Below are 1,022,980 nucleotides of genomic sequence, written 5' to 3'. Positions count from 1 at the left end.
AGTTCGGGTCTGTTTTGCATTTTCTGCGGTCGTTAGCACTGCGTGTGACAAAACCCTAAGCTGGTCCGAATGCGAGCAAGCGAACCAGCACCGAAAAACTCTTCAACCACCGAAAGACTTTCAAGGGCTCTTGAAAAACGAACACCGTACCCTACTGGAGACAGCCAGTAACAACAGCCCTCGTTCCGTTCCGATAATGCGTCGGTAGGAGCGTTGTTGTCGCTCTTATTTCCTTGAGGGAGCAATGTAGAGTTTGAGGTACAAAAATGACACCGAACTTGAAGAGAATAGGGTGAGGGACAGGGAAATGGAGCACACGGACGTCGATACACGTGACAGTTGGTTGCCTGGTTCGGTTTTCGTCCAGTCGCACATACCCGAAAGTGGCCACTCAATGTAGTGGCAGCTTCCAAAACCCAGCCAGCAGGAACTTGAAGGGTTCGAGTAGGCGACAAATGCTTACAAATTCACCATTACATGTTTGTTTTGTATTTCTCGTTTACGTTGCCTTTTCTATTTTTTGAAGTGATATTTATACATTTTCAAACACATTTAGTTCGTTAATTTAACATCCATCTTTGTCAGATGATAATTTTCTTTTAAATACTTTTTAAGTATTGGTTTTTTAAATGTTTTTTTTTTGACAGAAATTGAGGGTTTTTTTTAATTAAATTATGTTTATCTAATATTTCGATAATTATATTTGTGTATTTCATTTAATTCGTTTTATCATTTAGTAGCTTTTTTGCGTCAACTTCAGTACAACAATGATCATATATGATCGTGATCTTTCGGTACTCCGCTTGCTACAGATCAGCTCGTCCTAGTATCAAGTTTCAGGTTTCTGTCTCTAATTTACTTTACAATTTCTATCATTCCTCGACACCTTTTCAGCAGCAAAGCGAAACATATTTAAGAGACAAATTGTTAGATTGTTACTGAATCGGCCATTCTTCTACTTCACTTAGGCAATTCTAACCTCACATTGTTTTGGCATATTCAGATGCTGATGAAATGAAGTCTATCTTTACCTAGCCTTCAGCAAGATACCCAACCTATTCTGCCACATCCACATAGAGATTAAAGTCTGAAAATCTTTAGACTCGTGAATGTTTCACGACAGCTACATATTTTGAATCATATTTAACGATGCTAGAATTAAGTTTTTTTAAGTAATTCTGAAAGACTCATGAGCAATATACCTTTCCTCGCATTAGCAATTAAAACTCCTCCCTAATCTCCTCATTGCGATCAATTGTGTCTTTTAACATGTTTTTGAGAATAGATATTTAAAGAAAAAAATCTTGATAAACACATCTATTAAATTTCTCCAAGTGAGACACTCTGACTAGTTGGCTTCATCGTTCGTTCGTTAATACAACGTTGGTTATAGTTAAGGCTTCATATTTTTATTATTTCAGACTTTTTTCATATGTGATAAACTTAATTAATCCTGTTTGATTGTATCTACCTTTTTACTTACTATTTATGCTGTAGGAAACAACCGTTTGCAGCCTTTTCTTTGATAAAAGAAAACTGTTTTACCCCGTTCTCCGTTCTTCCAGTTTGATTACGCTCTATTCACGAAAACGGAAATCGTTTCATCATATTTTTTTTTTTGATAAATTTTGAAAATAAAATTACGAAAGTATGCAACAGTCTTCAGTAAACCGTTCGTACATACATTTGATTGTGTTGCTAGCTGTTTGTACTGATTGCACCATCAGCTTTACGCTAGTGGAAATTCTTTCGAAAGGCAACAGGGGAACCATGCTACACAGCCACTTACAACTCCTCCCACCGAACCCCATCAATCCCTCCCGAGAGCCAGGAATGGAACGCACGTTGAAACCGGCATACCGGCTGTAACGTACCTGAAGACGTGCGACTTCCGACGTGTCCGGACGGAAGCAACGGCAAAGAACAACCACAACAACAGCAGCAGCAGCAGCAGCAGCAATCCTCACGTCACGAAGCTGTCGGTACCGGTGTCTTCCCCAGCGCAAAGCACTACACTAGGTACGATTGCATTATTACGGTCGCGATACGTGTAATGTAAATTTATGAGATAACGAGATGAGGGTCGCTCGGTGCCCCATTTGAGAGAAGAATGCCGTTAATCAACATTTTCACGTACTGACAAAGTGACAACGGAAACGGGTGTCCCTAAAGGAAGGGAGGAGAGGAGGATGCATGAAACCAATTTCAACCATACACACACACCCACGTCAGGTGATGGATTTCAATACGTTTGAGAATTGTACTGTTGATTCTGTACAATTTCCTATCCTTTTTCTAGTAGCTTTTCCTTGTTGATCTTCTGTGCTATACACTATCAGTTTGTAATCATTCACTATGCAATTTTAGTATCATTTTATTTTACATTTACATTTTAACTCTTTTCTTTTCCTTTTAAGTTGTATTTTCTTTTTAAAAAAATCTGTTTTATTGGAAGTTTAATTCTTTTTATTTAAACTTATATTTTTTCGATATTATCTTATTTATAAAAAATCATTTTCATCAATTACAAGGTTGTTTAGCACAATAATAATATAACACAGGCATAATCCCAGCACATGACATGGAAACGGTCTTAGATGACAATGAAATGCCATCGGGCATAACAAAATGGAAGCACATGATATCATAATTTAAGCATAGTTTACCATAACACCAGCATGACGGCATCATTGAAGTACGATCATGCGAATATAAACGCGAACTGAGTTGCAATGTTACCTCCCCAACAATGTTTACTTGAACTATTTGTGACGATTTTCATAAACTACATCATTTTTAACTACGAAAAACCTATAATTCTTTTTGATGCACACTGTCTATCATCTGCAAAAAGCCTTTGAAGTTGTTGTAACACAATTTGTAACTTTGTTTTCCTACTTTTGTTTTTTTTTTTAGTATTTAAGAAAACTAACTAAACTAACGCTTTATAGTAACCTTTTTTTTTTGGGTCAGAAAATCAATACCTACAAATAAGTGCACCGAAGGGAGTAAGTGGTGAGTACGTGGGAAATGTGCCTCAATACGTGCCGGGTGTTCCATTCGCGGTTAGACTTAAGCCCAGGCTCGTCAAATATGGTTTGCTTTTGCTGCGGCAAACCAATTCTCATATTTGCATGCATTTCCCGCAGATCCCGTGACCGGGCAATGCGGATGCATCGCCGAATGCATGCGAACACCGGGTGCAAACTTTAATCAATAATTTCGTTCGAAACGGTGCTTCTTTTTTCTTCTCTCTCTTTCTCTCTCTCTCTCTCGGTCCTCCATTTTGCTGATGGTTGCGTAAACCGCAAAAATCAACACCCCAGTACGCGACCCAGTACACCGTGGTAAGCTACATGTCTCGATGGCTAACGGCCAGTCCAGTGGGGATTCGAACTGACAGGGACAGGGATCACTTCTTTTTTTTGTTTTTGATCCCGGGAACACACAGCACAAAGTACACGGAAAGCCGGTTGCACCTGCATGCCAGCACCATTGTTCCGGTGCTTGATAGAATGACCGATGTAGATGACATTGAACGGTGGCAGCAGAATGCGGCTCACGAAACACTTTCCGGGTTTTCCACATGGCATATGCATCCCGCTGTATTCATGCAGTTTGAAGTGGCCCCAAAAACCCGATCAAACGTTGACCATCCAACCACCAACGTCGTGCACCACTTCGCCACGTCCGTGCAATTAGTTCATGTGGTGAATATAAAGCGGACTGAAACGGTTAGCAGAAATGGGCAAGCTGCACAGCTCGTTTGACCGATTCCGGGACATTATTATTAGGTCGATGCGTCTCCATCTGGTTCACACGGGCTGCGTACGACTGCGTCTTCAGTATCGATTGAATTGCATTGCACACACACCCTACTGTACGGCTACTGACCTGAAGCACTCAACCTGCATACTGGGTCGAGTTTTATGAATGGCAAAAGCAGAACAATACCTGCACTACCTCCTACCGGGTTCACAAGATTAGAATTGCCTGGTGTGCGGGTTTCGGTCAATTCATAGAAAAGCAAACAGAAACCTTACCAGCTCTTAGGTATGGTTCGACATGAAATATCTGACCAGGCAGCATCTTGCACCTTCGGTCGGCATTTTCCGGTACCGCGGCAATGGGAGGTTTGTGTGTTGTGTTTGCAGCATTTCCATTTCTGACATATTGAATTGATCTTGTCGTTTCTACCTTTTGCTCGATAATTCATGCCCGTTTGTTCGTTCGCTTTTTGTTTTCCCACATTCTGGGATATTCCGAGCGACCGAATCATTCTTTTGTGCTCAATTTAATCTCAATTTTGACATCATATAGCTCTACAAAGGGAAAAAGTTTATGTCAAAGTATTACGATTTTATTTTGGGTTGAAAAAAACAATATGCTGTTATACTTTGAATAGCAATTATTTCAATGCTTCTAATGCTTGTCGGGCTACCTGTGTGGTATAATGGTTTGCCAGGATCGGTACCTTGTTCACAGATCTCTAAAACGAATTACGGAAAAAGAAAGTCGATTGTTCAAACTCTATTGTTTCGAGAAAAGTGAAGCAGTTATTACGAAGCATTTTACTCATACTAACAACATGTTAAAAGAATCTTTAAATCTATCAAACAAAATAAAGAAGTATAATAATAGAAAAACATGGAGCTATAGAAATTTAAATTCTAAATCTTTGGCGCAATATTAGCAACAACCTATAATACGGTCTTTTCAGGACCACTTCAGGACTACAGGACCACTTGAAACTGAGGGGTTTTTCACTAAAGAAAGCATAACGAACATTAAAAAAAAATTATAGAAACAAGCATAATACAAAGAGATCAGGAAATGATTAATAGTACTGAAAACGCTAAACTGAATATGAAAAAAAATTGTTAAACATTTTTGCCTAATTTTAACTCATTGCAAAAAAATTAAAGGTTTTTATACACTCCAGTAAAAAGGAAAATTTTGTTTCATTAAAACCAATTTTAAAACACATATAATAACTAGCTTTACATCTCGCATTGATGCATTATTTTGAGAGTCTAAAAATAAACAATAAATTAATAAACAATTAATAAAGAGGCGGCCCAGAGGTTTATATCTAAGTCTAATAAGCCATAATTGCCCGGCATAACCCTTCTAAGGTCCTTAAACAAAGAAGAAGGAAGAGAGAACAGTTGGAAAAATAAACAGAGTATTGAACAAAGAATAAGCAAACATACTGGGAAGTGAAAATTTTGCCATAACAAATATTGTTTTAACAATTTCTGCTAATGGTCATGAGCATGAGCAGTTCGTTTAATTTGCGGCAAAACGAAAAAAAAACGAAAAAAACAAACCCTCCCTGAAATAGTTACTCAGTGGCTACATTTCACTTCCAGCCCTGGTTATTGCCAAAAATATAAAAATCGATCCAATGTAATCGAATCCCTCAACGTGACTAATCCATCGTGGTCGTCCATCATATGGCCACTTCGGAACAGGGGGTTCCCTAAAAGGGGTAACAAAACAGGTCCCCATATTCGGTTCCATAGAATGTTGGCAAAGGATCAAAAGTCAATACTGTGTAAAATTACCATTTGAACGATTTCCGTTCGAAATGTTGTCCAATTCTATATGTCCGCAGCCATGGTCGATAATCAGGGGTGCAGGTTCAAGCGAAATGAACTTACCCCATCCCCCCGGGGTGGTGACCGGTTTTTTGGAGAAGTTATGGCGGTGTGTTAACGGTGTTAAATTTCTTCACGAAAATGGACCAGATCGTATATCGTTTACAGACCGCTCTTTGGTTGGTATTTGCTAGTACAACCTGTTTAATGTAAAATTTTTTACATACGAGAAAAAAACGTTTATGTTGCTCTTTAAAGAACGCTGTACAATTCTAATTGAAATAAAACAAAACGATGGACAATTCAATAATTGAGCATACTTTTAGAGCGTTTATATTAGAAAAAATTAAATGCCTTTCAAAATACATTAAATATTTTTATATTTTATGACTTACACTACTAATCATTTTATCCACATGTTGCATAAAAACCTGCATAACACCACCGTAATATACTCACCGGTTGATTGGATGAGAAATCATCTACAGTACAGCCTAATTCCATTCGGGGCCATTGCCCGGTAACGGTGGCAAAAAACCTACCTAGCCAGACACCGCTTGTCTACAAAAGGCGAAGCCAGCAGTAAGACAGGAACTTCCTGCTTAACATTTCCGCTCCAGCCGCTCGATGAGTACACCCGAGTACTGCGACATCCGGGCGGGTGGGCTTTTCCTTGCCACACGAACTAATGCCAGCTCTAGAAACCCAACCCGAACCATCAATCACTGCCGGTAGTGAGGACGAGCGGTTCGAAGTAGAAGAAGTAACACCACCCAAAAGTTGAATCACAACATCCTCATATACGGACCATAGCACCACCATCAGCATCACGGTTTGTGTCACGGTTTGTCGGTGGTTTGCGACAAAAACAAATGGATCGCCAAGGTTCGACAAAGCGAAAAATTTATGGGCCACTTCCAGCATCACGCGCATTCGCCGAAAGATGAAAGTGTGTGCCGATGTTAACGAGCAGTTCTTTGTACAGACGAATATCGGTTCGGAAATGGACAGCTTCCAGCTTCGTGAAAAGTCACGTTTTCGCCTCTTTCCGTGTAAGGTTTCATGGGGAGGGGGCGGTTTTTTTTTTTGCTTTTCGAGATCCTCACCATTCCATCCAGTGCGGTACGGACCACCATGTCACCCAGTGATGGAGGTGAATCAAAATGGTGAATAAGAAAGCTGCCCAGCTGCTCCTGAATGCATTTCTGATTGTTATCGATTTTTTCGTCAATCACTGGATCACTCTGGGAGATAAGGGAGGAAAGCTATTATGTTGCTAAAATTTCCAGCAGATTCCAAAATGTTAAAGCTAAATTACGATTTCTTTACATATTTGCTAATAAATGATGAATGAGATTTTTTTTGCTAGGACTTTCCAAATCATGAAGTATTTTAGACTCTTTTTTCTGTCAGAAATTTATCAAACATATTACACTTTAATGACTCACTGTGCTTTACACGGCAAACCACCAAAAGTAGAGTATGTACATACTACAAATTTTTCCTTGTGTCTTCTGCCTCAGCAAGTGTTTACTGGCCCAATTTACTTTCCTGTTCTTTTCTTCTTCCCTTTTTTACTACCTTTTTCCGGTCCGGTGTACTCACGCACTTCTTCACCCACGCCATGTTTTGGTGGTTTCCGGTTGACCATAAAATGTGACACCCGCCGGAAGATACAAGCGAAACTGGCGAGAAAGGACCATCCGAAGACTTTGAGCGTTTCTTTCTTGTCAGCAAAATCTGGCAACTTCGACCGTTGGGCAGTTTCCTTCCTTTATTTTCAATCATTTATCGGTAAGATTCGGATCCTTCACTCTTCAATCGGTGGTCGTCTTTTTTTCTATTCTCTCGCCTTTCGCTGAATGTTGACTAAATCACTGCCCTTTAGCACGTTCTCCTATGTAGTACCATCGGTAATGCTGGGTGTCCAATTTCCCCGACACACTAAACCGACACATTCAGGGTTCTCTAAAGTCGTTCGAAGGACGGACAACCCAACCCATCGGGTTCGGGTGCACGTACAACTTACTTTGAAACACGTGAAGCATCCCATTGTTTCTCGATGGATGTGATAATGGAGTAAAAGGGGGGTGGGGGGGGGGGGCGATAAAAAACATTTGTTGCACAAGATGGGTGAAACCTCTTCATTCGCCTAATTAGGATTTATGTGTGGTGCTTATTGAAATCCAAACCATTGGGCTTTTCGAAGGGAAAACCATAACAATTTAAGTCCCCATCTCGATCGATTACTTTTGGAAAATGGGGTTTCGCCTATTGAATTTTATGTTTTGCTTATTAGAAGATTTATTTTTCCTACTTTTTTTTTCTTTGCTAATATTTTAAATATTAGCCACTGCCATTTTTCCATCATACATTTCACATTTATATCCATTGCAAGAGGAAAATGAATCAATGCATTCTTCATGTTAATTAAATCGGTTGAGTGTTGTAAAGTTTAAAAAAATCAAGTGCATTTTTATTTTTTACAGTACGCATGTGTTGTATATAATTATTATGAATGTAAATACTGTTTTTAAAATAGAAGAATGGCTGTTAATTCGAAAAAAATTTCATCTCGTAAACATTTTCCAAAAAAAAATCTATAAATTTGCCACTCTCCTAAGGCCTTAGCTTTTTTTGCGAAATATAACAAAATTTATAAATTGATTTATTTTAATGCGAATTTGTTGATATTAATTTCTTTTCACTCATGACACTTTTCACATAGTGACTAATTTAAAAAAAATAATTAAAAAAAATCTAAAAAAATCTTTTTTTTTGGGAAACTTAGCAAAATGTAAAAATTTATATATTTTAATGCGAATTGGTTAAAATTAGTTTTTTTAACTCAAATAATGCTTTAAATAAAAAAAAAAGAATAAAAAGTATTAAAAAAATAAAAAAAAAACAATAAATTTGCCAATCTCCTAATCTCGCGTTCGCAAACGCGACAAATGCTTGTATCTCTCTCGCAAACATTATTACCTCTTGCTAATTACACTTTGGAGATGGAATTGTTTGAGAAAAGCGTCATAATTAATTCATTCTAGTCTTGGTTCGATGTCAGTGTCGAAAGCGGCAAATATAAAACATATTTCTATTCGTCTTAAGTCGAGTTTTATTTAAAGTCGAATTCGAATCGAATTCGAGTCGAAAGTCGAATAAAGAAAGTTGAATTTTAGTCGAAAAGATTTCATTATATCTTCATGTCTATTTATGATATCGTCATGTTTATTACATGTTCATGTTTATTATATCTTCATGTCTTGTCTATTTCATGGCTTTTTAAACCGGTCTCAATTAGCATAACTTGAAATACAGTACAAATTGTTTGTTCCCTAGATCTAGTTTTTTTTAAATTTTATTCGTTATGTGAAGTTAGAAATTACTAACAAACCATCCGCACGCTCGCACTCGTACTCAAGTACTTTACGTACTGATCGTATGATCAACTGTGTAGAAAATCGAAAAACCAAATCTTTTAACCTATTGACTTGCTATTTTAATCAGTTTATCTTTATACAATTACTTTTCACCTGACGAGCTTGATGGAAGGAAACATTGGTTTGAAGAACAAATAGGTACTATTCTCTCAAACAACTAAAACGAAATTGAAAAATTATTGAACATTTTAAAGGAAACAAAAATCTTTATAAATAAGTGTAATTTATTAACTAGAGCATAGCATTGGACTTGGATAAAAATAACGAGAGACGAATGAAAAAAAACATTGTAAAACAACACAACATCTTGACGAGCTTCATTTTGAAATTGATTTCTATTTGTTTTCTACACAAAATACAAATAGAATCGGATTCAAAAATCGCAATTTTCGACTTTAACAATCCGTCATTTTGTAGATAAAAGAAAATTTCAAAGGCGCAGCACGGAATTCGCTATCTTCTTTCTTAATACTTTTTAATTTTAAAATTTCGATAATTTTCTAGTTTATGGTATTTAATTGGTTTAAAATAAAATAGAATTCAACAATCATTTCACTGAAACTGAAGAATATTCTCGCATTTATACATCAGCTCTCTACATGGGAATATGTATATCATAACTAGTTTTACATATTCTATTACACGCCCGAAACAAGCATACACTTAAAATAGCTATATATAAGCCACATGCTTCCGTTTACACATAAAACTGTTCTGATAATTAGTTTTTAACGACATCGATAAAGCTACGGGACCGCGCAGCAAATAGCGTACCGTGAAACAGGATACAGGAAATGCAATTTTGGGTCCTGCCAGCACAACCGATACACTTCGCAATGACAGCAACATGCGTGCGTGTACATCGTAAACATCACTGCCCCACACACACACACACGCGCGCGGTAAACGTTCCTTGAATGTGAACTAATCCACCGAAAATGCGTACGCACCATTTGCTGCAGTGCACTGGTAATGCAGGATGCGTTTTTGGCAGCGTGACGCTTTCCGAAGAGTTGCACTCTACAGCGTTCGGTTCAGCGGAACTCTTTGCGTGCATTCTCACGTTTGCAACCGAACTAGCAGGCATACACGCAACAAACCGTTGCGTGGTGAAGTTTTAAACGAGTTTGAGGCATTTTCGATGCATCTCCCACGTTTCGACTGCTGGGCAATGGAATGGAATGGGCTGCTTAAAAGTGGAGCAAAATTTCACTGGAAACACTATTTTGTGAAGTTTTGCTGCAGGTGATGAATGCGTTCTAACCTTTTCATTTAATGTTGCTTTCATCTCGTTTGTCACTTGTAATGGTTTCTAGCGATTGGATAGATCAGTTTGTAACTAATTGCCCTGTGCTGTTCGATATGGCTACATGCCGATGACGCATTGCATCGTATTGGATGGACACGTATGCGTTGCAAATTTCCGCGAAAGAGTCCGCGAATTTAGAACTTTATAATTTAATATTTTTCAATGGACAATCGAAGCTGTTGAGACCATTCTCTGATTTATTTTATTTATCTGTATTTTTCCTAAAGCTTACAATGCGAATTTATCTTTCATATTACTAGCAGATGGTTGCTTTGGCGCATTCGGCATGTTGGGCGATATGTACGACATTGGCGGTGGCTTATGAATTTGCATGTTTTTTGCAATATCTGCCACGGCAACCGGTTGTGGACAGGACTGTCCAAGAATTTGCAGCTCCTTAGCACAACGTTGAAGCACATGCTGATCGGGGCTCTAACATATAAAAGATTTCAATGACTGTTGATTGAGTTGCGCGAAAACAAACATACCTCACCGGTTTGGCACAGATCTACGGACATTTGTGCATTGGTCAGGGGGACAAGACAGCGCAATGTCCAGTCCCGGCTTCGTTCGTCACACTCGTAGATGGGAAACTGTAAAGCAATAGAAAGAGTTTGTTTTCCTTCCTTGCAACATGTATGCAGCTGAACAAAAACTTACCAATTCGTCTTCTATTGAGCTTTCGTAAGTTTTCTGTTTAGATTTCTTTGCCCAAGTACAGACGGTTGTCATACAAACAGCAATAAGTAAGATTTGTACGCGATTTGTGGCCATGCTTGAACACTATTCTTACGGTTGTTATTTCTATAGGTCTGAGATGGAACTGACGTTTGGTTCATGATGGTTAATCGAGAACGATATGAATTGTTGTAATTACACAGAGTTGGTACCACATTACGGTGTGAATTGTTTGTACAGCTTGCCATAGTAATGCCTGATGTAATGCATGTTGCAAACTTATCTCTTTACGGGCATTAGTATCTAACAAACGTAAGAAATGAAAAGTAAAAATGTCGTCTATTTATGATGTTTTTTCAATAAAATTAATTTAATGAAGCCAAAGCAAGATGTTCATTTGTAAGTAAATATATTTCTAGAATTTTGTTTTTTTTTTATTTTCCTTAAATGGATTTCATTACTTTTTTTGTGATTACGTAAAGAAATTAATTACTTTTAAATAAAATATTTTGCTGCTTTTTCATTGATATAAAAATAAGTATAAAAAAATATTTAAAGTAAAAATATTTATTTATTTCCAGGTACTTTTTTATTGCATTTAAATCCACAACCAAATAGAACGTTAAAAAGAAATAAATTTCTAAGCTAAAGCGTCGACAGATTCCGCCAACGCTAACCGATAGAGAGCTTTTCCTGCATACAAATTTGTATACAAAAGCTTTAGTACGAAGCAAAAAAAGCTTTGTACTAAATGTGCATCGGGAAAATGCTATCCGTGTGAATAATTGAGAATAATAATATTTTTTTTATTATTATTATTTATTCATGTATTCTATTATGTTAGTGATTAAGTTATCGGCTGGGTGTCCTAGTTTAGAATTTTATATAATAGTTTATTACCCTTATACAGCTGCTTTCCCTTCTATGTTTCGCGGGTGGACTGATAGCAAACCGCTACGAATAGTCTATTGCTAGATATTTCATATCTTTGCTTGAAATCTACATCTGGAACTTGAATATACCGCCATATTGCTTAAGCCAATATTAGAAATAGATATACTTAACACTGAAGTATGATACTTAATTTAATTAGTTTTTTTTTATTATTACGGATTTTACCGTATTATCATGACACATTATTTATTAAAAATAATATGAAAAAAGATGTATGAAAATATATGATGTGAAAATATTGGTAAAAGAATTTTGAATTTTGATAAAACATTTCAATAAAATATTGAAACCTGACGTGGATGATTCTGTATAGTACTTATTTATTTATCTTATTTATTATAATTATTTACCATCTTAGCATTTAAGCATGACGATACGAAATAATGAGCCTTTGATAAGGTGGCAAAATGTGTACATTTTTTTTTGTTTCTTTTCAAACAATACATTACCTCTTCTTCCACAATCAGATAACAAATTCCCTACGAGCGTAACAACATTCAATTGGTGGATTATCAACAATTGAAATTTAGAAAAGCCAAAGTATATATAATAGAAATGTTTTTTTTTTAAACTAGATCGCGCTTATCTGTCGCCTTTAACCGATTGCTATGTTATCACAGGCGTAACTGGATGATTGTGCGTACTTAAGCTAGAGAACATTTCCAACCATTGTCTATTGGCGTCTGTGAAGTGAAGTGGTGACCACAATGATTTTGCTACTGGTAGTGTCTTTCGCCTGTATCGGATTAGCGCACGGTATGTGGTATTGGCCGGAGTTTTTTTTTGTTGCACTGAAAGTATGTATTAATTGGTAATTTTTATTTCATCCCACTGCAGCTGGTCCGATCGATCAGGGTAAAATTGTGAATGGGACGGATGCAGCGATCGAAAACTACCCATTCGTTGTGTCACTGCGTGGTGCTACTGGTGGTCATTCGTGCGGTGGCAGTATCTTGAATAGTCGCTGGATTCTAACAGCGGCACACTGTGTCGACTATACAACGCCACTGTACCAAACGGTTCAGGTGGGACGTACGAACATTTCGCGCACTGAAGACGAATCGATATACGCAATTGAGGACGTGGTGATCCATCCCGGTTACAATCCGGCCGATAGCTACATTGATGATATTGCACTGTTGAAGTTACGCAAACCGCTGGTGTTTAGTGAACAGGTGCGACCGGTACGGATGCCGAAACGATTCTTTGAGATCGATACGGAAGAGTCCAATGTGGTGACGCTCGTTGGCTGGGGTCGGAATGCCTCCGATGGACCAGTGCAAACAACGTTGCAGCAGATCGATTACTATGCAGTGCCGAACGACGAATGCAATGTTATCCACGGCAATCACATCTATCCTACGCAGATCTGTGCAGCGGAACCTGGAGGTGGCAAGGGACAGTGCAGTGTAAGTAATCTTAGGATAAAATTCCTGCGTGTGATCGCTTACGATTAGCCGTAACTTAACTTCATCCTTAACAGGGAGACTCTGGTGGACCATTGATGTATAAAGAGTTCCAGGTAGGCATCGTGTCGTGGAGTATTAAACCGTGCGCCATCGCTCCATATCCGGGAGTGCTTACCAAGGTTTCGTACTATGTGGACTTTATCAATCAGTATGCGAGCGAATACAATTCTTGAATCCAAATATCCCCCCAGGAAAGGATATATTTTTGCCATCTAAAAATACACTCTAGTTCCTTATCAAAAACCTTTTTTTTGTGAACAACGTCCAGTTGTTAGACGTCGAAAGATTATTCTGTAAACTGAATTAAATAAAAAAAAACCATTTCAGATGTGGAAATCAAAACAAATTCAAAGGATTAAAATTAATTGATTTTATATTCTGAAGAATACGCTAGAAAGAATGAAGAAGCACTGGGAAGAATCGTAAATACATTGGTGACCAAATATTTAAATATCCAAAGAAATAAATATTCTTTACACGCAACAGCTAGTAGATGACCACTTAGTTCCCTTGAACACTGAGCTTTATTTAGTGTCTATCTCTCCCTTCGTTTCACTTTGTTATCGATCTGATTGATTCGATAACAAATCCTGTGATTTGGAAAGTCTGCGGTTACATTAACTTATTTCTGTACTGGTTACGCTACTCCCTGTGCACAGTTCACACATTATGTTTTTATATTGTTTTATTTGTTTCATTCATTTTATTCTATGATTTTTACTCATCTTAATTTCTGCAATTCTTTTATGATTTTTTTAAACAAATAAATAATATTTCATTTGTGTATGTTCCTGTTGCTTGATTTTTTTTTTGTTTTCAATTATGTTTTTATTTCATTTACCACATAAGTCCGGTTTTACACATGTTAAGGTGACATTTCACGGTTCGCAGAATGTCACCACCTTAGTAACCTTTTTTTTTTGTTTTTTACACACCACTTTGTCAAATTAAAGTGATCTAGTTAACACATGCATGTTGGTTTGTCAATCCAATATTTATTTTCACCATTTATCGTAATTAAATTTTAGTTTCGAGCCAATATTTCAAAGTTAATCAAATTTCTTGTACTAAAAAAACGCCATGAATGAAAAGCAAACGGAAGATGATATACGAAAATCGTCCGATTCTAGCGACATCGGTAGAGATCATTCCTTTTCGGATATTTGCATTACTCAACCACCCGATAGCAGCAGCGATTGGGTAGTGTGTCGTATTTGCCAAAGTTCAAGCGATGAAGTTAGGTAAGATTTATTTAGATGGTGCATCATTTATTGCCTAATACTAACAACTTTGCTGTATTTGGAAGTATGATATCTCCGTGTTTGTGCAAGGGTTCGATGAAGTACGTGCATCTGGAATGTTTGGAACTTTGGTTAAATCGTTCCGGACTTACGCGTTGTGAATTGTGTTTGCATACGTTTCAAACGCACGAAACGCTTCGGTATGTATCGTATATTCTCACCATTTCGAAGAAGACTAAGAATGCTTACTATGATTGTAATTTCACACTTCTTTTGTTTTTGACAGATATGGATGTTGCGAATCGGTGTTAGTATGGTACCGCAATCCGGATAATCGTAATCTTTTAATGGTAATTACCTTCTTTTATTCCTTTTAATATTTGGATTTTTTGTTTTTGTTTTTAAAGCTATCAAACGATTAATTTTCTCTTTTTTTAGTCTGATCTTCTAATCTACTCCATACTGTCATTCGTATGTTTCATGCTAACAATGGTTTGCATGCTGGTGTTACGTTTTCAACAATCGCTACACGATCCATTTGGTGAAGAACTCGCTAAAGTTGCTGTCATTTGTTTCCTATCGCTTGTGGTCGGTATATCTTGTCGTTGTTTTCAAACATTTATATTTTTATATGATGTTTTATTGGAAACAAAACAATATAAACTTCTTCCAGATGGTTGCTTACTCTGCTAATGTTGTCATAATTGCAAGAGATCATCTACTACCTTGGTATCGGTATGTTGCTAGTCTTACGAGAAGAATTTAAATTTAGACAACAATCTTTTCCATTTTGTTTCCCTTTTCCCCAGCTGGTGGCGTTCAGCCAGAAACATACGATTATCTCGATTAGCAGTGGACGCTTTACCCATGGAAACTGTTTAGAATGATCAACACAAATATTCGGAACTGTACGAATTTTCCGTTGATGTGTATGCTAAAATCTTTGTTCAGAAATTTGTTCATAAATGAATACATTAATAAATAATTATAGATTTTGATAATCATTTAGGAGTTCTACTTACCCCTTTTGAGACATTAAACGTCAACATTTCGTTTGTATCTGTGATAATTATATGCTTGATCATTTGTTTTTGCAACTTCGTACATTGGTTGTATATAAAACGTTTTATTATTCGTTAACTTAAGGTGTTTTAAAACACAAGGATTTCTAACTCTAGTATAAAAATAAAACGGCCAAACCATTCTTCAAGAATAACAAACAATTATTCGCAGTCCTTTATGTTTCTGTTTTGTTAAATAAATTATAACTATACATACAACTTTTAACCAGAAGTGTTATCATCCAGTTTCTGTTGCTCATCCGGCACATCTCGAAAGTTTAATGCGTCGTATATATCAAGACGTGGTACCGCCTCACTAATTTCCTCGTAAATGTTATTCAGCGGAATTGCATCTGCTTCATCACTAACGGGTACTTCATACCAAAAGGAGGTGCTTTTTTCTGTTAGAGGATCACCAAGCGATTTCGCTAGATACCGATAGAATGGTTCGTGTAAAATGTTCCGATAACGATTGTAAAGCAGTATGATCACGTTTGAAACTAAAACTCCTACCGATATCGAGATGATCGCTTTTAGCGGGTTCGTTAGGATAAATCGTGGTTGAGCGAGTGTTGTTTTATTGCCTGGTGGGAAAATTTTCCCCCGTGGGTACGATATGAATTGTTCTGATTTTGTTCGATGAACTGAAGGAGATTCATTACTATCCGTTACGGCAATATGCAAAACACAAGGTAATCCCCACACGGAAAGTATATCGAACCGTTTGTTGTATCGGAAAATGTTGAAGAGTGTCGGGTTCAGTAATAGACACTGGTTTAACCACGAACAATTCCACGGATTAGCGTCTATTTCAATACGATCAAGACGTGGCTGTGGTTGGAAGCTTTCCATGTTTAAAAGTAAATTGAACGATAAGTTTACCATCCGTAATGAATGTACTGCGTCGAACGCTTTGGGATGTAGGAATGATATTTGATTGTGACTGAGATCGATCGTATCTAGAGAGGATTCAAATTGAAGCAATGTTTGCGATACTGTATCGAACGAATTGTGGCTCAAAACTAAAGTCACTAGTGCGGGCAAATCGACCAATTCTACAGAGCTGGCGGAGAGTGAGTTCTTGGAAAGATTCAACGACACCAACGTTGGCATATTTTTCACAGCAATCGAATTAAGCAAACACTCCACCATAGCGATATGTTGTGCAGCACTTTCGCCTTCAGCGGGTGATTGCAGTGTAAGTTTAAAGTTCTCTTGTGATGATACATTTAGGAAATTAATCACCCTTAACGTCACTGGAAGAGGATCAAATATCGATGATATGTTTCGTACCATACTGTTCTGCATATCGATCAGATCGACGTTTGCCAGCACACTCGCATTAAAATCTATTCCCGTGCAGTTTGCAACTATGAGCTCCTTTAGCTGTATCAAATAAAACAACACATCACGATTCATTTTCATAAATGCACTATTTTCTATCACAAGCTTCTGTAACGCTGGTAAATTACGAAAACCGTCACTTGTAACGTGTTGTATTTTGCACGCCCTTATATTCAACTTTTTTAAATTATCGAAACTTTTAAACGTGTTGTTACTAATCGTTTGCAAACAGTATCCTTCCAACACGAGTAGGTTTATCTGTTCGTGAAAACTTAAATATTCAAGACCAAATCCCATTTCACTGCATACCGCTCCTCCACCCATACGGTAGCTAGTAACCGTACGGAATACTTTATTCGAATGTGCGTTCCTGATCGGTGGCACGTTACAGTGGAAATTGATGGAAAACTCCTTATCCGGTACACGATAGTTAACGGTTGTAAAGATTAAACACTGATCGGGCACTTTTTCACAATTCCAACCTTCATCTACTGTTTTGTTTAATTCTTCACTTGTCAACTTGTTGTCCGATGAGACACATTGTGCCGCCCTGGTGTTCCTTAGCACTATGATGGCAAGAAGAATTTGTACCAATACCATCTTCATGTTTTTTTCGAAATTACCAACGAAATGAAATGAAGAGCAGCGACTAGTTCGTCGAACGTTAGCTTTGCGTTTGCTGTACGCCAAATCCTTAAGTGCCGCCGATAGACTCGATGGTCTCGCATTTTGTTTATCCGTAGTGAGAATGGATGGAATTGTTTACATTATCCGAATCCACAAAGGCCAAGTATGTTTCAAGGGGATACTAAAATAGAATCCCAAAAAGTGATGATTCGTTCATTCATGAGAAAAATGCCAATTCGCTTGAGTAACGCTGATCAGTTCCGTTTGTTTGAGCGCATGCCTACGAGCAAACATACGCTTACACGTGATTTAAGCTATCCTCTCAGTCAGATAATCGAAGTAAATAATGCAATTTCTATGAAGGAGGTTACGATCATTGTGCTGAAAATTGGACAAAGTAATTAGAGAAATCCCTCTTCTCTTTCTCTTGTTGGCCTAACAACCCTTAAGATCATGTCGGGAATTTCTGGCTTATTAGACTTCTTTTACCTCGTATCCGGATAGCCAGTTCTTATTTTTGGCAGGCCACGGTCCAAATGGGATTTGATACCCGGCCCTGTTCTGTGGAACCAGCGTCGTCTATCACATACACAGGGCCATCCACTCATCTGAGATTCCTCATATTCTGTTTCTTTTTGAAATTATTCAAGATTATTATGATATATTTTTAAATTCGAAAACACTGAATAATATCATTTTTCTTTTTATTTACATTTATGAATATATTATAGTTTCATTTTTATTTATAAGCCTAATATTAGTTAGTGTTTCTTATTTTAATTTACTATACGTCTATAAGATACTACAACTTTCCGTACATACTGACATAATATTAATTATCGTTTATTACTAACAACAATCCCAAATCCACTAAACCTAGCTTAATTAACCTATAATAAACCTATGATATAATTTTGTTGTTCTTTAACTAGAGCTAAAGCTTTAGAAAACCGAATCAAGTAAAAGCACAAATTCTTTACCATTTTTGCTGTTTTAACATACACCCAATGGTTTGAATATACATACTGCATCAGGTCCCTGCAGAACTGCTAAATCTGTGAAATGGAAAATGGTATCATAAATAAAAATATTAGTATTGTATTCGCTTTCACTCAGTATTTTCAGTATTTTATACCTAGCTTAACCCTGGTTGCGAGTGGTGAAGATCTTTTCTAGTTGCATTCCAATATTTGTGACTTCCGTAATTCCATTCATGATTGCTTCTGCTCCTGCTTTGAGCCGTACACTTTTGTACTCTACGTTTTGTTTGTTTTACTGATGATCAAATCTCCAATTATTCTTCATGTTGCTTGGTCCATTACTTGATCTTCAAGAGTTCGCTTCTCACTGAACTGGTTACCGGTAATAGCCTTAATGGTGGTGATCATTTTTCCAACCAACGTATTTTCTCACGCTTTGGCAATGTTAGAATACTTGGTCCACGAATCATTACTACGAGCTCGTGGTTTATTCCGTACCTTCGTTCGAAGATGGCATTAACATTAGCATCTTCCGCTGGCGTAGTCCAGGATTCCCACGGATTACCATCTATTTCATTGTGATCGAGACATGCATGCGGCTGGAAGCTTTCTTTAAAAGCAAATTGTACGACAAGTTTCCCATGCACAGTAATGAATGCACTGCGCCTAACGCCTAAGTGTTGCGTTGTAGGAATAATATTCGATTGTGACACCGTTGCTCAGTTCCACTAGTCTAGTCCATGATCAGTGTGCTACTTTTTGTAGTACATTGGAATTTTCTAATACGGAATAACGGATCTGAATGCAATTTTGTATCGGTCATGTTGTTTGAAATATTTGCTTCTTCGAGCTGATACTTTTCTGATGATTTAAGTTGTTGAATTATTCTCTAGAGAATTTCAGATATCACAAATTTCCTTTTTTGTATTCAACACCATCGTTTCATACATTTCACACACCAATGTTGTTTTCGTTGGCAAGTTTTTCGTGACTTGTATTCTGGAAACAAAAACATTATATTAATTAAAAGTTTATTATTTTTGTGAATAATGATTTTCTACCTAGCTATAAAACAACGGTTTTACGATTTTTTTTACTTCTTGCTAGATCTTACGAAACATCATTCTTTCACCATTTTTGTCTATACTCTGTGAAAGAAAATAAAGTGAAAACATACAAGCGGTTAATGGTATTTCTGTGTAAATTAAAAAGCTAACAAACTTGTTACCTTAAACATTTCGATATTGGATCTTGAAGTCCCTCGAAGTTTGGGTGATGAAGATGCTTTGAACGTATTCAAATATTTACGTTTCCTCGTTTGATTGGATGCAACAATTATCGCAGGTCCTGGCTTCTATATTACGTTCGGTTTTGTTAAAATCTATCAGCGCATCGTGCGGTATATCCATGTAGCACATCTGCTAAACATTAAATAACTAACATATTGAAAATCTCAAATAACACATTAAAATTCAAAGTATAGAATCGGTTAGTAAAATCGCGTTGGTCATTTCCTATTTTCTTCTATTCTCATTCTGACATTTAACATAAAACACATGGCTAGGGTTTTACGTCCTTTCTAAACACATCTATTTTGTCCCTTTCAAGTACCTGAAAAATAACATAATCGAAGACCATTCATTACGTTGCATATGCAATACTTTCTCACGATGTGAATTGCACTTGAAAAGGTTAACTAATTTTCCATTCCGTACCCGCCTTCGCAAAGACCAATTCGACGCATGATTTATAGGCTAATGCGCATCAACCGAAAATTACAGAAATGCATTAGGAATTATTACAAGCAAATAGAAACACAGAACTAGAACTGGAACTAGATTCGATACATAAGCCTTTATGTAAAACCCATGTACACCTACACAACCCAGAGTATAAAATAAACCAAAATTGTTAGAACGCGGTCAGTCACCAGTGATCGATCGCAAGTTGACAGTTATCAAAGATCAGTTGCACAACTGAGCTGCCAGAACAACTTTGCAGTGTTATTATTTCAAGAGCATCGAGAGTCCCCCTATCCAAGGTAAGGCCTCGATGACTCCAACGATTAAGAAAGAAACTTTACAGTGTAAGTAAAGTAAATTGCAGTGTAAAGCCGAAGTCCGCTAAGTGGCGAAAGTAAAACTAAAACTTGTATATTACACTATTTTTGTTTTGATGAAAAAATAACCATTTTGAAGTTTCCTGTAGGAAAATATTGCAAAAGCAACTCTATTAACAGTATGCTAGAACATTGCATACCTGCCAGGCGTATAAAGAAGTATAATTTTAGTTTAATGTTGGCACCAAGTCCATTAGCAAATAGGAAATACACACATTGTAAACACAAAATATTCAAAAACCCGGGAGAACCCAGCCGCCACACATTTGCCAAACACAGGATAGACAAATGTTGGCTGGCCATAGAAAGAAAGCGTTAAATAAAGCCGCTCGAGAAGCAAAGGTAGACAGTGCCGAGTTACAGATCGTGGACAAAGCATGTTGCTGATGCAACTCGAGATTCTGGCATCAGTGAAGTAATACATGTCTAGAGTTTTATTTCCACCCATCAGTGTTCCCTTAATGGAGGTAAGGCTTGATCCGGCACCAATCGTTTAAGTCCACCTTCGTTCAAATGAGTCACCGTGTAAAAGTACGAGTCAGCACTTTTCAGTAAGTGCCGCGCACCGATCGTTCCGCGAAGTAAACGGTTGTAATCGAACGCGCGCCGTAGCGTCAACCGAACCGAATACGTTGTTTACCACATGGCGACCGTGACAGTGGTTATGTTTTTGCATAACAAGCAAGGTAAAGCGACCTTGTGACGCGAAAAACGGCATAAAAATAAAAAGTATAAGTGGTGCATTTAAAAGTGGTGCAAATAATGAAACAAGAAGTGGATAATCTTCACGAGGCTCTTTTCGAGCAAATGAAAAGGTTGGCAACGTTTGAAGAATATACCACAGAACAGGGAGTGTTAAGAATCAGGTCATTCTTGAGAAAAGTTGACCATATGGTCCATATTAAAGATCATAACAACACTAGAATCCTTGAGAACCTCATAATAGAAAGCCACCACCACGTGCAATATTTTAAGAGAGAACTTACGGAAGCATTAAGAAATGCACATAGGTACGACAGTGACTATGATAGTGGTGTAGAAAGTGATTGAAAAACAAAAGAAACAATAAGTGAAACCGAAATGGGAAGTTCCGACTCTAAACCCAAAACAGATGTGAAAGGAGACCATGATCTCACAGTGATTCAAACCCAAAATATTCACACAGAGCATCATTTGGCACACGATCTCAAACTTAACATAATTCTTACAGTATTAACCATAATGTGTGTGATTAAAATAGTGAAAACCCTGTACAAAGTGCTCCGCAACCATGCGCAAAAACACGCAATAAAAGTGCTTTCGTTACCGAAATAGCAAGTTCAACGTCAAAAAAAAAAACAATTTATTGTTGGGTAGAAAGTGTGTCACAAACAATTCAACTAACCCAAATCGCGTTAAAGGTGAAGTGTATAAAAATCGAAACAAAAAACCAATGAGTGTAAATCGATATTTAAACGGTGCGAAACGCGATACGGAAACGAATAGCTACCACCTCAGCACCTCAGCAGAACGTGAACTAACCGGAGGACAACCCAAATGCCAAGCAAGAAGATAAGCCAGCAGCGACGGGAAGAACTTCGACGCAGTTACGAACGAGCGAGGCTGTACCTGAGCTGGACCAAGATCTGCCCATACAAGCTATACGCAACCTGGTGGCTAAAGGTGTACCGGCACGTCGCATACCCGGACAAGTTATCGCCGACAGACGAGGTAATAAGTTATACGGAAAAGGAATTAAGGAAAATGAGAGCGACACTTTTAAAAATTGTAGCAAAACAAATATAAAAAGAGAAGAAAAAGAAAAAAAAATGTTTTTTTTTTCTTAACGTTAAGCGAAACTTCGAAAAGTCCATATTAGATGGCAAAAATTAGGGAAAAATTGCAAATTTTAGGAGACATAAAAGCGAAACTACAAGATATAACTAAGAATTTTCGCACATGCCAGTTGGTCCAATTAACGTACCAAGCAGAAGAGAATTACGCAGGGCTACAGCAGGAGCTATTGAAGGCAGAAGACAAACTTGACGACACTACGCTAACAAAATTCATAAAAGAGGGCAGACAACTCCACACGGAAATCCTAACCTTATTACAAATTCACAACAGTAGGCAGACCATAGACACAGCCATGACGTCTCCAGCAGAAATGTTGAAACTAGCTTCGGCAGTTGTACCTCGGTATGATGGAAACGAAAAAGAAGCAGATAACATTATCGCTGCGTTAACGGCTTTAAAAACCACCGTTAACGAGCAAAACGCGCCAACCGCGATATCGATAATCGTCTCAAAATTAACAGGAAAGGCAAAAACGGTTGTAGGAAATGAACCTTCGTCAATCGAAGAAATCATAAGAACCATAAAGGAAAAATGTAAAAGAAAGACAACCCCAGAATCGCTTACTGCAACAATGAATGCAAGCAAACAGCAGGGAAGCGCAGAAGATTTTGCTAACGAAATCCAATGTTTAGCAAAACAATTAGAAAAAGCATACATTGCCGAGCAAACTGCTCCATCTAAAGCACTACAAAAAGCAAACAAGGCAGGAATAACCGCATTTGCTAACGGATTGAAGAAAGAACAATACCAGACAATAGTAATGTCCGGTAGGTTCGACAGTCTACCAGACGCTATAGAAGCTTTGGTTGAAATCGAAAGAAAGCAGAATGAGAACGTGGTACATTCTATTAACAAGGTAGAAAGAACAGTACAGTTCTCACAGAATCAGGACAGAGAAAGAGGTTGGTCAAGGGATCGTCAAAGAAATTACAACAGAAACCAACCACAATTTGAAAGAAGGAATAACAATAGATTCCGCGAAGACTGGAGAAACAGATCAAAATCTCCGCGCAGAAATAATTTTTTAGGTCAGAGTGGTACCTCCAGAAACCACTACACAGACGCGGGGACCACGTATCCACACAGAAGATACAACGGACAACAATTTCAATAAATATAAAGGAAACGAACTTCGTCTATGTGACGTTAGGGCTTGCAAATACCCCTTGCACGCTTTTGGTTTACAGCGGTGCAGATCTTAGTTTAATAAAAAGACAAGCACTGAAACCATGTCAGACTATAAATCCCAATAGAACATGTACCCTTACATGTATAAGCGAGGGAACAGTGACATCCCTGGGAACCGCAACATCATACATTCAGATAGAAGGAACCAAGGTCAGCCAGGACTTCCACATAGTCCCGAAAAATTTTCCACTTCCTTTGGACGGTATCCTTGGAAAAGACTTTCTTACAAAATGCAGGTGTAACATCGATTACGACCTATGGATAATAGGAGTCCGCCATAATGGGGAATACCTAGAGATACCAATACAAGACAATTTAAGAGGACAAACACTGATAACTCCCAGGTGCGAAATTTTAAAAAGAATCGCATTCTTAGAAAAATGTAAAGAGGACGAGGTAGTGTGCGCACAGGAATTGCAAAATGGCATTCTGATAGGCAACACTATCATTAACAAATATAATCCATACATTAAGCTTATTAACACTACTAACAGCCATACTTTAGTTAGAATTAACCACATCGAAACTATACCACTTAGATCATTTAATATCGTTCAAAATAATACTAACCCACATAAAGCTAGGTATGAAGTACTAAAGCAATTAATACAGAAGGAAAACATCTCCGAGGAAACGGATAAATCTTTCCAACAATTGCTAACGGAATACAACGATATATTCCATTTAAGTACAGATAAATTAACCACTAACAATTTTTACCAACAGAAAATTAGACTAGAGGACAAGTCTCCTGTGCATATACCAAATTACAAGCAAATACACGCTCAAGGGCCAGAGATTTGGAAACAGATAAGCAAAATGCTCGAGGATGATGTCATCGAACATTCAGTATCGCATTACAATTCGCCGATACTACTAGTTCCTAAAAAGACATCAAAGGAGCAGTAATGGAGATTTGTAAGAAGTTGCTACCAGACAAAGGATCGATGCAATCCTTGATCAACTAGGTCGTGCAAAATTTTTCAGCACACTAGACCTTATGTCAGGATTCCACCAGATCCCACTATCAGAAAGTTCTAGGAAATACACAGCATTTTCGAGCCCCAACGGGCATTACCAATTTAAAAGACTCCCATTTGGACTGAATATTTCGCCTAACAGTTTCCAAAGGATGATGACAATGGCAATGACAGGTTTATCTCCAGAATGTGCATTTGTATATGTAGACGACATTGTGTTAATAGGATGCTCAGAAATCCATCACCTAACGAACTTAAGGAAAGTCTTTGAAAGACTTAGGAAATACAATCCTAAATTAAATCCGGAAAAAAGTTTCTTTTTCAAAAAGAAAGTTACCTACCTAGGACACAAAATAACAGACAATTCGAAAGTGTTTCGAAAGGATTCGGAAAGTGAATAGAACAGTGAGGTGTAAAATAGAAGAAAATGTGTTAAAATAAACCAGAGGAATACAATGGACCTTTTATCCCTCTGCATGAGGATATACTAGAATTGTCGGTAGATATCTTAGGGTATTTTGAAAATACAACATTAACAAGAAACAAATGCCGATATTTGAACAAATTTTAGTAAATTACCAAAAAATAAACTATAACACTTATTCTCGGCTATGCGAAGTAGCATACGAACTATACAGATGCATATAAAGTGAACATTAGGAAAAGGACTAAAAATGGCAATGCACGAAGCAAACCTAAAGTCAGTGGATGAATTTGTGCGCGAAGCAGTAACATTTAGAAATTTGAACACGGACAAGTGCAGTGTTAATCAGAAACTTGTGTGGTTGGATGGATGTCTTTATAAGCGACAGAGAGCACATCCGAAGCCTCAGATGGTTTACAGGTGAAGTGGAAGAATAGAGTGTGAAAAACAAACATAAAAGGTGTTATGTGAATCAATAAGTGGACGAAAACATGCGCAGCAAAAGGCTCCACAAAACAAAACTGCAAGTTGATGTACACAGAACGTACATAGTGAGCATCACATTAGTCACGAATATAAATTGAACATAGTGGGGACAATGGTGACGATCGTATTAATTACAAAAGTGCTAAAAATGGTGTCTAAAATGATAACACGCCAGGCAGAGAGAAGGGCGATTCAAACGCTAACACTGCCAAAATAAATCAGCTCAAGAGTGAAGTGTCTGAAAATAGTGGAAGGAGAGACCTCGGATCATAATATATGACCGACGGGATCCCAAGAGACAGCAGTCTCTAACGTAGAAAGCCATATTAGAGAATCCATCAAGTATTGCTTAATTATCTTCCATAATTATCGCTACGAACTAATCCTGATCAATCCAGGAAAAAGCTTAACGTCCGATCTGAGTTGAACTGAAGGCGCGAAGAGACTTGCGCGAGAGTTTAAGAATTGACCTATCTTCGTGTGGCCAAATTCACCAACGCCGGATCTCGAGTAAGCACAATCCATATCTTCTCATGCAACTACACTGATGCGTCTCCCGCGTTTTGCCAACGTTTTTTTTATTATTAAAATAGTTTTCTCTATTTCATTCAATTTTTACACATATCCTTTCCAAAATTGATAAGACCAAAAAAAGTGTGTTTTACTTTTTCAAACAACGAGAGTTTCTGGTTATTTTGTGGCAAAAAAAAAAAAACAAATAACCAAACAATCTACACTGTCGAAACACCTTCCCTATCGGTATATGCGCAATTTGTCCGCATATTCCAGCCGGTACCGCGTGGAGGTTGGGAGAGGATTTTACCGGCCACTTCTAACCCAAGCTCAGCCAAAATGAAAAACAACGCTTTTAGCTCAGACGGCTATACAAAGCCCATTATAGACAAAAGCATATTTATTGCTTTGCTTTTTTTTCTATTTGTTGCAATAAACAGCTTAACTTCACATATTTCATTTGTCGCTCGATTCAAACTGTTGATATATGCACAAAATCGTACGACAACCTTTATACCGTCTTACTGTTCCTCACTGAGGTTCGCAAAAAAATGTTTTTAAACTACAAAGCTGCTTACAGTGCATACTGTTCCACGTTAAGGTACGTGATACGTAATGGAAAATTCCGACTTACTTAAACTTGGCGCATTCGCACTTACACTTAACGCACTTGCACTTACACTGACAATGCAAAACGTTTCAACTCTCTAACGATAAAACTTTAACAATGTTGAATTGTTTGCAATAGTAGATCACAACAAATGTTTCACTGATACACACGTTTTAAACCGGATTACAACGCACACTTTTCCATATTAATATTGCTCTTTAAATTAAAAAATACTATAAAACATCAAAAAACGTCTAGTTTATCACAGCCCAGCTTAACGATCCTCATGTAGCCTGTCCGAGCTGTTCGACCGATCGCAACCAACTGTTTGCAGAAGATCGTTCAACATCGCCCAACTGTCCTAGCTGTAAAGGAGTGCGTATTTTCTTTGTGTTTGGCTGTGGGGAGGTTGTTTGTTTCCGTAGCCTTTGCTTGTTACGATTTCTTTCGCCTCCCTAAGGTTTTGTACATGGGTAGTAAGCGTGGTAAAAAATATTTGTACATAAGAGGTACAATTTCAAGCTGACAATTTTGACTTCGTACATAGCGACACATGGAAAACTGCGGTAGGTAATTGACGGGTACAACCAACGTACGAGTACGAACCAAATTTCCCAGCTAACAGCTCTCAAGGTTTAACCGTACTGGTTTTACCAAATTATTTTTTATTACAACCGAGAATGTGATTTCCATTTTATTTTAATGCCTTCCATTTCTAAAGATTTGTACCATTTTGTTAATCAATCAATGTTGCTGACGGGAACAAATCGGACTACGGGGTCCGCCGTACAGAGTTGACTACGCGAAGAATAGTCAACTTGAAGCTCTTGCGCTAGCTTCTTTTCGCGTCGCGGAACTATCGCACTTCTCTTGCGGAAATCGGCGATTGCCAAATCACTCGAGTCAGGACAACTAGCCTTTGCTTCTGGGTTAACCAGAACAAGTATCTAGCTGTGGACCTTCGTTGGTATCCGATTAGCCAGAACCTAAGACGGAGTAATGAGCTTCGAACTCGCCCGTTTGAGGTTTAGATTGCAAGAGCCTTTATTCGTAATTTCTTCCGGCTTATACACTAATCAATGGATTCTGAGTTTTAAAGGTAAAAGTGAGATGAAAGAATTTGAACGAGATGGAATCATTTCCGTACGATAGCATAGCGTTGATCCTCAGTGTTTATGTCGTTAAATTCATCGATTGTTATGATTACCATGATCGGCATGGTCGGTGCGAGCATGACCGTCCTAAGACGCGATGTCGCATTCTCAACACCAGTGCGCGAGCCTGATCGCCTGAACGTACATACCTTACGCTTAAGGTCCGGAGCTCATATGTTTATCCCAACGCACTTCTGAGTTTGTTTACGCTTATACGTAGCGCGCCATGACCGTTCTATGACGCGATGTCGCGTTCGCGACAATAGCACCCATAATGCACCATCAGCATTTTACACCGTTCGAGTCTCTGATTGTGTCTCACCAGTGCCCGAGCATGATCGCCTGAACGTACGACCTAACACTTAAGATCAGAACGCACTTCTGATTTGTTTATGTTTTCGCGCGTCGCACTGTGACCATTTTATCGTTCGATTCTCGCCTAATGCTTAAGGGTCTGAACGCGTTCTGACTTGTCTATGTTTATACGTATCGGGCCATGACCTGCTTTACTTTACTTATTATTACTTAAAGTTCTCACCTGCTCGTTCTATGATAATATGTCGCGTTCGCAACAATCAATCTTTGCTTGCGGCATTCGATCCAAATGGAAAACAATCGGCGTTTTAGAGCAAGCATTGAAGTACGAAACTAAAGTACCGCCGCATCAGAGTCGTCATACTATTTTAGGACCACACACTCCAATGTAATATTCAGCTCAACCAGCTATATAAATATAAAGAAAAGTATTAGAAAAATTCTCTAATTTTGTTACAAGCTGCGGTTATTGTACTGTTTATCGTAATCCTAGCACCTCATCCCTACATGTGTCCTTGTGCGAGTTCATAATGAATGCTTTTAAAATTATCGAAACATTCATATCGAAAGTTAAAACTGTGAAATATATTAGCTCAATACATTTTTGTATAAGTAATACAGTCACAGAAATTGCAATGATTACGGACATTGTTCATTGATAAAGCAACAAAACCAAATATATTCATTCGACTACATTAATCTTAATTAACTACAAGCTTTATTGTGTATTTTAATACTTTTAAGAAATTAACGGATAATTTTATTAAGAAACATGTAGATAAACGAATAAAATAAAATTATGTACATGCCAAGCTAAGCCTATGCCAAGCCTGTTCATGCCCGTTTGTGTAAAGCCTTTACAGTTCTAGACAGCTACACAAGCGCTTGCAGCGGAGAGTAGCGTAAGCAATGCTTACGGTAAATTGTATATTGCAGGGTTGTCAAAGACACTATTTTATGAACGCACTGTGTATTTGCTTCTTTCAAATTGGTGATGGTGATGGTGAGCGCAACAACAAATATTTATACAAATACAATTGGTTTATTACCTGCAACAATGTAACATTGACTGTAACTTAATAAATATGAAATTCATAACTAAATTATCATAATCAGCACTGTTCGCGCAAATTTAACAGCAGAAACAATGCATTCTGCTATAATTTGTCCATTGGCTGATCCGTTGAAGACACTATCCATCATATTTACGCACCAACTTAATTTTGGCGGCAAATTGTACAGCGTCATTTCAGGCAAACTCTCTCTCACTTCTCTTCTGTTTCTTCCGTACGCTATTCCAGGGCGAGTTTGTTTCTTACCATTCCCATGCTTTGTTCGCTTCTTCTTACCCTGCACAGCTGTACCTTTTCACATTGCTCTATTCGCTCTTCTTCTCCTAGCAACAAAACACGTGGTTTTGCGTTTCTGTTGTTTTAGGAAGATCAATTTCTAACCTAGAAGCTCGGGCTTCACGTTTAATATGTTACCTGTACTGTTTGTCAGGTCTTAAGACTATTTGTAACATACCCATTAGTATAGTTTCGAGGTAAACACCCAAACTAAACAATTACAATTTTGAGTTTTCTGTTCGATAACCATTCCGTGTTATTGCTTTAGTTATCTGAAAGTGAATCCTATTATTGGTTTCTGTAACATATTTAATATTGTTATGTTAAACAACAATATCGTACAGAACTGAATTCAACGGCGGACTACACATTATCGTGAAATAACAGACCGGAGAAACTTCTAAACTCCGAATTAAATGATAACATGCATCGCACAAGCTGATTAAACAACCAAATTCTTGTTGATAGCGCTTTTTTAACGAACTAATATAATTTAGTTAATCATAACTCTATTTCGTTCAATGGAAACGGTAAGCTTCAGCTGTTTCTTAATCATACAAACTCTTCTTCGCACTAATATGCGCGTTGGCCTTGGCAAAATAAAATTCCTCTTCTTGATTGCTTTCTTCTATCTTATAGACCGCTAAGCGAAAGGGTTTTGTATTGGTGTGCCGTTAGAATGTAAAACATTTCAACACTCAAAACATAAAAGCCGCAAAAATATTAGTATAGAAAGAAAACATAAGATCAATCCATCACGAACTATTCTACGGATGTTCAATGACTGCTGGAGTAACGTCGAAATTAAGCAACATTTTGTTTAGGTAACCGTTTCGTACAAAACATTCCAACTTGTATTCCACTATAACCTAATTCACGGTAGCAGTATTTGTTGGACATTTTCGTAGATGCTATTCGGTTAAATTCTTCCATTCGTAACCATTCCAGCAATTGTGAGGCGTTTTTGGTTTTCATCTTGATTCCTTTGCTGCATGTGTGAGTTACCAGTTTTAAATTCAACGGATCGCATTACCCTTCGCGTCCGGAGCGCGGCTATCTAAATAGAGCCATTTTGGCAAGGCAGGATGGGTAAGCAAAATTTGTCCGGTTTTTTTTTATTGCTAAGGGTACAACACGATGGCCGTTGGGACCATTCTGCAGCTGGCTCTACCTAAATTAACCGGGGGAACATATCAGTACCTTTGCTTTAACAACATCAAGCGTCTCGAGAAGGATCTATGCTACACTGCACGACGACAAACATAGCCGAATATTTCGCTACCCCTGCCTGGATGTATATTCGCTGCGATGGAATGCTCACGCTCAGTTCGACTTCATCTCTTGTGCGCATCGGTTGTGCGGCGTGCTAGTCCAGCAGTGGAAGTGTTCTGTTGTGTGAGTGTGTATGTTTGCTCTCATATTGTCAACCATTGCAGAAAACAGGAACGGACACGTTTGACCGAAATGTTCTTTTGTGTGAGCAAAATAAAAAAGTATGTACGATTACAAGTGCCAGTAAAACGTTTCGTGACGTTCCTCCCGTATGCATAGTGTCCAGTTGCAACCATTTATTCTGAGTCAGGTTTGTTTTAAAATTACATTACATCGGAATATGTAGGAAGGTGTTCAAGAATCGCAGTTGTTTAGCTAATTTTACATATTTCGACCTATACTGCGGAGTACGCGATTGGCTTGAAGAGCGATATGGTAAATGTTATATATTTTTTATGTTTTATTTGGAACTTTCGATAATGATCTTTTGATCATCTAAAACCAAACTTTACCTTGTTCTCAGCACTGGCGAAAGGAGACTGAGTATGTGTGTGTATGTGTATATATAAAAAACCCCAATCTCACAAACACATAAATACATAACTATAATGGCAGCCGGCAAATGTGCTTTACGGTTCGCTCTCAACAGCGCGAAAAACTACGCATTTATGTATATTCTTTTTCAAGAATCGCACCACACCATCTCGCGTGTCTCTTGAGATTGCCTATTGGTGTGTGTGTGCTTTACACTGGATAACCTTTTAGGGCCCAAAGCAAGAGCATGGGTAATCAACATTGAAACGTTTTAATGTAAATTGAGAATGCGAAGTGTTGCAGTGAACACTTGAATTCCTATAAATACGTCTAATTAGTTTCATCTATGAACAATTGTAGAGTACTTGCTTCAATCGCGCTTTTCTTTTTAAATCCTATCAACAATGATTTTGTTAAACCAATGGAATTCGTCAATGTATGAACAAGTAAAACTTAAGCATTATATAAATAATTCATTTGTCATTATATAAATAAGCATTATTTATATAAGGCTTAATAAATATATTAAGCATTATATAAATAATTCATTCATTGAACCATTTGTTATCGTTGTGTGATGCTGGAAAGCCCTACTCGCGCCAATAGGCCAATTTGAGCCGTAATGTCTTTACTTGTTATTTTGAAATAATTACAAATAATACATCTCTCAAAAACAATCTGGCCTTTCCATGTACTAATTTCTCATTAAAATATGGGAACAAGAAAACAGTTTTATTTGAATTTCAGTTAACGGCACGAGTCGGAAATAGGAATCCCCGGCTCGCAGTGGACTCACCACAAGTAGAGAAATGTCGCATCTCTAACAGGAGACCCACTGGCAAAATCCGATCCCTGCCTCCACGTGGCGCTGCTGGATGTCGGTCTTGATGAGCCTCGCCACCTCAGTCAAGACCTAACCAAAGGGACGGTACTGATCCCTTTGTTTGTATCACAAAGAGACAGTGGAAAGGGCCTATGAACGATCATTATCCGGGAGGGAGATTGGGCACCTCCTGACTCCTATTTACGATGATCTATAAAGATAGGTTCAAAAGAAGCGAGAAAGGACTGTGGGGACAGTCATGGATCTGGAGGAAGCCAGCTGCCACTTCCTGGGCCAGTATCATATATGACCCCAAAGGTCCGCACGAGAAAGATCCTTGCACGAGGATCATCAAAGAGGGGACCATGGAACGATCATAATACGGAAGGGAGATTCGCCGCCTCTTTGCTTCTGTATCAAATGATCTTAGTACAAAGGTCTATCAGATTATTACACCGGTCGTCGGCATTGGCTTCTTGGGACCAGTGCTATGGACCTGGATTGTAAGATCTCAAAGTGGAAATACGGGCTACCCAAGAGCCCAGGGAAATGTTGTGCATCGGGCATCGGCAATGGAAACTTGGAGCCGTTGCTATTGGCCCGAACGCAGGCTTTCCAAAGCAGGCGTGGATGTCCAAGCGTCTAAGAGGGAAACTGTGCATCTTGTATCGGCACTGGAAATAGTGCGCCAGTGCTATTGGCTTGATCACAAATTTCCAATGGCTGGCTTTCTACAGGTCAGTTCATCAAGCGAGAGACCACAAGGGGAAACGGTCATAAATCTGGAGGAAGGTTCTGCGCACTTCCTGAGTCAGTATTATACCTGACCTCAAAGGTCCGCAAGATCCTTGCACGAGGATCATCAAGGAGGCGACCATGGAACGATCATAATACGGGAGTGGGATTGTCGTCCTCCTGACTCCTGTGTCAGATGATCTTAGTACAAAGGTCCATACGATTGTTACACCGGTCGTCGGCATTGGTATCTTGGGACCAATGCTATGGGTCTGGAGCGTAAGATATCAAGGTGGAAGAAAGGGCTTCCCAAGAGCCCAGGGAAATGCTGTGCACTGGGCATCCGTAGTGGAATCTTAGAGCCATTGCTATCGGCCCAGAACGCAGGCTTCCCAAAGTAGGTGTGGACGTCTGAGCGTCCAGGAAGAGCGATGTGTGTTGTGCTGCAATACTTCACCAGGGCACTGGTATTGTTAGCTCCTACACTGGGTTTTCACAACCCATGTGATTCAAACGCCTGGAAAATCGCACAGGTTGAGTGCGACAAAAAATATAATAAAAAAAAAACAAAAAAAGAAGGAGTGGGAGAACATCAAAGTGGGAAACTTAGTTCAAACGAACGAGATAAGTTTCTCTAACAATGTGGTCAATAAGATTGTTACACCGGTCGTCGGCATTGGCTTCTTGGGATCAATGCTATGGACCTGGACCGTAAGATCTCAAAGTGGAAATACGGGCTACCCAAGAGCCCAGGGAAATGCTGTGCATCGGGCATCGGCAGTGGAATCTTGGAGCCGTTGCTATTGGCCCGAACGCAGGCTTCCCAAAGCAGGCGTGGATGTCCAAGCGTCTAAGAGGGAAACTGTGCATCTTGTATCGGCACTGGAAATAGTGCGCCAGTGCTATTGGCTTGATCACAAATTTCCAATGGCTGGCTTTCTACAGGTCAGTTCATCAAGCGAGAGACCACAAGGGGAAACGGTCATAAATCTGGAGGAAGGTTCTCTGCACTACCTGAGCCAGTATTATACCTGACCTCAAAGGTCCGCAAGATCCTTGCACGAGGATCATCAAGGAGGGGACCATGGAACGATCATAATACGGGAGGGAGATTGGGAACCTCCTGACTCCTGTGTCAGATGATCTTAGTACAAAGGTCCATAAGATTGTTACACCGGTCGTCGGCATTGGCTTCTTGGGACCAGTGCTATGGACCTGGACCGTAAGATCTCAAAGTGGAAATACGGGCTACCCAAGAGCCCAGGGAAATGCTGTGCATCGGGCATCGGCAGTGGAATCTTGGAGCCGTTGCTATTGGCCCGAACGCAGGCTTCCCAAAGCAGGCGTGGATGTCCAAGTGTCTAAGAGGGAAACTGTGCATCTTGTATCGGCACTGGAAATAGTGCGCCAGTGCTATTGGCTTGATCGCAGATTTCCAATGGCTGGCTTTCTACAGGTCAGTTCATCAAGCGAGAGACCACAAGGGGAAACGGTTATGAATCTGGAGGAAGGTTCTCCGCACTACCTGAGCCAGTATTATACCTGACCTCAAAGGTCCGCAAGATCCTTGCACGAGGATCATCAAGGAGGGGATCATGAAACGATCATAATACGGGAGCGGGATTGGGGTCCTCCTGACTCCTGTGTCAGATGATGTTATCACAATGGTCCATAAGATTGTTACACCGGTCGTCGGCATTGGCTTCTTGGGACCAGTGCTATGGACCTGGACCGTAAGATCTCAAAGTGGAAATACGGGCTACCCAAGTGCCCAGGGAAATGCTGTGCATCGGGCATCGGCAGTGGAATCTTGGAGCCGTTGCTATTGGCCCGAACGAAGGCTTCTCAAAGCAGGCGTGGATGTCCAAGCGTCTAAGAGGGAAACTGTGCATCTTGTATCGGCACTGGAAATAGTGCGCCAGTGCTATTGGCTTGATCGCAGATTTCCAATGGCTGGCTTTCTACAGGTCAGTTCATCAAGCGAGAGACCGCAAGGGGAAACGGTCATAAATCTGGAGGAAGGTTCTCCGCACTTCCTGAGCCAGTATTATACCTGACCTCAAAGGTCCGCAAGATCCTTGCACGAGGATCATCAAGGAGGGGACCATGGAACGATCATAATACGGGAGGGAGATTGGGAACCTCCTGACTCCTGTGTCAGATGATCTTAGTACAAAGGTCCATAAGATTGTTACACCGGTCGTCGGCATTGGCTTCTTGGGACCAGTGCTATGGACCTGGACCGTAAGATCTCAAAGTGGAAATACGGGCTACCCAAGAGCCCAGGGAAATGCTGTGCATCGGGCATCGGCAGTGGAATCTTGGAGCCGTTGCTATTGGCCCGAACGCAGGCTTCCCAAAGCAGGCGTGGATGTCCAAGTGTCTAAGAGGGAAACTGTGCATCTTGTATCGGCACTGGAAATAGTGCGCCAGTGCTATTGGCTTGATCGCAGATTTCCAATGGCTGGCTTTCTACAGGTCAGTTCATCAAGCGAGAGACCACAAGGGGAAACGGTTATGAATCTGGAGGAAGGTTCTCCGCACTACCTGAGCCAGTATTATACCTGACCTCAAAGGTCCACAAGATCCTTGCACGAGGATCATCAAGGAGGGGACCATGGAACGATCATAATACGGGAGGGAGATTGGGAACCTCCTGACTCCTGTGTCAGATGATCTTAGTACAAAGGTCCATAAGATTGTTACACCGGTCGTCGGCATTGGCTTCTTGGGACCAGTGCTATGGACCTGGACCGTAAGATCTCAAAGTGGAAATACGGGCTACCCAAGAGCCCAGGGAAATGTTGTGCATCGGGCATAGGCAGTGGAATCTTGGAGCCATTGCTATTGGCCCGAACGCAGCCTTCCAAAAATGTAAGGGACGTCCAAGCGTCTGAGAAGGGGATGTGCATCTGGTATGTGCATTGATGGTAGTGCGCCAGTGATATTGAGCGCAGGTTATCAAAGGCTTGATATTGCGTTGGCTATTCAGGAGCCATTTTATCAAGCGAGAAAGGACCATAAGGGAGGGACGGTCATGGATCTGGAGGAAGGTGCTTCGTACTTCCTGAGCCAGTATCATACCTGACCTCAAAGGTCGGCAAGATCCTAGCACGAGGATCAGCAAGGAAGGGACCAAGGAACGATCATAATACGGGAGGGAGATTGGGAACCTCCTGACTCCTGTGTCAGATGATGTTATCACAATGGTCCAGAAGATTGTTACACCGGGCGTCGGCATTGGCTTCTTGGGACCAGTGCTATGGGGCTGGAGCGTAAGATCTCAAGGAGAAAATAAGGGCTACTCAAGAGCCCAGGGAAACGTTGTGCATCGAGCATCGGTAGTGGAATCTTGGAGCCATTGCTATTGGCCCGAACGCAGGCTTCCACAAAGAGTAAGGGACGTCCAAGCGTCTAAGAGGGAAACTGTGCATCTGGTATGTGCATTGATGGTAGTGCGCCAGTGATGTTGGCTTGATCGCAGGATATCAAAGGCTTGATATTGCGTTGGCCATTCAGGAGCCATTTTATCACGCGAGAAAGGACCATAAGGGAGGGACGGTCATGGATCTGGAGGAAGGTGCTCCGTACTTCCTGAGCCAGTATCATACCTGACCTCAAAGGTCCGCAAGATCCTAGCACGAGGATCATCAAGGAAGGGACCAAGGAACGATCATAATACGGGAGGGAGATTGGGAACCTCCTGACTCCTGTGTCAGATGATGTTATCACAATGGTCCAGAAGATTGTTACACAGGTCGTCGGCATTGGCTTCTTGGGACCAGTGTTATGGGGCTGGAGCGTAAGATCTCAAGGAGAAAATACGGGTTACCCAAGAGCCCAGAGAAACGTTGTGCATTGGGCATCGGTAGTGGAATCTTGGAGCCATTGCTATTGGCCCGAACGCAGGCTGGTTGTGGATGTCCAAGCATCCAAGAGGGGAACTGTCCAAGTGGCACTGGAAGTAGTACCAGTGATTTTGGCTAGAACGCAGTTTTCCACAGGCTTAATGGTGGGTTAGCTTTCCAGGAGGAACCAATCCATTAAGCAAACAAGATCTTTGTAGGAAGGTCTGGTCTAAGAGGTTATACACCGGGCTCATGCGTTGGATTGTTAGAACCAATGCAATGAGCCTGGAAATATACAGAGTGATTGGGTTATCCAACAGCCCATAAGAATCTTGTGAATCGGTATCGGTAGTGGAAGCTTGGATCCACTACTATTCGCCAAGTATTGTATGTTCGGACGTCCAAGCGTCCCGAAAGTGGTTTTACTTCGGGCACTAGTATTGGACTGTTGGAACCAATGCTACGTGCCTGAAGTAACAGTACAACGAAGTAAAATGGGCAATCTAACATCCCAAAAGAGCGAGAAAAAAGAAGAAATATTCTGAAAATGAAAATACCTGGACAAATAAAACATAAAAAATATAAAACATCAAAAAAAGAAGGAGTGGGAGAAAATTAAGAAGTGGTAGGGGAGTGGATAACCTATGTTCCAATGGACGAGAGAAGGTTTCATAACACTTCTGTCCAGAAGATTGTTACAAGAGGTATCGGTATTGGCTTCTTGGGACCAACGCTACAGACCTCGAGTGTAAGATCTCAACATAGGAGAAGCGGCTACCCAAGAGCCCAGCAGTACTGCAGGGAGTAGTATTGCAAAAATGATTGAAAGTTGATGCATTTGAAATATGATTTTTAAAACAACACCCTTTGAAATATCAATTTCAATGAACTATAACAAAAAAAATGAAAATTTTAAAATCTTCACGCATTCCTTACGCATTGTTTGTTTTGTAATGGTGATCTGCAAAGTTCATGCTCTAATTCAATTTAGTTTCACGGCGTGTGCCTATCTTCAAAGATTTGTAAAATTATTTACTTCGGGATAGTTCATCATTGAAAATTGCGTCTTTGTATCATCTCATAACTCATTGATCTAATTTTTAATGAAGCATAATAAAGTAAAATCATGAATTTTAATACCGCAATTGATTATAGAACATGCTTGCATTTACATATAATAAAGTAATTCTCACAAAACGAGATATTTTTCGTTACGAATAATTGCGTCCCATAATATCTCTAAATGTTTCGATACTATCAACCGTAAAAAAGGAGTTAAAAATGCCAACATTTTGTACTACAAATCGAATTACCTATTTTCTATCCTTGATTCATAATCATACCTTAGCTTGGGTTTTTCTTGTTATTGTGTACTAATATTTTTTTTATTAAAATAATCCAAAAAGAGACAGTAATAATGTCCTAAGTGATAACATAACAAACAAGACATAAGACTTATATTAGTAGCAGGAAATAACAGGATGAAGTATTCATTTATTAGATCCGATTATTACACGGATACGGACTAGCACATTTCAAAACTGTTGCGTAACAAACCTGATCCTACAAGATTACACACGCCAAGTAATGGCGACAGGAACTGAGGAATGTAAAATGCAACTCCAGAACATGTAGCAATTTGAAAATATCAAGGAATCTTCCAAAAAATACAGGAGAACTAAGGTTAGGAGGTTATGAAAGATAACATAAGTACATTAATAAGATCATCAGCCAATAGGCAAAGCTACCTCCATTTCAAAGAAAAGTACACGCTTCGAGGAGAAAAAAAACCGTCTGTCTTCACGACCGCGAGAAGGAATTCCTAACGGTAAGATATTGCCAACATTCGTTTTATGTGGCTAGCCAGCTCTACTTGAGACACACCTATTCAACATCTTTTTTTTCTGTTCGTTACAGGTAAACCTAAAGATTCGGTTCATGTTTTATAAGTGAGACATTAAATAGGAGTCTTTAAGTACATCGAAAGGTCAAAACTGTGCACTGCAGTCGTGCATCAACACGGGGTACAATTAGTTGAAATCAGTTGCGGTAAAATGCACGTGCTGTGGAAAGTTGTTCATTGCTACCATGGAGATGTAAACGTGTTTTGCTGGACGGATTGATGGAATCGTGTAATCGTGTGAAGGTGTGCGGTAACGTTAAGAAATAGTGTGACACAAATGATCCCACACAGATACTTCAGTTTGATGTGAAACCCGTTGTGGGGAGTACTTACGGACATCAATGTATCACTGATCGAGACAGCACACAATATTCCTGTGGAAGTCTTAACCGACACAAGAGCCCAGGAAGAGCCCAGAAAAGAATCACGGTATTCCGCAACAGTGTAGAGCTCTCTATAACTGGTACACCACCTTCCGATAAGGATTCAGTATCACAAAACAATCCAGCATTGAAAGTTCGTAGGAAATTCGTGGGAAACTATTCAGAAATGAACATAAAATTTCCTTACGGTACATATCCTACGACGTAAACGTATGTAACCTTCCAGAATACTGCACTATACAACTGATGTACCTGTGGGGGAAGTGTATTCCTCACGAAGCATGGCAGCAATGGCATGGAGAACGATGGTCTGCTCCGAAGTAGGAAACCGAAATAAACACCGGTAGGTACATCAATATATTTGGAGATGGGTTCCAACATCATACTAAAGAAGTTTGTTTTCTGCTCTTAGGTTGATTTATTCTAATCTGTGTTGGAAAACAGCTAACGAGAATATTATATACATTGGAGTTATTAACTATCAGGTAAAGTAGTCAAATTTTCATACTTTTCACATGAGCGAAGAAACAGTACTAATATTGATCCTCTTTTCATCCCTCATAGATCAACTCGAGTACAAATGCATTTACCTGTTATCCATCATCGCAAGCAACAGCAACAGCAAAAAAGCAACAACTTCTATCAATCTATCATGGCAGATGATGTTTAAACGGTTCAAGTCTACGGTTTAAATAGTTGATAAACGATGCGCCGGTTTACGAAGTACAAATGACAAATACTGTTGAGTTAATATTGCCAATTTAAAGCTAAGGTTTACTTAAATTTGAATACGAAGACAAGACAAAGTTTTGCCATAAATGGTTTCTGAGGAAAATGTCGCAAGTTTTATTGTGCTGCATACAACTGAATTGATATGTGAGGTACGCGAGGAAAACTTTCAGGTTTTTTTTTAATGCGAGAACTTTTAATGTACACCCATAGAAAAAGGACGGTTTGTAACTAAAGAGAATTTAGCAACAGGAAAGCGTAGGGAATCAGCTTTCGAATATGGATTTTGTCAGGTGCCAGAATTATATAAATAAAGATGCGAGAAACGTTTAGAAAATGTTGTTTTTTTATTACAGGGGAAATATTATGAGCAGTGGTTGGGATTGATATGCAGAATTTTTAAACAAATGCTCGCTGTTCACTTTTACCGCAGCTGACTTAGGTACTGTTAATAATCTCCACCCAAAAAATCCGAACCAATGATGATTAGAAATGAGTCTATCTGATTAAGAAATGCGCCAGCAATTTGGACAGAATAGAAAATTAGCTGGTACAGATTAGATAAACCGAATGTACATATAATAAAGAATGTGAGAATGTGAGTAAAAAATATATTGAGAACATAACACCATCGCTCCAACACAGTTTGGGGACCTATCACCTTACTTTGTACATGTAGACGACCTAAAAGGAATTTATGAGCTGGGTCGTCCGGTGGCATTCGATTGACATGAACAGCCCACCGGATTCTGGCGAATCTAATTTGTTGTACGATAGTCATTTCATCGCACAGCTCCTCCTCATTATAGCAGATCCTCCATTTTCGCACACATTTGAGGCCAAAAACCATTTTCAGCATTTTCCTTTTGAACGCCAATTTTGGACAAAATTGTGGAAAATACAACAAATAATGTTGCAATGTCAGCTTCATTGACATTAACCCAGGCGGTTGCCATAGGATTCCGAATGTTTGCTCCAGTGCCTAGCAACGGCAAAGCAAACCGTACGCTAAACACAGCAGCCCCCGTCCGTGTTATTCACGTAAAGATCCTCTCATATCATCTCAAATCCTTTACTAAATCGTGCACAATTTACTACGAGCAATGTACGCCCAATGGCGGAACTGCACATAATCGGTGAACTTAAGACGGCAGTGGACTTCGAGGAACCTAACCTGTTCTGTCGTTGGAGCGTCCAGTACGGTACGAACTGGAAAGCCATCGAGGGTCACACCGAGGGACAGTCCTGCTGCAGTACATCGCGCATCGAACAGCGGTCCGATTTCTGTACCCCGATCGATCTGCACCTGGTGACACGTGGTCTGCAAGGTTGGCCCAAGCTACACGTGGAAGTGTACGCGGTGAACGCGCTGCAACACTATTGGCCCGTCGGGTACGGGTTTGCCTTTGTGCCGGTTCGACCCGGACAACATCGGGTGCGCATCGCCACGTGGAAGGTCTCATCTGCTCGTGTAACCGATACGGTACGGGAGAAGTTCCACACGGGTGGATTTTCACTTGCAAAGAGTGATATCGCCTTCACCGGTATAGAACGATACAAACTTTTAACCAAAACAGCCGGTTCGGTCGAGTTGGATTTGATGCTGATATTCAAAAACTTTGCGGAATATGGTGTCGAACTGCATTAATTTGAGAATGGTTACTACGCTCTTGTGGTTATGGTTAATACTGCTCGCTCCGTGCATTGAAGGAGGCGAGCGAAATATACAGCACTTCGTGAAAATAGACGTGGCAAAAATTAACATCAAGAACACGACTGATACGGTTGGGAATGTAAGCTCAACAACACTTACCAGTGAGCCAGTCACGGAGTCGTCTACCAAGCCGTCCACGACCGAAGGTACTACAACAAGTGCCTCTTCTCCAACAACCAGCAAGACAACTGCAACGGGGGAAACAACTGTCACCACGGAAAGTACATCGGCGACTAGTACTTCTACAGCAATGCCTACTTCGAATCCAACGGAAGTTTCATACCCATCGTTCAAAGCAGGTCGTGCTGCAAAGTTGGTGCCGAAAGGATACTACTGCCGATGTGATTTAACGGTGAGTATATACCCATGCATCTTTCCTATAGAGTTAAAGCGGTAGTACTAACTTCACTAATTAATTTACTACCCAGATTAACGTGTGTGACATAAACTGTTGTTGTGATATCGATTGCAATGTGGCCATCTTGCGTACGTACAATTGCGATCAGGAGCAATTACACGCGGACGAGTATCATCACGGCGAAGGATTGCAATCGTGCCGCGTGCAGGGTGGATTGTTCTGTCTTGTTGAGCCCATCTACGAAGAAGGAGATGATAATGTGCGTTACCTGACAACCCGTGCGTGGAATATCCATTTTTTAACACCTTATTCATTCCATTATAGTACTACAACCCGGGCAGGCTTTCCACTGCCACCCGGCACAAATGGAAGGAAGTGTTTCCGTTGGAGAATCCCGCATCATCGGAAGATATCCGTTTCGATCACTACCGTGTAGATGATGTCATTTACGTCTACAACGAGACAAGCGAATTGGTGCAATTGTTTGGTAGCGCGGCCCTCTAATTCGCTAGCATTCACTTTTCCTCATGAAGATTGTTTTTCCACTTTTAGCGCTTCCTGTCTCACTCGCTGGGGGTGTATGTCACATCGAACAACCTGTACGCTTCCTGCAGGACCGCACTAACCTTTGCCGACGAACGGTGGATGAGTTGACCGAGTTTAATCGAGCCTTTTTTCGCCACACGTCCGCATCGGTACGGTTCTTCCGTACACCCAAAAAGTCCACCGTTATGGAGCACTACTGTGTGGAGGAAGGAGATTGTCTGAATGCTACCATATCCGTTTGCTATTATACTGCCGGAGATGGTTGGAACTGTTCACTGGCGAATGCTAACATAACCGATGCAACGGCTTCCGTGGATGAAGCGTTCGAGGAAGATCCTGGCACCATTTGCCGAGAGCTTGAAATGTTGTTTTACCACAACTACACAAACCTTCAGCGGGTTCAAATGAAGCTTCTCTGTAGACCCGCTTTTCCGGACGGAGAGCTTTGGATGGAAAACGTGTGGCAACGTATTATTGTTAAGTTCATCGTCCTATCAGCTAATACGAAAACGGATTTAGCCCGCGCTGTCAGTGGTAACATAGGCTATCTCGTGGGGAAACCTTTGATTGTGTCCCATCTGGAGCTTGTTGCAAACGGAACCATTCCGCCTGAAGAATCGCCATCGGAAAATCCTCCAAAGCGTATGCTAGCTTACTTTACTAACGGAACACGCTTACCGGACGCTTCCTTTCGCCTGCGCATCCCAATTAGTCGAAGAAATCATTGCGTGTTGACTGAAGAATATCACCAAACGATCGATTTCGGAACGGATATGTTTCACCGGTGTAACTACATTCCGCCGAATGTAACCAATCAAACTACCGGAGGTGTTCAAAATTATACCAAATTTTGTCAGGATCTTCAGGCGGGATTGTACGCCCAATTGCTACATGGGATTAACCCGGACATTTCCTTGTCGCGAGCAGAAGGATACGATAAGCTTAATCTATACGTTTCAAAGTATGGTAACCCGATCAATCGTACCACCGAATGGGTGCGTGTCCGTTCCACCAATTTTATCCTCGAAGCTGAACCCGGTTCCGATTCATCCGAGCCCAATACCGATGCCACCGACGGTTACTTCACCTGCAGCAATATGCTCATCAACGTGGAGTACCGATACTATTACGCCCGGACACGTGTTCGTGACGTTCGGCATCAGGCGATCGTACATGACGCCGAGATTGTGTTTGGACCGCGTGTAAATTTGCGCTTCCGGTTGGATGAAGAGATTCGCGTGCCGATCTTCATACAGGTTCAATTTTTCGATCTAACATCATCCTCGGTAGCAGCGGTGGCAGGATTGAGCGAGCTTTTGATACGTTTTGGTGCGTTGTTTTACGTGCTCTCAGTACAAAGGAGAACTTCCACGGGATGTTTGTGAACAAGCCGCTAACATAATGCTAAGATTTAAAAGATTGCTATGTAAGATAAGTAAAGCGTGAATAGAGTGAAGTATTATTAGATTTGAAAAACTGTTTTCAGATTACACATTTCTTATTTCCGAATGCGACAGGTAAGTGATCTTCCAGCGTAGGCTCCTCATTCGTTATGCATCTGTCCACTAGAAAGCCAATCGGCTTTTTCTAGGAAGCTCACCAAATGCTTCTTGGCCTGCAGGCAATTAGGGAATAAATACCATAGAACCAATAAAGCCTAAAGAGAATGAGATAGTATCCGGGCCAGAACATCCACCACTTGTCCGCCTGTGTGATTCCTCATGCGGGTTTCTTTCACGGGAAAAGCGAAAAGAAGCAATTCCCATTATTTAAGTGTATTCATTTTAGTGTAATTTTAAAATTTAAACCTATTTTATTTTAGTCTCCTATTGTAATATTATACCAATTCGCTTAGGATAAAGGAAAGGATCTATAAAATAAAAACTTTTAAAATAATATGCTCCTCAAACGCTCTTTAAGCGTTTTGAAATTAACCAACTAATGGTTTTTTTAATGTTCCTAGCCAAATTGCTGGCTCTCGTCGAGGCAGTTCTTTTGTCATGTATTAAATGTTGGTTTACGCGATGATACAGCTCGCCGGCTCACTCGATCAATTCCATCGTGCGTGCAACGCTCTGGTATTCGCTTCGTGCTACATAACACCCGGTCATAACACGCTTGCCGGTGTAAGCCATCCGTCCATGTAGCACACGCCAGTTATCAAAGATCAGCACTGTGCCCGGTGTTAGCTTAAACTTCCACTGTACCTCTTCTCGGTGCAGATCCGCTGCCAGCTGCTGATAGTCGGCATAGAACTGTGGCACCTTTACAGGCGCTAGCGTACGCATTGGGGCACGATCGTAAGGATTGAAGCGAATCTGCTCGACTGCATCGTGCAGTAGTGGATGTCTACGTAAGACCGGTGCCACATATCGATGATGCTTATCCTCCTCGATGTATTCTGCCTCGAGCGGATACTCACACAACCGATTGTACGCATCGGGATCGTTCTCACGAAGCTGTTCCGCTGCGCGGAATCCATCGACCAGTACAGTCTCGCCGCCCTGCCCATTGAACTGAATGCAGTGCAGAACCTGCAAACCGGCCGCATCGCAAAAGTACGTATTGTCCGTATGTGGTCCTAAAAACCCGTTCGTGTAAGCCGTATCACTGTGATCCATCTTGCTTTCGCTGAACGTCCACATGTCACCGAACAGTGTCCGTTGCACGGGGAAGATACGCTTAACGGCCATCTCGGTACTCTGCTGATTCGGTGGGACTTTGGTAATAAAAGCAAATCCGTACGTTATCAGGCTACTAACGACCTGCCGCATGACGGCATCTTCACAGAGAAGATCGTTTAGCGTGACACGCGCATATCCGGGTGAGCTGGCAGTGATCAGCTGACGATCCCACAAGACAAGCTGGGCTCGATGTTCTTCCAACCGTTTCCGATAGCTGTCGGCGTGATTATCAAACACCACATGCAGATCATACGTCGATCGATGCCCATCTTGCCCTGGAATTTAACAGAGAAAATATGATAAGAATGAATTTGCCCAACGCTCGATGAAACTCTCAGCACCACTACTTACAGATGATATTGATCTTTTGGTCGCAAATTTCACACGACGCCAGCTGTATGTTTAATTGTAAATCGAGGATGGAGTTAGAACGTTGACACGTCGTCACATTGTAACAATCCTTACAACGACAGTGATCCCGCAGCCAAACATAGCTAACCGATATGGATTCGTCTGTGTTAACGTTCCGAACGGTAAGGAATCGGTTCTTGTCCAATGGTACGTCTTGCTTGTCCGAGTTCATCGCTGTAAATGAAGATGAGAGGCACACGATTATTACGACATTGAAATAATCATTTAAAAAAATTACACAATTAGCACATGGAGCGTGCCTTTTTCTTATACATGACCGTGATAAGCGCACGCAAACTTGGCTGCCAGGGTTAAAGTCCGACACACTAACCTTTATCACGTTCGTCCTCCTCGTCTAATCGTAACAGGCGCTCGTCAAGACATAGTGCACCACCCTCATCCTGCAGTTTGCGCTGCAGACGCTGTAAATTGCCCGGTGTGCATTCGAGCAGGGCCAGTACCTTGGTACTGGTTGGTGCATCATTCTCTGCCTGCTCTCCATCACGCAAATCTTCCGTTTGCGTCATCGTGTTTGTGAGCGAACTATTTTTACGCTCCACCATTAGCGATGGCATCTTGACCCGTTTCAATACCAGTGATCCTTTATCGGTGGGCAATAGTCCAGTCACTGGAATTAAGCCCATCGGTGGTTTCGTAATCGACGAACGTCGAAGCACGTTGTTCACCTCGGTTGGGGGTACTTTCGCTCTCGGTTCTAGGTTGATTGGCGATTTCATTGCAACGGATTGTTTTGGGAAAATTCGCTTCAAGGCCAGTGTTGGCATTCGAGGCGTCCCAGTCTTGGTTGCGGTTAGTCCCGGGCTCTCGTTCCTCGACATTGTGACCGTGTCCTCCGTAAAGGGATCGTTGATTAAATCGTTCAAGTCTAGGTTGTCGGTTGAAGATTTCTCTGGGCTTTCCTCCGCCTTGTCCTCTGGTATTCCTGTTTCACCGGTCAATTCTTGCTCCACCGTATGATCTTGTTTTGCCACTTCCTGTGAGGGTTCTATGGGAATCATTCCAGGTCGGTTTGGTGGCGGTAGATCACGATTCAACCCTTCCGGATCGTTTAACGTGACGAGATTAATGGACGGTACGGCCGTTACATTAATACTGCGGGAAGCTTTATTTTTGTAGTCCGAGTCACGGAAATGACGCGAACAGATGTAGTAACGCTTCCGAATCACCTCAATCGGTAGGCCGATGAAGCTGTCGATGCCAAGCACACGGCGCCACTGTTCGGCCCGTTCGTTGTCCGATGGAAACTTGTGTACGAGGGGAAACTTTTCGTCCTTACAGCAAGGCACACAGCAAGAGCGTAGTTTGCTCATTTTATTTTCCGGCTCCAACCAATGCCAACCGGGCTGTAAAACGGCCCCAGAACCGGTTCTTTTCAGCACAACGATATTTCCCGCCGCCCAAACTTGTTTCGTTCGTTTATGTTGTTATTGTTTGTTGTTGACGGAAGGAGGTGTTTTTGGAAACGCTGCACAAGGGGAGGCTAGGGATATCATAAAACATTCATCAACATTCTCGACATGATCGGAAAACAATATGTTCAATGCAGTTTTTTAAAGTTTAACTTACTGGATCCCTTCTAACAAATTGCTGCGTTTCTATTTAAATGCATTTCGCAAACAGACATGGAAATTTGTAAATAAAACATTGCATTTTTGGCTGGTGCATTTGAATGTGATGCAAAATAATCCTACTGTAGGAATTTTCTTCAAGCAAGCATAAATAGTACTGCAACTGTCAATAGCCTTCAGCCTGAAATCGTCACTTGGGTAAACAGTGGAATAGAAATTCCACACGATCAAAAATTTCATTACTTTGAAAATATTTTAACGATTTGATTTTATTTCCAAAATGTTGTACATTTGTTATAAAAAAAATATAGAAAACATTGCAAAACAAAAGATTGAGCCAGTTCGCAAATAAAACAACTGTCTTTGTAATGTTGTAATGCTGTAATGCTGATGTAATGTAAAATTCTCAACGAAATGAAAACCTTCGATGCTGCTCAAGATTGTTGAACGAATGTACTTTAACAATTTTAAAACAATGAAAATTGTAAATTAGATACAGCTATTAAAAAAAATAAATCACCTTCCTGCGTAGAAATATTACCCGGATGTCCATGCCGATGTCCAATAGGCCGACCACCGTGAGTGGGTGATTGATGAAGAAAAAAAGCTATCAAACTTCCATCATTTGTGTGGCTCTGTGGAATTACTGGCCGCAATAGGCAGAAAGCGGGTGTTAGCGAGAGATATTCAGTAGCGACCAGATTACATTTCTGCCCGTAGCAGCACAAACACGGTAGCCCCATATTTATCAACGAGGTGCGTGCATAAGCGAGTGTATTTGCGTATACGTGTGCGTATAGTTGGTGTATGTGTGCATGCGAATAGATAACGCGCCGCGACAAACCACCCGTATGTGCATATTTCTTTGCCCCGTGTCATAAGCTAAAGTTGGTGGGGAAAAACGGAAGGTTCATCCATATTCTGCATAATCGTAATGATTAGCTGCTAGAGTGGTGTTTAAAGTAATCAACGCGTACACGAAAGAAGTGTGGTTACGGTGCTGAGGCCCCCGACCCCCCACACACACGCACACAGGACGGTGGGCAAAAGAAAAGTGAGTTTTCCTTCCATCGAAGGGGTGAAACGAGAAGAAGAAGCAAAAGGTACCAACGGAGTGCCTGTTTGTGGATAGCGGTCGGTGCAGCACAGCGTAATCCTCCATCCTCAATGCTATGTACGCGGTTTACTTTGAATCTCAGTTGCTGGCCCACCTAGAAAAAAAGTGACATATGAAAAGGAAGAAGTGCAAGAAAACACTCACACAGAATTGATTTGTCCAAGCAATTTGCGAACAATTTTTCAACGCGCTAAATCTTTTCCTTCCGATCGTAAATGATCTCGATCGGTGCGATTAGCGCGTCCTCCAATCGGTTCCGTGTCCCTTCTGGGGCCTTCCTGCTCTATCCCACGCATCAAGTTCCGGTCCGTCAAGGTCTCATTGTAGCTCTTCCTTTCCCACACGCCCTTATTCGCTGACGGTGGTGGTGGTGGCCATCGGCGGCGGCAGCAACTGTCAGTGTGTGTTTTTTTTAGCGAACACCAACTCTCGGATGGAATGATCTCGGTTGCTGTGGTTGGAACAAGAATGATGATTTAACTCGCTGAGGGGTGGTTTCGTAGGGGAAGAGGTGCAGCGGTGTCACCTGCAATACCCGTCCATCCATTCTGGCTCCCATCGCCCACAGATGAATGGCCCCGAATGACGGTACATCCAATACGGCCATCTGACAAAAAACTCTACCCTTGCACGATGCGGGTTGATGTTGATGTTGGTCGGAAAATCACAACCGAGTGCGTTTGTGCGTTTGTGTCTGTGTCTATGCATGTATGGAATTTTCTTCCAAATCTAGTGTGCCAAGAAGAGCAGTGAAGAAAAGCACCAAGGGCTGACACCCCCGTGATCAGTCGAACAGACGTCAAAATACGTACATTCGTATGTGTGTGTGTTTGTGTGGATTAGGTACGGAATGTGTGTATGTGTGGTTTTTTTTCGGATCCTCTATGCCAAGTGCGATGCGTGTGTGTATTTCGATCGATGACGTCGGTGCTTGGTTGAGTCAGCATTGGGGCCCTCCCTCTCCCCACCAAGGGGTGCGGAAGGAATCAAACGAAACGGTAGCAGGAAAAGTGTAATTTTGTTTCCATTGAACTTTTTCTCAATTTCGCTTGGAGTAGCAGTGTATCGTAGCTGTCTACTTGTGTGTGACCGCACCAAGACGGAATGATCGAAACAACGACACCACACGGCAGAAGAAGAAGCATAACATTGTCTCGATCAACATTGATTTGACCACCCCCCGCATGTATGGGATGTGCGATCGTGCAATGTGCACTGCACTAAAACTGCACGGAAGTAGTAGTAGGAGAAAGTTGAAGGTAAAGAGACGTCCCGCAAACCGCCACCACAAAATCCGTCTACGCCCTGGAAACCTTGCAACGATCGGATTATGTGGAACCAGTAAACGCGCGCCGCATGTGTCATCGAAGGCTAAACAGGGGAAATGGATTAAAATGTGGCAAACACAATGATGGGGTGGAAAGGAGGAAAACAAGCCCAACACACCACCCCTCTGAACTGCGTATGGGAGACCAATAATTATGATTCATCCATCCATCACCACTAACAGTAGAGTGAGAGAGAGAGAGAGAGAGCCAATAGGGTTGAATAATTTGATTTTGATCAAGTTAGTACAATCCGCCGCGAGGAGTAGCGAAAGCGAGTGTGGAACAATTGGCAGCGAAAGGATTACATTTGTTAGCCGGTCATTGATCGATACTGGTCGCACCGGGAAGCAGTAATATCGTGGCCGAGAAGACGATATTCCCTCCATCGCCACTAGCCCAACCTTAAGTGTGCCCTTTTGTGACCGGAAAATAACAAACCCAGGAAGTTACACTCTCGCAGCAAGACCCGCTGATGCACCGGGTGAAAGTGGCACTAATTTTCATCAATTGATCAATCTCATCATATGGTTCGCGTATGGTTCAATGTTACGTTCCCAGGGCTAGCGAAGATCATGCCTCGTTCCTCTAATTTGACCACGCTTTTGTCATCCATTCATGCGCTGGTTGCTACCCACCCTTTCTAAATGACAAAACGGAAAGGGGGTGAAATGAAAAGAAAAAAAAGGTTGCTTCCAAAATTCTACGAAGGAAAAACATTTGGAGTTCGCATCGTGTTTTTTTTTTGTTTTCGGTGTATTGTACACAGATTTTCCTGGGAATGGAGAGATAAAAAGAGAGGAACCCTCCAACCGCTGGGCATTGTACAACTGCACTAATGTTACCTTTCATTTGTGTGTTTCTAAACGTTCACTCTGTTTACTTTGACCTACGCACCATTGCGTCGTGGTGCTCTATTTTTGGGAGCAGTTATGCGAATTATGGAAACCGAAAGGAGTGAAATTATCGCAAAAAGAGAGTAAAGCTTTGCCCCTTAAATTTTCCCCTAAAACGAACCCGAATTAGAAAGGCATTTGTGCAGCAATTTTGTTACGATTTTATTGATTTAATTTTGCGTTTGTAGCAAAACTTTATATCAAAGTCACCATAGCATTGGAGTACAAATGGTTTAAATATTCCGTTCGTAAATGTCATTACATGGATCGTTTAGAAATAGAAATCCCTCTGTGTGCGCTTATGCCTATCGCAAAATGGTGTATACTTTCTTATCTACCGGTTTCTCGATAGTGATATCAGCGACAAAGTCTATCATTTCGGTGTGCGGATGCGTGTGTTTCGTGATTGTGAAATTGATGAACAATAAAAACGGTACGGTTATCTCTTTGCAAAACCTTCACCTCGGTCGGAAAAGTATTTTGTGTTTTTGTGTGTTGTGATTAACGGGAAGGAATTGGTAAACCTTGTTTTGCTACCTTGGGTGCTCAGTGTGAAGATGATAAACGTTATAACGAGAATTTTAGTTCGTGTATGTGTGTACAATGGACATTGTGCTGGAAGTAATAACAAATAGTAGCAAAAGTCACGTATATGTAAGAGCTACTTCGCGCAAGATAGTAATTTACAGACAGAAATTAGATGTCTATTATGCCAACAACTAATCCCGATCCCGGTCAATGAGCTGTAGCAATTACGATTTGCATTTCAGATCAATTAAATGCTTGAATGTGTAAAACCGCATCAATTAATGGTTTTGTGTTTGCTCATTTCAGGTGCTGCATGTAATCATCGGTCCCGAAACGTTGACAAGGAAAAGGCACCGATCGTGAACACTTTGCGCCCGCCCTCAGTTAGGCAAACGCGCACACACACACACCCACACACTGCCATCGCGGTTTTCTTTCACATCCCTGTGAAAAGCCACAAACCACAGACGACCGGCCAGGAGCAACAGGAGCAGCAATATGCAAGCGATCAAATGTGTTGTCGTCGGTGACGGTGCCGTCGGTAAGACGTGCCTGCTGATCAGCTACACAACAAATGCATTTCCCGGCGAGTACATCCCGACCGTGTTCGATAACTACTCCGCGAACGTGATGGTCGACGGCAAACCGATCAACCTCGGTCTGTGGGATACGGCCGGACAGGAGGATTACGATCGGCTCCGGCCCCTATCCTACCCGCAGACGGACGTATTTCTCATTTGCTTTTCGCTCGTCAATCCGGCCTCGTTTGAGAACGTGCGAGCAAAATGGTACCCGGAGGTGCGTCACCACTGTCCGAACATACCGATCATACTGGTCGGGACGAAGCTTGATCTGCGGGATGACAAAAACACGGTGGACAAGCTGCGCGACAAGAAGCTGTCACCGATCACGTACCCGCAAGGGTTGGCAATGGCGAAGGAGATTGGCGCGGTCAAGTACCTCGAGTGTTCCGCATTGACGCAGAAGGGCCTGAAGACGGTGTTCGACGAAGCGATCCGGGCGGTCCTCTGTCCGATGATACCGCCGAAGAAGAAACCCAAGTGTAACATCCTCTAAAGATTGTTCGGTTTATTTTCTGTTTTTTTAAAAAGGCAAACAAAACACAAAACAAACACAGAAGAAGAAGAAAAAAGAATACAATCGCGCTTTTGCCTAGCTCTCCTTCCATCATCATCCCCCCCTTGGTCTGTGCCGCCGCCGCCTCCCCCATTCCTGGGGTTGGTGTAGGTGTGTATGAAGAACGTTCTTCCAAGTGGCACATTCACCCGTTCCTGTGTTCCCACCATCTGCGGCGTCTCTCTCTGTCTCTCTCTCTCTCGCCCTCTCCCAGTAAAACGTATTGTAGGGAAGAAGTAAAAAAACAAAACGAGTTAAAGAAGCACAGGACACACAACACACGTGGAAGAAATCATACTATCAGCGCAAACAAAAACCTCCCTCTCCCAGAAGCACAATCAGAATCGGCAAGATATCGGCCAAAGCTCCTTCGGGTGAAATTTATGGTTCCTCTGCAACAGGAGACACGAAGCATTGTACTGTAATAGGAATGATAAATGGAACAAAACATCTTTCACCAACAAGGCCATCTACGCGAGAACAGAGCAAAAAAAAAAACAAAAAAGAAGACAACAAAACGGTAGAATGCAATTCACAATGCGATTCCATCATCGAGCCATCGTTCGTTCACACATAATCATTTCCCGGCTCATGCTCATTATCGTCTTTTATCATACGCATATGGTTGGCGCCCATCAGCCGTGTGGCGTGACCTTCCCCTGTCTGTACTGTGTTCAGTTGATTTTTATTGAGTTTAGTTTTATTTTGTTAATACACCATCTTGCTGCCCGGTACAACCCGGAAGAAAAGGTTGTGAAGTACTGAGATGCAATAGTGTGCCGAGTATAGTGGGCTTTGTAGTGTATGCCCCAAAACAAAAAGCGGAAGCACAATTCATGCAAACAATGCGTGTAAGAACGTGACTAGGAATGAGACACAACATTGCAATGGACAGCGTATCGGTCTGGTATTGGAAGAAGGCAGCATTTATCCGTGTACCGGGAGCAGATCATAGCGATTAGGCGGGACAGTTTCCACCTACACCTTCGTCTGCATGGATTTGCACAAGATCTAGCCCTCCCCACCCCTGCAGCGTGGATAGTGCGCCCCGTATTGGTTGGTTTAACTCAAAAGGTAATTAAAACTTATAGCTCACCATTTAGCTTCATACCTATCGCTTTCTATTTTAAATTGTTAATCGTTCATTAGTGTTTCAATTATCGTTTGTTGCTTGTTTGCGCACGCGTTCGATCGCAGTTCCATCCACATCTGGGTCAGTGTGGTGCTGCATCGTCACGAATCTGTAACAGAAAGAAAAACCCAATATACTAAGCTCTAGCGCTCCCCCCGGACTGGGGTGCTTAGTGAGTTATTGGGAAAGCTCACGAAAAGCATGAAAGTTTGCTTCAAAAGCGTGCTTTAGATCGTTCCGACGCAGGCCGATTTTTGCGTAGGCTTTCTCGTTTTTGTTTACTTCGCTGAAAAGTGATCGAATGTTGCGATAAGCTTCCGGGGATTTCTACTAAAGATGAGGGTATTTTTTTCCGGACCTATGGGTTCGGTGTTAGTCATTCGTCAGGCGGGTGTTTTTTTTTCGTTGCCTCTTATGTTATGTTTGATTTTATTTTCCTTTTTTGGATTTATTGAGGTATGTTAATCTTTATTGTAATAATCCTGTTCCCTTTGCATAGGAGTTTTATTTAAAAAAATTACTGTTCGTGTATGTGTTTCATATTTTGTCAAATAGTTTGCAAAAATTGCATTTTGCTCGTGTGCACTTTCACTGCTTTCTTTTACTGTATGGATTTAATATAAAACATTCGTTCAACAATCATTGTTAATATTTTTTTCCTTTTTTCTATTTTAGATAAACTTCAAAGGATCGATCTGCTTCACACATACTTACGAGGCGCAAAAAAGTGAAGAGCAAAAAAAAAAGGCCAAAAACGGTTTATGTGATTAGTAACTACGACACACGATCGTAAGGAACCAATGTCACAATTTATGGTTCTAGTAGTAGGTCCGTTTTATTCAAATTTTGCAGATCAAAGCAGAAATTACTTTTCATGCCATTGTAGTCTTTGTTTTATAGAATTTGTAAACAGATCGCTTAGGGACACGCAAGCAACAGCAGTAGTTCAAATCGCGCACATGATTTCTGTTTCGTTATAACCCGTCTGGTATGTTAATGCTATCGAGAAGAATATTGTGATGAAAGTTAGGTAATTTTTTGCCAGATTATTTAGTTTACCTTCAATTAAGCTGAAATTTTAGAATTTCCCGCTACGAGAAAAGATTGTGAAGCTTATTTTAAATTGTATTTTAAGCATGTTTCATGCTTGATTTGGCCTTACTGTCCATTGAATTATTGTACGTACTTGGTACTATCAGGAATGAAGTACATTTCGTATTATGTTATTTTATGTTTTATTTTTTTTTCATTTTATGTAGTTTTACCAAAAATTATGTCACACACATAATTTTTCTGTATGAATTGTTGCTACCGATAATCAAGCAGGGAGGAAAGCAATAGAATCATGGCAAAGTCGAACACACTTGAAACACACTTAATACACTTAACACACACACACAAACTGTTTAACGAAATTCATTCACATGTAAATGCGCCGTTTCACTGGGAGAGAAGATTATGTGCTGGATTGAGCAGAAGAACCATAAGAAGGAGAGTTAGGAATCGGGTTGCGACAAGCGTGGTGTTAGATGTTAGTAGGAAAACGGGGAAAATCCCATTACAATTACACTACGGAACAGAAACGAAACAAAAACAAAAAAACAAACAAAATTGCATATATACAAGCGAGGTAGAAGCGTTACAGAAACAAACCTAAAATCAAACAAACTATGTAAGATAGGTATGTGTGTGTGTATGAGTGTGCGCGTGTGTATGTGTAAAACGAATACACAACAATTCGAAAACTGGTCGAAAGGACAACACACGTCCATGTATGCCTGCGTATGTATGCGTGTGTGTGTATGCATGTGTGGTGATTGTTCTTTAGAAATAATGGCATAAGAGTTGAAACCTTCCCAAATCGAATTACGATCACGATCATACAAGCGCAAATCTTGCAGCCCAGATGTTATACAACACAACTTTGGCAAATCTGTTTTGTTTCTAATTCTTCAACCATTTATCCGATCGAATGAAGTTTTCGGTCTAGTCGAGATTAAAGAATGAGGGTCGTGGTCGTTTTATTGCGACCGGTAGAATTGTCGAGTCCACGACACGGTAGTAATTGAATATTGTTGGCCACTATTTCCTACTATCACGGAACAATCATTTACTGTACATCTCATATGTTCAGCTGCTTCCCTACTATCCCCCAAAAAAAAAAAAGAAGCTTTTTGGACATATGGCCATAGGCAAACTTCCGAACGCAAAACGCAAAAATTGTCCTTATATGCATCTGTTTTTTTAAATATGTTCTTTCACTCTCTCTCTCTCTCTTTTAATCGCGGTGTAAAAGTGTATAGATGTTTTGTTGTCCTGCTGCGAATGCGCTTTTTGTAATCGCTGTATATGTGTCTGTATGTATGTATGTGTGTGTGTGTGTGCGTGTTGTGTTGCTCTTTTGCATACCGATAAATCTCGGCGAGAAGGCGCAACGCACAAACCTCCTCCACCCCTTCACGTGTTCTAAACCGCGTAAACACAAAAGAAAAAGAAATAGTGGCAAACAAGATGCAAAAAAGAAAGAAACCCCCGTAACCAAAATAGCTGTTAAAATGCGATCGGAAAACTTAGTCTATATAATTAAAGAAAAGTATCCTTTCGGATCTTTGAGGGGCGGGGGGAGGTCATGTTTGCGATGATGAAAAATTATAGCTAACAGACTATTCTTACCCAGAAAGGGATATCCGTGTGTGTGTGGGTGCCACAGCAGACGCAATAGAAGGTGACCACACAAATGGGAGGGTTTTGGAGGAGAAAAAAAACTTTATAACAAAGTGTAATGCATTAATATTAGGTAGGCTGAGATATATAGGCGTGCGCTTTTCCTGCGTTTTTGTTTTCAAAAAACTAACAGATGGGAAAGTGTAGATTAATACATTTGTGAGAGAAGAAAAACAAAAAACAAACAGACAAAAAAACTCCCTCATTGCTCCCATCTCTAGGAACAGATTTATACAAAAGTGGTAAAAAAAAACAAAAGGAAGAACCCACAGAACGAACATATACACCACATATTCCTGACACACAACACGACAAACACATGCAAAATTTTCACAGAAACAAAAAAAAATATGTAAGGTGTCAAAAAAACGATGTTTTAATCCAATGAGGAAGAAACAAATTGAAACTCCTCTGTACGGAGGGGGAGATATCAGTACCGGAGACAAAGAAAAGGATGATGTTAAACAATTAGAGTGTGAAGCTACCGAAAATTTTACGCTGGTTCCGTTACCTTCCAGCTTCACTGTTTTTTTTTTCTTTCCTTTTCTTTCTAGCAAGATAGAAAAACGGAAACATCGCGAACAAAAAAAGAAAACCAAAACCAAAATAAAACAGATAGCAAACCCCGAAAGGTAAACGAGAAACACAAACAAACAAACAAACAAAACAAAACAAAATCTTCATACTAACAGCTAAAACTTTGTTGCAATCAGAAGAGAGAAAGCGGGAGAGAAGTAAAAAAAAAAAGAAAACCGATACCGAAAGAAGAAAAAGCAAAGGACCGGTGCCGGTGCGAGAAAAGAAAAGAATTATTGATATAACACTTTTTAATAAGTAATGGATTATTATGATTATGATTATTATTATTATTATTGAGTAATTAATAAAACAAAGATAAAATACTAAAAACAAAAAACCGAGGTTTATCCCGTCCACAGATGATTCGGTCCACACAGCGTGTTATCGTTTTAGGGAGAAAATTGGAGAAAATTTTTGCATTTATACTTTTGTTTTGCTTCTGTTGTTTCAGTTTGTTAGTTTGGTTTTACCTTCCCCGTGGAAGATGTAGCGTAACGTGTCCTTCACCAGGACGTTACTGCATTGCTGCATCGATGATTCAAACGTGTCGCCATCATGAAATCGTTCGCATCGTTCCCTTATCGTTCATCATCAACCAAATCATCTCACACACCGCCATCGGCTCTTTAGTATGGACAATCGAACAACTTGGCTTCATTTATCATTCACGCACAGTGCTGCGCACATATTGGAGGGATGAAGATAATGGGTCCCCTTCTAGTAGAGCACCAAAACGCTTCACGCCCTTTTCGGCCCATTCTATCTGGCGGGGTCTGTTCTATCCCATTTTGTTACTTAACAACTGCGGCCCCACAGCTTACAGCTGTGGCGAAGAAAAGGATCTGCCTAGTAATTGTTTGTTTATTTTTCTTTCTGTTTTCTTTTCGATTTGTGCACCCACATACCTACCGGCTTTCACCACACACAATTCATCCGCCCGTAGGCCAACCATTGTGGCGTTTGTTTTCGTACTAAAAACGGCCGATACTTATTATGGAGGTGGAAAAGGTGGACGGAATGGACGCAAACGACCTAATGTGGAGTATGAACGGAAGGAACGCACAACCTTTGGAACAGGAGCAGATTCTACGCAACATCAACTATCAACGCTGAACTCGATATGGCACAATACAAAAATCACTATATACTGTATTATTCGCACTTTAGGCGTGATTTATCCCTCTGTACTGTTGAACACTGTTTTCCAAATCTAAATAACTGTCTGAAACATAATGGCTAAAATTATACGCTCGACACACTGTAGGCGCCTGTAGAGATTGAAAAAATAACGTTTAGCTTGGTTAAAATTTTACTGAAGTATTAGTATATAAGTATATTATTATCATTTATAGCTTATGGCTGGTTTTTGTTTACCGCTGCGTGAGCCTACGGTAGTATGTAATACTTTCTTAAACAGGTGAATTTACCCAACAAAGGTTTTTGGAGAAATTGGACCAAATTATTGTATTATCCCTGTCACATCGTATACTACTAGAAAGTGATCTTAGAACAAAATATTGCTTACTTTCCGGAGCCAGAGGATCATGACAAAATCGAAAGAGATAGAAACATATTCACAACTTGTGATGTTTGATTTTAGCTCAATTTAATATTTTATTTATCATTAACTATACTGTTTTGCTTTGATTGAGGTTATCGTAGGGTGTCTGGCTTTTGAAAACTGTGATAATTGTCACTAGAGCACGCCAGGAGACATGGAAACAAAACGAAACATCTATCAATTGCATACTTTATGGAAAGTTCTAATATTGCTCACCTTTTGTTGGTGGATAAAAATGGATATATTGGAGTTATCGTGGTCTGTTGGTCACTTTACGAGAATCTAAGCAATTATTTGAACAAATCAAGCGCAAAATTTGTTTACGTATATTTTTATTTATTTATTTTACTTGTTTGTAGTGATTTAGATAATATTTTTGTTATAACTTTAGTTGGCAAAGTTTGTTTTAGTTTTCAAACTATTTCCATTTTTGTTTAGTATTCAATCTAGACTACTAGCAATGTACCAGAAAGATAGCACAACTTCTTTGCTGACGAACAACAATTCAATCAAAAATTAATACCATTTCTAAACGTATTGAATAATACAAAATAGAAGAAAAAATTACCCTTCTTTCAAATGCAGTGTTATTAATTTAATATTTACAATATTGAGAACGAATATATCCCAAATAGCATATTTTTAGTAATCAGCCATCACTATGAAACTTTGCCTGGTGAGAGGAGCATTAAACATACAAGCACCGACTGCAGAGCAACAACAATCTCATTGCAGCATCCTTCGTGAGAGTGTACTAAACAGTTGCCCGGGAACAGCGTGAAGTGAGAATTCCTTTCGCTCTCTCTCTCTCTCTCGCGCGCGAACTTCAAACATGAACGAGATGAGCGACTCATCCAATCTCTTGCTTTCTCTCGCTACTCACATCCCCTCCACCGTTCGTTTCTACAGCAACAACCTTCACTCGATCCTGCATGATGGAGGCGCCCAATGAACAACGTCAAGCGGCAGTGCCCGTGATAGATGTGCAAAGGACACGGTCGGGTTTAATTTGGTGTGCGTTTGCTCTGCTGTGTGCGGGGTGCGGTCGACAGTAAAGGATGTGCACGGTGCGAAAAACAATCGTGAAAACTATCTGGCACGAGACAACGGGCCCTGTTTAGGTCAACATTGTGAAATATCGGTCCGTGTGCGGGAGTGTACTGGTCCGTGGTACTGCAAGGGTAGTAGTAGTAAGCTCCACGGTGCTGAAAGTGCAAATCGTAGTGAAGGTCTCTGTGGATGCGATGAAGGAAAAAACTCTTCCAAAAAGCGATACAGCAGGAGCAGTTTTGCAGTGAAGCTTATTGAAAATTCTAAATTATATTCTAAGCAAGCGGAAAGTGTTCAACTCGTGCGTGCGTGTGTGTTTGTGTGTCACTAAGGAATAAGGAATACATCTTGTCGGTGTGATTATACGTTGTTTTGCAAGGAAAAACGGTAAGTGCTTCAATGAATTTATGTGCTATCATTTCTAGCCTCAATGATACGCCCACGATAAGCAATTATTATTCACAAATGAATATTCAGCTGTCCTAATGTGCAACGCCGTGCTGTAGATAGGGAAAACCAGTTCAAGGATATAAAGCAGGGGCGCAGGGGAAGTTTAAAGATTTTCACCACAGCATGCTATGTTCATCGCCATCATCATCACCATTTTCATCCTCCAGCTTTGGTGAGACAGAGAGCACAAGCGTCAAAAGGAACGAGACCTAAACATACACACACACACACGCACCATATTGAAGGAGAGAACGAAAAGCTCATCAGGCTACATAACCTTTAACTAACCACAATTTCATCCTTACTTGCTGTTTGTTGCCGACTCGTTCCCATTTTCCAGCGGCGATCAAGGGAGCTGAACAACGGAAAACTACTTTGACGGGTTGACGAGCAACCGGATTCATCGAGTCATTCCGGTAATTAGATTAATATCTTCATTCAGCAAAGTTTTCCGTTTTACAACCGGGTGAATAGGAACCTGCTGATGGAGGGCGATGGGCAAGCAAGGGCACTCATAAATCAATGTCCTGTTCGAATCGGGTTTAGCCCAACTTCGTCGCTCGGTTTCGTTTATCATTGTCTCGTTTGTGCTGCATCCTGACATTAGTTTTTTTCTTTTGTCACTTCCATGATATCGTGTCGTTTTGTGCATTGTTTAAGTGATTCAAAAGATTTGGTGTTTTTGTAAGTAGCCCATGATTGTCTCCTCACTTTGAGTTCTGTTTCCATGGTGATAGTGATATCGTGAGGAAGTATCAAATAACTTTAAAAAGTGATCAGTTTACAATTTGAAGGTGTTTGGTTAGCAATTCTCAAACTTTTTCATAGTACTAAACTAAAAAACAACTCGAGTATGCACGGGATAAGGCAGGTTGGTAGAAGGAAATTCCTACTAAAGAATGTAGAATCCTAGTCGATGATTAACTCGACAATAATACCGCAATACCTAATAAATAAATAATATAAATAATAAACTAAAATATTATAACTAATCATTTTAAATAGACAATAACAATAAAAGGACAAAATAAATTCCCTTGACTAGGCGGCAATGGCCCCATTTTGTTGCTCCCTTATTTTTACCCAAAGATCTTTAAGTTTTGCACTCAAAGTGAGCATAACGTGTCATATTTTTTTTTGCTCTGTTTTGCAAATAAATTTCCTTCCATTCGTGTAGCTTTGTAATATGCCGCCATTGAAGCTAAAAAAAAAGATTCACCTTTTCATCCACTCCTTCGTACCATACTTTCCGCTTCCCGAATGTTTCTCTCCCCACAAAGCACCATAGCTGACAGAAGCGTTTTGGGGGGGATACACGGGTCATGCGAATTTTGTATTCGCTGCTATTATAATTATTATACACTGCTTTTCCATTTGTTTTGCAAACACACACACAGCGCAATTACACCATCTGTTTTGTGTGACGGGCCTCGCCATCTTGAGCGATGGCGCCAGAAAGATCATCCACCCGACAGAGTGTAACAACGTAATAACGCGAAATTTTGGATTTTGGCAAAATGTTTGATTTTGCCAGTTTTGGATTGGTGCTCCGCAACAACCCCCCCGGACGATTGCAATCTTCAAAAGATGTACCGAAATCATAACAAAATGGTCGATCATGTGTATGATCGCATTGTAGAAAAGAGAGAAACCAAAGCGCCAGCGTTCGTGTAGGAAAATGGTCCAACAATTAAATCATGAGCTACAAGTAGCAAAAAAGGCACCTTGTGACCGAGTTTGTCAATATGTATGTGTGTATGTGTGTGTGTGTGGGGGGGATATGTTTTTCCATGTGTAGCTTTGTGAATGGTAATGATAACGCTTACTCTCGGCGCTTCAACTTCGATCTTGATATCGAAACGAACGAACGAACGAAGAAAAAATCCCTCCACAATCTATTACAGGCGATCTTCTATCTATTTTTTAATGGATGTTTTATATAATTGGCATTATGGTTCGGAATTTAAGTCACACTGCAGCGCAGTTTCGATCGCGATGGTTCCATACTCTGGTTACGATTGTGCAGGAGGACATGACATGCACATTGTGTATCGTGGTGTGATGAATTTGTTTTCTTTTTTAATTTTCTTTCAATTTTTAAAACAAAAAACTACAACAGGGGGAAGAAAAGGGGGGGGGAGGGGGTAGGGTAGCATGGTTTGAGTTCCCATTGTTTATGTGCAGCATCCAACCGGTACGGTTCACGCGATTGCAGTGATTAATAATATTGTTATTATTTAATATGTGATGATGATGATGATGATGATGAAGCGAAGCAGAAGAATGTTGTCGCTGTTGTCGGTGTAGGTGTATCATTTTTTTGCACCTTACCGCCGTGTTTGCATGATTGCAGGTCAAACACTACACTATCACAATGCCTGCAGTGGGATGCAGTTTGTTATAGAGATGTAACTGGTTCACATCTCTTCCAGAACAACGTCGTAATAGCAAGCAAATTAGCGGCACAATACATTATACGGTAGCAAACATACGTCAAACATATCTAGCTCTATTTCATTCCATGAAAAATGATCTGTTAATTCAACCGAGTATACCCGGCATATGGCAAAGTACAAGAAGGTAATGCCTTGCGAAAATTATTCACACTTCAGCCCTGTCAGCCCTCTCCTGCATTGTAATAAAAAAATCAAAAAAAATGTTTGCAAATATTATAAAACGCTTCAAAAATATCTATTTAGTTCCGTTGGTCGATACTCATGCATAATAGGGTAAAGATTGTTGCATTTGTTGCATTGAAGCTGTCTGTCTCTGCTCTGTATTATGATGTATGCATTTTATAATTTGTGAAACTTTTTTAAATTATATTTTAGTCTCAAAATACACTGTTTTAATAGTCTTACGTACGGCGCATTTTGTCTTGAACTTTAATCGTCTGATACGTACCAATTACCATTTGTATTACATTTTAGTATTAAAAAAGGCTTACGGCCGACCGTATCCAAAACAATATAACTATTCAAAAAAAACAGAATAAGTTTTGTAAATGTTGGGTATTACTCGTTAGGTGACTTTTAACAATAAATTGCATACCTCTAGGCGTACACACTCAAGCCACATCGAAATAAATGTGTAGATTTATTAGGAATAGGTTTGTTAAAAACGTAGGGCTTGTATAAAATAATTGCATGCTCGAAAAGTTTCTTTGTTCTGATTGAAATCTGTTATTCAGGTTCAATTTGTTTCATCTGTTTGGTTGAATAATTTTGTCCACTATCGTTTCCCAGTTGTCTAAAGTTTCATCAATTTTACGCTCTTTATTAACCATGTTTCAATCAGTTTCCACCTAGGGCAATTAACCCACATGTACAAATCAATCAATATCCAGGTGAATGAGATTGCTCTAGCTTGGTTCATCCCGGGTGGGCGCCATCCAAAAGGAAACGAAAATTACTTTTATGCTTTTACATGTTTCTTCTTTTTCTCTCTCTCCCTCTCACCCTTGGCGTTTTTAATCGACGTCCGCCGGTCTTTCTGTATGACCAGGGGATTCTTGAGGATGGAGAAGGGGGGGGGGGGGGGGATCACTTTGATATTTGACCATGAGTGCGCGTTCATGAGCATACAAATCAGTACCATACTCGAAATGCTAAGTCCGTATGTGTGTACCTTTCCGATTGAGGGAATAATATTGGAAATGTGAATGGATGTATGAACGCATTGCTCGTATGTCCGGTGCGATAAATTGTACCGATAAAGTGGTGTAATAGGAGTGTGTTGTAATTACATTACGAATTTGGGTTTTATGCGCTCACTGCTGGTAAATCCAGTGCCTAATACTAGAGCGCCTCCAAATGGTGCATGTGAAAACTTCATTGCGAGTAAGAGTGATTGCAATTAGCTTATAAAGTTACAAAATCAATGTAATAAAGTTGTTCTCGTAGCATTGAAGTTTACATCAAAAATTTTAGGTAACATTTTAGTAATTAAGAAATTGAATTTATTACATTTAACTTACTGCTATGTTTATAAATCTTAAATTACATCTATAGGATGATTGTTAAAATTACATTGTGATTTAATCAATAAACGAAAAATTTAATTTAATTGCAAATCTAAATCCGCTTGTCATACGGGTTTAATATGATGAAAATTTTCTTTCAAATTAATCACCATTCTACACCGATAGCTGTACAGATTGGGAATGTTTTTTTTTGTTTTTTGAAAAAGTACCAAACCATAATTAATGGTGCTGCATTTAGCTACTACTCCCGCGGGCGTACAGGATGAACCATAAAACACGTTTGCTTCCGGTTAATGAATGATAGTCGATAAGAATTATTGAACCTCACACATGCGAAGCAGAACAAGCGGATCATTCACTTCTCTCCTGTTGGCAAGTCACTTTCCACACTTTTCATCTAACACTACACCTCCGGCTTCCCTTTCTTCGGTCTCTTCCTGCTACAATTCCCTTTCCTTTTCACCGACACCGAAGATCGTGCTCTAATCTTTATGCTTCTTTTATGGAAGGGAGAGCGAGGCCATGTTTAATGTACCGGGAGTTTGTGGGGTACGAAGTTTCCATGGCGGTAGGGCTGATAATAGGGCTGCCTTTTTTGCTTTAATGAATGTATGGGGCTCGGTTTTTTTTTTTTTTTTTGGTCGGTTCATAGAGCATAAAGCAATCACTCTCGAATGTAGAGCCACATAGAAGATGGTTTAGAAATATACTGAATACCGAAAAAAAAACATCGGACCACAACAGTTGGTCTTATACGGGTGGTCTATGCTTTATCACTTTGATTCCCTAACCCTCCCCGGATGATTGGTCCCATGTTTTGGTTTCGTTTTCATTTTTTTTGCTGAGCACTTTTTCGGTTTTTTTATTTCCTTCCAGCTGCATTTTCAGATGCAACCAAGTGGGTGATACCGTGATCGGTTGAATGCAGCGATTGATTGACCAATCATTTTGCCTCGAGTGACTCGATGATGGAAGTGGATTTGTTCCCACTTATACACACACACATACACGCATATGCTCAATTGGTTCGTTATCAATGCACAAAAACCGTCCCTTTAATGGGCTCAATTAGAAAGTGAGAAGGGTATGAATAAATTGAGAAGTAAGCATGGCTAAACGAAAATAAGAAGAGAAGAGTTTTTTTTCCTCCTGGCGCCACTGTTGGCCATGTTCAGTGTGAATTAAGTTTTATATAAATTTGTTCAAAATTATTATTGAAATTGAAACTTATTGAAATGCGCTTTCTCTTATCTTTTATTGAATTGATAATCATTAATATTATGAACAATATTTCTATATAAAAATGTGTATTCTGTTCATCATGTTGCTGCAAAATAGATAATCGCATCACAAAGTAATGTAAATTTTATTCCTTCGTAATGATTTTCCTAATCATCGCGGATGGACGCTTATCGGCACTAGAACAAACGCTCATAAAATCCATCCATCCGTGCGCCGACGTGCCATTTGCAGGAAACGATGAAAAGTGAAAACATAAAAATACGATCATGATTGTTAAAGCGCCAGAAAAATTGATCCCTCTCTTCCGTTCTGAACCGGATAGACGCAATTATTCACTTTTCTGTTTGGCCCTGTGTTTGGGCGGTGCAAAGATAAATTTTTGGGCCCCGTGATGCATAATCAAACCAAACCCACCCAGTCTAGAATGAAGGCAATATTGTACGAACGGTTACCGGAGCTACCAAAGAATCGATGATCTATTGAATCATTTTTCTTAGATGGTTTTTATGGTTATTGATTCTAGAAGGAGGGTTTTCTTGTTATTATTCAGTGTCGATGAACGTTCGAATATATAATTTTGGGTCGATGATTATTATTCCCGTGCACCAGGGCAACGATTCAAGTGGTTTTAGTCAATATTTTTACACTTTATTTTTTGTTTGGTTTTTTATATAGCTGTATCCAATAGATATTTCATTAAAAATTGGAGAACAAACTCTCGTCTATTGATTGAAGCAGTTTTCCACAAAGTTCTTTTTTTTATTTACTTCCACCGAATGCTTTGATTATTTGTGAGGGAAGTGAGGAGTTTTAGCTGCTAAACTTCTTCAAAAAATTGCATAAATTGATGTTTTGAGCTTCTAAAAATAAATAAAGTTTGACAAATCCTTCCACCACAAAAGGCAAGCACATCCGTACCCCGTCACTAAACGCTTAGCAATTGTCGCGTTTGCGAACGCGATTCAGAATTTTTTTGCAAAACTCCATATAAAAAAAAATTGCGAAAAGTCGCTATACAGCTATAGTTTTTTTTTTGAGAAATTTAGCAAAATTTTAAATTGATGTATTTTAATGCGAATTTGTTGAAATATGTTTCTTTTCACTCAAATAATGCTTTAAATGAAAAAAGAATAAAAAATTAAAAAAAATTAAAAAATTACAAAAATTTGAAAATTTCCTAAGGCTTTAACCTTAGCTTTTTTTGGGAAACTTATCAAAATTTTATAAATTGATTTATTTTAGTGCGAATTAGTTGAAATATTTTTTTTCACTTAAATAATGCTTTAAATTAAAAAAGAATAAAAAATTTAAAAAATTAAAAAAAATCGAAAAATTTGAAAATTTTCTAAGGCTTTAATCTTAGCTTTTTTTTGGGAAATTAAGCAAAATTTTATAAATTGATTTATTTTAATGCGAATTGGTTGAAATATTTTTTTTTACTCAAATAATGCTTTGAATAAAAAAAAAGAATAGAAAGTAATAAAAAAATTAAAAAATCTATAAATTTGCAATCTATCAAGAAAACAAAACAGACAAATCTGCGGTACTGTTAGCAGCATCCGTTGTTTTTGTCACAGGAGTCAGCAGCATCCGGCGACGAGCTTTCTTGATGGTTCGTTACTGGGCTTAAAAAACTTGCCTTTCGCATCGACTCCATCAAAACAATAAATTTATTACTTATTATAATTTTGTTTGTTTAAATTTATTACTTAATTTAAATTAATTAATTGTTTTCTCGCTAACGGCTCGATTAAAAACGTAAACAAACCTTGCACGAGAAAAGTTAAACAACCTTGAAGTCGCGCCAGAATCGCAAAATTATTTTGGAAAATTGAGCTACTTTTGTCGCTTTCGCAAACGCGACAATTGCTAAGCATGTAGTGACGAGGGTACGTTGCATCTACGAAGTACAAACATCCGATCAAAAAGTGATCCCTATTCATATGGATGAATTCAAATGGTGCTTCTTCGCAAACATGTCAGCCAGCTGCATCAAACCCGAGCGGTTGCTTTTAGTTAAACTGTAAAAAATTACGCGTTGTGCTGCATTGATACGCCTGAATGTATGTGACGATGGGAGATTTTCGCCAAACCCGGTGACAAAAGACGACCACCACGCTCGTCGGTGAAAAATGAAAAGCAACTGATTGCCGTTGAGCCTGACAGACGCTATTGATTTTCCTTCACACAGTTTCGTCTTCTTTGGCAACGAAATGGTTTCTACACGTCCGCAATGCGCGACGGGTCTGTTAGAGCTACCCGAAACGGTAATGATTTTGCACGGTTTCTACTCATAATTTGGTGGGTGGGCTGGTTTAAACGACATGGTTCTACAGTTTGCTTCTGTTGAGCTTTTTTTTTGTGCGCACAATTTGGATTATTTTTACTCGTCCACTATGGTGTTTGCTTGATTCTTGAGGGTGGAATCCTCCCCCGGAGGCAGATCATTTCATTCCTTTTTTGTGTACTGCAAGCTGAAGTATTCGCCCCAATCTACAGGGACTAAATTATTTAACACCATTTTTTCTCCCTCGGTATGGATACGTCTATGGTTACGTACCGTCTGGCACGGAAGATTTTACCGGACGGATCAGACACCCACACACACACACATACACACATACATCCCATCTTCACGTTCTTGTCAGTCGACTGTTTGAATTTGCATGAATTTTTACCACCACGTCAGCTAACCGGCTAGACAGCGGGATGGGCTCCGGTGTGGGTGATGGATGGTGAAGAAGGCGTAACGTGATGCACCAGACCGTACGTAATCGAGTCGCCCCGTTGCATCAGCAGCATCTAACGCCGGAGGGATAGGCAAGACCGACAGAAGCAGCCAGTACACACGGTTTGGCAGGAAAATGAAGTGCATTGCACCGGAATCACATTGAGCGTGTAGAAAACAGAAAACCCGGTACTGGCCCAGTTCACCATCTTGTTAAGGGAATGCTAAAAAGATTTCGATAAGAATAATCATAATAACATTATCTTAGCCCAGCGAAAACCGCTGCCTTGTTGTGCGGGTTGCATACATGGAGGCAAATTTTATTACACTATCGTTTAGTGTCGCGTTAACAAGCTCTCGTCATCTGGGGCAGTAATGATAAGCAGGAAAAGTGCATTAAAAACGTGGCAACCAAGGCTTACCGGCTCCATCGTCAAATCCGGTTTTGAAACCGGTGGAAGGAAAACTGCACCAATTTCCGCTTCCGGACAGGATTTTCTTCACGTTCGCGGCATGAGCTCAGCTCAGGATTTGTTCTGCAAGTTGCTGTAGCAAAATCCACGTTGCATACAGGATTTATTATCCACTGTACCGCTTTCGTTTCTTCTCCATTCGCAGCCAGCAGCAGCATTACCATTCTCTTGGTCCATCGTGCAGTTAAAAAAAGCAACATTTTTTCACGACTTTTAATTGCAATAACGCATCCAAAACTACAACGGCAAAAAGCATAATGGTGGGTGTGAAAGCAACCAGAAAGGCGTTAAGATGAATTGGACCACCGTGACTGTGTGTATGGACAGTTTTTCTTCTTTTTTCTTTGCTCCCCAATCCTGGACACTAACATAGCTCAAACAATGTTGCTCGCTAGTGCATCGAATACGGGCGACAAATGCAAATTGTACCCGTGGTGCTTCCACCTGCAAGCGAAACAGCATCCACGCCGGTGCACGGGGCATGTAAATTTTTAATGAAAACCTTACCCACACTTGCACTTGCTGCATCGCTCTACGTCTGCGTGTGGCTTAATTTGTATTGGCACAAGGGAGCCTTGGGCATTATTATTATTAATCACAAAATGTTGGCAATTATGTAGATGGGCCGGTGGATGGGAATTCCAGCTGCGCAAAATCGTACAGTGTGATGAAACAGAACAAAAAACATTGTTTCATTTCGAACGTTTTTTTTCTGTTATCAAAACGAATTGCTACATACGAGCGTCAATTGATATGTGACATATTGTAATCAGCATGACGGGATGATGATGTCAGGTTTTGTATGGTTTCTTTACGAATTCTTCAATGTTTGTTGAAATTATTTTATTGGTGGTCTTTCCTCGAGGCTTATCATCGAAACAGATGCGGAGACCACACGGAGAAGGGATGAAATTTCGACCGGAGAAAAATGAATCCGCCTGGAAATTCCTCCAATCAAACAACGCCTGTAATCGGTTCCGATGATGTAATGTGATGAGACGGAAGTGTACCGAAGTTTGACCCGCTTTCTTAAACGTCTTACAATCAGCTTTGAACAGCATCCAGACTTGCTGGGTTGGAGGCTGAAATCGTGACGAAAGAAGCAAAAACAAGAAGGTGATGATGGGGTGTCGTCATTGGTATTCGTGTATCTTTGCTCCTGAAGCAGGATAGGAAAGAAATGGAAAGTTTAAAAGCTTTACACTATCACTTACATATGAGTGACTCATTGGGGTCCCTCCGTTCTCTTCTGTGTGGTCTCAAATATTTTTGAAACGTTTTATTTCATTCTCTAAGAGTTTTGTAATGAAAAAGAGTCAGTTCTCCTAAGATTCGATCCCACGACTGCCGTGTGCTAAACCAATCACTTACAAGAGATATCATTCAGCAACCCGCTTTTATCAACCGTTAAGTTGCTTTATATTTTCGCCATAATTTACATCCAACACATTCGACGCTCATTGACACATAAAATGAGAAATTTGCACAGATCTTCTCGCGGTGCTGCTCCATTCGAGAGGTTTACTTTCTTTCTTTCAACTATGTCGTGCAAGTGGTTTGAAGAATGTCATCCAAATTATGGTTCTTTGGTAGAGTTCATCCCACCCATTCATAAATGGACCAGTATGGTTTGATCCAGATGCTTAACCTCCTTCAGGAGTAGTTAAAGTTCATCTTCAACCACACGTAAAGCCATCCTTCAACAACAATCCCCATCGGTGGTTGGGATGTTATGCCACCATTCCGTTTCTTATTGCAAAGTTCGAAATTACTCGAAGGGGCGAATAAAAAAAATAAAACGTTTGGAGGTGACCACGACAACAGCAATGCCACTGTAAATGTCTGGCATCGGTGTGAGGATGTGACGCTCTACTTCGAGGTTGCTGACACCATGATACACAACGAACAGCCAACCATTGCTTAGGATCGTTACATTTTGTCATATTGGCAGTAGCTACGGAACCATTCGGAACCGTCAACCCGCACAAACACAATCAAGCGACTCATTATTCGTCGAGCAATCGTGTCAATCGTTGAAAATAATCGCTCCAAGATGTCGCTCCTTCAGGACGAAACGCTTCACACTTCCGGTCGGGGTGGAGATCCGTCCTAAGCAGCAGGATAGAAATGGGACCAATATGGACCGAGCACGAGTTGAGCCGGTGGCGGGGAATATAGGACAGCTGCATAAGTTTAACCGGGATCATTGCCTTCCTCGCAACAAAACAAGGCGCATCGATTTGTCAACAAGGACAAATGGGGATACGGTGACCGCTTCCATACCATTTTTACTCGAAGCTCGGGTGTAAGAGCTAACGAGTTTCAGCACGAGATTTTACCTTATCGTGATGGGGGCCAGAACATGGTGCTCGATGTGGGACGACAGCGTACCCATGGATTTGCGTCTTTCTTTTGCCCTGTTGGATGGAAAGAAGCAATTGCTACCCAATTAGGGTCGCCGATCCAATTGAGAATGCACAATAAATAATAAAGTGTTGGCACAGATGTCCAACAGTGTACACTTGTGCCGATGCCATGCGAGGTGTTGTTGCTGGTGTTTTTTGCAAGATGTTTTGATAGAAAATACTGTACTAATGATCTTGAATCTTCGATTCAATTTAGAAATATGAGTATATTGATTAAAATTTTATCTTGATATATTATTTCCTATCACATTATGGCAGCATTCCATTAGAATAATATCAAAAACGTTCGGTATTTTTAATGTCCCATTTATTTTTAAAACTTAATCTCACTCCTCAATAATCCTGAATAACAGTCGTGATCCGGTTTTTTCTATCACTTCTTCTTCTCTAGACATACATGCTAAAGATTAGCAGTTGTTGTCTGCATCTCGTCTCTTGGTTTAACTCTTGAAATGAGTTTCAGTCTTATAAAAAAAACCCACGCCATCCGGTGCCAACTATCCCGATGCTGACGGAAAGCAGTGGTTCTTTCATTAATTTCATCTCCACTAATTTCTTAACGCGAAGCCGCTTGCCATGACGGATGTACACAGAACGAATCTTTCCGGCCTGTGGCTTGACGTGGGTGTGCATATTTGCATGTTAATTTTTGCACAACCCAACACGCATTTAGCAACCACTGACAGGAGATCGCTGTCTGGCAGAGCGATTAAGCGAACAATATTGTGCTGAGCATGGAAGGTATTTCAAAATTTCCATATTTTCTGTTTTACATTATTCTATGTAAATTTTGAAAAGTTGTTTATTATATTTTTACATGTTGATTTAAACAAACAATAAAATGTTAAATCTCGAAAACAATATCAAAAATCAAGTATCTGTTGTCGGTTTAAATTACGGTAGATTAGTTCTAGAATGATTAAATTACGTAACATTTAGAATCAACTTTTTGTTTCAATGCAATTTTCCCAGAAAGCTTGGTGTTCGATGTACGAGCAAAATTGCAAACAACCGTACATTTTGCAGAAAGTCAACCACCTCTATTAGCGGCATTCGATATGCGCCATGCCACGATACGCTTCTCACTGTGTCCTGTGTCTCGTCAGCTCTTCTCCAATTTATTGCGGTCGATACCGGGTGTGTATTGTGTCGCCCCCCGGGGGTATGGGCCGATGTCACACCACGGTTAGGGCAATGTGACCTTACGTTGTCGATGCACAATGCCTCCTAGTACGGTGCAGCAGTAACACGACCCCCCGGGCCACGATCACGTTCCCTTTCGGGTGTCCAGTGACGTGGTGGTGGAAAGCTTGTCGAAACGGATCTTTGCCACCGGTATTTGCGCCAGTATTGTAAATCGAGCACCTTTCGGTAGGATCACATCACAGACACACCGACACTCTTTTAGATAAGCCTTCTCGAACCATGCACAAGAATCGCTAATCTGGTCGAAACTAAAAAGGCAAGGTTTTTCATTTTTGTTGCATCTTGTACACGAGCAGTTTCTCATCCACCACGTGCAGTTCATGTTGTTGATGCTTTTTTAAGTCGTTTTATTCACATGCTATCCAGTGTGTGATGCGTTTGAAGCAGTACGTCAAAGCATCATTCAATGTGCGTATATTGGAATGTGGCAAAACAGTAAAAACCGCAAAGCTAACAGCACCTTTCTAGTTTCCTGCTTGGTGCCGTGACCAGGAGCGGTCTTGACGCCACTCGGTCAGATCCAATTTCCATCGCACCTTGCGAACGGCAAACGGGTGAAGTGTTGGGAGGAAAAAAATCCTTACTCGGTCATCTAATGAATCTAATTTTATGCAGGCAAACACTAAATATACTGCACACTGTCATGCAAAAGCCTTTAGTCTACTAACAGGAGTTTTTTTTTAAGAAAAACCCCCGTATTGTTGAAAATCCGTAAGGTCTCTTTTTTTAGAGTTGAAGTTGAAGAGGAGTTGTTTGGTGGGTAATAGGGGAAGTTACCTCACGCTTTTTCATGGGTGTTATGCTGTCCAATGTTATGCTCGGGCGCTGGTACTTCCCCGTCCTCATCTGGTGCTATGGTTTGGTAGTTATAATTGGATTAAACGAAAAGTATTTTTACAACGTCCCGCCACACGGCGACAGACCGTGTCGGGCTACACTTGTTGGACATTGGTGTGCTTTCCATCCTATGACGTCTGCAAACGGTGTAAAAGCAGCAACAGCTCCTAAAAACACACACTAACCCAATCGATCGATCGAATAGCCCAGGAATACCGGCTGCACTTTCCAGTTGCATAACTCAGCATCTGCCCCTACCGAATGCATCTCGCCTAGTCGTCGAGTACCTTCGTTCCATTAGTTCCCCGACTGGGAATGGGTACTTTGCTCGGTCGTCTAATGGGTTTGCTGAGTGAACACAGCCAATGACGTCATTGCTAAGGCGACATCCCACCCTATCACACCTCCCGTCCGGGTACGGTACTTCTTTTTGCTGGGAGAGTCTGGCGTATGGGAAATCAGGTCATTCGCCGTTTGGTGGCGCTATACTGGAAGGATCGGTTTTGGGCAAAGGTGCTGGAGAACCGAACTGGGAGTCACTCCCAGCACCCATCGTTATCGTTATCTAGCTCTCCTGCTCGTGCATTGTGCATTTCGGGAGACAACAAAAGCTGTGGATGACAGAAGAGGCACGTCACAGGCGAGTCTGTCGTCGATTTTGACAGCCACCCCAAAAGCGGACCGAGCGTTCAACTCTCTGCGCTATGTTGAGTGCGAGCAGTAATCGCTCTTGCGCGCTCCAAACAATTTCTGAAAATGCTCCCCAACAAAAAGAGACAGCAGGGAGAGCTTTTATTTGGAAAATTCGCTTTTACTTATCCTCTCTTATAGCTCTTCTCAAGCTCCTCATCAAGAGCGTTTCGAGAACAACCCAATGGAGCGGCTCCAACAATCGGCTAGCCAGCCTCCGCCAGCTGATTATCGGAAAAGCCTTGCCTTCCCGCTAGTGCCCGCTCGTGGTGAACGTCTCTGGAGTTGTGTCTTCATTGGGTCGTGTTGTCACATTCCACACCGCGGGCTGTTGGTACATTTTTGGTACCAGGCTGCACTTGCTCGTTGCACTTATCGTTTAACTTCACTTTCTTTTACCATGCGCGTCATTCAGCGCGCTTCCGGGATATGTTGTTGTACCACTCTGCCGACCTGCCGAGTACCACGATGATATATGTGCGTGCAATAATGATAAGCTATATGTAACCCCATGCCCCATGGTACCATGCGTGAAGACCATCCTCTTGAAACGGTCCTCCAGTCTCTGCTTCACAAGGTTCGATCTCGTCCCACATCTCGGAGCAGGCAACGGTGGTGTGTACGAGAAACACTTTACCCCGAACGATAAAGCCAGGGAGGAGGAATGAAGAATTTGCATAGAAATAACCAGCAGCAGCCCGTGAGCATGTGCATCGCGCCCTGTATGACTTCCGCATGCATCCGCCTCCCGAAAACTCGTTTGCTGTGCGAAAACGGAGTATTTGCGAGTGACGATGCGCCTGGGACACAATCGATGCTACATTCGTTCCCAGGGCCCCTGTTTCTCGCTGGAAAACAGGTGAAAATGGCAAATGTTTCATCGGTGGAAAGTGAAAAAAAAAACGTTACGGTTGATGTAAAAGTTATGCTTCTCTTACAGCTACACATGCTAAGCGCGCACTTACTGTTTCAATGTTGGTTTGATTAGTACAGTGTACTTATTATGTACCGATGTTTTATGCTGAATGCTGGCTGGGAATTAAATAAAATGAAAATTGCTTTTAAACTCACTGTTTTCAAATCGTTTCCAAATGATTAGGTAAGGTACAAGAAAGCACTAAAACATTTAATTGACGATGGCAAACATGCTCGTTTCCAATCCAACATATGTGAAACTGAGCGTTTGTCTGTTAATTGTTTTAAAAAACTTTGTTATAGGTTAATTTCCACGTGTAGCATATAATACTTCTAACTTGGATTTCGATTTTCTGATTTGAAAATATTTTACTTAAAATGATTTTACACTGTTGTTTTAAAAAATAGTTGTCTCTTCTGTTGTGTAAACGTTTCTGGACAAAAAAACAATTATTGGCATTTTTCCCCTTTTTGCCTTTTTGTGACATCAGCCACAAAGTACCAAAAAGGTATAGAAACATTAATTTGTTGTTACTTTTTTTATTTCGTTTAAAAGAAGCATATGTAAGTTGAGTTTAAAACTCTTTTTTTTTGTTTATTTTTTTTCTTCCTTCGTTTAGGCTGCCCTTCATTTATGTTTTTCCCCACTTACATATCCACTATTCACTTTTATCGAACTGGAATGAAGAAGAGAAAAAAACACGACATCACTTTCCGTTGGTTTCGTTTTTATTTCATTTAGCTTTTATGTGAATCTATACCGTGTGGAAAACAATTTCGGCCAAACCAGCCACTTCCAACCGCTCTCTAATGCGGCATCGTGGGAGATGAATGTGCTACTGTTGCTGATACTGTTTTGCACAGCAAAAAAAAGCACACAACATACACGAAAATGTGTTGTGAAACTCGTTTCCCTTGGCTGGGTTTTTCATCCGTGCACATATTTACCAGTGGAAGTGCGTGTTGCCAGCAAGCGAAAACGAAGCGAATCTTCCTTTCCTGCGTTCCGTATGTTTGATAGTGACGATTTTATGTAGGGTATGGCTTAAAGCCGAATTTCCATTCCCAACCTCATCCAGTAAATGCATTCTCATGCACACACGTACACACTGCTCATAGCTGGGTTCGTACGGTGCTAAATTGGCTTCGGTTCAAAACATACAAAACAACGTGAATTGGAACAGCACGACGAAAGTGCACATGAAAACAATTAGAGGAGCAGATTGGATGATGGGAGACCTGCGAACCGCAGCAGTTCGAAACGGGGACAGGTCACACACCATCCAAATCTATTACGATGTCAAATTACGACGAGCAGAGAGATCTCGATGCGATGTGACATGCGTGCGAGCCGCACATCTGGTACGATGTGGACGAAGATCGTCGGTGCGATATTGGTACGTTTCAAGGTTTCGTAGGAAGATGGTAACCGTGCATCACGTTCGCTTTTGTTCGTCTCCAGCGCCGCAGGATGTGGCACACACATATGGAGATTGTGCTTGCGATCCTCAAATTTCTGTCGACATAATACCTAATTGGCCCGATGTTGGAACTCCGATTAAAAAAAAAAACGATGACATTGAAGTTTGTGTATGTGTGGTTTTCTTTCGTGAAGTCTCGAAAGCTATTACACATGTTAATTTTAACACACCGCACGCTGAGTGATCTACGAGCCCATTAAGAAGGGCTTCAAGGTTCGCTTGAAAGATGCCGGTCCGGAAAAAAAGAATCTAACGTACAGTATTCTGAATTACAGGGTTTCAAAACAAACGCAAGTGACACTTTCCTACAATTGTAAATACACTTGGGAAATATAAAAATCGTAGAGAAGCTTCTAGCACATCCCAAGTTCTGGTCTCAACTCAAGTAGCCTGTCGAGTACGATTGTTTTATTGTGAATACTGTCACAGACAGTCACGATCACGTTGGTGCTCTGAATCCTCCCGTGAATTAAGTGTATCTAGAGAAGCTATTGCATTGCTGCCATTTACTGTAATTACTATCATTATTCAAAGCCCATTGGTCGGATGTTTTTTTTTCGTAGTGTCTTCTCTTAATGTTTGCGTGACCTTATGGGAATAGCAGAACTCTTGTAAACACAAGGGTATTGCTGGCGATGCGGTAAGTCATGTTCTTGATTTGTTGAGAGTTGTTTTAGACACATTTAAGATACCTTTTGGACCGAGTTAGTCGGTGTTCTTGAATGTTTCCAAATCCTTATCAAGAGAGAGAGAGAGAATCATATGTCTGACAACTTCAATAATTCTTTGTTGTCTCTTATGACTCATCTGTTACCGACGCAAAGTTGTCTTTTTCGGTTTTTTTTCTCTCGGATCGATTTAGTAGATTGTTACACAAGAAGTTCTTGATCACTTATGCTGTAAACGATCATCTCGGTTTGATACCTTTCCATAACAACATGGTGCCGATCACGTACAAGACTCGTAAATAGTTTCTTCCTTTCCCAACAAATCAATCTTGAATGAAAATTTCGTTTTATTATACAAACAAAACACAACCAAAAACCTCCCTCTCAATTGGAATGAAAAGTAAACGATTGCAACTGCTACGATATGATGTTACGAACGCATCTCGCGAGTGAAAGGAAGATAAAAATATTCCCAAAAATAAACATCCCAATATTGTCCCGTGCGTTGGCGCATTCGTTTCCTCTTCTCGACAGACATAGGGACAAACTTTCACGAAAGGAGAAAACTAACGCTCTTAAGATTAGAACCAGCTGTCGTCGTTATTGGGTGGGTTGCGATGGGGTTGCCTTTTTATTACAACCAAAAACCATTTCCTCGTGTATCTACTGTCACTGGCGCTAGCGGCCCACCAGGGAATTGGATTTTCTTCTCGTACGATTTTGGACGGACAAACTGAATTCCTTCTCCTGAGCACATTGGTGATGAGATGAGTTTAATCCTCCGATCAACCTAAAAATTATAACCTCAACCATCATCAACCGCCGGACGGTCTTTCGCGCCTAAGGGTGCTAGCTAGGAGGGCTATCGGCAAGAAGGTATTGAATTTCCAAGATTGCCATACTCTTGCATGGGATGTGAAATGCTTGTCGTCTACTCAAACGCACCCAAAACCTTTTCCCCATCCAGTGCAACACGCGGCAGACTTGAGTTCAGTTTGTACTCTAAGTTTCCCTTTCTACATTCACCACAGCGGCGTTCTGTAATGCGATCTGCGCGTAGTCATTAGAGGTGGATCACCCTGATGATCAACCTATTCCCGTTTCGTTGCTCGTGCTTAGTATTTTTCGGGGGTGGTAAAAACCACATTCGATGCGATGTTTCAGCTTTCGTAGATGTAAACAACTGCCAGTGTGTGGTGTGGTATCACCTCACGCCTGTTTATGTCTGGCCGGGTGAGTTTGGGTTTGCGTAAGTTGCATCGCTGCTGTGCAGAGTGCAGAACTCTTCGCGCATCGTAAAACGATTTGAAGGTAGCCGTTGAATGAAACGATCGAAAATGGAGGAATTTTAATGAGAAGCATGTTGGAATTTAGATCAATGCATTCTTGATCGAGCGAGGTTAGTGTTTCACCATGCGCAATAGCATCAACTGAAGGTATTTGGAGTATTTTTAAGAATCTGGTCAAACGCGTATTAGTAGCTTGTCAATAGGGGACAAACAGATTTCTCTTTCGTGTAGTATCTGACTGCGCTTCGATATTGTTATTAAGATCTTGTTGTTAAGATCTTGTTCTGGGACCTTCTGTTGGAACAAGAGTCATACATCTTATTCCTCGTAGGTCTTAAATCGGTATCACAATTTCTTTCCTTTAATAGCTAAACAACCGATGTCAGTTAAGACTTTTTTAAATCAATATACAAACACGATACTTGTTACCGAAACTTCAGTCATGCAAGTTGGCCGTAGTAACAATCACGGCAAACTCCCTACAAGAAATCACCGCGTCTCAACCATGTTGCTCAAACCAATAAGCACACTTTAATCCTTTTTACCAGCGATAACCATCCCTTACCGGTGGATGACGTAAATTATCACTTTGTTACACGCGCTAAAACAGCCACACTGTTGCTATGCAATACGCAAACCAACTACTGTTGCGCTGCTTCCGAAGCCTTCCCATTTCCCAAACAGTTCTAGGCCACGCAGGAACCAATAAATTGCACCCTCGTGTCTTGAAAGCTTTCCCGAGCCACAGAACAGCCGCTGTTACTCCACTTATCCAACCGACAGCAGCCAGAAATGTCGGCTCCTTGGTGGACGGGCCCGATCCTTGAATGGCGATAACATTCGGTTGGCTCCGCGGGAAAGTTTTGCCTATAATTGGCTAGATTCTTTGCCGTGTGGAAAACTGCCTGACGCCACCGCGTTACAGCGAACAGTCGTTTATTACGGGGCTAGCTTTAATTCCTTGCAGCAGAATGGGAAACCTTCGTAACGGGTTAGGTGGGGTCTACCTGTAGTGTGCGACGTAAGGCCACAGGGAAAATCACGTTTTTGTGCAGAATTTTTGCGACTCGTACACCATCTAAAAGCGTCCGACAGGTTGGTGAAATAGGCACCTCCAGAATGGTGCCTTTGTTAGTTTTTCTGCACTTTGTTTTGTCGTTTGCACCAATCCGCTTACAATGTTATACCGAAAGTGCTATTTATTATGGGACTCCGTTTTTGGCGTACGTGACGAAAGGTTGGATTGCGAACGCTGAATTATTGTCACTTAGAAGCGGAAACGGACAAACAAAATAACTCACAAATCTGTTCGACGATAGTTTGTGAGTTATTTGGCAGAAGTTTTCAACAGTATGTCTTGTGCTGAAAGTTCGCTGTGAGAATCGTGGAAAAGTAAATCAACTGGAGAATAGTTTTTATTTTCCCTGATTTCTACGTTAACTCTAGACAAAAGTTTTTTTTCCCTAAAATGATCAATAGCGTGTAGGGATTTTAATGGCCATACTAGAAGGCACGATGGGAAATGGTCGATCATGTACTTTCATGCTGATATGCTACCGATTCCGATCGCGGTTCAAAATTGACGGTAAAACAATTTCCGCCTGTCCTTCCTCAGCGTCATCTTACCACCTTCCACATTGGTTGTTGCATTTTTGTTTTCCACTCTACTGTAATTGTTTCGCTGGATGTCTCACCCTCACCTTGCACCTTGGTGTATTTATTCTGTTCATATTTCAGATTGCTGTACGATGGTAAACCGTTCCGCGGCAGTACACTGGTAAGTCATGTGCAGCCGTCGATCATGCAATCAACTTGAGCGTACGAAAAACCGACCACAACATAAACGAAAGTACCCCGGGTGTCAGTAGTGCCAGCGTGCAGGGGAAGACGACTGTCGGCTGGCTATAGAACCGAACGGCGAACACTACAACCTGCCCTGCGGTAGTACAACTGTGTGTGCGGTAGAGCAGCATATCGAATATACGACATCGCGGGTGCAGTGGACCATCGCTTCCGAAGTGGAACTTTAATGTAAGTACAATTTCCTTTACTATCACGCAATCGGGTAGTCGAAACGGTAGGGTATGTTCCACCCTTTTTTTGCCACAATTGCGTGCTTGTAATTGTGCCTTACCGGACATGATTTCCTCTACACGGCGCCGTTTGAAGATGATTAAAAAGGGGAAGGGAAAACCAATTCTGTTCATAAAGCCTCTCGACTGAGGTCAAGAAACATTCCCAATGTGACCATTAAATAGGTTCGAAATAATAAACCACATCGCACAAACCGATCCCGAATTCCCGAAGGATTCAAAATGCAAATAGAAATGTGTTGGTGTAACCTGATTTAAAAAAGGCTTAATTGATGCGTTGTTTGCATAACTTTAGGCGCTTCTCTTACACGACCATACATCGTCGTATCTAGTGTCTTCATTAAATCTGATCTACCCTATCTTTCTCTTTAATGATCTCCCCATTGCTCACCGACTTATTAACCGGATATTGATTTGCACTCACCGTAATCCATCCGAATGTTACGCTATATACCAGTGAACGCTTTATACCGATTGTGATTCTTGTTTCAAGTTTATATGCTTTTAAAAGCGTATAATAAACTCACACAATCACATTGCTAGCGGTTCGTATGGAAGATGATGATGTAATTGAGAGCCGTCGTCGTATAAAAATGGCACATAAAAATGTCCTGCTTGGTTCTTTAGCCGTTTCGTATGCGTTTTCCACGCAAAACACTGGCCCGATAACGATCCATCAACTTGAACGGCCTGCAAACATAAAACGTTCGAACGACACGCACACTTTTGTAAAGGGAGGGCGGGGTTCTCATTCCTTTTAACACACAGCATACCGGCAAGTAGCCGAAAAAAAAAATCCATGCTTTGGCGCCGAAAATAGAATAATCAATTCCTTCCGCCTCCCCCAAAAAACCATATGGAACCGGGAGCCGGGATTGATGGATGTTAATCGAAAGAGCAGCGCTGTGAAGCAAAACGCTAAATATGAGAATGTTTCTGGTTGCGTTTCTACTGGCGTACGCCAACAATGTTAACCTTTAGTGTAGGAAATAATGGAACGTGGCTTAGAATCAGAGTAAAGCATAACCATCGTTGAATGTTTTGCCAGCAGTAAGAGTGCTTTAATTGGAGTCGAACTGAGTGACCTTTAACCTTCGCTTGGTAGCTTTTATTGCTTGTTTTCGCTTCTATGGTGTGTCCTTGGTGAATTCATGTGGTAGGAAATAATGTTCATGCTCACAAAAATTTGGACCCTCTGTACTAGCTTCGTAGGAAGCACTCAAACGAAAAACCAATCAACAAGAGAAACGCATACTTTCATCCTTCTACCCTATGTGTACGCGATGCACTAGAACAGTTGGAAAATCAACCTCCGAAACCAACTGTGGATCCCGGTGACAGTGTATAACAAAAAACCCTGCTCCTCTCCGGAAACAGGGTGACCAAACTTTACCAAACAATAAATCATAAATTTCTCAGGGAAACAAGCGGGAGTTAAGAGTCAACGTCATCGTCAGCAATATCGATGTCAGCAACATCGATGTCCGTTGCTGTTTCCGACCGCATCCAAATGCACGGACAGCATAAAACCGATTAGCAACAAAATTGCTATTCGGCAGAACTAGTGCATCGATACAATTCTGACGTCGTCGCAGTTCGGTACACCTCCGTTCCCTCCCTTCCTCCATCCACCCAATTATTGGCTGTAAAGGCAATAAACGAACATTCAGTAATCGGCACTCGACGCGTTAACAATTATTTCATCCGCTCATCATTCGTCCGAAACTTAACTGGCGCCCGAATAGGGACCTGATAAAAGTGAGGCGTTAATATAATATCAAACCTGCACAACGCTCGGTAGTTAAAGCAGTCGTGTCGTGTTGTGAAAATCATCTCCAAACAAGTGAGGACAAATCCATCCTGCAACAACGGAGTGGAACGAGTTCGGGACATCTCTCTCGAATCAAACTGAAGGCCCCCAGTAGAACAACACATCAAAAAGGATCACCTGAAGATTGGACGTTTCCGCCCGAAGGAGGATTGAACAACCCACAACCTGCTGCATACCACAGAAGCGATCAGAGTTCATCTGGACTGGATGATGATGTCGGTTCGTTCGTTGCTGATTCTGAGTCTGTAAGTTAAGTGACTAGCATTAAAAATATTATTAATCGATAAGTGAATCAAGTGTGCGTGAACTATCGGAAAAAATATTTCAAGTTAGTGTAAATTTAACTGCAATTGAAAATTGTAAAGCGTGAACTAGGTATAACCATCATTTTAAAATTTTCGGCATCATAAATTTACCTTTTTTTATATTTTACGTAAAATCCAAAATTCAAAATTCCATTTTCAAAACAACGAGCAAATTTGCAAAACAGGAACAGGATGTTGAATCAAACTATCATCTCCAATACCATGAGCCGCGAGGAGTATTTGAACATAGGGAAAGTGCCAGAGTATGTCAAAGAGTTACCTGTTTTTTGTGGAAAAGCCTCAAGCTTACCGAGTTGGATAATGGAAGTTGAAACTGTTCTTAGTTTATATGAACGGCTTCCTAAAGACTCCTCCGAGTACCAGATAATCGAAGGTACTATTAGGAGAAAGGTACAAGGTGAAGCCGCTGATGTTTTGAATTCTAACTGCCTAGCAGCAGATTGGAATACAATAAAAAGGACTCTCCTCCTTTATTATAAGGACAAGAGAGACCTTAAAACGCTTGATCACGAACTGACAATGATACGAAAAAGGCCATCTGAATCTATCAGCAGTTACTTCAGCAGGGTTAACGACCTACAAACTGCTATTGTAACACAAATTCAATCCGACCCCAAGTATGCGGTTAACAATAGTGTCCACATACAATTCTTTAGGGAAAAAGCACTAGATTGTTTTATCCGAGGTCTTGATAAAACACTAAGCTTGCTTTTGAAAAACTACGACCCTAAGTCGTTAAGCAGTGCATTCCAATATTGTTTAGAATATTACAATATGGACATGCGGTCTGCACCCTTTAACGACAATAGGACCATAAAAATTCCAAAACCAATTGGCCTAGAATCCCATAACCATCAGAATCACTCGTATCAAAGAAGAACAGCACCGGTGAATAACATTCAACCGCCAAATTTCACCAATACCAGACCATTCGCAAACCAAGGTAACCCTCAGCAGTATGTAAATCAAATTCATACAGGAAATAGGTATCCCAACGTAAACGGTTTTCAGCCCCAAAATAGACCAATAAGATTCAACACTTCAGTGCCCATGGAAGTTGACCGTTCTATGCAAACAATCAATCAGGGAAATTTCAATGCAAAACGACCCCGACCTGCGTCATCAAATCTTAGACAGGCTTACGGAATTGATGCTCCATTTGCACAAACCAGCAAAATGTCACACAGTAGTTCAACGGAACCGTCACTCGATTATATCGATGGCTCCAGACAATTAGATGAAGTAAGCTGTGAATCAAAATTTATATTCCAAACGCCTGATCAACATGTTTATGGTATAGAACACCCCGGATATGAGCAATCTAATTTTCCACACGAAAATAATTTTTTAGAGTGGAACGCGAGTTGGTAAAGCCATTTCACTTCTTTATCAATTTGCGTACTAATGTGGGAGAATTCCCCTTCTTAATAGATACCGGATCAAATATAAATTTAATTTCAACAAAACTAGCAAATACTTACAAATTGAGTAAGCCATACCCTTTTTCGGCAAATAGTATAGCGTCTACGAACGGAAAATTTAACACATCTTCTGCAATAGACATAAAATTTTTTGCACCAAGAACAATGAAATCATTTCAATTTATAGTACATGATTTCCATCCATTTTTTGCTGGAATAATCGGAACAACAATTTTGAATACCCTTGAAGCCGATATATCTTTCAAAAATTCAACACTTCAACTTAAAACCGATAATGGCACCGCTTTCACTGTACCATTAGAAAAATACTCATTCAAAATGAGCAATGCTTTAGCAGAATTTCGTACCGATCATTTGCATTCTGAAGATAAATGCAAGCTAATTAAAATATTGAATGCAAATCGAGCTACCTTCCACGAACCAAATGTCAAATTGACCTGTGCTACAAATGTAAAATGTGCAATTAACACTACAGATAATTTACCTGTGCACCAAAAGGTTTACCCATACCCCGCGGCCTACAGAGAAGAAGTGGCTGATCAAATCAAAACGCTTCTCAATAACGGAATCATTAGACCGTCGCGATCTGCTTGGACATCCCCAGTTTGGATTGTACCAAAAAAGGACGACGCCTCAGGAAAGAAGAAATTCCGTATGGTCATAGATTATAGGAAATTAAACGAAAAGACCATAAGCGATAGGTATCCAATGCCAGAAATCTCGTATGTCCTTGATCAACTACGAGGCCAACAATACTTTTCAAATCTTGATCTTGCATCAGGATTTCATCAAATTCAGATGAATGCACAGGATATTGAAAAAACTGCATTCTCTATCAACAACGGTAAATATGAATTTACAAGAATGCCGTTTGGTCTGAAAAATGCACCAGCCATTTTTCAAAGAGCCATTGATGATATACTTCGCGAACACATAGGCAAAATCTGTTACATCTATATGGATGATGTAATTGTATTCGGTAGAACGGTTCAAGAACATTTGGATAATCTAGATAAAGTTCTTTCTACATTGAATGCTTCTAATCTGAAGGTTCAATTAGACAAATCCGAGTTTCTTCACAAGGAGATTGAGTTTTTAGGACATATTATCTCAAGTGAAGGATTGAAACCAAACGTTAAAAAGATTGAAGGCATAAAATTATTTCCCCCACCCAAAACAATCAAACAATTGAGATCATTTTTGGGATTGACAAGCTATTATAGAAGATTTATTAAGGACTATGCGAAAATAGCGAAACCTTTAACTAATAGCCTACGAGGTGAGAAAAATATAACTTCAAATAGCAAAATAACACTCTCTACGGAACAAATGAAATGTTTCGAAAAATTAAAAAACATACTTTCCTCGTCAGACATTCTAATTTATCCAGACTATAATAAGCCCTTTATTTTAACAACCGATGCTTCCAACTTTGCAATTGGAGCAGTTCTGTCCCAAGGCGACATAGGAAAGGATAAACCAATCCATTTTGCTTCTCGTTCTCTGTCAAGAACTGAAGAATCTTACTCAGTTCCGGAGAAAGAAATGTTAGCTATTATATGGGCTCTTAAAACATTTAGAAATTATTTATATGGGGCAAAATTCACCATTCTAACTGATCACCAACCCCTTACATTTACATTATCGGAAAAGAATACAAACGCAAAACTTAAAAGATGGAAAGCCTATCTAGAACTGCACGATTACAGTATTGTATACAAACCAGGAAAGACAAATGTGGTGGCCGACGCTTTAAGTCGCATTTGCTGCTCTATGATAGCAACCCAGCATTCAGCTCCTGACTGTGATTTGCTATTTATACCTTCAACTGAAGGACCACTAAACGCTTTCCGTCATCAGGTAATAATACAAGAAGGAAAAAATAAAATTGAGGAAATAAATATTTTCGATCGTTTTAAAAGAATAGTCATCACAACAGATGATACAAGTGAAGCAAATCTTCTTAAAATACTGAAAAGTAATTTTGATGCTTCTAAATTGAATGGTTTGTACACAACTGAATCTATCATGGGAAGAATTCAGGAAGTCTACAAGAACAATTTTGGTAGACAAAATATCTTAAAGATTCGATTTACTCAAAGAATACTTGAAGACGTCGAATCTTATTCAAACCAAATGGATATAGTGTGTTCAGAACATAATAGGGCACACAGAGGTGTCGAGGAAAACAAGCAACAAATCCTCCGGAAATATTATTTTCCTAAAATGACTGCAATCGTCAGAAACTTTATAAAAACATGTGCAACGTGTAACGAATGCAAATACAATAGAAAACCGATCAAAAAAACAAATCCAAGAAACGCCTTTACCAACACGGCCGTTTCAAATTGTACACATCGACATCCTCTTCCTAGAAAAAAATTATTTCTTGACTTGCGTTGATAAATTCTCTAAGTTCGCACAGGTTAAGAAAATTGAATCAAGGGCAACAGTTGATGTGTTACCCGTTTTGAAGGAAATGCTGCTTAAATATGAACCTCCCGATACCATCGTCATGGACGGAGAAAAATCGTTCAATTCAGGAGAGATAACAAGCTTCTTTAACACATTAAACATTACTCCCTATGTTACTCCTACTGGCCACAGCGAAGTTAACGGAATCGTAGAAAGGTTTCATTCAACATTCCTGGAAATGTATCGTGTAACTAAAACAGACAATCAATTAACGAAATTAATTGATCTCGTTGATCTTACTGTGTATAAATATAATAATTCTATCCATTCGGTTACAAAATTTAAACCTTTCGAAATTATTAATCCTTCAGAGAAAAGTACCGCTATTATTTTACAAGTACAAAAAAATTTGCGTCTAAAACAGGAAAAGGATTTGCATTTCTTTAACAAAAATAAAGTAGAAATTCCGATACCGGATTCAGCATTAGCTTTCGTGAAAACAAAAAGAAGAATGAAACAAGTCAAACCCTTTAGACCAATCAATATTAAAAAAGTAAACAAAACAACCGTTACCACTAAAGACGATAAAAGGATTCATCAAAATGATCTTAAAATAATTAATGTCTAATACCCTGTTATGTTACAGGATAGTTTTGGCAGTATGGACACAGAATATTTCAATACTAAGCCTAGAAAAAATACCACTACTGGCCTTCGATAGAGGTGTAGCTAGGATATCAACAGGTAATAATTATTATATTCACCATTTTCAAGTAACCGATATAAAAAATCAAGTGGAATTATTGCATGCCGAGTTCGATAAAGTAATGGAAACCCAATATACCCATATTATTAAGAACGAATTTGATCAAATTACAAGCCAACTCAACACCATCTTACCCAACCGTCAAAAACGATGGGACACAATAGGAACGGTCTGGAAATTTGTTGCAGGAAATCCAGACGCTAATGATCTAAGATTAATTAATACTACCTTAAACAAATTGATCATAAACAATAATGCCCAAGTGAAAATAAATGAAGGTTTGGCGACTCGGTTGAATGATAGTCTAGCGAAAATAAGAGAAGCTATTACCATATTTAACAGTTCTTCCATGGAGCTTTACTCCATAAACATTTTCTTAAACTTGAAACACTTATCAGAAAGGATAAAAATCATTATCGACAGCATAACTTTGGCAAAATTGGGAGTAACCAATGTACAGCTCCTTAACAAAAAGGAAATAGACATAATAGTAGCAGACATTAAGCGGAATAATCTTCCAATACATACAATCATAGAATCCCTTTCTTATACTACAACAAAAGCTGCTATTAGCAATTCAGAGCTAGTTTTAATAATTACTGTCCCTAGGCTGGAAGATAAGATTTATAAGAAAATTCAAGTTTACCCTGTCACAAATAGCAATAGAAGTATTCATGTACCCAATCCCTATTTCCTATCCTATCAACACTATATTTACACCGTACCGACATTGCGAAAAGCCATATATCAACCTGAGGACCTGCAGGAAGAAGAATCATCATGCGTTGCAGCGATTTTGAACCAAGAACAATCAGAATGTGATATGGTTTATCAACCAACAATAGCAGAAGTTGTGTGTCCGGATGCGACACATCTATTGATAAATACTGGTACTACGTTCATCATAACAACCAACTGCGGCTTGAAAGAACGAGTATTCAACGGACCGCTATTGATAACATACGCTTCTTGTACGATTCTAATGAACGGGAAGGAAATTTCGAATAATCGCACCGATTTACCAGGATCACTGATACATCTTCCACTATACGGTGTACAGATTCAGCCAAAAAGCAACATCACGAATTTGAGTTTGGATAACTTAAATGATCTACACGTTGAAATGCGAAAAGAAATGGACGCAATTAAACTAGAGTCAAACAGTTTTACGTGGACATGGAAGTGGTCACCTCCCTTCTTCATTGCGTTACCATTCATCATTTTCATCGGTTGCCTCATCGTTCTACAGCTGAAAAAGAAATCTAGTCGAATCGAAGTTCAAGTTACCAGCCCAACAGAAGCACCAAATTCCGAAAATATTCGAAGTTTTCAACCACCCACAATCCAAGATCTCTTTCGTACGGAGCCTCAAGACTAAGAGGGGGCAAGTTAAGAGTCAACGTCATCGTCAGCAATATCGATGTCAGCAACATCGATGTCCGTTGCTGTTTCCGACCGCATCCAAATGCACGGACAGCATAAAACCGATTAGCAACAAAATTGCTATTCGGCAGAACTAGTGCATCGATACAATTCTGACGTCGTCGCAGTTCGGTACACCTCCGTTCCCTCCCTTCCTCCATCCACCCAATTATTGGCTGTAAAGGCAATAAACGAACATTCAGTAATCGGCACTCGACGCGTTAACAATTATTTCATCCGCTCATCATTCGTCCGAAACTTAACTCGGGCAACAGGAGCGAGCTTGTGAAAAGGAATAACTTTGCATGCGAACTGTCATCCGAGTAAAAAAAACCCACCCAAACATATTCATCCCCCATGCTGGCAGTGCTTTTAATGGCTGTGCAAACGCTACAACCCAATAATGGAAGCATTAAAACATTGGAAACGAGCAAATGAAAACAAAACAACAAGTTCATGAAAAATGTGCCACAAATTATCATTTAACACTGAAAGTTCGTAACACTTTGTGTTCCATACTCTCATCCTCTCATGTTATGTATGTTTGTGTATGTGTGTGTGGTTGTGTGTAGCATATTTTCCCAGCGACGACACATGGAGCAACCAAACTTTTGCCGAACACCAACCTTCACCGGCGATTGTGCAAAAGGTCAAAGGTGGCTCGTCTGCGAGCTGCTGCTCTAAAAACGGGCGCCTGAATGGTAGGCAACCCGCATGCCACAAGACTGCCACAGGACTAAAACGGAAGCAAAAGGATTGCTCATCGCTGTGCATGGTGTGACCTTCAGCTGGCCATCGTATCTGCCGGTACAGGTACTTACTCTTCAGCTGGTTCGTGTACTTATCGGTGCCGCCACACAATGAACTTTCCTACGATCGATTAAGAAAAGCACTGTTAGATAAGTGTCTAACCTTTAACCTTATCGAACTTATCGGTGCCCACAAGGTTGAGGCGCTAGAGCAATGAAATTATTTAACACGTATCAGCGCTATTCACGTCTAGTTTGCTGCTCATGTTTTCCGTATATTTTTTATTCATTTCCTCCATTGTTGGCTATAAAACGATTGAAGTCAGTCAAACCTTTTAAAGTCCACTGCATCCTAAGTGCCCAACGATTCAACATCTAAAGTCTTGCGCAATCATAAAACGCTTTCGCTATCAGTCTTTAAAACTTCAAAAACCGACCTCCGCTTGCCGTCTTGCAGATGATCGTGTTAGGTCGCAATCATAAGACGGCCCTCAAAGGAAAGCGAATGTCTCGCCAGAGTTTCTACCTTTGCATTGAAATAGGTATTTGGCGCCGGGCCACCAACAAAAAAAAAAATAACGACGTTCGATGTTTGATATAATTTGTTTAAATTTTATATTTCATCCCATCCACCTTTTCGACGACGCGAGCAACACCTCATGCCCTTATGAAGGGTTATAAAACCACTTTCCTACCTCAGTATCAGTAGGACGCGCACGGGTTGGCGAGTTTTCGCGCTTTGCTTCGTTGATTCCGCACTAAACAGGTTCTGCATTGGTCGGTTTGGCATATTATCACGGCCAAGGTAGTTGCCGGACACGGAATAGGAAGCCAATCATGACACCTCGTCCCATACCTTCTTCAACCTGAACGACACCGAAAGCAAAGTTGGCAAACTTTCACCAACTGGTTGCTTTGCACTGCAAACGCTGTTGCATCGGTTTGCATCTGAAGTGGAGTAGAGTGACACCTTCATTAACTATTGCACCACAACGTCGGAGACGAGTTGAAGAAAAACGAAGAAGAGTCCTGATACCGTCCGTACGACCTACTAGCACAAAAGGTCTCAATCATCGATGATCTTTGACTAACAGTTACCGAATATTCGAACGCAAAGACACCCATTTTTAGGTTCCACCATTCCTTTTGCGATGTTCGACGATCGTTGGAGATTTTCTAAATTATCGTACCGCAGCCTTCCTGGTTCATTCGAGGTGTTATGGTTACGTTCCGCCACCTCAAGAGATCGGTAAAGTTCGTAAATTTCAACACTACCCAATGGTGCCACTTGGAGCAACTTGGAGCGATCGAAGCAGACGGCCGTAAAGGGAGGAGCAGAGTCAATCGTTTGGATAATTGGGATCGTTTCGCCGATTGCATGATTGATTTATCGGGTAGGTCAAAATGGGCCGGGGAAGCGTGATTCCGGAACAGATTGAACCGGCCCAGAAAAAAAAACGCTTTTCATGCTGATGTAATTCCTCTGTATGTCACGGGTAGCTTATGCTAATGGATGATGAGGCTAAACGATCACTGATCCGCATTATATCGGTCAGACAGAACAGCAACGTTGGGTCTGAGGATCGCAAACATTTACCATTCCCATCCGTTCAACAAGCTGGTAGATCGTTGCTTTGCCTCACAGTTATATCATCCTGAAGATGTTCCGCTGTCAGCAAGGGCACTCAGCAACGCCTATCTACAAATACTGTTTAGCATGTGACCTGCCCTACCAAAGCCAATTCTCTGTAGAATGCATTCCGAGAGAAAAGACTGCTTCGCATATGTGCACCACACAATTGACACAGTTTGCGCTGTTCTGTTTGTTTGTCTGGTCCGGAAGACTCCATCCGTATCGATGTGTCACTCGGTAGGGCATGGACTACCCGTCGACATGGCGAATGGTCGAACCGTTTTGCAAACCCAGATGTGGCTTACGTTCCAATCGTCAGCAATACCAGTTCCAAATTTTATAGCCCATCAAGACCCTGACATGCGTGCACAGCGAACTGATAAAAATAAACACAAATTTCTGCAAGCGGCTACCACAACGTCCACGGTGGCATGGTATTGCTAGCTCTATCTGCAAAACGTTCTTCGCACGATGGACGGAAGAAAACGCACCCTCGAGATATCTGGTGCGTTGCGCTTCTTGGGTGTTCGGTTTATGTTTATTTGTGCAGCGAAAGGATCGGTCTGCTTGTCCAGCTTGGTTCCTTGGTCCCGAGAGCGGGTCTGTGGGCAAATATTCCATAGGCTCAAACTCTGCTCAAACTTCCAGCAATAGGCGGTCTTATGCAAACTGTGCTAAATAAACTGTGTTCTTCATCTTTGTGACGATCTGCATCTGTTGTTTTTTCCATAACCTAGTTCTTCAGATCATTCCTTTAAGCTTTTGATCAACGGACGTCCGATCGGGACGGGGTTGTTGTGCGCTGTTTCCTTAAATTGTGTTGATATGTAAGTTGCGGTGATGGATGTTAGTTATGAGAATGAAATTGGGTCACTTGATTTTGAGAGCGTTCAACGCTTCTGACTGGACACACACTAAAGTGATAAATGAAGACATTTTGCAATTGAGAACACCAGACGCCTTGATGCGATACTTTGGTGTACGTTTTGTTTGGATGACTTTGAAGTTTTAGACGAGAATGATTGCATTCACATTGTAGTGCATATTGAAGGTACAATTAACAGCTTGCTTAAGTAACTTTACAAAACTTAAACATGCCTCATATCTCGACCTCGTTGTAAATACCTCTAATTAATCGTATTTTTAGCTTGATCCTCAACCGAACACACAGTCTCTTCTAGACAAATTTAACTAATGCGCCCTTTGGCTGCAAAATCAATCTACGATGCATGGCTTGACGGCCATCTTGCAAGCAGCGGAGAGACTCAAATGTTTATTCGTGTTGATTTGCTATAAATCGCTAACATAAACTACATCAGCACCGACGATAGGTGATGCGAAATCTAACTTCACTCGACAAGAAGACCCCTAATGTTTTGAGTGGATCCTGATGTTTAACCTCCAAACAGTAAGAATAGTCGACGCTCCGGATTTGCTAGTTAGTGCTGTGTTAACTTTTGATTCTCGTTTTTGTTCGTTGTTCGATGTGTAAACATTGGATCGTTGAATGCTTGTGTTGCATTGTTGTGATGGATTTTTTTAGATGCCTTTTTGTACACTAACATAGACGGCTAAAACAGCTCAAGGCACTATTTCCACTGGACACATTCGGCTATGCTTCAGGTACGCTAAAATGACGATAAACGATCAGGGAGGAGCGAACCAGTAATTAGCTAATTAGTTCGTATGCGAGCTTCGTACGGTAAAACCGCTTATAGTTTCCCATATGGGTTGTTTGTTCTACACCATCTGCACATATATTGAAACCATTTCATATAAATTACTGTTACTTTAATTTTCAAAACTTTTTAAACAATTACGTGAAATATCCAGTAAGTTAAAAAAAACCTTAAGCTATAATTATTTAAATAAAAAAGAAAAAATAATTCATTTCGTTAACCGTGGTTTTACGTACATACAATAATAATCCAGAACTCAAAACTAGATCAGTATAATATAGTCCACAAAATCGTTCTTTTGTCGCATTACGACCAAATCAATCAAAGCTATATTCATATCTGATCGACCTGTGACGTGTTAAAGCGAGCTTTTAGCAAAGTGGAATTTCATACAGAATTTTTCTGTTGCATTTCCAGACCGGTTTTATGGTGTAAACACGAACCGTTAATATAATCCCATCAGCTGTCATCTTGTCTTTCCGAAGGCGTATGTAGGACTTAAAGTTACGCTGCGTATAAATCAAGTCACAAAATCTATACATTGGACAAGATATGTCCTCCATAGCAAAACAAAAAATCGTATAGTAATGTAGCATTACTGGGATTCCAAATCAAATTATTCGTGTTGTTAATTCAAGAGCATCGAGAGTCCCCCTACCCAAGGTAAGGCCTCGATGACTCCAACGTTTAAGAAGGAAGCTTTACAGAGTAAGTAAAGTAAAAGGCGAAGTGTAAATCCGAAGTCCGCTAAGTAGTGAAAGAAAAACTAAACATTTTATATTACAGTAAATATAGAAGAAGTTGAATGAATTCGCTGAAAGAAGCGTATTGGTAGCAATTAAAAATACTCTAGACAATTCATTAGGCACACTGATGTGATACACTTTTATTGTTTATCCTGTTGATCTTCTCCGTTTTAGTTAAGATTTAATAGATTTAATTATTTCTAATCCTGCAAAATAATGCATTAACAAAACGTACCACTTGACCTAAAACCATAGATAATTGTTTACAATTTTATGCTTACAATTGCTAAATAAACAACATGACAACAATTCGACTGCTAAGCTTATATTTCAACAGCAACAAAACACAACCGAAAGGAAAGAGATCGCATGTAACGGTTTCTGGAGGAGCAAAAATCATTAAAAAGTCATGAAGTTTTAAATTTGGCAACGAATTTATCCATGTCCACCGTATCGGAACGGAACCGACACCGTAAAGCTCCAGTTACCCGTTTTCGGTTCATTTTTACACAGCAGTACATTACGCAAGATATTAAACCCAACCACTCCTGACCTCATTAAGCTGGAAAATGGTTGTTGTTTTTTTACTATTTATACTTCGAACGAAGCAACATGTCACACTCTTCTCTGTGGTGCACGGGTTTAAGATGGATCATTTTTGGTTTTGCTATGTGTTTCTTACCTCCAAAACGTCGTACGCCTTGTCGTCGGTGATGCGTAAATCAATCACGTGAACCGTCCTCCTTGTGACACGTTGCATATAGAGAGGCAAAAAAAAACCCGTCCCCTTTACAGCAAGGGACAGAAGGTAATAGAACTAGACGAAATGTGCTGCCCTGCTTCGAATTGCATTTGTGTCACAAAGCAGCGGTTTACGAACACGTGCCCAATGTATCGGGTGCCTCGTGAGTTCGACCGCCCAGACACAACCAGTTCTGGAACATCGGAGCTAACGGCGGCAAAAGGAGAAAAGCAAGTAGCAAAGTAGAATAATTTTGTTTTTTGTTTGTCTTGCCCGTTGCTGAGACCTCCGAGATGCGGTGACGTTTTCAAGCGTGAAAATGAGGCCGCATCTTCCTACTGGGATGAGCCTGGCTCACCTCCCGAAAGTGTTGCCGATGGTTGATACCCGTTTGCTGACGCATCCCTAAGCATCAGCATCTATTTATCGTCACGTTTGTTTCTCTCACAAACGCCATTAAGGACTCGATTGTTAATGAATGTTTCTGTTTCGACGCCGTTTTCGTGTTTCCATTCGGATGAATGTAGATAGAATTCTTCTTTTTCAAATGCTAATACCGTGCTTATGCAATAATTTATATCTATTTGTGTTTAAGCAGGATCAGATAAATCGTTCCATTCTTTTGATTTAAAGACTGAATTGAAATAGGGTTAGATCGAACTTTTATGTTTGGAAGAACAAAAGTAATTTAAACTATATCTAATTCTTAGAAAACAACAACTAAACTTATCTAAGAACCTGTAAAAACTTTACGTTTTACTGTTATTGATATTCGCTTTGGTTCTAAACTAAATTCATATTATTGAAACACGTTGCATACTTAAGCAAACATTGAATAATTCTTAAACACCTTTACCTATACATGAAGAAAGTAACGTAGAGGTTAAGGTTTCTGTTTACTGATCTTTATTTAAGCTTACTATAACTATAAAATAAAAAGCGAAAAAAGGAAATCATGTGTTATAGAACAATACTATAAAAATATGAATCAACGTTAAGATCATGTTAGAAAGCCAGCAAAGTAATTCATACATTTGGAGAAATATGTTTTACTCGAAAACTAAACAAAACAAAAAAAAAAGAAATTCCATTTTTACACCGCAGGAAGACTCCTCATATTCGTTCCTTTCTCAAGTTCATTTCAATCGCAATATGAATGTAACACAGGACATCGGCAGCTGGAAAAAAGCTGCCCTCGTCCTTTTGCCATAGTCTGGCAGCACCCAGATGTGCCTCCAGACATCGAACAAAACTTGCTGTCCCGAAATGAGCAACCAGATACGGCCAGTGGATGAATAGAAATAGCTTCATTTTTTCCCCCTTGGTTAATATTTTGTTCCCAGTTTATGAACATCTTCAGCGCATCACCTTCTACGACCTCTTCAGACACGGCCATAGAAGACGAGCGGTACGTGCAGACATGGAATTGTTCTCTCCTGGTAGAGCTGTTTACCACCCTCCGTTTAGGGGCACCTTTTGTTGTCCGTCCCATCTCCGGGTGCGCTCCTTGTGATCATGTTGTCCTGAGCTTTCGAGCTCGTACGTCATTCATTCTGGATTCAACAAAAAAGGAACGGTTGCGGGTTATTGAGCAAACTGCACACTGACGTAACCTTCACAAAGAGAGCAATCACAGGTGGAAGGAAAGGGGTGATATAACAGGGAGAAAGCGGTATGAAGGGTGAAAAACAACAAATAAGACTTTCATCTAGTGCTCCCGGTTAGAAACAGTAGGTGCAGCAGGCTTATTGTAAAAGATCTACACCGGGAAGGGGATGTGTAGTAAAAGCGAAGGGAAAAGAAGGAAAAACAAGAAATAATCATAAAAGAAATAAACAGACGTACGCAACTAACTAGCGTGTGTATATGTACGGTACCGGTACACAAGTGCAAAAAACATGAAATAAGAAAAACAAGTTTCGAAGGATATGTAAACTAGACGAGGAGAAAAAAAAACAGACCCAACCCTCTAAAGGACGGGTGTAGGTGAAAAAAAATCGCAGAAGAAACGGGAGTAAACAGACGAACAAACTGCAAATGGAAGAACATCAACGAGATAGAGCATCTTCTCTTCTCGAGGTTGAAACGCACAATAATATGCCACGCGTTGATGAGACTGGTTACCCTCCGTAGACCTATTGCACTTCACAATATACAGCAAAAGGGAAAGAATTCTGAACGGTACCGGAGTAACACTATCAGCAATGCACGTTCCATTCACCAGCCCAAGCTCGAGCAAGCCTCCACGGCACAAATGGCAAGATGGGGCAGCATAATGATAATAAACCGACACCCGTTTCGCGGCAGTGGCCACGGGATAACGTGAGTAAACTGCTGATGAAGAAAAAAGTATAGCACGTACACGCACCTTCGTATGTGCAAAACAGTTGCAGTTCAATGTGTGGTGATCGTTGTGGAAATGACGTACAACACATTCTATGACCAAATTACTAAAAGGTAATCGATATATTGGAACAATATTGCTATTGTTTCTACCTTTTAAATAGATACGAATTTTCGAATAAATCTGTGTAGATATTGTAGATATTGTAGAGTTATGGTTTGAAAATGTATCTAGATATTAGGAGCCTAATTTATTTCCTACTGTACTAATAAGAGTTAGTACAAGCATAAGACGGCGGCACGGTAGTGTTTGAGGTAATGGCGCCGGTTTCACGTAACAGAACCGTTAACAAAATCCCATCCGCTAAGTCTCTTGTAACATAGCGCTTTTATTGGTTAGTCTGGTCTACTTAACGGACACTCTTCTTGACACAAGGATACTAATTCTCACATATCTTTGATGCGGATTCGACGAGACTGAGTAGCTCGTAGTACAACAACTCAAATCAATATTTCGTATTTAGAGTATGATCTATTCTTGAGATCCTATTGGCCGAGCTTATACGGTATCCACAGTCCATCTGTCTTTTGGACTATGCCCATCTTCTGCAAATGCTGCATTGATAACTTGTAGAGTTGCTCCAATTTCTATTCCAAGCATTCTAGTATACTGGAATAATTATTATATTTGTAGCAGAAACTGTCAATTTTTGACTTCAAGATAGTGACTGAGAGATATTTTGACTTCAGAGTGACTTCAAGATATTTGAAAATTTTCCTTTCAGGAACAAATGAAGTACTTACTACTGGTGGTTACTTGCACCATTAGTCATATAAACGGTGTAATATACAAATTACCGAATGAATTGACTAATGTTTCGTTCCACAGCTCAGACTATTAGCAGAGAACGTACACTACTGGGAGAGCAATTGGGAAGGGAATTAGCAGAATTCATAGCATCTTCCCTTTTTTCCCTTTTTGTTTCGTGTCAAGTCGTAGGTATGCGAACGTCCGTACCCGTCAACGATCGTGCTGCGTTATGCTGTGTAAGCAGTAGCATCCCTGCAATCTCACCAGAGAACCACATACAATCACATACGCTCATTTTACGTGTGCAAACAAACATAAAACGAAACATAGCCGTAAGAGAACGCCACCTGCACTGGAGAGAAGAAGAGAAAGTCAGTCTACTGAGAGCATAGCACGCTAAACAAACCAACCCTCCGGGTGGATGCGTTTTTTTTTTCTTCGCTGCGTGCAACATAAAAATGGTTCTCTCACTCTCATGCCACAACCGAAGCGCGCAGAAATCTCCATCGGTGAGCCAGTCCATCCATTCGTTCGCTGTTAGTCGGTTCGAACGGTACGTGAAACCCGGTGTCCGAGATCCAGCACGCGCGCACGCAAGCCCAAAAACCGACGTACCCGTCCAGCTGTGTGGAAAAGTCGTGTGTGTGTGTTTTTTTTGGTGGATTTTTTTCTTCTTCTGCCGTCAGAGACTATCATACGTGTACCAAAGCATTGGTGGAACTGAGCATTGTGTTGAGATTTCCCCGGAGCATCCCGGAGCGTGGTCTAAGCCCTCCAATTTGCCTAGCGCCTGTGTGTGCCTTAACGTGTCCCGTCTCCCTTCCAGCTCGTGTGCCTAATGTTACAGCAACGAAAGCGAAAACCTCCAAACCTCCATAGCAAAAGGCACGGTTGAGACCTGCCGCAAACTTGTACCAGCGTTTGTGAAGGTTCCCCCCGAGCAGGTTCGTTGCAAAAGCTCCTAGAAAGAGTCGACGGTTGGCTGACTCAAAAAATCAAACCTCCCCCAGGTGGAGCCATACCCTCTGACGTGTGTAGTGTTCGTTTGTGTGCTGTACCCGGTTGTGTGCTAGCCCAAGGAAGGTGCTTTTTTATGTTGTTGCAAATTTTCGATCTCAAGCTGATCCTCCCCCGTGGTATGTGGTTGTGGTGTTGGTGTGTGATGGCCAAGTGAAATGAGGGTGCAGCATAAAGTAGATGTGAAACAGGTCTGTCGTTCGTGCGCCAACCTATCAAGATTGTGGCCATTTGACCTGGTGACGCGACCAGTTGGAAGCGAGAAAAAAGGGTGCCTTCTAATTGAATGTAAGTCTTCATAGTAACCACCAGTGTGTGCCGGTGTACCGTATCCGAAACGGAAAGCGAAAGAGGTAGCAAGTGTTGTCGCAGGTGTGTTTTAACTATTAATAGTTCAAAAGGGCAATCCAAACGAGGTGTCCTGTATCCACTACCACCGGTGATATCTTACCCGTGTTTCGAGGAATGTATCATCGGTACGTGATAATGGCTGTCTGTTAAGCCTCATAAAAAAAGGTAAGAATTATGTTTTATTTGTGCATTGAAACGTGGGTTCTACTTCAACTTTATGCCACTGTTTCTCGCTTTGCGGGGTACAAACATGCTGAAAAGGGCTGTAGACAGTCTCAAAAATTGAGGTCATTCCCTACCATACGTGCAGTGACAACATTTTGAAGAAGTGAAAAAGTGTCCAAAAAAAAAAGACCAACCTCCAGACAGAAGCTTCCAAATTGAGAACTGAAACATTCTCACCCCGTTCTCTGGTCCCGCTACCATATTTGGTACGACTTCCAGTTCGGAACATCCATGGCGAATCATCTTCAGCATCACAACAAAACTTCTCGATCCTTGTTGCGATCGCTCGTTTGCGAACAAGAATTGCAGCAAAGCAATCGAACCAAAAGAGCAAAACGAGAAAGATCTGCTAAACGTGGACGGGTGACGGTGTTGTTCTGCTGCTCGGTTACGAAATAAGCGCCCAGTACTCTTCGATGAGGTGCCGTTCTCACGGTCTGGTTTGTTGTTGATCTTCTTTGTTTTTTTGTTGTTGTTGTTGCTTCTTGTATCTCCTGTTGCGAATGGCGCTCCTTTTAAGAATTTAGATTTTGAATGGAGAAGAAATGTGGCACCGTTTCGTTGTGCTTGTGGGTCCATGCGATCTGAAGATCGTAATTTCAATGTGGGCGAAGGTGAGTTCTGACAACTCAAAAGGAAGTCACTCGTCGTCTGTTTCTTGCCTCTTGTCGGGTTTTGGTTTGAAGATGTGCGCTGATTGTTTTCCGGTTGGGAGTGTACTTACTAACCTCCACAGTTTACATCTGACGGTCTTGTCGGTGAGCGTGTACAGACGAAGACCTAGACCAACGGCTGTTGAATGTTTTTTTTTTTGGCTGACCAAGAGTATGCGCCCTTCATTAGTTAGTATTTTGGTACTACGAATTACACATTGTTTAAACGTGAATGTAATTAGCTCTAAGAAAACTTCTAAGAGCTTCTTCTAGAAAACTAAGAAAACGTAAGAGCATGAAGGAAATTATTTGCGTCTATAGACAAACCATACCCGGGTTTTTGTAGAACAAGTTCTTGATAGACAAGGAACTGTTTTTTTTTTGTTGAATGGCACAAACCCCAGCAATTCTGGACACATGAAAAACATGTGAAATTATCTCGTCCACCGTTGCGTGCGAAATACCATGTGGCTAAAGTGTCGCGTGTGGGTTCGCTACACTGACTTGCGGTCCAACGATCAAGTGTCATAAATCAATTGGCTGCGGTCGCTAACGTCAATTTGTGTACACTGTCCGGGCCGGGACGCGGTTGACGGTTGACGAAAAAACACAGATACGCTAGATCTACTAGTAGTGCAGAAAGTGTAATTGTTTCTAATGGATTGTCTTTATTAGGCACAACGTGAGCATGGAAGTGTGGAATGGCAAGAAGCGCCACTAACCACTGATCTCAAACAAAGAGTCCAAAGTGTAAAAGTCAACACCATCTGAGCGTTGTGTGTAAGATTTATTATGTAAATGTTTTGCTGAAGCATTTATCTCATTGAGCTTTCATTTTGATCGTTGCTTTAATGTTACAATCCAATCAACCTTTTGCCTTATTGTGGTTAGTATTCTAAAGTATCGTACCGATCACAAGAGCTATTTTTGAGAGACGATACTAAAAAGCTTCCCAACCCACCTTAATATTTAAAACTAAAAAAAACTCATCGCCACCTCCTTCTTCTTGGTTGCAAAATCCTGCTTGCAAAGATGAGTGTAGGTGGGAGCGATTCGAATCTTAGCGAAAAGCCCCACCAATTTCTTACCACAAGCGATCGAATCATTTGCAGTCAATCGAATCACTTTGGCGAAGGTTCAAATCGTGACTGAACGTTCTGTTCTGGTTGATTAGATCGGCAGAAAGAGCAGATTCCCATTCTCAACGGCGATCAGCATCTGAAAGCATCATCGTGCGTCCGCTGATCGCGCTCGTTACGGAAAGGTCGTTTGCATCTCATGCTGCTTGTGTGTATGTGTTTGGGTGAATGTGTTTCTATAATTTAAAACATAATCATGCTAGTTACGTGGCTTTGGGTATTGCTTTTAATCACCTTTCATTTGGTAATGCGAGTAAGAGAATTGGAGAACATTAAAGCTAACCGCAGCTTATACTCTCGAATGCAGGGTACTACAATAAGTACAAGTATTGAATTAAATTATTTCATTTAAATAGTCATATTATCATCATTTTAGGGGGGATAAATCCCATCCAAACCATAAGAAAATACTCAATTCTTCCAGTAAAAAACACGTCTAGATTATAGCAGTCAGTTTCAATTAGTTCAATGCGTTGTTTGCACTTATAAGCTGATTATTCAAATAATTCCATCACCGTATTTGCTCCCGTAAGCCACAAGGTTACTTATTCTATCGTGATTCATATAACATTCGTGTGCAGTTTGCTTAAAAAGATATGATTCCGTATGTTAGTTCGATACGAAGACGTGTATTATCAGTAGAACAACGGAAATACAATTATTAGCAAACTGGATCATCTTAAGCCAACATTGTAAACATTATGGTTTTGTGTAATTAAGCATAGTAAATACCATTAAATATCGTTAAACTATACTTTACAAATATTTTTGAAAACGAAACTCATTTTAACAATTTTTCGAATTTGATGTTTATGTTTGGTCGTAATCGTGAAATAATTCTTATTGAGGAATATTTTTTTTTATAAAAAAAATAATTGCGTATACAATGTGGTACACTATTTATGACAATTTGCTCTAGAACATTCAAATCGTAACTCTCAACTCATTATCAATGTGCAGTTATGTAGCCACCTGGTTCACCCTTTGTCGCCACCCGCAAACACCGGCAATCATTCCGATAAATCAGCAATAATTGAAAGTTCGCTCACCGGTTGCGCTCACTCCAAAAAAAGCGAGCGCTCCAAACGGTGGAAAATTCACTTGAAAACTCTCCAAAAACCAGTCCACAACCACGAACACGCTAATTTTTCCCTCATTTTGCACGCATCCACCAACGCGCGTGATCGCAGTATCGAACGCGTGCCACAGCTTTGTGCGTGCGCTGTACGCACGTCATTGTACTTCTTTACCTTCTACCAAGCTGCTCCCTTCCCGCTTACTTCCGACCGATCACTAATCGATCTTGCGCAGCAGTTCCACCCGGCGGCCGGGGCATTTGTCCACCCAACCCACTATCGAAATCGATCAAAATCGATCAATTCGAAATCAATCGAAGCATAAGGTACGGAGAAGCGGCTCTACGGGGGTGTGGTGATGGAAGAGCGATGACCATTGGAGTCATCATGGTGGCGATGTTTTACTTCAATTTAATGTTTTACATAACCAACTACGAAAAGGGGGGTACATGAGTTTTTCCCCGCTTTCCCGCGCCACTGCCCTCCGCTGATCAATGTTGTATGTGTTGAACGGGGGTTTTGAAGTTATGCTTACGGTCACGGGGTGGCGTTCACTTTCTTTTTTCGGTAAATTTCATTTCCAACTCCGTTTCATCATATACGCCCATATTGTGCCGGCACATTCGTGCATCCTTTCGGTTTCCACTGTCATCTTGAAGCGAGAAGGTTGAGATGAGTGCAACCCTGGTTGATTGAACGATTGTCGTATTCTGTTTTTTTTTTTTTGGAACACAATCTCCAAAACGTACTGACGGGTGAGTTCAATAGTTTTCACTCCTTGAGCTTAGATTTGCTTATTGGCATGTGCATAGCAGTGCAGGAAAATGAGAGATTTGCAAGGCTCAAGGCAACGGCAAAAACACTTTCGTTGGCCACTGCACCCTCCCACAGTGGCTTTCCTTGAGGTGGAGAGCAGGTATTTTCACTCCAATTCCAAAGAAAAAAAAACTCTCCCAAGGTAAACATATTTCAATCACAAATTTTCAATTTTATTTTTATTTTTTGTGTTAAGATATTATATTTTATTTCATTTTCTCTTGTGCTATTTGCGTCGTGTAGCTTCTCGGTTGTTATTGAATTGCCACAGAGATAATACAACAAATTGATCGCTTACACAATATAATCCTATCAGTTCGGAACAGTTGGCGAACCAATTCCGATAGTTTCGCTGTAAACAATTACAAAAATTAGCTCCAATTACAGCAAAACCGGACAATGTGTGTAGCTCACCCGTAGCACCCGTTTCATGTTTGAACGTTTGATCTGACTTGATGATTTCCCCCGACACGGGTCGATGCTGATTATGGGTGGCACGATTATGATTACGCCTGGCGCTTATTTGTTTTGCACCCGAGCAGGAGAGCAAACTTTGCATTACAGGCTCGTCGGATTCCCCGCCTTTCCGAAGATGCCAATAATGATGTAAATAATAATGCTGCAATTGTGCGTTGGGTCGGTGTGTTGTGATAGGTTGTGACTTTGTTCTCATTACGCGTGCAAGGGTGTGATGCGCACCGTCATCTCATTTACACCGACCTACCTCTTGCATTCCAGCGGCCTTTCGGGTATGTTTACCGGCATTTTCAGCGTTCATAGGGATGCGCAACAAAAAGCTTACCCGGCCATGCGAAACGACACGTAACGCACCTGCTGACGATGGTGGAATATTCCCTGGGCGCTTTGCACACATCTGCACTCAGAACGCGGAGGGAATTCCAGTGTAAAACGCTGGCTTACGCCATCAGTCAACGCTTGTGCCTTACCGAAGCAAAATGACTAAACTGCTGTTGTTCACATACAAAACCCGTAATGCTTTCTCCCAGGCGGTGAAGATAATGGTCGTCGATCGATCGCTGCACCGGTGCCTACTGATGGGGCAGAGTGTTAAGTAAACCGGTGCCCTGTTTCTTTTCCCATGTTGTCATCCACCACAAATGAGCACCCTTTCACACACATCAAATTTATCGAGATTATCTTGCAGAAGCAAAAAAAAACTGCTGAGGAAAATGAATAACCGTACAGTGAAAGTTTCAATTTTCTTTCTACAACCTCAGAGTGGGCGGACAGTAATAACTCACCAAAAAAACCGCAACAAGTGAACCTTTTTCGGCAACCATGCTCCGGTTTCGATAGATACTGATCCAGCATTTGTTTTATGGTTGGTTTTATTTAATGCCTTTGTGCGTTTTGCCAATCTCTCATAGTACGATATCTGGTCAGTGCGAACTGCGAAAGTAACTTCAAACATTGTATCTCTTTTGAGGTTCTTCGTATTTTTCCTTAGTTCAGGTTTCTTCTTCCTGTCAACCGAAAAGGGTAAAAGTCTTCTCAGCTCCTTTTCTTCCCACGGAAGCGATTCGTGCAATGTGCGCAATAAGTGCATCATGAAAAACTAAAAGTTTGAAAGCAGCAAACCTATCATGTATATCGCCGCCCATAAAACCTACACCACGGTCATGAGCATGAGGGAGACTCACCCCCTTGTTGGTCAGTACCGATGGGACTCCATGCGGTAGTGTGGCTGTAAAATGGTATCACGATGTCGTTTTACTACATGCAGCGCACTTGCGTGGGCAAGCATTGTATAAGCGGCAAAAGATGATCGGTAAGAGTGATCGGAGCTGTTGAGCGAATAGTGTGTGTGTGTTTTAGACATTTAAGAGCGTTAAAAAACATTGTTGTATAAAATGGAAAGCTGTCAAACGAACGATTGGTTTATAAAATTTGAAAGATATAAAAAAATATTACTTTATTACTACTCTTAACTTGTTTCTAAAGCTGTTAATACTTATTTTACTGCTCTTTGAATGGTTCTCTCGTACTAACTTTATCATTGTTATTTTAATCCATCTGAAAGAGTAATCCGGTTTAGTAGTTTAGTGCTAACAAGACTAACAATACTACCGCATTAAGGACCATTTTTCTTCATTACCAAAGTATTTGGTTTACAATGAGGAATGATTGTACTAATTCTTCTTCCAAGTCAAAAAGTGACAGAAAACAACCACTCAGAATTTACTTAGAACGTTGCTAGTTTGGTGTATTTTGAAATTACTGTCACTTAGCATGCACAGAATAAAAAAATATAAAAAAGGCGGCTATATACTTAGATCTTTTACGATTGCGCCCGCAACAGTTCGAGTTAGAGCAAAGTACAGTCAATATTTGAACGCAATTCCTGTACCGAAATCTTTATACAAACAGCTTCCAGCGGCACATCATGCAACAAGAGTCTTAGCTAGCGAAAGGAACTCCGACTTAGATCCAGCCTCAACCCATCCAGTCACCCACCAGGAGACCAAAATCAGTCATACGAAACGAGAAACCATTGATCGACTTGGCATCTTTTCGTGCGTGTCCGGAACCTCTTGAACGAGTTAGCCCCCCGAGAAGCAATCTCCGTAATAGGACGTACCGACCGACCGCATGTTTGCACTGACCACCGCGGTTGACGGGCTTTTCCACCCTTTCGATTCATAACCGACCGACCGTGGTGGAAGCGATTCGGAAGATGTTCAAAAGAATCGCCCAAAGGGAGACACCGGGATGAGCTGTGGGTGGTAAGAGGCTAGAGAGGCTTTCTTTTCTCGATCCGCTTGATTCGGACTACAAACTACACTAGGTTCTTTGCACACACATTGGTTCGCTGGAACACCCTGGAACAAGGGATCTAACGGGCATTCGTTTCGGTGTCGGCGTCTTCGTTTTCTTTTAATGAATGAACGAACCCAATGCGCCATTGCGTGTGTGTGTATGCTTACCCACAAGTGGCGGAGATCCCGGTTAGCCCTGCAGATGACGCAGTGGCTGCTTGGCTGCTTAAGAGCAGTTCCTTCTGCGATCAAGTGCGATCGTGCCCACAGTTAGCAGGTAATAATAATCAGTACCGTGATGGGGGAATTGATCTGCAGCTGCTCGAATTAGACGTCTAACGGGGGTTGGCGTTTGGAGCTTGCAGGAACCGGATCGAGTGCTTTGTGACGTCCGCAATGCCGCATACAGGGGTTGATACGTTACAATTCTGATACCATTTTGCATTTTATTGTATTTATGAGCACACCTTATGTACTTCATGTCCTCTACTTTGATTTGTTCTGTTGACCATTCTTTCTCAACTGTTGCACTGACAATCAGAATTATAAATTTGGAACACGTCCGATGAAAAAACCCTGCAAAAATACCGAAAAGTAAAACCTACCAACGAACCACAGGTACACCCGTTCCCAGAAGATTGTCCAAGCGAAAACCCGACACCGACCTGTTCTCCTGTACGATCGCAATACACGCCACCGTAGGAGGCTGCTAAACCTGTTTTTTTCTGAACCCACCACGATGCTAGAGTTGTCGACCAACGGACATCACGTTCTCCACCGGCACCAGCTCTGGGGTGAATGGGTGGAATGGTGCATGAACCACATGCGCCAACGGGAAGGCACACATATACGATCGTCGTGTGTTCGCCCGTTTGGCAGCTTGTTTTGCGTGTTTGCGTGTCTGTAAAGCCCTGAGATCAGGACTCGGGAAAGGGATCTCCGGGAGTGTGTCTTTTCGGTGGAAGACTTTCTTCTCCATTTCGACACGCTAGAAGATATTACGAAAGCTTTTCACTATGTATTGAACCCCTTTATTTCAGCGTGGAATCTATAACGTACAAACAATTTATTCCACATCCACTTTGAACGAAGACAACTCAAAATGACACTGGGTGGATGTATTTAACTTTTGAACTTATTTCTTCAGGAATATAACTATGTCCAGACCCGGCTTACGCGATGCCACGACACCACGTACACAATTAGATGTTTATGTAATCCCGCCTGAGATTCGAAACCATGTCCTCTGATGTACTAAGCCAAACGCCTACAACAGCCCTCCATAATATTGTGATGAGTTTAGTCAGTGCTGATCAGTTAAGAAGTTCTTTTTATTCCTTCAGAACGACCAAGCCATATTGTTGAGTTAAGCAGATTAAAGAAATATTGTTATGTTGATCCTCACCATTCAAAAGTTGCATATCCAAAGCAAAAAATCTTCCACCTCTTTTTCTTGTGCTTCGTCCAAAACCTTGAGTGCACACCCACCGCACTCGTGTAACGTCCAGCGACGGCTCAAAAGCACTCATGTGGTGCAGACATCGTTCATCAATGGCTCCGTGGAGCAGTTGGCTCTCACCACGCACATCGATTGTGTTTCTTACCCAAGGTGTCACACTGCCGTACCGTGCCATGCTAATGGAAGTCTACGGCTACAGATGCGAGGCGCAAACGTCGTCAAACAACGTTAGAGCCTTACAGCATTATGGTTGAACCATGTTTTTCTTTAAAGCTCAATGGAGATGAGATCATTTGTGCATATGTACAACTTTCCAATTCTTCACTAAATGCGCATTGACAGCAATGTTTCGCTTTCGTTGAGACAATTTTTTTCACGACTAAAAAAATATCAGAACGATGTAAAAAATGTACATCCTTTTTTTCTGCTATTCTACGCCTCATAAACTGTTAACACTAAAAATGGCGGTGGTGTAGATGCATAAATAACGGACGACCCGCACACGTGATCCTGCACAGCGAATGAGGATTAGCTATTGCTTTTTAGTCGTTACCATTTGTGCTTGATTGTCGGCTTTCAAATATCTTCATCCGTTTGCCGTCCCACGGATGAGTGACAGCCAACTAGCCTCCATCTACATAATTCTTTTGCCGGCACCAAAAGTGGATCAACGCCAACGCCTCTTGGTTGAGGTTAGTGTCCTCAAATCAACATCCAAACATGCACAAGAGGTAACCAAATTTATTCATAACGGATGGTTTTACTCTACTGTGACTCACATGGTTGGTCCGTCAGAACTTGCGTCTTGGTCATGGTTTGTCAAATCAGCAAAAATGCTTCAGCCAAAGGTCTTTCGTACAACTCTGAAGATGTTGCTTTGATGTTCATGAAACTGAGGAGGTCAGTGTCTAGCCCTATGAATAAACAATATAACCTTTAAACGAAGTTTATAAAATTGTCAGAATTTGAGGAGAAAAAAACACTTGGGAAACTATTATTGGGACAGTTCTACCAATGCAAACCTTTGTCATGGCGAACTGGTTTTAGTTGTAGAGTAAGATCTTAGGATTAGGTAAAGCTAATACAGCTGTCCAAGTACGCCCAGATTTGCTTTTACAGGCAAGCAAGTCAACTAAGTTTTTGTTTTTGTTTTGAGAGCTTGTAAGGTTTTGATTACACTGCGTACCATTCTGAAATTCTTTTCTTGTGCAGCGAGACATTTGTTTACGGCAGCTGAAGTATGTGCATTAGGCTGATGGATTATCGTACTTTCTTTAACACCATAATGGACTGCACTGATTCTAACTATAATTTGAAATGTGGACTCATCCAAAGTGTTTGGATCTTTACCCAAAAAGGCATTTATTCTCAAATACATCAGAGTTACGGCTGTTCTTTAGCATTCCGATCTGAGTTTCGTATAGTCTAATAGGCCTTTTAATGTCCATTATTGATCGTTCACCTTTTGTCATGACAAAACGGTGTGCTTCTGGAAGCATATTTCAGTTATTGTCAATCTTTCGTTGATTACTTCCTTGTAATTGAATATATCGCTCGTATATTTCCGCTTTTTTTAACACACATGCACAGCATAACTGATGCTCGTCCCTCGAAGCCCTTGTATGGACATAAAGATACCAGACAGACATTGGATGATGATGTCTATAAACCATCTGGTGATAATTATTGTCACTGCAGTAAATACAAGAAATACACCCAACCCAGCCAGACGGTATCATCGTGGCAAATTAATATCCGTATCCGCCCATCTCGGGGGTAACAAATTTTAGTCACGACAAATTTTTGTCATCCGTTTTTTTTCTACCATCAGCATTCGATTTAGTGTCTCACCGGATGATCAATGGACGAAAGGTCGTGGACAACAATTATAGTGCACATCCTCACAGGGGATGAACATAATTTTTACCCTGTCTGCCAGATGGATGGGGATTTTTGTCTCTTCTGCTAGGATTGGTACAAAAATGACGGACATACGGTCATAAAGAATGAAATAACTATACAAACAAAATAAATGAAGAAAAAACAACTATACACTCTCGCGAGGGCAATGATCGTGAAAGACCGGAAAAAAGGATTATACAGTTACGGCTGGAGGATGTGCACTGGTATAAGCCTTCATGCAATACCTCGGGACATGAAACCGGCGAGACGTTTCCATCATTGAGAAAAATACATTTTTGCCCCCCCCCCCCCTTTCGACGACGGCTCTCCATGAGATGTGACGCGTGTGGGATGGATGGGTATGCAGGGTTCAGGCACCATAGACAGCCCGTCTGCCCAGTTGACCGATTATGGAAGTGGGAAGTAATGCAAGCAGCAGTAAATGTAGAGGCGAAAAAAATCTCCACAATAACAACATGCTGCTATCTGCAACAAGTCGTTGGACATCGTCCTCTTTCTTCGTACTGGGCACTTCAACCTACTGACTGTTCCCTTTTTGTTGTTGTTCGTATCGTTTCGCTTGAGAGCGTTAGGCGCTGCAGATTCTCAGGCAGTGGGGAAAAAGTGCATTCGTGACCATGAATTAACAGTTGCTATTAAGTGATCGGTTGCCAATGATGATTCTCACACAGTGCTGTCGCTCAAGATTCAATACATAGAAGTTTTCTTCTCCCAAGGTATCAAACAAAAAAAGCGTTCGATCTATGAACCTTCACAAATCATCGCTAGCAACACAATCTCGGCACGATAGGTCGAACCCATAATCATTAACTTCTACACCACAATTGTACACCGAGATGTGGTGTTTAAAAGGTAACACACAGAAAGCAGATGCGGAACCTCGCGTGTCTTCAAAGGGAAGAAGTCTCTCGTTTGGTTATCGTCTCCGAGTCCGAGTTCATGCTACTGCCTTAACTATCGTGTGTCATTAAGTTCAAACGTGTGGTCCATTGCGCGGTCATTGTTTGACTAAAGGGTGGGATAGAGGGAGGGGACGGAGGAGAAGAGTCCCTTGCTGCACGAAAGAGAGTGAGAGAAAGAAAAGAGGCAAGTATGGGTCCATCCGGTAGCCGCCGGGGGCCAACGGCGACTTGCGTTAATGATTTAGTAAATAAATCAATCGAATCGGAAATGAGCAAAACAAATAGAGTTAATGCGTGTTGAACGAACGCCATGGTTTTGCTTTCGGTGGCGGCACTTTTTTATGCTTCTCCAGTATACAGTAAAAGCACAGGGCAACAAACCGATTATGGATTGGCTTTGGTTGTGTTGCTGTGGTTCGTTTTTAGTGGTGTTATGAATTTGTTCAACATAGTTGTGTTGTACGAACGGAGGGAAATATCGAGAACGGAACTAAATTGTTTGCTAAGAAGATCGTCTATGCGGTGTGTCTGCAAACCACAAGCTTTTGATTTATGTTGGTATTTTGTCAAGCTGTTTAATTTTATACGACGTAAGATTTTGCTGTTGTTGCAAACTCTTCATGAAAGAACATAAAATTCAATAGCTACACGAGGACAACACCCTGTCCATACCGCAGTTTTTAATCTAGCAAGGCATGCATAAATTGAAGATGATACTTCCAGCAAATACTTGCTCGTATCCGGAACCCGGATGGGAAAGATATACCAAAGACATCCAGAATTAACCTCACTGTGGTTGTCGATCATCGTACGTAGTTTCCACCGATCGGTGTACAAATTTACTTCACACGTTTTAGCGTTACACCATAAACGATACCGACACCATGCCGCCATGGAAAGCACCCCACGAATCCTTCCCTCTCATGTCAATTTATGCGTCCACAACATTTCGACTGCGTGCCGTGGAGCATGCTTACCATCACACGTAACTGCGTGAAGAAGTAGTCGGCGAGACGAAGCGAACGTGTTCGAAGTTAACATTTCCTTCATGAAACCAGACACAGTGTGGCTTCAAAAGCGGTAACTTCTAATCGAGGAAGGTCTAATGGAGTTGGTTTACTACGAGAAGGCAAAGAAGCGCGCAGGTACTAATTGCTTAACATTGACTGTGACCTAATTCTTAACAGCAACCGAATATGTGCTGGTAACACCCTAAGATCTGGAGTTTTATTTTTTCACACTTCTGGTGGTGAATATTTAGACTTTTTTCGTTTATCCCCTACGCATATCACAATCCCCCTGGTAGTGTACAATGTCTGGGAATGATTGCCTCATAAAATCACACCACTTCGTACGCTCACTAGGCGAAAGATCAACGAATAATATTATTGCTCTACTCATCACACTTCTTACAGTTTCTTCTCACACATGGTACTTACTGCTTTTGAAGTTGTGGCATAAAATTAACACCATATGTATAATTTCTCATGTCACGACCTACACCATTACCAGCTAGAGGAAACTACTGATCATAGGTTGAGTAGTTTCATTACTTCATCCATGCTGAGTAAACGTACCTCCAACTTGATCCTGGGTTTATAGAAGATAAATTTCCCGAAAAGATAAAATAGGACATCAATATTGACACACCTGGAAACGTAACATTTCAGACCACCCAACCTAAAACCTAGACCAAATATCCCAACACAGCGACCTTTATTAGTGGGACTGCTCCAGACACCTTAATTTCACATTTGTGCTTCGATTATTCATTGACCCGCACAACCCAATGGTTAGCCAATTTGTCCATGTATCAAACCGTTATTAAATTTATTGTTTACTACGCATCCGATCGTATTTCCTTCCGAACGTTTGGGCTTTCGTTCCAAATTCGTATGCCAAGAATAAGGGAACGTATACCGCATCTGCCCATTTGGGACACAGGTTTACAATATTCCTTTTTTTATTTGCCCTGAACGGACAGGCTGGCACGTCTTCAGTAACGGCTGGCTGGGACAGTGGTTGGCAATTTTTAGTTTTGCAAGCGAAGAGTAGCTTATTGTAGAATGTCTTACAAGGTTAATAGCTGAGGGAAGAATAGGAAATTGCTTGAATTAGATCTTTATTCGAAAGAGCAACGTTCAAGATGTATGCTGAGACGTAATGCACCAACGGTAGAGCTGACTTATTTCTCATCCAGTTTGTAGATTCGATGCTTGAACAGTACATCACTACTCAATAAATTGAAGGATATTATAATTCTTCATTCACCATTAATGTCTAATTTTTAGTCCAATAGTTGGGCACACCTTCTTTTTTTCAATATACACACACTCGTCAGTTACTGCAGCTGAGCTAACTGAGGAAACTTGATGAAAGTCACGAAAAATTCTTCTCCGGATTTGTTTGAAACATATCCTTGAATTTTGAAAAGTCCTAATAGCTGATAGAGTAACTTAACTCTATATGACTAACTTTAACCTCAACTTATAAGCGAATGATCCACTAGTGTTTGTTTCAAAACTCAGGAAGTAACTATTAAATCAAAGGCATATAACATATAACTACAGCTTAGAACTTAATTTGATTTCAGCTATATTGGATAATTTCAACCCAAAAGCACTGTTTGTTTACATGCTACTTCAAAGCTTGCTAACCACTGTACTGGGACGCAATCGGGTAAAGCGAACTTAAAGCCGGTTCCAGCAAAGTCTTCTCGCCAAACATAACATCGACACACGGCGTTTGCCCAAATGTGGGTGAAGCGAAGACAAGTGAATCGATTAATAATTCATGACACGTAGAAACATTTACGCGCTTCCCAGCCATTCCCGGGCTGGATCCTTCGGTCCAAAACTGGCTTGCATACTGTTTGTGTATACGCTCGTAAAGTTTGAATCTGCTAAATAGTGTACGCAAGAACATCGCCATAGCGTTCGATGACTCTTTTCACATAACTTAAACTTTAATGAACCTACCGCATCTTGCATTTCTCTTGCCTACTCGTCCGGATGTTCCGGATTCCGGTTTTTGGCATCTCGCCAGCGTGTGGAGAAACCGGTGGAAAAAAACGGAGTAAAGAAAGCGTGCGACGATGCGAAGTGTTCCTTCCTGTTTCTGAACTGAAGGAAGGAAGTTGTGCCATCCGGGTACGACCCCGTTCTGGATGGCGATCAGACTCTACCAACTGTACCATACACGGATATCTAAACACGCATCGTGAGATATTTAATGGCTGTTTTTGTTCTTACCGTTTCTGTCACATAATGTATCAAAACGGTACATGATGTAACGCAAACACTAACTGTAACGCATTCTGCCGCACTTGTAAACTCACCGTTGCATTCTGCATCCCGTCACGCGCTTATTATCATGGCTACTTGTTGGTGTTTCTACTAACCATCAAGATCTGTTAGTGGAATAATTTCGCCATTTAATGCGTGATAAATAATTTCCACATCGACAAAAGAAATAGAGAAAGTGACACCAACTCACACCCCCTATTTTGTCAAAATTAATGACACGCTAACCTAAAAATCCACTCACTCTAAAGCGATCGTGGAAAAGTTCTACACAAATGATGTGTCGTTGCTTTTCACTTTTAGAATGCGTAGTTCGAATGCTCTTTTGTTACCAAAAAGTTTATGTGTCGCTAGTTTTCCTCTGACCTCGATCTGCGGTCAAGTTCATTGTACTGGAGTTACGTTCCCGGGCATTTGTTGATGATGCTGTCCGGACCATCCGGAAGTTCATGTTTCGTTCCTCATCTATTGTCACCTAACTGTGAATGTGAATACTTTACTTCCTTTACCGTGTGTCAGCTTTCAATTGTGCTGCAGTGAGATAGTTCCCATTACAATTCCTGGGCTATATGGTTCTACCACATTGTCGAATCGGACGAGATCAGTTACGGACGTAATGGGTACGTGCTGAACCGTCACGCAGTGGAAAATAAAATCCACGTCACGCACCGTCGATCATCAAGCGCATACAGCGTTTTTATTCATAAAATTCTTTGCGATCTTTCCTCTACTTTTTCCCCATTGCACTTACTCTTCCAGTGATCTCCGTGTGTAATATTGTCACATTCAGCAATGTCAACACGGTCCTACCACACTTGGCGTTGGAGCGCTTGAAGAGCCACTTTTATTGTTTTCCCTTCATTCGTCACTGTTTGTTCTTGCTCATCGACGCAAATGAACGGGTGGTGTCGAACGACTCCTTTCGGTGGATTTATTTTGCAGAAACGGCATCAAATCAGATATGATCGTAGCGGAGGTGTAGTCACAAGAAGAGGCACACAATTGGTCCCCATCTCGTCTAGGCTCGAATGACATACATTTTCTTTTTTTCTCTTTTAATTTGTAATGATAACTGTTTTATGTGCGTCTTCTAATGATACTTGTCACACATTCTTCTTTACTAGCAAAATTAATACCCAACAAGCATCGGAAGAATAAAAGCACATGTTTTACATTCTGGTACGGTAATTAAACTGATAACGCCTGGGGGAAATCAAACTAACACGATTATAATTAAATTCTTACAAATAATTGTGTCAGTTGAGTGCCCGTTTTGTTTTTACTCTTTTCTCCACACAAAGAATTAGTAGCATAAATTGCAGAATTTCGATGTCGTAACGCCAGTGTAACAGACATCCCTCCCCCCAAAATGGCGGTGCTTTTCTTCTCTCGCAACGGCGCCAACACAATGACTTGAGGAAGACAGATTGGATACGGCGCCACCGATTTCTGCTTCATGGATGGATAATTTGCCAACCATCACCAACAATGCCGCGTTCGCATTGCATCACGATCGGTTTGATCTGCACAACGGACGCACTCGAAATGCACCGTTGTCTTTTTGGGTGTAGCGTCACATAAAATTACTTCACCGAGATAAATATAGATCAATGCAACCGTCTAATGCTTATCGAAACAAATCGTTGCCAAACAATATTAAACACTAGAAGAAAAAAGACAAAAACATTATGTTAGACATTGAATTATAAATGCATCCAGCAGCAGACAAATGCAAATGGCGATTTACATGCTCTGGCTTTGGGTTTTATTATTTTTATTTAACATTGTAAAGAAATTAGCTACTATAAATTTTAGCATAGTAACTGCTCACCTTCCTTAAACAAACTCTACTTATAATTTATGTCAACCTTGAATTTGCAAACTTCTTGCCCTACTATTTCTCGCTTGCATCTTGTAGCAACACTACGGAGGGATACTTGTGGCGTGACAGTTTGTTTTACTATTGTCCACAGTCCCATTGCCTGATTAACTTCATGATGATAGAGTCATTAAACGACTGCATTTTGGTGTTTCAGGCAAATAAATAACAAACCGCAGTTCGATCACGACCTTTAAAAACTATCGTACGATCTTGTTGTTACTTTCGATCGTTCGATGTCATGCTAAGGTTCTGTTTATTTGCTTTTACTTTTATTTTCGCAATTTTTGAATAAAAACTTGCTGATTGTCAGCATTGAGGGCTTTTTTGTGGTGTTTTTGGTTACCATTTTTTTCTAAAGCAATCAATTCACTAAACGTGGGCGAAATTCAACATTCACGTATAAATTGATACACCACAATTTGGAAGCGCTTGCGTAAGCTGCTGATACGGCACGCGAAAAGTGTCCGATCGCAACAGCAAAAGCTGGCAAAATGCCTTCCGCCCTACCGTGCTCGTGAAAACGTGCTAGGCGCGCTGCCATTCTGTTCGCTGGATAATTAAAAAGGTTTTCTTTCGGCATAAAAAAAGAACGTCTACACGAGGGTTTTTGACTGGTCTTCTAAAAGAAAGAAGGTGTCACGACGGAGGGGTGTTTTTTTTTGCTTACTTCCAAATGTTCCGTACAACTTTGCTGACGATGTTTTATATTTTCACCACCACCTCTAGAGACGCGCACCAATTGGCACACGCCAAAAGTATCGTACGATCATACGGAAGAATGGATCGAGGTTTCCTGTTGCCAACAAGTCACATATGGCCGCTTCCATGGTCTATGTAAGGATTGAGGTTAGCATGTTCCAGGTGTACCAGTGGGTATGTACCAGTGGTGTACTCTCTCCTCGCCAAAACGCCATGAGAGTTTTTTGGTGGCGGTGCGGAACTGAACCATGCAAAGTAGGGACAGGGGTGCTGGTTTGCATAAACTGTGTACGGTTAGCCAGTCCAAAAATAACTAAACAACCCCCCAAAAAAAAAAGAAACAAAAAATATGGTGTCTGGACCCCGTTAGTACATGCCAATCATATTTCGGGTGGTGTCACAAACTTACTTTCGAGCGGAAGTTTTGTCAGTATCCGATCAATCGTTGTACCGGGCGCAAGGGTTAGGTCGGAAGGGTGAATTTTATCTTCGGTGCGATACGCAGAAAACTGTTGTTCTTTAAATAGCGTTGAACCAAGTAATAGACTAGTAGGAAGTTTAATCTGTGCAAACATTTCAAGTAACACCAAGCGATAAGTGAGTGATTTGGGGGTTGAAATATCATCTCATACCGCCCGGTGGGTGATAAGAGCGTCTTCTTGCACGAAGCATCGGTGGTTCAGTGGTAGAATGCTCGCCTGCCACGCGGGCGGCCCGGGTTCGATTCCCGGCCGATGCATAAACTGGTCTTTTTTACTTGACTTGCAGTAGTGCCCTGGTACTATTATCTATTTTTACTTATGAGGTGGATGACGAATATCGTAATAGATTTTGATAATATACTAGATTGTATTTGTAAAATTAAACTAACGAAATTTCTTTTTCTTATCTTTCTTTAATTATAGCTTTCTTTGAAAAAAAAAACACTGACGGTACAACGAAGCAATCGTATTCAAATGGTTAAGAAAAAGTGTCCGATATTGGAGACAAGCAGTACTTAACGAGAACACTCTTCGCAAGATATAAAAGTAATCACGAAACGATCAGTCACTTGATTCTTGCTAATCGAATAGTTTGTGTGTGTGCGTGTGAGTAGTGAAACAACTAATCTACTACAATTCAACTGAAAAGAGGATCATAATGGCAGCCGTAGTGTATGGGAATAGCCCCCGGCACAGCAGTCGTCACCATCAGGTGAGATAGTAGAACCCCTCTATATGGATTTCCGCCCTTTCTCCATTACGCATAACCGTTTGACTCAACTTTTCTTATTACGCTTTTAGGGTCATCTGCTGTCTCAACACTCACCGTATCATACGCAGTCAGCCAATGTTGGCCAGCATCACACACTGCCACCCCCACCCGGTCATCATTCCCACCATTCGGTATCGTCCGTATCGCCACCATCGCAGATCATTACACCGCCGACCTCGTATCTTTCCTCCGCCACGACAGCCATCTCGTCGCAGCAGTCGTCGGGTGGTCAGCAACAGCAATCGCAACCATCGTACTATCACCATCACCATTCACAGTCGGTATCGTTGCCGCCGCAGCATTCACAGACGCTCAGCAGCTACCATCAGCTGCGCAGTTCAAAACGGAAGTCGGCGGTAGAGCTGCTGGCCGAAAGCAAACCGTTCTACGTGAAATCGGAAACGGTGCTCGATCGTCAGCAGCAGCTGCTGAACAAGCGCTCGAGTGGTGGAAGTGGCAGCGGCGGTGGTAGTGGTGGTAGTAGCGGTGGAGGTGGTGGTGGTGGTGGTGGACCCTCACAGCAGAGTAGAACTGGTGTAGGGGATGGAGTTGGTGGTAGTACCGGTACGCTGAGCGGATCGTGTAAGTATACAATGCAGCGGAAAATGGGGAAAAGCGCTGAGCCGCACAGCTTCCAGAAAATTCAGAGAGAGAGCGGGAGACCGAGCGTACCTACCTATGCTTCAAAAAAAGATTTCTTCTGTTTCCGCCCGGGATCGAACCGGGGGCCTTCCGCGTGTTAGGCGGATGTGATAACCACTACACCACGGAAACAGTCGAGAGGACCGGCTTTAACACGCCTACCGATTCCGTATCGGCCACTGAAATGTTGCGACTAATTCATCCTTGCTTAAATATCATTCAAGTCTTTCCGATATTGCAACTCAAAACGTCAATATTTACATTTTTGCCAAATATTTTTATTCTTCGTTCCACGCAATGATCATTTTCCTTTTTTTGATAGTCGCTGTATCCCAATGCTTATGATTCGTTGGAATCGGATGCTGCTGATTCGGCTGATTCGGCTGATTCGATTGATTCGGCCGATTCCACCGATACGGAAGCTTGTGCCATGACAGTCGCCAAAAGTGCGAAGAGTGTTGCGAACAGGAACTTAAGATCCATTCTGCTTTGGGAATTGATGTTTTGCTTGTTGTGCTTGTTACAAACCACTGATAAGGAATATTCCAAGTTGCAGGTTCTTTTATACTCAAGATCAGGCAAACCAACGATGATTCACTACCAGAAAAGCTCAAAACCTTTTTTGGTTCTGGTTGTTGTTAAGAAAGCGTACTGCGTTACGAAAGCTGTACAAATTTGTCCAAAGTCTGGCAATCATTTCGCGAATGGTTCTGTACTTTCTGCGGCGCGACGCTTGTTTGGTTTGATTTTTTTTTGGTTCTGGTTTCAATTGATCGCAACAGCTCGATATGCGTCATATTCTTTAGTGAACCTTGAGTGAGCGGAAAATATGTGCAACAGAACCAAAAATGTGCCAACGCATGCTATTTGGAGTAAACAGCTCTGAAAAATATGATTATTGGGCCCCCCGGAGCAAATAGAAATGGCCTTCGATCGAGAAGCATCGGTGGTTCAGTGGTAGAATGCTCGCCTGCCACGCGGGCGGCCCGGGTTCGATTCCCGGCCGATGCATTTTTGTTTTACTTTTTTTCATCCCATTCGCAAAGTACACATTACTTATTGCAACGATTCTTTACCTTTACCTCCACAGATATGGTATCACCGTCAAGGACACTGCCATCTTCTGCCGTGAGCCAGGCATTACAGCAACAGGTGCAGCAACAGCAGCAGCAGCAACAACAGCAGCAACAGCAACGACCAACAAACCGCCGGAGTGCCTCCTCCGGTTCCGATCTGCTGCAGACCAAGTTACGCAAGCTGCTTAACGCTGCGGACAGTAAAGAGACAATAATGCCCCCGGTAGACGTGGGTCTGATCAATTCTAAATATGGCCAACCGCTGGAAACGAGCTACATCGGCACGGGTATGGTCGGTGGTGGTGGCGGAGGTGGAATTGCCGGCAGTCTGGATGATATCGGATACATTCAGCCACCGAAAAATTATCAACAGCAGCTGACCGTGCATCCGGAGCAGCCGAGTGATGTGTCCGTGTTCTTCCCAAGTGCGTTCTTATCGCCTCAGTCCTTACCACCGCATCCAGGTGGTGATGACGATCTCTATCTGTACGGCGGTTTGCACGATAGCCTGGTACTGACCGATGATTACCGTGCCATTAGTCCGCCGGCTGAGTATGCGGAGCAGCAACAGCAGCAGCAGCAGCAGCAACAACAACATGGTGGTTCCCCTGAGAGTAAGCATCCTATGGGAGGTGGCCACAGGTAAGATAATTTCGAAATCACACAACTCATTATGATCGCTATAAAGTTTTTCCTGAGGAATTATTATATTTTGAATTTCCTTTCACCTTACAGTCGCTACAACTACCAACGATCGTACTCACACTCGCAAGCCGTGGTGACGGGTTCTGGCCATCATCCAACCGATGAATCCGACTACTCGCCGACACAATCGTATAACATCAACAGCCACAAGTCGCTGCCAGATCTGCACTCGCAAAGTAGCCGCCATTCACCACACTCCGAGGCACTGAGCTGCTGCAGTCGGGGCAACCGGTCCAACCGTTCCGGCAGCTCCTTCAACAGGGACTCGGGCGGTTCTTCCGGTCACTACACGCACCACAGTGAACCCTGCTGTAAGCAGCAGCAACAGCAGTTCCAGCAGCACCAATCAAACCACCACCAGCTGTCACACCTGCCGCACTCTCAAATGGTAATGCAGCATCAGCAGCAACAACAGCAGCAGCAACAGCAGCAGCACCATCCGCAACACTACTCGCAGCATCATTCGCAGCAGCAGCAGCACACACTGTCCCAGGCAGGTCAGCAGGGTAACGATTCAATGATGATGCTGGGAGACTATCGGCGTGATAGTGGCTCTTCGACGCAGCACAGCGGCAATTCTTACTACGCCTACGGTATACCTCCGCTGCGCTACGACTGCATCGAATGCCGGGCGAAAATCCGAGAAGAGGCGGACTGTCTGCTGAACTTCACCACACCGGAGGTGCCGGAAGCGTTCCAGGATGGTTACAGTGAGAAGCAGCACCAGCTGCAGCAGCAGCAACAGCAGCAGCAACAACACTCCATGTCTAAGAGTCAGCACACGAAGTACTACGACGAGCGTGGCAGAAAGTACTACAAGAACGTTTCAGGTCCTCCGATGTCTCCTTTATCGCCGGTATCTCCACTCTCGCCGCCGGATCAGCAACAGTCGCAGCTGGATCTTAGTCCACCGCTCGGTACATTCAAGCGGCAGAAGTGTTTGCGCTTCAAGAATCGCAGCGGTCGTCAGTCTGCCGTTAGCAACCCTTCACCTTCGTCCGGCGGTCGCTGTGGTCCGGGTGGGCCGGGTTCGAGCGCGAGTGCTGGAGCAGCAGGCGGACAGCTCGATGACGATCGTCGTCCGATTTTGCGTTCGAAAAGTGACATTAGCGATCGGTACTGGAACCGTAGCCAACCGGAGCGCAGTCTCCCGGTGGCGGCAGACGTTCGCGAACACCGCGAGCGACGGGCGGACCGTGATCGTGAGCGGGATCGCGATCGTGATCGGGAACAGCTTGAGAAGCAACGGTCGCGCTCGGACAGCTTAACGCAGCTGGAACGCTTCTTCGATCGGCTCGGATTAGACGAGGAAACGTACGATCGTTACATTGCGCCGAAGAGTACGTTGCAGCGGCGTTCGTCCGGATCGTACCACCATCATTCGCACCACAGCAATTCGGCATCCTCCGACATTCATCGCCTTTCGGACGATTGCTCTGCGGGTGGTGGAAGTGGTGGTGGTACTGGTGGCGAATCGGACGAGTCTAGCGCTGTCTTCTTCTCGGACGTGTCCACCATCGACTCGACCAAGCTGCCGGATAGTACGGAGACGGCAAACGGCCAGGGACAGGGAGTCGCACCCGGACCGCAGCTGATTGGTGTCGGTGGTATGGGAGGAACGGGCGGCCCAATAGTGGCATCGGGCGGTCAGGGACCGTTGGTGGGTGCGGGTGACGGTGCACCACTTCTTGGTGCCGGTGGTCCGGCACCGCTCTATCGTACCAGCGAACCACCGTCCATCATTGAGCGCAATGCGCGCATCATTAAGTGGCTGTGCAACTGCAAGAAGATGCAGCTAACCTAGGGCCGTCGACACCGGAGGCGGACACCGCCCCGGTGGTCCCCGCCGACCGAACGCGCCGGCTACCGGCGACGGAATTGAGCTGTGACACTACGGAAGGTATCTGTTAACTTCCGCACAACCAGGCGGAGGCTCGAGGATCCAACTAAGCCAAAGACAGACAGACAAAGGGACAGGACGATCGTGCATGAGTGAGTGTGTGTGTGCGAAGGAGGAATCTTTAAACATAGAGATCACTCACTCCACACAACAAACAGGCGGCCATCAGTTCGTGTGCAAGTGCGCGCGCGCGTGTATGTGTGTGTACTTAGCGGAGGCAAATTGACCACTATTAGCCAACGGAAGTAAAATTGAAAAAAAAAAGTAAAAACGCGAACTAGGGAGATTAAAACTCGCTACTAGAATAAGGGTAGTTGTGTAATGAAACGAACAAAAAAAAACATAAGCCAGCGAAAGCTTCTACGAGAAGAAGCTTTTTTTCTTCGTTGTAGTTGTAAATGTAGATGCCACGTGATCATTAGAGATCATGCGATAGATCACACACTGGGAAACGGCCTGATTGACTACCAAGGGGATACGATCGGGTTGTGGGCAATGCAGGGTTGAACCACTAATTGCTAATGATGGAGAGAACAATAATTAAGAAATATTAACTTAGTGCGGCAGGAGTGCGTAAGGAACTCCTCAAATCCACATTTATATAAAGGTAATTCCTTTTATTATTTGAAGGACTATCAAACGGATTACTCAACGTAGGGCGAAAGTAGCATCGGCCCCAAAAAAAAACACTTTCTCTATATCAGTGTGTGCGTGTTGTTCACACGTCTAATGAAGTTTGCGTCTGATGGAGATGAATACAGCATTAAAATTTCATGGTTCGTGGAGCAAAAAACCTTGGTGGGATCAAACGACAGAAACTGGTAGCTATGGGGGTAACATTACACGTCACATCCAAACGTGGGGTTGGGGGGAGGAGGGGTTTGTGTGTGGGGAAAGCAAACAAAAAAAACAAGGGATACGAAGTCCTGATCTTAAGTCGTCAATTTCTCACCTTTTACTATTAACACTCAATTTTCCAATTTTACAATACAACTTGTACACTAAGGCACGGCACGTGTGTAAGAGATGCAATTGAGTAGCGACACGATTTTAGCGATCTCTCCTTCTCTTTCCCTCTCTCACAAACACACACACACACAGATACTCACTGTTTTCGTAAAAGAAATGTATTAGGCAAATGTTTTATAGCGTTTTTCCTTTCCTCCGTTCCTCCCCACCATTCCTACCCCTTTGACACTCTTAAGCTTTCCTCCCTAAGAGGATGTGATGCGACAAAAGCTTCTCTAAACAATCACCAAACAACGCGCCTGTCCTGATGTCCTTTAGCGAAACGCAGTGCGCAATCCACGCAATCTTACGCACGTTTTAGACGCGTACACGCGAAACGCAATAACACGGTTCACGAAGTAAAACTTTAACACAAAACAGTAGCGTTTAGTAAAAACCGTGGAGAATAGATTGTCTCTAGCGTCTTCTCCTACTTCTCCACAACCACTTCCCTCAGCCATAACAGATAAAAGCTCCCGCAAGGAAGGTACATCGTAAAGCGTGCTATTACAAAAGCTTCCAATATTTCGTCAACGAAGGACGATGACACGTGGCTGCTATCAAGCGAAGCGAAATCCAATGTGCAAAAGATGGAAAAAGGAATATAAATTACGCACGCCGTTACTGACCTTATCCAAGCACTAAAATGCACTCGGGCGCAGTGTGTAATGAAACGAAATGATAAGCAAAAGCGAAAAATAATATTTTCTAGTCTAATTTAGTAACTTAAGAGACGAGAGTTTTAGTAAAAGGTTATCGAAGAAAGAAGATGATCACCCAATCTGTAATTTGATAAAAACAGAAACAAGAAAAAAAGGGGAAACTAAAATAACACTCCGATATTATTGAAAAATATGGTAGCGAAATAACCAAACGGAAGAATCAAATTGTGTTGTTTTTTTTTTGTTCTTCAATCAAACGTACGATTACTCACGAATCAAAACAGTAGTAAAATAAGGGGAAATTTAAAACAAACAAACTTTAATAACGTTGCACGAAGAAGGTCGTCAAATGTAAAAAAAAGAAACCTTTAGTGGAAAATTTTTGTTCCATGTAATTAATGTTTTCCGTTTTCCATTTTCAACCGGCCTTTTTGCAAAAAGCGATTTTGGATGCAAAAATAGGTAAAAGACTCCTAGCGAAAATGAAATATGCAGCAAAGGAAGGAAAACAGTTTGCATCACCTATTTTCCAGAGCAGATTCCAAAAACAAAACGCTGCCAGTAGGGCATACTAATTTAAAGTGTAGGAAAATATTTCCCTTTTTTTCGTTTTTTTGTGTTTGTTTTTTTTTTTGTTATTCAAACCATTTCCGGACCTTCGTAGTGCACGTTCCGCATAACATACCGAATACCGCTGAAGTGAATCAAAATGCATATACAAACTCGAACACGATACTACTAAACAGCTAATTACGGTTTTTACACCACTCATAAATAGTCTGTTTGGGGAAAAAGTCGTTTCTGCGTAGCGAAACATAGAGTAGTTGAACAAATAATCGAACAGAAAACGATAACACTTACATGCAAACACATTACACATAAAACAAACACACACACACAAACTATTCAATTACCGATTACAACCTAATGATCAAAAGCGATTTACATTTTTGCAATAAGAGCAACAACACGTACGAAAAATAGACAGAAAATACATCAAAATGCGCGTTCGATTATACAAGCGAAAAGCAAGCAAAACAAGTTACTAATGGCGAATAATAGAAAACTTAAAGATAAAGGTAAAACAACCAACTAAATACACTCACAATTAAAATATACAATCCTTTTTGCTAGCTCTTAAATGATACGAACACACACACATAATTCATAATTCGCGCGCAAAACGAAACAACAAACAAAAAAAAAGAGAACAAAAGTGGAAAAGGAAAGGAAGATAAAAACACACACACACACACACACACGCAATTTAATAATATCTAACACGTCACATAACAAACATGTAAGCAGACAAAACAAAAACTACAATAATATATTTCAATCAAAACTAGAGCTAGCTAATACACCACAGCGAAATAATGTAACCATATTCTAAGCTAAAACACGTTTAATTTAACACACAAACAGAAACCCATTCCCATACAATTTATTACAACAAACTTCCTATTCGTTCAGCGCAAGACAAGAAAAGTGATGAGTAAACAAGTAAGCATACAAAGCAAAAAAAAAAACACGAACTAAACCACTCTAGAATGAAATGAAACGGATTAAATATTTAGAACTCAAACTAAAACATTCAACATCCCGACTTTTCCAAACAAAAACCACCCCGAAAGATACACACAGAAGTAATGTTTGCACGAAAGTGTATGAAACTTAACCATGCAGAAACCAAGTAACAAAAAAAAAACAATCGGGATTTGATTTGTAGTATGTAACCAAGGCCGTAGTAAAACCGACAATGAAATAATATACGGGCAAATATATATTATATAACGATCGGATAGATACGAGTGTTACGTAAACGTGTGTGAGTGTGTGTACGTGTGTAATGTTGGAAGGATGAAAAGATCGGAGGATCGGACGTGAAATGATTTCTGCAACTGACAAAAAGATCGACGACTACTTAAACAAAACAAAACAAAACAAAACCTTCTTTATATAGGCATGAATCAATAAATCAAAAACGTAATGATGAAATATATTAATGATCAAAATGCTATCAGCCTACCTTATTTGCTTTTTGTGTTGTTTAATCGTACTTATTGGGTAATCGTGTTGGCGTATCAAGATCCTCTCAAACCCTAAGCTGAAGGTATGGAAATGGAACTCCAAACTCGTGGGAAGGATAAAGATGACGGGACCCCAGACATTAACACCGGCACGGAGCCCGCTATCGAAGTTGAAAGATTTAGTTAACAACACAGAAAGAAAGTTCGGTAATAAAATTTCAATATGATTTTTGTACTTTTTGGTTAAGTTCGGTGATCGAGTGTTGCATAGCGTACACTTGTGGTGATCCTAGGAATATCTGCTAATCTTCCAGCCTTTCTAAAGCACGCATCTTCGACATCACTTCATCTCAATTTGGGTTTATCACGCCTCCTCTGTCCATGCGGTAGGGTTCATCCGGTGCCATTCGAATGATTTTTGTTATCCTTACGAAAATTTGAGGCGTTTCGGTTAGATGTGTGACTATATAATGCTGTATTAACGCCCCTTCCCAGCACAAGCATCGGTGGTTCAGTGGTAGAATGCTCGCCTGCCACGCGGGCGGCCCGGGTTCGATTCCCGGCCGATGCAATCTGGTTTTTTTTCTTCACACTAGAGATGAGAATAACAACTCTTTTTTTTAGTGAGTCAACTCAGAGTGAGTGAATCGTTATTATAAAAAAAATTAAACAAATTCTATAAATTTGAAAATTTCCTAAGGGTTAAGCCTCCTTTTTTTGGGAAATTTAGCAAAATTTAAAAATTGATTTTTTGATTGATTTTGAATTTGTTAAAACTAGTTTCTTTTCACTCAAATAATGCTTTAAATGAAAATAGACTAAAAAATAAAGCAAAAATTAAAAAAATTCTAAAAATTTGAAAATTTCCTAAGGCCTTACCTTTTTTTGGGAAATTTAGCAAAATTTTATAAATTGATTTATTTTAATGCGAATTGGTTGAAACAAGTTTCTTTTCACTCAAATAATGCTTTAAATGAAAAAAGAATAAAACATAATAAAAAAATAAAAAAAAATCTAAAAATTTGAATATTTCCTAAGACTATTAAAGCCTTAGTTTTTTTTTTGGAAAATTTAGCAAAATTTTATAAATTGATGTTGTTTTAATGCGAAGTTGTTGAAATAAGTTTCTTTTCACTCAAATAATGCTTTAAATGAAAAAAGAATAAAAAATAAAAAAAAATTAAAAAATTTAAAAAAATTGAAAATTTTCCTACCTTTTTTTGGGAAATTTAGCAAAATTTTATAAATTGATTTATTTTAATGCGAATTGGTTGAAATATGTTTCTTTTCACTGAAATAATGCTTTAAATGAAAAAAGAATTAAAAATAATAGATTTTTAAAAAATTCATAAATTTGAAAATCTCCTAAGCTGATGCTGATCCCGTTTCATGTCCTTGCCGATCAGACTAGCCCGCTTGTTCGCTTATGCAGGTTTGATAGTTAGGCAGAGCGAGCAGTATATTCATTTTGCTAGTTTGGGTATTGTGCACATGTATTCCGTTTCAATTCATGTGTATCAAACGTTTCGTTTCAACTCATACTCAAGAGTGAGTAAGTGAAAAAAGAGTCACTAAAACTCTTCGTAGTGAGTGAACGAAACTCGTTCAATACAACGTTTCACACTTCACTTTGCACATCTCTGCTTCACACCAACGAAAAAGGACGATAAGCTCTCGACTTCTTCTTTCATGATAAATAAAATACCATTCAAAATATGAGGATACTTGCAGAAACGCATTATTATATCAATTACACTTATTTAGTTCTTCTTCTAGGCTATATGCCTGCTTCCCTACACTCTTACTTTCGGCCCCTCTTCTCCATCTTTTTAAAACGTCCCTTAGCATCACCTCCACGCTTCTGGAAATTCGACGTACCTGCTGCTCTACCTGCACGCCTTTGGCCACCGAATTGCTTTTCACCGCGTCCTCCCATCGCGTTTCGTGAGTTACGATCGCTAAAGCGTTTCGCTTCCCAGGCCAGCTGTTTAACAGACGATTGGTCCTGATTGAACACTTCTGCCTCCGTACCGTGGGCATCCAACAGCTGCTGCTTGGTCGCTTTCGCAATAGAACCACCACCCTTCCTTTTGCCATTTCGCCCGGCATTGTCCGCCGCCGGATCGACATTACTCTCCAGCAGCTCGGAAAAGTCATCGGCGGCAGCAAACAACGAGCTCATGTCTGCCGTCTTCAGCTTCCGTGCGAAATCTCGCTCACTTACCATACCACCACTCGTTCGGGAGGGAAGCTTTTTGCGCTTTTTCGGAACCGGTTCTTCACCGTCCGGCTCGTCATCCGACTCGTCGTCCATCATCTCATCCCCATCAAAATCTTCATCTTCATCCAGCGAAATACTGCCACCGTCACTAAATTCACCACCATCCTTATCGATCACTTCACGACGAACGCGCCCGGTGCGGGGTTGATCATCGTCCGATTCATCCTCCTGGCCACTATCGTCCTCTTCCTCGCCCACATCGTCCCAATCGTCCAGCCCGCCGTCGTCGTCGTCGTCGCCGTCGTCCTCGTCATCCAGCTCACTGCGCCGAACGGTAGACTTTTTGCCCTTACGTTCTTTCACCATTTCCTGTTCGAGCTCCTGCATGAAGTCCATCTCTGCCTCACCGTCAACGTCCACCGCGTGACCGTTTGCACCGGGCACGCCTAGTGAATCGAGGTACGCATCAAACTCATCATCATTCAGCGACTCCACGTCCGACTCGGAGTCTTCCGCTTTTTCACCCTTCGCCAGTTTAAGCTGCTTAGCCCGCTCCATTCGGTATCGCTTCTGTTCCAGGTATCTATAAGACAAGCGTACGATGAAGAACGTTTTAATGGAATGTCACATTTGCATTACATTTGCTTCACACTCACTTGAATATATATGCATCATCTTCGGCGCACTGATCCTTGGTGAGTGTGTCCAATGGCATACCACGGGAGCCGGACGGTACATAATCACTCTTCCGCTGGGCGCCTATTATTCGTGGACGTAATCGCTCCACGCCATTTTCATCCTTTTCCGTACGAGGTTTTTTTGGATTTTTGAACGCAAATCGATCGAGGAAACGACCAAGTGAAAAGTCCACCAATGGATCACCATGGTACGTCAATGCAGAATCTGCAGAAGTAAACACAAAATATTAGTCATAAATCGTTTAAACTGCTTACCATTGTGTGCTGTCATCTAGTTACCAGTGAGAATGGATTGAGCAAACTTTTGCACCGTTGGATGGAAGTGCGAAAGGTAGCGGACAAGTTCATACTTCAGACTGTACTGCGCTCCAGCAAATTCGGACGATCGACTGAACGCATTGTATTTTGTGGGCATTCGCGTTGGTACCGCTGTTTGAGCGGGTATTTTCCCGTCCTCTTCCTCAACATCGCTCCCGCCATCATCATTTTCCGCACAGTTTGATTCTTCTGCTACGACTTCCAGCGCATCAACTGTCGGTGGTTCCTGTCCATCTTGGCGCAAAATTCTACGCGTTCGCAATACCTGACTAATCACGATCAATGCTCCACATACCTGGGCAGCGGGAAGGTGAAATGCAACCTGCAGGATACGCTTCACAAATGCTTGCGCACGCTGCTTAATTGGATCCGTTTGCATCGCCCGATGGAGAATGTAGAAGAACGTGTGTGATATGCGTGGCCCAACGAAGGCAAACTGGGGATCTACCATCTTCCGATAGAGCGCATTGTAAAACCGGTTCTGCTCGTAACCCTTCCGCTCGGTAATTTCCAGCAGGAGCGCCAAACACTGGCAACTGATCGAAATATTCGACCAGTGTACTATCCGGTAGATAACGTTCAAAAGTTTCGGATCCAAAATCTCCGCCAGGTCCACACTGCGCTTCACGTTCTTGATCGCTTTTCGCAGACAGATGAGGATGGACTGCATTGTGCGTGAGTTGACCTCGCCCTTTTCGATGTGAATTTTGAAGAATGCAAAGCATATGTTGATCATTTTCTCGCACGCTGCAAAATCAGACAAGGATGCGATCGACGCCAGATAGGCCAGTGCAAAGTGTTGTGCCGATTGTGCGACATTATTACGGAACAGCAGTTTCTCTACCTCGGTAGTCACGATAAGCGACATCAGCGTATGTTGACGCACAACATATTGAAGCTGGGACATCACTTTCGCAGCAACCTTATGCGACGGATCGCCCAGCTTGTTCACCAGCGCCGTCAACATTAAACGTTCCATTTCCGGTACGTTGACGAACAGTTTTCCGACGTACCCAATCGTCTTCAATTTGCCACCGTCCTGCCCATTGTGCAAGATCATGGTGCAGTTGCTGACAAATGTGAAGTAATGCTCGCGCAACTGATCTTCAAAATGCCAGTGCGCGTAAATCGTGTCTCGTTTGGACTTTTCCAAGTTTTCCTGCTTTTGTAAATGCTTCCAGTCGGCACCACGCATCGGTATCGTGATCAGTTTGCGGTACGATGGCATCAAAGTCTTCGTCATCAAATCGGTCAACACCTCGATCAAGTCCAGGTAACCTTTGTTCGAGGTTTTCACCATGGCAACCAGTGTATCCAGTGCCTGTAGGTGACAGAATGGATTTGTCTGCACGAGCAGTGCACCGGCATTGGCTCGATCGCGCAGCGTTCCCTTTTCCAATGCACTTAGCAACCATTTCGCATCGGACGGATCGTCCTTCTTACGGGCACGGCTTTCCACTTCGAATGCCGCACGGCAGATACGTCTTAGTTCCGCTATTTCGGCATCCTTCATATCTTCCATCTGGCCTACAAGATTGTACGCTTCGAAATGTGTGTACCATTGCTTTGCTAGCTCGTCCGCATTTTCTTCCCCTTCGCTGTCGGAATTTTCGGTGATTTGATCCGCGGACGCATGCTTCCGCTTACCGGATTGATGTTTACTAGGCTCTTCGGCTGTGTAGTCAATCGGTACCACACGTTGCTCACCATCGTCGTCGAAGATAATCTTTGCAGGCTGTTTCTTCACTTCACTCTTTACTTGCGCTGGTGATTCCGCTTCTGCCGATTGTTGTTTGATAGAGCGCTTTTTCTCACCTTTGTTTTTAATTTTTTCTGCACCGATCGCCATCGTGCTGCGAGTATAGAAATTGTAATCTGTTTACTTCGAATGAAACATGTGCACGAAATGACAGCTTGTACCGGGACGGTTGTCAAAATGCTGCGTGCCTAGTGACAGCATTGGTTCTTGTTGTTATTCTTCTCCTTCTGTGAACCAACCACTAGGTTCGCCAAATACGTCATTGGTGATTTGTTTACATATCAAAACAATTGTGTCAGATCGGTCGCGCAGTGCTAGCAGTGCAATTCCGTGTTTTATTTTATTTACCAAACGCTTTGGATTGGTGTATTTGGCGCAAATCGATACTAAAAGCGCATTCGTTGCAATACGAAACAGAATGCCACCGAAGCGAAAATCCACAACCGACGACGAAGACGATGAATATCGCCGCAAGCGTGACCGAAATAATCAGGTAAAATATTACGACGATTTCATCATCCTAGATGTGCGATCAGGGAAAAAGGCTTACGTTATTTTCAAACTATTCCCTCTCGACAGGCCGTTAAACGCAGCCGTGTAAAATCTAAAATGAAGACGGAAGAAACCCAACAGCGTGTGAACGACTTACGTTTAAAGAACCAAGTGCTGGAGGATAAAATTGACAACCAGAAGAAGGAACTGAAATTCTTGAAGGAGTTGTTTCTCACGCAAGCACAGGCAAAGGCAGACAAGCTGGTCGGGATCAATTTGAACGAGCTGCTCCAGGATGACGATAGTGACGATGATGACGATGATGGCGAGACTAGCAAAAAGCGCATCAAGCAACAACCGAAAGGGGAAGGAAGCAAAAGCAGATCTCGGAAGTAGAATGTAAAATATGCAGCAAAAATCTTCGGCAGTTTTATGCACCTTTCTTGTACCATCAGCGCGATTAGTGACTGTTTCGTAAACGGGTATCGTGAACGTATTGATTAACCTACTTTATTGTGTCAAAGCACAATGCTCAGACAGTGATGGTATGTACATTTTCGCATGAAATGTACTCGTGTTTAGCAAACGTGTAACGTTAGGCGCTACACCTCTGTGCGTAGATCGCACCCTGAAGAAACACGCCTAAAGATAGGCTCCAAAGAAGCGAACGGGTGAAAGAGGACGTGGTTGTAAATAAGCGCCCGGGCGGATGAAAGGCCGTGTGGCCTAATGGAGAAGGCGTCGGACTTCGGATCCGAAGATTGCAGGTTCGAGTCCTGTCACGGTCGCGCACGCACACACGTTGTGGAGAGTTGTTTTTACAACCCCCGAAGTTGTATAATTATTTTTTACCATATGACGGAGAACGTTCATGTTAATGCGTTACTTTATTACAGATGCAATTTTATTGTCTTTATACGTGTAAAATAAAACCTTATCTTCACACTGATAAACAAATACACATGGGTTTCATCATAAAAGGGAAACTGCCGTTCACGATCCAACATCCGACACAGGCATGCTGCTGCTGGTGCTGCTGCTACTGCTGCTAATCCATCATAATACAGCTCTTATCGTTAATGTATCCAACTTTTCGGTATGTATTCCCATTTTCGATTTTGTGCAGCGAGTTCTCTCCCTTGCAGTAGTATAGATCGATATTTCTTCCGTCAAATAAAGACAACCACAGCAAATGGAATAACGTTCAATAGCGCACCAGGATGTCTTCCAGCGGTTTACGTTGAAGATCTGGTACGGTACAATCGTCCGCAGGATAGCCAACGGGAAGTAACACCAACAGCTTCTCATTCGGTGGTCGTTCGAGCAGTGTGCGTAGCATTGGTCCACAGTTCAGCGGTGTGGTAACGAGCGAACTCAACCCGGCACATTGGAACGCACAGAGCAACATCCCAGTCGCGATCGAGGTTGATATTTCGTTATAGTAATGTTGCTTTTTGTCACTCCCACCGGCACTGTCTTTATAGCCGTAAGTTTGCTTGAACACTAGCACAAGATGTGGCGCCTCCGTAAGGTACTCCTTGATGTGGTTCGTACGAATTGGCCGTAGATCGGTCACCCACTGTTTCGCCATTCGTTGCGTGTAGTTAACAAACTCTTCGGCTTCAATAATCTCCCGGATGCTTGCCTTGACCGATGGATCGGATACGAGACAAAATGTCCACGGTTCCGTGTGTGCACCGCTGGGGGCAGTACCGGCCGCCTGAATGCATCGTTCCACGATCGCAACATCGACTGGTCGTGAGCTAAACTTGCGCACACTGCGCCGATTGTTGGCAATGGCATAAAACCGATTGGCCGCCTCTAGTGAATCTGTCGCGAGGGTAACCGTTGCACCAACATACGGGATGTGTGGTTTTTCCTCCAGTGCCGGTACCGGATCATACTCAGCATGTTCCAGGTCTGAGGAGAAGAGATGTTACCTTATTGAATGAGCTTTCACGCTCCAGCACCTTATCACACTTACCTCCAACATACTCGATACCATCCAGTTTGTTGCCACTTTTCTCGATGGCGGCTGGTTCAGTAATTCTAAGCTTCTTGTTGCGACCATACCGATGCTTGTCGTAGAGTGAAATGGCCAGATAGAGACCCACCAGTACAGGGAAGATGTAGTTCCAGTAGGTAACGAGCGCCGAACTGCTGATGAGCGAATCGACAAGATCCTCCAAATAGGAAGCCATGACTTCAATCAAGTCGTTGCTATGAATGGTTTCGTCGTTTGTTTCTTAGCAACGACGTGTGCACGGAGAGTAACGATCATCACCGGCCGAAGCTTGCTGATGAACTGGAACCGCCTAGTCGGGGTGTTAGTCGCTTCTCGCGAAAACCCCATTATCATCAATTACGCCAGAGTCTAACCTCTAACTCACGCAGGGTTTCGCCTTCTCGTGCCTTGTGTGTTTTCATCGTTATCTAGCTTTATCCCGCTGCTTCGTTTCGTTCATTCCCCATGCATTTAATCGCAACCCACCGGAGGGGAAGCAGCGTGCAAATGCAACTCACTCACACGCAAGCTGTCCTCCACACCAATCCATCCTCCATCAATGGTGTGAAGGTTGGTGAATCGTTCCACGTCTGTGGGACAAGGGCATGGGTCAAACTTATGGGCATGCTTGTAACGACGCTTACACACTGACACGAACCCATTGCGGGAGTGAACCGAACCGGCTGCGAGGGGTTCTGCGTACAATGTCGTAACCGAAAGGCGGCAGTAGATGCAGTTGCTGCAACTGGAAGCAAATAATAGAGATCAGGCCGATCTAACGATCGCGAATCTGCGGTCTGTGTACGTGCGTGCGGGTGGAAGATTGTAAGGGCAAATGTGGCTTACCAATCACTTGTTCATGTTTGGACAGGGAAGATAATTGGTATCAGTCCCTTTTCTTCGTAGGTGAGCCGTTTAATGATAGTTTATCACCACAAACCATATACCGGTGCGTGCTTCTAAGGTGGATTTTTTTTTATTGGCAAGCAGTCTTTAAACTTCCTTTACCATGAGTTTAAATCTGCGTTGATTTCTGATTCAAGTTTTTTTTCTTTTAACAAGGATTTGGGGAATTCAGGCAATAGAATTTATATTATTCACTGTTATGTGAATTCATATTCAAGAAAGGATTCGTTTTGAAGATATTTTTAAAATTCAGTCTCTAAGAATGATTCGGAAGTTTCCCATGAAACAGTTTTGAGACCTTTGGAATTTACCACATCCTTTGCCGGATGCGTGAAAGATGGAAGCGAAGTACATGCTTCGTCAAAATGAAAGTCCGTATCTGTTACGGATTTGAGTGCCGATAACGAGGAAGTTCTTGGTAGCGAGGATGCGAAGGAATTGCATAACGGTTTAGGAGACGTATTTGGCTCATGAAAGGGCATTGAATGAAGCTCGATCGAACATATGCCACGATCGGTGTCACTTGGCACGACCGACACATCTTTCTGTCCTTTCGCAACTTGCATCTTGGTTCGTTGTTCCAACTCAAGAAGGTATTTCAAACGCCGCCGTTGCTGTACCGTCTGATGCTTGTTGTACAGTCCATGTTCTGGAAAATGACAACGATATAGCAGTGTAATCATACTTCCGTGCAGAAAACAAGATGCCATACGCCTTTAATACCTTTAAGGAATTGTTTCAAAAACGATTGTTCCACTTCTTCATTGAGGTTTCTTTCGGATACTAAATTGCCAAGCAGACATCTAGGTAAACTACAAAAAAAGCAAAGGATTAAACCATTGCATCTTAAGCTGCAAAAGGAGCGAGGCTGCGAGTAAGATTTACCTCTGGTGGCGCATCGGTCCCGGTGTCCAGTTTGTTTGCTCGGTAAACGAAAATTCGGCCGAAGCTGCGTGTTTGGCTTCGTTACCTGTGTTCGAGGGCAGTGTGGTGCACTTTTTACGCTGCTTATCCAACCAACTTTGCCATCCGCACAACATTTTGATGAATCTTCACCTTTACCTTCGCTGCTACTACTACTTAGAGCAATATTTGCTAACTGGAGCAACATGCACAAAAATAACATTCGTGTTCGTCTGTTCAATTGATTGGAGGTTTCGATAGTGTTTTCGTCTTTCGTTGCAAATAAATTCCGCGAAAAAATATGTTTGCTTGTTGTTCGTTTGCTTTCAAATGGAGAAGTATCCGGGAAATTTGGCAGTTCACATTGTTTGATGATTTGATGATAATCGAATTGCTCACAATCAGGCGCAGGCAACTTCGAACTCGAAACAGCACAGCGTTCGGTCACCTATGGCAACCGTGTGAGTTCAATAGAAAAAAAACCTCAACCTACTACGAGCGTATAAATGCGTATAAAACACGCATAAAATGTGCAATGAAGTGATACAAATCAGAAAAAAATGTCATGTTAATCTGCAAATTTCCTAGATGGGCAAAGGCTGTGACCGATTTCTGACATGAATTTAAATTCGTTGCGCCTAGTTGTAGTCTATTGAGTATTTCTCGCACAGGACATTTTGATCAAAACAAACAAGAACGAACGAGTTCTGTGTATCCCTGTACAGACAAGTTCTGCGAAGCACAAGCTATTGGACACATTGTTCCTTTGCTTCATTTGACTCAGCCTACTTGAAGCAGCAAGACGTGCAGACCAGCGCAGCAAAAGCAATATGTTGTCCGCATGGCAAAGTTGGTTAGATAAACAGCGCAACAAGTGTAACAAATTCCGATGGAACAGTTGTGTACGGCCGGAAAAGGCAGCATCAACAGAATTTTCTTTCACCGCGCATTCAAACTGGACATTCGAATCACGCCATCAAAGGTAATCCATTCTATCCACCTGTATGTGCCGGTTATGAATCGTATCTGTGTTCTTATTTTTCGTTTGTTTGCTGCTCAGCCTACCGAGACGTTTGTTCGGCAATTTCAGATCGGAAAGGAACATAAACGAAGAGTTGGAGCAATTGTTTTTAAAACAATTCCTTAAAGGTAGCGTATGGCGCCTCGTGATGTGTTTTGTGCTCGGGAGTACGATTATAGTTTCATTTCATTATCATTCTCTCTAGGACATGGACTGTACAACAAGCACCAGACGATACAGCAACGGAGGCGTTTGAAATATCTTCTAGAATTGGAACAACGTACCATGCTACTACTTGCAGAGGAACGCACCGATGTGTCGATGGTGCAAAACGATACCGGTGGTAGGACGTGTCTGATCGAGTTTCATTCTATGCCATTTCCTGAACCCCATCTGGCATCTAAACTACTAAGCAGTAGCTCCGTTGCATCACCAAAACTAAGGCGAGGTTCCTCACTCTCGGCAATCGCACCGGCTACGGATGCCAACAGTCATTACGGAAACAGCAAATTTGATGAAGTAGCTATTTCACTACCATCCATTACACACGAAGCAAAGGATACGACAAAGCCGAAATGTCTCAAAACTGTTTCATGGGAAACTTCCGCATCGAGCGCTACTAAAACGCTTTTAGAAACAGCTGTTTAAAGTGTGACCCGCTTACGATAAGTTTTTAAGTAAGAAAAAGTTATACTAACCTATAGGTTTAAATCAAAGATTGCAGGTACAATTGAAAGGGCAACACTGCATTTCACGTGGATATTTGGTACATAAAAAATGTTAATATTTTCTGAATTCTCTTTCTTTGAAATAACAGGGAAATGATGACATCACTCGTGACTGGAATCACTCCGATTCGGAATATTTACATACAAACAAAAGATCACAATTCCGCTGCGTATTAATCGAATAAATAATAGAAAAGCTGTGTTCATTACCTTCTTCCACAGCATTTCTTATTCAAAAAACTAAGCTTTGCTTGCTCATTTACGACTAGCTATTAATTTTCCAGTGCGTGTGTGTATACGCCATTCTTTTTTCGCATGTACTAAAATCTTCGCTCCGAATTGTACTAAATGAGCTGTCAAAATTGTAATTCGTAATTGTACTAACTGTTCCAATCGGCTTTCATTCCTATACATCAGCGAAGTACTCGGACGGAGAAAATATTAATAAAAAGCTAGATTTACCTGCATGGCTTTTAATTACGATGGGTAAATGTTGCATATGTTGCATTCTGAAGTGTGTTCTTTGTTGTGGAAAAAAAAGTAGCCATGGAAAAAGGAAACAACAGCAGGATACTGCACCGCCGGTAGCAAATCCCACGAACATAGCTATTTCTGATGAAGACCGTATCCAAACATATCAGGTAAGGTTTATATGGTTCCCCAGCGTTTATGTTTGAATTATGTACAATGGGTTGTTTGGTATTTATTGTCCTTTAGGAATTTGTCGACTGCTTGACCCAACAGTCGGAGAATAGACAAACGAAAGCGGAAAAAGCTAAGAAGAACCGTAGATGGTTTGCTGGTTGCCTAGAAAGGATAACGTGTTGCAAATTGTTCACAAAGCAGCCGCCGCCAGAGCCTGCATATTGGATAGAAACTCCGCCGGGTTATCTGGAACGTCGGTGTGATGATATTTAGTGGAGTAGATGGAGATGCTCTACTTTTGCGTAGTCTATTTGTTCCACGAGCTAACTGCTACATCGCTGAACAAACTTCAGATGTATCCTTAAAAGTAAGAATTACTGTAAATGTTAAAGTAAGAGAAATGGAAAGTTCTACCTAATGCATCAAATGCTTTCGAATTGGTAGAATGGAAGAGCGACAATGAAATCATAGAGATTTAAACACCCACCAATAATGAGAATTGCTCGCTGGAGATCACAGATCGTAGCACAAAAATCTTATCATGTAGGCGAACATGATTACGCTAAACATAGAATCGTAGTTATAAACCTATTTCAAATACTATCCTCCAGAAGAGGCAATAGATTACAATACAATAAGTTCATAAAATTCCTTTGATAGAAGCTGAATGAATGGAAGATCACGATTAACAGCACGAATCGAGTCGAAGTACGTATGTAGATAAACCCATAAGTTGCTATTGATTTACCTAGTTAATAAATATCGTTTCATTATTAAAACTTACATTTCGTAGAACTAGTACCAGCATCCAAAATAATCCGATTTGATTTTACTTAAATATTTACAAAAAAAAAAAAATAACGGGGAAAATACTGTTCTGTTGTCACAAAAACACTTAACTTCAAAATGATAAAATGTTAAAAAATGTTACCGGACAGCCCAACGTTTAGATTATTTCTTTCATTCCACAAAACAACATTACACACCGGGAGTGTTTTTTTTTTTGTAACTTCGGGTTTTCCCTCGGCTTTTACTACAGTAGTGTGAACATTTTTCTTGATTTGTTACAGAATGTTTTTTTTCTTCTCGCTTCCTTTTCCTACACTTTACACACCACTTATAATATAAAAAAAACCTAACTCGACATAACGGAGAAACACCGTAAGTAAGATCGAACAGGAATTATGGAATTCATTTTTAATGAATCACAGTACCGGCTACTACTGTCTTTCCCATGGTTGGAACGTGATGCTCTTGCCACTTTCGCTTATTGCCTTTCTCTGTTTGTAGCGTAATACAAAATAACTAGCAAATAAACCTTTCTTCCATTTTATAAACGTAGATAAAAAAAAGCTGTGCTTCTTTCACACAAAATACACTCACACGCATAGCAAGGTATCAAGCGCTGCTTGGCTGTGGCTCAAACAAACAAAAAATCACGATGGAAGAAAGATCACATCGATATATTATACTTCACATGTGCAAAAGTTGATATTTTATGCTTCTTCTCCTTGTGTCTTTCGCAAATTTTACTATATCCTTCATTTAATTCATATACTGTTTGTTAATGTCTCCGCCGTTAAACAGAAACCCTCCCTTCCTAGTGATCTGCTTACTAATTGCAAGTATTGCTCATACGATAAGTAATAATCAGGGCCCGGTGCAAAGCACAGTCTCACGCCGGACCCACACCCACAGACGCTAACATTAACACAAACGGCGGACGGTCGCTAGGAGAGATTAAAAGTTGCTCCGAATGCTGTCACTGCATCAGGCGGAATGACGAATAACAATGCGATACACTAAACTATGCTCTAAATTTAACGAGAATCTTCTCCCTCGGGACGGAATACATTTCAATGCGAACGTGCACTTAATCATATTTGCTACATTTACTACACGCTACTAACAACCTTGGAAGACCACAATCATTGTTCAACCTGCACGCACATTCCAGATATGTTTCTATGAAGATTTAAAAAAAACATAATTAACAGCTAGTGATTAAAACAAATGGCGTAACCCGTCGTAAGGATACGTGTGTGAGAGTGTGTCCAGTTTTGTACCCGATTATAATACGCTCTTGAATTCGAATAATGTGCCTAGAAGAACCACTTTTAGTTGGACCATGTCTTCCCGTAGCTTCCCTTAATTGATTGTAAAAGTGACAAAAAGTGAGCTAATATTTGATCGAAGAAATGGACGAATATAGGAGCATCATATAGACGTGGAATGTTAGATCTAAAATACTTTTCCCTTGTGGCCGACGCACCTCGTACTAAGCTGATCAACAGTAAGGCAACCTGTATTACTTGGTCCTGATGTAGGAAGCAAACGTGTGCTGTTTGCGATGATGAACAGAGAGAAACGTTCTAAGTAGTGTAAGAAACCTTATTAACTCACTAGGGCACTTTTTGTGCATTTTGACTGTCGACACTAACATTCTACTAGCTTCGCTAAAACGCTTCTAACCGATTCGGTCGTGTACGCGGTGTATTATGCCAATGGTGTTAGCCTTCGCGTGCTATACTAATGCAATTGATTATCTCTAGTATGGATTGTTACGCCAACGGGGCCCCGGGACCTCCGTTGTATGCCAGCTGTGTGGCATAAATTGTAGCGCATAAATACTATATTTACAATCAGTACGTTTTTGTTTTCACCTCTCTTCTAGCTGGACGTGTGATTTCAATTGGACGGAATGGTTGAGAGTGTTGCGAGAGACAGAAATCTATCCTCTACGTTTTTAGTACCCTCGATACTCGTTACCTTTTTTTTGTTGTTGTGGCTTGCACTTAAGTGTACCATTCACTAAACATCGGTGCTGTGCGTTTGGATGCGCACCTTCTTAACGCTACCGTTCCGCTGCATACGCGGTGATTGATTGCCCCCGGAATAGCCAGGATTACGGATACCCAACCCGTCCGTAGTCGTGTTTGGAGGGCGTGGTTTCTTGAGGCTGGATCGTAATGGCGTTCTCGTAACCGATCCGGACCCGATCGTCGAACCGTTCGAAACGGTCGTGACGGTTGTGTTGACCGATTGCATACTACCATTCATGCCGGATGAGTATGGCCGTCCGGATGAATCTGTTACTGCAATGCCTAAGCAAGGGAGAAGAGAAGTAGCCAAATATGAGCACAAAATGTTGGTGCGGTTCAACATTTATCTTGCACCTACCATTAGGATTGTGTGACGTCTCTCGAAAGCCGGGATTGTTGTAGGTGGAACCGCTGCGACCACTTCCTCGTCCATTGGACGTCGCGTTTGAGAGCATCGTTGGGTCACCGTCGGGTCGTTTCGTTAGGATACGATCGTACGCAGCCAAAGCGAGTAGCGCGAGCGACAGTGCCGTCACGAGAATTTGCAGATAGAAGGAGATCCCCCGTGTGATCTGGTAGCCACGGGCATTGTCATCGGTTTGCAGGGCAAAGAGAATTGCAGCCGCTATGGATAGACCGGCGGCCAGTATGGCTGCGACTAGCTTCAGCATTACGAGTGCTTTGTAGCTCATACAGACACGATCGCGAGACGATATCATCGCAATCTGGATAATGCTCAGGATGCAGAAGATCCCGAACAGTGCACATCCACCGACCGCCAACAAGCCGCTCACAAACACGACGGCTGCAATGGAATGCAAAGGAAATGAAAGATTTATTTAAAAAAGCATTAAAAATTAAGGACATTTTTATTGAAATTAACCAATGTAGACAAATGATCATCTTGAGTGATCCTTCAAGAAATTCTTATCTGTTTTTTTTTTACTAAAGTGAGAAGAGAATTGTGAGAGGGATTGGTTTCTCGCTGTTGTCCCGCTGCACTGATTATCAATCAAGCGTCGTTTTGTTATGTTGTTACAGTACACAAATCAGAGTTCATACTCAACATGCTCCTTCGGATGCATCGGTTCTACTGATCCGACACAACCACACATAAAGATCATCGCAATGTGTGAGTCGCTCTTTGTCTGATAAGACCATCTCAACCTGATTTGCTTTCTGTAGTGTCCATCTTACCGTCCGTCTTACCGTCCATCAGTAAGTGTTTGTAATTTGTAGCAAGTGAAACAGCTTTTGTAAAAGATTGTTCCCAGTTGAAGTCCCACCATGTTGTTACCGATGGGACAATTATTTCTCCTACTAGGCTTAGTGCTTCCCTTTACCAAAGGTCTGTTTATTAATCCGTACGAAAAAGTTTGGCCCCGTGGTCAGTTTTTGTCTTCACCGAGGAACGGAAGCAATGGCGAACCGCTACTGCTAACACCCTACATCGAAAGCGGCAACATATCGGGAGGTCAAAGTGCGGCCCGGGTCCAACACAGCCGTATAAGAGGGTTCGAATCGTACGCCGGGTATCTCACCGTAGACAAGCACTTCAACTCAAACCTATACTTCTGGTACTTTCCGGCGAAAGCGAACCGCACAACGGCACCGCTCGTTCTCTGGCTGCAGGGTGGTCCCGGCGCATCGTCTCTGTTCGGCCTGTTCGAGGAGAATGGACCGTTTCGTATCACGCGCGATCTGGTGGCAGTAGAGCGGGAACACTCCTGGTACGAGAACCACCACCTGTTGTACATAGATAATCCGGTAGGGACGGGATTTAGCTTTACGGACAGTGAAGCTGGCTACGCACGCAACCAAGTACAGATAGGCGAGGAACTGTATTTGGCTGTGGTGCAGTTTTTGCGGCTCTTTCCGCAGCTCCAATCGCTTCCGTTCTACATTACGGGAGAATCGTACGCGGGAAAGTATGTGCCTGCGCTAGGGTATACGATACACCGGAAGAATGCCGACCCAACATCACTGTGGGTCAATCTGACGGGTATGGCGATCGGTAACGGGTACAGTGATCCGGTGAATCAACTAAACTACGGCGAGTATCTCTACCAGCTCGGAATAATTGATAGCAATGCGCTGGAACGGTTCGAACAGGACGAACAAACCGTAGCAACCTGCCTTGCCAAGGGAAACTATCGCTGTGCGTTCGAGACTATGGACGATTTGCTGGATGGTGATGCGAACGGTGGAGGCTCCTTCTTCCGCAACGTAAGCGGGTTCGAAACGTACTACAACTATCTACGCACGGCTGAAGATCCGTTGGATGCTTTTTTTCTGACACAATTTTTAAACCTAGACGAAACGAGACGCGCCCTGCACGTTGGCGATCAACCGTTTCACGATCTCGACCAGGAGAATCTGGTCGAACGATACCTGGAGGAAGATGTGTTCGCGACTGTAGCACCGTGGATTGCCGAGCTGTTGCAACACTATCGCATTATGTTCTACAACGGTCAGCTGGACATTATCTGTGCCTATCCGATGATGGTAAACTATCTGCAAATGCTGCAGTTCGATGGTGCCAACTACTATCGAAGCGTACCGAGAGGCAAACTAGAGATTGACGGCGAAATTGCAGCATACTTTAAGCTGGCATTTGGTCTGGTGGAAGTTTTGGTACGTGATGCAGGCCACATGGTACCGCGCGATCAGCCGAAATGGGCACATCGGTTAATAACGGCTTTCACGCATCCTGGCTCGGTCGACGGGTTTGTTTAGAATAACGCTGATGTTCTTACAAAAGTGTTTTTCTTTTTACAAATATTCCTCTATCACATACTGACAATTAACACACGATGAAGATCGTGTTTCTAATGGAAAGCATTACACGTTGCTCACAGTTAAATAAAATAATTAACCATAAAAGCACAAGAAATTGTAATTATTTCTATTCTTTGTGTAAAACGCACGTGAATACTCCACTTCTGTTTTTATTTGACTTTGATTGAGTTAATTTTCATTGGAGTTTTTACCAAAAGCCTAATCATGGTAGAGCACGATTTAAATAAGCTTTTATCCTAAAACGATCTTGTTACAGCTTTTCGCTCTTGCAGTGTATGTAAATAGATTTTCTTCGTAATGCTAAATGTTTTTCCACGATTTTATTCTTACCATCCGGTTTGAAGCGTCCAACATCGCCGCACCGTTCCCGATAGCTGAGCACCTGACACTTTTGCCAAGGACCAAAATAGCCGCGATCCTCTGTTAAAGTAAGTAAAAATCCAATCAATACAGTGGCAACAAAAATCGAAAGCTTACTCCTTTCATCAACTCAATTCCATTTGCTCACCTATTCCACGGCCCTCGTAGTAAGCCCATACCGGCACCCCGACCGCTGTCGCACTGATGACCAGACAGAGGAATCCCACCGAGGTCACTATCACGGCGTAGATGTTCGGTTTAATTCCCGCCATGATGTTGCTGGTGTTGCTGTCGCTGGTGAAGGTGGTAACGGACCGCTGGCTGTTCACGCGAATGCTGTCGCATCTCGCGCGCTGCGAGTTGGTCCCCTTCCCCTTTTTCCTTCTCTTTCCGGTGCTACACACTAGACACCCTCGCTTCCGAGCGGCCAATCACTGACCACGGCACACTTCTTTCCTTACACTCGAAGGACGCAATAGTGGATGACGAACACTCTTTGTGGATGACTTTCTTCGTGTCAGTGATTTGTCCAGTTAACTGACCAGACAGGGTGCCCCGGATCGTTCTTGTTAATTACGGCTTCAAGCTGACCCGTCGTCGATTAGAGGTTGGCTGACCGGTTTTAGCACATCGGTAAACGGTTCGGTACGAGCGCTCGGTACAAATGATAAGACAAACAACGCTGAAAAGTAAAAACAGAAAGAAACAAATCAATTAATGGAACGCGAAGACAAGTTCTTTCCCTTTCCCCGGAGGCGACGACACACCGACAGACACGGACAGTGAATTGTTGATGAGTTAAACGATTAAAGGCGCGTGCCTCGGCCGTTTTCCATCGCTCGTGGACGCCTTATAAAGTAGACCTGCATACGGGGACAACGAAAGAGGAAAGAAACCACCAGAAAGCACAACTCTCACTGACGGAATGTACTGGCACAGCAACGTTTTTTTCCCCCGTTCGGTATGACACGCGGTCACCGGTACCAGCGATTCTTCCTCTCGTCCACAAACGTGTAGTAGCGTTTAGCCTCCACAAATCAGTATTGCGATTGATAGTTTGGGAAAGTAATTAAAATTCCAATTCCAAAGATTGCATCGAGAGCGAACCGTAGTGATTGGACTGCACAAATAGGCGAATAGCAACGGCAACGGAGTGGTGCAGTGAGTGATTTTGCATATCCGGCGGGTTGATTGCAATTAGTCTTCGTTTTTTTTTCAATGGCACATTGTGTTTGACGGGTTAAAATTGCACCAAATTGAATTCCCGGTGTGATCGTATTTACCGCATGAGTTGATGTTAATCGTTAATCAGTAAAAAAAAACTTGGGGCGAATTTTTTACGTAAAGGTACTTGTTTTAAAGATTTTGTTTTAAATTAAAATTACGTACATTAAATATATTATCGAAATTATTGATTATGTTTAACATAAGAATACAAATTGGAAATGATTTCGTGCAATCCAGATAGCTACAATACATCAAAGGTCGTAGGAGGATCAAATCTCACCAGAAATGGACTCAAACTCAAAAGGTCAGAGCAAGATAAATCTGATTTTTTTATTTGATTTTCCGATTATACACGGGATAAGTAAGATTTACTTATGATGACTGATAATAAATCAAGTAAATTGTCCTGTTGTATTCGCTATACAACTTATAAGCAATAGACAAAATGACTCATCCACGGAAATTCTTTCAAACACATGGCATTTTAAGTTATAAATCGCAGTAGGTACATAAAACAAGATCCTCACCCTGAGAAAGCGTAGACGACAACGATCGATTTGATCATCGTAATGTCAGAACCGATCAGATCCAACCGGACAGTGAATTCCAAACAAAGCAACCTGTTGTTATGATGAGGTAAGATCTTTTAGCAATAGCAATTTCCCCATCTAGTGTGCATAGTGTTCGCTAGTGCGCATGTTCTAGAGATCACTATTCACAACAAGAAGTACCTCACCGCTAACTGTGAATGGCATCTCATCTACTGCTTCTGTTTACTTTGAGCTTAGGTAGCAAAAAAGGCATACGACGCTCGGACGACGGACAATAAATACGACGTACAAATGGTCAGTTGTTTAGGTTTTTCATTTCTCATCATGAACCTCATCACCTCGCGAACTAAACAACCCTATAAACTTTCAAGCCAACGATGACCACACGTCAATGTAATTATGGTGATGGCAATGGAGTGGTTACGGTTAAAACTTGGCCACCCTTTGCTAGTCGTCCATAAGCACCAAGACGCGCTTACAAGACGCGCAACGAGAAAAGAAGGTTTGGCGACGGCGACAAGTGCCGTCACACGAACGCCCACGTTGCCCATTGTGGTCTGATGTTTCACCGATGTACTGCGTCGCTCCATACACTCGCAGAAGGTGAATCTTCAATAATGAAATTAATATCCCAGGAGATTGACCAACGACGAAGATGTAGGTTAGGGTTTGCCCTTGGTGTTATCCGATAGTACCAAGCCTTTGTCCAGCATTGACACATTATACGAGAACATTTTTTTGAATTGAAATTAAACGGTACCGGATGTGTTATTTTGCTTGCTCTGTCTCGTCTGTTCCAGAACACAATTAGAATCGAGAATGTTTTTTTTTCTGTTAGCTCAGCCGCTTAACACTAGTTGATCTTTGATGCTGTGACGATTGTGCAAGGGTGTACAATTACCGCCCTGAAGTAAAATTGCAACAGCGTTTTGTTTTTGGATTTTTTTTTGTTGAGGCTGCAATTGCGATAGAGACCTTTGTTTGGCAAACTTACCCAAAAAAAAGCTCCTGCGCACCCTTCGAGACCCTCCCCCGTTTGAGAAATTTAAACTGCAATATAAAACCAAAGTGTAATTTTTAAAAAGGCAGTAATTTGATTCGATTGCTTCCAACAGTCTCTAAAAATAATGACTGTTAAAAAAAAAATCCATCTTGATGCCTGACCAGCCAATCATTCTAGGCGTTGTCCGGTTTGTTTTCCCCTGCCAGTCATTCTAACGCGAAATAATAATGCTAATTGATGGAAATGAAACCGGATTGCGTAAGTCTTGTGGCGCACTTTTTCGAATGACTCTATTTTTCTACACTAAATTAAAATGAATAAATTAGCACTAGAGCACGAAAGCACTGGTGCCGTTTTTTTGCCGCTCTCCATCCATTCCCTTGATACCTGTTGCTCTCGTGTTCCCAAAACTAGAACGTATTAGTTACGACCAGTTTATTCCACCTGGGAAATAGAGTTTATTTTATTCCCATTGTGTCAACGAATATGTGAAGTGGGGAATGATGTGAAATATTGTACCGAAAACAATTCCCTTACATTGCGAAATAATATTTATGATGCGCTACATTTTTGTTTACCTATTTGTTTGCATTGTTTAAGGTAGATAAGTGTTCTAGCAATTTGTAACTAGGGTAAGGTATATTGGTATGCAACTGCATACGCCGTAACTGTGATGCATTTGCGTTAAAAATGCACAAGTGTGAGGAAGTTTCGACCAAAGGGAATTTACAACGACGCAATAGCAAAAATGTAAGAAACAAGGGTTGATAAAGAAGCGATGAAGAAGAAGTAGGGTGAGATGTTGGACACGGCAAGGTTTGAACGTTTGAAGTGGTCATCTCATTTGAATATTGTATGGTGTGGAGTAATTTTCTTACCATACATTTGCACGTGTACGTGTGACGGTGGTATTAGTGAATCTCATGCGAGACTAATTGGCTACGTGCAGTGGAGTAAGAAACACAATGAGGATTGTGTTGAGTTGAAACTGATTTTTTTTCTTTTCCTTTGGCAAACGTAGTGAATATGGGTCACATGACACTGATAGAATACACCCTTCTTTACTGTTATGCATTTAAAATAAATAAAAAACATATTTCACTTTATTGCTTCCCTTTGTCACTTAAAGGGTTTACGTATCACGGGAGCCGATATCGTGAAATGGAACGAAAGTTCAGATGGTTAAATCAATTTATCAATCACGGGGGTTTTTGGCTAGGACACCAAACCTAGCCCCGGAAACTCTTCCACCGGACGACCTTTCAACAAAAGGAACTCAGACCTCATTCGGCGTCAGCAAACTGTTGCATTATGCAACTCGATCTAGTTAGCTGTGCTTGCTGACCGATAAAGCGCCCCAATAGCGCTTCTAAACAGAACGAATGGGTGTTTGAAAAAGTTGTGGTGGGATTTTTTGAAATCGAGTCTGTTTCATTGTAAGTCACTTAAAATTTATTTATTCAAAATAAAAATGTATTTTTATACAGTAATCGTATCTTTCATTTCATTTGTTAAAGCCTTGTCAGCTAAAGGTTTAATTTTATTTTGAAGGAAGAATTCAAACTTCAAGACTTTTACACTAGAATTTCCAAGCCTCAATATGATTTATAATTTAAAACCATTTTAATAAAGTAATTTCAATTTTCTATCAATTTAAATTCACCAAAAACTATTGTAAAAACCCAACAAAATAAGCACCACATAACCACCTCACCAACGTCGATCGATCTCGTTCTGTAATAGAATTTATTAGAACTATCTTCCATCTCACCCCCAACGCCAAAACCACAATCGCTCAACCGTGTACCTTTACTGGCACAGATGACACAGACAGTTAACGTACGACGTTAGGAATTCAGTGCCCGTCATTGGGTCGAAACTTTGTTTGAAGTTTTTCCCGTTGATCGATTTCGTAATCTGTATCACAACTTCATACAGAACGCCACATTTTAGCAAACGCACGCTCGAAAGATGTTCACCAAACGGGACATGAGTTCCATCGCAAACCGCCGTCCACCCATCGCGTGTATGCATCAATTAGGGGGGTTGTTTTGTGGTGGAATTAGACACCGCATAGGAATTTCCCCAGTTTAGCTCGGGGTTTGTACTGTTGCCATTCCGTAAGCTTCGGAACTGAGCTGTAAAATCCCGATCGGAAGCTAATGAAGCAGAAAGCGTCATGAATCTTTCGGGGGGGAAGAAAACGCTTTCTGGCCCAGAAGGTGGGGTTTAAGACAGGAGTACCGAAAATAAACACTTCTTGATCGTCAGAATTCGTTCGTACCTACAGACCATGGAGCATGCTGAAAGATACTTTGTGTTCCAATTTTACAACCACCGTTCTTCACACACACACACACCCTACATATGATGACAAGTCAGACCATTGGGAAGAGTTTTTAATTTCCTGGCGTAGTAGTGGCAAACAGCTCAAACCACATGCAGGCGGGCGGTCATTACTAAATATCGGTGAAACATGAGCAAAAAGGAAGTCGAAAGATAAATCACGCGTGCAATTGCTACACTTAGCCCGGTAACTGTTTCGGCACTCTACACTCCGGAACGGGAGGAGTTCCGTTATGATCGTTTAACGTCCAACTTGGACAAGTGGTTTTTTGGGGTGAATTTTGCGTTACGTTAAATGTGCAACCTATCGTTTGCATTCGTTTCGAGAAGTCAGTATGTAAAGTTGCAAGAGAAAGCGAATCTCCACACAGCAAGTAGCTATGAAACGTAATTGATAATGGAAATTCTTGGGAAAATGTAAAGCTTAATCGTTATTCTTGATTTAGCCTCAATTATTTACATAGAAACCCTAACAGCAGAAGAAAAAAACTTAAAAACTCAAATAAACTTGTTGCACTTATAAAAGCACTAACAAAAAGAGATACAAGACAAAACTGTGGTTTATGAATAGCGTAAAATAATCTTTTAAAATTTTAGCCTTGTATAATAAGCTAATTTAAATTGCAATCGGTAACAAATTCCACATCCAGAATTGTAACTTCAGGTGTACCAGGGACCAGGTCTAGGCTCCACTTACAATAACTCCTTTCTAGCTTGATCATCCTGTTACATGTCAGTAAAGATAAAGAAATCTCAGACCAAGACATCCTGTTAAAAAAAATCTATTTCGATTCAGTTCTTTAGGTATCTATCTCGAAAAAAATGTTTAGGCTGTTATTATATTAATATAATTAAGAAATGATTGAATTTTATGTGCATAAAAGCAGTACACAGCTCTCAAGCATATTACGCGTCCAAAGATCCGCAAGTTTGGTATCGTCATGTAAATGACACCGGATTTATTATGCCCCAATACTCCCGAATGTTTTGTAAAAGGAATGGCGATCGTCGCACGATCACCAACGCAATTATTGATAAGTGACAGCCAAAATATTGAGAATTTGGAACAGAGTTAACAACACATAAAGCTTAATAGTATGTAGGTAGCTCTATATTAAAATAATGATTAATTTAATACATTTTAATACATTTTTACTCCACCGATAGCACAGTTTCCTTTCACTTTTTAAGGCTATCATTGAAAATTTTCATCAGCCATAGAGATCGGTCAACAAATGATTACTGTAGACAAACTCAATAGGAACTAATAATTAGTTAATGATCATTGGAAGTCAAAAGAAGACCAACAAATCGAAAGCCAAAATTTGATGCAGTTTGTTTCCAATTAAAAATACTACAACCATAAAGCTGACCAATAAAATCTGCTAACAAAAAATTCCCACCAAAAAAAAAAGGAATATCTTTAAGCTAGAGAAAGGGAACATACGGACACTCTCAATAAAACTTCAGGTGTGTTTGTGTGTGTGTTCAGATTTGCAACGTGATTCAATAATTACTATCCGGCTTCCCAATCCATGTGACCATCGGATCGATCGTACAAACGATAGCACCGTTTTCACTTCCGTTGCATCGCTTATCCACGGTGCGAAAAGAAAACTTCAGTCTCGCTTGTTCCAACGATCGGCAAAAAAAAACCGAGGCCACACAGACGCACGTCCACGTTTGCGTGTTAAACCTTCGTGCGGGGCCGGGTAAATGCTGTGTGGAGTGTTTAGCACAAATACTCCAGTCTCGGTACTGGTCGCGGTTAACCGGCTAGACCTACTTAAAACCAACGTCTAGAATTCATCGGAGATCAACCAGCAAACGGCACACGGAAAGATGGACGATGAGATTTTTTTCCTCCCCCCCCTATAGAGCTGCCATATAAAATATCATTCTTCTGTAGTGTGTTTCACTGAACGGCAGTATATAGTTGCTGCACCGATGCACACGGTCCGGTGCAACAAAACACCCGGAGAAGGTCATCAGTATGCATCGATACTATCAGCATCATCCTAGGCAGCGTATCTTATATCGCAGATGCGTAGTATGGCCGACCGATATAGAGGGTTTCTGCCCGCTGACCTGGATGATGATGTTGTCCGATAGTGGGGACAACACGAAGAAGAGCGCTGTCGCATCTAATGAACCCATCTCGATCGCTTTTTTTTTCTTTTTATTTTACATGTCTCATCACAGATTTGTGTATCATCAGCGTGATGGGTTTTGTTTCTATCGCAGCATTGCAGTCTCTAATCGCAAACGAATTTACGCACGGAACTGCGCGGGTGGTGTTTGGGATGATTGCGTGGCACCATAATGCAATATTGAATAATTGCACAATCCGTGATGTACATCTTTCACACTGCCGAAATGGAAACAATTCGTAACAAAATGGAGCTCATGAAAATGAACCAACGAACAATAATAGCTGAATTGCAAATAATTCACCAAATAGTGTTAAGCCACTTTCTTTGGTTGTTTTGTTTATTTTTCGATCAATTAATAATACTTCTTCAGCTGTTGATAATAACAAAACAAAACTGTTGAATGCAATGTCGCCGGTTGCAAAGGAATGTGACCATGGAAACGCACTTCCACCTGCGATTTGTTCCATTCACTTTTCCAATGTCCCACACACGGTGCAAACTGGATATATGTATGTATGCAGGTAAGTGTCCGTGACCAGCGCCAAAGAGGAAAAGGTGAATCATGGACATCGTTTCCTTTGCCGATCGAGCTCTAGCCGGCGTGGCGGTGAATTCATTAAACAAAATGTTGTGGCATAGAAGAAACAACAACAAAAAAGGCAAATAGAGTTTGTGCCCATTGTAAAACACAGCCAACTGAGTACCGGAGTTTTTCGCTTAATAGAGAAATACATTTTAACTACGTTGTAAATTTTGTTGCTGCTGCTGCTGCTGCTTAACACCGGGCATGAGATAAGGGAATTGCCCTAGGACGGTTTTAGACATTTATTTTTTTTTTTACAGTAAAACCATCCCTTCCTTTCGCTTGATAGAAACTTTGTTCACACAGTTCATTATCATGCAACAGTGAAGTGAACAAAAAAACAAAAAAAAAAACACACACAGAACAATTGCATCTCGGTGGTGCACGTAAAGCGAAGGTGAAACGTTTGCCACGTTCCATCCAAAAGCCGGGGAGGGTGGTTCGCATCACTGCGAAATGGCCGACATGAAACGTTGCTAACGCTAATGAAGATAGAAATCAAAAGTTTCTGTCGGTTGTTTGTGGTGTTTTCACACGGGTAAAATACAACCGCTCCACGTAGAGTAAAAGGAGAAACATTTCGTTGCTTTCAAGAGAACGTAAATATTTGACGATAACAATTGTTTTTTTTTTAAATTATAAATATTCCATTGTAAAACAATAGCAGAGTTTATTCCTAACGAAATATAAACTTTTATATTTTAAACATTTGATGTTGTAGCGATCAGAAGAGGTCAATTCCAATGCGAATTTAATGTTCTCGTTAAGCTGATCATTCAATGGCATTATCTGTTCTGGAATGTTTCCACCAGTTTATTCGAAGTCTGTATTCCAAGCTCCACAGTCGCCGGCTGTCTAAACAATATGTTTCAGCATTGTAGGGCCAAGTGTACCGGTTATGCACAAGTAGCTCCACGAGAAACAAGTTATCTTTATGAAATAGAGGAATTTTCAGGACAAAGACCTAGTTCATATTGTTGTAATAATGCTTTCAAGGCTACCATCACCACATAGTCTGACTCAAATTGAAGAAACTTATCTGTCAATTTCGAATTGTTTATGCAAATAGCCTATCTTCTTGACGTGGTTTTTTCTTGCCTAGGTGTGTTTATTTTAAATTGCAGGTTATCTTTGCCTACATGTGATACATAAAATTCCACTAAAATAATAACTTAAAAATATTTTCATTTCCTTCAAGATTGTCGCTTTTCCTACTCCAGCAAACCTGTTGCAATAAATACTGGTATAGAGATATTTAATTTCGTGAATGTAACCTTCAACCAGGTAACCTTCAATCCCTCCGACACCGTTAGGTTATTATTTTTTTTAATTCCAATACACATTAGTACACACATTAATTGGCATTGGTTATTCGTCAGCAGTTTTTCCACCGTTACTTTTTTAAACCGGCATATTGATTCAGCTGTCACGCTGCATCCGCTAAGTGTTGCCATAGATACACCCAAACCCTTCGTAGCACACGAGGAGATCATAGACGAGATCGGTGAAGCAGTATTGGTGCGAAGTTTTTATTCCTTAATTTTCTTCCATCCATCCCCCACCCTCTTTGCACGCAAGGGATAGGAAAAGAAGAAACCAACCAATTGACAGCACATTATCCGTCGGAATGCGTCTTGGTTGATACCGGTTTGTGTTTTTTTTTGTATCGCCCGATTATTTTTTCTTTTTGTTTGCGTGGCGTGATACACCGAACGGCTATCTCTACCCAGCACAACAACAACATTTTACACATTCCTTCCACCTGGATGCCCTTACAACGAAAGCGATTTGCATAATAAGCTCCTACGCGCAAACCCCGAACAACCGAGGGGAAAGCCAAAATAAATGGGTCCACCGTAGCGTCACCTTGATTACGACAGAAGGCACGTCACTGAAATCTGGACGCCCTTCGTAAATCCGGTGGAATCAAGGGAAAGAAAGCTACAGGAAAGCAAGCTTGTTTGTGTCTCGTCGACGCCCGGTCACACCACCATTCTTGCTCGTTAGTAGAATTCTCGCTGCCACGCGCTTTTTAAACGCGCGGATTATGACAAACCGCTATGCTACCTTCTTCTTCCCCCCCAAAAACCACCAAAAACTCCCCTACAGAACACTGGTTTTGGGTTCCTTTTTGTTTCGTTCCTTTTAAATGTTTTCCTCTCTTTCCCACTACCGTTCTTCAATGGAGCATATTTTTGAACTTAAAATTCCCACACACGCGCGTCGAAGGTACACAACGTGAGCATATTTGTTCAGTTTGTACATACGGTCCATCATGTCATTGTACAGGTGGTCTTTCCGCATTAAAATACCTTCAACCCCCCCCGGGGGGGTTGGCTTCGTTTTCACAAAACAAAACTCACTTACGCCAGTGCATAGAGCATAAGGCTGCTGTGTTTGCACAACTTGCAGTAAACGGTATACAGCTTCCTACCTGTCCACCCCACAAGCAATATGATGGAGAAGAAGTTTACCTTTTATTTCCTGCTGCAGCAAAGCAGATTCACGATCGACACCTACACACACACATATATACGCGCATATCCACCCCGATATTGGGGATGCGCGGATGGTTTATGTTTACTTTTTCTTTTTACGGCTTCCTAATTTCTTTCACCCCTTTCTTCATGCTTTTCACACCACGCCACGGAGAACCACCCGTTCATTTCTCCATGTGTTGTTTATACATTCAACCACGCTTCGGATGCGTTTCTTTCGCTTTTCTTTTTGGAGGTAAAGGAGGGGACAAATTTTTTGGAGTTAGTCACCACACATCGCACCGCACCCCACGTAACAAAACAAACGTATTCGGGAGGTGACGCACCTGAATGGCTCCCCTTTATTTTTCTTCCTCTTTCTTGACGGTGCGACTCCACGGGAACACCGCGACCGCACGTACGAAACGATGACTACTACAAAACATTCGGACACGCACACACTAAACACGCGAGCAAAATTCAATGGGTTGCTTGGATGCCGCGAAAAAAAAACACCTACCAACGGGGCTAAAACCAGGGAGGTTGAACAGAGGGGTTGAGACTACCCGCAACACGTTTTCACTCACACCACTTGCTTGCGAACGCACTCTTGGTATGCGGTGTGTGCTGCATACGTTGTAATATTTTCCTTCCGCTCCCTCTCGCAAGGGTGGGTTGTGTGCCCCAATTTCAGAACGGCACGGTCGGGATGGATTACCCTTTTCAATTCACCAAAAATACTCACATTTCACAACTTACTGCTAGTGGGTCACTACATGAAGGGTTGGAATGAGATGCGCACTACACATAAACAGCATTGGGGATGCGATTATTTTTTTTGGCCTGGAGCAACAAACCCCCACGAGCCGCACACAGCGAACGTCGAGAAACGGGCGATGCGAGAGAACTGAACTCGCGCGCGATTGTAAACGCACAAACGGCAAATGAAACGAATTCCAGGAGCGCAGTACCAACAATGCGCAATGAGCAGGTGAGGCCATGGTACTCATTTTGATACAACCATTTTGAAAAATGACAGCAAGACTTTTGCATACGTTTTCGTTTCAGAACATGAAAGCATTTTCGTTGGATATATACATTTTTGAATAAAAATTCTTGCTTCATCATAATCGTTTTTTGCGTTATATATAAAGCATTTTTCTTTGGTCGACCATAATAAACATCTGAACAGACGAACCGCCCTGTGTCGCACTGACATACCTTACTAATCAAACGTCAAACCCGGTGGAACACAAGAAGGACAGAATAAAAATTGTTTTGCACCGAGCATAACCCTCCGCCTTTTGCATGATAGTGTGATATTAAATTATTTGTGAGACGTGATACTGCAGAGATAAACAAGAACAATGGCTGATCCAGAACTTGAAGCGATCCGACAACAGCGGATGCAACAAATGCAGGTACACATCAACCTCTTGTTCATCGTGCAAGCGCCGAGGCAGCATGTTCGCATCTGTAAAATGATTACTCACTTTACAAGAGGACAATCTGCGTCGAAATGTTTCTATATTTAGTGTACCAGTTGTAGCAACATGAATGGAACTGCGGAAAAGAAAACAATATCGGTGAAAATAACTTAACTTATTCTATCCTTTCCGTGTACAGGGCTCTAATCCGGACCAACAGAAAGCCATGCAGGAACAACGGCAAGCGCAGGAGGAGATGAAGAACTCGATGCTCTCACAGCTGCTAGATCAGGATGCACGTGCGCGGCTGAATACGCTCAAGCTAAGCAAACCGGAGAAGGCACAAATGGTGGAGGGCATGATCATCCGGATGGCACAGATGCGCCAGATCGGTGACAAATTGGACGATGCGAGCCTTGTGAAGTTACTCGAAAACCTCAACCAGCAGATGCCTCGGAGCAACTCGACAGTCAAGTTTGATCGAAGGCGGGCCGCGCTAGATTCCGATGAGGATGATGATGATTACGGTATTTAATGGCTTTAGCTTTTGACCCCGTGTAACGTACTTTCGTCGCTAAGTTTACTGGAATTTGCAACACGAACAGTTGTCGGAATATGGATATTACAACGCCCAGCACAGCAACAGCACGTCATCATGCATCTCAATAAACGGCAATAACAAACATCTCAGCTCGACACAAACTTCTTGGGTAAAAATTAAGAGTTTCTCTTCCGATTCATTCATTGCTAAAAAAGAGAACATTCTAAACATCGGACACACATACACACACGCACACATAAACACGTACGAAACACCCGCCGAACTGTGGGCAGCAGTTAGTTGTTGCGGGAGTTAAAAATTGTCTAAAATGATCCTATTACCTTTTACCTAAGTGTAGTAAGTCATTGGCGACGCTTCGCAATTCGCGGGAAACGCCAACGAGCCGTCGGGAATGGACAGTTAATAATTATATCGAAGAAATCAAAACTGTATGACTAGACAAAGGTGTGAGAAGACTTTCCACTCGGGGAAACTGTCCTCCGTCCTAACGTTCGCCTCCTAGCTGTGTCATGGATTTGGCGTCACAAGAGGAATGCTTCCCTTACTCCTTTTTCTCATGTCGCTGATCGGCACCATCGTCCTCCTCTTCCGCATCGAGAATGTCGGCACAGCAGATGGAATACATGATGAGCGATAGGAAGCCAAGCGGAAGACCAAACAGCACCGTCGTAAGCACCGGGTTCCCGATCCACATCTCGTACAGCGAAGTTTTAGCCTCGAACCACGCACGGTAAATGCGCACCGGTAGCGAATTGCCACCAAATGTTGGTGCCGTTTGGTTGTGAATGCTGTCGAGGAAGATTTCGATTGCTTCCGGTGTCAGCTGCAGTGGATCATCCTCTGGGATGTGATGCTCATTGGTGGAAGCATTCAGCACCAGCAGATGAGGCGTTGGCAAACTATCCATAGCGATCGAGCGTGCTAGTTCCGGTGTTCCGACCCAACCGAACTGGAACCGGCCGTGATATTTGTGTTTGTTTTTGTGCACGAAAATCTCCACCATGTCGCGAAACTCCTGCTCGTGCGCTGCTATTTCGCTCAGCTTGTTTTCCTCCACCACGGCCAGTACGAGGTATTTCTGGGTTTGCACTAGGTGATGAATATTGCTGCGCGTTACCTTTGGAAAGGTAGCAAAACGCTCTTCGTTCACCCATCGGTACAGTGTTTCATTGAGGTGTGCCGGTTCGATCCGCTCAAAGTTGTCCGAGTAGGGGAAATAGTAGTGACTGCGCTCCTTATACACCAGTGCCGATGGTACAGTGTCAACGTCAAAATGCCGTTTAGCGATTTCGACCGAGGTGGCATAGAAATAGCCATGCGCCTGGTACGATTCGGCCGCACTGTAAAACACGTCCCACAGCAACCCGGACTGCTTACCGACATAGGTGAAAAAGATAGGATTATTCGACTTCAGTATGTCGATACTGTCCGCTCGCGTAACTAGCTGCACCGGTGGACCGGACATCCGATTGACGAAGTGAATCAATTCTTCCTTAGAACGATCGCCATTATACACATAATCGTAGGGCCCTTTGACGCTGCAAAAAGGTAAACGAAAAGGCAGTAAAACTTTTTTTTTCTTCGCCGTTTGGGTGTGGCTCAGAATGTAGAGGAACGCGTTTACTTACAAAATTATCGTCGGGTATGCATTGACTTTAAAATGCTGAGCTACAGCAGTAAATCTTGTGCAATCAACACGTCCCACACGAATGTTCGTGTTGTACAGTGCCTGTGCGACGAGAGCCCACACCGGTTCGAGCTTTTTGCAGTGGGCGCACCAAGGCGCATAAAACATCACAAACCATTGGCCTTCATTCCGAACGTCCAAAAACCGATCGCTTAGTTCTAGCACACGGGAACTGTTGACCAATGTTATGCAAACTAGAAACATCACGCAAAACAGAATATGGTAATATAATTTAATTAAACCACATCCAAAAACACCAAAGAATCGATTTTGTTTCGCTGGATACTCACGGAATAGAGAAATCAGTAATTTCCACAGCGTGTACATTTTGTACTGTTCAATTTAGATGTACGTAGCCAGAAAGGCAGATGAGCTGTTTTACTCTTTAAAAAGTGGACATGGCAACGAGGCAAAGATAGTGATAAACAATAATATACTCTATTTTCTCAACAATTGCAAATACAGATGATGGAAATGCAAGCGAAATTTAATTTTCTGCTGGTCCTGCTCGTTTGACAGCACCTAGGAAGAAGAACAGTGTTTTGACAATATCCAGCTGTCAGCACGGCTCCATAAAGGTAGATGCAAAAGGCAATAAAAAAACATAATTATAAATTAATTCATTTAACCAAAGAAGTTAGTAGAGCAAGATTAAAACTTAGTTTTAGTATTGGAAAGTTTTTCCTTTTTAATGGTTGGATAATTCTTCGACATTGTTTCATCTGATGACCGGGAGGTAAAAAAAACTTCCCACTGTCAATGTGTGTTTGTTTTTTCTTGCCTTCGCGCATCCTTTCGCATCAACACAACCACGACCCACGTAGTTTTAGGATAAAAAAATACATCCTTTGCTCCAAATATGTCTAGTGCTTAAATTGTGTCCGGCCAGGCTGAAAAGTGTAATTGTTTAGTATAAGCTAGGGTGTACCGCAAGGTATTAGTCATCGATTCACAATTGCTCGCCGCAATCGACCCAAAATGTCTCCCTCGGAAACGTCGGCTTGTGAGGGTGAGTTTCGAATGGATTGTTGTCAGCGATTTGCATAGCTCAACCCCGTTATTCTCTCCTGTAAATTTCACAGATTTAAAAGCATTTGAGCGAAGGCTGACCGAAGTGATAGCATGCCTGCAGCCCCCGACCCTACGATGGAGGCGTAAGAAATCATTCATCCAGTCGTTGAAATCGTATATGAGCTTTCGTTGATCTCTCTTTCCAGTGCTGCTAGGGATAACTTCGTTGGTTACTTTCGTTGGTGCATTTTACTGGCTAACGGATCCTCGGACCTCGATCGTACCGCTAGTGGAATCGTTACTGAACCATTCAATTTTCACAATATCAACAATCATCCTATGTAAGATCATCTTTTCGTGCCAGCGATGAGTGAGAATTTTACTACAATCATCTATATCTTTCTTTTCTAGTGATACTTTTTGTGTTCGGTATTCACAAACTTGTAATTGCTCCACAAATAATAACATCGCGTACGAGAAATGTGCTGGCAGAGTTCAACATGTCGTGTGACGAAACGGGCAAGCTGATAGTTCGCCCCAGGCCAACTAATAATTCTCGTTACATGGATATTAGTTAAACTGGATGCTTTACGAAGCAACTTTACAGCTTGCTCCCCTGCGCAGTGTAAATAGAGTATAATTCAAACACACTCATTGCTTCCCGACCACCGCACAGAACCATGGTATCGAGTGACATTTTGCGATTAGTTTATTTAGCGTTCCATAACACGCTCTATCAATCGTGTTTTGTACATTATTCGCTTTACTTTTCAAAATAAACAGATACAATTCGAAAACACACTCTCTCCCACCGTGAATATTAGAAGCATACTTATCAAGGTTTTACATACGTGTTTAAAATGATGTCGCGATAAGAAAAGTTGGTACATACATCGACTTGTGCTGAAGCGCCGGCTATTGATAGAAATCGATACGGTTCCGTCTGCAATGCAACGCTGTAGACTGATGAACCTGAAGTCGGGATTTCGGCAGTCACATCGCCATTAAAATTGTATTGATAAAACTTCCGACAATCTCCCCCGACGTAGATAAGGTCATCGACAAACCCGGACACGTGTACGCGCTCGGGGAAGTCAAAATCAGCCGTACAGTCAAGTGATCGCAAATGCCAAAGAGAAAAACGGGGACCTCCGCCACAAACAAGCCAATCCTCTGTCATGGAAACAGTACCCTGCCAGCGACCGAATTCGAGACGTTGCAAAATTGGTTTCTTGTGAGGTTCAATTTTTGCGTAAGATGTCTTTTGCCGTCTGTCCCACAACAATATTGAGCCATCTTCGGAGGCAGTGGCTAGCTTGTTCGCACTACAAAATAAAAAAGAAAAGATCGTTTGAATATTGCACTGTTTTTCGAATAAAAATATTTTAAATCATACCATCCAGTAACGCAGTGAATGTAGTCCGTGTGGCCGTGAAACTCGCGGCATACCTTTCCATCCTCGAGCGAAACGGCGTACAATACATTATCGCCACAACCGGCGTACAGTAGATCGTCGTTTGCGTTCAACCACATGTAGTTTACTTCGCTCATATCCGCACTTTCAGGCGGTGCAGGCAATTTCACTGTCCATCCCTTCTTTCCAATCGAACCCGATTTGCTGGACCAGTGGTAACCGCAAATTTCGCCATTTAATCCCACGATCAAAAAATCCTTGTGAAACGATAAGCTATATATCGGACACCGGTCCGTAACGGAAAGTGTCTGCACGGGTATAGTGGGCAGCTTGTCTAGTTCCATCGGCGACGTATCCGTCCCATTGCTAGATGTTATCCTTTCCACACTGCAAGAATGCATACGACGGATTAGCGGTGTTTGTGTAGTGTAACTAAAAGCAGAACGGCCCAATAACACTTACCTGAACACAAATATTTCCCCAAAATTGCTACCACAAAACAGAAAGCGTCCATCGGTGGAAAGTGTTTGCGAATGAATCGTAGTGTAATAGCAGCGTCCGATGTCGATCATTTTCGATGAGGTTTGGAAATTTTGTTTATTTTATGCTGCCCGGCGTCTTGCAAACAAAAACCCTATGATGACATACGTCAGCTAAAAGTCAACGTCTGCGGCGAACGTCAAATAGTACAAGCGTCAACATAAACAACAGCACTGGAAAACGGAAAAGACGCGCTGCAATACATTTTTCTTTGCTTTCCCTTGAGCATTGCCTGAAAAACGAGAATAATGGCTTTCGATTCAATTCCAAAGGATCTGCGGGCGTTGCGAGCATGCTTAGTGTGTTCGATGATTAAGGTAAGCAACACGGTGTGGAACATTTTACACGTTTTAGCTGCGATTAAAACATCGACTTGTGCCTTTTGCAGTCATTCGATCAGTTCGAAACGGATGGCTGTGATAACTGCGAGGACTTCCTACGGATGAAAAATAACCGCGAACAGGTTTACGATTGCACCAGCAACAATTTTGATGGGTGAGAAAAGCTGTTATTAATTACCGGTCTAAAATGTATTAACAATTTTCTTGGTCTGTAGGATGATTGCGGTTATGAGTCCGGACGATAGCTGGGTTTGCAAGTGGCAACGATTAAGTAAGTATCCCCGAACGAAATAGTGTCGTTTGTAACTGGAAGCTTATAGCGTAATGAACGTATATGAACCATGCATTTTAGGTCGCTTCACGAAAGGAATCTACGCAATATCTGTTTCTGGAAAACTGCCCAACAGCATAATCCGGGAAATGAAGAATCGTGGAATACCATACCGACCGCGCGACACGAGCCAGCGATAGATTTTATACGATTTCTTTTGTATTTTATAATAAAACGAATCATTTAGGTAAGAAACAATTCATGGTATAAATAAACGAAAATTGTGACGCTTAGATTTGGCTTAATACGTTTATCATTTGAGCAGATAATCGGTTTTAATCAAGAGGAAAATATTTCGATGTTGAGCTAAATTCTACATTTATTCTCAGCAATGTTGTCGAATAATATGCTAACTGACTAAAATAATCCTATACCAAAAGCGTTGAATCGTGCATTAAAATTCATCTTCCAACTGGAATACGCTTATTAATCGCATATATACATTTTGAACCATCTTCATCGTCGAAATTTTCGTTCTTTAAAAAATTCACATAAGCTTTTTTTTAGTTGTTTTTTATTTTAATCATTTCACAGTGTGGACGTCTCCCAATGCCCTTACAGAACAAGAGTTCGCCCTAGTGCTTACTCGGCCTTCTTAGGTGCCGCAGCGGTAGTACCGGCGGACGCGGCAGTGGCGGCCGGAGCAGCTCCTGCCTTACCCTTCTTGGGCTTGATGGGTCGCTGCGAGCGAAGGATCGCACTGGCACGGCGTAGCGCAGCCTGTCGCAGGTCCGATCGGTATTTGTTAGCCTTGATGATGTTGGAAATCTTCTTCAGCGTACGGCGCGGTCCCTGCTTCAGTGTCACTTTCACCTGCGTCTTGGCCGGCTTGTGCTGAAAAGGAAAACAAACAAGACATATGTAAACTTCATAGCAGAACAGTGTGAATTGGAACTGTTGTTGTCTGAATGTATTTTTTTTTTGTTTTATCAGTTTTGGGTAATGGACGTAGTCGTCACGATGGTCGGTTAAACAATTTCCTCACGTAAAACATAATTAATGGAACCAGATAGATTCGTTCTGCATTCGGGTTGAAAGCTGAACTAAAGTAATTAAAGGTAATACTTACAGCCTTCTTAGCACGCTTGTACACGAAGTTGATACCCTTCTTCTCAGCCGGCGTAATGGTGATGGTCTTCTTGTGGACCAGCCCACTGTAACGGTACGAGCTCAAGTTGGTCAGGTTGCCGGGCTCCTACAAAGAAGTTGGGTGGTTCTGGTGAGAATGAGAACCTACATTAACAACATATTATCGTCGTGTATTAGTTTCTAAATCGAAACTTGTTCCACACTCTGGCCCTATATCGCACATGCGTCGTTCAAGGATAGAAATCCTCGTCTTTTCTCTTCGTTTACATCAGTAGTAGCAAATTAATGCTTCATAAAAATAATTCAGAGATCTTGGTAGAAAATCATCATTCGAAGAGAATCACAAGCACGATAGTCAGAATGTAGATGTTTCTACATGACGTGAAACTTACCGTGCTGAACGGCTTCCGGATGTTCTTCTGCTTCATCAGGTACGCATGGTGATCGCGTATGATCAACCAGTTGAGGTGCGACGAGTCCATGATACTAGCTGATCTGCAATAGTACAAACCAAATTCACAACATTAAAATACATTTTTACACAAAGCACAAGCCGCTAAATGCATACGCCACCCTCCATCAAAGATGGCGTACGTCGGTTCCACGTGTGGTACACGGCAGGCAGATTCAAAACGCAACCAAACAATCTTAATTAAAAAGCTTACACAAACTAGCCCGTAAATGAACCATTTCACAACTCAGCTACACTTTCCAAGGGCAACGCACTTAAAAAGATGTAATTTTGTCTCCATTTTGCAAGTTAGCACCACGAGCTGCAGTAAGAAACTCACCTCTTGAGTCGGCTGACAGGATCGGAAAGACTTGCTGATTGGATTCAAGTCCAATGAACGACGCGAACAGCCAGACAAGAGTTGACATTTGGGCGGATATGGTATTTTAGTACAGATCAAGCAAACTTTCGTTTGGTTATTGTTTTCAAACAAAAATCAATACGACTTTTAGCACAAAAAACATTTTTGCAGGACTTTTTTGCAGAAATATTACACATATTCGATCATCTTATTATGCATTATATTTATTTATTAGGTATTTTAATCAGAAATAAATTCTAAACTTGAAAAATACCCATCTTTGTCAGTTCGTAAATGTCAAATATTTGGTTGGCTATAGATTCCGGATCATTTCGTTCTTTTGTTCTAAATCTGGTTTCTGTTTCGTTTATTTCAATCAATCGTGGTGAATAAATAGAATGGCAAATTTTTCCCTGTTGCAACAACTATTATGAATATATTGTAGCTTCTTCCATTCTATTAAACTGCATGTTGTGCAGTATTATTTTGGGAGGAAATAATCCTTTTATTGACAGCAACTGCGTTCTGTAACCAGTGTATCACCGGCCAATAAACCGATCAGTTTCGTGCAGAGCACGAAAATCAACAGAATTGTTTTGTGTGTGGTTCGTTGCAGGCGGTACGGGAAGAGCGCTGCCAGCAAGCTTCAACGAAATCGTCTTTGTCGGTCGTCTTCAGTGTATTTCCGTCGGTGTAATTGTGCAAGTTGGGCAAAAGCAAAGGGGCAGTGTTTTAACGGTAATTGAATTTCCTTCCCAAATTATCCCTCAGCCCCTGAGCTCATTGATTGAATGTGGCGTTTGTGTGGCTTTGTGTGGTAGTTTAATTTTCTCCGAATCGGTTTAAAAATCCTCCTTACCGGGTGTGCTGTAGCGCGTTGTCGTCGAACGAAAAAACCCCTTATCAATCGTAACGGCATTTAATTTATCTAACCGGGAGCAACGCTAACCGGAAACGGGAGCGAAATCCTACATCAGATTATAGTTAGTATTGCAAGAAAGCGGTGAGGAAAATTTTGCCAATTTTCCTTACCTACAGAGCGTGTGTGTATGTTCTCGGTTGCGGTGCGGCATTGCGTATAAGTGTGCGTGCGTGTGTACGGGATGCGCCGACAATTGGTGTGCGCAAAGTAGCGAGAGATGTTCATTGCTTGGCGTGTGCCTTTTTTCGCGTAACGTTATTGAAGAAAAACCGACAGAAAGCATCTCTAAAAAGTCATACAAGTGCAACATTTTTTTTTCTCTTCTCAAAAGCTTTACGCAAATAGCAAGTGCAGGAAGATTCGTGCGTTTATATACCACTCCGAACAGGGATAAGAAAAGCATCCGTTTGTTTTTTTTGGTCGCTGTATTCCGAAGAAAAAGAAAAAAAACCGCGTGTGTGCAAAGAGTTTTGTAATTTAGTTTCTTCTCCCATCATCAAACAGGCATCGAAAAAAAAAGTTAAACCGTTTGCCAGAGAACCGAAGGAGAACAGCAAGAGGTGTTAATCGAAGCAGCCGGGGCAATAATCCCTACCGTGATCCAGCATAAACGGGTGGCTCGTAAGCAATAGAACCCCTATCCCGGAACGTAATTCCCGGCACGTCGAAAGGGGGAGAGTGAAAAAAAGCTACTTACACCGCACAGAACAACCCCGAAAGTCAAAAGGAAAGAGAATAGAGGAAAAATCGAAATCATCAAACAAAAACATGGGTAAGTGCGTTTGTGTGTGTGTGTGGTGTGTTTGTGGGGGTTTGTAGCTAAATTTTAAGGGCGAAAATCAAGATAGAATGCAGGAAAAGTGCCAAGCAAAAGGAATGAAGGAAAAGTGCCGTCTGTCAAAAGGGGTTTTTTGGTATGCGTGTGTGTGTGTGTATGCGCTAAAGGAGGTGGCGGGTGGTTGGTGTGTGAATGAAGAGCAAAAAAAAAAAACACCACCAGAAGGGATGGAAAACGGTCATGCGAAGGATAAAAACCTGTGCCACTGTATGACTTCGAAGGGGGAAATGAAATGGCACCAAACCAACACCACTATACGGCAAAGTTTCCACAGATCGTAGTGTGCGTGTAGGTGAAAATATTGTGGCGATGGGAAAATGCGTGAAAATGTTCTTGCTGCTGCTACTAATATTGCAGCGAACAAGATGGAGAAAATCAATCCTTGTGTGGTGCCGTGTGGTAGATTATACTATTTGCTTGATAATACGTTTGAGGAATATTTAAATGCTAACAGTTTTATCTTTGTAGGTAAAACCAATTTCTCCCCGTCGCACGGTGTATCGCATGTCTTTGAAATGTCGAAGGAAAATGTCACATAAAGTGGTGCTTCGGTTTGAAACCGTTCCGGCAAGAGAACTGCGTAAAATAATAGGAAGAAAATACGACCGTCCGTGTAAAGTCCTGTGGAAAAGTGCGCACATCGCCACTCCACCGTTCGGAAGTATCGCGAGTTTCAGCCAACGTGTCTACCATGGTACACGTGCCTTTATGCGAAGGGACACAGAGACCAGTGAGCATAGACGACGGACTGGAAAACGCAATGAGGGTTGTATGAGCGAGATAGCAGCGTAAAATAACGTGAGGCGATAAATTTTCTTCTCTACTAAAATTGATCACCCGTACCCCGGGGAAGTTGCTGCTGCATCACGCGCGGTAGAATTTTCTTCGGAACAGTCGCTTCTCCGGTAAAGCAGAAAGGGCAGAAGCAAGGGCATGAAACATTCGCTCCAAACCGCCCCGAACCCAGCTATGCAGCACCGTTGTAAGTTTACAGCGAGTCTATTAAAGCGGTGTTTTATTTTGGGGCGTAGTCCTCCGGCGATCCCTCGGTAACGGGGAGTTCTAATTATAAATAGTGCGTGCGATGCGATGCGCCTCTTCTCGCGATGTTCTTTCGCGGTTGTTGTTGTTTTTTTTCTCTGCTGGGTGAGAACATATTTCTACCCAGTATCGGCGCAAAGGCACAAAACCCACCCAACGGTCGCCGGCTTTCGTGGCGGAATCTGGAAAATGTGTCTACTACTGCCAGTGTGCGTGTTTTGTGTGTGGAGAATGAAAAACGGGAAAATGTACGCCGGTGCACACACGTCGTCAGCTTCATCGTTTACAGAACACGGTTGATTACTGATGTTTCCCGAGCTTCCGATCAAACTTCTCACTTGACTCATGCCGTAAAACCAAGCTCACCAAGGGAAACTCATCTTCGTGAGATCGGAAAAGGCGAAACAAAACCGAACCCACTGTTCCTGTTTTTGGATGACTGTAATCGATTGGCAGAATGTTAACGAGGGGGAACAAAGAGATGTAGCGGGGAGGAAAAGTGGAATGAAAAGAAAGAAAGAGGCACGAGACTGTTTGGAACCCCCTGTTTCCCCGAGGGTTCTGTATTATCGATTTTTCCTTACCGGATGGGACGTGCCGAATGTGAAAATGCGGAAATATGGAATTGAACCGTCGGTTCCCGGATGTCTCGACACTTGGTGAAGCAAGGTGCCGGGAGGGGCGGGGAAGGGTGTGGATGATACGCAACGTTATTGCGGGCAGCCGAAAACACCATTCTCGATCGTTTTCACTAACCTTTGCTGGGCGTTGGTGAAGAACTCGTTGCGCTTTCTTTTCATTTCATTCCTGCCGGTTCTTTCGATCCACGCTTAAAATGCCATTCACACCGTGCGTTATGACTGAAACCTTTATCATAACGGTGGTTTGAAATTGGTTGGGACATTCTTGTCGTGTGGTACGAGCATTCCTTCTATTGGAAAGATATGTCTTTGCACTCCATAATATTATGCCCGGCACCATTCGTATGCGATTATTATCTTGTAGCCGAAGATGATGAACTTAAATGTAGAAATATTGTTTAAAAAATGTGTTTTAAATTTGTTCTTAATAATTGATACTTTACATATTATTTTATTTTTGTTGTAGTAATTATAAAGGAATTTATTAAGTAGAGTGATTATCAAGATTAAGAGGTTTGTGGCCGTAAAGTAGAATTAAAAAAAAAAAATATTAAATGTTCGTAAATACCTCAATGCACGTAATGGAATTGAACATAAAAATAATTTTTGCTAATGTTGTTGGAATCGTTCAATGTTCATTGCAAAGCGGCAATGTTATCTTATCTTCGTACTTATAAACTCTTTGATTAGATCAGTGCACAGGTATATTGCAAACATTCTGTGTGACGGTGCTTATCACCAGAAATGTTACCAAATCTTCACCGCAACCGGTCAAAGAATGTTCCATTTGATAGACGCTCGCAAAGCGATTCAAAAAGGAAGGGTCGAAGACAGGAAGTGTATGTTTTTATCCACACGCTTAAAGTTGCTGTGGGGGTTCGAGTGAGATTGTTAAAATTTCATGGAGCATTAACAAGATCACACATTCATTTAGAGTTTGTTGCGTGTGCATGTGTGCTATTGCGAATATTATAAAACCACACAGCACAAACGAGCAATCTGTTCCATGACAACAGCATTTCGGTTGGATTTGCGTGGAGGACAGTTGACGGCCAGAGGGATACGGCTCCAAAACACTTGACGAGATGACGAGAGACAACCACAGGATGAGACCGATTATACCCCCATCTAGTACTACGGGCAGCCCATTTTGCATCGGGTAGTCGGGATGTGCACAAGCTCACGCAACGAGCAAACTCGTCCATGTTTACCATGCAAGATTGCGGGGCGCACCGGGGTTTAGGCCTTGAAATTGACGTCACGTAGATTGCGATTGCGAATACCCATCAGACACGACAATGACGGCCGGGTGTGTATGTATTGGGGTTGCAAGATTCGAGAAAATTGTCGAAAAATACTATCATCCGCCCATCGTACGAAGCACTTGAACTGTGAGCTCCACCGTGAGCGAACGTCCCTTCGAGTTCGAGTGCATGACGGCAGGAAGATTGATCGGGAAAGTGAACGGTTGAATTTATTTAGCGTGTTTACCAAACGACAAAACGTTACACCCCATCTCACGATACGCCGTGCACGATTTCGTTCCCTTTTCTCTCTCTCTCTCTCTCTCTCTCTCCCGATCGTGAAGATCGAAAATAGACGATGATGTGATAGATCGTGCCGCTTGCCGCTTTTTCAAACACTCACATCAACTCACACACATACACATAGGTACATTCCACCGCCGGATTGCATTCTGGGTGCGGGTGGGGAGAGAGCATCAATCTGGCGACACTTGTCACAAGCCATAACAATCTCGATGCGGTTTTCCATCTTTATGTCAGCGCAGACGGAAGAAACATAAAATACAGACGACCGACCAGCTTTCGGTGATGCAATTTTCTCATGGCAAATTTTCATTCCACTCTCTCAACGTGAGACTGCTCGATATAGAAAAAAAACTCCAAGGAATGTATGTGTGCGCTTATGTCAGCTTAACACGCTGTCCTGTGTGCATCATCATCACCGACCCGCCGAAAGACAGGAAATGGCAATCCATCCATCCTGTCGCAGATCGGAGATCGGGAGGAAAACATTGCAACCACAAAAGGGCCCGCCACCCCGATTCGAAGCAGGTTTTACCGGTGCTGGTGTGTGTGTGTGTCCGTTTTTTCGATGATGATGATGATGGAGCGATCGGTCGACGATGGAGGACCGCCGGCGGCCAGTGCCGGCACGTCTTAGAGACATGGCAATATACAATCAGCAGTAAACTGGAGCACACGGTTCTAGTGATAGAGCGGGCGATAGAGATAGATAAAGCGGGAGAAATAAAGATAGGCTGATGCACCCGTAGGTTGGCCCTTTTTGCGTCCATCGCTCTAGGGAAAGGTTCATTAGCCCTGCAACAGCTGTATGTGTAACGGGTGTTGGTGTTTCTATATGATATTGACTTCATAATGGGGATTCAATTAGTTAAAAACCAAAATGGAGCCAAAGTAAGTACAGAAGCTCTTCAACGAATGACTAGCATCAGCTTGATTGGTGGTTGGTTTTTTGATAGGTTTTGGTTTAGTGAACCATGCCAATAGATGGTTCTTTAAGTGTATTTTTAAGCTTAATAATGTATCTTAAAGAATTATTTATAACATTGAAATTGTTTAAATGGTTAAGTTGTGATGAATTGCTTGAGGTCCCATCCACAATTTCAGTGGTGAAATATGTGTTGAATTTTTATTTTATTAACTTTGTTATAAATGTTTTTTTTATATTACTATAAACTACACCTGAAGCATACTAAAATACAATGTTACAATCTGGCTGACAATTTTTCCTTTTAAACGAAGTCTGTTCTGCATTAAATTATGATCGCAGTGGGACAAGATTGCGGTAGTATATTGTGAGCCATGTTCGTATGGTGGGCAAAATTCATCTGAATGTGGGTGAATATTAGTATAAAATCCCAATTAAGGTTAAAATATGACAAAAGCAATATAACATGACCTATTTTTCCACACGATTCAAACCGTTGCGAGTAGCGGTAAATTGTTTAACTAGGAATTTCAGACCCAAAAAACACCCAATACATCATTATGCGTATCATCTTTCTGCAATTGATGCAAATATTAGTTTTGGTTGTTTTATTACGGGTCAATGTAAACTAAACAACAACAAAAAAAAGCAACCAAACACACTTTTCTGCACCCTTTGCTGCTCTACATTTACTGTCAACAACTAGAGCATAAAAATACAAACATTTATTCACACACATTTTGCGTGTATGTGTGTGTTTGGGGGGTGGGGGATGTAGTGAGGAGGCTGACTTGGGGCGGGATACGAACGGGAACGAAGCCTTCCATCATTTCAACCTTTCTTTAAACCTCTCCTCCACCTGCGTCCCTCCAGACAGGTGCAAAACAAAGCCCTATCTGCACTTCACCTTACCCTATCCACCCTTTACTTTGCGCCCCATGGACGATCATTAAACTCATCCAACAAAATAATAATAAAAAAAAAACAAAACCACGTCAGCACGATGGCAGTTGATTGATGAAGTTTTGTCCCTAATTTTATGTGTCTCGCTGCTGACGTTGCTCACGTGTCTGTATGCAAGTGTGTGTGTGTGTGCTTGTGTGCGTTTTTTTACATCCCCAACTTTATTACAATCCATAATGGGTTGTGGGTGTCGCTTTACCCTAACCGAAGCATTATAGCACAATAATGTGTATGTTTTTTTTAAGTATGTTGTTTTATTTAAAAACCTAATTCTTCTGTGTGGCGTTGCTCAATTTTTCGGTACAATTAGTACACCCTTCATTTGCACACAAAGTTTTACGCAGGTTTGGTTAGCTTCCGATTTCAGTGACTTTATCGTCGTCGTTGGTTTGTGTTTTTTATGCTCCCGTAAGTTCGGTGCATTTCGAATTGGATTTAGCGATCCGTTACGAACACTTGTCGCGAGACTCGTATTGAGGGATTGGTTTGTTTTACTTCTTTTCGTTCCTCACCCAAACATGTTCCAGCTATGCCGGTCGTTTTTCGTATCTCTTAAAAATGGTTTATATTTAGTACTCTGTATTTTGTTTTGTTTTAGATAACTGAAATATTACTCCTTTTTTTTGCACAAAAACACACTCAAAATGGCAATGATGATGTTTGCTAAAATGGAAAGTCTTTAGGTGTGGAAGGAAAATCCAAACCATGGCGAAAGTATCGTAACCAGCTACAATGTGATAATTGCCCCTGAAATGGCAATGATCTTGTCGACTTTCTCACCTTCGCTAAACCCGCGACACAAGTACACCGGTTGGTACACATTGTATGCACTCTGACTGATCGTGATCGTTCCCATACAGGCTGTAGCCCATCGATCGGTGAAAAGGCGGTTGTGGCGGATGTGCTTGAGCTATTCTTCTCTCTTCTCGACGTTACGTCTTTTTTGCGATAGTGTACAAAAGATAAAGTTGTATGGTACAACAGGCGCCAAGATGGTGGCCCTAGTTGAGGAAGATTCATGGAAAGATCTTCATAAAACCCTTCATTGTTAAAGAACGCTGAGAGCTATTATTTCTAGTAAAGGTAGCTAAAGGTAAAATTGTTAAAATACGTTAAAATAATTTTAGATCTTAGGTACACTTTTTTATAGCGACTTTGAGGTTTTTTATAGCGAACTTATTTTGATTGATTCCTTTAGAGTTTGGTCAACAGCCACCGGCTTCCAAAATGTTATATTGAGTTATTCCAAAAATATAAACACATTGAAAGAATAATCTAAAGTTATATTTAGTCAAAACTGACTAATTGACTGGTCAGATGTCAAGACTTTCAATTGATGACTAAGTGGCGATGCTATGTCCAAAGCTACGAAATGTTATTTGAATGAAAAAAATTTAATTTCACTATTTGTGAGGTACATTCAATCGAGTTTTTCATCAAGCATTTTATATCTCGATAAAATACATCTTATATTTTTTTATGTACTTGGATCTCTGAGAAAATGCATTTTAAATTATATTCAAATTTGCCATAAATGCTGAGGTTTTTTTACTCCACTTAATTGGTTTTTAAAACAACATATTTTTCATATAATTTTGCATTAACTTATTGTATGTGTTGCAGGATGTCGAAAATAGACCTTTCAAACCAAATCCCTCACACAATACTAGACTATAAAGGGTTAAACTCCATACCGCAATATAATGCAGAAAAGGAAATGAAAGAAAAGTCCAACCAGTCGATGGTTTACACTTCGCCAAAGCCTAATGTACACGCATAAAATGGAAAGATTCATCGGCCCTTTTTCTTGCCCCGTAACCGACGGAACGAAATTAGACCTAAAAACCAATTTCTCTCCTTTCCACCTCCTTCCCCTTCCCGGTTGTGCATACTTCTGCAGCCGCGGTTGCACTTTATGACCGAAGACATTTCGAAGGCGCCACGAAGACAACGCAAGGGATAAATCCTCCACCGCGTACCTTTGTACACGCACTTGTCTGTGTCTGTATGGTTACTTACCTTTTTTCCACTTCTCTAAAATTGATGGACTTTTCGGTGCCTTTCCGTACAGCCGCCTTTGAACGATTGACCGACTTGTGCAAACCCCATTCTTACTCCACTTTCCGTGAGGGGCTTTTGGCACTTACTGCCGGGGACGAGTAGAGACTGCACCACCTTCGCGTCTAGGGTGGAATGCTAGTTTCTCCGTTGTTGTTGGGTTCTCTCCACAAATGCATACGATTTTTTGGGTGCTTTTTTCATCCCTCCTCCGTCTATTGGTTCTGTTTGGCTGGCCGGATCTGTCTTTAATTGACGCTCGTTAACGGCTTACCCGGATTGGAGGTTTTTGCTTGAATCCATTCCTATTCCTATGTCTCTCATGATTGAAGAACTCATCTGGTTTTTGGGGTGTGCGGGAAAAGATGCTGAGAAAAAGATTTGCCATTAAGTACTGGGGACCTACTTACTGTTGCTTTTCGAATCGATTCCAAAAAAAAAAAAAATTTGGGAGTTTCTCCCTTTAGTTAATTTCATGCTCTTCCATATTTCCTCTATGCTCGTGCAACATTTCTTCAATGCTACTCCGGCACAATGGGATGGTTAAGGTTTAATAGTGTGCGGCAAATTCCGTACGCTTTTCTTTTACTCCTATTATAGAAATCCATTTACCATTGGTGACAGCAGCATATCCAAGCACTTCAGCGGTTGGACAGGAAACGAGTGATACTTATCCCTTTGTGCCTCTTTCTCTCTCTCTTTCTTCACATTTCCGGTGTCAGCGTAATAAGAGTTGTTTCAATCACCTTCGAAAGGAAATGTTTTCGTGTGAGAAAATTGGGAAAACACAATTCACCCACTCCCCCCGGGTGTGTTGGTTGGTTTGTAGCATTAGATTGAGGCCATTTCTTTCCAACCATTACCACTATTCATGCCACTAATGATCGATTTGGAAGGGGCTGATGGTTTGTTTTGTTACGTGCAAAAAATTTATTATAATTGCCTCCATCGTGCCAAAACCAGCTGAAAAAGATGCGCTCAACATTGCACCTGCAATTATTTGTCTTATTTTGATCGTTTGTTTTTGCGAGTGAGAAAATTTCCCGTCGAGGTGAGGGGATTATACGTTATCCCCGGGATTATACGCTACTGTGTAGGTTTTTTTTTTTGCTTTTTTGGGCAAGTGTTTCACGTTCTTTTTGGAATTACTTGTGTACTTTTACGAAGACATTTTACATTTATGGTAGTACAAAAATATACGAAAACGTGAGCAAAAAAGTGTCACAAACGGAAATTTGTTGTCTGTTATACGACCTTATCTGTTCAATCCTACATACATAAATTAAAATGGTCGTACGACTAAATCGTGTACAGATTATCCGAAATCTTGAGATCTGAATTTAGCTTATGACCATACGGAAGCAACTCATAATAAATGATTCCCTTCTAGTCCCACCATAAACAGAGTAGAATCTTCCTGGCCGTTTAATCCACTTCACCGTGTCCACTTCACGATTCGATTCGTAATATTTTGTGGCGTGTTTAAACATAGAAATTCTTTTTGAATCCAACTTTGTATGATCGATCGTTGGAGCTCGTAGGATACGATGTCTGCTGGTGGAACATGCTGGTCAACTTCGATTTTTTCTTCATGTTTTATTTAATTTTAGACGAACTAAAAGGATTCATTTTTCGATGTTTTGAAATCTTTTTTCATATTTATAGAAAAGAATTTACTTGCACATTTCCAGAAACTTATTCTTCAAAAGTTTGGGCAAAGGCTTTCATCTATATCATGGTTTTTTTCTTATTCTACGTGTAAATCCGATACGAATTGTTCAGTAACCTGATTGCGTAATGTAAACCTCGTTACATGTTACGGTTTTATCGCGTTTGCGAACATAATTCCCTTGAAAACTGAAAGTAATCGTTTTATCTACCCTCGGTACGTCTAACGAATTGGTAATGGTGCATGTTACACGCAAGTTTTCCTTTGCCTCAGCTCCTTTTGGGCAGTTTCTTCATGAATGCTGTGCAGTATATCTCCCTCAAATTCCCTGCAAAAATGGAGGTAACGGACCAATGTTTTGCTTTTCTGTTTTTGGCTTTGCAGTATATCACAACTAACCTGCTGAAAGAACGCCGAGAGAGACAAAACTTTGGTTGTCCTTGGGTCAATAGTTGTTTTGGAAGGGGAAAAAACAGGTTAAGCTATCGTGTTAAACTTCTTGAACCATGGTCAAATAATCCCCGAAGCCGTCTAAGAAGCTATCATTTTACAAGCGATGCGTTTGAATGGTTATCGAACCATTTTGTTTTACGCATTGCTCAATTCGGAAAAGGGGAATGCATTTTAAAACACATGGTTTTTTTTCGGGTTGCAACAACAATAATATGACCGTTGTATGTCTGCATGATTTGTGTCTGTTTTTTTAAGTCGTCTGTCACAACACTGTCGGGTGTTTACTGCGAAGAGAAGGGTAAGCGAAGGGAGTTAAACACGATGCCCGTGATCGTGTCTACGATCGAAAGGTGTTGCCTTTCATTCCAAGTTGCTGGGTGTACGGTCAAGGTGATAAGAGCACGCAAATGAGGCACCGGTCGTCCGTTGCGTAGCCGATGGAGTGAGGATCGTTGATGATGTTGATATTTTCGGTGACCTGTACACATAGGCATGATCATGCAAACTTTTATTCAAAAAGTAGTCAAACATGTCGGACGTTGACAGTTATCGCAGAGAGTCGACATTTGTTAGAAGACACCCTGGAGGTCATCATCCGCCCCCTAAAGATGAAGTATGCGATCAAACTCGCACACACACATCCATGAAGAAGAAAGATGATTATCAGCAAAAGACTCTTTGTATGTATGAAATCGTTGTCTGCTGATCGAAACATGATCGACGGAGGTTAAAGTATGTGTAAACACATTTTCCTCTGCACATAATAGGCTTCATGAACAGATTATTTGCCGAAAAGACAAAAAAAAAAGCTTGTTCACATCGTTAAAGTATGATGATGGTAAAATGACGACCGAACAAAAAACTCACCCCTTCCTTGTTGTGAGAGTTAAGTGATATCTACACGCGCGCGCAAAAAAAGCAGGTTGACACACATACGAAAAAACAAAGCATATCTAGCGTATGACGACACTCCGAATTGCGTATGCAAATAGCTTTACAGGCGTGAAGCGCAATAGGAGCTAAATTTACGAACCAAAAATTCAGAAACAAGCATAACGGCAAATGGTGAACGAAGAGTGAGGGGAAAAAAATGGAAATGTCACGCTCTGTTCAGTGATCGACCACCAGTGAGTTTTTTTTGGGGGTGATCATCTGCCTATGTGGAGCTCCCTGAGTTGGTCAGTCGGTCAGATTCGTCATGCTTGTTTCTTCCGTTTTTGCTCAACAATGCCGAACTCGGCTTTTGATGATAGATCGATGGGTTGTGTTGTGTGTCGTGGCGATTTCCCCAACGCGCGGCGACCCGATCTGACAGATTGTGAATGACAGATAGTGGCGCGCCGTTGCATGCAAGTAAATGCGGGATGGTGTTTTAAAAGGTAGCAAACGCTGCAGCTCATGGGTATTGTGGTTGCTTATCGCAAAAATATCGGACAAAAAAGATACATTAGGAGCTGTGAAGGGAGAAACTGTGAGCAGAAATAAACTGAAGCTCTTAACTACCGATAATGGCATGCTAAGAAAAAGTGCCTTCGAGTTGAAGTCGTTTACGCGTGTTGTAGATGTCACCGGTACCATTTACTGCACTGTTCGCTGATAGTGCGCCCCACGCGGTAGATGTAGTAGTATTGGCCCGCAAAAGCAACACCAGCAGCAGCAGCACTAGTAGTAGTCAATGGCATTGGAGGTGAGATAATCGAAAATGGTCGGGAAAGAGTAAGAGGAGCCCATACATGTGCCGCGCGGCGCATGTGTTTATAATGGAACACGGATGATGTCATCGGGGGGAGTAATATTTGATTTGGTTACATCACTTTCGGACACACAGGCAAGCGGCAAGCAAACACGCGTACGGCTCGACTATCGTGGTTGGAAGAATCGCGAACAGAATGGAAAACAAAAACACAATCGTGTTTTATGGCCAAAGAAAAAGAGTGAAAAATCTTGGGTTGCGAATTGCACTCAGCCAAGGCAAAACAGTAATGCAGCGATAGTTTTTTTTAGTTGCAATTTACATTGGATTTTTGATTGGTTTTTTAATAGTTTGTGTGAAGGTAGTTCACTTGGCTGTTTTATGATATTGCTAAGGATTTGCTTAATTTCATTTTGTTTAGTTGATTACCAAAATTAGTATATTGTTAGTATTTCGCTATATAATTCTGTTGGGTTAATTATAAATTTTCCCGGAGTTGGGAGCGGGAGCTGTGGATCGACTCCTGTTGAATCTGGTCGCTTCCGATCAACACCGGACTCGTTCGGACTCATCTGTACCCCTCCGGACTCATCCGGAATCGATCGGACACATTCGGACTCATCCGGACTCGATCGAACTCGGAGTCGACCGGACTCGCCGGAGTCAATTTTGATTTTTAGTCGAATTCGGAATCAATTATTCATACGCGGAGTCGTAGTGGATCCACGATTTCACACATCACTACTATATAAGTGCAAGCAGTACGGCGGACGGACTCTCATGTTACAAAAGAACAGTCAATAAAAGCGAGAAGATGAAGATCGCGGTTGCATCCAGCGTCATTCGCGTGACGTGTTCAACCTATCTGAAGCTGACGAATTAAATTGTCACTTTACAGGTGGTAGAGTCTTTCTTTTAAAAAAAGTCTTTATCTATTGTATTCAATTAATTTTTTTCTGATTCACAACGAAGATCGTAAATCCGTGCCCCATTAATGGGCATGATAAGAGCTTTGTTTTTATTGTGCCTTTTAGCTCTCTATTATAAGAGATGGTCCACTTCAATTCACCAAACGATGACGGCATACTATGGCAAAGAAAGCAAACCAAGTCCATAAAACCGTTACGAGAAAAGGCATCAATATTAGTGGCAAAAATGGCAAAGGTTAATAACGTGTGCCGGCGGAACGTCACTGCAAAGTGGGTGGAAGATGCGCTTGAACGCATTTTCTTTTTGTTAGCCCCCTGGTGGTGTCAATGCTAGGGTGCGCTTGTTTAGATGCGCCGTACATGTTAAGGTTCCATGACGCGTTTTTGTTGTGCTGCAGCGGAATCGATCTTTCAAGCATTGGGAGCATCACTTTTCATGTCTCCTTCCCATGTTAGGACCCGCGCCATTGAGAACAATAGTACACAAAAAAACCACGTTCTCGTGCCACTGCTTGAAAGTAGTCAACCAGAACCATCAACTCCCAATCAATCGCCACATCCTCCGCATGTCGATCGGTTCCGCAATTTCCATTCCCGGACAGGAGTGTGGAAAGCGTTTCAGTGTGGTGGGTACGTATGATTGCATCGTAAATTAGATGAAGCCAAACCATTTTATGGATGGAGTTTTTATTTTCCTCACCCACACTGCTACTACCTACCGGAGGGTGGACAACCCCTAATGGTGGGTTTTGGTGGTGATGGTGGTATGCAATCGTCATTATCTCCATTGAGGGAAAATTTAGTTAAATAAGACATAAATAAAGGGAAAAACTGATTGCTGCCCGGTGAGAAACCGGCAGCAGTTGTGGGTGATTTTTTACGGTTCGATGACAATGTTGTCGTCATCAAATGGGGGGATGGTGGCTCTGTGGTTGTGGTGAAACGCGTTGAAATTTCTCCTTTCCGCTTTGTTTACACTTTCCGGTGTGGTGTGGTATAAATGTTCCAAATCACAGCATAGGCGCTAGTGATCGCTAATTTTTACTTTCCGCGGGAAATTATTGTGAAACGCTCCAAAATTGGAAAGGAATTTGATAAAAATTTCGACACCATTCGGTTTGATTCCAAATTTTGATTGCATTCGGAGACACGCACACGCTAGGTACGTGGGAGCAACATAAATTTCATTCCAGAGCTCTCCAGGGATACAGGAAGAGAGAGAGAGAGAGAGAGAGAAAGCGTGAATGAAAAAGATCTACAATCTCAAGTATGGAGTGTGAAAATTTGAATTATGGTGGCAATTTCGTTGCCTATTGCCCTACCCCACCCCCTAAAGGAAGAAAGAAATGGAGAAAACCGAATCCAGAGCGGAAAATTTAATTTGTGAAGGATGTTGCTTTTTTTTTGTTTTGGAACCACCGTAACGAAGCCGTATTCGGCGCCAAAGACGATCTTGGGGTAGTAAAACATTTTCTTACCTTACCCGTATGTGAAAAACGAAGACACATGTGTTTTTCGTTCGCTTCGTTGAAATCAACCTCAAGTATGGTCTATTTGGCAGTAGTGGTAAACGGAGAGAAAGAGAGAGAGAGAGACAACGATGAAGTAACGGACACTTGCGGAACGGATCGTGGCAAGATGAACAAAAACACACACTGACTGACTCGGTTGGAATGTTGTTTGCGTGCGTGGATCCGATTGCTTCACGGTCAGAACCACCCCCCGCCCGGGTACCATCCTGAACGTCTCCCATCTTAACCAGGGGTTGATTGACGTTCGACGACAGCGAGGGTTTTTGGAGAAGCAAAGCAGTGTGTGGAACTGTTCGTGTTTGCGTTAATTTTTCAGTGGCATCTTGAGCACATCCTTACCACCTACCACCACCCGCACGAGGGTGTAACATATTGACAAAACGTTTCGGTTTAATTTTTCGATTGTTTTGAAATGCCTGCAAAGCCTCTCGTCGGTTTCTTTCGCAAGTCTTTTGGTCTGTAGTTATGGGCTTAGGAAGGTTCGGTTCGTATGGGAGTAGCTGTTTTTGTTTTGCATTTATTTATCTAATACTTGTGTCACCGAAGGGGTGAAGTGTCTGGCAAATAGAGCAAATAGTTGAAGATCATGTATATGTAGTTGCTCTTTTGGACGAAAACAACGTTTGGTGTTGTATTCGCTTTGGGAACGCACAAAAACTTTCCAAGTTGCTTAGAAATGATATAGAGGCAAGTGTTTCAGCCATTCAGCTGGAATACAAAGAATAGGGGTTTTTTTCATTGAACCGAATGAATGTTTATTATTAAAACGTTTTGTTTTGTGTCACGAACGAAATGGAAGAAGTCGGTATTTCCTTGGGATTTTTGACTAACCCCTTGCATCATGTTGAGCGTTTGCTTTAGTTTCTGTTCAATATTTTGCTACAAAGAAACTGCTCGCTTTGCTGCTGAAGAGCATTAAATATGTGAAATATGTCTCATTAATATTTCCCGATTAAGGGAAAATCCGCTGTAAGTAACGAGATAATTTATGGTAAATTTTTGCTTTTTTATGGAATAACAAGTAGAGATGAGAATAACCACTCTTTTTTGTGAGTCAACTCAGAGTGAATGAGTCGTTATTAGGAGGCAGCTCGTTTATCGACTAATTTCTTTGCACTCAAATAATGCTTTAAATAAAAAAAGAATAAAAATAATAAAAAAAAATTAAAAAAATATATGTTTTGCCAATCTCCTAAGGCTATAGCCTTAGCTTTTTTTTGGGAAATTTAGCAAAATTTTAGAAATTGATATATTTTAATGCGAATTTGTTGCAATAAGTTTCATTTCACTCAAATAATGCCTTAAATTAAAAAAAGAATCAAAAATCAGAAAAAAAATTAAAAAAAAAATTCCACTTGAAAATTTCATAAGGCTTACCCCTTACGTTTTTTTTTGGGAAATTTTGCAAAAAAATTTAAATTGATTTATTTTAATGCCAATTGGTTGCAATCAGTTTCTTTTCACTCAAATAATGTTTTAAACAAAAAAAAAAGAATAAAAAATTATAAAAAAATTGAAAAATTATAAAAATTTGAAAATTTCATAGGGCTCATTTTTGTGCCAAGTTTTGCATATAACTCGGTCGGTATCCAACGGATCGCCAATCTTTAACCTGTGGTCGATAGATGGCACCAATGCCTACATTTTCTTCTTGGACGGCCATCCCCTCAGATGTCTGTGCCAGAAGTTATTCGAGGAACCAAGTTCCTTACCCTGTTTGAGAAAATGTAAAATTTTCCTCATTTTTGCACCAAGTTTTGGCTATAAGTCGGTCGGTATCCAACGGATCGCCAATCTTTAACCTGTGGTCGATAGATGGCACCAATGGCTACATTTTCTTCTTAGACGGCCATGCCCTCAGATGTCTGTGCCAGAAGTTATGCGAGGAACCAAGTTCCTTACCCTGTTTGAGAAAATGTAAAATTTTCCTCATTTTTCTGCAATTCAGCAAAATTTTTAAATGTGATATATTTTATTGCGAATTTGTTGCAATAAGTTTTTTTTCACTCAAATAATGCTTTAAATTAAAAAAAGAATCAAAAATCAGAAAAAAAAATTAAAAAAAATTTCCACTCGAAAATTTCATAAGGCTTACCCCTTACGTTCTTTTTGAGAAATTTTGCAAAAAAAAATTAAAATTGATTTATTTTAATGCCAATTAGTTGAAATAAGTTTCTTTTCACTCAAATAATACTTTTAATAAAAAAAGAATAAAAAATAAGAAAAAAATATAAAAGTTCTAAAAATTTGAAAATTTCCTAAGGCTATAGCCTTAGCTTTTTTTTTTTGGAAATTTAGCAAAATTTTAGAAATTGATTTATTTTGATGCGATTTGGTTGAAATAAGTTTCTTTTCACTCAAATAATGCTTTAAATAAAAAAAATGTACCTATTAAAAAATTAAAAAAAATCTATTAATTTGAAAATCTCCTAAGCTGTTGCTGATCCCGTTTCATGTCCTTGCCGATCAGACTAGCTCGCTTGTTCGCTTATGCAGGTTTGATAGTTAGGCAGAGTGAGAAATATATTCATTTGGCTAGTTTGGGTATTGTACACATGTATTCCGTTTCAATTCATGTGTATCAAACGTTTCGTTTCAACTCATACTCAAGAGTGAGTAAGTGAAAAAAGAGTCGCTAAAACTCCTCGTGGTGAGTGAACGAAACTCGTTCAATACAACTCATTATCTCACTCTTACTCACTTTGCAAATCTGTAATAGCAAGCGACATTTTAAATGTATTGCAAACATCCAGGCGTTTTCAAGTAAAACACAAACAAGCGAGGAACCCCAACCACAGCAGAAGTATACTAAAACGTTAAATTACGGTGCAACAGGTCAAACTCAATATCGCTCAAAATGAGAAAAAGAGTAGCAAAAATAATTTCTTTTCAATTACCTTTTTCTTTAATGTTTTCTTGTCCCCAAAATTTCTAATTCTCTTTTTGACATTTTTGAAACCATTTTTTGCTCACTACGTAAAATCAATATCACGTGCTTTGTACACCCGTACTGCCAACCCCCCCAAATAACTTGATCTGCTTCGTACACACGAAGTGCTAATAATACAACGTGTAAAAGGTACGGAAACAATGTTAAAGTAATAGTACGTGACACGATTTCGGTCGAGGTTTTTTGTACAGTTCGGTGGATAGGAAAGGAGGACAATGGCCGATCGCGAATTGAGTATTTGTGTTTGCACTACAACACAAAATGGTGCGGGTGTAACCGCACGATCGTCAATCGTACGCACCCGAACACGGCTGAGGTCGGGTGACTGACTGTGCCGTTGTTGCCGTTGTGCCGTTGCTAATTAATGCTTGAAGGTTGTGCATATGGCGGCGTACTGGATGCAACTGTGTTTTTTTTAATACCATTTGATGCGGGAATGAATAATATATTTGTTAAACTTGTTTTGCTTAAAATAAATGATTATCTTTGCACGGGGAATGCTAAATGCAAAATTTATGCAAATTCCATCAAAAAGCAACATCGTAAACATTTCAGAAATGGTCAGAAACGCTCCATTCGCCGTTGAAGCTTTACCCTGCATCTCGTTAGTAGCAGCTTCCAGCGATAATGATTCAGTTTTTGGTGGGTTAAAAATAGATTTATTCATCCTTTTTCTTTGCGGAATGTTAAATTATAAACCCCTCATCAACCGTCCATCAAACGTAGATCGCACGGCATGACTCATGCAACATGTATCATTTCCTTTTCGTTGGTTAGAATTGCTCAATATTGCGCTAAACGTCGCATCTCCTGCATCTTATGTTTCTATTTTTCTTACCTTATGTGTTTGCGCATGTGTGCCGCTTAAAAAACGCATTAAAAAACGAGATCTTCTGTGGAGAACCTGACGGCTCGTTTACGATCGCCAATTTGGCACACAAAAAAAACGGAGTTGCGGTTGTTGAAGCAAAAAGCCGCAAAAATAGTTAAAAAAAAAAAATCGCTCCGCAAGGAAACAAGAAAACATAAGACTCATTTGTGGCCGATCGTTTTCTGGTTGATCTTTCTTGGTTTAACACTCCTCTACGCTCGTTTGTTTTTGTTTTTCTGTTTGTTTTTCACCCAACGTCCGACCGGTTGGGTGAAAAGTAAAGAGTGAAATAATTGCAGACGGAAATGGATGTTGGATGCGTGCTCTGTCAGATTGTATTTGGTTTGATGTTTTTCCCATCCCCTCGTACTCGTCCGTGGCGCTTTGGCCATTATGCCCGGGTCACGATCAGTTTTATATCGGGCGTTTTTCCTTTTTTTCCTTTTTTTCCTTTCCCTGCACCGGGCAAGAATGTTTATGGGTACGAAAAATGTCGCGCTTAAATGAAACTGAATCCCGGAAGAGAGTGACGAGTGGCGACAGACGCGCTTGCCGAACACGCGTTTCCAAACGATGACGCAATCGGTGACAACATCTCGTCTTATGCTACCCACTAAGTGCCGGGTGCGACAGAAACCCGTAACCGAATACCGGTTCCCGAGGACAGACTTTATGGTATTTTCGTTTTCAATTGTTGCGTCCTTTTTTTTGCTGGGCCTGTTCAGTTCCCCATGCTACGGGTCCGGTTTATGAAAAAAAAGCGTCGCCAAAGTTTTGCGTGTACGTACACACAGGGCAGCACAATCAATGTTGTATGTAGGTCGACGTTTGTCGTACTCATGGCTCCATGGTAATATTCGTTATCAGAAGAATGGAACATATTTTTAGGTTCATTCGGGGGGAAGGTTTAAAATGTTTGTGTTCTTAATCAACGTTATTTTGAAAACAATTTTATTTTTTCGTTTCAAACGTAATCATTTGTTTCGAAAATATTCTTAAAATATATGGTGACTTTTATCAATGCTACAATTAAGGTTATTATTTACCATACTTTTTCTTAAAGTAATCTCTTAAAAATTGTTAATACTAGTATATTGTTTTATTTATTATTTAATTCAATTCATTTTGTCTATATTACAACAATTAAATAACTCAGTTACTATAATTTTATAGCAAAGTGAATAAATCAATACTGCCACGCTGTTAGAGTAAAACACAGTCATCAATTAGGATTTGAACTCACACTCGCGTGTGTTGATGTTTCGTGCATTAACGACTACACTATTTGACAGATCCATAATGGCCCGTTAAAAACGAGTATATATTCTTATACAAAATTGTTTTATCTGCTTGTAGTTTCTATGTCTTAAAGTTGAAGATTTTGAGTTTTTTTCTGAGCCAACAACTGTCACATGATAGCTGCAAGACTGTTTGCAACAATGTGGAACAATATTTGATCAGCTGGCACGTTGACTCGAAGATGCTTTTCACTGCCATGAGTTGCATTGTTGCAATCTAAAATTCATTTGCTGTCTTATGAGTCACTAGTCTGTTTCTTTTTTTTTGTGAAGTTAATGTTAGCCGTCATCTTATTGCTTGGTATAAATGTTTAATGTATGTATATGAAACCAAAAATACTATGCTGAATAGGGTTGCGGAAAAGTTTGCTTACTTTGATGTAGAATGATCGACATAAATTAAATGTTATCACCATGCGTCAGTTCCAATTTCGCTATATTAAAGTAAATGGAATTAATTGCATGTATGTTGTCACACTCACCAACCAAATGGTACTGCTGCTATAGCTGCTGGTTTAATGCGCTCAATAGCAAAAAAAAAACAGTGACTTTTAATGGTAGTTTGCTTTCCACTGATTGGGATGGTTTTGGGGCGACCGAGCGCTTTTACTGTCCTTCTTTCTTTACTGCATTTTCTTTATTTGATTTTACATGTTTCGCCCTGCGCCATACATAACACGCCGGCACTTTGGCACATGTTTGGCCAAGCTTAAGGCACTAAAAAGCGAGGGATATAAACCAACAACATACGGCACGGCGGAACGATTAAGTAAGAAGTAATTAAACTGAACCTCTCTACCATCCGATGTCCATGTTTGGGTTTTTGCAAGCTCAGTGGGCTTCCGTCACTGTCGGTGTCACTTTTACGTTTCGAGCTGTGGTTTCCCATTTTGGGCGAGAAGATTTAACCGAAAGATAATGGCTAAATTGGGTATAGATAAAATGTACTTGGTGTGATATAGTGTGGATAAGATTTATGTATTAATACATTAGCTTAATATTTTAGCTTCCAATCTATCGTTGAAATCTTTCCAGTCTGTTTGTTAAAATGGGAGCAATATTTAATAATTTGGGGCGAAAAAAAGAAACGATAAATGCTCTATCAACGATCAAAGGTCGCACGGTGATGGTTCTCTTATCTGTCACTGATTGCAGTGTTCGAGCTTGTCGGTGTTATTATTGAAGAATCGATGCAGAAAGAAAAAGAATTAAAAAAAAAACAAGTCCCACTTCAGCTCCATTTTTGGCAAACACAGCAGGACATTTTTGGATTTGTGAGTTATGCGGCACCGCTGGGCGACGGGCTCGAAAGATTATGTACATCACACACACACACATACCTGCACCTATTCACATAGGAGTGGAAGTTACTTTCCGGTATGATAAGCTCGAAAATTCCATCACGACATACTACACGGTTTTCTCCTCGGATCGGTGCTCTGATCTTCGTTGGTGTGCGGGAACTTCCAAGCCGTTGCTTATCGGTTTATCCATCTGTGGTGATGTAGTATGTTGCGACCGAACCCTTCTACTACGCTCCTCCAATATTTCATCCGTGCTTCATCTTTTTAGTTGAAGTGATCCTCGCGTTTTCTTAGTGTCTTATACGTGGCACGAAAGAAACTAAGGACGGGGCAGCTGCTTTTACTTAAGTTACTTGTATCTTCTAGCCCTTACGAGAGCCGGATCACGAAACAGCGTAATCACACGACAATCGAAACAATCTCAACGTCGGATCTTTTCCTTAAAAGCCCGGTCGGTTGCGGAAGCTGTGGTGCATATTCGTGACATTTAGCAATTAGATTGATGGTATATGAAGCATTGCCTTGGGTGTCGTCGAGCAATTTAGTTGTGTTTTCTTGCACTTAACTATAAATTACCCATAAAATAAGTTGGAATTGGGAAGTTTTTTTTTGTAAAGAAATTTCGATAATTTAAGTAATATTTTTTATTTAAAATTTCAAAAGAGTTCCCAAAATAATGAAATACAAAATACATATCTTATAATACTCATGTAATAATTTCAGAAAGTAATGACGTTTCATAAGTGATCTTTACTATTGATCTGTCAAACGTTTGTGGATTTTTGTGTAATAAAACACATTGAAAGAAATTTTTCCCTTTCTGTACCTTTTAAAGCGGGAGAGTTAGACAGGAAATGTCACCGGACCGCAGAAACAAGAAAAATGTTGGGAATCGTGGATAAACATAGTGAGTGAAGAACTACACCACGAATGCTTCAATGGTTCAATCATAAACAAATGCTCATTGTTTTTTATTACTCTCGGCTCTATTCCCTATCCACCCCTTCGTTGTTAATCAAATGAGGGATGAAGAAGGGAAATAGTAAGAGGAATATATGCTTCATGGTTTCATCTTCCCCAACCCCCGGTGGGGGGGTTTGCGGCGTGGCCAGCGTGTCTGACTTCCATCGCCACCACCATAAACATCGTCATCATCGTCATCAACGGTCCTTCCGGCGCGACTAGCGCAATTTCAATAATCCGTCCCCAGTTTGTGAACGAAAGAGTTAGTACTGGCGCGACGGCAACACACCACCAAAAAGCAAACCCCACTTGATTATATGATAATGAAATTCGTAAACGCGTCTCACTGCCTCACGCTGTTACAACGATTTTGTGTTTACTCTTTGGATAACGTTCTGAGCGTTTTCTGTTTTCTTCTCCACTTAACTGTACCTTGCCTTGTTCTACGGATGGCCTTAAAACAGCCCACAACGAGACATCCCCGCCGGGTTGTGGCTTATGGTTTTGCGGTTTGGTAATGCATTATACACCATTTTCCCAGCGCCACTTTTGCACACATCTGGGTGTCATTTTTGCTCGGTTGACATTTGGTTCTGCTTGCAACTTGGCTGTAAATTTGTGTAGGCAACAACAAAAAAAAAACTTCAACATTATCGACATTATGCTTCACATTTGGCTGCAGAGGCGTCTGCTATGGTTTTGAATCTCCACGGGACATACAAGAGGCCGGAGTTGCATTCGTGATCGATTAGATCATGCTCTTGGGAGAGAAGGTTAGACGTCTGTACCGTGGTGGATTCCTTGGTGAGATGGTTACCGTTTGTGTATGTTTTTGGTGGGGGGAACGTTTTGGGTTAAGTGTTTGAGGAAGACCTCTTCCAAAGGTCAAATAAATAAACGTGGTTAAGCGTTCTTGTTATTACCGATGCACATTCTAGATGTGCGACGTAACAGGGCGTTTGCGAGACGTGACGTGTCGTGTGCGGATGAAACACTTTGCTGCCGACGCCCCAAAAACCTACGTCAGTGCCAAGTGGCTGTACAGAAGAGCATCGGAGCATTGGAGTGTATTTCTTTTTCCCCCGCGGAGAACGTATCTTCACGCTCAAGATTCTTCAAGACAGAAATTGCCTAAAAGAGGTGATTTACGATGGGCCGCGAAGGGTTCTTACTGGAGCAAAAGCAGACCTACGCTCAATGACGTTTGAAAGATTTGAACAGTTACGCTTATCAAACAGTTACGATGCAATATCTGTGAAGGGAAAATTGATTTAAAAATACAATTAATTACGATAAGTCACACCAGCTGTGTGGTTCTAATTTCTCTTACCATACAACCATCCACGATCGTTGGTTGATGCAATAAATTGCAAAATCAATATTAAACTCTCACCTACGGGATAGCTTCCCTCCTATTACAGGCGGGCGATTAATTCCAACTTACCAACAGGATGCTAGGGAAGAGTCGTTACCTTTCTTTTCCATATTCGCGATCTCGATCGTATTTCAATCTCGCTACAATCGTGCACGACCTTTACGTCTACCCCGAACACGATACAAAACGATTCTGTTCGGTTCATCGGGGTTAATCGTTGCGAATTGTTGGAAAATCGGTTATTTTATCTATTTTTCTGGTCTCCAACAGTATAACACAATCAACCACGGTGGTCTACTAGTAAATGTGCTTTAGCGTTTCCCTATTTGGATGTGAAAATTATTAATCGTATTTAAATTATTTTTTCATAATAAAATAAAATGAACAACATTGTGCGGACTCGTTAAATTGCGCTGTAACTATGCGTCATGCTGTTTTTTTCCTAGTTCTTTTTTTTCTAAGAAAGCTCGTAAACAATGCTCCATAAGCTTTTGCTGTTGTACAGAAAATAATTTACTATTAATTTCATATTACCCATTGGTCCAGTTTGGTTTGCAATGAATAATTTGGCACCATTTGCAAGGATGGATGAACTGCTAATGTGGTAAACAATTTGCAGCTTCTTGTGTTTGATATGCCGTGCGTAAAATTGTTTCTAGTGAATCATCCATTACATTCTACCCAAAAATGACATAATGATTGCCATGTGTTTCACCGCGCGAATGCATCGGATTTGTATAAAATCCCGAGCACATCCGTCTCGGAATGGCATAAGGAATTTTTCGATTTTGTTTGCATTGCGTGATATAAAAATTTGTGTTCCGTTGTAAACTGGTGCCCGGTTTCAGGGATGATAGCTCCGTCATTGTTACTGCTGCTTGTGTTCATTGGAACGGACATATTACGAGGTGTACGTGGGCAGGATGCTAGGTCTGCAGATTCAAGTGACAAACAAGATACGATAGCGTACTCCACCTGGGACGAGAATATGCACGTATCAGATGTGGCAGAAAACGATACCAATAGTTTTGAAGTAGAAAGCTGGGAAGCGGACCATGCTAACGTAGAAGAAGCAATGGGTGAAAGAAGCATGTCTGCGTACAGTCCAGCCTTACTGTCAAATGTAACTGCTGCCGTAATTAACAGCCCTATACAATTTCGTCGAGCTAATGCGTCTGTTACAGCCAGCACAACAAACCAACCGCGTACCGTAGTAACTTTTGTTAAAGAAATCCCTACCCCGGGTAGCTCGAACCATGGTTCGGGAAATGTGCACGAATTGAAGCAGTCTCTGCGAGGACCACCTGCTGATATGTCGGATGGAAATCGTGACACGATATCCTCTGCTTCTCGCTTCAGGGAGCTAAAACCACCATCGGATGGACCATCGCAGATGCCTAAACTTCATCGGATGCCTGCTTACAACTCATCCGTTCACGGTCCACTAATTCAGGCGAAATAAGTGAAAAGTGACAAAAATTGTTCAGAAAACTTATTTGCTCCAGCAGCTTAAGCTTAACCAAATGTTGTGGTAACGTGTGCTATAAATCGTATCAATGGAAAAAGTCTTCACAATAATAGCCTGATCATAGCGTGTGTTGGATTAGATCGTATGAAGTAAATTTGATCATTCTGATCGCTCTAGCACAAATATATGAAGTTTGTTGATTATTTTATACAATTTGTCTAAATATATATTAACGTTATCTTCATAGTGGAATAAATAATGTTATTGCATCACATTTGATTTTAGGAATAATGTTTAACATAACTAAAATATTGCAAAACTTGTTATAAACGTTACCACGAAATAGCTAAATTTGCAATGTATCAGCAAAAGTAGGGAACATCAGGGAAAGGATTTGTTTTTATCCATTGTGGTTAATTTTCGTCCATACAATTGAATTTCGGATTCAGCAGAGAGAATCGAACCCACGTCTTGTGCTACATGAATCAACTTACTTACCAAATGGCTATGGGACAGTTCTTATGCAAGTGCGCAAAAACATGCTTTAGTACTCCTCATATGGTTGGCAAAGGAGTGGAAAAGCTTAATGTATTCTATTTTCCGATCGGCATGATCTTAGGGTCCAAATGAGCAAAGTCAAATCGAACGATACCGAATTGTAATGAAGAAAAAAAACGACCTGATCAATGAAAGTCCACCAATCTGCCACGCTTGCAAATGAATGTGCAAGTGAGTTAAATTTGGCAGTTACTAAGGTGACTTAGTGTCATTGTCCGGCGCCAGCTGAATTGTGATTGCGCGTTTGGCACCGGTCGCCACATTCTTAACGCCGTTTTACATGTTTGCTTCCTCACAAAAAGGTTAAGTATCGACAGATGCACCCTGGGTAAAGTGCAAAATTGTGCTTTGTTTTGGATGCGATTTCTTACTATCTTTATGGCAGACCTGGGGCACACGTTATCGGTTAGAATTACCTCCTCAGTGTGTCTAAAACTGTCGTTAATTCACAAAGTGTTTGACGTTTTGAAACATTTTGAGTACAAAATAGGCTATTAATAAATCTTATTTAACGGTATTGTTTACGCGAAAATTGTTTACGGAAATTATGTATGATAATACAGCCATTCGCAACAGAACACAAAATCAATATCAACCATAGCTCTGTTAGGCTGTCATTCGTTCTCGGTTATTCGGTCGGCCGTTTTCTTCCTTTCGCGGATCGATGTGTCGCAATCGTGCTGTCGCTTCCGTTTCCACCATTCGCCTCCTTTCCTGGGAACATCCCCACATTAGAAGCTCCTGTGTTTGAATTTTTGCGTCTGGTTTCCGTCCGATTTTGGGGTGTGTTAGCCAAAAATAGACTAAAATCGAAACTGTGTGCCCTGTGGCAAACGTCGGTAGGCCCAGAATGGCATACAGTTGGTGGGGATCATTTTCCGGGCGTGTTGAACAGAATTTGTTCTTGGCTGTCATTTTCTACGACAGTTTTTTTTTTCAAGTCGAGAGTAGTCGCCTTGGGTGGGAACTCTTGCTGCGGTCATCGTGCTATTTATTGCTGCTGAAGAACGAAAAATGGTTCACAGCAGTTGCATGTCGCTGGTTGTTGATGATGTTCTATATAGCGTATTTGTGAGGTTTGCTGGACTTGAAAAGGAAAAACTCACGAGCACCTTATTGGCATGCTAAGCGTTCTCGAGCTTGTATTGGTGGTGGATTTATGTAATGACGTGACAAACTTTTTTTTTATACGCACTAAACTTAATACACTCTAAATGTTATCCTTGCTTGTCGGATAAATCCTGAAATATATTTGCTTTTATCAAGCAAGCGAAGGACACGTAAAAGAGGACGTAGAAAATGTGTTTGATTATATCCTTTTAATTCACTCTCCGAGTTGTTGAAATGCATTAAAGAAATTAAAACATTTCACTGAATGTAAGATGGAATGGAAATCTCAAGTACTTCACACTCGGCAATACGTTCCCAACGTGAGAGACTGCGTTATCAGGTCTGCCGTCGAGCTTGTAGTTGCTGTTGGAATCCATTAGTACCCTCACCTTGAAGGTCAATTGACGACTTACGGTCGTGGTCGGTGGGAATACCGCGACAACTTGCCTACACCTACCTCAAGGAACACTATTCACACATCATGGCCCATCATCACTACTTGTCACAAAGTTTAGACCTTGCACATCGAACATCACCTCAGCAAGGGCATACAGGAAGCATGGTACACGAGGTTGCTTGTCGTCTTCCAATGGACAGTAGTGTCACCCTACCCCCTGCCCCAGGTGAAGAAAATATGCCACCCGTTGTTTTGTTGTTTTACCTCCAAACGCTATCTAATGGCGCATGAACTTGATTGTTTCCCTCTGACTAACGCTGATTGGACACACAAGGATCGTAATCAACGCATGGTGTCGAGCAGCAGCACCTAACGCACAGGTGATAACAAATAATGAGGGTTTGCCAGTCCCAGCAAATTTCTCGCGAAATGACACAAGCATCGTGTAGTGAGCATAAAAAGAACGGTCAGTCGTTCGTTTGCGCGTGTAGGTATCGTTTGTCATCGTACTCTGGTCCATCGTTAGATACAATTTGACGCATGGCATGTTTTGAGCGCAATGTTATCAGCGCTTGCGGAGCCAGCTTCTTATCATACGCTACTCTCCGCCTGTGTCCATTTACCGTAGCGGTAAGATATAGTGTAGTTTATCGAAGAAGATTCGTCGACACTGTTCCTTTGGGACGAGCACCACTTCATGACTTCATGTATTTCTATTTCTCATCCACCAGCAATTGATGGGTCATGAGCAACGGAGCCATGGTAATTGTGTGATAAATTGTTACACATTTCCCCAGCACCGTCAAGCATGTGCGAAAAGGTTTGTAGGTTAGGTGAGAACATCGAGTGGACCAATTCTAACACAAGCTCCACACGTATGACGTACCACTTTTGCCGGTTCTTGGGAGCAATAAAGGGTTTGTGGAATAGCATATCTTCCACATGCTCATACGGGACAGTTCTCTCCTGGGCATTCTACAACAGGGTAATCGATTATGATGATTATCATCGTTTGCATTGCAGTTGACAGACTGACATTGACCAAACCCGGACGTACAACAATGTGGAGGGGCGGTACTACTTCAGCAAGCAGAGACAGGGGGATGTGTTATTTATGGGAAACATATGACGAATGGACAAGAACGTATGATGAGATATCTTCACATCGTGTTTTGGGGTGGGACCTACCCCATGGAAGCGGATTACATAATCGGTTGTCTAAATTTAACTTACCAAACCCGATACGTATCTTAAGTTAAAGAATGGAGCATGTTAAACCACTAATTGTTGGATTGCTTATAACTGATTCTTCCTTGTCAATTAGTGATGAGAAGCGAGAATAAATCTTCCAATAAAAAAAACAACGAAAACGTGCCTAGAATGTGACATCATTTATATTTCTCTACTAAATGTTAGCTCGTGAATGAAATTTATAATTAAGTGCTTCCTTTAAGCACCCCGAATGGTTTAATAATTTGTCCCAATAAATAAGTTGCGATCGTTTTTATTTTATAAAGTAGAAACGTTTATAGAGCGTTGTTTTTTTATCTCTACATTCCGATGTTGATGATAACCAGTCATGAGCAGTGCACACCCCGTCACCGATAACCTGCGTTCGCAATGGTTTAAAGTGAAGCACGGATCTCTCTTTGGCGGAGAAACCCGGTTTGATGGTTGATAGATTAGATCGATTTTTATGTTTATTTCCAGTAATCGACGCTAAATCGCTATCCTCTGTACGAGCTTCCATTTTGCAATACCGGCCGGTAGGCCATCTAGTGCGGGCATGGTTGTTAATAGCGTTCCTAATATAGCGACATTTATAGCGTGTAGATTGAGGTTTTAATGTGCACTCTAATCATGTCCGTTTCCACTTTTCATAATCTCTTCATTTGGGAGTTGTCGGAAAGGGGGAACTACACTCAAGGTTTCTGTGTGGTTGCCTCCCTACCTGATATCGTAAACGGCAATCTCGATAGTTTCAGCTGTGCCGTAAGTACTTTCCGCTGTTAAATATGGTTAGCAATTGCTTTATCATTAATGGGTGGGGATTTTCACGCGATCGGATTGTGGTTGTTGGTAGTTTGGTTTTGGGTTTTTGGGTAATTGAAAAATGCATTTCAAATGATCTAACCTTTTAATATTTTTTTTTTTTATTTTGTATCAATTTGCAGGTAAAAGTAAAATCCAATGCAGCAAGTGTCAGAAAAAGTGTTCGGGCGAGGTGTTACGCGTCTCGGACCGTTACTTCCACAAGACATGCTTCCAGTGTACCAAGTGTCACAAGTCGCTAGCAACTGGAGGGTTTTTCTCGAAGGATGGGTCGTACTACTGTACATTCGACTATCAGAAACTGTACGGCACAAAATGTGCCGCCTGCGGTCAGTATGTTGAGGGCGAGGTTGTATCAACGATGGGCAACACATATCATCAGAAGTGCTTCACCTGTAGCAAATGCAAACAGCCGTTCAAATCTGGCAGCAAGGTAAGAAGAGATCATATGGACTTCGGAGATCACCATTTAGTTACGTCACATTATACTGAGGTGGTCTAGAATACTGTCAATCCTCTTGTAACGAGTACCCTAGTGTTTTTCGCATAACGAGCATGCTTTGAAAATATTCCATTTAACGATCAAATTCTCTAATTACGAGCATTATGGTTCCTGGAGTTTTACTGTTTTAACTACTCGGTGCCGCAGCCGAGATATTGAAGTATGACATAATGACCAAAACACTGGAACGGTTTAAGTTCATGATAGGGTTGCCAGTTCTCAGAAAAAATGCAGCCGAGATATTGAAGTAAGACATAATGACCAAAACACTGGAACGGTTTAAGTTTATGATAGGGTTAGCAGTTCTCAGAAAATATGTTATCAAAAAAGTAGATATAATCATATAACTTGACGCAGTTTCGATAACCGGCGATAGATAAGCGTTTGCTGAAGATCCTCTTGCTTTAGTAGCTTTGTTAGTGTTAACGAGGATACTTAATGTGTCGTTGTTTGTTAATATGTGTCGTACCACATTTTATCCCGCGTCTTATGGGATAAAACGATTTATCAAAAGGTTACCAACACCGGCAAGGAGGTGCTGTGCGAGAGCTGTGTGAAATGTCCACCCGGTAGTGGGGTAGGCGGTGGGGGAGCAGCTGTTGGGTCGCCTACAGTCGGTGGTGGAGCTTCGGCCACAGTATCGCCGAAGAGTCGTGCAATCGAACAGAAGCAGGAGCAGCGTACTATCAAGGAGATCACCTCGAGCCCAACGAAAGCTGCCACGCTACAGCACCATCAGGAGACGGTGAAGAAGCAACAGCAGTTGCTACAGAACGGTGGCAAACAACCGGATCCGAATGATTGTGCCGGGTGTCAGCAGCAGCTGAAGGAGGGTCAGGCACTGATTGCTCTCGATCGTCAATGGCATATTTGGTGCTTCAAGTAAGTGTTATGCGGGGTTGGAAAGTTGGTACGCGTTCTCTCACGGGTGTATTATTAACTGCATGTACTTCTTGCGTTTGTTGTAGATGTAATGCCTGCGGCACGACACTGAACGGAGAGTACATGGGTAAGGACGGTGTACCGTACTGTGAGAAAGACTTCCAGAAGTCGTTCGGTGTGAAGTGTGCACACTGCAACCGTTACATTAGTGGCAAGGTATTGCAAGCCGGTGACAACCATCACTTCCATCCCACGTGTGCACGTTGCACCAAGTGCGGCGATCCATTCGGCGATGGAGAGGAGATGTATCTACAAGGTGGCGCCATCTGGCATCCGAGATGCGGTCCCGGACCGTCGTCCGAAGCCGGCATCTTGAATGGTGTCGATACAAACGGTTTTAACACCGAGACGGAGTTCGATCGCACCAGCACTAGTGGCATGAGTGAAATTCAGGTAAGAACTTCAGTATGTCTATGAAAAAAAAAGTGCTTTCCTCGTGCAAAAGCTGCTGCCGCACTGCTAGCAGCTTGAATGATTTTACAATGTCTAACGCTATATGAAGAAAGTGCTTTATACGATCAGTATAACATAAAAGTGAAGCACAAATAAGATTATGATAAAGCTTAAATGTATTACTAGCTTCGGCGTTATTCCTGTTGTAATTTTATATGTGTTTTAAATTTCGATTTCCTTTTTCTCTTTCGATTAGAATTTTCTCACAAATCGAATTACAAATCACAAGTTACAGTAAATTATTGCTTAGAGAGTTGTTGTCATATTTTCAGCATTATAAAGTTGTATTTAATATTCTTAGCTAGCATGAGATACATTTCATCTATATTGTTTTTATGTGTTTTAATGTTGCAATTTTTTATTTTATATTATTTTTTGCACTTTCTGCTTTCTTTCGTATTTTCTCTCTCTCTCTCTCTCTCTCTTTCGTTTTTCTCTCTTTCCTTCTTTTCTGTTTTTTTCTTTCCTATTTTTTCTATATCGCTCTTTTCAGTTCACGTATCGTTCACAAACTCCGAGTGTTAATGGTTCAGTTTATAGTCCCTACACGCATAGAAAGGTTAGTTTTTTTCTATTGGCACGAAAGTGTCCTTGGTAATTCTTATGATTTTGCTACTCCCCCTGTTCAGTTAAGTATGGTTATCATAAACTCAGTGTTAACTCCTTACGGTAATGCTTTGTCTCGTAACCATAAGCACTGTGCCGGCCTTAAATGTCTGCTGAATGGCGCTACGTATTTAACTGCGCTTCATTTAAACTACCGTTACACGGAAAAGAAACTCTGTTTTAATCGATTTTTATGTTTTATCCCTTTTAAAGTACCATCGTACCACCAGCCCGGGATTAATTTTAAGAGAATACAAAAATCAAGGCTATGAGGATATTGCCCGTATCTACACCTACAGCTACCTTACCGAGGAACCCGGTTACCTTCGGCGCCCAATCGAACCGTACGATAGGGCTCCGGTATCGCCGCACTTTCACCGACCGGTACACTACTCGTCGATGGGTGGTACGGCCAGCAGTGTCGGTACGCGGTCCGCATCCGGTTCTCGTTCGCACTCGCGCAGTCGCAGCGCAATGAAGGTGCTGGTCGACAGCATCCGTTCGGAAACGCCACGTCCGAAGAGCCCGGGCATGAACAACGAGGAACCGATCGAGCTAAGCCACTATCCCGCGGCAAAGAAGCCTCCGCCAGGCGAGAAACCAAAGATCGAACGGGATGATTTCCCGGCCCCGCCTTACCCGTACACGGATCCGGAGCGTCGTCGCCGCTATTCCGACTCGTACAAGGGTGTACCTGAATCAGACGACGAAGTCGATCATGCGAATAATAAGGAAAACGTTACGGAAAAGTACGTAACTGAGGAGTGGCCAAAACAAAAGGAAGATGTGACTAAGTTTCTTCCCCTGTTTTATTTCCACAATAGACGTCACACGAAGGAGGAAGAGGAGCTGCGCAAACTGAAATCATCCGGTATGGGTACGGTTATACTGAAGGATCTACAAGAAAAGAAGCGCTACGAACACTGGAAGCAGGAAAACCTTGATCCACGCAATGCTTCCCGTACGCCGTCCGCTGCGAAGGAACCAATGCACCGGATGCGTTACGAGTCACCGGTTGGTGCATCACCTTCGCGTAACCTCGACCATCAGAAACCATTCTACGAGGATGAGTTCGATCGTTCCACCAGTTACCGTGGATCGGTCGGTCGTGCCATTGGAAACGCGACCAGTTACAATGGTAAGTAAAAGTGGGGGAGCATTTCACCTAACATCCCGCAAGGATTTTCATGTGATGTGATGTGATAGCATTTAATAATCTGAAATTTGAACGATATCAAAGAGTGGTACTACAAAATTGCATCAACGTTTTGTGCGGATGGGTTGCAGATAAACCAAATACTTTATCAGAATAGTTATAGAAGTTGTGTGTAAGATATATTAACCATTATGCAGATGAACAGTAATGACACACAGACGCAGAGGAAAACGGGGAAGGGAAAAAAGTGTGTCTGGCTGTTGTTTTCGTCTCTCTATCGTTTGTGCTGAATGATACTGGTTTTCTGACACAGAGAACGTCACCCTTCTGTAATGTGTACTTATTTGCCATGTGTGATGCGTGTGCTGTTTTGTTTTGTTACTTTATAATTGACTTTGGTTTGATTTAAAACGTTTTCTTTCTTCTTCTTCATATCCTTATGGATCCTTTCGCCTTTCGCGTTTTTGCACACCGAATTTCACCTGCCTCTTTCAAACGCCCTGCCTCTCCATCCATTTAGCCATCCATTCGTACAGGTCACCTCCGAAGCCGGGATATGGATTCAAAACGTCCACACTGCCACCGTCGCTAAGAAACGGTTACAGCTCCGTAAGTCTCTACCTCTCTCTCTCTTTGTCTCCGTATTCTCCTCATACTCCCATTTGCTACGTGAATGAACGATGGATGATAATTGTTTTGGGTGGTTCGGCGAACTGCATAACACGCAACCCTAGTGTTTTAATATGCGCTCTATTTTGTGCCAATGTGCTAAACTTTACTCAACCTTCTACTTGTGTATCGCTCCACATTTACTAATCTTTTTTGGTTTATGTCGGTTTGTGTGCGTCTACTAATCCTCTAAGAAGCTTTGTTGTAAGTTCGTCAGGAGTTGGTGTGAGTTGGTTGAAATCCTGCTGAGACGCCTTACGGGCGTCGGTTGATATCTGCATGTGCAAAAAATTATGCACCCGTATCGATAAATCAATGGCGCAGGATAGTTGGTTAGTTGGTGTTGGTTTTCTCTGTGTGCATTAAATGCTAGATGAAAGTAATTAACATTAACAGGTTGGAACAGAGCTGGTACTCTGAAGGGAAACTGTGTCTGTACCTAACCGCAACATTCTCATATGATTTGTTCTCTCTTTTCTTCTCTCTCTCTCTCTCTTTTTCTACTTTCATCAAATTTACCTATCTTCCTCATCACATCATTTGTCGTCATACTGTGTCATCTGTCCGATTGCCTCACTGCCCGTATTTTTGGCGGATGAACGAACCATGAAATTTCATCTAATATTTCGGCCTCGATGCTTGCGCGGCGGGTGATGGTGAATGCTTCTTTTGGGTATACCGAATGTGTGCGATCCGCGCAAACCGAACGTCTAACAACATACATGCCCGTGTCGCTGTTAACCTGCCTACCACCCTCTCTACCCGTGCGGCGCTGTACGCTTACCATTACCTCTGCCATAATGTTAAAACTAAATTCACATCCGCACAACACTACACTCTACGTTTAACAATGACATGTAATATAAACTGCCAACTAATCATACTACAAATCAACAATACACGCTTAAACGATCATACACCGGCAGTGGTGAGTTCCTTACGACAAGTACCTAAACCGGGTTACGGCTTGGCCCCTCGTTCGCATACCTTCAGTTCCGCTACGTCCGGTTCTGCTCACGGTGTTCCTGTAAGCTGGCTTTTACTGTAGCTACATTTATATGTGTTTTTGTTTTCTTTTCATTTTCACCTCTCTTTTGCTCAATTCACCCAAACATATTTCTTATTGTATTCTATCTATTCTCTTGTTCGTTTTTATGTTTTGTCTTAAATTATGGAAATATATTCAAAAAATATATTTATTTTTTCTTCAAATTGAACACTTTATTTTCCAAAAAGTAATTGGCTTACAAATATTTGAACAACTGTTGTTGTTTTTTGTTATACAAAACTTTTTTTTGTAAATCAACGGATTTTTGTGTGTGTTTTTTTTTGAATCACTAACAAACCATTTGCATGGTATTTTTTTTGTACACCCATCATCCATGATGGGATGTATATTTTTTTAAAACTTTTTTAAACTGTATTTTCCTCTATCCATTGCCGTACCTTGCTAAGAGAAATTTGCTTTATGGGGCCAAGTTTTTGTTTTCGAGTGGAACCTTACGTCTTCTACGTTCTACCGTACCGTAGAATCACGACTATGTAGGGATATGAAGCTTTTCACCGTGCTGTTTCTGCTCTTTATTTGTTTGTTTTTTTTTTATTTCTTCTACTTTCAATCACTGCTGCTTAGCTGATCGATGGCATTAGAAGCACTAACACTTTGCCTGGCTTTAGTCACTAGATAGTGTATGTGAATTTATTTATTTCTATTTTTTTCTTATCCGTTTTATCATCCGTGATGTGCTTGTGCATGACTTTTGGTCGTTTTGTTCATTGTATGGTGCAAGTTCCTTTTTGTTCATTTGTTAATGTAAACTTTTGTGCAGCAGCGGTACACCTGTGCTTACACACTTTATGGTAAAATCGTTGCAGGATTTCTCGTTCAGCGGACTCGGAGATAAGACCCACAGTACGGAGTTCAGCTGCGGTAAAAGCGACAGTAAGTTTAATCGACGTATTTTATAAATTAACTAAATTTGAAATTTCAACATGTTACATGTTTTTTTTTGTTTTTTGCTTACTGTTTCAGTTTCCGGCGATTCCATAACCGAAGGCGATCGTCGTGCTTTGGGAGCAGAACTTCCTGCCTCCAGTACGTATTCCGGTGCACTTTCCTATCATTACCCGCAGCAACCAACACGTCGCAGCTTGCCCAATATGGCCCACTCGATGCTGGTGCATGAGCCGGCCAAAATTTATCCCTATCATCTGCTTCTAATCACTAACTACCGATTGCCGTCTGATGTCGATAGATGTAATCTAGAGGTATGTATGCCGTACGGCTTTTTGTTACGCTGCAGAAGGATGCCAATGACAATATTAATGTTTTTTTTGCTCATTTACAGCGTCACCTGTCGGATGTGGAGTTTGAAGCCATTCTTCAATGTACGCGGCCGGAGTTTTACCGTATGCCCCAGTGGAAGCGCAATGACATGAAACGACGTGCACGTTTGTTTTAAAACATCAACACCACCACCACCACCAACCATATGCAGGCTCGTGGAAATGCTAATTCCTTGTTTTTTTTGAAGTATCTTCCATTGCCGGGCAAACGGAAGATTCAAACCAAATCCGTGCTATTGCTAATGTACCAGCCGTCTGTTTGTGTTATTTTGTTTTGTTTTTTCTTCGTTTAAGGTGGACGTGCACTCGGTACACGGTCGCGTATATATATAATATTATAATTACTATCATTATTATTGACTTTGTAACAATTCTATAGCCTGTATAGTGCGTTACGTGGTGCTACCGTAGGTAGCATCCTTCCTTAAGATTGCAGCTCCGTATACTTTCAAATTGGACCTTTTACTTTAGCTTGACAATTAATTATTGTAACATTTTCGGTTTTTTTTTTGTTTCTTTGTTATTTATAATTGTAACGGTTGATTCAAAACATCAAACAAACAAACTTATTTAATCAATGACGTGACACGAACGGTGCGGTTTTATGTGAAATACATACATGAATTCCCTTTTTGCCAACGAGGGCAATAGAAGATGATCATTCGCTTGTAGCTTCAAATTGGCCTACACCGGAACGAAATGAAATTAAAGATGATGTGTTGTGGTTCGTCGTAACTGTCAACGGCTGGATTCTAATGCATTTATGTAGCGTGGTGTGCGCTGTGCGATGGGCTGTTAATTGTTTTGCTGCACACGCCAGTTAGGGGTTATGGAGAAAACAAAAAGAAATCAAACAATAATAACAGAAGGACATACTCCATCTACAATCCAAGCATCATTAATCCGTTAACGAAAACAAACAAACAAACAAACAAAAAACTACACACAACAATCGAACAGACAAACACGCGTACATACGAACTTACCTAGATATGGATTGCAAACACAAAATTCAGCTAGCCTTAATGCAACTAATTGTAGATTTTAAATAGACGTGGACTATGTGGGTACAACTAGAAACGAAAGCATACAAGGGCGCGTGGGAAGCAGCTACACGTTTATAAGCTAGAGATATTTATGAGTTTTATTTATACGAACGGTTATACTAGCATACAACATCCTAACGCGTACCGGAAATATGAACTAAGAGAAGGATAATATAACTAAAGCAAACAGACAACCAACACATCATACCCAGTACGCAGTCGTATAAATTACGCTGAATGGAAAGAATATGAAATTAAATAATTACAATCGATTGTGCAAACCGCGGAACACACCCGGTTCAATTTACACAATGAGCAAAAGCAAATCTGCACTGCCCGCTTCGGTTTGCTTGAATGAGATGAATGTTTGATGCTTTCGTCGGGTTAGAAAAAATCGGAAAAGGTGTTAAAAAGGTCAGCTAAGAAATGGGAAAGAAGCATGGCGTAAAAAAAAACATCGCATTCAATAGTAAAGATTTAAAAGTAATGTATTAGACACGCATCACGCCGTACCTTTGTCATGATATTGTGAATTCCGCTAAAAAGATGAAAAGGATCGTCTTTAAGTAAAAAATTTCAACAACAAAAAACACGAAAAATTTCCACAATCGATGCATTTGTGTACATGATAGGAGAGAAAAACTAAATTAAAGCATCACAACTTGAAACATGCACCAAAGTGAAGAGGAAATGAGTAAACAATTGAATCCGATAGCGTTCAGCAATAAATATACCTACTTTGAAAGGCCGATCCCGACAAGAAGAACCTTTTGTGGATGATACACTAACTAACGAAAGAAATGGCACGGTACTATTCTCCAATATTTACAACCTCCGGTAGCAGGTGAGCGATATATAACGTGAAATGAGTGTAAACAAACCATCATGAAAACAAACAAAGAAAAAACCGAAGCGAAACTATTTTTATACCTTCAATGGCTAAGTGAAGAAGCGAAGTTCAGAAATAGGAAAACATTATTAGAAATGACTTTTTTCGAAACAAAACAGAAAGAAAACAATGTTACAAATGCGCAAAACATAACAGTGTTTAATGAACCTATAAACGATGTCATAGTTGAACAAGCAAATAAAAAAAATCCTTTAAAAATCTTCAAATATAATATAGAAATGAAATGAAAGGAACGCAGTAACACAGAAGCAAAAGAAGCGTGTAAAAGAAAATCGGCAATCCCTTGGGAAGAGAAGGAATATACAGCATTCAGCAGCTTTACTGTTGTTCATCGGTGTGTATGCTACGCGTGTTAGCTTGTAAGAATGTGCTGCTAGGCTTAAACTGGTGGATGCCATTGCACGGCTTTCGTTTACTATCACGAAAAAGGCTAAAAGGGAGCAACAACAACAACAACAAAAAACAAAAACCGCAATACAAATTTGTGACAATTGCATCTAAAATCATGAAAATGGAAAAGGAAAAACAAAATAGAGCTATTTATTGGTAACACATGTCAACGCATTCTTATCGCGCGCTTTCGAGGTGTGTTTTTTTTAAACATGGAAAGAAAACCACGTGTGGGCACGTTGGCTAAAACAGAAGTTTTCTTGTACAATTTAGCACATTGTCGCATACTGTCGTAGGGCTGATGTAATATGTAGATCATCAATCTCTGCAAAGCCCTACCGCTACGCTCGTATGCGTCTGTTACAAGCCATTCAAGGGCAGAAGGTGTTTGTTCAGTACACACCTTACGGCAATTCTACAGATTGTGTTAAACGAACAATTCACGCCATCTGACACGGTCAAACAACTTCAAGGGATTTTCGGAAGGGCACCATACCGTTGCAGATATGACACCCAATATGGTGTCACACGGCCATTGGGTTATATTTAGTTCGATCTCACTATGCATTAGTGAGGTTCATGTTTGGTTCTCAAGGACCATTAACCTGTCTGCTGCAGTTCGAAAATCAGATAATAGATAATTTAAGTAGATACATGTATTTATTATTTGTTCATTTAACTATTTGCTTGGAGATACACTTTAAAGCTGAAAGCATGTATAAAAAGCTATTGCTTATAATTTCTAGCATTTTGTTTATATCACTTAAAGTACTGAGGATTATAGTAGGAGGATTGGGCATATTGGTAGTAGTTCCTAGCGAATCATTGGCTTGGGAAAAAACCTTAATGTTCATGTATAGAAACAATGATGATAAGTCGTTTAAATATGTTTTCAATGGAATCCTTTATAAACGAATGGAGGCGCCTGGTACTAAGCATTTGCTAAGAGCAACATCTTCTGTGATTGTTAGCACAGACGTTAAACTATTGTGTTTTGTAAATTAAACCGCTCTTCTTTATCCCATTAAGACTATGAAATTGAGATCTGATTATGAAATCTTCAAAAAAAAAAACGCTTCATCATCATCATGTTTCGTCCAGTCTTCGATCGCGTTAGCTCTAAAAATACTATGTATGATACATAGCTTAAGGCATCCGTAATTAATTGACTTATTCGCTGACTCAATACTGTCCACGGTTGGAAAATCAAAAATTTCGCCTAGCCATCTTGTGTTCCTAGTGTCGTTGTCCGGGTTTTTTCGATTGATCAACGCACCACGGCAAAAATGGTAATAAGGAAAAGATGGCAGGCAAAAAGGTGCTAAATGGTGGTACGCGCTGAAGATGATCGTGCGACGAAGTATAAATTACTATGCTTTGTTTCGGATGGACTATCAGTTTGAGACAAGCAGCGCGTAAGTGCGGACGAATTTTGATAGGTGTGATTACACAAGCCACGTGCGACACGTTTACTGTGGGACATTAAAATAGTGAAAAAAAATTATAATGGAGTGCAAAGTTAAGGTAGGTAGTGATTAAAACATGTGAACAAGAAACAACAATAATTATTAAATAACTTCATCTTGCAGATAACACACGTGGTATTGTTCGTTGGACTACTTTTATGCAGCACATTATTAACAGTGGAAAGTGCACCAACGATCGAGAAGAGACACGAGATCGGGCCCGCCCTTCATGTGCTGCCGTTGGAGGAAACAGCCACCGTCGTATCGCTATCGTCCGTAGATTCATCTGACACACCCATCACATCATCGCACAATCGAAACAAACGTGCCATCATCTTCCGTCCACTGTTCGTGTACCGGCATCAGCAGATCAAGAAGCAACGCGTCCAGAACTATCCAGTACCGCAAACGGTTCGATAGGATGGTGATACATTGTTTTATACCCGTGTGCGCGTACGTTGTGATAATTGTTAGCAAATTAAGCAAATATAATCGTACGATATCTATTTATACGGAAGGCATGTGTTTGCGTGTGCTAAAATGCCTAATAAAAACGTGTGGCACATCGTCGCGATATCTTACTGGAGGAACAAGCATTCTGAACTCGTTTCATAATTAGAATGGTGGGTCCGAATTTTGCACCCTACAGTTAAATTGTTCAATTTTGACCACGCTGGACAGATGGGTTCTTCTGGATGGATGGATGTTTTCTTCTTCTACTGATCGATGGTAGAAGGGAATGGTTAGCGATTCATTATAAAAATAGACACCTGGAGGGAACGCTACAAACTCTCTCTCCCTAACTTTGTTGCCGTAAATTGTGTCCCGCCGTTCAAGTTCATCCTGATTCCAGGTCACGACGACGGATGTGTGAAACGTTCGGATGGACGTAAAGCGTGTCACACGTGTTCCCTTTCTCTAAGGTTTGCTTTCCTTAATATCATCGATTTAAAGTGGGTCATTTATGTTTGTCGTATGCACCTAAGTACATTTAATGCAGTTTGGATGATTGTTTCATGCATCCCATTTCCAAAGTGCAGTGTGTGAGTAAGCGCAATGGTATTTACCAGTGTTCTAAACTGTTTTTCGGTCGATCATCGCTGCAGATACAAACATTTAGCACCCTTCTTGTGCGACTAAGAGGAAGAAACGGGCGTGCTAGTGGCGATCGTTTCCTGCTTCGGAAGGTGCTAATATTTTCTACCAACATCTGCACATAGTAAGAAGTGAAGCCTCCCTTCGATTCATGCGCTTGGGCGTTTAGCGAAGCTGGAATGAGGCTACGGAGAGAAAAGACACATCAAAACTAGGTGCAAATGGTCCATTTCAGGGACAGTTTAGAATATGGCTTCAGGGTTGAAACATCGAGCTTTGGTGAGATCGTTGGTTGTGCTGTACTGCTGTGCCACTTTTCGATCGACTTGTGTTGCGGCATATCCATTCTTTTATCCCGCAGCACAGTATTACTACAGCACGGATTCATTGATGCGGTGTGTGATCATTTGTGTCTAAATGTTTCAATTATGCAGTGGAATAATACAATTTTTTGGTCCTCGGTTACACAGGTCATCGACAAATGGTTACAATTACTATCAACAGCCAAGTGCAATTGCGCCGACCGCTGCTACATCACAAAATGTAGCCGCTTACAGCGGTAATCCGAACTATTACGGTGTGCCTGGCTATGAGGATCACCGGTCCGTGGGTTCTAGAAATGGCTGGAATGATCCTTACCTGCAGTGGAAGTGGAACAACTACTATAATCGTTACTACTATCCTTACCCGAATGGTAACGGTGGAGGTGGTCGTGGTTGGAATAATCGAAACGATGGCGCAATTTACTACAACAACAGCAAAAGGTATATAATTTGTATTGCAAAAAAAACCCACTTCTCATACTTTCCCCTTCTATTGTAGACGGCAAGATTCCGCGCAACCAGCGGATAGTAAACCGGAAACGACTACAACCCAGCGACCAAGAAAGAAAAAGCTTTTCGTGCCGAATGTGTGGGGATGATAATTCATCTTAGACTACTGTCCTTACTGTACTGATTTTGTGTTCGTTTGGATCCGTTCTGTGCAGTGGATTCTACAATTACGATGCATTTATATACCGACTGATCAGTAGCATATTTGCATAATTCTAGAATGAATAAATATTTTGTATATGAACATTTTATAATATTCTACTTGTTTACACCTATTTGAATTGGTTGGACTTTTGATGACACTGTAATGAATGGTGATAATTAAATTTAAGAACCCTCTGTTGAAAGATTATTGTGCATTTTTAACTTGTAAAACCGTTACAGTTTGAGCAGACGTATTATCATTGTTTTCGTGCCCTGTCGCGTGACTTGCATGATGATCGGGTTTGTGTCTTATGCATGTAAACGACTTGCACATAAATCTTTCTTAAACAAACACAATCGTCAACTATCTTTCGGAATCCTCAAACAATTCGGCGCTTCGGGACGTAACCAAGAAACAACTAACCGGTCATCCATTCCATCAAGTGTATTCAGTGATTTTAATGCAATATTTTATATCAACCACCGCATCTCAGACTTGATCCTCCGAGGTCCTTCTTGAAATTAGATATAAGAAAACATGACAGTGCAGTTTGAAGGCGCGGTTCAGCGCGGGTGAATCACTTCTTCGACTTTTTCTTCTCGGCCTCCTCCTCCTTCGCTAGTTCGATCTTTTTCACGTACTCTTCAATCGTTTGAGCGTCCAGCATCATCATTGGTTCGTCGCGTCTCATTACCGCAACCTCAAGACTCTTCTGTCCAGACTGTACCACCTCCAGCAGGGCCCGTATTGCTAACGTGATCGTTCCCTCCTCTGTACTGACTGCGGCAGGCGAATAATGCTCCTCCAGGAATTCGCGGACCGTCTTCGCCGAGCGACCAGTAGCGTTTGCCTTCCATTCGCAGTATACACCGGATGGTTCCGTTTTGTATAGATGCGGTACACCGTCGTAGTCGAAGCCACCGATCAGGCAGGAAATGCCGAAAGGACGACGACCGTTGCTCTGCGTGTGTTTTTGCTTCAGCTCAGCAATGTAGCGGGTGATGTACTCCAGCGTAACGGGATCTTCTTCCGAGAGTTTGTGTGACTGGCACTGTACCTGGGCGCGATTGATCAACACACGGGCGTCGGCCGTTAGACCAGCGAAAGCCATCACGACATGGTGATCGAGCAGGCAAATCTTCCGGACAGTGCGCTCTTCCTGCAGTTTGGCGACCGATTTCTTTTCTACGCCAAGCACCACAACATCCTTACCGCGAACACCGATTGCGGTCGATCCTTTGCGGACCGCTTCCTGGGCATACTCCACCTGAAGCAAGTGGCCGTCCGGTGAGAAGACGGTAATAGCGCGATCGTATCTGGACGACATGTTCACTACCGAGGTATTATTCACAAGCAAAATCGGACAAATCTGTATCAAAACACGTAAAACCTCGCTTTACGAAGAGCGTACAATGAATTGCGGATTTGATTACCACAGATGAGTTGCGTCGAATCGTTTGACAGCCGGCATTTGTCAGTTGTGACATGTGTCGCTACAAAAGCAAAACATAACCGATTCGGGTTGAACCGGTTCGCGAATTGGGAAATTTCAGCGCAGTAAACTTTGCTTGGTGCCTGTGGTTGTTGCAAAACACAGCAAAATGACGGAGTTGGAGAATATTAATCCAAATGTGTACAAAAAATGTGAAGATCGAAAGCTAACGAAGGAAGATGAGGACGAGGATGTGGTGGATCCGTTCGATGAGCGGGAAATTTTTGGTGAATAGTGATGGCAATGTTTCCATGCATCTTTTGTTATATCGTGTGTTGTTTCATCTACAGATCTGATACGAAATATTAACGATCCAGAACATCCGCTTACGCTCGAGGAACTGCACGTCCTGGAGCAAAGCCTTATCACGGTGGATAACGAGAAAAACATCGTCCACATCCTGTTCACACCGACGATCCCCCACTGCAGCATGGCAACGCTGATCGGTTTATCGATTCGCGTGAAGCTACTACGAGCGTTGCCTCCTCGATTTAAGGTATCGGTGGAAATTAATCCTGGCACACACGCATCCGAGCACGCCGTCAATAAGCAGCTAACCGATAAGGAACGAGTGGCGGCCGCACTGGAAAACACTCATCTGATGGAGGTTATCAATCAGTGTATCGGAACGCCGTTGAAATAAACCGAAAAGCAAGAGCCGTATTTCGATGCCTTTTTCTTCTAAGGGCACGATTTTATTGCAGCTACTGTAAAGGTTTGGTTTTCCACTGGTGGTGCAGTTCGGCTGATCGAGTGCGATCGCGGCAAATTGCATTACCGTTTCTTCGCATTGACCGCATTGGATGCGGTTGTTCGTGGAGAAGTGGGATCGTATTTGTACGTCTTCACCAACGGTCCTTTGCCGGCCTTTTGGAAACGAATCTCATCAATTCGGGCACGTTCTTCTAGCTCTTTGCTTATTTTCATGTTTGTCCAGGCTGCAAAACAGGTAAGCAGAAAAAGTTAATTATGATGATCCTTTGTTCCAGGTATGAGAATCCTTACATTCCTTGATGCCCTCAGTAAATCCCTTTTTCTTGATGGGAAGTGTCTCCGGTCTGTGTGTAACGATACGATCGATTTTGAAGAAATCACGCACTTTCGGTATCCGCAGAAAGCCGACCTGCACCAGGGAAAAGAAGTTACTGCACGCCCAGTAGCACAGGATTGCACCCGGAAAGTTGATGGTAAACGGAAAAATAAATAACGGCAGCGCGCGAAGAATGTATTTGGCCGTTTGCATATTTGCTGCCGACATTCGTGCACTGTCCGTACCCAGCTCGATCGTTAGGAAGAGTGTAGCGCTGGTGATGATCGGTAGCGCGTAAAACTGATCACAAATCGTTAAATCCGTAAACCAAAACAATCCACCATCACGCATGGATTCTACCGGCGTGTTAGCCATTTCGCGCAATCCCATGAAGAAGGAAATGAAAATCGGTGCTTGTGCTAACGGTACCAGCATGTTTTTCAGTGGGTTCAGCTTTTTCTCCTTCATGAACAGTACCATTTCTTGGCCGTACCGTGCGGAATCGATAGCATTGCCGGCTTGGCGGGCTTCGGTCATTTTCATCTGCAGCACCTGCAGCTGGGGCATGTGGTTGTTCATTTTAGCTGCATTGCGCTGTGATGCAATGACGAGCGGGAACAGCACCGTTCTTACGACTACGGTTCCGATGGCTATGCAACCCCACCATGGTAGATCGAGCCCGATGTGCAGGAATTCCATACAGTTTTGCACGATACCGACCGGGGTCCAACCACCCAAACCGAGGGTGGCAAATGCTGGTTCGGCACCAGAAACAATGTCTGCAATTTCCGGTGCACCTTGCGGAATCGCTGGCGGTTCCGGGATGGTGTTCAACAGGGCAGCTTTATCTCCATCTTCAGTGCTGATATTTCTCACCAACACCGTAGCCGTAATGGGTGTGATGGTGCCCAACCTCGTACTTAGTAACGTGGATGGGTTAATAGTTGTCCTATGCGAACCATTCCCCGACGCAATGTGATAATCGCGCGATCGTTGATAGCAATTTGCTGCTAATGCTTCCTAAAATTGCAATGTTTGTGTTGAAGTTTTGAACGACCGGTGACTGGGTGCATGCTTTTTTTAACCCTACCTGCACACAAACCACTCTCCTGTTTAAGGAATTGTTCGACATTAGTCTACACGCTCGGGAAAGCATTTTGTAGTACCGTTTGTGTTAAACTTTGTGTAGTACTTTCAGTCAGAATATCCCAAAAATTTGCAGAAATCAACGGGTGCAGAAAGAAATCACGCAACAATACACACACAGTACATGCGATAGATGTCAAACGATTGTTGACATCATTTACAATTACCACAGTGCATTGAAACGGTACAGCGGGAAGCGGTAAAAATTGGAACCGTTTCGTAAGGATAGCACAGTGGTTGATGCATTTTTGAAGCGTTTTACATTTGTTTCGCTTTTTGTAAAACTTTTCAAATTTTGTGATTTGTATTGTAATTTTTTTTGGATTATAGTCTGTAGTTGCAAAAAAAGAAACTATTTCTACACACACAAAAATGTTTGCATCATGCCTGTATACAACTGTTTTCAGTTCATTTCTTAATCCAGTACAGATGAGAATAGATGTGAAACGTGGCAATTAGCTTAAACGCACGTGGTAAATTTAAATTAACGCATAATTAACGCGGGATAAGTTCAATAGTCTCAAGAAACCTGCTTGAATTGTAAGTTTATTTAGATTTAATCCAATAAAATAATAAATTCCACACACTATTGAAATTTTACTAAAACCCATATAAAAACACAGAACAATATAAAAAATGGATTACATCGTATTTTATTGAATAAATAAGTTACAGCGGCAAAATGAACTCACAATAAATAACAAACACAATCATCCCACATGTACGCCACTTGTGTTTGGTACGTGCATGATAATGAGATTCTCGTTAGTCATGATTTTCGCATACGGTCAAATTATTGTTTATACAACCATCCTTTTGCTACCACCGCTGGTACGGATATTGCTGTGCATAATATCTGACCGGCTTTCTGGAGGTGGGCTGTTGATAATGTTGGCAAGCAGCACAGGCAGCTGATGCTACAGTGTGTTGTTGCTGCTGTTGATTCTGCTGTAGCGATTGTTGCTGCTGTTCACGCATTGCTTTCAATTTTTGCTTCTTAATTTCCTGCTGTCGATACACGAACAGTGGCCGAAAGATTATGGCTCGTTTGGTACGTGATGGTTCATTCTGCTGAGTATCGTGCGATGCGTCTCCATTATGCACCGTTCGTTCGGGATCGTTCGTATGTGTTAATGAGTTGGCGGGAAGATTTGTAGCTAAGTGTCGATCTTCATATCCATGCGGTGATGTTTCTCGAATAAGTTGATTTGGTGCACTATACACTACAGTTAGTACGGTAGCGGCACAAACCAAAAGAGTGATCTGTAGCGATGAAGAAAAAAAAATACACATTAGCAAACACTAAACAACACAAAGCACTGCATTCACAAACGTGTTGGAAACAAAAAAAAAACTCACAATAACTTTATGCAACATGTTGAACTTTCGCGAAATAATCACCAACTTAAGTTTATATCAGCAACACTTTATCTTCGTACTTCTTCCTTCACTATCGACACAACGCCAAAGACTAACACTGTACTGCGGGTATGATCGTGTATTTATTTGATCTCGACCGATCTTTCGATTCACACCTTTGACGCTACCGGTAAAGCAGACAGGGGAACATGTGATTCATTTCCTTTTAACATTTGTCACCCGAATATGTTCGCTGGAATTTTAGAATCTCGCAATGACTTCCACTAGATGATCGTCGGGGTTTCTTACACACTATTAGTCATCGATAGTAAGTAGGGAAACTAGACGAAACAATTGGAACGCATTGAGCGACGCAATGTGGATATGTTTTAACTAATTAGCACATAAGGATGGTTTGCAAATGATTACTCAGAATGTTGGGCAGCATGTAATCTGTGCAATTGTGCTGATTTTTTTTTTGTGGAACTTTTGTAACTAAATGAAATCCATGTTACGATATACAGCTTAACGAAAATATTGATAGACGGATAATTAATTGATCACGATTGAAGACATGCACTTTGTACGGCTAGGCGTACTTGTTTTATTTGTATGATAAATATTTTTCTTCGCTTTTCGTCGTTGATTTGCCAACGTTCTTTGTATTGACGTCTGTTATTTTTATTCATTATACCAATTGTTTGTTACAATATGGCATATTGTATCGGAAAAAAGACTATTGGAATCGTTATTTCACAAAAGACCTTGAGGATTTGTCCTACCCAATCAGAATAGGAAAAAAAATCGTTTTGTCAAAATACATTTCAATCTAAAAATAAGATATTAATTATTAAACATAACTGACATCAAGGTTATTTGTATCGTTTAGATAAGAAAGCTGAAAGTTCTTTATGGGGAAGTAAATTCCATTTGAAGAAGCAATTCAATTCAATAGCTCCTTAATCGAAGTAAGAAATTTAATCATTATTATCCATCGGATTGTAATCAGTGTTTTGCAATGGATGGAGTCGCAAAAGGACCATCAAATATATACCTTGCAGACTGTGTCTTTCAATCCCCAGTGCATGTCAGTAGGATATTAAAACACCAAAAAGCGAGAAGAAAAAAAACATAAAACCCCATCATGTAGATCGTTTATTTTCATCGCGTTTTTTTTCTTTCTTCTTCAACGGATCAAAAAGGAAGTTTGGAGCCAAACCCCGTTTGCAAATTGATTAAGGGTCGAGAGCACTTGGGTGGTAGATCGATAAATCACGACGTTCACTTGAGCTTCCCGCCTGGGGCAGGAAGGTATGCCGAAGGTTTGCCGAATGATTGACAATTTATGAACTGGCGCGTCCTTTCGCGTTGCAGTTTTGCGTTCCCTTTCCCTTAGCCCACGGTTAGGCACGGTCAGGTCGAGGCGAGAGAGGCCAACGATTTTTTTTCTTCTGCATCATCATCATCAGCTGATAGTTGATCGTTATTACTATTAACGGTGGAACAGAATTGAACTGAATGGAGCGAGTTCCTTTCGCGTTCAATGAGCACAGTTTATTAAGACGCTTCCTCAGTTCCAAGGACAAGGATAACGACCGCCAAACGAAATGGGACCTTCTGTGCTCTTGATTGTTGTGGCGGCAAGCGAAGAGATTAGATAAGTATCAGACTGCAGAAATTGGACGCAGACATACTGCGGTTTCAGTTCACAGAGGTTGCGATCCTTCGTCGATGGTTTCAAGAGACAAACTAAAATTATACCCAAAAAAAGAAGAAGCAAGAAGAGAAAAAAAAACGTTTATGTATTTTCTTCCATTCGCTTCAAAAACTTCCACACAACACATAAAGCGGATGATTTTATTAGACATCGTAGTGCGTGGTCGTTTCATTTGCAATGCACATACCGTAGTGCTTTCCTTTTCTTCCAGTTTATTTTTGTCTCCTTCCACACTCCTCGAACTCCTCGAAAGGACCTTTTTTTTTTGCTCAAGCCGGTACTTCAAGTGCGCTTTTCCAAGCCGACTAAACAAGTCGTTACCGTTCAAACAATGGGAAACCGCCATGTGCTACAATGAGCATTCGTAGCGGAACGAAAAGAAGGCCATCGGGGACGGTTGTAGGTACACGGCGGTTGTAGGTACTGAGGCAATCGAACGCTTCATAGCCTACCATGTCCAACAGTTGTGCGCTAGGGTTCGTTCGGCATTGCCGCTTTTTTGGCAGCTCAATCCACCAACACACCAGAATCGGTCGCAGAAGGCTTCGACCGTGCATATAGGAAAGTGCGTTTACTTGTGGAATTAGTAGGTACAAATCAGTCCAGTGTAGAGGGTGAGGCTTTTTCGATCCTAAATCGTTCACGTTCCTTGCAGGAATAAGTAAAATTTTTGTTCGTGAATATCGTGATTTGGGTTTTGCTTAATTTATGCACCAACATTTGTATTTTCCTGTGCTTCCGGTTTGGTGGAACTTTTACCATTTTGCCAACCCAGGTTTCCCAGAGTGAGAACTTAATTTAACGTCACTTCCTGCACAGACGTCGGTGCAAAACGTCGGAAGTTTCGGAACGGAACGGTTAGTTCGTTGTGATTTCCGCTGCACCCCACCCAGCTGTAAAAAAGGTGATTATAACGACCCAATTATGATGTGATGGGTGTTAATTTGCTTTTTGCTGTATACAAATGCAGCTGCAGCGCGGGAAATGAAATCAAGCACAATAAAGGTGTTAAATATTAACTTTTTTTTTACTATTATTTTAGGACAGAATCGACACGAAGGTGGGTTTGAATTGAATATTTTAGTGCGAGCAAGCATATTTAAACTACAGCAAGGATGTCGCTGCCAAATATAGGACGTGTTTCAACACCTCAGCCACATTTCATGCCGGGGTAAGTTTTTTTTTCGTATTTATTAAGTATCGTGTAGGATAGTTTTATGATTATTGTATATTATAAATTATTGTAAATTAGAAAAAAAACCCTCTTTTGTACTTACAAATTATAAACGGCATTCAAAGAATTATTCCCATTTCCCTAGAAGAAGATTCTCCTAAACATCCCCATTTTTACTAGTCTCTGTCAGCATGTCACCGTGACATTGCTTCTTTCTACGCTATTAGGCAGGTGTTAACCGATACTTCGGTACCACTTTTGTGCCAAGTTCATCTGCCGCAAACCATGCAAAGAAGAAAAGCACAAAAGTTGCAAGACAATTTTCCCACGCTGGCGTGTCGTTATGGGGTGCCATTTTCATACCACCGTCTGTAACTGACACGCTATGCGTCAATGAAAAAGAAAATAAAACCAAAAACACGTTCCCCCGGTTTGAGGAGCGAGACACACCGTTAACCGTTAGCTTTGATGGTGTGAAATTTATTGAACCGCAGAGTTTTGTTTCCAATGTACGAAAAACGATAGGAAAATCAAACGATGGGGCGATTGTGTTTTGCTTTTTTTTTGCACACTTTGCCCCTTTTTGGTGCGAATTACTGTTTGGCCATGAATTGGGCAAATGCGGTTTAGTGGCAGTTTCACCTTGAACCTTGTGCGATTGAGCTCAGCTGTGTTTAATGTAGTCGAGGAAGAAGCACCGATAATCAATAGTGGGATGAATTTATGCGAAACGATCCAATGAAATATGCTGTATTTTATATACAGACAATATAAAGTGTAGCTTTAAATATAGATCATATTTTTATGATATCAATTATAGATAAAAATACTCCAACATTTGAATGATAGATTTACTGTGGGGTTTTTTATATTAAACGACCAGGCGTCTCCATTAACTATGAACGCTTTGAGTAAAAAATAATATTTTATTTTACAGATACACAGGCTACTGTCCACAGTACATGTATCGTATCGGTAATACGTACTCATCTCTCACGCATCGTTTACTGATTGATCCGACGGTAGCCCACTCGGAAAAGCTGATCCTTTCCGATCGAACAAACGATGAGTATTCGGTAAGAGAATTTTGTTCTGCTCTGCTATCTGAAACACAATGTTCATGTACTGCAAATCATTTCTTCGTGCCGCATCTCACCTTCAGATTGAACGACAACCCGTAGCTACCCAGCTGGACGAAGATGATCGCCGCCGAGAGGATGATGATCAGCGGGACACGATCTACCATCACACGCCCATGCCCGGTTATGAGGGTTACATACCGCGAACGAAGGATAAATTTGGCAAACGGTATGCCGTCACCACAACGGAAGGTTTATCCGAGTTTGAGCGAGACTGTCAGCGAACGAGGGCGCAGCTGAAACGGTTGCGCCATCGTGTTGCTCAACCAATCTCAACCATTTCCAAAGGAAGTCTAGGCGAACGGATGGTACGGATGGATTTTATTATAGCGGGGTTTTCTACATGATACGTTTGGAAGAAAACATTTGCTACCAATATAATGCGTTTTGTTTCGTTTCTAGCTTCGACTGAATGATTATGAAATTCCACTACGATTGGTGCGCCCCGATGCGCTCAGCGTAGTAAAGGAGGTACCGATGGAAAATTTACCCCCACTGCCCGGTTTACCTTACTTTTCCCGTGACACACCACCGATGGCGCTACCGAACGAACATCCGGAAAAGTGGATCAAGCTAGGTAATGGTAACAACGGTACATAGCTAACCGCTAATCGTGTTTTCGGATTAGACTATTTAACTGTACATTTTCTTCCCAGCTTAACGAATTGAAACTGTTTCCCTTAGTGTAAAGTGTTGTGTTGTATGGTAAAGTTGATATAACCACTATCTATTGTTGAATATTTGCTTTAGGTGAATAATAAATAGATGTTTTGTATTTTGAACACGATGTTAAGAACTGACTGACTGTAACATTACCCCTGATCACAGACTACAAAGGGTCTGATCGCCAGAATACAATCGTGAACATTAAATTTTTGAAAGAATTTCCTTGAAATTAATTTCAATAATATTGCACTGAAAATAACATAAATGGAAAATAAGATATAATGGTTGAAAACACTGCCAATTGTGGTGCATTCTTCTTTTCTCCGTAGGGGTTCGCATTGCATTTCCGTTGATTGACGGCTTTGGTTTCACTTTCAACCAGTTCTGACGCGCCGGGCCGTTGATTAGCATTGGCCTACTTTAGCAACGTTCTGCTGCGTTTTGATGTGCACACAAAAAGTACGTCCCAATATGCAAGCTCAATGTTTCCGAATGTTTGATCGATAGAAATGACAGTTATGTTGTTTCGGGCACTATCCTGAGACTAGGACTAGCTTATTGCAAGTGAAGGCATTTTAAATCCATTTGCTTTATCATACACGTCGGACGCACTTTTGGTTTTTTGGGCTAGAAGTTATAGAATTACAGCCTTGCCGGATGTCTTACGCTACGAGTTTGTGAAGCAAACGATATTTTGTGTTGGAGTGCATCGTTCTTACGTTTTGTCTCATCTTCCTATCTTTCTGTAGGATACACTGGACACAAACCATTCCTTTGGCCAAGGTTCGGCGAAGCGAATGTACCGCTAGCATCGAAAGCGCTCTGTGATTTTACCAACAGCTACAATCATCGACGAAGCACCGATTGGGAACCGATAACATTGGCCGGTGCAGGAACGACGCAACCGTCGGCGAGGGTTAACGAAATCTATCACAAAACGATTGGCCTTCTGCCGAACTATCAGGGGCACGTACCGGGAGCTATGTTTAGGTAAGCATAAGGTTCACCTGTTAAGGAAAATGGAATGGATTATAGACTGTGTGCTAATGATCATAATTGCATGTTACAGGTTTGGGAAAACCTTCGGCAACGATAGCAAGGATGCGAAAAAGTATCTAAAAAGGTGCTGAAAAAGAAATTCATTATGGTGATATGTTTTGAAGGAAAAACAAAATCTACCACAACAATCGCATGTGCGCAGTGAGTGATGATTCTATTTGTTAAACTTTACCGATTGAATGATCCACTCCCAAGGAAAGTTATGAAAAATAAACGATGCTAAAACCTAACAACGAATACATATGCGGCAGGTACTAGCAATAACAAACTGTGCGACGTTCTCCGAGAACTTAATCGCTTGCATTAGATGCAATCTGCAGCATAGTTTTTACGCAGGTAAGCTTTTCTCGTGGTTTACCTTTTGCTAGGCCATTTTTAACTTCCTCATTGTCGATGGCTTTCCATCCGTTCCAGCTAACGTAGGTACGACCGGTAAGGTCCAGTCCGGGCCGGGAATCCTTGAGACGTATGGTGTTGCTATTGAAATCGCGACACACCGTATCGGCCACGCCGAAGGAATTATTCATCGTCGTAAGAATTACACCCGTCGGTCCGGTAGCAAGCCAGCCCGATGCGTACAGGCCAGTTTCGTACTTATCCTCGATGTCGTCAATAGTTTGATCACTTCCGGTGAGATTTTGTTTCAAGACACGCCCTACATAAAAATTGTTAAGAAAATGTGAGAACCTTTGTACCTAGTGAAATACACTGTTTTCCCGAAATTACCTCCAGCATTGATAACGCATCCTTTGCGATCATCAAAATTGATATGATTGTCCACGCTCACGGCACGGTATCCGATGCTGCGGCACACAAGATCCGCCGCTATCGTTTCCCGCTGATCGGTAGGACGTGCTCTACCATCAACCAGCTTATTGGCAACATACTCTACAGCTTCAACCTTACCGCTGCCAATGAAGTTAACCGGCGAACGGAAGAAGATTGGTTGAAAGCACCGTCCCGTGTGGGGGCTTTGATTCTGCTGTTGTTCTGTTAAACTTTTCACCATCAGTTCAGTGATGCGCTTCCTAGGACGAGGTAGATTTGGTATGGTTTCTTCTACATCTGTGACCGAGAGAAAGCGATACAATGGTTTAAGAAGCGTATTGCATTTAAGTATGGTACGTTTTTGCTTACGATCGAAATCATCAACTCTCCATTTCGTTACGCAGTTAGAGAGCTTCAACATTTCCCGCAGTTCCTTAATAGTGAACGCTGCCTGCAAAGGACCTCTTCGTCCAACGAGATGAACAGTTTCGATACGGCTTCGTGAAAGTGCTTCTAGGGCATACTCAGTAATATCAGTTTTCTACGTGGGAAAAATATGATCATAAGAACATGTGCATGTGATTCATCCATACTTGGGTCATTTACTTTCAAATCGTCCACGCTTGAAAGAACGATGCGTGCTACGTCGACAGCTACATTTCCTTGACCTAATAAGGTCATAGATTGACCGCTAAGGTCAGGGTTTAGATTCTCAAAACCGGGCAAGCCATTGTACCAAGCGACGAACTCTCTTGCCGAGAGTACGTTTTGAAGGGTTTCGTTTGGAATGTTCAACGTATTGTCTTGTTCTGCTCCATACGTCTGGAAGAAAGGAAATTGCATTAAAAACAAAATTTAGAAAATTTGTACAAAACAATTTATCCTTACAAGCAACACGGCGTGATATTGTTCCCGCAATTCTTGAAGTGTGAAATCCTTTCCCAATGTTAAATTTCCAAGAAACCGTACACGAGGGTTTTCGGCTGTTTTGGTAAATGTATTGATAACATTTTTCACTTCCGGGTGGTCTGGTGCTACGCCGAACCTGCAATGATGCAAACCAGAAATAGGGGATTATCTCGAAATGTAATGCTTTCGTTGTTTCTGATACGTTTACCTCACCAATCCAAAAGGTACAGGTAGTTTCTCTACAATGTCGATATCAGAGTTGTCCAGATGTTTCAGGATGTACTGGGCAGTGTAGAAACCAGCTGGGCCAGCACCTACGATACAGATCCGTGGCCTTACTGTCATGCTAACATTTCTGTGGATACATCTTTGTGCAACTTTCACCACGTACGTCGTGGGAAATATTTTACGAAACATTCTTTTGAAAACACTTTCTACCGCGAAGTAACAGGTACTAGCAGTGATTATTTGTACAAAATACTAGCAAAACCTACAATGTAACGGGGACATTTGCAATTTTTTTTACTCTTTACCAACTCTTATCTGATAAAATACGCGTAGCGGATCATAAAAGTGTGACGAAGGTTTCGGGAACAATTTGTTTGTTTACGTACAAGTCCAACTAAAAACATACCGTTGACATATGAAAAGTTTGCGCGAAAGAGAGAAATAGGGAGCTATAAAAATGTTGAACGCTCAAAACCGGTGTTTGAATTCAGTGCATTTTATAGATGTTCAGAGCATCAAATGGATAAAAATCTACTGTTTTACGTTATAACCGAAACCTGTAAAATGTTGTTTTTTTGCAGAAGCTCGAAGTTGTAAAGTTTTTCTAGAACATCGTCTAGAACATCGAACAACAGTGTTCTTGTTTGACTGCGTTTTTCTTCCACAGTTGTCGTTACCTGCCGAAGTTTGCCAACCCTGCTCCAACGTCAAAACTGTCAAATGTTGCCATTTGGCGTTTAGTTTGCATCAGCAACACGCGTGCGGCGAAGGAATATGAAAAACTAGTTGAAAGTGAAAAGTATTTTTCGAGCATAGCTGTTTTCTCCGACCTTTCCTCGGTTGAGTGATATGGTAATTGTCTGGCGGCGTGCGTAGAAAGTAGATGCGTTAGATTCGGTCGTATAAACATCACCACAACAGTGCTCAAAAATGTATCACCTGAAACCGGTGATGGACCAGAACGTCGTCTGTGAGGTTCCTTCCTGCATGTACACCCTGAAGCCTGTCTGTACGTTTTCGTTCGACCCGAAAGCGTTCACCGATAGCAAGACTGGAATTGCCGGCGTTACCGTCGATCCGATGTCGATCGAAATTGATAATTTACTGCAAAAGGTTTCGTAATATGTCAAATCCGTTGCCCTTAGTAGAATGCTTCATTGTCCTACCCTGTTCCCGTCCACAAACGCAATTGCATATGGTTATTTTTACCTTTTCGGGTGGTTTGTTCCTTATCTTGACATTGCAGGCAGAAAACGACGAGCTAAGAATGTTGGCAGAAAGACAGCAACGTGTCCTGCAGCAGCTGGCGGAACTAAAGAATGAAATTCTGTCGTTGCGCACTGAACTGAAACTAAATGCTAAAGGACCTGTTCAACCGTCCACTAGTTCGCTGAAGTCTAACGATAATTTGAAGGCAGAACCCATCAATGTAAGGAAGACACTGTCGAATCGCAAGTACTTAACGCTAATAAGGGTTTTTAAAAAATTGTTTTAGGTGACCTATCTGCAAGATTTTGTGGTGAATGCTAGCCCCGAATACGTTCCTTACAGTTTGCTGGCGCTAAAGAATTTGTGGAAGGATAGGCTTAATTTGCATGTGGAATGTTTCACCCATTCTACCGTACCAAAGTTGAGCGACGAAGCACTAAATTTCCAAAATTCTATAACGAACAACGCATCGACTGGATCGAACCTTCCCCAGATCAAAGTGACGTTAATTTGGAAGAACGGTAAGTAAGAATGATTGTAGCAATGATCGCTGCATTAAAATGCTGTATGAGAGTAACAATGTTCATCTTCTTTCATTTAGTTGGAGCGTACACCGAAATGATTACATCTCCGACGTCGTATGTTCCGATTTGTGGTGAGGTGAACATCCTTCGCTATCTGTCGCGCTGTGGTCCGAGCGAGTTCAACTATGAACAGCAGGACAACGTGGTTGAGGTTGATTCCATCCTGGATGCGTGCTATCTGCTCCTCAACAAGCAAAACATTAAACAGCGCCAACAGATCTTACGAACGCTTGGATCGAAATTGGGCAAAGCTTCCGGATTCGGCGGTGCTGACTTGTCCCTGTGCGACATTGCGTTTACCAGCGCGGTAAAGCAGGTGCAGCGTACGATCGCGAAAGATATCAATCCGAATATGGCTAAGTGCATGGGTCGTGTGGCAACTACGGTGGGCCTGTAAAATTGATGCGTGCCGTTTGACAACATCCACCTGCTTTCGCTGTACAAATACCGTCTGGAATTGTGTTCGTGAGTGTTGATCTCCTTTAAATCGATATTTATTCTCTTTGCATTTGCATTACGATTTTCCGTGCTACTGTAGCACAATGCCACAGGAAAGTAGACAACCGGGTAGAAGGGGTAAAACACATTAGCGATGGCGTGGTATGCCTAAAAGAAAACAGTCCGATAACAGCAGATAATAAAGTAATCAGTTTTATTTGCTAATGATCGTTACAAATATTCACGCTTATCGATAGTTATTGCTAAAAGTTAATATTTTTCTTATCACTACAGAAAATTTGAGAAAGATCAGCCAGATTCCCTGATTTGTGTGCTGTTTCTTTTTACTCGCTTTGGGTCGTTTTTAACGTAGATTCGTACCGCATAACTATCACAATCAATTTTTTAGATTTGTTACTAATACATCCACTACCTTAAGTACATTTGTTCCTGTCGCGAAAGCGATGCCACCGGTAAACATCAGGGCATCTTCATAATTAACCAAGGAAGCTTACCATACTTCCGGTAGTGATAGTAATCGTACGCCAACTTCGTGAATATCAGTACAATTAGCGATGCGAAAATGATGCTGAGCGTATTGTAGAATGCAGCGGTATTATGCTCCGATGCTCGGCAAATATCATTTGGCGTTACCGTCAGCACCGGTAGATACTGCTTCCGGCCATCGTCGTCGTTGATAAAGTAGCAGGTAATGTTCCGCGAATCCGCCACCAGCGATTCGTGCTTGCGCAAAAATCGCTGGAATCGTATCGCAAAGCGACACCCGCAGCGCCACGGATTGTTGGACAGATAGAGCTTACCCACGCCCGGGTTTCTTTCGATCGCATGCTCAACGCTGTACACGCGTATCTGTGTTTAAAGAGCAATTGTTAATTAAACGGCAATCCGTGCTTGTGTAATCCGATTGCTTACCCGATTCAGACGGTTGCGCCGTAAACTGAGGATGCGGAAATTATCCAACCATATCGTATCCTCCAGAATGTCGATCGTGGTGATCCGATTTTCATCCAGGTAAATGTCCTGCACGCTCTGGTAGTGTTCGTTCGTTGTCAAACTGTCAACTGTTTGTAGCTTATTGCGCGATATGTCCAGTACGGTTGTGTTACCGGGCAGGTACTGTGGTAGCTGATAGAATCCTCGATCACTACAATTAACCATGATCATGGGATGGAAGGAAAGCCCGTTATCGCTCAACCGCAGATAGGACACGTGGCAGCTGCAGTTCCAGATTTCTTCGTGAAGACAGCTTTCGCGAACGACACGCTTGTACTCCATCGCGGTAAGAACGGGTCGTCCCGTGTACTTCCAATCTTTGCACACCAGCGTTGGTTTGTCCACGTATTGGCGCGATTGTTCCTTCAGCAACCATATCATGTCGTTGGTACAGTTCCACAAATTACCTGATGAAATTGTTATTTGTTTGTCATGAATTATTGTCTGATTTAATGCACATTTTTACTTAAAACGTTTAAGAAGAAAATTTATACTATAAAGAGCTAAGCAATTTATTTTATCGCGAACTGTGTTGAAGATAGGCAATTATTACCCCTCAATAGCCCATAGTTCGACGAGATAGGTGTGACATTTACGATGCAGGGAGGCAACCATTGCCCAATCTTGTAAATTACAATTACAATTACAGTCCGCCAATATAGACGTACAAGCACAGCAGAGCACATGTGGTTCTCTTCAGTGTAGAGTAATAATCCGAAATCCCAGCAACGCTTATACTGCGTATTCCCCACTCTAACAGGTTATGGGCCCAGACGGATATAATTATCCCGGGAAAGTTCGATTGTACAGTGAAGAAAGGCTAGTTTTGCTACAGGAACGTGCGCGTCGGTTTTTGTGTGTTGTACGGCATAGTGTGTGAAACGAAATGGCGGAACCCAGCAAACTCTCGTTTGCAAAATTGAACAATTCGAACTACAGCACATGGAAGTTTCGAATGGAAATGCTTCTCATCCGTGAAGAAACATGGTATGTGATCGCTGATCCAAAACCGGAGTCACCACCGGAGAAATGGGTCAAGGACGACCGCAAGGCGCGTGCCACGATGGGGCTTTGCATCGAGGATAACCAAGTGAATTTGGTAAAAGACATAGCTTTGGCAAAAGAGTTTTGGGACAAATTGCGTTCGTTTCACGAGAAGACGACTGCAACGTCGCGAGTGTCGGTGCTAAGTAAAATCTGTGACATGAAACTGATCGAGGGTGGCGATATGGATAAACATTTGATGGATATCGAGAGTTTATTTGATAAACTCACAATAGCGGGTCTGGTGCTTCAGCCAGAGCTACGAGTCGCAATGATTCACCGGAGCCTGCCGGAATCATATGGTGGGCTGGTGACCGCATTGGAGAGTCGCCCGGATTCCGAATTAACGGTGGAAGTCGTTAAGTCGAAGTTGCTCGACGAAAGTGAGCGAAGAAAAGATCGATCAGGGAACACCAGCGAACTGAAGGCCATGAAGGGATACGTGAAACAAAGCCACAAAACAGTGTGTTACAAGTGCGGTAAGCCGGGTCATCTAAAAAGGAACTGTCGTTTCAAGGAACAAAAACAAAATGGCTCCCGCGCGGAGTGTAACAGTATGTGTTTCTTGTCTGGCTCATATCAGACAAATGGGTGGCTGATCGATAGTGGTGCGAGTTGCCACATGACCAGTGATAAGAAATTCTTCGAAAAGCTTGTTCAACAAAAGGGTCCTAGCGTCGCTTTGGCCGATGGGAACATTACCGAAGCAAGCGGTATTGGTTATGGAATGGTGCGTTGTGTTGGTGCAAATGGCGGCGTCATGAACATTACGTTAAAAGACGTCCTATATGTTCCGACGTTGGCAACAGGGCTCATTTCAGTGGACAAAATGGTTGCCAGTGGATACACAGTGATTTTCAAATCGAATGGGTGTGAGGTCAATGATACGAACAATAAGCTAATGCTTAGATGTGAACGCAGTGATTGCTTGTATGGGTTGAGGTTAGTTGAAGTGTCCAAAATGGCCGAGAAAAAGACACACAATACAAATTGCAAGCACACGTGGCATCGTCGATTTGGCCATCGCGATTTATGCGTCATCCCGAAAATATTGAACGAGACACTGGCTACCGGAATGAAAATCGTGGACTGCGGTGTTCAGGAATCCTGTGAAATTTGCATCAAGGGTAAATCAGCGAGAAATCCATTTCCAAAGGCATCGGAAATAAAATCGGCAAAGGTGTTGGATTTAATACACACAGATCTATGTGGTCCGATGCGGACAACAACGCCAGGAGGGAAAAGGTACGTCATGACTATGATAGACGATTTTTCACGTTTCACTATCGTTTACTTGCTAGAGAGGAAGTCTGACGCTGCAGAGAAAATCAAAGAGTATGTGCGCTTTGTGGAAAATCTCTTTGCTCGGAAGCCGAGAATAATACGATCCGATGGTGGAGGCGAGTACGTCAACGACAATTTACGTATTTTCTACGCAAAGCAAGGCATAAAGGCACAATACACAACAGCTCATTCACCGCAACAGAACGGTGTGGCAGAGAGGAAGAATCGCTCTCTAGAGGAAATGGCAACCTCGATGCTCCTTGGCGCAGAGCTTGACAAACGGTACTGGGGTGAAGCGGTTATGACAGCAGCATACTTACAGAACAGATTACCTACGCGTTCTATAAGTACGACCCCGTACGAGAAGTGGTTTGGAAGGAAGCCAGAATTAGGACATCTTAAGGTGTATGGTTGTCCAGCATACGTACACATTCCAAGTGTCAACAGAGGAAAGTTTGACAGTAAGGCGAGAAAGTTGATTTTTATTGGATATTCTGATGAGCACAAAGGATATCGTTTCGTGGATACAGAAACGAATAAAATCACAATCAGCCGGGACGCAAAATTCCTGGAGGGTGATGGTGCTACGACCAATGCGAAATCAACTGAAAGGAAATTAAAGAAAACGCCTGTAGAATCAGTGAAATCAGATACTCAAGGCTATTCTCCTTTGGATAGTGTTGTGGAAAACTACATTACATCGAGCCCAACAAACGAAACCATAGAGGAGGAAGTTGCGGAGGAGGCGAGCGAAGACAGTCTATTTTTCGATACGACTGAAGTTGATGAAGCTGACGATCTGACGGCTTCATTGGAAGTAGACAACACCGATCAACTGGGAGAAGGTGACGTGACGTCATTAAGACGTTCCAGCCGTGTAAATCGCGGTGAACTGCCGAGTAAGCTGAGCGACTTCGTAGTGGGAGTTGCAGCGCACACGGCAGAGGAGCCAACATGCTACAAGGAGGCGATTTCGAGTGCAAATCGTAATTCGTGGAAGCAGGCGATGGACAGCGAGATCCAATCGCACAAGCAGAATCAGACTTGGGAATTAGTTCAGCTTCCCGAAGGGAAACGAGCATTTGGCAGTAAATGGGTCTACAAGCAGAAGCGCAACGAGTCGGACGAGATCGTGCGGTACAAAGCACGGATAGTAGCCCAAGGGTACAACCAACGATATGGAGAGGATTACGATGAAGTTTACGCACCGGTCACGAAGCATACTACTCTCCGCACATTGCTGGTGCTAGCTGGTAAGAAAAATCTTTATTTGCAGCATCTGGACGTACGTACTGCTTATCTCTACGGAGAGATAGATGAAGAGATCTTCATGCGTCAGCCCCACGGATACGAGGTTCCTGGAAAGGAGGAGTTAGTGTGTCAGCTGAGAAAGAGTATATACGGACTGAAACAATCTGCGCGATGCTGGAACGAGAAGCTCTCGGGTGTACTGGGAGAACTGGGGTTCGTTGCAAGTTCTGCCGATCCATGTTTGTTCACGCGGGACAGAAACGGTGAAACGGTATATATTATTGTATACGTTGACGATATTCTTGTAGGTTGTGAAAACAAGAAAACTATATCAGGAGTGTATGAGGACTTGAAAGAACATTTTGAAATTGTTTGTCTCGGTGATGTAAAGTTCTTTCTAGGGCTAGAAGTTCATAAGGAAAACGGTGTTTACAGTATCGGGTTAACCAATTACATCAACAAGCTAGTGAACAGGATAGGACTTAGCGATGCGAAAACTGTAAAAACACCAATGGACCAAGGTTATTTGAAAAATGCAAATGAAAGCGAATTACTAGAAGATAGTACTAAGTACCGATCTGTGGTGGGAGCACTATTGTACGTAGCCGTTTGTGCACGGCCGGATCTTATGACAACAGCTACGATACTGGGAAGGAAGTTTAGTGCCCCAACAGAAAGTGATTGGGTGGCAGCCAAGCGTGCTGTTAGATATCTTAAAGGTACCAAATCTTGGATGTTAAAGCTAGGTAATGAGCACGATAGAATCGACTGCAGTGATTTAGTCGCATTTTCCGATGCGGACTGGGCGGGAGATTCTTCTACGCGAAAATCAACAACTGGTTTCGTGGTATATTTCTCAGGAGGAGCAGTATCCTGGGCAAGTCGTCAGCAGGGCAATGTTACACTATCCACTATGGAAGCAGAGTACGTTGCATTGGCAGAGACCTGCCAAGAGGTATTGTGGTTACGCCGCCTTCTAGGTGATCTAGGAGAAGTCCAACGTAACGCAACAATAGTGAATGGGGACAACCAAGCTTGTCTTTTGTTTGCTCGTTCAGAGAAATCTAGCAAGCGCTCCAAGCATATCGAAACGAGACATCATTTCGTGCGGGACCTATGTCAACAGGGAGATATTGAACTAAAGTATTGTCCTACGGATCAAATGAACGCGGATATATTAACAAAGCCATTAGGTGCAGTAAAACACCATATGTTCGCGAGTAGTTTGGGGTTAATATAGAAAACAGTTGAGGAATACTAATTGAGGAGGAGTGTTGAAGATAGGCAATTATTACCCCTCAATAGCCCATAGTTCGACGAGATAGGTGTGACATTTACGATGCAGGGAGGCAACCATTGCCCAATCTTGTAAATTACAATTACAATTACAGTCCGCCAATATAGACGTACAAGCACAGCAGAGCACATGTGGTTCTCTTCAGTGTAGAGTAATAATCCGAAATCCCAGCAACGCTTATACTGCGTATTCCCCACTCTAACAAACTGAACTTAAGGACTAAAATAAGGATCAGTAAGGATACATTAAAGCAGAATTCTTCATCTGCTAATCCACACACTTACCCTGCAAATAAACCTCCACGTGACCGCTGCGGAACCGGTACGGTTGTATTTGTTCCAGTTCGTTCCCCCGTAGGTTGAGCACCTGTAATCGCTCCAGTTCGAGGAATGCATTCACACCGGTATGATTCAATCGGGTGCCGGTGATGTTGACCATCCGCAGGTACGGCAAGGCCGGAAAATCATGTACCAACCGCTGTAATGTTCGCCCCGTTATGGCTAACCTTTCAATACGCGGCACCAACCGACTCAGTATGAGTGGATCGAACGTTTTTAGTGGCCAATCGCACAGTATCAGCCATCGAGTGAGATTAAATTTGCCTCCGGCCTGGAACCGTTTCGTTTCAATTCCACGGAAGCACACTGTACGGTTTGGCGGTGTGAAGATACACACGGGACGGTTGCTATTAAGGTTGGACGGACTGGCCGGGCCTTGCAGTTGGCCTGCGGCTGATTGTCGGAAAGCGCACTCACCGATGGCAACATTCTCAACGACGAGATTCTGTAGGCTGAGTGGGAGCTGACCAGTGACCGGAACCGTTAGAAGAATGCTGTAATGGCAGGAAGGGGGGGAAACATAAGGGGGGAGTTGGAATTTAAATTGGGACAGTATGCAGTTTTGTTTATCAATGAATGTTAAGTGAGAATCGAACGATGGGTCGCTAGCAATTGCGCTCAATGAATAGGGAACAGAGCAGATCTGTGCGTAGGCAATAAACGTTAACTTTAGACCGGAATTGGTGATGAATGTTGAACGCATGCTAAACAAGTGACATAATAATGCATGGCCAGTGTTTTCGGAATTGAGCCATAAAAAATCATTTAAACATTTAAAATCTGTTAACTTTGTTGGAGGTTCTATAGTTTTTCGTTTGTGACATTACAACTTCAACCGATCTTAACCTGCCATTACTGGCTTTCGTGAACAGTCCTACTTATAGGGATACGGTCGGGATGAGATTCGATACCCGTTTCTGTCGTGTAGAGACCGGTGCCGTTTTATACATCACCGGGCTGCCCCTCTGTGGCATAAATTTAGTAATTATGGAGAAATATCGAATATTCTAGAAATAAATCAGCATTACAACAAATGTAAGTTAGTAACTGTGCATCAGTTATCACCAGAATCGGCCTCTACAGTAAGGACATAAGGATAAAAAATCCTTAGGACGTTCCAATTGCGTTCCAATAAGTATGTTTCAAAGAAGAGAAAATAATGCTTTATACTGGATTGGTTCAATTTCAGTTAGTAGAACTACTGATCCATTCAAGAAATTGATAAAAAATCGTATTACAAGTAAATTCATTTGGATACTAATGCCAATAATGATTCAGACTTGGTCATCGATGATTGGAATTTTCGAGCTGACTATTTAATCGAGGATAAAGTGTTCCAAACACACGGTAGCCAGCCTCAAACTCTTTTCTGAGTCATACATTTCGTGAACAAGTTATTTTTAAGTCAGGTGTATTATAAACGGGATTAACATATTGAGTTATTTTGATGTATTTTTTCCTCTACAGTATGCTAATATTCTTCCATTCATCCATTGCACTTTTTGTTCCATGGATATTCCGTATTTCCATTATCTTCTGATCATTGCTTCAAACAATTTAAAATGAATGGTTAGGTAGAATTCCATTTTTTTTTTGTAGCAACTACTAATTGCTTTACATCGAAACCCATCAATCAATATTCGAAATGAGGGAAAAAAGGGGTTCTTTGTAGTTCGCGAAAAAATAACATTCTGGCACCTTCGCCCACCTTTGTGCACGTTTCCGTTTAGGTTTGTTGCCGTTCGTCCGACCAACCCTTAATGATATTTATTTTTAAGCCCTTGATTGCACCTTGTTGTTAAACGCTGTTTTACGAACCCGCCGGGGTGTTGAAGCCTTGCCCGTGATATTTGCCGGACTGCGTCCCCCCTCTTCCCATGTTTTCATCAACAAACTGAATTCTTTTAATCGTCCACGGGGAAGCCCAACTTGTTTGAACAAATTTGATGATTAATTTTTTGTTTACCGTGCACAACAACCATCACAAAATGCGAATCATGATTAAGAAGGAATTACAGTGGGGGGAAAAAAATCCCACACCCCATTACCAATTGTACATCGGTAACGCAAATTTTTGGTTGAGACCACTCAAAAAGCTTTGCCGCTGTCCGATTGTTTTCTTGCGTAACCGAAAAGTTGTACCATTTTGTTTTGTTTTTTTGTGTGTTTTCAAGAGAGAACTCCCTTTAACGATGCAAGTCAGATAACGAGAGTACTACAAAGGCCGGAAAAGTGATTGTGGTGGATTATGCAAGCACCAACAAAAAGCAGTACTACAGAAAGCATAACCAAAAAATGGATTCCGGACAATACTTTGGGGGGTGGGGTGGGTGACCTTTTCCGTACTCAGGGCCAAAGGTTTCTGTTTAATGGTTTTGCTGTTTTTCCCGTAGGTAAAAATTTTACCATTTTCGTCAATAGATGATGATCAATAAAATGGTAAAGCTGTGGAGAGAAATTTGATTGATTTCATTGATGGATTGGACCTTTCGGATTGGGTGACAACCGCGTTACTGATTTGATAGATAATTCTGATTGGTGCAGAAACAAGGAAATCTATTCAAATTGTATGATATTTTGTACTAAAAGTTATATAAATTTTATGCCAGATAAGTTAAAAACGTTAAGCAACCGATATTGTTGGAATACATGCGTACCGCTGTATTCCGACACTTGTTGTCAGCGGGACCCAGCACTCACGATCGCAGAGAGCGATACGAGGGAGAGTGAGTGTGGGATAGTAGAGCAGTGCGTGAGAGGTCAAAGATCAGTAGCAAGCTAGAAGAGTAGAGAAAAGGACTAATATTTTGGCGCACGTAAACACGCGCCTAAAAGAACAAATAAATCGTGCTTGCCTAAAATACCAGAATCTAACTCTCGTCAGCTTCTATCTCTAACAGATATCATAATCATAATCATAATTTCATTAAATATATGTTTGTGTAAACCTGCAAGCTATGTTGTCGTATGTTGAAATTTAACATTTTGTAGAATAACTTTAAGTTTAAAATTGGATGCTGGATGAATCATTTCATCCATTCCGGGATCCTTCATAATGAAATGACACCCGAATTGACTACGCCGGATGATTTGACTGTTCAAACGAGTAAACCAATCAATAGGTACTCCACTTGGCATGTGGGTAGAGTTTGAGTTGGGTTGTTAAGTAATCGTAATCAAGATTGATGCTTGACGTTTCCGTTCTACAGTCTCTCTATAGTTCGTACAAGAATTATCCGAGGAGTATCTTCCGCGAAGGTTAATTGTCGCGTTACTAATTTTCTTCTACAATTTTGGTCTTGACAATTGGCAATAACTGCCAAACTATCTGCTTAACAAACCAATGGCGGATTTTCGAAAATTCCGACTCTGCCGGAAGCTCTTTACCCTTACGGTGCTAACGATACTAACCAAGAAGAAGAGTATAATAGGGATCTTTCTTGTTAGAATGCGCTATTCATGAGTTAGCGTGAAACTTAGAGTATCCTCGGCCTAAATCTATTCATCAATGTTGACCTTCGTAATTGTAAGAAACCATTCCCAAGAACGAATTGTACATACATATAACCTTTTCTCGGAACCAAAATACTATGGTTTTGTGCTTGTAATATGTATTCACGGTTGGATACGGTTGCTTATGAATAGATGAATGAATTAATATGCGATTGAATTGAATTTAGCTCAGCAGGCCAATGCACGAGACATATTAAAGACAAACATGTGCGAAAACTGTGTAGATTACACATCTTCAGGGATGTGAATTATTGCTCAATTCTACTTTATCAAACCTTATTATACGATTAACTTTTAGCTGAAAATAATCACAAAAGCTCCATACAATGCATTTTAGTAGAATAACAAAAAACTTAAAATCCAACCAAAGACTAAAGTGTTTGGAATTTTGCTTTGATATATTTATCTGGATTATTATAATTGGATTTGGATAATTATACCTCATTTGATGCTTCATTATGGAATATAAAACGAATTCCATTCCAAAATACACAGCATTGGCTGTAGTAAACATTAACATAAAACTTGTTTCCAACTTTTCGACAAATATACAATATTCCTTGTTTTTCCTGTTACATCTTTTCACAACCATGGTTCCTAACATCATACACTACATCGCCGTTCTGTTGTGAATATGCTTTTGGAATGGTATTGCATATTTTACCCCTGTTGGGCTAAAAAAGGACGAACACGGAATCTGTTGAACGAAACCGAAACCGGTTGCACATGGTGGTTCCACCGGATGTGAACTAGACGCACATACAGCTAGACACACACACACACACAGCTGGCAACGATGTAGCATAGTTGTAATACGGAAATGCTTGTAACGTAACGCCGAACTGCAAAGCACATAGCCATAGCCATGCTTCGGATTACTTACATCTCGAGATGATAGCAAACCTTCCCAGTAGTAGTAGGTGATTAACTTTTCAAAACCCTCGGTAGGGTGGGTGATATGACGAACCAATACCAAAAAAAAGGGAGGAAGCGCGGAACAAACTAGCAGCAGGTGGACGGAAATCAGACTTTTCCAGAAGGATCTTCCGTTCCGTAGCTTCCCACAGCATTTGCTAAACTTTGTGCCCTTTATCATCCCGTAAGTATGCGGGTAAGGCCGGGGGGTTTCAAATGCCACCCCAAAAAAAAAGGGAAACAAATGAGTTCTGGGTTAAAAGCTGTGGGTTTCCAATGAACGTTTAGGATCGGTTAGTATACCGTTTCAAAATTACAGTATCGAAATATTGTGTGCCCCCATTTCGTATTTGGATATCACTGTGGAGATATTGTCCCCGCACATTCCCAGGAAGTAAAAACTTTTGATCTGCTCTCGATTTTCTTCCCTCTTTCCACGAGTAATCTTCGCTATGGGGAAAAGGATTCATTGCCTAGCAACGGGAAGGTACAGTTGCTTGTCATGTTAGGAGGTATAGCTTGGAAATGTAATCTCGATAAAACCTATCGATAAAAGAATGTTTGAAATGTTTAATATTTTATGCTGATATTGGTGGGAGTTGTGCAAAGGACGACTTAAGGTTATTCGGAATATTGCAAGTACGTATTAAATTGATATTATTGATATTAATGCACGAATGTCCAATGAATGTTTCCCATGCATAATTGCACAAAAAAAGCATGCAAATCAACTATTGATATACTTGTGCTTTGATCAAATTAATTGATGTATTATACTGAATGCGATTTTTCTGTCACCCTCTGAAAACCAGTTCACCAAACACCCACCGGGATGTTTCGATGGCAAGATTCAATTTGTAAAGGAGTACGCGCCAAAGTTAATTAGATAAAAATAATACGTAGACAGTGAAGCTCAAGCGTTGTTTCTCGTTGAAATGTTTGCACACAGCACAGCTTGTATTTACAGATGTCTCTTGGGTAAACAAGTATGGAGGTGGTATGGGTTTGTTTGCTTTGAAATTAGTAGTACACACTAAATCAGATCCTTAGTAGCCGGGTCACTATTAAACTCACACGTATACAAAGGTACACACAATCACGCAGACAGTGTGTGTGTGAGAGAGAGAGAGAGAGGGAGAGCATGTTTCATTTGTTCGGTGACATTGTGGATAAAATGGAACGAAAACATTGGTGTGCTTTTTGTGTGGGTTGTTGGTTTTTGAAATCGCTTTAATAGTCGTCAGTCACTGCGAACGAGTGTCATCAGAAAAGCGGAAAAGTAGGCAAAGGAGTGCAGGGGTTGTTGGGTTGGTAATGGTGACCAATAATGATGTTTCGTACAGCAATTAGAGACATCATTTCAACAGGTATTTTGGATAACAATCGTTAAATTAAACATTTCTTCTGTACTACTGCATTTTTCATCTCGTATTCTGTGTTATCTTCTTAAACTCCCGTCTGCGGTAGCTAAAGGTCTATGGTAGATCGATACCGCAAAAAAGAGTGGTCACGGTGTACTCGTAAGTAAATAAGTAATCTATTTAAAATGTTTTGGGATATTTTCTTTCCAGCCTGATTTCAGTTGAAACTTCTGCGAGTGTAGTGAGTGGAAGGGTTTTGCATATTTGAATTAAACCCCACGTGAATTTTCCATGTTGTATTTTGGATCGAGCACGAAAGAAAAGTTCAACAACTCGTTCACAAATACGCACAAATACAAACACCCATTCCCAATATGGCGGATCGTGGAATTGGGAATAAGTATAAGTACAGAAAAAATTACATCACCTTGTGTTGGCTTCTTTGCTAACTTTATCTTGTCTATTCGGAACGCTAACATTTGCGCGAGCGTTCCTGAACATTTACTGTCCCACTGGTAGATTACATTTGTCAGGTCAGAAAATTAGCACCTCCAAAAATATCTCTATCACACTAACAGCTACTTTAAACATAAATTAAGCCAAATGTTTACGGGTGCTTCTTCCCGTCCAGATGTAGTGATGCATATGCAATCATCGTTGTTGGTCCGGCAAATGCTTCCTTGCTTGCGAATCGAGAAACAAGTCCATGACATAGATGTCTTCTACCCGGGCGACCGGGTGGAGTAGCGCAAGAGGTAACAACGATCTGTGATGGTACACAGGAGCGAAATACCAATCTTCACTCCAAATGGGCATCGTTGTCCTTCGGGTTGTGTGTAGCTTTTATTCGTTCGTGCTTTACTTGCCATGCCTGGCTACATTTATTTCAGGGTAAGAATCATGTGTTGTCACACTTTTGAAAGCTTAACCGGTTTTCCCATCTCCAGGGAGATGGGCTATAAGATGCGTAAGATGAGGTCTACAGCGTTGGGAATCACAGGGAAAAGGTATGGAATTTATTTGGGATAAAAATTATACTTACAAAACAACCGCAACTGCTGAAGATATGATGACTCGGTTGTTGTTGTTGTTGTTGATGATGCTGGAGGTAATCCGAGTGTCCGATAGTGAATTACACATGAACCAAGCAGAAGATGATAAGCTGTCAGATGAAGTATGACGTCGAGCTATGGTTGCCATGGCGACGGAATGGATCTGTTAATTTTTTTTACACTCGCTTCCTTCGTTTACTTTTCTATAAAAAAAAACAAACTCCACTCTGTCTCAATAGAGGACCCAAAACTGTTTAAAGATCTGTTTCACACAGCATGCCGTTTCAGATGTCTGAACATGTGGGGAAGGGCACTGTTTTTAGCGGTTATTTGCTTTTGCGGAGCCTGTACTATTATTAGCAACAATGTTTGTTTTCCTGTTTAGTGCCGAAAACTTCACGCGTTCTTCACTCAAACAACAAGTGTTCTGGAAGGTGAGGATTATTTTCAGCACATATCACGCTTCAGAACATACAACGCCTTGGGCTCATATTAAATGCCTTATAAATATACACATTTATGGACTAAAAAACACACACACACACACTCGAACGTATACAGTAAGGCGTAAGGTAGATGCGAACGTGATGTAGGTGTCCGAACGCCACGCGCTGCGAACCGCGACTGATAAAATTTGCGCGTGATAAAACGTCGCGAACGTAGTTTTGTTTTTATGTATTTTGGGATATGCGTACCATTCGTGCCACCATCGGGTTGGATCTCTCTTATCGTGTGTAATGGGTCTCTCGCTCTCGTTTGTCTCTCTCTACATTCAGGAGACTGTCTGGTTTTGTAGAGCTTTATTAATATAACCGTGAGTTTATATTTGAATCTAGTCGTAAAGGATCCTTTCTATACTGCGGACATTTTTAATAATATATTTTAGGTTTTTTGAGTATTTTATTCTCGTTGATGAATGAACACTTATTTGCATGTGGAAAACATGTGTCAAGAGCACTTTAACATCAATGCGAGAACACGGACCATAATGGAGGCGCATTGTCTTTGACGACGGTGACTCAATTCAACTCCACTTGGGTAATATAGCAGGGTTAGTGTATAGAAAATTTCCTTCTTTTTTTTAAAGCGATATAATTTTACTTATCAGCTTTAGCCGTTACACGTAGTCGTAGTCCCTGACATCTGCTCGTATGCCAGTGTTGTTGTGACAGACTTTGTTAATTGATGCTAATTGTTTAGAGGCCCCTGTTGTGTGCTTTTTGCTTGGGTGAATGTGGAAGAAATCGGTTGTATTGGAAGAAATGGTTGACTTTGAGCCACGATTGGCTAATGTTGGACTCATGGTTTCGTTTTATTGGGTTTTAATTGGTTATTGAGCAATTTGATTTGTGGTGAGAATTTATTTAAAGCAACAACAAAAAAATACTGACACCTAATGGATTGTTTTATTTATTTTTTAAATGATGTACTACTCATTTAACAAATAATTGTTTTGATTATAAGTTCAAAAAAAAATAATTATCGTCACAAAAAATCACACCCTGGGCCACAGGACAGTTCCAACAGGATGACAGGATTTAATGACTAAAGAAAATCCGACTTCCATTTAGTGGACGTCTCTCCCTCCATATCAGTTTGAGGCTACCGCGCCTCCTCTGTTGGTGTGGACGACCTAAAAGAGTTGCGTTAATTTTGAACAACGTTCATATCAAAGTCCAAGATCGAGGATGACCCTCTCAATCGCTAACCCATCTCTTTGGTGCAGACCTTTGGTAGAGTTCTGAGATTTCTCCCTAACATGTGAAGTTGCTCATTGTCATTTGCACAAGTTTTGCAAGCTTATCTGGAATTCCATAAGAGCTCATTGCGTCGTACAGTTTATCATATGCGGCTTTAAAATCAACGAAGCGATGGAAAGATTCCGTCATCTTCTCCAATTTGCAAATTAATTGAATTTATCATCAGTTGGTTTGATCGCGAGTAGTCTTGAAGGCTTCTTCAAGAGTGATCAACAGTGCTAATCGGTTGTAGCGCTTGCGAAGAAAGCAATTAAGTAAGAAAATTAACAACAATATAGAGAATTTAGTTTATTATGATAATTTCGTAATGCTTCATCAACGTGCTTCGCGAATTGTATTTTTCGAAATGTGTACACACAAACAATTAGTCGTTTTTTCACACGTTCTGCGTTGCCACCGGATTCTGTGTTGCTATCAAGATGCTGAGGGTACATGTTTTATTTGAAGGAAGAAGAGAAACGGAGGACAGGGTGTCTTCCGCTGAAACCATCTGATAGTATCTAATCTAACCTTACAGATCTCATCAAAACTGGGTGTTTTTTATCTTGTATGTGTGTGTGTATTATTTGTCCAGTAAGTTCTGTTGCCTTTGGCAAGCGACTAAACGTACGAACAGAAGCATCGCCCGATGGTACACGATCCTCGACGGTAGCCACGTCCACGGCACTGGGCAGCACAGGTAGGATTCGTGCAGGTGAGTGTTTGGACCATGGCACTACGGGCTTGACGTTCACTCGAAAAGGGCGATTCGTAGGACTGCATGCGTGTCTGTATATCGGGTGAATCTACATCCGTGAAGAATATATAATATGCAATTAGAGTAGATGCTTTTAACGGACGCAGTATGCCGTAAGCTACTTACTCGGCGATAGTGGACTCGAGGTTGCCATTTCGATGAACACTAGCAGTACGGCAAACAGTGCCACCAATTGCGCTATTGTACGCATTATGTCGATTTGTTACTTTCCGTAGAACACTACCACAATACCTCCGTAGTCAAAAATTATCTTCAACAGACTGACGTCCGTCTAGTGGCAGTCTAAATCATTTATATTGACAATAGTTGTTTGTGACTTTCGCGCATCGCTGATATCCGAAACCAAGCGGGTGGGGGTGGTGCAGATACTAAAGGTCGTCGGTTGTCGGTTGATAAGATCGAACGACAGTGAGAAGGTACCGTGTACGGAACCATCAGCTGCCAATCAATACGGTACGCTGGAACGATTCGGTTACTGTTACAATTTTCTGGCACCGGACATCAGAACTTCCTTCCTATCAATTAGGGTGAAGTAGGAGCTAGGAAAGGTGCGTAGCGCAACGTATGAAGAAAGTTCGTATCTCGAACAATTCTTAGACTGTTTTTTGTGTATTTCTGTACATTTTTCGATGTGTTGTTCCCACGTTAACATGCCATGGCGTTGTTTTGCGCTGGTCAATGAGCAGTCTCGGTCAAAAGAACCAATGATTGGTATGTTGTTTCTTGTTTGCAAGTGTTTGTAAAATTAATAAGAGACTTTGGGATCAACTATTTTCTCGAGTTTGTTGTTAAGAATTAGTATGAATTAGATTTTATTTACGGTAATACATTTTTAAAACTATGCATATAACTTTCCTGATAGAATAGAGAATAGAATACATATCACAACTTAAACTAACATGAAATTACATGCAATTTTATGATTTCTTTAAGCGCATGTAGTTTCAGTTGGGTGAAAGTTACGTTTTAAACTTAAGGAGAAGCTCGTGCTATTGAAGTTAGGTGTAGTACTATTTACCTATGGATTATCTTTAAAAAATGCTGAACAAAAGCATATATAAAACTATACAAGCTTGTTGAATAATAATTTAATGATCGTTGAACGCAAACCAAACGTTTGGTTTTTTTGAATTATAAGTTTGACCACATTTGATATGGGTATTATAAAGGTCAATTTTTAAAAACACATCCTTTATCTAACGACCTAGCTTTATCGAAACTTTGATACGAAGTAAAAAAATAAATAATTTTAAACAATTGCTAAATCCTATCAGACAATGCTTAGTTTAAGCACTTCCAATAATCGAGCGCAATAAATTAAGCACAAGGAAGTGTTGTAGTTCAACATAGCATAGGGAAAGCCACCATCCAACAGTGATGTAATGGGAACAATCGCTAGAACCGATTTACTAGCACCCGGCGCATTGGAAGCTTTAGTGTATGCCTTCAGAACAGCATCGTGAATGGCAACCAGACTCGTAACACCACTTTTCCGTAATCTCCGAAATATGAGACGTGTTGAGGATAGTTCTTCCACCTCTTCAAATACGTATAGCTTCAACAGATACAGCAGGCCCACACTAACCTGTGTTAGTGGAAGCCAATTTTCCAGGATTAATTCTAATGGACCATCTCCAACGGTGTGCGAATGATGTTCCAATGGTGAAGTGATGCAATTTCGCTGTATGAGTTGAAACAGCGTTCGCACGATCGTGCGAAAGAGTTCTTTTTCGTGCTGGGCGATATTCGTGACGTGAGGGTACGCATTGATAGCGATCGAAATGGTATTTCCGGTAACGGTGATGGGATCGGTCGTAGAGCAGGACATTTTCCCATCGTTTATCGCCGTTCGACACAAATCAACTGTATCGTTTAATAGTCGAATACAGGTAATGAGTGCAAATTTGGAACTCTTTACTCGTTCGATTGACTTTCCAATGGCAAAGGCCAATTCGTGATGTACGGCAAAGCCATTTTCTGGACCACCCCTTAGTGGGGTATCGTTCAGCAATGCTTCGGGCTGAAAAAGTTGACGTGTTAGTGTGAGATAGTCTAATCGATCGCGAAGTGAGCGTAATCTTTCCGTGAGGTTCGCATCGACGGTAGCTGCTTGCTGGACTCGCTCGTTAAATGTACCGCGTGACTCTTTCTGATTAATGTTGGGCCCATCGGACACTTTAACGCCGTGTACGATTCGCTCGTTGTTGCGTATTGATGTGATGTGATACCGGTCGAAAAACATTTCCATGATGGTTTGCTTAAATATGCTCAGTCTTTGATCTTCGAGAGGATCGCTAATGCGATAGAATCGAATATTGCTTTCAATTACCTCTGTCTGCCATTGGACAAAGTGTGTTGTGCAGATACGCAGCTGTTCCAAAAATGTTTCCGATACCGTTTTAGGATCAAATATTGCATTCGAATTGCTTTGCAGATTGGTGTAAATTTTCTCCAAATATTGATCAATTCCATCCGGTTCCCGATAGTACTTGGCGACGATGTAAACTTCGGAATTGCCCGGTTTGGAGGTACAGGGTTTAAACACATGCAGCTCATCAAAGCAATGATTTAGCAGGAACAGCAAACTAACACTCGAATGCTCGAATAGGGTAAACATTTTGAGCACAAAATGCTGACCGGGACTTAGTAAGTTAAGTGCAAGCACAGTTTCGGCTAGATGGAGCTTAGCGACACGTTCCTCCTGCTCTTCCGGTACATTCAAACAATCGATCGATCCATCCGCTGTGACGAGATTTACCTGTGAAGCAAAAGATATTTGGCGGTGATAGTTTATTTATAGTGCGCTGATCGTGTAAAGCGAAACTTACCGATGGAAAGCGCTGCCGTCGTCTTATAACAGCGTTACGATTTTCCCGAACCATAATATCGCCTGTCCCGTCCGCTCCGAAACACCACGAGTCAAGGGTGTGCAGTATAAATCGATCGTCCGGGATCATGTTACCCGGGCAGTTTCCTTCGTAGTATGGATTAAGCGTACAGGCAAACCAGTTCCATTGCGTCCGGGGTGCACAGTTAAGACGTATGTAGTGATTCAATCCAGTAACGAATGCTCCCGGTGCTTCGCACAGATGCACACTGTACACTTCCCGCAGTTCCGTATCGATCAGATTGTATGCCGATACACATTCGTACAGTTTGGCAAAGGCTTGCGTTACAAACTCGGCCCTAATTCGGTACCGCAGTTCATTCAAAATCGGCAACAGCGATGATCGTTTCCGAGTGTGCTGATGCCAGTCGCTGATTTCAAAATCGTTCAACCGATTTTTTACCTCATTCAAACGACGTTTCTGATCTTGTACAGCAGCCACAACATACGGTGGACTTTGGTAGAGGGTTTCTAGCGGTGGAAGTGTAGTTTTTGGTGGCAATGTCTGAAACTGGAACTTTTTCTCAAACTGCACGTTTGCCTCGTGGATTATTTTCTCACGAAGTTGAATATCCACATCAGAATCAGCGTTCCGGGCCGTTCGATATTCCATGTTCGCGAACAAAAACTGTACGTATGCTTTTGTTTTGTGTTTGTTTTGAATATCAATGAGAAATGTCAATTCACAAATGAAAACAATTGTACAGTGCTATGCAAACAAACGGTAGAATACAGGGAGAACTGAATTATAAATTACAAAGTTATTCAAAGTTATAAATTGAGATATTTTGTACTGTTTAATTGTTTGATATGTTCTTAACAAAACATGCATGAAACTGTATCACTGTGGGGTATTGAGAAGAAAATTAATGACTTTAAAAATCATATTTTGATTGCACAGAAAGCAGTTAGAATCGTAAAACTATGTAATATAAACGATTGCTCGCCTGAAGTCGAATGCGTGCGTAAATACAGAGGTGTCGAACTCATGGTGACATACATGAGTATTGTGCACATTTGTTGTTTAATCATTTTAGGGTGTTAATATGCGCTAAAGGCAGTAAATCGCAATAAAAGTAAATTTAAAGAAATTTATAAAACCAAACAATAGCCTCATATTAGTTGTTTGACGGTTTACCAGCCTATTATTACCGATCATGTATTGTATTTGACACTACTGCCCTGGTGCGTTTGTTGGTAGTGGAGAGCGTATTTTGAGAAGGGTGTCGTAATGAACCGTCATCGTGCGTAGGGCCCCGAAAAGAAGCATCGCTAGTTGGATCCAGTTCCAGTGTACTAGTTTTGTGGCCTTTTTTTTAATTTTCTGATCACCGAGCCCTCCCTTCTGAGGAGTTATTCACCATTGGATAGCGCAAACTGGACGTCCTGGTGGACGCTACGATTGTCCCCGGGTAATAGACGCCAGAGCTTAAGCAGGAGCTAATGAGTGAAAATTGATTGGGTGCCAGGAGTAGAACTCCCCCCTGTCTGTCTGCTAGTGAAACGTCCAGTGTGTATATACAGTGCAAGAACAAAATAAAGTGTTTACGGAATCTTTTATACGGATCGAATCTGCACGGCTCAAACGTGAACCGCTATGGAGGCCTCAGCAAACGTAGTTGATTCCACCGAGCGGCGGAAGTCGAACACAGAATGTGAAGGGGCGGGAGAGGAAACACAAACAAAAAGCTCCGAAGAAACCAGCCAAACGTCAACCACCTCCCAATCCGTGGTGGATAACGACGACAAACCGCAGCAATGTGCGAATGAACCGAAGGAATCTACCAATGGTAAACCGTCTTCGGAGCACGCAACAGCATCTTCATCTTCCAAAGCAACGGCTGCACCGCCGAAAAGCAGATCGTTCGAAAAAATACCGATCTTCGTGGTGGAAGATCATCACGAAGTGCTCACGTTCCTTTATCGTTGCCTCGGCTCGAAGCATTTACCACTGCATGGCAATCGGATCGTGCATTTTGACTCCCATCCGGACATGTGCATCCCGAAGCACATGCCGGCAAACTACGTGTTCAATAAGGACGATCTGCTGGATAGTATCAGCATCGAGAACTGGCTCATGCCAACCGTGTTCGCTGGACACGTGGAACGCATCGTTTGGATCAAACCACCATGGTCGGAGCAGATTCCGAAGGGCAAGTTTGAATTCCACGTTGGTGAGTTTGAAGGTTCGATACGGACGGACTCGACGTTGGAGTACTTCGTGTCGGAGGGGTGCTACCAACCGGAAGACAAGCTCGAGAACCGAAAGCGACTCCGGCTGGAAGTGTGCTCGGTCGAGGAGTATTCAGTGTCCGAGGATACGGATTTAGCCCAGGGTTACATTCTCGATATCGATTTGGACTACTTCAGTACACACAATCCCTTCCTGAAGATCTACGATCGGGTGCAGCTGTACGAGAAGCTGAAGGACATATTCGTTTCGCCCGAGCTGGCCGACGACGCGGAGAATGATCTCGAGAAGTTGCAGCGTGTGGCGCGCGATCGCGAAGAGAAGCTCGAATTTCTCGAGTCCATCTTCCTATACCTGGAGGAGGTGGGCAATTTGAAGCATTTTCTCGTGGACTATCAGCAGGAAATTAGCGATGAGTATGCGGGACTCTTGGAGAAGGTAACCACACTGGTGCGGACGTTGAAGCGCGAGTACAAGGAAGAGGAGATCGACTGGTCGATGATTTATGATGCGGGCTGCACGTGTGACGTGACCGATCTGCCGCATCACGAGTCCAGCCAGGAGGAAATCGAAACGATGGTGGGCCAGCTAGAACGCTTCCTGGAGAAGCTCCCGTGTCCACCGGTCGTTATAACGGTGTCACGATCCAGCGAGGACGACTACACACCGGCCACACAGGTGGAAATGATACAGGAGATGGTGCTGGCGGCGCTTACAAAGTGCCTGCGGGCGGAGCTAGATACCCCGATACTTCACTATAAGGATCAGAAATTTACACTGTAAGGACAATAAAACCAACACACACCCACACACCAATGCCCCTTTCCCTCTTTAAGTTAACAACGAAACTGTTGCTTTGCATTTGAACATTCTTTTGCCGCTGACGATGACAATAATTTAAGATTGGGAAAAGGATTTCCATAGACAACAGCAGTCTGCGACTGAACGGTCATGTGATAATTTACATGGGAAATGAATAATTTTATAACTTACGGCGAGTGTTGAGTACGAATCGCTTCATTTTAAGGTTCGCTTAATATTCGACCATGTATAGGAATAGAAGTAATAAAAACAATCACGAAGCATCTTCCGTGCAGCAGGCGGAGATTTTCGACGTTCCAGTTCTGATCCTCAAGCAATGTTATCGCCCAAATCGCATTGATTGAAGTGCTTCGATATTATGCTAATCAGTAGATTGAGCGGCAACACTTTCGCTTCATCCTCTTGCTTCAGTTCGTTGCGCAGTGCGATGCATGTTTTAGCAATATCCCGCAGCACGCTATGAATGTACGGTTCCAGCGGTTTGATCAGGCAGGCGAGTATCGCGTAAATCCACTGCGGTATCCAATCCCTGCGGTAGCCTTCACCACGGTGCAGTTCCTTGCTGTTAGTGGACGGAGTCATCGTTGTGGCCGCCGTATCACACAGTTCCGGGTCGGACGGTTCGTCCAGCTGCTGTGAAGCGTTCGACGAAGCCTGATCCGAATCCTGTAACCATTCGTGCAGATATTCGAGCAAAATCTCCAGATTTCGCTGCGGAATGCTGAGCAAAATGCTCACGTACGGCAGGTTGTTGGCACAGTATTCGTGCAGATGTTTGCGATCGTCAAAGTTGAGGTATACGTGCGTTCGCTGCAGGTTTTCCTGATACTGTGCACTGCTACGATACGATGTGATGGTGTCACGCAGTTCGGAGAACTTTTGATTTTGCATCGTTTCCCATTCCCTTGTCGGTATCAATGCACGGTGTGCTATGTTTTTAACCTCATCCTAAAAAGGTAAGATCCACATTTTATGGAAGCAAAATTTCGTTGCGCAATTTTCTCTGCTTCCGTGTGCGATGTATGCTTACCGTTGGAAGGGCACCCAGTCCGGAAAGGGTTTTCTGTGGGTTAAAAGATTGTGGTTTTTCGGCAACAACCACCACTGGACATTTGCCCCGTTCATACATCACCTTCTGTAAATACTGTTCGCCGGTTTCCGGCGTTAGCTCTGGATCGAAATTGGCATCCGGTGGTTCAACTGCCAGTGCAGGCTTTTGTATCATATCAACTTCCATTCCGGGGGGTTGTTTTCTTTATCTCCGTGTGTTTTTATGTATTGAAAAGCTGCATGTGGACGCACTTTGTTTAAATTTTAGTTTTGATGGATATCTTCTACGGTAAGGGAAGTTAAAAAAACACGAGTTTGCGTCGATGGAAGCAAACAAAACTTGGCGATTTGTTAAAATTAAAGAATGCTAGTTTGTTTTCAACAGATCTTCTTCTTGGTTGCGATGAGATAAATGACATTTGTGCACGGTTTATGACAGTGGTTTGAAAGGGTCGTAGCGAAGGGCTTTGCATACGCTTGCCGCAGCATAGTTCAAGTGAATAGGACCTTTCAGCGGTGTTGTTTTCGCGCGTTTCGGAGATATTTTTGCTGTACCACATTGATCACGTGGCCTGGTACGGATTCGAACTATCGAAATGTTCTGGCGAATCGTGAAAATCACTAGCCTTGCCGCTATACAAACGGTGATTGTAAATGTACTTCTGTTGAGTCAATTTTCCTTCCAGCCTGCCTTGTACTGGATGTTGCTTGGAATTTCCTTCCTAATCGCTCTGGTATTGCTGACACGCAGTAAAGGTGTTAGATGCGTGTCAATGCTCTTAGTTCCACAATTCCTAAGCAAACGAGGCCGTGCCGCACTGATCGGATACATATTTCTACTAACGGTTACGGGACCAACCGCCAACACGATGCACAATGTGGAAGTTTTGGGGGAAACGTTAAGCTGCACCCAGCAACAGCTAAAGATGGCCATCCGGGATACAATTGGTGCACTGAAGGTTCCTTTCCTGGCGATGAAACAAATCATTGATGAGCTGTTAAAAACTGTGGAGCAATGCTTTATGAAGGTGCAAAGAACAATGATGGAAATGTTGAAGTTGGTTAAACGAATACGTAAGTGAAGGTTGGGGTTTATTGCGCTGCTAAGGTATGAATTCAATTATTTTGGTCTTTTTTTAACAGTTCACTCTATTAAGAGTGCATACGAATGGCTGCGTGACATAGTATCCGTTTGCAATGATAAACTGGGATCACCTTCCGAACGTTGCACGCAAGCATTGGATCAAACGATCGAAACTTGTAAAGAGGAAATGGGCAACATGGACTTCCTGTGTGAAGTGACACAGGTCGGCAAAACGATCTGCTATGGTGCAAAGATGGTGGACTATTTTTGTGAGCTTATAGATTTTATAAGCGATGCTGTTATAGAGGAAATTGAACAGGGTAAGTGAGATAATCGTTAATTTGGCTACTACATATCACTTATCACTGTCGAATATGTTAACCATCTATGAAAGGCATTCAAAACCTGATGCAAAATTTGGAGGAACTCTTCCGGGTGAAGGTGGAGTATGATCATACGTTTGATTTTGCAACCAATGCTTCGAAAACGTTTGCTGAAGTAGGTGCAGAAATAAGGCAGGAGATTGTGGACCGAACTCTACCATTACGAAGAACGTTCAACTTTCTCGGAATGGTTACTAGTGGCTTCTTTGTGTGTATAGTTTTAAGGTTAGTTATGATATGGGTGCAACCATCCGAGTTATAATTATATTTCTTATCTCCTCCATAGAGCTATTCGTTATAGGAAGCGGTACCTGAAAAAAGATCATTTTGATAACAACTTCCTAACTGAAGATTTCTACAACATAGAAAATCGAAGATTGGAATTAAACATTGAAACCGTATTTCCATTGACACGCAAAGAAAGCCATCGTTATGTGCCTTTAACATCGTTCCATCTGACATGGAAGGAACGCTTTCGTATAGCAAAATCCTTAACCTTTCTAGTGATCTCTACCGTTCAGATATGTGGCCAATTAGCGGCAGATTACGCACTCTACTGGTTGCTAACGTTAATCAAACATTTTATGCACGAAGGCTCGAATCGCATGAAGGGATCCTCAGCCAGTGCCGTACCTCCACCGCTAGTAGGAGTAAGTGGAGAAGGCATACTCGCAGATACATTGCGTGATATCGTGCGTTCGTTCGAACCGATTATGAACGGAACGGCGATTGATCCTTCCCAATGTATTCCCGATGCATCCGCGCCAAGGTTTGGTCGCTACGGTCAAATCGGAACGTTATTGGTGATCTGTTGGTGCTTTGCGTTTATTGAACCGTACGGGTTGCGCGTTAGACAACTTGTAATGCGACGATATTATCCTGCACGGGCACGTGCACGTGCGATCTGGCTGTATAATGACATTCTGTTGAAGAGAGTACATTTATTAAAGGTTCTAAGAATGCACCTCACTGGAGCGAAGGATCGTAACCAACGGGCAAGCGTGAATTGGATGGATGTCGTACGGGCGAAGACTAATCGCTATTGGATCTGGCGAATGGTGTTAGGCCAGGGAGGAACTGTACGATGTATTTTGTGTGGCGATGTGTTGCAAGAGAATGCGGATCCAATTGTTAGGTGTTCTCGTACCGAATGTCCTGGAATTTACTGTCAGGATTGTTTGCTAGAAACTGGTAACAACTGTTCACTTTGTTTGGATGTTCTGATGTCGGAAGCTAGAGAGTTAGATGAAATATATTTGGAATAGTTTTAGTATTGTATTAGTATTTCTTAAGATCATAAACTCGATCAGTAATATGTTTGAGTTTTCTTACAGAACGATGAATCAGAAGAATTCTTCCATTGTTTTATTCGTACTCGCTTTAAGAGGTTCTTAAGGACATGTGGACGCAGTAGTACTCTGATGCGCTTTGATTTAGTGTTATGGTTTATTTGTGGTATGTCCAGAAAAAGCAGCAATAACCAGGCATTATACAGGGAAACCAGATTGCAGAGAGCCCCAATAGTTTGGCGTAAATTTGAAACAGTTTCTGATCACTTCAAATATCAGATCTCAAACGAACGATAGTTTGGAGATACTGATAACGTCATTCGATTCTAAATGTAATGTCTGGTGAGTTTTACAACACCATTGTATAAAGATTTGGTCCTTACTGATGCTGCAAAAATGCCGCCAACATCGAAACGTTATGAATGAACTTCACAATGAACCTCCGTTTATTCAAAGTACAGCCAGTGAACTGGCGTTTTACCGGCACCTGTATTTTCCCGGCACACGAAGCTAATCCGAATGTGTTCGGTGTGTCGAAACTCATTGCGTATTCCGCAGCCGGTACAGGACCAGCCACCCCACCATCCAAACCACCTGTAACCGTACGGTAGCGCCGTACAAAACAGCCCCATCCAACGTACTGACGTCATTGGCAACGTTTCGTTTTTGCAGCATCCAGACTGTTTTCCAAGAGGGATGCGATTTACCGGTCCCAGGCAGCAACGGTAAAGTTTTCCACTTTCATCTCTCACTGAAGCGAATGAATGGAAATGAATCCCCTTCCAGTTTGGCGCACAGACCAAGCAGTGGAAAAGCGAACGAAATTTCCCGAATGCTCGCACCAGCAGCGCCAGACGACAAACGACGCCGACGAGGACAACCAGCGAGAACCGGTAATCAGCCGAGAGAAGAGATGCCGACCTATACTACTCTATGTAGTATCCGCATCCTGCTCTGCCAAGGATAACGGGCTCTTTGTTATCTCGTGACATCGAGCTCTCGGGTGCGCTTTTGTGAATACGGATAGTGTGATAGGAGCCACCCTCCTACAGGACAAATGGAACCGTGTCTACGCGGTACATAAATTGTGAGGAACCAACACGCCACAGTGTAATTCGTTTAGATTTCCATCCATCGCTTTTGTCCGATTGTCCTTCCGGGCTTTCACGCGCTCTGTTGGGTGGGTGGGAGGTACTGTGATGGGACCAATTGTTTTGGGTAGCTACCCACATCCCCCCTAAGGCGTCGTCAGTGCGCGTGTCAAAAACTCCACCATCCCCTAAAGGGTAGCGGCCATTACCCGGTTGTACTGTGTCTGTTTTGATTTTTGCTAGTAAGTGAGTCGCATTTTTCCATCCGATAGGAATCTCCAGTGTTGAGTTTCATGCACTTTTGCCTGGTGGAAACTAAAACGAACCAACAAACAACAGGCATCCCGAGCACGAACGACGACACTCGCTACGATCCGCTAGCGAGTTCCGAGTTCCTTTCTCGGAAAATCTGACAAAACCGTGTGGTAGAGCAGATCCAGTACGTTCTCGTCCTGGCGCACCGGAGTCTGGCAAGAAGTTCCGATCGGTGTACAGTGTTTTTTCGAGTTTGCCTTTCATCCCTTTTTGGAAAGGGAAGAACCGTACGCAAACAGGTACAGGGCGGCGGAAGGTTTACGTTGTGTTGTTGTATAAGTGTGTGTGTGTGTGTGTGTGTGTGTATGGGCGCGCATTTTCATTCGGCAGTACGTCAGTTTTCACGGTCTTCTCTTGTACGGTAATCGGGCGTGTGAGTATCAATAGTTTCGACCAGGTAAAACACTCCCAGGAGTGTATCCTGTGGTGCGAGCTTTTGTATTAGCTTCGATGACTATCGTTATCCTTCCACCCAGCGGGTAAATGCAATTGTTTTCCTCACCGTTAGGGTAGGTTTTTCCGTGCTGTAGTGGACAGAATATTAATGTTCCGGTTTGCCGCGATTCAAGCGTTCCGTTGTAGTGTAGCGTGAAAGGTGCGCACACGGGATACGTGTGTCGTTTAGTTCGGCGTTGGTTCTCGGTCTCGCTCTATCGATCGTGTAGAATATTTGGTGCGAATTTACTCAATTATGTAATCATCTGTTGAACGGGGCGAATTCGAACAGAACTCATCGGGTCCAATTTACATACGATTCGTTTCACAAGTGTTACACGATGGAGCAACCTGCATCATTAACCGGTAGCGTGTTTCCGGTACGCCCTTCATTGGACCATTTACTCGCGATGGGCGATGATGATGAGGAGGAGGAGCAGGAGGAAAAAGAGGAGCAGATGAGTGAGGAGGAGTTAAACAAAATGAAGGAAAAACCGGAACTTGTTCCTACAACAAAGGATGACACAGGTGGTGGCGTTGTGACGGATCATTGTTCGCCTGTCGTCGAAAGCTCGGAACAGGCCACGAATGGAGCATCTACCGCTGTGGATGAGGACGATGACGATGAAGGTGCTTCGGAGTTGACGGAATTGCAACAACTGCCGGACAAGCAACAGCCTGCCGGCACGGCCAAGGAACAGGTAAGTTTGGTGCAATGAGTTTCTTTGAATTTGAAAAACCAAAAGCTTTAAAAAGCTTCCCAACCTCTTACGAGCTAAGTTTTGATTTGTGCCTCTCTTTATGGAATGGATGAATGTTCTTTCCTTCTTTTGGATAGACATAAAAATGAAAGCATTTTTTGACCTGAAAGCGCGAATTTGTGTTCGTTCTCATGCAACAATTTTAGCGTATTCCCAATGCGTCCTTTATCCTTTAAAAACAGGGAGGATTCTACATATTAATCCAGAATCGGTAGAAGCTGGTGGTCCCTTTGTGCGCTGTGGAAAAGAAAATCAATCTCCAGCACTAGGGAGAAGGAAAGAACACACTCAAGACCAATCATACCGGGTCTCATAGTACGCTCCCTTTCAAGTGTGACTGCCATATTGCGGCTAAAAGTAAAGTGTACAAGAGGTTCAAGCGATAGTGGATATAAGGAACATTATTCTGGGTGGGAAAGCAAGAACAGCATGGGAAGATTGGTTTTTTTTCAAGCAGTTTGCAAAGCTAAGGAAGTTTCGGCTTCAGTCGGTATGTGTAGTGGAAAGTTAGTTCCACCAGTATTCGACATCAAGCGAGTCCCGGAACTGAATTAAGTATGAGGATGAGGTAGGATTATCAAGCACACTCCTTCCTTCTTCCGCACTGGTTTGAGTGCTTTCGGACCTCTTTTTTATTTAGTGTGTCTCTCGGGGCAACGGGGGAAAAGCATTAAAGTAATATCGACCGTACAACAACACCCGGCAACGGTGGTCGAAGTTATCTCACCTTCACTGAGCTTTAAGGATTCGCTCCCATCTCGATGACTTCCGACTTTGGTCTTTGTGCTGGAGTAAGTGTGCTGGTGCTATCCCAAAACTGTAATCAACGTTTAATCCATGCAAGGTGTACCATTTTAGCAATCAGAGACGGTGTCAGGCGACAAGGACGATAGGGGAAAGTGTAAGTCGTTTTATTATAAACCTCGCGTCGTGTCTCATCGGATAATCGGGCATTCTATACAATGGCGATGGAAAATACGTTTGTCCCGGGAGATGACGGTGGCGTTGGTGATGAGTCTTCGTGCGCTGAAGCACCGCTATCATAATAACAATTTGTGTGTCACTTGTGGAAAGCGCGCTAATGAACTAATCCAGTTTTTTTTTATTTCCTTTGGCATTTTCAAACGTTGAACCTAATCCATGCTGAGAAATGGTTAAGTGACAGTTTTGCTTATCAGCCTGTGGTGAGTTATCGGTGAGAGTTTTGAATATCTTATCAGTCACTAGTGGTTCAATTTTTCTCTGTATCGCCTAAGGAATTGATGATATAGACATAAGGGAAAAGAAACATTTACCGTGAGAAAAATGGAGTCTGAAAATATGGCTCAGGTTTCGTGAAAGAAATTGTTTAAAAGAAGAGAGAGAGAGAGAATAATATATTTATTATCTTTCATTCGTCATATTCAACTCATAACTTCTTATCATTAAATTCTTTTTAAATCGAATTACTTTTACTGTGTTTTTTTTATTATTTTGCGATTTATTTATTATTTTGTATAAAATTTTAAATTTTGAATGCATTTGCATTACCTTAGCTATCTTCTTCATAAACTTATGAGTTTTGTTTGAATATTTTTTGCTCTTACGTATTTTATAAGTTTCATCTGGCGTTTTCAACCTCGTTAATCAGAACTTCGTATAGTAAATGTACCATTTTTTTAATAAAAGAGGAAATTATTTGTAAAATTAAGTTCACAGTGTCACACATTTTACGCCTCATTTCAAGATTCGTTTCACACGGCGTAACGAGTTGTAGAAAAATAAAGCGAAAATGTAAATAAATACTGATGACCTGCGGCGACTGCGTATTCGACTGCAAAGATAAGCACCACTTGTGACTATACCGAACTTTTAAGGTCTTTTACCTTTTCTATCCTTCGATGCATTTCTACATCGTCGTTCGAAGCCGATTTTGTTACATACGCTTAACACACCCGTTCCGTTTGCGACTTGGGTGTTTCCATTCGTTAGCCGAAAAATAGCTTTAAATTTCGTAAAACACGTGTTTGTAGTTGTTTAGTTTTGGTTTTATACGTAAAGACGAGGATAGACGAGGATGAATGGTGGCCGGAATGTGACTTACTTTTCAATGGATGCCCTCGAGCTACGGTAAAGGTGTCTAAGACGGCTACCTCGTGTGTTATAAGAGGTTTAGTGGCGATAAAAAGAACCGTGCTATCGGAGAAAACCGATTGACAGGCGCATATGGCGTTTTGGACAAGCAGTATCACACCTCAAACAGTGCCGCAGAGGTTAGTGGTACACCTTTGGAGCATTGGAAAAGAAAAGTGAATCGATTGGGTTAAAAAACTTTCTGTCGCCAGGTTGAATATATCGCTGTCACCAAATATTGACCAGCCCGTGATACTCTTAAAACCACAACGTATTTGCTTTAGTACCGAGACATCTCATCCACTTCTTTCTTTTTTTTCGTATTTTAGTCCGACCACGCCTAAGGTGCGGAGACCGAAACACTTGATGCGATACTCAAACAACGGTTAAAAATGCAACAAGAGGAGGGAAAAAAGCTTGGATTCGAAATGCTCATTCGTCGCCATGTGATTTACAAACAAGAATGTACGCAATGTACAAGCTTCGTGCCCGTAGGGGGATGAAATCAGTATATTTTAGCAACTTGTTGATGCATGGCATATGTAACACCGTAATGCACTTGCGTCCAGTGTGTGTGTGTCTGTCGGTGAAATAGTCGAGTCGGTCATGGAACTCCTCAGTTTCCGTAAAGTTTGTGGAGAAAGTGAACAGTTGATAGCCACTTGGCACTGTACGGTGGTAAAGGAAAGATTTGTTGGAGCGGAACTCATTTCGCTTACTTAAAGGTAAAGGTACTTTATAACTAGCCATGTTTGTACTCCCCGTTGAGACGTTTGCTCATAAAGTGGAAAATCTCTATACCCAGGGGTATTTTGGATGTGGTCATTGGAGCATATATTAGAAGTGTCTCATCTTGAAAGCATTTCATTTTTTGGATTGTAAAGTTAATAATAACTAAGGTTTATTGAAGCAAAAGAATAATGTCTTTTTATATTTTATTACTAATTACTTGTGATCTGCTTATAAATATTCTTGTCGAGATATGTAGGTATAAGCGTACGTTCCTCAGGTGAACGTTTCCTACAGGGTTGTGCATAATAAATCAAAAGATGGTCGTTAGTTCTCAAATACTCTAAATATGGTACGCCATTGATATTCTCCTTTACAGCGTGATAAAGAATACATTCTTCGTTTCTTTCGTTTGTCACACTGTTCGTCCCCCAGGATTCCCCATTGTCGAAGGTCATTTCCACCTCGGTTTAGGGAGATGATTTGTTGATTTGTGACACATGTGCGGGACCACAAAAAAAAGGTCAAATGTGTGGGCTGCTTCTTGTGCCGGTGCCGGAGCATGTGCCGCCTGTTATGTTACAAATTTATGTTTAAATTGTTAATGTTACAAACTTTAATTAATGTTAATGTTACTGTTATGTTACAAATTTATGCAAACGATCGAGCAAAACGTCTAATACGGTACACGATCAAACCAATCATTGAATCCAAATTAATGGCAACGTGTGAGTTCTTTCACATACCTACCATTTCAATATAACTGGGATATATTTATGAATATTATGACACTTTAAATATGACAACCAACGATAAACGATCGGGGACCTACTATAAAACGATCGTGAGACACCTTCTTAGTTACGTTTTTGGATTTTTCGAGTTTGTTTTTATTTTTCTTAAGGAAATTTGTCGCGCTCGATTTAACTGCGTGGCACGATGCTGCGGCTTTTCTAGAGTTCCTTTCTTTGTTGAACTTGTGCTACGAATCTTGGGGGGAAAAAAGCCGACAAACTCGCGGATGGAATTTGGAAGATTTCTCCGAAAAATGCTCTTCGCCGTATCGTTAGTGTGTATGTTCAAAGAAACGAATAAATTGTTGTTTACATCCTTTCGAGTCTTTCCTCTGCTCTGCTTTTTCCCTTTCACGGTTACAAGTGTATGTTTCTTTCTTTGGGTTATCTGCTTTCGTACGCAGGCTGTGTGTGCGGTAGGTGCTTGCCGGTGATTTCTTTTTCTTTTTTTTTTTTTTGGTTTAACTTTGGCCGGTTTGTTTATTATGCACACGCCACATTTTGTCGCCCTCTTTATAGGCTCCCGCTCGTTGGCGCGAACATCAAACATAATAATCTAATTGTGACCACATGTTTACCGCTGCCATGAAAAGTGAGCTGCCTTTTTTTGGTCGTTTTATGATTGATGTCTTTTTTTCGGGTTATTGAATCAGGGAGCTTTATCGATTGTTGGCAATATATTGCACAGCAATTTGATGTTAAGATACAGTAGGTTCTTTGGCACTTTCACCAGATTCCTACCTATTTCATGAGAATTAATTCTTCTTCTTGAAAACTGTCGTGCTTCAATTAATGAGTACAGCAATCTCGCTTTAAACATATTTGAGCTCTGTATAAGAAATAGAAATAAAGTATGTACTCTAGTTCTATCTGCCTTATTTATTTAAGTTTAATGATGAGGACGTTTAGCCGTATTGTCAGCCTCATAGAGCTGAGGAGGAGGCTTTATTTTTTTGTCTTATCCCGGGCGTACTCAATAGAAGTTCTGTCTGTCTATTACGATATTAAAAAAGCGCATGAATACTTGTACTTCCGTTCTCATCAATCATGCGGACTACCGTTTCATTGGAGTCGCTTTTAATTAAATTCTGAATGATAAGATCCACCGCCACTAACGGCAAACCGCAAAAGCCTTCTCACAAACAGTAGCAGAGCACTATGTGTTGTTCCAATTTCCCGTACACAACAAGAAGACGATAAAAATAAACGGCCAAACATAAGAAATGGTCGCGTTCTTTGGACGAGAACCCATCGCAGACATATAACACCGTGGACGGTATCGTATTGTCTGTACAACTTGTGTTCTCGTTCTATTGTTATTGCAGCTCGTTAACTGCTTTCGGATCGATCGGGAATGTGAAGTGTGAAGATAGTGTGCCCGTGGGCATAGGGCACAGACCAGCAGACACATTGCGCAACAGAAACTGTAAGAAAAAGTGCTTATCACCGGAACCATCACTGTCCGCAGCCAAATGCCGGACAAGTTGCTATGTTTGTTGATGTTTTATTAGTACATGGGTAAACTAAGAGCGTTTAAGCAAGGAACGGGCATAGACGAGATAAGACGAGGAGTATCGTAAGATTTGAGTAACGATTCGCTTCGAGTCATATTGAATCCATCGGTGAGATGGCAACTTTTCCAAAAAAGGGGTTTCGGATCGAATCGTGCTCATGTTTCGCTATCACGAAAGTGTGTCCCAATAGGCGTCCACCGATATTGATTACCATCGCAAACCGCCCCAAAAAACTGAGTTCACCTTCGATGCATGATGTTGACCTTCTGCATCTTTGAGGTTCAATTTCCTACGATGAGAGATGCACTTTTCTTTACCAGCTTATCGGTTCGTGGTACCCTTTGACCCGGTGCTGGACCCTGGAGAAATTTCTCACTGACCGGCGTGTAGTTTCTCCTTGGGTAGTGTACGGGAACTTGTTTTTAATTTTTGACCATCTGGAATGCCCCAAACATCCAATCTTCTTTCCCTTCATCAACAATACCATCAATGGCTCCACGTGCCTGTAATATTTCTTTTCCACGTGTGTGTGTTTTTTTTCCCTCTCGTCTTCTAGTCACTAGACGAGAGTCTTTTTTTATGCCGCCTGCGGGTTTTCGTTTCGCTGACGGTTCGTTAGTGTCCATTGCTTCGAATGGTACCGACCCAACCAGCACAATCGTACCGGAACGGACGAGTTTTCTTTTCCTCGGTGCCGCGTAGAAGACGCTCTGCCTTGGCGTCCTCACGAGACCATGATGTCGACGTATCGTAAGATGCATTTGTGACAACAGGAAAGGTTGTAAGGAAATGGAATTTCAAATAGCATTATCTTGGAGGCAGAGGAGGTAAAGAACGAGGGGACAGAAGTATACGAGACAGGTCGATAGGGGACGCCCTTTGACGTCGCTTTCGCTGGTGATATTCTATGAGAAGCAAAGAAAAGTCCAGACTTCTAACACCCGATAGCGTATGCTAGTTATCCTTTTCCTCGTGGAAATGGATAACCAAAAGTTAGTTTGGTTTGTGCAGACTGACCCAAAAGATGTACTTTGTGTTAAATGCATTCCAGAACCGAACTACTGTTGTGCCTTTTAAAGCATGAATTCTGTGCTACAATGCTACAATGCTACAATTTTCGAAAAAAAAAATTAAAATTAAAAAATGTCCCATCTCATAAGAATTCATTCATTCTATCGTCTTTGTGATTTGAAACTGATATGCAAATGTTTACCTGCTGCTTTACCTACCCATTCTATATACCGATCAGGGCCCTTAAAAAAACATCGTTCGTTCGCGGCGGTTTTCTAATTAACCAAAACGGCTAATTAAAACCGCCCCCTATTTTCATTTAAAGATCCCTTAACAATAGTCCCCGCATCTTGCTTTAAACAGCCTTATTGAGCAGCCCAGATCCATCTATTGCCCATGCTACTTGCTTTATGCCGGTGCGATGCATTGTAAAAACCATTTTTCCATTCTTCTGCAGAGAGAAGAGTGTTCACGCCCCTCACGTTTCTACCCACGGATCATTATTTCTTTCCCCGTGGTTATGGTATTTTACAGCAAACTTGGTAAAACTTTTTCTCTTATTTAATGCTTGTGAAGTGCAACAACAACAAAAAAACAAAACCATTCTAACACAAATATCAGAACGAACAAAATAATGGGGTTTTCCGACTGGGAGTCGGGAGTGCAAATTATGACTTGGCGCAAGAAGCTGGATACAGCGAATGCGAATGAATGTTTTACATTATTCATCTTTCCACAGCATAACGTGGTTGCATGCTTTCTTCAAGAGAAGATGGTTGATTTTTTTGTATTACTTTGTTCGGATTGTAAAACAGATTTTCATTCTTCTCGGGACAACTCGACGTGGAATGTTCGGTTTTAGGTCAACGAAGGTGGCTGCTTAATACCTATATTTTTTATGTCTTTCAATCTATGAATTATAATGCTTTTGTTATAGCATTTGTTGCGTTTTATTTGTTTATTTGTATAATAAATAGCGCACATTGGTTTGAAATGCGTTAACGTAAATTTGTAAGTAAACGTTGTACTAAAATTGTACTAAAAATAAATGAAAGGCAAAATTGAACTCCATTCCTCAAACAACGCTAAAGGACAGCAAAAGAAGGTTTCTAACACCTGCCGGATTTGTTTATTTCTTTGATTATCTATGTATCAGTTTGTTCCTCTCTAGGATCCACTTTAGAATGGCTTGTCCAATGCTAGCTAACAAATGTCGAGGCTCCCAAAGTGTTGACAGTCGTTTGAGGTCAACTGTCCAGCCGGTCGCTTCGGTGTTGCTTTTTTCCCCGTTTTGTTGAACAAACAGATTATCACGCGATCTATTCAGGCGAGATCTTGCTACAGCTTCCGTGCGTCCGTTTCCTCCGCTTTTTTTTTTGGGTGTGGGCATCCGTATCACAGATCGATCTGATGTTGATGATGGTGGTCTCGTTTCCAGAAATTCTTACTACGACGAGCTTACGGTGCATTTTCTTCGTGCACCACAGGAAACCACATTCGGCTTTGCTTTTGATTATTTTTTCCCCCAACAAACCTCTCGACGTTTGACGGGTGCTAATGAGCTTAAAATTAGCTTCATCTATTCAATGGCCGGTGGCTGTTGCTGCCCGTTGTGCCTTTCATGGAGTGTGGCAATAAAAGTCCGATCCAAACGAAGTAACACTTGGAAGAGTTTTTTTTATTCTGGTGTAGTTTGTACATTCGTCAATGGTGAGAATCATATGTATGGAGATGCTCGATAGTACAACTTATTACAAGAAGGAAACTAATTGGTCAAATTTATTTAAAAACTTTAAACAAACTTTATGTTACATTAGAATCCCAAAATCCTTTTTTTCATTGTGCAATTTTTGAGTGATTTAACGTAAAGCTTACTTAAAAGTTCTTTATAAAGTCAGCACCCAAAACTGGAGGAAAGAAGTCAATAAAAGTTCCCAATAACTATAAACCAACTCTATACATGGAAGTCGGAGACGATCGGCAAAGGAAACAAAAACAAAACAATCAAATATGATTGAACCTGTTACTGATATCCGACAGCCTTCCACGTGAAGCAGTCAAGAAGCAATTTAATGTGCAAGTGAAGAAAAATTGACGTCATAAAACGGGGCGAATGTTCGGCACTGGTTCGTTTTGTTCCTCTCGCGGCAAGGAGATAACGGAGCAAAAAGGAAGAAGCACCAAAACGATAACACCGGTGTGCAGTGCAGGATGTCGTAACTTTCATTTATGCGTACTTTCTTCCCACCGTAGGAACTCATGGCAGGAAAACGATGCTTGTACCGATGCTTCAACTTATTTGCAGTAGGCTATAGTTTCCCATTCCGAAAGTGGTTCGATTCCCGAGCAGTACTTTTAGGGTACGAGATCATCATCTTTCCCAACACCACAGACAAACTGCCTGCGAGGCAGTATTAAATGAAACGATTACCGCTGAAGAAGACGAGCCACATCGGAGTGTAAGCAAAACGAGAGATGCGCGCGGAAAGGTTTTTTTTTGTACGAAAATGGTAATTTTACGTTGTTTAATACCATACAATTATTTCCAATTACGTGCCGTTTTTCAGTGTGCTTCTTCGTGGCAAGGTTTCGCCGTGTGCGGATCAGGACGCAGCAATACTGATTGTTGGGAGGCGTGATGAAGGTAATATACTTTCATCAAAGGCCATCCTTCCCGTTGGCAATTGGAACGAGTTTCCAACCCCTGGCCCCGTTTGGTCGTTGATGCTAAAGCCAGGGCTGTTACAGCTAGCGCGTATTTTGCGTTTGGCGCGGATTTTGCGTTTCGCGCGGATTTCGCGCGTTTTTACCCTTTATCGGCGCGGATTTTGCGTAAATGTACAAAATAACGTATAAAATCGTCATTATTTTTACTTCAGAGCAAGTCTCCTCATAATCAAAATCGAAAAATTGCCCATTTTATCAATTCTGAATGTAGTGGACGTAATGGGAAAGCATACTCATTTTGTTTGTAAGACATACGATGCAAAAAATGATTAAATGTTTTGAACACCTATTTTCATCTTTGCCACTCACAAAAAAGTGTCACGCTGAAATTTTCCAATATGATTGAGTGTGTCATACTTCTCGCTCTGGCCAACTTCTCGCTCTGCCACATATGATTTCAAACAAATAAAGCGAGAAAGCGTGCAGATTTGTTGGTAGTTTGGTGGATTGAAGAATTTCATTCGTACGGAGGAGCAGCAGGATGAAACGAATTTACGAATTCTATGATTATAGTGTGTAGCAATCTTTTCACTGAGTATTTTTTCATAAACATTTTTTTTAACATTGAACTTAGCTATTGAATCAGACTTCATGAAATTCCAGCATATTGGTAGTGCCAGGCACAGAATATGGAATAACTATTAGTTTTGCATAGTACGTAATGATGAACTTTTACCAAATATTTTGTTTATTAACTTTGTGGATTCTAGAAATTGGCAGTGTTAGAAAATGTCGTTTTTCGGAAATTTGCTAACTAATAAGACTTTTTTTGCCGAACACCGATTAACAGACGTGGCTCGCAGGTGGCAAAAAAAAGATATTTTTTTGTCTCCGCAGGCGTTGCCTGCGACTTTTATGCATTTTTTCCAAACTTCTTGTTTTTATTCTTCTTTTCTCCTGCTTGTGACAGGACGTTGGGGCATTAGCCTCAATTATCATACACAAATTGTAAAGACAAGTTGTCAAAAACGGATGATTTGTATTATGACAGTCAAGTTTGTGATCTGTTGGAAAAATCAAATTTAACGAAACGAAAGTTTACAAACAAGCAGGCTAGATTTGCATCCTTATACACAAACGGAAACCCGAAACTCTCAAACAACTTTCCGTCAGCTTTTTCTCACGGAAAGGTGCCAATTTCGGAGCGCTTGGCATATTTTTGTTGCGTTTTAGTGCATAAACAATTGGAATAAGCAAATGTTTTTGTAAAAACATTAATTTATGAATAATTTCTCATGTTTTCGTTCATAATATGGTATATGTTTAGGAACAACAAAGAGCCTCGCATATCCATTTGTACTGTGAAGTTTCTTCCACAATTTTCAAACACTTGGCAAACACCACGGAGATAGAAAAAACACGGCATTGAACATGTTAAATATTTTTTGCACAAATATTTCGCATACTTAACATGCGCTCGCATGATAAATGGCAAAGGATCAGAAATAATTCAAAGGGATCGTATTTGTTATGCCAGATCTTCCGTTGTATCACTTACGTAGCAGGAGAAAATCATTTTAATGTTTTAATCAGTTATTTAATAAACAATCTTTTCTCAAGCTAACACTAATGGGTTGTTAACGGTTTTTTGTTTAGATTTTGAACAGTTTCACACATCCATGGTTGCTTTGATACAGCTTTAACGAAAGAAAAAATTTGACGAATCTTGTCTTGTCACAAGAATGGTTTCATAATACAAATCTATTTTCCGTTTGTCTTGGCTCACTTGACTTGAGACATTTCCGTTTGTGTATTAAAATCGATGTGATTGTCTCCCTGGGAAATACAAGTCATTGTAGACTTAACAATTTGTTGCATCATAGGCAAAGCGGTTATTCAATTAATCATCATAGACGGTTAATTAACTACATTTTGTTTCAAATGTTCCAACATCGGGTAAAAATAAAACTATACATTTTATTCTATAATACTGAGTACGTTTTTTCATTATCAAAGCTTGATTCAATAATTCTTTGAGTTACTTTCGTATTGGCGCGGATTTGAAAATCTGGCGCGGATTTCAAATGGGTTGGCGCGGATTTCGCGGTTTTAAAATAGAAACTTCTGTAACAGCTCTGTAAAGCCCTCGAGCTAGTTGACTGATTATATTGATTTGCGTCCTGCGACGACCGGGTCGATCGGTCTGTCAAGTGTCTGCGGAGTTGAAATATGATGGCAAAGATCGTCCGTCCAACGACATCCGGTTTGTAACAGGCTGCAATCGTCCTTGAAGAAGGATAAACGGACAGCAGCAGGTCGCCCACACTCTTTCGTTGGTTAATGTCCTATTGAGCAAAAAAATGCATCAGTATAATTGTTACCATTCTCACATGATCATTTTTTAGAGTCTATGGAGTTGTAGATCGTAGATATTGAAATATACGTTTGATATCATTACTTTTATTTATTATCGCTATAGTAATACATATATGCAAAATGTTAGAATTTCGTCTAAAGCTATTTCTGATACTATTTCTACCTTATAATGCATCTAATTCTCAACTCGTTCTTCAGCAAAATAGCACGCTGAAGTTTATTTCCAACACTGTAAGTTCGGTGCCGTAAATGCAGCAAGGCACGCGTAGCTGTCCAACTCTGCGCAAGCTTTCAAGATGAGATCAGACCCCAGAAATAACTAATCCTCCTGTTTCTTCAGTTCACCGGCTTCCACCTGATCCGTCAGGTTGGGCTCACTCTTTTACGGCCGATTTGCAAAGCTTGATCATGTTCGTGGGATTCCTCTAGCCCACCACTACCTACCACGGGGAACAAGTTCCTGGAACAGGTTCTGCCGCGGACGGTCGCTGCTGCGGTCACATTCTAAGCATTGCAAATGTTTCCAGTGTACGGAGGCATGTTGCAGTCACGGTAGCTTCCATCCATACCACCCATTGGGTGAAGATTGACCAAACGATGATTTAGTGATCGACTTCTTATGATCTTGTGCGGGAATTTGCAACGGACAGGCAGCCAAGATGCTGCCAAGTGGTACAAGATAAGTTGATGATTTCTTGCCACCTCTGCTGCGTGCCTTGCTCGTGAACGATCTCCTTCGGTGTGGCGGCGCCGACCGTGCATCTTTTTAACACCATTTAGGGCGAAACAGTACACCAAAAGGGTTAGGGGTTAGGGAACCAAGTGTGCGGTATGCAAATGCATGGCGTTGTTTCGTTTGATGGTGACGAGAGTTCATTGAATGCAGATTGCGCATTGTGTGCGTGTTGGCCTGGGTTGCCCACGGTCATGTCGGTAGAAACTTTGCATAATTGGCACTGATCGAACATGATCGATCGGTTGTTGTGTGTGATTTGTTGGTTTTAAGCATCGGCACAAGGATGTCACAATCGTGGCGCGACATCGCTGTCATGGTAGATGGTAACTCCTCTACATACGGGCCGATGGTGTAATCGAGAGTGATATTTACTAATGATCGGTTGAAGATTACTAACATATGGGTGAATATGCGAAGAAGAAAAATTGATCACGAAAGTGCATTTGAAGGGGTGATGATCTCATAACGTGGGATAATGGATGAGTGGCAACGTTAAGTGTTGAAGAACTGTTGTACAGAAAATGAGAGTAATTATAAGACAGGTGACTACACTAAACTGCCCGGGGAATTTAAGTAAGTTTAGTCGTAAGTATAGTTTTAAATGTATTTATTTCTTTGTTTTTATTTCACTTTTTTCTTTATTTATGATAGCAAGATCATTAATTAAAACAAATTAACACTTTGGATGGGTAGGAGATTCGTTTAAGTAATTAAACGACAGCTAAAATGACTACTTAAGAGTACTAGAATTAAAAGCCAGCATCTAAACCACTTATTAAGCCTTCAATGATAGCTAAATAAGTTAATTTGTTATTTCATTCCAACGTCTTGTGTCAACATTAATATCAATACGACATGAAGTATGAAGAAGGCCCATTATTGTCGATAAATTGTGCCTAGGTTTCATCGTGATCGTGCTGTATCATTTCAGGGGTTTTGACTGTTCGCTTTAAGGACCCCACGTGCATGCACTGTGTATCGGCATGGAAGCGAACAGATCGGGAGTACCCTTTAATTTTCCCATAACTTCGACGCATAAATCTTTTAACCGACAGCCGGGTTTCGTACCGTACCAGGGAGAGGTCTTGGGGCCGCGGTAGGGTGATGATGAAAATAAAGTATCAACAACCTGTGTCCCGTTGTTGGTGTTGTTTGTTTTTTCTTTTTCCATTTCCTTAAACGAATGGTTGAAGGGGGCTGTTTTCGTTTGTTGAAGGATCCTTCTTCTTTCGATGGAGGTTTTGAATTTTTTATAGCATCCAAAACTCAGGCACACCATATTTCGGGTCTGTTTATTGCCCCCCAAATGTTTCTTGTTTTCCGTTTGTTTTATTTCTTATACGTTTAGGTACGTAGAATCGTTTAGGTGAAGAATCGCTTTTGTGTGTGCATCTCCATAATTTATGATGGTCCTTTTGCCTGGTCAACACCCGACCTGGCAAAAGGTAATGGGACGTATAAAAGTGACAGGTATTTCTAGTGGAAATGGATAGCAAATCGATGGGTTTCGAAATAAGCTTCGTTGGTTAAATCTAGTCTAGTGATTAGGTCGGCATATGCTCGGCAAAGCTAACCAAGGAACCAAACAGGAATACACGGCGTGTAATTGGGGATAACGTAATGATGGTTCTGATAGGTCCTGATTCATTGATTTATTGCAGTTAGCTCTCGTACCGGTTAGTCGTTGATCGTTACTACCGTTTTTTTGGTGGAGTAACATACGACAATCGTCCGGGGACAGATATTCGACGAGATTATTACGCCCTGATATGGGTCTATTAACAGATCGTCTAATCTTGGGTTTCTTTTTGTCGATCGGTATGTTACCTGAGAGTTGAACCAACAAGTCGCTTTATACGGAAGGGTCTACCAAATAAACCTTGAGAACTAAGCAAAAGTGATTCGGATTTCCGGTCACGAACAGTGAATTCCCATGCGATGTTAATCTATCCGGTGTTGTGTGCTCATGTGCCCAAGACATGAAGAATGTTTAGGACAAATTGGGAAAGTTTCCGACACGAAGAGTCTTACTCTGGAATGCTTCTAGCAAATCGTTGACCTCTAGAAACTAGTGCATGATGATAAGTACTTACACTTTCCAAACTGGTGTCGATACATGTACTAATCACTTCCATGGAATGGTTTATTCTGACTTCATCGTAGAAGATCACACTTCAGGTGAGTAGCAAGAATGGGAATGGGAACTCTATACGGTGTGAACACAAGGCTCGTGAAGTTGACCTGAAAAACAAGCGTTGATGTGTTGATGGCCTCGTTGCAATTCAAACCGTGCTTATTCTTCCCAACCTCAGAAGTATGTGCAGTGTCCAGGCCAGTATTTAGATGATGCATTCGCCGAGACACTACGTGGTGCCGAGTTCATTTCGTGAACCGTGCGGAGACTAGACATCGAGCTATTAAAAGAAGGAACTTTATTCATGATCCATTCGCATTTTCGCTAAATAGGAATCATTATTGCTCAATCTGCTCAACGCTGCTAAGTCGGTACAGAAATAGTCGCGCAAAGGAAGGTTTGAGTTACGGGCGCTTCGTACACTAACCCACTGACCGTGTCGGAGATTCCGTCCGTCCGCGAAAAGTACGGTACAACACCGGGCACAACAGTATTGCAGCGTTCCCAGCAGCAGCAGCATTGGCAGTATGAAATTAATTATCCAGCCTGCCATGCCTCTGCCTGAATACATCCGTACGTTCCACAATGTGTCGAGAAGGAGCTACGACAGTGGCGCCGTGTCTGTGGTGCCGCTCGTCGACTGATGACGTCGATTTGACGTATCGCCGAAGGAAAATGTCCATTTATGGTACAAATACGGGGCGCAATTGGTGACGGTCGGGAATGCTGAAAGCGACCGGTGATGAAGGCCCGTTTGCGAAGGTGGATACATGGCGCGTTTCAAAGCCTTAAGTGGCTGCCAGTGTGGGTAAGCCTAAACAAAACGAAAGGATAGATTTGATAGGTTATGTTTTGCGATAGATGGTGTATAGATAGAGGGAAGGTCTACTCACTGACCTGAGTGGGTTCTTTAGCGTATAAAAAAAAGCAATCAGCAATTGTAATGATGTAAACCGTCTTTTTTTTGCTTTTTAAAGGTAAACAGTGCAGGGAAGCATTCAATTCGATCGCTGGTTAGAGTAGTGGTCAATGATCTGTCAAGTTGTAAACATAACCTTCAATTGTATCATGTCCGTTGGTATACTTACCGGACGGAATCAGAAAGTGGTTAAATGTTGGAAAAAGAATGTTCAACGTAAGAAGTCGTTTTGCATTAAAAGTGGTTACACTCAAGGTATGCTCAGTTCGCACCCTACACCCTAACACGATGCTTATCGGATCAATTAGTGTAAATATAAGAATGGATCCACACACCTTTAAAAGTGTCGCAGATCGCTTGCTTCATCGCTGCTGGAAAGGCCTTCAAAGACTCCATTCAAGATACCGCAAGTGGTCGATGTACATGTTTGAAGTGAGTCATCGTCCTACGATGGGTCTCCCTTACGGGAAGTGCATAATTTCCGCGAATTGCTACAGACAGTGACCGGTTTTTATTATGTTTAAAACGTTTTACCCGTCCCAGTGTTGTGAATAATGGCGCGCAAGTGATGCAGCTGGTACGGATGGAAGGCGCCATCCGGTTACCCAGCCGGGTCGGGTGAGTTCGACAAGAATCGTCCATTCATGAATGAAGTTTGTGCAGTAGTAGAATTGCCCCGCAAGGCATTAATGTATCATGATGAGCATGCTTGCATGATGATTCACGTCTACATATGCTTTGACTTCTACACTACTGTATATGTGGACTTTCAACTAATCCAAGAGAATAAGCCGTAGAAGCTGAGATGAAAACCAGAAGATAATCATTTTTTAGCAATTTTCAATTTCTTGCAATTTATTGCCATGAACAATTGGGTTAATATTTTTTGTTTGTTAAAAAGGCTATAAATTATTCCTGACCGTCTGGTTAGAATATTGGCAATTGGAAATGTTTTATACATTCTCCTGTAATAATTATTATCTGTTCCTTTATTACCTTATTATCCATCAAATTTTTCACTCTTTTGCTGTGGTTGTTGATTTAATGTTTGTACATCAATTTTTTGTTGTTCGTTACTGATGGGTACATATTTCATTTTGGTGATGATTTCCATATACTTCCTTCGGTTTACTCTCTCTTTCTCTCTGTCTGGTCGTAAACACATCCACCGTGAATGGTAAAAATCTTCGCCTTAACTCACCATGAGCTTTATGATTTCTTGTCCCTTTGTGTGGTTAAGGCTTTAGCGCCCTCTGGGCACGATAGCACCGAATTCTCCGTGGCATAAACTGTACGTATTGAAATGGAGCATTTTTATTTGTTTGTAAGCAAAAAAACCCCGAAGAAGAAGCGATCGGTTGAACGCACTTCGTGCCACATTTTAAGGTAGCCCTTAGGGAAGACATAATAAAAAAAAGAGCCGAAAAACAGAAATGCTCGATCAGGCCGTTCTTTTCGTGTACGGATCGTAAATCAGCTACTTATAGTTAATCACTTCTTTCGTAAAGGACAGCAAAAATCCATAAGCGTAAATTATCGGTTCGCTTTATGCGTTTCGCGTCATGATTTCGTAACGACCAGCCTGTGGATTTGTGGGAAGTAACCATTTGCGACTGGTAAGTGACAGCCCAATGTAGCTGTTTTTTTTTATTTTGCTCCAAAAAATCATGAGAGAAAAAATCCATCCAAATCCATGCCACTAAATCGCGAACGACATTGCGGGCCATGTATGATAGCGAAAGGATGATCTGAAAAGTGGGAAAAATTTAGTACTAGCAGCGGCAATAAGAAAATGGCCCAGGTTGACACAACATTTTTATGGATGATGAACGGTCGTAGAAAATGGACGATGGCGGATCGAGTTTTCCGACACGGTAAATCGGACTTTACCATTGTGAAACGGAATAAAGAACTGTAAGTGAAATTGTTGCTGCGACCTTGATCGAGCGATCGATACAGGAGGCTTATATGTAACATATGTAGTGTATTCGCTTTTATTCGTCTCGTACTCGTGTGATATTCAGAATTTGTTGCTATTTTTGTGAGGCTTGTTGTAGTCAATTGAATCTATAACTAGCACATTGTGCCTTGTGTATCATTGTCGAATGTCCTAGTTTGATGTAGAAACATAACATGGATATCAACTAATTTACTTCAATTATCACAGTAAAGTGTCGATATTTCCAACGACATGGTTGTCAGTTGTTTCGTGGAACTAGTTTAAAATAGTGGTTTTAAGTTGATACATTTCAACCATATAGTTTTGATATATATTCTTGATCTTGATTTTGTTTACTCGTTGTAAGATAGTAAATCCTTTGGCTGGATCTTTGGCCTGAATGGGATTTGATCCCACATTCTGTGGTTTAGCCGCCACCATCTCTACCAGCAGGCCACCGCAATTTATTAAGATACAGGAACTGATAAATTGGAATGGAATTTATAATATTCAACATCATCAATTTATGCTCCAATTTTTAGCTTCTTCCACTGTTAAATTCCCTTTCACCTTTTTCCATTTCAAAACAGTGTTTGTAAATATGTCGATAGCGATTATTAAATGCGCTGCTCAACTTTGTCAGACAAACTTCATCATAACTCTCGCTTTTTCGGTTAGGTTGACTTTACGGATGACTGGAAAATTGACTATAAATGAAATCTTCAAACCTACATCGAAAGACAAACGGAAAGCCTCTTCTAAACCAATGTCAATATTTTATCGCTCCATTAACCTTCGAAGCTGTTCCTGGAAATGAGCTTAAAATCAACTAGCCCAAGATAAACTTTCCTCCATTCGCAACAAACGAAAGACGGAGGGTCGGTCGGTTTGTGTCTGTACAAAAGTCAACAAATCGAACAAGTTTTGCTAAATTGCCTACATTGAGTACAGAACATGGTTCAACAATTTCCCGCGGCCCCCATTTTGAGTGCGAATCGTTTGCACCATTTGTCGTTCTTCGTTGACAGTGTTTTGTTGATAATTTGCTAAACGAAAGGATTGCCTACAGGGCGTGACCCCGTCACTACATGCTTAGCGATTTTCGCGTTTGCGAACGCCACAAAAGTAACTCAATTTTTCCAAAATAATTTTGCGATTCTGGCGCGACTTCAAGGTTGTTTAACTTTTCTCATGCAAGGTTTTTATGTTTTTAATCGAGTTGGTAGCGAGAAAATAATATTGAATTAAATTAAATTAGTTTAATCAAAGAAAATTATAATAACTAATAAATTTATTGTGTTGATGAAGTCGATGAGAAAGGCAAGTTTCTTAAGCCCAGTGACGATGTTTCAAAACAATGCCATCAAGAAAGCTCGTCGCCGGATGCTACTGACTTTTGTGATACAAACAACGGCTGTTGTTAACAGTACCGCAGATTTCTCGATTTTTTTTCTTGTGTATTTGGCGCTGGCGATAACAAGATAAGTAGGTGAAGGAAGACGTTTTTGCCCACCGCGTCATACACCGGGCAAAATACAATTGGGATCGAATATTAGAAGTCGGATAGCACCAATTAGAAGCAGCTTCGAGTAGCATAAAGATAAAAACCTTTATATAATATTCAGGTAATCATAACTACGATTCCGAGTGAAAAGAAATTTATTTCAACGAATTCGCATAAAAATAAATCAATTTATAAAATTTTGCTAAATTTCAAAAAAAAACTAAGGCTATAGCCTTAGGAAATATTCAAATTTTTAGATTTTTTTATTTTTTTATTATTTTTTATTCTTTTTTTATTTAAAGCATTATTTGAGTAAAAAGGAACCTACTTCTACAAATTCGCATTAAAATAAGTCAATTAATTAATTTTGCTAAATTTCCCAAAAAAAGCTAATCTTATCCTTAGGAAGTTTTCAAATTTTTAGAAATTTTTTAATTTTTTTTTAATTGTTTATTCTTTTTTCATTTAAAGCATTATTTGAGTGAAAAGAAACTTATTTCAACCAACTCGCATTAAAATAAATCAATTTATTTTTTAAACCATTTTTTTTATTAAAACTGTCATGACGTCAAGTCGGGCTTTCAATAGCGATTGTTCGCTAGAAATACACGTATAGCGGCTTTTCGCAATTTTTTCTATACGGAGTTTCGCAAAAAAAGAATGACTCGCGTTCGCAAACGCGACAATTGCTAAGCGTTTATTTACGGGGTGACACTTTTTTGTTGATAATTTGCTAAACGGAAGGATTGCCCACAAGGCGTGGAGCGATACGTACTTCGGAAGCATTATTCCTATTCAATAAAAATTCAATAATTCAATTCAATAAAGGCATGCAAAATGCCTTCAAGTGTATAGTTTTTCGGCAGAAATTGTTACCATCCTACCTGTACCGGGAGAAGAGGTGAAAGAAAGTTTATCATCCCCGGGAGCTTTTGTTCGTGAAAGTTTTTCACACAAAACTTACTCCTTAAAGTGAGTTTGAAGAGGATTAAAAGCGACCAAATGGTGACGAATGTATTGGTGAAAGTGTATTTCCTACACTCAGCGCAAGGAGTGTTAAACTGTGTGTCACTTTTCCGACAAATGGTGCACCCTTTTTGCGGAGTTCCCTGGTAAAACGATAATCACGTCGCAGCAACTCTCATTCGGGGGCTGTTTGGGGATTTTTTTTGTTGCCTAATTTTTGTCCAGCCTGCCCCAAATGACCAATAAAACCTGTGTCCTCTCCAAAAAGGGAAAGGGCAATGAGTTTTGTTTCAGAAACAGTGCGTTAAAGCCATTTCTGTGTGTGTGTATAATTGGAAGGAAAAGTGGACAAACAAAAGTGCACGTGCTTAATTTCTGCTTGTCGACGGCAGTAGAGAAGCATTAAACATCCTCCTACCGTGGTTAGTAGTTAATGGCAATGTTTTCCCAACTGTGCTGTGTGTAATTTTTCCGCCGTACAGAAGAACTTCACGAAATGGCGCTCCCCCGCCCCGGTAGCGCAACATACTGCCATACGGTGTGCGGAAACAATTCACGCGCAATGGCACAACAACCGCAAAGTGGCCATAAAACGAACCGTAGCGAGTGGTGGAAAATTCATTCATTTTCCTGGTGCTTTTCCACCACGATGGTTTTACTTGCATGATGTTGCCTCCTGTACAGAAGACACGTGAGGCGTTTCATACGCGAGGGCACTTCAATTTGTTTGGTCTTGCTTTATCCTGAATGTCGTATAAATACCATTCCTTTGGATATCTCAGTAAAAGAGACAGTCTCACTCTTTCTCCCAAAACATAAGGGCAAAAAAGGCTTACAGCAGCACATTTCCTGAACTCCAGGACGCACCAGAAGCGATTACTGTCTAATGTCACGCACAAAAAAAAAAGCTTCGTAATACTGACCCACGGTACACTTCCGGGTTCCACAATCCCATTTGACCAAGGTTCGTGTTCTGCAGTTTGTTGCGTTCGTGGAAAATGGTAGGCATTGTGATGAATTATTAATTAACCGTCCAAAAAGGCAAAAACCATCACACCCGAACGCTGAAGGACAGTTTTCCGTCCCTTCCGACCAGTTCACATTGTGGCGTCATTAAGGGATCATCCAACTATGACGTACTGACAGCGTTACAATTTGTTACACAGAAAACACTGGTGAGTTCAAGTTTTTAATTACGTAAAATTTAATAAGATTAATCTAAAATTCTGGAATTTTATTGCATGCGTGAAAATACCAGTTATGGAACACTTGATCGATAGTGTGAGTAAGATGGAAAGTAGAGTATTGTTCGGCTCTTTCCTTCCTTAAGTTTCCGCATGATCGTCCGGCAAAAAACCTCCAGAAACGATTCTTCAACACCAAGAGAATATCCACGGAGAATCTAACTTCTATCCTCTAGTTACTTGCGTCTAGAACTAAGAGCTTGCGTCATATCGAATTGCCATTGTTTCAGCCGCTTAAGAGCTTCTAAGGGACGGTATTAAGCGGCGCCCTTTTATCGATTTTTTGCTACGGGGGCTTGGAGGTCCTTAGCGGAATGGTAGTTGGGGGCCCAAAACTAAAGATTGTCGTACTGTCGATCAAGTTAAATCAGGGAAATTTATTTTGCATTGATCAACTATAACCACCAAATTTTGAATTTTAACCTTGGGCTGAACTGATTTCAAAAGTGGTGACCCGGGGGGCTGTGAGTCATTTTTGGAGGTCCTAATTGCCCTTCCTCGGAGACCCCTTGAAATACGCTGAAGATGACGCGGCTTTCTAAAATATATTATGTATGGGGTCTCGCACAAACTCATCTGCTTAGTTTGTGTACCACTTACCCCGGCCAATGTATATGTTACGTAATTCTTCAATCATCCCTAATGAAGAATTTTAATTACGTATGTTGGGATGAACATTTCGTCCATTTGCGCATTGTTTTAAACTCCTATTTTTCGAATTCTCGTTCCGCAAGCTTTAAAGTTTTACTGTTCGCGTCAATGCGCTTTTCCCGCTTCCTTTTTAGTGTGCTTCAACGCAATTGACCCTGTTTTTCTTTTTTTCGTTTCGTTCTGCCTTTCGCCACATAATAATTGCTGTTTGGAGAGTTTATAAATTGCTAAATTATTGGTGTTGGAGTTTAAAAAAGCATTTAGCAGTATGGAGTATGGGAGGGTCTGGAAATTATGGAAATATGTTACCGCTGATTATTAACCCTTGCCTTTTGGAGGATTTTTCTCATTAAAAATGGTCAAAAATTGTTATTCAACCTGAAAACAAGCAGGACAGTTGAATATATTATAATTGTGGTGTACTTAGGCTGGAAGTAGTAATAATATTCATAGAAAAGCATTTAATATACAAAATGATCCCTTTTTACGCTTTTTTAATATACCTGTATATTATTCACATAGTTTGTTTTTTCTTTGTGTATTGTGTTTATTATTTAGAAATTTTTTTCAATGTTTACAAGTGCACTTCAATTCCACTATTCCGAACCCGGAAAATATTTTCCAAAACATGTCTTTCTGTGAAATATTATTTTCTTTGGTGTAGATTTCATGATTTTTTTAAGGGTAAGCTGTAACTTTAAACTGGTCCCTTTTCCTTTTTTGCATCACCGCTACGAAGAAACAATAACAATAAATATCCAAAATGCATGTTTTTCTTTGAATGTGTTCTAAAATTTATGAGTTTCACCGCACATCGGCACAACGGCTCATCGAAATCTGACACCCAGAAGGTTTGCCTCTAATGAACAGCGCGCCCAGAAGCACTTGACCATCGAAGGACGAAGAAAAGTGGCGCGTTACACTTGTCCAGAAGGACTTGTTGAACCGTTCAAGGCCAAGTGGAGGGGTGTGGTTCGAGTGGGGTGTTGAACCTCCGGAGGTCTTGCTGTGTGTCGTGTTGTACCAAAGCGAGAAGGCGTTGCACATATCTCATGATGAGCCCTTGGAGATGGGACGTGTTGATGGACGAGTTCCATACCATTTCTGTGCGCCTGTTCGTAGTTATTTGGAAACAATTGCATTTAGACGGTGGGGGTAACTAAACCAAATCTGCTAAAAGTTTCTCTACAACATGTACGCTTCTCGTTCAAATAAAAAAACAAAAAAATAGATCAACGTTTAAAACTGCTTGCGAGAGGAATTAAATCAAAACCACAATTCAAAACCCAAAATCCCCAAAATGAAGGGATCATCTGGCTCTGGCTGAAAATGTTTTATGGTGCAAAATTAGCGTAAACCATCGTTCGAGATAAGAGCCACGAATAGGCACCACGCTACGCTCAATTTCCTGTTTCTCTTTACTCGCAAATATGTTTTTCTTCTTTTAGAATTTTGCTCCTCCCAAGGAAAACTCCAGTTTGCCAGATTATTTCATGAAATTGTTTCGCAACGCAAAACCCAAAAGGGGATAGAAATAAGGTTTCGAATCACCCCCGGTTCAGGTTCTTCAGGAGGTCCATTCTGCAGATGATTTATGCAGCGAAACCATCCAAGCAACGAAACATCAACCATCATCAGCATCTAGCACAGGCGCTGGTAGTTATTTGTGGCTTTTTGTAAGGTTAGGAACAGTCGAACTGAAGTCATGTGAGCTTGGCATAAAAAAATCGTCTGTAGCACAATGCGGCATGTAGAATTCCATGTTGTTCCGGTAAACCATAAAATGGAGTAACATTTGTCTTCAACCAACCACTCTCATCTCACCTCTCACCATTGGAGGTCATAGGTTATGGGAGTAGAAAGAAGACGAATGGTAGGAAATTTGTCTAGGTAAGGTGTTTTGCTGCTTTGCTGCTGCTGTTATTTAATTTTTTGTTGTTCCAGACCAGAAGGATTACGCTTAATCTCGCTTCTCCTAAGGGTGGGAAAGCCGGACCTAGCTCGTTGACCGTGGAACGTTTGTGATCCTGCTTCTTATATATGAGGCTCTTCACTAATCCGTGAACCATGCCACTGGCACGCCAGATGTGAGACATTCCTGTCGATAAGGCACGTCCGCTCGTTCGCTCATTCACATGCCTTTTCGCGTAGCATGGGCCGAAGGTATCCACAATTTGGGTCATTGGGTTGATTTGTAACCAAACATTATGAATGCGGTTGTAGGTGGTTACTTCCGTAGCACCCGATTAGGGCGGTTGGATTTTGGTCGAAGAAAATCGTCAGCAAAATTTGTGTTCATTCAACGTTCCCAAACATCCTCAATTAACACACAGATATACCGTGTAAGGAATGGAAGATGGGAATGATCCATCATACTCAGCCGTGGAAACAAAAGGCTCTGTTTACTCTGCCTCATTGAGCCTCAAATTGCTTCATTGAAAGAGAACGTTTCCTTTTGTCATGCCGGTTGTTTAGAAAATCCAAAATGGCGTCCAAAATTCAAAAAAGTGTTTATGGTTTTAAACATTTCAATAGACTCTTCCAGAACGAAACGAGCTCTTGCCTTCTTCGGTACAGTTTGCACAAAACAACGAACAAAACCATTTAACAGTTGCTGGTGGTCACAGCCCCATTCCTGTGTAGAGCGTCATAAAAATCTCATCGAACGTCTGACCCATGCAATGGGAAATGGGCTGGCACACACGGATCAGGAAAAGGGCCATCGTTACCATCGGTTGTCGGTGTGGCGTAAACATAAAAATAAAGTGTTTTTCAGGTTGTTGATGTTTCTGGAACCGCCGTTTCTGGGAAAGGAATCGAAACGATCGTTGGCGAGGCGATTAGACACCAAGAATGGGCATATGGTAATAGCGCACACACAACGCATTGAAGGTTAAATATGTTAGACCCTCGAAAGGAATAGTAAACTTCTCACAAGTGGTTCAGTTAAGTTGTTTTGTGAAGTTGGTTTTATCACGCTCAACTTACGTTTGGTTTGAATTTTCCAAACCATTCTTTTTTCCTTTCTATTTCTGTTGTTATGCTCTGCTTTACATCTTTCAACACTCACAATTACTAAATTCAACAAAATATTCGATATAAACTCTTTTAAAGCCAATTAAACTTTAATTATTTTTTTTCAAATTCATCTTTTCTTGTGTCACCTTTAAGAGCGTCTTTCGACGAGGCCCTAACCTTGCAGAAAAATCTAATAAATGGATAAGTAAATAAGAATAGAAAATTAGCCATGATTGATGAGATTGCACGTCATTCCCGCGAGATGGCGCCTGCGTGAATAGAACTTAAAAAACAACCCCCCATTGTCCATACAACTTCAACATAAATGGCGATATCGCGGAGGAAAGTCATCTCCACTTGGCGGTAATGGTCACATTGCGATAAATATTCAGCAACCATTGGATTGCATTCTTTGGCAGGGATTCGCCAGGCCAGGCTGTTGTGCGATGAATAATGGCGTGACGGACGTGCCTCCTGCGACCTGAGACGTGAAAATCCTTGAGCATTTCTAAACAGGCTTATTTTGTTGTCCATTTCTTTCCCCCTTTCCCTTGCCGTGGTCAGTTGGGGAAAGTGATTGTGCGTTTTAGCTCGTACAGTGGCTGGCGGACCACTCATCTCGGACGTACCCTGACAGCTATAATCGCTAATCACGCTACGGTGGCGTTGTTTGTGCGAGATCAAGGATAAATTCTCTTTTATCGAGAACTAAGGGAGGGACATAAAATGTAATTTTCCTTTGAAATGCTTTGAAGCACATCGAATTACGCTGCATTGCGAATGACGAAGGGAATTATTCTAGCTAAATATCAAAGTCTAGAGAATTGCATTTGTCTGGGTATGGGTTTTTCTAGGCATGGTGTCGAGGGCAAGTTTTTTTTTTATACATATTTATTTATTTCCTATAATTACGGCTCATGCCATCGCTGCACCATTGGAATATGTGTTCAGCAAACAACTGCTGGCAATTGTCACATCTGCATTAATCTTTTGCTAACTTTTTTCAACTCTCAACGGTTCTAAGTCACTTGTACTCTCCATAATGTTTCAATGGTCTGTAGTTTAAGAATACTGCATCTGAAATTATGGAATCATTTGACTTGTATTACTCCCCAGGTTTCCCCGGGTTTAAATAATCAAAAATACTCAATGTCCACTATGTTTTACAAAATTAAAACAAAAAATGAATTTCATTCACTATTTCCATCAACATTAGTTACTATTTTTGAATCTGAGTCTTTTAAATATAGTAACATTTTACGTTACAAGCGTCTGTTGTTGTTATTTACGATCTTTTAAATGATCTGTTGCCATACTTAACGAAACACAGCACGATCACAGGTTGCAGTTGGCCTAGATTTTCATTTCTTTGATCAATCGATCCTCCGTTCTTGGCACCTCCATTAAGAACTGTACAGTGACTGTTCCTTTATGTTACACTGCGTTTGTACAAACACCTAAAATGGGCATTACCGCTTTTATTGGTCGAAGCACATTAGTTCGAAGCGAGCCAAATCCAGATCAGAAGCACAAAGAAATCATACTAAATGGGATTCCTTCCCAATCAACTGGCCCATAAAACAATGCACCCTCCCCTCGCTGTCATCAAAACGCGGATGGAGGGTAACAGTCTGGTGGACAAAAAACTTGACACATGACATGTTTTTGTTTAAATTTCTTGTTGTCTTGCATGTCGGTTTTGTAGTAAGAGGTTCATTGTTGTTTTTTCCTCTCGTTCAAAACCATTCCAACCCCAACAATCACATATGTAAAGGTTTTTATTTTTATTCTTCTGAGGGAACAAATTCGAATAAAACTTCGAAACGTAGCGAGCAACGTGTGTTGGAGATTTATTTCGACCGAGCGTTCCCTTCGGACGGAAAATTCTTCGAGCGCATCAAATCCTTTGGACATCTTCTCTTAGTTTATAGCGTCTTCATAGCCGCTTCATGTCTCGTTTTCTGATTTGTGGTTCCCATTTTTGGTAATACACCACATCCCGGAACGGCCCGATTGCAAATGAAGCTTGTTGTATTTGTCGGTTTGTCTGCTTGTCGGCGTTTGGTTGTTTGAAATAGAAGAAACATCCAGGGAGAGCGTGGTTACAACAGTTTGGAGTGGTAAAGAAGGGCCAGTTTTGCATTCTGCACATGTGAGCAACACATTGTTGGGTTCGAATGTTTAGCTTTAAGGGCGGATATTGGAAAAAACCTATTTCGTTTATACGTTTCCCATCGTAAGTTTAACGTGTAGATAATATAAATATTTGTTAAAATGTATCAGAGAACGGAGTAGTATTGAACAACCCTGTTTTAAAGAAGGTTTTGTATATTTTTGATGTTGTATTTTTTTATTTTCTTCTATTTTTTCAAAATTTGTTACTAATAATAATTCTCCACAAATAAACATGGTAAGAAGTGTGAAGAATTTAAATTAAAGCAGCTGCCGCCAAACAGTGATGCTTCCTGGGCCTATTCATCACAAACACGCGACCACAATTGTTGCGCATTCACGCGCCCGGTCACGTGCTGTTCGATAGTGTTTATGATTCCACTTTTTATTCTCGAACTCGCACGGAACGTCACCGGGATCCAGTGTCGAGAGAGAGAAACAGAGAGAGAGAGAGAAAAGCAATAGGATCGTAGATAAATTCAAACGACCCGCATCATTTCCACGACTTTTTTCACACCCACTTTCCTCCCGGGTAATAACCCGTTTTCCTCTGGTGTTCCGAATAAAATTATATCATCATCATGATCCGATGCCAGATGCCCAACACGGCGGACAGTAGACCAGCAGCAGTGAATTGCTTTTCGTCGGTTGGAATACCAATTTTTCTAAATTAGCCAAACTTTCAAAACCTAATCCTAGCGGGGGACGTGAAGTGAAGGGCGGTATACTGCACCGACATGCGGAGGTGGCATTTGATTAAGTCCGCTAGGGAATCATCACCGTTTCGCCAGTTCGCCTTAGGGCTGGCATATGTGAGCCAATGTATTCTGTCAGCTTCAGCGCAGCGGAAACTCGGCTGCGAATGATGACTTTTCAATTTAAACGCAACCCGGTGGTGATGGTGTATTTTCACTTCCAACATGCGACGAGCATAAAATCGATTCAAAAAAAAAACGACGAAAAACTCATTCAAAGCGACCGTTTGTGACTGTGTCTGTTATTTGGGAAAAGGATCTTCTAAAGGGAAGTCTCCCACTTGGAAGAGAGAAGGAGAGTAACAAAAAGCCGTGGATATGTGGCAACTGGCAAACGGTACTGTTTGTGACGATTGACACGTGACTGGAGTCTGGAATGAATTAGAAAAAGGTTGCGCCTTGTACACGCAGAGAAAAAGGTGGTGGTGCCATGGGAAGAGAAATTAAATAATAAAAAATAAATGCATCAAAACGTTCGGGGGATGCGTACGTTTTACGATGATGGTGGTGTGAAAAATGTTTTCCAATGTGTCTTTAGAATTTTCAAGAAGGTTTTGAAGGGTTTTATGGCACCCCCACCCGGGACACAGCTGAAAAACAGGAATGATTTAAAATTTTATTGATAATTCTTTGTGCTAGAATTGAAACGAATGCAACCATTGAAAGGCCTTGAAATGTGTCCTTGAAAATTAGAAAAAAATATGTTGAATTTATTTTGGACTTTAAAAAGTTCTGACAACATTTGGCGATGGTTAGACGATATCACGAAATTAAGCTTTACCAGGTTAATTTTAAATTACGCTAAGTCATGAAAAAATAGGTTTTTTATGTATCTGTTGGTGGTTTTGTGTGTTTTGGTTACTAATTTATTTTATTATTTTGTTAATCTACTAATATTGAATTGCTTAACAAGATGTTTGATAAACGGTTATTTAATGTTCTTCTTAAATTTATACTCTTTGTAGCAAGCTAAATTACAATGCAGTTGTCTTTTCCTTAAAGTACCTTTGGGGATTATTGTCATTTTCAAATGGTTTAATTGTATTTTGTGGTTCACCGCAAACCTCAAAAAACGATTTCAACCGAACACAATGTAACAAGATAATTCAGACACTGAAAGGATAGCAGCAAAACGAAACAAATCGAACCGCCTATCGCTGGCAAGTAAAAACCAAACGAACATGAACGTAGGAACAAATGACTGATGTTACGAAAGGGATGATTGTTTATAGCGCAAAAAGTGAAACCATAAAAAGACAGGCTGTCGTGAACTCTTCTTCTTGTAAATGTTTTTAAAAAACCAGAGCAAGAAGCGTACTGCTTTTTTTGTCATACATAAGACAAGAAATCATGAAAATGGGTTGACAAACAAAAAAAGGATCTTCCTGCACAACTTCAATGGAAAACGAAAATTGAGAGAAACCATTTCGAAATTTTATTTAACCTCTTTTGGTGCAATTTGTTGAAGCTTCAGTTGTTGCGGTTTTTTTTTCTTTTTAATGTGCCCTTTGCTAAACGATCGTACTTCAGTGAAGCCGAATATCGTCGTAATTCGGGAACCTCTTGCATCTTTGACGGTTGGTATAATTTGTGTCAAATGTGGTTTTCTTCATTCAGACTGAAACTCACCACAAGAGTTGCGTCTTTACTGACGCATTCACGAACGCTATCAAGATTATTGTTTATCCTTTTTTTGGGGATTTTTTTTATTAATATGTTTTGTGATTTTATTTTTATAACAGAGGAAGGAGTTTTTGCTAATGGATGGAGATTTTTACCTATTTTTATTCAGTTACTTAAATTTATTTTGATAAAACTGGATTTAGAAATTGAAATAGTTCATATTGTGAGAAAACTCATTTTTTTGTAAATTTTAATTAAACGTCTTGTATAAAACTAAAATTTTATACTAAATTAATCAAACTTAAATAACAAGTAATTCAACATTCATACTTAGAAAATCAATTGAAATGAATGGATTTAAATGGATTGAATTAGCTGCTATAAAAGCAAATAATTGAATAGCGATTACATTTTTTTCCCATTCTACATACTCCCATTCTTCGTTTATAATCCCTCCCTTAAGAATACGGCCGCCGGCATCTTCAAACGAAGCTTGTTTCCAGTTAATTGAACTAACTAACTTCGTTGTTATGATGGTCACCGGAAGCAAATATTGAACCAACGTTTGAAGGAGACTGTTTACCCTCCCTTGGGGAGACCACACCATCCATGCGGACAATTGAAAAGTTGACCCGTACGCTCGAGAAACGTTTGGCACCAGATAGAGAGTTGATTTAAGTAAATTTATATGCAATTACAAAATAAGTCATTACATTGTTGTACCAGACGATTCTTCATTTTATTGAAGTTGAAGGAGAGTATGAACATTACTGATTTTTTTTTATTTTGTGTGTACAATTAATTCCTCCTAACCCTTTTGGAGGTTTCAAGTGCAATTTCGTGACATTCTGCTGCACAAAATTGAATTGCGTTTTTGTCACGACACGGCAGGCAGCTTGGAGCCTTTTTCAAGTTCACGACCCGGGGCTCTTTCGTGCCCGCAAGAGAGACGCGATGTCCATGATTGGTTTGCCAAACACAAAACCTCATACCATTTTCCGGGTTCGGGTTCGGTAAGATTCATCGTCAACTAGCGAGCTAGTCCAACTTCGACTGTTGCAAGCAAAAATGCAAAACAGTAGCAACACCGCGAACCAGAAGAAAATTGAATTAATTAATTTAATTAAAATCAATTTGCGAATCGCAAACTGTGTGGCACGTTTTGCGGAAAACGAAAAGCAGTGTTCTCATTTTTTTTCGTAATTCAATGTTCTTTCCTTTTATCGCACTTCTGGTTACATTTACCAACGTTTAAATGGTGTTTTATATGTAACAAAATTAGGCGTGTCGTATCAAAACTTTTGCCAATTTTGTTATTTTTGTAAGCTATCGTGTTTTTTCCTCAACTTTCTTTGCTTTTTGAGTTCTAACTGCAATTTTATCTTTTTTTTTTTGGTTCTAGTGGCTTGAATCAGTGCTGCACGACTGAAATGGCGATTGCGAAATGCGTGCGTCTTCACACCTTGAGTCCGGTCATGGTATGTGCTCAGAATGTTAAGCACTTCCTGACATGCAATCGTGTTTTGTTTGGAGTGATCCAGTACGAGGTTCACACAAACCGCAACCCAAACAACACATTAGGAATTTGCCTCAGTGTACGCAGAGAACGGAGAACCCACTTCACACGTAGGGCAACTTCAACCGATTTCATACGCTGCATGAGCAAGGATTAATTCAATATTTCATTCAAATTCGTTGAGGGTGGCCATTGCGTATCAATGCTTGTTGTTATTCTCAGCTATAAATCAGTATTGAGTGAATGTTTACCACCCAAGTGCGGGACCTTTTTGTTACTGACGAATTAGACGAACGATACTTACTGCATTGAAGGGCGATTTATTCCGAGGAAAGATACACACTCGAGTTGCGAAACCCGAACATGTGAGTGACAGTTTAGATTGTGATCTGAACAAACCGTTCCAGTCGGGCAAAAGACCCAACCCAGTCGAAATGGTTGCAAAAAGGCACTTTCCTATCTTCCATCTTTAAATTGACTGGACTCTTGTGGTTGGTTTTTCGAACCCACAAATCGGATAAAATCAATGAAATCTTATTCTTTCGTTTGTAAGGAAAAAGAAACCACCAAAGTTCCTATCGAGAAGTACAACTAGAAATCTACTAAAAGAATGTCTTTGGGTCCTTTTTCTACCCACCACCAATTCTATCACGTCCATACGTACGTGCACGGGATTGCGTGTTTTCGGTGTCACTAGGAAGAGGTCAGCAGCTCTAATTGATTAATTAAATTTCTTGTCACATACTTGCAGCCGGTGACATGCGTGTTGGGGACCTTTCTTGCTTGTTTCGTATTGTATTACAAAACACAAACTCTCCCAACGAGAAAAAAAAAACCCGAAATAAATCACCAAAAACACGTACGCAGCTGTTGAACGCGTACGTACGTCCAGGTACGTTGATGGTCTCGTTTTAAAATGCTTTCTGCGACAACTTCATCGCGGTGTTCTACTTACTATTTGAGTAATTCTAGACATGTGCAACAGCGTCCGCTAGCACTCATCTGCTCACCGGTGGATTTATTACGTGTGGCGACGGATTCCAAGTTGGAAACTTGTCTCAGAAATTGCGCTGCCATCTCTCCTCCAGATGGAACGAATCAATTAGTGTTATTGCTACCGCAAAACCGTCAAAGTGCGTCGGCATTCACTAGAGAATATAATGCGGCTTTTCTTCACCGTGGGTCGCACCAGAGTGTGTACGGCGATCCGTTCATCACTTCTCCGGAGGTGCCGAGTTCTTGAGCCGGTCGACAGACAACCGTTCCAGTGGCTGTGGAGCGGCTCAAGCGGTAGATTAGCTCAATGGATAGTTTTGTTTGTTGTGGCGCGCGGTCATTAAAATGCTTCACTAAAAGCAAACCAATTATTATGGTAAGATACGGACAAGATACGGATGACGATGGCGGACGATACGTGTCACGGTTGGCGAGTGGTCGCATGCACGCCCTGTAAGTAACACTGGTGGCTTTCTCACCACTTACCTTACTACTCTGTAAGTGAAGCAGCTTTAGTAAAATGGCATTCGCTCCCTTTGCTACCGGTGGAACAATGCAGTGTTCCTTTACTTGGACAAGGTACAGAAGCCTTGTGTGACTTGTGTCCAACGCCTCCTACGCCTTTTTGGACGAGAATTGTTGGAGTCAACGTTGTGGACATTGGGCTTAATGGAAATTGGAACACACGACGACCATGCTCAATCACGCGTAACACTGAAGATAACATTTGTACAGCTAAAGGTACTGACACCCTTTAAGCCGTCTGAAGCCAAACATTCCGCTTTGGTGTTTAATCTACCGCCGAAAGGCACGGTTGATAGGTTTTAGTGCACTCCCGGAACTCTTTTGCTTACCAATATCTATAAATATCCAGACATCCAGGAAGTGTCTTTTACCTTTTCAAACCAAAGTCGGAATCTCTGAAGTATATTGGGTAAACATTTGGGGGGCCGACGTAACAATTCGTAGCTTTTTAATTCCTTATTAATTGTACTGCTGTGTCATTCGTTCTCTTTCAAGTGTTCGCCTGTGTCGGCGATAATCATCATCATCAGCGTTGTCTTAATTATAAGGCTAGAAAGGAGGCTTGTTTTGTTGAGTTGGCGAAGGTTTTGGTATTTGGACGCGTGTGTCAGCGTGCCGCCCGTTCAAGCATCGGTTGATAACTTCATTAGCTGAATGGCGTGAATTCGACGGGCGCCATCATGTTTAATAGTAAGCGGGATAGCGGAATGGTGGAATTTGTAAAGCTGATGCAGGGAATTGATTTAGCAAGTTGATTAACGATTGATATGTTGAAGAGGTTGTTAGGCGTAGGCAAAATTAGTGTTTTTTTACGATCTTCTATATTGATGGAGAGAAGGTATTCAAAGTAGGTGAAGGAAGATTTAATTATAAGGTTTTCGGGGTTTTTTGGAATATAATTAAGTGCTCAATAGCTATAATATTGATCTACAACTTTTCGATAGAATGTGAAATGGTCGATAAGAAAGGAAATGCATGAATTTGTTGTCTTCACTTCTGAAAATTCTTTGAATTCTTAAACCAAAACTATTATTCTCTTCCAGTTCTTTGTAGAGCTTTTAGTTCGATATCATTTTAATGTCTATTTAATCCTCTACATTTGCAGACGACTTTGCTTTTCTCTTCAAGGGTTTACTGGCATGAAATGTAAGTTTTGCGTGCATTTAATTGTAGATTCACTTCCACATAGTGCATCTAACTAGGGAACTTATCGACAAAAACACTCCCTTTTGTACAAATGCATTTAGCGACGGCTGTTGTGAGTGTTTACGTTGACCTTTTCGCTTTTGGATTCTTTAGTTGTGGCACCATGCCTATTTCAAACAACAACACGATCACTTAGGCAGGCTATAAAGAAGGCAGGTTAAGAGATCTATCCATTTCGGGCAGACTTGTTGATACTTTACCATGCGCACTATTTCACGCTTTTGTTACAGTATGTTCGACTAAACATTATGGAAAACTGCGATAATACACCCCACATTTGAAGGGACCGGGAGTGAGGATATGTGGAATTCGTGCCACAAAGGCTCCAATAGTTCGTGGTTTCGTGCTCCAGAAAGTTGGACGGAAGTCGCGAACAGAAAAACGCCTCGCCCCGTAAGCCAACAATTATCGGTGGCCTGAAGAGATGGGTTCGAACCCCAACGACGAATGGTAACGAAGAATGGCAATAGCAAATGGGAACGAAAATGTGTTCCATGCAAATTGCGTGCATACAAAACTTGCTCCCGTATCCCTTTCCAAAGATGAATGCGAGACACAACATTACTGACCGTGAGGAAAGTGAGAACCGGTTTCGGAGACATTGGATTTTACTGTTTCATGCTGTTGCCTGACAATTCTTCAACAGTTACTCTTTGCGGCATTTGTCTGTGTATATCTTGTACAAAAAAAAACAACATTTCTTTATTACTGTTGCTTTATTTTGTACCACGAAAAGCTTGACCTCACCGTTACATGCTTGCGGACCATAATCTGTCCAGTTCCGGTAGATCTTGTTAGTTGAGCGGCAAATCTTGAAAAGAAAATGGACATCTCCTAAGGTGAGAACTGTAAAGGTGGATGATGTGAAAGACGTGGAGTTCAGTATTATCGGCCGGATGTTGGATATTACGGGAAATGGGGCGGCTATCATTCGTTGTTTCCGTTGGCTGTTTGAGACGATTAAAATGATTAAAAACATAAATTTATGTTGGATTTTACCGCAGGTAGTAAAGTGACATTGCAGATTTGCAATGAGTTGAACAGACGACATATTCATGAACAATAGTTATTGTTTTATAATTAGCGTTTTAAATTACAAAACCGTCTTTCTTGAAGCAAAAGAAACATTAAAAAGGGTCTTGGAATATTGGTCTATTTTTCATTTTTATTCTTCAAACTCAAATTTCAAACTATTTCAACGAAAGCAAGAATGATTTGGCCACAAAAAATTGGACGAAAATTACAAAAGTTTAAAAATTAAAGAACAAAAATTGACGTTCCTTATTTGATTCTAGTGAAAGTCCTTTAAAATTAAATATTTTTGTTTGAACATTCGTTCGATAACTGAATCAAAACTCAACCGTACATTTCATCAGGTTTTGTCAATTTAATTGCCAGATATTTATTTTAATCCTGTGTTGATTACAACCAACCTACGGTCACAAGATCAGTAAATGCACCTTGCCTTTTATTTTCACCTCATGCTTTTAGCTGGAAGCCTTTAAGTGGATTGATGAATCGTGGCGACTTGTTAACCTAGCCCTAGTTTTCCATGCGTTTCTGCAATTTTGTTTCGCATTTTACTTTATTTTATTGAATGGCCAGTAAGATCGAGGTTCACTTTAATCGATTTGCACAGTCAAGGATTGTTCATTTCATGGCAACTGTCAAAAGTCGTATGATTCCTTTTGCATCTCAAGCTTAAACCACTGCATCAATCGTCCCATGATGGCAAACAACGGCTACAATCTTATATCAGCCTTAATTATTATTTTTCTTTCAAGTGTCGACCTTGAAGCGAATTTAAGCGGGATATGTTTATTCTTTTTTAAATCATTATCCTCTCATCTGATGTTTAATCTCGATACGGTGGAATGATTTATTCAACCACTTAAAAATTGTTTCCAAGAGATTCGTTTTAATATCTGGTTTCAATAACATCGTTCTTTATCTCTTTTAGAACTTTACAAAATGTATGTTCCAATCAATCTGGCTCGAGCTTGTGCCACACCCAGTAAATAAAAACGGACTAACAAAAGAGGATCAACCAATATGTGTTCGTGATCGTGTAAGGTGCATCGAGAACGATACATCCCCAACTACACATTCAAGCTTCGTAACCATAATATTGAAACTCATCGATCATCGAACGTGCTAAACGATTCTTGAGGCAAAGAAGTTCCAAAGGACTGCACTCGTCGGATTGAAACGTTGGTGGTTGCACTCTTAACATGGGATTGGCTGAGATGTTGCAAAAACCCAACGTTTAGCACACATTTGGCGCTTGTTTAAAGTGGTTCATTATTTATTTTTGTTGGGTCTTATGCCTTACTACACATTCAATCATGCTTTCAACAACAGCAAAAAAAGCAGCAAAACTTAATCTTGGCTCCGCAGCTCGGCCAGGACATGATTGTTCCATTTGTGACCGATTTCTAATTGTGGCTTAGGGGTAAACCGTTCACTGTAAATCCGATCAAGCAAAATGTGGCGAAAGGCAGCGCGAGAACGCCCGGGAAACGCCGTTTGCTTCGTCACGGTCCAGTCCAGTTTCTAATGTCAGTTTAATGTTCGCGTAACGGACTTTGGCTTCAGCGTTTTTTTTTGTAGAACGACCATAAGTTGGAAAGTAATCAATCACTGTTAAGAATATCCATTCAGTTTTTTATAGCGCCTTTTTGTCGTTTTTTTATGTAGAGCATAACTGTGATGGCGGAATGGGATTTTTTGTATTTGCTTTGCTCCGTTTCGCATCTACGGAAATATTCTTCTATCGGTTGCGGTTTTTTTCGGATGGAACGGGCAGTTTGATAGGGACCGAAACTTAAATGAAACTTCCTGAAAGAAGTCACTCGAATGTATCTGGCGTGTAGGAGACAAGATCGAGAGCTAGTTGGAACCGTGTACTGGAGGGCAAATTACGACACCTTCTTATTTTAATTTTTCTTTTTTTTTTGAGAATAAGTATTCTCCTGACCATCTTCGGAAAAGGGCATAACCACGGTAAGAAGACGCCACCTATGGATCGTGCAGAATTCAAACAGATTGTGCCGGAATGCAGTAGGGAAGAAAGTAATTGCATCAAGTTTGTAGCGTACGAAGCAGCAAATAGACGCTGGCAGTTGCTGGTGGAGTAAATTTGTGCCAACACTTCCCATTTCTTCTCCCATACGACTACGTGCGAAAGCCATGTGTGAAGGGTATATCATTAGTGCAATTCATCAGCGTACTACAATTAGGTTACGTTTACTGTGCTTCTGCTGCCTTTCCTCCAAAACTTCAACAACGCCACAGAAGATGGATGGTTTGGTTTCGTTGCGGTTTTTGCGATTGCTTTCTTTTCTTTCTTCGGGCTCGTTTTGAGGTTTTCGGAAGGAAGGGGGGGTTTTCAATCATACCACAAAGCATAAAAGGGGGCCTGTTGGGGTTTTGGGAGTGAATGGTACGGGAACTTGGTTCGAAGACTGACATAAGTGAATCTTTGATTGGCGAATGCGACATGGAACATATTTCGTGCATTTAGCGATAATAATCAGGTTTGTCGCTGTTAGATTGTTGTGATGTAACTTTAGCTTTTTGGGGGATGTTATCTTGTAAAGACTCCGTGCTTTTTGTGGTAATTTAACATTTTTGCACTCAACTGTTTCAATATATTCTGGTCTTGCTAAACAACCAAAGTATGTAGTTTAAGATCGTCTATTGTAGATCATAGATCCTAATGTTTACATGATAATCCAAAATGTTTGACATTTGTCGCTTAGTGTACATAAAATTCCCTCACTACTACAAACCCCCTTTTCACCGTTTCGGTATTTCCAACCTCTGATGTGATCATGTAATATTTAGCTCAACACATGTCATACCCACAGTAACATAATGTTTTCAATCTTCAAACCACTACTACCACCACGCTCGTGTCATGGTACACGTGTTAAAAGTGAAAGAAAAAGTGAAAATATGTATTTGGTAACTCCTAGTTCCCTTTGTGCTTTTGCCCTTAAGCGAACTCAGCACCGGAAGATAGATGGGCATCTTGTAAGACAAAATGTAACAAAATGGATGCTTTAAAGCAACGTGATTTCATAGAAGAAAGGCCACAACCACGATGGCCCCGAAGAGATTAGCTTTAAATGAGACTAAAAAGATTGGAAAAAATGCTCCAACGTTGAAATCCCTAAGTCCAGCTAATGAGCTTTCTGTGGTGGACGAAGATAGTATCGCAAGGATCGATATTCGGAGATGTTAAAGGCTTGAGGAAGGAGAATTAATTTTCGCCCTTATTGAACGGAGACTGATAGGAAGGTTTCGGTAGGTAAGCGTTAATCATTTCATTTTCTCCAATGACTGAACGGTTTTTCTCTTTCTAATTCAATCAATTCCTCGCCGACAACAGAGTTATTATTAGCTCTTAATGTAAATTGAAACCAACTCCTCTGGTATTGGCATTGGGTAGTGTTTTGAAAAAGTTTCATCTTTGGTGGTTTTCCAAGAATTCCGAAACAACCGAAACCGAAATCTTTTGCATTTTTCTTTCCGACTGACTGACGGATCCCGACCTCCGACAAAATGTTAACAGTTGTGTAAGCAAAGCGGTTTTGCTCAAACGAAAATGCCGCAAAAGAATTCTGAAAAGTGTTTCGTTTGGTTGGTTGTTATATTCTTCGGAAAACTATAAATATTTTTTTAGCTGTAGATTACTGTATAAAGATTGGATAAATGTGTCTGAATTGTTACACAAATTATGTTAAACATTAAAAAAAAAGTTTTATAGCCAAATTTTAATTTCCTTTTCCTTATTCAGGGTTTTTTCTTTTTTATTTTACTTGTTTTCTACAATTGTGTATTTTTTATTTGCTACTTGTTTCAACATGATGAAATTAATAGCAGATTTGGTAAACCAAGTGAACACGAGCAAAAAGTCAACAATAAGATCCTCATTCTTCAGTTTGTGCTTCAAAATTACACCCTAAAAACTTGATTTTTTTTGTTACTTCCTTTCCATCCACACATACGTTTTCCATCTCACGATTTGAGGATATTTTTTCTCCTTATCCCTTTACTGGTGTTCATTGTTGGAAGTTTTTGCGGAGTTTGTCAAACTTCGTTTTATTCCACTGGGAACAATAATTCGAACCATCCACAGAAGTTTTTTTTTATTTTTTGTATCAAATTTCTCATATTTCTTGAACGTTAATAGATAAAACTTGTTTAAAATCCAAAATGATTTAACTAGAATGTAATTTTAAAGAAAGTTTTTGTTTTACGTTTTTTTCTCAAAAGTTTGTCATTTTTCTTTCGGTGAAACAACCAACATTCCTCTAAGCCAACAGATTAAAACAGCGTCATAAATCGTTTCCAGGAAATTTGTCCACGTTCGTATTTTAAACTAAAGTGTTCAAACAAATGTGTTGTGCGTGTCTTGAAAACACTTTGCCGAACACTCTCCACCACTTGGCGGATGATAAAGCTATATTTTTTTTAGTTTTGCTTGCACAATCTGGTTCTGGTTCTGATTCTCGCATTTGTTGCTTTTGCAACGAAACAAAACCACCAACGCATGCCCGTCGTACGTATCTTGATATTGTAGCGGAACGTGCGTAAACTGACACGATCGCATAATTCATCCGTGTTAATCAGAATGCACGAATCTTCATCATGGGCAGGGGTAGGCCATTTTTTGTTCGTCTCGTTCAACTTCTTGTCCAATCCCGTACGGAGCACGGTCAATTGGTACAGGAAACTGAGTTGAAAGTAATAAAATTGCAACGAATCTAGTGCAGTTTTTTCGTTCTTGCACGTTGCAATCTGATGCCAGTTGCAGCATCAATGGTTGGTGTCGCCGTTTTTTCTCCTTCCTTCCTTTTCCCCTTCCCAAAACGGAGCGCGAAACCTTCTCACGCGTTCAGCGTTTGTGCTTCGGGCGCTTAATTGTTTTGTTGTGCGATCCCGTGGCTGCACTTTTTGTCTGTCGGAAAGGCAGCGCTAGCGACAGCAATAAATCAAGCAATTGCACTCTTCAAGAGATGCGCATGCTAAAGATGTGGAAAATGTTTATGCTTCGTTTGGCGGCCAGATGGTTGTACCATTTGCCAGCGGGGAATTTGTACTGCTGCACTTTGATTTTGCATTCAAGTGTGCAACAAAGCGAAAGTTAGAAAAATACTATGCCATTTAGCTTGTTACTGTTAGTGTCATAAAGAGCGTAGCTAAGGATCATGCAAAAACACATAAAACCGAAGGTCCTATCTTCGCGTTGGCTTCAATTGATCATGTAAAACGATGAACAAAAGCATTTTTGACGAAGATCGTATAACCCGCGAAGGTCAGTTTCATTAACGATTTAACATTCGAAATGATTAATTTCGTTGAAAATTACTTTGGTTTTTCAATTCACAACTTCCAATCCAATGCATGAACACAACAGTGCTGATCTCTAGTTAGGAAAAGTCCGTTAGAATTGAAGTAGTTAATTGATCAAAAATTAAAATATTTTATTTTACATTCCATTTCCACCAAGTTGCATTTTGTCCATGTCAAATAACCCACAGAATCTCTCTCAAAAACCGACAACCGCTTTGTTTCTTTTCGTATGCTGAGGAATAGCCGCAGAACAACTCAATGTTCCATTAACTCTAAACGAATAATGTTGTACGTGGTTTTGTAGAGTTTGTTCTCCTCATATATGTACTTTTATATGATTTTTTATTCAATAAAGAACTGCACTCGTGTCCATTTGAATACTCAGGTCAAGTAGGAACTTTGGTTTTAGGAGACCCATTTTCACAAAACTGCACAACTCCACTTCAGTCGTCCAGAAGGCCCATCTGCTTATGACCATTCAACTTTACGATAGTTTATGCTAACCTTTGTCTTTTCTTACCTTCTTTGTTGGGTGTCTTTTTCTTTTAAAGTACGTGCTGGTTGGATCAGGCAAACGTTCCAAAATTTGACAGTTTGACCAACTAACTTCCGTGAAGCTTCATGTGTGGATTTATGTGTTTTTGACCATATATACGTGGGGTAGGTCCACTTAAAAAGTTTTGTTGCTTGTTATAGGAAACTTTTTCGTGACACAAATCTGACACAACACACGCTCGTTTATAGACAGTTCCGGTCGGAAGTCACCGGGAAAGAGGGTCAAAAGGACAGAGAAGGAAACTTTTTATTCTGTTCCTAATATCTTACATTTCGTTTTTTATTTGTGCGGTTTGATTTATTACTGTACATTGTGATATATTTTGATTGATAAAAAGTTTAAAAAGTATACTATCTTTGTAAAGATTGAAGTTCTTATTTAGTTTTTTTCTTTTTCCCATTTTTAATGTTTTGTATAGCTGAATTTTTCTCAACTCTGTTTGTTTCCTGTAGTATATATTGTTGTTGTATTGTATGCAGCCGCATTTTATATAAAAATTATACTTATATATTACATTTATATAAAAAATATAAATTTTTTAATAAAGTATATTTACTATTTGCTTTACTTAAATATGAAAAATCAAACTCCTTAATTAAAAAAAATATAAATTTAAACATTTTCAAAGAAAGAGCAAATATCATTTGTATAAATCAACAAATAAAACTAGTAACGAAACAAAACAATTTGCTAAATAATAAAAACCAACATTTATTAACAAAAACAAAAAAAAAGAGATTGAAGAAACCTTATACTAGACATATGCGAAGACAAATTGTTTTCATGTCATTTTGCATGTCGCAGTACAAGGAAGGATGCCAATTCGTTGTCATATTTTGTTTTACGCTTTGTTTTGTCGAGAAAGAAAACCAAAACAAAGCACAGGTAAAACAACCTTCCGGAAGGTTCGATATACTACGCTGTCTTAGGTTGTGATCCTTCACCGTTTCGGAGCCTCCCTCCAAAGGAACGAGTCATAAAAATTAGCATAATTTTCAGCATGCAAAAACCTCAACCGAGTCGAGTGGCCGGACATATCAACTCCGCAGAGAGGGAGAACGGGGGAGTTGAGGGAAAAGGAACGCAAAAATGCACACCAAAAGAAAACAAACACAACCACCACCATCTTCGTGTTCTGCCTGGAGGCAATTTTGGCCAGGAGTTGATAGCAGAAAATCGTTTTAATTTTGCGACGGTCGTTATGAAGCCGTTGCATTTCGTAGTATTAATGCACCTAGTTTGTGGATGTGTGTAAAAGGTAAAAATTAAACTCCCCGTGCTAATGGAACGCGAATCTCTCTAGTGGCCACTGGTGATAAGTGCGTTATCATGGAAAGCAAGGAATTATTGATATTGATAAGGCAAGAAATGAGTAAAGCTACCGCGATAAATGGGCATACCGAGTTGGCAACCTTTGGTGATGCAATTTCGCTAATTTAGTCGGTTCGCGTCATTCCGGTGTCTTGGCAACGACCTTCACGGCACGAAGGGGGAATTCGAGTTGGGGATATAAGAGTCTCCGCCATACCAACGGCAACAAAGCTCCAAAATGCTCTCCACCAACAAAACCGGCTTTTTACCGCATATATCGTGAAGCATGATGAACAGGTTGGACATTATTGCAGCGCATGCATGAACTGCTCGATTTAGCATAAAACTGCTCGAACGCTCTCTGGAGCTGCGATGAATGAATCGTTTTGTGGGAGAGAGAATTTGAATGAAGCACACGCACTGCAGTCATCCCTATGGCGCTCGCTCTCATTCAGCATATTGTTAGGTTGCCGGTTAGGTTGGCCAAACTCCAGCATGAATTCATCCATTCATTCATTGCGTAGCATAGGAAGCAAGCGGACGCACGTACGTCGGGCTCCCGGTTTCGATGTTCAAACCGCAAGTCGACGACGTTCACAAGGAAAGCCCCTTCAGCATGGTTGAAAGAGTTTTAGTAGCCTCGGTGAGCCAGATTGTATCGTGAAGCTGTTTACAATTCCTCAGTGTCGGCAAGTGTTGCGTGCGCGAAAAGAATTTGTGTGTGTCTGAGGGGAATTTGTTTCGGCAAATGTGTTTAATATAGCTCAGCTTCCCGCGGCCTACGTGAGGGATTTCGGGAGCTTTTGATCATCAGTGTGTTTAAGAAAACACAAGTGTCGCTTCCCACCGTTGAAGAAGGTGGTGTTGAAATTTTAGGCTTTGCAAAAGATTGTTCTTTTGGTGGAAGTTAAATTAGTGTTGTTTCCGTTCTTGTGGCTTGGAGCATTTTCTTTATAGAAAATAATACTCCTTGGTGTGAAGTTGTCCATACAGAACGTGTGTTTATTAAACCATCCCTCTATGCTGAAGGATTTATTGAAGAAGAATTATAAGCAGTTTACTCAAAAAAATTGTGAATTTTTGATATAAAAAAAATAAATTCGAGTGTTTCAACGTGAAATAAATTATATGCACAAAAGTCGATACTTAAAAAAATCATCACAAAAGTGTAGTGTAGTGGTGCAAAAGGTAAGGAGATAAAGCTGCGTACTACTCTTTTAAAATTTATCTCCATACGATTTGTTTCGTTTTTTTTGCTTGTTAGTGAGTGAAAATTAAATTATCTTCGCTTGATCAAAACAGCTTTTGCCGCACGTTCAAAAGATAAAGCGAAGGTGTTGCTCCTTCGCCTTCCACAAGGCACACATACACACACCAGTGTTTTGAATTGCTACGTTTGTATGTGTACGAAAGTCCAAGTTTATGCTAATTTCGAAGGGTTACGTGTATCGAGTGCAACTTTTACGGTACACATTGATGTGAACGGAGCACGGTTTAGCGTTGCAAATGTGCAGAGTGTCGATGAAGGCTTTGAGTGTGCGTAGTTTGAGTAACCCTGCCCGCCTCGTGCGCCCCCCGGGGGGAGTTGAATAATGCTACCGATAATTAGATTTACCGTTTCATTACCTACCGGCCGGTTGTGTTTGTGAGTTGTGCTGGAGATTGTGGCCCCTTCGATGTTTAATAGCAATAAATGAGTAACGCCTAAAACAAAAGGAGTAATTTGGCAGATCAAGGTGAAGAAGTGGTGAGGTGTGATTTTTGCACATAAAAAAATAATTAAGTACGCTAAAACAGACGGCATAAATTGTATCACAAGAGTGAGCCAGTATCTTCGGCACAGAGAATCTGCTGTCAGATTTAATATTCTTCGGAGAAGAACAGCACCGTCAGCAGCAAATATGTATCTGCAACAATCGGCACCGGTGTCACCGCACACACCTTCCACACGCAGCAGTAGCCGCAGTAGCAGCATGCATCTGGCCGAGTACGATTACGACGAGCCCAAGCCGGCAAAGGTTAGTTTAGCGCCCATCATCATCATCACCACCACCGTCGTCACGTTACGACTGTGCAGCTGAATGACGAACACCCTTTTGCAGTGAGCCAGGGGTGGCTATTATTTGTTCAGCTAAACTTGGCATGAAATTATAAACTAACACACACCTGGGATGGTCGAGAAAGGGAGATGAAGCCTCATGGGGGATCATGAGCTGTGTAGAAAGTGTATTTACTAACATTCTGACCAACAGCCGTCTGTATGCGGCTGTTGAGGATTTGTGTGTAGTTCCATGCTCCCGGGAAACCTCACTATTGCTGCACCAAACATTCCAACATGCTAATAGTTTTCTTTCGGTTTGGGTTGCGCAACAAGCTAAGAAGCCGTACTTGTGTGGATGGATGGTATTCAGTTTTAATATTTTATTATTTAAAGCAAATCACTGGAGGGAAATTTCAAAGTTCTGCTTGTTATTAAATAGATAACCTTTAATAAGGTTTTTGAATCAAGTCGGAGATTGAATCGTGATTTGATAGTTATTTTGGGTGATTTCTAGGGGATTACTTAGTGATCTATAATTATTTTAGTTTAATTTAAAGCAATCTGATAAATAGTTTATTTAATTAAGTGTTTTCAAACCTTAAAGATTTTGTTTATGTTTATGTACAAAAGGTAGAATTTAGGTTCCAAATTTGAATACCTTCATGACAATAATTCGCGAACTTTAAAGGCTCGTAGTAGACAACCTTTTATTGGTCCCATCACACGCTCAGTATTAGTTTTGTTTGATTACGATATATGAAATGGTTAAAAATACCATATTTTTTACACTATGTTGTAAGTTGTATAATCAGAAAACTTTTTATTCAAAAGTCCGTTTTCTCCAAAGAACTTAAGCTTTTAAATCAATATTTAAAATCTTTACTGGCATTCTCTCCAATCATTTAAAGCGGCATTTCTGTACCGACTGAAGAAAAGGAAAGTGAAGGCAATTTGATTGGCACCAATATAATATGCTGTATGATGGATTACGAAATCATTTTGATATGACGCACTCCACCAGGGCAATAATGGTTGACAAACTTTAAGTCCAAAATCTTGCAAAACCCATAAATAGATTTTGCCCATGTTTTCTGCGGATGATGTTTTTGGCCGGAGGTTAATGATCTTTCACTCTCTCTCTCTCTCTTCCTTTCTCTCCTTCGGACCGTGATATTATGGTCCCTCTTATTTTATCATCCAAAATGATTCAAACGCACGTGCAGACAGGGAACCATGGTTTTTGTACACAGTGTCAAAAATACTCAAGTAAACGACCTCGTAAAAAATTGTGTTCCAACCGTAGCAAAGGAAACAGGTTGCATTTATTGTTGCGAGGCTTTTGACGCTGATAATGATGAGTATGATAAATGAGTCTGCGTTTGCTAGCTGTTTGTGATTGTAGCGACGGTTGTCGCTTGCTCAGGTGGGTACGATGTTTTGCAGCCTTGGCATATTCGCCAAGAAACTGTGTTTCGTTGATAAGCAACATCAACATCAGTAGAGGCAACAACGAAATGGTGCAAAAGGGAGAAGGGCAACTGTAATAAACACCCAGCCACTAATGATCAGTGAGAAGATAATTTCTCGTTCTTGAATAACGCTTCTGTTGCACGGTTGCTGCCTGCGCAATATTAAGAAGATTATTCTTCTTTGCAAAAAAAACCTCACTGCAGATGAAACCGGCTCTTCATAGGGGAAAAAAGAAGCAAATAAATTAATTGATTTTTCCGTAAAGTGGAAAAATTTCTAATTATCGACGATTTTCTTCCGCCAATTCGCATTCAGATAAAATTATCATTTAACTGTAAAATTGTAAAAAAAAACTTCAACCCCGATACCCTTCACTTACGGTACAGCGTTAAAATATGTGTCTTTTTGTACTGTAGGCGTATGGAAGGAAAAATAATTTCCCTTTAAATGCTATTACATCACTCGTACGGCGAATTGTTCGATCGTCATAAAAAGCTCTCCCTTTACATTCGATTATTCAAACCAATCGTACCGTAATCTCCATAGGGCAAAGAAGCTATTACTACCGAGACATTGAGCACATCGGTTTATGGCTTGCAAAAATACGAAATAAAACTTTTATACCGCTAGCTTCGAACACGCTAATGAAGGAACGTTGATTCACCGCAGCTTTAGCAGCTTTAGCAGTGATTCACACGTGTATCGTATCTGCATCGAATTTAACTTCATTTTCATTATCTTTCCCTGTGTGCCACATTATCTTTTTGCCATACGCACACACACACAAAAAACACCATATCCACTAACCTTAAAGCTACCGAACGGTTCAAGGTTTCCAAAGGGTGGTAATAAGTGGCCACTGGATGCAAAGGCGCCAGCAAAAACAAAAGACCCCACCACATGAGCAAAAACAAAACAAAAAAAATGCTTCGTTTTGCAGTAAACAGCAACATCGTCTGTAAAGAACCCGTTTTTTAATCGATCGCACTGTGGTCAGCATAATCCGGAAGGCTTCGGAAGCTACCAGCCAAACCAGCATTTGTGTGCCACCCGGGGACCGTTCGATCGTTTTTTTTTTGCGCATAAATGCATGTTCATGCTTGACCATCACCCTCACAACCGTAGTGAAGACCCCCGTGGTTGGGTTAGCATCCACCATGTGCGGACACTTGTGCTGCCCATAAATGGAAGAAATTCGTTCCCTTTCAGTGTCAGCGAGTTTGGCCGTTTTGTGGCATGGTGGTGTCTTAAAGCTCTTAAAACTTGCAAACCGGAGGCCAGTGGTCGGTCAATGCTATCAAAATAACTGCGTCTCTCTCTTTTTTTTCTACCATTTGCCTAACATATCTACTTTACCAGCTGGTGGCCATTTAGCACCTTCTACCCCTACTTCTGTCTCATTAGTAGACAAAATCCGGTCGAAAGCACCGCTGATGTATCGGTTTTTCCGCAAAACACCCAAACAGTGTGTTTTGGGGTTGTAACATGGAAAAAGGCGTAAATATTAAACTTTGAAATTATTGTTGAAAAAAAAAACATGTTTCACCCAGTGAAGATCGTTCGTTTTGTCTGTTGTTTGTATAGCCTTTTTAGAAGTGCGGTAATTTGTTGGAAAATTAACAAACAGACATACGCAAACACACATCCATTTTTCCCGCAACTTGCTAAGTGCTAACAAGACCAGGCAAGATGGCGTCATTCGGGTTGAATGTATGTACCTTGCGACAAATATTTTGCACCATTTTGCAAGGCCGTAGTAGCGGTATCTACGTTGTGTACAACCTTATCTTTGTGTGCGCATACATTTTTCGTGCATTACAATTATTAACAAGTTGATCAAAGGTTAGGGTCGAAATTACCTACGTCAAAACATATTCACCCACACCCATTACTATGTGTTGGTTTGTAGACGAAATGGCGACGGATCGCTACGTAATACTGCCGCGTGATAAGTAATCAATAACGTTGCTTCAAGTGGGGATACTAAACGTACTAAGGTCTTCTAAAAGCAAGATTAACTTGGAATGGGTATACGTGTGAAAAGTCAGGCAGAAATTTGCCAGTTGCTAGGGAAGAGTTATTTTCTACTTTAAGCTGTTTCATTAAAGTCTTCTACCTTCCTGTCATCATTGATGTCAGTATCGAGAAGTCATCCCTATTGTGTCATCACTAATTGTGCATCAGCTAAACTAGAGACATCGAAGTGTTGGACGTAATGCTTTTCAAAACGCTCTTACGTTGAAGGTGAGTGAGGTTATGAATCAAACCACTATCAGCCACTATTGAAACGTTGCAACCGTGCAAGAGGAACTCGGGGATGCCGTACAGACAATGGCAACTCGAGTTATTAAACGAAATGCAAACATATCGATCGAATCGGTCATAGAATTCACCTAAGTAGGGGGATACCACACTAAGCACTGGGAGTTGTTGCTATCAGCAGATATGTTGCAAAGGAAGCAATAATGGCTAACGAACCAATACACCTCACCTCATCGTTTCACCAGCCAGGCAATCTGCCATAATGCCAATAGAACGCTCATTAAAATGTTTCCATCGGTGTGTTCCTCTGGTACGATGCAATTTCCATCAGAACTCCACCGGTGCTGTAACAAGTGTGACAGCTTTTATCGTGCTGCAATTGATGACTTTTGTGGATTAGACGATAGTTGCTTAATGACATGACATGGTGGTAAAGAGCTGCTTTCTAGTGTAAATAATCGATGTCTTAATTGTCACTCCACTGATACCAGCTACAGATGCTTTAATTTTGTGCTTGAGTCTAAGGTTTCATTTGATTGAACATTTGATTAAAAAGTATTTTTTTAAACAATTAAATTTATGTTACAATATTTGTTTAAAAAATTAAAAAGAAATAATAATGTCCTCTTCAAATTAAAAAGTTTGATAAATTTGTATAATTATACAAAAAATAAAACGACGCCTAATACTAAACCGTTAATTACAATGATTGTCTTTTTTAAACTGACAGGTAAACACGATGACATTTGCTTGACAGTTGAATAAAGTTCCACTAAAATTAAGAGCCCCATCTATATGCAAAATTTAAAACGTTTTCCAGTTTAAAATGAAAAGAATAAAGTTTCTCAAAAACTAAAGGATCATCAACAACAGAGAAGAATGATTACGTACACAAACAATTTCTATCGCCACAAACAGTTTGTTAGTTATTAAAGTTTCCAACCAGTGACGCCGTTGTCTCAGAAAATGTCAAATGCCCTACCGTTTCATGTGCAACGTTGTTTCAGGCGTTGAATTTAATGTGAATTGTGGACAAGTTTTAACACTTATTTCCAATTGGCTCCATCTTTACGATTCACCCGTCTGGAACGGATTCAAGCAGCTGGACAAACTTGTCCGTTCGGCAGAAGAAAACCTACCGAAGTGGAAAGATTTCTTTGAAACAATTCATGTGCCACGTGCAGCTTCCTTCACCACAGCGCTTGTCGCAAATATTAGCTCCATCGACCACGAACACGGCCAGGCAGAACCGAAACTTTCCCCCTTGCCAGCGCACAAAGTGATACCCCGTTTTCGAGCAGGAATAGGAAAACTTGCAAATGGCACGCTTCAAGGTGGCGCTAGGTAGGTTCAACCACCTTTCCCGGAGTGTTCCGGCCACCGACTACCGGGAGGTTAGGGTAACGGGTTTCGTGCTCCAACGAACAAGCTTGACTAAGCCGTCCGTTGCCGTGTGTGGTTGTGTTGAGTTGGGGATAGCTTATCGGGATGTTTCGGAGAGTGAATTCGCATATGCATATGCTTTCTGCAACCTGCATGACTCCGAGCGAAAACCTGCAAGTCGATTATCTTCGATCCGAGACCTTAATGTGACCTCCGTAGGGACTGGTAGCGCAGCCAGTGCACATCACATCGATATCTCCAAACAGAACCTACAACTGGGAAATCAGCCGTAGATTGTGCGCCTGAACCTGATGTTACATATCCCACGGAACACGGCAGTTCCGTCGGTTGGTGCACGAGTTAGGAAGTTATCGTCATGTCTGAACGAAATGTTCAAAGCGAGAAATCAGGTGGCGTTTCAATGTCCCCAACGGTTGCCAAACAGCGCCCGTTGGTCGTGATCATGCTTGGACGATAATTTTGATAATGAACGGTGACTCCAGTGGTTCCGCAAAATGGAAGTTTTTGCAAATCGTTGGGTGCTTGTACGAGCAGATGGTGTAGAGTTACAGTAGCTTTAAGTTGAAATAGGAAATCTTGAAGAAAAAATTGCATATTCATACACTTTGCTTTCGACACGTGTGGTGGAATAACGGAATGGATTAATTAGTAACGGCTTTGCTGGTCGCTAGTGTTTGAAAGAAAAATTACTAGACGACTTTAATCACAACCAAATGGGCTCTTTTGGTGTGGCCATATTTCTAAAGCATTATACATAATCGATTTTGTATTGATACTTACTACTTAATGTCTCATTTGTATTGTGCAAAAGTATGAGTTATGACTTAAACAGTCAGCAACTTTACGATGGTTTAGCGATCTCCTCACACATTTTTAATTTGTCGGCGTACCTTCAAATTTCTAATATCTTCTTAAAATAAAGATTGTTTTCAAATATTTTTAAAACAATAACAAAAATGTTTAAAACAATAACAAACAATAACAAGAGAAATTTTAAAACGCTCTATAGCCTATCCGTTGGATGAATTTATCTCTATTCGTTAATTATTATTTTTCATAATTGAAAGAAAATATGTTTCCTAAAATGCATAAAACATATTTAAGTTGCTACGCTTTCTGGATTTGAGCACATCATTTTCACTTCCTCCGATGTCTTCGAATGTCTCTTACTCTCCAGGCCTTCAAATACCTCTCAACTAACCAGGTCTTCAATTTCTAGAGTTGTATTTCTACCTTTCATACCGGTTGCATCGACTTCAATCCAATTTGCAGCGTACAAAATGCTGTGCTGGTAAATTTTATGTCATAAACATATGAAGCAGTGTGGGAATTTGTTAGGTTCAGCATAAGGCACAGTCTTAGCTTGTTTATGTGTCTCAAACTTCTATATTAAACCAGAGATGAAAGAAGAAGTAACATTGCAATTTAAGCACAAACGTGGACGTTTCATTTGTTGTGCCTCCCTGCGATCGTCTAGCATAAATACCAATGTTTACCAAGAATTTCGTCTTCCCTTGTTGAGGGGCAAGGCTGCTTTTGAAATAACATTAGCTAAAACGCATTTAAATAACAATGCAAAAGACACCAAAAATTGCATGTTCTTAAGGGGTGTCTGTGTGATTTTTATTACCCTTTACCAACTGGCTTCGGAAACATAAATTTTCATTCGCTAGATTGCCATTTTCGGCACACAAAACATGCATTGTTACACGGCATTCTTGTTTCCCGCTAATTTTCCACCAGCATTTACTTTATTGAAACATTTATGAACTGAAAGTGGACATGCGAAAACTAACGCGCATTCTCTGTCCGGTGGTTGCAACGTACAACAAATGACAAATGTTGCATTGTGCATTGTGGTGCGCACGTTCCCCAGGAGGTTAAATGGCTTCTTCTGTGCAATGTTTTACATATTGAGTTGGTCACTTTTGACGATAATGCAATGCTGCCCCCTTTTGCCAATTGAAATCCTTCCTTTATTCGTCTGTGTTTTTTTTTATTAAAGTCGGACCAGTCGGGAACTGTGGTGTCCATACGTCAGCGGAAAAGCTGGCGGATATAAGCATCATAAGGAATAAAGTTCATCGGTGTTACTCCTTTTCTTGCTTCGCAACTTCACGTTGAAGCATTGAAACGCTATAACTCATCGATCGTTTTGTTTTGCGTGTTGGTGGCCAAGCAAAAAATACTGACTCACGATTTTCTGTGTACCGTCGTTTCTACGGGGAGAAGTATTGGTAAGAACTTGTACCGTCCACCATTCCGGATGTTATTGAGCGCACCATGTGAGACAGTAAATGTACATACTTAATGTCACGTTACACCGAGCAAGTTATATTACAAATAATCGTTCAACTTTGTCATCCCGAGAGGTCCCGGAATATCCAACGCAGTAGGCAACAGCTTCTGGACAATCAGCCAACTTTCCTTCCAATTCTCAAATCATTCCCAGTGTCATGTGATTGGAATGTACCACTTTTATGCTCCTTTCGTTTCCCATTCCGAAAGTATTCCCTTTCGGATTCCTTTCTGTTTGCTGACTTCATCCATTTCGGTGGTTATATTTTGGTGCGATCATACCGAGGTACTTGAACTTGCAAATATATTTGAACGATCCAGTGCGATTATAATGTGTAGCCGCTTATTCGACACGTTTCTTCCCACCAAGGGTAACCTCTGTTAGGTCGAGTTAATATTTCTTCACATGTCTTCATCACACAAAACGAATTATGGCAATATGAATTTTACGATCGATCGGAGGGAAGAGAAGCCAAAAGCAAAAAGCTCCACAGTCGAAAGGCAAATTATTTGTTTCTTCGTTTGCAAAATTTTTCGCTTCTGTCGGTGATCGTGATTTGGGATTTTTGCTTTTTTGTTTTTATTTCGTTGGGGTTTTTTTTGCCTGTCGTATAATATGGGTTTGGCATTGAAACGGCCAACGCCACATAAACATCAGAGAATGGTGCAGCGTAAGCAAGGCTTCGAAAGAAAACAAACCGTTCGATTGTGGAGTTCATCCATTTTTTTTTCTTTCGCTTCTTTCCATAGCCTAAGGCATATTGAATAGCTGGCACAATCGGTAGAAATAACTTTACAGTTTCTTGCCTGGCGGTGGTTGCCCGAAATAGTACCGAATTCTTTATGGAACAGTGCAACCAGTTGAAAGTTTTTTTTTTTTGCGAGCAGGAAAGCAAACACGGGGAAGGAACCGAGACGAGACTAACCCACGTTTGTCGCGTGCAATAATGCAATGGTGGTTAGCATGCAACAGTTTGCTGGGCTGCAACACAACGGCACAAAAAATTGCACAGCCATGTTTAAAGTATCTCACACTTTTCACGTCCGACCAAACCCAACATGGTACACCTTCACACCTTCTCTAGGGCCGACACACGACCACGTCCAAGGTCATTCGATGACTGGGTGCATAAATGCTAAGGCTCTGCGTTGGAACAGGTACAATGGTGGGTCTAAAGGAATGAGAAAAACCAGTTCTACCGACACCGAACGAACGACAGGTCATTCCATATTTGACGTTCCTTGGTGTGACGAATCCGTCTTTGGCAGCAACACGAGTTGCTTCATCGCCGCCCGGTGAAATCGATCGCGTGTACGATCGCGGATGTAGCGAAACAAAGATGATGTTTCGTTCAGTTGTTCTCAAGCTATTGCAATGCTGGTCATGCAAAATTTACACCCACCTTCGCACGTTTAAACAGATGGTCGATTAGTGTTAACATATTACCCACCATTTTACGTGGTATTCCCCAAGTCTGGACAGAAATGGTTGTTGTTTAGCATATCTGAATAGTGTCACTTTTGTTAACCCATTGAGCTTATCTTTCAAAGTGTCGATAATCTTAATGATAATCGTAAAAGGAAATGGGAATATAATAAATATTAGATATGTTGATATATTGAAGATAAATGACGTATCTATTGATTGCAGTAACTGTCAAATGTAGTAGTAACAAGACCTTTCCTATTTAAAAATATTTTTTTAACCTGTTTTAACTCTTTTCCCCTGAAGTGTTGAATTACAGACACTCCTGTGAATGTTTGTTACAAACGTTTGCTTAACCATTTGCCACTACTTTTCACCTTCCTGGCGTCCCGCGTCCGTACAGCAAGCAGTAAAATGTCACACCATAACCTCGATCGACTTTCAACCACTTTGAACTAACAAACGCCGCGTTGAGTTCTGTCCACCAGCTTTATCTTATCGGCTGCGAAACGTTCACTCGAAAAATACCAGCTCCCTTCGCTGTCCGAGGTATACGATGTGGGGGTCGGTTGTAACTATTTTCCACACCTCGCAGGTTTTATTTTATCGAACTCCATATGATAAGGAAAATAGGTTGCTAGCAATGTTGAAATACAAGTGCTGCAAGAGGAAGAGGCGTAATATCGATACAGGAAAATATGTCGTACTGTTAGGAACTGTGGAACAACATATGGCGTGTAAATTTCTCCAAACAGTTCGTCCATTTATCATCAACCGAAAAAGTCCCCCTTTTTATCGAACCCTGCTCCGTTGGTGCGCAAAATGAGCAAACTTACATTATCCCGTTCCTCTTCAAAGGTTTATCTTTCGCAAAAAACGGGGACAACACTCTACCCATCCTTTATAAGCATACGTACGCCATGTTGCATGTTGCAACATTGCCTTTGAACATCAAAGCAGGAAATTACAAATTAGACACAATTTGACCCTTCATCAGTGGGAGTCCCCCATTGTCTGATCCAATTTTGAAGTTCTCTCGAGAACGTGTGGTGGGTCAGTTCCTTCGATGCTGTGTGATCAAAGCACGTCAAGTAGTAGCACCCGGTTTGCTCACGTAAAGGCACAGGACAAACACACTTCAACACCGACAGGAAGTGCAGAAACCGGGGTTCGCAACAAAGTAATTAAGTGTGCAATTTTATGCTACGCTGTTTTACCAATATCTTCACCCTATACTGAGGAAGAACGTTCCGCAGTCTTGAACACATTGAGGAACTCGCTGAGGGAGGATGGCTATTCGGTACAGCAAGCGCTCCTCATTCTGACCAAGCGAATGCATTGGAACACACTATATTAGGAATCGATTTTTGCTCTCGTAAGCAAAGTTGTTTAGTCTCGTGTCCCTAAAGGCACGGCGGAAATTGCAGGCGTAGAACCGTCTGATTGCCCTGGAACACCCTTGATAGTGTGTGTGTGTGATCGATTGTTGGGGGACGTGGTCTCCTGTCCAAACAGACTTCCTTGGGAAGGAATAGGATAAATCAATCAACAGTTATGTTTACTTTGAGTGCCGCATCCATTTTCGCTGCATCCACCATCAGCCGCATCCCTTAGGGTATGTGTCGAATGCACCAGGAATATCATCGAAGAGTAGCTCTGCATCGCTACTGAAAACCCGGTGTTTATCGTATGGTCACCCGGGGGGTGTACGATGTTTGAAAAACAATGACCAGGAAGCCTGAAGCAACGGCGATGAGCTTTGTTGTTACTTCATTGAATATTCCAAACACGATCCGACACCACGAGGACGCTAGTCGTGGCATTTCCACTGGAGTTTGCCGTGCGTTCTTGGGGGGAACTTTGCCTTAGGAACGAAGTTCGATGATGGGGAGTAAGCGCAGTAGTTCAAGGGCTTCTAGCCACCACGCCCTTGGGCTACCAGTAACTTCAAACTGCTCGAAACCATAATCCTAGGGTATCCACGGGTTGATGCTCATGGTCTGATTTCTGTGGAAGTCGGGAAACATCCCATGACTGGACGAGAGCACTGCCAATTACGCGACGTGAATCTGGCACTAAATCGATTCGGGACAGAGAATATGGAATGGAATAAATTTTGGATGATCCTATTGCGGAAGGGGACACCCTAAAGCCCTATCCACCAGTGACAGTAAATTGGTAAAAGAGCTGTCCGAAGCAGGCGCACGCATCGGTGAAGCTTAATGACATTCTGACACGTGAAAAAACATGCCCATTTCACCTGATGTCCCTTTCGGATGAAATCTGTGACGATGCCCGATGAATATAGAGGAGGTAAAATGTGGATAAAGGTATGCTTGTTAGATTTCGGGCCTTTTCCAATGAGTGCTCCGGATGAGAGCATGACGTTTCTGTGTATCTGTTATGTTGGAGATGGCCCCAAGAATCATGGTTTTAAATTCTCTAAACTTGGGCTATCTACGATGACATCCACAAGACTGCCGCCATTTTCAATCCATTTAGTCTTTATAGAGTATCTTTTTGTTTGGGTTTAAAGTTTTGTGTTAGATTTGTTAAACACGCTTTTTATTATTGGCTTTGTTATGCAGTGATACGAAGCGATGGCTTCCATAAAGAATTCAATTTAATGTTGCAAGAATCCGATCAACACCTTCTGGGTGTTTTCTGTATGAGCGGCTTAATGGAATTCTTCCCATCCATATCTTCTCTGCTTCTTCGTTTGCATGCTGTGGAGATGCACACGCCAACCAAAATCTCTTCTAAGCGCGTGTCTTCGCTGGGGATAGGTCGTCTTAAAACACAGAATATAACCATTTCTTCCGTGCTATCTTAACCCGTAATCAACCGGAATAAATTTATAACACTGCGCCACGGTAAAGCGCAGTAAAGGTGTCTCTTCGGGGGTCCCTTGATCCCGTAACAACAAAAGGCGCAACCGATAGGCACACACACATTGCACATGTTTTACGAAAGTATAATTTTGTCTAATCGCTCGATAAATAATGTAATTCAATCGCCGCATAATCATCGTATTTCATTATTAACAAACAAATGTATTGCGGTCGGGATTTGTGGTCCACTTTGGCGTGTGTGTGTGACCATTCCAGCACAGACAGTGGTTCTCAAATTTTGCTGAGATGCCGACAATCGTGGGGCCCGAACGGTGGTACCACGAGTCACGAGTCGTTATTTTTGGTCTCTTTGCGGTCAGTTTAGTCGTGATTTGAACCTTTGGAATGTGTACCAGTAATGGATTGAATCATTACTTATGTTCTTCACGTTGAACTGGCCATTGCTACGGGTAGCTGGAATTCATTAGCACTGGAATGCGTGCAGCGCGGCCAAAGGATTATGTTGCTTGGACGAATCGTGTCTATTATTTATTTGTGCCGATTAGACTATACGAAGTTTGCTCTTCGGGAAGGAATATAAATGGACAAAAATATAAATAAATCAAATGTCTTACGCTCCTTAGAGCTTTGTGCTAATGGAATTGAATTTTTCTTTCCAATTATTTTGAAGTATAATATTAGAAATATAATTTCACTTGAGATCATTTAAATTTATATTACCATCAATTTATTACGGAAGTCATTAGACATTACAGGGCATATTTATTTCTGCCGATCACTTTAAGAAAATCGAATCAGTGAAAGCCTTTTATTCAAATTCCCTTTTCGAGCTTAATACGTATGATGTCTTCATTAAGCTACCCCCAAAGAAATCCCTACATTTCCCCACCGAAAGAAGTGAAGTAAAACATCAATCTTACCTTCACTTTTTTTTGCACTCCTCCTTCTCCCATGTTCAAAGGTCAACGGTCGATCAAACGGTCAAATTGCCGCAAACTCTCGAAATGGAAACGTTTTGTTTTTTTTTTCGATGTGTGAATTTGCTGCATAAAATCAAACGTCAAACACCGATCAAACCGTTTGTGGTTGTTTGATTCTGTCCTTAGGTACACGCGGGAAATAGGATGGACGGGTTACATCCAGTTAATTATATGCTAATGAGGCCATTGGCGTTTTATTTATGATTCCATCCCGTTCACCCCACGCAAGTTGGTTGCCTTAATTCGGTCAATTAATGCGAACCCGTCCGAGCGATCGCAAACCGACCGTCGTGTTAGTTCATAATAGTTCTATTAGCACTTGTGAACGGTGGTGGTGAAGATAAAAATGCATCGACTGCATTTCCCCATACCATGCATTTGCACCTTGGATGCATTATTTCTACTCTTTTTTTGCGAGAATTGTTATCGATGGCGATATGAATATTTTTTTCCCCACTTCACCAACAGCGTTCATTGTTCTGGTGTATAAATGGCATAAATCGAAACGACTGAATCGGCTAATTATTTCCACTTAAGTTGATGCGATGATTTTTGTTTCCTCATAACTCGAATGCATTGTTATGCGTGGCTCACTTCACAAATTAGGTTTTACATTTATTACATTTGTTTGTTTCATTGCTTTATGCTTCGTTTTATTTATTTACCCACAAATAAATCGTTTAAAATGATGTTCTCTTTCGGTTGTGCATTTTGTTTTTTTTTTCGTTTTTCATTATAGTATTTAAACCACCCAAGCGTATGATTCTTATTTTCCGCTTTTTTTCGCTTTCCGTTTTTTTTTGCTTGTTTCCTCTGCTTTTAATAATCTCATTTTCATTAAATAGTTTTTTATGCATCGTTAACTCATGCTTTCGCATTTATTCAAATGCGAACGAAAGGTGGCCTTTTTGGGTTTTGCCTGGTCTGGTAGAAGCATTTTTTTCTCTGTCGTGCAACCAACCGTTCATCCAAATTGTACGTGGGAAAAATGTTCCAAGCCATCAAAAACATTTGCGAAGCAGAATAGTTTTATGCTTGCACTCGCGTTAATAGGAATTATGCTTTTGTTTTGTTTTTTCGTTGCACCTTTTTTCTGTTCAAGCTTTTTTCGGGTGTATTTTGCTCGTGAGTAAGCATTACCCCCCTGTTTTTGCCAGTTGCATCAGACTATTTTACTATCCTTTTTAACAACAAAGTCGACAAAGTTTTGTAGTGCGCTGTAGCTGTGTTTGGAGGGGTTTGCTGAGAGGTAACACTTTCGCGCGAATTATAAATCATTTTCTGGTACTTTGTTGAAGTTCTGGTTGCATGCGAAGTGTTACATTGTAATGATAATTTATTAGCATCCTCGTACACCGCAAAGAGTTTACTAGAGTGTGATTTTTTATCACATTGTACAATGTTTTTATCGCTTTTTTTGCAGCCGTTGCATTTTGTGAATTAATTTCAAATTGAATCACAAATGTCAAAATCATTCTGACATTTTTCTAGAGTGAGAATTTGTCTGTTTGAAATTTTTGTTAGATAGAAATGGCAGTTTTAGTTGAAGAATAAATACATCAGCATTGAATTCACAGTTGTTAAATCTCATCTACATTTACAAATTTAAAAGTACATAAAACACACAGCAAAATAACTGCATTTCTCTATTTCGTTTGTCCGAAATTGTTAACAGTAATGACTGAAGAGATTGTATTCGTTTACTGCGGCACCCATATGTAAAATTGTTAACACTTATCGATAATAACGTTTTGTTTTCTACCACGAAACAAAACGGGTGGAAAAAACATAAATCACCACCAAAAAGCTTTTCAGTGCTTGTTTCGCACAGATAAACTCATCGTCATTGTTTGCTAACATTACGCATCGCCACTACAACAAAAAAAAACCATCACTGATGAGATAACCAGACACGAGTTTAAAGATGTTTGCCGCATAAAAATAACATATCCCCACCAACATATATCTTGCACTGGTTATGGAAGCAAATGAGATAAGATCATGATTTGGGTTTTGGGATGTGTCTTGGAGTAGGTTTTTTCGCGTTCGAGCAATCATCGTCATCATTATCATGATCGCATCTTAACCATCTAAAATCCTCAACACAACCCAGTGGAAGCATCTGTTGAACAGTTTAAGCCAATTTTTGCCCATTTACTGGAACCCTCTTCATTCATCCTCCCGGGAAGCTGGCTCCCCTTCGGTGCGATTTCTCTTTTTGATCACAATTTAACATTATCTGCGATTTCGGTTAGTGGCAGGTTTTTTGCTGGAGACATCCAGACACTCCATCAGCACCGAGCAAACGAGTATGAGGCGAACAAGTGAAATTTGTGCCAGTGTGTGAAACGTGACCATGCAGAGCCGCTGGTCGATTGGTCTAAGTGAGATGAAAATCAAGTGTCGATTAGTTTCGCCGATTTCGGAAACGATGTCCATAAATTGCAGCATGCAAAAAAAAGAAGAAAGACAGAAGAAATTAAGTCGACGATCGCATGATGTCTGATCGTTAGGGAAAGAAGCCTTCCATCAATGGAAATAAACGGCTGATGGAATTGCGTTCCACATTTCAACCCACGGTTCTTTTGGCGGATGTCGTTAAATTTCAGGAAATATGTTTGTCGCCGATAGATAAATAAGTCGTTGTGTAAATTGAAACGTCGTGCCCGAGGTTTGGAACGGGTCTCTTCATACGACACGCAATTAAGTTCCTGCCGTGAGTGAGTGGCTTTGAAGATGTTTGTTTTAAAAAGTGATGAAATGGAAAGGTTTCCCTCGATACCATCTAGAACGCGGAAGCCATCTTTAAATTTTCCAACGATATTTTCTCTCCACAGTCATAAACGCGGCACTTTCAGAAAAAATATCATTAGACTAATTGAAATCGGATCACTAAGCAGAACCAAAACACAGCAAAACATAACAAAACGGCAAAGAAGGAACAACTCCTCTGGCTTCTAGTAGGTGACCTCGTTTTTTTTGTGTTGGGCTTTTAAAGGTCCCATGCAAGAAACCATCTTCGGGGCCACCGCTGATGCAGCATGTTTCGTCGGTTCGGTGTCACATTACAATCCATTCCGATTGCCGATTTCTCAGTGTTTCTTCGCACGTTTTCTTTGATTTTACGGTTCAAAGTGATTTGGCAGGGGCAAGCACACCGGAGTAGGGATTGAGTGAAAATTTCGTTTGTTTATTTTTCTACATTTTCTGTCATTTCTCTTGTCTTGTCCCTCGGGAATGGTTTTCTACCAGCGCCGTTTAGAAGGTGTTTGAGTTCTGTTTGCCAGACACAAATCTTTTGCCATAAATCTCTGAATGTTTCAGCTGTTTTGGTTTTGTTATCGTTTTTACTTTGTAGTTTATTGTTAAAAATACTTAAAGTCGTCTCAAAATATTTCAAATTAAAATCTTTATATGTGTAAATTTTTTTATCTAAATACTCAAATATTTCATAACAAAAAATAAATCACGAAACGGATGCTTCAAACTTCTTCTACATAATCTGATATATTCATCAGCAACATACTTACATTCTCAAGAGCCTAATCTATTTTCAAAAAAGGCCACAATTTGCCAGGTGCAAGTTAAAGTACGTATTAAGATAGATTGCTCGGGGTTTCGCTGGCGGAACATACATGTCACCTCACAGTGAAAGAGGACCATCGGGACCAATCACACCCAAAACGACGACACGATTCTAGCGCTATTCCCAACAAAAAAAAACCATCCTCGAACTCCGAATTGTTCGATAACATGCATCTAATTTGCAAATCTTCTATCGTTTCAGAAACTGCTGGCCAAGGCCACCTTCGACAACATTGCCGAAAGTACGGACGAGCTAGCTTTTCGTAAAGGCGAAACGCTGACCGTCATCGAAACGGATACGAATGGGCTGAAAGGATGGTGGCTGTGCCAGCTACGTGGCCGACAGGTAAGATTCGACTTTTATAACCCCAAGCTTTCGTCTTTCGTACGGTTGCAGCTGCACCGACGCCCCTAAATTCTCGTACTCATCAAATCGTAAAAGGCAAACTCACCTGTTTCATTTCCCACCGAAATTAATCCCAGTGGAAACCTTCCAAAACCCGACGTCCATAGACAGTGGCTCGGGGGTTCAGTTACAGCAGGAGCAATAGTAGTTGTAGTAGTGATGGTTGTTTCTGGTAACATGATTCCCGTATTCAATGGGTAGTCAGAAGCTACAAGTTCTATGCCAGAGTATAGAAGGTGCTGGATATTCAAATTAAGAAGCCGCATACACTTCATGGTACGTACTTACGTCTGTGAAGTTCGTTTTTTTCCCTGTTTTGTTTTGGAGAGCTACAACCGCCTTCTTCCACTTGCGTTGTGGAATAATTTACGACTGTTTATTCGTAGCCAACCGTTCCGGACCGAGCAGAGATTGCTCACTAAGCGCCCTTCTCATTCGACCTTTGCTCTTCCTGCACAGCCTGTTGATATGCGCCATGGATAGCCATTTCTCTCTGGATGGAGGAAAAAAACCTCTACCCAACGCTTGCCAACCATTGGTGCAACGGCTTGTTTAATTATTCAGCAGATGATTAATGACGGGAACGGTAAAGGAACCCGCAGCTAATGGTAGGCTTAAGCTAGCCAACCATGCACGAAAGAGGTTTCTCGGTGATTCGACCACTTTGAGCGGTGAACGGTTAGAGATCTCTAGTCCTCTGGTACCCCAAAAAGCTTTGAGAAAGGTAGAAAAGTTTGCAGCGAGGATAACTCAATTAGTACGAGGTTGCCTTACCAGTGCCGGCAGTGTCGTTGGGCTTTTACCTACGCACTAAAGTAGCTAGTGTCAGTCTGGCATGACACTAACGGGCGTGCTGCGTAACAGTTGTTAATGAACCAAGGGGAAGGAAGTTTGAATTGAAATCAACCAAACACTGTATTAGGCTCTCGAACGAATTGTCAGGAGATCGTTCAAGAGCGTGTGTTGCGTTTCGAGTGAGCATTTCAATCATCAAACAGACACGGAACTTAAATCTGGAAGAAAAGATCAAAAGCTAATTGAATTGCGTACTTAGTATCGGGTTCGTTTGCTCATTCTGGTGCTTCAAGGGATTTGAAAGGCGAACAAGTTCCCTGAAGGATACGGTGGAAATTCATTTGAGAGATGAGTTCCCTGAAAACCACCACCAACTGTTTTGCTTCCTAGGAAATGAAGCATTGCAGAAGAACTGGAAGAAAGCACCCTGGAGTGGGGGTTTTCAAGAGTACGTTAAAAATAGGACAGACAAGGCGCTTGTCGTTATGGATATCTACATTTCAAGGATTCATTCTCGTCTATTACAAATGCGAACATCGGATGGGTTCCAGGGGTTGTCCTGTTTATTAATTCTAAGGTCAAAGAAAATCGGTAAACTAAACTAGAAAGAGCCCTCTGCGTGGCACAGACATGCTTCGTATGACTTACTGTGTAAACAGCACAGCATTGTACAATATTTATTCCATCGAGGTTTGTTTGCTTTGAACGGCACAACTGAGTATAGATTTTTAATGGAAAAGTATACCAAAATGATTCATGCCACAGACGTGACTTACTGTGTACACAGCATATTATGCTACAATATTAAAAAGCACACACTGTGTGTAGATTTTTAATTTGAAAGACTTCCGAAACGATTCAACTCTTGACGGGGTGAGTTTAATTACGGTTGGTGTTTTTTTCCATTCTGGGTCGATAAAAAGGACGTCAAAGGAAAGGATCTTTTAGCGTGGCGGTGTTGAGGGTCGGTTCCAGGGAGGTGAAAAGAATTTTTCCACTTGATTGTAATTTTAATAATTGAATTTCTACATGCTACAAGACAGACTGATGAAATCAGAATTATTTCATTGAATTTTTTTCTGAATTCTGAATCTGAATTCATTTCGTTATTTTCATTATTTTTTTTTTGTAAATTGAATAACATAATAGCATTATAAATCGGTATATGAAAATTTTCAAATTTAATAATCAATCTGTTCCATTGGTTCAGAAACAATAAGACAATATTTAACATTCATTAGTAAAATTTATAGCAATCATCCTGCTTGTCAGTGTCCCAATATATATATCCCCTTATCTATATCTTGCGTTTTCTGCATGGAAAAGCTTAAAACAAACATTTACTTTTATGCTTAACTTTGCTGGCAAAGCAACCGTACTCGGGTGTACCGTTCCATAAAGGATAAAGGTCCACCCTTCGGTGGTTTCAACCGCCACGAAACGCCAGGATGTCACATCCCATTCTCATCTGTTTCAATATGTTCGGCACTACCTTCCTTTAGAGGAGTGTGTATGTATATTATTGTATATGGTGCACACAAAAATCAACAAGAAGCGGCCTGGTCTAACACAACGCAATGAGCTAACCATATGGGTTTAAGTACAATTCCTGATACCTGAGGGTGGTTCAATTTTCAGACGTTTATGAGATTGGCTTTCAAATGAAATTAATTCCAGCATCATTCTTGCATCGAGGACCAAAAAAAAGAAGAAGGGATGCAAAACAGGAACCAGGAGTTTTTGGGTATCGGAACGTGCGAGATTCGAAACCGGAAAACGAAGGATTATTATGGGTTTGCCCGTTAGACTACCTCTCGCAACATACTACTGATGGCGTGTGCGCCGTACCTTTCTTCTTTTTACGTCCATAGAAGAGGGACCATCCATAGATTTGGAACCATACTTGTGATGGGTTTCGAAACCCTATCATTAAATTTGAATTTGATTGTGTTGGAAAAAACACGTACGGCCATTGTACACGATGAGGTTGGTTTGGAACAAAAACTTCCATTCGAACGTTTGGTGTTGTTCCCTTGCTTCTCTCTCTGTCTCTATACATATTCTCCCGCATCCATCCAAAACAAAGAGCTACGGATCCTGTGGAATTTTTGGTCTTCATTCCGTCCAAAGTTCCCTCTTTTTTTCTTCTGCTTCTCCATTTTGGGGATACCAAACGTGTTGGTCTTTTGAAGTCATTGCACACACACACACACGCACTGGATAGTGATGGCGCCAGACATTCGTGGCGCGATGATCCTCACACACAGTCTTTCAAGTCACCAAGTGCCTACAGTGTGCTGCTGCATATGATGATCAATGGGTCGGGAAGCGTCCCCAAAAGGGCGCAGTGTTGTACAAGGAAGTTCGCTTATTGCGGAATAAATGCATGGTGCAAATGAAGAAACCAAACCATTCTTCCCGAATTCCCGAAACGATGGATGGATGTAGGATGGCGTGATGGTATGTCATCCCACCATGTTACACGTTGCACGAGACAAAGCCATGTCAGTTTTGGAACGAAATTAAATCTAATTGAAGTACACGAGTACAGTAGCTCCACTGAATTTCTAGAGACGACGTTTGAAGACGACCGAAGGTTGAGTTCTGATGAACATAAACTTCATCTATTGCTTAGGGTACATAAGCCACAGCCCAACAGTATACACGACATCTTTATAAGTTCTTGGGCGGGCTCGTCGCATCAGATCTCCCAGGTCGGAACACCTCCCCTTTAACAGATCATTTTATCTTGCGTACCGAGAAAGTTGATTAAAGGCGATATTCATGCTGCCAGCAGTTTGTGCCGGTTGTTTTTCCAACCGCACAATAGCCTCCGTACTACATCCGGCAGGGTTGTGTACTATGCGCGGTTAAAGATTATTCATAATTTTCTTGTAAATGCACAGCGAACCCTTTTGCACCCAAAACACAGTGTGGTGGAACGTCGCAGAGAGTTCATAATAAAGGATAAAGTTAATTTACGGGTGTTATCTTTTCGCTGGTACAGGATACTCGGCAACAAGCCGTTTGTTTTTTTTTTGTTTGTTTTACTAGCAGAATTAATTTCATTTGTAGTCAGTTTTTTTCCGACGAGGCTTATCTGTTGCGGGTTGGTTTCATTTCTCTAGTACGAGGAAGTGCTACTAGAAGTCGTAAAAAGTGCAGTTCATATTCAGCCTGATTCAGTTTTGAGGCAGAGTATAACGAAAAGGATATGCTAGGATTTTTGAGCTTTTTTTATAGCACAAACGTTCCTACTGTCCATGCGTTTTTGTTTATACTAGATCTTTGCTATGATGTCTTTTTTTACACGCTATACAAGCAAGAATTACCATACAATTGAACCTGTTTACAATCTGATTAGCTACGTTTACCGAGCTTCCGTTTTCACCTACCTTTTTATCCTTTACCGGCCTTCACCTCGACCCAGTGTTGATAGAAGTGTTCGGTATCTCGCTTATCTGGAACCTTCACCATCACCATTTTTTATTTGTCTCTTCTTTTACTCGCATCCTTTTTTCCTCCCTCCTACATATCATCCACCATCATTTCACATGGCTGAAAAACGGTTTTATTCAACGCCCGAAGGGTTGGTTCGGCCGTAAATGTTTACCGAGCCCAGTTTCCGGCATTCCAGGAATGGGTTAGCTGCTTTCAACTTCTTTTCTCTCTCTTTCTCTCGCTTGCCCATCACCAACTCATCTTCTATATTGTGAGCCTATCCCAACCCTATCGGTGAAGGTGTGACTCGGGAGGAAGCAGGGATTATATCAATCGATTGGCCGATATGGTGTCCCATGTCTGTCAAAATGAAGATCTTATCCGGGGAGAATGTGACTATTTGTTTTTGTTTGCTCATTGAGAAGCACCACTGTTGCCTCTATTGACCGTAATGCCGTGCCGAGAGTTTATGGATTATTGGTTTTGTTTTCTCCTTTTTCAAACTTTTGGAAAGGCAAAAAAAAGGGTTTGGCAGTTCATTATAAACCAACTCCACCTTTTATTGTGTTACGGTTTTGTAATCGCTCGTCCGAGGGCTGATTTGGCTGAAGTCTAAGCAGTTTTAAATTACTGCTTACCTGTGTTTTGTTGTTCCAAAGCAATTGGGGGAATCTGTTTTGCAGAGACCCCTAAAAGAAGGACCAGATTGTGCACCGGCTGAGTTTGGGATAATAACACATTAGTTTGGTGTCCTTTTTTTCAACACACAAATTGCTTCATTATTTGGTAGGATAGGATTTGCAATTGATACAAAGAGCTTAAGCTAACGAAATGGAAGTGTTAATTATTCTGCCATAAACCCAATAGTTTGAATTTATTCTTCAGGTTTACAATGTTAAAGACAGCTGTCAGTCCTTAAAAAGTGAAACGATATTTCCTTTTTTTTTAATTTAGAACATTCGTTACGCTCCATTTTCTATTACATTACTCTTCTCCTTCGGGGAGTTTACTTCGGTGAAAAGGTATTCCATTCCATTAGCTTTACGGTAGGTATTGTATTGTAGAAAAAGCAAATTTAATCCCATCCAGGCTATGAAAGTAGAAGCACCGTGTCTGTCGGGTCTGTCTAGCTGTCTGACAAATTGTCAGTGGAAAAAGTAGAATCTATCACTGGTAATTGAAATGTTTCAGCACGACTTGTAACGCACGAACGCTGGAGGATTCGAAGCTATCCCCCCCCCCCCCCCCCCCCCCAAGCAAGGAAGTGAAGAACGTGATAACCTGTTCGTCAAACTACGGTTTTACTAAAGCTACATTACAACTCTCGTGCAAAATCTCCTTTCCATGAACCACAACGAAAAACAAAACCTGCTATGCTTTGTCTATGTTGCAAGCTACCGGTCTGGGGAGTTGCCTTAGGAATGGAACGCATGATAAGGTGTAAAATAGCACAGCAGCAGCTAGACACAGATCCGAACATTGGTTTGGAGAAACATTAGGAGGCAGGGTGTTAAGTGGATCACATTGCACCAGGTTTCTGGTAATAGCATACCAGCGGTGGTAGTACAAAACAACAAAAAAGTTTTAGTTACGCCCTCCGACTTAAGTGGAGTAACTTGGAGCATAGTTATTCCAAGAGCATGTTGTGCTTGCCTTTAGCTGCCAGTCTGTGACTTCCTCCTTGATATCAGGATGTTGGGCATTTAAATCATTATTACTATCATTAGTAGTCGATTTTAATGGAAAACAATTTCATTGCTTCAGGGCGTTGATGGCGATGTTGTGTAATATTACATTTATTTTTTTCCTTTTGCATCACTCAATTTCTTCAACCAAGTAAAGTGTCTATTTTTGCATAAACTCTACTTGAAAAGAGACACACCAGACTTTCTTCCTCCAATCTATACCTTTTTTTCGTTATGGTAACGATAACGTACGGACATCCTGCTGACATCCGATATAGAGGATGCAAACAGTGCGATAGGAAATGGAAAGATCGTTTTCCGTGCAAGATCAATCTACCATAACGAAACATCACCGGCAGACATATATCGCGCTGGGACATAAAGTCAGCAGTATCTTACCATCTCACCAGCCATGGCCATGCAGATGAACAAACGCATCGTGGTGCAGCTGGCTCTCTGTGTGCGAGATCTGCTTGCGATTCCACTTTTGAGCTGGCGCTGTCGGCACGTGTCCATGCCGGGGATGCTAGAAACGAAACCAAGCTACCGGTTAGTGCTGATACACGCCACTACCGACATTACATCCATGCTATGTGCTGTCGGCGTAGAGTACCAGCTGCTGATGCATCTATATCCGTGTATGCATCCATATTAACCAAACTGCAACGATAGCGTAAAATTGGAAGCTGAGTTCAGAACTTAACCAGCAGGGGGTTCAGCAGTCAATCATAGAGCCCTTTCGACGCCAGCATGTCTCGCGTAGCCCAACAGCCACAGAGAGTACGCCTTCGTTACGGCGACAGCTGCAGCACAACAAAAGCGCGAAGGTGGACCAAAACATGGAGTGATAAAAAAGAGGTGTTATTACACGACCTCTAATTTTATTTCAGGAATCAAATTTTCCCTTCATTTTTTTGTGTCGTTAAATTTGATTACTGGAGCAGATGGAAAATGCTGTTTATTTCCTTAACAGAGAGTGTAAAATATGTCGCTCAAAAAAAGGGGAATAAATTGATCAACCAACATTCAACAACATCGAAACGAAACAGAAGCTTGGGATGGAAAAGTTTTGTGGTTGATTTTGGATTTAGTTTCAGATTACTGCAAACCTCCGCAGCTTCCGGTTCGTTTGATGGAAGGGAAGCTTATATTCAATTAAAATCAATCGTAGTTTTCTGTTGCGGTATAGGGTGGTAACTCCCATTTTTGTAAATTATTTTGCAATGTTCGATAATTAATAAGTACCGTTTCATTCGAGTGTACTTACTGTTTATGATTCAAGTGAGACAAAACAGGCGTCATTTTGTTTTTATCCTAGCATTGGTAATATCAATATATTATTTCATCGTTACCACATTCGCGGATCGGTTTTTGTTGTTGTGGTTTTAAATACCTCAGCAAAATCGCTCATTACCGAACAAAACGGGGATTATTGGTGACATTATTAATTCTTATTTTAGTCCGCTTTCAATTCATTCACTCGGTAAGATGACACGGCTCCAGATGTCAACGAAAGGTAGAAACGATAATGCTATAAATTACTTCATCCCACAAATGCTAGTGGTTTACAAAAACGACGGAAAAAACCCCATGAAGTCTGTTGCAATATGCAAAGCAGTTGCAAAATTTTGCAAACCTACGCCTGTTGCGGGTCAAGAAACGAAGCCATGTAGGTGTTCATTGATCAGTTGCAGTGGTGCCACTACTGCCGTCGTTACTTAGCAGCTTGTTTTTTTGTTTGGTTGTAGTGTGGTTATGTTTCACCCACGACAAGTCGAAAGGACAGACACCTTTCGTGTTGTTAGCGTTCCAGGTGCAAAAAAATATCATTCAGAGAAGAGTATCAAACTTATATGAATGAAATGAGTACGCAGGGAGGACAACATAGCTACACCTCCAGAGCTGCTTTAGCAACTGAATTTATCACCAATAAATATCAACCCACGTGGTGCACGGAGAGGTATCGCCGATCGACCAGATCAATGACTTCAATGAGCGCGTGTGAGTGCACGGAAGTGGAGGACGAAAGGTACAAAATCGTGTGGGAACTGATTCATGTCTAGCTACAAGGAACGTGTACACAGCTTCATACTGATAATAAACTTTGAATCATTATTCGAGTCTGATTTGTACTGCGAAATGGATTTTTTTTAATTTCTCCCTCTAGAGGGAAAATTTGAAACTATTGTACAACTAACTCCAAACGTGATGAAGTTAAGGTGAGGAGTTTCTTCCTGTTAGTCCTTTGTGGTGAGCTTTAGCTTGCAAAATTAACATAAAGAACACGTGGTAATTGGGCGACTGTAATAAACGTTACCGCTAGTAATTAAAAGTCTTAGATTAAAAGCATTTACTTAGTGTTTTTCAAATCCTGATAACTTTCACATATCCAAGACATGTGTCGTGCTCGTAAACGAATACATCGTCATATTCATTATACCATGCTCTGATAAGAAGCTGTGGTTTAGTTAGTTTCGTTTCAACTTGAAATTGAAGTACTCCTGAAATGAAAGGTTTCCTTATCTCCAAATCCTTACCATCTTAATTCGCTTGTGATGCCTGTTGTCATTGATAATATTTTTCATGGTTCATGTTTTGGTGTGGTTGGCGCTAGAGCTAATGATACCAAAAGTAGAAACATAAAAGCGGCAGTTAAACAGTTTACCGCAGAGAGGTATTTGTGTAGAACAGCAGGATATTCGCTGGAGTTGAAAATGTTCCTGTATCAGTTAACCTTTTTATTTCTTGGAAACAGTATGTGTTCTTGGCTGATATCTGGCTTTTTTGCCTAATGCTTTCTGCAACATCTCTCCCATCCTCTTCTTACCTTCGTGCCTGTCTTGTGGTCACAGACATGTCTCGAAAACTGACAGCGTGAAAGTGTGAAAGTGTAAAACGAATCCAATCAGGTCTAAATGCCCTATCTCTGGTGTCTGGTCTGTGGTCCGGACGCTCATCCTATCGTTTCGTGCTAACCTTTTAGGTATCCTGCAAGGAAAGAAATCTTCACCAAGAAGCCCTAAAAGCCAAGCCCAGCTAGAAACCCAGTAGCCAATCCTGTGCGTTCGACCAGACACCATCCTTTAGCTACAATCTCGCCTGATTTGTGTCCATCAAATGGGAAATTCAATTAATTCCCCTTTTCAAACCGGTAGCCCAGATGGTGGAGACAGCATTATAAAATTTGATTAAAATCGGTGGTTGGTGCTTCCGTGCAATATTAAACTGTCAGAGGGAAGAAAAGACGCATTAAGGTGTCTAGTATGTAGAAACCTTTCGGAATTCCTAGGGAAGCCGCAACGGCGAACAAGCGATTAACCTCAACTTTTAATCAGTTACGCCAGTTGCCGGCACCGACTCGACCCGGGAGCGTTTCGAGCGGTCGGTAATAATAACCGCGTTTGATAAAGAGGCTGTTCTCTGGGTGGTTTACAAGGAGAGGAAATGGCGACGATTATTTCCCATGATGCTCTTGTTCTTAGCCTCAACCTCATTTTGACTCCTCAGCGAAGGGCAATGGGAAGCTGTTTTTCTGTTTTTTTCCTCCTTGTGCCGTGAGGCTTCTGATAAACACCCGTCGTCGATCAGGTGGCTCCAGTGAGTGTGTCTCGGTTCGGATTGCTTCGGATTCTTTAGTTGATTGATGGACTTTGCTTCAAGAAGCTGGAAGAGTAACTTTAAAAACCGGCACAAGATCGGCGCCACACAGACACGGCTGACAGTTAAGAAGAGGTGCATGTGATAATGTTGCAATCAGTATTTTTTATATTATGAGAAGAAAGCAAACAGCACCGAGAATACAATTGAGGTTATAAAAATAGTACCACGAGAGAATGAAATTATAGATTATGTACACTATTGGATTGACAATTCAATACGAATATTTTTAATCTTCCATTGTACAATGTGTACAACTTATTACACATTTTTGTGGAGTTTTTATGAGTATATTTACATTTAATTTTGATTTACGTTTTTGATTTATTCAACGCGCGTTAGTACTCATTATTGCGGTTTTGGGGTTTTTCAAAATTAATTAAAAGACGTTAGCTTTCGCCTCACATCCATATGTTACCACGATTATTTAAAATAATTCCCTTTTCTATTACACGTACGTGCGTTGACGTTCTTTACGATCGTAATATTATTTCTGCCACAGCACCTATCATCACATCATTATTATTACACGCAGCACTGTACATTCCGTGGCGTTCCACGCCGTTACACGCCGTACAGTGCTGAACGTGTCGCTGAACCTTTGCACACTGCACACGATACATGCACACGACGGTAGCAATGCAACGGGGCAAACGTGGTCCTCGCCCTGGGAATGGAAGATCGTGCAAAAATCACGACTCTCGTATAATTAACATATCAAACAGCGCGTCCCGCCATCACATTTTCCACTGTGGAAAGCTTTCGTCGATCTACTCAAAGCCCAACGTCCTCCCCCTAACAAACTTCACATTGCCTGGGAAAGGAAGCGTATGCCTCTTTCTCTCCTTCGCGTGATCTTTCACCGGTCAAAAGAACCGGTTGCGTTAAACGTCAACTTTTGGATTATGATCTCGCTTTCCGGGTCTGTCTTTATATGTCTGTCAGCTCCTCACTTCTGCTCCTTTTTGCCAGTAAGTGGAATTTTTTTTTGCACTCTCAGCCAAGCCTTCAGACTTCGTCAAATTTTACGTCCAATTTCGCATCATCAAAAACTGAAAATAAAAACATCTTCTCGGACGTCGTACTTGGAGCGTGTTAGTTTTTTATTCTTCATTCAACACCGTGACGTGATTTGAGCTAAAAAGCTCACACTTGATGGGGAGTTGATGTTTTTTTTTATATTTTCCTGTTTTTCGATACTTCCCTCTTGGCTTATTAATTTGACAGCGAACCGGTTTGTGTTTATTGATACGCTTTTAAATGATTTGATTTCTCGCCACACTTTATCTTTGATTATACGAACGGAGAAGAGACGACTTGTTGGGACACGGTTGAGAACTTCACATTTAGAAAATAAATCCTTAAAATAACCCAGAGAAAGATAAATTTTATCGTTAGAGAAATGAGGTTAGATTTGCTGATATTACGAACTTCTAAACCGAATTGTCGGAACCGAATTGATATGCTAATCGTACTGACAATTGACAAGTTTCCTGATCTGAAAGTGCAAAAAAATCATATTCGCTACCAAAAATACTACCCTTTTTTTAATATTCCTATCAGTCGGATATTTTGCCTGTCATGCGAGACATCTTTCTTCTTTGGCAGGTTCACATCAATCCGTTTTTTTGGTTACTCCGTTAGTACGAAACACAAAAATACATGTTCACCAAAAGGAGTTGTTGTTATACCGTAGCATGGATTTCTTCCTGAATTCCATCACAATAGTTCAAATAAAAAAAAATACATTCCTCCATTCAAACCTGTCAGCAGGAGCAACCATTTTGCAGCATGACTTAACGAGTTGTTTAGTGATTTGTGTACGTACCGGGGCACGGCAGCCTGACACGCTGCGCAGCGAAACTCTTTGTGCGGAACAGGATTTTGGACATTAATATGACAGCGTAAGTGACATTTACAAGCATGTCTATGGTGGCGATTGGAGGTAACTTTCCCATTGAAAGGAGCGTTTTTGTAGTGCTGCTGCAGAAGTGTGTATGTTTAGAACGCAGACATTAGACGAGTGTGACACGTAATTTATACTCCTTGCCACTATTAACGATATGTAAATTTGTTTGGATACATCACAAGATGTTGAACTAATGCGGAAACCTTTAAACCGAAGTAATATGAGTTTGAACAATTCCTACATGGCATGTATAGGTGTGCGACATTTAGATCTCCCATAAGTCTTCTCAATAACTGACCTCTTAAAAGCTCGTTACAATCAGTCAGTAGTACTTAACAACTTGTATAAAACAAGTGCTATAAACTACGTTCCAGGCAGCTTGGGGCTTGGCATTTCTTCTTCGGGAAGTTACCTCTTTTGCAAAGTCCTCAATAATTTTCTAGACAATCTGTTTGTTGCAACAAAGCAATTCAATTCAAGACACTCTCGATGACATTTTTATTCCTGCGTGTATATTCATTGGAATTGATACCACTTCAACACCAATTGCTTGACCAGGCAGGAAATGATCCTCCAGCCACGAGTTGAGTACACTCTGATCGATTGATCGCATCCACTTGAATCGTCGGATAGTCTCGTACCAGTTCGATTGGCCACAAGTGGGTGAAATGAGGCAAGTCGTTGTGTATGATAGCAATGGAGAGATTATGTTATTGACGCTTTATTTATATAAATACCAAGTGATTCGCTCAAGTTCTCCGATTTCCAGTCCCGTGTCTTTTTTGTTTTGTTTTTTTTTCGCTTCTCAACAATCGATCCCGATTTATGCGACCTCCGGCGTCGACGAGTTCTTCGTTGAGTATTCTTCTTTAACCTGTCCCAACGCCAGCGTCGGTGATATTTCCAGCGTTCCAGAATCTTAACGACGATCGCCCCGGGACGAGTTACGTTACGGCAATTTTGCTTCCAACGCTAATTGGCAATTTTGACGCAAAGTTCCGCGACGATTGCTTGTGCACTGTATCAACAAGTGCGCCTTTCGGTTTTGTCGGTAACTTGCTTCTTTTTTCAATTTATTGCCAAAGATACCACGGTTAATGTCAACTTCTGAAGGGGGTGGGTCTAAGACGTTCCGTTTTCTGCAAAAGCTCTTTTTACGATAAGAACGAGAAGGATCACCTAAGTACATTATGGTATTGCGCTTGGCAGACACAAAAGAAAAAAAAGTATACCCCTTGCGGTCATATTTTGCCGCCATTAGATGGAACCATTGGAACGATAAAGACGGGTAAAACTGACATATAAATTAGCTCGATTTATCTGATCACCCGCAGATGTATAGCTACCCGAAAACTCTGACAGTGGGATTTATGTAATAATTTAGCTTAAGATACGCATTATAAAAATTATGTCTCCAGGAAGAAAAACAGATAATTTGAGTGGATGGGTTTATATTATTATGCTGCACATCAAAATGTCTCCAGGCGAAAGCGACAAAATAACTCCCGTCAACGTTGTCGTTTGCTGTCACTAATCTAAAACTAAACGGCTTGAGGTTGAAAATTAATGTGTTCACCTTACGATTTATTGGTTTTGTTGTCGTTTGTTGGGGAAGTTAAATGGCTGTGTTGATTAAACCGGGTAGCCGCCCTTCTTCGCTTCACGACACGGACGAAACACCTGCTGCATTTTATGTTGAGGATTAACCCCATTCTGCATCCACGATTCACGTGGTAATGTGATGGTGGATTGATGGATTGATTAAAGTTTTTATATGAAGCAAAAGAAGCGTCTTTTAATTTAAACCCTTCGTATGATATTAAGGTGCATAAAAGAGAAATGACATGGAATAGGGAAAGCATTTTTTGATGGAAGAATATCAATAAACATTAAAAGTATTGTTTGGTGGAATCAATTCATCATCGTTTGCTGGTCGACAAAAGGGAAAAGGCATGATCGTTAGGGTGAGGAACAAATTTTTCGACGGTATTAACCTCAATACGAAACTCGATATTATCTTAAAAGCCTCTTCTTGTGCAAGGAGATTGTAAAGAAAATCAAGGAATAAAAAGTGAAATAACTGCATTAAGCCACCATTTCCCAGTACTTTCTCTTGAAAGGTGTTCATTAGTGGAAGGAGCAAGGTTCTAACTTTTGTGAAGATAATTGTAATTATAATGACTACAAATTTACGAGCTTCTTACATTCAAATGTGAACTGAAAACTTATTTAGATTTCTTCCTCTTAGAGCAAGGGTTCGTTGCTTAACTGTTTATTTACTTCAATAGATGAATACTCTTCGTACGCAATCTGTCCGATGTCAATGCTTTCAACTGTAAATGTCCTAACAGGATGTAAATTACCACTTTACACTTTTATCAAAACCCGAAAAAAGTTTCATCGAGCAACAGAGTTGAAGTGCACTTTCGGAAATTGACCAAACTAAAAAAAATGGAGTTGCACTCACAGACATGGTGCAATAATTACTCAAGCCAGTTGTGGCAAGTTTCTCTACTGACTGTGTATGTGTGTCACTGCAAGTGTATGAGTGCAGCATGAATAATTTATTCTGCCCCAAAGGCAACGAAATGAAACTTCCCATTGTCCAATGACAACTGTGAATTGTACCGCCGGAAGAGATAGTGCTGTAAATACTGCAAAACGCGCAATAATTCAGTTAAGAAATTACAATATATTATGTTCCACTGGCTGTGGGAAAGTGTACCTCCAGCTGGTCTTTTAGTGTTTTGCAATTATTTTTATGGATGGACAATATTTCCTAACGCTTAATACTTCGCATTTAATTTTTTGGGCTGTGTCGAATCCACCACGGCGACAACAACGTTTAAAATGTTTTTTGTTACATTTTCCGTGCTTTTTTGAGTTCGATGCTGTAAATAATGTTCACCAGCAGCCGTTAGCCTATTTTTGTTTTCGTTCCCTGAGGGATTAATCTTACCCTTTCCAATTTCTTCCTGCTCATTTGTCGCGTGAGTGTAGCGAATGAATGTCAAATAAAATTAATCAAGCTTCATCGCGATACGGTATGCCCTCTCGGGTAGGGAGAATCGATTTAAAAGCATGTTCCACCTCAAGCATTATCCCCATACAAAGGAAAACAAAAGCAAAAAATTTCACTGCATTGAACACAACCGAAAACATTCCTATAATGAATGGTGCATTTTTCGGGGCAGAACTTACGGCCAACCGAACATGGTAAGTATGAGTGGAAACATGCGTATGCTCTTAGTGAAACGAATTAATCCCACCAATTTAATTTTTTACACCCATTCCCGGGCGGAAAGGTAGAAACAAAGCCCAAAATAATAATAAGATTCTTTTTCCTTTTTTATTTAATTCGTTGTCAGGGAATCATTTCAATTTCAAAACTGCATTTGTTGCTGCACAACAAAAAAAGGGACCACTTTTGCACAATTGCAACAAAGAGCAATGCATTTGTTGAAGTTTACACAGACCAGGTGTAAAAAAAGAAAAAGAAAATCCCGACAGAAAATGCTTAAAATGCAATAATACCCAAAGTGGTTTACATTTTGGGTGCTTCATAAATCCATTAAACGTGCAATTTGGGTAGCATCGAGGTTGGCCACCCGGTTCGATTTTTACGATAATTGCTTTTGTTATTGTTCTTAGCCTTTTGCTAACTTCCTTTTTATTATTTTTTCACACAGTGGGTGGCTGAAACCGGGCTTTTTTTTGAGGAAAAAGACATTATTATATTGTGACTTTTATATTCCATTTTATCCTTTTTTATTTCACAATTATTATTAAATTAATCTATTTTACAAAACAAAACGAACATTGATTTATAATTTCAAAGAATTCATTGAATGATTCATTGATTTATAATTTTCAAATTATTATAAAATATAAGCATTTTACTTAACAAAAAAGTGCCGAAAAAACAAGAAACGCTAACCCCCCCTTTTAAAACATTTTTTTTTTTGTTTATTATTTAAGCAATTAGATCACGTCCATTTGATCGTTTCATTTTCTGATCAGACATACTCGTCACGGCACCATTCTTCGCCACAAGACAGCTGCCGTTTCAGATTCCTCTTGTCTAATGGCCAATACCATCTGTATGGTGATTCTATTGACTATTAATCGCTGTCATCGTTCTACTCGTGTATCTACTTCGATCTCATGAGTTGTGCTTTGTTTCGGATGTTTCTGTACCATCCCTTGCCAGCATCATTACTACCAGCACTCAAGCGTCAGTGTCCTCGAAACAGTGTTTCGGAATTGAAGTTTAATGTGCAAAAACGAAGTACATCCTTTGCAGTGAAATGCTTTTGCGATTGACTTCTTTCTCCCTGGTCTGTTTCAAAAGTCCCCTGCTGGAATTTTTTCCTGCCAAATATTTGATCCTAACCAATACCCGCATCTTTTTCCTGTCTGCTGTGCAGCAAAAATGCCAACAATGTAAGGAGGGAAGATTAGAACAATATGGTTCGACAATATGGTCGAATATGGTATACTCAGCGTTCCAGAAGGTAAAGGTCTGGAGAGGCAGTCAGTCAGTCAGTCAGCAAACAAATTGTGTTGATTGTTTTTCGGGTTTGTTGATGCTCATCCAGCTAGCCTCTTATTACCTTGCCAGCGTTCTACCTGACGTCGTTGCAACCTCAGGGAGTGTCATATTCCTCCTTCATTTTTCGTTGGATTTATTTCCAATTCTTATCTTGCTGGCCTTTTTGCTTTTGAGATCGGAAAGACCAGCGAACCTTGGGAATTCTCACACCATCCATCATTGGAGAGAAACTAAAGAAATCGAAAAGAGAGACAAATATTAGATGATGTGTAAATGTTACATCCCGTTACTATTAGTTGGGAACCATTTCTTACCTAATACATAAACTCCCGTGGCGTGAGGATTCAATCTTCGGACGAAGGATGTGCCAGAAAATGGAAAGAAGGTTCATGCGAGCGAGACTATATCTCGTCTATAAACTATATCTCGACTATAAAGATCCTGGCGCACTGTTATCAGTCCGTCGGAATCCCCTGTCGAACTTTTTTTTTTGACGCTAACGAATTCCAAAGGTACCACAAAATTTGTATTCCACCAAGAAGATTCTGTTCTTCTTTCCACCTATTTTTTTTTTTTTTTGAAAGACGATCTTGTCGATCTGGAAAGATTGTTGGATGTGGTTTGCCTGTGTACATATTCACACCGGAAGGAAATACTGTTCAACCACAAAATTTTCTATCGCGAATCGTTGAAGGAGCAAAAAAAAAGGATCCTTTTTTGTGGTGTAGAACGCGAACGATGAACATGTTTCCTTGTTCCCTGTTTTTCCCTTGTGATTACTTCAGCATCGCTATCAAGCGAACACATTTGTATTCATATATGTGTTGTGTGGCGTTTCTTTCATCGGTTTCTTTTTTCCTTACATTTACTTAGCCACAGAACCACAGTCAGTTTTGGGGTTGTTTATGTTCCACTAGATAATTCTACTTCCACATCCTCCCGCTTTCAACGCGCGGTTTGGGCTAAATTGTAAGTCAATTGTTCGTCTTCACGGTCGAGGGTGGATGCTAGCGTGTAATAAAGCTGAATAAATGAAACATGTATTTGAAGAAAAGAAAATTACACTTTCTTCCGTTCATGTCGCCATTGGTGAGGATTGTAGTTCGTTTTTATTTGCAAATGTTACGAAGCAAACGTTTGATTTGGTGTGAGTGAATTGGTGAAAATTACTAAACATAATACCCACAAAGCTATTCATCTTTCAATCGGGGTATTGCTCAAGTCAATCAAAGTTTTTTTAGATAAAGATAAAGATAAAGATAAAGATAAAGATAAAGAGATTGATTTACTTTGCATTTCTGTAGAACGGTGCTGTCGACAGAAACTTTTGTAACGAAATTTGATTGATTTGAAATTTAATATCAAATTCATTGGAGAATTGGATGCTGATGAAATAAACGGCAAAAGCTTCCATACGTATAGTAAAAAAGAAATTGACAGCCCTGTAATGGTTTGCTGATAAATGATAAAAAATCCTTCACTTTTTTTAACAAAACACAACTGAATTCAATTTTCGTTTGGCTATACATTGTAAAGTTGTAGAGTAAGGTGGTTTTGGGCTTTTATTTACTCCTCCTGTTTCAATCAACTTTTTTTTTTGCAAATTTACTTTTTGCCCTTTTTTTGGGTGAAAACTTATATCACTAAGCTACCGTGTAACAAGCGTAAGCAACATGTAAACTCAATTCTGAAAGTTTGCCTTCGTACATATCACAGCGCCTTATATGCCTAACGCCTTTCGCTAGAAAGACCTGGGAAAGTATCGGGCGGTAAGAATCAATTTACAAGGAGTGTTGTTTATTTCTGTGATGTTACTTATGTTATGCCTTTTGCATACGTTTTGCACAAATTGAGCAGCTTTGGGAAAATGGGAAAACATATTATTCTTTTCCGAACTCGTATGTTTTAAATACGTGTGGGTTTTTAGGGGTTTTTATTATATATAAAATGTTATTCAAAAAAGAAGAAATTATTTTGTTTATGCGAGAGGAGTTTCATGTAGAAAACCAATATATCCCTTATATTTATCCACAAAATTTACTATAAAAATTATACTTATGATGCAAAACGCCAAGCTTTCCTTGTGTGCTTAAAGCTACACCTGAAGTGTACTGGAATGTCTCAAGTTTTCCCTTCTCACTAAGTACAATTCAACATCTCCGCCATATTGATGGATGTGTAAGAAAAAAGTATCCTTAGAAAAATCCTTCTCACCACACAAAAAAGACAATCAAGCTCGCCGTGTCGCCTTCAATGACATTGATTACACCTATAGGTTCACCCCAGGATGGATGAAAGTTGAAAGGGAAGGAAAAAATGGCACACACAAAAAAAAAGCTAACAATGCCACTCAAAGTGGAAAACAATAACCCCCAACCATCGACGTAGCAGTACAGGTCTCGGTTTGATTCCATTTTCCCGATGGAGAATAGATCACGCTAACCAACTCTCGCTTTCCGGAAACTCTCGATTTTCCTGTCTTTTTTTCCCCCTTTATCAACCGGATGGAACAATATCCGGACTGAGTTGTTTTAGCAAACGCCTCTGCACAGCAAAAAAAAACAACAGGACAGTCTGCCAATTCTTGGAGAAAATCGGAAAAAGCTATCAAGATTTTGTTTTCCCCCTTTTTAGCGTAGTTTTTCAACCACGAAAAACTCATCACGGAAGGGGCAACAAAAAACAATCTAACTTTTTTTTTCTTGGTCTATGCGTGTGTACCATTACATGTGGAAACTTTCGATAGCTCGTGTACCAAAAATTCCTTGCTCCAGCGTTTTCCATCTACGCCAGAAATGACGATGACCAGTGACAATGGTTTTCTGCTCGAAGGAGGAGTGTTTGTGTACGAATGCAAACCGTTTCGGTTCCGTTTTGATTGTTGGGTTAGTTCCTTTGTTTTATCCCTTTCTTGTTTGGCTGTTCCTGTGGCTCAAACTTCAATCCACTTCCGTTACGTATCGATTCGAGTTTAGCGACCATGTCGGTTTAAATCACACTGCCAACAGTTGAGCTCTGGCCGGGATTACATGACGATTGATTGTTTTTTCCGCCCTCCTATCCTGTTTTTTCCATTTATGGTAAAGAGCTTTTCCAAACTGAAAACTCCTCGCGTATTTGAACTCCTAAAATAGCCAGCGGTAACATGGTGGTGGTGGTACGCCTGAAAGTTATACTACGCGCACACACATCCCTGCAAACCAACAACGAAAATGCATCTCGTTTTTACTGTTGTACTATTTTGCGATTTTGCTTAGCAAAGCAAATATCGAGAAAGGTATACACGTATAGGATAGACTAACAGCAGAGGGATTTTGCTCTGCAAAGGTTTATCTGATTATACCGAAATGGATTTTCTATTCGTATCGCAACACATTTTTTTTTGGTTTGCTTCTTCGCTGCGCAAATATTGTCCTACGGCGTAGCACACCAGAACGATGCGAGCTTATTTGTTTTGCACTGCACTTCGTGTTTTCTAGCGGATTAAATGGTATCGTCGCTTAGGTGAATGTTTGCTCTTTGGTTCATTTTAATTATTTTCCTTCCTAAAAACTTACTCCCTTTTGGATTTTGGTTGCAACAAACTAATGCTCTTCCTTTCTTTCATTATTTGCAGGGTATCTGTCCGGGCAACAGATTAAAAATTATTCAATCACATGACTCGGGTTGCTTCACACTGTCACCGGCCTCATCGCCGTGTCCAACGATCGATTCTACCACCAATCTGAACAGTCCGATACCGAGCGAAATCTACGAAAATACGTCACTGTGTAGCAGCACCAGTGCTGGGAGTCAGCGGCAGGGAAAACGGCGATCCTGGCACGTCATGCCCAACAAGGTAAGTTTTTTTTGGGAACGACAAACAGAGGAACTCCAATCGATGTTGTATCATGATATGGGAACTCCCTTTTGGGTGGGGTCCACATAGGAAAGTAGAGATGCAAAGCGCATTAGGATTTGTCGCAGTAATTAGGACTTAAGTGATTTGAAAGGATTTTCCACGTCACAGATCCCAATTCTTGAACTTCTATCTCGAACGATTTGAACTGCTTAAACTGGATGCTCCGTAACCACTATTGTGTCCCATTTGTAGTCATATCATTCGTGTGTGTGTGTTTTTCTCTAAATCTGACCAGCTGTCGTTGTCAACGTAAGCCAACGATAACAATCTTAATCCTTAGTTCGTGGTTTGAAGTTAATCTACCCGTCACAACCACAATCTGTACTGCGGATGGACAAATGTGTGCCCATGTTGGTCAGCGTAAGAGGGCCGGGAACCAGCCGGGAAAAATAAAGGACCTAATCACGTCCACGTAACAAAACTGTCAGGAAGATCTTGTAAATTAAATTGTTTGACGGTGACATGGGAGTTCTCAGTGCGGAGCAAGATCACATTTGAATAGAAATTAGATATTTAAACGATTTTTTATGTTCTCATCACAATCATAAAAATGCTCAAATCGGGTAATGGCTGCAGAAGCAAAACAAAAATCTTGTTTATAACTTTACCCATAAAACTGGGCGTAAAAATAAGATTCAATGTAATGTTTATAATACTGTCCGGATACACCGAAAGCGAACCATTGACTAATGTGCCGTATTGGCTTGTCTTCGCAAAATTTCCCGCAAGGTTTTGCGTAAACAGTAGCGCATAATTTAAGCTCTATCAGTGAGTGGTTTATGTAGAAAGTTTTTTGTACTTTTGAAAAACTTCACCCATATCTTACTCACAACAATTTGTTCACTTCTTTCCCATTGCCGAATGGAAAGGAAACTTTATAGTCTTCGCATCTTTACAGCCTCAAAGCACTTTGGCGTTGAAAAAGAAGTCACACAAATCAGGCGTGCTTTTTTCAACAATTTATCGTCTCCTCATCTGGGAAAGGTGGGTAGGAATGATGCTGCCAAAATTAACTTCAGTTGCTTTTAAACAGTTCCCTCCTAGAAAAAGTAGAAGACCCAAAAAATCGAACCCCCGCAAACGAAATTGGATTCGTAGCCCTGGACGTGTACGGGAGGAGTTTTATCACGATCATTCTCAATTCTCAATCATCATAGAATGACGTTCCCCTTTCTTTGCAATTGCTTTTGCCGCGTCCTTGGTGTGTGTGGTCGAAGAAGTTGAGAAGAGCGGAAATCAATAAGCATAAATCAGACCACGAACAGCTTCCGCCGGAACACCGAACCGGAACCGAACAATGGTTTCCAACGTGAGGCTTCCATCGTCAAGGACGGTTGAAGGGCACACAGAAAAGATAAAGTTTCCGTTTCGGGACAGCCTGTGTAAGGCACCACCGATTGTAGGTGTTAAAATGGCATTTTTTTTGTTACAATATTTGTTCCTCTACGGTAGCAGCTGCTGCCGTCAGAGGACAACAACGCAAACAACAACAGCAGCTTGACAAAGAATGCGCAAAGAGACATTTGCAAAAAGTTCCTACCGATGGTGTACATTAACGGGTTGTAAACAGCCACACCAACAGCACAGCCGCGTCCTCGGCCTCATTGCGCTAGTACGGTGAAAGGTTCTACCGGGAAAGTAACCCAACACAGCCCGTGTACACGTGTTCCGACGAGGGATGGCGGTAAAACTTTCACTTTCAAACAGGCGACAAGCAAGAATTCGACGACCCCGGTGAAGAACCTGGTCAGAGGGCACCAGGGAGAAAGATAAAACAAAACCAAGAGAAGAAAAAAAATCAACACCGATGAAGGTTGAAGAGTATGTACTTCAACAACAAAGCCCAACACAACTGCCCTTTAGGCTCTGTTCGGTTGGGCTATCTTCTCATGCGCTTTGTCTCTCTGATGGGTCAAGAAGTTTGGCCGCTTGTTTATTTACCACGCAATCGTTCAAGATTGCAAACCAGGTGACCGATTTTGCTAGCCTCGTTATAACTTTTTCTTTCCCTTACTTTTATGTGTACCACCAGTTCCAGGTGACTCCAAGAGGCTGGAACCAAAAAAAAAGAAAATAAATAAAGACACGGCAAACAGTACCCGCTGACAGTAATGGAAGAAGTCAGGCTGCAGGAACAATGAGAGTTATGCCAGTACCTGAAACGACGGCATACATTTCTAACAGCCATTTTTCTTTTAAGGATTCGCTTCAAGAGTTGCGCTATTGTTACGTATTGTTTTGCCCTTTTTTGGATCTCTTCTTTACGGAGTTCGGATTACATAGTCCTGATGCAACGGATTCCGATGGCGCATTGCGTAGAATTCGGGACAAGAGGTTGCAAAACATTTCGATGCTAAAGTGGAACACAACGGGGAACTGTCCATTAGGGGGAATCTTTGTTAAACTTAGCCTACATTTTAGTGATTCTCTTGCTTCAAAGTTCTTGCACTATTCCCAACATCCTGAACTGTTGTTGACTCGTACCATACAACTAAATTGTCCGGAAGGCGTACAGCCCCTTTTGCAGTACAGTTATACTGGCGTCGAAAGGTTTTTTTCTGGTGCCTTCCATGCGGTAGCTGCAGTCATGCCCTTCTTTTCTTAAGAACCGGGTGTCGTAGGTCGGATCGAAAATAAAGATTTATTGCATTGTCTGAAGCACGCATTCTGGTCAAAGTTTTTCGTCCATATGCGTCCTTCCTCCTCTCCAACTCTCCTTTATATTCCTTAAGATATATTTCCAACTGTCCAGCTGTTCCAACTGTCACTAGGGGACGAATTGTTATCGGTTTTAAAAGTCTCGTAAATTTGTTCCCGAAATCATATCTTGTCCCTTCGGTTGATGGGTTTGAACCATCGTTGAAAGTGTCACCAGGGTCAAGGAATTAGCTAGAATCCCCGTTGTATCTGCAGCAAGCGTTTGCATTCTGGCAAAAATAAAACTTTGTCCAATCATGACGAAGCTGATAGTAGTGCTAAGTGGACAACCCTCATGTCCGTCGCAAGCGCTCAGTGACAGCTGTCATATTTCGTCCAAACCGCAATGCTACACACACTCTGGAGCACATTGTAATGATCGGACATTTTATGTGCGGACATAAAGCTTGCGAAAGATATGCCGTAGAAACAAAGCAAGAAAAAAAGGGCAGATGTGAAACGTTTTGTTCTAACACGCGTCGACGCTATCACCATTCTAGAGCCATTTGCTCGTTATATGGCCTTTTTCCTCAATCCCGTTGTATCCCGTTAGCCGAATTCCCGAAATTCTCCCAACCCGGTTCAAATATTCCAGGGATCATTTGGTACACATCGTGCATTTTCATTTTGTCGTAAAATCGAAACCAATAGAAGGTCGTAAAGACTTTTGGACAGGATCAATGGGAGCGTTACGGTACAGTAAGATGAGAGAAACGTGACTTTCCATTGCATTCTGTTGTTAGTGAGGGTTTTATCCTTCCACTTTTCTGGTAAAACCTTTAAGAAAATGGACTTTCATTCTTATCCTGAAGAAATTTCAGTTATATTCAAAATCGCATTAGAATATTTCTTTACTAAGTTTATAATACATTTATAAATAAGTTTGAATAGATATAACTTCTATTATTTTACATTAAATTACGTCAAATAAAGCTCCTATTCTTGGTATTATTTCATAAACGTTCATATCGTTTGATGTATTAGCTTTAAATAAACCGTCCTGATGTTCAATCCTTTTGCTTAAAGTACTGATATCTTACCAAAATAAACCAACCCCCGGCTCCCTTCCTTGACCGTTTAACGGGTTTATCCAACCTTTTGGTCTCTTTTGGGTGGATTGCTAACACAAACACCAGTCTATCCGGTTTCACTAAGGCCAAAGTAATCATTTCCTTAGATTGAACTCATTTAATAAAGAATTCAGCAGGCGATACGAAACGCGGACGATGGGAACCGCTCCTAACAATAGCACTTCCGTATCCAGGACCAAGCAAGAAAGCGACCCATGTTTTCTGTTTCTCTGCCCGAGAGTTATGCCCACCGTATCAAGGTGTTCGTAAGGGTGTGGTACACGGTTGCAACGGGATGTTTGTTTGATGGCCTTAATTTAGCATTCTTTTTGCCGCTGTTCATTGTGTGTGTGCTCCCCCGTTTTTATCTTTGGTTGGACGCTTTTTCCCACTCCGGAAGTTAAGCTCCAGGTTTCGTTTGGGGAATGAACCATTTTCACGCCTTTTCCGCTTCGCGTCGAAGGGTAGAATCGCAAATGTGTAAGGAATGTGGTGGCAGAGATTTATCATTTCCGCTGGTCGCCACCGAACACTTCCGCTTTCCGCCAATCATTGGAAGTTGTTTTTGCGTTGTTTACTACGGTTTACCTCCATTCCGGTATCTCATTTGTTTCCCGCGAGATGGCGCTGCCGGGAGCAGAAGGATCCATTCTTTCTGCGCAGTGTATACGCAACAGCAGCACGGCAGGACATGGAAATGATCGTAAGTAAACGAAATATTTAATCTTCCCATTGGCGCATACGCACCTTCATGGACGCATTTGTCATTTGGAGTCTTGCGTTCCACCCGGTCGTAGGGAACGAGGCTGTTTCGTATCCTTTTTTTTCTTAGTACATATTTGCGCCTGAAAGTTAGGCAAAATGGAAAGGTATGTTTTTCGTAAGCTCCATGGCAGGTAAATGGAGCGTTCAGGATGAGAAGGAATACAATACACCAGCGTGCCAAAGGTGTGGAAGAAAATTGGATTACAAACACATAGCAGAATCTGATTGGGGAGCTTTACTCGCTTCCATTTGTGCAAAGTTGGAGGCTTTACATTCCAGATTGTTTTGCTTGTGGCGTTCAGTCTTAAAGCCCTTGAACATGTCTGCTTTAAAAGGCGAGTTTTCTTCACAAAAGCATCTCTTTGTTTGCTCTGCTTGCGTAGTATTAGCTAGTGATTTGCTCGGATATTTCCCTAACGGGAGCTTATCGGTTTTGTGGTGGCGTAACCCAACACCCCTTTTTCGCGATTTGCTACATTTGTTGGAAAGCTTCATAAAAAAGGCACGTTTTTCACGCTTTGTTTTTTCCCCCTTACTTTGCAACACTTCCCACCAGGTCACGTGGCCTTCATCTAACAGCTTCGTATGGTATGTCTAAGCACTCGGAACGTGTTACAAATAGTCCACAATCTGTGGCCACATTTCTTGTATCTCCCCCCCCCGTTGCACACCCGATAAAGCCTGCGGAAGTTGTCCGGTTCAGGCGTACATGGGAAATGCTACTGTTTGTACATTTTTTCGCGACTGTTTTGGATGGTTGGTTGCTGTTTTTGTCTGCTCGCGGATGTCGCGTTTGGTGTTTGATGGTAAACAATTGTCAACCAGACCGTAGGACAGTGTGAAAGTTAGGCGGGAAAGTGGAATTTATCTCTGATGGCACTACTGGAACGTGGAATGTGAATATTTCGTGTTGGAATTTATATTTTCCAATCTAAGCACTATTTACCGATAAACCTTTTGTGTAGTTTTTTTGTTTTTGTTTTAGTATTTATATTTATTTATGTATTGCTCTTATTTTCATATTTTTTTTAGTTTCATTGTAGTAGGAAACATTTACCAGTTTTTTTTATTACCAATTATGCTCAATATAATGCTTCTTCAAACCGTCCCAACAATCGATTTATGCGATGTTTCTTAAAATTAAAAGATAGATTGATCCATCGATTACGGTTCGTAGTTTTATTTATGTTTAATAACAAGAAATCACTCACTAATTAATCAAACTGCAGCTATAAACCCATCTTTGCACCCTTCGTTCCAGTAAGCCAACGGTAGATAAATTAGCTCTTGGCAAAGTTTGTAACAACGCAAATAATTCAAATTGCTTTTCATTAATTATTTAAACTCTCCCTCCAGCAGTTTCGGTTTGTGCCATTAAAGCAGCATATCTTCGAAAAGTCAAAACCCACCAAATAAAAAAGGTAAACCAAGCCGGTACTGCAAAGTTCGTAATGATTTAAGTCTCGTAACGCACATAAATCCATTCCGAACGAACGTAATAACCCGCAAACACCCGCCACATTGTCCTTTATCGTCCCTGATCGCTCGTGCCTGCACATTTTCGGCAAGACCATCAAAGCACGGGTGCCAAATTTGCGCCATTTTTCTGGTTGGCAGGATTTTAATTATCTCCATCCGGTCGTGGTGCTAGTGTTTTACGGGCGACCAAAATGTTTTCCATCCTATCCCCCCTTACACATCCGGCTCATGATCTGGTATGCCCAGGCTAGAGCGACATTCCCTCGGGAGCTTCGAAACATTTCTTGAAATGAAAGTAACGCCCAAGACTTGTAATAACCACTCAGCGGTTGCCTGTTTGGTTGTTTGCGTATTCAGCTTCTGTTTCCTGTTTTCCTGGAGAGCACGAAGAATTTTCATAAATTTTTGGACAATCTGCACAATCATACAATTAGCCCACACCACCACCGTGTGCGAACCGAGCTGGATGCTGGGTGTGGCAGTTTGTGATTCTGGACGGCAAATGTTAAGATTCGGTAAAGATGCTTTCCGTTCAGAAACGATGGCCATTTCACATCCGTTGGATCCCATCCGCCAGATTGAACGTTAATTTCCGTCGGCAACACCTTGCGCGGTTTTGGTTGTTCGTGTGCTTCGGAACAGACAACAATCTCGGTACAAATTGCCACCGGTTTATGTATGATTTTATGCTACTGTAATTACCAAACAGCTACCATTAATATTAATATCTGCAATGGATGAAGTTAAGGGGAATGAGTAAAAAAACGGGACAAGTTTTCCAACATTCAAAAGGGGGGCGAGTGCAAGCTGTCCTGGTTTGCGTACTTACAGCTTCAGTTTCAACCCTATTAAAACGTTATTACGATCCTTGCAGCGCTACTGGAATTGATTGACGATGGTTAACGATGCATTTCTCGCTCCAGTTAAAATCACACACCCTGCACGATGCAAATGTGCTGCAGTTGCAAAACGATCAGTAGAATGGTGCAGGTCAATGAAGAAATATGAAGAACTTGCTGCACAGGCAGTTATGGCTTGGTGCGAGAATTGAAACACGCTTCATCGAACGGAGGCGCGAAAGTGGCTGGATTTATGCACTTCGAGTCCGTGTGGCCAGTTCAATGATAAACATCTTGAGAGTCATCGATTAATTGGTTACAATTGGCACAGCATCTCAAGGAAGACAGGAAGTGCACTTGTACTAAATTGCTAAAAATTAAACTAGTTGTACTAAAGATCCTAATGTTGATCTGTCTCTACACTTTTGGAGATATTTTAAAAAGAGATTTTCCATTAATTAGGAATTTATTTTTACACTTTTCAAAGCTACTCTAAAGCTTTTCTTGTGTCATTAAACTTCAGACTTCAAAGGTGATATCGTGATTTAGCAGAATGAATGAAAAACATGCTCGTGTCGTGTTCCTTGTGGGCAGAAATTCTTACGAAACCAATCACTATAATTGATGAAAATCGAAAACGAGTAGGTTTATTGCCCACCTCTTTTTACTGCAATTTCCATTCATGCTGTGGACACTAGTGCTAAAACATTGAATGAAACTCCCACACAAAAAAATACCATGTCTGGCCACCGCACCTACTGAGCCACTAGTGCAACAAGATTTTGCGGTCATCGTTCGCAACCCAAATGTCTGAACACCACCTAAAGGATGCAGTTGTAGCACCCGTACTACTTTCCGCCACGTTCAGCAAGATGTCATTAGATTTGGTCCGGTTTTAAGATGCCACAGCGTTTTTTTCCCCTTTTCTTTTTTTTGTTTTTCGCAACATGTGGGTCGAATGCAAATAATATCGCTGTGAGGCTACGTTGGTTTTCCGCCACACGTGAAGACTTCATCCGTCCATCGTTAGGTGCTAACGCGATTGGGACTCTCGCGCAGACATGATCGACATCGTAGACCACATTTCGCACACGTTTCGCGATAGGTGTGTGTGTGTGTGGGTATGGAGTTGGAGTTTCGCTGCTTCATCTTACTGGGGAATTGCGTTGACGAGAACCCGTTAAAGCGTGTTTCCTGGGGTGGGTATCGGGTAAATTGGACCGTACCAGTTGCGTTGGAAATCGATCGGCTTAGTCAACCTGTCGAGAAATCGCCAAACGTGCGAGACACTCTCGTACCCGTAACGACCCACTCCAAGAGTGGAGTACTGTTTGCTCCGAATATAGCAGTTAAGCTGGGTGGACACGAAAATTAGTAGCAATCTCCCTTTAATAGCGGATCCATTACAGATGGGCCCACGCCTTTCATGCCGAGAGCCGTTCACATTTAAGTAACTGTGCAAACCTTCGTAAGGATCTTATGTCTCATTTCGACCATATGGTACTTAATTTGTGAAAGAATGGCAACTCAATGGAGCTTGTTTTCCAAGAATTCCTTAGCGGTATTCACTCGCATTGGTTTTATGGCGTTCCATGGACTCCCACGCATCTTGCGGCCACTTATGCAAATCGTCTTAAATCCCAATTTATCACCTTAACATATTGGTCGCGGTCGGTGCACACACTTGTCGCATAGCCTACACATTAAGGAATGACTATCCATTACATTTTAACTCCTGTCCTGAGTGAGAAGACTCGTATTAAGTAACCAGTTCGAATTGCCACTCAGTACTAGTGACACACTATTCTATGAAATGGACAATTTATTCTTTTTGTGTTGCATGCTGTGTGACCTTAACATTCCATTAGATCGATCATATCGTACGGTTCTACAGGTTAGATCGGATATGGCTGCTTCATTTCACAACATTTGTAACAATAATTTTCAATCGAATATGCAAAGAAAGGTAATGTATAGTCTAGGCCGCCATCTTGCGAAGTCGTAAACAATTCTACTAAGCAGCGGGCTTCTACTACATATATCATAGTAGTAATGTCTACGCGGGTCGGACTTATCGACGACATGCAATAAAACATTAGAGGGAGTAGCTTTTTTTTATTATCCTACCGTAGCGAATCCCTGTCGAAGGGGCCCACACCAAAAGTAGCAAGCAACACTGTTTTTTTATTGATTTTGTGGCGTCGTAAAAATCGAACGACTTCCACTTGGCCCCACGATAGGCGTTGTTAGGCCTGCGTCCTACTTAAGTCGATAGATAAAACTTCGGGCCCCCCTCCCGTTGGTAACTTTAGACGTCCAGCTTCCATCAGAAGAGTGACAGCAGATCGGATCGATCGGAAAATAGAAACGTTATAAAAAAAGCCACCCGTACGTGCCGGAATTGGATGAATTTCTTTCGTCCCATGTTCCGTCCGTTCTTCATTGTTTCACACTTTTCAGTGGTCATTATTGATGATATGCGGATCTCGGTGCAAAACTCAGCGTTGCGTTTGTAGCTGTTAAAGCTGGCCCTGTCATTCGTAGCCTGCGGCAACTTTCCAATCATAAATTTCAATCTAAAATCTAGAGAATTTATTACGAGCATTATGCAAATTTGGCGCTTCCCTGGTGTATTCCCGGGATAGCGAATGAAGTGTGAAAGGCGCGGTCGCGGTCTGCAGTAGAATAGGAACGAATGGAGATAGAAAATACATAACACTGGGCAGTAGAAATGGTATGCCATTTTTCTTTTTTTTTTTGCAAAAAATAAATGGACGAGACCTATTCTTTTTTGCCAAGATTTTTATTGTATGCATCGCAAAATGGCCGCCAGTTATAATAAATGTTAACTAGAGTTGCATTTACTGTTCAATCTTTGAAGCAAAATAAATATTTTTACAGAACTTACTTGATGCCATTTGATCACACAGTTGCTTTCATTGTCTGGCAAACTGTTTTAAAATTAATTCAATATTTACATGCGCCAAGCTGTCCATTGTGTCCATTGTCGTCGAATGGATGAATCGCGTGTACATAAGTAGGTTACCGTGAAATGTTCCTCCTCTAGACGTGCAAATATCAAGGCTAACCGCACATTAAGTGCAACTTTTGCATGTTTTTTTTTCGGTGGCAATTAAAACAACAAACAACGACGTTCCGGTAGCCTTCTCCAGAGCTTCAAAGTGCATTCTCATTAGGTATGAGAGCGCAACCGTATCAAGCTGGCGCCTCGTAAAGCTACCTACAGCTACTCCAACAAGGTTATGCCGAAGGATATACAAAAATATTACAACCCCAAAAAAAACCGATCGCGGTTGGTTAATAGGTAATCGGCTTACGTTTTATTGTTCCTTTTACTCCTCCACCCTCGATCGTATTTTCTTATCCATCAGCTCCTCCATCGGGTATGGTTCGATATTGAATCGAAACGGATTGTTTTCGAAACAAATTTAACGACGCAACATATCATTCGTTAACTGGATCAATTCAAACGCATCCATACGCTACTTTCTGTTGCATTCCAGATTATAGTCGAAGGTTAAATAGAAACAAAAACGTAGAAAGACATAATCCGCTTCAGAGCAATTAACAAAAAAACATATTAAGCCAGTGAGTTTTATGGATTATTGGTCTGAAATAATGTATTAATATAAAAAAAATCCCAAATTATTGATAAAAACCCAATACTTCTGAGAGAGGGAGCCGCAAAGCATTAAAAATATTATGAACGATCGTAAACAACCATTATCAGCTATCGGCAAGATACATAAGAAGGTTTGACATTTTAAAATTCATTGCCATTACCTCGAACGAATCAAAAACCGGTCACTTATCTGTAATGTGATACGAATGTGCTGACAAATTTAAATTACTTTTTTATTACTACCAATCTGCAATCAAATATTATGCTTTATTTTTTTCCAAAACCTTTCGTTTTTAATTCACTTTAATCATACGCCTCAGAATGTCCTGATTTGACTCCCTGATATTAATAAAATTTGTTTCTGTTTTGTCTAAATGGTTCATATTTGAGTTCAATTTTAACACTCAAATTTCTTTCCTTTGTCTTTATTTATATTTCAATAATTTATTCAATGATCGCAATCCATCCTCCAGGAGTACAAGAAACAGTTAATTACTGATTATAGGTTAACCATTTCTTCATTAAGTATCTCTTTCAATCAATACATTCTAACTCAATGAATAAAACCGTTTTCATCCGGCTCACAAACACCGAATCGATAAACTGATTTGAAACTCTCGAACAATATCGTAATGTTTCTATACAACGTACCATCTCCGATACAAAGTGTTATCGCAGGCAGACAAATTTATTAACCCAAAAAACGGTTCAGCTTCCGCGTACTGAACGGTTCGCTGCGTTAATGCGGAACTTAATGACCGATGGAAAACAAATGACCCCACACGTCTCGTCGTATGTCTTGGCGAGTAAAATATTTTCTTTTTCACTTCCGAAAAAACGCACACACACACACACACAAAAGATGGACAAACTTTCGCCATCCCGACCGGCCAGGGTGGGTTGGTGAAAATAAATAAACGGACAATTTAATCGGATTGACATTGGCCTTTCAGTCGATTGGGTGATGAGTTTTGTTCCTCGCGTGTTTCTGTGCTTACTCATCTTTTCATAATTTTATTACATTGATTATTTTGGTAAACTTCACTTACCGTAAAGTAAGTAGAGCGAGAAAAGCTTTCAAATTACTTTCTCCCACTTTTTCCATCTTTTTTTTTTGGTTTTGTTTTAGTTTTGGGGTAATAGAAATTTCCCTCTTAGTGCAAGCTGTTTTGCTTCTTGTTGGATGTTTGTGTGTTAAATTAGAAAGCAAAAAAAAAAACCGTGAAAAATGGGCCACAGTAAAACGGAAAAACAGATCCTCCATGATAGAGATGGTGGACGAGGGAAAAAAGAACTGGACGTTAGAAGACAAACTGGTACCACATTGATATGGTTTTTTTCGGTCTGGCACGTTGATTACTTAACTTTTTTTTGGCTGGTATAAATTATCCATTTTTGTTTTCGTGGAATAAATTATCTTCTGTTTTGTTGTTTCCGTGTTTGTTATTTTACGTTAAGAATTTCACACAACCACTCTTTAATGAAGGTTTTTCATGGTGGGGAAAATGTAACATATTACTAACAAAATACAAAACAGATTATGTGTGGCAGTAATTTTGCATTCCACGGCTTCGGTGTCCCCATTCCACGTCCGGCAGTCGACCCGCATAATCCCATTACTAGACGCAGTAAATCGATCATGTTCTTGCTCTGTTGATGGCCGGCCGGATGAACCAGCCCATGGAGACACCCTGTGCAATTGCACTCGATTGCCACCATTTTCCGACACATGTGGGTTGCAAATTACCCCGCTTGATGGCAAAAGACTTTTACCCATACAATGCTGCACCGCATCCCCGGGACACGGGATAGTTTCTCTTTTCGCGCGCGCACGGGAAATGCTAAAAACTCGTCTCGCACGTCATACGCGAAATAAATCTTAATCAAATTAAATCGTCCCCCGTTGTCGGGATGTCGTTTTGTGGACGCAAAAATGGGGGTCGAGTTACGCTTCAACGGCTTGTCACTTGACGAAACATGGTAACGCGTTCGTGTGTGTCTGTGTATAGGAAGTTCCCAATGGACGAGTTAGATGGAAAGGATTGCAAACTTCCCGCAACATCAAATTCCAGCTTCGTGTTGGCTGAACATGCAACTGGCGGGTAGTAAGAGACCAGGTTAACCCCTTTCAGGTGAACCCGTTGGTGAGGTGGCTCGCTCAAAACAAGGCTTCCAGCTGTGAGCCTATCTACACTTTCCCTACTCCAATTAGTACTCCGCTTTAGCATAACGTGTTGTGGTCAAGACTTCGCGACACTTGCACGGTGTCAGCCGTGCCGATGGTCGACTATTGCAATTTATTTCTCGTCACTCATGTCACACCGACCGTAGGGGTCACCATGCTAAACACTATGGACTCACCGGACTGGAGCCACTGTTGTTTATCTGGTTATTTTAGTACGTTTTCCACTAAATGGGGTGTTTGTTGAGGTTTGAGAGTTGCAACCGTGAGCATGTTGCTACATCATACAACAGGCCACAGTGGGTATGGGTATGTGCCAGGAATACATTAAATCATGCTCAACTAAACACAACCGGTGTCAACTACATGTCGTTCGAGATTGTACTTAACGGATCTAACACGTGGTTTGATGTGATGTTGCGTAGTGTAATTACAATCAGATGTGATGGTACAACTATAACGGCATTTATCTGTCTCGATGATTTATGATATACGTTTCTCCCTTCAAATTCTTGGTATCACAACTAGAAGCAATCATACAGTAAATAACTACGACAAGTCTCACTCAATCTGTGCACAATTCCCAAGTGTGGTACACTATAATCGCTTTATTTCAGTTTTCAGAAGTAAAAAAACGGAAAAATTTTCCACAACGTTGGAGCAAAATCCAAGCTGATAAATTGTGGCCGGTGTGTAAAAGTCTCCCGAGCTTAGCGTGTTATGAGAATTTAAACCTCTTGAGAAATTCCCGCCTTACCGCTTGTTGGTCTTCTTTTTGGATGTCCCTTTTTTATGTCACAATTTGTACGAATCCCACGTTCTCGGGCAAGCGTTAAAAAGATATAACGTTTTATTGGACTGAGAGTTTTGAACGAAAGCACCGCAAGATACCAAAAATGGACAACGAGGAAACGATTGGTTCTACATGGAAGGGAAAATGTAAGCAATATTATATTGTTATAAATGGTCTAAAAATCCACCCAAATTGCATTAACAGGTTTTTCTAGCTACTAAAATCCCTCCCCCGGAAAATCCCTCCCCCGGAAAATCCCTCCCCCGGAAAATCCCTCAAACAAGAAAAAAAACACATCATTCTTCATTCGCTGATGTTAACAAGTGAAAGAAACCCTTTTTTTCGAACTCAAGAAAAAGAAATGTTCAAATTGAGCTTGTTTGAAGTAGAACGATACAAGCTTTTCCGGTGTGACCTCCACTGCGTTGTACATTCGTTCATTCCGCATCGTGTTGATTATTGATTCTGAACCCGAAACTTGGGGATGTGTTTTATCGTCCGCGTCTCTGTCTAAAGTGTAGGATAAAATGGGCGATTTTTAGGACCAACGTTGTCCGTTTGACTTTCGCACTAGCTTGGAGCTTTTAAAAGGAAACATACAAAACGTAAAACGATACAAATCGAATTGGGTTCCTTTCTTTTATGCACATCCCTGATCGATTTGATTGGATTTATTTAACCTTTTTCTTTTCTTTCTATCTTTTTTAGGTACGTACGCAAGAACACACTTAGGGCAGCGAATTCTGGTTCGTTTGCCGGATATAACATGAGGAAGGAGGTAAACACACACTTTTTGAAATTGATCCTTTGAGATGTTCACGCTTCGGAACAAGTGTATTATCATGCACTGAATTAAAATGTATCGTTTTTCCGTGCACAACGCCTTGGAGTACAGGACGAAGGGTTTCAGTCTATATTATGTGAGGAAACCTCGTACATATCGATCGTAATGTGAGCAAAATTTATTCTTCGCATGTTCGCAAACACTCAACACTTGCACCAACGCCCGTGGGTTGGGTTGAAGCATAAATTTGGGAGCAATTTTTCCACCGAATCGCACTGAACAAATGCACCGTGACGCCAAATGATATCGAATGGCCAGTTGCCAATCATCGATTCTATTCGGTGCTGCAACACTTTCGGAAGCAAAGCAAACGTTCAAACACAACGGGATCCCACGTGTAGGATAGTGAAACTATCGACTATTCTAATTTTCAGCATCATCCACTTGGGGTATTGGGGCTTTTTCGCAATCAACCGCACGCGACAGTGTTGCGAAAGTTTTGTTCCGAACATTCGCTACCATTCGCCGATCGGTTTGCCGGCGTAAAGGTGTAGCTGCAGCCCAACAATTCCTATGTGAATGCATTAAATTTGCATAATGCACAACTCCCGTACCGTACCGTGTGATTCGGTTGGTTCGTGGAATGCGCCAAAAAACACGAGTCCCGAAAAAACTGAAACTGAAATTGGACTGTGGTGGAAAATCGATCAGACAGTAGAAAGAATACATTTAAAATGTGTCGCTCTTCGTCAACAAACTGGATCGGTTTTTTTTCATTCTGCAACGGCGGCGCAGCTGCTCAGTCACTTCAATCTTTTTGAATTCTAACAGATACTGAACAACAGTTCGATGACTTTTAGTCTCCTCATGGAAGTATAGTCTACCAAGACTAAGGAATGAACAATGAATGTCCAGTAAATGGCATTCCTCAGAACCACTCTCAACACTTGCTAGCGATTTGTGTGACACCTCTCTCCAAAGTCCTTCATGCGTTCCAAGTCTAGACCACAAATTATCTCAACATTCTCAGTGAAGTTGCATTTTTCATAAAATAACTTCCATTTTCTTCTTGCATCTCTTTTAGTATATCACCTTTTTGTAGTGACCAGAAATAAAGCAAAAGGCCTGACTGCTCTTTGATATAAGTGTATGCAAATAGAATCAAACCGAGGCGATTGTGAGCACTGTGAAGACTGGAATTGATGTTGAAATGTCGTCGCCGCCGATATGTCGCTCGCGCCCTACTGTGGCTAAGATTTGCCTTTTGTTCTCTTGTGTTCCCTCCTTCAGTGTTGGAATTGGGATAGCAGAAGAACTGTACTCATGCCCATTTATATATTATTTACGATCGATGCTGCAACTCTATTGCCGGGAATTTTATTTGTATTTGTGCAGTGGCAACTTCATTTTATTTTATTTTTTTTTGCTCTATAGCCACCACTCGCTCTCGATTGAACATTCAATTTCCGGGTGGTTTTTGGGGGTGTTTTTATGCAATTTAAAAAAAGGGTGCCGATCCGTTAGACACGTGTTTCAGTTGTCAAATTGTGTGATTGTGGACGCCACTGTGATAGACTTTGAGTCAATATTTAATCGATTCTAGTGGTGCCCCTCGGTCAATGGCTCCGAATAAATAAGCGAAGGGCAAACCCCCCCCCCCCCGGGGGGGTTGAATCTCCTCTTTTTCGCAAATGGCAGCGCAAACAGCACAGATTCGCTGTAAATAATTAATCAAACCAAACATGCAAATCAATTTTTGAGCGAATATTGATAAGCACCCGCAGCTTTTTTCGGCTTAGACGCCATGAAACCCATGCCACCATGATTCGTTAAGTATTTAACTTCCATAAACGAAATTTGAGCGGCGTATTTTTCGGCCAGGCTAGGTTAAGCCGCTCCTCGAATGCGTGCAAAAGCAGCTTCATAACCCCCGAGGGAACTGTTAGGTTTGTGCTTGTTCATGCATTTAAATTTATTTTGCTCCTGCTTCAAGTCAACTGCCGGAAGTTGCTTCCCCGTGGAAATGTGGATCCGTTTTTTTTCCGGTATCCTCGTAAGCCTTCCACTGCCGGCACATCATATTTAGGTCATCTGCTTCCCCCGAAACGACGGTCCGTGACTGTTGTTGTCAGTTATACTGCTCCTCCCGGTTCGTCAATAAACCGTAAAGGAGGGATAGGGTTTCGGTGTCTTCGGATCTGTTGATGTTGTTATGGTCCTGTCAGTGGAAACGTTTTTCGCTTACGTCCCGAAACCCCTTTTTATACACTGTACATATAGGAGAACTGTCGGTGGTTTTTGTCGGTCGATTCAAATCCCTCTGTTCCGATGGCTCGTTCCAAATTTGCGCGCTCAAGGGGGTTGAGTAACGGCTTGTGACATTTAAACGCACTGCTCTTATATTCGGCACCCCTTACACCCTGATAGCGATAACGAATAAGGATAGATTTTATTAGTGCCAGTCTGAATGGATATGAGACGTGCCCGGAGGCGCACACACCAAAGTGGAGTAACAATCTCTACTAACCCAGCAACTACACAAACGCTTCCGTAAGCGTAAGTCGCCGCAGCTTCGCCAGGATTGTGCGACCGGTCGGATGGAAGTTGATAGAATATGTCGGGCAACCCCCCAGTTTCTCGAGGGACCGAAGAGTTTACTTCGTCGCATGAAGTGAAGCGTGGTTTTGTGTTTGTATAAATCCCATCATAAATCCATCTATTTATCTCGGTCTGCTGAAAGCAAAAACAGCAATCTCTGAAAGGATGATAGCTGGCGGAGAGCATTTCATACCTCTCCACCAGGCTTAAAGAAAGCGAGGACATGGTGGAATGAGATGGGGAAATACACATCTTCCCCCAAAAAGTATGTCTAACCCTCCAAGCAGATGCTCTCCAATATCAAATAGCTCGAGAGTTGTGTGTGATGTGTCATCTAAATTCGATCATGCTTTAGCTGGGAAGATGTTTCATCTTTCTTGTTGTGGCAGTGCAGAAGGACACACTAGGGAAGAAAATGACAGTAACGGTAATGAGAATTTGATTTAGGAAAATGTCATTCTAAAGGACGCAATCTTAAGAAAGTTCGTAGCTAGACACGAGTACCAAATTTCGTTGACGATGCAATTGGTAAAATGAAATCATGAATTTTGATGTACATAAAAACAGAAAATTACCGCCCGAGCGTCAGGTAGATTATATTTTATCTTGATTATATTGTTTTTTTTTTCGTTAAGGGTTTTCAAACATTTCATTGAAATGTCCCTTCAACTGCTGTTAAATACATTCTCGAAATGAATGTCGCCGTTACACACCATTTAGGAAACGATAATAATCGTTCAGATTGTGATTAGTTTGAATGTTCAGTTCGGTTCGACGATAAAGTAATAAAAAGCGTAGAAAAAGGGGCAATTATTATCACCTTCCTTGGCAAATGTATTTACTTCTGTTCCCATTTTTCTAATGGCTTTAGAGGTGGCGCTTTGATTCGCCATAAAACTGTGACTATTAGAAAACCAAAAAAACTCCATTTTAAATTACCCTTTTTCTGTGGTGTTCATTCCATTCATATGCAAACCATATGGTGTTTTTAAACCCGATCCAAGCTTCCCTGCTGCAACAGCATAGACCACCAGTGTGTAGGAATATTTGGCTGGATCGGGTGTAATTACTGTTGGAATATAAACCCACCTCAAAAAGATAGCCCAAAAAAGCTTCTCCGGCACAAAAAGTGGCCCCCGGGTTTTATTCAACCAGTGTACGATGCAAAACGAAAACTGAACGGGATCTGCAATCGAAATGACTGTCCGGGGGGTTTTTTTTGCCATCAAAAGCAATTAAAATTCAGTTACAACATATGTAGCATATTCACATGAGACATACCGACATTCTCCCTTGTGGAGGAAGCAGCTGTCACTGCTAGGACGACAACGATGATCCGGTCGAAGTTTTACATGTCGCCGTAGTTTTGATTGCCTCCAACCCCTTGAAGCATCGGGATGCCGTCGGATAGGAAAAGCTCATTTTCACATTTTGTCACGTAGAACGTTGCGTTCGATAATAAAAACGCCCGCTTCGTACGTCGTACAAACACTTGCCATGCCAGTGCCAGTTGTGAACGGTTCTTTTCAATTCTAAATTTTACAACCACATCGCTCAAAGTTGTGGTCTATGGAATGGAATTGTTTAGCATGTTTCTATAGGAATGTTACGAGAAGAAATTTTCTTTAGGCAAGTCACTTTCTCACTAAGACGGTGTAGGGTATGAATTGTGTCCAAGTAGTACCATCCATCTTAGTGACTCTCAGAAGACCTAGGTATATAAAAACTGCTTATAAAACTAGAATGATGCTTTATTTATTTCGCTTTTTTGTTCAACCTTTTCCAACCGCTTTTGGGTGGAAATAAAGCACTTCGGAAATGGTGGCTATTTAACACCTTCTTGAAAATACTACTGCGCCTGCAAGGTATGCACTTTGCACTACATCCATCTACTATGAAACCGTGTGTAATGGTTTGAGATGGTTCTTTGTTGCTAGTAGAACGTGCAAAACGCTATCATCTTCATGTGGAGTATACCGGACAGTGAAGAGATTATATTTAAAGTGTACCTTCTGCACAACTACCGAGCGGCAATTGTTACAACTAAGAAGCCGTCTGCAATCGTATCCCGTCGAGCACACTTATGGTTGCACACGGCAGCATATATGAAGTTGATTACTACTCCATCGGGGGGAGTGTAAAAGAAAAAGCAACTTAATATTTTTTTGTTGTGAAACGGCGCTTCATTTTCTCGCCAACATGAAGGATGTAATTAAGAACTTCCCAGTACACTCAAGGTGTTTCTTGCGCGAGTAAGAACAACCTTAGTAGTGTTACTCTCATAAGTGTTTTCTTTCGAAATTTTATTTCAGCCTGCCAGCGAAGTCGTTGAACTTGCTACGGCAAAAAAGCCATACTTGGAATAGATAGAAATTCCGTTAGATGCACTTTACTGCCGTGATGCAGCAGATGAACGAGTGCATCCAGTGCAACGTACAAAATAGGTAACGGAAGCATGGATCGACATCGAACTGCTTCAATTCTATCCTCTGCCACCACCGTATAAGGGCAGGTTGGTCATCGCATCGAACTCAATACACGAATGCGAATGTGGCAGCACATGACACATCTTGATGCATCGCCGGTTAGGGCACGTTTGGGGTTTTGCACGTTGCACTTGCTATTATGGTGTGTTGTTTCTGGTTTTCACATTCTGATGACCAAATCGTGGGAAATGATGGAGTGTGTGTGTGTTTTTTTCTTCATGCCGTTCATGCGGAATACCTCCAATGTCTCCGGTATGTCTCGGATGAATCAAAGATATAGTGGTTTCTTTTTTCTATCACAATGGAAAGGTCACTTTCTTCTGCGTTCACGTATAATGGATGAAGATTAAACAATTTTAAAATTGTTACACTCAGATAAATAAAGAAAATATGTAAAATATTTATTTACAAAACTGTCACGATCTTGCATTAAAGTGACTAAAAATTCCGTTAAAGATATTAAGAAGCAACTTCAAATCCCGGAAAAGAAAAAAGATAAGCTCAGTACAAAATACAGGGAACTTCCATTTATTCATACGTTAGTATGCATTACAAACATCAGTAGACCATCAACACAGCCTAACATTGATTGCCGGTAAGGTCTATCTAGACTTCACTTATCCTACACACACACGTACCTTGGCTTCCCATCCGATCGCCCAGCTTTATCATTCCTCAAGCACTTTTCACATCGTAACGTATGAAAGCATAATGTCACAAAGATTTATTTTAGGAATTACATGCCGCCTTTCAGTGCCCACGGTAGCACGGTGTGTTTTTGTCTCTCTCCCTTTTTCCCTCCATTTTTCCCCCCAAGTTGTCCGAATCCGAATCCCGAAATGGGGACTACGCTTCGAAAGCGCTTACGGAAAACGTGTACGGAATAAAACGAGATTTTCCTTCTACGGGCTGGTAGCATGTTACCGGGTACTGTTTCGCTTGGCCCGTGTTAAGTTTTCTCGTCCCGTTTGCTCGTGGTCAAAATGTGTACAGGGATACCATATCCACTTTCTTCGTTTGGTCAAACGCGACTGATCAGGCAGAAGCCGTGGAAAAAAGGTGAAGGATGAAGATACATGACGTATCTTGGGATGGGAGAAAATGTACAAGGGAAACGATGCTCAGGAAGCAAGTTTTACTGGCTAGTATCACTTCCCTCGGACATTATTGTCGTCCGGAAAGAGGGTGCAGAAAGACTTCAAAGACTACAATAACAAACGTCTTCTTGTTTACTTGTAGCTTGAAGTTTAAAAATGTTGCCAGATGCAAAGAAGACTGGGGTGAAAATCGTGCCTGTCCGAGCTGTAGGTTAAAGAGGTATATACACCTCTGGCATCCATTTTTCCTTCCGGAACACCACAAATTCGACGCTCGTCGATTCTTGGTGGCATTCCTTCTTTGGATGGGCGCTTCTTAACGTACAGATTCTTCGGGGTCAGCAAAAAAGGGAGTTGTTGCTAAAAATAACACAAATCCGTGTCTCCCCCCCTACCAAGATTCCAGCACTTGGGTCACAACAGTGATATCACCCAAGACTGGACATACCCTAAAATGGGAAAACTCCCTTTTACCATCACCTTCGCGGAAAGGAAAGAATTTGATCTCTCTGCTGCCCTGCTTTTCAGCTACCGAGTCAGCATCAGCAGTTGATTGTCCGGATGGCCACTTTTGGGTAGAGAAACCATCTTTAAAGTGGACACAAAGGTTTTTTTCCTGCCTTTGAGTTGGAATGTTAAACGGGTACCGATCGATCGATCTTCCAAGTCTGTCCCGATGGAATGCAATTCTATTGATAAACGCCGGAATGAAACGATCGATGCGTTTCGGTTGGCATCATGCTGAGCCGTATTCATGTTGATGATGCTGCAAATATGTTTAACCTTGTATACGTGCAATTGCAAAACCCTGGACCGTACATTTTAAGTGAGGGTTGATGGAATTTCTTGCTAAACTTTTGCCAATTTCGGCTTTAGAACACAATTGTGGTTAAAAATTTTACCGAAAAGCAGCATTCTTCCTGCAAACATATGCCGTTCTCTCTAAGGAGCATGATATCATTTTTATGTCGCTTTCCATTTTTATCTTTACGCTGCTTTTTAACGATTCGACGGCTGTCTTACAGGCATTTCAATTGCTTGCAACAAATTTGGTTTAAATTGAGTTTTCCGTTGTTTGCAAATATTCTTGCTGCTTCATCACTGTTTTGCAAACTGTTTTGTCGTAAGCATTTTGTGTGTGGACGATTGATCACGTGGATGGTATCCATTCCTTTTTATTTCTTCTTTCCCTATTATTTCAAGTGTCTGGACCGTAAAGAATTTACGCATATCGTTGCCAAAAAAAGTGTATGAAACTTTTATCTCAAAAACTTCCATCGTAGTTTGGAGGAAAGAGTTTGAGGATGATTTGTGGTTTTGATTGTAATATTTTTTTTTCAGGGAGAATCATACGAGTTGCAGACGTTTTGTATCCGTTACGTTGATAATATCGGTTCGTTAAACATTCGAAACAAATTGATTCATACCGTTGGGGGGATAAAAGTCGAAAAAGTCATCCCCTGCTTTTTTAATATCATCCGTCACATCCAGATGTTAAAGAGGGGGGCAAAGTTAACACAAAAGGTACTGCTCCAATATTCCAACCATATGGAATCAATACATCTGTCTATGGCTGTATATCATCAATTGTAAGCGAAAAAGGGAAAATTCGTTTTATGTAAATTTTTTTTCCGAACAATATCAACATATGCTCGTGGATGGGGGAGAAAGAAAACAACAACCAAAAAACCCCACCAGTTCTTCCGAGAGACAACTTTTTCCATTGGTAGAAACGAAAATCAATTTAAAAATAAAATAAAAGTATCTCTTATCGAGGGGGGATCGTATTGATTTTTGCTACGAGTTTTTCCTGCGTTTTGTAGTCACTATCTGGAGTTTTCTTGCAGAAATAGGTATCATCTTTGTTTTTCACAACTGTACAGCATGCTCCGTAGTGGATGTAGCCATATCTAGCGGCGACATGTTTGACACTTTCAGTTGTACGAAAATTGCCATCCTTTCAGTCGTATGATTTTGCTTGCTTTAAACTTTACCCTTTCTCACCTTATGGTGTGATTTTCCAGTGGAGAGTAAATGCTTTCCGATGTGTTTTCATCCCCCCCCCCCTTTCTTTGGCTTCCTTAAGTTTCCACTCAAAAGTGGTGCCATAAACATCCATTAGCAGCATTATCGGATGGGGCTTACTTTAAAGGAAAAGTCACCGCGAACAACACCGCTTTGGAAAAGGGGAGAGGAAAATCCTTGCAATAGTTTTTTACCCGTATTCTTAAGATGGTGGAAAAGTTCAAAACATTCCAGACGCTTTCCCATGCTGAGATAAACGGAGGCAAACTTCATCTTTTATTTTGCCCACCGTACAGGACGGAAGTGAATGTCCTTTTGCTCGTTCATTTTGTCGAAATATTCTCGATGGAGGGAATTATATACTGCTGCAGACGTAGTTAGTGGTCTTGTGAACGTGCAAAGCAAAACCCACCTGGCTTAGTGGTTGGAAATAGACATAAAAATGTAAATAAATATAAAAAATTGTTAAATTCCTATACATGAAAATCAAAACTATCTTTCTGTCAAAACTAACTTCATAAAAGACATTTTAGAGATTTTAAAAAACAAATTAAATAAAAAAAAGATAAATCTTTTTTTTACTTCTGTGTACAAATATTTCTTTCTTGGGCTAATATTTAATTAAATTGTTTTGTTTCTTTCACACAGTATTTTATGTTTCTGTCACCTCTGAAGAAACTCACTCAGTCGTCTATTTGTGCCTTTATGCTCATCTTTGCAATTCATTTTTCCTTTTTCCTGTGTAATTTTCCTATGTTGGTTGGCACGGAAGAATCTTTCTTCTGCACCACCGTGGTATCCTTTTGCACCTGAAGAAGGAAGGAATGTTTATTATTCTACTAACGAGCAAAATAACTCTACCAATCCAATGTTTCTATGTTGCTTCGTGTGTGTTCAGGATGAGTTCCTTTTTCGCGAAAAGTGCAATCATTTTGTTTCCGTACTTTACGAATGTTAGATAGTTAGAATCTAGTTTGGTGGGAAGGAAAAATGAAACTCACATCGGAACTTTTGCAACCGAAAGTTTTTGAGGCAAGTGCAACTCCAGCAGATGGGAAAGATCTCATCAGATAGCGTTGAACTTGGTCGAGAATTTCGGTAGTAGTTTGGAACATTTCTTCATTCCAAACCATGGAAGATTGTTTCTTCCTGACAAGCAAGAACAAAATTCCGATTGCCTTCCGGAACACGGCCAACTTTGAGATACGAGGTGATGAAGGAATCGTTTAATCGTACACTAGGGAAATGAAAATGATACTCTGAAGCATTAATTTCTAGTGGTGGATGTGAAACTTCTGCCAGCAAAGTGATAAAAGCAATAAGATCTATTTTATTCAGTCTGCAGTTTTTTTTTTCAACGCTTGATGCATATTTTGGAAAATACCTCAAAAAGTGTTGAGAAGATTGATAAACTTTTTGTTCCTTTTATTAGCTTAAACTGATTGTTGTAAATAACTGTTGTACAAATAAAGGGAAGAATTTATAGCTAAAACTGTATCCGAGTAAATATACTTTTGAGTAAAAAACTAATATTAATACAATACAAAAAAGCAGAACCCACCAACGGATTGTACATAAATCATTATTCCGAGCATCATTACGGTATACTATATCCTTCCTCAGTTGGATTCTTCATATGGAAAGTGTATTTTCCTCCGCTGTAGCTTTTCCACTGGCAGGAATAATATCGCTCTCTGCCAAACAAATGCATATAACACATTTTGTGGTATCGGTTTCCCGGTGCTTTTGCAATCTGTTCTCGTAGAGTTGCCAATAAAAATCGTACACGGTCTAAGATACGTTTGTGCTGCATACGAAATTGCACCGCGAAACGTGATTTATTTCGGCAGCGAGTCGGATAAGGACGAATGCAGCACATCGGGGTTTTGGTGTATTTTCCTACCAAAAGAAGACGATTTTTTTGTGCGAGGTTTATGAATGTGAGGCCAATCCTAATAACTTCATTTCCGCCTAAATGTTCTTCTTTATGTGGCATCCAAATGGAAGATTTGTTTTGTGCTTTGTGTGCTCTTCTATTTTGATTTGATTTAATTTAAAGATGTTTACTTTTTCAGTACAAATAGTAATCTAAACATATGCAACTATAAATGTTACCGTATGCTTGAACTAACTGCATTTGAATGACATAAAAATCCGGAATAGAATATCCAATAACGAAAACCGCTTGACAGATGATACAACGGAGTATCTCATCAGTTCGTTATCTAATTTATTAGACATGTATCCTGACAGTAAGTCGCGCCAGTTCATTCTTGCTGCAGAAGTTTACACAGACGGATGTAATCAAATTGATGAATAGCTCTCCTACTGCTACGTTTGGAAGCGATGGTGCGTAGTGGAAACTCAACAGAACGATCCGTCTGTATCGAAAAACCGATTAGAATTCCGGTGATTGAAAGATAGCTGCTGATAGATGATGTGGTGGTTGGAGGATTTTTTTTATTGTCGTTAGTCTCATTATATTGATGTTGCTTTATTTGGCTGGCGATTGGGAAAACGAGATTGATGACGCTGCATGTGTGCAAAGGAAATGCAATTCGATTTTCATCTTGGCAATCAGTTTTGTATTTTCTTTAACAATAGGTAAATACTAATCATTGTAGCTAAGTAGTCGCGGTATCATTTATTTATTTGAAACCCCTTTAAAAGACAGTGGTTAGTTGAGTGGTCGATGATGATTTGATTAGTTTACTTGGTGCGCACATTGCGTTGCAAATGCGGACAAATTTAGTATACGTATTTGAAATTCTTTTTCGAAAAACGTTATACAAAACAAATAATTTTGCAAAGAGTGATAGAAATAGTAGAGATTTTTAGAGCTGTGAGTTAATTATTTATTAATCCTTTTTTTAGCTTTAAAATCCTTTTCTATGCACAGCTGCTGTTTTCACTCAAGCTACTTTGAGCTGTATTGTAAGGATTTGCAATGCACGACTGGATGCAAGTAGTGCCTACTAACTTCCTCTATATTACCAAACCCCTTTCGCTCTTCCTTTGTTGATGAAGTGAATTTCCCAATTCCCACTTTTCACCAAAGGCAAGCAACCGGAAAACATTACCTTTACCTCCCATTTCATTCGTTTCGCACAGTTTGGGGATGAATCCTTGGCACGATGTAATAATGAAATTATAATGATACGGCACCACCAACACTCCCCCCGTTTTGTTGCATCCTTGCAGTACCGTTTGCTCATTTTCCCTGGTGAATCCTTTTTGATGATACCCCTTTTTGCGATGCACCGAGTGCTAACATTTCAATGGAAATTGCGCCGTACCGTCGTGGATTTCTCTGGATGGGACGATTATTGGAAGAATGGGTAGTACATGACAGTAAAGGGGGTATGCTTTATGGAATACATGAGCAAGACCATAAAGCCAGTCCCTTAACCCTAAACAAGTACTCCAAAATGCTACTTCAGTGGGACAAAATTCCCTCCGGATGTGTGGAGTATGTTACCGATGCTTTCGAAGGCTATCGTATGTTCGCTATTGTGTCTGTGTATGGGGGGAAATATATTGAAAACACACACAATACTCGCTACAACATATTACAATTTGCACATTTATGGTCGTATTAAATTGGGAAGAAAAATATATTACATTGCAAAATTATTCAAATATCTGTCCATATAATACAAGGCACACAAAATCAGTACGAAATCGCTCAAAAATAACAAAACCTTTTTGTTTTTTAACTATCATTTAGAATTTTGTATGTTATTTTTTAAACTAGTGCCAGAACAGTGAACAAAATCGCAGTTGTGCCTACTGGCACAAGATATGACAGCTTTCCGGAACTCGTGAAATGTCTGGTCTGGTTGGCATGTAGGCCTCTTTTTTTTGGGAGGCTTGCCATCATAACATAAAGCAGAAAAAAATGTGTCACAATGCCAAGAGAAACGTGTATTGGTTCGAATTTGTCGGCAATGGGAACGCATTTTCGATGAGTTTCGCATACCAAGCGAAGAAAACATATAAAAAAAACTTCGCAAATAAATCATTGATGAAGTAAATCTGTGTGCAGGTTGCGTTTGCAAGCCCCGAGGATTGGTGGTATAAAAATAAGGAAAGCATAAACACTGACAACGAGGACACTCCATCAACCAGCGGAGGTGAAGATTGAAATGAGCAAGAGAAAAGCGGCTTTGTATCTATGTGGGTGATTTTTCTCCCGGTTTTGAAACCTTCCCGGAATATTGCTACTATCAGTAGTATTAGTAGTATCCTTTGTGCCGTTGTGTAGCTACGGTTTCTGTCTGAATGCGTCGTAAAAACAACCCGACCAGAAGCAAAACATAAACGCAAAACGGTAGACAACAACACTTTCCTAATCCGTTCGTAGGAATGTGTCGTAAAAGCTATATCGTCGATAGGGGCAACTGTATTAGTTGCCATTGGTAACGGGGCAGGGTGGTAGTAGTGGTAGAAACAGCAGTGGTACTAAATCGATGTGTTGTTAGTGAGTCTGTTTACGAAAGATTTAACAAAACTAAAACGGACTACTACGGTTGGGTGGGAGAAATTTAATAGCGAAATAAATCAACTCCTATAGTAGTGCTATACTAGTGCTACTCGCCGGGACGCTTGGACTTCATTTGAGTTCATTTTCTGATAGCAATAACGAATGTCGTGATTTTCTTTCCCATCAATTCTTCAGCCTTTTTTGCTCATAATAAACATGCTGGAATAAAAAGCATTCGGAATCTGGAGCTTTTTCTTTAATCCTAGTGAAAGCGTTAGGTCTAGGGTATTTAAAAAAACCTTTTTACTTATAAAATAAATTAATGTTTTTGCTTTGTCCTTTTGTATTCAGCTTGCTTTCAGAATACAATTCCATCAAGAGCTAGACTAAGTATACTGTATTCAGATTGCCTACCTACAGGGGCTAGACCAAAATCAATAACTGGTTACTTTAAAAAGTAAAAAGTTACTTTACATAAATTTATTTTGGGTTTGTAATCTTTGACAAATGAGTGTTCACATAGTTTTGGTAGTAGCAACATCGGTCTTCCAATAAAAGGATTGGTCCAAAATCCCATCCAGTTTGATCCCTCATATGTAACTACTTTGAAAGAAAAAAAGACATGGTCAAGACCTGTTTAGGTTTGTAGTATTCCAAAAAAGTAAAAGAAGAAGAAGAAGAATATTCTTCAAAAAATCATGAACAACGTACAACGAACGACGAGAGAAAAATGTTTCACGTTGGTTATTGTCACTAACGTAAGTGTCGAAAATCATGAACTGCATGAAAAGTGATCCCATTTTCCAACATCTTCGCCATACGTTAGTCGTGTATCTTTCGTTTATTTTTCGATTGCATCACACACCACCCGTCTGATGCACTTTCGAAACGGTTAATGCTCAGGATGCAAAAAAAACCGAATATTTCTCCCAACCATTTTGAATGTGAAATGAAAAGTGCTTCAAAAGTGCTTCTCCACCAGTGAGGGCAAATGGGGCGTAACACACAAAAAGGACACGTGTCTTTTTCACGTCGAAGCAACGTTACGATAATGCGGCACGGCGTAACATTATGGAACTTAGCCAGCTAACCGTACCCTGTTAGCCGTGGTGTTGGTGCGAAGAAACGTGAAACAGTTTGCGAAAGAAATGTTCGTACGAAAGAGAAAAGGGCTTCTCTCGAGTGGCTAGACTGCAACCAGACGAAAATGAGATACGAGCCAGCGACTATCGCGACTGTCGCTAAGAAAACAAAGTATGAAAAAAATGTTAAAATACTGTGCTCTACACACCACACCGAGATGCGGTCACAAGTGTTGTTCCAAGAGTAACTGCAGCTACAAACGGTTTCATTACTTGACTTCAACGATGAATAAAGTGTGCGCCATAATCCATTCCTCCTTCGTGCGAGAAGCTTTTGGAGAGGATGAAAAGCCAATAAACACATTTCTGAAATGTAAAACAAATATAAATTTATTTTCGGTTCGTACGATTTGCGTCATATGCGTATTATCTGGAGTTCAGATTAAGTACATTATGTTTAATGCATTTGGATAATTTCAGCCAGCACATTTAGCTCCGTGTCCAAGTCATTGCAAATTTTGGATATAACACGAAACTAAAACACTCATTGAATGTTTTTTTTTGCACGGTTAGAAGGGCCTGGCCGTATCAAGACTTGTTTTACCACCTATCAGGATAGTCCATGTTACGGGGAGCCAGTCCGGATACGATTTGAACCCAAGTCCTGCCGTCCGGGCCGACGCCGTTTATCACATAGACTTTTTTTATTTTTTTATTCTTTTTTTATTTATAGTATTATTTGAGGGAAAAGAAACTTATTTCTATCAATTCGCATTAAAATAAATCAATTTTTAAATTTTTGCTAAATTTTCCAAAAAAAAGCTAAGGCTTTATCCGTAGGAAATTTTAAATCATTATTTAAGTGAAAAGAAACTTATTTCAACCTATTGGCATTAAAATAAATCAACTTATGAAATTTTGCTAAATTTTCAAAAAAAAACTGTGGCTCTAGCCTTAGGAAATTTTAAAATTTTTGAATTTTTTTGAATTTTTTTTTATTTTTTTAATCTTTTTTTCATTTAAAGCATTAATTGCGTGAAAAGAAACTTATTTCTGCCAAATCGCATTAAAATAAATCATGGAGTTTCGCAAAAAAAATCCGAATCGCGTTTGCAAACGCGACAATTGCTAAGCATTTAGTCACGGGGTCACGTTGAAGACACGTTTTCTTAAAACGCTTTTCAAAATTTAAAAGTCGTTGTCATCATTACTCACATGTAGATGGCGCCACCGTCCTCTCAATAGTATGTCGCTAGTGTTTGTCCTTCATGTTATTTGCCACTATTATTTGGCCTTTTTTGTTATTTTGAATTATTCATCGATTTTTAAACTATTTAAACTATTTTTCAACTATTTAACAAACTTCTAGTATGTAAATATTTCTCGTAAATCTGCTCTGATAGAAGAAAAAAACATCGTCACACAGAAAACAACATCGCACAAAACCAGTGCGCCGACGCGCGACATTTTCCCGTATCCAAGGAGTTTTTTCCACCCTCTGTTTCATCGTGTTGTCCCGACGAAAGAGAGGCATGATTCATTTGTAAAAGGACCCTTTTCTAGATAACACAGCACGGAGAGTGTGTAAACGACGCCGTCTTTCCCATTATCGTAGTTACCGTTCCCGGAAGCAGTGAGCAAAACTCCACCAAATTCGGTCCCGTGTGAAGTGGGAAGAAAATTTTACTTCCAAAATTGTAGTTTGTAGAACATATTTTAACACAAACCAACTGGACGAGGCTGCCTTATTATCGTGGGAACAAGTAGTAACATTGTAGTGCATTAAGCAAAAAGGGTGTAAGTAAAATGTGGATCCGCGGATTCTAATGTGTGATTATTGGGAAAAAAGTACAATTTCATCCTTTCCCTATCCATCAAAGCAACCAAGCAACAAATGTGTGCCGATTGTACCAGAGTCGGAAAAAATTGATTTATTTCTCATCCTTCTGTTGTCTGTGATGAAAAGTGTGTTTGTATGGGGAAAGTGCATAAAAGAAGAGCAAAAAAAAGCGATTGTATTGAGCGGCATCAAATAACTGAGAGGAAAAGAATTCAAATTAAATGGCCATAGAACGTAATTAATGGGACAAACAGGATTGGTTTGTGTGATTGATTAATGGTGAAGTATTAAAAAAATGAAAACTTTACAAACAAATACGTAAACAAGACTTCTTTACGCTCTTTCCTATAATGGAAAGTGACGGCTTCAATCTCAAAAGCTGGAAAAAATCTTTAACAAGTGTGAAATACAGAAACTCTTTTTCGATAACTACATTCTTCTTAAAATGTTATAAATTTTCTTTTATGAATTCCCCATAAATATCTTGCCTAACTGACACACGCAAATAAACGATTAAATAATAGCTTTACCCCTTCGCTTCAGCTAAACCGTTGAAAGTAATGGTTAATGACCCGGTTTAGCTTCTAGCACGACTTTTCCATTAAAAGTGCCGTCGTTTTATTATCTAATCACTATTGAACTGCACTTTTCAAATTGCCAAAAAAGAAAAAAATCTCGTTTTTGCTAAGAAACGTGATACACCACCAGTGAGCGAAACAATTGAATATCAAAACCAACACGTCCTCTTGGGTCAGGTTACCCCGATAGCATAACACAACAAAAGCCTTGGTTTCTCTTTTTATCGTCACGATCATTCATGCTTTGCTAACTCTCGATTTTCCGTTCCCATTCGCAGGTACTAACGCCGCAGAAATGTGGAGACGTTTATCTGTATGATCTGTTGCCACCGTCATCGGCGCGTGTTTCCTCCAACGCTTACCACCAGCAACAGCAGCAACATTCGGCAGACGTGCTCGATACGTACGACGTTCCTAAGCCAGCCGTACCCGTTGGACACGGTGGACTGCCCACCACACCGGGGGCAGGATACGATCCGCATCATCCCCACAGCCGCACGTCCTGGAGTCGGACACCATCGCTGCAGTACGGTGCCGGGCATCCACTTGCCCATCTTCACTATCCACACCCGAACTCACCGTCCGCTCTATCGTCTCCCTCATCATCGTCACTAAGTTTCCCGCATCCTCATCCGGCCGGCTATCATCATCATCTTCATCAGCAGTATCCACATCTTGCTTCCGGCTACCGGATGGAGGAATCGTACGACGTACCGCGACCCCTGCTTTCCCAGCAGCAACACCTGACGCCAAGCAGTTCCAACTCGTCATTGCTGACGTCGGACAGCTTTAGTTTGTCCTCCTCCAATCGCTCCTCGCTGGCGAACATGCCCGACTACGATGTACCACGGCGCAATCCTGTCTCGGTACGCTCGACACCACCGCCACCCGTATCCGGAGGTGCTGGTCCACCGCCCGGAACGCCCAGCTTCACCTCCAGCCACCATTCGATGTCGATGTCATCATTTAGCAGCATGTCCACGTACGATGTACCACCGTCACACATGCACGGTGGAGCAAATGGGGCCGGATACGTGTCAGCGAAACAGGCCCAACAGCAAGCACCACCCAAGGAACTGCCGTTGGAGTTGTCCTCCGCGCTGGAAACACTTGCGAGACTGCAAAACGAGGCCACGACGGCCGTCACTAGGTAAGAGGGCGTAGATCACATGATCATGCATACATTTAGGCGCATTTAGGCGCAAAACCACGTGTTTGTGATTTACTATTAACGAAACGCGCCATGTTTTAGGTTACTTTCATTTGTGTCTCCTAACTGGAGGGTAAAGGAGAAGCTCGATCCAATACTGATGGACCTCAAGCTAGCAGCCGTGCGTCTTCGGACGGCGCTGCACGATCTGGCCGAATTTGGCGATGGTGCCCTCGGCAATGCAACCAAAGCAGAAGACAAAGGTAAGACACATTAACCCCACAAGCGTATTACATACAGCAGCGGTATTAATCTGAAAACATGTGTCCACTCTTGTCTCTTTTCGGCAGGCTTAGCACAAAAATTGAAACCCCTCGTTAAGGCACTGCGCGATGCAGATAAGCTCGTGCATGAAGCATCGCAAAATCTGGACGCCCAGGGCTGGACCCTGGTTACGCTCCAGCGTCCAGAAGCAACACAGAAACTGCAGCAACAGCTACCACCGGACAGTCTCGATCAGCTGATTGCCTGTGCACAAACGCTTACGGAAGACGTGCGCCAAACGGCATCTTTCATCCAGGGCAATGCGACACTGCTCTTCAAACGCTCACCAACGACCCCACAACAGACGTCCGCTCCGACCACACCGCAGACCCCAACGGGTACGGGCAAACCATCAGCATCCGGTGGGACGACCGGTGGCGAATGGCCCGAAGACTACGATTACGTTAGTCTCGAGTCGAAGGAAGCGTCCGCCCGGACAAACGCCGAAATACGGGATGCGTTGCCGAACGATTTGAAGAAAAACTTTGAAAATGTCGTCCGCAATGCGGCCGATGCAGCGGCAGCCAGCGTATCAGAGCGCCCGGAAGTAGCACTCGATCCGAACGACAAATCGGTGCTGGTGTACTATGCGTCACAAACCGTCACGCACATGGGTTATCTGACGCAGGCGATAGATGCATTCCTGCAGACGGTCGAACATAATCAACCGCCCAAGTTTTTCCTCGCGTACGGCAAATTCGTGGTGCTGAGCGCACACAATCTCGTCAACATTGGTGACATCGTGCACCGGAATGTATCGCGGGAGTGTATCAAGACGCGTGTCCTCTCCTGTGCCGATGCACTGTCCGAGGCACTCAAAACGTGCGTGGCGAAGACGAAGAAAGCGGCTCAAAATTTCCCCAGCGTTACCGCGGTACAGGAGATGGTGGATTCGGTCGTGGACATTTCCCACTTGGCGAGTGATTTGAAGATTGCGATGCTGGAAGCGGTTCAGCAGTAAAGCAAAACGCGTTCCTTAGAAACCGAAAGAAAAAGACGAGAATAAGACACAGCAAGTAGCGATCTCATGTTCTTATTTCTTATAACCGTTTTCATGAAGCGGAGTAGTAGGATGGGCTAAACGTCCACAATGCGAGGCCTGTTCTCACAATTGATAAAATGCCAAAAAAAACCCCCCATCAGTTTATCCCAGATTTTGTAGAATAGGGAAACGAAAGATTTCTTCCCACACAAGCACACAAGAACACAGCAAACAAAAAAAAACCCGTTAAAATTGTGTTTTTTCGACAATGCCATCCTTCGTCCACAGCAACATAATGCAGTGGAGGTTGTAATTTACTTATGTTGTAAATATTGTACAATTTAATTTTAAAGTTTTACTCATTTAAGTAGCAACAAAAGCAGCTGAGCTTCGACTTAGTTTTGCTAGGGTGGGCTCAGCAAATCTTATCTTACTTTAAAACAAAATGTTTTTGATTGATTTACGTTTCTTTTTCCCTCACCAAACGAGATAAATCTAAATTCCCAATGTGAAATGCCCCCCAGGAAGGGGTACTATTGATGAAAGGCGAATGTGGGTCGTGTAATAAAAAACAAACGGCGTATAAAAGCTAAATTTACATTACTAACAAAACTATACAAGAACAACAAAACAAATCCCAAAGCACAACGCATAAATTCACCCTTTCGAACCCTCTGCCCTAAATAATCATTCATGTATCACACTATCGGCCAAGACAGCGAGCAGTCATGTAGAGGTATTAATGTCCCCCCGAAAAACCCGTAAGCTTACCAGTTAGTGTTTTTAATCGCAACAAAAAGGACCGAGTACGTAAAGTAAATGAATGTCTTTTTTTCATTTTCCCCACTGCCGAGCATCCTCTTTCTACGTAATAAAAAAATAAATAAAATGAATGTTTGCTTACCATGGAGAGCTAATGAAGCGCCAGCCTATAGACAAAAACGGACTAGCGGACTAGTAATTTCGAAAACGGTTCCGATCGTAACGGAACAGCAAAAACCTAAGGCCCTACACACCCAACCATATTTGCTCCCGGCGACATCGTTTCAAATCCACAACTAAAATAACGTATTAAATGGAAACAACCCCACAATTTAAGGCGCCCACATTGCTCACTTTCGGGTTCATATTTGAAAGGGAAGGAAATTAAATTTGTAACAAACGTACATAGAAAATCGTTTGAAATCAGAATCAACGAACCAGCTCAAACTAATGTCCAGTAAAAGTGGGCACACGGAAAAGAAATAGGCTTTGGACGAATGTACGTGGGGAAAAACAAGTATTCAGTAAAGTAAATTATTCACAATAAATCACATCGATATCGGCTCTAAGGCGATCCGAATGACATAAATGGGACGTGTTTCTTCATTCTTTCTTCGACAAAATAACAACAACAAAAATCACACATTCAAGCTAAGAAGGGAAGAAAGAAGCTTTGTTCCTCCGTCATGAATTTAATTCTTCTCGTTTCCCACAGCCCCTAAAAAGCTAATCCCACACACACACGCTGCGCTGCAATTCGTCCCATTAGTTTTGCTGCCGTTGTGTCGGCCGGTGCATAACATTTGCGCTAGCAACAATGTCCGTCATGTCCGGCGTGAGATCCACCTACCGCAAGTGCCTTATTGTGGTTCGTTATCACCCGCTCGTCTCCATCGTTGATCGCGTTCCGTTCCGCTGGTGGCCGCTCGTTCGATCCACTGTTGACCAGCTCGGAAAGATCGCGACGCATCGAGTATGCGTCCTCACCGTCCGCGTAGTACTTCGGCTCAATTTCCAGTATCTTAAAGCAGAGCGAGTTGGTGTACAGATTCAGTGCGGCCCGGTTCGATTTGCGCACGTGCAGCGACACGTACTGGGCGTTAAAGCATTCGACCATCGCTTTGGACGCTTGGTTCATTAGCTTCTGCGCTAGACCAAGCCTACGGTACGAGCGTTTGACCGCCAGCGACGTTATGTGGCCGTGTGTGCTCTCCTCGCCCGGTTCCGGTTCTTCCATCTTTGCCAGCACGTAACCAACGATGTTACCCTTATCATCCTCCGCCACATAACTGACCTGGGGCCATGTGAGACCGTGATAGAAGTAGTACTTCATCTGGTAGTTTTCTGGCAAACAGAGCAAATTGCAGTGCTGCATGTTCATCAGATCTTCGGGCTTTGCACAGCGAATATTCATCGTGAAGCGTTGTGTTGTGGGGGACGTTTCTTAAACACGCGCACGTTATTATGTTGCGGCTAATCTCTTCGCGCCTTGCGGGACCTTCTATTATCGATGTTTAAATTGTTGAAGCTATTACTGCCGCCGACAGCACTGCCCGCCGTTGTGTAATCCTTGCCCAAGCTGTGTGCTGGCGAATGGTCGTTCGATTGAGCAATGCCAAGCAGCTCACGGACCAACTTGAACCGGGAGAGAAACAACTTCCAGACTAGATACCAACCTGTAAATGGGAGCGAACAAAAACAGAACCAGAAGTGTTAATGGAAGTTGACAATAATATTACCTTTAGAACCCCCAAATGAACAGGAAACGGAACACAAACCTAATGAAACCAACACTATCACTATAAGCACCGAAACGAGTACGGAAAATGCAGCATTAATACCATCCTGCACATTCATGATTGCACATTGCCGTAGGGATGATTAAACGAAACCTGCTACAAACTACCAGAGCTCGGATAGGTTGCCAATGTTTTAACTACAAACAAAAACAAGCCTGTTACACTTTTCCTAAGGCATATGGCACCAAAAACCAAACGCGGAGAAAGGAAAGTTGTTTTTAAAAGCAAATGCGTTTTTGCAAAGTGCGTGCGTTCGCCTCTTCTGATGTGGAAGCACAAAGTTTTTGTTGCTGATGATCGTCCTCTAGCCCAGTTGTGAATGACAGTTCAAGAAACGTCAACTGCACACACACGCACAACATGCACAAACTCACGCAAGGCGCGTTCGTAAAATAAGCAAATAAATCTTTCTTTATGAAATGATAAACGTGACTCAATTTATTTAGTTTTTGCGCCGTTACTAGCACGCTGAATCACGGAAATAGTACAGCATTTGTTCTAGGTAAGGAGAGATAAAAGCATAACCGGGAACACACTGAGCACCATATCGAGCCGGGGAAAGAGGTATTTTGAGACACTTTAATAGAACTCCCAAGAACAATTATTCCACGCAAAGAGCGATTGGGAATTGAAGAAGATAATCTTGAAAGTTTCACAAGAACTCCGCAATAATTGAAAATGAAACAGTTGCACTGGGGAAATCAAAATATATCCCAAAACTAAAACTTACCTCCTGAACGTGTTTTTTCACTCTGTCCAGTCTGTCTCCGTTTGACAGATGCGGCAATTGTTGCTGCTGCATGGACCCGCTTTGAAATGAGTTCAGTTTGAAATAAAATGTAATCTAAATTTCCAATAAATACCAAATATTTGTAGCTAATCACAACATAGAATGTGATATCAATTAAATTATCTTAAAATATGTGCGTTTTCAATTGTTTTTAATATTTTCGAGCAAATTAGAATGGTTTCATTTGCTACAATCTTTAGCACGTCACTTTGACAGTACTACGCAGATTTTTTTTTTGTAATTGTACCAACCTCCTTTACTACAGATCGCTATTTCGTTCTATCAGAAAACCAAAAAACATAAACAAATCAACACTGCTGCAAACATGAGTTTCGAGGAGAAAAAGAACCTACTTTTTTCATCGTTGCAAACAGCGGAACAGAACATCGCGACGGATTCAATTCTACACCAGGAGAATGTAAAAGAAGCGGACTACAGTTTGGTGCACATGTCCAAATGTCGCATAAAACCGATCCGAGTGGACAGATATCAAGGGCGAGAAAGCATCTTTAAACGACCAAATGCACCGATTGGACAGTGTCTGAAGCGATCTACTACCCATCTTCCGGGCTATAAGGTAAAAAACGTCGTGTTCCAACGAATTTCCCACCGAACCCGTTGATACCCTTGAGATCGTCCCCGTTCATTTTTTCCTCGAAGCGTAACCCGCACAAATGGATCAAGTACTCGCTGGAGGATGTGGACACATCGGATCGCAGCAACATGGCAGCCGCATTTTCCTTTCTCAAGCAGATGGAAGAACAACGTGAAGCGGCCGAAAGTGAAATGGGCGATGGGAATCAGCAGGATTCCTCTGCTCAGCCCTGCAGATCGATCGTTAGGTTTAATCGTTCCGTGAGGCTACGGGGTCAGCTAAATGAAGCGGATGAACCGCTGGAAACACCCGTCGAGGATAGGCCACAGTTCAACGGTCGAAGAGTGCTGATGCCCGAGTACGTTGTGGGCCAGAAAGATCCGAAACGAGCCAAGCGAGCAAAGAATGCGCGAAAGGCTGTTGCAACTAGTGGCAAAGGAAACGAATTACAATTGGATCATCTGATAGAAGAAGAGGAAGATGTCGATGACGATGAACAAACAGAAATGGAATAATAATGTCGTAGAAGAGAACGATACGATTAGTGTTAGCCTTATTGTAACCAGATCTAGGATTAAGTTCAGAAGAAAATAAAATTAATTTAACCTTTAATACGTCTGTTTTGACAAGTCTGGAAGCGAACAGAAAGTACAACTGAATGCACGTGAACTACCATGCAACTCCATCTGCAAAGCGCAAATGTATTCAACGCACATTTCAAAATGTATTATCAATGTTGATAATATTAACAACGCAAGCAAATGTAATCCAGTAGCCGCTAGTATAGGATAGAATTTAAAGCTCATTATGTTATGAGCTGAAGAAAAACATTGCAAATAAGAAATTCAACTATTTGTTTAGTTGAATAGAAAAGGAATGTAAGCAATGTAACATTACTTCTCACCAGAATGAGAGTAATATAAAAGAGCGAGAGAACGAACAAGTGTTTCCCGCTTTGCTACAGCACTGTATACACGTGCAACCAGAAGCAATAGAGAATATAACGCAAAGTCAATAGTATCTAATATTTTTACCGTTCTTTATTTTTGATTTAATTGCATTAGCATTGCAGGAAAATATTAACTAAAAATAACGACTACTTAAGTAAATAATTATTTTTTAATTTAGTCCTACGTATAGACGCTGATTAAGAAACGGAGATCGCAGATATTCGTTCTCTCGCTCTCTTGTTTGGTTTTCTCTCGCAAGATGTGATTTTGCCTTGTTGTTCTTCTCTTCTACGAACATCACGTTTCCACTGAAAGCAATAATCGGCGGGACTGCTATTGCACCGGGTGTTCTATTTCTTCTTTGGTGGGTGAAGAAGCACGATCGCCTTCAATTTGTATCCTGCGCTGCATCGAAGTAGCCATTGCTGGTCCGTGTGTGTTTGAAGAAGACATCTAGAATATACTTTTCGTGCGTTCAAGTGAATTTTACTTCAAGACTAACCACCTGCAGAGAAACCGGAGTCTCGATTGGCCATTGATCTTACGTTTTGTTGCAGTAGGTGTACGAGTGCGACGTTAAACGGGGGGGAAACAACATCCGTTTGCCAGGAGATGCGCATGTCCGGGAACGGCCAACGGTCGGATCAGCTGTCAAAACCTCAGTCGCTCGGTTCTCCTCCTCGGCAACGGAAGTCTGTATCCGAGAACGACGAACGGTTGGTGCGCCCGATCCGCATGCCGTTTGCCACTAGAAGTGCACCCGTGTGAGTGTGAATTGTTTCGCGGAAAACGCCCGGATTGGTGCTGTATTTTGTGTTCCAAAACTTTGCTTCGGTCAACTGTTCCATCATTGAATTGTGGTTTGTTGTGTAATTATTCATTCGGAAATAACTACGGCCAAGCTGGTTTCAAAGAGCAACTCCGTAACCTTTTTCTGAGGTCCCACGAGATATAAAAACAAAAGGAGCACAGAACGGCTAAGCAGGCGGCGTTGTTTTCCTGCAGGTGAGTTTAATCACGTTCGTTTGTATCAATTATCAACCATTCGTTTTAGGTGATAGCAATTTTCCAGGTATCATACAATTAAAATCGTACGTGATGAAATATCCTTTAACCATCGTCAGGAAAAATCGATTTTTCCATTACAAGTTTCACACAAACCACACTCACACATACCGGGCGGTTCGGCTCACGTACGCAAAATTCGGACTCATCCTCCTAGGGAATTAACAACGGTTCGCTTCTCAGTAAACAACATTGAACTGTCACTCTTTGCCAGACGTTCGTTTTTCTCCACTCCAACATGCACGAGGATGCGCGGACTTGGATACGCCAAAGGCTACTAAAGTAGGTCACACCTTGCTTCGAGGGGATGGAAAGGGAATGAGCGATAGAGGGAAGCAGGAAGAATCCACAGCACGCCGACGCACGAAAATGTAAAAATTCTAAACATACTCCTCAAGCATAAGCTCCCCTCGCCTAGCTCCCGACTTTTGCCGTGGTCATGTAGTACTGTGTTAATGTTTTTTTCCGTTTCAAAAAGCAAAAGAGAGACAGAGCAAAATATTCCCCACACCGAAAACCGTTTTCGCCTACCTCAACCCAAAATCGCTGCACGGCAAAGTGCAACCGGCAACGACCACCTTGTTCTGGTGGTGCGTGTTCCAACGATGGATTCCTTGGACGGCGGCTTTCCCGTTGACTCAATAAGCACTTTTCTCGCTCCCATTAAAAACGTTTGCCTTGTGCTAGACAAATGGAAAGATGAACGTGGAATTTCTTGCTGTAGAGATTTATACTGTCGATCGTGTGTTGGGGGAAAACATTTAATGCTTTTTTGCTTCTTTCTTTGCTACCTCCTCGAAACCTAATGGGATTGTAAAGACGGTGAATGATTTTTAACGCGCGACAGTCCCAATCTGGTCTACAATGTTGTTCGGGAACGTTTTCATAACAAACAAGAACATGGATTTTGACGGTTTCGGTTTGTTTGGGAGTAAAGTGACCGGTTACATAGTAGAAACAAGCTTTCACGTATGTAGTAACGCATGCGTTTTACAAGATCAATCACCATGGTAGCATTCTTTAAGTGCAATACAGCAGAATAGAAATGATCGTTAAGCAGAAAAAACCGTTGTCGGAATGTGATCAATTGCCTTTTAAACGAAAGTTGAAAATTTCACAAAAGAAACCAGTTAATGTAACCTAAATGCTGTGAATTTATGTGAAAAAGATTTTGTACAATTCTTAATTCTTAAAATGTTAAATTTAAAACTATTTTCCGACCATCATCTAATCAAAACTTTACATTTACTTAAATCTTGGAATGTGTTCATTTACATCAAAGAAAATTATGACGCAAAAGGAATGCTATAGCATAGCGTCTGGCCAATTGTGACACCATATATTTTTAGCCAACACATGTATATGTTCCAATTGAGGAATTTGTGTTGTGCGTGAACCCGCCGAACGGAACACATTTTTCATATCTCAAGTGTTTACGGACATAATTAGTGTTACAATATGGGTTTGGTTTTTGCACTCTATTTTCAAATTGCGAATCAAATTCCAACTGGTTCCGAAAGTAAACACTGGATCGGCGTAAAAAATTTGCAAATATCAACGCGGAGACCGAGAGATGAATCATTATTTCCGGTCACAAACAAACCAGCGGAATGCGTAACGAACATCTCAACGTATGGTTGTTGATCGATGATTTATGGCAGCAAATGCTTTGTTACATATTTGCAATTGCGGGTGGATTCAATTTCTTCGTGATCGTTTTGATGATATTTGATCACAATTCTTGTTTCAAATTTTCCGCAGCGTTTCGAATAAACAAAGCACCTAAAACGTGTGCCATAACATTGAACGAGAAGTAATTGATCCTCCGAATCGCATGATCGACGGCACGTTTGCAAACTTTGTTTCAAGATCATAACATCTCATGAGAATGTTTTCAAACGTTTGTGACGTTAGATACTCAACCATTTATGTACTTTAAAATGTGGTCGCACCCTTACATTTGTTGGATATCGTAATTCAATATTGTTCGTTTTCATAAGATTCATTTTAATGCTTCGCAGAAATATTCTTAATTTGTAATTTTTAACGACTATTTAAAAGAGATAAATGTGATCAAGAGAATCCTTTCCTTTCCTTCATTGAAATTTGTTAAACTTGATCAAGTGTCGATCATTCCAGAAAGATTCTAAAATATTTTAGTGTAAGTTCATAAACCCCATTAGCAAAAAAGTTGAAATTAAACTATCCACCACTTCTCATCTTTCACTACTAGCATATAACGAACGGTAGTGAAAATAGTTGGGCTATAATAAACTCTGCCGATGAGTCATCCGCCAACGAATGCACCACGGTGCAGTGGGTCAAGCCGATGGTACGATGCATACGATGAAGCTGCCTTAATTATTTGCATGTCTCTACTGTACTAGCCTAAATAAAGCAAAATGTATCATCAATTGCACTAAATGTTTCCCGATACATTCGTAGCGAAGCGAGCACAGCCGATGGAGGAAGGATTACCTTGACACAAAACGTTCGTATTTTTAGACGGATTTCCACGGGTTGGAAAATGAGCGACCCTAACGGGCGACGAAAGAGCACCGCATGGTCCGCATAAAGTCCGTCTGCACCAACAAAAAACCAATGAGGCGCGGAGAATCGAACCTTCAACCAATGCTGCAGGATGATAGCATGTGTTTTAGTTTTTTTTTACTCGTTGCATTGGTTGATTTTAATGACTGTTTGTATAAAACTCCAGCACATTTTAATATTCCATCACAGGCCGCCAAGGTCGCTGGGGATGTTTGTTGGTTCTTGTTGGAACACTTGGCTGCATCATGTTACGATATTGAAAGATCTATGCAGGTATCATTTGAATGTTTCATTTTCCGAACATTCTTCTTACTAAAAATGCAATTTGGTTTTGCGTTTGCTCATAAACAGTATTAGAATTAATTATAGAAACTAAACTATACGATGTTTCTATTTACTGTAAAGAGTTTATTTTAAAAAACTCAGAGTAAAATATATTTCAATGGTCTATGTCATAAATTTTCTCCAATCGAACGTGTCTTTCATTGAAAAATTGGAAAAATTAACACAAATCAAACTGTCTACAATATAGAAAAAAACAACGAACAAACGAGTGCTATGATACCGATTTGTTATCGTTTCCGTCGCCAAATTCTTAAGAGTTTCCCTACAACGTCACTGCACTTCCGACTGGCGGAAGTGTTTAGCGTCAGACAATAATGTAGAAAGAGGATGCAGCGGTGCGGTGGCAGCCCCAAACACATTCCTCCATCCTAAACCTGTCTGCCCTTGGTTTGGTGGAAGTACCGTCCTGACGGTTCTAAACATTACAACCGACTCTTCGACGCTTCGTGTCTTCGCTGCTAGAACCATACCGCTGTGGCACTGTTGTGTCTAACCGTTTTGTTTTGAAAACGAGCCGCCACTCGTTAGATCCTTCGACGTTGGCTGTGAGGCCATGATATTGAACTTCAAACAAAAAAAAACAACCCCCTAACGGGTAGGGAGCAAACACGCTACCGCGCTAATCGATGCGCATTGGAGCGAAAACGCAACAAGTGTTATTTGGACGGATATGAACCTCATAAGCATCAACATTGTTTCGTTCATAAAACGTGTGCAAATGTCATGTACGATTTGGTGGTTTTTGGTATGTTTGGAAAATTAGTTTTAATGTATCTAAGCTCCTGATTTATTTAAAATGATTAACATTATCGAGTTTATTTTTAGATCACTGTAATTTGGCTAACATAAGCGTGAATCACATCAGACTCATAATGAGACCGTTTCATATCGCTACCGGAAGTAAGCACCTGTCCAACGCTATTCCTTTGACGGCTTCACGATAATCGGCGCCGACGACGAGGCCCACCGATCCGCGAAGGTGTTGCGCATCTTGTTAGCACCCATTGGCGCTACTTAGCACCTTGCCCAGCCGCTCTTCAACACGATCTTCCTCTCCCCTTCAGCGTTCGCTGTTATGCACTTGCGCTGGAAGTTTATTGCGCTCGTCGACGTTCACACAAAACTGTTCTGGATTGCAAAACAATGAAACATACCAAAAACAGTCCTTTCCAAAAAAAAACAAATGACGGCATTTTAATGGCATTTGGCGGCTATTGCGCTCAATTTATATACACGATCGACCCATCTGCTGTGATGTTACATATATATTCCACATGTAAAACATGATTCACTGCTGCTACTGGAACTTCTGCTGTTGCTCAGCGAGCTACTGGCGTGCGTTTTAATTTGGAAGTCCACGACCCACCCAAACATGACAATCTTATGTCCACCCCTTTCATTGTAGTGCTGTTCCGAATTCGAATGCTATCAATTTGAGCTTTGTAACATTTAATGCATCACGTTCTTGCTGCGACGCGCTCCATTCTTTTCGTACTGCAGAAAGTAAGAGTTCGTTGCGTTGATGCTTCCCGTTTGCTACAAAAAAGATGCCAATTGTTCGGTGGGGGAAACTAAGAAAGTGGTTTAATATAAATGCGGGCTGCAATTTTCCTATTTTACAATCCAACGTTTGTACCCATCACAAACCAACCAGCATCTCATATACTCAATGGGGCAATGGGAAAGGATGTGCTAATATTGAATGACCGATCGTACTGAGATGATCTCAACCGAAAAGGATGAGAAATGGCAATGTAGCATTAATTGCAGCCAAGCTAGTCAGAATATTTGTTAAAATGTTCTAAATGGAGAGGGTTAAATTTATTGCAATGTGTTTGATATCATAGATTGAAGCATTTTAACGATAAGAACATATTTTTGCAGAAACATGGACCGTAACAGTCGCTAGTTAGAAAAAATTACATGAATGTTAGAAACAGCTAACATTGAAACATTGCTTCTACAGCTTCCATTCGATGAATCTCGACCGAGAATGGTCATTATTGTAACTTCCGTCTGAAAATAGACATAACAAACCGGAAGCGTGCGTGTATGTTTCGTGCGTTCCAGGGCGCTGGAGCAAAAGTAACTTCTGCTAAGGATGGATGGTGCATTTATTGTATAACCGTTTGGTTGGCCTTTATGTTTCTTTTCTTTTTAGTGCGTTGTTTGATCTTTATTTAGATAGCAGTGAACTTGAGACAACTTGTTATATACAAACAGCGTAGTACTGGCCACCATTGGTTGGTGGTGCATGCACGGGTGGGAAAGACATATTTGTGGACAATTTGTTAAAAATGGTTAGCTTTAAAGAGTGAAAACAAACAACACACTTGCACACAGCAACGAAGCTAAACTGAAGGTTGAGATTGTTGTTTTGCTTTTTTTTTGAGCAAGTATTGTTTGTAGGTGGTGGAAATGGGCTTGGCCCCGTTGGTATGTGATATTTGGTTACGCTTCCTTTCTGCTTACTTATGTGTATCACTGAACCAAAGCTGTTAACTATTTAGTCATAACACTTTGGCTTAAAATCGCAATTTAATGACTCAGTTAATGCGTTCGTTCGGCAAATAATTTCTTGCTGCTTGGAAGCATTGTGAGTAATGAAAACGCAAAATCGTAAAAATGAGGCAAATTGAATGATTTACACTTGCCAGTGTGATGTATTGGTCATATTCACTCCAGATTAATAATACTATGTGTTATGTAGATTAGAGTCACACAACACCTCCACTCATGCACGCGAATGGTAGCGTAAAGCGTGTGCTGGATATATTATCCCCCCATGATTACTCGACACATTAACCAAGACATCATTAAATCTCCGATAAACCATAAAACTTCGACACTTGCTACTTCTGAAGCCCAGCAGCAAATAACAACACATTTGTATTGTATTTTTCCGTACGTTTCTCTGTGCGACTCTCGTGCTCTTCATCGATCCATCGAGTTCCAATGCGTTAACGCTGTGACTGTGGGCTGTTGTCTCATAATTTACGACCTCACATACCGGTGATGCGTTGCTCCGTTTATGTATTCACATTTGTCCGGATTGCAGCGAACCTACGCCTTTGCTTTGGTAGTAGCATCAGGTCAGGGAAGGAAAGCAAACAGTTTACGTTCTCAATTAGTGGCCACATTTTTTTATTTCAATCTACAGTCAGCACTCGAATGATTTCCTTTGAATAAAAGGCATTCGCTGTAAATGTACAAGGAAAGAAGAAAATACTGGTTCTCCTTTCAAACAACTTAATATCGAAATAGTCGTTTAAATCTACCATGTCTGCATTATATCACGTAACGTACATTATTTATAAAATTGTCACTTCTTTTAGTGATTCATACTCGCACTCGCACCCAAGTTGAAGATCATTGATTATTTGGCTTTGTAGACTGTAATTTTCTTTCCACGGAAGATCAAAGTCACTCTAACTTCATGCGAACGTGTTTGGTTTAAGACTTAAGTTTTGTGCTGTAAGCGTATATGGTGAGATGTAGCACTTGTTAGGTTCGTTCCGATTTTTTTTGTATAGATTTTTCTCTTAGATCGTACTAATTTTCTCTATAATGATATCATACAACAGAAGATTTCATTAAATCTTATAATTAGTATCATAGTTAAGCACCTACCTTGTACACATAATTGCTCGTTAATTCGAGTTTGTTCATTGTTTATTGCGCAGAACGACCATATATAATAAAAAGATTTAGCATGCACTTTCGCACAACGTTGTCTGTTAAAAAAACAGTCCTCTGCTACATTTCCATGATTGTGCGATAAAGTTATCACGAAAAAAAATAATTTGATATATGTATGCTTCTTTAACAGAAGGGGGGAAAGTAAAGGAAAGCTGTAAATCAATCGCTCGATTTCGATGCAATCGTAAAGAACTAAAAACAGAACCATTTTCAACATCACCCGAACATGGCGGATAAAAAAAGACGCCAATGTGTGGTGGTTGATTGATGAAGTTTTCTGTTCGTTGAAGTTGTAAATAGTATAATGGCATTTATATGTAGATATTTGTTTTTATCTTATCAAGCGATCAAGCTAAATGACGTATCAAAAGCTGTTTTTATCTCCAATAGTCCACCTTAGTGGCATAAGAGTTAAGATAAGAAGAAGAACAATCTTTCTAAAAGTACGGTCTTCAAGTAAGTTTTCAGCGTGTTACAAAAGTTAGCGCCACCGATACATTACGAGCACAGCGTTGTCAAATTCCAGCAGAGTGGAATCATATCGAACCCGGAAAAACGGGCAGAATGTGATAATAAACAATTGCTGATTTGGATAAAAATTATATGCAGAATAGTGGATGGAAAATTCTATATCATCCGTAGTGTAGTCCATATTTGGCACTATTAGACACTATTTGTTTCGATCGATGAAGATCGCTCTTAAGCCTCTTGTTACTGGTCTTCAAAATAAAAAAAGAAATTGTTTTTTGGTTTAGCATTAAACACATTCTAGAGATGTAGGAAAAAGATAATGGTCTTTCGAAAAAAAACTATGTAGTAATTATTCACAACAAACGCTTGGATTTTTACACCCCATACTATATTGGAATGGAATTGGAGTCTTAGTTAATCATTATGCTTTTCTCAATCCCAAAGAAAATTTGATCTTATCAATAATCTAATTACAGTACAACATCCTCCATAACATCAGTACAAAATTATAGTTTTCTTTATGCCATTGCAAACAGCATCCCAAAAGATCGTTATATTACATTACCAATGCGGAGTGTTATCACCTTTTTAAATATGCTTTGTTCTACGTTACACTTTCAATGATTCAATTATCATTCCCCTGGCCCAGAGACATATAAATAGGCTATACATGTACGCTTATAAAATGTGGACCAACGGCACTTAACCATTACGCATGTTTTAAAAATTGCATCGAATTAATTTATAAGTAAAACATTAATACCATATTGTGTCCACTTAGAGGACACTGATATCTGAACTATTGTACTATTGTTTTAGTACAGTTTTCAAGCTGTTCTTAACTTGTGTAGGATGCGACAAATATAACGCAGATAAATAACTGATGTTCAATGCTTAACACCGACAAGTTCGCCATTAGATCACACAAACGGCAACGCGTCTTATCAATGTTTGCCCGGGAAGAAAGCCTAGAGTTACGAGTAACAGAAGTTACCGCCACATTTCTTTGTAAATTATCGCACCCCTCAAATTTCAACCACACCCTTACGCTTAAACTGTACTGTTCATCCGAAAATGCGCAATCTGCTCACGGAGGCGATCGATGATGACGATCATGTGTTTAAAGTCGGGCGACCAAACCAAACCTTTTTCACCCCAGCACCACCCCACCGTTACGCGTTACTCTTCTTCGCACGTACGGCCTAGCGCTTTGTAAGGGAGAATACGCAAAAGAATATACTTTAATTACCACCATCTGGTGGTGTCGGGAAAACGGTGCGCACCACAAACAAAAACAGTGGTGACAAACATTCAACAACACCCCAGCGGCAGTATTCGTTTGTACAGCCACCGTTACCGACACCAAATATCGGTTTCGGTATTGCTTTGCCCTGCTGCTAGAGGCTGCACCATGTCGACACTGTGCCCTACGTATAATCAATTTGCACAAGATAAGAAATTAATCAAAATCGTAGAATGACCTCGCTTGATGGTTCGTAGTTGGAGACGGTAGTCACATGGTTGGTTGAAAATGTTCAAATTGAACATGCTTTAATTGTGGCTCTTCCGGTAGTGGCAACTCGGGACGAGGCGGACTTTTTGGGTTATCTTTATGCAAATAAGATGGCCCAGGTTGAATTGCTGCTTTCACGGTTCAGAAATAGAATATTCCTTTTTTGTTATGAAACATCCTATAATGTTAATCGCAATGATCTTATGTCCAAAAGCGCAGGTTCTATTTCTGATATGCCTGGCCGAAAGTGAAGCATACGCATAGAAATGGCTAATCTATAGTCAACTTTAATCAAACATTGGATTGGCAACACGTCATATTCTGAGGTGTTCCCCGATCGAAGTGCATTCACAGTGAATCATTTTATTGCGTTTCGGACTAAACATAGCACAAGTGGTTATCCTTTATTGCTACTACCGTATTGTTGTGAGGCATCGTAATTTTGTTTAGGGCATTAAAGGTCATTTGGAATATGTTCATCGTTATGATCTATTTCGGGAACTTGAAGCAGATTATTTTGGATAACAATTGTAGAAATATATTCACCCACTTTAACACAAACCTTGCCGATTTTGTATTGAATAATATAAGGGAAATTCAATACTCTCTGAGCAAATTAAAAACCAGAACTGTTAACCAAGTAATATCATACCCTAAATTTACAACCAAAAACTGATCTTCACTAGACCCCCATTATCGATAGCGATTAACCTTGATTGCGAAATTTCGTATGACTCGTCCATTGAAGAGTACAGAGCTTTTACACCACATAAAGCAATGCAAGGGCCTGGCACAGCTTTCCTTAAATGACTTATAATACAGGAGGCCTAGTTGAATGAAAACACTTCGACGAGAAGAAAATTACGCGCAACTAAAAATGTGTCCACTCGAAAGGTTGGGATGCCTATGTGTGTATATATATAGAAGCCCTATTAGTCATCAGCTGCAAGAATGATTATCGCATGATGGGCAGTGGGGCTGGGAATGTAGGAAAGATGGCACTTAGATGCACTCGCGGAATCAGAGCACTCGCGGAAGGTGTAAATGGCACGGAGTAGACAAATCGACAAACATACACATACATTAGAGAGAAAGACACACACGTTCCGTCCACACACTGTGCTGTCGAAAGTGTTCGAACAGTATCTCCCGGTATCGCGGTACGCAGGCACGTAATCAAAGAATCGGCTTATCAGTTTAGTTCCCTCCGTACGCACACGCCCATACCCGCTACCTTGATGTAATCTTTTCCCGCTATATACTCGGTATCGTTGATTAAATTGCAACTTCTTCTTGCTCGTGCTTGTTTTATTACAGGTTCACCCAATATTCACGCTTCATTTAAGCAACGCCAAACATCTGCGGCGGATCGGTATCGAGAATCAGTTCACTAGCGAATGTACCGACGCGCAGAAGTGCGCCAGACAACCGCACGCGCGTCACTGCTCGACCAGGAATGTAGCCACTGAGTTTTGGTGAAGAACTTCGCAAAAGAACACCAAACAGGAGACTCAACACGAGCATACTAGTAGTGGCAAATAGTTCGCATACGCTTCCCGAATCTGCGAGTACCTTGCGCAATCATGGTGCAACCATTTACTAACAACATTGAGGCCAACGGAGGCGGAGGAGGTGGTGGCCGACCTACAAATGTTCCGCTGCCGACGGCTCCACCAATGGATTCACCGGCCAACGACGACCAGTACGTGGACTTCCTGGTGTTGGGCAATAAGGAAAACTATCTCGTGCGTGCAGAACGGAAACCGATCCTTGACTCCAACACCGGATTGGCACAGATGCTGTCCAGTGGCGGTGGTGGTGACAGCAAGTGTGTGGTGCGCGATGTTAATCGGGACAATTTCGAGACATTTGTACGGTAAGTTGAAGTACGGCACGTAAAAAGGTGGCTTTGGCGCAAGAGGCTGTGTTACTGTTGCCTTGGAGCGTGGAGAGATTGTGGTAGGTTAGGTTTTGAGCGATAGCGCGCCGCAATTAATGGCAGAAAAAGAATTGCAAAGAAACACAAGCTTAGGCCGGAAGTCAGAATCACTGTTTGATTTTCTTACTAGTTGCATAGAAATGATGGATACGTTAGTTTTTGAAATGCATCCATGCAATGATAATGAGTATCGCGCGAATATTAACGAACCAGATGGGACAAATTATTCATTAGCAAACATTAGCTCAATCACAAGTACATACTTATATGTATTCAGACAGATTCTGCTGTGTAGCTCATAATTTAATTTGTGGAGCAATTTTTATTATGAACTATTCAAGAATCTGTAGCAGCGAACTACAAAATGTTGTACGAGGAAAGTTTTGCTAATTGTTTTTTTTTTATTCTTATTGCCATCAGCGTTTATCTTGGCTAATAATAGGGCATCATGAGATTATGTCATTTTTATGTGATAGGGAATTAGTTACATCATTCTCCATAAGATGTTGATCCACTTTTTATTGAGTTTTTGTTTTCTATGACATTGCAAGGTCAGACAGTTTAAAAACCTTCACCCCCTGTACTTGTAACGACAAGAAAAAGACGACAGTACTTTCCGATGAATGTCTCGCTGATAAAACAAATGGTACTGCCTGCAAGGACTGAATGAATCTAATCTCGTATGGGCAGCGTATATAAGTAGTGTCCAATTTTTATCGTGTGAAATTGATTATTCGTTAAGACTTATCTGTATCTAGTTAAGAGGAAGCCTTTGTAGTGGTGTAGCACCGTGAATCACACGTCGTGGTAGAACAATTCCGGTGCGTTATCAACAAATGTTGTGCCGGCGCCAGAAAGTGCAATAGGAGGGCACGCGACCACTTGGGCTCTTCAAATGTGGAGGAGTAGACGGTAAAAGACATTAGACGATCGTTCGGAAGTTTGGAAAAGATAGACGTATGACAACGACCACAGCGAAGGACCTTACGGCCGTGCCGTATTATGATTGATCGATGAGTGGATGGACATCATTTGTCGTGCGTCTCTAATATTTTGTCTCTTTCTTTCCACTTTCTTCAGTTACCTCGAAACGAAGTTTATCAAATTCAACACGCCAACACATGCACTGGAGATGCTTGAACTAGCGACACGTTTCCAGTGCCGCCAGCTGGAGATATATTGCGTGAAGGAGCTCGATCTCAATCTGCACGTCGACCACGTGCTGGAAGTCTACCGTGCGCTTTGGTTTTACAACTCCATTGCTCCACCAAAAGTCCCTCCAAAGGAGGCGAAAAGACGTTCCCGGTGTCCCCGGGCACACAAATCGGACACTGCCAGTGGACCACTTACGCCGGAGGAATATTTTGCCGCATTGTTAAACAACTGTTTGCAGCTGATCGATATGCACGCGGAGGAAGTATTCACGCAGGAGGCCATGCTTACGTTGCGCTTCCCGGAACTGGAAATGATCGTGAAACGGGACGCACTGCAGCTGTCCTCCGAAACGGTGCTGCTGGATGTACTCGCGCGTTGGAGTCTTGAAGACTGTAAGCGCAAACACATTGACCCTACCGCTGAGAACCGTCGGCGTGCTCTTGGGGCACTCTGTTATTCCCCGCGTTATCTTACCATGTCGCGGCGTGAATTTGATACCGCCCGCGAACGCATTGAATTGCTCGATCCGGCCGAATCGCAACTCGTCGGTGATATACTGACCGGTGGCATGCGACGATCGGCCGCTAATCTCACACCCGAGCAGCAAACACTTGTCGCACGGTTCCGGGCGCCACGACCCGACTTTCCGCTGCTACCGGTACAGCTCAGTGCCCGAAGCCACCCTCGCAACTACCCGAAGAAAATGCGAAAAGCGGCTGCCGATGCCGAACGGGAACAGGACGGTCCCAAGAAGGGCTGCTGTAATCGGCTACTGCTGAACTGTTGTTCCGTGTTTGCCTGTATTTTTGACTAGCGGTGCTGCCTGTAGGGAATGCCTGGGACAAAATGTTGATGATGATGATGATGTCCCTTTCTTCATGAGTATACAAAGGTTTTTTTAAACAAAAAAAAAACTGGAGAGTTGATGAATCTCGTTACGTTAGCTGCTGCGCGTGCAAACATCATTTGAGAGACTACGACCACCACCAACGACCCACCGAAAAAAGGCATCTCACATTCACCCATGGAACTACAGCCCTACAGCGGCATAAAACGCGACACTCAACAAAGGGACAATTTTCTCCGCATCCGTAAGAAATCTCTAACACGAGGAAAAGCAGACAAACAGCAGGACTCGACTGGACGACGACTGCCGCATTTTCTTCGTTACGACATGACACGCTTTGATCACAGCAAGCTTAGCATGCTTCTGTTTTTGTTAACGTTTTTCTTCACCATTGTTTTTCCATTCCTACTAATGGATTCAGATATATCATCCCGCTATATAGTACCGTATATTAATTTGTAATTCGTTGGCTAACTAAAATCGATAGTAGAGTTAGGAATGGTATTAGCGTATAAAACGATATCATCACGAGGGTTACAAAGCCAAGCTTCTCAGTTTAGACGTTTTCTAAGCAACCGACATTGGCCAACGGTGTGCCCTTATGTGACTACTATTATTGTTGTTGAATGTATTATTAATTGCGTATCCTCTGAGAGATATGGTTAGAACAAGATGTTTATGTGTTTTGAATTTAAACCAATTCGTTATCGTAAAACGACGTCCGTAGAGAACATGTGAATGCATGAGTGTGAAAGAGGAAACACTGAAGGGAAGCAAAAGCATAGACACACAACAAAGAAAACCCATAGCACAGGGATTGCTTTAGTTTATCGTAAAACATACATTCTACAAACAGCCTACAACGAAGTGCCATCTAACTACAGTACAGCTTGGGTACACACAGCCACGCAATCCAATTTATTGCCACCCACACATTTGTTCGAAGTTCTCGCCGGTATTATATCAGTATAAATCCTTTATATAGCGCGCTTTACGCTGCTCGGTGTATCCTATGCCTCCGGGATGTAGGGTAATGGGCAGTGTGTTATCCAAAATATATAACAAATATGTCTATACACGTATGTTCGATTATAATATCGTTCGGTGAGCGCTAGGGGAATATAGAACCAATCTTTATGCTGCATGTTATATATTCTATCGTTAGACAAATGATTACAGTGAAACGCATAGCACCATCATCACTATATTTGAACCCGCAACAGAGTGTAAGTTTTGCTCCTAGATCCATTCGTTTATCATTCGTTACGTGAACAGATAAGATGCTCTACTGGCGCACTCGATAAGTTTGCTTTTAACAAATCGTAGCCCATATTATTCCGTTCGTGCTGTAGAAACGCGTAGGTTCTACAAGCAGGCGCGTGTTATATGCTATGCAATCATGCAGATTTTAATCATTAGGTTTTAAAGAAAAGTTGTGTCATTAATCAAAGGATCAATGGGGGAGAAAAGACAACAGACAGGGAGACTAACTCAAATAAAGCCACGTGAAAAGCACAGCTTATCTCTGCAAAACCTGTGAAAAATGGTGTGTAGAACAAACCGACTAAAAGTGTAGCTGAAAGTGAACGTAAATTTGTGATTTAAAGACAAAACAAAACAAAAAAAAATGATAATTTAAATGTTACGCTACGCGCGATACGCTGTTGTAATGGAAATTTTAACTATAATCGTTTAGATTGAATTTTACGATTTAAAACAAACAGTTTGTATTGTCGTCTTTCGGAAAGTTATTTTTTCGTTTACTATCCATTTGTTTAGAATGCAGCTTATCCCCCCGCCACAAGGCTTATCAAAGCGTACAGACACACGGAATCTAATTTGGGACTCCGAGAGCAGTTTAGGCAAGGATGCACCAGGGAGGGATGATGACGCTTCCTAGTGATCGATAGAATCTTTTGGTTTTTCTGTTTCGGAAAAAATAAAATACAATACTTTTAAATAAAGAAAAACAAGCATTTTTTATTAGCAAATTTTCTTTTGTTTTAGTTCGCCAGCAACATTTTCGTAAAACATGTCTTTTCTCATGTCTAAAACACACGGTTTTTGTACATCGCTTCGGTATAGTTTTTTTAGGTTCTCTCTCTCTCATTAATGATTCCAACTAACTACTATAAAATCAGTTCGTTACTAAAACACTGCTCTCTGCTACAAACCATGTGGTGTCAAGTGTTAAAAACTAAAATATTAAGATAATCAATAACTCTAAACGTGACAACAAATAATGCACAAATGTTGTGCGTGTGAATAATGAAATTTAATGTTTAATGCGGCCAAACACACCGAAATAGGAAATGGGGTTTAGGTTCGTCTTAATTTACTGCCCAGCGACGGTTCGCGCAGTGTTTTCGGTGCTGCCTTTCGTCGTGGACGATTCGATTCAGTGGACAACGTGGAAAGGTTTTCCACCGACGAGCTCGGTACCCAAGTACAGCCATCGTTCATCGTCATCGATCCGCTGTCGCTGTCGCTACTGTTACATTCCCTCATACACCGCATCGTTCTAGCTTTGCGGTTTGGTTGCGTTTTATGCTCGTGTGCCAGAATGTTTTGCTTAGTCAGCGGTCGCAACACGACCACGGGATTCATGCCGACCGTATGCAGCTCGGTTTCGCTCCTTGTTTTTGCGATACGTCCCCGGCCCCGGCCACGGGGACGACCTCGGCCTCGGCGAGGCAATTCACGATCCTTTGCCGGATCGATCGTTCGCTCGTCGATGAATAATCCTTTCGTCGCCACCGGTGTGCTACAGCTAGCGACAAGTTCAGCCGGATCGAAGGATGTCATTTCATTGTCGTCTTGTTCACTGTTACTAAGCTCGGTAACCTCTTCATTGTCCACCGGGGAACGTTGAATTTGTGAAAGCATCGATTCGCTGGCCATTTTTTTTAATCGGGGACTGGACAGCGACGGTCGGACCTCGTCCTGTTCCATACTTTTTGCCGATGAACAGGACATATTCTTTACCGGGGATAAATTGCGTAATGTTGCGGTCAGTTGTTCTAAAATATAAAATATAATTTTATGTTAATCAGCTGTAACTACAACTAGCAATAACAAACCAACCATCAATATCCATGCTTCTCGTATTATCAACTGACTGCAGATCGGTTACATTTTCCTCTATGGTCGCGTAGATTTTCCGCCGTTCTTGACTGCGTCGCGACAGCTTGAACACCCGGTCGTGGTCGATCGTTTCGAACGATTCATCAAAGCTCACATTCCTTGAAGGACGCTTTAATCGCTGAACTAATGGGCTGTTGATTGGCACCGGTGCGCCGATGCTGCATCGTATTTCACTCGATCGATTCGCAGCAAAAGACGCATCCTCATCCGCACCGCTTTCGTTTATACGAGTGTCATTGTTTTCCTCCGGGGCGTTTGTTTCCTCGTTAGCGTCGGTCTCCATAACAATATTGGTTTCATTTTCCTCTGCTATAGCATATTCGTCCACGTACGGTGGATTTTCCGTCCGGCGTCGTTCGTAAATTTGCTGTGCCCGCGGCGTATAGTTCTGCATCATTCGTTCCGCCTGCTCGTGTGGACGGTTGATCCGTTCGAACACGTTCTCGGTTTGCTCCTGCACTGAAACGATCACCTTCGTTATTACTTGCATTTGGTCCTTCAGCTTCCGGACCATATCGCGCAGGGCTTTGTTTTCCTGTCGCTCTTGCAGCAACAGTTCGATCGTCGCATTATATCGTTCCTCGTGCATTTTCAATTCTATTTTTTTCTTCTGCATTTCGTGCGCCAGCTGCTGATTGATGATTTGATACGCTTTTAAAACTTTCCCAGTGTCCGCAATTAAATCCATTGCGAATTTCCCATCAACTGAACTAGTCTGTTTCCTCAAATAGCGGTTACCAATGGTAAATCAACCGACGGGACAGAAATGCATACACACACGAACGCGCGAACGTTACTTTCAAAGAGTGAAACGTCAAATCAGTTCACCCCATCCATCAGCTAGCAGGCAGTTGGAAATGGGAATGATTTTCCAACTCTTTTTCTCTTTCATGACTTCTGTTTTTGTATGTATGTTTGTTATATGAACAAGAATGTAATTTTGAGGAAGATTTGCAATCATTTCATCTAACCATTTATTTAATATTTCCCTTTAGATTTTTTGCAATCCACAACCAAAAGCATAACTTCTCAACGTGCCATTCTAAACCAACCGTTTTGCATAGATCAGAAACGTCAACCACAAGTGTGTACAGCATGCTTGTTTATGTTCCAGAGAAACAACGGCACGAGTGCGCCTTTACGGTGAAAGTGATTATTTTAAAAGGAAAGTTTTATTACACTCCCCTCAACATAGATTCTGCGGCGTAAGCTAAACAGCTTCTCGAGCAATAGTGCCATCTATGTTGTGTATTGTTGTTTATTACAACAAACACGACATCCAAACAACACGTTTCCGGCTAACCCTTCACAGTCGCATTGAAACCCACACAGGCGATCGTACACAGGCGAGGTAAGTGTATACAGTGCACTGTAGTCGAATGCATGTACAGATGCGTGTGTAGACTGCTGGTGAATCATAACGCATGGACATGCTATTTGCCCGGTCAGCACAAAGCATTTAATGGTCTTTGTTGTTTCTTGCTCACTTGCGCACACACCCTCATCACTTAGCTTCGTGAAGCTGCGGCACAATGTTGCAGGAGGCAGAGTGCGACGAACGTGCCAGTGTAAAGGCTCAGCTTAGCCCTGGTAGTGATGACAATGGCAGCGAATGGACACAGTTAAAAAGTAAAAAAGAGTTACGCCGAGAGCGTAAAAAACGCAAACTGCTAGCACTGTCCGCGGTGATGCTGTTGAATGAGGAGGAAGGCATCGGCAAACACAGCAAAAAGCAACAGTCGAATCATCCATCGTCTTCGAACGCGGTTAATGAGGGTGGTGATCTAGAGGAAACATCGGCACAAGAGACGGAGGCAAACAACAACTTGTTGCAGCAAAACAGTTTCAGCGGGCTTGCCACAGCCAACGGTGGTGACGAAGAGTTGCGGAAAATATTAGCCACCAATTGTACCGCATTCAATATCAGTGAGCGCAAAGAGGAACCCACATCCGTCGGTGCTAAGCGGCGGAAGGAAGAGTGCAGCGGATCGGTGAACGATAACGCCGCTGAGAGTAGCACACTTGAAACGGTTGGCAGTACACTTAATACCGAAACCGAGTATCGCGCACTGAAGGCGTACGTCAATCAGCGGAAAACTATGCGCTACGTACCCCGCATCATACTGAAACCGATCGGGTATAATGCACAGCTCGATCGAAATGAGCGCAAAGAGGAACGAATCCCGCTGCTGCTGGACGACATCCAAGCGCTGCTGATGCACACTATGCTACGAACCGATTCACCGGTAGCTCTCCGTTGGGCAACGATCGATAAAAACACCAAACTGACGCACACGATGGTACTGATCGTGGAGGGATTCTCGTGCGAAGATTACATTACCTATCGGGAACATATGCCCAAATGTTCGAACACAATTTTTGGCCCACAGCTCACCCTACAGGTGTTATGCCCTTGGACGAAGATACTAGAGGAGGTGGCATGTGTACCGCTGAGCGACACGCACAAAGACATACTTGTGGCCGAGTATGGGTCGCTTGAGGCGGCGTTGCGCACGTGCAAAGATCAGATGCTGATGCGGAAGAGCATCTTCAAGACCATTCAACCGTCCCGTACGGCAAACTATAGTGATATCGATTTACCGCCGGGCGATAAATTTCCCCGAACGTTGCTACTTCTCTCCCCGATACAGATGATCAACGAAGGGTACCCTATCCCACTAGCTGGTAGGTTTTCTACGAAGCATGTTCCAATCCCCACGATGCTCATTTCTTTCTTTTCTTTTCTTTTCTTTTCTTTGGCCCTTTACCAACATCACAGGAACACTGCAAAACAAGTACAAAAACTATGTAACAACAAGCGATGTTTATAAACCGGTCACACCACGTTCGCCGATGTTTGGTATTGATTGTGAGATGTGTGGCGTCGCCGGTAATCGGTCGGTGCTGACACGCATTTCCATTGTCGACGAAATGGGCCACATCGTGTACAACACACTGGTGAAACCGGCCGAAAAAATCGTGGACTATCGTACACAGTTCTCCGGCATTACGGAAGAGAAGCTACGCAACGTTTCTACCACTCTGGCAGATGTGCAACGCGATCTGCGCCAACTGTTACCACCGGACGCTATACTGGTGGGGCATTCGATGAACAACGATCTGGATGCACTTGAAATGTTGCACCCGTACGCGATCGATACGACCCTCATTTACAACGTGACGGGCAATCCGGTGCACAAGCAGAAGTTGCGCATTTTGACCAAAAAATTTCTCCACCAGGACATCCAGACCGGTCCCGAAGGTCACTGTTCGCTGGAGGATTCTGATGCCACTTTAAAGCTGGTAAAGCTGAAGCTAGCCAACAGTATCTACTTCGGTGATCAGTGGCTAGAGGATCGGCGCGATTACCATAGCTTCCGCACCCGGGCGGGGCGCAACGGTATCGCTCAGGATGTACTGAAAGAAAAGGGCCAGATAGCTGGCAAGCAACAGCCCGAGATTACCGCGACTCTGTTCTCGCACGCAAAAAAGCGCAACAAAGTGTCAGCTATCTTTACCAACGCAGACGAGGAGTTGCGTACGTTCGAAGCCTACTTCGGAGACACAATTCGTGCGCACGGTAAGCAAGCTGCCGCTTCGCAACAGTGGCTATCGCTGTGCAAGACGTCATCACCGGTTGCTACGATTGAGACGGCGGCGAAAGATTGTTTGCAGTACGATTTTAATCTTGCGTACGTTCGCCTACCGGATGAGGAAGAACAACCCGCTACCGATAAACCGGCACTAGCGAAACAGATCGATAGTTGGGTGAACCGGCTGCATAACGCGCTATCGCTCAACGGGTTGCTAGTGGTATTGCTGGTCGGTAAGGAACAGCCGAACCAATCAAGCTCTCGTACCCGCACTGCAGTCGCCATGGTGCAAACAAAGAAACCGTCAAAATAACCGTAAGTCAGCATGGTAATCGACAGTTAAGATGAATGATCCATGAAAAGAGAGCAGATAATTTTTCTGAACGTTTGAAAAACATCATAATGTTAATGAGAAAATGTTACAAAAAAAACACGAATTAAATTACTCCTTTACTTGGGTTCTTCCGAACATCAAGCGAAATCTCTACCATGCTTTGTTTTGGTATTGTTTATTTCTAACCAGCTGTAGCTGTAAAGGACTACGGCAAAAGGCCAAGTGATTGTAATGCCTAATGATAAGTAGCATTAGGGTTGGACCGTAAAAAAAATCGGAGTGCATAATTGTTGAATATTCATTAATAGGAAGTATAGCTACTCCCCAATAGATGGAGCCACCTATAGTTTACAATTCGATTGCAGGTGGCCTGTGATTGAAATAACGGCAAGAGATTCAGATTGGCCAATTAACCACCATATACCAGCTAGCGATTAGCTAGGGGAGACTGATCCATGATGCTACTGACCCGATGCCCATCCTTGTGAGTTCAATACGACATCATAATCAGACAGTAAGATCAGAAAGGCCAAGATAATTGATTGGTAGACATCGTCAAGCGATACTATTACCTGAGTAAATAAAAATATTACCAATCTTTACCAACACGTTTCGTGATAACTGAATGCAATTCTTCAATTTTGTTTAAAATTTAAACTAAATTCAACACGTTCCAGTTGGATAAAATCCCGATCTAATCATTTTGAATTAAACATCAATTAATAAACAGATCGATCGAATTGTTAAGCTACAATTACATTACAAAAAAAAAACACAATAAACTGGTTAACACTTTGGAAAATGTTTCTATAAACAACAACGATGTGTGCGCTTTATTTACTCTGAGAAATAATTTGCCGAAAACCCAAACTTATGTACATTAATGCCACTTATTTAAACTGTTACGAATGCAACAAAATTCACAGATGCAATTATTTAATTTCTAACGAGTCTCAAATCCCTGTCGTTTTCTTCTCTTACTTGTTAAAGGCACCTTAGCAGTAATCAGATTCAGAGTATTCGATCGATAGCGAATTTGTGGAAACTTCCGCATACGATCGCATATATCGTACGTGAAACCAAATTGCATAAATAACGTTAGTATGGTAGAATGAAACAATTGAAGAAAATAATGAAAATTCCCGATACAGCACGGTGGAATGAAGATACATTTGGAATGAATACGTTGCAGAGGATTGTTGGCCACTCTTCTACCTTAGCTAGTAAAATAACCAGTGATTTCAACAGCTTGAATGCTCGCGCTTGCGCATTTCGCTCGGCGTCCTTAAGCATGCGTTGCGCAATCGTTACACATCCTCCTCGGCGAATCCTTCCGGATCGGTGTAAAAGTCCGGTTCGCCTCCCTTTCCCATTCGGTACGATTTGCTGTTGCTGTTTTTCACTTTCGACAGGCTTTGCAACAGTTCCCGGCAGACGATCGGGTTCAGGTTACGGCACAGCTGATGCAACAGGAACCACTTCCCGATGCCTTGTCCTTCTAGCGCTCGGGACACCATTGCTGAGCGCATCGGGTACAGTGGGGCAGCCAAAAGCCACAGACGAAAACTTTTGCTGCACAGCACCACTACCCAGTAGAGCAGATTGAGCGCCGATATTAGCAGCAGCATCAGGAACCACACCCAGAGAAAGGCAAAGATTTTCTCATTCACTACGTTCAGCGACAGCAGACAGAGTCCATCCCGGTTCTGCTTCGAACCGCTTGGTCCAATGAAATGGAAGTCACATTTGGCAATCTTTGGAAACATTTGCGAATTGTACCGGTTCCAGGAGGGAAAATCGAACGATAGTAATGCCGTTACGGCGGGATGATAATTTGTCCAGAAGCCGGAAAAGATCACATTCAGCAGGACAATGTTCAGCAACACGTTGCAGAAGTTTAGCAGCGTGCAGAAACAATAGCGTAACAGGTACGTACGGTGCAAGCGTGGAAATTCTGCCACCAGATGAGTGATCAGTTGCTTCTTGCGTGATTTTTCCCACTGTTCAGGCACGAGCGGTGAAGCTGCAACGTTAGAGATTGGTACGGTTAAAATTGTTCTCTATACTTGCCACAGTTTTGTAGCGCTTACTTAAACCATCGCATAGTGACTGCAAACGGCCACCTTCCCAAGCCTTCCAGAGGAAGTTAGGCAGCGAAAACATGCCCGCCTGCAGCGCTAGTATGAACACGACCCACTGGTAGTATTTCTGATATGATCGTTCATTCTCTGGAATGTGGCCAATCTTGGCATTGATCTTCACCAAGTCGGTGCTATCCAACACTGCATTGGAAGAAGAGAGAGAGAGACAGAGAGAAAAGATAACGAGGTAACCTAACATATCTTGCTTTTTGGAGGGATAACCTCTCACAACGGATCGTTTCCTTGTCGCGGAGAACAAGCGTGCTTAGATACAGTACCGAAGTTCGGATCGCTGCTAATGTATGTGCCCATGATCCAGCAAAATTCGTTCATCGTTGAAGCCGGAACCGTACCACTTCCGATTACACAGTCGATCGGATTACCAAAGTACTGGCGAGCGGAAAGAAGCAGGCACGCGAGCAACAGCAGATACACTGTTGCGCGGCAATGCAGCCGCCATACGAGATCGGTCGAATTGATCTGCTTAATGCGCAGAATGTTCTGCAACGGTCTCGCAAACTCGAGCATTTTACACCGTCCTGCGGGGTATTGGAAATTCCGAACAAATCACACTCGTCAGCTTGCAAATGTGCACATTACAGTGCAAGACAGTCTAGTTTGCCGTCCCGGCAGGTGCACCTGTACTTTGTGTTACTTTCTTCGAACTGGAGCAAAGAAGACGTTCATAGCATGCTCGTCGGTGTAGTAAATTTAAAAATGGCGATATCGTTAACCGTTTCTCTATTATCCGGGTTGAAGAAGGATAGAAAAACGAACTAAAAAACTGCAACAAGACAACAATGAGATTTTCCTCAAAATGCTTTTAATAAAAATTATGAAATTTTCATTAATACTCTTCAAAGCTAATCTAATTGGCTACGTTTTAGATGCTTTATTCTGCATGTTTGAAAAAGAATTCCCGAAAAAGGCAGGAGATAATTTCACGCCATGCTGTAACGCACGTTACGATCTGTCAAAGTTTGACAGCGTGTGCACTGCATTAGCCCGTCGCAGTTTATCCGGCTGCAAAACTGTCAAGCTGTAATACCAAACAACTTCGCTCGATCGCTTTTTGGTAGATAAAAATTACCACCTTTTGCTGTGTATTGTTCGTATAGTTTAGCAGTTTTTAGCGTAGCCAACACGGCCGGTCCATTATGGACGCGATGGACAACAATTTGGAGGTAAGCCACGTCTACAGATTGTTCTTACACAAGTGCAATATTGTGCTCCACCGAACAGCAAACAAACGCGCTGACTACGGTGCAAAAGGAACTGGAGCTGTAAATTGTATTCACTTTTATTTGCGTATTTTCTAGCAACAAACCAACGGTACAATGGTGCCACCACCACCGATCCCACCGGCAGAAATGCTGATGGGCGGTGGTATGCCAGTAGAAATGGTCGATGGTGGCGGATGGCCTGTACAGATGGTTCCGATGATGCAGGACGACCATCTAAACATGCAACAAACGGAACTGGCCGAACTAGATCAGGAAGATCAGGAGGAGGACGAAGAGGAAGAGGAGGAACGCGAAGACTTGCAACAGTCGCCGGTATTGTCTCCTCCGCCTGCATTGATGTCGCTGGAGGTAGACAATCCCGACGAAATGGCAAAAAAACCTTCCGAATTGGTACTGCCAAAAGCCCTGGAGGATGTGCTAGCATTGAAGACGATTCGCGCACAGGAATTAGGGGCGGAAGAAACGTTAGTTGCATCGGGTGTCGTGCTACCGGGTGCTTACTTAGAATCGGAACCAGTAATGGATTCCGAGGATGAAAATGTTAACGAACCGAGTGCGGCTGATGCGGAAGGAGACGATTCCTCCATGCTCGGCGCATTTTCCGACCCCAGTCAAACACGTTTGGAAGAAAAGCAGGACAAAAACAGACGCAAGAAGAAACGGAAGAAGGAAAACCGAAAAGCCCGACGGGTACAAATGCAAAAAACACATGAAGAACGGTTACAACAACAGCAGCAGCAGCAGCAGCAGCAGCAACAGGAACAACAACACAAGTACCCGGATAAAATAATGAAAACGCAACATTCAAAGCATAAATCAACACGTTCGAAAGATCCGGCACAGGATGCAGCTAACGAGGAAGTGGAACAAGGTGAGGAAGAACGTATGGCTACGGAGCCTGATGTGTCGGACCCGAACGAGGACGGCGAAGAGAAGGAGACAGCGGAAACGCTGAAAACGGTTAACGGCGATCAAGAGAAAAATGGTGAAACAGAAGAGATGGAAGAAGCCGAAGATGATCCGCGTACAAACGGCGAAAAGGAAGATGGGGATGAAGAATCGGTAGTCCAAGCGGGCAGTGAAGGAAATGATAACAAGGCACCGGCATCAAAACAGCCGAACGAATCGATCAGCACCGAGGACGATATCTTGAAGGACGTGGAGATTGAGTACGTACCGGAAAAGGTAACCATCGCCGATCTTGGCCCGATGTATCGACAGTTTTATCGCGTGTTTGAAATATTCAAACTCGACACCAAGTCAAAGGAAACGGTAAAGAGTACGGAAGAGGCGGACAAAGAGAAGGCAGCTGCCGAGACGAAAAAGGTGGACGACGGGCTGGATTACGACTACGACGATATGGGCGATCACGATGAGAAGGACGACAAGGAGAAGGTGTCCAAGCGCAAGCTAAAGAAATTGAATCGCCTGAGCGTGGCCGAGCTGAAACAGCTGGTAACGCGGCCCGATGTGGTCGAAATGCACGACGTAACTGCGCGCGATCCGAAGCTGCTAGTGCAGCTGAAGAGCCACCGGAATACGGTGCAGGTACCGCGGCATTGGTGCTTCAAGCGCAAGTATCTGCAGGGCAAGCGTGGTATCGAGAAGCCACCGTTCGATCTACCGGCGTTCATAAAGAAGACCGGAATCATGGAGATGCGCGCCTCGCTGCAGGAAAAGGACGAAGCGAAGACGCTCAAGGCGAAAATGCGCGAACGGGCCCGGCCAAAGATGGGCAAGATCGATATCGATTATCAGAAGCTGCACGACGCTTTCTTCAAATGGCAAACAAAGCCTCGCATGACGATCCACGGCGATCTGTACTACGAGGGCAAGGAGTTCGAGACGCGCCTGAAGGAGAAGAAACCGGGCGACCTGTCGGAGGAGTTGCGCATCGCGCTGGGCATGCCGATAGGGCCGGCCTGTCACAAGATCCCGCCACCGTGGCTTATCGCCCAGCAGCGGTACGGGCCACCGCCGAGCTACCCTAATCTTAAGATACCGGGTTTGAATGCACCCATTCCGGAGGGATGCTCGTTTGGCTATCATGCCGGCGGATGGGGTAAACCACCGGTGGATGAAAGCGGCAAACCGCTGTACGGTGACGTGTTCGGTGTGGCCGGAATGGACGGAGAGGGTGGTATGGGCGAGGAAGAAATTGATCGGACTGTATGGGGCGAGCTGGAATCGGAATCGGAAGAGTCGTCCGAGGAGGAGGAGGACGAGGGCGAAGATATGACGGCACAGCCAGACGAAAGTGGACTGATCACACCAGCCGAAGGACTCGTGACACCGTCCGGTCTAACCAGCGGCGTCCCGGCAGGCATGGAAACACCCGACACGATCGAACTGCGCAAGAAGAAGATCGAAAGTGAGATGGAAGACAATGAGACGCCAGTACTGTATCATGTGCTACCGGAGAAGCGAAACGAGCGCATCGGTGCGGCTATGATGGCTTCGACACACGTGTACGATATCTCCGCAGCCGGTGGTGGTGGTGGTGGTGGGCCTGGTGGTGTACCAGGTGCTGGTGGACCTACAGCAGGTGCCGGTGGTGGCCGTGCTGCTGGCCGAAGCGGTGGTCCAGTCGATCGCGAAGGTATGGTCGAACTGGCGCTCGATCCATCCGAGCTTGATCTGGACAATGAGGCCATGGCGCAGCGATACGAGCAACAGATGCGGGAACAACAGAGCCATTTGCAGAAGGAGGACCTTTCCGACATGCTGGCGGAACACGTGGCCCGGCAAAAGTCGAAACGGAAACGACAGCAAACCGACACAACCAGCAAACAGTCGAAAAAGTACAAGGAGTTCAAATTCTAGAATCCCTGGCGCCGGGTCGGAGAGGGGGCTCATCGGAAGCGATCTTCAAACTACCGCAACTGTCATACCTTTTTACCACTTCCTGTCCCGTGTCGAGTGTCTGTTCTCCTTTTAGTGTATGCTCCGTTTTTTGCAATATCCGCCGCTGTGGATATAGTTCCATTCTAGCCCAGTCAGGGAATTATGATTCAAGTGAGGCAAGGTGAAATTTAACATTAGAAATAAATTACTACATTTCCTTCGTATGTCCTCTGTCCCTACCAGCGGAGGGCACTGACGTGAAACATTGGGTTTTGTTTTGTTTTATTTTTTATTCAGCTTTACCGGCCAAATCAATATGCAAAATTCTAACTTTTAGTTTTTTGACAATACTCGATCAAATATCGGAAGAATAAATTAAGGAATGATTTTATTTTAACACAAGTGGCATGTGGTGGTCCGTCCCATTCTGCTCCACACTTACAGCAATATTTGGTACTTGTACTGCTTGGGCACCTTGGAGATAATCATTCGCCCATCGTAGCTCAACGATGCAAACATCCACGGATCGGCCGTACTCCACTCGACACCATACACCGAATCCTCATGCTGATCGAACGTTTGCAGCAGCCCATCGGCCAAATGTTCCCGCGGTTCACTACCACCGCCCACCTGCTCGCTTACTGCTTCGCCCGTTATAACTTCTGGCGCCTCCGAACTGACACTGCCGGCGCAAGTTAGCAGCACCTTACCGTCACTACCGCTGGACAGTATCAGCTGATCGTGGTACGTGTTAAACCGTACACTCCATATCCAGTGATGATGGTCGCTGCGTGCAAACACGTGTTCCTTGGTGTTACGGAAATCCCACACCTTCATCACACCGTCGTCCCCACCCGTCACGATGTGACACTGTTTGTTTGGGTTGCAATCTAAATCGCGCACCATCTGGCTGTGCGCTTCCTCGATGCTCCACACGACATGGTTGGGATCCCGTATATCGTATGATCTAAGGATGCGAGTAGCGTGAGTAGCGAAAGCATTATTCCACCTGATCCAACACAACCAAACCGGGTGCGAATTACCTTATGCTGCAGTCATGTAGCGCTATGAAATGATTGCCTTGATGAAAGTGGGACCATCGTCCAGTGGTAAACTTGGGCACATTTTTAGCATTGATTTCTGCCACCACGCGGGTTGCTGATTCGGCCCGATTAAATAGAATTATCTTACCATCCACTACACAGGCCAGTTGGTTTGCATCGGTTGGATGGAACTCGGTGGTGCGTATTTCCGCTCCAAACCCACTCGTCGGCAGTGTTTCTACGTGCTGGAATGTCAGAAACTCCAGATCACCGTCCTTCGGTTCGAGAGATTCCGGTAACGTTAGGAGCGCTGTCTCCATGACGACCTGCGTACCTTTCAGCAGGCTGTAACAGCTGGCCAGAAGGCGCGGATCGTGTGCACTTGCCGTTAGCCGCCATACTTCCCCGTACGGATGGGTGAAGATACGCGACTGCAGCGCGGAACTGTCCTCGTTCAGATCGACTACGTGCAAGTGGTTGTTGGGTTTGAGGCTTTGCGTTGCTACGAAAAACCGCACATCATTGCTTTCGGCTTGCTGCGATGCGAGCGCTCTCGCCTGCGTGTGGAACAGTGTAGCGTGTGCGTGATCGTTCGCAATAACATTGGACAATTAGAAATTGTTTTCCTTTGCTAGGAACCCGCGATTTCTCACCTGAAAATCGAGCCCATACACAAGTGAATTGTTTTCCTCCATTGGAAAAGATATTTTTCACCTTTCGCTTTATAGCTTTTGACAGCTGTTTCTTCATTGTTTACGTTTATCGCTGACGCACAGGAAGAGAAAAAAAACCGTCTGGATTTGAAAAACTGTGAAACCAAAATTTCCTACTTTAATTAAAATGATTGGAATTGGTAGCGGACATGTAGGCGCAGAAATCTTCTTCACCTGACGGGTTGCTATCAGTATGGCCAGCAACAATACACTGCATTCAATTTGGTAGGTATTATCAGTGCACTCAGTATTAGCAGTGTAAGCAAAACAATCCTCCGATCTCAACACGATGTTAGCTTTCACGTATGTCCATCTGGATAAATTTTAAGGAAAATTAACAACATAACAACCAACATTTTCTTGGAGATATGTGAATCTTTAACGAAGTTAATTGTCCTTACCATTGACTAATAGGAGAACACTAGTGATATAATCATATAAAATAACACCAACACACAAAAATTGTTTTGTTTTCGCTGTTGCTGATTTAAACGACCAAGTCCATTTTCGGTTTTCTATCGCACACAAAACTATAAATAAATACATAAATTTCTTCCTTCCCATTTGAATTACTGGTCAACTTTCCTGTTCGTTCTAGACGAGATTACAGAATGCCGCAAAGTCGCCACACCATCGACCATAAGTGATTGACTTTAGTTCCCACCGCTGACGGTGACCGAGCGATCTAAATCACGGTAACTAAATAGTCTCGTTTATGTGTACTTTCGTGTTGTCTTCCCTAACGTAGCCTGTCCAGGTGCAGTATGCATTGTACCAGTTAATATGGTTGTAATAAATGATGAGAGCAAGGGTGCGATTTACACACGGTGTCCTTGGAGGAAACCTGAACTACGGAAACTATTGCGACTCGAAAACAGCGGAAGGGTGGTTTCGCACGGTTCACAAATTATGGTCAATATTAAAATCGTCTTAAAAGCAATAAGATACTTGAATCCACTTATCTACGAGCTACAATACAAACACGTTCCTTTTTTTGTTTTCTTTGAAGTCGGTGCCGTGTGTCCATTCATTTCTGCCTTCCATCGTTAACTAAAGTCGCAACATTTTAAGTAAATCGAGATTTCTTCCGTACAAAACTTATGCCGCTTACAAAAACAAAAAAACAGCAAACAATAATTAACCGTAAACACTCTTCTTTTGCATTTCGCCTTTGGCAAGTTCGGGCTGTTGTTAGGGCTTAACTTTTGCCATCTTTTTAAGCGCGAGCATTGATTATTGAGAGATTACTAGAAAAGGAATGAACTGCAATGGTAGATGACTATAAGTTTCACAATTTTGCCTTCATAAAACATTACTTTTGGGAACGAAAAACTAAGAAACGGAAACTTGGTGCGTAGAGCACCATCGTTGGTAAAATTTTACATTTGAAAACACAGTTAAATCAAGGTCTATTGTGTGTGTGTGTTTTTTTTGTTCTTTTTTTGAATATTTCCAAATAATCTGAAACGTTTCACGCCACTAATTTCACTTGTTTTCCCTTTCAACTTTGCTCGTCAATCATGGATAGCAATAGCTTAAGCTCAACACAATTCCGAACGGCCGTCCGATTCTTGGCTGGGCTGACACTGACGACAAGGCTGACTGGCTAATCTTCTCTATCATTAAATTGTTCTACTAATTAGGGAATTGTTGGTGGTTGGTTGAAGGATCCAGTAGGGGATTTGAACGCATCGGGAGGGTAAAGCTTCAACCGCACACCTTAGGAATCCTTGTTCTTCTCGTAGAAATCATCCAAATATTTTTTGTACTCGGCCTGATTCGGCCACAGCTGGGATGCCTGCGAGTTGAGCGGGCTGTCGTTGTTCGGCTCCCCGAGCAGGGACTGAATCGAGAGCAGGATTGTCCGTACATCGTACAGTGCGGACCACTTGTCCTTCAGGATGTCAAGGCAGATCGAACCGCTGAGGTCGACGTTAGGGTGAAAGCAGGGCGTGATGAACTTAACGTTCGGTGCCGAGTACGGGTACGAGTTGGGGAATTCTAGCAGCAACTTGTACTTCTGACCCTTGTACACGGTATCGTCTGGACCGCTGATTGTACCGATCCATTTGAAGAAGTTTTCACCCTCCGGGAAGGCAGAGATGGATTTTTCCGATGACAACATCAGCGCCATTAGTTCTTTTTGGAGTCTGCCGAGAAGAGAAAGATCGAAATTTTATTTTACTAGCTGATCGAGATTGGTCGTTCATGTTATAACAAAATTGTTTTCTTAAAGTCTTCACAAGCTTGGATGGACATGGAATTGGTCAAACCCGGTAAACAGATCTAGTGTAAGTAGGTTTTAAACTTGCAACATGAATTTGGGATTCGTATTCTTCTCATTTTAAATTAAAACTTAATCAACAAAGTGAACATAATTAAACTAGGTATTTGAATAAAACGAATAACCGCCAATATTTCGTGAGATATCAATAAACTCTAATTAAATTCGACAAGTGTGAACTCTCATAGGTCAATGAACTCTACGGTATTTGATCGGTATTCCATGATGAAACATTCTTCTCACCATCAACACAACACTTGTGTCTACTACTCAACCTCTTCTTCACGACTTCCCGACGACATCACTTCTTATCGATTAAACGATCTTATTTTCATTATCAAGAAACACATTACAAGAAAAAAAATCGATTCTTTGCGAAAGCCAAAAAACGTAGGAGGCAATGAGAAACCGTTACCATTTTCAAAAACAGTTACAAGAAAGTGAGACGCGTAACGCCATGACAGATAGGGCGCACCCTTCTTCTCCCTCGAGTGAGTCCCTTCACCAACACCGCGCAGCAACACGACAACGCTGCTGTAAGGGGACACTTGAGTTCATAGGGAATGAACCAATTTTACACGACTAGTTGTAGTCGTACTTATACAAATTCTATTTATCTGGTGGAATAAAATGGAAGCACACACATCACTTGCTATGGCACAGTACGGCGGAAGGGTACACAATCGCGATGGTGTCATCGCCATCTGGGTGCAGATGGCGAATGATTTCTAAATGCGCGCGAATAACCAAATGTCCGGACAAGGCAATTCCTGACGGCAATTCCCTCAGCGACGTTCCGGGAGCACTCGGCGCACTCACCTTTTGCTAACGGCCTGGTTATTGTTGTTTATCAGCGCTTCATCATTCTGTTTCGATGGGTTCGATGACTGTGCACGCTCCGGATTGATGTTTTGGGCCATTCTTCCTGTTTTTTGTTGATCTCCAAACAAAACACACTTTCGGCGACGCGTTTCCCTCCTTTTTGAGTTTTTCTTCTTCAGCTAGCCTAGCCCAGCCCGCACACACTAGCGCACGAAACGGATGGTGAATAGACGATGCAGCCGCTCCTCAGCGCTGCTTGCCGCGATGTCTTGTTTCCTTTCTTCCGGGTATACCAAACGCGCGATAATTACGCTGATACAGACGTTCTGCTTCGTTAGCAACGGCTTGCTTTTCCTTTACAACAGATACACAGCTGCTGGATGCAAGTCTGGAGAGTTGTTGCTTTAACACACTCCACTACGCTTCCCTGCCGTACACCGACCTCTTCTGAACATGGAACGCGCACACCGTTTTCTATTTCCCAATGGCGACACACTCTGCGAAAGCTGCTGTGACTGCGGGCGGCCTAGCACTGTACGCTTATGCGTGACCTTTCTATGGTCGTCACTCGATGTTTTCCGATTTGTTTGATCACGATTCAAACGCGATTGCTGTGCGTTTCGTTCTTTTCTCTGGTGCAACAATCGCTTGCTTTCGTTTCAGTTTGCTGAGTCTGGCATTTAATCGCTTCCGAAAGGGCGAGGATGCTTCTACGGAGGGGTGTAAGTTTTGCGTTTGTAACCACTGGTTGGAAGATCTGGGCGCGATTTCATCGAAGAAAGCAGCAAAAATGGTGCATTCAAGAACGGTTTTAAGGAGAAAAGACATCGATCTCGATTAGCTTGAAGATTTTTATACACACGTTGTAACTTACCGGGTAATTCACGAGCAGTAGAATAGAAACAGTCCGCCAAACATTCTACAAATTACCGTTATCGATTTCGCCTTTTGAATAGTTGACGTTGAAATAACGCAATTGTGAAAATGACGCGTATTGATCTGACGTACAGTCAGTGCGTTATCTCAAGCTTCGTCTATACGTATGCATCCGACAGTGATTATAGAAATTTAATGATTCTGATTGGGAGTAGTGGCTGATTGAAGCCATTTTTATAAAATCCTACGAATTGCATCCGATGTTCACTTTCTCAAAATTTGACGACATTGTTAGCCTTTTTGCTATTCGTTCTTATTTATTCCTATGAGCGTGTAAATCTTTTTGAGAATACCTGGCAACCTTGGGCATAACGCTTCGAGACCCGTAACGTCAACGAATAAAACAATCAAATTTGGCCAAATCAAGAAAGAGAAGTGGAATCAAAACAATTGGTATGGTGCGCCGTCTTTGCAGTCGTTTGCAACGTTTTTATATTTGTACTTGTTCTTTTAGACATCTGCTGAATATCGAAAACGCGTAGCGATACACACTAGACACTACTACTGATTGTGAAAATGGTTTACATTCATTTTCCATCGAACTTAACCGAGGAAGAACTGATGCTGCAAGCCAAATATGCAAAGCTTAGAAAGAAGAAAAAAGCACTCCAAGCACTCAAGGCGCCGAAACAGGAACCGGAAAAGAATCTGTTGCCTAAACGCCCAACCGATGCACGAGATGCGCGTGAGGTGGCTCGAAAGCTGCTGAAAAGCGGCGCCATACAAGCCATACAGAAACCACAGCCCAAACAGGAAGGTTCGTTTAAGCGACCTAAAGGACAGGAGCGAAAACGAACTCAACCGGAAATGTCACCAGCCGGTCAGTATCAATCGTTCGGTGCATCTACAGAGTATGAAAGCGCCAGCTCGACTGCTTCAACGTCCAGTGTAGTGGGCACACCTACCATACCGGTCGAAAGGCCCAACAGTCCGGTGGAGAAAGAAACCAGCCGCGTACAGAACCTCTACCAGCAGTTTGCAAATGAACGTGATAAGGTGGACGATCAGGTGGACAAATCGAAGCCGGGCGTCGATGCATCGAAAGACAAACCGCGATCCGGTAATACCGTGTACGTTTCCGGCAACAAGGTGACGGAGAACTTTCTCAAGAAGCACTTTAGCGATTTTGGCGAAATTCTCAACATTTCGATGGAGATCGAGAAGGGGCGAGGTTTTATCACGTTCTCCAAGACGGAATCTGCCGACAAAGCGATCAGCGACCTTCACTCTAAGACGGTCGGTGGTATACAGCTGCAGGTGCAATTAGCACGCCGTCAGCCACAGATCAATCCCATCAACGATGCTGGCTCTTCGGCTGTATGGTCCGCACTTGCCACGAACCGGTCGCAAAAGGGAAAGCATAAGGATAACCGGGAGCTGGTTTGCTATGATCATGATGATATATTTTAGGAAGCGCATTCGTGACGAACACGAATTATGGCACAGACTTTATGTATGCTAATGGTATAGTTTTAAGAGCATCTAAAATAAATTTCGATCTTATTTTTCACTCCTATGAACTTAATGGAATGTTGGTACTGCTAACGCGTGACCCTGTGAAAAAAATAACACAAATGAGTGACGCACATAAAATAAAAAAAAGCATGCAAACTGACAGCTAAAAAACTATTGTTTACAAAAAGTAAATATTGTTCTTTCCACAGCTGTTTGCGTCTAGAGAGTAATTAAAAAGCAGAAAAACATTTATTCGCTGCAGTTTGGAAGCAATTAACTCTTTGCCGTCATGATGAACTCGGAGATGAGCAGCAGCATGCACTCAGGGCGCCCGGAAAGTGATTTCAGCATCGAGTGCTTTCAAAACTATACCGCCCCGGAAGTGTTCGTCCAAGGGTTGGCTGGGTTGGTCAATCAAACGGACGTGGAAGTTATGATACGAGCGCAGAAGCAAATGTAAGCCGTTTGTGTAAGTTACAGCTGCCAGGGGCTAATGCATTGATCAATCCGTTCCAGGTTGCAGCGTTTTGAGAAAACGAATGAAATGTTGCTCAACTGTAACGCGCTAAGTGCCAGCCGACTGAAGATAGCTACGGATGATTTTAAAAAGCACACGAAACTGCTGCATGACATGAAGAAAGATTTGGATTACATTTTCCGCAAGATACGAACGATCAAGACGAAAATCGGCAATCAATATCCGGCGGCATTCGCTGAGGCGGAAGCAAAAAATAAACCGATCAGCTTTGACGAGGAAGATGAAATTGATACCGCCAGCCGGGCGGAGACGTTAGATGAGAAAACGAACCATCCTGATGAGGCAGCGACGTCATCAACTCCGGTTAAGACGGCGTCTGCTGGTAAAGGGAAAGGATCCGCTAGCAAGACGGACACGGAAGGCGCCGTGAAGGAACGGAAGAAAACGCTCGCCAGTGGGAGCAGGGAAAACTCTACCGTGGGGTATGTGAAAATGGAGCAAAGTCCTGAAAATCGGAAAACCGGTGGCGGTGGGTCGAGCAGCGGAGAACAGAAGCGACGTTCGTTCCGATCGGCGCAAAGCAGCTCGACAGATAATTCGAACGATTCTTCGGATTGTACTTCTGATACGGGATAGCCAGGGAAGGGGTAAAACTAAAACGAACCATGTTTAATTATTCGTTCAATTGATCTCAATCGTTTAGCTGACGGCGGCTAGTGCAGCTTTGGCTCTTACGTTTATGCTAAAGTAGGTTAATTTAATGCTAACTATTTATCTCTACAAGTTGGACATGACGAATTGATCAGTGTAAACCAATAGGAAAAATAGAAACAATACATAACATTGCGCAAGTTAAAGGGAGCTTTATTATATCGTATAATCTATCTGCAATAAAAGAAGTAAAAACAATCCGGTCATGAAATGAATAAGCAATCTTACTGTTTGGGAAAACGATATCGCTATTTAATAAATTTTTATTTTATTCCATACAACAACTGTGCATTGTTTCGTCCGTCGCTTCCCAGCGTATGTTTCAAAAACGAAAAAACGATCAATTCAAAAGGACCAATGCAAGAAAAACTCAAAGAAATCCACCGTATAATATAAACGTGCAAAGGAACAAAATCTATCAAAACAATTTTGCTACAAACAATCAACGCAAAACGGTATCGTACTAATGAACGCAAGAATCTCCAATGATAGAAGGACCTTTGGCCATTTGCAGCCGGTCCAGCAGTAAATAGAAGTTAGTTAATTCAGCATTGCGATTGGGGAAAAAATCTTGAAAGGCTTAGATAGTTTAACCTAAACGGGCCGTAGCCTGAAGTGAAGTGAACTAGAATAAGAGAATTTGTATTGCAGTGGTTTTTCCGTCGATTTTAACAACAGTTTGAAGCTCATTTGTCCAGAACAACGCTTTCAATGTCTAATGCTAAAACTCCGGAAGAAGATGATGACGATTGGTTTAATAAGGACGAAGATGAATTCGTTGTAAACATACCAAACAAAGTTGGAAATGCAGAAGGTGACAAGGAGGCAGCTGAAGGATCGGGAAAGTCCGTGAGAGAAATGTTGGATAATTTAAAGTTCACACTAAACGGTGAGTTTGTACGAAGGTTTTATACAGCGCACTTTGCTAAATATCAGGCATTTTCTCCTTTCCAGACGAGGGTGGTAATTATGTGGACTCGATTAAAAACGCTGCGCAAGGGCGAACGGCCAAGTTCGAGCTGCCGAAAGGTGCACCCGGGAAGTACGTACAAACCATTCCTCTCACGAAGCTTGTAAACATCCTGGAGAACGATACACTTTCTATGTTTGCCGATATTTACGTGCAAAAGGAAGAGTTTCTTGCCACGCTGACGAAAAAAACGTACGGCGAGGAGTTAATTTTGGTTCTGATGAAAATTATGAACAAACTCAGTACGATTCCACTGTACGAAACGGTCAAGCAACTGTTCGGGACGCTGGTAAACCAGCAACACTTTTGGGAGCAGTTGTTAAAATTTTTCCAGCAACCAGCCGAAGGAGAAAAAAAGAAAAAGAAAAAAAGCAAAATTGTTCGTCCAACCATTTCGCGGATTGATATGATGGATGTGTTGTTGAAGTTTCTAGCCGAAACGAAACAGCACATCCCGCTTCCCCAGCGAGTGCTGGAATATTGCCAAAAGCTTAGCCGAATCTCACCTCCGAACGATAAAAAGCAACAGGAACAATTGCATGATTTGGCGCAAAACCCAGCTGCAGAAGAACCGACGAAACAACTCAGTGTAAGTGTGATAGTTGCACGATTGAGGCTGTTGGTTCTTAAAACATATTTGTTTACTTGTTCATTAGATTTGTCCTACCATTAACGAGCTGAACGAGGGCTCAGGTCCTTCGATGAATCTGAAGCAAAACATCGTGAAAGGAAAATATCAAAGTGTTGAACATTATCTGGATGTTCATTTGAATCTGCTGAAGGAAGACTTCTTAATCCCCTTACGCACCGGCATACAGAAGTATCGGAAATTTGTCGAAAAGAATGGCCCCGGTAAATCGTACGTCGGTGAGAGTATTCGTGTGCATTGGCCAGTTAAGCTGCTCCTTCCTAGCACAATTAATCGGCGGACAGCAAAGGAGCAGCTCGTGCTCGTTGATTTAGATCCAACCGAGCGGGGTTATTCTAACCTTTCTGCGCGGTACAAACGATTGGCACTGTCCAACACGAAACGGTTTATGAACGGATCTATGGTGCTGTTCAGCTACGGTCCGGAGCTAAGCGAACTTGTCGTTGCGGTCATTAGCAATCGTGATGCGGCACAGCTACTGAATGGCTACATTTACGTGGAACTGATTCGGCTGGAGCACCAAACGGAAAACGATCCACACTCGTCTGGCCATGGTATGCATTTGTTCAACCGACCGCTACTTATGATTGAAAGTGAAATATTTTTCGAACCGTACCACCAAACGTTCAATGCGTTGAGCCGTTTACGGGATGACAATTTTCCGTTAAAATCGTACATTGTCGATGTAACTTTCCCGAGCAAAGGTTTGCCCGGATACTTGGGCCAAGGAAATGCGCACCTTTTCAACTACGGTGGAATACAGTTTGATCTAAAGAAACCCGCTGATTGGCCGGCGGAAGCATTGGCTACCGCAGCCGGAATGAACATGTCACAGTTTGAAGCTTTTCGGATGGCACTGACAAACCGATTTACGCTGATACAGGGTCCACCAGGAACGGGGAAAACATACATCGGTCTGCGCATCGTTGAAACGCTGCTGGCAAACACAAGCGAACAAATTCTGCTTATCTGTTTGACCAATCATGCGCTGGATCAGTTTTTGTGCGGCGTGACTCGCTACACGGACAGTATCGTGCGTATGGGTGGCCAATCGAAGCACCCGCTGCTGGACGCATACAATGTAAAGCAACTGCAGGAAGACGAACGGATTGACAGACGGTTACGGATCAGTTATTACAATGTGAAGCAAGAGTACCTGAAGCTGGTTGAACGGTTTGATGCGTTGCAGCAGGAGCAGCAGGAGACAACCGATGCATTGTCACGGCCGATGGTCCAGTGTATGGTAGGTTGTGTACCATGTGTACAGCCATGTTTTCAATGTGTTCAGCAGTTTCAAAAAAACCAACACAAATCCTTTACTATCGTTGCAGGAAGAATTACTGGAAGCATCGCGACGGCTCCACGAACTAAGCCAGCTAAGCACACTGAAACTGATACAAGGGTTCCGTGTCGTTGCCATGACGACAACGTTTGCCGCACGGAATCGCACCTTGCTGGAGCTTCTCCGCACACCAATCGTGATAATCGAGGAGGCGGCGGAAGTGCTAGAAGCACACATTGTGTCCTCACTGACAAGGCATACCACACAGTGTATCTTAATCGGTGACCACAAACAGTTACGCCCCACTACAAGTACCTACGTACTGTCGCGCCACTATCGGATGGATTTATCCTTATTTGAGCGCATGATCAACAATCGTTTCAGTGTTGCTATGATGACTGTACAACATCGAATGCGACCTGAAATGGCAGACCTTTTACGACCGATTATCTACCCTGTACTGGAGGATGCCGATTCGGTTGTGGAACGACCGAATGTGCCCGGTATGATGCGCAATCTGTTCTTCTTGTCGCATAATTATCCTGAAGGAGGAGAATCTGCTATTGAGTCGGCGGGCAGTGACGATGGAGGCGATGAAAAATCGAAGAAAAACCTATTTGAATGTCGGTTCTTGCTCGGTCTTTGCGAGTATTTACTAGTGCAAGGAAGCTACACCGCGGAGGACATTGTTATACTAACGGCTTATAATGGTCAAATGTTGCAGTTCGTTGCGGTAAGTTTTTCTTCTGCGGTTGTCCGATGGTCGAAGTAAAACCTTCTCCTACTCTACCAACAGGAGAAGAAAAATCGTCCCACCTTGCATGGAGTTCGAATTGCGGTAATAGACAATTACCAGGGTGAGGAGAGTAAGATCGTTTTGCTTTCCCTGGTGCGCAGTGGCAATGCAAACAGTGGGACCGATACGATCGGTTTCCTTGCGCACGAAAATCGTATCTGTGTTGCTCTGTCCCGCGCACAGGACGGGCTATACATCGTTGGCAATATGGAGCTACTAGCTAAGTGTTCGAAAACATGGTCCAGTATTGAGAGAAAGCTGCGTGAACAGGCCGCCATTGGCGATTCGATGCCACTGCAATGCTTGATCCACGGTCAGGCAATAGAGGTAGGTGAATGATTATTATGCACCCAGCACCACTGGAACGAGGTTTTCATCTGTTTATTTTTTCATCTTGTTGTTTTTAGGTCAAAATGCCAGAAGACTTTGAAGAACTTCGAAGAGAAGATGGAAAATGTATTTGTGGAATTCTGCGAAGATAAATATGTACGAAAGAGTGATCGCTATCTCTATTTGTGCCCTCTACGAAGGCCAAAGTAAGCATCTAGGAAGGAATGTGTAACATGTATTATCTCGACAAGGAAAAGAAATAATCTCTAATCATAGGTTTTACAAATCCTGACGCGGTCAAGGATGTATTTTTTAAACATTTTATTTGTTGTAAAACAATCTCTTAACGAATGAATAAAATTCTACTTATGCATAGTACACCGAAGTTAGGTATGTTAGCCGTACAGCTATTCTTTTTATTGCAAGGGTCAATTCAACGGTTTTCAACCGGACAGCTTCAGGTTCATTAGCTTTTCTAGCACATTTTCATTTGCGCTTGGTTCTTCATTGGTGGTAACAGATTCGTTGTCACTGTTACTATCGTCACACTCATCTTCCGACGATTCGTAATCGTCCGAGTCGGTGCTATCTGATTCCTCCTGTGTTATGATGTCCATAAGCAGTTTTTGAAGCATTTTTTCTTCACCAAAACCGAGCACTGCCTGGTGTACGTCCGGTAGTGCCTACGGTAGGAAGATACATTACAATTGATTAAATTCCAGTAACGAACATGGCCATAATTACACGTACCTTTTGCATATCATTTATGAGCAGCATGAGAATCTCTTCATTTAAACCTAATTCCACATAGCGAATATAGTCTTTGATAAAGAAATGATTCAACACGGCACAGTCCGTGGTCTTAAATGCTTCGTACGCAAGCATCAGCTGCAGTTGAATCCATGTCCGTCTGTCTACGGACGTTATTCCATTGATCACGTGCTGTGCACACACTAGTGAGATTTCTTTGTTCCGATAGTAAGGATACGTGCAGGAACGACGGTAGAACGATCGTAATATTTGCTCCACACAGTCAAATTCCACAAAGTACGCGAGTGTAGCGGATATGCGATGAATATTGATGTGTGAATTTGCTTCATTCAGTTCGTTGTTGTTAGTCAACTGATCGTAGCCGATCGCAAGCAGTATATCGATCAGACCAAGCAAAAGCGGTTGGTGATCTTCGATGCAGGAGTATGCTTCCTTTTGTCGCACTTTTTCGTCTAGAATCACCCGTATCCGGTATGATTGATCTTCGGATAATTTAAACGACGCGGGAATGTTGTCTAGATTAAGACCCAACTTGTCGATAGTGAACTGTATGTAATCCATTCCATAATGTTCGCCATTAAAATCATGTTTTTCTGCTACTTCTTTAAGTTCCCATCGTTGCGGGAAGTTGTACGTGCAAGGATCGGGAAGCACCTTGAGCTCTTGGCTTGTTTCCTGTAAATTAATAAGACAACAGTAAGTTTGTCTTTGTACCATGTGGCAGTTATACTTACCAGCAACAATGGACCGTTATGAAGCCGTCCGAAGCCATACGGATAGGAAGGAGTTTCGGTGTTGGTCGGTTTAATTTCGCAATCCAGTGGAACACGAAACGTCACCGCACTTTTCTCATAATCAATATTTTCTGGATACGCCTTCCCGGGATGTACAAGATGCGATAAAGGTATTCTACAAAATATGGCTTATGGTGATCAACAGTTTTTCATTTGGCAACAGTATTCATTTCTTACCTTGCATGATACGGTGCAGCCGTGAAAGTGCATTCTGTCGGAAAAATATTCAGCACAAGATTACTTTCATGTTCTAGATCTAGCTCTGGCAGATCTAACACCACAAGAATATGTTTTGACTCTAAAATTGTTCGGAAATTTACACTATCTCCCATTGTTTGCACTGTACCACAGCAGCGACGAGGGGTTTTTATTTTCGCTGAACTATTGTTTGCTGTACGTATGTTTACCAACAACACGTGCTTCTGCGATTAATGCCGTTATTAAACATGGCATTTTTGGCAAAGCGGTTTTGTCGTCTATCTGTCAAATCGCGTTTGGCAGATAAATGCCGGTCTCAAAATCGGTATCGAGCATGTTCGATTCCGATTTGCTTCGGACCGTCGTCTATCTGTCAAACTATCGGTTTGTTTATATTTGCGTTGTTCACGTTCATATGAACTTGCTTTAAACTTGTGTTATACATATTTGTGAAAAAAGTTCATAATGGATATAGAAGAAGATGTTTTGATGGCGGTGGCAGTTTTTTTTGCTCTTCGGCCGGAGAGAAGGTCAATATAATTTTATTTGAATATGTTCCAATTTTTAACTTGATTCCATTTAAGAGAAACGGTCAATTTAAACCGTTTAAAGATTTTTGCAGAATCTTGAGTTATTACACGAGCGGACGGCATCTATCTGTCAAACGCAATGCCAGAGCTCTTTCTGACGGATAGACGACAAAATCGCTTTGCCAAAAATGCCATGTTTAATAACGGCATAAATGTAATGATTATTGAAAGATATTTGTTTAGTCGCGCGGATGACAGAGTATGATAAAATAGACGGTTGATGCAGATAATGATCGTAATAACGGTGATACATATTACTTATCTTCATTATACAGGAAAGGATATATTAAATTCCGATTAGTCTTACTATTGCGACAAAACTCTAGCATCAAATTATGCTGAATTGCATTGTAGTCCTGATATTTGTGCATGTGTAATATGATACTGCTCCATGCGAAAAGTACAGATTGTTGTACGAAACTGGCGCTAAGCAGAATGTGAATCAGTGTTTATATGAAGTAGTCAAGTTCAAGTTTTATTTCATTTGTTATAACATTGCATTAATTCATGTAATATATCGTGCTTAGAGCACATTAGCCATCATAGAGCAATATCATTTAATACGTCCTTTTGTACATGAAACATAGTTCAATACATACATTGTTTAGCTTGTGTAGAACAGAACCACTTACGTCGGAGTTCAATGAATGATTCGATCCCGATACATAGGTTCTTTTAGTATTGTTTTGTCCAAGGGATCGCTCAACTCGTACCACATTCTTTGAAATTCTGCCGTAAATGGGTTGATCATATCTGGCATGGAGCAGTACATGATGTTGTCCCAGTGCGTCATCAAACCGGGAGCTGTCCAATTGCTAGAACCTGCAATTAGCAGGCCGTGCTTGGGCAATGGATCGCAGGTGCAGTCCGTTTTTCGGCGCATTGTTTGTTTGTTTTGTACGCGTCGCTGCGGTTTGCAACGTGAACACGAGCTGCCGAAACGTTTCAACAGTTCAGCTCTGTCGCTTACGACGGCTTTATCGAACAAGGTATGTTGCATAAATTTGGTTGGCTCACCGTATTCTGCGATGTGGTATGCAATCAGACAATTGCCACAATACCATTCGGTATCAAGCAGGCAAAACTTGTGATGCATAAGGTACTCGGATTTGTACTTGTACTGCACCTTTATATCTGGAAAGCAGGAAAGAATGCACATTTTAGTAGAGAGCATGATGCAAAAAAGAGGATATGTATTACCTTCATCGATCAGATCACGTAAATAGGAACCTTCATTCCCAACCATAGACTCGCATGTAACAACTCGCACTACAACCGAGCGCTTTTTCGCACGTATGATCGCCTCACTTATTTCCCGCACGGTAAAGATGTACTGTGCTAAACAGATGGATTTTTCTGCCCTATCAATGTAGCTGATGGTCCGGTCAATATGTTCGCGCAAAAGTACTTGCGGGTTCGGTGAAGGGTTCATTAGTTTGCGCCGGTTAATGAAGTACACCTCGCATGGCTTTGGTTTGGGCTTTGAACATTTTCGCAACCACAGATACAACTCGTAAACGATTTCCGACGATACAAATAGCAACCCTCCGGCAACAATCAGTTTGCCAGAGTTGCTATTGAAAACTTTTCCTAATATTTGCATCTTTCCGAGAAAACAACCCTACCGGTCGCAGCGCACACCGTTGAATGCCAAATGATGCTATTGCGTGTTCTGCGAAGTGTAGAAAACGGAAGAACTAGAAGACAAGTTTTCCCGCCTAATTAAATTGACTGCTGCTGATATACTTGTTAAATATCTGAACCAATTAACTGTACTATTTATGGTAAATGAGATAGATAGAAAAAAGGCTTAAAATGTAATTATTACACAAACAAATGAAAAATATACCTAACCGATTTGCTTCATATTATCCGCTTTCATTTAATTATTGAAGTCCAGTCTATAAACGAGTTGACACGATGCTGTCAGCGAATGATGACAGCAAAAAAGAGGAATGAAAACAAATATTTTTACTACGATTTCTTCTAAGTTCCGTAAATACAAGTCCCGAGTTAGTTAAACCCATTTCAGCACACTGAAATTACTGTGATTTGTTAACAAATCTCATATTTTGTACAGTTATCGAGTGCAAATATGAATGTGCGATGTACGAGTGATTTGTGAAAGCAATTTTTATAGGAAAACATCTGGTGTGTCGCGCTGTTTAGCTGGTTACCCCTTCACTGGACCAGGCAGCTGTCCAATAGCTTTGGTGATAAGCGGTCGCTCGTAATCCTCGTTTACAGCTCGCCGCTGAAACGGTACCATTATCAGTTAGCTTCGGAGCGGTTGACATTAGTCAAGATTAATCTCTCGGTGAAAATCAATATGAGCGAAGGTAGTAACGAAGGCGCGGAATCGCCTCCGACATCTACTGGGGTGCTGTCTGCGACGGCCAGTGTAGCGACATCCGCCGATGGATCTAACTCTGAGACGACCGCTACAGAACCTCCATCGTTACCACCGCGAGAACATTTGGTAGGTGAAGGAATTTTATCATAGAGGACCAAAGGTCGTCGCCCTTACACACGCATTAATTATGTTCCACTTTCTATCTGCATCGTAATAGATCGTTACTGCCATTAAGTTCCTCAACAATCCGAACGTAGTTCGCAGTGCCATAACCAAGAAGCAGGCGTTCCTTCGCTCCAAAGGACTGTCGGAAGATGAGATACAGATTGCATGTGAACGGGCCGGTGTCTTTACGACAACACCCTCCGCCATTCCAACTCAAACCGTCATCAGCATGGGCTTGGAGTCAAGCGGTGGTGGTGGTGGTGGTAACTATGCCAAGCCTGGTTACCAAATTCAGCCGCGGCCGAACTTTCTTACTCGTATGAAGGACATGCTCAGCTCAGTGGCTCTACTGAGCGGATTGATGTATGGCGTTTACATGTTTTATAAGGTATTTAGCAAGCGTGGTCAGTCATTCGGCTGGCGATGACAAAATGGTTTTATTCTGTCGCATAAATACAAGACACACAAATCTCTGGCTTATCTGGTGTTGGTGGTGATGGGCTGTCTATTTTTATTTTAAATTTCTTAAATTTATAGTCTGTTGAACTTTGTATCGCTCGCTATGATAAGCGTAGACTCTGATAGAGGTAAATTTTATTGTCTTTTTGTTTTGTTTCTCTCTCTGTTATGTTTAGAAATTTATTGAACCGCTATTGTTCCGCAGTAAAAAGAAGAAAAGCATCGGCGAACAGTTGACCGAGCTTAATCAGACGATGACGGTAAAGATTGATACTCTGAGCGCCGAGATGAGCAAAATTAAAGAAGAACTGAACCAAGTGAACCAAACGAACACAACCGTTAAGGAGTTGGCCAACTTTAAAGGTGATCTTGATTCAATCAAAGGCTTATTGTTGAACAGGTAGTTAGCGATTTATTTTACATCGGAAGCGGTTTATTTTAATGCTGCATTTCTTATTTCAGAAAACAATTCGCCGCGCCCAACCTTCCCGTAGTTCCACCCTCGATCCCAGCATGGCAGTTGCGCTCTCAACAGCATCAACCGGCTAGCAGTGAGGGGGAGCACGACAAGCACGACGACAACGACACCGGCTCGGGATCTGGTTCAAGCGAAAACGATGTTGTGCTGAAAAACAGCGACAGCAGCTTGGAGATAATGTAATACGATAAGCCAAATATAATGATATGAATTTGTTTGCACATTTACTACTCATTCACTATTTCACAGATCATAAGCTAAACAAAAGTGGACGCGCCGAGAGGGCAACGTACTGTCGAATTGTCGAAAATGGAACGGTGAGAAACCAATCGGAAGTGGGATGAATATGGAAAGGGCGCTTTCAAAAAGGGTCTATATACCACGCAAGCATTTCTTAACGAATATACGAAGCATTAACATTAACAGCAGTGCGTCAGAAACCCGTTTCAGCTGCACTGCATCGGTTCAACAAACGTTTAGTTGCATAATCGATCTCAAATCGTTGCAATAAGTTAAATTGTTCCAAAGCCCATCCGGGACAACTCCAAGTAAATGCTCCAAAGCTACTTTCCACTGTACTCTGTAATAGGTGACGTAAAACAATTTGTTTTTTAGTTTTGTACATTTTTTTACAACACACAAATGGCCGCTTCCAGAGAACGTACCCAACAAGACAAGAAGGATTTAAATATACTAATAACTCCATCAGAACAGATCCACAGTCAGCATAATGTAGATTAATATTCGGGTGAGTGAGCTGTTTTAATTGGTAGTAAGGGTATCTTTTTCATTAAATGGAAAATGAATGGTATTTTGCAAAGCTTTCTTCGGTTTAAGGTGTACAGCTTATTCATCGGGTAGAAAGAAGTAACATTTTCTGTTCATGATAGTGGGATAGTTTCAACGCAAAGAGGGGTTTGAAGTGAGTGGCTATCAAATGACTTAACTTAGTGTTTCAAACGTCTGCCGGGAACTGAGAAGACCGATGATGTACCTAGTAGAAGAATAAACTCAGTCAATCCAGTTAAAAAAAAGTTGTTTGCTTTTTTTATAAACATGTTGAGAAAAAGCAGAGACACAGCCTTGACTGATGGAGGATTAAATGAAAACGCCTCTTGAAAGAAAGCGGAAAACTATGGCAAGATATCAGGCGGCAGTATTTTGACCATTGCCGACACATTAAACATCAACAGATCTGGCCAGCAATAAACAAGGAAAGCTTATGGAGAAGAAGGTAACACCACAAATTCGGAAACATATCAGGTTGATGCGGACTGTATTATATGATATGAATTTAAGTAAAAAGTTTTTCAACGATTTTATGTTAAAATATGTCGCAAAACGGTGGCTAAAGAAATACTTGGATTCAAATATTCTTTGAAAAGAATTCGTTTGCATCGTGAGCATAATGGAAAGTTCCTTATGATTGCGAAAATGCTTCCATCACATGTTATTCCTTATTCCGCAGTGTTTAAGGGTAGATAGATTGAAGATTAATTAAATAAAAAAAATCAAAAGTGTATATACTATAACGCTGTGGAAAATAAAACATCTACGCTGTGGAGTTTTCGGAAGTTTAGATGGACTTGGCAGTGAATACGTCATGAATACTTATTGAGACAACCCCAGACCGAAAAAGGTTATTTAGTCAACTTAAAAGAAGATAATTAATTGGTCGCAAAATAGGAAAAAAAAATAAAGTTGAAAAATTACTCGTACCGTCGTAATGTACCGGGATGCATATTTAGAAGTAATTCTGGGCAGAACATTAGACAAAAATAACACACAGATATCGAAATGAAAATCTTTCTCAAACATTTTAAACCCATGGTAAAAACTCCACTCTACAAACATTCATTTCAGTGTGGTCTATCGTTTTCCTTTTCTTTTACATTTCCTCGTCACAATGGGTGTACATTAACCTTTCTGCTGTGTATGTCTGGCCGTCCATTTAATCTCCTTTGCGTTTGCATTGTTGTCGCCTTTTGCTTGCTCTCTGCTAACTTTATGCTTATAGGGTTACGCATTTTCTCGTTTCCACAATTCAGTTATCATGCTAACAAGTACTATTTACATTTGTTTCTTTCTTCACCCTGTTCTCAAAACACCACCACAGTTGCAAAAGTCGATTCATAAAGTTAAACTTATAATACGGTTCGTTCCTTTTTCTCTGCACATTTGCTTTATCATCAAGCTGTGCCGGTACTTTCCAGTGCAATTCCTTCCACACGCTCCATTTTATGCTGCTGTTTGTTTCTGTTTATGCTGTTGATTTTGTCTTTGTCCTGTTTGTAGTATTCAGCCGCTTATTAATTTGGGCTAGTTTTAGTCCGGTTTTGTTTCCATTTTTTTTTTATTTCTTTATTAACCACTTTTACATCGTACGATGTGTTTGTGTACTTGGTTTCAATTTGAATGTATGTCTCCATGTATGCTTTAAGAACATTCTATTTCAAAATGCCATCGATCCTATTCCCGTGTTCAAGTTTATGTTACACACATTTCCTGACACCGTGAATATAGCTTTATCAAAACCGACTTCTTCCGCATTTCTCTCTGCTGGTGGAGCTGGTGTTAAATTTACACGTGCAAACAGCAGATATTGCAACAATGGAAATGTTCTTTCTCTTCATGTTATGCTCATAATTCCGATGTTTCTATTCTGCGAGTTTCTCTGCACGTTCTCTTTGGATTGCGCATTGAGTTTTTTGTTTTCACTTAAATTGCTTACATTAGACTTATATTTGCAGCATCATCATTACGCAGCATCAGCAACTTACGTCATGATATTGTTATTTTGCTTACTTCATTTGTACCGTGTGTCGTTCACTAACGTAAATAATATTTGCTTTTCTCCCATCTATTCATGTTCTCTTTATGTGGCGGTAAGTAATTGGGCATCGTTTTCCTTTACAAAGTCAATCATTCAGTGTCTTTTATGTAAACGTTTTAGTGCTGTATGTTGTCGTAAGCAAATGAAAAATGTAACAAGTATAAAACATACAAATTTTAACAATAGAAAAAATTAATATTTTTGCATGTTTGTTTTGTTTTTAACTAAACGTACGTTTAGATCAATGTTTAATAGACGATATCTGAACTGATAGAAAGGGTAAATTAGAATCTTTTGTGTTTTATATTGAAGAAAAAAAAGCAAAGAACCATATACAAATGTTTATGAACATAACCGTCTTTGAATGTAATACCGTGCGATTGTAACCTAAATAAATGTGTGGGAAAAGTAACAAAAGCCTGCGTCAACTATTTATCCCATAATATTGCTAAACGTGATTGAGCAAAACGAAACTAACTATACCACGATCCCATCGTAGGGTCCTCTCAGCTTTAGTACAATGCATTGTCCATACCAATGGACCTCCAAGGTGGACCTCGCGCACAAATTGTGCCATCGATATTAGGTTGAATTTCGTTGCGAGTTTCTCTTCGCGCTTGAAATCTTAAAAACTAGTGATGGATACGATTTTTGCTTGTTTGTTACTGTAACGATGTATCTACTGCGAGCAGATACGCTTCATTTTTTTTTGTTTCGTGCCAATGGAGCAAATGTAGATTTGTATATCGCATACAAAATGACATTTGGATATCATTTGTTTAGATATCTGTGGCTTTAAATTAAAGTTGGTTGGTAAAAGCCGTAAAAATTAATGCTAATTTTCGTAGAAAATCAATCATACTTTAGAACGATAGTTCGATGCAACTGTACCCCAATAATACGTATCAATTTGCCATCCCTTTCAAACCGGCACAACACCCCGCCAAACGATTATACCGGGCGTAACGGCAAAACTTCTTTTTACTCACAGCAAAAGCGCAACGTAACGTAATATTTTATTTGATTGTGAACGGAGAGCCTCGTACGTAAGATTATAGAAACGATTGATACAAACTACTATTTTACAATGAAAATGTTTTGCGAAATAATAAACCAAACACGAGCAAACCATAACTATCGCAACCGTTAGAATGCGGTTTCAAGAGACGCAAAAACAAACAAACAAAAACACCTTCAATTGGTTTTGAATGCTTGCGCATCGATGATTATCATAAGTCGACCATCGTTTAGTGTTGTGTGAAGATAAAATAATAACAAGAGATTTGGCGTTCCCACCTTAGCACTCCTTGCGAGGATACATCACCAGTGTGCCATTAACTATGAAGTATGAATCATACATTGCTTCAATATCATACCTGCCTTCACAACTGCTTCAAATAGTAGTAACAGTTCCGATATTTACTTCCTTCTAATTCAGCTTTCGATTTCACCATTCGATGTCAACTATTTCGATTCGCTAACCATAGCACTTGCTTCGTTTACGATGCGAAACGTTTACGTGCTACATTCCACTTGAGCTATTTTAGATGTTACTCCTGACTTTGTTTGCCAGAGCTTTACAGCCAGAGTGATGGTTTCGCCTGCGCTAGCTTTTTTTTTTCTTCTGCAACGATTCACTTCACATCGTTCATAGCAAAATGCACAACAATCCCTTCACTAGAACGTAATCATAATTCTAGAATAAAATAAAAACGTATTTGTAAGATTTTAGAAGTCTCACAGCGCACCATAAAAAATTTATCAAATTCTGCAAAGAAATTGTGAAAGAGAAAGATAAGATCAGTTTAGTGATTCGGACTAATGGACAAAAATAAGAAGTCAGAAAACTCACCTGCTACCACAAACGGTGAAGATGTAGGTTGCGCGACAGCACGGATCTCACATCGTTCGTAAACCGGAGCGCGTCCAGCAGTGGCAACAGTGACAGGAGGCAGATATCCATCGGATCGGAAAACCACGATTTGATCGGTATTGCGTTGTTGGGGAAACATCGGTATGCACCGGGTGAGTTGTCGATGATGAATATCTAGGAACAAAATATATATATATATATATATAGTTGTAGCATAAGTAATGTATCAAGAATAGGGGAGAAAAACTTGAAGCAAATTATATCCAAACATACTCTATTTAGATCGCTGCATATCGCTGAAAGGTCTTTGGTGTACGATCCGAAATCGGGCGTACAGTGTTGTCGGTAGTAGCGTCGTCGCAGGATGTTACGTCCATTGTCTAGCTTATCGGCTACGGCTGCACCGTAGATTTCCATGCTGGCGGTAAACACGACCAAATCGTACCATTGTGAAACCTTCGAAACAGGATAAAACAAAAACAGGATATTAGATTACAAAGTTATGCAGCGTACAGCCAAAAACACAAGCATGGCTTACAATGTCCAAGAAGTAGTCGACGTGGGGCCGCTTGTGGACGAAAAACCGTACCGGATGGCGATCGATCGTCACCTTGACCGTGAAGTCGTGGGGCGTTCCCGGTTTGACCATGTTGCGCGGCATCGCATCGTGGTGCGAGTGTATGAGCGTTTCGTCCAGGTCCAGCACCAACGTCTTCCGCTGGACCATACTCAGCCGGTGTCGGGAGACCGGCGACAGCGGAAACTGTTGATATTTCACGGGTTGATGCTGTACAAACTAAGTCAGTTGAATTATCGTTGAAGAGAAAATCATAAAAGCATATCACTTTGCGGGTGGTGAATTGGCGCAATTGCGGTGTGGGTGTGGGTGTTGGCAAAAAAGGGAACAAAAAAAAATCGATCGAGCATGTGTGTTTGGTTTTCAGTACCATTTAAATTTGATAAATTTTCAATCGAAAACTTATGCTCAAAAGCGGCAATGTTGTTTATTTTGTGGTATCAGCGAAAGAAGAACATTCAAAAGCACGCGCAATAGCATAAAAACGAGCAATGAATAAGAAAGCAAGAAACTAGAGCGAATAGTAATAGGAAGCATTAAATTACGGCACACATACCATGTCGCTTGCATGATAATGTGGCCAGTGGTGCAGTAACAACAGTAGCACGTGTGTCGTTGATGTATCAGAATCACATATGAAGCTTTAAATGGTTTTGAGAACCGTGCAGTAACATGCTTAACTCGCTTAGACGATAAAAATGTACTGCAGAGTGTACATTTACATACAGGTAATTAATGTTTCTATTTTAATGACGGCCCAATTGGGGCAGATGGTGGCGGCATAGGACTTATGTGGCAGGGCCGAGTGTCGAAGCCTATCCTTACCGTTGTAGTACCTCGGCCGTACGCAGGACTAACTTATCCTGCAACCTGGGTCAAATTGTAAATCAAAGGATAGCCAGAAAAGAGATTTCAGTACCCCAAAAGAACATTTTATAGAACCAGACTTTAATAAAGTCTTGAGAGAAAATTAAACAACAACAAAAAGAGTATTTTTGAATGTAAAGATACATTTCTTACATTTTTTCTATTGAATACTAGCTTACCCGGCAAACCTAGCTTTGCCCTTAAACATGCGTTTTGTAATTAAAGCAGACATTTTGAGTGTTCAATCTTGATTCGTGTGGTATTATTGAGTGACGATTAGAGAATATCGTTGATTAATTGAAAATTCTTAAATTATTGGCATTCTTAATCCAAATAATACTACCAATCAAAGCCATTTTTCTTCTTTCTGTAACTCTTCTCCTTCTTTTCTGCTACTTCAGGAGACGTTTCTGGTGTTCCTTGACGGTTGGGATTTAATATCAGGTACTTCCGTGTAAGGCGCCGATTCCACCGAGCCGTAAATCACTAAATAGCACTTTTTTAATTATTCACATACTTGCTTTTTACTTATTTATTACTTATTTAACGCTTTAATGAATAAAATTACACAAATAAATCGTCATGTGTACCTACTTTGATTGAGTTATTCGTTAGAACTTTCTTGTTGCAGTAGTGTTCAACATTATTCGTGTGTGAAAAAATGGCTATGCCTACTTGATAATTCCCGTACGAAAAACAGAAAAGAACTCATAATATTGGCCAGAGGCCACCTAGCGAAACGAAAAGTAGCGGTAAACCTATTCTCATACCTATCGAACTTTCAATGAAAATTTCATACAAATCGGTTCAGCCGTTTAAGAGGAGTTTGCACACTAACACCGCGACACGAGAATTTTATATATATAGATAATTATAAATATTCATCAAATAAACCTTTGTACAATAGCCACTGCGCTAAATGTCTCAAAACATTTCTTTTACTCTACGCTTTTCCTTTCTATTAAAAAAAACAAGAATTGGGATACGTGCAAATTGGTTAAAATTAGATCATATTGGCCCTAACTGAATGAACAGCTTGGAAAGCATACGGTTACGATCAGCTGTTGGCGATCGATCATAATTTCTTGAAGAGATTATATTTTTCTTTGCCTTATGGGATGAAATGAATATTTAAATTTAATTATGATACCTTCGAAGCTACATTAGTGTAAGGAGAATGCTCTGGGAAGTGAAACATAAGAAGTACAACAAATCACACGCTCGTAAAACCCAGAAACCATGAATGAAACGCGTCAAAGCGAACCAATTTAGCCACGAAGCCTTCTTCGACACGAACGATTTGTTTATACATCCGATTTGCAGCACGGTCACAAAAAGGGCGGGACAGTGGAAGCAACTCTAAAGCGAAACATAGAGAAACGCGTCACACTGTGCACGTGCTGCATACAATGCGCGGCCACAGAGAGGGAAAGCGAAAAGGCACGAGTGTTTGTCTGTCTGTTAAATCGCGCGAATCGCGATGTCATTTTTAATAGTCCGATAATCGAAGAACGACTCATTGCACAAACGAACATGCAGGGACCATCCGATCGCGTGGCGGAGAACGCGCTAGTTGTGCAATTGGTGGTAGGTGCGTACTGTGTGACCTGTTCGCACGGAACGGCCACAACATTCGTTCAGCGACCACACCACCAAGCCAGGACGTTGCGACGGATGCAATTAAAGTGCAGATGTATACCCCGGTGGTGGTGCTCGATGGATAAGCGATTGGTTTCAATTCGATTTTACCACTAGCACCGTGGGTAATTGAATTCAAATGCCCGTGTCCGCTCCAGTCTGTGATTGCACGGTTTACTGTTGCCTTTTGATCGGTGGTTTCACCGTGCGGCGGAACAGCGCGATTAACCTTAGTACAGTGGCCGTATAACTAACTGACGTGGATGATTTACAGAGAAAAAATAAAATAAAAATTTATATATCTGAACAAATAGTGTTAAACAAAATTCAACATTAGTTACAACAGATAATAATTAATCACACTTTAAAAAAAATATTGAGGCTTTTTAAAATACTAGAGGAATGATGAAAAACTAAGTGAAATTTAAAAAAGGAAAATTTAATGAAACATTCGAATCCCGATGTATTTTCCCCGTCAACCAATTGACAGAGTGAAACGAAGTCAAATTCTCATTTTCCCATTAACGGCCGTATCTCGCTGGAGCTCATTCCCAACAAGCACAACCGGAAATGCAAACTACAGTTCAAATGCAGTCTCATTCGGTGTTTTCAGTTAGATTGCGAAGCTAATCGTGCCAACAGCGAATGCTCGAGCCAATGATCACTCCAACACACAGGTGGTGCATTAAAATTACGCGGGAAACGCAATTTGGTCGATTGCAAACAAAATCTGCACCAATCGGTTTTGTATGTTTAAACACGAAACAATAAAGAGCAGACAATATCTGTGCCAGATATGCGATTTAACCACATGGAGGATGTCAATCATGCCAAGCAACGCGGTGAAAACCATCGTGCCGTGTTTGTTGATACGATTTTGGAACCAACTTTGAATGTGGATTTTAATTTATCATTTATCAAATTAACGTGTGCTCAAATAGGTCGGTAGTTGTATTGGTTCATCGACGTGTCGCCTGGTGTTTGAAGCGAAGTTATCAGACCTAGTGGCAGTTTGTGACCTCGTGGGTCATACATTAGTCAGCAGCATGACGGTGGTAATTTTGTGTGTATCGTCATGCACCTATATTTGCGACAATCAATGCGAAAGGGTTTCGCGGCACGGGGGAGAAGGTTGACGATCAGGTGTATCGCGATGCTTGTTAAAAGATAAGAATATTTTTAATTATATTTTCTCACACACAGTTGGGTGTTTTTAGCTTTGGGGATGAATAAAATAGAACTGATGAAAACCTATTTTCGTTTTCTTTAATAAACATAGAATAAATCATGTAATAATTGATACATCTGAAGCTATGAATCAAGTCTGTACAGTTAATGATCAAGAATTTCCTATTTGTATTTGATAGAAAGAACCGGGCCGGGAGTAAGAGAAATAAATCAAATTAATATTAAAAGAATACGTGTTTCATAATACGAAATTAGACTACGACAAGGACATTTATGTTTGCCGATTAATGTCAGTGAGTCAGGGTTTCGATTCTTGTCTTCTCTTCTTGCTACAATCAATTCTAATTCGTTTTTTTTTAATTAATATTTATAATCAAAGGTTGCCGTCAATACTCAACGCTAACGCTCTGCTCAAATCGTCGCAAAACCTTGTAAAAAAAGCAAAATTTAAACATACTAAGATGATGCGAAAATATGAACCGATATTTCTCGATACATCAGAACGATCTTTAGAACGAGCGGAGTGTAGCTTTGAAAGACAAGCACATGTATACGATGTACTTTTCATTCAACCAAAAGGCCATGTTTCGACATGCTTGTTTCGAGATCACCGTTTTTTTTTCTTCAGGCGAGAATCCACAATAGCAGATATTTGTGGCGGTTTTGCCTTCTGTTTCCTTCGGTGCTAAAATTATGTATCTCGTGCGGTTCGTTTCTGTCAACGCTACAGTAAATGGATAGATCACACAACACACATCTTGCCTGTCGCCTTTCAGTTAGTTACCCTTCTTCATTCTCATCTGGATATGGCAATGCAAATAAATTAATATTTATAACCCGAACTGACGCTGAATGTTGCTTTGCCATCGGTTCGGTTCTAAGCGTGTTAAGCCGAGTGTAAGGCACTAGTTTAGTTTTGGAAGTGCAAGTAAATAGCAATAAAAAAGAGCACATATGCTAATGCTTAAACTAAAATAAATTAAAGCCCACATTAAGCTAGCGAATTGTTACCAAATTTTGCCAATCACCTTGCACCAAAAGAATGATCTTTTCGTAAGCAAAGGTACGTTTGCTTGTCTGTAATTTTGTGTTGCTTACTAATGATACCCGTGGTCTGTAGGATATTACTTTTCGCAAATAAAAACTTTGGTGGAGTGTGCAGTGTTTAGGTGGTAAAAGAAAATTGAAGGAAGAAAATGTTTTTCCCCATGGAAACTTACCGCCCGAACCTGCCGCTTGAACATGTAGCAGATACACGTCCATACCTTCGACGCCAGTACGAGAAACGCGCGAAAGTTCATTTGAAACTGTGACAACATTGGCATTCTCAGAACCACCGAGGGTCAGCGCATAAAGAGAGTTGGTAGCGTCCCTCTTTGCTGCCAACAATAATGGTGCGGCCGATGCTGCTGTCACTGCCCGGTGGAGTGGGAGTGCGTTTCCGATCCACGTGTTTGCTGGCTGTAATACCGCGCGCATTCGTTTTTGGTGGAAGATTGGGAAGACAATTGGTTTTTGTTCGGAATACTGTTCCCGTTCGTTTCGGCTTTTGCGTACTCCCTTTAATTTGGTTTGTGGATACACGATGATACAAAACTCCGTACCGGTGATGTGTCCTGCCAACCAGCAACCGGCTTCTAGGTGGCAAACACAAACTAGCGCGCACACACACACGCACACATACAGAGAAAAGCGCGCGCACGCTGTAGACACGTTCACTGTTCTCGTTGTATTCAGTCCTTTGCTAATTATTTGCGTTCTTTCCTTCGCACATGTTTGAGACCATTTGAAATAGTTCACCGTCACGCACAATCCATCACATCAACGCAAACATATTTTGCGGGAGCGGTATCCGTTTCGGTGTCTGTGAGAAAGAGAATAAATGAGAAAATCATTAGTAAAAGGAAAAGATCGAAGTAGGGGCTGAGGTTAACAATACAATATCCTATTTTTTCACAACAAGACACAAATGCGTAAATGAGTTGCTATTCTATTGCGCTAGTAAATATGCTGATAGCACGTACAAATCATTTACGCTCACAGATTCTCTCCCAGGATTGCTGTAATGGGGAAAGTAAACACTCCCAAACAGGATGCGCTGGTCTACTGTGCGATTTTTTTAAATTTGCAGAAAACAAAGCTCTGATGCTACACCTGCGCTTACTATTGTGCTATATTCTATGTTTTTTTGCTTTACACAACGTACACAGTGCACGTAAATTCGTGTGCAACCAATCTTCATCTGACAGCAGACTGAAAAGTTATTTCCTTTTGCTCCTTTCGTTCCTTTTTGCACAAACACACACGTACAAGTGACGTTCACGCACTTGCAGCATACTCACACTACGTTGCGGACAAACAAGTACACATCACATCAAAAAGCGAAATAAGCAAGAAAAACCGGGACAGGAGCGCGCAGATTCCACATCCGTTGTAGACGCAACGGGAACAGAGAAAATTGAAGTGAGAAGGGGACACGTGGAGGCAGGATAGAAAATAATTTCTTCTTCCTCTTGGCACACTTGCCCAACGGGTTCCTGCATCTCCTTCGTAGGTTTTCCTCCGGAATCGCGCGATGCTTTTTCGGAACCAAATTATCACAAATTTAGACATCCATCCCGTGCCAAATATGTGGAAGATAACTGATAACCTGTGTAAGCGTGTTAGCTCGGATTTTACCTGCTTGAATGAGCGTGATGGATAACAGGCCAAAAAGGGATGGAAAACCTATCTTTTCTGGTCTAAGATTTGTACCTTGAGATGTGGTATATCTTCTTAACCGGGCTGGAAGTTTCTTTAAATCGATTGCACACACGCACTAGGCTAGAGGCGGGAGTACTTTACATTACTTTGGCAACGGAGAAAACTCATATACACACACACACGCCGATGGGGACCGGGGACACACGTATGGACTGGCCTGCACGCCGCCGCACTTTTTGATCTTGCACGAATAGGACAATTTTGCCTATTTTTGTGGTTTCACGAATTTTCACACACCATTGGTTTAACTCACCGCTTGCACACTCTCCGCATGAGCAGCACGGACCCACAAGTGAAGACAACTTTGGCGAGCAAATTGCTCCACAACTCGATTTGTTTGCTACTTTTCTTGATTTTTCAATTATTGGATTAGAGAAGAAAATATACCGCTCCGTCGAGGCGCCGCGATGAAAGCAACTCTGCTTCTTCTTCTTCCGCGTTTCACGTAGCAAAAATGAAATGTCAAAAATGCGTGTGCGAGCGAGAGGCGTAAGGGAAATGTCAAATATTTTGAAGTGAAATATCATGCTGCTATCCAATATCCGTTTGATATATATTTTTCTTGCGTTTGCGATTTGTTCTGCAATCGTTATCATAAGCACAACAGCAAGGATATAATTTCAGAAGAGAATAACACATATAAAAGTACAATACAAAACGATGCGCGTAGTATACATTTGATCAAGAAAAACCCTTTTGCATGGATAGATAAACTTTATTTACACAACTGATTTTTTTAACCAGTGAAAAAACTTTAAACACTTACAAAGGCATATGTATATAAAGCATACAATAATCGTTGCAATACGCAAACCGATGGCAAATATTTCCGGATCAACAAAAAGCAGAAGTCCGGGTAGTGCTAACTACACATTAAGCCTGCAAGGCAACCTTTTTGCTCGATCCGGATGTATCTACGAAAAGACAACGGATCCAATTAGGATTGATTGTAGAATGTATCGCTGATATAGAACTTACCTTTCTCCTTGCGCTTGCGTTCCTTGACGAGTTCGTCGTCCGGTACGTCGGGCAACTGATCGGAAATATCTTCTGTTTCCACTGCCTTCGGCTCATCAGCTGCAATCAGATTTTCCAGCTCGGCTAACACTTCATCCTCGTCTTCTTCGGTCAGTACACCGTTCAGCAGTGCATCTATCTCTTGTTGCTTTTCAATGCTCTCACGCGTTTCGTCCAGTATTTGCTCAACCTCGTCGATTGATAGGATCTCGTTGACTTTTTTGAGTGCCTCATTGCCCACCTTAAGCCCGCTAACCACCTGTGCTTCAACCTGGGCAAACTCGATGTCTGAGGCTAGTTTTTCCAGCGTTTCGAGCTGAGCATCAGTATTACTTAACAACTTCTCTTGATATTTCTTTTTCCGAAGCAAGGTTTTGGCACGTCTACGGAATGGTAGTAAAAGAAGGAAAAGTTATCGTTCAGATGTAACATATGACAATCCTATACATACTCTTTGCGCCCGTTGGCTAAACATTTCTTCGCCAACTCTCGATCCTTTTCCAGCGATAGTTCTATGCGTTTTTGGTATTGTTTTAGTTTGTCACGTTGTTGTTTTAGTTGCTGAAAAGATGGGAAGAGCATTAAGATCATCAGCACAGCTTGATCACGAAAATGGCTTACTAGAACTGCTTTGTCCTGTTCTGTAACCCGACTGACGGGTTTCGTTTTAGGTTTTCCGAAAATGTTTCCCATGGCGCATGAAACACAAGCTATAGATGAGTGGGCTAAGAACCTTAATTGAATTATCAAATGCGTTTGGAAAAAGAGCAAAATCACAAAAAGTATGTTTCCATTCGGATAATGCCCAATGTATGTTCGCAATGAGTCAGTGTTGTTTTGATTTGGCCTGGTTTGTTGTGACATTTCCACAGTCAGCTGTTGACAGGTATCAAGATGCTCATATACTAGGTACAATTGTCGTACTCACGGTTCATAGGTATTCAATTTATTGTTTCGGTTCAACATTTTGTGGAATAATATCGTATTGGCTAGTACAGAGCGTCGTTCACGTAAAATGAATCCCACACTTTCAGACGATTGGATTCTGGCAATTCCACGACCTCTGCTCCTTCGTTGGAGATGTTCAAACAGTTGTAAGGTGGAGCTGTTTTTGGAACTGAGGTCCACGAGAGGTTGGCAGTTCTTGGACCATTCGGATCGCCATTGGTAGCAAAGTTGGTGAAAATGTCCACCATGTACTGTATAGAACGGTACTCAAACGTGTTCGCTTCTAAAGGTTTTGCGAAAATGTTTGAAAACAGGTAAGAAATCTCATCTGCGTGAGAAGTGCCACGTGCATTAGGGTCAACCATATGAATGCGATAGTGATTAAAGAACGTCGAATCAACGCAGAAGCGATAAACGAAGGTTTTAGCGTTGTGAGCGTAGTTGGCACGGGCCAGTATGGTTCGATGCAAATCGTGCCAAAAGATACGATCCGAAGCCATATTCACGAATCCATCCAGATTGTCTACCGATGGAACGGAATCGGGATAATACAATTGTTTCAACTGCTCTGCAAATGCCATCCGCTCCTGGAGGGAAAGTTTCAGATGGAAAGGCACATTCCCGAGGAACAGTCTAGGGTCCTGCAGCATAGCAGGAAGTTTTGGCTTTACTTTCGGCAACAGAATCAAGCCTTCCTCGGAAGTACCGCCAATCATTACGTCAATCGTATTGCCCCACGCGGTACGGGACATCTCAAACGGTGATTTAGGGATGAAACAAACATCGGTTTCGTAAGGCTCAATCGTAGGTGCGAAAGGAGTAAGTAGACCTTCTTGAATTTCCTGTAATGAAAAAAAATTGCGTTAGTTTGCAAATAAGTTCTCCTAGGAAGATAGAATACCTGAGGTCCAAACAATGTTTCCTGATGCTCCACAATGCTTTCCGGCGATGCTTGTCGCAAAAACTGGACTGCCGATTCTTCGTCCCCTTCTTCACCCTCCCAACCGATAGCTTTCGCGAGTTTTTCTGGCCAGCTACGTTGTGGTGTAAGTGACCAGCTGCACATCGTGCTGCCCGACATGATGATGGCACGTTGGAATAGATTTTTCGAAACTTCCGAAATTGTATGATACTGTACCGAGGCTCCACCAGCACTGTGTCCGAATAGAGTGACAGCATTTGGATCGCCTCCAAAGTGGGCAATATTGTCCCGCACCCATGTAAGTGCGAGCCGTTGGTCCTTTAAACCGGCATTGCCTGGGACAGCTGCGGCAGGTGAATGGCAGCAAAGGAAACCGAGAGCTCCGACGCGATAGTTGAGCGTGACTAGCACGATGTCCTTTTCGATGAGATAATCCGGACCGTAGAGTTCGGTTCCACTAGTTCCTTCGACGAATCCGCCGCCATAAATGTACACCATAACGGGCAGGGGTTTGGATGGTTTAATCTACAAACAAGTAAAAATACCACTCCATGTTATCGCTTACCGAATAATCTAGAAGAGCAATACTAACCGTTTTGGTGAAAATGTTTAACTTCAGACTGTCCTCACTGCCGACAATTTTATTTACACGGCGATCAAAATGATAGCATGGATCAGATTGCTGCGTACAATCTAACAATTTGGTCCAATTTTCAGGAGGACAAGGATCCTGTTGAAGGGAGAAAGATAAGATGATATAAAAAAGGCTTTTAATAACTTTCTTTTTGTTAGAGCAAAATTATTCACAAAAAACCTATTACACATTAGACCAATTCGTTTGGGAACCACTGACTTTGATTGTGGTGTGACATCATGGATGATATGCGCAAAACATGGTCAAACGCTTGTTCAATTGCTTAACAAATAAACTCAACAGCTAAACTGAATCTCAGTAAGCACCGGATGCTATCGTGCATCGATGTAATCCGATTGTTATGGGAAAAAATCTCACTTGGGGTGATAAAGTTTCTCCTCGAGATTAAATTCTCACTTTTGCCCTTTCAGATTCACTTTTCTCACCTGAAATCGTAGCTCTCCGACCGGCGGTTTGGCGTACGGTATGCCTTGAAAACTAACGTATCCGTTACCGTAGAGCGCGGTCCGTGATGTTCCCTGGACCGGCCCATATCCAGTGTTTACAATGAGGTCTTCGCTGTTGACCATCTTTTTGCAGTGTAGAGTATGAACTGGAAAGCTTAAAATTTGGAGTGCCACACCAGGCGCACAAAGTACTCTGACTGCTACGAAAATGAACAACTCGCGAAAGCAACCAAACGTCTTGAAAAGCTGTTGATGCACCGTGAGTAGGCCGCGGTTTTGATGAAACTGCTTAGATAGGGAGAGCGATCGTCGTCTTTTATTAATGTCGCGGTTTGCTGCGCACGCAACGCTGATTGCGTGGATTGCAGTGGTTCTTACGGTACGTTAGGTGTTGGTAATTATTATAATATTTTAAATTTAAAATCGTTTTGTTTGAGCAAATCCCCAATTTGCAAGCGTTCATTTATCGTTTTTTTAATTCTACCTTCCAGACATATCTTTGAACGGTCGACCTTTGTAAATTGACCCACGACTATCAATTAGCAGCCACGATAAAACTTAATAATAGGCTGGGAAGCTAAACAATTTCCACTCTTACTGATAGAATGTGCATTGCTATCAGTGTACGTAGATTACAATTAGCGAGCAGTATGCCTTCCACGAGCTTGATTAGGTTCAGAAGTGTTTCAAACGTGATCTGGATCAGTTGTTTGGTGAAGTATTAAAATGAACCAACCCGACCATCCCATCGTGACCACGCGTTATGGACCAGTGCGGGGCGTAAGAAAAGCCGCCGGAACCGGTGTAGAGTATCTCAACTTTCAAAAGATACCCTACTGTAAACCACCGGTTGGTGAGCGACGATTCAAGGTAGAAAGATAGCACATGGGAGAAATCTCCAGAAATCGGGTAATTAATTGTTTTGGTTGATCCATTGGTTTATTACATCATCATAAAAGGATCTGGAGGTGCCGGAACCATGGACCGAACCGCTGGACTGTACGCAGCAAGGTCCGAGTGGCTATCAGTTCAACAAGCTGTTGAACAAGATCGTTGGCAGTGAGGATCATCTGTACATTAATGTGTTCACAAAGGAGGTAATTCTAATTTTTCTAAGGGTGTACAAGAGTTCCCAATGCTACCATATGCACGCTTTATGTCAAATCATGCTGCCAAGATAACAATTATTGTGTTCTCATGCTTCTTTGGCATTATCATTTCATGTTTTCTTATCTTGCTTTTTTGGTTTGCATCTGATGTTTGGCTTGTACTTGTTTGGTAGACGATACTTTTACCATCTTGTTTGTTCGTTTGCTAATTTGTACATAACTCAACAAGATACATGCTCTTTCCTTTTTAGCTAAAACCGGAGAAATTACGTCCGGTGATGTTATGGATACACGGTGGAGCATTTATGCGTGGCTCTAGTGGAACGGAAATGTACGGCCCAGATTATCTTATTCAAAAGGATATCGTTTTGGTAACGTTCAACTATCGCATTGGAGCATTCGGTAGGTACTCTACACTTTATTTACCATGTAAAACTATTGCATTAACCACGGTACATATTTCTCGTAGGATTTCTGTCACTCGATTCAAAAGAGTTGGCAATACCTGGCAATGGTGGTTTGAAGGATCAAAATTTGGCCCTTCGCTGGGTGCGCGACAATATCGCCCACTTTGGTGGCGATCCGGATAATGTTACACTGTTCGGAGAAAGTGCTGGAGGTTGTTCCGTTCATTATCACATGGTATCGGAACAATCGAGAGGATTGTTCCGTCGGGCGATCGTGATGTCGGGATGTACGCTTAACAATTGGTCCACGGTGCCTAGGCGTGGTATGGCCGAACGACTAGCCAAAGCGCTCGGTTGGAATGGAAATGGGGGCGAAGCGGAAGCTTTCAAAGTACTAATGAAAGCATCCGCTGAGGATATTTGTAAGCACCAGGATTTACTGTTAACTCCAAACGTATGTATACGAATTGGTTAGCACAGTAAGAACACACACTTAATCGTATATCTTGTTCTCTGTAGGAGCTAGAAAATCGTATACTGTTTGCTTTCGGTCCGGTAGTAGAACCTTACCTAACGGAAAACACCTTCATTCCGAAGAAGCCACTGGAAATGTGTCGCGAGGCGTGGAGTAAAGATATCGATATACTGATTGGTGGTAACTCCGAGGAGGGATTGTTTTGTTTGAGCGTTATCAAAGAAGATCCCTCCATAATGGATAATCTGAAGAATTTCGAGTACTTGGTGCCGATGGAACTAGAGCTAGTACGAAGCTCGCAACTGTGTCGTGCACATGGTTTAAGGCTGAAAAAGTTCTATTATGGTGAAACGAAACCATCGTTTGAAAATCGGGAAGGCTATTTAACGGTAGGAAGAAATCGGCCGTTCCTTGTGTACTTCTGACTCATCTATTCATTTTCTTTCTCGGCTCATCGTAGCTAATGACCGACAAGTTGTTTTGGCATGGCATTCATCGCACTATCAATTCGAGGATTAGTTCGCAAAAGGTGGCAAAAACGTTTGTCTACCGATTTGCGGTAGATTCTGAGACGTACAATCACTATCGGATTTACTTCTGTGATCGGAATGTACGTGGTACGGCTCATGCCGATGATCTTTCGTATCTGTTTAAAAACTTGTTCAGTCCGGTGCCAGAAAAGGATACCCTGGAGTATAGGACGATGGAAAGCATGGTAAGTAGGTTTTGGGGGGAGGATAGTATTTAGCAGTTATATCGCATATATTTCTATTGTACATTTTATAGGTCGAGTTGTTTACTAACTTTGCCATAAGGGGCACTCCAAATGGTGGAATTGTGGGAGATGTTTGGGAACCAGTTGGGGCCGAAGTGGATGTGGATTATAAATGTTTGAACATTAATAACGCTGGACTGAGCTTTGTTGACCTGCCTGAAATGAGACGCATGAAGCTGTGGGACTCTATCTACAACAAGGAACAGTTGTACTAACAGTTGCTTGAGTTGTGAAGTTTAGTGAATGTGTATTAGTGGAATACAAACTTTTTTCCATGTTTATGAAAAAAAAAAATTTATTTTGTTTGCTTCACTAGATATCAGTTTACAGTTAGTGTAAAAGATAAATGCTTCTACCTAAAAGGATTACTATATAAAGTTCCAAGAACAGGACCAAGTTCTGATAATTAAATAAAGGATAAACCTAATACTAATTTTGTTTCAAATTACAATTCTGATTATATTCAATAAATGTTTATTATATAAAAAAATTATGCCAATTTCAAATGGTCGATTGTGGTCCCCGCGAGTAGACATATTTGTTCGGGTGTCGCTGGTACGTCTAAAGATTTTGAATAGAAATTAGATTAAGTATGCTTCATTATGATGCAAGCTGCAAAACGATACTTACCTATCGGATACCAATCGTCGGAAAGACCCGCCTGCTTGCGTGCTGAATTCAATGCCATGCGAAGGGCAAATAGTAACGAAACGGTCATATTGAGCGCTGGCTCACCGGTTGTTTTGGAACGCAGCACAAACTTTTCGTTGTGTGTCTTCTGCAGGAACTTGACGCGGAAGTCCACCGGGATGTCTTTGGCACCGGGTGGTTTGTAGTTCCAGGAGCGGTTAGTTAGTAGCTGTCCGGACTCTCCACTGTAAACGAGTTGCTCGGTAAAGTACAGTCCAATACCCATTACAAATGCACCTTCAATCTGGCCGATATCGATACCAGGACTGATGCTTTCTCCGACGTCTTCTAGTATGTCGACACGACGAATCTGGACGTTCCCGGTAAGGATGTCAACCTCCAGCTCGGAACACGCTAAACCCCACACGACGTAGTGTTCCATTTCGGTCACGTTGTACTGATAAAGTGCACACAGATCCACATTCTGCTGGTGACATCGTTGGGTGATGGCTTCCCACGACTCATCGAGATGTTTCTGTCGCAGAGGATCAATACGGTTTCGCAAGATTTCACAGGCCTGCTGTACGGCGTAACAGGCTGCATCGCTTGTCATACTGCCTCCGGATACAATCGCGTTCGGTGAGCTTATGTTAGCCATAGCTTTCACCCGTATCATACTTATCGGGATGCCCAAAGTACGAGCGGCAACCTGCGTAACTTTGGTGTTTACACCCTGCCCCATATCGATGCCACCGGTAGTAATGGCAACGGTTCCATCTGCATGGTAAATCGAAACCAGTGCGTGCAGTGATCCGACAAAGTACTGGGGATATCTCATCGGTACGATTGCGATGCCTCGTTTAATCCAACGATTAGTTTCGTTGAATTGTGAAATCGCAGTTCGGCGAGCGTTATACTGAACGTCCTCTGCGAACATTGGCAGTAACTGTCGGATTTTACTATCCTCGGTAAGGTTTTCCATGCGTACGGTTAGCGGATCTAGCCCGAGTCGATGCGCAATGTGCTCCATCATGTTTTCGGCCATGCTGATACCCTCGTTTGTTCCCGGCCCTCGGCAGTATGTAGTGCTGGCCGATTCGGTCAGTACACTGTGACCCATTACCTTCCAGCTGCTCGTATCGTAACAATTGCGATAAAACAAGAACGTGACTTTCTCTACTGGTTCGTTCAGGGTACAGCCAGAGTCCTGATAGAATTGGTTAAGCAATCGCTGCACTTGACCGCGATCGTTAACCTCTATCTCGTATCGACTGGCGCATGCCGAGCGCTTCCCGATCGCGGCTATATTATCTTCCAGTGACATGATCAATCGTACTGGACGTTGCGAGAAATGTGCCGCAATGGCACAGGCACAAGCGATCTGTGACGCACGTGAAATTTTCGACCCAAATGCACCACCCAAGCGCCGAATGCGGAAGTTGAGACTGTTCTCTGGGATACTCAAGGCGCGTGCGATCGCGATCTGGCAGATGTCTACCCACTGTGTCGAGCTGTACACATCCATGCCATCATCGATCGGTACGCAAACGCACTGTTGCGTTTCCATCGAAAGATGGTACTGGCTCGGCAGATCAAAATTTCCCTCCAGTCGGATCGATCCACATCCGGCCTCGTATCTTTCTCCGATCTGCACCTCATCGCTTACATGTATGCGCTCGGTACGATCAGCCTTGATCACGTCTTTTACTGTGGGCAGGATGGGTTGACCGTCCGATGGGCCGTATTCAACATTCACCAGTTTTGCTGCTCGGTACGCTTCGTCGTATGTTTCGGCAAGAATAATACCTACCGGTTGACCATGGTAGAGCACACGATCACTGCAGAATATTTCCTCCACTTCCTTGTTGCCCAGTTCCACTGGCATAAAGTTGTTGGTGCCGGGTATGTCTTGTGCGGAATAGAATGCCACCACGCCTGTGCCTGCAAGTGCTTCCGTTGGGTCTATGCGAAGGATACTGGTGCGTGGTTTCGTGGCGAGTACAAAGGCACCGAACAGTTGCCCCGGAAGGTTTGGAATATCATCGGTGTAATCTGCTTCTCCGGCTGTTTGGGATAGTCCTTCGACTTTGGGAATGTTTTTCGTTACTGGCCAGTTTTGCTGTATTGTGTCGTACGTTTGTTGACCTTTCGAAAGCATGCGCTTAGATAGCTGCAAACCACTCGAGTACAGCGCATTGAGTTGCACGCCACGATCTTCAGCGATGCTCAGAATCGCTCGGTAGAAAAGTGTCACTGCAAGATGCTTCCGATACTCCGCGCTTGCGTCCGGTGGAACGTAATTTGGGGTGATCGTATTGTTAAGCACCTGTAATGCCTCTCGGAGAACGGATTGTTGGAAGATATCTTTCCCGACGAGAAAACTCTCAAGCTGGACAGCATGGGTAAAGCCCGGATTGATACCACCGTAGCAGATGGAAGCAGTGCGCAACAATCCGGACTCTTGGAATTGCAGCAGAAAAACTGCATTAACGTACGCGTGTGCATTCTGTGCCCGTGGCATCACTTTGTAGGTGCGCAAACAATATTCTTCGCCATTTAGCGGGTACAGTAGAATGTTCACAATGATACGTTTGGTCATATTCATCGACAGATATTCCTCCACCGTGACGACTTTCGTTGATGTGGTTGAGGTGGCTAAAAGAGGAATGTTTAAAACTAAGTACCATAAGCTTGTTGTTTGAACGGCTTTTGTGTGCTCACCGATTGTTAGGCGTGCGCCAACACCTTCGAGTAGTAGATACACATCGGATGGAAAATCACGATGCTGATGTTTAATACTTAGATTCCCGGCGATTGTACCTACGTTGCGCACTGGTACGTTAGCGATCAGGTCAAGATGTTTAACCATTTCGCGGCAGTACTCATACCCATTTGCGACGGTAGCTTCATCTAGGATGCCCATCAGTTCGGTCAGCGTTACGTTGGCTCCGATGATCAAAGCATCGTTAAAGTAGTTCACTCGCAGATCTGCCACTGAGGTGATGTCGATGAACACTTCCAGATTGTCGGGTCGTCGATATACACCTAAAATTTTTAACGATTCGTATAGCAATCTAAAACGAAACCACAGAATTCCGTCAGTTTATCTTACCCGTGGCAGTGTTACCAGCAACCAGCATGTACGGTCGTGATTCTATGTTATCGAAAATCCGAAAGATTGCCTGTACATTTTCCACCTTGTACCACTCGTGGCCGCTTGCAAACAACAGATGAATATCGTTCGCCTCCTCACACTGGGCTGCCATCGAGCACTTGCCAGAGCAGGGATTGCCTTCCCGACTTTTTGGGCAAATTCGTGGAACATCCTCTATATCCTGACAGGCTTCGAGCAGTTTCGGATCAGCATCAATAGCGAGCGATTTGAATGCATCGAGAATGGGCCGATAGCCGGTACAGCGGCAGATATTGCCACCAAACGAATTCTCAACCTCCTCCATTGTGACCTTTCCCTTTTTCGCTTCCAACAAACTGTACATGTTCATGACCATGCCGGGTGAACAGAATCCGCATTGTGTCCCGTTGAAGTGTGCCAGCCGACGTTGGGTAGCATGATATCCATCCAGCTTGTTACCGATGCCTTCGATCGTAACGATATCCAATCCATTGCAGGAGAACAGTGGAAATAGACACTGAAAAATCAAAGCAGCGATCAGTAAGCGAGTATCCTAAGGAGTGTGCACGATCGTACGATCATACCGAGTTCACCGCTCGCGATATGATATCCTTCGTAACGGGATGCTGGCTGCTAATGTTGACGATGCAGGCACCACAGCCACCCTCGCGACACATAAATTTGGTACCTTTGAGCTGTGCATGGTAGCGCAGATAAGTTCCGAGCGAGGTATCGATCGGGACGGTTGCGCTGTTCGCTGTCGGGACAGGGAAGGAAGCAAGAAAAGCGAAAAATAGAAACATAATAGCACATGATTTAGGCACCTGCACAGATACAGCGCATTTGCTGATAACGGTAGAGGGCGATTTAGCGGTGCTGACAGCTCATATCTATCTGGACGGTTCCATTATTGACTTGCCACTTGGTCGTATCAAACCCGAACAGAATAGATGGCAATTTATCATTGATACTACACTGGCAAGACCTATTTCTCAACAAAGCGATAGATCGCACGCGGAATGATAAGATTCGAGACTTGTTTGCGCACCTTTATGCACCTTCCCATTGATGGTGAACACTATTTGCATGATTGGTTTGTCGACGGCACGCGTATGATGGGCGGAATGTAATGTGTTTCACAAACGGATGCAAACTTTTTGCCGAATGTACGCCAAACGGCACGATCTTACGGAACAGTGTACGCGCGAATCGCGAGCTAACGAGAGACTAAAGTTGCCACTTCTCACCAGCGGGTTGTTTGGTCGCGGTTTTTATAGATGCCCGAATCGATGCTCTTCTTATCAACCTTTTGCCCGTTTCTGTGACGACGCCTGCGACGCGATTCACGTGTTTGTTGTGCGTGAGAGAGCGCGCGCCGTCTAGGATGATTGTAGTGGTGCGATCGACGGCATTTTTTCCACGTGAACAAAATTTAAATCATCACCGGTTGTAGGTTTTTTGGTCGCTTATTAGTCCTGCATCTGAACCGGTTCAAGTGTTATGGTTTTGATAGATGCTTGAAACATTTAGTTACACAATTGAATGGGGTTTAAGGTCGCGAAGAGCGCCAAATCTTGCTTGATGAGTACGGGTGATGCGTGGGAAAGGAATTGGCGAATTTTTATTTTTAACCTGATACAAGTGTTTATCAGCAGAATTACTGCTTAAACCTAGGGTATCTATTTCGAGAGAGATAATATATATTTACTTAATTTTTCGCTGCATTTCTTATCAAACACTGGTCACATTAGAATCTTCTCTCCACTAATTTTTGGGCTTACAAAGTGTTCACACAGTTAATAATCATCAAATAATAAAAAAGTTACTTGTATTTAATATTAGTATCTTAACATTTTACTATCAGTCTCTATTTAATGAACTTTCATGTCCATCGAATCCTTGTTGCATGAAGTTAGGATAAAATTATTCTTTAATTGGTCTTCTCTTATACTAAATTCTTTCATGCCACGAAGTAATGAAGTCAAAACAAACGTATTATTTCAAACGATAACATATATTTTTGACTATACTATATCCAATTTCGATATCAAACGATAACGAAACGGTAATTTCCAACGAATATTTATGTTTTTTTTTCATTATTTTTCGAATCTGAACACCTATCCCGTTTTTGAAAATTTATGGAAATTTTGCATTTTAATAAGAAAATAAGAACAACAAATGTTTCCTGTTGGAATTGTAAAGTGTCAGCGGACACTTTCGAACAATCTTTTTGGAAGTCTAGAAGTCATCCAAATTGTGGTGCATATTTGAGGTACATTGTTAGTTCAACAAATACTGTTCTACCGAATTACCCGCTGCCAAATACACCTGATCTGGTGTAGATGGAGCACCCAGTTGAAGCCATTCATTCGGCAATCCAGCATCAGTACGTGCGGCCAGAACAGCGTTACGCAAAGCACACAATACCGAAATGGTCATGTTCATGGCCGGTTCACCAGTTGCCTTCGAACGTAGCACTCCAGTCGCATTGGAGCTTTTCTGCAGGAAGCGCACCCGGAAATCGATCGGAATGTCTTTCGCTCCTGGCGGTTTGTACGTCCAGGTACGGTTCGTCAACAATGCACCCGTTTGGGGATCGTAGATCAGTGCCTCGGTTAAATAGTAACCAACGCCCATAATAAATGCACCCTCGACCTGACCAATATCGATACCGGGGCTCAAGCTTTCACCCGTATCCTCCAGGATATCAACACGGCGCAGCTGTACGTTGCCGGTTAGCACATCAATTTCTACCTCCGTACAGGTCAACCCCCAGATGATGTACGCCTGGAGATCTTCCGCCTTGTACATGTAAGTAGCACAAAGATCCACATTCTTGTAGTAGCTGTTCTCCACGATCGTTTCCCAAGATGCGTCCTGCATCGATTCACGGATCGGTTTCATGCGTTCCAGCAAAATCTCACACGCCTTCTTCACTGCCTGCGAAGGAAAGTTACAAAATGATCTTATGTTTAGTGATTACATTTCAAGCTGGCCAGCATTCTTTAACTTACAAACGACACTGTCTCGCTGGTCATACTTCCACCGGTACAGATAGCGTTCGGCGACGTCATATTGGCCGATGGTTTAATACTAATCTTTTCCATCGGGATTCCGAGTACATAGGCCGCGACCTGTGCGACCTTCGTATTCATACCCTGACCCATTTCAATGCCACCGTGTGTGATGACTACGCTACCATCCGTGTGGTAGACCGACACAAGCGCATGGATCGTACCGAAGTAACCTAACGGGTAGCGCATCGGTGTGATGGCAATGCCGCGCTTTTTCCAGCGATTCTCACGATTAAACTGTTCGATTTCCTTCTTGCGCACATCGTACTCGACATCGGCCCGGAATTGAGGCATCAGCTCATGCATCTTCAAATCCTTGGGCATGTTGGCCATGCGCACGTCAAGTGGATCTAGTCCAGTCGCGTGAGCGACATGCTCCATTATGGTTTCCACCATAGCAATACCCTCCGTTGTGCCGGGTGCTCGACACCAGGTGTTACTAGCAGAGTCCGTAACGGCACCCTTGGCGACCGTCTTCCATGCCTTGTTATCGTAACAGTTCCGGAAGAACTCCGCACAGTGGCCCATGGACTCGTTCATCGATGATCCAAAGTCGTGCACGTACTCGTTGTACAGCTTCGTAATTTTGCCATCCTTTTCCACATCTACCTCGTAGTTGGAGATGACACCGTAACGCTTGCCAATGGCTTCCATGTTAGCCTCGAGCGTCATCACAAGACGCACGGGACGTTGCGTCTTGTGTGCTGCTAGAGCTGCCGCACAAGCAATCAAAGTGGCCCTGGTGCCCTTGCTACCGTAACCTCCGCCCAGGCGGCGCACGTATAGATTAAGACTGTTCTCGGGCACATTCAGCATCTTGGAGATGGCAATCTGCGTAAAATCGATCCACTGTGTAGCGGAGTAAACGTCCATACCGTCCTCGATCGGAATGCAAACGGAAGTTTGTGTTTCCATCGTGTAGTGATACTGGCCACCGATTTCAAAGCATCCCTTCACCTTGATCGCACCTTCGGGTGCAGCTTCGAACCCTTCGCCCAACGTACTGTACGGCATATCGCTTATCCGATCGGTAGCTTTAGCACGCAGCACATCTTTCACCGTAGGGTAGCGTGTTGAGCTAGTTTTTTCGTACTGTACCTTCACAAGTTTGCTAGCACGATTGGCTAGATTAAAGGTCTCAGCGACGACAAGGCCAACTGGTTGTCCATGATAGACAAGCTTCTCATTGCAGAAGATTTCTTCATCGTGTGGACCCATGAATCCTTTGAAGTACATGAAATTATTTGCTCCTGGGATATCCTTCGCCGAGTAGAAGGCAACAACTCCAGGCAGTTTCTGCAAAAAATACATGAGTTAATGAATCGATTGAATGAAAAGGAAGAGATGTGTAGCTGAAATTTCTCAAACTTACCAACGCTTCCGAAGCATCAATGTTGACAATCTTCGTCTGTGATTCTGTTCCCAGTACGAAAGCCGCGTACAGTTCATTCGGGAATGCTGGCAAATCATTTGCATACTTAGCCTCTCCCGAGGTTTGCAGCAATCCTTCAATTTTAGGAATGTTCTTCGTTAGCGGCCAATTTTCCTTGATGGTGTCGAATGATTGTGTTCCAGATGAGAGTGGACGTTCGAGAACTGATCCACCAGATTTGTATTCATTTTTAACGGATACCTTCAGTTGAGGTGCAATGTTCAGAGCGAACTTGTAGAATAATGATAGTGCCAGATTTTTCCGATACTCTGGAGCAGCATCAGGAAGCACCCAGTCGGGATTCAGCTCACTTGCCAAGATCTTCAGGGCTCCTTGAACGGTTTCATTAGTTAGAAGATTTTTTCCCTTGAGGAACTCTTCCGTTTTGAGCGCGTGCGTGAAGTGAGGATCGATTCCACCGAAGCAAATGTTGCTCGAGACGATATTCGATCCTTCCAGCTTGATCAGGAAAGCACCATTTACGTAGGCGTGTGAATTCTGGGCACGAGGCATGATCTTGAACGAACGGTAGACGTAGATGGATGGGTCTAGCGGAGGAAGAATAACGTTGAGGAGCAGCTTTTTCTTCATATCCAGAGTAACGAACTCAGAGGGTCGGACGGTCTTCGTTTTGCCTTGGGACTCCACTGAAATAGAATGATCGATGATTAGAAGCAATGTATGTACAGAAATCGATACAACTCAGAGTACTTACGAATGGTCAACGTTGCGTCGGCAGCCTCCAAGATAAGATACAGATCGGAGGGGAACTCTGGATGTTGGTTTTTGATGCTAAGGTTACCAGCGATCGTTCCCGTATTACGAACAGGCACGTTGGCAATCAAATCAATGTGTTGGATCAAGTGTTCGAAGTAGGAGAAGCTGTTGTTTTGCTTCGCCGCAAAGGACAGCAGATTCATGAGCTCAGTCAAGGAAGTTCCAGCTCCGACGGTTAAGGAACTTCCTACTGAGCTAGCCCGCAGCTCTTGGACAGCGTTGATGTCGATAAAGACTTGAATCGCATCACTGCGACGGTACACTCCGTGGGCAGTATTACCTCCAATGAGCGTGTAGGGTTTGTCGCCAATGCTCTCGAAGATGGCAAAGATATCACTGACATTGTAAACCTTATGCCATTCCTTCTGCTCATCGAAGCTCAGATGAAGTCCCTTGTTGGGATTGATTTTTCCAGCGGCGGCGCACTTGCCAGCACACGCCGAACCAGTCTTGGGACAAATCTTGGTAAGATCCTCAATATCCTGACACTTTTCCTTGATCTTGGGGTCAGCATCGACGGCCAGAGCCTTGAACGCGTCCAGGATAGGCCGATAACCAGTACAGCGGCAAATGTTACCTCCGAACGAGTTTTCGATCTCCTCCATGGTGACCTTTCCTTTCTTAGTCTCCAGCAGGCTGTACATGTTCATGACCATGCCGGGTGAACAGTAGCCGCACTGGGTGCCGTTGAAGTGAGCCAGTATTTTTTGGGTAGCGTGATATCCGCGCTGCTTGTCACCAATTCCCTCGACCGTAGTTATGTCCATTCCATGGCATGCGAGCACAGGAAACAGACACTAGTTGGTAGAAGTTTAGAATTATACTTTATTGTATTAAAGAGAGCTGGAAATAGCTTTAATAGACATACCGAGTTAACAGCATACGAGAAGATCTCACCAGAGACCGGATGTACGCCGCTCAGGTTAACCACGCAAGCACCACAGCCTCCCTCGAGGCACATGAACTTGGTTCCACTGAGATGGGCATGGTTCCGGATAAAGGTGTTCAAAGAGGTATCCACCGGGACACTCTTCGAGTTAACTGTAAAACGACCATCGATTATGTATAAATGATTAGCCCACAAAACTAATTATTATGAAATAGCTAATGAAATCGGTTCGTCGTGTCTAGCATCATCTTTATGCGTGATGTCACGTTCTTATCGACTGTTGCTAGCATGTTTTCCCTGGTGGTACGATACTCACTTTGATAAGGTTTCGCATTGATAGAGAAAATCACCTCCATGGTAGAGCAGCTTTTTTTTACACCGCAACAAGTACCCTTCACGTAATATGTATGTAGGTATATAATTTCACAACACTGCGCATAAATCACCCAAATGAAAACGCATCAATTGAAACTGTCACGAAACCGTTAAATGTTGGTGGCAATTGAACACGCAACTTCAAAACGATAGCTACTAGATCAGTCTGGAACAGTGGTACAGCGGAAAGATACACCGGATTCACGGAGCAGCAACGATACGCTCACTACGACTGATCGTCAGCGAGTGAAGAGGGTTTGCGCAGGTTGCACCGGTTTGTTAGAAAAAATCGCGATAAACGCACGCGACACTTATCGGGGTCTATGTCTATTGCAAAAATGTGCCCCGTCACCTTGGTCAATTGTAATAGATCTGGTGGGTGTGTGAGTCTTCATGTGATCTCTGAATTCAACACTGGAACAGCGGTTGTCCGGTACTGAATGGATCAGAATCGGTCGGTGAGTAATGAAAAATTTTTTTTCTTGGAGACATAACCATGCTGTTCGTTGTGTTGTATAATGTCGAATAGTACCGGGAGTATCACTACATCGAAGGTTGTCCATTGAAATAGTATCAGAAAACTAGTATCGTTGTAAATGATTACACCGCCACTAGAGATCAAGTGCATTGCCGGTAAAATACACAAAAAGCTCTAACGTATAATTTGAACAGCACTTAGGGCATCGTGCTACATAAGAATTGCTGATAAAGGGCGGATTTTTAGAACAAATTAATGTTTTGAATATTATCATAGGCACATATTCGCCTATAATTAACTTTTTTACTGAACAAAGTTTTGATTCACCCAAAAAAAGGGAGAAAAATCTATCCCAAAGAGATTAGCACAAACGGCCCTCCTAGATACGTCCACATCTATCTCACACCTAATGACCTAATATTGTAAGCAAGAAGAAAAAAAAGCAACCCTTCCTAACTTTGAATCTGTTGTGCTGTGTCATGCGTAGGTTGTTGATTGTTCCTCCGATACTCACCATTGTACGTCTTTCCATTGATCGTGAAGTTGATCTCCAGCAGCACCATTCTAGAATTTGCACCAGTGCGCAAAGTTTTACACAATTGAGAATAGAATGAATGAAATAATATTTCCAACAGACTGACCCGCTCAAAAATTCGGCGTACGACCCTTTTCGTTTGCTTTCCGGCACGACAACTAACGCACGTTGGAAGGTCGTGGTCGCGGATTTTGGCCCGATTTTGCCCGACACGCGATTGCGTTGATGGTAGTGAAAAAATGGATCGAAAAACTAAACAACAACAAAAAAGGCCGGTTTGTACAAAAACCGTTCGTTTGTTTATTTTCTTGTGCTTTGAAAGAGGGGTTCTTGCGCATGGTAAAATGTTTAGATCTTAGTTTAGATTCCTGTTGGGTGGGGGCATCGTCGCATTCGTCGTGTAGCGTGCGAAATGTAAAGAATGCTCCCACCATTACTCGCGTATGCTGCCGATAGTGTTTGCTCCATCATCAGCTCAAACATTAAAACTACCACCACAAACTCAATCCCCCGATGGGGTGGGGTGCCGGCAAAATGAGCAGCACGCCGGAATAGACGGCACCAGAAATGAGGCGAATGTGTGCGTCAATTTTGGGGCGAACGCTGATTAGATACGCATGTTCAATTTGGCTAACCGTCTATTTTTGGTGTGACGTAATACAGTGGCGGATAAAAATATCACAATAGTAGCGGAAGTCATGGTAGAAAATTTTGAATATTTTATTTCCAGTAATGAAACATGGATTAATTAACAAAAGAATTTTACTGAATGCCGCGATATTTAGCACTATGAATAAATTTTGCCTCATTGCCTAACAATTAATCTAATGAAGTAAATATTGATTACATGTGTTGCCTAAATGTTCAAGAATTCTATCTGGCGTGCAGGGAGATCCCAACGGTACCCATTCCCGGGGTGCACCGGCATCCAATCGAGCCGCATTGATGGCATTCCTCAATGCGAACAGTACCACTATAGCCATATTAACTGCCGGTTCTCCCGTAGCTTTCGAACGCTGCACTCCAGTAGGGTTGATGGTGTTCTGTAGCAACTGAATCCGAAAATCAACCGGTATATCTCTTGCACCCGGTGGACGATAGTTCCAGGAGCGATTGGTTAGCAGCTCACCAGTATTGCGATCGTAAATGAGTGCTTCCGTAAGGTATAGTCCTACACCCATCATGAATGCGCCCTCTATTTGGCCGATTTCAATCTCGGGATTAAGAGTTTGTCCGGCATCCTCGAGGATATCGACACGACGCAGCAGTACGTTACCGGTAAGAACGTCTAGCTCGATTTCGGCGCAGCTTAACGCCCAGACGTTGTATGATGGGAGTTTCACACCGTCGTACATGGCTGTAGCACAGAGATCCACTCCTTGGCGGTGGCATAGCTGAGTCAGCGTCTCCCATGAGACATCCGGATGTTGTTGTCTTATCGGCTCAATCCTTTTTAGTAGTAACTCACATGCGATCAACACTGACTGAAAGTAGATCCCGAATATTAGTCAAAGAAAAAGATATGAATACCACGAGGCTTCTTGTGGCTGGAATTTGTTCAAGGATATAAGATTTAGGGATACTTAAGACTATGAAACCAATAAATTTACTTAAGAACATGACCTAGTGTCAACTGGTGATAACTCATGAAACTATGGCTTTGATCTTGTTGGATATCTTAAGGAAATTGCTAATTGATCTCTTGTACTTACGTATGCCACGGCTTCACTAGTAATGCTGGCCTGTGTGCAAAAGTCATTGGGTGCTGTTAGATTGTTGGTTGGTTTGATCGCAATCTTTTCTACCGGAATGCCGAATATTTTCGCTGCAACCTGTGCAGCTCGTGTGTTAATTCCCTGACCCATCTCAATACCACCATGCGTGATGGCAACTGTTCCGTCGGTGTGATAGATCGAGACGAGTGCATGCAGTGTTCCAAAATAATTCACGGGATACTTCATTGGAACAAACGCTATGCCCCGTTTTCGCCAGCGATTTTCTAAATTAAACTGGCCAATTTCCAGCCGTCTTCGTTCGTACTCAGTATCCACAAGGAATGTTTGCAGCAATGGTCGCATTTCCGAATCGTCTGGCATGTTCACAAACCGCACTTGAAGTTGATCGCGTTCCGTTATGAACGCAATGTGTTCGATAATTGTTTCTATCATGGCAAATGCTTCGGTGGAACCGGGTGCACGACACCATGTATTGCTGGCCGAATCGGTTAGTGCTGTCCTGGACACCACGGACCAAGCATCTTTGATGTAACAATTTCCGTAGTAATTTTGCATATAATCAGGTGCTTCATTCGTATTGCATCCGGCATCGTGCAGGAATTCGTTACGAAGACGAAGAATTTGTCCATCGTTAGTTACTTCGGTCGAATAGCTGGAAACTACTCCGTACCGTTTGCCTACGGTGGCCATGTTTGATTCAATCGTCATTATCAACCGTACTGGACGTTTCGTTAGATGGCATGCAAGTGCGCAAGCACAAGCTATCTGAACGGCACGTGAAGCCTTTCCACCGTATCCTCCACCAATCCGACGAACAGAAACATTAAGGCTGTTTTCTGGAACACCGAGCATTTGGGCGATCGCAATTTGGGTAAACGTTATTGAGTGAGTTGCACTGTGTACTTCCATTCCATCTTCTAGTGGCAAACAGATGCATGTCTGTGTTTCCATCGTGTAGTGATACTGGCCACCGGACTCAAACATTCCGGAAACATGAATGGAAGGGTCCGTAATTGATTCACTATATGCTTTTCCGGTAAATCCGTAATCGATATTTATCACACGATCATGACGCTTCGCTTTAGCTACATCTTTGACTGTCGGGAGGATTGTTTCTTCTGCTACGGTAGAATAGTTGATACGGACTTTTTGTGCTGCTTTCTGAGCGATTTCAAACGTGTTGGCGACCACCAATCCTACGGCTTGCCCGTGGTACTGTATGCGTCCACTACAGAAAATCTCTTCCACATTGGGACTGAACTCTGATTTTACAGGCATGAAATCGTTGTTACCGGGGATATCCTTTGCTGTGTAGAAAGCGACCACTCCTGGAATTTGCTATCGAAACGAATTTTGAAATACAATACATACCTAACAGGTTGTAAGAATACTTACTAAGGCTTCCTTTGTATCAAATGAAAGTATTTCAGCGTGAACTACTGTACCATGTACAAATGCAGCGTATAGTTCCCTTGGAAAAGTTGGAAGATCATTGATGTATTTAGCCTCACCGGAAGTTTGGTACAATCCTTCTATTTTGGGTACTTTTTTAACCAACGACCGCTGTTGCTCCCGCTGAGCACCGTCGTATTGCTGAAGCCCAGAAGAAATACCACGACTTAGCATAGATCCACCGGATTTGTATTCTGTTTTCACTGTAGCATTCATGACAGAAGAAACGTTTAGCGCGAACTTGTAGAACAATGATAGTGCCAAATTTTTCCGATACTCTGGAGCAGCATCAGGAAGTACCCAGTCGGGATTCAGCTCACTTGCCAAGATCTTCAACGCTCCTTGAACGGTTTCATTAGTTGTTAGATTTTTCCCCTTGAGGAATTCTTCCGTTTTGAGCGCGTGCGTGAAGTGAGGATCGATTCCACCGAAGCAAATGTTGCTCGAGACGATATTCGATCCTTCCAGCTTGACCAGGAAAGCACCATTTACGTAGGCGTGTGAATTCTGGGCACGAGGCATGATCTTGAACGAACGGTAGACGTAGATGGATGGGTCTAGCGGAGGAAGAATAACGTTGAGGAGCAGCTTTTTCTTCATATCCAGAGTAACGAACTCAGAGGGTCGGACGGTCTTCGTTTTGCCTTGGGACTCCACTGAAATAGAATGATCGATGATTAGAAGCAATGTATATACAGAAATCGATACTACTCAGAGTACTTACGAATGGTCAACGTTGCGTCGGCAGCCTCCAAGATAAGATACAGATCGGAGGGGAACTCTGGATGTTGGTTTTTGATGCTAAGGTTACCAGCGATCGTTCCCGTATTACGAACAGGCACGTTGGCAATCAAATCAATGTGTTGGATCAAGTGTTCGAAGTAGGAGAAGCTGTTTTTTTGCTTCGCCGCAAAGGACAACAGATTCATGAGTTCAGTCAAGGAAGTTCCAGCTCCGACGGTTAAGGAACTTCCTACCGAGCTAGCCCGCAGCTCTTGGACAGAGTTGATGTCGATAAAGACTTGAATCGCATCACTGCGACGGTACACTCCGTGGGCAGTATTACCTCCAATTAGCGTGTAGGGTTTGTCGCCAATGCTCTCGAAGATGGCAAAGATATCACTGACATTGTAAACCTTATGCCATTCCTTCTGCTCATCGAAGCTCAGATGAAGTCCCTTGTTGGGATTGATTTTTCCAGCGGCGGCGCACTTGCCAGCACACGCCGAACCAGTCTTGGGACAAATCTTGGTAAGATCCTCAATATCCTGACACTTTTCCTTGATCTTGGGGTCGGCATCGACGGCCAGAGCCTTGAACGCGTCCAGGATAGGCCGATAACCAGTACAGCGGCAAATGTTACCTCCGAACGAGTTCTCGATCTCCTCCATGGTGACCTTTCCCTTCTTAGTCTCCAGCAGGCTGTACATGTTCATGACCATGCCGGGTGAACAGTAGCCGCACTGGGTACCGTTGAAGTGAGCCAGTATTTTTTGGGTAGCGTGATATCCGCGCTGCTTGTCACCGATTCCCTCGACCGTAGTAATGTCCATTCCATGGCATGCGAGCACAGGAAACAGACACTAGTTGACAGAAGTTTAGAATTATACTTTATTGTGGTAAAGAGAGCTGGAAATAGCTTTAATAGACATACCGAGTTAACAGCATACGAGAAGATCTCACCAGAGACCGGATGTACGCCGCTCATGTTAACCACGCAAGCACCACAGCCTCCCTCGAGGCACATGAACTTGGTTCCACTGAGATGGGCATGGTTCCGGATAAAGGTGTTCAACGAAGTATGTACATTGATTTCAGTTGCATTACCTATCCAAGATACGATGTTAAGATGATATACAATCAATAATTTGTACTGAAACTCACCGGTATATGCTATTCCATTCACAGTAAATACTACGGCCATTTTGCACCACAATATGTTTGGTTTTCGATCACGGCAACTCGTACAGACTATAAATAACTAACTGTGGCACAACTAGCCCGCACGGCTATCACTGCTCGACTGGTGGGAGATCGGAACATCAAGTGTTAGGCGCGCTAGTGTCCATTTTTTGTGTTGTGCGTTTTGCACTGTTTCTCACGCTTAACTGTTTCGAAGTTATCGCGATCGAGGTAATGCTGCAACCAAACGGAGTGATAAAGAGTGAAGCAGGGGAGTGTGGTGTTGCGTAGGCGCAATCCATGGACACATTTTGTATCGGTTTGTAACGGCTGACAGGGCAGGATGCTCATGGTTAGATTTTTTAGAACGAATGACCGGATTTCATATCGATCGGGTGGGGTGCACCCATCGCTGATCACTATTCAGATAGTGTATTGTTCTGTCAGAAATAATCATTATCGACGGTGGTGGTAAAGTGTTCTCTCTTACGCATTTAGGTTGTTACTAAATGATACAGCAGTCTAAATATGCCACTCAACTTCCTAATGTAAACTTAATTTTTTATTGTATTTTGTCACTTATCGTTTAATGCGTATGAACCATTAATGTGTTGTTTTTCTTATTTATTCAATTTTTATTGTAGCTTGTACTGTTCAAACGTGTTGGATGACTTGAGAAATATTTGCTCTGGAGTTGTAGCTGATCCTAATGGAATCCAATCATCCGGACACCCGGCATCTTTTTGTGCCGATCGTAAGGCATATCTTAGTGCAAGTACAACAACCACAGCCATACATATGGCAGGTTCTCCAGTTGCCTTCGATCGTAACACTCCAGAGGGATTATCACCGGTTTGTATGAGCCGAATGCGGAAGTCCACTGGGATGTCTTTCGCTCCTGGAGGCTTATAGTTCCAGGAACGGTTCGTCAGCAATGCACCGTTGGTCATATCGTAGATGAGTGACTCTGTTAACCAGTATCCGATTCCCATTACATACGCTCCCTCGATTTGACCAACATCGATTCCTGGGCTTAAACTCTCTCCAGTATCCTCGAGAATATCGACACGGGTAAGTTGTATGTTACCAGTAAGAACATCGATCTCGATCTCCGCACAACTCAAACCCCAAATGCTGTAAGGCTTCAGATCAGCCTTCTTATATTGATAAAGAACGCTCAGATCAATGTCTCGGGTGTAGCATGTTTGGGTAACCTTTTCCCAAGGGGCGTTTTTAAGCTCGTTCTTGATGGGTTGTAGACGAGTGTTGAGAATTTCGCACGCCTTTATTACAGCCTGAATGGAAAGAAAAACGTTAGCAATGATAGAGAAAACCCATCTGATATCCACTAACATAGCACACAGCATCACTAGTCATACTTGCTGCAGTCATGGCGGCATTAGGAGATGTCATGCTGGTCGTGGGTTTGATAGAAATTTTCTCCAGTGGTATACCCAACGTAAAAGCAGCAACTTGAGCCACCTTGGTGTTAATACCTTGTCCAACTTCAATTCCTCCGTGACTGATCGAAACCGTACCGTCCTTTGCGTAGACAGACACCTGTGCATGTATAGCACCAAAATGCACCAAAGGATACTGCATCGGGACAATAGCGATACCTCGTTTACGCCATCGGTTGGTGGCATTAAATTCATCGATGAGTTGTTTTCTCTTGTCGTACTGCACCTCTTGGCGGAACTGTGGCATAAGAACTTGAAATTTGCTTCCGCTGTGCATATTTCTTAGTCGCACCAGCATCGGATCGACACCTGTAACCCAGGCAATGTGTTCCATGATTGTTTCAACCATGGCAATGCCTTCCGTCATACCAGGGCCGCGTGTCCAGGTATTTGAGGGAGCGTCCGTAAGTACGGGTTTGCCCGTAAATGTCCATTTGCTCGAATCATAGGACAGCTTGAAAGCTTCGTTCGTGAACATTAACACATCATCGTTCAGGCTTGAACCGTAGTCTTATAGGAAGTTGTTGGAGAGCTGTTTAATGTAGCCCTCATCGTTCACTTTCACTTGATAACTGCTGAAGCAACCGCATCGCTTGCCGATTGTTTCCATATTTGACTCAATCGTCAAGACGAATCGTACTGGCCGTTTGGTTAGATGAGCTGCTAAAGCGCAGGCACAAGCAATGTGGCAAGCACGCGTAAGCTTACCTCCATAACTTCCACCTAAACGCCGAACAGTAAAGTTAAGACTATTTTGTGGAACCTTCAGCGCGGCAGCAATCGCTACTTGGCACAGATCTATCCATTGTGTAGCCGCGTAGACATCCATCCCATCTTCAGTGGGAACGCATAGACATGTTTGAGTTTCTAACGGATAATGATACTGTCCGTACATTTCAATCGCCCCTTGAATCTGTTGTACTGACTGTTCTTCAACTGTGGGTAGGAAGTTATTGTGACTTAGATGATCCTCAACATCTTTCTTTGTGTTGTGCATTAGAATGGGTTTGACTGTTGGACAAACAGGCTCATCCGTTACTCGTTCGTAGATTATCTTGACTTGTTTGGCAGCTCGTACTGCTTGATCAAAACGCTCTGCCACAATTACACCAACCGCTTGCCCATGGAATAGTACACGTCCACTGCAAAAAATCTCCTCCACATCCGGGAAGGGTGTAAGCATACCATTGGCGACAAAACTGTTTGTACCGGGAATGTCACTAGCAGAAAAAAAGCCAACTACACCTGGAAGACGCTGTAAGGATGTCAAATGTAAAGTAAGTTATAAATATTTTAGTTGAACCATTTTACCAATGCATCCGCAGGATCAATCTTTCCGATCGTTGTATTTGGCTGAGTGGCAATGACAAACGCCGCTTGTAGCTCTCTGGGAAATGGTGGACAATCGTTTGTATACTTTGCCTCACCAGATGCCTGTACTAAGCCTTCTAGCTTTGGCACGTATTTCGTTACGGGCCAGTTTTTCTTGATGGTATCGTACTGCTGTTGTCCGGATGAGAGTGGTCGCTCGAGCATGGTAGATCCGGATTTGAAGCGAGGATCAAGCGGAACATTGTTGTCGCTTGCAACAGCAAGGAGGAATTTATAGAAGAGAGAAACGGCAAGGTTTCTACGATACTCGGCGGAGGCGTCCGGCAGGATCCAGTCGGGTTGAATTTCCGACGCAAGACTGTTGATCGCTTGTTGAATGGTGGTGTTATCGAACAGCCTCTTCCCAACGAGAAGCTTTTCCGTGCGGGAGGCGTGTGTAAACTGGAAGGAGATAATAATTTGTGAGTTAAGAATTATAAGATGGACATAAGTCAACTTACCTTGGGATTAATGCCGCCAAAACACAACATAGCTGACTGAACAGTTTCTTTGTCGTTGGCAAATTGCAACAGAAAGGCGGCATTAACGTAAGCGTGAGCATTTTGAGCTCGTTGGGCCACTCTATACGATCGGAACACATATGTTTGGCTTACAATGGCTGGGAGTGATACGCTTTTAAGAAGTTTTTTCGTCATATACAACTGTATGAATTGTAGTGGTGATACTTCGGATTGTGTGGTTAGAGATTCAGCTATAAGGCAGAGATAAAAAATAAGTATCAATCTCACATTCACCAGTTGAAGCCAGCTTGAACACAAATAAAATATGCAGAACATATCACTTTAAATGAAAACATAATTGGAACCTACCTACAGTTAATTTTGCACCAACTGCTTCGAGCAGAATATAGAGATCGGATGGAAATTCTGGATGATGATTTTTTATGCTAAGATTTCCCGCAATCGTGCCAACGTTACGAACTGCAGGATTAGCAGCAAGCTGTAAATGTTTCCCCATTTCAGCACAGTAGCTGAAGCCAGATAGCTTTTTCGCAATTTTACGAAGTATTTCTATTAACTCGGCTAACGTAACATTTCCACCAATTATCAAATGATCGGACGTTTGATAATGATCGCGCAGTTCCTCAACAGAATTAATATCAATGAAGATTTGAATGGACTCATTTCGACGATAAACGCCTGCAGATAGTTTAAAAATAAATTCTTATCAATTCGTTTCATGTAACATTGTGGCAGCATTTACCATGAGCAGTGTTACCGCCAAGAAACATGTACGGTTTCGATCCGATAGTGTTGAGTGTAGCAAAGATATCACCAACTGAAAACACTTTATGCCATTCTTTAGTACTCTCGAAAACTATACGCACAGGACGAGCTTTATCAACAACGCATGCAACAACGGGACACTGAGCTGAGCAGACGGCATTTGTTCTTGGACAAATTTGTATCTCCTCAATGTCTGGTACCTTTGGCTTATCGTCCAATGTGAGGGATTTGAACGCATCGAGAATTGGTCGATAACCGGTACAACGGCAAATATTGCCACCGAGCTGGTTCTCAACCTCTTCCATCGAGACACTTCCCTGCTTTGATTCCATCAAGCTGTACATGGTCATAACCATGCCGGGTGAACAGTAGCCACACTGGCTACCGTTCATGTGAGCTAATCGTTCCTGTATCGGATGGTATCCGTCCTTTCGATTACCGAGAGCCTCAACGGTTTTGATGTCCAATCCATGGCAAGCAAACACGGGGAAAAGACACTAAAGCAGACGTTAAGATCCATTTGCAGTATGTGAGGTCACTTTTACGGACAACTTACCGAATTAACGGACCATGATTTAGTTTCCTTCGTAACAGGATGGAGCCCGGACACGTTAACCACACAACAACCGCAACCACCTTCCAGACACATGAACTTAGTTCCCGAAAGATGAGCATAGTTTCGGATAAACGTATTCAAGGATGTATCCACCGGAACGTTTTCCGCATTGGCTGCCATTTTAGGTAAGTGATTTATATACTTTAATTGGTTTTAAAATTGTTCCCACTTTACCTGTGTAAACACTGCCGTTAATGCTGAAAATTACTTCCGTTAAGATGCTTGACCGGAAAGTGTACAAAAAAAAAATATTAATGATCTTAAGTCAAACTTCACAGAGATCATTCCTTTTAGTAATTAATAAAAAAGTCCTTTTTATAATACATTAAAATACAATTCCTAAATTTCTTTAGTTTCTTAATATATGTAACAAGTATTTTAATAAACTTTGTCTTATCGTGAATTATCTAAACAAAAATTTACTAAACTCTTGATACCCTGCATCATTGTCACAATTCCAGTTCCACAAACGTTTAACAGATTCCATGTTTGTTTTCCAAATTCTCACTAACTGCGAACCGATCACTACAAGTGTCCGAAGTAAATTAATTGAAGTGAAGGAAGTGAGCTGAACACTTGGAGGGATTTTTAGGTCGAAATTTTGCTATGCTCAAAATTTTCAAAAAGTCATCAGTTTTGAAAAAATAAAAATTTTCAGTCCAAACAGTTAATGTTCTCTGTGATGCAATGACCCTTGGTTTGCGTGGTAAGCGTTTTGCATAGTTTTTGTTTTAGTAATCGATTAATGGTCGCCGTTCGCTTTTAAATAAATAGCTTGGAAGGTTGGTTTCAAATTATATTTATTTTCTACTTGGTTTATAAACAACTGTAGTTTTTTTTACACATCCGCAGTAAACAGTTAGTCAGTTTATTTGTAAACCATTTCATTTGACCAGATTAAAGATAATAAGAAAAATCAACATTTTTCCATAGAAGTAGTGTTTATTTTTCATTGAAATTAATTTGTCTCGTTGACCAACGCATCTAAGGTATACATTTTCTGTACATCAATATTAGGGTACAGCTAGGGTGTAAATTCTATGTTTTCATGATTTCTAATTTCTTTTTTTGGCACTCGTTTGCTTTACCTTTCTTCGGAAAAGCTTACTAAAAAGCTTCTTTACGGTTAGCCTAATTAGCAATACAATCAGTACAACAACGCTGCCTATAAACAGGTACACGTCCAAATTGTTATACTGTATGATGTTAAGGTCTTGCGCCGACGATATAAGATGTTTCGCGCCATCATGCCGAAGAACATACTCAACCCAGAATTTAGCCGTATCCATAGGTGCGAGCGGTTGATCTCTCAGTCTTTTGGAGATTGTTTTCACATTTGTGGCATAACTATAAAGGGACAGTTTCTCGAGTTATTACAAAGTAAGATAAGAAATTTTTCAATGTTAACGTACCTCTTATCATTGAGCACATCGGTGATTGCCTTACGGAACGTTTGTTCGTTCAGTTTCGTGTAAGCCACCCCAACGCCCCATCCAGATTGTTCGGCACGTGCCATGTTCATCAGTTGATCACCAAAGATCGGTATACCGACGATGGGTACACCGTGGTAGATCGATTCAGTACAACTCAACAGGCCGCCGTGTGTGATGAACAGCTTAACGTTCGGATGGGCCAGAATATCATCCTGAGGGAACCATTTCCCGATCAAAAACTTCTTGTTATCCAGAACGAGCGTATCATCGTCCCACTTCCAGATGATGTTTTGCTTAAGATTGGACAGCACTTTGACAACATCGTTACGCTTTTGCTGGTCCATTTTGGATGGTTTGAGATTAGATCCCATCGAGAAGTAGATCACACCGTACTCGGATTGTTCGATGAATGTTTTTATATCCTAAAGCAATAAAAACTTGAGAATAGCATACCTAGTATGGAGAATAATTGAATCACTTACCTCAGGAAGTGGATTTATTTTCCGATTGACATGGAATCCTCCCACTTCGATCAGGTTGGGCAGATATGGTCGAGGGAAGCTCAAGCTAAAGTGACTGTTGATCAGCACTAGCGAGACGCCGTTTCGGCGCATTTGGTTCAGCGATCGGGAAGCGTTGGGAAAGTATTTTTTGTAATACATCTGCTGTATCGGATCACACATAAAACTAAGCACTGTTTCATCAAATGCTGTGAACAGCACGTTACCGAGCCGTTGCCAGAAGTTCATCTTATCAGTGAAGCTCGACATCGGATGCGGTACGTACGATAGCGGTTGTGGTGAGCCGGTGAGTGAATTTACCCACGATGAAGCGCCAAAGGTCGACATTCCTACCACTGGACAGTTGAAGCGATCGGCAAAGCCAAGAAAGGCATCGTTAAGGAATATTTCCAGCACGAGAAGATCAAATGTTTCATCCGATTTTAGCAGAGATTGCACTTCTGGTGACGCTAGTGTAGTGTTGGTAATCTCATGCATAAAACCTCCCATTTGTATCAATTTTTCCACGATACTGTCATCGACTTTATCAAACACTTCGTCCATGATGTCTGAAAACGTAACCATACTTGTGAATTATTGTGCGATGGCTTTGAACATACAGATACTGGCCGTCACATACCTTCGAACATTTGCGTTCGATAGGGGACATCCACATGGCGGTAGTTCTTGGGAGCATTTTTCAAGGGGAACGGACTTATCACTGTCACCTGGTGGTGGTAAGATAACACTTAGCACGAAATCCCGATTCCCACTCGGCTACCGTCTTACCTCGTGTCCATCCTGCGCCAACTCTTTCATAAGGGAAGACCCCAGTATCCAGTGCGATTTTGACATGGTTGGAAAGATGCTTAAAATTTTAGCCGGTTCAACGATGCCTTGTGCCACCATAAATATTAACCCGAAGAGGGCCACCGCACCAACACTGCTCTTGATAGGCTTCATGGTGTATGCCAACATACGGACAGAAACTTCAATTGATCTTAATCAAAGCACGGTCATCGCTTGACTGAAACAGAAATATCCGTCTAACGTACGAAAACACATCCAGATGGGTTTCGCTTCGTAACGGTGGCTGTAGGTGGGGACTAAATATTGCAATCTCATCGTTGAATACATCCAACGTTTATCGCTAGACATGCGTCGATGGGACCATGCGTTGCTTACCGTATGATAATTATTGGACTTTAGAGGTGTAGGAAAGGTACATAGCAATGATAGTATGACTCATGTCCACACAATACATTTTTTAAATTTGCTTTTATTGGTTTTGTTTTGTGTATAAAAAATGAAAGCGGTTTTTTTTATTAACCCAATAATATAATGTTGTAAAATCCCTTCACCAATAAGAAGACAATAGAATATTCACTGTCTAATATTCTATTTTAGTTTATACTGCTCAAAAGCATTGGAAGCTTTCAGGAAAATTTGATCCGGAGTTGAAGCCGATCCTAACGGAATCCAATCATCCGGACGTCCGGCATCCTTTTGGGCCGATCGTAAGGCATATCTTAATGCAAACAGTACTCCGATAGCCATCGTGAAGGCTGGCTCTCCGGTTGCCTTCGATCGTAACACTCCGAAAGGATTATCACCGGTTTGTATGAGCCGAATGCGGAAGTCCACTGGGATGTCTTTCGCTCCTGGAGGCTTATAGTTCCAGGAACGGTTCGTCAGCAATGCACCGTTGGTCATATCGTAGATGAGTGACTCCGTTAACCAGTATCCGATTCCCATTACATACGCTCCCTCGATTTGACCAACATCGATTCCTGGGCTTAAACTCTCTCCAGTATCCTCGAGAATATCGACACGGGTAAGTTGTATGTTACCAGTAAGAACATCGATCTCGATCTCCGCACAACTCAAACCCCAAATGCTGTAGGGCTTCAGATCAGCCTTCTTATATTGATAAAGAACGCTCAGATCAATGTCTCGGGTGTAGCATGTTTGGGTAACCTTTTCCCAAGGGGCGTTTTTAAGCTCGTTCTTGATGGGTTGCAGACGAGTGTTGAGAATTTCGCACGCCTTTATTACGGCCTAGAAAGAAGAGCAACTTGAGCGAAGGTGTGAACTTAAAGATCAACCAAGAACATACTCACCAAGCACACAACCTCGCTGGTCATACTTCCTCCGGTCATGGCAGCATTAGGAGATGTCATGCTGGTCGTGGGTTTGATAGAAATTTTCTCCAGCGGAATACCCAACGTAAAAGCAGCAACTTGAGCCGCCTTGGTGTTAATACCTTGTCCAACTTCAATTCCTCCATGGCTAATCGACACCGTACCGTCCTTTGCGTAGACAGACACCTGTGCATGTAATGCACCAAAATGCACCAAGGGATACTGCATCGGGACCATAGCGATACCTCGTTTACGCCAACGGTTTTTGGCGTTAAAGTCATCGATTGTTTTTTTCCTCTTGTCAAACTCAACGTCCTGACGGAACTGTGGCATCAGCTTTTGGAAAACGCTTGCCGCTGGCATATTGCTCAGTCGTACCTGCATTGGATCGGTACCGGTAACCCAGGCGATGTGTTCCATGACCGTTTCAACCATGGAAATACCTTCAGTAGTAGCCGGTGCACGCATCCACGTATTCGACGGTGAATCGGTAAGAACGGCTTTTCCTTCAACTTTCCATGCGCCAGAATTGTACGATAGTCCGAATACTATCTTCGCATCGTCGACTACGTTTTCGTTGAGATTTGATCCATAGTCCTGCATGAATTGGTTGGAAAGCTTAAGAATCTTTCCCTTACCATCCACATCTACCTGGTAGTTACTGATGCAACCGTATCGCTTTCCGAACGAACCCATGTTTGCCTCAATTTTCATGACAAATCGTACCGGGCGTTTGGTGAGATAGGCTGCTAGCGCACAAGCACAGGCCAGCTGATTCACACGGGTTAGCTTAGAGCCGAATCCTCCTCCTAAGCGACGAACCGTTAGGTTAAGACTGTTTTGTGGAACTTTCAGCGCGGCAGCAATCACTACTTGGCACAGATCTATCCATTGTGTAGCCGCATAAACATCCATACCATCTTCAGAGGGAACGCACAGACATGTTTGTGGTTCCATGGTGTAGTGGAATTGTCCAGCAAGTTCAAGTGTACCTACAATTTTCTGTGACACTTGAACATCCGTTTCTGGACCATCACGACTGTTGATCGGTTGATCAAAAATGCGCTCCTTTGTTTGATTCATTAGAACTGCCTTAATTGTAGGGCAGATCGGTTCGTCGGAGACTTTCTCGTAGATGATCTTCACTTGTTTGGCCGCTTGTACCGCTTGATCGAACTTTTCGGCCACAACTACTCCGACCGGTTGTCCGTGGAACAGTACACGTCCAGTGCAGAATATCTCCTCCGCGTCTGGGAAGTAGAAGTTCATGCCACTGGACATGAAATTGTTCGTTCCGGGGATGTTTTTAGCGGAGTAGAATGCTACTACACCGGGAAGTTTCTTGGGGGAATACAGAAACATTGCTTGCAGTTAGTATACACATTTATCGAGGCTCCTATTTACAAATGCTTACCAATGCATCCGTAGGATCAATCTTTCCGATCGTTGTATTTGGCTGAGTTGCAACGACAAACGCCGCTTGCAGCTCACCGGGAAATGGTGGAAAATCGTTTGTATACTTTGCCTCACCAGATGCCTGCACTAAGCCTTCTAGCTTTGGCACGTATTTTGTTACGGGCCAATTTTTCTTATTGGTATCGTAGTGCTGTTGTCCGGATGAAAGTGGTCGCTCCAGCATGGTAGATCCGGATTTAAAACGAGGATCAAGCGGAACATTGTTGTCGCTTGCAACAGCAAGGAGGAATTTATAGAAGAGAGAAACGGCAAGGTTTCTACGATACTCGGCGGAGGCGTCTGGCAAGATCCAGTCCGGTTGAATCTCCGACGCAAGACTGTTGATCGCTTGTTGAATGGTGGTGTTATCGAACAGCCTCTTCCCAACGAGAAGCTTTTCCGTACGAGAGGCGTGTGTAAACTGGAAGGAGATAATAATTTATGAGTTAAGAATTAATAAATGGACTTAAGTCAACTTACCTTGGGATTGATGCCACCAAAGCATAATGTAGCCAACTTGACGGTCGATTTGTCGTTGGCAAATTGTAACAGGAAGGCGGCATTAACGTAAGCGTGAGCATTTTGAGCTCGTGGAGCTACTCTATATGATTTAAATGTGGTTGTAAACGAATTGATAAGGGGAAGAGATATAGTTTTAAGCACCCTTTTCGTCATGTCCATCTGTGAATATGCCTCAGCAGACTTTTCCAGGTTCTTGATTAATGATTCAGCTATCAGGAGTAGATAGAAAAGATCGTTGAAGAGAATGTTTTTATGTTTAATTACAAAGTAGTAACGCTACCTATAATCAATTTTGCACCAACTGCTTCCAGCAGAATGTAAACGTCGGATGGAAATTGTGGATATTTGTTTTTAATGCTTAAATTTCCAGCCACAGTTCCAGCGTTTCGAACGGCAGGATTTGCGATGAGACCCAGATGACGTGCCATATCTCTGCAGTATCTGAAGTTTGGTCTATTGTTGGCTGTTTTGTTCAATATTTCAATGAACTCGGTCAATGTAACATTCGGACCCACAATAAGCTCCCCCGTGCGAAGGAAATAATTACGAAGCTCCTCCACCGAAGAAATGTCGATAAAAACTTGTAACGATTCGCTGCGTCGGTAAACACCTGTTAGCAAGAAAAAGAAATATTTAATTGAGTGAATTATCTTCATTTTACGTTTAAAAACATACCATGAGCTGTGTTTCCTCCAACCAGCATGTACGGCTTGGTTCCGATCTTGCTGAAGATGGAAAATATTTCCGCAATGGTGAACACTTTGTGCCACTCTTTATCATCACTTGCCATAATTTGTACGGGACATCCCGGTTGGATCAGATTGGCTGCCTCTGGACACTGTGCCGAGCAGACGGTATTCGTTTTTGGGCAAATTTGTAGCTCCTCAATGTCTGGCAGCTCCTGATCCGATACCGATGCGAGCGACTTAAAGGCATCGAGAATCGGTCGATAACCGGTACAACGGCAAATATTGCCACCGAGCTGGTTCTCAACCTCTTCCATCGAAACACTTCCCTGCTTTGATTCCATCAAACTGTACATGGTCATAACCATGCCGGGTGAACAGTAGCCACACTGGCTACCGTTCATGTGAGCCAACCGTTCCTGTATCGGATGGTATCCGTCCTTTCGATTACCGAGAGCCTCAACGGTTTTGATGTCCAATCCATGGCAAGCAAACACGGGGAAAAGACACTAAAGCAGACGTTAAGATCCATTTGCAGTATGTGGGAACACTTTTACGGACAACTTACCGAATTAACGGACCATGATTTAGTTTCCTTCGTAACAGGATGGAGCCCGGACACGTTAACCACACAACATCCGCAACCACCTTCCAGACACATGAACTTAGTTCCCGAGAGATGAGCATAGTTTCGGATGAAAATATTCAAGGATGTATCCACCGGAACGTTTTCCGCATTTGCTGTTGGTTTAGGTAAATGATATGTTCACTTTAATTTGTTACATATTGTAATTAGAATTCAATTAGCTTCTTACCCGTGTAAGCTTTTCCGTTTATGGTAAAAGTTACTTCCGAAAGGGGACTGTAGATAAATTTTCACATTTAAAATTAGTTATACATTTGTTATACATGGATAAATATTGTTCTCTTATAAAATTCCTATAGAAGAAAACATATGAAATCAATTGATTTCTTTTTTGTTGTTAAAGTCATTGACCTGCGTAGAAAACCAGCTAATATGCCAGATTGTCAGTTTGTTGAAATTTAAAAGCAACGAAATCCCACACAACCCACTGACTGCCTGTGTCACGCATAGCAGTGAATACTTGTTACAGCCCAACCTAAGATTAAGAATCAAACAACCGAATCCAAACCGATCGGTATATTGGTTTTACAACAGTAAAGAATACAAATGGCAGGGAAGAGGATAGAAATAGACGAAAGGCAAAAGTAAATTATGAATAACGATCATAATTATGCAATATATAACCAGTTTCTAAGAATAGCGTACGAGAGTATGGGAGACGATCCGAAGGAAGAATACGTTTGTCAATGTGAAAGGATGCTTAGCTAAAAATAAGATTATGTAAACGATAGCAGACAATATAATCTCTAAAGAACATAACTGCCGAGCACGAAATAAGACTTAAAAAACGATATTTTTTATCTAAAACAAGTAGCAAAATAGAAACAATATTTAGTTAAATTTCTGGTAAAACGATAATATGTAAAGAATAGAATAGGTGAATAGGAGAATAGGTGAATAGAAGAATAAGTAATGATAGAACGGTATAAAAAAAACTTTTCTTCAAACTTAAAACTTTTCTTAGTTTCTAGTACAACATGTGAAGCATTTCATTTAATATTGATCATTATTATCAAATCAAATTATTTAAATTTAAATCTTTTCTATGAGAAAAAAACTAAATTAATAAAGGATCATTATAGAAACAAGTAGGTTATATGAAGCATTTAATAAAATATTTTTCCATTTTTTTTTATTTTTACATTATAATTGTTTCTAAGAAAACAGAATTAACGAAATCTTCTCACAGTTCATATGTAGCTTAATCTAAACAGGTTCACTAAAGGTCAAGCATAATTTCCTCGCAGTACGTTTAACGGCGTTTGAATCTCTTCGCGTTTTCTTATTCACTCATTTTCCTGTACTTCAGCTGCTATACATTTAGTCATTTCTAAGGGTCGTAAATGTTTTATGGTCACACATTGATGAAACATTAAGAACTGGTTTTTGGAAGAACGGATTTGATAGCCGCTCTTAATCAAATGTAAATCTGACCCGTGTACACCATAATACCTTTCGCATGAACTCGGACTGTTCCACAGGTACGTTCCAATTGAGGAAAGCATCTTTCGGCGTTCGCTTTTCACTAATTTCACACTGTTACTGTTCACACTGTACGTAAGTATCGAATTTATGAATTAATTTGTCTCTTTATTCTATTTAACTTAGAAAAAGCACCCTCAGCCACGTGGCTTACCAAAAACTGGCACTGATGGAGATAAACAACCGTACACGTCCAACGGTCAATACCGAATGTCGCAGATTTGGCGAACAATGTTGCCGCCGTTGGCGAAGAAGATCCTTTATTCGCTAATTAACCCTTATGTTTGTATCGGCTAATTCTAATCCGTTGCATATTTTAGTTATTATTTTTTATTTGTAAACCTCTTGTTTTTGGATAATTTTATTATAATTAGTGTAATGTAAATAAATTTTGCACTTAAAAAAATAAACGTAAATTGTTTTGTGATATTGATCACACTGCGGTACTAGCGTGCAGGCATGTCAAACCCATAGAGCGTTTGGTTGCATGTTGTATGATTTTATCCAAAACGTTTGCTGTTTGCTTTATTTATTAACTCCAAAAAAGATTTTGTGGTAAAATAATAATGTATTTTTTAAGTAGAAGAAAATCTCATTTAAGATTAGTGAAAAATTAAATTCCAATTCTGTGAAAAAGAAAAGAAATAAAGGTTAGATATCTATAAAATCAATGTGAAATTGAACTGTGTTATCACAGTGATCGTGTAGTAATAATCATTACAATTGTGGATAAATTAAGTCACGAAAATATAAACTCTTGAAAAGCTTGATGCCTCAGAGCCTATCTTAATATCTATTATCAGCAATATTTTTTTTAGAAGAAACATTATTAAGGCAAATACCCAGTGGCGGATCAAGCTTCTCAGAGGCCCTAAGCAGCTTGGTAATTAGGGCCCCAAAACTAAAGAGGGTCGCACTGTATTCTTCTTCTTCTTATGCGGGTTGTCTATGATCTCCTATGATCAGTGAAACCTCTGTTTCCCTGTCCATATTCAGAGATTTATCTCTCCCTAAATTTGCATTTCGACTTCAGTGAGACTTTTTTTTTTTGGTTTGTGGTTGTTTGGGCTATTGGTGTTTTTAGAATAGCTTATGTTTTCCTATGAAGTTCATGTTTTGTTTAACTGCTTTACCGTTTCCATCCTTCTAGTATCCTGGTACCACTTTTTTGTGTCCCCTATCATTCTGATTCTACTTCTTGTTATGGAATCCTCCATTCTAATCCTGTTTTTAATTAGATTTCGTTCGTCGATACCGTCTTTCGCAAATGTGTCTGCTATTTCATTGCCTTCAATTCCTATATGACCTGGGACCCATTTAATTTCTGCTTTTGTCAGTTTGACCAGTATTAATATGTTGTGTATGGTTTTTCCTATATGTGTTTCTTTTTGTACTCTCTTAATTATTTTGCATGAATTTTGGATTTAGATTTACTTCCATCAGTAAAAATTATTGGGTTTGTTTTATTATTTTGTTTGTTAAGCATGTTTTGAGTGCCAAGAAACTTATTGCAAAAAATCCGCATTTAAATATATCAAATTTATAAATTTTGCTAAATTGCTAAAAAAATGGTAAGCGGTAAGCCTTAGAAAATTTTTGAGTTGAAATTTTTTTTAATTTTTTGTGATATTTTTTATTCTTTTTTTAATTTAAAGCATTATTTGAGTGAAAAAAAAACATATTGCAACAAATTTGCATTAACATACATCAATTTATAAATGAGGAAAAAAATGAGGAAAATTTTACGTTTTCTCAAACAGGGTATGGAATTTGGTTCCTCGAATAACTTCCGACACGGACATTTGAGGGCATGGCTGTCCAAGAAGAAAATGTAGCCATTGGTGCCATCTATCGACCACAGGATAAAGATTGGCGATAAGTTGGATACAGACCGAGTTATAGGCAAAATTTGGTGCAAAAATGAGGAAAATTTTACGTTTTCTCAAACAGGGTATGGAACATGGTTCCTCGAATAACTTCCAACATGGACATCTGAGGGCATGGCCGTCCAAGAAGAAAATGTAGCCATTGGTGCCATCTATCGACCACAGGTTAAAGATTGGCGATCCGTTGGATACCGACCGAGTTATAGGCAAAACTTGGTGCAAAAATGAGGAACATTTTACATTTTCTCAAACAGGGTATGGAACTTGGTTCCTCGCATAACTTCTGGCACAGAGATCTGAGGGCATGGCCGTCGAAAAAGAAAATGTAGCCATTGGTGCCATCTATCGACCACAGTATAAAGATTGGCGATCCGTTGGATACCGACCGAGTTATAGGCAAAATTTGGTGCAAAAATGAGGAAAATTTTACATTTTCTCAAACAGGGTAAGGAACTTTTTTCCTCGCATAACTTCTGGCACAGAGATCCGAGGGCATGGCCGTCCAAGAAGAAAATGTAGCCATTGGTGCCATCTATCGACCACAGTTGAAGATTGGCGATTCGTTGGATACCGACCGAGTTATAGGCAAAATTTGGTGCAAAAATGAGGAAAATTTTACATTTTCTCAAACAGGGTAAGGAACTTGGTTCCTCGCATAACTTCTGGCACAGAGATCCGAGGGCATGGCCGTCCAAGAAGAAAATGTAGCCATTGGTGCCATCTATCCACCACAAGATGAAGATTGGCGATCCGTTGGATACCGACCGAGTTATAGACAAAATTTGGTGCTAAAATGAGGAAAACTTATCATTTTCTTAAACAGGGTAAGGAACTTGGTTCCTCGCATAACTTCTGGCACAGAGATCTGAGGGCATGGCCGTCGAAGAAGAAAATGTAGCCATTGGTGCCATCTATCGACCACAGTTGAAGATTGACGATTCGTTGGATACCGACCGAGTTATAGCCAAAACTTGGTGCAAACATGAACCTAGGAGTTTGTCAAATTTATAGATTTTTCTGATTTTTGTTTTAATTTTTTTATGCTTTTTTTTAATTTAAAGCATTATTTGAGTGAAAAGAAACTTATTGCAACCAATTGGCATTAAAATAAAAAAATTTATTTTTTTTGCAAAATTTCTCAAAAAAAACGTAAGGGGTAAGCCTTATGAAATTTTCGAGTGAAATTTTTTTTTGAAATTTTTTTCTGATTTTTTATTCTTTTTTTAATTTAAAGCATTATTTGAGTGAAAAGAAACTTATTGCAACAAATTCGCAATATTGCGCTGAATTGCAGAAAAATGAGGAAAATTTTACTATTTCTCAAACAGGGTAAGGAACTTGGTACCTCGCATAACTTCTGGCACAGAGATCTGAGGGCATGGCCGTCCAAGAAGAAAATGTAGCCATTGGTGCCATCTATCCACCACAAGATGAAGATTGGCGATCCGTTGGATACCGACCGAGTTATAGGCAAAATTTGGTGCTAAAATGAGGAAAACTTATCATTTTCTTAAACAGGGTAAGGAACTTGGTTCCTCGCATAACTTCTGGCACAGAGATCTGAGGGCATGGCCGTCGAAGAAGAAAATGTAGCCATTGGTGCCATCTATCGACCACAGTTGAAGATTGACGATTCGTTGGATACCGACCGAGTTATAGCCAAAACTTGGTGCAAACATGAACCTAGGAGATTGGCAAATTTATAGATTTTTCTGATTTTTTTTAATTTTTTATGCTTTTTTTAATTTAAAGCATTATTTGAGTGAAAAGAAACTTATTGCAACCAATTGGCATTAAAATAAAAAAAAATTATTTTTTTTGCAAAATTTCTCAAAAAAAACGTAAGGGGTAAGCCTTATGAAATTTTCGAGTGAAATTTTTTTTTTAAATTTTTTCCTGATTTTTTATTCTTTTTTTAATTTAAAGCATTATTTGAGTGAAAAGAAACTTATTGCAACAAATTCGCAACAAAATATATCACTTTTAAAAATTTTGCTGAATTGCAGAAAAATTAGGAAAATTTTACATTTTCTCAAACAGGGTATGGAACATGGTTCCTCGAATAACTTCCTGCACAGATATCTGAGGGCATGGCCGTCGAAGAAGAAAATGTAGCCATTGGTGCCATCTATCGACCACAGTATAAAGATTGGAGATCCGTTAGATACCGACCGAGTTATAGGCAAAATTTGGTGCAAAAATGAGGAAAATTTTACATTTTCTCAAACAGGGTAAGGAACTTGGTTCCTCGCATAACTTCTGGCACAGAGATCCGAGGGCATGGCCGTCCAAGAAGAAAATGTAGCCATTGGTGCCATCTATCGACCACAGTTGAAGATTGGCGATTCGTTGGATACCGACCGAGTTACAGGTAAAACTTGGTGCAAAAATAAGGAAAATTTTACATTTTCTCAAACAGGGTATGGAACATGGTTCCTCGAATAACTTCTGGCACAGAGATCCGAGGGCATGGCCGCCGAAGAAGAAAACTGTAGCCATTAGTGCAATCTATCGACCACAGGTTAAAGATTGGCGATTCGTTGGATACCGACCGAGTTATAGGCAAAACTTGGTGCAAAAATGAGGAAAATTTTACATTTTCTCAAACAGGGTATGGAACTTGGTTCCTCGAATAACTTCCGACACGGACATCTGAGGGCATGGCCGTCGAGGAAGAAAATGTAGCTATTGGTGCCATCTATCGACCACAGGTTAAAGATTGGCGATCCGTTGGATACCGACCGAGTTATAGGCAAAATTTGGTGCAAAAGTGAGGAAAATTTTACGTTTTCTCAAACAGGGTATGGAACTTGGTTCCTCGAATAACTTACGACACGAACATCTCAGGGCATGGCCGTCAAAGAAGAAAATGTAGCCATTGGTGCCATCTATCGACCACAGTATAAAGATTGGCGATCCGTTGGATACCGACCGAGTTATAGGCAAAATTTGGTGCAAAAATGAGGAAAATTTTACATTTTCTCAAACAGGGTAAGGAACTTGGTTCCTCGCATAACTTCTGGCACAGAGATCCGAGGGCATGGCCGTCCAAGAAGAAAATGTAGCCATTGGTGCCATCTATCGACCACAGTTGAAGATTGGCGATTCGTTGGATACCGACTGAGTTATAGCCAAAACTTGGTGCAAACATGAACCTAGGAGATTGGCAAATTTATAGATTTTTCTGATTTTTTTTTTAATTTTTTTATGCTTTTTTTTAATTTAAAGCATTATTTGAGTGAAAAGAAACTTATTGCAACCAATTGGCATTAAAATAAACCAATTTTATTTTTTTTGCAAAATTTCTCAAAAAAAACGTAAGGGGTAAGCCTTATGAAATTTTCGAGTGAAATTTTTTTTTGAAATTTTTTTCTGATTTTTTATTCTTTTTTTAATTTAAAGCATTATTTGAGTGAAAAGAAATTTATTGCAACAAATTCGCAATATTGCGCTGAATTGCAGAAAAATGAGGAAAATTTTACATTTTCTCAAATAGGGTATGGAACTTGGTTCCTCGCATAACTTCTGGGACAGAGATCTGAGGGCATGGCCGTCCAAGAAGAAAATGTAGCCATTGGTGCCATCTATCCACCACAAGATGAAGATTGGCGATCCGTTGGATACCGACCGAGTTATAGGCAAAATTTGGTGCAAAAATGAGGAAAATTTAACATTTTCTTAAACAGGGTAAGGAACTTGGTTCCTCGCATAACTTCTGGCACAGACATCTGAGGACATGACCGTCCAAGAAGAAAATGTAGCCATTGGTGCCATCTATCGACCACAGGTTAAAGATTGGTTGGAAATTTGGTGCACAAATGAGGAAAATTTTACATTTTCTCAAACAGGGTAAGGAACTTGGTTCCTCGCATAACTTCTGGCACAGACATCTGAGGACATGACCGTCCAAGAAGAAAATGTAGCCATTGGTGCCATCTATCGACCACAGGATAAAGATTGGCGATCCGTTGGATACCGACCGAGTTATAGGCAAAATTTGGTGCAAAAATGAGGAAAATTTTACATTTTCTCAAACAGGGTAAGGAACTTGGTTCCTCGAATAACTTCCGACACGGACATCTGAGGGCATGGCCGTCGAAGAAGAAAATGTAGCCATTGGTGCCGTCTATCGACCACAGGATAAAGATTGGCGATCCGTTGGATACCGACCGAGTTATAGGCAAAATTTGGTGCAAAAATGAGGAAAATTTTACATTTTCTCAAACAGGGTAAGGAACTTGGTTCCTCGCATAACTTCTGGCACAGAGATCCGAGGGCATGGCCGTCCAAGAAGAAAATGTAGCCATTGGTGCCATCTATCGACCACAGGATAAAGATTGGCGATTCGTTGGATACCGACCGAGTTATAGCCAAAACTTGGTGCAAAAATGAACCTACGAGACTGGCAAATTTATAGATTTTTCAGATTTTTTTAAATTTTTTTATGGTTTTTTTAATTTAAAGCATTATTTGAGTGAAAAGAAACCTATTGCAACCAATTGGCATTAAAATAAACCAATTTTATTTTTTTTGCAAAATTTCTCAAAAAAAACGTAAGGGGTAAGCCTTGTGAAATTTTCGAGTGAAAAATTTTTTTGAAATTTTTTTCTGATTTTTTATTCTTTTTTTAATTTAAAGCATTATTTGAGTGAAAAGAAACTTATTGCAACAAATTCGCAATATTGCACTGAATTGCAGAAAAATTAGGAAAATTTAACATTTTCTCAAACCGGGTAAGGAACTTGGTTCCTCGCATAACTTCTGGCACAGAGATCTGAGGGCATGGCCGTCCAAGAAGAAAATGTAGCCATTGGTGCCATCTATCCACCACAAGATGAAGATTGGCGATCCGTTGGATACCGACCGAGTTATAGCCAAAACTTGGTGCAAACATGAACCTAGGAGATTGGCAAATTTATAGATTTTTCTGATTTTTTTTAATTTTTTATGCTTTTTTTTAATTTAAAGCATTATTTGAGTGAAAAGAAACTTATTGCAACCAATTGGCATAAAAATAAACCAATTTTATTTTTTTTGCAAAATTTCTCAAAAAAAACGTAAGGGGTAAGCCTTATGAAATTTTCGAGTGAAAAATTTTTTTGAAATTTTTTTCTGATTTTTTATTCTTTTTTTAATTTAAAGCATTATTTGAGTGAAAAGAAACTTATTGCAACAAATTCGCAATATTGCGCTGAATTGCAGAAAAATGAGAAAAATTTTACTATTTCTCAAACAGGGTAAGGAACTTGGTTCTTCGCATAACTTCTGGCACAGAGATCTGAGGGCATGGCCGTCGAAAAAGAAAATGTAGCCATTGGTGCCATCTATCCACCACAAGATGAAGATTGGCGATCCGTTGGATACCGACCGAGTTATAGGCAAAATTTGGTGCAAAAATGAGGAAAATTTAACATTTTCTCAAACAGGGTAAGGAACTTGGTTCCTCGCATAACTTCTGGCGAGAGGCATGGCATAACTTCTCAGAGATCTGAGGGCATGGCCGTCCAAGAAGAAAATGTAGCCATTAGTGCCATCTATCGACCACAGTTGAAGATTGGCGATTCGTTGGATACCGACTGAGTTATAGCCAAAGCTTGGTGCAAAAATGAACCTAGGAGATTGGCAAATTTATAGATTTTTCTGATTTTTTTTAATTTTTTATGCTTTTTTTTAATTTAAAGCATTATTTGAGTGAAAAGAAACTTATTGCAACCAATTGGCATTAAAAATAAACCAATTTTATTTTTTTTTGCAAAATTTCTCAAGAAAAAACGTAAGGGGTAAGCCTTATGAAATTTTCGATATTTTTTGAAATTTTTTTCTGATTTTTTATTCTTTTTTTTAATTTAAAGCATTATTTGAGTGAAAAGAAACTTATTGCAACAAATTCGCAACAAAATATATCACATTTAAAAATTTTGCTGAATTGCAGAAAAATGAGGAACATTTTACATTTTCTCAAACAGGGTAAGGAACTTTTTTCCTCGCATAACTTCTGGCACAGACATCTGAGGGCATAGCCGTCCAAGAAGAAAATGTAGCCATTGGTGCCATCTATCGACCACAGGATAAAGATTGGCGATCCGTTGGATACCGACCGAGTTATAGGCAAAACTTGGTGCAAAAATGATCCTTACGAGATTGGCAAATTTAGATTCTTTAATTTTTTTTTGATTATTTTTTATGCTTTTTTTAATTTAAAGCATTATTTGAGTGAAACGAAACTTATGTCAACAAATTCGCATAAAAAACGAATCCCGGGGCCCCACAACTGACGCAGGAAAATAACTGAAGTGTTGCAATATTGCATATCTAAAAGCCCCTCGGTCCCCCGCGGCCGCGTACTTTGCGTAGTGGTTGATCCGCCTCTGCAAATACCTACAATCGATATTTTGATCATATCAGTACACGTTGCTAAAATGTGCACAACTACAAGAAGAAAATCAAAACACAGTCAGTTCAGTCAGATGAAAAAAAATGTATTTTAAGCAAAGCAATACATGTATTTAGATTTTTGTTTGCTTTAAAAATCCTTATAAAGATATTGTACCAGCACCAAGTCATGTAAAATAAGTGTAATCCAGCAACGGTGTCATCCTCATCCAGGATATCAATTAAGCTTATACTGTTCGGTTGAGTTTCCAGCAAGCAGATGAACTTGATCCGGTGTGGATGCGGTACCCATCGGAATCCAATCGTCTGCCAGTCCAGCATCCTTCCGTGCCGAACGGAGAGCATTTCGTAGGGCAAAGAGCACCACAATCGACATATTTAGGGCCGGTTCTCCGGTCGCCTTCGAACGTAACACTCCAGCGGGGTTGGAGCTTTTCTGCAGGAAGCGCACCCGGAAATCAACCGGAATGTCTTTCGCTCCCGGCGGTTTGTATGTCCAGGTACGGTTGGTCAGCAGTGCACCATCCTCCGCATTATACACTAGTGCTTCCGTTAGCCAATAGCCCACACCCATCACGAATGCACCCTCAATTTGTCCCACATCAATGCCAGGGCTTAAGCTCTCTCCCGTATCTTCCAGGATGTCGACACGACGCAACTGAACATTCCCGGTCAATACATCTACCTCCACTTCGGCACAGCTTAATCCCCAGATGATGTACGGTTTCAGTTCCGTAGCACGATATTGATAGCTTGCGCATAGATCAACATTACTCGCGTAACACAGCTGCGTGACGATTTCCCAAGGTACGTTCTTGTTCGCATCGCGCACGGGTTTGATGCGTTCCAGGAGAGTTTCGCACGCTTTCTTTACGGCCTGTGGAGGGAAGAAACAGAGCATAATGTGAGAAGTTGAGTATGAAATTCGTTGTCCTTTCGGCACCTACATAGCACACTGCCTCGCTGGTCATGCTGCCCCCGGTGACGATGGCATTTGGAGACGTCAAACTGTTCGTTGGTTTGATGCTTATCTTCTCCAGTGGCAATCCAAGCACGTACGCAGCCACCTGAGCCGCCTTGGTATTCATGCCCTGACCCATCTCGATGCCACCGTGTGTAATTGAAACCGTTCCATCGCCAGCATGGATCGCTACCAGTGCGTGCAACGCACCAAAGTATCCGAGCGGATAGCGCATCACTGAAATGGCAATGCCACGCTTACGCCAACGATTGTCCACGTTGAACTGGTCGATTTCCGCCTTGCGCTGGTTGTACTCCACATCCGTGCGGAACTGTGGCACCAGTTCGCGCATCTTGCTACCTTCCGGCATGTTGACCAATCGTAGCTCCAACGGATCTAATCCCAACTCCCAAGCAATGTGCTCCATAATGTTTTCGATCATAGCAATACCTTCCGTTGTACCCGGTGCTCGACACCAGGTATTGCTAGGGGCATCCGTTTTGGCCGCCTTACCGACCACCTTCCACGTTTTGGTGTCGTAACAGTTGTTGAAGAATTCGGTCGTTGCTTCCCCGACCGATTCGTTCAGCGAAGCACCATAATCCTGCATGTAGTTGTTCGTGAGCTTCACAATACGGCCATTGCTTTCCACGTCCACCTCATAGTCGGTAATGCAACCGTACCGCTTACCGATCGAGCTCATGTTCGATTCGATCGTCAGCACGAAACGAACCGGACGGTTCTGTAGATGGGCCGCCAACGCACAGGCACATGCGATCTGACCGGCACGTGAAATTTTCGACCCATAACCACCGCCCAGCCGGCGTACGGTAAAGTTGAGACTGTTCTCGGGCACCTTCAGCATCGATGCGATCGCGACCTGACACAGATCGACCCATTGCGTCGAGCTGTACACATCCATACCGTCCTCGATCGGTACGCACACGCATGTTTGCGTCTCCATGGTGTAGTGATACTGGCCAGCCATTTCAAACCGTCCGGTTACTTTCCGAGCAGCCGATACCTTGACGCGATAGTTCGAACCACGGCGAGTGGTAGTGAGTGGTTCGTCAAAGATGCGCATCTTCGACTGATTGTCAATGAGTGATTTTAGCGTCGGATAGACCGGTTGCGACTGGGACACACGTTCGTAGAGAATGTTAACGAGCGTGGCAGCGTGATTTGCTTGGTTGAATGTTTCCGCCACGATGATACCGACCGGTTGGCCATGGTACAGTACCTCACCGTTGCAGAACACTTCTTCCACCTCCTGATTGCCGAGGTTGGCTGGCATGAAGTTGTTCGTACCGGGAATATCCTTCGCAGAGTAGAAAGCCACAACACCGGGATATTTCTGAAGGGCGAAAGATCGGAATTAGAGGAGGGGTATTTAATTAAGCGTCTAATTTTACTCACCAACGCATCGGTGGCGTCTATTTTCCCAATGCGTGTATGCGGTTTGGTAGCAACAACAAAGGCCGCATACAGTTCCCCGGGTAGTGGAGGTAAATCGTTGGTAAACTTGGCCTCACCTGACGTTTGGGCGAGTGCCTCAATCTTCGGAATGTTCTTCGTCAGTGGCCAATTGCGCTCGTACGTATCGAATGTCTGTTGGCCGGATGATAGAGCACGCTCCAGTACGGTACCACCGGAACGGAACGATGGTTTCACCAGCACCGTACCATCCGGTGCTATATTGAGCAGATATTTGTAGTACAGTGCCATCGCAAGATTTTTACGATACTCAGCAGACGCATCGGGTAGTACCCAATCGGGACGGATATCATTGTTTAGCTGGTTCATCGTACCTTGGATGATTTCAGCGTCGAACATATTTTTACCTACCAGGAACAGTTCCGTTGCAGTAGCATGAGTAAACTAGAAGGAGAATTACAAGCAATTCAGAGATTCAATTCTTCCCGTGATCTCATTAGCGATCACTTACATTTGGATTGATTCCTCCAAAGCAAATCTTGATTGACTCCACCGTCACACCATCCTCGGCAAATTTAGTAAGAAAAGCACCATTGACGTAAGCGTGCGCATTTTGCGATCGTGGCATCACTTTGAACGATCGGAACTTATAGCGAGAGGAATCCAGCGCTGGAAGCGTGATCGATTTCAACACTTTCTTCTGCATGTCCAGCTGGACAAAGTCGGCCGGTGTAACGAGACTTGATTTACCACCGGCTTCAACTAGATTGAACCAAAAAAAAGGGGAATGGTATTTAGCAAAGTTGGGGGTCCAAACTTTTCTGCCTTCACAAAATATACTTACGAATTGTCAGTTTTGCACCAGCCGTTTCCAGCAACAGATACATATCGGATGGGAACTCATGATGTTGGTTTTTAATACTCAAATTGCCCGCGATCGTTCCGGCACTGCGTACCGGGACGTTTGCGATCAGATCGATGTGTTGCTCCAGCTGTTTGAAGTGTGAAAAGTTTGGCGATTTATTTGCGGTTGCATCCAGTATTTGCATGAATTCCGTGAGGGAAACGTTTGCTCCGACGACCAGCTCGTTGTTGTCGGAGGAATGCGTATGGAGCTCCTCAACAGCATTGATGTCGATGAATGCCTGTAGCGATGGACTTCGTCGGTAGACACCTGTAAAACATTAATAAGAAGAAGACTACAGTGAAAAGAACCCCTTGTTTGTACACTATTCCTACCGTGAGCGGTATTGCCAGCTACCAGCATGTAAGGTTTGCTACCGATCTGTTCGAAAACTGCAAAAATATCAGCCACTTGCGTGACACGATGCCACTCCTTATCGTCCTCAAACACTAGCTTCACCGGACGCTTTGGATCGATACGATCCTTCGCCGAAATGCACTTGCCCGCACAAGGACTTCCCGTTTTCGGGCACGTTTTCGTAAGATCCTCAATGTCCTGGCAGGCGTCGAGCAGTTTTTCGTCTGCATCGACCGTCAACGATTTGAACGCGTCCAGTATGGGCCGGTACCCGGTACAGCGGCAAATGTTACCACCGAAAGCATTTTCCACGTCTTCCATCGAGATCGCACCGTGGTTCGCTTCCATCAGGCTGTACATGTTCATCACCATGCCGGGTGAACAGTAGCCACACTGCGTACCATTCAGATGGGCCAATCGTTGCTGAATGGGGTGGTATCCATCTTTCCGGTTGCCAATACCTTCGACCGTTTTCACATCCAGTCCGTGACATGCATAGACAGGATACAGGCACTGGAAAAAGGGTTTGGAAATACAAAAGTTAGCGACCTCAAAATCCCATCAGGTGGAACCATCAGTTTTTCCTACCGAATTGACCGCCCATGATTTTTTCTCCTTCGTCACCGGATGGATACCGTTTACGTTTACGATGCAAGCACCACATCCACCTTCCAGGCACATGAACTTGGTACCGGTCAGATGAGCATGGTTCCGGATAAAGGTATTCAAAGAGGTATCGACCGGAACCGTTCGGGGGTCAACTACAATCAATCAAAAGGAGAGAAAAAAAAGTTAGACACGCTGCTTGAAAGGAGAGATGTGCAAAGTGAGTAAAAGTGAGGTAGTGAGTTGAAACGTTGTATTGAACGAGTTTCGTTCACACACCACGAGGAGTTTTAGTGACTCTTTTTTCACTTACTCACTCATGAGTGTAAGCATGTAGCTGTGGTGAGTTGAGTCGCAAAAAGAGTAAATGCGTGAGTTGAAACAAAAATGAGTTGAAACGAAACGTTTGATACACATGAGTTGACACGGAATACATGTGTACAATACCCAAACTAGACAAATGAATATACTGCTCGCTGTTTATAGAAAAATATAATAAAAATATAGAAATAAAAATTTAAAAATTTCCTAAGGCTGTAGCCTTACGTTTATTTGAGTAGTTTTGCAAAAATTTATAAATTAATTTATTTTGATGCCAATTGGTTGAAATAAGTTTATTTTCACTCAAATAATGCTTTAAATAAAAAAAGAATAAAAATCTTAAAAAAAATCTAAAAATTTGAAAATTTTCTAAGACTATAAGACCAAGACCTTGTCTTGGTTTTTGGGAAGTTTAGCAAAATTTTATAAATTGATTTATTTCAATGCGAATTGGTGGAAATATGTTTCTTGTAACTCAAATAATGCTTTTAATAAAAAAAAGAATAAAAAATTATAAAAATTTGAAAATGTCCTTATCAGCGGCGGATCCCGTTTCATATCCTTGCCGATCAGATCATCTTCGTTTCAACTCACTTATTTAGTCTTTTTGCGACTCAACTCACCACTGCTACATGCTTACACTCATGAGTGAGTAAAATGTCCGAACCTTAATTTATACGTTTATACCGGGTTTTTTTATGACTCCGAAATGAGTCGTTAAACGAGCTGACTCCTAATAACGACTCATTCACTTTGAGTTGACTCACTAAAAAGAGTTATTATTGTCATCTCTACTTGAAAGTAGAAGATTTTGTTTCCTTAGCCCTAATTACCATCAACACTCACCAGTGTACGGTTTCCCATTGATTGTAAAGGTGATTTCCGTTAGAGGACTGCAACAAAAAAAACGAAAAGCAATAAAAACCTATCATTATTTACACATTGCGATATTCGCCCGTTGATAAGGGTAAAGGTGCAGGGTTGGAGTAATGCAGCAGTGGAATTTATTTACATGATTCAATGTTACATATTTGTTGGATGAGAAAAAATGCCTTTCGTGACATGATCACGAGAAATATCGCATTGTGACGTGTATATTACCATGGTAACGGATCGTGAAGGTGTTTGAGAAAATTGCACCTTATTGCATGTTTCGTAACCGTAAACATACTCCGGCTACCTTTACCGGATGCTTAACGACATCTTGGTCACGTCTTTGACAAGTTTTACGACCGCAACGAGTACGGCAAATCGGTAACATAAAATACAAAACAATCACAATCGTCAGTAAACCAGTTTTAATGACTTGATGTTTTTTTTTTTTTTTTTTATTCATAAAGAACGGCCTGGCCGTATTGCTGACTTGATGTTTTGATAGTTTTTTTTTGACCCGCACTGAGAAAATTGCACAAAAAGGAGAACATAAAGTAATGTTCAAAAACCAAAAAAAAAACTGTTGTTATGCGAAGTTCAATATCAAGCAACATGATCATGTCGGTGTTAAAACGGTTGAATTCGGGTTGGAAACCGGTCTGTAGAGAACAATGCTTGCTTGCTTTTATTTGCGTTTTCGTGGATGGATAAAAACAAGTCATGATGGATTGCTCGATTTGGAAACGAGCTGTCTGCTATTTTAGGGAAAAAACGCGCACACACACAATCGCACAAAATTTACGCACATTCTTGTTTTTTGGCTTTACAGCATCCGCAATCACACAGCCTTACCTATCAGCTTCCGAGCTGCCCCAAATGTAACTACCGAGCGTTGAAAGCATGGCTAACGAACCGTTTGTAAAACGCAGACTTATAAATGCCGTCACAAAAAAGTGTATAGAAAGTTGAAATATAAAAATGTTGCGAAATGAAGATACAGCGTTGTTCGTTCAAGGACACACAGATGGAGTCGACAGCTGAAGCACCACGCCAAAAACCGTGCCAAACACTCGTCAAACAGCGGGCAACAAACACAAACGTTCTGCTCACTACGACTGATCGTGAGCGAGTGGTGATCTCAGCGCAAGCGAATTGCAGTTTGCGTCGTACGGCCGGGCGTTAGGTCAAGATTGGCCGGTTCTTACACACGCGAGAGATAATTCTAGCTTATTTTTTTTCGTCAAGTGCTTGCACACTAAAAGGAACGCAGAGGCACTTTATGCTATATTTCTACAATGATCTGTTGACCAATTTGCGCAACTAGCTATTAAACAAATTGCGTATGTTTACTGTCATGCGCAACGAAATTCGAAAGACGTTGGATATTTTGTGCAATTTTAATATTTGTATATTATTTGATTCCCTCAACCGCAGAAAGTTCAGTTCACGCATTGACAAACTTCAGTGGCGAGTTAAATAAGATTAAGCTATATTTTATAGTAATAAAAGTTTCAAATTTTTTTGCAAACGATATTTTATATAAAACTCGTATTGAGAAACACTGAAGTAGCAGCACTCTCTCTATCTCACATGCGAATCAAAAGCAAATGCATTTCTCACCTCTGTTGATGTGTTTTGTATTGACTGTGGATGATTCCAGTTTTTTTTTTTCATGTGTAATAACCGGTTCCAACAGCTGAGACGGTACAATTTTGTTAACGAGCTTATCAGCTGATAGGAAGGGGAACAAAATACGTACGAGAAAATGAAACAACAAACAAAACAGTGCGCTACTGTTGCAAGATCACTTACACGCCGGTAACTGCTTAGTCAGCACATTACAAAGTTATGTACAAAATGCCGGTAGAATGCGGATTTGATTGATTTAGGGATCAATTAGAAGGTATCTTAGCTGATAAAGTAGTTATGAGCGTTTGTTGCTGGACTATAATATTAGCTTGCGCATCTTGTAACAATAAAGAATTAGGTTTTGATAGTCATCATTTTAAATGAAGCAATGCCGACATGACCTTCGAGGTCGTTAAGCCAAGTAGAGAAAGTTTTCTTCCCATAAAAAGTGCTCTACGAGAATAATATTGTTAAAATTAAATAAAAGATTTCGGAACGATGTCAAGATCTAGCCGTTACACCGTCATTTCCTGCTGCGGCATTGAAGTCCATTCCGTACTACAGCTTAGATGTGTATGTGTTGATGACGACCGCTTCTTTCATTAATATATTTATATTTGTTTCAATTGTGAAGCGTCTGAAATAAGTTTAACTGAAAAAGAAACTAAAGTTGCTAATTTCTTTACATTCTTCACAACATCATACTTGGTTGCGTTATTTTTCCGATAAAAAATTTCGTTCCATACCGTATCTTCTTTTGCAAGAGATTTGTGTGTGTTTGTTTGTTGCTGTTGTATTTATTTTTTCACATGCAAAAAAGATCTGTCTTACTAATATTATTACACGGTTTTTTGGTTTTTCTTCTGTTATCTTGCACTTTGCATAAAAATGTCACAAAATGTGACTTGCGGTTCCCCTCACCCCCATTGGAGCTGTTCGAAGGAAACCCACAAATTGAGGTGTGGCCGATAGGCGATTCCGGTCGCACTGACTGAACGGTTGCCGCACTTAGCACCAATGCGCGAAAAAAAAAACACGACCGCCCACTCAACTCCACCCAAGGATGAAGGATGATAATGTTGGGCGCCTATTTGTTTTATATATTTTTCCTTATACATTAAACCGTTTTGTATCTTATCATGATAGTTAAATTAATTATTCTTTATGTGAATTCGCTTTCTTCACTATTATCATTATTTTTTCCCTTCAGCTGCCTATTGCCACACTGCACATAGTCTCTTGGTTCTCTGTTTTGTAACGCTTCGCTTATGTTTTGTTTTACCCACTTCCTTCATAATAGATACATAGGATGGTACGGAATCATCGATGACTTGGTTTGCTTGGCTGTGTTGTGAGACTGCTGCTGCTTGTTGTGAACCTCGCCGAAACCGTTCGGTTGGCGGTCGGCAGCACATAAAATGCATAAATCCCGTTGGGGCATTGGGCTTAACGTACGATTTAAAAATTCCATCCAGCAGACACCCTATTGGCGGCTGGCCAGTTGCACTTGGAATGAGAACACGGACACGGTTCGACGGTAGTTCCATTTGTTTGTTTGTTTTGCTGCGATACTTAAGACATAACATAAGACGGTAATAAATTCAGTCCAAAGTAAAAGCTAGTAGAGTATAATGAGATATTATGGGTTTATCTATGACTTTTCTTCCAAACCCGCTACACGGCAGTACTCTTTCGTACCTAAAACAGTGAATTAATTTATCTATGCTCAGTTCTAAAAAGGAGAACATTAAAGTCTGTTTTGTTTTTGGTTTGTGCGTAGCAATAGCTACACGATTCTAGTCTATGGAACGGGATATAGAGAGTGATGAATTGCGAGCAAGATTAACCTAAAGCTGCACATTTCCATGCAGCAGGAGAGTTTGAATAGGGAAAAAATTAAATTAAAATGAAACATGAACACACACGACGCGGTAAGGTAAACGGGGTGTTCCTAACGCTAATTCCTATGCACTAGCAGTCCAACATTGAGATCGCAATATGGCACATCATCCTGAAAGGTGGATGCTGTATTTGAGCTGTTTGTGTTTGTGTGATGAATTGAAATGAAACCGAACTTCCGACCTTTGCTTGCCGGTTGTTTACCTATCTGTTCCTGCACTGGAGCCCGTTTAAAATAAAAAAAAAACCGCACATTCACGGGGACTGTTCTTTCCTTAATCTAGGCTACTAGTTGTTAAAACGGGTGAAAAGCAAAACCATTTGCCTTATCCTTCGTGGTAGGATGACTGCATTAGAGCGCTCTGTGGCAACATTGGATCACCTCCACCGGCGACACCATTCCCAACGGACTGTACGGTCGGCGAAGGTGAACTGAAACCGGGCTGAAAGGAACTGATGCCTCCACCGCCGCCACCTGCTACCCCGCACTGTTCGCTCGTACTGCTGGCAACACTAAGAATGCTTCCACTATGACTTGCTTTACGCCCGATCGGCGGCATGCCTGGGTTGGGCTGCGGTACCATCGGTTGGTTTCCGGTCACTAGCGATTGTGTGCTGTTCTTTGGTATATGCTGTGCTTGACGATCCAACTCAGACGCTATATCACTACTCCCGGGCAGGGACGATATGGAACTACCGACTGCGGTGACTGCGTCAATCCGGTTTCGACTGTTACGCCCCGAACCATGGTGATGATGATGGTGATGGTGCCGATGTGGATCCTTCGGAGGACGTGCTTTAATTTCTGCCCGACCTGCGGCTGGATAACCAGGACTGCTCGTAACCACACCGCTAAAATCAGCCTCCATTCCATATTCCAGCCCACTGTCGATACTTTTCCGTGGCAGGCTAAAATTTTTGTATCCTTGCGAGTGTCCTCCCATCGGTGGCTGTGGTTGCTGACCGTGCGAATGATGCTGATGGGCATGGGCATGATGGTTTGCGTGATGCTGTGCCGGTTCCTGCATCGAGTGGATGCTTTTGTTGCTTCGGCTAGCGCTTGCATTATGATAGAAGCTACGGTTACTCTGCGTCTCGTACTGATCACCAGCGGAACAAGCGGATTCATCCAACCGACCACTGCCATTGTTGCTACGATCTAGCGAATGGTGATGCTGATGGTGCTGATGGTGTGGTCGAGATGTGGCCGAATGCGGTGGCCCCACCTGGGACGTTTGTTGCATCTGCTGTTGCTGCTGATGCTGTAATTGATTCGTTCGTAGGATTTTTTCACGTTCCAACGAATGATGATGATGTTTTCGCTGCTGTGTTTGGGGAAGAAGTGGCTGTTGCTGTTGTTGAAGTTGTTGCTGTTGCTGCTGCTGCAACTGTTGATCTGATCGCCCTTCACCGTTACGCTCCCGGCTTAGTGAATGATGGCTTGATGAGGACGATGGTGTAGCAATGTTTAGATTGCCCTGCGAGGACATGCGATTCGTATTGACGCTTAACATTGAGCCCTTACGATTGAAACCTCCTTGCTCGTTTTGTTCACCTAAAAAAGGGGGGAAATCAACCGAAAATTACTCACTGTTTCACTGTGCAGCTATGCAACATCGGGGAAAGGTCTGTTTATTTACTTCTCTTCTGTGCTTGATACCATATCTTCAACCGATGACCAATCTCCGGGAACGTAGGTCGTCGTACGGCTTGCTCATGCCAACATTCTACCATCAGCGAGTAAACTGCGCTTGGGCAAGACTCTGGACAAGGTAATAGCTGCCTGGCGCGAACCATATTGATAACTTCTTGATTGCTGTATCCATAGTAAGGTTGCAAACCGTAGCTATAAATTTCCCACAACACAACACCAAACGACCAAACGTCACTCTCGGTTGTGAATTTGCCGTAAAGAATCGACTCCGAAGGCATCCAGCGTACGGGCAGAAGGGACTTCGATTGAACGCTGGAAGAAACGTGCAAGAACAGTAAAGCACGTCAGCTGGATCTTTCATGATCTTGATCGGGTGCAAAAGACTTACCGATAGTAATCCGAGCTGTAGATATCCCTCGACAGACCAAAGTCAGAAATTTTGACCGTCAAACTATCGCCCACCAGACAGTTCCGCGCGGCCAAATCGCGATGCACGTAATGATGACTTGCCAGATATTCCATGCCATCGCAAATCTGCTGCGCAATCAGCAAAAACTGCAGCTGGCTCAACGATTTGCCCTCGTTCGGTGAGTTTGCGATCAGAAACTCGTGCAGATCGCCCTGCGCCATATACTCGAACAGCATGCAGAGTGGTTCCTCCTTGAGTACGACACCCAAGATGCAGACGATGTTGTCGTGCTTCAGGTCGGATATCAACTCGATCTCGCGCTTAAAGTCGGCTTGCGTTTTCGCGCTCGCATTTTCCTTCAATGCTTTCACCGCGACGAAGATCCGCTCGCCATTCTTCTGCGTCAGTTCACCCTTGTACACCTTGCCGAACGCACCCTCGCCCAACTCCTCGACGAAGCGCACGTCCTGCAGCGTGTACTGGGGAACGCGCGAGATACCATTGTTACGCGACTGTGACGACTGACCGGCGGTACCACCGTTACCGGGCTGACCGGTGGTTAAACCCTGAATGCCACCATTTTCTGCGTTCCGGCTAGCGGCACCGGTTGATGATTGATTCGCTATCAGGGACGTCATCTCGATCGGTGAGTTGAGTCGCGAATTGCCGTAAATGTTCTTGTCCGCATTCGGTAGATTGATCTGGAAATGGAGAGAGAAAGAAAATGTTACCAAGGTGCACATACAATTCGGCGACGGTAAAGATATTTACATTTTGGATGTTGGATACACCATGCTTGCGATACTTCCGGCAACAAAACACAGCTACACCGATAAACAGCGGAGAGATAACGGCTATGAAACCGATGATAATGTACATCCACATTCGCTCGGAACACTTCGGAATGTCGCAGTACTCGATGGTCTTCTGCATGTCCACATAGCACCAGGGAGCATCCATTGGACCAGCATGTGGTGGATTTCTAATGCAAAAAGAAAGCACAAAGAACATTATTGGGACGACGAGGACCGAAAACCCATCAACTACATACCGGCAATAGTTGTGTCCAGCCAGGTGCGGGAACTCCGACATCGTGTGCATCAACTTTGACCAGCGCATACAAATTTTGGACGACTTCGTTCGATCCATAATGCCACGATAGCTCGCCCCATTCTCCCAGTAACAATCATCGTCCGGCTTAATGTCCAAATCGATACCCAACCGCATACACTCCATATCGCCCGAACTTCCCAACCCACCGATGCCATTCAAGATCGTTCCATCGACACTCTTCTGCAGTGGTAAATCGTCGCACTCCTCCAGCGGAAGCTTTTGCCCAATTGTAGGATGTCGTTTCGCAATGGCGTACTCCTTCTGGCAAAGTTCGTTTTCCAGCAGTTCACAATCGTTCCGGCAGATGCGTCGCAGATTTTCCGTGTTCCGCGTAGGTGGGTACGATTTTTTCGGACCCGATGACGAAGTGTACGACAGCACGGATACTTCCTCGCCCGGTTGAACGTACCGATAATCCTGCTGGGCGGCCCTTCGACCCCGTCTGGTATTGTCGTACCGTGGTGCTGGCACGGCATGTTCCGTAACGATGTCACCGTCGAAAAAGCGTCCCCCAAGGTCCGGTGTCACGCCGCCACGAAAATATATCCGAAGCCGTTCCGTGGTCGTAGGCGTATCGTTGAACAGTGACCCACTACTCATGGTACTTTCGTACGGAACAGGCGTTGAAAGGGACGCTTTTAGCAACGGCTGTTTGCGGTTGTTTTTCTTCTCGTGCGCTTTAAACTTCCCCCGGCCGATGGTTGCTGCTCGGCGTGCTGCTTCCGCCGCAGCACGGTTGGCAAAGTACTGATGGTTGGTCAGTTCGGGCGTACGGCAGACGGGTAGAATGCTGTAGCACAAGCTGGGCAATGCATACACGCGACAGTTGGCGTTCATGTCTTTCGACTCACGGATCACACCGTACGCCGCCTTCAGTCGCTCCTCCAGCAACTCCATCGTGATGTCCGGCGTCACGAAGACGGTTTGATTGCGTAGGTACTGTTCGCATGTGGCACCAGTATACACCTGACACACGCCCGGCTCGATCGTGTCCTCCTCGTCACGGTACTGTGAGTTACCATCCTGGTGTAACTTTTCCGTCTTCTTCCGTCGGTTAAACTTGGCATTTGTTGAGTAGCCACCACCGTTCCCTGTTCGTGCGTATCCGGCCTTACCGGACGGTGTAAATGTCAGCCTGAAAAGAAAGGCGGCAGGAGCAAAGTAAACGTGAACAATTAGAACGGTTGTATAGAAAGTTAGCTCCAACCCTAAGACACACAGGGAAATGCGAAGAACCAGACGTGAGGTACAGTGTAAAGATGTTCAAACAAAATGGCATTGAGTCTCTGGCGTGTGTTGTTTTTTTTTGCAAGAAGTTGGAAACTTTACACGCTCGCTTGGCTTCCACAAGGAAAGAAAAATAAGGTGCGGAAAATGTGAATCTTAAGCGAATCATTTTTCAGTCGTCTCTTTGTGTGTGTTTTTTTGTTGTGTCGATAGCTTATATTGAGCTTCCTTTCGCTAAGATCACACAAAAAACGCCAGAACAGACTTATGGGGTCTGGTTTCCGTGAAACCGGTAGCCGGTAAAGTGTTCCTGAATGGGGAAGGACACGATAGGCCCGTTATTAAAAAGTCGAGCACCACACCATCTGGCTTTTATTTAGTCGTTCAACAACCGCGTACGTACTTAGCGTGTTTGATGGGACTTTTATGGACGGGGAAGATTTTAACGCTGAACGGGAACGTTGCAGATGGAGTAAAAGTACGCTCTCAAAGACAAACAAACGCATATATTCGTATAACCGTGTGGGGTGGTCCTGTTTTTTTTGTTCGTTGTTGTAAATCAACTTTCATAGATAAAATGAGTAGTGAGCAAACAGAACTCGATACGGTACGGTTTGCTTTAGTCTTCGTTCCGCTTCCCTTCGAATGGAATGGAGTATAATTGCGTGTTTATTTTCTATGGAACCATTTGCAGTTAATAGTGGGTGAAAGTTACATTTTTCTAATGTAATAATATTAGGTAAGGGGAGAAAAGAAATCCTTTAATTTTTTTCGTCATTATTTGCGATAAAATCAATGATAATATAACAATTTTAAAGCAATTGCTTCCCTCTGACCAAACATTAGATTCAGATCACTACCGTCAACAACTGGACTAGCGATTGACCTAAGAAACGGTCAAAATTTTTCAACAAAAGAGGTGTTTCACCAGGAAAACGCTAAGTCAAAGATGGCTGTATGACTCCCAAGAGCTTCAGGGACCTTGGTTGTAATTTTTTTTGCATCCACCATATAGTCCGTACGTGGTTCCAAACGATTCTCTTCTTTTTTTTCACACCTTCTAGATTAATTAGAAATTAAAATCAACAACAGATTAAAAAAAGTGTTTTTTTGGCAATATTGGTAATTAGACTTGTATGACAGATACAATAGGAACCTTTAAAATTGACAACAAACTATACAGCAAAATAATTCGGACAAACCGAAATATGTTAAAAAGAGTCATAAATTTCAGGTAGAAATAAAGGACTTCTTTTCCCTTAATTCAACAACGAACAATCTTTGGTATTTTATTTAAATGAAATGAAAAATTTCTTCTTTTCTTCGTATATGTTTTCAGTTTTCTACAGTTTTCACAACCAGAAATGTAATAAATTACTCTATTCTAAAATGCGCCACATAAAACGCAAAACACTCAAAGCTCGTTGGAACTCTCGATTGATGTTTTATTGATAGGCTTTTTTTAATGAAATTGTAACGAGTTACATCAATATTCACCCATGCATGTTGTGAATGGACGCATACGGACCAGTGAAGTGAATCTTTAATTCAACGACACTTAACACATTTCCGTAAATGAGCTAACAATGGATGAAATATTTAATGCAAGTACTACTAGGCGAACCGGCTACTCAATAAGCTCTAAATGACACGAAAGGACATTAGAAGCCTAAGGCAACCCGGTAATGAAAATGCTTTCTATGCATTAATGTATTTTTTTTTTGTTGGTACTTTGTTAAAAGCCTGTCCCAACACATTGTATGTCAACGTCGGGAATGGGACCCCCGATGGAGCTATTTCCCCCCAACGGGCCGAATCTGGCAATCTCCTAGAGAACAATCAATCTCCTCAGCTGGCATGGGTCGATCCAAACGAAAACCCACTCCGACCAACTTTCCGGTGGTTGTAAATTTACGTCCCAAACCAACGAACGGCACACACCAGCAGTGTGACACCGGAACGTTCGTAAAATGGAATGGCAAATGGAACTGGAACGACCAGACATCGTTCGTTCTACAACCGAGCGCATCTGAATGATTGAGAAGTCGTGTCGCCTGACACACACCAGCACTCCGGGTCCGTCCGGGTGGTTTTATCCGCTGTGGCCGTCAAGGGAAGGTACGGAATAGCCGTTTTCATCACATTAATTATCCAGTGTCCGTGTTCCGTCTTTCTCCCGAATGGTGCTACTGTGCTTGTCTGCTAGAAGGCCGCCGTTCCGTTCTTAGCCGACTGAGCGCGCTAGTGTAAACAGAATGCAACTGGATCTAGATCAGTGGCATCGTAAATGTTTTGTCATCCGTGGTTTTGGTACGGCGTGGAGACAAAATTGGTCCGGGCATTATTTCCACGTTTCGATGGAGTCGAGAGTCGCTGCACACGGTTGCTCATTAAAAACTAAGATGAAAAATTCATGTCCACTTTCGGATGGCGCAATAGATCGTTCGGCACGATGAAGTGGAGGTTTTGTTGAAGAACCGAGCAGGATGCAGTAAATTTTGTTACCATGGAGCGGGAAAATGGTCGATGCTACAGCATTATGGAACGATGTCGTAAAGCGCATGATTGACTGATGGATGACTGTTTGATTGTGGCCATGTTGGTCACCATAATACTTCCTTGATACAGAGAGAGAGAGGATCGAGCGTGGGGGGAAGAAATTGCGCCATTTCTTGAGATTGCTTTAGACAGAGAAGTGGGTATTTTGGATGGTGCTGTGGTAGTTTAAACTGCTCATAACATTCTTGACTGTGTTTTATGTGATGGGAGAAAAGCAAAAGATTATATGTGCAGCACACCATGTTGTGCGCCATATATCTTACCGAATAAACAATTATCTGGATTTATGGACATATTTTTAAAATTGTCCTATCCGCATGGTAATAAGAAAACAATGAGCTGATAAGAGAGATAAAAAAGCATTTACAACGCCATCTGGTTTTAAATTGTAATGTGCGATATACACTATAATTAAAATGATTTATGCCGGCAAAAAGTCGTAAACATGAAATATAAAATTTTAAAAACAAAAAATGATATATTATATTTTAGGATCTTGAATTGCATTATATGGTGCAACATGGTATAAGTTTAAGAAATATTTCAAATTGTGTCGAAACTGATGGCTTACAAAATGCCGCGACGCTTGAAGTTAAGACTATATAAAACATTTATAACCTCAGTGTATTCTCTTAGGTCCTTGAGACAGGAATTATGGATTAAAAAAAAATTGTGCTCCTGTGTGTGTATGAAAACACATCGGAGAAGTCGCCACAATGCCGAGTTCTATGATTTGGATAGTGATCTTATTATCATGTCAATAGAATGAGTTCGGAGAAAGGATGACAAAGGCCGTCAGAGGCTTTTTAGGTCATCTACAAAGACATACAGATACGTAGTGGTTTTAGAATAATGGAAGAGGGATAGTATTAATACGTCCATCAGATACAAGATTCATTAGATTACTAAAGCATGTAACTTAGATGCTAGATGACTAGATGCTAGACTTAGATGCCAATATTTAAGTAATTATGAGGAATTTCGGGGAAAGTTATCAAAAGTGGTGTATGTTATTGTACAAAATATACTATAAACAAATACCGGAAAATATTGAGACGTAGTGGTCATAAGAGTCAATCCTAGGAATTAATATTGATGTACTGACAAGATATTCGTATCGACGAAAGATACTCCTGACAAAATGTTATACTTTCATGTCGCTAACTATACATAGCTGTATAAGGATGAACAGTGACGTAAAACTTTGATGGGCTGTCTACGTCATGAAAACGACACCAAACGATTCAACTCATAAAGCTCTATTTAAGTCTGGATCGACTTATTGATACACTTGTGACAAACTGAAGCCGAGAAAGAGTTGGTTAAGGAAAGTAAACAATTTCATACATAATTTTGTTTAAAAATCAATATCCGAAAGGATTTTTTTAATATCAATTAATTCATCTTTCATTTAATATTGCTTTTGAAAAGTTTACTACACTGCAGCATTGCGAAACCTTGTAGCTTTTTCGAGCTTTTTATGATCGTAACGCAAACGGTCAATATGTTACCCTAATCACTCTTGATGGTTAGCTACATGAGCATTGATATGGAATGATGTTTCGCACCATTCCCCACCCAATGGAGTACGACGGAAACACGCATACGCTACAAAACTCCGGACACGATCAAATAACGTTCATCAGCAACGGTAGACTTTATGTCGTTATTATTGATTGCATGTATTAATAATTTATCCTTACCCCGGGTGTTTCCAAAACCCCTCCCTCCCACCGTGTATACGAACCCGGAAGCAAAGCTCTAAACGAGCTTGACGATAAATACAAATCCATTTTCCAACCCTCTCTTCGCCTCCCTTCGGTGAAGCTTCCCCGTGCACGGGTGGACATATTTTCGGGATGGTACAGTTTTCCCTTCGGCTCGTTAGTCGCACGAAACTCGGGTCGGGTGCAGTGGTACGAACGTGCAACGTGGTTGTCTCGGTTCTGTTTAGTTATTCTAATGGCTTAATCTTGTATATCCGGTTTCAGGGTGGGTTTCTGGTGTGGGCACATCGACCCAGAATCATGTCTCCGGCTATCTTGTTCCCGGCTTGGTGCGTTGGCATCCGAAACATAAACAAGGATTATTAATGCTCCTTGTCCAGCATCACGTGTACGGTGGGATAAAATCGAACACCGTCGGATCTGCTCACGCACACAGCAATGGGGAAAGGATGTGGCATTGAAAGATTAGGTTAGAAAGGGGTAGAAAGGGAGGTGTGGGAGGTAGAGAAAGAAAGCGACTTTTGTTCCTTGTTGAAGACTGCTGGAAATCAAATTGGGGGTTTGAAAAAAGGGGTTTTGCTGCCAACCCGTAACCTCAGCTGATCATGATGATGGCCCTTTGGGGCGACAAATATTTGCATTTATTAAAAGACACACTAAGGAAAAAAAGGGATTTTGAGGCAAGAGTTTAAGGGAAGTTAATTTTCAATTCCCCACACGGTTAAGCATTCGCTACGGTTTAGATTTGTGTTGTGAAGTGGGATTCGGGATCGGTTGGGTATTGTTTCGATATTTTCCCATCTCTCTCTCTTTCTCTCTCTTTTTATTATTTTCCCTTTTAAGGACAAGCTCATCTGCATATTAAATCGCTTGACATAAATTATCTGCAAGTGTTTGTATGCGGAAGCAACCATCATTGAAGCTGCGCTACTCCGGCATGGGACAGAACGTTTTTAAGTGTCGGTCGTCCCTGTCTCTTGTGGTGTGTGGTGAGCTCACTGAGCAAACCATCCATTGGCGTCGTAATGTCTGCGCCCGATGCTCGAGCGTACTATGCGACTACCGCCCGATACTGCAATCGAACAGTGGAAAAGTTTAATATCCTTCTAACATTCACCGGGGGAAGCAGCAGCATTCGGTGGTATAGCGAATTGGATTACGGCCAACAAATTTGGCATTCCATAACAAATCGTCGCCCGAATACCATTCGATACGTTCCCTGGGCACCCACCTCGGAGGAAATAACTTCGAGTACGGGAAGAATGGGGGGGAAGGATTCATTTTCCGAATGCCAGAGGTCATTGGGTTAGTTACCCGGTCGCGGGTGGAAGCTGTATATACTCGAAACGGTTTTAGGTCAGTACGATTTCCTGGGTGTTTTTCTTACGATTCGGTATGCCAGCGAACTGTTTCTTGCTTCCGCTCACACTGTTCGACAAACGGTCCCGTAAGGAGCTCAGGTTTGGAACGTGGTCAACTGATATTGCGGGCGTTGGTAATAATCGTAACCGTGAGCGGAATAATATAAATTTCCGGGATGTAAAAAAGCCCCAAAAAAGCCGTTAAACTAATCTGCGCCCAAGCGTGTGCCGCACGGGAGCGTTCGGTTCGCAGCGATTTATTCTTGAGGTTCGTGGTGACCTTTGACAGGTCCTTTTCCTAAAACGAAAAAAAAACAAAATGCCCTGATTCGGAGCGGAAGAGTGCAGGTGAAGAACTAACTTTCCCCAAACCCAACACTTCATTCCAATGCCCGATGGTATAGTTGTGTCGTTTGATTTCGTATTTAAAATCCATACATATAAAACCCGGCCCCCCACAAAAAGCACTTACCCATTGGAAGTGTCCGAGGTGTAATGGTACGGCTGGTTCTGGTGGATTTGCTGTTCGCGACCGAAAGTCACTGGCGAATGTAAACAACCGGCAATCGTGAGGATGTAAATCACTTTTAACATAATTTCGGCACGACCGTTAAACCCACCGCCCCACACACACACACACGCACACCGAGCGCCGCCGTGGAAAGTGCTTCACCCCCCCGATGGAAAATGGGGTTTTCCTTTTGCGGCGAGCACCTTTTTCAAATGGACCGTGTAGAAGGCTGATGTTTTCCGACTGCGCGTTACTGCCGATGGTAACACGCACTCTTGGATAGGAAATTTATTTTCCCACCCATACACGCGCCGCACACAAAGTAGATGGTTTTAACTTTTGAGCAGGCAAACGAAGCAGGCCTACGAATTGAACCCTCTGTTGTTTTGGGTCGATTAGAATTTATGCTTTTAACGTTTTTCACACTAAAACATTGGAGCGCCGGGCACAACAGTGGGTGTGTGTGTGGGCTTTGCCGGGGGGGGAATGAAGCAGCTTTTCCACGTTTTCCACTTTCCCAACCGTGGTTTTGATACGTTTCGTGACGTTGGTAGTAGACAGTTGGAAAACCACACACGAAGAAATTCGATATTCACAATCCGATGATTCACTTTTCACTCACTGCTCATCGGGTTCACTTCTCATTGCAGTGGGCTTAATGCAACAGTTAGATTTCCTTTTTTTCCGACACTTCACAACTCCACAGTAACGGTGCCAATAGAGTAGAATTTTTGTTTGTGTCTACCTGTGTAGTTTTATGTTTTCTTTTTTTTACCGTACTCCAATGGAACCGGGCTGTACGTATATATACACTGCTGGTAATAAATACTTGTCTAACACTCCATTAAAACCGTACGGAACCACTTCATTTCTTTTGAACCGCTACCGTTGTCTGCTTCTTGCTGCTATCACTACTACTACTATTGCTACTGCTACTACACCACTAACTCCGCACCGTTCGTTGAAAGCGATTGCGTATAAACGGGGTGCGCTTGCTGCAAAGAGGGAATAAAAAATTGACTTTTATATTTTGTTTCCAATTTTTATGACTGCCACCATTCACCGTCCCACCAGGAGCGTGTACAGCTCGCCGAGAAATGGTAAGGCTTCAGCATAAAATGCACACACAAACACACACGCGCACACAACAAAGAATGTGCTGTAACGGGGGATGGATGCCGCACGATTATGCTACGCTTTCTGTGTGAACGGCTGCCCTTGCCGAGGGATATGTGTGTTTAGCCAATAACGGCGCGCGAGCTGAAAATTGTAAGCGACCGAGCAAGGGAAACGACAACGAACTCGACGAGCAGCACTTAAGAAAGCATAAGTTCATCGTTTTTCTTTTTTTTTATTATTACTTCCCTCCTTCCCTCCTGCACACCTACACAAAACACACACACACACAGAAACAAACGCACCCGTGCACATGTGCACTCGCGGGACAAAAGATATGCGTTTTAATGCTGTTGCAGCAGGCAGTGCCTCTTGGAACGGATGAACTGAAGATTTACCAAACACACATTGCTCTTGTGGTGGTCCACCGAAATTTGTTTGTTTGTTTGTGGCCCGTTACACAGACACGAGGCAAGGAGGTAAATGCACCGGGTGTGGAAGTGGAGTACGTATCTTCCGAAACGCGTTGTTGGTGGTGGTAGTGTTTGCGTGGTTTATGCTATCGGATACAAGTTGGCAGCTGAGCGGAAACACACCCTCGCTGGATGGAAATCACCGCGGCAAGAACGAGAAAGGGAACACACACGGTGCGTAGCGAATGTATGCAACTCACACTTTTTTTGTTTTCGTCACATTTCACCTTTTCACTTCACTTGCATTGCATTTGCATACTTGCTTACACGACACCGCATACCGTAATCGCAGGCACTACACTTCAGGTTGCACTTTGTCTTGCGTTTGTGTCATTCACGCAAAGGACGAACTAGTTATGCTTCCGACGACGGTGGCTGAAAACAACACAAGCGAGGGTGAACTCACCCCACCAACACAGCTGCGCGGAGTCGTTTTATGTTGGTGCCAAGGTTTATAAAGAGAGAGAGAGCGAGTTTTTTTATTGTATGTTTACAGATTTATTTTAGTGTTTCGTCCTATTTCAAATATTTTATTGCAAACAAATGATATGAATCGATCGTTTTAGTTATTCACGATATAGCGATTCGAACAAACTATGAAATACGAAAGAAAATAAAAATATTATCCAATACGTCAAACATTTGTCAGTTTTGCACTGAACGTACGTGTATATACATCTTGACATCAACTGTGGTAAATGGCTGCGTACTTTTTAGTTTGTGTGTTTGAATTCATTCCTTCGTGTGTATTAAATTCGTTGCTGGATTTGAGAAATTGTAATGTTTTTATCTATGTTTAAGGTGTTGTAATAACAGAAAAACTTGAACTTAAAATTAAATGGATATTAATAATAATTTAACATAATTCATGAATAATATTACGATAATTAATAGTGCCTTAGTCATTCATCTTAATAATCTTTTGCGTCATAACCTTCATTTCAATGACCACCTACCCGGGTATGTTTTGCACTTTTAAATCTTTACAACATTTAAAATAATGAAGCTATCGGCTTGAAACTTTAGGAATGGCTTAAAAAACCTTCTATCATACACGCAAAAACCAGAGTTTTGCTATTTTTTTAAATATTCTTTTAATTAAATATTCGATTTGTAACCCTTACTGCTATAACCACCGGTTAGGTAAAACATTTTGTGCAGAACTTCTGCTTTAATTAAATCATGTTAAGTAATTTAAGGCAACTTTGGAAATTTGAAATCAATACAACAGTTAAAAATTAAAATATTTATACTTTTCCACACAAAAAAGGCCAAAATCCGTACAAAATGCATGACATACCCAGGTTAGTGGTTATAGAAGTAAGGGTGTATTTTTGGTCATTGAAACAAAGGTTGAAGCATGAGTAAATGCATGATATTTATTTTATTCTAAATAAAACACCCAGCAGTTCTACACTGTTGTTGTTGTGCCATATCAAAAAAATTGAACCAACATAGGCCTACAAAAATTGCAATCGAGAATGTCAAACAATGTCAAATATTGTATCTCTTTGAAAGAAAATAATCTTGTCTAGCCTTTCAGCTGTGTACATATCGAGTAAAAATATGTTTTGATTATGCTTTTTCGGATCTCACCGCCTGTCATTTGAACATGCATCAGGCCAGTGTGTGGTGTGCACGCTTCCTAACTAGCTGCCTTTATCATTTATCACGATCACAAATATATTTCACTAGACAAACAAATACATCAAATTCAAATCCAAAACTAATTGTTACATTAAACGAAATTTGAGTTTTGGCCAATGTTTGCAAAAAAATAGGGAAACATGTGCAGAACGCACGTTGCAGAACGTGAATGAAATTCTTGGAACTGATAAATGGAAATAGTTTAAATAAGCTTCTTTAGGTACCCGTCACTCTGGTTTGATAACGTATACCAGAATGATTGGAACGATAATTTTGCAAAAGGGGAAAGTTTTTCTATCAAAAAAAGAAAAACATACTTTGGACAACAGACAGTCCGTAAACAGGCTATGCAAACAAAACCGATATGCAACCACTTGTTGGCATTCTGAGTGTGGTGAACAGTTCCGTTTGAAAGTTTGGTATAAGCGGAAGAATTCACTATTAGACACGATGGCGTTGTGTATCGGCTAGCGTGTCAACCAACGTGTCAACAGTACTAAAGAAGTTCGCCACGGTAGAGATCGTTTGATGGACGTCCGGGTTTTTAGAGGGAAAAGATCAGAATTAGACTTTATGCTAGCTAATCATTTTGCCAGAAGATAGGTGCTTTAAGTTGGTTTATTAATTATAAGAAAACATTACACAACAATAATAGCATTATATTGAGATTACTACTTTTTTTTACAAAATAAAAATTAATTATTTTTAATTGAAATTATGTTCAACATAATTTGCATAATGCACATAATTAAGCAAATTAAAAAAAGGGGATAAACATAAACATATTTTTAAAAGGACAGTTATATAAAGTAAACAATTTCTCTCTTTCTGTCGCCTAAACTCGCTTGATTAGAAAACATTACACACCGAGCACCATAAAATAGTTAAATTGTTGACCACATTTTCACTTATCCCACGTGTCAAAACATCCATTTATTCCATTGCTGACCCGCATTTGTTTCACATTCATTCTTCGAAGTTTATGGTGTAACGATTAATATGTTTTTTCACCCACGGAAAAATTAGAAATTTTCTAAACCGTGCCAGGCGTGGGGATGTGTCGTCATCTATTTTCACCCCTGCAGATTCAGATACGATTCGGGTACGATTGATGCGTGTGGTTAGAATGGGAGTTTTCTTTTCTCTAATGTTTCGTTTGCTTAATGGATGTGCTAAGAAGCGAATACAGTAAATACAAACACTACTGCAGATGGTTAGCTGTGTTTGTGTGCTTTGTTGAATCAATTGTACGGTAGTACAATATATGTAAAGATGGATTAAGCGGTAATGCAACTTTATCCTTTAAAGCACAGAGAAGAGAACTACATAAGCGAAAGAAAAAACACTGCCATTATGTGCTGATGGTTGTTGTTTTTTACACACAGCGAAACACGATACACTTTCAGTATGAAAAACCGCAACACAGGAAAAGAGCTTTTTGACCTTTCTTTATCCCTCCTTTAGGCAGCAACAAAGAACTACCACGCTTCTCTTCTTAACTTGCAAAAACAACTACAAAACGTATCTATTTAACGTGTCGTTTGATACCGATTTCATTTTCACATCACATTAGATTGATTATTCAATACACTCACTGTGCAATTCACATGATAAAACCTTTACGAACGAAATGATGCTGATGAACGTTGCGCGTTGTTTAGTGGTCGAGAAAACTTGTGTACAGCCACGGTGAAATGACAAGCGACACTGAGCGGGTGTGTGTGCGTGTGCGAGTTTTGCTACGGCTGGGCTGGAAAAAACGGGAAAAATCGGTGGAAAACTCACCGCGGAATGTTAGGGGAGGTGTGCTGTTTATGGCTGCGTACTGCGTGTGCTGAATGTTGAATCAACTGTGGTAAATGTTTCTGTTTAAAAATAAGTCGTTGACGAATGTTGGTGTGAATTGTAGTAAAAATAAACTGCTAAAAGAAATGATTGGATTTTTTTTTAAATAATTAACATAATAATTGCTTTTATTGCTTAAATATTTTGTATCACACAATCACAACCTAGCATGCCCGGAATAAGGTAAAATACAAGGAGGAAATGAAAGGTTCCTATTGTAACCATTAGCACCATACGCGTGCTGATATTATCGCAAAAGCTGTAATAATTGGAAAAATAAATAAATATTAAATAATTGAAAAACGGTTAATAATAAATATTTTTGTACAATTCGTAAACTTCAAGCTGAAACAAAAAAAAACTTCAATTTATACAACGCTGGTATTTGAGAAATGAGAAAGAATAAGAAAGAAATAAAAAAAATATTGCATTATTTACAGATATTTCCAATTATTACAATGTTCAATATAAAACAGAATCACAGAATAAAAACAGAAGATCGAATAAACAGTCACATTCGTGAATCTTATAAACTAATTTTATGATTATTGCAGCACACAAGCATTGCAAAGAGCAGAAAACATACAGAGAGAGCACATACAAATGGAAGTAAGAAATAAAAATGAAGGTTGAATTGGTTCCTCGTAATAAAAAACTGGTTAAAAACGTATATTGAAAAAATGAAAATATTAATCTATGAGCATGCGTTATAATCTGATATGAGAGTAAGATTTATTAGACCATTTTGCAATCCAAATTTCGATCGATGAACATTAAGAGAGGAAAAATGAAGAAAACATCACGATCTAAAAATAAAGCATGTAAAGCAGCATATGGAAAACTGTTTGTTGTACATCAATTAAACATTAAGAGTTTTGGATTTTCTTTTCTCCGTATTTTTGTGTATTAACGGAAGGCCGGTAGGGGATTGGGAAGGAAAACTTTTTAGAAAATTTAAAACAGATACATAAATCCAAAAGACCTACGATCGTTTGTATTGGTCTTGATCGCCAAACTTGTTTCACTAATTTATGGATATTTTAAAGACGCCGCATCTCCTGTTTTGAATGTTTGCGTATGTGAATCTATCGAGAAACGGTTGTCTGGTTTTTTTGTAACTGCCACCGGTATAGATACTGGTTTTTCTATGTCAAGGGTACATTTCCAGTTTTGTTTTATTCAAATCATTCTTATCACTAGCAAAGGGTAAGGCGAATTTTTAGTTTAATCATTACTATCGTTTGTTACGTTTTTTTTTGCTATCTAAACATGGCTCGTTCTACAACTTTGTTATCAATCCTATAACATAACAGCTGTTCCTCACACTTAGGCATGAGAGAAACGTGATTTTATTTGCACGGCAAACGGAACATGCGGCCATGTTTATTTAAACGTCGGTAAACACTTCCTGCTTAGTGAAGGTTCTAATTCGTGAAGAATATTTTAAGTGAATATTATTTATTATGTAATAAACTATATTTTTAAGCATTTTAAAATATCTGCCATAATGCCTTCTCTTAATTCGTTTTTATATTGACATATGTAAGATCGTTGATCAAGCATAACGACGAACACAAAAATTCTTACTACTAAAGTAAGCGGATAGAACTTTAATTTGAAATTTGACGCCAAAAATTTTCAGTAAAGTATATAGTTCAAAGTAAATAAATACGAAAAAAAACAACGTATCATCGACAGTTCGTTTGTTATGTTGGGTTTACCCTTCCATCAACACACGTGAAAAAAACCGATGTTTCTTCGCACTATTGGAAAGTGTACCGAAGCCGTTGGTCTACATTAGTAAAAAATATAAATAAAATTTGTTAAGAAATTACTATTGAAATTTCTATTTGATGTGATTTCGAATTCGAAGCAATTTTGTTATAAGATTGAAATTATTTTTATTAAACGTAATTTAACTTTTATTTTCAATGTTTTTAAAAGCATTTATAAACTATTTATTTCTGTCATTATTTTTCACAATACATGTTTGTAAAATACATAAAATTTATTGTAATTTTTAACCATCGTGAGACGGTTCCACCGTGCGCACCGCATGCAACGACACGGTATCGCGGATGATTGACTTCAGCTGTCGGGGCCGATATCTGTGTTTGTCCTCTTGTCCGATACAAAACAATTTGCACGCCTGCAGCGGCAACCGCGTGTGGTGGCTTCCAGCGGGCTCTCACGCATTGTCAAGTCTCAATCCGATTCGAACGGTCAGCGAAGTCGAACGTGCGAACGAGCGTCCGCTCATAACACTCGAGTCGTGTCCACCAACAGTGATGGCGTGTGCGTACGTACGTGCTAAATAAGCAAAGATCCCGCGCAAAACCCGCACCACAACCTGGTGTTCGAACTTTGGCGCGTCAGCCAACGAGAACCGTGAAACGGCGAAGTTGCTATAGTTGCGGAAGCGTCACTAGCCGGCTGCACAGTGTTCGGTGGAGGCTGTTGGACTAAACCTGTTTTTCTCTTTCGCGGTGATCGTGATCGTAGTGTTGTGATCTTCCTGAGTGTTTTTTTTTTCGTTCAAACTGGTGTTTCGCCATGAATTGGAGTTTGTGGTGATAGGGATTTTAGTGCGGAAGTTCCAGGATTGCGACAAACGAGTCACAACCGAAGTGAGAGTGAGTGTTTTACGCGATTGAGTGCTTGTGTGACCGCATTTTCTCGGTAGATCACGAAACGATTGTAGGGGAATTCTCGTACGTTTAGGAGAAGCCCATCGAAGAAGAATCGGAGATAATCGAGTGTCGACGGCGATATACAACAAAAGGGAGTTGATCAAGTGGGCGATCTTCATGGTGCGGATCATCGTCTTCTGCTGGTTAGAAGAAAGTTGTGCGCTCAGTGTCAAGATTATCTTTAATCGTGAAACAATTTAAGAAGATGTGTGTCCGGGTTTTGCAGAAATTCTCGTTCTAACCAATATCCAGCACCGTAGTGGTATTGCGTCAACGGGTAGGTTGAAGTCTAATTTTGGGTTCATGTTTATCAACAACCGTATCAATTTGTTCTAAAAGTCACTTTATTGGTGTCAATCAAATGTTCAGTTTAAGGACGTTAGGCTACTGGCCTATACAACCTACATGTTGTGCATGGTTTTACGGTGTTTATCAGAAGATATAGAAGAAAAAACAACAACAAAACAGTATCGTAAAAGAGAGTATACGTCTAAAGGGGTCATGATTGCTAGCGAAACCTACCGGATGACAATGTTGACAATGATTTGTGCCCCATCGGCACATCGAATAAGGCAAGGCACGGTTCACGGACTATCAAATGCACCAGAAGAAGTTCGATAAGATATGGTGCGTTATCGGTGTCGTTGAATACTGTGTGGATAAGCCCCTTTAAGATTGTTTCCGTTCCTTGCCACTACATTGCTACACGGGAAAAGAGGGTTTAGAGTGTGTTTGCTTTTTTTTCTCCAGTTCTCCAGTTCTCGATTGAGTCAAAGAGTGGAGACGTAGATTTTTAGAAATAAATTCTTCATTTTTGTGTTGCTTTCAACACTCATTCAAGTATGGTAATTTTGGTAAACCTATGTGACGATCCATAGCTCGGTGGAGACATGTCTGGTAGCGTAGTTTTATGCAGATTACAATACCGTTTTTATGGGCGAACATTACTAGCGGGATTCGCGACAGAGCAGTATTGAAGTGAAAGGAACTCACCTTGTGTGTGCATTACAGCGAGACACATCAGCAGGTTGCTGTAGTGTGGGACTTTTTTTTGTTTCGACATATCGATTACCCTATTGATTCCGGTTTTGTGGCACTATGATTGAATATCTGGAACTACACGAAGAAAATTGGAAATAATGCTTGTTGGAGTTTTTTTCTCGTATTATCTCGTCAGTAAAGCTACTGTGCTATGATATAAAGACCGTATGAAACATGATCGTCAAATATGCTTTATCATCAGTGAAGTTGAATGTGATGTCATGTGTGAACTGAAGCACCAGAGACTATAAATAAGTTCAGTGCATTATTGTGTAAAATAGTTGAGAGTTTTTTGCTCAAAGTTAGGAACATACTTGTCTTAACAAAGAAAAAAAGACTCAGAAATAGGTGACATGCCAAATCAAACAAGCTACGATTAATATGTTATTGTAAATGAACTCCTCGCTTGTCTGTTGATAAATGGCTGTACCATAACCCACGCAGTCAAAGAACTAGCTCTGAAACGAAAACAACCGTACACCTTGTGTCTCCATCAACATGGTTCAGTTTTTGGGACAAAACACTCACTATTGCAAACGCAAAACCGGTATTTTGAGAGAGTGAAGTCGCATCAAAACAAAAACTCCCCACGTTCAATGGAGGTGATTGGGGGTTTTGGATTTGATTTTATAAATTCTGTAGTATGACTTTCATTGCGAAGAAGTTGCGAAATCACGTACCATGGAACACTGCATGGTAGCGAATAGCAATAGCTCATAAAAAAAGATTAGATGTGTCGATCCTCATTAACATTCCTAAGGCATTCGGGAAGTACAAGCTATTTGTACAAAAGACATTTAAATGATTCAAGTAACTTGCCGTCTAGGTAATCAGTACAGGAGTTTTCAATTTTCTTAAGTATGTTTTTAAACAAAATAATGGGATTTGAAACAATCTCGCTTACTGACCCTCTCAGGCGATCGTGAAGTGCGATCGGTGAAGGACGGTCTGACATCCATAAAACGAACGACCTTTGCAAGGAAATGTCGATGGGCGAAACTGTGGAGTTAGAAAGACAGACAGAAAACGGCCGATTTGTATGAACTTCGAAATAGAACAGGTTTTTGGCATGATTGTTGATTAATTTCATGCTGATGCGGAAGTAAAGAAGGGATCAAACACAGGGCTTAAAATTTTGGTTTGAAGACTTCACAGTAGAATTTTGAATTTGGCGTTTTAAAATTGAGTCACACAGTGAAGCGGTTTTGTAATCGGGTGAGTTATGGTAATTGAACAAAATATTCCACTGTTGGAGTAAGCAAACTCTGTGTGTGTAATTTGGCTTTTCCCCGTTTGTAATATGTACCGAATGGGTGGAATTATACCACCCGCTTGTGTAATTAATAATATGCGCTCGTGATCCGATCATATCCGGTTGCATTGGATGTGCGGTTGTGCGGGTCATCATTCAACAGAGGATCATTATGCACCATGAGGGTAACCAGGGTGCCCTAGTACGGGTTGGTACCCATCGGTCAACACGTTTCCCCGAACGGAGCAGTACAAGCAGATTGTTATGAATATTTTTAGCTGGTAACAGTCGTGTAAAACGGATCTCTTACTTGGCTTAGTCAAAGATATGACCTTGAATGGCAAAGAAAATATGAACTAATAGTTCAAAACACGACTGCTCGAAATTTAACATAAAACAAACATTTTTAACGATATGTAATAAAATCAGTTAAACTCGTTGCAAATTCCTTTCTTTGTTTTGCCAAATCTTTCAATTTTATGTTGGATTAATTAACTTCATTTGTTTCATAAAGATATTTTTTTCTTTTCAAAAGTTTCAGAAATTTAGAATTTAGAATTAGAATTTTATATTAATAAAATTTATTTGATGCCTAATATTGTGAAGCAATTCGTAACCATGCGATTAAATATTGATTACTTTTAGGCTGCTAAATACAGAAAAAAACCATTCTTTTGGTCACAAGTACGAACAATTTTGCACATGATATTTTTAATTTATACCAAACTCTAACACTTAGCAAAGTGATAAGAAGGTGTATAAATGATTGATTTATGTTTAGAAATGAAAAAATACATTCAAAAATTTTACATCATTCATAGAGATGTTTAATAAAGGGAACTACTTTGCACCACTAATTACACTTAGTGGAGGAGAAATGCCCGAAGAAAGATTCTCCCGAACAGGAAAGACATTATATCCTGGTTATCTTTTTGCACACCAAAATAGATACCGGAATGAGCTCTGTGAATGAAATGAAATACTTTAGGCTGAACTCTTTTCGCTAGTTTTCTATGGTGTTTGGATTATGCCAGTTGTTCCATAGTTGTTCTCAACCTTGGGTTAAAATATAGAGATGTATACTTATGGGAGAAACATAGAGGTATTGCTCGAGTAAACTTTAAAATAAACAGTATGAAACCCTCTTACTCCAAGGCATTTGTTTAGGGCTGTGTTCTACAGGGGAATAAGGTTACAGTTTTAATAGTTTTAAATTTTGTGGTTAACATTTGAAGAGAGAATATATTGTTGTTCTTTGATCTTTACAACCAAGCCTCAAAAATAAGACGAAATTTAAAATTATATTTACTACGATCAATGGATCAAAAGGTAAAGATCCCTATTTTCTCAAAGCTCTATGACATTATCAAACAATAGCAGCTACTAGTTAGAAGCACAAATTACATAAAAAAACGTTAGAAAGGGGTGGATGTTTTCACTCATAAATGCTCTTATTTCCATGCATGACGTCAATACGGGAGTACCATTGATAGATCATATGATAACTATGGGAATATTCATTCACTAGAATGTATTGTCTGAATGTATTTTTTCGCCCTTACATTCACCATACTTTTATTAGCCTGATGTGCATCGCGTGTGGAACGTGAATGGTGAAACTTTTTTTCTTTAGATTGTCTAGTGATCTTCCTAGTATTACAGTTGACCGTTAAACTTGATCCCTGATTGATCTTGCTGACCCGGGAGCAATTGGAAAACCATACTTTACAGGTTAATTAATTACCATTAGATTTATTTTTTTTTTGTTTTGTGCGATGCATTTTTCTTCCACAATCTATAATGCGAAACAGCTCCATGTTTTAAATCCTGTTGCAACCCGCAAACAAAGAAGTTTCGGAGAAAAGATAAAACTAATTCTAGCTCGTGATACGAACAGTTATGAATGCAATAAAATATGCTTTAAAGAGTCGTCGTAGCATTGCGATTGTACACCACGTGATAAAAGGAAAGACGTGATAAAAGAAAACGCTTGTTACATTTTGCACACTGGATTACGTACTAGCTGCAGGCTGTGATTTGTTTTTTTTTGTATTCATTTCGTGCACAACATGCTCTCTTTCCTGTTTTTTTTTTTTTGCAAATGTTTGTTCATATTCACAGACGAACCAGAGAACCGTTATCGGGCGTGAACGGAAATGCTTCGTTCAGGATAAAATTATGCGCATTTTGCGCTATTTTGGGCAATGCTTATTTGGAGCTAAAAGCGTATCTCGTCTGTACAGCCATTCATTACAAGCGCCGTTTATTTCGGTCGATCATTATTTGTCTTCAGGCCTAATGGATTGTTCGAAATTTGTCCAGCTTGTTGGCGCCATTAGGACGACACACAACACCCGGTGCAGGAAGGGCCTGGAAGCCATGATAGTGAGAGTGTTGCCAAGGGAAAACAGTGCTAAAATGTTAATTAACGATTTTTATTGAGTTGACGTAGGAGCTCATCTTGCTGGGTTATAGATTTTGGTCCTCGTTCCATGGATATCTGTCGTCGAAAACCATTGTCACTTGAGTGATCTAGAGATTGCAGGATAGTTTGTTGATTATTGGAAGGATAAACAAGAAGTAGAAATACAGAGATAATAAGAAATAGTTTTCTACTTTAAATCAACATACATTTATGAGCATCGAAGATACAAAACAGAGACTGAAATCTGTTGCTCACGTCTTAATATTAGAAAAGAAGAGAAATATTAGAATTAATCAGTTTGCAAACGATACGTATACCTAATTGTTGAAAATTTATTCACCCTTCAAAATACCCTAAACAAACCACGGATATGTTCAGGGTCGTTTCGTTTGCAGCGTTATGTTGCTTTACCGGCTATTGGTATTTGCCCAACGCACCTTACCAAACGATAGTAATTCATCAAATTGAACTAATATTTGTGTTCGCTTCAGCCGGAAAGCAACATATTTCGGTCACACGTGTTTAGAAGTGGATATAAACAAGGAAAACTCTCCATTTTTTTTCTTTGCTGATACTGGGAAATAAATGCTCGTTAGCTCGTTGCAGGTGTGCGAAACGTGAATGACCTTTGCGAGATTTGTGCGCTTGCCAGACTGGATGCATTCTTTTCTTCAGCAGCCAAGAAAGCAATCCAGACCGGCCCCATGGGGAGGCACGTATTTCGTGGTGGGTTATTCCGATTCTTCGTGAGGGATGGGTATTGATATTGACCCATCATCCAAGCGCCGGGGTGTGTTCTGTGGCCCGAGTGGTGTCGGTTTTAATTTACGAGTGTCTTATTTTCTGCTTTCCGCCGTTCTTTTTTCCAGACAAACCGGACCGGGGTTTAGGTTTGGGATGTGCAGTCCGCAACCGGAACGCAATAGAAAGGTGCTATAAAGTGGATAGTGCAGGTGTGTTTTCCCGAGTTCGTTATCCAAAATTCCGAGGAACTGGTTTTCGGTTAAGCAGTGTTGTCGCATACACAACTTTCGGAAGCATTTGGACGACTTTAACGCAGACCGGTGGATGAAAATGGGCTTGTAGGTTAGTGACAGTAGGCGTGAGCATACCTATCAGTTCCTGCTTTTGTAGCTCAGTACGGTCCGAGACGTCAGTAAGGATGTACGGGAGGATATTCGCCTGTCTGTTGGTCCTGTTCGGGGTGCGGTCCAGTGTGTGTAGTTTGCCGTGTGATTTCATCGATTCGGTTAACATCACGGACGGGGAGCGATTACCGAATGGTGAGATCCGTCATAATGGGGTGATCTATAACCAGACGTACTACCGTACGATCGACTATGAGTATGAAGACTTTGCCACGAAGAAGTACGTGGCGGAATATATTCGCGGGTGTTTGTGTGCGGTTCGGATATGTGTGCGGTTGTGCTGTGGTGAGCATGAGTTCCTTGGTAAAGGCTGTGAGCGCTCGGATAAATACTTACCGATCATGGTGAATGTTAGTGCGACGGAAAAGGACGATCTGCGCAACCTGTCCCAGTACGGCTTTCTGTATGGGAAGCCGTGTGGACAGGTGTATGAGCTGCTACCAGAGGAAAACCCGGCGGATGAGTGGAATATTGCAAGGGTAAGTTGAAGAATTCGCGTCCCATGGAGTGATTTATGTTTTTGGTGCTTACCGATCAGATGCTCTTATCGTGTTTTTAGTAAGACCGTTTTGAATATATATAAGTCTTTTCTTTAATGATTTACGACTCGGCCGTTTTCAAAAGAATTTAAATAAAATTGTTTTTGGTAATTAGTCCATAGAGCCCTGAGTGTCGTTCGCAAAGTACCAATGCTCAGGCACTCAGGTATCGATCAAGTAATATTGTATGATCTCTCTTCAGATACCGCATATTGCCAAAGATCCACTGGAACCCAGGCTCAGAGCTGAATTCTAAATAAATGACTTCAATGACCTAGGACACAGAAATAGGAAAGCTATGTGAACATTCTCAGTAAAATTACGAGTAGAGATCGTGTGAAGTCTGAAGAATTCTGACACTGATTTGTGGATTCGATATCTAGTATACAGTGGAGGTAATAACTTGAAGGTGTATAAGCTTAATGTTTTGATTTTTTTATGCAGTTTTCCGTCAAAATTTCGTCTAATCAAAGTCCTTTGTTGTTGTGCCATTATATGAATATATATGCCATTATATATATTATGAACAAATGATCGTTAATCCCGCCACCTCAAGTTTGGGACTGTCACGCTTTTTGTGTCCTTGTAGATGACTTTGTAGGAATTAGTAGCTGGGTTTCTCTCACGACACTAAAATCGAATTTAAACTGTGTAATGTGTTTAACACGAACTTGTAGACGACACTGTCCACTTGTCCAACCCAACCTACAATACAACTTTTATTGATGTTTAGCAAGAGATTGAACTGCTAAACGTTGTAATTAATATTTATATTTTCATTTTATTTTTTACCACTTCGGTTGCTGTTTTGTGTTCTTCGAAGTTAAAGAACGTTGAAGTTTGGATACGTTTGATACTGTGAATAGAACTCTGTTGTTGACTTCTTCAAATAAGAAGATTTGACTTGATTTGACTTCAAATTTGAGAATATTTGAGTTAAATCTACACTTTTTTAACTCAGCGATCGGATTGACAGACATGAAATAAGCAAAGGATTTCAAGCTGAAGATAAGATGGATTAATGAATGATAATTAATAAAACAATTTTTACGTTTCACTTGATTTGGTGTCCTATTGTTTACCATCTCCATCGCAAGAAATGATGGATGGGTTTTTGACGGTATTTTTTTGTGGTTATGGATTCGATTTTTTCAAGTCCAATTCCAGTTTGCCGTTCACACCATTGATGACCTGCGCGCGTGGTTACAAACGGGAAGTGAAACACACGCGACACTAGATTCATTTGCGGTGGATTTGATCGGAAGGATTAACTCAAGAGGAACCAGCATGTTGAAGGCCAAGTCTATTGATATGATTTTTTTCTTATGATTCAGAATGATTCCTCGTTTTCGTAGCGTATCGCAAATATGGCAAAGAACGATAGAAATAATGGGAGGATAAAATAATAATTACACTATGCGATTTACAGCCAGGGAAGATGGAATGTTAAGCCAAGCTTCTGCAAGCGAATGATTGACAATTATTTATGAGTTTCTTGTCATAACAATTTTGCAAACCTGCGCCATAAACTGAAGGCCGAAAGGTGATTGTGCTGGTGGCAAATTTGAAGTGGCATTGATTATAGCGGTGGTATGCAATGCACCGTTGACGGTATTCGTTCGCTAGAATTTCCTTTGGCTGATACTATTTGTGGTAACACTTAGCACAAGTTAGTGTGAATGAGTGGGGTTGTTGAAGTAGTTTGCATAGTGACGCAACAGTTGATAAACGGATCGGAGGGAGTCCCGCCAAGGGGAAGTGATTTGGATTTCCCTGTACCTTTTTGCTTTGAAACGCTTGGTTTAGATAAAGTCATAATTGTTTATTCTCGGTATATGGAAGATTGTTGCACTGCTATTAGGCACGTACGAAACGGCATCAAATTGTGTGCTGGCTGACAACAGCATGGTCGATCGTAGATGTCAAACAAACGCAAAAGATGTAACGATCAATCGTCGATTTTTTCGTCGGCTATTTTTTTTCGGTAATCGTTTTGAGATCTTTTCGTCGTACGTTTCATGTTCGTTTCAGTTGTATGATGGATTAGATAAAAAAAGAAGAAGGGGCATACAATGAAGATGTGGAAACAATCTTTCTCTCCATTGATCTTTGTACACGCGTGTCAAATGTGAAGACCATCGAAATGAGTAATACTTGAAAGATCACACTGCTGTGTGACGTAAATCAGCAAAATGTGCTCATCGAAGTAAAAAAGTTTGATTCCACTTTATTTGATCTAGCATAAACTTTTGTCATGTAAAAGGTGTGATTGAGGTTTTACGGTTTGGGTGTACTTACTTCTTTTATATAAATAAATTTTTAACTTAAATATTAAGAGATTCATATAATAATTCTTTTGACCGTTTTTCCTTTTAAATTTGTTTTTCCAGAACGGAAGCCTTATCATAGCGGAGGATACGCTTATTCCACGCAACCAGTACTGTTTAGCGCCCAGAGCGAATAAAACCCTCGCCTCCGGACTCGTTTGCTTCACGTCGAATGAAGAGTTCAAGTACAATCTCTATCCGGTCGGTAAGTAACACGCGGTCCTAAGATGCGTAATGCGGTGTAATTAGTCGAGTTTGGCTTATTGGCTGTTTCTGTGGGAATGTTGTTTAACCATGACGAGACGGTTTACGACTCCAAACGATATGCACAATATTGACACTGTGCCGTGTGGGAGTGTATCGAGCCGCCCGTTTATTATGCGCCCCTTTTGGGCTGCAGCATCTCGAACATCAAACAATAGCTGTCTATTTAGTGTTTGTCATGTGCCGCTAATTTTGCTAGATCGGCACCAGCGTTCTTCTGCCCGATAGTCTCTAATGGCTTCCGGTCTGGTTGATAATCTCATACCGCCATCTGTTGCTCCGATACCCAGACCGGCCGGTAATAACCCAGTCGCGACCAATTATACCGATGGGTGATGGGTTTTGACATTGGATGACCTACGCCGTTCTGCGATACACAAAACCCTACTACGTGGGAATAGGAAAGTCTGAAGTAGTCTCAGGAGTGACACCGTTTAGTGGCCATGTTGTCTGGATGAGTTGGTTTCTAAGCCAGAATGTGGCTGTTGAGGGTTTCCCCTATCGTAACAGAAAAAAATGTGCCAATCATGGTCGCGGCAAAAGTCTGATGACGTAGAACTAATTTGAATTGGCACGTGTTAAGTGGTTATGCTGTTTGCCGAGCAGCCAAATTTATTTTGGATAAGGGTAGAAATGTTCTTTGGGTGGCCATTCAGTATGGTGTATAGAGGTTAATATATGCGATCTTTTTCAGTAAAGGAATAGAAAGTTTCATATAATATTTATTTTTTGAGAAATTTTACTGATTTTTTTTTGAGTTTTTCATGATCATCAAGTTCAATTCCTTTTTTATTTCTTTACTGAATATTAAAGGACATACAAATCCAACTAGAATGTTCTTTGTTAATCCTCTTAACTTTTATCTATTTTTTTTTATTTTTTTATATTTAACATAGTTTTTGCTATGTATTTATAAAGTATATTTTAATTTCTATTGATATCAAAGATTTTACCCTTTGGTTTGCTCAGTCACTTCTTTACTGTTTTGTTTAATCATTTTTATGCGTTGTGAAAATATTTTGTTTATTTGTTATTTATATTTGTTGCTCCTCGTAACAACGGGGCGGTACGTTTTGAAGCATTTAATAAGTAAATAATAAATTTCACTAATAACAAACTGAACAAAGTTTCGTTTATGTTTGGTACAAAAATATTCGAACGTAATACGATCAAATATTTGTAGTTTGTAGGATTAGGTTACTTCATAGATTAATTTCACAGTCCTGAACCATTTCCTCAATTCAAGCGCTTGTAAAAATAGATTTCTACGAATTTGGATACGTAAAAAAAGTTCCAATTCTATGTAAGCCATTAGTCGAATCTATCGAGAAAAGAGCTATTCCCCTTTTCCAGAACCGAAAGAAAGGAGAAACTGTGAAAACTGCGATGTACAATTCAATAACGGAAGCACGTTGTTTACTTTTCGGTGAACTGACAATAAGCGCCATTTCGATTATGTTTTTTTTTCAATCGCATAACGCCTTCTGCTACCAACCGAAGGTGTGGCAAAACGTGCAGAAAGAGTTTCTGCATGTGGTTCTGTGGTTCTACTGATGTAATCCAGGGCAAACCCAGGGCATAATGCAAACTAGCGGCATATCCGAATTCAAATACTATGCCTTTGCCAATAAGCTTCCTATCGTGACCATATGCCTGTGATGGGTTCTCCCTATGGAGGAACCGAAGGGCTGGATAAGCGAGACATAGAAAGAGAAGGAGAGAGATGGAGAAGTAGGAAAAGCGGGGTTCATTATTGTCATTCATTAACATTTGTGGCGCCGTCAAAAAAGGGGTTCAGGTAGAGCGTTGTGGGTGGTGGACATCGTATTATATTACACCGTATTTGTTCGTCTGTGATGGGGTGACCATCGAGTACCGTATGCAACCCACCCGAAAAGACAGATTGGTTTCGGTGAAGATCACTGATAAAACCTAATCAAACTGGGGCCTTGCCCCGCAGGGACCTAGATGACATATTCAGCTCTTGTTCGTTTCTAGTGGAACATTAAATCATTGGTAATAGTTGAATACAAAAAGCAATTTTCTATGATTTACAATAATATGCAGTATAGAAAAACATCCACTCTAACAAGAGACGAACCGAATAAAGAAAATAAACAGACAAAAATTGAAGACAAAAAGGTTCTAAAAATCGCCAACGAAAACAAGGCGAGAAATGTTGAGCAGTATTAACATGTTTGTTTGTCTTATTTCATATTTTTGTCTTATTATTATACAATGGAAATTTTTATAATAATATTTCTTCTCTTTGTTTTGTTTTCTATTATTATCAGTTTGTTCTTTAATTTGTAATGGTTTTCGTTTTAATAGTAATGTTTTAATAGTTTTAATTGTAATGGTGATTTCGTTTTAATAGTAATTTCATTTATAAATGAATAATTATGCTTTGATGTGGTGTTCTTGAAACGCTCGCAGTTTATTTCGGTATTCGAACGTCACCGCGTTTCCAAGTATTGATATAATTAGGTTTTTTTCCTCGAAATTTAATCATAACCTCTCACACTTCAGGAAGAAATTTATAGCAACAGGAGAGCGATGGGTGATTAATTAGTAAAATCATGCCGTTCGATCCGGTGGTAGGCTTTTCCCCATAAAAAGGCAGCTCAATTTTCGTTCTCCGAATCACAGATGGTGGCAAGGGTGGTTGCCTTTCCCGGCCAATCGGCATATCTACATGGGGTCGCTTATCAACTGTTGACATTCGGAAGTTGTCATGTTAATCTTCCTAATGCTCAGGCATGATGGTTTGACGCTCGGTTATGGATATCTTTACCACCCGTTCGTACGAAATGGCTCTTGATATCAATAAAGTATATGTTGATTGTATTTTTGGTAGCAGCCAATCGAGCCGGGATTATTACGCGCTGTTGCTAATTATGTGGCCGTTTACATTGAGCGTTTTGATTAACAAACCACGCTAATCGTTGTCGATCGTTTTCAGGCATGCTGCTGTCGGTACCGTTCCTGCTGCTTACCTTCTTCGTGTACGCCTGCATACCGGATCTGCGGAACATGCACGGCAAATCGCTGATGTGCTACGTGTTGGGCTTGAGCGTCGGTTACACGGTTCTGTCGATGGTGCAGCTAAGCGTCTTTCCCGGTTCGAGCGCGTCCTGTGTGATCTCGGGCTATATCGTTTACTTCTCGTTCATGGTTAGCTTCTTCTGGCTGAACGTGATGTCGTTCGACATCTACTGGACGTTCAAGTAGGTTCCCGACGGTGCATTACGCATTTGCTCGGTTGCGTTTTTTTTTTGTTAATCTGTGGCATCACTTTTCCACCCGCAGGGGCGTCACGGGTGTTCGCAGCTCGGAAACGAAGAAATTTCTGCTCTACTCACTGTACGCCTGGGGCTGTCCGATCCTGCTGACCGCGTCAGCCATTACGGCGGATAACACCGATTTCTTGCCACAATATCTGCGACCACAGTTTGGTACGACCAGGTGTCTATTTGTTGGTAAGTAAACCATTGCAGCGGTTGGTGAGAGAATGGTTTATAGTAATTACTTACTTTTTCTTTGTATTTTAGAAAATAAATTGATCGAGTTCCTGTACCTGTACATGCCGTTGCTGATTCTGGTGTTCATGAATGTGGTGTTTTTCGTAATAACTGCTCTACGCATTTACAAAATACAGTGCGAAACGTCGGTAGTTCGTCGAGGTGACTCAAAACGCCACACCAAGCTGGACAATGATCGTGATAGGTAATGCAATTTGTATCGGGTTTTTGTACAAAGTTAGTACTGAATTTGTAGTTTTAAGGTAAAAAGATAGGAGGTAAAAGAGGCTAATAATATTGTGCAAATTGCTTTCATCAGATCGCTGTACCTTAACTGAACAAAATAATTAGAATTGTACACGATGAACAAATAATTGATTCAATAGAGTAAGCTGCAAAGCCACGTCAATGGGAACGTTGATGGGAAGAAACAATGGGAACATGTAAATCGAAATATTAGAACCACGAGCACCGAATTGTTGATATTGTAGGAATAATATATTCGCGTCCTTTTTTTCTGAACCGATGTGATTATAGGGAAATTTCTCTCTCTCTTCTTGGCTTTTAACGACCTTTAAGGTCTCGTCTGTCATTTCTGGCATACTAGACTTATTTTTACCACGTAGCTGGTTAGGCATTCCTTGCTACGCGGGGATGGTCCAGATGGAATTTGAACCCGGTCCTGCCGTGTAGACCGACGCCGTTTATCGCATACACTACCGGGCCGCCCCAATGTGCAATAGTACATTAACAGTATAGCCGAGAGAAATATATATTTTGAAAGTAAAACATATTTGACACATAGGTATATGCGATTGTTACGACAGTGTTTTATGATATATTACAATGTTGGACCATATTGTGAAGAGTGTGATAAATCAAATAATCTAAGCTCCAATGTGGCCCGGTGTTGTATGTGGTAAACGGTCCTCAGGACAGGACTGGGTATCAAATCCTATCCGGACCGTCCCTCCGTAGCAAGGACTGATTAACCGGCTACGCGGTAAAAATAAGTCTTGTAAGCCAGAAATGGCCGGCGTGACCTTAGAGGACGTTAAAAGTTAAAAAGAGATAGAGAGTGAGAGAGATAGAGAGAGAAAGAGAGAGAGAGAAAGAGAAAGAGAGAGAGAGAGAAGAGAGATAGAGAGATAGAAAGAGAAGGATATGATCGCAGCGAATATGCACCTCATAGTAGCTAGGCTTTGAAATTACGAGATTTGTAGCACATTTGGAAATGCTTTAAATGTTTGCGACTTCTTTATAAGCTACTTGAATTATATTTATTTGTCTTTTGTCTGTTAAGCTTCATAGGATAGGATTGGTCTAACCAAGAATAATACCAAATGTTTTGTATGGCGTTTCGAAGTACTTAGTTACCATAACATTTTTATAATATCGTAATATAACAAAAAATCATGAAGATAATGATGGAGCTTAGAATTAATTTTCAACGAAATAAGTACGGACATGAAAATTAATAGGAAATAATGCATGGCTCAGCAAAAAGTTCAATTTGGATTCGTATTTCAATGTAATCGACTAGATTGGTGCTCACTCATGAATATATATCCATAAATTTTTATTATTACTATCCGACTATATAAAAAAATAGACAGTTATAATATGAAAAGGAATGAAGATAAAAATCGACAACAATTGCAGTACCACAGAAGTAGAACAAGAATAGAACAAGGCGTAGAATACATAATCTATAGCTGTAATTTCATGACGTCTAAATTTTTATTATCCAAACATAATGGATTAAGTAAACAAATTCAACAAAACTAACAACCGTAGATGATTCAGATGAATTACAGTAAGTTTAATTAATCGCCTGAAGATAGTAGCGGATCCTCTTCAGGTCTGCATCCTGCTGTGTGGGTTAATAATTTATTATACGTAATAACTCACCTGCTGCAATTCGTGATAGTATTTATAACGTGTAATATTTGAGGGATAGTTACGTTCGTTCCCATTTCTTTGTACAAGAAACAATGTTTGGAGCGCCATGAGTAACGATATTGTAAAACGCTTCATGGTCGTGTATGCAGGAAACAGTGACCAACAGTAAAAGAAGCAGAAATGTAAATCATAACTAGCTATCTCAGGGAAAAAAATCGTAACATACGCTATTTACAAACTTTAAGGAAATTGAGGACAAGAAATACTAAATCTCACCTAACCTAATAATGTGTTTCATTTCCTAACAGATTTGGACTCTACCTGCGACTTTTCATCGTGATGGGTGTCACCTGGTCGTTGGAAATCATCTCATGGGCCGTGGATAACAACGCTTGGATCTTTTACGTTTCGGACGTGTGCAACTGCATCCAAGGATTTCTCATTTTCGCACTATTTGTGCTGAAGCAGAAAATTAAACGATTAATCTACAAAAAGTAAGTATTGTTTTTGAATAACCCTTGGAACCCACTAAAGGTAGTATCGCAACGATACTAAGTAGCAGAATTATTCAAGGATACATTGCGGACGTTCCATGTTGCTTTGGTGAGCTTGTAATCGTGTGTACATTGTTTCCGCAACAAGTCCGTTTCTAGCCGGTTTGATCTCGAACCAGATTGATCATACAACTCTCTCTTCTCTCTGTTTATCTCTTTTCCCTTCCTTCCCTTCTCGCCGTGTTGCGTTCCATGTGCGTACGTGTATGTATGTGTATGTTTTGTCTGTATCTTAAGGAAAGGGGACAGTACTACGTGACCCTGGTGATATGTTCGTGCTATCGATGCTCTCTTGTGATAGTTATGCTGTATCTCACTTCCGGGCGGTTATTGTTCGTGGGAGTCTTCTCGTGTGTTCGGATGGCAGGTGATGAGGCAGTGCGAGAGGTAAACCGAACTGCGTTGTTTGGTATTGAATTGTTCTGCACCAGCCCTGTCTGGGCTGGACGTAACTTTTTGGGCGGTTTCGGTGATGACCTTCTGGCGATAACCCTTCTTCCGCTTGAAATGTTACAAGCTGGTGACAAATAACCTAAACCTCCTATTTTGGTTCACTGCTGCAAAAGAATGTTTATCCCTAATATGTTGATTAACTCGCTTCCGGGTGTGTGGTTCACTTAAATCGGTGCTAAGACATGGGAGGAACACATTCTAACAAGCCTTAACTAGAATTTCCCGTACCTAATATGTTCTATTCCGAAATTGCTTTAAAAACTTTGATATGATATGTTTCTTACAATGGCACGATTTGAACTCTTCATCCAGGTTCGGTATCCGGGAAATCAAACAGGAACAAAAGATGTCATCCTGCAGTACAAGAACAACGGCTACCATGGTTTCGTCCTACCAGGAGTCTAAATCGGAAAATCCACTGGTCACACAATCGTCGAACGTGATGTAAACGACCTGGCCAGCGAACAAAGACGGTATGGCGTTATGACTTCTTCGAGCAAAATCTCATATTCGATGCCGGAAGCGCACTGCAAAAGTCGCGAAACAATTTAAGCCACTGGGCCATTTGCTAACCAAAGAACCTGAATCCTGTGACGCGTGTGACAGTTGGGCATATTTCTACATATTTTTCCCAAGCTACTGGCGTTATTATGGGCCTTCGTACAAGCTCCTTCTAGGGTACGATCACTAGCGACTTTGGTGATCGTTTTTAGACCAGCACAAACAAAACAGTATTTCTTAGTAGTTTTAGTACAAAGCTAGTGTTTTTGGAATAGTGAAGGAAACAGGCGGAATGGACATTAACTCAAATCTACCTCACAGCGGATGGTAAAATGGGACAGAGAAAAGTTCAGTAACTGTTGCACACATAGCGAGGTGAATAGAAAGGAATGTGACAGAAATTGGTAAGAATGTGACGTAGTTCATAAATATACTTAGCTGTTATGACAAAAAATGACCACTTAACAATATAAAAAAAAGAAATAAACAAAGCATGAAATATCAAAACATAATCCAACACACAATTCAGTGTGCTTCACTGCGTACGTAGTGTAACAATAAATGTGTATATTATCGTATTTATATTGCTTCTGACAAAAAAAAAACCCTCATCAAAATCCGGTCAATATCGTTAAGGTTTTGTTATAAAACGTTTCTTCTTCTTTTAAAGAGTATCTTCAGACAGTTGGTCGCTGTTTACTGCATTGTTTAATTTTACGTAAATATTAGTACTTCCACAGAACTCGCTCGTTACTCACACGAAGTGGTCACTTTTCCTTTTAAGATTATGTTCAAACGATTTGTTCAAACGTACGACCGACGCATCTCGTGCAGCCGCTCCATTTACTGTTTACCAATTGAAGGTGTAGTAAAACGAGCAGCAGTTGGGTCTAGGCCCAGTGTTTCCAGCCGAAATGGGAACCACTCGGGGCGGTTTTAACTAAACGCGAGATGTTTGAACAATTGACTCGTAAAATAAAAAAAAGATGTGGGAATTTACAAAAGGGGATAGCGCTGGTATTCTTTCCTACATAAGCATAAACAAACATTCATCACTTTCATTCCGGTGCGAGATCGCTGTTTCGTATGAAATTGTATTTTTTGGTAGCGTTTTTTAAAGCGAATTTTTAATACTGTGTACAACATTATAGTAAACGATAAACGTTCATTCCGCATACTCTTGTATCCTTGTTTTTATATTTTTTGTTTTGCTTCGTAGAGAGTAGATATCGAGCTAGCCAGAGAAGTAGAACTGTTCATGAATGATGTACGTAGAAACAAGTCATTGAAGAAAAAAAAAAGATTATGCTATCTTTTGAACAAAAAGCAAAAACATAACAAACTAAAAACAAGAAAAAGGTATATGAAAAGATTATCATAAAATCATTCGATATCGTCCTTATAAAAATACGTAAAACTGCACAAAACAGTTAACTACAAACCAGACAAATAAAGGAGGAAAAAAATAAATGGAATAGGATTCCATTACCCAAAAAACAAAAAAAAACGGCAACAGAAAAATAGAAATGAATGATCAAGTCTAAAGAACAAAAAAAAAAAATGAATCGATGTTTATTAATTATAAAATAAATATTACAAAATTAAAAACAAAAACATCTGTTCCATCAAAACATAAACGACGCGTACAGACACAATCTCACAAAACTTCTTCAATACCACAATCGATGTACGTTGTTTCGTAAACAATCTTATCGCTTTACACCTTTGGAAAAAACTGCATTTTAAGTGATACCCTGGAAATAATCTTACACATCAACCTTCCCGTGTGCGGGAATGGGAAACATTTATCATTTTCGAACACGTTCCCACTGATGGTATGCCCTTATACGCGGATTATTGGAACGATGTTTATTGGAAAGTAACGCAACCGAACTATAAAACAAATCACACGCGCACACGATCGCAATGATCGGAGCATCGCGTAAGGACCGTGAACCGTATGCGGTTGGAATTTTACAACTGTAGAGAAATTGTTTGTTGATGTTAAAAAGTGTAAAGCGGTATAAAGGTTTCCGGTAACGTAAACACTCAGAGACGATACGATGCAAAGGGCCGCAATCGGTCGGTCGGTGTCGGTGGTGGTACATTGGTATTTAATTAGAGTTTCATTGTCCACCCCAAACACAGAACGGGGAGGTGAAAAGAGTGTTCATAAAAAAATAAGGGAGCACATTACTTCAGTTCCTGTTAGTTCGCACTTCGCTGTAATTATGTCGGTGAAGGACGAAACATAAAAATTAAATCCCCTTCAACGCAATCCAGTGTTTTGGGGCGGGTTGAATCGCACTGGCGGATGGAAAATGATTCACCCAAGCGTTGGTTTTGCTCATCGTCCCAGGGCATGGGGTGTGGTAAATGGGGATAGATTAGCGACGATCCGAAGGGATAGGGAATGTGGGAGGGGAAGAGAGAGAGAGAGAGAAAAAAAAAGAAACGATAAGAATTCCGCGGGAATTGAAATACATCGCGCAGCTGGACGATCTGCGTTCCGCATGCCATTTTTTATGCACACACTGTTGTGAAGTGTGTGCGTTTGCGATATTGTTCAAAAAATAGCATCATCGTTGGACACAACGGACACATCGGTCTACGAACGACGGCGGTCGGAATCAGTACGCGTTCGACCGTGGCCGCGCGAGCTGTTCCTTCTGCAGCATTGTCAAACCGTTGACAGGAGAAAACACGTGTAGAGTGTGAAGATCGCGGGTGTAGGTGTATGCCGTTTTGCACGCTGATGATGATTGATAAGTGGTGTGATTAAAAGTAAACGTATTAATTGTGTAACAGATCATCTTGCTTCTTAAATTCCAAGCTTACTTTTTTGTTGGTTTATTCGTTTGATGACTTAATTGAATAAAGTTTACGATTTACTAAGCAAAAGAGGGTTGCGTTTAGTGACGAATAGCTTGCGTAGATCACTCCACAATGGGTAGTGATATGAGCTTGAAAGTGACGCAACGTGTGTCTTATCGGCGTGCGATAAGACAACGTCCGGTAACTCGGTATTGGTTGCAAACGGTCGGTGTTGGTGTTGTGTTACTTTGCATCGGGACACTATTCGGCATCGGTGACGTTGATGCGGCGAACCTTTGTCCACTGTCCGAATCGGTTGACATTAGTAACGGAACACAGGATGCGGATGGAACTATCGAACATGACGGTATCCGGTACAGCCCGAAGCAGTACTTTCAGGAGGATAGTTCCATAGTGCGTGGTTGCGTGTGTCTTATACGCCAGTGTCTTCATATCTGCTGTCCGGATGGTATACCCGAAGGAGAACCGTGTCCATCCGGTGACTTAAACGTGAACTTTACCATGTCTCTTGATGGGTCGGTTCATGATACGCGTAATTTGCGCGATAATGCAAACTACCATTTTCTTTACTTCAAACCCCAATGTTCCGGATCTTTACTGACGCTGTATGGGGATGAGTACATTCTGCGCTCGGTATGTGATCGTGTAGAAAGGTGGAATGGAAAAACAATCTCCCAGATTTAGCACCGAGTGTGTTCTCTTTCCAGGATAGTGTACTTGCGTACGGGCAAACCATGTATGACCCTCGGCACTACTGTTTGCAGTCGGCAGACCCGCTCGCATATGCCGGTTACTGTGAAACGGTGGATGCATACGCAATGCACCGAATGTACTCCATCGGTAAGTGTGCATTGTTGCAAACAGAAGGTGATTTGAATTCGACACACGCGATTCGAATTTCTATCGGGTTTTCTTGAGGAGATCTTGTACAGAGAGCGAAGTCCTTGGGTGTAAGAGGAAATGTTTACATATCACGCCTCGGCACGTGAAATGCATTTGTAAGTAAGGGTTTTCTGTCGCTGTTGGTACGATTCGTATTTATTTTCACGCGTGGGAAAGCTAAATCGGGCTAGGTCAAAGTTGATAACGAATTTAGCACAGGGTGAAGGTGAACAAGATAAGCGTTACAATGTATGGATGGATGTATCGATAGCACGTCTGCGTTTTTTGTTTTGTTTGACATTTTTTTGTTGACTTTTTTTTTAAATTCAATTTAATTGCAATCGAATTGAAAATAATCTTTATGGTTAATGTAGAAATAGTATGAACATGAAGTTTTAATATGGTACAATATTAATACACATGAGCTGTTTAAATGACTTAAAGCGTTAAATATTAACACCGAGGTAAATACCATTACGATCTGGGTAAATATAGGAATGTTACAACATCCAATTCGCGTTAGCACTGGCTGGTGGATATTTAAAAATGTTTGTTTATTGTGTAGAAACTATTTTACTTTTTTAATACAGTTTATAAATGCTAACATTATTTTTTATGAAGTTTGTTTTTTTATAAAACTTGGCAATTTTGGTTTTTATTTTAAATCCAGTTCTAGTATGCAAGTTTCTAGTGTTATTAGTCATATGACCAATAGCCTTAAACATTTAAAAACATCTTATTTATTAGCCTCAAACCTACCATGACCTATGAAGAATATAATAAATAATGTTTTGTGCATAAGAATACTTCATTTGTATGTTTTGTCTGAAGTATTTACTTGCAATAACACCATTTCTATTTATACACAAAAAAGAGGTTAGTCGCATGAAATCGTTTTTCGGTATTCGGTCTAATGCACAATAGTTCGTGGATCTCATTTGAACCAGTTTTCCCATCGGAAGTGATATAATGGTCCGTGACTATGGAAAAACAAACAAAATGTTGTATACCCTCTGCACAGGCAAACAAGTTCCTAAAGGCTTTTAAACCGGAACAAAAGAGAGATTGTCTAAGGCAACAACACGGACAGTCTCAAGACATTACGCGTTAAGACATTAAGCGTGTCTACATAGTGCAATTTACACTACAGATATGCAATGGTTTATATAAGCAATCTTTTGTTTGTCGATAGGTAAAATTCATAAATAAATCCAATTTTGGACTTCTTTAAAGTAATCATTTTCAAAATTAACTCTAAATATGGGACCGATTTGGATGGAACAAACAAGAAGTTCTGATAGCAGTAGTGTTTTTAAAAGAGTCAAACTTGTATAAGTGTCGTGTTCAAATGTATTCGAAAAAAAAAATAGAATATTTAGTTGATTAGATTAATACCAATTTCTTCTGATTAATTGGATAACTCCTAACAATCCTGGACTAATAACGATTCCATGAAGTAACAGGAGAATGTCATAAACGCATTTATTGCTTTCGTCAAGTCAATATTTTAACGCAGAAAATTGATCCGATATCCGGTGTTAATGTAGCACAAATGGTATCGATTAATAAGGTTCTTAAGTAACGATCTACACCCCTTCGAAGTGGATTAGCATCTCGACAGCTGGTGTCTCCTGTGGTTAAGTGAATTCGCTAACGATGTTTGCTACACTATTTGCCCGTTCGTAACTCGATACTAGACACTCCTCTTTAATTCCCCACAGGCATCCTCATATCGTTGCCATTCCTGGTGGCAACCTTCGTCGTGTACGCGCTGCTCCCAGAGATGCAAAATATTCCTGGCAAGTCGCTGATGTGCTATGTGGCGGCACTTAGCGTTGGTTACCTGCTGATGGCACTGATGCGTTTCAACGTGTTCAGCTATCAGTCGAACTGGTGCATCGCATCTGGGTATTTGGTGTATGCGGCACTCCTGACTAGCTTCTTCTGGCTAAATGTGATGGCATTCGATATATTCTGGACGTTCGGCGGCAGCCGTGGTCGGTCGAGCGAGCGGAGAAAGTTTCTCTACTACAGTCTGTATGCTTGGGGTGTGCCATTGTTGATCGTGGGGTTCGTGGCATTAGTTGACAATACGGAGTTTGTGCACGAATCCATGAGGCCCCAGATCGGTATGGAGCGTTGCTTCGTCAGTGGTGAGTAGCGCTGGCATGTACACTATAGGTTGATAAGGGCTTAGCAGTGACAGCGAATGGTTTCATTATCGGTCCCAGTGGAAAAGCTGATTGGGTTCCTGTATATGTATCTACCAATGCTGCTGCTCGTCACGGCAAATGTGGTGTTCTTTGCTGTGACGGCTATACGCATCTACCGTATGGAGCAAGCGACGGCTTCCGCTTTGTCCGGAGATTCTCGACGCCACACAAAATACGAAAAGGACCGCTACAGGTAAGGTGTGGCCCCAGCACGTCATTGGACAGGATGGAAATGAATCGTTTTGTTGTTTTGTTTTTAACTTCAATTTTATCTCCTGCTGCATCAGGTTCAGTTTGTATTTACGACTGTTCATCATAATGGGTGTGACCTGGACGATGGAGATCATCACCTTTTTGGTCGGTGAATCGACCTGGCTGATCTATCTGGTCGATATCTGCAACTGTTTCACGGGCATTTTCATATTCCTGCTGTTCGTGTGGAAACAGAAGGTGAAGCAGCTGCTTCTGAAACGGTGAGCGTCAGCATTCCGACAGTCCCATTCTCCCGAGTATTGGACGCCCGGAGAGACCCTTCGCATTAGGCAGGTGATCGCCTGCCTTGCAGTTTGCCGCGTGGACGTGACAATGTTTACTCGATTGCAGATTCGGCTTTAACCAGGCCGTCCCGGGACGGAATGACCACAACACCAACAGTACCATCAGCACAACGCGCACGACGGATGTGAAGTCAACGGTAAACGCTGAGACCCGCCTGACGGATGTGACTCATGGGAATTGATATGTGTTTACCTTATGGACGAGCGACAAGGAGACGCTAAATGGCTAACATTGCCGTCCGTATGCACGCAAAAAAGGGTAACTTATTGCCGTCTTCAATTGGTTGGCCATTGTCATGTAAGGATGATCGCCCATTTGTCGAGCGAGCGTGACCATGACCGCATCGACGTCTTTCGGAAAACGTGAAAGACAAATGGTTCGCGAAATCGATGTTTTATTTTGTAGGCAAACTTCCTGCTCTTTGTGGGAGGTCCACAGCTACAGGTAAATGGTGCAAGGTTTAACTGTTGTGTAAACAACTTAACGCAGGAATGTTACAACAGCAAAATCTATCATCGTATTCAAATGATAATATTGAAGTATTTTTTTTATTCACACATAGAGGAGTCAACGAGATCAACGCCCAGTAACATATTTAAAATTCAATGTGCCGTGCATTATTATACAATGTTTAATAGTATTACATTATTAAATCCCCACGTAAAAGAGGACTTTCGTGAATACTCAAAAAAAACTCTGCAACAAAAACGATTAAAATGCTACAGTAATTTCAAAGCGCGAAATATTTCGTGCTGCGTGAAATATTTCGCCAAAATTTAATTCGAGCTCCATAGCTCGAATCGATTTCCATCGATATCTTTCATTTGAAATTGAAATCTGTCCGTTGTTCAAATTGTTCGTTCACGTGTTCGTTTGCGAAGTGCGAAAAATGAATCGATATTTTTAAGTTATTTAAATGTATTACAGAAGTTTAATTACTTTTTTAGTTTAAGTTACTACAACATATGTATTTCACGAGATGTATTGACAGTTCAGTGTAAGAACATTATAGCTTTACATATTTCAAGTGTATTCAGTGTTGTAAGATATTAATGATACCAGTGTTACATTCGCAGTACTACTGTTCAACCGTGCATTTATATCTACCTCACTGTTTGAATTAAACTATTCCAGTTCTACGCTTATAAATAACACAAATAATCGGAATTATGACTCAAGGAATGCATGCTTAAAGTGATTCATAAATTTCCATGTTTCACCCGTTGGTCAGAACAGCCCGGCGAAGATAACAAACATCTGTTGTTGGTGCTGATGGCGTGTTGTATATTTTTCTTTATTCCAAACCAAAACCGGTTCTATTTCAATGCCACGCTTTTTACTGTGAAATAGTGTGATTAGTTTGCTATCATAATTTATGTTACAAAACGTAATGAGTTTGCAGATGAAATTGTGGAAAAGTATTTGATACGTTACAGTATTTGATACGTTTGATACAGTACAGTAAGCTTCAATAAATGATTCATTAAACGTTGTTCAATGTAAAGGAAGTAGTCGAATACGATCGAATGTTAAGAACAATGGAATTATGCGTTTGTGAGTGTTAACAGATTTCACTTTTCCGGCGTTTTCTTCCCGGAGTTTGTGCGTATGATTAAACAATGTGATTTGGCCATGTTTTGCCCCGTTCGATAACTCGATACACAATGGTAAGTATGTTTATCACCCCTATGGAGCAATGGGTGGGCAAAAAGGCGTTGTACTCAAAATAGAACTCCTTGCCATTTGTACAGAGAGAAAGAGAGACACAGAGAGAGAGGAAAATCACGGTTACCTATTTTCTCCAAACTTCTAGGTGTAAGCTGTTAAGTAATTCCTCCAGGGGTGGTGTGTCTGTCTGGAATAGGACCTTTTCGAATTTGTGTATAAACAAAGATTCATCGGTTGTTTCTTAACTCACCCGGTATACAAAATACACCCCAAAACGAGCTGTGCACAGTGCTCCCACACATCGTTTAGCTGCTAAATGGGGCGGGATGCGTTAAAGATGTAGTGAAGCAGCCGGTCACGATCTCTCAAGCCAAAGCACACACAAGCTATACAGGTGGCATCCGATTTTAGTGTTGATCGAAACATGGTACACTCGAGTCGTTGGTCTTTTACGGCGTTTCAATAAACATTTGTGCGAACTCCCTTTGCTGGTGTGATGAATTTCGGCCGTCGATTATACACCAACGTGATGTGCGTCGTTTTAATAACGCTGACACTGATCTGTATTGCTGGAGTTGACGCGGAAACAATCAACTGTCCATTATCCGAACGGATCGATCTGTCGGAAGGTGTCCGCGATATGGAAGGTTCAGTTCGTTTTGCGGGAAATATTTATCCACCGGAATCTTATACAACATCGGGCGAAAATCGTCGCTACAGCTGTGTTTGCACGCAGCGTAAGTGTGTGTACGTGTGCTGCTTTCACATTGACCGATCGAAATGTGAGGAGTCGTCACTGCCGCTTAATCGAACCGCTTCGAATCGACTCAGCACGGAGGATAATATGCTTGAGGAGGTTGATCTGCGGGAAAGCAACGAGTTCTGGTTAATCTATGAGACGCCACCGGCCTGGAACTATATGCCCGGATATTCGCTGCAGATCTCCGGTCACGAAGGTGAACTGATCAATGTGCGTAATGGAGCGTAAGCGTTATAGTTCGGTAAGAAAATGGTCAGTGTTTGCGTAATGTTATGGTTATGAATCTTACAGGATGGTAGCTTTGCGTACGGTACGAAGGTGTATGCGAGCAGAACGTATTGCATAAATCCTGCCGAAGATTCAATGCCGCACGTGTGGATAAAGGAAACGGACGAACATTTAGAGGTGCACCGTTGGCATTCGTTGGGTGAGTAAGAGGTGATTTTAAATGAAAAGCAGCTAGCGTTTACAGTTCATTAAAATTAAAAGAATGGGTTTATTTGTAGTGTTTAGTATGGAATATATATAGGGGTCCGGTCCGGTGGTGCATGTGATAAACGGCGCCGGTCCACACGGCAGGACCGGGTTCAAATCCCATCCGGATCGTTCCCCCGTAGCAAGGACTGACTATCCGGCTACGTGGTAAAATAAGTCTAGTAAGCCAGAAATGGCCGGCGTGACCTGTAAGGTCGTTAAGCCAAGAAGAAGTATGGAATATCAATGCCCATTAAATTAAAAGATCATTAATTTAAAAAGAGATATAATTAAATTTTGTATAAAGATTAAGTCATCCTAAGAATAACATTGTTTTCCATACCTATTCTGATAGTTTATCCCTCGCATTGACGAAGTATTGCTAGAATTGGCGATAAAACCAAAAAAACGCCGTAAAGTATGCAATAGTTAATAATTCGATCACTATTAACAGTCCCTATCGAGAAACATTTTGCTGTGATGGTTTGATGGTCGATAAATCCCTAAAACAATGAGAGAAAGAAAATCTTGACATTTTAATGCATCTTAATATTGTTTTAGGTATGATCATTTCTATACCATTCCTCGTTGCAACATTGATCGTGTACGCTCTCATACCGGACCTACGGAACATCCCTGGCAAATCGTTGATGTGCTACGTGTTCGCTTTGACGATCAGCTATTTGGTGTTAATTCTGATCAAACGCAGCATGTTCGACAGTACACCCGATTGGTGTACGGCAATCGGGTATGCGTACTACTTCTCCGTAATGTCAAGCTTCTTCTGGCTGAATGTGATGGCATTCGATATCTACTGGACGTTTGGAGGACGTCGCAGGCGAACGACCGATCAGAGCAAATTTTTACTGTACTGCTGCTATGGATTTGGATGTCCGCTCGTTTTCTTGACAATCGCTTTAGTGGCCGATCATACCGAGTTGATGTATACGAGCTTGCGGCCCGGGTTTGGGGATGGACAGTGTTTGTTTAAGGGTGAGTCTGTGGTTCAATTTCACAAATCAACTATACTTGAAGAACAACTTTTCATCTTTTCAGGAGAACAATTTGTGTCCTTTCTTTATCTGTACCTTCCATTGGTGCTCTTGGTGAGTGCGAACTTGTTCTTTTTCATCAGTACTGCTGTTAAGATTAACAGCATTGAACGCTGCACGGCAGCAGCACTTCAGGGCGAATCGGGACGACACAGCAAGTACACGAACGAACGAAATAGGTAAGTTAATATTCCACTGCGTAAACTAAACAATTTTCATAATATTCTTTCATCTTTTTCCTACTAGATACGGCCTATACGTCCGATTGTTTGTGGTAATGGGTGTAACCTGGACGTTCGAGTTTATAACCTGGATTGCGGACTCGCAACACTGGTTGGTACACGTGACCGACGTATGTAACTGCATCACCGGAGTGTTTATATTTTTCCTGTTTGTGTGGAAGCGTAAAGTGTGGAAGCTGCTGCAACAGAGGTTAAGTAGCGCGAGGCATGCACGAGAAGCAATCGCAAGCTTAATGAGTGTTGTTTTTCCTTCTTGCAGGCTTAACGGTAAGCGAGCTCAAAACCACAACCAATCGCCGTTCTCTGTGAGTGGTACCAGAACGACAAGTTTGGCACCGAACCGGAGACTATCGGCTGTTACCTCAAGTTTCTAGTGTTCATTGTATGTAGTAGGATGATTATAATAGCCATTTTATGCAGCCATGACAATGTTAGCAGCATTATATACGTAACGTTTAGGTTAATTGTTAATTCGAATGTTTTTTTTATGCTTGGAGTTTATAGAAGATGGAGAGGGATTATATTTTTATGACAACAGCAACTGTCATTAGCAATTATTTAATTTTATTTCACTGCTAACTGCATACTAATTAGTAAGCCAAAGTAGAGGCCATTCGAATAAGAATAACGAACAATAATAAATTGCACCCAACAGTATTCCATTTTGAAATAGTATTTTTGATAAAGCAGGTACATGTAATGAGGCAAAATAGAACAATAAATCGAAGGCTAGATAGATTTTTTTTCAAATAAACGCAACAGTATTATGGAAATGCTGCAGATTATTTTCTATTCTAAGCTATATATATGATTTTGGCTCAATTGAAGTTAACATACTTAATCGAACAAATATACTTAACTAATCTCAAGATGTTTAAAGTAAAAATACATAAATTTTCTATCACCAATCACTGCTCGATATATGTAAGTCAATGGTTTTGGCTACTCTCCGCAAGAGACCGCTAGTATAGAACACGTGTTGCAAACAAGAAACAATGGTCATAACATATAAAATAGAGGACAATTATAATTTAAACAAAATAATGTAATAAACCTAAAAAATATGGAAATATAAAATAAAGTAGCAAATTGAGAAAGGGGATATAACGTTTTTGGTTGCTGATTGAATCGTTTTAGTTGTGAATAAACAGAAGTATGTTTCTGCAATATTAAGATTGTTCTGCCATGATCTTCACTAAATGATCGATATTCCTATTATCAGATACGTATGGTTGAATTGTTGGAATTATATTTTGTTGGATCATCGATCATCGATCATCGAACAAACACGGTGATGAGAACTTGATAATTTCAGTATTAATTAACTGAACTAATAATATACTTCGCGTAGAGCGCCAGTTAATGTGAGTGATCGGAAAAACACAAATGTCATGAAAAGAAAGGAAAATTCTCCGGCAATTATTTTACCTAACTAAGCACCTTTCATTAGCAAAACATAAAACAAAATTGCTCGAGGCAAGGCAAACTTTACATCCTTCAAGCATTTTCACCGCACACGGTCGTATAAATCATTGTCGCTAGGTGATGTAATTCTTCTCTTGTCACACAAATTACGGACATTAAAGGATGGATGGCCATCTTCTTCATTCGCCGGGCTCATAAAAGTTCACCAGCTACACCATCATAAAACGCCCGCGTACCGTCGAGCGTCCGCGAATTACAGCGTCCGCGCGGTATAATTTCTAACCCAGTGCGGAGAAACCGGTGTCTAGAATACATGAATGATTTCTTCGAAACAAACCGAACCTCGTTCTGTTCTAACTGTCCTGACGAATCTCATAAATGTTGTGTGAAAATGTAGCATAAATCATGCAGAAAGAAAATGTATGTTGCGCACAAGAATCGAAAGGAAAAAAAACGCCCCAAAAAGGATGATGTTTGCTTTTGTTTTCCATTCGAATGCTTCCGTTTTGCACCCCATTTTGCACCGCACCGTAATGGTGATCCATTTGACGAAGATGTATTCCGCTTGATTAGATTATGGGGACCGTTTCGCGATAGGGGGTTTTGTTTTTTTCCGGCCATACCGTGATCGGTAAGCGATATGGTGGTTCGGTCTTTATCCAGCAGACGGCATCCATATTCATCAACGTTCAAGAGATGAACTGCTTTGCGAAACTATTCGTTTGAATTAAACTGATTAAGATTTTTGCTACCGACGAGCTGTTGTGATCGAGCGGGAAACAGATATTGCCACACTCTCGTGCGTATTGTGGGGGTTTATTTTCCATTTTCTTCCTCTACGCTTTCTTAAGGGTTCACTTTGTCGTTCGAGAATGGCAGGATTTTTCCACCACGTCACGTTAAGACATGTCTCGGGTGTAGTATTGTGGCAGCGCTAAAGGTAAAAGTCACCCATGTGGCTAATTAAATTCTATTACGAAGCGAAACCGCGGCATACGGCACCGTCTGGGTTTTTGGTATGCATTTCCTATTGCGTTTTTCTTTCTTCGTCGTGTGTCTTTATTGTCCTAAGTCGATGTATGTGTGGAGCTGTTTATGAATAAACTTCCAACTTCTTTAAAGCACTATGCAATCGTTGGTTGAAAACGATGGCCACTAGCTTTGTGAAGTTGCAAACGAAAAGGATGTCTGTGGCAATGTCCTCAACCACAAAATACACCCATACAGCGGTTCTTGCGACTGTCGACACATACTGTGGAAAATTTCTTGCATTGTTTGTTTCCTTCTTTTTTCGAATGGAACAAATACGGTACCGAATGAAACTTTGCCGGAGCAAAAAGGCAAAAACCCACTTACATACCAGATTTTATGTTACAAGCACACAAGTACAAGCGTGTTCCGTTGCTTGCATTCCTGCCGGTTGTTTGTTGTCCTGTGGGCAACAAAAAGAGCAACGAAATCTGGTCGTCACAGTAGCCGAAATGGTTTGCCGTGCTTAATTTGTCGCGTACTGCATTAAGCAACATTAAAGAATGACTTCAAACCCGGAGAGAACATTTGGAGGTGAGAAAATGTATTTGTTAATCCTGTTACGAGTGACTCTGCGGCATGCCAACATTATAGCAATCGGGACCGACCGTCCTCCCGGGTGTGGGGAGTATTATCGCTAATGTTGTACCGGACGGGGTTGTGTTTTTTGGGTGGGACGAATGCAACAAATTACGATTATTTGCTGAGTCAAGTGTTGTGTGAAGTTAATGTTTTAATACCAGCACGGCAGACATTGGGTGGGTGCTTTTTTGGGGGTTTGTGTTACATGGTACATGACTTTGAAGTGTAGCTTTTGACTTGAAAGTTTATATATTTTATGATAAAAATATATATTTTTTTTATAACGAAATTGTAGTGAAATAAATATATGAGCGCTTAAAATATTAAAATTTGAATGCAATTTTCCACTTTGATCAGTTCACTCAGAGGGAAATATTTTTGAAGAATAGATAAGCTTTCGGTATTAGATGAGAAGTTAGTTTTTTTCCAAAAATATTATGTACACAAAAATATTTGATACGGAGGGACCTGATTGGGGGTTTTTACCCTGAGTGGTGTAAAGTAATGTCGTAATGGTTTGAACCATTTCTGCTTTTAAGTTTTTATTATTTTATACTCAATCAACTACTATAACATTTCATATCTTAATCATGTGTTTAGTTTTACATTATCCAACGTACATAATTTGGTAAGAATGAATTTCAAAGAGATTTGTAGTTTTTCCAAGTATTTTTACAATATCACTCTCTCTTTTTACGAAATATTCTTAAGAACAACATTGTTTCTTTTCCTTAATGTAATTTTAAAGTAACATTCTTCACTGTGTTCCTAAAGTCTGTAATAATTGAGAAACCAATCCGTTAATAGCAGGTCAGGTGAAATCATTAATATATATAAATGATGAAATAACAGACTCACTTTTCAGAGTAAAAATGGAGCTATAAATAAATGCGTTCCAAGGATTTACATAAAAACACAAATTTGCTAAAGTATCGGAACGGGGAATTGATTTTATTGTTGCTGTTTAGCATTGATTTTGCACAAAAGACCAAAAAACCATCGTTTTAAACAGGAAGCAGCCTAGCAAGGAAAATTGAGAATCATCATTTTTGTACAATACAAGATCTTCACTTATAATTGCGTTTAAATCTTTTTCTCTTTGTTAACTATTCAAGAACCGCACAGGCAACCTTCAATCGATTCAAGAATCATTCAGGCAAGCTATTCGTTAGAAACTACCGGAGTTTCCCCAAAAGTGCCATTGATAATGATTTTCCACACGCTGTACACACAAACACCACAAAAGGGCCTTGAGCAAAATGGCTCCGCAACCACACCAAACACAGGTGTGAACATTTTCGGCTAGTATATGCTCTGTGGCCGAATAAAACGTTGTCAACTGAAAATAATGTGCGAAAAACCTCCCAGAGAAAAAAAAATAAAAATCCGTCATGCATATTGAGTGATGCTGAGATTGTGCCCTTCTCGTGTTAACAGCCAAAGGCGTAGAGAGAAAAGGAGAGAAAAAGCGCGTTCAGGCATGAAGACGAAGGCAAATCTAAAGCCCGCCCGATTAACCGTCGCATAAGCTTTTTGGTCGCTTACGATTAGGCATGGTTAACGTTAAATGGTATAAGAAACGGTGCTACCGATCGTCCGAGATGTAGTCTATTCTGATCGATCGTGAAGGTGTGATCGTACGGGCGGGTGTTATTGAGTGGTGATTTTGGTGTAATTTTAAAGCAGGTGCAGCAGATTGCAGCAAGATGCAATTACGTGTGATGTTGTGGTTTTGTGGCTGTTTGGTAGTTGGCTTAGTGGCCGGTGCTCCGCGTGTGCAGCGATCTACAGACGAAGGGGCTTCCAGTTATTACTACTTCAGTCGTTCACCGGGACATTCCATACATCTCGGTACACCGTTCGATGAACTGCCGGTGATTCCAACGCTAACGGAGACGAAATATTTCCCTACGGTTCACGTTCATCACGCTGAAGACAGTGGAAATCATGAGGGTAAGGGTTTGTTTGAGAGTGGCGAAGATGAGGATGATCATGCAGCGTACCGTGTGGTGGAACATGATCACGAAGAGGAAGGAGGTTCTTCGTACGATGAAGATCACCACGCGAAAAAGGGTGGAAAATCGGATATCGGGTACGATAAGAAACACGCGCTAGATCATGCCAGTAAGGGTAGCTATGGAAAGGAAGATCACAAGCAACACTACGCACACGATGGAGATCGGAAGCATTCGCATCACGATGAAGGTTCGCACTACAATGATCATCATGCGGAAGCGAAACGTACCAAGGGTGGTAAGCATCATGAGAAGAAACACCACAAGAAGGGTTCCAAGACGACGGGTTACCACAACGTGTACCACAAGGATGAGTACAAGAAGGAACACGTCTTCTACGACACAAGTGATCACACAGGGCAGTTTAAGAAGTATGGTTCATCCCACGAACAACACGCGAACGAAGCCGGTCAGCATGCCAAGGGTGGACACGAGGATCGGGCACATCAGGAAAATTCACACAAGAAGGCGGGCAGCAAGCAGCACGGTTCGTACGACAAACATCACGGTGCGTTCCAGAATGGGCACGGTCAGGAGGAACACCATTATGACGTTTCGGGCTACGGTCAGAAGCATGGACACACCGGGCTGGGTGAACGTGGTTACAAGATTATACACCCTTAAGTAGCGTAAAATGCAAACATTCTGCCATTACGAGACGAGAAACATAGAAAGAAAACAAAACCAACAAAAAAAATCAACCTCTAAATAGGCTGCCGAAATTGCATTTGCGTAAGAAAAGGAGGCATTTGTGCATTTTGCGTAATAAATTATTTGTCCTACAGAAACACTTCTTGCTCACTCCCACCTTCGTTCCCGTTTCTTTAACCGAAACTGTAAGCTTGCTGGTGGGTTTATCCAATGGAAAGTGTCGGAAGAAAATTAAACTGTTTGTACGATTCGGTGTTTGTTTCGCTAGTCCCGGCCACTGTGGCGGTGGGCATTGTGCGCGACTGCAAGTAAGGTATGCTTACGGAGGGGAGATTACGGCTTACGGCATAACGGAATTTGTTGAGTGCGAACGGTAATAAACAAATTCAATATTTCATTGGACGTAGGAAATATTTCCTAATCATAATAATTTATGATTTATTGATGGTTGCGTACAGCGAATGCACCTTCATCGGCAGATCGGGTGGCAGTGGGATGTGGAGGACGGATTTGTAGTATATATTTTCATTATGGGGAGAACCTGCTTCTTGGGATTTGCTGCTATTGCGAGTCGAATAATCTTTGGCCATTGAAAGTGGCTAATGGCTTTCCGGTAGTAAAAGTAGCGCCGTGGAAGGTTTGTTCTGTTTTATTTTTGAACCAAGAAGTGAATGCATTTAAAGACGTTGAGAAAGTAATATCAATTAGCAAAAGGAATGGTTGTTTTTTGTGTTTTATATACCAACTAAATGAAACTTCTTTGGTTTTTTTCATTTTTCTATGTTGGTTTTCCATTTAATGTTATACTAATTTCATTCATAAATTCATTTAAATGTTTTATTTTTTATAATTAGTTACTCAATGTTGCAAACATAGTCCCATTCTCTATTTAACACCTATTTGAAAGGAATTTTGGGTTTTTGTACTGTTGACATGTAATAATAATGCACAATAATGTAATGCAGTACTGTGAGCCCCTAGAGGTATGCAATATTTATTCATTTTGGAGTTTTGAAGAGTCGTCTTCTATCTGTTAAAAACATTAATACTTTCAGGCTGATGCTTGTTGTAAAGTAGATATTGAAATAAGAGTTCGTATAATTTGAAGTTTCAAACAAGTACAAATTCTGACCTTCAGCAGAATATCGTTTAGTTTGATTTATCGAAAGGAATTCAGACATGAATGTTATATACTTGCATATACTACGAAACATTGATTTAATTTATATTAATAGATACATACCATGTATTTTCAATCTTTTTTCAGCTAAATTGATTGTAAATAATGTACCTATAGTCAAGGCAACTCGATTATTATCATATGTTGAACAAAGGATAAACCTACAGTTCCGTAGACAGAATGCCAAACATGCATCATCAAATATGACAGATTCAATTATCATAAGATATTACACAACTGTCCACTGATTGATGTATGCATAACATTAAATTTCGCGCATCCACAAGCAAGTGCGTCGGGATGTCTACATTCCTTAAGCTACATGCACTATAATCCTGATTAGTGGTAGAAAATTCGTCCCATCATGCTGTCACTGTTTTGATCGATTCGATTTGAAGCGCGAGAGTGAGACAAACTTGTACAGAACCAAAGCCGACCGACTTCCTCCGGCAGTGACTAGTGCTTTCATAATTAATCGCTCGATTTACGGAGTACGGTCAATTGACCAAATTATTAAAAGCACAACGAAGCACTTTCTAGTCACCGTGCAAAACCGTGGGCCTTGTTTTTCCCAGAAGAGCTGAAGGAGTTTAAATTAAAATTAAACATTTATCACACCAGGAATATCCATTTTCTGGACGGTTCTGGTCCAGGCGATCTTTAGGAATTTCGGGACTCCTGTCCTGGAAGTGTAGTGTCAACCGGGATGAGCAGGAATTGGGGAATACTTTTCACCATTGATGGTAGTGTGGCGAGATTTTCAACAACCACCACACTGCGCACTGCAGCACTGGTCACTGGTGTAAGTGTCTGGTGTAGATGTGCTTGTGCTTTTTGGTGTGATTTTGGTGACCCGTCAGGGACGCTTTTAACCTAGTCCCAAAGTCAACTGTCCAGTTGGTAGGAAGAGTTGGTTCATTTCGGGGAGGTACAATTTCTGGTATTCTGCAGCTCTTATAAAGACTCCTGTGTATTATCGCATGTAAGGAGGAGGAAATATGATTATAAATATAGTACTGCAGCTATGGTCTGGTTCATTCCTGAGCATACTGTTGGGATTCCTCCGAACGCCATGTTCCGTCGTCATGTGTGTGATGTGGCTGTGAAAGTGCAATACTTCAAAAACGGCTTGGGAACCATTATACGAGAAAATAGCTATTACCTGAGCATCGTTCATCAAAATGACGTAAAAGTTTTTGTGGGTCATATGTCTAAGAGGATAGCCTAAATATAAAAAAGAACATGCGCCAAATATACTCTCCTGTCAAATGATAAGCTATTTTTCGGCAGTCACATGCTCCAAGCATTAAATGATCTGTCAATTAAGGATGGCACGTTTTATATTTTCCCCCAAACCATCTGCAGTCTGACGTTTGGTCGAGTATGTGTTCCAACTGCTTTTATACACGGGCACGTGTTATGGTGAAATTAAATTTGTGTTTCATTTGGACAAAAATCATCCTCACGGCATGACAAATTCGAAACTGCATCCGTCTGCCACTAGAACTAGCCGGTGCCAAGGAACGAACGGGCCGAGACATTAGAAAATTAGAACAAAATGTCACAGCGTCCAGTGTCCTTACCAGCGTCTGAGTGGTTTAGATTTTAGACCGCTCTCTTTCAATTATCGCAATTATGTTTATGCCTTTCCGGAGCCGGTACGTGTTCCTTACCAGCATGGCAAATGGGAATTTTTATTTTCGTCCTGACCGTGTGTGTGTGTTTCCGTTTTCTTAATTACATTGCTCTTGTGGGATGCGGCCATAATCGTGTTGTATTTTGGGTTAAGAGGACACTGTTACCCACAACGATAAAGCCGCGTTATCATCGTTGGACATTTAATATGCTTCGCTACCGTTGAGGCAGGTCAGTGAGGACTATCATTTGTTCGTGTAGTGTAGTGGCTGCATATAAGCCCCTATAAGGGTTAGTGATAAGCAAGGTGCTTTCGGATTTAGCTTATGTAGTTTATCTTCAAGCTCAATAGATTAATTTTATTGGTCGTGTGTGTCGTGTTACGTGCACTGGCAAAGCTCCATTTCCATAGGGCACAATTACGTTAAGATGTGTGATTGTTTCAATTATGGTCGTATCGACGGTTGAAACCTCCTCACGATAGGAGGTTATTTTAAACGATTGACGATATTGCAATAATCGTATCATCAATGTGGGTTTCGAGGTGTGTCAGAAAAGTACCAAACATTGACACAAAATTTAAATTGCCTGATAATCGTTCCTTTTCCTTTTGACAATGATTGACAATGACTTTTCCCATTTGACAATGCTCAGGGAAAGAATCATTAGGACTTCTTCTTAATCTATATTACTAATGCTGTTCTTGTACCTACGGAGGTTTAAATATCTATTCATTATTGATCAGCAGCCGATTTGCTCTCTAAAGTTTCGTCAACGATTCTGATTTCAAAACGTCGTCGATGGACTCTTTGCGCCAAAACTGTGGGTGTAGCAAATCACGCGCAAGTAATTAAGAAGTTGTTGGATCGTTTGTGCTAATCGGCTAATGCGTTACAATTCAATTGGAAGAGCGCGATCGTGGAAACTTCGGCCGTCGTTCATCGGAAATACTGATTCAGTAAGCAATGCTGCATGTAATGTTCATGCTAATTTTATTTCTATAAATTATTGATTGTCAGAGTGTGAATCATGTAGCTATTCTTATTCTCAATTGATATTGATATTCTCGGAACTCTAGAGGTTTATAGTATGCTGAGTCAATATTGATCATTGCATTGGAAATTGTTGAAGTTTCGTTAGCTCATAGATTAGTGGAGCAAAGAACTATGCAAGTAATTATAATTATCGGTTGGTTATTGTTACTACTTATTGGGTACAACCCTCTTCAATAACGCAAGTTATGGTTCAATCAATGGCAGATCTAACGTTAGGTGGAATCCGCGACCTCGTCGGTCAGAGGGGTCTTAAAAACGAAAGTGATTGAGCAAGTTGATATCAGAAGAATGGTTTGCACTACGTTGCCAATACGTTCTGATGCGTAACAGAAAATGAATCTACTCTCTATGATATTAATAAGGAATGAAACCGAATAGAACAGATAGAATATTCCAGAAGACTCCCACCCATTAACATCCCACGGGTTTTTTGGGGTTTTCAAGGGTGTCAATTAGGGCTTACAAAATTAACTCTTCCCTGGTCAGTATTTTCGTATTGACGGTACCCCACGACCGTTCATAATCGACTGATGTAAAATAAAACTCTCTAATTAAAAGTTGTCGACAGAGCGAGAATCTTTAGTTTTAGGGCCCCAACTACCATTCCGCTTAAGACCTCCAAGAAGCTTGATCCACCACTCCACAACTCCAGACTTGGACTCCACGAATTGATAGCTTCATTTGTTCAAAAAGTATTATAATTTCGGCAAATGTTTCTGTGACTAAGTAACTGCAAGGGTGTGTCATGCATTTTTTTATCTCGAAACATGGTTTTACTTACACTTTGCATGAGTTATGTGCAGAAATGAAAGATAATGCTCCCTTTTTGGTTGAGACAACAATGGTGCTTACTGTTAAACGATATGACTAAAACAAAGCTTGACTCACTGTTTGTTCGCAGACTGTTTGATGTTATCTAACTGCTACGGGTAAAATTTTGTCCATAACTAAATGCACACCGTTGCTATAGTGCGTGATCGCTCGACCAAAAACCAGTTAACTTGGCTTTTATTTTGATCGTTCATTCTTTTCCAGTTCGTTTTCGGTTCGCTTTGGATTTCATAGTGGTAGTAGTTGCATCACCTGTACATATTATGCTCAAGATCAATCCGCCAGATCTCTTATTAATGCGTAATGCTAAACTTACGTCCGTATTGGTGTTTTGTTTACGTTCCGGTCACCGGGCATCCCTTCTCCGCAAGAGCGTAAAACATGAACCTTGAACAGAAAAACACAGCACCTTGTTTGAACGCTAAATGTCCAGCATTAAAACCGACAAGAACCGTGTGCCGCAGGTCAACGATGCTTGGTGGTGGTTCAGATAACAACGCAGTTTGCGTGAGTCAGTAGGGCAGCTCCCAAAACAGTACGATGCCGCTTGTCCATAGCCAAAATGCTCACGAATACAAGTGCTAAAAAGTGAGCTGGTCGAACCGTCGGAACACGTTAATCATACATACGTGTTTTTGGAAGAGAAGGGGAACGAATTTTGTGTTTCGCGTTCGCATAAAACTATGCTCAGTTTCTCTTCCGATTTGGTCACGTCAAGATGGCTTCGTTTTCGACAAAGTGCGCGCTGCTGCCCGTGTGCGTCTCGCTGATTATCGCTTTGACTAGTGCCGCAGGTTTGTGGATCGCCCGTTACGAAGTTGTTTGATAAGCTATTTAACAGTGTTTTCATGCGCATATCGTTCATACAGATGATCTTCCGAGTGACATCAACAGAGGTAGCTTGGTGCGAGTGGCCAGAAATCCACAGCAACCTCAAGGCTTTCCTAATTTTCCACCGTAAGCAAGAGAGACATAAGAATGAAGCATTAAAACAAACGATGAACTAATTTACATGCGTCACATCATGTTGTGCTCCCTCGTTGCAGGCCACAGTTTCCCTTTGGCAATCCGGAAATAGTCTCGCAAGATACGCAGCGAGACAAAAATGGTTTCGCTCAGACAACGATCTACAAGTACCCGAACGGGATGGGTTCGTCATCCGTTTCGACAAGTTACTCGGTATGGTATTAAGAAATTAACGCCCGCGTGGTTGACGTCCATCGGGTGCTGATGGTTTCTATTGCGACTGCCTTTATTTACATGCCGCTGATTTTAGGGTTCGTCCAAGCTGAACGCCATCACCTGGAGCATGTTGGGTGCGATCACCATACTGCTGCTAAAACTGGTGTACTAAAAAGCTGTAACTATGGATTGGTTGAATCAACAGGAAGTGTAGCTTTTAAGCTTGTGGTTTAACAGTTTTGGAAATGTTTTATTCCAGTGAGACGGTTTACTTACAGTGTTTGTGATTTTTGAATCAATTTTAAAACAGAACTTGATGTTCGAGGAAATTTTTTAAGTTTTATGAATTGGTGTAACATTGTAACATTGTACTAAAGAGGCGACATAGCCATGAGGCAGACAAAGTCGGGAAATAAAATTCTTATAATTTTGAATACTGAACGCTTTTACATGAACTTATCAAGTTTTTCGAATTTAAGCGTTTATATCACATTACATAAAAAACGATTTGATCGTATTGCTAAATACTGTTTTTTGCCTCCATTTCATGTACCTACTAGCTATGTGTAATCCGGAGTGAAATCGTGGATCCACTCCGACTCCACGTATGAAAAATTAATTCCGACTCCGACTAAAAATCAAAATTGACTACGGTGAGTTATAGTTTACCCATCACTAGTACCTACAAACGGTCTTCAATATAGTAGCTAATTTTGAAAACTCAGAAAAATCCTTGGATACTTGTACATGGTTGGCTGGAAAGAGAATTAACTCGTTGATAGTAACTAGGTCATTGATTTTGATACCACTGAAGGAAGTTTAGTTACGCTTCATTACTTAACTCTTGTTAAAGTATAAATTGCTCATGTTTACAATAAACTTACTTGGAAAATATCAAGGACATCGCTAAGTAGCACACATATGGCTTTGATCATGTCCTCAACCTTCTAGCTAGTTGCTGTCTCATTGATTACTGAGGTTGTTGTTGCATATCTTTCTTACAATTTAATTGATGGTTCTACAGATTTTTAAAGCTCCTAAGAACCACAAATTAAAGTATAAAAAATCTAGAAGGATATATTATCATCTGTCAACTGTTATATAGTTTTCCTTAAACAACAACATAAGTTCTAAATATTGATGAAATAACCTTCACGTAGAAAAGACTTATGTTGAGCAATCATTTATTGTCAAAGTTTGTCAAAAAGATCCCTTTACTTACCTGTGTCTTAGTAAGTTTTTTTTACTTTACTGATTCAACTAATTTATTCACTAAAGTTTTTAATAATCTTTTCACTCAAAATATCTGAAGCTTCAGCAGCAACAGTAATCCACACATTTTCGCAGGTAACACGCTAAACTTTTCACTTTAAAAGCCAAGTATCATGTTCCGCAAACAGGACGTGATCCTACCGCCCAGCATACACATCCACTAGCATTGAACGAAGCAACAGTTTGCATGAAACGGAAAACTCACATTAAACGCCATCAACCCACCGTGTGATGGGTGGTCTTTATAAGAAAAGTTGTACTCCGCTGGTATACGGATGCACGCCTGGATCAACATTCCAGCCACTGCAGCTGCACCTCAACCGTGGAAGGTGTAGCACAAGATCGCATCAAATTTCAAAGACACACCGCTAAAGATTAAGCAGGTGGCAGAGATTGTGGGTGACTGTTTTGTAGTGATGTTAGTGGTTTCCGGTGTCGAGGCTACGAAGCATCCGTACACAGGCTAGAAGGCAAACTGCAACCCGTACTGCTTTCGAAAACAAAAACATTCCATGGGAAATTTATTATGCAATTTGAATATCAGGAAACAAAGTATTTATGGTTTTTGGTTTTTGGGAGCTGCAGATAGAAGTTCCATTTTGGGACGAAGAATGGTCCCGAAACTGTTCGTTCGTTCAATGCAAACAATCGATACTGAGTTGGGTGTAGTGAAAGTTTTGCAATTAATGTGACAAAAATTGTAAATTACAGCTAGTTTGTTTAATAAACCACCATTAGAAATAGTAAAGTCTAGGACTTGAGCAAAGAACAGAATTTATGCGATGTAAGAAATGTAGAAGTAAATGAAAACGCAGTGCAGCATTTGCTTCTTGATTCACAGCAAATAATCCTTTCCCTTGTACTGTGTTCTGTTTTTCCAGCTTTAAGCATATCACGATGAAACGCGACCAAAGTCTCATCTGCCCGAGTTCTTCCGGTGCGATAGCACACGGAGATGCATCACACCGGCGGGACTACCGTGTGAAATTGATTTTCATTGCAATTGTTTATGACAAGTGCAAAACGTGAACGCTCTTATCGAAAGTGACAGGCATTATAATGCAATTTTCTGCTATATTTACTTGATCCATTTGGTGTACCAGTCGCGATCGTGTAGAGGGAATCCACTACAACGGCATGCGATGGTATTTGGTGAAGAAATCAATTCTCATATTCGTTTGTCATTTCGACCGCTTGGTTTGGGGTTTTTTGGGGGGTTGAGTATGGTACCGTGGAACACTTCCGCTGGTGCGACAGATTGTGGTGAATAAACTCGCTAATGTAAGATATTTCGCTTGCAACACTTTACCATCGGTATGAGGCAGCGAGTAGTGTGATGGAGCAGTCTCTGGTGAGTTGTCACTAAGGGGTTGCTGGAAAATGGATGCAATTATGGTGTCACCAGTGAGCTTAGCGGACGTTCGGGCTGAGTTACGATGTGGGTAGAAGGTAAGGAAGATTGACTATTTCGCTTCACATATGTATGTGTATTTGCTGTGGATAGTGGTGAAGAATATAGCTTCTCGTGGTGGTATGATGGCGCTATGGAATGGACATTTCTGTTAGCAGCGTTGAGCAATAAACCTCTTTCCGAATTGCGAAAGGTGTTATCGTATAGATACAGTAGATGTTTAAGAAATGCAACACTCTGAATTATTTTTAAAAATATTTATCTCAAACATAAATAAACGTGAGAAAGTTAATGATACAAATTGTAATTAAGTATTTCAAAAAAATTGTAAACAATAATCACAAAAGAAAAGTAGCACACATTTCAAAGTAGGATAATTAACTTCTTTTCCCCAGTTTATGATTCTAAAACATGTTGAAACAGCATGTTAAATTCTTTTTAAAACTGATTTTAAAATGGCTTGAAAGGATAATTAACTTGAGCCATTATTTACATGAAATTGCATACATTTAGGCGCGATATGAACAAATCGATTTTGAGCCATGCTAGTAATAATGTTTTTGTAACTAGAAAAGAAATGTTTTGTAATAATATAACTAGAATAGAAGCTATGCTATTCTGTAACATAAATATGCTGTAACATAAATAATTATAATTTGTTATTTATATATTTTTTTATTTATATTTAATGATTACGGCATTTTGCCGTATTATCAGCCTCTAAAGGCCGAAGTATGTAAAATTTTGACAAGGTATTTTCTCCTTGCACTTTGCCTTATCCCGGGCATACTCGGTTTGTTTTTCACGAAATTCTCTCTCTCTATGTCTCTTTTTGGCTTAACAACTTATTTTACGTGGTAGCCAGATTGTCAGCCCTTGCTATGGGGGCTTGCCCCAGATGAGATTTGGCCCATTTACAAAATACATTTTTTCCCATTTTTCCTCAACGTGTAGTCCAAGAAAGTTCAACAATAAAAGCATCCAAAATTTAGTACATAACTGTATCCAGAGGCTTCAAGTGAATTGCACATTTCCCACACATGCGACCTAAATCGAGTGGGAATTAGCTACATTCTTGCTTCTTAGCCTGTGACTGTGTATCGCCGACGAGCCACGATTGCAATTCTATACCATTCACCAACAACCGGGCGATGTTGGTTGCAGTTCTGTTTTTGATGTTACCATGATTTAGCGACCCATAAATAAGGGCCCAACAAATCGGACAACATTCGTGGGTTACGGTAACAATCATAGTACCCACCACGGACAGTAGAAGAGCGCTTCAATACTTAACGGATGCTCGAAAAACAATGTCAGCTGTCGGGCCCTAAAAGGAAATGCTACGAACGTCATTTGCAAGGAAAGGATTTCGCGTTCGAAGGTAGAGAATAATTTGCTGAAATCTTTTTTTTTTTTGCATAAATTATCATGCATCTCGAGTTAAAAAATGTGGCGGTTGCTAAATAAGAGGAACCGGAAAAGATGTTCCAACAAATACGGACAGTCGAACCCGAACGCTAGCATTGTGGTGTAATTTATAGGCTCGAAACTAACGTTAAATTATGCTTATTCCTTGCGTGTTCGGTGGCAACATATTCTCGCTATGTCATGGGGAACTCTGTTTCCGGTCAATCGGACTCTACCGAGTTGCAAATATAACGTCCCGGGGCGATGTATAAAGTCCCGCAAAATGGAATGTACTGTACACTGCAAAAGTCCTGAAGATGGGAATGGATGGGAATGAGGATGTTGTGAGGATTGCATCACCTTCATACTGACCGCTAACCGAATCGCGCTGGGAAGGACATACTGAAAGTCACGGGAAATGTAAGTTTTTAGTGTACCTTCACCAAAGCAACAATAATTAAAGACGGGAAGGAGTCCATCAAGAGGGTTCCTCGTTTGAATTCAAACTCCCGGATACTTACCTTTCGAAAAGCAGATCCTCAAGGAAGGAAGCTAAAAAAGAAAGAAAAGAAGTTGATGTTAAGCAGGTATGATAGAATAAATTAGTTCGTGGCGCTAGGAAGGTTGGCTCAGGAATATCGGTCGAACGGAAAAGGATTGCAGCGTTCTGGCGGTGCCGGAAATGGTACCGGCTACAAATCACGCTCCAACCAGGAGCCCCTTAAATCGACCCATTCACAGTTGTATTCGACGATTGGCCTTCGAAAGAATTCCTGCAGGAAGTCAATCCGATGCAAGGGAATCGGAGTACGTGAGAATATTAAGAAGCTGGCAGGGCTGTTGCGATTTGCTTTGTGATTTCCTGCAGACTCATGGCAGCCATTATTAAGTGAGCTTTGGTTAGCAGTTTGGTTGGGTGGGTAGTAAATTAAATGGTTGGACAGCGTTAGGAATGAATTTGTACTTAAGCAATTTTTTGGAGTTGGGTTTTTGTTTGTGAGTTCGCTACTATAAATGGGAAGATTTTCCTAAATTATTTAAAAAACTTATTCTTTTAAAAAGACAGTTTTTTGTGTTATTAAGTTAGGTCCCTGAATTAAATAAATATTTAAGCAGTAATGCATATTTTAAAGAGAAAAAAAACAAACTCATAACATAAATCAGTATCATCATTCTGTCAATGTTTCTGATGTATGCTCGCCGGTCTATTAGGTTTGATGGCATGACCACGACAATGATGGGATTTAATGGAAAATTTTATCTCCCCTCTCACCCCACGCTAATGGCACCGGAATGACGAAGGACATTTAAGTTCGCGTAGTGAGGTAGAACAACTGACAACAGAACGCACCCTGGATGGGACGCCATCATACCATGTCACATCATCGGTAAGCGAAGCGGGTTGACAGTAGGAAAAGAAATCTGCGGCCAGGACTTGTCAAATGCGGACAAATTGAAAGTGGATTAGGGACTGGGCGTAGGAACGAGGGAGAGTGGATCCGGTGAGCGGATCCATGTCCAGGATTCCTAGCTTGCGGTAAATCAGTGACGTTAAGCTCCTGCGGAAGGCTAGTCTAATCCATCCGCTCTAAAGCTAAGCGTCATCTGAACATCAACACAACGGTTTTGCTTTTATACCAGCCGTGGGCTGGAAGATTATAGCATATCGTGTACGCCACCCAATGATTCTTCCGTCTCATCATGCTTCGTCTCTAATGCGAAGTGCGCGTGTTTGAAAAGATGTCCCGCAGTGAAGATCAAGCACGGCGCCGCCGTGCAAGGAAAAGAAAAATTTAATCTTTATTTAAAAACATAAAAAAGCAACTAGAGATACAGGCCCATCGGTCGGTTGCGTGTTTGCTCGGGTGAGATGCGAAGATATCCCGCTGAGACGTCAAGTTCATGGTTTGCCGAATCGTCGCAAAGGAGATGCGAGATCTCGCACTGGGAGCTGCCTGCTTGACTGTAATTTATCTTCATCAACACCGGACCTAATTCTAATGGAGAATGTCTGTTGAAGATGCAACGTGGTGGTGACAATGGTCGGCAAAACTTCGCTGTACGTTACGCCACCCGGCAGTGTGGAGGAGTTGATTGGACTTGATTAAACCGAACGAACGCTCGCTACTGGTTGAGAGGAAGTTTTTAACAATTTTTCGTCCTTTATGATTTTATTTTCGATATAACATAAATTTAAAACCCGGAAGCAAACATCGAACTACTCAACACATCATGGTACACAACAGTGGAGTTGAGTAGGAACTCCAGGAAATCACTGTCACAGTGATGGTTAAACTTTTCCTATCGACACTAACTATTCCAGCAATTGTGATAAACTAGTTTCACCATCAATTAACAGATAGGCTGCATAATGGAGTTTTAATCGTGACTGCAAAACATTATTTACTCCAATTCTGGAGTTACCGTACAAGGTTCGCCTTATTAAGGGAGTTACCTTCCGAAATGCCAGAGTGCAATAGTTGTGCGAATTTATAAATAATCGTCTCCGGCTGAGGATGTTGGGAGGAAGTTCAAAAAGCATACCGGAACTTGGCCATCAATCAGTGTGATTCCGGGAGGGTTAGGAAAAGCTCCATGTCGGGGCTTGATGTTTCACTACCCACGCCGAAATCCACCGAAACGGCCAGCAAAACTTAACCGTAGCGCTACGAGAAAGGACCTTCGGTGGTGGGTCTTGTTTGGTGCAAACTTTTCCAAATCACTTGCCGGTCGGTGCTGTAAGGGCTAAGGTTGGTAGTGAAACAAGTTCGCTACTAGTTGTTCGTGTAACCCTCCTGCCGGAGGTACGAACTTTGTAAAACATGTCCGTTAACCATTTTACAGCGCGAACACTCAGTCCAGTGTTCCATTCGCCGCGCTCGCATACCAGGCGAAGCAAGACTTCATGGTACCCTGATTAAGATTACCAATATTACGATAATAATAAACTTATAATATGCCCCAGCAAAAGGGTTGGAAAGTGCATTGGGAAAACGGTAAAATGGGGGAAAGAAAAAAAGCATTTAGCTGTTCGTTTAGCTCTTAGGCAGCAGCAAAGCGATGGAAAGCATTTCATTTTATGCCAGTAAAATGAATAGAGTGGATGGAAAGCGATACTATCGCAAAACAACATCCATAAAACAACTGTAATTGATACAGGGTACTGTTGAACCATTAGATATCCATGGTAAAATGGGCAACCGTTTTTCGGTGGCAAAGAGTGCAACTAACGGATGTTAGGGGCAAAAATGAATGATAAGTGTACTAAAATGTTAAAACTTTCTCGTACTAGAAGCTTACCGGCTCACCGTTTAGGATGGATATCATATTAGATTTTAAACTAATAAAAAAAAGTGATGGAAAATATGTTTCGGTCGGTTTCAGTTGTCCCAGAGTGGGAAGTGTAAATCCATTTTCCGTAGAGAGAAAGTTCCAATGTTCGAAAAACATTTATCCCTTCGCCAATCATTGCTACCATCTTCTGGTGGATAGTTTCACATAGCTTTTCTTACGATAAGGATAAAGCGTCCTTACGTTGCGGTACGATCATTTCTCGGGCGCGATGAAATTCGTCCATCGTTTGGACGATAAAATGGAAAATATTTTATAATGAAAATGTTACCATGTTCCTGCATGTCGCAGTATCTTTACTCCATTCCCTTAACTTGTTCGTTTCTTCCGTTTTGGTAGCAAACAAGCAAAAACAAAATTCGTTGTTTGATGGTCGTACCAAACTTTGAATGCATGACTGGTGGTAATTAAATTATGCCTCCGAAAAAACCCCCGAAACTGGATAACTTGTCCGTGTTTTTTTTCTCCTTCTATCCGCAAAACCATTTGCATAATAATTTTTATTTCTACAGCATTTTTGTCACGAGTTTGGTTTTTAGTTATTTTTGTACGTTTTCACCCCTCTCTCCACCCCGTAGCCCCGGATGGGAGCTAATGACAAATGGGTGGAATGACAAATCATTGCCGATAAAAGAAAAAAAAACCTTGGATGACATCAAGATAGTGTGTGGCAGTGGGTTTCGATCAAACTTTCGCGGGTAAAAGTTTTCCCCTGATCTGTTTAATCAATGTGGCAGTTGGTTGGTTCTGCAAATTAACCGGCTTGATTTTGTTGGTTTTTTTATTTTTGGAATCATCTTTCTACCCCCGTTTTTTGTTATGTAATTGAGAATGAGAAGTTTATTAGCATATCTTTTCATCGCAAAACATTGCAATAAATTATAACTCGGTGAATTGAGCATCTAGGATACCGATCCGTGACAATTTAGAATGGCAATGAAAGTTATAAACATCAAAATTTATGTATTTTGAATTATTTATCTAGAATTTTTAGACAATTTATTCAAAAAAATAAAAAAATATGCATTTTAAAGTATTTATTATATTTCTTTTCAAGTTTCTTTGCTTTGTTTGTTTGTTGTTCATCTTATTTTATTCTTCTTATTTATTATTTATAGTTCATCTTATTTATTTTTAAATCAGACAATGTTTGTTATATTTTTCATCAAGTTTTTTTGTTTTGTTTGTTTGTTTGTTTTTCATATTATTTTTTCTGTTTTTTATTCAGGCAGAACGGCCTGGCTTTATTGATATATTATTTTTTTGTTATTTTTATTTTTTTGCTCGGTTAGAACGGCCTGGCCGTATCAAGACTTATTTTACCACGTAGCAGGATAGTCAGTCCATGCTACGGGGGGACGGTTCGGATGGGATTTGGACCCGGTCCTGCCGTGTGGACGGGCGCCGTTTATCACATGCACCACCTTGCCGCCCCATATTTTTTTCTTATTAAAGACAGATAATTTAAAATAAAAAAAACCCTCACCTTCTAGGAAGAAAGATTTGTGACTAGAAAACAGCTTAGGAAAGCTGTTGTAAGAAATTATCAGTAAACATTGTTTATGGTGCCCAAGACCAATGGTCACAAGCAAATTCGATCACTATACAAAAGTTTATCGAAACACACAAAAACGCTCTCGTTACGTTTTGGTGTATTTTCTTTCCATAGCAAAAAAAAAGAAACGACATCCACTCGTTGTAACGAGCAGCGAAAGGAAAATGGTGCAAATCTAACAATTTATGGAACCAAAGATAAATCGGTACTGGCCACACGGAAGCCGAACATGTGTTCGAATTTTCCAATCGAAATGCAAGTGCTAGAAGCATGGTCGAAAGTACCCATTTCGGTGCTGAAACGTACCAATTCGCGGCTCGTTGTTAACCAGCTCGTGATCGTTTGGTTGTTTGCTGAAAATGGTTGCAATGGCTGAAAAATGTACATGGATGTTTGGTAGTGTAGGAAAGCATATTTTTCACCCTGTTTGTGGCAGAGTAATGGGTTAACATTTCCCGCACCCATGCGACGGTCGTGTTGCTGGGTTTGAGGTTAAGATTAAATCCCTCTGTGGGCACCGACAACTGATTACAGACCGCTGCACATAAAACACGCTGATGGTGATGATCGCATTCTACCAGTACTTTACTCGCGACTATCATACGACTGCTACTGGGCGAGGGTAATTAAATTAAAAACCAATCTAAAAATAAGTACCCTATAACTTTAAAAATAGTTTGCCACCCTTTTTTGTAACGATGATTGGGATTTCGCTCTTTACTCGCGCAGTAAGCGTGTCGTGGTTATGGGAAATATCATACGTTTTTTATGTATTTTCCCTACAGATGGTTTATTTGTTTTCCTTTACGTCTATGCGGGTTTTTTTTTGCGTATTGTTTGCTTTCGAGATTGGTCGTTTTGTGGCCACCCTGTCACTGTGACATGTAGATATTTCATTTCGGTGTGATTAATTAGCAAATGGACGTTGATTTAGATTTAGTTTCTGGTTTGAAGCGTTGAGAAACAAAGCGGATGAGTAGCTAACCTAAAACGATAAACAATCGGTTCCATCCCCCCCTCCGTTCGACGATGGAAGGGTTAATGCAGTTTTTTGAAGGCGCCAACATTAACCGATAGTGTCGTCACGAGATGGTCCTTTCACGCAGGTGCCACTAGCCAAGTCACTAACACGGACAGGGTTCGTAACAGCTGTCGGCAATAGAAAATGGGGAGTGGAAAAGGTCGTACAACAATAGTGAAGATAGTTTTAGTACAGATTGGGAGGATGTAAATCCGGACGTGTTGACTGTAAACTAAACTGAGCAGTTCGTTAGGACGGATGAGGGAAAAAGGGAACTCATCATCCAATGGTGGCACTTAATTAAAAGTGAACTCGAGTTGTTTGCTCAGAAATGTTAGCAATGGGACAGTGATCAACCGTACACGCTAACATTGTTGCGCCCTAATGACCGTGGAATGCTATTAGAAGTATAGGGATTTTAATGGGAAGCAATGTTGAGAGTGAGCTCTAATGACCTACTAAAAATATGCTAATCTGCGATTCGGTATGCTGCTAATAATAAAAAAATACAAGAAATTTAGAGGTAATAATAGAAGGTTTATTTAAATTATAGAGAATATCTTAAGCAATAGAAAATATAAAAGTTAAAGAATATTCCAAATTTTTGAAATAAATTTGTTAAAATTTTAAACCACTTTTCTCATCCCATTAATTTGACTCCCCAAAAATGCCCCAATCAATTGCATCACCTAGAGCACACACACACACCTAAACGCTCAGCAGTCGATAATGGTGTGGAAAAATGTGCTATTCCGGGCGTATTTTTTTCTTCTTAAATATTAATCAGCTAATTAAAAGTTTTCTCATTAGCGACTCGTCAAACGGGCCAACCACATAAACCGGCAAGAGTTGAAAAACTAACGAAATTAAAGGAATTTGTCAACCTAATGCGGGTCAATGGCACAGAGTGTACGGTGGATTTGCAGTGCATTCCGCATGCGGATGATTGATGAACGTTATTCCAATCCAATCCATAAGGGAATTAATTTTAAATGATTTAATGAATGGATCAGGTTATTAATTTTTTAAAAAGTCTCGGAATGATTAGGGTTTAGATTATTGTAAATGTTAAATTAGAAGAAGTATGTGTACTAATGAGAGCTCTGTTAATGAAACATAACATTATCATATATTTTTGTTATTTTATTAAATTTTTAATTTTATAATGTTATTAGCTTGGTAATCAATATTCGGCAACGTAACAATATAAAAATTAGTAAGTCGTTATATAACAGCTATGAGCTAAAAGACCATAAAAGAGGAAGTAACTTGTGGAAAAATTGTGTGAAAAGAGTTTGCAAGAAGTGTCAAAATAACCAAAATAATGAATAAAAATATTGAATAAAGCAATTATTTAGGAAAAAAATCATCACAGACGAAATGAAGAATATAAAGCAGAAAACTTTACTTTTCAATATTTAGAGAGAAAATAAATTATAGACCGTATAATTTAAGAATTAACTTTTGTTTTGTGTTGTTTAGAAGTTTTCAATATTATTAAAGTAGTCTAAAGTTGAAAGGACTATATGACATATCATCAACAACTATTTAGTCCTGTTGAAAATTCCACTAGTAATGAATTTACACCAACACACAATCATCCCCACACCGAAAGCACCACGGTTGGTAGAATAAATTATTCATCATTTCATAAATTAATGTAAAAATGGTCCCACAATCGGCTGATCGGATGAAAATATATGACATAGTGGAGATTTTTACGATTCACCTGGATTCATCCGGGGGGAGAGAAAAAAAAACCAAACGGGACACGTGGTAGCTCTATCGAAATGGTGTGACGGTTGGAATCGATGGTTGGCAAAAAAGGCCGCGCTTGTTGACATGCTTTCAGCACACGAACCACACCGGAGGAACGGAATTCATTTCCATGCCCGATGCCTGATGCGCTCTGATTGCGTGGCAATGCGATTCAATTTGCAGTGTGTGTGGGTGGGTGAGGGTGGTTTTTTATTTTACCCTCCCATCGTCCATCATTCACGGCAAGTGCCTTGCCGTGGCAGTGAGTGATTCCGTTGTAGGCAAAATTAAATTAATCCATAAATCATTAAAATTATCGACGAACCGGCCGGTAGTTGGATCCGGTGGCAAATAAGTGAGCAAGTGGAAGAGAATTAAACCGGAGGAAGTGTTGTTGTTGTTAGAGAAATATAATAATTTCATGCTCGAATTACTCTATACGATTGTGCACGTATGTGTTGGGGGGTTTATGTGGCCAAATGTGTGTCTCTGTGTCGGGGAAAATCGCATCATGCGAATCGGCGGATCCGCTGTGAGTGAGAAGGAAGTGGGATGAAAAATCCTGACCTCATCAGATGCAAAAATGAAAAATCCCAACCACACGCACACATGATATTTAAGCTGATTCGCACAATAAATAAAGCAACATTCATAATTATCTATAAATCACTAACGGCTGTGGGCACAAACGCGAATGACAGTACATACCGGGCAGTGTGTGCAATCGTGCAGCGAAAGTCAATTGTAGTGTTTAGGTTCACAGATTAACTAACAGCCGGTGCGTGTAGAATCAGCTTTGCATATCTATCAACATGTTACGAGAATGATGTATTTGTTTCCCCTGTATTGTATCCTGCCAACGTGAAGGGATTTTCCGTGTAATAATTTGGCATTGGGTTTGATAGAAAATATTACGGCATTACGGTAAAAGGATCAGAATTCCAGGGCGTTTTTTGAATAATTTAGATATGACCGCTGTTGCTATTTTCTACTATCAGTAAAATATTAAAACTGATAATTCAATATTTGCATTTATAAATTATGAGATGAACGGTTTGAAATGCAAAATGATATGAAAATATAATGGTTTTGACTGTGTAACATCCGTACACAACAATAGTACATATCGTTTACGGAATTTGCAACCAGTTTTGGAATGGTTTCTAAAATTATGTTTGTTGAATTTGTTTATTACAATGAATTATAATTCATCCCCCCTTAGTAGATTATTTTATTTATTATTCAACAATATTGTTGACAACCTTAACCGATTTAATTTTCATTAAAAATTTGAAAAAGAAAAACCAAAAATTTAAATTAACAAGTTAGTAATACTTATTCATTTCAATTATTCACTCATAGACTCAGGACCGGTTATCAAATCTCATCTCGACAGTCTTGCCGACAGTCTTAGTAAGGACTGACTATCCTGCTATATGGTAAAATAAGTCTTGATACGGCCTGGCCGTTTTTAAGAAGCAAAAAACAAAAATCACTCAATCAAAGCGTTAATCAATATTAAATAAATTTAACAAATAGCAAGAAATCCTTAAACAATTTTATTGCAAAATTCAATAATCGATTTGTACGATTACTCTGTGTGACTGCATTATTCTCTTAAGTGAATAAAAATCCTTAAATTAAAGAAATGTTTGAATGATGACGACAAAAAATGATTTTGCTTGATTTATAAAATGTTTTGAATTAGATTATTGTGACGTCATTATATTAAAGTGACAAACAGCGACAACGAATTTATTGTTAATTTATCTAAACGAAAAGAATATATTCAATATTTATAAATTTCATTCCTTTTAATTAGCATTGAATGAAAATTGAAATTTCAAATGTTTATGAACACATCTCAATATATTTAATACACTATTGTTAAGGTACGTGATCGAAGGAATGCACGCTTGATTCGCTTCACATCTCACCTTAAACCGGTTGTGGCATATTCCTTAAATGCCACCCCACGGGCAAATGTCTTTTCACGTGCCATTCTTCCCGTACACCAGCAGCCACCCCTATCACCAATCACAAATATGTCTTTAAATACGGTTTTTGGGGTAGGAATAGGACAGCAACCGTAAGAGTACCACCGACAGGGATGACTTTCTTTTCCGTCATCTGTCCCTCCCGGTACGGAATGATAGACCCCGAACAGATGGGCACGTGGGAATAACGATGCACGTCTTTAAAGGTTTCGCGCCTCTTTCGGGTTGGCATCCTTTTCGGGGTACAGTGTGTGAGCCGTATATGCGAAGCACAAATAGCACAACAGCACTCGGAAAAGGTCGCTGAAACCGTCTGCAAGTCGCACGAGAGCTGGTGTTGCCAGCTCTCGAAGGGCAATAAAGCGAAATATTTATTTAGCGTAAATTGGTATTTATAACGCAATGAATATGTTCTAGCGAATAAAAATAAAGAAATTATTTGCAGGCTTTGCGGGCACTCGGGATGGTGACGGGCCGGATACGGATGTGTATCCATGCGTGCCTAGAGGAACGTACGTGTGTGTTAGTTTTGCTTAGGGAGACAAAGAAAGAGAGTGAGAGAAAGAAAGATGTGCGAAAAATTTTGCGTTAAGATGATGATGGGCCGGAAAATCCTACCATCTTAAATATACTGCAAACAACTTGAATGTGGCTGCTTTGGAAAGGGGGCTTTGTTTAGAAAGGAAGATGTTTTTGGGGTGTTACAGTGCCGGAAGAATAGGACGTTTATCATCGATGAGAGTAGAGCAAATGGTAGTAAATTTTGCACTTAGCAGAAGAATCATTTGTCACGCTGTATTGCTTGTTGATGAACAACCGGGATATTAAAGAGTAATTTATACGTTATTGCCAGTGTGTATCATGCGTTAATTAGAGCTATTTACCTTTTTGATTGCCCTTTTTGGATTGCCTGTATGGAGAAAAAAGCAAATATAGAAATGTTAGAATGTAACTTTAAACGAGTTTAAAGCATATTTTTATCATTAGGAGATTGTTTAATAAATAATAAAAATAAATAACTCATTCTCATTGCAAAATGTTTTAATCCTCTGCCACTGAAAAATGAGCAAAAAATTATAACCATGAAAAACACATGTTTTTGTACCACTTATTGTTGATTGCTGCGGGAAACCATTTTCATTACGATCCCAAAAAAAACCCCAATAACACTTTATCTCTTTATCGGTTTTGCTAGTTTCCCTAGGGGTCAGGAAAAACCACACACCCCTAAATGGTAACCGCAACCAAACCCGATTTACAACGATATACCGCTACAAGTGGTGGTAGAAAGGCTTTCCGCCTGTAAAGGACGGTTCTCCACACTTGTTGTTAGAGCTCACAAGTATAAATGGTGTAATATTAACATTACGAAACCCACAGCGAATGTTCGAACCACCGTTCGGTAGAACGCTCGTTGAAGCACGTGGCCAAAAATCTTTTCAGAACCCTTTTGCTCGAGGGCGACCTAGCAATGGTCGAAGTCATAAAACGTTTAACTCCATCATTTAACCCACTGGATGAAGCCGTTCGGAGATCGTTTGTTGGACCCAATTGGTCAGCCGTTTTTGGGGTGATTAAATATTTTGCGGTTTTTGCTTACCGCTATCAAATGATCACCATCGGTAATTAGAGTTACAGTCCTTCGGTACTATGGTTTGTGGTGGTAGATTTTTGTGAGAGAGAAAAAATAAAAACAAAACCATTCCTAACAAGCATAAAACCATCCATCTTTGGGGAATTTGTTGCGGTTAAACTTTATTTTTCACATAATATTTTTTGTTCTTCCTCTTTTTCCGTCTAATGGTAACCGTGAAAGTCGTTTCGAAAGAGCGTTAATCCTCCCTACTGGGCGACAAATAAGTGACCATGTCGTACAGCCATCATTCATGTTGAACATCGCGCCCTCGGCGCCACACCGCGCTATACCGAACGTGTATATATTTCATAACTGTCAGCGACAGTCGGAAGATTTCATCAATCATATGTCGTTTCTTTTTGAGAGCGTTCACTTTTTTTCCCGCTCGCTCTTATTTCACTATTGCCATCATACATGGTGAAGGATCGGTAGGGAAGTTTTTTTTTGGTAGTCATTTTTCTGTTTTGTGTTTTGTGGTCTTCTGACGCCATTACTCATATTTTCCATACGTTTTTTCTGTGTTTTTTTTTAAAGTGGAGGTCAGATTGGGATGTACTCAATATGATGGTGTCAGATGACACAGGCTAACAAGTGAACGATGGAATAATTAGTAATGGGCGGTTTGGGATCATATATGGAAGAAGAAGCTAATCATTGACAAGTTATTATGTTGATGAACAGAAAATATGTAGCTTGTTGCAAAGGAAGAACCATGGCAAACTTATGTACGAAAATCAATTTTAAGTAATTAACTTGGAACTTCATTAGTAGAAGAACATACGTGAGAAGGTAAAGATACAACTGAAAGGACTTCAATTTAGGAGACATCTACAATCTGATAAGTTCCTCTCTGAGATTTAAAATAATGAAGATGCTGAGCTGGAACCGCAAGTGACGGAAATGCGTTGGATATACATATATTGAAATACCTTAATTATGTCGTGATTTCGATGGTCTGCTTATGATGGCTTTTGTTGTATGAATTTTAATGTAGATTTAAATCTTTCTTTCACATCTTTTCTGATGCAAATCATCATCAGCAAATCATGTCTGTCCATCTGTCAAGCTAGGTTAAATATAAAAGAAAATAATGTAGATAAGATTAAATATAAAATAAGTCTACAACTGTTTTGAGAACTTGATGTGCTGCAGGAGTCTTTCAAATATCTCACTTTCGAGGTCATTCTGAAGGCATAATCGCCATCTTTTTATATATTCCAAATATCAGTATTTCATTGTTCGAATGCTCACATATGCTTTAAAGATTTGATTTTCCAACATTTTGAATAGTACTGATGCTCTTACATATGGCCAACACGAAGTTGTTAAGTATTTTTTTATTTTCATTAGGACGGCCTGAGGGACATTTATTTCTTTTGACAAAGAAATACACCTTATCCAGGGTGAGCTCGGCGATGACTCTATGCTGCTGTTGTTTCGTTCTGATTGCATCTGTTATCTGTTACCAAAAACCAGAACAGCTGAGGTTGCTCATTTCTGCTACCGAGGTTTCTGCTACCCAGGTTACAGCTCAGATGACGGCCATCAGATGCCTTCCATAGTTAAGTAGACGTTCCCCATGAGAAGGTACCGATCCTCAAATATTTATTAAATGATCTTTTGAAAATCTGTATCTTTTTACCTCTTCGGTTTGATAAACCGATAGCAACACATCCATTGTATTTTATTATCTCAAAATAGTTACTTTACTTGTTAAACTGTAGTTTCGCTTCCTTCTGCATTATCTTCCCTTGTGCGATTTCTTTGAAACAAACAAAAAAACAAGGAAGGAACAGTTCCACGCATCCACCCACCCCAAACTAGCATCGGCCAGTGACAGTTTAATTGAATTCAAGTTCAATTTAGAGGAAGAATTTCCATCTACGAAAATCACCCAACGGATGAGCCTCTAATTCGTTGCCGCCACGAAGACGAAGGCTCGATGTTCTTTGCCTTGTTCCTGGTGTCCCAACCATATAAATAGTCAAAACGCGCGACCGTTAAGAAAACCCCCGGCCAGCTGCTTTACCGGTTTCTAGGTGACTTGCTTTAATTCAATTTTGAATCTAAGAAAAACAGATCCCTATCCGATGTTGTCCTGCCCTCTGTTTTTTTTTGCATGTGCTCGGTTATGGCCTTTCATGTTTCGGCCCCAGGATCAAGCAGCACGTCAACAAAATGGGAAAACAAATTGCGAAAGAAGCAACGCATCGTGGGGAGGAAGCGGATGATGGAGATAAAATGAAGGAGGAATCGAGAGCGGGAGAATAAAAAAAAAACAAAAGCACACCCACACAAACCACCCAAGAAGAGCGACCCACTGTGTCTGGCACGGCACGAAAATGGTTGGCCCGTGTTACCCGGTGGTGTCATGGTGGAATTTATGCAAATTTGAATTTTACTTTCTCGCCTTGGCTGCCATGTTATGCGGGTGGTTTTATCCTTTAGGAAGAGGGCAAATAGAAAAAAAAAACAGAAGAGAAACCACTCGCAGCATCAGAATGAAAACCCAAGGACATTGTCATCTGGTCGATTATTTGATAGGATTAATTTCAGTCTTGCATTTTGTCTCGTTGCCGGTTCACATTGCTTACCTTTTCCCTGTTTTTCGCAGGGGTGGAAAATTCTTCGCAAAATAATTCGGTTCCTTTTAACCAAGGTAGCCGAGCGAAGGATGAAAAAAAATACAAACTAAACGCATCCTTAAGACGATGTCCTTGTGCTGTTCACCAGGACAAGAGGTTCGAAGCGGAGAGCACAGAGTGGGAAAGCATTGGAGATTATCTTCAATAATAGGATTTTTTCGCTTCATCATCGCACGTCGCCGAGCACCGTCGCTACACTAAACGTTCCCTTAATGCTTGAGGTTGGCAAATGCTACGTCGTGCTCTGTGTATGTTATGCTTTTTGTCTTGGTTTTTTGTTTTGTTTCGAGCCTGTCACTTGCAATGTTGTGGTGTCGTATCTGTTTGACTGAATTATTTTTGCTATTATTATCACTCTTTTAGCTTTTGGGTTCTGAAGCGTATTTGCCTGTACTGGGCCGTGGATAATGTTTAGTGATCTGGTCTTTCATAAACGTCTTTATTCCTATTGCTCTTTTCCCTTCGCTTGAAAGCGAACACGGTGGTGCGATGGCAAAACTTATGCTGAAGAAGTATCATCACGTCAGAAGTATCATACTTTATGCCTTCAGTTTCTCTGATATGTGGAATATTCATGCTCTCTCTGCGCCGTGTGTTTGGGGCGATCTTCATGCATGGGTGCCAATTTGCATTTATATTACACCACAAACAGTGCAGCAAATGAGGGAATCACCCGTAATCCCGTAATCATCCTGCAATCGAATCTAATCCTTGTACACTGCTTGCCAGACGATAAGCTTTCCTTAGAACATTTATCGGTATGCAAGATTCGTATCGAATGCAAGGTAATATTTAAAGTTTTGTTTCATATTGGTTGATAATGCGAGAAAAAAAGGATAAAATTTTGTTTTATTGAAGTTTTAACGATTATCCAGTTTATATTTTGTGCTTCGGAAAATCGTTGTAGAAAAGACGATTTTTATATTATTTTGAAATTTATACTTTTTGAAATTAAGCGTCAGAGTAAGAAATTGTGAGATGAAGTTTATTAACCATTTTATTGTAATACAGATAAAAAGCTTAGTTATACGATGGAAAATTTCTTACTGTAACCTGTTCTCAGAAAATGTTAATTTAAAAGCAATTTACTAATTGAAGAGAGTAAATGCGCAAACTTTTTTGTATATTTTTTCATGATTTTTAGATTTAATTTTTTTTTTGGGTTTGAAAATATATTCAACGATTTTTTTTATTTTTACTTATTACAAACCGACGAAAATTGAAAAAGTACATTTTTGTAAAAACGATATTAAATAATATAGATAAACTTTGAAAAGCCTTAAATTGAAAAATGAAATATTTAAACCAAAAATGAAATAAAAGGAATAGAGAGGATTATTACTAGATTATTAGATATAGATTATTAAATAGATTATTAAGTAGATTATTAAATATAAATGAATACTTGAAAGTACGAAATATAAGAAAGGATTCAATAAAATATTTGTAGCTTGAAGTGAAAAAATAATGTCAATGTCAAGTATCCATCCATTCGATTGAATTTCCATCAAAATGGTTTCACATCGTCGATCGCTAAAGTGATGGAAAAATTGTTATAATCAAGTTTGCATTTATACATGATAAGAAAATCTAACCCTAAAATTCCATCTGCCGGTAGTTTTACATTCTTCGACACGAGATTAAACTTATGCGTTACGGAATAAGCTCCAAAGAATAATTCTACCTTGGTAGAGCCTAACGTTTGTACCGGCCTGTTAGTGTAGTTGATCAGTTTTTTCCTTTCTTCCTTACACGCACGTCCTTTTGTTTTCAGTTTATTCACTTTAAAAATGGAAACAGCAGTCCCGGTAGCTATAACAAACGAACAACATGGACCATTTTCCGCACCAACGTTAAGCTTCACGATACTATTCGGTAGCATCGATACTATTATTAATCGAGGATCGTATTGCTGGGTCAGTGCAAGCATGCACAAATCGCCACTATTGGTATGGTATCGGCAGGAGTTGCAAATCGACGTATTTGGCTGATTATTGTTTATGGAGGATGACCGTTGTGTAAGGCTGCTTGCATCGTTGTAGTTATTTCCATCGTAGCATCTTCCTTCATTATTCGTATCGTTATTGGTTCCGTTATTGATCATATTATCGACGAGACTATTGTTGTATTGAGTTTCATTGTATCTCAGATTGTATTTTCTTGGCTCATGGCATGAGTTCCGGCGAACATTTCTATTTCTACGGCTTTGATTGTTGTCCATCTTGACGAAAGTTTATGTTCAGCAACTTTGAAGGTGAAGGTTTCTCCTTTTCTTGAAGGTGGTTACTTGCAGCTGAGTATTCGGTCGAAATCTTGGCAGATACACAGGATTCTTATGATGTTTGTAGAATTATAGGTGTTCTGATAGACGTTGGTAGATTGCAGATTATTTCCCGTGTTGATCGTCGGTGTTTTTTCGTGCTAAAAATTGTTTGCTTTTTAACTCATTGATTGTTCAGTTGTTTTGTTCACTTTCTCAGCTTCACGCCACAATTTGTTGTATTATTTGACTTTGAACTTTGAATTGGTATGATGATTTTTGTTTTGGTTATAGTTCGTCTTTTTATACTTTTCTCATTTGTACCACAGAATATTTAACACTTGTTTTCGTTTGTTTGTCGATTTTTGATTTTACGCTGATGAAATCAATGTCTAGTTAACTTTATAACGTTTTGTATTTGTTGTTGAAAGCACTGATGACACTTTTGCAACTTTATTTTCCAAATCCACTGCACGTGTTGAGTAGACACCTTGAATCGTTCGAGAAATATCGATGCTTCGATGACAAACGTTACAAAGCCGATTACTGGCCTGCTTTGCGACACTGACAAGTGACAAGTTCAACCTTGAATGCCAAATCACTAACTGACTCTGAACTACACCATCAATTTCGTTATCTTCAACATCTCCTTTCGTTCACTTCATTCATGACCAATTGCTTGATTTAAAACAGATGGAGGTTTGTGGTGTGCTGCCAATGATTGACAATTATGAGCGTGACAAAATCTTAACCTCGAGGTACGAATTTATACTGTAACTTTCACTTGTAAATGTTTTGCTTTGTTTTTCTCCTTTCCATGCTGTGTGTATTCGTATCGTGTTTTCAGCGCTTGTATTGCATTATCCTAGGTTCGACACATGTTGCGGTCATGTGTTCTTGTTTTTTTTTACGATGTCACAATACATGTCCGATTATTTTACGATCGTCTCTTGCATCGATGCACTTGTGTGTTTCCTCTAATAGTTGGTGGGTCATTTCCTTTTTAATGGGTTGCAGCTGTACAGCAAAGTGAGGAAGGAGTTTGAGGCTGAGTGTTCTTAGTTGAGGTTCGAATTGTTCTCACAGGCATAATGTTTAACGGTCACGTACTTATGTTGTGAAGATGGTATGAGAGAAACGAATTTTTCACGCTCATGATAGGTCACACAGGCATTGCAAAGGGTAGAGTAATTAAAAAAGGTTCAGGAAGAAAATAAGACCTGGAGTGTGGATATGCCACAACCACTTGAATGAAATAAATTTTCTACAGTGGATGAAATGTTCCTTAAGGTTTGTTCATGGGCAAATGCTACTTATGAAATCTGTCATAAAAGTTATTATTTAATTTCTTGTATCTTGCAACATGTTAGTGAATTTATTGAGTTTTACAGAATTTTAGCTTTGAATGTTATCTTTTAACTTCTTTTAAAAACTTCAATAATTGTGTTCAATAATAATTATTAAAGGGGCGGACGGGTAGTGAATATGATAAACTGCGTCGGTCTACACGGCAGGACAGGGGATCAAATCCCATCCGAACCGACCCCCGTAGCAAAGAATAGCTATCCGGCTACGTGATAAAAATAAGTCTAGTCAGCCAGAAATGGCCGGCGTGACCTGTAAGGTCGTTAAAGCCAAGAAGAGAGAAGAGAATAATTCTTAAGAATTAATAAATATCCGTCAAAAAAGGCTTTCTGCTTTTCTTCCTTTTAATTCCCTTTTTTACTAAAGCTATTATTAACCGTGAAGAACTTTTAGTAAACAAAGCTGGTGGTTTTATTGTGATAAATTTGAGGCTTAACTTAATTTATTCAAAACTAAAAAACCCAACACTACTCTTGAAAATTGGTATTCAAAGCGAGAATTGTATTTGATCCAATTTACACCTCCCTCGCATAACCATTTCAATCATTTGAGTGGTCAGAACGGGGTTTGCAATTTAGCTTACGATAATAATGTCACATATCAATCGAGAAAATTAGCTCACATCAGGAAGATTGTGTGAGCATTTGTTAGCATTCCAATCAGTAACAGCAGTTTCAGACGAACTGGGATTTAATGCTAGCATCGGTGTAACCATACCTTCATAAAATAAAGATCGTTCCAATGATAATGATGATGGTGACGGTTCGAACAGGCACTGAAACCACTCCATGACTCGCATCAGTAGTCAAGGCTGATGCTCGGTATAGCGTACGGTGCTGAGGCGAATAGAAGATTTTTCCACTAACGCCATTGATGTCATTCGCTAAAATTATTCGATTGATCCCGTACGATTGGCTGGCAATGCGTGCACATGAATATTTAAAGGTGTCTTTCGTTTTGTGGTAAATGTGTGTTACTATGCCTCCCGCAGGAGTTCTGCCGTCATTTCGTAAGGTAGGGAATTTTTTCCCAACACGTGACAATCACTCAGAGCTTTTGTGTGATGTCATGTGAAGAGGGTTTTTTTGTATGTGACCCTTACTATGTTCCTTCATTTCACCAAAGGAACACTATTGCTTGAGTTTATGTAGGTTACCCGTTATCTGATTCACAGCATATGAGCGATTGATAAGTAGATGGAGAGCGACGAACCTAGAACAAAGTTCAAAACGAAGAATTTTGTAGAAAAAGTATGTTTAAATCGGTGAAAAAACGGGAAACGTTCACATTGCATTCTCTTTACTCATATGCGCCAATGGAAAGATGAAAACAGAAAGCAAAGGTAAATGAGTTCGTTGATTCTTTTTTGCGACTATACCAACCGATTTGCAGATGATTTGAATATAAAGTGCAAACTCTGGTGTGTAATGTTTAAATATTGATGATAGGGTAACAAGGCAGACAGCACGATCGATAACGTTTGATGATAAGAGACGATATTTGCAGTTAGGAAATTAGATGATACTTTAAAATTTGGACCAGGTGGTTTTTATGTTATCTGGCTTCTGGATAAACAAAAATTGTTTGAACTTTTGCAATGAAGAATTGTAATCTATTTTAATGGTTGTTTTGAGTTTGCACACATAACTAATCCTAAGTGACCCTACCTAAGTCCAATAAATTATCTTATCTCCTTTCTGACATTAAAAATAGAGATTTAAACTATTCTTATTTGAAGCAATATTTCAACTAAAAATATCCTTCTTAGGCCTGTTAAATCCATGCCCGGTACCAATTGCTCCTTTCCCAACAACGTTTACAATTATTGGGAGGGATCGTGTGAAAATTTATCGCAACCTCGCGATCTCCGGAAGCAGCAGCATCTTCTCGAAGGACGAACAATTTAAGACTTTACTTTCACCTCCAAGCTAACCCCGGAACGAAAATGTAACGAGAGCACATTTTTCGGATGCATGTTATCGTGTCGTTTTCACTGGCTGGCGGAAAATGTGGTTTTTTTCCTGCGAAGGCGGAAGTGCAATTGCAGCATCGTGTGGAACGGAAACGATGAGAGTGTGCTAAATGCGATTATTGCCTTTCCTGTCGGCAGAGGTTTAATTTCCTCTATTTTTTCCTGTATAATATCCTTCTTGTTTTCAATGAGTGACTCTTAAACCTGATCTTATGTTGCCGGAAAGAAGCCATCGCTAATGAAGAGGGTAATAAATATTTAATTTTCCCCTATCTACGCTGTCTTGCTATAGTGAAAGGAGTGTAATTACGATTAGCGGTGGAAAAGAAATTGCCACAAAAGTGAGGAGCTTAGCGCTTAAACTAACCTTAAAGTAAGCTGTTAACAGAAAGTATTAGAAAATTGATATAATTTGTCACGGCAGACAATTTAGAAAACTCAAAACAAATGTATCATTCAAAAATATTTCATAAATATAGTCTTCCAGGGTATAGAAAAAAACACCCTGATCCTTTTAACACTATGTCAGGTAAAAATATATTCCCACCAAAAAACAACCATTCCATAGTGCACGGAAAACGAATATTCTTCGGTAGTAGGTTAGAACGTCTTGTACTGAGCGTGTGATAAAAATGCACTCCAAATAATAACCCACAAACAGCCATTGAAAATAACAGCGTAATAACTTTCTTTACTCCACATTCACCCTAACATGCTGTTTGTTGAGACGACACCCGAGTGCAACGGACTCGACATGGGAACCACAAAATATCGTAACACAACTCGTTTCATCCATAACGCAACGATCCGTCCGAAAACATCAACTGCATCAACCGGTGTAGCGTATGGTTTACATTTTTCACATTCACCTGAGACGATGTTGTGTTGTGGTATATATAGTAGAGTTGGAAAATAAGTGTTCAAAAAAAAAAAGAGCGAAAAAAAGAACCAACCTTAAGCAGCATCGTTTAAGCTTCCTCAATGTGGTCACTCTGGTTGACATAATAATTCTTACACGTTGGTTTGAACTACTGAAAACGATATGGTGGCCCCGATAGTGGCCCCTGAAGGAAGTGACTGGCTATTAGGACCTTGCATTATAAAAGGAAACTCCGTTAAAGGGTTGAGAGGGGGAGAAAATTCACTCTAATCGAGACGATTTTTAAACGGTGAGGAAGTGTTACGCTGGGGAAAGCCATATTTCAAAACAAGTTCACTGCAGGTGTTCATAAATTTAGTGCAATTTTCCGGCGAACATATTGCGGATAGGGTTTCGTTGCCTTTTTGAATAAGAAAATTATTTGCAATTATCTAATTCGAGTTATAAGAGTAATTATTTATTTTAAGGGGATATTTTTCAATATAATATTAAACAATAATAAAACATTAATCATCTTAATATATCTTTACTAAAATATTCGTAGGCATAATAAGTTTATAAAAAAAACAATTAAAAACAAAAACTAAAAATGCTTCTTAAAGAGTGTTCTTTTGAAGATGTGTTGCAATTTGCAAGAATAATTCTTCTTGCTGCTGAACTCTTCCTTTATAACTCCACATATAACACTCCACATGGCCCGTACCCCATACCTAAGGAATCACAAACTTTCCGCTAGCAATTAAAATCTCGTACGGAAAAACACCACCAAGAATGGTTGTAAAATGAACCGCTCAGCATTCCATGACTTCATTTTAATTAAATTCCCAAATGATTCCTCCCCAAAAACTGCTCTCGTAGGTATGGGTGAGTGACGGTGACACGCACACGATACGATCCATCCATTTGCTTTGTTTGGCAAACGGTGGTGCGAAAAAGTTTTTGAATCTTTTCCGGCGTTTAGTGCACACACAGCTAAAACACGTTTAAGACGACACTGATCGTACCCCGGTAGTAGTGGATTTAAACCATTTTAGGAAGGTAACGTTTCGTAAAATTCCTTCGCACAATAAGTTTGTGCAGATATTCACCCAAAACAAATGTGCAAATGTTTTTGTGCATAGGCGAAGCAAATGAGCAAAAGCGGAAACACAATTTCCACAATTTCACCACAAACAAATCGATCCGATGGCGTGTAGCAAGTCAGTGTAGGTGAACCGATAAGTTCTTAAAGTGCACGACGGAAGTAAACTGTAACGAGTAAATTGTCACCCGAAACGGAAAGCGTCACGCCTAATGTTCCTTTTGTTGATACCTTTTGCCTTAAGACACGTGTGTCAACGTGTGTGTTCTTCAAGAAAAACCAGAAAAAGGTTGCAGGAACATATATTGCCACAATTGTCTCAAGGTTACATCGGGACGGTTTCGTATGAACGCTGCCGAAATTTCAACATTTAGTTCGCGCATCGTTTGACTTTGCTTGCTTGCCACATTGCTTTCGAATGTTTCTAATCTTTCGTGATGGTTCAAAGAATATGTTGATTGTTGTGAATGTGTTTAAGCCGTGACTGTGTTGTCAGCGGGGCAAGAAACTGTGAGTGTGTTTATTTCAATGGCTTTTCTTTACAAATTGTTTGGTTTTGTGTTTAAACAAGCGTGAGATAGGTATTTTAATACATTTTAAATATTTTGCGAATATTTTGGGGCGGCCCGGTGGTGCATGTGAAAAACGGCGCCCGTCCACACGGCAGGGACCGGGTTCAAATCCCATCCGGACCGTCTCCCCGTAGCATGGACTGACTATCCTGCTACGTGGTAAAATAAGTCTTGATACGGCCAGGCCGTTCTAACCGAGCAAAAAAAAAAAAATATTTTGCGAACGTTTAAATTTTATTAAATGTGATTTTTATGTTTTTAAAGGTGGTTAATGTTTAAGAAAAAGAAACATATTTTTTTTAAATGAAATATACCTACTTACATTATTTTGATTCTTGTGACCTATTTTTTTAATAGAGTAGTGACAATACAGTGACAAAATTTTTACTAATTATTTTGTGTCATCATTTACGAAACGTCTATATAGGTTACAAAAAATAATCCTAACTTTTTTAAATAAATGTTTCTTATTTGGACTTACATCGCTAGAACACGGAATATTAACTTCACAGTTTATAGTCTTACATAACCGAGATTATTTATTTATTTATTTATAATTAATTATTACGGCATTTAGCCGTACAGTCAGCCTCAAAATGCTGAAAAGTACAATTATCAGAAGGCATAACCGAGATTATTGACGCTCAATTTATTCTCAACTTTATACGCATCTTTGCTGTAGATATAACTTTAAGAGATACAGACAGCTGTTGCGATAAGACTTTCTTATTCTTTTATAACACTATAACCTCATCTTGGCCAGTCATTTCAGATTTTCCTTGACTTTATTTACCCGTAGCAGTATAGTATCGCCTGAGTATGGGGTTCGATTCGGATGGGATTTTATACCAATCATGTCGTGTAGAGACCGGTGCCGTTACCATTTCCATCAGCAGGACGACCATGTTTTAAAAATTACTAAATATTGTACTGTAACGCACTAGGATTTAAAATTGATTTAAATATAACGATAATTCAAGTTTGTTTACTTGGTTATTTGTACAGGTCCAGGTCTTTCACTATTGAAGAAATTAAGTTTTGTTTTGTTATGTTCTCTCTCTTCTTGGCTTTTAACGACCCTACAGGTCACGCCGGCCATTTCTGGCTTACTAGACTTATTACTTTTACCACGTAGCCGGATAGTCAGTCCTTGCTACGGGGGGACGGTCCGGATGGGATTTGAACCCGGTCCGGCCGTGTGGACTGGCGCCGTTTATCACATGCACCACCGGGCCTCCCCGTTTTGTTATGTTATATTATCAATTAAATAAGGTAAATAAATAGATAAATAAAAACTTTAAGAGAACATTATCTTTACGTTGAAAAACAATTTCTAAAAAGAAGTTAATGTATTAAATTTGTAATAAAATGTTAATTAACTAACAATCGGTCATAAATATCCTTCTGTGCGCAACAAAACTCTTCCTGTCGCATACGAAAAACTTCATTGCCGCAAGTTGGTACGCAGCGTGAACTTAATTAGCGCCTTCAGACGAACGTCACACGACAGCGCTGTCATGCTGTCGCGGAAGGAAACTTTAATGACTTCACTTCGATGATGTGTGGAAGGTTTATGCGCACCACCCCTCCGTGTTAGCCCCCCATGGGGTGTACGAGATGGTCATAATTGTAATTAGTTAATTGGATTCTGTTCGGAAGCAGTAATCCTCGCTTCGTTTTGCTGGTGCTTTGCGTTACCGTGCAGCCGGCAGAGGCTGATTGTCGATCCAATATCACTTAGACCGCTACTGTGACCATTAAAGATGGAGAAATATAGGATGTAGTTCTTTCAGTTCCTACCGCACAGGATGGTGTTGTAATATGCTGAGGTGGTTCTCGAACTGATTTGCGTAATCGTAAGTAGATTATCGGACAAACAAAAACCACACTAGGCGGAACATGTTTGATATCCTATGCAAATTTCATCCCTTCCAAAAGCGGAGCAAACAATCGAGAATAACAGCACCGTACGATACGGTGGAAAGTAGCCTGATGTAAGGCCGGAGTTATACTGATTTTCACGAGCTGCTTTTTCACGTTATGTTACAGGAAAGGGTTGTAAAGTAAACCGTTTTCTATCATCCCCTAAAGTGCGAAACGTGTCAGTAAACAGCAGTTCCGGAAGGGTGCGAGAAAGTTTACTTTCACACCTGCAAGGAAAACGAAGGGACCATTTTGCTTCACGTGCGTGTGCGATCAGGTGGGCAAAATCTAATCCTGTTGTTCTATGGGAAGCAAAGCGAGCAACGATCGTAGCTGAAAGAACAATATTTTCTCAGCTCGATTTCACTTCACGACTGGAACGACATGTACTCCTTGGTTATAATATCAGCCACGTATTAACATGAAACTAGAAGGAATATTTTAACAAAACCATATTTTGCTCCCTTTCTGGGGAAAACAGCTCAAGTGGAGCAGGTTTTTAATCGTCACTGCACTAATCACTGCTATCGTTTTGTTGGACGATTTGAAGGAAAACCAGCGTTTCCATTTCCTACTTCTCGTCCCTACTTCTCGATGGTGAATATCGGTGCAAATCAGTTTGCCAGATGCATTCGTAAACAACCTGCATCGTTGCAGCGTTACACGGTAAAGGAATTAAACTTGTACAAAAGAAAATTAATTAGTATTTATAGGGAAGTTTTATTGGATTTCATTCTGTTATGGTTTTTGGGTTCGTTGGATTGCAACAATACATGCTGCAAGTTGAGTGAAAAAGAGAATTAAAGAAAGAGAGAGAAGATAGAGATAGAGAGAGCGAGACAGTTGGAAAAACGAACTAGTGTGCTGTATTGTATTTTACAGGATGAAAAATATTCATTTGCGGTAAATTACACTAGTCGGACCAAGTGTGCTTGTTTAGTTTAGTTTTAAAATAATTTTTATTTTTTTAATATGAAGTGATACTAAATGAATTTAAATATATTAATATTTTGTTCATGTTTTTCTAAACTCAATTAGTATGATTTTTTTGCAATTTAAAAATATAACCATAAGTCATTAGCAGTTTATCCTTGTGAATCATTTTAGTCCTTTTTTCTGGGAAATACGACAACAAAGATGAGTGTCTTTTTAAACTTGAACTTGGGCTTACTCGCATCACACTTCACAAAACAGAGCTTGTCATAAATCATTCAACTATTATTTCCTTTCTTTCCTGTATGCACAGAGAACCTTGAGCTGTAATTATATATTTTTTGTTTTTAATTATTTTCTACGATCTCCCAGTATTGCTATCTTGAAATATTTTGGAGATATAACTCAGGGATCTTAAATATCTCTGAACAGACCTGCCTTACCCATCGACACTTGAAAAGTCAAAACCACTTAAGAGGCGTAAAGCAGTTGACAATTGTAACGCATTCACAAACATATGGTGAAGAGTTGTAATATTTGAACAGAAATCTGAATGTTGATACTTGACGTCTGTTTATCTTCATACAGCACCATATCCAGTCAAATCAGAAATTCTTCAAACAGCCTTGTGATACCTTTTAGTGATTGTTCTCATCCAATGATTCTTCTCATTCAAGAAAAACATACTACATGTTTGGTACATTTCATGCCATACTAGTGTTGATGTAAGTTTTTCGAACGATTATTCTCTTGGTTTCAGCAAAAAAAACCCTTCCACCTAATCGCTAAGCGATGCATAAGACACTTGAGCAACTCGAACCTCAGCCACACTGCCAGGAGAAGGTAAATTGTAAACAGGTCTCTCATCTTCGAACCACCGTTCGTTACGCGACCACCGTTCCACACTCCAAGACAGTCTGCATTAGGTGCAGTTTCCGACGCGAATTTCTTTGGCCAACTTTGGATGAACACCCCTCCCCTCCAAAAAAACCCCTTGTTTCGCATTGTTTGTTTCGTCTGAGTCTGTTGTGGCGCGCTACACTGATGGGTGTAATTTATTTCACGGTGAATCATGGTTTTTCCTTCCCATCGACGACGACGTCCCTTGTTGACGGTTGTTGCGCTCGGCTAAGATTTGCTTCAGCTGGCGCTTTTGCTGGGTAGGGTGGAGTGGAAACAGTGGACAATATTAGCCAGCTGAACAGTGGTTCAGAAATCCGAAACGGAGCGCCCGAACTTGACAGGAAATTTATAAAACTTAAATTACTTTCGCTCGAGAGGGTGTGAAGTTTTCGCAACCCATGTTCATGTTCGCTAGCCGGTGAAACCGAATGATCGATTTGTGTGTGTGTGTGGGGGGATGTGGTTGTTTTTTAGTTCCTTTATCCCGCAGAAGATCGAAACCTCGCGTAACCTTTAACGTGAAAAATGGGAACGGGAAATGATGGAAAACATCGGCATCTAAACACCAAAAAGGTTCATTATGGTTCTTTTGAGTGTATTTTTTGTTTTCGTTTCTTTTGTTTTGCCGGATATAATGCCCACGGGAAATTTTTGCTGGAAAAGGTCGCCCAGTAGGTTGTGGGGCTTTCCTTCCATACACATACACACAACAGTCCGAATATAAAAATAGTAGATCGTTATCGGGCTGTATGTGATATTGATAAATTGTTCGCATGGAGCATGTGTAGCAGACCGGAAAGGGAATGAAATGGCGTAGAACGGGTCACATTTCACATACCATTGGGAATGGGCTATGAAGACCAAGATGTGGCTGTTGCTGATCGATATATTTTGGGAGCGGAAATGTTTGACAGAGTTGTATTTCTGTTGAATTTTTCTTAAAGTTTTTTTTATAAATTGCTACGTGAGAAGAAGAGGTTTTTTCGTTTTGTATTTATGTTAATTAATTTAATTTTTCAATAATTATTATTATGAAATAACTTTAAAGATAAAGTTAGATCCTGACTTTACTGATGTAATCGTAGTCTTACCCTACTCTTTTTCTTGATCTAATAATATTTCTTAAAATAGGTAAGAGGAAGAGAATTATCTGGAAGGCTTACTGCTATTTCTTGCAGCAATATGCTCTAAAGATAAGATACCCTAGGACACTTTGCAATTTTGTCCTCTAGAGTCTCTACCTGTTAGAATATTAAGCAGTTCGAAGACGATCGATCCATTCTCTGTATCAGCAGTCGGTGAGGGATCTTGTCCTTCATCAACAAGTACAAGTCGGATCTCTGGACCGACAACTGGTAGTGGATGTGACTCCTAGGAACCTTTCAATCAGAAAGTCTTAATTCGTACCGATGTTGGTTTGATTTGGGAAAGTAATCAAATACTGGACACCCTTTCAGAGACAAGGAAAGGTTTTGGAACTGGTTCAGGTTGGATCACGTCCCTCAGACTTTCATGCTCGGTGAAGTACCGATTGACTAGCAGTACGATTGTGTTAATGGTGGGAATGGGAAGACTAAGTCTACCTCGAAGTTTTGATAATACCAGTTCCAAAGATTTTCCAGATCCATTCCTCATGAAAGATGCACAAAATGGCACAAAATGAGATAAAGAATATAACGAATAAGCGCAGACATTTCATAGTTCGCAGTTATCTGTATTAGTGTTTGGCGCTACAAGACCGATGTCTACTTATGTTGTTTTCTCCACGTTCAACTTAGCTCTAGCGGTTCTGGCAAATGCTTCAAATGTTGCTATGATTTTCTTGAGTTAGTTAAACCATGTTGTCACCAACGAGATGTTGTGCGTTAATCAGGACGTCCTGATCGCAACAAATGCCTTCTAATTTGAAGATGGAAAGATTTAGATAGGAGACAAACAGCTGCAAGGGATTGCCTTGTCTAAAGGAACGATGCACCGAAAAGGGAGCGGAAAGAGGATTGCTGAACAATCGCGAATTCTATTGTCCATGTTAGAAATTCTTTACGATTACTTATTATTAATTTTAATTATAAATTTTGTCGGCAAAACATTATTGAGAAATAAATGTTTTCTGTGAATTTTATCAAATATATTTAATTTATCTCCTAGCAATGAAACTGACATTGTTTAACAATTTCAGCTCCAGAACATTTCTACAGAAGCGAAAACCTTCCATTTCTTTCACTTGAACCAATCACATTTTCTACCCCATCAGCGAAGGAAGGAAACCGATTGTCACAACACTTCGTGTAAACAAGGCATGACACCTGCGCACGGTTTCACCGTTGATTATTTATGCAACAAATTGATTATTAATTGATAACGATGGGACACAATGTGTACCCGTGGTGAATACACGCAAGCTCCCATGTGCAGTCAACACCAAACCCAACACGTCCAGCTAGTCCGGCTGCAGATGGATTGAATAATTTATTCTCAGACAGCCGCTAGGACGAAGGACCTGTCGTTTTGAAAAAAAAGGCACATCCATACAACCCCACAAACTGCATGCCAAACGGGTGTCTTGCTGTTTTTTGGGGGGTCGGAGACATGATCTCCGAGGACGATCGGGTCGATGGGTTAATTGAGGTGTTTAGCTACCGGGTTCGAGGTGTCACTTTCGAACGCAATTTGCTTAGCGCTGTGGGAGTTTAATCGAATTTCAATGTTTGCTGGGCAGCAGCTCGACAAACAGGATGGCCCTTTATCCGTTTTTGGAGGTGGGTTAGTTCAAACGGTGGTTGGAAGAGGGGTGGCGATCAGTAGTGATGTTTGTACAATAAGGCTTAATACAGATTCAATTACGTGTTAAACATGGCCCGGTTGACCCGTTGTGAACATACTGGGCAAAGGGAAACAATTTGAATACGATAGCATCTTAAAGAGAAAATCATGAGTGCAAAGTTTGGTCGAAATTGAAGCTGATCCAATAACTACAAATTTGATCAATACTAATTTACATTCGGTTGTCAATATATAGCATATAATATTTTTATTTTCTTTTAAAAACTTCAACAATTTAAATAGATAATCATTTTTATATAGTAGTTGTTTGAAGCTATTCTTTTACAGCAAATCGTTTCATCACAAACATATCCTTAACTGGCTGCATATTCTCGCGCAGGTTCAGTTACCTCATCGGAAGTGCCAAAGGTCACGTTTTGGTTGTGTAAATCTGCTGTGGCATTCCACATTCATGATCTCGTTCATCCGAAGTCAAAACGATCCGGGCGTAGCACGACACCGGGACAAATATATATTATAACTAATTGAAATAGAACGACTTTGGCCCATATTGGTATACGCTCGGTGCTTCTGTCGTGCGATTCCCGGTGTACGGTATCGGTACGGAAGGATGCGTTGGCGTACAGGACCGTAACAGAACGATGGTACGGTTGAAGTCGATAAGAATATCACGTAGCAGAACAATATCATCCGCTCTGCTCATCGCCATTGTATGCTTTGCATCGGTATGCCTTTTGCATTGGTTCATTCGTTGGAGGAAGATGACTGGTGTGTGAGTGTGGGTGAATGGTTAGGTTTCTTCAAGGGAAGATGCTATCGACGAGCACAGTGGAATAACATATTCTAAAATTATGTTTTTTTTTATTCAAAAAATATAGGTCTTAAAAATGTACCTAATGGTTATTATTGGTTATTATTGTGGATATTATTTAAAACTACAAATTAAATAATTTATTTATTAAAATTTTTTAAATAAAATTTAATACAGTTTAAAATAAAACTAAATCAATAACATTTTCTTTATTCTTAAATTTTAAGAGAATAAAAAATAATGCTTTTTAATTGATAAAGGTTCACAAACGAAGTACTTCAGAACAGATTATTTTACAAGGGAATCGTTTTAAGCTGGATTTTTTTTATACTTAAGGATGGCCAGGCCGTATCAAGAAAAAAAAAATTGAATCTTAGAAAATATTGTTTTCCTATATTTTTTGCAAAAGTTTTTTTTCTCCTCATCGACTTGTTAACGTCCAACTGTGATATCACACACACAAACGAAAAGCCTTTGCAACCACTTTACAGCAAAATTGCATTCGGCATCGTCACCAGCATATTCAACGCCTGCAGTCAATTCCATTCCACGGTAACAAACCATACCGAATGTCTCCTGGCCCAATGTTGGAAGGGCCAACTCAGCCATAAGCTGGAAGGTGCTTACATTCCATTCTTCACTTTTCACTTCAACTTTCGCTTCTTGCAGCTTCATTGGATCGTTTGTGAATCCTTTTACGCTATGGTGGACGGTTTTTTTTACATCTTCTCTCTTTCGTTCACAAGTGTGTCGAGTTTCGAGCCACGATATTCGCCAACATCGTTTCAAACCGAATCGAAGAAAGTGTGTTAAAGATAAAAAAATGGGAAAGAAGCAAAAAAAAGACAATTCATTCGAAAAAAAGAGAGAAGGAAAAAAAGGAGTAGCAAAAGTGGGTTTCAAAGTTCAGTGCAGTAGTTTCGTTCGAAAGCGAACTCTTGCGAGGGTGTGTAATGTGCGTCTTTCTCGTCTCATTTTGTGGCCAGGACATTTCGACTGCGACGCATGAACACCAGCAGACTCGCGATGAAACGAACGCGTGCCCGTGTCTGTGTGTTGGGGGTGAGGAATACTTATTATGATTCCATATGATACGAAAATCATTCCGAGTACGTGACATCATTTCGGCTTCCCAGGGTGGAACTACATACCGATCTGTTGGTGTGGTAATGGCATTTTCCGAATGTTGTCTGATAAGGAGAAATGAGGGAAAAAGTGAACTGTACGAAAAAAAGGAAGGAACCAAGATTGCTTGATGGTTACACTTACATTTCTACTGTTTCGTAGTAGACTACTATTACATTCTTCTTTTACATTTCCTTCGCCGTGACTGATGCCGATGCCCGGATGAAATGGAAATTTCATCGACCATCGTGGGTAGTTATCGCTGGCGTTTTTTTTTCTTATTCTTCTTGACACGATACGGATACGCACGATGATGCTGGCAATGGTCAAAACATAGAAGCGTATGCTTAAAAAACAACAGACCCCACTTGCGTGGAATGTAATTTGTTAGACCCGTGGGGCAGGAAGAAATCGAATTGGAAGTGAAATGAAGCGAAGTGACTTATGCGCTCAGTTCATCGACATTCGAGCTGGAGTTGAATGGGAAAGTAGCAAAAGTAGCCAGCGTGGTCAATCGATGAGCTAAAATCGATAGCCTAGCGACGGGTATGCATCAGACCGTGAAAACTCCTTGGACAATAAGTAAGGACGGAAGGAATTTGTTAAAAAATATTGGGAAAATTGAGGTTTTGGAGTGTTTGGATTATTGTCGTATAATTTATTATTTATTATTTAAATTGATTACTTTGAATGGATAGAGTCTGCTCATTGTTTAAACGCATATTAAATATAATTTGTAATTACTTCTTGAACATTTTAGTTTTACCTTCATTCGATTTGCATAAAAATGTTCAATACGCTTTAAAATCATTCTATTTTCCAATCCATTCCCGGATGGACAATCAACACTTTTACCATTATGGCACGACTTAGTGCGTGCTTTGCCACCCTCGAGAGGTTTTTTTTCCCGGCGTGGAATTGTGATTTAAGTTTTTACATTTACACTCAATTTACATTTCCCTTCCAACGCACCGTTCTCGTGGGAACGTTAAAGGGTTTAGATTTGCCCCCGGACAAACGAAATGGGGTTTCGTTCGAAGAAGAAAAACTTCATTTTCACACTCTTTCGGGTGTTTTGTTCCATCGAATCCGGTCCCTTTGCCAACGCATCCCGAAGGGGTTAATGGAGTGTAAAGAAGTTTTGCATGTTCTACCAACACCAAGGCCGCAGTGGTATTGGAGTTCTGTACGATTACAGGCACGTTTTTGTTCGAATCCTTTTTTTCGTACATTCCGTCAGCTGTTGAGGTGGAAGTTAGGAAAAGAGAAAACAAGCTCCCACTCGATTGGTTAAATTGGCCATTGCGATGGACATTTGTGCAAAATGTACCTTGGAGGCTTTTTTGTCGTTGGGGACAGATTTTTTTTTTGATAGTGAAAGGCAGAACAATTTGTAATTGAAAGTAAGGAAAAAGTAAGCAAGATGGAAATAATTTTGAAAAATATTAAATTAAATTAAAATAAATACATTAAATTATTTTAAACGAATCTATTCTACTTTCATGAAAAATAAATATATTCAATTATCATTAAAAGATCGAAAGCTTCAAACATGAGCAAACAGATCTTGGTCAATATTGTAATGTTTTAACAAAACTGAGACATAAAACAGTTGAACAAAAAACTAGGAAAAACGGATTGCAAATCTTGTATCAAAACATATTTTCACAAGAATAATGCAAACTTTCCAAGAAAGGAAAGGAAAATATTATAAAAGAAAAAAAAAACTTCAATCGCATTTACATCTTTATTTTCCTTGGAAACATACCCCATGCAGAGACATGTGTTCGGTCGGCCCACAACAACAAAAAAAGAAACACATATTTATTGAACAGGATATCATCCTTCCCTTCCTGGGTTGGGTTCACTCGTACACTTTAGGGTGGTCTAATGTAGTGCGAGGATTTTTCCTCTACCCTGCCCTTACATCCCTTTTACACCGTGTGTTTGACGCTATCCTTCGTCTCGTTAAATAAAACATCATTTTGTCGTATCATTTTTATGGGGTCTGTCGACTACGGGGTGCTGTTGGCATAAAATTTTATTACAGCAAATTGATAACAGCTGTAAATGGTGACCATCCTGCTGTTCGTGTTTTTTTTTCGCTTGATTTTGCTGCTATTTCACGCCCCCCAGCACAAGTAGTGGTACCGATTGAGAATATGTCGAATGGGTCGAACGTACGCAAAAGGATACCCACTGCGTGGTGTAATCATGAGGCTGTTACGTTCGTGCTGCTTCACTTCAAGATGGTACAAATGATTACCGTACGGGAAATGGTTCATGCGATTTGGATGCCAACTACTGGCGTGGGTTGTGGATGATGATTCACTGCAGAGCTGTTGGAGCCAAATCGATTGAATTTTTTTTGTGTGTTTCCGATTGTTTCTATTATACGAGCAGAAAAGAAAGATGGGTAACTGGATATTTATATTTCGCCTCTTTCGGTTCAAGTGATCTCTACCACATAAAGGGACAGATGTAATACTGGTTGTTGCATTCAAAAAATATTTTAATGAATAAAGTGATTACCATAAACATCGTTCAATTTGGAATATAGGAATATTATTTATAATTTTATCTTCATTGTATTAACTGAGCACTTATAATGGTCTTCAATTATATTGTATATGAGTAAAAATTCTAACTATCCTGTTAATCTAGTCATTTGTATCAGCCATTACGAAGAGAGCTGTTTGGCTTGTTCGATCCGTCAACACCTCATCGGAGGTGTTAAGGACATAGTAATGTACTTTGTGTTCGTCTAGAAGCTTGACTTCTCGACAGCGGAATTAAGGGCAATATGTAGCAAACAAATAAGGATAAAGACTAAGGTTAAAGTGAGCGTTTAGCCTTCCACCACGAGGTTTAAGATCCTAAAAATAGTCAGGAATAGAGTCTGGATTATGCCAATTATATTAAGGAGCGAAGAAGATATAGGTTGGTTTTTAATAGAGTTTTAATGATTTTATAAGAATTTGTTGAAATTGTTGTCTAACAGGACATGAAGGTAAAACAACGCTTGTTAAACCGAGGATCTTTATTTACTGAGATGTAACTCATAGTCATAATGGTGGACTATTGGGGATCGGAATAAAGACTAAAAAAGGGAAACCGATTAGGCGAGAAATATTGCAAAAGGCAATAGAATTCAAATTAGTCTCATCGATGTGTAAAAACAGTTTGACTGGAATTTTAAAATGTACAGGGCCGAATCCTTAATTGTCGTTTATTTTGTAACAATTGATGGTATTACTATATGGTCCAAAATTTTATATTTTTTTCATTATGTTCATCCCTTACCTAAAGCCTACCGTTATTCTCAACACAAACACTTATCAACTCAAAACTATTTTGATTGTCTTTTTGAACCAAACATCTTTTTTCAGGTTGGTAACCAAAATTTCTTTTAATTTAAAATTGTTATATGTTCTATGTTATATGGAAGAAATGATCGTGTGTTTTTGACATCATGTTCATTAAAGTTTAACTTTAAACAAGAAGCATTTTTTGAACATTATTGCCGCAGGTCAGGTTCATCAAGTACTAGATAACAGTATATTAATATTATATTGTTGTATATTTTTCACATTATTTTCGACGAAACACTTTAACATATAAACACTTTCAGTTGAATAAAACAAGAGATCAAATGATCAATTTTCTTCTTAAACTCTTTTATTTTGAAACCTGAAAATCTATAACTTCAAAGCGTATTACTATCTTCAACTAGACAAAAAAAACCTATTTAAATCCCTTTCATTTTTATTCCTTGAAACCGAATCTCGTTTACCTACAAAATTTCCCAGCACCAATTGTCCCAAGAGAAGCTCTCTTCTATCTACAGCCTCGATGTAAAGGAATCTGAGTGATGACGTTCACAATTAACTTTATCCTTCTCGGACTGACCTCGGGCGCTGATTAAACGATGAACGGACACTCCGAAGGAACAGACAAACGGCGTGGATGTAACAGCATTAGGGAGCGAAAACCTTCATAAGCTATCCGTTCGCTTCTACTCCTCTAGGAGATTAATGTTTATTATTTAATTTTTCCCTTCCATTGTTGGTGTTTCTTTTTTCTCTATCGACCAAATTCGTACGATTGATACGGCCAGAATCGGGGGCGTTTTGTTCGGATCGTATCAGTTTCCAGCTCCTTTACTGTTGCCAGCAGGCAAAGTGAGACGATACCCTTCAACACGGTTTAGTGGTCACGCTAGGTGAAGAAGATGAAATTGATCTTGCGATAAGGATGGTACAGTGTGGAATCCTTAGGGCCCATGACACCGGAACCGAGCGAATCGGGTTACCGAACTCGTGGCGCTCGATGTAGCTGCGGTTGCCTTCCGGCATGCAGCGTGTAAAGGATAACGAAGGAATCGGTTGAAGGACTATCAAATTGATTTTTGATTGGTTTTATTCTATTATTGCATTATTACTTGTATCTATGCCCGTTTCGCTTTCGATGGTCGTTGCTTTGGGGTTTCGATTTTTTTTTGCCAGCAGTCTGGTCAGCGATTCGACTCACTTGACACATCTTACTACAACGATCGATGCCCGCGGTCCATGTGATGTAAAAAGAAAATCACAATAGTGCGGATGTCCGTCGGACTCACGGATATTGTCGAGGGGTTTTTGGGGAAGTTTTCCCAACCATTTCCGGTACGCTTTCGTGCGCATCGGAAATCCTCTGGAGGGATCGGAACGTATTCGATAACATAATAATGATGAGGGAATCTTGGCTTATCGCAAGGATGATGTTTCATTCCCATGGGTTTCCCCGGGTATAGTGTAGTGTTCGTTCGTGATCGAAATGCAATACCGTACAGTAAATCAGACTGTAATTAAATTAGCTTTGAACAATGATGCGAAAAAAAAAACACATTTACTGATGGTTTATTTAGAGCACAGCAAAATGTTTTTATTGCCTAAAAAACAAGGGATTCGTACATTTTTTTGTGTATTGGATTGAGTCATAAAGAAATACTTGTATGATTTTATAAGTAATGTTAATGTAAACATTGCTTTAAGTTGATTTATTTTTTTTCCTGACTTATTCATAATTCTTATGTGATGTTAATTTGTTAGTAACACTAAATTATTTTTTCAAAATTCATTTCAAATAATTTTTATATTATTTCTTAGGTATTTTGTAATGTCGTTTAAGTGTAAATAAAGTATTTGCTAATCCAATTTCATACTTACCAGCTTATGCCAAATTCCTGTGTCTTCCATTCACTTGCATGAAAAAGTCGATCCTAATTGATAAATCAATACAGCCAAAAGGAAAAAAAATCCATCATATTTTCCGCACGTTGACTTCCATCACGACATTTCCCACCAAGATTATAGCCCGGAACGTATCAACCGTATCATATTTCCATTAATTAAGTCTACAGCCGGCTATAGCAGGGCGGTGTTGCATTGAATTAATCTGGCTCTTTGGTCGAGCCTACCGTGCCTTTGTGTTATCGACTTTTCAGCTTAAGCCACACGCACACAAAACAGTCCCCCCCGAGGGCAAAGGTTTCCACGGTTGTAGAAATTAGCCGGCGCTTTTGTTTGGTCTGGCATTTCCTCGGCATCAAAGGTAAACAGTTTTATCTTGCACACAAACAGCCACAAATACGGAGAAGGTTGCGAAGTAACCGAGAGATGGGTTTGATTTTTGGAGAAAAAAAAAACTGTTCGTTCCAATAAGGGGGAGATGGGAAGCATTCTTGAAGGACCTATGATGAGATGTGATGGTGGCGCATGAAACGAGAACATATTTGGCAATGATAATATTTGCCCAACCCGCATAATGTTCCGTTCGGCGGCTTATGGCACTTTGCCAAGCTGCTCGTTGCTGATGATAAATGCTGTAACATTTAGCTAAAGTGCCTTTGCGAGCGCGGATTCGTGATGATACTTGTTTTGGAAGGTGGTGTAGATTTCACGCGACACAGATGCCATCGGAATGTGATGATGTTTTGGCTCGAAAATTGTCTTCAACCGGGTGCGATGGCGTTTTTCTTCCCGCATTCAGTTAAGGGGTGACCTTTTTGCTTGCGATAGGGCAATTGATGGCAAAAAACAAGGCAATGGATTGTGCGTTTAGATTCAATTATTGTGCCGTTAGCGGTGTCACGGATTATGTGAGGGTGACATTTGGTAGTAATTGTTTATGGGATGGAAAGTGAGAGTTGGGGCTATTGAATTAGATCTTTTGCAAATGTGAGCAAGATGAGGGATTTGTTTTTTTAAAATAATCATCATGTATAATATTGTTAATTGAATTAACCATATGTCATACCATTTCGAGTGACGTGACCTTTTTGGTCAAATCAACCAGAATCAAATTAGAAGAATGTATTCAATTCTTTTTTTTAACCCAAGTTGGGGCTTTTAGTCTGTCCCTTTTGGTTTCTCAGACTTTAATTTTACAAGCAGTCAGTTCTAGTGATGGGTCATATGATTCCTTTCATGGCTGGACCCGGAGTCGGGTGCAGCACATTTTGTAGCTGTAAATATAAGTAGGTTCAGTAGTTCCGACCAGAACTCGCTGCACCAATGGGTGGGAGTAGGAACTACCGGATTTGTTGCACCTACTGGACCTATTGAACTTACTGACCCGTACGTTCGGGACGACCCACCTATCACTAGTCAGTTCTTGAGTAAAACTTCCATAAATTAACAAATTACTGTTCTTCAAATTAATATGATCCTCATAAGATATCAGAATAAAGTATACAATTCTATAAGTAAAGTTCTTTATTTTTCGTTACTAAAAAATTTTATTTTTGGACACTTTTAACTCCATCAAAAATGATAATGTTTTCAAGAAATTAACCCTCACCAAAGAACTTGCAGTAGCTCATTTGTTGGTGCGAATTTCCCATCAACTTGTTGACAAACGCCATCCAACTAATCCAACCGGCCTGCCGCCTATCGGGTGATTTTTCACGCCACGTCTGTCAGATGGATGATAAAAGGACCACACCGTACCGTCGCACCGGAAGCGACGTGACTGAGTTTTTGATTAATTATCACGGCACACTTGTCGCCTAGAACGCTAGGCCCGGTTGGCAGTCAAATCTCCCACGGCAGGTCTGAGTTCTCATCCTACCCGAGGTCAAACCACTGAAGGGATCATCACCGAAATGGAGGAACCACTGGTAAATGCTCAGCTTCACGCCTCACTTGACAGGACGTTCACCTTCGATTCGCGAAAATCCTCATCACTTCGGGCGCACTCTGGGGCCCCCGTCGGAGTAGTCGGGTACCGATCCGTGAAAGCTTCGAATGTCAAGTGCAGTCCGTATCGTAAATCAATCATCCAATCAACTGTGAGGTCGGTAGTATGAGTGGCTGACTGGGTTCTCTTTTTCGTACAACCACAGGCAACTTTCCAACTTTCGGTTCCAGTGGGAAAGATTTGTGGATGTTTTAGAAGCTGAACTAGGGGCGAAAACATTGCTGCATAGAAGTGTGCTGATTTCCGACGGCAAAGAAATGAGTATATAAACGAGATACTATATCAAGAGATGCGTGATTGACGGTTAGTTTATTTGTTCTTGCTTTGCCAAGTACAATGGTCGCAGAAGTCATTTTTCCCTTTCCCGCAAAACATCTGGGCTCTGTGTCAGAAGACAAAATTGAGAAACAAAGAGTGCACACAAAGATTTATTCAACCACATGTTGACAATCGCCCGAGCTGTACAGGTAACAGCAGTAAAACAGTTGCAATAATCATTTCCGGAATGTACGGCGTACGATAGCAGCCATAACGCCCAAGCTGTCTTTAGCACCGGGATGCGTAAAGAGCATCCTTTTACGCATCGAGAAATAAGAATGCTGAAGGGCGTGCCTCGGCAGTTATCGGTAGATTTATCGCACTTTGGGACGATACTTTCTGTGATGTATATGGTTCGTTTAGAGGTGAAAGATGCAAAGAGATCAGATACGGCTCACAGTCAAAAGTTACCTTTAGCGGAGTATGTTTGTTCGGGATCGTTGGATGCACGGAGGAACAAAGAAAGAGCCAGTGTATGCAAAAGTAATTTCGAGTGATATATGCATGTTTGCTGGGTAGGTCGTAAAGGGGAAATATTGCGCCAACTAGACATTTGTTGGTTGAGAAGGTTTATTTACCGCCTCGAAACGGTACACCGGTAATGGTAACTGGTTTTTGAGGGCACTAGGGACACATTCAGTAGTCGATCGCTGTTTATTGTAACACGTTTATAAAACTAGGCATGGTTTTTGAGTTTATTTTTAGGTTGAAGTTTAAAAGAATAGAGCCCATAAGGAGTTTACAGTTGGGTAATCATGACGCAATTTGGAGATAACACTGAAAACGGAAACGCTTAAAATTCTTCACTGATTAGCATTTTAGCCAGATGAAATGTAACTGATCGTCGAAAGCTCAATAAAACTCTGCTGTAGGCAATCAAAGATCACATTGTGTTGGTTAAGTGCATTTGAAGATTTGATTATCGTGGAATTAATGATCGAATTCAGGACTATCTCTGGAAACTACATGCACATAGGAAGAGATCTGGCTAATATAACATGAATTATGTTCACAAGTGATCATCAAAAGCACTAGAATTCAATGACGCAAAGATTATAAGATTGTTCCCAACAGAGAAGGATCTTGAAGGCTAAGGTACGTGTTACTATGGTAATACTCTTTTGTTGTTGTTTTTAGTGGTACTTGGTTGAAAATATTAGCCATGATGTTTTAAAAATTATAGAAAGATACTCTAAACGATCACTCGACAATGATCAGCATACTATTGCGTGTATAGTGGATTTTGGAAGGAATATCTGCTTTTCGCACTTCATCGTGACATTGGAAATTTTATTCCAAAACATGTACTTAGATTATTCCAAAATACTAATTGTGAGTAAAAAAACTTCTTCGTTCAGGCGATCGAACAACAAATTGCGATCAGGCTATTAAAGAATGTGTAGCTTTTATCTAGCTTGTTGCCTAAGTATCTAACGTTATTGAGGAGTTCGTCATGAGAAAAAAAACAGTTCAAAATGCATTATAAATGTAATTCATAATACAGAAATGTAATTTGTGTGAACATTCTTTTCTAAATATTATTTATTATTATTATTTTCTTTCGGATACATTTAAAAGTCCAACTACCCAATTTTCTTGGTAAATTCTAATAATCCATTTCCAAATGCACACACCGCTGTCCAGGGACATAACGGATGCTGCAACGAGGCAATATCATCCAAGTCACCGAAACAAGCGATGCGAACCGTTTTGCAAAATTACACTTAAATTCCACGCCCGACAGCTATCCATCATGACTGAGAAACGACGGCAAGACCGGATACACACTCCGAAGCCAAAAAGGTAAACATCGTCGTCAAACGGTTGTTTCTTCGGTTAATGCGTGGGAAAAACTGAACCTTTCCATTTCTCCCCAATGTTCAATGACAAATGGAAACCGGTGGATGGAGAAATGATGACAATTTTACCGCTCAGCTCTACCGGCGGCGTAATGGAAATCCGAAGGAAAATTCCTTCAGTTTCCGCACACCGAAACCGAACCCGTGACGCGTGCCGATGAGTGCCGTTTCGCTCTGGCACTTCGATCCTCCGGAGGATTAGATGTGTGTTTTTTCATTCCATTCGCACACGGAAACCTTCTGACCGGTGTGCGGGCGTACACTCGAGGGCTGGCGTCCTTCGTTTGTTTACACTTGTTTTCCCTTTTTTTTGTTCCTTGGTTTTCTCTCCATCTCTCTCTCGCTCTATCTGTTGCTTCCCTACTCTCGCGTACGAGCAACTGCGCAGAACGAACGACGCATACCAGTTTACCCCATCCCGTTTGGCCGCCTTGGTAGGTAGTGGAAAATGTGAAAAACGGAAAACACACTTTGCACACATCGATAGCAACAATAGGGGAAAAACTCCCCAACTAATCAGATGACAGATGACTAACGTGAGAGAAATAGCCGCCTATACGGTGGTAAACACAGAATAGAAGCAGGCGGCAAAGTGAGCGGCTTCGAACACTAGTGACAGTCGTTTGGTGTGTTCGTGTAGTGTTCGAGTATTTGGTAGATGCTTCGTGTGACGGAAAAAGCCGAAACCCTAACCTATCTCGCCGGATTTCGTGTGGCCAGTGGAGAAGGAAAACCCCAATTCATCCCATCTGTTCGGTGTACTAGTGGTGTCGTACGAATCCCGTCAGTCGGCCGCTTTCACTCGCATGAGTTAGACGCGTTTATCATACCGAGTTACGTGTGCTGTCTACTATTACGTCAAGGTGACAGCTGTGTTTAGTCGCTAGAGTGCGATCGCGGTACTATTCGAGCTTGCAAAGTTTGATGTTTAAGTGCGGTGCAATGTGGAATTTTCTGCATTAGCTTTATGAGCAAGAATTATCTATGTGAATGGTTCAAATTTGAATTCATTCGATCGGCGGTTTAGAGGGCATTGAAAATAAAAAAAGTGTAATTTCGCGATCATTCACGGCGAATTTTCGAGTTATCTTTCGTTTGTGATTTATATCGGAATTGAAGCTTTACATCGCCAATATGGTACAACAATGAAGAAATTTCCCCAATCTAGTGATTATTAAACTCAAGTGGTCCTTTTGAAAACTGTACAACCGGCGATCGTGGAATCGAATCCTGTAGTGCTGACTATAAATCATTGCTTCGGATCGAATAAATAATCCGATAGCAATTGTTGGCTACCTACAAGAAAAAAGAAGGAAAATTTAAAACGAGTTAATCACACTCCAATTGCCCTGACGATTGACCACTCGATGCACGTGCGTAGCGTGTTTTGTGCTACAGTTTGTGTGGATAGTTTTTCCGCCCCATTTTCCTAACCATAATGAATGTAATGAGTGATTAAAAGCCGGGTTAGGGTGGTTTTTAAGTTGTTGTTGTTATTGTGAGTCGGTCAAAACGTGTTGTGGTTTAAATCAAAAGGTCCTACCCTTCGGTGGGGAATCTAGCTGTGGTTAGTGTTTGTGCGTGGGTTTATGAGTGCAATTCGTGTGTGTTAGTACACAATTTCCACCACGCGCTTCTTGCCTCTAGCCCTGCTGGTGTGCAAAAACAAGTGTTGAAAGTCTCACCGAATCCGGTTGCAGTGGGACAACATCCCGCTTCTCATCGTCAGCACATTCAGCAGCAGTTTACCGGTTCGTCTTCTTCCAGGTATCTGTTTAATGTTTAATTTCATTAATATTTATTAGTATTTAGAGAGTTGACGAGCTTGGTATGCACCAACGCGGTTGCAAGCGGTCTCCATGGTTGGCGTGCCTTAAATCAAAACCAACACTGTTTATGGGGTGCGCCTGTCTGTCAGCACCAGCGTGCTTTACTGTTTGCTCTATTGAGTGCTACAGCATATACAGGGCATTCGACTTTCAAAAACAACATCTCCAGACCCTTTGCCAGCTCTTGGTTCTAAAGATTTTACCCGACCTTTTGACGAATGAATAATCCGTCCCATTCTTGCCGTAGTCGTAAATTATTTCAAACGACAAATCTTCCTACAATACCCCCCGCTAGGAGTGGATCGTTCTTAGGATCCTCTTGGGGAGAGGAAGGTTGGGTTGTAATGAAGCGGGGAATTTTTCACGCCTTGGTGGAAAAGTGTCTTTGCCAACAAACGCAGCAACAGCTTTTAGTTATTTAAACCCATTTCCCCTGGTGCAGATGAAGCGATTCACCAACCGGCTGGTCGGTTGTGGGTTGGGAACGTAAACACGTTCCTTGCGCTTAAGGACGACCTCGTTTTTGGCTCGGTTTGGTGTTCGGGAGTTCAACAGCATCAAACGCCCGAGGCCATACTGCTGTCTGCTTAGAGGATTAATTAAACGTAACCTCAAGATCCGTGGCGAGATGTGTGGCCGGTAGCGTCAAGCAAACCGCTTCAAAGCGTTTCAATCCATGCCGATGCACTGTCGAATGAAATCGGTTGGCTGGGGGGTTGATGGTTGTATAATTTATCGAAGAAAAGTATGCACATGGACAGTGCTGGATGGAGTGATGTTTTAGTGCGTTTAATATTGCATGTATGAAAGCATGGTTCAAACACGACCAGGATGTGACGAATGGTTCTCTGTCGAAGACATTACATTTTTATCACAGTGAGTGTTGAATATTTATGTGCAACCTTATGAATAGGTGAAAAAGATTGATTAATGATGTGTAAGAAGTTGAATGTGTATAAAGAGTCTTAAATTGTTTAAATTGTCCAGACAGACTGGAAATTTATATAAAAGAAGAGTTTTATCAATGAAATATGAAAAGCAAAAATTATTTAATCCGTTATTATTTTTACAAATTCGTCACAACTTTATCGTTACTAACTTTATTTGAATTCAAATTTTAATCTTTTTCAAAACAAATATAATTCAAGGAAGATGTCAATTAAACATTAAAATGTCTGAATGAATATAAATATTTGGAACAAAATTGACAAATATTTAAAATTGTAGAAATTATTGAATAATGAAAATGAGAAAAATTACATGACGATCAAGGAGTTATCTGCCGTTCTTTAAATTTAAACGAAAAATTTATTACCAAATCATATCATTCTTTAAAAGTATGAAGTAAAAGCTTATTGTTAAGGCGGATACATGTGAGTTTTCCATTTTCCTAAGCTATCAGACGTGTTATTGATTTTATTCATCACACTCACACACGCCAGTATAATATGATAAACGATTGTGTGTTGTGAGTGTAACCCTTAGCACGATCGTATCATTTAAAAAAGTATTTTATCTACCCAAAGCTTTAATCGTGCTGACCTTCATAATGTGCAACTGTGGTATTTGAGAGGAGATAAATAAATTTAGCATCGCACCAGCGATGGTCCAGTCTGCAAGTTGTCATGTTTCATAAACTTCCATTTTGGGGTAAATTATTGATGAATCAGCAGTGTCATTCCACACCTTAACATTTCCTGCTTATAGGGGAATTTGTTACACTTTGTGCTGTATTTTTCGTTAGTGTCCTTGGTACTATGTTTTCCTCATTTCTGCGCCAGTGAACGAACAGTGGTGATGGTGATGGTAAATGAATTTCTGTGTATATGAATACATTTAAGATTTATAGAGCAACACAGTACGAAACCATCGTTCTTTCTCTAGAAGCTTTTTGGATGCTTTAATTGTGTCAGGTCCAGATTCCTTCCCATTCGTGTAAGTACCTACGTACGGAGATTGTAATGCCAGCATAGACCAGTTACCGTGAGCTAGACATTTGGGAACAATTTCAATTTCATCACAATTAGTCTATGGACATGGATGGAAGGATATATTTATATTTTTGCATCCATCAAGTTTTTTTGTTCACCTTTTGTCATTTCGTTTTCCATGCACCAGGAGGGCGAACGATCCTCGGTAGTTATGCGTGTGTAGAATAAGGAATCATAGTTTCTCTGTAACAACTGGTGGACGTTGAATAGTTTCGAGATGTCCTGTGGCAGTAACAAGAAAATTCAATTCCAGCTGACTCGATGAAGTACTGAAGGGTAAATTGTCCTCCAACCAAGATGCAAGAGGGTTGGGTTCTAGCACAAGAGGAAAAGGTTAGAATAATGTAGCATGAGATGTATGAAGATGCTTCCACACTCGTAGACTCGAAGTCCTCGGGGGAAATGCATATACGACATTTTCAAAGACTTTCCCGATGTGCAGTGTGAGAATCGTCATCAGTTCAGTTGCTACACTCGACATCGTTTCCCAATTAGGAACCGTTGCAGTAAGCGTAAAACTTTCCTGCAATTGTTGTAGCCGTTGAGAGTTGAGAGGAATTGTTCGGTACGGGTAGCTTAGTGTGAACGTTTCGAACATATTGTGCCGATTTTCCCGGTACGCTTGAACGCTTCGGTGTGCGATGTTCGGTTTATGAATCTATTAGTGTGCTTATGGATTGTGTGTGCGTGAATGCGTACTGATGAAGTGAGCGTAGAAGAAGCCAGACGTCCGACCAGGTGTTGTCATGAGTTAAGTGGATAATGAGGTATGTACAGAGTGGAAATGCACTCTAAGCGAACGTTAAGTTGGTTCTTGAGATGATCTTTCGTGCAACGATGGGTTGGGAAATATTTTAACTTTATTGGACAGACTAAAGAAGTTCGATTAGGGTTTTGCCACCTAGCCTAATTTATGTTATTCATTAATAATTTCTAAAGCCCTAATAGATGGCTTTATTTTGATTGAATACCGTTAAATAATCAGCTTTTTTAAAGGAAAAAAACCTTTAAAAAAGAACTTTAAAATCAGAATTAATAAAATTATTTTGATATTATTCCTAATTTTATACCAAAATACCCCACATAAACATAAGTGGTGCAATTGAATGCAATTCATTATTTAATCTATTGACTAATTCTTCTCACTGTTCCGCTCTCTAAAATCACGACCCTCCGATAAAGGGCGAAACGTGTCGAACGTGAAATTTGTTGTTGATTCAATTCCAACCAATTATGCTAATTTGTTGTCCCAGGGCGGTTCGTCCACAAAGGGACGAAGGACGTTTGTTTGCGATCTGTTCAGTGTGTGGTTGAGCGAGAGAAAGAGAGAGAAATGTAGGAAAAAGTACATTCAAACCTCATCCCCGGTGTACTACAATACACCAAAAGCGACTATTAACTGTACTTGAAAAAGTTATCGGTGTGTGCGTTATTCAAGCCCCGTTGGCATCGAATGGCATCGACCGGGTGGTTTGAAATTGAATGGTCAAACATTGACAAATCAGTGGGCTAACATTGGCACATCGGCTGCACGCTGCCGGACTGTCCAATTTCAGGATCAATGGCTGCAGAAGTGCATTTCAATTTGTGTGCTGTAGTTTTCGTTTCCCACTTGTACTTTGACTGGAGTGTGTTCCGATTTGAATCGGTGTGAATGTGTGTGTGGTGAGAGAGAGAAAAAAGTTCAAAACACACATCGACTCAAGGGGGAAGCGATTGATGGTTTTTCCGTTTGACTCGGGGTTGTAGATTCACAACGGTACCTAACGGAACAACACGCTGGCTCCAATCGGGAGGAAAAACAGAACATCAACAAACTACTCATGGGGCACCGGACATGCTGCCCGTGCCCGTGTGGTACAACAATCAACAACGACAGCATTCATCGTTTCCCAGAAACCGTGCCGGAAAAAGCCGCTGTACCCAAGGACGTATGTTGGGTTTTTCAATTAAATCTGTCAACCGATGAGGCCAATTCGCACAGAGCGCCAATCCGTTCTCTTCCTTGTTCCGTTTGTCACCGGAAAGGGAGGCTTGGTGATGTGTACCACCCGATTCATGGCACATGTTTTTGACAGAAGCATCCCTCCTGTTAGCATGTTGTGTGACCAGTCGGGCACACGCATCGGGCAAACGGATCCAAATCGGACCAACACAAATCCAGCCGCTTGGGCCGGATCGGTTGACAACGAGCAAATCCACAGTCACCGGTGCACCGTGTGTGTATGGTGTGTAAACGCGTGCACCGATGTACGGACAATCCGGAACAGATCGGTTGCAGCGAATGGAATCAGTTGTTGTCGTGTTGTTGTTTTCGCTGTGCGGTGAAACAACCAGCAGCAATCAGCAGCAGCACAACCCGCCTTTGTCGAGCAGTGGAAGTGTGTTTCTAATGTTAAAATTTTCCAAAAGGCATGTTATGTTAATTGAGCACACCATTACATCTGTGCCAGAGCATCGACAATGTACGATTTTGTTGTGCATTTGTGCAGAAAAGCAAACCGATTCATGATACCGATGATGATTATGAGAAGAACCATCAAAAGCAGCTCAGCAGTGAACGACATTTTTCGTACAAGATTCTATACCAGTAATGTGTCAATGTGGTAAAACGTATTGCTGGGGACATGCATGGTTTGGTTGAAGAAGAAATTGATAAATGATATGATTTATTGCCACAAGCTGGATGTTGTTGTCAGGATTCATGCCCCACTTGAACGCATATAGGACAAAAAGATCTTCAAAACAACGGTTGGAATAAAACATGTATTTAAATTTTGTATTACTTAATTAAACATTTTAATCAGTTTAGGGGCGGCCCGGTGGTGCATGTGATAAACGGCGTCAGTCCACACGGCCGGACCGGGTTCAAATCCCATCCGGACCGTCCCCCTGTAGCAAGGACTGACTATCCGGCTACGTGGTAAAATAAGTCTAGTAAGCCAGAAATGGCCGGCGTGATCTGTAAGGTCGTTAAGCCAAGAAGAAGAAGAATCAGTTAAAAGCGATGATTCTTAGGATTAAAAGTTGTTATAATCACATACTTTTTGTGATGGGTGAATCTGATTCAGAGCCGTGATTGTGAATGATTCTTGGAACCGAGTGAATCACTTTTATGACAATTCATGAATTTTTGATCTTTGAAAATTCATGATCTATTATATTGATCATTATATATTGATGAATCTCTTTTGATTCGTTGAAGATTCGAGAGCCTCGAAAAATATTGGATTCAGGATGTTTCGCTATTTTATAGATTAGATTCGCTTCCACAATAAAACTAAACTGTATTTGAATTTTTATTCAAGTATGAATTGTTAAATAAATGAGTTGTCTGAATTTTGCATATTTTAGGATTCATAAACCTTCAAATATTCACTCAAAGAACCATTCCAAGGTTTTTTGCGATTCGACTGATCCGGCACTGAAGATGTTTGACTCTTTTCTGATTAATATTAAGGAAAGATTTATTGAGCACTTAAGTCTTAGCACGACATATGACATGAAAAAATATCTAGTTAATCTAATGCTTTGTCCACTAATAACAATCGACGACTATCTGTCTTGTGATGAGCGGTTTCCATTTCTCTTTGAAAAAACCGTGTCAAATGACTTAAAGAGCAAACAGAAATGGAAAAAATGAAACATGAAACCATTAAAAAAACCACAAAACAACTCAATCGAGTAAAGGCAATACAAACGACTGCCTAACGGCACTACCCAAGCCATACAGCAATTTAAAAACTGTCACTCTCGTCGCTTGACAGACACCAACTGTCAACCGTTTGTCAAGCGCGCGATGAAATATCCGTTGTTGAGGTGTGATGTGCCATCATCGGCCAACCGACCGAACTGTATGATGTATGTAAATTCAATTTAAATGTTCCTTCACACTTACTGCGATGTTTTTTTGTGTAGCTTCTCGTGCGGTTACAGACCTCACACGAATCTGTGTGTAAAATCAATTCCCTAGAGCTGTGAGAAGTACCTGTGTTCCGGGTTTTACATAGAATAGACACAAGACCCAACCGTCTTTTAGGTGTCACAACTCATTGCAATGCTGCTGCTGGCCACGTTTTTTGATTGATATTCATATTCGAACAATAACTGCTTGGGGAGAGGCTTCTTTTTTGTTAACCTCTTTCACTCATCACTTGCAGCAGTAGAAATTGTTGTCCCACGTGAAAAGTGGGCTGAATATGCAACGCCATCGCTTGGGAAAACAGGAAAAACCTGTAGAATAGCACAAGTGTGCGTTTCAGTTTTGGGGGCTGAAAATCTGACGGCACCGATGTGTCATAACAACGTGAAATATCCTCCATTCCCACCCAAAACTGTTTGCTTTTGGCAGCGCTGCTATTGTTTGTTTTTTGGTGTTCCAGAGAGAATTCAAAAGGCTTGAAATATTCAAACCACATGGCATGGACTTTTTTTTTGGTTCGTTCTCTTGCGTTTCATATTCAACTGTTTTCATTGGCACCAGTTGCTCCACCAAAAATTCTGCAGGTAGTTTTAACTATAGCAGAGCTATCGACATCGACCAAGCGTTATGAGGGTCCTTCAATCGGAATACAGGTAGAATAAAAAAAATGGTTGAGAATCGAACTTGAACAATGAAAAACCACACACCGTTCAATATCCGAGGGTGGTTCTCGGCTTTATTGTGAACACTGTGATACTGGGAAGTAGTGTCCTACATTTATTGGAGTATCCGTCCATTGTTCTGAGTTTTGTTTTATGCCCGTTGTACATTTTGTACTCAAGAGTTGGCATTCCGAATTGCTGGAATTTAGAGGTTTAAGGACACATTTGATGATCACACCTGCTGCATGATGATGTACTGTATACTACAGCTATCAAAATAAATAGTGAGGGGATGCAAACATTTCTTTAGTAAAATCTTGTATGTAGCCGAGAGGATATGACTTCAAATATTTATTCATTAAAGTTTTTGCTAAAAACTTTAATTTTTAAAGTACAGTTTTTCTCAAATTTACTTGCAGTCCATATTACCCAGCTTTTTCATATCCTTAACTAAATACGTTACCAAAACCAACCTCATCGAGGTAATCTCCATATAAGCGGCAAACAGCTGATGAAAGGGAAAAACTCATCGCACACGTTTTGCGGCCTTTTTAAAGATCTTGACTTTAGGTTTTAATTTTTCTCGCTCCTTCAAACAGATACAGCACTAAGAATCGTCCTAAACAAGAGACAGCTGGTACGATGAAACCCGTCCGAATCTCACCACCCGCTTCCTATGTTTATGTCTGGGGCCACCCGCAACCACACTGCAGCTGTTGTTTCAGTGTGCCAAGCATTGTTGACTTCGCGAGACTATTGCTTTTGCCATTTTTCCCCTTGCTGGGTACAGCTGGAAGCAAGCCCGCGGTATGAAGAGAAACAAGCGTTTATTTATGCAAAAGCACCCAACCATATCAACAACTTAAAAACACAGCACAGAATTCAAAATTCGTCCCCATGTTACGGGTGCCTCTGGAGGATAGTGATTTGCTTTTCATAAACTGGCCGTCTTTTTTTTTGTTTCGTTTGTTTGGCACACGTTCTTCTTGGCGCATCCCCGAAAAGACACTGGAGCTAAGCTGCGTATTGTCTTTGTGTTTGGTTTTTGGCATTTGCAACATGAATGTGTTCCCTATTGTTTTACTCTTTAACAAGGGTGTTGGTAGGAAGGTTCTTTTTTTGGCCCAGTTGTTTTTCGCACGTAAGTTGCCTCATGTGTGGCCTGTACAGGGAAGAAACATACAAAAAAATGTTTCGTATGAACCACGCTGAAAATGGTTTCCTTTTTGAACTTCCTATCGTATGTTATGGCAGTGATGTGGCGGACGATTTGGCTGTCGACAGAAACAGTTTTCATTGTGCGGTGCATTGTGCCCACGGGTACAAGCACAATTCCATTAAGTTTTTTGAAGTTAAAGGTAAAATGAAATTAGGACTACGAGGTTGAAAGTACTGTACTTTGGGTGGTAGATTTTCCACGTGTCGGGTGATTCAGGTTTAGTATGTAAGCCGTGTTATAACATTTGTGGGTTTTGAATTCGATTTCATATCGTTGTGTATATTTATTTCAGTTAGTTTTGATAACAAGAGCTACTTTTAGCTCGTTTCTATTATATTGTATATTATTTTTTTTAAGAACGACTTATTTTAGCACAAAAGCTCAATGTTATCTATAAACAAATGAATTGAGTTTTAAGAGCTTTTAAATATTTGTACTTGAATTACCAATCCCTTATTCGACAGAATATTTCCATGTAATACTTAAATGAAAATATTAATTAACATATAGTTACATTTCTTGGCCTGTTAATATGAGTACATGGGTACAACATTAAGGATATTTTTGTTTGTTGGGAAAATACCAATTTCTACCAACACTTTTTTCTACCAAGACGAGAGAAATTTGTTATTAGAAGGTATTTAAAAAATATGAACATGGGAGTTGAAGTATTTTGCGCCAACTTCTTTCTTTACTATTGTTGATGATCAACTAGTTCAATCTGAGATAAGGATTTATCATAAAGAAAATAAAGCGTTTAGTTTTTCTTTAGCTTTTAGCGAGTTGAATGACGAAAGTCTCCTTAATTTGCTATACATATTTTAAATGCTTTTTAAGAAAACTCTTTTCTTCGTTAAATTTAGACAATAGAATCCGAAGAATAGAAGCAATAGAACAAAGATTTTTGTTTATCTTTTCTTGAAGTTTTTTCACATATTTCAATGCAAGTTTTTTATTTAGAGGGTTTTTTTTTTGTTCAAAAAAGAAAAATGTTAATATCCTTGCAGGATGCATAACACTACACATACAATACATCAAGAAAGGAAAAGCCAATAATCCCAGTGAATAAAACAATCTTTCCTTTCCGATTACTGCATCACTACTGAAAATAGCCAATGCATCAAAGCAAAAAAAAAAGGGAAAAAAATCATTCCAAAAGGAAGACAAATCTCACACCACGCTATCCCATCGCTCAACGCAAACCGTCAGCAAATAATCCTACAATCAGCAAACAAAGACCGTGCCGCGTTCCGTTTTGCGTCAGCCAGCACGAATCGTTTCATCCATCATGCGCGTTTCATCTACCGGGGTGGGAAAATATCATTTTTTACGATCGCCCATTAAAAGTGTCCGGTACAGTGAATGTCAACTTCCTGCTGATGCTAAGTGGCTGGGATACAACATTTTCGAACACGATTCTTACGTTAGCCGCCGCTCCCGGTTAGATCGTTTCTGTGTGTGTGTGTGGCTTTGGGTGAGAAACGATCAAGTGAAAAAGATTTCTAAGAAAATGGGGAAAAACTTCACAGAAGTTTGAGTAAAAGAACAACCGCCAGACGACAATGGTGAGTCATTGGTTATAAGTAAAAGGCCAAAAAAAAAAAGATGGTGTGAATTTTCTATTTTCACCTCACGCTTTGTTGAGGTGTATTGGGGTTGCCGTTAAAGTATGTGTTGTTAATAGTGTTGCACGGCACGGTGCGTACTCTGTTGCTATGCTAGTGTCGTCGTGATCATGATATAGATAAAGTTAATTAAGAAAATTTATTGTATCGTCATTCTTATTTATACTCTTTTGATATTTTGTAAATCAAAACGAAGAACTTTGTTAGCGCGCTGGTGATGTGCATCATTTAGGTTGTAGAAATGTTTTGCAAACAGGACATATGAAGAAAATGTTGTTTATTTATCTGTGATTTGATGAAGTGGTTGTAGTGAGAATTGTATGGAAATATCCTTGCACATTGATTGTGTTTTTAATATTTTAGAATGCTTTAAATAAGTATTTGATAATTCTATACCTTACCTTATGCTTTTGGTATATTAAAATATATTTTAATTGTTTCATCTAACTTAATAAGCATTTCTTCCCTTTTTTGTGAATCACTTTAATTACGAATCATTTGAATAAGCTCGTAAGAATCACTTTTTATATTACCATCGTATTATTATGGAAGTGGCTAGATCTGTTCCACTTACAAAAATTAATTTACATAAAGTGTCAGCCCACTGCTTACCTTTCTTCACAAGTCCCTGCGAGTCGTGTGTCTCTTCTTTTAACGTCTCCGGCACAAACTGTCAAGGTTTGATGGTATTGCGCTGGTCGCAAACATTTCTTTACGGTTTTCAACCGCAACAGTGTTAAAATTCCCCAACACTTCCGGCCAACAAGTAGAACCAAGTGGGGTTGGGCAGCAGCCGTACTTGTCACTCGTCACTCCACGTTGTACTTCATTATGCAAAATGTGTGAATAATTGAATTAATTAATCAGTACATTACTGCCACCATCAGACGCCCCAACGTAGAAGAAGTTGATTATTTGATGTATATTTTTAAGTGTTTCTTTCCTTCCGGTTTTTTTCCTTTGCCGCAACACGATTATGGCCCGTAACGATTCGTTCCAGCGGTTCCAGCACGAAAGCAGTTTCTTCCTACAGAGCAAATAGATTCTTTTTCGTGATCAAATTTCGTGTCCTAAAGCTACACAACGGAAGGCATTTGTGTCGACAACTGTAATCCTTTTTTTTGTTTTAAAGTGCTGACAATTTTAATTCATTAATTGATGGCTCGTGTGCTTTATACGTGCGTCACGCATTCAATTCGTGCAATCCATCTTGGTGGTGGATTATCTTGGATATTTTCGCTATTCTTCACACTTCACTAATTAACTGCACGCAGAGAGTCATTTCACTGGAATAAAGAGATCTCAGAATAGTGAAAATTGTTGGCTTTTTTAATTTGCGTTTAAGTTTTCTTGTTCATTTAATGCGATTTCGTTCGATTTGCCAATATTGTCGGTTAAATCAGTTTATCAACCAAAAAACAAAAACTCCCTCCCATGCTCCGCATCTCTTACTGTGTCCTATCAGATGTTTTTTTCCAAAACTAGATCAGTGTGTTCAGATGTTTTTTTGTTGCGTCCTAACGCTCTTAATTGCAGTAACCAAAGCCGAATTAAATGGTTCATGAAATCTGCTGAAAAGCGAACCAACTTCACTAATAAATAAATAAAAAAAGACTCAAGCAAACACCCCCTCTCGAGCGCACCGTGAGTGGTAAACGGGTTTAGGTACGAAAACTCCATGTCAGGAAATGAGTGCTAGGCTTCACCGCCTCCGTGCAAGTTGATTTTATGTACGTGAAGCTGTTGTCGACTCCGGTCCGGAAGTAGGTCGATGTTGCAGCGATACGTGTGGTGCGACACTGCCGACGGTGAGAATCAATCAAGTTAATTGAATCGAATTAATCCCAGTTAAAATGGAAATTAAAAATCTCACCACACTGCACCCCATCGCGTATGATGGGGGCGTGGGTTTTGTAAGTGGACCGAAATGGGTCGAGAGGAGGAAAAAAAACCAAACTGCAAACAACATCGCACCGTGGGGTGAAAGTGATGCAAAAAAGTGACAGAGAAAAAAAAAGCCGCGCGAACAGCGCCAATCGATGGTACAAATGGCCAAACATTGCAGCGATGAAACTGTCCAAAACGGATACGGAAATCATTCGTCCTGTCACCGGTGAATTTTGCATGCAAATGTTTGGAAGGTTTCCCCACCATCTGAGCCACTGCTTGTTGGAGTGGGAAACGCAGCAAAACGGGGAGTGGTAGGAAAAAAACGAGTTTGCTAATGGATAACTACTGTGAGCCAAACCGAAACAGACCGCTGTAGGTACCTAGCAGCGTAAGGCAGGCTTTGTAACGTTCGGCTTTTCGGTAGTGCGAAACGAAACACGTTCGAAAATAAACACCACCGTTCATGCAATATGGTGTCACGGAAAATAAATTTATTGGTGATTATACCGTCGTCATCTGTTACAAGATTAATACCAACTGAATAGTTGGAGAAATTGTGTGTTAAACGCTTTCGGTGTTTTGATTGCTATCGGAAATGGAGACGCCTGGTTGATGTTGGTTGGTTAGTTAAAATGATCGTTTTAAACGTCAATCGTGGCATTCTCATTGTTACCTTTTCATAGTACAGATATACGCAATTAAATTTTTTGAATACCTTTTAATGTTTTAGCTATTAACTAAATTTAGTTTATGATAGACTAAGTCTAAAGTCATTTCCTTAGCTGTAACTTACACGTTCTAATGTTCTCTAATCTTTCTTTACAGGTGGGTGAGCGGTGTAATCCATTCTGCATGAAAACATCATTTATCAATGGGAAAACAACCACCAAAATAGTGTCTAGCAATAATTCTTGCCGAAGGTGAATTTAAGCGTGTTGCTATTGTAATGAAGTTTCGACCGCAAAAACACATATCACTCGAATTCAAACAGTAGTATTCGCGATAAACAAGAGTAACATTGCACGTTGGTAAATACCACGAAACAAAGCACCCTCTACCCATTTCAATCACCGTTCCATATAATATCCGCAAGGCCAATGTTGGTGGCTGAGCGCGACAAACCAGCAAACATATGCAGTGCCGCTGGGTATCGCAAGCAAACCAGACTATTTTGACAGACTATTTTGAACGGCAGGGGCCCGTTAAAACCCCTTGTTATCGTTACGATTGTTATTATCATTGGTATCATTATTGTAAACATTATGATCTGCAACCATACAACTCGGTGCGTGTGTGTATGATGGTTTGAATTAATTTTACGCTTCCTCCGCTATTCATCTAAAACTTGGTAATAATTCTGGGGAAAATGTAATCATAAGTCAACCGTACAACTTTAGTGACAGAACATAAATTTAAATTTTGCAATTTTAAAATTTATTATTCATATCAATGGTTGCGGCAAATGCTAAAATCATGATAAACATCCTCTAATACATACTGCAGCAATGGCGTGAGTTCAAAATTGCAACACGAATGAAACATATGGTGTTGTTTTTTGATTGAGAATTTTTTTATAAGCGGTAGATTATTTTTTAGCAAAATATATCACAATTAAAAATGATTTTAAATATGTACTGAAAATGTACTTCTTCAGCTTCAGTGGCTGACAATACGGCCGAAGCCGTAATAATTAATTATAAATAAATAATAAATAAATGTTTAAATTTAATTTTAAAAAACATTTTCAAAGTAAATGGAGACGCCCAATTCGTTGCAAACACAAGGAGGCGCCCAGTTGCTTATGGCTTAATTATCTAACAAAAAAAAAAAACACATCAACCCCAATAGGTAAATTATTGTTCAAAAAATTTTTTCAGTAAAACATAATTAAATTTAAAATGATTTTTAATCTGTTTAAATTTAATACCAAAAAACATTTTGAGTAAATGGAGACGCCCAGTAAGTTTTAAACACATGGAGACGCCCAGTCGCTCATGGCTAAACTATGTAACAAACAGAAAAAAAATAAACCACATCAACTACATTAGACACATTAAACTCTGCTTGATGGTATGTTAAAGCCTAATGTGCTGGTTGTTGTGCAAAATATCAAGCCCAGTCTTTATTGATGATGTCCCGTGATTCACCGCCCGGTTTTTAGCCGGCATTAAAGCGATGCCGTATTGATCGGTATCGACCAAACCTTGGAGCCAGGCCAATGCACCAGGCAGGATAATTATCATACCATACACACCAATCAGGGGCCTCCCCCGAATGCTTGGGGCTATGCGGGCCAGCTTGAAGCGTGTGTCGGTGCTTACACGCCGTACGAACAATGGTTTGTAATTATGTTTCAAGCAAGAAATGCAATCCATAAACGGGTGGTTGCGAATGGCGATTCCATCGAGTGTTGGCGAATTTGTGTTCAAAACATATTAATCAATTTAAATAATTAATATATCATCATTATTTTCTAATGAGATACGTATACAAATGGTGTGTGAATTTCGCATTCCATTGCGATTGTATTTTGTATAAAAAGACAACTAAATAATTGTATATAAAAAATCAAAAAAATATCCTTCAATCACAAAACCTTGTTGCATCGTTTTATCGTGGTGAGAAAATCAACACCAAACGAGCAGCTGTAGCTGACTGTCACCGCACAGTCACGTTAAACAAAGTCACGGGCCCGTCAGCTGGGCGAAGAAAATAATCAATGTGCATTTACCGGGGTTTTCTTTTAATTTGCACTGTTGGTATCGTCGCTTTTTTCCAATTCATTTGCTTCGGTGGGCAGAAAAAAAATCTGTCCGAGGCTGTTCGCATGGAACGTAATGGTACGGGAAGCATCAAGCGTAAGTGCAAACTCGACGGCCAACATCGACTATCTCATGCCGGGACGGAATGGCCATTGTTATGCCCATTTGCTGGCGACTGGGTGATTGTCGTCCTTGTTGCTGCTGCTTCGCTTCATCACATTCTCATACTTCTGATTGTTCATTTCCGGACGTTGAAAATCGTTCCATTCTTGTCGTGTTCGTACACCAACCAACGGCGTGGTTCATTGCATCCGTTTCCTCCTGCATGTTGCATTCCGTGCACGGCAACGTGTTCCCCTTTTTTGCACTAGCCAGCATCAACGGAGCAAAATAATAGGGCCTCGTGGTGGAATGTGAATCTATACTTAAAACGCCAAGAGGTATTGTTAATGGAGGTGAAGATGGATGAAGCAAAAATGCAAGAAAAAATAGGAAGAGGATTTTCAACCAACACGCTGGACAAATTAAAAGTGGGACCGAGTGAATCTCAGCCTGGGATGGAAAATTTATCAGTATTAAACGGAGGAAAGTAACAGAGAGCTCCTGCCGGACAAACATTTCCGTCTGTGGATTTGAAATAAATCCCAATCTACTGCATGGCCATGGATCAGTAGTGGGTTGGATGGTGCGGGTCAGTTTCAAACTCACCGTCGTGACGTAAAACAATCGTCCGAGACTGATGGAGTTTTCTTGTTTTTCGAAATACTTCTCCGTAAGTGGGATTGAATGTGGATTAAGCGCAGAAAACTGAGCACAATGAATAACAAGCATTTGGATCGATCGAAATTGCTTTGAGCTTATGTTGTTAAATATAAAAAAGACGTCAAAAACATATAAAATTATATTATGGTTAAGATATTTGATTAATTTTTAAATCGATAAATAAATTGTTTTTAATTCTTTTATATTAAAGGTTGAAATAAATAAACATTGAATGTTTATAAAAAAAACATTATAAATGAAATGAATACAAAAACTTGTTAAGAATAATTTAACCAATATCAGTATCAAACTAAAACAACGACTCACACACTAGACACTAGAACAAAAACAAGTAAAAAACAAGCCTCTTTCGTTCGAAACCCATAAATGACAAAGGGCCAGAGTAAAAAAATGAAAATCAAAATTCCAACAAAAGGACGCAACATTGTGTAACCGCACAACGTCATGAATACCGAGCAGCAGCGAACGGCAGCATCATCGATTTCAACCCAGTCGGCTGTGACCACGGCAACGTGCCTTGGAGTTTTGGGTCGTTCAGTCGATCGTTATCCTGGCTCATCCTCCGTCCGTTCGTTCTTTCGATGCAACGATTTGCGAGATTTTTTCTCTCTCTCGCTTTTTCATTTTATTCGCTTCTTTACGGCCGTTCGTGACCAAACGCATGGCCATCGTCTGATATCGATGATACCAATGTAGCTTAGTGAGAGCATCGCCAAAAAAAAAAAAACAAACCTCCTATCACCACCGGAATGAGAAAGAAAGAACACTTTCTCGATAACTTTTGCCCTGTCTTTTGTATACCTTTTGAATCACGGGCTGGAATTATCGACGTGGTACTTCACACCTTTTTTTTGCTGAAGGAGTAATAAAAATGCGCACTTGGTGGTAAATAAAACACTCTCTGTTCGGGGTTTGGTGTTGTTCCATGTTCCATGTCTCTAACCGCAACTATCCGTGCAGCGAACGCAAGCGGTTAGTAAGTGCTTTTTGTGTAGTGCTGCTGCTTGGGTTTCAGTCCACAGTGCTGTACACCACGGCCATTGCCACCTGAAGCATCCTACCACACTATCATGGCTCAAGATTTATAGTCCCAGGTGAGAGGTATGCAAGCTGGAAGATTTATCTTTTTTCTCTTCTCCCTTTCGTTGGTGAGAAACATGGAAAGGTAAATCTTCGTAAGCCGACTGAATTCAATTAAAAAAAGGTGTAAATTTTATCGTGTGCTACAAATTGATTCGCTGTCGTTGGATTTGATGTTTCAGTGTTATTAAATAGCACGGCTAGAGATTTTAAGCAAAAGAAAAATAAATAAACATATATGATTACATTGAAGGTGTTTTTTCAAGCGTTATGATGCGTGACGTCTTACTGCTGGAAAATTCCGAAAATGGAAATTGATTCGTGGTTTTGTTCATATGCAAATCCACTCTACAATCCGTTTGCTAATGGGACTATGTTTTGCAAATGCAACATTTTGCATGCAGGCTGTAGTTTCTTCAATGTGCCTCATGCCTACCCTTTTTGGGTTGTAAATGATGCCATATTGTGGAAACACATGAAACATAGCTTGTGGCCATTATCGCTTCGAGGTGGTTTGTTGTTCAAGTATCGCTTCTTTGCAAGTGAAGTTTTTGCTGGAGCATTTGTGACGAACGAATGTCTTGCACAGGAAAACGAAACGGTAAGACAGCGGAAGAGAGGAACGTTTCGTTGTCCCATTATGAAGACATTATGCTTTTTGTATGAATATTCGGTTTTACAAGCTGTCACTGAAGCGTGTTTTGTGTTGCAAAACAGTGAAGGCATAAGAAGTGCCTCTACATCAGTGTCAACCATTATGCACACCCATTATCATGTCATTCGCTTCGGCTTTTCAAGTATTTGAAAGCGAAACAAGTGGTGCAGCGAATGGTCTCAAGATGAAACATGCTCGAAAACACGTAACAACCACGCTAGAACATCTATCTGACGGTAATGAGCGAAGATGCGTGTTGCTTTATTTATTTTTTTTGCAACTTTAAGGCACCATATTGGCTTGCATGATTAACACGAAGGAAGCGAGAGAAGAGAGCAAAAAGAGAAGAAAAAGCCTCCCCAGGCAATATAATTTCATCCATCGTGCCAAAAACGGATTTTGTATCAACCCGGGGCAGCTGCGGATGTGGAACATTAAATTGCTGCAACCGAATTTGCTACAGTTGCATTGGTGCATTGCGAAAATAAATCATCCTCCATGTGGTGCTCCAGTTCGGCGGAAGAAGTACGCCATGCCATAATCCTCCCGGCTAGCTTCAGTGGATTAATTTAATCATGTCCAGCACGATTGCACACACGCTTGTGCAGGAAAGAGCCCATCACACACACGGCTTCTTTCGCTGTTTTGGGTCGGTTATTTTGCCTTTCCATTTTGCAGTTGGACAGACCAAAAAAAAAAGACAGATTCAAAGGGCGTTTGAGAAGAAGCTTGTTTGAGGTGGCGCAAAACATTCGCGTCAATTTATCTCATTGCGAGCGGTGATTTAACGGACGGATGTTAAATAGCGTTGGGACGGTGTAAATTTGTTGAAGATTTGGTGCAAAAAAAAGTCGGTTTAAAGCAGTGGGATACAAGGGCGACACATACGGGATTACATATGAATGATTGGCGTAAATAAATCCTTCCTTCAAGGTGAAACCGAGCTGATTTAATTCATGTGTAACTTTTGTGCTTAAAATATTAGCTGACTGTTTGGCGCTCTCATTAAAGCAGAAGAGTTTAGAGGAAAAATTATATGTTTTCTCCACTTTGCAACATAAGTGATTGATTGAAGAAATAAAGCCGAACGTCAAATTTATCTACTTTGTTATAACGAGTTTGATCGATTCCTTTGTTTTGGTCGTAGTGTGAAAAACTCGTTTTTTCATTTCTATACAACTTATATGAAAAGTGAAATAATCATTTCCACACCGAAATAATGCTCATACAAAGTGCATATCACTTATTTATCACTTTGATGAAGTGAGACAAAACTTAAATTCATTTTAATATATTTTGATCGCTACAACTAATTTAATCATGTGATAGTAGAATAGTTATTTGTTTTATTCTTGTTTTAATAGTTACAGAATATGAGAAATCGTAATCGTCGTCCCTCCACTTCGCTGCGTCATTCAATCGTAGAACCAATGCATCTATCATCAAAAAGACTTTCTGAATGTCTTCTATTCATTGAAGATTTTTTTAAATTTTTTTTGGAGACAATTTTTTCTTGGAAACAGTAACTCTACAAGTCCTGCTTCGTTGGAAATGTTATTTTCAATTTCATATTTTAAAGTTTTGATCAACTCCACAAGCTTAATAAAGGTTAGTTGTCTGATAGAATTGATCTGAGCAACTTCTGAGCATTCCATATCCACGAATAGTTTCTTCTTTGGAACGGATGAGTAGAAAAAAGAGTTCCTCGGCCCAAATATTTGTTATGCGAAAATTTTCTCGTTAAAACGTATACTCGTTTTAGGGAGTCGAATGAATACACATATGTTACAAGAGTACGTTATGGAAAGAATCCTTTTAAAACACAAAAAACGAAGATCTCTTCGAAATCTTCCCGCGGAGTGGAGTCCTATAAAATTCCATTCGCCATCCAAAACTTTGAACTTGACTCTATACTTGATAGATGGTTATCAGAGCTTTTAATACTGCAATTTAAATGTCACCTGGACGTGGTAATATCTGTTACCAAAGCTAAGATATTCATAATATCGTTTATAGAACTGTCATAATTATTAACAATATTGATATTTTCTTTTATCTCTAAAAATATTAAATAACTTACCATCAGTGGGATGCGTCTTTATAACTTCAACATGAAATGTTTCGGATGCGTATAAATAGCTCCAATGTGCAAAACGCACATTTGATGTGTTCATTTCACACCACAACCACTTGCTTAAACATGTTCCAATTTGCTGCTGACTTAGTGCTTCCTTTCTAGCTGACCTTTAACTGCATTTGCCCTTCGGCCTTTCCCGATACACAGCACTGTATGTTACCGTCAAAACCCGCCAGACAGTCCATACCCATTCTACTGCATCGAGTGCACTTGCAAGCCGCGAAACAGCTGCTAACAACGCTAATCTTTTGCGCTCCGGTCACGGAGCTTGCTTCTTAATGATGCAATTTATAATGCGGCTATTTTCGAGCAGTTCACTCCCACTGCCCATCGTACACTTCACAACTACCCGACCCGACACTGACCTCAGTGCAGTTGGCCGGTGCAAAGTTAAGCCCACCATCGCTTGTCTTTGCGGCTTAAGAAAGGAAGCTCTCGGTCGTAGGTCCGTTCACATGGACACATATTTATATCGTTTTGCGTATGTGTATGTTCGCGCGGTTTAGTGCAACATAAATAAATGGGACCGTTTATGATGGTTGAGGTGTATCGAAACCGCTCCCAACGCCAACCTTTCCAAGGAATTCCTGTTCCATCGGATCGACCCAATGAGTGATATTGCAATTAATAAATCATAGCTGCCGTGTTTTGGGCCAGCCGAAACCAGCTGAGCAGCGTTTTATTAATAGGATTTTAAGCCAAAATGTGGCCAAATGGCTTCTACCGGGTCGGTTAGCCAAACGGTCGCTAAACCCGATTCATTTTCATGCCGTGATTCATCTTCCAGCAGTGAACTCTCGCTCACTTGTGTCAAGTTACCATATTGTGTTTTTATTTGTTTGATTCTTGCAAAAGAATTTCCCACACGGCCAAAAACCTGACAACAAAAACCGATTAGGATTTGTCTGAATAGGAATGTTGGTTTGTTCCTGAGAGAGGGAAACATTATCCACTTTCCCCCATTCGGTTTTTGGTTTGGACAATTGGCGATGGGTGAAACAGTGTGCGAACGTTGCCAGGGGCAAACAAAACACCACCGACAATTAATTACCACCACCGGCACGTAATCCATATCAATTTATCATGTTCCGGATGGAAGCCATCGGTAATCCAGCGATATTCACTAGTTCCTCTCTCTTTCTCGCTCGCTTCTTTTCCAACCGAAAAGAAATGCGATCACACAAATCCAACGCCACACGTGGTACACCTTTCGGGCAACGCAAAACGCAACTCTTGCACCTCCCCAGGGGGGTCTCTCACTTCTGTGAGAGATCGATCGTGTGTAATTACAATGTTAAAACGTTGTTTTGCTTCCGAAGCCAAAGGTGATACACACCTGGTGTAAATGAATTCCCCACCAAATGGTGTTTTTTGGCCAGGTACTACTGCTCGATGGTATTTGCACGTTTTAATGAGCTTTTTTGCGAATGATATTATGGTTTTTGTGGCGTTGTAACCTTTCATACGCTGGCGCATGATGATGGTGATGATAGATAGTTCGATGAAAAGTTGAACATTGGACAGTAGATGTTGGTATTTTTCGATTTTCCGGGCCGAGCGAGAATTGCTTTATGTGACATGGATGGTTTATTTGTTGGTGTACATTATTTTACAGATCGTGCAAACGAGTGCCACTGAATGATACTGAATGTTTATTAAAAAGGATAAAAACAAGACCATGAGAGTTGTTAAAGATAAGCTTTTAAGAACTTTGAGAAGAAACTAACGCATTTTATGGATATAGTGCTGATTTGTAGATCGTAAACTCTGGGTTAAAAAAGTAAAAAGATAATTTTAGTTCCAATTATGTCGAAAGCATGCGAGGCACATCATTCAGTAGATAAAATGTATTAAAAATGTGACTTTTACTTACTGTGAATCTCTCTCTCTCTCTCTTCTTGGCTTTTAACGACCTAAGAGGTCACGCCGGCCATTTCTGGCTTACGAGACTTATTTTACCACGTAGCCGGATAGTCAGCCCTTACTACAGAGGGACGGCCCATCCGGATTTGATCCCAGATCCTGCCGTGTGGACCGGCGCCGTTTATCACATGCACCACCTGGCCGCCCAATCTGTGAATCTAGTACTTACTGTAAATCTATGAATCAATTATTATCGAATTATTGTTCGAAGGGATCACCTCAGGAAATCTTCTATTATGAGTTATCAGGAACTCTGAACCATAAGCTTTGAACCATTAGCTGTAGGTGCGGCTCATAAATTTCTTAACATTATTTGGGAATATAAGATGCTCACCTAATCACACTAAAGCTTACCTTGTTTGGTAATCATTGTTTGATCATTCGCACATTCGAAAAATTGAGCTTGTAGATAGTATGCAGTTCTGGTGGAAGGTAATAGATTTTTTTTAAATCGCAGAAAAAAAACATTCTTTATACAATAATAAATAAACATAAAATTGAACTTTTTTTTAATTTTTTTCTACCGAAAGACAGGAAATGATTTAATTTTCCACTGGCAGCAACTAACATGCACTAGCAGCATATTCGTACTCCCAGTAATCCCGTCACAGATTTCCCGATGCCTGTCAATCTAGCACCATTTCCGACATTACCGATCCAGAGTGGCAGCTTACACTCGACATATCCTATCCTATGGCTAAACACATAGAAACAGCTGGCCTCTTTCTGTTGCACCAGTGTTGTCCTCCAAGAAGACGGTGTGGTTAAGTCATCGCCAAAGTTGCTTTCGTTCACCAAACGTACAGTAAAATGTTGAGAGAAATCGAAGTGAAAGAACGAGAAACAGCAGGTTTATGTTTAACCGTTTTCAATTAAATGTTCGATTCAAAATGAAGCAACCGTAAGTTTGTGTTCTGGTGGTGTGTTTAGCATGAAAGGAACAACCACCAGCTATTTTATACACTCATACATCAGTCATGGCGTTGTTTGATTGCTCCTGTAGCATTTAAAGCACAACAAAGTACTGGTTGTTGCGTTTGGCCGCTGTAGTGGGAAACCCGTTTTCCATTTTCCACGTGTGAATAGGGAAATTATTTTCTATGCTTCTGTGCCCCACTTGCAATGACAGTGCACTTTCAGCTGAACATGATGAGTAAATGTGAGTTGACTTCTCGCCTGGGGTGTTGGGTTTTGTGAGGTGTTTTATTAAATTTCAATATAATTTATACCCACTTTAAATTAAAACGATGCTCACTACAAGCCACATTTGAGCTAAGGGTTCTTTCAACCCCCAACAAGCAGCTTGCTTGTGCAGGTGCAACCCTGCACCTTCAGCCTTGTGAGTGGCAGTTCCAACGAAGGACGATGAATAAATTTACCAGCTGCTCAGTTGACACCGTGCACGTTCTCACCTTCACCCACAAGACAATGCATTGCCGGATGGCGACGGTGGCGAGACGATGTCAAACTCGCTACTCGGACACGGTTTCCTTCGCCACGGAAATGTCACTCCGCATCGATGCAGCCGGAAGGAAATCCGTGCAATCTCTTTTGACAGTGATGAGCGACATGATGGGGGAGTGTGGGATTGCAACATTGCAATGGATTGCGCATTGTGTTTCGTGAACCATTCGGATTGCAACATCTTCCGTGACAAGGATTTTGTTGGACAACAAGCAGGTGGTCGTAGCAAGTAATCGATACTTAGCCGGGAATGGAGAATGTTTCATGGTTTATTTTTCTGTGTACTGTGCTAACGAGGTCGTCCTGTTGGATGTGGATGAAGTTAATTTGGTACTCGATTTGTCACAGCGAAGGGTATTGAGTGTATCAGTTTTGTAAGAAATACAGATTTGAATATTCCATGAATATGCTGGATATAGCTATGTGGACTAAATTTTTTCCCCTTTTTGACTTATTCTCTCATCTTTAGCGCATTACGATTACACTCTTAATGTGCTTTAAAGAAATCATCCTTCTGAGAAAACTTCTTCAAATGTCGTGCTCTTATGTTTGCATCCATTTCTAAACGCCACCGGATCTGATTTTGCTTTGAACAGATGAAACCGAGAGCACAAGTTCAAGTGCAAAAAAACGCCTTTCTTTCAGAAGCACCATTTCCATTTGGTTTGGGGAGAAAATATTAAGAAGAAGGTAAACACACATAAACCTCTCAGTTCACCGCAAACGCATACACCATATAACTTAAAGTGAAGAAATTGTGACCGAAAACCCCCACGCCCACCCAATGGAAGGGTCGTTTGGGCTTGAAGTGGAAGTGGAAGTGGAATTTTACCCCGCCACACTCGGTTGTCAAAAGTGGCAGAAAATTAAAATGCATCGCGCCAGGAGCGTCGTTGCACCGTTTGGCGGTGTGGAGAGCAGTGACGGACGCTTGCGTGAAGCGGATGCGTTTCAATTAGATTACGATTCAAGCACATGTGAGAGAGTCAAGTGGCCACTGCACTGGTGACATCAGCAGCACATGATGCTGGACTGGTTGGCAATGGAGGGAGCGGGTTGCAAAAGTGTACGCTTTGAGGCTACCTCAATGTTCAGCATAACATCAGATCTTACTTTCATTTACCGTACATTCCATTAAAATTCATCAAAGCACAACATATTTTCGCTATTTGTTTGCATGAAGGGGTAGAATTGTGGTGCTTCGAAAAAGAATAAAAATTATTTTTTTATCTTAGAACATATCTCGATATGAGATGGAATTGGGAAATAAAACTTTAAATTTTAAATCTTTCATATAAGATGAAAAAAAAAAACATAAAATTTGTTAAAACATATAAATAAGAACATCGTTAGATAATCGCCTATAATTCAGATATTCAGGCTCGTTAGAAAAAAAGTTAATTTTCTAAATGCACTTAAAATTATCTGTCCAGGTGTGAACTAAAACCACAATGTTGACTCTTACTCTATCAACAATTCTACAATACTCGAACAAATCCATTCTGTGCGGTACGATGGAAGCATTCTACGTGGTTTTAAAGACAGTGTAACATTCTATTTAACCAACATGCTAGAGAACATGGTTGGTGAACTTACGACGGTAAGCTTCGATAAATGCAAATGTATCCTCTGCCAGGGCGAACCTGTAACTGCGTGCAAAACTCGACCAACGCCTGTTCCAATATCGGGCCAAGAATATCATTCTCCATACGCACACATGCATCACGAAAGGACACACACCTTCCAACGGTGTGCACCGATGGATGCATCCCAAACCAATCAATTAATGGAGAGTGGAAAATGTAATTGAAATAAACAATCACACCACACGGTCACACCGCAAGCGGCCATCGGGCACCCATACACATCGGGTGTTTGCGGGTGTGTTTTGATTCACAGCGCTTCGGTACCATTTCGGAGCGAGTCAAGCGCAAAACCACAATCGCCACGTGCTGGGCCACCACTGCTGTTATGGTACAGGAAAAACGTACCGTACCGGTACGGCTGGTCGGCTTTCGATCGATGGTGTTGCTCTTTTCATAGGCAAATCTCGTTTCGAAGGATCTCGATATGGTGCGATGGGGGGAAAAATGTTTCATCCACCACCTACACCTAACGGGTGAAGCGTCATCTTTGCACGATACTTCAGGCTACCCGGACGGATATGCTGAGTGCATAAGCACCCATGGCCAATATTTGATACGGACCTGTTTGCGAAGCCGATACAATTAGGTACACTTCGAGATGGGTGTGGAATGATGTTTCCATTTTCTCGATGGGTGTAAATATCGAACGGGTACTAATTATCCTAATTCAATTCTTAGCAGCAATGAAAGGAAGTGATTTTAAGGAGAAAAAAATTCTAAATAAAAGGTTGTATTGGGTACTTTGGTTTATACGAAACGTTAGCCATTTTAACAAGAATGGTGCTTATTTGTTTTATTTTCATTCAATGTTTATCAATGGTCCTTAGAATGGTCGTACACCTTAACTTTATTTATATTCTTTGTGTTTTTTTTGGAAAAGATTTTTTGGTGATCATGAAAGAGACATGAAAATCAAAAAGATTATAAGGAAAAAACGATGACATTGATGATAAGGGGATTCTAGTTCTATAAGTAGAGCAACTCCAAGAAGTTACTAGTAGTGGACACATTCGTAGAGAAATTGTTGGAGATTAAGGTTGGGCAGTCTATGCTCTTAGTAAACAAGCCAGCCATAAACATTTGCTGTTACTAGCGACGTCTATCGGCGGTTGAAGAATCTCTATCTATCTATCTGACTCTAATCTATCTGATAATCACTGAGTAGAAGACATCCAGACTTCAGATTTATATACGAATACTGAGCGGACTGTACACGGACAATGTAGTACACGGACTTTATGGAGATTGAGACTTTAAAGCCTTTAGACATATGATGTACGAACGCCAGTAGTTTATTGCTATTATGAGTTATCATTTCCTCAGCCTGGAAGTCTAAGGACAGCTTTGTATCAAGAACAACCCCAAGATCCTTAATGTGGTTGATGCGCTCCAAAGCAATTTCTTGAATGTTGTAACCTTGCTGTAAGGTTTCTCGAGCTCTGGTGAATATTATAACATGGCACAATCCCGGGGCGACGCGGTGGTGTATGTGATAAGCTTCACCGGTCCACTCGACAGGATCTGGGATCGAATCCGGATGGGCCGTCGCTCTGTAGTAAGGACTGACTATTCGGCTACGTGGTAAAATAAGCATCGTAAGCCAGAAATAGCCGGCACGACCTCAGAGGTCGTTACGCCAAGAAGAAGACTATCCTTGGGTACAACAGAATGTCCAAGAAAAGGTCGGGACCGACATTGTCCAAAGCTGACTGCGTTGGTTTGTTCAACCAATTAAAATTCTTACCAATCTACCTCCTTCTCCCAGTTTGGAGATCTTAGCTAACAGAATACAATTAAACTAATAATTATTCTTATACTATCAAAATCCACCATTAACTGTTCTCCATGATACGTATGCATAAAGTAGTGATCTCAACTAAGTTGGACACTGTTGAGCACTCCGTAACTTCTGATTGCTTTTGATTGAACACTTTTACCTCTGAACGAAGACATTATATTCTCCTGTACTTTGATGCTTGAAATTTTCCAACATTTTTAAAGAAAGCAACAATCCTAGACCGCTTCGGTTCTCTAAATATGTTGAGCTGTGAAATAAACAGCGATTTAGTAGGAGTTGTAGAAATATTTTTCATTTAAATATTAATATTTTTTTGAATAAAAGTCCCAAAAGCTACTTGCATCTATGCGCATAAGAAAATATACTGAAAGATCTACAAATAACTTTACGAAATCCAAATCAAAGTTGAAATCAAAACCGAAAAACCGCACTCAATCCGAGCTAACAAATTTAACCTTCCCACAGAACGTCAGTAAAATCACATCAGGCTTAACCATCTCATCCTTTTCCCGTGCCGGATTAACACCTCACGATCACGATTGCTATCGCAGAAAATCCTTCACCAGACGTATTGCCTGAATTACTTAATTAAACATGAACAGCTTGTTCTTTAACTCATTTCCAAATCTCAACCTCTCATCTCGTTTCGCACACACCGTTTGCTGCTGGTACGATGGCTGCAACATTCAACAAATCAATTTAATCCTTCTACTTCACTGTGTTCGACCGCAGTCGAAGGATTCGTAGTTGTCGGATCTCGTTGAGCCACCCTAAGCCAGTCTGCACACCCGCAACAAATATGCTTTTTCCGGTGGGGATTGTAGTGTTCTACTGCTCATGGTAAAGCCGTAGAACGGATGCTTAAGAATTAGAACCGAACGTCTGTTGACGATGCGTTCTCCGTTCTGGTACGGGATTAGTCTCTTCGCGGATGGAATGTTTCAAGCGCTTTTCTTGTACATCAGTGCGACGTTTCCAAATGTTCTGATAGTCTCACAACGAGGACCGCTTCTGTATGAGACGGTGCTTGGGAAACAATTTTCCCTTGTCCAATTCCCGTTTTCCTACGGAGGATATTACCTCATCTACGTACACGACGAGTTATGTGAAGAATTTTCCTTCTAAAATTAATAAAATTCCATTCGAATAACGCCTCCCTATTTGCTTTGCTGAAAAGAGATTTGCGTGTACCGAAAAAGGACTAAGACAATGGTTTTTACTTACCATTCAGCAAAAACAATGATGCCCGTGAATCCCTTTTTCTGGTTGCCACCCTTTCCCTAACCGAAAGTATGCCTAACGAAGCGAACGGTTGAAAGTATGCCTTCGACTACAAACGCAACCCATTAACACCGTTACAGTGAAGGGCTTCGTTGAAGAAAGTTTGCGTTTGCGAAGGGTTGATTTAATGAACGAAGTAGGAAAGAGTGGTTAAACAAAAAAGAAGAGGGGATGCTTCCGGTTAACCAACAAACGGCATTACATTCCATCGGTGGGAAGAGTGATGGAATGTTTGGTCAAGTGGTTACTGCCGAGCCGCGTATTAATTTCAGTAATTTCACGCGTAATATCTTCAAGTGGTTTTAAATTTGATTTGTGCGGTGCGTTGATGTGATGAGGATCACCCATTCGCGGTTGGGCGACTAAGATGAGGGAAGGTTGATGATTGGCTTGAGATTCTAAATAGACCTCTACCGAAGGAAAATGACATGGGAAACGGTTGATGATAAAGGTTGGGCTCCACAAATGAAGGTAAAGAATGGTACAGCATGTAAGGAAAGGGATACGATACCGTTACCCATTCAAAAGGGATGAAAAGGGTTAATGGTTGATTTAATTTTGGAATTTTCTTATCTTCGGCTTGATGAGGTGGCAAATGGTGATGCGTTACCAAAGATGAATTTTCCATTTCGTAAAGAAGTTTAAGGGGAAAAAACACAAATAAGCTAATGAACGGACGGTAATTTGAAACCGGTGCAAATTTTCTTTTTTCGCGATTTTTTTGCGTAGCAAAATTTTAACTCAAAAGCACTTCAGATGATGTTTTTTTTTATTTCCCCCTCATGGTGTAAATGTTTGCTTACCGTGAGGACAATTTAGCTTCTGTAATGAGCGTTGAAAAACTTTTTGATGAACCCATCAATTGAATTTTTTCTTTACTTCGAAATAAGTTTTTAACTTTTGAACAAGTGTTATGAAAGCTATCAGATGAGGATGATGCAATTATTTGTTTGTGATACCTATTTTGCTCTGGTAAGAAATGATAACAGCACTCTTGTTTTGGGGAATTTAATTAGTTTCTAGTGTTCGTAACGGTTTTCTAAAATTGTGTTTTTAAATGGGAAATGAATTTTAAACTATTTTAAATCGAGTGACAAGCATCAGCTTTCATATATAGAACAAAATTTAAAAAAAAGTTATAGATGTTTATGGACACATGGCAATTTCTTTCTACTTCTACTTTCTACGAAAATTTCTACTTTCCATTATCTCTCTCTCTCTCTATCTCTCTCTTTCTTTCTCTTTCTCACTTTCTTGTTGACTTTAACGACCTCTAAGGTCACGCCAGGGGCGGCCCGATGGTGCATGTGATAAACGGCGCCAGTCCACACGGCCGGACCGGGTTCAAATCCCATCCGGACCGTCCTCCCGTAGCAAGGACTGACTATCCGGCTACGTGGTAAAAATAAGTCTAGTAAGCCAGAAATGGCCGGCGTGACCTGTAAGGTCGTTAAAAGTCAAGAAGAGAGAGAGAAGGTCACGCCGACCATTTCTGGCTTACTAGACTTATTTTTACCGCGTAGAAGAATAGTCAGTCCTTGTTGCTGGGCTCGGATGGGATTTGAACCCGGTCCTGCCCTGTGGACCGGCACCGTTTATTACATACACCATCGCTCTTTCAACTATAAGAAAGCAATAAATTGAATTTAGCTAAAAAATCCTTAAAAAATTTATTTCTATATACCCGTCCTAGTGTTTAAGTGGTACAATGATCTCAAACTCGATCGTGAGGAAAGAAAAAGGAAATTTAAAAATTATCTCAATGTAACTGAAAAACTATACTATTCATTCAATTAAATTTTGTCCAATGTAAAAGAGGACAATATTACAGATTAAACAAATTCCTCCATCACGCACCCTTTTTTTCGACTCGCTCAATTTAACGCTCACTAAAAACGTTAGCAATTGGTCACGTGATGTATAATACAGGCCATCCGTTTGCCAAACGCTAGGAAAATGAGCTGACACGTTTAAAACCTTGCCGACACACATAAAACCCTGAAACGAAGTGTCGAGACACAGCCCGTACACGTACTGGACTGGATTCCGTTCACCATCTCAAAACGCTCCTTCATCTAGCAGACGGTGGTGATGATGATGATGAAAATACGCCACCTTTTGTCACATTCCTTTCACTTCACCTTTTCCAATACAAACAACACAAGGGTGAGCTAGCTATTTCAACCTTCATCAACCGACCGATCGAATTTAACGGGGAGGGAAGGGCTGGGAAGACGGTCAGATCGGTCGTCTATGACAACGTTGACTGATGATGCAGGATGCTAGTGCACGAAGACGAAAAACAGCAACAGCAAAAAATAGTCAACTCGAAAACACCGAGACACATAAAATAATAAAACCACACTCGCGTCGGGATGCGGCCGAAGCAAAACAATAATTTATAAATTCATATAAAAATTCCACACCACTCAGCGGTTTTCACTCGTTCAGCACGGTTAAAGTGTGGTCGGTTTTGTCGTGTCACCGCACATGGGTTTTGGGTTTGGAAAATGGCGCGCTTACGGCCATCCCTTGAGTTCGCATCGCATTGAGATGAAGCAGATCTTGTCAGTCGGTGTGGGTTGTTCTCGTTTTTGGGGCACGGTGGTTAAACGGTGGAGTTCCTTCACATTCGCGAGAACAGGGTGAGAGAAGTTGGGTTGGGGTAACATTCAATCTTGGGAAGCTAATTTTAGGTACTTCTACGTAGTTCACGTGCAGCGCGTTTGATAGAGCAAGATGACGAGAAACGGTTGTAACGGTTTGGAAAAGTGACCCAGGAAACAATGAGTCGGAAAATATGATACTCTTCTTGCTCCTTCTCCGTTCCATTTGCGGGGTTTTCATGGGGAATGTCTTTAGAATGGTGCTCCCGAAACTCGAAGAATATTTCCTCCGGCGGTGGGTGGTAAAGGCGAATGAGAAAAACCTTCAACTATCAATGTTGAAATTGCGATGAAAGATCGTTGGTTTCCTTTTCCGCCGTCAGAATTGAGTCGGATTTTTGTAGTATGCGAATGGAAAATGCATTTTCCCGTACTAAGGCCATCCGCGCGGGAAGATTTTTCCCAAACGAAGTGTGGTTATAATTCATGGGTGGTTTGTAAACATTGGCCGTGAATGGGATCACGGCCTGGTAAGGAAGCAGCAGATAGTTCTGCGGGCGGTACAAATGTAGATAAATTCTCTCTCCTTGATGGATGGAAATTTCCCCTCGTTGTTTTTTTTGGGAAACATTTTCATTGCATTCAGCTTCAGCTCGGAGCGCCTTCAGCAGTCGGCTGTTTCATCGGAACGAAAGGTGGTAAAAATGTTGCCATTTTAATCTTCTTTCCTTCCACAAGTGATTTCCTGCGTTGTTGTTTAGAAATTTTGAAACAAACCATGTCGTAAAATGAAAGCGAAAGTAGATGTTTACTAACGAAACGGGTCAGAAAACTTACCACGAAAGTGGAAAGTGTTAACTTTTTGCTGGTTATTTTTTTTTCGCTCTCCCTCTCTCATCTCTTCTCCATGCTTTGATTAGACGGGTGAAAAAAATGAAGCGAAAATCCCAGAGCTAAGATGAAGCATTATTTTTTTTTGCTTTCTTCATCTTACAGGTGATTTATCGATGTTTGCAAACAGTAACGCGGAGTGAAATGTTTTCGTGTGGATGCAAGGGAAATAATTTACGAGTAAAAAGGGAAGAAAATGGAAGGGAAGAAAAACTTTACCACAGATCAAAGCTGTTTTTGGTGAAAATGACAAATCAGTTTGTATGGGGTGGAAAGTCTGGTTTCTGTATTAGTGACTTGTGGTGTGAAATGACTTGGAGGGAAACTAAACAGAACAGTAAATTGGTGATAAATTTGACTGCATTTTGACATCATGATTTCAGGGCTAGAAAATCGTTACTTAAAGAAATTGTAAAGAAACCGTCTTTGTTATTTTAGATGAACTTATTGGAAAATTATTACCTTCTTGATGACGTGATGCCGTGTAAGCTACAAATGTCCATTCACGTTATGTTTCATCAACTTTTGAAGAATCATATATCATGTCATCAACGTTATTCTATATCGTTTTTCAATCAACCTTTCAGCAGTAAACAGACGTAAACCTATAGAAAACTCAAATAAAAGCTTACTGCCACCCGTTTTTGCGCCGTTTTTCGTTTGTGGTGGAATTTTGTGCACAAATCTTTGTTGTTTGTCTTCGTTGCATTGGCACTACATGTAACCCTTTTTTCTACCCCCAATACAACCACCCAGAGCATGGCACAGTACCATGGCGTTTATTTGATCGTAAATCGAGTAGAACAACGTGCCAGTAACGGGAGCTAGCAAAAACCTGCAACGATTCCCACGTGGTTATAAACCTTGGGTAATGTCGTTCTGGCACTATCGAAGTTTGCCCCGTGTTATACGCTAGACAACCTGAAACCTGAAGGTGGAAGTTTTTTCTCTCCATAGTTAGGTATACTTTTTTTTCGTTGCTGCTTCCCAACAAAAAAAGAAGAACCGAAAAAGTTCTCACTATAAAGCAGAAATAGTACAAAGTGAGAACAAAAACATTCGCTCCCTCACCCACCCAGGGTGAGTCAAAAAGGAAACAAAACGAGATGGGTGCCTTCCGTCAGGCGTCGTACAGCATGAAAACCTAAAGGCTTGAAGACCTTTTTGCCTTCAATTCGTACTTTAACGCCTCGGTACGAAATGGAACGGTTCCCGTTTCCGGGTGTTTTCCAATGGAACTGACGGTTTAAGCCCGTCGTCCGTCTGGTTTCGTTATTCGCGCTAGCATCATTCCTTCAAACTATTCCCTTTATGTTGTGACGCTCGCTTGAACATGGTTCAAGACGCAAAGAACGTTCGTCGGGTTTGTGCAAAGAAGACACGAGTTCGGGAGTGCTTTTGGTACGGGTATTGTACAATATTGGAAAAACAAAGTTTGATCATGCATGAAAATTTCAGGAAACACTAGTAAGGATATCGTTTTCGCGGGCACCTTTCCGTTTGTCGGGCAAAATGAGACGGAACCCAGGCGATGAAGCTTCCACAAAACGGATCTTTTACCATGGAGGTATTGAAATTTATATGCATGGTACCCGTTTTGCTGCATGTAGTTTACATATCGGTGCGCGAGCGAGCAACATCAACGGTCGTCGGTCGGTGCATTTTGACTTTAGTTTGTGATGTTGATAAGGATAGTGGGAAACAAATAGGCTAGGTTACCGGGTGCAATGCTAGCGAAACAGTGGAATTGGTTGTTGTATTTATTGAAGAATATTCAAAACACAACCGCGTATCGGTTTTTTTACGGGTGCTCACGTCGGATGCTGATAGATATTTTATTCAAAGAAGGTAATTTGTTTGAAGGTTGCAATACACGGTACTGAGCAGATGATGTTATTTATCAATTATTTAACATATACCAAGTTACACTAGACAACTTTAACTTTACATCTTTTGTTGAGTAGAGATAATATAACTTTAGTAAAACGAACCAATTCAAATATACTAGTTACATCAAGGGAACTGTAATTGCCATTGAATGTCAAACTGTGAAAAGAATTAAGCAAATTCACCACGAAAAGCTCAATTAATAGATCTCTACTTGATCAAGGCAACGAAAAGCTGACGAGGACTGGAAGATGTCCTCGAGATCTTCTACCTGTTGCAAATTCTGAAGGTTGTGTCAGGATTATAAAAGTGTGCTCAATTCCTTTGATCCTGAAGTTACGATCGTGCTGAGGTGCAGTACTTCATTTCGGTCTCCAAAATTGTTTTCATTCCGAGTCTCTTGATTCTCTTCATCTAAAAGATCGAGAATTTGCACATCTTGCAAGACTACTATACATGTCTTATACGGCATCATACAGGAAAAGATAGTATGTTGAGTCTCTTCCTTCTTGGAGTCCCTCTGGAAGTTCTACAAGAATCTTCAGAAATTACCTTATTACTTACATTGACATCTGGATCAAAAGCCGTTGGAGAAGAGTACCTGGAGTACTTGGTACAAACTTGGAGTCTATGACTTAAGACTCTACAAGGATCTTCCGAAATTACCTAATAACATACAATGCTATCTGGAGTAAAAGCCGTTGGAGAAGAACACTTGCAGTACTTGATACAAACTTGGAGTCTTTGACATAAGGATCTACTAGAATCTTCCGAAATTACCTTAGTAGTTAAGGTATTGACATCTAGTATTTACATTGAAGAAGATTAGGGAATAGGATAAGTGTTGGCTCAGAAGTTAGTTCTTTGGAGAGATGACTATGCATTCAATTTTCTATATAATGCTTTTTGGATTAAAATCCAGCATAATATTATCACTTAAAGTTTATCAACAAAAAATGCACAATTTTTGTGAAACATGAACGAGTTACGTCGCACCCGTATGTAACAAAAACATTTTCAATTAGTGTGATGCAACACCATCAACAGACATTAGTGACTCATTCTGACCGTCGGCTAGATTCGGCTAGATCGCTCGTACTTGCAGTTAATTAATCTGCCCAGGATACGCCTAATGAACAAAGTTTAATGTGGGATCAAGCTGTAAGCGCACGCAGCAAAATACTCTCACACACGAAATTCTGTGATCTTTTTGAAGCTCGAGGCCACGAGTGACAACTCGCGTGCAGCGTAACGCATCATATGCAACAGCGAATGTTCTACTAACGGGAACTAAAATTAGACCAGTTGAATGGTGAAAGATAAAGTAAGGTGGTGAAAAGGTTCGTTAGTTATACAATTATTTTTTCTGTGTTTTTTTCCTATTAACAAATGATAACTTTTTTGTTTCAAGTTTGCATGGAAAATTCATTGAACGTTAGTCGATCCATCCAATCTGCTCAATTCCAATCTTGTTTGACGTAACGAGAATAGTTTGAGCAGGGTCAATGAATGTCGTTGAGCTTCCACGGATGCACACGATAGCCGAATGAAGAACGCAACCAGCTGACATGGTAATCCGAACGAATACGAAGCTCATAAGCATCATATGAATGGAAAGTGATCCTGACATCTAACCTTTCAAGCACCGACCAACTAACCGTTCAGTTTGTCCTTCTTTAAAGCTTTTCCTCCGCTGTGAACCTCACACGAGCTTCCCTGTCCGTGCACTAGCCGATGAAATTGAAATATTAAAACTATTAAAACCATCCCCACAGCAAACGGGAACCGGACGGTGAAGCGATGAAGCAACAAATATAAATTACTTCTTACTTTAATTCCTTGCATTCCTCGGCAAACTTCTGGCAGACCGTCGTCTGCTGGAACGTTGCAACCGACCAAACCAAACACCGTACCGAGTTTGGTCCATTGGTGTGGAGAAGTTATCGTTTGCATTTTTACGTTCTTCTGGCTCCCTGGGTATGGAATGGTTTGCAGTGGTGTCGGTTACTTCTTGTCTTGTAGGTACCGACTACCGGAGAAGAGTCGGTAGCAGGTCTACCGTACATTCCCAGTCAGCATTCCACCACAAAATGTCCCATCCAGACACAACGGTTTAGTTGCAATTGGAAAGATGATTTTTTCTCTACTTCACTCACACCAAAGAGAGTTGTGGCTGCTGCTTTACTTAATCGTTTCTTAAACGATGTCCTTTTTCAGTAGCGACTGGATCACTTACACGATTTACTGCTCTCGAGAAGCATAAAAAGCGTATGGCAACATATTTTTGGAAGAATTTAATAAACGTAAAGTCGTCAGTTTCGTTGTTGTGTTTCACCGTGTGAAACAAGAATGTGAATGTTGAATTTGGTAGAAATAAACTGCTTTTTATCGATCGTTCTTTACCCCGTTTCCCGGACTGATCATCATTCACTTACCAAGAACGATGTTTCCATTTGTTTCATTTTCTGTCTCTCTCTCTCTCTCTCTCTCTCTCTCTCTCTCTCTTACTCTCTCTCTCTCTCTCTCTCTCTCTCTCCAGGGTAGCCTTGTTGGGGCTGTACCACAAAAACCGGCCAAGATGAAGATGTCAAAACTCTCCAATCAGACCAACTCGCAGGACCCCCAGGCGGTGAACTCGAGAGTTTTCGTCGGCAACCTGAACACATTTCAGTGCTCCAAGACGGATGTGGAGCGCATGTTCCAGCGCTACGGACGATTGGCGGGTAAGTTTTTGGCAACAAGTTTTTATTGTTTTACCGTTAATATTTTATTGCTGCTTCCATTCGGAACATTTCAAGCGTGATTCCACCATACGAGAGATGCGTTTTAAAGATGTTCTATCTGGGTGTTGTGAGGGTGGAAAATATGAACTCCATTCAATGCGTTTAAAGCTTCAAGCCAATCAAGGGCATTAAACCTTCCCTTTTGCAGCCTAAACATCATTCGAATGGGTGAAAAAATCAATAAACATTTGCTTGCAGCATGGTCAAACAGCATCCGAAGCATGGGAAGTATCGGAAATGGGGAATCAAAAATCAGGGAACTACAAATGTCAACCGACACTTTCCCGGTCGCTTACCATTTTGGAAGCCATTTATCGCATCAATAATTCGGTACGTTTGATGTCCGAGAGCAGTCGCATGGGTTATTCGATTTCTTCCTTTTGCGCTGCCTATAAAGTGTGCTAAAAGTTGCAGAACAAATCGATCAAGATTCGTTTCGAACTGCAACGAAACGGGGCAAGAAAAAAAGAAATAAACTACAAATGGGGTAATTGAATTTACAATAGTCTATTAGGGAAAGTTTCACTTCGAATCGAGACGGTGTCGTCTGCCAACATCGAACGATCGAACATCGTTGCTTGTTGGAAAAGATTTCCACCACTTGTCCACACCGCCATGTAGCTGGTTTGAACGAGTGAAGTATAGGAAAAAAGGCAGGTACAGCTCTACAAAATGAGAACAAATCGATGCCACTCTAGACGTCCAGACGAAAAAGACTAACTATTGAAAGGGGAAGCAACTATGCCGGACCTTGTGAAGGGGAGCATGACTACGCTCGCCGGAAGTGGAACTTGTCGTGTGGATAAGAAAGTGGAAAATCGTCTTAAGAAACTTAATTGTAAGCTTCTTTCAGCAACCATACCCGCTGCAACTCGTGTCAAAGTTCGTCAGTATCAAATGAATGTGTTTCTGCACCGTTTGCCTTCCACTGCAGAGCATGGAAGACGGTTCCAATGTCCAGTGATGTTTTTTTTTGGGTTTTTATTTTTCTAGTGCTAGTGCAGTTGCATTCAGTGCAAAATAACTTTTGCTAGAGAAAAAGAAGGAACAAGGCGTTCAAGAATCAAACTGCTATTAAAGTTAATTTAAAGCATGGAGAATCTATTTTCCAATCGTTTAGCTATTGGAAAGTTGGAAGTTGAAAAAAAAGAAAGTAGAAGGTGGTTTCAATAGAATTACAAAGCAGAGTGTTCGAGAGCATCGAGAACGTTTTGAGTAAGTGAAAGTTTTATGTTGACCGTTTTACCGCAAATTGTAAATCATGAGCTCAAATGATTGAATAAAATGAACGTATTTGTTCTTTGATTTGTGCTGCTGCAATGCTAGAGGGATTGAAAAAAATCAGAAAAATCCGAAACGAAATTTGTTCATTTGTTGGTTGGTTGGTTTTTCCATGATTTGTGCGTTAAGAAAAAAGTCCATTTCAAACAATCTAATTTAATTGGTTTATGCGCACATTATTTTATTAGTCGCACTTTGGAATATATGGTTTTGACTTTTTTGTGTAATAAAATATAAAATAAAACGTACAGAGATTTTTGTATGAAAGATAAAAATGTAAGCGACTATGACAGTCATCAAAAATTAGTCAGATAGTCTGACAGAATCATTCGTAAAATGGTAAAAATGCCACAGGAAAACAATGGAAAATACCATTAAAAACTGCGGAAAAAACAACTTTGAGGAAACTGTAGAAAAATCAACAAGAAACCTCGAGGAAACTCTGGAAAATTCCAATCCAAAACAAACACAACAATTATTGAAAAACTAAAAAATACTTTGTGAAAACATTTGGAAAAATATCCCAAAATGTTAGGAAACTTGCCAGAAAACCTTAGTAACACTGAGGAAAACTCATTAGCAAACAGTTTGAAAAACCCGTAGTAAACTACTGAAAAATTCGGCGTTTTTTCAGAGCAATCGAGTCGAAGAGTCGAAGGCGAGTTCAACTCCGGTTTCGACTCCAGAGAATTATGTAGTTGACTCGGTAGTCACATCCGGAGAGGATTCAGGACTCTAATCCCGAGTTCTCAACACTACACATATCTGATACCGTTGCAATGGCGGCGTGCTAATAGCGACTTCCATTGTGTTAAGATAGGATTTTAGCAATATAAATTTTATATATTACAAATAAAATGGTATTTTACTTGCCCTTTTCAAATCTTTTAATATTAATTATTAGGCATAAAACATAACCTGAGCATTTCGTACAATACTTCAAAACTTCATTCTGTACTACATTACTGCAGTATTATTTTAATTTGTAAAATAGCGCACCTACTCATGAACAGTTCTAAACCCCACTGCGTCATGCACATCGCACCCTCCAAACATTCCTATTAGCTACTAATTCTCACTGCAGCAACATTAATGGACACGGTCCCACTCGACACAAGGTGTATTCACACCTTGTCAAACTGTCATGCACAATGCTGCGGAAATGGCAATGCAATTTCCACTCCATTGCATTTTGCTATTGCTTCGACAGCGAGCGACTTCCACCGAGGGTGATTGTAAATAAAAGTTTATTGCATGCTTTTAATTAGAAACTTTCCTTCTAGTTTCTTTGCAGCAAACGTCGTAAGGGTGTACAGTGCAGTAATAGAAACTTTTTCATTTTTCACGTTTTATTTCTCAGCTCCACTATTCGGTGGCTGATTGCTTGATGATGTTTTGCGCTTTACTGTACATTATTTTCCCACAAAACAACTCAACGGAGGATTCTGGTGGAAAACAGAGGAAGTTAATGTACCTTCCATCGAACGCACGAAATGTAGCTCGATTAGTACATTTCAACTTTCTCTCTCTCTCTCTCTTTCTCGCTATCTCCCTCTTTTTCCCTTAGGCAATAAGAGGGGGGTTTTTCGCTTCTTTTTTTATTTTCTTTACCAAAAGACCAACGACTCTACCTCGGGTTTTTGGCGAAAAAGTTTACGTCCGGAAATCACGATCATTACCGGTCGGTCCCGGATGGGCCCGGTTCACAAAACCCGAGCGACGTATGTTTCCGTTTGCAGGTGCAGTTTGTTGCGAAAAGAAATAAGGCAACTTCTTTTTCACCAACTTTCATGCTTCAACGGCGTTAGGCTCTGGTTTGCATGGTGGTATGAGTTTGCAAAACAGCAAAGGATAAAGCATGCCGGTACAGTTTTACAAGTTTTATCAATTTTTAATATCACTCAACCAAAACGGGGTGTTCCCAGTGTTGACGTTTGAAACCGGGGTTTCAACGAAATTCAGCACTATTTTGATTGCTGTTTTGCGCCTGCAATGCGGCGCCAATTGCAGACAAAGAAACCACCAAATTGTTGCTCGTTAGTTTTACCGATTCATCATAGGATAGGTGGCACCGGGTGTCCCTTGTATGGGTTCCGCACTGTCCACACTGACCAAAGACACCTTCGGTCGACCATTTTGCAGCAGTCTCTGACTGATTGCGTCATTATCACTGGTGCAGTGGAGTTGATGATTTGTTCGCAAAGAGCTCACTCGCAATGGGTACAATGGTAAATAAATCGCATCTAACGAAGCCGTGTGTGAGCGTGATACGACGGATAAAAGAATTCTATCTTGCTAAGCTAAATAAACAGGAATGAATGCAAAAAAAAACGAAACAAACACAAAACCCAGGCGGCACATTTTTTACCTCTCCCTTTAAAAAATGCATCAGATCCACTAATGCAGGATGGTGCAACAAAAAAACTGAAATCGAACCAGAACATCCATCCGACACATCCGACTGGTCTGGTCGAACAGATTACAATTTTCCGAACATGCTGCAGCCTAAAGGTATAAAGCCCTAAAGGGGTGAGGCACACCATCGCCGGGCCAATGAATGGATAGATGGATGGATGTAAAACAATTCCCTCTTAACGAACGGTGGCTCACACTCAGCCTGAAGCGCTCGAAATAATTCCATGCACCATGCCATTGTGGATACGTCAGCGTTCGAACCATGGCGTGCGTTGCATCTTTGTCTCCCGTGTTCGGATTGGATTGAATGTTTTTTTTTGTTTTCGAAAGGTAGAACTTTTTCCTTTTTGGTGCTCCCGCAGCAGGCTCATGTAAAGATAGGGAGATTTGTCAGTTGTATGAAAATGGTAATAAAAAGATATGAGTGAATATGGCCTAACTTCTGAACTAGAGTTAGGTATTGGGCTGAACATCACTGAAGCTTGTCATTTTTAAGGAAATAAAAGTTTACGAAAAATACGAATTTTCCAGTGATTAAGTTGACATTCATCTGGGTGAGTGTGTGGTTGGCTTGTTGCGATCGAAAGGCAATATTTGTTTGATTCAAACCTTCATCTGATTGCATTTCTCCGTATCTGATGGTTTGATTTTAAATAATGTTTTTCTCTTGTTTAGTCTGCAGCATCCGAAAAATCAAACAGTTTTAGAGCATCGAATCAAAATAATTAAATAATCAGAGGCAATCATTTTAATTAGAGGTTTCATATTTTTTCTTAAGTTTATTTTACATAAAAGTACGTCCTAAAAAACGTTACTAAAATTTTTGATAAAATTCCTATCGTCTATTGTTGCACCAGCTACAGAATGTTCATTGCCAAGGTTTTCCATCTCATCATGCCGTTTCAGCTTCTCAAACAAGGCAATGCTTTCGCCAACCATCGTCGGAATGGTACATCTGATCAATGTGGGACGGACGGAAGCTTCGTCAAAACAAAAAAAGAGTTCGAATGTTTGAATCCCAGCGCCAGATAATCCTTTCTCTATTTCTGCCCATGCATGCGTGAATTATTCAGTCGATGAAATTGGGTTTTTTTTTCGTAGTTGTTGTTGCGAGCTACAATATTCGATCGCTGCGTACGAAAAACACAGCGTCAGCGTACAAATGTCCAGCAGCTTCCCACGAGCGAATTTACACTTGGCACACATGTATTGAAAAATGTATCACTTTCCCGCGTGGCCGAACAGCAATCATCCAGCACTTTTCACGTCATTCGAGTAGCTACTTGTATTGAGATGTACTTTTTGTATGAATTTTATTTTCTGTAACGCCTTCACAGGTGGTAAATTCTTTCTGAATTGAATTGTGTTTCTTTTTTTACAACGAGCCACACACGAATGAGCCATTTTCCTATGCTCGATTTCAGCCATTCATCAACATCGAGTGAGTAGTGAAATGGAGATTTGCCATCGTCGATGTGATGTAGTGCGTGATTGAAGTGGGTAAAATTGTGATGGAAATAGGAGTTTTAAATGAGAAGATAGATGCCAGAAAAAAAGAGATTCATTCTCTGTGGGAAAGAAAACATAAAATGATATGAGTGCACGGCTCGGCCTCTGGATTTTGCAGTGCTTTAAATTGAGTCGTAATTGGTGCTTTTTTTGGTCCGCCACATTATCATAAACCTTGTGTATCCATTGGAATTTAGTCGTTAATTTTTTCGTTTTTACTTTCTCGTTTACGCAGGAATTTCCATGCATAAAGGATACGCGTTTGTGCAGTTTACCAATCCATTCGATGCACGGAACGCGTGCCACGGCGAGGATGGCCGAACGGTACTGAGCCAAACCTTGGGTAAGTGTAATCACATGTTTTCAATTTCAAAGATTATGTGTCTATTTTATTATTTTAGTAGAAGTCCAATAAAACATCAATTTATTTCTTACACTTAAATGACATTATTTAATCAAGTTATAAATTAATCCAACTTATGCGCCGTGAAACATGTTGCAGAAGTCCTCTAAACCGCTTCATTCCAATACATTCTCCAGACCTTTTTGGCAAATGCATCAATGCCATCGCCCTATCTCTGTTTTTAACCTTCTCTGTCCCTGTGGACGACCTAATAGGACTTTACGCATTGGGTTGTCCGGTGTCATTTGAATGACATGACTAGCACACTTGTGCCTGACGATTCTAATTCGCTGTACGATAGTGAGTTCTTAATTAAAACATAAAGAACTCTCATTATAGCGGGTCCACCATTGTTCTTGCATACATAGGTGACCAAAAATTCTTCTAGACATCTTATTCTCGAAAGCGGCTAGAACTATATAGCTTCAATATAATCCCAGCTTCGATCATCTCTTTAGGTGTTTTGCATGGAGAAGTTTCCTGAGACTGTAGAAGTACTGTTTGTCAGCCAGGATCCTAGCGCATACCTTTTCATAAATATTGTTCTAGATGCCGACCTTTCCACCAAGAAGTTATGGACGATTTTCACTATGCGTAAGTCAAGCTTTGTTATCCCCTGGTGGTGCCACGATCAATAAGGATTTTGTCGCATCAATCTCCAACACGCGGCTTTCTGCCGCCTGTTCGATCCTTTGATAAGCGTCCGCTACATGGAAGTTCCAATGATTAAGACAATGATGTCTATGTCTTTAGCATAAGTCATGATCTGAATTGACTTATAGAAGATAGTCCTCGAAGTTTCCACCTCAAAATCTCGGATAGTCTTTTGAGGCGGTAGATTGAAGAGAGAAACGACTATCCCATCTCCTTGGCGCAGATCCTTGGTTTAATAAAGGGTCCTGACCCGACATTGAAGTTGGTCGTTGTCATTCGTGCAATTCTAGTAAACTTGGTAGGTCATCCAAAAAAGCTCTTGTTCTATCATACAGCGGCCCAAGTCTATCAAGAGATAAAAGGAGTGGAACTGTTGATCCCCCGTTTTCTCCAAGGTCTGCCGCAAGTCGACCATATAAAAAGGGATTTTGATACAAAAACCAGTGTGATTTGACCAACACTACTTCATAAGGCTATAATATTTAACTTTAATAGTCATGTTTTAGGTGTTCCTAATATAATCCAATCATAACTATGTGTAGCAACGGGAAGCTTTCATGATAACGCTAAATTCATCCAACAAACAATACCTTCGGTTAGCAAAATTGGACCAGCTAAAAATGGATACATCATGTTATGATTATTGCAGCCCAGACCACACACAAAAAACACGTTAGAAACCCGTTTTGTGCCATCCTATACCCATCATCAATCATAGGCTAGGAAATGATAAAAACTGGAAAACTTTCGCTGTCATGTCATACATAAATTATTTGCTTCTCCATCAAATGGAAAACTAATGTCTTCCAGTGTAGATGGAAGCAGACTAGCAAGAGCGCCTAACCGAAAGTGCGTGCCATAACTGTTACGCTTAATGTTGCTTCTTTGGTCGAGTAGTGTTTTGTGCTAACCCTTTTTTTCTTGTATGCGATAAAGGGGAAATTCGTTGCAGGAAGCCAGCAAAATGTTAGCTGAAGTTGGCATGTTTTTGGTAATTTCCACAATGAATGTGTTTTCTGTTAGGCCAAAATGAGGCATGCCGTTTTGCGGGGAATGAGTGTTTCATTTCCGTGAACAAAACGACAAATAAGTTCTTCCTTCCTGGTCATTTGTTTCTTTTAATTTATGACACTCGCAGCACGCATTGGAAGGTCACATGTTGGAAAGGACCATATTTTACTGCTGGCAGTACAGAACGAGCTGTATTTGCAATATGTTTTGGCCAAAAGATACGTTAACGCAACATCGTGTCTTAAATCGCACCCTTTAATTATTTCATATTGGGAGTAAAGTTTATAATAGATTTATTTATATACGTTTTGAAATGTAAAGCCATACAAAATAGTGCAATTCGCTTGATTCACGCATTTCAAACAGATGTCTAATCCAATGCTTTCGTTTAGTATAAATCAACGTACAGAGGACGGGACATTGTTTGCAATAAAATTAAATACCACAAAACAGCATTTACATTCGCAGCTGTTCGTACAGATCACGGTGGTTTTATTTATCCGCATTTTTTTTTGTCTGATGTTTGCTGTTTCTGGTAGTAAAAATATACATGTTTGTGCTATGATTAGCCTTTGCCATTAAAATAGAATCCAATTTGAAGATTGCAGCATGGTGTCCTTCAAAGCAAGTAGTGTTTTTGTGAATAATTTTTTAAGCAAATAAACGTATTCAATTTTCTAACACGTTAAATACTCTGGGTATATTTATAACTCTGAGTTTTATCCAGAAAATTTATGAGTCGACAATGGTTTGGTAGTCGGTCACGCTAGTCGCTGAAGTTGCACTTTAGTCTTATGTCATAAAATTGCAACATTTGCATTCCCGATCACTCCGAAATGTTGGTGGGTTGAAAATGAACCCGTCCAAACTGTCTGCAGTGGATGAAATTATCAAGCAATTAAATTCATCTTCAGACTGATCGCGTCAATGGATATCGTTTCGAATCAAACCAAGACTGTAATCCAGCGTGCGGGAATTGGGAAGGGCGTAATTTATGACGTGTCCAATGCAAACGTGTGTACGTGAGCGAGAGATGGAAATGTTCTAATTTTAAAGTGTCATCAGCCGTTGGTAGATCATCGCACGGTAAGTGGGAAGATGATCGGTGTCGCATGGCCTTGCATATTAGCCATCGCTACCACCAACGACCATCGTCCATTCGGAGCGATATGCCATGTCGGGAAGGCAAATAGGATGAGAAACGATGATGTTCGGTTGGGATGGATTCGTAATGTGCTTACATAACGGTTCTCAACCGTTTATTGCCCGGCAGTAAAAGTGCTATACGGTGTGTGGAATGGTTTCTGCCTTGCAAACAGTGAATGATTGACAGGTGGAAAATTATAGCCACCTGAAGGTGTTGATGATGAGTCAGGGCGAGAAATGATACACTTAGAGTTATTAGAACAAGAGGGAACAAAAGAGAAAAAGAGAGAGAGAGAGAGAGAAAGATAAAACGGAAAAAAATGAAGGTAAACAAACACTTTAGGACAAAGGTGATTAAATAGATTCGTTTAAGCAGAAGGTTGAAAACTGCTTAAAACATCTGGATAAACAAACTGGAAATATTCAGTCAACTTTAAAAAAAAAATTAAAACATCGAACAGGTCAAAAAGCCGTCGTGCTTTAAAAAAACAACAACAAAAAGTATTAAAATTTTGAACTTTTTCTCTATGGTTAAGTTAAAAAAAATCCCTGTGACCCATTGCACTCCCTAGAAGAACACTGATTTTCAATATTGAGGAAAGTTTATTTTCAAGAAAATGTTTATCAAATTGTTTTTCAGAGATAGGACTTTTCAATTTAAAGGCATTCTCCGGGTTTGTCCATATCTGTCCATATTATAAAAATAGTTTGTTGTCTGCTGTATTCTTGGATATGTTGTAATAAGATAAACCTGAATAAGCCCGAAGAGAGCCTTATAACTTTTTTCTTCTAGGCAATTTTATAAATTTAATTTACAACTACTCTTGAATGTGTATGTCGAGAAAATATTCAACACGAATAATTAAGTAAAACGTCTTTAAAAAAATCTCAAATTATTTTTTTTTAAGATTAGGCTGACAATACGGCCAAAGCCGTCATCATGAATTATAAATAAATAAAAAAAAAAAATTTAAGATTGTTCTTGTGTTGTCATTTTGTGTTAAGTTGTGTTTTTGAATTACTTATTCTGAAAAGCATGTTACGGATATCTAGTATTTAGTACAATCAAACTCTATTTAGTGCAAGTACAACTATATGCTATCCTTCCTTCGCAGCTATCAATTTATTTTATTTCCTTATCATCGCGATCCTGTATATTCTGTCAAAAATAGACATCCTGAATCAAGACCAAACATACGATTATAGAAAATCCCATTGCAGACATGTTTGTACTCTTTCTCTCTCTCTCCCTTCTGCTAAACGTTTACATACATTCGACGCATGTTTATTTCTAATCCTGCGATATAATTTCTAAGAAAACGCGACCCATCGTAGACTGGGTCGATGACACACCACCCATCACCATGTCGGCACGTGATGTAAAAAAACGCGTACAACACCAATCGACCACGCTGATCTGGTTTGTTGCGGTGATTTTTTAATCTCGCCTGCCGCCAGTATCAAATCTACTTAATGTTCTTTTATTTTAATTTTCCATTCCACACCAATTGTCACCTCGTGGTGTTGGAAAACTTAACTGTAATAGCCGTGTTTTAAGCATTCATCTATGTCGATTGGTTGCTTCATTCGCGGAACACTGACTGTGGACATTAATAAAGTGACCAGTAAGCGATCGGTTGGTAGATCGGTGCGAAAAGGTGCTTGACAAAAATAGTTGTTACGATCGTCAGGGAAATTTATCTTTCATGTATCGTCCTGACATACCGTTGTACAGTCGTTTAGATAGATCAAGATATATGCCACTGCCATGCTGCCTCACCGGGGGCATAGTAATTCGCAGAATCAAGGCGTCAATGCTCGTCGAAAAATATCATATGTAGCGCATGCGAGGGAAGAAAAGTTTAGGAAAATGTTACCCGCCGACACACATACACACACACGTAATACCATCACGAATGTGGCGCGTCATGGTAAGCAGCATTCGTTCATTGTTTGCGAAATGACGCGAGCATGACAATTGAACTAATTATAATTAGCAAAAACGCGCTTGTTAGTGAACTATCTGCCACGCAGGCACCATACATGGTGCCATCACCTGCCACCAACCGTTCCATCTGGGATAAGGATCGGAAGGAATGGGAACGGGTTTGAAGTTGGTTCATAACTTTGGTCACAACTAAACCAAAAAAAAAACATACATCAGCTGGCAGTTACCGATGGCTACCAGCCAAAGGGAAACGAAGGGAGAGTACGGATGGATCCCCGAGAATGCAGTGAGCCGTGGTGAAACACTAAAATTAACCTCCCCAAAAATGTCGCACGTCTAGCACATGGCTGGCATTGCATTGATGCTGCCCTCATTAACATTCTTTGTGTCGTACCCTCCCGTTTTTTTGACCCTGTTTTTTGATGCGAATTTTTGTTTGATCACACATGTTTTTGTAACCTTTTCTTGCAGATGTCAACATGGTCGCGGAACCGAAACCACACCAAACGGGTCGGAAACGGCAAAACAAATCGAAAACTGGAAATGATTGGTAAGTTTTTAAATTATATTATTTTTTTAGGTTTTAGTTTGTAATCCAATCTACTTCTTACATTAATTTTAATAGGAATTTAATTATTATATTTTTATAAGCTATAATCGCCGAAGTTTAAGCATTTTTTTATCAATTTACTATTTAATAAATTCACCAAACTTTATGTAGGTCAACAAATACAAAATCAATTTGTAAAATCAATAAATTATCAGTAAGAAAGTAAAGAGAAATATCCTTTAGGTGCCAATTAGTTAGGTGAAGCGTTATCCATGCTGCTCGAAAACATTTAACGACAGATAATAAATATTGTTGCGTGAATCTGATTCAGATTCATCAGTCCGAACGAATCTTAGAACAGAATGAATGACTCTATTTTGAAGATTCATGAATCTTCAGTGAATTATGAATCCTTAGAGTTTCGGGACAGCCTGATGATTTATGTGGTTACCCCACCACCCTCAGCACTTTTGAAAGACCAGCCCCGGTCGCCCCTTGTCGGGGCCCCGTAACGTACCGTAAAATTTCTGTGAAGCGAATAATAAAGGATTCATGAATCATTCAGGATTCATTTGAATTTATGAAAATTTATAAACATTTTGGGAGTCGACTTATGATTTGAATGACTCTTCACTGAAGATTCATATGAATGACTCTTTTCAAAATATTCAATAAGCACTAGTAATAAATGCTTCAAAACTAAATAATATATAATATTTAAGTTAATAGAAAAATTACTGAATCATTTGGCCACAATTCTCCACAAAATTAACCAACATAAAGATTTCTTGACATTTTCTTTAGAAAATGTATCACTCACCTTAGATTGTACACTAATGCGTATCAGCAAGAGCAGGATTAATTATTATTCGTGTTGATCGATCACTCGGTCGATTCCTATTGATTACGGATGAACGGCGTTCCGCTGTAATAATACGTTAAAAAGAAGAAAATCTCATGCAGCTTAGTATTTATTACATATTTGAAAAAATGTTGGAAATTAATTTAAGTTCTTCTTCTTCTTGGCTTAACGACCTTACAGGTCACGCCGGCCATTTCTGGCTTACTAGACTTATTTTACCACGTAGCCGGATAGTCAGTCCTTGCTACGGGGGAACGGTCCGGATGGGATTTGAACTCGGTCCGGCCGTGTGGACTGGCGCCGTTTATCACATGCACCACCGGACCGCCCCTGACCGCCCTAATTTAAGTTAAAGTAGGCAAATAAACTAAAAGTATAAACAATTTGCTTATCAAAAAAATTGATCGAATCAAAATATTTAATCGATAATTGAAATTTTTGCATATTTCAAGAATAATCAAATTAAATTTTAATTCAAACTCTTGAAATTCCCAACTCACTGATTTTCTTAATCTTTCTTCCAGGGATTATTACTACGACAGGTAAGTACGGCAGGATGTCATTTCGTTTACCAAACCAAGTGCTTACAACGTGTTTTGCCGATGTTACCAGCTGTTAGCGAACTTCATCACTCATTCACTCATTTAACCGACAGCTAAACTGTTCCGACACCATTCGTTGTGTACACATGATTTAACTAATTGGCTGCTTTTTATGGTGCGCGATGCCTTTTCCCAACCCAAAGCCAACGGGAGAAAACTTCTCCATTCCATCTCCATCCCATTGCCAACAGCTGCCGGATACTCCCGCTATATTGGCCCTTATCTCCTTATGTTTATGTGTTGCGAAAAGTAAAGCAAACAAAAAAAAAGCAAGTCTCAAGCTTTCCATCTTCACGATCACGTTTAATCGTGACGACAACGGAAACACTAACGGCAACCCGGAAAATCATTAACGCCCTTTTCGGGTGAGTGTCGGGCGAAAAGACGATGTTGAACACGGAGGAACATTTATGAAATGAGTTATCATCCCGGTTTCCACGTAATAACGATGCACGGGAGTGTAAAGCTGGAAAATGATGCCGTTAAAAGTTCAAATTTTAAGCCCTTCCTGGACTGGATTTGGGGATGAAAAAAAATCTTCCTTTTTTGTGCGGAAACCATACCAGCGTTAGTTGCGTTGCCACTGTATCTAAAGCGTTTCCGTGTTACTTTTTCTCACTCACGCCACAAGAAATGCAATGAATTTTGAACAGCTAGAACAGTGTTTTGCTTTGCGAGAAAGTGTTGAAAGTGTAATGGGGAAAGATGTAATACCAAACGATACGCTCTTTCACCGGAAAAACGTTCGTTTAAGAGAAAGGAAAAACGATTAACGCATCCAGCGAATGTGCTCCGTCGGAGTGTTACAAAAATATTAGCCCATTTTATGCTGCCAAAGCTGGAGCCAATGTTGTTTAAAGTCAAAGCAGTGTATAATAATACTTTGAATATTTTTTTTTTTCATAAAAAACGAAGGTGTCTTGGAAAAATAAACCACCCAAAAATTGGGTAACGATCCGATGACTTTGGTCAAAATATACCCCAACAGCTAAACTGCTCCACTCTTCGCCCGATTGGCCACAAACCGTCGGTAGGATGAGCTAAAATGAAAGTTTAATCTTTTTATTGCACGCCGGTCATTTTACTCGCCCATTCATATTCATCGTCTAACCGAGCAACCGAGTTTGGGTTTCCACATCCTGGAAGAGAAACAAAGTACTGCGAATCCGCTTTTCCCCTGTGGATAGTTGGCCCAAAAATAAGCAGGAAAAAAAGCATCACTCATGATTGTTCATGCTCGCATGTTCACTTCTTCTGCTGCTGCTACGCTTAAGCTTAACTTTACTGACCCGCAGTAGAGATTGGTCGGTATTAAGTGAGTCAGCAAGCGGGAAAACCTGAACACTGCCTGCACCATTTCCGAGTGCTATCCGTATTGTTTACCGTACGTAAATTGCTCTACGAACTGCTCCAATCTGTTCCAGGGCGTGCAGCTGCCGACTCTCTAATGCAGATGGCTTTATAGTTTTCTTTCACTTTTATGCATTTTCGTAACTCTACTAACCGGAGTTAATCCTTGTGGTTATTAAAGCTTAACACAAGTTTTTTTTTCAGTTCACTTTCACTACGTTCCACTTGACCACCACGGTTGATTATGAAGGTTCCATGGTAGAACCTTCTACGAAGTAGCTATTTATGGGTCATACACATTTGCTGTCGTCTATGAATAATAGTTTATGTAGTTCCTCTAGGAAACAGTTTTGTGTGCTGTATAAATGGGATAAGTTTTTAGCAACTTTACAATTATGTTTGGCTGGTTATCATCCAATGTGAGTTTTGATGTTTTTATAACTCATTAAAGTTTAATTGTCACGTTGATATTGTGGGTGATTATATCGTTATTAAAATTTTAAATTTAACATATTTGTAATGATGGTGAACAACACTTGCACTATTTTTTTAAAGAATCTAAAAGTATGTGTTGGAATTTACAGTTTATAGCACGAAAATATTTGAATTCCATTTTTGAATTTTACAACATAACGATACAGGACAACACTAGGAGCTACATATTTGTATAAATCGGACGCACGAAGTAAGGAATAGGGATAGGTAAAATGAACTAAACGCATGAACTACGAATGAACTTTGTAACCGAACAGAATAAAAAACAGTAGCAAACTGATCCTCTTACGTGCAACACATCTTTTCTCAAAATATCACCTTAATCCCGATTTCCCGATCAGTGAAATTCATACAGTGTGTGTCTCACGTACTCGGAAGCTGAGAAAAAAATTGTTGACAAATGGCTGACGATTATACTTTAATAAACGATGTTTTATGTTTAAAAAATGCTCTAAAATAAAATGGAAACCTTCAATGGAACTATAACAACTCTCACCAATTACAGCGGCAAGTCGATTGCCCAAGTACAGTTTAATCGAATTTTGGATTATCCGTGTAGCTCGGAAATGGCAGTTCCAAATGTGATTTTAAGTATTTAACGAAAACGATGGTGGCAAATAATAAACTCTTCACTAGTGCATGACACAGTGTGCTCCAATTGACCAAATACAAAATTTTTGCAAGATCAAGTCAAAAATGGTGCAGAGTCTCACTTCGGAAGTAAACATAAGTGTGTTTATGAACTACATTTTCTTTATAAAATTTCTTTAAAATTTTCCGTAAATAGAAAAGTATGATTTTATGTTTCTTTCTCGCACAAAATTGATGTAGTCAATATTCAATATTAAACCTGTCTTTCGAAGAATGTTTATGTATCCTTGATTCAGTCATAAATTTTAATTAATTACAACCAATTTCATTACTGCTTGATCTATTGGCGATATCGAAACACTTGATGGCGTACAAATTGCTATTTTTTCCCCATCGTATCAAAAACATGCCTCCAACTTCTCTGGGCTTAGGCCATTTTTCTTCCAAATCGACTGGATCATCGTAATGAGCGCATGACACCCCATTGGAGGATGTGCCCGCTTAATGTGACCAACGAGCAATCGAACGTACTTCCTGGCAAGGTTTATTTATTTTCATTGCACCAGCGTTCGTTGGTATTTCCGGACGTGGCACACATACACACATTCCAGAGTTCAATCAATTCGATGTGAGAAAAAAGGGCGAGAGAGGTGAAAGTTGAAGGTTAAGTAAATCTACAAACAAATTACATTTTCCTTGTTTTCTTAACAACAATTTTTCCGGCATCGTTTTCGGTTATCCATCGAGAAAGCAGAATAGTAATAGAGAGGGGAAAATGGAACAAGCACAACAACAGTCCGTAAGCGAATCGAAAAGTCGGAAGATAAACAATCAATTATTTATGAAACAAAGGCGAAATACTTGCCACCCAGCTCGGAAATCCCGTTTTCGTTAAAGAATCGATCGACTTCAACGACCGCGCACTGAACGAGCTTTTTGTTCTTGTTTTCCTTTGCTACAAGTGGAATGGAAAACATTTCCTTTTTGGAAGCATTAATGTTGTTTTTTCTCTTATCCAATATTTTGTTGCTGTTTTTGTTTTTGACTCAAAATCAAAATCCATCTCAAACCGATGATGGCAATTTCAACAGCAACAAGCGTTTGGTGGTTTATTTTCCGTGTGTGTATGTGTTTATAAACATCGTTTTTCTTTTTTGCCCGAGGTTCAAGAAACAAACGACTTTCCGCGATGGGCATACCGTTTTCCGGCACGATTGCTTACGATAACGATAGATTTCACCAGCGATAAGCCCCGTTCGTTCATAAATAAGTGAAATAACCCAATAAATCTTCTAATGTAATCTTTTAATAATGTTGATTTTAAAATTTATGAGATTTACCCATCGTCATTCGCCGCTCGTCGAACTGGCAAAGGCTCACAAAAGGTCGGGTTCGAGGATGTTAAAGGTTAGATACACCACGAATGTCAACGGTGGCGAGCCGAACGGCGGCGCTGGTGAAAGTCATTTATATTTTCACCCGCCGTGCGGGGAGATGAATTTTTCATTAATCTCGCGCAATGGAATGGTATCGATAGAAGCAGAAACAGAAAAGAAATCACTACGGATAACGTGAAAAACGAAGATGTGTGAAGTGTGCCGAGGAGTAGAAAGCGAAACGTTTAAGTGAAACAGAGATTTTGAGCGACTATTGCAGCCGGATGGTAAATTGATCAGATAGGAATGATAGAAATGTGGTACATCCTTTAACTGTTTTAATTCGTTCCACACTTTTAGTTCATAATATTGTATCTTTCGTTTTTTTTAATGAATAATTTAAAATCCTGTTTGAAATAATTGTCAACAACACACAGTTTGTTATACAATTTCTTATATATTCATTATAATTTAAAATAGTTTGAGTTTGAATCATACTTATTATATCTGTATAGACTACACATTAAAAGATAAGAAGATTAAATACGACAAATTGTAGAAAATGTTTCACAATATACATGTAATTTTTCTCCTGAAAGTATGCAACGTGTATTACTTTCTAGTTTTATAAGTGTATCTAGTAGTCCTAGATAGTATTGGGTAGTTAACTTCGACTGATATAGGAGGGATTTTTTCCAATAACCCTTCTTAATGACTAATAAAACATGCATTCTTGAAAGCGTACCACGAAGAATAGTGTTTCATAAAATAATTTTGTTCTCTTATTCCCGTACAATGCCATTTCTCGCCTAAACGTTCTTTTCTGTTCTTTCCATATCTTCTTGTGATTATCTTCGGCTATATATCTGATTCACTTTTATACCTCTGGAAGAATGTTAAAAGAAGTAAAGAAAATTTTCCTATCCTTCTTCTTGACAAAATCAATATCCCTCCCCAAAAAATATAACGATTTACCTGTTTCGACCTTTCGTGGTGATGTTACACTTTTATCGCTCTTTCAAGGCGTCACGCATGGGCTACGACACGCTTCCTTAATTTACGTAAGCCTAAGAAAATACCATTTTGCCTTCTTAATCCACTTTTCCTGCTTAGTCACTGTTTTTGGCAAGAATGGCTTTAGTCGCTCTATCTAGTTGTTGCCCATTCCCTTTGGTGGGACGTTTGTTCCAGACAGATAACCTTCACCAGGCCTGGAATCCTGGTTGGTGGAAACCACCAACTCCAAAAGGGGGAACTGGAATTGGGGGGAGTTTTCTTTTTTTATTTGCCGCATGACGCTTGTCGTTTCGTGACAAGGAGTCGTTTCTGCTATTTTTCAATCTATTAACCACCGTCGCAACCACTTCTCCTTTTCGATGCGCATTAATTCGCTCATCCGTATTTGTCGGTTACCCGCGGGGGACAAAGCAATGAAGGAGAAGAAAGGAAATCCATCCAAAAGCACCTCTTCATGGCAACTGGGCCCCCACCCCCAACATACACACAAAACCTTCCTTGTGTGGGAAGGTTTATCGGGCTATCATAATCAATTAATATCCAGTTTGTCTCGGCTTCACGGCACACGGCACCGTTACCGCAGGGCTTTTCTTGCTGCATATTTTAACGGTGCAAAGTAAAAGAATGAACGTCGGATTTTCCCTACCACTACCAACGCAAAACCCAAAACCATATGGTATCGATTCCATGAAGAATCGTTCGTGTACTGTCTGCTGCCGTGTATGTTTCGGATATCGTTCAGTTTAACGCATTGAATAAAGTTAACCTACTGCCTGTTTGGTTTTTTCGTCGACTTTATCACAAACGAGCCCATATCACGCCATGAGTTGGCACGTTCAAATCGTTGTTGTATTAACTTTTCGGCTCTCTTTATCGACTTCCAGAAGCCATCACTCAAATGTGGCCTCTAAGGAAGATATAAGCTGTTGAATAAAAAGAAAACAGACCAACACACACACACACATGGAGGCACTCGTCATGGTGAGAATAGTAAAAAAAACACCGAATCCGGATCGTGATCCGAAACCATTCAACCAAACCAGCCACCCTGCTGTGAAGATGAAAAATTAACCTTTACTTCAGGCACGTATAGACGGTGCTAGGTAGAAACTCCTACTGGGGAGGTATCGTTTCCAAGGTATAAGCCGAGTGAGTTGACATTAACCCTCGACTCTGCAGTCGTACCGTTTTGTTAGTCGCTTCAGGATGATGATGGTATGAAAGTGAACCGACAGCTTCTTCTAATTGCTAATGCTAAATTATTTGATCAATAGGATATCAATTTGCTTTTCACGTGGCTTTACGGAGCATTCTTCGGCAATGGCGAATAGTAGAAGGATGGGCCTGGGGCCGGATGATTGATGACTATTTGGAAGGATAGATTGTCCATATGGTGAAGCAACAGAAGGTATTTTTGTTCTGGTAAAGAAGGCAGTACGGCTTAAGAGATTTTATTTTTATGGATTTGTAATAATGCATGGAAATTTTCTTTTGGGATATTTCAATGAATGATGTAATGATTACGATTTTCTTTTGTTAAATAAATATAATAAATGGAAAACAAATTTTTAAATTATGTATGTATGGTCATACACAGCAAAGTTGTTATTTGAAAAAAAAAATGAAAAATTTTGGATAAAAAAAATAACACCAAGTTATACATTTTTAAATAATTTAATTTGATTTCGTGCAAGGCAGCGAAACAATAAATAATTCTGAGCAGAAAGTTTAGTAATCATTCCGAACTTTAAACTATTTTATTATTTACAAAAACAACTATTCTTATCACAAAACTTTTCCAATTGAATTTTTTATCAATAGATAATCAAATTTCTTATTTTTTAATATTTAATTTTTTATATTTTTTAACTATTGATAACTATAACTATTGGGTACTTAAATTAGGGATACATTTCTGTGGGTTGGAAGACATTTTCTTCTCTGAAATGTCACCCTGTCCAGCGACCACTAAGCCAACTAATTTATAATTTTGCATAAAATCGACGTGCATTTCGAGATATATCAATACCTGTAAGGCTCAAACAGGATATTGTTATTACTGTTGATAATACATTCCATTGTAGAGAATCATAATTAGGAAAAAAAATCTTCTCATCACAGTTATCGATATTTAAAATGACATAATTACTAATATCCATTTCCCAGCACTAGTCAATGCTTAGTTCTGCCCACACAAAACACTGGACGGTCCCAGTAGAGACAAAACAATCCATATTTTTAATCACTCTACAGCAAAGATAGCGTAAAGTACACAATCAATCCCCTTTTCCTGACAAAGAAATCTAAACTACACGACTGTAAAAGTACATCAATATGCTTCCCCAGCACTGACCATCCCTCATAACCACCTTTCCAATGGTTGGTTAGCATGAAAAAGGGCCCACAAAAACAATGTGGTCCTGGTCTTTGTTTGTACACTTGCATACTTTTAGCAGTAGCAGTTGTTATTGTAAAACAAAATACTATTACCAGGTGACAGACGAACTGCAGACGAGGATCGTACTGGTGCATACTGTGGGAGAAGATGGAAGAGTGGAAGAATTACGACCCTCGCAGCAAAAACACCGCTCTCCCACTGTGTAATGTTTGAGCAAGTGATGCAAAAAGGAAAACATTTACCCACATTACCACCCATCGGTGCGCCTCAGCGTGGCCTTTTTTCCAAACATTTTCCACACCTTTTCCACAGAGAGAATGAAGAGACAGCAAAAGAAAAAAAACACCAACAATTCAACAGACTGCATAAAAAGTTGTCGCTTGCTTTTGTTTCCATTTCCTTAGGCTTATCCTCATCGAAGGATACATTTCTCTGTTACCAGTTTTTCCCGTCATTTTCATCCACAACACGTTGCCATTGTTTTACTGCTTGGTTGTGTTTTTTTCCTTCTTCTGTGTTTTTTTTTTATTTTGCTGTTTTTTTAATGCCATGGTTGCTTTCGTCTACTTTATGTTCATGTTGTGTTTTGTCTTCTTCTATTTTTACCCCATGGCAGAAAAAATATCTGATTTATGTTTTTTTTGTACGTTACCAATACCACCGGAAGGAGAAGCAAAGCCACTTTCATCTTTTTTATGATGACTTGTTTGTTGTTTTTTTTTCTGTTGTTGTTTCGTTGCTCAGTCGCGTTTGTCACAACTCCGGAAGCAACAGTACACGAGGACGAGATGAGCTGATTGTATAATTTTGAATTTTAATGATGCGCGTGATTGTCGTCCGGTTTTTTGGGAAGGTTGTATTTTTTTTACCATACTGTTTTGTTTGATATTGCTACGCAAGAAAGAAGGTTAGCAGGAGTTTATGATTATTTTTTCTTCAATTCAATTTTCCATTATTATCACTTGTCTTCGGTACGATGGATTTCTTACTGCCATTGATAGGGTGGGGTCGTTTTGCACTGCTGTGCGATATGAAGAAGACTTTTTCGTTTGTTTTCTAGTCGCCAATTACGCACCTTAACTTGAGTGCCAATCTATGATCCGTCGGCAAACAGGAAGCTAATTGAAATTCATATTTCTTCGGGTGCGATAACGATGCAAATTAGGTTAGTGATGATTCGTTAATTTTCGCATTCTGCTTTAAGGTTGAAATGATTCTTTTTTCCGTGAAGAAAAACATTTCTTTTATGTATTTTGGTTTGATCTGTAGTTGGAAGGAATGATTTGTTTCATTCCAGTATTGAAATTATTGTTAGTAGTAATAAAAATCAATAGAATGAACCTATTTCAATTGGTTTTAAGTACATTTCATATTCTAGTCCTGCTTCATTATAACTAATACGAATGGTTGTACTAAATCTTATCCTAACAATATTACCAAAGTCTACTTAAAAACTAATGTATGGCGGATTGCCTAAGGAAAGGCGCTAACAGAAGTACTTTCAAATAATTTGATGTTTCTTTTCCAACAGACGTACATAATCTTCTAGTAATCAATCTACATACTATTTGTATTTGTACAATATTCTCCGTCCAGGAAAACCAAGCTCAAACAGATTGAATTTTAATGAACCATTAGTTTGGTGCTGTATGCAAAACAAATAGCAACAAATTACTTCGCACAATAATCTCACTCATCTGTTGACTAGTTTCATGCACTTCTGCAAGAAAACAGAACAATACGGTTTAAAAGCAATCTTTTATGCAAATAAAACAATCCAACAGTAGAGCACAATGCCCTTTTTGCCGTCATTTTGCCCATCTTCCCGCCCCGCTTGACTTACTGGTTTCCATCACCTGCTCATCGTTTGCTCAATGAAGAACGATTTAAATCATTTCCGTAAACACACCCGATAGCTTTTCTGCTGCCAGTGTTGACACAATCAGTGCTACGCAAAAGTCGTTCCACCGGCACACGATGGCACTACCAGGGCCATAGAAAACCAACTTGCCAAGTGTTGTCATACAATGCTCGAATGAATCTATTCACTACTTCAGCCCGATGAATGATAGTCGAGTGTCGGTAGAGATGCTCTCGTACCAGCGAACTTGCCAAGTGGTCTCTTATCCGGTATCCGTTCTAGGTGGCAAGATGGTTTCCACCGTATATCCCACCCACCATCCGTCAGTTCAACGTACCGATAGCGTACAAAAAAAAATAAAACGATAAGCAACTTGTCATCCAAATAACAATGAACACATTTTCCTCTGGCCCCAAAGGCAGAAACCGCTTCTTCCTAGCAGCAACAAGCTGTCACATGGTCGGTCGTTGTTGAACCATATCCAGTGTTTGCTTCTCCAGCGTTTGTGAGGGAACTCTGTCGATTTTTGTGAAGAGTTTCCCAGTTCCGGGTTTGCGCTCTAGTTGAAAGATCCGGAAACAACAAGAGCTAAACAAATAATCATTATATTGTAATTTAATTGAACTTCATCGAATGGAAGGAAGAAAAAAAAAACACTCGTGAAGCAAAAGTTCAAAAAGATGGTTTCCCCCATTGGTTTGTTGCTGTTTTAACGTTTCTTTGCTCGTATCGAAGTTCAATCGAATGCCGTTCCGAGACGCGTGCATCGAGGTGGAAGGCAAGTTTTTCCACGCGGAAACATTTTCCTTCATTTTCCTGCCATTTGAAGTTTGAAAGAAACTCATCACCTTCCGGTGCAGAAGCACTGGGCAGAGCATGCAGGCGAGAAAAGTTTACTCTCATTACCATCAACAATCGGTCGGTCGGCATCATTAACGTCTTTGTGCGAATGGTGCTGAATGCTGCTTCTGATGTCACTATGTTTCTGCTGTCGGTTGCAGACCATCGGTCAAGCCTTGTTATTTGAGGGGGGCGGAGTGCCAAAAGTTGGGCCACCTAATTGTTTGTTTATGCTGTCGTTTTCGTTTCATTCGAATTGATCCAACCTCGATTTGCCGGGTGAAAGGCAAAACTTTCTACCGCTCATTTCCTCTTAGTCACTCGCGTCATGTGCGTTAATGAGGTGATTTCTTGACTTTTACTACCTTTTTTTCTTTTTTTGCTGGTTTCAGCTACTACGCTTCAACACTATTTGGACCACTGCAGCAACAGCCGAACGCACAGCCACGGCCCCTTAAACGTCAGCGACTGATGGCACCGAGCCGTATGGGAATGACACCGAAAATGAACGGTGCGGGACCCATCCTTGGACACAACCATCAGCAGCAGCAACAACAACAACAACAGCAACAAGTTCTCTCCCAGCAACAACAGCAGCAACAGCAACAACAACAACAGCAGCAGGTACAGCAACAACAGCAACAGATGCACTTGGTGGCACATTCTCAGCAGCTGCAGCAACAGATGCAAGCCGTTGCTGCGGCGAGCCCCGTATCCGGTGGGTCTTGCAACCTTGGGAGCTACTATGGCGCACCGGGCGGTAACATTGGTTCGAGCAATGGCGTACAGATGCAGGTACCGAACGGATGTATTGGGTCGAACGGTTACATCAACAACAATAACTGTTTGATGAATGGTGTGGAACTGGGCGGTGTGGTCGGTGGTGGTATTGGTGGATGCAACATGTCGAGTTATACCAATGGGCAGCACGTGGTTGGACCATTCAAAACGTACAGTAAGTAGTTTTGTTTATCAATGAAATTTTAGAATTGATTATAAAAATATAAATATGAGATAGCCACCAATTACTCTACAGGCAAGGCAAAAATATTGTAATTATATTTTTTAATTAAATGCAGAGTTTTTGTAGATCATTTTTAATGGAGAAAAATTCATTTTGTAAATTAAATATTTTTATATTAGAACCCTTGCGGGGTTATTTGTTTTTGAGAGTAAGAAAAAGTTTTTGAGAGATAAGTTTGAAGTATTTTAATATTTATCAAACTTCAAGGCAGTGGTCGTTACCCGCTTTAAGAATCCTTTAAGTTTATCGGATTGAAACATACCAACAATCGCACTAGAATATGATGCCATCGTCTTTAAACCTCTAATATTAAAAGCTTCCCCCCTCAAGAACTAGAACACAATCTTTTCACAGACGGATTAAAGCGACTCATCCTTCAACCCCATACCCGCCCATAAGGGAAGTTTACACTTAACCCACAAACATTTCAAATATTGATTGCCACAAAAACCATCGTTCGGTTTAGAGCCATGGCCATATTCCCCCATCCCTTCGCAAAACCAAAAGCTGGCCAAGGCTACCGGGGGCTTTTTTTTTTTGGGGCAAAATAGACGTACTCCTTGGTCACTTCCTTCCTTGTGCTTCTTGCGGGGCATCTAACGTACGAGCGGAACTTGCACAATCTCATCGCATGCCACCATCATCGTTTGGTGTCGAAGCCATCGTTCAAGCGTAAACTGTAAGGCAAACGTCGCCCAGGCAAAGGATTCGCCTCCGGGCCACTATCTCCCGAACGAGCGGACAAGAAACTGTTCTCATTTACAATTCATTGAATTTACATTCATAATTATACTCCCCCAACCTGTGGGAAAAAAGGGACGGTTGGGTAGGGTCCCACTTGTGCCAGTCTGTAGCACAGTGTAGATGGGTGTGTCCTGCTATGTCTTTCACTTTGCTTCCCCCCAAAAGTGTATCAACTCTTTTTGCACGCAAAGTGTTCTTCGGGGAAAGAAAAAAAACCGAAAAGCCACTGCTGAACAAAGTCGTCTTCGTGAAAGCACTTTCACAGGGGTGTTTGTGTGTATATTTTCAAGGAACTTTTCAAACAGTCCTTGTAGTTCCTTCCCTATTTCGCTAATGGTTGTTGGCTGTTGCTTTTCGTAAAGGCAATCCTCCAGTTTTCTCCGGCTCCGATGGCTGGATGTAAGTTTTATAGGGGAAAGATTTTCTTTTGATTTTCACGGTGACTTTCGTGTAATGAACTGGTGATAGTTACCTAGCTGGCAATCGACGTTGGTTTTTGCGGTGAGTGGACCATCAAACCAAAATTCTCTTCATAACGGAAACATCCACAACGCAACAAGCCATACGATTATCATCATCACCATCATCATCGTGATCATTAGAATCCGGGTGCCGCCGGAAGTAACATTTCTCCAGCAACACACCATTTCACGGGTAGCTAATGACTCCGTTACACAAGGACTCGCTAGACTCGATGTTTCCCTACTGGAGGTTCCGTTGTAACGTTGGACCATTCTTCCCTTCGTGCGAGTCGAGTCTCTTTCTCTTGTTTCGTTCTCTTTACGAAGAAGCAATATAACGCACCAATTTCACTTGGCAAGCCCACCGGCATGTTCGGGAGGGGACGAAAACTTTTCATTACACCGGAGTCGATCTTTCGCACTTGTCGCCCGGGGGGTCATATGGAGTGGGACCGGTCTGCTACTTCTGTTGCTTTCTCCCATTAGCCTAGTGGTATCACTTCGATGAGGTGTTGAAGTTTGCCTTATCGTTTGTTAATGTTTTATGGGAAATGGACTACTGCTGGGAGAGTTTTGTTACCCCTCGGCATTCTACTAGTCGCAGGTCCGGTTGTTCTTCTGAAGTGTTGGTCATGGTAAAGGAGACCCCAAACAGTTCGAAAGATGGGTAAGCCTAGGTCTAGGCAAAAAATAAGACATAAATCATGTGGTGTAATTATGTGTCGGTGTGATTAAGATTTGTAGAATACAAAACGGAATACGGTGCATATTTGCTGTGTGGAAAATAAAAACGCTTAATTTAAGGTGAGGCATAGTCCTTTTTACCTTTCACAAACTTTGTCAATTTAGCTTAAAAAAATTAAAACAGATAGATAAACTTTTAAAGCAATTAAAAAAGCGAGAAGATTTGCTAACTTTAATCACTTGACAAACCCCCACTAAAGGACATTCTGTTAAGTTGTCATAATAAAAAAAAATATTACAAAAAACGTTCATTTCTTCAGAGTCCATTTTAGTAGATAATTTATCTTTGCGTAATACTTTTATTTCTGAGCTGAATCTACTAACCATTTCTCTGGAATCCGTTACCATATTAGGCGTAAGTGTGACACAATCTGCTCTATTTACTGTTCAACCAGCTGTACAGGGTGATGGGAAAATAACACAAACACATTCAAGCCTATTCCATCACACCACAGATACTACCTTTTCACCATGTTAAGCCCTTGATGAAGTAACAAAACAAACTCTCACACCGACTTACATCCAAAAAAAAAACCATGCCTTCAAAGCTTCGTACCTTACTCTCTAGGCTAAGCATAGTTAGAAACACATCAAACTATACTACCAAGACACCAAGACACCCGGAAATAGACGAATGAACGTATTTTTCATTTATTTTTTTCTCTCGCTCTCGTACCTTTCGCTTCACCACCAGGCGCCTCCATTAACGTTGGGGGCAACCGTATGAACTGACGATGGCATTTTTCCTTCGTCACGTCGACACTACCCAGTCGACTGACAGTCTCAAAACATACTCCTTTACCACGGTTACCACCTGCCTGGCCAACCAATATTGAGCGTGGTGTTCGGTTTCGGTTCACTGGCACTGGCAGCGCCAGCACAGTTCCTCGTATTTGTAACAAATAAATGAATGGGGTCGCCTGGTAGTGGATAAAATATTCATATTTTAATTAAAGCACGGGAAATAAAACTCGGTGATGATTTTGTTGCTATACTGTCGTTGCTGTGTCTGTGTGGCAACTGCGTCCTTTAACTGTGCAGCATTTTTGTTGTTATTCCGGCACTTCAACCGCATCAGGTTTTTCGGGGTCATGCAACTACTTCCGCAATAACGTGCGGCGTACACGCTCGTGTTACCGATGATGTACGACCGAGCAAGCAGCCCATGAAAAGCATTTGGAAATTCCGATACAGAAACGAGTGTGTTCTTGCTCTTCTTGCTGTTGTCTGCGGAACAAGAACATTGTGGCATCACGTGCACGTAACCTGATACCGCCACGAACGGTATGGCGGTGAAAAGGTGGCAAAAGTTAGATCGTAAATTTCAATCTCCGCCACGTGCAACACATCAACGAGCAAAACGAACCTATTTTTCGGATGGTGGCACTATGGATATGGATACACACCGCCATGCATATCCTTTCACAAGAACCGGAGCAAACTAGCTGCAAGGAATGGGAGGGCAAAATTGGACCATAACAAACTTCCGCCTTTGTAAAAGGGGGCAAACTTTTAGCGACACCTATGGGCACTTTATCCTCTTTCAATTACTAATCTTTGCGCGGGGTTTGTCTGCGTTCTGTGTGCATTGTACCCCTGCAGGTAATCCCGACACACTCATCTGCGGCAACTGCCGGGAGCTGTTCACCGATCTGACCGAGCTGCTGGATCACAAGCGTAGCTACTGCAAGCTTCGATTTACCTGCAAGTGTCTCAGTACCTCACCGGTGCAGAAAGTTTGTAAGTGTGTCTCGGCACCGGGACGGCGGGGATAAATCGGCAACCGAATGTAATTTGCTTACTTTATTTCCCTTCTTGCTTCGGCTGTAGATCCGACTCCGCAGGCAAAGCTGGTGTGCGTCGCGTGTAAGGATTCGTTCTCCAATCCCTGGGATCTAATGGTGCATGCACAGGCCGCACACATGGTAAACATCTACGAGCTGGGTGAAAGTTCGTCCGGCGAGGATGGTAAGACGTCAGCGATGGGTGGTGATCGCACCACCAACAGTACGCCCACGATGCCTTGCTCACCGCCAGCTCTGGAACTGGGCAAACTCCAGAACGGAACGGGAGCGGTCAACAACCCCATGGGAAATGGAATACACGAGCTTGATGACGACAAGAATGAACATACGGAGGTGAGTAAGCAGTAAATGTTTATTTCAATTGCAAATTCCCGAGGGTAATAGCAGGGCCATGTAACTCTGATTTGAACCTTCAAAATCCAGAAATATGAGGAAAAAATAAAATTTTATATCAATATTTTTGATAAGAAACTTATTTAAAAATAAATTAATTTGGGATCTAGTAAAGTTTAGTTATTCATTTTTTTTATTTCTCAATCAGGGATAAATTTCTGGCAACTACACTTTCCATTATATTGGCAACTTTGCCTCACCTTCTCTTTCTGTCTGATTGGTGACTTCAATGCCTGAACAAATATTTTCTACTTTTGAAAATATATTACTAATTTTACGTTGGGAATGATATTCATTTTTAAGTATTATTCAAAACTAAAAGAACCCATTGGTAGCACATAATATAGGCTCAAACTTAATTGATTACATAAAAAAGGCTTAACAACAATACTTCATTCACAAGTTCTCAACACTTCCCTTTCGAAATAAAACAAAACATCCAAAAAACGACAGTAAAAGGTTTATCAATTCCTCAAATCTGATACTTTCTAATCCCGTCACGTCGATAAAAACAGTGACACAACATTCCGCTCTATCGGTTTTCTCTTCCTGTCCAAAAAAAACCCCGCAAAACGTGACTGGACTGTCCGAAGTCCTTGACGTCCTTTTCCCCCCTTGTGCACTGTGGATGTAACTGATTTTAATCAAGAATCAATTACTTTCAACACGAGTCCTTGCTAATTTTCCCGGCTGGTGGTGCTCTTACGTTTCCACCTTTCTTAGCTGCCAGACAAGAGTGGTCAGAGTGGTGGTGAATATGGTGGGAAAATCGGACGTGACGGAATTTCCCATTTTCTTCGCTGTTACGGATTACCGATTTCACATTACCGCTGCAATATCGTCTTCCTGAAAGGTTGGCCAAAGGGAAAGTCCAATCCATGGTGTTGGATTCGGGGTTTTGCGGAATTTTTCTTGCTCCCTTTCTCCCTTTTCCCGAAAACGAGGAAATTCGACAAGAAACCCAATCGGACATCATTTTTAATCTTCTCCAACTCATCTCAAAATCCGATCCGTACAGGCACCATGGAAAAGGGCGTGAAAAATGGATCGGAGAAATGGGCAAAAAAAAATCGCTCGTGTTGAGTCGACATGATTAGGTGGAACGAAACGAAACGAACATGAACCGAGCAGACATTTCGATTTTATTTTCGCCCTCTTTTTCTGGTAACATCGTGTCCTACATCGGAAGCTTCCCGATATCACTCCATCTTCGCATCTCCACCCTGCACGGGTACAAGCCTCATTGCGGACATAAAAATTTATTCGAGCCCATAAAAATCACTTCGAACGTCTCTTCTGCCGAACCCAAAGAAAAGTGTTTGCTGACAGTGGGATGGCAAGCAAATTTCCCTTCGATAGCCTCCGGGAAAGAAGCTTAGTACGATCGAAAATCGAACATCGGATTCGACTTCCACGCCTGCCACCAATCAATCGGCTTCTACTCACACTTCTCACCAGCGCATAATCTATTTCCTATCGAGTAAAACCATTCAATCTGCATTTACTCGTAGGGTTTGGAAGGAAGGAATTTTGTTTCGTCCAGGCACCGACACCGACACATTAAAACCATCCCGTAGAAGAAAGCAAACATACTCGTTTGCGATGCTGACGGCCACTGTTGGCTGTGTTCGACCGAGCCAAGATTGCTTCAGTCAGGCTTATGCATTTACGGGACTTCTTGGCTTGACTTCCGACGTTGCTATCCTTCCATTTTTCTGGTTTTTTTATGGTAAACCATCGAAAGAAAGTGACAGCATCAGGACAGGAAACTACCGGGTCCTAAGCTACCGAGAAAAAAAGACTTCAAACTGACAGGAAAGCAAAAGTGTTAAAGCCAAAGATGATAGCCAGCAATATGCTGTATATGTTGTTTCATCCTTCCTATTTTGTACTCATTTCAAATGCATGTTGAAAATGAGAAAAGATGCCGAAGTGTTTATCTTTTGAAAACATAATCTTCTATGCACTTGCAACATATACAAATAATTGTTCTGAAAGCTAAATGTTGTGACTGATGGATTTCAAAACTTGAAATTAAAGTTTTAGCAAAAAACAAAAAACAGGTACATTAAAATTAGAAACCAGTACACGCACTGAATTAGGCTAGGGAAGAGGTGTTATCGAAATTGCGAGAAAAAAAGATACACAATTTCAAACAAGAGAGAAGAAGATCGTTGTAGCAATAGTGTAGACTTCGGATCACTACTCACGAGAAATACCTCTGTAAATTATTGATTCTAGTTTCTCCTTAGTAGAAGGACTCCAGATCACACTAGCATATTTCAGAATAGAGCCAACTAAGTTAAAAAAAGAGTCATCAGGCATCTCCAAAATCAGAGGTAGTACGGAGAGAAAATTTCAAAGATCTATTAGTCCTGAGCAAAGTGTCATTCAGTTTTAGTCTGAAATGTAATCTGAAGTCGTGTATCTCCCCAAGGTCACGCACGAATGGAAGAAGTATATTGGAAAGCTGATAGTTGATGGAAATAAGGCACTTAGAGTGGGAGTACGAGATAGTTGAACATTCAGCCGGACATAGCTTGAGGAACTTAGAAGAACACCAAACGAAAAATAAGTCAAGATGACATTTTGACGTCAAACAGAGAATGTTTTCGATGTTATCCACGAATTGACGATCGCCATCAGGAGGTAAAACACTATAAACATCTTTACCAAACAGAGTAAACAAAAGAGGACTTAGCACGCTTCCTTGCGGGACATCAGAACATTGAGGACATCATAGAATAATTGAAAATACTGTACCAAGTATCATTTAATGTATTTAAGTTAGTTATGCTTAACTAAAAGAATATGGTATTTAATTTAAATTTAAATTGAGAAGAAATTCTTCTCAGTTCGAGCCATTTTAAAGATTTTTACGAAATGCCTTTACTCCTTTCTTTTTGTTGAACAATTCAAACCAGTCAGATACCTAAAAAATAGCGGTAATCCTTTCAAACCCTTCTAAATGCTTAATTATTTAATCTAAACCAAAGCATAACTTTCCTCTCGATGATAAAATGCCTTCGCGAAAAAAAAGCACTCAACTCCATGCAATCAATATTTCATGATTTTAAACCTCGAAAATGCCACACTATCATACACCATCTGGCTCCGTTTGACCATCTGACCAACAACAAAAATTCATCACATCCAATGCTTTCCATCCTTTCTCTCTGGCGGATATGGGGGCAAAAATTGGTCGCAAATGGATGGAACCGTAAATTGAAAATGAAGATTTCAGATTAGCACTATCGGGTTGAATTGGGGGGAGTTCTCCTTCCCAGAAAAACTTTCCACCCCTCCCAGCTGTCGGATTGAGTGGTAAAAGTGATACTTCCTCTTACATGCTTTTCTCTCGTTTGCTGTTCTCGAGGCAAACACAGAAATCGTGGAAGTTAACTTTTCCACACCGTGCCACCGTGGCTGACAGGTGTCCGGGCATGCACATGCACACAGCCAACCATCTTCCAGATGTTTGTGTTCGCTTGTTTGGTTGATTTACGAACAGAAGGACTACCGCAAACCGTCTCACTAGTTTCGTACCGGCCATCCCTTTGACAAACCTACCCCCATTTCACTTACATTGCTTAAGCGTGTGGTACTATTTTTGGACTGCATTCAAAATTCAACAGATTTATCCCAAAACTTGTCGCTACTCGGTAGGGTTGGAGCTTTGGTTGTCTCGCTTCTTTTTGGGAGTCTGGAGTGAGAATTTTTCCGTTTTCTTCGCCATTGCACTATCACCAGCTGTGTGTTATTTGTCTGGCATGAAAGGCATCGCTATCTAAGGGAGAGCTGAATAGACACGGTACAGCTGGTCTACTTTCACACACGACCTGTAAAGATCGTCTCGAACAGGGCCCATGAGACAAACGCTTTCTTGCACACACAGAGACACACTCACTTTATGTTTTATTTTTGCCTGTTGAAGTGAAAACAACACTTTTGCTTTTTGTACTTTGGCGGGCACCGGCTTCTCCCTTACTCGATCGGTAACCAGTTTATCAAGAAAGTTTGATCTTTAGCTTGGTGCGTGGCAGATGTTCAACGTTCCGGTTTGTAAGATGATGCCGTGCAAAGGATACTTTTCCCCAAGGAGCTTGCTGATTTTCCTTTCTTCAAAGTTCGAACATCGCTACCTTCGTGGAGTGTAAACTTTTGTGGCAAATAAATCAAGATCTGTTTTTCTCTCTCTCTCCTCTTTGTTGGTTGCCTATTCTCCCATATTTTCGTAGTGATGTGGTGAACTTTTTGTGGTATCTTTATCATGTCGAGACAAGTGTGACTAATTTGATTGTGTCTATAGAATGTGGATTTATACAGTAATGTGGTTCTTCTAATATTGACTATCTTGATCGTAATTAATAGAAAATATAAATTCATATCTTAAGAAAAGATGCCATACGAAATGACAAGAAAAATACAAAATCTTTTTTTTTTTGTAAAACTCTCAGAAAACCCAAAAAAGATCTTCAAGAACAAAAAAAACTATAAGAGAAAATAAAACCATTTGCAACAAGCAATCATACATTTCATGTTTTGTTTTCCTTTAATCAATATTGCCTAATGCATTGGAATCGATATGAACTACACCTGACACCATCACACCGAACAACTTGTCAGTCTATAATCAGCCGACTAACGAACATATGCAAGCTACGCTACGAATGTCGGTAAACATGCCTAACCTTCCAAACCTAACCTTCCACCGTACGACAGACACCAAAGACCGTCTGCCAAAGTAACCACAGCCGTTGGGGGAAAAAATCCACCCACAAAAGCCATTCATTCATCCATCCTCACGCTCATATCATACTCAGCTGTCCATCCATCGGAACCCTCGTGGTTGGACGGGTTTGCCCCAGGTTCGAATACTCAACCAAAGCAAACCGTACACCGCACCGTACCGGACGAACAAGTGAGCGAATCGTCCGAATCGTCCGGATATGCAACGTGCATTCAACGTGCCGGCCAGTTTAGGGCTAGCCGGAAATAAAAGAAAAACCTTCACCCGGTTCTCTGCGCTTACCGGTGAAAGAAACTCCCGCCGAAAGAGATAAGTCCAATGATAAAAATATATTATTCATTCGAAATAATTTTCCTAAAAGGTTCTTTGCCTTTTGCCGCACGCACACTGCCAATACTGGGTTTCTCTCTCTCTCTCTCTCTCTCTCTCTCTCTCTCTTCCCCAATGTAGATGTATTCGCTCGTTTGGTTTTCGTTTGGTGAAAACATTCTTGCCCCACAAGATGGACTTGGTACCGTGGTTCGAATTTAGCGCACGATAGGGAAGGAATATTCATAGTGGCGTGATGATGCGCTCTCCGTACGGAACTACTACTTTGTCCACACCCACCCATTTACGGGGTATCTAAACGTCATCCAGTATCATCCATTCGAATAGTCACGAACATCCGGTTCGAGGGGTTTCGAGGGCAATGTGAAACTAACGCAGGATTAGCAATGAGGCAAAAACAAGGAATTTAAGGGAATGTTGGGCGTTTCGATACGTACTCGTTCCGGTACCGGATCGTCGGGATTAGTCATTCGTAATGCATCCATTGCGAGACTTTTACCCTTTTACCCGCGAAACCCGGAGTAAAGAGCGGCATAACTTCATACGCTTCAAGGTTTTGCAAAATGGAATCGTAATACTTGACCACCTTCCGTATACGTTCGTGTATTTTTTTTTTTTAAACCCTTAGCTATTTTTTTTCCTTTTCGGAACGTGATTTTACGCTAAAATAATGCCTTCCATTTATCGGCTATGCTTGTTTGCTGGTATAGTCCTACTTACACGTGGCAGGGAGAAAATAAAACCTTTCCCATACACATACCACTCATTATCGCATTTGTCGATCTAATAAACTAAATCACGGTAAGGACCTGGGGTTGGGTACACTTTATCGTGCCCGTTGGATAAAACACAAGATTGACGCAATTTCGAGGTGTGTCTTTCGGGTTCCGCTAAAACGTAGGAGTGGTCATTTAATCTACGATCGTACCACTCCGTCACGGGTGTACTACATAATGAATTTTCCCTTCCATCGAAAGCTATCCTTTCCTTACTAACGTAACTACCTGATGGTTGTTTTCTCTTTGCAGGACACACAATCGCAGGCGACCGCTAGCTCACCGGAAGCATGCTTACAGACGGCTTCCTCCAGTGAGGACATTTCTTCCATGAACGATTCACCCATGATGACCGTAATCGCGAAGACGGAACCATCGTCCCTGCTGACGAACGGATTTGCAAACTCCGCTACCATGGACACAGGCATGAAGACGAACGGCCCAGCAAGGGCTTGTATCATGACAGCATTAAGTATAGTAAGTATTATTTTTTTAATATACAACAATTAAAAGAGAAAACTTTTAATTTATATCTATCACGTAACGATTGATTCCTCCTCTTCCAGGACACAAAGTCAAACCAGGATGCATCGGTAGCATTGAAAATGGTATCATCCTCAATGGGCATAACGCTTACTAACGGTGCGGCGGTAACGGCCGTAACGCAGTAAAACATTTGTTTTAAGCATACTTTGTTCGTTTTTACTCTCTTTGATTTTCTCGTTATCCATTTTGTTATATTAAACTGCAGTGATTATATTTCTATTTTACTGTTTATCTTTCTTATGTTTCGTATCTTTTATGTTTTTGCTATAAATTACTTTTACTTCATTCGTTTATTGCTTTTCACTATATAAAAAAAATTAAGTTAAACATTTGTTCTGTATGAAATTATTTATTATCTAAAAAACTCGTTTCATAGATGTAATGAAAACCTTAAAACAACAACACATCAACCGTTCTTCTAATGAGAGAAACGAAAAGTATTCTATTATCGTAGATAGTAAGACAAACGTTTATATAAATACACACACAAACAAACCTTAACGTGGGAATTATGCAAAAACAAAACAAAAAAAAAAGAAAATCCCACAAAATACTCGAAATAAATTGAACAAGCGTTAATCTAACGCTAGATTTATAAACAAAAGATGACAGACAGACACAGTGCTTAACACAATACACAAACATACGCAGACAGAAAAAGGAAATGGCATAACCAACTGTACGTAACAATAGAAATATGGTTCGTCTTAACGGGGAGAATTTGCCTACCAATCCAAGCATATTGCCAGGAAGTTGTGTACAAAAACACTCAGAAATAAAAACCAGAAGATTGCAAGAGAATAAAAACGTTTCAAAACTCAAGCCACAACAAAACTTCCAAACCCCCAGCCCGACCTTGTGGGCGATAAATGAATACAAAACAATGAGAGCTTATGGTATGATTTATGTTTATAAACTGCACAGACCTGAAGGGAACAAAAAAGCTTTGGCTCATTCGTTCGTTTGTTTTTTTTTTGTTGTTTCGCCATGCTCAGTCGAGTGTTAATGTATCCTTGTGGAGGTGAAAAGAAATGGGAGGAAAATCTGGGACGGTTTAATAAATCTCCGCTTCTGCTACCATCCCATTGTTGATTAGATAATACCACAAGAAGCCACAAACACAAACATGGCCTCACGTTTCACAAAACATTTGCCTCAGTTCGTGCAACAAAAGTGATGGTGCGTATGGAAAAACCTAAAAATGGGTAGCAAGGATTTGACTTTACATAAACCTACCCAGCAGTACGAGCCAAATCCTTCTACTTGCTATAGATATGGATGTCACCTTGAATCTACCGTCGTGAAGATGTGTGTTGAACTTGTACATATCACCAAAAAAAAAAACCTTCCAACACACAGGCACACGGCAAAACAAGATTGAAAAAAAACGATGGAAAAATGTAACATTCAGAACGCTGCGGCAATTGTGGCCAGACACAATACATACCGATTTGTCACCCAAAAAACAATTCCAATCCGAAGCAAACTGATGCTTCACGAAACAGGTTTAAATTACTTAACTGATAAGCGCCGAAATCTTCCCGTCATTTATTCCTCCCCTTGTATGGTATTTTAGCAAACACATTACTACAACTACAACCGAAACAGAAAGAAAAAGTGGAGCCGAACATAATCAAAACATCTCCCTTTTTGTCCCATTTTGCCCCACCAGACAGGGCCACCAGAATATCGATGTTATAATGTTTGTACGTGGCAGCTTAACAGAGAACATTGGCCCTCGGGTAGGTTTTTTTTTCCTTTGCGTTCTGATTGTTGTAAACTTTGCATTAAAAAAAAAGGCGTAACAAACATATGAGAGATGATATGCAGTACTGGAAGTTCTAGTCGGAGTACATATATAGGTATATATACATATATATAGCTTATGGAATGTTAACCCATGTTCAGTTCAACCAACACAGGCAACATAATTTCTCTTGCGGTAGTAATTACTTAGGTTAACTAGTTGTTCTAATGTTTCCAGCAGATCGATTAACCATAAGAGAAGCTAATAAAATTTTGTTTGTCCGTTGCAACACATTCTACAGCTGAGTAGTTACTGTGTTTAATTTTTTTTTAATTACAACAAACTTATGACTTACAGTTTTATAAAACTTAAACTTATTAATATACACATTGAGTATGATTTGTATTACTTAATAGAGTAATAATAAATTTGAATTTAGAATATTAATTTTTATATGTACTTTTTATCTTTACTTTTCATCTAAGGATCACAGTACCTACCAAAAAAATCCATGTATTTGTTTCAAAGATTTAACCTTTATTTTTCGTACATATTATTGTTTCCTTTTTCATAAGAAAATCTTGCTAAATCTTCTACTAAATTCTTCTTTGAATCCTTAAAGATTCATACATCCTCATACAGATTTCATACATCCTCACAGATTCGATAGCGTATGTGGTCGCGGCACAAGTCTTGGACTGTTGCACTGAATATCTCCTTACGGGTAAATATAGGGGTCAAGAAATGCTAGAAATGACAGACCCAAGACTTATTGAGGTTGTAGTAGAGGTGTGAATTCTCAATCTTTTCAGAGAGGGAAAGAGAGTGAAAGAGTGGTAATAAGGATTTTAAGCTTTTACTCACTCTTTTGCGAGACACAAACATATTACTCTAAAATAATCCTTGAATTACTACTTGCCGTTTTTCATTCACTCACTCTCTGTGTTGACTAATGACTCACTCTTTTTCGTTTTCACTCACTCAATAAGAGAGAGTAAGTGTTTGGTTACTCTTTTTGAATTTAAATCACTCTACTGCAGTGAATAATTATTTAATTCGCTGAAAATTTTACTCATTACTCGTTAGTCGGCACACAAAGTGAGTGAGTAAAAACGCAAAAGAGTGAGCACAGAGAGTGATTGATTAAAAACGCGTAAAGGAGTGAGTAAAAGATAAAAACTCCTTATGCTGAGTTGGTACCATAAACCCCCTTTGCAGGATTAAATCGAATCGAATTTGAATCGAATGCTTACAATGTTATGATTATGTTTTCTTCTGTTCGAATCATTGAGTATTCATCAATCTTTTGGGAGTCGACTCATGATTTAACTCTTTACAGACAATTGAAACGAATGACTCTTTTCATAAGATTCATTAAGCACAACACTGGATTTTGTATTGTTTCATTCTTCGTGATATTTATTCATGCATGATGATTCATGATCGTCATGCATGATCTGTTTCTTTATTATAACTTTCACCTATCCCATCCGGACCGTTCCCCCGTAGCAAGGACTGACTATCCGGCTACGTGGTAAAATAAGTCTAGTAAGCCAGAAATGGCCGGCGTGACCTGTAAGGTCGTTAAGCCAAGAAGAAGAACTTTCACCTATATGTGAAATTATTACTAACAAAACAATATTTGGTAAATTCTTACTATCAATCCTGTCTTGTTCTCCTATAGCAAAGTATCTTTCTGACCAATTTGTTTCATCATCCCCTGATTCATAATTAAATTAAATCGCGTTATCTCAACTTCCAACCCAATCCATTTAGTAACACTAAAGCTCCAATTGCAAAACCCTTATCATAACCGAAAACTCTGCTGCGTAGCACAACAACAAAAAGCGAATGCTTAAAGTTCGGTACGCAGTTTCATTTTACGACCATCCTTATCGGTGTTTGTGTGTCCAGCCAAAAAAAAAGAAGCATATTAATTAATTACACCACTATTGCTACCGAGGGGACCGCAGCTGATTATGCATTGCATCTAGGTGCAATGTGCATCTCTAGCATTCAAAAACCACTGATAAACTGGGCGCTGATTCCGTTCCATACTCTCTCATGATTTACTAATTTGTGACGTTCCTTTGGTAATGTTTGTAACATAAACTTCTCACTTCCCTTCTTCACCGTTTTGGTAACCATTTTGTCACCAAACGCAACCAAATTATGCATTATTCAAATCCCCACACGAGTTGTGCTGTAATAATGCAACTGCTATACTGATGTACCGACTAAAGGGGACTTGTCCATTGGATTGGAGTTTCATTTCTATTTGGTTTCTGCTGGTGAAAGTTAGCGTATTATGTGTTAGTTTAATATATATGTACTGATCCATATTTTATCCCGTATCTAATTGCTTTAAAAACGAGGGGAAAGTTTAGCATAACGTTAAATTGCAATGATCATGAGTTGTTGAATTTGTTTAACATCTACATTTAACCATGGGAAATGAATAAATGAAGTATAACAAAAATAAATCAAACTTATACAGAGTTATAATGCAAAATATTGTAAAAAATATTCTGATGCAATGAAGTTAAATTGCAACATGAAAATTATTTAAAATATTTAAAATATAGCAAACTTAGTTCGTAATAATGATTACATGTTTTTTCATAACACAAAAAGAAACAACTTAACGAAAGAAAAATATTTCCTTTTAGTACAAAATATAGAATATCAAGCTTAAATTTTCTTCTATTCAAAAGCTTTATTGATTTTTGTGATGCTGCAACGTTCTACTGTTTCCTTTTTTTGTTGCAAGAATCTTTTCACACATGATCCCTTTCAACATCCAACCGTCATCTTTTCTTTCGCTTTCCACCGTTGACGGCATTCCAGCACATAATTTACTAGCCTGAGACAGTGTGGAAAGAAACAACCATTTGATCGACTTCTCCATCGGGAAAGTCCATCGTCAGACCGTCAGATCACAATCAACACATCGAGAATCACTTCCCTTTTCTGCTCTCCTTTTCGTCGCTAAGGATCTACAACACACACACATAAAAAACGATTATCCTGTTGCGAACATTGCGCAGCGTTTCCTTAGCAATCTTCATAATGCATGGTGAAAATGTTTGAAGGTTTTCTCGTTCCCTCTTTTTTCCGGACACTTTCCATCACGATGCCGGCGCTGTCTGCCATCGGTGAAAGGTGGAAGTTTTATCGATAATGTATGTGGGGCGGAAGAAGGCTTTAGATTATATCCGAACTGCAATACCAGCCAGACCATGCCAACGGGTGGAGACCAACAGGAGTCAAAACGACGGGGTTGGTATAATAGTGGAAAGCACTTATCATCGTCATCAGCAGCTTGTTTCGTTTCTGTAAGGGGTTTTTGTTGTTGTTTTGTTTCCATTTTCTACAACTTGTTTAAGATTTTGTTTTTGGGTTGTAATTCTGGTAGACCATATGAGGGTGAAGTGAATAAAAAGACGGATAAATCTTATCGTAAGTCAAATAGAAATGTTTTGACGATGAATAATAAAAGATTCAACATTCGAACCATAGTTCTAGCATTTTGTTGTACTTTAGTTTTTACATTTTTTCTTGTTTAATTTATTTGGTATTTATTACTTTTATCTTTTATTTCAACTATTTGAGTTATATTTATCTTTCTTTTTTATTACGTCATTGAGTTAATAAATTTCATTTATTTATTTAAGCATTTACTTGTTTTACATATTTATGTCATATTTTCGAATATTTTGAAGAATATTTTGTGAATTTATGAATATATTATATTTTAACTTAATTTTTCAAAAAAAGTTATTTTTAAATTCTTATTTCGTGTACGCTAGAACGACCCCGAACGACGTTTAGTTAATAAACAATTAATTAATAACATTTAAAATAACATATTACATTCTTTTCTTACTATAAAAATCATTTCAACATGGATAAAAGTAGTTGAACACCTTTAAATATGTTACTTAAACTCAAGTTATACCAACCATTCTACTCTATATACCATGCAATAGCAACAGTGAAATTAATTTACGCTAAACAATCAATAAAAATGCATTAAAAAAGGAAGTCGTGTCCTGCCCGTGCTGGTTAAAATATAAATCGTCCCCGAAACGGTGCGAAAAGAATGACAGACAAATAGCGACGAGTTTGCACACATATTGGGAACATTCACACCAAACAACGCCAGTGGTTTGCAGCCGTAATAAGGCCACAAGTGCCACCGCTTAAATTATGTCGACGATAATGATGTGTGCCGATAATTAATTGTTTAAACTTTATTAAAAATTATCATAAATTTTATTTAATTGGATTGAACTTTTCGCAATTGTGTTTCGCAGGTTCATTGGTCATTCGGTACCGTCCCGGTACTGACTGGATGCAATTAAATACAAACGAAATGTTCTTTTTGTTTCACTCGACAAAACCTCAGCCTGTTTCTGTTTGATTTGTAGCAGGTGGTATGATGTGGTATAAATGTAAATAACATAGTTAACCTGTGGACGAATGCGATTGAGGATAAATGCAGCTGCTTTTGAATGGTTCGGTATTGTTTGTGTTTTAATCTATTTTGAAATAAAAGTTACATTTTTTGTATTTTCTACAAACAAAATTTTCTTCATCTTCTTGTTTTGTTGGGTGCGGCACTACCGTGTATTAAACTAAGAAGCTCATAATTTCTCAGCCATTATCCAGAAACATCCTCAACGTCAACTCTTTGGTGCTTTCAACTACTAGAGTCCAATACCTCAAACGAAAAAGGGTTCTAATTGGTTCTGAAAATTTGTTATACTCAAAAAATTAACAAAAAATTCTTTACCAATCCTCAAATCTAAAAATAAAGACTTTCCAAATTTGCTATTTTTTCAAAATAACCTCAAATATTCCTTGCACTCACATCCAACTCACCATTTAGATGTCCCGATGAGGAGATGCGACAGATGAGATAATATTATTCTTTGTTTGCCAATTTATTTTTCTACGATCATTCGCAAAAAACTGAACCAACTGACGTTCAATGGCTACCTTTGATCAGTGCTCAAAAGGAAGAAAAACAGGCGCCCACATGCCATGGATATCCCTTTCAGTGCGTAACCATTAGTGACTGTCTGGAAAGTAAAATTCCCTCGGGGGTTTTGAAGTTGCTACGCGAAAACGACAAGCCAACTGGTCGACTACCTAACCGATGTTATCTATTATTTGTACTTCTGGGTAAAGCCATTCACCAAAAAGGATACTCTCTCCGATGGGGACACTCTCTGTTCCGTTCACTGATGATGAACGGTCGCGATAATATTTCACAACAACAAAAAAATGATCTCACCATCTGATCAAAGGTAAAATGATAAGAAAATATTTTCATTTCCCTAACATCCCTTTAGACCATCCACTAACCGCGGTGCGTCAGTGAAGCAGGAATCGTCTTCTTCCGTTTGCAGTTGAATTCCTTCTACGACATTGTGCTACCTGCACGTGGGCTGTGCCATTTCTTCTCTCGTTTTTACATCTTTAAAAAAAAAATCAACCTGCCCGAGGAAAATGAAAAGCACCAATCGGGACTCCCTCCATGGCAATTGCACAAACAGGCGAAAGAACTCACCCAGATGGGCAGGAGGACATGAACGTGACATGTAGATAATTGCCTCGGTTGAAAAGATCTTTCCGTTGCCTAAACGTCACCGAAAGACGATTCGTTGGAAGTTGTTTGATGCGGCAGAATGCAAAATTCAAAGGATCTAGCGTCAGTTTTTCGACCGGGGTTAATGGTGTCGTTAACTGTGAAATTATATTCTCTTTAAAAACAACTGTTGGTCTAATGATACTCTCACTCTACTCTCCTACCACGAGCACCATTTTGTACAATTTTTACTAAAATGCTAATGACATCTCCTTAGCACTGGACAAGCGTTTTCTGAAGAATCCATCATTTCTGTTACGCGCCCGCGAACGGCTTAAGGGCAGTAGGGCAATAGGGCAACAAATGATCATCCATTAGTCTTCGATGTCATTAACGGATGTAGGAATTAATGGATTTCATAAATTTATCCCGACGGTACGCCTGACGCTGCGGGTGGTATTCATCTCCGTTTCACGTTGAACGGTGTGGGTCGTATTTCATTTTCATACCCGATCATATTGCAACGAATTAGTTTTAATGCGCACGATTTACGTTGAAACGTTCCCGTTGGCAATGGGACCTGTATGCGGAGGTTGGTTTTTTGTTGGCGAAATAAATTGATAATTAATGGGGAAAGACGAAACGCTATTATGGCAAATAGGTGAAGTATCCAAATTGTTGAGTGAGTTGTTGAAAAATTGAAAGTTAGATTTAACATGTCAATTACTTTCTTTTCATTACTTTACCAAAATGATTACAAATAAATTACATTATACACAAAACATAAAATTATAACGTTTTTTATAAGATCATTTTAATTGAATTAATTGTTTTGTTAAATTAATTTTTCTGTTTATCTTTCAATTCAATTTAAGTAAAAAAAATTGAAATTGTTCAAAAAATGTTGGACAAATAATCAAGTTTTGTATAAAAAAATGCCGACATCTTCTTCTTCTTCTTCTTCTTCTTAATATGCGAGATGTCTGTGACCTCCCTACTTTCAATGTCTACATTCAGAGGCTTGGGTATCTTTAAGTCTGTCTTTCAAAAGTTATGGAAAAGCTTCTGAGAATCATATTGGCATTTGGTTATAAGTTTAATTCATGATTATTAGGACTTTTGTTGTTTTTTAGAATATGAGCTCATGTCTTCTTACGAAGTTAATGATTTGACTAATTGTTTTTCCGTCTTCATCCTTCTGATGTGTTTTTAGATCCTCTAAGGACAGACCTAATATTTTTTGCATGAAAAGATCATGTATCTGGCGATCTTTGACATTTTACATCTGTTGCAATTTGGTTCTTCTGCGATTCCCATTTTTGCTGACATCGAAAAGGATGAAATAGTTGATATGAAAACCAATATTAACTGTAATAAATAAATAAATAAATAAGCTACAATACCATAACACTCATACAACAATAAGATGTTAATATATTCAATTTATTTCCATATATGATTAATAAACTAAACATATATATAGCTCTAGCAAGAGCGCACCTCCTAATCGTGACTGCCCAAAGGAGAACAAACACAGGGGGAAAGTTGAGTAATAAGAGTAGCAACAACAAAAAAAAAAAATATTGGTTCAAACAAAAAAAGCTGATTTTAATCAACATTTATCACTTTATTTAAAAAAAAAGAATAGTGACAAAACATCCCTTTTGGACTGAAGCAATATTTTTCCCACAATAAACCAAGGCAACTCCGGAAGCGATTTGTTAACCTGCGATGTTTAACATCCTTTACGACCGTATCCAAAATCAGGTCCGTACCAGAAAAATTAAAGCTAAGGGGGGAAAATCACCTAATGTTAACCACAGCACCATCGACCATTGTCCGAGAGGGAAGTGTATAACATGTTACACGTGCCTAAGGACGGAATTAGAAGCCACCCATACAAATAAAAACAGAAAAAGGACGTTTTTGTTTGTTGTGGCCTTAAGTTTCAACCTTCTCACCTCTCAGAAAAGCCTGCCCCAGCCACAGTTCCCCTGTATGTGCAGGCCAAACAGTTAATGAGTCAGAAAATCACCGAAACGAGGGTTTCCTTCTCATTAGCGTGGGGCTCTGTTTTGGTTCTGGTTTTACCCCGGACCAAAAACTGGCTGGAGGAAAAACATGTTGTTGAGTGTGAAACATAAACGTGTCATTGAAAGATTTTCGTGACCGTACGCCACCGCTACAATACGCAGCGAGGGTCCAAACGTTGTAAGCACGATGATTAGAGGATTTTAATTGGTGGTTAATTTTTTTTCTTTTGGTGAAACCTTTACGGGACGCTTTGCCAATTTGCTAACATTACCAAACGTTTCATACGAAACAAGTGTTTTCAAATGCGTCCGGCTTTGCTAAAGAGGAAAGAAAAGGGATCATCCATCCAACCGGAATGGAATGGATTCCCATCTCTTGAGATTACAATTTTGCACCACAAAAAAAGCAATGCGCAACGAAAGATTGTTTCATCAGCGTAACGTTTCCACCGGAATGGAAAACAATTTGCACAACAATTTTCGCAAAAGCACTCACCATTTAATCCTCCATTTAGCAGAAACCTTTCAAATTGTTCAAGGATTTTCTCATCACGCTCATTCGCAGCTCCCCTGGTCGGAACAAGGGTGACCGTGATACGAGAATCGTTTGCCAACCGAACGAAATGATTTAATTGTTGGCTTTTAAATAATAAATGTCCATTTAGCCAATAGCTGAGAATGGAAGCATTTTGATATGGTTTTGATCATATTACCGACAATTTGGGAAGGGAAAACAGGCGACACTCGGGAGACTATTTTTTGGAATCGCGAGTTTGAGATGACTTGCTATTTTTAGACGATCACAGACTTATTAAGCAATTTTATTGTCATTTGTTTTAGCTTTATCACCGGTTTTTATACCTATAACAATATTAAAAATCACTAATTAGTTTCTCAATGATCAATGATATCAACAAGACACTAACGATAAATTTAGTGATTGCGAAATGTTTTAACAATAGCTTGTTAGGTTTTTCATCAGTAATTTGATTCTAATTCTAATGTTTGTATACAAATATGTTTTTCTTTTGAACTTGATTGAGGCCATTAATTTATATATGGCCTAACAAATATTTATATGTTGAATGAATGAATAAGAAAGTGTAAGAAAAAACTGAGCAGAAAATGTAAGAGGATATCAAACACTGTGGAAGAGAGAAATAGAAAGAGAGAACAGAAAGAATACGTATGTCAAAACACGTGTCAGGTTTAGACATTCCCGTGCCGAAAGTCAAAGCGGAACAACCCTCTAACGGTGTTTATACGTTCAATACTTTTATAATTTGTTTAATAACCTCACTATTTTTCCCTAAATATATGAGAAACCCTATAAATTTTTTTAACTAATAATAAAATGTTTTAAAAAATCTATTGCCATTTACAAAAGTCAAATGGTAAACACTCAGAACAGAACGTAAAGCAAAATTATCTTCCTCGTTCGAAGCTAACACAGTGATGATGTATCAAAACTGGTAAACTTCTACTTCGACAAAAAAAAGGTTCAAAGTAAACGTACCATCATCGTGTCATTTCTACAACATTTCATCTTTTTACGATCTCCTGTTGACATTTTATAGCTTTATTACTGCTACCGTTCATGCAGTCGTACACACAGGAAAAAGTGAAACATTCACACACGAATTTTCCTTCCCATCCAGCATCGGTAGGCACGGAATTGGGAGTCCAAGAAACATATAGGAGTTTTCACCGCGACGGGAGATGAGTTATTGCGAAGTGTTTCACTGTGTGTGGGTTTTTTTTACGGCCAAAGGTAATCGATGATATTTTCTTTCCGTAGGAATATTTTCTCTTCAACGTAAAAACTGATAAAGTACGGTGAGGCGGACCAAAAATTGTTCACGTGGGAATTAAAATAAAAATGAAACGAACAAAGTTCGGCAAAACCATTCCATGGGCGGAGTGTGAATGGAGTATCCGAAAGGATAGGGCCAGTTTCAAGATAGGACAGAGCACCATGTTTATGCTGTTCGGTTACATTTTATCTTGTCTTTTCAGTCTTTTTTATTTATTGATTATTTGTCGGGAAACTTGACTGACTTCACATACCGATCGGTCCCTGGAGCAGTATAAAAATTTACCATTTTGCTTCAATATTAATTGACTTCGAAGGAAAGAAAAAGGCCTTTCAAAGGTTACAACTCTCGTTCGAAAAGCTGTTTTGTTTTTTTTTGTTTTTTATTTGTTAATATTTGAACTCTTTTACCATAGTATTTTTTTGTAAGATATGGTTCACAAACCGTAATGAGCCTACATAAACGAATGAAAGGCAAAAAAATACCAGAAAATGAATAGCCATTACGCGATGACAATGCAGTGTTCCGAAAAACTTTCACTACCGTTTCATGCGCGGGAAGGATTGTCTCAAGATACCCTTCTCTAAAGACACCGAAACTGATGTCACCAAAGAACACCCAAACACAAAAATGGATGGTAAAACTGTCGAAGGGAAATGAACTACATTTTGCATTTTCACGACGTCGGCGAATACTAATTGTTATGCTGGAAATGTTTTCGCGACCGGTGCACATCGTTCATTTTGCCAGTCTGTTGCTCATTATCGTACTTTTGGAGAGAATTATTCATCCGTTTAAATGAACAAATTATCATACTTAACCCTGGCGACTGGTGCCATTACAAGATATTCAGGGTGCGTTTCTACGCGACTGCTTTCGAATTAACTATTTAGATTTTAAAGTGTTTGCTTCGTTGCTACACTTCTACACTGTAATATTTAAGACATTTTATTTTTTTTTCTTCCTTTCGATTCGAATTTTTAAAATATGTAATTTAGCAAGCTCTATAAAAGTATGATAAATAATGAGAGAACATTTTTAAAAATTATATATAAATATTTAAATATTTACAAATTGATAAAAATATATATAAAAAAATCTAAAAGATAACATCGGGGAGAAACAACTACAAAAGAAACAAAAAACACAAACAATTTTCTTGGCACAGAACTTGCATAAACGGAATGAGAAAAAAACAACACAAATCTAGAAGAAAACAAAAAAGTTCAACACTCAAACACACAAACGGAAGTCTAATCGTTACCATCAGAGTGGAAATTCAAACACTTCGTACAAATATTTTAGGAAACATTCTCCACAGTGTTCTATTACCACAAAATGCAAGCTTCAAGTAAATTGCGCTTTTTTACACCCATCCTAAAGAACAAAAGAAAGAAAGAAAGAAAGATGTAAAGAACAACAAACCAATGGTAAAATGTTTGACGAACAGCATTAACGCGGAAAGGTTCTCAACCGACATCATTCCCACGCCGGTGGAAAACTTTAATATAATTGTTTTGCCATTTTCAAACTCAATCAAAATTTTCCACTGTTGGATGATGATGATGTTGCAGAAGCTTGCCACATCATTCGATGTTCGACTTCGGGGGTCACATTTGCAAACTTACGACCCCCGAACCCCCGATAAGAAGTCACTTTCGTCTGCCGTTTCCCTACATTCTCGCGAATCTCACTCAACACAAGGAATCTTAGAGTGGAAAAAAAAGTTTATCTTATTCTTCTACGTTGTTCTCAAATCTGTTTTCTTGCGTCGATAAATGAATGAAAAAGTGCGAAAGAAAAAATCGTATGAAATTGATTCAAAAAAACACACTCCAAGAAACTCCATTCGCCGGCAAGGGCAATCGGGAAAAAAGTGAAAGATCACAATCCCCACCTAAAAAACACTTGCACTAAGAAAAAAAACTTTCACTTGTTCACACGAGTCATTCCTGACTTTTCATCGTATGTTGTCTTTGGAGCTGGTAATTCTAGGGAGTGCAAACGGTAGAAACTTTCACCACCCACAGCGAACCAGTGTACGGTAGCGTGGGACAGCATTTGGGTAAGAAGTTCAGCACCGGAAAAGGTAAAAGATAAAATGTTCCACAAAACTTTTGAATTTTCATTTTCAATCTCACTACGAATGCCCGACCACTGAGGAAACAAAATCGAAGGAAATGTTGTACCAAACAAACCAGAAAAAACAATGTAAAAAAAAGTGTGATGAAGAAAGCGATCGTGGAAGGAAAATGATGTTAGAACATACACAACCAGCTTTCTCCGTAAAGTGGTAAGCCAAAAGTGCCAATGGAAAATTATTTTCCTTTGGAAAGTAAAGCTTTCATTCTTTCTTCATTTTCTTTCGCAGTAAGATTGTTTTAGTTCTTTCCACTTTTCACACCTATTTTTTGTGACATTTTTTTTTCTTCAGATTTCACAACGCTGTCAGCAAATCAGCAAAATGGAAGTGTAATAAGATGAGGTCAAAACTTTTCATATTATATGTTCAATTGAAGCAGCTTTATTGCATGAGCTGTGCTAATGAGGGGAGAATCGAATTTTTTCCACTTGTTTGCTTGAAACAGCAATGAGAGAAAAGAAGAATGAAAGATGAACAAAAAGTAATAAATGGAGTTCTCAACGTCCGCGTGTAAACCATGTAGTTAACATTGTTTGTCATGAAGATTGAAAAGTACCATGCGCCTCCATTAAAAATGATTTATTTTGCTTTTAAGCTTATTTAAACTTTTTTATGTTCTAATTAAGTATTTCATTTTACTACAATATATTTAGTTTTTTTGTTATTTTATTTTATTTTCAATAAGTCTAATATTTGCTAACTTTTTCCATGCCCTGCCACAATTATTCTGAAAAGGAAAAAGAGAAAATAGTTTCCCTTCCTTTTTCAATTTTTCCTCAAAGTGGAGGGAATCTTTTCGCCAATACATTCGCATGTATCAAAAACCATAAGCAAAAGACTCATACTGGTAAAAAATAGCTTTCCACATGGTTCTTACTTAGATCGCATTAGCTTTCATGCCTGATAGACACATTGGAAAAGAACCATAATGTTTCAGCTGTACCCGTACTGTACACAGCAATAGGGAACGATCCTTCACATCTTCATTCCGAATTCCAACAAAACCATCGTTCCTTACCCATGTTGACGATGGCTTCATCAGTTATCGTTCTCGAATTTTGCCTTCATTTTTGCTTCACCCACACACTAGCAAAACTCTTATCTACAATGGCCTGACTCGTGGTACGAAGCAGCACGCATATAAAAGCATTTAGCTAATAAGATGAAACTATTGCCTGGCCACGTATAGCGGGATGGATTGAGTTCGGTGTGTGAAAAACACCGAGACACTACCGGATGATGGATGGATGGAGCAGTGGTTAACACGTATGCTGATATATTGACGACATAACTTTACCACTTTTCACTTCGGCTAATGTGGTTCGTACGGATGATGAGAAAAAGGTTCGCTAGTGAGAATTAAACAAAAAAAAAAGTAGCAGAAGTAGAGAGAGATATAACAACCATTTGGTAATAAATTCAAACTGTCCAGTGCAGCGGTGATAATGGTTTCCCGTACCTCTTTAGGAAGGAACATATTTCACTGGATAAAATGTTTTCTTTTTTTTTATTTTAAATTCATATTTAAATGGATCTATCAATCAACCATCATATTTTACTTAACGAAGAAATATTAAATTATTTTGAAAGAAATTTTATCACGAACAATGGATAAGAATTTTAGTTTGAATGTTTGTAATCATATCTTGACAGAAGATATACTCAAATTTAATTCAAACATTTTGTGATTCCATTACAAAATTTCTTGATTTTATTTAATTATTCATTTATCTTGTACACTTTAAAGCCATCAATCATCAAGTGAAATTGTGTTTCATTCTTTCTTTACTGGAACTGCTATTTAATGGTCTCCTTTTTTATAGCCATTTTAAAGCCCCAATATCATCTGTTCATTCTTGAAACAAACAGGGGAAGCTGTCACAGGCTGACTACTGGCTACCAAAGCTGCCCAAGGACGCTCATGGAAGGCATTCATCCGCATTAACACCTACCATAAAATATGCACTAATGTGACGGAGCTGTCTGCCCGCGCTTGGTGAATGGCGAACTGCATAAAATGTACAGACGAGACGAGCCGAAAGGTGGATGATATACCTCGTGGGGTGGCTCGTGTCTGGTTCACTGTATATAGACTTCGCTTTACAATGGTGGCCATCATTCCACTCACACACTCACGGATCGGTGTGCTTAGGGTGAGAGTTTCGCTTGGCAATACACTATTGACCGGAGTGTCTGGCTCGACCGTCGACGGTCAACAGCTTGATCCTGTTTACGCAAAACAAGCCACAGCTAATCAGAGGCATTTTATTTATCACCACAGCACACAGTGGCAGTGGGAAGCTACCGTAAATACCTTGGTGCACGTGGAAATGACGCGTACAGGATGATGATGCAAACGCACCATTTGCCGATTTCGTACGTCAACAACCATCCTTCGGTTGCGTAGGATACGCAATGTGGGACTTTTGCAAAACGCCTCTGCTGAAGCGAACCCAACGCGTCCAAGCTACATTCCCGTATGCGTATCATTTCATTTGACGCTTTTTCCAGCCTGTGGTGGGAGTGGAAAGAAAACTCACCCCCCCCACCTCTCCCACACCGAATGGGGCACTGAATCAGATTACCCGATCCGGGAGCACTCTTGGCTCTACTCAGCAAAAACATGGATGCGCTTTCATGCGCACTAAACATACATTTTCATTACGGTTGCATATTTTGCAAGCCCATTTGGCAACATATTACGGTCGCGGTATGAAAGAAGCTGAAATGGTTTCGTGCAAATCAATAACACCCGTGCACTTGATTGTGAAACGGTAGGGTTATGCAATTGGGAAACGATTATCCTCAAAAATATCATAACAATTTCCACGGTGCTTTGCATTATGACTTGAACATTTTGAGTATGACTTACATAATCTGTTTCAACTGTTTTTTTTTTAATTTAAAATGTTTTATCTAACATTGCAAAATGGTTAAAATTCCGTTTTCGGATTGTGTAAAAAAATCGTAGAATCCAATCCAATCCACTGCGTTGAGTTTAGCTTTACATATTCTTTCGTTCAAGTTAAATTTTGATTGAAACATGTGCAACATATGATAATATTTATATTTTAACTAGCTTACCCGGCAAACCTAGCTTTGCCCTTAAGCATGTGTTTTGTAATTAAACTTTTCTGTTCAAACAGTTAGAATGTTCAATTTTGATCCGTGTGGTGATCAGAGAAAATCGTTGATCAATTAAAAATTTTTAAAATACCTAGGTATTACCATTCTTGATAAAAATGATATTCCTAATAAAAGCAATTTCTGCTTCTTCTTTTGTGGCACTTCTTTTCCTTTTCTGGCACTTCAGGAGGTATTTCTGGCTTTCCTTGACGATTGGTAGTTAATACCAGGTCCTTCCATGCAAGGCGCCAATTCCACATGCAAATCGCTACACAACATTTTTTAATTCTTTACACACTTATCTCTCTTTTTACTTACTTAACACTCACTTTACGTTTTAATGCATAAAATTACACAAATAAATCATCATGTGTACCCACTTTGATTTATTTATTCGTTAGAACTTTATTGTTTCAGTAGTGTTCAACATTATTCGTGTTGAAAAAATGGCTATGCCTACTTGATAACTCCCGTAGGAAAAATAGAAAGGAACTCATAATATTGGCCAGAGGCCACCTAACGAAACGAAAAGTAGCGGTAAACCTATTCTCATACCTAACGAACGTTCAGCGAAAATATCATACAAATCGGTTCAGCCGTTTAAGAGGAGTTTGCACACTAACACCGCGACACGAGAATTTTATATATATAGATGTATAAGGTCTTCGACCTTGTACAAATCATGAGCTCCATCACGGAAAGTTGTTTTTTGCATTTATTTTGTATAGTCATTTAGGTAAAGTTTAGTTGTGTTATGTTAAAAAATTGTAATTCTATTACAAAAATATAATAGGAAAAAAAAATTCAAAACATGAACAAAGAAACATAAAATATGCCTAAAAGCAATAGACATTATTTTACTAATGAATATTAAAAAATGATAAAAATATACACAATAAAGGAGAGAATGATGATGTTGTACAATTACTCGAAATTTACTGTCAGTCATTTAATCTAGTGAAAATTAAATATAAATCTTGTAAAAATAGTATATGAAATAATAAAAACTTAGTGAAAAGAGATATTCGGAAATAATTCGATATATTTTCTTTTCAATAAAGATTTGCTTGATAGTAGCTTATTGAAATTTTATATTTTTTCAGTTCCTTTAAAATAAAAACAAATCTTATCATCTCTCCAAAACTACCATCCCAATAAGCGTTTTTATTAACCAATATACGGAAACTAACCAATTACTCCCATTTGCCTAGCGGCACTCAGTAATAAAACTATTTAATTCGGTCAATCAAGAGGAAGCAATAACTGACAGTAAAAGCAAAAAGGGAATAAAAGTTACATTACCATCCCTTGGGCCATTGATACCGCCCAAGTGATCAATAGAAAGGGTGATATTCTATCGAACACATACGAACCAATGTGTATGCATCGTAAACCAGTACACAAGGTGTGGAAGAATCAACAAAAATCACACACACACACAGTACCATAAAAATCAATTGAAAAGCAAGTGCCTCTCGTCAAGGGGGTTGTTACGCTTAACAAGTACGCTTGCTTTTGATACGTTGTGGATAGTAGAGAAAAACAAAATACACACAAGCAAATGAACTCGAATTCTGGTGTTTCCTATAAGTGGTAATCAAAAGTAAACGTTTCATGGGAAAAGCCCTGTAGCAAATAAAAAGAGTGAAAGTTAAAAAAAGGTTACGAACTTTTATTCAAAATTTGTAAAACAAAATATAAAAACACACAATAATGACGAAGCGAAATATTATAATTGTATAAAAAAAAACTTTTAAATGATAAAATTAATCCTTTCAGTAGCTATTATACAAAAACCTGTTTCTTTAAGGTGAAATATAGACCTGTTTTGGGCTTTTTTCCTTCTTTTGTATGTTCCAAGCAACAGTTTATTCACGAAAATGCACTTTTATATTTAAAAAATATTATTTATCATAGAACATTCCCTTCTACACACAAGCACATCTCAAAACTAATTTCCTTTCAATAATTTAATTTTCAATACCAATTCAATTACATTCATCGAACAGACGCATGATGAAAAATTAATTTCACCCATTAACATGTAAGCTGCCACCAAACGCACAAATAAAATAGGAACCCTATCCCTAGTTTATTAATTGAAAAGATTTCATCCGGTCAACTGTCCATCAATCAGGGTTTTGAATTTTTGGTGCACTAAATTAAATTACACCCTCAAATGAATGGTGATTGTGTGACATTTTCCGATGACGATAATTTAATTTATCACCCGCGGTCAATTCAAAAATGGCGGAGTACAGGGTTACAACACATAAGGCTGTTATTAACACGCAATGAATGGAGAAAAAAGATAAATTGGGATGAACATTTTTAGTTTGAAAAAAAAAACAATTTAATTTAGAAATGTAAAGCTTAATAACGAAATAAAGCATGATATCGATTGTAATTTGAAATTTAATTAATGTAATTTAAAGGTTAAATTACCCTGCGATTACTCTCCATATAATATGTTATTTTCATTTACTTAAACTATTATTAAGTTAAATTTCTAAACTGATTATTTTAAAACAAGTATAAAAAATTGACCTCAGGTGTATTTGTTGCATTTTAAAATGCTGAACAGTAAATTAATTATGATTTTAATGCTTTATTCCCAAAGGTACACAATAACTCTTGCTGACTCAACAAATGTTCATCTCAAGCAGCTTACCTTTGCAGGCATAAGTTTTCTTTGTTTACTGCGACTTTATCAGTGACAAACTCACAACAGTACGGCGCAATGGTCAATCCCGCAAAAAACAAACACGACCTTCCGTACGGTGAAACTATTTGTGCAAAGCAAACGGACAAACAAATATAAAGAAAAATCTAAACTTCATCATCAACAACAGTGCAGCCGGAAAATAAGTAGCAAAGCAGTATATATAAACCATAGCATTGTATCAAATACCGTCTCGGTTTCGGTTTCATGCACGGTCACAGACGCATAAATGCACCGCCACTTGATCTTCACCCAGTGGTTATGCTTTTATTATTAAATACATTCGCACATCCACATCCACCTCACCGGTGTCTGCAAAGCGCCCGTAACCGAGGTCATTGAGAATGTCTGCAACAAACAGTCAAACTTACCGTGAACCACAAACAAACCAAGTTCCACAGTTGGAAGGAAACATAATCACATCGCAACGCAACTACCCTTGCACAAGTGGGTCGGTTTGTCGAGACGATGCAAACATCATAAAAAATATGCTCCCCCACCCCCCCCCCCCCCCCCCTACACCCACGAAGTGTTCCGGCGACCCGGCACCTAACATAACATAAGAATCATAAATCGGATCCACCACAATGCGCGTCCCGCTGTAGGCGAAATAAAGAAAAAACAGGCAAACAGCCCGAGCCCGAGGGTTTGGGTGAAAAATGAACCCCGGAGTTTAAAGAAATCGGAGTTTGTCCTACCCTCGGTGGGTGAGGGTGAGGGGGGGGGGGGGTCACGAGTGTGCTTTATATTGGGTGTACGTATGTGAGACGTCTGTTTAACTACTACCACAATAAGTACACCTGTACACCACCTAAAAGCCCCAAACCACACACCCCAACGAAGTTAATCCACTGCCGAAATTAGAAGGCTGACTTGAACCAAAAATGTTCTCTTATTTTTTCGCTTCACAAACATTTGAAGGTTTGTTTATTTTGTCCGCGCTGAGAGAGAAAAAAAGCGTCACAATACAAGCGAGATGCTAGTTTGGCAACAAAACGGCAGCTTCGTTTCATGTGTCATTGTGTCAGTTGTTGAACGTGTGGAACATTTGGCATTTGGCAGTGTGTTCAACGTTGTTAGCTTTAGGGGCAATTTTCTGCAAAACGGTTTTAACCACGGTTCAAGAAAGTGGCGCTACCTGGTTCCTTTTTCAATGCGTCGAGAGAAGAACGGTTTCCTTTAACCTTTTAGATGATCGGGTTGACAAAAAAAATTGCCCGCTTATTATGACGGTGCTATTTTCTGCTGCCTTTTGTAGATTGTTTGGGGGTTTTTTCACGCTTATTCTTACAGGTTTGATTGTGCGAGAAGAATGGGTAGAGAGAACTTTGCGTACACAGTTGCTACTGTAGGAGCAAACTGCGTGGATGTATGAAATTCAAAACAAGCTCGTTCAAATGGGATATTTAGATTAAAAAGAAATTTGATTTAATATTCTTCTGTGATCTGGTATGAGGGGGTTTATCCTTTCAGATTATTTTTTTTGGATAATCATTGTCAAGATAATCGCTTGTGACATGACGTGATCTTTGAGGTACACATTTTATTCACACAGCAGTTCAATTAGACGAGATCTTTAAAATGATCTCTTTTTTGATTTAAATTTTCTTTTAAAACAACTCTAAACATTCTAAAGAACTTCTTTTTTCAAGGGATGATATACACTCTGATGCTCAAAAATCAGGTTTTCTACGGATCTTCGGATAAAAGAAAATACCATATAATGAACGGATAGCGTCTCCATTTGATAGCATACTCATTTCAGAGAAAGTAAAAAAACTATGAAAAAAATTGGCTCGGAACGCTGTCACGTAGAATCGAGTTTTGGTACTCACTGGCATTTTAAAAATGAAAACAAAAAAGATAATATTCTTAATAATAATTGCTATGACATAATCTGGTAAAATGTGTAAAGAATATCTGATAAAAATTTCAAATCAATCGATTCACAGATCTCCAATCTGTTTCCAGTTTCAAGTTTTCATTTCTTCAGTCTCCAGTTTAAAGATCCAAGTTTCCAAGAAAAAGCATGGAGCTTTACTTTTTGCGTTAAAATTTGATTATTATTATTTGATTATTGTTATACCTAACTAAAATTTTCATTAGACGTTTTTGAAACCTTAAACTTCAAGTAAATGCTACAGACTATAAAATCAATCGAACTTGTCTTCGAAGATCGAATATCTAAACGCGAAGTAAACAAGAAACACCAACACTAAAAAGCTTGTTGGCATCTTTCGTAGTAGATCTCGAATTCTTTCTTCCTGACGCTTCTCGATTGACTTAATATGGGCTTCAACACATGCTACGAATATTTATGATTTATTATAATTTTAAACTAAGGCAGAGTGATTGCTCGTGAGCTCAAGTTCCCAAGTACCTCTGGAAGGCATTTGTGACAGTCGAGTTTGATGTCTGGTAGTCTAATATATGATACTACCTAACTCCTGATTTTCCATGTACCACCATCCGCCCAAGGAATTGACACTGGTTCGTACACCCAAGTTAGGATACATAATAGCAAATCCATCCATTCTAGCGGACGATAACGTGACGAAGTTGGAGAGCCTATGCGACCTTCAAGAGACTTGCGATCCTACCCCATTGCAGAACGAACTTTTATGCACAAGTTATAAAATAAATCATGTGTCTAATGATGATGTCTGACAGACAGCATTGACCTTACTTAACATTAGACCAAGCGCAATTGCCAAAACTACTATGTACCATCAATCCTCAACAAAGTGTAAATATGTCCCACATCCAATGTCTAAATGCTGTTGAAAATGAACTCTATTTGCTCTTTACTGTTCCATCTACTGCACGTACACATGATTGTACGTGATACTGAAGGACATCTTAATCCACTGGTTCACCGAAAATGATACACTAATGGCCTCCCATCAGTGGTCGCACCAGCACCGAGATGTTTCGCTTAACTTTACCCAAAGCCAAATAGCAGCTCATTCAAACCACTTAACTCCTCTTGAACCGATTAACCATCAATTTTCATCGGCAAATCAAGACCTTCGTGCTCTTCGTTGTCTCGTTCGCATAGCTGTCCCAGATTCATGGTCACTAGCTCCAAATACTCGCTCCGCCATCGGTCGGATAAATTCCTTCCGCAAACATTTGCTCTCCTTTTATTTATTTTTCCCGTGTCCCGTGTCTTTGCCGTGGGATCCCAGAAGCTCTTGAAGCATCCTTCAGGATACCACAAAGCGGAGATCCGGCAAAGTCCTGGAGACTAGCCCACTGTAGACCGATTACGGTCAAACCATGATGATGATGATGCTCTTGCTTCTCACATTTCCACCTCAGCACCTTTCCAACCGCTAAGACAAGTAAGTAAGTAAGTGAACGACCAGGAAGCGGGAATCGGGCGTCACTCTCAGACTCTCTTACATTCACCGGGAAGCGTGGTGACACTTCCGGGGGCAGGATCGGATACTGGGACCGTTTTCTTTTTTGTTGTACCAGCATTAACTCAAAACTTCTCGTTCAGGATCACTGCGCATCGTTTCACCCAATGAAGAGGATTTTGGCAAGTGCGAGAGGAAAGGTGGATAGGAAAAGGGAGGAAAAAAGAATAAAAAAACCTAACTCCGGAAACGGAACACTCCAACAATAAAGTGGTAACTGTGAAGCGAACATAATTCACGCAAAGAGTACAACGACACAGGAATTGTGTGCTTTGGCTTTGCAAAATAAAGTTCAGGGCAGGTTCCGTAGCTGCGCACCGGGTGGAAAAAAAGAGGGAAATCTTCTTCGACACCACCAACAACCTGTTGCGGTGGTTACGGTTAACAGCTTCCTGCGCTGAGCGTGCAGGAAATCCTTCGGAAAACCGGTGGAACCATCCTTAGCTTTGGTTCACATGTTTTATCCAACCAGCTTTAGTGCTTTTCATTCATGCTTCATGGTGTATATCGCTTGTGTTGTTGTTTCTTGTAAAGTTAGGCTTTTTTATTATACTTTCTCCTCAATTAAAGATTTTGTCAGCGAACCGTTTCAAATCGCCAACAATATTTAAAGATTATACAAATTTCTTATAAGTTATTTTCAATCTTTCACAATTAATAGGTTTAAATAATTTTATAGTTTTGTTTAATAGGCTATTTATTTAGCTATTGAAGATTATTTTTATATTATTTCCTGTTGATGTATTCCTTAAATAAACGTCTACAGAAAGATTTATCTATAAGATACCCAATTCGTAACTCTTATTTATTTTACCTAACCTTTAAAGGTAAGAAGTGCTCAGAAGGATTACCAATTTTTCTTAACAATTTGAACAAAAACTATGAAATTGTAGAAGAAATAGTTTTCAAAAAAAAAAATGGAAGAGTATCGAATCGAAAAATAAAAAAATTAAAAGGCATGTTTAAAGATAAACATAAATACTTAACAAACAATTAAAATGTAGTCCTTATTTTTAATTCATTGGAATAAATGAATTTAAATTATTTAAAAAAATAGTTAAACCTTCAACGCAGTACGTTTATCAAGCACGCTGTCACCGTTTGGCAATAAAGCATCGCTACAAGCTGTTCCCATACCGTCGTACCGTGGCCTAGAATTGTCAACGGCAGCAAAAATCCGCAAATTAGTTTCTCACATTGTCAAACACAGTTTCTCTGTGTGGAGGAGGGAATAGAAGCAAAAGTTTCCCGCTCCATTCGAAAACCAGACGCGGTTAGCAAGTTCGGACGGACGACATAGTTTTAGTGTTTGTTTGGATGCTCTTTTTTTTTTAAATATTTTCATCCCTTTCCATCCCTTTTTTTACAAATTTAAACGCTCATTCCACTCGCACAGCCCAATGTCCAATCACTTTTCATATTTTCTACTCCTTTCAGCCAACATACGGAAGCTGTTCCCTTCCCCCTTTCTCTCACTCTCCCTCGTCTACTTTTCCCCCGTGGTCATGGCAGAAGTATGGCCACACTCTAGCACAGCTGTCATCAGTTTTATTAGTTGCTGAGCAGACTCCACCGCCTATTTCATCCAGTGCTGCATCACGGTAAAGCGCGCCATGAGGCTGTTTTCTCTTGGCCACACGTTTTAATCTTCCTCATCATTTCACATCGCAACCAGGACTGCCTGCTGCTGCTGCTGGCGAAGGGTGGCTCATTTTTCAACCGAATACGTCCCGTCCGAAAAACTCACATTCGCTTCCAGGCTGGACTCTGGTTCCATTTCGATTCGAATCCGGTTTTGCCCACGGTTTTGGTCTTCGTTCCATTTTCGAGCTGGTTGTACATTCTTTATATCGTGGTTCAGCCTTTGCCTCAGTAAGGACGACTATGGCCTTGTTGCCGAAAGTTTTCCCATTTCCTCATCATCCACTCTCTTCACTCACTTCTTTCGTGGTGCTCTATAAATGTCTACTATGCAGCCCGCTGGTACCGAGTGCTTTCGTGGAGGTGAAATTTATATTGCATCCTTATATTAAATATGGTTTTGCGGTTCTCGGTTAAACGAACCGACCCACTGTGTGTCCTGTCAATGGACTGATCATTTTCCGTTTCGATGCAGAATTGAATAGATCCACTTGTGGAAGTCAAAAACCAGTCATTTGTGGAAAGATAGTTTAAAGGAGCGGGAAAAATAATAAATTCGATTTACACATGATTTTCCAATGGTATGATATAAACCGTCAATACTCGAAAATAAAATAAAATAAGTAAATAGAACAAATTTCTATTTCAGAACTAGCGGAGAAGTCATTTTTAATGGAACGCTTCATTTTTATGACATTATTTTTTGCGGTTGCAAACATTGGTAATTGAAACATGAGTTTTACATATATTTTAAATATTTTATAGTACGATCTCCAATAAATAATAAAATATACTCCAGCTCTTCGAAATTGTTTACAAATTACACGCTTGTTTCATTCCATAATTTTTGCACAAATATCTCAAATTTTTTTGGTTGATAAATTAAATGTCCAATTGTACGATTTTTTTAATTTGTGTGCGTTAAAATTTTCAAAATCTATGGCATTCTAACATACAGTTTTATGATCATAATCGTATAAAGTAATTTATTTTTGAAATGAATCATTCGTCTCAGGTGTTTTTTTTTCTCCTCTGTTCCCACTTTTCATATATTTGAAATACATCACATTGCCCTTTTACTCCCCTTTCAATTACAAAAATTTTTCTCAAAATTCCCCCCTCGCCTCGCCAAACATTCCTCGCCCCAACGAAAGCACAAAACTCGTCAATTTATTTCGAATCCCGTTGTCACAAGTGGTGTACGCTTTCGTTATAAAATAAACACTAACTAAAGAAAATGAAACGCTTGGAATATTCATACCCGGCACGGGTCATTGTGTTGCCGTCGAAAAATATCTGTAACGTAAAGTAAATGCATGAAATATGGGCACCAACAAAAAAACAAAAAAAAAAACAAATCAACACACTTCGCGGCAGGATAAAAGCACAAGTCAACAATGAATCATAATCCTCGAAATAAAACACGACCAACCGTAATAAAGACAATGTTCAGCCGGTATACCCATTTGCCCGGATCCTCCGAAATGCTCGTAATCAAATGAATATTTATGAATCAGAAACTGTGACTGTGGTGGTAACAATTGTGATGATCCTTTGGTATAAGTATGAAATGAATGTGGAAACAAAAAAATCAACCAATCTGAAATACACTTCGGTACAGTACACGCACAAACCACCCGAGTGGCTGACAAAAGATTAATCTCATCGGCAAAGGTGGTGCTGGTGCTGCAGGATTTAACAGAAATATAACTCGCCTGCAGCAAATAAAACACACCGAAATGTCACCGTTTTATTGCTGCCGGAATTGACTTGCAGCGGTCGTGGGTGTGCAGTTGCATCGCACTGAGCTAACTGACCGTTTGCCATTTTATTTATTTGTATGGGCCCTTTTTATTGACAAACAATTTGCTGCCAGCACAGTACTGTCTCACCGCTGGCAATATTCTTTATTGGCCAGGAAGTAAATGTGGATGTGGTTTAGCTTTGTGTTAACCAAGCAAAAAAAGCAAAACAAAAACCACTTGTCATTACTTCTACAACTACCCTAAACGGAAGGTTTTTATATGTTGTACACGAAAAACTGGACAAGTGCTAATCGAGATAACAATAAAACAAACGTACTCTCTTCTTACTCTCGATGAGATTCTTAACATTAAGAAAGGTACGTTCTGAAGGGTGTCACTTTCGTCAAAAATTACTTTCCCACTTGCGAACGTACACGCAGACGAAGGGATACGCTCACGAAGCTCCACGAACATGAACTGCCCGCCCCTCGATGTGCTGTCACGCAACAGGATCCACAACGCGACACGAAGCGACACGAATCTCCCCCAGGAGGTGTAACGAACGACAAGCAGGAAAGTATTTTGTAAGCGACACTTTCTCCTCGGGGACGTACCAATCCGGCACGCACGCAATGTTGTCGATGTTGATGAAATGGAGAGTTTCCTCTTACCCTTATTACACTAGGAGGAGTTAGTGAACGCTTTCGTGCCATCATCACTTTTCGGTAAGGTACTTCAGAGTACGACGCACGAAAAGAGTTCAACGAGTGTACGGAGTTGATGGGTTTTTTGCTAGCTTATGTAAAAATAGAAGATATTTGATATTATTGAACATGACTTCTTTAACTTGCACTTAATATTCATTTTATTAGTAAAAGTATATTAAATTTCCAAAATTTTATCAGCATAACCACTCATTCATATTTCCTTAGGAAAAAGTATTGGAATTGGTTGTTCGGTGTCATTTAAATTAAATGTTAGAGTTCCCAAGAAAAGAGAGTATAGCTTTATTCAATTTAAAACATTAAACAAAAATTAGATATTTAAAAAAAACTACAAGTAGAATGTATTTTAAGTTTTTTTTTTGAAGACTTAAAATTAATTTATAGAAATGTGAAAAAGATAAAAGCACTCTTGAAAAGAAAATAATAGGCGAAAATGTTAAAAATGTAATAAAAATGTGAAAAAAGCAAAAGCACTCTTCTAAAGAAAATAATAAGCGAATAAGGTTCAAAGGAAAAAAGAACTAGTACAAAGAATATAACAACTAAAGAAATAAGAAACAATAATAATAACTGTTGTTAATACGGATCCAAACATATGAATTATTCTAGAGAAGCTAACAAAAAACATGATTGAAAAAATAATGGCATTATGTCTTTTAAACTCAGAAAAAACTGAAGATCCTTTTTATATTAGATCATACTGTATAAACATAATTATTGTACCTCAAAATCCATTAGAAAAAAAGTTAAAATATGATTCTATGGGCTGTTAACAGGAATACCCCTACACAAACTTTTTAAATCATTCATAAAACAAAAGCTCTTTAATTAAAATGATCTCATACGTCGCTTGTTTCAAATTTTCGCTTCATATTAAACATCATTATAAACATACTCAGCTGTTAAAAAAAACACACACACACACACACAAATACCACTTGATGATAGTGAAGCAAATGGCACAAACGACATTCCAATGATGCTCTTGATTAATAACATAATGCCTCATGTTGCGTCGGTTAATTTAAATTTCCATTCAAACTTTGTTAGCGCCACCATTCAACCCGAATTCAATGGGGTTGGTGTGTGTGTTTTTTTTTTCGTTTTGTTTGTGGGGCCTAGAATTTTATCACCGTGTACCCATTTCACTTACTGAACGACAAAACCGCTTAACGAAATAATTGCACCCATGTGGAGATGCACCTTTTCGGTATGTAAACGTGTGACAACGTGAAAATATTGAATATGAAACACTGTCGAACGAGTTTCCATTGGGGTTTTGTCACCGTAAAAAAAAGTAACAAATATTCAACAATACTATACGATGGGATACCACACCGTTTGCCATTTTGACTACGTCGATGTGGGCGACACTATAGACACGATAAAACATATATGCGCAATCATTAAAAAGCCTCCACCTCGGCGGTACTGGCAGATGGCAATCAATTGAAATTCAATAAAAATATTAAACGAAAATAAAATGTGATTTTTTCGCAGGCGTGTGACACTCATTGCAACACCGGATATCAATCCCGGAGGGAGGGATTATTATGTTGTGACTTCATTTCATGATCGTTTTGATTGACTGTTTGTAAAATATGGCACCGGTGTTGATACAACAAACGGTTACTAGAGTGAAGCGGATGTGGAAACAAAGATGTGTTGAATATGTGCAATTTTAAATCCGATTCATTAATACATTAATTATATTACTTTATTAATGCGAACAAAAACTTTAAATAATTACTGCATTTAAAAAATAAAGACTCCATTTTGTAAGACGATGAAAGGGAAACTGATGAATATAATTGAATTAAACAAATTTTACCAGAATGTTATTTTTAAATAAGCCTTCTAGGAAAATTCTTTTACGAGGTATCGACCGGCCAGCTAGGCCATGACTTATAAAACAAAACTGTTAGTATTTGTTTCAGTATCTTTGTGGCTTTAATTTCCAATTGTCTCTCCTTTTTGTCCTCGAAATTGGTGGATCTTCTGCTTGAGGTTTGTCCTAAAAAGTTCTATTTCTGAAAAATAAGATATTTTTTCTAAAAGTCTGTTTGTTACTAAAAAATTGTGTATCTAGCTAATACCTTCCCACAGCACCTCTTATAATTATATTCCCATATTTCACTAGGCTCCAGTAAAGTTCCCCACGACACAATTGAAGTCAAGCAATTAGAGAACTATCTTCCATTCTCCCCCGATTAATTTCAAACATCATCCGGTGACATGATCATTGGCTTTTCCACCCCACCGGTTAATTACCACGCACGCAAGCCGTACGTTCGTGGCCGTACGATATTTCCTGCCTCGACAAATACCCACAATAATGCTGACAAGAACACGCTACGGTGATAAAACTTTTTTTTTGTGCTCTGCACGAACGGTTCTTCATCGTATTGGCACACAACAAAAGGAAAACGACAAGGCGTTTGACTTTTCTACGAAGATAGAGTGGACAGACCATTAGCTGGAACATCCTGTGCCTCCGGCAGGATTCTGTGACCCACGGGCCCCGCTATCTGGTGAAGTAAATAATTCAAGTGCGTGTGTTGTCAATGCAACTGAAGGCAGAAGCTACACACATCTAAGTTTCACCAAGAGGGTTTACGGTTTTTGGTAGTGGTACGTACTAAATTACATTGAGCTCGAGAAATTGCACACGCTCACTTAGTGTGACCGAGATGTGAGTCGTTGATTTCTGTCCCGCCCTGTGCAACGCCGATATGGGATGGGATGTCCTTCCGTTACGGCTGTAACGTGAGCAAAGTTTATGGATGTCGTTTTTATGCCCCATTGCGATGAAAAGAAGCAAAAAAAACAGAGCTGCTAATGAAAAGACAAACATGCTTTATGTGAAGTTAACAATTACTGCCTAAAGTTGGTATTTATTTAGTTTAGGACAAGCAAGTACTAAATTTCCAATTACACTTGGAATTCGGACATTTTGGTCTTGGAATCTTTGGATTGAATCTTTCAATCTACCTCCATTGTCCTTCCACACATACGGGTCTAACATCTTCCTCTTCGAGATCTTCGAGATCGTCTCGACAAGTGTTTGGAGTAAAGAATTTTCTTCAGGCTGTAGAAAGACTGGTTCGTAGCCAACATCCTAGTGCGTATCTCATCACCAATATTGTTGTAGGAGCCGACCTATCCAACAAGAAATTTTGGACGATTTCAGAAGAGCGGGAACTTATTTGTACTTCACCTCTTTGAAAGTCAGAGGAGTTTCAGGTTCAATCAGATGTGGAGATACCGCCATAAATAAGAATGTTGTCTCAATATTCTGCTTCCTGCTCAAATCCACAGATTAGTGTCCGCTCCATAGAAGTCATAAACTGACGATGTCTATCGAATCAGCGTATGTCAGGATCTGGAATTACTTATTCCTTATTATTTTTAAAAAATTTATAAAAATACGTACCTTTTACAGGTACAAATACACTTAACCACCTAAATATTTCCATTGTTCCTACTATATCTCTCCCTCTCGCTCTCTCTTCTTTGCTTAACGACTTTAGAGGTCATGCCTGTTATTGCTGGCTTAATATAATTATTTTACCCCTTCCTACTAACTAACCTATTTCTGTCATCCAAGTACTAGAATTCTATCCCCTTGCACATTCATGTACACCGACCCAGGAGCAAATCATTACAAACGATATAATTAATATTGTTTATCATTCACCTATTGGAATACATCCAACGATTTTCTAATTAAATTTTCAATAACTGTACACCATGTACACTGTACAATTAATAGTTCAACGAGACATAATAACCCTATGCACTTCTCAACCTTTTTCCAGAGAAATGCGGCGTACGAAAACATTGTTTAGTTTAAATTCCTTTCCACCCGTTATATGATATTTTAATGTTCACATTCTTCAAACTTGAAATTCTAATTTCCAATGAAATGGCATCATTAAATAGTGCTTTTCATTCGAAACTATCGTTATCAAATTTACGCTTAAAAACCGCATCCCTTTCTAACCTATTAACTTCCCAAAACAAATATCAACCCCCTCCAAAAATAATCCCAGCGTGTCAGCACGCTGCGCTTCATCTCACATTTTACAGCTCAATCAAATCTCAACTTATTTGCCATGATGGTCATTGCATAAATTACACATTTTGAGCACAGTGCAGTACCGTTTCAGGATGATACCGTCCGTTGCACATATTTCCGTCGCCGTAAACAATAATCATCCGGCCGGGAGTCGGAGTACATACCAGTGCACGGTTCTGAAGAAATGCATCAACCACGGGGCGTACAAATAGCATGAGCGTTAGAAATGCATGTGGCAAGCGTTTGTTTTTTCACGATTTTCCTCTAAAAAAACCGTGGGATGGAGTGTGCAATTTTGCTGAAATTTCCTATTCATACCATACCGCGTTTCATTCACCTCCCTTTAGCCCATCAGATTCCTCTCCCAATCGTAACAGCACATCAGTGTGAATCATAATCCTCCCATCGCACAAGGCGCCCAGCCGACGATGGTCACTCCGTTTGCTGGCGAAGCATTGGTCTCCGGTTGCCATTTCCGTCCAATTTCGTTTCCAAATAACTTTTTAATTAAACACCAAATGTCACTGGAGAGAGGGGTTGTCACACGCCCCGTATCCCAGTGTGGGGCCACAATTCGAAAGGATTTTGGCTGCCACCAATTTGGTTTTGCACCGTGTCACACTTCACATTTGGATTGCATTGGTGAGGTTGTGAGTGGACAACACCATGTTAAACACTGGCAAACACTGGCTGTGTTTGAGTGTGACAAGATGGAAGGACAACAACAAAAAAAGAAGAACCGACACAGAACAAAAGTAAAGATCTAGCCATTCCATTTCCTGCCTTCCAACCGTATACCACACAACACACGAGAACTGTCTCGTTTCGGAAAATTAAAAGGAAATGACTGGAAAAATGCCGTCAGGAGACAAAGATTGTCTGGCGGTTGCTTTTCACTTTCCCCTTTAGGGTTGAAAATTTTTTTGGGGTGTAATTGTATAACCTTTCTACGAAAATGGCTCTACTTCGTGCTTGTATTGGCACATTGAAACTTAAGCAAATGAGAAACTAAAAACCCCCAAAAATGGCAATTTGATCGATGCCAATTTTCCAACCGATATATCAAACATCCGTATCGGTCGTTTGCAAACTCAGGCTGCAAACTGACCAACAATACTTCATACCCCGGATGTTTAAACACGTACCCCATAATTTGATGATTATTCTCTCGAGATTTACAAAATGTCCGAAGCCATGGTGTGATGGTGAACGGAACACCTGCAACAGCTCCAGGTGCTTGGCGTTGACTTCCCGAACCATCCGAGAGGGTTTAGCTACAACGATGGACGGTACACGCCTCATGAAATCTAATTTGTAAGTGCTTCCGTACTACCGTGCCAGAAACGGACTATCCGGAAGGCGTCAAGAATTAAAGCCAATGTACTGGAATGGTGCAAGGCATCTGCATCATGGTCACCTGCAGAACGTAATACTCCGTCTCGCAACGAAATGCACCAGAAAACAAAGTGTCCGCCTCACCCTTTTAATTAAACTGCTCATCATCGTCCTCATCGGTTGGTGTCGATAAGTTGGCAGGTTTATCAACACTAAAACGGGTGGTAACTTCTACGCTTCTATGCTTCCACAAGCATACCAGATGCATCAAGTGTCGTTTGAAATCAATCGGGTTCCAGCCCGGTTGGATAGCAGTTGGTTATTTTGGTACCGGCACCTGGAATGTTTCACCCACTGCCTCATTCCATCATGGCTATTTCATTTATGTGAAAGCTCGAACACAATTTAACCACATTCACGCATCTCCGGCAGCCTGGGGGGAGCTTCCTGACGCTAGCACCTTAAATGGTTGACAGTCGTAAAATTTAACCTGAACAACACGCATCCGGTGCGTCACCGATGGTATCGTCCGACCATATCTCCGGATCGGACGGAGATGGTTCGGGTTCGATGATGTAAGGTATTAGTTTGCAATCATTCGCAACCACAGGGCAATCAAACGCATACGTTATGCGTTCGACGTATCCGAATGGTGGGTGCGAATGATGGATGAGGTAGGACATTTTGAACTTTGTTTTTTTTAATATAAAATAAAAAATTCTTTACCGATTTTTTATGCACTAGAGACCTCTAAACCAATAGCTACATTTAAAATTGTTAGAAATAAATATTTGAATGACGAATAGATGTAACTGATACATTCAAATTACTCAATATGTAATTTTAATATAAAGTAAATATTTAAACAAAAAATACTGTAACTCCAATAGAAAGCCATGGACCTTATTTTTCCTCAAAAACGTAGGTGACGAATACTAGTACATTCAACAGAGATTGAAAAACATTGAAGTACATAAAGTATAATTTGTCGGAAGTTGATTAATAGGTGTATATTATAACCAAAATAGCAATAACCCTTTTTTATAAAGATTAAAAACAAGTCCTTTGCTAACTTTAGTAATTTTGATGTAAGACAACTATAAAATTTCAGAAATACACAAATTTACTTTCTTTCCATTCAGAAACAACAAAAATGATATTTTTTTATTATAACTTATATAATTAGTATGCTATATTTTTATTCTTACACTCTAAAATCCTTTTCAAAAGGGTGTTAATTTACTAACGACTACAAACACAACAAAACACATCTACAACCGAGTATGCCCGGGATAAGGCAAAGGACAAGGAGGAAATGCCTTGTGAAAATTGTACTACTTCAGCATTTTGCGGCTAACAATATGGCCGATGCCGTAATCATTAATTATAAATTAAATAAATAAATGATCTTCATTTGAAGAACGGATGCTAGTATTTTGAATGCATTTTCTTTTTCTTTACCTCCGTTTTCCTTAGTTAGTTTCACTGCTAATAGAGAAGTGTTTATCCCTGATTTTATAATAGAAGTATTAAAAAAATATTTTTATTGAATCCTGCTATATGGAACACACCAAAATAGAAAAAAATATTGAAAAAAAGTCCAATAAAAAATCTATAAAATTTAATGTTCTATTGTTTATAACGACTACTTCTTGACCTAACGACCTCTACGGCCGGTGAGAGACCTCTATGGCAGCAAGGTCATGCTTTTTGGTTTATTTCTGGTACTAACTGGCCGGATAGTACATTCTTCATTTTACCCATTGTGCGTACAGTATCACCTACGGGCAGAATCACTCCGCACATACATCTGGATCGATAATAAATTTGAACCTACTTCCCGGACAGCTCCCACACCGAACTGTCGAACGGTCGGGGAAAATCTCTTGGGTAAAATTCATACAAAGTAAGCTTCTTTAATCCGAACGGTGCATCCAGGTTTTTGCCGGACCGTCAACGGAGAAAGTGGGCCGCACACACAACCACTTTTCCAGCCGTTTACCTGCCTTTTCATCTTTGACTAGGCAATGAAGTCGAAAACCCTCCCAGGGTTTCCTGGAACCGATGAACGCCATCGGCAATCGTTCGTTCAGTCGAGACATTACTGTAAATGAACTTGATGATTGTGCTCGTACTATACATGTTCGTTTCAATGTGAGAGATATTTTACTGCTTAGTAAATAGTAAAAAAATACCTTTACTGGAATGATTCCACCCCCAGCTAGGAATGATGTACGTTATTGGAATGATTGTCTCACACACCTGAACCGTTACCAACGACCGGAATAGCTATTTTCCGATTTTACACGCCCCAGGGATTTCCATTGCATTTCCTGCAGGTTGTCGGCGATCTTCTTCCGGACCCGGCAGTTACATTTAAAATGTTTTCTATGTACCGCCTACAAACTCTGCTGCAAGAAACCAAAAACCCACAAAACAATCCTCAATCAAACGGATCTCACATAGCCACAGATACTCGCTCGAGGAGGGATTCATTCGACATGAAATGATAAAACAAAACTCTGCTTCAGTATGCCCGCAGTCCATTCGATTCCACCTAAAACTACACAGGACACCTTCACCTGCACAAACCCTTCGGAATGTAAACGGAAAGACACTCACTTTGGGGAAGAGCTTTAGAAGTTTTCTCCATTACTACGTTGGTATTGGAATGTTCTACAAATCGAATCATTGGAACAGACTTTACAACAATCACTATAAATGGTATTTTACGCAAAAGCGAGCCACACGATCCTCCCAACAGGTTTCCCAATGGCAGTGGATTATTGTTATCAGAAACAAACCGAGTAATAGAAACACATTTCCCAACGAGTACGAGTGTTTAATGTGTGTCTTTTTTAAGTGAAAAACATGTTCATTCCTTAAACACTAGTGACTCTCCCTTAAACTCTCCCTAAAACTCTAGAGGCTACTTTAGTGTTTGCGTATCTTAAAAAACTTACACTATCGCTACCGGACATCAGCAAAATGCAAAAAGGAAAAGACACGCTGCTGATGAAGTCTAATTCAATTATCATCGTTTATCGTGACAATTATTCCAAGACGCTTATTCTCCCGAAAGCCCATTAGGCAAACGTTCTTCGCAAAAAACGGATAGTATCTTTACCTTACAACAGCACCCTTGCTGGAGGTCTATCTTCATTATCCGGGTGCTTTAATGTTAATCTAATTTCATGCTTAATTCTTTACCAAAACCGCCCAACACTTAGAGTGAAAGAAAAACCCCGCGATTCAAACAGAAAATAGCTTTAAAGAAAATTGCAGCCAACACAGTCTCTTTGGTGGAGTTTTTCTTTTTACATCGAGCATACTAAGAAAATGCGGGGGGGGGATGGAAAGCCGGAAAACCTCACCCCAGCAGTATCACGCATAATCGTTAAACTTTACAACCATCGACGACAGTGAGGGAAACGGTCCAGATGGTCGTCGACATTGAAAAAAAAAACAAGGGGACCAATTTTCACGACCATTTGCCTTATCTGCATCAGTAGCGGGTGCTTTCAAGGAAATTAACTTACCCTCAAAACCAAACATTGTGATTATCGAAATGCTTTCTTTATATTCACTGTGAGATTAGTATCCAAGCTTACACCGGTATATGCATGACAAGATTTTTTTAATTTAAGTTTTGAACGAAAATTTTCTTATTTCATTAATATTTTTTTAAATAGTCATCGAACGATCGAAGTAAATAATATTTGTAGTTTATTGTATTTCAATAAATTATCAAGTACCAAGAAACTCGGAAATTTGCATGGTTTTAATCATCAAAATATGTTTTTTTTATTCAAATTTCCACTTCAAGGATTAAATTGATTTGTTTATTTTGTGACATTTAAAAAGACAGGAATTAACAGCATCGAAAAATCACACTCAATCAATCTTTTTGACGAAATTTATTGAACATAAATTGAACAATCAACAAAACCCTAAATTGGGTGTCGCCAGTAGTTTAAAGCTGATTTACCTACTAGTTTAACAAAACCTAGAGATTGTCTTTTATTGCCTCACACAAACCCAATATGAATGCTACAGCAGGTAAATCCAACGACCTTCTAGGAGCGTTGACCAAAAAAAAATGCTTCCTGGCATGTCCTTTTTGTGCCGTAACCGTTCCTCCACACCAAACAACCAGATGCGCCTCCATATTGCATATGGGTGACAAACTTCGATGCAACGGTATACCATACCCACCCGTCGAGTATCAGCACAATGAGACAATTGAAAAATACTAACCGCGACCACAACTCGGCACCATCGCCATGGTAACGTGGGCGGCCCCCGAATGCGCCACAACCACCGGGAAAAGGATTAAGCAGAATTAAAGTCTCCCTGGTGACGGTGTTTTGTTTTCATCTGTGCCACACAGCGTTGTTATTGTAGTGGCGCAATCGGAATGGCAAAACAGAGCAGAATGAAGGTTGTCCTCCGTCGTCCGTCGTCAAGCCTCCCTCACCGAGTCACGGTTGTCACCGGCAGCGATCCCGTTGCGAACTCTACCCTTCTTCTCAAGCACGAACAGTACAACAAAAATCCGTGACTCCGTGATAAAACCAACGGGAAGGAAAGTTTCCCGACGGGTTCATCCGTAACGCACGACTCGGGCACGGATGATGAGCACGATGGCATCACCATCAGACACATCCCCAGCACGGATGGTGGTGATGGGAAAAGTTGGTAATATTTTTTCATTTCCATGCTTCAACACGTTCAGCAGTATGATCCCGTGGTGCGAATGAGAGAGTGAGAACACATAAAAAACATTTCTATACAGTGATTTTCAAAATAAAAAATGTCAGTTATAGGAGAAGTGATATTTATTTATTACAAAAAAAATTAGTATTTTGGAAATAAATTTTATTTGCCTCAAATGTTTATATTTAAGATACAAAAAAAATTTGCTTAAAAAAATAAATACCTTTTGTTAATCCAAAAAAATAAAAGTGCAGTTTTCTCAAGTGGAGTTTCAAATTCAAATGGAGATTTTTCCAAATTCAACGACTAATAATGTTATTGGAAAGGGCCATTAAAACTTTTTTCATAATTCTGTAAAATATTCATGTTGAAGGAAATTAACGATCACTGTTCCACACTAACACCGCTTTTATATTAGGATCAGAATTATTTCCTTTACAATCGCGACGACTTTACTGACTTGAAGGATTTTCTCAAGTGGACACCATTTGTAGCACTGCAACATGTTGTTTCGTGATGCATTTTCGTTTCCTTTATATTTTATTTTTAATCTGTCTTAAATATTTGTTATCACTTTTATCAAGTACTCTGATGTACAAGATGTCGACATATGCTCTTCAGCGGATTTATGCTCGCTTTTCCTAATCCTCTAATCAAACATTGCTTCCCTCCATCATTGTAACGGACAGCAAACAATTCACTTTACAAATACACACTACATGCGACCATTTGCAAATCCTTCCTTAGATATCTATTTTACACACACAAAACATCAGATTTACTGCTAAATGATGTGTATTGCGATTTATCGCAATCAATTCAAGGACAAAAACCATCATACCAGCGCCCGGTTAATTGTTTTCACTACGGGAGGGCCGACTAAAGGAGAAACCTCTATCTATAGTGAGCCGTGGTAATGCAAAAACAAAACGATCAATTTCATTTTCTCATTTGAAAATAAATTGAATTCTTTTTGCATCGTTTTCTCGCATCGTCTCGTTCGGCGAGAATAATTCAACCACTAGAAGATTTTCCGATGGGAACAAGGTCGAACCGGGGTGAAGGTCTGATTTATTTGTAACACGAACTACCGACTAACCCTAAACTCAGGCAATGATTGTTTTCGTCGTTAAATTTCTCTTCTTTCTAAAGGTACTTGTGTGTAGGCGCAATTTAAAATGTAAGAAAAAAAAACAGTCTGAAAATTCATTCCACTGTTCAGCTTTTTCTAACCAAGGAAGGCCAACGATCGTTCATTAGCGACGAACGTAACGAACAAAGAGCACAACGCAGAGGACGCAACAAATCGATCCTCTGATTTGGGTTTAACTTTTTGGTTGTACTTTACGGTAGGAAATGATGGTAATATATTACACTTAGTAACAGATTTATTTGCAATCGATTTGTTTCCACGATTTGCCCGGCTGGAATGGGGCAGATCTTATTAAAGTTTTGGAAAAAAGGGAAATGAACTTTATGCCTTAGAAAAAATTTCTGTTCACTTATTTACTTTGTTCTCTCGAATAGTGATTTTGTGTACATTGTTGAGTATCGAAACTAAAGACCTTGTATAGATTTTTTAGAAGTTTATTATACGTATTTTACTTTTAGTCGTAAATAATAAAAAGTGAGGTAAAAAATATTTGCTTATTGTATATAATTTCATTAACACATGGTCTGTTCAGTATTAAGTGTAGGAAAAAAAATATAATTATTCTTAAAAACATATTGCAACAGTGCTCCAAGAAAGTATGAAATGAAAAATATTTAAACTACAATTTCTTGTAATTTTTTATGTATAGATCATAACATTTTTCATTATTTGTTGTTAAGTTATTCAAAGTATATAAGTATAATATTCAAAGCAAATTGAAAACTTAAATTGTAGCATTTCCTAAACAAGTTTTATAAAACTCCATTTTTTTATTTACATAGTTTATTCTGAACAAACAATAGAAATTCAATTTATCTGAATGTACACCAAGAAATACGGACCATCAACTAATAGTCAACCCAATAACGAACACCGTGATCGAAAGATACTTCAAATGTGACTCCATTACCAAGGCCAAATCTAATGAGGCTCAAGTTGCAAACGGTAAATCATTTGCAAATATTCATTTACATTTCCTTTTCCATTTTTCTTCCATCCCACTTGTACAGCCATGCCACAGAACCAGTCCGCAGATGGTTCGATCTGCTTCGTCTCTATCGATTTCACTGATAAGCGTATGTCCTTCCTATGCCGCGAGCCAGTACCGGGTTTCCTTCTGTGCTTATTGGCTGATTTACTATCATTTTCACACCGGAACTACACGAACGAAACGTGCATGCATGATGAAGGAAATCAAAAACGGAAAAATGACCCAAAAACGTGCCTCGCCACCCATGGAAGAGCAGCAAACTTTCTTTTTGTGTCTTTCTTATCTTTATTTTATCCCATTTTTTTTGTTGTTTGGTACAGTTACAGACAATCGTACAATGTGTATTGAGTTACAGGGTTTGTAACATCATGCCCCTCCACCTTCAACAAAGCACCCCCGTGGGAGATGGAAAATGGTAGCTATGGAGCAAGGGCATGGAAATCAGCATAACTGCCACTTTCGTATTGCATGAATATTGAAACAAAATACGTTCGTTATGCATATCGTTACCCGGCGAAAGTGTCGCTGTTTTTTTTTGTCTTTTAGACCTTTTGTTTTATGCTGCACATGAGTGTGTGGAGAGTACTTGGGAATGGGAATGGGCACAAAAACAACAGAGAATCGTAAAAATTGAGTCAAACTTCATTTTCATATCCCATCGAATTATCACATAAGGATATGGGAATGTTATCGAGCACGTTGGTGCCTTAACCTACCATGTTAGCAGAGATTATACCTTCCCTTCATGGTTACGATCAATATAAAGTCTGTAAACGGATATTATTCGCCTTTTTAGTTTCGTTCATTGGTCATTGAATGACGAATACAGCTTTTTTGGAATATAATTTTTAAATATATAAAATATTTTTAAGATATAAAATATATAACAGTTCACAAGAAAATCAAAATGCTTTTTTCATAGTTTAAAAATATTTTTTTTTTAAGTGAAAAGTTCAACGTTATTTGTAATCTTCAGTTGCGCCGTAAATCGCTTGTATAAATATTCCTGTAAGCAGCTGTACCTCTAAGCCACAGCTTCAACACTTCAAGCCGGTTGGCAGTTTAAAAAAAAACACCCACAAAACGCCTCCCAAAGGGATGGAGAGCGAATGCATAAGTTATGCATCGTATGGGAACCATAAGCAAACAACCAAAGTCCCACCTTCGTACCAGCGCGATACGTTGTGCGGGAAACGGCATGTAAGAATGTGTTGCTGGGAAAGATTTATAAAGGATTAAATTTTATCTTTCACTTCGTGACCACTGGAGTGGACTGATCTGGTTTACAAGCTGTTTGGACTATGGTCATCGGCTTCTGTTGACAAGAACGGACGTGTTAGTGCGACGCTCCCTAAAAGTGAAAAAAAGATTGTGAAAATTGAATGAAACTGGCTTCGCGTGGTCTTAAAAGACGTAAAATCACGTCATTTACTGGAAAAGTGCGCACAAACCCCATTTCGAGACAATTTTTTTGCTGGAAAACATTGAAAGAAAATTGGTGCGTGGCGTGGCGTCAATATTAGCTAGTGGTTAAACAACCCGCGTCAATATTAGCTAGTGGTTAAACAAGCTGCATTTGTTGGATTCCGTGGGAGATCTTGCCGGTGGCGCCATCTGTCGGGCGCTTGAGGTAATTATTGGATGCGTTTTGGCGAGCCGGACCTGATAGGACACATCCCGACAACCTACCACCCGCCTCCCGCCCTCCAGATTTGTGGGGCGGACAGGCACTTTATTAAAGCATGGAGGCGAGAAGCCTCAGAACAAGAGTAGTGTCGACGGATACGCGAGTGGCAGCGGCCCCTTTGAAGAGGCCGCCATCGGCACTTGCCGGGTCATCAGCTGCAACCATGAGCAAGGTGACAATCACCTCACCTTCTGTGGGCACTACGGCATCGAAGGAGCTCTCGGTTTTACGGGAGCACCTTGAGGAGTCGCGCAGCGACAACCGTAAGATGCAGGAAACAGTCGAGCGTCTGCTGCAGCAGATAAATGAGTTGCGGTTGGACTCTTCTAGACGGGAAGCAGCAGCGCGGGAGGAGGTTGCAGAGCTTCGTGCAGAGTTGAGAAAGGAGCGAGAGGCGACGGCAACAATGCTGGCGCAATTTATTAACGGGTCGGGTTATTCAGCCCTGGGCAGTCAGCAGGAGACAGTTGCCAGCCGACAACAGCAACGTCAGCAGCAACAATCGCAGCAACCTCACCAGGTTAAACATCAGCAGCAAAAGCAACAGCGGCAGCTAAAGCAGCAGCAGCAAAATCAGCGACTGGAGGAGTTTCCTCTGTTACCACCGACACGATCGCTGATGGTACGGGATGAGGGAGAGCAGGATGACGGCACCTGGGCAGAAGTGGTTCGCCGTAAACCGCATCAGCAGCGACCACAACAGCAGCAGCAACCACAGCAGCAGCAGCAACGACAACAGCAGCTGAACTGGCAGCCGAGGAAAATGCGCGGTCGTCGTAATCGGCCGGACATAGTAGAGGTGGTTCCCGCTCAGGGCAAGACGTGGATGGAGGTGTACACACAACTTCGTCAGGCTCCAGAGCTGGAGGACTTGAAGGAGGCCATAGGCGTAGGCCGTCGGACAGCGAAGCAGCATCTTCGCATGGTAGTGGCTCGCAACAAAGATAGTGCAGCGATAACGTCGCGCATACAACAGGTGATCGGGGAAGCCGGTACTGTTCGGACAGTCACCCAGATGGGTGAGGTGATCGTCACCAATATCGACCCATTGGCATGTGAAGGAGATGTGCAGCAGGCGATAGAGGAAGCTGTTGGAACCGTCAACATCACTACCGCGGTACAGCTTTGGGAGCTAGATGACGGCACGAAGAGGGCACGGGTTCGATTGCCGCTTAAGCAAATGAAACAGGCGATCGGACAGCGGGTCATCATTAAATACACCAGGTGCGGAGTGAAGGAGGCTGCAGCCCCACGCATCGAGCGCCTGCGCTGTTATAGGTGCCTAGAACGAGGGCATTTGTCCCGAAACTGTCGGAGTGAGATTGACCGTTCCAGCACATGCATTCGTTGTGGTTCCGATGGCCATCAGGCGTCGGGATGTACTGCTGATGTCAAATGTGCGGCTTGCTCCGGCCCTCATCGGGTTGGCAGCAGTGAGTGTGCTCAGGCCACTCACGAAAGATGGTGAAAGTTCTGCAGATTAACATCGGCAGAGGGAGAACGGCGCAGAACCTCATGCTGCAGGTTGCGCGAGAGGAGAGAGCGTCTGTGTTGTTGGTATCTGAGCTGCTGCATTACCCGTCGAACAACGGCAACTGGGTGGTGGACTCATCGGAGAGTGTGGCAATTGTGGCCACTGGTTCAAGCCCTGTCCAACGGGTTTGGGGTAGTGCTGTTCCCGGGCTGGTGGCTGCAGATGTGGGTGGTATCACTTACGTTAGTTGCTACGCTTCCCCACGGATGACGTTGGCGGATTTTGAAGGTTTCCTTCGAGCCGTGGAGATCGAGGTTCGCTCCCATTCACATGTCGTCCTAGGAGGGGACTTCAATGCTTGGCATGTGGAGTGGGGGAGTTCTCGGAATAAGCGGAAGGGTGAAGAATTGCTGGACATGGTGGACCAGCTCGGGTTGGTGGTGCTCAACCGTGGTAACATTCCCACTTTCGTCGGGAATGGAGCTGCAACGGAGAGTGTCATTGACGTGTCGTTCGCGAGCCCGTCGCTCGCACGTAGTGTCACCTGGGAGGTCTTGGGGCGATATTCAGCCAGTGATCACCGCTATGTGCGGTTTGATATTGTCCCACCAATTGTGTTCAGCGGTGACCACAGTGAGCAGCAGCTTCAACGGCAGCAGCATCAGCATCAACAGCAGCAGCAGCATCAACAACATGAACAGCAGCAGCAGCGACGGCAGAGACAGCAACGACAGCAGCGAGACCATCGGCACAAGCCACGGTGGCATCGCGCAGGACGCAGGTGGAAGACCCATCAGTTTGTTCCTGACACCTTCAGGACAGCGCTTGAAGCAACTCGTTTTGTCGGGCGAGCGACCTCTCCTCTAGCACTCGAGCAAGCTCTCTCCAAAGCATGTGATGTGACGATGGAGCGTGTTAGTCCTTCGTCACCGCTTCATCAGGTTCGCCCTCAAGCGTATTGGTGGACGCCGGAGATTGAGCAACTGCGACAATGCTGCAAGCGTTCGAGCGACCGGGCCCATTATCTCATGGACCCAGATGAGAAGGCAGCTGCCGCAGCGGTACACATGCGGTGGAGGAAGGCGCTGGCGGTTGCCATTCGTGACAGCAAGAAACGGTGCTTTGCAGAGCTTGTCCAGGAGGTGGAGGAGAATGTGTTCGGAACGGGATATCAGGTCGTGATGGCGCGATTGAGAGGCAGTCGCACCCCACCTGAGATGGACCCGACTATTCTTAAACGAATCGTCTCCGATCTGTTCCCTGAGCATGATCCCTGTGAGTGGCCTGAGACTGAGATCGGCGTTACTGGTGACGTTCGACCGGTGGCTGCTGACGAGCTGGTCCCCATTGCCAGCAGACTCGCGACTAGGAAGGCACCTGGACTGGATGGCGTTCCCAATGTAGCGTTGAAGGTGGCGATCAGGGAACATCCCGAAGTCTTTTGTCGTGTTTTTCAAGCTTGTCTTGATACAGGGGTGTTTCCTGAGAACTGGAAGACGCAGCGTTTGGTACTGCTGCGCAAGCCAGGGAGACCGTCGGGCGATTCTTCATCGATGCGTCCCCTGGGAATGTTACCTGCGCCAGGCAAAGTGGGAGAGCGCCTCATTCTCGACCGCTTAAACGAGCATCTTGAAGACGTTGATTCTCCCCGGCTCTCCCCGAACCAGTACGGTTTTCGTAAGGGAAGATCGACGGTACAGGCGGTTCTGAGAGTGGTGGAGGCAGGTAAACGCGCCAAGTCGTTTGGCCGGACCAACGGTCGTGATCGTCGATGTTTGATGGTGGTTTCCCTGGATGTCAGGAACGCATTCAATACGGCGAGCTGGATGGACATTGCTGCTGCGTTGCGAGAAAAAGAGGTTCCTGCACCTCTCAGGAGGATACTGCATAGTTGGATGACGGACAGGCGGCTAGTGTACGACACGGACGACGGACCAGTCACCCGACGATTGTCGGCTGGCGTTCCACAGGGGTCCATTTTGGGCCCCACACTGTGGAATGTTATGTACGACAGTGTACTGGATGTCGAGCTACCTGAGGGGGTGGAGATTATCGCCTATGCGGATGATCTCGTGCTTCTTGTCCCAGGCACCACCCCCGAAGAGTCTGCCCAGCTGGCCGAGGAAGCGGCGGCTGCTGTTCAACGGTGGATGGAGTCGCGGCGTCTTGAGCTGGCCCCTGCGAAGACGGAGATTACCTTGATCTCCAGTATGAGGCGGCGCTTTTCGAACATCTCAGTTCGCATTGGAGATGTCGTAGTCCATCCGAAGCCCGTTATCAGGTACCTCGGGGTACAGCTCCACGATCATCTGTCGTGGAAGCCGCATGTTGAGAGCATGACGACCAAAGCTCTCCGTGTCACGCAGGCGGTTGCGAGCCTTATGCGCAACCACAGCGGCCCCAAGTGCGGAAAGAGGCGATTGCTCTCGGCGGTTGTGAGCTCCATCCTCCGGTACGCTGCACCGGTGTGGCACGAGGCGACAGACAATCGCGACTGTCGGCGAATGCTGAAGAGGGTGCAGCGTATGACAGCGCAGAGGACGGCCTGCGCGTTCCGGACCGTCAGCTGCGATGCGGCAGTGGTCATCGCGGGCATCATACCCATATGCCTGCTGGTAAAGGAGGACGCTCGGTGTTACCGACGACGGCAAAACACGGACCTGACGGCGGGACAGCTTCGAGCTGAAGAGCGAGCGGTCACCATGCGTGTATGGCAGGAGGAGTGGCTCGAGAGTGCAATGCAGGAGAGCGCCAGCAGATATGTTAGGTGGTCTCGTAGAGTCATCCCTGACGTGACGGCGTGGCAATCGAGGAAACATGGAGTAGTGGATTTTCACCTGACCCAGGTACTATCAGGGCACGGATTTTTCCGTGAATACCTGTGCGTCATGGGGTTCACTACGTCCCCTGATTGCCTACGCTGTGCTGGTGTTCCAGAGTCTGTAGAGCATGTACTCTTCGAGTGCCCTCGGTTCGCGGGCATCCGACAGCGGCTGCTTGGCGAGGACAGCTCCGATCCTGTGACGCCCGACAACCTTTTGTCCCGACTTTTGTCCGGGCAAGAGGAATGGGACAGGATCACCGAGGCCGCCAAGATCATTACATCTACGCTGCAGGAAGGATGGAACGCGGAGCGGGCTCGACGTGCAGCTCCTGTCGGACCGACGGAGCATGAGCGGACGGTGAGGGCTCGTTATGATCGACGCAACGAAGTTCGTCGATTGCAGACTGTCCGTCGACAAGAAGAGAGACGGCAAGGGCGATCATCGACACCACCGCCTTCGCCGAATACAGAGAGGCGAAGATCTCAGGCTCGAGAACGCATGCGTCTCTGGCGCGAGAGACGTAGGTCGGAGACTAATTTGCGTAGTCTGAGCGATGTTGGGGGTGGCAGGGATGGTCCTGCGGAAAATCGTGCCATGGAAGGCGTCCTCTCTCCTGATGAGGAAGCGGCTATCTTAGAGGCCAACACATCTGGCCGCTAGATAATAAAAAAAAAAAAAAATCAAGATGGTAGGGGCCTCGACAGGCTAAGCAGGAGGTGAAATTGAAGAAGTAGAGTTTGCTCCAAAATGAGCAAAAAAAGAGATCAAGACAAGATGTGCAAGGCATTAAGCCAAAATAAGCTATAAGCACACACCCTAGCGGGAAGAACGCTATAGCTAGAGGCGATAGGATGTAATGGATTGTAATATTGTAATTAACTTTCCTTTTTTTTTTTTTTCTAAAGAAAAATAAAAAAAAAACATCCTGTTTTTAAAAAAAAAAAAAAAAAAAAAAAAAAAGCTGTTTGGACTATGGTTTACCGAAAATCCCCACTTCTATCCACCATTTTGGAATGGTTTGTTGCTTTGGGAAAGATGAATGAACTCTTCTACACTGGGTATCTCTTATTTATATAGAAGAAAAATCTAGTTTCAACGTATTTACTATGTGTCAGGAAAGAAATAAAAGAACTCTGTTTTATGTGACAGTCATAGCACTGGTAATGATTCTGACAGAATCACTTTACCATATGTGCGTAACGCTACTCAGGCATGTAACGCTTACTCAGCAATATCCCTTTGAAATCTATTAGTCTGCGGTCAGCTGGCTACTTCATCCCACCTTCGTCTACTTGTGCCAGAAGGACAATGAAATGGAAAGTTCTAATTAATTGCGTCCATAAATCATGGCGAAAACAATAACGAATAATTACCGAACAATGTGTCGATGAGTTATGCCCCGTTGGTCGACAAGATTACCGACCGTCGAGAGCCATGTTTCGTATGCCAATGTCATCGGTTTTGTGCCGGGGCACTGCCTTAACACGTTTAGTCAGCCCATTTCAAGCGCTTTGGCACGATTTGCTTTTGTTTCGGAAGATTCTCTCGCACCAGCTTGAAGTGTCGTAATCAATCCAAATTGTAAATTGTCCCCTTCAAGATGTTGAGCGGCTTTTTGGGTGATGATTGTAATGTTCATGCATTATGATGATTGTAACAAAAGCGTGTCTAATTGTTTGCAATTTTAGATTTACGGCATCATGTAGGGCAGTGGTGGATCAAGTCCTTTGGAGACCCAAGGCGGAGCTTTTAGAGAACTTTTTTTTTCATTTCACCTTACACGAATTACGTGACATTTTACATCGCCACCTAATATTACAAACTGTCATAAACATCTGCCAGAAATTGTCCTATTGCTTTTGGTAAAAATCTTACTTATATCTGATTGAATATGGTTTACTTACCCGATTAATAGACAATTTATACGCAGGAACGCATTACTTTGGAAGACAAAACAGCTTCTTGGCAAATCCTTTAATTTAATACACTGGCATTTTCTTTTTTATTTCACATACACACTTCAATGCACTCGCCTAAAAAGGCCTCATTTGTAACACACTAATTTATTAATTGAAATCTCATTTTTTTAACTATTTTTTTCACTAAACACAATCAACACTTGCCTTTCATTTTTTCTGTGCACAAATGCAAATACACATTTCAATGCACTTAGGCACATTTAAAACACTCGCACTTGCCTATAATGACCACATTTTACTATACACTAATTCACGCAAATTACGCAATTATTTATATACACAACTTTTTTTCCCAAAAAAAACTACCAACACTTGCATTTTATTTTTTCGATGCACAACGACACATGCAGACTTCAATTTTATAGCACATTTATAGCACCACACATGCCTATAATAGCCACATTTTTAATACACTAATTAACACAAAACTACCAACACTTGCATTTTTATTTTCTGTGCACAAATGCACATACAAACTTCAATACACTTAGGCACACTTAAAACACTGACACACGCCTGCAATGGCCACATTTTTTAATACACTAATTCACGCAATAAGCAATACACTAATTCACGTATTTTACGCAATGATTAATAGACACAATTTTTTTGCACCAAAAAACTACCTTGAATTTTTAAATGCACACTTAAACGCGCTTTGAGACATTTAAAACACAACATTTGCCTAAAATGGCCACATTTTACGATACACTAATTAACGTTTCAATTAATCATTGAAACTCACATTTTTCACTTTTTTTCACCAAAAAAAACAACACTTTTTTCACGGAACATTTTTTTTTCTGTGCACAAAGGAAGGAAGCCGCTTTTCACAAACATGTACAGCACTGTAACAACATCCAAATTTTAATAATGAACCGAAGCTAGCACGGAGGTTATAATACAAACACACACAATACGCCAATGCCATGGTTTTATGATAAAACTCGTTTGGCAAAATACACTGCACAACACAAATGCAAATAATTTGCAAATTTAGTACGCGCATAGTACACGCACTGATCGTATATGTCCTTACTCTCCACACAATGGTAACTTTAACGTTGGAGTAAGAGCGTAAGATCGTACATTAGCTGCTCGTGTAAGCGTGAGATGAGGAAAATCTTGTTATCGCTTAAACACGATCAACACGATACCGTTAGGTTGGATGACTTGTGAAATGTCAAAAGAGTTATGGAGACAAACCACCTCAGTACATCTACACACAGCATTATTCCAACTAAGCTTATTCGTTTTTTTTTCAAGCTTTGTAGAGTCCTTTCCTTACAACGAGCGACGAATTTTGCTTGTGATTTGTGAGCCAGTGGTTTTCTTCTTTCACTTACACACTTTACGCTTTTGTATATTGAAATCATCACACCCGATCGCAATGATCAAGTGTCACGCATACGCTGAAACAAACCCAAGCCAACGCTGGCAACAATTTGTACAAGTTTGCACGTGTGAATCTTTACTGATCAGCATCACATTACTACACGACTTGATGTACTAAACATTTTTTTATATTTAATAACATCCTCTTCATCACTTTTTGGCAATAAAACACAAATCTTGTTAAACTTTCTAGCTACAAAGGAAGAACGCCGCTTTAGCGAAAGCTTTTTTTTCGTAACTCAATCGTACCGCTGCTCGATCACTACTGATCACAATTTGTACTTATCTCATGATCATTATCTCTCCTGCTTCGTTATCCCGACACACCTACACAACTGTAATTGCCGAAGCGGACGCTCGATTTCATCTTTCGCATCTTATTCTTTCACACACACATCGCTCCTCCTAAAGCGGCCAATGAAAAAGGCTTCGTAAAAAAACATTCCTATCGATCAAATCCGTTCTTACGTTTATGACATGCAAAATGTAGGCATATAAACCTTTTATGCGTACTTGCATCGTCGCGGACGGTTAAAATATTTCAAATGAGAGTTGGTGGATGGGAAACGAGACTGAGCCGGGACTGATTTCTAACGCCGTTGAAGCTTTTTTTGAAATTGATAAAGATTTCTCGAAGACTAGTGTCAGCGCTTCGTAACCCATCGCGGGCAATCAATCGCTTTGAAAAGGTCCCATACGACTGTGTTGGCCCGTATGCGGTTAGAAGAAAGGTTTTCTTATGCTTTTCTTCAACATTAATTCACATTCCCGTTTTTCAAGACCCTCCTGGCGTGGCGTGGTTTGAAGACGATTCTTTCATTTTTGTCGCAAACATCGATATTTCTCTTTCAGTTACTCATACTAAAAACATATTTTGAGCTGTATGCCTTAACATATTTAACAACAGTTAACATAATTATTAATTATCAATGTGCACTTAAGTTTCCTTATCAATTGCACACAATGTTACCAAAAAATAATCCTTCACTTTCATAAAAAAAAACTGAAAAAAATAAGTTTTCTGAGGCCTGATAAGAAAGCTTTCTTGTGCAATGTATACGCTGTGCATACTTTTAGGCGTTTAATGTAATAATATTTGAGCGTGCTGTAAGGTAAGTTGTAGCTTTGTTCCGTCGTTTTGAATATAGTATTAAAGCAATATTAGTACACTTAAACGTCCACTGAGACGAAAGAATTGCTTTGGAATTTAATTGTCTACATCTTAAACGACGGATAATCAGTTGAGAAATAGATGTTCATACCTTCAAAAGTCTTCCAACATTAAGCCGTTCAGATAGATAGTTTGAATAAACAATTTCTATGCAAAGTCCCTTATTCTTAAAGGACTCCTTCCTTCTTTACTACTTTAATGTAGTTACAGACTTTAATCTTTCTGTGTACATGCAATATTCCGCATTCTGTGCCATACCATAAACCACATGGTTAGTTACAGGTCGTTCTTCCTACCCAAACCTATCGCACGACACCCTCGTGATACGATCCTACCATACTAACTACCTTTTAATCTTACGCCATCGATCGTCTCACCTTGTTTATGACCATTTTTTTTTTTCAAAAGAAAGAATCGTTAATCGATTTTCGTCATCCGTAACAAAGTGACCGTTTAAACGCGACCACCAATTATAACGGGGCCACGGCATAATCCGTTGCCCATATTTGCTATCACTAGCGTCAACATTGTTGTAAACGAGCTACACAACGGCTAACCATGATAACGGACGATAATTATCGACACAAGCCGTTGATTTGAAACAATTGCTATAAAATGTGCGGTAATTTGAACAGCCGCACACGATATGCTGATTGTTATCGGCTGATTTGCACTAGTTAGGTATTGCAAACATGATCCTGCTGGAATTACTGAGCGTGCATGAATGTGGTTCCATATCACTGGACTGTTGCTATCTTGCAACAATGTGGGAACGATCTGGGAACGATATATAAGCGAAACAGGGAAGCTACGAAAGCAGCAATACGAATTCGGACCTACATTCGGCACCTCGTCCAAGATGCGCTGTCTACTTGTACTACCCTTGTTTGTGGCCCTTGTGGCTGGAGCCACACTAGATTTCGACCACTATTGGACTGCTCAAGAGGTAAGACATGCCACGATCCCCACACTGATCAGCTTCGTTAAAGAGAATTCTTATTCGCTTGTTGAGCTAGATCAATCAATACATCGATGAGCTCGTCAGCGACTTTCCGACGCTCGTGACTGCAGTGAACGTTGGTACCAGCACCGAAGGACGTCCGATTCGGGGGATCCGCGTCAGCAAGGACAATGTTGCCAATCGCCCACTAGTCATCGTCGAGGGCGGACTACGCGCGCGCGAATGGATCTCTCCGATGTCCGCCAGCTACATTCTGCACGAGATCGTCGAGCATTACTACGAGTTTGAGAACATTCTGGATAACGTCAACTTCTTGGTCGTGCCGCTGGTTAACCCGGACGGTTACGAGTTCTCGCGCACTTCCAATCGACTCTGGCTGAAGTCACGCAGTGTCAACGGAAATGGATGTTTCGGAATTGATCTGAATCGTAACTTTGGTCACCTCTGGAATACCGTGGGGGGAAGCACTGATGTAAGTACTGGTTCAATAATTCTTTTCTCTCACGTGTCCTAACATGATCCGTTTTCTGCAGCCCTGTTCGGATAGCTTTGTCGGTACTGGCGCCTTCTCAGCGCCGGAAACGGCCGCCATCCGAGATCTTATCCAAAGCAACAGTGCCAACCTGGTCCTGTACCTTAGCATCCAGTCGGCCGATCAGATGGTGCTGTATCCATTCTCGCACAGTGCCACAACCAATCCGAGCAATGTGGCCGAGCTGCGAAGCCTTGCCAACAGTGTGGCACTGACGTTGATGAGTCAGAATGGACGAATCTTTACCAGTGGTGGTGCAGGACTGTTGCAACCGGCTGCCTCGGGTAGTAGCATCGACTTTGTGGCTGGTACGGTTCAACCGGATTTGGTATTTACTCTTGAAACTGGTGCCGGTGGTAGCTATGGTTATGATGTGCCTGAATCACAAATGGCTGAAGTTCTTAGCGAGACCACGTACGGATTCCTTACGATGGCGGAATACGTAGCGCATAACAAGTCAAATTGAAAGGAATGAGGCAGAATTTTACAAAACGATCTGGAACTTGAGTAAGCGAAGGATGTGGATGTATGATATAATGAAAACGTAAATAATAAACAGTGTTTGTTCATATTATTCAAATGTACTATATCAACAAGACATGATCTAATTCATTCGGAATGGGTTCATTCCTCAACTTCTGGAATTGCATGGTACTCAATCTTTGGAATTGTATTAAGTACAAGATCACTAACTCTTTCTTTTGACAACAATATAATGCAAAGAGGAATCTCTCAATATTCTGACTTTTTTATCTATTGATGAAAGACATACAAAGTGAAAGACATACTCAACTGATATCGGCTGAGTAGCCTTCCTCCTTGAAAGCCAACTATACATTAGGCCCAAGCAAGAAATTATTGTCGTATTCATTAAATCTGAAATAGAGTAGAGAAGAACCATGATTGTGAAGTCGTTCAAGAAAACAATCCTGAAAATTTCTAACAATCCTTTGGAACACATCCTGATTTCTGAACACACCACAATCAGGAAAATTCCTCTTAGGTAAGCAATCTTTCTTGAAAACATATGTAGGAAAGCATTTCAAAATAAGTGAAAGTAAATTTCCGGTTGTCTATTCTATCTTCGCTAACCCACTGAAAGTTCACTTTCTCTTACCCTTTGCGGAAATAAGACTTCAAGATAAAACAATCCGGTTAAAACAATGTTTGCCAAACAAATGGAAGGTTTAATGCTTGCACCAAGCAAATACATATATTTAAAATGCACTTAATTTATTAAGCATTTTTTTGTGTTACTCACTTTATCTAATATTGAACTTCGGAAGGAAATTACTTCAATTTGAACGGTATGCGAAAATCCCATTAAACTCATCCATAATGTAGTGTAAAGTCAAGCAAATTGCCTGACCCTGGTTTAAAAAAAAACAGGTTGTTTCTCTCCCTTTAACCAGATGAAGAACCCTTGATGAAATCTCCCAAAAAGGATGAGTACCTTTCATCGTGTATGTTCAAAGAGGAAACACAAGTCATACCACACGTTTCACACCGATCCGTTCCCTTTTTTTCCTTAAGGCCTTACATGTTTTCGAACGCGGAATTTATCTCTTTATAAGCCAAATGGGTTTTTTATGTGATATGGGAGCTGGCTGTGTTGTTACAGCCACTTACTTTCAGCGGAAGCATGAATCGTACCGAGAACTGGAAAAGGGAATGCATTTGGATGAGAATTCACTGTTGGGGAATTTGTTTCACTTCTCAAACCGACCGAGACGTTACGGGTCTGCTTCTTTTTCCTTATTTCTTTTCCCTTTTCAGTTTGTGGTAGGCGATTTGGGAATTCTTACATGTAGAATTGAAGGGAAATTGAATGAATGTTGCCACATGAATGGGGACAAATTGTTAAAGGGTTTGAAAATCCCCCCTAATGTTTCGATGCTTTATGTGCGAATATTTTCATCATGAGGTTTTAATTTGAATTTCTTAAAGCTTCTCACCTATTAAAAACGATTTGTTAGACCAGATCAGGTAAATAAGAAGGAGGTGTTCATCAGAAGGATCATAAATACAAACATAATTCACTTCTATCAGTAGAATGAAATGGAAATGAATTATAAATTATAGTAAAACAATATAAAATCAATATTTTGTCATGCATAGCAAGAGCAGCACTAAATAGAATTATATTTATTTCCTCCGTATTTCACATTAAACATCCACAACCTCAACGGCCCTAGATTGTGTATGGGCAATCACCAATAAACTCAATATTTCCTGTACGGTTTTCGCGCAAAACCAAAGCTTGTTCTTTAAAAAAAATGAATAAAACTAGAGTACCGTCGTAAAAATTCTGTCCGCCCCACCGGTAAATGGTCGGACAAATACATAAAACAAAGCTCAAACCAAACCAACCAAACGCCTAACTTTCGATTGTCTCATAAATATTAATGACAGTATCAGAGATGCAAACTGTCCAGCTGGGGTCAGAAGTGGGTAGAACAGGGACAGGGACAAACTTTTCCCTTCATCGACAGTCCCGTGGATGTTGGAGTTGGATGTGAGAAATAGGAAACGAAAAAAAAAACCACAAAACCTTCCCCGGTACCAACCGACCGACCGTGGGAGAAAAATCGGTAGTACGGTTTACTGGTGTGGTTGAATAATTGATTAAAATTTATCGTGAAATTCAATATCGGACATTATCGAGTCTATTACTTTGTGCGCTTCCGGTGAACAGATTGCTTGATTTACTTCATTCTCTGCACTCTAGGTTCAGTGGTGTGTCGCACTTGAAGCAGCTGTCCTGTCGAAGGTTCCCAACCATTGAAGAGCAACTTTTTAAGCCTACATTTCTTCCTCACCCCAAAAATACGAATAGGTTCTCTTGGCCACCATCACCATCGTCGGAGACTTTTACCAACTTGCTTTACCATTTTATGTTGGTTTTTGTTTGCGCTTCTATCGTTCGTTTTGCTCACTGCCACTCATTTGCCATTTGGTTTTATTTTGTGTTTTCCCGTTGTGTCACCGTTCGACTTTTGCTACCTCGCACAAGGCAAATGACAAGACAGCCAACCAAAAGCGTGGTCTACGTGGAAACACACAAAAGCCCATTTCGACACAATGAGTGGCTAAAGAACTAAATAAATGAACAAAAAAAACAGAGAGACAAACTATGGAAGCTGGTAGGTTTGAAAGGTTTTTATTATGGGGTAAAAAGTTTTCCACCAGCTCTACCAAAAAGGCTTTTCCCTTTCCCGGCCACAAATCTTGAACTTTATTTTTCCATCACACAATGCACAACGTTGTGTTGGGCAAAATGGGTGCAATCCGCCCCCCAAAAGGAGTTGAAATATGGCGGCCACCGGCATGATAGAAAACAATTACGTGATAATAAAAATTTATATTTGCATTGTCTGCCCCCCCATCCGGTCCGGTGGATAACTGAGAGCTCTAATAGTGACAGCATAACAGCAAAAAAAGGAGATATTTCGAACCACTGAAGGGATGGGACATTTTCCCTCTACCCTCTGGATAAGGTTAAGTTTATGCAAATGGGAAACAGAAGGAACCATCATTGGAGGGAAGCAAAACACTCTTAAGTTCGCGTTCCGTTTTCCCTCTCTCTCTCGAATATACCAACACAAACCACACTTTTTTTTTCTATAAAAGAGTTTGCCATTCGCTTGCAAACCGCTAACGACCAATTGTTTATGTGACACGGTGCGAAAAGAAAGCTGTGCGCGAGCGAAACGCACCAGAAGGACAACAATTTCCCCAACCGAAGCCTTCGATAATGCTTATGATTTATGTGCGCTAAAGCGCTATGAACTGCTGATTGCATTTTTGGGCGAGTGTTTTTTTTTTGGCGCCTTTTCTTGTGCGCCTAAAAGATAGCAACCGGTATGCCCTGAAACGTAACCGAGAAAGCGCACCACGCCTGAAGGTATGCAATTGCCTAATAATTTCACCATTTAAATGCATAACAATAGAAAAGTCCGGACCGGATTTTGTTCATTTATGTTGTGCATAACCCCTCCCGGTGTGGGTTGGAATGTGGGTGTGTTGAAGCATGAAAAGAAGGTACTAAATTATACGCCTCTCCATAATCTGGCCCGATGGTTTACTGTTACGCTCCAAAATCGGAACACGGGAACGCTTGGTCATAAGCGCCACGATAAGTTAGCACAGGAACGTGTTCCAGCCGCCGTACTTAGTTATCGCTTTCGATCGCCAGCAGAAGGAATTGGGTGCATAAAAAATGGTGAAAATTAAGTGTAAACAAGAGGGTACAAAATTTTACAATCCGTGCCTATTAAAACATCATTAGCATGTGCTAAAAAGGGGCTACAAAACGGACACAAAACCAACGCGAAAATTTTACAAACGATCAAGTCTTGCTGTGTGAGTGGCATGGCTAGTTTTAAAGACCGTCTTTGCCGTGTTTTTCTTAACTATGGCTCGTTATTTATAATTTTACAAACCAAACAATCGTTTCGTTTGCACTGATAAGGCAAGCATATCGATCGGCCGAAGGAAAACCGATGGAGCCGGTAGCCGCTAGTTGTTTGTTTTTGGTTTAAACAATTTTTAAACAGATGGTTTAAAAATTTATGAACATTTTTTATGAGAGTGTAAATTTTTAAAAACTTTATCAACTTATTAAAATCAAAATATAGTCGGGCAATCGATTTTTTGTTACGCATTCTTGTCTATTACTTGGTTCGCTACACTACATTGTAACGGCGCCTGTTTGTTTTGTCAACTAATGCTTGTTTTCTAAACAATATTCATCACCAATATTCTTTCAACGGCGACGAAACAAGCACCGTACTGCAATGCAATGAAGCGTGATAGCGTGCTGTACCATTACTGCTTTATTGTCCTACTGAATGCAATAGCGGCTGTTACAAGCGATAATCGATCAACAATCAATCGGCTGCTGATTAGCGAGCGACGATGCTGATACGGCTTACGAAGTCAACGACAGTGTGCCGGCATGCTGTCCAAACACCTTCAACAGTTCGAACGTTTGTGACGTGACGCGTGCAAGATCGCTGGCTGGCAGATCGAATCCTTGCGAACCACCACCGGTTAGCTCGATCGTGTAAGCGTACGGTACGCCCAGATTGTACGCATAATCATCCGTAGCACCGGTAGCCGTATAGAGAATGTCCGCCGAATTGCCAACCTCATACTCTGGCCCATCTGCCGCCACCAGTGCATCACGTGCCTGCTCACCCAAACGCTGCAGTTCGGCCGCATTCGGTGCGTGCAGAAAATCATAACCCCACGGCCACAGTATCATCTCACCGTACGTGTGCACGGCCAGATACATTCGAATCGCCGCCTTGTACTGGTCCATCAGTGCGATAATGGCTTTGGTTTCGTTTTCGGACGAAGCCGTACGGCCAGCAAAATTGTTCGTACATTCGGTCGTTGTCCGATCCCACATGTACGGGAAGTTACGGTTCAGATCGACACCGTAGCAAAGCACATTGCCCGGGGAACGGTTCTTGCGCCACAGTCGGTTCTCCTCGTGCGTATACACATACCCATCCGGGTTGGCTACCGGCACAATGACGTAGTCCGTATTTGACAGCTGATCTGCGTACTCTTCCGAATGTTCCACATACTCGTGGATCATGTACAGCACCGACATGACGCCGGCCCATTCTCTGTAAGTAAAACGGTAGCGTTATGATTTATCTTGACCCTCGTTATCTAACGCAACCAACAACGAATCCCGTACCTGGCATGAATACCTCCATCCATAAACACAATGGGACGGGTCTGATCGATAGCGCCCCGTGTCGAGATAGTGATGGCCTTGATTGGGCGATCTTCGTATGTCCTTCCGATCTCCGATACGCGCACCAGCCCATTGTATGCTACTGCCAGCTCGTCCAGATAGTCGTAGATCTCGTCTAATGTCCAGAAATGTTCAAAGTTTACCGTAGCACGTGAATTCGAATCACGCTTCAAGCGTCGGTTCTGTTCCACATTGCGACGCTGTTCTCGATTCAACAATCTGTCAAGAATAGTAATGTGCATGAGAACTCATCCCTTTAGGCACTTTAGCTCTCATCTTTTATAACTTACTCCTGCACATCCTCAGCAACGAGATCGTACTCGATATCATGCTGTTCGAGGAATTCTTCCACCCGTTTGTGATCTTCCCGGGTGACCATCATGCGTGCATTACGTCCCACCTTTGGTGTGTCCCAAAAGTCCACATCCACCTCGGTGGTGCGCCACTTTAGCAGCACCATCAGCTGTTCAGCCGTTTCCGGACGTACATTGTACACTTCGAACCTGCAAAAAAAAACGAAACGGAAACAATGGTTCGCAACGAGACACTTAATGAAAATCGTCTTCAAAAATCACTCACTCATGATAGGAACCGGCTTTGGCGAATGCCAAGGCCAACAAACAACCGGTCACCAGTGCAAGCGTCTTCATTCTGTTCGCATCCACAGCTCGCCGTCTACTGACGGATCAGTCCGTTCGACATATCGAACGCGGGCGGATCACCAATCGGGGTTCGTTTCGATTCGTACCGAATGCGGCGTATTCCGTTTTTTTTCTCTCGCCCCATCCGTCCGCTTATCTCCGGACAATCATTATCTTTCGCCGTTACGATTCTTTCTGCTGTTGGTGAACCGCTACATGGGTATAATATATCAACACCCAGGAAGCACGAATACCCATACGAAATCATTTCTTTACAGCTACCGCGCAGTTTTGGATCAATATTGACCATTCGGTTCGGAACTGGTCACATGAACGCAGCGCGTACGCTCTTTAGCAAATTGGTCGCATTTATCTAGATTGAGCGTTATCGGAAGCAGATTTTTTTTTCGTTCACACTGGTTTTTTTTTGCACGAGCATCGCCTATATACGAGCATCTCTCAGTTTATTTATTGCGGTATTCAAATTCGATAGCGATTACGTGTGCGGAATGTAGAGCCGGTTGTGGAGCTTTAGTGTTTGCGTTTAGGGACGCTTGATAATCTTCTGACTGCCGGCATGCAGGCCAAACACCTTGAACATCTCGAACGTTTCGGCTGCAATCGTTTTGATCTGTTCCGATTCAATGATGAACCCGTACCCACGGTTACCGCAGGACAGCTCCAGCGTGTACGCATACTCAACACCGTACGCACCGTAGATGAAGTCATCGCTACCGGTAGCCAAGTACAGCAATCCGGATGCCTGACCGACAACATACTCTGGTCCGCCGACCTTCTGTACGGCTTCGGCCGCTTTCATTCCCAGCGCGTACAGATCTTCCGCATTCGCGGCCGGTTGGTAGGCATAACCGTACGGGTAAAGGATGTAATCGCCACAGCTATGCACGGAAAGGTACATCTTGATGCTGCGTGCAAACTGGGACATCAGTAGCATCATTGATTGGGTTTCCCTCTCCGAACCGGGCATTTTGCCGGCAAAACCATCCGTGCAGGACTGTGACCAGAGAGCGTGTAACAGATATGAATTGTGACAATATACGGTCTCTTCTAGCTATACTTACATGCGATGTGTAACTCCAGCGGAATGGGAAATTACGGTTAACATCCGTACCGGCGCAGAGTACGTTGTCCGCATTGCGATTCTTGCGCCACAGTCGGTTCTAGGCAATTAGGAGCAATGTGAATAATTGCAATTGGTATCTAAAGCATCTATATCCCTCCAAACTGATTCTACTTTCAACGAATAATGCTCGAATAACTTACCGTCTCGTACGAGTACACGTATCCGTCCGGGTTCACCACAGGAACAATGATCCAATCCGCATAATACAACATATCCTCATTCTCTGCAAAATTCTCAACAAGCTGATGGATCAAATACATTGCCGACATGTGAGAGGCCCATTCACGCGCATGTATGCCCGCATCGACAAACACTACTGGCCGTGTATGATTGATCTGTCCATCCCTCGAGACAGTGATTGCCATGATCGAACGGTTCTCATATGTTCTGCCGATCGTCATAACGCGCACCAGATTCGGGAACCTCTTCTCCAACCGATCCATATAATGATATATCTCGTCCAGCGTCCAGAAATGGTCGAAATCGATAGCGTCCTCATCGATGGTTTCGGTTACGGTTGGTTTCGCCGGTTCCTTCTGTGGACGGCGGCGCTTGTTCATAATGTGCAGATTGCGCTGTTCCTGTTCGTGATCCAACAGCGCCTGTACGTTCTCTTCGACCAGTTCCGACTCGAGCTGCACTTCATCGACCATTGTCTCGAAGTATGTCTGCAGCTCTGGGCTGATCATAACCGTGACACTTTCGTTAAGCATACCGTAGCTCCAGAAGTCCAAGTTTCCACTGCTGTACCACTTGTGCAGCTCTTCTGCTTGTTCATCATCTTCCACGTAGAGTGTGTATAGTTTGTAACTTAGAGGCACGGTAGAGAAAAACAAAATACAAAAAATAGAACGGTGTACACCTGAAACCCCCTTCGTATCTATAATTACTTGTCGAATTTTTGATTTTCCGCCTGGCAGACGATGATGGCTGAGAACAGCAGCACCACCAACGTGAGTAGCTTCATTCTAGCAACGGTTCCGGAGACGACTGACACAGTTGCAGTCCACCCGCAGTCATATAAATTGGAGCAGATAACGGCCCAGACTGCAGATGCAAACGATGCGATTTCGCAACAGCAAGAACAGCTTTCTAAACATCTTCAACAAATGATCACATTTTACTAATTGCGAATCGCGATAGTATCAGGAACTTGAACTGCAGGCGTGTGCCTGCGTTTGTAGATAAAAAACATTAAATGTAGATAAATAACCGTACCATTATCACAACGCTACTGAGCTACCCCTTACCTGAGGTGAAAGCTTGTTTTATTTTTCGGAGAAATAATAACGCGTCCCAATTCTTTTTCTGCTACAGAATTTTTAATCGTGCTAAAATATCAATTCCCTCCCCCTCGCATTGCGTTACGCATTGTTCACCATGGTACGGAAGATCTGGAAGGTTTGGGTGGCGACGGCCGAAATTTGTGAAGCGGGTAGATCGAATCCATTGCTGCCACCACCAGTGAGCTCGAGCGTATACGCGTACCGAGCGCCGATGACACCGGCAGCATAATCATCACTGCATCCAGTAGCCGTGTAGAGGATTTCGGCACTATTACCAACGACATACCGTGGACCACCGACGGCACTGACCGCATCACGTGCCTGCTCACCGAGTGCGATATGGGCGGCCTGGTTCGTTACCGGGATGAAGGGCCACGCATAACCGTACGGGTACAGGATCATATCGCCGTACGTGTGCACCGCTAGGTACAGGGCAATATTCGATCCGTACTGTTGCATGACGCGGTTCAGCGCTTGGGTTTCCAGCTCGGAGAAGGCCGTTTCTCCGGCGTACGAGTCAGAACAAGCCTGTATAGTATAAAAACATTAAGAACAGTTAGAATGATGGATTGAGGACATCACCACCATACACTTACATTGCTAGAGAAAGCCCACATGTAGTCCCAGTTGCGGTTTAGATCGATACCGGTGCAAAGGATCGTAGCCGGGAAGCGATTCTTGCGCCACATACGGTTGTCCGTGTGCGAGAACTCATACCCATCCGGGTTGGCAACGGGAACGATGACATAGTCCTTGTTCAGCATGTCGGCGTAGCTGCTCGAGTGCTCAACCAGCTCGTGAATCAAATAAATCACAGACATTATACCGGCCCATTCACTGCGAAGCAAAAAAAAATGGGGAAAAACGATAAGCCGTCTGATCGAAAGATAGTCCAACAGTCGTCCAACGTACCGTGCATGAATGCCACCATCAATGAACACAACGGGTTTCGATCCAGCGACTCCATTGTTGGTCGAGATCGTGATGGATTTGATCGGACGTCCCAGGTGAGTAGTGCCGATCGTTTCTACACGCACCAGATTGGGGAATGTTTGGGCAAGTTCGTCCAGGTACTCGTTAATTTCTGCGTTCGTCCAGAAGTGCTCGAAATCGACCGTAACACGTCCAGATACAGCCTTGCGACGGCGATACTCCTGATCATATTTGCGCTCTGCCTCGATCGTACTGTTAAGTGACACCAAAACAAACTGCTTATCCTCGAGAAACATTTTCTACATGCCACCCAAACTTACGCTTCCACATCCTCAATAATTCGCTCATAGCTGAACTGGTTCACGCTGAGGAATCGCTCGAATGCTTCCTGCAGACTCGGATGAATCATCACACGATACCCGGCACGGTCCCAGAAATCGACACCCTTGACATCTTGCCACCGCTTAAGAACTGTATGCTTTTCCACACTGTCCACATTGATGCTGTAGACTTTGTAGCTGTAATGTCGGGTATCCCGAAAAGGAAGTTTGATCATTCCACACACCTTACATGGCAAAAAGTCACCAGAACTCACTCGCGGTAGGACACCTGCGCGGCAAAGCTGCTCTGACCGAACACTGCCAGAGCCAGCAGCACAACCACAGCACAGTAGCACTTCATTCTGTACAATCTGCTCTCCAAACCTTTCAACCGCACAGAGATGAAAGCGACTGACCAGAAGCTAGCGAATATATACCTTTTGCTATCGATCGTGCTAATCTCCCAGCTTAACCAATAACTATGACGTACGAAGAATAGCCAAAAATCCCAAACCACCTAATGGTGGCTTAAAGATAGGTGCGAGAAATCTTTGTCATGCCGAAATTACGTCCAGATTGGATTGGGCTCGATTAGATAAAGATTGTTTCGTGCATTTCTGGCTAACATTAGGTTAGGCTTGGACCCGTACATGTCTTCTAAGCTTCTACTAGAATTGATTCCCACCCTTGGCCTAAGATAGCGTAATTCTCCTCGTAAATTCTGAATCAAACGAGTTTTAATGCAAGTGCTGGAACAAACTCCTGAAAGGGTTTCCTCATTGGTGCATGATACTAGTCTTTCCATTTTCCTACTAATCTATGTATTCGAAAATAACTTCATTTTACCGTAATGGACGAGATATGATCTTCATGCTGTGTTCGTATACAAGCAGCACGAAAAGACGTTACATGATTTCATTTAATTTCTGTACTCTAGAGTCTACTATTACTACTACTACGTTCATACTATTTTTTTCTTCTATTTTTACCTAGTGGAAACATAACGGACTTGCTCCATTTTCTTAAGTACTTTATCGTTCTATCTTATCAACGATGCTTCCATACATGGCGATACTCGGATGCAGCTGTAGATGGTGCGCCTGATACTGTGGCACTTGTCATCGATAACATTTACATATGTGATGAATGAAATTGGAAGGGGGCTGGGAGATATCATGTTTGATGGAACTATCGTTTAAAAAGTGCAATAAAACCCATTTTTCCAAGAATCAACACCGAACTAACCTTGAGTTTGATTTCTAAGATAACGTCATACATGAAAGCTAAATTAATAGAAAACAGAACACAAACATAATTAAAGATAGTGAAAGTAGAATTCAGAGATCCACACTGAAAAACTGTTTTTTATGCGCAGAGGGATAATAAGAAGGGATTTATTTGTGGTAAATGGAAATATTTTATCTCATCAATATGGCCATGCCGTTCCTTATGAATAAAAAAAAATTATCCCGCTTGTTTAAAAGATTAGGCGTTAAACCGGGAAGGACCAGATACTTAGACCAGAAAGAATTAGATATGAATTTTTATAGTTTTATTTTTTACCCTCTGACTCAAAGGTACCTCAATCGCCCATACAGGAGTTCTCATTTTTTTCATTGAGATTAACTTGTTCGCCAATTCGTAATGTATCACATTAGTTAAAACGATGTTTAATGAGAGAAAGTTCCTCTCTTAACAAGCATTTTTGAATAAGTATATTGAGTGTGCCATTGATCGTATTTGCTCATTTCAGTCAAGTACTGGGCGCCTCCAGCTCATTCACACAGTTCAAAAGTCGGTGACGATTTTTTTTTTTATTTCAGACAATCAATCTAAGATCCGAAACATTTACAATATCCCAAATTAAGTGATACAATTTAGCCCATCCCAAAATAATCTTCTAGACTAATCAGCTAATACCAGCGTGTATAAAAACAAACAGAGATAACATTATCCTCGTTACATCCTCTTCAGTGTCTAGATGTCCAATAAAGTTTTGGAATGGAACGTAAAAATCCCACCTACTTAGCGTTATCATGATTTCTAGTATGTACGTGAAGCTATATTTACTATGGGCATGCTTTACCAACGTCACGGTAAAAAAAAACAAAATCAAACCATAAAAAGGCAAATCCAATGTACTTCAGCGAACCGTTGCAAAAATGTGAAGTGTGTATGCAGACGGCACATCCTGCACAAAAAAATGTCTAAACTTAAATTATCATGATCCTCGCCTCTCCTTACTACGTTAATGTTTGAAGTAGTTGTTTTCCTATAATGCCTAAATTTAGAACTGAGTGCGTAGAAGAAGAATTGGGTTACGGTCATAAGGTATTTGGACATTATACTATTGTTGGAAGTAAAGTAAATGCCACACATTATTCAAATGAGTCTACAACACGGTATCGCTGTATCTCTTAATACCGTCTACTTCAACAGGTGCTGGAGCCTGAAAAGGCAAGAATTAATGCACAACAAAACAAAAAAAAACATCAACAATAAACCCTAGCCATTGTAAAGACATTGGTTGAGGCACTCGAAAAAAAAGCGCACGGCCACACACCGTTTGACGTACCCTAGTACCCCTTTTTGTTCCTCAAAAACTTTTCCCGCCAACCCTCGGGTTGACGCGTGCATGTACATGCCGCCACTCAGCAGGTTACCACTGATTCCCGGGCCTAATCTCCCATCCAGCGGCCAGCAGCATTGCCACCGTTAAGTGGCAGTAGGGGTACCGAATTGCAAATCGCTTATCGCAAATACCATCGGCAAACAGTACTCCACCACGGGAAGACCACCGGTGGGCCATTTTAAAGTGGCCCAATCGATTAGCCCTTCATTATAAAACGAATGTCCCGAAGCGACGGTACGACCAGTGTGCGCTCGACGGTCAATCTCGGTAGGTGTAGCAGTTACGGTTCTACAAAAGTTCGTAAAATGAGGTCTCCAGCAGGAGTTCAGTTCGGGCCAGTGTTGGTGACAGTTTTTCTAACCCTAATTGGATGTATCGCAGTGAATGCCACAGCTCGACGCCATTCGTACCATGGGTGAGTTGATGAATATTTTAAACCAAGCAGAGGAATCGCTCGTCAGAATCGATTTGCAACCCTTGCGCCACCTTGTTGTGGCTCGAAGTGTCGTTTACCTCGAAGTGGGCCGATGAGCGTTGCTTGATAAGTGAGGGGCGGATTTCGCAACGGGTGGAACAGATCGTGTGATAAGCAAGGTGCAATACCCAATCGGTCCACACAATCACGTTTACAAACTTTCCTTCCCAACATCCACAGCTACAAGCTCTACTCCGTGGAACAGAACAATCAGCAGCAGGTGGATCTCCTGCGTGATCTTCAACAATCCGCCGATGATCTTGACTTCTGGAAGCTTGATCGGTTGGTAGGTTCGGAAGCCCGTGTTCTGGTACCGCCATCACAGCAGCAATCGTTCCAGCTACTGCTCGACACGCAACACTTACGCCATCGAGAAATTATACCCGATTTCGAAAGGTAGGTCCGCTTTGGATTCTTCACACAAACTCGATCTTAATGTCTAATGCTTGGTTTTATTGCAGGGTACAAGATGAGCATCTGTACAGCACCAAAAGAATTTCCCCGTCGAAGAGTCTTCCGCTCAACAAATATCTTCGGTATAATGAAATGGTTGACTACATCAATGCCCTCGCAAGGAAATATTCCGAGGTGATGACTGTGTCTGAGATTGGAAAATCACACGAAGGTCGTTCGATTCCTTCCGTTACCATTCGTTCCCCGAGTAGCTACGCGAGCGTGAGAGATCGCAACAGTTCTCAGCCAGTGATCTTTGTCGATGCCGGTATTCATGCACGTGAATGGGCCGCGCCAGCTACGGCTATGTATATGATCAGTGAGCTGGTGGAAAATGCCGCTCAAAACAAGGATCTACTCGCAGGTCTAACGTGGATCATTGTCCCAATCGTCAACCCCGACGGATACGAGTACAGTCACGAACGGGAGCGACTTTGGCGCAAAACACGCCGACCGGCTGGACGTAACTGTTACGGCATCGACGGTAACCGTAACTACGATTTCCACTGGGCCGAAATTGGTGCCTCCGATGCACCGTGTGCCGAAACGTACCACGGCGAACGTTCGTTCTCCGAGCCGGAAACACGTGCCATCCGGGATGAGCTTCTGCGACTGAAGGGTCGCTGCAAGTTCTACCTATCGCTACACACGTACGGTGAATATCTGCTGTATCCTTGGGGATGGACATCGGCACTACCGGTGGGATGGGAAAAAATTGACGAAGTAGCACAGGCAGGTAAGCGCGCTATTCAGCATGCCACCGGTACGTCCTATACGGTCGGTAGCTCCACCAATGTGCTGTACGCGGCGGCAGGTGGAAGTGATGATTATGCGTTCGCCGTCGCTGACGTACCGATATCGATCACGATGGAATTACCGGGCGGTGGTTCGGCTGGCTTCAATCCACCACCGTCCCGCATTGAGGAGATCGTGAAGGAATCGTTCGTGGGCATTCGGGCAATGGCGTTGGAGGTGGCAAAAAACTACTCTAACTGAAGTCATACACGTTGCGGTACAAAGCAACAGCTGTAAAACGGGAGTCGCGTAATGATGTAGCAATGTGTAGTAGTTTGTAGCTTTATTATTTATCTGCTTCAAAATGAACAAGAATACCGATGGTTTGTGTCTCAGTTCGCGGTATAATAAAATGATTAGTCAGTAAACTGGTAAATGGCCTGTCTAGGAATGATTTAAGAAGTAATCGTGAAGCCACAAGCGAAATGCTCCAATTTTCTTCCTTCCAGTTTGCAAAGAACCAGAAACATGGTTGTTTAATCAATGTCAACCCACATTTATAAGCTGTCCGGGGGGAGGTAAGGAAGGCTAATCTTAATGACTGACAACTTCGTTCACAAAAATTTTCCCCAAAAGTGGAGCATTTATGTAAAAACTTTATCTGCAATTTGTGCAAGTTTCGTTCGATTCAATCGATTGGGGGAACTGGCAAACAGCCTTTGATTACTACGCCTATTGCGAATACCGAATGGTAGTCAATGAACGTCGCTGTTTTCTTTCCAAGCTGCAATATTAGTATACCTCAATCAAACGCACCAAGAACTCGTTGGTAGAGCCCCAAAACGGGGTGAAGACCATTACATCGATCGAACTACCCGCCAGCAAAGCAGTGGTGGAATGTTGTACGTTCCCGACGAACGAGCTGTTTCATGTCTGTTTTCCCCCATTTTCTTTCCCCGTTGGTATTCATTTCCATTTTCATTGATAAGTAATGCTCCAAGACCAAGACCACTAACGACCGTACCGCAGACCATTGGGACTAGTTTGAAAGGAAGGGTTCACCTCGTTTCGTGCTATTTACTTACATTATCTGCCTGACAATGCTCGCAACACTGCAGCCAAAACAGGTAGTGTGGCGCGTGCTACATTTATTTTTTTGGGGAGGACGTATAGTAAGTCTCACGCCGAGGCATGTTACACTACATCCGCAAGCAAAGCGTTTCATGTCGTGGTTTTTGGGGGGGAGATGTAGGCGTATGGGATGTGAAGGGATGTGAAGGGAGGAGAGTATTTCGTTTCGTTCGTTGTACTCAAATTTGGAAACAGCGCACCAGAGTTCGTAGGACCTTCCGTAGGCTAGTGGTTGTTTGTTTTCGGTGCGTTAAGGACGTTAAAGAGAGCTTGTGCTGGATGCAGAATTGTGGAGAAGTTTTATTTTAAAAACAAAAATTGTGCTTGTAATGTAATTAATAGCTTAAGTAAATATGTGATCGCGTTGTCGGTTTCAAGTGTAATGATCATGGAGTACCTGAACCCAGCAGTGTAAACTGGAAAATACTATCAACGACAACTAGACGCCTACTAGGAAAACCTCTTTATGTGGATCGTCTAAACACATCCCAGGCATGTTTCAAAATGTCTTTAGATTCGACAAAGCTTTTCCAAACCTTCCAAAGTCACCAGGACATTAAACAGTACCTGGAAAATCTAGTGCAACGTTATTCTAGCAAAATTGAAATCTTTTCCCGTGCTGAATCGTACGAGGGACGAGAAATACTCACCGTGCGCATCTGTACGGACGTACAACGAAAGCACCAATCTTCAAATCGCTGGTGCATACTAATTGATGCCGGAATACATGCCCGGGAATGGATTACCGTTTCGGTAGCGCTGTTTATCGTTCAGCAGCTGCTCGAAAAGGACGAAATTAGTGATAAAAGTTTCCGACGTTTCGAGTGGATTATACTGCCCCTGCTAAACCCGGACGGGTACGAGTACAGCCGTGAGCATGTAAATATATTTTTCCACGATATTGCATAAAAAGCAAGTTGAACTCGCGTTCCACATTTTCGTAACACTTTCAGAATAAAATGTGGCGCAAAACGCGTAGACCGCTCGGGCCAAGAAACCATCGGAGATGTGTCGGTGTTGATTGTAATCGAAACTTTAACGTAGCCTGGACCATCGGCAGTACTCGGTTCTGTTCGTTGCTGTACCGCGGTGAAAGGCCATTTTCCGAGCGGGAAACCAAGAACGTGCGTGATCTTTTTCGCAAACTACGACCCGCGTGCAAATTCTACCTTTCGCTACACTCGTACGCTAAAGCAATTCTTTATCCGCGTGCCTACACGAGGTTAGTGTTGCGTGTTCGATAAAAGAAAACATAAACTAACTGATTGTTGATTTGCAGAACACTGCCACGGAACTGGCAGATGCAGCATACGGTCGCCGAGGCTGGTGTAGAAGCGATGAAGAAAGCGACCGGTGTGCGGTACCGCTGTGGCAGTGCTTCGACCGTGCTGAACCAACCGGTCGGTGGATCCAGCATTGATTATGCGCACGACATCGAGAAGGTACCGGTGGCAATCGTTATGGAAGTGGCGTCGAAAGGTTTTCACCCACCGGAAGCAAACATACAGCGAATTTGTGAAGAGAGTTGGATCGGTATCGGTGCCATGGTTAACTGTCTCGCGGCCAGTTTCCGTTCCGTGCTGAAGGGCAGCGGTACGTTACATCTGCGCTGAGCTAAATGAAAATGATAGCGCATCCAAATCGGCCGTTCTTAGGCAGTACGATCACTTGTTTTTATTTGTAATTCATACGGTTACACATGGGCCAGGGCAGGGCGCACGACAATCGGTTATTAAACTTGAACTTTCTGTACGCACCTTCGGGATGAGATAAAAAATTCCTAACAGACTCCTTTTTCACTTTGATACCAATCGCATAAAAAAAGGAACACGAATTTGGCCTTCCATGTGTGTAGTATTACGTTAAATCTATACAGTCGCGTTGTGATAATTCATTAACTGTTGGCCTACCGTCACTTTAAGCCAACAAATTTACGCCATACTTGAGCCGTAACTTTTCATAATGTTTTTTGTCCTGGAAGAAGAAAAAGAAACCAAATGTCGTCAAATAAAAATCATCAGAGTACAAGTTCCGAGCGCCAAACATACCTCTGCATTAACCGATGGTTTGGTGTTTCGTATCGCTTGCGTGAAATGTTCGAACCGAACCACCAAACTGCTTGGGCACAGCTCTGCTTCATTCTGTTGCTGGCCAGACGCATCCACACGCTCCTCAGCTCCGCTTGTCACGATCGAATCCTTAAGCGTTTGGAGCGAAGCTTGCCGTACAAGCCCGGCCAAATCGGCACCGGTATATCCATCGGTTAGTTCGGCCACCTTCTCAAACTCCACATCCTCGGCCAATGGTGGTTGGGTGCGGTTCTTTGTCAGCGCACGCAATATATCCACCCGATCATCCAGCGCCGGCAGTCCCACGTACAGTATCTTATCCAAACGGCCCGGGCGTAGTACGGCCGGATCGACGATGTCCGGTCGGTTAGTGGCAGCCATCAAAAACACACCCTTGCGCTCCTCGATACCATCCATCTCCGTTAGCAGTTGGTTCACAACGCGCGAACCCGCACTACTTTCAGCGGTATCCGACCGTTTCGGGCAGAGAGAATCAAACTCGTCGAAAAAGATCACACACGGTGCGGAATTACGAGCCCGCTGGAAACATTGCCGTACGGCCCGTTCGGATTCACCAACGTACTGTAAGAGGAGGAGGGGAAAGGAAAATAAGTTGAAAAATAAATATAATAAAATAAAACCACCGTCACTTACCATATTTAACAATTCCGGTCCCTTGACTGAGATGAAATTTATGCCTGCCTCATTGGCGACCGCTTTGGCAAGGAGAGTTTTACCGCAACCCGGAGGTCCACAGAGTAACACACCGGACGGAGCGTTTAGTCCGAGCAGCTTTAAACGTTGCGGGAACTTAACCGGTGCCAATATCGCTAGCTTTAGTTCCTCCCGAATGTCACCCAGTGAGCCGATATCGTTCCACGTTACGTCCGGTACGGTGATGAAACCTTCGCGCTTCGCTGACGGTTGTACGGTTTTCAGTGACTCCATGAAATCATCCCGCTCGATGCATAATCCTTCCAAATCCTCCATCGGTAGCGCATTCTGTTGGTTGAGCAGCAATTCGAGCATCTGCTCGAGGGTGAGTTCCTGCTGTGGGGTGATTTTTGGCGCAATAACACTATCCTCTTCCATCGTTGATTCAACCACGGCCGGTTGCACGGTAGGTGTCTCGGCTGATCCGGTTTGATTATCGCTCGTTTTATCTTCCATCTGATGGTCTTGTTCGACGGTGGCCATATTTTCATCTTTCTTATTGGTTGCTTCCGTAGAAACCGTAGGTATTTGTTCCGCATCCACATCCATCTTTTCGCCATTCGTCTCACTGGTAGATTCCTTCTCTGGAGTTACCTTCTCCTGCGGAACATCAGCTGCCGTCGGTTCAGTAACTTGTGTCGAATCGGCAACAGCAACATCCGGTTCGGTTTCGACTTTCGTTTCCTCACCGTTGCTTTCGATGGTCTTGGGAGCGTCCGTTTTGTCTGCTTCCTCGCACGGTTTAATTTCTGCTTCCTTTTGATCCTCTTTTTCATCGTCAATATTTACCACCTCTTCCGGTTCATCGTCTATGGCCACTACGTCCTCGTCCACACTTGGAGCCGCTTTTTCCAACATTTTCCACTCCTGCTGGGTGAAAAGCCTACAAAAAAAGAAAGACGGGAAAAAAGATTATTAATAGTTGTCTTTTCCTTCCCGAAACTCTTTTCAATCTTACCGCTTGATAGCATTATTAGCAGCACGCGTAGCAAGTGCCAACAAATCGGCTCCAACATATCCGGGCGTAAGCTTAGCCAGCTCGCCGTAATCGATCGTATCACCGATCTTTAACTTACGGCAAATGATACGCAAAATCTGTGTGCGAGCCGTTCGGTCCGGAATGCCGAGTGAAATCTCTTGATCGAAACGTCCAATACGTCGCAGGGCCGGATCGAGAGCATCGGCCCGGTTGGTTGCACCGATGACGATTACACCTTCGCCACCATCCTGCGACCCGAGCGCGTCTAAGCTGCTCAGCAGCTGGGCAACAATGCGCCGTTCCATGTCCTTCTGTGCGTTGATGCGATTCGACGAAATGGCATCAATTTCATCGATGAATAGTACGCACGGTGCTAGTGCGGCTGCCTGTTCAAATACATCCCGTATTCTTTCTTCCGACTCACCGGACACACCCGCTACAAGCTCCGTGGCTGGTATTTCGATCAAACATATGTGTAATTGCTGTAAAAAGTAGAAAAAGGATGATTGTAATGATATAAAGATGCTAAACCAAACTTTACTTACCCCTGCAATAGCCCTAGCGAGAAGGGTTTTCCCCGAACCTGGTGGACCGTGCAGCAGAAAGCCTCGCGGAGGTGGTAATCCAATGTATCGATATATTTCCGGATGTTTCACATGCAGCAAAAGCTCGCAAAGATGTTTTAATACCTGATCCATTCCACCGACATCTTCAAAGGTAATGTCAACCATGCGAGAAACGATTTCTTTCCGAAACTTTCTCGTACGTTGACCGGAAGCTGCTGTTGCCGGTGTACCACCGATAGCGTGAGTTGTTTGATCCGCCCTACTTAATTTGCTCGACTCATTTGGTTTCGGTGTACGATTCATTTGTCCGTTTGTGTAATTTTGTACCGGCCCGTGCGGATTCGCCATTTCCAGTCGGCGACGCTTGGTTTCGGGTTGACTTTTTTCGGATGCATTTACACCGCTTTCAACGCTACCGTTGCTTGATTCCTCTTCGCGGGCTTTGTTGACCCGGGTTAGCTTGGTCACTGTTACGTGTTTGTTACTCGCTACGAATTCTAGGTGGGTGAAAAACAGAAAAGAGAAAATGAAATAAAAAAACAAATTATACTTCAACATTTCCAGAAAGAAGTTTTTTTTGCCAATTTTCCTGTACTTTGAACGTAGTTTGATTCACCTCCAGCTGCAGCTTCGGCAGGATCTGCTGCCTCTGCATCTTCCTCATCGCTGCTTATGTCGATGGCAACACCATCCGCTCCAGTACCGGATTGATCCGGCGGTACCGACTGTGAGGGTGCGGCACGGTTTCGATTGTTCATGTACATATTGGTAAGCGTGTTGCTCATTTGATTTCTCTCCGTACCCTCATCCATCAGCTCCACATCTGAGGCGGCGTCCTCTTCTACCTCTGAGGACGCGTTACTATCGAGACCGTAGCTTTGCAGAACTTTACGGTACGCTTGTTCCACCAGCAATCGGAATGGATTTTGTTTGCGGCGATGGTATTCACGATAGCGCTGTTGCAGCTCTCGTGCCATTACACCCGTGTCCACGTACGTTTGATGCACATTTTCCTCAAGATACTGAAAATTAGGCGAAATACGAAAGTAAAAAAATCAATAATCATTAATCGCAGCATGAAACACAAATCCTTAAGGTGAATTCTGTCGGCTTCTTTGCGCATACCGCAACATAACCTCCCGTCCGCAAACAAAACTAGCCAGAATGCAGTTTATCGAATGTAGCTTACCTGCTTCACACGCGGCAATATCATAGGATCGTGCGGAAATAGAGAAGATTTTTTACTCATCTTTGTACTGTATTTAATACACCGGTTTCCACTTCGTGATTTCGCGCTTTGGCAGACGCTTCCGCTTTCCCTCCACTACAAACAGTGCAAAATTCTCTTTTGATTGCATTCAAACGACACCATGTTGGATTCGATTTTGACAGCCGCAAATCTGCTGTCAAATTTATATTGCAAATTAAAACTGCAATAAAAAGCTTCAATCCAGCACTAAATTAACCGGGATTGTTTATATAAGCATATTTTAGTTAAAACACATTTCCTGGAACAGTTTTACATTAAATCGAATGTCGTACTCACATGCAATAATGTCCAGAGAATATATTAGCATGACCGGCAGGTGAACTATTCGTTATAAACACCACAGGAAGTTTTTTTATTGCAGTTTCGTGGAACCTTACAACGGTTCAAACAGCAGTCAAAATAGCAATGTGTTTGTGTTTATTTTTTCTTCTCCACAAACATCCAACTTATCAATAGCATTGGTGCATCGATATCTCAGAAACATAAATCATCAAGCATAACATCGGTTTCCGGCAAGAGCATACCTAGCACCCACCGGCAAACACACAGCACTGCTGCAACATGATTCAGTTGCTGGACCGAGTGTTGAGCTTCATAAACTACTGGTGGTTTCGGTATTTGATGATAACGGAGCTGTACATGGTGGAAAGCTGGGAACGAGTAACGATACGTGAGTAAGCTTGATACGTACCCCCCATATTTGGGTCATTATAGTTAAACCTTTCTGCTACTGCTTTCCTTTCCATCCAGATGTGTTTCTCTTCGTAATATTCCTTGCCCAATGGTATTTCAACTGCAAGGTGGTGCTCCCATTCACCGGGAACCTGTTAGGCATTCAACCAGTGGATCAGCACATCGGCTCGTCGTTACCACGCTCTTGAACCAACATGAATATACCCATGCTGCACACCTTTGAAGCCCATCCTAACTCGCCGGTATATGAATGGAGTTTTAATATGAAGTATTTTACGGACAAACACCAGTTAAATCTCATCGACTTTATCCTACTGTACAAGGATCTGATGTTTTGTATTGATTTTGTTGCGCTTAAGTGAAAATTCTGTTTGTGTTTTTACACTAGTGTTTATGAATGTATCAGTGCAAGTAAGTGAAAGGAAATATAAAAGTATGATAAAAACAATCGAAACTTGTATGCTCCATCAGGGATCGGCAGGAAGACGCCCGTTACACCTAATCAATAACCATTAAACTGGTAGCCGTATCGGGCACCGTATGTAATAACTGAGACATGGGAATTTTGGCCATGGCTCGTGCCTTCCTGCTCTGTCCAGCATGTGCCAGATGGTGGGAAAGCTGATAACATGATAACGACGTAAGTTTACGTCACCGAAAATCGTTGCATCCCTACGCAGTGTCGCTCATTCGGGAATCACGTTCTCTTATCGGAGATGGTTCACGTACGGAGTACTCGTAGAGGATTACTTAAACCATTCGCTAGATAAGAAATAGCGGTCAAGCTTATTACCTTGTCGTATTAATCATGTATTTTGATTGATGATTTTGTCTCTCAATCTGGTTCGTTTTAGCCGGGATAAATCAGAGACTGAAGTCTTCTAATAGTTCAGTTCAAAGTTCAGAGAGATAGTCTTCTAATAATAACAAAAAAGGACATATAAACGCATACGCAATTTTCAACAAATATTAAATTGTTCTATCGCAATTTACTTTTGATTAGTCATGAAAACCGCGCAAGACACTTGAAATCATCGTGTGCTTCGCAATCGGAACGAAAGCGTTGCGTGATCACGTGTCGTAATGTAAGATATATTTCGAAAAATGGAGAAAAAAACCGTTACAGTAAACTTAATTACCATTTTCTGTATAATTAAATAAACGATATATCTTACTCGAATGATAAAGAAAAATAATGTGATAAAAATTGCAAAAGTTATATCTGGCCAAATGAACATGAATGCGCCATACTGTGCTGAACTCATCATTTGTACGGAGCACTACAACAGTCGTTCCATCATTTTTGACAGTAAAGCTGTTTTGTTTTTAATTCGTGAAATTGGTGTATCTACGTAAATAATAGCCCCGACTGTTGTTCCAGGAAACAGACATAAAAAAGCAGCACTCATTAAATAAAATATCCTGCGCAGCGGTAAATCGCACGGGTAACTTCTGCCAGCTCTACACAGATACCCGCTGTACTATGGATTCGACGACTGAAGACTCCGCTGCAACGGGTAGTGCGTGTATAAACTTTCTGGATCTTCCCGATTGCATGATAGAGCATGTGTTGGAATATTTAACATACGACGAGATAGCGAAGAAGCGCATCGTAAGTTACACCGCACAAAGGCCGTAGCCAACGCGACACCTCTCCCAAGGACAAATGTGTCACATCCGTGATTGTTCTCCGTTTTGTTACTCTCTTCTTTAGGTTTGTCGAAAAATCGATCGCATCTGCCAATCGTTGCTAAACCGAGGCTTCATCAAGATGATCCGAAAACACAACATGAATCTGAAAGCGATCAAATCTCAGCTGCCTCGGCGTGAATCGGAACGGCGGAACCATCCACTATCGAAGCATTCCGACATACTGACGTGCATCGAGACGCGCATCTCCATGCTGTCCATGACGTACTCGAAGTTTATCGAAAAGGAGCTATGCTGTTTCATACCGGGCAAGGTGATTGACGAAGTGCTCAACATTCTGGGGCTTATCGAGAACACATCGCGGCCCCTTCGGGCGCACGAGGTGCTCCAGGAGCTGCGTGACATTTCCTCCATGGCGATCGAACATTTCGACGAAAACATTGCGCACCGGCTGAAGAAGATTATCGGCGTGCAGCATCATCCCAAACTAGGGAGCCACCACAATTTACCATTTCCAGCGGCTAGTTTCATACAGCACGAAGTCATGTTGCCATGCGATGTGAATGGGGAAAAGTTTATGATACCCACATTAACGCCCATCTCGCCGCAAACCCAGAAGGTGCTACCGACGTCATCCTCAGCATCATCATCCTCTTCCTCCGGTACGCTCGGTGGATTGTACTGCCAGAGTTCGTACAATGCGAGCTGCGAGAACAACACGTCGATCGCGCGGATTAATCACAAAACGCGCAAGATGCGTTACGACATTAATCGGATCGATCATACGATCTCTTCGTTCAAGGCTGAAATGCGCAGCATGCGCTTAATGCTGGTACGCTGCGGTGCCGAGATAAAGGAGCTGCGCCGCCGGTTGGAAGAATCCGAAACGAAAAATTTGGAACTGCTCGCAAATATAAATCAGCTCGGATTTGGTGCACCGTCCGTTGGGGCAGAACCAAGTGGGGCTTCTAGTACGACGGCAACGATCAAACAATGCAACATTAAACCTCGCACATGCACCACCAGTATGCTGAAGCGCTTGTATACGGACACAGAATCTCAATCGTCCAGTTCCACTGTTGTGCCACCATCGTCGGAAGCAAGCGAAACGGACAAAGAAACCCAGGAACAGGAATCGACGGGTGGATCTTGTTCTGCCAAGCGAGTTAAGCTAAGCGATTAGGCAAACAGCTCTTCGCCCGTGTGCTTGGCAACCCTTTTTCATCTTGCATTCTTACTTATTCATGTACTATCGCTTTTCCTGCCGTAAACCATTTGGTTCGATGAAAAGATCCCATATTTCTCGAAAGTATCGTACGCAGTATGTCCCGGTGGGCCTTTTAGGGTGTGGCAATATGTATACTAACTCTAGCTGGTAAGAAACGTTTCGGATAGACCCACCCAAAAGTAGCTCACCAGACCCTGGTACTGGTTCAAAATATGCAACTCTACCTACCATACCACGTAGAGAAAACCCGCACACCAACGGCAGTACGTTGACGTTAGCACTACGAATACGATACTGCGTAGAATTAGTATTTAAATGCTTTCCTTTTACGTACGAATTTTTCTTCGTAGTATAGATTAAATCCATGCATACTATATACGAATTTAAATCAACATACTGATTGCTTTGCGTATCGTTTTGGTGTACATAAGACGTCTTCTTGGCTGCAGGAACACCGGAACCAGATTTTCGATGTTTGCGTGATGTTACGGAATGAAATAAAATTGAAACTTCATCAAGTAAATCTGTTTAACACGTATCGTTTTATTTTATCAAAGAGAATCGTTAGAAATCTTAAGAATGGAACACTTCTCAAACACGAACCAACACATCGTCCCAAATCGTTGATGTCTTCTACCAGCTCGTTAACTTTTTATCCGCTTGAATTACAGCAAAGAACACATTTTTTAATACAAAATTTCCTCACATTAAATCTCTTCTTAAGAACCATAGAATCTCTTCTTAAATCTTACATATAAATTACAAAACGGCAGTGTAAAGTACAAATATTCAATGAATGGAGCATTGGTTCAAGCTAGCAACCGACAGAGGGCGTGCGTAAAACGTGTTCGCCGTGTTCTCACTACAGCAGTAATGTAGCTTCCGCCTGTTATCCACATTTAAATACGGTTAAACAATATTGTACCAATCGACTTAACTGGATAAGTGGGATAAGTGGCTAGTGGTTCTCAGAATGTTAAAAAAATGTCTCGAGAAACAGTCTACAGCTAGATTTGTAAAGTAATCCTCTGGTCTTAATGTAGAAAACCACCATTACTGCTTTCTGCAATAACAATCCGAAGATTACTCAACAGATCCAGATGTGTCGCTTATCAGTTCAAGTTGAAAAGCATGGATATTTCTCGTCTTCTATGAAGCAGCACGAAAAATTGCATTCAGTTACACTTTGTTAGGCGGATCGGAACCAAGATGAAACTGACAAGCGTTGTAATAGGAATCTTGTCCGTAAGCTTATTCTACGTTGGAGCACAGCATATGAATTTATTCGATGGTAAGAAATTTGCAAACAACTTGGTTGTATAAATTATTAGAAATCTTTTCCGATATTTTTCAGCAATCAAAGGCTGCAGACAACACAACACGTACACTGATTACTTTGGCCCTGTTACATATTTCCCTACCGACCTGCTGGTAAATGTAGTCGACACGGGCAATTCAAAATATTTCCGACTTGGAGTTTTAAGCCCAAGTGGAGGAGTTTTGCGTTATGGCGCATACCCAAACCCATACCTCAAGGAAGTGGTAGAAATTGGTAAGTGCATGTATGATTTATTTCAGATTGCAAGAATTATTATTAATAATTGTTTGTAGCATTTTACGCATGGGATACTGAATCAACGTTTGGACGTCTACAGGCTAAACTAATACCTGCTGGTTTTGTGAACAACGATCTGGCTGTGGCACATACTCTCAATCTTTTATCACCCTTCGGTCCTATCATGATGGTACTGAAAGTGGCTCCTAACGGATGGGTAGATGTATTTCTTGACGGTCAGAGAAATCCGCTCCTTTCATTCTTCGATCCCACACAGACTCCCGCTTATTTCATGACGTTCGCAAAGACTGAACATGATTTGGTTTTCTTCCTCGACTGTCCAATGAGTGGTTCCAACTTGTTGGAGCTCCATACGTTACACAACACTACAGCAAAGCGTTAAATGAGAAATATATCAGCGATTGAAGTATATCTATGATAGAATATAAAATAGGAATACTTATATAAAGCGATGTTGACGTAGATTTGTGAGATGAAACACAGTTGCCTAGACTACATTAAGCATTCCTACAACTATTCTTACTAAAATAGCTTTCCTTCGATTCTATTTCGACTTATTCGATGATGGACGGAAGTCGGACAGCCACATGACACACATGTTTCAGCGTGGGGTCTCCACCGCAGCAGCGGGTGATAGCACGAGCCCCAGAACCGGAAGACAACCCTCAGGAATGAATGAAGATATCACTGAAACGGCAATATCAGCTACTAATAACGTACGATCAACATTGATAGCAACATTGATCAACAGATAACGACATCGAGGGAATCACGATTGAAATAACGATGAACGGAAAAACGTCGAGCGTGCAGAAATATCTCATAAACCACAAAACGGCAGAAAACAAATATGGCGTCAAGTTGCGCTTCGAATAGCGATTTGTCGCTGAAAATACACGCATAACGACATTTCGCAATTTTTTTATATTGAATTTTGCAAAAAAAACTGAATTGCGTTCGCAAACGCGACAGTCGCTAAGTGTTTAGCGGCGGGATAACAGTAATACATTTTCTTGTCCATTATATCTAAACTCAAATACAAATAATGCTATCGCTTTGTTATCTCCTGAGACTGACATGGAAAACAACTATGTTTGCAATAATGAAAGTAGCAATGGTTTTCCATTCACAAAACTTCCTATAAAACCCATCAGAGGTGATGAAAATTTTAGTTGTCTCCAATGCATCGCACACTGGAGGTCAAAATGAAATCTTTGCCATTAGCTGTGCTTGGCGTGACACTTGTTATTGCACTGGTCCAGGCGTCGAACAGCAACTCGTTTGATCGTAAGTGATGTATAATTTATTGAATTCCATCGATATGTGATCAATTTTTTATTTCCTCTAGTAATCATTGGCTGCAGCCAGTACAACAGTGTGGTCCAATATCATGGTGCGATTAAATACTTTCCCACGGAAAGCATGCAAAACGTCCGCAACACAGGCTACTCGAAGATCTTCAAAATCGCAATACTTGGCCCAAGTGATGGACACATACGGTTTGGCCAATCGGTATTTCCTACCGATAGCGATGGTATAGAGATTGGTAAGAAGAAACATATTGTTTAAGCATTGTACAGCTCATTGTCAAAGCTATATCTTATCCTAGTACTTGGAGGATGGGGCAATACTAAAAGTGCTGGACGGCGACAGCGTCGAACGGGCTCACGTTACTCGAACGTCCAGCTCGCTGAAGCACAAACTCCAAATCTGATGTCTCCGTACCGGCCTGTCATGTTTGAACTGGAAGTGTTCAATAATGGCCGGGTGGAGGTGCGTCGCTATGGTCAATCACTACCGTTTCTAACGTTTAACGACAATAATCGCACTCCTGTTAACTACATGGCGTTTGCCAAGTGGGAGAAAGATTTAATTTTCTTTTACGATTGCCCAAGTAACTGAAGAATTCGTACGATTGATTGCTGAATGATAAACACAAATGAAAATAAAATATTAAAAATAAAATTCCCCTATGTGTCGCAACAATTGTTTTTCATTGTCTTAGGAGTAGTAAAACAACTGATAACAATCAGCTGATATCGTTATACTACTGCTCATTATCATATACACTTTACACAACGTGATCGTAAGCAATATATTTGCGAACTGTATGTTTGCTCTGTTTGTAGTAACCTTATCACCAGGGTAGATACTATGCAAACAACTGACCTATCTAAATTGGTTCAGTAGAGTAAAGATATCAGTTAAATATGGGTCCGGAAATAGTTGTTACATCTTGAGTATTTGTTTTAATACTATTACATCAACGTTACGAAAGCCGAGATCCGAGTCGCTCACAAAAGTGCCTATGAGAATTACTATTCCGTAGAAAGTAACTCCTATTTATATCACGATACAGACCGCTGTTGATAACAGTTCGTAAAGTTACGCTGAAGATCACACATCAGAATCAACATGAAATTGTTGTCCATTGTAGTGATTGTAGTGGTCGTTGAGGTGTTTGAGATCGGGGCATTGCACAGGAATCCATTCGATGGTAAGCATCGACATTACTAGAGAAGTAATGTTATAAAGTGAAACATTTTTGATGTTTCTCCAAGTGGTCAGAGGATGTAAGCAGTACGACAACGTTGGATCCTACGATGCATCTCTTACATACTTCCCGACAACAAGTCTGCTCCACGTTGGCCAAACACAAAACTCCAAATACTTTAAACTCGCAGTGCTAGGGTCGAATGATGGAATTATTCGGTTCGGAGAATCCTTATATCCATACGATAAGTATGTGATAGAGATTGGTAAGAAGATGTTGAACGCATGATCGTTCGGTATGGAACTTCGTAAAATACGATTTATTCCACAGTACTTGGAGGATGGACAAATACCAAAAGTGCTGGACGGCAACAGTATCGTAATGCATCGAATGCGAACAACAATAACCAGTTAGTGCAAGTACAAACACCGAATTTATTGTCGCAGTTCCAACCGACCATGTTCGTGCTGGAAGTGTTCAACAATGGAACGGTACAGGTTAGCATCGACGGACAAGATCATCCTTTCCTGTCGTTCAACGATAGCCAGCGTATTCCTGTTAATTATATGACGTTCACCAAATGGGACAAGGACTTGGTTTTGTTCTACGATTGTCCTCTGAAGGATGTAAACGCTTTTTACAATTCGTTGCTTTTGAACTGTACTGTTGTCTAATAAGAAGCAAACCAAGGGATGTAAACAGCTGCAAAGCTATGATCTGAAATCCAATGAACGGCTAATATGATACTAAATATAAGAGAAGCTAAGAAGAGGGCTGGCAAACCCTGTCCCTAATGCAGTAGCACAATAGCAACACAGAGGAATAAAATACAAAGTAAGAAAAAAATTAAAGTATTTTAGTAAAAAAAATGTACAAAATTAGTAACAATCAGTTCCAATTACAACGATTCAAATCTCCACAAGCAAACGCAATTTGTGCGCCTGCATAGTATGCAACCGTAATAACGAGCACGTCATCCGCGCTTATTTCTGGTTTCGTTATCGCACTCACAATTGTTTATGTAATCCTTAAATAACACAACAAAAAAAAACAATAAATCAACTAACCTAAATTCCTTCACGAGATTTCATTCGGATGAGTTCAGCAATAGTTGTAATACCTTGAGTATTTATTTTTATTGCAAATCAAACACTCCAACCAAATCTTACTTCCGAGTCACTCTCGAAACTCACCGTAGGTATAGCTTATCAGAGAAAAGCAATTAGCAAAGCGTGGTATTTAAATCTTCCTATATATATAATCTGACACAAGCCGCTCTTGATAACAGTTCGTAAAGTTGCACGATAGATCGCGCATCGGAATCAACATGAAATTGTTGTCCATTGTAGTGATTGTAGTGGTCGTTGAGGTGTTTGAGATTGCGGCATTGCATGGGAATCCATTCGATGGTAAGCATCGAAATTGCAAGAGAACTGATGTTATAAAGTGAAACATTTTTGATGATTCTCTCAGTGATCAGAGGTTGTAAGCAGTACGACAAAGTTGAGCCCTACGATGCAGCGCTTACATACTTCCCGACAACGAGTCTGCTCCACGTTGGCCAAACCGAAAACTCTAAGTACTTTAAAATTGCAATCTTAGGACCGAATGATGGGCATATTCGGTTCGGGAATTCCTTATATCCATACGATAAGTATGTGATAGAGATTGGTAAGAAAGTGTTATGGCTAAGCATGATCAATCTGTATAAGACTTCCTTTCACAAAACGCGCTTTATTCCGCAGTACTCGGAGGATGGGTAAATACCAAAAGTGTAGGACGACACCAATATCGTAAAGCCTCGAATGCGAACAACAATTCCCTGCTGGTAGAGGCACAAACACCGAATGTAATGTCCCAGTTCCAGCCCATCATGTTCGTGCTGGAAGTGTTCAACAATGGAACGGTACAAGTGAGCATCGACGGACAAGATCATCCTTTCCTGTCGTTCAACGATAGTAAGCGTATTCCTGCTAATTATATGGCGTTCACCAAATGGGACAACGATTTGATTTACTTCTACGATTGTCCTCTGGAGGATGTAAACGGTTCGCACGATTCCTTGCTTTTGAACTGCACTGTTGTCTAACAATCGATAAACCAAGGGATGTTCCAGCTGCAAAGTAGGTGCTTCGTTATCGGTATGCGTGCAATGCTAAATACAGATCACCACATTTAATCTTACTTATTGGGTTTGATGAAAGAAAACGGAAATTAATTCAAATTTGGTGGAAACAAAATAACTTTTCCATGGTTATTTGTTGCCACCAAAATGTGCGTATTATGACAAATGATTTGGAGTATAGCTTTTGGTCTAAAACACCACATTCTTCAAATCCATCCTGTTTTAGCGTAGTCGTTTCCTTAATATATTTTTTTTATTTTATAGAGGCTCTTTGCCGATTGGCTCACATTCGCCTCCTTTCCTTAATAGTGATCCTAATGGTGAGTCGACCCATAGCGATGAAGAAGAACTTTCAATATATTATTTTGTGATGAATACAATACTTATTCTACAGAATTCTAGCAAAAGATTCGATTCCCATGATCTTTTTGAGTGTATTAGTTTGAAACGATATTGAATAAGAAACAGGTTTTCGTAAAAGCACGCAATCGAAGATCAGATTCCCAACAATTTAAAACAGTGCTCGAATAGCGATGGTCCCCTTTACATTGTTAATTTCGACGATCGTTCTGTCGGTGGGGCTTTGTACAGCGAATACGTTGCACGGTAATTCCTTTGACGGTAAGTAAAGAACCATTTGATTGGATTGTGTGTGGTTCATCAAGAGGTCTTCACGCAGTACTGCGTGATGAGCTCATACGCCTGATATTATGCTGTATACATAGTGTAAACACAGGTCTAAAGACTAGATCTCAGTGAATTTTACTAAGGATTTCTGATGGACTGAAACAAAAGCAATCAAAAACCTTAAGAACAAGAATGCTTATCTTTATGTGCAGAGCGATTACACTACACTGTTAAACTATCTATATTCTTTTACTTCCTTCGTTACCGAATTCGCGCATCAAATATTGATATTGCAGCAATTAAAGGATGCCTGCAGTTTGACGATGTGCCTGGATATAACGATACACCGGTGTACTTTGCCACAAACACGTTCCGAAATGTGGGCCGCACTAGTAACTCTCGCTACTTCCGGATTGGCATAGTCGGTGCCAACGATGGCCACATTCGCTTCGGACGATCGGCATTCCCTTTCGATGAAAACGTCGTAGAGCTGGTGCTAAGTGGCTGGGGTAATACACAGTCGGTAGCTCGAAGGCAGATACGTCGCCGAAATCAATCGTTCAACAATGTGCTGTTGAAGGAAGCTTCCACACCGAAATTGCTGCACCGATCGAGACCGTTTGTGTTCCGGATGGAAGTGTTCGAGAATGGACGTGTCCAGCTGACGAAAGATGGTGAACGGCGACCATTTTTCGAGTACAGCGATAGCCAGAATGTGATTCCAGCGGATTATATGGCGTTCGTAAAGTGGGACGTGAATTTGATTTATTTCTACGATTGTCCGTTGAACGATGACGGTGGAGTTAGCGACGAGTCAGTGCTTTTACGCTGCAGCCTTGCTTAAGATTCGTGTGAACTTACATACTGGGAAGGGCTTTATTACTTGCTAAATAACAGAAATGTTGTATAAGATGTATGAGGCAATAAATTGTGTAAGAAATGTTTTATTCTCCAATTACCAATTCTCCATTCTTGAAATTATCTTATTACAAATACCATGTTTCACTTCGTTTACTCAAGGGGGATTGGGATTTATTTTGGGTTTTCCCACAAAACAAGCATATCAACGATCGCCGTACCAATTATGTTGGTGTACGTACCGGGGAATAACTGCCGCCAAACAGGCTTGGTTGGTCGTAGAGGGGATCGTAAACACCGGTAAACCGGATTGCTCTTCGATGGTGTTTGTTTTTTGACGCATCTGTTTACGGATGGACCAGTTTCGTCGTATGAAACAGCTGATTACCAGGCGAGGAACTGGACACACTTGCTAACGCACACAACCAGGCTGGGATTTACTCTCTTTCAGATTCTCAGTTAATCAAAGTTAGCGATCTTCCATGAACTTCTGCATGTGCGGCTGGTGTTTTTTGGTGTTAGTTGTGGATTTGTTGCCAACATGGTCGGTCTGTGGTGTAGCGGATGGTTGGTATTATTTGCATCCGCCGTCTTGTTGATACAATCTTCCGCCCAACGATGTGGCCAGGTGCAGGTGATGAAACAGGGACTCATTTTTGGTGGTGCTGCATCCAAGCCGGGCATGTGGCCATGGCACATAGCACTGTATCATTATGAATTCCTCGGTACAAAGTCGTACAAATGTGGCGGCACGATCATAAACCGCGAAACTATTCTTACTGGTATGACGCCATCCTATGCGATTGGTTTCAACGCTCTGCATTCTGTTTGATCGTTCGATTCTTGTGCTTGGTTCTATCGATTTTAGCGTATCACTGTGTGGTGGAAAATAATCGACTGATCGCAGCGGATCGTCTCGTAGCCCTAGCGGGATTGTTTGATCTGGATATAGGTGGCGATACCCTTCAGGAGAATCAAGTGTTTGACATTATCTTCCCACCCGGAGCAAGTGCGCGTACGTTCGATGACGACATAGCGATACTGAAGATGAAATCACAGTTCGCTTACGGCGACTACGTACAGCCTATCTGCATACGATCGGTACCGCAGGACATTGGCCAATTAGTAGGTGTATTCGGGACCGTGGTTGGATGGGGTTATACGGAGCATAAAACCACTTCTGCCGTGTTACGTCAAGCCAACATACCGGTGGTGAGTGCGGATGATTGTTTGAAGAGCGATCGTAACCTCTACAGCCAGGTTTTGACGACGAAAGTGTACTGCGCTGGGAGCCGCAATGGTACCTCCAGCTGTAATGGTGACAGCGGTGGTGGCATGTTCTTTCGAATGGGTGGCTACTGGTTTTTGCGCGGCTTAACATCGTTTTCCTCGCAGAACGAGACCGAGATTGGAATCTGTAATTCGTACGGTTACGTTGTGTATACCGATGTGGCGAAATATCTCGATTGGATGAGTGATAAGGGCGTACGATTTGATGATCCGCTGCATAGCCAACCTGTTCCGACACCGACAAGCAGACCTGTTCCGAGCGATGGTAGCACAACGTTGCTACGGCTATCGGTTGACCCCAAGACGAAAAAGTTCTTGGAGCAGCACAAGGGTAACGTGCTACTGAGGGTTCAACTGAATGGCAGAAAGGTGGAGAGTTTATTCCAATAGGTGAGCATCATACACAAAAGGAATGCAGCCTTGTAGTTCTGATGGAGCGGAAGTTTCAACCGGTCTAAATTTAAACCGAAACCAGTTTTTCGGGTTTTTCATTTCTTCAAAGTTTTCATCGTGTTTAAAGTATTTGAGTTTTATTTTTGCCAATGGTTGTCCAGAAACCATTCGAATCGTACTTATCTGCGGTGTGTGACGGTGTTAAGACTCTTAAAGAAGCGACATGAAATCTATCTCCTTGCCTGTACTTATCTTCCTGCTAACTGGTGCAACGGTTGTCTTCAGCTCCAGCCAATATCGTAATTCTTTCGAAGGTATGTAATACATATGTGTATCTTGTTTCTTGCTATAATTTCATTTCTAACAAATCTTTGTTGATGTTTGCAGCGGCACAAGGTTGCCTACAGTATGACAACGTTCCCGACTATAATGCAACATTAGAATATTTTGCGCTGGACAATTTTAGACACGTTGGCAGTACGGAAACCTCAAAGTATATTCGAGTGGGGATGGTTGGACTCACCGATGGTACAATACGCTACGGAAATGTTCCTTATCCCTATGAAGAGAGTGTCGTCGAAATTTGTAAGTTTGCAACAACGGGCATAATATATGCAAGTCGTAGTTTCATCATAATTTGCACTTTTACGCTTCGCAGTTCTTGCCGGATTAACAGACCAAAAGTCGGAGATAAATCGTCAAATACGTACCGGTACCCCTGACTACATAAACACCCAAGTAAAGGCCCAGTCGACTCCAAACATCATGTCCAAAACGCGTCCTTTTATGTTCCGTTTAGAGGTATTTGATAATGGTAACGTTAAATTGACGAAAGATGGCCAGAAGAAACCGTTCATGGAGTTCATTGATAGTTACAAGTTACAATTGGATTACATAGCATTTTCTAAGTGGCAACAGGATGTTTTCTATTACTATGACTGTCCATTAAATACTGATTCCAATAGCATTGACGACACGGTACTGCTTAAGTGTAAATTGGCTTAACTTAGGGCGAAACATTATTAGGAATTGCTTGAATACAACCTGCTACACATCTATCACATTATAAACGATTGAAAATTTCTTAGATAACATAAAAAGCTTCAAACTTCTTAAAAATTAGTTTCATTTGCATGCGTGGATGATTCTCAACAATAAATAAAATTAAAATAACTTTAGTAACTTGAGATAAACATATGTAGACGGGTATTGTAAAAATATGCGAAGTGATAATAATTTTCATAATTTTGGATTAGTACGATTCAAAAACCGTGAAAAATCAACGAATAAAATAACAGTTTAAAACGAACAGCAGCACGAATGATATCAAAACCGTTCTTTATCCTTGTGCTTATGTCATCAAATTTACCATCGAGTGTCACTTTTGAGTGGTACATTAGGTGAGGTAGTTAAAGGGTCTCAAAATCCCTCCTTCTTGCAAAGTACTTGTACGATGTCATCCCCTTAGTCGATCCTCAAACACGCAAAGATCGTCGTAGAGCGATTAGCAATTGGATCATGGAAGTATGAGGCCATTGGACGCTCGGAATTCTGTTTGATTGTTAGATTCTTGTGCTTGGTTCTATCGATTTTATCATTTCACCGGTATCGATCGACCCCGAGAAGGAAGAGTTCTTGCAGCAGCACACAAGCAACGTAAGCACACCGATAAGCGAACCTGTTCCGAGCGATGATAACCCGACCCTACTACGGCTATCGGTTGACCCCAAGACGAAGAAGTTCTTGCAGCAGCATAAGGGTAAATTGTTGCTTAAGGTGAAGCTAAATGGGAGAAAAGCGGAGAGTTTATTCCAATAGGTGAGCATCATATCTGCAAGGGGTTTAGCCTTGTATTTGTGATGTGGGGGAAGTTCCAACCGGTCTTAATTTTGATCTATACCGGTTTTTCGGGTTTTGCAAATGTTCCGAATTCATCCTCTTCGAAGTATTTGGGTTTTATTTTTGCCAATGGTTGTCCAGATACCATTCGAATCGTACTCATCTGCGGTTTGTGACGGTGTTAAGACTCTTAAAGAAGCGACATGAAATCTATCTCCTTGCCTGTACTTATCCTCCTGCTAACTGGTGCAACGGTTGTCTTCAGCATCAAGCAATATCGTAATCCTTTCGAAGGTATGTAATACATCTGTGTATCTTGTTTTCGGTTGCTATAATTTCATTTCTAACAAATCTTTGTTGATGTTTGCAGCGGTACAAGGTTGCCTACAGTATGACAACCCTCTCAACTATGATGATAAAACATTGGAATATTTTGCGACGGACAACTTTAGACACGTTGGACGTACAGAAACCTCAAAGTATATTCGTGTAGGGATCGTTGGACTCAGCGATGGCAAAATACGCTACGGAAATGTTCCTTATCCCTATGAAGGAAGTGTCATCGAAATTTGTAAGTTTGCAGCAACGCACCTAATTCGCAGTTTAACATAATTCGCAAAATTCCCCTTCGCAGATCTCTCCGGGTTTATAAACGTAAATTCGCAAATAAATCGTCACACGCGTTCCAACAATAGTGAGTATATTAATACTCAACTGAAGTCCATACTGACTCCAAACGTGGTGTCCGATATGCGTCCTTTGATGTTCCGTTTAGAGGTATTTGATAATGGTAACGTTACGTTGACGAAAGACGGCCAGAAGAAACCATTCCTGGAGTTCATGGATAATTACAAGTTACAATTGGATTACATAGCATTTTCTGCCTCATTTAATAATGTGTTCTTTTACTTTGACTGTCCATTAAATACTGATTCAAATATCAATGACGACACGGTATTGCTTGAGTGTGAATTGGCTTAACTTAGGGTGAAACGTTAGTGGAATTTTTGGAATACAACCTGCTACACATCTATCACATTATAAACGATTGAAAATTTCTTAGATGACATAAAAAGCTTCAAACTCCTTAAAAATTAGTTTCATTTGCATGCGTGGATGATTCCCAACAATAAATGAAATAAAAAAAACTTTAGTAACTTGAGATAAACATATGTAGACGGGTATTGTAAAAATATGCGAAGTAATAACAAGTTTCGTAATTTTGGATTAGTATGATTCAAAAACCGAGTTTTCACGGTTTAAAAACGAATAAAGAACGTAGAAACGGTAGAAACGAATAAAATAACAGTTTAAAACGAACAGGTTCACGAATGATATCAAAACCGTTCTTTATCCATGTGCTTATGTCATCAAATTTACCATCGAGTGTCACTTTTGAGAGGTACATTAGGCGAGGTAGTTAAATCCCTCCTTCTTGCAAAGTACTTGTACGATGACATCTCCTTAGTCGATCCTCAAACACGCAAAGATCGTCGTAGAGCGATTAGCATTTGATTGAATCTCCTGAACCGGTTTCATCGCATGAAACAGCTGATTCCCTGGAGTAAAACTGGACACAATTGCTTACGCACACAACAAAGCCGTACGTATCGGGATTTACTCTCTTTCAGCTGCTCAGTTAATCGAAATCAGCAGTCAAGTCAAAGATCTTCAATAAACTTCTGCGTGTGCCGCTGGTGCTTTGGTGTTAGTTGTCCGTTTGTTGCCAACATTCAATTCAATTTTCAAGCGGGACGAAACTAGCTTGGTCTGTACTTCGAAAGAGTATATTGTGTATACCGATGTGGCGAGATATCTGGATTGGATCCGTGATCAGGATGTAGAGTTTGATGATCCGCTGGAGAACACACCAATAGCCAATGATGTTCCGGCCAATTATAGCAATATGCTGCTACCGCTATCGATCGACCCCGAGAAGGAAGAGTTCTTGCTGCAGCATACAAGCAACGTAAGCACACCGATAAGCGAACCTGTTCCGAGTGATAATAACCCGACGCTGCTACGGCTATCGGTTGACCCCAAGACGAAGAAGTTCTTGCAGCAGCATAAGGGTAAATTGTTGCTTAAGGTGAAGCTAAATGGGAGAAAAGCGGAGAGTTTATTCCAATAGGTGAGCATCATATCTGCAAGGGGTTTAGCCTTGTATTTGTGATGTGGAGGAAGTTCCAACCGGTCTTAATTTTGATCTATACCGGTTTTTCGGGTTTTGCAAGTGTTCCGAATTCATTCTGTTGGAAGTATTTGGGTTTTATTTTTGCCAATGGTTGTCCAGATACCATTCGAATCGTACTCATCTGCGGTTTGTGACGGTGTTAAGACTCTTAAAGAAGCGACATGAAATCTATCTCCTTGCCTGTACTTATCTTCCTGCTAACTGGTGCAACGGTTGTCTTCAGCATCAAGCAATATCGTAATCCTTACGAAGGTATGTGTATATCTGTGTATCTTGTTTTGGGTTGCTATAATTTCATTTCTAACAAATCTTTGTTGATGTTTGCAGCGGTTCAAGGATGCCTACAGTATGACAACGCTCCCGACTATAATGAAACTTTGGAATATGCTGCGACGGACAACTTTAGACACGTTGGACGTACAGAAACCTCAAAGTATATTCGAGTGGGGATGGTTGGACTCACCGATGGCGCAATACGCTACGGAAATGTTCCTTATCCCTATGAAGAGAGTGTCATCGAAATTTGTAAGTTTGCAGCAACGCGCAAGTCGTAGTTTAACATAATTTGCACTTTTACGCTTCGCAGATCTTTCCGGATCAACAGACCAAAAGTCGGAGATAAATCGTCAAATACGTTCCGGCACCGCTGACTACATAAATTCTCAAATAAAGGCCCAGTCGACTCCAAACATCATGTCCAAAACACACCCATTGATGTTCCGTTTAGAGGTATTTGATAATGGTAACGTTAAGTTGACGAAAGACGGCCATAAGACACCGTTCATGGAGTTCATTGATAGTTACAAGTTACAGTTGGATTACATAGGGTTTCCTAAGTGGAATTATGGTGTTTTCTATTACTATGACTGTCCATTAAATACTGATTCGAATAGCATTGACGACACGGTACTGCTTAAGTGTAATTTGGCTTAGGGCGTAACCATTAGCAGGAATTGCTTGAATACAACCTGCTACACATCTATCACATTATAAACGATTGAAAATTTCTTAGATAACATAAAAAGCTTCAAACTTCTTAAAAATTAGTTTCATTTGCATGCGTGGATGATTCCCAACAATAAATAAAATTAAAATAACTTTAGTAACTTGAGATAAACATATGTAGACGGGTATTGTAAAAATATGCGAAGTGATAATAATTTTCATAATTTTGGATTAGTACGATTCAAAAACCGTGAAAAATCAACGAATAAAGTAACAGTTTAAAACGAACAGCAGCACGAATGATATCAAAACCGTTCTTTATCCTTGTGCTTATGTCATCAAATTTACCATCGAGTGTCACTTTTGAGTGGTACATTAGGTGAGGTAGTTAAAGGGTCTCAAAATCCCTCCTTCTTGCAAAGTACTTGTACGATGTCATCCCCTTAGTCGATCCTCAAACACGCAAAGATCGTCGTAGAGCGATTAGCAATTGGATCATGGAGTTTCTCATCCATGTTCCATGCATATAACAACAAATTAAAAGAAAACGTCTGGTTCAAAGCACTGTCCTTCTCAAGCTGCAATGTGTGAACGTAACTTTCTGCCTTGGTCAATCGTTACTTCATACATCAGTCTTACGATGCATTCGCTTATCACACCTTGGTACTCTATCTCCAACTATTCTGACCGCATTGCTTTGCATAAACTAAGTAATTTTTCTCTAATTCCTTCGAATGTTCTACCCTATGATCTTAACTTGATAGCGGTAGAAGTAGCTTCAAACATGTACGAATCTTCCGACTGTATAACCCGCAGGTGATTTATAGTTTGATCGACATAAAAGCGCTTACAGTTGCGCTGTTGCACAAGTACGATACGAATGATGGTTGTTGAAGATATAGTTCTTGTAAAAATTATTTCCGGCCACTTTGAAAAAGAGTCAATCACAAGTAGTATAATGGTCATCATCAACAGGAACTGCATGGTTTACATACACTACTGCCATGCGATATACATAAACGTTCGTCCATGAGATTAGTGCGCTTGACGGAAGAATGACTTGACGTGCTGAAATTCATGGAATGAAATTCAGGGAAGAAATGAAAACACATTTGTAAACCCTGTGTTCCGTTTCATAGGAAGAAGTTTTTTTTGTTTTCTTTCTGTGGTGGTGTGTCGATCGGGACCTGTGTGTAAACCGGGAACGGGTCCTTTGTGTGCAGTTGTAAGCGGCATGACGGAGAGTTCCGGGAAATGCGCGCCACAGCGGAGTGAGTAAAATTTTAGGTTTGTACACGGGTGCAAGCCAGTACATGATCGATAGCGGTAGCGATAAGTCGCAAGAGTTGCTCTTGTGCGTAAGATCGGTGTGCAGTGCCTCAATAAATCCGCTGAGATATCACACCCTGTATCACAAATGATATTAAATTGTTTTCTCTAGGGGGATCAAGCTTGGATTTGCGTTTGCCATAGAATAAGCATTTCAACGACCACACGTACCCATGTGTTGGTTTACTTTCTGGGGAATAACTGCCGACAAACAGGTTCTGCCAACAAATCCGATTACCAGGATTTCTCTACTATAGTTTATGTATGTTTAAGATTCATTTCCTGATGAATCTCCTGAACCGGTTTCGTCGCATGAAACAGCTGATTACCAGGCGAAAAACTGGACACAATTGCTAACGCACACAACAAAGCCTTACGTATCGGGATTTACGCTCTTTCTGCTTCTCAGTTAATCGAAATCAGCAGTCAAGTCAAAGATCTTCAATATACTTCCGCGTGTGCCGCTGGTGCTTTGGTGTTAGTTGTGGGTTTGTTGCCAACATGGTTGGTTTTTGGTACAGTAGATCCTTGCTACTATTTGCATCCGTCATCTTGTTGTCACAATCTTCTGCTCCACGATGTGGCCAGGTGCAGAAGATGAAACAGGGACTCATCTCTGGCGGTACTACATCTGCACCGGGCATGTGGCCATGGCATGTGGCACTGTTTCATCAGGAACCCTCCTTTACAGAGTCGTACAAATGTGGCGGCACGATCATAAACACCGTCACTATTCTTACTGGTATGACGCCATCCTATGCGATTGGTTTCAACGCTCTGCATTATGTTTGATCGTTCGATTCTTGTGTTTGGTTCTATCGATTTTAGCATTTCACTGTGTGGCGGTAGATGAACGACCGATCCCGGCGGATCGAATCATAATCCGGGCGGGATTGTTTGATCTGTTGATGGATAGCTCTACCAGGCAGGAAAATAAAGCGTTTAACATTATCTTTCCACCGAAAGCAAGTGCAAAAACGTTAAATAACGACATAGCGATACTGAAGATGAAATTCCAGTTTAGCTACGGCGACTACGTACAGCCCATTTGCATACGATCAGCTCTGCAAGACATTGAAAAGTTGGAGGGTGTATTTGGGACAATAGTTGGATGGGGCTATACGAACCAAACAACTCGTTCAGCCCAATTGCTGGAGGCTTACATACCGGTGGTGAGTGCGAAGGATTGTTTGAAAAGTGATCGTACATTTTACCAACAAGTTCTAAAGACGAAAGTGTACTGCGCTGGCAGCCGGAATGGTACCTCCAGCTGTAAAGGTGATAGCGGTGGCGGCATGTTCTTCCAAATAGGTGGCTACTGGTTTTTGCGCGGGTTAACATCGTTTTTCAAGCGGGACGAAACTAGCTTGGTCTGTACTTCGAAAGAGTATATTGTGTATACCGATGTGGCGAGATATCTGGATTGGATCCGTGATCAGGATGTAGAGTTTTACGATCCGCTGGAGAACGCACCAATAGCCAATGATGTTCCGGCCAATTATAGCAATATGCTGCTACCGCTATCGATCGACCCCGAGAAGGAAGAGTTCTTGCTGCAGCATACAAGCAACGTAAGCACACCGATAATCGAACCTGTTCCGAGCGATGATAACCCGACGCTGCTACGACTAACGGTTGACCCCAAGACGAAGAAGTTCTTGCAGCAGCATAAGGGTAAATTGTTGCTTAGGGTGAAGCTGAATGGCAGAAAAGCGGAGAGTTTATTCCAATAGGTGAGAATTATATTTGTAAGAAGTGTAGCCTTGTATTTGTGATGTGGAGGAAGTTCCAACCGGTCTTAATTTTGATCTAAACCGGTTTTTCGGGTTTTGCAAGTGTTCCGAATTCATTCTGTTGGAAGTATTTGGGTTTTATTTTTGCCAATGGTTGTCCAGATACCATTCGAATCGTACTCATCTGCGGTGTGTGACGGTGTTAAGACTCTTAAAGAAGCGACATGAAATCTATCTCCTTGCCTGTACTTATCCTCCTGCTAACTGGTGCAACGGTTGTCATCAGCTCCAGCCAATATCGTAATCCTTTCGAAGGTATGTAATACATCTGTGTATCTTGTTTTCGGTTGCTATAATTTCATTTCTAACAAATCTTTGTTGATGTTTGCAGCGGCACAAGGCTGTCTACAGTATGACAACGTTCCCGACTATAATGCAACATTAGAATATTTTGCGACGGACAACTTTAGACACGTTGGCAGTACGGAAACCTCAAAGTATATTCGAGTGGGGATGGTTGGACTCACCGATGGCACAATACGCTACGGAAATGTTCCTTATCCCTATGAAGAGAGTGTCGTCGAAATTTGTAAGTTTGTAACAACGCGCATAATATATGCAAGTCGTAGTTTCATCATAATTTGCACTATTACGCTTCGCAGTTCTTGCCGGATTAACAGACCAAAAGTCGGAGATAAATCATCAAATACGTACCGGCACCGCTGACTACATAAACACCCAAGTAAAGGCCCAGTCGACTCCAAACATCATGTCCAAAACGCGTCCTTTTATGTTCCGTTTAGAGGTATTTGATAATGGTAACGTTAAGTTGACGAAAGATGGCCAGAAGAAACCGTTCCTGGAGTACATGGATAACTACAAGTTACAATTGGATTACATAGGGTTTCCTAAGTGGAATCATGAGGTTTTCTATTACTATGACTGTCCATTAAATACTGATTCGAATAGCATTGACGACACGGTACTGCTTAAGTGTAATTTGGCTTAGGGCGTAACCATTAGCAGGAATTGCTTGAATACAATCTGCTGCACATCTATCACATTATAAACGATTGAAAATTTCTTAGATGAAATAAAAAACTTAAAACTTTCGAACTCAAAATTAGTTTCATTTGCATGCGTGAATGTTTCCTCCGGATAGGTGAAATTTCGACAGTTATTTCGGTTTTATGCAAACGATCATATGCTGTAGCAAAAATGACCTACATTTGATTGTGATACTGAAGAACAGAGACTGATACATCTCACAACAAGGTGTGGCGAGCTCCCGCCGTGCGATATGAAAAGAACAAAAATGAAGGAATTCAAAGACATTCATATTTATTTTACAAACACGCTTCGCTCGAACAACAACATACTACTATCAGCTAGTGATGGGAAAATTGGACAAAAATAGGAATGGAACGGAGCTGCATTCTTTTTAAAAAGGAACGGAACGGAACTGGTAGGTTAATTGTCCTAATGGCTCATGAAATTGAATTGATTGGAAGGTGGTTGTTGGTGCTCTCGGGGAATTACTGTATAATTGGAACGGAAACGTACAACTATTCTATCCTATATCTGTAAACCTTCCAGGTTCATAATTCGGAACCTAGCAGGTTCATAATTTTGAACCTAGTTGCAATCGTTCATTTTAGTAAACGGAGCGAACCTACCAGGTTCATTCCGGAACGCACATCACTACTATCAGCAGCAATGGTAACACGTTTCCGTAGCTGAATAAGAAAGAAATCTCTAAACAGGTTGTAGCCTTGGTTTATGTTATAGCTTTAGCTTCTGAAACTATTTTTCGAGAACGTTTAGTGGAATAGTTCTTCATTCGATCTATGATTGCTCAGCGATAAACACTTCACGCGTAATACTTACTTAGTAGCATAGCACGTGTAATGTTTTCGCTATTTAAATCTCACAAACCGCCTACCCGTGAATGACCTCGCAAAGCAACCAACAGAACGCATAACAATTCTTATATCCTTGAACATCGATCCAGCACGAAGTAATGTAATAAAACACCTGCCTAGAAAGTGGGTGTTTCATTCCAAGCGCTTTTTAGCACGTGATTTGAACTGTAAAGTGCATCCAATTGACAAAATATCCCCTTGCACCGGTTCGTATTTAGTACGAACGTTTAATTGTCTTTTAATATATTGTCTTTCTTTCAACCTTCTTTTGCGTATACGGTACGTAACACAGCCACAGTATGTCTTTGGAATTTTGCAGCAAAACAAAACAAAACAAAAAAGCAAAGCCGACAACAATTGAAACAAAAATCACTAACTTGTGAGGTTTCTTCGCTCGAACGTAAAAGAATAACAAGCGTCTCTGACGCAAACCTTCGATTTTGTTTTTTGCACTCCAGTGTCCACATACAGTAGTAGCATCAGGGGGACTGAATTCAGTTGACCGCATATCGTCCATCAATTGGTTCCATTGAAGGTTGAAAGCAAGAAAAGAAAAACACCAACCCGAATGTGACTAAAACCTTGCAAGGCGCATGGAATGGATACCGGTAGCTTTAGGTGGTTGGAGTTCTTTTCATTTTCCACCCCAGGTAAGTCGTCCCATTACGGTGTCCTCTGTCCCTTGATGTGTAGCCCGTAGAGTGCGACGAAGCGAATGGATGATTTGGGACGGCCCGACAGAAAAAAACGCCTTTGAAAAACAAAAGCCAAACGCATCGTGCACGGTTCTGTTCTACACCCGGGAAGCACGGCACATCTGTTTTGGGGCGGGTGGTTCTGGATATGCCCCCGGGGGAGAGGGAGGAAGCATAGTTATGCTTCGGTGCTGTGTGTGCGCACACGTCTGCGGTCATTGCTGCCCGGCGGTGATTTGCTTGGACGCCTTCTCAGTCGTTCGCTGGTAGTTCGCGGGTGTCGTGTCCATTCGGGACGTACATTTTCCAAAACGGCGGCATCAGTGATGTCAGCAAGAGAATTATTCGTTACCGATCCAATCCGCAAGGGAAATTCGCCAAGTGATTGTGAAAGAAGAGTACGCAAAACGATTAAAAGTGTATTAGAACGATCGTGATGGCCGGCTTTATGGATCACTTCTTGATCCTTCTGCACACCTGTCACCTCTGTTGTAGCAGCGCAATCGAACGGATGACCGGGTACTGTCGGAAGGGCGCCGAATGGATCGATAACGTTTGGCAACATGTTCTCCAGTGGGTAAGTACGCTCCTGCATCTGCAGCTTAGGTTCTAACGTACCCAACCAGTCCCGTGCGTATTACGAAAGCCCCATCCGAATGGATCCGTTTTTTTTTATGGATCGATGGATGGAAATGGAAAGTCGACGACGCCATCATTAGAAAGTGAATTTCCAAATCCAATTGCAAAACATAAGCCAAGTCGATGGTCCGCCATCATCGAACTGTCCAGGGTTGGTAGTGTGCTGACGCTTCCATTTTCCATACGTGCTGTGCGGTGATTCCGAACCGCACTGGCTGTGTTCGTGTGTTGGGTTGGAAAAAGTGGCGTTGATTATGAATATACCGATAGTCCACCCGTCGGTTGTTTAGGTTGTACGGGTGTCTCTCTCTCTCCCTCCTGTACCACACACACACACACCGGGCAAACGGTGCGTGGTCGATGGGGAGGGAAAATAATGAATTAATAAGCCAATTGATTAACACATTAATAAGCCGCGAGGGTGCAATTTGAAAGGAGAATCTGAGGGTTTTTAAACTTTCTTCCCAACCCTGCATTACCGTGCGGAATGCGACGATTAAAACATTGGAATGTGATCGATAAGCGTTGCAATGTTGTTTTTATTTGATCATCTTTAGCGATTGTAATCTTCCAGTGAATGGCATACATCTCGAAAAGTGATCGAAGAATCGATTCTTCTACAGTTCCAAGCAATTTTATTGAAAGTGAACGTTTGGTCGAGGAGAAGAAAATCTTCTACGATTGAACGTTATGCATTTCCCGTTGCCCTACTTTTGAAGGGTGTTTTGGCATGAGTGAGTCTTTTTTGTTCCTCGAAAACCGCACCGTAATTAGTGATCGAATTCGCGACCGGTAAGCACTCATGGAGCTTTCCATTTTGGTAGTGATTTTGTTTTTTAGACGGCTTGTAATGCTGCTTTGGTGTTGAAATCGTAACACATTTAAGCTTTATAAAGCTAGGTAGCTGAAGGGAGCTAAGTTTTCTTTCCAAGCACAGGAATAGTTTAGTGAAAGTCTTTAAAGGGTTTCCATCGTAAGGGAAAATAGCATCAACGAAATTATTGAACGGGGTTTGGGGCAAAAGAATAGTGTAAGAATGTAAACAATCATTACTGCCGTCGGTACTCGGTTGGGGCAACGAACTTTATAATCCACAAAACCTCTGCCCATGATTAGCATATTTTAGCAAAATGCCGAGACCGGCTCCCATAATTGCCTGTCCTTCACCGTGACCGCCGTGGGGTCATATTGTGGAGTGGGATTGGGGGAGGGGGGGATGTTTAGCACGACGGTTAAATGGTTTCCGGTGTGGGGTTTTTGTTCGGTTCTCGGGGTGGCACCCGATGCCACTCGGGGGTAGATGTATTTTGTTTCTTCCATTCTTTATGATACTAAATGGATTTAACGATAGATAATAAAAAAAAACACATGTTAAAAAATAAAATTTATACAAGAAACATTAATGACAAGATGAATATTATATCGACTAAAATTTGAGAAAATTGTAATAGAACACAAATGAAAAAACAACTTAAAATTCGAATAAAAAAAAATCTTATATGTTTTTTTTTTGCTCGGTTAGAACGGCCTGGCCGTATCAAGACTTATTTTACCACGTAGCAGGATAGTCAGTCCATGCTACGGGGAGACGTTCCGGATGAGATTTGAACCCCAGTCCTGCCGTGTGGGCCGGCGCCGTTTATTAAATACACCACCGGGCCGCCCCAAAATCTTATATGTTAGAATTATGTAAATTATTATTTCTCGATATTAGTTAAATAGCATAAACCACATGAAATCATGAAATTATTGAATTTATTCTTCAAACCAGACAGTCCCCTTTAAAAGCAACGCTTTTCGCTCCCTGTCTATCATCTATACCGCTAGTGGTCGACGTCGATTATTCTTCCAATTTGCCCGCGCCCATCCGGTATCTTCTGGTGCAGCCCCCCCCACAACATTAAAAGCAACTTTGTTCACCGCGAACCGTACCAAAAACAGTAGCCACCAGCCGAACCAGCCGGCTCCGGTGCATCCGTCGATCAAAACAAAAACTCCCCAAACCGGGGGAGGGTGAAGGAAAACCTTTGGCGTGGGGCAGAATTTGCTTCTTTTTTTCTCTCATTGTTTCCCCTGTTCGGCTCATCGTTCGGCTGCTGTGTTTTGTGAAAAACCATCCGACCAGGTCGGGCAGCAAACGAAAACAACGAAAATGGGTGGCGCCGTCGTGTTCGGTACCGCGATGCGCGCACTCTACCACATGGCCGCAGCACGCTGATTCAGTTAGCGATTTGATGTACGGCACGGATGACCACACGGTGGTACGGCTTCGGAACACGGCGAGCGCGCGCGCACACTCACCACTCAAAGCCCCGACAAAAGGAAACAACGAACCCGGCCTAAAGGTGATCGATCGTTCGTACGCACGACGAAGTGTTGCGACAAACACGTGCGTGAAACACAAAACATCCGATCGCGCATACTGCTTAGTGCGTGTAAGTGAGGAAGGTGCAGCGTAAGAATGGATTAATCAATTTTATTTCTCCCGTGTGTGTGCGAACGAGTACGATCAAACGGCAAATACCGTGACACCAATTTGTTTTTTTTTTGTGATCAAGTGTCGTTTTTTTGTTGTTTCGCATTCTATACCATTTCCTTTTGTTTTGCAAATTGTCAATCGCGGTGTGCGAGTGTGTATGCAGGCAAAGAATTTTGAGCTACATTGAAACGCAACTTCTAATGCGAAGGCGCGCTGGGATGTCGGTGCGTCCTTCTCTAACCAATACCTAGCCAAGGTAGAGCGCCTACATTAGCACCGGTTCCCGAAGAAGGTGTGCGTGCACTGAAGCGTACAAGGCTTCTCGCTTTACACCCGCAGGCAGCGCTGTAGATGTGCGGATCCTGTGGGCACAAAATCAATTAGTCGCTTGGAGAATACCGTGAAGTTTGTGCGTACCGCGAGGTGTCGGATGAGTTTTCACGGTTCGCGGAATCGCTGTGTATTTTGTGCCTATTTTTTTATGCTTGTGGTTTGACGGAGTGTAGCTTGATGATGTCATGACTGTGTTCCGTGCACCGGCGACATATTGGACGCACTTGCGGGATTTTACTAATCCAACCTATTAGTCGTCGTGTGACAACGACGGTCAGCACGACCGTAGCTAATGTTTCCATTACAGCAGGAAGTAGTGGAGGTGGTTTCGATCTTTAGTTTTTTTCCATTCCCTCGAGTGTGGTTGTGTTTTTTTTCTTATGTTGGTTAGTATCCATTTACCATCGCGCACAGTGTGACGCGTGCACGGTGCGTTATACGTGCTCACTAATGAATTGACAATCGTGCGCCGGTGATGGTGTAACGTTTGCATTAGTGTACTGTTCTACTCCTTAGTAGAACGCTTCGAACAAGCTGGATGGATGGTGATCATCGTTTGTAGACCGGATGTGCCGTGATTGGGAAATGGTAAGCGTGTGAATGGTGTTTGTCAATCAATGCAGATGTGTATACAGTGCCCCGGTTGACTACAATTGTGGCAAAAGGAAAAAAAAAACAAAAAAAAAATCCATCCACACAACACACCTTAAAGGAAAATGGTTTCGCTGGTACGATTACTTGCTGGGTACGACGACAATACGGCGACGACGACCACGGATAGGTGCTAAAATTAATCCATCAATCCGATAATTATGATTGCCCGCAGTGAAAATATAGGTTATGATAAGTGTGCGGCAGTGCGGCCAAGCAAATCGAAGCAAATGGCGATCGCCACACATTAAGCCGTTTGGAAATTCAAACAAGTGAGCAAACAGTGAGTGAGAAGCGAAACCCCAAAAAAAAAAAAATCGTGCTGTCCAGTGAGTGTGAGTGGCTCTATGTATCTAAAGGTGTACCGTACTGATACATTTTTGTGCCTGTGTGTTTGTATATGGTGGAAATAAAAGAAAAAAGAAAATAAAGTTTTGTGCTGGAAAAACCCCCCCGGGGTTGAGCAGCAAGTGTGAATGGAAAATAGTGCGAAAAGTTGGAAAGAAAAGCAAACACGTTCAACCGCCGCACAGTAATTATGGTTGTGTTGTGTGGTGGCGTTATTGGGCAAATTATCGGTGAAAGAGAAACGAAGTGAGTTTCGGTAGTTATCCAAAAAAAAAAGAAAAATAATAAATAAAGAAGCTCCATCGATGGGAGTGATAGTGTCGAAAGAGGTGCCGATTAGTGCAATTCGAATTGTTGTTGAAGTACACAATCACAAAGGGCTCTCGATCACGTGTGAAACGGAAAGCACACACCGACCAGCTCGGGGCGGGAAACTGCGGCGTTTGATTCCCATGATCGTGATCGCGTCTGGGTCAACAGGGAACGAGGTTAAGGAATTGGAAAGATTGAAAGAAGGATGCAACGCTGCTTAAAACGCTGATTGTAAGTGAAAGAGTAACAGGGAGGAAGTCTCCCTTCAAGATGGCGTACGTTGTTTGGCGCGTGCTTTTGAAGCAGTATTCAAAGGTTCGTCTGGGCATTCAGAGGAACCCATCGGTGGAAGATGATGTGAGTTTGAGTGTTAATAACTATAAGCTTCAGAGTTTTCCCAATTGTATTTGTTTTACCTTCTTCTACTAATCCATTGCATAGAGATGTTTAGATCTTGGCGGTTGGCGGTTTTATAGCATCGATAATTTGAAATGACAGTTATAATTGAGGTTTGGTGTATATTCTCAAGGCAAACTTAGACCATACAAAATGGCCTAGAGCACTTGGAAGTAGCAATAAAAAAAACCTTAACTATAAAGATGTCAAAACAGAGTCTGTTCTTCTAAGCTATGGACTATGAACATTCTTAAACGATCTCCCATAAATGGATGCCGGAAATCTTTGTGCCACATTTTGCATCGTTCCACATTCGTTTTATTGATCCATTTCGTCTCATTTTCGAAAGCCATCTGCAAGCGTGCTTCACCGGTCAGTACGCCATCAGTCGTCTGTTAGTCCTAAATAGCGAACGCAGACGACAATTATGGCATATATTTTCTCTTCCACCCCCCCAAACAAAATTGTTGGGTGGCTTAACAGTGGAAAGGGGCGCAGTGCAATTAATACGACGGCAGAAGTTTGCTTCCGAAAACCCATAACCTAATATCCAATTTCACGGCCGTGGGCACCCCGTAATGCAGGCACGCATGAGAGGATCCCCCCCAATAGTTTTGTGGTCCAGTCCAATGGCGACCGTTCATTTCCGTGATGCGGTACGGTAATGTCCCGCGAAAGAAAGCAGAACAAAGAGGACGAGACAGCGCGAGAAGGTGAGGGAAATCTATTGAGGAGGCAAAAACATAAAAAAATGCTTACGCGTTTGGTGGTCTCCCGGTGCGTGTACAGTCTATGTACACTTCTAGCAAGGAAAGGAAGTCATCGCGATGGAGATCTAGCGGTCAGAGTAGACCACAAAACATTCCAACACCCCTCCCCATATAGGGGTGGACACAAACTTGTGCACTTTCCCGTCCGATCGAGCGTAATAAAAAGTTAATTTAAAAAACTCACCCTCTAACCATAGTGCAAACATTTTTTTTGGAAGAGAAAATATTGTGTAAACAATAAATTGCTGTTCTTTCTCACGTGATCTTGAAGCAGCTCGAGTTTCTTGGTACGGAAGTGTGAAGATGCGATCTTGCTTACGTGAGATGAGTTATGTTTTTGGGGGGTGGCAAAATGATCGCTTCATCCCATACTAGACGAATGCGCTTGGTTTGCTATTTGTTGGCTGTCCCCAAAAATGGAACCGAAATCATCTGCAACGTTCAATTTAAGGCTATTTAATGACTGAACGTCACGCGGTTCACTAATGGGCGTAAGCGTATATATGGGGGGATGCGCTGGTTTATGATTTCGATTTCATTTCGGCTGAGCTTTTTTTGGTGGTGGAAGAAATTTTATCATTTTTGTCATTGTAGGACCCCCAACAAACTGATGATGCTAGTTAGAAAGTGCGGATGTGGAACTTTCAATACCACCCAGGGTGTATGTCTATTCCAATTGAACGTTAATGTTCAACTCGAAATCACAATTTAATGATACCAAAATTACGGTTTGATTTCATTTGTTCAAAATCAATTTTTCTCTAAAAGAACAAAATTAATAGCAGATTTTTTTATAATCAAAAATAAACAAATTGCGTTATAAAACGTAATAAAAAAATGTTTACAATATTATTATAATATTACAAATATTATAGCGATTTGGTGAGAGTATTAAATTTTCGTTCCCAACAATCCCCCGTTGACAACTATTTACACTCACTTAGAAAATCATTTCCTGCTTAATAATAAAGGTGTGACCTCAAAACAGTTCGTTCACTATGCCGTTTTGGTCAGTGTAATCGCTTGATTTTGATTAAATTAGCATATTATAGCATTTTTCCATTACGCCAATGAGAGTACAGGCGAACGAACGAAGACCACAAAAAAACAGAGGGGAAAAAACCAGAACAAGCCCTGGAAATGGGAAAGAATTCAAGAGCATACGGTGGATCATGCAACACCGCCCAGCAATAGTGTAGGGCAGGGCAATCGTTATGCAATAGCAAATGCACGAAGTGACGTATGGCAATGCAGGGCATTCAGGGTGTAGCATGAAAGCGAAACGTTACGTGTATGGTGGCAAAGGGATAAAAAGGTAAATTATTCGATTAGACCCCCTTTGGAACTGCAGGTCGACAACTCATCCATTTCGTCACCGTTGGCCTTGGGCTGGTGGATTTCAATGCTGCACGATCAATATGCAGATTATCGTTCGCGTGCAAGTACAAAACTGTACAATGTAGAGGAAAAACTATTTTCCGTACTTGTGAGGGAAAAGAAATGATTGTCCAATGTAGATGGGTGCGTGGTGAGAATGTGAGGACTATCCGGAGCTCTTTGCCCTTCCTAAAGCAAACCTCACCGGACACTGACGCACTGAAGCACTAATAGTTGTGCTTGCCGGCACTATACGGACAGACTTAATAGAACGGAAAATGCTCCACACCCAAATACGATCGTCTTGAATTTCACTGAACCGTAGAGGTGGAGCGAGAGAAAAAAAAAACCTGCCACACGGGGGTTTTGCCGTATGTTTGCTGCCACTCTTTCAGTTTTAGTGCACATCAGTCCCATCATCGGGCAGTAGATGGAGATGGAGGGAAGGCAGAGTTCGATGTTTGCTGGAGCTGGTGGTAAAAGCGGGGTTGGCCACTCCCGAGAAGAAGCCGGCCACAGTCGAACAGTCCGCAAGGCTCCCTAATTGGACTCAGTTGTCCGGTGCAATCCTTACGGATGGATATCTTCTAGACCGGCCCGGGGGGGAGAATCTACTCGTTATGGGGTGGAGTACGTGTTTCATGGTGCTTTCTTTTTGCAAACAGTTGCCAGGGGGTAAAGGAAAATGTGCATGTGTTTTTATGTTGCCTTTTCACGCAACTCACCGCAAAAAAAACCGTAATGGTTGTGTTTGCTAGTTTTATGTGGAGCAATATTGGATTTTTTGTTTTTGTAACAAGTGTGGGTGTTGTATGTGAGTTAAGAATCATATGTTGTTGCTACATTACATGTTGTACAATTTTTTTGTATTGGTAAACAAAATAAAAATGGAACCAAAAGTTTCAAAAACTAAACTAAAACCCCTTTTTTTTGGATAAAATTTTGTGAATACTGCTTGGCGAGACTTAATAGCCGACTGTAACCCTGTTTAAGTATGTTTTAATGGACACACCGTGTTTTCTATCATGTTTTTGCAAACGTTTAGAAATAAACCATTCATCATTTGCCAGACGTACACGCCTTTAACTTCCGGAACGGTGCAAGTGTTACACCTTACGAATTTTTCCACCACGTCACCATTCAAAGTGTTCAACGGATGGCAGGACAAATAGTGTAGTCGATAAGCGCGACTCAAAAGACACGCCCTGTCTGTGGGAGTTCAAATCTCAGTGGAACTATGAACTGTTATTTCTACTATGCCTGACTCCTTGTTGCCATAAAATGACTTATTTGACACATGTCTTTACCGTCTTTATGATTAAATTAATTTAAAATAAAATTGTTTGTCTGATCTCACCAAGGACTGCATAACGGATTGTAGTATTCCATTCAGGAGAACACATTTTTTGATAAATTTTGTTTTTTGAGAACATTTGACTAGATGGGATATATAACTAGAACAAATCTAGAGAAAGGGGGAGAAAGATAGAGAGAGAGAGAGAGAGAGAGAGAGAGAGAAGAAACACTGAAATACCGAAATGGAGAACCAACCAAATAGACCAATTTCAGTTTTTTGAGAATTGTCTAGATTGGTTTCGAACCACGACCGTTGGTGTTTAAGATCTAACGCCAACACACAAAACTATAAGACTGCTTCGCTAGCCAGTGTGCTATGAGAAATTAAATTCATAGATAGCCCACAGGTAAGGTAAACCGTGGTCTACAAATGATAAATAATAGAGTAAAAATAGGAAACTAACGTGCAATAAATTTTGAGAAAAAAGCTTTTTAATTCAACAATGAAGTTAAGGAAATGCTAGCAACAGATATAGCTTGAAAGAATCAATAATTTTGTCAGTCGGATGATAAACAATTGAGATAAAAAATCCAATAACATTAAAAAAAATTATAGTTAGAAATTTTACTACTATTTATAGTAGAAAAAAATAATTTCAATTTGTTTATGAAAAATATTCAAATTTTTATTTATTTTGCCCTTACGGCTACGTTCTGTTACAGTACTAACGTTCATTCGTTTTCCCAGCACCATTACTCCAAAATTTAAAGTTTTCCCCGAACCCAACATTCTTACGCCACTTAAGCACAGAAACACCACAGCAGCAAAAGAAAAACTTCATTGCAGAAGTTTGCAGAAAAAAAGGAAAGTTTCCAACGATAAACGAGAGAAATCATGCACAAACGTGCCGAGTGATCCCATCACGATTTATGATAATGAAGCTATCGATCGATTTTCGCACATCAACCGTTTTGTTCGTGTCGGAAGGGGGGAGGTGCGATCAGAGTTAAACCACCGCTAAGGCAGAATCTCCTTTCGTTTGTTGCTTTTGATTTTCTTCCTTCATTCCATCAGCCACTCTTGGAAGAGAGCAATATTGTGTGCGAATAACTACGCGTCTGCTCTTAGTTGGCGGTGTTTTGAGTAGCGAATGCCTCAAATGTAGGTGAGATACATACCCAACATTGGCAAAATTGGATGGTTCCCGGTATGCTTCCTTCCTTTTGCCGTGTGACTCAACGGGTCGAGGTGGTAGAACATTCCCAAGTTGTTTGTGTCTCCCATCGGCGAGGAGTAGATGATTTCCTTTAGAGGGTATGTTGTTGTTTTGAGGTCGGTTGTATAAATGCGTACCCATTTTGCGTGCCCAGTAGATACACATGTCGTAACCTAGGAGAGTATGAAGTTTTTTTTCTTAATGGCATCTAGAATAGTTTCAGTTCTTAGAACGGTACCATATATATTTATTTATGATCCGTCTTCCTGCGCCTCAAGGTTTGGGGATACATTCGCCATTCTGCTAATGGTCTAGCCCTATTTTAGTAAGTTTTATTTTTATGTTCCTTTTAGTGTGTCGTCCGTGCTGGAAAACCGTTCGAACTGGCGGTCCCCGTTTATGGTCACTGGACACGTGAAATAAATGCAAAGTTTAGGGAAAAACGTTACCCATAAATCAATCGCGAACATACTCATTAAGATAATGAACATAAACGGCGATCGGGGCTGATGGTGCCTAGCATAGCTTCGTAAGCGAAACATTTCATTCCTTGCACCCCCGAACGCGAACAAAGTATCGAACGCCAACAAGTTTAACCCCAAAACAGGCGTACAAATGTATGTTGTATGATTTTTACTGGGTAAAAATATTAGTAGCCTTTCATTGCAACATTGCCCTTGGAATGTTTTCCCATTGGTACGACTGACCCGCGCAATGATATAAATATTGTTCGCACTACCCTTAATTGCTTACCCCTCCCCCCCATTAAGGTTCAATTTGAGGGCAATTTTATCAAATGGCACAATATTGTAAAGGTGTGATCTAGGGTTTGATGTTAATTGTGTATTAATATAGCACCCGTAACCGATCCGCACCGATTGTCGGTTTGCCTGAAACCGGTGAAAGTATTGTGAAGTTGGTAACCCCAAAAATTCAAAATCAATCATTTTCACTTACAACTGCAGCTTGGAATTTAAGTGTGAAAATTGTTAGTCTAATGAAGCAGCCAAAGAAAATCGACTTAAAGTTGTATGTTTGATAAGATTACCGTTCAAAAAGGTTTGCTGAAACTGAGCTACGTATCATTAAACAACGTCTGGTACCACGTTCAATATCGAACCTCAGCAAATAACATTGTTTTGTGGCAATGTGTAGTAATAAGGCAATTTCTGTAAGTTAAACGTTTCATCATCCTTTGGTGCATGTACTTCATAACGTGAATTATGAACGTTTCGTACTTTACGTTTAAGGGATTTAAAGAAAAACGTTGCAAGTGTAACATCGTAACTGTACCGAAATTGTATCATCCGAAGCGAGAAGAATGTGCCTTACCCTCCTGTTTGCAGTTTGCAATGCAACGGTTTTGAACTTTCTGGGCGTCTGAATTTAAGCCCTCGTGTCAATGAATGCAATTTTGCATGGTGCCTCCATTTTTGTTTCGTTTTTGTTTGTGGTAGATTACGATACAATTAACTTCGCCGAGAGACGGCCGGACAGACAACCGGTTGTGTCATACTTTCGACAGTTGTTTGCTTTATGTTTGAGCTTCTTTAGACATATAATTGTCAATTGTCGGCCAGATTGTCTTCTATCGTTTAGGGGTGTGTTTTTTTTGTTGGGTGTGAAGAAAGGTGTACTTTTTCCCAAAATTTTATTGTACATAAAATTTAATGAGTATTTTTTATACTGCATCAGTCGAAAACCAGTTGTTTCTTTAAAACTCCCGTAAGCATCCAAAGGAGATACTTTTGTTTGTTTGTTTTGCTGTAGGAAGACAATGAATTATGGATATTTATTTTTACTGCGTTGGTGTCGTTATATCTGACCTTGTTGTTGACATGGAGACGAAATAGTCATCACGAAAGCTCATCATGGTGGATTGAATTGTATTAAATGCAATAAATTTAACGTGGTTTTAATAGGTTTATTTTATCCCTAATAAAGCGAGTTCTATGAATCATTCTCTGAAGTGTAGAAATCTACCTTTCTATGACTTCTAAGTAATTTTTCAGCATCTTTCGGATTGACTGTCATCATCGCTAATGCTCATTGTGCATGCGATTTAACGCTGTAAGATTTGTTCTGTAAGAATATGTTCCTCTTAGAACTGGTGCCTAGAAGGGAACTACTTGCTGTTAGGCAATCGTATGCAATTTATTCTCATCTTGCCTACGCTCCATCGTTTTGCTGGCTGAATTTGTTTAAATGGAACCGTTTTTTTTAGCTGCTGTTGCCATCAAATATATGATGCTTTACATGGACACACTAATAAAAAAAGGGAATGTCCCTTTCCTGGTGCACACAAATGTGGAGAATAGTAAACAGAGTCGGCTTGCTTGCCATGTGCCCTGTTCCCTAAAGGAAGGGCATGGGAACAACCATTCCCAGACCGAGTGTTGTTTACTGTGAGTCATACTGTTTTGGCGCTACTGCTGTTGATCATCTGGCACGATACAAGCATCTAACTGGAGCACCCGTTAATCGGGGTTTTTTGCGAAACGGTTCGCAAGGGCAATAGGGCAACTCCGTTCGCAATCGGTGACAGGGCAATGAGCATTAGCTTGCCGTACTATGCGCACCTAATCCATAATGTGCTAACATGTGGCCGTTCTTGAACCTAATTAAGCGTTGTTCCGATCAGTCATCACTGGTTACAGTGGGCGGTTTTTTTTGTTGCTTTTGTGTTTTTACTTCTGCCCAACATCACTTAGTTCCGACCGACACCGAAAAGAAGAGAAAAACAAAAACACTAGTTCACACCCTTTTCCTGCAAACGAAAGGGAAAGGTGGACGTTGTAACGCTGATTTACTGCTACAGTTATTGTTAATTACGGTGCCAACATTGGTACTGCGTCCGCTCGCGGAACGCATATGTTCTCGTTGTGCAGCGTGCGCAGGATGATCGCGTGTCTGTAAATCATGCAAAAAAGTGGAAAAACGGGCGCAAACAAATCGACGATGAGCTTCTTAATGATGAGCAATAAAATCAATATGGTTCGTGCAAATTATGACGGTATCGGCACGTGTAGTGAAAGGAGGTGTTAAAGAAAAAGTTATGAAGTTTTCCCTTTCGAGGAAAAACAATTATTTTCGTTTTCAGAAGAAAAAGCAATGGTTTAACCGTACGTTGGTTGGTACTTTGAAAAAAAAATTGGAATATTTCTCGCCGATTCAATATACGGTTTATTATTTTGCATTTTAATATTTTCAATTGGTTGTTAGCTGTGTTATTATGTCTTATTATGTTGCTATTTTAGTTACCTTTTTAAACTTTATCGATATTGAAATCGAAGAAGAAAAAATATTAAAAGGAACAAATCAATTCAATAGGTTCACAAAAAAAAAAAATTTAAAAAGTAGATCGGATGTTGCTATTTATTCGCTGGTCTAGAACGTTTGCTTTACAAAAACATTTTCATATATTAAGGGGTGGTGCATGTGATAAACGGTGCCGGTTCACACGGTTCGACCGGGTTCACATTAGTGATGGGTAAATCCGACAAAAAAACGGAATCGCTTCCGAATGACTCCATAAATTTTAGAAGCGGCTCCGGAAGGTAGGTGCAGTACTCCAAATTCGGAATAGTCGGCAGCCGGAGCCGTCGGAATCGTCGGAGCCGTCCGGAATCGTCGGAATCGTCCGGAACCGTCCGGAGCCGTCCGGAGCCGCCTAGTCGGCAGCCGGAGCCGTCGGAATCGTCGGAGCCGTCCGGAATCGTCGGAATCGTCGGAATCGTCCGGAGCCGTCCGGAACCGTCCGGAGCCGCCTAGTCGGCAGCCGGAGCCGTCGGAATCGTCGGAGCCGTCCGGAGCCGTCGGAGCCGCTAGTTGGCTATGATATAACCTAGATTATCAGTAAATTTTATATAATCTGATAAAAATAAAAAAAATAAAGCAATCTTTATTTAAAAAAATTTAAAAAAAAGCGCTAGCAATAACTAACGGCTCCGGACGGTTCCGGACGGCTCCGGACGATTCCGGACGGCTCCGGACGGTTCCGACGATTCCGACGGCTCCGGCTGCCGACTAGGCGGCTCCGGACGGTTCCGGATGGTTCCGGACGGTTCCGGACGGCTCCGGACGGTTCCGACGATTCCGACGATTCCGACGGCTCCGGCTGCCGACTAGGCGGCTCCGGACGGTTCCGGACGGCTCCGGACGATTCCGACGGCTCCGGACGGCTCCGGGCGGAATCGTGGTTTTAACCTAGCCGGAATCGGAGCCGGAGTTGCTATGCTTGGAAGCGGTTCGGAGCCGTGGGTGCGATTCCGAGAACCCATCACTAGTTCACATCCCATCCGGACCGTCTCCCGTAGAAAGGACTGACTATCCGGCTACGTGGTAAAAATAAGTCTAGTAAGCCAGAAATGGCCGGCGAGACCTGTAAAGTCGTTAAAGCCAAGAAGAAGATATTAAGGTGTATTAAATAAATGTATAAAACTAAAACTATACTTAAAATTTTGATCGTGATTGTAATTAAATTCACAATACGAATGTTATGCTATTGTTTTCGTGTAATCGTCTAGTGCTGTGGCACGCACTTCTCTGATACTGCTTTGAATATTATTAAAAAAGGAAGATATTATTATTTTTATGAAACCAACAGGTTATAGAAATTTTGATTGAAAATTTGAATCCGTAAAAAAACTTTTTTAAATCAATTATTGACAAATTCATGCTCCGTTGAGAGAAATTTCACCTAATTCGCAAACCCTGCATTGTGCGAAAGAGATATGATGGAAAACGAAAGAGAGAAATACAGTAGCGCATCTTGAAGCTTTAAGCTCGAGCTTCACGAGAGCTTTCTCTTTCGATTTTTCCATAGAGTATTGTGGAGCAAAAGCAGTTATATACTTCAAGCTCTTATATTTCTTATTACTTATAATGAGGAAAATGTACGATTAGTAGATAAGCACAATAAAAAAATGACTTCTTATGTTAGGTAAATATTAAACGGTAAACAGCATTGAACATAAAGAGAATTGAATTGTATTCTGCTAATTCAACCTTTCTCTACAGATGGCACTGCTGTTGAGAAAGAGATTGTTGGTGGAAAATCAAGGACCATTTATTAATGTGGAAATTCCTTTCAACGATCATTTTAAATAACTTCTTGGGATGTACCTGCTAACCGTCTTTCCGACTGATAGTTAACGAGACAGAGTTGTTCTAAAATCTAGATAAATAACATGACAATCATTGCAGAAGCCTCTTTTTGTATCTTTAATATCTTTGCCACGATTGGAGTCTGGTTTAGACAGCAATAATTTAAAAATAAAACATAACGTGCGTGTTCTATATTTTATACAGACAAAGCAGCATAAGCTGTTATTTAGCATATGAAAAAATATTCCACGCTCAATCCTATATTTATATCTCTGTCACCCCGAACATGCTCCCTCAATAGCGCATACATTATGAGTTGCTGCCGGGTGGGATATGATTTGACAATTATCGGCACGTCGTCGCCTCGATTTGAATGCAACATTGTTGACGAAAGGGCATTTAGGGAGGCGAGCCGCTGGCTTATAATTGGCATCGCCCAGACCCTGGATGTTGGCATACGGTTGAGAATCAATTTGATCTTCCCGCCCGCACGTTGTGGCATGTGCTTTATCCGGCGGTATAACGTCGGTAGGCGCCGAAGTCAATAAATTATGCCATTTCGAATCCAAAAAAAAAATCCAACCCCGGGATCGAACGGGGTGGCCCGTTGAAGAAAACAAAAAACAAAAGTGGATCGCGTAACGTTTCGCAACTTTTCCAAACGATCCAGGGCCGTTCGAGTAACCGATCGATCACGATCACGACGGACGAAAATAAGGAGCGAAGCGCGGGAAATGTTGCTTTTATTTTCGTTTTTCATCGCCGTGCAAGATGAGGAGCTTTTTTGGTATTTTCCTGGTTTTTCTCCTGGAACATCCTGCCCTTTTGCCGTGGCGTGATGCATTCGGGGTTTGGGGTTTTGCTCGGATATTCAGTTATGCATCGTTTTATGCATCTATTCCGCACTATTTTGCCGTCATGAAGGTATGTGTACGTATGTGCCAATGTCCCGAAAAAATTCACTCCTAAGACGTTTGCCAGATGCAGTCGTTCATAGGTGCTGGACATAGGATGATCCAGATGATCTTCTTTGCTTGCCATCGCTCCGAAATGGCGTAGGGAAAGAATGCAATATACCTTTGCCGGTGATGGTAAGTGTGCCAATCCCGGTAGTCAACGCGGTGTAACTCGTGGCAAAGTCAACGCAAACATCATATTTACCGATGAGAGGCAGTCGATTCGCGCACCGACGTGACGTGCCGTGGCGTTTCGCACATCTTCGACGCACGGCACTCTGCACGGCATTTACACATGCTAACGAGCATCGACAGGCGGACATGAGATGTCAAGCTGTTACATGCCAGTGTGCGGTTCGTGTGGTTGGTTGCGCATTTGTCTTGGGGCCGCGGTGCTGAAGGGTCGGCGGCGTTCGCTGACAGATCCGCACCAGCACTTGGAAGCATTCTTGGTCGTGCGTGTATCTTCGTTTGTCAATATGACAGATCTTAACGAATTGCCGTTGTTAGGTGTGCTGCCGTTCTTCATTGTTGGAAGTCTGCCCCGAGGGCAGGGAAATACAGCAACAAAAAACCTTCGCACAGTAGTGCAATCCACCTTTGCATGAATTGAATCCGCTACAAAATGCAAATTTTTGCAAAAAAAAAAAGAGAAGGAAACTTGTGATGGAAGGTGACCGACGGAAGAAGCATTGCTCGCAACAATCGGCAGGACAATAGCTTCTAACTCTTTGGGGTGGAAAGTGAAAGCGCGATGCGTTTTAGAATGGTGCACATTGATTAGGTGCGCAGAGCGGATATTGTTTCATTGGAATTGTATGTCAAGTGATGAATGGTTAATGTTTGCTTTGTTTGTGCGCAAATACATCCGCAAATGAAGGTGACTTTTTCCTTTCTTCTGTGCTATTTGTTGCCATAATAAATAGATGACTTCAACAGTGTGTTCCGATGGAAAAGGTTGAAAGAGATACACATTATTCATAAACCATAATTTTTCTGCCTGTTTGACATAAAAATAAGGAATAAAACGAAAGGAAATAAAAAAAGTATAACGGAACAGGTATTTTATAAACAATGTTAAAAAACAAACTCATGTTTTTAAATTAATGTTTAAGTAATTATGATTTTACGCATTTTTTGCTTAAGCTTCTGAAATAAGGATTGTTCTACTGATGACATTAGTCAAGTACTTGTGTACCTGGTTTGATTTTTTTAACCAGAAGTTCTAATTCATACTTGGTAGATATCTTTTTCTTTTATGGACGATTCTTGGCCTTGGCTTATTATTTATTAAATTTGCCTTATTTTTTCTTCTTCTTTAGTTGTAGTCTTCCTTGACTGTAAATGCATAAAACAATCATTCTTAAGAATTGTATGTACCTATCTAATCTTTGAGGATTTTTTTTGCTCGGTTAGAACGGCCTGATTGTATCAAGACTTACTTTACCACGAAGCAGGATAGTTAGTCCATGTTACGGGGGACGGTCCGGATGGAATTTAAACCCGGTCCTGCCGTGTGGACCGGCGCCGTTTATCACATGCCCCAACTTCTTTGAGGAATTATGAATCCATGAATTTATGACACTTTTAACAGTCGACTCTTGATTTTAATTACTCCCCCTCCACACTAAAGATTCATGTGAATTGATAATTTTTTAATCTTTGAGCACAACACTACTCCTGTTCAGTGGTTGAACAAGAGTAAACAAAAATAATAACCCATATTTACAATGAAAATACCCGTAAAAAAATGTTTACCTCTCTTATTTAAATGCAAAAATTTTCGGAGTTCTACATTACATTACCAATTAATAATTTGAAAGCCCTTAAAGCAGCAACAGTTAAATGAAGATTATTTATTTATTTTTAATCGTAACGGCACAAAAGAATAAAACAAAATTAGATTTTTTTTAATTAGAAGATATAGATAAAATACATAAAAAGGTAAATCATACATCATTTTTCGTATTTCATATTTCATTTTTTAAAATTTAAAGCATAATCAGTCGTTTAAATTTATCGTTGAAAACCCTCGTCAGAAAGTGTAAAATAATATATCAGCACTTATTTGTGGCCAAGAGAAAGGAAATCCCTTACTTTATTCGATACATATTTTGCACCGATCTACCTTCAACCGCGTTACCATTGCTAAACCGTTGCAACTTCTTTCGATAGATCCGGTTGCAGGCGAACTTTATGATCGCAAAACCCATTGACAGATCCTAATGGATTCGTGTGCGTAAAAGTAGGTTTGAAGGTTATCCTGCTACGTTCGTCCACCCGGCCGGGCCGACCCTCATCCTTTATCGATGGGGTCATTAAAATGTAGAACAAACTATCGCTTTCCACCGGAGGGAGCCATCGTCACGGTTGCAGCCCGGCTAAGCGTGATGCATTTTCACCCCATGCACTCACCCATCAACGAGCTCAGCAGGGGGTTGGAAAGGGTGAGGTAGGGGGGGGGGGGGAGGGATGTAGTGTATTTTTCGTGGCATATCGCCAACACGGTCGATGTCCCTTGCCTACTAGCGTGGAAGGCTTTCGCCTATCGACGGTAATTCACGATCGCCGCCTGTCCGATGAGCTCCCGATCATTTATTATCGCTCGACTCGCGCGATAGAGCGCAAACGGTGGCAAGATTGTGGAGATGTGTCGGATTTTTTTTTGCAGTGCAATTTTCCGGTGCAACTGTCGCTTTTCACTGTCCATGCTTGGGGAGAGTTTTAATATCGCCGACATTCGGCAATAGCAATCGACGATACTGGAACTATCCAACTACTACTCCACTGCTCTATCTTACACATGTTCATTTGCGATTGAGAGCCTTTTTTGAAGGGAGAAGGGTGACCAGAAGGAGGGAAAGAAGAAAGGCTTTTGATACGGTACCCCGGGAGCCGTTTGCTAACTCGGTCTGGAACGTTTGCAGCTCCCGGAGTGTCCCGACAGTTGTGGCCGCCGGAACTGGCCATAACTCACTGCGTATCGTTAATGTACTTTCAGCGGCACAGTACGAATGCCACCTTTTTGCCACCAGATGATTGGTTGGTAAGCAGTGGAGGAACACGAGGCAAGGTTCAGTGCAGCGAGGGCAAACAAACAAACCGTAGCAAATTCCACTTCCCGCTGTTCCAAGCCCTTACCCTGATGTGCCAGATGAGAGACAATACGGTTTTCACCGATGGTTGCCGTTTTTTGTGTGTGAAAGATCATTCGACTACGGCATACCCACTAAAGCGCTCAGCGTCGTTCATTCATCATTAGATGGCCTAGATTTATGCGCGAAACCTTTGGCCGCGAATAGCAACGCGATGAGCGTGTGAGTAAGGCACCGCAACGAAGGGCCCACAATCGATGGTTGGGTGTCGTCGGGTGTGATTATTTTTATCCTGAGTCAAATGTGGCCGCACAGCCCCTTCTGCGCCTCAAGCAGACGAACAATGTGTTTACCTTCTTTCGTGTGAGACTTTCATTAAAAAGAAGGAGAGTTTTTCCCCCCAACAGCGATGTGTGCACATATGCAACAGTTGAGTTTTGCTTCTGTACGGTAGTGTTGTTGAGAAATGGTGATTGAAACATACTTAGGATAATGTGAGTGAGAACATTCTTTGAGGAGATAAAGTGAGTTAGTGAAATAAAAAGTAGGGTTTTAGAGAATAATCTGAAATTTATTTACGAGTTGGTAGAATAAACAATTCTTAGTCATAAGAGTGAAGAAATGAAGATATAAGTATAAAAGAAAAACAATTTCAACAACATTGTAAAACAGCGGGATCTCCAATATTTCCCTTTCGATTGGCGTGTGTGATTTTCTTGCTCGGTGCAAAAACGTGGACACGAACGAATACCTTAGCTGATTCATATCACCCGATATGCCACCCAACCGGTGGCATACGTCGTGTGGTTTTTGTTGATGTGATCGTCCAAGAAACGCTCTGAGAAGCAACAGCGAGAGTAAATCTGCAGGAGTAAAGAAAACTTCCCATTGAACCCAGGGTGCTGGTAAAAGTTCTATCCCCGATGGGAGTTTTCCCTTTTCATGTGCCCTTTTTAAGTTTGCACGCTGGTGGTCAATGCGACGAGATGTGGAATATGAATCGACGGCCATTGTTGCCAAATGCGCGAAACCTTAATGCATCGACGATCTCTCGAGATCACCCATTGCCATTCGGTATATTCGGTTCGTTATCATTTTGACACCATAGAGAGGTTATGATGTGCATTGAAAATGAAGTTTTCTTAAAAACCCGTTCCGATCAGATTGGGAACGGGAGGAGGATGATTTCGATTTTCTTCTTTGCACGACGTGGAAATCGTGAGAATAGAATTGAAAGTGAAAAATCGGGAATGATCGCGTAGAACTGGAAAGATGAGAAAAATATGGTTGGTAGGGAAGATTGTTCTTTACAAAATTTCTGTATTTTAACAGGTAAAACATTTTGAATAAGAAATTGATGAAGAATATTTTTGAGCCGCTCGTTTAATGTTTTGCAGCAAATCCACTTACTTTGAATAGTTTTCCAATGTCATTCACTAGCAAACGAAAGCAACCTTTAAATCATACCATAAACGCTCACCCCATCTTAGTAGATGGTTGCCTTTTCAGCAAATCATAAGCCGTCGCTAGAGGCGTGTCAGTCAATTGTCAGAATTAGAAATCTTCGCCCTACCGACGGTTAGCTTCTCGGTTTGTCTGCTCCGAAAGGGAACTTCCGAATGCGTGCGTTTCCCTTTTTTTTCGTGCGTGCAACCGATCCAGAATCGTGTGGTCAGCTTCTTCTGGATCTTTGACTGAGCGGTTGCACTTTCCGTTGACAGCGGGCACAAGAAAACGCAAAAAAAACGCGGATGACCAAATGGAGGGCATGTAGTAGCAGTTGGTGGGCGCTTTTGTCAAAGGAAAACAATAATTCATGTCATGTGCCAGGTCATGTACAGCGACACGGACAGCCGGAAAGTCAGCTGATGGCATTGGATTTCGCTTTTACCTTATGATTGGCTGCGTGCGGTGAATTTTAAATAGCGTTCCGATTACTTGACCTTTTCCGACAATTTCTGCTCACTTGCGCTAGTTGATAGGATATTTAAGTTTAAAGTTGAACGGGAAAAAAACTCATAGAATAACAGTACAAGATGTAGGAAACTTAGTACATAAAGGTTGAGCAGAGTTCGTATAAAATTTTAGATCTATTTTTACATGAAGTTATTGTTAATGTTAACTCTTGAAATTTTGAAAATGCTGTACATTAATATTGGTAAAAAAATTACAAACTTTATAATTAAAAATCTTTTTAGTACAATATTTTACGACTATTTTCTTCTTTTATGCTAATTGATGGGATATTCGGGATATGTTTTATTGCTGAATATTAACAAACCAATAAAAATTTAACATTACCAAATGTCAACAAAATTCCTAACATTCCTAAAATGCCTATTATTAGACAGTGCTGTAAACCCATAATTCTTTGTTGTCTTCGTTTGGATGTTTTTTTCTGGCAAGCGAACGAACAACCAATCTACCAACTTGAAACAAACAATCCAAAAAACGTGCCGATAATTTTCTTTTGCAACCGTCATCCTGGCACCAACAACAAGCCCATTAATCGTGGTCCCATTTCCACGTGGGTGGACAAGAACACGGATGTGTGTGTGTGTGTTATCGAGCAAATATAGAACCGAATTATCCCCGGCACACCAATTGACAACCGTCGCTAGGGTGGCGATTTTATTTGTGTTGCAGTTAAGTTAAAGGGAAGGGATTTTTCCCTTTACATGCTTGTAACACTAACCTTTTAAATGTTTTCCCGCGGTTGAATTTCCACCACTTGAAAGCTCGTATACAGTGACACATATTCGGAAAAAAGACAGTAGTTAGGAGTTGGTCAGCTATTGAAATCTTGGTTTGTTTATTTAACGCACACCCTAACTTCATGTTCCTTTAATGAGGACCTGCGGGATGGGTTAATTTAATGAGTTAATGTAAGTGTGGCAATTTGCATACCAGTTTGCTTGCTTGACAACGTTTTAATGTTACGGTGTTTTTCTTCCAACTTTCGTTGATGTGCTGAAGCGCTTGCGCGCGCATTGAAAGCTCTTGATGAAAGCTTTCCCAACTGTCACTCCTTGCTACGGGAAAAACAGAACCGATTGTGGGAAAGCCTTCGAAATGGAACCCAAGTCAAATCATTGTTACCGGTATTTTTTCGCAGTGCGGTTCACGTAACCCAGTGTCTGGAAATATAATTTTATTTGTAAAAGAACGTTAATCGGCTTTTTAAAAGTATATTTATAAAAAGAATAAAAACACACCATTTAAGAATATTACAATTTAAATGGTTGTGTCAAACAAGTGTCATCGAATAGGGAGAGAAAGAGAGAAAATGTGTGTGTGTGTATGTGGGTTATAAAAGAGAGAACTGATCGACCTCTAAACGTTAGCGCAAAAAAGGGATATTAATAAGAAAAAAGAAAGAAAGTATTCCATGTCTTGAATGCCGAACGTTTCCTCTTATCGTTGTGTTTTCCTTACGTACTTGTTTTTTTTTAATGTCCTGCGTGGGCTCTTGTTAACAGTTTTGATAACGTCACATAATCGAAACAATTAAGAAACAATCTGTATTGTTTACATGGTGTAGTGAACATTGTAGTGAATAATCTTCCCGTTAACGTAGAAACGAAGAATTTCGTAAAGTTGATAGACAAATGAATCACACACTGTACGTGTAAAGGAAAGGATCTCCGGTGGTAAGAACCACTCGAATGTTCCTTTATGGAAAAACCAGGTCCGTGACACACCTTTCCGTTGTATCGTGGGCGACCGATGGAATAATTTCAATTTATTGCGTATTGTGCGTGACGTTGCGGTTAGATACGGTTCGCTTTCCGTTCCATTTGCAGTTGCGATTTGATGAATACGGTGAAGTTAGGTTTATTACAAAATCCTTAGATTGTTTACCTCACAACCGATTCGAGTCTGAATGTGTATGAAAGGGTCGCGAATATGATTGTGAACCAAGCGAACGACACCGTTTGCCAGCCGATTCGATAGCGTCTTCCGCTTTTGGAGGGTTTTTACTTCAAATCCTTACTGTGTGCCAGTGGTAGTGTGTAATTTGCGGGTACATTCCAACAGTTTTAGAACAGTGGTAGATGTGTTGGTAGTTTTATGATGCGACGCATTATGTTGGTTTCATGTGGGAAATAATGAAAACAAAACAAGTAATAGCTGTTATAAAAATGTTAATTAATCGTTAAATGAATATGTGAGATTGTACAAGAGTTGGTGTGTTGAATCGTTGAAAATAATCTACCTTGGAGTGTGTGTGTGTATATCCGTTGAAGGTAATAAAAAAGTGACGTGAAGAAGAGCAAATCCTTCATTTGGGCGTTAGTATTGGAGTGTTGTTGCCAACGTAAGCAGAGTTGATTTCGATTTTTATCAGACAAATTTCTTACATTAATTTTTTTTTATAGAAAAATTTAAATGTAATTTTAATTGTTTCTTGGATTTAGGAAATAAATATTATCACATATAAAAATAATAAATAATTTCATAATAAAATTTAGCCATATTTTTAAAGCCCTTGTAACTTCATTAAACGTCATTATGGTACTTGTTTAGGTTTAAGCTTAGTCTAATACGAAGTATGATTGCACAACCGCTGGACGTTGGTTCATTACCGTACAAAAGTTCCGGAGCAAAGCAAAGCAGAAACTTTTTAAAGCTTTCCACTTGCCTGTCACTAACCGGAGGTCGCCAGTTGCTCCATTCCAACGCGGTGCGGTAAATCGTTCCTACACACGTGAACCATTTTTCACGTTGTGTTCTCTTTGCAACCTTACTTGTACCCGGGGTACAACAACTTCACCAATAGCTTTGGTTCTTCGCGACATGAATACAAACCATTCCCGGGAGCGCAAAAAAAAGGTGTACTGTTGAATATTGAATTAAAATGGCTTCTGCTCGTTTGTTTTCCAGCGTTTTGTTTCTTATCCCTCGACGGGCCGGGGAAAGGATGCGATTGCTAAAGGACGTCTAAGCATTGTTCTATTTTCGGTCGTACGTTTGTGTGTGGAGTCAATTTGGAGTATCCATTTTTCGGCACACCATTCGAGAGCGATACAAGGATTGATTAAAAACCATCATCAAGATTGGATCGCTAAAATATTTATTTGTATTGCGATTGGCAAAAACAAGGGAGAGGCTTTCGTTAGACACCTTATTTAATAACGTTTGTTCTCAATAATGTGCTCATGAGTCATGAGTCGGCTATTCAATATTGAATAGAAGTGATTAACAGTTTCTCCTATTCAAAGTTGCAAAACAAAAGGGAGACAAAAAAAAACACAATGACGCAAAAAAAGGAAACAATTGTACCTGGCATATGTCGCATGTAGCATGATTTGTATGAAATAAAGGAATGCAAAAGAGTCCTTGAAATTCCTGGAATACATTTCTAATGGCGATTGCATGTTGTGGCGGGATTTCCCGTTATTAACCTTCCAATTGCGGCAATGATAATGAGAAGGTTAAATGGAATTGTGGTTGCTAGAAACTATGTCACTGGAGCTTAGAGGAAAAAAATGTGTACTGATACGAAAAAAAGAACACAAAATAATGGTGTAATTTTGTTGATTAAATTGTATTTTCCATCTCCCTTAAAAAAAGCTGTAACTTAAATCGAAAAATAACGAGTAAAAAAAAAATAATCTGAATTTCTGAAAAGGAAATGAAAGTCTGTTGCTTCTCATCCGGTGTGCTCACACTAGCTCTCCAACATGTAATCCCGAAAGGCCGTGTCACCAACCCAAGTTCGCATACCTGTTAGGCATAAAACCAGCAAAAGTCAGCAACCTCACGGGCGTGGGCTCTTGGGCGTTCTTGGAGGGAACCGAAAAGTAATTTAACTGTCTGTCGACGATTGCAATCGCCCGAACACACCCTGTCATCGTCTTCGTTTGCACTGGAATGCATTCGAAACCGGTGCACAGTATTGCACAGTCCAGCCCTCCCGGGGGTGGTTTGTTCGGCCCCAAGACACCGGCCAGTGCCGCCAGGTACGGGGTGCAAAAATCGATGCACCCCGGAGTCAACCTGTCTGGATGCAAAGGGGAGTAAATTTTAATCTTTCCGTGGGACGTTCAGAACCTACCGCAACATGCGCTGGCTTGACCCAGAAGGGGTCCCGGTAAGCGTAAGAGCCACACACTCTCTCTCTGTCCGGCCGTTTGTTGGCAGGTAATTCTATTATGTTCCTCTGCTTTTGCTGCATTTTGCATCGTGTGTTTGTGTGTGTCGCACGTTTGGCAGAAAAACGGTGCACACGATGACATTGTGGTGCGCTAGAACAAGGACCCGAAAGAGAGGTGTCCTGGGCAACAAAAATCTACACTAATGCCAGGTCCAGTGCGAGGTGAATGCACCGGGAAAAACCGTTCAGTATATCACTGTGTCGACAGTTTAAATATGGACCATAGTTTTGGGGTGCTTATAGTTGGTGCTTTTCGTTTTTGCACTCGTGCACCCAGCGGGATGTGCGTTTGCGTTTGAAATAAATCATCCCAGCGCAGAGTTGGAATGGTTGGGGGTTTAATTTAACGCGCTTCATCGCGTATCGGGAAAGGATGAACTTTTGATTTATGGTGCCTTCTTGGTAACACTTTCCGTATTGTAGCTGGGAAAATGGAGCTTACGTGAGTGGACAAACTGATTCTAGCTTAGTAATTAAGCAGCACCTTTTTGTGCGAAACCGGACTCTATATTTAATTATTTCCGCATTGCTAATTCTCTAGATGTTCAGGAAAATGGGGCAAAAGTGCAATGTTCAAATCCATGAATGAGCATTGGGAAAATGTTCTACTCATTACATTGCAGATTATTATTAAGATAAAAACATTAAGCAGATAAAAACACGGCATATGTAATGAAATATATCCATAAACTCAAATGTAGACATAACATATACATAATAAAACGATTAAGTAAACTCTAAATCAAAATAAATAATTTGATTTAATTTGAATACTTGAGTGTCTGTTGTTTACTAAAACTGTTTCAGATTTGGAAAAAAAAACATTGAATGACGTTATTCGTAGTGCACTTATTGATTGGGCAATCAGAATTTTAAAGTCCTTAACATAGGCGAAAAAAATTCAACACCATATAAAATATCTCAAAAATTAGGATCAAGACTGTTACATAAAGCAAAAAGATGGGAATTAAACGTGGGAATTCATAATAGGGATGGACGAATAGTATTATAGTAAGAGCAGCTTCTTAAAGTCAATGTTTAAATGTTCGTAGTATCCTGGGTTATTATATTAAAATTTAATCTGGTCAATGAAACTGGGAAGTCAATAATATGTTGAAGTATTTTTAACGCAAATACATTCTCAGGTAGCAAGTGTATTTTGTATTCTTGTGTGTTTAAGGATTCTACTCTTGACATTAAATAAAGTTTTCCTTGTGGAGCTTCGCGTTAAGACTTATTTTTGAAAATTAATCGATATCGATATAAATATTTATAAGAATTCTAGTTTGAAGATCCAGAGTAAAGACGCCATACAACGTATCATATTCAAGTACAGTCCGGACAGAGGATACATAAAGAGAAATAAAGACAATAAGGTTCAGCTATTCAAGCTTGGCGATGTTGACGAATCCAAACAGTCATAATGAAATGAATTCTAAATTGTGCGAGATATACGATCATCTTCTTACATTTGGACGATTATTATTAATTTGTAGTCAGAAAGAATAATAATTTTTTATCGATAAAATGTTACTAAGGCATCGTCTCAGATATTGACGAGTAATTATTCATAAGTAAAAATATTATACCTTATTTTTAAAATAAAATCCTTGCCTATACAGCTCATACAAAGTTGTACGATTATGATGAGCAAAACCCAAAAGTATCAACACTTGAATGTCACATCATCGTTGGTGGTCTATGATACTGTACTTAAGTCATCGACAGAAGCATCATCAACCGTTTTGATGGGTGCGATCACCATCAGCCTAAGACAGGAAGCCACGCGAACCTTGCAAAATCCACCGGTACAACGGTTGGAATGGGCCCATTAACATATGTTAATTCGAGTAGTTATTGGCAGTTTTAAAGCGATGAGAGTTTTTCGCTTATTTGTTCCTACCGTAACGGATCGTTTCTACGCCTGTACGACAGCGTGTATGTGAACACGAGACACTGTTGTATTCGACTGTTGACGATACCTAGCGGCGGTGGCGGACGTATCGAACCGCACTCTCGATTAAGGAAGGATATAAAAGTTTATGAAAATTTCGTGAGCGAATTTCGATCCCTTTGGTGTTTGGGGAATGATCGGGAGCGGGACGCGAACAGTGTAGAAAGGTATCCGGCATCATTTCACTCTTTTCACGTTAGGCAGGCATCTATTGATGGTCCACCAAAGCCCGGTGGACAGTTCGTGCACGATTTTGTAAAGATAGGGAACCCCAAAGGAAATATGATAGAGTAGAATTACTGAAAAGATACAGCATGCGATAAGCTGTTGTAGTTCGTTTGGTGCGGTTATACAATAGGATTTTTTTTGGAAGGTGGAATGAGCGTTTAGTGCAGCTAAATTATACACCCAGTGACAGAATGAAAGAGAAACCTTATGGGTAACCTAATGGGATTAGCATTGTGCAGTAGAAAATATAAAAAAATACTGTAAGTACCCACACTATGGCATAGAAGACGAAAGCAACAAATGCCCAGCGTTAATGTACGATAAGCCTTGCTGCTTGTTATCGCGAGCCTCATCCCAAAGCTGGCGAAAATTAATTAAAAAACATAAAGTTCATCCGCGAGATTAACCCACCGATTCGTTTCGGTTTCGGCCATTTCTATTAAAAAATTTCGATACTCATCGCTTATCCTCGCACATCTCTAACCCTGGACATCGTTCATAAACAGAAACTTAGGGACAGAAGGTTAGGATTAGAAGACGAGAAGGAAGAAAAACCAACCCGTTGGTACTAGTGGCGTTTTTGGGTCGTTTGGTGTATTTTTTCCTACCTATGCTGATGCGAGGTAAAAAGCGAAAAATGTGCTTTAACCTCTACGGTCAACTGCGGAAGACTCCCGGATAATGATGGCATGGTACGGTTGCTAGTGTGCGCATATTGTGCATGAAGGAGGACGACCGTTTAACCTCCGAAGCTCCCCCAGAAAGGAAACCGTGCCAGTTTGCCAGTACTTCTGACATCATCGCGTTTGGCTTATGATTTCCAGGGAACTCTGCTCCGTTCAACTTTTGCCCAGTTTTGCCCAACCGCTTCCCTTTGGCAATCGCCTAATAGACGGGATCACAGGGATTATGGATTTGAAACACGGCAAAATATGGATATGAATGAATGGCAAACATATTTTTAGTTTGGTTTCACTTTCTTCAATATCCCTGGAGTGAAACAAAAAAAAAAAAACAAACCCCCCAACATATTCACCGTACAAAGAACTGCACATTGTTGGGTGTTGCGCACCCTGTGCCGTCGAAGTGCGCCCATAGGGGGTAAAGTTTCGATTCCATCCACCCGCAAACACACACCGTTCTCGATCGTTTCATCGATTTGGTCGATATAATTTTTGTTTTGGTAGTGTGTCTATACCGCTTCTTCTCCGGAGCATATGTTCGAACCATACTTCCGATCGTCTAATGTGCTTCACGACTTCGCCGACGTACCATCCAACGGTTGCTAAACGTTGGCAATTGTGGAACGCTACTTTTTTATCGCGATGCTGTCTAAAGCCCCGGGTCTCGGGTGCTTACACTGACGATCGATGCCAGTGGCCCCTTTTCCAGGGGTGGAGCGCTATGGTGCGGAGGCACGTCCAAGGCACCAGCGCGGAAAGCATAGCGAACGGATCATTACTGGGGTTAGCAACCTGCGGCTTTTTGCTCTTTGTCTGCCACACTTTGCCCCTTTATGATAGTTCTTCTTACTTGTGGCTGCTACAGAGTTAAGCTTGTGTCGGGTTCAACAGGATAGATTTGGTTTTTCATCTTTCCTTTAAAGTTGAATATCCTAACGCTTCGATCGCCGACTCTTCGCTTCATCTAACAGATGCGATGGTAAAAAAAAGTGTATGCGAAAAGAAATTAAATTACTTTCCACCCTTTCGGCTGTAATGCGATCCACCGATTCTGATCGATGTAAAACAACCGCTGGAAATCTTTCGTGTGGGAAAGGTGCATATCGATCGGTGGAACAGTATGACCACCACGATGTATTGACTCCACCGCCGATGGCTTATTATGATTACTGTCATATTATTGCGAAAGATTAGAGCGGCTAATTCAAATAAATGACTTCCTTTCGGGATCGTCCAAGGATTGGGTACTTTCTGCAACGGTTTCGATGGTTTCGGTTTCCCTTGTTTTGCGATCGTACGGGAGATTCAACTCAATCGGTCCGGGTGACCGGTACGCCAAATTTGGAACATCAAGGAAATCCCGCGACTGTTGAGGGTTTTTGCCGCCGTAAGGTAACGATGCGTGCAATGGATTCGTTGAGAAAATGTGTTTGGTACTGTCTAATCAGATTCATTGTCAATGCGTATGGTCAAAATTGTTACAGATTGTGTAATTTGTAGCATTTGTTGGATATGGATATGGTGAGTGTAGGATTTAAAACTTGAAAAAAATTATTAAAACAAAACATCAACATCAGTCTTAGTTCTAAAATTTGTTTTAACAAATTACTCTTTTTTAATCATACTAACTACTATAAAATTAATAAATACTTGCTAGCATACTTACTAGTATTAAATTTTACTTACTATAATAATTGCACGCAATTTGCATATCTTTCGGCGCCAACAGTTAAGGCAATATAAAATCAGATCAGTTTTCTATAATGATTTTTTTTATCTCCTGAGTTTAAGAGACCTATCACAAATTATCCTTACCAGTCTTCAAAAGTAAACGTCTTAATAAGACGATGATATGAAGCATTTTGCTATCGATGGTGCTTCTCTGTAAAACCGGTTTCCCCGTTTGATGTTCTGTTCTGCCATACTACTTCATAAACTCGTTGCTCATACACGGCAAACATCAACCATATCTTCCCAACGATCCTGTACAACGTACACACACCGCACCGATCGATTGCAATCGAACCGCAACGGGGGAAGGAACCAATCGCGTAGGTTGCGGATTACTTTATCCGCTCACCATCATCATGTGATGCCGCCGGGATGCGGATTCCCCGCTGCAGTTTGTTGTGTCATCGTTCTGGTGATATTTATCGAGCGCGATTAGTAATTAATTAGTTTCGCTTTATGTCATACAAGATTGTGCTGTTAATTGCTGGACAAGTGAGAACAGCGCTTAACGTGGGTAACCGTTTTTAGATCATTTTCTTTTACGTTTTCCATGAAACCGGTTCACCGAGAGTAAAATTTATGGTTTCCCACATTTTCGTACGGTGTGATATGTTTCATTTTCTGTTGAATATCCCTGTTGGGTACATCTTTTTGCTGAAAGAGACGGCTTTTAAAATAGGTACTGAATGGTGGAAAATTGATTTTGTCACGATTCTGTTCTCCACTCGATGGTAAAGAATGGAGCATGTTTGAAGAAGACGTGACTTTATTCGCTAGAAGTGGCCACTATTAGGTCACTGGATGAAAAACTCATTAATAGTTCGATAGCCTTATTGATTATTTTCTCCAATCATTGAAATCCCTCGAAACAGGAAAAACAAGAAGTTCTCTCAAAAGTTCTCTTAAAGAAAAATCATTTTTTGTTGTTATTTTTTCTTGTAGTAAAATATTGTACAATTTGAATTGATAATGAGCATATCGGGAGACAAAATTATATAATGTTTTGCCCAAGTGAACCGTAATACAATACTTGAAATCGTAGTTCGTTTGCTGCATGCCGCACAGGACATTCCATGATTAAGCATCATTTGTTTTCCGCATTGACTAATGATTCCACTGAATTGCACCGTCGACTAGCTGCATCTGGTTTCCATCGCGGCGTAAACCCATCCCGATTCGTTGCTGTTACACCGGCCGTACCGTTTCACGGCTTTGCCATGGCCGAAAGTAGCCTTCTTATGTTCCTACCTAAATCCATGCAGCCAGGGAATCGGGAACCGGGACTAGCATGAAATAAAATCCGCACAAATTACCCGCTGGTACAGCACTGGTCGCAGTGCGCTACTGCAACATCAGCACGTGTGTGTCTGTTTGTTATGCGTGTTACACTGTTTTAGCACATGTTGTTTTTGCCAGCTTTCCTTATGTCCATGTCGTAATCGGCCCGCTTTTGCCGATGGTCGAGTTTTATGAGCTTTCCTCCCGGGTGATAACTCTTGTACAGCTTGGACAGCGACAAACAGTAAGGTAGGACACCCCCGACTGGGCGACACTTTGAATTTGTCATAACTTACATGTGCCATTCTGCCAAGCAGCTACTTGGTGTTAAAACACCAAGGTTTTTTTTTGTGATAATCTGTATCTGTTGCGCTAGGCGACTATTCCGCATTCCAAAGTGCGGCAATTTTTATTAAGATTTTTTTAATTATATAAAGAGATTAGCTGTTCTAATTAATATTTTTAATTTTTATTCATACAAACTTATTCTTTTAGCTAAAATTCCAGAACTTCATCTTTCAAATTTAATTAAAAATGGCTCCATACGAAATACATTGTTGAAAATCACACCATAATAGCAATCCGTAGCTCCACGGTCACGTTTCCAGTAGCTTCTCGTATTTTTCGTCTCAAAGATCGCAAAATTCAACTTCTTCTGAGGTGCCCTATCGAACACGGGTTTACAGAAATATTGCTCTATTCTTTAACGGAAGAAGGTGATCATTAGTGCATCCCTTTGGCATTGACATAAGCATCAAGAGTTCTTCCATACGGTTCATCCAAGATCTGTTCACGATCGGTACCTCAATTAGCGAGAACTTGTGTCACTCATCCTACATCCTTCGAGTCATCGCAGAACCACGACGAGCCAAGAACGCTACAGACGCACCTTCGTGCCATACTTCCACTGGTGCTCTTCATGGAATTGGCTGCAGTCATTCGCACTATCCCCGGACACACGACCCATACAGTCGGAGCAAAGTCTCGTGTACTGAATGGTGGTAGCGCCCGGTCCAAGATCATCTAAATTGGACACAACCGAGAAACCTTCACGGTTGGCGTACCATACCCAGCACAGCGAATGGGCGACAAATCGTGATGGCAAAAGCAATGAACGATTTGTTTATTTTATTACTGTTTGAATAATAATTAAATTAAATTAAATCAATACACCCATTGAGGGCGGGTTTTGAATGGGTTCGCGTTAAGCTCGTGCTTACAAGTTCCACTTCCGCTGGTATCGTATCGCTGCTTCGAACGACCGACCGTTTTCCATTTCCGCCAATACACCCCCCAAAAGAAAAGAGGTGTAAAACAGCTGTTTCTCCTCACACTACACCAAAATAACACACCCTTTCGCGCGGTTTGATGGCTTTTAGAAAGAAGGTTTAGGACTTGGACACTGATAATTGCTCCCGATTTTGTCACACACCGCGGCGCGGGCACGATTTTCAATTCTTTAGTTTCACTTTTGAAATTGATCATGAACAAATCGAACCGCGCGAGTGAAATATACGAGCATTTGTTCGAGGTGATCGAGTGTTTGGTAGGGTGCTGTTAGGTTCGGGGGCATTCGTTACGAAGGGCCATTTTTCCGTCACTTTCATGTCCACGCGCGGTAAAGTTATGGGCTCTTCCGTAAGTACCCTTGCGGACCAGTCGAACAATCAGGAGGTGCAAGTTCTTGCGTTCGCATTCAATTAAAACAAGTTCGTCCGGTGAGTGACCATTTTTGGACCATTGGATCCGAAGTACTGGTGAGTTAAGAATTTACCTCTGGTTTGGTTGGAGCCCGGATTGGAGGATACTTTCGATTTTCGAATTTTCGCCACTTTACACCGTGACCACTCCCGGGAGTATTTCAAAACCCATTTCGGAAGCGTTTCATGTTGAGAGACCCGTATGCCGAATGGGACTAAGATTTGGAGCTTTTATTGTGTGCCACAATTGGCAACGACTGTGCACAAAACTTCCCGGAACGAGTCTACGGCGCCTGGGGAGATGAACCGGCACGTTCCGGGTGTCAGTTTGATGTTTTCGGTGGTGTTTTCCATTTATTTGTGTTTTTTTTTACCATTTTTGGTGTTGGGATGGGAACATCGAAATGGGAATGTTTTTAATGGTCGTGATTGTTTGATGCGTATGTGCAACTGTTTCCAGTGTTTTTCGTGCTGAATCATGACAGGGTATTAATTGATTCATTAGCATAAATCATTCGATGTACTGACAGTGTCTGAAGATACATGATCGTGGTGTCTTTGTTATTCAAATTACAATACAATCTTCTAGTTGTATAAAAATATAAAAAATATTAACAATAAGAAAAAAAAGCATTTAATCTTCTGCTTTTAACTTCTTCTAGAATTTAACTAAATCTATTTTTTTTCTTTGTTGTTGCATTTCCAGATTTCTCCAACAACCCGTCGTACGAAATCTTTCGACGATCAAGCGTGGAAAGTGCATGACGAAACGGTGAACCTATCTGCAAACATTTCCGCCATATCAACCACCGCACTGGCAATTCGTTCGCCTCGGGTAGACTACGATCTGGAATCGCTGAGCAGCTCTAGAGAGCCCCGATCAAGATCGTCCGGATTGGATGAAGTGTTGGTCGCGGGCGGTATAGAAGATTTAACCAGTGATGCACATAGTTCTACTCTGAGCCGTGGTGAAGTGCGCAAAAGTCGTTCCAAAATGAAGAGTTACCTGAAACGTTGTAAGGATGTGCTAATTAGTGGTGTGGTAGGACATACGGGTAGTGTTACGTCCGGCTGTCCAAACACCAACACAGCTGAGGATCATCAGGATGTGGTAGTGTACCATGCGCAGAGTGATGAATCACAGCCAAATAGTACGTCCTGTTGGTATTTGGACGATCACTTGGTGGAGTTACGGCCGGAAGATAACCGTGAGCCATACTCCTCACTCGCTTCAGCACGGCTGAAGTCAGAGTTGGAGGAGTCGCGAATGGCCAGGGAGGCTAAGATAGATGCTGAGAGAAGTCTGGACGAGGTTGCAGTAGTTGGTGCAGATGTACCTACCGCAAATGTAACGACAATTGTCACGAATACTGCGAGTAGTAGTGTAGCAAGAATTGGAGGAACTTCCGATCAACTGCAACATTCTACAGAAAGTACATCCAATGCTGATGTATTTTCTGAGGATCCTGGCCAATCAACGACGGTAAGTAAATTAACTCTGATAACTCGGAAATCTTTGTAAAGTAATTCAAAGTATTTGGGGCTTACAAGGTACATGAATATCTTCCCTCATGCATGTCTTTTGGATTCATCTTACCGTATGTATAAGGGCTCCGTAACTCCACTGCTAATCTCAGTCAGCATTATGAACTAGCAATTCGCTTCGACAACTTCGTTAGTGAATTGGGAGAAACAGACCGCATTGGAGTTACCCGGGTGCACGGTGGGCTAGCTTTTCGGGGTTGAAGAGGTTAACAACATCATCACGGAAAGTCGTCCGATAAATAATGGGACGCCCTAGCGTTTCCCAGCACCCAGATGATGTGTTTTCTTTACCATCCTTCACCCTTCCCAACCCGGTTAACGCTTTCGCGAATTTATCTTCCGCAAACGAGGAGTACAGATGTGTGCAGCGATGGGCTCCCCACGGGTGATTAAGTGTGTGAAAACTGTGCGCCCTGGCGCGGTTGTTGTACAATGTAGTCGATATGTTCTTATTATCGATACGGGATGCGGGATAACCGAACGGTTGCCAATTCGCTGTCCATAGTAGAGACGTACCCGATCGGTGCGCACGCCTTGGCACTGTTTGCCCTCCGGGATCTGGGTGGTAGGGGGAGAAGGAATTGGGAGGCTTTGATTGTACGGGGATCTCCGAGATATGTTGAGGTGGAGGCCAAGTTTGGCTCTTCCTTACTTTGGAGCGTTTGCAACTTTCTAACCAATGCTGCCCCCGCAGCAGCATCAACGACGATAGAGTGGCAACATGCCAAGGGATGAGTGTGTCTGAGCAAAATCACAGCATGCCGCAACCATATGTATGCGTTGCCGATGGTCTCTTCTCACCGTCCGACTCGTACGAGTCGGAGCAGAATTCCGAGTGAGCAGTGAGCAAACGGCTGAAAGGTGCACACAAAACGCAATTCAAATCATTATTACCATATATGATTTGTTAGTCGAAATGGCGCCGCCGGTCCAATCGATCGGGAAGCTACTTTAAACCGTGAGCGATCCGAAAGGGAACCGGGGTGGAATCGTTTCCCAAAGCTAGCAGAGGGCATCCACGCTTCCCATCGCATGCTTTGCCGTTTCCTTATCCCGCACCGTACCCTTTTGGAACCTTTTTGAAAGAGTAAAGGAACAAAAAATTGAAAGGGATCGCCGACAATCCAATCAGCGCGCGCACACGCTGGTGGTTAGTTTAGCGTTTTGCGCATCGTTGACGGCTCCCTTCGATTCGATCGGAATCGATCGAAATCGAAAGTCCTGAAAATCTGCGTGCTGCGTGGCAGACCCGATCGAAAGTGATGGACGATCGGATCGCAGTTTGGTTTGGTTGCCCGAGTGACGGTGGCCTACCGTCAGTGAGGTTGAAAATCACTGTACGGTGGATCGGAATAGGGGGGGTTTTAGCGACGGTTTGCAGGGTGGAGAATTGGGAGAAGATTAGCATCGGCACTAACAGAAAAGGTTTCCGCGCGATCATGGCGAGCGAGAGAGATAGAGACGGTTTCGCATTGGAATTTTATGTTCCTTAGTCGTATCGATCATTGCCGATCGGTCTAGCCGATCGGAGTGATTGGCGCCCCGGTCGTGCGGTTTTGTCCCGTTTGGTTTTAATGTTTGGGGAACGCATAATTTTCACTGCATCTATCGATCGATCGGCAAAGTGTCACTTGGCAAATGAAAGTGAAAACGGTGGCAGCCATGGCTCCGCGGTACGCAGCTCCCTCGTACAACGGGCGGAGTTGTGTGAATGGGAGAAAATTCAATCAATGTTACCACTGCCCGATGTTTACCGACTTGGCCGTTCGATACAGCCTTCGTAACGGCAAAAAGGTTCGCATTAAAGGTGCACACACCGTTTGTTGGTCGATAAATTACGCACCAAACAATCACTGAATGTGTGGAGTAGAAGCATGTATGGATGGTGTAATCATTTTTCGTTCCAACCTCGAGAAGGAACTGCACACAAGACTTTTGCAGTCGTCTGTGGCGCCCGCTGAATGGTATCAATAGACGAAACGGTACGTACACATGCAATTATGCTACGTTTATCACATCGACGACGCAGTTGACATTGACTTATATCTCCCCACAACAACCACACAAGTACGGTGCCGATCCGTCCGAATTCATCCGGTGCGTTTATGTGGCGGGTTGATGAAAAATGAAAATAAATAAATTATGCTACCACGATTGGCTTTTATATCGAGGATGCGCACAGGGTGGGCAGTCAGTAGGTCGTGCGGGGGCATTTGGGAGGTACCGTACAGCACCCCCAAAAGGGAAAGTAGGTGAGTGGGTTTGCAATACTCAGTGCAAGTGCGTTAAAGCGTCCGCGCGAAACGCACAACACAAAGCACACGCGTAAGCAAAAGGGATTAAGTGAAGGAAATTAAACAAAAACAGATGAGCATGTGAAACAGTGAAATCAACCAATAAATTCGATTAAAACACAAGCCAACGGATAATTTCGGGCCAGAAGGGCGTTTGCTTCGTAATGGGCCAAAAAAAATGGAGGATGTAGAGTGATGCTCTGCCGGTGCAAAACCAAGCGAAAGGGAATCAAATGAAGAAGCAGGATGCAAATTGCATTCATTACTATTTCCACCATAAAGTGTGGTTTTTATTTTATGAAAATTGTAATTGAGTTTTGTAGTAGGTGACGGGTAGGTAGGGTTGAGAAGTAGTGCTACGGGCACTGGTGGTGAGTTGCTTTCGCTAGGAAAAGCTTGAAGTGAATAATGTACAGGAGAGTTTAAGATGTGTTACACAAAGAGGGCTTTTAAAAGGAGAAATCTGTACTTTTGGCGCGTTTTTAGCAGTTTATTAGGAGTTTATTAGTGATGAGTGTTATCATTAGCTGGTGATTTAATACATGTTTTGTCTATATTTTCATGTAACATAAAAATACGTACCATGATTCTCTACCATGTGAAAAAGAATTGAGGTAAATTTAACAATTACAGTAGAATTCTGATTACTCGTATGCTCATTGAGACTCGCTCCAAATGTTTTCTTATCCGGGCAATAGGAACATATCATTTGAATGACATCGTTGCAAAACAAAATTATGTTTGTTTTTGTCGAACTTGGGCAATTTGAGTTATTTATTCAATATTTAATCAATATTACATTTTTTTATTAATTTTACAGGATATTTCACAGTATTTTTAAATATCAACATCGTTCTTCATTTTTATTTAAACAGTTCTAAATAGTTCAAGGACTATTTTTACATTCAACTCAAGCACGTGTTTTGTTTTAATTTGAAGCAAAAATTCATGGATACGCGACAAAAATTTGTGGCTATGAGACAAAAATTGATGCACGCTGTCAAAAACAGTGGACATTTAGAGGCAACATTTAGAGGCTACGGCTTCCACGGCTGTACGGAAATTCAAGTTCAAAGATTCAAGGATTTCCAAGCTGCACGGTGGCATTCGATGGAATGTGAGAAATTTAAAATTCTTTAAAATAAAAACAATCAATTTAGAATAATATCATCAGTTTGAATGTAAGATAAAAATGGCGTTATGGTGTCAAATTTCCTACTTCCTCGCGGCACTTTCAATAATAATCTCGCATACTTACAAGCCAGAAAGATGGTTTATGCATAAATATTTTAAATTGATGTTGCCGTCTTTATGAAAACCATATTAATTATTTTTATGATGATATTCGGGACATGAATAATTTTTTTGTTATGCAAACAATATTGATGCTTAAGAGGTGTAAATTGTGAAGCATAAATTTTCATAAAAAATCGATTAATCTGTCAATGCTATTATATTCAATGCGACCTATGCAAAGTATAAGTTTGAATGCATCCAATAGCTAAGTTGGATCATATTACTTTTACTTTCACCATACTACAGTTTCTTAATGACACAAACACGTGATATCTCTTTGCAAGATTTGGAAGAAAAAAAACTACTCCGGAATGATGTAAAACCGTTCCACATCAACCTTGTTTAATCTTGTTTCAATCCTAGCAGGTTCCAATGCGCTGAATGTTTCCCAATGCAAAGGCACTCTCCACCTACTACAACCAAGATTGGGTGAACCGTTTCCGTCCTGCTTACATTTGCAGTTACATCCACTTGCGATCAGTTCGCTGTCGCTAGTTTGAAGGTGAAATCATCTAATTACGAAAGTTGCTCCACCGATCAATACGCGCGCTGCCTATCACTTATGTAAAACGTGACTCATCAAGCGACGGCGGTGAAAACGCGTCAGCCCATGTACGCGTCCTGCCAGGCTTATCCCGCCTGATTCGTTTGCTGGTCGTCCTGGCAAAAGATGCAACTAACGGTCGCGGTGCAGTTTTGCAAAATAAGCTTATGCAGGTTCGCTAAGCGCAACTAGAGCGTTCCCCAGCGCTCTCGACCAGCTTCCTGCCGTTAGTGTTGACTTTCAATGTCACGACACTGATACGTCGAGCGCTGGGTGTCAAACGGTGTACGGTTCTATGGTGCATTAGGCTGCTATCGTTCCATGGCCTGTGGTGACTTTCGGTTTTGAATAGTATTTGGCAAAAGGGTAGTGTGACATTGCGCTTTAATTCACGTCTACCGGTGATGGTTGCCAGGGGTTCACTGGTTTACGCCTTGTCCATGGAAATGTGTTGTGGAATTGAGAAGAAAATTGTAAATTGGTTTACAACTTGTTTCGGAACGTTCGGAAGTTACGGTGTGTGGATAAGACGAGATAATTAGCTATGTTTGAATCACGGATCCATTTTTATAAATTGTATCATTACAGAAATAATTGAAAGAGAATAAAATGTTTAGCTTTTGTAGACGCTGCAGAAATCCCTAACAAAACTTAGGAATGATTTAATTTAGCAAGTGATTAATTCTCGTTTTACAAACATTGGTAATGCATTCAAGATTTTAGTTAGGGGCAGCTCGGTGGTGATTTTAGTCGAATTTATTGCATAATAGATTTTAGTCGAATATATTGCATAATATTATGTTTAAATATTTAGAATAAATTAATAACTAATGTAAAACAGTTCCAAATCGATACGGAAGTCCTTTTTTATTATATTATGTTTGAAATGTAGAAATATTGCCTACATTTAGGGGCTTATTTTTATCTTCAATTAATGAAGCTAGTCTCAATTAATACAGGTACGTTGTGCAATCATTTTTAAGAGTAAGTAATTTTAAACTTGAAGCCTTTTGTAAAAGCATAACTGATGGCCTGAATGATATGCACAATATACACACCTATTCAAGGTGGATGCGCAACATAGTAGCGCGGACAGACGTGCGAACTTTAACGCGTGCGTCAGGCGCCCCTGCACGCGCCATCATTGATCTTGTCGTGGATGCATAAATCAACCGCCAGTGCACCACTCGTACAGCGCTTATCAATGGGTGTTTTGGATGAGATCGACAAAACTTCCGTTCCTGTTCCCTTAGCGCAGGGTGTACACACGTCAACTGGTCAAGCTGCCACACTGGCAAACATGCATGCTTACCCGTTATTGTCGGGAGGCCCTACAGATAAACCTACAAAGTACCATTAAAATTCACTTTCCGCACCGCATGCAAAACCACCGATTACCGATGGTGCTGCCAGGCGGTTGACACTTGGGCAATTTCACGCTGCCCTGCCCGGGTCAGCTGCCGGTTTGGTGGTGTTGGATTTGTTAATTGAATTTAAATATATTCATATGTGGCCAATAAAATTATCTGATAGTTAGCCACGGGCACAACGCGACGCAGCAGACCGTACCGTGTCCGATACGGTCAGCGATGGCTTATGCTCGCATTTTATTGCCGTTTTTTTGTGTTCGAATGCGCGATAGTAAAACTGGAGGGATGACCAAGTGGGTACGGCCACACGTTCCACTGCTTAGTGAGGATATTTTGCTGATGTCATAGTGAGGCTCGCATCCATTTATGAGCTAATCTAGTGAAGTGAGGCTTCAATATATCATTGTCCGTAGTTGGCGTCATGTTGATATGCATGTGGTTAGGAGCGGTGGTGTAATTAATTATATTATTTATGAATAAAAGCCTTTACCAATTAAGGCATGGTGGGTGACAAAAAAGCAAATATCGAATTTTACCCTAACAAAAACAGCAGTGCGGAAGTGTATGCAAAGAAAACGCAAAACCCCGTCCCGATAGTGCAGTAGTTCTGCTTGGAAAAGGTTGCTTTCTTGTTATTCTTACTATTGACACGTTCGAGAAGTGACTATTTCCTCTCCCAGGAGCATATGGACCACTGTCCAGACGATGCATGGTTTATGTTTCGTTTCGTACAATTAAACAAACCCGGAGGTAGCACGAACGAACGACTCGTCGCGACGGCAAGCGACGAACCCCGACGCTCGATGGCCTACGGTGGTCTACGGATGGCAGCATCGGTTTGGTTCAAGCATATGGTGACCCCGGTTACACGATTTCCATCCAATCCATTCGACCGGTGTATATTTTGCTAGCTTTGGGGAGTCCGTTTGTCGTGCATTTGGCGTAACCGTAGAGTCTCCTCCTAAGCCTCCCTTAGGAGGCCCTTCTTCATTTTACTCCTCATACGAGTGCGTTCACCGACGAGGTAGCGAACCGAGAGGTGTTTTATCTAGTTGTGCGATTTTTTTGGGGCGTTTAGCGGGCGTTTCCTTCAAAGCGATGCTAAGCGTTTGCCCCTTGTCGATGGGCTACTACTACCCTGGCTAAAGTTGGGGAAGGATGCGATATCGATTTTTTTTTCTTATTTTGTCTTTCACGAATGGTAGACACCGTGTGACTTATTTGATTCTAAGGTTATTGGGTGTCGAAATACGAAGTCGAGCCGGGGTCTGAGATTTCCCTTCTCCCCTTTTTCATCCTTCCCCTGTTTTTTTTCTTGCTATTTATACTATCGATGTTTCGGTAGGATGCAGCAGCCGAAGGCCCACAGGGAAGATCGCGATGTGTACGGTAGCTTTCGCTTGCAGTGAAAGTGAATCGTGCATAAATGCATAACTGGGCCCCAAACTGGGTGTACGCTGCTAGATGGCAAAATGGTGGCTGATAAAGATCAACCGCACATTGCAGAATGGAAGCAATAGGAACCCTTTTGTTTGTGGATGAAAAACGCCAAAGGGGTTTATGGTTTTGGATTGCAATTATTCAGGATTTATTCTTTCGATACGGTTGCTACAACTTTATGACGATCGAATGATATTTTGCGCTGTGTGGGTATTGATATTCAATATATGTGTTTAAAAATAAAAATTTAACTCATTCACATATATATAAATTATAATAGTGTTTATTCCAGCTTACAAAACGAGACTAACCTACGCGTCTAGTGCTGTAGCCAGACGGGACGCGTGGCAGTTTTACTTACTACTACCTATACATTTAATAGTTTCGTGAGATACGTTGTATCTCACGAATATTATAATAATTTCTATTAAGTCTAATCTTACGTATACTAACTTAACTTATATCGATCGTTTCGTATTGCTACCTAACTCCTCCCCGGGGTAGAAAAAGGACGTCCTCGGCCTGTAATTTATGAATCCAATGCAATTTATCGGTCTTTGATGCAATTCGTATCACGCTTAGCATCTTTTCGGTTCTCGTTTCCGTTAATTTTAAGTTATTTTCTTTGTTATTCAGCTCTTAATTCTTTTCTTGTGTATTTTTATATTGTAATTATCTTTAAATGTTAATTCATTATCCTTTTTTACTCTAGATAGTTTAAACGGATCACGATCCTTTGTGAGTCTTTGCGATGATTTTATGAATACGGATTCATTTTGAATGAGTTTCTTGGGTTTTTCTAAATGCTGGTATTTATGCTCGTATTTCTCTTTGTTCTTATTTAGCCTATGTTGTACCACGCTTCGTAATTTTTCAAAATTTTCTTCAATCTCCTCGGTATTCGTTATATTACGCGTATTAAATATTATTGAACGAGGTTTACATTTTGTTACCGAATGGAAAGTATTGTTGTAAATATCTGTTATTATATTGATTTGTTGTTCTAGAGTAAAAGTCCTGTATTTATCTTTTAAAGTACGGTATAGTTCGATTAATGTTGAGTGGAACCTTTCCACTGTTCCGTTAGAACTTGAACAGCTCGCGTAGTGAATTTCTATGCCTAAGTCATTTAGAAATCCGACAAAATCAATTGATGTAAATGACGGCTCTTGATCGCATACGATTGTCGATGGACGTCCGAATTGGCGAATATGCTCTGTAACAGCTGTTTTTAAATCTACTATTGTTCTTGTCTGTATTGGGATTGTATTTGCAAATTTCGAAAATGAGTCGACAATCGTTAGCCATTTTGTTTTCTTCAGAAAGAAAATATCTATGTGAATCCTATCAAATGGTGCCGCGCCAAAAAAACTTTTCCGAATGAGTTTAGGTGGATTTCGGTCGTATTTGCTTAGTTTGCATTTGTTGCAGGATTGGATAAAAGTCTTGAGCTTGGTTTCTAGGCGAGGGAAAAAATAATGTTGATAAATTTGTAATTTGTTTTCGTTAACTCCCCTATGTGCTTCCTCGTGTGTCGCCCGTATGATTCTATCTTGCTCTGCCTCGTCTTGAATATCTTCCAATAATGTGTTAGAAATAACTATTTTGAATGATTTATCAATGTCTAACTTTTTATATGTTTCCTGAACTAATTGTATTATAGAGACAGGTAATTTGATACAATTGATCACTTTAGGATTTAGTTGGTTCTTAAATATGTTAATTATATCCTGTTCTTCATAATGTGGTTTGCAATAAGTGAACCTGTAATACTTAGGAAACATTTGCTCGGAGGTGAAGCTGACTGAATCATCTATTTTAATAATTATTTGCGTTTTAAATGAATTGATTGGTTTTTCCGTACAAGGAATGAAAAAGTCATCACTAGTATCTGCGGAATGTACAGTTTCACAATCGCTTGTCGTATAAGAGTTCGGGATTTGCACTAAAACTGAGCTTGTACTATTACTATTTGAACTTGGTGCTTGATTGTTGAAATTCGCTTCATTCGGCCTTATTCTCGATAATGCGTCTGCGATGACGTTGTTTCTTCCTGGTTTATATACCAAATCGTAATCGTATTCCTCTAATACTAACTTTCCCCTAACTATTCTCTGGTTTGAATTCGTAAGTGAGTAGGTTAATGGTTGGTGATCGGTCACAAGTTTGAAATGCCTTCCATAAAGGTACGGCCGAAAATGCTTTACAGCCCAAACCATCGCAAGCAATTCTTTCTCGGTGGTAGAATATTTCTCCTCTGTCTTATTTAGTGTGCGAGATGCGTATGCGACGGGCCTATCACTTTGCAAAGTACCTTGCGATAGGACAGCTCCTATTGCGAAATCGCTTGCGTCGGTTGTAAGTATGAAATCCTTAGAAAAATCGGGATAAATAAGTATTGGTTCCATTGTTAACAATCGTTTACATTTGTCGAAGCATGCAGTTATCTCTGGTGTTATTTCGAATTCAACGTCTTTTCGTAATAATGCTGTTAACGGCTTAACTAATTTTGCAAAGTCCTTAATGAATTTCCTGTAATATCCTATAGTACCGAGGAACTGACGTAATTCTTTTTCTGTTTTAGGGGTTGGCCAGTTTTTTATAACATCAATTTTACTACTATTAGGTTTAACACCGTCTTCTGTAACTGTATGACCCAAAAAATCTACTTCCTTGCGAAAGAAGTTGCATTTACTTAATTGGATTTTCAAGTTCGCATCGCTGAGTTTTTTAAATATTTTCATTAAATCCCTTTTGTGATCTTGCAATGAACTTGAAAATATAATAATGTCATCCATGTAGACAAAACAGCAATTTCCTATTTCCTCCCTAAGAATACAGTCCATTACGCGTTGGAAAGTTGCTGGCGCGTTTTTTAAACCGAACGGCATGCGTGTGAATTCATATTTCCCTGATGTTACTGAAAACGCAGTTTTCTCGATATCTTCCTCCGCTAACTGGATCTGGTGAAATCCCGAAACTAAATCGATGGTCGAAAAGTAACAAGTTCTTCCTAGTTTATCTAGTATTTCAGATATTTCGGGGATTGGATATCTATCATTAATTGTTTTTTCGTTCAATTTTCGGTAATCTACTACCAACCGAAATTGTTTGTTTCCTAATGAATCGTCCTTTTTCGGAACTATCCACACGGGGGAAGTGTACGGCGATATAGATTCTCTGATTATTTCATCTTCTAACATCTTTTTAACCTGTCGCTGTACTTCAAGCTCGTAAACTTGTGGATATTTATACGATTTCGTATGAATGGGTATATTATCTATAGTTCTTATTTTGTGCTTAATTTTGTGTGTAAACGTTAGCGGGTTGTTTTCAAAATATAAAACTTCCTTGTTTAGCCTGATCACCTCGTGTATGGCTTGCTTTTCTTCTTCATTCAAATGATCTGTTGGTAGGGAATATTGGTCGCAACACTCCACTTCGGGTAGTTTACTTAAAGTTTGATAATCCGATCCTATTTCTACTTCATTGAAATTTATATCAGCTGAAAACGGATTACTCGTTCTTTCGATAGCTACGATCGCTTTTCCAGCTACGGCTGAATATAGGCCAGGTAATATTGTGTAATTTTTACATGCTATTTCGTCTTCGATCAAAAACGAACCGGTAGAATTCCTGGGTATCTCAATATATTGATATTTTTGTTCGCTTAAATTTAATTTGTAATTCTCTGAAAAATACTTTTTCAATTTAATTGTTTTTCTACCTACCGCCAAGGTGTTTTCTTTAATGTTTAGTCGAGCTCTCAAATCTCTTAGGCTTTCGTAACCGATAATGCCATTGAAAAATTTATGGAATTTAAATACGTAAAAAGTTAAAGGTTTCTTAATTTGAAATATATCAATTGAAGTGGATTTGTTTAGATTATGTTCGCCATTAACGTTGTTCACGCGTAATCCCTCTTCGTCTTTACACTCATCTAAACAAACGTTTTCGGGTGCAATGTAATTCTTATTTGCTCCGGTGTCAATTAAGAATTTTAGTTCGCCGTCTGTAGTGTGAATTGATACGTATGGTATGAAATTATTGCTATTCACTGCCCGCTTTAACTTGTTTCTTGAAATAGTAGATAAGTTTACCTCATGCACAGCATCCGCATTTTCGCAGTCTTGTTCATCGTCGCTGCTGTCACGCTGATGGCACCTTTCAGCGTGTTGGTTCTTGTAGTACCTTTCATGCGTTCCGTTGTGTGCGTTTATCTGCATCCTAGAAAGTTGCGTCTTCATCGAAACATCCCTATCGGATGATGGCTTTGATTTTGTTGAGGCTGTATGCGTGTTATCTGTATTTTTCCATCTTTCGGCGGCGTGCTTTGATGATTTATAGCGTCCAGAAGCTTGATCATAATTTTTATATTTACCGAAATTTGAACTGGTGTTTGTATTATTTCCGTTACTGCTTTTAGCTGTTTCTAGCTTTGTTCGATAAGCAGCATTAGAGTATTGCTCGGTTATCTCCAACGCATCCTCCAGCGTTTTGGGTTTGAAGCTTCGCACATACATGGATAAATTACAGTCCAACCCATCGATAAACCTCGTTAATGTCAGCAGGTCAAGCAAGTTACCTATGGCTGGCAACGAATCTTTGTATTCGTCCATCATAGCGGCCGATGTCCTCATGGATGTTTGAATAGATTTTACGTTCTTATAGAACTCTGATATAGACTTTTTTCCTTGTCTAGCATAGAATAAGGAATACATGTGCGTCGCTAGATCGCGCTTGTTTCCATATGTGGTCGTGATTGCCTCTTTGATTTCGGGCCATGTGTTCGGGTTGCCCGCTGCTACGAGCACTTCTTTTGCTTCGCCTTTTATTTTACTCTTCACCGTTCGGATGATTTGTGCGTAGATGGGCTGACCGACGAAGCTTTCGTAGAGGTTAAGTGTCTCTTCTGTATCTACGAGCCATGCGTTTGCCAATGATTTATTCCCATCGAAAACAGCAATGTGTTTAACCGGATCAGGGATAGACAACTTCAGCAATGGATCGTTGTAATTAGTATTTAATGTCGTTATGCTGTTCATCAACACTTGCTGGTTTAATGTAAGCAACTTCACTTGCTCCATTAATTGTCCTACGTCGGGCTCCATATTTCTCCTCCTGTCGAATTCTTTAGCACGTTTATCCGACACTTTGAACGTTAGTAAGGTTCTTTTTCTCACTCGATCCTGCTATTGCCGCAAATCGGCTGATATACGCTCAGCGACCGAAAACTCGGGACAACAGATGCCTCGTGCGTGGGCTCGGATTACACTTGTGAGAACCGTCGACTGCGCCAATTATAATAGTGTTTATTCCAGCTTACAAAACGAGACTAACCTACGCGTCTAGTGCTGTAGCCAGACGGGACGCGTGGCAGTTTTACTTACTACTACCTATACATTTAATAGTTTCGTGAGATACGTTGTATCTCACGAATATTATAATAATTTCTATTAAGTCTAATCTTACGTATACTAACTTAACTTATATCGATCGTTTCGTATTGCTACCTAACTTATATTTAGTAGTTGATCATTTGCGTTGTCTGAACCATCACCATCCAGTAGCGTTCCAATAAATTACAAGGAAAAGCATCGCATCTTGTTTGTGTTGCATTGTCACCAAATAGTATTGAACAGAAGAAAAAGCATTAAAATACCGTTCGTCTAATAGGGTTAAGAGCATTAAGCCGTGCTAACAATCGGGGTGGCAACCGAATGGAACAAAATTAATGATATCCAGAAGTCTCCCAAGGCGCACCCAACAGTGTGTGGGGCCATCTTCTGTATGAAATTTTTCTCCGGAATTTGTACCCTTGTTCGAATGCAGCTACCGAAATCCCTCAAAAAGATGCTTTTGCTCCAAACGGACGCAAGGTATGTCCATAAAATTCCCCCGTTTCTTCAGCATGCCCTAATCGATCGAATGGAACGCGATGCACCGTTCGAGATATTCGGCCTTCCGGAGGGTACATTATCGATACGATGAGAATTAAAGCTCTTTTGGTTGTGTTTTTGAATGTGAAACTGATATTTATGTACAAAACTCAATGGGTTTTACACTAACCAACCGAAAATCGAGTGCAGTGTGACAGACGTGAACATGGACATTTTGAGAGATTCTTGGAAATGCTTTGGAACTAATTTGGAAACAGTTCCCACGATCCATTCTTGTACACCTCTAGTGGTAATCTTATATAACAGTTATCTTCTGTTTTATTGGCTCTAGATTTATAAATTATATTATCAATTACATTACATTGCAGAATATTTCTCATATAGCTCAGCGTTTCTAAGACAAACGGAGCATATAGAAATATTTCTCAGATAATCGCCAATAAACGGGTAGAATCAATTTAAAGCTCATAAATAAGCTAAACATTACACTCGTAGCAAGTCGTAGCATGCAAATGAAAATTAATATTTGCCTTTTCCCAGCAATATCGCTTCATCGCAGGGATTTAAGTGCAAATCCCATAAATCGCCACCGAAGGTGATCGCCCAATTGTGGTAGCATTTGCTGTGAAACTGCTTTTGCTCGAATTGCCGTCGGTTTAGTGTTTGTTTTCCCTTCCGTAGTTTTATTTTGCTTTTCCAACTCCCGCTCCCGAAGGGGAAAATCCGTACCCGGTTCCGTCTGGTTGGTAGCATGGTAAGTTTTCTCACCGTTTCCTGATGATTGTTTTTAGCCCTTATTGACATACTATTATTGTTATTATTTTCCTTCGTTCGCTTATTAATCGATTTTGCTAGCATCTTAAATGCCAAAACAAGAGGCACAGTATGGGGAGAACAGAAACACCCGTAAAACCCTTTACGGACCAGCACCCGAACCCCCGAGGGTGTAGCGGGCGTGTGTTTTAACGGTGGTGGATACGAATCGAGCAAAGATCGAGAACGAAACGTGAGCTGGTTGGGGTCAGTGTAGAAGGCAAGGGGGGTGTAAGGGGAACGGAGAGGGAGAAAGATAGAGAGTAGAAAACGAATGCTGTTGTCTGTAAATCATACACATTGCACCCTTTGGCGACACAGTTTTACTGATTTCTTTGTGATATTGCGACCCTTACCAGCTCGTCCGTATTTGATGGGTTTTGTGTAAGTGTTTTCCCCCGTCCTCGTATAGCGTACCACTAGAGGTGTATGGATTATACTGCTCTTGTTGGCTGTGTCTTTGCCGATCGTTACATTATCGATCATCGTACCGGTTTGGGTTTTGTGCAGTAACTGCACCACATGCAGCAATTATAGTTTTCGCCTGCCACAAAACGGGTGAAAATTTGGCCTAAAGATCTTGGCACTGTTCACTGCATCTACCGGTGGGATAGGGAGGATTATCTCGTCCCCTTTCGGAGACTTCTTATGTAGATGCGAGGTTGAGAGAACGAAGCGATCAGGCGGGTATCGTATGTGGCACCAATAAAATATAAAACAAAGTTGAGTCGTGATCGGCGTGAAATAGAAATCCACACGTTGTTAAGCCATCAATAGCGTCAATGGTGTCGGCTGTTTGAAACCCATTTTTTCTGTTAGATTTTCCACCCTGTGGAATGTCGTTTCGATGCAATAGATCATACGTTCCACGGGTACTTAACTGTCACTAACGACTGGTGGTTTGTCAGAGAGAAAATTCCTTTTCCAATGTTTCATCCCATTTTGCAACACCAAAGCCTGTGGCGGTGTGTTTGAGCAACAGGAGGAATAAAAATGCGGATGGATCGATTGCACCCCACGAATCAGGGATCGTGTTGTAAAACTTTGCACCGATGAAGTGGAAATGGCGTTTGTTCTGAATGCGTGTTAAGTGGATTTAGGTGTTATAAAAATATTTAACAACATCGCAGCATGATGATGGAGTTCCAGTGAAGTTACAGTGGTCGACAAATGTAAATACACATATCGAAAATTGTTGCTGAATTAGAACCATATTGAAGATTGATGGAAATTGGCAGATAATTCTTCAAATTGTAGAAATTTTCATTAAATATAATGAGTGTTAATGATCCTTCTAAATCTGATACGATCAACTGTCTCAGATACCTTAGGCTTATGCATCCGTATCGACTAATAGAACTATAAGATCGACTATAAGAACTAAATCGACTTCTTAATAGTTATTAGTTTTTCCAATTTTCCTAAAGAGAATCCAATCATCGTCATTCCTTAATTCTTCAATGTTTTTGAATCCATTGAAAAAACAAATAATTATTATGCTCAAGCCGTAAACTATTTACATATTTATTAGTAAATGGTTTTATTGTTGTTTTTGCTCCAAAAAGTTTGCCGACCACTGAGCTAGTAGTAAGATGACGCTACATGTTGTTTTGTGATAATTATGCAATTCGAGGCACTTCTCTCGAGTGCATAGAAATTTCATTGAAAAAAAAATCCTCATTGGACGATGGTTCATATTTTCTCATTTGAGAACATGTTTGAGCAAATGAGGTGAAAAATCCGATGCATTGGTGTGGTTGCAATCGAACCATTCTCCGTTACATTTGAAGATGAGTCGCACGATCGACTGTTGTACTTTGCACTAAAATGAAAAATGCCGTCCAGCGCAAAGTACGATCATGGTAAACGGGCGAAGCAGATGACCCTTTCAAAACTGACCTATTTCCGGTTATTTAAAGCAAAAAAATCTCTCATCTTTTGACGCTTTCCAGACAGTGTACCACTCGAAGGAACGCGCCACTGATTAGCGTGTCGCGCACGCTGGACGGCACTTTCACGATGAGAGATGTCTATTGACGGTCACTCACTCGTCCAATTCCACCAGCCCAACAACATCGTAGCGGAAATGTAAAACCGATTGAGTATCCGTACACGCTTGTCCAAACATGGCCCTGATTCGATCGATTTATTGCTACATCTGCAGCAGAATGCACTTGAGCTGATGTGAGCTGCGGCACCGTGGAAATGAGATCTTCTCGAGATGCCCACTTCAGAACGATTGGTACTTGGTCCGAGGTAGCAGTGGTGGGAAAGTGCAGTCCGAAACAGCATGTGTCCAGCTGTGTGTTGGTGTGTGGGAAACATCGAAAGTAAAACCATGTCTCTGTACGCCCACCCAAAATGAAATCGAAAATCTCGGACAAAAGGTATTCGCGATTCGGCGCACACACCGTTGTCGTTATCGGTTCCGTTCAATCATTTAATGCACGCCGGTCTCCTCCCTCACGCGTTGGTTACACCGCATCTGTGAAGGCGCCGACGATTCCAAAAATCGTTTCCAATGTCAACGAACCTGGTGTGTGTGTGTGTATCTTGGTGGTGGAATCTCGCCGAGTAGGTGGGTTCCAAACATCGACGGCGCACACTGGGCGACGCGCCAGATTGCGTGCAAAACTCGTGACTGGGTCAATGGGTAATCGTGTGCCAGCGGAACAATGCACGGCTTTTAACACGTTTTAAGTTAGCGCAAAAAAAAAGAATAAAAACACACTCACAAAAGGGACACTATTCTCGTTTCGGAACACTATACAGCCAAAGGTAACAAACCATTAGAAACCGAGACGATCTTCCTGTTTCGCGGGTTTCCCCATTCCGATGTGCGGGTAGCGCCGGGTGGTTTTCCATCATTGGGAGGTCTCCCTTGTATGGGGTGTTTTGTGTTTCACTTTTCTTCCGGGCGAAAGAAGGGTGCTTTTGGGCAGGCGCAAAATGTTACAATTCGTGCAGCCGCGACTGGGAACGATGCGATATCACACCTGTGGGACGGAGAGTGGTTTTTGATTTGTCGATACGGCAAAGCGATGAAAACGTTCGACTCGAACCCGTTGTCATCGATTGGTGGGTCGTTGAACGGGCGAAAGTTTTTGTTTTCCTTTGTGTGGGGGTAGGGAAATATTTGCATCGATGTTTCGGATTAGCATCTTTTGCGCTATTATGATATTGTCTTAATCTTGTCAAAACTGTTCTTCAATAAGCGGTGATCAATAGATATAAAAAATGATTTTGCACGACTTGTGAGTTTGTCGCTTGGATAAAAATAAATAAATTTAATCTTCTCTCTAATATGTGTTTGTTTCAACAGTAAATTATTTTATATTTATTTTTCTATACGTGGTTTTCAACTTTTTTTCAAAAAATTACATCGAAACGATCGCTTAAGATAACATCAGTTTATAATATTTGAGTTGATGGAGATAGCATGACATATCCTTGTTTATTTTGACAGATACCTTCTTAAGATTAAGAATTAATTCTTGAATAAGATCTTTGATTCGGAAAATGAAAGTAACTCCTCAGTCTTAGTAGGAGGTGTGCCCGTCGAGAGAAATTTGAATAGAAATTAACAAAAATTCTAGAAAGTCAGCAAGATTCTAGAATTACTTGGAAGCATTCTAGCTTAACTTGAACGTTATCCTAAAATGATTCTGGATTTATCAGTGGAATTCAAATTCCCTGGTAAACTGAAACAAAGATTAAACTATAAGATAAAAAACCTCTGTTAAGGATATTTTTTCCATTTTATACCAAGAACCAGGAAATTCAGTGTAACTGTCGGACTGTAATATGTAGTTTGTACACCTACTGAAATTCTTTACGTCCAGACATTGCTGTAGGATTTATGTCGTTGCTTAAGTGGTTGATTTGGTGAACATTCTAATAGCAACAGGTATCTAATCAAACGTATCATACACGCTATGCACCTACACGTATCGGTTCTGTGCAAGCCATCATGTACGCTCATGACATGTGCATACCATTATGCTGTCCACTGTCTTTTGTAAGTGCACGCGAACACAGCCACCATCGGATAGTGTGGCATGATCGAACCGGCCGGTTATTTTTTTTCTCCACAATTCCGAGCAGACTGTACATTCCACTGCCAACTCCTTCACCAGACACGTGTGTCATATACGGTTCGCAAACAGAAACGGTACAACAGCGCGAAACGGTTGATCTTGACCCATAATGGGTGGCGGTAAAACAACCTGGCCGCCGGCTTCTGCCCCGCCCATTGTCCACGTATGGTCACGATACAGGTAGCAACTGCAACTGCACCAATTTGGTACTGTTTTACCACATGTGCGCACATGCTACTACTACTTCTGTTGTGTGTTGGACGAATGGATGAGTGACTTGTTGCACCAGGCAGTTATCCTTTTTTGGAGCATGTGATGGATTCGGAAGACTCAATCAAAAATCGAAGGGCAACAAAAATTCGTGTAATTGATACAGTTCCGCATGTAAATGTGGCAAAAAAACTGAGTAACGTGCGTAGTTGTGTTCTTCTTTCTACGCTTAAGCGGTACCATAACGGTGCGTGTACACACAGGACGGCTACAGCTTTCTTTCCGTGTCCCAAAAAAACCCGCGACGGATGTTTTTGCGTCGACCTACAGCTCGAGGAGGGTGCGTATGATGATGAACCTGATTTTATAATGAGTACGGTCGCTTCTGCTACAGTGCATCGGTGCTGCATCTAGACAATTCCCGACCCCCCAAAAGGCGGTTGATTGCACTGAGAAAATGCCCGTTTTTGGAGCAGGTTGCTTTCGATTTCACTTTGTCGCAGCGAATGGTTTGTGATGATTTTTATTGTAATTTAATTGCGGCTTGATGTTCGGTTGCGAGTTCTACGTGTCCAGCTGGGAGCTTTTGTTTCATCATGTTTTATATGCACTTTCCGCTCCAGTGCTCGTGTTTTGGAACCTTGCCGACACCAAAGTCGGTAGCCGGTTTTTGGGGCAAGGGTGCTACTTTTAGCATCCTTTCGGGGGGGGGGGGGGGGGTTTATCTTTTGCCGCTGTGCGCTGTTGTCGTCCGGGAAGTAATGCCCGGTAAAGCCAGTAACGTAACGGTCGCTGTCCCGAAAGGTGACGAATGGTTAATAGCGAAAGTGTTGAGTCAATTATGGCAGATCCATAATTCTGTTTTTGCTCTGGTGTAACTTTCGAACGAAAGCGAAACGCGGCCTGGACGGATGGAACCTTAGTTTCGGTACCGTTTTGTGGGGCAAGATTTGGCATACGGCGGAGTGCTCCGTGTGGAGAAAGTGAAGCGAGGTGCGTTGGGAGTTTGAAGGAATAGCCACAGGAGTGCTTTTCGAATTCCCTAAAGTTCGATCGTGTTTCGCGGGTGTTTTTTGGGGTGGCCAACTAATTATAACAGCAAGGAAAGCGTCTAAACTAACCACTTTTAACCAATGCGCTGTTGAACATTACCCGTTGTAGCATCGAAGAGATAGGGAGTGAAGTAACTGGGGCTTTTTTCTCGCGTTTGTTTTTCTGCACACAACTCTGCTGCTCGCTTTAACTTCTTTCCAAACTCCCGACGGGGATAAAACCTCCCTCTTCCTCCCGAGAAAGGGAACGCGTTTGCGATTTATGCGATCGATGTGCAAGAGTGTTGTGGCGATGTTTTACATTTTGCAACATACATCTGATACCGGTTGGTGGTGGTAGTGGCGATTGCAATGCATATATGTGTGTGATGCTACATTTTTTTCCCGCTGTATTTTTCCCTTCGGTAATGCTTCTCTTTAGCCGGCAGGCAGGTTGCAGACGAGTAGGGAAGTGAAAAATCACATGATCGGCGATATCGCGACCTGAACGATCGCCACCGTCGATTGCCGTTGTCGTCGTCACCGGTCCCAGCGGGAGAACACTCTGTGCTCTGCTGCCCCCACTAATACACACTCTTGCGCTAGTTAAATACTGACACTAAGGAGTTTTTTTTCGGGAAGGCAACATTCTTGCTGCCAGATTGTATAGATCGATCCGCATCGATTTGAAAATTGAACCGGCTGGCCAAGCCCGTCCCACGAAGATGTTGAGTTCGGAAGGCTTATTTCGATAGTCGCATTTCGCGTGGGAGGATTAAAGCCCCAATGCTGATCGGTAGGATGACAAGTGGCAACCAGTTGTTGCAGTTTCCCGTTGCGGTTGTTGCATTCCTGCGTTTTGTGGTGTTTTGCTGCCTTGCTGTTGTTTGCTCGTGGCGTGCTCATAAGGCTGGGGTTTGCAAAAACAATTTATCGACATGTCGACAAGGTCTGCGTCAGGTTGATATTCATGTGTGTATGCGAGGGTGCAAATGCATGGTGGTCGTAAGTGGCGACTTAAATGATCGAGCAAAACGCAAACTTTTCTTGAGGTATTTTTAGGAAAATATTTTCAATGAGATGGTGGAAAGCTAAATTACAAAAAATATGTACAATTGTCTGCTTAATAGCTGTTTAATTTTTCAAAATACATCTTAAATTATTTATGCAATTTTTGAAAACTAAATTGGGGCGGCTCGGTGGTACATGTGATAAACGGCGCTGACCCACACGGCAGGACTGGGGTTCAAATCCCATCCAGACCGTCTCCCCATAGCATGGACTGAATATCCTGCTACGTGGTAAAATAAGTCTTGTTACGGCCAGGGTCTCTAACCGAGCAAAAAAAAAAAACTAAATTGAACGAAGATGTGTAGTCAGCAAGTTATAATGAATGGTAGCGTAAATTTTCCTTTCCTTGGAACTTAAGTTCTTAGGGCAAATCCCAAAGTTACAGCAAAAAAAGTTGGCTCATCTTCATGAAAAATTCATATCGTCAATAGGGAGTTCAAACATTTGTTAAAATTTAACAAGTAGGTATTTAAAATCATTCGAACGTTACAAAAAAAAAATCACATATTCCCAAGAATTCAATTTTTCCCATCTTCATCATCATTTCCTTTTTAGCAAACCGTAATAGCAACCGTTACCCGCGTGGAATCTTCGAAAGGAAAGACCAAAAAAAAAATTGTGTAGCATCCGTTGTCGTTGGTCCGTTTAAATTGTTGCTCACCAAATCAAACGGCATACACCGGCCCACGGTGCTACACTTGCCGTGCCGTGCCACAGTCATTTTGCTTCTGTTCTGGCGGGTTTTTTTTTGTTTGCTTTATCATCACAAAACTCCCGAACTCCAGCGCGCGTATCGTCCACGAATGAAAGAAAGTGCAAGCCGACAAAACACGAGCTTGCGGTGGGTTCATCTCATGAAATATGCAAATTAAATTAGTAAACGTGAAACTAATTTTTCCGTACCCGAACGTACCCGAGATCCTGAGGCCCGATCGGTTTCTGGCAGCCGGTTCAGGAATGGGTTTTTTGGAATTCCAGAGAAGCAATGTACCGAGCGATCCGATGGGATTAACAGACGAATGTGCCGATTTTGGCGTTGCATAAGCGGGATGAGAATAGGGCATACTGTGATGGGTGGGCAAATTCGGGCAAAGAAAACCCACCAACCCAGGGCAGGCGGGTTCGTTGATGTTTGGGGGTGGATGTAGCATAATAGTTGCTGCTTTTTCCCATCTATCTCCTGCTCAGTACGGGTGCGCACAGATCTGCAACGCGCTCGGTGCAGAAATTGGGTCCGGGTTTTTGTTTGTTTGCCGCGCGTGTTGTGTCATACCGAGGACAAGACAAAATTCAGATTTCTTGTATAAATTTCATGCTAAAGCAGAGCGGCGCGCGCGCGCGTGTGTATGATGTGGTTCAGTTTCAGGCTGTAACAGTGGATCAGCTTTGTGATCGCTGGGATTTTGAGTGAGGGCCAACATCGTACCGAACCCGATATAAGCGTAGCCGCCGGAGGGAAAGCGCAAGAAATTGCACTTTATTTCACTGGCGCGAAATTTCCGCCACACATTGCATTACGAAATCGCAATCGAACGGTTTTCAATCTGGATCATGGGGTGTCGTGGTGGGTTTTTTTTTCCTTCGTTTTTCTTCTGCTTGATCGACTTCGGTGCTTCCGATCATGCGGTGCCTGCTCCTCAACGAAGGGTGTCTGGGGATGACTGGTGTCTGGTAAACATTGGTCGACATTTCGAACATCTTTCTCACACACGGCTTGCGGCAAGGTTTGAAATGTTGTGGCTTTCCGTAATCTTCCGGTTGGATAGTTTTATTTTGCGGAATATTCGTTTCTGCCTCTCGGTTTCCTTTTTTGTTTGTTTGTGCCTTTTGTTCAATACATCAATGCAAACTGTCATTAAAATGTGTGTCTGGCGAACAGAGCAAAACCCTTTTATTTGGTGCCAAAAAGGGCACCGTACCAACACACCCGAAACGTAATTCGCAATTCCCTGGGTTTGTCTCTTCCGTTTATTGTCGTCCAGGTTTTTCGTTTTATTGTCTTTTAATGATAAGGCGGTGTTTGTTTTGATTCAGTGTTTTTTTTTCTTCTCTTCTTATGTCAGTTGAATGTCGGTTCGATTTTGGGGAGGTTTTAAATGCCGTACCGGCCTATGATGGATTGTTTTTATTGTGTCAACAGAAGGTCGTTTCTTACCCAATGTGCTCGGTGATGGGGAGGGTTCATAATATTTGGTGAGTGAAAAAATTCACACTTTCGGTGTAATGACGGGGGGAACGCTAGGCAAGCTTGTAATCAGTATGATAATTTGGCCCCCTTTCGGTAGGCTTTAGACGAATGATGATGTAATTAGAATGCATATTTTGGTGATTCAATAAACAGTGTTAGGTCTTAATTAAGCTTGAGATTGTGTTGTGTGTTTGTCTTGCGTTTATTTGGTGGAATTTGGAATTATTGGTTTTCGCTGAAGAAATATTATTCAATTAGCCTTTAGGTTGAAGCGTTTGACTTGATTTTTGGTTTTCGCTTGATTTTTTAAGTTAAATCCAATGTTATTGAAAAAAAATCGGAACAGAGTGCAATTTGACGCTTAGTTTATATTGCAATTCCTCGTTAAACGTTTTTTTTTTAAAATAATTTATTTCAAATTGCCTTAAATCAAAATGACGGCTCAACAAGTCGAGCTCTATGAATAATTCTAAAAAAAAAAAATATTTGCAGAAACACGATTGATTACCATAAACTAGTTTTTTATAGTTCTCCCAAAGTAAAAGTCGCTCAAAAACCTCAATAATTTGGTTATATTATTTTATTAATAGTAAAACGTTTCAAAAATCCTTTTTTTTGGAATATCCGAGTGTATCTCGCTTAAGCCTAAGCCTCATGGGGGGTATTATCCTAAAATGAGCAACATTTCCCACCGCTAGCAAACGATGGCAGTGACGTAAACAATCTCACTTCCTGTCAAAACAAACATTGAATTAAAAGAAAGGTATAAATCTTTCCACTGAACGATGGTGGTGCGAAATTATTATCGCTGAATAAATAAAAACACGAGCCTTACCGCAAGGAAGCACGGCGGCGATGTGGTCGGTGTCCTAATCAAATAAAAAAATTCAACACCCTGTAATTTCTCTCTCACTCTCTCTCCGTTCCGGTAACACGTGACCACAGTACGTTGTTGCCCTTTGAATGGGCCATTTTTTTATTATAAAATAAGTTAAATAACTCGACCGGCTGTGTAAAGTGTGAGCGGTAAGTTAATAAGCGTTTCCACTGTCACCCTAGCCGGAGTCCGCGAACAGGGTCGCAACCCCTTTTTATCCCTTTTTGAACGTAAATTGTACGGGATGCGCAGTGTATCAATTGCACCCATCCCTCCCGCTGTAGGGGTGAAACTGCATTCGGTTGTGCAATTAACAACCCCTTTTCGGTGGCGCAATATGCGATTGTGACTTTTCGCCCCATGTCTAGGCGCTTTGAGGCGCAATAGCGCAAAAGAAAAAAAAAATCGTTTCTGAGAAGATGCGTTAGCAAATACACACAGCGAAGGACATAAATTATCAATCTCAGCCGAGTCGCGTTGAATTTCGGGTTTGGCAGTTACTTTGCCTAATGAATGAATCCAACCCACCCCAACAGCTAGCGAAAGTCTTGTTTGTAATCGTTTGTTTACATTGTGATTGAACGAGGGATTGTGCGCGTATTGCGGTAGAAAATGGCCATTTTAATGTTCGGTAAGTTGCCACCGTTTTCGCTCGTTTCTTTTTTTTTCGTGTTTTGTTGCATTCGAAATCAAATCACGGCAAGATCGGTTCCTTCTCCCGTTACAGCAGCTACAGCTGAGTGAATGTTACGAAGGTAATAAATTTTATTCTGTGAGAGGTTAATCGACTGCGTGCACGTGGCACATTTGTGCCGGTTCGGAGGAAGAAAAAAGAAGCACTTTCATGGGAAATTTATTGGCACTCGATGTGGTTTGTTTTTTCTTTCGCTGTTCTTTTCGGTTACAACTTTGCGCGATATGAATACCACACCGCCATGTAATCGTGTGCCTCATATCAAACGCATCACAAACTCCACTGCACTACACACCGCCTTGTGTGAAGGCTCTTCTTCTGCTGCTTAGCACTTAGGTAAGCGGCAGACAGGTCAGAACCTTCGCGCACATAAACATAAAACTTAATAGTACTAAAGCACTCGTGCGAATGCCAGGACTGTAGCTGTGGTAGTTGTGTTATTATTGCTTGCCTTCATGAACGAACTCATCCGTGCAACGTGCAATATTGGTGTGCACGTAAGGTTCGGGATGGAAACCACATAAAACACCACCCGAACCAACTTGAGATGTGATCTTCCGCCCGTTTGCCAATGGAGCAGAGTTAGAGGTTGCAGCGCGTGTATATCTTTTTTTTAATACAGTCAACTTCGGCACGCAACCTATCACAAAGCGACGATCTTTCAATCCAACAACCATCGCGACGGCCTAATCAGTAGGTCTCCCTTTAATGCCGTGCCCCAAAGTCTTCGCCACGGGACGATGCACGTGGAACAGTCAACCAAAAGGGGGGTCGCAAAGCAGTTTCGTTCTACGACGATTGCGCCACAGGTATGGTTGCTTAGCATACCGAAGGAAGGACTGGAGCGTCATTACGATCGTTGATAAGATGAGTTACCGTACGTAAGGCACTGTACAGGCAGAGATGATACCACTGACGGCTGCTTAGTTTGTCACTCATAGGGTTTCCACATGGGGTTTCCCTCTATCGTTCCTTCCTTCTCAAATGTACTTTCTTTCACCGTGATCGCCTCCCTTGCCCAAGTACATAAATGATCTATACCAAAGCGTACGTTAAATTGCTTAATTAATTGCAGCCGTTTCCGTCCGTACCGTTTTGGGTAGATTTGATTCATCTATGTTCCTTGTGGTGTAGATTAATTGATGGGACTTGTTGCGCATACATATGTGCTTAACGGGTGGAAGCAAGAAACATGAATAGGGTGAATGATTTTCTTTCGTGAATGAAGAAAATGAAACTAAGGCTTAGTTAGAATGCTGTTTTTATCGTTTTCCCCCACTTGTACCTTAATTAAAGATCGGTAATGCTTCTAATCTTGAGTGCCGGTAAGGGGTTGTGATTGTTATATCTAGCTGAGATAGTGAAGTTAAACAGTGACATTTTAAAGTCGAAATTAAATTGGGTCAAAGCATTCGGCTATAAATAGCAGGAGAACTTTTTTTTATGTGACATATTGAAGGGAAATGTACACCAAAAAGCTCAAATAATAATCTGTTTTTGTAACTTTATGAAAAACATCCCAAAATATTGGATAATGAGAGTTGCTTTAAAAAAAGTTTAAGTAGAAACACAATGCTGCCACCTTTTTATAATCATTTCGTTGCAGTACTAGAAATACTTTATGAGTTTGATGAAAACCGAGTATTAAGCGACTTAAAACGCCTTTCAAATTGAAGCGATAAAACGAAAATGGGAGTACGTATAAAGGTTACAGTGAATATTTAAGGACTTTATTACCGATCGTTTAGGATAAACTTACTACGGATATACGAGCAAACATTGGGGTAGGATATACTTACTTTTACCAATATACTTTACTTTAGGCGAAGAGAGACACAGAAATGATGTAAATGTGAATTAAACGTTTTGAATAGTTTGAGTAGACTACTTAAAGTGATACTGTAAAAGTACTTCTGTGTACACTAAGGATCTTTGGTTCATTGTATAATATGAATCCCTGTAAGCTGGTTTATTGCAAGTCAATAAAAATATACATAATTTTTGCCCTGGTGACAGACCTACATAAACTATCCAAGAACTTGTAGTTAGAGATCTTCACCTTCATATCAGAAAGCTTCAAAACTAGCTGCCGTTGAATAGCTCGAATGAAGATATTGGATAATGTGTACATTCCTGTGTATCTTCTTGAGGCATGTGTAGGTTGTCGAAGAAGCGGTAATGTTTGAGGAATTTTCAATATTCATTATGTGGTGACATTTTGGTTTATATTATTTATAAACGGATCGCTTATCGGATATTCGTGAGATCTTAAGCACACCTTTAAGGACTCATCCCTAAATGTTTGTCAGAGTTTCAATTCATCTTTCACATCTCTTATTAACTTCACTTTAGTTATTTTGCAACTCTTATAACTAACTAAACAGCATTTAGCGGAAGATCCTTACCGTTCCTGAATACTACTACAGTTTTCAGCAATCAATTTATGCTCGTAAATTTGTCATTTTTCTGCAATTTGCAATTGTCATTGTACGAATGATCCTCCGACGTGTATGTTGACACACATTCCATTCCCAGTACATTCACTTTTCCTGCCTGAGAATGTTTCGCTGTGAAGGTGAAGGTTTTCTAGTTCAAGAGCATTGCAAAAGAAAGTGAAATAGGTAGTTTCCCGACTTCGTTTTCTATAATTTTCCCTCTAATAGTGAATGCTACTACCTGTAGAAATTGACTTGAAATGTCTACAGAAAGACCGTTTGCAGATTTTCGTTCCCCTCATAAACCACATCAAACAAATCATGCAATTTAATTTGATGAAATCTTCCCTAAATCTGTACCGATGGACCCAGTTTTCATAGCACACGCAGTACACGCTTACCGGACTATGCGCTCTCGTGAAATGCCTTGGAAATTGGTGACCGATTGGGCGATGTCGATGGTCATGTCTGTGCGTGAGACTTCAAGGCTAAACATGTCAAATTAGGTACGCTCTCTTCCGGCCTGATCTTGGGGGATCCGCACAACAATTCGAACTGTGCCCGAGGTTCCGCCCCCGACTACACCAGGAATGTCACCGGACGTATGTCCAGTGGGATGAAGAAGCATGAAACATCCCCAAATATGTAGCAACCGATGTTGGTTTTTGGGGATGATGCGCGCCCCGATCGTTAATCGTTTCGGGTGATGCCAAATCAAATCAATACCAAGTAGTGGTCTAAAAAGGAAGGAAAGAGAGAGCTCGCGAGAGGGATCGGCCCAAAATCAATCGGCCCTTATGCTGTGTCCCAGGCCGCGATTGTCCTCCCGCGCTCAGGCACATTCGCCTTATGTGGGGCTCGTTTCGAACCAATTGAAAGTAAACTTTGAACTATTTGCTGACCCACTTTTCGCCTTCAGCCCTAGCCAAACCAATAAAGCTAGCGCATAAACAAATAGGAAAACTGTACCGTTCGTTCGTTCGTTGGGTATTTTTTTGGTTGCCGTTTTGTCAGATGCATTGTTATTGCTCCCTCGCGTTATTTGTGGATGTTCGGTACTGGGACAGAAACCGTGGCCAACACTCACGACACATGCCCGGCGCCGTCGTCGCGCGTGGTCCAGGGTGACAGAGTGAGCGTTCCGAAATCCGTGTGACCCGTGCCACTCACTTTCGGATCACTTCACCCACCCTTCCGAAGGTGCTGCGTGACCGGGAGACACAGGAAGGCACAGGAAAAGGGGTCTGTTCTATTCGAAGGGTTTCGCCACCCACATGCCGGCTGGCACGGTAATCGAGCAGTCACTCTCCAGCAACGGGTTATAAATCAGTGCAACGAGCTGCTGAAAGGGTGGCAACGTTGGGAAATTTTTGAGGACCATTTTTAGATGAATTGATTGGTTTTGGTTTATGGTTTCGGAGTTTTTTTTGTATGTGTTTTGTTTTCGAGAAGGCAGCTAAGGCAGTCAGTGAAACAACAGATTGGGTAATGCGGTGCAGAATCAATGTGATCTACTTGACGTTCTTACTGTGTGCGTTGATCATGTTTTCCGTTTGTTTGATCGTTTAGTTTTCGATCAGTTAAACAAACGTTGTAGATGTTTATGTTTTCTATGTTAACAAGGTTTTCCACAGGTTCAATTATTGTCTGATTTTAGGAGCAACCTGCAGGCTCTTTCAAGAAGCAAAAATAACAAATTGGAGCGAACAATTTTACATTGTTAATGATAAATCAAATGATTTTAGTTATGGGAAATATACAGTTGTAGCAATCAAATCATTGGTTTTCTCCAAATTTTATCATTCAAGAATTTGTTATAAAACATAAATATTCAATGAATCAATAAATTATCACTCATAAAAGTTAATTTATCAAATTTTATTGAAAATCAAACATGTAGCAAGATATGAAATATATTTGTCTTATGATTTTGAAAGTTTCCCTTTAAGAACAAAATCTCTCTAAACGATCCAAACAAATAAGCTGTCTTAAGATTTCGTTAAAATTTTAAGAGATCAGAGGGAAACAACCTCCAGTGTTTTCAGAATGTTGAAGTCTAAGGAATTTTGACGTAAGGTCATCGAGTACCCTAAACTCAGTTGGTTTTTTCAACGTTCTGTAGAGTAAAAAAAATACTTCAAGGATAGTGCCAATTTTGAGCCCTACAACACCGATCTTAAATGTTGCTCTCCTCGTCAAATCCTCGTGCTAATTCAATGAATGAGGACATTCTCTTCTGAGTACTCGCCATAAGATTTAAACAATTTCTTTCAAGCTCATTTTTGTTCTTACACGGCCTTTGCACTTGGGAAATAAAAAATTTCAGCCAGTAAATATCCATTTCTACACCAATCATCATATACACTGCGGGTGATCTAATAAATTTCAATTTTTTGATACAATTTCTAACAACACTTCCCTGCTGTGTGGTAGACCGGTGAATTAGAAACGGTGAAAACGGCTAGAAAATAGCTCAATAGCTGCGGGTTTCTACAACCCTGCCGAAGTGAAAAGAAAAACTAACTTTATAAGAAAAAAAACACACACCCAAACTTACATGCAACTTTCAATCTCACCCGGACATCTCCCCGTTCGAATGCAGACCGACCCGATATCTCGATTGGTTTCCAATTTCTTGTCACATAAATTTATTGACACACTTATAAAACTGTCCAACATCAATTAAGCCAAATGGAGTGGTTTTATTGATGTACAACTTTCCGATTCCTTCGCTGAACCGTGTGGAGCGCCCGCCACGGACTAATCATAAGCGTACGAGGGTGCGTCCGGTTTTGGGTTTCATTTAGTACAGCTTCCTTCCTGTTGGCACCGCGTACGCCCGGTGGGTGGTGACACGTGTTTTTTTTTATTTTTACTGTCAAACACTTCCTTGTACATGCGCTGGACCACGAGCTTAGGAGGGTGATTTATGAGAATGGGCTCGTTCGCGCCCGGCTAGTGGCATGGCGCTTTTTTTAATTCGTTTTACAATTAATTCATTTTACTGTGCAGCTAACTTCATCTGCATCTACGTTCACTTCATTGATGGATGCATGATTGCGTTATCATGCGTGGAAATCTTGCGCATCTAAACGTGATGAGAAACAAGAGAAGATAATGAAGTGATTAGCTAGGCGGAGGTAATTCATCTTCGAGAGATTAAGGATGGAGATTGATTGCTGCAAGTGGACGGTTGCATTTGTTTGGTAGGGTTGTTAAATTAGTTACTGAAAGTCTCTTTAATGGAAATGGTGATAAAAAACAGTTTAACCCAAAAGTAGTTTCTCTTGCAGCTCGTGTTGTCGTACGTAGTGTTATTCTCAGTAATGAATTTTAAAATATTGAAAACACAACATAAATTTTATTGAGAGCGCGTTTACAAATCTTCGATTTGAATTTTTTGTGTTATTTTGTTTTGAATTATTATTATTATTTATTGAGTATTACGGGCTACGCCGTATTGTCGAGATAATTCTCGACTAGGGTTTTACATTATCCAATTATTATTAATTATCCAATACTGCAATTTGAGCATAGATTACTAACTTACTGATGTTAAAAATCTGTCTTTTCGTAAACATCCGCATCATTATTTTACCACACAGAAAAAAAAACATCAACAAAAAGTGAAATTAATCCATCCATTCGCAGAACACCGACTGTAATTAAACCAATTCATCCTCAGCAAATGTAAAGCGGCATAATCAGAACGCTGATCAACGTTTGCGAGTGCCCGTGGCTTTTGCATATACGAAGAGTGCAACCAAAGGGTTATGTTGCAGAACATGTTTGCAATAAAATTAAACCAATAAAGTAAAAAAAACAGCCATCGATCGGTACCCGATTTGCCAACACTTCGTAACAGTTGCATCGGTTCCACTTAGCGTGCTCGTAACTTATTGCCGATGGTTGCTGATTTTTATTACGAAATTACATTCTTTTAATTTCGCATCGTGTTACATACAACGAGGGAAAGAAAGCGTAAGCCTTTATTGGGTGGGTGGGTGAAAGGTTAAGAAATCACCCCAAATCAGATTACCATTACCTGTGCTAGGGGGCGCAAGTTGCCGTCCGTTTGTCGTAAGAAAGGAAATCGAAATGTTCGGTATAATTTTCGGGCAACAATCAACCCAATAATAATGGGTGTACCTTTCAGTTGGATGTGCATAAAATTCGTAATAAATAAGAAATGCGCCAATTTTGTTGGGGCCATTTTTGTTGTTTTTTTTGTGAGTAAATTATCTTTTACTGATTTTGTTCTGCATTTTTAAAACGAAAACAAAAGCACGGATCAAGTTTTCCAAACCTGACACCTGGTGTATCCTTGATGTAAGGTGTACACTCTAGGCTGAGGTGGTTGGATTTCTTTAAAAATAGGTTTGCACGAAGCACCTTATTATGGCACGTATTGCTGTGCTGTCGGAACGCACTGACGCCGAAAGGTGGTTCCGAAATCCGGATTTGCACCGTGCGAAGTCCAGAGGGCTTGCGACTGCGATCGGATCTGTTGAGGGTCAGCGCACGTCATCGGGTAATGGCAGATTATTACGTAAAGAATAGCAACAATCCAGACGTCGAAGTCGAATTGTCTTTCCGCCGTTGTTTGCATGGTTTGAAGGTTTACCATTTACCGGAGTGAAGAATAGAGAGAAAAAAAAAATCAAAATAATAAAATAAACCCCAGCTACGTAAATTGTTCTTTACCGAACGGATTACGGTATACCACGATTATGGACGGTTGGACGAAATGTCCAAGTGCAGTGTAACGCACGCGTCTTCCAAAAGCATCTGAACCACGCAGTGGCACGCTTAATCTTGGTGTAATGAGCGGTTTTCACTTTCGATCGCTCAAGGTTCCACGCTTTGGTAGCCGGCGGGTGAGAATGCTCAAAATTCTACCCCGTCTTTCGAGTCTGTTGCGCAATGGGTTTCCAGTACTCTTCAGCCACCCACCCACACCCACGCACCTCTTTCACGTTCAAGAAGTTCAAGGTGAACACAAGGGATGTAGAACCTGGGGCGCCATGATTGACAGCAATCGATCTAGTTTTGGACGATGAAAGTCGTCATTCGCACCGTTTTCGGGCCCTGTCATCTTCGGTGACGGCTAAAGATCATGACCAAGTGGGTAGACCCGATGATCCGACTCTTTGCGCCGGTTGGTACAGTTACGAGTTGCGAAAGATCACCATTGACCCTGGTCGGATGGTTTTGTTCTGGTGGTGTACCACCGCGTCCGCACATAATTGGAAGGTTCGATTTTTCTCGCTCCCCAAGAACGTGAGATTCTTGAGCGGGGCCCATATTTGGCAAAGCTTTTGACACCCGTTTAATGTTGAACCCATTTTTTTCTCTACACATCATACGCGTACGGTTTCGCTAACGGGACTCGGAAAGGAAACTCATTTCCCCTTTCCCCCATCTCCTGGCTACGGCCCCAATGGTAGCGTTTTTGTGGGTTGCGTTCCTAATGATTCTAAAAATGGTATTCTACTCGCAACAACAAAAAAAAAAAAAAAACAAATCAGTAACCGATAAATTTGTTAACCACGATTCACGATACAAACACGCAAGACGCAGATTTTTGTGGTCAATTTTCTCACGCACGGTCTGCGTGTGCGCCAAAATGGGCGTTCGCTAAAAAGGTTATCAACATCAGGTAAGCGGGTCAGGCATTGGGTTAAGTCTTTACACCCGTATGCTGCACCGTGCAAAGACGGAACGGAAGTGACAGGGTTTCGAAATGCCGAAATGAAAGATACCGTGAGTTTAATTTATAGTCCGTATTATTCGGTCGGTCCCAGTAACGATAACCCATTGTAGTGCTCTGGAGTTGGGTGCAAAAGAATAGAATAAGAATGGAGATGGAAATAAATTGTGACCTTATCTTTACCGATTTCGATGACAGTTTTGAGCGCTACGGAGAGAAAGGAAGTTGTAACATTTTTGGTGAGAATCGAGATGATCGGTTGACCTGTGGAAGATAATCTTAACTGGCACTTTTTTGATTGTTTTTTTTTAATGTATCTTCGATTTGATTCGTTCTCATTTGCATGTGGATGGAACATAAAATTATTTGGACGTCTTTATGTTCAACATGAAGCGCCACTGGTTTTACTTGTGTTTAATAATATGAGAGATAATGAACTAAAATTTCTTGATAAGTAAAAGACAATAAACTTCAAAAATTGATTCTACGGATGTGAAAAATGCGAAAGATATAACTGCTTGCTTAGTTTTAAAAAAACAATAGTAAAGTATAATATATAATATTTTATATTTAATAATATTTTATTTTATAAATAGTATAATATTTTTAAAGTTATTATATTAACGAATATTTTCTCAAAATTGGTTTGAGAAATTTTGAGGCCATAGGGAAATAAGATGTTCTACAAAGGTATTGTAGAATAACAACAAACGTGGTCTTTGTATGTTTTTGAGCAATTTTGAGTATTTTTTTATTGATAAGGTAGGGTACGCCGTGTATAATAAATTTACTGCAACTTAAAAATATGTTGAATTATTTGAAGATTTCTTTTATTTATGAAGATCTTTCATAAGATTTTGAATATTGCGATCATATTTATTGAGTTGGTTTAATATCTTGGGGTCCGTGGATAGTGAAAAAAAAATGATTCAAATTTTTGTGAGACAATGCTTCAATAAGTACCTTGAGAATATGTTTATTCGGCCGTGATATGATATCCGCACAGGAAATATACGTAGTAGAGTTAAATTTAAATTAGTCAAGGCTATGTCCACAATTGATCCTAGTATGCTTCAAACAAATACAAAAACTCGATTTTAAATCCCTAGTGGTCAATTACGACTTTCATCAGCTAGAAGAGATGTGTCATTGAAAAGCAGAAGAAGCAGAAAGAACTGATGGTAGGAAGGTTGTAAGCCTGCTTTGGACGTTTTCTACAGGCCTGGGGGCCAAACTACTTAGGCGTACTCCAACTAATTGACACTTCATTTCCTTAGTTATAGAAAACACTTTTTCCCAAATTGAAAAACACTTAATGATGAACTAAAAATCCAAAAATTTATGATGAAAAAAACCCTGTAAACGAATCCAGAAAAAGGCCTTTTCTCAACCGTTTTCTTCATCTTCATTCCATTCATTGCTCCAAGGCTTTTCTAAAACTTTCGCTAGAACAACTAGAGACCAAAAGGGTACCAAAAGAGTACCAAAAACTGAAAAAATATCATTAAAAAATACAACACAAAGCCTACTTTCATCCAGCAATCTTGTCCAAGAACTCACCCCTAACCGGGGTGTGACTCATTGTAATAATTGTGGAATGCAAACAAACTGCCAAGGGTCTGTATCCCCCCAACATTCTTTCCTTACGCACAAACACATACACACACATACACATGTTCTTAAACTCCAGAGAAGGGATCCGAAACCACTGGATCAACTGGGCCCGGACCACCGACGAAGGTGCGCACATGTGGTGTCGAGTAATATCAGCAATAAAACTGATCCCGTTCCATTGCAGAAACCGTTCTCGATTGGAGCACCTTCGCGCACCACTCGACTTTGACATGAAATTGATTTCAGTTCAATTGCTTGTTTTTTTTTTTTGTACCGGAGCACCAACCGGCGAAAAGTCCTAGCTCCATTTGTAAAAGCAACCGGTTGATTTGTGTTGTTTGCGGCATCGAAGTTCGATGACACGTTAATGTATGGCGGTAGTGGCGTCCGTTGATCGCTGAAGATGTTTGTGATGTTTTTATTTTTTTATTTTCTCGGCCAAGCCCTTAAAGGATACGCGGACAGAATTGGCAGAGTGCATAAATTTTAACCTGAACCTTTCAGACCCCAAACCCCGGCTGCATTATTCGTCCTCAACCCGCGGTGATAAATGATGAAGTTGATGGGGTGATGGTTGCGTTTATTTATTTCTTCTACACCGGTCACACAGTGCCCCCGCAGCAATGTAGACCCGGTTTTTTGCGTACCAATATTTTCAACCGCTTCGTGATCGATTTTTCGTTTCAGCTACAGTCGGATGCGCTACCGGGCGGTTTGGTGGGACCGCTTGCTACACTAACCCGGGACGGTTTATCATCGGCGCATGGCAGTAGCGTTAGCAGCAGCATCGAGAGTCTGATCGACCATTACCTGGGGCCACTGTATCCGGACTATGCGGACCACACGCGTCCGATGTTGATCCGACAGGCGCGCGATTTGCTCGTCTGCACGTTTCACGGCGATCTGGAGCGGTTCGAGAGTGACTTCCTGCGTCCGGGCACCGATATCGTCCGGGAGCTGCGATGCGCTTATCAACGGGGCAAGGTAAGTCACGGGGGGGAAGAAAAGTTGCCAAGCCAAGTGAGGGGGGTTAGATTTTCTCCACCCGGTCCAGGCGTATATGTGGGTTATGTAATTTGCATAATTCCGAACGCTCTCACACACCGCGGGCAGAACGGTGAAGAAATAGGCCACATCTCAGCTGCTGTGGCTCGAGTGTAGTGAAGACACTGGGCATTTCTGTCCGAAAGTAGTTCATAGAAACATCGGATATGGCCGCACTGACCGTAGCCATAGTTCCAAATCGCACCCAGCTTAAGGTGGAGCTCGATGATAGCGAAATCGCCTTTGGGCATGTTTGGGTGTATGTTTTTTTCTTCTCTCCACCAGTCAGTTTGATCGTATCGACCGTATCGTAAAGTAGCATGACAAGGAAATGGGTCCTCATTAGCTGAGCCTGGGCAGAGTGGAACAAGAATTTTATGTGAATCCCGGCGTATAGCGTTGGGGCTGGAATAGTTTGCCAAGGTGGGAAAGCATTCCAATCGGAGACATTTTCCAATAAATATGATCATTTGTGAAACAATGTCAGCGATTTTTATTTCGCTTCGAACTGGTGCTGCAAAACCGAGCAAGTTTTGACTTTTTGTTTTGCACATTCTTAAAAACTGCATTAAATTTAAAAGTTTAATGATGTTGAAATACGTGTTTCGAAATGTGCAATATTTAATCTTTTTTTAAAGTTATTGGTTTTATAAGTATTTTGTTTATGAAAAAAAATATTGGAATAATTTTAAGCTCCTTTCATCCAAAGATTTATTAAAATAATCAATGTAAAATTCGCTAAAACTGAAGAGAAATTTTACCCACTCTAAGCACATTTCCTGTAATCTTGTTTACATAGTATGGGTTTTGTAATAGCTTCAAACAACACGACCTGTGTTTTTCGGTTCGTTTGCATTCATTAGTTGTGAATGAACGTTTCCTTATCACACCTTTGCGAGCGCCTTCTTGGTGGATCGGGTGCGTCTCGGAGCGGCGGAAGCAAAGTTCATCGTCTTCGAAACAAGATGCTACCAGGTCTCGTGAGTACGAAACTTGGCACGAAACATGCTTTTTCTTGGGCCATACTCTTATGTTTTGTGTTGTATGTTGGGATGTCGCATTTGATGTATTATTTCTCAACACATTCTTAAAGATGATGAGTTTTCCTTCCTTTTTTTTGTATCTACATTCTCTGATGTTGCCAACGATATAACATAGTGCATGCTTAAGAATAAGAACGATGCGTATGTTTCTGTGTTTTTTTTATTCAAAACGCCTGAACGTCGCTAAGATTAATGAACCTTTAGATACGCGTAGTGTACGCGCGAGTTGAAGTTTGTATATTTGCACAGGTCGTACAGATATGGTCTGGAAGATAAGCGCAACGAATCACTAACATCTTCCTAAAAATAAAAAAAAACGAACCTCACACTCTGACGATCCATCATCATCTTCGTTCACGGTGGAACTGGATAGGGAGGCAAGAAGCGTTTGCGTGTGTGGCTTTTGTCGCCTGATAACATGCGCCTGTTGACTTTGTCGTCTTTGCTGCATTTATGCAAATAATAGCAGCATTATTCGTCCGCCCGCTAGCTCTGCTTCGTTGACAGTTTGCTCTGCAAAGCAGATCCGGCACTATACTCAAGTTTAGTTGGAAAGTTTTTGTTTTTCCATGTGGAATAAAAAACACAAGAATTCTCTTTTCTTAGCTGCAGTTCAACGATCTGTATCTTGTGGATGTAAAATTTTTAAGGCTTGTTTTTTTTTGTTTTTGCCCTTCAAACACCTCCAAAGTCCTCGTGCCACAAGACCAAGACAGTGTGCTTGGCACGCAACAAAAACAATCGGTCATCCGACGGTCGATTGCGCATTATTTGACTGCCATTTTGGGAGGGGGGCCGGCAAATGTGCACCGATGCACTGATACACCGATGCGATCGGTTGTCCGTACACTCACAAACAATGGTGTCATCATTTATGCGACCGCACTATGCTACATGTTTTTAGGGGCGAATTCGAAACTACAAGCAGCATTGTTCGCCTTGCGGTATGCAGCATTGTTGCTTGATCCGTTTGACAAAATGTGCTGATCGACGGTGATGAACCCGGTGATCCGGGCCGGGGGCAGATTCTGGGAACGTCATCGTCGGGACCTTTGATCTTCCTGTGGCATTTGGTGTGGACACGGCATTAAGACGGATGCGGCCAGTGATCGGATAAACTTGTCGATAAAAGTTAACAACTCAGTTGGCATTTTGGTTCTTTCAAGGCAAAGGGCTGAAATAAACGTATTCAGAGACTTGTTAGCTTTTTAGCTAGCAAAAAAAAACTCTTGATTTTTTTCTTACAAAATTTTCAGCTTAAAAGGTTTTCCATATGGTCAAGTGTCAAAAATTTGCGTAGGATTTTGCCATAGTAAATGTTGCTATAAAGAACGTTACTATAATGAAGCGTAAAGTGTTGATTAGGTCGAACCTGTCTTATGACCCTGTGGCCTCCTCCTATTAGCCCACTGACTTGTCTGAACTATTTTATTAGGTCCCAAATACTTCCTACCCACAGTGTTGCTGCACGGGGTACGATCGCACACAGGCTGCACACAATTTGTCACCGGTTTAGAAGCGTTACCGTGACAAATCAAACCTCCCATATGGCTGGCGTGGCAAATTGTTCGACCTCGTTTTTCCTTTTCCTGCCATTCCCGACGGCTGGACGGAAAGCGGAACTGTCTGAGTTTCTGTGTCATTTTCATTCACCTTATCGCGTGCGGCCGATGTTGCACTGTAGCAGCAAACGTTTTGCATCGACCAGACATCACTTCCCGACCGATGCGTTGGTCGATGTCTGTTGCAAATAAAATAATTACTATAACTGTTGTTTAATTGAGCCATTTCACACCTGTCGCTTAGATAGTTTTGGTTATTTTTTCTTTCATTTGAACTGGAAAGTGGTTTGAAAACGCCAATGAATGAGCGAGATGCGCTTGTCTCGTGTTTGTGTGTTTGCACATTTGACCAAAGAAATAAATTGCACCAATAGCGGAAAAGGGTTTTCCTTTGCCTGTGGAATTGCTGTGGTTGGTAGGATTAGCGCACACAAGGTAACACAATTATGGCGAGCCGATGGATTGAAGCTGCAGTTGTATGGATAGAAGATTGCCCATTGGCAACACATAGCTACAGCTGATAGGGGTATTTATTTATTGATCGATTGAGCTGCACTTCACGATCGCCGATTGCCGTCGACACGGGCGACTGTCGGAAGGGAAATCCACTAACCATCCAATCCGCTTCATAACTCATCGCCGCCTGCCCAACACCACCCGGACTGGTGGTAAGTAAGGCAACATAACTCCCCATCCTGGGACTGACTGGCATTTTGTCACACATGATGTGAGCACGATAAGCGGCTAGGTGCGTTAGATAAGCGTCCATTTGCTATCGCACTGCGGGAGATGTATCGTACGATCGTCGACGGGATGAGCATCTTGCATGAGTGCGGAAGGTTTTTATTCGATAAATTAATGATAATTATTATTTGCACCGTAGCAGACGATGATATTTATACGTGTTGTGATAGGGATCGTGTAATCCTTTGGCAAGCGTAGAAGGAAAAATGCTACACTCCACACCAGACGATAGACTGTCGAGCGTTTCACGAAGTGCATCTACCAAATCTATCCTTGGTCAGTTAATTTGTTCCCGAACCGATTGCAGTAAGATGCCATATTTTTGCTTCGTCTGAACACCGGTTCGTACTGTACTGTAGTTTTTTTTTTTGCACGGGCTATGAAATTGTATGAAGAGCTATTTGTCACCTGTGCAATGTGAGCAATGTCGTAAAGATTGTTTTGCAGGGAAAAGTTTTACCTAAACGGAAAGTGTGTGTCGTGATGGAGAAATTTACGGCCACCGGTCATGGTACGGTGGACAGGTGTTTGATTCGATTAGCATGGTAGCTACTGTTGATTTGAGGAATTGTTTGGCGGGAACGTCCAATAAACAGGGAACGGGAAGGATATAAAAAAGGAAAGGATATTTTATTTCGGGGTACACTTTTGCATTGCAATCGAATAATTTTGAAAGGGTGATCTTTAACTTTGAATACTTTTATTTTTTAATACTTCAAATGCACTCTCTCTCTCCCTCGAAGGCAATAAAATTTGATTCGAATTGAGCACAAAAGCAAAAGTAATATTTAAGCTTAAGAAACATTCATAAACATACACGAAAGGGAAGGTAAGTTACTATTCTCAAATTAAAAGTCAAAAGAAGATTTCTCAAACTATGATTTGATTTTGGGATTTTTACATTTCTTAATTATTACTAATAGATACACTTTTTATTTTTAAATTACAGAGTAGAAAGGAAATAGCCTCTTTGCCCCGTATTTATTAATTAACTAGTAGTACTGCAATCGTGATCATCATCTTTTTATGAATTGCTCAAAATTCAAACCCTTTTCACTGAGCCAATAGACTTTCGCGGATGTTTCGGGTGAACGTTTAATTTCTGATTGCTTCCCGTTTTCACTTAATATTAAAACATGCTTTTCACATTTAGATTGCAAAGTAAAGAGCGAACGCAAAAAGCCTTTTCGCTCCGTATTTAGTGAGTCAAAATAACATTACGTCAACAATCCTTAAAAATTAATATCAGATCCTGGTCACTGCATCAATAGTCCATCGCGAATGTTTCGGATAAAATGTTATTTTTTTGTATTTTTGTTTCAATTTTCAATACATATCGAGGTAATTCTAGTTTGCTTAAAGATTACAATGTAACGATAGGCCAAAAAGCATTTTCAAACGTTTTTATTAACTAAAAGAACTGCTACTTCTATTTAGATGATCATCAGTTTTTCATACTACTTCACACTTACATTTGTCTATCATATTTAAAGAGAAAAGCGAATGATTTAAAATAAACCTTATCATCATGTTTTTCATATATGTACTTTAAGAACTTTTTTTCAATGTGTGTTAACCAGTCTACACCGTCTGCACACCCATGCATTAACCATTTCATCGAAGTAATTTACCGCACGCGTAGCCATCGCTGTGGTGATCTCTTCTCGCGCCGCAAGATCAGTAAAGACAACCGAACATTAGCGAGGAAGAAAGGAAGAATAAATTCTAGCTTACCTAGACAACCAACAAACACCAACCTGCCGGATAGCGCCCGAGGATCTACACTTACATCCGTCCGGAAGATGTGAGCGGACAGCAAAACCAACATAGAAACACGGTATGATTATCATTCGAGGTGCGTCGCCTTAGGGAAGAAAATTGAAGCATTGAAGGAGATGTCAAGAACGCCGCTGTTTCGGTGTACAAACCCTATTCTTGGCAGGATCCAAACGTTGGGCTTCGCTGTGAAGGAAATGTCATACATGAGAGGATAATTTTAATAACAAGCACAATCTTTCCGTCTCACCTTTGGAGGTGTTTTGAAGTTCGACAGCCCGACCAACTTGGGATGGGCACGTAAGTATAGCTCCGACCGTGTGTGTGGTCGATTAGGGGTAATTTTCATTAATGATCGTTCTCACCTTTAACGGATCTTTCCCGCGCTGGGTCTCCTAGCTTCTTGATGGCTAGGGGTTTCTCGGCTAGGGGTGAACCTTTATTTGATGTTGGACCGCATCGGGAAGATTGTTTTATTCCGATTGAGGCGTGCGCCTTCATTTCGGCTTCATTCTAAACTTCACACTTCCGCACGATTGTGTTCTAGCCGGTTAGATGTCAGCTTTTGATTATGCTGTCCAAGAATTGCTCTATACCCGAAGGTTCATAGAAAAGGCCGAAAACATAGAATTGGGTCATTTTAATAGATGGCTCAGCTCATTAAAACGTTTGTTCTTTCCAATGACCCGTTCAGGCGCACCTTTCGGCATGGGTTCCAAAACGGATACAAATGGTGCGGGCATCTGCTCGGGAGATTGAAATGCGACTTGTGGTGGAGAAATCTGACGTGCTCAATGGTCACAACTAATGCTCCCTATGGTAAAGGTTTTTTTTTGGTCCGGTGCAGTTTCCCTTTACCCAGGCTGATTGGCTTTTTATTGATCGATAAATCTTTCCACAATTTGATCGTCGGTCGAATTCTGACCCAACGAGATCGAGGGTTTCCCGAGATGGAGGGAAGTCCCTTTAACAATGGTAAGAGAATACGTATGTGTGATGGGGTTAGTGGAAGCGAAGAAACACAGCAAACGAAAAGCAACAAGCTGTGCTGAAGACACTTTAGGCATTCGGCATTTCGTTACCGTACGGCTGATGATTTTCGCCCGAGGAAGCAACTTGCGGCTGGTTCTAGTGGCTTCCTCGATTAGGCCACATAAAATCGTGTTGTTCGGTTCAGATTTCGAACCACAACTCACCTCCTGCCTGCTCGTCACCTTCACCGAACGATGTACTCTTCAACGGTCTCCCCCCTCATTTTTTGTGGGTCAGAATGAATTTATGGGCCTTACTGGGGAATGGATCGAACACTGAGAAATCCGCCAAACCGAACGATCGGAGTCCAACAATCCGGAGACCGAAGAGTGACCACGGTTGGGCGTTGTTCCCACCGTGGACATTCCTTCCCTTTCGTTTCGTGTCTGCAGCCTATCGCTCGGACAATCATACCGTCACTTCCGTTCCGGGGGGAGTCTGCAGCGATGCTTGTAGCAACAAAATTACAGGTCTACAAGGTAAATTATGTCAACAATAAGTTAACGAAATTATTCGCCCAGTTCGTTCGGTTCGGTGCTCTGACCGACTGGTATAAAAACATAAAGGTTACCACCGACTTAGGTCTTCTCGCAAATGAGTTGCGTCCTGCATTCCCTGCAGAAGAAAACGCGATTTCGGGGTATCGGTTTGCTGCCTAAGTGTTCGATTCTTGGTTCGCACACACATCGTTAAGCTGATTGGGGTTGAGGTCCAGATCCAGGTTCAGGGCGATTGGGTCAAGACACTGGCTGCAAATTGCTAAAAGGAGAAGAGGCAAAAAAAAAGAGAAGACAAAAAAACAGGTCGCAAAATCACAAAACCCCTAGCTGCATATAGCCCTAGCAGCAGCTGCGGCGCATCAGTTTTCCCGGTCACGATCGTTTATTTGGTACCGATATTGCAAGCAATCGGTCAATAACGCTCTCCCGTAGGCTTTACCCGTGCTTGCGTAGTTCGCACGCGTTTAAATTACAATAAATGTATGATTTATGATCATTGTTTCGAACGGACGGAACGCCACCGGGGTTGATGCGCTACTTTCGTGGCTTTATTTATTGACAAAATTTAATCGAGCGTTGGTCTTTCCGCCGACCGACCACGATCAATTTATTATTTTTTGTCTTCTTGTTTTATTAACTCTTGTTTTATGAACTTCATTAAGATCGTACAAAATTGATTATATTGTTTTATGTTTCCATTACATGCTTTGTAAGTTTTGCCTTTTACAAACAATTTGCAGCATTACAACTGTTAGTGTTACAAAAGGAAGTGGCTTTTGGAGTCAATGTTTGAATTTGCAGGGTTTTCGGAACCGTGTTTTTGACGAAGATTAAAACTAATCAAACCTTGCGTGCAGTAACAAAAATCCTTTTAAGGTACGAAAAACGTACATACTCTATAGAGAAAGAAAAAAAATGAAGAAAACAACTCTTCGTGTTCTTCGGGATCTTTCATAATAATCTCTCCTGTGTGCCAACGGGCACTCTACGGCACTGGAAGCAGCATTAATTTATAGTCTTCAACGCAGGTAATTACACATTGGCGACGAGGTTAAATGCATTCGATGATGAATTGCTTCCCAGATTGATTTGGCCGGAACCGGTCGGACAGCCGATGCCGAGTGGTAACTTGCATGTTGCTGCTGCACAATTCTGCATAAACGTGCACATGCACTTGCCCCTGACATTGGTCACGCATGGAGTAAGCACATTTGTAAGCACATTGGCACATTTTGTCTTATCTTTACCGTGGGTAAAGCAGGCAAGCAATAAGTGGAAGATGCTCACGAAAGCTTTGCTTGGTTTAAATTAAAGTATTAAAACCATGTAATGATTTTTAAATATTTTTTTATTAATTTGTTTTTTTTTTAATATTGCATCTTGATAAGAATGAATTTTAGAACTGTTAAAATGTGCGACACTCAATCAAGCCTCATTAGCCGAAGCATAGAACTGTGTAGTTTCCATGTTTGGATGTGGATCACTCATCACCATTGTGTGTGCAGCCCGGTTTCGTGTATATGGAGCGCATTCTTTCGACACATTATCAGGATGTTACCGCCTATGCTGTTACGGCATAATGCCGATACATCACTTGATTGTGCCGCCCGATGGTAGCATCTCAGAAGCCTTCATTATTATCTCATTGATAGGGTCACCATTAATCACGCAAATGTCAGGGTAATGAGAGATAGTAATTAGTCATAACTTTCAACCCGTGTTGCGAACAATTAAACTTCCAACGAGTGCTAGCGGGTCTTTGGTACGAAGCGTTATTCATGTGGCACAAGAGAGTTGATAAATGCGTCACAACCGCATAATTTGTACATTTAAATACAACACTGTGTGTTTGAGTACGCGTTTGGAACGTGGTGAGATTTTGTTAGCCACTTTCAATCCACCGGTAGATGTGAGAAAGATTTCGCAGGAATGATAGTGTCCATTGGGGGAGAAAAGGTGAAACAAACCTAACCAGGCTCAGTGCCTTCGAGCGATGATGCGTTTTTAGAAATCATACGTCAAAGAAATAGAATATGTACACTTGTAACAGAGTTGAGCAAAACTGATGCAATTTCATGGGCAGTAATATTATCGCATCGTCTTCAATCGTACTCGGCAAAGACGCAACACTGCAACTGAGCGGTAGTGGAATTAAAATGTAATCATAGCGAAAGACAATAGCATCATCATTAGGTTTGATTAATTATTGTTTTCTTTGCCTTAGATGGTTTAATTTAATTTGCTTGTTTATGTGCAGTTCTGTTTGGACGGTGGTTGCTTTTAAATTCCATTTTAAAAAAGAGAAGCAAAACTTGTTTTGCTAAGACGACGCGTTCGTCGCTTCGACGCTCGTTTAAGTCTTTCGTTCCATCATTCGCTTCTGAAAGCACAGCCTGGATCTCGTTAGCTCGTTGTTTTTTTTGCAAAGCAAAAATATATAGCACGCGAACGAAATGGAAAACGATGGCTAAAAATGCTTTGTTTCGCTAAACTGGTAGCTTTCCATTTCATTCAAATGCGAAAAAAGATTCTTATCATATATGTATGTATTTTGTGGCTTCCTTTCCGGCTGAAATCCACCAGCAGTACGATAATGTGTTTTAGTGACCTCGTCACGAGAACGAACATTATCTCGGCTGAAACCTAGTTCCACGTTTCGGAAGAACAATAATTATGTATGCGTTAAGGTAGCCTTTAAATTACACTCGAAATCGAGTCGAGGATCGATGCAAGGAAAAATTATACCCACCGTCAATCAGCTACACAAAATTAAAGTCGGGCGAGAGTGTTTTTTTGTTGTTGTTTGTGCTTTATTTTGCACTCCTTACTCCCGAAGGGGACAAACAATCGGACGTGAATTGGTTCGAGCAATTTAAAGGAGTTCCGAAATTACACTTGCCCCATGCAGTGGACTGATGCGTTTTGTTGCTAAAACGACTCGAGATGACGCTAATTGTCTCGCACGAATGACGCTAATTGGCCACCCGGCTGTTTTTGGGTTATAGTGTGCATACTTAAATTACTTTGTAGTTGTACTGTTTTTCTGTTTCACTCAATTTCAATAGTTGGCTGAAATAAATTGCTTAATTTCTAATAAATCTTAAAAATAATATTTTTTTATGCGACTAAATATGTGATATTTTATTGATTGTAATTATTATAATAATTTTCCTTTCTTTTATTTGTTTAAAATACTAATTATTATTTTTTATTATCTTCATGAAGATATGGGTGGCCTTATGGAGATGAGTTCTCTGCTTCGAAAGCTGCTTCTTTATATCCAGACATCCATTATTGATTTAGCTTTCGTCAGCTGATTATACTTTCCGGAACAGGCAATTTAATATCAGAATACGTAATTTTGTGTACCAATATTTAAATCTATGTGTGGTCTATGCTTAGGATGGTAGTACATAATTTCTACGCTTTTGCGATAATCTTCTTAGCATCTGTCAGCTTGTGCAGCTTGCAGTATCATGATGATCACATTAACATTTAAGCAACGAACCGCTTTTGCAAAACGAATACTTTCAGGACCTATCATTATGCTGACAAGCCGGCCAAGAATGATCCTTGTTTAAAAAAGGGAGCGAAGCAAAAGGAAAAAAAAAGAAGGAAAGTAACCACATCCCTTCAAACAGAACAACATTGTTTCGCATTGATAGCATCCGAAACGGCTACAAAACGGCCGACACCGACACGAAAATGATTAATGTACGGAACCAGTGCCATTACACCAAAGGTGGCGGCCGGCTTTTGTTGCAACGGTTTGTTGCATGTTTTATTTTGTGAATTGGCGCTGCTTAAATAATGCCATCCTTACCATCGACCAGACGGCAGAAGTGAAAGAGCATTCGCGTATGCATTCGCGGTTTGTTGATATAAATGAAGAAATTAGCACCCGTTGACAGTGAACGAATGTTGTGCAGACGAAGACGCTAGACCAAGACGACGGGGACATTGGCTTTTTTCCCATGGGGCAACATTGTCGGGTTGAAAAGCGTGTAGGTTTTCCCGGTGGTTTCGTGCGGCCCCGGATACCGGCGGATAGGAGCGGTGATTAGATTATTGCGTGTTTCGCTCCCGGTTTGTTGCGAATTGCGAATGTAGCAGACATATTAGAAGCGTAGGATCGTCTCTGTCGCGTGCTGGGTTAGTGCTCCCGATCGTTTAGTGACATTTGTAGACTAGGACGTTCATACGAATGCTAAGGGGGACGAGTGTCGAGTACGACAAATCGGCTATTTGTTTGACATTAGTTTAGATAAGCGTGTCAAACATGTTGGTCAGTATAAATGCGCACAGGATGTGCTGATACAGTAAATAGCTTTGCAGCATGGGTGATCACAGTCATCAGAGCTTGCGTAGTTAATTGATATCGATGAAACAGTGAAACAGGTATTAAGCGGAGTTGGTTCCCACGTATGTTGAGTCTTCGTTTTGTTTTTATTATTTGAGATATTTATTTCTCAGATAAATGCGATAAAAGTGGAAAAAAAAGAAATTGCATTTAATTTGCAAATAATTTGACTAACTTAAATCAATAACTTGATAATCGCATTAACTCGCGGTGATCTCACATTACAAAGCCATTCGTGGCAGCGTGACGAGTTTTCTCAGTAGTTACTTCCAGATGTCTCTTCCGAATCATCGTATGAATAACGTTTATTGCTGGCGAATTATGTGCTAATTCAGCCATGCCACCAACGAAGGAATCCGCATCCGATAAACGTGCACAAAAATACAGGTGCGTGCCAGCAAGTTTCAAAGAGCGTTTCTTGCTCTGCGCCGACGGTTGATCTAACTACGACCGTATGTGCGCGCATACATGCACTTTGGGAGTGCGAAACGAACGAACCGTTTTGCTGCAGCCCACCAGAAACCGGATCGCATAATGAGCCAATCAAACCGCCATCATCGGTACCGGCGAATCCATGGCGGAACATTATGTTTTCTCCCGCGCCAGTTTCCTGCAGGATGTGCAGGCGGCAGGGGATGCCAACCTTTTATCCGTTTCGCCTTGTCTCGTGCACGGGGTAATTCACCAAAACACCAGCATGCAACACGATGATGCATTATGAATTGCACACAATTATTTTGATTAGATCATTTTACCGCAACGGCTGTAAGCGAATGTGTTTTGTTTATGTCTGAATAATACGTCTTCGTAGCCGCGTCTGTCTATCCCTTCTCGTACGGAGGCGCAAAAACTGGGAGGATTGGCAACAATTGGCAAGCTTGTGCTGGTTAGGCTGCTTCAACCGCTACTACCGTTGCTGGGTGTCTTGTTTCGGGCACGGCAGGATGAATTTAAAGGCTGTTTTTTTTTATTTTTGCAAGAGAAGGAAGCTCACGGCATGCGGGATATTCTTCGCAGTGGGTCTCCAATCGAATGCTACCAAACGTGTTAAATGACATCGGATCACAGTGGTCCATATCAGACTAATAGGTGGTCGTATTATATAAAGATTTACTTAAAAATTAAAATTCTACTGAACCATTAATCATATTATCCTAAATTTACCTGTACACAAAATAAAACTGGTTTGACATCTTCTGCAATATAAGTAGATTATTTAAATGATCACTTGTCACTAGACTAGACATATGACATATGATCACTAGTCATGTGTCTAGCATGCTTGGACCACTTGGCAAAAAAATTTATTTTTTTTTAATCTAGGCACAAATTGTATTATAATTTAATGTACAACGAATTGCAATTATACTTGCAAAAAGAATATTAAAAAAATATTCCCAAGAATGTTTTATTCTGAAAGCGAATATTCATGTTGTTATATGAGTATGAAGTAATTTTTAAATGTTATACAAATTCTCCAAAAATGTACTTTTGAAGTTAATGAATAGGTTAGACTGAGAGTCACATTTTTTTTAATTTAAAATAATCATCTTTAAATGTAAGTTTATGCTTCGAAATTGACAGACATTTTGAAATTTGATTTGAATTATTGCAGTTTTAACCGAGTGTTCCACTGGGGACCGTTGTGCGGTCGGAGAAGAGCGATGGAAAGCAAGCAGACGAACAAAATAAAACAAATAAACACATTACAAACCGATCACTACATTAGATTTGTCTTTTGGTGAAACGTTTCCCGATGCTGGTGAAGGAAAACGGGGAATCCGTCGATTAGTTCGGGCGTCAAGACGAATGTGTTGAATATTTAATAAGCCAATGATGAGCATGTTAAACAATAATTCACCGCGCGGCAAATTTACACCGGCAACAGATCGATTCAAACGGTTCGATAATTTAGAAGGTTGATTTGATCAATCATCCGTACGCTTCTTCTAAGCGCACTGGGACACGCTTACGATTGGCGATCGCTTCATTTATGATGGCGGAATCGGTCGGTCGCAAATTATCGACATTTGATTGGCAATCAACGGGATAGCGAAGTATTCGCTCCTTCGCAGGTGTACACCGTTGCACCGTGAGCTAACGAAACCATAAAACCGTCGGGAGCTGGAGACACGATCGACACGCCGGTTCAAATGGTGGAGGTCAATCTATGCTCGCGTAATGGAAGTGTATGTTTTTCAAATGCTTTCTTCAAAAGCGGAGTTTTTTACTAGCACACCCGCTATGAATTTACCACCGCACGAAAGCGGTGCCTTAGCAAATCGTTTTCACTCGTAGTGCACGCATTTGCTAGAGGCAGTTCCATTGCAATTTGCCTGGTGTGAAAATAAATTGACATCGAGTTTATTATGCGACAAGTGGCCTGTACGCGATGTAACGATTTTTTTTTCGTCTTCTAAAACTCACCTGCTTGAACGTTGCTCCGGTAATGATTATTGGATGCGTTATGTGATAGTGAACTTTTTTTTATTTGTGAGGGATAATTGAAAACGTGTTTACATGGTGCGGCTTGTTAGTTTACAGTTCGTATTTACATCTCACACACTTTAGCACTAAATGGAACCTCGGCATATTATCTTGTTCGCACTATTTATCATCGATTTGCGGGAAGAACTATTTTATGCGGTATGAAGCAAGAAATGTACCCATCCGCAAACCAATCATGGTGTGATAAATACGTCCAGTTGGAGTTGGAGTTTGTCCTTGTACTTTCTCATTTAACCCCGTTATGTACGACACCGGCGCATACACCGTATCTGCCTCTAAACAGTTTTGTCCTTAAAGTACAGCAAGCAGGACAAAAATCGGTCACATTGCAACTCGTTGTGGTGAAGAAATTTAATTTGATGCCTTCTGCTCGCGTAATATCGTAGGGTAATATTTTTGCCCACTCTTACCAACATTCCAGAGGTCCTACCCCGGTCCAGAACAGGTGGATTAATTTCTTGTTAGCTAGTAATGAAAAACGACACCGGTAGAACAACTTTTCTCCCTCTCTCTCCTTCTCTCTCTCTCTCTCTCTCTCTCTCTCTCTCTCTCTCTCCCTCTCTCTCTCTCGACCAGTGCCCCAAGTTTGAAGATGATGACGAGAACATCGTACGCGAGGTATTCGCGTCCGGAGGTGATAAAGATAAATGTCGACGTCCGCACTGTTGCTCGTATCGGAGATAATCAATTTGGCTGGTATGGCGCAACAGGCCGTGTTGTCTACCACATTCCACGATGGTGTAGTGCGCTTTTCTAACAAGATTTATAATTTATTGATGTACATTTGTCACTCGTTTGTTTGCTGCTGGTTTGTGTGCGCCAATGGCTGCCGTTCGGGGTTGGAGATGTACAAGTTGAGCATATCCGTTACGATCGTCACGTTACTGAACGGAAAGGCGATGTCTGCCGATGCACACAGGGCCGTTTTATGCAAACACCCTGTCAAGTCAATTAATTTTGCATAAACAACGGAATTGCCATTTTTTGTGACGGGGTCAAATATTGATTCAGTGGAGTCTTGTTTATTGCCGTGAAGGGATTGTAGTATTTAGGGCATATAATTGTTGGAATGAAATATTTGTATGGCTTAAAGTTGTGAGTATTTAAGAGAAGGATCAACAGGATTTTTACGATCAGTTAATCATATGTTAAGTAGCAATTATTCCCTTAAATGTCTATAAAACAATTAACAATTTGATCCCATGTGTGCCACCCAGTGAGACATGGGAATAACCTTTAACTTGCACTTTTCAGTTTATTTTTGTTGTGAAAACGCCCACTCTCCTACTGATGATGATGATGGTCTTATGAAATTGTAATACATCACCCACACAAACCATAACGATCCTTCACGCCCTTATAAGAAAAGGGTGTACACTTTATAGTTCCTCTTTGTCTGCCAGTTATCCTGAATCGTCTTCATTAGCGGCGGTTTGTACAGCAACTTTCGATTTCATTCTCAACATTATCCAACGTACCGTCGATGCTTTTATGGCGATCGTGTCCGCACGGCCATACATTCTTTAGTAAGTCATATTTGCTTTAAACCACCGGTCGCGGTGCAACATCCGGGCCATCCGTCCAATGTGCATGGGTGTTTGGAATGCTGCAAACTTCGCTCGTAAACGGCCCATCGGTCCCCCGTTACAATGCTCAGGCCTAATTGCTTTCGAAAGTGCAACTCCCTGATTTACGACGGAAGTTTGTCGGCTAAAAAAAGACAATGTTTTCGTCTTGTTTTACCATTGAAGAAAATAGAGTGTTCAACAGAATGAAGCCGGCGCGAGCGAAGAGGAAAAGTCTAAAACATACAAACACATAAATTGTAGCTTCCAAAATCACTCCAAAAACCGATGGTTTATCCTCGAAAAAAAGGAAAAACAAACTCCATAACAATGGTTTGTGTTTACAGCTTTACGGTACTTTCTCACCTTTCGGGGTTGAGTGAGCGTGTGTTTATTTCTACAAGCTTATGGTACTTTCTTCCATCTTACTGGAGCTTCCGAGAGAAGTTATTGGGATGCACAACGGTGTCATTCGAATGATGGACGAAGGAGGAGGGGTCCGGAGGGAGGGTTCATCTAAAGGGTCAGTATATGTACCTTGTTTGTCGTACAGAACATTACCAATTGTAGGTGTTTCGTTAGGTTATGGGCTTGTCGCTCGATCTTCGTGTCAGTAATTAGACAACAAAAAAAAAACCCCTATACCTAGGACCCTCCACTTATCCGATGGGGAAAGAGCTCTTGTCTCTGTCCAGCGCATTAGAGTGTGGGGTGTCTAGGGCCGAAAATAGCCGGAAGGGTTAGTGAAAGTGCAACGAATGAATTCTCCGCCAAGGTGGGAGCGAAACTTTGAAGGGCAAACATTGGTCAATGTAATGATTGAAAGTGCAAGTTATGGACAGTTTGTTTGACGAGAGATGAAGATCGGTAATGTGGAGATGATTTTCACTTGAAGATAGAGAAGATGTATTAGAGTCAACATGTTTCTAAAAAATTATCGATGGTCGTAAAATCGATTCTTAAAACCTAAAGACGTAGCAATATCTGGAATATCTAGAATTTGGGAAATCTATTTTAAAAATAAAATTATTGAAAGTCAACAACAAATATTGAGAAATAAACTCATCTCCAAGCAAAATCTGCAAATTAAAACACTCAGAATTTCTCAAAAATCTGTCAAATGCAATTCGGAACGAAACTCATATCATTAGATCTCATGTTAGATATGAGGATGCTATTATTTTACATATTCATTAAGACACGTACAACCAAATGTAATTATCTCCCGTCTTCTTGTAAGGCCAAAACCTCCAACAAGCCCAAGACTTTTTCTTTCGGTTTTTCGAGTACAATATTGTTGAATAGTGGAGAGATAGTTTTTTTATCGTATGTTCTTTCACTGAACTTCTGAGTGTATATCATTCAATTAAAACAATATCAATTTTCGATTAGTTTTATTTAAAAAATCTTCCTGAAAGTACTAATTTCCGTGATTTTGAGCGTATTTTTTGCTTACCTGATTTTTGAGCGACTTTTAGCTTAGTAAAATATTTCCTTCTGTTTTCATTTCTGAAAATTTTATTGGTGACAATCTGTTAATTATTGTATTACCCAATAGTTTTTCTTCACATAACTCTTCGGATTTTTTTATACTTATGCAAATTTTGTAAAAGTTTCATCTTGGCAAGTATTACGTCGCATTTAATTCATCGTATCGAAATGTTAGTCAATGAGTAAATAGACCTCAGTAGCTTTCTCATTTAAACGTTCCAATTTTCTCTGCAAGCATCAGCTGGAGTCATCTTACGAGATAACCCAACGTAAATCTTCATCTTAAAAAAACGTCCCAGCCACCTCCTACTGAAGATGATTCATGTCGTACCATTTTGTTTGTACCGCTCATTGAATCACGCATTAAGCGGCCTTTGTTTGAAAGCGTGCGTCGGAACAATTTCCGTAGCTCACCCGCTAAGGGAACCAATATAGTGGTTCGCGCTCCTGGCGCTATATGGCGTGCGTACCATTTTCGGGTGGTACATTTCGGTAACGGTGCGTACAGAGTGACGCTTTTATCCCGCAGCGACCTCGATGACCCATCCAGCTTCCCGGCCTGTGCTGGTATAATGCGCTGTATCTCCATCATAAGCAGCGCATCGCAACCGATTCCATTTCCCGGCCACAAACGGAGAGCCGTCAGTTTGGCAGTTGTATAACTCGCAACCGGAGATCAAAGATGACCACCGGGCATCGGTGGCAACCGCAGAAGGTTACGTTTTCGGGTTTGTTTTTCACCGGTTTCTGTTGCTTTGTGACACACTCTGTGCAAAGATGCCACACTTAATCAATCATGCGGCTAACGTCCTGGTGGACTGGAGGTTTTCCTTGGGTTTTTTAATGTTCCCTCCCGTGAGTTGACACTTGGGGTGTGATCACTTAGTGAAGGATGAGGAGGGTTTTGCATTATTACGAAACAGGTACCGTTGTACGGTACGGTACGGATACGATGGATGACCGATTAACCGCGAAACCACGACGTCAAGTCGTTGGAGCTAGAACGGTAGATGCATCGAACGTAACATAGTAACAAAACAGTCGCGTATTACGCGTCGGTACTTCTGACATTGCATGCAGTTCTGAGAACGTATTGCTAAGGTTCTAGTAGGCAGGCTGGTCACACCCAAAGCTGCCCACATTTGTCAATTCGTGCAATCCGGATGCGGATAGACAGATAGGCCGATCATGAATAATGTTTAATGAAGTTGAAGAGAACATTTCAATTTCAATTAATCAATAAGGAACACAGCATGTTATGGGACGTCTGTGAGAACTTAGATTTTTTCTGTAAGACACCTCAATATAAACTTAAAAATTCAAGATATTCTTCAACATAGAACTTTAATTGAGGATTTGTCTTAATATTGATTATTGTTCTAAAACAGCTATCAATAAGAATATAATTCACTTTTTCAACTGAGCAGCGAAACAAAACGCCCTCGTGTCCTCATTATTGTTTCCCTTTGGGGGATAATTTTGTGGCATACCTTTCTCATAAGTAGGGAAGTAGTTAGGTGCAAAACAAATATTAGTTAAATTAATCATTCGTTACTGGAGGCACTACACAGTACCACTTGGTCAGTTCTTGCTTCCGGGCAGCAACCGGGTTGCCCTTTTTTTCTTTCCACCCATTACTGAAACGTGATCCCGATGTCGACGCACGGTGTCACCAATGGAGTGTCGCCATTCTGTTTTGCATTCATTTGACTGGCGGCATTACTAGCAATAGCAAATTAATTTTAATAACCGCAAAATCAACCCACCGAACGTGTCGCTGCACTACGGCCACAGTGGTAAATGGTGCAGAAAAATGCATCGAATGCATCGGCGGATCCTTACACGCGCGGTGGTCGGCTGTATGCCGATCGTGCTATCTTAAGCGGATCGCGCTTTGGGTGCCGCCAGTGCTGCTGCACGTTTCCTTTTCGGCGTGTGGGATGAAGAAATCAACCATCGGCAAATGTCGTAAATTGTCATGTTTGCCGAACACAGTGTCACATCGGTCCTAGGGTTTTGACGGCGTTGTTCCCATGCCATCGGGAGGTGTTTAGAGTTACGAATGGTTTTCGGGAAGGTGAAACGTGCCAGAACTGATCCGGTTTCATTTCAGAGGGGGGTTTTTTGCGGGTGAGTTAACAATAACGCGAGAATGTTCTTGTGTTACCGTGAGCGTGAAAGAACAGATTTATTCGTCTGATTAATTATCTGTCATACGTCATAGTTGCATATGTGCATATGGGGGTGGGTTAGTGTTGTGCTTAAGATCCGGCTTCCTATTCTTTGCATCCCTGCCTGCCTGTCGTGACCTTGAAGTACACCCAGAAGCGTCTCGATTGGTTCTGCAAAATTGTTTCGTTTGTGAGGCAAAAGGTTTTGCAACTCAAAGCATTGATATAAGGTTTAGAAGTCACATATAAAAAATTCTATTGTACTGATACTTGAAAAGGACATAAACTACACTAATACTAATTCTTGGGCAGGAATTTCAAAGCATAACTGACTGCAAGTCCTCCCAACTTTGAGATATTCAGTTATTTGGTAATGAAAATCTATAATGGACAATATCAACAAAGTCCCTAGAAACACGTTTCTTATCTCAGGTCAGCTATCTAGGGCACTAGAAAATTAAATTATTATTTCCAATTCCCAAACAAAATTGTTACAAACCAAAGTGGCGTTATCGTCAACCAGGTGATGAGCGTTCATTAAATATTGCTCAATGACCAATTCAAATTATACATTTCTTCCCATGGTAGGGGAAGCGTACCCGCCATTTCTGGCTGGTAACTTTTCACAAGCTGCTTTAACCAATTTAAGAAAGTAGCTTTAAGCGTAATAGCAATTTGCTATCGACTGAAAGAAGGTAACAACAAAATGTTACCCCCTCAAAAATAGCATTCCATTAGCTGATTGGGGCGGGAATAAGTGCACCGTTTAGCGCCGATGACCTGTCCCATGTTGCAGTTCGAAATCTCTCGCAGAAAACCTATCGATCAAACGAAAAAAAACTGACCCTTTCGCTAAGCGTTTCGATTAACGCGTTGTCAATACGGGCCCAGAAGAGGGGGAAAAAAGATCAGTGACTTGGGATTTGGGAATTTAACATTCCAAGTGAACACCGTTGGTCATACGGTGGACATGCGGCGGAGTGCGTTGATTATGTCATTTCTGAACTTCAACACACCGAACAAGTTTTCGCGTACGCCGTGCTGTCACGCGGCTTTGAAAGTGTTTATTTTAATTTAATTTTGATTTGTTTATGTAGCGTGTGGTATCGCGATCGCGGTTCGTTTGGTTATCGTAAGGCGCAAGCGTACGCAAGCTTGTGGCCGACTGACCGAAATCGATCGTTGTTCGATACGCAACGGGGGGTTTGTTGGCTCACTGCCCGTTTGGGTGTTAAAACGGAATGTGTTGTCTGCTTCGAGCGATTAGTGCAAATTGCTCTCGATAAATTTGTATCAATAATTGGTAGGCACAGTGCCGTTTAGAGGCGAATTTTGCCGATATCCTGTGGTTCTACCAGTGTGCCCTGAGTGTCTTGGGTAGTAGGTGTGCGAACCAGGATGATGAGCGAGCGTGTTCAAAGTTCATTACAAGTCGTAAGATCTCGTTGGTAAAGCTCGATCACTCGAACCGTACTAAGAATATTGCATGGCATATCGTAGTCACCAGTAGTGACCTACTGAGATCGCGCTTTAGTACGGCTAGGGTGACTAATCAGTTAGTTGGGCATCACGTGACCAGGACCCAGACACTCGTACCATCGTTTCGGGAACGCACGTTGTACCTTTTGTGCGGATGTGTTGCTGCGAAAACGCTGCAGGAAACCTGCCCCCTTAACAGACCAGTGCAGCGATGACGAGCGATGATTTATTTGGCAAAGGGAATAGGCATATGCGCCACTTGCCTAGAAGCTTAGGAAATGGATATAGAACCGGCATTGATTTACGAACATGAACTCTTGCAACCAATAATGTAATCTCGCCCATGGCTCTATTATGGCCATTTACGGGCAAGTTGATGGTCTGAAAGCGCCAGGTCCGTCGAATGGTTTGAACCGTTTGGACGGTTGCGCAATCGCATGTGACCCGGTCGAACACCTCCTCAAGAGATGTCGAAGGGATCGATAGAAGGGGGTTTGGAACTAAGCGTTGGTTTGGTGGAATGGTGATAAAACATGATGTTACATGTGTCGTGTTAGAGTTGATTAGATGTAAAGTATATTGTGATATTCAGAGCTTATTTTGAATAATCATATACTGATATCTCATGTTTTGGGACATATCCCGAGTACTTCTGGAATTGATCACTGAACAACTGTGAATAAACGCTGTGATTTCAAATGGTGCACAATTTAATCAACTCCACTAACGGTAGTGTCCATCAGTTTCATTAGTCTCTTTCTTTGCATCCCAAGATCGATAAACAAACTCCACTTTTCTTCCCCAAAGCTACCGTTTCGTCCAAGTCCCCGGGTGTATGCAAACAGAAAAGACATATGTTCTACGATTCTGTACAACTAACAAGTATGGAGTAGTACCGCCTCAACAGTGGCCGACATTGGCGCCGAGATAAATTAAAACTCTACACTTTTTTTTTTTTAATGTCCTCCAATTCCTCGCGAGAAATCCGCCGGCAACGAAACGGTACACATGCAGATGCGCCGATGCATCAGTTCGTGTGCGACCCCGCCTGTGCATAATGAGCGTCTGTTCTGGTTTGATCCAGATCGGACGATTCCGGTGATGGGCAAATGCGCTTCGGAAGCGCCACTTGATTAGCCGTGGGAGAGAAAGTTCGCTATCGCAAACTGCTGCGAATCGTCCCTATTTGATGGAGTTGATAGTGAACCGATAAATCATGCTGTCGTGGTAGTTAAGGGTTTGACCGCATGGATCGTGCGTTCTACAGTGAGAGGCAGTGGGCAATGACACACTTTATCAGCGTGTAGGTAGAGTTGGTTAAATTGATTTGATTGCTCATGCAACAACGTAGAATTAAATGTATGGAGGGTTGCCATAAACTTTTTTGATAATTAGAATATTTTTTGCTGATAAGTTAATCACTTCTTTGTTTTAAAAAGAATCTATTTTGCAATAATGAACAATTTTAAACAGAATAATGCTATATTTATTCAAAATTAACAAAAAATAGCGAATAACATAAAGGCACAAACTGAGCCACCAATGATCGTGAAAATTCACACGACAAGTCACTGGTGATATTGTGCATCGTCAAGAGTATAAATTTATTCATTTTACAACACCCGAAGCTCATGTAGTGCCCCAAAAAACCTGTTCATCTCGATGCGTGTCCTTTCAATCAACATTCCTGCTTTTTTACATTTCCCTCCCGGTTCCATAAAGACGTTAACCGACATTACACTGTCCAATCGAGTTGACATAAAAGTACGATTGCTTTTTACGACAATTTGTCCATGGTTTTTGATGGTGAGAACAATTAAATAAAACCATATGTACACTAAACAAACCAAGCAAAAAAACAAGCAGTTCACTCACCCTTTTGTGCGGGCCAAATTTAGCGAAACGACTTTATTTAATCAATGAACCAAAGTGACGGAAGTAATGCAAACTGTCAATTTTTAACTCGTGGTACCAGCAAGAGAAACACGAGCAGAAAACATACGCTTCGAACTGATTAACATTCATGGGGTGATCGTACACCAAATAAACATATTGATATGAACGATCAAAGCGGCAACGTGGATGAAAATAAAAAAAAAGCTGGAACCACCCGTTCCGTGTTTTGGGGGTGGTTTTTATTCGTTTACCCGGTTAACAAAACGAGCTGCTAGCTGACGACGAGATTGATGATGATTGATATTCCGTACGGCACGCAGCATCATTCCCAAAAAGAAAGGGAAAAATACTCCCGAACTCGTCCGAGTTGGTTTACACAGTTGTCGCTGCACTCTGTTTGTTTTGACTTCGCGTGTTAGTTCTTCGGTTGTACGGCTTTTTCTGCTTCTTTTACTGTCTTTTACCGTCAAACCACAGGACAAGTTTACATTTATTGAGCAGTTTGTATGTGGTGTTTTCTTTGTATCAACCTTTACTACCGACACACGCACTGCAAGTCACACCCGTAGGGCGAAGGAAATGGTATCGGATAGTTTTTGGGTGGTAAAAATGAAACTCATCAAAAGACGTTCGGGTTCGCTTAATGGACGACACCCTTCGCATGGCGGACCTGTGAATGCGAGCAAATGTTTCGGTGCTTTTGATTCGGGTTTGCTTTTCAGTCTTGTCGCTTAACATGCGTGGCGAATGAATGTTTAAGTGACAAATATTAATGGACTTTGCGTGGCCATTTTGGTTAGCAGGCGATTACATTAATCGTAGTTCTTGGATGTGTGAGGGAGTTGAATAACAATTTTAGGCTCCCAATTTGCGTTAACAAGATGCGTAAATGTTTTTTTAAATGTTAGTGAAATAAGTTCATTTAGCCATGAATCCTATTTCCCAACGCCTGGAAGTATGCAATTTGAAGACGATATTAAAATGTTAGCGAGGGTTAATTACCATTCGACTAGGGCTCTACGTATTCGAGCCAAAAGCTGTCGTAATTTTTTTTTAAATTGAAAGTTATGAGGCAGAATAAAAAATTAAGATTGCTTACATCAAGGCGTTGAATCTCCAAAAATTTAGTTAAGTCTCCCGAGAATTTTCGAGTTACTTTTTGTGTTTTTATTTTTTACAAAATTGTTGAAAATATTAAACAAAATTTTGATTAGTATTAAGCTCTTTATTACATATAACATAAAAAAAACATTTATAACCAATTGTTGATAAGAAAAAAAAAACTTTCAAATTAGTTTAAAAAAATCACATAACATTCCCACTCCCTGTTGCTGGACACTAATCGATTTTCCCGCAAACAAATCATATGTAAGGAAATGTGTAGAAAATCTCATTCTAAAGATAATCTAGTTTTCTTACAGCCGGCCAGCCCGCTAGAAATTCACTTTCGTTCGACATAGAAAGGGCCAACCAGCAAAAGGGTGCCATGGTGATGATGCAATCGCGCGATCGCGATCGATTTTTAACGCCTCGTGTCATGGTACCTAGAGTAGGGGAGGGAGGTTTGCCTTTCCAGCGGCTCGCGACCTCCGACCTCCGGCGATGCAAAACGTACGATCCGTGGTTGTTGATTAATTTTTCCATCCTGGTGCGGAAGCAGAAGGAAACTCTCAGCAAGCAAACAAGCACCGCAGAGAGATCCTTATCGCACGGGGAAGGTGTTTGGTGTACACACAAAAAACGAAACCCCTTTTCTCTCTACCTACCCCTACCCCTCCTCCCACACCCATCCTCAACCATATCATCGTACCAACAGTGCAACATGACAGGACAAACATACAGCACAAAAGCAACATTTCGCTTGCAAAATACACGCGAGCGAACATGTATCGCGTGAAGTTTTCGCCCAACCACTCGCGGTTGATCGCGAAACTGAAAGAGGGTGTTAAATCAACCGGGCTCGCTTCTGGACGCTCGGGCAAAAAAAAACTGTCGGAAGCGACAAACCGATTGTGGCCCACCGATCGAAAGTGATCGTGATTTGCGGGCGGGTTCATGGCGCGAACGTTCACGAGCGCGCGAGATATTGTGGTAGATCAGTTTCCGATTCTGCGCCACCGGACGGACGGATGGCGCTTCATTACCGGTGGTGTCGCTATCGATGCGTTACCATCGACCATTCGTGTGAAGCAGTGACACTTGGTGTGCCGCCCCCCCGGAAGATTCCCCTTCGTATCCGGGCTTCGTATCGATTGGACAGTTCGATGATTTTGGACAAACGGTACAAAAAAGAAATACATCTTTAGAGATGTGAAAGATTTCAGTAAGCAACAAAAAAAAAACAGACCGTTAAATGCGCGTGTGACATGTTGCATGTCGTGGTCCGTGTAGCTCTCGGAACAAAATGCTGCGCTGTGGGTTAATGTGTTTATGTTTTTGTTGTCCTGTCTGATGCCCTCACGGGATGGGAACAGTGTGGGAAATGTTTCATCAACGAATCCGACAACAAATGGCCACTCCGGTCGGGTTAGGGAAAGGTACGAAATACGCAAAAGATTTTTGCAGAAGGGAAAGAAAATGAGCCTTCCCTTTTTTGGGGGTGGGTGGAGATTTTTGTTTTGCAAACGGTAGATAATCTGTCCCAAGGGTTTTTGGAAGAGTTATTTGGTGGTGGTTGGAATTTTTGTTCGGTTTTCTCAACATTTCACCACCCTCGATCGAGACCCTTGCTGAGATGCGCATCAGAGCATGTCGCTTCCGTTCTTCTCTCTCTTTCTCTATCGCTCTTTCTCTTTCCTATACCTCAAATTTCAGTCGTCACGAAGTCGTCTCCCGGACTATAGTTGATTGTCGACATTTCGACAACAATCTGGCGCACAGATTTGTGGTCGGCGAAGTTGCTTGGTTTGGAATACATTTTTTTGTTTTTGTTTTGGTACAGTTGAAAGATTTAAGTGAGCGAGTTTCATCGTTTAGATGACTAGCATAGATTGGACACCCGCTGAACACTATTGTATGGTTATTTTATGCTTTTCACCATCCACCATTCTGTCTCTCTGCCGGGTGCAGTTTTTTCGCACCACCCCGGTGGCGTTAATTTGTCTTTAGCTGAGGTAGCGGTGCCGAAGAGGTTGGGTCGCGGTGACGGTTTTTCGCTCAAAAATTCGCTCAATTGTAGCGTGCCTGGTGCCTTAGATCGTGGTAAACAATCCACAGTAAGTTACGTTCATTAAAGCCCGAAGCCCATATTAATAGTGGATTAACGGGCCGCCGTCATAATAAGCCATAAAGTTGGTTGTTTTATATTTTGTTTCTTTCTTTCTCTCGCTCTCTGTGGCACTCTTATGACAATCTTGGTAGCTTCGTTTTCTGGGTCACCTGTTAACGATTGAGTAATTACTGTAAACAGTTGGTGCATGGGCACCCACCGGTCCGGGGTCTGGGGACGGGAGGGATCTGAAATTTTTCCTTGCAAATTGAGCATTTTCCGGCAGATTAATGATGCTATTTTCGTTGCGATCGCTTTATGAGCTGCTGTCTGTGCGGGTGAGATTTACTATGGTAAATAAAAGTTTCCACTGTTAACGAGCTGATGTTGAGCGGTTTGTGACAGTGCGGCTTTCGATCGGGTGAAAGAGTGATTTTTATTTGTACAAACTCGTTGATCACATGCTGCTTTCGAAGTGCCGCCACCGTTCTTGGAGGGAAATGTATTAAGTTTCTTAAATGGCTTCATTTGTTTTTGGTGGAAGGAATCATTTTTATTTTAAGGACTTTTTCCGTTCTTATCTCCTTTTATTCATTTTGTTTTAATTTTTCTTAAATAAAGGTCACAAATCACATAATTAAGATAAGGAATAAATCTTCGATGCAGTTTGATTGTATATTCCATTTAATTTATTTTTTCATTTACATTACGTGGTTTAAGAGATTAATTGATGAAAGTTCGATCATTTCTGGATTATTTTCGATTTTAATTTTAATTTTAAGTTTGATTTTTTTAATTTAATTGGAACATCTAGGAATATATTCTACATGTTTTCTTCTTTAATTTGGATCATCTTACTCAAATTCGAAAACTATGTAACGAAAGATTAATTACAGGGATTCAAAATAAAAAGGAAAAATTAAAGATTTTTTTTTGAGTAGAACTCGACATTTTTCGAAGTAGTTCTAGATTTATTTCTACATTCTGAAACTTTGGCAAGCTGAAATCATTTTCTCTGTTCAGATCATTACTAATGTCAAGCTTTGCAAATATATGAATTAAAGTCAACCATGGCGAATTCAAATTTAACTTTTATAAAATTCTGAAATTGCTGCTTCAACTCAAACACCCTACAATTTCTTAACCCCTCATGATAATGTTTTTGATGCGTAGAATAATTTTTATTCAATGCAATACAAACACCACGCAAAACCACCGTAACTAAACGGGCACTTTGCCGAACGTTTCGTGTCGTATTTCATCAAACGTCACACACGTGGTTGCACTGCTCGTAACATCAACCCTTCGCAACAGGAGCCCAATTGTGGTGGGCATATGAGTATGTCAAGCAGCTCGCAAATGTAAACACAACCGGAAGTTTCTCTTTGTAAGGGGCGTGTTGAATATTATTACCATCCCTGTTACGGAGGTCCTTGAGCGCGGTAACTTGAGAATTCTATTGTAAGCAGTTCTGGAGAGATTTTCGGAAGGGAAAATCATTCTTTTCATACTTGTGGTTGTCTTAAGGCAGTGTGTGATACGCCTGGAGAGGGTTCGTTGAGCATCATGGACTGTTGAGAGGTTTTTAAGAAGTTACGCCGTAATTCTTGAATATGTATTTGAATGCTGTATTATTAAGATATTGGAATAAACCATCGTTTGTTAATAATTATGTTTCTTTCTTTTCAGGTATGTTGGATGTAAAAATGTGTGTCTCTTCCTATTTGATGCTCTACAAGGGTGAGTTGTGTTTTATTTGTTTTTTTATGAAAAATGATATCTAATGTTTCTTTGCTTTATCTCACTTTCTTGTGACCTGTAAATCAATTACATTAAAACTTGCACTTGCTCAAGGGCGAGCAACCAACGGACTTACCAAAAGGAAAAAAGACCATTCAAACGAAACTGTCCACACAATGTCTTCCAGTTCCCATCTTGTAGCGAGCCCAATGTCTAATGTTTGTCTTACCGGACAACGGGTGACCGTTAAAAGCCACCCAAATTCAATTAGAAAGAATGATGTGGCTGTTTGGCCGTTTGGACTTTTACTTTCCTGCATACCGTAGCGGAGAGAAAAAAAAAGCGGGAACTCCATTCCTCTCAAGCACTGTTGGGGGAACCGTAGCCACCTTGTCACTTACATTACACATCAAGGTGCCACGGTGAACTTGTAAGCTGCGTGTGCGCACTGCCCAAAAACAGCATCGTTGCCCAACTGTCTCATAAACTTCACTTTCTTTTCCTGAAACCTTACTTGCTTGCGATCGCATAAGGTCTCAATTGTTGTCAGCCGCAGCCGATAGGGTTTAAGATTTTTCGGTACCGATGCCTGGTGGATGATCGCGAATTGCTCTACCGCCCCAAAAAGGGGAGCAAATAGATGCCTGTTGCTGACAGTTTGCGTATTGGTTGATTGCGATTTTCGGGATCATACGCACAAACGGTACAACCCGGTACAATATTGTTGTTTTAGTTGCTTTACATTTGAAACGATTTCCAGCTGACGACCAAGGCAAAACGCTTTGTGATAGCTGGGCGATTCCCAAATCGGTCGAAAACGAAACAACCCCCTACGCATACTTCCCTACGAATCGAACCGTCAAACATCCGGTCAACATATACATCCTGGGTGGTCAAAGTGGACGGCTGCCCTTAAGCACCGAAAATCTGGCGCATGCTCTTAAACGCACACCTATCGCGTTTTATGACAACTGAAACGGTTTTTTCCTCCCTTCTTTCGGCCAAAATCCATTCGAAGGCTTACCTCTGTTCACCTTTCTGGCGCTGGCAGACGTGCGTTGCTTTGCGTGTTGTTATTATTGTTATGTTTGTTACCCTTTTTTTTGCTGCTTGACCCCACGCCCGATCAGATGTTTGGTCGGGTATGACGTTTGAACGCACGAAAACACGAGTCCGAGCGCATGTCGATGCCCTTTTCCGGTACATCGATTGTATATCGGATTGATCTTCACCTCGGACAAGGATGATGTTTTGTGCGTAAAGGAAAGTTTTGTACAATCTAGGATCGGATCGGTGGACGTGCTGAAGGATCAGTGGACGAGGAAAGGAAGGATAACTGATATCCAATTGAGGTTTTTGTTTGATGACGTTAGCGAACAATGGAGTTATTTTGTATTAAAAGAAAAGAGATTTTGTTTCTCCTTGCTTGACTAAAAAAAGGTCTTTATTAGACTCTCTAACAATTACTTCGCTAACTTTTAAATTTACCTAAACTCATATAGTTTATTTCGTTCTTTCCCTGAATCCAACAGCAAATTGAATTGCTTAAAACAACATTTTTTTATATTTAAATTTAGGGCACTGAAATAACAACATGGATGATATGATGATTTCATCTTGCAATTAAAATTAATTAAAATTAATTTCAATTAAAATGGAAAGCGAAAGTGCAATCGAATTAACACAATTTTCAAGGTTATTTAAGAACAACAATTACATAATTATAAGCGACCATTAAAGGATGTTAAAATTCAAGAAGTCAGCTGGACTATTAAGTCACTGTTCCTAGTGGTTGCTGATGAAACATTTGATAAAAGCACAATTATGTTAAAGATAAAACCTAAATGCACGACAGACAATATTTTTGGACGTATTCTTTTTATGCATTCCCCCTTGTACAATTGATCCATGTCTGGAACTTCACACAACAGTGTGTTAGTGTATCGATGCAAAAATAAAACTTTTTCTTGTGCACAGCCATCCGTTGCATAATTTATGCTCACCCGCGGCCATACACTATACGATCGCGATGTTATGTTTTTGGACGATCGTAGGGCGCTGAAGCACCATCGAAGCACCCCTAACGATCCCTTCAGGTTTTTGTTTTGGTGTTTGTCTTTTTTTTTTGTTTCATTATTCACCCTTTTTTTCACCCAACCAGCATGGAACCACACACACACACACACACAAAATGGGCTTTGCTACTTACCTGAACATCTCGGAAGTTAGTTTTACATTTGTTAGTCTTAACACACGGCAAACACACGCACAAGTTATAGGTTCGAGCTCGGTTCATCAGCGTTTAATGTAGGGCGCTATAAAAACAGAAATTAATCTTAGATAAATTAATCACACACTTTTAGCGCTTTGGCGTAGTTTCAATTTTCACTAAAAACAAGATTCCCTCATTTGCTTCTCTCGGGGGGTTTTAGGAAACCCGCGCAACCGAATCGCGCCATGCATGCGATCTGTTTTTGTTGAGTGCCTTCAAAAAGGGTGGCCCTTTGGTTTTCGATGGTTTCGGTTTACCCGTTAGGCCGGTAGAAATAGGGTTCTCCCATTTTTTTTTGTTTTGTTGCCAAATGTCAGCCACCGAAACGCTTGTGTCGGTGCGTCGATTTTCCGACGTAACTGACCACTTCCTAGTCGCAAGTGGTTTGATGAGCGCGCGGGGTATGTGTTTGTTGGTGAACCGATGAAATAATCCTCCAAAAAACTCTCCCCCAAAAAATCCCGCGGAAATTCGACCGCGTGCTGGTGCTGTGGCCCTAGAGAGGCCCTTTGCTTTCCAACAGGGACGGAACTTGATCCCATAAACGGTGCGCAAGCAGTGGTTAAAGCGGGTAGATTAATTTTTAGCCACCACAGTCGCGTCAACCCCTTTCCATGTCATGGATCACTTGCGCAATCGATCGTTGCAGTTTATAATTTTTTTTTCTTCTCTCTTCGTTGCTGTAACCCTTATATTCGGTTCACCTTTTTGCGATTGTATCGGACGCACCAAACTGCATATGGTCTGACGAGTAAAAGTGAACTGGTGCACGATCGCTGTCCATACTCGTTGGGGATCCATCATCGAACGAAGTGATCACTGCTGAAGCAGTTTAGATTCAAATCATCGAACGCATTCGATTGTTTTTTTTTTGTTCAGCTTGGCGTGCTGCTGTCACCTGCGTTTGGGACATTTGATTTTTCGATGGTTCACTTAACCTTTTTTTTTGTTGCGGAGTACGAATCAAACCACGAAACTTTAACCACAATCCGATGTCCTATTTTTCTCCCCATTTATTGTTATAAGTTTTTAATCACGTTTTTCACAAACGGGAAGGTAACTTATGGTCTACGGCAGGACAGAAAGATGCGTCTTTTTTGTGTGGTAATTTAGGGTACAGCAGGCGAATGGTGCGACAATATTAATAGTTGTTAATGGGAGTATTTTATGGTGCTTAATGACGGGGTCGCGTAGGGGACGCATCCTCCCGAAACGAAGGTCGTTCGCACTGTGGATATATATTTGGTTGGTTAATAGTACGGTACGATCTTAGCTGAAGGTTTTTTTTTGCACAATTTGATGAGTTTATATGGGTTTCAGTTACGTAAAATACGCTGGAACCGATTTAATGAAGACATTTTCATTAACTGCTATTTATGTCTTATAAGCTATTGTGACTGTTGGTTTCCCTGACCTGACAGACCCAAGAAAATTAGTAGTAAAATAAAACATTTCATTCATGATTATGTGTTTTTTTAAATGTCTTAAATTTATTTCATTACCAAATAATTTAGAGAAATATGTTTTTAAAAACAAATAATTTAAATTGTAAAATTGAAAAGAAAGTAATTAAATAAATTAAATGATCATGCGCTTTTGGTCACACAAATACAAAACAAAAACAACACAACCGTATCATATTACTCACTAAAATGCTTATAACTTTGCTCTCAGTTTAGTGGCCTTTGGCACCGTTTTATCTTTCCCAACGCTATTTGATCTCCATGACATTTGACTGTTTCCTTTTCTTGCTTCGCTTCGACCACAAGCGATGAAAGTTCTATGCAAATGAAGCGTAGATAGCTACGTCCCACGACACGCGTCACTCGTAATCCTTTTTGGAAAAAAAGCCCTCAAAATCAATCGAAAACTGGATCAAACCTCAATGAACACCTTCTCACCGTTGGAAATCGTTCTGTTGAAGCGTGCTCGGTTTTTTTTCGATTAATTCCACTCTTTAGACGCTAGTGAAAGTTGAGCTCGTTTTCTATTTAGAACGTTTCCCTGTTCCAGCGTTCCGGTTTTTGGCTCTCTTTTCTTCATCGTTTTACCGGCGTAAAGAGAAAGGCTAAAGAAGGCACACAAACGATACGACCGTCACTAATTAGTAAAACAAAGTCGAGCTCAAACAAGGAGCCGGGAAGGTGTGCTGGTTAAATGAGGTGAAAAAGATCATCATCGTTGGTTCATAATTTTCTTCTGCTGCCGGTACGTGTACGTGCCGGTGTTTTCTTTTTTATTCTTCACCGTGGAACCAGAACACCGTCGTGCAGAACACGGCATTTAAAGAGGAAACCTTTCAGTTCTTAGTCATCTTATTCGTTGGCACTTCCATGGCAAGCGGCGGCGTTAACGCGAGAAGATTGTTTTCCACCTTTTGGTGTACATTGATTAATTGTTCGACTTCTGACGCCAAACGATGAGGTTAGCATCATCATCATCAACAACCCACACCGCCATCATCATCCCGGACAGCTTCGTCATGGTCGCGAGCTAAAGTATGGAAGCACCCCTTTCTGTCGGTGGGCGTGTGTTACAACTTTTACAAGCGTTTGTTGATGTAAGGCCCGATGAAGATCGAAAAAGTGACGATCGATCGACAGGTTTTGCTGGTCGTTGAGATGACGTTGGTAGTAAAGGGTATCGCTTTTCCACCTGCATACGAACGATCTCGAAACCATTCTTGGAGCACCACACGAACAAGAGCAAAATGGCAAAAAATGAAAAGTTGGTATAAGGCAAATGATTAGCGCACACCGCATTCCTTGATTGATGAGGTTCACCGGCCGGGCATGATTGATTCTTTGGACGATGCACTTGCATCGTCCATCCTTTGGGGGGAACCCTCAGAATCGACCCAGAATTCAAATTTGGACATTTTGCCCTCAGGGTGAGAAATAATTTTCGATTCTAGAAAGCTTTTTGATTGCTCGGTTGGTAGAAGCTGCCTTGCGATGGAGCTATCAGTGATCTGTGAATAAATGGGTTAACATCAATCAATTTTAAAACATATTTGAATCAGTTTAGCAGAACAAACAGTGCGCTTGCACATGCGTGCAGCATATAATCAACGCAACGTTCTTCTGATTGTAATTATTGATATTGGTATAAGAAATTTTCTGCTACCTTTCTCCACAGCGTTTGTATGAAAAAAGCGTTTTGTATGAAAAAATTGTTATAAAAATGTTCACCTTCTTCTAACAAAATATCAAAGCAAATAAGGAGCATCGCTTCCACGCTCATTTTTTTCGACATAGGAAAAAAATGTGTTACACCACATTCCGAGCACGATTCATTGATGAAAACGTACGCTTTTACACCATCGGTTGGTGGTGTAAACGTAGTTACACCACACTGTTCGAGCAGATCGTTGAGACTGTTTCGAGCAGTTGCACTTCGCGCGAGAGTACATCTCTCAGAGCAAACATATGTTGAGATCTCTCGCCACTATGGGATGGTTATTGCAGCGAAACGGTGAAAATATAATAATTTCAAGATGAGAGTGAACATATTTGGTTTTATGAAATTAATAAATTGTTTGTCTAAGGTATAATTTGTGAGTTTTAAAACACGGAAAAAATACGTTTCTTATGTTAATTTTAACATAAAACTACTGATAAGGAGAACTGTTAGTAATAAAATAATTCGTAACGAAATACCTTTAAATATGCTACTTAGGCAGAACATATTTTCATAGAATTACATCAATTTACCGCATTAAAGAAAGTCGCTTACACTAACGTGAACTGTAAAGAATGAATCATGTTGTATGTTTCTGTACACTTACAGAGCATAACTCTCTCGCTTATGTTACGGTTTTTGGTGTGATGCGTGAGAGAAAGAGCGTAAACATAAAACCGTACAAACCCCGAGCCGATGCGAACGCGACCGAGCGCAACACTTTCGAAACGACGTTCGTACGGGCAGGATGTAAAGTTTTTCGTTCGCGCAGTGACTTTTCATCGTCGCGTGAATGGTGTGCACCGTTGTTTTTATACCGTCTAGCGATGCGATAATTGTGAAGAATTATACAAAGTTGATAAGTAACGAAAACAAACTACAGAAGAGTGAATCGGTGAAACTGTTTTTAAGGAATGTTTTTGAATAATTTTGTGAAAGATCGTGTTCATGTGATTTATGCTTCTCGTTTCTACAACAATTAATTCTGGAAGCGAGTGTTGCAACTGTGGAATGAAAAGTGCAATTTGTCGTTGCTTTTGACAAAAGTGTTTCGCGTGTTGACTGTGCTCAGTTCTTAGTGCCTTGAATTTTGAAGTTTGTTTTTATTTAAAGAAACATCGATCAGTTTATAAATATTTCGCTTCAAACAATTAAAACGAATAAAGTGTTCATGTGACGTGCATTACTCTATCCACCATTCGAAGTGTTACGGTTTTTTAATAAACCCAAAAAAATGTGCCTTCCCTTGTGGGCCCGGTTCCGTCTAGTGCTTCACATTGAAAATGTTTTAAAGTGCTTCACTTGCCACTGTGTCGGCCGCGTTGAAGAGATGAAAATGGTTTTAAATTAAGTTAAAATTTCAAAGCCCATCCCGCCATCCCATATTATTAACCTTCATTGGTGGATGAAGGTGGAAAATGGTCCCGATAGATACCGGTACGTGGTCACTGATGTGAAGTGGGCACTGTGCTCCGTTTGTGACTAAAAGGAAAGTGAAAACAGAAACAGCTTCCCTGTGCATTTAGCGCGTATACAGTCGCGGCAGTCGTGTAGTCCAGTTACAAGTTCCAACGAAAAAAAAAATCCCCAGCACCAGCATTGAAAACCCTCCGTCATCTTCTTACTGGGATGCTTTAAGACGAAGGCTCGTAAATTATGATAACGAACGTCGGAAGCTACGGCCCGTGCAGTGTCTAATCACTAGTAGGGGAGATATTCCTACATTCCCATCCCTCACAAGTGTGTCTTCTTTTGGGCCGTGGATAGTGCCCTAGCAAGCCTCAATGGGACGATAATTGCGATCGGTGTGATCTCCATCATTTCGAGTGTGCACTAAGTTGTTTGTGTCTTACATCTTTGCTGCATTGTTGTGTTTGTGTACTTGTGTGGGTGTGTGTGTCTGTGTGTATATACAGAAGTGCATCTGTTATTGCTGAGGCGATATTTGTTCTACGATCGTACGAAGAAAGTGATTAAACCTCTTCCCTTATCTTGGGCAAACCTTGGTTAGTGGGATCTACTGTGTGGCCAGAATTTACGATCGCGGTTCAGAAGGGCAAAACCCGCACCGAAGTGCCGTAGAGAACAAAAGCGTTAGCAAAAAAAAAATAATAAGCGTTCTGGACCACTTCACTTTCGAAGCGTGGAAGCTTCTCCAGAAGTCTCCCTCCGGACCAGCTGTGAGGTCGGTAGGAAAAAGGAAATCGGAAAACAGGCCTGTGCGTGTGTTCGTGACGCTCACGGTGTAGGTTCGATTGTTTTCTGCTGAAGAAAAAAAAAAGGTGAGTCGTTCGTTCGACGTTCATTTGCCCAAGTGGAATCCAGGGTACTTGTCAGTGAGTTGGTTCTAAACTGTGCGTAAAAGTGGAAAAGGAACACTCCAGCTGCTATGGACACCCGATCAGAAGGAGACTTCTTGCCTTGCCGAGCGGTGATTCATCACTTCTGAGATGCTTCATTGGTACGGGTGGAAGCTGGAAAGTGTTAAAAATAAACATTGTGTAAATGAACTCTGGCAGCGTGGCTGTGCTCCTCCTCCTGCTCCCCAACCAGATATCCATTGCAGTGTTGGTCGTGAAGTGCAGCATATTTTCATTCAACATGCCTTCACCTTTTTGCCGTGCAAGACCTCCAAACCATGAGGCACACACCAGCCCCGTAGTCAGCTGCCAGCTGGTAAAAGGGAAGCGTGAACGAAGTGGAGAGTAAAACGGCACGATAAAACGCGCACAAACATTCGATACACTTGGTCGGTGTGTGGGGTCTCTTCCATTTTTACATCGACGACAAAACCACATACACAGAGGCACACGGGCTTCGGTTCGTTTGCATACGATGTAAGTTACGGTGAGGGTGGTACCGGTCCAAGTGTTTTCTCTCTGGACGGCCCTTTTTTAGGCCCAGCTCATCGGCACAAAAGGTACGTCGTGATCTATGCGCTTTGGAAACGCAGTCTCTGGTGCATCACAGGCACACAATGGCAGAAGATCAAGTGGACGATCGTACGGACTATTATGGAAGGGCAAAAACTAAACACACACAAAGGGATGGCGTAAAGATGGCACTGGAATCGTGAGCTGTGCGATAAGTTATCCAATTCTTTCGCTCCGTTAACCGGTGATAGGTGGATGCGTTCGAACAGCTGTTAAATGATCGGTTTATTTGGTTTTTTTTGTTGGTTTGTTCGATCGATGGTAATAATCTCATCGTGCAATCCAACATTTTAGACTGACGCTGACTGTTTGGAACAACGTGTAGAAAAAAGGAGACGAAAAAACACATCAGAAGAGGAAGAAGAAATAAATGCTTGTGGTAATCTGAAGTACTGGAATCAATTCCTGTCCGGCTGCACTCGGTGGGTGATTGGAGAAATAATACTGATTTCGATGACTTTGAAAGTGTTTTCAATTTATCCGATCTCTAAGCAAACGAAGGAACGGGTATGGCGTGGCGTGATGTTGATTCAACGTCCCACTCGGCATTTGGATCTACATTTCTATCGATTTATTTGTTCCGTTTTAATGGTTTCAATTACAATGGGAACCATAATGTTTCGCAAAAGGGATGACGATGCGGGCGATGAGACGGTAATCGCTGTATGGGTAGGATTTGTTGGTGTAGTTTTGTTGATGATTTAAACATAAAAGGAGATTCATGTTTTTTGTGTTCTTACGTCCCGAATAATTGATGATTAAATGAAAGTTATTGAATTTATATAATAATTCATGCACGTATGTTTGTTATTTCCGTATTTAAGGAAATATGTTTGTTATTTCCATATTTCAGGAAATATTTTTGTTATTTCCGTATTTCAGGAAATATGTTTGTTATTTCCTACGTTGGACGAAATGTGATTTTTTGTATTTTATTCACTTTTTCACATTATGTGTAGAATGAAATCTACCGTTTCTTAGGTACTTTATTAAAAACACCACAGATACATCCATTACATTTTTTGTCAATTTTTGACAAATATTTCATTACAATAATTTGAAAAAAATCATATAGTTCAATAGCTTAACTCAGCCAAACCGTTCTACAGCAATAAAAAAATAGCTTCACTACTAATTGCCACAAATATTGTCAAAAATTGAGAAAATCATAGAAAAAATCCATTGCTATATGAAGATGAAAATCGCAATATTTCAACCTTTGCAAATCGATACCCAAACATCGAGATTTATACCGCCATTTTATAATACATTATTTTTTTCACAATTGCTAGATTCTTCTTTCAATATGTTTTTAAATTTTAGGATTTTGATTTTTCTTGACAGTCTTAAAGCGCAGACTTTATCGTCAACTCTGTTTCAGATCACTCAATCAAAGTGATGTGGGAAAATCCCTGTAAGAACGATAACTTTCGACTTCTATTTTTACCTATTGTTAAATCTGTTTACTCTCTAAATGAATGTAAACTCTATCCATGGAATATACGACGTAGTCTTTGTTAAAGAATATCCCAAAAAGCTACCGTTGTTTAAACTTCTGAGATTTTATCTCTGCTATATTCTTAGAAAAGCAGTGTTTCAAGGCTGAAATTTTAGAAAATTCAGTCTAAAATTTTTCGAAAAAAAAATTTTTAAGACAACTTTAGTTCGCATGGCGATTTGTTTACATTCCAAACAAATTTATGCCGAAGCGACAAGCAACGATGCCAATATCCCTAAGGTCCTGGTTCCAAATGAAAGTGAATACTTTCGCGATGAGTGAAAATTAGGCCACTCGTCAAAACTATCACTGATCAGCAGACCTCCCCTTTGCTATCGAACAGTGAATCCTATTCTCCCTTTCAAAGCCTCCCAAAAACAGAAAAAGAAAAACGGTCAAAGTCAAATCACTCCGTCGACGACATGCAACACGATGATACCTACCGTGTTGGTCTAGTTCACGGTCACCGTATCCATCGGTGACGAGCCTTCGCAAATGAACCGACAAACCTTCGTCATCCTCCATTTCTTGGCCAGATGCCAAAAGCATTTGCACAAATTATCCCGCCCTCCGTCTTGCATCCGCATGGTGAAGAATGTTTCTTTTTTTTTTGCTTCGTTCGGGTCACTGCCCCGGGAATTTCTACGTAAACGTAGGGCCACCACGTAAACGCGCGTGTTGCCTTCCCGCTCTTGCTTTAATTGGATTTACGCGAAAACAATCCAGTACACGTTGGCGCATACACGCGCTCTGACAGACCGCCCATTAACTTCTTCTGGCAGGGTAAAAAAGCAATTGGACGAAACGTCTCTTATCCGTGGCCACTCCGAACCTGTGGCCAGTGTGGGGCCACTCGCGCTGATGACTGTTTCGAATCAAACTATCCTATCGGCTTATTATTAAATTGAATTACAAACGCACCTTTCGGGATTAGACCCGCCAGGCACGGACCGGGGGGACCCGGTTTGGGCAGAAAACATTGATCGCTTGCCAAATGCCAACCCGAAAAAAAAAATAGTCAAGCATCACCGAACCACACCTCGGTGGTAGCGTCCATCTCTAGATGGAAGAGGAGCTTTAGAGGGGCGGCCAACCATCGCAGGCTGTGGCAAAAATTTGACATGGGCGCGACCGAGAACTTGATCGACGGTGAACCTTGGTTTTGTGTGATGTTTTTTTTTGTGCTCCACTGATTTGACGACCTGCCGATCGCTGTCAAACGGCTGGCAGCCGGCTGCTTTCTTTCTTTCTTTCAGCGCGCGTTCAATTATTGACTGGTATGAGGAGGTCTTCTGTGCTTTTTTTATTTCCTCTTCTGTTGCGTTGTTGATCAACAAGGGGACATTGTGGGCGCGTTTAGGAAGGCAGCAAAAACCCGAAAATGTACGCACCGTATTTTGTCTGCGCGAAAAGCTACAGCCAGATGGTGAAAAGCGAAATCGTTTCGCGGATTCCTCTTTTTGACAGCCGCTGATGTTGGCGGTGTCCAGTTTTTCTTCCTCTAATGTTCGCTTTATAGCGAGATCCGTTGAGAAGAGAAGCTGGAGTCTTTTTTTGTCTCTCTCAATGTTGGCAGTATGTTTTACCCCACCATTGGGTGTGTGTGTGTTTGGATGATACGAGTGGGTTAGTCAGAATTATGGTGCAGTCGGCAATTGTTCGCATATCAAACGAAGTTCGGTTCTGTTTTGGCGTAAACCTATCCACACCCAGCTATCGTATCGCGATCGGGCATCATCACCCGATAGATTTTTTGCAGGTTAGGTCCAGTAGAAAGCATAGTTGGGATGAAAGATTGATGGAAACTGATCTATGGACCGTTTGTCAGGTGTTGATTTTTTGTGTATTTTAAATGATAGCTAAATAGAACTTGAATGGACTCATGGTTATTTTCTCATTCGTGATGATAATAGTTTTATTTAGAATTTGGTTTTAAAATGCTTTAACCTTACAACTAAATCAAGATTTAGATTAATTTTAAGGGTTTATTTTCTTTGAAAATTCATTTAAATTTCAATAAAAATTAATATAAGTAAAAAAACATAAAAATAATCCAACCCTAAATTTTTTCGTATTAGGTATCTACCAATAGAAATGCTTAAAAATACCATTATTTCTGGTGTTCTTTCTTTTTTTAATGCTTTATCCAGCTCTTTTTGATATTTTATCCATTAATTCTAATCTAGAAAACTAAATAAATAAACAAATAAACAACAACTAACCCGAATTACTATAAACGAGAAACTTACAAGATTTATTGGGAGATTTGGGAGTTTGGGAGTTTGGTTGATTTTCGATCCACGTTTCGATCTTGTTGGGTTTACTATGCAATATTTTGTTACCTTCATTTTTCAACTTTTAGTCCATGATCTTTATGAAACGGAAGAAAAATTCAGTTAGTTTTCAGTTTTCCAATTGAAAAATTGAATTAATTTTCAGTGTTTCAATATTTTGGAAGAAACCCCCTAATTTTCTTCAGGTTTTCATTAATTCCCTTTCTTTTAAATTTTTATTTTTCTCTGTGGAGATAGTGAAAAAGCTCCCAGCTTATATTTGATATTTCTTACGAATATTCGTTCATCAGTAATATTGAAAACTTAAGTCAAGTTCATTGCAAATTGAGCTTACCGGTTTTTCGTAAACAGCAACCATTAACGAGGAATGAACTTATTGTTCCCTCCAAAATATACGCCCTTTTCCGGTATTTCATTTGTTGAAATGTGAGCCTTTTCCTTTAGCACACACTGTAAAAAGAACCGTTTTGTTATGTTTACAAATGCTTCATATTAACAAAAAAGACTCCCTCACTTGAACAACTGATGGTAAAAGTTACCTTTCGGCTACCCTTTCCGGCTCCAATAGCGTAAATCCCCATTTCTGATAGGAACGGGGCAGGGCATCATTCAACCATGGCCAAAAGAGGGTGTGCAGCAGCACAGCTATAGCCATCTGTTGACGAGTGCCCTACCTAGCCAGTGTTTATTCAGTTCACGATCAATCGCTTCAGTTCATGGGAGTGAGTTGACGTGTGCACCATTTGCGAATGATGTCCACCGAAGTTTACGAACGGCAGGGCAGAATTCGTTGATTTTACACGCATTGTACGTACGGACATTTAATCTCTACTCTTTTTTTTGCTTTATCTCTGCTGTACCGGACCAGCAGTACAGCCAGCGAATGGACTTGATCTTGATCTTAATCACCCGTGACGACGTGCCAAAGCTCTTCATCTTCATTCGCGCTTGGTTGACATGGTTGCCGTGCGTACGGAAATAAGAGGACATTCTCCTTGGTCAACGCACGGTTAAAAGTGCTACTCGACCGGGCGGCTTTTGAAAGCGAGCGAAAAGTTCCCGGGACAAGAAGATTAATGCAGCTTTTCCTTGTTATGTCCGGGCTTACGAATTCCAAGGACCTGAGGGATTAACGAAATGGCACACTCTTCAGTACATCGAACAATGGTTCCGACCTCCCTCCCTTTGCGGGATCTTGATGGTTGCGTTTCGAATCGAACCGAGAAGCTCAGATTTCCTCGTATTCCTTGCCGTCCATATCTTAAGCTGCCGAGGCGTGAAAAACAATCCAGTAGGTCCAGCCTACAACGGCCGAGTCCTGGGTACAGGTCGTCGTTTTCGTCGCCGTATTGAGTCACCCATCAATGTTGCCAAATTTATCTTAATATTCATTCATCGTCCCAATCCGCTTTCAGGTGGATACCGGCCCCACTTGGACAGCGATCACACTTTTGCGCCTTTGCCATGTAGATATAGGCCAGCTGATTGCGTTGGTTTTGGGCTTGCTGATTCTTTCTTCTTCCTACATTCGACCTGCTCCACAAGCCACACGTTTTCGGTCGACCGATTGAAACCTCCCCTTTGGCAAGGAAGACTAATGGTTATGATCAATTGATGGAATTGACCACCATTATTCATCGTCTAATCAGATTTGGCAGATTTGCCGTTTTCAGCGACTTCCTGCTCAGTGTGCAGAACCGCTCGACACAGCATTTTAAAAGACCGGATCAATGGGATAGGAGGTTAAGCTGGGATGTTGGGCGTTTGCGGGTGATAGTCCCGAACCATCATATGGGGAAGAGAAAAAAATTTGCTATAATGTATGCAAACACAAGAAGCGTGTTTGTCGTAAAAGTTGCTTTTTCTTATCAGGCTCACTTTCATCAAGTTTTGCGAGGCGAGCGCGTATGCTTGGTGGTGTGTATTGGAATCATAATTGTCATAGGCGTAATAGGGCAAAGAAAATAGCTCACACACTACCAGGAAAGCTTGACGGAGATAAAGGTGTAGTCAAAATATGTTCAAGATTAATGAGATTACTGTCACCGTAATGAGGGTACGATTTGTTTGTTTAATGAAATCATATCGATTTATTTGCAGATTATGTTTCAGCATTAGAAAATGTTACACTTTTGAGAGCTGTTTTTTTTTCTTAAGAAATTTGGGTGAGCAGACATAAATTGTAGTATAAAATTCCATCTTTGCGTTATTTCCGTAGTAAATAAAAATGTGTATTTTCTTTATGTGATTAAACTCAACTGTGATCGCTCAACGTGTTGATCGCTAAGACTTTGATATTTCGGATATTCAATGAATTAATTATTTTAAATAAAACTATTTTTATAATTATAAAATTATACAAAATAGTTAAAAAAACCTACAAATGCAGAAAAACTGTAAAAAAATGAATAATCTTTTAAAAAATAAATAAATAATAAATAAAGAGTGGTTTACACTTTACACAGTAAAACTTGTAGAATCCAATTTATATTTCACCATCAGTACTTCAAATTGATTTCCTTTTTGTAATGTAATGTAAATCAAATAGCTAGTTGCCTGGTGTCACAAATTAAAGTGCTTGTTTACTTGTTTCCCAATTTCCGAAGGCCCTTCGAAACGGATCGATCGTTATCAGACGAAAAGTGCAATATGCTTACACCCCATGATTATCGTGTTGTGAATTTTTGCACTCAAAATATTGAAACAATTGATTATAGGGTGCTGTTTTTCGCGTGGCACATTTTTACGGAGTTTCATTTTATATTTCAAAGATCCTTATCAAAGTAACACTATCTGGTGCGTTTAGTACTTATTGCCGATGTAAGCCTTTACTATGTGGGGGCCTTGCATAATCTAAGCTCACGCTGTACCGGGAGCATTAAACGACTTTGGCTTACTGGCCCAGTTTTTCGCTTGCACACAGTCGTTTTGCAACGCTTTAGCTGGTTGTATCGTGGCAGCTAGAAAAATGTAGTATTTTGAATACCGATAGTAGATGAGGTCCGACATAAGCCAGTTGGAGGAAAGCGTTTTCCAAACAGGACAACTGTCCTTCGCACGTTGATCACGTTTCGCCTAAAGATTGACCGGTTTTATTACCGGTAAGCAGTTACGCATCTGTGCAGCGTGCGTTTGTGTGGGCCTCATCAACAAGCTTCAAACAGCATCGTCTAGAAGACGAAGGTGAAGAAGACTTCAGATGTGGGACATTGGCGACAGGATTGCTGGAGAACATCTCGAACCCGGTAGCCGCCAGTACATGCAAATTAAACGCTTCTTGCTGCCTTCCACGAGCCTGTCGAGGATTGTTGCCCGTGAAACGACATCGCTCGAGGCGATGTGTACGCTTTCTGCGCATCAGCAACCTTCCCAGCAGCGATTGACGTGAAGGGTGGAACCGTCGCGGAACGGATTCATGTTTAGCGAACATTTAACTACCGTGTGCCTCATCGGGTCGGTGACGATTTCATACCCGCTTTCCCGCTTTCCCGTGGCCCGGTGTAACCCGAAAGCATTCTCCTACAGGCAAACGGTTCTATCAGGCGCTTCGAGGTTCTACACCGTGCCACAGAGTTGGGAGGTTTTTCTCCCCGTTTTTTTTCGGTACGAATGATGCTGCGAATGATGATGACGGTGGTGTTTTGCTGTTTCTACGGTGGGCGCGTTACCAGCGCCGTGTGATGGGGCCATGTACCGACGTCTCATATATGGCGGCGTATGTTAATCATATAATTACCCTGCTTTGATACACTCCTGCGTATACAGTGAGCTTGGGCGCGTGGAAAACCTCATTTTCTACCGACCTCGAAACACGGCACGAGGACGATCGTGTGGTGGTAAAAAGGTGGACATATTTTGTAAGCGGGAGTGGCAGCAGAAAAACACCTTCCTTTGGAAGGATGGCACGCAATAGGGAGGCTGGTGCGTATCGTGCTGTGCCGGTAGCTGAGCTGCCCTGGCTGACTGATGCACATTGCTACCTCATCGTATTAATGTTCAGGTTTCGGCGAGGTGTCCAAGGTGTCCAAGGAGGCAGTCTTACATTCTACCGGTGGTGCACGGACGGTGGCACAAGGGTTTTTGGAATTTATCATATTAAGTCCCGTTAAATGGTTTCGGTCGGTGTGGTTGTTTTGTTCTCCCTTCGTATCTGTATCTTATTCTTCTGCCTATAAAACCCACGAGAACCGGGGCAATGGGTAAAAGTCTGCTAAACGCTTGCCGTTCCCGGTCTGCTCGCCTCTGCCTCAGGATCACGCGCCGGTTTTAATTTTCGCACCGTTTGGCAATTCACGATTCACTGGGCGATGTGTGTGGATGATGGTGATTTCTGGTTTTGTTGTCGGCTTCCTATCTAATGGCTACTTTTACAACAACAAGCTGTGCTTCACGCTTTTTTGTGGCAGAAGGGATTCGGTTGATGAGATACGCATTGTTTTGGGATGATACTTCAAAAATTCTACCATTACCACATCTGGGTTTGTGAGGAGGTGCCTAACGTAAGGCGTTTTTGATTTCGTAACGATCGTTTAGGGTTGGTGCAACCTATTTTTCACGGAATTCAATGTTAATCTGCACCGCTTGTGTGTACTATTTTATGAACAATTGGGGGACGCAATTCTCTTTGCGTATTAATATGTAGTTGAAGATCAAGAATCATGTTTATAAAAGTAAAGACGAAAACATGTTGCCCAATAATAGCTGTCAGTACCCATATGCATTTCAAAAGCTCGAAAGAAGTTCAGGATATTACGACATCTATAAGAATTTAAGTTTCGAAATTCTTGTGAACTCTTGGTTTTAAACTTCGGATATATTTAAACATACGCAAATAGCAAATAAGTTTAATTTTAATCTTATTATTTGGATGATGTAGTTTTAAATTTCAAAAATCTTCGAATACCACCTTAAAAACATTTAAGGCTGCAAAGTCACAGCTCTCAGAATCTTTGCTTTTTATGATCATGGCGTTATTCATAGCGCCCACCAACTCAAACCAACTCTTTGGAAAGCAGGGAACAAAATACTATGAATTTTTGGCCCATGGCTTGGTTTCTTGAAGTATCGTATAAGCGGTCGGAATATTTGTATAATAATATCCCAGTTAGAAATTGTATCTCTGCAGAGATCATAAAAAAGATATCAGTGTTTTTTCCATTTAACATTTTTCAGCAAAATTTTTATGTAAAAAAGGTATATGATGTGAGCGTTTCAATTTAAAAAAAATCTTTAATGATTGTTTTCTGTTTTCGTTTCAGGTAAGCTTCATTATTCCAACATCTTAAAGAGAGGTATCTGGTAAATTTTAAAACTATTTTAATTAATTATCTTTTAATTTATTCTTTCAAAACATACTACCTTTTTAAGAATTTTAAACAATATAGTATTTGAATTTCCTTCGCGCTTCTTAATTTTCATATCATATTTTGTGAGTCTTAAACAAAAATAGTCATCTTTTCACATAGCACAAATGCTTGCACAAAATATTTCCCATAAAGTAGCTACTTTGTTTTGCTAAAACAGGCGACAAGTTTTATGTGCTGTTCGTAAACTGTTTACGTCTGGTGGGCCCGGCTTGCGTAATCAGGGACACAGGGCCAAAAGATAAAAGACGCTCGAAGCTGTGTCTGTGGGATAAGTCACCACCATGTTGTCCTAGCAAGGGCAACGGAAGGTGTTAAACATTGGAATCAAACAAGAAACCGCTGGTGCGTTATGATGACGCGCTACAAAAATGCACCCGGCGAGGATAGACGCAGCTGTGCCGAAAGGAAATGCACCGTTTACCGAGAAGAAAAGTAAACTTTTCACTTTTTAGATGTAGTGTGAGAGCTTTTTTTTACAATTTCGTGTTACTAGATATGTAAGCGTTTGAGGTTGTCCGGAAGGTTAAAGGAAAATTGTTGAAGGTATTATAAAAGAAAGAGCATCTCTCAAGGTTTTTCTTGGGGTTTCATTCATGAGGACAAAAACTGCACTTGGGAAGGTCATCTCAGGTGCGTTTTAGTTTAAAGGTTAAAAGCTGGCAATGCAAACAGAACATGCACGGCACTGAATTTCGTTCTGCAATTCTAAGAAAGAAAGATGTATGGAAAGTTTTTTTAATCCCCTTTCTCAACTCAAGTCCCTCGCGAAGGTGACAGTTTCAATGTCTGGTACAAGTGTGTTGAATTATACCTAGCTTATGGTATTAAATCAATCGTCTATTGCTAGGCACCTCCGGTGGACAGATAAGCTACCGTACCTAAAAACCATTAGACTAGAAGTGTGATATATGGCAAAGTTTTCTCCACTGCTAGATCACTGGAAGTACTTCATCTGGTGGCTTGTTTTTTGCACACAAAAAAGCACTCCTTGCCGTACTAACCAGCAAGATTGCGGGTTCGTGGTCTAGGTGCAATGCGACACCGAAGCACTTGGCACAGGAAATAGAGAGATACGCGTTCGTGGTTTCTTGCTCGATCAGCAGGCATGCCCACGGGTTTTACCGTGTCGTTTTAAATATCGGGAGCGTCCACTGCGGAACACGGTGACCATTTCTGTGTTTCGCTTATGCAACGTCTATGTCCCGATATGGCCGTACCGCTTTGTGTGTAGCGGTCCCGATATGTACTGCTGCTACGAGCTTTGGACAAACGAAAGAACCAATCGATATGATGCGACGGGGGTGTGAACAATGTTGCACGATAAAGTATCCATTTTATGAGCGGTTGTGGCAGTTTTCGCTTTACCGAGTTTTTTGTTGTTGTTTGGTTTTTGTTAACATACAGTTTGCCTGTTTGTCGCCGGTGCAGTTATGCCATACCGCATGTCGAATGGATACTGTTTGCTTTTTCCATTTCTTTTTTTTTCAATGTTGAGCCTGGGATTAGGGATTATGATGGATCGGAGACAACATATTTTTTTATTTATATTTTTATGCTGCATCTTTCATCAGGTGGGTAGAAAAGTATGTTGTGATGTGGTTAACAAAATGGATTTTTTTTTTCAATTTGACGAAAGACGATAACATAGTCAGTTATCACATCGAATTATGATTATGTGACAAAGTTCGTACGAATTAAATAACACTGAAGTGTTTAATAAAAGATGAATATAAATTGTGATTACATCGACCCATATAAGATAAATTTTCTTATTCTTAAAGATCATATAACAGATATGCATAAGATACATTCAAAATGGTTGATGCTAACAACGAATCAGCTAACTAGTGACATTTCCACGCATTTGCAGATTGACGCAAAAGCTTTCCCGCACATAAAGCACCACTCCGAAAGTAAAGAAGCATTTGCACTAAACGGTATTATTAGCAAAAACAAAAAAAAAAGAACACGCTCGAAGCATCCCTTACCACCGTCGAAAGATGATTTGTAAGGCAACACCTCTGCGGGTCAGCATGTGTGATGTACGAGCCCCGGACAGCAACCATCACCGTTGTTAACCCTGGTTCAACCGAGACGAACAATAATGTACTGCACCGGTCACATTTTACGTGTACAGTTGTAGTTTTCTTTCCTCCCCTTTGCCCGGACCCGGCGCTTAAACGCTCTCGGGAATATGGCTTGCTTATGATGAGCATTTTTGGGATGGAATAAATATTAAAATGTTGTTGTCTAAAGAAAACTTTAAAACTAACAACAAAAACGGCTCACACAGGGTGGGGGAGAGCACCCTAATGGAGTTTGTGCAAACTTTCCATTTTCCAAACAGAAAACGATCATTTTTTGTGTTTTCTCTCTTTGCTGCCGGCACCAAATAGTTTTGAGTGTTTGCATCGGCACGAGTACCGCACGCAATCGGGCAGACGTCATTTTGCATAAAACCTGTCCATAAATAGTGCAGTAATGTAGCTGAACGTATGCGAATAGGTGAAATGATCGTAAAATCTTTCATTTGTTTTGTGTGTAGTTTTTTTTCTTTCTTTCTACATTTTGCATAAGGCGCCACTCACAAATAAAATGAAGGAAAAATATACACAAAACCGTTTGTCACCTCTAGCCACCTTCGGAATGGTGATGATCCTAAAAAGTGACGTTTTGCATAAATTCATTTTAAAATAATGCACTGTTAAATTTTGCTGACTTAAGTGAGCTTTTACGATCATGCAACAGGTAACACGTACATTACGCTTGGCGCGGTATCTGATCAATGGGAAAGTGTTTTTTTGATCTTACAGAAGCACTCTCAAATCTTTCGTACGAAAAAGGGCGTCATTACGTAATGCGCATGTTCTTTCATTTTGTGAGCCGCCATTTATTCATTGCTTCTGGTTAGTTGAGCATATAACCAACAAGAGCAAAAAAGCATCCGATCGCCTGAAACATAATACTTTCTTTTATGTTCTGCTTCTTTTGCTTCTACCCAATCGTTGCCATTTGTTGTCCGAATTCTGCACACATTTTTCGGCTTTGATGTAATATTAACCGTTCAAGAGGGAGAGAGCGTTCGAAATCGGGACTTTGAGTAGCGCATGCTCCACTTCTTTCGTCCATTGACAATAGTTGGTTGGCGTTCCATTATTTAACCAACCCGCTTGGTTTGAGGGGGTCATTTCGAAAAGAGGATGCCGATCGACTATAGCAACATGTCGGACGCACTTGTCCCGATGCAGGGAAAGCAGCCCTGGCTGACACAGGAACGAAATTAATTGACGGACGGTGTGATGGTGTAGACTACCCTACCCGAAAATGGATGCTGTGTAGCCTTTCATTCTGCCAAAGAACAATGCTTTCGTAGTGGATCGTTACACTGGAAAGGAAGGTTAATATGTCCCTCTGCTTTGTAATAAACATTCCACGGTATGATTTATCGTTTGCTGGAATGCACCATCACACTGCAGTGTACGCGAGATTGCGATTATGTGTGTACTGGGGATGCACTGGCACAACCGGAAGGAAGCAGTTGCATGGATAGCCATGGAAGTAGGTCACAATGGCACACTAAACGTTGTTGTGTTCCGATCTTCCAAGAGAGTCTGCATTACAAAGGGGTTGAGATTTTGCTGTGTAAAAATACCCCTTCAATGTTAAACATATCGTTCAAGGTTTTTTTTATGCTTAAGCAAAATAATTGAAATGTAATATTTTTTAATTGGTTATTCCTTCATGGTCGTCGGGGCTAATTAATCACTTGATCGTTTTTTTTGGGAGGAAATAAAAGTTTCTACAGTGCGTAGAATAATCTGTGTTGGTTGCATGTTTATCGACCATTACAAGGTGCATGCAAAATTATGCCTACTCCCAGGAATATTGATTACGTCGTAGAAGGACAAGAATGAAGTGAAAGGAAATGGTATAGGGCAGTGGTTGTCAAAGTATGGCTCGCAATCTGCATGTAAGCCTTTGATTCTTTTATTGTGGCTCTACGTTGAAATTGATCCAAACCGTACTTATTTGTTGAATGATAAATCGAAATATTTATTTATTTATATTTAAATATTACGATATTTAGTAGTACTTTCATGGAACGAAGGCTTCAAACAAATCATTGAAGAGTTTGTCTTGAAGCGATGCTCTTCACGCCTGAAATCAATGTATATAATAGTAGGAATGTATACAATAATAGGAAAGTGTGATACATATTTTGTACTTTAAATGTAGCATTTAAACACTTATTTGTTGAATTCCGAGTTTACTGTTGAGTGTCCCCCAATTGTTTTGTTGTCAACGAACGATCTATAGTATAAAACAAACTCCTAAACATAATTATATGGCTGAACAATTAGATCATTCAAGCATGTAATTTTTAAATAATTTAAACCATTTTTAAATTTGGTAAATATTTTCCTAATAATAATAATATGCTGAGTTATGAAACATAATTTAAATTTAACTACAACATTTTATACTCTAGGCTCCTTAAAATTCATTCCATGCGTATTTTATTCACATTTTATTCACTCTTTATTACGAGAAGTTTGCCGACCACTGGAGTAAGGCCAGGATAAAGAAACAGTTTTTCAATAATATATAATAATCATTATTATTAATTGTTACAATTTTGCTATAGTTCTGAAACGTAATTAAAAATCAGAAAGTACACGTTTTTAGTTTTTCTGATTAATATCAGCCTATTAATACACGGAGTTGAAAATTGAATTCTATCAAAAGGATCTCAGAACTCCACTGACCGCTCCAAATTCACAATCCCGTACAATCCCGCATCTAAGTGATAAAAACCTTCTCTTTATCTGCAATCAAATGATTCATTGGAAACAAATGGAGCACAAATGAGGTCTCCCTGTTATGGATTCGATTTGCATTCATAATGTTTACGGTGCGGAAGCAAAAGATGATGACTCCGGGCGAAACCGTTATCGGCCTGGTTAAAGAACTCATTTATTCATGAGCTTCTCGTGTTTGATCACTTTACCCCGGTTTGATACTTTTTCGTCTGTTTTTCTGCCGTTTTTTGTTGTTGTCGGTTGGATTAAAATACACGTTACACGAGCAGCGGCAGGCCTACAGTTCCGCAATCGGTCGTTAGTCATTCCGTTCCTGTCGCGCAGTCACCGGCCACCTGGATAGGGGTTTGCTGGACGGTGACACGAGAGCGCTTATGAAATTTATGCAAATTCATCTCACTGAGGTGGAAATGATAAGTTTAAAGTGGCCACAGTGCATCTTGCTTGCGGGTTATTTTTTTCGGCAGTAAGAAAAGGGATGAATAGCGAGGTGGACGTTAAATCTTGGACTGAAAAATGAGACTCACCCGAATGGTGCCCGTGCTCGAGTGTGACGCGTTGCTTTGGGTGACAACGGGGGTGAAAAAAGCGTGCCATAATGGGATTGAATTTCACGCAGGGCAAAACAAGAAGTAAATAATCATATCAATTATGCGGGGAAAACGTTTGCTTTTGATGAACCAGCTCTTTACAAAAAATAAAAAAACGCTACGAGCTGGACTGAAAATCGCCCTCAAGTTTAAATAAATGTTTGTCAGGGCAGGTGACTCATTTGATTTGGGTCGAGACGAGACGACGGCACCTGTGCGCATTCCTTTGCGAATTGCAACTACATAACTATTCAATTAGTGCGCTATCAGACTTTACTATTTGACTGCTTCTGATTGTTTGTATCCCCTTCTTTAATTTCTTACTTCTGTCGGAGACTAACTAAAGCTTTGAGATGCTGTATGGCTTGGCTACCCCGCCTCTCGACACGACTGTCGGGTGTCTCCCAAAAGGTGTGCTGTTTTCTTGTGATATCAACCTTTCGGCTTATCGAATACCTTTTTAAGCAAACTGGTAAACGTGGTTCACAAACTGGGCGTTAAGTGACTGACTGGCTGCCGAGCGAAGTCACCTCACCAGTCACTTGTGCGCGTTTTGTAAGTAGCCACAATACAGCGCCAGTTCTGTACCGTGTCGTACATGTACTTACCACCCAGACGAAAGCTACGTTCTTGAGCGATTGAAAAGGCTACAGCCAAGTCCTTCGTGTTCGTTCTCATATTACACACTTTTATGGCAGGGTGTCGGAACGCTTCAAAAGGATCGCCCTACCCGAAGGGAAGGTGTTAAAGTGATACATATTTTTTTTTGTTGGACTGTGGCTCGAATGTCCGAAGGGTTGTATGAGATTGCACAATTTAATGCACAATTTGTAATTACTTTCTGATTCTTTGTGGCACGGCTTCTTCGTGGGGGGTTTAAATGGTGCAGCATTTGGGAAAGTAATTGCTGTAAATACAGTTCAAGAATATGTGCGGTAATTTGAGGTAAAAGTTAACCTTTTTCGGGGTTTTTGTTTTACTTTTTTATGATTTAGTCGATTGGGTGTATTTTTTGTTCAATTTATGTTAAAAAAACATATTTAGCTTATTTAAATGCTGTAAGGATTTTAATGTAAAAACAATTGCATACTTTTAGGCTCATTTTGAATTGTCTATGTCATGTTACTTTTCTTATTGTAAAATTGATTTTTTAAATAAAACATAAAATTAAAGTTAATTTTAAACTGCTCTTATACGACATTCTAACTTAAAAATATTTAAACCCACAAATGCACGCCCCTCGTTCATGCAATGTTGAAACCGATTGATTGATCGATGGCATTTTAATTTTTGAAGGTTCATCGAACCTCTGTTGCCTTTACATTGGCGCATTGAATTACTTTGGCAGCGACCCAATAGGTTCAACAAAAAATCTCCTACCTTCATATCATCCATTTCCTGGGAATGGCGAAATTTACCACCTTTTTTTAATAAAGCGATATAACAGGTTTGACAGTTATATTGATTTCCTTTGGCGTTTTTTCTCCCCGTCTTTTTGTTAAATTTTGTTAACACACTCCATTGTTCACTGTTTTGCACTACTTTGAATGGTGATCACCTTTGGCGATGATTGAGTTTTAATAATTTTTACATGCATTTCCGTTCCGGAGATGTCTACCGTGTCATGGGAGCAGGGGTTGCATACGTCCAAGACACCCTTGGGGCGTATGCATGTATGCGCTTGGGGATCGAATTGTGAAATCAATTCATTCTGTTTTGTGCCGGAGCAAGATAATGTGACTTCAGTTTCGCCGTTGCGGAGAGGTTTTCAATGGTGAACCACTTTGTGTAAGATTCCATCGATTTGGTCAGCTGGTTGTGGATGGTTCGTCTTGTAGGAAGTATGTGTATTTCTTTTCTTCTCCAAAAGCACTCTCAAGCCGGTGGCGAAGAGAAGACAGATTGTATCACTTTGTATCACTTTGCGAAGATTGCACATTTCGGTGATCGTTTCCTTGATTGGTATTTCGAATGAAAGAACACACTCATAATTATTATTAATCGGGCTAGCCCCTTTTAAAACCCCTACCAAAGGCAAAGGTTCTCCTTGCGAGCGCTTCCTATGCGCCGGGGGTCGCGATTTTATTATGCTGATGAATGAAAAATATGCCAATCTCGTATGCGGCACCGGGCGCAGGATGCAGAACCGATGAAGAATGAAGAAATAAATGAAAGATCACTATCTGAAATCAATAACGTGTGCTCTGTTGCGCGTTTGTGACCGCTCTGCGGTGTCCAACTTCTCTTTCGTCGCTAGCCATTTTCCACCTTTTTCAAAATGCTCATGTAGCGTGATTGGATGAAGGGATATCAGATCGAATGTTTTTTTTGTTTTCGCATCAAGTTCAAGAAGGATGAGTTTCGCCATTGGAATGGATATATGCAACACTACAAGTGCATCCCTTCCTCCATACTCTGTTAAGGTAAGGGCTACATTGCTGACCTACTTGTCAGTGAAATTAATAAATTAAATTTAATTAAACTCTACGCCTACCGTATTTAAATTCCATGATCGGTTTTATTGCGTTGCGCGATACGCTTTTCTATCTGCTACCACCCTGTTGAAATAGCTCTTTTTCCGACCGAATTCCCCCTTTTCGTTCGATGGTGATCCATACCATTACACCGTAAAAGTAAAATCCACCCATAAAAATAAACGTTCTTTGCTTTACCATTTTACTTCAGTGCTCCACAGAGCTTCGTCAGCACCGATCGATCATACACACTTCGATCGTATGGATCCAAAGACGGAAGCAACATAATGTTGAGATGGCCGATGTTACGGCTTTACTGACGACTGGTCCATCCAGTGCGTGCCAACGATGTGTCCCACATTTTTGACCTCCTCCCTTACGAACTCTGTACGGAAGGTTTCTTTTCAGAAGAAAGGAATGATTAAACTAGCAGCAAAAAAACAAGACGAAGTTCGTGCACGTCCGTACAGGTGATAATGTGCTGAAGTTTGCGACGAAAATCGAACACAGCGTGCAAAAAGGTTGCAACAACGTTGGTCAGTTTTCGTTGCAATTCGTTGCAAACGTGATTAAGAAGTGCATCGAACGATGGGAGGAAACTTTTATCGGTAGGAGAATTTCTCAATTATACGGAGAAATTGTTGACCCCATCTTGAAGGGTGAAATTCTTCAAATTGCACATGATTCCGGGAGATTTTTTCCTTGTTTTTTTTGTGCAGCATTTTCTTAATAATGACATGTTTGCAGATACTTTACATATTTTTCCACTTTATCGGTAAAAATGTTTTATTATGGCGTTGTTAAGGGGAGTATTTTAAAAAATTATACCTTTAAATTATGCAAAACAATATTTGTCACATGTTCAGCGGGGGGTTAAACATTATAACATGATTTTCCTATGTGAGCTTAAATTAATATAATAAGTCCACTGGGAACTGACACACATAAAAAGGTGATTTTAATGTGATTTTATCGTTTTTTTAGTTTTTAACATATGCATACATATTTTAGAAGAAAAGAAAAACTACAAATGAGAGGAACTTAACCGGTTCAGCATCGATTCCATTGGTCGGCGAAAGAGTTATGTTCGGATGTCAACCTTTGCCCTTCGTTTGCTTGACGTTTCATTCTGATCATTTCAAACAGCTTCGTCACCTTTCCACTTGTAATGAATCTTTTCTTTTCATTTGCTTGTCCGAGATGGGGGTTTCCGGAAAAAAGGGGTTTCTTTGGGAAAGCTTAAGTAACGATACCTATCCAGGGCTATAAATAGAAAAATTATGCAGCAAAAGCATAATCGTGGCAGTATGGCAGCAAGTAATGGTTGCCCTTGTGCTACCCAATACCGTTCAGGTAGCTTCACCGTTTTGGGGCATGGGAAAAATGCTCATACACCCCCTTACTCGCCCTTTCTTTCCCTTTTCTTTTCCCCTGTTCCGACATACACTATCCGACTGACAACGCATGAGGTTCGTTTGACATACGCTGGTATGTGTCGTCGCTTGCGCAACCACAGACATTACAAAGGAAAAGAAACGGTTTGTAGTGCGGAAATGTGGAAGGCCACATAGACGTCATGAACACAAAATATTGCCCCTGCTTGCCGGTGACGGATGATGGCAATTTCATTGCCCTGAAAGGATACTCGCTGTACGCGCTTGGCTGCAAGATCGGGAAAAATCGATCGTCGGTGTGCTTTTGTCAGGAAAATTGGCCAGTTAGTGAGTGAGAAATGAATGTCATTGATTTTCTAATGCTTGTTAGATGTTGCGGTGGTACGATCGTTACCGGCGGTGCAACACACCGAACAGGCAAACATCATGTGTTCACGTAAACGATGCATTATTTGAAATGATTGCGCGTCCCCCGGTACTGGACGAACAAACAGACCGCAGAAACTACCTTTGGGCGTATTGGAATGGAGTGAGTGATACGAAAGTGTGTGAGCTGACTTAAAAGTTTCATTTTGCCAACTGCGAAGACATATTTGCTTAATGTTAGCTCTTTACAGAAATCTTAAAAACATGTTTTTTTTTCAAAAATATATTTTAAAGTTAATTTTTTTTTCAATGTTACTTTGACATAACTATAAGAAAATAATTTTATAAATATTTGAAGTATCAATTTTCTTATACAAAAACAAAACGAAAATATTTTAATTTATACACAAACACAAAAAAAAATCTCTCTTTCCCTGCCGACCGAAAATGAAACCGAAAGTCACGCTGTGCGTTTTGCTTCACGCAAGACATTGAGAAAATTTCCATCCATCCAGTAAGTTATGTTTGTAATTTCGCTTCCCTTCGCTCACATGACGCATTCGATCTGAAACCGTTTTTTTTTCTGTCATTCGTCAGATTTCCTCACACATTGGCTTCTGTTTGAGCCTGCGACAACCAAGTGCTAGAAATGCAGCACTATTGACGGCCACCGGAATTTCAACACACGAAACAATATTTGTTTTTCGCTTTGTCTTTTCCGCTTTTTCATTTGGCTTGGGTGAGTTGTGTGTGTGTGTGTGTGCGTGGTTTTTGTTTTGGCCACACCGGAAGACGCTTCATTGCTTACGCACGCACAGAAAACCCTTTATTGTAGGTCGGGCGGACCGATCGAAAGTATGCAAATAGGAGTAAATGTTTAGTATTTGTTCGTTGTGTTTTGGGACATGGTAAATTTCACGTGATTGGTAGATATTAATAATACAATGGGAATTTTAGTGATGATTGGATGTATGTAAAGATAGTATCTTAGCTTTTTTCAATATGAAAGTAAATCTTTTAAATTATGTTAGGCAATAAAATTTTAGTAACAAACTTACTAGTAATTTATTTCTTAAGAACTGAGCACATAAGCCGGTCGTGGCGCCAGAGAAAGGTTGTCGGGAAAAACAAATTTTTCATTCATCGTTTCGACACAGCAATCCCTGTGTAATTATCGCACCCTTACTTTTGACCGTGATGATCGTGAAACCCGCGCCATAGAGTATCTCATTTCTCCGGAAGCTGTAATAGATGCTCAGTTTTGCGTGGACGGAATTTGTACGATTTCAACCAAAACTCCGGTCTTTCAGTTTGCGGTTCGTAAAAAAAAATCGAACGGCTTCCTTCCCGATCTGGTTGACGAGACGAGACAGAGGTTACGTGGAAGCTAAGGAGAGCTAACCATAAATCATACAATGGCGTGGAGCGGTGAAAAATCCGCTCCACACTCTGTTTCATTACGTACGCAACGGTTTTCATAGTGTTCATTCTTCAAAGTCAATACTTCATTAAGCTTCATATATTACAAACGCGCTCGCGTACATTTTTCCCATGGCGCGCGCGAAACCGCGGTCATTGGCCAATGCGGGGCGCATAAGCAATGGATTGCTGCATCGGAAGAACTCATAAACATCATTAACGCCACGGCAGCAATGCGTTAATTGGAAATTAGTGCGCCCGCTTGTTGCTGGCAAGTGAATTTAATAGTAATAAAAAAAAATGCTTTCGGTCACCATGGCACGCATCTTGAAATGTATCATTCGTTTCTCATTGGAGAGAGAGAGAGCGGAGGAAACACGGTTTACAGTAGATGACAGTGACAAGTGTTTAAGGGTTTCATAGCTATTCTTTTGTTGCACTTCATTTTTTTTATTGGTTTACCAGATGTAACACATGTTCGTCTAGTGGCACATTATAAAGGAAAAGAAATTATCTAACTGGCGAGGGTTAACCAAAAGATGAAGCTAAGTTCAAGGATTTAATCAAGATTTGTGTTGGGTTAGTTTTTTTTTGAGTTGGTTCAGTTCATTTCACTTATTCGATATTCGAGAAAAACTTGAACTTGATTCCTGTAAAGAAGACTATATGACAATTTAAACTATCAAACACTATCTAAATGCATTATTTTATCATAAAGTTAACAATTATTTCCTATTAACTTATCTAAAAGTTCAGTTGATACCAGATTTCGAAAATGGTAGATGTGCGCTGAACTTCAATCGCAAAAAATCAAATTTAAATCAAAATAGTTGATAAAGGAAGAGAAGTAAGAAAAAACTGAAAAAGGCAATACAATCCTTTTCAAGTAAGTAGAAGAGTATCAAGGACAGGAACTATAAGAAATATAACATATCAAATACTCCCTAAAATATTCAGTTCAAGTTTATTAATTACAAACAACCACATGGGAAATAGAAAAACGGCAATGGCATGAAGTAAATATTATATGCTTAAAAAACACTGAAGAAATAAAGGAGAATAGTTCAGAATAAGTTAACGTTCCGAAATACAGCTAATTTAAAAACAATCCCAAAAACCAACTTCAGTCAGAGTAGTCAGAATACAAAACAGAGCCTCGTGAAATTACGGATATGCACAGATGAAGCTAGGGTCCTCTTCAATTGAAGGATGTATTTGATGCTCATTCAATCATTCAATTCAATCAATATCATTAGTAGGTAATTAGCGTACAAACACTCTGTTTCAAGGAGAAACTTTGAGAATGGATTTCAGAAAATTATGTGATGTTTCGAATAGATATTAAGTTTCTGTATCCCTTTTTCACAAGAAGTTAGGTTTTACGATAACATTAGTACTTACTACAACGCGTTAAAAAACAAGTTATTAGTTGGTTGATTAAATTACATTTCTTAACAAATTTCAAGTTGCATTTACAATTTAAAGATCATTTTCTATTCTCACATAGAACTATGCACCAAGTTCTGGCTCTTTATCGACAACATTCTCCACCACTTTCCGTCAATTCTGCAACATTGTTGCTTTGCCGTTTCACAAGCTATCGCTGTCAGGGACGGTGTTGTTGAGATGGGAATGTTTGTTTTTCCCTATCCTATCTCGCACACTCAACTACGTGCCTCGATCGTAAAAGATCACTTACCTTCCCCGCACGTCAAACCAGCCCCGCAGGTGTGAGAGGCTCCGGGAAGCTCGTCCTGGTGAAGTGGATCAAATTGCAAATACCGCAACAACAATGGCAGCTCGTGGTTTTCCACCCACCAAGCGGGTTTGAAGCACCTTTAGGGCACGGGCCGGCCCCTTCCCGGATAAGCTTACGACGGCGTCGAAGATGACGACGCGGATGACAGGAATAGTTTTTCCAGCAAACAAGTCATCGCAAACGCCAGAATTATGTCTCCTCATTCCGTGCAGTGATGTTTATGAAATTGCAACTTTACTGTTTGTGTGTGTGTGTTTTTATAGTTTGCTTGTGGAGGAACGTCTTGAGCAAATACCAACAGCTATTATGTGTCCGGAATGTTGGTTTTTTTAGCTGCCGGAAGAAGCGCTTGCAGCAGATGCAACATTGTAAAGTGTTTTTTCGTCATTGCATTATTTACTTGAGGTTTCATCAAATTTTATTCATACAGTGAAGAATCGATACATTTTAGCCGAAGGAAATATGAATAATAAATATTTACAAATAATTCTTAAACACTTCAACTCCAATTTAACATGACAATAATTAAAATATCTCCAAAAAAGCAACATAAAAAAACAGTTTCTGTTTTTTTCCCTTTCATTACAGGTAAGGATCACTACTGCTGCAATACTTTCGACACATTTTACCGGAATTCGAATTCGCAAATATTCTTCAACTGCATCGTTGGATAAGTTTTTATTTTTTTGCTTGGCACCTACAATCGTTTAAGGTCTCCATTTCCACTTCCTCATCTGATGATAGAACAGCGAGCGTGTTTTTTTTTTGTACACCCAATATTCAACGCTCCATTCCCGAGTAGACAGCTTAATGACGGGCCATGTCAGTTTGATAAATAGAGCTTAGATGTGAGAATGGGTATGTGTGTGTGTGTGAGTAGGGAGTTGGAGTTGATTGGAGAGAATGCACTAAAAAGTGCATTTCGCCCAAACCAAACAGCTTAATAAAGGCCAGCTTCGGTCGGGTTTGGGGAAGTTCATCGGCACCAGCAAAAACACCAGACACTGTGCGGTTGCATTTATAATGCACATCGTTTACCCGGTGCAACACCCGGCAGCATTTGGTTGTGGGAGAGAGAACATTTTGCACATTCTGCACACTGGTCTACACTTTCTTCCGCTAGTGTAAGATGATAAATGGTTTGTTGATTGAAGTGCACCGAAGCGTGGTGGTTATTTTTATACTTATTTCCCCCATCGATCGGTGGTTTGAAAGGGATGAGTGGTAACGGCTAAGGTGGCAAAGGTAATGCTGTTAATGGAAATGGTATCATCCATTTTGAGGTTAGAAAATAGTGATGATGTTTTTATCCGTAAAAGGGAGTTTATGCTTTGGCGGTTAACACACCGCCGAGATCAGCATTTCATAAGCTCGACGTGTGTATTACCTGATTGACTCCATTGTGGAAGAAATGTTTATCTATCGGAAGCGTCTTACTTCGTCATATTCGGTATATTGATATCTTCCAAAACCATAATTCCATTCCCGTGGAGCTAATAATTCGTTAAAGGTGTTGTACGACACACATGCCAGCCAGCTGCGGACTGGAGGTTGAATCGCTACACCAAATCATAGTTCTGCGAGTTCCCTGAACTCGTTTTCTATCGCAGTGACTAATCGGTCGTGTCACGTTTCGAGAAGTAAACATTTTATGCTAATGCAAATGTTTGATTTTGCTGACTACATTTTTGTTTTGCTTTTTTTCGAATTTCGTCGATCACGGCCGATTCTTCGCGCCGGAGTTATCGGTCTACCGTCCAGGCCAGCTGTTGATAGTTTCCACCTTTTCACTTTCATCTTAAGAGCCTCGTTCGGTGTTTTGACTAGCGAGATGAACGATGAACGGTGAATATTAAAATATGGGCGCCTACAGCTAATAACCCGGGTGACATGATTTTATGGGTGACAACTGGGCCCGTGAGCGTTCGCGCTGCGTTCGTTTAAACCACCGATTATGGCTTCATTCGTATGGCTGATAACCACGATGCGGGACATATTTTTGACTGCACATTCAGTGTACGGAATGGTTCGATAGCCCCCGAGGGGTAGCCCTTACGGATGGGTTTTCTTTCTTTGCGAGGCGATAAGTATGGTTCGATTTTCATCAAACTTTTTTGTCGGTTGAAGGTTGTTTTTTCTCCTTCCCCGTTGCTAGTACGTGCCATGAAGCCGTGCCAGCCGTCTGCTGTACCAATCAGACAAACCGAATTCTCAACGGTGTATAAGAAACTTATGCCGCTTTCACTTTCAAACGTGCTGCCAAGTTTGGTGATTTATGCAAGATATGCATTCGTGGTGGATGGTGCAAGATAATTTCTCGCGCGGTTAGGAATGTTCCTGTGCGACCTGGAGCGAATCGAAACGATGCTGCATAGTTCGACCTGATAAGATATCGTTCGACAAGACCATCGTAAGCAGTAAGGGAAATTTCTTATGAAACAAGGATGTACAACATCTCAATGTGTGGTAGAAGCTTGGAAAATGGATTATATCATGGAACATATGCAGATATGTCTAACTATGAAGTTGAGAAAGGGAAGTAGATAAATAAGAGTTGGATGTTTTTTATGTAACTTTGTTTAATAATTGCGGTATATTGTACAAGGATTTTGAAATTAGACAGCACAATTTGTACATTTTTCAAAATTTTGTGAAATTTAAAACAACACATTCCAAATTAGATTAAATTGATAAAACTCTTCTCTTAATGTCTGAACGACATTACACTTTTGCGACGGAAGTGGAAATTCCAGGATCCTCTATTTCGAGGATCCTTTAGGAATTATAGGAAATATCTCAAGATCCTCGAAGTTTGCAAAAATAGTGCGCATTGGATCCTACCCATATTTTCAACTCCAGTCCTAGATGACCTGGATGGTTTTGATCTAAAGACCTGCTTAGATTCTTTTAATTGCGATAATTTTCTACTACTTAACAGCAAGTAATCTCCATATGTCGACTAAGTCAATTATGTCGATTGAACTATGTGCACATTGATTTTAAACGAATTCAACTAGAAATTGCATTCCTAAAATTATGTCTGATGGCTCATTTTGAATAAGATGAATTATTTGTTTTTTTTTTTTTGCTCGGTTAGAACGGCCTGGCCGTATCAAGACTTATTTTACCACGTAGCAGGATAGTCACTCCATGCTGCGGGGGGACGGTCCGGATGGGATATGAACCCGGGATATGAATTATTTGTAATATTAAAATTATGTTTGTAAACATTTATTAATCAGAAAGCATACTGACGTAGCCATTTTATCGCTAGAGTCTATAATTCAAATACTAAACAATGCAATACTTTAATTATTTATCTTGATTTACATACTCCAACACCGGAAAGTACGCAGACAGTTATCGCCATTTCGTACGTTCTCACCATCACTTCCACTCTGGATGGGTCGACGATTCACATTAATTCTTGCGATGGCAGCTATCTAATGCGGCATTTTACGATTGCTGGAAGACGATTTGAACTGCGGCTAGGCATTGAAACAGTTCAAAAACTAAACCGATTCGGCAGTAGAATTGTGCATGTACTACATTGCCCATGCTATCGTTCGTGTTTCGTTGCGCAGAAGAAAAAAAACAACGTTCATTTCGCGTGCTTCTACCTGCATCCCTCCGGGGCCGGAGTCGTTGGTCATATTTATGCTAATAGTGGTAGAGCAAGAAGAAGAAAGCAAAAACAACAACGGGCAAAAGTGCCTCCCGCACGCCAAATTGCTTTCGGGTCCTGGGAAGTGCCTTCACCGACCAGGGAAACATTTCAACCACCCCCGGGGGTACTTCCGTTTTGGCACCGTGGCAAGCGACTCGCCGGGGTTTTGGTAATAAAAATCTACTGACTGTAAAGAAAATGTGTACACACAACGAAACAGAAAAAAAACGTAACAAAATCTGCAATGACCCGATATCCAATGCATACCAAACTTGAGGTTAGATGTGTGTCTTTCTTTTTCTTTTCTCTCATTTCCAAAGCTCTTTAGACACATACAAAAAAAAAAACGACAAAAAAGCTAGTGATCTGCCGTGGGATTGGGATCTGGGAGCTTAGAGTCCCGGGAACGCAAGAGGTCATACTGGCGTAATATTTATGGCGTACGGACGCGAACCGAAATCACAATGGTTGATCGCGTTTGCATGCTTGCGCGTCATAATTCACGGCCGCACTGTACCGCTGTGGCAGTAACATGAATGTTAATAAAACAAAAAATCACATCAAGAAATGAGCAAAAACATTACGCCTGTAACTAACTAAGTTACGGTAAGCTAGTAAGCTAGTTACGGTACGGCGATAGATTTCGCGATGATGATGTTTTTGGCAGTGTAGCGTATTTTGTTTTTCTCTTCCCATATCTCTCTTATGAGGAGCGCGATCATGTTGGTTGTAAAAGCGACCCACCATTTTGGATAGGTAGGTGCCACATGGCGCTACTTCCGGTGCCAAAACAATCAGCTACCTTTTTTTTGTTTGTTTGAAGATAAATTCGCATTCCCTACATGTGACGTGCTGTGTTTTGTTACCTTTCACGATTCAAGTGCACAGAAATGAAACTAATCACGAACAAAATTACACTTCGATCGTGTGCGTGTGTGTGTGTGTGTGTGTGTGTGTGTGTGTGTGTGTGTGTGTGTGTGTGTGTGTGTGTGTGTGTGTGTGTGTGTGGAAGGAAATGCGTTAGTGTTTCGGTAAACGGACGCCGGAAGTTGGGGAGCTTTTGAAAAAAAAGCGAATGGTTGTTTTTTTTTGTTGGTAGCATTAGATATCGTATGGGCGTGTGTTTGAATCGTACCAAAATAATTATCACCTACTACCAACAGTAATCGTTTTGCATGATGGGTGTGTGTGTGCTGCTTTCGCAAACTCCATTGGTGCCACCCTGTGGGCTGCTGGTTGAATGAACTAAGGTAATTTACGATATCGCAGGGTTTCGGTTGTGCCAAAGCCAAGGTTGTGAACTCTACGGTTGATGATGAGTTTATTGCACGGCATTATACGTTTTGGGGCAGGACCTTTTTCACCCTTTTTGGTGGTTCGCGAGTGGTTTGCGTGGTTTTAGCTGATTACAGCTTCTGGTGCTCGCCGCCTAATGAATACCGTGTTCGGTACGGTAATAGAAATTAGGTAATGGGTAGCGGTAATTGGATTAAATTCCTGGGGCCGTTTAATACGAAATCTCTCTTGTTGACAATGTTGTAACAATCCAATTTTAATTTTATGCGTTTCGCACAAATGATGTTCGGCCATTGTAAAATGAATTTTGGTTTAAATTTTTTAAATTTCTTTTGGTAGTTTAAAAAATTGCATATCAGACACATACAGTGGAATTTAATCGTTGTCATGCAATCGGGTTTCTGATAAATCGTGCTACTCGGAAAAGACAGTTTACGAATTGTTTTGAAAAATTACCTTAAAGACTGATGACGGTAATAGAAAAAAGAAAAATATATAATACAATTAAATTAAACTCAATATATTCTGTAACGTAAAATCATTAAATAAAGTATAATTGTTTACTTCCCCTACCATCACGCACTTATGTATATTAAAATGAAAACAGAGCTATCGCTTACAATATTTTTCTCAATATTCAATCAATATTTTTCTCTTATTCGGTGCTGAAATCATACTTGAATACTACGGGAAAACGGTCCTAATTAGAATCGATCCGCGACCTGCTATGTGTTGGACCAAATAGCAAACAATCGAATTGCTTTCCGATAAAAGAAAAATATATCTGAGAAATTGCTCACTTATGTCCATGGTGGGAACTTTTCTCTTGAAAAAGTAGTAAATTAATCATGAAAGTTTGTCATTTTTTATCTTATTTTCTTCATCATACATCATCAAAAATATTAGTATGGGTAAATAGCGTAATGTCTTAAGAAAAAAATCTTCAAATTATGTTTGAAGATCAATTTTATTGTTTGTTTCAAACTCATCATCGAAATTCGGTAATTTAGAACTTTTTTTACTGAAGTACTCATAATTTAATTATGGTTTGTGTTTGCTTAAAAGAGTTCTTGTTTTTATATAGAAATAGTACATTGTTTTACAATTATAAAAAATTGTAGTGATAAGCCATATATTGCTGCTATTTAGAAACCAACTTACGCCCTTCAATATATTAATGTGTAAAATTTCCGTATTCAGCTGGTAACTTTTTTTTACCTAAATGGCAATGAAAGTAAAACGTTGTGTTGACCTTTGTGAAATCCCACATCCACACGTTGATCGTGATTCACACGACTGAACCAGCCAAACAACGCGCCTTGATTCACTTTCCATCAGGCCGGAGCGATCTTGTATGCGCGCTTCCATTTCTAGATGCTGTTATTATTTTATTGATTACATATTGATACTCATTCCTCCATCTGCTTCATCTGTCGTGGAGCTAAGATGTGCCGCTGTGCACAAAAAGGAACCAAACAAAAAAAAGTAAAACTACCACGTTCCCTACCCACCACCCAATGTACGCCGAGGCGTTTCGGAACGGAAACGGAAAGGAAACGGTGAATATGGGAAATTGACGGATGAGTGTGAATTTGGTGGCACTTGAACCGAACAACCGGGCGGCACAGCTCCAAACGCTGCTACATGCCAGGCCATGTTTCGCATCATCGCGCCCCCAGTGATGATGACGGTCGCGATATTGGCAATCCGTGCGCGTGTTTGGTAGAGTTGCGGTGGATGTTGCTTTCGGGCTGCCGGGACGCATTCGCGATGAAAGTCTTACGAAATGAGCCACGGGGAGAAGGTTCGCGTCAAGATGAAAGTGAAACTGACCGCAAATGCTGACCATCCCGGTTTAAGGTAACTGGCTGGCCGGCAGCCACTCACCACACTGACCACGCGGGCCTGTAACGCACACAAAAGTTCACACAAGGTCAGATCGATTGCCAAGAGCAGCATTCGGACCTTGCGGGGAAAGGAAGGCGTATTTGTACATTTCCGTTTCGTCAGGCACGTCTGCCTGGTTTTTGTTTCATGCCATTTGGTGGAATGGCACGAAGAAAAAGAACACTTTTGTCGATCGTTTGATAATCCTTTTGTGGGAGAGCATCCAGCATAGCGACACGTTCCTCCTATCCAGCCAGGGACAGGATTTTTTAGTGAATTCGTTCGACTTCTCATTGGACACGGTCCAATGTCCAAGGTCTTGCGCGATCTTGCGATGATGATCTTTTGTTTTCGCTTGCAATGCACGTCTGGTACACAGACGTTCCGAATCCATCCCTCAGGAAAGGTGAAAACATAGATTTGCGATGGATTTTTTTTTCTACACTTGAGTTTAACGTTCAATTGGTTGTGGATAAAGTTCCGGGCTTCATTGGGCTATTGGGTGGATGAAGGTTTAGCAGAAAAAAAGGAACCTTTGTCTTCGTGGAAACGATAGCGTCTTCGATTGTTTTCAGCTTTGGGTGATGTGACGAAATTGTTCAGAGCCCGTTTTCCTTATCATTCAACCAAAGTCCAGTGTCTTTCCCTATTTCCCAAAGCGTGCCGTAACATCCAACGACCGTTGCCCTACCTTGCAAAACACTTTACACTGCACTTTAGATTTGATTATGGGTGCAGAAAGGGAAACATAATTTCCATAATTCGTGTCTCAGTTGCGATTCTCATTGAGCAAAACTTCGACCACCTTCCACGACGGTACTTTCGTTGCTTTCATCGGCCGGAGCCGACTTTTACAGGCTCATTTGCACTATTCTGCCCACAACTACACGTGCAACGTGCTGCACAGCGCCACAAACAGTTAAAGGTAAAATTGGTGCATGATTTCTAGTTTTGTTCGCGCACAAAAACGCCAACTTTATGCAAATTCTGAAACCTTTCTTACCACCCGCCGTGATTCTGAAGCACTTTTCATTTCCTCGACCTTTGTGCGGTCTGGTCTGCCTGTTGCTTGCGCTAGAAGGGACTTTGGATTATTGATCGCAAGCTTAGCTTCCCGATCGTGGGGGCCAAGCTGGTGTGTTTTTTTTTTTCTTCTCGTGGGTGTCTTTGCTCGCTGCACATTCTTGCGTTATGCGGTCCGTGTACTTGCAGCCCACATTCCCATGGCGTCGGTGTTGCGTTCTGAAGGAAAGTGCTGCACTCTCACTCGGGGTTGCTTTTTTTTTGGAGAAGCACGCTTTGTCGCAAGCACCCCCACAGGCGCACAATGGCCGACTCCAAAGCAACCGACCAAAAGTCAGCGGCGTGATTCACACAGGCTTCATCCATGATGTAATGCCCGGGAGCTGGCCGGGAAATTGGTGCGATTCGGTGTTTAGTTCTGGGCCGTCAGCGCCGGTGCTAAAAGGGGTTTCGGGTTTCGAAAGGGAAATTCTTTTCGGCCAGATTCCAGCAGGGAATCGGGACAGAGGACGCGCGAGTGTCACGATTTCTGGTCAAGTAGCGTCGAGTTGGCGGTTTCGCTTTCCGTGTTACCCGTGCTGAAAACTTGCATGTTTTGCATGATTTGTTCGGTCACCGGTTTGCGAGAACTATACGCGAGAGCGAGGTTTTTTAATGTAAGGTAGCGAATATTTTGTCACTACAATATTTGCGCGGGGATGATCAGATTTCATAATGGATTGTGGAATGGTTGTCGGCGAATACAATAGTGATACAGTTACAACTTTGCTCAGTAGAATGAACGGGTTGGAGTGGAATAAAAGAGCTGTCTAATGGTTTTGATTTAGGATCCTATGATGGTGATTCATTTATTTTGAACTTATGTGCTGATCAGGGATTAAAGCCGCTTCTTGGTTTTGGTCTATTGCAAAAGTCTTCAAAACTGCTCCCAGTACCAGGCATGTTAATTCCTTTTCCATTTTGGGGCTATAACACCTCCTATATCCATATGAGCGACTTAAAAAGTTTCTAAGGAATAGCTCGTTCGGTATTATTCAAATGACATGACCGGCCTCCTGGAGTCTAGCGAGTCTAATGCATTGTATGCTACTCAGATCATTGTACAACTCATAGAGTTCATCATCATCGTGGCTCCCTCCTCCATAGAAACGGAGTCAAAATCCTTCTAGCATAAAATGTTTTCCTGAATTTTTTAGAACATGTAGATACGTCTCAAAGGCTTATAAGAGTACCGAAACTATTCAAGTATTGTTTATTCCCCGTTTTGAAACTCACCTCAAACTTACTTTTGAAGTTATTTATGTTTTATAATCTCATAATTTCTGGCTTTAATGTCAAAACAAAACCAATCTAAAGTTAAAACGCGTTTGTTTTGATTATTCATGACTTAATTATGTTCATCTGAGCATTTTTCTTCTTTCCGAGAAAAAAGCTTGTGCTCGTAAGAAAAAATTAATAGATCCGCTCGTAAGAAAAATACATTTCGTTTTAATTAGCACATATTTTCCGGCTGCTTATGCTGTCAAAAACCCGTGTAGAATCATCCGTTCTGTCGCCATTATGCTCACCACAGGTGATACAAAAAAAAAACCTCCGTTAGAATCCCGTTACAGTGTCACTTCCCAGGCGAAACATATCAACGCCATCTTTAGTTTCTGCCCTCGAGGCTAAATTCTAATGAGGTGCCTGGAAAAAAAGACAACAACAACCAGAACGATTTAAATAACCGTCTCCTCGGTTTCTTTCACCTTTCACGTGTGTTTTTCCCCTATTAATGGCAACTTATGTCATCATTAGCGTCCACAGCTTGGGCGGAAAAATTAACGCTAAACAAACGAATCACAACCTTTCGATCGTCACCCCGCGACCCAATCCCCGTGGGATAAATTATGGCCGTACGGACCAAACTTCCGGGTTGTGCGGTTTACGTTCTTAGTGTTCCTCGGGTTGGAGTAGAACGGATCTCCAGATCTCACCCTCCTCCTCAGAACTGCTTGGTGAGCGCAACATAATCGTTTGGTAGTGGCCGGATGCTTATGCGTTTTTTTTTGTTTCTTTTTGTTTTGTTTTGCTGCTTGTAGCCGATTTGTTTTCCTGCCAGTTTTCTCCATCGCTCACGATGGCACGAATAAACATAATTTGCATACAAATTTGTTGTTTCACTTCATCGAAGTTTTCTTTGTTTGGTTGATTGCCCTTTTGCTTTAGCCGCAGAAGAAGAAGAAAAAAAGTCGTGTTTTCCTGCCAGATAATTGATATTGAGAGCGAGAAGCGTGGAGCTTATCAACGCCCTTTTTATATATTTCTTTTCATATATTTTTGTTTTGCTCGTAACCCTTCCGCGTAGGATGAAGCGGGGTACGGATCCGATAGTGGATGGACATTGCACCCTGCGACGGGTGTGCAAGATTATCAGCTCTTCATTAAGACATAATCCCACTACTTTCCATTCGATCCATTCCGCGGAGCTAAGTGTCCCTTTCGGTAGCTGAGCGCAATAGGGTTTGGGTGTGTGAGTGTGCCTGTGAGCGACGATAATACGTGCCGTTGTTTTATTGATTTTCCTTAGAAAATTAAAGCCTATCAGTACCGAAAAGTGGCAACCATGAACCACCCGGCGAGGATCAACCAAACATTAAAACATCGTCTTCGATGGGTATAGCAGTGCATTCATGTTTCTGTAGCTACCATCAATTTCATTTCATCCACCGTGGTTTATTTTCCACTTCTTTTTTTTTATTAAGATCGATAGTTTTCACAGTGAAATCGTACCCTTTTCATTACAACCCCTTCGTCCCCAACCACCCATTTTCGGTCAGGTCCGGCTTGTTAATAAGAGCCCGTACCGAACGATGCGGTTCGCGACTTTTTGTATCGAAGTCTCTTCTTTCTCTCTCTCTCTCTCGTCTGACTGTCATAATGGTGGCTGGCTGTGGGTGATTATACGCTTGGAGGAGGAAAAATTAGCTTTGATGAATGCAAATTTGCGATTGAAGGTTTTTTCCATTCCTCTTTATCGATCGGTATTTTTTTATCGGACGAACTTATGCCGATATCGCAACATAGAGTTCCGCTTGAAGTTAGGTGCATTGATATTTACTCTTCGATTTCGGATTCATTTTCTATATGAATAAGTATATCTCGGCTTTAGTGCAAATCCTGCCATGACTGACAATTGAAGTAGATAGCGAGGTCTTTGAACTTCAAAGTTTGTGGATTTGTAATGCGGTAAACTAACAACGCATAATAGCACTTCCTGCGCATGACAGTAAACTTGACATCTTCTGATGATTAACACACGTTTCGTTCTGATTCTCACATTAACTCACTGAGGTTTTGAAAACTATAAAGAACGCAATGATAGCATATGCACACCAGAGTGCAAGCCGTAAGACAGAAGTGTTTGCAATACAGCACATACTGTAATACGAACCAGCGCGCTAATGTGTACCAAATGTTGGTAATTAAACACATTGGTAAATCTAGAACCATTGGCTCCGGTCACGAACGGTGGTGGCCACGAATTATCTTTCCCAGACGACGGCGGGCTTACACTTCCTCAATAACATTCTCATGCGCGTCGGATGCACTCATGTCGCTCGGTCCCGCAAACATTCGATTGCACTTTGGTGCGTTCGCTAGTTTTCTGTACGGTCTGTCTGACTAGCGATGATTGTGCACGGACGTATAAAATTTAACGACCTATTTCCGTTCTGTGAAGTACATTTCTATTCTATCTCCGTCTCCGTATGCACGTCTGCGTCACATCTTGCACGTCTGTCGAGTAACGAATTCCCGTCTATAATAGTTGGTGAACTCCTCGGGATAAACAAACCAAGCCAGACAAATCAGCTGAAGTTCGTTGATCTATTGCTTTATTAGATTTCGCTGTCTAAATATTATTTGATAGATGAGTAATGATGGAATGCATTTTCTTTTTTTATGCAGCAATTCGTTTATTTGTTTAAAAAAAATCATGAAGCAGAATGAGTTCTTTGTTTACAGTTCTTGTTCATAATGGTCTAAATAAGCAGATTACAGTCTTTTCCTGAGTTACGCTTAGCTCGCGTTATGCGAATTTGAGACACGCGAATTTTAACATTTGACAGTTGTCACTTTTCAATGTTATGAAAATATTTTTTCCCATTTCTTCAAACAATTGCTTAGATAGTTAAAGTCTGGTTAGGCTTAAAGTCTTTCGTAGACTTTCCTGACTATGATTCATTACTTGAGTTTTCCTATCCACACAGTCGAGAATGTCTGCCCCATAATCGTCGTGAGCACGATCATTCCACACCACTGACCATGAACATACGCAACCAGCTGCCCACCGGCCACCGGTGAGAGCATGCGCATTTATCCTAATCGCTTGTCAAAATCACCGCCACACCGCATGAACACCATGTTGGGTTTTGATGATTTCACCGCGCAATGACTAACATGACACATTTTTTTCAACGCTTGTGTTTTAATATTTTGCCAACATATCATGCTGCGTATGCTGGCGCAAAAAGACCCCAAACGTTCGCCCTCCCCCAAGTACCGGTGCGTAATAATACCCACGTACCGGTACGTAGACTTGGAGAAGGAAGGAGGTGAGTGTGTTGTTCTTTAGCCGGGCCGCTGTCAAATGATTGCGATTTAATTCATCACTGTCCACACTTGGACCAATTCATGCGAAATGCATGCAACATTGCCGTGGCTCCGTCTCCACCCTACAAAATTGTGCACGCATCGAAATCGCCTGTGTGATATTTTAACCCCGAAAAGCTGTCCTCAACGTGTTGCGATGTATTATGTTTATATTTTTGTTGCGTGGCCCACCAACGACGTACCCGGAGCGAACGGTCCCTACCAAGAACGCAGCTTTATTCCTGAGGTGAATTCTTTTCCATCATTTCGCCTCGTTTAATCTTTTGCTCGTTTGAGGTAATTAAATCTGATTCCCATTTTTCTCCTTTTCCACGATTTCCATTGCAGGTAAGTGACCGGAATTCGTCAGCAGGCAGCCATGCGCGGACCCCCGAAGTGGTGGGAGCCCTTTTCGGCGGTTCCTGCAGCGCGTGAGTGGCATGGATTGATGCGATCAGCAGCCATTTCAGTGTGGGTTCAGTGAACGCAGCGAACTGGACCGGGCAAGCAAATGATAAAGATGTCTTGCGAACGGCACCACAAAGACCGTGAGGCGGTTTCAGCTTCTTGTACTTCGTGGCCACTGTCCGCTCCATTCCGCCGTCTTGTCGGGAGGGTAATTTGTCCCTTATCCATTATTCATGCCGTTACAGAGGGGAAAGGGACACGTTTGCATTTAACTTTATGTTGTTGTTCTCCGTTGCAAAGTCTCCATCCTTTAGTATTTGCAAGCATTTTGCCTGTTTTTGTTGTTGTCGTACACCGTACACCCAAGTGTGGAACGTTTTACGAAGGTACAAGTACTCAAAACGTTAACCGCATCGTAAGTTTGATAGCGCAACTGGCACCCGCCCCGTAGCCTCCTGGCCACATCGTCGTCAGACGATTGCCTTTTGGTAAATCTGTTCTTGATCCTTTACTGGAGCAAAAGTGCGCCTAGCCCAGCGATGTGTTCTAGCGCCTTCTTCGGGCGCAATTCTGGGCGCAAATGTGTGGTTGCTTTACCGACACGTCATGTACGGATCCATGTTTTACACCACCCGCGCAAACGTTAAACACCTCCTCGGGAAAGTGCTTTAACTGTCGCGAAAAAAAGGGGGAAACACTTAATCAGTACCGGCGCGGGTTTGTTGTTCTGCGCAGAATCCCAAAACCGTTGCACCTTCGGTTTATTTTTGCTGCACCAGAAACGTTCTACGGATGCATTAAAAGGCTGGACCGCTTTTTAAAATGGCGTTCGTGACTCGAAGCGGTAGAGTGTAACCGTTTGTAAATGGTTAAGATGAAGTGTTAAAGCGCCATGTGGTAGCGATTAGTAGGTACTGACCAGGTTCCACTGTAACTGAAGCGGGTTTTGTGTTTTTATCTGTCTACGGTCGGTCGTAAATGAGGGTAGAAGTTTTATGCGAAACACCGAAGGCTGACTAACAAATTCCGGGTGAAGTTAGGCCGGTTGGTATACTATTAAACGGCTGATAAGACGATAGCGAGTACAGAAGTCTAGAAGAAGCTGGTCATCGACGACGGGACCGTAATTTACGTTCTTTTTGCGAAATTATTGTGTTGGGTGTAGACTTCGAGTGCTGCGGCTTGTTTTGATGATTTTTTCAAATGTTAAATTATTATACGATTTTTATGAGTTTATCCTACAATCTGTTTACTTTTGTTCGTTCTGTTTATAATAAAAGTTCATTTATTTTTTAATGATAATTTTACACTATCAAGGATTTTTATATTGATTTTTGTAGACGATCCTCGTGATATTCAAGAATTACCAACAAATTCCTTGTTGAATTCTCGTTTAACAAAAATAATGGTCACAATTGAAATTATTATAATAAATTTTAATTTAAATAAGAATTATTAATGTGCTTGGATGAACATTTATCAATTTACCAATAAATAACCATTTATCATTTTTTTTACTATTCAAAATGTATTTGGCAAAAATGGACTGCAAAACGTTACATGGACTGCTATCTTCAAATGTAAAAGACCTTAACTGAAGCTAAGAATTCGTAAATTTACTGAACGAATAAACTAAGTGAAATAAATTGACTAAAATATAAAGAGAACTAAAGAACATTGGACCTTAAAATTGTATGATTAGGTCAAAAATATTCTTTCCGGATCTTTGAAGTTATTCTTAATCTGGAAAGAATTGGCGTCGTCTAAAATAACTTGTGAAATTGTCCTGCCTTGCTACAGCGCCAAACAAACACATCGAATTTCTGACAAGCGAAAAACATACCTCAAGAAAATTGAAACTTTTGCGTAAAGATTGTTTTCTTGGGCGGTTTCAAGTGTGAGATGAATTCTTGTAAAAATTTATAACGCGTTAATACAAGATCCACAATATATGATACCCTCATTCATCTCAGCTGCAGAATAGTTTCTCCGAAAAGAACCTCGTCGAATGATAATCCCTTTTCGCTGGTACAACCGAAAAAGAGCTAAACTAGAACTTGGCCATGTTAAACGTGAAGAATGATTTCGTTTTATGGTACCAAGCTGTATCTCATCTCTTTAGTCTTTTATTATTTTCAATCACGTAGCAATTTATGTACAAAAGTTGAAAAAGACAAAAAAAACTACACAACAAAAGATAATAATGCAATTCCTTCGGCAGGCCCGTCAAAAGCCTGTCGAATGGTTTCTTTCCGTCTTATTTCGATTTGGCTTCAAACACCGTCCGAATGCCTTCCGAATATTTCTCATCCATCCGGGGTATTGAATTTATTGCACCCTTCAAACACCGGCTCGTAACGAAAAAAAAATGGAAAGAAATAATCCAACTTTTTAGACACGATGTTCCAGACAATCGTTTGTCTCGAGGGACGCGATGGTTAGCTAAATGGGTTTCGATTTTTGAACCGTTTGGACGTTTGGAAGGAACGAATGCTAACCCAATCCAGCCAAGCAAGTCGCAGCTTGGGTGACGTTTTTATTGCACCGCTTTATATTGCACCAAGCGGTTGCATCTTCGGTTGTGATGCGAAATGGAGCAAAAATCCGGCAAGCAGGAAGATGGAGAAGATCATTCGTTTTCATTTTAATGTCCAAAGTGTCTGGGCATACTTTTTCTTACTCGTTCTTTCTCTCTCCACTGTTGTCCACATAACCGCAAGGGCTGGGGAACCCGTTTAAGAAAAGGTACGAATTTATGGTGTCTACAGATCGATGCAAACGCGCACTGTCACTGGTCAATGGGTTTGGGCATTCGTACAAATGGCCACCCGGGCAGGGTGTTAGAACGTCTACTCGATCACGCTGGAGCGCTGAATCGTTGGCTGGATGGTTCGTTTTGGAGGAAGACGTGCTTAGATCGCACTCGTTGCCTCCATCATTTGCATACAATGGAGCCGCGTGTGGCGCGTTCCGATGCATTTCGAAATTACCGCTATTGGGTGCAACCGCTTGTTTGTTCCGGTGCGTCGTGTGCGTCCAATGTGCGTTGTTTATTTACTTCGTAGCGCAAAAAAAAACCATCTTCGGATGGATAAAATGGATATCCTTTCGAGCGCCCGGAAATAAACCCTTCGTATGATGAGCTTTTTTTCCTTCCCGTTTATGGTCCCGCGGGCTAATTGATGTTTACGGTAGATTTTTTGCTGTAAAGTGAGCCATAGCACTTGAATTTGCAATAAAACGTAACAGAAAAAATAAAGAGAATTACTATTAAACCATACTTCAGGGAAATCTTGCTTCTGATCATCAATCTACCGATCGTCACAAGGGAAACAAACTGTTCTTCAACACACCGACACCAAGCGGAAACATGCTAAGTGTGCGATTTAGAGATTGAGTCGAGTGTCGGTTCCACGGAAACCTATCCCATTCTCAAGAACCATCGCTGGGGATGCAATAAATACGCGAGACCGCGTTTGTTTTCTCATAATTTCTCCTCAAGCCATGCCGGCGTTGATGGGACACCCGAACGCTGTGTTTTGCATATTCACCATTTGCATTAACGGTGGGGGGACACACACACAGAGCGTTCTCTATTTGTCGGTTTAAGTAATACAATAATTTTCCCATTTGAACTTTCCAGGTATTACGATGCTGTCCTTTAAGATGGCGGTTGGAGGTATTTAGCGGCGCGGCTAATGTCGAATAAAGTGGAGAATTATCATTAAGTGTACTCTTATGCTCAGTCGAGATTCGCTTTTAAAAACGATTGGAAAACTATCATTTCTTTATTTGGCACCATTTTGCCACTATCAAACACTTTAGTCACCAATAACTTCTAGTCTGTAATAAAAATCTATTGAAGGGAAGGCCTCAAACCGTTTTTGGGGTCGGCATGTTGATTGGACTTTGCGGAAACGAATCCCGATGATGCACTTTTGCTCTTCTATCACCAATTGAACCATTCATCGACTAGAGGGCACTCGCGAAGTGGGGGAAAAGATCTGTTTGACCACAGCACAAAGCACCATGATCGGCAAAACAAGGAATCCCGTGATCCCAACTTATTCCCGTACGATTTTACCTCTTGTTTACCACGACGCCACCAAAGCGAATGCCTCATGTCATAAAGCGTTCCTTCGCCGTACGGTTTTACAACATTCTTCTGTCCCGATAGCCCGGTATGGTAACCGCTTGCGTACACGGGATCTTAAAGGCTTCCTCCCTTCCTGTGAGAGAAGCCACCGGAACACACACACACACACTGATCCATTCCGGCACTGGAGGGCCACATAACCAAATCGGGGACACACAGAATGCACTTTCCCGGTTTGTGAGACGGCCGGTGAAAGATTACATAAATTGTTCCTTATTGGTTTTCTTCTGCGCCATTTGCCGTTAGAAAATGGTTACGGTTCACCTTCATGCGATGCACCCATCCACCGTTGTTGTTGTTTGTGCCTTGTTTTGTCAACTGGCCGAGATGGTTGCCAATGCCAATGTTACGGGTTTTTGTTGCGGCATAAAATTTTCCGATTCTGATAGCTGAATTGCGCAACGCTGCCATACCGGGATGGAACGGGCAAGGAAAAACTCGGGGGCCGTACAGATTGATATGATGTTATGGTTTTATTTATCGATGAAACTGTTCCACCGTTGCGGATGGAACGGGCGGCTCATTTGTCGGCTGTTTGGTTGATATGAAAAACGGTGCTTTTAATGTGATGCAAAACATCTTCCGATTGCTGCCGCTGCTTGTTTTCTCGTTGTTGTTTTTGCTCCTGATTTGCCGATACCTACATCGATGGCTAGTTGCATACTGGATTCCCGGGGTCTAGCGATGGTTATGATATGCGAAAGGTTAGGGAATTTTTACTGCTGCTGCTAGCTGAGAGAACATAAATTTGTGACTGACCTCTGGGATCAGTGGAACGAATGGGTGCATATGGGAAATAGAGACAACTTGTCCCCAATTCAATTTTTGATTACATTTTGCATTAGTTTGAAAAAAGATTTTATGCTCTTTTTGTTCAATATCAAAATGAACTTCGTTTATCCGGGTACCTTTAAACCAGCGTCTGTTGTTGCGTGTTACTTTTAAGAGATAGCTTCGAACACTATTTGATAGATAAATTAAACCTTTTTGACGTCAAATGTGAATGATAGAACATGATTATTTTTTAATAAAAAATACACATTTTAAATTAGATTTGTGAAGTAAATTCATGGACTTAAAATAACTACTTCCGCGCGATTTGAATGATAACAGCAAACTTTGGAAAATTATTGTTTGGAATGTTTAAGTTGTAGCAAGAAGTTAAAGATTGTTTTATTGATAATAAAATGGCTTGTTAAATAAAACTTTGATATGAGATATCGAATTACGAACAGTTCGATTAATATCAGTGACTATTTAAAACGTATTAATATTACGCAAAATGAAGTTTTATTTCACTTTAATTCTTTTCGTTTTTTTGCTTCCTTCCTCAGAAGCAACTAACTTATTCCCGTCAGAACAAACACGAAATTTCATATCTCCAATCGTGGGGCATTAATTTCCAAACACTTTTGATTTACTTTCCATTCTCATGAGGCCACAAAACCGCAATTCTGTAGCAAATCTATCAACCTGCCCACGATACCATCTCCGGCGGTCATTCACTGTTTAAATCGCTCGGAGGGAGTCAGGGACGGGGATGTTTTTTTTCTCCATCTCATCATCAACCTTCCACCCGGTGGTGTGTACGGGAAGAAGGGGAACAAGAAAGGAAGATACGTCTGTTTGCGCACCAGCCCGGGATTCCGGGCTGCCCGGCTTTATGAGGCAATCGTTATTCGGTCGTCGCCGCCATCGCAAATCAAATCGCGGCAAGCACCAGAAATAACTTCGCGTTGCGAACATTTTGGAGGTTCAGGTAGAGAAGAAGAAATAAAAAGCGCAAGAAAAAATGGATTCAAAAACTTTTCTGCAAAACTTTGATTACCAAACAGCCGCAATACAAAACAGCATCACAGCTCGCGTTTCTGTCCGTCTGCTTTGGTCAAGAAGCTTCCAAAGATTTATCGCCACTGAAGATGGTGGTGGGTCCAATTATCGGGTGGCTCGTGGTGTGTATTTTTTTTTGCTTAGTACCATTCATGTTTTTATTCTTAAATTCCTGCACACCGTAGCTTGTGTTCGAGTTTGTGCCTTTTTGAGTACCGAGCCAGATTGCTGTCATTGCCCCGGGAAAGGGAGACATTTTTGATTTACCCCAAACAAAGCTTAAAAGGGGTGCAGTGAATTGAATCGAAAACGACACAATACTTACACGCGCTTTAGACGTGATTTGAAGCAATCTTTTCTTTTTTTGTTGTTGATCTCCCTCATATAGGTTTGTTTAGCTGGTCTGTTTTTTTTCTACAGTAGTTGACAGAAAAGCAAAAAAAAGCGCGGTGAAGCTCGATGAAGCCTAAAGACCCTAAAGCTTTTGCGAACGTAAACTTCACGAGTGTCTCACTTTTTGGGGTCGAAAAATTAAGTCGTTACGCCACTCACACACGGGGCAATTCTGGGACCATTCTGTGCGCTGCGGCTAAGCCTTCCCCTGCAGCTCCACGTAACCTTTGTGGAGGTTTGTTGGCCCTGCCTGTAGGATGTCGTACGTGTGGAACAAAATTGAATCACAATGCGAGGTTTTGTACGCGAAACTAATTGCTAGTCGATAAATTTAATCCACAGCCACACCCAAGAACATTTTGAAACCAGGCTTAGAATGGTGGCGTGGTTGGTAGCGTGTGGTGATTTTCGGTCTTCGGAAGGAGCACGAGACGTGTGTGTGCGCGAATAAATTGTATAATACAATTAACTTAACGTGCGAGGATCAATTTCGCATAGACCTTCAGAGGTAAATTGCGGGTTCGTTAGAAGCTGAACTTTGGTTTCGGGTTTCGATATTTCCTTTGGCAAAATATTCTTTGTCCATGAGTAACAATCAACAGTATTTTTTTTTATTCACAAAAGAAAAAAAATCAATCAAAATGTCAAACATCTTGCCTTAGGTGGGAATTTCTAAAAGGCGATTAAAGTAATACATCTTATCCAGCACATTGACGCGCGCCTGTAGAATCGTAAAATCTATAAACGGAACCTTCTATGTACACGGATTCCTTGGAAACACACCAAGCACGATTGCTGCTGCACACTGACAGGGGTTGGATTTATAGGTGTTGCCTAATAAAATATATACATATCCTCCGTTGCATGTGATCGCGCTTATCGATCGCGGTTAGGACTTTGTTAGGTTTTTTGGCGAGAAAATTGACACAATCATTAGCCCATGCGTCCATGTTGTTCACGGGTCAAATAAACCCAAACCGGAACCCAATACCACACTTCTGCAGGGACGCGTAAAGCAGCAATTAGGAAGCGAAATGAAGGGAATAGGTTAGTTACCCACCGTTACCACAAAACCGTTTGTCGAATTGTCAAAAATCTATAAACGGTGCTGATTTATGAAATGCCAGAACGGTGGGCGCCTTTTTCGGGCAATGTGCAATTTATGAGTTCTTTGTTTTTCGGTTTCCTTATCCCGTTTTCGTTGGAGGAGTCCGGTATTGTTTTGTCTTGTTTAAGTGTTGTTTTGTTGTTGTTATTATTTGCATCACCTCACAATTTACTACTGCGCTCGAAGCCGAAGTCCAGTTCTGTAGGGGCGGTTTGTTGCTTTTATTGGGCACCGGTGAAAGAACGCTGCGTGGGTAGATGGTGAAGGTTTCTGCCTTTAGCGCCCGTGACAGTCTCTCAAATGGTTCCGATGGCTGTGACTCATATAGCTGGCTGGTATGGGTAGGTTAGAAGGTGGTCCAGAAAGTGTTCTGGCTGGTTCTTGCTGGCTGGTGTCGCTCGCTATTACGCGCAAAACTTCAAATGCAAATAAGCTTTCGGACGCTGTCACCATCGAGCGGGTAATACAATGTAAAAACGGACCGACTGGAAGTAAGATGAAGGTGAATGGAAGAAAGAAGAAAAAAAAAGATACACAAGCCACCCTTGTCGCCACTGTCGATGTACACCAATTGAAACATGTGTGTATGTGTGCGTTTGTGTAAGTAAATGTACTTGCAAGCGCATAAATCACTGCGATAAATTAGCAAATCGCTTACGAGATAAATTAAACCAGGCGCCTGACAGACCGAACGAGCCGCTAACCGGTGGGTGGCGGTGTAGTAACATCTGTTTGGTAGGGGAGACAGGGCGCAAGAGTGCGAGAGTGAATGAATTCGCGGACAGAACAAACCTCAAACGGAGTTGGGCAAAAAAAAACATTGCCCGCTAATTTGGCGACAGACGACGGATCGTTATGCGTGTCTTATGTTTCCGACGAGGCAACATAAAAAACCACCTTTTTTCCACACACTGCGGTTAGCATTTTGCGCTCTTGCGGTAGCCACAAGATTGATCTAAAGTGACAGAATCTGACTGAATCGGACGGGTATTTGTGAGTGGCTGAAAAACGGTTCCACACCGTTCCTCGGTTTTGATGTTTCAATGAACAAACAGCGGCTGAAGAATTGCCAACAGAACTTTCAGAATGTTCACCCAGATCGTTGAATCCTGGTCATACAAAGAAGACGTTAGAAAGCTTGCTGTGTGTTGTCCGTGTTTGTCCCGTTAGCTTAACATATGTCCGACCGAGGGTAATGATTCATATAGCTCACGATTCATGCCCAACTGATAGATCAGTCACACAAAAAGGATGATAAAAAATCATAAGTAATGGCGGCGTCTCGTCATTATCTGGCCTTCGTCGGACAATCCTGATCACTGGCGACGAACAGTGGCGATGGATGCAACATTCGCTAACTAACGGCAAAATGTGTTTGCGATGCGGAAAATGTGCCGCCATGTGAAGGCAATGTGCAGTTGAGAAAAGCGGCTCAATGGCTGCTCATAAGTGTGCACATAATTCACATTACTCAACGGTGCAGCAGGGTGTGCGATGAGAAATAGGTAGAATTTTTACTTAGTGCGTGACTATAGGAAAGAATTTTAACGAAGTTATTAAATAGAAGCTGAAAAACTAGATATAGAAGTGTTTAATATTAGAATTTTCGTTAAATAATAATTTAATCCGACTTTGTGTAGGAAAAGTAATTCGGTTAAATTTGATTGTAGTAAAAAAAAATGTTTACACTTTGAAATTGCCTATGTGTGTATGTGTATTATGATTTAAATATTTTTATTTATGTTATTTATAATTTACAGATAATTGTTAGCGTACATGCGATCGATTAAAAGATTTGTTAACGTATTTATATATTTTCTTTTATTACGTTTATCTTCTTTTCTTTTTTTCCTACTTTTTATATTTCAAGACGAAGTATTTGCCTTCAATTTTTTTTAACTTTAAAACAGAAAATGCGCATTCTAAACCTACGTTATATAAAATTGAACCGCATGATTTGAAATTTACTAGAGCTTGTTGAAAAATATGCATCAAGAAAAAGGAACATAATTTTAATATGTTCCCTGTAACTGTAAAACCTGGCTAATTGTACATGAAATGCATCTTAACTCCCCCATTCCGAAATTTGCAGCTTCGGAAGAACAAAGCTACTAAACTAACAGAATAAATTATAATGGCATACAGACGGGTTTTGATTTATTCGTGACGCCCTCGATGCAAAACCAACAAAACCCGAATACAACGCCATCACAATCGAAGCGCCCCGCATTTGTGCGTTTAGCACAAAACGCGCTGTCTGCTGGAAGCGCTGAGATGTTTTTTCAAACATTTTACGACACCAATAAAACTTGCGTCTGGTTTTACTGTGCATTCGTCAGCACAGCCACACGTTGAACGGTGTAATCAAAACGGTCGAAAAGAATTTTCAAACGCGTATCCAAACGCGTTTGCTGGAGGGTGAATGCAGGAAGATAATGGAAGGGAGGTTAAAAGGGAGCGATGCATCTTTACCGATAAAAGTGGTCAAAAATCTGGAGCACACCAACGTTGTGCTGGAGATGTGCCCCCGGCATGTTCAGGGAGCCATCGTTTAAGATATGTTTTCCGAAAAACATTCGCATGCACCCGGACTTGGTGCGTGAACCGCGTGAGGATGAGAAACCACGCACACACATACATACGCACAGAAAAAAGGAAGGAACAAAAAAACCTTTTACCAGTTTGGAGCAGACGCATCAGCAATAAACTTCGGAACGAGTGCTCGTTAGCCCACACATCCGAACCCATCGGACCACTTTTTCGATTGATGCATCGACACAAATCTAAACGGAAATTAAAAGTGCATAAAATATATCCACTTCACTGCGGCGGCAAACACAAGTTTGATGGAGTTAAGGCGCGACGACCCTAACCGAAAGTGGAGCATCGAACGAACCGTGGCACGATCTTGGACCATGAACTCTCGATCGGAAAAAGCAATATGTTTTGTGTTGTGTCGAAATTCGTCCGATCTTCACCTTCACTGTTAATTGTGTTTTATAGTGCCAGACGATGTCGACAATGTTGGCGTCCCCAAACAAAGAAGCGTACCCACGATTATCTGTAGCGGAACTGCATGCTGCGCACTGGAACATCTGCATCGTGGCGTCATGATTTTCGTTTCCCAATTCTTACCCAACCCGAGAAGGTGAACGGAGCCAAATCAACCAAATTTGGTTGCGCGGGACAAATTGTAAATCTGCAGATCGAATTTACGATTTCAATTCTAGTGTTCCTTGGCTTGTTGGGGTTTTGTTGAGAAATTGATTTTGAGTTGGGAAGACTCTTCGCTTCCCGGAGAAAACAGTCAAAAATTGGGCCGTTTTTTTTTTTGAAGTCGTGAGAGTGCATATAACATGCAATAAAATCACCCACCATGGAATGTTTCTTTCCACTTGCAAAGACATCCTCCACTTACTTCGTGCCCTCCTGATAATGGGAGAAGTATTTGTTGGATCACAAAAGTGACGCTTAATTGAGTTTGGCACAAACACCGGCTGTGTTGCGGCTCCAATCTTGCTTCATCGGATCGGATCTGTGCAACGTCACAATCGCGACCATCATCACCACCATCATCAGCAAGGGTGTCGGACATCGTGGTTCAACCATTGTCCACGGTTAAGATGGGCCCGGAAAAGATCCCCAGCATTGCGGAGGTAAGCTCTCGCAAGACGCATTGTTCGATGCAACCGGCTTTCAGATGCACATAATGCGATACGAAATTGCTTTTACTCAATAGCTAACAAAGCACCATCTCACACACCGGGGGGAGAAGAAAAACGCACTTACCGATCGTGTCCACCCATTGCCCAGGAAGGTGAGAAATTCTTACACCCTCGAGGTGCGCTGCGGTGAGAAATCCAACCCTAAAGGACCCATCGGACGATCGAGTTCTTTTGCCGACCAGTCGTCTGTGCCAGAGGTTAATCGATCGCAATCACACGGCCAAGGCGCTGTGTGCGCTCACGGCTCTTTCGTCTTTACGGACGAAAGCCAACGGTCAATAATGTAGACATATTGCCGGCTCCGGGATATCGCCGTACGACAGCTAGTTCTGTGCTCGAGGGCGGGATGGGATGGTTCGATTTTTCGCATTACACCTGAAGGCGAAGGGAATTCTTTCAAGCCCACCTTCAGGCCGACCTGCTCCCAAGGGCTGACCATTCCCGTGCATGAACCATTTATTTAGCACCTCATTTGACGCCGTCAGTTAAGCACTCGCGCGCACAAACGTCCCTTAATCTTCCAACCCCGCCAAGGGTTTCACAGGGGGGATATCATTCGCCTCGAATGGGTTGGGGGTAGATATGATTAGGGTGCGATAAGGTAATAACATTATTCGCGCTATCGGTTTCCCGGCGTGTAAGTTATGTCTCGCATTTATGATGCATCATGCGCTCGGTATTTTATTATCCGTCGCGCGCAAACGACGTGTAATGAAAATGGAAAATGGTTTGCATTATTACAGAAAACCCAGGGCACCCAGTTGATGGTGTGCGGGGTGGCCCACAGTGATGAAGCGTCGTTGAATGCAGTTGAATGGTTTATAATACCGGCTTTTGCTGATGGGTTGAACCTGTTTTACGATGCTTAGAACGTGCAGAAAGGGTTAACGAGGTTATGGTTTAATGATATAGTTTTTTGAAAGAAGTTTTAAGTAGTAGTTTTTAGTTTTATGTCGTAAGGACATAAACATTTGATAATAAGATTTTAATTTCTTGTCAGAAAGGAGAGATTTTTTTTTCATTTGAAGGAATTCATTATTAAGTGAAGTTGTAAAAAAAGAATTGTAAAAAGGAAAAAAAAATGGGGGAAAATGTTTCAATATCATGTTTATCCTAAAAATATTTAAGTACATTATTAAAATAAATAATTTAAAATTACAGATTTTTGACGATCTGCTTAACTGAAGCCAGTAAACATTGAAGTGACTGACATTTTCGAGGATGATATGTTGAAGATAAAACATTTTCTTCATAAAAAATATTTTTCTACTTAAAGATAATTGATTATGTACGATTACTAGAAAAATATTGTAAAATTTAAAATGATAGAAAATATTTATATCGAATTAAATCTTTTTAAGTTACACTGTCCATTAACTATGAAATCCTGCTTTCAAGAAAACCTTACTAAAACTCCGACACTGTTTAGCTGTTCGTTCTGTAACTTTCTAACAAAGTGTCTCATAATCTTTCACACTGTCACTGTCAACCAAAAAAAAAAAATTCTCTAGAATTAGACTACAAAAATCTCTTGTAAATCTCGTTTTGGAAACATTCGGTTGTGTTTAAGTTGTCTTTACAGCATTCAAATCTTAACTCCAGCAGCCGGCATATCAATGCTTCGGATAACTTTTTGTGCACCAAAAGAGCGCTGAAAATCAGATCTCACGGTATCACGATCATTGTTCTCGTGTGATCGTACCAACCCGGTAGGGGTAAAAGTTTTCCTTCCCCTTATCCCGTACCCTTTTCCCCGGCTATAGCGCCGGTCGATTATCGAAAGCAAAAGCGATAAATTGTCATTCGATGCGCTATTGCTTCGTTTTACGATCGGCGATTCTAGAAGTTAACCAGGCGTGCAGCAGGTATTGCGAAACGATCACGAAAGGAAGAATATTTCCTCCCCACCGTGGGTGCTGGTCAGCAAAGAGGGGTTGCAGTATGTGAAGCAGCAGCAGTGAGTGAACCATATTTTGCGATAAGCATGAAGCACAGAGAGCATTGCCCCCTTCGGGGTTTGCAACGATGTGCAGTAGACGAGTTTGCGTGATGAGATAACTCGCATCCACCAGCTAAAGCCCGCGTTTCGTCATGCTTCGAACCGGCCGAGATCGTGATCTTCGAGTTCATGTCGATAATCGGGCATCCTGGGAAATTGTTCTTACGGTGGCGGACGGATCCAACGGGAAATGGAAGCAGTGCCGAACGGTGCGGCAACGGAACGTGATTATGCACCTAGGGATGCTCCCGGGGATGCTAGTGCACTGGTGTTTGTCGGTGCAACATATTCACCTAACGCACTCGGAACTTACCGGGTTGAGAATAGAACGAGTCCAATGCAAAAGTATGCGCTTAACCACTTTCATTGCCGCATCACGATCCACCGGACAGGATATGTGTTGTTGTTGTTGTTGAAAACTTTGCCTAACAAAGGCGGCAACGACTTTGAAAGCCAACTGCAGCAACTGAGGTCATTCGCCCCGAAGGGACACGGGGACGATCCGACCAAGCTGCAAGATAGTGTTGCCCCATCATTCGTCTTTCATCAGTAGGGTTTAGAAAGAAATAGTAATGTATAAAAAAATACTACCCCCACCTTTATTGTAGGTCAACAACATGATGCATAGACTCCGGCAGCCTAAACACTGTCCTTCCCAACCGGAAACCTTCCTCTCTATCACCGCACGAGCCATATTTAAATGTTCGCTAAGTTTATGACTGTTTTTTTTCTTCTCTCCCGTTCACGGTATGGTTCATCTTTTCACTGCCAGCAGCTTTATCTAACTCGTTTGTTTCCGTTGTCAACTCGGTTAAATATGAGCAACCGTGGCACGCTGCAGCACTCTCAGCTTATCTGCGGCTGCATTTTGGGTGTTGGGCCGAAAACGACCGAATCGATCCAGGGAAAGCAGTTGAAATGGAAAGTTTCCATAGATGCTGCGTGTTTTCTATTTTTTTATTTTTTTGGGAACTATATTCCACAAAAAGATACCATTTTTTGGTGTGTTCCTTCTTCTAGTGCGTGTGTTTTCTGTACGGCAGTAGCAAGTGCATTAGGTTTCGGTGTCAGCTAATGGAGCGTTTCGCACGATTGAGCTTTTTATTAGGGACTATTTTTTTTCTCCTCAAAAACCGTTGGTGAGAAATGATTATGCAAAGGAAAAAGTTGTGTGTTTTGGAAATAGAGTTGTTTTCAAATTTGTTTGTTTATAAACCTTTCACAGATTGAATGCAAATGTGGAATGAATAAGTGGAATACGCGATTGGTTTAATTTACAGAATGTGTAAATTATTATTATAAATTAGTATACGTTAGTATTCATGTATGCAGTGGTGTCGCAGGTCTTTACAAGACGCAAATGAGGATTATTTCCCACCCTCTTACCCTGGGCTAACTATCGTGCTACTGATAAATAAAGTCAAGGAAATCCCGAAATGGCAGGCTAAGATCTCTCCCAAATTTAAAATGATGAAAAAGAATATGTAAATTAACTTGCATAAGTCATCGCCAAATGTTCGCAGTTGTTTGAAAAACATTGAATATTTGAGATTCAGGAATACCTGACAAAATATAAAATCCCGAAGAGCATATTTGCCCAGAATTACTTAGGATAAAGAGGAAGGAATTGAAAGTTGCATTCTTCAACATGATTTTTACTTGTTTGATATAAACAAAATTGATCAATTATTGATTATTAGTTGGTTGTGCATATTTAAACTATCTCCATTTTGTCTTGAATTGAAGATTTCATTATTTGTTTTTGAAGGAACATACTTTAATTCTTATTTCCTGAATAATTGTAACAAATTTATCTTCCAAGAATTTTTGCTGACATTTTCGAGTTTCTAAAACGCACGAATAATTTGTCTTATTCCAATATATTCTTTTTCTGGTACTCTTGATTGTTCTTATTTCACTTTAAATGTCCTTAAATGTAATATAAATTTTTATATGTTATGTAGGATATATTCGTCAGATTATTTTTAGTAAATAAATAAATAAATAACTAATCTGCAAAATGGATTTACATATTTTACAACTTTTACTTAATATTACGTGTTTTATTTGTTTGATTAAGTCATAATACGATAACAAGCTTTCATAAACCAAGCTACAATCGATTCGTGGTGGGTGTAGAAAATATTGATCCGTAGCAATAAATTATGAAACTTTGTGGTAGCCACAACATGAACATTCTTCCGGTGCGAGCAAACTAACACGGAACTAATATTTTTAGTCCCGCGCTGCAGAGAAATGAAAAATTAGGACATCAATTTTCTAACGTCATATTTACAACCTGCCAAAAAGAGGGTGCGATAATAATAAGCAGGAAATTTAGGCCAACCGCTGCTGGCTGTTCGTTAGTTACATAAAACATGCATAGATCAATTTTCATAAATGACACTCGTAGGCTTGACATTATCTACGATCAGCAAACGTGGAGTAGGGTGGGAATAAAAAAACCCGGTGTCCGTTCTGCCCCATCGTCGACATGTGAAAAGCTCGTTTAAAGCTCGTTTGCTTAGTCTACGACTGTTTTGCCTTTTGTGGATAAACGGGGTGAACCGTGCGCTAAGGATGGGAGACGATTTTTATACCGATTTATGTACTTCCGGAATTTTCAAAGCCAGTCCACAAACCTCGTCAAACCATAAATAAACGATTCTTACGTTTTCGCTTTAGCCAGACACTGTTATGAAATAAAGTAAAAAAAAGCGCAACAAAAAATAGTAACTCCCAGCGGCATAGCCACGATGTGACCCTTTGAGAAGCGCAAATAAGTTCTTTCCGTTTCCTTCCAGAAGAAAAAAAAACTCCGATCCCGGCTGGCATCCGAGCGATCCCACAGGAGCATTCGCGTGGCGCAAAGAGGGAAGAATCTCACATAAATTAGTTTCCTCTGACTTGCGCCGTACTGCTCCGTGTGGCGCAGCTTTCGATACAAAAGCGTTTCAGCTGGTTAAATCTTTTATTTCTGACGCTCGTACGAATCGCGGATTCGTACTGTACGTTTGAAATTCGTGATATTAATTATCGCTTTCTTGCTTTTTCTTCCGCCATGGTTTTGGCTGACGTTGGTTTTGGTGGGGCCAGAACTCTTAAAGCCTTTCCGCCATTCTTTATGGGCGAAGGCACGCAGCTCGAGAATAAGTCCCCCCAAAAACCCCTGACCATATGGGACAGAAAGAGCGTTTTAAGAGGACGGCACCACTAGGTGAACGATCTCTTGGGAATCGTTTGACCCAGCGTGCTTGTTTAGGCGTATGTACGGAGGAGTATGGAATCAATGTTTTCCGCCTTAATGAATGCTTACCAAACGAATGTTTAACCTTTTTTGCCTGTTAAGGTACGAAACATTGTATGATCGGTAAATGGCCGTGCGGGTGGTTTGTTTGTATGTTCTTGTTCGTGAGATTTATTGTTTTGGTGTTTTCAGGTGTACACAGCACATGAAATATATTCTACATTTATCTTGGTTTTTTTTTGTTTTGCTTTGTAAAAAAATAACAGAAGGTTTGCCGAAATATTTCACTTTGATACATTCCTACAAAACGTTCGTCTAATAAAATGTTATCAAACCTTTTTTTTTGCTTCGCACAGCGGTACCAAATCGGCACTAAACATTAAACGTCACAAGCTGTACCAAGCATCAAACGAAGAGTAAAAGTGTATCTGTAACTCATGCTCCTGAAAGGGTGATTTCAAATACTTATTTTATGTCTCTTCGCACTGTTGTCAAACTGCCATTAAAAAGAGCCATTCGCGAAAAAAGGCAAGATGAATTAAAGACAAAGGCGTTGAATTTTAATGACAGTTGATGGGGAGTTTTTGCTGTTGTAAGTTTTCTGCTTTACTTTTCCATTGCTTCTTCTCTATTCGACAGCACCTTTCGGTATAGCCATTTTAATGTATGTAGTTTTTTTAATGTTCGCTTTTGATCACTGAACCTTTACCCGGTCGGACCGTTTTAGGAAATTTGAAATTATAATGTTAAAAAGCTTGTGCCCCAAACCAAAAAAAAAACCAAAAAAAAGAACGCTGCAACATGAAATAAAGTTCATTCGGCTTGATGTAAAATCAGACAAGTTTATGCACTGGAGGCGTGTTACAGATAACGTGGTGCGTTTGCGAGAAAAAGCCACTGTGGCTATTTAAAATGGTGCGCATTTTTTTTCTTTCTTTATCTTCAACCGAAACCGTTTGCTTGCGGGAGAAATTCAAACGTTTTAAAACGGTGCTTGTTATTCAGCGAAACATGGTATGAACACATTTCTGCAAACTTCTGCGTACATTAACAACGTGTCAAACACGACCACTCGAGATAGACGTCCGGACATTAGCACACTGGCTGGATGACACCTGCAATGAGGTTGCGTAGCCCGCGAGCAAACGCTGCTTAGAAATGCATCAACGCATCGACGAGTGTCCTGTTCCCGATTCCTGATGTTGGTTCTAATAATTTACACGATCGATGACCGGTCCCCCGATACTGTTTGCTCTCGAACTCTGTTTGCAAACTTTCAACCAAGAAAAGCATCGTCTGCTTCCACACTGAATTTCCCAACTGCATCAACCGGCGGGGTTATTTTTTTGCTCATGCGTTACCCGAGACACGTCTGCAGTGCAGGCGCACAAAGTTCTTTGACTGTGTGGATGTTGATGTTGACTCTGCTCGCTGTGTCTGCTTTGGTGCCGGTGGCCCTCACCGAGACGACACCACGAAGACGCCAACGATGACCATCGATTTACCTTGCGGCAAAGAAGCAGAACATGCCGCCTCGGGGGCTTATTGGATGTAATTCTGGTGCGATTTGGTGTCGTCTGCGGGTCGGATCTCTGGATCGTCTCTGCACCAACGATCGGTGGGCTTTATCCCTGAATGCTTATTGCCATTTTCCTCTGCATTAGCGCACACAGACACACACTTTTGGAAGGTTCTACTCCCCATCGAACTCCATTCTTCCACTGGGCAGCTATTCCCACATCTCTATGGCTTACAATTTGCGCAATCACACATACATACGAACGATGTCCAGCATGGTGTAAAGCGCTAAATTTATGTTACGACACCCTGTACACGCCCGATCGTTCCCGTGGCGAGAAATATGAGTAATGTGCAATGAATATTAACGAAGGTGACGGGAGGAAACAAAACCAACTGCCGGGTCGGGTCAACCATTGCGGTTGCATCCTTAGTGGGATCGTGGAATCCCATCCCGAATTATGTGATTCGCCAAGTTCTGTTCGGGGTCCCCTGTACCGTATGAATCAACAAGCACTGATTAACATTCCAGCCGTCAGCTCGCCGTGAGACTGTTTTGCTTTTTGGACGTTCAAAAATTTACCAAAAGAGAACCATTTTTACATGTCTGTTGAACGCATTTCACCACAGTTTGTATGCCTTCCGCGTATTTTAATGTCTCGACGTGTTTGATGACTCACTCAAATTTTGTTCTTTTAATTTTATGTTTATATTTCTATTTAAATTGTTTTATTTTCAAATATTATTTGAATTTTTTTAATTTACATTTAATTTCATGCAAAAAAAGTTATTTGAATCTTCAAAATTACAATTTTCTATAATTTATAATTTATAAAAACCTAATTCGTCACAATCTTTTATGAAAAATGAAAATGAGTGATATTTATCAAAAGCGTAAAAAAAGCTTTCAATTGCTCCACACATCACCAGTTTTCGTAGCAATTTCACCAGGAATGTATTGCCCTACGAAGCAAAATGGTGAAACCTATCCGCCCAACTCACATTTCTAAATGCTTTATAAATATCATCCATTTAAAAAGAAACTGCTGCTCGATTGGTGGCATTAGATAACCAGACACCGGGGTCAGGAAAAGGTGCGTGACCTACAGTTTTGTGTTTCCCAAAAATTTTCATGCCACTCATTATTAGCTCATATTCGTTGCGAAATTTCACTCCCATCTGTCCTTCGTACATTCGATCGGTTACGATTAAACAACGTTTGGCTGTGTAGCGAATTTCTGTGAGAGTTCCGATTATCTATTTTTTTTTCTAAAATCTTTGATCAACCATTTGCACGCATAGCGTTTGCCGCTGCGGATTGTAATAGGCAAAAAAAGAGTTGGATGCAAAAAAGGAGCAACACAAAAATAGAAGAGTCTTCCAAACGGAGATCGTTTGGCCATCGAACGGCCATGACCATCGTAATCATTTTTTAACGAGCAGCAACATCAACTTGTCTCTTCCCGATCTACGATCGGATAGTACACACATTCGTTTCGCTACGGATGACGATTTGCCGAACGGTTGGTAGCAAAACTTGGTACAAATGAAAGTGAAATTCAGCATGTTTAGTTTTTTTTTATTACGTCCCTTCTGTTTTACATTCTGCCTGTATCGGGGCAAAGTTTTGATTTGTTTGTCTTGCCGTTGTCCTCTACAAAACGTTGGTGTTCCAGTGTGAAGAAAGCACCGTGTTGCGTACGATGTCTGCCCGTACCAGGAAGGAGGGGGAACATATGATTAAGGTACGGTTCCCGGGAGGAACCGCTTTCGTCATTGGCGAGACAAGGTGGAGCTGTGTGGTGTGCCCGGCTGGCTATAACATGCTTCTTCGGAAAGGGTCAGCGACACCCCGAAGAACCCCGTCCATTTCCCGCGATCCCCTTCAAAAGTTGGGCGGGAAGGTTCTTGCACGGCCGGGACTGCCCGGCGTCTCAACATGTTTAATTCATAAGTGTGCGCCAAGCTGTTCGGACGCTGCTCGAAGCGTATGGATGAGCGTCCACTGTAGGCTTCCAGCGTTGCGCGAGCTGGGTCGTTTATGGCTTTTAATGACCAGAACCAGAAGGGCACGACTATGTGTCAAACCGTTCCACCACCACTGCGAACTACTTGACTCACTTTCCTGCTGCAAGCATTTCCGCTAGCTACCAAATGTGCTGCACTCGGATGCCCTCAGACACTATTAGCCCATCATCACGCGCATGTTCTTGTCACGCGGGACGGCTGTAGTGTGAGATTCCTCCCGACCCGCGCCGCGAGGGGTTGTAACCGGACACGTACCGTAGCCGCTTCGGGGTCGTATTGTTTTAATTATTTTCTCTTGATTTGAATTTGAAATCAAGTGCACTCGCAACGCCCTAGTGGCTTTCAAGTGATACTCCTGGATATTAGACGTCTCACCCACACGGTATGTACGCTATGCTCCGTTGAAGGAATTGGAAGAACAGTTGCTTTAAATTCTTCCACTTGAAACCCGCTTCCCTGTAACAAGAAGATTATTTTTATGTACAATCCGTGGTACTGTTACCATATCTTTGTTTCTCATGGCGGTTTCTACATGGGGTAGAGAAACTTAAGCATTCTCATTGAAAAGTGCTGACGATCATCGACGTAAGTTTACGATGAGAAAGGAATGCTTCATATTTTGTCGGATGATTAAAAGAAATGTATTGTACGTGTGTTTCTCTAGGTTTTATACGCGATCGTTGCTTTGTTATTATTTATTATGGGTTTTGGACTCGGACGAGATTCGTCTCAGTAAATCGCAAAGTCCTTGAAGAAGTGGTAATCTTCTTGGAAAATGTTGGACTCTTTATAGTTAAATTTTCTTGTTAGCAAATTTGAATTCTGAATTCAAAAACTGAAGACTGTGCAGCAAACTTATATCCCAATATCCAGGAAGGTTGTAAGCAACGCCACAAGTACACTTGAACTCCGTTAAATTAATCTTGTCCGTTTCTGTTTGATCTCTGAACTGCAAGAAAGATGAATGATAGAAACGGGTTTTACGGTGGACTCTGGTAGTTATACACCCAGAGCAACACCCGACCCGAATGCTTAACGGATTTAGCTTGTAATGAGGGCTTCAACTCGTTATGACTAGGTACGTCAAAAAATCAAACAGGTTCGTGTGAGCACGCGTTCTATGTAATTAGTCTAATCTTTACTTAGCGACTCCGCACGCTTTCTAAGGTTGCATCTTCTACCCTGCGGGTACGCAACTTTTCCGTTCCCAAAGAAAACTCCCACCATAGCCAGTGTTTGGTCGCACAACGGGATGTAAACCGTTCTATCGGTCACAACTTCTCACCGAGCACGGAATGGACATGTGTGTACATGCGCGTAGGAGAACCGTAACCATTGTTTGCTTACCACATATCCCGGAGATCATCGAGCTCTGGTTCGTAACATCTTCATTTGCAGGCGCTCCGAAAGCAGTCATTTACTTTCACGCTTCCCATCGTACATCACTTCTCGGTTCCGTGCTGGTTGTCATTTCGACACCGCAGAACGTCGGTCTGCCGCACGGTGATACACATGTCTAAGACGACTAGTATGGGCAATGGAATGCGTTAATCAGAACCATCATTCAAGAATAAGCAACAAAAAAAAACACAGAATGAGAATGAGATTGTTTGCAGGAAAAGATATCACAGGGGAACGTGCCAGGTGACGTGACATTGCAAACAACGCAAAGAATGATGTGATGTCGGGTCCCTTGGTGACCCTTAGTACGATAGCCACACGTTTGAGGACCTTAAGATGGCGTCAACATGCCAACTTTAAAGTGCGCTCTGTTTGGTGTGAGGTGTTAATAAGAGTGTAGCCAGTGTGAAACATATACTAATTCTTGGTTTACATGAAGGTATCATGGATTTCGTTCCTTTAGCGAATAATAAGAAAGTTAATGTCTAACTGTGTAGCTCAAACAAAAATCTCTTTTCTTGGCCCATCAATACGTCATACACACATCCCATCCGAGTGTCTGAAGCTCTCTTTCGTTGCATACGAGCCGTAGTTAGCGATCTGCATGGATTTTACCAACGCTGTAATCCATACCTCCCCGGGGAGTTTCCATCGGGAATGCAGGAATGTGACTCCGACGCTACAGCGACAGCTCCGGTTCCGAGACCAATGTTTACACTGTGCAACCTTCGCTAAGACCAAGAATAAGGCAAGGGAGCCTTATTTTAACAAGTATTTATTATTTATTTATTCCTCCAATGTTTGCCAAGTGACTTGAGCCGCTGCAAAACTGACAGACTGATGAATCAGCAACATATGTTCGAAAGGTTTACGCTCGTCCGCAGAAGTCAGCAGTAAACCGATACCTAGCCGTTCGCGGAAGAAATCCGCTAACCAACTGCGACTGGACTGCTTACACATGGTTCACTTCTGGATGATGAGGAACTGGTTGTGCCCGTGCGCACAGTCGACTTCAATCGTGGTGAATCAATTAAACGCAAAACAGGTTCCCCGTCCGGATAGGGGGATCAGTTTGTGGATCTTCTGGTTCCGCTACAGGTGACTTTGGACCGGAGCAGTTCGGTCGGTACCAGCGCCGAAAAAGGGTACGCAGTAAAAGAGGAGAACAATTACAAGTTGGTTGTGTTGTATTTCGGTTCCCAAAAGGGCAGATCTGTGGGTGCAGTAAAAACCCTTTGATTCTACCCTTTTCGCCCGGATGGGTTCACTAAAACAATCAAAGTCGTAAGCAGGAAAGCGCATCCCTTATTGTAACGTTCTTCGGGAGTGCTTTTCGTTACCTCATCCGCTTGACCCGTGGCGTTGAACTTTCTCACAAATCGCTCCCGCTCCCCGAGAGGGGTTTAAGATGATTCCTGCCGCGTTATGATTCATTGAAGGATTTACATGCCCTGCGCAGGGTGCAGATGTACACAATATGTCGTGATGTGGTGTAACGAAACGTAGCTGCTGCACCTTCTCAATCCGTTGACTGCACCGTATGCTATGCGTGGTATTCGTTCGCCCAAACGATTCCATCACAGAGGGGAGTTGCTTTAGAACCAGGTTTCACGGTTGTGTTCAATTATTGTGCGACTTCTTTCGGTACAGAATTATTGCGAATGATTGCATCAGCGATATTCTTATATTCTGCTCACTCCTTGTCGCTCTCTCTGGGGAGTTGTGTTGCTTAATTCTGGTTCTGGTACCTGTTTTAAACCACAGGTAACACTTTTATGATATTTTTATACCTTTGCTTAATCTCGTTTGGATCACTTTACGAGTGGATTATAAAATTAACGTTTAACGTTTAATCCTTTTTTATTTTAAAGAGGTTTTGGGATATTACCTGTCATTCACCTCTTGATTAAATGTTAATTGCTACAACAGTTTCAATGTGATGATGCTGTACGCCCTACAAGAGGACGTTCATTTGCAGAAATAGATATCTTATGAACTGTGAAGCATATTGCAGTAGACAATCAGTTAAATTCTGAGAAATTGTCCTGTTATCATCGTTACTATCATGTCTTCTAGTCTTAAGAAAGCAGCAATTTAATTGCCGTAATCAGTCACACAGAACTATCAATCTGAGACGAAGATAGCATATTATCAACGTAGCTGCAATCTATCGAACAATCACTTCACAATGCATATGCCGACTATCTTGCAGCAACTTCAAGATGGACTGTCTCAGTTTATCTCTGTATTTACATTTGCCAAGCAAGCAGTATTCAAGTATTCTTCCAAGAATATCGGTACACCTTTTGAACCCAAGCGTACCAATTCGTATGCCGTCCAGACGCTGGAGGCGCAATTTCGATCTGTGCTTTACATCACCACCGTCGCCCATCACCTATCGCCAAACCAGTGAAACATGGCATTGGTTTGTTATCTTGGCAAAATGGCATGCTTTGAGCGCCATCTTCCGAAACTGTTCTTCCCATTCAAGATGTGACCCCACGCGGTTGATGGGTCGCGTTCTGGGCAGAACGCGTGCATTGATCTTCCCTCACTTGGGGCGAAAATATCGGGAAGGTTCTCACGGAACGTCACAACATTTCCCACCGTTGCACACGCTGCGAGTCGGTGGTTTGTAGTGTTTGAAAATATGAATAAATTACAACGAACAGAGGGTACCGCGGGCTCGAACAAAATCACATCCCGTTTGCCGGTTTGCCAAAGGTTGGAGCAACGTACAACGGAACGATTTTCTCCTTGGTGGCCAATTTTCCACCATCCAACCATCGTTCGATCACTGTCGCCCGAACGGACGGACACACCGGGACAGGACACAGGCACCAGTCGATGGGTAAGCGATTAAGGCATCAACGCCGCACAGTTGGTGTCGTTGACTGATCGCGTGAGCATTGGAGATTGTAAGAAGTGTGCTCGTTTTTTTTCCTGCGCTCCTTTTCTTCATCTCGATCTGGCAAGCATTGGAGTACTGGCGTGGAATAGAAATCGCATTCTAGACGTAGCAAAACGATGAGCACAAAGTTGTGCGGTTTTTCCTAGCCGATCTACACAGGGCAGCTAACGTAAAAGCAAACATATGATAATTATCTCACCGGGCAAAAGTGCCCACCGCTTCACCGCCGTGTCTAGCTCCCTCTCACCCTTCACTATCATACCTTCCACCTATTTCCCATTGATAAAAACCACATGTCTGGTGTAGAGGGTCAGAAAAAAAACCATTGAAAGATGAATGATCGCTTAATCTCTGTTTATGGCAATCGGTTTTGACGTTCCATGGCAAAGGGTGACGCGCGTGTCTGCTGCTGGTATGCAAAACAGGATTCTTTAGGGCAGCTGTGAGTTCAACTGCAGGGCGGGTTTTGAGAAGATTTGGCAGATTCTCTTCCCGCGCACACAGACACACATACACACACATACACGTAAATGTTCCGTTGGCGGTGAACGCTGCCATACGGTGAATTGAATGAAAGGAAATGCTAAATTTGCTACATCATGATACATGAGATGCTATCCTTTCGGTTTGCCATTTTGTATGCTAGCGGTTTGTAATAATAATTTCCTTCGACAGATGAATCGATGTGTCTTTTCTTTTTTTTCTTTTCGCTACGAAAGAATGTTTGCGGTGAGTTCTGGATGAAAACGGGAAAGGGACGAAATAAAGGCGATAAAGAACGATGGTGAAATTGTTGGCAAATATCAAACAGCAAGAAGGGCAATAAAATGATGCTTTGAACAGTTTAAATTCCGTTTCTTTTGTAACGATCGCAACGAGACGAGTGATGTCAATCGTTCACAAAAGAAGTAATTGTGAAACTTTCAATTCTTGTCTTGTACCGTGTTTCCAAGGAAAGAATGCTGTTTTTATAGCATTATGTTTGATTTTATTCAAGAATTCATTTATACATCTAACCAACAGCTACACTCAGCTCCTTGAAAATGTTCAAGTAAGGGTTGACGACCCTCAAGACATCTTCGCCTCGTTTCGATGAGCATAATTAGTTCTTGTCATATATCTGATCTCCTTCACATCGATTTCGGCTACAAGCACAAATTTGATGGCTTTCAAACATATCTTCAAATCAGTTTGCAAACCATCCAACATTGACTTCGATTCGCTATCTGTTTTTTTTTACTAAAGAGGAACTGAATTGGCATCCCTGTTACGCGGTGCGTATCGAAAGTGACGTTTGCTGGCACATAAACCAAAAGCAAAAAAAATAACAACACAAAACACCCCTCATTGATGGAACAAGATGCTCGATTACGATTACGTCTCGTTTTTCGATGGTAAACCCGTCTCGCTATCAATTGCCGAACCACACTGCGGTGGTGCGAAAATCGTATGCAAAATCATCAACTTTTGCAGCTTAACAAAGCGCTCTCTGTAGCACGTTTGCGATAGGTTGTTACAAAATGTGCCCCAAGCGACACCTGAATGCGTTTTTCGAGATCACAAGATCGCGCTACCTTGATGCGAATTCGCGTTTCGTGTGATTGAGTTTGGAGAGCGTTTTTTTATGTTGCGCTCTTCACGCTACTAGATGAGGGCGCTGTAATCGTTGAAACGATGGATTTCCATTCGAGATGGGGACGTTCATATCCGCGTATCGTTTGCTACCGTGAACGTGTGTTTTGAATGTCATAGGCGCTGCGCTATCGTTTGACACGTTCCCGACTGCCGTGAAATGGCTTCTTCTGGCGTACGTTTATAGCTTTGAAAATGTTTATGCAAAACCGACTTCCTGTCTCAAGTATTGCGCGTGATATAGCGTGGGGGTGTACGGGGAGAAAAACCGCAACAACAACAAAAAACCTCCCATAACGAATTTGCATATGAAAACGATGGCGATCGCACGACCTGGTGGCGGCGGCAATACATCCCTCGTCAGCTGATCTGAAGGATGAAGCGTGCGAAACATAACGAAACATGCTTTCTTCCTATGCACCCTTTATCCCTCATTCGCCGATCCTGTCTCAAGAGTGTGAATATGTATGTTTGAAGAGGTTGTTTTGTGTGTGTGTGACTTTTGCCGCCGAAAGAAATATTGCCACTATTAAGATTTGTCGAAGTGCGTTCCAATCGAGCTTCTCCATAAACGCTAATGGAGCCACCGGGCTTTGGAATGATATCTCTCTATCAACGCAAAGTAAGGAGCCAAGGCGTTAAGCAAAGGAGGTGTTACCAGACCGTCTCCCGGTGACTGCTTTTCCAACTCATCCCTGTTGTGATAACAAATCGCAATCGAAAATCGACAATCGCTTGCTTTTTTCGCAACTGTGTTTTATTAGCATGGTTTCGTTTATGAATATGCTGATGAGCTTCGGGGCCGTTTACGATCGTACGAGCGCGCGGTACGGAAGGAGAGTATGTCGATCGGGTGGTCCCATCATTCCCGTCCACCTCACCGGTTTGGACATCTGTTGCCGGTGAACGATGAAATATGGGCAAATGGTATAACAGCAAATCGCAAAAGCCGATATTACCGAACAGTGTGTGCCCTCGAGTGTTGTTTAGCAGAATGGTTTCTCACGGCGGTCGTACGTTTGACTCACCGTTGGTATGTTCTCAGTATGGGTGAAGCAGTGGAAAAATGAACATCAAATTTAATGATGAAAATGGAATGGTCAAAAAGGTCAAAAGATAAAGCTGCGGTACCGGTAAAGAATCGTATCACTTATTGGTTTTTGCATCATACTGTTTGACCTGTGTGCTTTTGGAAGATAAATTTTTCTGTAGTTTGACAATGAGCAAAATATCACAGAGGATTTCTTTAAAATAAAAAATTGATTTTATCTTCAAACTCTAAAGGTATTGGAGCAAGCAAATAATATATAACTCTCTGATATTTTTAATTTTGTTGGCCTTGTTTATTGTTTGGTTTTTGTTTTGAAGTTAATTGTGTAATTTCCTGAGATTGGATAGATTAACAAATAATTTTTTTTTATAAATTTAAAATAAGCAACACGAAACAAAATGAAGTTAAAAAACGATATGAAACAAAATTTATATCCTTTATTTAATAACATGTTTATCCTTTTATTTATTTTTATATTATTATTGGTTTTATTCGCAAATCATTAGTTTAGTGGTTGTTACTAATTTCTTACTATCGTTTATTTTTCTTCATTTTCCTCTCCGTTTCTTTTTCCTTTGTGAACGTTTTTTATTCTTTATTTTTTCATTTCTGTTTTGTTGGAATATTTGAGTATTTTTTTATTTTAAAACCATCATTATATTTGCATTGCTTTGCTTCATAATTTTTTTTTGTCATTGTGATTTAAAACTCCAGGTTTACGCATCTTATTTCTGATTAGTTTTTTTGTTTTAGTTCAAACGGTTTGATTTTATTTTTTACATAATTTTTTTTGAAATAATATTACTTTTCATGTAAAGTTTTATGTAATTTATTCTTAATATATTATAATTTTGCATATACTGTTTTCGTTGATACAACTTCAGGTTTACGTTTATTTCTTCCTGCTTTTCTGAATCTCTACAAGCCACCTTTCATTCACTTCTCTCCCGTTCCGCCAGTCTTACGCTTGAGGCTTTTTATGCTTATGACGTAAATCTTTGCAAAACTATGAACTGTGCGTTTCGTGTGTGAAAGTAAAATCGCGTGAAATTTTGCGTGATGAAGCACGATGGTTCACGATAAGCAATCTTTTGCAATCACCAGAAACGCTGAAAACTAGTCCGAATCACGGACTCAACTCCTGCGCCGTGAGCCGTATTTTCCCATGCGCACACGATGGCCACTTCGTCAGGAAACGGTTTTACACCGCAGTTGCTTTGCCATCCCTCCGTTCGCGTCACGCACACCCTGGTCGGTCACTTGATTAGATGCAAATTAGTGGAGCCCCGAACGGGATTGGATGATAAACGTGAAGATTGCGCCAGATATGTCTCCGGTTGGCACACTAATCGTGCATCGTGCTCATAATGTCACTGCACTGTCTTTGGCTCCGGTGTAGGTGAGCCTATCCTGCTCGATCGTATTTGATCGTGTGTGCCCGGTTAGCCTGATTGCCCTACACGTGTGTGCGTTTGTGTGATGGATCGATGGCAACCATAATTAGGGCGGATATAAATATGCTCCGTTTTGTACGGCGACAGGCTGATAACTTCCAGTAGGCACGGCTGATAACTGGCCCGCCGTCCGTCCGCTGGTGAGTGAGCGGCAAACGACGGCCCGATCGCTTAGCAGCTGTACGCGGAACGGAATGCAAGTGGGAAATAATTTATGGGACGACGCCCCAATGATATGGGCGGATCGGGACCGCTGATCACTATCTATCGTAAAGTGTGGCCGTTAATGCGCATGTTTAGTAGTAAATATTCGTAAACAACTTATGTTAACTGGAAATTTTCTTTCTTTTTTTGCAGGTGAGTACTGATGTGTTTGCGACTGGTTTGAAAGAAATTGTATTAAACCGAAGTTACTGTAAGTTACCATTCATTTATCTGCAATTGTTTTTACTGCTTCTCGTATACCGTTCAAGTTTGCCAAGTTCAATGTTTTGCATGATTAATCATTAATTATTTTTAATGCACTGTTAATGACGTTTTAAAGAGCTTAAATTACGCTTATTGATTGATACAAAGCAGCCCAATCGCAAACCACACGCAGCTAATGTTGAAGTTCATTTCAAAAGGAACTCCCGCTGTGCCAAGACATGCATCTGTATGGACGTCATGCGGTTTTGACCGTGGCCACTTCCGAAAACAATTTCAGTAGCATTCAAAGCCCGGGCCCACGTTGCGCCCTCGCCCGGATTGTATGCTGATAATTGTCGTGCTTCCGCTATCGGCCAACCGATCGCAACAAATAATCCGCGGAATTTGTGCGCCACGATGAAAGCGATACGAATCTGCAAAACAAAACAGCAACAAAAATCGTACTGCCGTTGGGTGCTGCGTGCAGGAAACCCAGCGGATCACGCAGAGCTTGCGCAGAGATGCTGTCTCTGCTCTAATCGGACAATGCGAATCGAAACGACTCGGCGTCGCTGAACGTGTGAGCGTTGCGGTATAAAAAAACAGTCAATGAATTTTCGGCACATCGCTGCAGGGGCTTGGCTTCTACGAATGAAGTTCCCAAATTGGAAAGTGTGAAAGTGGCGCAAGGAGCCAATTTTCACGATGCTCGCGGTATCCTAAATCCCGGAAACCTTCCGTCAGCGATCATCCGCGCAATGGAAGCTATTTATACACTCTGCTATCCAGGGAATTGATTCTTTAATTGCTTCTCGATTCGAATCCACCGCACGTACCGGACGCAAAGGGTCAAACCGCAAGGCAGAAACGGGAGGAACGCTAGGAATGGCAAACTCGTCCGCACACCGCCGTCACGTCTAGACCGCTTGATTAATGATGTTTTAATAGAGAAATTTCGTCAGTCAGTCCTCCAAAAAAATCGAAAATTTGCGCATTCTACGCGCGAAGGGCAGATTTGATTAATCACTGTTTAGAGCTGATTAGAATAAACACGTCGCATTGTTGCCGTTGCCGAGCACGTTATTCAAGGGCCTTTCGCGCTGCTCATGTTCGTACGGTGGCCGTAAGGTGGCGCATTTTACAAGCGGAAACGAAAGTGAACTTGTTTTCGCGAAGCCGGGTCTGCCGCCTCTTCTGCCGCGAGTTTGATTAATGTCTCCGGCAATGGTTTGATGAATTATTTTGGCAAAGGTTGAAAGTTTGTTTTCATTTATCTCATTATGCGAACAAGGGGGGTAAGGGTTTTTTTTTCTATATAAATGTATTGTGTGCTTGCAATGAATTCAAATTGATTGCATTAAAATTTTCAATCATTTGATAATTAAGTTTTATTCACTTTTGCTTTCACCTATTGAGTGGAGATAACAGTACCGACGTGAACTGATTTAGGTGAAAATGTATATTTGTGGGTTAGTTTTTCTACGTTTAAGCTTAGAGCGTTGTCTAGCTTGATCCATTGCTTTTGAATAATCATTTGTTGATTGCTTATAAACTTTTATGTTATATTTGCAAGATTTTATGTGAATTTTTCATGCAATGCATGACTTTTATCAGGTTTACAACTTTTTCGTTTAATTGAATTACTTCTTCTATTTTAATTACTCTTATAATAACTAATTTTTGCAATTATAATTATTAATCTTGTAATAACTATTCCAATTAAGATTCTTCCATGTTACTTTTTCAATGTCAAAAGTTCTATGTTCAATGAACAAATTTTCAAAGATGTTTCAATGCATATTTGTCAACTAATTATTCATCCAGATCCGGATATAGTTCTCTTACATTAATTAAATTGTTGTAAATATACCACATTGTTGCAGGAAAAATAGTAAATGAGCCATGCAATTCGCTTTAAATGTATCGTGAAATTCGAAATTAAAATTGATATAAAAAAGAAACGCATAATTATTGCATGCAGCATGTTCTTGGACAAATGATTACGGTAATCCTGCTGTGTTAATATTATTCAACAAGTGGAAACATTGTGAATGAATGGTACGAAACAACAGCACATACACACATGCCCGATACATTAGGCCCATTTCATCTGAACGAGTCAGCTCGGGAGGAGATTTCCGGATGAAAGTAAAATTGCTTTCTTCTGTTAGCGATAATTTTACCGAACACACCCATCGAATTTGAGCAGGTTTCAAGGTTCAAGGTTTTAAAACATTGGTCACTTTCGATGGACGAAAAACTGGTGGCGATTTCGCGTTCGGACAGGCCTTTCGAACTTGACTTTAAATTTTAAGTTCGATGCTGCATGTGCGCATGTGTGATTTTATGTTTCATGTCGCTTCTACTTTCCACTATGCTCTTGCAAACTTTTTTGTAAATGTATTAGATTTTGTTAATCAAACTTAGTATTTCAAACGATTGGGTTGTCCTATCGAATCATCTTTTTTTTTTCTTTCTTGACACATGAGATCCTTTTCATGAGCAGCTGATGGAGCTGTCTGGAGGAAACAATCGAAAGTTGTCTAACAAATTTGTAACGCATCGTATCACCGCTGCGCACAGGCAAAGAGGAAACGCAAATATCGACGAGCGTTGGTTGAAATTATATCTTTGGCCATAATTTACTAGTTCCCGGTGGGTGTGCTGCTGATGGGTTTTTGGGAGGCGTTGCTGTGTTTTTTAAGCGATAAGTTTTTTTTTTGCAATGTTTTAAATTGCTGCCTTAATGTTTGCTTTGGATCAGTGTCTTGCAAAAACTAAAATACTGCCAGAAAAAAATACAAACGCTGCGATGGTGTTGATGGAGCCGATGATTTTTTATCGCTTACGATTTCAGACAGAAAGTAAAAAAAAAATACAAGAACCGCCTCAATCGATACGCTAATCGTTGAATGTGCAAAATAGTTATCATGAAATCATAATCACGATTACATTTTGTTCGCTTGCTTTCAACGTTTCGCCCCGTTTAACGTTTTCGCGTTTTGACATGCGTGACGATGCACCGTGCAAAGTGCATTCGGTGTCGGTGCAACAATTAAATCGAAAGCCCTTGAACTTTCGCAGGCACAAAGATCGTTCACGAAATTGTGCATTTCATTGCTGTCCACGCGTTTGCATTTTCTCGCGACAGGCGCACGATTCCTCTGTAGAAACCGGTACAGAATGTTGCTCGTGTGCAGGCACTCGGGCACGAACTGTGCGCAAAACCAATCAACGCATAGTATTGATTGCGCTTTAACGCAATCCATTCGCACCTAGACTCATTAGCCGTCCCGGTCTGCATGCCTTCTAGGGTGAGGTTACCTTTTTCACCAAAAGGGTGTCGAACTTTAATCGAACGACGATCATTACGATACACAGTTTCTTGCACGCTGACGATTCTGATAGCGTTTCAACGCTAGCGACAGACAGTCGGAAAATGGGCTGAATAAAACTTCATTTAAAACTCCTGTCGACAAATATGGAGAATTACTTTGATGCGTGCGTAAATTGCGTTCGTTGGCCTTGGTTGCGTTAACGCACCGAAACCAAAACGCACGGAATCCTTCAAAAGATTGTGTTTATACTGGTGAGTGGTAGATTTTTATTGCTGAAAGGTAGGTTATGAATTGTTATTAATTCTTGATGAAATAAATATCGTTGTTGTGAAAAAACGAACGAAAAATAGCTCGCCAAAGAATGTCCTTTGGAAAATAACAAAGGATAATGGCATTAATATTTGTTTTATTACAATTTAACAAGCAGCTTTGTAGGCTAAGTTATCGGAAATCAAGATATCCTGCTCTTTGTAAGAAATAAATAAGATAATTGGAAATGTTTTGTTTAAGCTTTGAAAATATGTTGTTATTACTACTTTGCTTCAAGAACCGAAGCTATTTTTTATAACTTAGTTATTTCTATATTGATAAAAATAAAAGGGTGAAACACGATCGTCAATGGTCAAGCAGAAAACAAGTAGAAATTACAGTATTAATAATTTTTCAAATGAAAAATGTCGTATGCAGGTATAAAACCATACTTCAATAAGTTTTTGTTTATTTTATGCTTTTTTAATCTGAAGATAAAATAAAAAAAAATGGCTTAAAAATCATTCTTTTCACTAATATCGGTTGATATTAAAATATTTTTCACGCTCAGCATCACCCAAAAGGTTCAAGGTGAATGACACGAAATAGTCACCTCCTTACCACCACATTGGCTTAACCATCTCCCCCCACATGGCCATCATGGCCCGGCCGTTGGCGTAGAAAATTAGGTTTTAATGAAACGTTTCGATTTCGTTTTAATCACGGCATACCGCTTGCACACCAATGCCAATGTCACCTGACGCTGATGTGACATGTCCAGGCGACCGGTGCGTGCCGAATCAAACGTGAACTTGCGTTTTCCCCCCGAAAATGAAACACGAAAACCAGAAGAAGAAAACATGCACAACCCAAAAGGAACTTTTCCTTTCGTTGGAATGCTTCACAAGCGGGCAAGTGAATCCGCGTGCAAAGAAGCAAGAGGCAATAATAATCCGTAATCACTCAAAGGCTAGCCGGTGTGTGGTGATAGTCGATTAGATGAAACCGAAAGTAAGTTGCTTCCACTGTGTGTGCGCGTTTTTTTCTTTTTCGGTGCGGTTTGATCCCACCATAGCCATCGCTACCGGCCATCCGCCGGTATTTTCTCCACTCATTTCCACTCTCGCGGCGAAGATTACTACACAAAAATGTCGAGAAAAGCCTCTAGCTTTAGCATCAGCATCGCAAACGTTGCGCAAAAGCGCGACGAGAATGGGCCAGCCGAGAAAGGTATGGGAAGAAGGAACAAACACTAACAAAAAAAAAACACACATATACGCATGTTCCACTACACATGCAATGGCAGGCAGCATAGTCGAAAAACTTTCCGGATCGCGTCGGGGTCCATCATCATTAGCTACGCTAATGCAAACTCCGCTTCCTTCCCGGTGTACATACGCCCTCCCCCCTTCCCTCCCACACCCAACTCGAAAAAAGGAGAGTAGAGAAAAAGCCCTCCCCTTGTCCCCCCTTTCCCCACCCAACATCTAAATCCGGATCCGGATCCCCGGCATGAGGCAGGATAGTGTGTGATAGAGTGCACGAGGAAGGTCGATTTACTTTTAGGATTTCGGAAACGTAGTTAGTGGCTGTGTGGCCGCACGGAAGTGACCGTGTGAGTTCACGCTGCCGGAGGAGTTTTTAATTTTCACTGCCAAAAATTGCTATAATTCAACTCGATTATCAAATTAGAGGGTACATGATACATTGGCCACAACGACGTGTTCCAGTGTGGGGTAGGATTGGGTGTAGTTTTTTTTTCTCTCTCCTTATGTTTTATTTGATTACCCCAACCCGGCTGGGTGAAATGCATCGCACAAGAAGGAAGTGAAGTCCGGCCACCATGTCACTGGTGAGTGCAACGCATTTCATTTACAAACACCGTTATCGAGCGGGCGGTACTGAGCGGGCCACCGGTTGCTGTGGATGGTGGAGAACGGTTTGAATGCAGAAAGAGTTCAATGCCTCGAAGGTATGGTACGGTATGGCAAGCGACGAACCCGGCGTTAGCGTTAGGATTCAACGAGCCCTAACGAAATGTGTTAGTTTTAAATCAACCTTTACGATGTACGTGTGTGATGGATCACTGTGAAGGTACGCACAAAAGCAGTATTGAACGTGGTAACTAAAATGTCATCGACAGTGGGTAGAGTCACATTGACGGCGTACGAACTAGAGCACAAACAAAAAGTCAGCACAGAAAAGCAACGATCGGAGGGATGGCGCATAAAAATATGCGTTATTTTCCCAAAGGGTAGTAGCTAAAACTGATCATCCGTGACAATGTGCCCGATATGTGCGTGCGCGCTTCTGCCGTTGGGTGTGGTACAGCATCGAGAAGAACAAACGAACCGACAGGCACAAAAAATAATCGACCCATAATTGTATCACACATACTATCATATACCTATTCATGTTATGAACAAAAAAAAAGTTCAATAAAAAGCGTAACCCCAACGTTAACGGCTCGGTAGAACCATTGTATGGAGATGGTTTGTTTCTTTTTTCCCCCGAGCGCGGACCAATTCTTGTTCGATCGAACGATCCGATCCAGTTGCCTGCTTACTGCCGGTATGGTGTGGAAAATTATGTGTCGTTGAAAATTGGTCGTCTATTAGTGTCAAGGCGAGACGTGCGTATAACCATTGATGCCTAACGAAACTCACCCACACTGCCCTCGGATGGTTTGATCTGTTACGGAGCACGCGTTCCAGATCATAGGTTGATGTATTCTAGCAATTGATGCAGTACTGTTCGCCCGTAGCAAGGTGCGGTGTATCCAATCATACGTACCACCGGGTCGGTGAAAAATCGGTCCCCAAAATTGCAATGTCGTGGAGGCCGCACAGAAGAGACACGCGAACAAATCGGGTCAACCGTAATCAGCTTCCGTTGGTGTTTGTGGTAGTGGAAATTGCAAAGATGATCACGGTCAACGACAAACAAAACCGACTACAGTATCATCAGCTGACTTCTTTTCGGGTCGCACATCTTGCAGCCTTGGCCTGATGATGATGCGATGAGCTGTAATGAAGTCATCAGATTCGCAATTTGGCTACTTGGCTGCAGTTTGTATGTGCAGACGGAAAAACATAAATCGCATGCTCCGCGTACGCGTGTTTGCCAAGTCGAAGGTGACCTTAATGTATGAAGGAAAAGCACACAAAATCAACGCGGTAACACACAGACAATCGGAGCGCTATTTTTTTGTGAGTAATTTAAGGGCGATTTGACGTATCTTCACTGTGAAAATGAACGGTTTTGCGATTACAAACATGACAAAATTTACTTTGCTATGGATTTTACAGCTCTTGATTGATTAAATTTTTTCTAGTCGCATCAAGCTAATTAAATTTACAAAAGTGCTAACACAAGCCAGTTTTTCAAAATTGTTAAGGAATTTTGAAGATATTCGTAGTTTTTTTTTATAGAAATGAGTAAAAAATATGAGCATTAGCAATAAACAAACACACACACACATCTTTACCCAATCCAAACATTCAGTATAAAACAGCAAAAGACATTAAAAATGCAATCAACGTGATTAAAATGCATTGGTCCGGATCGTCTATCTCACGCTGTCTAAGCTCCCGGAATCAAATTGAAACCATCCAATTGAAAGTGAAACTATCAAAAGATCGTTACCACACAAAAAGCGATAGAAAGTGATATAGATCCCTGAACCGGTGCGTCCGGTAGTATATCTTGGCGGGTCCAGTTTCCACCAGCTTAATCCTCCAACGTGTTGCCATTCCCGCTGAACCACACATACAACCATTGAAGCTCTGTTTGTAACGCGTCAAGCCCTGGAAGGGTGTTGGTCCATCGGTACACCTTCACACAAAACCTTTCACACTCTTATCGGTCTCTGAAGCGAGTGTAGGACGGCGAGAGCCCATCCATCCATCAATCTGCCACCATCGTGGACAACTCCGAACGCTGGAGATGCATTCGGTGTCAAGCTGAAATCGGTTCAAGGTTGCTACAGTTTCAGGTTACTCTCGTTGCAACGTCCACCGATCGGTCAGTCTCGGTCGTGTTCTCGTCGATGTCAGATACCGCCTAATGGAATACAACGGAAAGTAAATAAATAAACACTCATAAATAAACATTATGCTGGGGAGATTGTGTTTGGGCGTGGAAATTTCTTGGCGTTTTCTCGGTCGATGATCTTTTAGCGATAATCAAACGATTTTTCTATGAAACATAGATAAATGGAGGAAACGTTCAAAAGAGGATTTCTACTGGCTACCTTTGTTTTAATGTAAGTAATTTATTTAAAGGTTTATTATTTTCCATGCTATATAGAAATGATTGAAGATTAGGAAGAGATTCGACGTGAGTTTATTTGCTTCATTCAAGCTGTTTTTTATTCTAATGGCTCAGTTGTCTAAAGCATGGAATCTTATAAGGAACTAGGATTAAAAGTTGATATCAATATAACAATTTTTTAGCTTAGAAATAGTTGATTTTCAATCCATTATTCGCCATGGTCCAGGGCCTCCGTTATATAAGTATGGTGCTTACTGGATAATTTATAAGATATAAAATAAATAAAAATAAAGAATAAAATAAAGAAATATATAATTCTAAAAAAAGTTTTTTTTTATAAAAACTGAAACAAGAATGTAAAAAAATTCATTTAATTCTTCACATGAAATCCCTAATGATCTCAGATCGCTCGCCAATACATTTTCCCTAAGTGAGAACATTTTTCTCTAATTCGCATTGCCTACGCTTTCACAAATAGACGCCCCCACAAAAGGGAACACATAAAGGCGAGTGCGCCGTACCACCTTAGGCTTATCGTAAATCTAAATTAGAAACATTCCCACCCTTTGGCGGCTTCGAACGACACCCCCGGCTTCTTGCTCTCCCACAGCTCTCCCATATCACGTGGGCCATCTTCTCGCATTGGCAACATTTTTCATTCAACCATTTATTAAAAAGAAATGATTATCACCACAACACGGGCAGTCGCTGGTTGGCTCGATTACCTCGGCTCCTGCGGCAAGCAACAAATTAAAACTTATCGCAACCGTAGATCTGTAAATAAATTAGCGCCACCTTCGCGCGACCATGCCCAAGGTGGGACAGGTTGACGGTAAACAGAGCGGGGTTCGTTTCCATCCAGCGAGTTCAATTCACATCCAGGAAACGCACGGCTGATGCAGTTTACTGCAGCGAGTGAGCAATATGGTTATTCTGGACCGTTACACTCTCCACCGTTGGGAGGTGGCATTTTACATTGGCGAATGCGTCGAGGGGATAAAAACGGTTACCTGTGGTAGTTGGGAAAAACTGGATGATGAGTGACCGCATGTCACAGCTCCCCAGTGAAGTACGGGCAGCAATGAACAGCGCTACGTATTTGATAAGGTTGACGAAGCGTCATTTATAATGCAGGGTGAGATGATCCGGTAGATGATTATCATAAATTTGTAGCATAATTCGTTAATTGAATGTCACTGGGGTTGGGTTACATTACTGCCTTTTCATCAAGCAATTACTTTGCGGTGGTTTTGTTGTGCCTTCGTGAAGCTACCGGTGGTGACATGTGATTGATGTTGAGGGATAAAAGGATGATAATTAGTTGGAGAAGGAAAAACATAAGTCCATTGTATTGAATGTTGATTAAATTAAATTGTTTGTGAATCACAACTTTTTTCCAATTCCGACACGGATTTTTATTTTGTCTAAACAAAGAAGACAATAAAATATGTTTTAAAATTGTCATTGAAGTTTAATCGTTGATTGATTTTAATGGCTTTAAAATCAAACGCTGCTTCATGTTTGCTGCTGTTACCGACTGTCCTACATAGATACTCGTTTAAGGTAGATCGTATATTTATCCCGATAGTCGCACCCGAAAATTGAATACTCCTACGAATGATTCGATCGTAAATTTACAAATTTTATCTGTCAACGCACTAGTGACCTAATTTGTCTCCCCGACGTTCAATCGCCCCTTCCGAAACCAGTCCAATCAATGCTACATGTGTTGAATAAGGGCTACTTCTATTGCTACTGCAGGTTAGATGCAACGGAACATCCTATCCTAGTGGTGGTTTTTTATTTGAAATGAACATTCGAGATTTTTATGTACGTCCATTTAATTTGTCATTTTAAAAATCTCTGCGCCGCCTCAAAAACAACGGGGTGGCCCTATTCAGGGTAGCTATTTTATGAGCATTTGATTGAATTTGGGAAACACTGGAAAGGGATGGTACGGGCGCATTTTTATTGGTTACAGAACTCGGTCATCCATTTCTCGCCGGTAAAGATGAAGCGATGCACCGAGACACCAAAATCACACCAATTTCCAAGATCGCAACGGCAGACACACGATTGCGTGGGACGGGGTTTTTTTTTTCTTTTCGTGTGCGTAAGAATAGCACCGTAGCAATGAGCAAGCACATGTAAACAATCATCTTGCCCGCCTCCATTCCGGTGTCCGTGAACATGTTTGGAACAAATGACTTTTCGGTTCGTTCGGTGATAGTTGAAGATTTTTAACGGGTGTACGACAGATTGAACGGGTGGTTGGTGGTAGATTGCATTGTGACAGGGTTTTGAGGGAAGGGTAGTAATATCCGGAGAGAATTATGCAATGAACGCATGAGCAAGATGTAGAACTTCCGGTGGACTAGATCGGTCATTTTTGGGGGATTTTATGAACGTATAGTAAGCGGATCAAAATCAAAACTCTAAAGCAGGGTCTTATCTTGCACGATCACCTCTGAAGGTTATGAGAATAGTTTGCAGTTACAAATGGAATATTTTTCATTCTTCACTATTTGTTAAATTAAGAGGTGTCTTTTTAACAGTAAAAGGATTTAAAAATTGAGAAATTAACATTTTAATATGCAATTACCCTATTTTCCCGTGCATAAGATGCACGTATTTGTCGAAATCTGGTGATAACTCGAACATTTTAAAAAATGATGTGTTTTGGGGAAAAGATTAAGCGAAAAGTACGGGGGAAGTTTGGGGAAAAGATTAAGAGAAAAGTTTAAAATACGGTAAATTAATTAAATGACTTTTCAATTCTAATGAAAATCAACTCTTACTTTACACTGCTCGATAAATTGCATCAAGGGCGATAATTCTTACCTAAGTCACATGTTTCAACTCAAAATCGTAATCGACATTTGCTCATAATACTCGACGTACCAGCTGTAATCCAAGCTTCCTAACCTGCTACAACTAGTCACCACATCCCGGTGCCATAGGAGCAACATACTTGCAGCTGTTATAATTGAATTTTCAAAGCAAGCCATACGCCATCATATGAAAAACCCCGCTGGAATGTCATATCCATAAAGCACTGTAGCCGAGAGACGAGAGAAAAAAAACCTGGTAGCACAGAACCATTAACTCGATGCTTCTGCATCTATCGTACCTCTGGCGTGCCGTCGGTTTGCCTTGGAAAGGTGAAGAAAAGCAAAAGGGGGTAAGAGTAAAAAAACCTGCCCCATTTATTGGAACAGGCTCGCCCACGCATAAAAAACAATCCAACAAACTTTATGTGTTTGAGTTGGTAGTGGAAAAAAAGGGAAACAGATATAAGGTTGAGAGGCAATAGGGGGAAAACCTTTACGTCGTAGAACCGCTCCGTTCGGACTCCGTTTCCGTTTCGGTGGGTGATGAACACCGCATCAAATTTATACTCCATACACTGACACAAAGTTTTAGTGCATAGGGCGTCCACACAGTACACACTGCCGAACGATAGAGTTGGCAAACCAAGGCAGCTCAGGTTGCACTTTTTTGCGTAGGATGAACCTTTAAGGCACTTCGTCTGGCACTTGGGCCTTGATAAACATGCTGGTGCCTGATCACATTGTTATATTGGGGGCCCATATGAAGGTGCATGTTTGGTTTGTTTGTGCATCGGTGTGTAATTCTGTTTCCTTCGAATCATTCGATAGTTTGCTTCAATTTGTGCTTAATGGTGATCATGATGCAATATCCATTGCGCATGGTATTCAGGTCAACGGGTTTTGCTGTGTGTTGATGCAGACAGCAACAACCTGTCCGGTTCATAATTGTGCTATCTATTGTGTGATATATGAGCGTTCTTATTTCTTCGACACCTAAAGAACATGTGAAATTATGATTTTAATATTTTTTCTTTGCTATTTTTCTCTTTGCAGGTAAATAACTGTGACGTTTGAAATATATCACTTACAACAAGCTCTCCTCAAAGGTAACTAATACGCCTCATTTCAAAGCCTCATTACGCCTCATCTACGTACTTTAAATAATCTCAATTTGCTTTTAAGACCTTGAAGCTGAAAAAGTTCTTTTGTTCACCTTCCTGGTCATAATTGCGTAAGTACAGGTTGCCTACCAAGTGCGTACCTAATACGCAATATATAATCCTTTATTCACACGAAACCGCTGGATAGTGGGTTTCACTCATTGTCGGTACGGAGATATTGAAGTATCACCTCTCAAGCACCTACACTGTACGATTTTATCTTTCGCCACCTCTTGTTCGAGATGCAGTTGTTATTCACGAGGCGTCAACAAGACACGTTTCTATGACATTTCCTTACCGCCGGCTGTGCGTTGGTATCGTAAGAAGAAAAAAAAAGCTTCATCTCTTTGAGAATGAAACCAAAGCTTGATTCGTACAGCAAATGGTTGGATAAATCAATACACCCCTTGTCAGCTGGAGGATGATGTACATAGCCTCCGTCACTGTTACGTTGCTTTTGTTAAGGGACAAAACTAGTGGCATTGTAGTGGCATTAGTGGTGGCTGTAGGCGAGCAAGATCTACTACTTTTAATCCTCTCTACCACGATGTCACACCGTGCATGAAGGTAAGCCCACGACTTGTGTACCGCAAGTCAAAGTACTTGTTGCGGTGTGACAATTTCGACTTGCACCGTGAACCCATTCGCAGCCACAGTTATAGTGCACGCGCGCACGCAAATATTTACACATTTTTGTCTTGACAGTTTGCTGTCGGTCGATTTTATAACCGGTCAGTCGATATAAAAGTGGATTGTTTGTTTGTAATGTGTTTTTTTTTTTTGTTCAAATGCAAGTCAACAACGGTTATCTTCCGTCAGTTGCAGCTGACGTTTTTTGTTGTCCGTGTCGTGTGTTACGTGGGTATTTGTACACGTTGTTTCAAGTGTACAGACACGCATGGCATTTGTTTTGATTGAATAATCTTTGGTCGATTTGGGGAAATTAATATGCATGCATCAATTAAACGTAGAAACACTGAAAGAGTCAACTTTGTTTTCTTTTAACCTTTGTTAAAGAGAAAATTTTCTTTTGACTAAAAATGTATTTAAAAACGTTAAGGAAAATGTGGCTCCTTTTCCAATCATATCCTTTTATTCAATTTTATTTTTAATAGATTACTGTACTGTTTCATAACCAATAGTTCATAACTAAATCTACATCAACAGCGTTGCATCGAGGAAAATTGAGGGAAATAACTTTTTTTTATGTTTTTTCATCACCATCGCCAATCAGGCTCGATGTTCTTTTAAATCATTTATTTATTTTTAAATTCTGAAAATTTCTTACGATACAGCTTTCTGACTATCTTAGTTTTACTTTGATCCGCAGAGCAATCTGTAAAAATGTAATTGTTTATGTTTTTGAAATAATTCTTTCAAACATTCTTAAATTTTTATACTTTTTCATGGAAATATTCCGCAACCCATATATACTGTTGTACTTAATAAATGAGGAATTTATTTAATTTTTCATGATTTACTTCTGTATTTCTTTACTTAAAACAAAACAGTCGATATAACTCAATGAATGAACTTATCGACATGTTTTTATCCTTTATTCACATTGTTGCTTTTATTTGTAACAAGGTGCAAGAATAACTTCCCACCCGACTAAACTTACTTCAACAGCGTTGCATCAAAAATCGAAAGGTGATGCTTTGAAATGGTTAAAATCCCACCTAATCGGCCCGATCGATGATTGTGCGATATTTACGTATGATGTTTGCCCCCTTTTCGATATTACGATATTGCAAATTATGTAGCTCCCTTTACAACCGAAGCGAGCGTACGCGATTTGCTAACCAGCGCCGTCAAAGCACAAAATGTCAAACCGTTCACCACCAGCCAGCAAAATTGGGGTCGGTCAAAGAAAGCCAGAAAATAGCAGCTCCGGATTCAAATCCATCATTCAGCAAATCACCCTTCATCGCGATCGGAGCAAATTCTTACCTTTCGGAACGATATTTTGATTAGTTCCGAAGCAAGTATATACACCACACGCTCTCTCTTGCTTCTACCCGCCACTTTGACGTCATGCCAACTGGGAGGTGATCGTTCACGCCAAACCATTACACAATGTTTTGACACACACATCTTTCCCGTCGGCCTTCCCTACAATCACCTAACCTCCCTAGATGAAAGCTCGTGCCGGAAATAGCACGATTCGTCCACGTACAGGAGACCTGCTTACATCGCACGCCCGGCCAATGCAAAAAAGTCAATAAATTTTCATTAGAAAAAGTTCAACTTACACACCGAACCGGGATAGCGTTACTGCGAAATAACACCCCGATACGTAAAGCTGACAAAAATTAAACGTAGATACCAGTAACAACAAAAAATTAAAGCAAAACACTGTGTTGATTTCAGACTGCACGCAGTCCGCAAGCATAAACAATTACGTCGCCCGGCAGGGGGTGGCTTGGCTGTGGAACACTTTTAACCCACATGCCCCCTATATGCACGCGCAAGGTTTTTCGCGATCGTTTGAAGCAAAAATATCATATCACACGCGGATCCCGGATCATACACCACCGCCCGGTGCACATATTAGATATTGCTTGTGTACCCTTTTCTGTGCGAACCGATCCTGGGTCCGGTGCGCGCTCAAGGAAGTCAAATCCGATGGGCTGAATTTCCCTGATCTCCCGGAGGGCCGTCGTGAACGTGTTATTTATTTGCACTGTAATTTAATTCAATCAAAAAGTCACAACATTACTTTGGCACCACCGTGCCACCACCGTACCACTGCACTGCGAAAGGAGTCTGGATTCGGGCAATAATAGTAAGGACGAGACCGCTCCCCAGTAGGAAGGCAAACGTAATAATTTATTAGCGGCGCATGCGTAATCAGGTTGAAAATACCAACCGGACTTAACTGTACGCCGTACACGCTGTCACCCGAATTAGTTATACTGTATACAATTTTGCAAGCAAGGGTATTAACATTAAGAAATAGTTTTCAATAAACGGTATAACCGGGCAGTAGGTGGGAAGAACCAGATATATACAACCAACTCTGGACGAACAAATTATCAGTTTGCAAAAAAAACTGCTTCACAGATCATGAAACTCCTATCAAACGGGAAGCGAAGCCAGTTCAGATAGTACAAGTGCCGTACCAAGGCACGTTAAAATGGTGCAAATTAAAAAATGATAAAATTATGATCGTTACTCGTGCTGGCTATGTGCGCAGATACTGTTATTACTGTTGCTTGCAGCACAATTATAGCCTACAATTAAAGTCGCTGAAAAATGAGCTCAGTTGAGAGCACGCACTTGCTATAAAGTGCTTGGGGAAATTAAATCCCTTCATTTAAGGTTGCCCGATAGAAACATCGACTGGCATTAGAGAGTGTTTCTCTGTGTGGTACCTGTTATGGATAGTAACTAGAAGAGATCTTGTGATCGTTGTGATCTTGAGGAGATCTTGAGATTCTGGAAGAAACAAATTGATTGTTTCTATAGACTTATTTGAGCTACCAAAGGAGTTTAGATTGAACGTTTTTTAAAAAGATCATAGAATTTGAGACATTTAGTTTTGAAGGTAATGGTAGTTTGGTTGATTTGTTTAGAGATATTTTTATTCTTAAGATATCTTACTCTTCCTTGAAGTTAAAATGACTTCAAGGACATTCATTTGTTTTGAATTTAATAAAGTATTTAACCACAATCCAAGCACATTTTTTTGACAATACTGCCGAAGAAATCAACATTGCACAAGACACACTGTATAAGGTTCATGCCTTCAGTCCCAATCAATCCATACCGCAACAGTGGTTGTCAACTCCAGGTGCACAGCTGCCAAACTATAGTTAAACAAATGACGCATGTTCCGAAACGCTAATGGTAGCTATTGGGCTCATTCCCAGGGCTGCATTGCAACATCGCACTTACAACGAAACCTAGATTTAGCACCGAATTCCAATCCTTCTTTCACTGCTTACTGCGGTGCGTTGCGTAATGTGTGTGCGTTCTTTTTTTTTCTCTTTCCTTGACTTCTGCCACCAAATTTCGTACGCCACCACTGTGTAACCAATGACCCATTTCCATTGCTACTGCGCCACGGTGCACGGTCGGTCTATCACTGGAACCGCCCCTGTGTAATACCCGCATAAAGTTTTCATGCCTGCCAAAACTTTGCCAACCAGCTGGGTACGGAATCATAGTCAGCAAAATTTCCACACCATTAGCGCGATATCGATGAGGACACAATACAATACACCGTGTTAGACAGTAGGCTGAAGGGAGCTCAAAACATGAAGCGACGAAAAGACAATCATTATCTTCGCAAGCCTAAAACGTTGTGGGAAGGCTGTGATTTTGAATATGGGGTGACGTTAGAAATTCTCCGAGTGACAAACAGGGGAGTTGTTGTGTTTTTTTGCATGCTGCTGCAAGAATTAACAGCTAGACATGAAACACAGGACTTTCAAAACACGTTACCACCCTGTTGACCTGATAGTAGGTTACTCAGAAATACCACCTATATGATCGCTAGTTCATCTAACATTTCAGTTTGGGATAGAATAAAAAAAAATCGGGTCAATTTCGCAAGGACGCGCGAGATGAAATGATCGGCCTTGCCGAAAATATGGAATACCAAAAAAATTGAATCTCACACTTGTACAGGAACATTGTTGCTGATGAAAAGGAAAGTTCAGCAAGTTCGAAAGGGAACGCACCAAACCGCCAATGTTGCCAGATCTTCATATACTCCTCAACATTACCATCGCTCATTGCATTCATGTCCAAAGTTTTTATGTTTTTCTTTTTTTTGGCGGTAAAGTTGAGCTATAATTTGTGTGCACACCTCTCACTAATTATCCCACGATTTCGATGCAAATCAGGTGAAACATCTTTCTTTAACCCGGGCGCTGTAACGCTGCACTCTTTGCCACTGCAACCTACAATTGATCACTTAATACGATTTCGGATGGCTATTGGAAACGTTGGTTGGATGCCAATTTTCTTAAACATGGTGCGTGACTAGGTGCTAAACAATTATCAATACACTATCGGCAAACATTGGGGGGAAATACGCGTACATGGTGGACATAAATATTTTAAAATTCTTTTGGAATTAATGTAGTAGAATTTTTTCTTATAAGTTTATTTTATTTTTTTTATTTAAGATTTTAAAGAGTTAGCTAATTTTAGAGAAAAAAAAACATCAAAAATTATCCAAAACCAAAATCTTTTCTCACTGTTCATACCGCTTGAGACATGAATAAATTACCGAAAGTGTCGATATTTATCCATGGTGTAGATCAATTAAGCTTAACAGCGCGCTGGACTCGTTTTTGGGCAAATGTGCATGAAAACAACAGCGTGAAAATAATGTTTCGTGAGGATGTTAAGAAAAGCCGAAATATTACATTTAACAACACCTTGTACAAAAACCGGCACGGTTCAAACATTCCATAAATGGCAGAATAAAATTGGAGCATTAATTTTTATTACACACTGATTGGTGCATGCGGTTCATGTACTTAGGAGAACCGAAAAAATATTGATTGGAGAAGAAAAAGTTGAAAAGTTTTTAAAACATCCGGCATCTGTTTATGTATGGTGGCTAAAGATATTAATGGAGTAATTTTGTTGAGGCGTACAGTTTATGCAAAAACGGGAATTAAGTATTCAATTTCGGGATAGCTTGTTTAATGCTGCTCACAATTTATTTTCCAGCTTTCTCTCATATTTATTAATTCATTAATGATTTAAATCCACACCTCAAATTACAAATTAGGTTCATAAATTGAAATTTCAGAAATGCATCTCAAATAATAAAAAGAACTAATACAACATGACCAAGCACTAAAATTATTAAAATTGTTTTAAATAAATAGAACAAAAGAAATCATCTCAAATCGTTTATATTCAGCTTAAAATGCCACAAGCAATCACAAACAAATAAAGTAGGTGACAGTACACAATATATAAGGATTCGTGCTCCGTTACCGTGCGCCACTTGCGATCGCAAACAAATAAGGAAGAGCCTTACCGGCAAATGTACCGGCCAACCGTTGTCACCATAGCAAATCAACATAATCAACATGCACACCAGACCATAGGCTTCTGTTTGCTAATGAACTGCTGCGCGAAGTCGCTCCAAATGCTTCCAGTTCGCTGAATTATGGCCAGCCAGCTGGGCGACTTAAAGCAACCCTCCTCCCGTCACGGCACGTACTAAAGTGCATCCGACGGTTCCCAGGTATGCTTTTGTGGCACTTGTGGTCGCATTGCGAGTAGATAAATTTGATGTAAAGCGCACACCGAGTCAACCACGTCGCACACACACATTGCGTGCGGAGATCGATTAACATAACTTAATTAAAAAAGCACCCATTGCAAAAACCGTTTGCTGAAATGGGTTGACATGGTGTTCACCGGACGAATACACTGGTAATGGATGGATGTGTGTGTGTTTTTTTTAATACCCTATTCAGTAAACTTTATTTTTGTTCGCAGAAAAACAAATCACTCCCAGCATGGTAAAAACAACAGTGAAAAGAAAGAAGGGAGAGAGAAAAAAAAACTGTACGCAGAAAAGTGAAAGCAGTTGAGCGCGATTGAATCAGAATGAAAAATTGTATCGATGAGCTTTTGGTTTAGTAATTTAGCATATTTAACATTTCACACTGCTACGGAATGAAGTTGTCTGCAAAAGTGGGCAAAAACAACCATGGCATGTTTTATTGATGGATAGAAAACACATAAATTAGCATCGGAACCAATCGGATGGGATAAAAAGGAAAAGCCCCGCGATTCCATCTTTTACTTTTGCTGTCCCGCTTTGGGTAACACATTTGTAAAAAAAAATAACAGTGCTATAATGAGCTGGTGTTAATTCCAAGCTTTTATAAATGCTAGATAAATGGCACTGGTCATAAAACAAAAGCATGGCCATGGGAGCATTTTCGTATCGGGAGGCTGTAAAGCTGGGACCATGTTTCTTGATCAACGGCGAGTCGCTTGACGCATGTGATAAATGCCTCTAACGCTGTGCGATAATTAATTGGTGGACTGTTTAATTCCTGTCCGTCTTTAAAATAAAAAAAAAAAAACACTTCAATTGATGCAATCCTACAACCCCAACGACGACTCGTGCCAATAAACCGACAGCTGTTCGTACTGAGCGCACTGGTGAGTACTTCGGTCGGGAACGTAAGGTTCGTCGCTTAGCGTTCCGATTTGAGAACAAGTCGTCATACCATTGTCCATCGGGGAGTTGATTTTGTACGTTGCGCGACAAAACACGTTCCTCCTTCGCAAAACAACGTATCGTACAAGCACCCAACAGCCATCTTACCTTGAGGGTGATATTTTTATTAATTTATTGGTATCAAATCAATCTCTAACGTATTTGCTTGCTTTTACGGCTGCGGCGTATCGTTGGGCGCATGAAAGGGGAACAGCACGAAGCGTCCCATACCTCGATCGTTATCTTTTCCATCCACAAGCATCCAAACGTTTGTTGCAGGTTTTGCGGAACGGACTTGTGCACGGAGCTTTTCTCGTGCGCCTCACTATCGGTTGCATTAAATCAATAATTTTCATATTTGGCATGAGCGTGCGGGAGCAGTTGGTGTTGACGCAGCAAAACCCCCGGTTGCCCGCTGTCTCGTTTGTTACGAATGACAATTTCCATCCAGGTAGTGCGGGGCTGACTGTCGGATTGACGGAAAAACTGTTTACGAAAAACGGCGACCAACGAAAAACCCTCCCCAGTGTGGGTGCCTTCAAATGGTTCGTATTTCCTTCGGGAACAGGCGCAACGGTTAGGTGCTTGGGCAGTTTTCACTTCACATACACTGCTGCTTGCAGCCTGCCGGTGACTGTGCGACTTATCCGTCGTCCGGTTCTGTTTATGTTTCACCATTTGTGGACAGCTGATTTTCTCTTTCTTTGACACTTCGCGACAAATCCAAATAGCCCACACTCAGTTAGTAACATTCGCGCACACACACGCACATTCACATCACCTGCCACTGGTCATGGACAGGCAGAACGCGGGCGAGATCGATCGGACCACGAGCATTAATAAATCATATTGATCGTGAGTGAAGATATGCGTTTTTCCGTTGCTTTACTATGGCAGTGGTCGGCGGTTGCACTTGTACTCCACTCTTGGTCAGTAGTGCCTTTGACAGTTGGTGCAATTGATGGTAGTACTTCGCGAAGGAAGTCCATTTAGTGATGACAGGTGATTAATTATTATCACTGCACAAGGATCGCATATCATCTCATATCTAACAAATGAAAAAATAAAGGAAAGATGAATTTTTGGGACACATATTGGGAAATTATTTAACAAAAATAAAATAGAAGTTTTCAGCCATAGTTATGGTTTGGAAAGATTCAAATAAAAATTCATAAATTTGTTTGATAAATATCGATAATGGATGGAATGGAATTTTATTTATTAAATGGAAAATTATTTATTAGTCAAATAATTGTCTTGCTAATTTCGGATGATTTGATCCGGGAACATAATGAGTTAGCTCAGTTGCGCAGGCGAATGTAGCGTGTGGGACCTCTTTTCTAATAAGGTCTGTCATTGACGACTACTTAAGTCTAAATGCATTTAATTTGATCTTAAAAAATGATAATTTTTCAAGGATCTCAAGGGTTCAAGGTACTGTTCGTATCGTATCGAACGTATCGAAAAAGTCAACAACATGTCTAGATATGTTATGATACTCCTAAGAAGAAGTCATTGGGGGAATAACTTTTCAAAACGCAAAAAAAAATACGGAATTAGTACTAAAAGATCATAATACGTCATTTTTTCTTGATGAGACAAAAACTCCAAATGCCTACAGCTCAACACATTACCAGTTTTTACAAAAAGAGCATTACAACCCAAGCTATGTGGCCAGTAAGATATCTTCAGCAATGGCAAGTGTCGTTTATTGTACAGTCAGAATCTTCATTTTGCTATTTTTAGGGTTATATGGACCTTTATGTAATTGACGGTATTTCTCGCAAATTCCCTGAAAGTCAGGCAAGATTGTTTATAAAAATAAACGATTAATAAACGATTTAAACTTTTTCAAGCATTTCTTTGCTCGTACAATTTCTTCTTTGTTGCATACAATTTCACAATGACAAGATTTATGAAACGATTCATACAATAAATCGTGAGAATCCTGTTCCTTCCCTATCGCTGGCTGGTTTTCCTTCATCAAGAAAGTGGTCTTTAAATTTCACTTACGCTTTTCAGCACTGATTTCACATGCATCTTCCTGATGCATTATTCCAAAAATTGATTTTACCGCACCAATCACTGTCACCAGGCATACCAGTTCTCGGCGACCGTTCAAACCGCTGACGGCACCTGCAAAAAGCAACGTGCGCCTGTACGACGCGGGGAAACCCGTGTGGCCGTTAAAATATGCCACAAATTTTCTTCCATTTAACCGACCAGTGAGCCGGTCGGTAAGTGGCGAAGCGATTATGCTTAAAGGACGCATTTTCTTTCGTTTCGCTTCGGTCAATTATTTAGCTCTCGGTTTGGTTTCGGCACTCACGGCGAATGGTTTTGAACCGTTCCGTACGTTCAAGTGCAAGCGCAAGTGATGTCAGCGAACGTTCAGACAGCATCACAAGTACCATTACATATTCACCCCCTCACTCGAACGTGGCGTTGGAGACAACTGTTCCATATAGCGTCAACCGGCGATACATAAGCTCCGCTCCACACACACATACATCCCACATCCTTCTACCGCGGCATCCAGCATTGGTAACACGCAACACAACAAAAACCTCGATCTCCTTCTACTCCACCACTGCCAACCGTGGATCACAAACATGGCATAAGATCTGTTGTAGATTAAGCAATTATCTGCTCTTTAAGCGCGCAATGTCGCCCTGACCATACGAGTGTGCGGGCACAGACCGATCGTCGACGCGGGCTTACAGCCGGACAGTTGTTGATTTCGGAGTTCGGATCCTTCCGCCCGCGCCCCGGCGTTCCACGTACGCGTAACCCTTCACTTCGCGGCGATCGAGATAATCTTGACGAGATATGATTGGAACCGGCACGTTTCATAAATACACGCGGACACTCGCAGAAATAGATTACGGGCGAGTACTTACCGTGCGCGAGGGTGAAGCCAGTTGTTCACCGCGAGTGTCACGATCACGATGGCGCAAAATGTGGTTCCCAAACCTAATCGGGCTAACTAACTATCGGGCAAAAAGGGATACTGTCGGTGAAGTAGCGATGCATTGAGAAGGGGAGGAAAACGCATTCAATGTCTGGTAAATTGAAAGCGAAAGCTACTTCAGCAAGTTTAAAGCATAGTCTTTTTTTTTTCTTCTTTCGCTTCATCAACCACTTCCCCTATAACGTTGCCATTACGCGCTCATCGATGCGGGATAAAATTGAATCAGAAAAATTTCAACGATCGAGAAGAATTTCGCATCCCATCGTCAAACAAAATGCGCTCGATGCGGTAGATGCGGGTTACATCCACGGTGCGAAGGATGGGGATTTTGCAGATTTGCACCCCTTTTTTCACCTTGTCCTCCGAACCGCACGGTCTCGCCAATCGCAATTCGCACGCACATCATCCAATCGATCGAACTTGGGGTTGGTGGAACCGAAACCGGACACCCGCAACCGATCACCAATTTCGTTTCGTGCGCGATCGTGAAGAGTCGCAGCTCGCGACGGAGGAAAACCGTACCGCGAGGCGCACCAAACGTGGCGACATTCTTAAGCTTCATTAAAAAATAAATGCTAATAGTAAACACTTCTCTAAAAGGCTGGCTATGCAGTGGCTGCACGGTACAGCTGATCGGTCGACTGCGGGCTAAACTACGAGGCCGCGGCTGGGTAAAATGTATGATGGCGAACAGTTCGGCCGTTTTTGCAATAAAACATGTGGGAATAAAAGGTGCACGATGATACGTGGCAAGTTGTTCATTAAATGTAAAAGAAATTGTACGAGTCTCTAGCAACATTGTATATCTTTTACATTTCTTTAACATTTATACAGATTTGAGTATTGTTATTTTTATAAAAAACTAACAAATTCACTTCAAAACTATTTTTTTCCTCAAATTTATAAGATTTAAAAAAGTAGTATTTAAAATCATTATTTAACATATTTCCATTACTTTATTGATTTAGAGACATTCAAATTTAAGTTGAACTTAAAGATGTTTTAGGAAAGGTAATTTATATGATTTTTTAGTGAAGAATCATTTAAGCCATGAGTCAACTCTCAAAAGATTTCTAAATATAATTTTGAAAGCAGAGTTATGTTGAGATACGTAATTAGAAAAAAAATTAGTAAAACAATTAGTAAAAGAAACATTTTATTGAAGAGTAAAATTAACATAATTTGGTACAGTTTAAAAAATTGTTTCATTATTTGAAGAAAGCATTGAATGTGAAATAAGTTTTCAATTTGACAAATTTGGTCACTTTGAGGTTAACTAAGTTCACCTTCCAAAGGTACAACCTATTCCCCCTTTAAGCCTTACACGTGCGATCCAACGCGTGTGTCGGCGTGATTTTCCACCCTAAACTTTGACGCGCTACACTCGGGAGCAATTAGTTGAGTCATTAGGCCTCGTGGAAGAATTCCAATAGATCGGCGATCGTCTTGCAAGCATATCCCGCACAGAAAACCGATCGACCGTTCCAAGGAAGATTATGGAGCGTTTGCCCTCGCATTTTTTTGTGGCCTCACGAACAAGAGTCCCTGGCGAGTTTGCGCGAATAAGCGATTAGCTTCTTGTATCGTGAACGCAGAACATGAAATTGATTTAACGCGCCTGTCATCCGACGTGTGGTGGCAGTGGACGTGACCGCACCCTCCCCAACCCCCGTTGCGTGAGATGCATCTGGGAGCGTCTGGGTGGGAAGAATCGCTGGAAGATTGCACGATGGCCAGTGAACTACCGCGGAAGAAGCCATAGAAGGTGGGTGTACCAATTGCGAAAACGGTCGATCTTTTCACCGGACCAAGGAAAGTGCAATACGGTGCTGACGGAAAGTCAGCCTTTACCGAAGCGCGTGCGGGCGTTCGTTTTCCCTTTCGTTTGCGAAGATGTGTTACCGTGTCGGAGGTTTTGGTTTGGAAAGTAAAAATTCAAGATCACGACGACGACGACGACGACTGCAGCGTATAGCGCCCGGTGGTATCGGTTACGTTTGCGGTTATACCCCGATCCACCATCCGGTTCAGTTCAGCTAGTTTTCCCTTTTATTCACAGAAGGGGAAAATGCAAGCTCCGCACACACATGAATGCGTTTCGCTCGGAAGGAAATTCTCTACCTTGTGAACCGTTTTTGGTCAGCATCAACTACTGCAATTGCGTTGTTGGAGGTTATTTTCTGTGCAAAAATAACAAAAAACAAACCTCTCCATACTGTTTGGTTTCAGTATTGGTCCCATCAGCTGGGATACGTGAGGTTAATGGTTTTACCAGCATCAATTACGTCGGTACGAACAAATGAAAGTAAACGATTCTAATCGAAAATCATGTAGCGATTTTATCACATTCAATTATTCATTTAAATTTTACCTTGCTGTTTGTGTGTGTCTGTGTATCCCCAAGGGGATCTGTACATCGTAAACAGATGTGTTGCGGCTCCCGAAAACAGCAACCGTCTATACCTTGAACGTCCACGGCAATCTTTAGCAAAGCATGTAACATTAAACATTCGTTGCGTATTTGTCAGCAAACATTCCATGTGCGTTTCGGGCGCACATGGTAGAATTGTAGGAAGAGCAAATGCAGGCAAAAAATAAGGGTTGACGCTGTTTGGTACGTTAAGTAAAAGTGACATGCATTAGTGTTGCTGCACTTGCAGCACGTGCACGGATATGGTTAGTAAGGAGTATTTGGTATTTGATACAATCTGGTGGATGAAAATTTGAATAGAAAAAGAAAACAAACATGCTAGAAAAGCTTGGAGAAAGAAGAAGAAGCATGTTATTTGAATTGAATAATAGTTATAATTTAAAAAAATATTAAAAATATTTGAATAATTTTATAACGGGATTTCTCTAAAAAAATATTTTCAAAAAAAAACTTGACAAATAAAAATCACTTCTAATTAGTTTATTATATTTTATAACGATTTTGTTTTTACTTTATGTACCGGACGCAATAAAAGAGAAAAATTCTCGTACGCAATCAATTCCATCCGGCCTTGGTGACCTAATTTGTTTGCTTTGGACTTTGGACAAGACATCTCCCATTTTTACGAGCCTCAAAGGCTGCCGATGCAAACATAATCGACGGTGGAAAGAATAACATAACATCCAAACATAATCAAACGCTGGAGAGCGCTGAATGTGTTATTGGAGTGTGACTTTTCGGCTGTACGTCTACTCCCACCAGCTCTGTCTCGTTCCTAGTACTCATACGACTGTGAAGATGTTTGAGACAAACATTTGTTTATTTTTGACCCGTGTGTTAATGATTCCGCTTGTCTGGTTGAAAATCCAGAAGCAGCTGAATTTTTCCTGAATTTGGGGGTGAATGAAAGCGTGAAAAATGGGATGGACCGGACTGAATAAGAATGCATACGATAATTTACATAACATGAACGACAAGACAGCACGCTTAAGATGTGTAGCGCAGTCAAGGGTGTGGGTGGAAATGGGAATTCAAAATAAACGGAAATTTTATTATGTTTTGGAAATTAACCTAATTGGGTGCTGATATGTTCTGGAATTGCATGACAGCGATTGTATACTAGCATCATCAAGTTAGCACTCATCATGCAGCCATCAGGGGGGTTCGAGACTATTAATAAAAGCAGACATTTAATTTATTCTAACAAAACTTTAATTAGCATAAAAAAGAATAAAATTTAGAATAAAATCAATAAAGTTTTTTCCAACCAAGCGACACAATTATTAAGCAATACTTGATTGACGGATTTATTAATTTTGTTCCACACCGTACCACATGCTCTGCACGGTACTCTGGTACTCTATGGAACTATAAACATTCAGTGCAACAGTGCATTTGCAGTATGTTGCCGCTTCATTACAAACGCGACGCGCGCGAAAGTAGTCATGCATTCCCAAGTTTTGCGCCACGCTGGCAGTGTCTCACCGCCGGCCAAACGGCAGTATCAGTAGTAAGTCTGTTATTGATACCACCAGCCACCAAGTGCGCTACGATGCGGATCTGGTTGAACTGGATATCTGGCCAACACATTTCGCATTCCTTACGGCCAATTTATGGCAGGCTAGTGTGACAGTTTTACACGTACTGCCTCCATATCACCACCCGCTCCGAAACATCCAGGCATGCATCGTTAGCCCGGTGTAAAGTGCATCGCGGTGCTTTGCACACTGTGACAGGGAGTGATCGATTAATGGAATTGTAACGGATCGGACGAACTTAGCGTAAGGGGGGCGAAGGAGGAAATGGATGATGTCAATGAAAAGGTGGCGAATGTCGGGTGCGAATTGGCAGGCGCTTTACGCTGGTGGTTGCCTTGTCCGACTTGTCAGCTAATGAGTGTGCTTGCGGGATAAGACGGATCGAAACCGATCGTATCTTGGTTTTGTGAAGAAACTAACAATCTTGTTTTATGTGTACGAAGATGGAGAAGCTTATTTTTTTTTACTTAGGTTCTTAGCTAAATTCTAAATTTGAGAAAATAAATCAGTTTTCCATTATGTTTTTCCATGAGTAAATTTAAAATTGTATTACATGAACATTAAACTGAATTAATTGTGAACAATCTGGTAAAACTGGTGATCATTCAGCCATCATTACAACGAAGCATATTAGTAAAGAATAAGATAACAAGATTTGTAATCTTGCAAGATTTCGTTTTTTAGTTCTTTCGCCTAAACTATGCCTGATCAATGGACATAGCTTTAGTCTCTAGCACCATACGATCTTGTTCCTAGGATGGTTTTGCAATATTCAGCATTTTTTTTCAACACAAGGAGTTACAAAGGTGGACTAAACCTACACATTCTAACTATTAACTAAGTCGCATTGCTGGCGATCAACAATGTCTGAGGGTCGGAGGAGAGCTCATATCTTATGTTGATATCCCCCGAAACATAGTATCCTTGCCTGAAATCGGTGATCCAGTATTTTTCAACAAACCGATATCAGTACTAATTGATGGCCGTGGAGTCTCCTACCGTAAACTGACAATGGGTCACACGGATTGATAAAACACAGGATCGATCGAGCATCTTCATCCTGATCAGTATTCTCACGGAACCCAGGAGCACAAGTTTTCAAAGTTTTCAAAGATATTTTGTCCTTGGTGCTTCTGTTGCAATGACTATCATATTCCAAACAAATCCTTAAACTTCCTTTCAGTTCTTTTTCTCTTTTATGTGTCATTAGTGGAAGTGCTAAATGGCGAAGTATTTAGCTATAGAGAATTCAAAAAAAAATATTAAACTTAGAAATGTTTTTACTCACAAATGTTGAAATTTGTTGTCACAAATCCCGTATCAAAAATTCCATAAAGACGGAAGAAATTATGGTGGAATTTGAAATAAAATTTCACATCAGTTCTTACGAGCAGATTACCGAAACGGATTTATTGCACAACTGTAATCGTTACGCAATCACTTCCACAAGAGAGACTAAACTCACCTTTCCATCCTCGGTCCTATATCCTAACCACCAGGATCGCAAACGCAAAACAGCACCAACAGCATCAAGATCGGTGCAAAATTTTGTCATTGTCAAATCACTTTCGCCCGCAAGAAAAAAGGGCCACCGTTTGACAAACAGAGGCGCCAGCTACCGGACCGATCGCCCCAAATACGGTCACCACATTGTTAGCATTGGGGTTGAAGCGCGCGTACGGGTACGTTCCGGCTTACTTTCACCTAAAAGCTTTTCAATTAAGAGAAAATCACTCAACGGCCGAACCCGGGATGGATGGAACTGGACCTCACGACACGGCAAACGTCGAAGCAATATGCCAAATCCGCTCCAGATGCCCCCAAGAGAGATACTTTACGCAGTGTGTGCAGAAGGATGTGAAAAAAATCAGACACATCGTACCAAACATTGCAATTGCATTGCATCCGTCTGCCTGATACAACTTCCGACTTACGTTAGCTTTACGATTTTTTTCCTTTTTTCGTCAGATTTGTTTGCATTCGAACGATTCGTGTCTATCAAACGCAGCAACTTATTGGCACATGCCAAGTAAAGAACATACGGAAATGAAATCGTGTGCGAAGGCAACCAAAGCTTTTCGTAGTGATTTTGTGTGGTTCACATTGATGAAGAAGGTCGGAAAATTCAGGCATTGACCTGGTAGTCGCCTACGCGCGATCTTAACGTAGCGACGAATAAGTAAAACTAGCAAATCCTTTTCAAGAGACTTGTGTAGCATGACAGGATTGTGTAGCTGAAGTAAATAAAGACGGATATGAATGTATATCATGCTAGTTCTTTTTGTTTCCAAAGCAGACGTGTCTGTTGATCGCGTTTGTGTAGGCACTGCGATGTGCCAAATGCTTAGCTATGACGTTTTGTGTACTGTGTAATTTCGTTTTGGTGGATATAAACTATTTCGAATATTCTTGCAAATGTTCGACTTCAACAAGAGCCACATTGGATATTAAGAAAAAAACAATTTCCTTCATTTGTTACTAAAATCACTCATCACCAGCTATGAGAAAGAGGAAACCATTAACTATTCAGTTGTTCAGTTGTTTAAAACTAAATAAATTAATGAGAATTGATCCTAACTGATACCCCAATAATGGCTTAAGGAGGAATTGCCTGGAAGGTATTTTGATGCTGCAAATATTCAATTCCGAAAATGATCGGGCATTTAAGAAAAACCAACTTTTTTTGTTTTGCTCGGTTAGAACGGCCTAGCCGTATCAAGACTTATTTTACCACGTAGCAGGATAGTCAGTCCATGCTACGGGGAGACGGTCCGGATGGGATTTGAACCCGGTCCCTGCCGTGTGGACGGGCGCCGTTTTTCACATGCACCACCGAGCCGCCCCAAGAAAAACCAACTTATTCTCCATTTTTTTGTATGACGTATTGTACAGTATGACAAATACAGACTTGTATCATCTATTCTCTAAAGGCCTTCTGGTACAGCTTGTGATGTGGGGCGCTCTAGGTATCAATATGTGATAAAAATAAGCGTAATAAGCCACAAATGGTTGGCATGACCTTGGAGTTCGCTAATACAAGAAGATAGTCATCTAAATATAAATAATTGATACCGGTTCACCACTTTCAAGGTCTTGTCTAGATCTGACTTCATCCCCTGGCTCTTAATATCTGAGTTAAGGGTATTGTGTACGAGAACAGGAAAATCAAATTGATTTGTTCAGGACCAGTTAAAAATGTCAAGAGATAATAATCATTGTGATCTTAGTATGGACATTTACGCTACAGCTTTTGAAAACTGTCAAAGCCAGAACAATTTCCCTAGGGATCTTTCATGATTCCATGATCATTAATGATAATGAAGTAAGGAATCTGTGTTGTCTCATTAGTTGGATCTGATTCCCAAAAAAAACAATAAAGATGAATATTAGTCAAATTTCGATTAAGTGTGAAATTTCAAAATGCTGATCTTAAACAAACAAAACCAGCCCTCGGTACCTACATCCACATGTTCGGATAAAAACTTCATGATCATCTGCTATTTCCCAAAAAACTGTCAGTCTATTAGACAAAACATGATCTCACATTAGAAAAAAACATAACACTTTTTTGTGCAACATAAACTAATTTCAATTGCACATGTCACATTTCAAACAAGATCGTGTTAATCTTTACCACAAATCAGTGAAGAGATTCGGTTTTAAGAAATAAAAATGATCCATACATGTGCACCGGATAGATTTCACTGTTCATGCACTAATCCTCTCTTAATGCTGCATCCACAACAAAACCTGAAATACAATGCATTCTATTGCAGACTAACGAAACGAATCAAACAATTTTATTTTGCGTATCATTGCCAAGAGCAATGGTAGCAAACGAAATAGATTTTAATTGCAGATCAATCGACCACGGACTTCGCCCGTCATACAGAACCAGTTGGAAGTTCGCCTTCAATTGGCACACTGTGCCAATGCTTTGTTTCTATGCTAAACTTGTCCAACATCTCTCTCCCGTGCAACCTTCACTTCGTTTGCTGGTTGTTAACATTATAAGCCCTCGGTACAGACACACACACCAGGCACGTGGCATCTACCAGTAAAACGCTACTTTACGCAATTTCATAATCCCACCAAAGCCCGCTTTGTTATGGCCTCATTTTGTAAACTCAATTGACGGCAACCAAGACGAAGTGTCCCGGCGCTTTGTGTTCCCGTTTGTCTTCTGCCGCACCGTAAGGAAACATGGATCAATTATAGTTTGGCATCGGGGTTGGTTTGCATTTTTGCGCACAATCGGCCCCGCCAGATCAACAAAGGGCTCGGTGACACAGACAGCGTATGCAACGGACGTACAGCATGGTCCTTATGGTTGGTACCGTCGGTCGGATCGGTAACTTGCGCGAACGCAAGTGTCGCGTACGGAAGGATAAATTAATTGGTTCTGTCCAATTGTGATCGGTGGTATTTGTCACGTTGCTATTGAGTGACGTTTTAATTTGATCCACACTGGTTGGAAGCAGAACAAAGATCGCGATACAAGTTCCAATGGCTAAGGAATGCCATTTGCATTCAAATGTAACTGCTTCTCTCAATTGAAGAACAAAATAAACCTTTATTCTTACATAAAATAACAGCGATATGGAAAGGAAAATATTACTCAAACATAATTAAAATTAAATAACATTTCTACTACCGGAAACTCACAATCTGAAAAGAAAATTTAAAATATTATAAATTAAAAAGACATTAAAAAAATTAACACACAACCATTGCGATCTTTATCAAAATTGAAACGATATACTTTACGATCGTTGGGTTGGAATTTCTACTTGGACAAACAAAATACATGGAAGAACACGAAATAAAAAAAAAACGACACAACAGATCCTAGATAACATAAATTAGTCTCATTTATTTTATCAATTAGATGAAATGACGTCTCCATTAGTGAAGGAAACACTGTCAACCGGAACTATCGCGATTTACCGAACGCCCGGCAAACGGTGTTGTTGCCCGGAATTAATCAATCAAAAAGTTCAATCTAATCTCGTCCAACTCGCCACAAACACATCTGGACTTTCACGAAAACTACAAGAGAAAAACAAAATACTCCAGCTGCGTTTGTTCAACCTCACGTTTTAGGTTTTAAACATTTATTTTTTCTTTAGCAATTTCTTTAATTTGCAAACAGAAAAAAAGATTAAACTCTTCACTAAAGACGCACAAAACATTCACGATCGCGTATTTGGTAAATGGTGTAATATAAAATTTCAACCGGACGTATAGGGCACAAAACGGGTCACACTGATCGCTACACCCTGGGAAGGAAATCTCATCACCGGTGGGTGCCATGATTTTGTGCCATGGAATGTTTCACTTCCAGCGCACCGTTTTTAGCGAAACCGCGAACGGATAATTCCATCACACGCGGCAGCATCTTCCGTTAATTAGACTCTCGATAAAAGTCTAAATTAAATTAGTTTCCGTTCGATCTTTTCACCTTTTCCTGCCGCAAAGAAAAAGAAAACCATTAAGGTCAATTTGTGGCTACAGGAAAAAAAAAACCAACCCAGCGGGATGATGGAAGGACCGGGATCTGGCTGCATTGCTGACCAACAGGTCTCGCAGGGCGCATTTTGGCGCTTGAATCGAAGTTTCGATCACTTTCGATTTCTGCAAAAACCTGGCGCCCGACACCTTCGTACTGTTGCAAAGTTTCGCTCAAATCATCTGCCCTACACACTGATCGGTCAGTAGGGTTTCCTTGTAACCGACCCGCTTTGTCTGGCCCATCCCCTTCGCTCTCATCCCAGCCCCTTTCTCCATCGCACCCCTTTCGATTCGCTTTTGTGATGGCAATCCAATCGGCAATCAAGCCGAAACCCCTCAGCGCTTGAAAAACCCTTTTGGCACTAAAGAAAAAAAAATGCGCGTCAATTAACGTTTTTGGCAAAACTGATCGGTTGAAAGGAAATTTCGCTTTCGGCAAAAGCTTTCGGTGCAATAGAAGGGAGAACAAATAGGAAAAGAAAAAAAAAACACGAAAAGTGTGGTTCGCCAAATTGCGCCGATGAGAACGAGGTCACATTTTTAACCGCCCAGAGTGTGTGCGGTAAGCTGATCTGGACGGTAAAAGATCCTTGAATAGAGCCTAGCCACGGTAGCCCTTTTTTACGAGCGGGCTGGAGTTGGGTAGAAAACATAAAAACTGGATCAAAATGTACCGATCAAACGATCGATCTCTGTTTCCTTTCCCCTGTATGGTGGAAAATATAATCGAAGTAGCTATTGGGGCTTTTTTTCTTTCTTTTTTTCGGGATCGATTTGTTTCGCATGGAACATTTCCACCCTCCCCGAGCTTGCTCCGTGTTTTTTGCTATTCATCTTGACGGGGTTGCTTTTTTTTCTTCTTCTCCATGTAACATTCGCGGTTTCTTCGCGCGTGTTCTGATGGTGTATCGCGCAATATAGCATCGCGATGACTGGCTCGAACCCGCCACATAATAACAGTGCCCGTAATAGTCCGTTTGTACACCAACCAACCCACTTTTCTTCCACACATTCTCTTCCCCATCACCTAAACAAAACTTCGGGAGAAGAAAAACGGAAGGAAAAATGCTCCTACCTTTGGGATGGCTGCATAAGTTCAAAACGAAAAGAAAAGTTATGACAACACAGAGAGGAAGCTTCGACATACCGCTGAGGTAATTCCGCGTCGGCGGAAGAAGCACCCGGGCGTGCAAAGAGTGGGAAGGGTCGAGGGAGAGAGGCTGAAGTTTGCCGTTTTGGTGTGCTGGTGGCTGGAGGGCACAAACTTTCACTAATCGCTATCTCGTTAGGGTCTTTCCTGTACCGATCGCGCGGTAGTATCGCCTGAACGAACAAACATGTAAAGGAGAACAGCAGCACGAGCAACCACACGAGGAAAGCAGTAGAAAAGAAGTATACACATCTCGCGTACGGTAGGGCAAGGTACCTCCACAATTCCCTCCGCAGCGAAGAGTCTAGATCGGCCGGGATCTCCATCGCATCATGGACCCGCTCCGAAGAATGGAATAAAATATTAAATTTCATTTATGTTTATTCAACTCCCTCTGTGCGCACCGACATCACCGGTAGCCTCGAGGTCGTATCCGCTCCCGATAAGTACCAGCAAAAACCAGGGAAAACATTACCGGTGGACGTTTCCCTACCTTGCGTTTTATCTCCTGTGCGACTTCTAATACGTACACATCGCATCGACATCTTGATTTTCTTCGGCCACTCGGCTGTGTGCGGTATGGGACGGTTTTTATGAGTTGTTTGCTTAGTGCAACCGCTTCCCGTCTTCAGGGGCCTTTTTCATAACGATTGATTTCAGCAGAAATGGGTTTCAGCATATAAATAGTGCACTTTACCAATGGATTGCTACTTATCACAGGGTAATCGTACTGTTGCCACGCTCTAAAATTCTTGTATTTATGCTTTTGTTAGCCGAAATTAACGCTAAAGGTGCCATTTCATATAAGTGTTGTGTTTCCGTTGTTTATACAAATATATTATTGATTCATTCGTTTCAAAACTCCAATAAGAAATGCAAGCTAAAACGAAGGAAATGAGCTATTATTAGTTATTTTAGCTACTTCGTGCGCCTGTAGTTATGCAATAATTTGATTTTTTGGTCTAAAACCCAAGAAAGAACCGTAAACGTCCAAATCGACTAGTAAGAAAGCTTCTAATACAATATCTTCTTCTTGGCATAACGACCTGTAAGGTCACGCCGGCCATTTCTGGCTTACTAGACTTATTTTACCACGTAGCCGGATAGTCAGTCCTTGCTACGGGGGAACGATCCGGATGGGATTTGAACCCGGTCCTGCCGTGTGGACCGGCGCCGTTTATCACATGCACCACCGGACCGCCCCGCAATACCACAATACAATATACCAAGAGTAAATCAGAGCTTAGAATCAATACAATTCCAAGGAAGCATAAAAATTGTAATGAATTTACTCAGAGCGACTAAACTTAACAACATAAATCCAAGAACAAGAACTACTCGTCAGAATTACACAATTCCATCTGTCGCGTAAGTTTATTATTTTTCTTTTATTTATTTATTAACATTAGCTCACGCTCAAAGATTGCAAATCCAAAATGGCGGCCTAATGTTAGGCCTAATGGCGGCCTAAAATATCACAATATAGCACCGATGTTTTGTTCTATTCTGCACTGTATTTTATTTTAATTTATGCCATTTAAGTAAATATAAAACTAATCTTAAACTGATGAACAGTCAAAGCAATTAAATATAAGGTTATTTTTTAATTCATTCTTAACACCATTTATCGAAACAATACCACCATATCAACTCGAAGCTTATCGTACGATCGAGTTTAAACCGGCCTTTTTTGCTATACTATTAATCTTCCTAACTACTTTCAAATTAAAACAATGTTTTACCTGTACGTATGTTAGGAGGGTAAACAAGCAATTGTTCACTTTACATAATACCTCAAATCATTTCCCTGCCATCAAAGCCGTTACCTTCATCCTCGCCAGTCCGGTGCCCATCTCCTTCGACTTTCATTTTCATCTAGATTAGGTTGCATTCGAGATCTACCAAAAACACAACAAACAAACGGAAAAAAAATCTCTCAATGAGAGAATGAAAAACACAACTTCCACCCGGTGAAGTCTACACGCAGCTCCCGAGCACCGGAGGCTAGGGTTTGGAACTGGTTTGGCTACAAGATTAATAGACTGCAAGTCGTACGTTCGCGTTACATCAATTACTCAATTGAGTTAAGTCATAATTGAGAGCGAAACCGGTGGATGCATGTAATAAGAAACATACCGTGACCGTTGGCACCCCACAACAACAACAACAAAAAACGCCGGGTCAACTTCCGATGCATACGAATGTGCGCATTTTTGCTCCTTTATTTTTTTTCGGGCAGGTTTATTTCATTTCTTTCTTCTGCTTTTTTGTCAGATTGATGTAACGAAGCGTTCCATTCCGAAAACGCTTTTTTCCTAGCTGTAAATGTACTTTTTTGAAGACTTTTTTGCCTCATAGCACTGATCTACATTCCGCAGAATCGGAAGGGTTTCAGCAAACTACAGCAAACACCATGTTGTGAGCTGTTTAATGAGTGCGGTATGTATTGTTTTGCTTAGGATCGCCATGCAAGCCCACGTCACACTGGTGCTACGGGTTTTATCGGGTCGAATGTCAGACCACTCGCGTTCAGCATTAAGCGGTCGCGATAGGCAGCACAGTCGTTAAGGCTGGGCACAAACAAATTTCACACTCAATTGTAACTGATATTCATCCGACGGGTTTGGGTGTGGAAGTGCTGTGGAAACCCGCATTTGGTTGCACTCGGGTTTTGAACTTTCTGTCAACTTTCCCAGCAAGCCCTTGATGGCAGATGTCTAATGCACGACGATCAATCAGCGAGTTTGGTCGTTCCCTCACAAAAGCAGTGGTCGAAAAAGCAATGACGCTCCCTGATGCATACTGAGCTACGGCTGCCGACGGTTTGTTTGGGTCATTCATTTTATTGACCAAACTACATATGCGTTTAATTTAAAATTTAAGCACAAGGAACGCATGCTGGGACAGCAATGCATTTGGTTAAATTTATGGTAAGTTGAATATACTCGAAAATATTACTAAGAAGATATTTAAAAACTTAAATGTTCTTCTTGTTTAACTTAAAAAAACTAGGAATGTCCTTAGATTTATTAAATTAAAACACAAAATTTAATACAGTCAACGAGTTTGATTCGTTCCAGGGTTTCAGTCTCGTTACGCTGACGAAAATCTCGTTTTGCACGTCCTTTCTTAAACGAATAAATTATGAAAAGTCAAATAATTAGTTTCTCAATATTAAGATGCTTATTCAGAGGGCATAAATTATCCAAATAAACCAAAATTATAATGAAAATTTTCATTTTTGGCCAATTTCATAAGTTATTTAACGTCTGGTTCTCTGGTAGTCATAATTTTTTTACCTCATTTTTAATAGCATTTTGGTTAACTTGTAATGCGACAGATGTCTTTGAATGTGATTTTATTTTTTTAAAACAATATGATTTGCTATTAGACTAGATGTTTATTAGTCTTTAGTGATAGCAGAGACTAAAGATACAATATCAAAGATAAAAATCAAAAGGAGAATGTCAACCAATAGGTCAAAAGCGTTTTTAAAATGAATAATAAAGCTAAAATCAACCTCTTTCTAGCCTGTTAAAATCTGGAACAAATTAAGAAAGATTTATTTGACAAGCAATAAACTCTAATTGCATTCTCTCTTATTGTTTTGAATGTTATAGATAACAAAACCAGAAAATACACGAATTATTCTCTTTGTAATAAAGCACATCTTGCTTTTCATTCCGTATTAATTCAAATGTCAACCAGAGCGATACGGCTGCCAGCAATGACAGTGAATGGTGAAGCAAAGGCTCTTACATACAGTTCAGCAAATGAAACACTTACCCGTGCCACTTTGCCATTATGAATAATTATGATCTTAATACCTTAACTTCATGTCGCTGCTGGTGTTTTCTTTTTTGATAGTAACACCCCAGTACATTCAAGTGCGATTCGTCAGCTTTCTTACCTGTCCCTCTCTCTTGAATCGTTTCATCAGATAATCGAGTTTTTGAATAATAAAAAAATAAACCCCAGAAACTCAGGCCCCTGATGAAAAAGTAAAACGGGGCCAGCCTTCAACGGGGGTAAGAATTTTAATCAAACGGTGTGAGCCAAAAAGCGGCAGGGTTGCTACAAGTTGACCGCCGCGTGACCGGTACGATACATTTCCAGATTTATTTCCCCGACTTGGGCCGCATTGCACGGTTTTCGGTGAAGGTGATTTATTTCGCATGCTTAGCAAAAGCCGCTTGGATGTCCCAAAAAGAAAAAAAAACAGGTCTCTCCACGTGCAGGGAAAAGCTCTCTCGGGAAAGAATTTCTCGCACAGCGGGTTCTGGACCGTTTTGCGTCTCCGGCGTCATGGACCCTTTCGTATGTTTCGTGCGTTGGAAACGAAACAACAAATTAACATACCTTACAGCTTTTCGCGCGTTTAAGTGCCCTGTTCTTTTCGACCGGGTCACCGCCCTACCGCTCGAAAGGGGAAATGATAAATTCATTCATTTGCCCAATGGCCCAACCAACGGAGCTGAGTCCAAACACTTGTACCGGGTCTGGCCGGCAATACCGTTGTGAGATTCTTCACGCCGGCAGGTCGCACACGATTTCGGGACGACGTCGCCCGGCAGCTCGGGTTCACATATTTTGTGTTGTTCGCACGGCAGATAACGGATCCGGATAATTGAGATTTGAAGTTGGAAAATACATTTTTGCAACGGACAAGGATCCACGTGAAGATCAAGGCTGGTATAGCGTTCCACCATGCGAGCAAACCTGCGAATACCGAACGTGCTGTGCATCTGTATCTGTTATTGCACAAGTAAATAGCCGCCGTAATGCTTACATTCCATCCCGGATGGTGAATTTTAAAGGGAACCGCTGGTGCGATAATCTGAGAAAATAACGAATTTATCGTTTGTCGCTGTAAGCTAAACGGTGGCATACTTTATTGGTGATTGCATTTCTCAATGGGGACTTTCTTCTGTTTGTGTTATAGATTTTGTGACTGTTATGCATGAATAATAACACATTTCTTGTTTTATGTTTATTTGCAGGTATGTCATCCGATAAATTAACAATTTTGGGGAAAATTTCTGTAAGTGTCATGATCTTAAATTGTTTTTTAAATTACACAACCGTTATTCAAATATAAGTCCGAACATATGAATGAAATCAATGTTTGGTTTGGTACAGTTTGGTACAGTTTGGTACATAACTGTAACACACCGTGTTGTCTGGTGAAGCGTAAATATTTTAAGATAATATTTATTAGTTTCTTTTTTTACCTTGTCTGGATAAACAAGGCTTTTCGGTCTATTACGTTTTGAAAAGATTTCCAGCATCAAATTTTATCACGAAAAAAAAACGCTGGAGAAAATTACCCATTGGGCATTTTCTCGCAATTTGTTTTTTGTTGAAGTAGTTCAATTGTTTGTATTGTATTATTTTAATTGTGTTGGTTACACTATATTTTTTATCTGACAGTTTTTCGACAAGGTCGCGAACTAATTTTTTCGTTAGCACCTTCCAATCTCTCACTGAAAAATATTGGAAAATTCGGATTCGTACAGTCAACAGTGATTAATTGAACATTACCACGAAACTCTGAACATCTTATAGAAAGCAAAATGAGTCTAGATTGAATGCCCTGTTTGTAATCAGGATCACAAGTGTGTCTTAAAAGCGTTTAAACGGAATCCTAATGCTTTGATGAGGGATGTGTTCATAAAGTTTATTATATGAAAAATACAATTTCAAGAGTTCCCATTGTCTCATCATGGAGGGTGAGACTCCACCTCAGGAAAGTTTAGTGTTTTTTCTATGATACAATTAGACCTGGGTGTACGTTTAGAGTCCAGTCAACTGAAATATTGATTACTCATTACCGAAAATTACTATTCGTCAAACCCCAACATAATTAATACCAAAAATTCTTCAAAAGAGTTCCATTTAATATTTAATATTCATTAACATTTTGAATCAAACGCATAAAACCAAACCTTCTTTCTTTTCAATTAAATTAAAAAATCATTGTATTATAGCTCTTCAAAAACAGAACTACCCAAACAAATCAAAAACTATGTAATTCACTATAACTTCACACATCAATGCATCAAACGATCCTGCTCAGTTTTACCTATTATCCGTTCCCTTAAAAAATGCTTTACAAATTCGCAACAACACTACTTGCTTTGAAGCGTCTGGAGGATGCAAAAAAAGCATAATTGATGGAAGCAAACCCATTGGTAGTGCCGCACCATTAAAGCTCATGCATTTTGTGTCCTCAGTCACCGAACGATTTTCCCTTTAACGAAACCAAGAGAGAGGGAGAGAAAAAAATAGCATCATATCCCCAAGCTATAAAGCATGTAATTTCACGCTCAGATCAGCGGCAAAATAGTTAACTCCCGTACAACACCTTCTGACGTAATTTCGATCTGAATGAAGCTGTAGGTTTGCACACCGTTTTTTTTTGTGCTACCTTACGAAGCAGCAGGCCGACACCGCGCATCTCGCACATTTGTTTATGCTCGCAGTCATTCATGCATTCGGGCGGATTTATCATAAGTTTTATAGCGCATAAGCATACACCCATAATAGTCCGGCCCAGTCGGCTGACGGTTTTGAATCGTCGCGGATTTTTTTCCCCCTCGAGTGGCGAGAACGACAAAAGGGTGGTGGAGAGAAGGAAAAGGATAGTCCAATGACGGGCGTATCTACTATGGTTGGAGGCTGCGAGAAAAAAAATCCCTTCCCCGAGATCGATCGAAAGATCATGCCGCCGCCGTCCGGGTACCGCCCCACTGTAATTAAAGCATTTAGCGTTAGTGACTCCCGGGACTTGGCACGATCGCGGCATCCCGCAGGGTTTCGCGCTCGGTAACGATGATCAATGTTTCTGCACGATGAAGGTGGCCTTTGTGATGTGTTTTTTTTTTTTGCAAAAGCAATACGCTAGAAGCTGTTACCTATTGCGCTTCTTGAAGCGTTCGCTTCGGTCCACTGACGGTCACTGACCTTAGCGAACTTACGTCCTGAGCTAGATCTCTACCAAATGTGCATGTAAACAAACGTACAAGCAATAACAGCTGTAATACGAACATGTTCCCGCAGCATATGTCCAGCAAATCGTTGAGAGATGAAGCAGTAGTTGCAGCACAACACAACAAGAACATCGTTTGTTTCCTCTTGGTTGGGCATGATAGAAAGCGAAAACAGTAAATCGGTGTCTTAGAGAAGAATGGAAAAAAACACTTTTGCACTGGATACGATGCCAATCGCACGACAGCCGGCGACAGCCAGACTTGCAAACATCGCACATTGATCGTGCACGGAATGAAGTCTGCAAAACACCAACCACCGCTAACGGATCACACGATTACGATCGCGGTAACATTAACCTAGAAAATGCGCCCACATCGTTGGAGAACAAAAAAAAATGGAGTCTCAATGGCTCAAGAGTGTTGTGCAAAGAATGCACACGGCAAGAGCATAAGGCACTCTTGACGTCGTGGGCGACACCGTTAAGGGTTGTGCGTCAACTTGAAGAAACTCGTAGGTTCTAGTCTTGTTGTAGGTACGCTAACGTGTGGAAAGACGCTGGTAATTAGTCCATGTATAATCTCACTCCCAATACGTACATTGGAGATGTTGCAACTACACCCGGCCGGTGGAGTCTGTATGTGCAGACGACCTTCAGACGCTCAGACGCAACCCTTTTGCGCCATATGATGTCATCGTGGTGAAAAATCGATCTTGAAAAACATATGGGCATAATCCGGTCACGGTGCACAAAAGGGGCCTTGCTGGTTAATTGTAATCCCTCGTCTAGCCCTTAAGCCTTCACAAGGCCACCGAAGGGTGATAGTGTTTGAAGCGACGTTCGAATGTTGGATGGATAATGTTTGGGCGGCTTTTAATTTCATTATATTACTTAATCAGACCGATCATGTTTGAAAAGGAGTCTCTGTATGGAAAAGGAGGTGATTAGTAAGATCAGAATTTGAGTTAACTGAAATCAACATTTGAGTTTTTTTGAGATTTTTGAAATTTTTCACTTGTAAAGTCTTTCACATTTTAATTTTTTTTATCGCTTCAAATATACTAAAGTAATTCTGACATTGCTTCTGGTTTGTACATTTTCATGCATGACCGACTTAGCATATGCGTAGTCCATAAATAATGATTCGACCGGACATGCGCCACCTTTAGTATAATTTATAACAGGCTCAATGCCGCAACCAGCTCCTATCTGGTTGCTACTGGAAACCTTCTGTTTTTTTTTCTCTCTTGCCAATGGTTCACTACTTCGTGCAAGAAGTTATAAAACACACACCATCACGGCACGCTATCGGCAAGCGGTCCTCAAAGCTTATCACAAGCCCACGGGAAGCCTACCGAGCGTTTTGGAAGAGACCTGCGCCGGGAAGATCAAGACACCCGATTCCCAGGACAACCGTTGCCGTGGTACATGAGGTGCGAAACCTGGTGCGATTCCCGTTGCCACTTTAATGCACATAAATGTCGAGGTCGCAAATGTTGGTAATGATTTATACTGACACTCGCACACACGGCAATGATGATAATGCCGAGGCCAAACGGGGCAGCTTCTTGGCTTGGGTTGCTCCAATCTCACTACGGGTCGGTAAGGTCGGATAAAGAAACAACAAAAATGGAGGGTTCCAGAAGTACCACAATTCCAGCAAATAGAGGAGATCGGGTCGTGTGGTAGCGTCTTGCATAACACTTCCTACCACACCAACCATGCTTCAAAAATGTCCCAAAAACAACAAGTGAAGACTAATTTCCACCATTTGCCGTCGTCGCCGGTTTACCGATGCAAAAGAAGTGAGACGTTTCCGCTTGTTCTGACCTAACCGCCCTGGTACCATCGGTCCCGGTCCTGATGATGATTAATTGGATGCCAATTCGGAAAAATTATCTCTTTCCGCACCACCGCACGGCCTGGCGCGACAACAACCATTTTCGATGACATGCTCGCCTTCAAACGGTCGCACCATTTCGCTACGATCGCCCGAGTCACGTTCTTGTCGGGTCGATTTCCTTCCATACCGGCTATCGCCGACTTCCACGGGCAAACTTCCGCAAGCGATGCTGCGGCAAAGTAGGTTTCGCTCGTGCGCGGCACCAAGTCAATATTTACCTGCGAAAAACTTGACTGACTGAAGTTTGACAAGTTGACAGAAAATATCGGCATAATACATGTGCAACAATCACAGACCCTACGTGGTGGCGGTGGGTTGCGAAGATGTGAGAAGTGTGCCGTTTTGGCGTTAAACAAATTTTTCACAAAACCATTTATTAGCGAAGCGCCTGCAAGAACCGCCTCACGATCGCATACACCCGACCACAGGCAGATAAAAGCGAACGGTGGATGAGAAAGAAAAACACACCACACTTGGTGTTTTTCGGGAGGGGAATTTTTGCACGGCTTTTCGTTTGGCGCTACGAAGCAAAGCTACCACGACCGGATCTGTGTGGTGAACCGTTTGATGCGCCGTTTTGGTACGATCGATTACTGGGGCGACCATCGGAGGTCGGTTGGTTGTGTACGGTAAATGTTTTTCTCTCTGACCGACCGTCCCGATCGTGCCGGGAAAATGCAAAGAGGAAACCCGACGGTAGAAAAAAAATAAATGGGATAGGTTTATCTTTTGGATGATCGTGCATACATAAAACACCGCTTAACACAAAACCCTCGGTTGCGGTGTAACGTCGTGGCAAGGGCAAAATTACGCGCTCGTATATTGTGAGGAGAAAATTATGCTACGAGGGAAAATTAGGCTTGCATTATACGTTAAATGATTGTTGAAATTGAAGATTAGTTTTGTGTACAACGCACAACGCTTTTTAAACTCAAGGCACAATAAAAGCATTAAACAAATAAACATTATTTATCGCTTAGCTGTAATATGATTTCTTTATCAATTTGCAATTGGTATTAACACTAAAACTACCAAGTGTTTTAAGCGTTTTTTGTTCGTGGTTAATTTTTACACAATTTCAAAGGGTTGGAGTATGTTTTATTGTTTATTGGAGATCTTACTACAGAATATGCAAGTGAAAATCATGGTTCGATGATCATCGGATTGTTTAACCCAATAATATAATGTGATAACAATGAAGCGTTCCAAAATCCAAAATGAGTGATCCGTGTTAACTAGATCCGTGACTGATCTAGTGTTAAAGATTAAAACACCATTTGCTGGTTTCAGAAGTCGCAAAAGCCTTTCTGGAAAATAATTATTCTTTGAAATATTTGGAATCTGATCCAATTATTTTGTAACAGAGTTGAGCATATAATCATTAGAAAGTTTTTATATCTTATGGATTTTAGGTAATTTTTTATGGAGTTTCCTAATTATGGTGACGCATTCACACGATAAAAAGAGACCATTTAATATACCATTAATTTACTCAGCAGAATAAAGGCGAGCTATGCTACGTTTCAAACTTGATTAAGACTAATGATTTGAGTTATTTGGAGCAGTGGCAGTAATTTCTAATTCTATGTCTATTTCTTTCCTATCGTTTCAGGTATGCAACGTATCCCTTCGATTGAGATCAACTTCACACAAACTGATTTAATCTACGAGATATTAGTAACTATGACATTTCTCTTGACTTAGACACTACATTAAATCTTATTTTAAAATTTCATATTTAACTTCGCGAAAACTGTTGAATTGAAATCTTTTGCCCTCTTCAGACATAACCGAACATCAACAGCAACAATGCAAACTGTGGTGTATCGGTGGCATTTCATCATTCCGTTCGCAAACGACGTGCAAAACGATCGTGATCGTAAATCAATAAGTCTTTTTCCCGCATTTCTCCCCCCCCCCCCCGCCCTAAGCAAACCCTCCGTTTTTAGGATGCAACACCTACCGGATAGGTTGATCGCGGTAAAGTTGTTGATTGAATCTCCGACCGCCATTAACACTCAACCTCCGGTTGAGACCCCACGAGACCCCTGTCGGAACGGCACGGGGGCACACGGCCCAGCACGGTACCGATCGAGCATCGATCGAACGTTCCGTACACCGGCTTTGGTTCATCAAATGCGGCTGGGTTTACGTTTAATTAAAACATTAGCCCTACACCGCGATCTTTCCTCCCGCAGTGCAAAGACTTTCGCGGTTAAGAAAAAAAAACCTCCCCTCGAGAGCATCCCTAAGGCCCTTTTGGTTTTCATAGGCGAAACGCGAATGAGTGACATTTGTATTACAACAAGTCCCGGTACCGTAAGACACCCGGGACCCTGGCATGGGGTGTGCAATCGATGCTTTGATTTCAGTAAACGAGAGTGAAATTGGGCTCGTCGGTACTGTAGAGTATTTTTTGCTTTTCTTTTATTTCCACTGCTGGAGCAGCTCACATTACCGGCGGGGAAAATGAAAACGGGTCCGGTGAAACATAAACAACGGAGCCTTTTGCGCTATCATTGATCGCATCGTTAGTGTGGTTTAGCGGATCCCTTTTTTCTCTGCTTGGTAAAGACACAGCCGTTTGAAGAAGAGTTGGGGAGAAAAATGTACCACCATCGGAACACTGGGATGACTGGGAACGGTGTGATTTCTAAGATGTCGGTCGAGACATAACTGATTAGCAAGATCCATCAGCTGCAGTGCGAGATAGTATTGTTGAAAGCGAGAGTGCCATCAATAACGACATGTTTTGAAAGGCAAGCGGATCATTTTTTTAGTTCGTTTGTTGGTGATATTTATCATGAAAATGGAAAGCAAACCAAAACGCACTATCGAGGCTGAGTTACAGCAAAAGTAGATAGATTTTTAAGTAAGAAAATTCAATACGTTTTTATTAAATCTATCATAAGGTTTGGCTTTAAAATTTATCTTTTTTTACATTTTTGAACATTAAAAAAAATTATTTCACTTATCAAAGATTACTCAATCCATCCTCATTTCGAATGCGCGATTGTGCGATCCGCAGCACGTAATGAACATTGATTTCAAGCCACTTTCCACTCAATTGTTATACAAACTTACGACAACTTTTTGTTTCCATGCATATTAGATTAAGCTTCCTTAGGCCGGTTGAAGTATAAGCCAATAATAATGAAGCATTTGGTCATTTTCTCTCCCATGGGTGAACCGTGGCCATACTTTTCCACCCCCGTAACAGGACCGTTTTTCCCGGACCAGAGAGACGACGACAAAAAAAACGCACACCCGTTACCTGAATTCCCAACGGATTGTTTGGTTGTCTGGTCAACGTCCGGATGCGCGAACCATCCGGCGACCTGCGCGACCATTCAAACACTCTCGCTTAAGCCACATGATGTCGTCGGTGGGTGGGTGGATGGAGGAGGAAAAACGCGTTAAACGCCGCGTTACGACGCGCTGGTACGACAGACGCTAGACGCTAAATTGGAGAAATTGGCCGATAAAGAGTGTACCGATCGATTCATTAATAATAAACGAGCCGGGTTGTTGTTGTTGTTTGAGGGGATTTCGTGTGGAAAAGGATAGGAAAAGCTGGCGGGTGTACGGCAACCCGCCATTGGTCCGTACGGAACGATCGATAAACGTTCCAACCGGGCTGTAACCGCGGATGCGGGACTGTGGCCTCGAGCTGGCCACGAAATCTCGGTAATCTTCCTGCACAAACTTCGGGCACAGCCGGTTACGTTGCTTTTCTTCGACGTAGCTTTTCCTTCGTTTGCTGCGTGGTATTCCATCTTCGTTGGGGTTTGTATGCGGAAAATGCATTGAAACTGTTGGGAGTCCCACTGCCCCGAACAATGATACAGTGCGCGGCGAAATTGATCAACAGTTAATTCAATTAATTATCCATGGCCCAATGCCCTACAGGCACGGAAAAGAAGTGTTTAGGAATAGCACACGGCAGTGGAAGCAGTTATGAATTACGGTGAGGTAATGGTCAATCGATCGCAGGGAACCATGCATGATGCAGGATAGCGAACCGTGGATATTACGTGAGCATTGAAATTGATTGAAAGTGTATGTAAATTACGGGAACGATCATCAATCCTGTTGTCTAAGTGATGCTTTATCACGGTTTATCTCGCTTTTAGTTTTGTAAAAAAATAAAATAAAATAAATTCTTTTATTGAAAAAAAAATGCTACCCACATACAGGACGTCGAACGTATTTCCTGCACAGCACATGTCGATGTCTGCGTTCCCAAGTACAATCGCTTCAAGACAACTCACCAAAAGAAAAACATGTCGAGGTCGATTAATGAACCATTTACTCCCTTGTCGACGAGCGTTTGAGCATCGCTTTCGCGCTTTTCCACCATCCACCGAACTGAGGCAGTTCCTCAGAAACGGGATACAAAAATGGAACATGTCTTGGAAGTGACTATACTCTTAGATTTTTATCACTTGTAGCTTTCAGCACCTTTTTTCCCCCACGCTGACGTTCGGCGGAATCCGATTTGCATCCAAACCCACTTGCAAGGATGAGAAAGGATTTCAACCGCAACATAGGCAACAAGACACGAACACTCATTGATTCATCATTCGTTGCAAAATTGTATCTGAATGTACGGTGCAACTCCAGTCGTTCGCAGCTACATTCCAATGCAGACTTGTCAATGGGTTGCCTAGAAAATGTTGGACAATGTTTGTTAAACCGAAGCGACATTTTTCATGTTTCTCGTGTTCGTTTCGTACACGTTCACTTTCAAACTGCTTATTCGTTCGACTGGATAGTTGATGAGCTGGGAAAGATAATTGTTTTACCAAGTTTCTCTCTCGTTTGGAAGAGTTCTTTGAACATCTCTGGTGTGTTATGTTACTACCCCGTGTTTAATGGGAGATGATCGTGTTATAGCTTTCATACTCGCGTGTTATTTTATGGAAAGATCCTATCGGAACAAATTTGTAGCGATCGATTCTGTTAAACTACAACTAATAATTCCACGCAACGAGATAGATTCGGGGTCATCAGTTCTCAAAAGAACTGTTCCTCACAAGAAATATTTGATATTTGACAATGGTTTACTCAAGACCCAAGGCAACACCAACCGTGAAATATGGGATGTTCCGATTAGTGAAGGCAAAAATGAACGATTCTACTGGTTCCACTCTTTTTGAGGAGTGAACGAATTAAAAAGCCTTTCATTTCATGTCCTAACTTTTCCCGTTAAACCTACAAAAGTTGTAGACTTAATTGAAAACAATCTTTTCTAGCTAAAAATAAAAACTTTCTAGCTAAAAATAAATCATACACAAAGCCCCAACATTTTTGCTCGCAATTAACAACCGTTACGGGGGAAGTCAACGCGGCAACAGACACAATTCTCGATTACTCTGTACTTTGAAATTGAAATTAGTTCGCGCGCCTGACATGAAAACAATTTCCCCGTCTGAGGTGCCGATGCCTAGCAATTCAACATCCGTCTCTCCGTCTGGAACGCAAGTCAGCCCTCAGCTGGCCAGCAAATTGGCATTAGGTACAAATTAATCATTCTTCAAAATGTTCAGTTACCGCCTACCGGTAACGCCATCTAGCGGTTGTATCGATCGAAAGGAGTCCCCGGGATAACCGACGGAAATCTACAAACTGTCCACCAGACTGGCAAATGACTTCTGCTTTCGCTAGTCTCGTCGAATTGGGGGGTGGCTAGACCACGTTCAATCGCAAAAGTGCCACCGTACATACCCGCGCTAGAGATCCACTGTTTAGATGGAACGTTCGATCTGTGTACGTAAGTACCAGGTAAACTCTCCCAGTATTATTGCTGACAGGCAGAGGAACACTTACACGCGTGTGGTGGGTCAGGCTGAACACACACGCACCCGTAGTAAGACAGGCGGAATTTTTAATTATTTATTGACAATTATCCTGCGGGCTTATTAAAAACCTTAAATCGATTGCTCCATCGCACCCGTTATGGTGCAAAGTCCGTAGACGCGGAACCCCGTTTTTGACGTGTGATCACGTTTTCGCTATGGCGTTTTGTTTTTACCACCATCATTCTGGCACTTAGTCACCGACCGATTGAATGTTGCTCCCGTAAATATTGGACCCTTGGCGTGGCGTAATAACTGTGCTATTTTCGCATCGTGTCCTCGATCAGCGCGTATTATGCGACTGAAGGGAAACAACCACTCCACGGCATATGTAAATATTTTTAAATCAATAAATTCGGTTGTAAATAGTGATTGAAAATATGTTAAACCAATAAAAATAAATATAGTTTTCGAAAAAAAAATACAAAGTTGCCCTAAAAAGTATGTAAATGTAGCTCCAAACTGCTATTTACGTTTGATAACAGCACTTTCATCGTTCCACATCTATTGCAATCATATGAAATTGATCTCATTTTTATAGATCAGCAAATATATGATACTTCCCGGGCGAAGGTAACACATAAACATTTATTTCCCTTCACGATCACCACACATTTACCACACCGAAATGGATCAAATTGCAGTTGGCGTGCATTTCCACGGTTGCAAGTTGTCACTGTCATCCGCAACGGTATCGGATCGTAGTATACGGTATCGTAGTATACGAAGTGTGTAATAAATTACGGAAAATTTCAAAACCAATTCCCCAAGTCATCAAATTTGTTAACCTCACCTACCATTACGGGATCCCCGGGACACGATCACCCAATATCGACCCAACCTCCAGCCCCGTGATCGATCGACATTGGCGGTTGTGTCGGTGGCTAGTTTGAGCCTATTACAGCATGATTTGCATACACTTTACGACACCATAAAAGTGGAATCCATAATTCTCAGGTCTCACCGTACGGTTTGCAGTTGCCCACCGATGTGATCGAAAATTCATTTATGCGCGTGGATGAAAGAGGAAAAACTTTTGTACATGGTTTTGTCCGTCTGGGCAGTCTGAAATTGACCAGCCCACACACAGGCAGTTAAATTTCAATCGGTGGGACTATTAATTTAACAAAGCTGATGAACGATGCTAAAACTTGTTTATAGAGACGTTATGGGTGATAGGAAAATATTATGCGTTTGTGTATGTCACCGTAAAGGATTGTATCGTATCGCGGCTGTTTCATTGCTAAAATGCTTTGCTTCAAAGATGCCTTTAATGATGATGATCTTGAAGATTAGATTGCATCGGGTTGACACCATGCATCAGGCATGTCACATCTTCGCCACTCCCGCCCCTGTATGATCGAGAGCTTGATCTCCACTTCGCTGCAACTGTAACGGAAATGCACATAAAAACGCTAACAATTGCATCACAACGCAACTGGTTTACGACTTCTCGTAGCGTAATCTAATTAAGATCTATTAAGCCACTTGAATCGACACGGGATCAGTTCCGATTAGGTCAGTCCCGTACCGGTTCGCATTAATCGATGAAACCGTTCTAGGTTGCACGGCCGGTTGTACTTTGATACAGGTTTCCATTCACCTACTGCAGCGATCGAAGCTAATGGTGCATCTCCTCGGTAGCACCTGTTTTACCTCGTGTATTTACCGTACAGTGTGGTTAAAGCAGATCGTACAGCTTTCATCGGCTCATCATCAAAGCGTATCCACGGGTAGGGTTTGTCTCATCTGCCAAGGTGCGGTAATTTCGTACGAGTTACAGTTTTGCAAACGACGGCACTGATTCATCTCTACCGCGGAATGTAGGTTACAAACTGACACGGGCCGCGACTGTACCTTGGAAGACTGGATGACGGTGAAGCTTTAATTAAAATGCAATTAAGGTGAATTAATTTTTCATTAGTGCGATGTCGTGTTGGATGTGTTTTCCGTCAAAGGAAGAAGATGTCCTACTAGGCTATGGGGATGCAGAAGTTTAACGATAATGGCACGGGTTTGAAGGTTCATTTCATGCAAATAACTTTACAAATATAAAACCATATAAGAATGATCATCTTACGCTGAATTGTATATACGATTATAGTTTTATTTCCGAAAAAACGCTTTCATGGGAATTAATTTCAATAATTCAATATATACAATAATTGCAACGCTTCGAGAGAAAATGGCACCTATTTCGATATCGGCCATAAAACATATCGCTTTTGTCACTGCGACACTAAACTCCAACTTGACCAAGTGTCAATTGATGCACTGAGCGGCGATTGGTTTTGCTAAAGATTGAGTGTAGGCTTTTAAAGCCCAATCAAGGTTGTTAAGTGATGCGATTAAAAGGTGAGAATATAAACGCCTAAATTGCTAGAGGAGAAACATGGATTGGCATGTTGGCGAAGGGATAAGATTGCATTGTATTGCGAAAGTGTAGGCTTAATGTCGCATTGCAAAACGATTTCTTCCGCACGCCGTTAAATGAATGTCCTGTCGTAATGTTGTTGACAATTTGTAGAAGGTGATAAATCTATTATACAATACTAGTTATATTTAATCTCTCTAAAATTTTAAATTGTTGTGTCTTGTATAAACTAATGTTTTTTTTTAAACTGAAAAGAATAAGTCTTGGATTTAATTGAAAAAATTTCCAATGGAAAAACACTAGGTATACAATTAAAAATACAAATTTAAAATATTCTTCTGTTTTAAGGAATCAACAGAGCGTAAAAATGAAAAACGGATGGAAAATAATAGAAAAATTAAATGATTTTGTTCGGAACGTAAAAAGTCTTAGAACTAAAAATTTATCATTAGTGAAAAATCATCACAACTCAACAAAATAATGTCGAGCGTGATTTAAGAAATTTTAAATTAATAACAAAATGGCGGACATGTTTAATTAAAAATACACACATTTCTGACAAAGAAGTGAGTTTTTTATATATATTTTATATAATCTATTCTTATGGTTATATCTTCGCTATTTATCGGTATATTGACTTGGAAATTTTATCACATGATTCTGGAACTTTAAATTATGAACAATGGTGGAAATATTCTATTATTTTGATGGTTTTATGATGGACAACAAACGGAGTTTTCCTTCTTGGCATAACGTACGGAAAACACACAACTCACTTTCATCGAAAATATTATCAATGTGTCCAGTGTCCCAAAAACCGGTCACCCTTTTTCATCCTATCAGGCAGGCAGCATAAAAATAAACAAAAAAAACTCTGCGAAAGCGTTAGCATATAGTATATGCAAAACTACAGTCGCACAACATTTCTCTCGCCAAATGTCACATTACGTCGAAGCGCAACAGCCACAAAACCATCCCTTTCCTTCACAGGCACATACAAAACATGGTCCTTTAAGTAAATTATAAAACAAACAGCATCAACAACAAAAAAACGCAAGACGCCAACAAGCGCCATACGCGATAGGGAAAAGCTTGCTAATTTATTCCAACATTGGCATTGAAACCAATCGAATCGATTGAATTGACCGGTTCACATGCAGGGGAGAAAAAAAAACACGCAAGAAATCATGTTCCGCTCACTGGTGGCTCAAATGACATGTGTGTTTGTATACGAATAAAGGTATTCATTTAAATGAATCCACCTATTCAATGGTTTTAAAAAAATCGAACCTCTTTCGTTGATGAATTTTAGAAAGTCCTTATTGAACTTATTGTTTAATTTAACCTTTACTAACTTTGATGGCTCGAGTTCGGTTCGTTAAGCCCGGATATGTGGTGTATTTTGTGAGATAAAATAAATTTTTTAGAAAGACACTTGAAATCACAAACCATTCATCCAACCACTGTCACAAAGATTTAACATTTTACTTCAGCTCGAAAAGCATAATTCTTTTTCGCGCATACCGTTTTGCGCGCCGCGTGTAACGTGCGAACGGAAAGTTTTGGCTAATGGATGGTAAATGTTACACACGATCGATGGTGATCATGAGCAGAAATTGGTTAGCTTTGGCATATCGTCGTCCCCGTCGTATGCAAAAACCATCAAACTCAACCATTGCATCGATCGGTACATCGATCGATCTTTCACCGCAGTTGGATTTCCAACAACACGCCGTCACAGGCCGCCGTAGCAACCTGATGCCAATGGAATTCTGACCACTTCCTTGGTTGCCTCGCAGCCGGTATCGGTTTGCTTCTTTCGCCAACGTGGTGCACAAAATTGATTGGCTTTTCATTTGTTAGGCCGATTGTATGAAAATTTGACTCGATCCGGGAGTTTATTAACCACAACCGGTTACCTCGGTCGGTAGAGAATGCTCCCCCGCAATGCCACGCAACAACAACAAACAAAACCGGAAGGCCGGACACTTGACCATTTCCAATGTGGCTGTTGGAAACCGATTGGCCAACGATGCCAAACGATCGTTGGTTCGCGTTTCGCGGATTATGCTGGTTTTTGTACGAAGGTGTACCATCGTATCGTATACCAGCGGCGACCACATTCAATGTGACCACAAACGGCGTGATTTAAAGAGTGACGAAATGTTTATTGTGGTGATTGGATTTATCGCTTGATTGTGTCGCGATCGTTGCTGTTGGGATGTTGTTTTTTTTTCTTCCTCTTCGCGCTACAAAGATACGATGATGCGCGGTCCTGGCTGTTTATGCAAACGTGTAGGAACGTGTTTTGTGGGATTTAGATGGCGAGTGAACGAAGAAACTTTTTTTTTCGATTCCGAAGCAACCAATGCACAATGTTTTGTGAAGAAGCTCGAATTCTTTTTGCGCAAACGGAACGGAGAACGGGTGTCCATTGAAGCACTTACCCGTGCGTATGTATGCGAGCGAGGAATCTATAAATTGGATGCACATTCAATGTCACATTGAAAAGGGATGATTTATTTGTCAACTTTGTTGTTTGAAGCAGCGAAGAGATTGTACTCCTGACGAAAAAAAATATTCATAAGGCACGCGCAGCGTTTGATATGTCACGGAAATTTAGTAGCGTATTTTGATAAGAGTCATTTTTTTTTGCTAGAATTTTGGTTGTCTTTGAGGCGAGAAGCTGTTCTTCTTTATACTTTATTTTCGTAACGACTCTTTATTTGTGGCTGATAAGGCTGAAATAGATTTTTGCTCATTAAGGCTGAATGTTTTACCGTGCTGCAGTATATTTCCTTTTTGCGTCAGAAAATTGATTTTATACTACCATATTTAGTGATCTTTTTTATATTTCTTACTTTTTGAACACTTTTTTACATGTTTAGTTTACTATTGTGTTGGGAGAAAATTATTACTTTTTGAGAATCTCAAGAAAATGTTTCATCCGTTTTTTCTGAAAGACCAACAATCGCTTTTGTATATCGTTCCTAGTCCTGTTTTGAGCTGGTTGCGATTCAATTAATGAAATTAAAAATCCGTTTTAAATAATCAATCATATGGAAGCGATTCATAATATATGATCCATTTCCAGTCCCACCCAATGTACAATAAAAAAACTTTCTCGCCTGTTAGTTCTCCGTTTATCAATGTCTAAGTTCGTTTATTGATGTATGTTATTTATCTTTATCTTATTAAATTATTGTAACTAAATTAAAATTGTAACTAATTAACTTCAGAACAGATTTGTAACTTGATTTCTCAACTCATCAATTGTTCTTCCATAAAAACGGGCCCAAAATTTCTTCGGATCATCTTGTTCTCGAATGGGGCTAAAAGGGTTTCGTCAGTTTTGGATAAAGTTCAAGTCTCAGAGGCATGTGGAAGCACGACCGACTAAACTATTTGCTCAGCCTCAATACATAGCTTTTCTTCCTTCTTATTCTTATCTAATCTTAAAATAAACGACAAAACTTCATCACCTTGCTGCCTGTCAATCAATGAAACTTCTCTTAATACACGCTTCAGTCCTAACGAGAGTTCAACCAAAAAGCCTTTCATACCTTCAACAGCGCTGTCAAGAACTGAAACAATTTATGATAATGTAGTTGACCTGTGGTACAAAACAAACAGTAAAACATTTACAGCCATGACTTACAAACCGTCCCGACCTGGCGCCACTCCCGAAAACAGGGTGTCAACTGTCACCTAATGACACTTTTACGGTAAAACCTTTGTACCTTCGAAACTAGCAATCACGGGTTGCGAGTGTGCGTTACAGAAGTAACCACCGATCGGGGCATAATTTATGATTTATTCCAAAAACCAGCTCATGCCGTGTGTTTTGGAATTTGGATTTTTTTCGGGAAACCAGCCCACCACCTCACACTGGTGACATGGGATGATGTTGACCAAATATAGTTTAGCATGTTCCCCGAGAAGAAGTTAAAGACGTCATCGAGCTCTTGCTGTGAGCATGTTCCATTGCCACCAATTTCCTGTTGTTCTTTTACTTCCTTCTCTCAACATTGCGGGAAACCTCCAGATTTGGATCTGTTTGTTTGACTACCTAGTTGTGGACTGGTTCCTAGCCAGCGGTGGCTATCCAGCGACTAGCCCTTCAATGTTTCCACTGTGTCGCTTTCTTCGGTGTAGTAGCCCATGAACTATGAAGACATCATTTTCATTCGACTGTCCTGGTTGGAGTTGGATGGTTGGTAGATTGCTATCTCCCTGACAGCTATCTTGTTAACTGAACTTGATAACATACACTTTAAGGTTTGACTTCTCACCAACGAAAGAGCTGGAACAGGTTCTGCCAGCTTCGGAATGGGTTTTGTGTGTCGGGTTTTGTCTGACTCTCCCGGTTCCCGTTTCGGGCGTGTGTGTGTGTTTTTGTAGAAAACCAAACAGAAATATTAAACGCTGATTTTGACCGAAGCTTATGCGTAATTGATGACACGGTTTAGATTGATATCAACGAACTAAGATCACATCGACAAGGTATGTAAAGAATTTGTTTCCTTGAATTGTGACCTGATTTTTCACCCTCCTTCCAACAAAATCCCTTTGCCGTGGAGCTGTTCTACTATGGCGTACATGGCATGTTTTATACCTATTTCCCAAACTCGTTGTCCTTCTTCCTTTCCCCAAGTCACCCTTAATCAGTCTCATTTCACCATAATTAATGATACGGCAGCATCGATTGATATCAAAATTGAGCCTTTTTGACGAGAAAATATGACTGTCATAAACGTTTAATCGCAATTTTTACGGCACCGGTTTCCCAGGTGCGATAAGACGGATTGATAGAGAGAAAAAGAGATGAAGAGAGAGAGAGAAAGAGAGAGAAAGAAGAAAAAAAGCAACACAACCGGCTGCCAATTTCAATTCCAGTCTGCTGCTGCTGGTTTTTGCTACTGGGTGGTCCAAGGACTGATCGGCTGAATTCGCATTATGTCGTACGAGCTGTTTTTTTTTTCTATAAAGCTCATGTCACAAAAAACAACAACACCGGTTTAATTGGTCACCGTAAAACTTTGACTGCCGGTTGAATTCATTTCGCTCACTTTCTGCACCCTGCCGAGATGACTATTTTTTCTGTGGTGCTTTATCACTAACGGAACGATCTACATGTGCAGAAAAATCAACCAAACGATGCTTTTAAACAGGTCCCCACACCAAAAATGCTGGGAATATTTTATCATTCAATGAATGATCGGAAACGCATCAGAACAAAGGCACTGTTTGGGGGAAAACATCATTTTGCCGCTTTCAAAAACGATTTATATACAAGTTTGGGATTTTTTCGTTTGTAACAGCAAACCATATCCGGTAATGGATTGTCGCAATGCATCCATGTAAGGGGAGGTGATTAATTTCCATAAAAACACACACACAGAGAGAGTTTTTTTTTTCTTAATAAAATCAGCAACAGTAAAACTTTACCACACCTGTCTGTTTTATTTGACATTAACTATATCTGAGTTTATCACAATCGGATGATCGAGGGATATTGAGGGGGGTTATTTTTGGTTGCAAAATTTTACGATCTTTATGCTCACTTTTATGTTGACAGACGATGGAACGAACGATGAAAGCGTGTAGCAAATTTTGTTTTCTTTATTGCTATGGCACTCCTCCAAAACTGTCACACCAGTTATCGATTTTTGGCATGCTCTTCCAAAAAAAAAATTGATTTTTTGTCGGTTTTATTGATTTTATGTTTTTTGTCCCAGTGTGCGCACCCACTTTATGGTGTATAAAGTTTTATTTCTTCTTTTACGTATGACAATTGTACCTACCCGCATGAAAATTATTTTTTTTTTCTGAGAGAGAATTTCCATTGCAACATTACATTAATATTACGACGAAACGGGGATGCAATATGAAAAAGATTTCAACGCTTCGTAAGGAAGGACATGCCACATTTGCGCACCAGACATACGGTCCAGTGGAAAGAAAACCAATCCCGACAAGAAGTATGTGACTCCGGACACGTATATGTCATCAAATCATCAGGGAATGTTTATTTATTTTTGGCCAAAAATTATTTGCCGCAACTAATTGCCCCCGGTGCAATGGTTCTATGACTTTCTGCTGACACCGTGTTATATATAAATTTTTTGACTCGGTTTCATTCGCTCTCTCTCTGTTGGGTTTTGCTTTTTATCGCTCATCCACATCCGTTTCGGGTAAGAGATTCACGTAGCAGAACGATCTGTTGCAGCGCATTATGAGTTTCGCAGAAATAAACGACTGTCGCTCGATAGCCCCATCATTAACATTGACTTTGAGCTACTTTTTAAGCGAGCTTGCTCTTCGAGGGACTCAATGTGCAAAAAATTCGAGGCCACCTAGTTTGGTCCCTCACTGGGTTTGCTGTATTCCCGGTTTTTTTTCCACATCAGTAACGGCCGCATTTATGCTCGGCTGTGACATACATCGTCACATTCTGGTGAGTTTTGTTTTTTCTTCTTCCCTCGGTGGGCCGTATCAACAGTTGAGTGCGTGTCGTACGCACACCCTCTTTGGACGGGAATTGCTCAAAATTCCAGAATCTGTGGTGTCTCTGGTGAAGCGTCAAAAATCGAAACAGATGTGTTTGGTTACACGTTGCATGTTCCCCGCTCGGAGGGTGTATTGGAATTGATTAGAACGACTAGGGCGGCACATTAAATGGTATACAGCTTTCGAGCAAGGAGTAGGGTGAGATTTGGAAGGGAAAAAAATCTTTCAACCCACCAATCAGCCAACTTGTGGTTTCTCGGGAAGTTTTTCCAGCTTGCGTCAGTACATAAAACAAACAAACCCACAAGTATTATCAAATTTTGTGCTAGCGAAAAAAAAAGGCATAACATAATTGTAACGCTTGATTAGCGTGAACATATGTGAAGGTTAAGAGCGTTACAGGGTTTTCCAGCCCAGTTCAAATATATAATGGGAGTTTTCAAATTCGTAAAACGCAAAGTGAAAGAAGCACGACAGTATTCAAGTCTGGAAAGCCAATTCAAAGTAGTAAGATAGCACCTCAAAATCGTAACACCAAATCTCAAATTCAGCAGTTGTTTACCCCTACTGACGTTTTGGCGGTTCTTCGAAACTATGGGATAGAGGTAGCGATAATTAAGTCAAAATATTTGTTGTATATTAATTATGATAACTCTAACAACAAAATATGCATTTTTGTATGCCTATAGTACATCAGTATTTTCCAAAAAATATTAAAACAACAATGACAGTTACAACAGTACATAATAGGGCAAAACTGAATGGAAATTAATTGTAATACGGATGTATTACGGAAGATTTAACTTTTCGGAAGGAGGCTTTGGTAGCCTAATAACAAGACGGAAGGTATAACGGAAGAACGGAAGACAAAAAGGAAGAACGGAAGAACGGAAGAACGGAAGATGTTGCTTGTACAACGATCCAATAACGAATATCTTTATTCAGCATGACAGTTGCGCAGCACACTGTCATGTCCAGTGGTCATAATTCACTCTGACATTTCGAAAGCTCTTCACAATGGTACCGGTTGCGGACCTGACACTACAGTATATTACAGCTCGGCTATCCTGACTTAGGATTGACCTCAATTCTACTTGACTACATACCTAATCATATTTACGTATTAGTGGCCCACTTCCTAAGCTTATCAACTTCTAGAACGCCATCATAGGCCATTTGTGTATGCTGACATCCCTCAACATCTCTAACGACATAGCGGTCATGAGGGAGAGTTTTGTGAATTATATAAGGGCCGCGAAACCTACAGTTAAGCTTTTTGTTGACACCGCTTGTGTCTGTATATTTGATAGCTACTAGATCTCCTACGTTGAATTTAGGAGCTGGCTTGTTCCTATCGGCTAAGTATTGCTCATTTCGATTTTGCGATATTTCGATATTTTCCTGTGCTTCGGAACGGAGACGATTAAGGTCTCGACTAACGTCTTCTGTTTTGGACTCAAGAAATTCACGAGGTACATACAATTGGAGGGGATAGAGGGGAGACTGATGATAAACAAGACCATCTTGCAAGACGAATCCATTAACAGGACCGACTTCGAGTTTTCGTTTTAAAGAGTCAATGGAAGGATCTCTTGATTGAGCTACCTGAAGTTGAAAGTCGAGGTCTAATTCACTAATTGCACCTACTGCTTCAGTTCGGCTTAATGCATCCACGTGAGCCATAGAAGTCTGATGAGTGAGATTGATCTTCATTTTATGGTTTACTAACTGAGTGCATTGAATAGAATCGTCGAGATAATTTTCCTTAATGATTGATGGGACAATAGCGGATTGCTTTGAAGATAATGTGGGGCCAACATCAGGCTCAATTTCTGATTCATAAACGTCAATAGCAGAAATTTCATTGGTTGCCACATCTAGTGAATCCTGGTTCTGGGTTTCAATTCCCCCCCGAGGGGGCTGCATAAGAGAGACGTAATTCTTAGAGTACGTAAGACGGACGTTAAACGAAGGGAGTATATCTCTACCTATAATTATTGGCCAGTCCATAGAGTTCTCGGGTAATATAATAAATGAATGATTGAGGATCACCTCCTTAAATTTTATACGGCACGTTACTTGACCACGAGTATAAAGTCGGGAGTTCCCTAGGCCACGAAATCGAGAAAGGGCTAACGGAGCCAGGAGTCCAACTGGCACTATGGATTCATTTATAAAACTTACAGAACTACCTGTATCAAATAGAGATTGTATTCCTTTTACTACCACAACCGGTTTTCCTAACTTAAGAAAAGAAACACTCACCTCTTGTAATTCATCTAATGCCAGAGTTTCATTATCATCACCCGCAATACGAGCAATTGGATCCGGATGAGCAGCAGCATTCGCGACCTTCTTTGGGCAATTTTTGTAGTTATGCCCCATCTGGAAACACGTGAAGCATGCCCCCGGTGGTCGGTTGGGGCGAGAACAGGCACTCTTAAGATGTCCAAACTCCGAGCAGTTGTAACATCGAATGATGTTCTGCGTTGCTCCTCGATTGGTCGAAACAGGAACTTTCTCCGGAATTGAAGATGATGTCGTCGTCGGCTTGGGGACTCTTCTGGACCGAATGGTCTCGAATTTCTTAAGCATAGGCTTCAGATCTTCCAAGTTGTTTGCCATGAATCGCATCCCAGCAGTAAGAGATGGGCTATCCAGACCATCAAGGATAATGTTGATCAATTCGGGTTCCGGGATGGGGGCTCGGCTGGCAATACGTTGCATATCCAACACATAACGTAAGGCGGTCTCCTTTGGGGAGAGACGACGGGATCGTAATTGTCGAAGAACGGCTTCAACCGTGGGCGGCACACTCAAGGTTGAGATGAGTTCTTCCTTTAACTGTTCCAGCGTAAGGGCACGAGATGACTGAGCAACGATAGCCGCAGATCCTTTAAGCAGCCGACGAGCATGAACGAATTTATCAGCATCCTTCACACGATGTAGGGAGAAAGTATAATCGAGGTCATCCAACCATTGGATGATACATCTGTCGTCGTCTCCCGTGAAGGGTTCGATTATTTTATCGAGCTTTAAGTCAGCAATCGGTGGTGGAGCATATTCAGACTGGTGTTCCAAAGCCTGAATCTTACGGCGCAAATCCACTAACTCCAATTGTTGCTGCAATCTGCGAATTTCGTCATCGTAAGTAGCCTGGGTGCATTTGTTAGCCGGGTTACATTCTTTGGCTGCACTATCAACACGCTCCGCTTCGGTAGCGTCCAACATGGCAACACCGCACTTTACGGGGGTAACACTTGAAGTGTCCAAAATGGCGACATCACGCTTCGCGAGTGTGGCACTCGAGGCGTCCAAAATGGCGGCATCACGCTTCGCAAGTGTGGCACTCGAGGCGTCCAAAATGGCGGCATCGCGCTTCACGGGTGTAGCACTCGAAGCGTCCAAAATGGCGGACAGGCACGTGGTAGGAGCATCGGTCAAAGGCGCTTCGGAAGCTGATTCCTCGTCTGGTATCGGTGTGGCGTCAATTCCCATAATTTCAGCAAACAATCTCCGGATCTGGGCAACGGTAGCGGAAGGGGGAACCGCAATCCCCGCATCCGACAGAACGCCCAACATTTCATCACGACCAGGCATGATCTAAACCAAGATGACACAACGGCAGCACGGGGCGAATCCCACTTCTGAGATGTAATACGGATGTATTACGGAAGATTTAACTTTTCGGAAGGAGGCTTTGGTAGCCTAATAACAAGACGGAAGGTATAACGGAAGAACGGAAGACAAAAAGGAAGAACGGAAGAACGGAAGAACGGAAGATGTTGCTTGTACAACGATCCAATAACGAATATCTTTATTCAGCATGACAGTTGCGCAGCACACTGTCATGTCCAGTGGTCATAATTCACTCTGACATTTCGAAAGCTCTTCACAATGGTACCGGTTGCGGACCTGACACTACAGTATATTACATAATAAATATTTTTAGAATTTTTAATTAAGCACTTGAAATTTATTTAAAAAAAAAATGTTGTCTTAATTATCGCTACCTCTATCCCATAGTTTCGAAGAACCGCCAAAACGTCAGTAGGGGTAAACAACTGCTGAATTTGAGATTTGGTGTTACGATTTTGAGGTGCTATCTTACTACTTTGAATTGGCTTTCCAGACTTGAATACTGTCGTGCTTCTTTCACTTTGCGTTTTACGAATTTGAAAACTCCCATTATATATTTGAACTGGGCTGGAAAACCCTGTAAGCACCAGAAGCTCTTATTCGATTAGTAACGGTTTGATAGTTTGTGGTAAGAAAGTAATCCGATTTGTGCGTGAAATATGTTTCAAATTTTATTTATATTTTCACTTTCCTCCTGCAATGTTGCATTCAATCAAATGCAGCAACGGCAACTATCAACGGAATATATAAACACACGAAAACCTTTTATGCGCTTTTTTGTTTACATGACAACTGATTAATGCCCGACCGGCGGGCGAGACTGAACTTCCGCCGGCTTATTGTTTTGGTTTTATCTTTTAGCTTAATGAATTAATGCAAGCAAAGCTAATTTCTTTTCCCTCTCGTTTAAAGTTTGCAAATGCAAATCTCCATCGTAGCAAGATCATGAGGAACACCACGATTTGCACGATCGCTTGTAAGCTTTAATTTACAACAATAATTCATTAAAATTGATTATTTTAATTATGATTATTAATTGAATTATTAACCTTTTTTCCTTCGCGCCCGGTTACCGCCGTTAAAACGTACCGGCCGGTCCATTTGCAACGTTCGGTTGCGGTTCTTCAGTTTGCAATAAAAAAAAATAAAATTCCTTCCCGAAGAACGTGTTTTCCTGTGGAGTGCTTGTTCGGCTGCAAGCTTCTCCTTTTATCCGTTCCATTACTAACCCCTTTCATGGCTTTCCTTTCACCCCCTTTTGGTGCCCTTTGAGCCATCGGAAACGGTGCATTCGTTTAATTCTTTCGTTTAATGTTACGTTATCGTACCATAAATTGTGAAATTGAAATTGTGCGCACGCGTGAACATACCGTTTCACGGCCACGAAGATACACTCCCGGTCCGGTCTTACGGTAACCGTCGGTTGTGGTTTGTGGTAAAAATGACTTTCGTGAAAATGAAAACACCATAAGCACGATTATCTCGCTACCTACCGGCGTTAGGTGATGCTGCGATTGGATCGTCCAGGACAGCCCGGTACCATCATCGACGAGCTTCTTTGACATGCATTACGCGGCCATAATGGTGGTGTTTTGCTGCTAGCTACGATGCATAGTGCGGGAAACTGCGGGAGCAAAGGTGGGCAAAAATACCTGTTATCGGATAATAATAAATTATGAACAGATACTTCACTTGTGGATTAATTGAAATCTTTGCGATACGAACGATGATGAACGGTGACGATATGTGTTGCATGAGATTTTTGCACTTGTAAGATAGGTTTGTGTTTGATGTTTAAAATAATATTTTTATGATTATTTTATTAGTAAAATTTTGATTCTTATTAAAAAATCTATCTCCAATAAGTCTTGTTTTTGCCAAGATAAAATTAAATAAAATCAGGAGAGCAAATTATTTACCACAGGAAAATAAAGCTAACTCGAAGTTATGTTCCCTACTTTCAATGTATTTTTATGCTTTGAAAAATGCACAAAACTGGTTTGATGTATATTATTAAATAATTCACAAAACCATCTCAGTGAATTGAGTCGGAAAATGAATGATTTTGGTGTAATCTGGAATGATTTTGCTGTTATTGTGTCCTGGTACTTAGAACTCCAATATTGAAGAGAAATAGAAAGAGCCTAAAATTTAATTAAAAAAACCTTTATTAACTTTGAACCAAGTATTCTTCTTCTTGGATTTAACGACCTTACAGGTCACGCCGGCCTTTTCTGGCTTACTAGACTTATTTTTACCACGTAGCCGAATAGTCAGTCCTTGCTGCGGGGGGAACCGTCCGGAACCCGGTCTGGCCGTGTGGACTGGAGCCGTTTATCACATGCACCACCGGGCAACCCCTATAAAAGAATGAAATTAATTTTCGAATAAAGAAATTATTAAACATAATACATATTCTTGAAAGCAGCTATAAAAAATTAAAACCAAAAGTTTTGATTCCCACATTTTGGTTTTTGTTTGACTTATCGTTCAAAAATAATTAGCCTACCCATCGTATCATCTTCATTCCCAGTCATGTCTCTATCTGCCCTCTAACTGGCCACGGATTCAACTTAAAACACATGACGAAAATCTCATCGGGCACAGTTGATTAATTTCCCATCCGCACATCCATCAACCCGACATCAACCATTAATCCTCCCGGGCTAAATCCCCTTTCCCTGCTTTTTTTCTTCTTTCCTCTTTCCCAAAAACCCATCACAACAAGTGACGAATTAAGCCACTGTCAGCAGTATAAAACAAAACCATATCCAACGCACAAAGACTTTCCCTCTCGAATGGAATCGACAACAGTATTGCTTTTTTTGTTGTTGTTTGCTTTATCTACAACCGATCATCTATCCCTGCACCGGGGAACTTGGTGGGTAAACCCATGTCCCGCAGTCTTATCTTGACCGGCGCATCGTACGGAACCGCCAACGTACGGAAGGTAACTTCCAAGAAATGATCCCGCGGCGATGGACGAGTGGGTTCCGAGACGAAAGGAAATCCTTTGCCTCTGGAACTCCTACAACGCGGCGATGTTGGAGTTGCCATAAGAAGACATATAAAGACAAAAATATCATTTCCTGTCGACTGTTGAAAAGTCCTCAAGAAGACCGATATCGTACCGTACCGATCGACCAACAGTGTCGTGCACCGTAGTTCTTATGCTTCATGCTGTGCCGGCGGTGCATTCTGTGCAGGTTTTTTGTTTTTGTCGTATGCAACCGCTCGTGCGTGCACTTCCAAGCGCCGTACATTAGTATGCACGGTAACGCACACGGTCGTAACCTGGGTAACGACTGGAAGGTTATAAATACCTTTCTTCTTCCCATTGGCAGACCCGGTGCAAATGGAACTGGGCTGGTATGTGCGTGAAGGAAACCATAGGGCCGGTGTATACCAACACATTGGCAAAACAGTACATCCCGGAATTGGGAAAGGACAAGCAGGCGGATTGTGAGTGCGTGACGATGGCATGAAAGTCAAGGGCAAGGGAATAGCGATCGATTGCGTTAAGGAGTTAGAGAGAGAGAGAGAGAGAGAGAGAGAGAGAGAGAGAAAGACGAGAAGTAGCCGGAGGGAAGTAGCATCCGGAGGCAAATAAAAACGGGGAAAAACGTTTACTTTGTCACACGAATCACTCACGCAAACCGGGAAAAATGCCACTCCTTCGTGTACGAACCTTGGCGCATCGGTGCGTTTTAATTGTGCCGGGCGGCAATTTCCCTTTTTGCCGTATTTATACTACGAGGCGAGCAGGTCGGAAGGATGTAAGTCGGCGGAGGGAATAATCAAAATAAATAAAGGACGCGTGCGATACGGCTGTGGACGGTGTCTCGTTCTCGCAACTAAGAACCCTCTTCTTCCCCGTGTGTGAGTGTGTTCCTATGTGTGGTGCAGCGAGAACGAAAATAAAGCGCACAGAGGAGGAACAAAAAAAAACAACATTGAAACATATGAAACGTTTTTCCAGCCCCTTTGCCAAATGGAACTCCGGAGCCGATGTTTCCGATTCTTCTTCGAGAGTTTGCGGTAAGCCACGGTGCGGTTAGGACGGTTTTTGTGTTCGAGCTCTGCACTCGGGGCAAAAACGCAACGTCCACAGTACGTGCTCATACTCGTTTCTACCAAATGATTAATGATCGAATGGAAAAGTGCATTTTTTGGTGAATTTGGCTGGACCACGAAACCATCGCAGGACAGAAGGCGGTGCGTTAAATTTAGTGCAGCATAAAAATCACATAACGATCACCACGATCACACACGGAAATTGTAGGGTTTGGGTGGGGATCGATCGAATTTTCGGCACCAGAGTACCCGTGTTGGTTGGGAAAAATTCGGTGCGCTTCTGCCTGTGTGCCTGCTGTGCTCTAGTAGTGAAAGTGAAAGGATGCTGTACAAGTGAGTTTTGACCAATTTTTTTCACCGCTGCAAAGTGTACCACACGTACATGAAGGTACGTGCACAAGAGAAGAGTGAGAGTGTTTTGCCAACGGGGTGAATAAAGGGGTTTGTGTTGATAAGATAAAGGATTCGTCTTGAAGGCGGTTCGTCATAATCGTCTCGAGCAGCGTCGTCGAAATTGCATCGAGCTCGGTACATGTAATTAGGGTTTCTGTGCAAGTGTGGTGCGAGTGAAAATAAAACGAAAAGTGAAACGTTGCAACGATTTTTTTGTTATTTTGGATAATTTTCCTTGCACACCTGAGTCACTCACTCTATGGAATTGTTCAATGGAACGTAGGTGCATTGCGTACCTGAACTAGTACGGTGGTCCAAGACAAGGTGATTATTTTTATCTGTACGATTTCATTGTGTGGTTTAAGCCATTTTTCTTAAGCTTAATTATAGTAATTGTTTATTCCTTATTACTTTTTGGGAGAAAGGATTCAGATATGTATCGGTCTTTTTGTCGTTTTTTAAATTTTTTAAAAATATTTTTGGGAAAAGAAAGCCAAATTTGATCCATTTTCTATGCTTTAAAAAGTTATAATCTTATTTTAAACATATTTTCATCAATTTGATGATGTGGTATAAATGTAAAAATCTTTAAATTATTTGTCCAAGTGTCTTAGAAAAATTCATCCTATCCTGGTAACAGTAAGTAACATAAATTTCGAACATTTGAATCGAATTAATAAACTTGTATATTAACGAAATACAATTAATAAAATATTAATAAATACAACTTTATGAAAAAATTAAACCAAATTGTGTAAATGAAGCCCGCTAAAGTTCTATAAACGGTTTCAATGATCATCTTTGAATATGCATCAATGAAAAGAACAACAGACGTTTGAAAAAAATATTTCAAATGCATATGAAGGTTCTACAAATAATCATAAAAATGGCATTTCAAAAATGTATTTCCTTATTTGATTATTAATGCCTAAATATATTTAAAAAAAATTTAAATGATATCTAAGAAAGACCGTGGTATAGAGAGAACAAACAATATTTACTATACGATTTTATCAAACAAAAAAGAAAAAATATTCAAAACATCACAGAAAAACGTTTCTGTACACTGTGTATAGTTTATTGGAATATGAAATTCAATTAATGTTCAATTTGTTAATAAAAAAGCACGATTAATTGATACCCATCTGAAGCTATGCCAAAATAGAAGAACGATATCATCGATGTCTTTTGTTTTGCGATTCTTTAAACCAAGCATTCGTATAGTTATGTTACGCACTGTTCTTTCCATCATCCATCCCTTTGTATAACATAATAGTTCGTGCTACGAGGATCTTCATAATGTTCCTATAATAAAAAAACGAACCTTTTCTTCAATATCCTTACGAAAACTTCCATTAAATCAACCCCTACAAAGCCTCTCTATTTATGCTGCTATCAAGAACGAAAGTGCCACAGCAATATTTGCTCTTAGGCTGGGCAAAACCACACCATCACCTCTCTAAGACAGTACCAATTCACTTTCACATCTTTCAACCAACAACCAAACAAACTGACCACTTGAAGGGCACAAACAACACCACCACCCCTTTGCCCAACCTGGCGCCACAGGAACACCACCGTTGCACCATCGCAACAACTGCAGCAAACAGCATCTGCTTGTCAACAGGCAACAGAAAGAAAAAGAAAAAAAGTATAAAAACACCCAACCGGTGTCAACCTTTCAATGCATATCACATCCACCGGCATAGCTACTCAAGCCTAATGGTGTATGACTTTGTTTTGACAGTGTGCGCCCCGGGTTCGGTTCGGACGGATTGGGCGATTTCCGTCCAGCAACTCTCAAGTTCCGCCTGCTGCGTGCATTGCAAACACAAAATCCATCCAACGTCCGAATGGACACGTTTCCGAATTACTTACGCCTGTAGAAACTTAACAAGCTTGAGTGAGCCAATGCTCACCGTACATACACACATCCGGCCGATGGACATAAGCGTAAGGCCAGGACAGATGATGGAAAGAAAGAACCGAGTCGGTTTAATCAACCGACCCGGCGGATGGCACGTGTTATGACGTATTGCAATACCATGTCCGCAAGTATGTTATGCGAATAAGAATAAGCAGCATCGGGTTTTAATGAACAGGATACTCACCGAGAAGGGATTATTGTCAGTTGGATTTGCCGTACGCGTTTCGATGCGAATCAATTATGCGTTTCGAGTGGGATTTTATTCCAAAACCGGATAGACTGCGGTTTTTTGTGTGAAAAGTATTTACGAAAAAAAATAAACACTGTTGCGAAGGGTTTGGATTTTAATGCTCGATATGCATCGTGAGATGATTGAGTGGCCGTTTTTTTTGTAATGATCTTGCTAATAATTCCCAACTAATGTCTGTGGTTGATATCCTCTCTGGTAAGCAATCGATGGTAAGCTGTTTGTGACAGTGTCCCTTGTCAATAAGCGATCTAATAAAATAATTTTTCCTGTCTACACTTTTTCGTAAGTGAGTTTTTGTGGTGCGTTAATAACCAATTACGAAAAGGAGCAACAAAAACTGTGATCCGCACACACTTAGGACACGTGTGCATCCAGGAACTTTATTTCATCTTCCGGGTGAATCAAAACATAAAAGGGCGAAAACTGCAAAACCACGATTCAGCGATACCCGCAGCGGAAATGGATCGTCTGTGAGATGGGCAATAAAAATCCCCGTCGCAGAACTAATTCACCAAAAACATTATGCCCGATTGTGCTTCCTGGGTACGGTTGGAACCGGCGTGCGTGGAACCATGTGCGAAGCGATGCCTGGCAAAATATTGATTCACTCACATTCGCTCGCCTTTTCATCGCTGCTCATTTCCGGTGCATCCGTCGAAATTGGATTTCCTTGGTCGGAGCGTGTGTCAGCATTTGTTTGTGAAATAACAACGGCAGCTGAGGGCGAATCGCATTGCAAAACATTTGTTTGATGTTCGGGAAGTGTTTGATGGGAGAAATGGGACTATAAATTTTTATTTTTTTCGGAGTTTATTTTCGTCTGTTTGATGTTACTTTGTGCTGGGATATTAACTTTAGTTAAGAACAAATTTATGAAGATATTTAATTATTTTTATTGGAGTGAAAAATGATCGCAGAAAGATAAACAAGAAACATTTTTCTTCTTTGTACTCTAAGTTTTGCTTCAACCTTAATGATTTCCTCCAGTTTTGTATTAAAAGTCTACTAAAATGTCTATTAGTTACAATAGAACCATTCAAAATCCTACCATTAGTTTTTGTGAATTTGCAATCAATTACCCAAATCGTATCGCAATATGTTCCCATTATCGTATCCCTTCCCTAATGAACCTTCTTTGATATAATTTTCTCGAATTTGTTCACACCGTTCTTCTGGTTGAGCTGGAACGCAAAAACCCTCAACACGGGTAATTGATTTCTAAGCCGATACATTCCCCTTCATATGTTTGCAACTGTTGCATCATTAAAACCCCTTGATAATATACCCTCAAGCACGGATGCATCCCCCGGTCGTTTGCAATTGTGTGGAACAAAGCTAGGGAGGGAACAAAACTTTAAATCACTGAACATTTGGTTTATTGTATGGGACGGAATCGGTTTTGAAATGTTTGATCCACTGTAACAATATATGCTAATAGCGATATGATAAGAATCTTTTACTGCCGTTCGCCCTTATCATGATCTTGGCAAATCGAATTGATGCGTGCATTTATAACTTAAACATAAGGAGATATTTCTTCATTTCTTTCTGATTGTTAAGTTATACATTTCCCTCACTTTTTTCTCTTCTCTACGAAATAATTATGGGAAGCAAGGTTGACTTTCCCGGATGGCTTATACACAAACCAATCCTTGGCCTTTTCAGCGCTCCTTCAAACACTGGCAACGATTGATTACCGGCGACTTAACACTTGATCTCCAATTGCCAGTCACTCGTCTACCAGGGAGCTCTCACGAGCTGTGTTGTTTTTTTTTTGGTAAATGGCAAATAAAAATTGTACATCGAACCCTTGAGCCCTACGCTAGCGGCCCAACTGACTGGTACCGTACGCCCCTTAAAAGCCTTCGGGCAGGCAGCCCTCGGAAGCAGAAATTAACTTATCTTGCGACCCTAGTGTGCCCCCGTTCGCGACGTTAATCGCGAAAAGTGCCGGAGCAAACATACGCCCTCGGTAACCGGGGCAACAAAGTAGCTTGTCTAGTGACTGTGTTTGTATGTGTCTGTATAGTGGTGGTGACCCAAGACCCCGTGCCTGTAGTGTTCCGATGCTAGACGCAGACGGAACCACAACGGTTGGGATGCGGAAGACTCTGGTCGCGTACTGTGCGAACGTTGCTGCACACAACATGTTCATGTCTTTTAGAAGGTCGGAGAACATCGGGAAAGCGATAGGTGAGGAAAAGGGTGGCGAATGCGGGAAAGGGGAGATTCTCTTTCGTCCTCGCTCGTGATCCAGATGTTGCACAATGGCGTGTCTGGAGCAGACGTACTTGTTATACAATGTCGATCCCGGGATGATGTGATGACGGAATGGTGGCGTGCTGTTGCTGCCTTGTTGATGGTGTGCATTACGTTCCATGGCTTGGTGGGTACCATTTCCTAGCGGGTGCTTCGGCTAATAGTTGAAAGGAAAAGTTCCGACACATCAGCGTCAGCGACTGGAAGCCGACCGATCGAAAGGGTCTTTGTTTGTCTGTACGAAACAGACTAGTGCATGCCGGGACGATGTTATTAATGTAGCGTTGAACGAATTTGTTCTTCTGTTGACGCCGTTTGCAAAAGGCGGCAGCTGATTTGCATGTTTCTTGCTCTGTGCGGGACTCATTGATAAGGTTGTTAGGTGAATTTCATGAATGATTATGAGCACTAATGACGCATTTCTGTCAGATGAAAGTAGAAGAGAAAGCGATTTTATTTATTTGGAAATGTTATGCCTATTATTAAACAATTAATTTATTTCCAAAGCATAACAATACAAAGCAGTTAAGGAAATAGAAAACATTTGGAAAAAATACAAGAAAAATCGCTTCTTAACATAATTTATAAGAAAAAAATATATAAAAAAAAACTATATCAACAGTAAAAGAAAGCAAACATTAACAAACCCTAAAGCGGGGTTTAACAAAACAAATGAGTAAAACAAAAAGATAACAATGATATAACGAATAAGAAACAATTGTTGATATCAAATAAAGGAAAGTTAATAAAACCTAAACATATAATAAAACATTAGAAAACAACAGAATTACACACTCACAATACGGCCGAAGCCGTAATCATGAATTATAAATAAAAATAAATAAGAATTACACACTGACAATTCTACTCAAACAAGGAAAGACAAGATTCCTTTAAATGTGATGCAATAATGGTATCATAAGCCTAGACTTGTTAAACAAAGAAAGCTAAATGAATAACCTCAACATTCCAAAAAAAGTTCTTAAAAGCAAAATATGTCGATATTTGTTCCACATAATCCATTTTCCCACACCGCTTAATGGTTTGATCTTTTTCACCCTTTCCCTAAGCAAAACTTTTCGCGCACTCATCAAACATTATCTTTCGCAATGTTAATTTGCGCGATGAAAGATGGTGTTGAGTTTTAATTGCAGTTCTCATACCATCCGGGACGTGCAGCTGGCAGGCGAAACAATCTTTCATCGATCGATCACCAAAAAAAACAACAACTGCCCATTTACACTTGACAATAAAGCGCTAATTGTACCGATTTTTGCTTACGCAACGTTACGGCTTAGATGCGATAACAGTATCCTGCAAAGATTACACGTAACCCATCGGAATTCTCCAGTACTTACGACCTTTGTGCCGTGGAAATGCTCCATCTTCCGTTGCGCAATAGCCACCTTTAGCAATGTGAAGAATAAGATTCATGTGCAAAACTAATAAAAAAAAACATACCACAACATCGACCTGTCCATCTACCACAGGCGGGATAATCTCAGCAAAGAGCGATCAGTGGAAAAAAATGTATGTCGAGAGCACACTATGGTTCGCGAAAAACCCTCGAAGCTGATGTGACGCACTAATCGTACCTCTCGTGACGTCTCATTCAACTCCTTTTAAAACCGATCGTACCTCGTTTCCGTTAGTCGTTTAACCCTCATCTACACCGTATCGTGGCTTGGACGAAATTTCTCCACCTTCTGGAAGGTGTCCCTACCGTTCAACGTCTCCTCTCCAAGGGTGGTGATCGGTCGACCGATAGCTAATTTCGCTCAAGCACTCCCAGCAACACGCCAACGGTTGGCGGTTCGTCTTTCTTCCGTATATTATTTTATACTTTATCATCATTCTGCACGCCCCCTTAGGAGGACGCCCCTCATCACTCACATGCAAGCACAAGAAGCGTTCGGAGCGTAGGAAAAGTACCGCACCGAAACATACAGGCCCCCAACACACAAAAATGGCACCGATTTCTTCCTGCCACATGGTTACAGAAGTTTCCGTAGCCCTTTTGAAGTCAAAGGCTTTAAGCCCAACAGGGAACTGATTAGTCGTTGGCGTGTCGACGCTTGTGCCTTGCCGTTTTGTGCCGCGTTTACCGAGGTACCGCTCGGCCGGTCGGTCAACCACATGCCCGGCACGAGCCCAAAGTCGTATCTTCCGCGTTGACGCGAACGTTGACGTGCAAAAAAAGGCTCCTCTTCACGGACTGCACTCGACGATGCGAAAATTGAAATTAGTAATTACGATAATTGCTAAGGATCATAAATTAAACGAAAACCCAATTGGCTCTGCCATTTGGAAGCGGTTTGCAAAGGCGGTTTACCCTCGGCGGGTGTGTGGTATGACATCTTCCGGAGTACCGCGGCAGCTGGACGTTTCAAGTGAATAAATGATTTTTTGATGAGCACCGGCAATTACACATGAGTAGATTAACGTATTTGCTAAATATTGCTGAAGTAAAAACAAAAAACCGTATTGAAATTAATTTTCTCAGATAGAAAATCACTTTAGGACAAATTTGAATAATAAAGTTATTTTTTTAGATAAAATTTCATTTGAAGAATATTATTTTTTTGTTTTCATACGTAACTTATCCGCCACCATACACCCAGGTTAGTGTGGTAACCTTTGGCAACAATAATCACACAGGAATTATTAAAAAAAAGCGATTGCATCTTCCCTCCGCAATGATGAACTCTCACTTTTCATACAAATGCTCGACAGCAAAATAGAAAAATTGACCATTCGGTACTTGATTAATGGATAGCTGAGCGCTAAAGATCGGATACCGCGAGTGCTGCACAAACGATCATGAGTCGAAGGGGCGAAGGGTTTCTGCCGGTTTTCCCTAATCACCGTAACAGGATCGCGTATGCTCCCTTCTGCGCTGGTTTTCATGTTCCTCCTTCACCGTTTTGCGGTACAAAAGCTAGGATAGGACTGATTAATTGAATTCGTTTTGTAATCTTATCACCGGAACGATCTTACAGCGCGTCGGGTTTTAAAGAAGCATGAATGGAAGGGAAAAAGCCCCGATCGAATCACGGTTGAGGTTATGTTTCCCGGGCGTCAGCAAACCAGTCACTCACCTCGGGGACAGCTCGTCAGTGTGGTGTGCTTTCGGGTGTGTATGGTTGATTAATTGGAGGTCAGCAAAAAGAAGAGAAAAAAAACCTTCCCATTCAGCTAAAGCTGGCGCCCTAAGCTGTAAGACGCCGGTAATGCTCAGCAGGAGCTTGTCGTCCTTCCTAGCGCTGGGGGAAATGGTTCAGCTTTCCGGTACCATTTTTCAAAACGCCACTCACCAACGATCATTGGATCGTTCACGCTTAAAATCTCGTTGACGGTATCGTGCCTACATCGCGTGAATTGATCTGCGAGCGTCTTATTGCACCCGATGCACACACACACACACCGCGTGGCGCGAATGTCGCACGTGGATCACTCCAACGCGCGATCGCGTATGTATCATTTGAAACCGGCAAGACCCTGATGACCTGACCGATTCGGTACCCGTTGACGCAGTGACTTAATTGAGCAATTACAACCAATAAATCACACCACACAGCGATGATTAATGGTGGTGCAAACCCACCCCAAACATTTTCAAAACCACCTCGGTACGAAAATCGATACAGAAAATAAAACAAAAAAAGAACCCGTCTCGCGATCCTCGATCGCCTTCCGGATTGGTCTGACGGATTTCCAATACCAAATGCGATCCAAGCGAAAACCGAAGCTTTTAAGGCTAATTTTAATGGTGTTGAACGAAATGGTACGAAGTGAGGGGAAAAACAGGGAATTGCGGTGTAGGAGGTTGGGCAGGTGAAAAGTTCGCGCGTCTCTATATTCGCGCGGAGAAAGGGAGATACCGTTTTTTCTTCGATCTTCCCATCCATAAACTATCTCTCCGGCATCGAATCTACATCTTAATTATATTAATAACAAATTACCCGCCTTACGGATGAAAATCGATCCACCGTATGAAGCTTTGTTGATCGGGTCCTAGTGGTGATGGTGGAAGAAAAGTGAGTAGTAGACGATTGTGGAGAAGGGAGTGCTGCTGGGGATATGGGAGGATTCTTTACCCTTCACCCTTTGCCGGTTTGGGTTGTTTCTTCTGCGCCAACACGAATCATTGATGCGTTTTGGGATAAAAAAAAAACTTTCGGACACGATCGATCGGTCGATTTTAACTCGTTTTGGACCATTTTCTTCCAATTGCACTTGGTAGCGAAAAGAGCGTGATGGTTGCAGGTGCATGCCAAGATCATGGCTTTATTTTACTTAAAAATCACCAAAGTTCCTTCCAGGAATATGGATCTTTTGAAAAAGGGGAATCAGTAGATTTATTCCGCATTGAATTTTACATCAACAGCGAACCATCTTCCTTTTTTCTTTACGATTATTTACCCATTTTCGTACATTCCAAAATCGGTACCAACGCCATTTGAGAACGATCGAGATTAAATCATTGCGAATCTTGCAAATAAATCCTTCCCCGGAACCAACACACAATCATTCAATCGCACGTACACACGTTTCCTCTTTTTGTGATAATTTATCAAAACAAAAGCTTAAAAGGCAAACACACACTGCCACACCAATGCACGGCAATCGGGCAACAATTTGTTCAAGCGTTCGCGTTTTATCGAGGTGAGCCCAGTGCTGGGGCCCTTTTATGCCCTTTCGTTGCAATGCCTGCGAGGCTATGGCTAGCAGGCAGGCAATAGGGAGCAAAGAAAAAAGGCGGCGATAAAAAATGATAGCGATAAACCGTGGACCACCGGCGACCACTTTGGCCTTTTTCCGTGCCCACTCCGCCCGGATTTCCTTCCCGGTGCGTGTAATCGGATCACGAACCCGAACGGCATGGAAATTAATTGGACAATTTCTTTTCGCGCATGCAAGCGCCCGTGTGCGCGCTTGGACCGGAATCAGTGCGCGGCATGTAAAAAGGCATGTCTCCTGGCACGTACAAGCACATGTTTAGCTACTCGATTTGATATTTATTACCGTTTCCAGTTTGGGCCATAACTCCAGTTTGCACAGTTACCTTTCAGTTCAGCTGCCCTTTTTGTTTTGGTTTTTGCTGACCGTGGTAGTGTGGCGCATAGGCCGGCCGGGTCAGTTATCAAATAAACATTTCGACAAAACCACATCCACGGAAATGGTGTCGTTTTGTGTGTTACGGTGTAAAACGGGAAATAAGGGGGTGGGTGAGGAAACGGTATCTGATGCAGCATGATTACCTGAAGCGAGCTAATTTTAACACGGTCACATACTGACCATTTTACGCGTGTGATAAAAATAAATGGAGCGCTGCGGTGCAATTTGAGTAAAACATGTGTAACGATGAGCGTAATGTTTATGGCTGCACGGGTTGACATTGGATATTACTTTGAAGTCGGGAAGACGTAAGGGAGATTGTTGTAGAAAGCATTTGAAAGCAAACTGACAACGGAATTTAAAACATTAAATTAATAATTCATTTTATAAGCATTGCAAAAAAAAGTTCTATAAAAAGTTCAATCTTTCGAGTTCCCAGAGTTAAGTTGTTTGATATCGTGAGGTATTTAGTGTCCTTGGGAAATAGCCTATCTGGTATTAATTATATCTTGAGCTCTTGAAGCTAAAGCTCTATTTCGGCACCCAACAATAGACATGACTATAAAGAGTAAACAAAGTCCGTCCAGACCCTTAGAGGATTCCCATAAATGTTTCCCAGATTTGGCGGAGTGACCTTCATCTGGGCAATCCTGGACCAAGTCTAGGTCGTTGCTAGGAGCTCAGCTAGCACACGGCAAAACATAGATTCTCTAGAATTAAAATAAAAAAGCTAGAAAAACTATATAATTCCATAATTTAAAGTAAATGGCTATTATTCAAATATATCTTCAAATGTATCTTCCCTTAAAAAATATCAATACGATCAATAATAAAGTAATAAATAATGACACTTTAAAGATATTAAATTTCTTCACTAAATATTAAATTATCATAGTCATGAATTGAAAATTATACAACTTCCTAGAAATAAACTTAAATTAACGAATTTTATGTTAATTTATTAAGTGTTTTTCTGTTTCTCTTTCAGGATTTGAGCTGGTGTGACGGTTGGCCACTGGCTGTTGCAGGAGCCTTGGTGCTCCATCTTGGGGCTCTTGATGAATCGCTGGTCCGATCGCAGGATACGTACCTTTGCATTCGACCGGAGCCGGATACAAGCAAACCCGAGCTCTATGCAGTTTGGCGTGGCACATCCACATCCTCAGCAGCAGCAGCAGGAGCAGCAACAGCGTCAAACGTTGCCCCCAACGCAACTCAACACCCATCGATCGTGTACCGTCGGTTGGATCCGATCCGTGATCCGATCACCCCTCTAGCTGTGGAGATGCTAACGGAAGATCTGCCCGCACTGTTGCAAAACCTTCTGGTCGGCATCGAGCGGGCGATCAGCCGCGTCCCGCTGGAGGACCTTTCCTTTCCCACCATCGACGGTGGTACGACGCTATCGGCTACCGTTACCGATCCGCTCCACGCATCCGATCCGGACGAGAACGGTGAGCGGTGCGAAACTGAGCGTAGCGTTGTGCAGCACGGCAGCAGCGCACCGGGCACACCCAAGCTTGGGCTGCTGAAGCGTCGCGAACTGATCACCAAAAACAACAAGCTGCTAATCAACAGCAAGTACACGCAGCTCAAGCGACAACCGCTGGCGACGGTCGTTTCCGGTGCGAACCTGTCAACGGTTGCCGGCAGACCAGTGCCGGGGGCGACCGGTGGTAATCAAAACGGTCCACACGTCAACGGTGGAAAAAGTGAAAATGCTCCACAGATCGGTAGCAATCAGTGTAATGACGGCCTAAGCGTAACCATCTGCGACACCGGTGGAGATGAGGGCGATGGTGGTGGTGGCGGTGGCGGTGGTGGCCAAGAAGGAGATAATCAGCAATCAACAGCGGGTGAAGTAGGTTCGATAGCTGCGGCGACAGCAGCAGGGATGCCACTATTCTGTCTAGGCGGTTCCTTTCCACACATCGACAGTGACGAGGAAAGCAGCGACGAGCAAAAGAAGTGCGAACCAGGTAAGTCGAGTGGATGGATTATGCAATTTTGATTTTTGTTTTGTATTATCTAACACTTTTGAAACACAAATTATGTGTTTCTATACTGTGCACAGATGAAATTTAACAACGTTATCAGCTAAATTTTAGGAGCCACTGCGAAAACCATCAAGAAACTCCTTTCGAATCTATCTTAAAAAAGACAACGGAGCGAAGCAATTTTACATGTTGTGACGCTTCATGTCCGCCAGATATAGTCAATTTGCCAGTCTGCCATTTCTCTTGGTTGACAGGTATGAAGTTATCACTAATAACTTCAGGTCCTTACCAGTGCGCCGTCAGGGTGTCGGCCCCTCAAAAGCCTTTGATACTTGACAGACACACGCAAATCTCAAGTTTAAATCTCGTGGCGTCATGCACGTAATAAGGGAATTTATATAAAAAAAAATTGCTCGAATACGTTCCAGATCACACTAAAATTGTTGAAGCAAAGTCGTCAACGCGCATGCAGAAATATTTGGTGTTTATTGTAATTCTATCTGAAGAAAGGCCTGGAGATTTGAACAGTAGACTTTTCCTGGTCGCCCAAAAACTTCAATACAACAACCTAAAAGTGCAGCCAAATTTAGAGACGAAGATCGATAGCGAAGTGATCTTTTCATTCTTCCTGGAGATAGAAGCAATAGAAAAAAATGGTAAAAGTCTATGGACAAGATGAACTTTGTTACGCGGAAGTGTCAGTAGAGGACAGAAGATGATTGTCAAATCATCCTATTGTACTCAAATGCGTTGGACAGAACTTTATACGAACATATTCAAAAAGAAGATTTAATTCAACAACTTTGTTATATTGAACCAAAAAATGGGACGGTCCTATACAATCGGCCAAAGTCTAAATTCAAATATTCTTTTCTCAAACCCCTTGCAACTAGGACACTGTAGAGCATTTTCTAAGCGCTTGATTATGTGCCAATGATGCAGCCATTTTCCTTCGATTGACCCATATACGAACGAGGAATGACGCTCGGGTTTGCGTTCCAATTGTGTAACGGGAAGCTTTTACTGTCGGCGAAGCGCCAACACATTTGTGCCGTAAATAGTTTACTTGTCTATCGTTGCTGATACCCCGGGATGCAGCCCCATCAGGATGGTTATGGCTAGTATAAAGAAAATGAATTGGAAACACTTCTTCCAAGAAGTCTTGCTAAGCGGGAAACACCGCCAATGTAGCGGTGTTCTTTTTTCTTACACGCGTCGAAGTTTAATAAGCCGATCGCCAAAGAAAAAGGTGTGCTGTTTAGTGGTGATTATTAATTGCTCGCCTCGTTTAGCTGGCCGATCGTCCATTCTGATGCTGGTCGATCATCTACCGTGTGAAAGAACGTACAGCAAAGAGTTGAAACGATCGCAATCGGCTCTAATGAAAAGGCCGCCTATCGTTGAATGCAGACAGAAACCGCATCGTAGTGTGATTGCACCGAACGAAAGAATTAAACGACCGGTCAGGCGAGGAACAGTTAGAAAAATCGATTTTTGACTCTGGCTCAAGATCTGGACGATTAGGTAAGGAAATGAGAGACGTTTTTCAAGCAAGTCATTTTAACGATGATCGATACTTGCAGATGGAGAGGAATTTAATGTTTATATGACCCTTTATCATGAGTATGTTTAGCTTAGAGTACAATTTTATCACCGTACAGCTATGAGAGAAGATTTATTTCAATTCCGAAGATTATTTTATTACCTTATCGTTATTTTATAATCCTTATTTTGTAGAGGCGCGTTACAAAGCTAATCAAAACTTTCATTCAAATGAGATAAACTTTATACGGTACATGTACATTTCAATCTCGAACTCTTGATCTCGCATCGACCACTCACTCAATGGCAAATTGGAGTAGTTCATGGGAATTAGCCTTTCCCCGGCTTCCCTACCGATCACCAGCGAGTTCCTCCAGAGCAGAGATAATGATGACAAATGCGCTAAACACGCAGTGACAGCAGTTTTGCGTGTTGCAAAACGCATAACAAGTTTGTCTAGACGCACTATGAAACCGTGTCGCAATTAGCATACGCCGCTAACATTAAACATCTGTCCTCGCAAACATCGTTCCGACCCTTCTTCAGGAGCGTGCGGTGGATGAGCTGCTCTGGGTCGCTCGTACAAGCCGCACGCTGTACACGGTGTTGAGTGTGTCAACTCACCCGGTGTCACCCGAGAGGTGACATAATGACCGTCATTTTAAAAGCGAACTACTTAAATGCAGCACAAAAGGGAGGCCCGTTGCCGAAACACAATTGTCAACGCGCTTGGTGCAAATTATGGAATTATTAAATGTTGTTTTTCGTCTTGGCCGCAACGGAATGGAATGTCTTTCATCGGTGTTAATGAGACCGCTGAAAGATAGTCTCTGCAACGCTAGTGGAGAGCAAATTAACTGTAGGAAAGGAAATGATGTTTTCTTTTTTTGTTTTGCCCCCATGTGCAAGAATTGTACCCAATTCCCGGAAAACATGTCCCCTAAGCGTAGAAAAGTGTCGTTTGTTTTTATGTTTGTGTTTCGTTGAAAGCGCGTTAAGGAAGCGAATATCTCGATACGACTAATTTTAAATGGGCCGCACATAAAGCCGAAACGCACGAACGAAACGCAAACCGAACCCGGGTGAACCGATTGCATCAACCCGCAAGTACATGTACTGTTGTGACTTTATCTCTCCCCCTCTTTTTTGCCGATTGTACACCCCGCTAACTGGGAGGAATAGTTTTTTTTCACTTCTTTCACCAACAAACACCAAACAATCTGATGATATCGGCACAAATCCCAGCAAAGCGGTCACGATTGTGGTGTACTTGGTCGGATTATAAATCGACAATTCGAAAGCAAAGGCGGACATTTGCTGCCGGAAGATGGGGTGGGTAATTAAATTACACCACCATACTTCCTATATTGGTACAGATACACATTCACACACACACACACACCCGCCAAAGTCTGATGACGAGTCGGATCAGTAACGGGTCGATTTTCAAACGAACATCAAGAAAGAGCTAATATCCGAGCTTGACAGATTGCAGATCGTATGGGGATCCGGGTGCGGGATGACATCTGTGCCACGATCGTCACGAAACAAACGGTCAGGTCCGGGACGGAAACCGCACCATCATCGATCATCGATCGACACGCAATCGCGTACCACCGATCGATGACGATCGTAAACACATTCATCTTGCAAGATGCAAGATGTGACTTACGGAGCAATAAAGAGGAAAAGAAAAACATTCTTCGACCGATCAATTCAACATCAACGCGTCGAGCCAGATCGCGCGCAATGCACCCAAACGAAAGCGAATCTTGTGTACAATTGTGCAATGTGATGCGCTTTGATGTCCGGTGCAGTACGCGGTTTTGCCTGACAGCTTGACAGCCAAACATGATCTCGAAGGCGGTCAGTGTGGCAGACACTATCGGTTGTATGTTTTGCCCTGTCGCTGTGTCCAAGGGAAAGGTAAGGATTTACATTTTTCGCTGGATGCTGGACAAAAAGTGCGGGTGCGAAACTTCCATCATTCGAGCACGTCACGGAATCTGTGCAGAAGCATCATAACTGCAAGAGGCTGTAAGGTTCATGATTGATCGTGAGGTTTTATTGCTGAGTTATTGACAGTTGCACATTGGCTTATGCATGTTTGACATGGGACTGCGCACTGAAAGAGATGTGCAAATTGCTACTCGGTAAATAATGAGGTATGACTCTTGGAATTGGCCATATACATGAGGAAGTTTATTTAACTCCACATTCAATTGATGATGTCTTCAAGTAATGGCAACTAATCATGTCGAATATTCTTAGGATTTTAATGGAAACCCTGGCTTAAATTAAACATTAAAAAAGACACGGATTACCGTGTCACATGCTGGTTAATCAACGTATCCAATAGTCAATGTATTGTAGTTTTGTGAAAATTTGACAGCCCTATCACACTATTTGCGGCCGCTAGGGCTAGAACAGTGAACGAACTTCGATTTATAGTTTGTTCAAATCGCCTTGTCCACTGTGGCGTTCTTCGTGCCGGCTAGATACGATCGCGGAAACTTCTGCGAATTCTGGAGATGGAGGAACTCATCGTTGGGAAGCCTGGTTCTGGGCATCAGAAAGTTTTAAGCGGCAGGGAGAAACCCACAGAAGTTCAAATGGAAGATGGCAAAGTGGCCACATCTCTGGCAAGATTTCGTTCTATTTTATCGTCCATTAAGAAAGTGTCGTGGGTTTAGAGACCTTACTTCGAATCACTACAAAGCAAATAAAATTTTAAAATTAAACTCTTCTCGAGTCATATTTCCGTACTTTCCAATCGCTGTCAAAATGGTGGATATTCCTTGAGGATCGTCTTGGAAGATGTTCATGTCGAATTGAATAAATCAAACAAGCCCGAATGCCTAATGAAACCGCTTTTCGCTTATAGTAATCAAAAAACTGATTAATGGGAAATTGTGCCCAAATTGCTTCCCATGGCCCGGCACCAATGAAAGCAAATACTTTTATTTGATAATTGTTTGTGCTCAAAACATATCTTCCCTTCGTCAAACTTGGCGTCGTGTGTTTGCTGCATCCTACCCAAAATACCCTCCACACTGGGGCATAAGTTCATCAATGTCACTCATAAATCACCGACCGACTGACCTACATACATGCGTGGCATCTTCGTATCGGCGCATCGACCGGGCCGTCACAAGCACACACACCCTAGAAACCTTCAAACTCGTGCCGTTTTAGACAAATTTCAAACCCGCTTCAAAAAACAAGAAAGCCGGACCGAAACATCCGAAAAGAATGGTGTAAATTGGGCTTCTTTTCTTTTCCTCCCGGGTCATACCCTTGAATCGGGCCAGCCTTTTGGAAGGGCCCACCCAAGGTTCCGAACATGCACCGTAGCCATGATGTTGGCCACCAAATTATCCACCAACACGAGAAAACGGCCTTATTTACATATCACCAACACAGACTCCACCTTGGATTGAAGCTTCAAATGCCGCCCCTAATGAATGAATGTAATCTATCCCGCTTCAACGAAAATGGTGATGGAAAAAGATGATCGAGGTGATAGAGAGCCCTACCACCGCTCAGGGTCACCTGTGGCGTGCTGTGGATAGTTTTCAAGGGTCGATTAGACACGGAGACACTTGGCGTGATCGTCTTCAAAAATTGTGCTGTGGACGTGTGTCCAAAACATAACAGGTTCCCGGGAGTGACCTGTGCCAGTGGGTCAGTACCACTATGCGCGATCATTTTGCGCACCAGCACTGAACCCTTTAGGGGGAAAATAATCGGAACAACCGACATAATTCCATAATTTGGAACGAATGTTGCTTATCGAAAAGGGTCAGTGGGAAAAGCTGGACAAGAAATTTCATAACCACAAGTGAGGAAGATGTTTTGCAGGTCCTACACGACGATATTCACTCGGTTCAAATCTTCCTTCAGGGTGTACGCGATCTCGTGGTCGTGAGTCAGCCCGAAGGTGCGTCGGAAAATGGGATGAAATAAGCAAATCGTGTATATTCGCGTGACCCGTTTCGCAAGCACTTCCGTCCAGAAAGTGCATCCAGAAGAAAGAACTCGCTCGTACGTTCTAGGAACGCCATCCTTTCTTTCTCAACAGTATAAGAAATACGTTGACTTCCAAAAAAAAAAAATAGTTTGTAGTGCGGTGGTCAACCGATATTTTTCCCTTGCAGGGAAGTTATCTTCGGCACGATTCGCAGCTACTAATGGTGGAAGGGAAAACAGTTGATACACGATTTTTGCGTAATTTTCTTATCTGGGTTAAGTCAATGAAGATAGCGGATAAGAAGGCCAGTTGGTCGCGCTCGGGGCCGGAAGTAAGGTATAAGATGCAAAGTGTCTGGGACTGCCTAGGTTTCCCCAGTGTTTATGTGTAGAAACAAGAAAGAGCCGTGCAAAGGTGAGATAGCGATGATAATAAATTTTGTGTACTTTTGCTTTGGTATCTACTGACAATGAAGGTTGCCAATTTCATGTGTAAACAGTTTTATTACGTAGTTATGTGCTTTTAAACAATTTGATGTCTTATCATTTTTACCGGAGCAAAGTGGCAAGTTTGCACTAAATCCATAAATTACGCTTCGGTATCAGAAGCATCTTGTTGGGAAACAATTTATTATCTTTGGGAGTTATTCTTTCCTGCAGAATGGCGGTAAAAATTTCTTTAAGGGTAAAATCACGAAAACATTGGAAGCCGCACAAGGCTTTTAAATTATTTTTCATTTTTAACTCATTGTAGCTAATAATTTAATTTTCAACTTGAATTGCTGTTAAATGTTATTTTTTATTTCACATTTTATTTTTGATTTAAATTTAATCATTTCGAATGATAATAATTTTAGATTTTATAGTTCGATCCGTTTTGCTTTTGGCTGGGGTTTCTTTTCAAATTTTTAATAAATTATTCCACAAAATTTAACTTCAATTTAACGTCCATATGATAAGGATTATTTTGAACTCCTTCAAAGGGTGGCATGGGAATTAAAATAAATGCCAATTTTTTTAATTTTTAATATTAACTTTGAATTTCATATAATATCCACAATGTTGCAATGTTTCTTGCTGTGAAATAATGAAAATATCAAATTATACCAAATTGATTGTCCTGATATGAAGTTGTTGGCAGTCATGTTGCTGGAATCGGAAAGGTAATTTGAATACTTCATAACATTTTAATGAAAAAAATCACGTCAGTACATAATAATAATTACTACCAATTACACGTCATATTTTGACTAGAAAATATCATTAATTTTTGTGAGAATCTCATTTTTGAGTGACATCTCATTATTTGTACTAATAACACTCACCATCACCATAACTAAATGCATTCCATCTCGTTCTGTTCACTTCCTTTCAGCACCTCATCTACCGCACGAGATCGTTGCCCCACGATCGATCCGCGAGCTACCGGAGAAACTTTTAACATCAGGAATTTCAATACCAGGTACGTGTACGGTCCAAAAACAACCCCTCACCCACAATGAAACAGCTCCCATGATTTCCCACATCGATTGTCACACGATCCCTGCGTCAACCGGCAATCCGGGATCGGTTTCGTGAAGGGAATGAAAAACACTTTTCCTTTCCGTCGCGTTCGGGCGTTGTTGGTAGCCGCTCCATTGCGGCAGCAATTGTCGGTGGAACGTGTAGAAGATCGCACAAGCCGATCGTTTCTGGACGTATTCCGTACGGTGACCGAATTGCTCGATTGCGGTTTCGAACATCATACATCAGATAGATCGGATGGATGACGATCTCTCTAGGGTTGAGGTTTTGTCTTCACCGATCGATCGTTTACCGGGTGAAAATCAGCAACCGAAAAGGATCGTGCGTGCATGTGTCCGGCCTGAGAGTTCGTTGTCGTTCCTGTCTGTTGTTGCCTTTTTTTATTTACTGCCGCAACGCGTACACCGCAACGTAAGAGAAGACACGACTTCCTGAACCTGCGACGTACGGGTACGGTCAATCACCAATAGCCAGATTGTCATCCACGATAAGGGTCGCCCGTTAGTGGCCTTTGAGCTTCCGTCGCTCTTGTACAGGGTGTTTCGTACCGATCCTTTGGTACGATTGGTTCGAACCGCAGCTAACCGCACGCCAACCCGGGATTAGGGTAATCCTCGGGTGAAATATGAGGCCGACGACTCCCGACGACCCCGGCTGTAGGACACAATACACATCAACCTTCTTGGCGCATTGTCGGTGGTTGGATTTTTTTTTCTTACCGCTAGAGAGTCAGAATCTGTGGAAGACTCACGTCGATTGATCGTTCGAAAGGGAAAGTCCAACAATATGCGCCAATACCGTTTGCTGTCGATATAAATTAGTGGTTTGACATATCCTAACCTTGGGACTAATATTTCAAACCAAACGTTCGCAGTACGAGTTATCCCCGGGGGTGTGTGTTAAGTTCGTTTGGGTTCGTTTTTTTATCGTCACATTTCGCTACGCTTTGGCAGTTTATTTTCGTAAGCTTTCACAGTCAGTGATTGCGAACTTGGGAACAAAATGATGTGAGAATAATTTGTAAATTCAAGCTCAATTTTTGTTTCTTTGATTTTAATTTATTTTGTATTATTTAAATAAAATGCGTTTGTTCCAAGATATTCGAATCTATTAAAATTTTCTTTTTTACTTTTTGATATGCAAAACTATGTTTTAATTAAAATGCAGTAGTTTAAAGAATGTTATGTAGTTTGTTTTTAATTAATTAAGAACCTCAAATTAGCTTCTCTATTATTTGAGCAAAACTATAGATATTACCTGTGTATGTTTTAAACAAACATTTATCGAAAGTAGTATATTCTTCAAAAGGCCTAATAAAACTAGTCTGGGCTCAAACTGAACTGAAATAATTCGCTCTTTCTAGAATCACAAGATATGTATCATAGGCCCAAAGGATAGCTTCATTTCTGGAAAAGATTGAAGTATAATATCATGAGGCGGATCAGAAGTCTTTGTTGTACAAAAGGAAGCTAAATCTAGTAGAAAACTGTCACGACTGACTCACTGGAAGCATTTCATTCACTCATTTGGCAAAACTAATTCATTCTAGCCCAGCTCGAACAGAACCCAGAAATAGCTCCAACTTTGTTAGTTGCTACTCCAAAAATCCCTGTATCTGGAGACAGAAATCACCGGCGTTGATTCGTCTTTCGCTTGTGAAGCTGTCGCTAATTACTTTCTCTCCCCACGATGATCGTCCAGCCTAAGCATGAAAGTATCACACCCTACGCTAGGCACGAAGTTGAGGCTATCCGTACGCTATCATCTTCCCCTTAAGAAGGGAGGCGCTTTGTGCGCTCCATGAGCAGATTAGATCGCAAACACATGTACCACCGGATCGATAGCGATCTCCGAACATCAATCATCGCGCACAGAGCGCATCATAAACCGAACCGCAACCGAAACCATCGCAACACTTTCATCCAACACAGCGGACAACACTGCACCACAAAAAAGGGCCTACTCGCATCAAGACGGTGCCCTTTTTGGTCAAACTCGCCAACACACAAAAGCCGGTTTTTTTTTTGCTGCTCAATAACTGGTAGAAACAAATGACAACAACTCCTAAAATCTATATCGTTTTACCGCTGGAGATGGGTGGTTTCGGTGGGGTGGTTGGTAGACCCGCAGCGGACATGCAACATGAACATAAAACTCAACCCCACCCCACCCCGCCCAGCTGCCCAGTCCCCGCTCCCTTCCACCCAAAAAAAGCATTCGCCAAGCAGCTGTTTCGTTCCGTGAATGGAGCATGAGTGCCACATAATTCCTTTGGCCGTACCATCGAAGGCGAATATCTTCGCTTCGATCCAACTTCGGAATGAGCATAAGCATACACACACACACATATGCTGCACTGCATGATCCCTGTTACCCCATCACTCTCCCCCTTTTACAGCAGCAAAAACCTACCACCCCCAGGTAAAGCGTGGCGCTTTTCCGCGCATGCTGCGGCGGAAACAAATGACTAATATTTATGCTGCACCGTTTATTGCTATTGTTGTTCGTTCTCCCTGTTTTTACACCGATCGTTCCCCGTTTGGTTTTCGATCGATCGGTATACCCGGGACCGGGTGGTTTTGCGCTCCCTTCCTATACAACGGGGATGCCCGTGAGGAGCTCTCGAACACTTTCCGGGCATGAATACTTTTGCTTCCCTCCCTGCTGTACGCCAGAGTACTTCAGTAGTTTCTAGCGATCTTTCCTAGCTTCCAGTGTTGAGCGGCATATGAGCCACCATCCAGTGGAACAGTGGTTCGTGGCTCTTGGCCCCCAAACCAACCGTCCTCGGTGAGATTAGCCATGGTGGATTGCGCTGGTGTTGCTGCGGCTCGGGTGGGATGCGGTTGCTGTTTGTGGCATTATACTAATCGCCATGGATGCCATCAGATCCAATGATCATATTTATACATTTTCCATCCATCATATCCGTGCACGGTCGGAGTGGTTTTGGGGGGGGGGGGGGGGAGACGCGTGTAGTTGTTGCATACATGTTGCACAATCGAAAACACAGCCCTTCCGTTTGTTAGGCTCTGGCTAATCCCTGCCTTATGAAGGCCGTTCATATGAATCATTGTTGCAGAGGAAGAATTAATGCATCCAATTTCGGTGCCTCGGTTGATGTATCGTAGTTCATCAAATAGATTGACGATAGTTCGATATTGTTTTGCTGTAAATGTTACTGATCCGTTTGGAGCGATCTGTAAAAGGGCAATATTCATATTAAGTGGATTTATTAGACACGTTGGTATTAAAAGGAAAAGCTTCAAAGCTCAGTCGAAGTGTTCAAACTGCTGAATTTTATGATGATTTGTTAATTTTGTTTTAATTTATGTTTCTTTGGATAAATTTTTGTTGAAGTTTTATGTAAAATGATACATTTGTATTTATTTTCATACTATGATCGTTTTAATTTACGTCCTGTATTAACATCTTAAGTTGTTTGTTTTTTATTGTTTTTAGTTATTTGAAATTTGTTTGAAAATGTTTGAAACAAACATTTGATCGTAATTATATTTTTAAATTTAAAAATATTATGTTGTTTGTTATTTCGTCCATTGTTTAATGTTTTTTTTCGCTGTGTGATTTCGTTCTGTTTGGATCATTTTTTGATTTCTTTTTTCATTTTTATGTTTTTTTTTTCTCTGTTTCCTCCTTTATTTCAATTTTCCAAATTTCTGTTCTTTTAGTGCAGCATTATCCCTTTTTTGTACTTTTGCTTAATTTGTTTATATCCTTGTTTTTATATTTGAAATGTCATAAAATACTTAACATATTTAATAGGAGGTCTTATTTCCCTTTAAACCCCTTCATTAGATTAAACATGTGTGCTGTTGCAACAAACTTTCAATATTTTGATTTGTATCAAATTCAACGAAGTCACCCAGAACAAGGCTCATTAGCTAACGTTCCGTGCCGTACACGATGTTTGATATGATTGACTGACACTAAACATGCTTTTACCACTAGAAATACATCAACAAATACACACACACACACACGCCCTAGAACACGATGTAGTTCCCTGCGTTGCAAATCGACATGCAGCAATGGTTGCACTCGGATCAAGAACAGGAACCACTACGGTCGCCGTTCCCATATTCTGCTTAGAACATGACATGTGTTTTTCACCAGCAACGAAATACGTGACGAATGTGCTGAAACTGCACAGTTTGCGCTGATCATGGTGTGATCAAATTTTTAATACCCTCGCAATACATACCAAAACAACCCCCTTATGTTTTGGGTTCATATTTATGCAACCGACCTAGTTTTCCGCTCGATCGGTCGAGTTCACACATGCCAGTATTTACAATTCCCGGCGCGTATTTAGGCTATGCGCGAAGGAATAGGAACTCGGTGAAGCGATTCGTTACCAAACAACATGTTCTGTATGTTTTAAGCCTCGCCCTTTTTTTTCTTCAAGAACGACCGGCTTGTGTCGGAATGTGGTACTGACATCCTTGTTTTTTTAGCTTTATGCAAAATCGCGGTACGCGAAACGGGACGTATTAGTTGAATGGTATAAATTTACATATGGGAACGAAGAAGGAAAAACAATTCCAAGGTCAATAAAAGGAGGTTGATCTTTATTTTTTTGTTTCTGGTTAGGAACAAAAAAACGAAAAGCGATTTTGCTGATTCGAAGCAATTTGTCACATTATGCATCGTTCGTTGTGGTTCGATCGGTGGGTCGGAAACGCTAGACACGCGGGACTCCATTTTGCTATACGATCTTCAAATTGGTGTAGCGAATCACTTCGTTGCAGATCGTTTCTCGTGCCTTTCTCGCGATGCACAATGTGTAGGAATTGAAAGACGATTTTCATGGCTAAATGTCGATAGTCTATAGGCACATTCAATCATCGCATCATGTATGCTTTCTTTCCTAACGAATCCTAGAGCTGCGTTTTTGTAAATGAAACCTTATTTTTGGCTTTTGCTTTTGGAAGCATGACAGGAATTTGAAGAAAGAAAATACTCACCATACTATTCCTTAACCTCACAAGAAGGTGGTTTGAAAGCTTATCTCCCACAACAAGGCGAGTGTCGTTTTTTTGTCTTTTTGCGTCGGTCGATCTCAGTCTGCAGTTCTCCCGTAAGACAAATGCATCTCGTTAAATGCATCGCTCAAAAATTAAAAAAAGCGACAATCCCTTCCTCGGTAGTCACTTCAGACACAACAAAAGGAAAAAGGGCAACGTAAAAGGGCCCTTGTTTGCGCCTTTCCTCCCCGGTGGCAGTATTTATGTATTAATGTAATCCGAGCGATTAAGCGTGAGCACCGATCCGGAGGCGTTCGCACGGGTGCACAATTTTTGCACCATCTTGACGTGTGTCGAGCTGACAGGGCAGCAGCGGCAGTTCATAGTCCGCTAGTTCCTCTTTTTTTTGTTACGCATTTACATTCGTTTTACATGCAATTTCGTGGGATTACAATAATTCTTTTACGTTTTTTTTGCACCTTCACGAACATGCACAACAACGGAGTTTTTTTTTGGTTTCGGTGCGACAGGTAAGATGCACACACGAGCGCTGCCCTTATTTAACGATGTCTTCATCCGTGCCGTGATTTTCTGCTCGTTAACGAAAATTTATTGCTATTTGGCTGTGGGCTGCTCTCCGTGTGTGTGTGTATGTACGCAGGCACATGTACAGGGCAAAGGGAAATGGCAAAGGACTTTAAGGCAAAGTCCTGCACTTCACCGTGGAGACCGCCGATTAACTAATGGAGTTGCGCAAATGCGCACAATTAGCCGATCCGTTGGCGTTGAAGGCTTTTGGCGCGGTTTTTTTCGCCTCTGCCCTTTTTTTTATCTCCAGTGGGTGTAGAAGACTTTGTGTCTTCACGTGTTGTCATCGGTAAGCGTTTTAACGGACGGATTGATTCATCTTCTCGTTCGTCTCCATTCGACCACGTTGCCTCAGGTAGAATGTGTCACTTTCGACATCATTACATCGGACTTTCTCCTTCGGTAGTGCTGTAGAATTTCTTTCTACTGAGGTAAATCAAATTTGTCCCACGGGCCGAATAGCTTACAGTTGCGTGTGTGTTATTTAGTAAATTTTATGATCTATCTTCTTTCGTTCAGCGTTCATTTTGAACCGCTTTCTGGATATCTAAGGGAAAAACGCTCTTGACCCGAGGGCATTATTGAAAAATGAAAGTGTCAATCAAGCGTGGTGGATGCCGTTTTCTTCACCTTCTCTGTAGCTTTGGATGTGGAGGGCGATGGATTCGCTGCCGTCCGCTCGCTACTTTAATGAGCCTCAAATGGACCGTTTTGCTTGGTGGAAGGCTGCCCACCATGTGAGCTGGATGGATTGGTGATGAATGGTGCCACCACCGTTCGATCGGAGGTTTTCGCACGTTATGAAATAAGATATAGCGATCCCAAAGTATCGCTGTATAGAAATAGAAAATATTCCGCTATTTATCATTTTCAGAATTAATTTGCGCTTATTAGTCTGAAAAATATATGTCAGTTTTTGGTTCAACATTTTCTTGACCTTGGGCTTCTGCCTCAATATTTTCTTGTCGAAAGTCTTGAGATCTCCGTTTGAGATTTATACGAAAATCCGATGGATTTTCGATGGATTTATACGAATATAAATGGAATAATACACAATTCTAAGTGCGCGATTGGAAGTTGAAAGGTTTTCAACTTTAAATTGAACAGAATTGTTGAATCGTGCTTTACCAACTACATTATGTCACGAGCTCGTCTCGATTTCCTTTAGTTTTACATAATTTTTGGTTGCTGCTTTCTCTCAATTTGACAGCATTTTCCATCTTTCCAAGAAATTGCATGTCTGAGTCTGAATGTCTGAGTATTTTTAAGGTCATACATTTGGAGCAAGATGCAACTGTTAATTCTTGGTATTTTAACTGCGTAGTTCTTGTTGAAAGGGACAATAATTTACACAAGATTCAAAGCACCATTAGTCCACTGGAACCTTGGAATGTCCAAGTTATAAATGATTGGTAGAATATTACTCATGATGTGAAACTCCTTAACATTTTCTCTTCTAACACAGGACTCTCACTCAATGTATAAGAATACTAGTTTCACTGAAATACTCCGTATATTTGATGAGCGTGGAGATACTCTGCCCAAAACTATAAGTTCCTAATGCTAACTCCCTCTGCACTCTTCCAACACTAATCGACAGCATTTACTATCATCTTCCACATTAATAAAGCATCGCTGGTGTTGAATGAACATTCCACCAGGCAACAAATCACCCGAAACACACTTTTCACAAACCCCACTTGCAGCTTCATGCATCATCTCGCCTCGCACCTTTCGTTCCAAAATACCTTCAACCTCCTCTAAAAGAATTAAACCGCAAGATCGAAAGTTACCGATTGCATCCAAACCGAAAGGACCGTGGTGCTCATGTACACCCCATGGAAGAGGTTTTTTTCCGTTTCCGAAACCTTGTTCCTACCTTCCACGCACATCTTCATGGTAGAGAGCATACCAATCTAGATAACAACACACCGTCGTCCATCCCATGGGTCATTCTGCTGTTTTCGGACCCCCGCTTAAAAGAAAGGACTGCACTTGAGCAGGAATGATAGGGTTGCGTTTTGCGAAGAAGACAGCTCAAGAAGATTTACGCACTTTCGCTCTCACTTTGTGCGCGCTCGAAAGATCCTATCGCAAGGTACGCAATGACGTTCGGTTCAGCGGTTCACCGACCTGCTGGGTGTCTTCATCCTTGCCACGGGAAGGAAGTTATCTGCTTCTGCAAAGGCCGTTTTGTTTTGGGTTGATTAAAAAAAAAAGTCAAAACGGTTTGCTCTAGCATGCTGCTGCCAACATTGGAGAGCAGTCCAAATGTCAGTGAAAAACTGCCGGAAACTAACCGGACGAAAAATTCCTCAATACTTCTCACCAACATCTCATGCTCTCCAGACTTACCGACCGAGCAAGGAATGGAAGTAGTTATTTATTTTTCTACACTTACACTTCTACGTCGATAAAATTAAATATAAATCACTTTCACGCGAATTTATACCGCGTCTGCGGCTGCGTGGCGCAATGTGTCGTAAATAAAGTCTCACGTGGTTCACCTTTCTGCGGTCTCGCCCGGACTTACTCGGGCTGTGTTCCTTCCGGTCCGATCAGGCAAAGCTAAATGCACCACCACCTTCGCTCGATCGAACCACAAACACGATAGGCGATTTCTATTGATTTATATGCTTTACATTTATCCTCTCCCTGGGTTTTGTTTCACCACCGTCGAATGATTCTTTCGCATTGATTAAGTACCGCTCTGGAAGTGTTTTCCACGTCCACGGGTCGATGTATCGTTACAACGTTACATAGTAACGAGATGGATTGGTTCACCCTGGAGTGGTTCGCTTCCTTAACGTCGTGATCAGGTGCGATTCGGAAGTGATCAGTTTGGATCCTTGCTGTAGCAAACAGTGTAATGTCTTCCTTAGCTTGATCGATGAGGATTTGTCTTTTTTTTACATTTAATTGTACATCTTGTTCTTCTAACCTTCTGTATCATGTAATTTGTCTTTCTCTCCCACAGGAACGCACGATCGCTCCGGCTCACCGATCATCTACATCGAGGTGGAGCAAACGCTCGCATCAGGTTTGAACTGTTACGAAATTGCAACAGTGCTACTGTACTACAACACCCTACCGATCCAAAGGTAAGCCATCCGAACCATCTGAAGAATTAATCCGCGCTTGCCATACTAATTTCTCGACCCTAGCCGGGAAGATTTACGAGCTCAAAACACTCGAAACGATGAGTGCATCTTGATGTGCACTACACATGATGCAATGCGTGGTAGCGTCTTTACGGATGGACGTCCTTTACCGTTTTTTTTTGCGGTGAACTTAAAATTGATTTCACCGATACCGTAAATCATGGCTTACGTGTAAGTGGGGCTTCTTGTAAAAGGGGACAGACAGTTGCAATATGTAGCATACCGTTACGCACTGCAAGCGATACCGACGGTGCAACATAAATCATGCTTGACAAACTACAAATGCCACGGTTGTCTTAAGGTGCAATACATATTGACAAGGTAAACGAGATTGTAAGAGGGATCTTGGCCTTTGTTTTTTTGTAACAGATAACAATCTAGTTGCGGAAATTCTCTAGTGAAAATATTGATCTTTCAAAAAAAAATAAAACGCATCCTTAGGCTTTTTAATATGCGGCGCTAATTCTGACTCTACTGGTGATTCTACTTTAAACATTTTTATATTCCTCAATCGGCTATTTTCAACATAAAAGTATAAACAAATTTAAATTTCTTTCTATTTTTTTAAATATTCCATTCCGCGATGTCAGTTTATTATACAAAAAGCTATAGAAAAGCACTTGTCGGATAAATTTAGTACCATTGCCAAAAATATTTCAAGAAACAAAATTATAATACCAGTTTTGACAGAGAATAATTTTATACTTCTGGTCTAATTTATCATTCTTTTCACCGAGCGAGCTTTTCTCAAAAACCACTTCCTCAATTCTTTGGAACGCATACCATTGGGCAAGCCCGCAGGCTTGTGTTCTTTTCTCTTTTTGTAAAGTATGTGCTCCAATTTCGGGTCGAAAAGACAAGAAATTATGATTCAAAACTTTAAAAACACACACTCCCATTGCAAAAAAAGCGGAGGAAAACCTCGCAGAACGGATAATTGAAACGACCAGCTATGACTGACCATTTATCACAGTTCGAACGTGGTAATTATGGACACTTTGCTCCATTCCTTCCTCTTCGGGGGTTAGAATAAAATAAACTACGTGGAAAGAATGAGTCCTGGAATCCAAACCGCCGTACTAAAGATTCTCCTTATTTTTCTTCCCTCCAACAAACAGACCCGCCCATTACACACTGCATCTGCTGGTGAACGAAAGTGCACAGCTTACCTTTCTCGACACGATCGAGAGCACGCTGCAACTGCTGGACGGCCATCTGAAGCTGTCCGCAATCTTCGTATCGGGTGCGTACGATGCAACGGAACAGCAGGCCGGTTTGAAGCAACCGAAGGAATATCTCCGACCGGGGAGTGTGCGCGTACGCTATCTGAACAACGAAACGATCAAGAACTTTATCAGCACGGACAATCTGCCGATCCAGTGCTGTGGTTTCTACGTGCACAATCAGCGCGAGTGGGTTGATTTCTTCCAGCTGCTGGAAACGCTGCAGCAACAGTGCGTCGAAACGGGGCGCCGTTTAGTGGGCGTACTGAGCGATCTGCGCACCATGGAGGCACAGCAGCATCAGACGGGGCAGCATCAGCCGACCCAGCAGCAGTCCGGTGTGGCAACGACACGCCGCCAGCTACATTCGCAGCATCGGGCGCTTAGTCGGGCGTTGATGGACTCGGAGCTGCAGAGTTTGCGCCGCAAAGGGCCCAACACCATCCAGCGGTTGCAGGACAAGCTGACGGTTATCAACAACAGACAAACGCTTAAACAAACCAAAAATTTAGTTAGAGCCTTTAGTGTAGATAGTAGCATGCGTAGTAGCGTTAACGGAGCTAGTATTACCACCCACGGCGCCGAATCGAACCGGGCCGATATCGAGCAGGACATAATAAATGGGCGGCTGGCGGAAGTGATCGGCATCTACGGTGAGGTGGATCGGGCCGCACGCAAACTGGAGCAGCTGACCGAACAACGGCGGGAGCGATTGCGCGAGCTGACACGCCAGCGAGCCCTGGACGATGAGATCAATGAGGTTGGTATGCGGAAACTCTGATAAATTTACACTTTGATATACGATCTGCGAAAACTAGTTTTTACTACCGGACACTACCGTGGAATGACCTCTAAAACCACACCTTAGACACTTTCTTCCCTCGACGACCGAGACCCTTCCGAATTCCATGCAGAAGTTAGAAACTTGTCCGCACAAACTCGATCGATAAATTATACATTAGCTTCTCTTGTAACTGTACCAGTACCTACCTTGCATTCGTATAAATTATTCCAACAACGGCGATGATGAAACTGTCCATTCCACCGGAAGCAGACTCTCGATTTCATACACTCTCCGCGCTTGATCCGGTTTGATCATGTGTTTTTTCGCGTTTCCTTCCTAACCCGTATTTCTTCCCACAGGTCATCTGCTGGATGCGTAACGAAGGTGAACAATCGCTCCGTACGTACAGTGAACCGAGTGCCCTCGAATGTCCCGACACGGCCAAGGATTGTGAGACACAGTTCGAGCAGTTCTATTACACTGCCCGGAAGCATGTCAGCAAGGGGCGGGATCTGTGCGATGCATCCGGCGAGCTGGAAATTATGCGCGAAAACCTCAAGCTGCTGAAGGACTGTGTGGATGAGTTCCAGGAGCGGTTGGAGCGGGTACGCGAACGGATTGAAGGGGCGGCCCGTCTACATACACTGCTCGGTATGCAGCAACTCAAGCTGGACGATGACATCCGTACGGAGATGCTAAAGTTGGCGGAGAAGATAGAAGCACCGACGCGGTTGATGGAACGCTGCCGACGTTTGGTACCGACGGTACATAGTGAACCACACGACAGCAGCTCCAGATCAGCTGGGCATAATGGGGAAGGTGCCACCGATGAACAATCCATCAACCATAGTGTCCATAACCAACAATTCCTCAACCATCAGAACCATAGCAGCAGCAACAATAACAACAGTACCAGTGATAATATAAGTTTAGATATAAGCATGTCGGATGATACGATCACCGCTACCAGCACGCCGGAGAAGGGCAAGTTTGGTCCACCGCCACCACCGCCACCATTACAGTCACTGCCAACACTCAATGAGCAGACCACGGATGCCGGACATCGCGATCACAGTCAGGAGAGTCAGGGAACGACGATAAGACACCAGCGAAGTCAGAACCATCATCACCACAATCACCATCATAACCACCACCACCATCACCAGCGACACGAGGAAGAGGACGAGGAACTATCGAAGATGGCCGACTCGGGACTTGGTGGGTGTGATCGATGCGAAGGTAACAGTAAGCTGGAAAGGACTTGCTCCTGTCAAAGTTTCGATGATCCTAAGAATGTTTGGTAAGAGTCGGATAACACGTCTGCCACATTTCTCCACATTCCGTTTAACGCACCTTCCCGTGTTTTCCTCCAATACAGCAACAACAGTGACGATCTGGACGAGGATTGCTTTGAAGGTATCTCAAAGCCACCGCTGGATTTGCAAATACCGCTGCAGGCGAATGCACATCTGTACTGTCATGCCTCCAACCTGCAGCTAGACTACGAAGAGAACAATCCATTTGACCAGAAGACGCAAAAGTAACAACCTCTCGCGACAGTAAGCGACGACTCAGCGGTACTAATCCATGCCATTCTCCCTGTTACAGGACGCTTCTATTGATCATGCGCGAAATGATTGGCACAGAACGCGACTACGTCCGCTCGTTGCAGTACGTGATCGAGAACTACACGCAGGAGCTGTTGCGCGAGGACATACCGCAGGCATTGCGCGGTCAACGGAACGTCATCTTTGGCAACATCGAGCGTATCTGCGAGTTTCACCGGCAGCATTTTCTTAGCGAGCTGGAAAGGTAATTGGGTGCGAACTGCGTGTTTTTTTGTACGGAAGATGAACGTTTTTTTTTTATTTTAAATGGCTGTGATATGCTTTATCCGTAGGTAAAATCACTCTTTTTGCAGGGGAAAAAAAGAGTTCGTCCGTGTGTGTGTGTGAGAGCGAAAGAATGAAAGAAACAGACTACGAGACATTAGAAACATGGTTCCTCATCTGACGACCCAGGGACAGAATGCAAATGAATATTGTCGAGACAATCTTTGCATCAAGTATACCTATATTTGCATGGAACTGAGAAAGATTGGTAGATCTTGGGAGAGAGTTGATGAAGAATAAGGATCTTTATATGTATACTGTATAGACTTCTTGTACTACTTGCGGATCACTATTCTGCAACTTCTGTCTATTTAACTAGCTAACAATATGCTCTGAATATGTTTCCAAATCATTAAACATGGAGGATAGTAGCTCTGTCCTTAAAATGACTTCTATCCTAAGTAGAATAACAATGTAGATCGGCAAAATCTTCTAAAGAATCAGTATTAATAACGAATTTGGACGACTCAGACTTAACACTTTCTTGTAAATATCAACCAAAACTACACATTGTATATAAATCCTTACAAATGATCCATTGTCTAGCAGTTAAGGACATTACTCACCGCAAAAGAGTTCTTTTTCAGCTATTGCGATGCGTCCTGTAAATTGAGTACTGCTTACACTTGACGAATGTATCAATTTTACCCCTTCGAGACATTTGTATCAACAGCAATCTGCTTCCGAAATATATCTGGGCCAGCTTCAGTAGCCCACGGAAAGGCTGTTATTACAGCGCACAACGATCTGTTCATCGGCGCCACGCACTCAGGACGACATTACACAGCTCCACCATGACAACGACGACCAAGAGAAGCACCCACAGACTAACGGGCGTTTAGAATCTAACCCTCTACCGCGTATTTTGTATCTCTTTTGTATCGTTTTCCTCTCCAGCTGCGAACATCACCCGCTGAAGGTCGGTACCGCATTCCTCCGGCACGAGTCCAAGTTCTATCTGTACGCACTGTACAACAAGAACAAACCGAAAAGTGACTCGCTGATGAGTGAAAACGGTACCCAGTTCTTTAAGGCGAAACAGATCGAGCTGAACGACAAGATGGATCTGGCCTCGTACCTGTTGAAACCGGTGCAACGGATGGGCAAGTACGCACTATTACTGCAGCAGCTAATGAAGGCGTGCGCTGATGTGCAAGTAAGTTGCGTTCAATCCAAGGGCAAGAACATTCCACCTTTCAATGGTTTACACTTTGCTTTTTCCCTCATATAGCACACGAATTCGAATCCGGAAATACTGGAAGATTTGGAGATGTTACAGAAGGCGGAAGAGATGGTACGCTTCCAGCTGCGCCACGGTAACGATCTGCTAGCGATGGACAGCTTGCGTGATTGTGACGTGAACGTGAAGGAGCAGGGTCGTCTACTGCGCCAGAACGAGTTTCTCGTGTGGGAGGGTAAGGCGGGCAAGAAGTCACTACGGCAGGTGTTCCTGTTCGAGGAGTTGGTACTGTTCAGCAAGGCGAGAAGATTCCCGGATCGGAAGGTATACCCGGATGAAGGTATAAGAAGAATCGGTGCTCATGTGTGTGTTTTTTTCATCCTGACGTCTACAGAATTTGGACATCTACATCTACAAAAACAGTATCAAAACGTCCGACATTGGACTGACGGCGCATGTTGGGGATTCACCGTACCGGTTTGAGATTTGGTTCCGCAAGCGAAAGCCCGGTGACACCTGGACACTGCAGACGATGAGCGAGGACGTGAAGAATGCCTGGACGGAGGAGATTTCGAAGTTACTGTGGAAGCAGGCGAAGCGTAATCGTGAGATTCGGCTAGCCGAGATGTCGTCAATGGGTATCGGCAGTAAGCCGTGTCTAGACATCCGTCCAAGTCAAGATCAAATCAACGATCGGTCCATCAGCATCTCGCAGCTTGGCAAGGGTAAGTTATATTTTGAATTACCTCATACCCCCGGTCTCCCACTGCAAATAGTGACATTTTAATTTTTGTTTTTCCAGCACCTAAACTGCGCAACTCCTTCATGGGTACACTGCCGGAGTCAAAGTCGAACAAACGGCCCCAATCGATCATTTCCGTCAGCTCATCCTCCTCGGGCAGTTCGTCGGTCAGTACCGGTACGAGTTCGACGACCAGTGGTTGCGAGGCAACGACGGTGAGTGTCAGTGGCAACAGTAGTAACTCGTCCGGATCGTCCTCCGCCGCTAGCAATAGTGGCAGTAGCAGTAGTGGTAGCAGCAGTGCTAGCAGTACAACCACAACCAGCATCACCACGTGCAAGCGGTTAACGCTCAGCATTACCGACCCGAATGCTCCGGCACCGCTCAAGACGGGCTACAAGAAGCATCAGCGATCAACGACTCTCGTGAGCCAATGTTCTATGGGTAGGTACCCCTTTTTTCTAGGTTCTCCTTTCCATTCTTTCACTATATTTCAAGGTGCTTATCTTCTACCAATCTTCTCCCACAGAGAGTGGCATCATAGCTGATATTTCGCTCAGCCCGGACGAGGTGCTGGACAATCCGCACTGGCCGCATCATCACCATCACCATCACCACCATAGTAACCATCATCTACCAAAGCATACCAACCTGAAAAAGACTCACAGTCTGGCATCCTCAACGATCAGCTCAGCTGGTCCTATTTCGCTGCCTTCCTCCATACCTTCGTCCATTACCGGTCCGTTGGAGGATGTTAGCAAACCGGAAGACAGCAAACCAGACAACATGTCATCCACGATCGAAACAACCGACCACCATACCATATCCGTGCATCTGTAAAATGAAAGATCGAGCGGAACTACTACTACTACTACTACTGCTTTTGAGTAGTCTAAATGAGCCTGACAGTCGAAATTCACCCTGTACAAACCATCGTTCCTGGTCCGAGTGCAAGTGTGTGTTTGTGCGTGTTAGTATACGGGCGTGTTTTGCATAAGTTGTGTTGTAAATTAACCTGGCCGCGAAGTGTCGTCCGTTATTATCGTAATTAGGTTTCTATAATATTTCGTACTAGTATTATTATTACCTTCTATCGCTATTTTATAACTATTGTTTAGATGCTTGCATAATGGTGAGCTTTAGAAGGATTTAACAAGAAAAAAACTGTTTCGAAATAGCTAAAGCATTAAAGAAAAAAAAACGTAAAATAAAACAAACAAATAATAAACGAATGCAATTGTTAATTAAACATAGGATCGCTGAAAAAAAAGTTTGTAAAAGCAAATCTACGAGGGCAAAACGCGTAGGGAAGGCAACATTCGATAAGAAAGCTCTAAATGTGAGGAACTTAATTTATTGTACTAGCGTGTTAAATTGTATCTTTAGCAAGAACGGAAATTGATCATCTCTAATGAGGGCCGAGCTAAGTGGACAAAACTTATTATGCAGAACAAAAAAAGGAGGAAACAAACAAAATAATCAAGCTACCAACTAAATGTAATGTATTGAATTCAGTTTTTTTGGACAACGTTCGCTTACAGATCAAATTAGTTTTAACAGAAAAACAGAGAGAGAGCGAGAGAGAGAGAGAGAGAGAGAGAGAGAGTTTTACTACGTTTCTTACGATGTGCATGATTCCATCGAACACAACCGTTAGTGTGTACGCTTTAAGTAAACCATTTCACACGTGCTATGTTTCGTCTGTTCTTTTCTTCCGTTCGTGCTTTTCTTTTTACTTTTGCTATAAAATAGAACCATTGCGTTTTGTTTAGATTGTAAACCTTGTGCGTGTGTAAGTGCTATTCTTATTCGCTACTGCTAGTAATTAATTCTTAGGGCCAACAGAAAGAACGAGAGGAAGAGACGCGCGAGAAGGGAGAGAAAGGGCGAGCGATAAAGGTATGATAAGAAATATATACTATTTTATTTACCTGTATACATTGCGTGTTCTTCGTTTCACGACAAAATGTTGATATTATGTGAAATCACATGTGAAATCACCGCACCTTGGTCTGACGTTAGACCACCTTGCATCCGAACACCGCGATCTTCACCCTAACCCCGTCACTACATGCTGCACTACATGCGAACGCGACAAAAGTAGCTCAATTTTCTAAAATAAATTTGCGATTCTAGCGCGACTTCAAGGATGTTTAACTTTTCTCGTGCAAGGTTTGTTTACGTTTTTAATCGAGCCGGTAGCGAGAAAATAATCTTGAATTAAATAAAATTAATTTCAACAAAGAAAATTATAATAAGTAATAAATTTGTTGTTTTGATGAAGTCGATGAGAAAGGCAATTATTTAAACGAATTGGCGATGTTTCAAAACAACGGACCATCAAGAAAGCTCGTCGCCGGATGCTGCTGACTGTACCGCAGATTTGCCCGTTTTGTTTTCTTGATACATTGTTATAGCCTAAGGAAATTTTCAAATTTTTAGAAAATTTTTAAATTTTTTTAAATTTTTACTCTTTTTTCATTTAAATCATTATTTGAGTGAAAAGAAACTTATTGCAACAATTTCGCATTAAAATAAAACAAATTTTTAAATTTTGCTAAATTGCTCAAAAAAATGGCAAGGGGTAAGCCTTATTAAATTTTCGAGTTGAAATTTTTTTTTATTTTTTTATAATTTTTTATTCTTTTCTTCTGTCAAAGCATTATTTGAGTGAAAAGAAACTTATTGCAACAATTTAACATTAAAATAAAACAAAATTTTTAATTTTTCTAAATTGCTCAAAAAATGGCAAGGGGTAAGCCTTATGAAATTTTCGAGTTGAAAACTTATTTTTATTTTTTTGTTATTTTTTAGTCTTTTCTTCTTTTAAGGCATTATTTGAGTGAAAAGAATCATATTGCAACAAATTTGCATTAACATACATCAATTTATAAATGAGGAAAAAAATGAGCAAAATTTTACATTTTCTCAAACAGGGTATGGAACTTGGTTCCTCGAATAACTTCCTGCACAGATATCTGACGACATGGCCGTCCAAGAAGAAAATGTAGCCATTAGTGCCATCTATCGACCACAGGTTAAAGATTGGCGATCCGTTGGATACCGACCGAGTTATAGGCAAAAGTTGGTGCAAAAATGAGCAAAATTTTACATTTTCTCAAACAGGGTAAGGAACTTGGTTCCTCGAATAACTTCCGACACGGACATCTGAGGGCATGGCCGTCCAAGAAGAAAATGTAGCCATTGGTCCCATCTATCGACCACAGGTTAAAGATTGGCGATCCGTTGGATACCGACCGAGTTATAGGCAAAATTTGGTCCAAAAATGAGCAAAATTTTACATTTTCTCAAACAGGGTATGGAACTTGGTTCCTCGAATAACTTCCGACACGGTCATCTGAGGGCATGGCCGTCGAAGAAGAAAATGTAGTCATTGGTGCCATCTATCGACCACAGGTTAAAGATTGGCGATCCGTTGGATACCGACCGAGTTATAGGCAAAAGTTGGTGCAAAAATGAGCCTTATGAAATTTTCAAATTTTTATAATTTGCTTATTTTTTAATAATTTTATATTTTTTTTCTGTTTAAAGCAATATTTGAATGAAAAGAAACACATTACAACCAATTGGCATTAAAATAAATCAATTTTATTTTTTGTGCAAAATTTCCCAAAAAAAAACGTAAGGGGTAAGCCTTATGAAATTTTCGAGATAAAAACTTTTTTTATTTTTTTGTTATTTTTTATTCTTTTCTTCGTTTAAAGCATTACTTGAGTGAAAAGAAACATATTGCAACAAATTTGCATTAACATACATCAATTTATAAATGAGGAAAATTTTACGTTTGCTCAAACAGGGTATGGAACTTGGTTTCTCGAATAACTTCCGACACGGACATCTGAGGGCATGGCCGTCCAAGAAGAAAATGTAGCCATTGGTCCCATCTATCGACCACAGGTTAAAGATTGGCGATCCGTTAGATACCGACCGAGTTATAGGCACAAGTTGGTGCAAAAATGAGCAAAATTTTACGTTTGCTCAATTAGGGTATGGAACTTGGTTCCTCGAATAACTTCCTGCACAGATATCTGAGGGCATGGCCGTCCAAGAAGAAAATGTAGCCATTGGTGCCATCTATCGACCACAGGATAAAGATTGGCGATCCGTTGGATACCGACCGAGTTATAGGCAAAATTTGGTGCAAAAATGAGGAAAATTTTACGTTTGCTCAAACAGGGTATGGAACTTGGTTTCTCGAATAACTTCCGACACGGACATCTGAGGGCATGGCCGTCCAAGAAGAAAATGTAGCCATTGGTCCCATCTATCGACCACAGGTTAAAGATTGACGATCCGTTGGATACCGACCGAGTTATAGGCAAAATTTGGTGCAAAAATGAGCAAAATTTTACATTTTCTCAAACAGGGTAAGGAACTTGGTTCCTCGCATAACTTCTGGCACAGAGATCTGAGGGCAAGAAGAAAATGTAGCCATTGGTGCCATCTATCGACCACAGGTTAAAGATTGGCGATCCGTTGGATACCGACCGAGTTATAGGCAAAAGTTGGTGCAGAAATGAGCATAATTTTACATTTTCTCAAACAGGGTAATGAACTTGGTTCCTCGAATAACTTCCGACACGGACATCTGAGGGCATGGCCGTCAAAGAAGAAAATGTAGTCATTGGTGCCATCTATCGACCACAGGTTAAAGATTGGCGATCCGTTGGATACCGACCGAGTTATAGGCAAAAGGTGGTGCAGAAATGAGCCTTATGAAATTTTCAAATTTTTATAATTTGCTTATTTTTTAATAATTTTATTTTTTTTCTGTTTAAAGCAATATTTGAATGAAAAGAAACACATTACAACCAATTGGCATTAAAATAAATCAATTTTATTTTTTGTGCAAAATTTCCCAAAAAAATCGTAAGGGGTAAGCCTTATGAAATTTTCGAGATAAAAACTTTTTTTTATTTTTTTGTTATTTTTTATTCTTTTCTTCGTTTAAAGCATTACTTGAGTGAAAAGAAACATATTGCAACAAATTTGCATTAACATACATCAATTTATAAATGAGGAAAAAAATGAGGAAAATTTTACGTTTGCTCAAACAGGGTATGGAACTTGGTTTCTCGAATAACTTCTGGCACAGACATCTGAGGGCATGGCCGTCGAAGAAGAAAATGTAGCCATTTGTGCCATCTATCGACCACAGCTTAAAGATTGGCGATCCGTTGGATACCGACCGAGTTATAGGCAAATTTTGGTGCAAAAATGAGCAAAATTTTATATTTTCTCAAACAGGGTATGGAACTTGGTTTCTCGAATAACTTCTGGCACAGGCATCTGAGGGCATGGCCGTCCAAGAAGAAAATGTAGCCATCGGTGCCATCTATCGACCACAGGTTAAAGATTGGCGATCCGTTGGATACCGACAGAGTTATAGGCAAAATTTGGTCCAAAAATGAGCAAAATTTTACATTTTCTCAAACAGGGTATGGAACTTGGTTCCTCGAATAACTTCCTGCACAGATATCTGAGGACATGGCCATCGAAGAAGAAAATGTAGCCATTGGTCCCATCTATCGACCACAGGTTAAAGATTGGCGATCCGTTGGATACCGACCGAGTTATAGGCAAAAGTTGGTCCAAAAATGAGCAAAATTTTACATTTTCTCAAACAGGGTATGGAACTTTGTTCCTCGAATAACTTCCGACACGGACATCTGAGGGCATGGCCGTCGAAGAAGAAAATGTAGTCATTGGTGCCATCTATCGACCACAGGTTAAAGATTGGCGATCCGTTGGATACCGACCGAGTTATAGGCAAAAGTTGGTGCAAAAATGAGCCTTATGAAATTTTCAAATTTTTATAATTTGCTTATTTTTTAATAATTTTATATTTTTTTTCTGTTTAAAGCAATATTTGAATGAAAAGAAACACATTACAACCAATTGGCATTAAAATAAATCAATTTTATTTTTTGTGCAAAATTTCCCAAAAAAAAACGTAAGGGGTAAGCCTTATGAAATTTTCGAGATAAAAACTTTTTTTATTTTTTTCTTATTTTTTATTCTTTTCTTCTTTAAAAGCATTATTTGAGTGAAAAGAAACATATTGCAACAAATTTGCATTAACATACATCAATTTATAAATGAGGAAAAAAATGAGGAAAATTTTACGTTTTCTCAAACAGGGTATGGAACTTGGTTTCTCGAATAACTTCTGGCACAAGCATCTGAGGGCATGGCCGTCCAAGAAGAAAATGTAGCCATTGGTCCCATCTATCGACCACAGGTTAAAGATTGGCGATCCGTTGGATACCGACCGAGTTATAGGCAAAATTTAGTCCAAAAATGAGCAAAATTTTACATTTTCTCAAACAGGGTATTGAACTTGGTTCCTCGAATAACTTCCTGTACAGGTATCTGAGGGCATGGCCGTCCAAGAAGAAAATGTAGCCATTTGTGCCATCTATCGACCACAGGTTAAAGATTGGCGATCCGTTGGATACCGACAGAGTTATAGGCAAAATTTGGTCCAAAAATGAGCAAAATTTTACATTTTCTCAAACAGGGTAAGGAACTTTGTTTCTCGAATAAATTCCTGCACAGATATCTGAGGACATGGCCATCGAAGAAGAAAATATAGCCATTTGTGCAGTCTATCGACCACAGGTTAAAGATTGGCGATCCGTTGGATACCGACCGAGTTATAAGCAAAACTTGGTCCAAAAACGAGCAAAATTTTACATTTTCTCAAACAGGGTATGGAACTTGGTTCCACGAATAACTTCCTGCACAGATATCTGAGGGCATGGCCGTCGAAGAAGAAAATGTAGCCATTTGTGCCATCTATCGACCACAGGTTAAAGATTGGCGATCCGTTGGATACCGACCGAGTTATAGGCAAAATTTAGTCCAAAAATGAGGAAAATTTTACATTTTCTCAAACAGGGTAAGGAACTTGGTTTCTCGAATAACTTCCGACACGAACATCTGAGGGCATGGCCGTCCAAGAAGAAAATGTAGCCATTGGTGCCATCTATCGACCACAGGTTAAAGATTGACGATCCGTTGGATACCGACCGAGTTATAGGCAAAAGTTGGTGCAAAAATGAGCCTTATGAAATTTTCAAATTTTTATAATTTGCTTATTTTTTATAATTTTTTATTTTTTTTCTGTTTAAAGCATTATTTGAATGAAAAGAAACACATTACAACCAATTGGCATTAAAATAAATCAATTTTATTTTTTGTGCAAAATTTCCCTAAAAAACGTAAGGGGTAAGCCTTATGAAATTTTCGAGTTGAAAACTTTTTGTTATTGTTTTGTTATTTTTTATTCTTTTCTTCTTTTAAATCATTATTTGAGTGAAAAGAAACTTATTGCAACAATTTCGCATTAAAATAAAACAAATTTTTAAATTTTGCTTAATTGATCAAAAAATGGCTAGGGGTAAGCCTTTTGAAATTTTCGAGTTGAATTTTTTTTTTGTTTTTTTTGTTATTTATTATTCTTTTCTTCTGTTAAGGCATTATTTGAGTGAAAAGAAACTTATTGCAACAATTTCGCATTAGAATAAATCAATTTATAAAATTTTGCTAAATTTCCCAAAAAAAAGCTAAGTCAAGTCGCGCTTCGAAATCAATTTGTAAAATTTTGCTAAATTTCCCAAAAAAAAAGCTAAGTCATGTCGCGCTTCGAATACCGTTTTTTCGTTGAAAATACACATATAGCGACTTTTTATATTTTTTTTATGTAGAGTTTTACATTCGATAGTAGTTGAGAAACGCTGTATTTTGTGCTTAATGGTTTACACGAGCATTGCATAACTTATGGCGTATAATGTTACGATCAGAAGTACTATGAAGTTAAGGTACAGGTTCGAACAATCTCCGACAACAAAATGAGCGAAAGAGGCTACAATAATTCTCGTCAACCATTTAAATAGTTCATACAGTTTTTCCTTTCCTGCTTGTTTAGATTAATTGTTGTTAAAGGTCTTCCAACGCATCAGCATCATCGATCAGAGTGATCGATCTTTTAAATAAGACGAGAGAATAGGAAAAAATCCAATATCTCTTTCCGCTCTTCATCTTCCCTATTGCTTATTACAAAATGTGGTAGCAAATTGTTCAAATTTTGACCAAAAAAACTTTTTCTCCCCTCTCGTGCATGTGAACTTAGTTGGCGATCGATGAACGCCGGGAGTTATGCAAACACGTGATTGTGTAATAGCATTTACACCTCCAGAAGCTTCTACTTCTCTACTAAGGATTGATCAATCCGTAGTAACCAAAACTAAATTACTACAATAATATGCAATATATTGATAAGAAACTCACTCAATTAAAAACACACACAATCTGGGTTTGGTTTTTTGGTTTAGTTTATTTTTGTCTTACTTAACAATTGCACGTTTGCTAACTATTTGCATGAATTAACGTTTAATAAACACTGTTCTTTCTCTCGTATTCTCTTCTTCATTCGCTTTTTTTTGTTGCATCTCTGACGGGATTACAGCTGTTTCAGCCCCGATTGTTTTCATGTCCTCAAACACAACTTTCTCCTTGCCATTCCTATCATTCACCATCTTTGAGAGCGATAATGACGACGATTGTCAGTAGCAGTTAATATTAATGACTATTTTACAAACAACCTTTCCTCCTTTTGCACACACACGCACACTCATAACCGGTGGGAGGGGATCGGGAATCGGGGGTTGCTTGTGTTGCTCTCTGCCGTTTGTTGCGTTTGTTGTTACGGTTGTTCGATTTCGTAGTCGTGAGAGTAGCAAACAATAGGATGCTTCGGGGATCGGTTGCTTCGTATTGTTTGGCAATATGTTTTTTTTTTTTTGGTTAACAGAATCGGAGATCAGAAAATACATAAGACACACACACACACGATTTTATTTCTCTTCACATTGGATGCGTAGTTGTGTTTTTTCTTCTTCTTTTGGTTTTCCACGAGTTTTCGCACACGGTTTTACTATGCTTTTTCCTTCTGCCTTTTTTTACTATGTTTCCCAAGATTTCACTATCAAGGACTCGTTTCCTTCATTCTCGAACGGCACATTTTACAGCCTGTGTCTCTTCTTCTTTGTGTTTTTTTTGGTTTACTTTTCTTTATCTTTATTTAAATTTTCCTTTCTTACACACTTACTATCTGTCTCTTTCTCTTTCTGATGCTTTTTCTTCTTCTTCTTTTGTTACTTAACAAGTACACGTCTCTCAACCTAATGCTTATTCCCAGGTCTTAATGACTTCGTTGGCTGTTTTTTTTATAAGGTTTGTTGAAGGAAAATGGTGAAGTTTAGTCGTTGTTTTTTTTTGGGGTTTTCCACGATGTACAGATACGATTATATAATTCGTTTTGGCACAAGTTCAGGATCACAGGTAAACACATGGTGGTGTCGATGGTTGGCAAGTCGTAACGAAGAGGAGAACGGTGAACGGAGTTGGACAACGAATGGTCAACAAGGAATTCATTACCAAAAGAGGAAAGAGAAAGAAGAAAAAAAGAGAACGAAAAACATTATAGAAATCCGAATGACAAAATTAAGTGTAATTTTTTGAAAATACTGGTAATAAAAACAAGATATAGAAATAAAATTTCGAAACAAAAACGAAAGCAAATGTTTATAAAAATTTTGAAGCAATTTGTAAAACGTAACAAGAACAAGATAAGATAAAAGATAAAGCTCTTGAAAAACAATGGGATAGTTTAAGGGGGGGGGTGGTTGACATTTTTACTAAAGCCAATCGGTTAATAGTATCCATTACGTTGGATGTAAGGCAGTGTGTGTACGTAACGTTCCTTCATGGAACAACGAACACAAATCATGGAAGTACGGACAGAAGCACTTAAAAGTGAATAATTTCAAAGGGAATCTTTCAAGCGAAGTAAACATCTATAGTAACAAAAAGCATTATAAAAAATAGAAACTTTGGAAAGCATAAACAAGAAGCTCTTAATATGTAAGAAACATGGTAAAAAAGAGGATAAAGGCTAGCCAAATGTGTATAAAATTCGTTTGTTTTGTAAGTTACTGAAGTCTGGAACTTTTCCGATGAACAATTGGGTGGTTGGAAAGGACTCCAACGCCATTTACGCACCCCCATTCTTCCCTCTTTGCTTACCCACATACATACAAACGCACGTACTGTGTTGTCTTTGTCGCGTAATTGGATGGCGCACATTGGTTGATACGCACACATACACACAGGTGATGGTGGCGGGTAGGTTGTGTTGAAGCTGATCGCGCAGGGTAGGTGGTGGTGGTGATGGTATTGATGATTTGGAAGTTGGTAGGACACGTACACAAAACACAGCAGCAGGGTAGACGTCGCGGAATCGGAAGATGGCGATGAAAGAGGGGAGGGGGGGGGGGAGGTATCAATCGGGCGAGAGATAAAGCAATCACAAAGTACACAAATACACACACGCTGTTGTGGGGCTGGTGACCAAACACGGTTTGCCGGGAGGGAAGCTTTTAAAGCCTTTTTTGTTTGCTTAAGTTGTGTGGCCGCCGACGATAAAGCTGAATGATGATCACAGGATAACAGATTTGAGGGAAGAGAGCGCAAAAAAAAGGAAACCGGACACCAGTTGTCCTTTGCCAGTGGGTTGTTGCTGTTTTGGTTTGTTCTCCAACATAATACGGCCACCGGGTGTATATATCCGGGTGGTAGAACAGAGATCTAGATTATCGCATGGTTATGGTAAGAACAGCACCGTCACCAGGACTTGCTTCCACCAGGGACCACACATTCATATCTGGAGAGAATGCGCGTGCACTGAAGTACATCCTTGCTCGGTGTGTGCGTGTGTGTTAGTATCTCTCCTGAATGCTGCTTCTTTTCTGTCACTTTTCCCCCACCCGGGAGGAAACGATCGGGATGCTGCAAAGCGGTAGGAAGTCTCACACGGAAGAGTTCGATGATGTACGGAAGAGTGGTATAAGGGGCACACGTCTTCTTCTCCATCGTTCTGCGGATTATTGTGGCATCTCTCACATCTCTCTCACACACACAAGTGCGCGCGCGCGTAATCAAGCTTGATCTCGCCTTAATCTCGTTTCGCACAAGGATCGAAGCAAATAATGTGGGAGCTTGGCGGTGTTGTGAGTTGGGGTATGACAAATTCGGGAGGACAAACACTTTAGCAGAACACAACCGACTGGTCAACGGGTTCCGGAAGTTTTCTTTTTCGTTTCTCTAATCGGCAAAGGAAAGCTTAAGCTTCTGTTTTAAGCGATGTACTGGATGTGTGTAGATGAAGAAGATGGGTAGGCTGTGGTCGATGATGACACCGGTCGTGGCGGTGTTCTACACACATACGCACACGCGCCATTTTTTTGTTTTACTATTGGAGTTGTTGGAGTTTGTGGGATTGCTTTTGGGTGTGGTTTTGTTTAACAAAATTTCTAATGGAAATCAGGATTGACTGTAGGAGGGCAGAGAAGAAGAGAAACGAAATTATCACTATTAACATTGGCTTTACCATACCGAATACCGGTATACAACACTAACAATACTAGTAGAACTAGTACCAGCTACAAAAATCATTCTATCTATTCTACGGTTCTACTACTACTATGCGTAAAACATTGTTTTGATTTAGAACAATCTACTCCAATTTCGTTATATACAAACTTTGTACAAAAATTTAATCTTTAAATAAAATCAGTCTACTTATATTCACAGCTGGTCGGGGCTGATACGGTACTAACAGGCTAAACATCACCAAGAAACATTATCTACCGATCGCAAAAAGGATCATTCCGCTCACGTGCATGCTGTGTACGAAGTGTAAATGATGAAGAAAGATGATCGTAACTGCACGGATGTGGTAGAGTAGTATCCATCTTCCATTTTGTTTTCGAGATCGAGATGCAGTGTTCACATTCGCGTCGCTTTATGGGGTAATCACTCACACACAAACATGTTCGAATCCATGCAGAGCATTTCGGTTCCTTTATGGTATAGACCCTCGTCATAACCGGATAACACGGCGACAGGGCCATATAGCTGCTGCTTGCATCACACTCGATTTCATTAACTCACTTACGCACTTGGTGAAAAAGCTTTCAAATAATAACACACACACACACACACAAACACTCTGCACTTGCACATGATAAGAGAGAAAGATAGGAATAGGGACAGCATCCGCACGGTTTTAAGGTGACAAGGTGAGTTTTTTTGTTGTTGTTGTTTGGGTTGGCGACTGGGATTGATAACCAGCTTAAAGCGCGCACCCGTGTAAGAGGATAGGAAGTTTAAAGGGAAAATATAATAGTGATGATATTTCTCAAGATCTTCTAAGTGACGTGCTGCCTGGTTGAAGATCGGATGCAGCTTCATGTGGAGCAGCACACCTGTGTGTAATGTTTCAAGGTACGGCTTTGATTTGCTTCACACACAGACGTGACGCGAGTAAAGTGAAGTTAGTAGTAAGGGATGGAATTAGGGGAATAGAACACACGCAATGTTTGTTAGTCGTAAGTCGCAAGTTTTCGGTATGTTTAAAATGTATTTTTTTTTATTTTGTTTTGTTTTATTCTTACTGTTTGCTTTTCATCAACGCTCATCAACGAACTTAACTTGTTTTTTTGCCCTTTTTTGTGTTGTTAAGATCGCATATGGGGTTTTTGTATTACCTTTTTTTTTCTTTGAATTTCCCATTGTTTTTCCCATGCTTTCTCATATTACTCCACTTCTCTGGTTACTCCTTTCAATACTCATTACCATTTCGCTGTTTGGGATGTTTACTTCAACGATTATTACGCTGCTTGAAATCAATCCAACTTTTTCACTAGAGTTTTGACTTGTTTTGTTTTTTTTTCTTCTTCTGAGGTTCATACTATAGTTTGCTGAAAGAAGACATCATTTAACGAAGGGATCCCGCCCACACATCATCACTGCTCTAGCGGTTCCCTCCTTTATGCTACTTATGTGTTCCTCCTAATGTTCAGTATTTGAACAAGGAATTTTCTAGGGGAAAAAAAGTTTACTACTAATTTTCCCTAAGATTCCTATCCTCCTTTTTAGTGGTTGCTGAGAGGGGGGGGATTGTTTTAACTTTATTTCTCCCGAGTTTTCCTCCGTCTAACCTACGTTTAATGATTTAATATTTATGCTTCATGTTTCATTTTAATCTTCTTGCATGATTTTAACAACTGCGGGGTGTTACTTTGATTTGTTGGGGATGGAAAACAACAATTCATCTCACGCAACTCCAACAAGTGCTTGGAATCGCACCGTTGTTTATATTTTGTTTAAGAAGAAGGATGTTGGTGTGGCCATTCCTACACATCCTTGCTTTCTTCAATATGCCACAGCTTTGTCTACAATGTTGGTAGAAGTTTCTTTTCTTTCTGTTTTTTAATTTCTTATTATAAATAAAATAAGAAAAAACTTTCCAAAAGAGGTTCGACAATAATCGATCCCATTTCTTCTACATTCACACACAATAATCGTCTTCGTATCGACGAGTAGTAGAAGGGTTAAAAATAGACATGCAAAATTGTGTATTGAAACTTTGAAAGAATAGTACAAGAATGTATCCCAAAAATAAAAAAAAACAGAAGCAGCACTAAACACAGGCACGGCATAACAATAAAGTGTTGCCACTGCAAAACAAAATGAAGCACAACATCTCCACCTGTGCGCCAGGAACTCTCTACCCCGCTTGATACTACACTGATTCGGGGATGTAGGGGAAAAGAGGGAAGGAGGCTGTCATTAAGGGTTGCGGAAGAGATGAGAAAATCCTATCTACGAACAATTTTCTTTTAAAGCAATTCTATGTGTTTTAGCATTCGCATGGATGGAATAACGGTGCAAAACGATGCTCTCAATGTTATGTGCTTTTCCCTTCTTATTCTCCCACCCATTCTCTTTTCATTACCCCCTTATGTCTAGGCACACATCATCATCATCAACTATTTAGTCTCATTTGATTTCCCCCCAAAAAGGCGGAAGCGCATAGTCGCCACCATCCTTAAAGAGGTAAAGGGAGTGACATAACAACCCCAAAACAAAACGAAAAAAGAGAAACGATCCTCTTCTTACAATGAAAACATAAATATTTTGAAGCCAGTCGTTGTAAAAGGTAAAAGGCTTTCGCGCTTTTTCTTAAGTGCGAAAGATATTGCTAAAGGATATAATAATAAGTTGCTTTTCTTCCCCCATCGTGGGCGCCATTGTGTTGTCATCGTTTTTTTTTTCATCAATTAAATCATCGATTCGTTTCTTCTTGTTTCCTCTTCCATATTTCTTCGTAAAACTGCTACTTATCGTTCTCTCCTTCGTCGTTCTCTCTTTCTTATTTCCACATTTTTTTCCGAACATAATTCGCAAAACAGATTCGCTAGAATTGATGCTTAATGCTCTCCCAAATAGCTTAATTGTGGACTTATGCAACTTATGTACGATTGTTACTTCTTCTAAACCGTATGCGCTTGTAGTAAATCATACCTTTCTGTTTAACACACACTCTCACACGCACACAAACACACACACACACACGGTCACGTAGCAAAACCCTTCCGTAACGTTTGTGTGGGTGTGTAGTATGTTCCCGAATTTAAATAAGTTAAGTAATTCACGCACAAAAACTTAAGTTCCAAAAAAGGGTTAGAAAAGTTCGTGTGTGTGTATATGTGTGTATGTGTGCATGTGGGAGTGCGAGAGATAGGCGTATTGCGATAGAGGAAATCTCTGAAGAAGCGTGTGTCATTCATGTCGGACGTGCCGGGCATTTTATAAACTAGAAGAGGCATTTTTCGGTTAGATTCAAGGATGAAGGAAGAACTGTGCCGCACTGACTTGTTTTTTGTGTAATGCTTTCGCTAGAATGGATTGAATGGAAGCTGCTTGGGAGGTTAGTTTGGTGAAACGGTGTCTCTTCTCAACATATTCTACTACTGTCTTCCTGTGTAATGGATGCTGTTTCATACTATTTAAAGCTTCATCCCCCAGAGCAAAGTGGGGGCGAGGCGTTTATGTTCATAAAGCGTAAACAAAATATAAGCCAAACGATAAAATCAAACAAGTAAGGTAAATATAACTGTCTCGGAATTCAGAACTAAAACGCGTAAAAAAAAGTAATAAAAGAACAAAAACACACAGGAAAAGAAAACACTCTCTTTAAGCGCACCAATTTCTTCGTTGTATGGTGTGAAACAACACATGTTTTGAACCGTTAAAAAAAAAAAAAGATTTACAAAATTACTTCTTTACACTCGGCGCCGCATTACGGTTAATATGTCGAGAAAAACTTTGGACGATTAAGAGGGGATTGAGAGGTCGGTTGAATGGTTTTTGTAAGGTGGTAAGCTTAGGCAAAAAACTTCT

The 1,022,980-nt window shown here is 41.1% G+C and overlaps 88 protein-coding genes, 3 long non-coding RNA genes and 5 other non-coding genes across 164 annotated transcripts in view; 54 read left to right on the top strand and 42 right to left on the bottom strand.

Annotated features, from left to right (window-relative positions):
- Positions 1-10,524: 10,524 nt before the first annotated feature.
- On the bottom strand, positions 10,525-11,520 carry LOC125771031 (uncharacterized). Its single transcript, XM_049441214.1, has 3 exons — positions 11,013-11,520; positions 10,841-10,945; positions 10,525-10,784 (listed from the first exon to the last, which is right to left on the bottom strand). The coding sequence occupies exons 1-3, from the start codon at positions 11,124-11,126 to the stop codon at positions 10,581-10,583; spliced, it is 423 nt and encodes a 140-aa protein (XP_049297171.1). The 5' UTR covers positions 11,127-11,520; the 3' UTR covers positions 10,525-10,580.
- Positions 11,521-12,616: 1,096 nt separating this feature from the next.
- On the top strand, positions 12,617-13,904 carry LOC125771005 (chymotrypsin-1-like). Its single transcript, XM_049441178.1, has 3 exons — positions 12,617-12,740; positions 12,822-13,393; positions 13,468-13,904. Exons 1-3 carry the CDS (start codon positions 12,692-12,694, stop codon positions 13,624-13,626), a joined length of 780 nt encoding a protein of 259 aa, XP_049297135.1. The 5' UTR covers positions 12,617-12,691; the 3' UTR covers positions 13,627-13,904.
- An 88-nt stretch (positions 13,905-13,992) lies between these two features.
- LOC125771018 (E3 ubiquitin-protein ligase MARCHF2-like) lies at positions 13,993-15,698 on the top strand. The gene is made up of 6 exons (XM_049441194.1): positions 13,993-14,694; positions 14,760-14,894; positions 14,981-15,044; positions 15,133-15,282; positions 15,368-15,429; positions 15,504-15,698. The coding sequence occupies exons 1-6, from the start codon at positions 14,534-14,536 to the stop codon at positions 15,574-15,576; spliced, it is 645 nt and encodes a 214-aa protein (XP_049297151.1). The 5' UTR covers positions 13,993-14,533; the 3' UTR covers positions 15,577-15,698.
- A 16,533-nt stretch (positions 15,699-32,231) lies between these two features.
- LOC125771044 (uncharacterized) lies at positions 32,232-40,244 on the top strand. 7 transcript variants are annotated; one of them, XR_007419266.1, is made up of 6 exons: positions 32,232-33,046; positions 34,501-35,577; positions 36,625-38,720; positions 38,810-39,521; positions 39,591-39,663; positions 39,743-40,244. It is a non-coding gene; the product is annotated as an uncharacterized LOC125771044 (long non-coding RNA). The 7 variants fall into 7 exon arrangements; XR_007419261.1 differs by having other exon boundaries at positions 32,233-33,689; positions 34,201-35,577; XR_007419265.1 differs by lacking the exon at positions 32,232-33,046 and adding an exon at positions 33,885-33,989.
- A 695-nt stretch (positions 40,245-40,939) lies between these two features.
- Positions 40,940-41,555, top strand: LOC125771025 (B9 domain-containing protein 2). The gene has a single exon (XM_049441206.1). The coding sequence runs from the start codon at positions 41,022-41,024 to the stop codon at positions 41,553-41,555; it is 534 nt and encodes a 177-aa protein (XP_049297163.1). The 5' UTR covers positions 40,940-41,021.
- A 7-nt stretch (positions 41,556-41,562) lies between these two features.
- On the top strand, positions 41,563-44,210 carry LOC125770945 (tectonic). The gene is made up of 4 exons (XM_049441057.1): positions 41,563-41,973; positions 42,050-42,238; positions 42,304-42,466; positions 42,532-44,210. The coding sequence occupies exons 1-4, from the start codon at positions 41,563-41,565 to the stop codon at positions 43,908-43,910; spliced, it is 2,142 nt and encodes a 713-aa protein (XP_049297014.1). The 3' UTR covers positions 43,911-44,210.
- Positions 44,211-44,318: 108 nt separating this feature from the next.
- LOC125770944 (uncharacterized) lies at positions 44,319-47,574 on the bottom strand. Its single transcript, XM_049441056.1, has 4 exons — positions 47,208-47,574; positions 45,952-47,121; positions 45,561-45,794; positions 44,319-45,484 (listed from the first exon to the last, which is right to left on the bottom strand). The coding sequence occupies exons 2-4, from the start codon at positions 46,949-46,951 to the stop codon at positions 44,568-44,570; spliced, it is 2,151 nt and encodes a 716-aa protein (XP_049297013.1). The 5' UTR covers positions 46,952-47,121; positions 47,208-47,574; the 3' UTR covers positions 44,319-44,567.
- A 124-nt stretch (positions 47,575-47,698) lies between these two features.
- LOC125771021 (ras-related protein Rac1) lies at positions 47,699-58,788 on the top strand. Of its 7 annotated transcripts, XR_007419259.1 has the most exons (4): positions 47,743-47,965; positions 51,382-53,286; positions 54,020-57,418; positions 57,591-58,788. XR_007419259.1 is itself a non-coding variant. In XM_049441198.1 (3 exons), the coding sequence occupies exons 2-3, from the start codon at positions 51,574-51,576 to the stop codon at positions 57,620-57,622; spliced, it is 597 nt and encodes a 198-aa protein (XP_049297155.1). In that variant the 5' UTR covers positions 47,699-47,965; positions 51,382-51,573; the 3' UTR covers positions 57,623-58,788. The 7 variants fall into 7 exon arrangements, 6 of the variants coding, with proteins under 6 accessions (XP_049297155.1, XP_049297156.1, XP_049297159.1 ...); XM_049441198.1 differs by lacking the exon at positions 54,020-57,418 and having other exon boundaries at positions 47,699-47,965; positions 51,382-52,138; XM_049441199.1 differs by lacking the exons at positions 47,743-47,965; positions 54,020-57,418 and adding an exon at positions 47,972-48,263 and having other exon boundaries at positions 51,382-52,138.
- A 37,306-nt stretch (positions 58,789-96,094) lies between these two features.
- LOC125770936 (hormone receptor 4) lies at positions 96,095-124,126 on the top strand. 3 transcript variants are annotated; one of them, XM_049441036.1, is made up of 5 exons: positions 96,095-98,176; positions 115,770-116,058; positions 116,148-116,700; positions 117,851-118,478; positions 118,572-124,126. In XM_049441036.1, the coding sequence occupies exons 2-5, from the start codon at positions 116,005-116,007 to the stop codon at positions 120,343-120,345; spliced, it is 3,009 nt and encodes a 1,002-aa protein (XP_049296993.1). In that variant the 5' UTR covers positions 96,095-98,176; positions 115,770-116,004; the 3' UTR covers positions 120,346-124,126. The 3 variants fall into 3 exon arrangements, with proteins under 3 accessions (XP_049296993.1, XP_049296995.1, XP_049296994.1); XM_049441038.1 differs by lacking the exon at positions 96,095-98,176 and adding an exon at positions 115,077-115,461; XM_049441037.1 differs by lacking the exon at positions 96,095-98,176 and adding an exon at positions 115,519-115,642.
- Trnag-gcc (transfer RNA glycine (anticodon GCC)) lies at positions 115,533-115,603 on the top strand. Its single transcript has one exon. It is a non-coding gene; the product is annotated as a tRNA-Gly (tRNA).
- Trnav-aac (transfer RNA valine (anticodon AAC)) lies at positions 116,820-116,892 on the bottom strand. Its single transcript has one exon. It is a non-coding gene; the product is annotated as a tRNA-Val (tRNA).
- On the top strand, positions 117,701-117,771 carry Trnag-gcc (transfer RNA glycine (anticodon GCC)). Its single transcript has one exon. It is a non-coding gene; the product is annotated as a tRNA-Gly (tRNA).
- A 515-nt stretch (positions 124,127-124,641) lies between the features above and the next one.
- Trnag-gcc (transfer RNA glycine (anticodon GCC)) lies at positions 124,642-124,712 on the top strand. Its single transcript has one exon. It is a non-coding gene; the product is annotated as a tRNA-Gly (tRNA).
- A 1,143-nt stretch (positions 124,713-125,855) lies between these two features.
- On the bottom strand, positions 125,856-129,342 carry LOC125770934 (CCAAT/enhancer-binding protein zeta). The gene is made up of 3 exons (XM_049441026.1): positions 127,340-129,342; positions 127,019-127,265; positions 125,856-126,945 (listed from the first exon to the last, which is right to left on the bottom strand). The coding sequence occupies exons 1-3, from the start codon at positions 129,225-129,227 to the stop codon at positions 125,943-125,945; spliced, it is 3,138 nt and encodes a 1,045-aa protein (XP_049296983.1). The 5' UTR covers positions 129,228-129,342; the 3' UTR covers positions 125,856-125,942.
- A 97-nt stretch (positions 129,343-129,439) lies between these two features.
- LOC125771036 (CCAAT/enhancer-binding protein gamma) lies at positions 129,440-130,588 on the top strand. Its single transcript, XM_049441220.1, has 2 exons — positions 129,440-129,630; positions 129,717-130,588. Exons 1-2 carry the CDS (start codon positions 129,556-129,558, stop codon positions 130,023-130,025), a joined length of 384 nt encoding a protein of 127 aa, XP_049297177.1. The 5' UTR covers positions 129,440-129,555; the 3' UTR covers positions 130,026-130,588.
- On the top strand, positions 130,345-130,417 carry Trnar-ucg (transfer RNA arginine (anticodon UCG)). The gene has a single exon. It is a non-coding gene; the product is annotated as a tRNA-Arg (tRNA).
- On the bottom strand, positions 130,512-133,889 carry LOC125770989 (iodotyrosine deiodinase). Of its 3 annotated transcripts, none has more exons than XM_049441159.1 (5): positions 133,426-133,889; positions 133,264-133,352; positions 132,293-133,189; positions 131,614-132,224; positions 130,512-131,549 (listed from the first exon to the last, which is right to left on the bottom strand). In XM_049441159.1, the coding sequence occupies exons 4-5, from the start codon at positions 131,828-131,830 to the stop codon at positions 130,834-130,836; spliced, it is 933 nt and encodes a 310-aa protein (XP_049297116.1). In that variant the 5' UTR covers positions 131,831-132,224; positions 132,293-133,189; positions 133,264-133,352; positions 133,426-133,889; the 3' UTR covers positions 130,512-130,833. The 3 variants fall into 3 exon arrangements, with proteins under 3 accessions (XP_049297116.1, XP_049297115.1, XP_049297114.1); XM_049441158.1 differs by having other exon boundaries at positions 131,614-132,409; positions 132,481-133,189; XM_049441157.1 differs by having other exon boundaries at positions 131,614-132,379; positions 132,481-133,189.
- Positions 133,890-134,050: 161 nt separating this feature from the next.
- On the top strand, positions 134,051-136,690 carry LOC125771016 (uncharacterized). Of its 2 annotated transcripts, XR_007419256.1 has the most exons (4): positions 134,051-134,425; positions 134,504-134,592; positions 134,670-135,833; positions 135,910-136,690. XR_007419256.1 is itself a non-coding variant. In XM_049441192.1 (3 exons), the coding sequence occupies exons 1-3, from the start codon at positions 134,274-134,276 to the stop codon at positions 135,110-135,112; spliced, it is 684 nt and encodes a 227-aa protein (XP_049297149.1). In that variant the 5' UTR covers positions 134,051-134,273; the 3' UTR covers positions 135,113-136,690. The 2 variants fall into 2 exon arrangements, 1 of the variants encoding a protein (XP_049297149.1); XM_049441192.1 differs by having other exon boundaries at positions 134,670-136,690.
- A 1,945-nt stretch (positions 136,691-138,635) lies between these two features.
- On the bottom strand, positions 138,636-153,116 carry LOC125770987 (uncharacterized). 3 transcript variants are annotated; one of them, XM_049441152.1, is made up of 5 exons: positions 152,156-153,116; positions 141,967-142,500; positions 141,789-141,878; positions 139,018-139,464; positions 138,636-138,941 (listed from the first exon to the last, which is right to left on the bottom strand). In XM_049441152.1, exons 2-5 carry the CDS (start codon positions 142,088-142,090, stop codon positions 138,649-138,651), a joined length of 954 nt encoding a protein of 317 aa, XP_049297109.1. In that variant the 5' UTR covers positions 142,091-142,500; positions 152,156-153,116; the 3' UTR covers positions 138,636-138,648. The 3 variants fall into 3 exon arrangements, with proteins under 3 accessions (XP_049297109.1, XP_049297111.1, XP_049297110.1); XM_049441154.1 differs by having other exon boundaries at positions 152,506-153,116; XM_049441153.1 differs by having other exon boundaries at positions 152,904-153,116.
- Positions 139,847-141,552, top strand: LOC125770962 (vitellogenic carboxypeptidase-like). The gene has a single exon (XM_049441095.1). It carries the CDS (start codon positions 139,947-139,949, stop codon positions 141,393-141,395), a length of 1,449 nt encoding a protein of 482 aa, XP_049297052.1. The 5' UTR covers positions 139,847-139,946; the 3' UTR covers positions 141,396-141,552.
- Positions 153,117-153,377: 261 nt separating the features above from the next.
- On the top strand, positions 153,378-154,270 carry LOC125771035 (programmed cell death protein 5). The gene is made up of 2 exons (XM_049441219.1): positions 153,378-153,579; positions 153,785-154,270. The coding sequence occupies exons 1-2, from the start codon at positions 153,526-153,528 to the stop codon at positions 154,118-154,120; spliced, it is 390 nt and encodes a 129-aa protein (XP_049297176.1). The 5' UTR covers positions 153,378-153,525; the 3' UTR covers positions 154,121-154,270.
- Positions 154,271-154,288: 18 nt separating this feature from the next.
- Positions 154,289-156,317, bottom strand: LOC125770968 (protein disulfide-isomerase TMX3). The gene is made up of 3 exons (XM_049441103.1): positions 156,125-156,317; positions 155,776-156,028; positions 154,289-155,685 (listed from the first exon to the last, which is right to left on the bottom strand). Exons 1-3 carry the CDS (start codon positions 156,159-156,161, stop codon positions 154,689-154,691), a joined length of 1,287 nt encoding a protein of 428 aa, XP_049297060.1. The 5' UTR covers positions 156,162-156,317; the 3' UTR covers positions 154,289-154,688.
- A 39-nt stretch (positions 156,318-156,356) lies between these two features.
- Positions 156,357-157,642, top strand: LOC125771033 (nuclear envelope phosphatase-regulatory subunit 1 homolog). Its single transcript, XM_049441216.1, has 4 exons — positions 156,357-156,843; positions 156,917-156,988; positions 157,052-157,186; positions 157,257-157,642. The coding sequence occupies exons 1-4, from the start codon at positions 156,813-156,815 to the stop codon at positions 157,421-157,423; spliced, it is 405 nt and encodes a 134-aa protein (XP_049297173.1). The 5' UTR covers positions 156,357-156,812; the 3' UTR covers positions 157,424-157,642.
- LOC125770984 (THO complex subunit 6) lies at positions 157,532-158,901 on the bottom strand. The gene is made up of 3 exons (XM_049441149.1): positions 158,722-158,901; positions 158,242-158,646; positions 157,532-158,170 (listed from the first exon to the last, which is right to left on the bottom strand). Exons 1-3 carry the CDS (start codon positions 158,829-158,831, stop codon positions 157,681-157,683), a joined length of 1,005 nt encoding a protein of 334 aa, XP_049297106.1. The 5' UTR covers positions 158,832-158,901; the 3' UTR covers positions 157,532-157,680.
- LOC125771039 (transcription elongation factor SPT4) lies at positions 158,878-159,704 on the top strand. Its single transcript, XM_049441225.1, has 4 exons — positions 158,878-159,116; positions 159,188-159,294; positions 159,356-159,411; positions 159,493-159,704. Exons 1-4 carry the CDS (start codon positions 159,048-159,050, stop codon positions 159,609-159,611), a joined length of 351 nt encoding a protein of 116 aa, XP_049297182.1. The 5' UTR covers positions 158,878-159,047; the 3' UTR covers positions 159,612-159,704.
- A 264-nt stretch (positions 159,705-159,968) lies between these two features.
- On the bottom strand, positions 159,969-161,447 carry LOC125771028 (60S ribosomal protein L28). Of its 2 annotated transcripts, none has more exons than XM_049441210.1 (4): positions 161,352-161,447; positions 160,953-161,055; positions 160,541-160,666; positions 159,969-160,305 (listed from the first exon to the last, which is right to left on the bottom strand). In XM_049441210.1, the coding sequence occupies exons 2-4, from the start codon at positions 161,040-161,042 to the stop codon at positions 160,054-160,056; spliced, it is 468 nt and encodes a 155-aa protein (XP_049297167.1). In that variant the 5' UTR covers positions 161,043-161,055; positions 161,352-161,447; the 3' UTR covers positions 159,969-160,053. The 2 variants fall into 2 exon arrangements, with proteins under 2 accessions (XP_049297167.1, XP_049297168.1); XM_049441211.1 differs by lacking the exon at positions 161,352-161,447 and adding an exon at positions 161,226-161,247.
- A 484-nt stretch (positions 161,448-161,931) lies between these two features.
- On the top strand, positions 161,932-199,415 carry LOC125770943 (actin-binding LIM protein 2). 4 transcript variants are annotated; one of them, XM_049441052.1, is made up of 12 exons: positions 161,933-162,110; positions 162,799-163,066; positions 191,052-191,362; positions 191,946-192,313; positions 192,400-192,766; positions 193,320-193,385; positions 193,646-194,181; positions 194,257-194,570; positions 195,109-195,197; positions 197,133-197,199; positions 197,290-197,525; positions 197,606-199,415. In XM_049441052.1, exons 2-12 carry the CDS (start codon positions 163,063-163,065, stop codon positions 197,717-197,719), a joined length of 2,472 nt encoding a protein of 823 aa, XP_049297009.1. In that variant the 5' UTR covers positions 161,933-162,110; positions 162,799-163,062; the 3' UTR covers positions 197,720-199,415. The 4 variants fall into 4 exon arrangements, with proteins under 4 accessions (XP_049297012.1, XP_049297009.1, XP_049297011.1 ...); XM_049441053.1 differs by lacking the exon at positions 161,933-162,110 and adding an exon at positions 162,117-162,355; XM_049441054.1 differs by lacking the exon at positions 193,320-193,385.
- An 826-nt stretch (positions 199,416-200,241) lies between these two features.
- On the top strand, positions 200,242-203,592 carry LOC125771023 (uncharacterized). Its single transcript, XM_049441205.1, has 4 exons — positions 200,242-201,473; positions 201,539-202,905; positions 202,981-203,274; positions 203,333-203,592. The coding sequence occupies exons 2-4, from the start codon at positions 202,760-202,762 to the stop codon at positions 203,430-203,432; spliced, it is 540 nt and encodes a 179-aa protein (XP_049297162.1). The 5' UTR covers positions 200,242-201,473; positions 201,539-202,759; the 3' UTR covers positions 203,433-203,592.
- Positions 203,593-203,917: 325 nt separating this feature from the next.
- Positions 203,918-204,933, bottom strand: LOC125771011 (proteasome subunit alpha type-7-1). The gene has a single exon (XM_049441186.1). The coding sequence runs from the start codon at positions 204,813-204,815 to the stop codon at positions 204,066-204,068; it is 750 nt and encodes a 249-aa protein (XP_049297143.1). The 5' UTR covers positions 204,816-204,933; the 3' UTR covers positions 203,918-204,065.
- Positions 204,934-204,994: 61 nt separating this feature from the next.
- On the top strand, positions 204,995-205,643 carry LOC125771027 (MIP18 family protein galla-2). The gene is made up of 2 exons (XM_049441208.1): positions 204,995-205,207; positions 205,271-205,643. Exons 1-2 carry the CDS (start codon positions 205,090-205,092, stop codon positions 205,621-205,623), a joined length of 471 nt encoding a protein of 156 aa, XP_049297165.1. The 5' UTR covers positions 204,995-205,089; the 3' UTR covers positions 205,624-205,643.
- LOC125770969 (mitochondrial inner membrane protein OXA1L) lies at positions 205,644-207,344 on the bottom strand. The gene is made up of 3 exons (XM_049441105.1): positions 207,101-207,344; positions 205,986-207,030; positions 205,644-205,918 (listed from the first exon to the last, which is right to left on the bottom strand). The coding sequence occupies exons 1-3, from the start codon at positions 207,164-207,166 to the stop codon at positions 205,755-205,757; spliced, it is 1,275 nt and encodes a 424-aa protein (XP_049297062.1). The 5' UTR covers positions 207,167-207,344; the 3' UTR covers positions 205,644-205,754.
- Positions 207,345-207,793: 449 nt separating this feature from the next.
- On the bottom strand, positions 207,794-210,511 carry LOC125767938 (uncharacterized). Its single transcript, XM_049434917.1, has 3 exons — positions 210,420-210,511; positions 208,516-210,264; positions 207,794-208,419 (listed from the first exon to the last, which is right to left on the bottom strand). The coding sequence occupies exons 2-3, from the start codon at positions 208,531-208,533 to the stop codon at positions 207,976-207,978; spliced, it is 462 nt and encodes a 153-aa protein (XP_049290874.1). The 5' UTR covers positions 208,534-210,264; positions 210,420-210,511; the 3' UTR covers positions 207,794-207,975.
- A 124-nt stretch (positions 210,512-210,635) lies between these two features.
- On the top strand, positions 210,636-214,503 carry LOC125767936 (UPF0605 protein CG18335-like). 5 transcript variants are annotated; one of them, XM_049434913.1, is made up of 8 exons: positions 210,636-210,797; positions 211,008-211,136; positions 211,275-211,403; positions 212,344-212,482; positions 212,569-212,853; positions 212,948-213,122; positions 213,961-214,201; positions 214,281-214,503. In XM_049434913.1, exons 3-8 carry the CDS (start codon positions 211,348-211,350, stop codon positions 214,339-214,341), a joined length of 957 nt encoding a protein of 318 aa, XP_049290870.1. In that variant the 5' UTR covers positions 210,636-210,797; positions 211,008-211,136; positions 211,275-211,347; the 3' UTR covers positions 214,342-214,503. The 5 variants fall into 5 exon arrangements, with proteins under 5 accessions (XP_049290870.1, XP_049290869.1, XP_049290868.1 ...); XM_049434912.1 differs by having other exon boundaries at positions 210,636-210,822; XM_049434911.1 differs by having other exon boundaries at positions 210,636-210,846.
- Positions 214,406-216,634, bottom strand: LOC125767934 (NADPH:adrenodoxin oxidoreductase, mitochondrial). Its single transcript, XM_049434908.1, has 6 exons — positions 216,156-216,634; positions 215,927-216,083; positions 215,645-215,860; positions 215,408-215,579; positions 214,997-215,335; positions 214,406-214,925 (listed from the first exon to the last, which is right to left on the bottom strand). The coding sequence occupies exons 1-6, from the start codon at positions 216,362-216,364 to the stop codon at positions 214,561-214,563; spliced, it is 1,458 nt and encodes a 485-aa protein (XP_049290865.1). The 5' UTR covers positions 216,365-216,634; the 3' UTR covers positions 214,406-214,560.
- Positions 216,635-216,891: 257 nt separating this feature from the next.
- On the top strand, positions 216,892-218,646 carry LOC125767935 (probable aminoacyl tRNA synthase complex-interacting multifunctional protein 2). Of its 2 annotated transcripts, none has more exons than XM_049434909.1 (4): positions 216,892-217,288; positions 217,422-217,604; positions 217,671-217,905; positions 217,986-218,646. In XM_049434909.1, exons 1-4 carry the CDS (start codon positions 217,106-217,108, stop codon positions 218,363-218,365), a joined length of 981 nt encoding a protein of 326 aa, XP_049290866.1. In that variant the 5' UTR covers positions 216,892-217,105; the 3' UTR covers positions 218,366-218,646. The 2 variants fall into 2 exon arrangements, with proteins under 2 accessions (XP_049290866.1, XP_049290867.1); XM_049434910.1 differs by having other exon boundaries at positions 216,893-217,027.
- Positions 218,594-231,799, bottom strand: LOC125767933 (protein singed wings 2). Of its 2 annotated transcripts, XM_049434907.1 has the most exons (4): positions 231,466-231,799; positions 224,581-225,128; positions 219,340-219,827; positions 218,594-219,276 (listed from the first exon to the last, which is right to left on the bottom strand). In XM_049434907.1, exons 1-4 carry the CDS (start codon positions 231,621-231,623, stop codon positions 218,887-218,889), a joined length of 1,584 nt encoding a protein of 527 aa, XP_049290864.1. In that variant the 5' UTR covers positions 231,624-231,799; the 3' UTR covers positions 218,594-218,886. The 2 variants fall into 2 exon arrangements, with proteins under 2 accessions (XP_049290864.1, XP_049290863.1); XM_049434906.1 differs by lacking the exon at positions 231,466-231,799 and having other exon boundaries at positions 224,581-226,949.
- A 1,699-nt stretch (positions 231,800-233,498) lies between these two features.
- LOC125767939 (uncharacterized) lies at positions 233,499-234,653 on the bottom strand. The gene is made up of 2 exons (XM_049434918.1): positions 234,098-234,653; positions 233,499-234,020 (listed from the first exon to the last, which is right to left on the bottom strand). The coding sequence occupies exons 1-2, from the start codon at positions 234,180-234,182 to the stop codon at positions 233,836-233,838; spliced, it is 270 nt and encodes an 89-aa protein (XP_049290875.1). The 5' UTR covers positions 234,183-234,653; the 3' UTR covers positions 233,499-233,835.
- A 23-nt stretch (positions 234,654-234,676) lies between these two features.
- LOC125767877 (cap-specific mRNA (nucleoside-2'-O-)-methyltransferase 2) lies at positions 234,677-237,778 on the bottom strand. Its single transcript, XM_049434832.1, has 2 exons — positions 236,821-237,778; positions 234,677-236,750 (listed from the first exon to the last, which is right to left on the bottom strand). Exons 1-2 carry the CDS (start codon positions 237,490-237,492, stop codon positions 235,263-235,265), a joined length of 2,160 nt encoding a protein of 719 aa, XP_049290789.1. The 5' UTR covers positions 237,493-237,778; the 3' UTR covers positions 234,677-235,262.
- Positions 237,779-238,119: 341 nt separating this feature from the next.
- LOC125767891 (UPF0489 protein C5orf22 homolog) lies at positions 238,120-239,918 on the top strand. The gene has a single exon (XM_049434851.1). It carries the CDS (start codon positions 238,477-238,479, stop codon positions 239,851-239,853), a length of 1,377 nt encoding a protein of 458 aa, XP_049290808.1. The 5' UTR covers positions 238,120-238,476; the 3' UTR covers positions 239,854-239,918.
- A 67-nt stretch (positions 239,919-239,985) lies between these two features.
- Positions 239,986-241,403, bottom strand: LOC125767912 (protein Gemin2). The gene is made up of 2 exons (XM_049434880.1): positions 240,923-241,403; positions 239,986-240,840 (listed from the first exon to the last, which is right to left on the bottom strand). The coding sequence occupies exons 1-2, from the start codon at positions 241,127-241,129 to the stop codon at positions 240,202-240,204; spliced, it is 846 nt and encodes a 281-aa protein (XP_049290837.1). The 5' UTR covers positions 241,130-241,403; the 3' UTR covers positions 239,986-240,201.
- A 12-nt stretch (positions 241,404-241,415) lies between these two features.
- Positions 241,416-244,021, top strand: LOC125767879 (DC-STAMP domain-containing protein 2). The gene is made up of 4 exons (XM_049434835.1): positions 241,416-242,016; positions 242,086-242,346; positions 242,421-242,634; positions 242,696-244,021. The coding sequence occupies exons 1-4, from the start codon at positions 241,539-241,541 to the stop codon at positions 243,672-243,674; spliced, it is 1,932 nt and encodes a 643-aa protein (XP_049290792.1). The 5' UTR covers positions 241,416-241,538; the 3' UTR covers positions 243,675-244,021.
- An 11-nt stretch (positions 244,022-244,032) lies between these two features.
- Positions 244,033-360,546, top strand: LOC125767875 (breast cancer anti-estrogen resistance protein 1). Of its 2 annotated transcripts, none has more exons than XM_049434828.1 (6): positions 244,033-246,240; positions 306,155-306,298; positions 326,014-326,235; positions 357,018-357,889; positions 357,992-358,152; positions 358,240-360,546. In XM_049434828.1, exons 1-6 carry the CDS (start codon positions 245,881-245,883, stop codon positions 359,172-359,174), a joined length of 2,694 nt encoding a protein of 897 aa, XP_049290785.1. In that variant the 5' UTR covers positions 244,033-245,880; the 3' UTR covers positions 359,175-360,546. The 2 variants fall into 2 exon arrangements, with proteins under 2 accessions (XP_049290785.1, XP_049290787.1); XM_049434830.1 differs by lacking the exon at positions 244,033-246,240 and adding an exon at positions 287,082-289,652.
- A 56-nt stretch (positions 360,547-360,602) lies between these two features.
- On the bottom strand, positions 360,603-361,371 carry LOC125767921 (N-alpha-acetyltransferase 10). Its single transcript, XM_049434893.1, has one exon. It carries the CDS (start codon positions 361,369-361,371, stop codon positions 360,766-360,768), a length of 606 nt encoding a protein of 201 aa, XP_049290850.1. The 3' UTR covers positions 360,603-360,765.
- Positions 361,372-361,430: 59 nt separating this feature from the next.
- On the bottom strand, positions 361,431-362,391 carry LOC125767929 (small integral membrane protein 13). Its single transcript, XM_049434903.1, has 2 exons — positions 361,736-362,391; positions 361,431-361,633 (listed from the first exon to the last, which is right to left on the bottom strand). Exons 1-2 carry the CDS (start codon positions 361,812-361,814, stop codon positions 361,431-361,433), a joined length of 282 nt encoding a protein of 93 aa, XP_049290860.1. The 5' UTR covers positions 361,815-362,391.
- Positions 362,392-362,780: 389 nt separating this feature from the next.
- On the top strand, positions 362,781-363,753 carry LOC125767917 (uncharacterized). The gene is made up of 2 exons (XM_049434889.1): positions 362,781-363,123; positions 363,207-363,753. Exons 1-2 carry the CDS (start codon positions 362,872-362,874, stop codon positions 363,654-363,656), a joined length of 702 nt encoding a protein of 233 aa, XP_049290846.1. The 5' UTR covers positions 362,781-362,871; the 3' UTR covers positions 363,657-363,753.
- Positions 363,754-364,751: 998 nt separating this feature from the next.
- Positions 364,752-379,666, top strand: LOC125767900 (uncharacterized). 2 transcript variants are annotated; one of them, XM_049434861.1, is made up of 3 exons: positions 364,752-365,096; positions 375,052-375,610; positions 376,754-379,666. In XM_049434861.1, the coding sequence occupies exons 2-3, from the start codon at positions 375,318-375,320 to the stop codon at positions 377,640-377,642; spliced, it is 1,182 nt and encodes a 393-aa protein (XP_049290818.1). In that variant the 5' UTR covers positions 364,752-365,096; positions 375,052-375,317; the 3' UTR covers positions 377,643-379,666. The 2 variants fall into 2 exon arrangements, with proteins under 2 accessions (XP_049290818.1, XP_049290819.1); XM_049434862.1 differs by lacking the exon at positions 364,752-365,096 and adding an exon at positions 372,013-374,974.
- Positions 379,629-381,927, bottom strand: LOC125767889 (uncharacterized). The gene is made up of 2 exons (XM_049434848.1): positions 380,760-381,927; positions 379,629-380,695 (listed from the first exon to the last, which is right to left on the bottom strand). The coding sequence occupies exons 1-2, from the start codon at positions 381,505-381,507 to the stop codon at positions 379,995-379,997; spliced, it is 1,449 nt and encodes a 482-aa protein (XP_049290805.1). The 5' UTR covers positions 381,508-381,927; the 3' UTR covers positions 379,629-379,994.
- Positions 381,928-381,995: 68 nt separating this feature from the next.
- LOC125767876 (uncharacterized) lies at positions 381,996-385,001 on the top strand. Its single transcript, XM_049434831.1, has 3 exons — positions 381,996-382,170; positions 382,332-383,504; positions 383,599-385,001. The coding sequence occupies exons 2-3, from the start codon at positions 382,352-382,354 to the stop codon at positions 384,723-384,725; spliced, it is 2,280 nt and encodes a 759-aa protein (XP_049290788.1). The 5' UTR covers positions 381,996-382,170; positions 382,332-382,351; the 3' UTR covers positions 384,726-385,001.
- A 547-nt stretch (positions 385,002-385,548) lies between these two features.
- On the bottom strand, positions 385,549-387,570 carry LOC125767901 (innexin inx4-like). Its single transcript, XM_049434863.1, has 3 exons — positions 387,166-387,570; positions 386,837-387,028; positions 385,549-386,769 (listed from the first exon to the last, which is right to left on the bottom strand). The coding sequence occupies exons 1-3, from the start codon at positions 387,413-387,415 to the stop codon at positions 386,054-386,056; spliced, it is 1,158 nt and encodes a 385-aa protein (XP_049290820.1). The 5' UTR covers positions 387,416-387,570; the 3' UTR covers positions 385,549-386,053.
- A 221-nt stretch (positions 387,571-387,791) lies between these two features.
- LOC125767873 (splicing factor 3B subunit 2) lies at positions 387,792-391,238 on the top strand. The gene is made up of 2 exons (XM_049434826.1): positions 387,792-388,071; positions 388,207-391,238. Exons 1-2 carry the CDS (start codon positions 388,045-388,047, stop codon positions 390,952-390,954), a joined length of 2,775 nt encoding a protein of 924 aa, XP_049290783.1. The 5' UTR covers positions 387,792-388,044; the 3' UTR covers positions 390,955-391,238.
- A 108-nt stretch (positions 391,239-391,346) lies between these two features.
- Positions 391,347-393,110, bottom strand: LOC125767903 (EARP-interacting protein homolog). The gene is made up of 3 exons (XM_049434866.1): positions 392,672-393,110; positions 392,019-392,575; positions 391,347-391,942 (listed from the first exon to the last, which is right to left on the bottom strand). Exons 1-3 carry the CDS (start codon positions 392,711-392,713, stop codon positions 391,414-391,416), a joined length of 1,128 nt encoding a protein of 375 aa, XP_049290823.1. The 5' UTR covers positions 392,714-393,110; the 3' UTR covers positions 391,347-391,413.
- Positions 393,111-393,193: 83 nt separating this feature from the next.
- LOC125767924 (ubiquitin-conjugating enzyme E2 C) lies at positions 393,194-396,813 on the bottom strand. Its single transcript, XM_049434899.1, has 3 exons — positions 396,712-396,813; positions 395,835-396,594; positions 393,194-394,881 (listed from the first exon to the last, which is right to left on the bottom strand). The coding sequence occupies exons 2-3, from the start codon at positions 395,933-395,935 to the stop codon at positions 394,452-394,454; spliced, it is 531 nt and encodes a 176-aa protein (XP_049290856.1). The 5' UTR covers positions 395,936-396,594; positions 396,712-396,813; the 3' UTR covers positions 393,194-394,451.
- Positions 396,814-396,883: 70 nt separating this feature from the next.
- On the top strand, positions 396,884-398,289 carry LOC125767911 (negative elongation factor E). The gene is made up of 2 exons (XM_049434879.1): positions 396,884-397,166; positions 397,228-398,289. The coding sequence occupies exon 2, from the start codon at positions 397,290-397,292 to the stop codon at positions 398,181-398,183; it is 894 nt and encodes a 297-aa protein (XP_049290836.1). The 5' UTR covers positions 396,884-397,166; positions 397,228-397,289; the 3' UTR covers positions 398,184-398,289.
- A 102-nt stretch (positions 398,290-398,391) lies between these two features.
- On the top strand, positions 398,392-399,615 carry LOC125767915 (kxDL motif-containing protein CG10681). Its single transcript, XM_049434882.1, has 2 exons — positions 398,392-398,684; positions 398,745-399,615. The coding sequence occupies exons 1-2, from the start codon at positions 398,518-398,520 to the stop codon at positions 399,340-399,342; spliced, it is 765 nt and encodes a 254-aa protein (XP_049290839.1). The 5' UTR covers positions 398,392-398,517; the 3' UTR covers positions 399,343-399,615.
- A 132-nt stretch (positions 399,616-399,747) lies between these two features.
- Positions 399,748-403,829, top strand: LOC125767870 (NFX1-type zinc finger-containing protein 1). The gene is made up of 6 exons (XM_049434817.1): positions 399,748-400,306; positions 400,372-400,976; positions 401,044-402,279; positions 402,368-403,051; positions 403,115-403,441; positions 403,522-403,829. The coding sequence occupies exons 1-6, from the start codon at positions 400,129-400,131 to the stop codon at positions 403,594-403,596; spliced, it is 3,105 nt and encodes a 1,034-aa protein (XP_049290774.1). The 5' UTR covers positions 399,748-400,128; the 3' UTR covers positions 403,597-403,829.
- Position 403,830: 1 nt separating this feature from the next.
- Positions 403,831-405,435, bottom strand: LOC125767897 (protein SHQ1 homolog). Its single transcript, XM_049434857.1, has 4 exons — positions 405,187-405,435; positions 404,950-405,124; positions 404,195-404,890; positions 403,831-404,127 (listed from the first exon to the last, which is right to left on the bottom strand). The coding sequence occupies exons 1-4, from the start codon at positions 405,339-405,341 to the stop codon at positions 403,888-403,890; spliced, it is 1,266 nt and encodes a 421-aa protein (XP_049290814.1). The 5' UTR covers positions 405,342-405,435; the 3' UTR covers positions 403,831-403,887.
- A 517-nt stretch (positions 405,436-405,952) lies between these two features.
- On the bottom strand, positions 405,953-407,655 carry LOC125767910 (uncharacterized). The gene is made up of 2 exons (XM_049434878.1): positions 406,998-407,655; positions 405,953-406,931 (listed from the first exon to the last, which is right to left on the bottom strand). The coding sequence occupies exons 1-2, from the start codon at positions 407,398-407,400 to the stop codon at positions 406,438-406,440; spliced, it is 897 nt and encodes a 298-aa protein (XP_049290835.1). The 5' UTR covers positions 407,401-407,655; the 3' UTR covers positions 405,953-406,437.
- Positions 407,656-407,792: 137 nt separating this feature from the next.
- Positions 407,793-410,286, top strand: LOC125767909 (peroxisomal membrane protein PEX14). 2 transcript variants are annotated; one of them, XM_049434876.1, is made up of 5 exons: positions 407,794-408,276; positions 408,368-408,703; positions 408,951-409,174; positions 409,237-409,431; positions 409,502-410,286. In XM_049434876.1, the coding sequence occupies exons 1-5, from the start codon at positions 408,127-408,129 to the stop codon at positions 409,506-409,508; spliced, it is 912 nt and encodes a 303-aa protein (XP_049290833.1). In that variant the 5' UTR covers positions 407,794-408,126; the 3' UTR covers positions 409,509-410,286. The 2 variants fall into 2 exon arrangements, with proteins under 2 accessions (XP_049290834.1, XP_049290833.1); XM_049434877.1 differs by lacking the exon at positions 409,502-410,286 and having other exon boundaries at positions 407,793-408,276; positions 409,237-409,435.
- Positions 410,287-411,105: 819 nt separating this feature from the next.
- LOC125767916 (CTD nuclear envelope phosphatase 1 homolog) lies at positions 411,106-421,432 on the bottom strand. Of its 5 annotated transcripts, none has more exons than XM_049434883.1 (6): positions 420,983-421,432; positions 419,449-420,092; positions 414,497-414,754; positions 414,232-414,414; positions 413,938-414,132; positions 411,106-413,853 (listed from the first exon to the last, which is right to left on the bottom strand). In XM_049434883.1, the coding sequence occupies exons 2-5, from the start codon at positions 419,551-419,553 to the stop codon at positions 413,941-413,943; spliced, it is 738 nt and encodes a 245-aa protein (XP_049290840.1). In that variant the 5' UTR covers positions 419,554-420,092; positions 420,983-421,432; the 3' UTR covers positions 411,106-413,853; positions 413,938-413,940. The 5 variants fall into 5 exon arrangements, with proteins under 5 accessions (XP_049290840.1, XP_049290845.1, XP_049290842.1 ...); XM_049434888.1 differs by having other exon boundaries at positions 414,497-414,745; XM_049434885.1 differs by lacking the exon at positions 420,983-421,432 and adding an exon at positions 420,571-420,873.
- A 253-nt stretch (positions 421,433-421,685) lies between these two features.
- Positions 421,686-422,872, bottom strand: LOC125767913 (charged multivesicular body protein 6-A). The gene is made up of 4 exons (XM_049434881.1): positions 422,630-422,872; positions 422,460-422,569; positions 421,970-422,391; positions 421,686-421,905 (listed from the first exon to the last, which is right to left on the bottom strand). Exons 1-4 carry the CDS (start codon positions 422,870-422,872, stop codon positions 421,865-421,867), a joined length of 816 nt encoding a protein of 271 aa, XP_049290838.1. The 3' UTR covers positions 421,686-421,864.
- A 60-nt stretch (positions 422,873-422,932) lies between these two features.
- On the bottom strand, positions 422,933-425,110 carry LOC125767883 (esterase B1-like). Its single transcript, XM_049434842.1, has 4 exons — positions 424,959-425,110; positions 424,471-424,608; positions 423,858-424,403; positions 422,933-423,798 (listed from the first exon to the last, which is right to left on the bottom strand). The coding sequence occupies exons 1-4, from the start codon at positions 425,100-425,102 to the stop codon at positions 422,998-423,000; spliced, it is 1,629 nt and encodes a 542-aa protein (XP_049290799.1). The 5' UTR covers positions 425,103-425,110; the 3' UTR covers positions 422,933-422,997.
- Positions 425,111-425,262: 152 nt separating this feature from the next.
- LOC125767882 (esterase B1-like) lies at positions 425,263-427,965 on the top strand. Its single transcript, XM_049434841.1, has 8 exons — positions 425,263-425,358; positions 425,471-425,849; positions 425,939-426,076; positions 426,340-426,490; positions 426,558-426,949; positions 427,015-427,359; positions 427,431-427,685; positions 427,757-427,965. The coding sequence occupies exons 2-8, from the start codon at positions 425,706-425,708 to the stop codon at positions 427,958-427,960; spliced, it is 1,629 nt and encodes a 542-aa protein (XP_049290798.1). The 5' UTR covers positions 425,263-425,358; positions 425,471-425,705; the 3' UTR covers positions 427,961-427,965.
- Positions 427,966-428,194: 229 nt separating this feature from the next.
- On the bottom strand, positions 428,195-433,401 carry LOC125767868 (uncharacterized). The gene is made up of 6 exons (XM_049434814.1): positions 432,557-433,401; positions 432,093-432,265; positions 431,488-432,025; positions 431,097-431,420; positions 428,376-431,030; positions 428,195-428,306 (listed from the first exon to the last, which is right to left on the bottom strand). Exons 1-6 carry the CDS (start codon positions 432,594-432,596, stop codon positions 428,236-428,238), a joined length of 3,801 nt encoding a protein of 1,266 aa, XP_049290771.1. The 5' UTR covers positions 432,597-433,401; the 3' UTR covers positions 428,195-428,235.
- A 100-nt stretch (positions 433,402-433,501) lies between these two features.
- Positions 433,502-444,284, bottom strand: LOC125767867 (xanthine dehydrogenase/oxidase-like). 6 transcript variants are annotated; one of them, XM_049434808.1, is made up of 6 exons: positions 443,914-444,283; positions 443,623-443,842; positions 436,733-437,371; positions 435,958-436,664; positions 434,526-435,881; positions 433,502-434,451 (listed from the first exon to the last, which is right to left on the bottom strand). In XM_049434808.1, the coding sequence occupies exons 1-6, from the start codon at positions 444,181-444,183 to the stop codon at positions 433,792-433,794; spliced, it is 3,852 nt and encodes a 1,283-aa protein (XP_049290765.1). In that variant the 5' UTR covers positions 444,184-444,283; the 3' UTR covers positions 433,502-433,791. The 6 variants fall into 6 exon arrangements, with proteins under 6 accessions (XP_049290765.1, XP_049290770.1, XP_049290768.1 ...); XM_049434813.1 differs by lacking the exons at positions 443,623-443,842; positions 443,914-444,283 and adding exons at positions 437,663-437,835; positions 438,000-438,359 and having other exon boundaries at positions 436,733-437,591; XM_049434812.1 differs by lacking the exons at positions 433,502-434,451; positions 434,526-435,881; positions 435,958-436,664; positions 436,733-437,371 and adding exons at positions 439,768-440,555; positions 440,784-442,145; positions 442,203-442,915 and having other exon boundaries at positions 442,984-443,842; positions 443,914-444,086; positions 444,144-444,284.
- A 162-nt stretch (positions 444,285-444,446) lies between these two features.
- On the bottom strand, positions 444,447-448,975 carry LOC125766942 (xanthine dehydrogenase/oxidase-like). The gene is given in 7 exon segments (XM_049433040.1): positions 444,447-445,456; positions 445,515-446,876; positions 446,933-447,394; positions 447,454-447,704; positions 447,823-448,152; positions 448,217-448,736; positions 448,796-448,975. Coding segments are annotated over 7 exon segments (3,765 nt in total). The 3' UTR covers positions 444,447-444,796.
- An 802-nt stretch (positions 448,976-449,777) lies between these two features.
- On the bottom strand, positions 449,778-451,831 carry LOC125767884 (UDP-glycosyltransferase UGT4-like). Its single transcript, XM_049434843.1, has 5 exons — positions 451,578-451,831; positions 451,429-451,516; positions 450,771-451,357; positions 450,268-450,710; positions 449,778-450,202 (listed from the first exon to the last, which is right to left on the bottom strand). Exons 1-5 carry the CDS (start codon positions 451,764-451,766, stop codon positions 449,911-449,913), a joined length of 1,599 nt encoding a protein of 532 aa, XP_049290800.1. The 5' UTR covers positions 451,767-451,831; the 3' UTR covers positions 449,778-449,910.
- Positions 451,832-451,878: 47 nt separating this feature from the next.
- Positions 451,879-457,566, bottom strand: LOC125766941 (uncharacterized). Its single transcript, XM_049433039.1, has 8 exons — positions 457,557-457,566; positions 456,161-456,333; positions 455,582-456,101; positions 455,187-455,516; positions 454,865-455,115; positions 454,344-454,805; positions 452,909-454,270; positions 451,879-452,846 (listed from the first exon to the last, which is right to left on the bottom strand). The coding sequence occupies exons 1-8, from the start codon at positions 457,564-457,566 to the stop codon at positions 452,187-452,189; spliced, it is 3,768 nt and encodes a 1,255-aa protein (XP_049288996.1). The 3' UTR covers positions 451,879-452,186.
- An 8,498-nt stretch (positions 457,567-466,064) lies between these two features.
- LOC125767865 (xanthine dehydrogenase/oxidase-like) lies at positions 466,065-472,700 on the bottom strand. The gene is made up of 9 exons (XM_049434795.1): positions 472,308-472,700; positions 471,429-471,475; positions 470,244-470,416; positions 469,634-470,168; positions 469,239-469,568; positions 468,906-469,156; positions 468,377-468,838; positions 466,947-468,314; positions 466,065-466,876 (listed from the first exon to the last, which is right to left on the bottom strand). Exons 1-9 carry the CDS (start codon positions 472,355-472,357, stop codon positions 466,217-466,219), a joined length of 3,876 nt encoding a protein of 1,291 aa, XP_049290752.1. The 5' UTR covers positions 472,358-472,700; the 3' UTR covers positions 466,065-466,216.
- Positions 472,701-473,851: 1,151 nt separating this feature from the next.
- On the bottom strand, positions 473,852-490,762 carry LOC125767866 (tyrosine-protein kinase transmembrane receptor Ror). Of its 10 annotated transcripts, XM_049434806.1 has the most exons (7): positions 487,334-487,533; positions 485,506-486,539; positions 478,098-479,294; positions 477,818-478,028; positions 477,026-477,747; positions 476,624-476,949; positions 473,852-476,538 (listed from the first exon to the last, which is right to left on the bottom strand). In XM_049434806.1, exons 2-7 carry the CDS (start codon positions 485,625-485,627, stop codon positions 475,310-475,312), a joined length of 3,807 nt encoding a protein of 1,268 aa, XP_049290763.1. In that variant the 5' UTR covers positions 485,628-486,539; positions 487,334-487,533; the 3' UTR covers positions 473,852-475,309. The 10 variants fall into 10 exon arrangements, with proteins under 10 accessions (XP_049290763.1, XP_049290758.1, XP_049290755.1 ...); XM_049434801.1 differs by lacking the exon at positions 487,334-487,533 and adding an exon at positions 490,372-490,762 and having other exon boundaries at positions 477,818-479,294; XM_049434798.1 differs by lacking the exon at positions 487,334-487,533 and adding an exon at positions 490,376-490,762 and having other exon boundaries at positions 477,818-479,294.
- A 1,976-nt stretch (positions 490,763-492,738) lies between these two features.
- On the top strand, positions 492,739-509,754 carry LOC125767886 (G-protein coupled receptor Mth2-like). Of its 2 annotated transcripts, XR_007418831.1 has the most exons (9): positions 492,739-493,592; positions 498,903-499,660; positions 502,111-502,252; positions 505,274-505,538; positions 505,621-505,790; positions 505,863-506,037; positions 508,043-508,228; positions 508,526-508,675; positions 509,054-509,168. XR_007418831.1 is itself a non-coding variant. In XM_049434845.1 (8 exons), the coding sequence occupies exons 2-8, from the start codon at positions 499,196-499,198 to the stop codon at positions 509,187-509,189; spliced, it is 1,539 nt and encodes a 512-aa protein (XP_049290802.1). In that variant the 5' UTR covers positions 492,739-493,592; positions 498,903-499,195; the 3' UTR covers positions 509,190-509,754. The 2 variants fall into 2 exon arrangements, 1 of the variants encoding a protein (XP_049290802.1); XM_049434845.1 differs by lacking the exon at positions 508,526-508,675 and having other exon boundaries at positions 509,054-509,754.
- A 906-nt stretch (positions 509,755-510,660) lies between these two features.
- LOC125767885 (probable G-protein coupled receptor Mth-like 3) lies at positions 510,661-517,269 on the top strand. The gene is made up of 6 exons (XM_049434844.1): positions 510,661-512,710; positions 512,785-512,917; positions 514,681-515,112; positions 515,191-515,365; positions 515,460-515,645; positions 515,776-517,269. The coding sequence occupies exons 1-6, from the start codon at positions 512,189-512,191 to the stop codon at positions 515,909-515,911; spliced, it is 1,584 nt and encodes a 527-aa protein (XP_049290801.1). The 5' UTR covers positions 510,661-512,188; the 3' UTR covers positions 515,912-517,269.
- Positions 517,270-517,321: 52 nt separating this feature from the next.
- LOC125767881 (G-protein coupled receptor Mth2-like) lies at positions 517,322-520,699 on the top strand. Of its 3 annotated transcripts, none has more exons than XM_049434838.1 (5): positions 517,322-517,397; positions 517,544-518,368; positions 518,450-518,585; positions 519,194-519,863; positions 519,931-520,699. In XM_049434838.1, the coding sequence occupies exons 2-5, from the start codon at positions 517,895-517,897 to the stop codon at positions 520,298-520,300; spliced, it is 1,650 nt and encodes a 549-aa protein (XP_049290795.1). In that variant the 5' UTR covers positions 517,322-517,397; positions 517,544-517,894; the 3' UTR covers positions 520,301-520,699. The 3 variants fall into 3 exon arrangements, with proteins under 3 accessions (XP_049290795.1, XP_049290796.1, XP_049290797.1); XM_049434839.1 differs by having other exon boundaries at positions 517,374-518,368; positions 519,194-519,625; positions 519,689-519,863; XM_049434840.1 differs by having other exon boundaries at positions 517,374-518,368; positions 519,931-520,116; positions 520,186-520,699.
- A 368-nt stretch (positions 520,700-521,067) lies between these two features.
- Positions 521,068-525,765, top strand: LOC125767908 (histidine-rich glycoprotein-like). The gene has a single exon (XM_049434875.1). The coding sequence runs from the start codon at positions 524,669-524,671 to the stop codon at positions 525,599-525,601; it is 933 nt and encodes a 310-aa protein (XP_049290832.1). The 5' UTR covers positions 521,068-524,668; the 3' UTR covers positions 525,602-525,765.
- A 4,557-nt stretch (positions 525,766-530,322) lies between these two features.
- LOC125767928 (uncharacterized) lies at positions 530,323-531,952 on the top strand. Its single transcript, XM_049434902.1, has 4 exons — positions 530,323-531,123; positions 531,199-531,286; positions 531,376-531,508; positions 531,606-531,952. The coding sequence occupies exons 1-4, from the start codon at positions 531,048-531,050 to the stop codon at positions 531,681-531,683; spliced, it is 375 nt and encodes a 124-aa protein (XP_049290859.1). The 5' UTR covers positions 530,323-531,047; the 3' UTR covers positions 531,684-531,952.
- Positions 531,953-534,863: 2,911 nt separating this feature from the next.
- Positions 534,864-695,212, bottom strand: LOC125767932 (uncharacterized). Of its 3 annotated transcripts, XR_007418835.1 has the most exons (5): positions 693,180-695,212; positions 624,161-624,265; positions 546,168-546,193; positions 536,123-536,153; positions 534,864-536,003 (listed from the first exon to the last, which is right to left on the bottom strand). It is a non-coding gene; the product is annotated as an uncharacterized LOC125767932 (long non-coding RNA). The 3 variants fall into 3 exon arrangements; XR_007418837.1 differs by lacking the exon at positions 624,161-624,265; XR_007418836.1 differs by lacking the exon at positions 693,180-695,212 and having other exon boundaries at positions 624,161-624,346.
- LOC125767892 (uncharacterized) lies at positions 577,121-648,350 on the top strand. Of its 2 annotated transcripts, none has more exons than XM_049434852.1 (10): positions 577,121-577,356; positions 612,185-612,363; positions 617,864-617,971; positions 623,262-623,340; positions 624,727-624,744; positions 635,125-635,687; positions 639,308-639,445; positions 639,536-639,843; positions 646,012-646,236; positions 646,326-648,350. In XM_049434852.1, the coding sequence occupies exons 2-10, from the start codon at positions 612,219-612,221 to the stop codon at positions 646,428-646,430; spliced, it is 1,689 nt and encodes a 562-aa protein (XP_049290809.1). In that variant the 5' UTR covers positions 577,121-577,356; positions 612,185-612,218; the 3' UTR covers positions 646,431-648,350. The 2 variants fall into 2 exon arrangements, with proteins under 2 accessions (XP_049290809.1, XP_049290810.1); XM_049434853.1 differs by having other exon boundaries at positions 577,237-577,356; positions 612,180-612,363.
- Positions 695,213-696,524: 1,312 nt separating the features above from the next.
- LOC125767904 (carboxypeptidase B-like) lies at positions 696,525-700,293 on the top strand. The gene is made up of 3 exons (XM_049434867.1): positions 696,525-696,766; positions 696,837-697,253; positions 697,315-700,293. Exons 1-3 carry the CDS (start codon positions 696,545-696,547, stop codon positions 697,777-697,779), a joined length of 1,104 nt encoding a protein of 367 aa, XP_049290824.1. The 5' UTR covers positions 696,525-696,544; the 3' UTR covers positions 697,780-700,293.
- A 1,837-nt stretch (positions 700,294-702,130) lies between these two features.
- LOC125767895 (carboxypeptidase B-like) lies at positions 702,131-703,783 on the bottom strand. Its single transcript, XM_049434856.1, has 4 exons — positions 703,663-703,783; positions 703,374-703,586; positions 703,024-703,302; positions 702,131-702,949 (listed from the first exon to the last, which is right to left on the bottom strand). The coding sequence occupies exons 1-4, from the start codon at positions 703,731-703,733 to the stop codon at positions 702,244-702,246; spliced, it is 1,269 nt and encodes a 422-aa protein (XP_049290813.1). The 5' UTR covers positions 703,734-703,783; the 3' UTR covers positions 702,131-702,243.
- An 83-nt stretch (positions 703,784-703,866) lies between these two features.
- LOC125767894 (carboxypeptidase B-like) lies at positions 703,867-705,913 on the bottom strand. Its single transcript, XM_049434855.1, has 4 exons — positions 705,759-705,913; positions 705,009-705,678; positions 704,807-704,905; positions 703,867-704,739 (listed from the first exon to the last, which is right to left on the bottom strand). The coding sequence occupies exons 1-4, from the start codon at positions 705,833-705,835 to the stop codon at positions 704,269-704,271; spliced, it is 1,317 nt and encodes a 438-aa protein (XP_049290812.1). The 5' UTR covers positions 705,836-705,913; the 3' UTR covers positions 703,867-704,268.
- Positions 705,914-706,091: 178 nt separating this feature from the next.
- Positions 706,092-707,847, bottom strand: LOC125767898 (carboxypeptidase B-like). Its single transcript, XM_049434858.1, has 5 exons — positions 707,683-707,847; positions 707,408-707,605; positions 707,067-707,339; positions 706,751-706,991; positions 706,092-706,682 (listed from the first exon to the last, which is right to left on the bottom strand). Exons 1-5 carry the CDS (start codon positions 707,766-707,768, stop codon positions 706,233-706,235), a joined length of 1,248 nt encoding a protein of 415 aa, XP_049290815.1. The 5' UTR covers positions 707,769-707,847; the 3' UTR covers positions 706,092-706,232.
- A 2,400-nt stretch (positions 707,848-710,247) lies between these two features.
- Positions 710,248-712,138, top strand: LOC125767890 (carboxypeptidase B-like). The gene is made up of 3 exons (XM_049434850.1): positions 710,248-710,454; positions 710,695-710,910; positions 710,976-712,138. Exons 1-3 carry the CDS (start codon positions 710,258-710,260, stop codon positions 711,961-711,963), a joined length of 1,401 nt encoding a protein of 466 aa, XP_049290807.1. The 5' UTR covers positions 710,248-710,257; the 3' UTR covers positions 711,964-712,138.
- Positions 712,139-712,267: 129 nt separating this feature from the next.
- LOC125767907 (carboxypeptidase B-like) lies at positions 712,268-714,467 on the top strand. The gene is made up of 3 exons (XM_049434873.1): positions 712,268-713,712; positions 713,787-714,055; positions 714,113-714,467. Exons 1-3 carry the CDS (start codon positions 713,338-713,340, stop codon positions 714,444-714,446), a joined length of 978 nt encoding a protein of 325 aa, XP_049290830.1. The 5' UTR covers positions 712,268-713,337; the 3' UTR covers positions 714,447-714,467.
- Position 714,468: 1 nt separating this feature from the next.
- LOC125767869 (nuclear valosin-containing protein-like) lies at positions 714,469-718,616 on the bottom strand. 2 transcript variants are annotated; one of them, XM_049434815.1, is made up of 7 exons: positions 718,351-718,616; positions 717,757-718,183; positions 717,141-717,658; positions 716,575-717,077; positions 715,557-716,499; positions 714,882-715,484; positions 714,469-714,807 (listed from the first exon to the last, which is right to left on the bottom strand). In XM_049434815.1, the coding sequence occupies exons 1-7, from the start codon at positions 718,408-718,410 to the stop codon at positions 714,751-714,753; spliced, it is 3,111 nt and encodes a 1,036-aa protein (XP_049290772.1). In that variant the 5' UTR covers positions 718,411-718,616; the 3' UTR covers positions 714,469-714,750. The 2 variants fall into 2 exon arrangements, with proteins under 2 accessions (XP_049290772.1, XP_049290773.1); XM_049434816.1 differs by having other exon boundaries at positions 717,778-718,183; positions 718,351-718,615.
- A 208-nt stretch (positions 718,617-718,824) lies between these two features.
- Positions 718,825-719,572, top strand: LOC125767930 (uncharacterized). The gene is made up of 2 exons (XM_049434904.1): positions 718,825-719,101; positions 719,182-719,572. The coding sequence occupies exons 1-2, from the start codon at positions 718,993-718,995 to the stop codon at positions 719,310-719,312; spliced, it is 240 nt and encodes a 79-aa protein (XP_049290861.1). The 5' UTR covers positions 718,825-718,992; the 3' UTR covers positions 719,313-719,572.
- A 763-nt stretch (positions 719,573-720,335) lies between these two features.
- On the top strand, positions 720,336-722,525 carry LOC125767899 (uncharacterized). Its single transcript, XM_049434859.1, has 2 exons — positions 720,336-720,736; positions 720,839-722,525. Exons 1-2 carry the CDS (start codon positions 720,608-720,610, stop codon positions 721,955-721,957), a joined length of 1,248 nt encoding a protein of 415 aa, XP_049290816.1. The 5' UTR covers positions 720,336-720,607; the 3' UTR covers positions 721,958-722,525.
- Positions 722,526-724,731: 2,206 nt separating this feature from the next.
- LOC125767922 (uncharacterized) lies at positions 724,732-725,543 on the top strand. The gene is made up of 3 exons (XM_049434895.1): positions 724,732-724,865; positions 724,927-725,124; positions 725,188-725,543. The coding sequence occupies exons 1-3, from the start codon at positions 724,760-724,762 to the stop codon at positions 725,478-725,480; spliced, it is 597 nt and encodes a 198-aa protein (XP_049290852.1). The 5' UTR covers positions 724,732-724,759; the 3' UTR covers positions 725,481-725,543.
- Positions 725,544-725,763: 220 nt separating this feature from the next.
- LOC125767919 (uncharacterized) lies at positions 725,764-727,126 on the top strand. Its single transcript, XM_049434891.1, has 3 exons — positions 725,764-726,075; positions 726,140-726,337; positions 726,403-727,126. Exons 1-3 carry the CDS (start codon positions 725,994-725,996, stop codon positions 726,744-726,746), a joined length of 624 nt encoding a protein of 207 aa, XP_049290848.1. The 5' UTR covers positions 725,764-725,993; the 3' UTR covers positions 726,747-727,126.
- Positions 727,127-727,225: 99 nt separating this feature from the next.
- LOC125767920 (uncharacterized) lies at positions 727,226-728,251 on the top strand. Its single transcript, XM_049434892.1, has 3 exons — positions 727,226-727,481; positions 727,546-727,743; positions 727,818-728,251. Exons 1-3 carry the CDS (start codon positions 727,400-727,402, stop codon positions 728,159-728,161), a joined length of 624 nt encoding a protein of 207 aa, XP_049290849.1. The 5' UTR covers positions 727,226-727,399; the 3' UTR covers positions 728,162-728,251.
- A 113-nt stretch (positions 728,252-728,364) lies between these two features.
- LOC125767918 (uncharacterized) lies at positions 728,365-729,779 on the top strand. The gene is made up of 2 exons (XM_049434890.1): positions 728,365-728,818; positions 729,121-729,779. Exons 1-2 carry the CDS (start codon positions 728,731-728,733, stop codon positions 729,666-729,668), a joined length of 636 nt encoding a protein of 211 aa, XP_049290847.1. The 5' UTR covers positions 728,365-728,730; the 3' UTR covers positions 729,669-729,779.
- A 339-nt stretch (positions 729,780-730,118) lies between these two features.
- On the top strand, positions 730,119-740,528 carry LOC125767905 (chymotrypsinogen B-like). 5 transcript variants are annotated; one of them, XM_049434870.1, is made up of 5 exons: positions 730,119-730,464; positions 730,551-731,679; positions 731,753-731,950; positions 732,024-732,286; positions 740,331-740,528. In XM_049434870.1, the coding sequence occupies exons 1-2, from the start codon at positions 730,224-730,226 to the stop codon at positions 731,360-731,362; spliced, it is 1,053 nt and encodes a 350-aa protein (XP_049290827.1). In that variant the 5' UTR covers positions 730,119-730,223; the 3' UTR covers positions 731,363-731,679; positions 731,753-731,950; positions 732,024-732,286; positions 740,331-740,528. The 5 variants fall into 5 exon arrangements, with proteins under 5 accessions (XP_049290827.1, XP_049290829.1, XP_049290826.1 ...); XM_049434872.1 differs by lacking the exons at positions 731,753-731,950; positions 732,024-732,286; positions 740,331-740,528 and adding exons at positions 733,346-733,498; positions 733,575-733,775; positions 733,839-734,207 and having other exon boundaries at positions 730,551-731,362; XM_049434869.1 differs by lacking the exon at positions 740,331-740,528 and having other exon boundaries at positions 730,551-731,362; positions 731,527-731,679; positions 732,024-733,017.
- Positions 735,202-740,414, top strand: LOC125766936 (uncharacterized). The gene is made up of 4 exons (XM_049433033.1): positions 735,202-735,335; positions 735,498-735,923; positions 735,985-736,127; positions 740,211-740,414. The coding sequence occupies exons 2-4, from the start codon at positions 735,560-735,562 to the stop codon at positions 740,412-740,414; spliced, it is 711 nt and encodes a 236-aa protein (XP_049288990.1). The 5' UTR covers positions 735,202-735,335; positions 735,498-735,559.
- On the top strand, positions 738,085-740,217 carry LOC125767902 (chymotrypsinogen B-like). Its single transcript, XM_049434864.1, has 5 exons — positions 738,085-738,414; positions 738,501-739,405; positions 739,568-739,720; positions 739,797-739,994; positions 740,068-740,217. Exons 1-2 carry the CDS (start codon positions 738,174-738,176, stop codon positions 739,403-739,405), a joined length of 1,146 nt encoding a protein of 381 aa, XP_049290821.1. The 5' UTR covers positions 738,085-738,173; the 3' UTR covers positions 739,568-739,720; positions 739,797-739,994; positions 740,068-740,217.
- A 1,732-nt stretch (positions 740,529-742,260) lies between the features above and the next one.
- Positions 742,261-1,009,586, top strand: LOC125767863 (uncharacterized). Of its 2 annotated transcripts, none has more exons than XM_049434793.1 (15): positions 742,261-742,599; positions 775,435-776,211; positions 810,545-810,841; positions 985,052-986,042; positions 992,947-993,033; positions 1,001,646-1,001,769; positions 1,002,948-1,003,812; positions 1,004,196-1,005,136; positions 1,005,215-1,005,376; positions 1,005,445-1,005,648; positions 1,006,626-1,006,884; positions 1,006,960-1,007,232; positions 1,007,303-1,007,633; positions 1,007,711-1,008,094; positions 1,008,180-1,009,586. In XM_049434793.1, the coding sequence occupies exons 1-15, from the start codon at positions 742,459-742,461 to the stop codon at positions 1,008,488-1,008,490; spliced, it is 6,147 nt and encodes a 2,048-aa protein (XP_049290750.1). In that variant the 5' UTR covers positions 742,261-742,458; the 3' UTR covers positions 1,008,491-1,009,586. The 2 variants fall into 2 exon arrangements, with proteins under 2 accessions (XP_049290750.1, XP_049290751.1); XM_049434794.1 differs by lacking the exon at positions 742,261-742,599 and adding an exon at positions 746,574-747,141.
- LOC125767893 (uncharacterized) lies at positions 967,309-970,307 on the bottom strand. Its single transcript, XM_049434854.1, has 2 exons — positions 968,669-970,307; positions 967,309-968,595 (listed from the first exon to the last, which is right to left on the bottom strand). Exons 1-2 carry the CDS (start codon positions 970,001-970,003, stop codon positions 968,584-968,586), a joined length of 1,347 nt encoding a protein of 448 aa, XP_049290811.1. The 5' UTR covers positions 970,004-970,307; the 3' UTR covers positions 967,309-968,583.
- A 1,867-nt stretch (positions 1,009,587-1,011,453) lies between the features above and the next one.
- On the top strand, positions 1,011,454-1,014,886 carry LOC125767931 (uncharacterized). 2 transcript variants are annotated; one of them, XR_007418834.1, is made up of 3 exons: positions 1,011,454-1,011,568; positions 1,012,129-1,012,366; positions 1,014,721-1,014,886. It is a non-coding gene; the product is annotated as an uncharacterized LOC125767931 (long non-coding RNA). The 2 variants fall into 2 exon arrangements; XR_007418833.1 differs by lacking the exon at positions 1,011,454-1,011,568 and adding an exon at positions 1,011,607-1,011,948.
- A 1,103-nt stretch (positions 1,014,887-1,015,989) lies between these two features.
- Positions 1,015,990-1,022,980, bottom strand: part of LOC125767871 (calcium-transporting ATPase sarcoplasmic/endoplasmic reticulum type) — a 32,454-nt gene continuing 25,463 nt past the window's right edge. For 3 of the 6 annotated variants that reach the window (XM_049434819.1, XM_049434820.1, XM_049434821.1), the window contains exon 9: positions 1,020,136-1,022,980. This exon is cut by the window's right edge and continues 1,998 nt beyond it. Coding sequence is in view for 3 of the 6 variants with exons in the window: in XM_049434822.1 (XP_049290779.1) it covers positions 1,016,864-1,016,892 (29 nt within the window). In the remaining 3 variants the exon portion in view is untranslated. Of the gene's footprint in view, positions 1,016,893-1,017,760; positions 1,019,067-1,020,135 lie in introns of those variants that run through there. The other 3 variants (XM_049434823.1, XM_049434825.1, XM_049434822.1) reach the window with 3 other exon arrangements.

This window comes from Anopheles funestus, chromosome 3RL, assembly GCF_943734845.2.
Source record: "Anopheles funestus chromosome 3RL, idAnoFuneDA-416_04, whole genome shotgun sequence".
NCBI lineage: Eukaryota > Metazoa > Arthropoda > Insecta > Diptera > Culicidae > Anopheles > Anopheles funestus.
This window is presented reverse-complemented; position numbering and strand designations above follow the sequence as displayed.

Coding starts and splice junctions, on each gene's coding strand:
- LOC125770989 (XM_049441159.1), bottom strand. CDS start 131,830: ATGGCTTCCTATTTGGAGGATCTTGTCGATTCGCTCATCAGCAGTTCG. Junction 131,550..131,613: donor TGGTATCGAGTATGTTGGAG/GTAAGTGTGATA, acceptor TCTTCTCCTCAG/ACCTGGAACATGCTGAGTAT.
- LOC125767870 (XM_049434817.1), top strand. CDS start 400,129: ATGTCTAATGCTAAAACTCCGGAAGAAGATGATGACGATTGGTTTAAT. Junction 400,977..401,043: donor AACCGACGAAACAACTCAGT/GTAAGTGTGATA, acceptor CTTGTTCATTAG/ATTTGTCCTACCATTAACGA. Junction 403,442..403,521: donor TCCACGGTCAGGCAATAGAG/GTAGGTGAATGA, acceptor TGTTGTTTTTAG/GTCAAAATGCCAGAAGACTT.
- LOC125770945 (XM_049441057.1), top strand. CDS start 41,563: ATGGTTACTACGCTCTTGTGGTTATGGTTAATACTGCTCGCTCCGTGC. Junction 41,974..42,049: donor ACTGCCGATGTGATTTAACG/GTGAGTATATAC, acceptor TTTACTACCCAG/ATTAACGTGTGTGACATAAA. Junction 42,239..42,303: donor ACGAAGAAGGAGATGATAAT/GTGCGTTACCTG, acceptor ATTCCATTATAG/TACTACAACCCGGGCAGGCT.
- LOC125767921 (XM_049434893.1), bottom strand. CDS start 361,371: ATGAATATTCGCTGTGCAAAGCCCGAAGATCTGATGAACATGCAGCAC.
- LOC125767876 (XM_049434831.1), top strand. CDS start 382,352: ATGTTGCAGGAGGCAGAGTGCGACGAACGTGCCAGTGTAAAGGCTCAG. Junction 383,505..383,598: donor GTACCCTATCCCACTAGCTG/GTAGGTTTTCTA, acceptor CCAACATCACAG/GAACACTGCAAAACAAGTAC.
- LOC125767882 (XM_049434841.1), top strand. CDS start 425,706: ATGAACCAACCCGACCATCCCATCGTGACCACGCGTTATGGACCAGTG. Junction 426,077..426,339: donor TTAATGTGTTCACAAAGGAG/GTAATTCTAATT, acceptor TTTCCTTTTTAG/CTAAAACCGGAGAAATTACG. Junction 426,950..427,014: donor ATTTACTGTTAACTCCAAAC/GTATGTATACGA, acceptor TGTTCTCTGTAG/GAGCTAGAAAATCGTATACT.
- LOC125767933 (XM_049434906.1), bottom strand. CDS start 225,337: ATGCGTTCAACATTCATCACCAATTCCGGTCTAAAGTTAACGTTTATT. Junction 219,828..224,580: donor CGTGGAGGTTTATTTGCAGG/GTAAGTGTGTGG, acceptor CAATTTCATCAG/GTAATTTGTGGAACTGTACC. Junction 219,277..219,339: donor GGCGCAACCGTCTGAATCGG/GTAAGCAATCGG, acceptor CTTTAAACACAG/ATACGCGTGTACAGCGTTGA.
- LOC125771027 (XM_049441208.1), top strand. CDS start 205,090: ATGACGGAGTTGGAGAATATTAATCCAAATGTGTACAAAAAATGTGAA. Junction 205,208..205,270: donor CGATGAGCGGGAAATTTTTG/GTGAATAGTGAT, acceptor TTTCATCTACAG/ATCTGATACGAAATATTAAC.
- LOC125767884 (XM_049434843.1), bottom strand. CDS start 451,766: ATGTTGGCATACACCATGAAGCCTATCAAGAGCAGTGTTGGTGCGGTG. Junction 451,358..451,428: donor TCGAACGCAAATGTTCGAAG/GTATGTGACGGC, acceptor TTACGTTTTCAG/ACATCATGGACGAAGTGTTT. Junction 450,203..450,267: donor GATGTGCTCAATGATAAGAG/GTACGTTAACAT, acceptor GTCCCTTTATAG/TTATGCCACAAATGTGAAAA.
- LOC125767929 (XM_049434903.1), bottom strand. CDS start 361,814: ATGAATGTGCAGGATGGTATTAATGCTGCATTTTCCGTACTCGTTTCG. Junction 361,634..361,735: donor GATAGTGTTGGTTTCATTAG/GTTTGTGTTCCG, acceptor TCCCATTTACAG/GTTGGTATCTAGTCTGGAAG.
- LOC125767902 (XM_049434864.1), top strand. CDS start 738,174: ATGGTTGGTTTTTGGTACAGTAGATCCTTGCTACTATTTGCATCCGTC. Junction 738,415..738,500: donor CACCGTCACTATTCTTACTG/GTATGACGCCAT, acceptor TATCGATTTTAG/CATTTCACTGTGTGGCGGTA.
- LOC125771036 (XM_049441220.1), top strand. CDS start 129,556: ATGCCACCGAAGCGAAAATCCACAACCGACGACGAAGACGATGAATAT. Junction 129,631..129,716: donor AGCGTGACCGAAATAATCAG/GTAAAATATTAC, acceptor CCCTCTCGACAG/GCCGTTAAACGCAGCCGTGT.
- LOC125771021 (XM_049441198.1), top strand. CDS start 51,574: ATGCAAGCGATCAAATGTGTTGTCGTCGGTGACGGTGCCGTCGGTAAG. Junction 52,139..57,590: donor GCCGAAGAAGAAACCCAAGT/GTAACATCCTCT, acceptor ATCCGCCCGTAG/GCCAACCATTGTGGCGTTTG.
- LOC125767905 (XM_049434870.1), top strand. CDS start 730,224: ATGGTCGGTCTGTGGTGTAGCGGATGGTTGGTATTATTTGCATCCGCC. Junction 730,465..730,550: donor CCGCGAAACTATTCTTACTG/GTATGACGCCAT, acceptor TATCGATTTTAG/CGTATCACTGTGTGGTGGAA.
- LOC125767919 (XM_049434891.1), top strand. CDS start 725,994: ATGAAATTGTTGTCCATTGTAGTGATTGTAGTGGTCGTTGAGGTGTTT. Junction 726,076..726,139: donor GCACAGGAATCCATTCGATG/GTAAGCATCGAC, acceptor TGTTTCTCCAAG/TGGTCAGAGGATGTAAGCAG. Junction 726,338..726,402: donor TAAGTATGTGATAGAGATTG/GTAAGAAGATGT, acceptor TTTATTCCACAG/TACTTGGAGGATGGACAAAT.
- LOC125771023 (XM_049441205.1), top strand. CDS start 202,760: ATGGCTTCAGGGTTGAAACATCGAGCTTTGGTGAGATCGTTGGTTGTG. Junction 202,906..202,980: donor AGCACGGATTCATTGATGCG/GTGTGTGATCAT, acceptor TCGGTTACACAG/GTCATCGACAAATGGTTACA. Junction 203,275..203,332: donor TACTACAACAACAGCAAAAG/GTATATAATTTG, acceptor CTTCTATTGTAG/ACGGCAAGATTCCGCGCAAC.
- LOC125771033 (XM_049441216.1), top strand. CDS start 156,813: ATGTCTCCCTCGGAAACGTCGGCTTGTGAGG. Junction 156,844..156,916: donor GGAAACGTCGGCTTGTGAGG/GTGAGTTTCGAA, acceptor TAAATTTCACAG/ATTTAAAAGCATTTGAGCGA. Junction 157,187..157,256: donor AATATCAACAATCATCCTAT/GTAAGATCATCT, acceptor TTTCTTTTCTAG/TGATACTTTTTGTGTTCGGT.
- LOC125767912 (XM_049434880.1), bottom strand. CDS start 241,129: ATGGAAGTTGATATGATACAAAAGCCTGCACTGGCAGTTGAACCACCG. Junction 240,841..240,922: donor GACTGGGTGCCCTTCCAACG/GTAAGCATACAT, acceptor TTACCTTTTTAG/GATGAGGTTAAAAACATAGC.
- LOC125767893 (XM_049434854.1), bottom strand. CDS start 970,003: ATGCCTGGTCGTGATGAAATGTTGGGCGTTCTGTCGGATGCGGGGATT.
- LOC125767883 (XM_049434842.1), bottom strand. CDS start 425,102: ATGGTCAACAGCGAAGACCTCATTGTAAACACTGGATATGGGCCGGTC. Junction 424,609..424,958: donor TCGGAGAGCTACGATTTCAG/GTGAGAAAAGTG, acceptor TCCCTTCAACAG/GATCCTTGTCCTCCTGAAAA. Junction 424,404..424,470: donor TAAACATTTTCACCAAAACG/GTTAGTATTGCT, acceptor ACTTGTTTGTAG/ATTAAACCATCCAAACCCCT.
- LOC125767897 (XM_049434857.1), bottom strand. CDS start 405,341: ATGGGAGATAGTGTAAATTTCCGAACAATTTTAGAGTCAAAACATATT. Junction 405,125..405,186: donor GCTGCACCGTATCATGCAAG/GTAAGAAATGAA, acceptor CATATTTTGTAG/AATACCTTTATCGCATCTTG. Junction 404,128..404,194: donor TCATAAATGATATGCAAAAG/GTACGTGTAATT, acceptor TTCCTACCGTAG/GCACTACCGGACGTACACCA.
- LOC125771039 (XM_049441225.1), top strand. CDS start 159,048: ATGGCTTTCGATTCAATTCCAAAGGATCTGCGGGCGTTGCGAGCATGC. Junction 159,117..159,187: donor TAGTGTGTTCGATGATTAAG/GTAAGCAACACG, acceptor TGCCTTTTGCAG/TCATTCGATCAGTTCGAAAC. Junction 159,295..159,355: donor ACCAGCAACAATTTTGATGG/GTGAGAAAAGCT, acceptor CTTGGTCTGTAG/GATGATTGCGGTTATGAGTC.
- LOC125767930 (XM_049434904.1), top strand. CDS start 718,993: ATGATTCAGTTGCTGGACCGAGTGTTGAGCTTCATAAACTACTGGTGG. Junction 719,102..719,181: donor CTGGGAACGAGTAACGATAC/GTGAGTAAGCTT, acceptor CTTTCCATCCAG/ATGTGTTTCTCTTCGTAATA.
- LOC125766936 (XM_049433033.1), top strand. CDS start 735,560: ATGAAATCTATCTCCTTGCCTGTACTTATCTTCCTGCTAACTGGTGCA. Junction 735,924..735,984: donor AGAGAGTGTCATCGAAATTT/GTAAGTTTGCAG, acceptor TACGCTTCGCAG/ATCTTTCCGGATCAACAGAC. Junction 736,128..740,210: donor CATTGATGTTCCGTTTAGAG/GTATTTGATAAT, acceptor TTCCGTTTAGAG/GTATTTGATAATGGTAACGT.
- LOC125767868 (XM_049434814.1), bottom strand. CDS start 432,596: ATGCAAATAGTGTTCACCATCAATGGGAAGGTGCATAAAG. Junction 432,266..432,556: donor CAATGGGAAGGTGCATAAAG/GTGCGCAAACAA, acceptor CTGTCCCGACAG/CGAACAGCGCAACCGTCCCG. Junction 432,026..432,092: donor TATCGCGAGCGGTGAACTCG/GTATGATCGTAC, acceptor TTGATTTTTCAG/TGTCTATTTCCACTGTTCTC.
- LOC125767908 (XM_049434875.1), top strand. CDS start 524,669: ATGCAATTACGTGTGATGTTGTGGTTTTGTGGCTGTTTGGTAGTTGGC.
- LOC125770944 (XM_049441056.1), bottom strand. CDS start 46,951: ATGAGCAAACTACGCTCTTGCTGTGTGCCTTGCTGTAAGGACGAAAAG. Junction 45,795..45,951: donor GGAGGACGAACGTGATAAAG/GTTAGTGTGTCG, acceptor CTTCATTTACAG/CGATGAACTCGGACAAGCAA. Junction 45,485..45,560: donor CCAAAAGATCAATATCATCT/GTAAGTAGTGGT, acceptor GTTAAATTCCAG/GGCAAGATGGGCATCGATCG.
- LOC125767892 (XM_049434852.1), top strand. CDS start 612,219: ATGAAGATGTCAAAACTCTCCAATCAGACCAACTCGCAGGACCCCCAG. Junction 612,364..617,863: donor GCGCTACGGACGATTGGCGG/GTAAGTTTTTGG, acceptor TCGTTTACGCAG/GAATTTCCATGCATAAAGGA. Junction 639,446..639,535: donor CTCACCGGTGCAGAAAGTTT/GTAAGTGTGTCT, acceptor CTTCGGCTGTAG/ATCCGACTCCGCAGGCAAAG.
- LOC125767900 (XM_049434861.1), top strand. CDS start 375,318: ATGGTGCAACCATTTACTAACAACATTGAGGCCAACGGAGGCGGAGGA. Junction 375,611..376,753: donor AATTTCGAGACATTTGTACG/GTAAGTTGAAGT, acceptor CACTTTCTTCAG/TTACCTCGAAACGAAGTTTA.
- LOC125767873 (XM_049434826.1), top strand. CDS start 388,045: ATGGACGCGATGGACAACAATTTGGAG. Junction 388,072..388,206: donor CGATGGACAACAATTTGGAG/GTAAGCCACGTC, acceptor CGTATTTTCTAG/CAACAAACCAACGGTACAAT.
- LOC125767891 (XM_049434851.1), top strand. CDS start 238,477: ATGGAGGCCTCAGCAAACGTAGTTGATTCCACCGAGCGGCGGAAGTCG.
- LOC125767939 (XM_049434918.1), bottom strand. CDS start 234,182: ATGCGTACAATAGCGCAATTGGTGGCACTGTTTGCCGTACTGCTAGTG. Junction 234,021..234,097: donor CTCGAGTCCACTATCGCCGA/GTAAGTAGCTTA, acceptor TCACGGATGTAG/ATTCACCCGATATACAGACA.
- LOC125770943 (XM_049441052.1), top strand. Junction 192,314..192,399: donor TGGCATATTTGGTGCTTCAA/GTAAGTGTTATG, acceptor CGTTTGTTGTAG/ATGTAATGCCTGCGGCACGA. Junction 197,200..197,289: donor CAGCTGCGGTAAAAGCGACA/GTAAGTTTAATC, acceptor TTACTGTTTCAG/TTTCCGGCGATTCCATAACC.
- LOC125767901 (XM_049434863.1), bottom strand. CDS start 387,415: ATGCTCGAGTTTGCGAGACCGTTGCAGAACATTCTGCGCATTAAGCAG. Junction 387,029..387,165: donor TAGCAGCGATCCGAACTTCG/GTACTGTATCTA, acceptor CTTCCAATGCAG/TGTTGGATAGCACCGACTTG. Junction 386,770..386,836: donor GTCACTATGCGATGGTTTAA/GTAAGCGCTACA, acceptor CTAACGTTGCAG/CTTCACCGCTCGTGCCTGAA.
- LOC125767889 (XM_049434848.1), bottom strand. CDS start 381,507: ATGGATTTAATTGCGGACACTGGGAAAGTTTTAAAAGCGTATCAAATC. Junction 380,696..380,759: donor GAGAAGCATGGATATTGATG/GTTGGTTTGTTA, acceptor TTTATATTTTAG/AACAACTGACCGCAACATTA.
- LOC125771031 (XM_049441214.1), bottom strand. CDS start 11,126: ATGGCCACAAATCGCGTACAAATCTTACTTATTGCTGTTTGTATGACA. Junction 10,946..11,012: donor GCTCAATAGAAGACGAATTG/GTAAGTTTTTGT, acceptor ATTGCTTTACAG/TTTCCCATCTACGAGTGTGA. Junction 10,785..10,840: donor ATCTGTGCCAAACCGGTGAG/GTATGTTTGTTT, acceptor TTTATATGTTAG/AGCCCCGATCAGCATGTGCT.
- LOC125767935 (XM_049434909.1), top strand. CDS start 217,106: ATGTATCACCTGAAACCGGTGATGGACCAGAACGTCGTCTGTGAGGTT. Junction 217,289..217,421: donor TTGATAATTTACTGCAAAAG/GTTTCGTAATAT, acceptor TTGACATTGCAG/GCAGAAAACGACGAGCTAAG. Junction 217,605..217,670: donor TGAAGGCAGAACCCATCAAT/GTAAGGAAGACA, acceptor AAATTGTTTTAG/GTGACCTATCTGCAAGATTT.
- LOC125767866 (XM_049434801.1), bottom strand. CDS start 485,627: ATGTTAAAAGTGATTTACATCCTCACGATTGCCGGTTGTTTACATTCG. Junction 479,295..485,505: donor ACCTCGGACACTTCCAATGG/GTAAGTGCTTTT, acceptor CTTTCTTTTCAG/GCTGACATTTACACCGTCCG. Junction 477,748..477,817: donor GTGTATCCAACATCCAAAAT/GTAAATATCTTT, acceptor CTCCATTTCCAG/ATCAATCTACCGAATGCGGA.
- LOC125767890 (XM_049434850.1), top strand. CDS start 710,258: ATGTCCCGAAGCGACGGTACGACCAGTGTGCGCTCGACGGTCAATCTC. Junction 710,455..710,694: donor CGACGCCATTCGTACCATGG/GTGAGTTGATGA, acceptor CAACATCCACAG/CTACAAGCTCTACTCCGTGG. Junction 710,911..710,975: donor ATTATACCCGATTTCGAAAG/GTAGGTCCGCTT, acceptor GTTTTATTGCAG/GGTACAAGATGAGCATCTGT.
- LOC125767915 (XM_049434882.1), top strand. CDS start 398,518: ATGATGAACTCGGAGATGAGCAGCAGCATGCACTCAGGGCGCCCGGAA. Junction 398,685..398,744: donor ATACGAGCGCAGAAGCAAAT/GTAAGCCGTTTG, acceptor AATCCGTTCCAG/GTTGCAGCGTTTTGAGAAAA.
- LOC125770987 (XM_049441152.1), bottom strand. CDS start 142,090: ATGGCGGGAATTAAACCGAACATCTACGCCGTGATAGTGACCTCGGTG. Junction 139,465..141,788: donor TGGACGCTTCAAACCGGATG/GTAAGAATAAAA, acceptor ATTCCATTGCAG/CCGTCGTGTTTGTGAGCGGC. Junction 138,942..139,017: donor GACGTCACACAATCCTAATG/GTAGGTGCAAGA, acceptor TCCCTTGCTTAG/GCATTGCAGTAACAGATTCA.
- LOC125767898 (XM_049434858.1), bottom strand. CDS start 707,768: ATGAAGTGCTACTGTGCTGTGGTTGTGCTGCTGGCTCTGGCAGTGTTC. Junction 707,606..707,682: donor GCGCAGGTGTCCTACCGCGA/GTGAGTTCTGGT, acceptor CCGACATTACAG/CTACAAAGTCTACAGCATCA. Junction 706,992..707,066: donor GATGGTGGCATTCATGCACG/GTACGTTGGACG, acceptor TTTGCTTCGCAG/TGAATGGGCCGGTATAATGT.
- LOC125767911 (XM_049434879.1), top strand. CDS start 397,290: ATGGTTTACATTCATTTTCCATCGAACTTAACCGAGGAAGAACTGATG.
- LOC125767885 (XM_049434844.1), top strand. CDS start 512,189: ATGGGTAGTGATATGAGCTTGAAAGTGACGCAACGTGTGTCTTATCGG. Junction 512,918..514,680: donor GCACCGAATGTACTCCATCG/GTAAGTGTGCAT, acceptor AATTCCCCACAG/GCATCCTCATATCGTTGCCA. Junction 515,113..515,190: donor GGAGCGTTGCTTCGTCAGTG/GTGAGTAGCGCT, acceptor TATCGGTCCCAG/TGGAAAAGCTGATTGGGTTC.
- LOC125767907 (XM_049434873.1), top strand. CDS start 713,338: ATGTCTTTAGATTCGACAAAGCTTTTCCAAACCTTCCAAAGTCACCAG. Junction 713,713..713,786: donor ACGAGTACAGCCGTGAGCAT/GTAAATATATTT, acceptor TAACACTTTCAG/AATAAAATGTGGCGCAAAAC. Junction 714,056..714,112: donor TATCCGCGTGCCTACACGAG/GTTAGTGTTGCG, acceptor GTTGATTTGCAG/AACACTGCCACGGAACTGGC.
- LOC125767879 (XM_049434835.1), top strand. CDS start 241,539: ATGTTCTGGCGAATCGTGAAAATCACTAGCCTTGCCGCTATACAAACG. Junction 242,017..242,085: donor GAAGTTGGTTAAACGAATAC/GTAAGTGAAGGT, acceptor TTTTTTTAACAG/TTCACTCTATTAAGAGTGCA. Junction 242,347..242,420: donor TATAGAGGAAATTGAACAGG/GTAAGTGAGATA, acceptor CATCTATGAAAG/GCATTCAAAACCTGATGCAA.
- LOC125767886 (XM_049434845.1), top strand. CDS start 499,196: ATGTACGGGAGGATATTCGCCTGTCTGTTGGTCCTGTTCGGGGTGCGG. Junction 502,253..505,273: donor GTACAATCTCTATCCGGTCG/GTAAGTAACACG, acceptor GATCGTTTTCAG/GCATGCTGCTGTCGGTACCG. Junction 505,791..505,862: donor GACCAGGTGTCTATTTGTTG/GTAAGTAAACCA, acceptor TTTGTATTTTAG/AAAATAAATTGATCGAGTTC.
- LOC125767895 (XM_049434856.1), bottom strand. CDS start 703,733: ATGAAGACGCTTGCACTGGTGACCGGTTGTTTGTTGGCCTTGGCATTC. Junction 703,587..703,662: donor AAAGCCGGTTCCTATCATGA/GTGAGTGATTTT, acceptor TTTTTTTTGCAG/GTTCGAAGTGTACAATGTAC. Junction 703,303..703,373: donor GTTGCTGAGGATGTGCAGGA/GTAAGTTATAAA, acceptor TATTCTTGACAG/ATTGTTGAATCGAGAACAGC.
- LOC125767934 (XM_049434908.1), bottom strand. CDS start 216,364: ATGTTTCGTAAAATATTTCCCACGACGTACGTGGTGAAAGTTGCACAA. Junction 216,084..216,155: donor GTACCTTTTGGATTGGTGAG/GTAAACGTATCA, acceptor GCATCATTGCAG/GTTCGGCGTAGCACCAGACC. Junction 215,861..215,926: donor AATATCACGCCGTGTTGCTT/GTAAGGATAAAT, acceptor CCTTTCTTCCAG/ACGTATGGAGCAGAACAAGA.
- LOC125767936 (XM_049434913.1), top strand. CDS start 211,348: ATGTCGCTGCCAAATATAGGACGTGTTTCAACACCTCAGCCACATTTC. Junction 211,404..212,343: donor CAGCCACATTTCATGCCGGG/GTAAGTTTTTTT, acceptor TTTATTTTACAG/ATACACAGGCTACTGTCCAC. Junction 214,202..214,280: donor GTACCGGGAGCTATGTTTAG/GTAAGCATAAGG, acceptor TGCATGTTACAG/GTTTGGGAAAACCTTCGGCA.
- LOC125767881 (XM_049434838.1), top strand. CDS start 517,895: ATGAATTTCGGCCGTCGATTATACACCAACGTGATGTGCGTCGTTTTA. Junction 518,586..519,193: donor GCACCGTTGGCATTCGTTGG/GTGAGTAAGAGG, acceptor ATATTGTTTTAG/GTATGATCATTTCTATACCA. Junction 519,864..519,930: donor TACACGAACGAACGAAATAG/GTAAGTTAATAT, acceptor TTTTCCTACTAG/ATACGGCCTATACGTCCGAT.
- LOC125767920 (XM_049434892.1), top strand. CDS start 727,400: ATGAAATTGTTGTCCATTGTAGTGATTGTAGTGGTCGTTGAGGTGTTT. Junction 727,482..727,545: donor GCATGGGAATCCATTCGATG/GTAAGCATCGAA, acceptor TGATTCTCTCAG/TGATCAGAGGTTGTAAGCAG. Junction 727,744..727,817: donor TAAGTATGTGATAGAGATTG/GTAAGAAAGTGT, acceptor TTTATTCCGCAG/TACTCGGAGGATGGGTAAAT.
- LOC125767877 (XM_049434832.1), bottom strand. CDS start 237,492: ATGGAATATCGAACGGCCCGGAACGCTGATTCTGATGTGGATATTCAA. Junction 236,751..236,820: donor GACGGCAGCGCTTTCCATCG/GTAAGTTTCGCT, acceptor TTTGCTTCACAG/GTAAATCTCGTCACAGCGGA.
- LOC125767899 (XM_049434859.1), top strand. CDS start 720,608: ATGGATTCGACGACTGAAGACTCCGCTGCAACGGGTAGTGCGTGTATA. Junction 720,737..720,838: donor AGATAGCGAAGAAGCGCATC/GTAAGTTACACC, acceptor TCTCTTCTTTAG/GTTTGTCGAAAAATCGATCG.
- LOC125767910 (XM_049434878.1), bottom strand. CDS start 407,400: ATGCAAATATTAGGAAAAGTTTTCAATAGCAACTCTGGCAAACTGATT. Junction 406,932..406,997: donor ACGTGATCTGATCGATGAAG/GTAATACATATC, acceptor CCTGCTTTCCAG/ATATAAAGGTGCAGTACAAG.
- LOC125770934 (XM_049441026.1), bottom strand. CDS start 129,227: ATGGCGATCGGTGCAGAAAAAATTAAAAACAAAGGTGAGAAAAAGCGC. Junction 127,266..127,339: donor TGCTCAATCCATTCTCACTG/GTAACTAGATGA, acceptor TTACTTCTGCAG/ATTCTGCATTGACGTACCAT. Junction 126,946..127,018: donor GATGATGCATATATATTCAA/GTGAGTGTGAAG, acceptor CTTGTCTTATAG/ATACCTGGAACAGAAGCGAT.
- LOC125771025 (XM_049441206.1), top strand. CDS start 41,022: ATGGCGGAACTGCACATAATCGGTGAACTTAAGACGGCAGTGGACTTC.
- LOC125767863 (XM_049434793.1), top strand. CDS start 742,459: ATGGCCGGCTTTATGGATCACTTCTTGATCCTTCTGCACACCTGTCAC. Junction 993,034..1,001,645: donor ATCAGGAATTTCAATACCAG/GTACGTGTACGG, acceptor TCTCTCCCACAG/GAACGCACGATCGCTCCGGC. Junction 1,007,634..1,007,710: donor CATCTCGCAGCTTGGCAAGG/GTAAGTTATATT, acceptor TTGTTTTTCCAG/CACCTAAACTGCGCAACTCC.
- LOC125770936 (XM_049441036.1), top strand. CDS start 116,005: ATGGCAGCCGTAGTGTATGGGAATAGCCCCCGGCACAGCAGTCGTCAC. Junction 116,701..117,850: donor CGGTACGCTGAGCGGATCGT/GTAAGTATACAA, acceptor TTACCTCCACAG/ATATGGTATCACCGTCAAGG. Junction 118,479..118,571: donor CCTATGGGAGGTGGCCACAG/GTAAGATAATTT, acceptor TTCACCTTACAG/TCGCTACAACTACCAACGAT.
- LOC125767903 (XM_049434866.1), bottom strand. CDS start 392,713: ATGGAGGAAAACAATTCACTTGTGTATGGGCTCGATTTTCAG. Junction 392,576..392,671: donor TGTATGGGCTCGATTTTCAG/GTGAGAAATCGC, acceptor TTCCACACGCAG/GCGAGAGCGCTCGCATCGCA. Junction 391,943..392,018: donor CTACATGACTGCAGCATAAG/GTAATTCGCACC, acceptor TCGCATCCTTAG/ATCATACGATATACGGGATC.
- LOC125767869 (XM_049434815.1), bottom strand. CDS start 718,410: ATGAGTAAAAAATCTTCTCTATTTCCGCACGATCCTATGATATTGCCG. Junction 715,485..715,556: donor GACCGGAATTGTTAAATATG/GTAAGTGACGGT, acceptor CTCCTCTTACAG/TACGTTGGTGAATCCGAACG. Junction 714,808..714,881: donor AACCATCGGTTAATGCAGAG/GTATGTTTGGCG, acceptor TTCTTCTTCCAG/GACAAAAAACATTATGAAAA.
- LOC125767924 (XM_049434899.1), bottom strand. CDS start 395,935: ATGGCCCAAAACATCAATCCGGAGCGTGCACAGTCATCGAACCCATCG. Junction 394,882..395,834: donor AACCAGGCCGTTAGCAAAAG/GTGAGTGCGCCG, acceptor TCTTCTCGGCAG/ACTCCAAAAAGAACTAATGG.
- LOC125770969 (XM_049441105.1), bottom strand. CDS start 207,166: ATGCTTTCCCGAGCGTGTAGACTAATGTCGAACAATTCCTTAAACAGG. Junction 207,031..207,100: donor GGAGAGTGGTTTGTGTGCAG/GTAGGGTTAAAA, acceptor TTGCAATTTTAG/GAAGCATTAGCAGCAAATTG. Junction 205,919..205,985: donor TACTGAGGGCATCAAGGAAT/GTAAGGATTCTC, acceptor CCTGTTTTGCAG/CCTGGACAAACATGAAAATA.
- LOC125767875 (XM_049434828.1), top strand. CDS start 245,881: ATGGAGCAACCTGCATCATTAACCGGTAGCGTGTTTCCGGTACGCCCT. Junction 306,299..326,013: donor GCCAGCTACGTGGCCGACAG/GTAAGATTCGAC, acceptor CATTATTTGCAG/GGTATCTGTCCGGGCAACAG. Junction 358,153..358,239: donor AACCAAAGCAGAAGACAAAG/GTAAGACACATT, acceptor TCTTTTCGGCAG/GCTTAGCACAAAAATTGAAA.
- LOC125767865 (XM_049434795.1), bottom strand. CDS start 472,357: ATGCTTTCAACGCTCGGTAGTTACATTTGGGGCAGCTCGGAAGCTGAT. Junction 468,839..468,905: donor TTGGAGGAATCAATCCAAAT/GTAAGTGATCGC, acceptor TTCTCCTTCTAG/TTTACTCATGCTACTGCAAC. Junction 468,315..468,376: donor TAGACGCCACCGATGCGTTG/GTGAGTAAAATT, acceptor TTCGCCCTTCAG/AAATATCCCGGTGTTGTGGC.
- LOC125767922 (XM_049434895.1), top strand. CDS start 724,760: ATGCATCGCACACTGGAGGTCAAAATGAAATCTTTGCCATTAGCTGTG. Junction 724,866..724,926: donor GAACAGCAACTCGTTTGATC/GTAAGTGATGTA, acceptor TATTTCCTCTAG/TAATCATTGGCTGCAGCCAG. Junction 725,125..725,187: donor TAGCGATGGTATAGAGATTG/GTAAGAAGAAAC, acceptor ATCTTATCCTAG/TACTTGGAGGATGGGGCAAT.
- LOC125771016 (XM_049441192.1), top strand. CDS start 134,274: ATGTTGTCCGCATGGCAAAGTTGGTTAGATAAACAGCGCAACAAGTGT. Junction 134,426..134,503: donor TTCGAATCACGCCATCAAAG/GTAATCCATTCT, acceptor TTTGCTGCTCAG/CCTACCGAGACGTTTGTTCG. Junction 134,593..134,669: donor TTTAAAACAATTCCTTAAAG/GTAGCGTATGGC, acceptor CATTCTCTCTAG/GACATGGACTGTACAACAAG.
- LOC125770984 (XM_049441149.1), bottom strand. CDS start 158,831: ATGATCGACATCGGACGCTGCTATTACACTACGATTCATTCGCAAACA. Junction 158,647..158,721: donor GGGGAAATATTTGTGTTCAG/GTAAGTGTTATT, acceptor GCATTCTTGCAG/TGTGGAAAGGATAACATCTA. Junction 158,171..158,241: donor ATTCACTGCGTTACTGGATG/GTATGATTTAAA, acceptor TTTATTTTGTAG/TGCGAACAAGCTAGCCACTG.
- LOC125767928 (XM_049434902.1), top strand. CDS start 531,048: ATGGCTTCGTTTTCGACAAAGTGCGCGCTGCTGCCCGTGTGCGTCTCG. Junction 531,124..531,198: donor CGCTTTGACTAGTGCCGCAG/GTTTGTGGATCG, acceptor TCGTTCATACAG/ATGATCTTCCGAGTGACATC. Junction 531,287..531,375: donor GGCTTTCCTAATTTTCCACC/GTAAGCAAGAGA, acceptor CCCTCGTTGCAG/GCCACAGTTTCCCTTTGGCA.
- LOC125771018 (XM_049441194.1), top strand. CDS start 14,534: ATGAATGAAAAGCAAACGGAAGATGATATACGAAAATCGTCCGATTCT. Junction 14,695..14,759: donor AGTTCAAGCGATGAAGTTAG/GTAAGATTTATT, acceptor TGTATTTGGAAG/TATGATATCTCCGTGTTTGT. Junction 15,430..15,503: donor CATCTACTACCTTGGTATCG/GTATGTTGCTAG, acceptor CCTTTTCCCCAG/CTGGTGGCGTTCAGCCAGAA.
- LOC125770962 (XM_049441095.1), top strand. CDS start 139,947: ATGTTGTTACCGATGGGACAATTATTTCTCCTACTAGGCTTAGTGCTT.
- LOC125770968 (XM_049441103.1), bottom strand. CDS start 156,161: ATGTACACGCTGTGGAAATTACTGATTTCTCTATTCC. Junction 156,029..156,124: donor ATTACTGATTTCTCTATTCC/GTGAGTATCCAG, acceptor TGATGTTTCTAG/TTTGCATAACATTGGTCAAC. Junction 155,686..155,775: donor GCATACCCGACGATAATTTT/GTAAGTAAACGC, acceptor ACCTTTTTGCAG/CGTCAAAGGGCCCTACGATT.
- LOC125767916 (XM_049434883.1), bottom strand. CDS start 419,553: ATGCCAATGTTGTCACAGTTTCAAATGAACTTTCGCGCGTTTCTCGTA. Junction 414,755..419,448: donor TCAAGCGGCAGGTTCGGGCG/GTAAGTTTCCAT, acceptor CAACTGACTTAG/TTTGTACAGCATCAACCCGT. Junction 414,415..414,496: donor TCGACTACTTCTTGGACATT/GTAAGCCATGCT, acceptor CCTGTTTCGAAG/GTTTCACAATGGTACGATTT.
- LOC125771005 (XM_049441178.1), top strand. CDS start 12,692: ATGATTTTGCTACTGGTAGTGTCTTTCGCCTGTATCGGATTAGCGCAC. Junction 12,741..12,821: donor CTGTATCGGATTAGCGCACG/GTATGTGGTATT, acceptor ATCCCACTGCAG/CTGGTCCGATCGATCAGGGT. Junction 13,394..13,467: donor GTGGCAAGGGACAGTGCAGT/GTAAGTAATCTT, acceptor CATCCTTAACAG/GGAGACTCTGGTGGACCATT.
- LOC125767918 (XM_049434890.1), top strand. CDS start 728,731: ATGGTCCCCTTTACATTGTTAATTTCGACGATCGTTCTGTCGGTGGGG. Junction 728,819..729,120: donor GCACGGTAATTCCTTTGACG/GTAAGTAAAGAA, acceptor TTGATATTGCAG/CAATTAAAGGATGCCTGCAG.
- LOC125767909 (XM_049434876.1), top strand. CDS start 408,127: ATGAGCGAAGGTAGTAACGAAGGCGCGGAATCGCCTCCGACATCTACT. Junction 408,277..408,367: donor TACCACCGCGAGAACATTTG/GTAGGTGAAGGA, acceptor GCATCGTAATAG/ATCGTTACTGCCATTAAGTT. Junction 408,704..408,950: donor GCGTTTACATGTTTTATAAG/GTATTTAGCAAG, acceptor TGTTATGTTTAG/AAATTTATTGAACCGCTATT.
- LOC125771035 (XM_049441219.1), top strand. CDS start 153,526: ATGGCTGATCCAGAACTTGAAGCGATCCGACAACAGCGGATGCAACAA. Junction 153,580..153,784: donor AGCGGATGCAACAAATGCAG/GTACACATCAAC, acceptor TTCCGTGTACAG/GGCTCTAATCCGGACCAACA.
- LOC125771011 (XM_049441186.1), bottom strand. CDS start 204,815: ATGTCGTCCAGATACGATCGCGCTATTACCGTCTTCTCACCGGACGGC.
- LOC125767894 (XM_049434855.1), bottom strand. CDS start 705,835: ATGAAGCTACTCACGTTGGTGGTGCTGCTGTTCTCAGCCATCATCGTC. Junction 705,679..705,758: donor GAAAATCAAAAATTCGACAA/GTAATTATAGAT, acceptor CGTGCCTCTAAG/TTACAAACTATACACACTCT. Junction 704,906..705,008: donor ACGTGTACTCGTACGAGACG/GTAAGTTATTCG, acceptor CTAATTGCCTAG/AACCGACTGTGGCGCAAGAA.
- LOC125767913 (XM_049434881.1), bottom strand. CDS start 422,872: ATGTCACAACAAACCAGGCCAAATCAAAACAACACTGACTCATTGCGA. Junction 422,570..422,629: donor AACAGGACAAAGCAGTTCTA/GTAAGCCATTTT, acceptor CCATCTTTTCAG/CAACTAAAACAACAACGTGA. Junction 421,906..421,969: donor ACGCAAGCGCAAGGAGAAAG/GTAAGTTCTATA, acceptor GTCTTTTCGTAG/ATACATCCGGATCGAGCAAA.
- LOC125767917 (XM_049434889.1), top strand. CDS start 362,872: ATGAGTTTCGAGGAGAAAAAGAACCTACTTTTTTCATCGTTGCAAACA. Junction 363,124..363,206: donor CCCATCTTCCGGGCTATAAG/GTAAAAAACGTC, acceptor TTTTCCTCGAAG/CGTAACCCGCACAAATGGAT.
- LOC125767867 (XM_049434807.1), bottom strand. CDS start 444,183: ATGGCCGTAGTATTTACTGTGAATGGAATAGCATATACCGGTGAGTTT. Junction 443,843..443,913: donor TCTCGTATGCTGTTAACTCG/GTATGTCTATTA, acceptor TCTGTCAACTAG/TGTCTGTTTCCTGTGCTCGC. Junction 442,916..442,983: donor CGACGCAACGTTGACCATTC/GTAAGTACTCTG, acceptor ATTCTATTTCAG/TGGAGTCCCAAGGCAAAACG.
- LOC125771028 (XM_049441210.1), bottom strand. CDS start 161,042: ATGGACTCGTCGCACCTCAACTGGTTGATCATACGCGATCACCATGCG. Junction 160,667..160,952: donor TCCGGAAGCCGTTCAGCACG/GTAAGTTTCACG, acceptor ACTTCTTTGTAG/GAGCCCGGCAACCTGACCAA. Junction 160,306..160,540: donor ACAAGCGTGCTAAGAAGGCT/GTAAGTATTACC, acceptor TTTCCTTTTCAG/CACAAGCCGGCCAAGACGCA.
- LOC125766941 (XM_049433039.1), bottom strand. Junction 456,102..456,160: donor AATCATGGTCCGTTAATTCG/GTAAGTTGTCCG, acceptor CGTCTGCTTTAG/TGTCTTTTCCCCGTGTTTGC. Junction 454,806..454,864: donor TTGGTGGCATCAATCCCAAG/GTAAGTTGACTT, acceptor ATCTCCTTCCAG/TTTACACACGCCTCTCGTAC.
- LOC125767904 (XM_049434867.1), top strand. CDS start 696,545: ATGTGGTTCCATATCACTGGACTGTTGCTATCTTGCAACAATGTGGGA. Junction 696,767..696,836: donor ACTATTGGACTGCTCAAGAG/GTAAGACATGCC, acceptor TTGTTGAGCTAG/ATCAATCAATACATCGATGA. Junction 697,254..697,314: donor CCGTGGGGGGAAGCACTGAT/GTAAGTACTGGT, acceptor CGTTTTCTGCAG/CCCTGTTCGGATAGCTTTGT.